The 1,051,477-nt window shown below is 36.4% G+C and overlaps 30 protein-coding genes, 2 long non-coding RNA genes and 1 pseudogene across 107 annotated transcripts; 20 read left to right on the top strand and 13 right to left on the bottom strand.

Annotated features, from left to right (window-relative positions):
* Positions 1-6,861: 6,861 nt before the first annotated feature.
* sorbs1 (sorbin and SH3 domain containing 1) lies at positions 6,862-191,711 on the top strand. Of its 38 annotated transcripts, XM_088635591.1 has the most exons (40): positions 6,925-7,001; positions 51,292-51,361; positions 100,190-100,277; positions 120,954-121,018; positions 122,393-122,467; positions 125,185-125,280; positions 127,663-127,788; positions 129,316-129,342; positions 129,439-129,557; positions 130,743-131,471; positions 132,005-132,364; positions 134,655-134,802; positions 136,595-136,624; positions 140,317-140,495; positions 141,009-141,069; positions 144,212-144,286; positions 145,120-145,182; positions 147,604-147,666; positions 148,610-148,657; positions 149,231-149,360; positions 152,627-152,741; positions 158,779-158,862; positions 161,518-161,583; positions 163,569-163,670; positions 165,522-165,568; positions 169,632-169,810; positions 171,616-173,076; positions 173,898-173,986; positions 175,215-175,451; positions 176,981-177,027; positions 177,765-177,879; positions 178,548-178,673; positions 179,348-179,542; positions 180,772-181,362; positions 182,118-182,243; positions 185,084-185,182; positions 186,307-186,366; positions 187,438-187,628; positions 188,146-188,252; positions 188,859-191,711. In XM_088635591.1, exons 4-40 carry the CDS (start codon positions 121,000-121,002, stop codon positions 188,924-188,926), a joined length of 6,453 nt encoding a protein of 2,150 aa, XP_088491717.1. In that variant the 5' UTR covers positions 6,925-7,001; positions 51,292-51,361; positions 100,190-100,277; positions 120,954-120,999; the 3' UTR covers positions 188,927-191,711. The 38 variants fall into 38 exon arrangements, with proteins under 38 accessions (XP_088491722.1, XP_088491715.1, XP_088491723.1 ...); XM_088635596.1 differs by lacking the exon at positions 51,292-51,361 and having other exon boundaries at positions 6,862-7,001; positions 120,954-121,009; XM_088635589.1 differs by lacking the exon at positions 51,292-51,361 and having other exon boundaries at positions 6,862-7,001.
* Positions 191,712-196,990: 5,279 nt separating this feature from the next.
* On the top strand, positions 196,991-226,168 carry pdlim1 (PDZ and LIM domain 1 (elfin)). 2 transcript variants are annotated; one of them, XM_088635578.1, is made up of 8 exons: positions 196,991-197,351; positions 208,488-208,639; positions 212,480-212,564; positions 220,421-220,491; positions 220,961-221,269; positions 222,764-222,918; positions 224,290-224,401; positions 225,700-226,168. In XM_088635578.1, exons 1-8 carry the CDS (start codon positions 197,259-197,261, stop codon positions 225,884-225,886), a joined length of 1,164 nt encoding a protein of 387 aa, XP_088491704.1. In that variant the 5' UTR covers positions 196,991-197,258; the 3' UTR covers positions 225,887-226,168. The 2 variants fall into 2 exon arrangements, with proteins under 2 accessions (XP_088491704.1, XP_088491705.1); XM_088635579.1 differs by lacking the exons at positions 220,421-220,491; positions 220,961-221,269 and adding an exon at positions 219,571-219,758 and having other exon boundaries at positions 196,997-197,351.
* A 7,015-nt stretch (positions 226,169-233,183) lies between these two features.
* On the top strand, positions 233,184-241,847 carry LOC148661619 (olfactomedin-like protein 2A). Of its 5 annotated transcripts, none has more exons than XM_088635575.1 (8): positions 233,184-233,590; positions 234,481-234,568; positions 235,147-235,401; positions 237,115-237,222; positions 237,393-237,719; positions 238,132-238,252; positions 239,561-239,746; positions 240,345-241,847. In XM_088635575.1, exons 2-8 carry the CDS (start codon positions 234,497-234,499, stop codon positions 240,944-240,946), a joined length of 1,671 nt encoding a protein of 556 aa, XP_088491701.1. In that variant the 5' UTR covers positions 233,184-233,590; positions 234,481-234,496; the 3' UTR covers positions 240,947-241,847. The 5 variants fall into 5 exon arrangements, with proteins under 5 accessions (XP_088491701.1, XP_088491700.1, XP_088491699.1 ...); XM_088635574.1 differs by having other exon boundaries at positions 234,348-234,568; XM_088635573.1 differs by having other exon boundaries at positions 234,345-234,568.
* Positions 241,848-242,194: 347 nt separating this feature from the next.
* On the top strand, positions 242,195-246,101 carry LOC148661618 (protein FAM241B-like). The gene is made up of 3 exons (XM_088635577.1): positions 242,195-242,286; positions 242,886-243,040; positions 244,120-246,101. Exons 2-3 carry the CDS (start codon positions 242,942-242,944, stop codon positions 244,372-244,374), a joined length of 354 nt encoding a protein of 117 aa, XP_088491703.1. The 5' UTR covers positions 242,195-242,286; positions 242,886-242,941; the 3' UTR covers positions 244,375-246,101.
* Positions 246,102-270,962: 24,861 nt separating this feature from the next.
* LOC148661617 (uncharacterized) lies at positions 270,963-275,212 on the bottom strand (annotated as a pseudogene).
* Positions 275,213-277,882: 2,670 nt separating this feature from the next.
* On the bottom strand, positions 277,883-279,675 carry neurog3 (neurogenin 3). The gene is made up of 2 exons (XM_088638153.1): positions 279,439-279,675; positions 277,883-279,202 (listed from the first exon to the last, which is right to left on the bottom strand). Exon 2 carries the CDS (start codon positions 279,199-279,201, stop codon positions 278,458-278,460), a length of 744 nt encoding a protein of 247 aa, XP_088494279.1. The 5' UTR covers position 279,202; positions 279,439-279,675; the 3' UTR covers positions 277,883-278,457.
* A 20,129-nt stretch (positions 279,676-299,804) lies between these two features.
* On the top strand, positions 299,805-335,681 carry sgpl1 (sphingosine-1-phosphate lyase 1). The gene is made up of 14 exons (XM_088635570.1): positions 299,805-299,986; positions 309,402-309,567; positions 311,931-311,998; positions 312,931-313,078; positions 313,600-313,679; positions 315,549-315,677; positions 324,152-324,240; positions 325,562-325,670; positions 326,234-326,332; positions 326,597-326,743; positions 328,014-328,252; positions 330,717-330,863; positions 330,985-331,105; positions 331,201-335,681. Exons 1-14 carry the CDS (start codon positions 299,975-299,977, stop codon positions 331,342-331,344), a joined length of 1,698 nt encoding a protein of 565 aa, XP_088491696.1. The 5' UTR covers positions 299,805-299,974; the 3' UTR covers positions 331,345-335,681.
* A 2,238-nt stretch (positions 335,682-337,919) lies between these two features.
* On the bottom strand, positions 337,920-343,303 carry pcbd1 (pterin-4 alpha-carbinolamine dehydratase/dimerization cofactor of hepatocyte nuclear factor 1 alpha). Its single transcript, XM_088635571.1, has 4 exons — positions 343,146-343,303; positions 340,918-341,049; positions 340,054-340,134; positions 337,920-339,482 (listed from the first exon to the last, which is right to left on the bottom strand). Exons 1-4 carry the CDS (start codon positions 343,146-343,148, stop codon positions 339,390-339,392), a joined length of 309 nt encoding a protein of 102 aa, XP_088491697.1. The 5' UTR covers positions 343,149-343,303; the 3' UTR covers positions 337,920-339,389.
* Positions 343,304-344,469: 1,166 nt separating this feature from the next.
* On the top strand, positions 344,470-451,638 carry LOC148661613 (heparan-alpha-glucosaminide N-acetyltransferase). 4 transcript variants are annotated; one of them, XM_088635566.1, is made up of 18 exons: positions 344,470-344,610; positions 346,130-346,224; positions 350,540-350,673; positions 356,238-356,359; positions 372,860-372,929; positions 374,513-374,564; positions 377,089-377,171; positions 408,534-408,610; positions 409,848-409,878; positions 411,982-412,142; positions 419,306-419,418; positions 420,202-420,323; positions 430,254-430,380; positions 431,077-431,163; positions 436,360-436,437; positions 444,895-444,965; positions 448,488-448,600; positions 449,983-451,638. In XM_088635566.1, exons 1-18 carry the CDS (start codon positions 344,526-344,528, stop codon positions 450,162-450,164), a joined length of 1,803 nt encoding a protein of 600 aa, XP_088491692.1. In that variant the 5' UTR covers positions 344,470-344,525; the 3' UTR covers positions 450,165-451,638. The 4 variants fall into 4 exon arrangements, with proteins under 4 accessions (XP_088491692.1, XP_088491691.1, XP_088491693.1 ...); XM_088635565.1 differs by having other exon boundaries at positions 374,513-374,573; XM_088635567.1 differs by lacking the exon at positions 374,513-374,564 and having other exon boundaries at positions 377,094-377,171.
* A 7,635-nt stretch (positions 451,639-459,273) lies between these two features.
* Positions 459,274-506,013, top strand: ret (ret proto-oncogene receptor tyrosine kinase). Of its 2 annotated transcripts, XR_015939577.1 has the most exons (21): positions 459,274-459,540; positions 478,917-479,153; positions 479,424-479,729; positions 480,096-480,334; positions 481,229-481,421; positions 483,227-483,426; positions 484,042-484,324; positions 484,834-484,968; positions 486,721-486,831; positions 487,420-487,533; positions 488,194-488,450; positions 490,100-490,247; positions 491,602-491,709; positions 492,233-492,447; positions 493,023-493,145; positions 493,737-493,807; positions 494,598-494,735; positions 496,023-496,122; positions 498,246-498,393; positions 500,971-501,335; positions 503,342-506,013. XR_015939577.1 is itself a non-coding variant. In XM_088635564.1 (20 exons), the coding sequence occupies exons 1-20, from the start codon at positions 459,483-459,485 to the stop codon at positions 501,126-501,128; spliced, it is 3,342 nt and encodes a 1,113-aa protein (XP_088491690.1). In that variant the 5' UTR covers positions 459,274-459,482; the 3' UTR covers positions 501,129-501,750. The 2 variants fall into 2 exon arrangements, 1 of the variants encoding a protein (XP_088491690.1); XM_088635564.1 differs by lacking the exon at positions 503,342-506,013 and having other exon boundaries at positions 500,971-501,750.
* A 2,306-nt stretch (positions 506,014-508,319) lies between these two features.
* Positions 508,320-528,583, top strand: csgalnact2 (chondroitin sulfate N-acetylgalactosaminyltransferase 2). 4 transcript variants are annotated; one of them, XM_088635554.1, is made up of 10 exons: positions 508,320-508,490; positions 510,146-510,274; positions 511,672-511,817; positions 513,161-514,644; positions 518,845-519,061; positions 519,354-519,455; positions 520,005-520,183; positions 521,059-521,153; positions 521,715-521,796; positions 524,136-528,583. In XM_088635554.1, the coding sequence occupies exons 4-10, from the start codon at positions 513,993-513,995 to the stop codon at positions 524,426-524,428; spliced, it is 1,620 nt and encodes a 539-aa protein (XP_088491680.1). In that variant the 5' UTR covers positions 508,320-508,490; positions 510,146-510,274; positions 511,672-511,817; positions 513,161-513,992; the 3' UTR covers positions 524,429-528,583. The 4 variants fall into 4 exon arrangements, with proteins under 4 accessions (XP_088491680.1, XP_088491682.1, XP_088491681.1 ...); XM_088635556.1 differs by having other exon boundaries at positions 511,672-511,822; XM_088635555.1 differs by lacking the exon at positions 510,146-510,274.
* Positions 528,584-531,677: 3,094 nt separating this feature from the next.
* LOC148661610 (ras-GEF domain-containing family member 1A-like) lies at positions 531,678-557,436 on the bottom strand. Of its 5 annotated transcripts, none has more exons than XM_088635561.1 (13): positions 557,285-557,436; positions 545,643-545,822; positions 543,916-544,044; positions 541,267-541,404; positions 539,664-539,885; positions 538,903-538,977; positions 538,203-538,292; positions 537,457-537,559; positions 536,857-536,936; positions 536,402-536,593; positions 535,686-535,809; positions 534,807-534,879; positions 531,678-533,432 (listed from the first exon to the last, which is right to left on the bottom strand). In XM_088635561.1, the coding sequence occupies exons 2-13, from the start codon at positions 545,814-545,816 to the stop codon at positions 533,411-533,413; spliced, it is 1,422 nt and encodes a 473-aa protein (XP_088491687.1). In that variant the 5' UTR covers positions 545,817-545,822; positions 557,285-557,436; the 3' UTR covers positions 531,678-533,410. The 5 variants fall into 5 exon arrangements, with proteins under 5 accessions (XP_088491687.1, XP_088491684.1, XP_088491688.1 ...); XM_088635558.1 differs by lacking the exon at positions 557,285-557,436 and adding an exon at positions 553,710-553,952; XM_088635562.1 differs by lacking the exon at positions 557,285-557,436 and adding an exon at positions 553,387-553,408.
* Positions 557,437-562,651: 5,215 nt separating this feature from the next.
* On the bottom strand, positions 562,652-582,618 carry sec23ip (SEC23 interacting protein). 2 transcript variants are annotated; one of them, XM_088635545.1, is made up of 19 exons: positions 582,449-582,618; positions 578,858-579,396; positions 576,443-576,650; positions 576,149-576,342; positions 575,713-575,802; positions 574,209-574,329; positions 573,669-573,758; positions 572,666-572,807; positions 571,739-571,947; positions 570,618-570,733; positions 569,778-569,969; positions 569,504-569,599; positions 568,770-568,982; positions 568,099-568,152; positions 566,679-566,834; positions 566,103-566,205; positions 565,093-565,278; positions 564,055-564,217; positions 562,652-563,182 (listed from the first exon to the last, which is right to left on the bottom strand). In XM_088635545.1, the coding sequence occupies exons 1-19, from the start codon at positions 582,573-582,575 to the stop codon at positions 563,101-563,103; spliced, it is 3,081 nt and encodes a 1,026-aa protein (XP_088491671.1). In that variant the 5' UTR covers positions 582,576-582,618; the 3' UTR covers positions 562,652-563,100. The 2 variants fall into 2 exon arrangements, with proteins under 2 accessions (XP_088491671.1, XP_088491673.1); XM_088635547.1 differs by lacking the exon at positions 568,099-568,152 and having other exon boundaries at positions 582,449-582,617.
* Positions 582,619-584,237: 1,619 nt separating this feature from the next.
* On the top strand, positions 584,238-596,064 carry mcmbp (minichromosome maintenance complex binding protein). Its single transcript, XM_088635563.1, has 16 exons — positions 584,238-584,430; positions 585,711-585,793; positions 586,158-586,298; positions 586,832-586,873; positions 587,813-587,915; positions 588,539-588,667; positions 588,864-589,045; positions 589,457-589,554; positions 589,879-590,042; positions 590,478-590,601; positions 591,615-591,732; positions 592,128-592,293; positions 592,827-592,960; positions 593,498-593,662; positions 595,069-595,157; positions 595,595-596,064. Exons 1-16 carry the CDS (start codon positions 584,373-584,375, stop codon positions 595,719-595,721), a joined length of 1,923 nt encoding a protein of 640 aa, XP_088491689.1. The 5' UTR covers positions 584,238-584,372; the 3' UTR covers positions 595,722-596,064.
* A 4,077-nt stretch (positions 596,065-600,141) lies between these two features.
* inpp5f (inositol polyphosphate-5-phosphatase F) lies at positions 600,142-684,717 on the bottom strand. Of its 5 annotated transcripts, none has more exons than XM_088635548.1 (22): positions 684,338-684,717; positions 657,117-657,197; positions 637,554-637,690; positions 637,277-637,306; positions 636,815-636,850; positions 630,968-631,096; positions 624,552-624,719; positions 624,021-624,077; positions 620,123-620,312; positions 618,578-618,757; positions 616,979-617,046; positions 616,486-616,610; positions 613,437-613,514; positions 612,230-612,350; positions 610,089-610,217; positions 608,804-608,921; positions 606,810-607,008; positions 605,566-605,637; positions 604,993-605,066; positions 604,290-604,418; positions 603,990-604,081; positions 600,142-601,980 (listed from the first exon to the last, which is right to left on the bottom strand). In XM_088635548.1, exons 1-22 carry the CDS (start codon positions 684,432-684,434, stop codon positions 600,817-600,819), a joined length of 3,474 nt encoding a protein of 1,157 aa, XP_088491674.1. In that variant the 5' UTR covers positions 684,435-684,717; the 3' UTR covers positions 600,142-600,816. The 5 variants fall into 5 exon arrangements, with proteins under 5 accessions (XP_088491674.1, XP_088491677.1, XP_088491675.1 ...); XM_088635551.1 differs by lacking the exon at positions 684,338-684,717 and adding an exon at positions 661,007-661,126; XM_088635549.1 differs by lacking the exon at positions 637,277-637,306.
* Positions 684,718-694,009: 9,292 nt separating this feature from the next.
* Positions 694,010-710,496, bottom strand: bag3 (BAG cochaperone 3). The gene is made up of 4 exons (XM_088635544.1): positions 709,851-710,496; positions 698,645-698,995; positions 697,678-698,058; positions 694,010-697,232 (listed from the first exon to the last, which is right to left on the bottom strand). Exons 1-4 carry the CDS (start codon positions 710,040-710,042, stop codon positions 696,600-696,602), a joined length of 1,557 nt encoding a protein of 518 aa, XP_088491670.1. The 5' UTR covers positions 710,043-710,496; the 3' UTR covers positions 694,010-696,599.
* A 2,578-nt stretch (positions 710,497-713,074) lies between these two features.
* tial1 (TIA1 cytotoxic granule-associated RNA binding protein-like 1) lies at positions 713,075-735,612 on the top strand. 7 transcript variants are annotated; one of them, XM_088635542.1, is made up of 14 exons: positions 713,075-713,167; positions 713,321-713,517; positions 715,058-715,154; positions 719,090-719,188; positions 721,442-721,496; positions 725,195-725,282; positions 727,179-727,254; positions 728,389-728,497; positions 729,513-729,608; positions 730,153-730,237; positions 731,352-731,475; positions 731,954-732,093; positions 733,834-733,872; positions 733,965-735,612. In XM_088635542.1, the coding sequence occupies exons 1-14, from the start codon at positions 713,090-713,092 to the stop codon at positions 734,080-734,082; spliced, it is 1,401 nt and encodes a 466-aa protein (XP_088491668.1). In that variant the 5' UTR covers positions 713,075-713,089; the 3' UTR covers positions 734,083-735,612. The 7 variants fall into 7 exon arrangements, with proteins under 7 accessions (XP_088491668.1, XP_088491666.1, XP_088491664.1 ...); XM_088635540.1 differs by having other exon boundaries at positions 729,495-729,608; XM_088635538.1 differs by having other exon boundaries at positions 719,039-719,188.
* A 9,558-nt stretch (positions 735,613-745,170) lies between these two features.
* Positions 745,171-755,963, top strand: LOC148661604 (regulator of G protein signaling 10-like). The gene is made up of 5 exons (XM_088635535.1): positions 745,171-745,478; positions 748,162-748,280; positions 749,156-749,242; positions 750,793-750,936; positions 753,800-755,963. The coding sequence occupies exons 1-5, from the start codon at positions 745,310-745,312 to the stop codon at positions 753,935-753,937; spliced, it is 657 nt and encodes a 218-aa protein (XP_088491661.1). The 5' UTR covers positions 745,171-745,309; the 3' UTR covers positions 753,938-755,963.
* Positions 755,964-761,456: 5,493 nt separating this feature from the next.
* On the top strand, positions 761,457-763,504 carry LOC148661603 (uncharacterized). Its single transcript, XR_015939576.1, has 2 exons — positions 761,457-762,552; positions 762,638-763,504. It is a non-coding gene; the product is annotated as an uncharacterized LOC148661603 (long non-coding RNA).
* A 157-nt stretch (positions 763,505-763,661) lies between these two features.
* On the top strand, positions 763,662-767,949 carry LOC148661602 (uncharacterized). The gene is made up of 2 exons (XM_088635534.1): positions 763,662-764,597; positions 766,515-767,949. The coding sequence occupies exons 1-2, from the start codon at positions 764,463-764,465 to the stop codon at positions 767,025-767,027; spliced, it is 648 nt and encodes a 215-aa protein (XP_088491660.1). The 5' UTR covers positions 763,662-764,462; the 3' UTR covers positions 767,028-767,949.
* Positions 767,950-769,336: 1,387 nt separating this feature from the next.
* LOC148661601 (G protein-coupled receptor kinase 5-like) lies at positions 769,337-798,538 on the bottom strand. 2 transcript variants are annotated; one of them, XM_088635533.1, is made up of 17 exons: positions 798,384-798,535; positions 798,138-798,196; positions 795,565-795,660; positions 792,796-792,908; positions 792,322-792,399; positions 791,004-791,104; positions 790,289-790,381; positions 785,887-785,950; positions 784,880-785,020; positions 781,630-781,820; positions 779,694-779,731; positions 778,116-778,205; positions 776,995-777,203; positions 776,181-776,318; positions 774,486-774,623; positions 772,141-772,272; positions 769,337-771,434 (listed from the first exon to the last, which is right to left on the bottom strand). In XM_088635533.1, the coding sequence occupies exons 2-17, from the start codon at positions 798,187-798,189 to the stop codon at positions 771,333-771,335; spliced, it is 1,776 nt and encodes a 591-aa protein (XP_088491659.1). In that variant the 5' UTR covers positions 798,190-798,196; positions 798,384-798,535; the 3' UTR covers positions 769,337-771,332. The 2 variants fall into 2 exon arrangements, with proteins under 2 accessions (XP_088491659.1, XP_088491658.1); XM_088635532.1 differs by having other exon boundaries at positions 798,138-798,538.
* A 1,701-nt stretch (positions 798,539-800,239) lies between these two features.
* On the top strand, positions 800,240-811,242 carry LOC148661600 (pancreatic triacylglycerol lipase-like). The gene is made up of 12 exons (XM_088633779.1): positions 800,240-800,288; positions 800,952-801,106; positions 802,260-802,385; positions 803,005-803,139; positions 803,696-803,804; positions 804,080-804,199; positions 805,410-805,562; positions 805,990-806,108; positions 807,627-807,756; positions 807,871-807,982; positions 809,857-810,024; positions 810,563-811,242. Exons 1-12 carry the CDS (start codon positions 800,240-800,242, stop codon positions 810,624-810,626), a joined length of 1,440 nt encoding a protein of 479 aa, XP_088489905.1. The 3' UTR covers positions 810,627-811,242.
* An 11,457-nt stretch (positions 811,243-822,699) lies between these two features.
* On the top strand, positions 822,700-827,416 carry LOC148661599 (protein phosphatase Mn(2+)-dependent 1K-like). Its single transcript, XM_088635531.1, has 7 exons — positions 822,700-822,847; positions 823,412-823,885; positions 824,048-824,148; positions 825,500-825,665; positions 826,349-826,493; positions 826,582-826,716; positions 826,809-827,416. The coding sequence occupies exons 2-7, from the start codon at positions 823,452-823,454 to the stop codon at positions 826,938-826,940; spliced, it is 1,113 nt and encodes a 370-aa protein (XP_088491657.1). The 5' UTR covers positions 822,700-822,847; positions 823,412-823,451; the 3' UTR covers positions 826,941-827,416.
* A 359-nt stretch (positions 827,417-827,775) lies between these two features.
* LOC148661598 (broad substrate specificity ATP-binding cassette transporter ABCG2-like) lies at positions 827,776-845,136 on the bottom strand. Of its 2 annotated transcripts, none has more exons than XM_088635529.1 (16): positions 844,978-845,136; positions 842,749-843,037; positions 839,406-839,465; positions 838,498-838,612; positions 837,170-837,322; positions 835,049-835,206; positions 834,311-834,462; positions 834,124-834,219; positions 833,579-833,859; positions 832,885-832,967; positions 832,237-832,326; positions 831,432-831,556; positions 830,621-830,775; positions 829,699-829,788; positions 829,250-829,362; positions 827,776-828,709 (listed from the first exon to the last, which is right to left on the bottom strand). In XM_088635529.1, exons 2-16 carry the CDS (start codon positions 843,030-843,032, stop codon positions 828,562-828,564), a joined length of 2,103 nt encoding a protein of 700 aa, XP_088491655.1. In that variant the 5' UTR covers positions 843,033-843,037; positions 844,978-845,136; the 3' UTR covers positions 827,776-828,561. The 2 variants fall into 2 exon arrangements, with proteins under 2 accessions (XP_088491655.1, XP_088491656.1); XM_088635530.1 differs by having other exon boundaries at positions 842,749-843,033; positions 844,978-845,132.
* A 6,932-nt stretch (positions 845,137-852,068) lies between these two features.
* Positions 852,069-868,328, bottom strand: pkd2l1 (polycystic kidney disease 2-like 1). The gene is made up of 15 exons (XM_088635527.1): positions 867,860-868,328; positions 866,248-866,361; positions 864,051-864,178; positions 861,262-861,515; positions 860,580-860,804; positions 860,161-860,389; positions 859,672-859,842; positions 859,192-859,373; positions 857,783-857,903; positions 857,591-857,689; positions 857,259-857,380; positions 856,963-857,080; positions 856,419-856,555; positions 855,598-855,745; positions 852,069-855,202 (listed from the first exon to the last, which is right to left on the bottom strand). Exons 1-15 carry the CDS (start codon positions 868,158-868,160, stop codon positions 855,014-855,016), a joined length of 2,538 nt encoding a protein of 845 aa, XP_088491653.1. The 5' UTR covers positions 868,161-868,328; the 3' UTR covers positions 852,069-855,013.
* On the top strand, positions 861,693-879,014 carry LOC148661596 (uncharacterized). 2 transcript variants are annotated; one of them, XR_015939575.1, is made up of 4 exons: positions 861,693-862,046; positions 862,479-862,540; positions 864,032-864,122; positions 877,265-879,014. It is a non-coding gene; the product is annotated as an uncharacterized LOC148661596 (long non-coding RNA). The 2 variants fall into 2 exon arrangements; XR_015939574.1 differs by lacking the exon at positions 877,265-879,014 and adding an exon at positions 872,704-872,894.
* Positions 879,015-889,165: 10,151 nt separating this feature from the next.
* Positions 889,166-891,278, top strand: atoh7 (atonal bHLH transcription factor 7). Its single transcript, XM_088638152.1, has one exon. It carries the CDS (start codon positions 889,760-889,762, stop codon positions 890,183-890,185), a length of 426 nt encoding a protein of 141 aa, XP_088494278.1. The 5' UTR covers positions 889,166-889,759; the 3' UTR covers positions 890,186-891,278.
* A 3,080-nt stretch (positions 891,279-894,358) lies between these two features.
* Positions 894,359-959,262, bottom strand: mypn (myopalladin). 3 transcript variants are annotated; one of them, XM_088635524.1, is made up of 22 exons: positions 958,897-959,255; positions 956,159-957,121; positions 941,058-941,233; positions 940,489-940,540; positions 939,903-940,035; positions 939,398-939,469; positions 938,605-938,746; positions 937,471-937,494; positions 933,700-933,816; positions 932,781-933,123; positions 909,392-910,033; positions 908,455-908,599; positions 907,313-907,414; positions 905,362-905,412; positions 902,783-903,004; positions 902,451-902,600; positions 901,885-901,967; positions 901,622-901,751; positions 901,123-901,330; positions 900,506-900,671; positions 899,673-899,806; positions 894,359-896,679 (listed from the first exon to the last, which is right to left on the bottom strand). In XM_088635524.1, exons 2-22 carry the CDS (start codon positions 957,118-957,120, stop codon positions 896,501-896,503), a joined length of 4,233 nt encoding a protein of 1,410 aa, XP_088491650.1. In that variant the 5' UTR covers position 957,121; positions 958,897-959,255; the 3' UTR covers positions 894,359-896,500. The 3 variants fall into 3 exon arrangements, with proteins under 3 accessions (XP_088491650.1, XP_088491652.1, XP_088491651.1); XM_088635526.1 differs by lacking the exon at positions 899,673-899,806 and having other exon boundaries at positions 958,897-959,262; XM_088635525.1 differs by lacking the exon at positions 905,362-905,412 and having other exon boundaries at positions 958,897-959,253.
* An 11,499-nt stretch (positions 959,263-970,761) lies between these two features.
* herc4 (HECT and RLD domain containing E3 ubiquitin protein ligase 4) lies at positions 970,762-1,002,195 on the top strand. 5 transcript variants are annotated; one of them, XM_088635514.1, is made up of 27 exons: positions 970,762-971,163; positions 972,615-972,747; positions 974,562-974,670; positions 975,042-975,338; positions 979,359-979,518; positions 981,420-981,496; positions 982,977-983,198; positions 983,544-983,635; positions 985,977-986,107; positions 986,820-987,010; positions 987,713-987,789; positions 988,126-988,250; positions 989,375-989,434; positions 990,110-990,221; positions 990,908-991,097; positions 992,553-992,725; positions 993,713-993,832; positions 995,105-995,125; positions 995,437-995,535; positions 996,133-996,300; positions 996,809-996,952; positions 997,128-997,294; positions 997,393-997,459; positions 998,186-998,268; positions 999,506-999,689; positions 1,000,115-1,000,217; positions 1,001,222-1,002,195. In XM_088635514.1, the coding sequence occupies exons 4-27, from the start codon at positions 975,113-975,115 to the stop codon at positions 1,001,428-1,001,430; spliced, it is 3,201 nt and encodes a 1,066-aa protein (XP_088491640.1). In that variant the 5' UTR covers positions 970,762-971,163; positions 972,615-972,747; positions 974,562-974,670; positions 975,042-975,112; the 3' UTR covers positions 1,001,431-1,002,195. The 5 variants fall into 5 exon arrangements, with proteins under 5 accessions (XP_088491640.1, XP_088491642.1, XP_088491639.1 ...); XM_088635516.1 differs by lacking the exon at positions 974,562-974,670 and having other exon boundaries at positions 986,820-986,980; XM_088635513.1 differs by lacking the exon at positions 974,562-974,670.
* A 490-nt stretch (positions 1,002,196-1,002,685) lies between these two features.
* Positions 1,002,686-1,005,319, bottom strand: cox5b2 (cytochrome c oxidase subunit 5B2). The gene is given in 4 exon segments (XM_088635523.1): positions 1,002,686-1,002,948; positions 1,003,312-1,003,411; positions 1,004,117-1,004,187; positions 1,005,172-1,005,319. Coding segments are annotated over 4 exon segments (387 nt in total). The 5' UTR covers positions 1,005,275-1,005,319; the 3' UTR covers positions 1,002,686-1,002,835.
* Positions 1,005,320-1,007,710: 2,391 nt separating this feature from the next.
* Positions 1,007,711-1,019,575, bottom strand: sirt1 (sirtuin 1). Its single transcript, XM_088635518.1, has 9 exons — positions 1,019,209-1,019,575; positions 1,018,275-1,018,394; positions 1,017,764-1,018,002; positions 1,017,041-1,017,193; positions 1,016,568-1,016,715; positions 1,015,169-1,015,248; positions 1,014,795-1,014,981; positions 1,011,735-1,012,301; positions 1,007,711-1,010,172 (listed from the first exon to the last, which is right to left on the bottom strand). The coding sequence occupies exons 1-9, from the start codon at positions 1,019,573-1,019,575 to the stop codon at positions 1,009,871-1,009,873; spliced, it is 2,163 nt and encodes a 720-aa protein (XP_088491644.1). The 3' UTR covers positions 1,007,711-1,009,870.
* dnajc12 (DnaJ (Hsp40) homolog, subfamily C, member 12) lies at positions 1,016,601-1,029,537 on the top strand. 3 transcript variants are annotated; one of them, XM_088635520.1, is made up of 6 exons: positions 1,016,601-1,016,735; positions 1,020,665-1,020,742; positions 1,023,664-1,023,742; positions 1,026,482-1,026,618; positions 1,028,013-1,028,175; positions 1,028,723-1,029,537. In XM_088635520.1, exons 1-6 carry the CDS (start codon positions 1,016,682-1,016,684, stop codon positions 1,028,806-1,028,808), a joined length of 597 nt encoding a protein of 198 aa, XP_088491646.1. In that variant the 5' UTR covers positions 1,016,601-1,016,681; the 3' UTR covers positions 1,028,809-1,029,537. The 3 variants fall into 3 exon arrangements, with proteins under 3 accessions (XP_088491646.1, XP_088491645.1, XP_088491648.1); XM_088635519.1 differs by having other exon boundaries at positions 1,026,479-1,026,618; XM_088635522.1 differs by lacking the exon at positions 1,016,601-1,016,735 and adding an exon at positions 1,019,909-1,020,575 and having other exon boundaries at positions 1,026,479-1,026,618.
* A 12,450-nt stretch (positions 1,029,538-1,041,987) lies between these two features.
* On the top strand, positions 1,041,988-1,047,207 carry LOC148661589 (fatty acid-binding protein, intestinal-like). Its single transcript, XM_088635512.1, has 5 exons — positions 1,041,988-1,042,142; positions 1,043,812-1,043,886; positions 1,045,757-1,045,929; positions 1,046,155-1,046,265; positions 1,046,976-1,047,207. The coding sequence occupies exons 2-5, from the start codon at positions 1,043,820-1,043,822 to the stop codon at positions 1,047,030-1,047,032; spliced, it is 408 nt and encodes a 135-aa protein (XP_088491638.1). The 5' UTR covers positions 1,041,988-1,042,142; positions 1,043,812-1,043,819; the 3' UTR covers positions 1,047,033-1,047,207.
* Positions 1,047,208-1,051,477: the final 4,270 nt, after the last annotated feature.

Below are 1,051,477 nucleotides of genomic sequence, written 5' to 3'. Positions count from 1 at the left end.
GCGTTATGGTAATTTATGTTTTAAATCTGCCATCTAGTGGATTGTTCTTGAAATTACATTATTAATGCACATTTATAGGATCCCTTTTCAAAAGCATATTCTCAAAAAGATCTTTCAATTTAAACTTAAAACCATAATGAAGTGGAACCGTATAGTGTAATTATTATGAAACAGGTTTGAAGTTAGTTCTATATTTGCCATCTATAAACCCAAGGCTTCTGCAGGTAAAACCGCACATCTGAAGCTTGCCCAGTTCAGCACAGCAGCCTACATAAATATTATAAATAAAGCTGCTCGAAAGGATACAATATTAAAAACATAACTAGAGTAATCAGGTCTAGTTTAAGCACAGAGTAGATCCACTGTGAGAATGTTGATTTTTTCAGGACTGGATATAACTAAAAATTTTCCATTTGATTCTAGAGACCACTGTGGAAAAAGCACCCTGGCTTAATGCATTAACTGAAAGAGGAGTCACACATGCAATTGGACAAAGAATTGATCATATACGGTATATGACCAAAAGGAAATAACCAATAAGAAATGATCTATCACTGCCCTCTTACCTAAGGGCATAATAAGCCTTGCACATCTTCTCTGCCTATTTTTTGACAAGTCAAATTGTGCATTTCCAGATATTAAATTTTATTTTCCATGTAATTTTTTTTTGGTATTTCACAACATGTCATTGCTTACCTAAAAAGGTGTGTGGCTCTGGGAAATGTTGCACTAGGGTACTTCGAAGTTTTTTATGCCATTAGATCTGTCTTGAAGATCAGTGAATTCATTTTCTGTGTTATTGCTTCTGACACATAACATCTAGTTCTTTTTTGGCATTATTCAATCTTTCCAGTAGCTCTGGGTTGTTATTATCTTGAGTCCTCTTCAGTTACCTACCTATATGAGACATTTGCTAGTCAGTGTATTACATAATCCCTGTATAATGGATTCCACAATTACTGTTATCTTTCTCAGAAAGTGTGCTCCTGGAAAAAAGGTTTCTGCTTGTTTTTCTATTAGACTAAGTAGGACTGTTCTCTGTTCACATTCAGTGTTCTTGCTGGTTGATGCCTAATCTGAGCCCCTCACAGTAGCAGGAGCGGGTCTCACTGACTGCACCTGAAATATGTTAATGTAAAATATATAATAATAAATAATAATTCCTTACACTTATATAGCAATTTTCTGGACACTCCACTCAGTGCACTTTACAGTAATGGGGACTCCCCTCCACTACCACCAATGTGTAGCATCCGCTTGGATGATACAATAGCAACCACAGGGCACACAGTACACTCACCACACACCAGCTATCAGTGGGGAGGAGAACAGAGTGATGAAGCCAATTCAAAGACAAGGATTACTAGAAGGCCATGATTGGTAAAGGCCAATGGGAAATTTGGCCAGGACACTGGGGTAACACCCCTACTCTTTTTGAGAAACACTTTTTTTAAAACCATAGAGAGTCAGTACCTTGGTTTTATGTCTCATCAGATGGACGATGCCTTTTTACACTATAGTGTCCCCATCACTATACTGGGGCATTAGGACCCACACAGACCACAGGAACTGTCTGCTGGACCCACTAAGACCTCTTCCAGCAGCAACCTTAGTTTTTCCCAGGAGGTACTGACCAGGCTCACACCTATTTACAGTAGCTTCAGTGGGTTATGGCAATATGAAACTGGTTGTTGTGAGTGCAGCTGCTGTTGGGGTCCTTAGGTAGAAACCTGGAGGGGAGTACCACAGATGGCTGGGGAGATGTTTAAATTGTGTTTTTGAAAAAAGAAATAAATAGTGTGCACTGTGCAATCCAGTACTGCAGCTTTCAGCTCATCCACTTCTCTGGACTTGTTTATTTTAGAGCCATTCACATCTAATTGAATTCACCCTTGGATAGGTGCTGGATTCAATTGTACACTTCAGTTCTTCCAGTTATTTAAAATTATTCATGTTGCACAGGCCAGCAAAGTGTTTTGAAAGCAAAGTACTTTAATTTAAAAATGTTCAGCATAATTTACAACCACCCTTGCCCAGAAAAAGTAATAATTTCATAAACCCTGCTCTTCAACTGTCTCACCTTCTGTATTACTTTTCTTCTTGTACTTGTCCTGCTTTGCAGGATTCAAGATAAATCAAGAATGAAAGAGAGTTGATCTGTCCTTGTTCTTCAGAAGAAGACTGTTGAAAAGAGAATGGATCAAAGTAACCGATTCCTAGCAAAGGAAAGAATATTGTGTCAGAGAGTGTAGAGCATGGGAAATTAATAAAATAATAGTTAAATGTTAGGAACAAGTAATAGGTTTATTCCATGCTGAAAAAAAGAAGAAAGAGAACACAACGTTTCGGCCGTGGAGCCTTCTTCAGGTGTGAGGACTGACTTTAACATCTTGAGTACATGTGAAATATAGATGTTAAGTAATAATTTACCCCTACTGACATCGAAAATTGAAAAAAGCTATTGACTAGCACACAATACACAAAACAAAAATACATTTATTTGAAGTTTATTATAGAGTAATACATCCATTCTATTCTAATCTCTTTATTTTGGGGAGCTCAATCCTATCCCAACAAGCAACAGGCACAAAGAAGGGGACACCTTGCAAAGGATACACACACTCATACCAGGGCTAAATTTTCCAGAAGACCGTTAACCTACATGGATGTTTTGGGGACTGTTGGAAGAAACTAGAGCACCTGAAAGAAACCATAAAAACAGACAGGCTCCACACAGCTTGGAATTCTGGGTCAGGAATTGAACCACTGTGCGACTGTGACCACTGTGCAACTATGTTACTCTGGCTTACACTCAAAAATCATAAATTGCTCCACTTGGTAAACATCAGTTTATTGCTGTAAAATGATTGAATACAGCATTTTGATGTCTTTTAAGTTATTGAGGTTAATTAAGGTTAATTACTGCAATGATTAAATGGTTTATAGAATCAAATACTTCAGAAAACAAAAGCCAAGAAAAAATTAAAATGATGGACATTTCTACAAAATAACCTCAAGGACATACACAGTATAAGTAATTAGAAAGACAAATTAGAAAGACAAATCAATCAGAAAGATTACAGGTGAAATGCATGATGAGAATATTAGAAGATTAGTAATTTATTATCTAATCCAGATTTTGATTTAAAAAACATTATATATCATCTAGAAAAAGCATTCAGGGAGAGGAAGATATTAAAAGTAGGAATGTTCCAAAAGTTACACACTGAAGACGAACCCATTTGAAATTACAACTTAATTTCCAACAGCTAGACTTTGAAAGGGCTGTATTCTAGTTACAAATGTTCTTTAAAGATAAAGTCTTTTTTCTTTCTAACAGCAAAATCTGAATTTAATCAAAGTAAAACTAAATATGATTACTTGAAAAAACACAGACTCCAGAAATTAAATGACAGTGGGAACAAAAGTTTGGGCTGAGGTGTTGGGTTGCTAGTGTAAAATAGTTGTATTTTGTGCATGCTATTTAAGGTTTGTAGGAAAATTGCATTATTTTGTAAGTATAGGAAAGCAAATGTTTTCCATTGTTTATGGATTAGCTGCTCAATCAAAAGACGTGGTGAAAAAAATCAAAAATGACAATACTACATCAATGGTGGTGCGGTGGCTCTGTGGCTAAGGATCTGCGCTTGTGGCTAGAAGGTTGCTGGGTCATATCCCGCGGCCGGCAGAGGATTCCTATTCTGATGGGCCCCTGAGCAAGGCCCTTAACCCCAATTGCTCCAGGGGTGCCATATAAATGGCTGACCCCAAGCTTCTCTCCCAGTCTGTGTGTCTCATGGCAAGTTGGGGTATGTGAAAAAAGACAAATTCCTAATACAAGAAATTGTATATGGCCACTAAAGTGATCTCATCTCATCTAAACCAAAAATCACTGTAAAAGGCATAGATCATGTTTATGAATGATAAAATTAGTTCAAGGAAGGTGTTCTGCAAATAATAACAATTTTAACACACATACTGTATGAGTTGTGTATACTGAATCCCTGTTTATCTAGGTGTAGCTCAACCAATAGGCAAATGAAGCACTTTATCTAAACACTAATGCTTGTCACTACTCCTTTTGTAAACAAACATACTTTTAGTCAGAATTTTTTTAAATCAAAATATCCAATGGAAGATTTTTCTTATAACATTTTTTTATTAAATACTACATACAGTATTTATTTTGTTTACTTTTCTGTAGGTTCTCATGACCTATTGTATTAGGGTAATTCAGACTTATTTGTAGAGCACAAGAGACATAGAATGGTATGTGAGGGAGGAGAAAGTTGTCCAGAATAGTGTGTCAGCTGGTTTGTGGTTTGTGTGGTCTGTTCAGTTAATTAAGATCTGGTCAGTTCAACAGTACTCACTCACACCTGCTTTCCTCCCTAACATTCAGAACTCTAACACACCCTAGGAAGAGAGCTGTGTTTACTGAATGAAATAATGATCTAGACAATAAGTGTCTTTGTTACGGTGCAGTTCCCCAAAAAAACACAATTTGTTGTTTAACAAAATAGTATGTTCTGTTTGCAGAAACTGTGAAAATAAACCCGAGGCATGAGAAGAAGTCCTGGTGGAAACAGGATCATCTAGAAACAGCTGCAGCTGAAGTACAGAAGATCGGGAAAACAGTCATTGCAGACTCTGCTCAGAATACATTTCCAAGTCAAGCACCCCTACCTTCTATCACATTAGAAAAGAGATATGATAGCAATTTGACTCTAATCTGAAATCGAAATAGTGCTTCAGTTTAGTGGCTTAAGTAAGCAAAACATTCCTCCGCCATCCTAACTTGTTTTTTTTTAAAACCTCAGGAAACTGGAACTTAATGGATCAACTTGGAAAAGCAAACATTTAATAGAATGATGGCAGTTCAAACTTGACTTTCCTGTATTGTTTGTTTAATGTGTTTCTTTAAATGGACCAAACATTTTTTTTATCATCATTCCTCAGTGCAACCATAAATAATGGCAAAGATTCCTGATTTTAATTTCACCAAAAGGTTGGCTATCTGAAATGATGAAATGCTGCCGATTAAGTGATAAGAAACATAACTGTGTTGTTTTATCTTTGTTATGTGCAGAGTTCAGTAGAACACTCGAGAAGCTGAAGCTGCGCTCTTTGCAGTCGTCCTGCACAACTTTTAAACTTTCTTCCACTGTCTGGCTATAGGTATGGATTGACTGTCTGTTTATTCACATCTTGGCTAGAGGGTTGGCCTTAGGCAAACTTGAAACAAGCAACTAGAAACACCATTATGAAGTCAGCACCCAGCTGGAAAGGACTGGTGCTGTGGGTATACTTGTAAAATAAATGGCATTTCTAGCTAGTTTCTGTCAGCTTTTTTTTCACAGTCTTGTCTCCCCCTTGAATTATTCTGCTGTGACTAAGAGAATGTTTTTGTCTTTGCAGTTCAAGTTAGCTTTTCTTCAACTATACAATGTAAACATTAGACAAGAGTGAGGTGGGTAATGTCAGAATGGATTAGTTTAGCAAATGTGCTATTTATTAATGCTAATGTACTGGTTTGACCACCCTGATTTAGAATTACCCTTGGTAGTCTTATTTTATATCATAAAAGGCAGTTTTTTACTGTTTATGCCTACATGCTCCAAAGTCACTGCAATCATTGTGAACACACTTTTTCAGTGGCAGAAATTAGTTCAAATGCATTGTATTGTACATTGTTTTTTATTGGTTACATTCTTGTGTGATTATAGTTTATTTAGTTAGGGGTTCACAGAAGTGTTTTCAAAACAATGAAAAAATTGTTTTAAAACATGGTCATTAAAGACAGTACATAACAACCAGTGATCCCAATAGATGCATTTGCATAACAAAGGACTGTTTGATAGAGCCTTTCAATTCTTTATACTTGCTCACAATAGAGACTTGGGAAAATACTGTTCTTCAATAGTTCTATTATATGGATCATTTTTAAGAGGCAGAAAAAATAGTGAGAAATATCACCAGGTGCATTGCTTATTGAACTGCAAGCCCTTCCAAAAACAATAGTCTGAAAATCTTCTTTGGTGGAATGTGTTGTGCTTAGCAAAAGCTCAGCACAGTTGCCTTATTTTTGATAGTGCTAGTACAATCAATTTTCTGAAGAAATACAGACCTCAGAGGCATTGCCTTGTTTGTAAATATTCCTTCATCTGATAAATTGCTTAAAATACTGTACATCTAGAGCTGATATAGCTTTCCTTAGCCTATGAAACATAGCCACAGACCTCCATAACAGCTGTACTAAAGTTGATAATAAGGTACTTAGAAGAAGAAAAAATCAGCAACAAAATATGCCATTTGAAAAATGGCAAAATCACAGCTTTTGCAAGCATTCAGAATCATTGCTTTAGTTGTATATTAGCAGAATCAATGTATCTCATAATGGAGTTGTTATGAGATAATATTGCATAAAGAAGAGGCTTTATACAGATACATATAATTTGTGGACTTATTTTTTAAAATAAGTTTCCCGTCTGGTACGTAGTGTATGAAAAAGCCATTTTAATAACCACTGCTGCTTCTACATAGAGGATGTGGTATTAGTCAATGAGATTATAGAACACATTTCTTATACATCCAACCTTTTCCCATTCACTCCAGATTTTGACTCTTGGATAGACCTTGGCGTCATTTATGTTGTTTTAACGTTGCGACAATGGAACTACAAGAACAAACACATCACACGATAGGAACAAGGTGGTTCGGAAAGTTCTGGTTTGTCGGCGTCCGCTGCAGCCCTTTAAATACATCGCTTTATTGTGTTATTGGTTAACCAGAATCATACGCCGAAGCCCGAGCCAGGCAAAGGCAGGCAGGATGATTCGAGATATATTCTAATGAGAAGGGAGGCAGAGCAATGCGATTGGTGGGATGCTGGTGTCTTAAAGTGGGTAGCACTTGCTGTCACAGCAGCACGAACAGAATCTGAAGTGTAGCATGGTGTTCTGTCATAGCAGAAGGAAGGGGATTGGTGTGTGCTTTTGAAGGTAAGAGCATATGTGAAGAGCAGCTGTTCTCCCCCAATTATGCACTTTTCTCCTGACGCAAAATGTTTCAAAGGTTCTTTCTGATACATTTGTCAATGTATAAAACTGCTTGGAATTATTCATTCAAGATAGTTGAATTGCACAGTTATGTGCCTTTTGGTCAAAAATGAAAGCAGAATGTGAATTCCATGACATCTGGCTTCGGGGACCAACTACATGTTAACCGGTGGTGCAGTTCTGTTTAATTTTGCGGTCAGTTTTTTTTTTGTGTGTGAATGTTTCTGGAACATCACATTTCTTGCCGGTTTAAGTGTTTGTAACGTCGTTTTAGTTATTGAATTCACCCGAGCATCCGAGTGCAGGTGAATTCAGTTTAAGAAAATGGGGTTTACGTGGGGCTGGAATAAGCTGGTTGGGAAAACGGCGAGAGAACTGCAACTGCAACACAGCAGAACGCTATCCACTTGCTGCGGATAATGCAATTACAAAGTCAGCAGCCTTGCGAGTGACTGCTGCACTGTACATGAAAAAGAGCGACTGGTCTAGTACTTTTCCGCACTATGTAAGGAAAATACTGTACTGTAGCTTTCGATGAAACATTCAATATAACATTATGTAATTTATTTACACAGTATGGTATTTTGCAAAACGTGCAATAAAAAATATGTATTCATGCGTATTCATGCTTCTTAGCACCACGTTAACGCTTTAGAGGCAAAATGATAACAAAACTGAAATGATTAAGCCATCTCACTTCTTGCTTTTTCGAAACACATACAGTATACATACTGTAGAAGAGCAGTTCAGGATCGATTTCCATCCCTTTTGATGTTTTAAAACAGGTTAACTCGGTATAGCTTTAAATGTGAAAAGTTTTTCATTATACAGTAATTGCAGCAGTACTTACTGTATGTTTTTCCTCTAGTTTTCTGTTTTCATTTAAATGTTTTTCATTTCAATGGGCTAATTCTGAAAGCAGCTATAACGTAAATGCCACCATTCACTTGTTTTTGCTTTTTTCCAAGAGGCATTTTTGGTTCAGAATTGGCTTGCTTTCTGTGAAGTTTCTGTTTTTCTTAAGAACTTTGACGTGTAGGAAAGTGACTAATTTAGATAAATTTTGAAAGCTTGTTTCAGAATAAGTCCGGTGCATTTAGACAGGTTGATAGAGATATTCAATTGAACCAGAAGTCTTAGTAATATTTTGCCTACTCAGTATAGACAGAAGAGACGTATAAACTGTGTGTGCTGCAAGCTACACGTCTTTACAAGATGCAATGTACCGCATCTGCGTTTGAATTACTGAATTATACCCCAAAAAAGTGAATGGACACAACCCCTCTATAAATCATTTTAGGTGCTTTTTTAAAAATAAGTTTTTATTTAAACACCAGAAATACAAAAAGGAGACAGAATAATGAAATATATACAGAAATAGACACTTCAAAGCGGAATTCATTTTATGTGAACCTTTATTACTGGTACATTTACATCTAATAAGCGCTTTCATAAGTTACTCATCTTTATGACTTTTGTACTTTAGTGACACAGCTAAAATTGAATTAGTTTAAAATGACTAATTCTTCCATGTTTAATTGCCCAGAGGTGAAATGGGAAAATTGATGTTTCCTAGTTTTGTTAAAGAACCCCAGAGAGTGGTTTACCTGTAATTGTTCTTAATTTGGACAATCTTACAAAAAGACTGTAAGAAAAAATTACTGCTGTGTTAATAATCGGTGTTTCTCCAAGAAAGGTTAGTTTTACTATATCTAATAAGGTAATTTGAGCAGTACCATTACATTTTTTTCAACAATGTACTTGAATTCTTAATATTTAGTTAACAAGATAGACCTTATTAAGTCATCCTGAGATTCGCAGAATACCAAGAGATACAGTATACTGTATACTGTACTGTGAAAATACCATGTATAAAAGAAGTGACATATTTTATCATTGGATTTTTAAAATATTCCATCAAATAGGGCTGATCCATATGTGACTGTCCTGTAGTACATTGTATGGCGAAGGGAGAGTGTTATGATAAATAGAGGAGATAGAAGCTGCAATGTATGTTCATGTATCAGGCAGGAGGTGTAATGAGGCTGTTCACTCATATACAGACCTGACATTTTTCAGTAGTTGTCTTTTGAGATCTGTTAAGAATCGCTTCTTGCTGCTTGAACCTCTTATGACTTGTTCTGTAAGACAGCACGCTTAAAAGGAGCTAATAGAAATAAATGAATAATTAAACAGCAAAACAGAACAGTAAAAACAAGTTTTGGATTTCTTAGTGAAACTCAAGTTATTAGTCCTTTGTTTTTTCCTAATTTTATAAATAATGCTGCCTTTAATTGGGGCTTTTGTTTTTTATATACAGTATGTGTTCCAACACAGCACTTGGAGTATCACACAGGGTAGAACGTTCTCCAGTGTTCAAAAGGTAAAGGTGGGAGATACTACTCCCAGTATGCACTTTTTTGACATCATAAGTAAAACCATAAGTCAGTGGAATATTTTAATTCCTTTTGAGAAATTTTACAAGTGTAGTGGGATTTAAGTGGACTTGGCAGTGTACGTTTCCTGAATGAATCAAAAATGTTCCACTCAGACAATGTTTTCACCTCCATGTTTGGAATTCATTTTGCTGCTACTGTTTTTGCTGCTAAGTGATTTTTCTTTCCTTACACTGCGTTTTGTTTTGTCTTTGTTTTGCGCTCTTCCTTGTTTTTCTAGTAAGCCTCATCACAATCACATAATGGTATTGCACCTGTTTTAAAGTGTTGAAAGTTGTGTGAGAACCTGATTGGCAGTTACACGTTACAGTATGCTGAAACATAAAGGCAGAATAGGGGTTTTATAAACATCTGTTAATCACACCCCTAGAGGAGTTATTTAGTTAAGATGATAGAATTCTGTGTTTTCCTTTTTAGGTATGTTGAACCATACCTACTCTTTTGAAACATACCTACTCTTATTTGGGTTTTGGATCTCTATTATCTTTTATGAGCTAGTTGATTTTAAAAAAAAATAAACCTTGAATAAAAACTGAATGCTTTGAAAATGTGTAGAAAGCACCATTGAAGGGGGTAGGGTCAGGATCAGTTCTTAAAGAATCTTAAGTGCGTTTGCGCAAGGTTCTTGAACAACACAAGGAGGCATTACTGTCTTATGGAGCAGGAGAACATGTGAAGTTTATGAAAACCCCCTGAACTAATGCAACTATAAGCAAGAGATTTGTTCTGGCTAATACAGGACATACTGTAAATGAGCATGGTGGAAGTCTTGAGACACAAGCTTCCAAAGCAGCTAATGAATTATTTGTGTAGGCTTTTAAATATTTTACACCTTTTGTTTGTGATCATGTTACTTATCCATTAAAGTTATGAGGACGCATTTGAGATAGCCAGCTTTGAGATTCAAAACAGTGAGTTTCAAATTGTGTAGTTTCCTTTGTTGCTGGGGTGTCTCTGGGATAGGTTTGAGCTTATTATTCAGCAGTGCTTTGCATCTATCCAGCCTCTTTATCATTTCCAGGTGGGCTCAAAAGGTGGAAATCACCTCCTGGATTATGCGCAGCAACTGGGTGGTATAAAACATTTGGCACTCATTAGTGTTGGGCAATTTATCTCACAGTTCATCCCAATAATGTACAGCATGTAAACCTTTACAATGGGAAAACTGTGGAAAACTATGCAAGTATAATGCATTGATATTATAATTTTAAACAGTAATGCATTTACTTAAAAACCTGGTTCAAATCGGGAACGTGTATAAACATCCATAATGACTTGAAAAATATTTTGCCATTTTGTTCTTTGAGTTATCAGCTAAGGTACAGACGGTGGAGCAACACGGTTATCAACTTGCAAAACAATCTCTCGTTGGGGTCTTCCATACTTGGTGAAGATGTGGAAGCTGTTCTTTTATTTTACTCTGTTCAGCTGAATAAACAGCAGTCAGTGCCGGGATATGGAGACTGATAGATTAGGATGGCTTTAGAAATATTTATAAGACAAAGCCAAGTCATATGTGGTAGGCAACCTGAATTTGGTCCCTTCGGTACAGGATCTTTTCATTATTTTCTGGTTGAAATAAATGCCACAAAAACAGCAACAAAGAAAGCACTGTTGTTTATAAGTCATTTTTACTGTTGTTACAAGAGATATAGTGTTTTGTACATTTTACTAAGGTAACAATGAATAAACATTAGGCTAGCTGCAGAAATGATAGCTAGTGCAAGAAACAGGTCAGTTTATTTAGCGACTTTGGAGAGGTACAAATATGTTTTCTGCTTGAGAACAATAATGCTGATTCCCTACATTATACATCTGCCTACTGTAAATGTTTAGTAGCAAAGGGTAGAAGATATGAACAGTACATGCATGGGATGTTTACACAGTTTACTTTTACTTTCAATAGAAGTATTGCTTTCATTAAAATAGTCGAAAAATGTAATCCCTATTTCCGCATAGAGGCACAGCTTTCATATATATTTTGGTCACCTAACTGCATCATTATGGTCTCTTCACCATTTTGTGTTCTACTATCTGTGGTTTTCCCTTGTTCTACACACTTTCCCTCAACTGGTATTTACGACACTAGAAATATTTAGTTATTTTTTTAAATGTATATAAGACTCTTCCAATGTATGCTGCTGCCAAGTTTAAAAGCTATAAGTATTTGCTTTCCTTAAGTTTTTATTTTCATATTTAGTTAATGTTGCAGTCTAAACAGCTGTGCAACAGTCCGTCATCATAAGGAGATGTGACCAGATGAATGGAGACACTTTCAATATGTACTTATGAGTCTTTACAGTTACCTAGTGCTGTATTTCAGACAGAACATTGCTTTCATCTCTTGTATTTCAAAGTAACAATTTAAATATATACTGTACAGTACTTGGTATTACTATATAAACTTAAACTTCTATACTGTAGATGTTTTTGTCAGCAATTTAACCCACTATGAATCACATTTACTACCACACTACTGTATCACAATAATACTAATTACAATACATTTAAATGTTTAGGCTAGTTTGTAGAAGCCCTGAAAAGATGTGGTCTGATAGGAGTAGGGTATAATGTACATTCATATTTCATCTTCTAATGCATATAGAGAATAACACAGGATTCTGGACTGTTGTTGTTGCTTTGGATGCTATTTGTTGCCCTGGTAAATGATTGTTCCAGCTAAAAATAGCTTTTGAGAATGAAAGCTGACTGTGGGGAAATGACATGGGGTAGTATATAGTAGTTAAACTTCTGAGTGCACATCACTATTGATTGAAACTGAGCTCTGTACACTTCAAAATTAGGATATTTCCTCTCCAGCCAAGTTTAAAGAGATGCTCAGTTTCCCCTCTTGCAAAGGCTCAAGATCTCAGTAGATGTACTTCAGGAAATCAGCAAACACATTGTATATGACCTGCAGTTATAAACAATGAATGAAATATGGAGCTTTAACAAGAGTCTATAGTTTGTTCCTTGAAGAAGAAAACAGCATACTAAGAAAGTGGTTGGCTATACTTGTTAAATACAGTACTGATTTGAGACCCTGCCCTGTTTATTGCTTGACTGAAACAACACTATTTCACTGTGTTTCCCTAATGGTGCATTTACTGTCAGTGACCTTTTCAAAGTATGTTCAGAAACACTTTTTTTTTCTTTACTTCAATGTAGCTGTTGTACAGAATGCCTTAATTGGCTGCTGGAATGAAACAGAAAACTATATTGTAGTTGCAGAAATCTCTAAGTGTAACATTTTAGTCAGTTTACTAATATTAAAGAAAACAGGTTTGAATATTGGATAAATTGGGTGTTTATGAAGTAGCATTTAAGTTTAAAAGTGTGCTTAAAGTAAGACTTTTGGACACAAGGCTATACAAATATTGCATTTCTTTAAATACCAATATACAAATGCATTGAAAGGATATTCTGATTGTTTAGGTGACTGTATGTTTCCGCTGTTTGCCTTAGAAGTAGGTACTAAAAACAGCTTTGTACACTGTAACACGAGGAGCTGTTCTTTATCACATGTACCGTGTAAAAATGAAAAGGACGGTATAGGTGTTGCAAAAACAACAAATATTAAAGCATGGCCTATTGAAATTGTAACCAGAATGAAGATACCATTATATATACTGCACAATAATAAATAACATCAAATGATCAAAATAAAGTTAAGTTGAGCCACATTTGACTGTCCATTTTGCAAGTGCTTTGTTGATTTTGAGAAAAATATTAAGACATTTCATGAAGGACACCATAGATTCAGAATCCAAAAATTTTAGTGGTCAAATTTGGATTTCCATAGCTATTTTTCTTCACTTTTAAACAGGAACACCTGCTCTTATATTCCATGTACTGTATGTCCTCTGGTCCAGGTTTCCAAGTTCAAAATAGTTGTTTGGCTTAGTCTGTGAGTCGCTCTCAGGATCTCAGATCAAATATCTCTATCAAATCCTCCAGAAGTATTTTGTTCCAAGGTAAAGATATTAAGATAATTTCACCTGTCCCTGTACATCCTGAGATTATTTTGAATTCATTTCTTTGAACTCTTTCCAGCTCAGTAATATCTGTTCCTAATGTGGTGACAGGATTGGACATAATAATGCCAGAAGAACATTATTCAGTTTCAAAAGGCGAAAACTATTTATTTCATACTGAACACCCTTCAGTAGATGATTCTGTTTAACATAGCCATCAGAACAGTAGTCTGGCACAGAAGTGAACATTCCCATATTGGTTCAATATGGCTTCAGTTATTAATGCCTTACAGTAGTTCTGTTGTACAATGTTATACTGCATTTATGTGAAAGATTAAGCTGTTAATGTATATTACAGTTCAGATAAACTCTAAATGCCCCAAATTAGTAAATTATGTCTTATCTATAAATATATCTTATATTTTACTTTTGGTATAGTTGGTATAGTACAGTTGGTATAGTTTCAATGGATTTTAATTTAAAAAATAATTAACAGAATTGCTAGAACCCCATCTTTATTGATTTCATAGTTTTGCAAACAAATTTTAATTCATATACTGGTTCTTAAGTGCAATTTATGGTCTATCAACAAATAAGATGAATAAGATATATATTTTATCTTGCATATCACATGAAGTAGTTGTTGAATGTATAGTGGTAATTGTATTTGGTTATCTCTGCAGTTCTAAAGAATTATTCTCTCTGTAGCCCTAATGAATTAATGAATGCACTATAGAAGAATATGGATTTTCAACCAAGCAACCGTGCTGACAAATATGAAGATGTCTGAATGCACATATTATGGTATTGTTAGTGACACAAATATGAGAGCAAAGGACATGCTGTGAAAGTCTTTAATGGGGGTATTCTAAGCACCACTTCTGACTTCCATTGTAGCATTATTATTTTTATTTAGTGGCATAGATAAAAGAAGATCACTCAGGGTGCAGCATGAAAACCATATGCTGCTCACATCGATATTTTCAGTGGAGCATGCATTTGGGACTATGACTATGGAGTTTAATGATGTGTGCAATTCATAGCATCATTCTTTATAGTATACATAAAAAATAAATAAAAATACTAGGTCAAACTAAGTACTGTATAAGGAAAAAACATAAACTATTTAACAAGCATACACAATGATCAGCAATGCTTACATCCAGCTGATCAAGTGGGCAAATGCACTACAAAATTGTCTTTCTGCCCCACATCTACTATATTTTGGAGTACTTGTAAGTCCAGGATGTTGTCTCTGCAGCACAGGCTTCACCATGAAGCATGACTCTTAATCAAAACCATGAAGGTCTTCCAGAATTTTCTTCTATAGGACACTGAGCAGGTGTGGGGTCTCCAGTGAGCATTATAATTGAACATGTCTTTAAAGAGCTCACACATACTCAGAGAGGTTTCTTTTGGGTACACCCTATTAGCCAGTGAACCAAAGTGAACCTTTTGTTATCACCCAGCCTGGCCTGATAAAGCTGATTTTCTTACTTGTTATTGTTATTTATTTTTAACTTGTCTTGGTGAAAAAATTGATTCACCAGATAAACTGGTGCAAGTGCACAAAACTAAATTCCTGTGTGTTTGCATTTGTAGTACTGCTTCTGTTGGAGACCTGGGGAGTACTATGGACATCCATGGCAGTTGTTTTCCATATTATTTCACCAGCACCACCTTAAAAGTATGAAGTCAAATGTTCAAAATGGCAATGACTAGGAGCTTACCATGCATGAACAATTAACAAATGAGAGTACTGTATCATGACTCAACAGTGAAGACAAAATATCTATTTAGCACATCAACAATTACCTTATTATTACTTATTATACTAGGCCTTACAATCCTAATCCAATTTTTATAGTTCTCTTTCTGCCTAACATTTTACCTCCATTTCGCCTGGTTTATGTTCACACCTGTAGCAGTGGTTTTCATGTTTTAGCTTAGCTTTCTAATTATTTTATAATGTAAATGTATTATTATCTTTATCCAAAGCAGTTTACATGAAATAATTGTCATTTCTACAATGATGTATCACAGTTTTAGAGTAAGCAGTCATTAACATGTCATCCTGCAAAATAGGAAGTCTAGTACAATGTAGTAATACTGTATGTACAGTACTAATGCTGCATATAACATACATTATTGCATGGTGGATTATACACAGGCAGTTAGAATCCTATAGTATGGCTTTGTATGTCTAGATGCAGGTCTTTGGTGATACTTATATTCATTTAGGATCCCTCACATTAATCTTGTAACAGTTATCTTTAAAAAGGCTTCACAGAACAGAGGTCTTAATCTTTATGATAAGGGTTTTATTGTGTACCAGACCATATATCCACTTTTATATGGACAGAACTAGTTGCTAGTTGCAGAACTAGTTTTTCGAGCATCGCCTGCAGTAGTTTTGACAAAACCTCTATAAGTTTACCATGGTAAATGTGCATGGCTTTATGTTTTTCTATTTCCCATTTTTCTCTAGGAGTTTCCTGGCTAATTCTTATGTTTTTGCTTTGCCACAGACTTCCATTTTAACTCATATGTTTCATTACAAGATTACTAGGTTTTATTCTGCTCTCACCTCTGTAAATCACAGCAAGCTTTTAGAAGATGTGTCATTATATACAGTTGCTTTATCTTGAGATTCATTGATGAATGAATGAGTGAAAAATTTTGCTCTTGCTTTTGGTTGCTATTTTCTCCTCATACTAGCAGTTTTTGATTTGAAACACTGCAGGGAAGTTCTGACTTTTTTCTACTTCAGGTACTTGGTGTTCCTGTTGTTGGCCTAGCCTAGCTCTGCATTTTTTTTTCATTGAGAGATGGAATGAGAATGTCTTGCCAAAACCGTGTGGAAATAATAAGAACTTGTTAAAAGGGCTTGACGTCAGGAAATATAAATCTGCTGCACACTCTGTTGCATCTAATACATTTCCTTTTATGTACGAACAACCTAAACAGCTGGAATAAGCCATGAATAAATCTCACTCCTCTCCTGATGATTGTTAGGAGGTTGGAGTGCTCTATCAAATTTTTCTACCAGGCTGTTTACACTGGGAGGACGCCTTCCCAAGGAAGAGTGTTCCTAGGACCTCTGGATCAAAGCTAATTCAGTCCATGTATGGACCTGTTCTCTGTGACTTAACGGTGCACAGCCAAATGTGTTTCTTACTTCTCTTCTGTGAAGCCTGTTTACCCACCAGAGCCAAAGATAATACAGTAGATATCTAGGTTTTTTTTGTAAACTGCCTTCTATCCTACCAAGACCTTATTTAGCTATTTAGAAGGCATTCTCAATAACACCTTTTGACATTAAAGGGAAAACAACAATGTGAAAATAGAGCAATCTGTTATACTGTTCGTGAGATCTAACAATTTAATGCAAAGATAGTTACACATTAAGAAAGGATTTTCTTTTTTTGTAAAAGAGTCCATCAGCCCTCTGTTTTTTAAAGAAGTTGGTAATTTAATCAGAGGAATTTATTTCTGACTAATTGACTTTTTACTTTTAATTTTTGTATGATGTCTTTTAATTGCATGTTTATTAATCAAAGCAGTAACCAGAAACTCTTTTTGTCTTTTCAGTATTTGAACTAAAACAGTTTTTTTTTATATCCAAGGCCAGACGTATAGTCTTTTTGTGATCTTTTGATAAGTTAATTTTAATATTAAATCTTATTAGCACAAAGCTTCAAAACATTTGAGATTGCATTTCTTTAAATAAATCTACACCACTTAGTGTTAGTCAGCAAAGACTTTATTTAGGAGCAGATGTGAAAGATTCTTATCATTATAGACTGTATGTGGGTTTTGGTTTATTTAATTTTTGTGACATTTTTCAGAGGAAACAAAATTGCCTAGTAGCATATGTGACTTTAGAGATGTTTTTTTTTCCCTAATGGAGTTTAACAGAAGTTCATGCAGAAGGTTAGATCCTAATCTCCCCTACTTCTACTCTCCTACATACAGTATATATATATAGTACATCTCACCTGGACTTCTGCACATTTCTCTCGCTCCCCTCCTGCCACTCCAGCTACACCCTCGCAGCAGCTCCCTGGCTCATTCCTCATAAAAGTCAGGGGGTTCAATTAGCTTCATCCATACAGTCAGGGTGCCATTCTCTCAGCTAGGAGAGTTACAACCTCTAATACATTCGTTCCTCTATGACATTCATTAGGATCTACCTGAACTGTTGAATTCTCAATTATATTATTTTTTTCTGATGTGGATCTGCTTTCAGACAACCTTTACATCCTTACAGCTGTCAAAGTGTGCTTCAGTTCCTGCAGTTCTGCAAATATGATATTGTGTCTTGTAGTACATTTTACCTTGAATTTTCATCACTAACATTACCAGGAGAATTTGTTTTGCAGTTGTTGGTTTTCCTTTTTATATAACAGTGCATAAGAATATCACAATATTTTTTATCATACTTATTTACTGTAATTTTGTATAAAATTAAGGACAGAACAGACTTTGCATTCTGTGGTCCAAAGTGTTATAGTTCATTTAATGTAAAGTACCTTTGGTAAAGTGACGTCTTAGCATATCAGGTTAGCTTTTAGACTCTTTTCTGACAGGTTGTGGGGTAAAATACCTGCTGCAGACACTGCTGTTGTATCCCTTAGTGAGATGCTTTATACCAGTTGTCCCAGTCCATCTAACTGTATAAGTGGGGACCAGCACTACTGGGAGGAATTCCTTGGAGTAATGATGGACTGGTGTTTCATCCAGTAGGTGCGTCTTGTGCCCTCTGGTCCTGTTAATGCTAAAGAAACCAAGATGAGCTCCAGCCTGATGAGCCAGAATTCAGAAATGTGTCTCTGGTATGAACTCTAACAACTGTACTTGACTATACCTAACTCTACAGTTTTTACCTTTGGTAAGTTACTGCTACCTGGGCAGCTGGTCAGTCTAGATGTTTGTGAAGCTCATTCACTTGAACATTCTTGTACTTTTTCCTCCTGTAGTTTGATGCTTGCCTGACTAGATTTTGATAGAGCTGACCATTTATTTTGCATTCTGAAAATCTGTTTTGTACTAGCTATCATAGGGAAACTGATTTCTTCTACATATAACCATGGGATGCTTTGGCTTTGTTGTATCACATACTAGCAATATAAAGAGGATTTCATTCATTGACTGGAGTTGTAGATGCAGTATATACTCACAGGTTTGCTGTACATCAAATTGCTCTTCTGACGAGCGCTTTGGCATTTTAAAATTATTTATGACCCGAAACTAAGATGAAGAATGTGAAAATGTAAAAATGTAGAAAACTTTAGGAATATTAGGAAACTATTTTTTAGACAAGTTGACCTTATAAGCTTTCAATTGGTTAGGGATTGTGAAAACTGAAGCCAATATTGCTTAATTTTACCTGGAGTAACTGGATGTATTTTGTTCTATACCACATTATGAAGCACTGCATTTTTATTATGTAATTTGGAAATGATTGCAGGTTTGACTTCCCTAATTGGCATATTTAATGAACGGAAGAAACAATAAAGCAATAGAAAAATTCAGGCTTCAGCTTATTTAAACTAAATTAATACTTCACAAAAACATTTACAGTATGTAGCCTCTAGGTTGCAAGCTTTTATAGTTTTTAACTTTGTTTATGTTTTATGTCAGAGAATGCTGTCAATTTTTAAAACGTGAATGTTCTGCTGCTGTACATAAATAAATATTAACAAAATGCAGGCTTTCACTGCTTCCTTCAAGATTCTCAGTTTGATCTGTTGTAACATGAATGAAGGACCTCACTGCTTTACTCAGGAATTGACAAGGTCTCTTGAAGGGTATAAACTCTCCTCACTTTTCCATGTCTTTAAATGGAGATCTCTCTCCAGACTTCACATGATGAAAGCATTACTATGCAACAATTTCGTTGGCCAAATGTACAGTGTACATATATGGTGGGCATTGAGGTTCTAGACTAACGTGAAACTGTTTATAGTAAAGGAAGCCTGTTGAGTATTGCATACTGTACAGTACATTGATTGTGTTGTTGGACACGAAAATGTATGCTAAATCACATCTTAGCCACCAGAGGCACTGTACTGCATGTTTCTCTGTGCAGTACAGTACAAAACAAAATTACATATGTACAGTAGCTGATTTGATAGTGGGTATTTCAGGTTATAACAAATTAGTTTTTGTCCGTATAGTGAAAATAGAGCCATATGCAGAATAGCCATTGTGTGCAGAACTAATATTCAGCTATCTATAGTTGTACATTTTAAATGCAAGTGACTTGGTCCGTGAAAGTATACACTTAATTTATAAAGCTATCACGGCATGGTGGTGAACAGTCTTAAATCCATCTAGAACTTCTATTTGTCTTTGGTGTCTTTGGTACTTTTGGTTTTGGTATGTTCAGGGATCTCTTTTGAGAAACTGACTTACATGTTATCAGCTACAGTTTCAGTATTCAATGATGGCACATGTAATCATGTAATCAGCTGCAATACCAAATTGACATTTAAGATAATCAGAAATATGTGCTTTAAATATGTCCTTGCAGTCCTACAAAGCCTTTCATATAACATACCTACCCATGAGTTTAATACAATAATAAGCAAGGGTCAGAAACTGTGAAATAACAGTGTAATAAATGCAGAAGACTGCTTCCACTTAGTACTTGTTACATATCCATCCATTAACGGAAAATTGCTTGGCCTTAAGCTCATCCTGGAAGGTAAGATAATACCCTGAACCTGACCTTGAAGTCAGCCCATCACAGCAAACACACAGAGACAATTTAGAGACACCAGTCAACCAAGCAATTTGCAAGGTGGTTGGAAAACGACACAAACACATGGAGAACATGATTTAAACTCCACACAGAAGGCACCCTGGACTCAAGAGCTGTGAGGCAGCTATGCAATGCTGTCCTGATTATTACATTTAATTCTGAATGTTCAATAAAAAATGGAAGTCATCGATGTACCATATTTACTGTATATATACAGTATGTATAAATGTCTCATGTAATATTGCAATATTGTAAGAAAAGGAAGGATGTACTGTATAAACAAATATTTTACTCTTTAGCACTGATAGTTATTTATTCAGTAACATTAGAATTAAAGAGACAAAGTGTCACAAGTACTACAAGCAGTTAAAACAAACACATCTCCGGGTCCTGATATATTCTGCAAATTGTAGAAAGGAAGCATGAGATGTTATTCATAGGCCAAAAGTCTTCCAGCATTCATTCAAGATGTGGGTAATATCCATAGACTGGAAAAATTGCCACATTAAAAATGTAAAACTGAAACAGATACTTTACACTTGTGGTTATTCAGACAATAATAAGTAGAAAGCAGAGGATTAGAAGATGACAACAGGATTCTAGAGAGATATGGATTTAGAAAATGTAGATCTTGCCTAATTAACTTGTTAAAGTTATTTGAACAAACATACAGACAACATATGACATGGTATAATGGTCAGAAGGCTTTTGATAAAGTTCCTCACAAAATATTAATTCTTAAACTGCAGGCAATAGGCATTCAAAGCAATGACTGTAATTGGTTTGATAACTGGATAAATGAAAACCGAGAATACAGATAAGACATGAATGCTCAAATTGGAGAAATATAATCAGCACCGTACCACAGGGATCTGTATTAGGGCAACTACTCTTTGTAATTAATATGGTCTAAATTTTGGAATAGTTAGCAAAATAGTCACATTCATAGTTAATATGAAATAGGGGGGTTGCAATCACTGTAGAGGAAGCAAAGGATGTTAAAAAACATTTAAATAATATTCAGTGCTGACCAAGCAGTTGGCATTTAAAGTAGGCAAATACAGAATTTTACATGTAGGTAGAAAAAGCACAAGCTATATTCAGCTACAATGATGAATAATCATTAATATATTCAACACTAACGTCATTAATATCTTCAATACTAAGTAGATATGTATTGAAAAAGCAAAGATAATATTAAGTTTTAATTTTCTTTAAAGTGTTTGGTACACTATTAACTTATTTACAATAAGGCAATTTTGTTCATCACTCTTCATGCAGAGGAAAATAAGCATATACATTCCTCAGCTCAAAGGAACGCCCTACTCTTAAAGAAATGAACCTTTTTAGTCTCGATCAGAGAAGACTACAAAGAGACCTGATTCAATTATTCAGCATCCTCATAGGATTGACAAAGTTAATCCTATGAACTTCTTCAAAATCAAGAGTTTAACTGGAGTTCATTTCACAATTTTGGGAGGAAGTTTAGATTCTAATCTCACACCCAGGATTCCCTTTGCAATTCTCTCTCTCATCCCTCCCATCAGCACATCTTCACCCTTGTGGCATCCGCCTAGCTCACTTCTCTCTAGGTCACACCAAATAGTATATACTGTAGGTATTTCATTCCTCTGTCACATTTATTAGTATCTAACCAAACTACTGAAATCGAAACAAAGGGTGAATCCTTTTACAATTGAGAAAAACAGGTACTTCTTTACACAAAGGGTGGTGGTGGGGGGGGGCTGAAACAAACTGGGTAGCCAAGTTGTTGAGCCTGATGCTATTGCATATTTAGGGAAATGGATGAGTTCTTTGCATTAATTAGCTACTATCAACCAAACTAGCTAGATGAACCATGTGACCTCCCCTTTTTTCGTTAAAGTTCTTGTATATATTCCATCAATCTCCAGAAAACAATAGGTGTACCATTGATTACCAATAGATGTTCAGAAATGTCTGTGGACATGTGGGATGATTCAGTTTACAGTAGATGATTAATCTCTGCATAAGATGTTGAACAGCAGTTTAGAAGCGTCTTGCAGCCTAAATTGTGCTTACTGTTGTTTTTTCTTTCAGCCACTGATTGTTAACTCTCAATGCTGTCTATTTTGATTTATTAACCAGGTTTGCTGTTGCCATTAGTGAAATACTAGAGGCATATTCACTAAAAGTTGGGGGTCACTTCCATCAGCTGTTTTTCCCACACTAAGATAAGACCTGTGGTTTGCTCTTACTTTACAGTCTTTGGGAATCTTTGGTGGTACAATTTACTGGGATATTCCCATTACATTAGACAGACTGGGATTCTCATGTAGAACACATGATTGCACATACTGTATGGTACACCAATTATATACTGTATGTACTGTATACTGTATATAGTATAAGACAATGTATTTGCTTGTTTCTAATAAGAAGCAGCATATTCAAAGTTCAGCAGCTCTGAGTTTAAGCAAAACTAACATGTACAGTATAGTATAAGCATATATCACCTATCATATTTATTATTGTGCATTACTTTAAGTATTACTAAGGATAACAATCATTCTGGTTTCTCACTTTTGTCTACCCTGCCCTCTGGTAAGTGTTATAGGAGCATTAAGGCGTGTACCTTCAGATTCAGTGACAGCTTCTTCCTGCAAGCTGTGACATTATTGAATTCTGCCTCTAGCACTGACGCATGCTGATGTTTTTTGCACATTGCTTGTGCTGACTTCTATCTTAGTTGTATGTTATTTAACTTTGTTGTTGTTGCTGCTGTTGTTCTGTTTAGGTTTGGAGCATACATGCAAATAAGCATTTCATTGCACTTTTGCATATGACACATAAACTGATAAATTTTAGTTTTCGTTCCTTGTCTTCCTGTGGGTTTTCAGAGACAATTCAAAATACTGTTGGTCACCTTTAAGGGGTTGAATGCTTGTGCTCCTGACTATGTCAGTGAACTGGTTAGTGTGTGCTTTTTGTGCTGTGTCCTTATTACAGTTCCTGACTATGAGACTCTCAACACTAGGAAACCATGTGGAATGATCTCCAAGCCCACCTTAGATCATGCAAGACAGTCAGCACTTTAAAATCGTGTCTTAAAACTCACTTTTAAAATGAATGTACTATATGAAAATATGTGTTCTTATCTCTTTTGTTTGCTAATTTGTATTATAAGGCACCTTAAGATGATGTACCAATAAGGGCACAATGCAAATTTAAGATTTTTATTGATTTAACTTCCTTCAGCAATGAAATGCAGTAGTAAACCTCACATAAAACTAAAACAGATTAAGAATTAGTAATAGGCAAATCTGTTTCTGAAACAAATGGTCAAAATTTCTATTAAAACCATCATGGATACCTTCGGGTGTTTGAGATTAAGAAGGATAGACTTTGACCTTTGTCACTTGACTTTCCTATGTGCTCCATGAAATTGTCTTTGTAGTCATAAATTATTTAAGATTTTATATAAACCAGTACTGCTGGTTATTTCAAGTTCATTCTCATTCACTGAAAGTGCAGATAATTGTGGAAAGGTTTGTAATTGTTGTAATTAATGGTAATTGTCGGAAACACAGAAAACCAAAGCTAAAGGATGAACACTTTCACAATAAAAAAATAAGAAATGGGAGATGCTCTAAGATTTCACATTTTCTTTTCCTAATGTTTAAATCTGTAAAAACAATTTTTTAATTTATTGATGACTGTTCAGATTCCATCTTTTTTTAATACCATGCTGAAAGCAGTCCTTTTGATGTATTCCACTATCTAGAATTTTTGACCTTCAATACTAAGGACTACATGACCTTTGATATAACATGAAAATAGTGAATCATCAAGACATTAAACATTTCTGGGCAGTTCAAACACCTAAACCACGGGTGTTGCATTTGTCAGATACAGAATGGTGTTCAGAAAGATTGCTACCATCTAAAGTACTTTGTTTACAGATTCCCAAAACAGTAATAACATTTTAATTTTAAATGGGTGAATCACAGACATTAAGCTTACTGAAATTTTCATTTCTGTGTTACTCGTTCTTACAGGAAGTAAAAACAATTACTATGGCTTTATCTTATTATCATACATTGACTCAAGCATGTACTCTACCAGTGCTCCCTATACTGTTGTGTTTATAGGTAAAGAAAACAACCTGTTTTTTTTTTCTAAGGCTAGTGAGAAAAGCTAGCCTGGTACAATGCTTTTGTTTTTTTAACAGAATGTATGTTTGAACCCTGGCATTTATTTGACAATGTCAGTGTAATCATAATATTTGCCTTGTATTATTCTGGTTAGTGTAAAATGACTTTTAATGTTGCAATTGTCTGCCAAGAGTTTAACCTCTGTTATATTGCTAGAAGTTGAGGTTTGTGGGTTCAGCTTTAGAAGATATTGTATATAACATAGCTGTTTTCCTGAGTGTGCCCTGCCTGCTGCTGTTCTGATACACTGTTGACCCCATGTTTATTTTATCTAGGTATTTAGTTATTCTACCATATCCTAGCTATTACAGTATGATGCCTTCTTCAGAAGTGTAGTCAAGATCGGCTGCACAAGTATACAGTATTTAATCCTAGTGGTAATATAAGACAACCTTTGTTTTGTCTTTGATTACTCCTCCTAGTTCCTTCTGCTGATCACGTTTTTTTTCTAATTATAATTAGTATTATTCTTTTTCTAAATTCTCCCAATACTTTGATACATTTGCTAAAACATAAAAACAGCTTGTAAACATAGATTATTAGAAGTTGATTTGTACTTCTCTATTGGTGTATCCATCCACCCTTCCATTTTCTAATGCAACACTGACAACATGAAGGCACTGACCCTTTTTAGTCTGGACAGAGAAGATTATGAGGGGACCCAATACAAGTATTCAAAATCCTTGAAGTCTTTGACAAATGTCTGAAGAGTGAAAGGCTTAACCATATGGCACAAGTGGAAAGTATGTGGAAGCGCATTTAAATCGAGAACAAGAGCCACTTATTCACCTAAATGTTGTTGAAGTTGAGACCCTAGCTTCTTTCAAGAAATGGCTGGAATAAAGCTACTGTGTGCTCCTGGAACTGTTTTTCCTGCAGAAGTTTCATTTGTGAATCTGTGATTATTAGCAGAAGATTAATAAACTATGCCAGAGTGAATTAGAGAACTAATCTGAAAGATAAATGACAAGGCCTCAAAATCTACCACTGTGACTTCATTAAGTTCAGGAAATGATGCTAGTTTTACAAATGCCAATTTTATTGCACCTTGACTAAAAACCCTAAAATCACATTTATTGCATACACCTATTTGTTAAAGATGAATATATTTAAATGGCTCTGTTTTAAAATTCAATGAACTCTCCATATTTGTTGTGTTGCCTTTGGAGGTAATTTGTTCATGACCAATACGAGGACACAGATGTGTCACGGGAAATGGAATTCAAAAATCAATATGAATGCATATAATATTAGTGCAGGTACAGCAATACTGTGGAAAATGTTTATTCATCTGCCATTTTCACTTCTCTTTTTCTCTAGCTAAAGTAAAAGATGACTATCATGAGAAGTCTTGTACTTTATTTTTGTTACAGTAGTTACTGGCCTATCACATTTCTTGTGGGAGAATAAAATATGTGTATTTTTTTTGGGAGGGGGTTAATTAACAGAATAACAATTATACTGAGTTTTATCATTAATGAGTTACCAGGTTGTAGTAGTTAAGGGCTGTGGGGTCTGTAATCAAAGTAAAAGGAATTTAAAATACTACAGTTCCAACATAATTATAAAAATCAGCTACAGCTGAGGATCTTGCTACACTGGAAAGAGTCCAATGTGGAGTTAGCAGAATATGCTCAGAACTGAAGAATTTGTCATATAAGGACAGATGAAATAAAGAAAAAAATGGAATGCCCTAAGCTCGTAACAGAAAAATGCCTTGGTGAGTTTTGTTTGAAGTATTGAAATTCCTAAAAGAGAATCAGCCAAATCTAGGCAAACATATACTGCACTCCAGCTCCAACGTAATAAATGGTAAGGAGAAAACCACACACAGTAAATGGAAATTTTAGATAAGTTCATTCAGGATTCATCAATTTGGGCTTTCCTATGTGATTGTGAGAGTTTGAAGTGCCCAATTGCGATGCCAGTGCTGATTCCCAGGAGTCAAGTAATGGTTTGATGAGGTTCTGGGGTCAATATGCTAGTTGAAACCACATAAACAAAAAGAGCCAAATGACCTTCATTCACTACAGTTTTTTTTTTGTTTTTTTACATGGCGCACCACTAAATGCCCCCAGGCATATCTTCTGACAGACACTAATTAGTTCTTATACCTTATTGAACATGAGGCATCTTATAACAAAGTAAAGGCTGTATCCTGTTTCTGCTAATAATTATAAATGATGTTCTTCCTAGTAAATTAAATTCTGTTTTTCCATTTCATCTGCCATTAGTACATAGAGGGTATGTTTGTTGCATTTATCATATCCATCAATGCAACCTAAGAAGAATATTAATGCAATTCGTTTAACCCCTAGTCTTGACAGGTTAAGACAAAACAAGTGTCAAGTGTCAATACAAGTGTCTTCTTTACTCATCTTTCTCATAATTTGCTTCACTATGACAAACTCTTCACAATAAGAATAATGTTTTTTTTTCAGTTAATCCACATGAACATACAGCATTTTGTTTCAATGCAAAATTTTATTAATTTTTTCTTTGACAATATACAGTAGCATGTTTTATATTCCCAAAATTATGTCTAAGTAAATAAAATTATACCTGTAATTTAGCAGTTACAGTATGTCAAATTCTAATAAAGACAGAATAATCCAACAAATATGAAGGGGCAGCATAATGTACTTAATATTTTAATGTTGACTTGCCTGGTTGAGGAAATTACACAAATCACAGAGAATATTTATACGCAGGCGAACAGAAGTGCGAGATTATAGTTTGACCTCCTCCCAACTCCTGTTAAATCACACCATTAAAGTCTTAAATCAAATTAGAAATTAGAATTAGAATTCTAATAAAAAAAAAAATCTGTTTTGAAAATCTTACTGTTGGTGTTATAAAAATGGGCACATAAGTATCATTTACATTTGAATAACTTTGTTTTGAAGCAAACCTCTAGTGATAGTTGAAAGTGAAACCTAAGTTTAACTTAATAGGTTTCTGTGAAAGGTGGGGGAATATTAAATACTGTTTTTTCTACATCAACTTTGTAATTCACTACAGAATTTGTTTTGGTTTGCAGTTTGCAGTTGCAAACTTGCAGAGAAGTAAAGATTAGGAATTTATTTTCAGCTCAACAAGATGTAGGGCTTTCTTGTCATTTAAATACTTGGTTTGAGCTCATTTTTTGAATCCTTTAGAAAGATCTAATTAACTTTATTATCATGTAATATTTGTAATAAATGTAATATATAATAAATAATATATAATACATGTAATATTTACATGTAATCATTGTAGGACAAATCGTCAGTGCATAAAACTACTTTAAAAAATCAACTTTTTTCCCATCCTTATCACTGGTTTGAATCAAAGGTTTAGAAGCCCAGATTTCAATGAATGACTTCTTTAGACCTACTGTAGGCTGTGTCCTCCTACCCAATGGAAGCCCAAGGTTTATAATTTAGGATTTGCCATGGGATCAAACATTTGATTTAATATTTTGCCAAGTTTTGCAAAATACCAACTATGATTTAATTTAGCTAATCAGTACCCTACAAAGGAGTTAATTTACCAGATGTTCTACTGAGGAAAGAAAATAATCAGCAAAGTTAAAGTGTAAAAGAAGCATAGTAATGGGAATCACATTTAATGTAGCTGTTTTCTTAAAATCCTTATAGGGATTATCAAATTTAGTATTTCCCATAAAATGTTGTAAACTGCTTTCACATCACATAATTACTGCCCATGAAGCATGTAAGTTATGCACTATTTAAATTAAATGTATTTAGAATCATTCATGGGACAGAATTTTTTCAAAGGCACCAACTAAGCTTTCATATAGAAAAATGTGATGCTTCTTTAAACAGATTGAGAATTAAGTGAAATACTGATAGAATATATGGAATTTCATAACAAGAATGTTTTCATCTGTAGTGTAAATGCATTCAGTGACTATTGAGGGTCTATCCATAATGTTTAATAGATACAATGCCACAGTTTCAGCAGCATTCTAGGCCAGTACATTCCAAAGTACATGCAATCACATTTAAATATATCTGAAATTGCCATTATGACATTGCAATTCTACTTTTATGTATTATATTTCCACACCCTGAATCCATACGCCAGACGTTTACTGTGTTCATTGACGTCGTATGAAAAAAATAACATACTATACTGCAAAATGTGAAATTTGTGGAAAACCAAGAAACATGTAAATTATATCAGAATGTTTATCACGGATGTCAGAAGGGATGAACCGTTGAATGGCAGGAGAGCAGAAAAAGCTTTGGGTTTTAACTTCAGAGATGTATGTGCCTCTGTGAAGAGTTGATCTCTTATATCCACCTATGCCAAGTATTAATACTTTAATTAAATATTGGAATGGCTGGCACAGTGGTACAGTGGTTATTGCTGGGGCCCTGGGTTCGATTCCTAGGGTGCTATATGCATGAAGTTTGCATGTTCTCCCTATGTGTACATGGGTTTCCTCTGAGTGCACTTTCCTCCCACAGCACAAAGACATGCTGGTGGGTTGATTGGCTTCTGTTAAATGTACCCTCGTGTGAGTGGGTACACTCTGTGTCTGTGTCTCTGTGTTCCCCATGAATGGACTGGTGTCCCATCCAGGGTGTATCCCGCCTGGTATCCAGTGCTTCCTGAGATAGGCTCTGGGCCACCATGACCCTGAATTGAATAAATACTGTAGTTATTGATATGATGAATCAATATGATGTGATGAATCTATATGAAAAAGTGCATCATATTCTGAGGTCTCAATGTTGTTTCCCTTCATATACATTTTGAACTGCTCTTGATCTTGGTCTCTTGACTTTAAAGTTTTGATTTTGGTTGTGATAGTAAATTCCTCTCCTGGAACGTTGTTACAAAACTCATTTTACTTCAGGTTCAGCTTTCTTTCTGAGAAATCGATTTGGTGGTTTTAAACACTCTTAAGTTTGTGTCCTGGAAGTATTCTGATCTCTTTTTTATCTCTTCCCAGAACAGGCATATTGTAGATGTTTGAAGAGACAAAGAGTTATTTTCACAATAATAACAAAATCTGGGAACATAAATATTATTTTCACAATATTTCGACTTCGTTTGCACTTGATTAACTCAGCATGAATTCATATACAAAACAAAACTCTGTGAATGTCACTATTACATTTTTATCTCACCCCTGAGAAAAACAAATTTGCCAGAATTCACTGCCTAAGCCAGAATTCTCTCTAAAAATGAGACATAAATAATCAACATGAAAACATCAGTATTGTCCATTAAGAAAAAAAAAGTGGTTTATATACTTTGGAAAATGTATTCATTCTTTGATTGATGTAAGGGACTAGTTTAAAAAAAAAGCACACGCATATTTTATTCTCTCTTGTTTATACATATGTTAGACGTTCCAACGTGAGAAACCACAGAAAGCATCTTTGATCTCTTTCACTTACAGGAAGTATGGATGGAATGTACAGTAGCCTTGGATAGTGCTCAGTACCTGCTGAGTGTTCCTACTTTAAATAGCAACCGTGGAGCCTCAAATGTGTTTGAGAATGATTAGCTTGTGCAATCAGTAGATAAATGTGCTGTCCTTTCACCAGCAGGTTTCTATGAGGCAGATCCCTAGAGGGACTGCAACACTGAAGGCAGCAAAAATAATGTCTATCAGACATGCTAATGGTTTATAAATGTTTTAATAGCAATCACATAAAAATGCAAGCAGACAAAAACAAGTCTTTAACACCTTTGCACCAGTAGGCCACTTTAGTTTAGGCAGGCATTTGCATTCTCCAAATTAAAATAAAGCTTATTATCTTAAATTAAAAGAGTGGACTTTGAGAATAAAGGAGAAAATACTTAATGAATAAAATACTGTTGGATATGTAAAAGGTATTGGCCATAGCTGTATTACTTTAAAATAAATCAGTCTATTAGAATTTCCAAGTCTTGATACTTTTGTGTCAATGAAGTGTTAAGGTAGAAACTGTTAAAAATTATTTCGTTTATTAAATGAAAGTGGTAATCCTGTTTCCAAATAAAAGGGTAAACCTTTTGGTGTGATTCACTGCAGTATAAATGCAGTTAAAAGGATGGAATGGAAAAGAACATTGAATTCAGTAATCTTTAAATCAAACCAAACATTGTGGTCTACAACTTTAATGGACATTAATCTAAATCTTCCAAGGGGACTAAAATACACTTTAACCAAGTACATTGGTGATGCTTTCAGAGAAAAAGCACTTACTATTGGAGGTATTAGCATATTATTCATATCATATTATATCCTTTAATATATTTTATAGTTTAAACATAATAATATATTCTCAGTATACGTTCTCAGAAAAGTTCAGTATGGAACTATTGTAGATTATAAATAATAGTATTTCAATATATAAACTATTGCTTGCAACTATCTCTAAAAATTATTTACATTTCATAAAGTGAAATTAAAATTAAAAAATGACCAAGTCCTTGGACACTACAAGTAATTTTTTATGGTAGTTATAAGTAGTGCATGGTTCAGCAGGGATCAAAGTTATGTAAAAGCAGGAAAACAGATTAATTTCTTATTCATCTTTTCTTTGTTCTATCTTTTAATCTCTCATTCTGCCACCCTCACAAAAAAACAGGTTTGATGAGAGGTTTTGAGAATACAGCAATATTCAATCTGTAGTTCATAAAAGTGTGCTATTTTTAATGTAATGTGCTCGTTGGTTTATGGAAGTGGAGCAAGGTCATTGCAAATCTTCTTGCTCCTCTTTTGCTATGAACTGTTTAGACTTCTGATGTGCCCTGAAAAGTGTTGAAAAAGGTTAAAACTAAATAAGCCAACAGATAACTAATGTTGTAACAGGTAGAAACTGTTAAAAATTGTTTAGTTTATTAAATGAAAGTGGTAATCCTGTTTCCAAATTAATGGGTTTATTCCATGCTGAAAAGAAAAGAAAGGAAACTCAACATTTCGGCCATGGAGCCTTCTTCAGGTGTGAAGAAACGTTGTGTTTCCATTCTTTTCTTTTCAGCATTGAGTAAACCCGTTACCTGTTCCTTTGCAGCCTATGCATGCTGACGCAGCTCCCTACTTAAACTACAATAACTAATAATGGCATTTACTAAAGAACATTGTTTTTAGAATCCTTCTTTTGTATGGTAAAATCTGACTCTGAAAAAAGGCCTCTACAATAAAAAGTGTTCTGTTTATCCATCAGAGGCGAAATCCACTATTTCACAAAATAACTGCAATTATATTTTATGCACAGTTCAGACTTTTAAGTACAGGACCCTTTTTTAGAAGTTGTAAAATAGTCATTTCATTTTTATATGCAGGGGAAAAGAAAATAGTTTCTTTTGCCATAAAGAGAGAACATATATTTGAGTTTCCAATCCATATGTGATTCTGACATTGGAATGCTGCCAGATTTCATGATATATTGATCCATTTTCTATCTAGGGTACAGCTCTTTATCACAAAAGGAGTACTGAGATTCATTTCAAAACTTGGGCCAACTTTTGTGCTTCTAATTATGCTGTGTGTAAATCATTTTGTTAGGTTCTTAATTGCATTTCTCTGAAGTCACATTTTTATGCCTTTTCAAACATTGCAGCTTCAGCATGGTTAAGACATTCCTAGACACTCAACTTTACAGCATACAATTTAGACAGGGAACCAACATTTTTTCAATACTTTGGTAATTATCAGTATATTTGAGCAACATCACCAAAGTTAAAACAATTAAATCCATGTCTCATTTGTCTGTTTTTTTTTTGTACAGTTAATTGAAAATATATTAGCAAGGTATTCATGACATCATATTTTGTTCTGCTGTTTATGTGGCCTCGATGATTTTTTTTTTTCATGCATTGTAGTGAAACAGAACATGTTTGAAACAGAACATGTGACAGTTCTATCGGATTTCATAGATCTGTAATGCATTCTTCAAAGCTCTCTAGTGTCCTTGCATGTGAGGCCAAACACACTCTAGATAAGCCAACGTGGCAACAACTGCAGCTTTTGTTTTAGAAAGTGCCTTTCATGACAAGTCGCTGTAAAAGAGCTAAATGAAAAACAAGTGTTTTACTTCTGTAAGCAGCCACAAATCTAACAGACCTGACGGGGACAGGATGTTCAACTCATAGGGCGCTAAATGGTACCCAGGCACCTGCAAGATTTTCTGATTAATGCTATTTCATTTTTAATGCTGAAAATTATTTTGCAAGATTTGATCTTTTTTTTATTTTAGTAGTATTTGATTTAACATGTGCAGATGGCTAAATGTGCTGCATTATGCATAATCAGAAAGCCTGCTTGAGGGCTATTTTCTCAATGTTATGTGTGATTTTTTTCAGAAGACACAGGGAAACGTGACGTATACTTTGAGGCAATGTGCATTAGCCTGAGTTGCTGCCTTTTAAGGGTGTAACTGATACTGTTTTAATATCGCAAAGGAAAGGAAGCAATAAACCAGAAATGCTAATTAGAGTGCCCGTTTCTTATCAAACAAAATGTATTTTGGGTTCACGCATACTTTTGAAGGACTGGCACAGTGGCACAGTGGTTATTACTGGCTTGCAGTGCTGAGGCCTAGGGTTTGATTTTGGGCATACAGTAGGGTGCTATCTGTGTGGAGTGTGTATGTTCTCCCTACGTTCGCATTGGGTTTCCTTCCGGGTACTTCAGTTTCCTCCCACATATGGGTAGGTTAACTGGCTTTGGGAAAGTTGGGCTTAGGTGTGTGACATATGTTTTTGTCTGTCTGCTCTGTGATGGTAAATGTCCAGGGTTTACCTGCTTTGTGTGCTTTGCTTGCCAGGACAGGCTCCTGCTCCCCTGTGACCTTGAATTGGATGAAGTGGTTTGAAAATGGATAGATTGATGGACTATCATGTTTTACAGTAGTATTTTTAAGAGGAAAGAAAAACTAATTTGCTTTTACATTTTTCATCATGTACCTGTAACAGTCATTTTTGATACATGTTGGATTGAATTGCATTTAATGACATTTAATGATCCTTTGTTACAGTAAATAAAACCTTAAATTTAGATTATTTTAATTAGAATTTTGATAATTTCTTGCTAGATACAATCCTAGTTATTGGGGTGTTACTACTTTTTTACCCACACCAAGAAATATTCACTCTGCTGTCTTTGACTTCTCAAAGGCCCAGCCTGAACAGGTGATCATTTAGAGTACGTGTGGAGGAGTGGAGACAAGATTGGACAATGTCAGGATTTAAGGGTGTAACCCCGGCGTCCTGGCGAAATATCCCGTTGGCCCTTACCAGTCATGGCCTCCTTATAATCCCCATCTATGAATTGGCTTCATTGCTCTGCTCTCCTCCCCACTGATAGCTGATGTGTGGTGAGCATTCTGGTGGACTATGGCTGCCGTTGCATCATCCAGGTGGATGCTGCACATTGGTGGTGGTGGAGGGGAGTCCCCATTACCTATAAAGCGCTTTGAGTGGAGTTTCCAGAAAAGTGCTATATAAGTGTAAGAAATTATTAATTATTATTAAGATGCATTAATTGGCTGAGCCCAGCTGGGTTTGAGTGGGTTTAAAACGATGTCATCGTTAATAAGACAACAGTTCCAGAATGTCTTAGTATACTTTGTGACAGAACATTGAATGAATTGTATTAATATAAAAGCTTGAAATTCCAAATCTCCCTGGAATATATTGATTTGTTACTAACTGAAAATGACATTAACATGCAGTTCATTGTGTGAGTGCTGTGATGACAGCTGGTGCACAGTGAATAGCAGGAATTTTCATAAGAGCTACTTGAAGTGTCCATTCTGGCAAATAAAATGACTAATTCAGAATTGCTTTGCAGAGAGGTTAAGGTGACAGTTTTCAGATTATTTTAAAAGCATGTAGGCTTCACTGCAGAAATAGAACTGTTTTTTGGATGTGAATTATGTACTGTATAAAGTTCTAATCTGAAACATTTTACACATATCTACTGTATCAAAGAATCATAGTCTATTTTTTGTCTTTTGACTTTTTAATGTTGCTTTTTATTTTTTATGATCTCATTGTTACTGTTATACATAGACATGAAATAGACTAAATATACTGTACAGTTGATATAATAATGTCATGGTGGAAATGAGTCTCAGCTGAGGAAGTGCATGACATACTGTATAGTCACCCAAATTAAGATTAGCCAAATGAACTAGAATCACACTCTCAATGGATTGGCCCATTATCTGAGCACACAATAGACTGTATATTTTCACAGCCTTGAAAATCCATCCCAGCTGCTATGTCCAGGCTCTGGATGTAATGATGCACTTGAGGAATTTCTCTTTTATTAACATTATGGGAAACATTTATTTACAACTAACATACCAGAATACAACAGGGAGGAGGCAGTTTGCCAAGGCAGCCATCAAGCCGTTTCTGTTTCCCATGGCTTCTCTCAGAAGAGATGAAAACAGTTATTAGGAAAATTGAAATCTTGCCCAAGCAGAAATGCATGTTGCATGTCAAGAGACATGCTTCTTCAAGAACCCTGAAGCAAATTCCAGAAAAGGCAAACCTAGAAAACCAAAAGGCAAGAACGTCATTTCACTAAGGCTGCGGTTATCGTTAATTTATTTTCTTTCCAGTGTTGAAAGCCAAGGTATAGAATGTTGACCACAAGCTAAATATACCGTAAAGTTCCTTTGCAGCCTACGCATGCTGACGCAGCTACCCACCTAAATATACCATAGATCATTAATTTGGTAAACACATGCTGTTTGCATTCAACTGAGATAATTCGATAATAAAATTTCTATGAAAGTGAGATTGTCTTAAAACAGTCTGAGGCAGCATGGTGTTAGCACTGCCTTATAGCTCCTGTTCCTGGGCTTCATTTCAAGATGGGGCATTTGTGTGTGTGGAGTTTACACGTAATTCTCATGTTCAAAGGGATTTTGGCTGGGCACTCTTGTTTCCTCCAACCTACCACAGGTATACAAATTGATATTGATTGGCTTCTGAAATACAGCCTCTTTCTGGTTTCTTAGGGAGCGTTAAGGGAATTATATAGAAGGAATTATTCCTGTACAGACAGTACTGCTTAAGGGACTGAAGCAGTACAGAACCATAAGAGCTCAATGAAACCTGATGAATTCCCCTCATCTTTGGATGTTCTGATGTTTCACAATATGATCAAATAATAGAGCTTCCAATTCACTTCATTGTAGGATTTGTGCACAAACATAGTGTAACAGCTACTGGAAGGGATTATTGAGTTGTTTAATGAATTTAGAGACAATGGTCAACATCTAGCTAGTGTCACCATTTGCAGATCTCTTCAAAGCAAGTAGAATTAATGTATGAAAAGCAAGGTGTTTGCAGAGCTGTAGTTGGTCTCCGAGTCACATTGATTAAAGGAATCCTCTGGTTTACCTTGGTTAATTACGTTCTTAGTGAATGATTAAGAGTCATTAACTGTTCAGGACAACAGCATAAAGAGACAGATGAGTCAGACAGGGAAAGAGAGAGAGGACATGGGAAGAGACAGACATAAGGAGAGAGAAGAGACAGTGCCAGGCAAGAGGTTCTTGTTCCAAACAGCCCTCAAGACCAGATGCGAGTTAAATATTTGGACCTTGTTAAGAGAGCTTGCCTTTTGGCAGGCAGGAAAATCACGAAAATCTGATTTGCTGTATTGAGAATCCTAGGTTAAAATGGCCTCTCCTGGTTGGTGGATGCGTTTTGTAAGAATAGGTTTCCCTATTCTTCCCTTCACTTTGTAGCATCCAGAGAGAGTTAACTGTAGGTTGGATTCTGTTTAGTTGAGAAGACAGGTTTATCTCTTTTGTTGGCCCGTGCAGGTGTTATATAGTATATTGTTTTTGTTATATTGGAAAATCTGGTAGCAGTCTGGGGTTTTTCTGGTTGGTCAGTATGCACTGTAGGTGTTGGGCATACCTTGCCTATTGAGATTAAATGCCTATTAATTGTTTGTAAATAAAGTAACTTGAATGCTGTGTGTGTATGTTTAGTGTGTTAGTATTATATAACAAACATAAATTGTTGTTATTAAATATTTGTTTAACCAAGTGTGCCTGACTTATTATGCTTTTCACCAAAGCTGTGCCAGAGAACACAAAAATGCTCGGGTATATTCTTGGCTTATCTATACAATTTGGGGTAATGATTGATTAATTTACTCATTGATTTACCCCCTTGGTCTATTTTCTGTAATTCTCTACTTTCATAACCCCGTATTGGTAATAATATTTCATTTAAAATTTTTTCAGTTATTTAATTAAATTGTGAGGTCCAGTATTTAACTACCTATGGCCTGGGATTACCAAACAATATATTTTTTGTGCTTAAAGCACTGGAGTTGTCCTATGCAAATGCTAAAATAGCAGACAAAAACAGATCATTTTCTAGATGTCTTCAATATAAATTCACCATGGCGCTAAAATTCACACAGCATTGCCAGACAGTAGATAAATGTCAGCTTTCAAATCCATCTGTTCATTTTTGTTCCGTTCACCCAGTGAACGTGATGAGCCTGTGCAGTTGAATGGCCTATACAATTCCTGCAATGAAGCATATTTACTTAATTTGGGCCCCTAAGAATTTGCTATGTCTTGCAAATAGACTAACAGACTAATTTGAAAATAGTGGCGCATCGTTAAGACACAAATCAAGTGTCTCCACCTTATATTTGGCAAAAAAACATAACCTCTGTCACACAGTACAAAAGTCAGTGGAAGGGTATTTGTCATGTAAAATTAATTAATGGTTCTTCTGTGATGTTGTTGAGGAAGCTGATAAAACCAAAGTTTGTATTGGCAGCAATTCGTTTCTTTGAAGATGGATAGAAGAGGAATGATAAGTTGGGGTTTTGAACTGATAAAGTAATGCAAGCAAAAATATTGGACACACAAAAGAATGTGGCAATATGTAATGTCAAATTTGTAAAGTGGATACAGTACATCTACTGAATAAAATATCGCCTTCTGACTTGTAAGAAAAATAAAGTTGGAATATTAGATATTAATAGTTTTGACGGTGGTAGAGTAGCTCTTAAATCAGCTGAGTTTAACCGTTGAATCCATTTAATTTAATATCCTTATCTCATATTTTATTTTTCTTTACTCTTGAGGCATAATGTTGCCACAAACCTTATAAAATTCTAATTATCTGGTGTTGGGATTTTGTGGCAGTGCTTCATTCTCCTTTTCTAAAACATACGTATGACAGTGAAATAATGAAATAGCTCCTATTCCTTTTTTTGTACTTTCTTCTACAGAATTCTGTAGTTAAAAACTGGCCATGCTTAAGAGTTTTGTTTTCATGCCAGCATGCTGTCTTGTTAACACTGTCAGTTTTTATGTATACACTGTATATATCTGTCTTTTCTCTACTATCTTTTCTGACTGTGAAACTATTTACATTGGTCAGTGTTATATATTTGTAAACATTCCTTCTATTTTTAGACAATCATGCTGAATGAAACAGCCAACTTCTTTCTTAGTAGGAATTTGGTGGTGACTTAAAGTAAGGCAGTCATACGTTTCTTTCCTTTTCATATGCTCTATTTGAAGTAAACAATATTTTGCAGAAATCAAAACCACACATCAGAACCTGTGAAGTGTAGGGAACCATATTACATCACTGACAGTAAAAAATTAGAGGGAATGCCAAAATCAGCAGTCATGTTACTCACTTCTATAGTAGTATAATAGCAACAGTCCAGATGGCTGTGCCGGTCTTGTAGCATATTGAGCAGGGTGTGAGCAGCAGCATGTGGCATATTAGAAGTACCTTTGGACAGTTAAACACACTTGAATGGTGAATCTGTAGCTGCAGAAGAGGAGGTGTGTCTGGGTAAAATTGTTCACAGCAAGTTGTATTGGATGATATATGAGATTCTTGCCTTTAGGTATGACTCATGTCAGGTTGTCAGTCTGAATCAGCAATCTAAAGTCTGTTATGTCTCTATAAATACTGTATGTGCTCTGTCAAATTCAGACCTCAATTTTCTTTCAATCTCCCCCTACTGACCAAAAGCCCAGTAAACACTTTTAAAGTGTTTCATTTTGTAGAAAAAAAAGACTACAGGCAGATCTGAACAGGTAAAGACCTCTATAGATCTCTTGGTTTGCTCTTTCAATTTGAATCCCTCATTTACATTTGTTATTCTAAGCTGAGAAGCAAAACACAGTTAAAAACTATAAAAAACACCTGTGACATACTCTATATAACTCACACATAGAACCTGAACCCTACATCAGGCTCATCAACAGTGCCAGCAAACAGGACACACAGATGAATGAAAAGGGCTCTGTTGACAAATATTCATTCCATTATCTGACCTAAACACAAAACAATGATATTCCTATAATAGTGCATTAACACATTGAGTGTAATTATTTGTTGGTTGTTTTACTGACCAGTAACTTGTGTTATTTATGTTAATGTTCTGTGCTTTTGAAATTCTTATTACAGAGTCTTTACCATTAAGATCCTGTGTATGGTCTTGTGATATAATTAGCCTTGATTTAAATGAATGGGTGAAGCTCTAGATGTAAAAGACCGTGCACAAGTTTGAATCAGGATTGGGAGTTGGAATGGGAAAGGGAGTAGTATGAGTGCGAATAAGAGCCGTGTCAATATGTCTCGGCATGATTGTTCAGTTCAGCCACTATTTATTCCCTTGCTATCACAGCCACACTACCAAAAGCAGTTCTTAGTGACATTATTATTATAAATGCTTGCAGATGAATTACAGGAACACTTACAATTATAGTAACTTTTAAAGTTATAATCTGAGGACAGTAAAAATAAAGCCAGGCTTCAGTGATTCAAGTGAACGAGTGAGTTGAGAAGAACAAATGTCTCTTTGGGAAGGTACAATTTGTTTGTGTTGTATACTGACCCAATGTGGTACTGCAAGTTCAATTAACTTAACTTGTACCTGCAGCACCTTTAATACATGGGGAGATTGGTGCCTGTGAACACACACACTGTTCACACCTGAGATTTCCAGTTTCATTTGTGTAGATTGCATTGCAGTATTGCATTGCAGTATTCATGAAGTAAGGGTATGAGTCCTTGACTCTGAGTAGTGAATGAAAATGTAAAAGTAAATGTCAGTCTTCTGAAACATTTAATATTGTTTTTGTAAGCCACCACTTCAGCAATGGTTTCTAGATTATAGAATTTATACCTCGATAACTGTGGGATGTTGACCAACCTAGTAAAAATCAGTCTGATAAAGAAAATAAAATCATTTTCTTTCCTGGAACTAACATAGACAGTACAATAGTCCAAGTCTGTGTTTCAAGGGATACAGGTCAAATTTCTAATTATGCTTTTTTGCCAGCACAAAAATGGATAAACTTTGATCATTGGCCTCATTCTCTTCTGAAGTCCATACACTTCACCACAAAGCTTGGCACATACTGTATATTCTTGCTGAATATAGAAGAAACAGCTGGGCCTCTTCGATCTCCTTTGTTGCCTGATGTTTTCCATATGGAAAGAGATCTAGCTTATAGAGGAATGGTATAAAGACAATTCATTAACAGTTCTGCCATGTATTTAATACTAATATTTTATTGAATTAGACATTTAGATTTGGCTGTCTTCTTAATTAAATTCATAATGAGTGCCATGTGCCTGTTGCTTTATAGTTGTCTCATTCTCTTGGAACATTAGTTGGAACAACAGGGGCTGGGTGAAAAAAATGTCAGAGTTATAAGAGTCATGAATTATTTAGGTTCTCCAGGATGTACGTTATGTCTGTAAAACCATAGGAAAGATAGAAAATGGGGTGAACATACAGAATGCCTTGCTCTCTAGGCTGTTAGGAGCTGTGACTTCCCAGAATTCATTAGTCATTAGTGGTTGATTGTAAATATTTTGAGGGCCACTTGTGACTCATGTCCCACCTTTCCCTCATTTTTAGGATGTGTAGAATTTTCTGTACCATTTTCTAAATGATCAGAATGTAAAATTACAAACAAAGCAAAAGCATATAAAACAGAGTACAAAAAGAACATATTCAGCAAGAACAAAAATGGAAGCATAAGAACTGATAAAGAATTTTACAGCCTGCCCTCCTAGTAATGCAGAGCCCCGAAACATAAACTTCATAGAAAGAAAATAAAATTAAGTGGAACAAGAGCTGTCCTGTAGCTGTCCTGGGTGCTGAAATCATTGTCATACTCTTCTGGCACTAAAAAGAAAGAATGGAAGAGTACAAAAACAAAACATTCATGAAAAATAAAAGCCTCCACCTTCTATTATGTTTCATCTCTCTCTGTAGAGAAATTACTTCATCTACTTTTACAGTTCCAGACATCTGCTGAAAACAACATTTTGCATGTTCCCATGGAGGCATTCCCACAATATTAATGGATTTTCTCTCTTTCTCTGTTTTAGGGGAGGCGTTTTAAGTTCAAAGAATTAACAATCTTATTGCAAATGTGAAAAATCTTTGACTTAAGATTAAAACTCCTTACAGTTTGAGTGTGTTTGCATGCTTGTGTGTCTGCACAGACTAGTGGTAGAAAGAAGTGAAAACCTTAATCTGTTGATGTTTCATGTAATTAAATTAGTAAAAATTAATGGCATACAGGCATACATGAAATTGATATGTTACAAACTGTGTTCTGGAAAACACATTAAAAGCTGTAAGTACTAGCTATATTTCCATTTGCAACATATCCTGTTTTTATTTCATTTTTTATGTAGGGTATCCATGGCTTTAAGACAATTACAGTGTTATAGTGAGGAGGAGAATACAATTTATTTTAAGGATATGTTATTTCCAGTATTTTAAGTGAGTTTCTTTCACCTAAACTTATTTTGTACTGGCATCTGATAATTTCTGTTATCAAATGTAAATTAGCAAAAAGATCACACATCCAAACTCCAAAACATAGACTTAAACCCAGCAGCCATATCAACCTGCAACTCAGCAGGTCTGTGCCTGGTCAGTACCCGGATGAGAGACCTCTTGGGAAAAGCTAAAGTTCCTCCTGGAAGTGGTGTTAGTGGGGCCAGTAGGGGGCAATCACCAAGCGGTCTGTGTGGGTCCTAATGCCCCAGTATTGTGACAGGGACACTATACTGTAAACAGGCGCTGTCCTTCGGATAAGACATAAAACCGAGGTCCTAATTCTCTGTGGTCATTAAATATCCCAGAGTGTTTCTCGGAAAGAGTAGGGGTGTTACCCCGGTGTCCTGGCCAAAATTCCCATTGACCAATCATTGCCTCCTGGTAATCCCCATCTATGAATTAACTTCATCACTCTGTTCTCCTCCCCACTGATAGCTGGTGGGTGGTGAGCATACTGGTGACCTAAGGCTGCTGTCACATCATCCAGGTGGGTGCTGCACATTGGTGGTCCCCATTGCCTGTAAAGCGCTTTGAGTGGAGTGTCCAGAAAAGTGCAACAGAAGTGTAAGGAAATATTATTATTATTTCCAGATTGTTACAGTATGCCACGCTCCCCAGGTAGAACCCAGAGCACGATCCAGGAGTAGTAAGAACCCAATTTCCGAGAAAGAAGCAGTCAAGACCCGGGGGAACTGTAAGCAGCGTGCTGACAGTTAACAGCTGGGCAATGCTGTGCGTACAAGAATCGGGCAAAACGGAGAGCGTGCTCAGAGAGCGTGGAGCAGCCTGGGGAAACAGAGTACCACACAGGGTTGAAATCTGAAGCAAAGGTCGTAACCGGGGGAGACATAGCAGACAAAGCCAGCGAGGATCTGGGAGATAGGTTGAGGGTTTAGTCCAAGTTCAAAGCCACATACACACAGCAAAGTCACAGGGGTGATGTGGCGGACACAGTTGGGCACAAAGCAGGGGCCAGAGAACAAGAAAAGTCAGACATGTGGAAAAACTCAGAGATGAAGATTGAGGATCTCAGTGTCCAAATTCAATGACAGAGCCCCGAGCTCTGCCAGGTCTGAGTATTTATTCTGAGAAGCACCTGAAATGGGTATGGTCGTAAACTGACTCCACCTGCTCCAAGTCTCCAGGCAATTAGTTTTCTGTGGCACCTGCAGGTGGGAGACAGGTTTATGATGATGTCTCTGGCTGTTGCGCCACAGCTAGCTCACTGCACAGTTTAGTTGAGCTCAGTTCACAGTTGAGTAAAATGTTGAGGTCACATACCTCTGTGCAGCAGTGGTCTTTGGAAAGAGAGAAAATACAGATTTCATACTTTGCTTGAGAAATAAACCTTACATCTGTGAAGAGCAAGATGAAATTGTTAATTAAGCCTGAGCTAATAACACAGTGTATTTACATTTTAGAATGCATTTCATAAAGAGCCTCAAAAGAGGTTAATCATGAATGGATTACTATTAAAATGTATATGAATTTCAAAGCATTTTACCAAAACCAGAAATTCAATCAAGAGAAACTCTTCTACAATATGTTAAGAACTATTGTGACAAAATAGAGGAATGCCGAAATTCCATTGGCCTTAAAGGCCAATTTCAAAAGTCTATAGATGTTACATTGTACAGTATATATTGTAACGCAACGGGGGCTCAGGCGGGCGCCCTTGCCGCATTAGGTCGGCCCCTGCACCGTCCGGGGCTCGAACCCGGGACTTCCGCGTCTCTCTGCAGCGACCTAGCCCCGTGAGCCAAAGAGAGATCTCCCCACAGCCCAGTAGCTGTGGTCCTGCTATCACAGGGAAGGGCGGTGACGTCACCCGCTCTGGTACGCCGGCTCTTACACAGTGCTTGTCGGCCGTAAGCGTTACACTCTCCCCCGCTTAAATCGCCGTCCCCGGCGAAGGGCTATCCCACCCCGCTTCTGACACCAATGTAACGCAACGGGGGCTCAGGCGGGCGCCCTTGCCGCATCTGGTCGGCCCCATCCCGACTGGAGGCTCGAACCCGGGACTTCCGCGTCTCTCTGCAGCGACCTAGCCCCGTGAGCTAAAGAGAGATCTCTCTACAGCCCAGTAGCTGTGGTCCTGCTATCACAGGGAAGGGCGGTGACGTCCCCCGCTCTGGTACGCCGGCTCTTACACAGTGCTTGTCGGCCGTAAGCGTTACACTCTCCCCCGCTTAAATCGCCGTCCCCGGCGAAGGGCTATCCCACCCCGCTTCTGACACCAATGTAACGCAACGGGGGCTCAGGCGGGCGCCCTTGCCGCATCTGGTCGGCCCCATCCCGACTGGAGGCTCGAACCCGGGACTTCCGCGTCTCTCTGCAGCGACCTAGCCCCGTGAGCCAAAGAGAGATCTCTCAAGCCCAGTAGCTGTGGTCCTGCTATCACAGGGAAGGGCGGTGACGTCACCCGCTCTGGTACGCCGGCTCTTACACAGTGCCTGTCGGCCGTAAGCGTTACACTCTCCCCCGCTTAAATCGCCGTCCCCGGCGAAGGGCTATCCCACCCCGCTTCTGACACCAATGTAACGCAACGGGGGCTCAGGCGGGCGCCCTTGCCGCATCTGGTCGGCCCCATCCCGACTGGAGGCTCGAACCCGGGACTTCCGCGTGTCTCTCTGCAGCGACCTAGCCCCGTGAGCCAAAGAGAGATCTCTCTACAGCCCAGTAGCTGTGGTCCTGCTATCACAGGGAAGGGCGGTGACGTCACCCGCTCTGGTACGCCGGCTCTTACACAGCGCCTGTCGGCCGTAAGCGTTACAATATTATACTAAAGTACATAATTTTTAAGCCATTATAATTAAGGTAAATGATTCCCAAATTATTGTAAGTGGAAACTGGTCATTTATCAGCTTTGGGATAGGTTCTGTCACCTTTATTAATGAGTAGTGTACTGTACATGAATATATAATGGGGTGATTCATTCACAGATTTTATGAGATGCAATAATTTGTCATTTCTCTAGACCTTGCACAAACACATTGTACTTGTACAGCAATGTAAGAGACAGGACAAAAAAGGAGATTAGTACAGTACCTTTACCTGCTTTAATGAGTTACTGCTTTTAGCTAGCCCTAAACTGAACATGCATGTTGAGAATAATTTCCTTGATGACTTGTTATTTTCAGACTAAAAATGGTACTAATCCATATAACATTTTCAGCAAGCAATTAGTTTACTTAAGACAATGTTTTGTTTTACTATTCCTTGTATTTACAGAATGGGTGAATTGCCTTTAAACCACAGAAGGAAATACCATGACATGTTTTTAATAGATTCAGAAATGAAAGAATAAGTATCTATTTCCCAAGTACTTATTTTTAGTTTAAATGTTACTCAAGTGTGACAAGACTATTTAGAATTGTAGAACTAAAATAGGGTTTAGTGATTAAAGATTATCATAATTAACCTTTAACAGTCCACAAGAGATTTTGATTTATGTTAACACGTGCTCACAAATTTTAAAAGTGATTTAATAATAATTCCTTACACTAATATAGGACTTTTCTGGACGCTCCACTCAAAGCACTTAACAGGTAATGGGGACTCCCCTCCACCACCACCAGTGTGCAGCACCCACCTGGATGATGCAACGGCAGCCATAGTGCACCAGTATGCTCACCACACACCAGCTATCAGTGGGGAGGAGAACAGAGCGATGAAGCCAATTCATAGATGAGCATTATTAAGAGGCCATGATTGGTGAAAACCAATGGGAAATCTGGCCAAGACGCCGGGGTAACACCCCTACTCTTTTTGACAAACACTCTGGGATTTTTAATGACCACAGAGAGTCGGTTTTAAGCCTTATCTGAAGGACAGCACCTTTTTACAGTACAGTATGTCCGTGTCACTATACTGGGGCATTAGGATCCACACAGCCAGCAGGGTGGGCGCCCCCTACTGGCCCACTACCACCTCTTCCAGCAGCAACTTTAGCTTTCCCGGGAGGTCTCCCATCCAGGTACTAACAAGGCTCATACTGTACCTGCTGAGCTTCAGTGGGCTGCCAGTTGTGAGTTGCATTTATCAGATGAAAACTTTATTTTAAGTCAATTAATATATGGTGTATATTATTATATATCAGTTATTTCATGTTGTGCACAAATTGTTATCTCATAATCCCTTAAGAAAAGTGTCTAAGGAATTCTGTGTAGTTTCCATATTGAATTGGTTTTATGATGTAGTTCCATAGAATATGTGCTTTTCCTCTGACCATTTCCGTGTAATTATAAATGTTACCTGTTAGTGTCAGTTTCTGTTGCCTTTTGTAATCATCCTAATTATCTCATCTATGCAGAATCTATTACTTAACCATCCTGTACCACTGTTATTTGCACTAAAAACAACGTTTTTTACATTTCAGGCTCTGCAGAGCATCCAGTACAATTCATGTAGATTTTTTCCAGTTCTGTTTCTGCTTGTATTTCTTATTTTTTACAAAAAATGGTAGACAGTTTCCGTTGACAAGAACAGTCTTAATAAATTAAGATTAGATGAATCAGTGTTAAACAATATGCTTTTTATTCATAATATTTGCATTTTGTTCACTTAATTTAATCACGTATGCAGTGTTTCTCATTCAGAAGCACATGTCTGTAATGTCTCAGTTCTTCAGGTTTCATTAGCATCTTCAGTCATGGCTAAAGATGATCATTCGTCTTGACTAATGAGACCAGAGCAGAAATGGTTCAGTTAAGTAACTGAGATGATAGACTGAGTAACAAGAATAAGACCTACATCACCTTTCCAGAACCCTGATGTATCAGTAGGACAATCAGCATGTGTTAGGACCTTGGTGAAGGTGCTGTTTTCATTTCCACAGATGTAGATGCACTGTATGAAAAGATGTGATTTCACACACCTATATTTTAATAAGGGGAGTGGTTTGGCCCCTGTTAGCTGTTAGCCATTAGCTTTCCCTGAGACACAGTTTGGATTTCTTGTAACTTTTCCAATCACAACCATGAATGTTCTAAGAAAATTTCGTTAGAGTGCAAGCAACCATGACCCTGATAAAATAGAAAGGAAAGTGGAGATATTAGCAAGAAAAGCTGCACTGGGTTTTCTTAATAATGCAATGCTGCAATCTACAGGGAGAAGATGTATTGTTTTCTGTTCCACAGTTAATGACTTTAGATGAGGGATGAATGTTAGATGTAGGTTGTAGTTTTCCATTCTGTCTGCTGAACCTGGATATCTGCAAGCATTGACTGGTATGTTCTATCCCCATTCTTTCAATGTTGGTGCTTAATTTCAAAGTCTGCTGATCTTAGTCTTTGAAATGTGACTGAATTAAAATTTTGAGGATTCCTTTGTCAAATATTAATTAAATAAGATTGAATTCTGTCACTCTTGTTTAATGTTCAATGGCTATGATTAGCACTTTCACTTTTTTAATTTTCACTCAGATGAGAAAAAAATAAATGATGAGATCCTTCATGTTGTAACCTGTAAAAGAACTAAATTAAACATGAGCTAATGCTTTTGACTTTTGGATATCTTCGAGAAAGGATACCCCAGCGTGTGTTCTAATTTCTCATTTCTCAACCTCCCAGACAAAGCCTTTGCCAGACTCTTGGATAGGAGACTGTGTGTTACCTTGAATTCCTAAAGAACAATATGAATTCCGTCCCTGTTCTATTGCATATTCAGTACTAGAGGTCTTGAAGGAGTTAGCCATTCTGAACTACCTCTGTTTAATGCCTGGAGAAGGCAAGGCAGCTGTATTCCTTGAAAGGTCTTGTGGTAGGTCCTGAAAGAGTATTAGTTACCTTTGCCACTTCTACATTCCATCTGGTTCCTTTATGATCTGTTCTCTTATTTTTGGCTTTCAGTGGAATCCATTCAAGATAAGTATTGAATTCAAGTATGTGTCTTGTCTATGTTCCTGTTTGTGATTGATTGAGGTATGGCTATGGTTATGGCTATGGCAAGGCAATGCCAGATTGCTGAGGAGAAGCCAAACCGGTCTGTGGTGGTAAAGTGTTCAGAGTTTTCAGATGAAGATCTTGGTTTATAGGTCAATAAGTATCCTCATCCTCACCCGTGGTTATGAGTTTTGGATAATGACTGAAAAGTCAAGATAATAGATAAAAGCAACAGAAGCAATGAAAATGAAGTTTCGTCTTATGACTCCTTCCATGAGCACAGCAAAGGACAGGTTCCCCAGGCGGAGTCTGGGTGGGTCAGGATACAGGCAAGTGACAAGAAAAGTCCAGGCAGGCTGGGAATCAGGAGCGGATGGGAAAAGTCCAGAAAAAGGGGAAGGCAGAGGAACACCACTGGGAAACTGCTGGCTGGTGGTTCATAAGTGCAGAGCGGAGCAGGGACTGAACAAGGCAGTGTCGGATTGCTGAGGAGAAGCCAAACAGGGCTTAAATAACCTACAGTACCTGCAGCAAGCTTATTTCTCATTGCTTTCATTACATTCAGGTGATTCAGGTGCTACGAATATATTGTCTCCTCAGCAACTGGTATAGGACAGGCAGGACGGAGGAGGTCTCACTGAAGTGCAGCATGACACAAAGTTAATTTGGTCCCCCAAACATTGGTTCATTTAATTTGAGAGGAATACATTAGTTTAGAAGTCCACTCAACCCATTTTTAACTTCATTGTTTGTATGATTTCCCATTTCTTAAGCGCATGGCATGTTTTATGTATGACATTACAGCAGTATATGTGTTTTTATATTAGTTTGGACTTCCAAACTAATTTATTCCTGTTAAATAAAATACATTAATAAACACAACACTGTTTGGGGGACCAAATTAACTTTTGCAAAGAACAAAGCTTTATGTCATGCCTGCCCCTGTGTGTGGAATAGCTTATTGCAGTGGGGAACTACTATTGTACCTTTAAGCAAGACACTTCCCTCTGATTACTTCAGTAAAATTACCCACCTGAAGAAATGTAAGTTGTCTAACCAACTGCTGGTCACTATTAATTATATACAAGACATATTGTAATTTATCCATCTTGTTATTTCATGGAATACAACAGATGTCAATCAGACTGCAATGAACTTCCCAGATGGACAAATTGCCTATCCTGTATAACAGATGCCACTCTTACACCAGCATCTACGAGTATTAAATTACTAGCAAGATCACGGGTCTCTGTTTCTTGGTATTGCTGTCTGAGAAGGATACAAGGCTACCTGTAGTCTAGATTTCGAATCTGAATTAGACATTTGAGTAAATTACTGGGGAATTACTGTAGATACATGAATAAGAAATATAGAGACCATTGTAATACTGTAGTATGATCCCTTATAGAGGTGCGTTAAACAAGATGACAGTAGGCATTCTCATTACAATGTGTAGCGAACAATTATCTACACACCTGTTAAAAAGTTTCCTGAAAGATACTGTACATCTTCATTTTTGCTGCCTTACCATCACTGACTTTTCATCTAAAATACTATAAGAAAGGGACGATCTAGTAGAAATGTTAAATCCACGTAACATTTGAAAGGTGATAAATTGGCAAGACAAAATGTTTCAGCTTTTACCCTATAACTCTTTTTTTTATTGGAATGTGTCTGCTTGTATTGGTGTCTGCTTCTCAGAAAAAGCCATTATAAATTTTTCTAGACACCATAGTTTATAATATTCATGCAGGTCTTAGTGGCTGTGTGGTAGGTGTTGAAGACACAGAGTAAATAAGCACAGGCACTGAATGATTTAAGAAGCAGTGGTTCTTCACTGTGGTTTAACATTAAAAAAACATGTTTTATCCCAAACTCGAGCATGAGCTTATATTTCTGGATTCCATCTAAGAGAACTCATATTAATAACTGCATCTGAAATATCACAACTACCCCCATTTAGTGTTGTTCCATTACCCTCCTTCATTAGTAAAACAGCGAGTTGCACTAGCTATTTATTCGTCCATGTGCTATGCGGAACAAACAGGGCTCTGGAGATACCAAAACACCATCATGAAGTGTTTTAAGGAACAATTCTGTTGTCATTATTAATACCTTTTAGAAAAAGAACTAGTTCTAGCATATTCTGAAAAACTCTTAGGTACTGTATGAGGAATGGAAATAAGTTGATTGATTAAAAGCCCTCTGGAATAAGGCACACCAGTAAATAGCCCATGGAATTATGCTTAATTAAAAAATAAATACTGCTCCAATGCTCTAAAGGTAATTCTGTTCATCAAATTTTGTTACCTGCTGGACAATTCTGAAAAATGCTAATATAGTAATCTGAATGAACTCAAGGGCATTTTGGAACCAAACCAGAAGGAAATTCAGTAATAGTCTGAGCGCTCCAGTAATCAGTAGCATACAAGTATGATTATTGCAGAAATATGCTAAACCCTAGTGAAAGGCCTATTAAATATTGATAGAGGTATGATAATTACATTATATTAATGAAAACAGGACTTTCAATGATTCCTTTAATGAGGATACTAAAGCTGATGTCTGTTGAATACTTTTTATTCTAATGTTATTAAAAGCAAATATTTCATGCAGGATTTAATCATAAATAGCTTTATGGTTTTCTGTATATACAAATACTATGAGAGTACTCTGATTACAAATGTTTCATTCATTCTCTTTCTTTCCATCAAAGTTTTATGTTCTTCAGTTTAGTTTTTGCCTGCATTAAACATAAAATGGTCACATTTATTGTCTGGAGTACAATACTTACAGTAGTTCATCAGATTTAGAGTCTAGCAGTGGAAAACCACATCAACATACTGTATATATACACTAAATTAATACACATATATAGTTTATACTAAATCACGTACCGCGGTACAACACAGTGACCTATGGGTAATTTTGTGCGGTACGGGTTTGTACCATGCATTTTGAATGGCTGCATCTGTATATGCACTAAATTAAGAGCAATTTATACATGCTTAATGTATTATACACTAAATAAAGAGCAACATTTTTTAAAAGTGGGTAGCATATGACAAGTTCACACAACTCCTTTTTTGAACAGTGATTTAAAGTGATTTAGCAATCTTGAATAGATCCAAAAAGTGTTTTCCTTTTTCTGATTAGTCATCACAATAAGTTGAACATAGCCTTTAACTTAAATGTATTTACAATGGTGATTCAGTTACACATTAATATGTAGCAGGAAAAGCAGTAGTTGAGTTGTTTTTAGATTGCAATTGTGCATTCAGTACTTCTAATATAATATCTTAAAAGTAGTAGTGTGGGCTCAGGATTTGGCTCTGATGCAGAAATAAAGCCTGTGCCTGCTGTCTCAAGTGTTGATGTTGCCTTATAAAATTTCTTCCTGTAATGAGTCTTGATTATAAATAGCTCTCTAGTGTGTTTGAAACCGAGATGAAAAAGGAACTCTTCTTTATTACGTCGCACAGATATAAGTAAAGTAGTGTAAAACTGGTAGCATTACTAAAATCCATCCATCTTACATAATATGTTCTTGATAATCTTAAAAAAGACAACACACATCATTTACTGTTCCTTTTAATTTTTGAAGTTTTGAAGGTTTCATCATTCCACACCCTCATCTTTCACTAAAGGATTCTTCTGCAGCTTCCTTCATTAGACTATATAGGAGTAACTGTACATTTAGGTATTTTTCAGTTGGTCATTTTTGCCCACCATGCCTTGAATGCTACAGGAGCCACCATATGAAATTTTAATATACTTTTCAATGGATTGTGAATGTTTACAAAATGTATAAGCCATTTAGAGCCTATGTTTCAGGAGGATATGGGAGAAATGGAGCCTTTGAGCTTTTAGAAATGGAGCTAGAGATGGTTATGTTCACACTGCCGGAGATTTCCAGTTTTTTTGGTTTAGAGTTTCAGGGGCTGAAGCCCTTCTTTTTTTATTCAGTAGGTGCTGCATATTTTACAGTTAACAATGAAGTACTGTAAAAGTAAAAAGAGGTAATAGTGTTCTTTTTAGGTATAAAGGGAAATCTGTACTGAATACACTTACTGATAAAACTAAATATTGAAAAAAAAATCGTAAGGGTTAATTTCATGATGTTTGTGTTTTCTACAGGTCATTTCTCACTGACTATCGTTTGACGCAACCTGGTTCGAGCATTCTGTTATCAAGCTTTCTATGAATGGTACGCATTTTTTATCATTTGTAAGCCAGGCTCTATACAGTATGCTTTAAATCTTTAGCACACAAAAGTAATGTTTTCTGCAACTGAGATGAAATTTCCATGGCCAATTCACACTAATAGGTTTCTTAGAACCAATCAGCTGGAAAGCTGAACAGTGTTATGTTCACAACTGTTTCTGTGCCTGCATTAATTCAGATGAGAATTTGGGATTTTCATTTATTGGGAGAATTAGGGGAATGAAATTTGTGATGCTTTGAACAATGAATTTCTGTAGCCACTGTCCTTAGCCCAGGGGTACCACTTTCCAATGGTGCTGAATAAGGCAGTTTGCTTCTTTGGATTTTGAAGCAGTAGAATAACATTTTTTTGTAATAATTATACATAATTTGCAAAGGTGGACCTGTACAGAGCTTCAACTGAATTCAAAAGACAGGGATAAGATCAAACCTATTGCCTAATATTTTCCAGTCTTGCATTAAGTAAGCATAATGAGTTCACACATTTACAGTACATCATAATTATTGTATAAATGAATAAAGATTTATAAGAAAATGGTCTAAATATATATTTGTTCTTGAAGTGTTTACACTTGGGAATTTGCATTGAAATCACCCTCAACAAATGATTATGACAGAATTATACTGACATAATTAAATTTACCATATTCAGCATTTGTTATTAAGCTAGATGTGCAGAACAATGTTTTGTTTATTCCTCATAAACACAAAAGAGCTGTAGCAGTTAAGCCTCATTCCAGTGAATTCAGTGACTTCTGAAAGATGAACAATTTGGAAATGCAGAATAAATAAGAACTTGTGCAAAAATTGTGCTTGTGGTAAAGAAATGACACTGCTATAGCTTTGATTTGTGTTTGCATGGAAATGTTTTTATACAGATTTTATATTTGAAATGTATTTTTCAAGCCAAACACACGAAAGAGCTACAGAACATATAGTATCTCAAAAATTACAATTTGAAAAAAAATCAAATTTAAAAAAAAACTGTGTCAATGATGAATATGTTACTCGTCTCTTTGCTAGCAAGTCGTGGGGCTCTAAAAATATTTTATTAGGCAACACAATACTGCAACTGTTACCTTGCCATGCCTGTAGAGATTCTATTCATCGGTACCGTTACTGCCACACAGCTTTTGGTCCCTGGGTTTGATTCCAGAGGAGAAATGCCATTGGTTTGATTTGTATGTCCCTTCCCATGTTTATGTGGGTTTTCTCTAAGTGCTTTGGTTTTGTCCCATTTGTCAAAGAAGTTCTGGCCAGGTAAGACTATTCAGCATTGCCCCTTTCACTGTGGCCTTATAGTGGACTGGTGTCCAGGGAGAGAGCAGTCATGTGCCCTGTACTTCTGTGATAGGCTCTATGTTGCTATTGTTCTCACCAGGACAGGTGACTTCCTGATAACTGATGAATGGATGTTAGCTCCCTTACAGTTTTTGCTACTTGACATATGTCTTTTCATGCATTGTGGTGAAAAGTTGTATCCTCTAATCTCTGGCTGGAAAGAGCTCTTTATCTGGTTAGCTGTATTATTTTTGTAGTTTTCCATGATCTATAATAAAGAAAAACAAATGATGATTCATAAATATCAAGTATTCACCTGATATTCATAAACAACATATCTTGTGACTTATTAAACACAGGTCTATTTATGTTCATTGAAATTGAAAATTGAAATAGGATTTTAAGCTTTTAGGTTAACAAAATACATATCTTTCTATGGACAATTTCAGCAGAAAAGCAGAAGACTACCCTGGAATGCTTATCACTGGAGAACACCTGAGGTGCAGAAACATATACAGTATATGCACATGTGGAGAGTTAACAATGCCACATGGAACAAATCCAGCCACCTGCCTGAACAAAAACAATATGTCCCCTTACTCCTGTACTTATTTAGTTGTACAGCAGTTAGCTCCCTTTAAGAATCTGCCTTATTTCTACATGGTCAGATATTGTTTCAGTCATTGCAAGGGATTTGAAGCCTTGCTGTCTCACTGTATCCCTCAGTGCTGGCATTCAGCAGGGTACAGTGTCAGCCCCTGCACCTCATCCATCTTCCATGTCATCAACTGTGGCCACTTTGGCCCCTGTCATTTTTAATGTCTGTATTCTGTCTACTCAGTCTCATTCTTTGTGCAGGATGTCTATTACCTTCCTGCTTAGCATTAAATTCATTTCTACAACTGTCTGTTTAGGTGTCCTCCACAGTATATGCACTAAGTTTTCCTCTGGAATGGCTGCCGTAGCTTCCAGTTTTTTTTTCAGAAGCCTTTTGGTTGTTCTTTTAGAATTTTAGCATGTTTTTGTGATTTGTTGAGTTTTGTTTTTAGTCGGTTGTTAATTATATATATAGTATCGATATTTTGTGATGATTAATTTTAAAACTGCATTTACATTGTGGGGTGTTATCTCAACATCCTAAATTCCATTCCATCTCTTTTTTTCAGTGAAGAGCCAGTCTTTGAAATGACTCACTTTGACTCAGATTCCATTTTGAGAACTGTTCATTTTTGTAATTTATCCTTACCACATTCAGTTTATTTGTGTGTTCAATGCTCTACACATGGATAGAAATGACTGTACCAACAGAAGCCTGAGAGGAATGACTGCTTAGTGAGGTATTTACAAAAGCATCTTTCAGAAACAAGTCTAAAAATATATCTAGATTTTTTAAAAATTTGCTCATCAAATTTTTTACAGATGATTTTAAAGCGGTACAGAGCAGTTGTTTTCTCCTGCAGACAGAGTTAAGGGATTTGATCTGTTTCATAACTTAAAGGTCACGTATCATTCCATGTTGGTCAACAGAATGGCTTTATTCAAGATTCTGGCAGTTTCAGCTTGTTCCTGGTAGGCATGGGTTTACTGCAAAAATATCCTTTCTCTCTTTGCGAAGCTGGCAGTTTCAATGGGACATGGAGTGCAGAGAGCAGGGTTATTAAATAACAAACTGTAACTGAACTGTCTGTCTACATACTCGGTACTTTTTTAAATTTAGATATGCACACTGTATGTCCTTTAATTTGATTGTATTTTATTTCTCTTTCTCCATAAATGTAGGTCTCATTTTATTTTTTTCAGATGTTTATGCTAAAAAGTATCATTTCCAAACCCACCTCACTGCCAAGACTAAGGGGCAGCTGTTTAATTGCTTCAATTTATGTTTGCTAAATTATGTAAAACTTTGTTTATGGTGCTAAGGAAAAATAAATTAAAGTCAAGCAATACATTTGAGCACAAGAGCTTAGTATTAATGATAAGCACATGTAACTACTGTGGCCTGTTTATGATTCAACTACTGGGCAGGGGCTGTGTAGGTCACACCCTGTTGATACAGTACTGTATATTAATTTTAGCTGAAATTAGGAAGTAAAAACAGATGTTGTTTTTTATTTATTTAGCTCACTATATACAGTACAGTATATTGGGATTTGTACTTGATCCATGGCCTCTTGGAAATACTTGCAGTTCTTGTTAGACATTGTTGGTATGTTATATGTGGCTGTAGAATACAGAATAGATAAAAATATTCAATGTTCTGTATATATTGTCGTTAAAAATGTCTTCTATTTTGAGCAAGTAAAACCTTTTTTAATTGAGGTCATAGGCTTTTATATTATGAGCATCCAGAAGGTGCAGTAAGGTTTTACTGTAGGTGCGTCTCAAAAGCTCTTAGAAATCTTACTTTTTACTTGGGTCTGTGCATTTTCTGTCACTGACACGAAACTTCAGGAAGCCACTCCAGGATAGGAATAATGTGATCACTTGCACTAGACCTGGTCAGAATTCTGGCTGCCGAATTTCGGACATACTGGAGTTTGTTCAATTTGGATTTAGAAACCCCAGTCAAGAAGAGCATTACCGTAGTTGATTCAGGATAAGACAAATGTGTTGATCAGCTTTTCAGACACAGTTAGTGATAACATAGGACATAGTCTAGCAATATTTCTGAGGTGAAAGAAAGATGTTTTGACGATATGGTGCACATGTTTTTCAATTGAAGCTCAAGGACTGTACTATCCACAGATAGTATGATATGATCTTAAAAGCTGACTAAGTGGAAACATGTAAATACTGAAAAGTAAGGGGCCCAGTATCGAGCCCTGAGGAACACCAGTACTGTTGAAGTACTGATGGTCAACACTCAACTAATGGTCAACATTATGACATTTGGAAATAATTAAAAAGTGCATTTATTTTTGAGAAAAGCTACACTTGGGATGTTGTAATATTATTAATTTCCTTTTTTAATAATTTGATGGTAAGACTAAATGAATTGCAAGCAGGTGGATCATATTAAAACAACTTTTCTGTTGCTAAAAACTGTCATTTTCTAATATTAACAAATTCAGTGTCTTTTTGTGAAGAGCTGCTTTAGTGTAAGTGGGATCTCTCTATTCAGCTGTTTAGTTTTTTTTCAGTTGTAGGCTATATTTATTTATTTATAAGATAACTTTTTTTGTTTTATGCACGAATTAAGTACAAATGAATATACAGTCTTAGACTGATGTTATTATGGTATTTATTATTAATGTACAGTATATTAGTGGTTAACCAATGCAAGGTAGTGTTAATGTTTACATTTTCAAACTAAAACATATGGATTACATTTTGAGATTTTTTGCTCTTCTGTTTACATTTTCCAGATCAACAATCTGTTTTTTGAAGTGCAGTGAACAAAACTATACTTCATTACAGAAGTTCATTATACAGTTTTTACTTCTCATCATTTTTACTCTGCACATTACTTTATATCATCTCATTTGCTTGACCTCAAAAATAGCTAGGTCTTACAAGTGAGTGAATATCAATTAGTTTTCTGTTTATAAAATATGCCATGTCGTGTTTTTGTATTACTTTGCATTTATTTACTTTCAGTTTAATTAGTTTTTTGTTTCTCAATTAAAATAATATGTTGCATACTCTGAAACAACAGTTACAATTGGATGTTCCTGTTTCACTCACAATATTGTTAAATAAATCTGGAATATTGTATTTTGTTATCATTGTCTATCCCATTTTAAGACACTGTTAATGATTCTTTGACGTACTGTATGTGTTTTTCATAGAAAATGTTTTTCTCTAGTTTGAAAACAAACTTTTGAACTGTTATAAAGCATTATCTGTGGTAAAGAATTTAGTACATTTTGTAAAGTTGAATTTAACTTGTGCTAATAAAAGATCAAATCTGTGTGTTTCATGGAGAGCAAGCTGGGGTATGCGAAAAGACAAATTCCTAATGCAAGAAATTGTATAGGGCTAATAAAGTGATCTTATCTTATCTTATCTTATAAAAGCAAGTAATTACAAAAGGGAACAAAATCTACAGTCATTTTTCAGTTCTTGCTGCTTTCAAAGATATAGATTTGACTTGCACTTTTTTTTTGTAGTTTGTAGCATCTGCTTGAAAAACGCTTCACACTGTGATTTTCATGGCTCCTTACACGGAGAGAGAAAACTTAACTAATATACTTATACGTTTCTGATCTCAGTGAATAACAGTGACTGAGAATTAAAATAAAGCAAAACAACTTCTAAAAAAAACTTTATTTTATTATTTAAAAATATTGAACAATAGGTAGGATTTGGTTCATTCTGGACTGTTATGTGTGTGACTTCTGGCTTATACTGTCATTTTCTCACCAATTTACTGTTTTCCATATTTCTTAAAATAAAACAATAAAATAAAGCAGGCAGGTTTTAAATACATGTATGCATTTCTACAGTATGTAAATGAATTAACAAAATACATTTATAAGGCAGATGAAGCATTCAGAGGAGTTAGAGACCTGTTTAATTTTGGAGACATTTTATTGAAGTTGTCTGGGACAGAAAAGGATTAAAAAGCTTTTATTTTTTCTTCTTTGAGCTTTGGTGAACATCTTACAATATTTCCAGATCTGTACAATATGGAACAAATACAGAACGCTTAGTTCTTACTGGATTAGCTGCATGTATTTGGAGTTTATTGGTCTCATTTTGTGAGCATTTCTTAAATCATGGTTGAATATGTGGCTCATATTTGTAGGACAGGATAGCTTTACATGAGTATCCTGTATTTTAGTAAAAATATTATCATATTATCATATTGTCATCTGTTTTTTTTAAGTAAATATACACATACTATCTCACAGACAATGTATAGTCAACTGCTGTTGAGAGATGTGAATAGCAGTGTCTTTTAAACTATGCTAAAATTTACAGAAAGTGTAGTCAGTATTGGTGTTTTATCAGTTGTGTTCATCAAGCAGTTGCAAATAATGTAATCAACCTTTAGGGTCTTTTATTATTTTTTTACTTAATGTCTTCCCCAAAGGATGCCATGAATATTAAATAGAGTCTTCAATATTATATCTGAACTTTATTTGCTTTTTTAAAAAAGAATACTGTAGTTAAATGATAAGTATAAATGAATTGTTTGCAAATACATTATGTAGGGGCCTTGAGATTTGCCACTTAGTGAGTGGTATTGTTTTGCATTTCTCCCACAATCAATGTATAAATGACTACAGCTCTGAGTCAGAAACTTCCCACAAATGTGAAGAATGAATTATTCCTTTGCGTCTGGCTGACAGAAATGTAACACAGTAGTTATAACTCAAAACTGTCATTTGAGCTTGATGGAATTTTGGAGGATAATCATTAATCAGTAATGTTCAAACTTTTCTGAAAAGCCTGAATTGAAGACATCCATCAACAGGCATGTAATAGACCCATGCTATATGTGCTAGGTGAGTGAGAAATTTTATTTGCATTGGATAATTTTTAAAAATTACACTTATTATTGAAGCTGACTTGTTTTGCATTTTATACTTATTAATGTTAAGTAAGTAACATTTCAGAATCTGAAGAATTATTAATTCACACTTTGACACTATTAATTCTGTCTTTGTCCAATAAGGAATTTATAAATTGTCAACAGGCTTTTGCATCCATTTAGTAGACCCAGGCTATTTCTGGTAACATGAGTTCAGGTTAATTAAGGAGCGTTTTCCAAAAAATGTTGATTATCTCATTATTATTATATATTATTGTCATTCATCTTTAGATCAGTGGTTTTAGATGTTTCTGCATTGTTTTAGTTTTTTTTGTTGTTTCAGAATCCTTAATAGATATTATATTAGACCTAAAACAGGATAATGACATTTTTGTCTTGCAGAATTTACTAGCAAGTAAATGTCCTAGATGGGATGAATGACCTCCTTTCATTTGTGATCTTTCTTCTGTTTTTATGTTCTTAATGGTTTATCTTTGAATGTAGAAAAAAGAGAATGTCTTAGGTTTCAGTTACTAGTTCTGTGTTGTTTAATGTTTTGCCAGCAGCTATATCACCCTGCAAGTCAACCAACCCACTGAAGCTAAGCAGGCATGAGCCTGGCCAGTACCTGGATGGTAGACTTCCTGGGAAGGTTGCTGCTGGAAGTGTTGTTAGTGGGTCCAGCAGGGGGCGCTCACCCTGTACACTGTGTGGGTCCTAATGCCACAGTTTAGTGATGTGGACACTACAGTATAATGTAAAAAGGGGACATCCTTCAGATGAGATGTAAAACTGAGGTCCTTACTCTCTGTGGTCATTAAAAATTCCAGGGCGCTTCTCGAAAAGGGTACGGTTGTTACCCCGGCGTCCTGGCTTAATTTCCCATTGGGCTTCACCTAACATGGCCTCCTAATAATCCCTATCCATAAATGAGCTTCATTACTCTGTTCTCCTCCCCACTGACAGCTGATGTGTGTTGAGCGTACTGGGGCGCTCTGGCTGCTGTCGCATCATCCAGGTGGTGCTGCACATTAGTGGTGGTGGGGAGCCCCCATTACCTGTGAAGCACTTTGAGTGGCATAAAAATATTCTTGTCACAGGAGGTTGCAGGGAGATATAATGAATATTAGAAAATCTAATTCATTTTATTTATGTAATACATATTTGTAAAACTGTAAGCATGTGAAAATTCTTATATGAAAATATCTGGAGAACTGAAATAGTCATTGAAATGTAACAATTTGTGTCTTATTTTAAATTTGTGAAATTTTCTTGCAGTTCACGTAGATGCTGCATGTTATCCCTTTAAGAGGAATGCAAGAACCACTTTAGCTATGTAGAAAAACACAAGGAAGAAGTTAATAGTGGTACAGTTAAAATAATATAGCCTAACCATGTTGACCATTGCATTCATAACCATGTACAGTATATCAAAGAAACCTTGTTGTACTATAGTATACCAACTACAGAAAATTTGTAAAAAGGGAAAATACTGCACATCTGACAGAAATATTTGTCATCGTAGTGCTTGGACTACAGTTGTGCTTAGGACTTTAAATTATGGATATGTGCATGAGTTCTGATGACTGCCATAGTCTCATGCTCTGAATTCAACATAATTTGTAATACCAATAGCATTCTCCAGTTTAAATTTATGCAATATTACTGAAATGCAGGTCAGCTGCCAACATCATACGGTTTTATTGTTAGAGGAGGCAACTGAAAAATAGCAGGCATCACACCCAGACTGCATTTTCATTCCTCCTACTTGACCTGCTAGAATGACAGTTACAAAAAAGAAAAAAAACAAGAAAAAAGAGGAAAATGTGTCTGCCAGGACACAAAAGTGATCATTTCCTGCCATACTAGTCTTGGCCAATGTACAATTCATTTTCCAGTGCCAAATAAAAGAGAAAGCTGCATACTCTATTCTCCTGATCATATCAAGGAATGACAAGTATTTTGGAAAGCAGGAGCTGATTGCTCTTCATGCTCAGATAACAAATGTAAGAAGGCACCGTTAGCAAGGGAACATTGTGTCACATTGCACCATTCTGTTTACACAACATTGCTGTTAGCTAAGTGGACCAGCTGATTAAAGAAATATCATTCTTCCCAGGCTCATTCTGGAAAAGCAAAGTATTTCTGATTGCAATTAACATAAGTAACGTAGTCTAAAAAAAGAAAATCTAAAAAACAACAGAAAAACAGAATTTGCATGTTGTGGTGCTAGACAGAATGTACCTGTGTTTAATTTATGCAAATTCCTGCTATACCAAACAAAACCCTAATGTGTAGATCAGAAATATATACATATATATTCTGCAGGTCTGAATTTTATAAACTTTAAAAAAAAAATTATATTAAAAAATCTGGTCAATTACTAATACTATCATATTCCATGGTGGAATCAACAGTTTTCTCTTGTGTTTGTTCCATGTACAAAGGTCTACGTTTCTACCTTGTGATGTGTCCCGTTGAATTACCTTTTGGATTTCTCACGTGACATGCTTTCAAAATGATTCCATCTAATTCTTCCTTATTTGCATGCTCTCCAGCCAGAAGGTGCTGTAAAACATCCAGACTTCAGATAAACTAATCTAGATGCACACATTAAGGTTTAAAGTTTCAGTCAATAGTACAGTGTGAGGCTGTCTTCACATTGAAGACTGATTGTCTTCAATGTTGGGCACACACCTGGATGTAATTAATCAATTTATGCATTCCTTGTTAGATGAATTTCAGTTACTTTTAGTACCCGATGATTAGATGTACTGTATAATGCAACATGTAAACTTACACCCTCAATTAGTCATGTACTCTTTTTACATTCTTAGAGAGTAGTGAGCAAATTGAATCACCAACCTTAAATCTCCTGGAAAGGTTTTCAAAAATGATTAATTTAGTTTGTTTTTGAGGGACGTTTTGTTGTCTCTGTTCTAAGGTATAATTGCCAAGCTTGTTGTTCATTATGGCAAAACAAATGCCTCTGTAAAGATTTGCTGATTGCCAGGAAGTTATAATAGAAACAAATTAGTGCTGGAAAGACCACTGAACAATAAAGAGGTAAATGTTTAGTTACTGCAGTGGATATACTGTATCATTGTCAGCATCTAGCCCTTGTGAAAATGCAATCTAACCAGCTGATATGCTGCTTGGATATACTGTATAGGTATGGGTAAAACTAAATCCAGGGAAGATATGAAATGATGTATTTCTTTTTAGTCACTTCCTTTGTGGTATAGTAGAAGCTGTTTTTAGGGTTTGAAGGGTTTGAAATAAATGGACATAGTGACAAGAACCTGCAAGTCTGTTTTAGCTTTAACTGAGGATGGTTGAGGGGAGACTTTGCAAAAATCTTCAGAATTATAAAGACAGTTTTGACTGCCTGCTAGTTGTACATCGAGTAAAACATAGTGACATACTAAAAATGAAAACTTTAAAAAGCAGGATAGGTTAAAGGAAATACAAATGAATAATTTTACTCAGGACTGTGTATTTTGCCCCACAGTTTCTCTCATTAAGTATTAGAAAACCCTTTGTGATGCCGTATACAGTATGTAGGCTTAGTTACAGTAGGTGCAATGGAAAATGGTTTAAAAACAGAGATATCCAAATACAACAGAATACAGGATATGAAAAAGTAAAATGTAAGCAAACAATGTAAAATAATATATTAAATGTTCTCACTGGCAATATAAAAATTGATAGATTAATCCAAGAAAGTGACTGATTTTGTTTTAGTTCTGACTTTTGTACAGTATACAGGATAATCAGTAATATTTCTCTGTTAAACAAAAAATCAAAAAGAATGTAGTAGGTGTTTCATTTGGTCTTGAACTGCTTCCAAAACAAAGCTTGATTTTAAATTATAACATACATCTTTATAATATGTAAAACAATCCCTAAAGCATCCTAGATGTCAAATATGAGGTTTGCTTTTCTTGTGAAAGTGGTTTGGCAAGAAGAATGTATTGCTTGGCAGGTGAAGGTACTGCTAGCCATATGTTGTGGAGTTTTATATGGCTGAAATGAAGGGCTCCATTGATAGCCTTTCCAAAGCTGGGGGTCAGATTTCTGTATTCTCATTGAGTTTGCTAACACCCTGCTGTTGGGCTGGCCCCTTACTTAGGACTATACAAGTTACCCTTGGATCTGGGTTTTAGGAAAACATTTGAAAGGTTTATGTGTAGTTGGCTGCTTGTGTGTTTTCACCGTAGGATGGAGGTATGGTAAGGATCACTTTGTTGCGAGCTGTCTGGGAAAAACAAGTTGTATTTTGTCAGCAATGCTTTAAGTTTTTAATAAAATAAATTAAAGAGTAATACAATACCAAACAACCTAGAATCATTTATTCTATGCAAAAGAGAGAGCCATTTATTTGCATGTACTGTACATTACATGTACATTGGGATTCATGTTTGCTCTTCTCTCGGGATGTGCAAAGTAAAAAAATAAATCATGACAGTAAAACATAGTACATGTTTGCATGTGTTACTTCTGGTGACATGGTGGTGTAGCGGTTAGCGCAGCTGCCTTGCAGCCCTGGGCCCCTGTCTTCCATCCCAGATGTGGGGTGCTATCTGTGTGGAGTTTTAATGTTCTTCCTGTGTTTGCGTGCGTTTCCTCTGGGTGCTCCGGTTTACTCCGGTGTACTTTCTAGGAAATGGGCCCTGGTGTGTGTGTATATATATATGTGTATCTGTGTTTGTCTCCGTCTTTCCTGTGATGGACTGGTGTCCCATCCGAAGTGTATCCTGCTTTGCATCCGAAGCTTGCTGGGATAGGGTCCTCTAAGGCCCTGGATTGAAAGAAGCAGTTAGAAAATGGATGAAAGGATGTGTTACTTCACTCATCGGTGCAGTACTGTATACCATCTACAGTATGCATGATTAACTCATCAAGAACAGTAGTCTAACAGGAATAACTTTAACACCCATTTTCCCCACTGTTACATTAGAAAAAAAGATCATAGCAAAAAGTCCTGTAAAAAACCTGTTTTCTTTTAGTGTTCTAATCAATTGTAAAAATAATCATGAGGTTCCTCTGTAAACGTTATAAATTCTATGAAAGGAAAAAGAATACCACAAGAATAAAAAATATAAAATGTAACATTTTCCATGCAGTACCTAAAATACATGTATGCAATACTAAAAATGTTTGCTTGTAAAATTAACAAAAAATATTTCATCATCTTTGTTTGAGCTAGGATTAAATTCTTTCAACTGCAAAAGAAAGCAATTGGATTTGTAGTCCAAATTGATATCCAAAGTTGAGTCAGAACATAGTTTTAAGAAAAAAAAATCCATACATTTTCTTAATATTTCTATACAGTATGTATGCAGTACTTTCTAAATGTATTGGGAAATTGAAGTGAAAACATTGATTTTTACTATCAACTCTTATAGTAATCCTTTCTCATTAATTAAAAGCTGGTTAAGTACAACTCCTATGCATTTTAGTTTCTACTCAATTCAGCTCTCAGTTCAATTCTACTTTCTTGCATCAATTAAACAAAACTGAACATTTTAATTTTAAGTTAGGCATGTATTATTGTAGTGCTTATCAGCAGGGTGTGACCAAAAGCTGGGAAGAAGAATCCAATTGCTGGATAGACTGTGGCATGGTAAAACAGGCAGAGGTCAAGCTGAGGAGGAAAGATTGCAGCACAAGGGAGAATCCTAAAGAAAGTCTAAAAACGTGGTTCAAAAACATGGAGGACTGTCCAAGACAAAATCCAAAAGTAGAGTCGAAAACCAGAAGAGCAATACTAAAAACCTGGAGTGAAACAGAGCCATAGTAAAAAAATAGAGAGTTCAGAGCTAGGCAATCAAAAACAAGCACTAGGAAACGCCAGGACTTGAGAAAGAGACTTAATGACTAAGAACTAAGTGAGGGAAATGTGAGGACTTAAATACCCAGTGATAACAGGGTACTGTAAGTAGAGTTAACTGTGGGCAGGTGGCACAGATAAACAACCAAATCTAGTTTGTACGGCACCAGTGGATGTTAGAGTCCATGTGGGGATGCAGCTGGTTGCCGTAATAATACAGGATACACATAAAAGATCTGTGCACATCCTCCTGTCACTCTTTGAATTCAGTGTTTGGAGTCTGTAGTAAAAAAGGCATAATGAAAACCAAACCACTTTCTGTTAAAATAATGTAGGCAATTTTGATGCGTAAAGAAAAAAAACTCCATCAGACTCCATCATCAAATAAACTAGGTATCTCAAAATCCACAATTTTGAATATACTTGTTGAGAAGGAAACCAACGACAAAACCAGGTCATCCAAGATAAATATGTGAAGTTGATGAAAAAAACATTGTGGAGCTGTCAGTGCAATCACCTACAGTACAACCTCCAGAGTGAAGGTAGTGAAGATATTAAAATCAACATTTCCCATAAGTCTGTAACAGACAAATTGCAAAGGTTATGCTGCAAGATGTAATAGATACTGTATATCTTATGCTTCAAGATACATCAAATAAAATTTGCTTTGTTCAAAGATGAGTCAGGAGAGTTTAGGAACAAAGTTATGGACAGATACACTTTACAAAAGTAATTGAAAGGCAGAAGTGTGGAGAGTAAAGGAGAAAGAAACAAACTTCAGAATATCCACAGAACACCATCTCATCTGTGAAGCACAGTGGAGGTAATGTCATGTAAGTTCACCTCTGGAACTAGCTCGTCTTTACTGATAAAGTGACTAGTGATGACATAGATGAAAATGATGAAAATGCTTCTATACGTATTGAGCAGTGCTTCCACAAAAAGTATGACAGTTACGTATAAAGTTATAAGTTAATAAGTAATAAGTTAATAAAAGTAATAAGTAATAAGTATAAGTTAAAGTATACAGTATGGTCAGTCCAAACAAGGAGTTCATCAGGAGAAAAAGTAGAAAATCTTTGACTGGCCAAGTCAGTCAATGTTAAGAGCCAATTACAGTCTGAATATCTCAAGAATAGACACGAGCTCAAAGTGGCTGAAAAGACTTGGTAAAGCATCTCAAATGATTATACAAAGACTCTGATGAGCTCAATGAGTCATACTGTATGCAGGTTTTGCTTCAGAGGGATATGCAGCTACTTACTGACTCCTGACTAACACCTGAAATTTACTTGAAGAAATTTTGTCCCAGTACCCACGTCACTTGTCTTTAACACAAAGTATGTTTTTGTTAGAATGTTAGTAAATGTAAGCATAGACTTAGCAAAACATAACACATTGTGCTGTACTTACCATTCTTATGAATAGCGTCATCATTGATACAAGTTGATTGACTGTAAGAGCATTCAAGTTAAAAACATATTCAGATATTTGTTGTTTTTTATCAAATAAAAAAGCTTCCTGAAGTGGGTATGAGAAATATTATATATTTTTAAAATATCTCCATGATATTTATAGATGATTTATGTAAATGTTAAGGCTTTAACACATAAATAGAACGTATTGAGATACAAATCAATTGTTTGCTTGTGCTGACTTAAACTTTCAATCCATTCAAGTCTAACTAAAAATATAGGGTTGCATAAAGTCTTTCTAAAATATCCTAAACAGCTATCCTATATTACTAGGTTGAAACCCACATACAGTATAGAGTTATGTACTCACTGAAACCCCACAATGGGTAATAAGGGTGGCTATTCTGAAGAGGAATAAACATTATCTTATGATTTGAGAGTCCAGCTGAACAAAAACCCTGGGTAAATAGGGTTTACTAGGTATTGGGTGATATTAGGTTCCGCTTTATGGCCAAGATCAGGGAGGAGGAAATACTATATTTCTAAATCTGAAAAATATTTGTTTTAAATTGAAGTAGAAAAGAAAAAAAACATACACTTGGTCTTTAACATATACAGGAAGAGATTGGGACAGGACCCATGAGTTCATGACATGCTCAGCTTTGGCTTTTCAACAATGGCGGGAAGTGATATCACAGCTTTTCCTTTTACGGAGGTTTCCCACAAGCAGAGTAAAGACTCTCTAGGTATCTATCAGGATGATCACTGTCTAAAATCAGATTATACATTTGTTTAAGTGTTCACCCCCCCTACTCCCTAAACTATCCATTTTTCTACTTTATATGTTTTATGACTTTGTCATTCATGCTTTAAGTACTTTCTCCAGTTGTACTGTATGTGCAGTTGATTAATGCTATACAGAGGTCCTATTCAATTTATACACACTTGAAACTGTTTTGTCGTAGGAGTGATTTAATGCATGAAAATCTGAGGACTTCATTTTACTGATTACTACAGAGAGGACCAGACTCAGCTTTCAATATGTAGAATGTAGTTTTTTGAAAAGCTATGCTATTAAGCATGGTGTCCAACTTTTGCCTTATGGTACAGGAAATGGCCACACTGCATTTGACCATCCTGCTATTGCTGAGAAAAAAAATCCATTCTCTCTGTGCGTTCTCATTGTTTTAGATGGAATTGAACACTGCAGTCACATTACTGGAATAATAAAATAATATTACAGTAAAAAAATTTACCTTTTTAGACAAAAGTACAAATTCAGAAAAACGTATAGTATGGCAGTGAAGTTTCTAGAATGAACTGGCTCTAATTAAGTGAAATATTTCAATTGAAGTAATGACCAACTACCAGACACAGGTTTAGGGACAAAATAAACATCTTGCTATAGTCAGGTGGGATGCATATGTACTTGTACCTTTAGGTTTAGAGAACTGTAATTGAAAGTTAACAGAAAAAAATGGGGGTTAGTTTAGAGATCCTGTTTCAACAAAATCTCTCCCTGGGCCATTTAAACCAGATGTATGTCAGAAATACCAAGCTATATAATAAAGAACTACAGTTGCTCATTTTTGTTTTCCGTGGAGTTAATGTGCATTTATCTTTTGTGTGAATGAAAAGTGTCATTTTCCCAACTGATACCTTTTTCTTAAGCAAATGGTTTTTTTACCATAGGACTATGCAACTAAGAGTGCTGCACAGTACCAGTAGACTAATGAAACTGCATATTTGAAAAAAAAATATTCAAAAACCCTCATTTAACACCATATGATATATCACAAAAGCAATGCCATAACACAGATATCTTCAGCCCTGGGCTGCTGGAGAACCATAGTGTTCAGGTTTGCATTGGATTCAAACTGCCATTGACTTTATTGAATCAAATATTGGCAGTCATTCATGACTGAAGGCACCTATAAGACCTCAAGGACTGGTGCTCTCCAGAATAAGAGAAAAAAAACACTTCCATAACAGCATAATGTAGAGGAATGGCCAGCCTGGCACAGTATGTACTAGTCTAGATTGCCCTGAGTTACAGTATGTCTTTATCTATTGTGTGCAGGGGTATGGATTTTGTTTTGCAATTGCAACACAAGTGGTTTAATTTAAAAACAAGTGATACTAAAATGTAAACAATTTAAGCATGCTTTTAGTCAAATGCATAACACTTGTAAAAGTCCAAACAATCTTATTTTCTTAGGTGTGATGATACCACAGTACTTGCATCTGAGTTAAAATAATATGCAGCACATAGAGTACAGCACATCTGCTAGACTGTCTTCAAAAGCACCTTTTGAATCTGGAGACTGCATTCCTGTGGTTAACTTCTGCCAGTAGCATAATTAACCTAATTAAAATTTTACAATTGCCCTCAACTATTGCCTTCCACCTCAAGACATCCCTGTGAATAAAACCATTATTTTTTACACAGTACAGTTAGGCAACAGCGAGTGAAAGCAGTCTGGATTAATTTCCAAGCTATTAGATCCAATAATTCCTCATACTTTGGCAGCTGTGTGTCATGACACAGCCCATGGGAAAAGTCATGTAACTTAAATGCCAGTGTAGCCTTTTGTTGTCTGGGTTGAATGTGAGTGAAAAAAAAAAACTGGCAGAAATATCCCCTTGTGACAGTTTTCCACAGAACAATGCAAACTTATAAATAACTTTCAGCTTTAACACTCTCAATTCATGGCTTTTACATACAGTATACACTTTCTCAGAGTTGAATACAAAAAGTGTTTTAAGATATGTAGCTCATAAATCAGATCCTTTATTTTGCAAAGAGAAATATTACTCAAAGGTTAAAATCTGAACTGAAAGTTGTATTATTCATACTCTTCAAGTAGTAGTAGTGAACACTTCACTGTCTCTGGATGAGTACTTCAGGAGGATTCAGCAAAATTCTGAATATCATCCCAGAATCATGTGATTTTTTCCCCAAGGAATGCAAAGTTGATGGGGGACTGCTGGCTAAGCTTCCCTGGAAAACAAGAAATTGTGAGGCATAGTCATTTCTGAAACTTAATTGAATTTCATTTCATGGCTTGTGTGTTAAATCTGGAAGCAGGATTAGTTTGTTTTTCGATGCAGGCTGTCTACCTCCTACAGTAATAACCCTCAGGATCTCGCCCTTTTCCTGTTTGTCACGAATGACCCGCTAAGCAAACGGGAAGACGAACCCTACGCGGTACCTTAGGGGGTCTAGAGATGAGGAGGTAGTTTCCTGAGGGAATGAGGGCTAGACGAGAGACAGGATCCAAGTCAAGTTCCGAGGTTCATAACTACAGGTCAGCGAGTTCCAATCCAGGAGAGGGTTAGGCAGAGGCGTAGTCAAAAGCCAAGATCCGTGTTTCAAAAGGTTTAGGTCGACGAGAAGACTTCCAATCCAGAGAAGGGCAAGACAGTAGACGTGGTCAAAGGGGAAGTTCCGAGGTTCATACCAAGAGTCGATTCCAAAAACAAAGGCAAGATAGGCGCTCCAAAGAACAACCAATACCAGGCGAAGAGCAGAGGGTTCTGGAGGGCTTATTTAGTGTGCGAGGGAGAAGGTGTGCTGATTGATGGAGTGTCGTGGTTGGCTGATTGGCAGGAGCGGTGTTGGTTGGCAGAAGTGCTCGAAGCTGGAGTGTAATTAGCGCGAGTGCGCTTCTGTGTGAGAATGTTGTAGGGAGAGGGCGTGACACTGTTAGTGCCTCCCAAGTTTTCATCCTCAACTGGACAGTCCAGTTTGTGACCTGTGTGTCTGGAAGAAATGTTTTAAATTTCACCACTGTCCAGGACTTCAGAAGAGGGACCCTTAAACTCAGCAATATGTCATGACCTGGTGAAGACCAAAGATATGTGAAATAACCACCGCAGGAAGCTATCCCCAAGAAGAAACCCCAAACCTTCACCTGCAACAACAAGCAGAGATGCATTATGTATTTCTCAGAAGGTGACAAGTCTTGTGGTGGATTTGCCCAAAATTCTATTTTAGACATCCCAGTTTGCTTGGAATGACACCTACATCTATATGTGAGAATGGTTGTAAAACTCAAGGGCCGGTTGGCAGTGAAATCCTATTCCAATTTCGAAATAATGGCAACATTTTTTTGCCTTCATTGTAATTTTTTTGAAGAAGCAAAATGAGCAGATCAGGCAACAGGTTCTAGTCTGATATTGTAGATAGTGTGCAACACTAATTACCTATTTGACTAGAGTACAAATCTAAACCACTGTCAGCTTAGAGGCTAGAGCCAAATGATAGCTAAATTTAAACTTGGTCTTCATTATAAATCCTTTTTAGTTTGTGGGAATGATGTTGACCTGACTGACATTATTACACCATGTTTGACTGTGCTGCAAAAATGTGTTAAAGTTTCCTGAAACCATTTTTCTGCAATTCTGCATTTCACTGGACTCACAATTGACTTATGGAGGCAAGCTGTTGTGCTGTTGTGTTCTATCAGTGAAGCCACAATCCTTTTGGGATTTTGAGAAACATTTTTGTACTGCTCATAAAAAATTCAAAAGCTATTATTTTTATAAAATGCTTCTGTGATTTTAATTCAGGTCAAGCGAGTCAAGCCTGATCTCTGTATTTTTGGTCTTGAAATATTAACTCATTTGGTTGAAAGAGAAAGGGCACATAACCAGACAAGCACTATGGTATTATAACAAGTCTAGCATGATCTCCAGTCTCCTCTGTAGATGCTATGTTACTGTATGCCACTGAATATTTATTTGTGCATATACAGCATTACATAACATTTGCAAAACATGTATGGAAGAACAGAGATTAAGAAACCCTGTAAACAATTTAGCAGACTATTCTATATCTGAAATGCCAATAATTATAGTAATTTAGCTAACACTGTAGAGGTCTTGTTTTCACTGGTTTAAAATTAGTCTCGCCACCCTTCAAAAGGGGGAAAACGTAGTTTGAAAACACTGGTGAGCATACTGCACTCTGAGACTGCATTCCTTTCTGAGTTGTCTTGGGTATAGCCTGCTCCATGTGCTGCGTCAGTTGGTTTTTATTTTTTTAAAAACTTTTAACCCCTTTTTGATGAGCAGGAAAATTACAGCTGTGCTGAGAATTTTAATACTAAGCTCTCCAGTGTAATCCTATTGGACAAAGAGAAACCCTTCAGGAGACAGACCAAAACAGTAATAAATTTATGCTATGATTTTGCATTGGGGACGTTTCTGTTAATAAACTACAGAAGTGAACATACTGAATTAAGACTGTTGTATTATCATAGACATAACACATGTGAGATGTGGGATATGGGCTAATTGTTATCAACGTCCTGTAAGGTATAAAGTGAAGAAAAAATACATTCTTTCGCCCCCTTTAGAACAGACATATTTGAGCAAAAGTGACTGATAATTAGAAATGTAATTTTTTGATAATTTCTCTATTTGTCATTCACATCCATATTAAATATCAGGAATACAAACAGGTTATTGAAAAATAGTTACATACTGATCCGTCGCGTTCATGTTGTTTAACAAGAATCATGGTGGTGAATGTTAACAAATTTAATGACACAGTTTAAGCAAATCTATTGTAGGCACTGTATTTACATACAGTACACAGTATATATCATTGCACACCTTACGTAAGGTTTGCAATTAAAAAATGACAGATTTTGTAACCTCTGCTTTGTGTGGTTGTTTTTTTTACAAGAATGGCAAAAAGCTAACTTTCGGTGTTTTGATAATCCTTCACGTGCCTTAGTCCTGTAAACTGAAAGTGCGCTAATGCAGCAGAAGGTACCCCCCTAAAGCACCCCTATCTTACTAGGAAAAAAAGGGCAAGCATGGGTTTGTCAGAGTTGATTGCTTGTGTTTTCAAGTACTGGATGAATGCATGACCTCTTGAATAACGTTTTCAAGACAGGATTTAATATTTTTGCGCATTTAAGAGAGGACTGCAGTGCAATCTAGATTTTAATTTGCTTTCGGAATAAAACGTTTCCCTTTCGCAATGCGTGGGTTAAGAAACTGAAGAAGTCCTTCCGAAGCGCAATTCCACAGAGTATCGTGACATTCATTCCTCTCAAACATATATTGTGTGATTTCCAGCACATCAGCCGAGTTAAACATTGTAAGTACCTTACATATTACTATATATCTGTTAGAAATGTTTTCGTTTCCACATCTTTGTGGTTTTGATTGGGCTTTGTGCGGCATCTTTTAAAAAATATATGAACAAAAGTAAAGCTAGGTTTCGGTATATATATATACGGTATATATTTTTGCTCCTACAGTGTGCTATGTATCTTATTGTAATATCTTTGTAGCATCGGTTACAGCCTTATTGTTATATTTTATTTTTAGTCATTGTTGATTTTGCTGCTTTGTCAATATTGAAGTCACAGTCACATCTGTTATATTAACAGACCGTTGCAACTTCCATTGCTTTTTCAAGTTTTTTTCCCCCGTCAGACTTGCTTTTATGAGAATGCAGCTTTTTGTATAAATCTGAATACAAAACTTGGATAGGTCAACTATAAAGACCAAAAACAATGTTTACTAAAGATTTGCTACAAATGTTGTAGCCAGTGTATTGTAAGTAACTGAATAAGATTATTCTCACACCGTCCGTGATATTGGAACTTTCCAAAGAGGGGAAAAAGAGGCAGCCCCTAACAGATGTAAGAAAAGCCTTATCATATTGCAAACTGTAGTTAATAATTTGCATTCTGAATACCACTGGGAGTATAACATGAAGGTTAGACAATCATTAACAAAATAATCGGATGAAGATTAACTTTAAATCTTACGTGGTAATTTTCTCTGTTTTCCCTTGTAGGCTTTTTGTTTCGTGGCACAAAAAAATCCTTTATGTTAGATACTGTACACTGGCATGGGATTGAGAAAACAAGATCTTTTATCCCTTTGTGGACATTTACTGCAGTACATTAAAATGACAGGTGATATATGGGTTACGAAGTAGCAAACGGAAAAAAGTAGCAATCTTGCCGTCTAAAGATTACATGTAAGAGAAAATTTCGTCACTTCAGGTTTCAAGGTTTTAATAAGGTGCAGTATTTATTACATGAATGTCTTTCTTGTATTAGTTTATAAATCGAACAATATCCTTTTCATTTGTACTGTATTGCAATACAGTAATAGTGACAACAACATTATTTATTATCAATGTGTGAATGATATTTTAAAATGATATGTATTATGTTTGTATAAACAATCTTATACTGTGAGATATGGAGTGTTGATACCTCTGGATTATGTGTTCTAATCTGACACAATCATAAAAGTTATTTATATACTGTAACAATACTTTTTAAATCAATTCACTTGGGAACTATTAGATATTTTTAAAAAGCCATTTGGATATTTTTATATGGAGAATGCAGAATCGATGGTCAGTGATACTGTGCCTTTTAAATTACTGTATGACAGAAGACTTTTGCTTTAGTGTTCTGTAAACCTTTATTGTATCTTTAACTCAAAATACAAACTCAAAATAAACAAGGAAGTTCTCACTGATCCTACTACACAAGAACTTAAATAATTGTGTTGTACAAATTTTTGTGTTTACATGTACTGTAATTGTTGTGTCTGAATTGTAGAGCTGAACTGTTCTAATTGTAGATATTAAGTGTCACTAACTAGCAGTGCTAATACTGTTTTTTTTACATTTGATAGCATTATCAGATCAAATAGATTTGTAATCTAGAACTTTGTGTTGTTTCCTGCTATAGTAATATAAAAATCCTTACTATGCAATTGCATATTTCCATAGACTTTGCTGAAGTTCAGTAGTTTGCAGTTCTTACCCTTGACCTGAAATTCCAGTGTCCCTTGGAGCCAGATTGTTGTTCACTTATTGTTTCAGCCACTAATGTTGTTGTAAACCAACATTAAATGTAAAATTCATTGTGATTCTTAAAGCAAAATTATAATTCTTAGGAGACCCTCTTTTATCATGATAAGTATTGTTACTCTGGTGTTCACAATAAGGTATTCACAAAATATATAAATATTTTGCTTAGATTTTAAAATCTTACAAGGAAGAAAGATATTTTAATACAGGGATTCATGATATAAAGCATCTGTCTGGGGTTTCTTTTAAAAAGAAGCTCTTTTAAATATTTTTACAACGTTTTTAGAAGAACATTCTGATGTAGACCTACCTGTAGCTCAGTAAACAAATGTCCTTCTGTGTTTCTGTGTTCTGTAAACTCTTATATAAATAATATATACTATTATTTTGAGTGAGGTATTTACTCCAGTTGCTCCATTCCAACCAGTAATGTAAGTGGGTCCAGCATTGTTGGGGGTTATTCTGTGATTAACCAGTGTCCCATTCAGGGGGGAGTCAAGTGCTGTTAGTCTAGTTCACTCAATGCTACAGATACCATGACGAGCTCTGTTCCAAGGAACTGCTGTGTCTTTGGTATGGACTATAGGTTTTAACTATTATTTTGAGAAAACTATACAAGATTCACTTTATACTTGTTATTTTAATATTATTGAAGGGCTCTTCTATGGGAAACGTCTGTACCTCCATCTTGAATATTTAAGCAATTAACTTTATTACACTGCATGTTGTTCTTTGGATATACAGTATGTAGTAAAACAGGGCACAAATAGAAATGCTTAGTCAGAGGCCCACAGACATGTTTTTTCTAAAAGCTTTAACATAAATAATGGAATCTCAAACACAATTAGTAGGAAGATCTTCACTTACACTGTACACATAACCTTGTTATGGACATGTGTTTCTATTCTGTGGGCTGTTTTTCTGTCCAAATGATCAAATTTGAATCCTTGAGAGATTTACATAGCTCATTTAAAAACGTGTAATTTTTGTATTATTTTTTGACTTATTTCTTAATATTGAATTGTTTTTCACAATTGTCCTTTATTGTTTTGGTGAAAACAGCTATTTGTACATATTACTGAAAGGTTGTCAGTCAGGTTACTTAAAGTATTACAGTAAACACCATACTATTTTTGTATATATTGTTATTATCTAAAAATTGTTAAATGGACTCAGATTTGTTGCATAATTAATCAGGATTCACCAAGCATACAGTTTTGCTAAACATCCAGCCAGCACACTCCAGTATATTTTAAATGTACTTAATACTGGTTCTTGCATGTGCTATGGACTGGATCTGGCTGCTTTTAGAGGAGGCCTTTAAACCATGGAGTGATGGGAGTTGTCCTTTTACAGTTCAATTAGAAACTATCAATCCGTTGTCAGCTAATTAAATTAAACTGATTAAAATAATTCTCCAAGCAGGACCTTTCAATGTGGCATTAAACAGAGAATGAACCACTTAAAATAATATGATAACCTCTGCCTTGGTATTTTTGTTTGACAGAAGATAGTACGAAGTCTTTTTGGATTGGAGGGTTACAGTATCTAATGCAATTGCAAGATAGAAAGTGTGTTACAGTATGTCCAAAGTGCATTGTGCCAAAACAGATATACGTACAGCACAATCAATGTGATTGTTTTTGCACTACATTGGTGACTGTAAGGGTCTTCCTGTACAAATAGAGTTAGTACTGTTATCCTTTTGATAAAACTGATACACCCATGCTTGTCATTATGTGGTGCTTTTTATGAGTGAATATTTTATTACAGTCACAAAAATAGGCAGTGAAACCAAATGTAAAACAAAGATCTGTGGTTACCTACAAAACGTAATATTTACATAATTGTCTCCAGCGGTTCACCGATTTTATTAACCACAACAGTTTTGTTAGTAGATAGGTTTATGAAAACCAAAGATTGAAATAGTTCATCTTAAAATGATTTCTTAATTGCCTTTATATTAACTATGTATTGATGTGAATCTCTTTCTAAGAGGACATATGTTAATACGTTTTATTGAATAGTATGTAAAAGGTGATTTTAAAGTAGTATTGAAGAAAGAACAGCAAACCAACCAAACACAAGACAATCTACTATACGTGAGCAGAACAAGTTTAGCAATAGTTGCCTACTGTATGCCCTGGATTTTGTTGACATTTTGAAATAGCACTGTTGCTTAGCATCAATTAGCACATCCCTTTAAGTACAACACTTGATTATAAAGTTACTAGTTGACCCAAAGGTTAGTCTTCCTAATTCTTCCTGTATGCTTAGCATCCCACATATCCGGACCACAGCTGTCTTGTCAACTGAGGGGTTATTCAGAATATTTATGTTTAGCAACTGTGACTAAATCTATTTGATCCCCTTAAAAGACAGGTAGTACACATTTTATAGCTAATCAAGGCATTTTAGATATGAACAGAAGTTTGTGTACTGTAAGATCGAGTACTCAAAGTTTTCTTTGTAATGTTTCAAAGTGTTTATATATCTACAAAAGGTAAAAAGGTCAAAGGTTCAAAATGTTAAAGCCACATCCATAAATTACTAGAACAGCAAAAATGGCAAATAGCAAACTTTTGAACAGCAGAAGTTTATTCATAAATCTTCACTTGTTTATAGGTATGTAAATATCGAAATATATACGAAAAATGAAAGGATATTCTAAAATCCTTACATTTGTCAATGTGATGCATATATAGAGACGAGGTAATAAAACAAGAATCAAGATATTTATCTGCATATAAATCAAAACAGAATTTGTATTATTCATTAAGACTTTATGGAAACCAATGGTGTACTTTCCCTTACGATAAAACATAGTGGGTTTTGATTACTTTATCATTTTTTTATTTTTCCATTTGCTACCCTTTTGAAAATAAACCTGTATTCTGTATTTTTAAACTGATTTCAAGTTTTGAGTTCTTACTGTGAATTGCCACACTCAGGAAATAACTGAGTGATAATAGGTAAAACAAACAAGACAAAAGAATACCAAGCTTACACCAAGTACTCTCTATACTGAATTTTAATGTAATCCTTTAAAATGGAATACGCTTTTCTGAAATGCACTGAAATGTTTTCTCATAGAGCAAAATAAATGTTAAAGAAGCACTTAGTTTAGGTCCAACAATATTGGAAATATTTTTTTGCCCTTTGAAAGGCTTCTGATTAGGTATGAAGCTTCCTCAATCCCCTAAAAAATGAGAAAGAAAGCATACTGTACCTACCTATTCAAACCCTAAATTCACAATGTGCTTTGAAGCTTGAAGGTAGAGAATGAGAATTCATTAACTTAAATAAGACCAATTTGTTCACTAGAATAAGTAATGGTTTTAATTCAGTTTTTATTCTAGTACTGTGCTATATTTTACTGAACAGTAAATCAGACAATATTAGTGTACTTTTGATGGCATCATTAAAACATTTTAATATTACACCATTACACATAGATACAATTGACCTAACTGCGCAGAACAGAAAAAAAATAATTTCATGTTCAAAGCAGAAAAACAGTTCTTTAATTGCTCAGACTGAAACATATTCAGTGTTCACAAATGCCTTTTTCTTGTGCTCTTCTACCTTAAAAGGTGCTATTAAAGAAGATTTGGGAAGTATAGGATCATTTCTACTAGGGGAATACATACCATAAATAAGTCTGTTAATCTAGTCTGTCATGATTTGTAATAGATCACTACTGCCACTGTGAATTAAGTGAGACAGTAAGCAGCTGTCCATATCATTAGTGTGTCAGTTGAGAACATGCCACAGATTGACGCACGTGTTATTCACCTACACAGATTAGAAAGTTTCACCAGTATTTCAAGAATGCTAAGCTTAGAGAGAGTAAATTGTCATTGTGCATCTTGAAACTGCTGCAATGCCCTTGTGAACATTAGAACACATTAATCTTAGAAATAATGCAAGAGTAAGCCATATCTAAGAGTATAACATTTTATGTAATTAACACATAAAATGGCAAGATGGCAAGCAATGATGACCTGACAGTGGGATGACATGAAAAATGAATTACTATATTTTTTTTAAATACAGTGTGTTTTACAGCAAATCAGATGGCAGCTGCAGTGTCAGATCTTCATAAATTTAAAGCTTGAGGAGCTAAAAGAATTTTGGAACTTTTTTAAATGAAATGGAAATTCATTAGCTGTTATAAATAAAATGTTATATATAAACTACATTATTATTATTAGTAGAATTATTGATTATTATCAAGATATTTGATGTACAGCACACAAAATAACAAATTATACTTTCTCTAGACAAAATTCTATGCTTTTGTTTCACAGCTTAGGATGGAAATTTCTTAAGGATTGTCACTTTTCTTTGTATTGTGTCTGTGGTTTAAGTATTTCTGCAAATTGCTTTGTCTGTAATTGTTGAAAATAAACCAAAATGATGTGTGTGTTTGTACAGTATGTATTGTATCTTCAGCCATGATCAATTTTGTGCACATTTTTAGCAAATAAAAAACTAATCTCACTGGTGTGCTGAAGGAGAGGTGATTGCTTTTTGATCCAGGTAAGACTTTGGACCTCTATTAGCAACAGATGTGCAAATATTCGTCACTAGAATTTCTTGTAAGGTCTGTTGTCTTTAATTTCTAATTTAAGATTTCAAATTATATTTGTTATTATTTGTGACACTGTGTGTATGGGGTAGTATTAAAACATTAATGAAAAGATTCTATAACAATGCTGACATCCTCTTCTCTGGAGTTTGGAATTGAAGCAGACTTAATCACATGTAAACAGTTAAAGCAAGCCATTCACTGAGGATTATGCATCATAAATGTTACTTTAGTTCAAGCAAGCAGGGCTGTAGACGTAAGAAGTACTAGAAAATACTGTGGAGAACTTGCTTTATAGAATTTAATTTTTCTAAAATTCTATTTAGAGGGCTCAGTATACTTTTAATACTGAAATGTACCAATTTAAACTATACTGAGATGTACTGTTTCACATACTGTATGTTTTAAGAGCAAACAAAATCTAAATACTAGGCAAAGGAAATGAACACATGACTGATTAGATTCAGTTCAATTATGCTGTCAAGTTAATGCTGTCATCCATGCATATTGAGCTATCGCTATGATAGCTCTCTTTTATTTTTGATGTGTTGTCTTATGTGGCTATACAGTCCCATGCAGAGAACAGGCTAACAGCTGCCTGTGTTACAGGTAATCATATATCCGAGTGTGAGAAGACAGTGCCTCTGTTTTTCCTTTGGTCTTTGAATATTCGTCTTTTAGCTAGGTACAGTACTGTATATGGCCAGGTCAGGAAAGCTGAGCCTAAGGAAAGAGATGTTTGTTTGCAAGATTGCTGCAGCTCTCAGTGATTTCATTTTTCGCTATAAGGCTGTAGTTATATTCTTTTGGAATATTGTGTTAATCAGGTTGATACACTACATCTTATGATGGTGATAAGTAATGTATGTTTCACATCCCTAGAGAACACTTGTCAGAAATCTAATCAGTACATTTGGATTTTGGATTGCAAATAAAATAGCTTACATAACATCCTTATATGTAACTATTCAGTTTACCTGATGCTGTGCTAGTTTTTTTCAGACTAACAAAATATTCGTCATCAGTATAAAGATGCATTTTTAATACATTGTATTGCCAAAGTCGCAAAACTTCTCTGCATCCTTCAAATGTGTTTTAATGATGGTGATAATATGTAAGACATTGTACCCATCAATACCCTTAAAAAAAAACAGTTTAATTACAACTATGGGCTTTCTGAGGTAGTTCATTAGAAGGTACTTTGTTGTTTGGATGCCTGTGAGGAGTCTATGATATGCTTAATTCATTGAGTGCATCTGCCACAAGGCCACTGTCTTCTGTAGTAATAAATATCTGGGTATATAAAACTTTGTCATATCTCTTTGTGGACCAGTAACTGGTCAGAGAGAGTCTTTATTATACCCAATGGCCAATTTGTCTCACAGCAGACAATATAAGGAAAACATACTAACAATACACATACTGTATATATGCACAAAAGTATCATTTGTTAACATGGTTATAGCCACAGGTATAAATGAGAACTTGATCCTCATTTCAGATTGGGAAATCTGTGTTTGCATTCTGGGGGGGAGTAATTGGAATTATTTAAACAAAGGGTGTGAAGGGTGCCATTGCTGTATTTTTGGACTTAAGGCATTCCGTTTCAAATAGTTTTGTTCACGTCGAGTGGAAGTGAAGAAGAGATTTTTGTAGAAAACCTTCATTTCCTTAAACCAAAGTAAATTGTAAGATATGATATTAGACTAGTCTGCATGCTCAATAGTTTGCTATTTGGTTTGGTACAGTATGACTTTATAAACCAGAACAGGTGCTGATGTAGATTATCAATAAATATTTGGAGAAGCTAAGATTACCTTGTTAAAAGCATTAAATGCCATTTAAGCTTTAATTGAATTTGACTTATTCGCAAGTTGAAGATTTTGAGAGAACAGGCATGAAAAAAATGGAAAATTATACAGTGTCTATAGAAAATTCTATAACCATTGTTGTATTGTTCATTGTTAAAATTGTTTGAAAAAAACTTTTGAAATGAGTAGCCTAATGTTTCCTAGGGAATAATTTGAAGATTTTATATAAGCTGCAGATTTCCAGCTGACTGGTTAATTAATTTTCTGTGCAGTAAAAATCTTAGTCCATCAAGTAGAGTTCTTTATCTGGGGCTTCTATAACTTCTAAGGCTTCTCTGAAGGTCATGAAGGGCATAACCAGGTTTCCTCAATTTCTGGTGGTTCTCACTGAGGCTAATTTGCTTGCCTTGCAGGTATTACATTTTCTTGCTCAGTCAGTCAACCACAGAACTGACAGATCAGCTTATTCATTCCATTAATCACAAAAGGCTTGATAGCTGCATCTGTATGTAATACATGCAGTTGGATGGTAAGCTTGTTTCAAACCACTATTTAGAAACCCTTTGTGAACTTGCTGCTAATGGATAAGATGATCACAGGGAACACTTGCAAATTAAAGAAGAGAGACTAAAGCGGATCATTTTGAATGCTATCGTGTACTGAAAGGATTTGGATGAGTGCTTTAATTTAATAAAACTAGAAAGCTGCCGTAAGATGATTGTATTGGCAACACTAGGTGTTTACCACATAATGAGAACCCAGAATTATTACTTTTTATTTTAAAATTATATACAGATTTATCTCTTCAATTACACCGTGGTTTACTCATGTGTTACAGTGTGTGCTTGGTATGGTGTTACATTTACTCAGGTCTTGCTGAAGCTGTTGGGTTTTAAAAGACTAGTGTTAGCGTTTGAAAAACTTTTTGTTCTTAAAGCCTGTAGCCTGTATATGAGACTCTTTCCCCTAGAAAATGTTTTTTTTTAATTTATGTAGAGTGATAGTTACCTACAGTACAATGGGACTTCATAGAGATGTATGCGCTATACTGTACCTACAAACCTTTCCTTACCCAGGAAAGACATTTCACCAAGTCTAGGTGCCTACAAAAACAACATTCTCACGCAGAGGATTTGCTCTGACAACAATTAAGATGAATTTTTGGATGTGTAGTTCTGCTTTTAACATTTCATCACTGATACAACAGTTGTTAAATTAACTTTGAGAATGTCAGTTCTCATGGTTTAGAAGGGGATCTTTTACTTTCATCCCTTTAGGCCTTTTAGGAATATTGTATACACAGTTGTCTTTCATTCAACACAGATGATTTATACTGTGTTTTGTCAAATGGATGCCAAGAGAGTGTTTGGTCAGATTATTAAATTGTGCTGGAAATATTCTGTGCTATTCAGCATGAGGTACTGTATTTATGGTATTAATTTTAAACAATCATAACTCAACCGATTTCAGGGTTATGAGGAAGTGCAGACTGATTTCTTTTATCTGGAGATGAAACTGCCTTCAGTAAAAATGTTATTGTATGTTTTACATGTTCAAAGTCTTAAATTCATCTAAATCTAAAGGATTAGGACATACTGTTGTTACACATTAGTTTTGTGTACACAACTTTGGCAAATAAGCTGAATTCACAGATAGTTAGCAGTAATACTGACATTGTTTAAGAAAACACTGAACTTCTGGAGGTTTAAGTCTTTGGAAGGAAGTTTGGGAGAGATCATGACAACCAAGCCTTTTGGCCCAGCTGTATTTAAATCATAAACATTATCCACATAATTTCTCAAAACTATACTGTATGTGTAAAATCCAAATCATTTTCTTTTCCCATTTTGCTTTGCACATCCCTCCCTCACTTTATCTCCACCTTTGCAGCTACCCCTTGGTTAACTCCTCACTCAGCAAAGGGGTTCCAGCTTCTCATCCTATATCCTCAGTCAAGTGGGTTAAGAAAAATTTCACCATACTTAAAGGTCCATTTTGTTGTTCCATTTTCTCAGACTGATTATTAAATCTCGGTAACATAATGCATTTATTGATGGCATTGCAAAATTTTACAAATTTTGATTTAAGCACCAAATCATGAACATTGTGAAAGTACTGTACGATCGCCATTTTATTACAGTCCACTGGTCCACTGGCGAGAGCGAAACTGCACGGATTGCGATGTGAAGCTGCCCTTCCTGCTCCCTAGTCACTGTAATGGCTAATGTAATGCAATGTGCGAGTGAATAAGTACAGGTTGTGCAGAAGTATTTTACTGCAGAAATGTTCCAATGTGATCCGCATGCAGAGTTAACAAGTAAGTAATATTTGTCGGCAAAACCATCTTGAAGTTGAGAACAGTATTGCTGTTGGATGAAAAGAGATGTACTGTAATCACCAGCTTGCTATAATAGGACCTCTTCCAGCCACTGTATGTTTTGTTGCCTTGTTCTGAATCACAGTCAATGACAGCAATATGGCACTGCTCATACCTGGAATTCTATTCTAGTTTGTGATTTAAATTTGAGGTTTTACACGTTACTGTGTACATTTTGCTTTAATTGTGGTTTAAAATGCACTCATCAATGCAGATTCTTTCTAACTCCAAAATATAAAAATAGCGTTGCACTTCCCCTTTAGTGAATAAAAATCCTGTAATACACCTAATTCTTGTGTGTTTTTATTCCTTGTGAATAGTGGTTGTGGATTTCACACTGCAGTCCTTTTCAAAATTAGGTCAATTTAAAATTAATATTACATAATGCACAACTCTATGTTTTGAGTGAATTGGCAATACAATATAATGCACTGTTTCTGGGCTAGAGAAGATAATCCAATTCTAATTACTGTAAGCATTTTAGTGTTTTATAAATATATATTTTTAAAATTAAGCATAGCCTGAAACAACACTAAACTGTATTTTATATGTGGTTGTGTTGATGCTTACACCATTCCTTTTTTTTATTCACAAAAAAAGAAACACAAACACAAAATACAAAAGGGGGGGAGCATATGAAAACACAAAATAAGTGTTTGTAATTAGTTTAGTATAATTATACAATATTTTTATGCAGTTTCTAATAGTCTACTTGCATTCCTGTGTGTCTCTGCATCTAAACTGGAATTTTAATAGTTGGTCAAGATCCACATTTTATTTTTTAAGTCTTAAAGGGCTAAACATAGCATATACTGTTCACAAGTTATACCATTCATTTAGCATTTTAGGAAATGGTGTCACAGCTATAGGTTTTACAAAAATAACTAACCACTAGTGTAATTCTGTAATTACGAGGCTCTGATGCTGAATAGAGTTTCTGTTTTTACATGAATTCCTCCAAAATGAGACTTAATCTCTCCTGATCATACAGGATATTTTATATATTATATTTTAGTTTTTAGTTGTTGGTAGCAATCAATTAGTAAAACAGATTTTTTTCTGCCAGTCAAGCATATTTTCTGTACATATCCTCTTATCAATAACTTTAAATACATATTCTAAAGGCAGTTTTCTGAAACAATAATTTAAGTTTATTTAATGTAAATATTAGTAAAAAAGTTTGCTGATTGCAAACAAGTAAATCTCATGATACTCGTGTCTGTTTCTTTCTGCCACTTTCAGTTTACTCTCCACAATTCAATGTTGTCCCAGTGACTATGAAGCTTCAGGCCATATGAAAGCACTTTCAGCACTTACATTAAGTCAGGAAAACCCTCCAGCCAGCAAACAACAAGATAGGAAATGGATGCCATGGAAACCACACATAATAAGGGTTTTCTTTATTCATGGCTATGGAAATTATAACACTCCAGTTCTGTGATAGTTAAGGCTCATGTTATTTCATGGAGATCATTTGCTTTTCAGAATGAAATCTGAGAAGAAACACAGGTATACAGTACGTTGTTGCACTTTTGTTGTTGCTGCATGGTATCTGTCAAACTTCCCAGCAGTATAGCTTGTAATGTACTTTTAGTGATGGATCCTTAACGTATGACATCATGCAGTGACGTGAGGGTTTGTTGCCACTACAACTGTGGGTGCTGTTTGTGGCTGTGTGCATTATTGTGCAAAATACATACATATCATTTATTGATGTTAATTTAAAATAATTCTTACTACAGAAATTATTTATAGACATTTTGTAATTGGGGCACTTGAAATTTGGCAAGTACTCACCTCCTTTTCCCTTTAAACATGTATATCAGTTTTGCAGTTTCCAATAATTCCTTTTTCAAATTATTTGATGTTAAGAGACATTACTTGAAACAGAAACACGACTAAAACCTGCTAATTGAAATAAAATGTCTGTTACTGTTTCAGCTGGTTTCAGTTCAAACACTTTCAGTGGTAAAGATAATGTGTCATGTCATTAATGGTATTAAAGTGTACTAATAAAGTATATAATTATACAGTATATAGAATATATGATGACTAACCTCATTGCAGTTTCTATCAATTTAGTGTTACATAACCTTCATCATAATATTTTCACAGTTGTAGTTAAAGCCTTGTGCATCATTGGTAACATCAGTGCAATCCAACAGTTCCACAGCAAGCTGACAGGAAAGGAATACCCTGAATGTAAGTTTCTATCCCTGTGCAGAGTGTAGAGTACTGGAACAATGAGAAAAACAAACTAGCAACCAAAAAACAGAGAAGTGACACATATTTGAGGAACATACAGTATGTGCTTGATATACATATAGTACGTGCTTTTGTGAGTTATCTTTCTACAGTATTCAGGGAACAGAGATGAGGACTAAGCATTAAACAGTGGTGCACATATGCATTTGTTGAGGTATTAGAAATCAACAATGTATAGCAAACTGGGTGTTATTATGAACACAAGAGGGTGCTGTGTTATAGCACTTATGAATTGATTCACAAAGTGGGCCACATAAATGAAGCATATGGCAACTGCCTAATGCAAAGCTGCAAATAACTTAGTCCATAATCTGGCAGCTGTACAGATCATTTGTGTATGCTGTTACTGTATTACTGTCAAATGTGTGCTCTGTAATTGGAAAAGATTTTCCAGATGTGCCTCATGACCTGAATGAAACTGATTTATCAATACAAGATGCTAGTACCTGTGTGGAGAATCGTTTGTGAGTTATTTTAAAAATGATGAGAGGTCTGTGAGACTAATTTGTTAAGTTCATTGGAAAAGCAGTCTTCCCCCATGGTGTTATGGATGTCAAAATATTTTGGTCACCTTTTTCTTCTGCTTCTACTTCAGAGATTATTGCCTTGATGTTCACTGTCCTTTCCAGTAAATGAGATTCAGCTGAAGCAAGTGAGCTTCATGATAAGGAGCTGTTGATGGAAGCAGTACTTGGAAAATATTTGGATTGAACATAGATTAAGCCAAATTTAACTCTTGGAGCTAAAGAAGCTACATCATGATGTGGAGAAGCTTTCAACAATATCAGCTGCCATAAACCACATTTTTTTTATGCTCAGGCACAAAGTAATAGTTACCGTATGTTTATGGTACAGAGATTAAGCTGTTCATTTATTTTTTCAGCGTGGTTTCTTATCCTTTTTCAGGAGACCATGGGTCTGGTTTTTAAGTACAAGGGTTGTACTGGTGTGCAGGCATGTTGACTAAAATCACATGGAACCTGGCATGTCTCAGTGTATTTCAAGGAATAATCATCATGTGAATGAGCTTCCATCTTCATTGTAAATTCTTCACATAGAGGCTTGTTCTTTTTCCAAGCAACCAGTGATTGCTATGCAGTTTTCTTGGCATTGGCATCTGTCAGTACAGACTGTGCACCAGCATGTGGTATACTATAAAAAGGAGCTGAGAAAGTAGATACATTCATCGCAAATAGTCTGTGAGGAAGAAAGAAGATAAATGTGCACTGAAACCTGCAGCAATTTTGCAAACCTCTAGAATGTGGCTATTTGAAATTCACACCTGTCATGGTTAAAAGGCATTTAACTTTGAGGGATGCTACATCAGGTTTCCAACAATGTCTGTTGCCATAAACCATTTGTTTTTTATGTTGAGGCACAAAGTAATAGTAATGTTTAGAGTAGAGAGATGTTTCATTGCGTTCATACATTCATAAGAACAGCTATAGATTAAGCACGGCATTTCCAAGGTTTTTAACTACACCTATTGCCTTACCTACATACTTTAAAGACTTATCAGCTAATTTATATTTTTTTCCCAGGTGTTTCAACCCTTAAAATGTATACATATATCAAGGTTACATTCTAGGTGTTGCGTGGTGCATCACAACACATTTGTACATTAAGATAATGGAACCATTCATATTTGTGCGTCACTGTGTGTATTGAAGTGAAAGGTAGATTCTTGAGGAGGCCGCCATCTTGACTCATATCAGGCCTGATGATTTTGACTGTGAACCAATATGGCCACAGTAGTGGGAACAGAGTTGCAAAAGTGGGCTGAATGAGTGTAGGGAACTCCAAATGAAAGAAACTCTTTCAAAAGATCTGTTAGGATGGGCTCTATGTGGATCTAACCACACCTGTAAATAATTGAGAGACTTATCTGTATAAGAATAATATCCTGACGGAGGAGGATCAGTATGCCTTTAGCAGCGGAAGAAAGAATGGCTTGCTCGACCAGGGCTGATGAAAGGTCATGCAACTGGAGGAGTGAAGCACTGCCTGGCAAGGTAGCAACATTACTTATCACCGTACATGAGAGAGAAAGAGTCTAGACATCAGAAAGTGAATCACAAGAACATAGTGTGACACAGCTGCTGATGGGTTGGTGGCCAGAGCGAGGTAGAAGAAGGCTGTGAGAGAGAGGTAAGAGACAATTTAGAAGATCTTAAGAGCTGGGCTTCACAGAATGACTTGTCTAGAATACTCTAAGCCTTGTGGAGCGAAAGAGCTGGCTGACTCAGAATGAATATTCCCTTGCCTAGTGTAAAAGAATCAAGACTTGTGTGAGAGAAGAGGGCAGAGAACATCTGAAGGAATAAAATGTCTGCTGCCCTGCAAGGAGACAAACAAGAGAGCTAGAATCCTGGAGGGGATTCAAACATGGTAGTTATGTAAGCCCGGGACACTTAAAATGCCAAAAGGTCATGTGACATGCATGATATCTAATGCAAGACAGGCTTGCAAGCAGTTAAGAGCTAGTGTTGCTGCAGCATGCTCTGGAATATTTCTGAATGCAGTGTACATAACTGATCTCTACAGATCTAGATATAGCATAGAACATCTGATAATTACTTCTGTTTCTGGTTCTGGTTAAGTGTGGTATAAGCTGTAACCTGACAAACAATAGGAGAGATGGTAGATTGAGTCCCATCAAATCACCTGTTACCATCTAAAATGACATGGAAGGACAAATGTTACCAACATGTATTGGGTACAAAGTGACTCCTTTTTGTTGGAGATTCAAGATTTTCATGCTGTTTCATTATCATTTGAATCGGTCTCCCGTATTCTCAAGATTACCAGATTGCTAGTTTTATACACAACATTAGGTGAAACAGAATTAAACTGCCATATGTTAATAGGAATAGTTTTTTGATAGCTGAATATTTTTTTATGAGATTACCTTCCTAGCTGTGATAGTGTTCACCGCATGTTTTTAAACTCTTATACTATAGTATAGTATAAGTATCTTATACTATCTATAAGATAGTAGGTACTTTATATATTCTATATATGTATATAAAGTATACTGGCTTGTTGAAGATGTTCAAGTTAGCTTTGTTTTCCTAAGATACTTTACTAGGAGATGTTCTGAAATGAATCTAAATGATTGCAAGTGTTTACAGCCATCAGAGACGTGTTACATTTTTACATTGATTTATATCTGTGCATGCATATTTGTGTAGTTAAAAGATGCATATCTATCCATCCATTTTTAACCAGTTTATCTAGTATGGGATCGCCTTTCAGCTGGTGCCTAACCCAGCAAGCAATGGACTCAAGGCAGGGTATACCCTGGACAGGATACTGTACATTAAATATATACTGTATGTACATACTGTATACGTTTATATTAAACATACAGTGCAAACTACCTAATGAGGAAATACTATTCAGTGTAAAATAAATTGGAAAGTTTGTATTTTTAAAATAATTAAAAGCCTCATTATATAATGAAATATATGTAACACTTTTCTTGAATGTTTTTGAAAAATATTCATAAATCCTGTGTACTTCAAAACTCAACAGAAGAACTGTTGTTTTGTTTAGAATAGGTAAGATGAGGTTTTGTTTAGACAGTGCTGAAGCTTAATGCTTAATTATGAGGGAGAGGTTGCTGGGATTTCCTCTTTTTATGTACTTTATATCTAAGAAAACAAATTTGAATAGAGGCGTCTTATAATTTATTAGAATTTGGAAGTCGTTTGGCTTAAGGAGATAGTATGAAGTACACTCAAGTCAGCTGGTGGTACAGTAGCTGCTTTCAGCTACTCAGTAGTTCAGGTAGGTAGCTGCATCAGCATACATAGGCTACAAAGCAAAGCATGGAATAAACCTATTTATTATAACCCCATTATAACCTATTTATATAGGTTTATTCCATGCTGAAAAGAGAAGAAAGAAAACAAAACAAAAGAAAGAAAACACAACTTCTTGTTCACAGCTCCCTAGGCCGCCCTCAGCAATCCTCCACACCAGGCACTTTCCTCTGCAACAGAGCTCGCTGTATCACGTGCAAGTACTGTACACATCTAATACCACACTCATTCAGGACCCCTTGGGACAACTCCAGATCACTCAGATGACATCTTGAACCTCAAGCAACCTTATTTACTGTATCTCTTGCAGTAAATGCTCAGCCATCTACATTGGGGAAACAGGGAGGAGACTCAGAGACCGCTTCAGAGAACATGTTAGGGCTGTGAAGATTAAAGATCTCTCCAAGCCCATAGTTTCTTATTTAATCTCTGACGGCCATGATCACACTGATCTCTCCGTCTGCGTTATCAGTGTAGGGTTTCTTAATTCTTATAGCAGAAAGACCTCAGAAACTAAAATTATCCTGAAACTTGGTTCACACCTTCCCCCTTCTCTCAACAACAGACTTGTTTTCTTCTAATTCTCTCAATTCATTTTGAGGTTTCGTTTCACACCTCTCCTCACCTCCCTCGACCTCGCACCACTTGATTGACCACTCTGCTTCTCCCCTGCTCCCACCTCCTCCACTCTCCTGGCTTTTGTTTTCCCATGCTATATTATCTTTGCTGAGTGCCCTATCTTTCTAACGCCCGAAGAAGGCTCCACAGCCGAAACGTTCAAATCAGCTGGGAGGAAGGAGGTCAGAATAGGCCTGAATCTGTCAAGTGTCTACTTTTGTCGAGATGCACAATGTCCTTCAGGATTCAGAGGCTTTGAATACTAATGAGAAAGGAAAAAGAGGCTAGCTAAGGAGTCTGGAATGTGTACTGTAATTCCCAGGTTTTCCAAGATGTCTGCATTAACAAAGCTTTTTACCCCCATAACCTTGATGTAGTCAGACTGATTTGTTGTTGTTTTTTGTTTTTTATAAGTGGGGCACTGATATTTCTTATTTACAGTTCTTGAAATACAGTATATTATATAATGGTAAGAAATATTAAAGTTTTTTTTTCTGCCACCATATAGTCTGCGGTATATAGCCACCGCTCCTGCTGGTTTTCATTCCATCCCACCTTCATTAGATAACTGAAGATGGATTTTTAGATAATTTTACTTGATCTAAGAAATTGCTGCATTTGAACTTTTGCATTTTGTTTCCGGTGACAAGTTTGGGATTTTATTTCTTTAAAAAAATACAACTGTTAAAGCTCCAACATGTTTAAGAACAGGGAGCAACCAGTTCAAATTAACATTATATTAAGGAACAAGTAATAGGTTTATTCCATGCTGAAAAAAAGAAGAAAGAGAACACAACGTTTTGGCCGTGGAGCCTTCTTCAGGTGTCTTCTTCAGGTGACACCTGAAGAAGGCTCCACGGCCGAAACGTTGTGTTCTCTTTCTTCTTTTTTTCAGCATGGAATAAACCTATTACTTGTTCCTTTGCAGCCTACCCATGCTGACGCAGCTACCCACCTGAACATTATATTAAGTCAAGGAAGGGTTAGATTGTGTAACCGAGGGCTCAACTGGAAGAAAACCCAACAGATGTGGGTCACCAGGTCTAAGGTTTGCATTGATGTACCTGGTTTTGGCACAAAAGATGAGGAATCACCTTAGTTGTAGTGAGCAGTAGGATGAATCTGCTTTATGCATATAAATGCATATACAGTATCTACTTTAAAATGCCTAAAACCCTGAACAGGACCCAAAGTAAGCTGAGTTACCTGAAAAAATGTCTTTTTCCTGTTTCCATGTGAATTGTTCGTTGAAAACACTTTCTTTGCTAGAAGATACAGGATATTTTTTGTACCACTTGCAAGCGGTGTTGTCAGCCGTGGTGATTTTGTAGTTTCAGCTGCTTTAATTCACAAATCTAATGACACATTACATTTTTTAACTTGACTGCTGAAGTCATTTGTTATTTTGTAATGGATTTTGTAATACAACAGGTTCCTTGTATAACACTCCATATTTTTAATGGGTTCTTATTTTTTGCTGTCTGCTGTATCATGTACTGCTTCAGTTTCGGAAGTGTGGGGTTTCATTGTAAAATCCTTTTGTATCGTAATGGTTTTTTGGGTGGTCACCTTTTTACTCAGCATTGTCTGTTACTCAGCAGAGAGCAGCTGGCCCTTTCACCGCCCCTAAAATAGAATTTAAATGTTTCTTATCATGTACGAGCTAAAACAGGCTGACATCAGAAGTGTTTAGTATTTCTTTGAGCCTCATTTCATTTAAGCTAATTTTAACCCATGCCATCGGTTTTGTTAGCTATCGTCAGACAAGGACTTATCAGACACCATTGTAGCTGCCTCTGAAAGTTTAAACGCTGAAGGGCAGTTTAGAAAAATAGGTATTTGCCTCATACATGTATACAGTATTTCAAAATATATATATTTCAAAGTACCATTGATGTACACACCTGGGGTACTTAAAGGTGCATTTGTGACTTACTGTATGTTCATCCATTCTTCACAATTCATGGTATACGTTTAAGTGTAGACTATTCCACAAAACCACCAGTGCCTTGGTGAGCCAATGATGGCCTTGTGGCTTATTGGGAGGCAGTGCAAAGTTGAAATTGGATATGGAAGTTGCTTAAACATCAAATTATGCTTAAACTCAACCAAAATGTGTGTGATTGGCCTTCCATTTTATTCTTTTATTCTTAAAATAAAATAGAGCATACACATAATTTTACTAATGCAAGTATTTTATTTTCATTCCGTCAGTATGGATGTTTGGATGGTTTTGTGAACTGCATTGAATTTGTGCATTAACCTTGAGTTGTTTGTGGGCACACAGTTTTTTTCTGTATAACAAATGTATCTATCATTAATTACAAATGTATCTAGCTCTGTAAATTTGCTTAATACAGCAGTGTGAAAGAAATGTTCAAGACCACAGCTGTGTAAACACTGATTAGACTAACACAGTCTCCTTACATCCTTACAGGGGCAGTTTGACTTCTCTTGGTTCACCTGTGCTATATTGTCGGCTGTATAGTTATCATTCCCTAATAGGGATTTGCTAAAAAGCTTATGTTATTAGCAAAAGCCAAGGTATGAAGTGCCATTGTCTCCAAATGTTAAATGTATTGGAAATCAGAAATGCAGCCTTACTACTCTTATTCACTACTCTTCTAAAAGTTATTCTCTGCAAAAAGGAGCAGTTGAAAAGATGAATCATTCCCATATCATCACCTTTCCTGTGTAAATTACTAAAATTATCCACTGTTTGTTAGGCATTTGTTTTAATTGAAGGGTAAGATGAAGTAGATCTGTAGACTTTCGGTGGTTTATTTAATGACTTAAATAGTTAATTATTAAATGATTATTAATTATTAAATTTTAAATGGACAATGACTGTACATCACGCATATAACTTACAGTACTCTATGTATATATGACTTACAGTCATATGTATTATGACTTATATATGAAATACAAAAGAATACTTCTAGTAGTGGTGGATGCTGCACATTGGTGGTGGTAGAGGGGAGTCCCCATTACCTGTAAAGCGCTTTGAGTGGAGTGTCCAGAAAAGTGCTATATAAGTGTAAGCAATTATTATTATAGTAGTAGTTTCCATTACATTCTTGAACAAGATTTTCAAGAAGTTGATTCTTGAAAGTTTTTTCCTGTTGAAATACAAACATTGTATTGTAAAGAATTTAAAACCTATTATTACATTTTGTTTGTGATGAAGAAATTCTTAGACAAATGCTTAGGTTTACAAGTCCAATATTGCCTACATATTTATTTTTCCTTTTGAGTTGAAGGAGTGCCATCATTAATTTTGTGTTTCGTATAATAAGCTCTGTTGAAGATTCCATAGGACCCTGCAAAAATAGTTATTTTTTAGTTTCATTTTAGGTTTTTAAATTACTTATATTAAAACACAGCATTAGAATGAAATGTTGATTTTCTGACAAGCTGATAATCATTCCTGATGAGAAAGGGCTAACAAAAACTGCAATGAAAGTTGATGGCTTGAGCTTGGTCAGAAGATGCCTTATTCATACGTTAGGCTCTTCAGTGAAAACATTTCCTTTTGAATTAATTCTAATCATTATTCTGCTGTTACACTGATCCACAATTACACATAAAATTTCATTTTTGGCACAAAATTGGAAATATTGTTTCATGATGATACCTCTCATGGCTTTCTATAACCTCTTAATCGGGTTATTTAATTTCTTAGGCATTTTTACAAACTAACTCTGGCACTTTTACATGTTCATGTTAGCCTTTTTTGTGACACTGTCTTAAAATGGCACTTGTGAAGTGAAGGGTAGTTGTTGAACGTGATAAGGAGCAGTGTATTCCTTCTGTTAATTGAGCATAATCAATACAGCAATATAAATTGTGTACCTTGTTGTACAGTATGTCAGCTGAGTGATGCAGCAGATGTACTTTTTATTTTTTAAATGAAAGCTCACCTTTGCACCAAAATCTTTATGAAATATGTGCTATAGGAAGAGACTGTCGTGAGCCTTCTAAAAGCAGATAGGGTTCTTGCACTAGTGGTGACAGTGATCACATGTGTGCAAATGTGTGTGGCAGCTGAGAAGAATTGCTTTCGCTGAGCCTTTATTATAAGCAGCTGTCAGGTCAGTGAGTCTTGTAAACAAAGACCACTGGCTGTCCTCTGTCATTGTCAGCCTCCTTTGTTGGTTTATCGAGGTAGTACAGACGTGGTTGACAGAACACGTCTTTTATTCCCTGTGTTCCCTTTTCTAAATTCATGCTGCAGTTGCCAGGTTTGATTTTTATGATGGGGAATATGGTAGCACTAGCCTAGTCACCATTTTCTTAGAATTTGTTTTTTTAACAAGGAATTTCAAGCTGTGCTAATCATTGAGCGTCGATTAATTTACAGTTTAACTTATAGAATCACCTGATCTGCTATGTATTGGGGCACATAAGGGTTGCCATGCAGCTCCTAGTTTGGTGCTGCACTTCAGTAGGGGCTGAAGTGAGTGCCTTCCTATATATGAAGCTCTTGGTGATTCTTAGAAGAACTCCTTTTATATAAATTCAAGCATTATTGTTATTAATTGCCCTAGAGTTCTAGTTCAGTTTCTTGCCATACATGTTATTTATTATTCTCCCATTATCAAGTTTAATGCCAACATTTTAATAGTCATTTACCTTGTATTTATCGTGCATATTTTAATTTACAAAGTCTTAGTTCCTTAAATTATGTTTTTTTCCATTGAATGCCTCATGATTCAACAAGCAAAGACCTTCACTCTCACAGAGTGGAAGTCAAGCCTTGTTCTTCAGGCTTGCTGTTCAAGCCTCAGCCTACTCATGGACTATGACCCAGGGTGGACCTTAGTCCAGAGATCAGATTGCAACAGTGATTCCTGGGGCCAGCTGCACACATTTGAACTTGGTGTAATCAGTGTTAATTCTCCTGTATGACACTGTGGAGCTGACAAAACAGTAGTGGCTCTGACAGTTGAGCATAGTGGAGGACCATGTCCTCAGCCCCTCAGTTTCCCCTGTGATAGATTATTTAACTGAAAATAAAAACAACTCATAAATGATGGGTCCTTTCAGATCGGGTGTGTATAAAATAAAAAAAACTGCATTAATTATATAAAGAAAATTCTATGCTGACTTCTATGGATTATTGCTTTCTGTATCGCTTCACTAATTCTCCAAGCTAGCCCGCAGTTAATTTGTTCCTTGTCTCTACTTTGTTCTAAAAAATGAAGTATTAGGCACCTGAGAATACTTTCAGAAGCATTTTATTAGCATGATTTATTTAAAAAAAACTAAATGTTTCATGATATCAAAGAGGGCAACCATTACGCTTTCAGACTGATTGTCTGAAAATATTAGGTTAAGCTTTGTGTTAAGAAGCCTCTCAGTATAACATCTCTGTGGAATTTGTTCAGTTTAACCACAGCTATTGTTTACAGCGCTGAGAATCGATCTGTGGGTATAGAATATTAAGAATAAATTCTGCTCTTAGAAACTATAGAAGAGCCAGTTGTATCCGAGGAAGAGCAGTCTGGCAGGCTCTTGGGCGAAAGGCAGCCCATTTGCTGTGTGGATATTGACATAGCTGGAAAATAGTTTGTTTGCAGCTGTTGCAGGTTAAAATAGGTCTTTGTTTATTAGGAACATGTTTTCCTTTTGACACTAGGTGCTGTCTCTGTTGATTTGTCCCTCACCTATTTAGAATGACTAGATAGCTGCTTAAGCCTAGCCTAGAGACATGCTAATGATAGCTAGCTGGGGCAGCGGGGTGTGGTTTGCTTTTCCATGCCGTAAAAGTCTCCTATGTGCACTGTTAAGGTTAACATGCAGGAGTTGGGTTTTTATGGGAAGATTTTTTTATAGTCTGGAGGTGATATATTCTCATCAGTTAACCAGTATCAGTCTTTCTACTAAAAAAACAACAGATGTTAATTCAATTTATTTCAAAGACAAGGCTTCTATTTACAGACTTTTTTTTTATTTTTGAGGCCTTTGGCCCTCAAATCTTTAATTGCTTTTTGTGCTATAAACAGTTTTACCACTGTAAACTGATACAGTTTTATAGACTGGATAATTCTTTGGAGACTCCATATTCCAGGAGTCCATTCATAATGGAGTTTACAGTGAAAGTTCGGGAGGAATGACAGCAGCCAAGTTCAGCTGGCCTCAGTCGTCCTTGCTTGTAGTCGTTCCTGACGTCATTTCCTAAATTAAAAAAAAATCCTGTACTAAAGTCTTTTCTCCACAAAACTAGCATTCTGCATTCACCTCTTCCACCTTTGCAGCTACCCCTTGTTTATCTCCTCTTTCTGCATAGGGGTCCCAGCCTCCTCGGCCCTCAGCCAAGTGAGTCAAGCTAAATGTAGTATGACTGAACACTCAGTAAACATTTATTCAATACATTTAATTCATGGGTGTTGTTAGATCCTCCTGAGCAGTACATTATAACTTTTAGAACAAATTAAAATTACATAGATGCTGCCAAGAATGTTTGTCAGGTCTGTATTCCATGTATTGTATTTACAGAACTATGTAGCCTTCCTCTGCAATGCACAGGCATTCTGTTCAGGGCATATTCTTCATTGTACCCATTGTCTGCCAGTTTAGACTCTGGCTCACCACTACACGTTATATTGGACTAAATATTTATTGATGGGGATGATAGAATTCCTTCTACAGTCTATTTGTTATATTGTTAAAATTAGCAATTTTAACAATTTATTAGCATTTCTTAAAATACCATACAGTTAGTCAGATAGAAAGGATTGTTCATTGCTCATTGCCACATTGTGTTATTTTGGATTCTGCAGTGTGCCACTGAGGCCTCTCCTCTTTAATTTGATGAATCTCACTTTCATGTATAATATACTGTATAGTCAGCAGGCATATCACCCTGCATCTTACAGCTGGCAGCCCACTGAAGATACGCAGGTGTGAGCCTGGCCTGAAACTGGATGGGAGACCTCCTGTGAAAGCTAAAGTTGCTGCTGGAAGAGGTGTTAGAGGGGCCAGTAGGTGGCGCTCACTATGCGGTGTGTGTGGGTTCTAATGCCCCAGTATAGTGACAGGGACACTGTAATGTAAAAAGGCGCTGTCCTTCGGATTAAATGTAAAACCGAGGTCTTGACTATTGGTGATGATTAAAAATCCCAGGGCATTTCTTGAAAAGAGTAGGAGGTGTTACCCCTGTGTCCTGGCCACATTTCCCGTTGGCCTTTACCAATCATGGCCTCCTAATAATCCCCCTCTATGAATTGGCTTCATTACTCTGCTCTCCTCCCCACTGATAGCTGATGTGTGTTGAGCGTTCTGGCGCACTATACAGTAGCTGCCGCCGCATCATCCAGGTGGATGCTGCACATTGGTGGTGGTGGAGGGGAGTCCCCATTACCTGTGAAGTGCTTTGAGTGGAGTGTCCAGAAAAGCGCTATACAAGTATAAGGAATTATTATTAATATATACTTTCGTCCAAACTTCTCACCTAAGAAGACAAAATGTCAATTATAAGTACCATTTTCAAAATTCAAACAGGCCACTTTATATATCAAATGCTGCACAGACACATAAAGTACAGTAACTGAATCAATCGTGAATAAAAGAAGTTGCAAGTCTTAATTAAGTTTGTTTCTTGACTGTGTTTGAGTTTGAAGTTTTTGGAAGGGAAGGCACTGATGCTGAAATTTAGTATAAAGAAATACTCCTGTAATTATGCTAGTAAACAGACCTCCTGTTTTGTTCTGATCATTCTAGTGGTGTTTTAAGTGTGGTTAAGCCAACTCTTTTCTGGCTCAAAGTAAAATACACAAACTTGAGTTTTCCAAGTAATAAATAAAATAGTATTTGATTCCTTTTGTGTTAAACCAGTTTGGTTATGATGTTGGTACTTATTTTTGTTCATATAACTTATTTATTTGCAAGTACTTTTGCTTTAAGTTAAAGAAAACAATGACTAAAACTTATTTTGATCTTTTAAATTGATTTTAATCCCTTTTGCAGGCATTGTTTGGTATTCCAATTGGTTTTTAATTCAGGAAGTTTTTAAATAAGGATTGTAAAATTTCATATGTATATATGTTGGAGGTGAGAATGGAAAATAGCATGATATTAATATTTTTAAAATAAACATTGTAACTAGGAAGAGGTGATTGCCAGATGTTTTATAATGTCTGGCAAACCCTACCCTCTGCTAGGGCAGTCCCAATGATGTGCATACATAAACACTCCACACTGACAGTCGAAGTCAGTGCAGGAGGCTTTATTGTAGGCTTTTGTCTTAGAACAGAATGAATTAAAAACCCAATCACAACTAACAACATTCATGACCTATGTGTACCAAACAAAAATGTGCATTTCTACATTCTATAATCAGTATGTTAATGCAAGGCACCTAGTGAAGCTATTCACAGTAATTACACAGTAATTCACAGTAATTGGGAGGTTAGCTGTTATTGCAATTCTTGCTTATGCCTTCCTGCCATATGCCACATTGTCATTAACAATGAGCAATTTAGAAAAGGGTACTTTAAACAGTAGTGATAATTATTATCCATTGACTTGTTGAAAGTCATGGTATGCAGAAATATGCAAGTATATAGTTGCAGAACACCTTAATACTGATGCAGGTTGAACTGCCAGTTATGAGAGGAAGAGATTATAAGTGATATGTATCAATTTAATTTAGTTATGTTATAGGATTTCTTGAAACTGTAGATAAATATGGATGAATTGTGAAGTACTTTCAACTTTCAAACCAAATACTACTAGGGTGTCCAAATTATAACCACTGCGAATGCTAATTCGTGCCCATGTGCTGTACATTTCTTGCCTTAAAGCAATGCCCTGTCCTGCACTGGCAAACTAAAAGAACTGAATCTTTTTAGGAACAAGTAATAGGTTTATTCCATGCTGAAAAAAAGAAGAAAGAGAACACAACGTTTCGGCCGTGGAGCCTTCTTCAGGTCACCTTCAGGTCTCTTTCTTCTTTTTTTCAGCATGGAATAAACCTATTACTTGTTCCTTTGCAGCCTATGCATGCTGACGCAGCTACCCACCTGAATCTTTTTAGTCTTATATCGAGTAATCTATAAGGGGACCTGATTCAAGTACTCAGAATCCTGAAAGGCACTAACAGAGTTAATTGACTTTTTTAGAATTAATTATGAAACAGAAAACGGAGGAAACACATGGAAACTATGGGGAAGTCCATTTAAAAATGAGAATTGTACACATCTTTGTTACACAAAGGGTTGTGGACATTTGTAACTAGCTATCCAACCAGCTTTGGAAGACGCTGATATCCTAGCTTCTTTCAAGAAATGGTTGAATTAAATTCTTGGTAAGTCATCTGCCAGGAAGCAAGCTAGATACTGTAGAAGAGTCAAATGGCTTCCTCTGCTTCGTAACCATTTTTATGCTCATATTTTCTTAAAATATCTGTCTGCTACATGAAGATTTGACATCTAAGGTGCATACCAATTTTGAGAACAAAGCTGTGGTTTCCTTCTACAGGTACTGTACCAGTATTGTTCAGGGTACCAAAGGAATATAATGTATTTAAATTGTTTAATAGTGCTTTAATGCTTTCAAGTTACTTTTCTGATGGCATGCAGCTCTCAGCTCCCTTTTCTTTGCTTTTTCTCATAAGAAGGACTACACAGCTGCTCATTTTAGAGAGGTCGCTTGCTGAGCAAGGTGAATCATCTAATTGGCCCTGTGAACACCTTAGTTAATGTAAATTTAAATTTGTAAGAGAAAGGTGTTTATGCGTAGTCACTATTATAGACTGGAATAAATAATGTTGCAGCAGCCTTCAATGTGATTTAAAGTTGAATCCTGAAACATGATTTAATTTGCTGTTGGCAGTGAAGTAAGAGAGACTGCTGAAATACTGAGCTAAATAAAGCGGGTGATTTTTTTTGGTGTCTTGAATGAAGTGTACCTACAAAACTGAAATATACTGTAAATTGGTTTTATATTTGTTATATGATTTTTACTCCTGTAGTTTCCAGTATTTTACTGCCTGAGCAAATCAGTGATGTCTAGGATTTAAGAGCCGCAACTACCAAAGACAGGGGGTTTGGTGCACAGATTGTCTTCTGTAATACCGAGTTTGCATTTGTGTCTTTCCTTTTGTGTTTTGGTTGTTAGGGAAAATATACAATTATCCCTTTTGCTTTATCCTTTCTTTTGTAAGCTTGTAAAGTCCATGTGTTTTAGAGACCTTTTAAAAATGACTCCAAAATCTTTCATCCATTTAAAAACTACTGGGAGTGTTGACAGATAGGTGATGTACTGTTTTAAAGTTCTCTTGCATGATGTGGAAACCTTCTGTAGCCTATATATTATTAAAATCCTCAGTCCACCCTATATGAAAAACTCATTAAACATGTTTCTTTCTATTGTTTAAAGTTGAAAAAATATTATGTTTACTTTCCCTAGTTTTTACTTGGGCACATTTTTTGGTTACTCCTACTGTAAGTCATTATAATGTATGTCCCTAAATCCTTTTTGGCACGTCTGATTTTGACTTGGACTACTATACTACTATTACATGCATGTCTTTCTCTTGTTTTTGATCTAAAAAATGTATATTCTCCTTTTCCAAACAATTTTCTTAAGTGGGTTGTTAGACCACAGTGGCTGTTGAGTTTGTGACTGAAACTTGCTTACAGTACTTTGGGATTCATTTGTCCTGCACAGCTAGGACTTAACCGTATTATCAAATAGATTAAACAGACCTGCAGGTACCTTAACCCCATCTCCCATTCCTATTTACTAACATAGATATTTGATGTTGATATAAAGTTCTTTTTAGTATCTGTTGCATTTTTCTTGGTTATCATAAAGGGAAATACATAGAGACAACAATATTATAATTTATATACAGTATTATACTTTTTGAAGTCAATTAAGAATGTTTCTGAATTGATACACTGGGTAAATCTGTTAATTTTATAACAGGGATTTCTAACATTTCCTGTTTAGGTACAGTACAATTAGCCAACATCTGACCAAAAAATCTATTTTCTTTATTATTTAACTGGTTTAGAAGCTCAGCAGTGTCACAGTACTGACAGGCTATACTTTTTCATGATCATTACTGTACATCTTTTTATTTCAACAATACTGCTGCTCTAACACTAATTTTTGTAAAATGCAAAACTATTCTAGTTTATAAAATGTGAAATAGTTACTTAGTTGAATAATATTATTAATTTATGAAAAAAGTAGCAGCAATGGTGCTACAGCAAAATAACATATATATGAGCTATAAGGGTAATTTATATCAAAACAGTGTCCACTCCACCATAGATGTGGCAATATTTACCAATGCACTGTGTACAACATGTATACAAATCAAATGTTTATATTGGTGTCTAATTCTTATAGTTTTTGGGGTATATAACGCCAATTTTTTGCTATGAAACTTTTTTGTAGTGGTTTGATGTTTTTGCATGGACACTCACAGAATTCCCTGTTTTTCATTTCAGCTTTTTCGAAGAAGGTGTCTCAGTGAGTCAATACTGCTAGAGCCAATTGCCCTTAGCTGCCTCAATCCTGGCATAGGTTCAACAAAAGGTAAACCACAGAGCCAAACCTTATGTATATTTATATCTGTGACACATTTTCTTCAGTTACTCAGAGTTACTGTATGTTATAGTTTTCACATAGCTGTCCATATTAGGTATACCATGTACTTCTTAATTTACTTTTAAAGACACGTTTGTTATTGTAAACGGACTGGATGATGGATTGTAGTGCATTTGGAAGACCTCATATTGGATTAAAGTTGTGATAAATTGAAACTGCAGTGTGCTTGACACTTCTGAAAAACTGCTTTACAAATGGTAAGGACAATACTGTAACCTGCTTACTGAGACTTGTGAATTTTAAGTAATTTTAAGCAAAAATGAAAGACAGTCTGTGTTGTGAAAAGCAGACTTCCAGAGTCAAAATTTCTTTAGAACTGTTAGCTGCAGAGGTATGCTTATAGTAAACAATTAAATGTACAATTAAATGAGCCTAAGAAAAGTTCTTACAAACAAGCCCATTTTGCTCATTTGGTTTCTAATAGCTGCATTGTCTGAGGATCTTTTATTATTTTCTGTTCATTATTTTCAATTGCATCCTTAACAGGTTAACAGTTTGCTCCAGTGGACATAGGCCCAGACTTTCAATTTGTTAACTTCATGATTGTAATGGATGCCTCTTTTCTGAGATGGTAAATCAGTTCAGTTTCCTGGAGATATTTTCTCACTGAATACTAAATAAAAGTGTGATCTGGGCTCTTTGGGTGGTAACAGAAGCTTGTCAGTGCTTTTGTTAGGATTTACAACTTACAAAGCATTAGCTTAAACTTTTGTTTTGTGCACATTAATAAATATGTCTTTGAAACCTGAAGAATGAAAGCAATGTCATTGTCTGCGTCACCTAATCCAGGCTGGAGTGGTAAACAGTTGCAGCTGTTCACAGAGTTTCTTTAATACACCCCATCAGAATAACAGCAGCCCCATGACTGCGTAGGCCAGGGTAAACACATTAACTCACTTATGAAATATTTGTTAAATGGGAGCTACTAATGAATCAGTAGTCCATATACTGTTCTCAGGTCTTAATCAGATGTCCCAAAATTTGCAAAGGCTGTAATAAGTAATGTTAGTGTTTTCTGTATGTAACTCAAGTAAACTTTAACAATAAGGCAAAGTTAATGGAATGACCACTTATTTTCGTAATTTTAACAAGGGATACTCCCTTCAGCATTATGAGAGCAATGATATAAAAAGGACAGAAATGTCTTAGTGAAGGGCAAAATCAGTTATAACAGGGCATTTTGGTTGTTGAGTCTTGAGTAAAGTCTCTGAAATTGTTGTGTAGTTAAACCAAGGGAAGGTGGAGTTGGGAATGTAAACATGGAAAAAATAGATTCAGAAATTATATAGGCAAGAAATGTATACAGCAGTTAATTAGTACTTGAAATTGTTTAATAGGCCATTATCTTGAATATAATGCACTTAGGTACTTCAAGAACAACTGTATATGGGTGCTGTACTTATATTATTCAGTTTCCAGACTAAGGATGCAGCTAAGATGTAATGAGCCAAGGGCTCTCGTGCTTTAACTCAAGGTTCTAAATATTTTCTTTAGGCAAATATGTATGACCACATGGTTTGCAGAATGAAAGGTCTTACTTTCAAATGAATATTGATTGTGAAAATACAATATATTTACAGTATTTCTAAAATGATACTGTTACAAATGTGTAGATTTATTAATTATGCTGTATTCAAATGTATATGAAAATTGAGATGGTCCTATAGATCTTGGTCTTATCTTAAGGCAACAGTCATGTAGTGTTTCCTCTGTTGCTACTCTTGGTACTTTAATTTTTCCGCCTGGAAAAGAAGATAAACCTGCCCTTTTATACAGTCTAAACAATTAAATATATACTGTAGGATTTAGTATGCAAATATTTTTAACTTTTGTTTCCAAAGCTAGTTACATTTCAGACTTAAAATGTGTGTGCTGTGCTCTCAATGTGCTAACTTTTCTAAGAAAGCAACTGAATTTCGTTGAAACTTAATCAATGTTTTTCCAATTCTTTGTTTTCAGAGAATTAGGAAATATTGCCTTGAAAGGGAACTTCATGTATGGTTGTTGAATAATATAATCAGAACCTTTCTTTCTCTAGGGAAGTATCTTATTCCTGGTCTTCAGTAACATTTGAACTTTAATGCAAATACACTACTTCTCTTTCATTCTCTTTCTCTTTCAAATCCCAGAATACATAACAAAATAGCCAGATATAGCTCTCATTTCTCTGTTCTAATATCTCATCTAGAGTAATTGAGAAAGAGTACATACTTTATGACATAAGAAGATCAATAAATTAAACTTATTTCTGACTCATTCTGGACTATGGGATCTTTGGTATATTAGCTCTCATATTGATCACTATCAGTGGTTGCAAATGATTTCAGATTAATCTTTCCACTTTAACTCATTAGTACTTGAATGAAGACCCTGAAATAAATTTTTTGTAGTGAATGCTATATACTGTATTCAGTACTAACTTAAAGAGGAAGAAAGGTAGAATAGTTTTCCTAAACTATTGTTCTCCAGTGGAGTTAGTTTTAACAAACACACCCACTAGAAAAATAGTCCTTTGAGACTTGATTACTTTGTAAGTGAATAGTATAATACAGTCCATAATGACACTTAACCCTAACATATTATGAGAGAAGATATGTTTATTTTTTAATGAATTTTCTAAATATGTACATATTTTGTATTAATTTATATAAATGTTTACACTTTGTAAACTATGTACACTTTGTACACTATGTACTGTCCATAGTGACAGATACAGCGCAGAATTTAACTTGTGCTGAATCATAGAGGTTGGGTTAAAAATTATTCAGTTTAATTACATGCTATATATTGATATAATTTAATGATTTTTTCACAGATAACATATATGGTCTTAAAATATATAATAAAACATATCATTTTGTTACTGTAAAAAATGATAAAGCGATGCAGTGTATTACCTAGTCAACTGAACTGTGAATGGAAGATTCTTGATATTATATAACAAGGGATGCCAGTGGTAGAGGTGAGAACCAGACAAGAAGGATTCATCTTTTACAGGTTGGTTTAGTGATGATGTACTTTTTGGGACCTTTAAAGATTAACATGGGAAACATGGGTGGATGCTGGACATTGGTGGTGGTGGAGGGGAGTCCCCATTACCTGTAAAGCGCTTTGAGTGGAGTGTCCAGAAAAGCACTATATAAGTGTAAGCAATTATTATTATTATTATTATTATTATTATTATTATTATTATTATTATTATTATTATTATTATTATTATTATTATTAAAAGTCTTTAAGTAGACAGACTGCTTTGGAGCTGACAAATAACTGAACCCCATTAAAAGCTGTTGCAACAACAATAAAAAAGTCATGCAATTGTACTTTGTAGAGGACCCTTTTCTTATTCTATTTCACTTTTTTTCTTGTCAAAGCATCTTATGCTTTGTTAAAATTAGGGATATGTATTAAGGCATTTTTATTTGTAAGTTTCAAGACTACGGGTATATGCCTATGCCCAATTACTTCATGATCTGTCTGTAAAAGTTTACATAAGGTCTGGCCTTTTATTGTAAGCTCCCGTGATACAGTTAGTCTGTTAAAGTTGCTTCGCTCTGTCCAATGGAAACAAATTGACATTGAGTCGTTTGTGATGGATAGATATAAAAGGAGTGTTTAGAGATTTTCAGAATTTAACAGCTTCCAGATGTGGTGCTTCCTGTCTAGCAGGCCTTGCATAGATCTGATGAATGTGTCCCACCACGGGAATCCGGTGCAGGACTGGTATCTCTAGTCTCAAAGATTCCTTTGTTACAGTGAAACTGCGCCAGATGTGTGGAAGATAAATCAAGGTTTACAAAAGTAATGACTCACAGCCAAGGCAAACAGCATTAGATAACAACTGATAATGAAAGCTGCAATAACCAACCTCAGATTCCCAGCACCATACCAACTCTTTTGTACAGAACTAATACAAAACATATCTTCTACTTCAACATTTCTGACTGGTCACAGTTTGTGCAGAAGTTTTGGAATATAAAAAATAATCCCTCTTATTTCTTTATTAATCATGCACAGCTTTTTCAATTGTAGTTTAGAGGGAAGATTTTAGTGAAAATGCCTTGGTTTGTTTTTTAGCATGTCCATCTTTTTTATTGGATTCTAAGAAATGCCTTATACTGTACCATAAATCTTTTAATTACTTCAGTTTTACTATTTGTATATTTATTACCAAAATGATTTTTTTCTTCTAACCACAGCATACACATGGATTACAAGGGCTTTTTACTTTTTAGCAAATGCATTGATAAACCCAGAGCTAAATACAGAAGCCTTACTATATCAGTCAACCACATTTTGTTTGTAACAGATAATGTTAAATAGCTGCTATATTATACCAGAAATTCTCAAAACTACAAACTTGTGTATTGCAGCTAGGGAACTAGTTATCAAATAACTTAATTAGAAATGCAAACAAGTGGGACATTTTAGTTTTTTTTTTTCTTATTGTGAGTTACTGTGATCTTAGGCATAGTGCCTTTTCCTTTACTTTGCTTTCAGCAGCAGAGCTATTGTTAGGAAATCCTGTCATTGAAGGAGCAATAAACAAACAGAGGGAAGTGAACTCTTTTGTTTGCTTCAAGACAGTGTGGTGTGAGGAGCTTAGGTCTGGGTAAAAGGGATGCTAAACAATGCTGAAAAGCTTGGATGAGGCTAAGTGGTTTTGGAGAAGGGTTGGAAGATTTGAACCGGAGAGCAAAGACTTCAGAGATGACTTCAGACTGATTTGTTCACATGACTGTCAGGATTTTGACCGTTTGAAGGTTAGATACAATTTGTAACACAATCCTTACTGAACCCTTGTCTCACAAGCTTCATATACAGTACATAGAAAACAAGTTCTGAGCTGTCTTTGAGGAGAGGTAAGAGACATCTTCCAGAATATTTCGTAAGGTAAAGGGGTAACAGTCATACGGTGGCTCACTATAAGTTTCATGTGTTTTCTGAAATATTGAAATATTTTTGTTTTATTAGCTTAGAAGTTCTTGTGCATCATTTTTCTTTGTCTTGTGAACTTTGTTACAATCCACATTACTTACTCTTTTCATTGTGGTTTGAAGTCTTTTTAAAAAAATATTGTATTTATCAGTTGATAAATATTAAATGCAAAGAATTAAATTGACTAACTTCCACCACTCCGTAGCAAGTAGAATATACTGTATACTTTCATTTTTACTGTACTTCTTTACATAACTATACAGTATGTAGTGTCATTTGCATATATTTCAAGTCATTCAGCGTGAGGAAAATGCATAACAGTATTACTTGTATGTTTATAGTACAACATATAGTAGTTGCATTTTGGAAAATCTTTTTTTTTACTTGAAAAATCTTTTAAGACCTAATATTCAACTGTGGTTAAAAGTAAAAAAATCATTCTGGAATAAAAAGTCATAACAATGAATGGCTAAACCTACTCTTTTGTGAATTATTTGTTATTCTTCATTTATAAATCATCCATGGATGTTTAGAATGCAGTATCAGGCCTGTGGTCTAGACATGCTGGTTTCAGATGGGGCTATCTTTAGACTTCTCCTCAGTAGTGGACTGTGCATGTCCAAGATATCCTACATTTGTTGAGAAGCTGTGACTGCTCAGGTACATTTGAGTTTATAATGTTACTAATGAAAGCTATCTCAGTGCTTCAGCTGATGTTAACTTTACATTTGCTAGTAGAGGGTTTTAGTAGTGAGCTGAAATTGGGTAGTAGTTATCTAAGAAGCATTAAAAATGACAAAACTGTAAAAATAGATTTTTTTAACATTATGAGTAGTTTCCCATTTGTTGTGCATTTGTAATGTGAGTGGCTGGTCATTGAATTCCAACTGTCTCAGACACACCTAAAGAAGCAAATCGCCTAAAATAATATCAAGCTAGCTACATTAAAAGAATTGTAACACTCCTTAAAACATCTGCAAAAGACTAAGTAGATGGACTTTTTTCATACTTTTTTTGCACATCAGGGATAATCGGATGTTTGTTTTTCCATTTTAATTTTAAGGTTCTGGAGAAGATTACACTTCCCAGAAGCTTTAAACAGAACCGCTCCACAGTAGTTAGTGACCTTTCCTCATGTGCTGATGTCACCACTGTGAGAGTGCCCTCCTCTGTGAGGGGCTCTATATTTACTTTTTACGCACTACTGTATATTAACAGGATTGGGTGTCGTGTGGTTCAAATGACTGAGGCAAAGTCTGCCGCCAGGAGACACATTTTAGGCTGCTCAGCTGCTGGCTCTTCCTGTGATTAGTGCCCAAGGAACGCTCTTCATTACAAGAAGAAGTCATAGTTGAAAGTCAGGGAGCTTTGTGCCCTGTTGGCATTAAGCTACCACTGTGTGCATCACTGGTTAGGGTTACACGGTGGATGTCCAGATAACTTTATAAGATTCTTCTTTCAGGGGCTGTTTTAGTCAGGACACATTACATACATCAATGAGCCTCAGTTTCTAGTGGAAGAAAAAAAAAACATTTTAAAATATTGCCAATATGGCAGCTTAGTTGGAAAGAATACTAAAGGACTGAATGATACAAGAACTTTCCTATGAGTCACTTACTTCAGCAATATTATGTACACTCGTAAAGGCAATATAAAGAAAGGGACAATCTAGTTGTCCACTGTGGCAGTCTGCAGACAGCTAGAGAGTTTCTGTTTCACATTACTTTTCCATTCAACACCTGTTATCAGCACTATAAAATGTTACCCATATTAATTCTACATTAAAAGCAGAAGTGCACTGCATTATCAGTTTCAGTTTTTAACTTAAGTACAATTTTTAAATTGCACAAAGATTTAATTACTGTAAAACTACACAAAACTGCAACTTGGTAGATCTGTTTAACTTTTCTGTACTAGAAAAGCTTTAATTTACATTATAATGTGTGGCCACAGTCTGGAATTTTGTTTAATTTGCCTTTCATTTCTCATCCTGCAGTGGTACAGTTTACAGAGGTGCAGTAAAATGTGCTGTATTTACTGTATTACCCTTTAGCAGTGAATCTCTGTGGATCATGTCCAGAACAATGCTAATTGGAATGGGCATTTTGATAGATCCTTCTCTGTGCTTTCAGCCCTGAGAAGTCATTAAACAAGCCATCTAATTTTATTGTTGTAGTCGTCAGGCTGGCAGGGAGCTAATGCACAACTGGGACAAGACAGGACAGAAATGTCACAGCAGTGAGGAGGTTATCATCACCCTCTCACATGACATTCCAGTATTTATGTCAAGATGATACACATCTCCATAGAAGAGAAGACTAGTTTGGCCATTGGCTTGGTACTTTCCCCTTGCTGACACTGGCGAATGATCTCAGTAATTTCTATGTAGAGAAAGCAATGATCCAAGTACAAAAACACTTATTATTCCAGACCAAAGCAGTCTGTTCTGATTTTCTTTTAACTATGTTTAAAAATGACATGAAAGTTTCTACATCATCATGAAATATGCTTATATTATGTCCTTAAATCAATTAACTGCTCTTAATTAAATTTTAAATTTACTGTCAGGAGTCATTTCCCCTGCATGCTGTTTAGTTTATCCTACAAATATGTGTTAATGTAACAATATTGACACTAGAAGAACAAGAATGCAAAGGCCTGAGTGGTTCACTCTCTGGGAATATGGGAAAGTTCTTAGGATTGTATGTCACACCCACCCTACAGCTGAGTCACTGTACAGTAAGTTGCACGTTGCAAGCCAAAATAATTATACATACTGTACCCGAATGAAAAAAACAGGTGGCCAGAAATATATCATGCTAAGAACTGAATTACTGGTGTATGTGCGACAAAATAGTTACTGACATATACAGTACTATACCACAAAAAAGAATTACTGCCATATGCCTTAATTAAAATCAACTGGCATAAATCTGTATATTTCAGATATTCTGTGACTGTACTGCATGTTAATGTGAGACTAAATAAATCACTTCTACCTGACAGAATATAAAATATATGCACTAACAATTCTTTAAATGCTGCCAACGAGTCCTCATTCAGCAAGAGTACCAAGTGTGAACAGGGAATTTAGACAATGGGCAAATAAGAGGAAAAAGAATCCTATGTCACGGTAGGCGGGTCAGACTCCTGTGAAATGCGTTGTTACAGACCCTATGCATGACGGCATAATCTGGAATTGTTTGGAGAAGGACATCAGGGAAGACACAGCAGGACCAGGTCGGGTAGACAGACAGGGGATGGTGAATGCAGTGATCTGGTGCCCGGGGGGCATGGGGTAGGCAAATGAGTCCAAGGAAGTCCAGTGGGGGTAATCAGGGAGCAGTTCAAAATCCAAAAAAGCCGGGAGGTCCATCCTTGATGGAGATGGTTAAAAGCAGGGAACGGGGAAGATTAAAAGCATAATGGGACTAGACGCTCCGAGCCCCAGACTCAAAGGTCATGATGTTTGGGGAAAAGACCTATGCTTGCGGGACCACTCCTGAGCCCGGTGGTAGGTGGGCGTTCAGACGTCCGTCTTCCAAACCTGAGAATTGGAACTATGGAGACGCTGGGCTTAAATAACAAAAAGGAGGAGAAGACACAGGTGAAGGTACTTAAATTAAACATAATACAAAAAGGTAGAAGCGCCATCTAGAGGAGGGATGACGACCGTGACACCCTATTTTGATAATTAAGCCACTTCTGCTCATTATGGTATGTTATTAAATATAGAATATAGTAATATATCTGATGCATTTGATATGATACAGTCAGAGGTAGGCCAGCATCTACTGTATTATAGGCTGCTATTCATAACTAGATGTTTGGAAGACAAACTCCAGTCCGTATCTACTGTATCTTGATTCTTCAGTCTAATTTCATTGCTCACTGAAAATCGAGTTCAGATTCCTCTCATAAACCCACAATCTGAATGTGATTTTACTTTTAACTGTCTTCTAGCCTGATTGCTTGGCATTCCACCCTTTCCACTTTGTTGTATGTGTATTTAGTATTTTCCTTTGTACTGATTGTTCACCTAGGACATACTGTAGTAAAATTTAGAGACCTGTTGCTGAATAGTTTTCAGCTGAGTATTTAAGTTCTCTGCTATCCTTGCAATCTGAGAAGTTAGCGCTGCCATCTCATTTTTCACAAGCTGTAGTTGTTATCCATAGATGTCTGTAGCAGAGTGGACATTTTAGTGAATTAGAGAGTGTTAAACTCTTTCAGTATCTTCTCACTTGGGTGGGGGGGGGAGGGATGGAATTCATAAGGGTCCCTGTCATCTCAGAGTCTCCAAAAATGAAACCAAACCAAAAATAACCATGCAGAGCAATGAAGTGAAAGACAGAAGGTGGAAGATTAACACATGTCAATATAAACACCTAAAACTTCAAAAGTAGCTTTTTCCAAACTTGGTGTTTCCCTTCTTATACGGTATTTATAATCTGAAATTTCTGCTACTTTCATATAACACTCTTCACTTGCCTATATTTAATGGCATCTGCCAGGTGTTTCCCTGGCATGGACAATAAAAAGCAGCAGGTTTAATATAAGATCCACAGGGAATATATAGCATGCATATTTTCTTTCCAAAGTAAGGTGATACTGCAGTTTTAAAGAATGTAACATTTGAGCACAAATAAAAGCACATTTCTTCGGGGACAATTGCTTCAGTCAGAGAAGTACAAAAGAAAACTTGTACAAAAGTACAAATAATTTCCTTGTCTGTCTGGAGACAACTGAGTGGCAGGTTAATGGCAGCAACGGTCCTGCTATCAGTTCTTTATCTCAAGTACATGAGAAGGATGATTCTGTTCACATTAAAACAACATAAAGATTTGTTACATGTAAGACCAATGTGAAAAAGATATCTTTAAATACTCCGCAATGCAGGAATAGAATAAACATGAAAATGTTGTGATGGAGTGGTGTCCTATCCAGGGTGTATCCCACCTTGAGTCCATTGCTTGTCCGTATAGACCCCCACGACCCTGAATTACTTGAAGAGGTAAGAAAATGAATGGAAGAAAAATGTTACCTGTTAGCTGTCCTTAAGCATTTTTTGTGTGTTACAGCATGCCTTGTAGTGTCGAAAGAAAAAGCAAATAGGTAAAGTGTATGTATTGCACATTCTAGTTAGACATTTGAGGCTTTGGCAATTTGAATGTTTATTCTATTATTCTATTAAATATTAATATTATTCAAAGGGCCAGCCCTCTTAATTATAGCTTTCAGTTCTGATGTCTATGATGCTCAAGCCTGGTAGAATTTCTAGCTGCCTAGAGCCCTGAGAGTCCTGAGTTGAGTTGATCTCCCCTGCTTACTGTGGAGTTTGACAATTCTTTGTTTCAGTTTTGAATCTGCTGTTATGCGGTGTGTTTCCACGGGGATCTCTCTTTTGAAAAAGACCCGCAGTTAGAATCGGCTGACAAGTTCTGGTACCATCCACTGAAACTAGACCTGCCCCTATTGGGGGCAGCTTGTCGGTTACAGTGTTGGAAATAAATGTAGCAGAATGAACAGCTAAAGCTCTCGGTCTCTTCTAAGAATCTTTTCTCGTCGGCTAAGAGAAGGCATTTTTTGTTTAGTCCACGGAACCCCTTCATCACATTGGCAGGAGGCTTTGCACTGGAGTTTACCCCTTTAGGTAATAAACTGAGTGGGGTGACCCCTCCCAACATTGTGTCTGTGTTTTGTCAGATTGAGTGGAATGCAAGGCAGTGGAAAGAGGGGGGGCCGGGCCTTAATGATCCTGTGACAGAATGACTTGCATGAATAACAAAACAAATTTAGGCACCTCGAGAAGGAGGAGCCCAGTATATAAAGCTGCAGGAGGCTGCAGGGTTCTTCCAGAGGCTGTTTGATTTTTTTTCTAAAGGGATTGTGAGGCTAGGGAAAACTGAGGAAGCAGAAATAGAGAGAAGCAGCCAAGAAATGGCTCCATTAACTGACAAAGTAGATAAAAGGTAAGACTGGATGCATTTGTTCTTCCTTGTTGGGGCTTTTACGGCAGTGACTGATTGTATGACTTTCTAACCTTGTTTTAAAGTTCTCTGGGGGGGGGGGGGGAGGGCGTGAGAAAGTTTTCTTTGTGCACAACACAGAATTGGCTTAAAAGCCGTGTAGACCTTTTTAAAATTCTAGTGGCATCCCCGCTTTGTTTTGTTTTATTACCAGAAAGACATTCATTTCAATTTTTTGTTGCCTTCTACACTGTTGTAAGCAGCTGACTTAAATTTAGGGAGGTTTTATGGTAGTAGCAAGAGCATCTTAAGAACTGGCATTCTGGAGTTGCCCGCAAATTACTCCTCTGGGTTTGTGTGGAGAAGCTCAGATTCCAGTTCAGAGTTTGTGCCAAGGTGAGACATTCCCTCCTCTTTTCTTGGGTATAGTACTTGCATTTATGTGCTTTTTGATCATTGTAATTGTCACATTCTCCAATGTTATGGAGAAACAATCTGTTTCAGTTCATAATGAGTTTTATTATTTCTTAATTTATGAGATGACAAGGATAGAAAGGAAAGCAGAGAGTACATGAGGATATTTAAATGTTCTTCTTTAGTTTTACTTGGTTTATTTTTTTCTTACTTTCAGTTGACATTCAGAACATAGATCAAAGAATGTCCTCCTTTTGTGTAATTTCAAGATAAGTACACTGTACCTTTCATGCATCTGAGGAACTGTTTACATTGAGATGGACTTTCATTGTTTTACACATCTGTGTGGAGGGATAGACTGTTTCTGTTCAAGGGAACATGTAGTTTTTAGTTCAAAGCAAGGTGTACTGTTTGGTATAGAAGAGATTGGGGGACGAAATTGTGTTTGAAGTATATATTTCTTTATATTACATAGACTGATCAAGAGGTATTTACAATAGCTGTAATATAAATAATCAGTCTTGGTCTGTTGCCTTCTTAAATTACAACAGCATTATATATTTATTGAATACTATATACTGTAGCACAACATACTTTCATTGAATTTATAAATGTGTATGTGCATGTGTTTTTATATCATTCCCTCTGGTAGTACTTGTTGTTTACCAACTTTAGTAATCTATATCAATTTTAATTATCTGGTCATTTACAGGTGTTTGAATCTCAGTTTGGCTGCTATGGTTTCTCAGATGAGTTTGCTACAAATACAGTCAATTCTTTGTTTTCAGACCTGTTTACTGTTAAATGTGGTTTGCTAACCATTATGCTAGTCTGTACAGTATGTACTGTATAACACAGGGTACCTGTTTTAGCTGGTCTCATACTTATTGAGAATAAGATATTGTACAGTATATGAGAATGAAAGAGGAAATTGTTGTATTTCAGAATACACAGATAGTGATTAAGTTATGAAAGGGAATAAGATGGGTATTAAAGACCTGAACTCAACAGATATTTTGTCCATTGTGACAAGTAGAGAATGTGTAAAGTTGTTCTGGGAAATAAAGTTAAGTGTGGCCATTTCTCAATGAGTGAACTCGGGGGTCTGATGTGTTATAATATGACATTGTGGTTTGGAATAAAGCAGTAGCTGGCTTAGCTACTCTGTAAATCATTCACATTAGCATATTTCTTTGTGGATGGTTACTGCTGCTATCCCCTTGCTACTCTATATAAAAGTTGTGCACATTCAGTACCAAAGGAGGCTGTCACATGGTCATCTTGTTTACACTGGAGCTCCATTCATTTACTCTAGGTGGTTACATAATTGCAGCACAGACAGCCACACATGTATCTGTAGAATTCATTTGTTTTGTCTATACCTATGAAGCACTGTGAGAAATGTATTAGATTTTAGTGATAGCCCTACATTATATTCTGTAATGCTGAAGAAGTTATATAGCATTTCTATATTTTGTGTACTGTATGTTGTGATTCTGTTTGCTTTAGAGCCCATGTTAATGAAATATTTTGTTCAGAGACCATTAGAATACATTGGAGGACTGGGTTGGTGGTGGTGTATGAGGGAGGTGGACAAAATTATTTCTAGAATAATGTTTACAACCTATGATAATATTTAAAAAAAACTCTTAGATAAAATACTTTTCCCAGATGGTGATCATGCTTTGTAAAATGAGAAGAAAAAACATTGGTTTCATTCTTAGTTAACCCAGTGTTTTGAAAATGCCTAGCAAAATATCCAGGTTTTCATTTCACAAACTTCTAAAATTAGTTTGGATTTGTGCCTGTTTTAAGCAATGGAAGGAACTCCAGTTAATTCCTGTGAAAAGCCTACTGTGGCAAGTCAATCCTCAGAGTCACGTTTAAAAATAGCCCAGCTACTGATCTTATGTTACCTCATCGCAAGACAATTGTTCATCTTATTTTGTAAAAGGACAACTGTCAAGGCTAACACAAAAACATGTATATGATTATGCAGTTCATATTCCCATCATTGTACTTCAAACACTTGAATATTTTCAGTATTGTTTTCTTTATGGAATACATTTTAGGCTTTACATTGTATTTTGTAATCATTAGAAAGAAATATACAGTAACTTTTGAAACAATTGAATGTTTCTTCATTCATGACTTATCTCAAGTAGTAGATATTTTACTTTTTCTTCACACAGTAGATGCCAACCTCACTGCAGCAAACAGATGTCCTTGCTACCAGTGTGCTCAGCACAATTAAAAAGTAAAAAAATAATTGAAGTACTTGTAACAGTGTGACTTTAGGAATGGGTATGAGAATGAGACATAATTTAAGCATATGAAACTTTAGAAGTGATTTCCTCCTCATTCTTAATCAAACAAGCTTACACTTACCTCCTGTAGGTAAAAGGAGAAAATATTTGCTTCATTATCTGGGGCAAAGCACTTTTTAAACTTTTGATCAAATTTCTGTGACTGTATTTTCTCTGTATTCTTTTACACTAAGAAGTGAAAACGTTGTCTGAAATCCAAACAAGACTTGAAGCACCATTTAACTTGGACCATTGTTAACAAATGTTACTGTGTGAGTTTTAGTACTCAGCTAGCTCATTAAGTCTTGTTTTCATTCTGTTACATTGTTATGCCAGCTATCTGGAACAAGACATACTGTACGCTGTGGATTTCATACAACCATCAAGGGGCAGTTATTTCTGGCACTTCAGATTGGAGACTTTGACTTTCCAATGTGATGACAACAGAGCTTTCAATTTGTCTCTTTCATGAGGTGTCAGAAAGAATAGAAATGTTTTTAAAAATAATGATAATGATAGTCTATTGGAGTCCATGCTGAACTCTGAGTCCTACGTTTTAGATTTATACAATGTAATCAATTATTTTAAGATTTTAAAACTTCCACAAATAATATTAATTAAACTCCCTAAGTTTATATCCCTCATTTTATAATAAGGTTACATCACATTCAGGGTGTCAGTGCACTCAAATCACTGCAGTCTGTATTGAGCTGAAGGGGTTTAAGTCAGACATGCATTTTTGGATGCAAGAAAAAGACGTTACACACTCGTGAGATCATTTTTTCCCACGGCGTAAGTTTAGAAAAAGAAACAAAATATGGGTTGGAGTTAAAGGCCACAGTTCTTGGAGAGTTCACAGATGTAGGAGATTAAAACCAAAGCTTTAAAATACAGCAAATATAACATTTCTGCTGCCTTCCTGAGTTACCAAGAGGTGCTTATCAGACTTCCCAAAGTGCAAAAGTCTTTGATAAAACATAAAGTCCACTTTGTGAAATATTGGAGTTTATTACAGTAAATGCTGTTAAAAAGGATTATTATTACATTTTATTACATGTGTATTATGTAACATTTAGTCCAGTTCCTGTGTGGAAGTCTGTAAATTTTGATTATAATCAAAACATTGCTTTTTGCTTGCTTTTGTTTCACTTAAATTCTTTTTTTTAATATAGGATTGAAATTGTAATTTTAATTATTAATGATCTGATAATGTCTTGTGGTCGGTATTTTTCTGAAAGTAAAATATATACTATACTTGTAAATAAGGAGTCAAAACTTTTAAAGGTCTAGCTAAAACTGTTAGAAATTAAAGTGGGGGAAAAAAGATGTATCACTATTTAGGACTGCATAGGTAATAAGGTGCTTAGTCATAAGATCAAATTCTGTTGTGTGGTTTCTCTTTGACTACTTCTAGTAAAAGTGTCCTAGTAAAATCAATTCCTAAGATTTCATTATACTCTGTCTGTAATGTAGCTGTGATTCTGCAACGCAGGACTACTATTCTTTCACATAATCCAGAGTGTTTACACTGCAAAATGAGTTATGTAAGAGTAGAGTTTTATTACCAATTGTTCATCCCACTCATTTTACAAAAAGTAAACAGGTTTCACTTTACATGCTTTGAAATACTGTATACTGTATATTGAGCATCAAAAGAGACTCAGAAAGTTATTTCTTTTTCATTCTTGCTATCAGTTTTGTAGTGTCTAGAAAAGCGCTATATAAGTGTAAGCAATTATTATTATTATTATTAGTAGTAGTAGTAGTATTATTAGTATTATTATTAGTAGTATTATTATTATTACTACAAGGATACAGATTGTTTAGGATAGGTCACTGAACAAGAGGAGGTGGTTTTCAAACCAGGGACTCTTGTTCTAACATTAGCATACTACACTAGTAGTACTAGTGAAACTGCTTTGTTAACCTTTATATCATATGTATCTGTTATTAATGTTAACAGCACATTTTAAAATACAGTATTAATAGAGCTGCGCTACATTAGTATTGACAGTGGCAGCCACCAATCTCAAATTAGTTTGATCACCTGCACAGAAACATAGAAAAATAATATGTACATTTAAATATTTCATTAAAATAAAATAGTCATTCTTACCAATTAAAAGTGTCAATACATTATGTTTATTACAGCATCAGGCTTGTTTTGAGTCACCTCACTCATAAACTATGTCTGATCAACTCTTTAATGGATGATTTAGTGATTATGCAACAGTAAAAGTCAAAGTATATCATGATCAGTTATGAATGAACAGTTGATCAAATTAAACCAGAAACATCTAATCAGTATCTAATCTCCTATGCTTTTTTTCTAAACACACATACATAGATAAACAGTGTGATAAGTATCTTTTGATGTTAAGTATTTTGTTGTTTGTGTATGTATCTTGAAATTATCAGAGATGATATAAGAGAAACATACGACATGCTTATGTGAACCCTAAAGTTTATTTGGAAATGTAGACTTTATGCCTCTTACAATCAGTGAACTGCGTGCTGATATTGAATTCAAGTCACAAATACAATGGCAATAAAATTGCTAATGTCTTTTTTTTTGTTTTAAAGTGTTACTGAAATGCATGTCACAACAAGCATGAGAGTACCTGAACATAAATTGAATGTCATAAGCTTAATATTATTTTTCCTATGTATCTGTCTGTTACGATATTGAAAAGCCAATGACATTTTCAATAGAAAAAAAGTATTAAAATTTGAGAACAATTGAATATTATTGCTAGCAAAAATGTGTAGAATGCAGAATTGTGAGACAGTGTTTTTAAATAAAACAGAATGTCATCTTTATTTATGCAAACACAGCTTTATTAGCTGCCTGACATATTATTGTGGTATTGGTACCACAACTTATTGTAGATCCATTGTCTAGAGAATGGTATGTACAGCATTTTTTCATAAAGTAAATACGGAGTGCAGATTAATACATTAAATATTGTTGTATCCTGAACCTTCTGGATCGAAGAATCTTAATCTAGGCTCAGAGCAAGTATCTTTACTGATTGAGCCACTTAAGAACCTTTGTAATATCTGCAGATCCAAAACAGTATACAATATGGTGGCTGATGCCTAAACCTTTTGTTAGTTTATGCCACATGCTTTTTACTGAAAAAAGTTAATTGTCTCTTTGCCTTTTCACTATATTCCTGCATTATTAAAATAATAATAATAAGAAGAAGTGATGACTTCTGGGTTTTAAAGCATTACTTGAAAACTCTGGATTTTTCCTTTGTATCGAGGAAGAAAACTAAGAGAAAAATGAGTCTATAATAAACGTTTGACCTTGCATTTCTGAGTACCGTATGTCATGGTACTGTTCTTAAGTACCAGGCACTTTTTTTTCCCCAGAGGTATAAGTGTGGTTCCCTGGAATGCAGTTACAAAACTCAGTTCATCAGCATTCTGCTCTCTGCTGTGTTTCTTCTCCATGTTCATTCCAGCGTTCCTTTGAAAATTTGAAGCATGTGAGGCAGGAGTTGGATACTGCAGGCCAAAGAGCCCACTTATCTGAATTCCTTTTGGAAGGAAAAAAAACAGCTCGAGCCAGGAATTTATTATTGAAGACAAATTTTCCACGCCATTTAGGGAAGGGTGTCACGGGCTTCAGTGGAACATTATGTGCCAGAGGAGAGACCACAGTAAGAGCCTGCATACAGTACGTAGGTCCTTGTGCTGCTGTCTGGCTGAACAGCAGCAGCAGTAACTGTATCGTCATTGGTGAGAGGTTCTGGTCAGAATACTGGTCCCCTCCTATGTATCTTGTTCACAATTCTATTTCCTTGCTGCCAGGCCGAGTTTTTTCTTCCACCCCAGGAGAGGCACAGCAACAATATTTCTGTCCTAAACAAAGTATCATTAGCGACAAATGAATTGAATGTAATTGTATGTTGCTAATGTAAAAGCTCCCTAGGTGCTACAGTATTTCTGTAAAATGTATTTCACAGAGTTTGGTTTCATTTTTATATTTCAGGTTTGTTAAAAAGAATCTAAAATCTAGAAAGGTCTAGAAACATCTTCCTTTGTATCCCTATCTTCACCTCATGACCAAAGCCAGAATAAATTTTACCAAAACAGTTTAGCTATCGAGACAGATTTCTGTTTTGGTTCCATTTTTCTGTTTAGTTTATCATTAGAATAAAAAGGGTATGTGGGATACCAATCACACTTTTGGAAACTGCTGTTTAAACCTTGGCTCAGTGTGCTGCTTTTTGTGGTATTGACATAACACTGATACTTAAAGGAAGTCAGTTTCTGAAGTAATAATGAAAAATTGAAATAAAAACAAAGTATTGAATTTTAGGAATAAATGTGTTCTTCTTAAATACGTGGCACAGGCTTGGGAGGCTCCCAGTATAAAACAAAATGATCTGGCCAGATGTAGTGAATTATTCACAGGTGCATTGTAGAGTTATTTTAATGAAAGCTAATAGTGTTGATGGGTATATAGCAAAGATGGGTACAGGAAGGTTTCCCACAAGTTATTTTTACATTATTGATTTTCATCTGAATTTATACAACAAACCTTACACAATCAACAGTATCTCACCATTATTTAATACCAGGCCAATAATCTATTATTGCTTATACCATGTGATCTGCTGCATAATGCTTTGCTTTTTGATACTACTGTACATTATGATGCTACTGTACTTTTTCATACTACTCTACTACTGTACCAGCAGCCAAATCACCCTGCAACTCACAACTGGCAACCCACTGAAGCTCAGTGGGTGTGAGCCTGGTCAGTACCTGGATGGGAGACCTCCTGGGAAAAACTAAGGTTGCTGCTGGAAGAGGTGTTAGTGGGGCCAGCAGGGGGCGCTCACCCTGTGGTCCATGCGTGTCCTAATGCCCCAGTATAGTGATGGGGACACTATACTGTAAACAGGCGCTGTCCTTTGGATGAGACGTAAAACCAAGGTCCTAACTCTCTGTGGTCATTAAAAATCCCAGGGCGTTTCTCGAAAAGAGTAGGGGTGTAACCCCTGCGTCCTGGCCAAATTTCCCATTGGCCCTTACCAATCATGGCCTCCTAATAATCCCCCTCTATGAATTGGCTTCATTACTCTGCTCTCCTCCCCACTGATAGCTGATGTGTGTTGAGCGTTCTGGCGCACTATACAGTAGCTGCCGCCGCATCATCCAGGTGGATGCTGCACATTGGTGGTGGTGGAGGGGAGCCCCATTACCTGTGAAGCGATTTGAGTGTAGTGTCTAGAAAAGCGCTATATAAGTGTAAGCAATTATTATTATTATTATTATTAGTAGTAGTAGTAGTATTATTAGTATTATTATTAGTAGTATTATTATTATTACTACAAGGATACAGATTGTTTAGGATAGGTCACTGAACAAGAGGAGGTGGTTTTCAAACCAGGGACTCTTGTTCTAACATTAGCATACTACACTAGTAGTACTAGTGAAACTGCTTTGTTAACCTTTATATCATATGTATCTGTTATTAATGTTAACAGCACATTTTAAAATACAGTATTAATAGAGCTGCGCTACATTAGTATTGACAGTGGCAGCCACCAATCTCAAATTAGTTTGATCACCTGCACAGAAACATAGAAAAATAATATGTACATTTAAATATTTCATTAAAATAAAATAGTCATTCTTACCAATTAAAAGTGTCAATACATTATGTTTATTACAGCATGTCAAAAATGTATGTACCCTTCGGAATAATAAGATTAAATTCATGGTAAATAGGACTAGAAAAACTGCTTCAATGTTCTACAGATTTAGTTATTTTTCAAACTGTTGACATTACTAAAACAACAGAAAAGAAAATTCAGTAAAGATGGAAATTTATCATTGTCTTTGAAAAAGTGCCAGTAAAAATGAGATTGTAGAAGTGTTTAATTTATTCACTAAGACAACTACAGTGTGGAATAAAACTCAATACATTTTTAAAACATTCTTGTCTTTATTCTTAATGTAGGAGAAGTTCATAAGTATTATTCAGATAAAGTATAAGGTTTTGGTGTACTTGCTAGAATGCAAAGCTTTTTTCTGTTTGGATTCACGTATTGTTTTTTATCTTAATGAGACACCCTGGTACAACATCAGCTTTAATGTTAATGCGTATCACTCTTGCTTCAGTATTTCCATACATTGTACTGAATGTACTGTAGTTCTTTGTGGTTCATTAGATACTCAAGCTCTGCCTAAGTAAAACAGTGACAGTCTGTAAAAGACAGCAAAAAAATCAGGCATAATATATAGTTTTTAGAGCAACTTGAACTGCAGTGCACAAAGAAATAAGTGAAAAATAAGAAGATCTTTTTATGTTGCAGACAAGGTTAAATAGTTCATAAATTGTTTAAGGATGTTTAGAGAAAAGCTGCTTAATAGAAATATAACTACAGTGGAGTCTGCAATGAGTGGAAAGCTTGTCCAAAACATCCCAATTTGTGCTATAAATTGTTATTGGAGCTTGTTTACAGAATGAGTAGGGAGCAAGCTTTAAAACATTTACCTGGCACCTGCTTCCTTTCTGAAGGCAAAAAAATATCTTAAATCATTTCCCACCATAGCCTGTAGCAATTTAGTACACTTGAAAAGTACAATGACTACACAAATTCATAGGCTGACTAGTATGACTAGAAAATGTATTAAAGTATTGAAAACCCTGAAACAAGCCGAGGTCAAGCCAGATTATTATTTCTGACTCAGCAAAAAACAGTTAAAAGGGACTCTGTAAAATCTGCAAATGTGTGTAAAATTGAAGCAAGTTCTCCTTTCCCAAGGTGATAAGCATGTACAGTATGGAGAAAATGTGAAACCTGTCTTTTGAAGTCTGTCATCTTTCATAAAACTATATGACTCATTCCTTGAGATATGTTAGACATGTTACCCATAACCAAAGGGGCAAAGTTTGTCAAATAGACTGAGAACGTGTACTTGTGAAATTAAAACATTCTTTTTTTGTCTTGCAGGGAGAACCAGACGGTAGATGTACACAGGCCCAGCTCCTCCATCACCATGAGCACAGGTACAGTAGGTCATTCCCTCAGCTGTGTGGCAGAATTCATGATTATGTTGAAATCTTTTGAGAGTGTGGATGAATCAACTTCTCTTCATTCCAAAATAAATTTCCCTTATTGGTTAGCCTCTTTGGTCACTAGGGGCAGTGTGTTCTTTTCACAGTACCAGAATGAATGAATAGGATGTGAACAGGATTTGCAATATTTCTGATAAAGACACTTTTACAACCCAAAACAATTGCAATCACTCAAACTTTTTTAAAGTATTCTCATTAAAAAATGCAAATTAAATAATTCAATCCCAGGAGATCTTGACTCCTGTTAACGCTGACTCTATCTTTGCAGTTATTTATGTATATAACCAAACAAAATTCAGCAGTAAATTATCTTATCTTCACAGATCATGTGAATATTTGGGAACTTGATAACTTCTGTGAAATTTCTATCATATAATCACTGAGTTGTCTGCCTTAATCTCTCATTACTGGAGCTCTCACCCTGTCATTGGAATTAATAGTCCATTCTACGTGATATTCAGTATTTTGTTATTAAGACGCCTTTACATTTATCGATGTAATTGAACCAATTTTAAACAGATATGTCAATAAACTTTATTTTTTCCTCTAGTATATATGTACAGGAACCTGCTTGTACCATTTAAGAAACAAAATGATTTGCTTTTTTTTGCAAATCTTAAAATAATAATAATATACACTGGTTGTCATCCCTTAGGGTCCTAAAGCAATTTACATCTACAGTAAGAGTTCCTGCACCACTGAAATGTGGCATCTCCCATGATAAAAAGAAAGAACGTGAGATAAAAAACAAATAGGCCTGACTTTTGTTTTGTTTCAAGAGAAAACATTAATTATTTTTTCAACTGTTAAAAGAGCTAAAACAGAGCAGTTTAGGAAATACTCAAGTAAGGCAAGTACAAGGAGTACAAGAAACCCTATGGTTCACTATGGCCAATGGATCCATGGGTTCAAAAAGAAAATTAAGGACAAGACATTTTTTTTCCCCCAGAAAATCCTTATACCTGTCATTGTTAACATAAATTACCCCATCTAGGAACAACCATGAGGTTCCTCGTGGTATACTGCTGGTGATTTTTTTTTGTCCTCAGTAGTATTTGTAGCTTTCATTTGTTGATTAGTATACTGTAGGCTGGCCCTTCTCATCAGCTAAAAGAGCATACTGGTTTGTTTCACTCCACAATAGCCCTATGATAACACATTATGTAATGCTTTTGGCTAAAGCCTCTGAATGAACGAATATCAGGAAATAAATGGTTGGCACCGATTCCCCATGATCTAATCCTGCATGACCACTGTCTGTGATCTTTATCCCGGGAATGAATGTTTTCCACAAACTGTGATTTCCTCTTCTAGAAGGCGAGATTACCATCTCAGAAGCAGTTGTAAATGGGCTATCGTCACCCCCCACTGTTCATGAGCAGGAGAGGGGTGAGTCAAATGTTTTTTTAATCAATAATACCACAAATATGCTTTATATTCCTAGAAGTACCACTTAATTACAGAGTCCTGGTATGTAAGATGAGAACTCCCTACAAAAGAGTGAAAGCATTCAGGTTTACTATAGTATAGTACTTTTTCAACTGTGGTATAAGTAAGAGCTTTCTGCATGACCCTCTGTGGCAAGTCTTGATGTAAAAAGGCATCCTGTTAGCTGTGGAGCAAGTAATAGGTTTATTCCATGGTGAATAGAGAAGAAAGAAAACACAACGTTTCGGCCCTGGAGCCTTCTTCATGCCTTCTTCTTCGACTATTATTTTTCAGCTTGCTTTTGGCTTGCAATTTATTTATTTCAATGTAAATGTATAGTCACTTTCATATAGCTGGATTTGTATTAAATTATCTCATTATGGGAAATTTGTTTGGTCAAGCTATTGTTAGATTCTTGTTCTTTTCTTATAGGTTACTGTGCAAACAATCATTTTGTTAAAAATAGATCTTGAATTCCACTAATTAAAAAAACACATGAAAATGTCACTGTAACATTTAAGAAAAATTGAGTGAATTCTAAATAATAAAATCGCTAAATAGTGTTTAAGTTAGTGTATAGAAATGGTACTATTACGGCTTTTGCTTTGTGCACTTTGGCTGTCTAACCTTTTTTGTTTTGTTGGTTTGTTCTTAACTTCTTGTTTTTCATTTTCAAATTCTCTGCTTAATCCTGAGATCAGAAGTGCTTTGTAACATGAGATTTTCTTTGATTTTGGAGTCATCATATTTCACCTGCACTTTCACAGCACAGCATCCTCATTTCTACGTGGTGTCTTATGCAGAATGTATTTGCCTTTGTTTTGGATAATATGCTTGTTGTGCAAAATTTAAAATTTCCTTTAAATGAAGTGCCATTTATGTCGACTGGAAGCCCTGTTATTTTTATCTGGGGAGATGTGGTCAAATAAAGGAATTTCATTTGATACATAGAACTACCCACACACATTTAGACAACTATGTTAACACAATAGTGAGATGGAATAAACACTAACATATAAAATTTCAATATTACTAGTAAAGGTATGTGTTTGGTTATTATCTAGAAGGCTAAATGTTTAATTGCTAACTAATATTAACTGCAGTCACTGGTGATCCAAAGATTGCTGGCTAGTGGAATTGTGTGAATGTAGATTGGAATTGTGTGAAAGTGAGTGTAGAATACAGTGATTTATAGAATTTGATTAAACAGCGCCACCAAATGGAAGACAAAGGAAATAAGTCTCCCCTTCATTTTCTTGAGTCAGGAGAATAATCATCATTAAAACTGCTGTACAGTGTAATTATACTATACGATGTGCTTAAATGTTGATTTGGAGAGAAATGGAAGTGTATTCTTTAATGTTACAGTGCAGTGTACATTTAAGGTGTTAAATGGTTTTGTCTTGAAATGAAGCTACATCATTTTATGAGAGTATAAATGTTCTTGTTTTCTTATTATAGAAAGTAAATTAATTTAAAGAAAAAAAAACACCTTAAATGTACAGTCTACAAGAGTCATACTGAGTAACATTAACAATAACTTCAGTTGATAAATTCTCCTTGAAAAGACATCTAATTGGCTTTGGTCCATACTGCATTCTGATAAACAGCGGAAAAAAATTCTGGTCGCTAGGAAAAATAACATCCATAGCAAGGGTAATGATATTAAGTTTCTGGGCTGCATTGTTTTCTATCCTTTCCTTTATTTTGAATTTGTAATTATCTGTTAGCAGATGTAGAATTTCCCAAGTCCGGCATTCCATATAAAATGTACATTAACACATTACACGTTCATCAACCAAACAGCTGTCCTTTCAAACGGAGGGTTTACAGAGCTTTGAAAAATAAAAGTACAGGTGTTTAAATTCAGGGTTTGCATTATCCTGAACACATTGAACTGTGAACTACATTACATGGTCTTTGATTTAGTTCATTCAACAGCTAAGGCAGAACTGATGGTAACACAGAGATGCTTTAGAGAGATCAGAAGATTTGAGAATAGAGAGATGAGAAGATTATAGGTGATTTTTTTGCAGAATTGGATTCATAGTCAAATTCTGTCCGTGACAGGTGTTTATGTAGAAGATAAATCCTGTTAATATTGTTTTTAATTAAGAACTAAAACCTGTTTGTCATGCAGACTTAGTTTGTATACGTTATTGGGAAAAAAAAAGAAATGGTGAGTTCAGGTCATACTTCAGAATATATTAACAGAGCACTTAGAAGCAGGACAATAAACTTAAGTGCTGAGGCTGGCCAGACCGCCTAGCATCTGTCACATTTTAATTTACAATGTCACTCACATTCTTGTTATGTGGGAGAAATAAAGATATGTGATGCACCTTCCTTGATGATGCTGATAAGTCCTGTAGAAAGCCCTGGAAATTCACTATAAAATTCTGGGTTTAATGAATGGTACAGTGAGTGAACTCTGATTTAGGTCAATGCATGAAATCTTACTGATAGTGTACTGAAAGCATGTCTTTCTGACAATCTTAATATTTTTTCTTAAATTTGTATTTGTTCTGTTGTCTTAAAACCTCCTGCTCTACACTCCTTCTTCCCTTAAGCACTTTTTCCTCTGCTCACGTCTGCTCTGAAATGCAGCCCCACAGCATGCTTTGGGTTTGTTGTCTTTCTGCACACTGTTTGCATAGTCTACACTTTTGTGTTTGCAGCCGTGGAAGGCCCTTTGCGTGCACGTGCTATCTCTGCCGTTAAAATAATCCCAGTGAAGAAGGTGAAAAGCTCTCCTGACCTAATGCGGGTGACAGGTACCCTTTTAAAACCCTCCATTGACCTTCCATAATGGGTCATGCTTCATTGCCATTATATGGACACCGCATGTTGTAACCATCTAATCTTTCCATCTTTAAACTCTCACCTCTGTGCTGCAACTAAATAATTAATCTCCGGTGTCATATTTTAATATTTCAGAGAAATGGAAGAAATGTAACTTGTGCAACTTGAGTGCAAAATTCAATGTTTTATAGATAACTACAGTATGATATCTTGATATTGGGTCAGTTTCAGAATTGGTACTGTATGTGTTTTGTACAAAAGAAATTAGTAATGTGCTTATTTGGTGGAGTTTTAAAGTTTATATTATATTGGCAATTTTTTGGGATAGTTTAGTCACTCGGTCATCCGAGCAGACAGCCTGAATTGAGTGCTAAGTACCTCTCTTTAAGTGAGTGACCCTGGCTAACTGTTCATGTCAATCAAGGCAGTAGAAAAGGGGATTAGTTTATGTCTGGCAGATCATTTGACTGTTTTGAAAGATATAGATGTGCAGTTTGACATCCCTTGCTACCAGAGCTGTAGCCTTACAGTATGTCATAAATATAAAGCTTAGTCTCTTTTTGCTTTTACATCTCCTTTGTGAGCCTGGCTGTACAAAAAGCAGCATTTGGTTCTAAACAGTACTAAAAGGGGAAATACTTTTTTTTATCTTGGACCTCTAGAATAGGACAAATCTGGAATAATTCTGAAAACAAACCTCCATGTAAAGGTGAAATAGTTTTTCCCTTTTCCTAGTATTGTGCACAAATATATGTACAGTACTTGTTTTGGATTCACTAAATCCATTCATGGGTACTATTTATGCAGTGGCTTGCAAAGTGTTTGCAAAGATTCAAGATGGTTTTAGAACAGTTGTGTTCTATAATCATTAAAAATATTTTTAAAAAACATAATAATAGTAAGATTTTAAGTAATTAGAATAGTCATGGGGAAGGTGGTGTGTGCTGGGGATAAGAACTGGATTGTTGCAAAGCAGCCAAAAGGAAAAGACTGCCTGGTAAGATTGCTTATCAGCTGTTTCGTACACCTTTACTAGAGGGCTTGCACATGGCACTGTCCTCCTCTTAGCACTCCACTACACCAACAGTCAACACAAGGCAAAGGTCTCTGTGCTGGGCATCACTGAATATGACTTCTTCCCCTTGGCAGAATTTTTTTAGTTTTACAAAATATTAAGCATCATACAAGCACTTAGTAGTGGTATGTGAAGATAGTATTTGTTGTGCATATAGCACTGTTTTGAACAATTGAAAGGGTAGGGTCGTATTTCTTATTGGAAGAAATATATATTTAAATTGTTTCCCAACATGCTGGAAAATGCTGTGGCTTTGTGTTTTTGAGCTTCATTCAGTTATTTAGTGAATAGTGACTTTTTATTCCATGTGTGACAAAAGGACTTGAATAATGTGGCAAAACAGAAAACAATGGTCATAACTAACTTCTTGTGTAAGTTTTTCCATTTACTAAAATAACCCAGGTCAGGAAATTATAGTAGAATAGTGTCTGTTATAGTATTATGATTACGTTATGTGACATAGTTGTAATTTCTTAATAATAGTGAAACAAATTGTGTGACTGTGAAGTAGACTTCATGTTTTTTTGGATACATTTAAGACCCAACTTTATTTAACTTTGTTATAACTTTATTTTTATGAAGTCAATAAGTGGGTCATACAAAATGTACAAGATCCAATTGTGCAAGATTAAATGTAGTTTGACAGTGTCTTGGACATTTACAACAAATGCAGATAGTAAAGAAAGAAAATAGGACAAATGCTGTTATCAAAGCAAGTGTTTTAAAGACAGAACCACTTGCTTTCATTTTAATAAATAAAATATTTTTATGTTTTGTAAAGAAGAGGGGCACTTTTTAAAGTTTGTATTTTGTACATTTTCTGGTAGGTCTTACATCATACATCATTTGTATGGGAATAGCTAGAGAGGTCTCTCGCACCTGTTGAAGAGGGCACTTAGTGTTACACAGAGATCTGAAACAGCTGGCAAACCATAAGACACTGGTTCTGCACTGATATTCATCCTCATGACATTTGTGTGCATGTGGCAAACCATTTCTGATGTGGTTGTTGCAGAAACGCTCCAATAACAGAAACATCTCAGACACTATAGTTTGGAACACAGAACAGATGAGTGAAATTTGAAAAATATTTTGAAAGACATAATTATATAGGGTAGCTTTTATTGCTTGATAAGGTGGCTGTTATTTCAAATCCAAAGATACTAAAACTAAGTGACCCACTGTGCTCACAGCTGTGATTTCTTACCGTGAAAAACACAATTTCGATGATACATTTTCACAGGAAAAAAGTACTTACAGATTATTTTCTGCCCCTCAGAAACAGATCCTTCCAAAGTGTGCTCAGGGAAAGGCGCTGTGACTCTCCGAGCTTCCAGTGCGCACGGTGACCTACAGACAAGCAGTAGCCCTCAGCCAGGCTCGGAGATCCATGATGCCCCACAGAGTAAGAGCCCTCTCCAGGCATACAGTATTTATCACACTGTAGAATCTCAGTTTTAATGAATTTATCTTTACTTACTTGTGAAATCTTTACAAACAGATTTACAGAGCTATTGGTGGCTATGGTCTATGTCTATATTTACATCAATGTCTTCAACTTGATGGATTGTTTAACATAATTTGTGATGAAAGATTGTATCAGAAAGTGGACAAAGGCAGATTTGTTCTTGCCAGTGTACATTATTTGTTGAGAAAATGATAGAAATGATTGAATATGTGAGACCAAAAAGAAAGATGTGCAATATCATAGTTAGACCTCGCTATATTAAACCTTTTTAAACCTGTGTTAAGCCTGTATTAAACCTGCTGCAACCAATGACCATGAGAGTCTGGCTTTTCTGTATTTTAAAAGAACTAAAGTTGACTGCAGCAGTTTTTATAAGGCTCACAAATGTAACACTATTAAATGCAGAGTTTAGTATGGATAGGCGGGAAAAGTCTAAACCATTTATCATGGAAACCATTTATCATTTAAGAAAAGGTAAGGTGCTGTGTTACAAAATGGGATTGAAGTGGGCTGTTATGAAACACAATGAACAAAAGGGTTCATTTTAGTCGAAACTTTTCTTAGGTACTTGAAATTGGCCAACATACAGTTTTGAAAGGCAAGAGAAGGGACAAAATACAACTAACTCTTTATCAAGCTTTTACTATTGCAGTGAATTTCAAGCATTTCACTCCATGTTTACTACTTGTTTTATTCAGACTGTAGTTTCTTTTGCATGAAGATTCTTTGAAATATTCTCCTTCTGCTGTTGGAGTAATACAAATTAATAACTAAGTAATAATTCAATAAATTGAAATAGAAAACACAATTTTATATGTGATTTAAATTTCTGGAAGGCATTATTGTAATGATTGATAACCTACAAAATACAGCTCTTGATATTTGCAGTACTGAGGTATTAACTCTGACAAAATGATCTGACAATTACACATTTCTCAGTGGTCCTCAAATAATAACATAGATTAATTATCTGTGTTAATTTTTATTCAACTTTCAGTCTTCCAGAAGTGCTTTGCTATGGTCACGTATATGTTAATAATGTCAAACACTTTTTGTTGTTCTGATTGACTCATAGTGCTATTTGGAACCTGGAATCTGAATGCACAGTTATTTGTGGCATTCAGTGGGAATGTGGCCATGGTTCTTTTAGCGATGCCTTAATTGTTGCTGTGCCTTCATGAATAAAGGGAGCAGTGGAACAATCGTTCTCCACATTGCACTGAATGCGGGCCTTGTTGTGTTTACAAAGTTCACAGATTGGGAGGGCATCTTGTTTGGTGCTGGTTTCTATGGTAATTAGTGGCGCTGTCAGTTCAAGCCCTTACAGAAAGCATTCTGTCTGTAATAGAGTGCCCTGACTCTTTGCTGTGTGTGGTACAGACTAGTGACTTGTTCTTTTTGAAAGTAACAGTTTATTTCTCCCCTCTTTATTCTGGTTCAACACTTGCTGTGGAAAACAAACAGGTCCTGAGCCAAAAGACCCAGGAACAGGTACTTTTTTTTCTACTCAACTTGCTTTTGAATTTTGGGTCATTCTGTTGGGATGCTCAGGTCCTCCTTTAATTTGCATGTTATGACCTCTGACAGATGGTTGGAAAACTCAGTCCTTTGCTGACCCTAATGGAGATACCAGCACTTCCTTGGCTGCTAAGGGCTATCGCAGTGTCAGACCTAATCTGCTTTCAGACAGCAAGACACAGTCACAGGTGAGTTCTTCCACTTAACTGCAGCAATGTTTTAAAGATGTGGCATTGAAACGTATACGTGTTAGTTTTGCCAAAAAAGGGAAGACGATACTTGAAATTGTCACTACTCGTTAAGGTTAGTTGAAAGTTAAATAGTGCCAGTTAGTGTATTCAGTTTACTTGCAATCAAATATTAATGTAGAAGGAGGAGTCCTGCAGGATCATTTTAACAAATGAGCTCTGTAAGCTCTTTTTATTTCTTACAAATTTCAGCACAAATGTGATGTGTGTTTAACCATTTTGTGTGATACTTGAAACTTTGTGGAATAATTTAAACAAATACTGTACTTAGCTGATGGACATGAAGACAGAAATGTGTTTGAGATTTGGATTTCTCAATAAAAATAATACCTAGTTCTAGTGTATAGAAATCCACAAGCAAATATTCAGTGTTTTAGAGTAATTCCTTTTTGAGAAAATTCAATGAGAAAATCTACAAATGTAAACACATACGTTGAGAAATCCTTTTAAATTCCTTTTTACACTGGTAATGTTTATAAGTTGTTCTATTTTATGCAATGTAAAATGTCTTGTATAAATTAATGCAACAATTCGGTGCTAATGTAAGTAGGAATTGTCAAGAATGTTTTTTAACAGTTGAATATTCAACTGTAACAAACAGGTTGAATATGCTTCATTTGGGAGAAGGTAACAAAATCCATTAAAATTGACCTGGGCTAATTTGCTCCTTCGAAAGGGAAAAAAGCTGAACGGTTACACAAATAATTCAAATTGTTCTATAATGTCCTTGATAAAATGCACTTAAGTGCATTTACCATTTACTTTTTAAGCAAATGTATCCTCATTAGTATTATTGAGCTGCTAGAAAGTACATAAGGGGGGGAAAAACTTACAGTAAAATATTGTGAAAAAATAGAGCTCCAGAATCACCTTATGCATAACGCTTTGCAAAAATGAATAAAGTTCCGTTAATTTTATTTTCTGATAGGAGAATATTATTATTAATCATTTTCTTTTTTATTCAATTGTTTGAAATACTGTACAAACATAACAAAAATAAAATGTAATTTTCTAGTAGTTTTAATGATATAGAAGTCATCTCTCTGAACAATGATGCAACTCGTTTGTGTTCTACTCTTTTTTTTTCTACGTGGTTTTGTATTCTGTGTGGTTTGTTCTCCTAAGAAAATACCCCCTGTTCCACCTCTCCCGAAAGAACAGAGCTTTGCATGGCGTTTCACACCTATTCAGGGAGTCTCTCACCTTAACCCTGCGTCAGCTACAGACCGCTTGTATATGAGTTACCCAAAACCTTTTGTGCCTACAGCGCCTTCTTCTGGCAGCAGTGGGCAGTGTTTTTCCCAGTCACAGGTCCCAACACCCAATGAGCGCTCTGTGTCTTTAGCTCCTCAAGCAATGTCACTGGCCACCACAAAGAGCAGTCCCTCTGTGTTACAAATGCATGCTGGCCAGACCGCAGGACAAGCTACACCTACCCAGTCAGCCACACAGGCAGAAAGTGTTTCAGGGAAGACAGCAGAGAAAAAAATCAGCAGTCTTTATGTGGCTTGTTTATCTAACAGCACATGCTCACCTGCACCTAAGTCTCCAGTAAGTGTGCCCATAGCGGTGCAAGTCTTCCCTGAGTCCTCCACATGCTCAGAGCCTTCTGCCACTGCTGTGTGCCACCGCACGGATGACAGCCAGTCACCCCCACCTCCTATCCCCCCAAGACCTTTCTACCCAAAAGGCCCAGGGAGCTTCAGCCCTCAAAGAGACTCCTTCAAGACCAACCATCCGCCGCTACCAGACCACGGTGGTGTTGCCAAAGTAGATAGTCACGGCATAAAATGGCCGGGGATGTACTGGTCAGATGGGCCCTCGCAGTCCACACGAGCAAAGGGATCCAGCATGGTACTCTACTCCTCTGACTTCTCTAGTGCTACTTGCTAATACTTTCCTAATATTTCTTCTAGCCTTTTAACTTTTGTTTTTTTTAATTGAAGTAACAAAAAAAAACAGTTTCTGAGGTTGCAGTATTTTCTTTTTTTTTCTTGGCTTGCAACACAAACAGCCAGTTGTCTGAGAAAGTGCTGAGCTGAGGGAGACAGCTCAGGAAATGATTTCTGTTGTGTGGAATGGGTTTCTCAAGGTGTTCAGTGATGAATATGTGAATGACTCTTTTCAGCACTACATACTTCGTGATGCATTCTGTCGTTACAAAGAGTGTTTGTGTATGGGAAACTGAGATCTCAAAGCAACAACTAAATTTCAAGATGCATAGCATTTATAAAAACACATACCTCGGTATGTGCAGTACATACAAAATACAAAGATGGGGGTGTAACTAATGTTACAGATCACATAGGTTTTTTTTAGCCTCAATCCATGGACAGCTATCCAGCTTACTCGCCCTAACAGCGTACTAAGGCCCTTATCTCCTGCAGGACGATTCTCCTTTCCTTGTTCTGCCTGAAGTCCAACTAGTACCCTTGGACCAGGCTGGGAGTGCTGCACGACGAAAGGGCAGCCCATGCCCTCCACTGCCACCTCTTGTCCCCGCTGGCCAGGACAGCACCTTTCTCGAACCTGCTGGAGCACTGACCTTGCCAACACTGGACGATTTTATACCTCCTCACCTGCAGAGGGGAGCAGCTCGCGTCGCACCTCCTGTTATCGACACCCCTTCCCCGACTAACCTGCCACCTTCACCTCCAGCCCTCCCATCGGCACCGTCCCCGGCTCCCCTCCCCGTACAGGCCGCTGAGCCTGCCGCCACTCCTGTCATCTGCTCCGGAGCACCTACAGTAAGACAAGTGTGCCACTTCCTTCCTGCCCGAGTGGCAGTGCACAGATGTATCCTATTTTTTTTTTCTGGTCTTGATCTTATAGAAGCCTGCCTCAAACCCTTCAAACTAAAAGCCTGCCTTCAAACAGAAAACAACTTCACCGCATGAAAACTATTTTTCGTTCCTTTTTTTAGTGTCAAACAGCTTTTACATGTTCAAAAAGAGCAAATACGTCACCTCTTTTCAGGGAGCATTGACTTCTCAGCACTTTCTAACTGTATAAAATCCACTCTTCACCCGTGCAGAGTATGCTCCATTTGGTATTTTAGAGTTGACACTGGTGTCCTATGGCTTATCTACTGTGCTGTCATTCTGTGGTATGGACACAGAAAAAAATATTCTAAAACCTGAAGCCTTTTCAGTTTTGATTTACCTAAAAGTATTGTAAATATAGTATGTATAGTTGTACATATAAATACTGAAACATTCTTGCTTGGTATTAAAACTGTTAGACTATTTTTATAACTTTTTCATGGGCAATATTGATTTGTTTTTTCAGGCTGGTAGTACCTTTTTTTTTTTTATTAGCAGGACTACCAAAAATAGAGGGTCCAGTGAGAGTGGATTTTTTGCATTTAGTACAGTATATCCCTTTCTTTAAAGTCTCCTGTTTTGCACTTCTTATTTGTGGCTATATGCAGTGGAAACCCTGGCGTCTCAAGCCAACTGAAAGACAATTTAACATGGCCGGACCCACTTAAACAAAAACTAACCTGTCTTGTTTGACTTTCAATGCTGATGAGGACTAATTGCAAGAGCTTGTGGAGCTGCAAGCTGATGGGAATGACAGCCAGGAAAGCCCCGCTTTCTCATATCTATTAACAGGTCCTCATGTGGCCTTTCTATCATCTGTTTAATTTCTTCTTTTCCTGCTCAGCCACAGCAAGCCCGTTTTGCATATATGTGGCTGTGTTGGCGTCGCCTTGTCCCATGTACTCTCTGGCTGCAATGTTAAACCTGTGCTCCTTCTCCCTTACGCTGTCAGCTGCAGTAATCAAGTTTCGATGTGGCCTGCATAAGAGCTGTACGTTTTGAGTACCTGCTGTGACAGGAATCCAGGCAGGCAGTCAGGCTGTCTGTGACATGCTCCCTCATACCATTCAGCTTGGCGCATACGGATGTTGTCTTCGTTTCCATTTTCCTATGAGCCAGAAAAGTATTTAAATAGTTCTAGTCTTTTGTTATTAGTGGCTGTGTGGGTACGGTTCTGAAAATAAAAAAAAGGGTGCATTGTTTATTTTGAATATGTTATTGGTAGAACGCTAGAGAAAGAAATGTCTGTTCTCAATCCATTTTCCCTCTAGGCTGTCCCACTTCTGTCATCTGGTGTATACTTACTGTAGGTACTTCTATCAGCTGTAGGTCAAACTCAAGAGTGATTTTACTTCACTTTTCAGGAGCACATGCAAAAGTGCATATAAACCAATAGAATCATTTTTTAAAGTTGTTACCGATACAGTTTTGAGGCATCTTTGCTTCTATGTCCCTATTGTTGGTGTTCCTGATGCAAGAAAGAAAGAAGCACACAAAAGTAATCTTGAAACTCTTGACTTCTAACTTATGTTTATAAAGTCTTTAAATCACACTCTTGTCCTGGCCAAATATATTTTTTGTACAGTGCAATGTCATTCACTGTCATCAGGAAATATTTACAATCAAGAGGGAGGGTGTTCAGCTGCCATAACAGACTTGGAAAGGAGACTTATTTATTAATGTTTTTTTTAAGTATGATGGCCATCTGTGTAGAATCTAGTACAGTATATTGAATGATAATGGGACACGAGAGTGCATGGATGGATACACTTACAGACATATAAAACAAAGTTTTCTTATGTAATTATTAAAAGCTAAGAATATAAAAGATAAATGCTTCACTGTTGGGATCCTTTCATGTTGGAAACCATGCTCCCCTTCTTGCATAAATAAGAAAATCAGGAAATAAATGATAAATTAGTCCGTGACTGGCAGCTTTTAGATTTTCCTGTCTGACCCCCCTGTTTGCTGATGTCATTGAGTCTGACAGTGTTGCAGTGGGGAAAGGATTTATCCTGTCTCAGTGCTCCTTGTGTTATCAGAATTTTGTTTCTGGTTATGTGTAATTTGCAGAAATAATGGAAAAGATTCCCGTGTGTAGAAAGGAATAGATTCAAAGGCCGAACTGTCAGGGAAGGTTACCCAAGTTCTGTGGAGGCAGACAGGCATCCTTCATGTGACTCCCTGATATCTGACTTTGTATTAATCTCTTAAGGTGTTGCAGCCTGTGAGCACCGACGTCTCTCCGCCCGCTCCCCAGTCCGATCCACACAGCTTTTTTCCATCAGCAGGCAGGCCCTCCTCTGGCTATCCTTCCACTACAATTGTCAACCCAACAATAGTGCTTTTACAGCATAACCGAGGTAAGAAGTGCAGCGGCTTAGTTACAGTGCAAAGTTGTGCCTGAACAATGTCATTTCCAGTAACACTTGAAATAAAAATTAAAGGATTAGGTTTTTTCACTTGAATCAAAAGAACCTTGTAAAAAATGTATGGAAAGAGGGCAGAAAATTAACTGGCACTGCTCAGATTCTGTGTTCTCTTGCAGTAAATGCATAATGTTATGTTTTGCATAATATATTAAATCAAATCATTTTGTTTTTTTTGTGTTTTATGCACCTTTATGCACATTTGCTCAACACCTTAAGATTACTAACCTAAAAACATGTTCTCACAATGATGGTGCTAAAGCCTGATGTTTTCTGTTCTTGAGCATATGCACTCTGGGTGAAATGCATTTTTCCTTAAATAGTAATATTTGGTGTTCATGTTTGCTTCCTGGTTTGGTATATGTGTTTCGTTTTTTATTTAAAAGCTGTATTAAAAGGAGCTGTCACAAAACAGTATACATGTACTCAGATAAGTATCAGAAAAAAATGCATTTTATTTATCAATAATTTATCAATCAGAGCAACAGATCTGAGCAATTTAATTTGGAATAGAGTGATGAGAATATACTGAATTTCCACCCTTTTCAATTGATTGATTAATGGCAGAATGTGAAAATGTGACAAATTAGTATTTCCTTTGAAATACAGTATGGCAATAAAATATAGTTCTGTTTCTTAAAAGGGAATGGCTTTCAACCTTTTGAGGAGTAATGAGTAGGCGCCTTTGTATATTTAGGGCAGATCTAACACAAATCAGGAGACTGTACTGGACGATCCAGTATACATACAGTAGTTGCACTGTAAATTACTATGTAAAGATTAATGTGTTTCCTTTGCAATTGAACCTCTAGACTGTTACAAAGCCAAATCTAGAAAATGTAGGTTATATGTTCCAAATTTCTTATGCAATGCAGAGAAGTACACTGGGACTGTTTTCTAGAAAAAGGAAAAATATCCTAACTCCAAAAGAACAGAACTGCAATCACTGCATGAAATTTAGCTTGGTCATCTTCCAGATCTTTCTAAATGTTTTCAAAGTTTGCTGCATGCTATTTTGAATAGTGACTTTTTGAAAAGAAAATTACTGAGGCAGTCAGAGGACAACTATTTCACATGTGACTTTTGCTGGACTGAAACCCACAGTAATGGTGTTGACAGAATATAACAGGTATCCAACACATCTTTTGTCTTTGCTGTTCTGAGCTAAACAGCTGAAAGCTAAAAATACATGGGTTCCATTGTCTATGTAAAGTGGAATGATGCAATACAAAAAGAATGTCAGTTTGTTTTTCTGTGTGTGGTTTCATGATTTCTGTTAGTATTTTCTCCTGTTTATTTTCACGCATGTAAACATAATGATTGATGGTCCTCCAGAATTACAATATTTTGAATTGGCCTATAATTTGTTTTATTATGGTTTTCTTTTCTGAGCCTGTTAGTGTCCATGATGATGAATAGGTCTTTTTTTTACCAGATTCCCAAATAACCCATGGAGAACCAATCAGCTTGTGCTGCATTATATCTTGATATGAAATAAGTGTATCTTCAGTGCTGAAGTGCTTTCTTTATCATGTGTTTCATGCAACCATGAAATTTCTATTGTTTCTAAACCTCTATTTTATCAACATTTTCTAAGATGCATGAAGGACAAAAATATTTCAGCTCTGAAAATAGCACAACAAAAGCACAGCAGAAAAATCAGTGTGCATCACCTGAATAAGTTTCATTTTGATGTTTCCATTTCACTTTTTCTCTCTCACCACAGAGCAACAAAAGCGCCTTAGTAGTTTGTCAGGTATGAAGTGAATGTCTGGTAAACAGGCATTGCTCTCTGTTGGAGATATGAGCTTTCTCTGTTAAACTGGCAGGGTCCGCAGCAAACACGTACTTTTTTAGGAATCTTCAAGAGAAACTATAGTCCAAGGCAGCCTTAGATCAAATCTAATTGGGTACACCTTGGATTAGCATGGAACAGGCTGTCCAATCAGCGTTCAGAATGGTAGCGTATGTTCAGAATAATGTTCAGTGCTTCATCTCAATGGCATGCTCTAAATCTTAGCATTTTCTGACAAATAGAGTAACGGTCCCTCCAAGTAGAGTATAATATTCTGCAAGGATTAGGGCATTTTAATTTCCAAGTCTTTTGTGGGCATTGTTGGATTGACAAAAATCTAAATCATTTGAGTAAAAGCTTGTTTCCCAAATAGTATTGACATTCCAGTCAAGTTTAATTTGAATCTTCCTGAGGTGATTCAGGATAACTCCTGATACATGATTTACTCAAACCTCTCACCACTAAAACAATTGAGAGCTTACATTTTTTTTTTGGTCAAAAATAATACTTTGTAAGATTTTTCTCTTTTATTGTTTTAAATGGACCACTTAACAGTCATTTGTATGTTAAATTACCTCTTTTTCCTAGTTTAAGTGTATATTAAAATCCAGAGTTCTCTTAGAAGTATTTGAAATGGATTTAAAATGATTTTATGCAAATGAAATGTGTTTCTTTTAATTATGTTTCTAGCAAACATTGTGTGCTCTTAATAAGCTTAATTATATTAAAGTCCACTTTTAAACACATATTTAAAACTGCTGAAAATATTTCTATTGGAGGGACCAATTTTAACTACAGTATATGCAATTAGAGTTATTGCAAAACAAAAAATCATCCTTCCTGACTTGACAAAAGATTAGTACATTGAACTATGTGAGCCATGAATGTGTTGAATCGTACAGTCTGCCGAATCTTTCTGGACCACTTTCAAATGTAAGCTGGAGTGCTGCACTTTACCTTCTGAACTTCTTTTCTTAATGTGTGTTTGTCTATCTGACAAAATAGTGTGCTTAGAATATACGGATTGGTGTCTCATGATATTGCCCTCCACACTGTGCAGTATACAGTATATTGGATCAAAGTGCAAATATACTTTGAGCACATAGTGCAGAAAAGTTCTAAAGCTTTTCTTTTAATGATTTGAAGCAAGCTGTTGTGCCAAGCGCAACATCATAATATTCCATTTAAGTGGAACACCTCCTGAATACTTTGAATATTCATTTTATTGCAGGCTAGAATGCTGAAAATACATATTTATGTATTTGAACAGTCAATAATTTTTAATGACCAACAAGAGACGATTTTCTGTTTAAAACGCAATTGACCACCCATGTGGTTTTGTTTAGTGTTCATTCGAAAAACGGAAAGTTTATGTTAACTCTTTTTGAAAGTAAAATGAAAGTACCTCTACGTTCTGCTGAATAATTCTGAACTGGAGCCTCGTAAACTCTTTTTTGGTTGTTGATTAAAAAAATTTAATTTGGTAGTTCTTTCTTTAAAATACAAATTGGAGCGAAGTATTCCAAGTGCTAATAGGATTTTTGGTTTGGAAGCTGGAGCAGTCTGGCATACAGTAGATGATTGAAAAACAAAAGCACCATTATAAGGGAGAAAAGCATATTATACTTTTTTAACTCCTTATTTGAGACTTAAGAAATTGCACGGTAGGAATGAAGAAGGGTTTTACAAAACAACTTTCATTTTTGAAAGAAAATGTATTTTTTGTAATTTTTAATTGAAGAATGTGTTTGCTATGGGCACTGCCAGTTCAGATATGGACACTTTTTTGCACGTCTCTTTGCATGAGCTCCCTTCAAATCATTTTTGGTTTCTTCAATGTTTCCCTTTGTTTGTCCTCTGCTGTACCTTCACCACAGGCACTATGCTTTCTTTTTTTGCATGCTTGTAAATGTTTAATGCCAAGGGATGCCTGCTTTTGGCTTTAGAATGTTACCTGGTTACAATAAAATACTGATGTGACAGAATGATCAGTTCAAACCTGCAAGAAATATAAGTAATATACGCAAGCCTCCACAAAAAATAATGTTTGTTTGCTTTTGTACCGAGATATTAAAGTTTTTTTTAAACATGCAAATGTTTCTTAAAATATATTTAATAGAGATGACCCTTTCTTATGGACAAAGCAGACAAACTTATCCACCAGCTTTACTTCAGATCACGTGCACATTCTATTTGAAGGTTTCACGGTATTATAGTTTTATTAAACCCTGCCTACCTGCTTTCTTTTCTCTTTAATAGATTTGTTCTGTGTCATCAGTGATTTAATTAGTTTGCAATGATTGAAACAAATAATTCAAAGAAGAACTCTAGTTTCTTCTGCACAACAAAATTGACAAAAAGTAATTTAACCTTTCATATTATCTAGCTCTTTTGTTCAGAGTGGATAAAAATGCCCATTACTCAAATACCTATGAGGAGTATGGGCTGCCTTATGTAACACATATACAAGGAATTAGGGTAGGCAGGGTAACAGGATTTTTTTTACCCTTAGACATGCATATTAACATGCACCTGCAATTAATCACAAGATTCAACCACATTAGGCCCTTCGACACTGCATTGCTTATAACCAGGAGATATCACTTCATTACTGTAAGAAACAGAACATGTATCTGACAATACATTATGGCTCTCAGTGTGAAGTGCTTATTAAATGGTGCTGTAGTTTTTTCTGATGATAAATTGTGGTTTTGGCAATTCTACAACTTGGACCAAATTGAACATCTCTGAAGCCCATATCCAGCAAATGTGTTTTTTCGTGTGTTTATGAAAGCTCAAGAAACAGGGGTAAAACCAATTTCTAATCAGTAATTGCAAATTTTAGCATATGTTGAATTAGACATAATGAACATGTTTGTCTTATGGAAGTGGTGTACTGTATGTTCATTAAGTCTTTTACACATTTTAAACTGCAACATAATAGTCTATTACCAGTACATTAAATTAATCTTGTGTTGCTTTTTTCACCTTTAAACCTCAATGGAAAATTATTTATTTTCTGGGGCTTTCTTTTTATATGTTATCTTTGAGTTTGTCCTAGGATTACCACAGCTAAAGCACTTCAGTTAAGTTTTGTTAAATGATGATTGGAGATGTGTATAAACAAGAAAGCCTTTCAAGAAAATGTTGTGTTTGTACACATCTCCAATTCATATGGAGTCACCTCTCCATATCAAGAAAATGTTTCACTAGATAAGTGTAATTTATTTGGATGACACCTTTATCCAAAGAAACATATATTTGTATCCATTCAAATACCTTGGTATTTTGCCGAACCAATTCTTTTCAATGTAAAAATAGCAGCAGTGTCACACTCAATATATAAACCGTACTGCCCTCCAATCTTGAGTTTTGAGCCCAAACCACTTGTACTTACTGCTGTTGGATCTGTATTCCATGACTGGGATCAGTGCCAATGGCCTTGATCATCCAGATCTCATTTCCCAGTGCTCTTTTGAGAACCAAAACCATTCTTCCTGGAGAACACAGCACCACACAGTCTCCGGTTCTGGAAAGGAAAGACAATACAGTATTGAGATTCTGTTGCATCAGGATTCAGTGTATTTAAAAAAATATTTCCCAGCATGCTTCCATGCTTGCTTTGGCTGACTAGGATCTGGTTGGTTCCTCAGATCCTGTGCCAGAGAAGGCAACTAGTCCCAAGGAGGGGAGTACAGTTTTGCAGGAGAGGGAACTTGCTGAATACCCCCAAAGTGGAAATACAGAGATGGATGGCAGAAGGATGAAGCTTGTCAGGTCTCCACAAAATGTTGGAATTGGTCCTGTTGATGAAATTGGCATTCCTCTGCGGGTAAGAATCCATGGAGGGTTAAGTTCCATACTCTCTTTTTTTCCTCATTATGTAATTCTTTAGAGTAGTATTTACTTACAACACATTCTTGTTTTCTTGGTAGTCCTTCTCTATTCTAAAGCAAAATGATGGTTTTATTCAGCATTACTAGGGGAGAATAGAGGTACAACACTGACTTTTTTATTTTATGTACTCCTACTGTGTGGGGAATATCACAGGAGGTTACATATCTTTCTCTTTATTTTGATTTCTTTTTGGTTTTTTCAAGGCTCAAGTAGCATATGTGAAATTAGATCCATTTAAATTAATAATCCTTGCAGTTCTTGAAAGTTTTGTGATTGTCTAGAACAAACCAGCCAATCTATATTATTAGTGATGATAATCTTGGATCTTAAGTCTTTGTTGTCATAAAATACAAGTGTTTTTCTCATTTCAAAACCTAGAAAGGAATTTTTGAATGTCTTAATTTTGAATTGTTTTTAAGAAACTTTTATCTTTTATTTGTTTACCCAGAATACTGAGAGGTCCAAGGATTGGTATAAAACAATGTTCAAACAGATCCACAAAGTCAAAGGTAATGTACTGTATACATGTAATAGTGGACATTGTATTAACAGTAAACTGTTTTGTATGATAAATTCTATTGCACCCTGTAATCAAATCAGATTCTTAAATTCCAATAAGACGTGACTGTAATTTAAGTATTTAAGTGTTTGAAAATAGTAGCCATTGATTTTAACCATGTCATGCTGATATTGAAGTGGTTTTTTTTCAAAGTACTCTCTAGTTTTAAAAATGCATATAAGGGATTTTACTGGAAAAAAAAAATGAAGTGTATCAGAACATGTAATAAGGGGTTTTCACTTAAGGTCATCTAAAACAGTGGTTCTCAAAGTGTGATCCGCGGACCACCAGGTGGTCCCCAGGCTGACCTAATCATCTTTCTTGAAACGAGTCTACGCTGCTTAAGTCAGAGGAAAGGATATTGTAGCGTCCGCTACGAAGGGGCTCCCCCTAGGAGCACTGTTAAGAGCTGCAAGCTGTAAATAGTGGGAGGAGGGACTTGTGTGTTGGTTCTAGGTATCGGGGTTTCACCAGCCGTTAAGGGGACTGTGCGTGTCAGTAATGGGGCGAGCACCAGCCTAGTTGTAGGCTTGGCTGGCTTGAGGGTCTGCCGAAAGAGCAAAGTTTCCATTCATTCTCCTTGGCTGTACCCCTCTGTTGCCTTTGTGTTTTAATGAAGCTTGAGTAACGCCTATCGCTTCAATGTTTTAGTTTTATGCGCCACGAATGAAATTATGTCACACATTGAAAACAAGTTAGTTTGGCGGCAACGTCAGTCTGTTGTTGTTAGTGATGCACGAAAAACCCGCACCCACCTGACCCGATTTAAAATGATAGTGAATAGTGAAGTACTGACCCGAAGCTGTTCTGAACCCACTCCATTAGAAATTACACCGAACGATATTCGAACATTCATTTGATCAACATTTATTGAAAAAGCATATCCAGATTCCTAGTTTTAAACAGACTAACTAGCTCGCCAAATGTCTCCCACCTGGCTCTTTTGTCCCTCCTTCTTCTTTATTTTTATCTCACCTTTCTGGAGTTGTGTCCTGAGCTGCTCTAATGAGGTTGCCATAATGTTTTTTTCTTTGTAATACACTGTTGTCTCTTAGGTTACGTTTTCTCCCACTTTGCCTTGTGATACAACCAATTGGGGGTTAAATATGGTAAAACGTCAGTTTAAACCTTTAAATCACTTTAATTTAAGATACAATTGATCTGTTTTCTGCAATATATTTGCTTTTGGTCATATTTCAACCCACATCCACCCAACCCGATCTAAAATATTTTTTTGAACCTGAGTCATGCTGCCCATGACTAGTTTGTTACGATTGCATGGGTACGCTGTTTACGTTTTGATATGTGAGTGTGGTTCGACCATTGCACTTATTATTGTTCGTACCATTTTGTTCTTACTTTTGAATATCTGACTTTGAGTTTGAAAGTTCACAGTGTAATTTAAAGAAGCAGTCGAAGCAGAAGGGTTAATATGGATCACTGGCTCAAATTGGACTCAATATCAAACAAAAATATAGTGACGAGTGCGAGTAAGACGCAAAATAGAAGTGAAAATGCGAGTGAGGTAATTTGTGAATCATACCAGCAGTGCTGTTATTCTAATTCCAACAGTTTGATAAATGTGATGTGCAAGGAAGCAGAAGGTGTGCTTGATGTGATGTCTTCATCTGCTTTCGGACATGAGACTAAAGTTGTCCAGCTTGGATCCAGATATCACTTCTCTGATTGCTCAACAAAAGCAGCTCCATTCTTTACATTTTTATTATTTAAGTAATAAAAAACATGTGCACAATATGCAGCTTTGTTTGTAAAAATATAAGTACTTTTCATAAAATTTAATTCAATATTATTTATTTTTTAGTACATTAGTAGGGGATGATTTTTACAGGGTAAGAAGTGGACGTAGGCATAGGTGGTCCATCGCATCTGTGACTTGGTGTAAGTGGTTCGCGGACCATAGCACTTTGAGAACCACTGATCAATAGAATAACAGGTTTTTACTAATGTAGTTCCACAAAATATTAAGGTAAAATCAATTGAAAATCCTGAACCAATGTAAGTGATTGAAATTTTTTCTCTTTTCCTACTGCTGTACATAGTTTCTGACAGGGTTGTACTTTTGATCATTTAAAATTATTTCCACAAAATCAGCAACAGATTGTGCTCTGGAGCAAAATGATTTGAAATTAGCCTGGAAATATTTGCTTTCGCTAGGTATTATATAAGAATTGTTCACTAATTGTTCATTGCTTAACCCACGATTTGCAACACTGGCCATAAAAAAGCTACAGTGTTGCAGTTCTGATTTTTAACCCACTAAGGATGACAATGTCCATTGGTTTAAGTTGTCAACAGTAATGTGATCTGTGGCTGCTGTTTGAAGAGAACTATAATTCCCAGAGGACTGGGGTTCTTGAGGGACAGGATTAAAGTTGTACTACCGGTAGCCCTGGTCAGACCCTGCTGAAATTTTAACTAATCTCTAGTTAGGATTATTTGAAATTACTCTATATAAGGTCTACAGTACAGCATGAGATGAAACTTTCGTCATGCTTGTTAGGTTTGTTACTAGGCTTCATGGACATTACAGAAAAATTAAAAGTAGTCATAACAGTAGAAATTGATTTTCAGTACAATTGTTGTTTTGTTTTCAGTACTTGTTTGGTTAGAAATGAAACTTTGGCCAACAGCAATAAAATTGGAAAGTTATTTGGCAAATAGAGTACTTCTAATTCCTGTTGTTAAAAAATAAAGTATTTGTCATCTTGATAAAGTGAAGGATGGACAAAATACATGTGGACATTTTTGCGTATGTATGTATGTATCATATTATTATGATGAACTAATAATGCCTTAGATGTGCAAAATAATATGTTTCAGGTGGGCTTTCACCAGTTTTTCCACTTCTTGTCCATGTGTCCTTCTCCTTTTTGTCTTTCCGTTCTGTTCCTGGCCTTTCGTCTAGATGTTAACATTTTAGGCTATTGGGTCTGAAGCTGGCACTGTGGAGGAGACAGAAAGTCTACATTTTGTCATCTCCTACGTTGGGCTTTGACAGTTCTCTGTAATCATCACACTCTTACCTGCTGTCTCTCTCTTTTCTCTTTCTTAAACCTGCCGTTTCTGCTCAGAATCTCCTGAAGAAAACCCTTACTATCCTACCTACAAATTCCCAGAGCCTACTGAAAAGCCGATCAAAGTAGAAGGTACCACTGACTGCTGTTATCTCAGCCAGCCAGTGTTGCGAGTGTTTACTTTTTCTTAACAGCTATCAACTCTAGTATTTAGTTACATTTATTTGAGAACTCTCTATGGTGCTCGTATCTTTAAATGACAATTTTGCAAACAGTTTCCTCATGATTAACGGAAGGAATGACATGTAACTGAAACTATGTCTTTCTCTTCTGGCAAATTTGGTGTTCTCCCATTCAAATGTATTGTTCATCTTATTTGCATTGAAGTAGTTTGGAAGTACCATACAGAGATTGTTTTGAAAACTATTAATATTTAAGAAACTACTAATATTTCTGTTACATTTTAAAAGGGAAAAGGCTTAATCTGTTTTCTTTTCTCTTGTTAGCACTGCAAACTTTGAAGTATGACTTGATCTAAACCTTTTATGTGCATATATTTAAGTTAAAATATGCAGAAGGCTTAGAAATGTCTTCTTAGGACCTATGTACTTTAGAAAATATGGCTGTAAATAAAGTCAGGTTGTTGTTAACACCTGTGGCACGAAAGGTGATACTTTACAAGCTAAAGCACATGGAAATCTCAACATTGTTTAATGTTGTTCTAAGAACAGATAGACTTCATCCACGGCGATGTGCTAACTGGAGAAAGAAATATAACTTAACATCTTAGTTGTTGAAGCGTTAGGTATGCCCAACTAACTTTATCATTCATTATCATTGTCTTTATATGCAAAAAGACAATACATAAGTGTGTTGTTTTTTGCTGTCAGTTTGTAATCCAATTACAAAGGAACAGTAAAGAACAATCTGGAACTATTCAAATCCACTGCTTTTCTCTGCTACAGAGGAAAACCCTTATGCCCCTACCTACCAGTTTCCAGAGTCAACTCCTAGTTCAAAGTCAGAAGGTAAAACAGGGGGATATGCCACATTAATTTTCCTGGTTGTGGTGGAGTGCTGATCACATTGCTTAATGCTGTCTCCTTCTGATGCTTTGCCCGTTGCCCTGATGATGTGACGTTTTACATTTTGGTGGGCTTTGCTGTGCTTTTTACCCTAACAACTGCAACTGATAACCCCCTGGATTGACGGTGTAGATTTGAACAGGTTCATTTGCTCTATTTTCATGTGCTTCGCCTTCAGCAACAAAATATATAAATGGTCTCTGAAGTTTTTCTCAGGCTTTTTGATTTCCTAAAACCGTACCTTTATAGCATTTAATATGACAAATAAAACTGACGTACATATAAAGGACAAGTGCAGGACAAATGAGCTAAAGGAGAATTGCTAGAGATACCTGATGGGCGTGTGGTACTTAATACATTTTAGATCAAGTCTTGATTTAGTAGATCTGTTAGTAGATTTAGTAGAATTGTTATGAATTGAGATTCAGAAAAATGTTATTAACATTGCAGGTTTGCTAGAGATGAGTGATCAAAAATGTGTAGTCTGACAATTAAAAACACACACTACTCCTTTGCCCTGTGTTACCTCACAAGTGGGAGCCCAGGCTGCTTAATTTTATATTTCATTGGCTTGTAAAAGAGCCTCTTAGGACTATATTTCTGGAACAATTTTTAAAACCTTTCTTAAATCAAGACAATTATTTCATTTCAATGGGCAAGCATGGGAGACTGTTCTCCATTAAATTTTACCACTTCCATTTCACTTTCCACTTAGACATGCAATGAAAGGTCAAATGAGAAAAAAATGGCAACTGTAAAGTAGCTGATCCTACAAAAAGGCTGAGGTGTGGTACGCATGTGCCTTTAATTTGTGAGACACAATCCTTCCTTCTTTACAGATTGCTTCCATTTGCTTGGTGCGTTATAATTCTTAAAAAAACATGTTCTCTCAATGTTATGGAACACTGCAAATTTAGATTGCACTGTCTTGTTTTGCCTTCACAAATGATCTCTTATGTGTTACATTTCTACATTAAGTCTTCTATTTCCCACAGAGAATAAACTTATATTGCAAAAGAAAGATGTCAAAACCTGCCTTTTGCCTTCATTTCAGTGTACACAATTGTGAAAAGGTCTTTTCCTAACATCTGCATTACTTCCATAAAGATGTCACCTGTTTTACTTATAGCACATCCTGTCATTCACATCTGCAAACCAGCCCTTTCCATCTGTTATCCCTTGTAAAACGTCACCATTACAGTAGTTAAGCCCCTCTGTAAATGATGTAAGATATTAGACCTGCAAGCATACAGTATAATGAGAGGCATTAAAATTGCAACTAATGAGCATTGGAACCAGTACCGTTTGTTGTGTTTGTACTGTCTCATAGATGAAAAACATAGCAAAATAAAGGTACATCAGACTAACAACCTAATTGTTTTTATTAAACTTTAATTATATCAAGTGTTGTTGTATTGGGCATTTGCTATTGTCTTTCTTATACTAATATACTGTACAGTATGATACTGTAATGATACCTTACTACTGCATGGCACAGTTACTGTACATTGCAAGTATACTTTTTTGTACTTCCTCCTTTATTGCATATCTTTATTGCATATCTTCATTGTATCCAGACTTTTTAGGTTTATCACTGCCATACCTTTTCTTTGGTATTATTTACATTTCACTTAAACCATATGAGAGGTCATACCTTCTTTGACTGAATTGTGAAAAGTGTGTTATTTACAGTACTGTATATACTGAACAGAGAGCCAAATAGTGCTACACACAAGACATATTTCAATTGAATGTAAAATTGTTTTGAATGGCACCAAGGTAATTTAAACTTGTTAACACATGTATTAAAATGTTACATTTTGGTAGATACAAGAAACAAATGAAAGGTGTGATTTACAGTATTCCCGTTGATTGAATTCTCAGTAATTTGCTTACTTGTGTGTGAGCTTTAGTTGATTGTTCAAACAGACTACTTGCATCCAATGTCCAAGCAATAATCAGAAAATACGGACTAGTTCTACATCATGTCTGAGCATCTGTTCACGGATTTTGGATTATAGATTGGCACAGTACTGTATATCCTACCCATAATATGCCCATAAAATCAGGGGGCATCCATATAATTATTTTTTAAGCTGGCAGAGTCATAATCATGATCACTATTATTTTTATGCCTACCAAGCACCAGCACCAGTTCAGCTGGATCCACAAAATAGTCTACTTTTCTGAAATCCTTTGACTAAAGTATAAAAACAGAACACTTGCTTGCATGATGTGGGATGCATACAGTACATTTTCTCTGCATTGAGATGTGCTTCTGTGTCTTTTGTGGATTTCTTTTTTCATCCATCTACTCATAACTTTTTCTTAAGTTTCTTCTGTCTCTTTTCTTATCATTCTTAGTGGAGACCCCTTACATCCCAACCTATGTTTTCTCAGAGATTGCTAAAAGGCACTGTTCTGAAGGTACCGGTTTTAATTGTCAGGCTTCTTGTGTTTCCTGTCGAGCTCCCAGTGCTTTATTGCCATCATGTCTCATATCACCTTAACTCATTAACAGCTTGGTGTTTGGATGTGCAATTTTAGCAGTGTGGAGGCCTGTAGACTGCTTGACAATGAGGATTCCAGAGGGGACAAATGCAGCATGTTCAACTTGGAATAAAATGGAACTTCAGATTGCCACTATGAATTATTCTGACTGCAGATCTAAACAACAAAGATAACTATTTTTATAGCCTGACCCCAGACCCCAGCAGACCCCAGTATACAGTAAATGGAATATACTATTTGTACAGTATAGCAGAGTGAATATGCAATGGACATGGTAAAATGAAGTACTATATGAGTAAGCACAAGCTAGAGTTTATCTCAGGTATTGCTAATATTTATTATTTTTTAATCAGAATGGGAATTTTTAAGATAAAAACATATTTGTAATGTACAGTACAACATACAAGTGCATTTAAATCAGCATAACAACTGTATGCTACAGTATGTGCATCTCTATATGGGGAACATTTTCAGAAGAACAGCTATATTCTCATCAACACTGTAAAAGTGGGGGCTGTTGAACTCCAGAGATCACTACCAGTGCCTTAAATCCCACAACTGTGCAAAACTATCCAATGTGCTGTGTTTATTAAGTACAGATTCCCAACTTTATTTTAAAAACCTTGTATTTCCTTTGTAAAACTGTAACACATGGGACTTAGTTACTTGGAAATAATTACAGCCTTATTTACGACACATTTGGTGTTTGACTTTAGGTCTGCTGTTACTGTATATGAAAAGGTCAGTAAGGAATTTCTTATCCTTTTCATACTAAGAAAGGCAGGTTATTTTTGATAGTAACAAATCTACATTTGTTAGGTTTGAAGCTTTAAAGGTTTCTTGTCTGTGTTTTTTGCAGATGATGATTCTGATTCATATTCTCCAAGTCAGTCATATTCAGAAGATAGTAAGTGTATTTTTTAATTGTTAAAGTATATGAGAATGTATTATTGTTTTATTTTCAAATTTCACATTATCCCGAATTAGTCTCTTTTAAAAAAGAACACATTTTTAGCTAAGGTATACAAATAATTTCAATTGCTATTCTGCTTATTTGTTTCCATTGGAGAAGACTGTACTTCATATTAAAGAAACATCCATGAATGAAAATCACTCGTCCCTTTATGTGTGCATTTACTGTATCTTCCTTATGTTTCTCAAAATGGGTCATTCTTTGTAGTCTTACCTAATTCCTGTAACACACAATAAATTTGCAGAAAATTGCTTTTGAAAGAGCAGGTCATGATGACACCGGTGCTGTCTTCCCCAAGTAGCTTGGGTTCTGGATAATTAAAACAGACCATGGAGGGAAGGAGGAAGCTATTAAAGGCCATGTCCTTCAGATCTGTGTATCACAATAACCAGGTCATTTTATTACCTATCTCTGTGCAACTGCTTGGCAAATTCTTAAAAGGCAGTTATTGATTACTGTTGTTTCTGTCTTGTCTTTGTGAATTAATTTGATGTGCTGGCTTTACAGTGAGAAGTCAGAGTTGTGTGCCACGATCAAAAAGTGCAGGAGACAGTATTGACACTGAACTGGGAGTGAAAAGGTCAGCAACAGTGCCCCTGCCACCACGCACCTCCTCTCTCAAGCCATCATCTGAAAGGTAAGTGTCCCCATAAAGTCAAACCATAAAGTGCTTTTCACAACATGATTGGACCCTTTCCTGAACCGGAACTACTAGGTTTCTTTACAGAAGTAAACCTATTTGTTCTTGAATAGGTGTTGCAGAAAGCATTTAATCCATTTAAACCTTTGCTCCTTAGGTTGGAACTATCCATTTCTCTTACAGTTTTGTGTGTTCAATTACCCTGGCATTATTGTGGCAATAAATAGGCAATTTTCCAACCTTATCTGTCATGGGATATCAAAATTATACTGTGTGACTAATGGAGAGAGGAGTGACATACCAATCTGATAAGCATATTTTCTTTTTCAGCAAAACATATTTTCTTGCTAAATCGCATCCTTTGCTTTACTAATTTAAAGAATAGTTTCCTCCTGTTGGGGTGTTTCATTCAGTAATTCGCTTAATAATTAGTCTGCATTTAGGTCTAATAAAACTGACTAAGCTTAATGTGGCACAGTACTTTTGAACTTTTAAGTCATTTTAACTTGGGAAATTGTGAACCAACTGTGTAAACTAATTGTTTTTTCCAAAAGTCAGAAATAGATTTAATATTTATCAAACAGTTACATTATTTTCAGTTTGAAATTGGTTTTGCATGTGTTTTTTCTGTGTCTGCTGTTTTTGTTGTCTTTGCCTTTTCTTGACTGGGATAAAAGTGTTTTCTAAAAACAAATTCACGATAAGTAGTAATTCATCTCCTGAATGCATTTAAATCTCACGATCATGATATCAAATACATCAATTCCTTAGGGTTAGTGACAGCTCTTGATTTTTTCAAAGATGGATTAGAAGTCATTATTCACAGTATTTATGAGATAGAAGAACATGAAAAGGATCAAAGTCAGATAATAACTTGGGTAAATTCTACCTCAATATGCAACTTATTGATGTATGCGCATATAACTCATATGGTTATACAACTAAATGGTTGTGTTCATGCAGTGCTCATTTTTAGCTGTCTAGCTGTTGAGACCATATCTGTGACACTAGAGTCAAAGGAGATTTAACTGCTCCCCAGTGTTTGTGGTCTGGGATCTCCACAAGTATTGTGTATTGATATTTTGGTAGCATGCCTGCTGCTTTGCCTATTGAAGGGGTCTCATCTCTAAGCTGTCAGCGGCTGTGGCCAGCCTTCGCTCCATATGTGCATGTAGCTTCTATGTAGCACCTCCCCATATGGCCAAGAAGAGCCCTAATAAATAATTCACCACCAATATGCTGAAATATATTAGGTTTTGACAACAAATGATTAATGAAGAAGCTTTGTGTTGACATGCCTATCCTTTGGCACAAAGTATTGTGCTGATTCCTAGCCATTTCAATTCATCCTGGCACTTGGTACCAAATTTCTCTACTTACTGTAGCTCTGCAGGTATCATTTAAATTTAGTATTTTTAGTCCTGCTTATTGAGAACGTTAATGTGACTTCTGTCGACATTGCCCATTGATTAGAAGTTCAGACTTGTTTTCACAACCTTTCCTTAAATTCTTCTGTTTTAAACAAAAAAATACATCGAAAGGCAGACCTAAGCATTCTAATCATTCAGACACTTACTATTGAAATTATTTAAATGAAATCCACACTTTTCCTGAGCTTTAGTTTTTGCATAATAGCTTTTATTTTGTACAGCGATAACGTCCACATCACCAAATGATGTTCACATCATCTGTTCTAATCTATATAAAGAGAATAAAATCCATCATACTATAGTAAGTAGAAGATTGTTACTGTCAGAGACCCTCCTACCTCCTCCCCTCCAAAATATGGCAACAATTGTCAATATGTCGTGTGATCATCCCGACCTGCAGCACAGACCGAGCTCAGTTCAGCAGGACTGAAACCCAGAGATCTGGCCATTCCTGCATAATGTTGTCCTTCAGTAACTTTTTGGCTTTTTATCATTGTTTGAAGCAAAATATTGAGCAAATTCTGAAATTAACCTAAATTCTACAGTAGTTATGATCTATATGTTGAACGTATAAACAGTATGGTTTTTAATGATGATCCTTCAGTGCAACATTATCTCAGACTTCACATGGTGCCTCAATGGCTATTTGCATGAACATTTTGTCTGCAGTTGTCTGCAGTGCATTCAATGTTCATTTACCATTTCCTGAATACTGGCAGTGAAAAGGAACTTCCAGCGTGCCTTATGAAGTGTTTCTGTCCAATAGAGCTACCCTGATGCTTTATCAGCAGCTGATCTCCACATCCTGACCAGCTGTTTAACTGTGATTAACCTTATGCTTGACATAATTGTAGATTTCCAGCCATTTGGAATTGCTTTGTGAATCTCTGAGCTGCTTTGACTGATACCAAATTCTCATGGCAATGATGTTTTAGAATACCCATGCTCCAACCTGACAAATGCTCTCCATAGTTCAGAAAATGACAGATAATTTATTACAAGATGTCTTCATAAAGAGTTTTTTAAATTAAACCTCATTTCCTTGAACTGACATCCTCTTATGCCCTGCACTTACAAACTGTCTCACTGAGCAATTCGAACATAGTATAAGGCTGAGGTGAAATTCTTTAAATTTGCCGTAGTGTAGCTATAGAGGTATCTCACTTCCCTTCAAGCATGGCGTCATTTTTAAAAAGTACATATTCTACTGACTGTTAAATGGTTTTGTTGCGTGTATAAAAAAATATGCTGTAAACTTTTAAACAATGGTCAAGTCTGGGTTAATGGTTTTATTTGTGTTATTTTATTAGTTTTATAATTTCCATTTTATTTACACATTCAGATAAATCTAATGAATGACCATAAAATTAAAAGTTTTTGTTTTTATTTATGTGACTATATAGGGTTTAGCTGTTAAAAATGAAGGAACTGATGGCGTAGAGAAACTGGCATTTACACACCTGAGGCTTTCCTTGTCATTTCGTTTCCACATGGTGAAACGCTCACAAGCTCAATTCACACCTAATTTTCAGTAATGGTCAAAACAGCAGGGAGTCTCTTTTGTTTTTTCCTGGCTGTTCACCCAGTGTAAAAATAATAAATGGAGGTTTTATGCTGAGAATTTCCAAGAGACCAGATTTCCTGCTGCACAGCCTCGGCACCCTGATTAAACGGGGATTAACTGTGGTGTTCAGGGGAGGAGGGGTTCATATGGGAAAGAGGGGGGGTGGGGGCTTGACTGGTTGGATGGGCTGGTTAAGACGATATCCAAAATTGCGCTGGTTTCCATGGAAACAGACAGGTTGAATGTTAATTTTGTCTTGCCCTCCTCAGGAATGATTGGGAACCCCCGGACAAGAAGGTTGACACCAGGAAATACCGTGCTGAACCCAAGAGCATCTTCGAGTATGAGCCAGGAAAATCCTCAGTGCTGAAGCAAGAGAAAACGGTAAGGTGTCTCCGCCTCTATTCCTTCAGCCCCATTATTATACATGCCATACATCCCAGTATGCATTATTTATGTTCTAAACCCTGCTTTCTGATGGATTGGAACAAAGCTGGTTTGATTGTGAAAGCAAGTAAGACCTTTGCAATTCTGTCATTGTTTTCACTGTATGTGAATCCAGGTATTAAATAAGGTGACAGTATTAGAGGCTGGGATCAAATTCCCCCTTTTCATTCACTGACCTAGAATGATGTTTTTGTTCAGTGATGGTAGATGTAAATGAGCTCTTTACATTTTCTGCTGGAGGGAGATGCATTACACTAGATGCATTAACTGGATTTTCACATCTCTGATTGGGCACAGCTTGTTTATGTTTTTTGTTGTGTATGGCAATTTTTTATAGGATTTGTATTATTCCTTTTGCATCTTTTCTGTGGTGAAATATTTTTTTAGGATGGGTTTGACAGCAGTTCAAAACTGTTCGTAACTACTTTTGTATTCCTTTGTAAAGTCATTCTAATAATTAAGGAGTCTTTTTTTCAATATTGCTAACAACTTCACAGGATCAGACAGGAGCTTGTGTTTGATACTGAGCTGCTATGGTTCACCTGTTTTGTTCTCATAGCTCTAGACTGTCTTCATGGGCAAGGGGGGCAGAGATTATATAATATTGTGTACTTATTATGCAGAAAAGGGTGCTTTAAGTCATAGTCGGCTTTCATCACTGCCTTTTATTTAATCTTGCATTAATATAATTTTCCATAGTTTTTTTTTATTTTTGTTCTCTTTTTTACTTTAAAATCAATCTGTTTCTTTTGTCATTTTGGAAAATTGGTTTCAGATGTTCCTTAAGGAATTCTTGTTATCAACGGCAAAATGGTAGTCTGCTTCTGCTGTAACTTATTGATGGTGTTTAAGAGGTCTCGTACACATACAGTGCTGTACACTAATAAATACAGGGGTCCCCTTACATACCGCATGATAATTGGTTCAAATTTGTAGGCAAAATCAAATTGGAAAAGAATGCCAAAAGGAACGGCATCAAAATATATGTACTCTGATTTGTGTTTTGCTGTGGAAGTACAGTTTTTTGTGTGCAACTGTCTTGAAAGGAAGATTTCCCTTGTTTTACTTTTATTTGCAGTTTATCTAAGATATCTAAGAGGAGACCCTTAACTTTTCTGTAAATGGCTTTTGTCCTGAAATGCAGACGTTCTTATTTGTTTGATGACATCATAAATATATTCAATAGTAATGTTCCCAAGCGAGGTATGTGGTGCTGTATGTATTTTAAGGAAAATTAAGTTGAAATGTGTTACTATGTTTGTATTGCAGGTGCAAATTTAACAATTTCTGTCTGAAAAGCAGATGGACAGATACATATCACTGCCATTACAATTCCACTAAAATAGTTTTTAAAGGACAGTTAGGTGACAAAAGGTTATTCGTACAATATTATATTAATATTATAATGAGTTTGTGTTGTGGTACATTTATGACTATGAATGTGTTCCTACAAGAATGAAAAGAGTGTAAGTGTTATAGGCAGTGGAATACCTGTAATTAAAAAAAATGTTTTTTTTCAATTGTGCAAAAAACATTAATTCATCTTTCAATTATTTGCATGTTCTGAAAGAACACCTTGCCGAAAGAACCCTTGGATATAAGCATGATTATTCCTCGACATTCTAAAGACCTCAAGTCTCTACTACTTACATAGTTGTTAGTAAGAGGAAGGAAATCCATGTGAATTCAAGGAATCATCCTTTTTCGTTTGGTGCCTGTTTCTGAGCAGATTAGCTCCACTATCATCTTTAGGAAATACAAACTGCTTCAGGAAGGAAGCAGTCTTGGGGCTGCAGACAAAAATGGATGGTGACTGGCATCCTGGTAAGGAGTAAAACATGACAAGCTAATTCAAAAATAGATCACCTGAGACCCTTTTTCAAAATCATTCGATGTGTTAAAACACAAAACATTCATGCTGTTAATTAAAAAGATTAGAATAATAAGTAATGATGTGTATCCAAACAGTCTGTTCTTTCTTTATTGTATTTCAGCTGTGTAATCTTTTAGAATGTATTGGTAACCTTATTAATGGAACACATGGTTCTTAATGGTACCTGGCGGGGGTCTGTAATGTATGAACCCCCTTTACAACTGTATTTTAGTTTCTTTGTGAGGGGTTTAAGAATTGATTATTTTGTTCAGGTATCAGGGGCACATCTTTGAACACCTATGTGGGGCCATGGAAAAGTGTTCTGGAGTGCAGCATGTTACACTCTTTCAGGAGTGAATTGCAGTACTCTCAAGTCACACTGCATATAGTAACTTACTGTATTTGTAAATATATTGGCTGAAGCGAACAGGTTAAACTTAGTATACCCAGCAAGGAGCCTTTTACAAAGTGAATCAAGCACCTGTGTGATCATACTGACTGTAATATTCACAGCATGTTTCCACAGTCAAAGTAATGTCCATCATTTTGGCAGCTCTGTTAAATTGTGAATTGGATCAGCCATTAGCACTGCAGTAGACTTGTGGAGATTATGTCTCATGATGTAATAATAATAAGAAACTTTATTTTTTATAGCGCCTTTAAAGGTGGCTTCTCAAAGCGCTTGACAACAACAATAAATAAAAATAAAACACAAGATAAAACGCAGTTACAATACACAGAGGAGACTGTGGTTGGTGGTACTAAGTATAGTAGGAGCAAAGGGGTAAAGAATGGAACCAGTTAAATAAAGGCTCTTTTAAAGAAGAAGGTTTTGAGTCTGGATTTGAAAGAGTTTAGAGAAGCTGACTTTCTGATATCCTTGGGGAGAGAGTTCCACGGCTTGGGGGCATAACAGGAAAAGGCCCTGTCACCCCTAGAATGTAGACGGGCTTGGGGGACAGTTAGGAGACCAGAATGAGATGAGCGAAGGTTGCGAGGTGGGGAGTAGGGCGATAATAGTTCAGACGGGTACTGAGGTGCCAAGCCATACAGTACAGAGCCTTATAGGTGAGCATGAGGATTTTAAAGACCACACGGAATTTGAAAGGAAGCCAGTGCAAGGACACCAGGACAGGAGTAATGTGATCAATTGCACTAGACCTGAACAGGATTCTGGCTGCCGAATTTTGGACATACTGCAGTCTGTACAATGTAGATTTAGATACCCCAGTGAGTAGAGCATTACAGTAGTCAGTTCGGGGGAACACAAATGTGTTGATCAGCTTTTCAGCCACAGTTAGAGATAACATAAGGCATAGTCTAGCGATATTTCTGAGGTGAACAAAATATGTTTTGACAATATGCTGCACATTTTGGGTCGAATGTTAAGCCAGAATCGAATATCAACCCAAGGTTTTTCAATTTAGACTGTAGCTCAAGTACAGAACCATCTACAAATAGGGTTACAGGATTGGCTTTAAAAAGTTGATGGGGTGTTCCAATTAGCATGACTTCAGTCTTGCCACAGTTAAAATGAAGGACATTTTGAGTCATCCAAGTTTTTATGTCAGAGATGCAATTAGATAGAACAGAGACAGCCACATCAGTGCCAGGTTTGGTATGGATGTAAATTTGAGTATCATCAGCATAGAAATGATAGCTGAGGCCATGATCATAAAAGCTGACCATAGTGGAAACATGTAAATGATAAAAAGCAAGGGCCCCAATATTGAGCCCTGAGGAACACCAGACATAACAAGACCAATTTCAGACCTATACCCATTAAGAGAGACAAAGTGACAGCGATCAGTGAGGTAAGACTTGAACCATTTGAGAGTAGTGTCAAAAACTCCAAACACAGTCTCAAGACGAGAAAGTAAGATGTCATGGTCAACAGTGTCAAAAGCAGCACTGAGATCAAGAAGGATGAGTATAGAAAGAGAACCAGAATCAGAAGCTATTAGAAGATCGTTAGCAGTCATTATGCATGAAATTCTATAGCATGGGGACTTTTTGATTTGGACCTGCTAAGATATGTGGTCAAAATGGGGCTAGCTTTCATTTTTAAAAGTGTTTTTTAATTGACATATTCTGAAGTAAAGAGGAATCTGGCCTATGTGAATTCTAGGGAGGATGCAACATGTTAAGTTCGTCTTGCATTGTATATTAATTATTAGCTGTTGTCAGCTACCAGATTTATTGGTGAGTTTTAAGAGTCAAGCTTTCTTTAAATTTAAATTCTCTCTGGAAAGAGTGGCGATTTAATGCCATTAAGACCCTTTGATTGCAAAAGAACACTTTACTTTTAAAATTATAAACACATCTGAATACATAGTGTCATAGGGTATAGCTACACCCAAGCTGTGTGCTCATTAATGGCTCCAATTCAGTTTCACTTATGCTGAGAGCATTTGATCAGTTTGATCTTGTCATTAAATTTTTGTGTACCTCAGAATCATGAAAGACATCCAGCTAAGTGTGACACCATCTTAGGTTCTAAGTGAATTCTGTATAGTGCTTATCCACTAGTACTTTTTATCCATGTAAAATAAATGTTACTGTTGTGCAATACATCTCCACAAGATGTGAATCTTAGTAGCGTTAAAAAGTTAAACTGTAACATAAATTAATAAATTATATTTCAGACATACTTCAAAGGTAAAGGGCCACATGCAACTGAAATTTACTCATTCTAATTCTCAGGTGTGTCTCAATAGACTCCTTGACAGTGTAATTAAAGCACTTACTGGATGAAATTACCCTGCAGTAGTCTTTTCAGTTGATATTTGAAAAATAAAGGAATAAAGTTGATCCTTCAGATCATGCTCAAACCAATGCTAGAGCATTACAATCTAAATTTCCTGAGCTCAGTATTCCTTGACTGTAAGTAAAATTCCAGATGTTTTTTTAAACTAATCAAGTGTTGCTGCTTAAGATTTTGCTGTATAACCCTTGATACAGAAACATAAAAAAATAGAACAATCACATTCTGAACCTTTTTTGGAGTTTGTTCTTGATGTTACAGTACATGCTTTTAGAAGTCTTAAATTCACGACAAGAACAAATCCATTCCTGAATGCATTTCTACTTAGCCACACATTTTGCAAAAATTCAGTAATATAGTTTGAAGTGATATACATAACAGAATATTCAGTGAAAATAAGAACGTTTACAAATGAGGCCCAACTAGCCCGTTTGGTTGCTAGTGTTTAATTGGTGTGTGGATCTTTTCCAGCCATTTCTCAAAAGAAGTCAGGGCATTGACTTCAAATTAGAATCAACTGGATAATAAGCAGTGTCAGTTTTATTAACAGATTACAGATCACTAGTTCTTAAATTCTGCATATGAACTTACAATGGTGACAAACTGAAGGATTAATCACCATTCAAGTGGCATTTTATCTCAGTAAAGTTCAGGATTAACTAGCAAACATAAACTTGCATATGTGACATTTAACAGCCTGCCACCCAGTGTTTGACCTATTTTCCTGTGTTGCATTAGAATGTAGTTCCATTGAGAGCCCACGTCTTCTTTCTAAACACTTGAAAAGAATGTTTCGTTTTCTGGTGTATATTGTTGTCTGAAGTTGTGAAAATCAAGCAGTACAGTTGCTCTTTCCCGTGAACCTTTCACCTTCCTGCCATCTTTGATTTATTACATCTCTACCTTTTGTTTCTCAAAATCATGTCACGATGTACTATTCATTCTCTTTGTTCTCTGTTTCCAAATGAATTATTTCTGGGTACCGCTAAAAAATGCATTCACTTGTTTGCACACTTGCAGATGTCCAGAATTAGATATACATGCATATTAATACAAATGCAAAGGGCCATAGTAAAATCTGCCTTGAAAGAAAAAAATAGCATTGCAAATCATTAGCAGTGCAAAAAATGGACTGAAAACGTTAATGGCATGTGCTGTACATTGTGGAGCTTGTTCACATATCATACTGGAATTTGTATTATTTATCCTCTTAACCTGCACCTTTAAAATGAGGCCTTTAAAATACTTCTCTGAAGTGTGTGCTGTCCTTTTACTCTGTACTCAACCATCTTCTTCTCTCTCCTTGTCCTCCTCCACCTTCCTTGCTACCCTTGTAGACTCGGGATATAAGCCCAGAAGAAGTAGATTTAGAGAATGAGCCTTGGTATAAATTCTTTTCAGAGATGGAGTTCGGAAAACCGGTAAGTCTTGTGGCTAAACTGTAACGTAACGTCTCAACACTGTTCAGGGTTTTTTTCCCCTTTGTGTAACCTGTGCTTTACAGAAGCATGCCATAAAAGTGCATATTCTCCATTCCCAGACCTTGTTTGTCAGTAACTGGCACTTCAGCTGTCTTTGGTGTTCCTGGTTTTGTCCAATACCCCTCTTCTTAACCAATACTTACATTTGAGGCCAACAGGTGCTTTCCAGTCTCAGTTTTTAAACCTTTTTTATAACATTAGTTATGGGGTTTCCAAAAAGGGTTTGTAGTATTAAGTCTCTTGCCTCCTGATTTTACTTTAGCTCACTGGACTTTAAGCATTTTCTCATTGTTCATTGCTGGAGCAGGTTGGCTGGTTACCTGATCCTGTTTTTTTATCATTTCATTTATTTTACATACAGTAGATACCCATTTCTTTTTCTTTTGAAAAATAAAATTTCAGTTCCTACCTGGAATATAAGGGACATTTATGCAGTTCTGCAATAAGCATGATCAAGAAGCACAGTTGTTACTTAAACTTTGAGAAATAAAATGTTTTATTTTTGTATTGTCACTTAAATATATGATAGCATATGGAGCTACAATAATTCTATCAGGCCAAATGCATCTTAATGACAATAGAAGCATTTTACTCACAAATATATCTGCTTCTAGGAGTTGGCAGGTATTTAGAAGCCTGATTAATGGATAGGTAATTCTTTCTAAATTTATTTCATTAATATGAATTGAGTTTAAAATATGTAGGTAGTTCATAACCTACATTGCATTTTTTTAAATTTTATTCAAAGTTTAATGACAAGTTATTTAAACCAGCAGACTGCATGATAATACATTTCTTGTCCAAGAAGAAACTCTTAAAGTAAGACCAAAAGAAGATGAGATTTCTTTCTCTTATAAATGAACCTAATTCATTTCTGCAGTCTTAAAGTACAGTACTGTACATCACATTTAAAACCAGAGATGAAAGTCCAAAGTATATATGTTAATGTATGTAAATATTTTAAGTTATAATCACTTTTCCTGGGGGTTAGTACACACACCCATCGGGGGTTCTTCTGTATTGGATTACTCTTAACCTTCAGCCACTGAAAACATTGACATCTCCACAATAGTGTGCTCAGTTTGACATCCATTCAACTCCTCAGATGTCAGACTGACACAAAGTGGTCCACCCATACATCAGCTGTGTGTGTGAAATTCACCTTGAAGGAACAGCGGCAGTGCAGTCCTGAGCTTTTTTTTCCAACAAACTAGAAGCTCTATTTTAGATCACGTAATGTGGTAATTGAGCAATATAGACTAAAATACGAAAGAGCATCACATTTATTTTCAAGAAGTAGAGAGAAAGGAATGAGAAAGTTTAATTCCTTTATTGATAAACAAAACTCGACATAAAAGAACAGATGCGCTGAATAATATGTACCCGATTTTCTAGTTTTGCTCTGTGTGAGTCTCTTGGTTGTTTATCGTTTCTGATTTTTTTTATTTTTAATAAGAAGCATAAAAATATTTTAAATGTTAAGAAACAAATCAGAGGTAAACTTTACATAAACTTTGCATATCCACTGGAAAATGTAGTTTGCAGTGGACACTAGGCTGCAGTATAAGGCTGTGTCCTGATCCTTTATTTTGGAACCTTAAGTCAGCCTGAATTCAATCAAAATGCAATAAATAAGATTTTGAGCTATTAGTCAAAATATCTTAAGAAAGCCATGGCATGGTGTGAATGTTCTGGCAGCAAACATTACTTAGAATAAGTAAAGGCACTGGTAATTTTTTAAGCAGAGTTGAGCTGCAAACATAAATGCCTCCTGTAATGGTAAGAGAAACTTGGGATGATGCATCTGAAATTAACATCAGAGCATGCAAACATGAGTGAGATCAAATATGTGAACAAAAAGCAAAACCTTATAACAGTTTGTTCCCATTACCTACACTGCTGTCATGGGAGTCCAGCCCTATATCAATGTGGTATGTATACAGTCCTATTTCAGACCCTCTATTCTTCCTTTTGTCGTTGTCAGCCTTTTCCCACTTTGAATTGACAAAAACTTCTTCTCCCTTGCACCAGCATCCAAAAATGGATTCAGCTGCATAACCACTTATTTAGTCTCATTTGTGTGTGTGTGTTGGGATTTTCATACAAACTTGCATTGCAACAAGTCAGGATGTTTCTCTCCCTGTATATCAGTGCCATCTATTGTTTGACCTTATGTGAAAATAGGCTAGGGGGTAAAGGTTGTCTTATTTACATCACCTGTAGTTTGGAAGGAACAGTGTTGGTCAGCTCTATCTGAAGGCAGTCTTTATTAAATGTGTTCCACTGCTAGTTACAGTTTATTTGTAGTTTACAGTGAAAATCCCAACATGCTGTACAGGATCAGGAAAATAGCATACTGAGAACTTTGAAGTCAAGAGGGGTAATGTTTCAATGCCAGCTCTCCTCTTGTACTGTACACTTGGATTGCCTCCTGCAGCCTCTCTATTTGACTCTTAATCAGTAACTTTGCCCACCCCTTTTTCCTCTTTTCCTGTTTGCATCCTGAGCAGCTCTCGCCCCCTCCCAGCCCCTCCCTCTGATGTCTTTTCTGTTTTCTGTTCATTTTTCCTCATTTCCTCCTCTGCTTCCCATCAGCCTCCAAAAAAGATCTGGGACTATACTCCAGGGGATTGCTCTATTCTTTCTCTGGAGGATAGGAAGGTAAAGCTGTCTTGTGCTCATGATCCAAAAGTGTTTCTTCTTCTTCTGGTGATTTTTTTTTGTAAGGCATGTGTGGGTGGCTGATACGGATTTCAAACCACAAGCATTGATCAAGGGGTTATGTGTGAAAAAGGGGTTTTGAGGGGTGACTTCCTCAAAAAGCTCTGGTTTGTAACAAAGAACTTGGGAGACGTTTGCTAAAATATTCAGTCTGCTGCAGGTACTCTGCCCTCATTCTTATCAGTCTTTTTGTGTGAAGTGTTTATAAAAGGAAACATTATTAAATTATTTCAAGTATTTTTCAGGAATGGCAGCACCTGTTTTTAAGATTCACAGTAACTGTGATTATGCTGGATAAATAAAAGAATAGTAAATCATTTTAATTTGGATGGAATATGCTAGTACAAATAATTGTCCTGATAATTTCTGTTTTAATTTATTTTGCTTTGAAATGCAAATTATGTTTATTTCTAAATGAAACTAGGCTTTTATGTTTTAGTAAAAAACAATGCTTTTAATTAACAAAGTCTGTGCAAAACTTATTGATTCCCTGGATCTCCTCACAATATACAATGCACATCCATTGCTTTTACTCTTTTGTGAAAATGTGTACTGATGCACATTGCCTGTGCTTGCTATGTGTTCCCTTGCCATTAACTTGCATTCCTGGGGCTGAGCAAAATTGCACAGCAGGTCTAAAGCAAAACACGGGAAAACATCTGTGAAACAACTTCAGTTCTGCAAAAGAGATCCATTCTTAAATGGATCCAAAAGAAATGGGTTTATTTCCACATGCCCCAACATGATCTATTAAATCTGTTGTATCATACAATTTTCATAACGTTTTTTAAAGATGTATATCCAGTTATATGCATAACTGATGTTTCATCAGGCATTGCAGTTAATGCTGCGGCTTTAAATCTCTTGAGCCCTTGATTTTTTTCCAGACTGGGGTCTTTTCAGAGTTCTCATGTGGATCCCGTGGGTTTTCTCCAAGTATTGCAGTTTGGTTCCATACTAGGAATAAAGTGGCTTTCTGAATATTGATGAATGAAGTTTTGTTAAATTTCAAATTATTATTTGAAAAGAATCCCCAGTTCACTCACATGGATTCCTTGTATAGTGTTCTATGAAATGCTTATTTCTTGTTGTGGTAGAGTGTGAGCCAAAGTAAACACTGTCCGCAAAGATTGAGTGGTTTTTGAAGAGACTGCAAAGAAAGTGATAGGAGTAACTCAGTGGCTTCCTGGTTTCCTTTATTTCTGACTGGATTCTTCCTGGTTTATTTCTGACTGGAATCTACAGTCAGCACGACTCCATATAAGTAAAAACTAAATTGCTAAAAACACTTTGTCACCAGCAGACATTATCACACTTCACAATTAACAGGTTTAATAATTAGTTGCCATGGTTACAGATCTCCCAAGTAGCATTTATCTTTTAGCGCCTTTCTTGCTTCAGCTGACTCATGGGGTGGATGTTTTTATTTAGTATATCTGCCAGGGTTGTTTTTGCTCTCTGTCTCGGTATACATCTGGTTTGGAATCACATTCACAATAGCAAAAGTTTTGCTTGTAAACTCTGCAGAAGTGAAAAGGAAAAAAACAGCTACTGGGAAAATGAGTCAGAAATACTAACAGAGCTTCTAGATATCAGGTAAACCTTAAAGAACATTTAAAACAAAAATTAATTCTGTTTGTCCCATTGCATGTTTAAGGAAACATGATAGAAAATATCAGGACATCCTACCAATAGGTTGTGAAAGATTTTTGCTGTGACACTGTACCAAACCCCACATGATGTAGCCAACTATAATTAGAAATGTACAGTATAACACCTGAATAAATTACATTTGCATTTACATGGTAAGACAGTCCAAAAGACTTGCTCAGCCCCCGGTGTTTGTGACCTCTGTTCCTGGAAACATCTAACTCATCCTCTTAACTTCCTAACCCTGAGCATTTTTCCCTTCCTTCTCAAATCAGGACCAGCTAGAGAAAGATCTCTACCGCTACCAAGCCGAGTTAGAGGCAGATATAGAAAACATGGAGAAGCTTTACAAAGCGCAGGATAAAAGACTGTGGAAGGTATTACCTCTTCCTATATCATGTCACGTTTTCTAGTCTTGTTGGACTTCAGTGTACATGCCATGAGGAGTTAGCTGGTGAAGAAAACTGTCAGCCTGCAAACGGTAAATTGAGGAAAGCTGTGGAGCAGATAATTTATTTTAGCCTCTACTTAATATTTCAAATAGTTAAGTGTCTCCTAATGCTTACAGTGCTGCAACAAGCATTGATTATGTATTGAATTTCTGAAACAGTAGTTGAATTCATAAAGATAATAGTAACCAGGTGTATCAAGATTGATAATTTTTTACTATCTGTCCAATATAATACAATAAGTTTGTGCCTAATATAATACAGTTTCTTTTAAAGAGTTACTTAATTTTGTTAGGAAAAGAGAAACATACTTAGACTATTAGAAAATACTTTCTGCTTGTGTAGTTCCTGAAGGTCATTTTAATCCTAAATCTGTCGATGGTCTAGATAAAGTCATAAAAAACATTTTATATTCATATTGGCTTACAGATAACGTCATCAGGAAATTTTCATCAAGTCCTTGTTTGACTGACCAGGCTAGTTCTCCTAGCTTTAATAAACACAAATATATATCTTCCAGGCTGTATTTTCTTTTTTGATCTGACTTTTTTTGTGTTGTTCTACTTGCTAGAGATCTAGGATAGTTTAACTACTGTTTGCCTGGTTGCTCTCATGGCTGTTTCACTCCACAGCTGAAAACTAGCTGACAGCTGTAATGGGGAAAAAAGAAAAGAGATGCAGGAGACATACAGGCAGGGGGGAACAGAGAATCAAATGTTTTATGGTAACTTTCTGTTCTCAGTTGTATTTGTGAGTAAGGGGCTATGATAGTACTGTATATTACCTCAGACCTCATGCCAGAAAAATTATTTGTTTTATGAAGAATGACATTGTAAATCATCAGCTTCTGCTCACTTCTTCTATATACTGTATAAAAACCACTGCACCACAGCTGTGGCTGACAGCACAAGCTCCTGTTGATTTGCACGTTGGTCTGGAAATAATCTAATCTGAAATATTTAAAATAATTTGATCTAGGAATAAGAAACTGTAGAAGAAGGGGGTTGTAACACATTTGTTTGTGTGTTTATTTTTCATTTGTGTTATAACTGGTCAATACTTTCTTTGAGAAGATAGAGAAGATTTTTCTAAGTTTCCCTTTTCAGCATGCTGAAAAACATTAACAGAAATGGTCTATCCATTATTTGCACCGCAAGCCTTCTGCACTAAACACAAAATGCTTAAATATGAATTGCATGAATTGGTAGTTTTTTATTCCATTATGTTGCAGAATCAAATATTGTGACATTATTTCTGTTTAAAAACTGTACTTTTGTGGCATCATATTTCAGTCGGTCCAGCATCTTCCACACAATTCATGAATCATATCATGAATTTAATCAGTTTTTGGGCTTGGGGTTGGCTGTAAGTGTCAGCATGTGTGTTTTGTCCTGCCTGTTCTTCACCCGGGTTGTGTATGTGTTTGTGTTGTAGTCTTTAATCTCAGTGACTCATTCATAGACAAAAGACTGGGGGCACTGCAAAAGACACTCAACCACATTGGCTACACCACAGTCAGTCCCTCCCTGCAACAGAACCTCACAGGCAGCAACCCCTTCAGTCCTTGGCTTGCTTGCTTGTTCTGCATGTGGGCAGCACACGCACTAAATTCCTGCTGGATTAAGCTGAAGCCTTTCTGACAGAGCAAGACAACAGGCTCTGGCTAGAGAGGACACAATAAGACAACACCAGCCTGGCCAAAGACGGATGCTTTTTTCCCCCTGTGTGAAGCATCCTCCTGTGGGTTTGTCAATGACTTCTTTGTCTGGTTTGTTGCAGAGTGCCCCTTTCAACCCCTTGGAAACTCCAGACGATCTCCAGCAATAGTAAGTCCGGTACTGGTTTGTTTTTTTTTCGCTTTCAACGTCTTTGTTCCTGCCTCTAATCTATGTTAGTCTGTGTAATTACTTGCAGCAAAGTTTAGATCTACTGTAACCGCCCTAAAGAGATTTCCCGTTTGGAACTCTTTGCTTCCTGACACTGGATACAAAATGTACTTCAGTTAGCCTTTTAGTGCCGCTTCTGCTATTTTTTCCTTATTCTGTTATTATTTATCTCTGACAGCCTGTCATACTACTTAAAATTAACAAAATGAAAAAAAACAACACACAGTAGTGTTTTGTTGTCAGATTAGTGAGGGTCACTGCCCTGCTGTACTGACAAAGCCCCTCAGATGGAAAACTGCCTGAAGAGTTAATCTCCATGAGACCCATACAGCTGCAGGGACTAGGGAGGCTGGTTTGGGGTGTTTTTTTCTTTTTTGTTGATCTGGAGCAGGTTGAAAAATGGGAACTGGCTTTAAGCATATCTCTTGGGAACAATATATTCCAATGTACCTTGTTTTTTTATTTGTTTTTTAAAGGTAGATTGCTTTTTTCTGTCTTGATGAATACTGGTTCTGTATTTATTTGGCAGCAGTAACAATGTTTTGTTATTGCAGCCTTGATTGTTGTAAATTCATAACAAGTAAAGATTTACAACAATCAGTTATTTCATTCAATTATTTTTATTACTTATATGGAATGTATTATCCCATTTGTTTTGAGTATTTTTACAGCTCATAATGTAGTTGGTTTACTCAAAGCAGTAAAGGGCTGCTATATATAATGTGCCTTTTTTTCAAATGTGTCCTTACTTGAGATGAGAAAACAGTTTTGTCGCAACCCTTGATAGTCCATGTAGATTCTGAGCTCTGTTAGTATATTTACTAGTATGAATCAGTATTTACACATTTATGAATTTATGCATCCCACCTGAGTTTATGCATCTCATAAGAGGAATTCACAAAAGACTAGAAGTGAACCTAAAAAATAAGTGAAATAAAAAAATAGAAGTGTTTTAAAAAGGCTCAACATATTAATTAAAAGTGTTAAGTGAATAAGATGATTATGTCTTCCTAACTAGTAATAATATGTTTTGCATTTAAATTGTATTACATTGTTTTAATAAAAACATATTAAATATTATTTTAAATTTTCCCACTGCAGGTTTCAAAACAGAATAGAGTTCTTTTGGCCCACCCAAACTTAATAAGAAAATATTAAGCTTGATTTTGCAAATATGTCTTAAAGTAAGTCTACATTATATTTAATTGTGCCTACACTTGGTGAAACACCAAATTTCCAGTCCGACAGAAAGTCACGTTCATGGCCAGAGGATTTTGAGCTTAGATTCTTACCATGCAACCTGGTATATATTATCTCATGTACATAACTACCACTGGAGAAGAGTTAAAAATATGGATCATCATGACACTTAGTTTTTACTATTTCTTTTGTTTCAAACGTAGGCAATGTTTAAATAACACAGAAGGTGATGCTTTTAAAAAAAACATCACCTGTTCAAAACAAAAAAAAGTTCATCACAGGCCTCTTAAGTGGCTCAACTTGTAAGGGTGCTTGCCAGAGTGGAGGCTGAGCTCTGAGAAAATGCGTTCGAACCTGGGTCGTATCACTAATCATCTGACTGACTTTACCCAGGCAGTGGTGCTCGACTAGTGTCTGAGTGCTGCAGACGGTAACATGGGATTAGCAAGCAAAGACCCTCTCAGGTCTGAGCAACACAGCAAGCCCTGCTGAAATTCTGATATCAGTTCTGACCCAGGCTGATGTCCTGTTCAAATACAGATGGTTTCAAAGTGGATGAGTTGGAGGGGTTAACCCACACTTCCTCATTCTCCCCTGTGCATGATCACAGGGTTCATAGTTGCATAAATATTTGCTGTAATTTTTGTTCTGTAGAATGTGTGAAAAACCAAACTCATTGTCCATTGAGAATTATTGACTGAAATTACAGATCCTTCACACAGAATTACAATTGTTGCTTATTCTGTATGAACCTTTCAGCTTGGTTATCTCACTCAGGATTATTACTTTTCTTTTCATGTATGGTTTGGAGTAAAGCTCTTCAAAAGTAGAAGACTGGACTAAATGATTTGCATTTCACTTTTTGTCAGTAGATTTAATCTTTCTCAGGCTTCATACACCGGTTGACATTATCTTAAAACTGAATTACAGTTTAAGGTTATTGAGAAATAGTGTTTTGTGGATCTTGCATTACCTAATGTGTTTCTAGTGATATCCAGTCCCCAAAAGGAGCTTGTCTCTGTTCATCTTAGTTTTGGGCTGTTTATAAGCTTTATGCATCACCTCACACCATGTTTATTCCTCTTGCCATTTTGACAGACAACAAAATCTGGTTTCTTACTGGATGCTTGCAAGTGTTGATATTTATTAGCACTGAGATTTAGTATGCAGCTTTACAATGGGAGGTACGAGCCAATAACTATATTTTCATCGATTATTTTATATATTTATATATTTTAATATCCATATTTTATATGGTTTTACATACCTACACATTATAAAATCTCATGTATACCATATACAGTACATGCAAAGAAGAATAGTGATAATATACAACAGCCCATCTTTCCAAGGGCTCATGTGTGTGAGGACACTGCTGAATAGAAAATTATGTGGAACAGATCTACCTTAAAAGTGTTCATGTGTATATCTCTCCCTATTTAAATGATGACATTTCTGATGAGAGGAAGTATTTGTACTTTCAGTCCCGTGATATTAGCAGTGGTACTGTTTATTAGTACAAAGAAAGTGGGAGGGCATCTCCGAGAGTTCAAAGCCTCCTTTGTATGAGATCGCAGTGCTTTCTTTTTAATCAGCAACTCTTAATGCCAGGTCTGTGCATCTGCCTAGCTATAAACTTATGATTGATATTCTAGTAAATACCCCTCAGTGCAGGGGTCAGTACCTTTCAAGATCAGGTTATAAGGTTTTGGTGAGTCACATAAAGTGGTGCCTCTACTCTGTTACTTTTGTCAGGACTGAGTTCAGAGTGGCAACATACAGTATGTACATGGTGAAGAACTCTTGACATAGTGACCAAAATGTGCACAATGGTCTCAATGAATTCTTGCTAGTAAATTATGCACCTGTGTGTTAATTCTGGGTGCTCCCTCCATTTTATATTTATAGCATATGTTTTTGCTACTTGCATGTAATACTCTGTCCTTCTCATCTGCCATTTATCTAAATGTTACTGAAATGTAATTGTGTTTTCTACGGAGTTTGATCATTTTTCTATTATGGTCTCATATGTATTATTTAAAAATTAATTTAATAAACAATATTAATTTAATAAACGAGCCATTATCTTTTAATCATTTTAGTGATTGATGTTTCCCCTTTTCATTACATTTTTATTGTTGTTTCATTCTGCTGTTATGTGGGGGCAGAAAAGCTTTGTTCATAAGCCTTTACAGTCATGGCTGACAGGTTGTGGGTTCAAGTCCCCACTACAGACACTGTGCTTGTGTGAGGGACTTGACGCTAGTTGTCCCAGTCCACCCAGCTGTATAAGGGGGGACGGGCATTGCTGGGCAGTGATCCCTATGATGGACCAGTGTACCATTCAGGGGTGGAATCATGTGCCCTCTAGCCTGCTTAACGCTACAGAAAATAGGATCAGCTCTGGCCTAATAAGCCTCTGTGGCTTGGAATGGAAATATACCTTTTTTCTTTCATAATACTCAAAAGACTGATATAAGTTGTAATAACCTTCACTGTCCACTTCATTGGCCTTTTTAATACCCTTTTTAAACCTTGTACATATACTATATACAGTAGCCTCCTTTGTGACACATCTGATGTAGACTAGATTTCATAACAATGTTTTATACTGCACTTGTTTAGGACAAGTTCTGTTACAGAATGTGTGGGAGCTGACCTGGGCTGAATGACTGTTTACCATTCCAGAATGTTCTTATTGGATTAAAATATTACATAGAAACCAAAGGGGCAAATGAAATTGTATTGTTTTTATTGTTTATAAAGAGAAAAACATTTGTTGTTTTCTTTTCTCTCCTCCCAGCTCAATGTATACACCCAACTACCATGTTGTGAGAAAAGACAGTGAGCTGGCAGCTAGTGAGTCTGGAGGCTCTGAAAGTGAACGTCTCATTTACAAGAGTGTCCTAGAAGGTGGTGATATCCCATTGCAAGGTCTGAGTGGTCTAAGCAAGCGTCCTTCCAGCTCCTCTTCCACAAAAGGTAGGCAATGACTGACAGGGACATACATCATTGAAATCGTTGGCCATAAGTGAACCACTATCAGAAACTACTATACAATATTGTGAAACTTTCAAAATCTCAAGATTCAAAACATAAACCCCTGCATTATGGTATTTTTCTTTTTTCCTTAGTCATTCATATGTGTTTTTTTTGTTGTATCTTCTTCAGTTATGACAGCTATAATAAATTATCTGTTTTTGTTCTTCAGTGATTAACTACTACATTCATTAACATGGATCCTTACTTTAAAACCACAGTGTGTGAAGGAGTTGTAAAGGTACTGAATAGTACCAAAAACACTGCTGTTTAGTTTGTTCAGAAATACTGTCTTACAAAACTGAAAATATTAAGGCTTGACCACATGTTGGTGGTTTTTCATTGAAGTGTATCAATGGCCTTCTGACAAAGTAAACCTTCGCACCAGGTTTTAGGTTTGTACATTACAATAAGCAGTTGTGTAGTTGTGTCAAGGCTTAGATTTATTCTGTGGCTTGATTGAAATTATTGGCCAGTAAGTTTTTTTTTCCACACAGCAATAGACCTAAATAATAAAATGCTTAATAATTCTCAGTGTCTTCTTAAAAACATGTTAATTATTAACATTTGTCCATAATTATAAGTTATTAGAGAAATAATTAATAAGATAATTGAATGTGATTTAAAAATCTGATTTTTCATTTCAGATTTGGAATTTTGTTATAAATTGCCTAAAGCTGCAATAGCAAGCCACTTTTTGTGCTTGCTGTTATATTAAAGGGTAAAAATTAAAATACCATTTGAATTAGGCTGGTGTGCGAAGACAATGAGATAATGTTATTATATAATCTCATGTGGTAGCTCTAAAGTCTTGCAAATATGTTTTGAATCTTTGTTACTGGACTTTAAGTCTGTAGGGCATATCTAAATAATAAAAAAACATGCAACAGACTGTTGTGCAGAAGACAGCATCATGTATTGAGATCATACCAACTGCTTTATAGAAGGGATGTCCAGTCCTGGTCCTGAGGAGCTGTTTTCTGCAGGTTTCTAGGTGTATGTAAATCACATTGCAGCTGAAGAGCTAAGGGATATTGATGAATTTGTCCATTTAAGCTAACAATGAAGTGTGTTCGGATTTAAGAATAGAGTTGGAATGAAAACCCGCAGACCCTAGGACAGGACTGGACACCCTTAATTTATGGAAAAATTTCAAATCCAAAGTACTACAGTTGTTTCTCATTGTTAGTGCTTATTTTAACATGGTGAAACATACAACCAGTGTCCAGTTTTCCTGTTTTTCATATGTTTTTCATAGCACATCACCATCTGTCAAGTGTGGGGAACATTTTCATTTCTTGTCCTTTGAGGTTACCTAAAAGCTGCCAGGCATAAATTAATATACCTGCATTTCTTCTTGCTCTTAAGGAGGAGGCTATTCCTACTGTTTGACAGAGGTTAATTGGTACCAAGTTAATAATTGATCCAGCTATGGAACAAGAAAAAATGCTTTAACAATTCACTTTAATGTGTGTTTTTTTTTTCATTTTGTATGTGTTTCTGTCTCGCCTGTAGATAATTAAATGTGAAAACTTTGTATTTTTCTTGTTTTTCTGTGAAACTCTGAAAATTGATCTCTGCAATCGCTGCATGTGTTTGGTTGGCCCCACTATCAGCCTCTCTGAGTTTTCAAAGTCAATCACACATTCAAGAATGTGGTCAGTCAGCATAAATCAAACTGTGATCAATGCTGAATTATATTTCACCTAATAGACTGTATTTATTCTATTGTTCTGCATGCTTACCAGTGGATCATAAAGGTGGGAATGCTTACATCATTTCACCTTCTTCTTCTGTAAATAGCAGATCAGTTATTGCTAGTAATGCGCTAGTTTATAAATGTAAGCATAAGAAGCCATTGTCAGCCGCCAAAGCCTGCATTTCTGAAATCCTCCCCTCCAAATTCAAGCCGAAACTGGTGCCTTCTGGCAGTGGGTATCAAGAGAGGGAAGTACCTGCTGTGACGCACCCCAAAGCTCACAGCTGCGAAGACCTTCATGATGGCAGCTCCTTCTTTGACAGCAAGAGGGCAGTACCGAGAGAGGTGAGGCAGAGTGCGGATTCCCTGCTGCTTCAGGAAGGAAGTACGATCGGGAGGCGGGAAGGCAGCACCACCAGCCTTCAAGAGTACAGCTGCCAGAAAAGTGCCATCCATCCACGGAAGAGCAGCCCTGAGTTTGCTGCCATGTACAAAAACATGCACTACGTCCACCGCCCGGGGTCGCAGGGTTCCAGTCCTGGGGGGAGCGTGCGCAGCCTGGCCTCACAGTTCGAGAGAGAACGCAATGGGTATGGAGAGCCAGGAGAAGGGGAAGGCCTTGAGCGTGTCCCCCGTCACACTGTGTCCTCCCGGGTTACAGAGTTTGAGCAGATAATCCAGCGCTCATGCTCCCTGCCCGCTTTAGACAGTACCTGCAATGCTCAGAGCCCTGGCCAGTCCCGTATGGCTTCAGCTTTCTCAGCTGAGTCTTTGCTTACAGAGCCCCCAAAGAGGGAAAAGGAGAAGACAGAGAGGCAGGGAGAGGTAAAGATAATGGTAAAAGGAGCTTGTCTGTCAGAGAGTGAGGTAGCAGAAGAGCTAGCTTCTTCAGAGTTCAGTGACATGGTACCAGTGGACTCCCTCTCCACTGGCACTGAAACAGAGATTGACCGACTTTCTAATGCCTCTGCGGAGAGCTCTGCTAGCAGTAGCATCTTTCCTACCCACCACCACAAACCCAGCAAATGCAAAGGGGCGTGCCCTGCCTCTTACACCAGGTTTACCACCATCCGCAGGCATGAGAAGCAACAGGCCAAAGTCCAGGCTAAGCTAAGCACCCAAGAAAACAAGAATGTCTTCCCCAGAAACCTCTTTCTCATGGGCCCCATGCCCTTCCGGTTGAAGAAGCCACTGCAACAGCAGGAAGTGAAAAGAACCACGGCTGTGACTGTCACACGGAACCCACCTAACAGCCTGAAAGTAGACCAAGTGGATCACGGTACCCTGCAGGGTGTGTTGACAGAAGGCAAACCCATCATCCCACAGCGACAGTCCTCCTTGGAGGCAGTAGAGAGACTAAGTGCTGGAGACACACACCAAGAAGGCTCGCTTTCTTCCCCCAATGGGTGCTATGATGGTGTCTCTAATGGCAACAGTTGTTCGTTTGCTCTGGATGGCTTGGATCCCAACAACAATCCGCAACAGCTGGTGATGGGAGCATACCTCAGAGGTGGCTATTCCCGTACTTTGCAAGTGTCACTCCCATCTGTGTGGCCACTCATTTTGTTTGACCTATTTGTCCTTCCACCTGTGCTTTCTCTCTGTCTTCACACAGTGGTATTGCAATCTTCATTCCAGTCTGTCTGTCATTTTGCTACCCGTTTTGATTGGCATCTTACCAGTGAATCCGTTTTTTCCTGTGTCATTTTTTGGATTTATAGGCAATGTCTAAATTAAACGTATTCAAATACATGGCAAAAAATTGGAGTGGGTGATGGTTGTTGTGTGGAGAGATTACTGCAAACTTTGGTCATGTATAAGTGTCTATACATACTGTGTATATGTGTGTATACATATATGTATATACACAAAGTTGTGTGCCATTGAAAACCTTTTCTTTATTTATTTCCTGTGGTATGCAACCTACAGTCTCCTCTCGCCTTACTGTATATGTAGGCTAAAATAAATAAAGCACCTGGGGTTATCTGCCTTTTGCCTGGCCATAGACTTGTTTTCTTTTACATTTTTGTTACACATTGAGGTTTACATTTAGTACTCTTGACATTCATCTCAGTGCTCATGACCATTTTTTGTTAAAACTGCCAAATTGCATTATTCTTATGCTTATTACATATCAGCTGGGCTGTTTTCTTTGAGGACTATCACTTGCAAAATGATTGTTAACAACACTAAGTGTAATGCCTGCTCTTAGTGTCTCACTGTATATTTATATAGGAGAATGCCGAAGCCGACTTTAAAAGAAAGTCAGGGATTGAGAAAGGGTGAATGTCTTTTAACTGTGAAAAGTACCAATTCTTCTCATCTTTTAAGTAGACTCTGATTCTCCGCGCCATTTTGCTCCTATGGAGCATTCAGAATATCCAGAAGACCTTGTCCGCAGACGCTATGATGACAAAGAGGTAATCTTTAATATAAACTTTTTTAGATAAAGGTTCAAGTTGCACCTTATTGAGTGTTCATGCCATTGCAATCCAGTGAACTAAAGTTACTTGTAACTAGATTAAAGTGTTTTAGTTGTCTATGTATTTCAGAGGTTTATGCTGATAGACTTTAAGATTAATAATTTGATTAGAATTTCTGCCTTTTCTGTTTCTTCAATATTTATTACAGTTCAAATCCTGGCACTTAAGAGCAAACGATAACAATTACAGTATAATCCTAAGATTATTACAATATTTAAGTTATTAGGTAATGTTTTTAGATAATGTGATAATTAGAAAATGCTTTGAGTTGAGAAAACTGTTGCTTTAGATACAGATTCTAAGATATTTGTACGTTTTTAAAAATTGAGTTCCTGAATGTAAGAACTTTAAAGGCAGCACAGTATCTAGAAATAAGGATAATAAGCGTGTTCGCTCTTTACTCCACTCTAAATTACCCTCCTTTACTCAGAAAGCAGGAGCATGGAATGGAAGGTGCTTGTGATTCAGAATTGTCTGGGCCTGCTCTTTTAATCAGAGTAGTCTGGAGTTGTTTTCCTGCTTCTTTTCCACTGTGACTGTGCTGTCTTGAGTGGGTTGGCTTTTTTTGCTAAAGTCGAGAGAGGAATGCCTCAGAACAGTCTTTGTTTCTGTTCAGTGGCCATGTGTCTGTCCTTTCTAACTTTCTGTTCCAAATAGCAAAGTATGGAATTTCCAGTGGTCAGAATGCAGCAGAGTTGATAAAAGGGGTTCAATTTAAAATGACAAGTACAGCCTAAATACTGTAGTGGCTTTCTTGGATTAATGAGACTAACAGTAATGTATTAAGTCTTTAACATCTTAAAACCCATCAGGTTTTAAGACACATTACACAACAAGACACATTACCTCTAAATGTGCAATACAAACAGTTAAGAAGCAGTGACAAATGTTACAGAACTGCTAAGGTGTTTTCATTGTGACTGAATGTTTTGTTCAAAACTAATAAACTGATTGACATTATTATAAGACATTTCATATAAATGTTTCTTTATTCCACCCAATCACTCTTTATGCTCATTACTATAGTTTAACCTTTTTATATTAGTATCATTTTACGCACACAAAAACACACACATATATGCATTCTACATATGTGTTTGTCACTGTAATCCCAGGACATTTAAAAAATAATAAAATCATTAACTTTATGCAATTTCCATGGCAGAAACTGTTAGAGGAGCAAAGAAGACTTAAGCGCGAACAAGAGGAGGCTGATATTGCATCTAGACGACACACTGGACTCATTCTAACTCACCATCAGTTTATCACTAATGACCGATTTGGAGACCTCCTTAACGTTGATGATGCAGATAAGAGGAAATCTGGGTCCGAGGTCTGTTCCACTCACCTCAATCCGCTGCTTGACCCAAAGCAAGATTTGCCTCCCACATTATGTAATGCTGTAGGTCAACATCCGCTTCCAAGACTCGGAGCTCCCTGTGTAGAATTCTGCTTCCAAAATTAACCTGGCTGCTGCTTCTGGTACATGATGGTTCACACTGCCTGCTGTCATGGCATGTCTGCATCCCAGATGGCCAGAACTCCATGCTGATGCATGCGCCCAGGCATAACCCACATTCCATTCACTGCTAAAAAAAGTCGGGAACATCAGTTTTGTTTTTGGGGGCCATTCAAGATTAAATATACAGTAAAGATATTAATGTGTGAAATGAATCTTGCTTGGCTCCCGTAAAGCATTATTTTTCATTAAAGTGTTTTTGGCAGACATAGCTAGGAAGTCGCTTGCTGATGTACTGTTTTCGTGTACTGTGCAGTCCTTGGAGCCTTCCACTTTTTTATCCATTCTCTTAGTTTTCAGCCATCTTTTCAAAAGGTACCATTCAAATTCTCAATAGCTGTTTTGAATGCTGAGTGCTGTAAGTGGTAGCTAGAAGAAGGACAAAGCTGTTCACTTTCTGATGGTTGGGTTGTAGTCTATTCTATGAGATAGTGTAGTTAAGCTTTAAGCTTGGCCCACTGTTGGTGTCATTAAATATGATTTAGGCTGACAATCTGTTTGGGATAAAAAGAGTTTAATCCTGATAAGAGTAGATGCATTCCTTGGACTTCAACTATTCTTATTAATTTATCTTTTATAAAAGAATAAATATACTTTGGATCACCAAAGCAACTTATCTGGATCCCTTCATGGGCACAGAAAACCTAAAAAAGTAAAATATTGATCTTGTCAGTTGCCACAACAGCTGGCAATTAAAAAATATTTTTTGTCAACTGTGTGACAAAGATCAGCATTTCCATGCTGATGTATTTTGGCATATATGCACTGGAGCTGTACTGTGAAGGTCCAAAACTACAGTATGTTAATAGGGCTTTTTTTGTGCAGCTCACTGTTGGAAAAGGACTTGTGTTTTTTTTTCCTTGATATATGGCAATGTTAACTTCACAGGCATCTTTAAAAGGAAAATTATCAATGGTCTTACACAGTCAACAGAACTCAAGATGGGCCAGGACTTCTGTGCAGAAGTTGACTCTTAGCTTGCACTTGCTTTCATCTACACCCGTGCAGAACATTTTACATTATTTTCAGTATATAAAAAAATAAACATGTTATGCTATGTTGGATAAATTCACAGTCAAGTTGAAATTGACCATAATCTCTTTGAACCACATCAAAGACATTTTCAGTCTCTTCACTGTATTTTGAATTTGGAAAATCAAAGTTGACACAGCCTCTGCAGTGCCAAGGTTAATGAAGAAATAGCATGAGATTTTAGGAAGCTACCACTAGATGTCATTAACCATCCACAGTCATCACTTCCTGATACTAATGCTTTATGTTTAGTTTTATATTTCATCTGCTGTACTGTTCTCTCTGTGTAGATCAGATTTCGCTTTTCAGTACTCACTTCAACACCTAATTATTTTTCTTGTAACATGTCTCATTATTGTTTTTGTCTCTACAACCTACAGATGACACCAGCTCGTGCCAGATTTGACTTTAAAGCTCAGACACTGAAGTGAGTACAGTTAAACAGAATCACTTATGACTGTGCGCACAAACCACTGTATGTTTGCACTAGTATTTTGTATATAAAAAGGAAAACATATTTGTTATTGTTTTTCTTTAGGTTCTAATAGAGATATTCTGTTCTACACTAATTTAAGTACCTCCTTGTTTTATTATTAACGTGGAATTGAGTATTTCAGTTTAAAAATGATAATGTAGATATAACATTTCTGAATGTCTCTTGAATCTACATTCAAATAATGTGATATAATTTAATATAAGTGGAGTCTCTTTGCATGTAAACTGCATTGGAAGTCATATTTTACTGTAGTTCCTGAAGAAGTCAATGTAAAGAAGAATTTATTACCAGGAGGATTTAATTTTACTCTTGTTTTAAGACATTGTAATATAGTAGCTAAATGGGAAATAATTGCTTTCAATTCTCTGTTTACACAATCTGGAGAAAATAGTAAAAATATTTTAACCTGGTTGTCTTGACTCCTCCTGTTTCATACTTTAAAAATCTTTCTACACATCCATCACAACTGGATTTTATGGTCATTTGTATAGAAAAGGGTGAGAATGGGCACTATTTGTGAAAACAAACCAACTGTTTTTTAGCTTAGTAGTTTTGTGTATATTTTGTGACCATCACCTATTTTTAGGTGTATTTTATGTACTGTAACAGCAATATCAGTGATCTAGTAGGTTTCTAATTCCCTTTGTATTGGGCTGATGTTTTGCTAGGGAACTGCCTTTCCAAAAAGGAGACATTGTCTACATCTATCGTCAGATTGATCAGAACTGGTATGAAGGAGAGCATCATGGAAGAGTGGGGATCTTTCCCCGCACTTATGTGGAGGTAACTGGACATCTATTATAGTGTATAAATTGACTTAACATGAAAAAATATTTAAAAGTCTATTAAATCTATTTATAACTGTTAAGATACTGTAAAGGTTTGTATTATTTACTATAGATTGAGTTTTAATGTGAAGCTTAATGCAACTTTAAATAAAGAATACATTTTAAAAAGTGTTTTAGGTGAAACTTATGCAAAGTCTCATCTTACTGTGTAATCAAATCACTGCTATTTCTTATTAGTGGGAATATATTAAGCACACAGTATTTTATTCATAACTGCATAATTGTGGTATACAAAGTTTCTGTTCCACCCAGATTGCACAAAGTGTACTATTGTCAGTTTTTTACCCCTCACTGAGAAAGAATGTCATTAGCATCCCTACAGGTGATATAATATCTTTGTAGGGCTTAAAACTTCAATTTGTGGCCAGTCTCACAGAATATAGAGCACATACTGTAACTCTAATGTAGTGAGATGCAAACTGACCGAAAATTAATTAGTTCAGGTGGGTAGCTGTGTCAACATGTGTAGGCTGCATAAAAACAAGTAATAGGTTTATTCCATGCTGAAAAGAGAACAAAGAAAACACAATGTTTCGTCCGTGGTGTGTCAAAACTTCATTAATTAATACAAAATTAATTAGCTGCCTTTGTTTATTGTTTTAGATCCTGCCACCAACAGAGAAGGCCCAGCCCAAAAAGTCAGCCCCAGTCCAGGTTCTGGAGTATGGAGAGGCCCTGGCTAGGTTTAACTTCACAGGGGACACAATTGTTGAAATGTCCTTCAGGAAGGTAAGTATTCCCTGTCCTGAAACAACTGGCGCTTAAATTCCTTTTGTACCCATTGGTATTAGATGAAGATATTGTTTGTTTTAGATTTGTCAGCCCCTTTCATGCTTCTAATAAAAAATAAAATCCACCTGAACTTATTGACTAATTCAGAAAAACATTTGTCCAAGGTTAATTTTGGTTGAAATCGTTTTGGGGGTTATTGAGAGCAGCCCTCTGCATCTTGTACTACTGCCTCTCATTTCTTGAGGATAGAAGTACAAGATCCTTCTTATAGGTTTTTTTTGCTTAGCATAAAAGGTAATTAAAACAATACTTTTCAAGTTTTGTATGTTTGATGTTTATGACATTTATAGTGTTAGCACTAAATAGTTTTAATTTTTAATTTTTAAAGAATTATAGATTCATTTGGATTTCCTCTATTGCTGTCAAAGGACTTGTTTCATCTTCCATATTACGGTATCATTTACTGATCAGTGTACATTTCCAATTTTGCCTCAGTGTGTGGTTTGCCCCGGTGACGTTTTCTGTTTATTGACCATGTCAATAAATCTAATACCTTTTATTCCAAATGATTTTTGAAATTGTAAATTAAATAAAACCGGATTACCTGATGAGTCTTTCACTCTCCTTGATGGAAGGGTTTTAAATCCCAGCTGCTTCCCATTCTGTTGCAGGGAGAGAGGATCACACTGATCCGCAGGGTGGATGAGAACTGGTATGAGGGCAAAGTCTCAGGCACCAGTCGGCAGGGAATCTTCCCAGTCACCTATGTGGAGGTTCTCAAACGGCCTCGTGTTAAGAACGGAGTGGATTACCCAGACCCCCCAGTGAGCCAGTCTCCCAATCGCAGCCACACTGCATCACCGCAGGTACAGTACACCGCTAACCTCAGGCCTGAGAGAGAGGGTTCACAGCTGTTGTGTTAAGGCTTAATGACTAACAAATGCAGCACAAAGTCTGTTTATTATTTAAACACCTATTTCTTGGGATCTTAAATTAATTTAACTTTAGTTACAATAAATAATGTGCTGAAGGTTGTCAATAGGGCTTTATTGCCATTTGCACACAATAAATTAATATAATAGCAAAACTGAAGAGAGAATGAAGTACAATATACAGTTGCAAGAAAACATTTGTGTTTTTACATTACTCATAATTACTCATAAAAATGTGGTGTGATCTTCAGCTAAGTCACAAGAGACAAGGAGACAAGCAGATTGTGTTTGTCTATTATTGTGATTTAGTTGAAGATCAGACCACATTTTTATGAGTAACTAATGCAAAATCGTGGTAATTCCAAAGGGTTCACAAACTTTGTCTTGCAACTGTACGTACAAGGATATACAGTAGTTTGTGACTGATGAAATTGGTCAGTTTGAATTACTAGTATATGTGTAGTGTACTGTACAGTATGTGTTTAGATTCTAGATCTGCACAGCCGTCTCTGGCAACTTGGTATACCTAAAGACTGGTTCTTAGCTATAGATGATCATTGAATTAACTATGAGAATCATGTAACTCCGATTAATTCAGTTACATTAGTTTTAATGTGTTCTGTAAATATGACTGGGTTAACTTCCTTGTCTCTGTAACTACACGTGATACTGTATGTGGTAAAGAATTTTCTTTGGAAAAATGAGCTAGATAAAGGGAAAAGTATTTTAAAAAAGACTCCTAAAAAGGAGAACCAACATGTTTCCAACTAATAAAGGTCCATCAAGTACTGTAGGTTTTAAAGGCCCATATTAACCTTAATATAAAATTAGTATTGTACTATATCTAAGGACATTGAGGATGAATTCATCATTAGCAGATTCCAGATTCCATATAGGTTTATGATATAGCTTAATATAGACTTTGATTTTTAATTTATTTAAATTGTAATGCCTTTAAATTAAAGATTTCTCATAAAATACAATCTAAATCAAATATCATGTTTGTGACTTTACCAACGGAGTATATATACAAGATCAAGTTACAATCATTAGACATTTTTTTAACATTGTTGCAGGTGCTTGTCTTCCTGTGGTGTGGCTTTACATTCTTCCCCTCTGCATTATTCATCTTTTTTCTTTTTTTTTCTCCTTCTTTCGTAAAGTGTGGCCACAACCGGCTGCTCTCTCCCACCCCTCCCCTGCGACGCGCCATCTCCCCTGAGGTGCAGGCCATCACCTCTGAGTGGATCTCCCTCACAGTGGGCCTGCCCCGCAGTGGCACCCCTGCTGCCACTCCCCCTCTCCCACCCCTGCCTGAGGGCTTCTACTCCTGTGGGGACTATATCTCTCCCTCCGCGGCCACCAGCCCAGTCCCTCCAGTCAGCAGCCCTCTGCGCAGCCCCCTGGGCCCCTCCCCTGCCAGCTCCCCGCTGCCCCCACCCTACCCCCCTCGCCCCCACTCCTCTTGCTTGGGCCCTGCTCCGTCTGTCACCTTCACGCCCCCCCAGGGAGAGGAGCTCCTCCGGCGCTCCGCGTCCCTCACGTGCTCCCCCAGCCTCGGCACCCCAAGAGGCTGGAGCCCCGAGGCGGGCTTTGTGGGAGGGAGCCCCCAGCAGAGGGGTCTGGCCATAGAGCTGGAGGAGAACCAGCTGTGCCAGGAGCTGCTCAATATTGTGCAGGGAGGAGAAGGCGCACAGGGAGGCAGGGAGAGCAGGCAGGAGGCCGTCAAAGAATGGCAGAGTAGCCCAGGAAAGGTATCCCCTGCATGGAGTGCAGTGTTGCAGTACTTAGATTCTTCTTTGTGTATTTCATACCTCAAAGGTCTCCTTTGAACTGGTTTTTGTAGCATGGTTGTTTTTGTACACACAGACTAGGATTATCGTTCTGGGTGATGAAGTAATATCAAAACAAATCTCTTGGCATAGCAATATAAAAGACATACTGTATGCATCAGAGTATTCAGTGTGCTTGGAAAGAAATTATCTAGCTGAATCTTTGTGAATATGCCAGAGAGATATTGTATGCATGGTTTGGAGAATCTTTTGTGTATTGCATGAAATTAAAATCATTAAAGTCATTAGCTGCTGTCATATTTGAAATTATCTGCTCAAATCACTAAGCCTTCCTAAAAGAAGGGTCTGTTTTCCGATAAACATTTGCACGTGGATACTGTATATGTTCATAACTTAAAAAATGATCCCAATGTCTCCTCATCAACTAAATCATAGGGTGCCTTTAGTAGTGGAGGAAACTAAAATTGGTGATGTCTTGTAAGAAGTAATTGGGTGTTGTATTGTTTAATCTGTTAAAACCTAGCTTTGTAAAACTGAAGCTTAAGAGTGGTATCACACCTGTACCTGTCTGTCAAGTGTAGTCGTGTCAGTTCGTTTTATGTATGTGACTAATATTATTTTTTATTCAGCGCATTCTGACTTAAGCAAACACAAACGAGAAGTAATAAAGCTTAAGATCCGACTTTCAAAATTAATAAATCCTTCTTTTCCTTAAGAGAGGAGACCTGAACAGGTCTATTCATAGCCCCCCTCCCCCAGCCTCCATCTGCACTGCCCTTCTCTCTCATCCTTCAGCCACACCTGTCAGAACCCCAGCTAGGCGCAGGCCTCCAGGGCCACAGGTAATACCATCAGTGACAGTCTCCTTCCCTTCCAACAGCATGGCAGTGCCAAGTGTGCCTCAGTATACAGTTGTAAAAACCTCCAGACTAACAAACATTCCTTTAACTCATTGGCTTAAATGTTGTACTGTTTGCAAAGTTAACAAGACTGAGAACCGATTCAGTCTTTGCTGTTCCATTTTCCTTTCATTCACATCGGTAAAATAACAGTTTTTATAACATTTTTATCTGTTAGATGGAATTGGACAGATGTTTTATTTCATGACTAGTGATATTAGACAGCAGCCTTACTACTTTCTACCCTGATCTCATCAGATTTCAGTAGAGTCTGTGTAAGCTGAGCAAGACTGGGCCTGTTCATTACTGAGATGGGAGACTTTTCCTTTTAGGAAAACAAGTTTGCTGCTGTAAAAGTTTAAGGTAGAACAGATTTTGATAGTTTTTCCCCTGGACGAGTACTCCAGTATGGTGCCTGTGTAGGAAGTACAGTAATGTCTTTCAGACATTAAACTGGGTCCTGATAAATTGGTCAATTGAGATTCCATGGTACCATTTAAAAGAGTAGGGGTGTTAACCTTTATCCTGGCTAAATTCTACTCTGGACTTATGCAAGCTGTGCTTCCTAAATGTTCTCATTAATTCAATTGGTAGAGTTTTTTTACATTTCCTCTCCTGATCTATTGTCTAGTTATTGCTGATTTGCTTTGTAGTTGTGTGTTGTGTAGTTACGGGTGTTCAAATGGCTGCCACATGTCACTCAGGAGTTAGTGCACTTTAGTGATGGATGACGTGAGTCCCTTTAAAAAAAACATTTTGAGATTTTTTGGGCAAAAAAAATCAAAGTGAAATCATTATTATTGTGTTATACTGAGAATCAAAAGAAACACTATGCATATATGCTGGAAAGAGAAGAAAAGAAATCTTGTGTTTCTGTCACTATGGAATAAACCTGTACTTGTTGCTTTGGAGCCTACACATGCTGACACAGCTACCTACGTGAACTATCACATATGTTTTTAGAAAATGTACGTAATTTTGGTTCTTTTTCCAATTGTTCTGCATCATTGAGATTCAGTTAACTGGGGGCAGGCGATGAAGTGAGGAAGAAAAACACTGAAAGTATGTAAAATGCCCTGTTTATTACATAAACAATGCCTTCATGCCACTGGTTGGAGCATTACCTGATCTGGATTTACCAGTAGTGGCACTGAGTCCTCTGAGTTTAATCTAATTTTTGTGTAGCCCACCCTGTACATCAGTGATTGTGCCACAAAAGTGGAGAACGATCTACAAATTGTTGTGTACAAAAGATAAATCCATTGGGAGGTCCAAGTGTGATGATCTGGACCACTTGTGATTTATGGCACCCTGACTGCCGGGCACTAAATTGTCCAAGTCATGGGACATCAATTACTATCTTTTGTGTGGGCTCATTCTGTGTGAGAAAAGTCCAGGAGGACAGTCTGTAGATGACTTACTCACCAGACTTAAGCCCTATTAAACAATTGCTTAGAGACCAGTGAACAGGCACATGCTTGTCCAGGCTCTGTGAACGGAATGGAACAGCATCATCTTTGCTGCAGTGAAAAGTGTGTGCCATAGATGCATTGCTTTCCTCGAGCCTGTGACTTTCAAAGCAGCCTTCCCTGTTCATTATCATTTTGATGACACGTGCTTATCAGCATAGCGTTTTTCCAAATGCCATGGTTATTCAGTAAAGTGCTAGTGTACCTAGAGTATTATAAAAATGTTTTGTCATTATCCTGATAAATGCTCTAAAAAAGGTAAATTGAAGGATCAGTTTAATTTACATATAACACTAATATAAACATTACTTACTGCCAGACATTGTTTTTAATGAAAGTAAAAACATTCAACTTCATCCATCCCAGGCAAGTACATACTGTAGGTGATACTGTAAGTGCCACAGGAAAGCAATGCTTTGTCGAAACATTCTAAGTGTTAGTTAACACTTTGATCAGTGTAGTTTTCACTGAAATCTAGTTTATAATAAAGATAAGTGGCATTTGTATAGCAAGTGATATTTCTAAAATTTCAGTAAAATTGGAAGTGTGTTTTTAAAATCTGTTCTTAAAAACGGGTGTGAGACAGAATTTATGGCAGACTTCTGTGATTGAGTTCTTGCAGTTGATACAGGGTGTGTGCCTGTTACTTTCATGTTGTAATTATACTATATCTCTGTTGCAATTGTTAAAATTAATTATACAGGATTATGGATAAGAAGGTATTTTGTTCAGATATTATCTTACACAACTACAGTAGGTGCACCTTTGTGTTGTCTGTTTTATTTGTTTTTCTATTGTTGATTTCAACTGTTAAGAAAACCTCATTTGGCTATTTTATGAATAAAAGCTCAGGATTTGTAGCAGCGGTGTAATGGAATTCATTTCTTATTTATTTTACAAGAACTTATTTAAAGGTTTGAATCTTTTCTATACATTATGGCTATTCAATATTTGTGATCCTACAACAAAATCATGACCTGAACAATCTTTGTATCATGAACCTTTATCAAGCTTTATTGTGGATTTTTTAGTCTTCTGTGGCGGTTTCTTTATGGGCCATTTCCAATAGTGACTGCATAATGAAGCTTGCAGTACAGTGGTGCGATTTTTGCTTGTTGAGTTATTAACTCCCTTTATCATCTCTGTGAACCACACAGAACATCTACTTAAATGTTTGATTCTTTACTAACTAAGCTTGTCTTCTGAACATTAATGTCAGGAGAAACAAGGTCTTGGTATGTGCTTGGTAATTCAGCATGCAGCAATGTGAAAATATATTAACTAATGTCACCTTTTTCTCCCCTGAATATTTAGCTTGTGCAGAATGAGACTGGGTACCATGGGCAGACCTCAAGAAGTCCAGTTATACTGTCTGATATTCCAGCTAATGTTATGAATGCCAACACTTTTGCGGTAAGATGCAATGGACTTCAGTGAACTATTGTACATTGCACAAAGCAGAATTGTGAAATAGTATGCCTACCCCAGTTTACCCTTAATTGTACATATTGTCTTTGAAATTAAACACTCTGAAAATAATTTTATGCTTCTAAAAAGCTGTGGAGTTCAACATTCACATTCAGATACAGAATACTATAAAGAGCGGAAAATAAAATATTTGGTAAAATCTCAGACACTCGGCAATAAACAAACAACAGCTATGCTGTATTGATGTAATAATGTATTAAAATACATTATAATTCCTTGTTTTAAATTGTTTAGATATAGGAATTTCTAATCTATAATATTTTATTGTGCCTTTCTTGTGCAGAAATACCTATTTATATTAAGATAAAGTATGTAAAGGATTCATTTTTTTTATTTTTGAACTACTCAATGTATTCTTTGTCTTTGAATCTGTTATTATTGTTACTATATGTAATATGTCTTGTTAATCACAGTCTCTGCCTTTAGATGCACCTTTCTGTTTTTCAACACCCCAGTTCTTTTACGTGCTCTGTCCCTTGGCATGTGTTCAGATGCTGTGTTGGACATAACCACTAGTTTGCTGCTTATCCTTCTTTCTTTGCAAGCACAGAGACATTGCTAGGTCAGGAGGTGTGTTGTACAGTTCAATGACTGAAATATTTAGACCCAGCGCCTTTTCATCAAAGACCATTCTGAAATTTTTGAAACCCCAAAAGCTATTGCAGACACTGAAACTTGCTTTCAGAGTGCATTACTAAGGCAGCACTTCTCAAAAGAAGCAAGGGAAGTAAGAGAAACACATTGCATCACACAATATATAATATGTAGTAAAATATTAATTAGAGATACTTAATTAAGCTAGAAGTATTTAAGATGTACACAATTATGTGAAATTAATTACATTTACAGAAACAAAAGTTAGTAAATATTACTGTTGTCCAACATTGGCATTCCATTTACTACTGTATATATTAGCATTTAGAACCTTTTTTCTAGCGACGTCTCTGCTCTTTTCATTAAGTCAAACTGATTGAAATATCCTTTTTGCTTCCTTGCGACCAATAACATTTGCCAAACTTTCTCCTTTCTAAATTGCCTCGTGATCACAGCCCTCCCACCATTCATTGAGATCAGGACCAGAGCTCACAGACTCTGAAAAGAGTTATGTGGTAAGAAATGGGTAATACAGTGGTCTTTAATCGTACCCTCAAAGAGACTAATTCCCTAAGCAGAGAAGTGATATACTTAATTGAATGATTTGAAAAATATAAAAAAGAATTTTAAAAAATGTTTTTTTGCTGTTCGAGGGTTAATTTAAGTTAAAGTTCTGCTTTGCCCAGTTTTTGGTGATGTGCAGGTCTGAAAATGAAATTGTGGCAAAGAATCTTGAAATTTCCTCATTCATTTATTATTTTTCTACTTTCAGAAGACACTGTGGCATTTGCTGCATAAATATTAACAAATTAACAGTTTAGTTTGAATTATAATTTTAAAAAGCTATGAATGTTCAATATTTTTTTTAATAAATCTAAAAGTGAACATGCAAAAATATGACTATGCAAACATTATGTCCATATGTATTTTCATATTTTCAGTTATATTAGTGTAAAGTAATCAAAATTCTAGTTTGAACTTTTTGAGGTAGTTTGACATTACCAGAAGTCAGCTTGTACCTTAAGTTGTACATTATTAAGAAGATCCCAGCTAGGTTATGCCTGTTCTTTATTGCTCTACACACTGCAGTATTCCTCTCCTGTTAACTGGCTGCAGACTGCAGTGCTTTGAAAAACATTCTTGCGTTTTTCTTCAGTAAGAGGATGGTGTTTGGAAACTTGCTGTACTATCAGTGTTCTGTCATCTTGCTCTGTTAATAACTCACACAATTGACTGCATGTCCTTAGGCAGGACCTTAACTGCAGCTGTTAACTCACAAATTGCTTAGTCTTTGCATTATTCTTTGGTATCTATGACAATTTCACATGCACTTATTCTGTATCTTGCCTGTTTTCCATGCTTACCTTTGGATTCCTCCTTCATCTGTCCTGGCTTTAACGGACCCCCTGATGTTGTTACTTACTGGACTCATTTGATGCGTCTGGAATGCTCCTCTTCTCCTCTCCTAACCTGCCCTCCCCAAACTCCATCTCTTTTCCGTGCTGACTGTCTGCGTTGATGGCTGGGGGGGGATCGGCCTGTCCTTCCTGTTTGCACTGTATCTGTGTGCTGTATCTGCTTCCCAGGAAGCGGTCTGCAATGAGATCATGAATATTGCAGAAAAGTCTGTCCATTACTGCAGCACCCTCTCCCATCCCCTTGACTCTAGCCGCAGACTGTCTTCTAATCACAGTAAACAATCTTTCATAATTTCTCAGCAACCCCAGGCTCAACAGCATAGGAGCAGTCCTGATCAGAACCGGACCAGCTGTGAAGTGTAAGTTCTGCCCCCACATCTCAGCACATTGCTGAAAGACTGAAGTCTCTCAGCAGACACTTTGAGTTTTGTCTGACTCAGTGGGAAACTGTAAAGTAGATTTATTTGTGTTGTCAGCTCTGAAAGGTTTAGTCTCGTCAAATCAAATCATTTTGGTGCTTGATTTTTGTATATTTTTGGAAATTAAGAAATAAAAAGGTGTTTCACTAGAAGTAAAAAATTGGACTAAATTACAGAAATACAGTACGTACTTTTAGGCAATCACCTATTTGTCAGTAAGACTGTCAAGCAGTTGACTAATAGAAAATGCTACAAGGAAGAACATTTTTTTTTCATGTTATTGCCACAAAAACCTCATTTTAAGTACATGAGTATGCTTTAGGAGAGGCCACAGAGGAACGTAAAGGTCCATTCTATACGTGGAAATGAAGTTGCTTTTTGATCTGGGTGATTGTGATTGCTCTGATCACAGACTTTGAAGTCACCAGTTTTAACCTTGTTATCTTTCAATCTTTAGCTTCCAAGCCCTGTACAGTTATGTGCCACAGAATGAAGATGAGCTGGAGCTCCGGGAAGGCGATGTTGTCAATGTCATGGAGAAGTGTGATGATGGCTGGTTTGTTGGTAAGTACTCACCAATTCTTTTTTTTTTCCTTTTGGTTCGGCTTCATCTGGTCATTTCTAAACTATGCAAGGCCAGATAATAATATTTGTTATAATAATAATAATAATAATAATAATAATAATAATAATAATTATTATTATTATTATAATTATTATAATAATAATTCTTCCTTTCCTGAAAAAAGTACTCTTTCAGAGTGAAACACAAAATATCAACTGCAGAGGAAAAACCTTTTTTTTCTCTGTTCTAATGAATACAGAAAGAGGGTAATTGAATAATTATGTGAAGCCTTTTCATATTGAGAAATTCCATTTTAAATTGCTTGCACATTATATCCATCCATTTTCTAACCACTTTTCTTACCACTCTCGCTGGGACGCCAGTTCATCGCAGGGCACACAGTGACACAAACATGCACACACTTACACTAGAGCCAGTTTTCCCAGAATCCAATTAATCTGCCACTATTTCTCTAGACTGAGAGAGGAGGACAGAGCACCCAGTAAAAACATAGTCATCACGATTTAAAATCCTTCAATCAAATCCAGATTCTGATTAATTACACATTGATAAAGCCAGTTTTCTTTTTTCATGTCAACCTCTAGGTACTTCCAGAAGAACAAAACAGTTTGGCACCTTCCCTGGGAACTATGTGAAGCCTCTCCATTTGTAAACATTGCTCTTCCAAATGGACACTAACAATAACACAGCATCCCCCAGCAGCCTCTTCAGTTACCATTTGGGAAACTTTGGGACTTTAAAAAAAATGTGAACACACCTTTCTTTGCTGTTGAGCTGGAGGTTTTGGTGAGCATTTCAAGGTCAAGTAGAAGTGGATGAGGCATGTGATTATATGGTAAGAGGTTCTTCTGAGAAGCATGGCCATTGTCTCAGTTTCAGATTATGTGCAGGACTAGAACGACAGGGAGTGCTGAGGATTCACTGCCTCAACTCTTCTGCCTGGTACTCACTGTCACTTTGCTTGCTGCACCAGCCCAATTTGTGCAAACTCTTGATATCTAAAAGCAACTGCCTGATAAACCCTCAGCAGAGAAGTTTTATAAGTCTTTGTGAAGCTGTGTGCTGTCCACTGATCTGTGGCTCTAAGCAGAACAATTATTTGAATTTCAACAATATGAAGATCTCATATGTAATAATGAGGAAGATTTGGTTTAGAGGAACTTCTTAGTGAAGGACCTTAAGAGAGTACTGGAAAAAAAATCAATAGAAAGTGCTTCTTGTGATTTATTTCACTTTGTTATACAGATACCTGTACACCATAAAATTTAAAGTCGCATATCAAAGTACTGAAAACTTTTCTGTTGAAATAGCTTTTTTCCAGATGCACATTTCTGTACATATCATTGAAAGCTGTAATTCAGAGTGTAGGATAACTTTCCAAGGGCTTGCAACCTTTTCTTGGAGACAGTGCAGGAATCAGCAGATGAGGGCATACCCACAGAATATAAGAAAGGCCATTGAAGATGGAATTTTACATGTTGCCCATTTAGGTTTAATCAGGAGGATTTATTTTTGTTTGAACGACCCATCTTCCCTGATTAAAGCTAAAGTTTAATGGTTTTATGAAAGGAAAAAGTTCAATAGGAAAGGCTATTTTCATTATACCACCACCAGCTTTTAACCAGTACTGCCAAGCAAATGCTTCTACATAACCCCGACTCTTTCTCTTACCGAGGAGAGTAATAAAGTATCTTTAAATATGAGACAACTTAATTGTATTTTTGATTGAACATGTCATTTACCAGGCAGATTTGCAGGAATAATTTAGTATGCTATCCTTTTCACAGAACATCATCTTTGCATAAAAGAGTGAAAAAAATACCTATTTTTATGCTGATAACTTTTTTAGAGAGAAATATAACAAAAGTAAATGGATTACTAACATACTAAAATGCAGAAGTTACAGCCGCCCACTTCCAAACTTAAGATGCTCAAGATGTGGAAAGCACAGTTCTCAGTATGTGTGGAGAGGGAAAACTGCATGGAGTAAGGTTTCCATCAAAAACCAAAAACTCCAAAAATGGTCATTCAAATAAAGAAATAAGTCTAAAGTCTGAGATTTGACTCCAGAAGTTCAAAGATAAAAATTATTTTTTTAAATACGTTTAAAGATTTTAGTTTGAAGGGTGACATTTAAATCAAACCATAATTCTTGTGTGACATGAAATATGCAAATTCTGGATTCACTCAGTTGTTCCTTACAACACAGTAACTTCCTAAAGATAATGAAGAACAATTATGATTTTTTGTCATACAGTAGGTATTCCAAAATGCCATGTATCCACTCTGCAGTCCTCAGTGATTACTGGCAAACATGACTAAAATGGCATAAATTGAAAAACAGATCTATGCACTAAAACATCTTAGTTATACTGTACAATTTACTAGTTTTGAATTTACAATCTACAGTTCAAGTACGTTACCTTGACAAATTTGAAATTTAGTTTATAGAACAGCTAAATTCAGATTGGGCACCATAAGAATGCTTGACAGCATTTTATAAAAGCTGTTTCATCAGCAGTGGCCTAATGTTAACTCATGTTAAAAATTAGAACAGGCTAGCTTTTAAATTTTGAGCGTCTACTACAGATTTCAGATTGGAGCAGGGTAGTTTGTCTTTGTGACATTTGACTTCCAGATATTTTTCATCTTTTATGTAGTATATTGTTCTATTTCAAGGTTGTAGCCTTTGACGTTTCAGATTTTAGTTGGGTTTTTTTCAAAGCCTGATCACCATTTCTAAAGGTTTGGGAATTTGGCAAGAATGTAACTTTAAAACAGATTGACGAAAGTACAGTATGATTGTAAATATGTATATTTGATTTTGTACAGAGCGTGTACTTATCCTGTATAGAAAATAATTTAATAGAGATGGATTTAAAAGCGAGAGGAAAAAACAAGACGGCAGTTATGGAGCTCTTTGATTTTACCAGTTTATTCACCTGAAGGATTTTAGTGAAGCACACAACACAAAAAATGTCTAGCACAGAAAAACACATGCACTAAAATAGACTAAAAAAGTGTCTTGCTACCACCTTGCGGGGATCTCCTAGCCCTCATATTATGTATGATTTAGGAAATTTTGTGTTTTCTTTTTTCCCTTTGTTGTTTTTATCTAATTTAAAAATATCCCCAGAAATGTATTACTCACCTGTAGCAGTGTATTACAAGTTTAAAAATACCTAATAAAACGTTTACAGTATGCTGACTGTATATAACAAGATGCTTCTAATACATTTTATTTACCATTTTCTGTATGCTGCGGTTCATTCTAAATGCTCTTTGCAGCATTTTGTGTTTAATTTACTTCTGATAGTACTGCTTTATGATTTCACAATATGAATTACAAGGATCTATTTACAGTGTACTGCTGTGATTGCTAAATTCAGTATTATGCAATATTTAATAAACTTTATTCAAACATGTCTGGAAAATAATGTTTTTGTCAACATTATTATTGTTGTTTGTATACAGGTATGCCCATTATAGGGTTTGCATGCATTGCAAATACAACATTTAGCTAAAAGGCCTGAGCTGGAAACTTTTTGTTGCTTTATTTCAAGATTTTATCTTCAAAAAACTCTTTATTGCAACATGTAAAACCTTTGAATATTTTCCTTTACCAAATCTTTTATCTCTTTTGGAGCATGAATATCATAACTTTTTATTTGGTTATTAAGTTATACTATTTTAAAAACGGACATTTTATTGAGCTGCTAGTTATTGATAGAGTTGGTACTGTAGTTGCCTTCAGTACCATAGAATCCAACATTTTTATGAAACCCCATTTATCACTGCCAAGTTGCTGTGATCAAGGAAAGTCAGAAGACCCATCATATCCCATTAGAAAAGTGCTTGTGTATGCAAGCTTCTGTTGTCTGCAGTCAAGCAGAACAGAATTCAAGTACAGTATTAACTAGAAGGTGTACACAGCTCCAATCATGTTCATTACTCATGGTGCTCAGTAAGTGATGGATTGCTGTTTGGGATCATGTTATACATAAATTAAACTCTATTCCAGTTTTTTTTGTGGCCACTGTTGTGTTTCGTTAGGTAATTAAGGCTGAATTTTATACTCTGGGACCTCATCCTACCACACAAGTACTCATTAGGTTTTCTGTGATTAGTATGTATCCCTACATACATTAATTTTAATGCTCTAGTTGTAGTTTTTGAAAGCAAATTGGTAGTGTTCATGGAAATTAAAATGCCTAGAAACCTGAGATACGAATGATGAGAGACAGGTTCAAACTGAGGAGTTAGCAAAGGTAAAGCAGCAATTTCTTCTCTCTGTTGGTTTTATAATGTATTTGCTATCTTGGCATGACTTCCTGTAAAATGTTGAGAGGATAGTGTTTATCCTGAGGTTTGTCTGTCTACATATAGAGACATTTCCTGATATATTCATACCAACCCCATCATATTATAGACTGTATCATTGCCCTGGCTTCCTCCATGCTCTGCAATCCTCTTCTAGAGAGTTGGCATGTCAAGAGTGTCCTGTTGCCTAGGGGGGTGTGCCAGTCAAATTCAGGGAACCTAGGTATAATCATTGCCTGACACTGAGGATCACAAATTTCTTACATTTTCTAAACAAAGGGGAAACACTTTATAGAGCAATCGGAGAGAAAAGGAAACTTGACAGATTCATAATTTGCTGTTGGATTACTCTATCGTGTATACTTTTGGTATGGTGCAAGCCAGCATTCAATCTGTTACATTTTTGGGCTTGTTTCTTAACTGTAATTTGTTATAATGGACAAACACACCATGCAAAGGGATGGCCAAGCTTTGATATACAGTAGATAAGCAAATAAGAATCCTTTTGAAAATATGGTACATTAACCAAAACAATTCAATAGATTTCAAGTTTATTTGACTACCATAACAAATGTGGCTTCTTGTGTAGTAGTCTGTGCTAATTTCCTGTGTTTTTTCAGGCATTACTGATTTCCAGAGACATCTACAGATCCGTATCTAAGTTATTGATTTGGCCATAAATTTCTGTCAGTTGCCCCATACAAACTTGACTTAATGACAATGATATATGGAAGTTAAAAGAGAAAAATGTGAGTTGCATGCAACTTAGTTTACATTTTCTGTGAAATGCTAACTTAAACGCTTTTATAGGATGTTGTTCACAAAGTTAAATGTAAAATATTACAGGTGTGGTTTTATATGGCATAGTAGATTTTTACATATTTTTGTAATATTTTCTTTTAAACAATAGAAAAGGGCCATGAAAACTAAACACACTCACCTAGACACTAGAAGTAAATATCAAACATATTTACCTAAGACCCATTTAAGCCCAAAACACAAAAGTACTAGTAGCCCTTAACACCACCAAACACTGAAAGTTCTAGGGTTTATTCTGTCACTTTTTAAAGATTTCTCAAACTGGCAAGTATTTTCTCAACTGTAGCCCAGTTATTCCAAGATACTGTTGATCCAGCTGTTTCCCATCAAAGGAATATCTACAGCTTAAAGCAAGACCTTAGAAGATTATGTTAAAAGAGTAAAAATATGCATTTTTTTCCCCTACAGGATTTTGAGTTTTTTACTTGTTTTTGTTATGTGTACTTTCTAATATTCCCAGAACGGAGCTTTTTAGTTTTGTATTAGATTTAGTTAATCCTTTTTGTGAATTTAATACAGTACCTGTCCATTGTTGGTGATATGAGTACTTTTACTTATTCAAAAATAGCAGGTGTCCACTGAGTTTTGGTATTAAATAGGGGAATGCATACATACAAAGCTTTGGAAAAATACTGAAAAATCTCATTTGTTTAAGCAATTTTGATGTTTTTATATATATATACTATACATGCCACCTTGTACTTTATGACTGATATGAGATATCTTGATCATGGACAGTCACATTTGAAGTGAACCAGGCCTCCATGAGTAGGCTCACAATACATGATAATGGCCAACCCTATCTGGTAAAATATTTTAATGAGTGGGAGGTTTAGATCCAGTCTATTTATATTGGCAAAAATAGGTAGTTATACTTGGACTTCAGCCTGAATTGGGAGCCTGATATAGGTCTGGAAAAAAGTATGGGTGTATCTTAAATTCATGGAAATTGGTAGAGGGTTTAAAAATATGCTATGTTACAGACTGATTTATAATGCCTCATACGGTAGTATGATTTACTCTAAGTGCATTTTTAATAGTATTACTTGAAGTTAAACATTGACATTATAATTATTTGGCTGAAAATGTAGCCAAATCAAGAGGTTCTAATTAACTTTTTCTAACATCAATATTTTGGTACCCATTTACAGTTGAGTTTGTCAGAGCAATGTTGTAAAAGGATACAGCTGCAGAGTCTTCACACAAAACTGCCAGTCTAGAGGTCAGAACCATTAGTCCACAACAGCATCCGAAGCAGTGTTCCTAGATTAGTATCACCAAGACAAAAGTATTTCCAGAAATACCAGAAAATATCCAGAAAATACAAACTTTTGATGAGTCCATGGACTGTATATATTTTCTCTGTAATGTTAACACCTGGTGTTTTTTTTCTTAACAAGAAAACAAAGCAGAAAGATGGAAAGTGGCAACCTGTCAAAATACTATGATAATAGGGAAATGTATGTGTTATTTATTTTTTTTATTGTGTAACATTTTGGATTTGCTATTTCACAAAAAGGGGTGGTGTTTTTTTTTCTCCTGCCCTTTGATAAAACATTTAAAGAAAATATAGAGAATGACAATGTAGAATCATTTGAATAAGATTAGTTTTAATTTGGGTTTTAGATACATACTTGTTGAAGAATAAGCAGAATATATTTGAAACAGCTACTGAACTGCTTCCCATGGATGTTTTGGGAAAAAGGGCTCCTTTATATTTAAAATCTAAAATCTTTTAATGTTACCTCATAATCTTCTCTTCCAAATTGTCTGGGAATCACATGTGATTAGATGTCTGCTTTTACATATAATGTAAAATACAAAGATCAATTCTCACTTCTTTAATGAGTGTAAGATAATTGTTATGAATCTAACATCTTTGGGGGGGGGGCAAACTCCTACGTGCTGTATATAACAATGAGGAAGGTTTGTTTCTCATGGGAATACCTTTAATTCTCTGTCAACTTTTATACTTTCACCGTAACCCTACACTTATTTAAACAAAGTGAATTAATTCCAGTAAGAAAATCACTGCTTATAAAAGGGAAATAAGACTGAAAGGCTAAAATAATGTATACACAAAACAGCTTGTACACAAAAAAACACTGAAATGTCTAAATGTACATGTATGTCCTCAGGTGTTGATGGAAAATTGGTGAAAATTGGAGGTACAGTATATTGACAGATAATTTCTAATGCGCCATGCTATCCCTAGTGGTGTATGATATATTGGATCAATACATAATGGAATATCCTAGATTGTACAATTCAATCTTCAGACTTAAACACAATTAAACATGTATTTTAAATACTGAAGAAAAAAATGAAGTCCAAAGAATCCAGGAATAGGCAAGAACTCAAAATGGTGAAAGAAACTCGAAGTATTAGCGCTGCAAAGAAACTCAAAATATTACAAGAAGAATTTGATGAGATCAATGGATTGCAGACTTCATGTTATTGCCAAACTTTGTTCCAACACTGTCCGTAACAACAAGATGAACTCTGGCTCTGTTCAGGAGCTTGTCCACTTGCTCAGGGAGGTCTACAATCTAGGCACTGCATATGAGATTCCCTATCACTTGTGCACATTACACTGTCTACACCTTTAATAATCAAGTTCCCCACAGCCACTACTTCCCTTTTACTAGGGGCAGAGCTCAGATCTGTCTACAATATGGCCTGGAAATTGTGGAAACAATCTCTAGTGATGCAAACTCTTCCTTGAGGCTGTAGCCTATTCTCACACAGTTCTTTTTCCTGCTCATAGATCTGAGTGCCGAGATAATCAGACGGGGTCTCAAGTCCTATGATTATAAACACAACAGACTCAATATCCCAATAGCCAATCATCCTGCAAACACTCTCTGCAATGGCCTCCTAATGACATTTCTTTCCTCTTGTTTATTAAATACCCCTTTTAACCCAGACCAAGGTTCCCAAAACAGAGATTAAGCATTTAGATAATTTACAATGCATACACAACTTTAATGTTTAACATGTTGCTTTTTTCACATTAAGAATGAATACAATATGTTATTTAAAAACATAAGAGTTAAGGCCTAGGTATTGTCAGATACCCACTCTTTTCTGCTGCACTGTACATATTACTATACAGTATATACAGGGTATGTGGATTGTTTTATTGTTAAAGTTGCAGCCTTTAAAAGTAATTAGAGTGTACTCCATCACCGTTTCTGTTTCAGATAAGCCACACAGCTCTTTATACTCTGTCCGGAATTGATCAGATGTGATAAATGTCATAAATTAGCTAAATGTTAAAGCCGAAAGGACATATTCCCTGCAGCTAATCTAAAGTCTTTCACCAAACTTAGGCAACAGCAATAGCAATTGAAGATCTAACTGAATTTAGATAAATGGTTAAGGTGCACAGCTCTAGAACAGGAAGGTGTTCCTGTGTGCTCGTAAATAATAGGCGTGCAGGATCATCATAGCAGAGTAAGAATGCGAGTCAAAGGGTCGGGACATTCCACATCCTTTTAATCAGCCATACCATACATGGAAATGCTCGCATGTCAGACGGTGACGTATTCGTACAATCCCAAAGACAAACATAGGATATCAATATAATCGGATGGAGCTGCCTGGAAATTTCGGCAGGCGCTCACTTGGCTAACTCACTGGAGCGGGGACCACCCTCTGATTACACAGGGTGATAAAGGCACCTCCCTTCGCATTTACTGTTGCATTGCACTTTTATTTCCAAAAGTACGATCTAGCCTGTCGTGCTTTTCGTAGCTTATTTTTCGCTTCCCTATTGCTCAATAAAAAGTGGTGTCTGTGATCTTACTGAGACTCGTAGCTTTCACTTTTCCTAGTCTGAAGGCATGCCTCTGCGAATTGTTCTGAATGGTCCCGGACCATGGGGATTCCGTCTGGTTGGAGGAAAAGATTTCGAGCAACCTTTGACCATTTCACGGGTAAGAAGCTTATTTCCTCCCCACTTACAAGTTTTTCATATGTTTTGTCATTTTATCCTTCATAAATACATTTCTCTCCCGGTAGTTTAGTCGCAAGTCTTCTTCACTAGGAATTACTTAGAAAGCAGGATAAAACGTTTTTTTTTATTGCATGGCTACATATCAAAAGAAACAATACACAAACAAGATAGAAAAGAGAACTACGCCAAAGACTGCAATATCATACAGTATTTTACACAGCATTGATTCTGTATCACTATGTGGATACTGTTGCAGTCTTTTAATTATTGATGCGCTGTATTTGAATTGTGCTTTTTAATTTTTTATCACGAATAGCTTTTTAGGAGAATCAGGCAAATGAGGCAGTGGGTAGTAACAGTAACAACTCGTTAACAAGACGTGCACGATTACCTGTTTGAGTTTGAGACGGGGGACACATCTCAAAGGAAAAATAGTGTATCTGTTACATCTACTACAACCTCTACTTCAGGAAGCTAGTTTATTTTGCTATAAAGCGCTAGAATGGATACTGGTTGTCACCCACTGTACCTCGGTAATAATTGTGAGTAGTACATACTGTAAATGGAGTGCCCTCCACACAGAATGCCTTGCACAGGACATTCAGGATGCTTATTGTTTCAGTCTTCTCATACTTTTGTCTTTCCTGAGACTATCATTGTTCACCAACATTTCTAAGCCATACTTTTCAGTGGTTGGGATGGAATTATAAAGTAGTACTTTTCGTTTTACTTCACATAACCCTGAGTATTTCCCAATGGCTGGTATTTAAGACCTATGAAATTGTGTGAAGTCTATAAGATGCAATGGATTTATGCTGATAATTTTTAGTAGAGGGTCTATGTTTTGGAGAGCTATCAAAGATACGTAGGTGAGAAAGCCATTCTGACTGCTCTGCTCATGCAGTGCCCTACACATGTAAGTCTTCAAAAAAAGGTTAAGCAGATAAAATAAAGATGGCATTTAATCTTTTTCTTACTACCTCCCAGGAATTCTTATTTTGTATTTCTTGAATTGTCTTAAGGACAAACAAATAAAACATTAATATTCATACTTTCTAGCTAATTTCTTATTCCAATTAAAAAGCATGGAAAATAAATAAACTAAAGAGTGGTGTACTGTATAAACTACCCGGTTGCTTACTTTTTGTTTACCTTTATTGGTATTGACACTGAAGGAGTGTACTGTGTAAGTCCAGTAAATCTCCAAATAAAAAAGACTAAATGGTGTACGTCAATTACTGTTACAAAAGTTCCATGATTAGGGTAAAACAAATGAAGTTTGAAACAAAACTGCCTGATAATAAAAAAATGCCGACACACAATAAATCTTAAACTGATTAAATGCCCGTTCAAAAACTGGAAATATTCTCATAGCTGAAAGCATAACAAAAAAAAATATATTTAACAAGCAGTTCAGCGTTTTTCATAAATGGCTAGTAAACATTGGTTGTGCATTGATGTATTCCTTCCACGGACTTGATAAAAGCTGTGTAAGAGTATGAAAACATTCATTTCAAGTAAATGTGCAAGAACCATTTGAAGTATCACTTCTTTTATTGTACTTAAAGCTCTTAGTTGCTTAACAGTCCTACATTTAATAGAAATGTTATACTGTGTATATATAAGCATTCTGATATCTTCTGCTTGTACAAAAGCCCCTTTGGATATTTAACAGTAGAGTGTATTAGAAGTTCCTATCTGCATGTTACACTTTGCTGCTGAATTGCATTTACATTGTCTCTGCCAGGGTACTAACAAAACTTTCTTTTTCCTTTTAAGCTTAAATGTATATACTGTAATAATGAAACATTTCTTTGTGGTTTACAGGTGTTAAGCCTGTACAGTTCACTGTGTTCTGTGAAATAAATACCAATAATTTTGAATGGAGAGCTATGTTAACTGAATTTGGATGCAAGGGAAGAGGTAAAGGTTAAATCTACGTTGAGTAGCGCAAAAAAAGAAAAACATTTCAGCTGCTATGTCATGTGACAATTGGGGAAGACTTAACAGCTTAAGTTTAACAGCTGAAATGTTACATCTTTTATTTCTGCTTTTGATGAGGGTGCAAATACATACTTCAGTGTTAGAGCCTTGTCAAAAATAATTTACTCGTGCTTTAGTGTGTGCCACACCTTTGGTTTCAGTCTTCCTCAGATTCATTTGTAGTCAGCACGCTTTCCTCGCCTTGTGGTTTTTCAGAAATTTGTGGACATGTCTGCTCTCGCAAAAGTGGTCTTAGCTTAACAGTTTTGTGTTAGTTTTTTCACAAATGCTGATAAGGTGCGTGGTTGAAATAGATTTAGAAAAAAAGTTGTGAACATATTTTCCAAGTTGACTGGTTTAAAGAGGGGGTGGAGTTGTGTTAGTAGTTTTGAAACATTTTCATAGGTTTTAAAATAAATTTCAATTGCATCAAATAGAAACTAGCAGTAAATCCAAAGACCATACATCCAAGGAAACTGTTATATTCTACTTATGAGTTGTAGTGTTGTAACTGAAATGAGGGAGAAAATAATTCAAACCAGTTGTTTTTAGTCTTAATATCTTGTTGATATGCAGCATTTTTCATAACAGCTTTTAAAAAAATTGTTGGTTTCCTTGTTGCCTATTATTGAGAATGTATATACTCAAACATAGGTTATTGCCTTTCACAGAAAAACTAATTAGAATTCAAAGTTGTATTTCATAGAAGGTTGTTCTTAGGATAAAAGTGACTTGCAGGAATACATGAGTGCCCTTCTTTACCAGCTATGCAATGCGTATCTCAATGGCTAGATCTGTGTAAAGGCATACTGTCGTCTTTTCGATGAATAAACAAGTACCTTTAAAATAAACCATCGTAGCCCAACTAGAAAGTGTGCAACAGTGTAGTGTTTTTACAGTGGGGCACTGTAAAAAGTGTTGAAATGTCCACAAACTGTTTTTAATGCTATGTCCAATCATAACTGTATCCATTCTGTTAGTGAGTCTTCAGTGCACAATGTGGTATCAGTCAATCTCCCATGGTGCCCTACTGTGTTTTGTTAGCTGAACTGACAGTGCAGTTATGTTAAACTTCTTTATCTTGGAACAACAGTCACAGTGACCATGTTTCCTGATTGCTAAATTTGTATTGCATGCAATCACTAGGGACTGTGCTGTTTATATTTTTCAAATATGCTTTTTTAATCTTAAGAAGTTGAAGTAAATTATTCTGATGAGCAAAAATGTAGGCATCCCTGGTCAAAGTGTCTGTTTCAGTGAATCTATAAGTGAATATAAGTTGACAAAAGATCTGCCTGGTACAAACTTAAACATGACTTTCTGTCTGCAAATTTAAATTCACAATTAATATTTATAGCATTGTAGACATTCAAAATAATAAAACATTGAATATGGCATGTCCAAACGTACTTATTGTAGTAACACCTCCATTGGTAGAAATCATACCTTCCAAATGTTTCCTGTAGCCAGCAAAGAGTCTTTCTATTCTTGCTTTTGGATTTTTTTTCTACCTTCAATCTCAGAAATATTCTTAGGTCTTCTTGCATGCACTGCATGCTTGAAATCCACAGATTCTCAATGATATTCAAGTCTCGGAACAATGAAAGCCATTGCAACACCTTAAACTTTCGCTCCTGTAAGTACTTCATAGTTGGTTTTGAGGTATGTTTCAGATCGTTTTCTTGCTGTCTTGCTTTTCAGCTTTACTTTCGGCACTGAGCTTCTAGGATCTGTTCATATTTAGTTGAATCAATGCTTCCATCACCCAATATTTCCTGTGGCATTGGCTGCCACACAATCCCAAAGCAAAATAGATCTAACCCCATGCTTAACAGATGGCAAGGTGTTCTATTCTTCAGGTGTTTCATTTCCTTATCTCCAAATGTGGCCAAAGAGTTCAATTTTCATTTCATCAGTCCACAGCACTTTGTTCCAAAAGGTTTCTGGCTTATCAACACTTTGTATTGCTTACTTTAAAACTAGTGGTTCCCAATCCTGGTCCTGGTAACCAACACATTTGCTGGTTTTTATTCAATACCACCTTACTTAGATAATTGAAGCCTAACTTAATCTAGAAGTTGCTTCAATTGTCTATTTGCATTTTGTATCTAGTCACAAAATCCCAAATTAATTACACTGGGAACACTATTATTATTATTATTATTATTATTATTATTATTATTATTATTATTATTATTATTATTGTAATATTATGGATCATTTTTGTGAAGCAACGCTGTTATGTGGACCTGTAGGCAACTACTCCATTGTCGGTTAAACTTTTCTGCAGGTCCATTGCAGTGAACTGTGGGTTCTGCTTTGCAGATCTGACCAGTTTTTGAGCAGTTCTATCTGAGAGTTTTCAGGGTGTTCCATATCTTGCCTTGTCTTCAGCATTTCCCTTTAACTTCCATTTCTTAATGATCCTTCTGACAGTTGTAATTGCAAGCTGGATGCCTCTAAGAGACATTTTATTGCTTTCTCATGCTTTGTAAGATTGAATGATCTTTATTTTCAAGTCCTCTGACACCTACTTATACAGTAACTGTGACTTTCACTTATGACAGCCCATGGTTGTTGAAAGAAGGCACAACAATCACAACCTGAGAGGTTAGAAGGGTGAGTATTTGTTCACTTGACTTATTTTAAGGCCTAATATGTCGGTGAAGTTGTGGGGCCTATGGAAAAAATTACATTAAAAAAGTAATAATGAGTTAGCTGGAATGGTGCCCAAACCTTTGCACATGCCACATTTACATTGTAATTTTTCAATATTTTAAAATGAGCAAATAAATTATGAATTAAAATTTGTAGAGAGATGTCATGTTTAAGTTTGCACCACACAGAGGATGTATCGACTTCTTTTCACTTAGTGATTCACTGAAACATACAATCTGACCAGGGGTGCCTAAACTCCTGCAACACTACTGTATGTGTATGATGCGTCTCGCTCTAGAGTAGAACAGCAGTGTCCCACCTGGGATTTGAATTCACAGACATCCTGTAGAATTGATAAATAAGTTCTAGTTCTGAAGAAGTCATTCAAAATTACTATGGTTCAGGCTATGGTCATGGTATTAGGGATTTATTACTTTCATCCAACTAATCTATGCTGGAGGACAGTTATTGCCTTAATTGTTCTATTCTTACTTCATAAACCTAATTTGTTTATAGAATACTAAAATTGTCACCACATTGGCAATGGTTTTCCATGTGTGGTTGTTGATTTTTAGTTTATTAATAACATTGTAAAAGATGGCATTCTAGGGAAGTCCCTCATGGGTCTGCAAATTATACTTTTTCCACTGATATAACCTACAAAATAAATTCTTTTCCAAATTCTCGTGTGCATTTCATAATATAATTAGTTACAGGCAGCAATTTTAGATTAAGAAAACACATTTTTAAGCATTTTTATAGCAGTTGAAGACATTGTGCTGTATTTTGTTTTAGGTTTTGTCCTAATATTAATCAGGCTGCGCACGCTTGTGAGAGAACTTAAAAATATGAGCCAAGGAAAAAATGTCCAATGCTAGTGACTTGCATTTCAATCCAAAATCAGCAGATATTGGTTTCTGGTATGAATCATACCCTGCTGACAATCCATCTAATTCAAAATTGAAAACAGTTGTATTGTTACAGATATTGAAGTCAATGGGGAATATTCTTAAGTTATAATAAACCACTTCAACAAAACTGAAAAGAGTCGGGAAGTTCCTTCTGTTACCACTTACTGAAATACCTTTCTGGTTATCTAAAATATGCTTCCCTCCTCCCCTCTAACACACATTCCTTTGTCTCTAAACAACAATTCCCCAGCTCGCTTGTGATTTATTTTATTATTTATAAATTCTCTCTGTGGGAAGGAAGCAAATGTGATTGAGATTCATTTTTCCTCTTACATTAAAATAAAAAAACCTTCTTATGGCTTACTGTACCTTCGGAAGCAATCAAAGAAAGCACCAAGCCCTTTGATTTATCTTTCAAAACGCTGCCTTTGTTCCATCAGACCATTTACAAATTCGACTGTAATCTAGATAATCAATTATCATCATTTGTGTTCTAGAACATTTTAAGTTCTAAAAAGTTCATTTAAATATTTTCCCTATCTTGCATATTGGATTGCTATTATTTTAATAATGGAATAGCTCCATTATGTTGTTTCTTAGGTTTCATGCTGCCTTTCACACTTGGTATTCTTGGGTACTATTTATACATAATTCCTAATTACTTTCATAAATGTTGTTTTATCCTGTTTGTTGAGTACTTTAGGTCATCCATACCTTTCACGATTTTGTAGTACCTCCGTCAGATCTCTCTAAAGTCTACTGGTGAAGAAAACCATTGTTTTATCTGGGGCAAGGGTTTACAAAAGGCTTGAGGGGTCCTCATACAGTATATTGTTCAGGGCATCCCAAGAAACAAAGGCAAGCTTTTTTTCACTTTGTTTCATTTTTTGAATCTGCACTCACTCCACTCATGTGCTTTGACAGAATTCACTGACCTGGTGACCTGCTTTTAGAAGTTTATACTAATAGCCCTACATACAATATTTTAAATTTAATTTGATTTTATTTAAATTTCAGACCTCTTTTGGAAAGGATGTTCAAAACTCCCAATAACTCTTACTTCATCTCTCATCTCTTCAGCAATGTCATTTTTGCATTTTTGTGGCACGATGACTAATATCAGCTCGTTTTACCTCCTGTTATTAAAATATGCAAGTCCTGTTTAAATATTGGCTGAAATTAAGTGACAGCTTACCATTGCAGTATCTTTTCTTCACAAGAAACTGGTTCATCATCATTACAAGAAACTGGTTCATCATGTTTAATACACATTAACAGATGAAATCCAGAAACATTCATGTAATAATTGAAATCCTGTGAATTGTTTTATTCTGTTAAATGTTCAACACATGGCCCTGAAGTCCTTTGTGTTTGTTTTAATACTCTAATTTTGAGTGTATAGACCATACTTACAACAAGTTGTAGCACATACTGTAGTTCCTCACGTGATTTTGCAGAGAGGATTATGGTGGAGCTCATATTGGGAGCTGCTTCGCTAATGTATCATACTGGTTTCTACTTATCTTAAAAAAACATAATGTTCTTTGTTTTTCAAGATAAAACAATGTGAAAGCCTTTTGTTTCCTTTGGGTTCTGCTTTGAACTTTGATACCTGCCACTTGTCTGTAGGAGCTTGTAGCAGACATTCGGAGCAGGGGAATTTTTCCTTCTTCAGAACTCTTAACTGATTTTATTAAAAGAGTATGGTCTGTCCATGGAGACTTCATTAATGCAAAGGCATTCATGATATGTGAAACAACTATTTTGAAACCACAGTTACACAGTGTTGAGTTTTTTTTTGCTTTATGCTATGAATTATTACTCTTTCACAGTGAATTGTAATTCATTGAGTGATGTAATGAAGCTGACGGCACATTGCCTATTAAAACAATTAGTTACCTAGTGTACTGTATCATACACACCTGTATGTGCTCAGAACACAGCCAGTCAGAATTTAACTAGAGCTAAAATGCATAAGCATATATTGTTTGTTTTAAATTCATACTCTGTGATTTTCAGAATAAATGTTCAATGTAATGTTGTTCACATTAAGGGATTGAACAGTTTGGGTCGTGACTGCCTCTGTGAACTATTCACACAGTGTTGGTTGCACTCCTTGGATTCTGGCCTTCTTTAAGTTCAGATCACTGGAAGACCACACTTTCTCTTCTCTTGCTCCAAGACTGTGAAATGGTCTTCCAGCCCACATCAGATCTTGCAAGGCAGTCAGCACTTTAAAATCCTGTCTTCAAACTCACCTTTATACTCTAGCTTTTAAGAGCTTCTGTTTTCTGTTTAGCTTAGTCTATTATTTTGTGTATAGCTCTCTGTTGATTAGTTTTATTGTACAGTGACTTGAGATGTACTATGAAAGGTGATATACTATATACAGTTGTTCTTATTATTCATTATTCATATAAGTGCTGTATATGTGGTTATGATTCCTAACCTTTGCAGTTTCAAAGATTGCTAAGAAACTGGAACTGGGGTGTTGCACTTTTTGTTTGTTGGAAGTCAGTAGAATGAAACATCCAGTATTGATCACTTCTGTAAGCCTTTCCATGACCAGGTGATAGAAGGGGATCCAGTTGTTACTGTCTAACATTGTTGTATTAAGCAAAACCTGCAAGAGTCCCCTTCTTTTAGTAATGATGGAGGACAAGAAATGTTCTGTAAGGCCTGTTGCACATGTTGGTAGGGAATATAAATATTTCCAGAATGCTTTGTTATTTTTGTTTATAGAACTGTTACTTTCAAATTCTTTATTGTTTTTGCGTGCGAGTGTCAGTTAGTAGTTTTTAAATATAAGCAAGGTAAGGGCATATATTGGATGAGTGCATTTTCTAATTGTATTGACATTTTAAGATTGCTACACATTTCACACCCAATTTTGTGGATTAATCATTAACTTGAATTACATTTTTACTCTTCCTGACAGCACCATTCTGACCATGATTGCAAACCACAGTTCTGACATAAAAAATACAATGTTAATACTTTTCACTGAAAAACAATCGCCAGAAATAGTCAGCACATTCAGTATCGCTGTATTGTTAGTACCTTTGACAAGTTGATTTGCGCAACTAAGTATACTTGGTTGGTCAAAACTTGAACTTCAAATGGATTGTAATAACATAATAAGGTGCAATTTCCTCTCTTCTGGAGTGGAATGATACCATTCCTCTGAGGCTTCAATTGACCTCAGGAAAAAGTACCCTGACTTAACAGGAAGTGCAACACCCCCTTCCTAGATGTGCAGTATCTCTACAAAGAGGCAGTGGGTACAAGCTGTTTTTGGCTGCTATTTCAATTTCATTAGCATGTGTGTAAACGGGAGCATATCTGTTCAGAGAGCAGAATTTTCAGTATACGTGTGTAACCTTTCCATCAATGAGTCCATCCTTTGAGAGCTTATTAATTTTTTACCTGTTGGTGTTCACTATGTGTATAGAAAAAGCGGGTAAATGAGCAGTGAATATCCTTGTTTCTTTGACAACTTTTGGTGTTTTGATTTGAAAGTACACACTACCTGAACTGATATTACAGTTAAGAAGTATTGAATATTATTTTTTTTACTTCCCATAGCAAGAGAAGTAGAAAAGGTTTCTGTCTCAGTACATTTTTTGCTGGTGGAGTGGGGATAAATGTCAGATAATTATGTAAACCTGGAAATAGAACTAATATTCAAAACTTACAGTAGAAAACTTTAGGTCTAGCTGTAACATCCACTGTCTGCAAAATTAGGAGCCTTTAGTTTAGGAGTTGAAAGTCTTTGTTCTTGTTACGGCTTGTGTTTTTAATGGGGCTTACTAGTGAAAAATAATGTTACTTTGCAAAAGTTCACTTTTCCTGTTCAAACCTATACTCCTCCACCTACTTCCTGTAGTCAGGGCTGGTCTTGTAATGCAGCTGTGCGTCAGCACTGCATGTATCAGCAGAGGGGATAGAAAAAAAGGAAGATAAAATTGAGATATATGTAACACCACACCTGTTTTTATAGTTTAGTTTGGACTCTAATAAAATATTTCAGAATGGAAATCCATCATAAATTATTTGCCTTTGCAGTAAAAAATAAACGGGAGGTCATGTTTTGGAATTTAATCTTTTGTCATGTGAACATATCACAATTATTACTTCCTAGCACAGCAAGGACAATTGTATAATGCAAGTTGTTGTATAACAGTAGGTAATGGCCTATAACCAGCATTTTAAATTCCTTTTAATAATCTGAAGTAGCACCGTGCAAAGCTCAAGTTTCTTGCTGAGCTGGAAAATTAAGTAATTTGCACATGTGCCTTTCTGAAACTTCAGTATCATTCATTTATTTTAATAGGTCAAAATAATACACCAACAAATGCAAAAAGTTCTGGAATTACCTCATGTCTAGAGTATTCTTTGTTTATTAATAAGGGCATTGCATAGAAATAAGATGGTAAATTTACCAAGCTTTTGTTTTTAGAATGCTCTTCTCCAAAAAGATAATGAGAAATTGCCAAATCATTTCTACTATAAGTCTCAAGTACTTCAGTTATTTTGACTTTTCAAAATGCTTTTGAATTTAATCTTTTATAAAACAACTGGATGAGGAGCAGAGTCACAGGTAAAATATTTTAAGGCCCTATTAAGAAACTGCTGTAGGTTTGAATAATAATTAAAGGAGCATGTCATCACTGTCAACCACTTAGGCATCTTGCTTTCATCTTGCATCTGCATCTTCAAAGTGCAGCTGCCTTACCGATGAGGCTGCTTGAAGTATAATAGGAGAGTTCCATGATTATCTGCACATTTTAAATGCTGAAGAAATGATATGTACGATTTCCTATTTTCAGTTCCTATTTGTTGTTTTTAAGAAGTTATTTTTTTTATTTCTTCTCATTAACACATTTTTCAGTTTTGGAATGATTTTCAAATGTACCATATGCTCATAACTTTCTGCCTGTTTGGTTCTGGGTTTATTTTATACTGTACTTGATAATGGTGGTACCTTCTTTAGGCTATTACTACTACTTTTAATATTTTAGAATTTAATTTCAACTGTAACCACTCTCATGGATCTTGAATTTTTGGGTGTGAACTCTAGTGATGGATTTTGGGCCAGTTAGCAGAGATTTGGAATACGCCTTGGTGTAGAATCAGAAAGCAACTATTTGTCTAAGGTGCATTCAAGTCAAGAGCGTAGATGTTCTTCTGTAGCCGTCACTTATTTTAGTAGTGTGACATGCTAAACTGCATGTTTTTATTATTTTTTAAGAACTATTGTGGATGTTTTGGATGAAAGATATGTCTCGACAGACTGTTTTGAACCATCAACAATCTTTAATTTATACTTATATTTTGTACTCTATGAAACATACTGCCCATTATGCAGACAATCTATATAGAAATGTGAGGCAGATTATTTTGATACTCCAGTGAAGATGCTCTTACAATAAAGAGGCTCTTACAATCTGCTGTATATATATTCTTGTGGGTCTTCTCACAGCTTTCCCTTGCAAGAGTCCTCATTTTCTCCCCAGCCTCTCAACTTTGGTTCACCTGGTGAAGTTTCCTGTGTTCTGTTAAAGGTCACCCCTGGTAGTAAAGCAGCTCAGGCCAACTTGTGTGTCGGGGACATGATTCTGGCCATTGATGGGGAGAATACTGAGAACATGACCCACCTGGAGGCACAGAACAAGATCAAGGGCTGCCTAGATGAAATGGTCCTCTCTGTAGACCGGTAAGTGAAGGGTTGTAGGTACAGCTTTGCTAGACATTATGATCTATATAAAGCACCACTTCAGTCCAGGAACTACACTGCTGTCTGATAAGGAATGTGTTATCCCAATCAATATTTTCCTTCTTGGACTCAAGTTTTCATTCTGCTGATGCACTGTGGTTCCCTCTTTTAAAGACGGCTATACATGTACGTATAAATGCTTTAAATTGATGCAGACAGGAAAAATGCAATAACTCGAAAGTGCAAAAAATAGGTATGTTGGATGCTGAAATGGCACGCAAAGTGATTGTGAAATTGTGATGGAATAAGAAAAGGTGGAGCCTTCTTCGGGGGTGGCAGCCTTCACACCCCCGAAGAAGGCTCCACAGCCGAAACGTTGTTTCCTTTCTTCTCTTTTCGGCATGGAATAAACCTTTACTTGTTCCTTTTGCAGCCTACCCATGCTGACGCAGCGACCTACGTGCAATTGTGATGATACTTGTATTAATTTTACATCACTTTAGCACCTTTTTATCTTTTTTGATATGTAAATGCATGTGAAAAAGTAGTGGATGAAGCTGTTGGCTTTATTTTATCCATTGTGTCACCAGGAGTGAGCCCTGAACTACTAATCCATCCTCCTGATGATGGTGCTCCATTCATTGTGCACTACTGTTTGGGAAATCCCAGTTGCAGTCGACTAGTGGCATTGCCCTCACTCAGACTTGAAGAGCTCAAGCTGTAATTGGCTGAGCTGCTTTACCAGTTGCGCCATTCAGCAGTCATAGCTTTGATGTTAAATAGTCTAACACTGCATTAAAAGTTACATAAAAGTTGTTAAGCAGGGAAAGTGTGGATTGTTGGTTTTAGATTCGGAAACCTCTTTATTGAATATCTTAAATGTATACCTCCTGGAAAGATGATTTGCAAAATCCTATCTAGAACCTTCTAAAATTGTCCTTGTTTTGTTGTGAAATGTACCTCTCACCGAGATTTAAACAATACGTTAATAGCGAACCGTGGAGTATAATAGTTGCTTTTATATTCAGAAACTGACACCTATTTGTAGCAGTATTTTGCTTTTGTTATTTTGTGCAGGGTGAAGTAAATGCCACGTTTTACTTGGAAGACATATCCGGTAATAGCAGTGGGAATCTATATCTCTAGTTTGTTTGGTTGTTGGCATATATGGACACATTCCTAACATAGCATCTTGCTGAGGCCAATTCTCAATGCAGTTTTATTTCCAAAAGGATTACCCTGACTATGCAGTTGGCTGCTGCAAAATGAAAGATCAAAGTATTGAAACTGGTTATATTTTCAGCATTTACAAATGCTGCACAATTCACACCACTAATCTAGAAAATGAGTTGTTTCAAAACACTTTTGTTACGAAAAAAACAGGCATTAATTGATTTATAAAGCAATTCAGCTGTAATCTAAGGAATGCTGGGCAGATGTTTATATTAATGCTGTAAAAAAGAAGTCAGCGCTGTTTTTGATGGATACCAACATTGTAAAGTCTGTTATGATAATACGATGAAGAATAATCTGAATCCTGACATGTATGTGTTTGTGGGAATACAATTCTCAAACAGAAATGTAAATATACAGTCAAAACTCAAAACTGGTTATGGGTCAAAACTGCCCTTTGTTCAATCGGATGTAGTAAAATACTGAAATGAAATAATGACTAGCAGTTTAGAACATAGTCAATTATAATTATCGGGTACTGTAGCTTCTGTTAACTTTAAGAAGTGCTTACACTGTTTGCTTTGGCCATTGTTAAGACTATTCATAACTGACACAATGTGATGAAAGCTGACATGACCGCTACACTATTCAGGGCTGATGAAGTTCGTCCTAAGCTTCATTTTAACCAGCTGCAGCTGACGGATCATGACTGAAGTCTCCCCACAGCATGAAAACCTCGCCCAGTATTCTTGTGTAGTAGATTAGACTGTAGATTGTCAATTTACTAGTTTAAAGCAAATATAAAATGTTTAAGTTCATAGATTAGTAATAATATGCTTCTTCATGTTTACTTTAAAAAAGTATAGTTTTAATAAGTGAAACCACACTTTGGTTTGAGTGCCACAGGACTGAAACCACTGCTGTCTATTTTACATCAGTTACCTAAGCTGAAATAGTAGTAAGTCTGCCAAATGCCAAAGGGCAAGATGCAGTACCAAAAACTGATAATAAAGGCATTCATTTATAAAGATGAAGCAGATGCCTGAACTAATTTAATTGTAAGGTAAGCAAGTGCAAAAGATTACGTTTAGGGAATGTAAATGTACGATTTATTATAATTTGAGTCCCTTTTAAGTAGAAAGAGTCAATTTATCAGGCGCAGAGGCCTTTCAGATTATTCATTCTTGTCCTTCTTTAACAAATGTAATTTGTTATATTTGGTTTAACACCTATCTGCAACTTGTCCCCTGATTTAAAGATGAAGTGTTAAATGTACAGTATGTGCATAAAGTGGTTTTCTGGGGCACTTTTACCTGCAATAATAAAACCTGAACTACATTTATTGAAAAACATTTTATTGGAAGATTTTGAATAACAGAAGTTGTACCTGTAGCTGTCTTGTACAATGTTGTTGTTCATGCATCTACCATAGAATCAAATTCTCTTCTACAGCTTGAAAAAAGCATCCAAGGTATGTAACCTTTCTATGAAGACCGACTGTAAGCAGAAGAGCATTACACAATGCTATTTTTACATTCCATTCTAGTCTAATGTAGGGCCAAAATGTTTCCATACTTGGGCATGTATTAACATTATTTATTTGGCCTGAAGACAGTTAAAGTCTTTCCCACTGGGCGATTTATGGTGCAGCTTCTGATTTAACCCTTGTGAATATTAAGTGTCAGTGACTGCTCTATTTTTTTTACTTTAGTTTTGCTGTATATGTGATGTTTTTTTGTTTATTCAAGTACTATAATATGGGTAGCAGCACACTCCCTCATGAGTTTGCCTTATTGTATTCCATAAGCTCTATTTTACCGGAAATATTGTACATAATTGTAAAGTGATAAGCCAACATGGAAGCCTAAAATTATTTTCTTCTGAAAAACATGAAGGGGGAATCCGAGGACAAGTCAGGATTTAGAAGATGTTGCTATAAGCATGATTTGACAAATTGGAGCACAGGGAAACAGGTTATTAGAAGCCCACAAGTATTTTGTAAATATTTTTATAAGGAGATTAAGGACATCATGTTTTCAGACATACAATTTCTTTGCTTCTGAGGGAGCTCAATTATACTGTGATTCAACACATGATGTCATGGGTTGCTAAAACCTCTCACAAAGGGGTAATAAAGGCATGAATAGAAATAACCACATTTGTACGTTTTTTTGCAAACCCACCAATCTTATTGTTTGCCAGTGATGTGGTCATTGAAAAGGAGACGGATTGCCTCGGTATGCGTCTTTGTCACACTAATGCAAAAGCATGAGGAATGACACTTCTCAACTCAGGTGGAGTTAATCATACCTTATGTATAAATGTCTCTTAAGTACAAGTAAAATACTTGTAGACAAGTTATAAACATATCCAAATGTTAATGTTTTTCCTTCTCTCGAGGTGTAATTATTTTGGAATTTATTAATAATAATAGTTGCAAAAATAAATTTTTAAATGTTTTAATGGAATTAGTGTTATAAATCTGCTGTAATGCTGTGTACATTGAACACAAGTCAGATACAGAACAAACAACATTTCACCATCCCCCCCCCCCCCCCCCACCCCATACTGTATGTATAAAATGTGGAGAGTGAACATGAAAGTAGTTCATTGTATTTCACACTTGCCAACAAAATAATACAAATTGTGACCAATTTTCTTTGTTAGGTCAGAATCCAAAATGTGGTCTCCACTAGTGTCTGAAGAAGGAAAGACCAACCCATACAAGATGAATCTAGCGTCTGAACCACAGGTAAGTTTAGACAACAGAAGAGCAAACCTTCTCAGTTATATTCCTAAAATGCTTTGTTAATTACTTAGTTTTTTTTCCCTGTTCCTGATGCCTGTTTCTTCCTTGTATAAGGTTTTTCTACATGTTTCAAGAGATCTGTTGGCTCTATTGCAAAGATAAAAGACAGTTTTTACTCTTATTTAATTAAAACAAATTTCCACTTTTAGACATTCATTTTTATCTGAAATTATTAATGCATGAAGTGCAGTTACAGTACCACATCATTTGAAGCGCCATGTCAGTAAAGTGGTCTGATGACTAAAGAACTCTTGTTGATTTCTGTGTTCTCTATCAGTGTTGCTCGGTCTGTGAACTTAATCCAAAGGGTATTCTAGTTTATTAAATCCAAATTTCTGTATCTTAGCTTTTGCTGCATCTTTCTCATAATTCTAAACTGTAACATTGACAATAGAATACATAAAATATAGGCTATAATGAAACAGAATATTTGCTTTTTCTTCCGAATTATCCACTGAAGTTGAAGATGTATTAATAAAAAGAGGGTGTTGATATAAAGTTCTGAAGCATTTTACTTTTCTTACAACCATATAAAGAATCAGACCAATAAGAGTGCTACAATGGAATTACCAACATTTACATGTTTTAAATGTATACAGAACTCTCCCACTGAGTGCAGAGAAACAATGTTCTTATTGTACCATTATGCAAACAAAGGACTGGCTGTCACACAGCCAAATATGATGTCATTGTTTATAGTTCAACAGTCTAGATCCTAGGAAACCAACATTTATCACACACACCTCAGGATATGCTCAAGTACCCACATGCCATGAAGCAAAAGACAAAATAGCATACAGATGCTAGCAGTCAGACTTGGCATTAATTGTAAATATTACATTTTAACTACTGTTTGTCACACAAACTAATTCTTAAAATATCGGACAGCTGTATTTCTTATTTTCTTTGTCATAATGAACATCGAAGAGGAAAATTTAAATGGACCCATTGTCTTCTTCAGGTCCATTACTAGTCTTCCGTTCCATTTCATTTTTGTATAATTTATTGTTGACAAGGTTTCCATTTTTCTAAAAGTAAAAAGGGTGGCCTTCCTTGTAATCAATCTCCTGTTCTACTTACAGGGAAGGAAAGAAAGGAAGGAACATTGTAAATTCCACAATCAACTTTCACAATCACCTTTCTGTTTGTATTGTAAACGATCCTTTTGAATACTAAATAAGTGTATTTATAGTACATATCAAGAGATAACACTTGCATTTAAGGTAGATTTCAAGTGTTTAAAGTTGTTTATAAACTTCTCCCTAGGGATTTTTTCTCCAGTTTTAAATCTTATGTGCACAATAAGATAAGCCATATTTATTTCTTCTACCTGATATCCATTGTTACTTTTCTGAAAATCCAGTTAACAGCTTTTACCTTCTCTTTGCCATAGGTCTGACAATACAATAATGAAATCATCAACCTTGGGTCAAGTGTTCTGGTATACAAAGTAAATTTATAGACAAACTTGTTAAAATATTGTTTTCATCAGCCTAACAATAAATAGGCAAAGTACAGCATGATGAAATATCAATAACCATTAAGTTGTATGGCTGACCACTATCACTAGCTCCGAAGCATTAAACAAAAAAATGTTTGTTGTAAAACTTCCTACTTGGGAACAAAAGATTTCCATGAGCCGCATTAAGGTGATTTTAATAGGTTAATTACACCACTGGAAGTTGTATTAGCATGTTTTAGTATGGTGAATATAGTTACACCTATTGAAATTGACTGTTGAAGTGTATTAAGAATCTAGAGACCGTTAACACAGCAAGTGTCACCATTTACAGCTTCAGAGCAAGAAAGGACCTGGGGTGTTTACAGATCACATAATGATCAAAGGAATTGTCTGGCTTACCTTGGTTAATTAAGTTCTGATTAAGTGTCATCAACAATTCTGGTACAAAGTATAAAAGGGCAGGTAGACAAAGAGGAGAGGGAGAGAAAAAAAGAGGTGAGAGAGGAGACTTGGAGAAAGGTGAGAGAGAGAAAACTGTGTGCGCACAAAAGCCTAAAGACCAGAGTATTCGAACCTTGTTAAGAGAGCTCGCCATTCTGTTTTTAGGAAACTCCTATTTCCTTTCTATAGAATTCCTCTTTAAAATCCTCTTCTGGATATCAGGTGCATTTTTATAACAAAGAATTCCCTGTTTCCCACTCGCTTTGTAGCAATCGGGTTTTTAGGGAGATGTAACCATAGGTGATATTCTGTTAACTTTCAAAGATGGGTATATCTTTTGTTGTATGAGTATTAAATACTTAGTAGTAGTAGTAGTATAGGATTTTTCTGGTTTGTCAGGGCATAGTACTCTAGGATGCTATGTTTGTATATACAGTGCCTTGCGAAAGTATTCGGCCCCCTTGAACTTTTCAACCTTTTGCCACATTTCAGGCTTCAAACATAAAGATATAAATTTTTTATTTTATGTGAAGAATCACCAACAAGTGGGACACAATTGTGAAGTGGAACGAAATCTATTGGATTTTTGAAACTTTTTTAACTAATAAAAAAATGAAAAGTGGGGCGTGCAAAATTATTCGGCCCCCTTGCGTTAATACTTTGTAGAGCCACCTTTTGCTGCGATTACAGCTGCAAGTCGCTTGGGGTATGTTTCTATCAGTTTTGCACATCGAGAGACTGAAATTCTTGCCCATTCTTCCTTGCAAAACAGCTCGAGCTCAGTGAGGTTGGATGGAGAGCGTTTGTGAACAGCAGTTTTCAGCTCTTTCCACAGATTCTCGATTGGATTCAGGTCTGGACTTTGACTTGGCCATTCAAACACCTGGATACGTTTATTTGTGAACCATTCCTTTGTAGATTTTGCTGTATGTTTGGGATCATTGTCTTGTTGGAAGATAAATCTCCGTCCCAGTTTCAGGTCTTTTGCAGACTCCAACAGGTTTTCATCCAGAATGGTCCTGTATTTGGCTGCATCCATCTTCCCCTCAATTTTAACCATCTTCCCTGTCCCTGCTGAAGAAAAGCAGGCCCAAACCATGATGCTGCCACCACCATGTTTGACAGTGGGGATGGTGTGTTGAGGGTGATGAGCTGTGTTGCTTTTACGCCAAACATATCGTTTTGCATTGTGGCCAAAAAGTTCGATTTTGGTTTCATCTGACCAGAGCACCTTCTTCCACATGTTTGGGGTGTCTCCCAGGTGGCTTGTGGCAAACTTTAGACGAGACTTTTTATGGATATCTTTGAGAAATGGCTTTCTTCTTGCCACTCTTCCATAAAGGCCAGATTTGTGCAGTGTAAGACTGATTGTTGTCCTATGGACAGACTCTCCCACCTCAGCTGTAGTTCTCTGCAGTTCATCCAGAGTGATCATGGGCCTCTTGGCTGCATCTCTGATCAGTCTTCTCCTTGTCTGAGCTGAAAGTTTAGAGGGACGGCCAGGTCTTGGTAGATTTGCAGTGGTCTGATACTCCTTCCATTTCAAGATGATCGCTTGCACAGTGCTCCTTGGGATGTTTGAAGCTTGGGAAATCTTTTTATATCCAAATCCGGCTTTAAACTTCTCCACAACAGTATTACGGACCTGCCTGGTGTGTTCCTTGGTCTTCATGATGCTCTCTGCGCTTTCAACAGAACCTTGAGACTATCACAGAGCAGGTGCATTTATACAGAGACTTGATTACACACAGGTGGATTCTATTTATCACCATCAGTCATTTAGGACAACATTGGATCATTCAGAGATCCTCGCTGAACTTCTGGAGTGAGTTTGCTGCACTGAAAGTAAAGGGGCCGAATAATTTTGCACGCCCCACTTTTCATTTTTTTATTAGTTAAAAAAGTTTCAAAAATCCAATAGATTTCGTTCCACTTCACAATTGTGTCCCACTTGTTGGTGATTCTTCACATAAAATAAAAAATTTATATCTTTATGTTTGAAGCCTGAAATGTGGCAAAAGGTTGAAAAGTTCAAGGGGGCTGAATACTTTCGCAAGGCACTCTAGGACCTGTATGTTGTGTGTCGTCATTATTAATAAATGTTCAGGTGGGTAGCTGCGTCAGCATGCGTAGGCTGCAAAAGAACAAGCAATAGGTTTATTCCATGCTGAAAAGAGAAGAAAGAAAATGCAACGTTTCGGCCGTGGAGCCTTGTGCCTGACCTATTACTCTTCTCACCAAAGCTGTGCCAGAGAACTTGAACTTGGGTGTCTCTAATTTTACCAACCACTCAGGTATATTCTTGGCAAAAATCTTTACAATATGAGGGTTATGATTATTCATTAACCAACTAATTTCTGATATTCTCTTTTTTTTTAGCCCCTATTTATAGCAGCATACTTTCTGGTGTTTTATCAAAGCTAATTAAAACTCCCTGTTTTCTTTTTTTATCATTACTGAATTGTGATGGAATGCTTAGAATGTGGATTAATTAAAACTTTTTTCAGTTTTTGTGCTTGTTTCATGTAGAAGTTGCATTTCAAACCTGGGAGAAATAAAAAAAGAAATCCAAACCATAATTACATCTGCAGAATGTTCTAGTTACTATAACCTCATGGAGGAAACTATTAATGTCCTGTCTAAAAAAAACTTTTATAATTCCCATGCTGTAAAGATTTTTAGCAATCACACTGTTTTTCTCACTGTTTTTTTATGAATACTGGAATTTTGTCTGCATAATATTTTATCACTTTAAATGAAGAAAAACAAAACGCCTAAAGATCCAACACTCATTCTCACATGGTATTAATTTATAATTTTTTTTACCTAATTAAGATATTAGGAATGTTCGTTTATTAGCTTATGAGTACAATGGGCACAAGCCCAACCCCTCAGACATGACTGAATTCATGACTCAGAAACCATAACCATGTCTCCCTCTGTATCCTGAGTGAGGGTACACCAGTTTGCAGTACTGTAGCTCTAACTCGGAAAGACCTCCATCCCAGATGCACCCTTCCAGGCAGAAACACAACAGCGTAACCGCTTTTTGTTGAAGTGTAGATAAATTAAAAATGAACTGTTCCAATGGGTAGAATGCTTGACTGTAATGAGAGCCTAGATTTGTCCAGTTCTTTTTTTCTTTTTTATATTCGTCCTCCTTCCTTGATCCACTGCCTTCCAGCTGCTCTCTTCTGCTAAAAGTTAATTTGTTTATTTATGGTTACAGTAAGCCATTTGTGTGACCAAGGGTCTTTTTTAAACTGCTAAATGAAAGGCTGTCAAATTCATACTTCACTGTAGTTCTTAAAAGAATGAGGACTCTGTGTTTCTGTGCAGTACTCCATAACGGACTTTAAAAATGGGGAGCACGGGAATTATGTGTTCTAAAATTAATCCTTAGATGTTCAGATGTTTCCTCCTTTTTTGCTCATGAAAAATTATCTGAGCATAGCTTAGCATTTATATTCATTTATTGAGGGCCAAATTATAGCTGTATATTTTTTTTTTCCCCACATCGCCATACCCATATACTGTAATTGGTTTCAATGAGTTACTAACATTAAATGACAGGTTAATAAATGATTTTTTTTATAATCCCTAAGATATGAGATCATTTAGCAACATATGTGGAGGAATAGGCACCATATTTAAAAAACTAGTTTATTCATAGCTAGTTTCTCCCTGAGAAGACGGTGACCCTGACTGTTGGGGTTATTCCATCTGGCGTGCATATAAAGAGATTGAGAGTTTTCTGATGTAATAGTTCCCCCCCATTTCTTTCTAATTTTCGGTTTTTGGTTATCATTAGTAATTTCATATTATTGCAACAGTCTCTGTCTGTCCTAATTTTATGATTTAATAACAACTAACTCTTTGTTAAAATAACATTTTGTTTCTGTTGAGCATTGATTTTAACATGGTAAATTTGATAACGAAATGACTGTTATATTTTCCTGATATGCTGTAAATGGGTTAAAAAGCAAACCACTACATTTAGTGTTTTGAGACCACAAAAAAAAAAAGTTACAAGATTTATTTACAAGTTATCTGAAGTGGACGAATTCAGAAAATTCTGATTCTTGAAGCACTGCTCAGGATTCAGCTCACTCAAAGCTCATCTCCAGCAACACTGCTTCCTGCTGGGCTGTTGGCTTTGTGCTGTGCCGCTCAACTCCATCAGCACCCTGATACCTCTTAGAAGGTCCACTGAAATAAACATGTTTATTACACACAAGAGAGAGAAAGTACCACATCCCCCCCCCAAAAAGAAGTTTTGACATCCTCTGAAATGCAGTTTACTTGAGTAAACTCTGATTACGTTGCAGAAGATCGCACAGGTTGTACTACATTTATTTGGTCAATGTGTGATATTGGTTTCTACAAGGTGCTACTACTGTATGTTAAAATAAACACCGTCTTGGCACTGAGGCAATGTCTAAACCACACGACACCAAGCATAAAAAAGAGCAGGCACAACCAAAAATATCTAATTGCTGGAACATTATCCAGTCCCTGATGAAGATGTAAGTGGAGATAGCTGAAACTGATACCACGGACATATCAGTGTTGCAGGTCAACGGGACAATTCCAGTGCACTAATTGTATTGTGGCTGGAGCCTATGCAGTCAAGACTATCACTATTTTTTCCTCACCTGTACACTTTTAGTTTAAACAAAACAGTGCTGCCAAATGCCTTGCAGTCTTACATTTAGAACTGTTAAGGTTGTCCTCCGTGTTTTCTCAATCTGTGCACGCTGTTTAAATTTCCGAATTTCCTTGCTGGCCCTTTGAAGGAGGCTTTTCATTTTGTAGGCCGGTTTATGTACCACATTACTAAAAAATAATGTCTTATGTTTATTAAAGGCCTTCCTTTAGTAGACTGCAGAGGATCAGTGGAGCACTGTTCTATTTAAACACCGGCAAGCGTGAAGTATTACATTATGTAATACTTTAGCAGCCTTTTTTTTTGCATGCTATCTGGCTGTCGCCGTCACGCGTGCATGTAATCACAACTCATTATTCCCCCCTCCCCTCTGCATGCAGGAGGTGAAGCACATAGGGAGCGCTCACAACCGGAGTGCTTTGCCATTTGCTGCTTCCAGCACTAGCCCAAAAGTGGTCACCAATCAGTACAACAACCCGGCAGGCCTGTATTCATCAGAAAATATTAAGAACTTCAACAGCACTGTGGAGGCTAAAAGCAGCTCCAATGCACCAGAGCCAAGCAAAACGTAAGTGGGACAAGTTCTGCTTTCAGAAATATGAAAAGCCATTTGGGTATTAATTGTTGGAATTCTCTTTCAGGAATTGCCTTCCCTTTCTAAAGCCACCTGTTTCACATGCACGGGTTGAGTCAAAAGTCTTGTATCCGAATTAAACTCAAATCAGTTTATGATTTAGCTAACTGGGTTAATGTAGAAATGGTCTCCGTTCAAAGAGAACCAGTTCTGTTATTTAGAGAAAGTTTTATTTCTTGTTGTTTTAAATTTGATGTCTTATTTAATCTTATAGAGATGATGGAGATTTGGGTAGGCTTTAACAAGGTTCAACTGATTTGCCTTAATTTTGAGAATCATAAAGTTGTAAAAGGTGTTCTCCAGGACTTTACAAGATTATAGTAAACATAATTTATCTTCTTTTTAGAGCAAATATATGTATCTTGTTTCCTTTGAATAAATGTCAAGAAATTGTGCACCAGAGAGAATTACTCTGAACACTCTCCAGTCATTCCAGTTTAATTTGTAAAATGCAGGACTTGGTCATCATTGAGTCTGTGATGAATGTTTTAAATGAAGCAAGACTTTTGAAAACTCTGTGTTCTGTAACCATGTATTGTGAACTATTTTCAACCAGCTGACCTCCGCGTTAACTGCGCTGTTTCTTTGTCCATCAGAGACCCACCCAGTTTCAACGGGCTTTCAGTATGACCACCCAGTCTGTAAAGCCATCCTCTGGTCACAGCAGGTGCTCTAACTTTCCATCTCATTGCTCTCCTTAAACACCTTTTCCATTAAAATCTGTTCAAGTGAAGAGTGACAGTGGCTGTACAAAAACCTTTACAGCAGTAGAGTCGTTTTTCCTTAATGTACCTTAAATTTAGTCTATATGAAACAACACTACCAGTGAAAGAATAAAAGGACATTCTTTACATATGCTAATTTGTATTTAAGTGATAGATCTAATTGAAAGTCTTTATTCATTCCAAATATTAATGAATCATGCATTGCATGGTTAAGCTTAGATATACATTTAACTTCCCAGTAATCTGCATGTGTGGATTTGTCACCGTAAACGCATGTCATTTGTATATCACTCACATTCATGGTGAAATAGACTGTGATGCTCTTGTGTTTCCAACATTAATTTTTCATTTCCTCCTACCACTTTTTCATCTTGCTGCCTGCTTTTCCTTTAACCCAACTGGGACCTTCAGCCCACTCTCTCCCTCAGGGGGCTTCCAAGCTCCCTTTGCTTCAGTGTATAACCCAAAAAAGCGTGGCAGCTCTCCTGCCCCCCCTCTGCGGCGCCACAGCACCTCGTCCATCCCCAGTCAGGTGCGTGTGGGCCCCCGGGAGCTGAAGACTGCTGCCCAGTGCTGCCCAAACAGCCCCGTGGAGGTGGATGTGCCGGGCATCAAAGTCCTGCACGTGCAGTTTAACTCCCCTTTACAGCTCTATTCACAGGCTAACATACTGGACTCATTACAGGGGCAGATCTCTACAATCAGCCCTGAGCTCGTCAGGTAACGCCATGCTCTCTGTGTGTGCGTTCGTACGTTTGCTAATTTTGTCCTTGTTGGCGCCCGAATACGAGAGCATTTGAAACGGTAAATGGTTTCTAATGAGCTGGCACACTTCATTTCCACAGAAATTCTCTCACCATCACATCTGGTGCACATGCGTGTGTCTGTTCTCCCAAATTATTAAATGAAATATGCATCGCATCACGAAAATCAGGATTGGAAAACACAAAGTGGAAATAAACTGATTTAATTACATAACTAATCCAAAAAACCTGGATTAAGTCTTTTTGTCTCGACTTTTTTTACAGGGTTTTCGTGCTCAGAGTATGACGAGCATGTTTTACTTATGCTCTAGTGTAGAATGTTTAACAAATTTATACTCACTTTGGTTGTTGTTTGTGATCTGATGTTCCCCTACTGTCTCAACTTGATTTTTAATTCTGCAAAAATTGACTGTTGTGAATTTAAGTTTGGTTAATTTAATTTTAAGAGTACCATTTCAGATTAAATTGTTATTTATGTTAAGATTTTCATTTAAGAACTTGTTTTTTTCCCTTTTGCTGTTTTTTATCTGGTGTATTATTTTCTAAACATTAGATGAATCATCTGCATTTCTGCATCAGTTTTTGACAAGGGAAAAATTAAACAGAAATTGCTTTATGTTGGACTTTATGAACTATTCCCTCATTTTTATGCCTTTAACATTGAAGCTTTCCCCTTTTATCTAGATAAATTAAAGGCTTCTGCAGATCTTCTCATCCTGAAAAAGAATTAGCATTCCTGCTCTCACCCTTAGAACTATACTAAATCTGTAAATTATCCCCTTTAAGCCTATAGTATCCAGATAAACATGATATATTAAAAATATTTTGAAGGTTTTGAGTTGGAGATTATATTTTTACCCCCTGGAGTAATGACATTTCCCTGAATAAATAACCTTATTCTTTTCACAGAAAATGTAGAAATTAGTGAGGAAGCCACATCACAAATATTAGAGCACTTTCTGTAGAAGGTCTGCAAAGAAATCCCAAGTCTTTTCTTTGTAAAATATATATACTGTTTCAACTAGTATGTCGTCTTGGAAAACATTATGTTTGCATCAGACACTTCTGTTTATGAATAAATTGCTACAGCACATTTACTTTACCATTTTACAATTTTATATTTCTTTCTAAGCAAATGAAGATGTGCTTTTGTGTGAGATGTCCTGAAACAGATTTTGTAATATTTTAAGCATTGATAATACAACTTCCTTTTCAGTTATTGAATGTGATTGATGTACTGTATGTGGTTGAAATCTCAGTTGTACCAAAACCATTTATAATTGGGTGATCTGTGTATCCTTGTGTCTAAAAATTGTACAGAATCCAATTATTCTGGTACATTTTGAGTTTTGAGGACTAGATTTATTACATGTGGCTTTCTGTCTGCTTTGTCACTTTTATTTAGGTTGCTTTGTCTATTTTTTAACTATAATGTTTTTTTACATTGTAGCCCAGACACCTTTAAGCCAACTGCTATTAAGCCAGCGATAAACACAGACTCGGAAGTTTACAAAATGCTGCAGGAAAATCAAGAATCAGATGAGCCCCCACGACAGTCCACTTCTTTCAGAGTTCTGCAGGAGATCCTCGAGTCTGATGAAAAAGGTACCAGCCTCAATGTGAATCACTATCTAACTCTTTTACCATTAACAATTAATAGAAACAGAATCAAGCATGCACAAACTAATGTAAAGATATCTTAAAAGTGTCTTGCTACAAATATCCAATATTATTTGCACAGATTTTACTTGCAGCTTTAAAAACATGGTTGAAAAACTTGGGTATACTGTATACTATTACATCATTGAAGGTTGACTCAATGAAGTTATGACAGGGATCACAGAGGAGTGGTAGCACCTCCCTGCAGAGCAGGATCCATTTAATATGAGAATGTGGCCTTAATTGAAGAATTCTCACAGGGAATTAGCCCCATTGTGTAACCACTTGGGAGATATGTAATGGAGTACTCAGAGAAGAGAGAACCAGTCTACTCTAAGCTTACTTAGAAAAGCTAATGAACTTCAAGTTAGGGTTGCAGTAGGCTAACAACCCATATCGCATCTTGGAGAGATGTCCACAGAGACTATAAGTACCATAATCAATGGTTTGCCCAGGCACGCTTTTCACTCCTCTGTCCAGATTCTGGGATGCTATCAATAGTGCTCTTTACCATGGGTTTTTCTCTCTGTGATGCTCCCAGGACTGGTAGCCAGCCATGACCCTTACTTGATCTGGGTAAATTCTCACTTCATTTCTAATTTCTCTGGAAATTCCACAGTGCTGCCTGAGTATCCTGCTCTTTGGCAGTATGCTTTCGCCCCCTTGTGGTCTCTAGCAAAACCTGATTGAGCTACTATAACTTTCTCCACTACATTAATGGCTGCATCAATGCTTAAGATACACATTACTTTGTCTTGTTTTAATATCCTTTGTTACGTTTGCAAATATTTGCATGTGTGCACTGTAGAACCACACTGCAGACATCACTGACCTTCATTTCCAGCGTTGCCAAACAAGTTCTTCTTGGTTCTTAGACAAGCCTTGTAGACATAGTCTCAATAAAGAAAGGAATGATTGAAGCTGTGATTAAAAATTAAAACATATCTAGAAATAGGCTGATATATAGTATACAGTAAATATCTGAGGAAATGAAAAATAAATCTTTTGACGACATTTCTGAAATTTGTTGCCCAGAATTAAACAGCTCTCAATACATAATCTTTCCTATTTAATACTTTGATATTTTGGTACATGAGTTAGTAGAAGAAAATAAAAAAAGTAAACAACATGCAGATTCTCACTTTTAGATTAAAAACACAACATACTGTACATTTTGTCTTATGGCATAAAAGACTGCACATCGTAAATGGAGGGCTTCATGAAAATTTTAGTATGAAAGACTTCAAACCGTTACGCTTAGGCATTCATGAAAAGCAGCACCTTACCTTCTTAGCTAACAGTTTTCTCTAATTTCAGGAGAAAAGCCATCTGGGTTTAGAAGTGTAAAACCTCCCACAGCTAAAATTGGATCCTCTGTTGGGAGCACAGAAAAGCTGCCAATCTGTGACCTGTGTGAATCGGGCATTGTGTAAGTATTTGAATGTAGTATAAAAAAAAATGTATTCTGGATGTTATGATATAAAATATTTCTACTTGATACCTTCTGCTCTATTTTAAGTTTATTTTTTTATGTACCAGTACTAATGTTGTCATTGTAGTAGCAGTCTGTGGGTCGAAGGATGAATACTAGAGCTGGAACAGGTAAATTGGTCAGCAGTAGGTGAGCATAGCAAACAGGCAAAGCACAGTCTAGAATCGCAGTGGGGTCACTACTACAATTCAGAGCTGGAGATACTCAAAGGTACAAGGGAATATCTGAAAGCCAAGGTCCAACTAAGCAATCCAGGTATTTAGATAGCCAGAGCTGAGACAAAGCATGGTTGAGTCCAGATCAAAACGTAGACAAGCTAAGGAACACAGCAGTGGCTCAGAGTGCAACTCTCCAACAATGCCCTGAGCACTGCTTGGTCAGACCTTAAATTGCTCACTTCACCAGGAGGCAGGGGATAATGTGATCACTCACAGGTGAAGTTAACTTCCTGTCTTATTCAGTTTCACTGGCAACAGGTCTGATTGACAGAGGAAAGGGGCTTCCCTGGAACTAACCTTCTTAGCAGTGCTCCTGCGGGGATAGGCATAACAAAATTCTGTTGGTTTCATCTTTTGATAAAATCATTTACTAGTTATTGGAAGACAGTACATTCCAATAGTACATATAATTGCATTTAATTGCAAAGAACAATCTTAACTTGTTTAACATATTGAAGATATAATATGTGGAACCCAGAGATTTTCTCTGCTTTGAAGTCTGCCAAAATCTGTTGTTCTGCTTTGGTGTGATACCCAAAGAAGCCTTTGTGATCATCTCCATAATTAAATCATCGGACACGTTTCAGTGCCTGGCCTGCACTAAGATAAATGTCAAACCTACTGTACCAGGAGACCAGCCCCTCTTAATGTATTTGAAAGCTCTTCCCTGTCTATGGCAATTTCATCAATGTAACAGTCTTGCCCTGCTCTATGAAACATTCAGTAACTGGTAGGCAAACATCTCACCAAGCCTAGTCCATGTCTTGATATTCCTAAAGCCTCTCTTGTTAGACTCAGATTCAAACTAATGCCTTGGGGACCAGAAACCCACATGACTCAGCTTGTCAAAAGGCTGTGGGGGCTGTTTTAGCTGTTAAAAGGCCTGGATAGGGATGTCGCAAATAATCTCCTCTTACACTGCGAGAACTGCTGTAGATTATAAAAACATCACTTTTTTAATAATCCTGACCTTTCAATGTATAAATCTCATTGCCTTACTCTTTTCTCTCCTACAAGGGGTGTGATTGTAAAGCTGAGAGACAAATTCCGACACCCTGAATGTTACACTTGCACTGACTGTGGAGTGAACCTGAAGCAGAAGGGCCACTTTTTCGTGGAAGACAAGATCTACTGTGAAAAGCACGCCAGGGAGAGGGTGACTCCACCTGAGGGCTATGATGTCGTCGCTGTCTTTCCAAAATAGACTGGGCCGGCAGTGATGTTTGAACCACATCCAAGTGCCATGCTTTGAAAGACCAGCATTTATGCTCTTTTATCAGTAACAGAATCAAAATGCAACTTGTTTCCTTTCCTGAAGTGAGAATTTGGCCAGCCCTTCTAAGCATATGGTGTGATTTGCAGGCACACTGCTCACGCTTGCAAGCTTCAACGCCGCTCTTGAAAAGCTGGATTCAGTGATTGTATCTGTTTTTGTGCCAGCAGGCCACTTCATTTATGTGCATTAGAATAAAAAATCTTTTCATGAGATGTTTCTTGGGTTTCTTTTGTTTTTGGTTCATGGATCTTTATTTGCAGTATTTTTTTCCCTCAGTAAACAGTTGGTTGATATTGTTTAATGAACAACAAATGACATAGAAATGAGAGAAAACATATTTTGAGAGAATGTAGTAATTTTGACTTTGAGATTATCTTGATGAGCAGCTAGGGGTTTGTTAATTGAAGAACCTCAACAACTGTCATCTTGTAGGAGTCCAGGTGAATAAATTTCCCTCAAAAGTCATCAGTATTCATCATGTAAACCCAAACATCTTTGGCTGGAGACAACTTTGTTTCAGGATTTTGAATATTGCAATCTGAAACTGCAGGCTTCAAGAGATAATAGATCACTTTTAATATGTTTGCATAACGGCTTTCTTTAGCTGATATTGACTTTTGTTAAGCAGAAGTCTGTTTTGTTCTCACTGTCTATTCTTTATAAAAGTATTGGAAATAGAACTCTTTCTAGCACCAAAAAACTAAACTGAGCTAAATTAAGCTCTTCAGTTTATGAGAACTAAAATATAGTAGTACGGGCATGTCTGTTTTTTTTCTTGATGGAGATGGGGATATACAGTAAATGTGTTCTTTTGCTGGATAATGTCTGTAAACATGCTTCTCTAAATTTTGTGTTTTTGCATTATATTGCATTATAATATTTAGGTGATGACTTTATAAGCTTTGTCGTGAATAGTATCAATTTGGCATTTTTTTTCTTTCATTCCCATAAAATATTTCAAGTGTGCATTATTTAAAAAAAACTACAGGGAGCAGTGTGAGTCATCTTATTTTTTATATTCAAATTTGGAAAAGATCTAGTCTAAATTACTTTGGGCAGTCATAACAGGAGGACGTTAGGTTGATATTGGTAGAAAAACATAATTCCTTCTATTTTATCGGAATGCGAGCAAGTAACCATGATACAATTTCCAGAGTAATTGTGCCTACATAAGACTTGGGTGTCAGTGATAGTTGGTTTTATGTGAAAGAGGTACTGTATGTGACAGGCATTTGACTATATTAATAAAACCCTTTAATTATATCAATATATGAGGATTTTTAGCCGTCCTCTGCTGTATTATAACCAATTTTATGCTTTCCACATACTCTTTCTAGGTAGCTTATTGAGCTCTTTGAACTTGGCTTTTATTAAGTCTTTTAATGTAATCTTTAAAGTTTTCTCAAATGATCTAGTGATGAAGGATGTGAATTATACCACTGCTGGCAAAAGCAAAGCACTTGTGCTGCACAACCTTTCTGTAAAGGTTAATTTAGTCAGCTAAGTTTCTTAGCTCTAGAATAGTGGAATGCTTGGACATTGCATTGCTACCTACAAGCTGTGCCCTGTTTAACATGCAAATATGTTAAATTGTATTATTTCTTTGGCATCTGTTTCATCACGGCGAGAATCCAAGACAGTTTTGGACTAAAACCCTAGCTGAAATAATGTTTGTACCCTGTAGCATCCCTGGTTGTGACATTTGTGTTTTGTATATTCATTTGACCTTTTCAATCTTTCTCCCTTATCTCCGCCAATGAAAATGTGGGATTTTGCAGTTAAGTGTACTAATACTGTCTAAAGCAAAATATAACACTGAAATTACATCAGAAAATACATACAAATGACAGAAAGACATGCCCAAATAAATATTTCTAATTTCACATGCTTATTTATGTAGAAACATTAATTAAATATTCCATATTCATTTCTGCTTTCTGCATTTTTTTCTTATTGAACACCAAAAGGGACCTGCCCTTTGTACTTAATGGTTTTCCAGATCTAGAACTCACTTTTCCAAGTGTTCATACTGTAAATTATCACTTTATTTTGTCTGAGATCATTTCTCAGTGCAAAAGCTTGGAAATACTACAGCTAAAATTATGGTTAATTGATATTTTAGATGTTTTAATGAATTTAGAAAGTGGTGGGGTTTAAAAACCTTCTGTTCTATAGCCTCAATTTGATATACAGAAAATGTTTAATTAGAAATCTATTCTTAACGAAGGTGCTATTGAAGTCCTTGTTTAGCTACGATTATAATGTGATACAAATGCTATCTGGGCCCTCTTTATTTACTGTGAGCTTCGTTAAATCCATTGCCGTCACTATTTGCAAGCTAGACAGACCCTTTTCATGATTTGCTGAACGTGGTGAGATCAATATATTCTTAACTTGAATGGAGGACAGATTGCTCCCAACTTTTTTTTTTAAATTTATGCTTAACAAAAAAACAAAAATTACCATACAAACAAAAGTACATATAACAATTCAAAACAAAAATATCGTCAGGGGTAGATTGCTCCTAACTTGACAGGACATGACAGCTTCCATTGCCATTACACTTTAAAAGAGTCTAAGTCATTCTGGGGATTAACTATGGTTATTTTTTCTGTGTGGCTAATGATATGGTAATTTGATGGATTATAGAATGAGACTCTTATTGGAAGACACCTAAATATTTTCAAGCTTTGCTGATTTTATTTTGTGATTGCGGTTTCAAGGATTTGAAAATTCTTTCCTTTTCACCACTCCTTGCACACTTACAGTACCTTACATCCTGTCTGAACTTGTTAAAAAAGTAGAATGGAATGCAAATGGACAACTTTAGCTTGAGGGTTTTTTTTTGTGTGATATTGCCTACCCCTATACTGTATATTATCACACACAAACAACATCTATTATTTGGCTGTAGCCAAGAAATGACATAGTCACTATTTCATTCCTTTATTGATTCATTTGTCTCAATGAAAATCTGTACTGTTAGATACTCTTAGGATTTAACACAGACATTTAAGAGCCATTCATTTTATTGCTGTTATTATAGCACATGGAAAGGCTAATGGAGTTACAGCGTCTCCTTGTGATTTACATTTCCTGTGTAGTAGGCAACATTCTTCCTGCCATTTACTGTACAGTCTGTCTATGAGAGGCAGTTAAAGCATTAAGTATGTGTAAAATTATAGATATATCTTTAGGCATAGAGTTGTTGTCTGCAAGTACATGGTCTATCGCTGCAGTATATTTTTAAAATAAATGCCAAAATATTTTTAATTTTATGTTATGTTTTCACTTCCACATGATTACAGACAAAGTCTCTTTTCATTAAAATGTTAAATTATATACAGGCATCTCTAAATAAGTTGCTGATCTTATCTTTAATAAAAAAAAAGAAAATTAGAAGGTTTATAATATGTCATGCAAACTGAGATTAAAAATGGTTTTGTAATTGCTGGATGACTATCAGCCTTCTGAATGAACCAAAAGGAAAAGAAAATGAATTGACTCACCCAATTACTGTCTTCTGCAGTTGTATTCTGTCTAGCAATACAGATGTCTACTTTTTATTTTTATTGCTGGTTATAAATAATGAATGGAATACAAACACAAGAGCATTCTCCATTAAATAAAATAGCTGGGTAAATTAATTGTGTCTGGGGTGCCATCTTTTTTTTTCTTTAAGAATTAACACATTGTAAAAGCAGTCACCATAAAACTATGAAAGATGTGTTCCTGTTTTGCTTGCCCACCTCTTCATTTTGTCAATATATTTAAGATATACACAACTGTAATTATTTGTTATTGTTGATCTCATTCAACATTCATCAATACACAGGAGATTTGCCCTTTTAATTAACAGCATTCACTAGTCAAATTCTTTATTCAAGAGAAAGCTGCTAAACCCATATAAACTAAAGCATGGACCAAATCAAAACTTTGATCCACTAGCTAGTCACAAACTGGAAACCCGATCTCTGGTGTCAACATACCAATACATTTTTTTAATAAGAGGTCACTTACCTTTGACCCTAAGGGAGTCTGCCACTAGACAGTCTTGATACAAAACCTACTTACTGTACATTTTGCAAGAGGGATTAAGTTTTAAATTGTTTTTTTTTTCTTTTGGCTTTGCTGAACCTTTTCTGTTTTGAAAAAGTCTGCAGTAATGTTCTCTTACTCACCTAAGTTACCCAAGGGACATCTTCAGCATTAGCAGTGAAATACGAACCAACTCAAACGAAATCTTAGGAGAGGTGCATTTGAGATAATAAGTATAACCGACTGTTCGTTTCACAAGACTATTCCTGTAGGTGTGTGGATCAGTCTTCCCCAGCCATGTTGTTAAAGCTGACACCCTGGCTTCCTTCAAGAAATGACTGCACAACACTACCGATCAATCACATACTAGCAAGCAAATGAGCTACACGAGTCAACTGATGTCCTCTTGTTTGTTTTATGTTTTATGTACTCATGTGTATCTGCATGGCCAAAAGAGCAGCATAGTTCTGTCCCAGTCTGTCGTCTTATAAAAAATGTAAATTCCTTCATTTTTCTGGAATTTTCCACTTAACCCCCAACCACACTCTAATTGAATTCTTCTAGCAAAGTGATGTGATATCTTCCAGTTAGATCAGTGTTTTATCTTTTATGTGCTGTTATTTTCTCTTGCTGTGTGAGTGCATGTTCAGGGTTTTTATGTTTTTGTATAGAGCCAATCTGTGGTTTTGGGAGCTATGTAAATATTTGGTTGCTCCCTTTCATGGTTGTTAAGGAGAAGCTTAAATTACAGGCTTCTGTTTTTGAGAACACAAAAATAACAAAAAATATTTCCATGTTGTGTGATGATTATAGTCACTGTAAAAACAATAAAATATGTGCAAAATTTGCCTAGGTTTATACAGATTGATTGTCCAAAAAGTACAATGGAGCAAACATGCTGTCCATAGACGAGCAAGTGAAGGGCTAACAGTCCTAGCCTAGGGCAGCGTTATACACCCTGACAGCCACCGGGAGGAAAGACCTGCGGAAACGTTCCCTTGAACACCGTAGCTGGAGCAGTCTGTTGCTAAAGTGCTCCGCTGCCCAGTAACAGTCCCATGAAGCGGATGAGAGGTGTTGTTCATGATAGCTGTGAGCTTGGTCAGCATTCTCCTCTCAGCCACCACCTCCATGGGGTCAAGGCTCATCCCCAACACAGAGCCAGCCTTCTTGATAAGTTTATTTGCATCTTTTGTCATGATGCTGCTGCCCCAGCACACAACAGCGTAGAAGATGGCCGCCCCCACCACTGATTCATAAACAAATGTGTAGCAGTGTTCCACACACACCAAAGGACCTGAGCCTCCTAAGAAAATAGAGTTGGCTCTGACCTTTCTTGTACAGGGCGTCAGTGTTACCAGATCACTCCAGCTTATCATCCAGGTGTACCCCTAAGTACTTGTAGGAATGTACACCCTCTATGTCCTCACCCTGGATGGAAACAGGGTTCAGCGGAGACTATAACCTATTAGTAAGCCTCTACAATGAGAATAATAGAGATATTAAGTGAATTAAATTGTAGAAGTCTGTTTTTCTGGTCGACAAAACGTTCAAAAAGACATACACCTGAGATCTGGTGTAGTCATTCACCACAACCTAAAGCAAAAACCCATCAGACATCTTTTTGAGACTTTTTAGGGTAATGAGACGGTGTGGTATAGCAGCATCCAGACATGCCTGGGATGCTTCATAAAACCTCCAAGGGTACAGGCTGATGTAGACCCACCCAGCTTGTCTAGAGAAACAGAGAAACATGATGAATGATTTTTCAGTCACACAAAGGTATTTTAAAAAATCTAATAATATTTCAGATAACAAAAGAAAGAATAAAGGGCATGACCATAATATAGGTTTATTGGATTACATTAATATGATAGGAGAGAGAATGTATTTTATGTGTATTTCTACCTTCACCTGCTCAATTACAACAGCCATTGTTATATTTTCTGTTGGTTTGCAATTTTATTTTTTACAGTATATTGTATTTGCTCCCACTTCTCAGGTGATACTCATTATCTCCAGTTACAGTATGTATCATATTTTAGCTATGTATAAGCAATAGTTTTGTTTCCTTTATATTTCAAAATACATATGCAGGATTAAATATTGGGGGGTGTTTGTACTGTACATGATGCAAAAGTCAAAACCTGAACAAAATTAATAAAATACTTATAAATATCCATGGTTATTATATTAGATAAGCAAAAAGCATAAATTAAAAGAAACTACTGGCGAAAAGATGAAGATGGGCTATTGTTGTTCTTCATATTATGCCTCTTGCCTTGATAATGTTCTTATCTGTTCCAATACTACTGAGAATTGCTGGAGCTGATAACTACAGTGTATAGTCATGTAGGGTGATGGTACAATAGTCTGGGTCTTCTTCGCAGGGATTTGATCAGAGACTCTCTGGAGCCTCATGGACCAGAATTAATTATCTGGAAGAAACAAAATGACTGTTTTTCATATATCATGTGTAACTCATTTGTTATTTAAATTAAACTTGTTTAGCTTTTTCTCAAGTGGTGCCCATGTCCCCATCCTTGCAACAGATCTTCCTCTTCCTCAAAGAAATTTGTCTGACATGTTGTATGATATCCTAGTCCAAATTTGGTTGTATTGCAAGGGAATACATAATGTACATCCTGACAATCCTAGTATCCATTCCATAAAGCCAGAACTGAATGAACGGTTTGATGCATTAATGCAGAACTTTACGTTTATGGGGTTCGATTTAGTAACTAGAAGACCTCAGAGATACTGAAAGTCAATTGAATATGTACTTAGGAATGAATTCAGGCGGCACTTTCACACACACATAGATGTGATTTGTTTTGAAGCAAACTGCCTAAACTTGTCAGTTCTTTGGGATCATTTATCGTAAAATCTGTAAGCTTCTAACAATCAACCAAGAAGCTGCATAATTTCTTTTTCTCACTTAAAGCTGTCTTTGTACTCTTAACTGTTAAAACTGTGTCATCCTCATACTTTAGTCTGTCGCGTCTTTACTGAGTGAGAGTGCCTGTCTGTGGATTTTACTCAGACCTGGATCTGCAGAGGTGTATGAGTGTGGCAGGGGGTGTGGTGAAGGCTGTTCTCAGATGTCTACTGAGAGAGGCTGTCTCATTTTCTCTGTGACTCATTCTAACATACAGTAGAATAGATTATATCAGGTAGCAGTTTGAATATTTTATCATTCACTTTCAGAACCTACTGTGAAGAGCCAGTTATTATCACAGGTGTACACAACTAAAGGATGCAAGTAATCCAGGCTTCTGGCTCTGCTGCTTGGTGTCATAAACCACAGGGTTAAGATTTGCTTTATCTGTGACAACTACTTTTAAAACGCTGATTTAAAGTCCTTCCTTTTTGCGTTATGATTTTGCTTTCCTTTCCTTGGAAGACAGAATGTGAAGATTTTTTTTCCATCATCTTTCGATGAAAATGTATTTGCTTTTTCAAATAAGTACTTGGAATATTTTCAAGAAGTATAGCCACGATTACAGATAAAGAATTTTGGAAATGTTTCCTGTATTTCTTCAACATACAGTATGACAAATTGTCTGACAATTTTGTGTACTCATATAAAGAAGGGTATGTAATCATCATTTTTCACTTCACTTGGAAATATTTTTTATTTTTGATAGCACTGAGGATTTAAGAAATTAAAATAAAAAAAAAGTTTTTGGAACAAAATTCAGTACTATTTTAGGGTAAAAGGGAAAGTTGATTTTAAATCTCTTCACCTCAAGACTTAACTTAAATGGCTGAATAATAATTATTTTTAGTCACTTCTGTATTTCTTAATACCATCTCACTGTACTTTTACGTTATTAAGAGGAAAACAGATGCATATACAAATAATACACCAGTTCTGATTTATTGCAAAGTGGAAGATGTAATGATATGGTAGAATGCTGCATTACTTTCATATCAGTCTTTTTTCTCCAATTAATATCTTATTGGATTAGAGCCAGGTTACAAAAATGTCAGTTTTTCACCTGAAAAGTGTGTTAAGATGATTTATGTGTTAAAGTATTTTCAGTGTTCTGCACATTCATATTAATTGCTGTAAGATATCATTCAGAATTATTACAGTGTTGACAGATTAGGTATTTGTTACAAAATTTGCATACAGGTCTTTGTTTTGGTATGGATTCTGTCCAGACTTGAAATTAAAAACTTTGAAGTAGAAGACTTTGCAGGTGAGAGCTGAGTGTTTAATGATTCCTTTTTTTGTCACATTTAAAGGAGTTATTCTGATGCATTTTTGCTCTTTTGATCTACAGTTTTGCTTTGCAGGTTGTTTTATTCCCTGTTTTTTTTTAAAAAAAAACATTGCTAACAGCAGCAAGACTTCACTTCGTAACTTGGAGAGAACTTTGAGCTAAAGGTCGTAATAGACAGACCTGATTTCATACAAATAAAGACACCAATTCTAAACTAAATAAGCAGCAAGTCCTGTAGGGTTGTGTTGCTTCCAGATCTGTGCAAGTGACAATGCGAGTATTCCTGTGTGTAACAACCCTGTCACTGCTGGCTCTGACAATCGACTGCTCCATTGCCCAGCAGGTAAGACGTTTTAAGCAAAATCACAACAATTTACTAATTAATTTTCTTTAAAAATATCTGATATTATAACTTTATTGGTAACATTATTACGAAAATAATTTGTTCACTGTCTTGGTACATTTGTTAAATGTTAATGTTTAATTTATTTGGATGTTCAAGATATGTAATGTATTTTTGTTCACATTATTATTATTATTATTATTATTATTATTATTATTATTATTATTATTATTATTATTGTTGTTGTTTATTAAATTGTTTAAGCAAATGCCAAAATACCAGAGAGACATACAATGTTTATAATGGTTTGCAATAGACTGTGGTTCAAAAGATATAAAATTGATGCACAAGTAAGAGCAACAGCAATAAGGTTACAATAAAAGCATGTATAGGAATGTAAAGCATGTACAGTATAAGAAAGCATGTGTAGAAAGTACAATGGAACTACCATGCATATACAAGCTGGTAATGTAGACACACAGCTGGTGTGTGATCCGTGGTTCCGGCCAAACAAGTGAATTATATTATCACACTTAGAATGAAATGCCAGTTTGCTTGTCCTTCACGGTGTGTTGCAGTCTTCAGAGCAGTCCAATTCCCTTGGTGGAAATGAGGGGCAGTGTGGCTGTCGTTGCTTACTGAGGCGACCATCGCTGGAGCAGTGCAGGCGGAGTAATGAGCAGGGTGACTGGAGACATCAGTCATCTTTGATACAACCGCTAACATCTTGGGGGTCAAAGTGCAAGTGTCACTGTGAGATTGTAGGTTACAGCCCCTGTGAGAATGAATTGAAGTTGGAAAGGCTGAAAAATAAGATTCCAGATATTGCAAAGGTATGCAGAATGAAATACATTGTATCCAGCTCTTCTTAATCTGCATGTTACAGTACATTAATGTTTAGCAGTCCTAATGCTTTTATACTTTCTGCTGACCTAACACTGATAAAATCCATGACACAGTATTTGCTGATATTGTTTGGTTAGAAATTTCAATTCAGCTGCAGTGCACCAGCAACTTCAAACTACCAAAAACAGTAATTTAAAATCCACACCTGCAGCAGCCTACACAGGGCCACCGTTGAGCGGGACTGATGAAAGAAAGCATTTAGCATCTGTGTTACATTGGAGGTGAATTGCATCTAATAACACTATCACCATTAACTCTCAGGACTGCTTTCACACTTTCTGCTGATAGGCCCATCAATCTTCAGTCATTATTTATCATCATAACTGGACTGTCAGTAGTCTGCCATAATTGATACTGGAAAACAGAAAATTTGTACATCATTGACTTAGCAATAATAGTGTTAGAAATGTAATTTCTGAATCTCTTTTAAAAACAAGAAGAGGAGGCCGCTTGTCCCTTCCAGGGTATTCAAATTGAGTTCCTTTAAAGTCTTATTAATATTGTTCACTTCCTTATATTGTACCAGATGGGACATTTGTTTTGCAGAGAGCTAAAAGATTTACTGCAATACAATACACTTAACATATTTAACACAATGTGAACCAATGTATGTTGAGAAAGAAGAAAATACATTTCTAAAGTAAAATATACAATCAACTGTCCAAAAAGGTTCAGTTCTTGTAGCCTATCAGAGCATGGCATTCCTTTAAGCTCTGGAATATATCTGGTTTCTGTTCTCCGGAGTGATCTTGAGGATCAACATTCTCTGTAATATGATTACCAGAATTGTTCAATTTATTAAAAATAAGTAAAATTCTCTATTGATCCCACATATTTCCAATCCTATTGTACATCTCTTACGCTCTGTCTAGATCCTTTGTGTTTAGCTTTCCTCAAATTGTAAAACTATGATTTGGACTGTTCCTACACAACAGTTACAGTTTAAAAACATACCTTAAAAATACAGGGATTTCTTCTTGTTCGTTCTCTGACAAAGTGAGCAAAGAAGCTATTTCTTAGTTATATATACAGTATCTGCCATTCCAGTTTCTGTTGCTGACATTCCTGTTGGCCTTTCCCAGTCTATGTGAGGAAAGTTGAAGTCTCCCATAAATGTATTCCTTTACACAAATATTATTAGAATTTCACTATGAAGTGTTGAGTTCTGTATAATATCTGAATTTGGTCATGTGAATATTACCTCCAAATGCTATGCCTTTTGAATGTTTTTAAAAATCTGAGTCATATGGATTCTGCTATTGTTTAAAAAATGTGTTCATTTGTTTTATTGTTAGGTAAAATGGATATCAATAAAAAAATAAAGAGCAGAGTAATTATTGATACACCTTCCGATACCACATACTGTATATAACTAGATATACAGGATATAACATAGCAAGATGACCATTCCTATTATCTAATTAACATGTACAGTACCTTAATAAGTGTAAACGTCTTAGTGATACATCCAAACCAGTAGAAAAAACATCAAAAATCTTCACACAAATAATTTATTATTTACATTCATAGAGCATAGCCATATTAGATATCATTTTTTAATATTTATTTATATTCATACTCTTCAAAACACTTTCTAATCACTGAAGGGTGTGACAGCTCAATTTCTTCCTCTACAACAGATCAAATCTACAGTGAAGGTCCTTCAACAAGTTATTGAAAATGCTGACATCAGACGTCTGAGCTCCAATACCAACAGGGTCATCACCCATATCAAATCCCTGGAGCAGGTATGTATTTGTTGAAACATGTCCAAGTACATGTCCTTATGTTTTACTGTCTTGTCTCTGTCTGTGTTTCAGTTGATGTTTGTGTGATTGACACCTCTTCTTTGTTTGACACTCAGTCTGTCTGATCAACCAAAGTCAACCAACCAGACTCCCTGCATTTTGTCTCTCAGGTTTTAAGGACTCATCAGATGTCAGAAAAGTCATTGCTAAAGAAGCTCCAGGGCTCTCTTTCTCAGAATGCACTTCTTTACCAGAACGTCAGTGAGGCAATGAGGTTCCTGTCTCGTGAGATCTACAAAGTCAATGGCCACCTCAGACACACTGTGGTCATGCAGCCAAGTATAACATTTAACAATCACACTGCAGATCAACAGCCTGTTATAATCGCACCCCACAACTCTGTGCCAGATACAGACAAATCCGCCAATCAATACACTGTGTCCTACAACAGTAAAAACCCCAATAATGTCACAGTGCACCTTAATCAACTAACCCCGGTAAGTACATTCTTTGAATCCTAATAATCAGTAATTAATATAAATACCCACAGCCACTGACAATGAAGTAGAAGGATTAGCCCTGTTTGTACATTTCAGTTGTTTCCTATGTTTAAACTGGAATATAGAACATCACTGTAGCATAGTGTATAAAGATTAAAGTGCTAATGTCTAGTCAAAAGGCATACTGTAGAATACTCAAACATAAAGTAAATTTTGAACTACACTGAAAATTGTCATTATCTGTGCACTACAAATACCCTTTTATATCAGATATAAAGATATTCTAATTTTTTTTTTAAGTGATGCACCAGAGATGTAATTTTATGTCCAGTAAGATTCCATCATAAGCAATGTTTTTACAACATTCTTCTGTGTAAAGGTTGCATTATTGTCTGTTTCTCTTGGGAAGAGGGAAAAGAACCAAGGTTCCTCCACCTATGAGGTAACAGATCAAAAGAAGTTCATTAGCCCTATTCCCCCTCAATATGGGAGTGAGGAGGATTACTCTCAGAAGGAACTCGTCAACACAGGTGAGATACTTTTTAAACAATAAAGATCATTTTCATTTATCTACCCAAAAAACAACATGGAGTTTCACCATGCTGTTGCTAAAAATGTTACATTTTGAGGGGAGGGTTGTTACAGTATGTTCACAATCATCATGTGTTTTAGTAAACGTTCCAAAGGAACAAATAATTAGCAAAACTGAGTTTAATCTAAAAACATTTGAAATAGTGGGTTAATTATTATATTGAATTGTTCAGGTGGGTAGCTGCGTCTGCATGCGTAGGCTGCAAAGGAACAAGTAATAGGTTTATTCCATGCTGAACAGAGAAGAAAGAAAACACAACAAATTTCAGCTGTGGAGCCTTCTTCAGGTGTGAGAAAGACAGGACAGACAGCAAAGATTAAATAGCACAGGAGAACAAAAGCTAGGAGAGTGGAGGATGCGGGAGCAGGGGAGAGGCAGAAAGAGGTGAAAAGAGGGGTGAAGTCGAAACCTGCATGTGAACAGAGAAGATTACACGAAAACAAGTCTGTCATTGAGAGAAGGGGGATGGTGTGAACCAAGTCTCAGGATAATTTTTGTTTCTGATGTCTTTCTGCTATGGGAGTTAAGAAACCCTTCCTTGAGAACGCAGACGGAGAGATCAGTGTGATCATGGCTGTCTGAGGTGAAATGAGAAACTATGGACTTGGAGAAATGTTTAATCTTCACAGCCCTAACATGTTCTCTGAAGCCAAAGGAACTGTGAAAAAGGGAGAGAGTTTTTAGTCTGTCATGTGGTCATGCTCTAATGACCAGCTTGAGCACTTCCTGCATCACTTCACCAACTTCCACCCCTCCCTCAATTATACGGTTAACATATCTCCCACTACTCTTGCATTTCTAGACATAAACCTATCCATTAACCATCCCCGACTCTCTACTTCAGTCTATTCAAACCCAAGATTCACACAGCTATCTCCTGTACAGCTCATTTCACCCCAAACACACTAAAAACTCCCTGCCTTTATCACAGTTCCTTCGGCTACGATGTAAAGTGATGTCCATGCAGTGATGACATGGATTTCCAGACCCAAGCACTCAAAATGTTCTGAATTAAACAGTTTTTATACATGCAATATTACATGCAATATTACAATTCTTTCAGAACTTCAAAAGCAGTGTTAAGACTGCATCCAACTGACCTGGCCAGATGGCTTGGTATCTTTCTCACAAGATAATTAGAATACAACAATATGTCAGAGGCCATCCCTTGAAGAAATGTGGTATTTGTTTTTTATACAATGTGATTATGAAATCTGCTCTCCATTTCTCTGCCCTTCTTCATCAGCGCTGGAGAGTAATTGCTCTGGGACTCTGATTTCAGTTGGGCTCTCTGAGACTGTGGCTCACTTTGGTAGTAAGGAGGGAGCCTGGTTTATGGACCCCTGGTTTCCTGTTGGACCAATCTATGTGGCTGATAAACTTTTTGGTAGCACCCTACTGGAGTTCAAGGACCTTAAAGCTCTGAAACAGGGTAACTGAAAATACTGTATAGAGCAGAAAGGCATGTCTTTAATGAGGATTAGGGGCTGTGTTATTAGGAGTTTAAGGGATTGAAAAAATGTTCATGGTAAACTTCACTTAATCTGGTTCCTTCTGATTTGGAATGGAATATTACACAGTACATTCATTTTATTCCTACAAAACATGCAAGAAATCATTCCAGAAAATTATTGGGAAAAATAATAACAAGCTTTTTAGACTATCAGTATACATAAAATCATAAAGATCACCATAACAATCTACATTATTAGACAAGTTGTTGTATGTAAGTATAGTTTATTGTACAGGACTAAACCTATCCACACTGTAACATTTACAGTTTAAGTGTAACATTTATTGTTACAGTTTAATTGTTTATGTTTATTTTAGTGATATCTGACCATGCACTATAATATACTTTGAACATTAAAAAAGTGCAAAAATGTATTCTATAGATTTTTATACAACTATTGTTCTGGCAGTTGTAACACTAAGCTAATATGAAAAAAAATCAACAAGTAGATATTTTAATAAATTAGTTTAAAACTACAAAATGCACTCGTTATAATTGCTTTTCCTTGGTCTCCCAGATAATCCCTCCTCTCCACCTCACTACCTGCCCTGCAGCTATTCAGGAACTGGACATGCTGTCTACAATGGCTCCTTCTATTACCTCAAGGCCTTCACTCAAACCCTCATCCGCTACAGCCTGGAAAAGCGAGCCCTGGCAGCCTGGGTTCAGCTGTATGATCTCGCAGTCCCTAGAAGTTCCGGGTCGGGTGTGGGCTGGCAGGGTCACAACGAGGTCTCTCTGGGGGTTGATGAGTCTGGACTCTGGGCAGCCTACCCCTCTACCAGCTTTGGAGCTCTTCTAGAGGATGAACTGGTTCTTGCGCGGCTAGACCCCATGGAGCTCGTCCCACTGAAGGATTCAGTCTGGAAAACAGGACTCCAGAGACCGCAGTATGGTCTGTACTTCCTCAGCTGTGGCGTTCTGTATTGTTTCCACCAGGGGGCACTGCACTATGCTTTTGACACATACACTCAAGGTTGGAGCCCCATTTCTCTGGCCTTCCCTAACAGAACTGCTTACTCACATCTCACTCAGCTCTCTTATTGCCCCTTGCGCAGAGCATTGCTTGGTTGGGACAATGCCACACAGGTATTCTATTCCCTCCTTTTCACTCAGTGAGGGAACAAAAACCTAAATGAAACTAAACTGAAATATAACACAAGATAATTGGATTCATTTATCTTTTCCTAATTAAAACAAAAAAGAATACAAACAAGAGTAGAATATTCAGCCAATCTGCCAAATTTGGTAGTTAATAACTCATCCGCCAATTTTTGAAGGAAGCCAAAATATTGGCTTCAACAACACTGCTCAGTAGCTTGTTACATACTCCCACAACCCTTTGGGTAAAGAAGAGTTGCCTTTCTAGGTTTAAATTGCACCTCCACATATCTTCCACTGATGTCCTCTGGTTCTAGTTTCACTGTTCACTGTGTTGGATGCTCTTTTCTAGACTGACACCAGAGCAGCAAAATAATAGTACAGGTCTTCGGGAATTTTATGTAAAATTAATACTTCAGTATTTAGAGATAAGTGGTAGACCTTTAATAAGACATTTTTTTAAAGATATGCATTTATTTTCTGACTATGTACAGTACAGTATTAATAATGTTTAACAAATTACAGCCAGCAGATTGAACTTGGCTGTTGCCATACATCCCGGACTTTTGTTATAAACTCAATCAATAGCCATGGAGTTATGGAAGATTTGAACTAAGCAATTAGAAGAAGAAGCACTTCAGGTATTAAAAACAGATTCATATCTACATTGCCTCTCCACTTTTAGGTCAATGTGTAATATGCACATATAATCTGTGTAGCCTGATTATGTGTTTACTTGATAGAAGGTCTGTCATAAATTACAGAATGCTTTATCTCTTCATTGTTTTTCATTCTTAAATCTGACAACATTTTGCTTCAATGTGCCATAGTCACATACAGTTTTTTTTATTATTCTTATTATGATAATTATATTTTTTAGAAAGAATAAACTTTTTGAATAAATACATATAACTGTTTCTGGGAGTTAACCTTAAATTATAGAAACATTTTAATTCTATCCTTTTTTGTATTTTGGTGTCACTATTATAGTCTCACTAATTAGCTGAAACATTTTTATCCTACTTGTACAGTATATAAGGTTATGCATTTGTATTTTATGTTTTGTGTCATAAAGCACGTTGACAGAAGGATCTTGTTACTTTCCTTTTACGTAATCCAGAAATTTAGGTTATTAATCTTAACTATTTGTGCGTAAAAAAAATACAGTTCAGTAAAAATATACAAACAAGTGGCTACATACACTTGTTTGTACATACGCACTATGGCGCCCCCAGCCTGCCTCTCATATAGCGGTGCACAAGAGCGTAGTGAGTAGACATGTGATATACAGGCGTGGCGTGGAAAGCGTAAGCGTGACGTGGAAGACTGTGAAGAGAAAAGGATTCTTTAAAGCAGTGGTACGTTTACAAATTATGTGCTGATTAATAATTACTGCTTGCTTAAGGCAGTTCATAGTTCAGAGAGAACGTCTAACATATTACATATAGTGATAAAATTATAATCTGGGCTGGGTTGTTACAATGATTCTTATTGTAGCAGTAGGCAAAATGTTCAGGCACGTATTTACTAGATTTCCAACAACATTTTCGTTATGATATGTAAACATACCATATAAAGATCTCTGTTAAGTTGCAGTGTTCTTGTTTTGGTTTTAAAAAGCACATCGCGTGTTTGTCAGTAATTCTAATTTTTTCCCCGTACTGGTATCTTTCTTGTGCTTTGACCGACTCTTTTAGTACACCATTCTCTAAATGCACGCAGATTCAGTGACTCGGCACAAATAGTTCCTAATGCATTTTAATTTAATACATATATTAAATATTGGTAGTAAATAATATCACATATTTTGTTGTAATGACTCGCAGTATTTAAGGCTCAAATGTATTTACTGATAAAAGCAGGTAGGCAAGGTGGTGGAAAAGCATGAGTAAAACTTTTCATATAACCTTATATTTAGAAAAAAGATCATGTATCGAATAGCACATTTCTTTTACAGAGGTGCAGGTTTGTGTGTCCCGCAGTTGGCTGTGTTGTGAACTCGGCAGCCTAAGAATGGTTCGTATTTTGGCTAATGGAGAGATCGTGCAGGACGACGACCCTCGGGTACGCAAGCCGTCCAGTCGCCGAGAGGAGCTGAACCTGCAACGTCGAGTAAGAACTTTATATGGTCAGGTGAACGAACATCCGGCAGAACAGTCTTTATATATAGAAGATATAAAGCAGTATCGAGCCCTAACGTCTTCCATGGTGCATTGTTTTTTTTTTCCATTAAAAATTGTGCACAAAGGGAGGGAGATTCACAATTTCAGGAAAAGAATGTGCTGTCTTGTACCGACTAGCATGCAGAGAAAGTAAAATACGAACGAATAAATAATAAGAATGAAAACGCGAATTATTCTGTATCAAGCTGCACAGACCTTAATAATCCGGTTTAACAAAGTACAATATTAATGGTGGGGATATTATGTTTGTGAAGACTGGCACCACTGAATCTTTACTATATACGTTTTGGAGGACGAGTAAATTACCATTTTAAACGTGGCACTCATTAAAAAATTAAATAATTTGCCACTAGATGGAGCAGTATCCTTTTGGACTACTTTTAAGAGATTATTTTTGCTGAAAGGAACTATTTTTTAAAATTGTATTATATTATTTATACAGTAAATATAATAATTCTAAAAACAAGAAATGCAGGAGTGGAAAGCAGACTGTGGGAGAAAAATTAAAATGTTTCAGGGTTCTAAAGGGTGCAGCATGGACCAGTGGATTCAGGCGTTGAACCCAAGACTGGAAGATTGTTGGGTTTTAGGAGCTGTTATACTCCTCAGCATGGGTTGTTACCCATTCTACTCCAGTCTGCCCAGTGGTATGAACTGGCAGCAGCAATGCTTGGCATAAACTTGCGATGAACCAACATCAGGTTGTCGCAGTCTGCGTAGCGCTGCAGAAATAGGGATAAAATATGTCTTGATGGTCTTAGGCTCATATATGGACATTTACTACTTAAGCTCACTCTGTGCAAAAAATGTGATGATATGCATTAAAGTTGATTTTTCTATGCCTGTACAAGCTGGATCTAATATTTTGAATGATTTATATCCTTTATTTGAATTACAGGTTTAAAAAAAAACCTGATAGGATAAGTGCATATAGATTATCGTGCTTGAAAGTCTCCTTTAAAAGCATGGCTGCTCTTGGTGGTAAGGTTTGCTTCCTTAATTCCTCAGGGTTTTATCCATCAAACAGCTGGAGGAGCTTCTGCAGAGAATGCTCGTATGACACCCAGGGGCTCTGGGAGGTCAGCCTTCGCAGAGATGAACCAGTTCCTGGTGAATCTGGGCTTCCCTCGCTGGAATATGGGCACCCAGGTCATCGAGCCCTTGATGTCTGTTCTGATATTGCTGATCATTGCTGTAGTGGGCCTCCGGGGAATTCTGCTCCTGGGACTGCTGTATGTAGTAATGACCCGTAGCCAGCGCTGAGCCCACATTATGTTGCCTCTGATGTGGCCTGTGGATCACCTCGTGCATTTGCACAGATATTTTTTTGGGGGGGAAACCATCAGCTGATTAGCAGTGAAGAGTACCTGGGTTTAAACATTTGATCACAAAAAAATAGATGACCTTTGTTTGAAATGACATTGCTGAAGGATTCTTATCTTGCAAGGGCAGGGCATTTTTAAAAGGTTAGGGTTGTTTGGTAGCAAAACGAGCTTATTAAAATAGAATTGGATATTGGGTTAAATGTGAATGTGACTGCCATTCATAGGAAGTGGCATGTTCTTTTTAAGAAGCCATATCCTATAGAGCTGCAAAATTAATTCTTTTTTTATTATTTTAATGAAGGTGTGTACCCATGCCTTAAGCTGTCCGCAGGCTGTTTTACTTTTGGGAACTGCCATAGCAACTAAACATGCAGTGAGGTCGCTGCTGGGAGTGTAGTGCCATTATTAATATTCAGTGTGACTAAAAGCTTCATGGAAAGCTCAGATTAAATATCTAAAATGGTCAAAATCAAATGGCACCCATTAATGGAAAAGAACTGCAGTGTTGTTACTTTTCAACATTTTTAGAGATTTTAACTTTGATATTTTAATTGAACTAGCTGTTAGTGGTATGGACTATGTAATGTTGGTGTTGTGAGAAAGTTTTATGTAGATGTACAGTATTCCTCTTATCTTTTTGTAAGTTTAAGGTTTAAAAAAAATATTTGTAATCACACATTTGCTTAGAAATATTATTTGAGGTCTTAGGATCATTACTGATTAATAATGTGTAGGAATCTCTGTCACTTTCTTTAATGTGGATTATAATGTGTACAAAACATCTCAGTGATTAGAATTTTCAGCTTTACAGAAATGGCTCAGGATTTTAACTCAGGTATGAGATTCAAAAGAAACATTGAATTACATCGATTCTTACTATAGATAAACAGTTCTACTTACAGTAAATTTAAAATATTTTACTTACCTTATTACAATTATATTGTATGAATTATTACAATTATATTGTATTGTATAAATTTAAATATATATATTTAAAATATTTTAAAAAACACTGACATTTTGTGCTTAATTTTTACGTACATTGTTTTGAAGTAGAATAGTGCTAATTCTATTTAATTGTAGGTCTTTAAATGCTGTGTAAGAGGCATCAAAAGCCACACTGCTCCTTTAAAAGTAAAATTGGTATCATGTTCCATTTAGGTTTTGTTAATGAGTATCCTGTATTCTTACAAACTATGCCCACAGCATTTCAGTTAAAAGTTAAACAAAACATTTGTATTACACACAATAATTCCTGAAGTTTTGTAATGACATTTTGACTTCTTTGAAAATCAGCAAGCAGCTGTGATAACAGTGAATACACAAATGAGCTGCTTTTGCATGCATTTCAATGATATTTTAAAATATTCAGGTATGTACTGTATTTATTGTGCATATAGAAAACATTTAAAATGAAAAAACATATATGCTTTTATAGTGTTTTATTTATGTGCGCTAGAACTGATGGGAATCAGTTTGTTAAAACTGCTTGAGAAAAGTCAGTTCCAGCCATTCAGCATCTGATGTTTTTTGAGGTTGTTAGCTAATTTAACATGATGCTTACGAGGAGGTTGTTCAGTTGGAGTTTAAGTAATGTAAAATGAAAACCAAATTGTGTTGAATACATTTTATATTATAATTAATAAACCTGATCTTTGAAACACACCTACAATTGCATTTTTTTCTTAAGTTACAGATAGTCATTAAGTTGAGGAATTGATATACTGTAGTATGATTTTCTAGAGTATAGGACACAGTAAACATAGAATATGCAAAGTAATCTTAATGGAATTCAAAGCAGTTGTCAAAATTGTGTTGAGTCATTTTATTTATGTTTGAGATCTTGCAACATTAAGTGCCATAATACGGAAAGGGGCATATTAAAGAAAATCTTTACTTGGGTTCAAAATGTACATGGCTATGTAAATGGCAGGCTTTTGAAATTTAATAAGAATTTGGTGGGATATTTACTGTTTTTTCACAGCTGTGAGAATGCGTAATGTATTTTAAGGCCATGTGTAGCATTACTCTCTGCTGTGAATTTATTTGGAATGTGTATAGATGCCTGATCTGTCCTTCCAGTTGAAAAATACTCCTCTCAATTTATGAAAACATCTGAAATTACCCCTTATTAAACATTGTGCCTTACATTCATATCTGCCTTCTGATCAAACCTCATGAACTTGAACTTTAATGCCATATGTACAGTAACCGGTACATGTACTGGTACAATGGGATTCTTACAGAAAGTCTCTCGATTGTTAAAACAAGCACAAAAACACAAAGTGCAGACAGTTAATCAAGACAATATACAAATAAAGAGTAGACAATGTACAGTAAGTAAACAGTAAACAGTTTGAATGTAAACAATGCAGACGTGTAAACAATGACTGGAGATGTGCAATAAATAAGAAATCATAATGAGGTACTGTAGATGGTGTAGGTGTGGTCCGAGGGGCATGGCTAAATGTGTTCGCCAATCGCACTGCTTGTGGATAGAAGCTATTGAGGAATCTGGTGGCAAGTGTCCGTATGCTCTTGTATCTCTTGCCTGAGGGCAGTGGGGTGAAGAGCACATGCCTGGGGTGGTGACTGTCCTCTGTGATGGCCGGAATTCTACCACAGTCCTTTTAGAGCTGTTTAATCTCGGTGAGACCACAGCCGACGATCTTTTGGGCCATATTGACCATTTTCTGGAGTGCCTTTCTTTCTCGAGAAGAGGTGTTGCCGTACCACACGGTGATCCCGTTGGTGAGTGTGCTCTCGATGGTGCAGCGGTAGAAGTTCACCAACACAGGTACTGGCATCCCCCATCGCTTGAGGCATCTCAAGAAATAAAGGCGCTGCTGAGCCTTCTTCAAGATACAGTCAGTGTTCACAGTCCAGGTTAGATCTTTAGAGATGTGAATTCCCAAAAACCTTAAGCTGGTGACTGTTTCCATTTCCATTCCATCAATACTGAGTGTGTGGCCTGTGTCTCCGAAAGTCCACTATAAGCTCTTTCATTTTATTTACCTTCAAGTCGAGGTTATTGCTATGACACCACCAAAGCAGCTGTATGACTTCATCTCTGTAAGTGGACTCGTCATCATCGCTGATCAGGCCTATTATAGTGGTGTCATCTGCAAACGTAATGATGCGGTTGTTGCTGTGTCTTGCTGTGCAGTCATGAGTGAACAGGGAGTACAACCTTGGACTCAGACAGCAGCCTTGTGGGGTTCCAGTGCTCAGGGTGAGTGGTGTCGATGTTTTATTACCTATCCGCACCACGTGTGGTCTCTCGATTAGAAAGTCCAGCACCCAGTTGCAGACAGAGTTGCACAGACCTAATCCCCTGAGCTTTGTCACCAGTTGACTGGATATGATGGAATTGAATGCTGAACTGTAGTCCACAAACAGCATTCTTACATACGAGTTCTTAGTGTCCAGGTGTTCCAAGGCTGTATGTAGAGCCAGAGAGACAGCATCTTCAACTGATCATGTACATGTACATCTCCATAAAGCCTTAAATCTATGCGATTTTGTGAACACCTCAATTATCTCACTTCTCAATCTCAATTATTCAGAATTCCAAGGGATGTGTGAGAGTGCAGAATTAAGCAAAAAAAACGATTTGTCTGCTTTTTTGTAATACAATTACAAGCTAGAATAGGGTGTAATTCATCCTCATTTATGCACATTTAGAATGATTTCTGTGCCTAAAATTATGTTTGTATTTTGACAGTTCAGAAAAGGCTTGTGTTCCAGTCATAAAAAAGCATTTTAACTTTCCCAATGCTTGGGGGCCCTGGACTTTGCAAATCGTTTTCACAGAAGTTTATTTTTTACCCAAATACCTACAGTATGCTATATATTAATATATTCATGGCAAACAGATGTAGTGGAAATAAAAGTTTATTCAAACCTTTCAAAACAACTGAGGCAAAATTATCAGAAGATCTCTTTTGTGCATGCTACACAATGTGATTGTGGCCTGCAGCTCTACAAAAAGCAATTATTTTATTAATGTCATAAAGTACTAAATTGCAGACCTGCCAATGGACACCATGGTTGTAGGTACCTTCCAATTTAATGGACTTAGAGACTGATTTAATCTTAAGTAATTCAATCTCTAAGTCCATTAAATTGGAAGGTACCTACAACCATGGTGTCCATTGGTTGTAGGTACCTTCCAATCTCTAAGTCCGGAAGAGAAATGTATAAGTCTCTATAATTTTTCTCATTTCCCTTGTTTGGATTGTGTTATCACATAGACTCAGAAACTGCTTGTTTGCTTCACCCAAATCCATCTCCAGCAATGAAGCCACAAGACTGCGGTCCATGAGAGGCTGAAAAACGTATCTGCAGTCTGCCACACTTGATAACAAATGAAAAGGAACAGAGATTTAAAAAAAAAATCTCTTCAGACAAGCAGAGTGTATGTGTGAGAGGCTGCTTAAAGATGTGTTGCCTCAATCCCCACAGTGTGCAGAACTGATTCTCTTATTGGATTAGGGACTCTTTGAATGAAACCTCCCACTCTGCACAATGTGCGCCATTGTCGTTAAAAGCAATCTAATGCTTGCAAACTCCTTTCAACAAACTGCACTGAGGCTTCGGGCTGGATGTACTTTTCACCACCCCCCAGAAAAGAAAAGGAATGGTCTTTAAGCGTGTTTTTTTTATTTTTCCTTTTATGAGAGGCTAAGATTTACAATTAATTACCATACACTCCGGACAAGCGCTGTTCTCACATGACACTACAGGGGATTATTCCAATTAAGTGAAGAGGTCCTTCGCTGGATCTCATCCCTCGCAACTTCTTAGCAGGCCAGGGAACAGGCCCAAGGCCCATCGTACACCACAGGCATCGGAGTGGGATTCAGACGGCCGTCATCTGCTTACAGTGGAGTAGCCACTTCCTATTTTACCCCAGCCCCATTTACGCTATGAAATTGCCAGCCATCTTTGCTTTTGATGGCAACAGGAAATGTCTTTAATTGTGTTAAAATTGAAATACTGCCTTAGAAAGTATGCAATTAAAGTCCCTCAATTTAATTTTTTTTTCCACCCCAACCCACCTTTTTGTCTGCTCACTGCTTCTCATTATCATTCCGTGAATTGTCCCTGGATAAGATAATTCAGTTTACCTAATCACTTCTGTATAGAGCAACAGACAACCCAAAGACTAAAACACCATAAAGGCTTCACAGTGCCTCCCATTTGTAGAGAGGCACTGACATTAAATCATGTTACAAATGTGCAAATTGATTTTCAGGGTTAGGCAATGGTGGTGTCCAAGGGCACAGAAAGTGTTAGGGGAATGTAAAATGGTATTTGATCATTCATCTATCCATTTTCAATAACGGCTTATTTGTCAAGAGCCAAAGTCTAACCCAGCAGGGCTCAAGGCAGGATCCAATCTAGAAGGGAAGCCAGTTTATTTCAAGGCCCAAACAGATGCACAGATGGGACAAAATTTCTAGATGCCTTTTAACCTACATAGCATGTTTTGGACTGCGGAAGGAAAGCGGATCTCCAAGGGAAAAAAAACCCATGTGATTGTTGTGGAGAACAGGCTAATTCCACACAGAATGTGCACCAGGCCAGAATCAGACCCAGAACCTAGGCATAGTGACTCGAGGCAGCAATGCTAACTGGCATGCCATGATGGCACCTGACTGAGATCAAGATCATTTAAGACTTTCGTCTTTGTGCTCAACAAAATAATGCAGTATGTAAAGCCAAACGTAAGCATTTTAACATGGAAAAAACTGACAAGAACATTTCTGATGCACAGTGAACTGATTGAATTCTAAGGAAATTAAAACATTTTTTGTAGAAAGGTATGGTTCACCAGCAAATGGGTGGCTGATGCAAAAAATAACTTTCTTTTCATAAACTTATCATAATCACTTGTCTTATAGCTTTCAGTCAAAATGTTTCCCATCAGTTTAGAAATCTAAGCTTATATTTTAAGTAAATATGTAAATAAAATATAGTGTAATGTGTTTTATGTAGTTTGTATTAGTTTTCTCTTGTTTTGACTTTCAAAGTCTCTGTTGATATCTTTTGGGAATCAAGCGGTTTATTTGCCACAGAAATGTTTTTCACTTCAATTGCAAAAGAGGGTGACCAAACGTTTGAGCACTGCTGAATATATCAACCACCAGAACATTAAATTGACTGCCTAGAAGAAACAGCAAAAGAAGTAATGAAAGCAGATCCAAGGAGAGCTATGCTTCACTGCCTTATTCCTTTTACTTTTCCGTCATTTGCAGCTGAACAGCAGAGCTTGGCTGATGCTAATTAAAATATTACACGGTGCAAAATAGAAAGTAGCAGCCCTCCTCTCCCCTCTTTTGGAGTTTTTAATTAAAAAAGTACTCAAATAATCAAGAACTATTTTAATATTACACGAGAGAGTTTTCTTTTCCCAGAAGAAGTGAATATGCATCCTTGTATTTTAATAATCAGTTTTCTTGTGTTGGGAACAGTTGTTGGGTCAACTTTTTTTTTTCGTGGCACCACTTCTATGGGCATTGTAGCATTGGCAGGAAAAGGAGGATAATCAGTGGCTTTAGTGGGATTCAACCTCAACTGCAATCTCTTTTTGTATGCTTACTCCCCATCTCGCCCCATTCAAGAACTGTTTGGATTTATATCCCATTATTTTCCCCTATCTTAAGCCCTTGGGTAATAAGTGCTCCATTCATCCCTCTTTTTTAATTTTATGAGAGGGAGAACAAATCTCCAAGCCCTTCTGAATAGACGGGACCACCGACGCACCCCCCTCTGTACAGATGTCACTTACAAATTACCACAGGAGCGTGCCGGGACCCCATCTGTTGGGGTGCGAGGCTTATCCAAGGCCTCCTCAATGGACCGGGATTAAATTCTCATTAAATCCCAATGGCTAAGGTCCAAAACAAGTCGACAAACAAAAAAACAGACACCATTTTGAAGTGTCTGGCCAACTTATTTTTGCTTGTCTTTCCAGAGATGTTTTGTGTTATATGAAATAAATCGCTCTGTGGCACTTGGTTGAAAAAGAACTGTACCTGTAGGCCCCACACAAGAACCTGTAAGAGAGAAATGGATTGGTCAGTGGGGCCATGGTGTACTAGCCAAGTGAATATGAATGCAGTTTGACCTCAGGGTCACTGCTCACATCAGTGACTAATCTGGGATTTGATTCCACAATTCTCTCACCGCTTACTAGCCCTTGGTAACTGAGCACACCTTGCATTATTCATTTATTCTTGGTGTTTGCGGCTTAGCAAACACTTGCACAAGTAGGCCTAGGAAATATTAAAAAGGCTATTTACTGGACATTTACCAGACTCTTTCGCTTTACAGTGAGGTTTTCTGAATTGAGGTCTTTGTTAATGACCTCATTCCTTTTGCAAAGACTGCATTTGTATTCCCATAAAAATAATGTTTGGTGTTTTTATAACAACCAATAATTCCAAGATAACCTGAGTTATGATATTTCTTCTATTTTCTCAAAAAACTGCATATTCCCATCTGAGAAGCATTAGACTTGTAGTATTCTTCCTCTTCTTTTTTTAATGCAGAAATCTACTCCAGCACAGCTTGTGATAGAGAGGCCCCTTTCAGGATGTGAGGGAGTGTACCTCCCAAACAAAACATCACTATTTTTCTCATTTGACAAGTGGAGTCTTGCCACAATCAAATGAATACATGTAGACACCTTGAACACAAAAAAAAGTTTTACACAGTCTATTTACACTAACTACACAGTCTCATCCTGATGGATTCCTAGTATTTGTATTATACTTCTAATGCTTTAATTTATTAAATTAAAAAAAAAAATCACTATAACGTTGTCCGGAAGGTAGTGATTCTGTTTAATACCAACAATAACAAAATGAGTCACTCTATAGAAAGCAGAATACATCTCTTGACATCAAATTATATAATTCAAACCAATATTCAAAAAGTTATATTCTATTTCATGTCAGTATGCTTATTCCATTTAAAAAATAGACACTATACTGTATGAGAAAGGTTTTTGGATACGATTTTTTATCTATTTTATGATATTTCCTGTTTCAAACCAGTTTCTGTGTCATATATAGTTTTCCTTTGACAGAGACATGCTGCAAAGCAGAAGTCCACTAAATAAAACACAGGTCTCTGGTGAATTAACAGAAATGGCTGTGAATTGGCTCTGACAGACATTGCTTCTCAGTGCTGGAGGTTTCTATTCAGGCCCTGAAAACAGAGAGATAATCCTGTTAGTAAATTGTTGCTGTGGCTTGTCCAGGGTGGTGAACTCAGAAGAGCATCTCAACCCCCTGGTGCTTGGACACACAGAGAGAAAGAATCATTGAAGGCTGAGCCAATGTTCAACACTGTATCTTATCTCTTGGGAAGCTGAAGTGTCACTTAAAATTTTCAGCTTGGCTTCTCAGGTGAGGTAGGAGGATGTCAACAGGCTGGTGAATAATGGTCAATAGTCCCTTCTGGTTCTGTGGTGACCAAGCCTGAGATGACAAACTACTGTTCTATGGCTTCTTCCTAGGTGCAGACTGAATGAATGAAGCCTGGTTTAGTGAGATTTTAATCATTGGAACAGACTTGTGCTGTCTTGCCTTAACAATTACATTTTAATAAAATGAAAATGATCCCATTCACATCTATACATTTCACATGGCTGCTGAAACTTAAATATAGATGACTGTAACACAAAGTGTAAATTATTATTTTCTGTAACCGAAAGGATTTACTGATATGTAGTAGTCTCTTTTGTCTTAGCTATTAATACTACATTAACAGGCAAAATCATATTTGTTTTCACTTTTTCTGCCTCATTTTCTTCTTATTGGATTGTAAGCCTGATTGGATTACCACTACTATTACATTTTTAAAATCACTTCAAAAAAAAACTATTGGAATATGAGGGGTCTTAAAATGTTTGTTTCTGGCAAGGTTGCATGTAGTTGGCATAAGATTTGAAGCATGGATCTTTTTTATTATGTTTCTCCGACTGATAAATTAAGGATGTTTTCAGGAAAAAAAAAATATTTTGTGATGAAGGGTTTGGAAGTAAGAACAGGGTCTGAAATGAACAATGGGATTTTCTGCAGCTTTGGAGGAGGGGGGTGGAATTCTGTGTAACAGGTCATCCAGTCTTTGAAGTGTGCCAGCAGTGGAGGTCTGATCTGGTTCAGACAATGAGATGAGTTTTATAGCCAAAGCTTAGCCCTCAAGTGAAGAGTAGTGCACATCACAGTCAGAAGCCACTGCAGGCAGACTGAGCATAGACTGATGGGTAGAGAATCTTTTGTCCAATAACACCATGAATGGATGGTCCATCTGAACTGTGAAGGCACATGAGTGAGGTAATAAGGGAATATTCACCCCGTGTCTTTATTTGATATACATGGTGCGTCATTACATTGATAGAGGAAACATAGTGTTTTCCAGCCTGCACTTTGGTCCTGAGACCTAGTCTATAGCAATATCAAATATTTTCTTTTTAAAAAAGAAAGGGTTTAAAATCCACCTCACCCTGAAGTGCTTTCCAAACTTTATTAATGGAATCATATCTGACTACTGTTTTTTTCACAAAAAAACAGATTAATAATTTATTATTCATTTTATTGAAAAGTTCAAGCATTGAGAAATTCATTTTTAACAGTTAATTGTGATAGCTAGCTATTGTAGTTTCTTCTAGTCCAACTTAAACAGCACTAAAAGCATTCCTTTAAGGATGAAGGCAGGGCAGAAGTTTTTATTTTTTGATTGTTAATTTCAGTTTGAAAGTCAGCTTACTTTTGTATTCATGCTTTGCAGTGGAGAGCTATGTCTCTTGACAATGCACACGCAAAATAAAACATATGTTTCTTTCGTCTTTGAAAGCTTAGATCTGCAAAATAAAATATATGTCCCTTTTATCTTTAAAAGCTCAGATCTTTATCTGTGTGCAACATATGTTTCAGCCAATTTACATAGCTTTGTCAGCAGCTGTTTTCTTGGTCTATAAAATAGTTATACAAAACCAGTTCTTTTAAAAAATGCTTTCAAAGCGCCCTTTTCAGTTTAAAATAGAGAGGACCAATCTGTATAAATAAGTAGTTCTGCTCCTTGGAAGTAATAATACTGTGGTTGCATAGCACAGGACAAGCCATGCTGATATGTGACCCAAAGTTTTACATCATTATGGTGTTTATAAAAGAAGAAGTCCTTTTTTATTCTTTTCTGAAAAAAAAGACGTGGTCTACAGAGGCTAACTTCAGGTCTCCTGGTTGATGGCCCAGTTTGAAAGCGCTGGGCCTGTCAGCGTGAAACCCTTCGCAGTTAATCTACAGTAATTCAGCGAACTCCATGGCCTGTGTGTGTGCACGTATCAGCGTCTCTCTTTGCAGCTGTCCCACAATCAATCTGAGAAGTGTGAATAGTTTCACGGCGCCCCAAAGAAACGATTTTGATTTAATTGGAGCTGAATAGACCCCGTCGATATATGATGACATTTTCATTGCAAACTAACAAGGGAAGAAATTCAATTACGTCCCCAGTTCCTTTTTATTTTTTGTGGTCTGGCAGAGGCCATTTTCTTCTATCTCCTGTCTGGCTTTGTGTATGAAAGCCAAGTTAAGAGAAGGAATACACTAAGAAGAATTTAAATCCACACTGTATACCCAATAGTCTGTCATTTCAAGTACAGTACAATGTTTGGTTTCTATCTAGACTGAGGGGAGAAAAACAACATTACATTGCCCTGTAGAGAACGTTTTTATGTAGAATGGTCTGATACAATGAACTTGTTGTATCTGGTGTATTTGGGAAATTAGTGTACCTCAGAAAAAAAGTGTAATAAAATTAATGTCATCTAATGAAACGAGTGAAGATTTGTAGATCTTTACTGTTTTGTAGTTTTCAAAATAAAGATGACAAAATTTAAGAATTAAAGAATATATACTGTGCTATTTACAGAATCAAATGACCATTTATGTTTAATTTCCTTTGCAGTGAGTTGTCTCTCATACCAGATGCACCCTTGTGTTATGAGTTCACGGTTGGTTCTGTTCTGTGTAATAACACTCTTTTATTATTCATAGGTGTTTCAGTCTTCTCTAGCAAAACTACTTAGATGTTGTTTAAATTGGTTCAATTTAACCAAATTGAATCAAAACCTTACTTATCTAACATTTGAATTAGTTATTTGTATGTGTTCTTTTATTCACTAAAATATGAAAACGTTGCCTTAAGTTTATTATATATGTCAGTAAAAAGGGGCACAACATTACTTAATGTCACCTACACTTACCATTTCTGATCCAATTTAAACTTTAAATTTACATTTAATACTTCAGTGAAGTGATGCAAATTCAGATGAAGCTTAATCTAGCCAAGTCATAAACTTGCAGTGTCCTAGTTTTTTTGTTATGTTTAATCAAATGTGTTACGGTAGTGATTTACAGACCCCTTTCAATTCGAATCTACAAAAGACATTAAACTTTATATAATCAATATAATTATATGATCAATTGTTCCTATAAAGAAATGTTCACTCAGGAGGACAAAAGGCAAAACATAATAGTCTTCTTAAATGGAGTTAGCCACTAAAATAAGAAATGTATGGCTCTGAAACTAATAAGACACACCTAGTCATTCTTTCATTACTATATTTTTTGTATCATAATTTTGATTGAAAGACATAATGGTTGTTTTTAGGTCCATCAAGTTAAAAACAGATACACTCTCAGGTTAAACATTTTTCTCTTTAACTGTTACTTTCCAAGACTTTTGTTACCTTTTCATCCAGCTTTAAACAATCCAGCGTAAAAAAAAAAGAAGTTAAGCTAATTTTGTGGTAATGGAACACTCAAATATTGAAGGTCAAATGCTTAAAATACACAATTAGGTTAACTCTGGCTGTGAGGTATGAAATCACTATGTGTTTAACTAATAAAGCCCATTGAATTGCAGAAAGGAGCTGTTTTTAAAGGTGCATTCATAGAAACAGCTGCACATGAAACCTGCTCTTCAAACAAGCATTGAAGAGATAATTTTATTTAAACAAAATAAATTCAATTATGATAATGAAAATTTAAATAAAAACCTAGTTTTAGAAGGGATGTGCTTTGAAACATCCAAACAGTAGTCAACCAGAGTTTTAAAAAGTCTGAGCTTCTGTCAAGACACAAGGATGATTGGGGGCAGGAAGGATACAGCTGAGATTTATTTTTTAATCTTTTGAGAGCATCTTTAGTTAACAGTTTCTAAAGTGGACATTATAACACTATAACATTATAACCAAAGAAGGTAAAATGTATATTCTTGAAGCCAGGATTAAAATTTCCTAATTGTAAAACATGTGCTAAACTTCAAACTACTTAACTTAAAATAATCAGGAACATCCATTATGGTATCTTGATGTTAACCAAGTAGTACAAAATTAAAATGAATAAATTAAAATAAATATTATACTTATATATTTTATCCCTAGAGGAGACCGTTTTTAAAATTTATTTTAAATGTTTTTTGCAGAACAAAAAACAAATGATTGCAATGCATTTCTGAATCCGTAAAAGTAAACATACTGTACGTTTATACCCCAGGATACCTGTGTTCAAACTATGAGTTACTCAAGGTGTCCCACATTAATTTAGAATTCAGAAATGAACATGGACATTTTTGTGGTTCTAAACCATTCATCTAGAAGTCCTCAAAACTCTGAACATCCTTCTGAGATGCTGTTTTCTATTTGGTATTGTATCATTCCTATTTCTCCACAGGTTCCACAGGTGTTTGATATGACTGGCAAGAACTACAACTAGACTCTGTAGTGACCAGTTACTTGCGGAGTCTTGTGAATTGAACTTGCCTTGAGTCAAGCTGAGATTAAAAAGACACATTGACAGGTACATTGGTACTGTGAAGAAGTGTTGAGAACAAACTACCAGTGAAGGAACCTAGAAGTACTTGATCCTTAAAGTAAACCATATTTGGCACATTGAATCACCAAACAGTGCAAATCTGTTTTTTTTTACAAAGCAGCTTTCAAACCTGTTATCATTCATTACAGTAGATGTGTGGAAACAACCAGTCATACAATACTGTGCTGTTTGTTTGTGGAAGGTACTATTTTGTGTTTGTCACATGCTACCACAAGAAACAGCCAAAAACAAGGAAAGACAATTTGCTAGAATTCAAATATCACTTCAGTTTTATCTGTATAATAATCATTGTTTGCTTTTATATTATGCGTTTTACCCCAAAGGATGCCAAAATGTGCAGGAGGAACTTTGCATTTTTGGAATCACTTCTTACCTATTTTTTTAAGTATTATAGAAAGGCATTTAGCTGCCCTGGGTATTAATGTAGCTAAAGGTTTACTGGCTGTTTTAGTGTTCTTTTCAAGGTACATAAATGAATTTTTGCACTGATGCTTTCACAGTTTCATTTGTTAAAGAAAACAACAAAAGTGCATCACTGCAAAGCTGTTAGCTGTTATTCTTATAACATGGCTCTGGTCTTTATCTGCCAATTCAGTGAGGCCAGACAGGAGGACCTCGAAGCCTCTCCAGGGAGTCATGGACAATTGTAGTCACCAGCCATTTCCCCTGCATCTCTTTTGCCCCATTGTAGCACAAGGGAACAGTTCATTCTTACCCAGCAACAGGACTCCTTGCTTGTGGCTAATCAACATGTTTCTTTTGTCTTTCGTGCAAGAATGAACCGTCACAGTCAGACACCAGAGACAAGGGCGATCAGACAGGGGGGCACTAGGCCTTGCTGGAGAAGTTTTACTTTTCATACCACACAAAGGGATTACCTTGACTCTTGGGTATTTAGTGTAATAGCATGATATCAGCTGAACTTTTACCACCACTATAGTCAGCACCCCAAAAAATTGCACTGGTCAAGCCCCACCACAGATATTCTTAGAACATCATGTTTAAAAAGTGACACGGGCCATTTTTAAAGGACAAGCATTACATTTTGTTCAATATGTCAGTCTCTGGCTACCACATCCTATAGGAAAGATTGAATTTCTGACCTCATTTCTGAAATGAACATCACAAAAAAAGATTTTACCATTCTGTTTTAGCTTTTTATTTCTTTTCAGTAAGTCCATAGGCTTGTGATTGTCTTGCATTTAAGGAAAACCCAGAATAATTCAGTTTTTTTCTCCTTTGCATTACTAGGGGTCCTTAAGGTACAGTAAAGTTTTTACAGGAAATTCTATCAATAAATAAGGAAAAAGACAATAATTGAACCTAAATGAAATATTTTGGTAAAGAACAATGAAATAACATAGAAAATCCAAAACATGAAGCAGGTAGATGTGGTTTGTTTTTTCCTTCAAATGAGCTTTAACTCTCTGCACTTGTACTGCAGAACCATGTATCTTGAGTATTTTCTGCATACAGCTCTTCTGTACTCAGAATGCCATTTGTGTGCATTAACTTTTACTTTCCCTAGCAAGGAAAGACTGCTTCAGTGGCACATGTGATACTTCTGTCTTTCTTGAATGGCCAATAGCTATGCATTTATTAGAATATTGCATTAGTTCTGTAGTCATCTGTGACTATGAAATCAATCTATTGTCGTACAATGCACATATCATTAATTAGAACATCAAGAGGTTGATTTCTTGCTGAAAGCATGAAGAAAATGGAATACACTGCTTTGTCTGTAGAGTCTTCTTCAGGTACCTGTGTACTGTATGTGCATTTCACTTTTTTTTAATTAACTTCTGCCTGACCCTTTACATGTTGACTCATTTCTCCACTGTCCGTTGTCACATTCTAATACATTTCACTAATGAGTTTAAACTGTCAAATATTCAGTTTTATTTAACTGGCAAGCATACATAGCCACAGGTGATAAACCTGGCCTGCAGATGTACTTTACTGTAGTATTTTAGTCCATTATATATTTTTAGACAAAATTGATTAGTTCTTGCATTTCAAGAACACTAGTCATACTATGTAAGAAATGCTTAACTATGTTTCAAATTAGGATACCAGAAAATTAACTGCAAAAAGAAATACTTACAGTATATGTGTGTGTGTGAAAAGCTCAATAAATGGCAAATCTGGAAGTGGTCTGGAATTGAACACTATCAAATATATTTATTAATTTATGTATTTTTCACTTTATTTAAAATTATATCAAAGAAAGAAGCAGAGATTCATTCCATGCTATAAAGAAAGAAGAGAAGAGAACATGTTTTGGTGTATGAAGCCCTGAGGAAGAATTTAGCTGAAATGATGTATTTTTATTTACTTCTCAGGGTGGTATGAACTTCTGCTTGTTTTCCTTTGCACCTCACATAGTGGCACGTATCCCAGCTCAAGTATAAGTCTCAGTGCTGCTTTGTTATTCACACAGTATAATTCGTTATCTATTTTAAATAAATTGCAGTAGCTGCCTGAAGAACAAAGAAGATTTCCTGATGTATGTATTTTTCTAAGGATCCTGGACAATATGTCAACTTCCTTTTTGCAAATAAATATTTCTTAAGAATGAAATCTCGTTCAGTTAAAAAGATCATAATTTCTTTAGTTTCTTTCTTGAAATTCCAAAATTAAATAAGTATTCTAGTCATAGTACATTATTGATATAGTTCAAGAAGGCTGCAAAGGAACAAGTAAAGGTTTATTCCATGCAGAAAAGAAGAAGAAGGCTCCATAGCCCAAACGTTGTGTTTCTTTTCTTCTCTTTTCAGCATGGAATAAACCTCTACTTGTACATGATGTAAAATATACTCTTGCCTTGTATACAGTACTCATTTGAGTCTCTTCCTAGATTGGAGGATTCTTTTGCATTTGAAAGATTTTAGCCTTACTTTTCACTCCTTACCCTCAAGTGAGAGAGGGATTTCTTTTTTCTAAATAAAAACTGAGCATTTCCTTTCCCAAAGCATACTGGCATTTTTCAGATTAGCAGATCAGTACTTTTATTTTAGATCCCCAACATCCCCTTATTTTACAGAGATGGATAAAAAGACTGAGCCTGATAAACAAAGGGGGGCTCCCCCTAAGGAAAGAAGAAGCCAAACCACCCTAGAAGAAGCAGCAAAAGCAAAAAAAAGCCAGAATACAAGACAGTGAAAACTGCAGCTGATTCTATTATTCTCTCTTAAACTAATTAGGTCCTTTTCCTCACTATTCAAGCTGCCCGTTCACCCATCCACTGCCCAATTCTATCGACTTTAGGATTTCTGCCTCAAAAAAAATTCTACAGGTACATTTGCATTTGTTTGCAGCCCCCTATGGTGAGCAAATCGCCACTTCAAAGCCGTCACACTAGGAGAGAAGCAAGCAAGACCCAGACATTATGAATTATTGTTTTGTCCCTTTAAGCCGATGTACGGGAGAACTAATTGAGCTGCCTTTTGGGAAGAATGGAGCAGGGGGGTCTCCCATTCATAGCGAGCTGTGATGGATGATCTGTGATCCAAAACGGGCCACTTCAGAGGTCAAAGGGCAGAAGGGGAAGCTCTGCCAATCAAGGCGACTATTCTCCTGCCTGGCTCTCTCCCCCTACTCTTCCACCCCATTCGGTGAAGGAATTTGTGCCGGAGTTGATAAGACAGAAACATTTCCAACAAAATACCGTTTCATAGCTGCTTCATTATTTGAAGGCATGCCCAGCCAAAGCCCTTTCCTGCCCGTTAAGTCTCCATTAACACCTCGGCCGCGAAGTTGGGAATTCGTTGCAGTGTGTTTAAAAAACAAGTATTTGCCTTGAAAAGACCCTAGAATTGCTGGATAATGTAACCCCGAGTCCAGCCAATTTCATCCCTGAATCTCTGGAAGCATAATTGATCATATCCAACTTTTCATTCCTGTGCAAATTGCAGAATTAATGTTTGTACTCCCATATGCAGAAACAACCAAATAAAGTTAGCAATTCTAGCATCTCTAGCAACACAATGTGTCTCAAAATAAAATGATGTATGTGCAGACTTCTGATTTCAAACAAATTTCCATGGCATACTGTACATACTGTTGCAAAATAAAAAATGGCAGATTATCCAAAGCTTTTAGTAATACATTAATTTACAAATTTCAGTTCAAATCAATTTTTATTTTTGATATTGGTTGATTATTTTATTTTTCATTGATAAAAGATTCATATTGTCTGACTTTTTTCTGCGTGCTGGTATAGAGTAATTGCCATTTAACCCCTGTAAAGGTAGCTGCAGTTTATTAAGGGATGGATACTTTGTACATACTGCATTGTAAAGTGCTTTAGAAGTACTTTAGAAATTAATATAAATATCTTACAGTACATATTTTCTGGCAGTTGCAAAATATGTTGTTTCTTTTTTACAGCAGAACTGTACCCTTCTCTGTTCACCTCTCTATTATTGAATACACACCTAAACAACCTTTAAAGAAGGTGCATGCAAGTTTTTATTCCAGTTTACAAAACTATGCTTAGTCTCACTTTATGACAGCTTTTGAAGGAATATTAAGAGCAGTTTAATAAATTATAAAATTACTTGAGTTCACTCTTTTTCTTGTTTCTGGAAGCAATTGTTCACTTTTTACAGCAACAATTTTTGGGTTAACATGGGATTAACCTTTGAAGCATACAGAACTACTGAGCAGTTTGATTGTTCAGTGTGATGTGATTCCTGCAACACTACTGTATGTATATGAAGCAGGCAAAAGCATTGCCAGCAAATTCTTCTACAAAATCGACAAGTACAGTTTAATTAATGGCATTTTAAATATGTGGTTATCTGATTACAAATGAAAACAATTCTATTATTCAAAGTTTTTTTTCTATAGCCTAAATAAATTGAAAAAATAGATGATTTCTCTTACCACACTTTTTCCCAACCCACACTAACAAACAGCAAGAAAGTTTTCCAAATCCGGACGCCTACAGCTTTCAGTGTTGTGTCTATCTGGAACTGTAATTTGTAACTGTAATGTCTAACAAATTGCAGAAGAACTAGAAATCTCCTACACAACCAAAATGTAAAAGATTACAAATATACAGGACCAATATAAATACTGATAACTCTTTGAAAAGTTTTTGTGGTAGTGAACATTTGGCTAAACTTTTATGCACATACTGCAACATTTTTAGTATAAATTGAAATATGAATTTGTTTTTGAAATGGTAAAACAATTCATACTGTACCACCTAAGGTTCTATGTTTTTCATTTTTTTCCTCTTTGTTATGTTGCTCTAAACATGTTATAGTTTCATAAATGTTATAGTTAATGTTTCAGTATAGAAGGTACTCAAAGCTTGGAGACTCAAAGTACTAATTTTTAAGATCCCTTAAAAAGATACCTGCTCATAATGTTGTCTGCTTTAGGACTAACTAATGAGTTGGTAGTTCTACATGTGAAATGTAAGAAGAAATCTTCCAGATTGAGTCAAGATCTGATTTGTTATTGAAGTGGCTCTCTAGAAGTACTGTAAATGTTGTATAAATGGCAGCAGCAAGACCTAAATGCAGATTTTGGGTCAGTACAGCATAAGGATTTGGCAAACCTTGAATAAGGTTGCATTGCTTCTCACTATTTCATTGAGAGCTGGGTAGCATTCAGGCACTGAGTACACAAGAGGACCTTGTTGAGCTTAAAGGCTGTTTTTGGCTCCAAAATGTGCGCTGAAGAGGCAAGTCCTAAAAATAGATCAAGCCTTTCTTTTCCCATCACCTGACGATGTTCACAAGCACACAAGGAGTAGCGGGAGGTGATTCCCATAATTATGCTAATTACCTATTCATTCAGCATCTAGGAATTCTGTGCAACAAAAGCATACTCAAAACAACCTCCAGTCCCATTACTCCTATTATTTCTTTAAAATGTGTATCACTTGCTAGTTTTACTTTTCTTGGGACTTTCTTTAACATGCTGAAGTCTGTTAACAAAGAAAAAACAAGCAGTTAATAATGCAGGACAGCCAGTTGTGTTTGTCCTGAGCTGTCAAAACCACTGAGCCAGACCTACAAATCTTTGTTTTTTCACCCTGTTAATGACTAAATACCCATCAAAATGTTATTGCAGTTGTGTTTAATACATATCAAATGAAAAACGTCCAACATTGGCAGAAATATGCTGAAAAGAAAATATGGGCAAGAGATACAATATTATTCCTCTTTAGTTTTGAACTAAATGTGTGTTAAAATGGTATGTATGCATTTTATTTGCTACATATTATTCATTGAAAGATGCATGTGTTGCATTGTATAAACTTTTCGTTTCTATTATAAGCATTTTAACCTTTTCTGTGTATGAAGTTGCAATCGCATGTCAATGTTTCAATTGTTACTATCCCAGAACCCAATGAAGCAAATATTATTCAAAGTCAAATGTGCTCATTTAAAAAAATAGAATATTGCTGGGGTATGAATCTTGTTGCACTTCTGCAAAGAATCTTTTGAAGAGTTTTAAGTCAATCATGCATTGACAGGCTTCTTCATGGAGTTTCTAACAATAAGGACTTTTTAAATACTGTGGAATCCCAGGTCTTCACAGCAGAGGACTGACTCAGCCATGTCAAGTACTGACATCAAGGGACATCAAGTACTGTATGTCAGTCTTACCCAGCCTCCATTGAGCATTTAGAATCAGAAACAAATTAGATTAATTCAGCTTCACTTGACATATTTCAGAATGTTTTGTAGAATATGACTGCTTGCAGAAAGTTATTGAGCAGAGAGGAGAACATATCGTACATATTTTATAATGCTCCAGAAGTGTGTTCTAATCTGCTTTATCCTTTTAAATTATTTAAATATTGTAATTATGTGTAATGGCTCGATCTGTGCATCTTACTATTACTGTACCTATTGTTATAAACCACAGGCGGAAAGAAGGAAATAATTTCAAGCTCTGTCTTTAAATACTCTGGGCCAATGTCCCAACAAAACAAATGAGTTTAAAAGGTTAAATTCAAATTAAGACAAATGAGGACCAAGCTTTTTTTATTGCACCTCTTGATCTGCATTGTTCCACTGTTTAGCAACAGGTGCATTCCAAAGACTCACAGGCTTCTTCCTACTGTCCTCATTGACAGAAGCTTTTCGGTTGTTGTAAGAACGACAATTGCACTGCACATCTGACCTTGAAATCACTAGGAAAGTAAGATGAAGCAAACCCCAGCTGTAATAAGGATGTTTTACAACAAAGTGCAGAATATTTGCAAATGTGACTTTGGCGTTATACTAGCTAATAATCTGTCTTAAAAATAGTCTAATACACCACTGATCATAGAGTGTTACAGATCAAACTATTACAATACTTTCATTTTTACACCAGATACTATGAGGATATATTTTTCATGAAGTGGATCATACAGTACATCTTCTGTCAAGAGCACCATAAACACTGAGGGGTACTTCCAATTCCTGAAGAGCTGATGATCTAAGACAATATTAACATGTCAAAGTGTTGCATGCTGCAGTGGTAGTACGAGAGACACCAGGTTAAAATTGTTTTCAGTTTAAAATCATTTGAATTCTCTCTTGATATTTATACTTATTTGGTGGATATCATATTGCTCCTGCTTTCTTAAAAGCAGATTTATCTTGGGGATGATGCTCAATGATTCTTCTAAAAATGCTTTTAGTTAGAGAAATGTACCTTGCTCTTTCAAATCCGGATATTTTAAATTTCATTTGCTGTACATAACTGTATCCCCACAGAATCTGATACAAAATATAACATCTGAAGTCAAACACAGATGTTGACCATTTATTTCATCCATCCACTATATTACACATTTTGAATATTTTTCTTTTTTGACTTTTTGCATGCAGTTGGTCATCAGCTTGTTGCCTTTTCCCTTTTCTTTTATGATATAAATGAAAAGAAAAGGTAACTTTTGCAGTTTTGCTTGCTTTGCATCACATTACGGCCCACAAACTCTGAAAGGCACCCTTTTAAATAGCATGACCCTGGCTGACTAAAGCTAAGCTGAATGAGTTAAAGCTAAGCTGACCTTGAAGGATTGGCATGTTCCTGTATAGAATTTTAAGGCCCAGGCTCTCCCTGTTTGCTTGTACAAATGTTTGGCACGGGTAATGCAAATTGTCTGTGTAGGCCTGACAGTGTGAAGTATGGCTCCAACCTACCAATGTGTGAGCTAATTATGTCCATAGTGTGGCTCAAAAGGGCCAGACACTGTTGTTTGGGTCAACCCTTGAGAAAGCCAAACAGGTCTAAATCAAGTCCCTCGTTATGCCAACCAGCTCTTTCCCTTGGTGTCTAATAAAGGTAAGTCACAATGGCCTTGAAGCAAGCAGGGCCAGCTAGGGTATTGTACAGCGGTTGATCAATAGCCTTGTTTGGCCACAACAGATGGCTGGACTGGGGCCAGGGGAAGGAAAGGGGGGCTGCCGTACGTCTTCACTTTGCATCTTTTTCCCCTTTTTTATTTAATAGAAATTTTAACACAGAGACAAATTAGCTACTGTGGAGTACCATCTGCTACAGTGTGTATATTGAAGGTGATGGAGGCAGCACCTCGGTGCTGGGGGGTGGGTGTCATGGTAGGGGTCTTCCTGACATGTTTACGAACTTCTAAATTTACAGAGTTAAATCATTTACAAGCCCACAAGGTCACTCGTTCAACCTGAATAGAAAAGCAGAGCTTTGACTGGGTAGAAAAAGGTAGAAGAAATACAATTCTAGCCCTGTAGTCATGGAACTGAAGCCTGAAAGCCAATATTATCATTCTGCGTTCTGCTTTGTTGTCCTAATGGGCATAAGTTAAGTTGTTAATTTGGGAACTGTATGACTTGTTTTCCTCTGCTTTGAAAATGATCAAACTGAACATACACTGTAGGTGTGAGAGAAAGTATGGTGTTATAGAAAAAAAACATAAAACAAAACATGCTCCACAATGTTTGTTTTGAATTGGCACCATTATCCTTTTCTATTGATCAGTTTATTGTTGAAGGTTCATGTGGTGCTTATGGTTCTTTGTTTAGCCTTGTAGTTGCATTTTATGGCTTAACTGTTTTTATGTTGTGACACTACAATATTGACCATTAAAGAGAAGAGAGATATTTTAAAAGTGCTCTTTACATTTCATTGTATTTTTACATGGTATTTAAATGGTGCTTACTTTACTACCAGCTTCTGTTGAACCCAGTTAACAGATTTGTATTGGTATGACAGACATGTAAGGAAAATCCTGTTGTTATTAGAAATGGTGAGAGTGGACCAGTAGGAGGCATACAGTACTTCCCAGTTAACCTTAAATTCCAAAACCGAAGCCCCAGTATGAGGGCTGAGCAACAAGAATAACTGTGTTTTGGAGGAGACATTAATCCCAGTAATGAACATTAAAGGTTTAATGAAATAAAATAAAAAAGCTCATCCTAAAGTTCTACTGCTTGAGGTTAAAGATTGTCTCCTCCCGTTAGTTTGAGATGGGAAATTGCTATAATTGGTTATGATGAAAAACAAAATATTTTTTTTCTTAAAAATAAATTGCTTATGGAAAAACATTACAAAACATTCACAAACATAAAAACATACATCCTCAATACTGTGTTAAAGGGAAGCAGGAACCTACTGCATCCAGGTAAACAATGAGCATAAGGTAGGATACGCCCTGGGCAGGACACCAGTCCATTACAGGGCAGATACAGACACAAACACCCTCACACCATGGCTATGGTTTCCCCAGGAGCCAATTAACCAACAAATATGTCTTTGGATTGTGGGAGGAAACTGAAGCATCCAAAGGAAAACCCACGTAAATACATGGCGAACATACAAACTCCACAAAGATAACACTCCAGGTCCAGAATTGAACCCAGGGCCCAAGCTCTGCAAGGCCGTAAATCTTGCCACTGTGCCACTCTGCACAGTTTAAATATATAATAATAAGTATTGAACAGTTACAAAATTACAATGTATTTTGAATACAGACAATAGTGTAAATGTCCTTTATGTCTCTTGGAAGATTGTTCTATAGTACAGGTCCAAAGTTTAGGTTTAAATCCAAAGTAGCGGAATGGGTAGTCATTTAAGGATAGTCTTAAAGTTTTTGTGGCTCAAACCCAGAGTCCAGAAACTCAAGACTGTGTGAAGGGATATATAATGAATGACAATTCCAAATGTTGCCTGGTGCAAAACTATTCAGAGCTTAATTCAATTTGTGCTGTAGCATAAACCTTGGGTTTTGTTGTTAAATTGGTGAGATATATAAAGAGTGTAATGAAGGGTGATTTTGTACTACAGTACCTGTAGAATGTTTACCTCTGGAAAAAAAAACAGTATTTTGAGTTTCTCAGAAACAGGTGCAGAGTTAAAAGGCTTCATGAAAAAGACACATAATGTATTACAAACAGCTATACAATGTACAGCATTAGATGGACGTTTTTCTTCTCAAAACAGAGGTCTCAAGTACTTAAGTGTTTACTACTCACAATAGAGGATGTATTGTGATATTAGGTGTACTTTTAGTGTTTGAAGCCAAGTAAATATATTGTATAGAGTTGAAGCTAGATTAAACTTGATTTTTTCATTAATGCTGTTTGTGCTTTGATTCTACAGGATTGGAATACAAGGGTAACTCGATTAATGTTTTTGGTTTAAATATGATTTCCTTGACTTTTAAATTCAATATTCAAATTTAATGCAATTTTTTTCCAACTAGCACTAAAGTTCTTTTAAACTACTAATTTACATGAAAATAATCACAAATACTTGTACCCAAGGAAACCCATCCTACCAACTCTGTAAATGGTTCAGATGCACAAATCCGGAATGAGACCAAAATGCATTAAAAGAGAGATAGACTTGATCTCAGCACCATAGTTAATTGATGTTTAGATACAAAAATTGAAAGGCACATTGCTTTAATCACCAATCATTGTAATTAAGATTGTTTTTTTTTCCTGAGTGTTAAACATTTTACAAAGATAAGTATTAAGGACTTAAAGTTAAAGTATAAAAGTAGTAATAAAAGCAAAAAGTATTTAAGGCTTTAAATATTAAAGTTTTCTTTAACTTTGTACTATGGAGTGTTGTAGCCAGTAACTGAAAATGTCTTATTTTCACTATGCATCTTGTGAATTTGAATCTGAGTAATTAGAAATTCTTAATTAAGTATTAAGGTACATTTCAGCACAATTCATTCTTCTGTAGTGCAGAAAGTGAATCCATCTCCATATGAGAGCATTCTGATGTGTTTTACTATTATTTCGTTTTACATTGAGCAGGCACATTATAAACACAAAAAGAATGATATACTGTAAATGTTTTCAAATGTGGTCACTTTTTGAAATATATATACTGTAAGACAAGATAATAAAAGCATTGTAAAAATAATGTGTAGTACTCCATATTTATGCCTTTAGTTTTTTGTCTAATTGTGTCTGCAAGTTGAAAATCAACCCGTTTTAAGGAATCTCATTGTAGAAACAGTGAGTAAAAAAGGTAGAAACATTTATAGCTTTGACATGGGTAGAAGTCTGTTGACCTTTCTATAGTAATGAGTGAGTCAGCCTTGCTACGTTGAGGAAGAATAATGTGTTTTCAGAATTTGTCCTGATAAAGCATCTAAATACAAGTTTAAGAAAGTAAGGTACCTACAGTACCTTACACATCTGCTCCACTAATCTTTCCTGATTATCTGGCACAATCAACAGGACACCCACCATCGGGATTATTTGTTTAACAGAGGCACGTAAGGTACCTGTATCTTAATGAAGCTGCTGGCAGCAAGCTCTCTTATTGATCCTAGTCCATAAATCAGTTAAGCATCACAATGCATAAGCCACTTAATTCTTCCCTCTCTAGCTAAATGGTTAAATATTATTCACCAGTCGACATGGCAGTGCAAGAGGCAGATGTGGTGTGTCCTCACACAGAGCATTATCTCCATAGTAATATCCTAGGCAAAGATTCATGGTGATAAAAGCATGTATGTCATCCTGCCTTTTAACCTAATCTTGAAGAGAGTGGCTGCAATTTTTTATTCTTACAAACGCAACTCAGCATAGATGAGCCCCTTATCCTTAAAATATAAGTTTAACTGTGCTGACATGAAAAGGCTCCTACATTATATATAATATAACATACATAATAATGAAATGTAATTCTAAACAGTTTTTGAGCTGTAGTTATTTTCTGAATATATAGTGCCTGGCAAAACTATTCAGACCCTTTTGAGGGTGTCCTGTTTTGTGAAATTACAAAATAAGACACACAATTTGTATGTGTATGTGAAGACTTCAAAAGGTAAGGGAAGTTTCAATAAATGCATGCAAATAATAATGAGAAAAAACTGACATATATTGATTGCACACCTGTATTTTGTGAATGGAAGCCCCTTTGGCAACAAGTAACAAGTGCAAGTCTTTTGGTGAAAGTCTCTACCACCTTTGCATAATGCCTTAATAATGGGGCAATTTTTACCCATTCTTTATGGGTTCAGGTTTCTCAAACTCTCTCAAGTTGCTTGGGGATTGCATTTGAACAGCAGCTTTCAAGTCTTTCCACAGATTCTCAATTGGATTCACATCAGGACTTCAACTAGGCCGCTCAAGTACATTTACTTCTCATTCTTAAGTCACTACAGTTTAGCTTTGGCTTTGTGCTTTGGGTCATTGTGCTGCTGAAAGGTGATGTTTTTCCCAGTTTCAGGTCTGAATCACATTTTTCTCTAAGAATTGCCAGTACTCTATGTTCCCATCAGTCTCGACAAACCTCCCAGTTCCTGCTGATGAGACACAGAGCTACAGTAGGAAAATAATGCAGTTGCACCCAAGTTTAACAGCTAGAAGAGTTTTGATAGAGTGACACACTATGTTGGTTTTGTGTCAGATGTAATGCTTTCCATGCGATCGACTGGCTTTCTGTCCAGGGCGTATCCTGCCTTGTGCGCATTGCCTGCCAGTATAGGTCCTGCTACACAGGTTAAAGTTGTTAGAAAATGGATCTATAAATAAGCCCCTTTTCTGAAGTGACAGGAATATTGTTGACTTCAGGGCATTTTCTACCAATTTCAACTTTCAAGGTTACCATTGGCCTCAACAATTTCCCCTTTGCCCAGCTGCTTAGTTAGGAGGTACAGCCCGATCTAGGCAGTGTCTTGGTGCCTTCTACTTCTTAATGATCAACTGCAGATAGATATTTTAACACCATTCTCCTGATCTCTGCCTTCATACAACTTTATCCCAGAAAGTTTGTAAGTCTTCATGGTTGGGTTTGTGCTTGAAATTCACTCCTGACTGAAGGAGTGTACAGAAATAGGTATATTTATGTAAATCACCATTATTGCACACATACAGAATCTACTCAACTAATTATGTGGGTCGCCAAGGAACAAGTAATAGGTTTATTCCATGCTGAAAAGAGAAGAGAGAAAACACAACATTTTGGCTGTGAAGCCTTCTTCAGGTGTGAGAAAGACAGGGCAGACAGCAAAAAAGCAAAGATTAAATAGCACAAAAGAACAAAAGCTGAGAGAGGGGAGGAGGCAGGAAGGGCAGAGAAGCAGAAAGGCCACTAAGGAAGTGCAAAGTGGAAAGGGGTGAAGAAAGGTGTGAAGTCAAAACCTGCATGAGAATAGAAAATATTACATGGAAATAAGTCGGTCACTGAGAGAAGGGGGATGGTGTGAACCTAGTTTCAGGATGAGTTTCGTTTCTGTTGTTTTTCTGCTATGGGAGTTGAGAAACCCTTTTTTGAGAACAGAGACAGAGAGATCAGTGTGGTCATGGCCATCTGAGGTGAAATGAGAAACTATGGGCTTGGAGAAATCTTTAATCTTCACAGCCTGAACGTTTTCTCTGAAGTGGTCTCCTAGTCTCCTTCCGGTTTCCCCAGCGTAGACAGCTGGGCATTTTTTGCTGGAGATACTGTAAATGAGGTTGCTGGAGGTACAGAATGTCGTCTGGGTGATCTGGAATTGACCTGAGGGGCCCTGAATGAGCGTGTTGTTAGATATGTATTTGCGGGTGATACAGCAAGTTCTGTTGCAGGGGAAGGTGCCTGGTGGGGATGATTGCCGAGTGCAGTCAAGGGAGCTGTGAACCAGAAGTTTACTTAGATTCTGTGGTCGGCGGTGTGAGATGATTGGGCGGTTAGAAAAAAGGGTACCGATGGAGGGATCACCTTGTTAAATGGAGTAGTTGTTAATAATGGTCCTGGGGATAGAAAGTGTGTTAGAGTGGTAGGGAAGTACCAAAGGAATGCAGTTGTGAGACCAGGAGTTCCTGGTCAAGTTGATGAGCCGAGGGCTGTTTTAGGCCTGGGTGAGGGCCCTATTGATAACATGGGTGGGGTATCCTCTGTTGATGAAAAAATAATACATTTTTAGTTCTTTGGTCTGGAAATCCATGTCATCACTGCAGAGTCGACGTAGCCTGAGGAACTGTGAAAAAGGAAGGGAGTTTTTGGTGTGAGTGGGATGAAAAGAGCTGTACAGGAAATAGCTGTGTGAATCTGTGGGTTTGTATTAGACCGAGGATGAGAGTCGTGCATGGTTAACAGATAAATTTATGTCTAGAAACGGAAGAGTGGTGGAGATTATGTTAACTGTATATTTGAGGGATGGGTGAGAGTTACTGAATTTATGCAGGAAGTGCTCTAGCTGGTCATTAGAGCATGTAGCAGCACCAACGCATCATCAATGTATCACTTGTAGAGGTCAGGGACAAAGCCAGTATAGGAAGCAAAAAAGCATTCTTCTACCCGGCTGACAAAAATATTGACATAGCTAGGTCCCATCCTGGTACCCATGACGACTCCACTAACCTGCTGATAAAAAAGGTTATTAAATTAGAAGGCATTGAGTGTGGGACCCAATTCTGCAAGACTTGTGTGGATTGTGTGTTGTAATTATGTGGGCTGTTAAGATAATTTCTTGCACCTACATTAATTTAGGTTTGTCAAAGCAAAGCAAATTCTGTTTTATTCTGTTTTATTATTTTATGGAATTTTATTTACAAATCATTTATTTACAAATCTCACAAATTACAAAGCTTCGGTGTGGCAATTGTATCTGAAACAGACATGGGTAAAACCTTTAGTTTTCATACAGAAAACATACTTCTGCATATTAGGAGAAAAATATAATAGGAATGCTGATAAATTACTGTAGATTGTAAGACAAATTCGGAAGGTTATTCTGATGAACAACATAGAATAAGATGTGCAAAATGCTTTTAAACTGAATATGTTAAAGAAATGGATCATCTACATTTTAGATCCAACCACCATAAATGATGCATGATAATAGAGTCACTAAGAGTGAACTAATATAAGTAACTTTGCAGTCTTATAAAGCATGAGAATGGTCATACACTATACTCAGCAACTGTGTGTCATGCCCAGTACACCTAGAGGGCGCTCTACTCCTGTCCTGTTCCTAGTTCCCTGTGATTATTCATGTCTTTCTGGTGTGTCTTGTTGTATAGCCTATTTACTTCCTGTTCCGGCTCTGCTCCTCGCTCAGCATTGAGGTTTGGATGTCCTGAGACCTGCCTAGCACCAGGTCACTCCTGTCCATGGCCTGAGGGCATAGGTTTCTATACGGCATTTCCTGAACAGCTGAGCTAACCCCCGTCTCACCGCTACGCATAGGGTCTTTTTCTGCTCTCCTGCCATTCCACGGTTCGTCCTTTCCGACATCCGTGACACCGTGGGTATATACATTACAGTCTTCATTCCCTTCCTTGAATGCTTCTTACTGGGGAGATGAGGTATTAATGCTGCTACTTTGTTGCGCAGATTACCTAGTCCAATCTCATTTTTGATTACACTGAAAGCCTATTCCATTTTGCTCAGAGAATGAAAACCTGCATAAATGCTATAGGTGTTGCTAATCCAGTAGGCAGTACTCTGACCCCATGCTACAGTTGTGTGAATGGGGACAATATGTTGTGGGAATTACTGTCCTTTGGATAGGACATTAGATAGAGGTCCTAACTACTTGATCATTAAAGATCCCATAATACCTTTTGAAAAAGTAGGTATGCTAACTCCAGTGTCACTCTAGGTTTCTACATTCTGACTTTCCTTAAGTTCCCCCTTGATTCAATGATGAGGCAATTACCCACTCCTTTACATGATCTGCTGTGTACTGAGTGCTAGCTTCAGTGTTGGAAAATCCCCTGCCAAACGTAAAGAGGTTTGGGGAACCTTTGGAATGAAATTTGCCACATAAATATGAAGAATTATTCAAATATATCAGTATCGAAACAAACTATTTTTTTTCATTCTTGTTTTATTTTTACCTAAAAGCAGTAAGGCTTAGGACAAGGGAATGTGTTGACTAAAACTTGCTTCCGTTAGAAAACACTTTTTTTGCATAACAAGTCACTCGTTATGATGAGGTGTAGAATTAGTAATATATAATTATTGTGGAGTGAATCTCACTGCACTTTTCTGGGTATTCATGCTGTCCCCAATTACTGTATGTATTTTGTTCTCAATTTCAATCTCATTTGGTGATTACAAAGTTAATATATATATAAAACAGTATTAGCCCTTTATGGTTCTTCTTCTTTCTGCTTTATTCTTTTTGGAGATGTTAGGATAATTAGTAATAAGTTTAGAATTTAGATCAAGGTATGCTATGGTAAGGATAAACAGTGCGCTTGCAAGACCACATGTAGAATATTGACTACATGTTTATATTGCCATTGAACAAGAAAGAAATCTATTTCTTTATAATCAATTATTTCATGGACCTGAGGGCTTTAATGAAAAGTAAGTTGTGCTTTTTGTGGCGAAGCCAGAAAGCACGTCTTTACAGAAGGTGTTGTGGAGTGCGTGAAATAAGCTTATGCCACCGTATTTTTGAATCGCTTCCCTGAATTTGCATCTTTCAGCAAAAAGGCTAAACGAGATCCACTGATCATTAAGCTAGAAGCAACCAAACAAGAAAAATAACCCCAAATAATTGTTTATAGCTTTTAATGTTCTAAAAGTTTTTTTTTATTAATATTGTATACAGTTTTGGAAATGTCTGAGATATGATTACCACATTAAGAATCTATGTCTCCAAACAATGGAATAAAATAACATGTATCGAATGCTTATTCAGAGCAACAGCTGAGGTTAAGCTGCTTCAAAGACACAGTGAAGTACTACTGTACTAAAATATTACGGTAAATGGAGGCTAACATCCTAAAAGTGAGTGTAATGCTCTTTACTTTGAAGTACAAAACCTTTTTCAGATTCTCAATAATGATAAAAGCTGAGGCTTTTAAATACTGTAATACTAAATACTATAATAAGCGTATTTATAAAACGTAACGTACTGTTACATTAACACGAAAGCGCTGGGAGGTGACTGATATTTTGGAAAGTATTTCAAGAGTTATAACAAGACATATTACCTTTTTAATGTTTTTTAACATAATGATTAAAAACATGAGTACGCCCCTAAATCATACAGAAAAGCGTGGTACAGTATAAAGACGCACTTTTTGCAGAACTCTGCCACTTGCAGTTACTGTACTTGCAGTGGTTCGTGTTTTAGTAATGTCCCGATACCATTATCATAAAAAAGCAAACTTATAAGTAAATGGGTAAATTGGGAGTTAACTCTAACTTTATGTTGTTTTACAATCACGTGTCAAATACACGGAGTCCTGGAACGTATTTATTCTATTATTTTGGAATCACAGTTATTTTTTCGGTTTACCCTCAAGTTAGAATTGTCGATTGTTGCAGGTAAGAATTGTCAATGGATACGGCACTTGAAAAATTAGGTATGTTATTGTGTCATGATTCAGACCAATTCGTTAAGTGGTAATCTGCGAACTCCATCGTGCCCTGTCGGCAGTAAGTATAGTTTGATGGAGCGATGCGTTTCATTTTGACAACACCGCCAGCTCGCAAATCAGAGGAATCGCTTTTGAGCTAAAATCCGAAGACTCTAGCGGTAGTAGTGTAAGCAGGTACAACGTCTGCTGTACAGGGGTCAGCTTTGCTATGAGCGACCCATTCTAGAGATTGAGCCAATCCTCAACCCGTTTTAAAGGTGTGCTTTTTTATTGAAAAAATAGGTCTAGGGGCAATGCATTACAACCCGGTTTACACTGTATATGTATGCGATTTTTTTTTCATTTGTGGTCTTAACCGGACAAACATTCAAGGCAGTTTTACCTTTGATAGGCGCAGGTCCTAGTGTTCGACTGTATAACAGAATAAAATCACACCCGCACTAGAATGTTAACTGAAAGTCAATGATTAACTACAGTCCTCGGGTGAGGAATTAGCGTATTTCAAAGTAAATGTAAATGCGAGTTAGGGAGAATGATTGCTAATGATCTTGGTGTCCTAGAGTCTCATTAATGTTATTCTACTTGGAATTCTGACTGGACCCTTTATTGTACTGTATTCTCCTACAACATAGAACATGGTTATTGTACAATAGTTTTATATTTTCCCTGACCTCATTGAAGTTACTACGATTTTTACCAGATTAGAATGGAATCTGACACCTCTATGTGCATTGCATTGAGATTGTATCCGCAAATAATACCGTCTGTAGAAACAAAAAATGAAATCGTAAAGGGCAGTTAAGAATCGCACGCCTGCTAAGCATTTCATTCTTTGGAAACGTTTTCACGCCCCTCAATGCCTATTCTCGTGTTGTTTTGGAGAGGTTATTTACCGTGTAAATGGTGATTTGTTTGGCTATAGTACGGATACAGGGTCGGTGACAGAGGTCTGGCAGACTCCCAGTATGAGATCTTTAGTTGTGAAAGAAAGTCTCACCGAGACATAAGTAGTAATTTTAGTACGCGCTTGAGGAGCTATCCATTCAGCACCACCGCCCGTAGACGCGTCTCCAAGTCTTAGCGCATAAATCTCAGAGGTGTCACAAAGAAGTGGGGGGCTCTTGTAAATTAAGAAACAATATGACCATAAAGACTTTTTACTTATCTCTGGGGGATTCTGGGTAACCTTGCAATCTGGCACTCTGTTACCCTTCAGATGAACTTTTCTAAACCGTTCCTAAAGCTATCCGTTGACTTGGCAACACTTTTGTAAACATACACACTAATAGTGCATTAGTGCTTTATTTGGAATTGAGTGAAATTAATAATTTATGAATAACCACATTATATTTCCCAGATGGACAGTTTATTTATTTTAAAAAAACATGCTTTAATAAGATGTGATTTGCCTTTAAAAAGAGCTGCTGATTCCTTACTGAAGATTACCCTTGCACAAATACGGGTGTAGTGTCTGGCTGTTTATAGTTATGAATGTTGGGTTAACCTGCAGAGACAACATTCCTTCAGCGAATACTACTGTTGTATAATATTAAAAGCGATCATATATTTACTAGGGGTTTACACGTTTCTAATATATACTCGATAGAAATTCGTTGTTAAGTATTTGAGTTTTGTAGAACCTGTGTTTTGAATGCTGTAATTACATTACTAATTGGGGTATTAAAAGGTTATTGGGACTAATAGTGCCGCATCCCAGATTGGAAGCAAATACTTCACAATTTAACTCGTGATTTGGTCTGAACATAGTTCGAACCAAAATATGTCAGTCAATGTAAATTAACTTGAAGCGAAAAAAACAGATGAACTGAAAATATACAAAAATCGTATTTTAAATGTTTAAACCTTTTCTAGACATTTTTTTAAAAAAAAAACCTTTATTACCGGAAAGCCAATAGCACCAGTGAACAATGTTGGAAAGATGTTTTCTTAGTGAGATTCAAATGAGATTGTATTTCTCTTTGCGAAACTTCGAGTATCTGCCTTCACTGTAATAGTGCACTATATCGTAAAAGTGCATTTCCCCATTAAAAGCAAAAATTAAATTGCAGTAACTCTACCTTAGATTACTTTTAAAACGAAATACAAATATAGTAAGCTAAAAAGAAACAAAATCCAATCACGTGGATTTCTAGTTTGGAAGAAATACTTCAGTTATTTCATTTTCATGAAAACTTCGTATGACTTTCATGCTCGTTCGCCCTGTCTCTCTTATTTTACTGATAATCATTGATACATGAAAAAAGGCTTTTCTTCCATGCCATCACTTCGCCTCCCAAGTTTCCTTACCCTCCAGTGATTTCATTCATCTGACAATAGTTAGCATCACAATGGACCCTTCTCTCAAGGGCCTCTTTGTGAACATGATGCTTAAAGAGGACTACGGATTTCTGCTTCTACAAAGGGACTCTGACTTATTTTCCCTCGTGCTTTTTAAATTGCAGACAAACTTACAATATATTTGCGATGGAATGTACTAGAGTATTACTGTTATTTACACTTCAAGTCTGCAAATAATCTCACTCCTCTCACATTTTAGTGGAAGAAAATAGGCTACTGGCGTAGTCTTGTCATTTTGCTCCACTTTGAAGGGTAAGTGTGATAGATTTAGTCAGGTCATATACAATATAAGCATTTGTAACTTTCAGTTGTAATAATAACATGAAGCGAGAAGAATAACAAGATGGAATTTTACTCACGTGGTATATTTAGGAAAACATAAGCAAAAGGATTTCTTTATCGCAATAGTTTATTGGCTATACCAGATATTTTAGCAAAAGAATCACAGAAACGAAAATAACGCTCTTATATACAAAATATATAGAAATATTATTTAATAAATATAACAATTGATTTACATATATTATCCCCTTGCAGTAAAAATCGCCGTTTGTTGAGAACAAATCTATATTAATCATTCATGGAAAAATTAAGACATTTCACATTTTTCTTCAAGTATAAAAAAATGAAAAAACAATATTTACACATTATTTCATGAGGATAGAGAAGAATTGCTTCCTTAATGTTGCCATAGCACTGCTATTAAAACAAACATTTAAAAGTGCATTTTGTTAGAAGACTACAGCTTCAAGGTTTAAGGCAAAGTGGACTGAAATAAGACTGATAAAAAACAATATACAAATATACAGTATATACTACTTTTAGAAAACACTCCTCATCACAAAATACAATAGTTTTCTGATTAGAACCTGCAGATACACCGGTCGTATTTTCTTTATACTTCGTATAGGTTTCCCACGACGAATTCTAAAGCAGAAGGATCGCGAGAGTATATTTTCTTTTACAGGAGATTCCATGTTAAATATAAACTGGGAAAGAGGAGCTATGCATTGTCTGACTGTTGTGCATGTTGGCATTACAATTGATCTTACTCGGGTAGCAAGAAAACCCCTCTTCGACCAATATGTCGGGGCTGTGGCCATCGGCGTCATGAGAGGATGGCGAGTATGTTGAGGAGTCCCATTCAGAAGAGCAAACACTGGTCGGGCTGGCCAGGTCCATCATGCAAGAGCTTGGAATATGAAAGAAGGATTCTCTGTCCTCGTGGTGGTTTGGAATCAGGCGACACTGGTCCGCCATCCTTAGTGTTTCGGTGAGAGCCCAAATGTAGTTATGAGCGAATCTCAGGGTTTCAATCTTAGTGAGTTTGGCATCGTCTGGGAAAGTTGGTAGAACGCTTCTCAGCGCATCCAAGGCAGAGTTCAAGTTATGCATACGATTCCTTTCCCTGTCGTTAGCTTTCACTCTGCGGTTTTTCTTCTGTTTTGTTACCAAGCCCTCACATTTCACTTTCGATCTAACTCTTTTGGTTTTTGGTCTTTTCTCCTGAGGTGCCTGAGTTTGGCTTGGCGAGGAATCCCCAGTTTCCTCCGGGTCGTCCCCTGACTGAAAGCTGTCTGTCAGTTCGTCTGGGAAGGACTTTGTCACAGAGGTGCAGGAAGGACTTGGGGATTCAAAACTTAAAATGCTCCCTTCGTCTTTGGAGATCCCAAAGTAGAAGTCTCGTGCTCCAGTTAGAGTACAGCCAGTCTTGGGCGACATCCTGTAACAAGCAACAAATTGCGTTAAATAAATCGAAACAGCACTTTAAACCGCGTCCCAAATATGCTATTGTAAAATGATTTAAAAGAGTACATTCTTATTCTATATCACAAATCACATAACAAAGAAAAGTACTAAAAGTGTTGATTTTAGTCTTTTGATTATTATAATGCAAAACAGCATTTTTGCCTTGAACATTCGATATCGGTCCTTTCAAAGTTGTCCAACATCAACTACCTGAAAGAGACTTGAGGTGGAGGACAAAAGCTTCGGAGTCGTGTGGACGAACAAGTCTTATCAATATTGTCCTTGGCTCTTCTTTTTTGCCCTTACTTCAAAATGCAGAACTGTCAGTTTATGTTGAGTGCGGTCTCGTGAAGGGCTGTGCGTCTGGCACACGACTCCCCGTGTCCCCGTTATATAGGACTCGGAGACAATAGGGATTTGATGAGCAAGCCAGAGTGTGCCCTTTTTGGCATTTTTTTTTATCTTATCAGCCTGCCTGGAGTGTGCCTGAATCATTAGCGCCTGGGAAGTGACCAATCAGCGCCTGAGGCTCGGCAACCTAGCCACGCGAGTCCCTTCAGTGGCTTCTTTTCAACCTAATTACTCCACTCTCAAGGCGCAACAAAGGCAAAGACCATAGTTGAGCAACTTCTAGGAACTACAAGACGCGAGAAAGAAAATGAAAAGCCCCTTAAAGAAAAAGTGCAGTTGTACCTAGTTTTGCCTCCTGAATATATAAATCAAGGACATTTGCGATATGTAACACATTGTTTCATGATCAAATTCACAAACTAAGGTGTCTAGGATGTAAGTAATAAATATGTATATTTATTTCATGTAGTGTTATTATTCTGATCCAAAAGGACACCAATCACTCTGCCCAGCTGCCCAGTATAGAGGTTTTATTAAATTATTATAGATGGCGATTTTTTTCATGAGATCGTGCCATTTTTTCAATGTGTTCACCATCTGAATTAAGTAACAGATTAAATACTTTGCCCTTGTTATTTGAAAAAAACGCCATCTCCCGTTCCATTGTACAGTACTTGGAGCGAAGCTCTAATTATTTTTTACAGATACTGTATTAGCTGGAATACTATACATGCAATTGTGCATGGGTCACCTACATTGCAATGAGGTGGATGGACCGTTATTTTTTTAATTGCATTGTAAGTTATCTTGGGGCATTACGGAGAAAATTACAATTTTTATACCGTAAACGGAGCGTATATTAGTGACCTGAGAATTATTTTTATTAAAAGTGTGCTTTATAAGAATGAATGTAATTGATCGACTTTGCTTCAGAGCCTTTTGTAGGTCCTCCCCACTTCCAAACACGGTTTCAAGTATTTGTTATAAGATTTTTACTATTTTTTCTTAAATATGTAGAAAGAAAGCAAAGTCTGAAAAATATCAGCATTTGAACATATACTGGACAGTAGGTGAGTCATGATGGAACATCATAATTTGAATTAGCATTCATTACACTCAAATATAAAGGATTTTATGTTGAATTCTTTTTTTAAAATAGAATTGACTTTTATTGAAGATTAATTTAATTTGAGAAAACTTTGGATGTATTTCCAAATAAGACTATAGCATATTTATTGGAAAATTTCAAGTGCGTATTAAAAGAAAAGAATTGGTGCATTTTCTTTGATCCATATGCATTGCTCTTACAAATCCTTGTACTCAAGAACTGTATTTTTTATATAACACTGGATCTATTTGAAGAAGGGGCATCCTTTTAGAGTCTTGCTGTTTAATGGGTGGTTCAATAAAATGCTTTGCCTAATGTATAGTACCTTACATTCTCTGTCCCAGTGAATTCAGTTTTTGTATGTTCAGAGAAATCTCTTTTCCTTAATTTGGCAGAAATACACTTTAAAGAAATGATTAACACAAATTAGAGGTCCCTCTGAGTACTTTGTGTTCTCAAGATAACATTAAATGTGTATTATGTGAATGTACAGTATAAACACACCCAACCCAAGCTGTGCAATGCTTTTATTAAGCTCTAGAGTTGTTTAGATTGGTAACCCAGAAATAATTCTGCTTTCTATACAATGAAAGACATAAACACCTGCTTTCCTCTTCTTAAAGTAAATAAGGGTAGAAAAAACCTGCATGGCCAGTGAAAAGTATGTATTGTCTATTTCCACAGTCCCAAAAAAACAATGCACAACCTTTCCATGTACTATGCTGCAAGGACTGCATCTTATTGTAATGTATGGCCTATTGTACACTGAAACACACTTGCTTTCAGTGACAGAGAAATATAAGCCTATTTTAGATTGGCATAATTTTGATAACTTCTCTGACATACCCAATGTACTGTACTAAATCACCTATACTCAAAACTTCTCTCAAATGGATGGAATGGTGCAGAATATTTCCATTTATTTTTTTCTCTTCCATCAGACAAACTACTGTATGCATCTTTTAATGTATTTTAAACCCCTTAAGCTTATAATTATTTTAAAAATATACAACCCATTTGAATCATCAGGGGACAAGGGCATAATTAAAAAAAATTAAAGAAGAAATTGAATTTTTGTCAAGTTCCTAAGCAAAGAACTGCCCCTATTTTAGATGCCAAAAGCATAAAGACCCAAGGAGGATGGTAGAAAACAGAAACCTCTCATTAAACAAACAGTTTAAATTTGTCCTTCTGTGGTTTTATTACTATACCAAACAAAGAAGGATCCCAGTACATGTTTTTATTTTTCCTATTCCTTCATTTTTTGTTTCTCATACATAATTCCTGGATAAACCCATTTTTAAAATATTATTATGAAAAAATGAATTTCAAATATTCAGATGGGTTAGTGGGATGATCTCATTGTGTTGATTTGTGAGTTGTGCAAATTCATTAGTAAGTTTGTGGTGACCCATAATGTTTTGTGCAAATTATTTACCTGTGTCTGCTCTGTATATTGCTGTTGCAAACATACTGTATCTTGCATTTCTTCATTTAGTACTGAGAACATTTTGCATTGGTACAATGTAAATAAATGTTTACCCTGTATCAACTACTTAATGCTATTATATCCAGACTAACACAATACAATCTTTTTGTACAGTAGTTTTTCTTAAAATGGTTTTGAAGCACAATTAAATGCTCTTGACGATGGACTGAGATAATTTTCTATGGCTGAAATATTATAACCCCATGGTCAAGAGAACAGAATCTCTGTAGGTAATTCAGTCACCTTCCCTTTGATTCTTCACCCTATTAACAAATGGTGGAAATGTTTATTAAATCCCATACATTGTTTTCCTTATCATAACCTCAACTGCAGGTAATTCTGCTAGCACAACATGACATGACTGGAATGTAAATTTTAAATTTGGACTGATTATGGAACAGATACCACATCCAATTCAATGTAATCCTGCAACCCAGTATTTAGTAGTCATTCCTCAAATGTTGGCTAGTGGAGGTAGGACTTTAACAACTATTTTATGGTGTGCCTTGCAGAAAAAAAGCAGGGATAGTTTGCACAAGCACAGCTATTAGTTATGCAGGGCAATGTGTTGTAAATACATGACTATTTGTAAAGTACAGATGGACTTTATACAGTATATAAATACAATGCCCACAAAGTTTCTTGTAAAGAATCGAAACAATATACTTCTGATTTCTGTGGAAGGATGCATAAAAACTTCCATTGTGATGTTAAGGGTTATAAAATATTCTTAACGAATTCATTTAAGGCCTCATATACAGTAAAGCCTAAAGGATTGTACTCTGCAGGATCGGAGTTGCAGACACCTGCGCAGGACTCCTGCTGCTCTCTGTGCATCTGCTACTTCTTCAGATGTCTGCAGGGTTGCAGCAACGTCAGTGAGAGACACGCTGCTCCAGCAAATCTGTGCCAACTCTCCTGTTTCATTTGAGCTTTGACATTCTCACAGTGCAGTATCGGAAACTTTTTAGTATTTATAAAAATATACTAATTTGGGCAGTTAACCCAAATGGATGCCAAGTTGCCATTCACAGACATTCCATAGTTAAGAGTTTAGTTTTATACATTGTGATATGGAGTACTGTACTTTCAAAACTAATTCTGTTTTACGCTTAGCTCCAAAGTGCAACAGCACATTAGAGTAATTGCTGCTTCTAACCGAGATGGAAACAAATGTCAATTCCAAATTCGGTGTGCGTAATGAAACATGCAAAACTGAATTGGTTAAAATTCATGCATAAACTCAAAGCAATGAGTGTTTTATAAAGTTAATGTTAAATGAATTGTTTTTTCTTCAAATGCATTCATTATTTTGCATACAGTATATGTCATGATTAAAAATATATTGTTCCGATTGCAAATCATTGCGGTTACCAGTTGAGTGCAGGAACTTCACTAGAATATTAAAACAATCTTTTCTAGTCAATTACAAAATAATGTGTTTATATTGTTTTCTATACCTTTCGTGTTTAAGTCAGGTTAGGGTCACAAAGAATGTTAGATTGGTGGTCCACCAGCTCGACATGTTTTAATGTAATCTAAGAGATTTGGTCAAGAATGGATGCACACAGAAAACTCAACTACTTTCTTACAGACTGCAGTGCATTTTGATTATTCAGTAGATCCTCTCTATAACGTAACCATAATGTATGTCTATTTTATTTAAATGTATTGTTTTCTAGTTTTCTGAAACAACACAGCAAAAATGAACCACTGAATAGCAGTTGAGATCTTAAAAATATAATGAGATATTATATTAAAAAATATGCATTACATACTGTAAACGATGATTTCACGATAACTGTTAATTGGGTAAATTATAACATAATGAACACTTATACTGAATGTATAATTTGAGAGATGTTGTATTCACCTACTGCATGTTACAGACACAAAACATTACGTAAAAATTAAAATACATTAATGGTTTATAGTATATTGATTCATCTTGTTAATGCCAAAATTGAATGGAAATTTATTTATTTTGCTAATTAAAACAAATCACAAAAAGGGTAAGAGGTTTTAAAACAAATTTATTTAAACATTAAATATTAATTCTAACGAATCAAATGTTAACTACCTCCGAGAGAAGTTCGAAAAAAAATCAACGCAGCAACTAAAATATCGGAGAGGTAAAACGTACTGAATCTGCAAATCTCAAACACTTTTGTTACGAAATTTTACATCGTCCTTTTAATAGTGCAAATATATGTATATACCGAAAAGCATACCTTTTAGTTCTATTTATTCAGATTTCTGCCTCGAAAATGCAGCAAAATATGTTTCCGTAGGCTTCTCGGTATGGCTACTGCTTGTAATTGATCCTAATTTGTTTCCCATTATCCAAGCAAGCAAAATCATACATCCCGGTACTGGAGTGTCCAAAGTGGATAAAGCATGTCAACACATTTTTATCACACTAGCATTTACGCGTTCTAATTACCAGCAACTCGGATGTTTTTGTATAAACCGATTAAAGACATAAGAAAATCTTTGGAAAGTATGTATTCTTTTCTATTGCATTTGTTCTTGTTTGAATGACTTATTGTTTTGAAATGCGCAAAATGTGCCAAACTTAACAGCAATTACGCATTTAATTATTCTTCTTTCTGCGACCTTAACACTATATTTACTTCAAAGTAAGACATGTAAAAAACAGTGGGGAATATTCTCTCAGACTTTAAGCAAGTAGGTAATTATTATTATTAACTTAGAACCTCAGGTGACCTAACGGTAGCCCTTTGAGAACAGACGTTTGGCACAGGTCTACTTTGTTATGTTTTTATCAAAGACTTCATGTGGTCAAAGAAGCATAAGTATGAGAACACGATATAAAAATAATAGACCGTAAAAAACTCGATAACACATTAAATTCCATTTATTCCTTTCTTGAGGTACCTCTAGGGTCCTTCTGACATTTTCCTGCCACCGTGCGCACGCGTCTCCAAAAGCGCTAGAAAAGAAATTGTTTGGGCTTTTATAAGTGGAGTGCATATGGTAACTGGCTTGCAATTAGATGTTTTTTTGAAAGCTTATTTTTTCACTTTCCATGTGAACTTTCTTTTTTCTCTCTTTTATATATGTGGCCTTTTACATGTCTGAACAAGAGAAAAACTGAATAGAATGCCTGGCAGTTTGGAACTTTAACAAATGGATGGCAAAAATCTGGTGAGCGAGTTTTCAGGCTTAGACTGCCCACTTCAAACGTCCTTCAAACAAAAGCTGAAGACGAAAATAAAGCCCCACCTGGTACTACTGTTTGCTAAAATAATAATAAATAGATTTCGTTTAATAAATAATTGCAACAGATTGTGGAGTGGAGTGGTTGAGGAAGTATTAATCACGGGGCTGGGGGCAGGTATCACCTGCTCTGGAGCAAGGCAAGTTTATTGTTAAATCACCTTCAGACTAACACTTTTCTGATAACTCTACCATTTCCACAGCAACTGGTCGCCTATGTTTACCCTTACTTAGCATAACAAGCACGATATTACACACAACACTGATAAAAATCAAGGGGAAAACTAACAGGTTTAGACTCACACCTGCCCAGGGTGCCAGAATATGGATTTGGCATCAAATAGTTATTTGTAAGGCGGCGATATTCAGTTTACATTGGATTATTTTGCGCTTTTTATAACAGGCTGACAGCATATCCTATCTCCCTGCCCTATTTGTCTATTTTATTGAAAGCATATGGTGATCAGATGATTCCCCGAAGACATATTTGGTTTGTGAATGTTGGAGAGGTTTTGCAATCTCATTAAAGACATAAATGTGTCGGGTTCTTCCGACCAAATGTTGCATTTAATTGCTACGTTCAGTTGAGATAAGACTAGCCTATTTTTATAAACGTAAAAGAGTCCGGTTCAGATCTGTCTGTTATTAAGACAGCATGCGCTCTTGACTTTTGGATAGGTTAGAGGACACCATATGTTCCTGGTTGCGTCTGGTAATGTTGGGCGCACTTAGAATCTGGGGAGAGGGGAGGTACACAAAGACTAGCCCTTGAACTTGAAAAAAGTTCACGAATCTTTTGTTTACATATTCCAAATTAAGCTTTCACAAAAATGTAAACACAGTATTCATATTACTTTAACGCGAGGTAAGACAAGGGGGGTTTGATGCGTCAAAAGGTGTATTGCGCACGCCACTTAACACCTGTTTCTTTCGTTGTCTTGTCGAAAACAGGCTTTCTTCCCTCCTTGTCGAATGTGTGTGCACCATGAAAAGGAAACCGTGATTTGTGGTGACATATGCTTAGCGAAATTGTGTATACTCTTCACAAAGAACAGCTGCTCGTCCCAATATACAGTACCTACCCAATCATAATACCTGCAGACGAAGAATCGGCGCTGTCTTCCATCCCTGTCCTTGCCTCTCCAGACTACCAATCCTTCTGACAACTGTTGGGTTTCATGACTTTATTGTCGCCTTAAAGCAGATGCACATTGTGGCAAAAAAAAAACACATAATCGCGCGCGCAGACATAAAAATGGTTCTCGGGAAACAAGTAACCACATATGCTCAGCTCAAGAGGCACATGTGCACTTTGTGGAAGGACCTTCCCACGTGGATCTGATAGCTACCCAACCTGAATAAAAGTTTTCCCAGTTTCATTAGACTAAGAAAAACATTTATTGTGTAACCCGAACACCGCCCTTACGCATATACCCAATCTGAAGGTGCGTGTTAACTTATTTAAAAGAAGGCAGAGTGCCCGACATGTCTCCATGAAGTCTGGTGCAGTGTTCCTATTTATGCCGCTTAGTTACTGTACTTCTCTATTTCGTGAGGTACTGTAGCTGTCATCATCAGGTAAAACAGGTGTATCGTATGCATGGCATAACGGTGGTAAAGGAACAAGTAATAGGTTTATTCCATGCTGATAAAAGAAGAAAGAAAACATAACGTTTCGGCCATGGGGCTGAAGAAGGCCCCACGGCCGAAACGTTGTATTTTCTTTCTTCTTTTTTTCAGCATGGAATTAACCTATTACTTGTTCCGATGCAGCCTACGCATGCTGACGCAGCTACCCACCTGAACTATAACGGTGGTATACCAATGTTTTAGCATTTAATTATTAGAGCTTGTTCGAAGTTACGTAAATTTAAACCGTGTTAAGCAGATCTAAAAGTTCAGGCGAGTAGCAGCGTCAGCATACTGTACGTAGCCTGCAAAGGAACAAGAAATAGGTTTATTCCATGCTGAAAAGAGAAGAAAGAAAACACAAAGTTTCGGCTGTGGAGAAGAACGTTGTGCTTTCTTTCTTCTCTTTTCAGCATGGAATAAACATATTGTTGCTTTGCAGATCTAAAAGTTGCTTGTTAAATAAGGCACGAGGATAGGTTAACTGGAAATAAGCGATGTGACATGTTAGGACAGAACTGGGATTGAAAATTTCTAGAACAGAGAATAGAGGCTGTTCAGGTTATTTTGGTATTGTGTGATTTCAACATGAGTTCGTAAACTTCTTTGCACATACACTACTGTAAAAGGTCAAATAACGCAGAGGTCTGTAAGTCGTGTAGACCGTAATAAATTTACAATGTGTTTTGGAAAATATATGCCTATCCACTGCGTAATAATCTGAGTTCTTGAACAGTATTTTTAAATTCATCCTCATTTTAAAACATACAGCATAAAACATAAGTTAAAAGGTTCTATTTATACAGTATATGTAACACAATATTAACATATGGACAAGCAAAGTGTGCTTTCTATAAAACCCATATAAAAATGATCGATTATTTAAATCAATAAAAATTGATGAAATATTTCATGCATGCTACAAGCCAAATAAATAAAACTACCCTGCATAATTATAATTATTTAGGGAATATTTTAAATTGTTTATAGAGCTAAGCTTGCAGACGTCTTGAAATCCTCTTTTATTGATCTTTCAATTATCTGTTAATCTGTTAGTCTCTTAAATGCCATGGATTCATATAATTCTACTGTGATTATAGTTTTATAGATTCGTTTCTATTTATTATTTTGTTGCTTTTGTTAAATATGATGTTGGTGTTTTATATATCAATTGTCCTTATTTAACATTATTGTACTGTGCCACTATCAGAAATCCAATATTTGGGTACATATTTATTAATTTGTTTGTTTTATATTTGTTTTTATTTATTTGTTCTTGGGTTTCTCTTTGTGACAACAAGGTCACTGAAATCTGTTACATGGGAAAATTACTGTCAATGTCTCTCATATTTGCTAATTAGTCATGAACTGGATGTAATGATAAATTTACTGCTAGATGAGAAGATTTGACTTTATTTCATAGATCTATTGTGCAATCAGACAGAAAAGTCAAAATCACATATGACTAATCCTGAGGTCATACTTGTGTGGACAAGCTTTTAACATGCCTTCAGAAAACGAACAGAAATTTGTCTATTTTTGAGGAATGTCAGACTGCAGGTACTGTATATGATATTTTATGAAATCCTTTATATTTGGACAACAAAAAATCAATAATTATATTAGAAAAAAAATATTTCACAAGGGTAGAGTTTATTTGCTGTTTTAATCTGTTATGCATCACTCAAAGAAACAGAAGTAGAACAGGATTATACATTGGAATGCTGATTAATATTTATATACATTTACAGGTACATATAAACTACAAAAATAAAACTGAAAAAGTCTTCACAGTGTCTTTCAGCAAACAAAGGATTACACAATAAATATTGTATACTGAGGTGAAAAGTGGTATAAAGTAAGCGAATTGATTACAGTTATAGACTCCCATAACATCTCAAAATAAACAGACTAAATCAAAAAAGTATGAGACAAAATGTCATCAAACATCAGAATCCAGTAGATACACATACTGGACATGATATATATTAATATAACTTAATATGCTTCTTTTTGTAAATTGTCTGTAATCTTTAGGATTTCACGAACTTGTAAATAAAACTCACATTCTTTAAAAATTTTTATACAAGAGGAAATTCAATTTTGTGGTAAAATGAAAAGAAACTATAGCAATTTTCCATAACAGTGTTCAGAATTCTGTTCACATGCTTTACTTAAGTACTTGCAATTTTCTTCTGTTTATGAGTTTATACAATACATACCTGTACTGTAAGACTCATAATTCATCCTCTATATATTTCTTCGCTCCACTTGGTGAATGCCGAGGAAGATTTAACCCTAATGTCTTAAATTAGAAGAAATTTGCTCAAGTAAAAAAAATCTATCTTTAATATACAGTATTATATTGTAAATACAGTAAAAAATATACAGTGAACTCTATTATGAATAGTGAAAAAAAATCTATGAACGAATAAACCTAATAAATACATGGGGCACAATAGCACTAAATATTACTAAATGCCGGTAAATGAGTCATACAGTAGCAGTCAAATAATATTATTATTGTAAAGAAAATAATAAAAATATTCCATGACTTGAAATAGAACATTTTACTTCAAAGACTTTGTTATTTATATTGTGATGAAATTTAACTATTATTATTGCTAATATTTTTACTTGGAATACATATACTATTTTCTGCCATGATCTACTGTATAGTAGATACGAGAAAACAAATGAAATAAAATGAATTACAACCTTAAATTTCTCAACACTCATGCAGTCACAGAATTAGTTAATGCAGACAGTATTTTTTATTTTTCAAGTAAATCTATGTTAAAATTATTTGACATCAGTCTGCACCCGAAATATATATATATATTTTCTATTGCTTATCAGGCCTTTCATATGGCTTTTTGCAAGGTGTCCTAACTTCTTACCGGCGAGAAAGGGTTATATTTCTCCCTTAATGGATGGTAGCTGTATTTGAAATGCACAGTAACAACTTTATCATTAAGAGGCATTTTAAGATTTTCCTTTTTCAAAATGATTCTTTTGTTGCCGTTGTCTGACAGACACCCCATCTCTGAAATCTGTAGGGCGTCTCTTTTAGGCTTTGCATCACACATAAAGGGTTCATTCTCAAAGGTTTCCTTTGGGCAGGTCTGGTGCAAGTGCTTAATTAGCTGCCTGCAATTACCCCTCATGGCCTATTGGAACGTTGAGTGAAGGCAGTTTTCACTCTCAGTCCTTAGAACAACTATACAGTAAGAACATGGATCAAATGTTATAATCATAATGAGGGTTTCATATACAGTACATAACCTTTATTCAGTGGTGTGAAAAGTCTATCTGTATGCTGTTTGTACAGATACTAATTGGAAACAAAGCAAAAATAAGAAGAGGATGGAATGACATCAGATTAAAAAACATATATACTGTAAATTGAAAGATTGTAAGTATGTAGAATACCAGATGAAATTAATGAATTGCTCAATCACTAAAAAAATAACAATAACAAAAAATATTTTAATGCCCATTGTTTCTAGGAAGGGAGAGAAATATTTATAGAATGCATAAAATATAAAAGGCTTTTAAAGGGGTCCTCTGTGTGCTTCAAATGAGAAAATATATTCACAGTACTGATTCATAATTTAAGAACAGTTCTACTGTGGATTATTAAGGCTTTTGAAAAACTATTTTTAATAACAGCTGTTCCATAAGTTTTGGCACAGTTGTGACAATGCTACTATGATGCTGGTCATCAGAATTATCAGGAAAGCTGAACATACCTGTTGAAAAAGGATGAGACAGCATACACTGTTTATGCATATGGAAATGTACTCATTTCTGTGAAAACAAAATGCAACAGAGCATATTTTACAGGAAAGTTATATATTTACATTACATTCTTAACAGTGCTATGCTATAGAATACACAACAGTATCCATGACATGAGCCTGACATACTGTAGTAGTACTACCACAACAACAATACTACTACGAATACTATTATTAGTAATGTTTATTTTATGTAGCTCCTACATAGTACCATACCTTAGCACAACCATCATGGTAGCTCAAAATATACTTAAGCTTATGAGTTCCTCGTGTGTTATGGACAGTGCAGTATATTATCAGGATCTGAGATTTGTGATTTTTGAGGCAACGTCTGAATTTCAAAATCTTGGCCGAGCCAAGATACAGGTAAATCAGTTATATTTGTATTGGTTTTGTAAATAGGCTCTTGAGCAACTGCGAGATGTGTAGTTGTGTTTGTGTATACTGTATAATAATTGTATTCTTCCGCTGTGGAGTTGTACAAGTGGCTGTCTAATTTTCATGCAAGTCTAAAAGAAGCAGCAGTCTGGTGACGGTCTTTGGACTGGGAAGTTGTACTGTAAGGCTAAATCAAGAATGCTACCCTTGAGAAATGTACTTCATTCATATTGTTCCAGGAAAACACTCAGCTGTACAAATTGATCTACATAATCTTATTTATATGAAAGTGTTAGTCACCATAGTGACAGTGAGATCACGTTAAGAAAACTGTTCCGCTGCATGATCTCGCAAACTTTGTCACTGAGAATACGCTATGCAAAATGTGTGCCATAGTTTGATTTTTTTGTCCCTTAGCACTTTGAGTAAACATTCCCATCTGGATACAACTTCCCCAAAATGTATTTTTCCATCCCACTTATTCACAAGCAGTGTATTTTACATTGAAATGTTAATTGTGGAACCAACTAAAAAACTGTTATAAATATAGTGGTCATTATTGGAAATCATTTGGCACAAATACAGGTCACATGAGAGTCTGTAGTAGGGCAGATGGTTCAGTATCAAGTAATTATGTAGCAAAGTTGAGCCCCTCCTGGTTGGCTATACTGCAATCATTTTGCTAAAATATCTTTAAGATCCCGTAAACATTGATTGGAGGTTGCAGGGCTGGTGCTGAGGATATTGATTCAATGCTTATTTGGGAAGAATGTTATTTAAATGTATTTTAATTAGTGCAATTACATTTTGAAGAGAAAAAAAAGCAGTTTGGCAGTAACATAATAATGCAGATTTCTTTGAGCTCCAGAATACAATGGTGAACAATAAAAAGTACCTCCTAAAAGAAGAGGAAAATACTTTTAGTTCCACTATTTCATGATCCAAATCTCTATGCCACCTGTTCTTATGTTCTGAGACTAAGCTACTTGTGTGTTAAAAGTCCTTTAAAGGCAGAGAAAAAAATCAAACATAATCTTGCCTAAATTGGAGCCCCAGGGCAGTGCACTGCATTGACTTTTAAAACAGTAAAATAATACCTCCACTGAGCCACCTGACTAAGGAACTTCTTAATCAACAATGCCCTGCTTTAAAAAAAATAAAAAAATGGATCCCAGTAATGTGCATCATTATTTGTATAGTGCAAGACTTCAAAGCTTATCTCAGGGCAAAACATAAAGGATTTGTTGTACAAAATGACCTTTCAAAGCAAGGTTACAAGCAAATATTTTGGATCCCAGAGAAACCTACAGTACATTGCATTCACATTAAAATATTGTTGGTGAATGTGGGATTCATATTAATATACCTTAATATTTTAAAATGCCAAGCACACGCGTGATGTGTCATTTGAGTTATAGAATTCTTTATGACGTTTCAGTATTATCATGTCCAAATCTGAGAATGCTCCGTTTTTGCCTCCAGGCAGTTGATGGGATAATAAATTTATGCTTGTGGCTTCTTTCATGCTTTAAAATTAAGTTGCAACTTAACCCCCAGTCAAAAATACATATCTATAAGTCAAGGTTTTTGTAATTACGGTAATGAAACAGATGACATTATTTATCATATGTTTTCTTTATTTTTCTTATCGACTGGATTGGAAAACATCATAGTCTCATAGCGCCACCGTGTGGCAAGATAATGTACCAAGTGTGAAGCTAGAAGATAAGAGTGCTTGTTTTTTACTCTACTGTGAGGAGAGATTGGTAAATCGTAGTAAAGGTTCTTCTTTCTAATTCTACCAGATAATCTTCTGCCATTAGAGAATATATGAAACCAATAACAATGGACTTTTTTACAAGCAAAATGTAATTTAAATATACTTTTTGTTAGACAAAAGTGTTTTTAAAAATCATCACAATCAAAAGCATTTTAAAACTGTATTTGCGATGCTCAGAATCTGCTGCATGACCACAAAATTAAATATTTTGTCTATAAATCTTTGCAAATAGTTTATAGATAACATCTCTGTGTTTCCTTAAATACCAGGTCTCCTGGTCTCTTAAAAACTCATATACACTTTTAATTTCTGATAATACTACGTTCACACAGAAAGATGCAAGGGTACATGAACAATATTTGATCCTAGCATACAGTATATTGTAACTGTTTATTTGCTTTGATTCTCTTTACTTTTTTTCATTTTAATTATCATCTACAGTAAGTGTTTAGAGAACCACATTACATGATCATCTTCAGCATCATGACAGGACAGATTGGACTATTTTCTCACAATTATTTTGAATAAAAAAGTATATTCTATTCTGTCTTCTGAATCTTCTTGCACTACTTTTTAATTTGTATCTTTTGGTCCTGATAAATTTTTTTTTTGGTTTGGATAATTGTTTTGTTTGTGTCAGTCTTTTTCTGGGTTCTAAATAATTATTTTTGGAAAATGAACAAAGGAAAAGCAGAGTTTTTTTCCACATTCATTTGTACATTGTTTGAATATTTTCAGTCGACAGCTTGCATACTAAATACACTGTGTCTTTAGGAGACACACAGAGAGGACCTTTTTTATAACTGACCTACAGTATGCAAGCAGATAAAGATGTTTAAAATATTAAGCAATTTGACAAGCCTAATTATGAAATTCAGAAACGTTTTTAGGAATATTTAATGCTGTGTCCAGTTAATGTCACTTTATAAAGTATTTTTTCATACAGGCTTGTAATGTTCTGTTTTTTTTACTCCCCTCCCGTGCAGGGGTCCATTTTTGGAGGAGGGTGTGTCTTTAAATTGGGTCTCTCTCTGGATTGGTTGAAGAGAGCGGTCCGGTTTTAAATGCCGGTACAGGACGTCTTGAGAGTGTCTCTGAAGAGAGGTGTAAGAAAAAAAAAACGGTGAAAATGCAAGACGTATTGGATTTGTTTTCTTAGCTGTGTTTTTTGTTTTGTTTTCCGTTATAGCTTAGTTTAGATAGAGCAGACAGATAGATCGCGGAAGACTTGGCTTTTGCTTTGCCACCCTTTTCTCGGGAGACAGGTTTAGCCGGTATTGGGTTGTAGAATAGTGTAATTAGTGTTTTTTGTTTGTTTGTGTATATCCATCCGTTAAACCCTGGCTCATGTGTTAGTCCCCATTCGCCCCTAGACTGAGCCATATTGGGGATGTAACAGGCTCATAAATGTGAATTCTGGATTTAATGAAAATCTGATAAAGAAGGTGGCGCCATAGTACTTAAAATTATGTGAAGTTACTGTTAATTAAATTAGATGACCTAGATGACACTGTTACATCAGTTTTGCTGGCAATACATACAATATTTCACCAGTAAGGATAATATTTAGGAACCTGAGAGGGGTAACCTTCCCTTTTCTAACAGCTTTATCCAATACAGGGTCATGGGGGAGCCATTGCCTGTCCTGGCAGGGATCACGTGCAAGACAGAATATATCAAAATAATCACATGAGCGTGGGGAGAATACACAAAACCTGAACATGGGGAGAACATACAAACCCTACACAGCTGTCCCCAGGAATTGGGCCCAGGGCCCAAATGCTGCAAGGCAGCAATTCTAACCATAACGCCTCCATGCTGCTCCTGAAAGGACTAACTACCTTCCCAGTTCCTTAAGGTCCTGGGGAGACTAGCATCTTTTTTTAATAGAGGCACTTAAGTTACCTACTGTATTTGCTCCATGCTGGCATGAGGCAGCCAGAGCTCTGCACCAACCACAGGGCCCTGTACAAGGAGGTGAGGAGGCACCTGGTTGCCGGAGAAAGGCTGCGGGTTCCTAGACAAGTCTGGGAAAGGATGCAGCCATAAGAAATGGACAATAAGTTAAAGGACCTCAACTGGATGACCATGCACCAGAGGCTGGTGACCAGAGAGGTCCTCTACAGACACTCACCCACCAGGAATCCACATTGCTCCTGGGACAAGTGTTTTGTCGAGGAAACACAGGAGCATGTGTTCTGGAGCTGACCCTGTTCCAAAGCGGTGTGGGGCAGAATAGACAACACTATGTAACTCCTGGGAGTGGCACAAATGCACAGCTACAAGTGCATCTTGCTGGGGCTGGTATAGCGGAGCGCGGAACCGCGATGGTCACATTGGATGGGAGTGTACTTCGCCCAGGCGCAGTCAGCAGGGGAGGGTGTAGTGGAGCTAGTTTGGACATGGTGACATGGTGCATAGCAGGGACCTCAGCCGCCTGGGCTGTGGGAGGTCTCCTTTAGCTCATGTGGTTGGTTCCCTGTTGCGTTATGCCGGAGACATGGGTTCATGCCCCAGGAGTTGCGGGACGAACCGGTGGGGTGGAGCGGCGGAGGGCACGAGACCGGAATGGTCAAAGGGACACAGTACTAGCTTTGGCTACTGGTGTCCCTAACAAAACAAGGACTATGGAACGCGAGGAGCACTCTCACCTAGCACAACACAGAGTTGGGTGTGAAGGAGAATGAAGCGTGATGTTGCCAAATGGGTCTTCTCAATGGCAAAGGAGAGCTGGAAGGGACTGTGGACCCTCGACAGGGACTCAAGAGGAAATCTCTATTCCTTGGAGCTCCGTAGTTTCAGAGCCGGAACAGGGAAAAGGCACGGACAACAGCAAGTGGTAGGGCTTGGAGGGACTCTTTCATTGTGCAAGTCCAGCCCCAGCATCCGCTTGATCTGATTGATTAAGGGCAATCACCTGATTGAGAAGGAGTTTAATGTTTTGTTAGAATGTGTACTTATTGAGAGATGATTTTTGATTAAATAAAGTTTATTTTGATAGAAAAAAAATTGATTGCTCCATTCTAAGAGTTTTGTAAAGTCTCTCAGTTATATTTCAGTGTGGGAGGGCTTCCACTCTTGCCCTGAAATCATGTGTGAAGTCTCACTGAGCACTCTCTGTACCCAACTGGGGGTGGAAGCCCGTACCCACAAATAAATGTTGAAAAAATGCAATGATACCCTCTTTCTTGTGAATGGGATAAATACATATTCTAGTAAAACAGTTCAATTGTACAAGCATAACTGCCCTTTCTTTCTACTTCAACTTCTTCTAATAATATTGTAACGTGACAGGTTTGGCGAGGATGGAGACAAGAACTCATGCTCTTTTAATACAGTCAGTGCTTTATTAGTCGGATGGGTGTCTGGCTCAGCAACAACCACACAAGAACTAAGACCAGACAAAGCAGGTTACACCACACTGGGGTCATTTTGAGTACAGGTACAGTACATGGGTATAGGGTGGAAAGTATGCACAAGTATAAAAGATAAGATAAGATCACTTTATTAGCTATACTGTATACAATTTCTTGTATTCAGAATTTGTCTTTTTCACATACCCCAGCTTGCTCTCTATGAGAGACATAGACACAGAGAAGCTTGGGGTCAGAGTGCAGGGTCAGCCCTTGTACAGTGCCCCTGGTGTGGTTGCTCAGGAGCCCAATTAAGTAGGATTCCTCTGCTGGCTGCGGGATTTGAACTGGCAACCTTTCAGCCAAAGGTGCAGATCCTTAGCCACAGAGCCACCGCTCCACCCCTAAAAAGGGTGCAAAACTGGGATATAAATATTTTACAGTTATCTGGGCAACCTCACACAGTGTACAGCCATTCCTGGATAGTCAGCGGCGCTGGCAAGAGGCTCCCTAGTCCCCGTCGTGGCTCTTATTCCCGTCCTGCCCTTCACCGCATACTAAAGCCGGGTGCTCTTCGGCCGCAATGCCAGGCGAGGGCGCCACACTGCCCCCACCTGAGACGTCTGGCATCCCGCCGACGTCCAGTTAACCAGCTACATTACACATGAAATCCTCCAGGCACAGCGTGGCGAGTCCAGCGGTCCGCCTTCTCGTCCCCCTGTGGGCTGGTGAAATCTGGACCTGGCTTCTCTTTGGGTTCCTCCGCGCCCTCCCGTTCAAGCGCCCCCTTGCGAGCCCTGAAGGGAGCCAGGCAGTCTTGGTGCAGGACCACCACGCTCACTTGCTTCCCAAACCAGACACGGTAGCAGACATCCCCCACGACCTCCAGGACCTCCCCTGGGTTCCTCTCACGCCTGGTTGTAGACCCAGAAGAGGTCCCACGGTCTGAAGATTGTAGTACCGATTCTGTCGTACCCCAGTCGCTCATCGGGCGAAGCTGTGTATCCGCAGCATCCACTGCTGCAGGTCCCACTCATAATCCGGCCCAGCATGAGCCAGGCCAGGGTGCACCTGGTGGACTCCTGCACAGTGGTCTGGTACGCCTAGAGGGTGAGAGGTAAGTGGCAGTCCCAGTCCCGCTGGTGCCGCGAGACCAGGGTGACCAGTTGAGTGGAGAGTGTCCGGTTAAAATGCTCCACCAACCCGTTGCTCCGGGGGTGCAGTGGGGTGGTCTGTGTTTTCTTAATCCCCAGGTGGTGGCACACCCCTGCGAACACCTGGGACTCGAAGTCCCACCCTTGGTCACTGTGGACCTCCTCCGGCACCCCCAGCCTGGTGAACATTCCCTCCAACAGGGTCTCGGCCATGGTAGTCGCGCTCTGATCCGGGAGGGCATAAGCCTTGGGCCGCTTCGTAAAATAATCCATGGCCACCAGGACGTAGCGGTTGCCCGCTTGCTTCCACCCCGCTGCGGGTGGCCTCTTCATGCTTCTCACACCAGGCGCAGTAGTGGCAGTCCACTGCCTCGCAGGGGCGCTGCGAGAGAGCGTCTGCGTTTTGGTGGCAAGACCCTGCACGGTTCACGACCATGCCACGGTATGGGGTGTCGGCCAGTTGCGCACCGTGGCGACTTTCCCTGGGTCCGTGGCCACACCCGTGGCCAACCACACGCCCCAGGAAAGTAACCTCCCGCCTCAAGAGCTTGCATTTCCTGGGGTTAAGCTTCTGCTTCCCACTCTGGTCAGCCCGCATACTCTGGACACCCCCCAACCCCATCTCCTGCGAGACAGATCCATTCCCCCTGCCCCACTATCTCCCACCAGCCAAAATCTAGGCAGCCACCCCACCTGCTGCAACCAGTCCAACCCCAGGATGCGGTCCTCACGTATTTGTGCGAGATAAAAGGGGTGTTGCTGAGGACCTCTGCACAATGTCCCGTCACTGTACTCCCATCCTGGAGACAGGGGGATGGTTGAGCCGGTGTCGACCAGGCCTTGGCCGTGCTGGCCCTCGAATAGGCAGGAGAGGAACAAACCCCGGCCGTGGCCAATCCTTCCCATGGTGGCATGCGGAATGTAGCACTCCTCCTCAAACACAGCATCGGCCTGCTCCGCCAGAGCCAAAGCCTGCTCCAAAGAGTTTAGCGCTGCCAGCATCACATGGTGCATCAGCTCTGTCGGTGCCAGGGCTCAGAGGAACGCCTGGAACGCTATCTCCTGATGGGCCTCTTCCATGAGGGTCAGGTAACCCTGGTGGGCTAAGTAGCCCACGTCTGTGGTGACCCGCCAGAGGGGCTCTCCCGGTAGGCGCCAATGTTGGGCCAGCTTTGCCCGCAGCAATCCGGGGGCCTCCCCTCCTGTGCCAAAACCCCTCCAGAGGGACGACGCCAATGCCACGTAGCTGTAGCACTGGTCACAGAGGACACCCAGCAAAGCCTGGCAGGCCTTCCCTTCCAGAGCTGCAGCGAGGTGGCCTGCCATCTCCATCTAGGCCAGCCATTTGCCTAGGCCGCCATCTGGAACTGGGCCTCATACTGCTGCTACAGTGGCTCACTGTTGTAGCAACACGGCCGCACCAGTGCCGGCTGGTGCATGAACGGCTGACTGGTCCCCGCTGGTCCAACGTCCCTTTCTCGCTACTTCAGAACTGCAGAACTGGGGTATAACTATTTTACAGTTATCTGGGCAACCTCACACAGTGTACAGCCATTCCGGATAGTCAGTGGCGCTGGCCAGAGGCCCCTTAGTCCCCGCCCTGGCTGTTATTCCTGTCCTGCCCTTCACCGTGCATTTTAGCCGGGCACTCTTCGGCCGCAACGCCAGGCAAGGGCACCACAATATAAAAAGTATTTTTTGTGTGTAAATCTAACCCAAATGCACAGCACATACAGTAGGTGTATACTACATACATATATACTGTAAAAGTCTGGTCACCTCAGCACTTGCTGACCACCACCTTGGTGGTGTAGAAAAAAAGCAATTCATAAAAAGTAATTGCTCACATGATTTGAAATTGCAGCAATGATCTAATTACATTTAGCAATCTATTACAAATTAGCCTGATGTTAATAGATATGTGGAACTGTAATGTGCCATATGGTACAAAGTATTTATTTGACCACATACTTTATAAGCCTTTGACACTTTTAGAGTTTGATAATGTCTTTTTTTTTAGATGGACCAAATTGTGGTTTGCGTGTAAATTCACTTTTCTGGTCCCTATTTATTAATTTGTCAATATGTCCCTGTGCACTATTCCCACTGATGTAAATATAAATTGAAAAAACAGAGTTAATGCTAAGACTGGTGCAGTTCGCTTTATATCCCTGGTCAGACAGACGCTCAAAAAAAGCACACTATATGCCCCCACTCAAGATGGCCGCCACACAAACATAGTCCCAAAGTTCGAGGTCACATGATAAACCTTCCGGCCTGCATATATTATAATTAGTCAGAAAAAAAGGTTGCTTTTACACGAGTGTGACTGACTTCCTGAGCTAAGATTGAGTTAGAGGCAGAAGAGAGACGCAAGCTCTCTAACACAACAAAACAAAACAATCTGATCAATATACCAACAGTTGTGTTTTTTTACATCTGTAAACGCCGGAGAAGCAAAAGCATGGATTATTCGGTAAGTGTATGAACTGACAAGTGACTTTTAATGCATTATTTCCTTTTTGAAATATTTAGCGAACAACCAAGAACATTGATTGAACAGACAAAGAAGCAGTGTGACGGAGGAAACAGTCAATTTTGTTCTCTGTTGTCGTAAATGTCGACATATTTAGGATGAATTTACAAGGTCGTCTTTGAGTCGGGTATTCAAATGTCTTGCAACACCCTTGTTGTTGCCATAGTGCACTTTATTTCGTTATACAATGCACGAACCAGCTGTACTTTAAAGGGAACTTAACATTTTACATTTTCTCTGTAACTATGATACTGTAATTTTTTGTAAGCGTGGAAGGTTGTTTTCTGTAATGTCTGTCTTAGGTAAAATAATGTATGGGAATAAACGACTTTTATTTTTAACACAAAACGACTAGAGGCTTCTTCAGTAACATTTTGAGGGGGGTAACCGATGACAAATGTTAGACTCTCATAGTGAGTCTTGTAAGAACTTGTATGGAAAACTTTGAGAACCAGACGTCAGCATTCACCTATCCGCCTGTGATTTATTTGTTAATTTATGCCTGAATTTACCATTCAAGCTTTCCCTCATAAAAGGGGAAAAACAGAATTCCTTAAATAAAAGCCACTTTAAAGGAACAGTGCCTGTGTACTGTTAACGACTACTCCGACAGGAAAGGTGGTAGGAAGTTTTTTTGTGTGTTATTGTTCATCAGATCACTTTGTGAGACGCCTTATTTTTCCACTCCTATCCTAATGCTTGTTCAAAGACTTCTTGGGTTAGTCTGGTAAGGTCTCTGAGGGCAGCAGGATGCAAGCGAGCATTGCACTGCAGAGACTGTACATATACAGTATATCTCTTCACCTCGTCATCTCATACCAAAAAGTTGAATTTACTCTTTAGTTATACGGAATGTAAAAGAATTGACCCTTTGCAAGGACGAAGCCAGTGCGTGGAACTGTTTCAGTATCTTACATCGCTTAAATCATGTGATGCATATTACGTGTAAACAGTTTAAGTACATAAAGGTACTGCATTAAGAGTGCTTCTGTAAAACATACTGTATGCGGTTTTTGTTTAGTGAACGTCCCAAAAAGTGGCATTCTTACAAAAACAGAGAAAAACGCTTATGAAAGATGAGCACAGTTTAGAAAAGCAAGTGTGTGCACTTAAGTGTTTGAATTGAAAGACAGTACTGAAGGTAAGGTAGTTAATAATTTACTGACGTCTACTGACTGAGCCCAGTTGAATTACGTCTCCTTCTGGACTTAAGTGCAAGCTTTCATCATGATGGATCGAATAAAACGTATGTAGGGACCACTAGATTAACTCTTCATTTGTTTTTCCTTGTTTGATAAAGCAACATTTTTCAATGTCATGGGCTTGGGATTGTCACTGATGCTAACTAGTGGCCCTTGGATGAGCTTATTATTTGATTACTTGTTTCTCTAAAAGTCCTTGCTCTCAAAAATACTCTACGTCAGGTGTTTTGTTCCAACCACTTCAGCATACAGCATTTTCTGCAATCTCTCCTTAACTTGTTTATTAAAAGTTGGCACATTTATTTATATGCCAACTTGTCTGTTATGTCCTAAAATAATATGTATGAAACAGTCCCACAATGAGCTTTTTTTCTTTCTTAAGTGAACAAATTGGTAACATTTCAGCTAACATGTCTGAATAAGGAAAGTTAGGAAACTCAAGAGATTGGAAGAGGGTTAATACCAATTACAGATCATATTCAAGCTTTCAAGAGCTGGAAACAATTCAAAAACATACCACAGTTAAGTTAAAACGGATAGCCTGTGTTAAGAAGTCATCTGAAAAAAAAAAACAATATATACGCAGGATTTCCCCTAGGCTTCAGTATATGGACAGTAGGTGTCTGAGGTTTGTGAAAGTGAAACTGCTCTGCATCAACATTTGGCTAATTCCTGTCCTCTCTAAATGGCTTTGGCTTTCTGTAAAAGTAGCATTAAAACATTAAAGTTATTATTAAATTATTATTATTAAAGGACTTACTGAATCAGTATTCTCAGGCTCTTAATGTGAGATGTGCTGTTTCCGGCTTTTTTTTGCCGAAGACCAGGCACTTTGCAATGGGTGAATAAGCCTTCTCATGTGTAGCACCAGGTCTGTGGAAATTGCTGAGCTTAGACGCTCTATGACTGTAGGTGTTTTTCAAGTTCAAGTTTATTGTCTTTCTACTCGTATACTGGTATATGGTATAAGGAAATGCTATTTAGCTAGCTCTCAGACGGTAAGAAGTACCAAAAAACAACAACAATACAATTGTATAAGAAAAGAAAGACAGAGACAACAGGCAATGTGCAAAACAACACCAGGTAACAGGTAATGTGCAAAACAACATCAGATGTGCAAAATCATACATCAACAGAATAAAATAAAGGCTAGAAAATTATGGAGAGTGAGCTTCTTGACATGTGAGGTAGAGGTAGATTTCAATGCGTGTTTGAGTTTTGGTAAGAGAGAAGGCACTGTGAGGTTCAGGTCGTAGGTGAGAGAGGCTGGGAGTTTAATAGTTTGATAGTGCGGAGGTAAAAACTGTCTCTGAGTCCGGTAGTCCGGGCCTGAATGCTCTAATGTTCTTGTCACCCACTTCAGTGCAGATAGTGAAATAGTAAAAAAAAATATTTCACTGTGGGGCATTCACCATCAGTGTCAAAGTGTACCCAGTAAAGAACTGGTTACAGTGCAGTGTTACAGTGCAGTGTTACAGTGCAGTGTTACAGTGCAGTGTTACAGCGCAGTGTGCTGCTTCCCTACCCACTGTTTACTGTCCTGATCATGAAATATTCATCCGTGTGTTCCAAAGCCAGACTGAACATCAGAGATGACCTGGTCTGAGTGGCCAACCAACAATATTTGTGGATGGCAGAATCCATAACATCTTGAAGCCATGGAAGAAAACTCAACCCCCCCCCCCACCCCTGAAATGTGTTTTGTGGTACTTCACATATTCATATTACTGTGCTGTATAAAGCAGGTCTGGAATTTTCCAGACACACAAAGCCCATGTTGTTTTCAAATATGTTTCAATTGGTATGATTTAGGGCTGTAAATTCTGGGACACCAAGATGTTACTGAAATTCAAAAGTAATACTTATTCATGCACACAGTATATTGGATCACAGGGGCAAAGGTGTCTAGGTGGGAACAGTTCTGCTTAACAAAGCTACATGCATAGTGTTGAATATCTATTTTTTGTGTAATACGAGACAATCAAGAAATATTAAGTTTCATGATCCGTTTACAAGCCTTTGGTTAAACAAGAGATAGCCTCTTTTTAGTTAAGCTTTTGGAAGTGACTCTTTTTTAACATTTGAATAATTTGCAACCTGTGTCATTAAGAATGGAAAAGTAATTGTTTTGAGAAAACAAACACGAACATGGAATCAATTGGAAAATGATTCAAGGTGTCCATCTTCTTTATTCTGTAACCAGTTAATTGTTTTTTTTTTTACTTCTTTTACCAAACAGATTTAATTTGAAGTTCAATCAACACGCTTTGATTGTTGGGGAAAAAAACAGTAGGCTAGGAAACCTTTGTGCAATTTATAGTTATCAGCCTTATAAGGCATTGTGTATTTGTATTTATTGTAACTGTATGGTAGAATATTAGCATTGTAATGGAAGTTACATTTTAGTTTTGTTGGCAGCATCCTTGAAAATTAAACTGCATGTTTTTTAGAGTCTAGATACTTAGTAGCATTTAAACTGTAATCTTTTACTATTTATGGTCAAGGATTGAAGTGAAAGGCCTTTGTTCTCAAGTCATTATAATGTGGTAAATACTGTGTTGGTGCCTTGCGGTGGTCATATTTTCACAGAAGACCAGGGTCAGAACTTTCAGGTGACGTGCCTAAGAGGTTCAAATGAAAGGAGGCCATTTGGCCCATCTGACCTATCCAGCAGCCATATCGCTCTGCAACTCACAACTTGCAGCCCACTGAAGCTAAGCACGTGTGAGCCTGGTCAGTACCTGGATGAGAGACCTCCTGGGAAAGCTAAGGCTGCTGCTGGAAGAGGTGTTAGTGGAGCCAGCAGGGGGCGCTCACCCTGCGGTCCATGTGGGTCCTAATGCCCCAGTATAGTGATAGGGTCACTTTATTGTTAATAGGCGCCGTCCTTCGGATGAGACATAAAACTGAGGTCCTGACTCTGTGGTCAGTAAAAATCCCAGGGTGTTTCTCAAAAAGAGTAGGGGTCACCCTGGTGTCTTGGCCAAGTTTCCCATCGGCCCTTACCAATCATGGCCTCCTAATAATCTACATCTATGAACTGGCTTCATTACTCTGCTCTCCTCCCCACTGATAGCTGATGTGTGGTGAGCGTTCTGGCGCAATATGGCTGCCATCCCATCATCCATGTGGGGCTGCACACTGGTGGTGGAGGAGGGGAGTCCCCATTACCTGTAAAGAGCTTTGAGTGGAGTTTCCAGAAAAGTGCTATATAAGTGTAAGCAATTATTATTATTATTATTTTTATTTTGTTAGTGTCTTATTAATCCACGGATCTCATCCAGCTGTTTCTTGAAGGAAACTAGGGTTTAGACTACAACCACATGGCTTAGTTCTACACTCCCACAACCGTTTGAATAAAGTAGGGCCCCCTGTTCTTGGTTTTAAATGCACTGTCTTTTTTTTTAAGATTAAGATGTATTAGTAATAAAGAAATACTGGTACACAAAATATGATGAGACAGTCTATGAAGAACTTTTGAATAAAGTTTTGTGAGCCATGTTGCAAAATCTGTACGTTTCATTAGAAACTTGCATGAAACAAAATTAGTCCCAAGCTGTGAAAGTTCAGAATGTTTTTGATGGATTGAAATCTGTTTATTCAGAAGAGTTTGAACTTTGTGGGATTTTGGCCTAGTGACTGCAGAAAAGACCTTGGCAAGCTTGCTTATGATAATAGATGGGATACTAAGAGTAATTTAGTATGTGGTATTTCTTTTTTATCAGAGTCGTACTGTCCTCAATATAAAAGGATTTTATGAATCTCTAATTAGTGAAGCCCTTACTTAGACCAGCATTTTTATGACTTGGTAGGGAAAAGCTATTGGGTTTAAATAAAAAAAACAAACTTTTTTTCTGTTGCACTGCAAATTTAAGAAGACACAGGGGCAAAAATATTTTGGGAGGTTTTTGCCTGAATACCAGATACCCAATTATATGCTTCCCTAAGATTTTGCCTGTATTCTGACAACGCCCTTTCAAGGCCTCAGTATTTATATTCTTTGTAGTTTTTGTTCATTCCCAGAGGCACCCTTCCCTTGTGCTGACTAGAAAGTTGATCATGCTAGCTGATTATTGTTATGTGAACAATGAGTATTGTTCACTGCTGGTCTAATCTGAGACTGTTGCTGTGGTGAAGGAAAAAAAGAACCCGCTCAAGCCAGAGTATTGTAATGCAGACCAGCTTGTGATCTTTTTCACCATAAGCAAACTTGTCGGTTAACAACTCCAATAGTCTAACTCAGAAACATTGTTGAAACGCATCAGGTTTTGTTCTGTTGACGCCCCTGTGTATTGAAAATCTCTGAAAAATATCTGCATGACATAATAGGGACGATGGGAAGTTCTGTTAGTAAACATTTAAAAGTGTGAAGCTTTTGTTGTTTTTAGTTTTTGTCTAGGAAACGATAGTTATGTGTTGCGACTTGTTGAGACGTGAAAGGCTACATTGTAAACGACATAGTTTACTATGGCTAGATAGGCTACATACTGTAGTAAACTTTGATCCCAGTTTTATGGTTTACAAAATTCTCAGTTTTTATCAGCTGCAAACTGAAAAGAGGGATCTTACATGGAATCACGGATTAGAAGACTGACGTAATTTTAAGTTTGACTTTTGTTCCCCCAAGCTCATGCAAAATGCTGGATTCATTTCCTAGCTGTCTATATGTTGTGTTCCCAAAATAATCAAAAGACAATTTAGGGGTAGAAATGGCAGTGAATGAAAGGACAGAAAATCTTGCAGTTTGACTTGCAAAATTGTTGGTTTTGAGGGAAGTAACTCTTTACTGGTTAGATGCCTTTTTGGCATCAATCGCTAATGATAAGCAAAATCTTATTTGAACAATTTATCTCCTGAAAGACAGGATAAAGTCCATTTCACAGGGACACATCTAAGCTTGACCTTTGAGCTACTTTGAGTCTTATTCAGTCAGCATTTTGTATACAAAAAATATGTCATCAATAGTTTGAGTTTGCGTATGCAGTTGATATGTAGTTATATTTGTGTGGTATCAGTGTGATTCCCAGAAGTGCATATGACTGTCAAACAGGGACTAATGCAGTCTGTTGTGTATGTTTAGAGTTTTACTTTGAAACCCATTACACAGACACATTAGTCACTCTAATGTCTGTGTCTGTACTCAGTCTAATTTTGCGTATCTGATGCAATATTTATTACACAGATAAAAGCTCTCTACTGTAGAGGCATTTCAACCGTTTTCAGAACCCATTATGAAACATCTCATAAAAGTATTGGATCAATAAACGTCTAGCCCACCACAATGAGAAAAATGTGCAAAATACTGTAGCCTTCTCTTGTTGGGAATGCAGAATTTACACATTTGTCATATACAGTACAGACAAAAGTGTGTATATATAATCTTCTAAACATTAATTTCAGGCATATTCCTAGTGCTATTGCTAACCGTGTTCTGAAGTGCTGCCCTTTTTGGCAATATAAGTTTAATTCAGTTTCCTGTCAGGAATATTTTACAGTAGGTACTATACATTTATTTGTTCAAAATGTGTTGGAAGTTTTTAAAAGTGTTCATCTTTGTAACCATATCACTTATATGGAACCTGTCAGAACAGAGCAACGAGCAACAAGGACTGCACACGGTGGTTCAGATCAAGTCTTTGATCTCACTTAAAATCAAGGTGTGTTTTATAAGTGTTGTATGTTCTCTGAGTTTAAAGGTACAATTAGATCTCCACTTGCAGCATCCAGTCTACTCAACTGGGCCAATATTTGAATACATCTTTAATATACTAGTTTTTAAAATCTGCCCTCCTGTCCCAGAGACTCTCTTATGTGTTTCCCCTTCATTAAATGCTTTTCTCCCTGTAACTCTATTTGCTTTGACCTCTGCCTGCTAGTCTGTCACTAGCAATTTTTTTCCATGGATTTGGTAGATGAAGTGGATTAGAAAATCAGCATTGTTGATACTGGGCCTTTTATCAGTTAAGTAACCATATTTAATTTCCCCTCACTGTGGGGGAAAACAGTATCTTGCTCCACTTTTAGCATTCTATGAGAGAACTCAGTGAACATAAGCTCTAAACTAGAAATCCTCGTAAAAAAATACATCCATAAGTATTTCTAAATTATGGATGAGTCTTCAGTTGAAACTCCTACTATAAGCATAGTGCTTTTGAAATGTTTAGAGTTGTAAATTTAATGTATTTGGAAATTATTTTTGAAACTTACATTTTGTGACAGATATGTAACATAAGCATATTGTACCTGTTCTTTCTCTGTTTAAATGCAAGTGTCTATATCTGCCATCTGCTTCCTCACATATAATCAACTTTGTTGTATAGACATTGATCAGGATGTCTTGAGCATGCAGATGAGTGTATCCTATTAAGAAAGCTACTGTATAGGTTCCACATCTGGTAAGGTTGGGTGTTTCCTGATAAATAGACCTAAAGTACTTCCATATGTTTATAGTAAAGGTTTAGAAACCACTCACAGAGAGAAAGGTGGCTATATAGATGGTTATTTTTCACTGTGATCCTTTGTTTAATTATGCCTTTAAACTCTTGAAGAGTTCTTCTTTAAAAATGCATTACAAACATTAAGGAACATGGCATTTGATCTTAGGGCTTCCACTGATGGACGGCTGTCCTATTATGTTGTTCCAAATGGGGACAAAACCAGTCTGTAGTTAATTGTTTTGACCTTGCCTGATTTCTGCTTTGTTATATAAGAGTTGCCTCTTTTACTCATAATTGATTAATATCGCCAACTTCCACTTAATTTTCTTGATGGGTGTCTTCAGCTGCTTACTTTGGTTTAAATATAGTCTTAGTTGATGTTTGTCGTTTGCTGTGACTTGTGCCGCAGCTGAAATGAAGGTCAGTTACAACAAGAGCAAGAGACTTAATTAACAAATGACTGCACTGCACCGATGGGCCCCATTCAAGGCAGTTGCTAAATGTTATATGCAAACATCCCATTTATAAAGTTTCTGAGATATATTAATGAATTAACTTGAGTGGTGTCTGTTTTTAATTACTTTGTAGATCCACAAAGTTTGCACTTGTAGATCACTATAAATGTAGCCTACACATGAATGTACAAACTGAGTGTTTGTGTTTATATACATGGATGTTGCATTCTAAATGTAATGTGATTTGAAAGCCATAAGGAATGCAACTTTTAACAATATAGGGTTAGCTTGGATTGTATTTGGCTGGCATGCATTTTAACTGTGAAATAAATTGGGTGTTAGTTTAATCTAGACTGTGAATCATGATTCTTAAATTATCTAAACAAGACAATTATCTAATGAGCCATTTTGAATGCTTGCTTGGTAAATTTGAAGCTATTGTTATCTGGGGTATGTTATCTTTCTTGTTACATATCACACTGTGCAAGGATAAAGGTTATTCCAAACATTGTATGGATCCAGTGTAGGCAAACCACCTTTTTGTTGATAGAATCAACATTTTACTGGTGAAAAGCAATATTATGAGTTTAAGTGAATGGATTTCTTGTTATTGTAAGACTGTTTTACACTATACAAATATTGTAAATGCCGACTACTTTTTCTGTTGTTTAACCCTGGTCTCATGTATGAACACATTACAATTGTCATATTGCAAGTAACACATACATTGTCATACAGTATGTGTGTGCAATAAATACAGTGGATGTACTTAAGATGTGAAACAACTTTAAAGTCAACCCTTTCCCTAACCCTTCCTTGAAAATAGTTTTCAGATGCACATCCAGATTGGTGTCATTTTTTTCCATCTTTTTGAGCTACTGAATTCCTCTTTGTGTTTCTTTCGATAGTGTTTTTCTAGATCGCACTGTAACATCTGAAGGAAAATACCACTCTTGATAAAATTTTAAATAACGTTTTTAAAAGCATTTATTCAATTTTTCAAATAAAAAAATGTATTCATTAACTGCTGACAGGAAACCTACTAAGATGGTGGAAATGAGTATTTAAAGAATCGTAATGTTATGTGATTTGATTGCCATGTTAAGCAATGAATTCCATTGAAAAGTTTCCACAAAAGCTAGCCTGTCAGGCGCAGGTCCCTGTCATGTTTGCGGCTGTGTCTGAAGAGCTATACACTATGGCCATAAGAAAGTTGGAGTGCATTAATTTAAATGTTTCAATACCCCTTACGTTTTTCCAGACTGCCTTGGAAGTGTATAAAGAAGTGATTCTGATGTATCTGGAAGAGGGCCGGAAGTTTGTGAATACGAAGTGCGAAGGGCTGGAAGCTTGGCAGATCATCGGGGTGACAGTTGGCTCTACTCTGCTGGCAGTGTGGCTCCACGGATTCCTCTTTCAGCAGGAGAGTGAGTACAGAGGTCACACATGGTTTGGAATAAGGAGTAGTTTTCTAAAGACATATTGTGGCTACTGGGGATTGCTTTAAAGTGAGCTGTTCAGTTGCCTAAAATATTTACTTTTGATCTATTGACAAAAATATTTTCAATAATTATTGTTGAATTCATGAATATTTTCCATTTTAGAATCCAGGATGTTGAATGAGAAAAAAATGCGTTATAACCAACTCTGCATGTTCTGTTGCATTCTTTAGCATGCATGGTGCCGAGTATGTTTTTTTTTCCCAGTGCTTAATCATAGACTCCAGTATAGCAAATGTATGTTTTCTGTTCTGTGGGAATTGTCGGTGCTTTATAATTGGAAATGCTTCTGTTTCCGTGCAAAAACCAACAACACAGAGGTTCTTGGTAACATTCATAGATCTCCCTTTATGATTCATAGATGCACACATCTTTAATGTGAAAATATGCAAAAGATTTCAGTAAGGCTTGCTCTCGGGGGTAGATTTGCTCATCACCACTTGCGTGCTGTAAGCCTGGTTAAAAACTCTAGACAATGTGCAGCTAAACATCTGATATAGTCGGGTTAATTGTGTTAATGAAAAAGTAATTTTGTCACCTTCTAGGCTTATGTCATCAGAACTCAGAAACCAGGCAGGGCTGGGATGGATAAAAGTGATGTTGGGCCAGTTGGAGGCATTCTTTTCCAAAGTTTCCAAACCAGTGTACACGGTGTATTGTTGTGTATCCAATTAGCATGGTGACAGAGGAGCACTGTGCTGTGGAGATGCTGTCCTTCAGCTGAAATGTGAAACCATGGTCCAGACTGCCTGAATGTTAGAGATTCCATAGTACAGTTCATAAGAGAAAGATGTCAAGGCTGGTGTCCTGGCTAAGTTTCACTCTGGTCTTGTACTGCCTGGCCCACTTAAAGTGCCCCTTAATTAAGGTGGTAAAGCACTTTCTTCCTTCACCTGATCTACATGTCACCCAGGTGGTACAGCACTACAGTGGTGAATGAAGTGGTTCCGCTACTATATACAGTATAAAACCTTCTGAGATCCTTCAGAATAAAACGTTCTATGTCAATGTGAGGAATTATATTTGATAATCAAAATATGTATAACTCTTACTTGATATTTTTGATGATAATTGATTATATTTTTTGGTTTTTACCACTTCTTAAGCCCACACTTCTTCATGAACAGAGTTTTCTCTAATAGATATAATGTATGTAATAACTTTTCAGTTTCATACATAAATTAGTGGATGTATTTAAAGGATGAAGTTCATTTTAATATGGGACCTGTATATGTTTTATACAGAAACAAAGTTAATCAATTAATTAAATTAAGCAGGTCTGGAAGGATACAAACAAGCTGTACACTTGGAAAGAGTTTAATGTTGCTATAAAATTTTTCCTGTCTAAGGACAGGTCTGGAAAGTAGTATTCAACATTGTGTTGGTCTCAGAAATCAAATTCCAAGGATTGTGTTTTAATGGAAGAATGCATATAATTTTGCACAATATCCCTAATTTTTTTTATATTAAATAAGTCATAAGCTGGTGACTAGAGCAATATTTGACGTCTTTTCAAAGTGTGAAGATTAAGTCACCAAGATCTTTGATCTGCAATAAATTGTTGATGTTCTTCAAGCTACAGTATATGGTAGCTGTTAGTCTTGGTGTTTACATAGATGAGTATATTGAAGATTGGGACCGCACTGAAATATTGTACCATAAAATAACGGTTATGTTATTACTGTTATTGAAGAAAACACTAGTTTGGAAATTTGGCTCATCTTTTGATATGATTGCCAAGTTTTGAAAGTACACACAGGTGAAGGCTAAATTTGTGACTCCAAGATGCTTTGGAAATCTGTGCTTTTGTTTCATGTATTTTTATCCTATATTTAACATCTGCATTTTTAAGTTACTCTTATCAGGTTATTTTGTTTAATATTTCCTACCATGTATCCTGCTGTATTTTTCTTTAAGAAGTGTTTGCTATGTCTGAATGAACCCAAATGTTAAGGGATTGTAATTCAGTATATCTATTTAGGTTTCCAATTCGTATATTGGAGACATTGATTATATTTCTTTTGTTCTGTCTGCCATGAGAACATGTTTATTAAGATTATTAACTGTAATGCTGATAGTTTTAGATAAAAAATTGCGTATAGCATATATCAAGTTCAACTAGATGTTAGATTTTTTTTTAAATCATTACATGAGCTTTTATCAGGTGCATGCAATTAAATATCTATTCTTTAAACTAGCTTCTAAAGGGATAAAGGTTGGTTTTATTGTGGTGTTAGTCACGTGAATATACATGTTTTCAAATTAATGATTCACTTTTCTTTGCTTTGCAGGCTTGACATCAAGAATAAAAAAGCAGTGTTTTAGGATTATAAGAAAAATTCCTTTTGTTGGGGCCACAGTATGTTTATTTAAAATCTTCCTATAAATTTTCTTTAAAATATTTCTCATTAATTCTGTATCTTGCCTATATATCATTCTTATGTTTTTCCATAAAATGTTTATTCCTTAATGTGCATGGAAAATAATTTTAACACATAAATAATTAACAGAGCATGATAAAAGAATAAATAAATACAGAATAGACTGCTAATAAATGAATAATACATTATAATGATATATTCATAGTTCACAAAAATCAGTTGCAACATTAAGTACAGCACAAAATATCCCCTTTATTCTCTACAGTTTATTTACCCTGGAGTGTTAATAGACTGTATTTATGATGTTTGCTGTAGCATTTACCTAAAGGTCTGCTTTTATACTGAAAATCAAGCCTTCAACATCTTCACGTGCAAAAAGATGAATTATTCAATTTGTAAAAGCCTGAGGAAGATGACTGTGACTCATCTGTTTCTTGTCTGAGATCTGAAACTCCTGCAGCAGACAGTTGAGCAAGCAGAGTACTGCAATAAGCATAAGTTTACTCCAGGTCATTATCTTGTAGTAACCTTCAATATACTGGAGGGCGTTTTATATATGTTATGTTTTTACCAGTAGACTTCAGCATCTCATTCTGTCTTGATGTAGTGAATTTGGTTTTTCTCTAATATGTATGTTTGCATGTCCAAATTTAGTCGACTGCTTTACCACTAGATTTGAAAGTACACGTCTAACTGTCACTTACCACTGCACTGCATAATGATGTGTGTCCAAAGTCCTCATGTCTCATTTCATCTAAAAAGGTGTGACTCTCCTTTTTAAAGTTGTTTTTTTACATTCTAATTATGCATGTTTTTTTAATTAAGGCTAATACTAATTATTGAAAGAGAAGCTGGTTCTTTGATGCATTGTCCTCTTTAATGGTGTTCAGCGTGCTCTGTTTGTTTCCAGATCCAGAGTCAGCTGAACAAGGCTCTGGATGACATGGCTTCCAGCTTGTTCACCCTGAAGGAAGGAATGAGTTACACCCACTCCCTACCCTCCCAGGGGCTCACTCAAACACAGGTGCTGGAGAAGCTCAAAGAGTACAGTGCACTGGGTGAGTGCTGCTCTCGCAGGTTGCTTTGGCCTCTTTGCAAAGTTTAGGCATGGGTCTGGTGTTCGGATTTAAGCCATTAATGTTAAAGTGCAAAGAAAGCCCCCATGAAAAATTTTGATATGGTGTGCCTTTAACATTGTTGTGTAGTTTATATGAGAGTTAAAAAGTTACCAAAAGGAGGGATAGTGGTAGAAAAGTCTATTTTCTAAAAAACAATCATTACTTTGGTTTTCTGGAAATTAGAAATACAGAATGTTTATTTTTTTAGTTTTAAGATGTCTTTGTATTGCAAAAAAAATGATGAGTCTGAACTTTAGAACTTGCTAAAACCATTAAGTTTAATTTACTGTATACAGAAAAAGAATGTAATGTAGATTCTTAGTACAGTATGTAGTTTGATTTACGTTGATTTGCTTGCACGTGTTCTATAAGCCTTAATTTTAAAAGAGGATTTTATTAGCTGTGGCATGGGACAATGGGGTTGATAAACGTAGTCTGACATGACTTCTGAATCTGTGCAGGAGATGTCCGGTGGGAGGAAGGCTGTGTTTCGGGAACTGTGTACAGTGGAGATGAGAAGCTTACAGATCTCCTTGTGAAGGTGAGCAGATCCAAGAGTTCCTGCCAGTGAGGGAGGAAAAGCACCTTTCACTAAGCCTCTGGGTGAAGGTGTTCTCTGAAGCAACCTTTTTAGGTTTTTATATACTGTAATACTGTATGTTTATGTTCCAAAATTAATATTGTTTATGGTCTTCACACACGTTATGCTCCTATTCTTTTTATGCTCAGCTACTAAGATTTCCCTTCAGTGGTAAAATTCCATATAAATATTCAATACTTAAACGGGCACAGTAAAGACATTAAATATACATGTACATACTGTATACAGTACAGTTTTGCATACAGTAATACGTTCATGTTCCTAAATCAATATATTTTATGAGCATGTGAAAGGCATGGTGAATCGGAGATTCTCAAAAATTACTGTACTTTGCATGATTGGAAACAAATGCATGATTGGATCAACGAAATGCTGTGGTGTTACTTTTACAAAGACGGTCAATGAAAAAAAGAATGTGGACCAGGGCAATGCTTTGAGTTTACAGCTTGTCCAAGGTCATTCATTATAAATACTATTAGTAATATCTTCGATTAAGACTTTGATGGCGACAGCTCAAACGAGAGGTTGAGCTTTATTAGCTCCACCTTGCGGAAATTCCGGATACTATTATTTTACCTGCGGTATCATGCGGTTCTATGCGAGAATATACAGTATTAATACTGTAATGTGCGGTATACCGCATCAAGCGCACCGCAGAATAATGCGGTATCGCCTGCTTGTTTGAATGGCTGCATCTGTATATGTTGTGAAAAACAGTCCTGTCACTGGAAAGAAGACAACCGCCACTGGCCATGACTAGACTTGCGCTATTGAAAGCTGTATTATAGCTTATTAATGTCGTTTCGTTATAGATGAGTTTAATGAGGCTGTAGGTGATTGTTTCTTTATGCTGACTATTACTGGGGGCAGGGAAAAGTGCTTAGAGTCTGAACCAATTATGTTCAAATCCTAAGTAGGACCCTGTTGTACCCTTGAAAAAGTACGTCCCTTTTATTGATCCAATAAAATATCTGTTTAAATGGGTACGAATCTAAAAATCATTGGATAAACATGTCAGCCAAATAACTAAATTTGGATCATTCATGCAAATGACAAGTAACTCACAGTCATACATATTTTTGTTGGCTGTTATATGCACTGATAAGTAGGTAAATGTTGGTAAAGTAATTTGACTAAATTCATTGTTTAACCTTTTAGCAAGGAGTGTTTTTGTAGTTATTCTGCCATTAGGCTTATTTTAAGTAGAAGTTTCCCCTCAGATTGTCATATTTCTGTTATTTAAATACAAACATAAATAGGTTCATAAATACCCATGATGTTTTTTGCTCTGTCTTAATATGGAGCCATATAAAAACCTGCTCTTATAAAATGCAAATAAAGTGGACATCTACTTTGGTGGATTGATGAAGCACTGTTGAAATACGTCACTCTTACTCCATCTCTGTGATTAAACCTATTGGATTAAGATTTTCAGTTTGTAGAACAAATAGTTTTAACACTAAGCTTTTTTAAAGGTCTATACTGTATGGATTACAATTTTTAAAATTGGTCCACTTCAATTCAAAATCAAGTCCATTGAAATGTAAAAGGCAAACTGAAAGAGTGTATGCCAGAAGCTTTATGCCTGATAAGCATTTAGATTATCCAATAAGTATTATGTTTTGTTTGAAAATTACAGAGTTGGGTATAAATGATTTGATTTGCCTTATTTGTCTCTGATTTAACCTGCAATCAGTTACACTGTCCTCTGTATACTGGCATCAAATCGGACATCCATCCGTTTTGTTTGGTTCTACTCATTTGCTTTGTGGCTCCATCAGTTTAATCCGCTGATGGTTGTGTTTTCAGGTCTATGGGGAGTTTGCCTGGTCTAATCCTCTGCATCCGGATATTTTCCCTGGAGTGCGCAAGATGGAAGCGGAGGTGGTGCGGATGGCCTGTACTCTCTTCCACGGCGGTCCTCAGTCCTGCGGCACGGTTTGTGTTCCTGATTTCAGTTGTCACGGAAAATTCTGAAACCTGCTTTAAACTCAAAACAGATTAAGTACAGTTTATTTTGATTGAGGTTAAAGAAATAATAATGTGGTCTTCTTACTTTTCTGCCTGCTTCAACCCACTATTGCTGAATTTGTCAAGAAGTTAGATGCTCAGTTATTTAAGATAATTGGGATAAAACTCAGAAATAGATTTAATCTTGTGCTACTAAAAGTACTACATATAAACCTAGAAATGAGTATTTCATTTTTCTTCATTTAAGCAAATAATCAGAAGAGTCACCAGGAACGTGAAAAATAATCTTATGAATCATGTCTCAGTTCTTTTTTATATTGTCTCATGTTTCTCCGTTTAAATTCCAAACTCCAGGTTTTGTTTTGTTTTTTTCCCCGATAGATTCTGTAAAGGCTATTTTGTTTTTTAAAATGTTATCCTTATAAAATGGATTTTATTTCGGTTTATTTCTTATCGTACATGTGACCTAAATGCCTGACTTTTTAGTAATGCTTGGATTTTCTGTCTTGCTTTGGGGTAGATGTAGAATTTTGCAACAAAGATAACTTGTATTTGTTCTTGGCATTTTTATTTAATTTCTTACTTCATCATTATTTAGCAATTAGTAGCACAACAGTATTGGGAATGTGACATGGTGCAAAGAATGCAGACTGCTCTTCATGATTCAGGGGAGAAAAATAATTAAATACAGCCTTGGACTTCTGAGCAACTGGTCACGCTGTCAGTAGATCAGCACATTTTATTCTTGTGTAATAGCCCAAACCAAATATTTCAAAATTGAACAGAACACGTAAAGTAGTGTGGCACAACATTTTCTGTCTGGTTGTAATTAGTTCCTCAAAATATTTCTTCTCAAGGCTGGTAAATATTTGCAACAGCACCATAATTGCATTTGTAGTGATAAGCCAGTTTCATGTTAATGTTTCATTTTGAAATTCATGTTTAAAATTAAAAATATAAGATCGTAAGTATTTTTTTTATTTATAGAATTTAGTATAATGGTTTAGCATTGGTCATGCGAATGAAGGGCTCTGCATATTCCTTGCTGCTAATGTAACACATTATAACTTTACAGTGCCTTGCGAAAGTATTCGGCCCCCTTGAACTTTTCAACCTTTTGCCACATTTCAGGCTTCAAACATAAAGATATAAATTTTTTATTTTATGTGAAGAATCACCAACAAGTGGGACACAATTGTGAAGTGGAACGAAATCTATTGGATTTTTGAAACTTTTTTAACTAATAAAAAAATGAAAAGTGGGGCGTGCAAAATTATTCGGCCCCTTTACTTTCAGTGCAGCAAACTCACTCCAGAAGTTCAGCGAGGATCTCTGAATGATCCAATGTTGTCCTAAATGACTGATGGTGATAAATAGAATCCACCTGTGTGTAATCAAGTCTCTGTATAAATGCACCTGCTCTGTGATAGTCTCAAGGTTCTGTTGAAAGCGCAGAGAGCATCATGAAGACCAAGGAACACACCAGGCAGGTCCGTAATACTGTTGTGGAGAAGTTTAAAGCCGGATTTGGATACAAAAAGATTTCCCAAGCTTCAACCATCCCAAGGAGCACTGTGCAAGCGATCATCTTGAAATGGAAGGAGTATCAGACCACTGCAAATCTACCAAGATCTGGCCGTCCCTCTAAACTTTCAGCTCAGACAAGGAGAAGACTGATCAGAGATGCAGCCAAGAGGCCCATGATCACTCTGGATGAACTGCAGAGAACTACAGCTGAGGTGGGAGAGTCTGTCCATAGGACAACAATCAGTCTTACACTGCACAAATCTGGCCTTTATGGAAGAGTGGCAAGAAGAAAGCCATTTCTCAAAGATATCCATAAAAAGTCTCGTCTAAAGTTTGCCACAGGCCACCTGGGAGACACCCCAAACATGTGGAAGAAGGTGCTCTGGTCAGATGAAACCAAAATCGAACTTTTTGGCCACAATGCAAAACGATATGTTTGGCGTAAAAGCAACACAGCTCATCACCCTCAACACACCATCCCCACTGTCAAACATGGTGGTGGCAGCATCATGGTTTGGGCCTGCTTTTCTTCAGCAGGGACAGGGAAGATGGTTAAAATTGAGGGGAAGATGGATGCAGCCAAATACAGGACCATTCTGGATGAAAACCTGTTGGAGTCTGCAAAAGACCTGAAACTGGGACGGAGATTTATCTTCCAACAAGACAATGATCCCAAACATACAGCAAAATCTACAAAGGAATGGTTCACAAATAAACGTATCCAGGTGTTTGAATGGCCAAGTCAAAGTCCAGACCTGAATCCAATCAAGAATCTGTGGAAAGAGCTGAAAACTGCTGTTCACAAACGCTCTCCATCCAACCTCACTGAGCTCGAGCTGTTTTGCAAGGAAGAATGGGCAAGAATTTCAGTCTCTCGATGTGCAAAACTGATAGAGACATACCCCAAGCGACTTGCAGCTGTAATCGCAGCAAAAGGTGGCTCTACAAAGTATTAACGCAAGGGGGCCGAATAATTTTGCACGCCCCACTTTTCATTTTTTTATTAGTTAAAAAAGTTTCAAAAATCCAATAGATTTCGTTCCACTTCACAATTGTGTCCCACTTGTTGGTGATTCTTCACATAAAATAAAAAATTTATATCTTTATGTTTGAAGCCTGAAATGTGGCAAAAGGTTGAAAAGTTCAAGGGGGCCGAATACTTTCGCAAGGCACTGTATATGTTGAACCAATTAGCTACAGTATAATTAACTTTAAGTCTTATAAAGATAAGTGTAAGCTCCAGGTGTTTCAGAAAATCTGTAATATTAAATTGCATTATAGTGCTGTTCACCCCAAAGGATCCTAAAGTCTTTTCACTTATAGAAGGGTTACGTTTGACTCATATCTGAAGTGTAGCTCCCACCTGGGTGACATGTGGCAGAAACCCAAGAACAAAGCAAAACGGTGAAGAGGAAAATTGCTTCTCCAGTTGAATTAAGGAGGAAATTTAGGCAGGTTAGATTGTGTAATCCCGATTTGGAATTTGGCCCAGACAATAAGGTCAACTCCCCAACTCTAATGAACAGCACAGCGTCCCCTGTCACCATACTTGAATATTGGCTTGCAAGGCTGGCCCTGGACCTTGGAAAGAGGCCCCTCCACATGCACTACTATTATCAGCTCCCAGCACAACCTTATTTCACTACTTAGAACAAAAAATAATAATAAAGGTTTTATGGTTACATCATTTAACCAGCTTTGAAGAACACATAATAACTTAGAACCAAGAATATAAGGCACACATTTTACAAAGATTAAGTATTTTAACATTGAAAGTAATAAAAAAAACATTAATAACAATACATAATGATAAACAGGATTTGTTACTTCCAAATTGCAGCCATTTTTAAATTATGATTGGCTAAATTTAAACCTTGGTAGAAAGGAAATGCAGAAATAAGCATGAAAATAAGTTTTTAAAAAGTGTACCCAGTAACAAGGGAGGTGAGATCAGTAAGGCTACATTTTTATAAAAAACTTTCTATAAATCATTTTGCCTAGATTTTCAACCTCAGGTATGTTTTAATGACCTTGAGCTCTGAAAATTTTCACTCTGCTCTAGCCGCTGTCACTGAGAGAGACCGCAGTCTGAAGTTCACAAAACTACAATAGTTACAAAACTAAAATACAAGTTCATGAAATACAGGAGAAACCACAAGGAAAATGATGCATTTTAATTCCGATTTGGTTTAAGCACTGGACAGTCTTTTGTACTGTACAATTGCTTTCATGATTTTATTTGACCAGGCAGTGCCGATTTTTATCCAGGCGACCCACACGGCAGGTGTACAATTTCCAGAAACATGAATTTTCTAGTAGAACGCAGTCTACATGTCTAGCTTGAAAATGTGTCATCTCTACCATTTGCTAGCGGATCTGACATTATTACACGTATTGTGCATTATTGCAAAGACTTGAATTGGCGTACTTCTGTTTTGAGGTCGCTTATCCTGCTCTTCTTTTCTGCACTTCAGAAACATTTTGCATTGATCATGGTGGGTCATTTTATTTTTTGACTATGCTTCCATTAGGATAATCCACAGCAGCAGCAGAAAGAGCCTCTATAGGGTCTTTTTTGCTCACAGTTGAATGTGCCGATTAAAAAGAGGTTGTGTTGCACATTGAGGGGGCACCAGGCAGTCTCTTAGTTAGGCTATGCCAGGGGCCGGCCTGTTGGTGTGGAAATTCTGGTAAAGTGGGGAGATTGCCTCCTACTGGTCCAACAATACAACTTGTAGCAACTTAGTTAAGACCACAATAATGCATACACCCAGCTCCTAATAAAATAAAGCTACCTTTTGTTTTTAAGACACAGTGCTATTAATTAAGATCTAATACTAGAAGCTGAGTAGAAATTAAGTTTAATATTCTCAGATTTAATTATTGTAGAAATCTGATTCCTAAATGGCTGATTTTCTGGGTTAATTTTATGTTTATGTAGTGATAATGAGGCTCAGCTCTGATTCCTTATGGCTATAATCAGGCAAGATTTTAAGGTAGAATGCAAACCAGAACACCATGAGAACATGAGTTAAAACATGGATAAAAGAGCAGTTCAATGCCTTCTGTACATAAGAAAAAATGGCAATTGTAAGAGGTAAAGATCCTGCAGGAGCTGTGAGAGATGGATTAGTGATGGACAGAGCACAACAGCACCAGGCACAGGCAATGAAGTATTTACAGGCTGTGATGTGTTTGTAAGTCATTATCCGTAGTTAAAACTAAGGTGTTAGGTGGATGAAGGACTCCTTAGCTTTGATATCTTGTAACTGCTATCTAAAAATGCTTAATTGAGACTTAAGCTGTGGAAAAATAATTCAGATTTTAAAGTTTGCAAAGAACAAATATTAATGTCATGTTTATAAAAGGTCCTTAAACAAGGCCATTCTGGGTTCTGGGAATAGACCACAGGGGTTTTCCTGTGATCTATTACGGTTTCATGAGCAAATTCCTCTTTCTGTCTGTATCAGATTGGGGAACTGAAGAATGCATATACTGTTGGTGTCCATAACTAGCTACTTTCACCATTTACATGCTTCCCAGTTCTCCAAGTTCTTATTTATAATTGTGGATGAAATTTAAAGTACACTCTTTTTAATTATTCAGTCATATTGTATTATCTCGCCCTTCACAACAATTTGTCTCGGAACACTTTACAGACTAGTAGTGAGTACTCTCATGAAGAGTTTCACCTCTGCATTAAAAATTCCTTGGCTTTGAGGGTTCACGATACAATCTTTAACAGTATGTCAGAAAACCTTTTAATATGAGCTATTTATAAATCACACAAGACTAACATGTTCAAAACATTCACGGAACTAACAATAATTTTTTGTTAGTAGTTTACTGACTCATACTGTAAGCTGTAGATTTTAAACGGGAGGACAATAGGAAGCTGGAATTTGCTTTAGCAAATATCTGTGATTAAATAGGAGACTATACATCTTATTATCCTAGAAAACATAAGTGGGAGGATAACTTGCAAAACTGAGTTTGACAGATTTCACATGAAATTCCCCTGTTCTCTAACTCATCACTAAAAGAAAGGAGATCATATCACTTAAATGCATATTATATTTAAATAAAACCTGTGAAACAGTTTCCTGTCACAACAGTGTAAATAATATTAATTGCATGCATTATTCATATAAGTGAGATGTTCCCCTCTTTTAATTTGATTTTGTATTCACAGCTAAATATTAATATAAAAGGTTTTGAAGCCCCAGTTGGCAATTTAAAACTTGACTAGAAGATTGAAAGTTGTTTACTCTGCTGAAGAGAGGATTGTAAAACTGAATTAATTTTGAATATGTTAACATTTGTTCTGAGGCAAGGGAAAAAGAGGTGATGCAAAAGTAAAGCAGTGGGTTGTTAATGGTGAACCCAAATACCATTTGCAATCAAATTGTTTAGGTAACAAACTGTTGCCACTTTCTTGTTTTGTCATGAGTAGCCCATTTCCCTCTTTTTTCTTAAAAAAAGAGTGAGTGAGCCCTACTGTAGATAGTGACGATTGGTTTTGTAGTGGTTTGATGGGTTTACTGAGACAATTATTAATTGTAGCAGTAATCACGAGGTTGTTTGTTGGGGCTTTTAGAAAATCAATCGTCAGAACAACTAACAACGCACACACACGGGTTCAATACACGAGATACATTTATTAATATAAACTGTGCACCAAACATATACTAGTCTGCCTGGATACGAGCGGCAGACCTTACTGTGAGGGTTATCAATATACAAGGTATATAATCTCGAAGAGATGCAAACACAAAGAGATACACAACAGAGAATATATGTCAATATATATCGTTCGGTTACCAAATCGCTAAGCAGTGTTATTACCCACTGTTACTCTAACTCGGAAGTAAATACATTACTCATGAATTAAATTGATAACAACTTGTGTTGAGGTACAATTGAATTCTCGAGACGCAATGTAGAACATGGGTTTTACTTATCCACGGTGTATGGATTTGGAATTCCCGGCACGAACACCAAACCAGCTGACAGGCTCTGTTGCAGCCTCTGTTCCAGCGGTTGTCCAATGGGTGTTGTGTCGGTGTCCTCTGGCTACCGGCCAACCAGTCAAGGTGCAGCTCGGAGTAGGACGGGCGGAGGAATCTAACTGCGGCGCGCAGGGCAGTTGTTGCTCCGAGGGGATCTACCAGCAGTCCGGCTGGCTAGTAGAAAGTCTCTATGCACAGAGTGTGACCGCGAGTCCTCACAAGTCACTCTTTTGCCTGGGAAGAAACTGGTTCGTTCCCGGTCCAGCGCTGCTTCTGAATAAGCTATTCAGGTTGTCGACGAGGGTCCAACTGTAGGCTGCCGTTGATCAAGCGGAGCATTCACGTTGGTAGAATTCTGAGTACGTACGGGATCCTCGGCCTCGCGCTTAGAACAAAGTCCAAGTCCTTTTGCAGACAACAGCAGTTGTCACGTGATTGTCTCTGAGGATGCGCGAAAATGGCCAAGGAGAGCTCAGAACTGAGCTTGCGCTCCCTTTTTGATCAAGAGCCAGATGTGTGCTGATTGGTTGAGAGTTTGGCGGGCATTGGAGACCCACGTGGTATTACCACGCCCTGCCAGTCCCTGATTGGTTGGTCAAGGTGAGATATAAGTCACTTACTCTTGACACTTAGGAATGCAGTCCAGATGTCCATTCGGCACTCCCTAGACTGATAGGCGCCAATGGATGACCATTGATCATGATAGCCAGGCTTAGCTAATTGCATCCCTGTCTGGGAGTTTGTTTCTTATCACAAGAAAACATCTTAAATCAGCTTGCATGAATTCTTTCTCTGTGGCTGCACCACAGAGATGGAGGGTGAGATGGGGCCTCTTTTAGGAGCATACCAACGCTTAATTCTGTCTTATTAACAAGCATTGCCGCTACAGTTTGTTCAGAAATAACTATAGTATTGAGGATTATGCAGAAGACGGAGAGCTTGTCCTTGAAAGTTTTATGGATTTTAAATGTTTGAGTGATGAGGGATTAGAAAATGTTGTTAAATTTGCTCAGTCTATCCAGTTATTTCATGCCTCAAAAGCCTTTTATTAATTCTTTTTGTAATTTAGTTTCAGACACATTCCTAGACTTTATCACCCTTTTCAGTTGTTAATAACTCTTCTTAAATCGGTAATGTATTGTAAAAATATTTCTTCTGTTTTCTGCACATCACACAAAAGGGGTTAACAAATGCCATTAAAAATATACAATGGTCTTCTTTGTGTTCTTGACATTTAGAGCTATCTTGGTTGCTGATAATTGTTGCTTTTCTCTATTGTTGCTTTATTCAAATTTTCATCTTGCAGATACAGATTATGGTGGTATTGAAGGTTTAAACATTTTCCTCCGTGTTCCAATACTTTTAACCACACACAGTTTAACACTTACTGTAACTGAAAAAAAAAATGTCCTTATTTTCAGTGAAGCTCAGAAAGTGAGCTGTGCAAAATGTGTAGGTTAACCAAATTTAATAAAATTTGAAATATTTATTTTACATTTATATTTGTATTCTTCACATTTATGTCATGTGCCATTTTTGTATTCATAAACATCTCCGAAATGAAACATTATACGGATCAGTCTCTGGGCCGTGTTCAGCTTTGTGCTTTCTTGATTGCTTTGTTTCATATACTGTTTTGTTTAGTACACAATTGTGTATTTCAGCCCAATTAAACCTTTTGCCAAGTAGCTTTGTCTAAAACGAGCCATTTTACAGCATGGGGAAAAAACATGCAGCTTTTATAATCTTCCAGTGTACAGTATATTCATATTTATTATATTCCTAGTATACATTTTTGCAGGTTTTGTTTCTACAGAGTGATGGAGGTTATATGTTTGAGAATGGCATATTTGCTAGAAGTGATTTACTTTGTCTGCCTAAATTGGTACCTATGCCTTCTTCCAGGTTACCTCAGGAGGTACAGAGAGTATCCTGATGGCTTGCAAAGCATACAGAGATCTGGCACGAGAACGGGGCATCAAACACCCTGAAATGTAAGTTGCACAGGAGTAAACATTTCTATATGTGTACGCACTGAAGTATCTGTAATTTTGGAAATACAGCATTCTCTTTAAATTGTGTTCTTGAAACTAACTTATTGCTGGATATTCATAAAAAGTTCTGTTATGCACAAGTAAATACAATGGAGGCAGTGGTTTATTTTATTTGTGGTAATCCTATTATTTCATAGAAGGAAATATCAGTTGTACCACAAAATACACATATTGCCATTAAAATGCCAGCATATCAGCTGTACCCCATGGGAAGAATGTTTCAAAAAGGGACTATTTTGCCTTGGGGAAAATGAGAAAAATAACACTTAAGCTTGTTACATCCTTTTTCCTCCTATGCAAATATGTAAATTCAAAATGTGCTCAGTACAGACTTGCTTTATAGAAGCGCTCGACTTGACAGAAACGTGCTTTGCTTTAGTGAGTTAAAGAGTGACATCTTGTGGACTAAAGTATGAACCACAATAACAAGCTGGAGAGTGATGGGGGAAGAAAAACACAACATGGTCATCGCAGTTGGTTCAATCCACTATATTAATAATTATTACAAACATTGAGAGAACGTTTATGTATAGATTTCACACTTCTGCACATTTCTTATGTTTTGTGAAAACATAATAGTCTGACAATTGATGGGGAACTCAGAAGCACAACAGCTCTTTCATTACAGAATGAGGCAGTACTGAAAAGACTTATGGTGTTTGTAACCTTGGGAACCATTAGATACAGTGCAAAGGAGAATGCTATACCTATTCCCCAGAGGAGTAGATAGCATTATTAGTCCTTTCCTGTTATTTCAATTCTCGTATTGTCTTATACGCTGTGTATAATCTCTTAATGACATACTATTCAGACAGTTCAATAGCTTGGTTTTCTTACAGTTAATTACAAGGATAAGTGCTGAGATATATCTGGGTTTCACAGCCTGTTATTCCAAATACTAATACAAAGACTAATTTAAACCTTTACCAGACTTCAGTTATTATCTAATTAACAGAACCTTGCTATGCTAAAGTGAAGGCCCTTTGAAAACAATGGATTTTTCAGTTTTTCTAAAGTGCCTTTGTGTCCTCTGTATGGCTATATCAGGCCCTGCCTGACCAGTTAGACCAAACAACCAGATGGATTTGTTTGTATCTGCTTCTTAATTGTTAGTGTTAGTAGAATGTTCATTGTAGGGATGCCTATTTCTACATGAAAAGTGTATACTGATTTATGCAACATAAGTTGCTGAAGAGCCACTGAGTGTTTGTCTTGTTGTTGTAGCAGACCACTTACAAGCTAAAGTTTGTCCCTGTTTCAGCCTTGCACCAATCAGTGTTCATGCAGCTTTTGACAAAGCAGCGCACTACTTTGGAATGAAAATAATTCACATTCCCCTGGATCAGAAAACTATGGAAGTTGATGTGAAGGTGAAACTTCTTGTATTCTGTTGACAAATGTTTTAGTTCTTTACTTCAGCTTGAAATGCTACAGTAGTTTACCTTCTTAACAAAATGATTTGAAAAGGGTAGACATACTCCCTATGAGTTTATGTTGAAGTTTGTTGTGTACAAATCTGTTTTTTTAATAAGATTATTTTTTAAACGGTGTTTTTACATTGAACATATTTTTTTCTTCAGCAATAGAGGAGATGCATTCAAATTGTGATGAAATCCTTGATTTGATTGTACCACCATCTATGGATATCTGCAGCATCACTGACACAAAACTAATATTGACGAATGCATTGTTACCTAAGTTATGTAAATAAGATGAGGGTAATATCTGTAGCTCTTGATATGCCATCTAAAAACTTTGAATTTCCAATTGACTTGTTTAAGATTACAATGAAGCCTGTTTTATATTTGAAGAATTAGTGAGAGCGTCTAAGATGTTAACACTTATGGGAAATCTGTGGAGAAAACAAATGGCTTCTGCAGTGATCAGTGATCCTAGGTATGTGTTGTAAATCAGGTTCTGTCTGTTGAAATAGGCCATGAGAAGAGCCATCTCGAGGAACACTGCCATGCTAGTCTGCTCTGCCCCTCAGTTCCCCCATGGAATCATGGACCCTGTGCAAGATGTAGCAAAGGTGATGGGTCTCTTTCTTTCTATACCATAGTATCACATTGCACTTCAGAAATGGGTTTAGTATGATTCATCTTGACCAGCAGAGATTGGGTGGGGTGTGACAAATTGTGATGAATGCCACGTGTGTTGACAGGAAATTTAAATCTATGAAAACAAGGAATCAAATATAATCCAGCAGTCATGAGAAAAAAATATTTACAACCTGAACCCTGAGTATTTTTTTACTGTCTGCTTGCACTCCTATTCATTTGTTTTTATTTTACAGCTGGCTGTGAAGTACAATATTCCTTTCCATGTAGACGCATGCTTGGGTGGTTTCCTGATTGCATTTATGGAAAAGGCCAAGTACCCCCTGCGTCCTTTTGACTTCCGTGTCAAAGGGGTGACCAGCATTTCAGCGGATACACACAAGGTGGGCAGGAGAATGAGTTCAGCCCAGACCGTTACACCCTTCCTAGCGTCACTTCAAAAATCACGGCCTGATTACGGCCTACCACACAATTGCTTAGGGGTGCATTACATTCTCTTGAATTAGGAGACACATGAGTGGTGTTTCCTCAAGTTAGGGTGCATGTTAAATGCATATTCCCAAGTTATGGGAGGCATTCGAGACATTTCTCTGAGTTGTGGGATCTGTTGGATGAATTTCCCCAGGTTAGATGAGGGGTGCATTAGATGTGAATCCCTAGGTTAAGGGGTGTAATAATAACAGATACCATGTGAAAAAAGGCAGCAGCAGGGCTCTGGACTGGAGGGACTCTAAAGCCCTGGTGTCAGATTTCCAGTGGGATGTGGCTGTTGTGCCCTGGAGCAAAGTACTTCGCTTAAATTTCTCTACAACCTGCTCCCCTGTACTACGGGGTCTGAGTTTCCCAATTGACTTACCGAATTAAAAAGAGGTATAAAACAAATCCTGGCAAATTTGCATGTCTAAATTGGAGCTTGATAGAAACATGAACAATTAAAGTTGCAAAGACCATGAAACCTACAGATGAACACAAAATAAGCATCTAAACAAATTAGTTACAAACAATTGAATTGATCTTTTATCATAGACTTTGTGACAATTCTTAGTTCAGAGAACTAGATTCTGATTATCATGCAGAATACATGTAACTGTTTTAAAGTAGATTATTAGTCTGAGTATAATTGTATGTTCAATTTGTTTTATTGGTTTTCAGGGCAAAGAAAGACTCTTACATGGTACCCTAAACAATAATGAACAAATGTGAACGATCATCCTGGTACCTAAACAAACTGTATAAATCCACCAATCATATAAAAGCAGGAATAAATGAGTAGAAAAAAGGAAACCAGAGATGAGCAAAGGAAAAAGAGAAAAGGTAGTGAAAGGTCAGAAGAGGGAAGCCGCAGTCTTCGAGGTCTTTCATATGTCTGAGTGGAGCTGCAAGTTCTTAAGGAAGGTTAAAAAAGGGCTGCCAGGCAGAATACAATTTTGCAGTTGAGCCACAGAGGGAAAACGTAATTTGTTCAAGGTGGAGAAAGTACATCACATCTCTTACCAGTGAGTGAAGGTGGGTGCAAGCAGTTGTTTCCAATGGCGCAAAATTAAACATCGCGCTAGTAGTGGAATATGATTTTAAGGTGTTAATGCATTTGACATCATGATTTCACGCTTATGTAACTTGTGCTGAGCTTATTTTTTTATTGTCTCCTTTTAGTATGGCTTTGCCCCAAAGGGCTCTTCTGTGGTCCTGTACAGTGAAAAGAAGTACCGACATTATCAGTATTTCGTGGCTCCAGACTGGCAAGGAGGTATCTATGCATCTCCCTCTATTGCTGGCTCCCGACCAGGAGGCATCATTGCAGCTTGCTGGGCCACCATGATGCACATGGGAGAAAGTGGCTATGTTGAAGCCACAAAGAAGATTATTAAAACTGCACGGTTCATTGATGCAGAGTACGTTCACTGGCTCTTTCTTATGAATGAATCCGTTAATAAATGTTAGAATAAAGATGTGGATAGTTTTAAATGAGCTCGGAAGTTACATTGGAAGTGTAGAATCATAATAAAATTCTACTTGTTGATATTTTGCTGAATAAACTATGCAGCTGAGGTGTCCCTGGGAGGCTTTCACAGGGAGCAGCCATTTTGGCTCATGTGGAGGATAGGAATTGTCACTGAGCCAGAATATAGACCGAGAGCCCAATAATTGTGTACAGCCGTAGGAAGGGATAATGAGGCCCAGCTGGTACGTAGATCTTGTAGTGCAGAGCAGGGTTATCTTTCTGAGAAAAAGTCCAGCAGAGAAAGCAAAGAACCTGTTACTGTAGAAAACCTAAACTAAACCAACGGAATGTAATTATCTTGCAGTGTTTTGGATTTAGTCCTCCCTCATTTTACCTGTCTAAGTGCAGACTGGACTCCGATAAGGAGTTAGATTTTGTTTTGGATTCCTTGGTCTGTAGAAAATACAGCAAGCTAACAAGTCCTTAATAAGGTGATTCAACAAACTTCTTGTTTGTGTTCCAAAATGTAACAGTTACTGTAGGTCACACTATTTTTCTACATGTGTTTAGATAGTATTTTACAGTGCCTTGCGAAAGTATTCGGCCCCCTTGAACTTTTCAACCTTTTGCCACATTTCAGGCTTCAAACATAAAGATATAATTTTTTTATTTTATGTGAAGAATCACCAACAAGTGGGACACAATTGTGAAGTGGAACGAAATCTATTGGATTTTTGAAACTTTTTTAACTAATAAAAAAATGAAAAGTGGGGCGTGCAAAATTATTCGGCCCCTTTACTTTCAGTGCAGCAAACTCACTCCAGAAGTTCAGCGAGGATCTCTGAATGATCCAATGTTGTCCTAAATGACTGATGGTGATAAATAGAATCCACCTGTGTGTAATCAAGTCTCTGTATAAATGCACCTGCTCTGTGATAGTCTCAAGGTTCTGTTGAAAGCGCAGAGAGCATCATGAAGACCAAGGAACACACCAGGCAGGTCCGTAATACTGTTGTGGAGAAGTTTAAAGCCGGATTTGGATACAAAAAGATTTCCCAAGCTTCAAACATCCCAAGGAGCACTGTGCAAGCGATCATCTTGAAATGGAAGGAGTATCAGACCACTGCAAATCTACCAAGACCTGGCCGTCCCTCTAAACTTTCAGCTCAGACAAGGAGAAGACTGATCAGAGATGCAGCCAAGAGGCCCATGATCACTCTGGATGAACTGCAGAGAACTACAGCTGAGGTGGGAGAGTCTGTCCATAGGACAACAATCAGTCTTACACTGCACAAATCTGGCCTTTATGGAAGAGTGGCAAGAAGAAAGCCATTTCTCAAAGATATCCATAAAAAGTCTAGTCTAAAGTTTGCCACAAGCCACCTGGGAGACCCCCAAACATGTGGAAGAAGGTGCTCTGGTCAGATGAAACCAAAATCGAACTTTTTGGCCACAATGCAAAACGATATGTTTGGCGTAAAAGCAACACAGCTCATCACCCTCAACACACCATCCCCACTGTCAAACATGGTGGTGGCAGCATCATGGTTTGGGCCTGCTTTTCTTCAGCAGGGACAGGGAAGATGGTTAAAATTGAGGGGAAGATGGATGCAGCCAAATACAGGACCATTCTGGATGAAAACCTGTTGGAGTCTGCAAAAGACCTGAAACTGGGACGGAGATTTATCTTCCAACAAGACAATGATCCCAAACATACAGCAAAATCTACAAAGGAATGGTTCACAAATAAACGTATCCAGGTGTTTGAATGGCCAAGTCAAAGTCCAGACCTGAATCCAATCGAGAATCTGTGGAAAGAGCTGAAAACTGCTGTTCACAAACGCTCTCCATCCAACCTCACCGAGCTCGAGCTGTTTTGCAAGGAAGAATGGGCAAGAATTTCAGTCTCTCGATGTGCAAAACTGATAGAGACATACCCCAAGCGACTTGCAGCTGTAATCGCAGCAAAAGGTGGCTCTACAAAGTATAAACGCAAGGGGGCCGAATAATTTTGCACGCCCCACTTTTCATTTTTTTATTAGTTAAAAAAGTTTCAAAAATCCAATAGATTTCGTTCCACTTCACAATTGTGTCCCACTTGTTGGTGATTCTTCACATAAAATAAAAAATTTATATCTTTATGTTTGAAGCCTGAAATGTGGCAAAAGGTTGAAAAGTTCAAGGGGGCCGAATACTTTCGCAAGGCACTGTAGATAATTTATTGATTTTGTTTTTGTTTTTCAGGGCTAATTTTGTGTGTACTTTAATTCAGATGATAGATCTGAATTAAGTACAAACTTAATTTGTATATGAACCTAGAAATATTGTTTATTCCAAACACCTTTGTTCTATAAATAAATATAATTAGAAATCATTGTTGTGCTATAATTTGCTGTCTTGTTCTTGCCGCACAGAATTCGCAAGATAGATGGAGTGTTTGTCTTTGGCAACCCTGAAGTTTCTGTTGTGGCCCTGGGATCTAAAGTCTTTGACATTTTTCGGTTGTCCAATGCACTGACCGCCAAGAGCTGGAATTTGAACACACTGCAGTTTCCTTCAAGGTGAATGTTGGAAATCTGCCCCATTTCCCCATTTCATGTTGTACAGTATGTTAACTGTAATTAACGCCATGTTTTGCTTGCCTTTTTTTTCTCTGAAACATCTATTTTGTCTTCCATGCAGTATCCACATCTGCGTGACGCTGCTGCACACAAAGCCCGGTGTGGCTGAGAGCTTTGTGAAAGACGTCAAAGAGTGTGTGGCAGTTATCATGGAAAATCCCAAGGAAAAAACCACTGGCATGGTGAGCTTCCTAGCACATGTAACAGAGTTTAAAGTACATTGTCAGTTCTTCCTCTCTGGTTAGGTGTACTCTAACACTTTTGTTTGTGCCTTCAGGGGGCGATCTATGGCATGGCACAGTCTATTCCAGATCGCTCAATGGTGACGGAGGTTTCTTACGGTTTCCTTGACTGCCTATACAGTACAGAGCTTCCCTCCACAGACAATGCGCACATGAACGGCACCTCCAAGGCCCACTGAGCCTCTGAATATTTCTTCAGGGTGCAGTGACCTCTGGGAGATGGGATTACCTGTGGAAAAACAACATGGGTACCTCCAATGTTTTTATTTTTCCTCCCACTGTGTTCTGTGAAACTTGAAATAGGTTTTTGCAATAGTTAGAAAACATATTTTCCCTCTCAGATCATAAGTCATCTAACCTGTGTATAGAAAAAGCAAGTCTTTTAAAAGGCACAAAAAATGGTAGATGTAGAAGAATAAAAGAACATCTCTTTTAGTTTAAGTGTCAGTTGATCATGAAAACCTCCTTTGAAAATGCCTATGCCAATTATATTTATATAATACACTCCACACTGCATCCTTTCATGTTTTGGGATACTTAAGCAACCTACTGTACTGTTAGAAAACCAATGGGTATAGTTATATTTATCAGACAAGGGGCTCACACGGTTCACCCCTGCTCAATAATAAGCCAAGAAGGAAAATAATAGGTGTAAAATGTAGGTTAACTTCCTGAATTTAAAGAATTTACCTTTGGAGTTATGTTGGCTTTTTGAAAATCTTTTTTGCAGTTCGTTTATTTGTGAAGCATATTGCATGAATGCTCGGAGTGTCTCTAAAGACACTCTGCGTAGGACACGGAGAATCATAACCTAAAACTTGTAATAAAAAATTTATAGTCACCCTTTGCCACAGTAAGCATTATAAAATTCAATTTTACAAGTTTTCTGAAACAAAGGTGTTTGTTTTTACTAAAATGCCTAATGTTTAAGACCTTAATTATGGTTTTGTGAATATAATTATTCATGTTAAAATATTTATAACACGCATACCATCAATTTAAATGTTTTGTAATTTCTAATCTTTCAAACTGTCCTGTCAGTTTGTTCTATTAATGTTCTTTAAATTATAATGACACCATATGGTCTGTTCGCCTGTCTTTAACCTTTGTGTAAAGATATTCAGAAAACCCTTAGTTCTTATTTTCACTCAAAATTGGAGGATTTAAAAACCAATTTGCTTTCTGTTTTATACTGTTGAGCATAAGTGTGGATTTGTTTTTAATTAGACCCCGAATCAGACCTTGGTGTTTTACTCCTTCATCATCTGCAAAGTGGTGAGATTTTAAAATTCACTCAGTACTGCCTGACAGTTCAAAGTGGAATTCCAACCAGTTCAGGTGAACCAAATGGTACTAGCTTGCCAAATGATGGTTCCAATAAGCTGATTGTCTCTGTAAGGGAAGGGAAGCTCTAGCAAGAGATTTAACTTCTCATTCATTCCTGATAGAGAATGTGTGTGTTCAGACAGTATCTAGTTAAAAAAAATAGTTTGGGAGGTTTATATTTTCTCAGCCAGGTGTCCTCAGTTTTAGGGAAGTGGAAAGACCACACGATTTGTTAACACTTTCCATCTACCTCACTGTCTAACTGCATTTCAAGGCAATCCTGATACATTTATGAAGGTTGGCCAGAGTACAGAGTGACCTGCATAACTGGGATTAATGATCTAACACTGCTCTGGGCTATGAACACCAAGGGCCTGATTCTCATAATGGCACTAAGTTGTAACACTTATTGTTCAGGACCAAACTATAGGTGCTGTCTGTTATATGGGTAGATCTGGCTTGACTTCGCTGTCCTTCACTGAGACCTTTTTAAGTATTAATATAGATGCAAAACAAAAGATGCATAAAGCAAAACAACAAGAAATGAAAACTGAAAATGGATCTTCCAATCTTTTAATTAACTGTAATCACTTTCATGGCTTTATTTTTAACAGCTACTGAACGTGCTTTTTTTGTATGCTTGGGCAGTATACAAATGTTTCTGTAGATACATTTCATACTTATTACCTCCATTGCTACTTCCTTTGAACAAACCGATGCTGGCAACCTAGAGGTACACGGTGAGCAGAGCATATAACCATCCCCTGGGCATGAGAGTAGGGACCCAAACATGAACTGCTGTGATGTACAGTAAATGCTCGGTGTTCATGAGGGTTAGGTGCCTTGAACTCTCTGTGAATGCAGGGCTTAATACCCTATGGAGAAAATGAGGTGTGGTTTCACGGCTTGTGAAACTTGCATTTTCCGTAGCAATATTTTTGTTACAACTGTTTACCATTTCAAAAGTTGTTTTAATTGCTAGTATTTTTTTATTGAAATGAATACTGGAAACCGGGGGGGAAAAAAGCCTTGTTTCCCCCCCTTTAATCCAACTTATTGCATGTACCAGCAAATTAGATTACTGTTATAGTTTACCCTGTATTAGAGTTTGTTTTTTCAATCACAGCAGAGCGCATTTTCATTGCTGTTTACGCCATGTTTTTAATGTTCTCATAAATGCAACAGTACTGTAAAAGCTTATTGCAGCACAGCAATAACAGACTAGAAAGTAAATTAATTGTATTTCACTCCCTTCCCACTCAACCAACTCACTCTCCTCCTCCTGTGCCTTGAATAATTCTGTTTATTCCAATTCTTTTTTAATTCTTTTCCTCGAGACATGCAAGAATGAAGACTGTGATAACCTAGGAAAACATTTCAGTAAACATTTTTCATTCATAGGTCAAATCACAGTTATTGAGGTTTTATTGTAGATGTGAAATACTGAAAGCTGTAGTTAGAGGTTCAGTCCTCCTATTGCTGACTTGGTGTGTATTTGTCATTTTGATTGTTGTCTCTTATAATATTTAAAAAGGGTATAACAAAGTATTTTAAAGGTTGCCTTTAGTATACTATATGAACAATCAAAATTACATATTTCTGCTGCCCTAACTGAAATGCAGGGCTAGTGGATACCTTATAAAGCAGGATAGATGTGCTCTAACATAATAGTTTAAACATTGTATTCATGTGCTTGTGTAGCTTTATTTTCTTTGTGCCACACCTCTCAGTAATGGTTATTAATCACACTGAACTCTCATTTTGTTTCATCCCCAGCTGGGCTACAGATAAATGTTTGAGATAAATGAGGAGTACTTTAAACATGCTGTATCTGTCCTTTGTAAGAATTGATCACTATTACTGTACCAGTACTTTTGATGGTGCTTAAAAACACCCCTAAAAGGATCTTTCAAAATTATATCAGATTTGTAAATAATATTTCTTTATAATTCTATACTGTAAACTTCACCTTCTAAAATATTTCCAGATAGTTTAATAATGATCTGTACATGCACTGAGAGAATGTAGGTAATTGCTTTAATTTTTAAAAAAATTAATTGAAAATTGAAAATGAGTATATAAAGAGTAGTATGTATTTTAATTTGTGCTATCCACACATTTAAGTTGGTGGAGGACAAGTCATATGAAATTGGTACCTGACAAAACCGTGACTGCTGTCATACCTTGGCTCAAATGGGTTTAAAGTATGTCTGAACATTATAAAATGTTTGCAGGGTGGTTTTGGTAGGTTCTTTTTGGTTTGTTTCGGGGCTTTCTGAAAGTTTTTTGTTTTGCATTTCATGTTTTTTTTAAAGAGGTCTCCGTGAAGAAACATTCTGCTCATATAAAAGTTACTGTATAACTGTTCTAGGTCCTAGACAGTGATGTGTATAATAACTAAATATTAACATTTTGTGCTTTTGTGAAAATCTGTCTTCTAATATTAATGATCACCGAATGATCGTGTTGGAACAGTTTTTTTTAGATTTATCTGTTTTAGTTACAGTGAAAATGCAATGATGGAAACCATAACAAACTTAGATTTTGGCTCAAATCAAGAGACAAAACAATTTCTGTTGATTTATTTTCTTCCTTGATACTAGTTTGCATTCCATTTGTTGATTTGATAGCACAGTTACTAAATTAATAATGAGTTATGAAGTTCAAATGTTTTAATATTTATAATATTTGTTTTAAAATGGTATGGAAAATTCAGACATTTTTATATTCACATTTTAATGTTAATTTCTGTGTGGGTTTCCACTGTCATTGTGAAATTATCTATAGCATATTCTTAACTGACGTGAGTAGGACGGATATTAATTTTAATTATGGTCAGCTGCTTTAATTTCGTAGCAGTTGTAATATGTTGCCACTTCAGATCATGCAATGAGCCACTTAAAAAGCTTTGCAAGAATACTAGGTTTTGACTGAGTTTCAAATAGTTTCTTTTTTCCAATGCAGAGAGCTATGGATTCCACTGTGTTGTCGTAACTTTAACGGTTCGAGTGACGTGGGAATAAATGCAGGGTACAACTCAGATGGTAATGAGATGTGGCTTATAAATACAGTTTGAGGAGTAGAAAAACCATGTGAAAATCATGAAAGGAATAGAAAAATTGTGTGTCATCTTCATCTGTTCTGGTATTCCTCGATTGTATTGATAATTAAAGAATATCTGTACCAAAAAGGACTATAGTTTATACAATGTTTCTGTATTACTAATATTACCAATGATTTCCTGTCCAGTCTCATAGCCATTTCTGTTTACCCTTACATTACAAGCATTCCCAAAGCACCTTGCCCAGAAATAAAATGTCTGGATATATGCACTGAATTAAAAATGGCACAATCTTTAAAAAAAGGTTAAGCAGCATTCACCTGTATGCCTTCTAAGCTGAACCCTATTATGCATAGTTTTTTGGGCAAAAAGCTTTAGTTCACTTCTCCTCAGGGAGATAAAGTTGTCAAACAAATCAAAGATTACAACACATAGGACATTGTGTATATAAATACACTCCATGATTTACCATTCCAATTTCTTTATCACTGTGTGTTTGTTTCTTTTTAACTGTAATCATTGATATATAGTACCACATACTCTAGGAGTCTAGTAAGGAAAAGGGATCATTTTGGTTGAGTTTGTTGTTTCATGTAGTTAGAGGATTCTGACAGATGTCAATTGTAGTCAACCTGGAGAGACTTATACAGTAAATGTGTATAAAAGAAAAGCATTCTGATTCTCCCCCTCCTGTGATAGTATATTCATAGTGGTAAATTCGGTTTGAGTTACAATTAGCAATTCAAAATGTGGGGAGCATCAGGAGAAAAATGGTCAACAATTCCTAATTAAGGAAACATCTGTGGACACGTGCATTATCCTCTCAGGTGTCTGTTCTACCAGGGAACAAGTCTAGCTTTTCAAAAAAAGTTCCTAGGAATGTTAAGCTATTCCATATGATCTTTCTTTCTAAACAAATACATGTTGTCAGATACTGTGCATCCAATAATAAAGAGTTTTCAGTCTAATTCATTTTTCTACTTATACAAACTGTAGATATTAAGAATAATTCTTAAAATGAGAATGAAACACTCTTCTGCAGTTTTTCAAAATAGTTTGTGCACTTAGTCATACTATCAAGAAGATTAAGATTGCTCTTAAAAACAGCTGGTTCCTAAAATCTTAGTCTGCTCTAAGGTGCAGCAGTGGCTCTGTCCAAAAACAGTAATTGAGCTTTGCTATGAGATGTTAGCAATGCACGCTATCTGCAAAGTTGCAGTGTATTTAGAGGAGCTGTTACACAAGTGTTCTCCTTAGTAACATGCAAGAAAATGGATTTGTCAGTCTTCAAGCTCGTAAAAACGGGAAATGGCTATTATGCAAGAGCTTCTTGAACATATAAACCCTCCTTCACTTTTATTTAATTCTGAGGTACAGATCTTGCCTTCCTTTTTCAGGCATTTGAGTTTTCCCATTCCAAGCATCACCTTGCTAAATAGACATCTCCTTTTTTACCTCAGATTTTTATATCTGTTGTAATTTACGCAACTTATTTGAACAGAGCTGGATTTTTCTTAGATTCTTCTGTACAACCTATGTATGTTCTGCAACCTCATGTAGTATTGTCATGAATAATGTGTGCTAATGTGCATTATTTAAAAACATGTTTACCAGAAAAATGCAATACGTTCATTTTAGATCACCAAAAAACTGTGACTGCAGTGTGTGGACTGTTTTTGCCCAAGAATCTACTGCATGTTTGGTTCTGGTGTTGAGTTCCTTGTTTTTTGTGGTGTTGGGGGGAACTTTTAAGACAATTTAAAGCTGTTTATAAAGCATTTATAAAGCTGTTAATCTCTGTAGATATTTATTAATAGTGGATAAATAAGTGCACATTTTAAAGGGATTTTGATTATTGAATCCTTGTCTATTTGTAGTCCCGTGTTTTACTGTAACATATTAAAAAACAAATTAAAGTCTGGTCCTGAACTAAAGTCTTGGTCTGAGATTATTAAACAACCTGTATAAATTAAATATGAAAATTTAAAATTCCATTTGGATTATACTCTTTAAGACTGTTGATACTGGATAGGTTTCAAAGATCCATTGTGTAATGTTTGTACAAAACTGTTTGTACTGTTTTGTAATGAGTATCATTGTTAAGTTCTCTTGAATGTTTAAGCGTTGACATAATATAAAGAAAACAATATATGTACTGCCTCTGGCAGAAAACATTGGAACAGGTACTCGCATCAATCCACATTTTACAAGAAAAAAAATTACCTTATAAATATAAGCAATTAAGTTGTATTTTTACTTTTGAACAACAAATCCTACTTAGTCAGTTGTAGGCCAATACATAATTACATAATATGTAAATAAAGTGATAATGCAGATTCAGTATTCACATAATCTTAATAAAGGTGCTTTTAGTCATTTCAAACATTTATTCAGAATAAGGCACACTGGCAAATTTCCAACATCTGAAATCACATCATTATGAAACACTTCTATTACAAAACATCAGGAAATATATATTGGAACATCAGACATTGAACATTCATGTGTCTATGCATGTTTTCCAAGTTCAATAATTTTGCAACTTGATGAAGGAATAAATCCAAAAGAAAAAAGATTACTGCTTGCCTCATTAAATGCTTCAAAGAATGCCACTTAACTGGTATTTTTTTCTTGCAGTACTGGATGTGGTATGCTGATACAGGCCTTTTAATGTGCACTTAAAAGTAGTCACGTTAAAAGAAGCTTATATGAACAACAGCTATTATTGATTTTTACTGTAAATAAAAAAGATCATGTTTCTTGACACAGTGTTCGCTCTTCAAAGATAAAAACTTACATTGTCTTCATCTTCTGATTAACATTTTCTTCAACATAAATTTTCTTCCCCTGTTGTCAGAAAAATTAAATACCTTACTTATTTTAGTGGAATGTATGTTAAGAAGCAGAAGCTCTTCCTAAATTAATGTGATAAGAAAACATAATTCTGAAATTAGATACATCAAATTATCTTGGAAACACTCAGAGTATCAGAGTGCGACAACTTTAGAATGGTATCTTCCATACAAAACTGTCCTCTCTCCAATGGATCATATGTGTATATCTTAAGTAATGGGCAGCTTATATTTTCACTATTCAGAATCCTCAATCCACGATCTAACACAGTCACAGATGTTTCAGTAAAGCACACATGATAAACAGGCTTGGAAACATTAATGTGGATGCATTTTTGTAAGTCTTCCATGATGTACTTTGGTACATATATACTGGTGATCAAAAGGTTTTGAGTTCAGTTAATGGCCAGAACAGTTTACTGGGACTAACCGTGTGTCTGTGCTAAGGTAGTTTATATCCTTCACTTTTCTTTATATCACAATGATTTTCTACATGTTTCACTGATGTTGTTTTTTTACGTTCCATGCACTAGGTGATGTCTTGTAGTGTTACAGAATTGGTTTTGAAATATGTTTTCAGAACGTATTTGAAACACTTTTTTAATTACAAACTATGCAGACAGGGCAAGAGAATCTCCCACAGAAAACTGCTGTACTTTCACAGGCAAATGTGAACAGTGCTGTTTGTACTGAAAAAGATATAATGAATAATATGATGCTGTTTACCACAGACTGAATCTATTACGTTTGAAAATTCTGATGTTAATCTAAATATATTTGCATTATAATACCTTGACAGTAATTGTCTTTGACGTGTTTGGCAGTTTGACATAATCTTGTAAGACTGTTCTCTGAACTGAACAACAAAAATTTTTGATCACTTGGGCTATCACGACTCTCAATCTGGAATTTACAGTCAATGCAACATCCATTACTGGCCTGCTGCCTGTCTTAAGTTCTTTTAGAAGTCTGATATCCAGGCAGGTTAAAGAGCAGCTGCTTGATCGATGAAACTGGCCAGCGTGACATCTCTCTGCGAAATCCCTCCACAGTCATGTGTGCTCAGAGTGACTTGGACCTGAGGGAATACAGACATGTCATGAGAAAGCCATATGTTTAGCAGCTGAGTTCTGGATTACTATGAGGAACAATGAAACCTTAAGGTCAAGAAAAAACTGCTCCGTATTTGCTGACTGTTATTGCACCAGGATTTTAAGTAAGCTCTTATTACATAGTTAAGCTTTCTGTCCATCCATCTTCTAACCACTTCATCCAATTCAGGGTCCTCTGGGAACTGGAGCTGATCTTGGCAAGCAATGGCCGGTGGCAAGGTTGGAAACCAGTTAGCCTACCTGCATGTCTTTGGACTGGGGGAGAAAACCAGAGGACCCAGGAGAAACCCACTCAAACAGGGCGAGAACATACAAACTCCATGCATATACAGTGGCATCCCAGGTCTTTAATTGAACCCAGGGCCCCCAGCGCTGCGAGGCAGCTATGCTAACAACTGTCCACCATGCCACCCCAGTTCTGCTTTCAACTTTGTTCAAAACGGTTAATCGGACGCAATTTTTAAAGAATGATTTTTAAACGGCTGAGCTTGAGGAACATTGCAAAATATCAACTAGTCCACGGGACACATCCTGTACCTTGTTATAAACATTAAACCATTCAGGATGGTGGTCCATCTTCTCAGCTTGCAGTGCCACCCTGGACATGAAGCCAAAAGCCTGTGTGAAACAACAAAGGTAATATCATACTGGAAACAACTTATTTGAGATTCCTTTTTCTTAGATAGCAATCTCTTTCCGTAAGCTTTTCAACTGATCTCTAACAGCATCAGTTACTAATGAGAATGTGAGTGTTACGTGAACCATCATTTCTGTACTGTACGTAAATCCAAAACCTGATGGCTTTAGCTAAAAGTGCATCTTAGGAATTTATTGTACATTTTTTGTTTATGTGTATCAGTCAAATTCTATGATCTAAGAAATCTAGATTATTCATTTCTGAAACAGTAGTAACTGTTGTGTAGTAAATGAGTGTGTCAGTACTCTGAAAACACTTTGAAACAGTGCTTTGAAAAACTGGCGTTTTTAGCCTATGCTTAGTGTTCTTATATTTTTTTATTTAATACAGTATTTGTAAATTAATTGGAATACATTTTAGTCACGTATTCATTGCTCTATGTGGCTGAGCTGTTACAGTTTCTTGATGATGACTCACAAATTATTACCAGTATTCAGACATGTTTTGATGGTAAAATAGGTGTAATTGATCACATATCGGTATTTATTTTGTTCTTAGAAATTCTTATAGAAAGACTCATAACTAGAGTACATTCCATTAGTGTAAAAGCTCTGTCTAATATTCTGTATTCATCTTAAAAGCTTATTAGACTAGCTCCCTTTTTTTCCTTTACTTTTTGTGTGGGAGCTTCTAAATGTCCTTGTTTATTTTTGTAGTATTTTTTGGAAACCAAGTTCATGAAATGTATTTCTGTCCTTGGCTACCTGATTGAAATCTTTAAAGAGGAATTCCTTGTAGATAGCATCCCGGCCCACCACCTCAATCCACTGGGCGCTCCTCAGGTGTGGAAGAACCTGCTCCCTCTCCTCCTGGGTCAGTCTCTGCGCTTTCCCTGCCTGATGGACGAACAAAGAGACCATGTAAGCACCTCATCTCACGCAAAACACTGGCAGTATATTTAAAAGCAATCAAGATTCCAAAATCACCATTAAGAAAGTTCTTAAAAGTGAAACGGGGGGATTCCTGGTAGTTAAACGAGGGTTTGGGATTTTATGCTAGTCTTCCTTTGAGAACCCTGGGTTTTCAACTTTCCATTTCAGTACCACGCATGATCTGTGTAGTCCTCCCCCTTGTTGCAAAGAAAGGATTTTGGCTTTGTGCTCATATAAACTGCAGAGTGAGTCCAGTCATATTGGGAAGAACAACTACATTTTAGTTTACCGTAACAAATCACAACCTTCTATACAGGCCTGGTTGGTATAAGAATAATAATTTGCACTTTACAAAATTGAAGAGAAGTCAATAGATGAATTCTCAAGGTCCCTAATGTAATTTCAGTGCCTATTATTCACTAGTAAAAAAGTAAATTTGTAATTGTAATGTAAAGTCAGTAAAAATAAATGTAGACATACAGTAATACCTAGATAAAATGTTTGCAACGGACACTGTCAAAACTAGAAACCTTGAAGAAAGTTTTGTTGGTTTATAAAACCATTAGCTAGCTTAACTAAATGGTTGGAAAAAAAATCCTAAGTAACTTGCAACGTCATGCTTTTTAACACAAAAAAAAACCTTAGAATTTGCCTGTGTTCTTCTCTTTAGAACAGTGTTAGACATACAGTATCTGAAAAGGGGGAGTGCTGTCACTGAGCTTTTCAATTGGCTGTTCAACACAATCTGGGAAACAACATGAAGCATTCCTGCTTTCAATAGAGCTGGCCTCTTCCCTTTAGGTTCTCATTAACATCCTGTGGACTACACAATGCCTATTAAAAAAACATGTGTGCAACATACAGTAGCTGAAACCTGAAAATCACACTAGGTTTGTAGAATATAACACAATAAGAGAAAATTACAAAATGCACCAAATGATTGACAGTATTATCACATAACTCGATATACAAAAATTAAGGTATAATTATCATACTTTTTAAGAGGCACTGGTTTGGTGAAGTAAATACAATGCTTCTTAACACAAGTGATTTTTTGGAGGAAACTTATTAAAAAGATGATAAGATGTGAGGAGCTTTTTATATTGCTTATAACATCGCTGACTCAAAATTAAATTGATTTAAAAGAAATAATCTTGATCTCATTATTACCTTTATGAATATTTGAACCAAAAACCATTTATTTTTATATAATTCCCTAAATTTAAAAACTGGAAACAAATGTATGTCCTTGCACATTTGACCCTGCACAAAAGAAGAAAACCTGTTCAGGAAATTAAGAGCGATACTATTTTTTCCAGTGAGCATTGCAGATGTAGAGATCTGACATCAAACAGGTGGCATAGCAACAACTAGTCAGTCACCTCCACTAGTGACAATTATGGGCTACAAATAAACAAGAGCCCTACATTCTAGAGAGCAACAATCCAGACTTGAGATGCCATGTCAGCTCAGTATCACAATAAATATTCTTATGAGTCACCATTATGTGATGCACGACGAGTAAATACTGCTAATTTGTCTAATGGATATATCGGTTTTGGTGGTTTGTGTATGATTCAAGGATGGAGAAAACAGGTTTCATTCTTTTGCGAATACTCCAGCTTTATGGTTACCGATTGCGAGTTTACATTGATTAGGAATTTATGATAGGCTACCTGAACACGAGGTTGGAAAAAACCTGTGCAAAAAATATTTGTCTTGAAAATGCTAAAGTTGTTTACTAATATTTACGTGGAACCTAAACCTAAAGATTTGCTCTTAGGAGTCACGCTGGTAGTAAGAGTTTTTAGCACCTAAGTAAACGGACACACTGACATATAAAAGAAGGTCGTTTCTGTCTGTATTTTTAACGATTTCCCAGTTATTTTAATTGATTTGGTCAGGAACACTTCCAGGTATTCCCGGATACTTTATCTCATCTATTGTCTAATTACTTCCCTCCCCCCAGATAGTGTTACTTAACATTAATCATTAGTCGCCTTCCTGCGGTAATCTGATCTTTAAAAACATTAATAGAAAATGAAGAGCCATGCTCCTACCATAGTTAGCGGTAAAGATATCTTCAGATAAATCTCTGGACCTTGTGCTGGCCTCAGCTGCAAGTCAGCTGAAGTGAATTAAACTCCCCCTGAAAAAGAACATCTGGCATTGATAACAAGGACCAATATAGATGTCTACGCTGAAGCCTGACTGAAAGTGAATGCTGAGAGAGGAGTGCCCTGCAGGCCATTTGGATATAACTGAAAAACAGTCCTGACTCTATTACATGAGGCCCTCTTCAAGTGGGAGAGATCAATCCATCTCTGCTCACACATTCGCTGCTAGTATTGCCATTTTTAATGACATCAGCTCGCCTTTTCACTAGAATAGAAAAGACTCCCTGCCACTCAATATAATTCACCTTGTAAAATCAGGGAGAGGTCATTTTATTTTCTCTGGCTCTATTGCTAAAATGTTGTAATGTTGTCGTTCTCATTTTCACCTATAAAATACACCCAAAAATTATACAGTGAGGGAAACAGCAAAAGTGTTTTGGATTTTCATTGTATAAACCCAATTGTTGAGGTGCTGCATTAAAAAGCTTAAAATATAGAAATCAAATATTTCATATTCAACAAAAATATCAAAAGAACTGACAGCTAAAAAAGGACACAGCACATATGAATAAGAGCTTTATCTACCCTGACATCTAATTACTAAACTTACTGGTACTAAAAAATGTAAACAGAATAGCCACTAGAGCTCCCTTTTTAACATGCTACTCCCTTTGTTTTAGCTGTAAAATGCTGCTTCTAGCAGTTAGCTCAAAATCATTCTGCCAATATACAAGATTCAGATGATTTTTTTTTTATTTTATGAGTCAGTCTAACTGGAGCTGGTGTTTTTATTACAGCATAATGTCTTTTATACAATAAGAACCATCTTTCACTTCTGTTCTCGTTAGCAACGAGCCCTAAACATGCTCTGCTATGCCACAGTTATCTCAGATAAAAAGCAAAGTGAAAAACAAGAGAAAAGGACATTATAATTGTAATTATCCTTTTATCTGTTTAGTAATGTATCCACTTGTTTCATACTTTGTTAAATATGTTGGTTTTTAAATAGAGAATAATCTTTTCAGGATCTAAAGGCCTCAGTCAGAAGACGATATTATTTTTGTGATAGATGTGAATAAATCTTTCAGAAGCTTTTTCTGAAGTAGTAGTTTAGAGATTTAGAGATAAGATTATGCCAGGTTACGTATTTAAGGGTGTATGCATCATTTGAGAAACAAACCAGTAAAAGAATGGATATTTTTAACTGTCACTTTAATTCTAGGAAATTGTAAAGTGACTTTAATAAACCTAATCGCTAAGGACTTTAGCTGGGCCTTTGAACTTTGGTCCAGGGGCTTGTAAGTGGAGAAAATCCTGACTACCATGGAGTCCAGAGTGACACAGACCTTTTTATTTGTTTTATTTCTCATTTCCACAGCTGTATTAGCTGAAGTAATATCATCTGAAGGTAAGAATATGCAGTTTTGAAGAACAGCTTTCTGTTTCAGAGCTGTTTTCCAGAAGTGCAATTCAAATTATATTATAAGACTGAATTGTTTACAGGCAGTCCTCCAAATGTATTCAGAACTTCCTTTTAAAATCTTCATTTTTAGTTAATCCATTGAGTTCAATTAAATTATTATGTAATAATTACATTGTACAATTACAATTCATAATTATATCATAGGTATTTTATGCATTTAACAAAATTTGTCACGTGAATCTGATTTTATTCATCTGATCCATTTTGTGACATATTGTGCAGCCTGTGAGATGAATTCTACATTAAATAACATACTGTAATTTGTACAGTAGCTGTCGTCCTTTCCTCTAAGAGTATTTGAAATTCATTTATTTTATTACATTTTTCAGTAAAGATAATTCACACTATATTGTATACCACAGAAACCCTGATGCAAACAATCAGAATGTTATTTTTAAATAAACTTCTGAATTTGGAAAGCTTATGGGTTCAGTGAGGAAATGAGACAAATTCCCTCGTATTCCTTCATATTGTGCACATTCCAGCTCAAATAGATGCTTCCTGTGAGGCTTTATCCAAAGGGTTTCTTTCATAAATAGTTCTACATTGTTTTAACTATGAAACCTCAAATAATTTTTGATTACTACAAACATTTTCATTGCTTTTCACTATGCTGAATATAAGCATGAATCACAGGTGTCTAATTATATAAGAACAAGTAATAGGTTTATTCCATGCTGAAAAGAGAAGAAAGAAAACACAACGTTTCACACCTGAAGAAGGCTCCATGACCGAAACGTTGTGTTTTCTTTCTTCTCTTTTCAGCATGGAATAAACCTATTACTTGTTCCTTTGCAGCCTACGCATGCTGATGCAGCTACCCACCTGTCTTATTATATAATACTTTTAAGTGGTAAACTCAGCATTGAACCTGTTGTTATTGAATCGTAAAGGCCTTAACCTTTAAAATGTTTTTTGTTGATTCAGGTGGGTAGCTGCGTCAGCATGCGTAGGCTGCAAAGGAACAAGTAATAGGTTTATTCCATGCTGAAAAAAAGAAGAAAGAGAACACAACATTTCGGCTGTGGAGCCTTCTTCAGGTGACACCTGAAGAAGGCTCCATGGCCGAAACGTTGTGTTCTCTTTCTTCTTTTTTTCAGCATGGAATAAACCTATTACTTGTTCCTTTTTTGTTGATTTGCTCCTTATTCAGGATTACAATTATTTTTGTTTAGGCCATTTCAGTGTCTAATTTGACCTTAACACGACCTTAGTCCTATGTAATTCAGAAGTAAATTTAGCTGGCTGTGTTTTCACTATGAAAAAAAAACTCTAGTTTAGTTAGTATACATATCTAGGAGTATCCTGCAAACTCACAATATTTTAACTGAGGGTGTGAGGTTTTATTAACACAAGCATGCATTTAGTTTTCTACTACTGAATTTGTTAATGTACCACTGTTTACTGTAATTTTACTCATAAATTACTTTTCTTTTATTTTCAGATTCCAATTTAAAAATGGATGAGGCTTTGCTGACTGTTCACAATAAATTGCCAAGAAGCATCATTGTTTTCTATGTCTCTGATTACTGCTACAAGGTAAGTGGCACAATTGGTATTGCAATACCAAATAAACACAACAGGGGGCTCTCTTTCCTGTGATGTGCTTCCAGTTTCATTACAAATACACTTCTCTCTATTACATGATGTTGAAACAGGGGCATACAGAGCCCTCCAATAGTAGTGGGACAGCAGTCAACAATCAGTATTTGTGCTTTACAGTAAATCAGTTTGTATTTGGGGTCATGAGATTAATAAGAATGATAAAGGCAGCAAAATATATATTTTATTTTTAGGTAATTCCATCCATATATTTGATCATACTAGATTTAAAGCATATGAATTTTGGGAGTACTTTCATTTTAAGCAAATTCCTGAGTAAAAAAGTCTGTTTTGGTGCTATCCCTTTGAGGCATAGAACTCTGTGCTTGTGTAGAAGAAGCATTTTGTCCTAGATAGGCAGACAATATCTGTAATGTCAGAATTTATTCTGCTGCTGCCATCATCAGTTCCATGATCAATTAAATGTTTAAGCCATGTCTTTAACCATGATTTAGAGATAAGATGGTATTTTTGGTAGCAAACACAATTCCTTTCTTTCTCCACACTTTAACCTTTCCACCACTTAAATAAGGGATTTTCTAGGTTAAATGATTCTATGAGACTTTGCTCCAAACCTCTCCTAGTTAATCTCTGTACTTTCTGGTAAATTATGAAGCATGTAATGAAATTAAACGTTCAAGCTTTGGTCAGCCAAGACAACGATGCATAGTCAGATCCCAACTAGCATCTACAGAGAAAATAATTGCATCCTATGTGGTCTTATTTTTTAAGAAGCGTTGTCAAGATAGGGCAAATAATGAGCTTGTGAATCTTAATGTAGTACTTTGTGTCTTGAGATAATGATTTTATACAAAATGAGAGGAATAGGAGGTTCTTTCTTCTTTTACAGGGGAATAGCAACACTACTCTATAATTTGGAGTTGCAAATAATCATCATTGATGAATCATTTTAAACCACATTAAAAGTAAAATGTACACAGTAACTTGTAAAATCTCCAATTTGCATCACAAAATAGACAAAATTTCCAGGTATGCGCAGTGCCATATTGCCACCATTGTCTGTGATTCAGAACAAGACAACAAAAATGTAGGTGATGTGAAAAGGCCCTATTACATTGTAAACAAGTAGTTTAGGCCTGTGAATAAATCTCCTTTAATGTAATAGAAATATTGCTCTCCACCTCAAGAAGGTTTTGCTGACAAATACTACTTACTTGTTAACTGTACATGCAAGTCACATCGGAACATTTCTGCAGTGAAATATCTGCTGCACAACCTGTACTTACAGTATTTACTCATACATCACATTACATTAGTCACTACAGCAACAACAAGTGAGCAGAAAGGGCTGCTTCACATAAAAATTTGCCCCAAATCTCGCTCTCTCCCATGGCAAGACATGGGGTTTTGAGACAACAATGGTGACCATACAGTACTTTCACATTGGAAATTGGAAATTTGTAAAATGTTTCTATACTGTCAATTAATTTATTTTGTTATCAAAATGTATTAACTGGTCTGAGAAATTTGGACTGCAATTCCCCTTTAAAACATCACCTATAACTATTGCATTTGCTTATAACTGTTGTTATGAAATAAGCATCTTCCTCTATTTTTGTGTTTTGGTACATGATAATGTAACAAAAACACAAGCTCCAGCTCTCCGTAGTGGACTGGTGAACTCAATCCACTTGTAAATCACTAGGAGGTAAAGAAGTCAGTGACTGAAGGCAGTATTTGTCCTGCAGAGATGTTCATCTTTATAAACCACCTGGAACACAACTTCAAAATGTTAAAAAAATCTAACTTTCTTCTGTACTGGGTTTTTAACATTAAACAGACAATTTATTAATGCATAAACATGCCAGAAATAAAACAGAAAAGCAATTCGCTCAAATCATTCTTACAACGCCTCATTCTCACACAGACATTACATTTATAATATCTAACAATGCTATTAAAGATATTTCTGCTTTTCTAGCAAGCGTGGCAGTAGCAGGATTCTTTCAAGCAAATCTGTTTACTGTTAACACTAATTGCTGATTAAACAACCCCATTAGGCCAGGCTGCAGTGATGTTCAAAGTTGATGGAAAGCACTAATGTCTCCTAATTGCTTTCTCTTTTCAAGAAGGATGTTTTATCTTCTTTATCCTTAAGAACTAAAGGCCAAGTACAGCTGAGCCTCCTTCCTCACAAACACTTTCTGATCCAAAAGCAACAATAACAACTGGTTCCTGGAGAATTTTGAAACATGTCAACCAATGATAGAAATTAGACCAATAATCTAGGATTATACTATCAACGTTGAAGAGAGAGAGATCTGTGTTCCTGATTGATAGATGACCATTATTCTTGATCCTGGGTTATTTAAGATTAACCACAATTGCAATTGCACTATAGACAAATATTTTAAATGTATGTGATAATCACATTCAGTGTCTTGCACAAGTGTTCCACTCTTCCAGAGATTTCATATTTTGTTAAATTACAAATGATGAATATGCAGTATAATCATTATTTACATTTTTTTATTTCTCACCAGACCTTAAATGTTCAAACTGAGCATGTTTATGGGAGAAAGAAGTTATACTGTATGTCAGCAAATGTAACACCTTTGCTATGACAAACTTAAATTAGTTCAAAATTGAAAGGTGTCTGTCTGTGTGCAATAATGATGTCTCACAAAATTCCAGAATAAATATGCCAGAGTGAGGTCCCTCTGTCAGGTAATGAATTTCACACAAATATTCAGTCAAGGAGCTTTCAGGGATGAAGCTGTAGAAAGGCACTGATCAGGAGAAAGATACTGCTTTACAACAAGTGACACTGAACACAGTGAAGTTAATCATTAAGAACCAAGTATTACCCAGGCATTGCATAGATCAGGCTGTTCCCCAAAACTAAGCAGCTAAGCAAATAGGAAACTAGTAAGAGATGCAACCACAAGGCAGACAGCATCTTTGAGAGAGCTGTAGAGTTCAATGGCTGGAATGCATTATTTTATGGAGCTGCTTCTCATCATTAGAGACTGGGAAGCTTGTTAAGACTGAGAGCAGAGTAGATGGAGAAAAGTACAGGCAAGTCTTAGAGGAATATTTGTTCCAGCCAGCTAAAGGCTTAAAACCGTGAGGGAAGATTCACCCTTCAGAAGAGCAGTGACACATACTATACTTTAGCTCCGCTAGAGAAGAAAGTGAGTCCCTGAGTGGCTCAAAGTCCTGAGTCCAATAGTGAATTCAATAGAAAATATGTGGAAAGATCAACTGTCCTCTACAAATTTGACAGGGCTTGAGCAAGTTTGCAAAGAAGAATGGGTGAAAATGTCATGACCGCCAGCCAGCAGAGATCTACTGTACCCACAAGAGAGCTAACCAGTGCCAGCAGCGGGTTAATAATAACCAGCTCTATTTAAACTATCATAACTCACTTCTCGCTGCTTGGTATTGATTCCACTCCTAGAGAGCTCCTACCTCACATTTTGTTAGAAACCCTCTTGTGATATTTCTTGTGATACTGACTACAAACTCGCCTAACGTTTTGGATTGGATACCTGTTTCAGTATCTACATTCTCCTTCATCTGTATAGGATCCTCATACCTCAACACTTGAATTCCTTACAGAAAACTGCACCATGCCAGGGTGCAAGGTTGGTGGAGATGTATCCAAAAAGACTTGTAGCTGTAATTGCTGCCAAAGGTGCTTCTACCATGTATTGATTCAGAGGGCCGAATACGTGTGCAATTAACATATTTTAGTTTTTGATTTTCCTTTGCAGTTTGCACTGATATTATACTTCTTTCACTCATAAAAGTGTTCAGTTTGAGCAAAAATATTCACTTCATTGTATTTGTGTGTAATTAACCAAAATGGGAAGTTGAAATGAGAAATGGAATCATTTGAAGGAGGTACTGTAAATGATTTTGCACTATCCCATACTTTTTAGAATTCAACTTTATCCACTGCAGAATTCATGAAAATTAAAAACTGTGGTAGTATTAACTCTATTTTTTTAAAGTTATGTCTGTATAACATTGTGTACTTTTACAATTGCCCTCTGAGATATACTGTATGAGTGGTGTCCTCACACCTTCATAGGGAGTTGACTATAATTCATTTTATGGGGTTGCATGCCATAATGCAAGTGATGCAGTATCATTATTGGCACAGAAAAATGGCTTGTAAGCAGCGGTAAAAAAAATAAGATGGCAACCGAAAACAGGGACTGGGATTAAAGTTGATTTAAAACTGAAGATAATCCCAGGTCCTCTAAGAATTCTAAATTATTTTTAGTGCCTGTACCAGCCTTTGGTCGTGGTTCGACCCTCCAGTGGACTTAAGCCTGGCAACGCCTCAGTAGCCATCCGTACGCGATTCATCTTGACTTTCAGGATCATGACTGAAGTTGGGAACATCACCCTTTGCAGGTAAAGTACAAACTGTCACATTCAAAACACGAATGTGTTTTGTTTTCATATATGAATACAAGCATGGGCAGCAAGGTGGCACAGTCGATAGCATTGCTGCATTTCAGTGCTTTGGCCCTGCAATTGGCCCTAGGTTCAATTCCAGGAGTGTTGTCTTTGTATGCTCTCCACATATTCGCATGGGCTTCCTCTGAAGAAATCTGGCTCCGGCCTGGGGTCATTACTCCTGACCTGACCTGAGTGCATTTTAAACAGACATGTGCTATTGTGTATGACATCTCAGAAATAATTGAAAGGCTGGGATAACATAATCAGGAATAGCCACTGAGCCATAAGTGGAAGTATTTTCTATGATTCCGTTACGTTGGTTATGGTCACTCATTAATGGTAATAAAATGGGGTGACCATGGCTGGACCTGTAAAACCTTCTCTAACACTCCTGGAATTCTGGGACATGGCGGGGAATGCACTTTGCGTATTCTCCAGAAATGGTCATTTTTGGCACATACAGTATTAAATCTCAATCTCAGCCCTTCACTGAACTGCACTGTGACTCCTTGCATCCATATACCTCCAGGGTGTTCTAGTTTCCTCCCACAGTCCAAAGCTATACTGGTTTAATTGTGTGTGCCCTGCTATGGACTGGTGTCCCTTCCTGAGTGTATCCTATTGCTTGGTGGGATAGATAAATGACCTACTGTATAATGGATAAAGCAGACAATGGGTAGATGTAATCCTTATGCTGATATTTGTCATTCTTATCCAGTACTTTAAGTAAAATGCTACTATTAAATATGTCTGAGAGAAATAATTAAATGTAAAATGGTTGCTACTTGCAGATACTAAGCTTGAAAACAGCCAATCCAATTGAAATCAAAGAGGGAAATCTACCTTGAAGGAAAGTGTGACAATACAACACTAAGATAAGAAGCCTACATGTTAATTAAAAGCTGCAGATATTTTTTAATATTGCTATTCTACACTGTGTAAAATTTGTGCTATGCAGAAAAACCTCAATCAAAAACATTTAAAGTTACAGTTTTTACCAAATAGATACAGTATACTGTAACTCAAACAATAAATAAAATTCACAGCTGACTAGCAACAGCCAGGCATAAGACAGTGGGTTGTTCTGAGATCATATGAAGAATGTTTCCGATCAGAACAATTAGAAGACAAACCATACTTCCAAGGAAGAACACAAGCAGGTACTGTTCTACAATACAAATCAATCCTATCAAGGTCTGGAAAATGATTTGTTCAATATGACAGTGATCCCAAATATCCTAAAAAAGCATCTTCAGAGACTTTGTAAGACTGATTCCTCTGCTAAATGACAAAAAGAACCGCACAATTTATTATTTAAATTTTATAACTACTTTTGTGATGTGAAACTGGGTATTTGATATCTTAAAGCTATAATGTGATTGCAGGCAGTTTCCTACACATCTAGGAAATATGTTGACTATAGCATGAGCTCCAGACCAACTGTCAACTGCTTTCCCAATATTTTAACTATAAATGTAATATATACAGTAAATAATAAATCATTTATTTATTATTTAATAGAAAAACACACTACAAATATTGTAATATAGCATGCTTAATATTTCATTTTCATTTTGGTTTGCACTTAAATGGAACAGGATCTTGAGAAGGGATTTAACTTCCTAAGAATTGTATGACAATTTTCACATCGGTCTTGCAAAATGAAGAACGTGTTGCTATGATAGGTTCATCCATTCTAGTTCACATGTTAATTTTTGCATACTCATACACTGAGAATGTAATAATTAACAGAAAACCAGTATGAACGTTGAAAAATGGTTGGGAAAAAAAGGTGTTGTGTGTAACTTACCATTTGATTTTTGCCAATTAGCAATTAGCATTTCTGAAATTAATAAGAATTATTTGTATAACTTTTGTTTTGTGATTCAAAGCCTTTTATAAATTTATTTAACAATTTAGCAAATATCAACATGCATTGTATATGGTGAGGTGAGGTTATTTTTAGAACTTCTTACATGGTGACAAACAGGATACCATTTCAATTCCTGTTGCTTCTGCCCCATATTGACCAAAGAAAGAATTTAATAATGACCTTCTTTCTTCTAAAATGATGCCCTTTTTAAAAGTATCCTGCTTTCTATTGATTTTATTGTCCAAAGGTTAATAAAAGCTGACATCTCAATAATGATAAAAAGGCCCAAATCCAAAGATCCCATTAAAAATTTAGAGCAGAGAACTGCAGGGCCACAGAAACCTCAGAAGGATGTTCAAGAGCATGAATTTGCAGCAGTATTTATAAACAATCTGAGTGTACAAGACATTAGGGCTTGAAGATTTCATTTGGGGTCATCTTTAAATGAACTCTAAAAGCATTGGATTTCACTCGACAAAGCTCTTTTTCTCTCAGGCTCTGGTCCAGAGATTCTTCATCAGATCAATACAGAGGTCCCTTCCCAACCCAAGAAGATATTGATTTTTTACTTTTCTTTTTTTCACAAAAAGAAAAAAATACACTCTAAGTGATGGCATTGTATGTCACTCCCTAGTCAATCAATAAGGCCAAGTAAAGCACCCTGTGAGCAGATGGAACCTGAACTCAAGGCTCAGCTGCTGAGGCAGTTATACTGTAGCTCTGTGTCAAAGAGCCACTGGGTGTCACTCACAAGCTGCTGAGAGTACACTGAAATGATACAGAAGACAATCGGAAGGAACTTCAGACCTTGAAAAGTTTTTCAGTACCTTCATAAAGGCTCCCCTGTCAAGGACTGTTCAAGGTTCATGTTCTTATTTCGATTTTTGTTTAGTGTTTTCATTGCTTGTTGTTTTGTTTATTGTGAGAATAAATGTCCTGCAAGAATTAGGGTTTCATCTCTTATCCAGTTAAGACACGTATTGTGATGAAGTTTTTAATAAGAAATTAATACACCGGACATTTTTAGAAATCATAGTTTTGGTCTCATTTTTTATGTGTCTGACATTTAAAAAACAAACAAACTTGAGTATAAACATAGGAATTCTGCAAGGTGCCCATAAGTGTCCTTTGCCCTTTAAAGGAAACTTCATGCAGCTCACAGCACTGCCAGTGTAGGACACAACGGAAAAGGAAAACAAATGTTGTCCCTGAACAGAATATCCCAGTCTATCCCTATAGTCTATGTATACCCAGGAAGCATGGGCAGGTGACAGGGCTCTAAACACAGCACATAAGCCTGCAGAGAATCAGTGTCTGGAACACACAGTGAAACAGTAATAGCAATTCACAAGAAAAGGGAGCATAAAGCTTACATCACAGTTCCTTCTCCTGTCATGCTTCATGTTGGTAATCAAGCCCACTGGAGCCCAGGCTCCAGTCCCCTTTCCTGTCCACAGGGGCCCACGACACAAATAGTTGGTGTTGCACAGCATAACACAATATTTTAGAATTCTGAAGTTTTCAGTTAATATAGTCAACTGCTCTAATACAATGTATTTAAATATTTAAAGCAGTTTTGACATTTTTATATTTCTCTGTAATTTTCACACACACATACTATATTCAAATGTTTTTTGCCAAAGACAGTGATGTACATAAAAACCATGTATATTTGTTTTATCTAGCTAAAGAGCTATCTTTTGTATCCCATTAATAACTATCTTTTATGAATTAACAGATGCATGGTAATAATTCAGTTTGAATTCACAACTTTAAGGTCCATTTACACCATGAAGAAATAGTGTAAATCACAAAATCAAATCCATAGTCTCCTCAAACTTTGCAATGATCCATCTCCTCAGTCATTCAGTAGACCAACCACAGGTCACTGGGTTGACAGAGTCAGAGAGTGTGGAGATGCCTGAGTGAAAGACCTCAAAATGGATTACAGTAGCCTATTCAGTAATGACTGATTAAAACTGTAGGAGACTGAATTCTCTGATGGGGATGCATCCCACATTGATAACATAATTATATTACATTAAGCATGTTGTTTATCATTGTGGAACTGCAGAATGGCCAAGGTAGGTCATTTTAATTATGTGACTTCAATTTATAGAGACCATTGCCTCAGTGTACACAGATTGTTTGATATAACATTCAGTTATTTTGTTTTATCTTAAGAATGCTAACAGCTTTTTTCCAGTATTTGCAGATTGCAGACTTAAAGTACATGAAGGTGGAATCTTGTCATGCCACATCCGTTCGTGCAATTCATTGTTTGCTCTATTGATTTAAATTTTTCAAAACAGATTCCTTAATAAAATAATTAATCAAAGAAACAAAGCATTCTTTATGCAAGAATCCATATAACATTGTTTTTACAAATATGTATTCTGAAATTGTAACACATTAGCAAAATTTGATTAAAAGCACACCAGTGTCATTCCTTCCAGAATATTTGTTGTTGTTCTCATGCTCTCCAAAAGGCCCTTACTTTAGCCCCATTAATAACACAAAAAGGAATCAGACCCACAGCCAAAAAATGAATACCAATTACCATCCCTATTAAGAACAGCATAAAAAAATAATTCACACCACATCACAGTACTGGACATATGAATAGTGTTACAAAAATTGAGAAAATCAGGAAATGACCCAGTTGATAAAACAATAAGTAAAATAAATGGTCATACCCCCCATCTTGTAAATGATATTTTCAAGAATATAACGAGAGCATACATGTACCTGTACGTGTATATTGGTATATTTGGTATAGTTAGAGGCACATGAGTTCTTTGTTCTCAGGTCCATCTTTGGTGAAAAGAACAATAATTCAGGCACACATTCTTAAACAGATTTTAAAAAAACAGTGACAATAAACACACTACAATACGTGCGGTACATAAAACTTAAACACACAACACACAAGTTTCCTTTTTTGCAGTACAAGCTTACAGACGAGGCACCCCAGATTCCTAACCACCCAGAACCCCCCCCCCCCCACCAACTCTTACCAAGTATTCAACTCTTGCTGCCCACAAAGACCACAAAATAAATGGGAACCCATCCTCCTATTCTAAAATGCACCCACTAAGGTGGGAGAGGGGATTTTTAACTAAGGGATTTTTCACTGAGGAAATCCAGGTTCCTTAAAAACTACAGAACAGCAAGCTTTCTTAGCAAGGTTCAAATGCTTAGCTCCAATTGAATCTTTTTGGATTATCTCGAACAAGGACCTCTCGTCTGGCTTGCACTTTAAGTCTCCACTGTCTTCACTTTCTCTCATGGTCTGTTCTTCCCTCTATCCTGTCTTGCTCTGATCTTATATGGCGTCTTTCTGGGCTGTCGATTGACACTGAATAATTTACCCAGAGCTTAACTAATTTAAACCAAGGTAAACCTTATGATTGCTTTGATCACTGACCCCCTACCTCCCAGCAAACATCGCTTTGCTCTGAAGCTGGAAATGTTGAAACTAGCTAGGCATTACCGATTGTTTCTAGATTCTTTTGAGACACTTCAATAGTAACCTACAGTTTTAACAATAGTTTAATAGATCTTTCTGTCACAAAATATTTTTGATGCATGCAATCTAGATACTTTTGTGAGTTGATTATGTCTTTACTTTTCCTTTTTCTAGCTGGAGTAAACTGTATGGAGAGGCAGGACGTTATTCTACATGGGTCCAAGAAGAAACTGGGATTGACAGCAAAATCACATGCTCCCAGACTGTTGAAAAGGCACCCATTAACAGTTACACTGGTGAGTTCTGTCACATCTTACAGTTGAAGTAAATACTTTTCTGTGATTTTTGTTTCATTCATATGATATTCATAAAATCTAAATGAACATTTTTAGGATTGGCTGTATGTGACAGTTAATCAGTTTGATTGTTTAATGCATGATAGTTTTGATTTTGTGCTGTTCTTGTGCATTCTCTCCAAAATGCAAAGGTTGACAGAAAGATAGATATCAATTACAAAAAATAAATATTTACTGTAATAGCTCTTGACTGTTTCACAATTGCCAGAGACAGATTAATCAAATGTTGTATATATTTTAATATTTCTTGCTGCTAACTTTGACTCTCTCTATTCAAGAAACCAAGCCACTTTAGATGTTTTTCTAGCCCTGAGTTTGAAGTTGTTGTCTTTCTTAGAAACAAAGGAATTTTGTTGCAAGATGAATTGATTAATTTGTTCAAACAAGTAGAACATATGCCACTAGTCGTGGAATTAACAAATATTTCAACTGAACAAATTAAGAAACACAGTAATGTTTAAAACAAATTAAATAAATGTATGATTATATTTTTACCACATACTAATTATGTCTAATAAAAATCAACTAATCATCAGTTTACAAAAAATCAATTGTTGAGGCCCCTATCTCCATTTTTCCTCCTAAACATGCACTTCCACATTGGGTCAATGACTGAAACTAAATGCAAACATCAATTGTGATCATAGCTAACATCTCATTATTAAAGGGCTGGTGTAGAAACCCTCATTCCCAGGAGGAAATCTAAACAAAGACACAAACGGGTTAAAGAGCTTGTTGTGTGAGATGCTCTTAAGGAATAGGTTATCTTCTCAAAGTTTATTGTTCTGTATTTCAGCCTGATTTAAGCTGTAGTGTAACAAACAATTCAGACTTAGATTACTGAGTAAAATACTCATGTAATAAATGTATTCACATTTTTTATTGGATTATAAAAATGTATAACTTCTGTCTTATTTTGAAGAAACATTTCAAATCAAGTGCATGCCTTACTATCCAATGCACAAAGATACAGTAAGTGATGTTGTGACAAAAAAATATTTGCTTATTAAGCTACAAAAGGAGAAGTCTATGGTTAGGTGACTTTCCAAATTAACTTATCATTAAAATATTTAACATATTCTGTTTTTCTGTACATACAGTAAATTCACATACCACCTACTGTACATAGTTCATTGAAAAGGAAATTGTTAATGAAGTATAAGCTTTTTAAGGCATATTGATTTGAGTAGTTCTAGCGTTTTGAAGTGCTGCAGATAAAAAAAACTTACTTTTACATTTAAGAGTTTCCAGGGTATCCACAAATTAAAAGCACACATTATATCTTGATATAAGGCTTGTTGTGTGTCTGTTTCACATGATCTTGTGTGGGAGACCATGTGGCCTTTTTTGTTGAACAGGAACTTAAAATCAATACAATTTAATCCATCTTCACAATATGTCCTCTGCAGCTGGAGACGTCTTGAATTGCCAGAACCTTTTTCCAAATGGTCCAGTTTTTGGCAGATATCCGTAATGTACACATTCCAAAAACACCATTATTTTTTTATTATTAAAATTAAAATGAGAAGATGAGATCTGATATGTCATGGTTTCTGCAATTTGCAATTTTAACCTAATTGTGTGTGTTTATCTAGTGTTATCTAGTTTTTTAGTGAATCTCTTGAAATTCTGAAATGTTCAGCATAATCTCTCTAGAACAGATGTTTACTCCAAAATCTTTGTTAAATTAAACTGTAGTACTGTTTGGGGTTGACATTAGTTTTGATGAAACAATAAAATATCAGATAATTCAATTTTTCAGTTAGGTTAAACAATGGAAAAATAAAGATTAATCATTTATGAAAAAGAAGTCACAGACCATTGCAATACCTCGTTCTTTATATGTGGCAACAACTATAATCATGTTATGTGCTGAAAACAGGATATTTGGAATTGTTCAATGTAAGTTGCAGTTCAGTTTAGACAGCTATTTCTTTTGCCTTGTAGTTTGCATGTGTTCTATTAATCAAAGAGTATTGGCTTGGAAGCAAAGTTCTACTGTAGCTTGGAAGAAAGAAGAAATCTCACCTATTACAGGCTATACAAAAAATCTCCCATCAAAGTTGAGCAATGGTATTGTGGATGTGAAACCATTGAAGGGCGTATCATTCAAGTACATCACTGCCTGACATCTTGTTCATTAGGCAACTTAACCCTGGGACCCTCATTTATATTTTATTAAACAGTTTTACTTGTGTAGCCTGGTAGGAATCCCCTTCCTCATATTCCGCAGTGACACTCCAATCAATGACACACAGCCTGCTCTAATCACCTCACTTCCTGAGCTTCCTAAATCCAATTTACAGTTGCAATTATGTAATTTCTGAAGAGAAAATGTTATTTAAAAGTGTTTCCTTCAGAAATCTTTCTTATAATAAATATGAATACAACAACAATAATTGTAATGATTATAGTTGTTATTCAGTTTACCAGTGTTCTCTTTAGATAACACCCCAGTTACCTTGAACATATTTTAATAATTAAATTAATTTTAATTGCAAAATTCCATTAAAAACACAATTTGATGACAACTATTGCTTTTAAATGACTGAATTACATTAGTAAAGGTATCCCCTTATACAATAAAAAAAAAATCTATGAAGTTTCTATAGAAATACCTCAGTTCTCAGTCTCTGAACACTTTCTTCAGAAAACTTTTTCCATACGGCTCAATAAGACAATAAATAAGGTTTTGATATTAATTTTGAGAATTTCAGTGTGTTTTCAGAGTTGTTTTTTTGTCCTGATTTACATCCTTAAATCAATCTGCCCGCTAGCATAGTAGACTTTCTGTCTGTTATGTGACTCCCTTAAATCAAACATATCTAGTTTTCAGTATCATTTTTTTTTGCCTAAAATGCGCTTCTTTGTTGTGGCAGAACCAACTCTAAATTGTGTAGCTATTTTGTTAATTATTCTTGGGCTTTTCAAAGATGCCCTTTTAAATTCTGCATGGATTAATTACAAAAAAACCCACCTTGACATTAATGACATTGAGCTGAATACTGAAAAAATGCTTTGTAAGGTGCTATTATCAAAATTGATCTAATGCATGTACTCCCAGGGTGCCTTTCTTTGGGATCTCTGTATTCTGAATATAGATTTTTGTGTTGTCAGCACTTTACAGGATTTGTGATAAATATTTGAAAACATAGGTAGTGCAAAAGACACACAGCTTTCAGCTTACCTACTCTCAAAAACAGAGCAAATGGGATGAGCCTCCATTCACTGAAAAGTGTCAGTTCAGCTTTTGTTTCAGTAAGTCTTAGTGTTTTTATTATCATTATTATTTTAGTAGTTAACCCTTAACATTCATTTATCAAACACAACTTTACTTTCTTACTTTCTGTCAATCAGACAGAATATTATAGCTGAATTTTCAGGGCCTTATTTCTGACCTTTAAGACCATAGTTACTACTCTTTGAGTACACAAGTATCTGTAAATGTATACTATTTATCGGAGCTACCGTATACAGCAAAAATTAGATTTTCATACCAAAACCTGATGTTGGTAACACAGTTTATCAAATATGCTTTTAGATGCTACATTTTGTTTTCATTTTTGACGTTTGTTTTTAGTATTGCATTTTTACATTAGTTTAATGTACTGCTGAATTGTAACTATAGTTACAGTACCATTTTAAGTTACAAGAATAAAATACAGATACAGTATTTTTTCCATCACATGAAATAAAAGTATAATCCAAGTATCCATGTAAATAGGAAAGGAGGAGTAATTACTAATTGGAAGTCTTCAGGAAAGCCTCTCTCTGATATGGTAATGAGCAAACACACATTAACACAAACTTGCAAATGAGGTTTAGCATACATCAGAAGCCCCAGAGTTGTAATAAGCCCATTTATTGAATTAAGAGCCCTCTAGTCTCTCTCAGAGTTTGTTTCCTGTTTACCTATTCTATCAGACCATCTCTTTTTTCAAAGAAGATGTAAAGCACACTTTTTTAAAATAAAGAAAATTTAAAAAATATTTCCCTAAATATTAAAAGCATCCCCAGGGCTCCCAGATTCAGTATCTGCTCTTAAACTTTTTAGAATTTCTAAGAACGCAATCTTGTTGTGCTTGGTAAGGTTTTCCTACTGTTTAATCATCTGCAGCGCCTGGTATAAATATTTTAACAGTTACAATGAAGACCACATAATATTGTTTAGAACCTGATTAAACTGGTGATCAGATTGTATTTCTTCTAATTCAAAATGCATATTTATCTGTGTATCTACGGTATGTATCAAAATGCAGAGACTGACAGCGTAAGCGCAGGATGTCCTAAAATGCTAGACAGGTGATTTTTCCAAGGTCAGCACCCTTCTCTGTATAGTGTGCCTCCTGTCAGTCTTTGACTGATAGCCTGTGCTCCACTTGATAATTGGTGATGTATTTCTAGTCATACAAATAATTTCTATTAAAGCAAAATGCACCATTAATATTCTGTATTGCTTTGTAAGTATAACAATATAATGCTTTCTCTCTGAAATTCTGGACTCTAATCCATTGTTTCTTAAATGCTGTATTCTATCCTTATGACCCCCAAAGCCCTGAGACCTGTTTTTCAAAGTTAAGAAAGGCTGCAGTCATGATGAGTAAGGACCGCATCATGCATACCTAAAAAACATAAGAAATTAAGTCATAAAAAGACATTCAGCAAGTTAAGTCAAATATTGTAATTCCTCAAAAACATGAACATAACAACATAAAAACTTTGAACGGCATTCTCAAAAAATATTAGTAAAAATTATGTGTACAGTATGTAAATACCTTAAAAGTACATTTATTCAGAACTGGTGTAGCTTGTTAATACTTTATCGTCTCTTGGAAACCTGGCTCTTGGTTTAGAATGCGCAATACAAAATGCAAAAGGAAGAGGTTCTGCTTACTAGTACTGTGTAAAGTAGCACTGTTAGTCTGATAGGACTCTCTGACTAGAAAGCAACGGAGGAGAGACAAGGGGAAAAAATAGAAGGAGGAAAGTTTGGCTTTTTACTTAGCCTTCAGAAGAGCATGATATATTAAAAGAGATGGGGGAAAAAGTTACAAATGTTATATATAAACCACTATAGAGTATAAACTACAGTATGAGATTTATCCATCTTACTGTACATTAAAAGTATAACTTGAGTTACAAGAAAATCTATGATGAATATGAGGTTTTAACTTTTATTGTACACTACAATCTTTTTGCAATGGTTTTCTTTGCAATTTGTTTAGCATTTTAGATGTACAGATAAAGCATATGTAAGGGTTAAAAATCTCAGTCTATAGGTTGTGAATTGAGGTAATAAAACAAAGGAAATAGTGTTAAGAAGTATTATTGCTTGATTAATTAGGAATTTTATGAATAGATTAACAGAATATAATTTCACTAATGACTGGGAGCAATTGTTTTTTCTTGAACAACCCCAAAAACATGCTTGTAATTTTGACCTGAATTTATGACCTAATGAAATTTAAGTCATAATGAATTGGAGGAGTCCAATTACTTTGGGAATTCTTCATAATTTAATAATTTAGTAATGTAATATTCCATTTGTTATGTATTTCTTTGTCTATGACAAATGCACATTAATAAATGAAAGATCAACTTTTGAAATGCTTAATTTCAACATTGCATTTTCATGACTGCCAAAAAAAGGTTTTGCAAAATGTTATATCATCAGCATAATATAGATAAATTAACTAGAAAGAGTACAGTTTCTGGATATCTTTGTATATCTGGCAGCTTCAACATTACATGCATCTCAGTATAGGCGTTGAGCACATTTAGTAAATGAGTACTGTATGTTGTAAATTTCAGTGCTGTCAATATATTATCTTCATTTGTATCCCATTATATATGTTTTATTTCAAGAATACTTTTTGTTTTCCATTATGTGCCAGGTTAATAAATTTCAGAACAGCAGCACATTGACCGATAGGTTCCATTGTCTGTGACCTAGACCCATGCTTGCTATTGAATGGGTGCTGATGTTGGAACATTTTTTATACAGTACTAATATACAGGCTTCCCCATTCCTTTATTTGTTTTCTAAAAAAACAGAGAGAAATTTTAAGAATGAGGAAGACGTCTGCAACAAAGAAGTAAAAAAGTTAACTGTATTTCAGGAAAAAAATACATCCTAATTTTATTTTATCTTCATTTATGACATTCTGTTTAGAATTATTTCTTAATAGCCCTTTAGCCTTCTTATAATTTTAATAACCCTTACATTTTATTTCCACTCCTGAATACCCCACAGCATAAATTTTTGTGTATAGTTTTCTCATATTTACAATGCTGCCTCATGGTATGAAGGTACTTGAATCATATTAAATGTACATTGATTGTTTCTTCACTACAAACAAGGACAAGGTGCTTCACAGTTATTTCCCAATAAAATACACTTTGTACCTATAATGACATTGATCAGTTTTCTATGTAATAGTTATTTTATGAGATTCAGCTGCAGTAAACATAAAACATAGGGCATGAAATTGCCATACATTGCTCAACTCCTTCAATAAAAAGTAAACATTTAGACATTTATTTTTCATTTAATTTTTAAGTACACCATTAGCAGACTTGAGTTCATCTTGCATTGTCTCCTTAGTTTTGTTTTTTTTACTGTAAACTTGTAAAGATGAATGTAAGTGCTATACTAGTGCTATACTTGGTTTAATCAAACTTCAAACCAAGTGAGGCATACTGTATGCAGCAGGCGGGGTTAGTCCAACTAATGGTGACCTCACTCAAATGGTGATACCTGTTTAAAAATACACTTACGCTGGCAGATCTCGGTAAAAATAATGCCTGCTCCTTTGATCTTCGGATAATGCTTCTGTTTAAATCAGCAAGAATCAACACTACTTATAGACTTGGACTCGATCAAGGGGTGACTGGAAAGGGTCCCAAGAGTAACAAAGTATTGACTGAATCTTTACTTGATTTTTGTATCGGAAACAACATAAAATAAAAGCTCTCTGTGTTGCATGCTGCATCCAAAGTCAGTAATGTGTAAGGTGCATTAAGAAACCACTGGGATTATGAAGTAATGGCCCTTTCAAAGGTTGCCTTTTCCCTTAATCTGGGTTTACTTAAGACACTCTAAATTATAGGCTTTCAGGAAAACATAGCCATTATTTGAATGGTGTACAATTGACTTTGCAAACCCTCACTTAGATCAATGCCTGATGATCTGCCATCAAGTCAAATTTTTAGAGATATATAGCCATTCAACTTGACCCTGGGCTATAGTTTGCCAAGGGCAAGATCTGGAAGTCCAAAGAAGCTCTGAAGTGATTAGGTCTCATTTGTCTCTCATGATTGAAATTCTGTAAAACAAATGTCTTAAGGTGATTAACCAGAATAAAATCCTAATTTTATTTTGTTTTCTGCATACGTATTGTAATGCACACTTGTGTAGGTTTGTCATACAGTATACAGTATATTTTCTAAAAAACAAAAAATTACAACCACACATTATCCCAAGAGGTTCTGCACATAATCTGTCAAGATAAAGGAAGTTAAGAATATATTTTTCTAGACCAATCACAGGAAGTGGGCAGAGTTAACATAGGGTGTAATTCTACTGTTTTTTATTTTAAGTTTTTGATACAGATCTTTTAAAAAAGTTATGTTTCAATCATATGTTAATGAAAAGTCTGCTGAATTATTTTAGAACTGTGGTTTACTGTGGCTGTACAAGATTGTATACTGTTTAAAATGTTACAAACAGGTATGTATGTGTGATTAGACAAATGCATTTTTGAACTTTTCTCAGTCTTTAAAACACATTTGAATGTATTCAATTGTGTATATTCAGAAATTCTTTATTGTTTTGTAATATAACAATGATCTAGTTTAATGATATTTATAAATATACTGCATATGTTTGTATTCTATTAACTATTAACAAAAGAGAATTGTAACTATTATTTATTAAACAAGTGTTCTCAAACCTACAAAACATGTGGGTAAAAGTAATGCAAACATAAAATGTACTTTTGTTGTAGAGCTTGTAGACTACAAAAATCCTTTTTTCGACAAGAGGTCACGCAAAGTATATGCATCAATGCATACAAATATTTTGATTATCGGTATCTATTTGCAGAGTTGTAAGTATTTTTTATAAGAAGCAAATTCTCTCTCAGGATGTTCTAATCATACATTATCTCTGTGTTTTAAGGTAAGTAGTGCTGTGTATAAAGTAAACAGTGCGAACGTTAGATTGTAGCATTCAGTGGGCAATGACTTTCTGTTTCCATGGGAAGGCTGGTTGCTGTATTTATCTTTGTAATGAATGAGTGACCTGCTGTTGCTTGTTTTTCCACTCTGGGACATAAAGATAGAGTTCATTATGTCTCAGCAGTTATGCTGTTAATGCTTTGCACACAATTCCCAATGTGCGTGTGTCTTAACAGCATAGATGACACAGCTAATCAAAAAGGAGCTTTCCCTGGAGAGAAAAATAAATAAAACATAACCTTCAACAAGCATACTTTAACCATTCTGAAATAAAACAATGTTTTCAGTGTTTCTGATATTTAAAATCTGGAAGTGTATCATTGAAGGCTATATCTAGAAATGGAGTTATTTATTGTGTTACAATCACCAGTTATCATCTCAGGTTATCACTTCAATACATATGCTGTACAGGGAGAGCAGCCTGCACATGCACAGAGTTAGCACTGATTGGAAGAGTGATGTATCAATTAATGATGACATTGCAAGCTTGCAGGCATCCACAAAGTATGGTCACCATAAATTGGCATGCAGAGGATTATCTGATATCACTTGACCCTGGCAGCACTGGATCAATTGTCTCTGCTTGCTCACAATTCTTTAAAAACATAACACTAGCACATTCACTTTTTGAGCCCCTTAGGAGCCTATTATTTGCTTAGTTCTAAACAGGTTTAAAAAGCACCATATGTTATAATGTTCTGCAGTGGGTACAGGAATGATTGGGGCTACTGTCTGACAGGATAAAGCAAAGTATAACGCAGACCTTAACAGCAAAACACAGGTAGGTAGTAGATGCAAACTACTGAGGAAGGGAACACAAATCCTTATGCTATAATATTTTTTTTCCTTCTACAGCTATGCATGTACTGTTTACTCAAATTGATGTTCTTTTGAATTCTCTCCAGAGTGATTATTTTATCTCTTTTTTTCTTTGTTAAAAGTTAGAATTAATATTCATTGATTGGATCAGAAAAGGGGGTTCTTTAAGGTATGCCCAATACAGTAGGTATTCCATTTGGAAAATGGAAAAAAACCTTCCATTTTCTAACCATATCATCCACTTCAGGGTCACATGGGAACCAGAACCTATCCCAGCAAGCATGAGGTACAGGGTGGGACACACCTTGGACGGGAGACCAGGCCATTGCAGGGTACACAAGGCAAACATGCAGACACACAGGCTAGGGCAAATATTCCCAGAAGGCAATTAACTTACCCATATGTCTTTGTACTGTGGGAGGAAACCAGAGTACCCAGCAAAATCCCATGGGAACATGGGAAAAACAAGCAAACTCCACCCAGATATATATAGCACACCGGGTTCAGAACTGAATGCAAACCACTATGTCACAAAAACCTTGTTTTTTCTATTTGTTCCTCAATCCAACCCGCATATCAAATAAATGTAATAATTAAGAGTTTTGATTACTTATTCTCTATAAGATAAGTAGATTTATTTTTAGGTGTAGATCTATTTATTTCTATCTGAAATGATCCATGGAAAAATAATTGTATGACAAATTTGACATACAATGAAAAATGATTTATCCTTCGTGCTAATATAATACCCAAAAGTTGACAAAAGTTCAAAAATTATATCAGTTACTTCTAAGAATTGTGCCCAATATTATATCTCAACTGAATTAAATCCTCAAAGGTCTACAAAATTAATGATGTTTTATGTTGATCCCTGATCAGCTCCTGTTGTCATGCCTGTTTTGACTTATTTGGTCACATTTTTTGTACATTTTATGTTTTTTTCTTCCATAAACCTAAAGGAATAAGAAGAACAAAATGTTTTCAGGACCTAATTTCATGACAGTCTTCTTTGTCTTGTAGCCATGAGATATAATTAACACTGAGATCCTGATACCTTTTCAGTTCTACCAGCCAGGCAGTCACACTGACTGTCATTTCGCTTTTTAAAATGGAGCCTCCATGTAAATGTGTATTGCACATAGTCTCAGTGCTTTCATCACTAATGATTGGCTGTCTGGGAAGTACTGTAGGTGCTGGAAAAATGCCCACTGTAGAAAATAAAATAAAAAATGGCGTGTGATTGGTGCTTCTGCAGACAAAAGCATAAAGGCTTTGTGGGAAAACGCATGACAGCAGGAAAAGTAGGCTTCTAATTTTTTCAAAGACTAGTTTCAAATTACTCTTCAGGGAAATGTATTAGGAAGTGTTTAGATTTGGTTAGATGTGTTAAAAGATGTGAGGCTTTCTCTGCTAACTGCAGAAAGCTTTGTTGCTCGCTCAAGGTCTGTTACTTGTATATTGCATGGAAGTAATTACCCCTCACATCACCGTTTCAAGGCTCACACAACATGTTTTTTTACTTGAGTGGATCTGCACGTGCTTAATATACTGTACACACTGATACAAGGTTGCATTATTCCCCAGTGAGGGAGTTCTGATATTACTTATCTGAAACTGTTACAAGATGTAAAGTTTTCCATTGTCATTGATAGTCTGTGCTTTTAAATATACAGTACCTGCAGTCTACTTATTGAGAAAATGTAGGAGACCTGACAAGAAATTAGAGGAATACTTTAGCTTGAAAGGTTGCGAGTGGGATTGAGATTCACTTTATAACTAAGTATATTTGTAGTTTTAATAACATGGTGTAAATGTGCTAAAAACCTGTTACATCTACCAATATTTTTTTTCTGGAGTATCTATGTCTTTTCACATATCTCTTTTTTAATATAAGTGAGGACATTTCTAGTTGAATTATACATTAAATGAAACAGAGAGGTTGGAAGAAAATCCTTATTTGGCAATGGGATTTTCTGTTTTCTGTTTTGCAATATTGAAGTGGTTAAGGGCATTCATCTTCAAAACATCTTTTTTTCACCTTAGAAATATCGCAAGACTACGCCCTATGTTATCATTAACTGTGGCTGAAAAGCTGATCAACATATTTGTATTCTCTCGAATTGACTACTGCAATGCTCTACTCCCTGGGGTATCTAAATCTACTCTGAACAAGCTGCAGTATGTCCAAAATTCAGCAGCCAGAATCCTGACCAGGTCTAGTGCAAGTGTTCACATTACTCCTATCCTGGTGTCCTTGCACTGACTTCCGGTCAAAGTCCACGTAAACTTTAAAATCCTCATGCTCACCTATAAGGCTTTACATGGCTTGGCACCTCAATACCTGTCTGAACTTTTATCACCCTACTCCCCACCTCGCAACCTCCGCTCTTCAAATTCTGCCCTCCTTACTGTCCCCCAAGCCCGTCTACATTGTATGGGCGACAGGGCCTTCTCCTGCTATGCCCCCAAGCTCTGGAACTTTTTGCCCAAGGATATTAGAGAGTCACCTTCTCTAAACTCCTTCAAATCCAGACTCAAAACCTTCTTCTTCAGAAAAGCCTTTACTTAACTGGTTCCATTCTTCACCCCTCTGCTCTTCTTAATACCACCTTCCACGGTCTCCTCTATTGTTATTGTTGTATTGTTGTAATTATAATTGTGTCCTATCTTGTGAAATCTTCTTATTTATTGTTGTAGTCTTCTTATTTATTGTTATTGTCATCCTGTAAAGCGCTTTGAGAAGCCCCCTTTAAAGGCGCTATATAAAATAAAGTTTATTATTATTATTATTATCTTCGATGCTCTGCACACAGGTGTGTTTGAGTCTTTAAATAATCTCACATTGCAATATAGTGATATACATATGCATGTGGATGGTTACATACAGTACTTCTCTCACTAAACAATTCAGAACTGAATGGCTTGTCAGGGTTGTAGGCAGATTTGGATGCTTAGCAAATGACTTGTATGACTTAAACAAGAATACAGAGAGATTGGATGTTTTAAAAGCAGCTTAGGAGGAGCCCATATGATCTTAAGATTCACCAAAAACTTTTACTTAAAGGTATGTACAGTAGCAAAGGGTGTATCTTTTATAATGCACCTTACATGCTTTATGAAGAACAGCAGCTGCCTTCTAAGGATTAATCTGGACTAATGGAAAGAACATCTACTGCTAGATCAAGCAGTAATCAAAATATCTTCTTGCAAAATCACAGGCTTTTTTTTTTCTTTCAAAGATCAATAAACAGTGTTGGACAGAAAAGAAGCTGTGAGCTACAATTCCCTGATCACATATTCTGACTTTCAGTGCACTTTCCTTGTACGTTGTCAATAGGCATACGGTATTCACCAATTAATAGTAACTGAAAACTTCATTGTGGGATTCTTCTCTTTGGTGAATCTTTATGATTTCCAAATGAATTACCAGTTTAAGCTTGATTTCTTTTTATTGATTTTTATTGTGTTGCACAATTGCATAAGCAATGATGTTAAATATGAATTGCTTTGCCTTTCAACAAAATCTAGTACTTTAGACATACAATTTCAGAAGGAGGGTAGTAGTAGGGAAAATACAGTATGTAAAGCATTAGCATTAAAACATTAATTGTGTTCTGCACATGGAAAGTGAATTCATTAAAGAGAAAAAAATAAAAACAATATTGATAAAATATTATAGAATACTGCACACTTAAATACACAAATTGCAGTTTTCAGCAAAATGAGCCAAACTCAGTTATGTTGTTGTGTTGTGATTAAGCAGATGCCATTCTGTAAACTTTTGAAAGCCATAGATTTTATTATCATTCTGAAATATGCTTCTTTACAGATATTTCAGACACATACAGTATGTGGATTCAATTCCATTATTGGTTTTCAGCTTTAAAATGTACCATAACTACCTGAAGTTCTTGACTATGTTTCAATATGAATGGCTGAATAACATCAGAGTAAGACCAGATCTTTTTGGTGTTCCATGGATAGGTAAAAATAGCATTGTCTGCCTTTACAAGGGAATAATCTTAAATAAGCAGAACCATATTACTGATCAGGCCAAGACTAAATAAGGTTAATTCTATTCTCCTTTGTGCAACATTCACTGATTCACCTGAAAGTGTTAAAAAGCCACATTATGTATTCAGTGAATGGTCATGGACAGTCCTGCTTACACATCTGAAATATTAATAACAACTGTAGCATTTCAATTTAGACACTTAGAAACATAAGAAAATTATGTTTTGTGAGAGGATGAGAACAATGAGAGGAGGACACAACCAATGTTGGTTTTATTGCTCAAAATTTAGTGATATGAGGATCTGAGGAATTTTCTGAAGATTGCTAGGGAATCTTGTTCAACATCATGGTTTGCCAATTTCTTCTAGACACCCACCACACTTTGTATTAAAAAGTGTCTTCTGTTATTAATCTCAAATATACCTCTTCATAACTTTTGGTTCTGTCCTTACACTGCTGAGCATAATGTAATTCATTGGGTTGAATCTGTCAGTACCTTTCAGGATTTGGATACTTACAGTAAATGTAATACCCTGTACAGTAGTTTCAGTCTGCTCAAGATTGAAGAGATTCAATTATTTTCATCCTTTTGCGTATGACATTCCTATCAGCATGGGGATTATTCTGATTGCTTTTCTTTGATCTCTTAAAGCAGCATTGTTCATTTTATAGTCTAGTTTCAACAAGAGAAATTTGAAAAACCTACATCAAGTTCCAGATATATGAGATGAGAGCTTTTAGCCACTTGATGCTTCACGTGATCATGTACTGTTTCAAAACATTATTAAGGTGAGCAATAAAACAGAGGCATACAGGAATCATACAACTGTCAATGAAAATACATAAAATTAGCCATTCATCTCCACCTAATTGAAATTAATGTTGAGTGTTCTTGCCTAATAATTGTCAAGGCTGACAAATTCAATCTGGCAGCCAACTAAAAAGACTTGACCTTGGGCTCAGAATCTTCAGTGATCAGGGGAATAAAAATCTATATTTGTTTACTTATTTTTGAATCATTGTCAGATTAGATCCAGATGTATCCCAAGTATATATATCAGACAGTTGTGTTTTGATTGCACTGAGTTTAAAGCTGTTTAAATCTCTAAAAAGGAAACATTCTACAGATCTCTTAAAAAAAACTGTCAATTGTAATTTCCAGTGTGTGAAATGGCTCTTGAATTTGGAAGTTTTGCATGGAAAACATGGAAGACAATCTGATATCGTAGAATATTTCTCAATGCATTATTTAGAGCGAGTGATAGAGGCAAATTGAGACAATCAAACCCTTGAAAATATATTTGTTGAAATTTTGAGTCTCTTTGAGGTCACTGTTTTTATTGTTGCAGTTTTGTTTTGATATACAGTAAGGTCCAGCATTTTCTTTTTTATTGCATTGTGGCAAAAGTTATTTTTCTTATAAACCCTTGGCCTTGTCAGTTCCCCTCTACCTAGCTAAAGAAGATATAAACATCATTGGGAGGTTAAGGAACATGGGTATTATTAAACATGAATCTGCTCAAAGCAGAAAACTAATCAACAAAAGTGCCTACGGGCAACACAGTCTAGAGATCTGTAATCTAAAAATACAAGCAAACATCTGACAGCTAGAACAGTGTGCTACCAGAAGGCACAGTGTGGCCGCTAAGGACATTTAGCCTCTAGGAAAGCAATCAAAGAGTTGTAGTAGTAAGCTATTTTTTTAAAGCTGCTTTTTAAGACAAAGGAAACAGTTCAATTGCCTCACAAACAGGAATATGAGAAAACAGAGGAGGAGTAGGAGTAGGCCACTCTTCCCACCATCATAATCATCAAGTTTCTAATAGCTTCTGGTTCCAATAACCTCACCAAGCTGTTTTTGAAAAACCTTATAAAAATTGCTTCCACAAAATGGCCTGTTTTTTTCCCTTTGTACATCCTAGCATTTAACATAAATAATATGTCACATGTCCTCAGCTCTTAATCTGCTTAAATTAAAAATAAAACTGTAACAGTATTATTTGTTCTAGCTATATTACAGTGAATTTATCCTTTTGTTAGTATTATTTGCATGATGGATTGGTTTCACAGTTAAGAGATATCAAACAATATCATGTACTATCAGTGAGTATGCAGGTGAGGCTAAAGTGTCTGTGTCTCAGAAAAAAGGGACCATAGACAACAGGATTGACATGTTATTGAAAGCTACATATGCATTTACTGTATGTTTCATGCCTAATTTTAATGATTGTATTACCATCTATGGATAATTAACTTTTTAAAACATGAGCAACACACACTCATATTTGTATATGGAGAGATTCATTTCCAAGTAAATCCATGGATGTAGGTTTCCTGTGTTAGAGGAAGATGTCTCTTCTTATTCTGCAGTGATGCAATGGGATAAGGAGTTTAAATATTGCAAAGAACTGATCAAAAGTTGACCTCAGATCTGGAAAACCCTCAGATGTGACTTGACCAGAAACAAGCTCTATTGCAAAAATAATGATTACATCAAATGCCAAATCAAGGTTGCAGAATTTCCAAAAAATGTTGGCATTTCAGCTAAAACCATTAACTAAGAACATCTTGTCTGGAACCTTGAGATTAAACTGAATCAGTACAGTGAGAACACCCAGTATCTGCCTCTGAACAATTTCTGTTGCAATGCCTCAGATGGCAAGATTTTGGCTAGCTTCATCTAGGATTCACAAGGGGTACTGTTGCTCAATTTTATCCAACTAGAATAAGGCTGAACTTACAGTTGACTTACTGGTCTAGCATCAAAAAGCCATCTGTTAAACCCACCAGGGGATGTTGACATTTTGTTTTCTAATACATAACATTAGTGTAATTCACAAGGCCAGGTCTGCACAAGCTGCAATGAATCCACTCTACAGTTCTGAGTAACTATTACTTGTTCCAACATTGGAAGAATACACTGCATGGTATCCAGTTTTAAGATGATAATTTCTTGAAGTCTGTCTTTTATCAGTGGTTAAAAAAAACAGTCAGAGAGTTCTATTGCCAGGGAATTGTTAGTTTGAAGGATATATGTTCCAAGAGGTTCAGGATGAAGAATCATTGAGAAATGAATTAGAGAAACGGATGATATTTTGTTTCTGTCTTCCTGAGTTGCAAAACATTTTGAAAACATTTCTTTATATGAACTAGAATGGTTATAATTGCTTTGTTTAGAACACCTTAAACAATCAGAACAGCAAATATTTTTTATGAACAGGACTTATTCTCTATTAAGTTAATTTTTATGGTAATTTTTCGTGATTATTAGAGACATTAAAACTTAATATTCTGCATAGCCAAATTGAATTATGTTGTTATGAATTGCATTTTCTGGACCTACTTCCTTTTATGTTTCCTTTCACTCAGCTCTTCTGGTAGCAGCAGTTATCCTGGGTCTTCTGGCACTTCTGCATCTCTTGGGATTGTACCTATATAGGTAAGCTTTTGAAGAGATTTAGTTTTCAACGGTCTTTTTAAAACTCTCTTTATGTATTAACTCTGAGGAGCCAGTTTTCCGATATTTCTGTATGATATACATTCCATGCAGCACGTTGCTGAAAAAACACATCTTTATTTTTTAGCTAATATAGTAGATGTATTTGTAGATGTACAGTATCAGTACCCTTTGCCTTATAAACTTAGTCAGTGTTAGTTTACTAGGTGTATTTAAAACTGTTTATATACAGTATATTCATATTATTTCTACCTCTTTGAACATTCATTCATCCTAACAAATTACAGTTACAGTACATAGTTAAGATGTTTTTTTTTTTTTATAAATGCTAATTTGATATACAAAATGCTTAAACATACTGTGCATGTGCAGTTTTATGTGCATTTATAGAGCACATTTATTAGAGCAAGCTCCTAACCATTTAAAAAGCATTTACAGTGTTTCCTGTCAATTTCAGGCTATTTACACAGTATTTATCAATATATTTCTAAGTTTTTTGATAACTTACTCAATACTATACATTTTCATCAGAAGTATCAGGAAGCATGCCAGTAAACATTTATCTGATAAAAATCAGGTTAATTCTCATAGTACTGTATGTGTTCAGTTACCAATAGCTTAATCATTTAATTGCTTTTCTATTTTGGCTGATCAGTGAAAAATAACTATTAACCTTTTACCATGTGATGTCAAAGGATTTATTTAAACCTAGTTCATGAACAAACTTCACAAATAGCCACTGATTTAATATAGTTCAAGTAGGTAGCTGCGTCAGCATGTGTAGGCTGCAAAAGAACAGGTAACGGGTTGCTGAAAAGAAAGGAAATACAACTTTTTGGGTTTGGAGCCTTCTTCAGGTATATGACTCACATGCCTTTTATACATTTGTTTCAATATAGGATTTCTTATTATACAGTGATGCCCCCTCAACACATGACACATCTACCCCATTCTTGTTCCCCTTCCGAAATAAGCTGTTTCTGTCACTTCAACCAGATGCGTTATTCTGGGATTTTGTATTCACATACTGTAACGGATGTACTGTATTATACAGTATAACTGATGGGTAACTGCTGCAAATCCCAGAGAGCATTTTCGATTTGTTATTTTCTTTTTGAGTGGTGCGTAATATTTAAATTTATTAGGGAATATATTTTTATTTACCAAGGTTTTTGTCATCAGAAATCACAGTGCACTCCCAAACAACAGCTGCATGTACAGTATTTCAAGCTGCAACCATTTCTCAGTTCATAATATTTTAATTTTGCTCACATCATTTGGCTGCAGTTTTGGAAGTTCAGTCTTCTGAAATTAATAGTTGCTCAGGATTTATTAGACAGTTCTTGTAAAATGAGTAGAGTTTCCGAAATATGAAACATTCTTTCTGTTTTTACCTTTCGTTTCTAGATGTGTGAGTACAAATGAAAATTGGTTTACACCGTTTCAGGGACTGAGCTAAAACAAACAAACCTTTACAATGACTCGTTTACAGTCCCATGATGGTTGTTGCTCTCATCATTAAGGTTTAAAATACATTTTTATTGCTTTATTTTTTTTATCTACAGACAGCAATGGATACGGCACTACATCAGCCAGTGTTTCTGCAAAAACAGAACAGTAAACAGTGTAAGTTCCACTCCTTTCCACATCTTTTTTTAACTGAGTCCAAGTTCTTCTACAGAGCTGTTTTTTAATGATAAAATACTGAAGTATCTATACATAGCTGAATATGGAACAGGTACAATATATGAATAATGTGAACAGTTAAAATGATAAACAGAGTTTTCTTATTAGTGGCATATTAGTGATCTCCGTATTAAGATAAATTGCAGTGAATGTTTGCTAACAATGGTAGAAACTAGAGTTTTCTGTTAGGGCAAAGGAAGTCCAGATATTCCATAATGGAAGAAGACACAAATTAGCTGACGTTATTATAGTCAAGCAGAAGAATGCATAGAAATGGTATTGTCAGAATACTACTAAAACTTTCTCTGACAGTCTCCACTCCTCTTGCAGAAAGGGAGGGGGTTGTTATACACTAAGTACATAGGTCGAAATGTTCATAAATCAAAACAGTTACCATTTGTTCCGTGGGCCTGGTTTTCTTCTCAGATTTGTAAAACGTACTTGAAACATCTCATAAACCCTGATAGTAGTGATGTATGGAATGTATTTGGTATAAAATCACTTCAGCCTTCTTATATGCGTTACATAAAATATACGTTGTGTTACATATTCTTTTGAATATTTTTGTAGTTTTTAGTCTTTTACATGGTGTCATCTTGAAAGTTCTTCAATAAATGTCTAAGTCAATTGGCAATCATTTCTTTGTAAAAATCTTGAGCACTTTTATTCTAAACAAATCTTAGGTAAATTTGAGTCTATATGATAGAGTTTAAAGATCAATACTTAACATTTTCACAAAGAACATCTCTGTCCATTTTCACTTAGGCATTTTTATTCTTAACCAAAGCTTCCTTTAAACAAATTTAAAAATATATCAACTCACTATTCAAAAGGTATGTTTAAAATACTGGAACCACAACATTAGTGTCAGGCTGGAACAGGCCATTCAATTCTATTATATCAGCTGAGTAAATGTCATGCTGTTACCTGCTACATTATTTTTACTTAATAAACTGTTTCCATTTGTATATGGCATTAACAGTGACACTCTTCAAAATGTCATTTATTCAGTCTGTCTACAGTATATGTAATACAAAATGACTTTGTGGTGACAAAAGCAGTAATATGAAGAAAATGCGCAGGTACTGATTGCTTCATAGATCATTGTTGTTACTACATGGAATATTTGATGCCATTATCATAGTGTAGACTTTTGAATTCTGATTTGTTTGGTAATTTTGTAATTTAGAAAGAACTGAACAAGTACAACATTAAAAGATGACATTTAATTTACTGAATGTCATGTTTTTGTACGTTTACTCATGTATACTGTAAGCCCATTGCCATGGTCAGACTTATTTTGTACTTAAGGTCTCATTTAAAATGTGTCTAAAAATAATATGAGTTATTATTATAATGTCCATTCTAAAGTTCAAGAAACTGATGCTAATTCTGTTCTACTTGCAAATAAGAGAATCCTGCTTGCGAAATGTCATTTTTAAAAGTCTCTCCAAATACTGTAAAGTATAGTATATACATGTTATTTTCATTGACATTTGGTGATCTGCTTACAAGCTTCTTTATAACACAGTTTATTTTCAGTTTTGATGAAGACAGTCACTATTTTCATCTTTTTTATTGTAATAATGTGATCAGAACTCTTATCCTGATATGTCTGTTACACCCATTTATCCTGTGGAGTTCTGATGTAGGGGCCTAATATCGCACAACTCCACATCAACAATAAGCATCTCTCATTTTTCTGAGGCTGAGGTATCCATCTCCCATCTGGCTGTCTGCAGTGACAGAGAGATCCATCAGAGAGAATTAGGAGCATGGCATCTTCCTGCTCTGTTTCAGCTCTGTAATTCAATCTGAGAAGGACCAGAGGCCTGGCTCTAAGAGAGGGTCTTCTTCAGAATCAAATGAAGTAGTGACTGTACTTCCCTCCACTACAATATTATTATGCAGAACTTCCTCTTAACAAATAAAAGCACATATTGTCTAAGAACAATTATCTCTGTTATACAATGCAAAAGAATATATGCTTTCTTGTTTGTTTTTTATTTTGCCTTTTCATTTAAAAAATGTAATGTGTTCAGGTGTTCATGTGTCTCCATTCATACTCTAGCTGATTTCGGCAGGAAGTAATATCTTCCTTGTCAAAATATTTTTTTTTAGAATTTATTCATTGTTATAAGAATAAACAATAATTGTACAGTACATTATTATTTTGCTTTGTATTTGTGAGGAATTTAGAGTCACTAGCCATAAATGTATTTCCCATGTGTATTTTTGTCCGCTTTTCAAAGAGTATTCAATTATATAATTCAGGGTAAAGGAATAATGACACGTACAGTACAATCACCTCATGCTCTCAAGATTTTGACTGGTCTCAGGAACAGTCTAAAAATGCTCTGGATTTACGAATGTGACTATTTAACCTTTTTTCAAACATTCTCTCATTTCTGTTGCTCACAACTGCAGAAGTAGTAAAAGAACTCAATTTTTTTAGAACAGATCAACAAATAACAATGGGGGAGCTGATGAGACAAAAGCTAAATCATCCCGTCTTTGTTCTTTGGACACATTTAGAGGGTGAGTAACTCCTCAGGCTTGCAGATATGATAATCCCTGTAGGGAATACCCCAGTTAATGATTGCATCGGGAAGAAATCTTTAATCTTTTTAAAATCTGTGGGGACGGAGCGGTAGCACTGTGGCTAAGGATTTGCGCCTGTGGCTGGAAGGTTGCCAGTTCAAATCCCGCGGCCAGCAGAGGAAGCCATCTCTGTTGGGCCCCTGAGCAAGGCCCTGAACCCCACCTGCTCCAGGGGTGCTGTACAATGGCTGACCCTGTGCTCTGACCCCAAGCTTCTCTCCCTGTCTGTGTGTCTTATGGAGAGCAAGCTGGGGTATGTGAAAAGACAAATTCCTAATGCAAGAAATTGTATATGGCTAATAAAGTGATCCAAATGTGTTTGGCGCAGAATAGGTGTGTATACATAAGGTCAGCTTAAAGAAAAGTTAAGGTCACAATAAGATCTCTTGTATCCTATTCCATTTTTTTTAATTACCTAGTAGGCTCTCATTACATCATTTCATATTATCATCCGTTAAAAACATCCTGAATAATCACATACTGTACAATAGCAAAATTATTAAACCCCTGCCAATAATAACACATTTTGATTAATTACAAGTAATGCATATATTTTTTAAATGAACTGTAAAGGGGGATGAATGATGTTTTGAAAAAGATAATGAAATGTACCAACTGTATAATTATTCAAATACACCAGCGCTTGGTGCAAGTATTTTATGTCAGCAATTACTGCTATCAGTTTTTTGGGGAGGATAGGTCTCTGCTGACTTTGAACAATCAGATTTTTGTCCTGGAAAATCAGATCCAGTTCTGACAAGTTCAATATGAGCTGTGACAGAGACTGCTAAACTTATTTTATGACCATTCAAACTATTCTTGTGCACCTGAAACCATTTAGCGGTTGAATTACCTACAGTATGCAATTGACAATCTGCTAATTTTCTTCAGCAATCTAATTTATTTTCACACCATCAGTATTTTAACTTTACCAGTTTGGAAGAGATTACATAGAAACAAAATATAAAGTCCTATTTTAATAGATCACGTTTGCAAGGTCAAGTGGCAATTAAATGTGGAAACTATGCAGGAGGGGAAAACTCTCGCATACTGTAGTACTATATACAGTATTTGTATCAGCATGGCTTTGTATTATGACTTTCAGATGCCATACTGTAGCTGTACAAGTGCTCATTTCCAATGACGCAAGCAGAGAAATGGTAAATAACTTCTAGCAGTATTTCTTATAAAAAGGTACAGAAGTCAATATTTTAAGGTCCGATGGGATATGTGACCTTTTCTTTTAGTAGTACAAGAAATGTCTCCTCAGTGGCAAACATGTGAACTCAGTCTATGATATAAAGCTTCAGGCACCTCAACTTTACACCTGCTCATAACCTGTGGCTGACACCATTCACATTTTCAGCTTAGTCTGTAAACAGTTAAGATAAATGCAGATGTAGAATTTTTGTTTGCAATATTGTCTGAGGCATGTGCAGAGAAATTGATTGAAGTGTGGATTTTTAAAACTGAAATGTTACGTATTACAGCACGTGTAATATGATGACATTTTTGTACTCTTAACTACAAAAACATGCCGTTAAATTAAATTTGCTGTTTAAAAACAAAGTACTAGTGATAAAATGTACAATTTTTTTTTCAAAGATATTGCGTCATTTTGAAGTGTTGCAATTTCTTAGACTCTGGGTATACTTTTCTGCAACTATTTGATATGAAAAGCATAATTCTTACACTTATCAAGGTAAAAGTACGAGGATGGGACATTACTTAGGGTAATGAATATGATATACTGTACAGGATTTTACCCTCTAACAGTTAAAGTTCAGCAGGATATATATCTGACTTTCATGTGCATTGTGTGATGAATGAGCACGGGGTTCACTGTCTGGCTACAGTCATTATGGCTTTGGTGGTCAAACACTAGCTTTGGGCATCTTTTCTAATATCCTTAGTTGCTGTGGTTTTAGAACAATGAATTCCTGTTCAAAAACAGTGATGAGATTGAATATCACATCCCAGCGTTGTTTAATTGGGTCTCAGAGACAGACGCAGAGCACACTTTTTAGTTACAGGAAGCTTGTGTCAGTTTGACCTCCCTGTTGCCGCCTGAGTAATTGATATAATAAAATAAACAATATATCAGTAAACATTCAGCAGGCAAGGAAGCTGGATTTTCAGCTAACTGAGGAGACCTGATGAGTGATAAGCTAGGGTTGGCAGTATGTCTGGTGGACAAATTGGTAATCTGTGAGTGCCAGGAGACAGAATTCTTTGTGACAGTGGAGGGTTTGTTTTGGGTTCTGATTCTTTTTGTATGGCAGAGAGTGTTGTGAAAATGTCTGCTACCAGTAGAAAAATTGACACAGTGAAACCTCTAGCAGGCTATACTGACAGCTCTTTATTACCTCGGTCATTATTTAATTCAGCTGTTTTTATCAGAGTGTGTTTCTGTAATGCATCACACTTCCTGGTGCGTACAAGGCTGAACATTGCCCGAGTCAGAGTTACAGTTACCCAGGCAGCACCCTCTTGGTTCCTGGCCAACCTTCGTGGTCGGCAACAGCTTGCAACCTGGCAGCGATGTCATTGAGAGATAGTCTACTTCTCCAGGCAGTGATAACTCATGTCAGGCAATGTGGAACCTACAGTATAAGGTATCAAAAGGTAAAATATTATCATGGGTGGACAAATCAGATGAGTGTGTCTGCCCATTCTCATTCTCTATGCATGGGTAGAGGACTTGTTGTGAACTTAGATGTCTTGTACTGTATGTCTTTTTAAGTAGAAGCAATGTTCATTTTTTAAGTTTCTCTGTGGTTTGTTAGAACCGTTGGTACCTAACACAAACCGATAAATTTTACTTTCAGCTCATAAAACATACTTCAGCTGCAGTTTGTTTTTGTGAATAACATATTTTCTCATTTAAAATGGATTTGATAAAAAAAAGATATCAAAGATCTACCTCAAAGTTTTTTTTTCTTTGCACTGTCACTGTACTTTAAATTAATTGATTGTGATCTTCAAAGCAATCATGATGGTGGATTTCTTGCCATTTGCATGTATATCATGTAAAAGAACACCCCAAGGTGACCAACAGTAAGACTGTAAAATGATGGGTGGTCAGCATTTTGACCTGAAATAATTATATCAGCTTTTATTGGTCAGAAAGACATTACCATTCATAATTGTGTAATTCATCTGAAGCTTTACTTAAAGGGTATACACTGATATTGTTATTATTAATACAATTTTCAGCCTTAGGCATTCTTCTGTTTTATGTTTGGCTGAATGCAAATTAAACATTCCTGGGACCTCACTTGCTGCCCTAACTACTATGAAAACATTCCAGAAGAAAAAAGCAATCTGCATGAGTCCACTACTCAGGCAGCTTGAGCAGCAATTGTTTTCTTGTGATGTTAGATTTATAGTGTGGTGGTAATGCAATACAAACCAGATCTTAGCCCCAAATCCCAAGACTTTAGAGCAAATTATGTTTCAGAAGCTTGTATTGCTTCCAACAATGGCTGAACTCAGATAAACTGTGACTGTGACTGGAATGCGTTTAGAAAAGCAGAATCCTCAGCTGTCCTTTAACACTAGATCTGCAGTGTTTTCGAATGAAACAGAAATGCATGCTACAACTCTAGTAGTTAGAAGAATGGCATTTTGGGTAAATCTCAGCTTTGCTATGAGTGCCTTATAATTTGTAGGCTTATATTTTGTGCTCTGGAAAGAGAAGCAACATTAACTTTACGAATTATTTTGAATTATGATTTTTTGGATGGAGAGAAGAAGCACAGGGCCTCCAAGGACATCAGTGTAAGGAAGTGAGGTTTTGACATCACTGTAGACCCCGTTATTAGCAGAGACAATGGCAGCTATGGGAGATAGATATAACAACTGCTTTTAATTACACCCAATTACCTCATTAACATCCTGCCAGAGTTAATTGGTTTAATTTTAAGTTATAGTGCACCAAAAGCACATTAACGATGTATAGCACTCTGTAATCTGAATGGACACCAAATAAATCAACTGAAGTCACTGCTCAGAACCTTGTAGACTGCATCACAGAGAGGAAATTATTAATTTATGAAATACAAAGGCGAGGATAATTATATGTAAATGTTGTCTTCTCATTTTACCAATACTCCTCAAAGATCATGCCAGTTAGTAATTAGTGTAGCTAAGAGAATAAATTATTTACCACGATGATTAGAATTTCCTTTTTGGGCGTTTGCAGGTTTGCATGTACTGTACATTTACTGAGATACACACTACTCTCCCAGTAAGAGCTAACTCTCCTATGGAACGCATTATGCAGTTTTTTTTTTCTGGTGGGTTTGACTGCATGTTCTCATTCTCCCCAAGAGTCTTTCCTGGAATGTTGATTCTTAAAAATTTGCCAATTCCGAAATAATTGGAAGGATTTAAAAAACAAGGTCCCAGCAGGTTATCAGATTTTAGAATGCACGATCAATATGAAAATGAACAAAATAGTAAAGAAGCACTCATTGAATAGAAAACATGGTAGATCTCATCCTGATCAAACAAGGCTTATTTCACTTTACTTCTGAATATTTTTCATACTAGTTATGAGGTGGGACATTGTACCATAACATGTGAAGATACTATACTATAGGGGGACAGTACAGTATATTACGATAGGCTGTGTTCCTATTTTACTTTTTATTGGGAATATTTTGTTGTTGAAACTTTAAGAATCCTCTACTCTTTCTGCTTTGTAGTACTAATTAGCTGATGCTAATAAATCAATAGATAGAGTAATGTAAGGTGATAAATTTATATTATGATACGACTCTGTTTTTGTTTTTGACTACTGTTTTAGCAGTTCCTGGAAATAAAGTATACTCTTTGACAGACATTCCTCTTTCTTTAATACCACATTAGACTGTCAGAACAAAAATCTGAGTACTGACATTTACTGCTATTTACTAAATGGAGTTCAGTTTGAGGCTGCTGTTCATCATAGACTCAATGTTTGGCTTTGCCGTTTTGTACTCTTCAATGACATCTCATTGAAGCAGGTTTTTTTCCACACCACTACAATATTCTAGCCTTTGTTAAGTGAAGCCTGTGGTATTCTCATTTCCCAATACTTGGGTCATTGTACTGTCCTTTGGAAAGACAGCAGTTGTTATATTAGCTGGAATGAGTATGGGTCGCGATAAAACCAGCTGTAAGCTGATGGGTCATGACCACTGTCATTCATTAATCGCTGCCTAAGCAGCTCATTTCCTCATTATGTCTAATATATTTAAATTAAATTTAGCAGCTCTATCATTTTTCTGTTTCCCATGTCCTTGTTTAATCAGTTCACAGATAAATCTCATAAGAGCAGCACAGATACTACTAGATATCTCAGCAGCAAAAAGGTGTTTTTAACAGTTTTATGTTTTGCGTTATTTTTAAGGCGCTTCTAGTGTTAGTCTTGTTATTTGTGCCAAGTTGATTAAGAATTATTTCTGAAGTATCTTATTTATCAGTATTATTATATTTTTGTCCTGCAGATAGAATGTGAATGAGCAGTGATGAGTTATGGTGTTTTTTGTTTAAGACTTGCTGATTTTCTACTTCATCATAATCAGGTAATGCTACAGTACTTGTGATGTCACATTATTAAAACAATAGCTGCTGAAGATTCATTGTCTAATCATTGTAAAGTATGAATGATTGTTTCCATATGGCATTTAATGATTTAGTATTCTAATTCTCTATAGGTATATCATGGTAAACTTGTATCTGGGCCAATATATGAATCAGTTCTGTTATAGATATCAATCATATGCATAATGCTTTTTTAGCAAAAGCTATTTTTCATTTTTCAAAAATAATTTGGTCTTAAATTTACACACATACAGTATATGAATCTGTGATCCAGAATTGTGATTTCACTTGTATAATTTCTCAGGCTGTTAATCTTAAACTGCTAGTTCAAATAAACATAATTAGGTATTATTGCTAGATAGAAAGAATACAATTTTGTGAAGTTCCTTGGAACATTTTTGTAAGCTTTAAAAACCTTTTTTCTTCTAAAATGATGTTTCAGTTTACATTTTAGTTGTACTTGATTGATGATTTTTTGTGTTATCTTACATTCTAGCCATTATTGTGTAATCCTTAAACTCAGTAGGGAAAACCATCAGGCACTAGCAAAGTAGATAGCTACTTTGATTTTCGGTAAGTGTCAATGTCAATTGAAATGCACAGTGATATATACAGTAGTATAATATAGTACCTGTTGATTAAAAGAGTCTCCTGAATAGAAGTTTACAATGTTTGACTGAAGCTTTCTTTGTTAACCTATTTACTATGAAGATCTATCCAACTTCACATTTTAATGTACTGCTGTATGGCATGGTAGTCAGGACTCTTGAAATAGGACAAATTGTTATTATTATTATTGTTGTTGTAATAATGTACTGTAGTGGTAGTAGTAAAGAGTAAGACATGAAGTCAAACATTTTCAGTCTGAAACATTATAATTGGCCAGAATGCTTGGTAAGCTCAGCATAGATTCTGAGGTGGATAATAGCTGTTCAAGAGGCACATGATGAGATAAATTGTGACACTACCTGACTGAAAGAAAGCAATGATCCATAGGACATAATTATTCTAAGTAACACCAGTACCACTCTTCATTAACTGAAGCAGGAGAAAAGATAAAGTGTGACACATCAAGGGCTGTGCAGTGAATGATATATGGGACAACCAGTCTAAGCAGAAGTTATATAATGAAATCCAATTTTCCCCATTACACAAATAAAAAAAAGTTGTTGTTTTTTTGCATGTCTAAGAAAAATGTCCTTTACTGTCCCATTAGCTAGGCAAACAAATATGTTTTCACATACAACTTACAGTGCACAGTATACTGTAAGTTGCATAGATTGTTACAGTTGCATTACATTGTAATACAGCAATCTTAAAGTCTGTTTTTTTCCAATAAAAATATTTGGAGTGTCATCTATTAATAATTTATCCTTTTTCACTGGTGACATTTTCTCCTGTTCACATAAGGTACATCCTCTACCCTTCTAGTGTTGCAAGCCAGTAGCTTGTATAAGATACCACAAAGGCTGAAAAATACATTTGAGGTTAACTTGAATTTCCTCACCAGATGGAAAAAATAATTACCAAATAATTCTGGGGGTCAATATAAGAGTACCATTTCCTTCCACTGGGTAGTAGAAGAGAACAGGTACAAAAGGACAAACTCCATAGCTTATAGATTTCTGAAATGTGTTATGTGTTCTAAAGTTTGAAGAATTTTTGTAAAGAAATACAATTATTTGTCAAAGAGGAAACTCCCACATGTGGTTGTCAAGTAAAATACATACTGTATACATTCTTAAAAAAGTACTTTACTATTTAAAACTTAGCCATAATCAAGCTTGTGGTAAGAAACCTCCAGTGTATATACAGTATAAATGCATTAATGGTCAGCTATAATTATTGATCTCATTATGATAAAAAAAAATGCATGCCGTTGTTTACAGTACTTCTTTATGAGGAATTTTATTGTTCTGTAATTGTGTTTTTTTGTGTACTTTGTTAGTACTTCTAGAATGAATTATTAACTTCAGCGAGTGTGGTGCAATTATGCAAGCTTCTGCATATTTTATAGACTTCAAATCAACCTAGGTCCCATTCATGGGCTAACAGACCTTCTGCCACATGTGATCTGTTTAGTTCAGTTTTCCTCAATATACTCTGCAAACCCAAATAAAGCAACTGCTTAATAATTGGTTTTCATGTCATGCATGTTAATATGCTTATTAAGCTTTGGAAATTAGCTGCCAGAAAGGTCTCAATGCCAGTATTTCTTTCCCACTGATAGTTTAGGCTTTGTTATTGAATTTCCCCTTCTGATAATGGACAGATTGTGTCATGCTTATGAAAATTCCTATAATGTAACCTTCTCTGAGTTGCAGCCCTGAAAACATGCATTAGCAATCAGCCATTTCCTGCAGCTTCATTTTCATGAGACCCATCAGGGAACACTTCGCAAGTGCATGCCACATCTGATTAAATACAACAGAGTATCTGAGACATGTGCTGCCAGGGGACCCTTCATCACGAACAGTGTTAAACAGGGACCCCAAACCTGAATAACTAATAAACTGCAAATTCTCAGTTATGAGTTTTGCCCCATAGTGAACTAGTCATTGTTTTCAAAAGAAAAAGTGACAGTACAATATCTTAAATCTATGAAATGTATTACTGAAAGCAAGTTCAAAAGCTTTATGGCATAATGCAAATATTTTAATAATGCAACTAATTTTCTCAAAAATAAAGCTGCATTTCTAGTTTGAAACCTGCTATAAACAGCAAAAGAACATTCATACAGTGTCATGAAAACCTTTTTTACCTTGTGAAAACAGAAACAAATATATCAGTAAAGCTGATATGTTGTTCTGGTTATTTTGCAATGGGCTCTGTGTAGGTAACATGTCACCACCATGAAAAAGCCTCTGCAAGGCTTAACACAAAATAGATATACTGTAATCCACGAAGGTCAGTATGCTACTTCTATCTATCCATCCATTACAGAAAACTGCTTAGTTTTAATAAAGATTGTGGCAACCTAAAGCCTATCCCAGAATCAGAGGGTGAAAGGCGACGTTAAGAATATTCATTAGAGGGTGCGAGCTGCGACTACATCCTGGACTGGACACCTGTCCATAGCAGGGTACTCACAAGCAATTTGAGACACTGTTTAGCTGAGGCAGAATGTCTTTTGAAGGTGAGAGGAAACCAGAGCACCTGAAGTGTCCACCTACAAGCAAACTCCACACAGAAGGTGCCTCAGTCCCAAACGGAACCCAGAACCAATAGTGTTGAGGCATCAGTTCTTAACTGCCATGCTACACAGACGTCTTTATACAATTACCACAAACTGCAAAAAGAAGTATGAGAAATTTGCATTGATGTTGATATATAAGGGAATCATGCTATAAAAACAATGGAAAGGTCTAATTTCATTAACAAAAATGGGTTTCATGTATTTATATTCATCGTACTGTTCCTTTGCCTTTTTATTAGGGCAGAGTGCTCAGTACTGTACAGTGGTTCCTCTTAAAAGTGCATGGAAATAAACATGAAATTGTGTTCAATAAAAAAAAATCTTTCCCAGCACTCTTGAGTATTGATTGACCTTTCAAATACCACAAAAAATGGCAGAAAGGAGGATATCAGCCTTTCCCCCTTTCGACATACATTGTTCATTCTGATTAACTAAAAAAGCTCTTGTGGAGTGCTGTAACTTTATACTCTGGGTTGTTGCATCACTGTGTTTGTAATGGTTTTAATAAACTCGATTAACTGAAGTAAATGGGAAAACAATGGGATGTGAAGGGAAATGCCGTGTTAACCCCTGTTTTGGTTTCTCTCAACAGAATTTATTCGCACTACAGAAAGCACGATCCCAAAACTACTCGTATTCCTTTGGTGTGACACTTCAGATGCATACTCTAGATATAAAGTTAACTTTCCTTTTTTATAAATTATATTAGCACTTTCTGGTGGATATTGAAGCAGCTCCAAGGCATTTTTTAGTTCTCTGGTTAAAATGAACTGCTTCAAATTCAGAGATAGGTAGATTATTTTTCCATAATATTAGGATAATGTCATTTTAATGAATCATTACAGGGATGTAACATATTAATTTCTGTGCTATTTATAATTTTCATGTAAAAATCAGTAATGACCTCTAACATTTGAAGACATGTTTAGACGAGACAAGGCATTCTTAGTAAACTCAGGTGTTTCTCATGTTATAAATCATCCATTTTTCTAAATACAGAAAGCTTGCTTATGATACTGCCATTGTGAATTAACTGAACCAACTTTTTTCACATTTTGCTTTATAAAACAGTGCTAAAATGAGGTCCATTACTTTTAAACACCTTAGCAGAATGAGTTACAGATTATAGTTATATTCTATACTGTTACCATAACAGCACTGCACACAGCAGTTGTATGTTTCATAAAAAAAAAAGATTGAATTCCAAAAAACAAGCAGGTCACTCTTGTGACTCTTGGAGAGGGTGTATAATTCAAATTCTTATTTTGTATAATCATGCAAAACAAAAGTATTTTTATATTTGTATTTTATATAATCAGGAGTTTTAATTGAGAAACTTTTCCTTTCACTTTCAACCTTTCCTCTCTGGACTTCTGTCATGGAAGTAGACAGGAAGTGAAAATTGTGGATACAAAAGTAGAAATGAATCATATTCTGTAGATTATCACAGTATTTTGCATGCAAATTTCATACAGTATGTTTGCCAGTTATCCAATAAATGAGTGTTTTAAACCTGAATGAAGGTGCTTATGATGTTATTGCACTGTTGAACACTCTTCTCTATCTGTGCTTTAAAGATGACTGTTAAACTCTACCAGGATTAGGGGGTGGGTGTTCTGAAGGTTGTTGTTCTGTCAGGACAGAGTTGTTTTTAGACAGGAATATCCAAAGCTATTGTACCATTGACACAGTCTTTTTTTTCCTTTTTTTTCTGAATTTGTGTAGTTACACTGATTTTAAACTGACATTTTAAGGTTTTGATTTTCATTTTTGCCCATGGTTGGTTAAACGTGTCTCATTCCTTGCTAACTATATAACATTGTGATTCTAACCACTTACTCAGAGACCTGTTAGGCATTAGATTTATTTTTATTTAAAATTATTAAAATTACTTGAGATCAAAATAAATTAATTAATTGAAACATTTAAATTAATGTTAATTTCCAAACTTATTTATCTAGTTTTGTCCATTACTTTTACTCATTCATACTGTAGGTGCTATTCAAAGGTATCAATTTGTCCAGCAATTTACAGCTTACTTAATGGGCATCTTACTATTAAGATCTTACTTACATTTAGATTAGCTATTGGGCAGTACATTCATTTATCCTTCTTATGTGCATTTAAAGTTTGTAAGGAAAAGGTATTGTACAGCAGAAGCACACCCAATAACTGAAATGAACTGTAAGTACATAAAAGGGAGTATTTAAGTTGCCAGTTCAAACTACAAAATTTAATTTAAAAACTGACAGGGAGTACTGTATCTATTCTGGTAAATTTGTTATACTTTCTGATTGAAAGTCAATATTTGATATTGGTCTTTTAACTTTCAAGAATTTTGACAACAGTAAAATGAGCCTCAGGCAATAGATACTGTATATCTCATTTCATAGCACTGTCCTTATTTAAACAAGCCGATAGTGTATATCTAACCATGAAACAAAACCATACTGCTCCATATTTTACACAACACCAGTTTCTAATATTACTCCTCCTCTCCTTACAATGTACTATCACCAATGCATGATATTTTATACAGTATATGGTAAGTTATGCTACTGTCCTGTCATCAATATCTTTAAAATATATGAATATTCCTTTTCACATATATGAAATAAAAAATTGTAGGGGGAAACCATAATTATACATTTAAAACATTAAATATGTGTAATAAAGTTCATCACATTATTTTATGATGTCCAGAATAGCATGCAGAAACTCAGATACAGTATAACAATATAATACTATACTGTATGTATTGTATCTTCATATAACTTAAGTGCAAAAAAATAAAATTTATATCATGCAAGATAAAGATATTCATACTGTATGGTTACATGGTTTACCCCTACAATCAAAAATGATATATTGGATAGGTAATTTATTGATCCAAGCAGCTAATTATGCTACTGTATTAGTTTGTCATTTAAAAAGTAATAATCTAGGAAGTAATCTCTTTCCAAGCCCAGATGACCCATCATTGGATAAGACAGAAAAACAAAATTTAAAATTCAACCTTCAAATCACTAAATAACCTAAAAAACCCCAAAGCCCAGATCTTTTATTGAGAAGACCAAATGAACAAGGGCCCTACCTAGATCTGGCATACCAAGGTTATTATAAAAGTAGTCTGACAAATGATTTGAGAGCTCTGCTACAAATTTATCATATTGGCCCAACATAATAATTTAGCATCTAATTTTCTTAAACTGAGTGTATATATAAATACAGTATATGTGTACTTTATATACAGTACATATAGAGTAATAAATATCTACTGACCATAAAACATTTGAAAGCAGGTGTATTTTTGAGATGAGCACACTGTTGTTTTGGGTACATTGTTTAATTAGAGATGATGACAATTCCTGTCATGCTCAGCCACCCTCATCCTGATTAATCTCTCGTCATTTAATCTATATTTCCCCAGAAGGTTCACAGTGGCCTCATTCACTAGACGTTCCCTTCTCTACTTGGAAGGGAATTATTCATTGTAATCTCCAACCTTGTTCTACTAGACAATAAGAGTCTTTTGCTCAACACTTAAAACAATTAGTGACTTACAATGTCTGGCTTTTTTATAAATGTCTTCCTTTCAAATGGATCTGTAGTGCAGATAATAGAGAAGGAAAAGGGTGTTGGTGTATAAATAGCTAAAATAATTGCTTCACAGGAAGACTTATGTCAGATTACATTTGAAGTTATTCCACTGCTCCTCACCTTTAACATGTCAACAATCTTTGGTATCTACACTTTATCCAACTGTGGAGGTATGCTTCACATTTGTCTTTTCATGTTTCAATTTCACTTAAGGAAAAATGCCTGAAAACAATATTGCTGATGAAAACAATAAATAATTGCCTTTATTTGTATACAATAGCACATTTCATCCCAAATGTTCTGAAAACACTTTACATACTGTATAAGAGATACCCACTTCAAGAGATAATCCCCTTCAAACAGGGGAACTCCAATTAATTATCATAAGCTGGTGTACTGTATGATGTGAATGACATGAAGGAATTCCTGTTCGTCTTACATTCTAAAGAAATTTTACAGAACAGATTAGTAGAATTAGGAACTAAAACAATGCTGCAGAACTACTTTCTGAACAAAAACAAACTCTTTACGATAGTATTGGCAGGTCATTTTTCCCAGGGTTATTTGTTGCAGTTGATTGTCAGCAACAGGATTATACATATCTGGATTTGTAAATAAGTAAATGTGCAGCTGAACTCATTAATTAATTAAATCCTTAACTGAACCAACAAGTTGGTGGTTAGTAAAATTGAAACAATTAAAGAGTTCAAGTTAAACCTATTATTAGATCTACTAATGTTTCAATTATTTATTTGAGTGTTTGGGAGGAACAAAAACCGACAGGTCCATGAATCCAATAACCACAGACAATACTCATAATCTGCATTCAAAGCAGACCTTTTTAGTGTTAATGAAACTCAAGAAGAGTTTTATCACTTAAGTTTAGTTGATGTCAAAGCCAACAAAAATATGTATTTTCTGTATATAGAAAACAATTAAACTTCTTGATCTTGGACAAGGTTTTTCTTGATATGGTGTGGAGAATACAGACAATACTTTACCCAAATATTAGTATTCAGAGGAGCAGTGTTGAGTATATAACTGTCTGGCCAGTGTGTTAATTGCCTTGTCCAAATTATTTCTCCAGTATTATTTATTGAAACTTACTGTTGAACCAGCTGCTGACTGTTACAAAGGGTCTGTTTCAATTAACAGGCACTAATTCCCAGTGGGGTTTTAGGTTAAAGTGAAAAATTGCTATAAAACTAGAAATGAAGGGGGAGTTTGAAAGAAATGCACCCCAAGCTTTTTAATATCCCTCAATTAAATCAGTTATATTAACCCATCCCCCCAAAGTTGGCAGGGCTCTTTATATCAGCTGGGGCAAGGGGTTTCAAAACTATTTATTATCAAGGGCATTAGCTGAGGTTCGTTGTTTGTTGTGAATCGTGTATTGGTTCAATAATCATTCCTCTCTGTCTTTAAAAATAGATTAACTTTCTGTGCAATTGAACAATACATAGAATGATACACCACAATAACCAGCAGACCTCTGCTTACATGGAGAAAATGGATTTTAATGCAGCTCCTCATAAACAGTTTCAAGTTTTGTTTCTAATCATGCAATCTCTAAAAACCTACTGGATCACTGGTTGGTGGTTATTGTAATGGTCACTAGCAGACAAACCAGTATATGTTCAAAATGTATTACCAAACCTTGTGCTTGTATTTAGAGAAGTACGTTTTTTTTTATTGTAAAACTTCATACAGTTGAGGAATAATCGATATTTAAAACAGACTACAAGGAAAAAACTAGCAATTTATGAAGCATAACTGATTTAATGTGCCTATGTTATTACAGTTTAGCCATAGAAAGTTGTTTGATTGCAATATTTAAAGAAATAGAAGCAGTAGGGAAGAAAAAAAAATATGATATGTGTTACGTCCCAGTGTGGGGTCTATGTGTGTTTGTTGTTATGTTCCACACTGCTGACCTTGATTGTTCTCCCTCCCTCATTGGTCCATCATTACACTATTGTTTCAGTATGATGTCATCATCAATCAGCTTCTTAGCCAATCAGAACTCATCTTATTCACTATATAACACAGAAGGCTTTCAGAAGGAAGAGGCCTTTCGTTTGACTTTGGTCCTGCTTGGTTTTGCTTTGCTTCATTTTGCTGATGGTTTTGTTGGTTTGTTGTTTTGCTTTTTGTGTGTGTGTGTGTGTGTGTGTGTGTGTGTGTGTGTTTACGTATAGCATCGGTTTTGTTGGTTTCTGTTTCTCTCTTTGTACTTTCGTTTGTTTGTGTTATCCTTATTTTGCTATTACCTTGCCCAAACTTGTTATTGTATCAACCTCTGTGTGTTTTTGTACCCTGTTACTTGTCTACTCTTGTTTGTATTCGTAGTTCACTTGTGTATTAGTGTGAACGTTTGTGTATAGAGTTTGTTCAGGTTGTTGGGTACATTTTGCACACGTGTAGTTGATTCTTGTATTAGTCACACTAGTTTAGTACGGGTGAGTGCCGTTTGTCTTGTATGGTTTTGGGTAGTCAGTAGAGGTTAGCTTGGGTGTTGAAGACGCCGAAGACCGTGTTTTGGGTTTTCTTTTGTAGTCAGGTTAGCTTTCGCTCACTTTCTTAGCCAGCTCCATTTTGTTTATTTTCTTTTCTTTGGCACCACTCTAGTTCCCTTACCCTGTGTGTTATTGTGTCCAATTATAAACCAGTCACTTATTCAACTTAAATCATCACTTTTGCACCGCCCCTTGTTATCATGCTTCTTAGTCCCTCACCCGAACCCACCTGCTTCCAAAAATTATCCTAAATGTTACACCCCTTTCCCCCTAGACACTTGGGGTCGTAACAATATGTTAAGAGCTTTCTTAACCTAAGCACTAAGTACTGAAACAATCCTGTGGAACAGAGTTATAGGCCCAAACTTGTGACTTCACTCAGCTTTATTCTCATCTCAGAAATCCTTCCATGCACCTGTTCAGATACACTGGAAAAGTGAAGGTAAATTCATATTCACAATATAAGTCTCATAATCATACATTTCCCAGCAACATCTATTTGCACATAAGATAAATACCATATTTTCTATTATTGGGGCAAGCAAGGAAAATCTGAGGTCAAAGTCTGCAACAGGTGCATTAAACAATGATCCCCATAGGCTCCATACAGCCCTGCAGTATGGTGCAAAATGCTAAATTTCCACTTCTAGCATTGGCACCTCTATTACAAAATGAAATACCTTAACAAAAACAGTACACCATCCATGCACAAATCAATTGCATTTCATTATTCTTAATTATACAAAGGGGAAATAAATAAACTTACTAAATAATAACATTGCATATCAATACAAGAAAATCCCTTTTATTAAAATTTTATTTTTTTATTAGTGTCTATATTTATGTGTATTTCATTGCACAGCACTCTTTCACCACACACATTCTTTATACATACACACACTCACTACATCATTACACATTCCAGAATTGTGTTGCCTCTGGTTCTTCAGTAAAGTGTAAAAATGGTTCTCTCTTACATTTCTTCCTCATTTGTGACTTTCTCTTCCTCATGTTATTTTTCCCAAGAAAATACGAGTTACATTAGATAATAAAAAATCAGGTAGTTGGTGAAATAAAAGGTGAATGAAAACAGTTTGAGCCAGTTGCCTATTTGCATTTCTCAATTTGGAAAAACACTTATCTGTACAGACAAATGTGGTCTGCTCAGTTGTACATGGCACAATATCAGCAGGCAGGAGATCACTTATGGCGCTATCTGCAAAAGGAACCAACTATCACCTATCATCCTTTGTCTGTGCTGTGTGATTATGCCTGTGTCCCTGCACTGATATTTTGGTTTTCATTTATGCTGTCTTGGTAATAAATGATAATATAACTGGTACAAAATCCATCCATTTTCTAACCGCTTTATCTAATACAGGGTCATGGGGGAGCCAGAGCCTATCCTAGCAGGCAACTGGGGCAAGGCAGATGTACCCTGGGTGGGAAGTCAGTCCACTGCAGGGCACAAACAGACACAAACACACATACTCACACCACAGCCAATTTTCCCAGAATCCAATTAACTTACCAGTTTGTTTGCATTTGGGGAGTAAACCAGAACACCCAAAGGAAACCCATGCATACACAGCGAGAACATACAAACTCTATGCAGACGGCCTCCCCAGGTAGGGAACTGAACCCAGCATCAATGCTAAGTACTCACAAACACCTCCGGTTTCTTTACATTTTCTGTGCTTTACATGTTTAAACGAACTTGCAATGTGTCCTGTAGTCTATTAATTTTGGGTTTTGAAACTGTATTCTATCATTGTTGTTCTAAAATAACTGTACTGTTCTATCAAACATTTTTTTGTTTATATAAACCAGTACTGTCCCGTAAAAGACATTTATATTTAAATATACCAATTAACGATTTCAGTTTGAAGTATGTTAACAGTTAAGTTATAGTAATCTTTTTTGAACAGATGCACTTTTAAAATTTTTATGAAGGCTGTTGTTTCAGAGCTAAATTAATGGGTCATTAGGCATATGCTAAATTTTTATATTGTTGAAACATCTTCTTGCATAAACAAAAAAAAAAGAACATGACGAGCTAATGAAAACAGTTCCCAACAGTTACTATGGTTAAAAACTTTCATCTCATTCCTCTACAATAAAAATGTATGATTATATATTTTCTTCGGTAATGAATGCCTCTACCTCAACAATAATAGCCATTGTTCAGTATACAGAATCTGGTGGAAAACAACACAGAAAATATTGTTAATCAATTTATTTTACATCTCTGTGTATCACCAGGTATGATGAGCTCTGTTTAACATTCTCACTTTACTTTCTCATTCTTACACCTGGTATTCAATAGTGTTGGTCATCTTCCTAGATAATCTGTTCCCTATTTGATCAAAGGTTAGAATCTACCAGTAGCTGATATCAATGTTGTGTTTCTTGTTTGCTGTAACCAGATATTTGATGTGTTTCTGCTGTTTTCCTATGGTGCAATTGTCTTGCACTGGGATTAGACTGCCTTTTGGAGCTTGGACTCTGACACCTTGATGACAAGACCAAAACATGCGACCTGATGGAGAGTTTATAGTGGATGATCACACTTTCATTTAATGTGGTGTCTGCTTGGGAGAGATCACTTATGTTGGTGCATCAGTATTCCTACTTGATTAGTAATATTTTCTGTAAACAGCTTTGGTGCTATGACCAGCCATTTCAGTGCTCATTTTTCAGACCCATTCAGTAAAGTAGGAAAGATGACTGGCAGTTTTATTAATTTGAATTGAGTTTTGATGTTATTATCCTCCAACACCTGCTTCCTCGAGCAACCAAAGGTAACACTTGCAGATTTCAGGCAATTATGAAGTTCATTGTCAACGTCAGCCTTCTGTGATTCCCAGCGTGTGGGAAGTGCTCTACATTCTTCATACACTGACTGTAAATCCAAATCAGTGGTGCTGGGGAGTAACTGAGTATTAACTGTAACTTCCATCTTCTCAAATGAATCAGTAAATATGTAGACAATTGTCTGGAGATCTACAGTATTTCCATCAAGACACATACTACAGCATCATCGATGTACTGGAGTTCAATGACTGAAGCTGAGGTTGCTGAGTTTTGGACCAGAGTCATTGAAAATAAAATAACTTTCATTGGTGGGTCACCTGTACTCCTGCAGGGAGCTTATCTATATCTAGAAGAGCAGACCCTACTGAAGCTGTAACCTACACTGCAATTATGGGCAAAGATCTTCAACAACAGGAGTGAGATAGTTCAGGAAATTCCTTGTCATAGTCTTGCGCTACAATAGACAGCAGAGAAATCTGTTATTTCCTGAGTTAGACTGGTACTTTGTTTACATGAAGTTTGTTACAACTATTAAATCCTTAATTCAGGATTTACTCTTCGAGGTTTCTGTATGATAATAGCACGGAGATGTGTTAGTTAATTGTCAGCTGGTATTTCATCACCTCCTGCTGCTTTGTAATTACATTATATATTTGATATATATATATCTCCCTTTTCCTTAGTTTTTAACTAGTCTTTAGGTACTTGCGCTGTAAATAGTCATGAAGAAGCAAGGACATCAGAGACAATGTTTATACCACCACTGACTGTCCAGCATATCTTTGTCATATCATGAGTTCTCCTTTGAACCTGCTCATTGACTCCAACAAAGAACTCCAATTTAATTATTTCATTTTTTGCTACTGTAGCAAATAAAACTCGCTGAAATCAATGTTCTTCCTCTGATTTCCCTTTGCAAAGTTTTGACTTTAGGTCAAAAACTTTGCCTCAGGTCAGCGATTGATCTCATTACTTCAGCTGCATATGCAGTACTGTAGTCAGGACAGTTATTGTCTGAACAGTCCATGAATGTCCTGATCTTCCCGATCCAAAAATACTCGCTTTTATGTGTTTTGATTACATGAACTTAATCCCTTTGGAATGACTATCCAGCCAAAGGTAATGAGTCAGATTATGTTTAGGTCAATTTTTGTAACCACCTACCCCCAAAGGGTGAGCAGATCAGATCATAACTGTCTTGTAATAGCCACCTCTGTGCCAGGTCACGACCATGAGCTTCCAGACATCATTACCCTGATACCGTCACTAGGTGTTAGGGATGGAATAGATCTGTTTTTGAGAGGAAACCATTGCACCCCTCTTCTACAGATATCTTAGCAGAATGCAATCTTAACGAAATGGTATTAAGATCAATGGAGGTGGTGCAATGCTGCAGCTTTTGACATATTGCAGGTGATACATTTTTTTCACCTGTTCTGCCATTGAATAATTGGTTGCTAGAGGCCCATTTGCTGTGTGCGGAGGATGCAGGAATCCTAAGAGTCTTCTGCTGTATACTAAGCATAGAGGCTCAGGAACTAAGGTAGTGGTTTTTTTTTAATCCCGTCAATGCTGACTCTGTGTTACTGATTGACTAGGTTTCTGGTTGGAACCAGGCTAATCTTCATGATGGGGAGGTATATGGAAAACCAAGCTGCTACTGGAAGTGGTGTTGGTGGAGCAATAGGTGGCCTTCCCTCAAGACCAGAAACTCAAGACCTGTACTAGAATGGTGGCAGAATCCTGTAGGAAGGCCTGTCTTTTAGAATGTGTTACAGTTCTGACTACATCTACTCTTTAAAGTTTCCACAGCACTATTCATAGCAGTAGAAGTTCTATTCTTGGTGTCCTCACTAAACTCCATCCCAGGATTTCTCAATTTAGCCTAAATCTGAATTTCCTCTCCTCGGTTGAAGCATTGAAATAACATTTTGCTTTATCTAATGAGTTGTGTGGTGAACTGCTGGCACAGAACAACTGGCAAAACATCATTCAGGTGACTCACTTCAATGACAGAATAAATGAATCCCCCCAAACCATGTAAATTTAATTGAGATTAGAAATGAAAAGCATAAAACTAGCAATGAATGGAATAATAATAACAACAACAACAACAACAATAATAATAGTTATTATTATTATAGCAACATTCCATTTGTTTCACAAACTTAATATTCTAATCATGTTATGTTTGTAGTACTCACTCTAACATCTTCTTCTTTCCTCCAGATGTTACGCATATGTGTACGTTTCTTACACTACAAAGGCATAAACATCAAAGAACTTCCGTAAACTGTTTGATAATCAAGATTTTAGCTCTCAAGCCTTTTATGTTATTTAATTGTTTCTGTTATTCTGACTTATGATCAAGTGCAATTAAAGTGCAAAGTGCAAGGGAAGTTTAAGCGGATTTACATGCTAAAATGTACTAAAAGTGTTCTAGTTGATAATACTGTGTATCATTCCCCCTGTCAGAAATCCCATTAAAAGCTCTGGCTCAGTTCAGAGGATTAAACTTCCATCCATCTCTGTTGTTCTGAATCTTTTTAGTTGTCAATAAGAAACATTTCCCCGTAGGAGCAAATCATCAGTCACTGCATGACACGGTTTGTAAATTTCACAATGAAGGGAATAGAAGCTTGTTTCTCCTTGCTGTGAAGAATGATTTCCTTCCAAATCTTGACGCCTTCTCCCTGTTTAAAATGCTTAATGTATATTATTTCATATTGTTTGCCATTGCAATCCCTCAAATTTACCGACATGATATATACTTCTTGACTTTTGTTTTTGCATTTTCATTTTTTAAAAAGGATTCTGATGTTAATTATGCGTCAGCTAAAAGCCTGCTGCCAGTCTGCTAATATCTACAACCCAAACACAGTTGTCAAGCCAGAATTGTTGACAGGCCTACTTAGGCATTTTGATCTGCATCCTGTGTTGCAGACTGCTTTGATAGATTTTTGAGCTGGTGAGGACAAATAAGAGAACTTATCTTTACCGGTTTTCATGCTGTGCTGGCATGAAAGACATATAGTCTGTTGTCAAAACTTGCTAGCTTGTATGAGGAATGATTAATCTGCTAAACATATTTTTTGTCTGTGGTAATCCTCTTAAAGGGGGTTACTCAAACCTGTAATTCAAGTTATACCTACAGTAAGATAAAAAACAAAATTCAAAAGCACATAGAACACAATTAAAACTTAATATGGGGGGGTTGCTCATTATATGTTTTTCTTGCAGCCCTAAATTAAATAATAATAATAATTATTATTATTATTATTTTTGTTATTTTGAGAATATTTTACCAGAGGATTTAATTGTTCAAAAATAATTTCATGCTATCCCGCAGATACTCTATGTGAGAAAAGGTATGACTTTAATATAAATACAACCCTAAACATTTTAAGAAAATGGAAAATCATAAAGCCCAGGGGGAACATCTATATTCTTATTGAGATATACACTGGGATTTATAAGTGGCCACGGAGAGTCGGGATCTCAGCTTTATGTATCATCCAAAAGACGGCAACATTTTTTAACAGCACTCCCTACTGGTCCCACTAATACCTCTATCAGCAGCAACCTTAGTGTTCTCAGGAGGTCTCCCAACCAGGTATTGACCTGGCTCACAGCTGCTGAGCTTCAGTGGGTTGGGTTGGGTGATATAGCTGCTGGCTATAGATTTTAATAATGAGGAAATTAATCAAAATCCATTTGGAAGTCTAATACTGTATGCCCTATAAGTATCTATTATTGCTGTTGTTTTCTCAAAGAAATCTAATAATTACACAAGACCTATCTTTTCTAAGATCATGTTGACTACGCTGTAAACAGATTAACAGCATTTACAGATTAATTTTAAGAACACAAACGGTAACTTAAGTCATGATAGAAAACGCAAAAAAAAACTAAATTTTAATTTTAAAATTTAAGATACGCATCCTACAGAAAGAAATGATTTACTGTACCATCAACGTACAATTCCATTCCAAATGTCTATTGTCATTAACAAAAGGCCTGGACATACACCGTGACTAAGTCCTCACAGGCTGTGGTCAGGAAAGACTTGTAATGACATTAGACATGATGTAATGAAATTGTAAAACCATAACAGTACCTGTCTCTATCAATTTACACCAGCCTTTGACTCGGCTCTCATTGCACACCTGGGATATAGTTAATTTCCTAAGCAAAACTCATCAGAACATGTGGGCACTCCATAAGTCTGTTAGCACAGTGAGAGGTCAATGCAAGGTTCCTCTCAAATGGTGGATATTGAAGATTCCATTGCCCTTTTGTCTGTGGTGCAGCTGTTAAAATGAGCAGTCATTCTATACTTCCTCTTGGAGCACACACCATTTCCTTCCTCTACTAGATCATTACAATATATTCTGTTTTCTGAGACAACCCTTCAAATCTGATGTAATTTGCAAATGTGGTATTTAATATAAATTTAAATGCAGAGATCTATATAATTTACCTTCTCAGATAATGCATTATGCACACGGTCTGTGTCCGCTCTTTATTCTGTAGTTTCCATTGTACAAAACTGTATAAACTAATAGCAAAACATTTTTCTTAGTAGTTTCTTAGTAGTAGTACATTGCAGTGCGCTATATACTATTGATACAAATTTTAATGTGGTCCTTCCAACTGTGAAGTAGAGTATGTAATATATTAAGGGGATCAAATTTTACAGACAATCTCAGAAATACACCGTGCCCTGCAAAAAGTATGTAAAAGGTTACATACTGCACTTGCAATTTTTAAAGTCAAAAAGCTTGAAAAGTCAATATGTAACATCCAGAATATCAGTTTATAAGGTGTCTTATTCAACCAATGCAAGAAAATGTTTTGGTTAAATTATTGGAAGCAACTGATAAAGAATAGAGTAACAGGTGGTGCTGAAATTATTAGTTATGTAGTGCAAGTTAATTAATAGTACCACGCAAGAGGAGAAGAATCGCCTGAGATATTAACCCATTTAGGGCATCATAGAAGTTAAATAAATCATAGTGAGAAGTTTTAATTTATTTCTAGTAGTTGAAGTTAATTATCATGGTCTACTGGGGAGCACTAGACACAGAGCTCTATTGACTTTTCTTTTGTTTTCTTGTGCACCACTGCCTGCAACATCTGTAGCTCATATTTCCACTCCACATTACGGTGCACTCTCTCTCTGATTCCACAGCTTCACTGTCCTCAGCCCCACCCTCTTCATCCTCCCCCATTCCTTCTCCCTCCCCAGCACTTGCCTCTTCCTCCACGACCAAAGATACTAGCTGACCCGGTCAGAGTGAACTCCCGTTTGCTCATGGAACTTATCCAGGGGCTTATGATCAGGCCCTTTTCCATTCATCCTGGCGCTCACTGCAGGATTAGCAAGTACACTGTTATGGGAAAAAGCACCTCATCATTGATCAACTAGCTCTTCATAATTCCTGCACTCCCAGTACCAACAGCCTAACCTGTATGTATGACTACTGTATATACCTGATCAAAGTGGTAGCTTATAGCGGTTAACGTTATGCCTATTTTCTGGCATCTCTTTAGGGTGTGGTGGAGAAATAAACCTTATTTTGCAGTTTGGCTGCCACAGCAGTTGAAAGCTATTCTACATAATGTAAGAAGCCCTCTGCTGGTTCCTCAACACCACTCACCACTGGTTCCTGTTTCATCTCTGTGATGTGCTAACTACTGTATATCCAGCTTGTATAGCTGTTTTGGTCATTCCATTCAGATCAGTGCAGCACCCTCCTACATTGAGGAATAGTTATCACGACCGTTACAGCCCAAAGTAACTAGTCTTCCAAAGCCTACTGATCCGATCCCTTCAAACTACACTGACCTAAAACTCTTCAACTGAAGAATTAAGCATCGATGAAGAATCTGTTATGGGTCTATGGAATAATTCTGTTATATCTGTAAAGATTTGCCACAGCGCAGTATAGTTTTGAAAATGTATTTTAAAAATGATGACGGCCTTGGAAAAGTGAGTACCAAAGTGCCTTTATTCATCCAATTCTGAATGCATATTTTAATTCTTCGTTTTTAAAACTACTTTTATCACCAAAAAAACTCTCATCAGGACACAGACATATTTAGAATGGTAACCTCATTGCAAATCTCACAAAATGGCAACTGTCATATATTTCTCAGAGCTCCAGTCAGTTAAAAACCAACCTTTCACTGCTGCAGAGTCACAACACAAGTGGCAGTATTTCTAAAAATGAAGGAAAAAAAAAATCTAAATAAATAAGTCTAAATAAATTCTGCGTTTGTTTTTTGGTGGGTTTTGTCAGCCTCATCCCTGAGGTCACATTGCCTTTGGCCAGTGAGTTAAGGCAATAAGGCAACTAATCCAGCAGCCATATCACCCTGCAACTCACAACTGGCAACCCACTGAAGCTAAGCAGGAGTGAGCCTGGTCAGTACCTGGATGGGAGACCTCCTGGGAAAAACTAAGGTTGTTTTTCCATAACTGCTGGTTGCTGCTGGAAGAGGTGTTAGTGGGGCCAGCAGGGGGCGCTCACCCTGCGGTCCGTGTGGGTCCTAATGCCCCAGTATAGTGACGGGGACACTATACTGTAAACAGATGCCGTCCTTCGGATGAGATGTAAAACCGAGGTCCCGACTCTCTGTGGTCATTAAAAATCCCAGGGCGTTTCTTGAAAAGAGTAGGGGTGTAACCCTGATGTCCTGGCCAAATTTCCCATTGTCCCTTAATAATCCCCATTTATGAATTGGCTACATTACTCTGCTCTCCTCCCCACTGATAGCTGATGTGTGGTGAGCGTTCTGGCGCACTATGGCTGCCGTCGCATCATCCAGGTGGTGGTGGAGGGGAGTCCCCATTACCTGTAAAGCACTTTATAAGTGTAAACAATTATTATTATTATTATTATTAATCCACATCCTTATTACATAATAATTTGCATTTATTCAGGTGCTGCTCCAAATTATTAAAAACCATTCTGGAAAGCAATTTGCAAATCCACTTCCATGTAGCACACATGGTATAGTCTGGGTTGCATGTTTTTATTGAGAAAACATCATGAAATTAACATCATGATGCTTAACATGAGGGAAATACAGTATTGCTTAATATACATCTGAATCAATATAAATGACTTTGATTAAAATAGTCAATTTCTTCTAATGGTCTCAGTAGTCAAGTGAATTTGAGTGCAAGTGTAGAGTGCTTCTGTTTCTTATTTTTCTTATTCTTTCTTATTTCTTAGAAATAATATTATGGAATGTTAGATTAAACCTTTCCAGAAAAGGACCACATAAAACTCTGATGCCAAAGAAACATGCAAGGTTTCAAGACTTTCACATTCCCATTGTCTGTTCTTCTCATTTGACAGTGCTGAGGTGTAGCATTTTCAAAGTACAATAAAAAAAGATACATTTTCTTTTGGTATTTTTTTTGGGGGGGAACAAAAGTTATATTTCTCATTATTTTGAGAAATATACACAAAGATTGTGTTGATCTATGTAACAATAAGTGTGCTTGAGTTGCAATAAATTAGAAACTATGAAGAAATGTCACAAAAATCATAGGAAAGTTTTTTGCATTCCACTTACACAACGGTGTAAATGGAAATTGATGTTGCCAGTTTTAAATGACTTTAGGACAGAAAAACTTGTTTATGTAAAAATCAAGTGTGCAACAAGCCAAACAGTCTTTTGTCATTCATAACATGTTCATCTGCTGTAAGACCCTATTGTCATTCTAGTTATAAATCAAAAAGTTTACATGCTCATATTTCTGCTCTTCTGAGATGAACACACAGCTCTTTGCACAGATTAATTTGATTTCCTGTTTTATTCAAATTTCTCTTGTAGCTGTTAGTCTTTACCTCGCACTTGAGACTTAATACTATTTCTTTGATGAGGGGAATGACATCAAAATAAAATGTTTACAAACTTACAGTGGTAAAATGGGAATAACCTATATTATTAAACCTGTTTTAACAATGAAATTTTGCTAACAAGCAAAACTCTCTCCATTCCAATATTAATAAAACACAGTTTGGACCATTTCAGCCTCAAGTGATAGCAAAGAGTTTTCATTTACAGAAGGGAAACAAAAGAAACAGAACTTCTAGCAGCACAGCAATATTTATTTTGATTTTAATACAATCCTAAGCACTCTGCAATATCCTCATTTCTGTCCGATTGGTAATTAAGCTTAATCCAGACCTTTCCTGAGGGCACAGGGGGTTTAAGAATCAGTAATTCAATCTGCCCAAGATAGTGCTCCCTTGGATGAACCAAGACGGACACAAAAAGGTTTTAATTAAAAAGATTGGCAATAAGTTGGTATATTGCCATAATTTGCACAGGGCCTCTTCTGGAAAATGACTTAACCTTTGCCTCTGTTACCGTGGAGACTAATGGATGCATTTGTACCAGCCTAGATGAGTGTGTGCATGTGCTCAGGGCCTAGTGCTGCTTTAATAGCTCTTTCGAGATGATACTGCAAGATTAAAATCTTGTATCAGCAGGTTAGGACTAAAAGGAGTCGTAATGGCTTCTGTTGTATTTCATAATTCAATTTTGTCAGGAAAACAAGAAATAGTACAGATAAATACAGTATATGTTTCACAGTAGAACAACTCTATTTTAGGGCTCTTAGAAATCATTCTATGATACACTAATTATTTCATTTTGGTTAATAATTACATTCCAGGAATTTGACTTTCATGAGAGTCGATAAAAAAGATCTCTTTACTTTTAATAATGTGAATACAGCTCAAAATATTACAGGGTGAAGATATCAAATTACAGCAAAGATACTTCTAGGAAATTCAAATAATTCATGGATTCATGGCTCTAGCTCTATTTTAATGACATCATCTTGCTATTCTAATGATACATATAAATGTGTATCCATTTATCACTCAGCTTTGCAACAGATTTGTTGTTTATTTTGTCATATCTTTTCAGCAACAATACAATCTATCTACAGAAACACCGACAGGCCTGTAATACATGAAACTAAAAGGCTTCAGTCAGCAATTCACAAAGAGGGGTTACAGAGGAAATCTGAGTTTTCTTCTGCAATTTATATAGCCCATTTCCATCCATTAAACTCAAGGTGTTAAATTATCATTCATTGTGACAGAAATTATGATTTTTAAAAGTGATCTAATAATAAAATGACTCATGTGCCTTGTCAGATTGATTTATAGAGCTTGAAATTTCGATAAATGTGAGTTGCATTAATAACTAAAAAATGAGACTGAGCTGTTGTTGTGAAACTGCCCATATGTGAATCATTTTATCAGAATACTAATTCACTTCTTAAAATCTGCTTTGATTTGTTACTGCTTTTCACATCTTGAAAATATATTTCACATTTTCTTTTTAGTGGGATCCATTAAGGCGAAGTAGGCTTTATCATTATTTTAGTTATTTATGTTTTACTTCACATCTATTTTTTAAATATTGTAATATAAGGTGAAAATACTCTGAATAATATCACATAAATCTGAGTACAGTACAAAACTGGCAGGTCACAGCAGGGTTTAGTTCTGGTAGTTGTAACATTGTTTGTGTTTAATTTAGTCTTTCGACTACCACCAGATGTCAGAGCAATAGAAATCCTACATGATACTGTAATTCTCAATATTTACATAACCTGGGATGTGACAGACCAAATGGGTTGCAAGTGCAAATCAGTTGTAACTCCTGTTGTTTTTATTTGTATTATGCTTTGAAAGGTAAATGTAATTTAACTAAAGTATTTTGTTAATTATTGGTTGGTCACAAAACGGGAGTTTCACCACATTTTAAAATACAAAAAATACTGTATATCTTCTTAAGAAGGTAGCATGGGAAAGAATTACAGTAGATCAAATAAAGCATTTTTCTGAAGCAAGAAATAATATCTCTGCTCCTATTCTTTTTTTACCATTTGCCAGTTTATGGTTTAATTAGAGGTACTGTAATACATTTCCATATGCTTCTTTCTGTAAGAAAGAAAACAAAAGAAAAATATCTAACATGATGGGGAAAAGTAACATTTCAGTTTAAAAGAATTACATGTTCTCTCATAAATAGATGTAAATAGATCGTGATGGATGTCACCCAAGTCATGTCATGTTCATGAAGACGAAAAACGTTTTCGAAACATTTTCTGTTTTCCCTCCTGGTACTAATAAACGTTTAGGAATAACACTAGCTTTTGCATTAAATAATTTAAATGATCAGTCTTACTTTTTTCTGCACGACACCATCCTATTTGTCTTTTGAAATGAGCATGCCACAATAAATGTTCCTGTAAAGAAAAATGAATTATTGCTCTGTGGAATGAAGCCTTTAGTTTATTACCATTTTCAATATGGATATGTACAACTTCACTAAAATTTATTCTAACTTGTAAATCAACCTGTGTCCTTTCTGTACACTTTTGACAGTGATGGAAATGTCTAATGTTTTCAGTCCTTCATATTGTTTGAACGCTTTCACAAAAATTTGACCCCTCCCTCACTTACCCCTGGCTTTTCTCGGATATGATGTCTTACTTTATAACGAACTTATGTAACAAGTCCCTAAGCACAGTTATGACTCAAATTTCTATTCTTTCTATGGTGAAATATTCAGTAATTGCTGTAAAAAGCTTCTTTCTAATTTGTAGTGTGCATGGCCTTTTATAATTAATCAAAAGCTTTGTGCCTCAGAATTATGTTGTTGCCAAATGATGTGTGGAAGGACAATAGGTTTGCATAATAGTTATTAATTAACCTAATGGTGATTGTAAATTGACTTTTTGAATTGAATTGGATCTTTACATGACATCTGTTACTCTTTCAGTACAAGGTTCATAATGTTCAGCCTGCTGCAAGGAGTAACCTTTAATTTTAAATTAACTTAAATAATCATGTACTGTATATACATATCATTTACTCATTAGGAAAAGAGAGCGTTGTTATCTAAAATGAAATAGTGACTTTACTGACTTCACAGCTCACAGAACCTCCCAAAAATTAAATCTCGCTTTCAAAAAGACCCTAAGAAACAAGACACTTAGAGTACCTGTATATTACAGTATGAGAAGATTTATGCCAGTTATTTTGTTTATTAAGTTAATATGACAGTATTTCTCCACTCCGTTTAGACATTCTGTATGTGTGGGATTATTTGCTTTGATAAAACCAGACTTTTAGTCTTAAATTCATAACTCTTTGGGGTTGATATGTGTAGGGTTAGTTAATATAGCCTTATTGAAGGTAAGTTATCTACTACCCGTTTCTTTCCTTAGCACATCTTAGAAATTGATAAAAAACAGGAGTGGAGAAAGCAGTAATCAAGATTGTGATAGGACAGTTATGTTTAAAGTTCCCTGCATGGTGATACTGTAAGTGTCTCTCAGTTCTTCTGTAGATGTAGATTTTAGGCATACATTAGCTTCCTGTGAAGTAAAACTTCAGTACATACTTTAGGTCATATTTTGATACTTTAGAGACCAGTAGGGTAACGTTTAAGGCATTATCCATTTTTTGCCCTTTGCTAAGATTTATGAGATATGAAGTATTAAAATATAAGTTTTCACAAAGGAAATACCATTACATCTGTTTATGTTGTTGTACTTAACTATTTTTGTAGTCTCTGACATGAAGGTAAATGTATAACTTCCTTACAGAAAAAGAATTAGTCAACATTCATATGAGTATTGTACACATATGAATGTTGTACTCATGATTTTTTTTTTATGAACGATAAACTTTCTTCAGATTGGTTGGAGTAGGAGGTAAAAATTTAAACAAATAAAAGTACTTGGGATAAAGGCTAAAAAATAGCATAGTTGTTCACAGTATATATTACAAAGAAATATATCAAAATAGGTTTTATGAAACCCTAAATGCAGAAAAAACATTGTGTTTTAAAATAGAGTAAGAGTAGAAGAGTAAAAAGAAACTTTTAATATCACTATAGTGCAACAATAAAAGTGTTAATGGACATTTAAAATGTATGCAGTACTTTACATCACTGAGCCAATATCTAACAATACACTGTATTTACAGTCTGTATATCTAAAGCCAAAGATCTGTCAAACTTTCTTCTACAACTGATGAAAGAGGCAATGGATTAAATGTAAAATATCAACATAAACACAGTAAGAATGTAGTAAATGTACAGCCACAACAACTATAGGTTTTTTGTCATACAGTACCTCATTGGAAATTAATTATGCAAAAGCAACTAATTTTGCTGTTCTTTTGTCAATAGAATTCTAGTTACTGTATATAATCCAGTTAACTAATAGGAAAAGCTGTATCCTCTTAAAGATATATACCTAGTTGTGTTTTGAAAACTAAATGGTCAATATAATTTGTTGCAATTTGTGTACACAGTAGGAGATGTGGAATGTTTGTAGCACAAAAAAAAAAACCAAACCACATGGATTTAGAACATCAGATTCAGAAAAAAACCTGTGAAGTCTGTACGGTTTTGTACAATCAAAAAGCGGTCTACATACTGATCATACTTACTGTACCTAAGCAAATAGAAGGTAGAGTTTAAAACATTTCAAGTGTTTAATTAAATTTAACCAAAAGTATCAGCCTTATCTATTAAAACAAATAGGAGCACACTACTTGTAATTAGATTTAATAGCCTAGTCACAAAAACACCAGCACAGCATGTAGTATCTATTTTACTTTACAATTATGTGGTGAAGCTTGGGTATTAAATTACATTTGAAGCACATTATCAAACAAATTCGAAACACTGGGCCAAGTGTGCATTTACTGTATATTATATTCTTTTTAAAAGTGTTTTTTTCATGGCGAGCTGGAAAGCTTTCATTGATTGCATATGGAGCCACAATTAGTTTAAAATGCTATCTTCTTTGTCTAAATAAATATTGTAAACACAAATTTCTCCTGTCTATTTTCTTTAATGCGATTCACATTGCCATTAATAGATCACAAACAAAGTTAATTTAATCCATACTGAGAAAAAAAAACATAAGAGTTAAAATAAGTAATGGAGAGAAACAGGGCAAGTGATATGTCTTCTGTAGTTTAATCTGAATGTGGCAAGAAGTTTCAGTTTTAGTGAAATGATAATCAATACAAAAATCTATGGCTGAATATACTTCTTAGGATATATAACTACAGCAGCACTTGTTTAGATCTCAACCAAAAAATTCTCACTAAAAATCTGCTTTACATTGAAACAAAATAGAGACTATACAGTATATACTAACAATACCAACTAATGGAACTAAAAAAATATTTTGAATAGCATTTATAAAATCAGTTAGGGCAATATTATCCTGGAATGTACTTTAAAAATAATTCCAAGGTGCAGTTATGCAGGCAAGTTTAAATTCAATTAGTATTTTTATTTTAAATGTATTAACCACATACAGTACATTGACCTTTGTTGTCCTAAGAATGAATAAAACAGAGAGCACTGTAAAGGAGATTCTAAATTAAACAACAATTAATGTATTATCGCACAAGTAAAGGTTGATAAAAAAGCTCTAAAATATCTTAGAATGAGAATATAATACACAATTGTGCCCTCGAACCTTTTGTAATTAAATTAATTATTTTAATTGTTTTGCAGATTGTCTCTGACTATCATGGTTTTTGTCAACTATGGTGGAGGGGGTTACTGGTTCTTTGAACATGCTCCATGGAATGGTAGAGTAACTCTTCAGAATAATATGAACACTTTCAAAATCAATTTTAATTTCTTCAAGGGCTGAAATAAATGCTGTTTGATGAAGAAGTAATGACCAGTTTCAAAAGTCATTACAATATACTGAATTGCACAGCCTGTTTTTGTTAGTTGTTGTTATGTTCTATCTTGGAGGAAATTAATGCAAAACTAAATATATCCTTTAGGTCATATGTTGTTCTTTTCCAGGTCAAAAACATTGCTTTAAAAATGAACCACTATTATATTTATAAGATTTTATAGTACATAAATCTTTGTTGTTTCTGAGAACCTTATTTTTTAAAGTTGGGTGAAGGGTGTAGTTAAAATGTAAATAATTTAAAGTATAATGAAGCTTAAAAAGTAACATCCATACAGTAAGAAATGTATGTGAACAACATGAAATTTGATGAAAATCAAAATCAGATAAAATAAGTCCATAACAATATATTGCAAATCATGCAATATCTGGCCTTGAGTTCCTTTGTATTTTTTCATCACAGTTTTCAAAAGTCAATTGAACTGATCAACAATATTATTATTGATCTGCAGAAAAGAAAAAGAGAAGGGAAGCAGTTTAAATTTTAATAGAGACTATTACATAGTGCGTCTCCAAGAGTATTTAAAGATGAACTCAATTTAAGCTTCATAATAGCCTCTTCATCACATCAGCAGAATTGTATTGATCATAAAACAAACCTGATGGGTTTTGATTTTACTGCATCGTAGATGTCTTGAACATCATGATTTATAATTCAGGAGGCGCTCAGGGTCTTAAAATGGAAAGCTAATGTCAAGTCCTAGATCCGAAGGGGAAAAGATCGGTTTGTTCCTAAAATTCAGCTTTAGCCTGCTCCATACTGATGCTAGTTCTTAACTATTGGTGACAACTGATGTTTAGAATGCTTGTTCTCCATGAAGCCAGGTCAAGAATAGAAGGAAAGAACAAGAACAACTTAATACATTGTCAGTTGAAAGTATTTTGCTATTAACATTTACACACGGCTATAGCAGCTATAAGAAAAAGTACCACAACTCTTAAATCAAATATTGAAAAACGAATTTTAAAACAGTGTTTCAAAATGGAGTAAAAGCATGGCATTCAATTCTGGCTCCATTTATAAATCTTTTATTGGTTTGTGAAAGTGTTATATTTTATTGTACTTTCTTTAAGTTTCTTTTCTAATTTTAAACTTATTGAACTAATTATTCTATTTTTAGGTCTGACCATTGCTGATCTTGTCATGCCTTGGTAAGTATACATCTAAAAATCTACTCATTGCTTTTTCTTGAATTCTTTAAAGTTGAACATTTTTCCATATAAAGGTAAGAATACTGAGTTGATATTGCTCTCAGTCTGTTTTCAGAATGAACAGGGTATGTGTTTTGTGGTGTTAACATACGAAACTGTAACATATAATGAACAATATTGTTGTCACTATACTGTACATTTTTTGTTTTCATCGGTAGAGTACAATACATGTTTATCTATTTCCGTCAGTACTTAGAGACAGAAATGAAAATAGTTGGATTAGAGACCTACAGTAGATCAAGTTATATAGAGTTAACCTGCATACAGAGAAGAAAAAATCTAAGTGAATTTAAAATAAGACAATGTTGAGAAGAAACATACTGTGGTCAATAACAGTTCTAAAGTGATTGAAGATGTTGGAAGTAAGACTATTAGCTCCTTTACAGTCCATTAACATCTAGAAAAGCACAGTGCCAAGCCATGATACATCATAGGCAATACAATTCCTCAAGATTGGTGTTAGGGATGCATTATGAATAATGCTTTGTATTATTATTGACAAAAGGCCTCATAAGTTTAAACTTCAGTTTCATTGTGATGTACCTACAATATCCTTTGTTATTTGAAAGTGAGAAACAATACATTAATATGTCCTATTTGAAAAAAGGGGTGTTTTATGGGCTGTGTTATTATATTGCTTTTCCCCAAATAGTTTGTGATCTGAAGAACCAGCTTCCCATAAAGTGTGTGCAGTTACTCTAAACTTCAAAGCCACTATTTTCAAAAGAGCTCAGACCAAGTTATGTTTTCCAGTTTCTCAAACTCAGGGGAAAAAATGTGTATATACTGTACCAAAAAATACACTGAGTATCAAAAAAGCATCATTTACAACTGTGACCATAAAGTTATTTTCAGGAAAATTACAATATTTTCATTAGCAGGTACACTGACATTGTATTGATATGACACAACATAGGTATTCTTGTTATACTGATGAACATTTGTCATCCACAGGGTTTAACAACTGGGGGTCTATGGACAGTAGTATGTGCAGTAGCAGGTTAACCTAGGGATAGTAGCATGTGCGGTCATGCTTGAAAGTAATACAAGCTGCATAGCTGCAATGTTTACTTTGCACCATGTTGCAGATGCTTCCATATGGGTTTCTATCCTATTCCTCTCATAGAGCCTAGGCAAACATGTGACTGTTCACTGGTATCTGAGCCCTAGATGTTACACATTGTCCCGCTCATCCCAGAGATTTTCAGTAGGTTAGCCTGGTGAGTAGGGCATTCACAGGATAACTGTCACATTCTCATCTAGAAAGAAAGCGGTTGTTGTACAGTACGAGCAGCATGAGAATACATTGATCAGTGTACTGTAGCACGCGCTGTCAGGTTCCATTAATCTCTATAAATGGAGCTCTGTAGTGAGTACACACTCCTACCCCGAACATCACACTTGGAACTTCCCATTGATTGGTTTGTTGTACACAGAAGTCTTACTCCAACATAGAGATGTCACGAAGGCATTATTCTATTGATAAGTAGGGTATATGTGTTCCTCCCTGTGTTTTTCTTTTCTTGATTTTCACAAGGTTCGATATTCATTAGCTTTAATCACCTCATTACCTTGCCCAATCAACTCTCTACATAATGAGGAGATTTAGTGCTTATGCAACAGTTAAGTCCCTGAAGTGCATAATGTTCGGTCATGAATGAGCAAAATAATTCCAGAACCATTTAATCAATACTTAAAATCAAATTATTTTATTGTTCTTAAAACATACATACCTTGATAAATATTTTTTTACTGCTCATTACAATGAAATGTGATATTTCATATATTACTTTTTATTTTTATTCAAAATTTGGAATAGATAAGTGTCAAATAAGGACATACTGTGGATACAGTTTTAAAATATTAAAAAATAATTATATTGAATGACATATTTGAGAGAAAGAATGGAACAGTTTCTGTAATCTGGTAGTTATTAATTGCTGTTTGTCTTATGACTCCTACACTTAAGACTTTGTTGTTAAAATAACAACATCTTTCGATATACTGTATACATCCAGGAAGTATTTCTTCTTGTTTTGATAGGTTTGTCTTTATAATGGGCACATCGGTTGCCCTGGCATTCAGCTCCATGCTGAAGCGAGGAGTGAGCAGGATACAGCTTCTGAGCAAACTGACCTGGAGGACTGTGGTCCTGTTGCTCATCGGAGTTTTCTTCATGAACTATGGACCCAGGGATGGACCACGTGAGTGCACAGTTCTTTGGCTGAATCACACAGAGAAAGGAGTAGCCACAAGAGTTCTGTTTCACTGTTCATGGTTTAAAACAAAGGGGCATTATGAAATGTTTCATCCCTTTTCACAGTGTGGGAGATAAATTACATAAAACTTAGAGCCTGCTTGAATCAAAAGTTCTTTGTTAAGGTAATTGCTGTTCTTTGTAGCTAATAGTCTTTTCTAACATAAATGTATACATTCGACAGCCAGAATCCTGACTAGGTCTAGTGCAAGTGATCACATTACTCCTATGCTGGAGTCTTTGCACTGGCTTCCTGTCAGTGGAGACCCTGTGCAGGTCAGTCTCGTTAGGAAAATGGAGGAGGTGAACGATTCCAAAAGGGCTAGGCAGAGTCGGTATCCAAAGTAGTCACTAAGAGATTTAGCTTCTAGGCGGATTGCTAGTAGCTACACAGAGGAGACTGTACAATACCAAGCGCAGAGGTGTGGACTGAGATGGGTTTAAATAGAAGGTCGGCATGGAATGTTAATTGTTAATTAACAATGTCCCGATGTGCCCATAACAGACTTCAGAATTCTCATGCTCACCTACAAGACTCTGCATGGCTTGGCACCTTGACACCAATGTTAATAGACCTGTCTGATCTATTATCGCCCTACTCCCATCTTGCAACCTTCGCTCCTCTTATTCTCGTCTCCTAACTGTCCCCCAAGCCTGTCTATACTCTATGGGTGACAGGGCCTTCTCCTGTCATGCCCCAAAGCTCTGGAACTCTATCCCTAAGGATATAAGAGAGTCGCCTTCCCTAAACTCTTTCAAAAATAAACTCAAAACCTTTTTCTTTAGAAGGGCCTTTACTTAACTGGTTCTGTTATTTGCCCCTTTGCTCCTACTGTATTCAGTACCCCCTGTCTCCTCTTATTGTGCATATCTTTTTGTTGTTGTCCTTCTATAAAGTGTTTTGAGAACCTTTAAAGGCGCTATATAAAATAGTTTTTTATTATTATTACTGCTCATTGATGTAACTGATGATGTAATTTATTCACTGAGTGCTGTCATACTGAGAATCATCTAAAGAAGATTTGTAATTTATACAGTAAGGCATAGTAAGAGCTGCAGACTTTGTTTACCATTGTGCACAAATTCCTATAGTATTGTATGTTACAGATTCATCCAATGGATAAGAATGTACATGTAAACAGTATATGATCTACTTTTACTGTGTGTAGTAATGATGTCCTCTCTAGGGAGAAAAATGTAAGTGAATGTACATCATCCTGGAAGTTACAATAATGTTGAAGTGAAATTACAGCACCCTGGAGAGAGAAATTAAATAACATATGTGGGAGAAGCCTAATTTTACCCACTGGACTACCTACATTTGTAGAAAAAATAATTACATTTTGAAAGTTCTGTTTCAATTTTTACCATTTTGAGAGAAAGGGAAAGAAAAACCCTTAATATAGAACACACTTTCAGCAGGGTTTCCAATATTTTCTGGAAGTCTTGCTCAAAACCTAAATCCTACACTAATTATGTCCCTGAGATCACCAAACCACTAGACAGTATTTACAGTGATGGGAATATGTAGGATACAAACATCAGGCAATGGTATTTTATGACAACACAGTCTAACTGATAATCAAGTTAATTAGGCTAGGACAACAGAAATAATACAAAACAGTTAAAAGTGACATGATGAATTCTTGAAAAGGAGAAAGCACATAAATTGTTCATGTGTGTAGTTTTCTGAAACCTGTTAGGGTTAAATATAAAAAGCCCTGTGAAGGCCTTCCAGGAATGCTGTGAGTTATCAGCATACAGTATGACACAGAGATAGTGGCCCACTGTGGTGCATTTTAGTCTGCCTTGATTGTATTGCTCTTTCCTGAAAGGATGGCTTAGTAATTAAGTTATCAAAAATATTATGATACTTTTAGGGGTAAAAATCATATCTAGGGACTTTTATAAAGGACAGATTTATCAAAAACAACCCCTAGTTAATGGATAATTATATAAGATATGGTTACAGAGGGCCAGCTGTAAGGCATAATGGATATGCACATAATTGAATGAGGACTTCAAAAAATGCTATCTTTTTTCACAGTATTCACCACTTAAACTGGCTTTTGAGTTCTGTCAGATACATTTAAAAAAAATCCTGATTTTGTATTGTGGAAAATGCTTTTAGATTTGTATCCTGAAATCATGCTTTTTTTAGAAAAGGATATTCTCAGCTTGCACATTTAAAAGTAGGATGAGTTCAATGTAAATACGCATTGCCATTTTGAATAGTTCATTCCCGGGATTTTAATAACGGTTATCCTTTGAGATACGTGATATCCACAGCTCTTCCCCAGCCAGGATTTTTTTGCTATACGCATGAATATTCTCATCCTCAAGCCTCAGAATGTACCCTTCAGCAGAAGTGAATTCTACCAAAATGCCAACCTCCAGTCACGGAACAGTTCAACCTACTGGATGTCCAAAGAGGTTATGTCACTATACTGTAACAGGCTTATGAAATGGTCCCTGTTACATATTGTATACAGTAGAATGAGTTAAATAAATAAGGTATTGTTTTTGATCTCCATATATTGCCATACCTTGACACAGTACCAACTAATGGTTATTGCTTTGACTGTGAACTGCTTATTCCAATAAAATATCCTATGAAGCTTTTAGCATTTTGCATTATGTATATGCAAAATGGTAAATGGTTTTAAAAGCATAAGCTTGTAATGCATCATTAACACAAAGAGTACTGGTATTTGTCCAGCACATTGTTCATTAGGAAAGTAACCACGATCTACAGTAAATACAAAAAAACTTTCTGACCTTTAAATTGTTAATTATCTGCTTAGTCAAGGTGGTCACGGTTATGGAATTATTCAACACATGATTTCAACAACAAAATATGTGACAGCAGCTTTATGAAACTACCAATCTGGAAATAAACAGTACCACTCTTGATGTACTGTATAATAAGCTTAATTCAATGCGTATATAATTTGCATTCTCACATACAAACATTTTTAAATAATATTTTGGTACAGTGAGAAGTAATAAAAAATGAGAGGTAATTGATAGAAAAAGCCAACATCTGCACAAATCCAGCTTCCTCTCTAATGTGCAATTGCCTGCTCATAGTATAATTCATTAGATATTCACATAGCTCCTTCCTGTACTTAAGCAAAAAAAATACCTTTACTTTTTTATTTGAATTGTCAGGATCAATGATGGAGTACGTGTTGTTTCATGGCGATCTGTTCTGCAAAGAGGTTTTCAATTAACTAATGTGCAGATTACCATCAATCTCCTTGGGAAGCCATGATAGTTCTCCACATTCGTTTTTTTCAAGAAAAGAATCGTACAAGACATGATTAATCTTCTGCTGACATACTTGTTCACACTCTCAAATGACAGACATTCACCACGATACACTCTTTATATCCTGGAATTCGTAGATTGCTCACATAATGTGTTCAGGTTCTTTGTTACAAAATCACATCTGATTAAAACAGGCTTTTCCCTTCCTGTTTTAATCATTGTGCTTTTTGTTGTGTTTTTAGACTGGTGCTGAAAGTGTACAGTAGGTCACCAGGTTAATTTGCTTAACCTTTGCAATTGAAAAAAATATATATTCTCAACCTTGAAATGGTATATTGAAATGATAAGCACATCAAAAGTGTTTTTTCCACACAGAGATAGAATTTCATTTCTTTAATAGATACACCATAAGTGCTTTTTACAGATTAACAGATGACATAACACCTAAACTTTTCATGACATTAGAAATTATGTTGTGTTATAAGCATTTCAATTTGTCTTTTTTTATTTACAATTGTATTTTTTTATGTTATTGTTTTGGTCATAAAACTGTCAACCAATCAATCTTCCAGGCATATAACAATACAATATATCCTTAGTAGAAAGAACATAACAGAAAGCGAAATCCACTTTAAAACATGTGACAAGAGACATCAACAGTATAAACTTTGTTCAAAGGCAGTACATTTGTTAGTCTTAGTCATCATAAATGGCTTGTCCAAATTAATGGGTGTAATGTAGTGAGCCCATTTTATGCAATATCAGTGTTTGCCAGCGAAGCTAGCAAAACAAGTAACATCTGGTCTTTCTTGAAAAGCCTTTTCTCAAAAAATGACAATAACACAAATGGAGGTTTGCTCTCCTGTCAGTGTGAGAAGTGTACGTTTGAAGGGGACATGGCTACAGTGAAGAATTCTGGCAGCTGATTAAAAAAGTGTCAGAGTGTCTGTGTTACTAATGAACTGAGGCGCATGACACTAGTGAAAGCAGCAATTATATGATATGTACAGTGGAGCTGGTGAAAGCTGCCCACAGGCAGTTACTTTATTTAATGGAATTTTAACAATTCAACAAAACTAAGAGCTCATTTTCTTATATACAGGAATAAAATCTAAAACCTTTGTTCAATGTCTCATCACATCCATATCAGATGTTCTGCATGATATACTGTATATTGATATATGGTATATGGATATCAATAAATAGCTTTTGCTGAATTTCCTCACCAGTTCCTCATTTGCTTAAGTTTCAGATTGCTATTGGTAGACACCAGCATAAAATGGAACAAGTAAAGATTTATTCCATGCTGAAAAGAGAAGAGAAAAAACACGTTTCCGCTGTGGAGCCTTCTTCGGGTGTTAGCAGTCAGCATGATTTCATTGCAATTGATGTTAAGTCTTGCATATCTACAGTACTTCTATATTATAGAAAATATTGACTGTAGGACTTTATTGCTTATTTCATGCTGGCCCAGGAATTTTTTCCATGATGATTGTTGGTAAAAGATGTCTAATTCTTAGATTCCATACATAATGTTGAACACATCTTTGCTTTTAAATCTTTGCTTTGCTTTTAATATTTGCTTTGATTCTTCACCATATCTTACAACTCTAGTCTATTGTTTGATATGTTCTTTTTTGGTTGCCTTGGTTTTCCTGAGATCATTCATTATGCATAATGTGTACAAATTATACACTTAAACTGACTGATGCACTTTCTACAGTATATATATATTGGCACAGTATCAGTTGAATCCTTGTTAAGACAAAGCACACCCTAATTTTAATGAGCTCTTTATTGTTTATTGGATTTTCACTAACAAACTAAAGTGTAAAGCAAAGGAGGTAAAGTCCATACTCAAGGCTCAAACTTCCTCAGGCCAGATCTTATTCTGATTTCCATAACAATAAGCGAACTGTGAGCACATAACTCTAACCTTGATAGGACACTAATCAACGAGAGGGTTATCTCTCAGCAAGACTTGTACTTGTATACAGTAGCAGGTTTGACTGAAGCAACTGAGTTAAGGTATGTTGTTCAATGGTACAACAGCAGTGTCCAAATCAGGGACATTAACCCATACCTAGCCAGTTAGGAGTCCAGAGCACTAACCACTAATCCCAGTTCTGTTTATTTGTCATACACTCTTATACAAAGACATTAAATGAATCCCCCCAAAATTGTGCCAATAATCTCAGGTAGTTTTATACATAAAGCTCAAATATGTTTTATATATGAAAAGGCTGAAAGCATATACTGTAGTTGTCTTGGGACTCCTGGGACCCCATGTCTGTAGCATTTGTATTGAATCTTTATGCAAAACATAAGACAATTCATTTCTTTCTGTGCCTGAAATACTATTTCACAGTGCCTTTGCCAGTAGTTTGGAAAGTCAGAATTAAACTTTTGAAATCCCTGAAATTGATTAATTATTGTGAGATGCATAGGTTAAGTAGGTTTTCATCAGGGTAGATATAAATACATGACAACAAAATTTAGTTATACAAGTACATGACATACTGACATATCCCTGACAGTACACGTACATGGCATATCCAGAATGTCTTTTCATTTACAACAAAATGTACTCCAGAACAAAATGTTTTTGAATGATTATTGTAGATTATGAAAGACTAATGAAAAATAATATCACAGCATTTTATATAGATTATGCTAGAGGTAATTAATTATTGATAAAGTGGATTTAGTATTAATGTTGGCATTAGACCACTCAAGGAATAGTCTAGTCTTCTACTTTCTGCTTTCCCAGAAACATTACAGTATATAAAGCAAGTTTTTCTTATGTTCAATTAAATGTTCTGCAGGAGACTTAAAGTCAAGATTTAAGTGTGATTTCTTAAATTTGAATAATAAATCAATAACACAGCAAAAGATAAAAGTATTAATGGTTCCTTCAGTAACAATGAATTTCAGAAAAAAATGATTCTGTATGACATTGAATTGTTCCTAGTTATACTACAGCCATCCTTTCAACTTTGTTTATCAAAACATATTGTCAAGAGGCAGGTCCAGGGCAAACAATTTAGTGCCTTTATTTACAGTGCAGAGAATTTAAAAAAACACCAACAAACACCAAAACAGAAATGCAAGCTCTTCATTAAGCTCCTGCACACGCTACAAGTCCCTAACTTAAGCAACTGAAACTCCTACCAGCCTCGAAACAAAACAATTCACAAAAACAATCTCTCCATAGTCTTTTTGTCCTCCAGATGACAATCATTTTACTCACTGACTGACCCTGGAAGCTGCCTCTTCCTGCTTCTTAAAGAGTCACCTGACCATTTGGCTTCCTGCTCCATCTTGTCACAGAGCAGCAGATCATTCATAGGAAGCTGGGGAATGTCTCATACATCATAAATAAAAATCATTATTCTCACACTAAAATAGAAGATTTAATCAATATTGCTCATATGCTGTACATTTCTGAATCATCCACATGAGATCTATGGGAATCAATTATCATGATCTTTGGTTATCAGTGAAATTAGTATTGAAGCAATATTTCTGATTAAACCATGGAACATTCTCTATAACTATACAAATAATTCTCTATACCACAGATTAAAGTTCTTTCTATGGTACTATATTGCATAACACTTCAGTCACTGCAAGAGCACTGCTGCAGTCATTCATAAACTACTTCAAAAATCATAGTAAACAAATAAACCTACAAAATGTCAAATTCACTTGGGAAATTCCAGTATATGGGGAGAGAAATCAAGATAATTTATCTAGATGAAGAAAGCAATAACCAGAAATAGTCCAAAAATGTAAATGTAATTCAGTATCTCTCAAAATAACCCAGCCTTTTCTTTCTAGTTTCTTGGTCTTGGGCCAGGATCCCTGGGGTCCTTCAACGTCTTGGCTTTACGTACTTCGTACTGGCCTTGATGGAGACATTCTGTGCTAAAAAACATGCCTCTGAAGGTGAGGTATGTATGCCTCTTTAGACTCCCTATCACTACTTAGGGAGAAACTAGGTAACCTTTTTTATTGTTGATGCTGCTGACATTGTGTTTCTGTGTTTTCCTGTGAACTATTTCATGTTTGTAAATCAATTAATGTTGTACTTAGAATTAAAATAGTAGAAATCATTATTTCTATTTTTTGTGAAATCTGAATCAAATGAATCTAAAGAGTGTCATCTTCTTATAAACAAGTAAAGTTTTTTTCCATGCTGAAAAGAGAAGAAAAGAAACACAACATTTCAGCTGTGGAGCCTTCTTTGAGTGACTCAAAGAAAGATCCACACCCAAAACGTGTTTCTTTTCTTCTCTTTTCAGCATGGAATAAACCTATTGCTTGTTTCTTTGCAGCCTACGCATGCTGACGCAGCTACCTGCTTGAACTGCGTCATCTTCATATAGTATGTCCATCTGTATTTGTGTATTATTTTGAAAATCAACAGCTGACAAAAGAGTATTGTAATCTAAAATCTTTTACACAAAACTATTTAAAAACTTAAATTCTTTGAGAAAAGAATTTCTTTTATCTAGGCCAAGACATAAATTGTTCTTTCACAGCAACAGTTGCACAGTCACTGATAGACATCCTAAATAATGTATGAGCTACTCCCAGTATCATACAGTATACAGTATAAAAGGTAGTTGCTCTCGTCAGCTGTCATAGTAGCAAAATGAATTACAAACTGTATTTTGGAAAAAAAGGCTGTAATCTAAAAGTTTTTAAGATGAGTGCATTTATTGTTTGAGCAGGGCTGCTGGTGGAGACCAATAAGAGATATTGTCCTGTACTGGCCAGAGTGGGTTTTTGTTTTTTTGCTAGAGATCATCTGGCTGTGCCTCACCTTTCTCCTGCCAGTCCCAAACTGCCCCACGTAAGCATTTCTCTCACAGGTGCTTTAATTAAGGTTGTTATTTTAGTTCTTCAACATACAGTAGCATCCTGAAAATCTAATTCTATCTATTGCTATGGATATTATTATTATTAATAATAATATTCTTGTAAGCATAAACAGGCAAATAGAATCTTGTGGTTATACTGTAAGAGTTTGGTATACAAGAGCAGTGGTATATGTTTACAGCCATTCATGTCTATAAATGATAAGGCTCATCACTCAGTCCAGAAAAGGTAATACCGGCTGTTCTTTTGTAGCAACCATACCTTGGTAACACAAAGCAAAAGAGTTACATTGAATCAATGAATAGCTGTCACAGAGGCTGCATGAGATAATGCAGTTTTAGGGAACTGAAGTTTTAGAATTAATTTAATAATGACAATATATTTAAAATATATAAATATGTGTTTTTTGTCTTCTTTTGAAATAGTCTTTCATTCTTAATAAATTACTAATGTCCCTTTTGATTGTTAAGTCAATTAAAAGAAACATTTGATTATCAATTTCTACAGTGTTCTGCAATGATAAACTGGTGACAACAACCACAGGAACACTTCGCCCAAATGTTAGCTAAATAAATATAATTAGATTCCTATGTTCCTATTAGGTACTGAAAACAAAACAAAGGTACATGGGCACAACAGACAGTTCTCGTTTTTCTAGCCTTAGGGAAAGAACAGGCTTTAGAGCAAAAAATACACCACATAATGTTTTCCTGGAACCTCTGTCAGCAGGGAACATCTTAAGATGGAGTGAACAATTAGGAAGAATGGGAAGTGTTACTCCAAGGAAGCACTTTGAAAAACTAGTGTGTTAAAAGTTCCTGCATAATTTCTCTGAAGGTCAAAGCAAGTGTGACAGGCTTAGCAAATTTAAGGTTCTTAAGAATCTTACTGTAAAATACTACTGATTACTATATGAACAACATTATTTATAGACATTGGTGATATACTGTACCTGGACAAATATGGAAGCTACATGAGTGAGTGAAGTGCATAGTGACCTAATTGTTGGAACAAATTGAATACATACATTATTATGTTAGCAATTGATACCTTAATTACTGAAATACTTTCATTGCTACTGACAGAAAACTGAACTTCCAAAAGCCTCAAGCTTAACATTATGCTATATGACATTGTGTGTATAGTATATTATATTGTGTACTGTATAACACTGCCCTAGGCTAGGACTGTTAGCCCTTCATCTGCTCGTCTATGGACAGCATGTTGCACTATTGTACTTTTTGGACACACAATCTATATATACCTATGCACGTTTTGCACATATTTTGTTGTCTTACATGAGCATATGAGCATATTTTGCACACACTTATTTATTGTATATTTATTTTGTATTACTGTACGTATTTAAATTTTTCGTCTATTCTGATGTCTGTTTTTGCTTGCCTTGGACTGGGCTGCTGTAACACCTCAATTTCCCTTCGGGATCAATAAAGTCTTATCTGTCTATCAATATTAATTCTGTAATTTGTGTTTAGCAGTGAGATTTAAATGTTACTATTGAAAGTAACCCTTGTGCTCTTATGTTATGATCACCTACAAGAGAAGACCATTGCATGAGTGTTGCTAGTTGTTTTTCTTTATGTGGGATTTGCTACTTATATTATTTCATCAAAGTGTTTTATTTTAAGCTGTATTTATCAATAAGCTGGAACAGACCAGTGCCTTTTCTGAAACTCTCGGCACCTGTCCAAGACGTTTTTCCTGCAGGTTTTCACTGCTGCTGATTCATCACAAATATTCAAGATACCTTATAAGATTATTACAGAAAATTGTGGTAAATCAATGCAATATTCTGGAAAGCCCTTAATATGTAATAAACAGCAAACATAAAACATAATAAGGGTACTTATTCCAAATTGAAATCTGAAGTTAAGTAAAATATTTCAAGATTTACAACAAAATGAAATACAAACAAAAAGAATAAAAATGTAACCCTATTCCCCATTATTCACATGGTTAATAATCCAGATCTCAGTATTTGACCTTTCACAGTTACAGTTCAGTCCAGCATATTTACATTATACAAAGTGCACAAACTGTAAACTGTATGATAAGCTGTAGAACACATTTATATTTTAAGTTATAACCCATAAAGTAAACGATTTTTCTTCCATAACCATGATGAATCAGAAATGTTTTTAAAGGAAAAGTAGTTTGAAACACCATGTAAGATATTGACTACCAGCAGTTTTAAAGCTAAAGAATCTTCCTGAATGTTATCCACAGGTCACAGTCTCTGAAGAAGGGGCTAAAAAATCTAATTAAAATACCATAGAAAGGAAAACAAAAATATTGCTAAACATGCAATAATGTTTAAAGACAGTAATGAATATAGCATCTGGGCAGCAGTACAATCCAATATGATGTTTTTAGATCACCTTTAACTATTGTTTTAATTTCCAATGCTCTACTTTCAGACTATGTTTTAGGGTTTATTACATCTGGATAATAGAGGGCTATAATAAATTTGTAGTTTAGTATAGTGATTCCCAATTTCCAGTCTTAAAAATAAGTACTTGTTCTCCAACAAACCTAAATAAATGTGTTCCTGACAGCATTTATCTCAATGAAATGACAGAAAAAAAGAAAATGTATCCTTTGCACTGAATAATAAACTTAGTTGAAGATCCATCCGTCCATTTTCTAACTTCATTATCCAACACAGGGTTGTGGGGGAGCCAGAGTCTATCCCATTAAGCAACAGGCGCAAGACAGGATACACCCTGAATGGGTCACCAGTCCATCACAGGGTATACACAGACACAGACACAAAAACACACAGTTACACTGGAGCCAATTTTCCCAGAAGCATATTAATCTATCAGTATGTCTTTGGACTGTGGGAGAAAGTGGAAGAACCCAGAGGAAACCCACATGAATCCAGGGAGAACATACAAACTCCAAACAGATAGCACCTTAAGTCTGAAATCGAACCAGGACCCAAGCACTGTGAGGCAGTAATGCTAACCAGTGCACCACTCTGCCTCCCTTCCCTGAAACATTCAAACAAAAAGAATAAGCTCCATACTGCATGTGCAAATAAAATACTTGAGTATTTACCATCTGACATGGTAACTGCTGGCCTGGAACCCACTGGCTAATAGTCTTTCTGTCATTCAGAGAATAGATGAGTGTTCAATGAATTATTACTATAGACAAAGGTAATAAAGCAGCCTTTCACATGCCTGTCAACTCTCTTGAAAAATGCCTGCTTATGTAGTTAGGATTGGGCTTGTTTTCCGATGCTCCTTCAAGCTGTGGTCTGATGCGGTTTCATTTTCAAAAACCTATTGTACTTTTTCTCTTAAAGTGAAATATAAATCAAAATATTGCATTATGCTTGGAACATGCTGAGTAAACAATACATAATATGCATCTGTACTTAATAATGTACTCAATGTGTTTTTTTCTGTCACAGTTTTATGAAAGTAAGCAATTGAAAACATAGTATGTTTTTTATAAATGTTTTAATCATCTTAATATTTCACATCATCATTGTTCAGTTTGATTAATTTTTTCATACTGCACCAGGTTGAAGGTAAATAAATTATTACTGCCTTGTAAAAAATGACTGGGTTATAATTATCTATTTTTTAATGATTAACAATTGTAAAGAGGTCTGTCAATTTAATCATTGTTCTTTTTTTAACTGTTTTTACAATTTTTATATTGGCTTTTTGCTTGACACTTTATGCATGTAGCAGATGAGTTACGTACTGTAGGAGGGTCTACAGTTGGTACCACTAAAATCAGACAGCAGCAAAGCTTTCTCTTTTAACCCTGCAAAACTTCCAGAATCCAAAACACACAGTAGCTTCTACTAGAATTAAGCCTAACGACTCTTTTTTGTTCTTATTTATTGTAGCTAAATGTTCTTTTTGGGTAAAAGGACTACTGCGACTTCTATCAAACATACTTCACATACAGTATATAAGGTGTGCTGTAACATCATACAGCAAAACAGCCTACATTGATAATGAAATGTAACAGTTACTGTTGATATTAAAATATTATGGATATACTGCTTGATCGCCATGAAATGGAAATACTACAGTTCTAATTTTCTGACTCTTATTCTGTCTTGCACAGATGGAACCAATGGAATGATTTTTTCCCACCAAGCATCTGTTGTCTGTGTCTCACTGGGTCTCTTGTCCATTGAAGAACCACATGGTTTCTGATATTCCATATCTCTTCTGTGTTACCTACACTCTGTTGATAACCTACAGTGTTTGCTGTCCATGCTTAAATTTGATTGGTTAGCTTTAGTCCCCAGCACAACCCCCACAGTGGCTGTAAAAGAGTCTCATAAAATTAACACATTAGTGAACCTTCCTGTGCCAGGAATTATTGCTGTTCAATTAAGACTGGTTACAGATTGTTTGAGCTGAATATTCAGTCCTGTGTTTTATAACATTACTCCATTCTCAAGAACCAAAAAACATTGTTTCTTTTATTTTTACTTAGTAAAATGTAGATAGATCTATACTTTATGTTCATATAATATTAGATGCCTTTTTAAATTTTGACAACAAAATGCCCATTCTTTTTGCATTTTGCCATGAATATATATATATATGATGGTAAATTAATCAGTCTACACTTACTGTATGCACACATTCAAATTACTGTAATTACCTGGTATTACTTAGACACAGTATATTTTGTAATGCCCAATATGCAAACATACATTTAACTTCAAGTAAGAACGTCATTCTTATGATAGTTTTCTAGCTTGAAGTATGCTTTTACATGCAGTACAAAACATGATTTTATTTTAATTCTTGTAGTTAATATTTATTCTCTAGAATTTCTTTTTAACAAAAAAACACGGAAGGAAATTTGTATCCACTTGCCTCTACTTTGATTTTGTTTCTGTAATATTGCATTTACAGTACATATTTCTCAACTGGAGAAAGTCACTTGGAATTTCAGAATCTGGAGAGCAGGAGTTGGGAATACTGAAGAGTTCATTCTTCCTCTTGTGGTTAACTATCAGTATTTATATTTGTGGTTGGAACAAATATAATTCAGATGTCTGGTGGTGTTCAGCTTGATTTTCAGCCTGACTTCATGAACTGTTAACCCTCTGATGAACCCTTGTAACCGCTTGCCTGATGATCTCTCTGGGAGGAGAATACTGTTGGTGATCTTCTAGGTAGAGCACTAAGTGATGAGGTCTGTCAACACATTGGTGCAAGAGCCTTCAGACACCTTTTTACTTAATTACAAAGAGAAAACTGTTAAAAGATTAAAGCTGCACTACAGCTGCTTTCAACTGTCTCTCAGATGGGTTGTAAATTTGACACAGAAATCCAGCTGAAACCTAGGCAAACACTATCTGTAATCACTATGTTGACATGTACCTCCTGTTCACATGCTAGATACTGTATGTGATTGCATGATCACAATTTTAATCAATTTTTATTTTATTAAATAGTAATTGAATTAATACTTTGCACAAATCTGACAATACGTGTTAAGCCTAGAATGCATGCCTTACATGTATTATAAACTTTGAGAGGTTCCAATTTATTTCAATTAATTTATTATTTTTCTAGCAGCAAATGCACAACCACTCTGCATGGTACTGAAGCCACATAGTGTTTAGTGCAGCACTTCCTTGTGTTCAAGCTGGTAGAATTATTTTATCAGCTCCTTGTGTTTGATTGTGTTGATTCCCAATTGCATAATAGTGTGGCAAATGTTGGAGCTCTTATTGTTCGTATGATGTCTTAAAAGTTTGCTTCGTTGAATTTGGGATGGATGATTGAGTTTTGCTGGCTTCCCTATAATAATGAGGACCTTGAATAAGATGATTTGCGACCATTCTTGTCAGGATAGGGTTTTGAATAGATTAAAGGGATGACTGCCTGTGACTTTGTTGCAAATGTTACTGAGACTGCCAGGGAGACTGCTTTGTGGCTGCACCTGTGTCAAGCTGTAATGCAGCTTTTTGTTAGTGTTTGGGAGGTCAAGCAATTTGTCTCCTACATGCATGCCTCATAGTAGTCTCAGAAAATCAGATGCTACAGTTATTTTATATTTAGGAAAAGCAACTGAATTAGAACAACTCATAACTGATCATGACACAATAAAATAATGGTAGACTTCATGTTTTAAAGCTACTTTAAACATACAGTACAGTATGTTGACAATGATAAAACATTTACTAACCAGTGAGAGAGTTAATGACAAAGTTCTTCTCTCTTAATTTGGTTGTTGAGCTGTTAATCTGATAGCAGAACCAACAAAACATATTAGTACATTTCACAGCATTTCTATTGACTTCACTGGATTTCACTGAAGTCAAACAATTTGAAAGTTGGAAACAATTTGAAAAGCTGAAGAATGCATTTCTTCTAAAGAAAACATATTGTTGTCTTCATCTTATAGTTTGATTAATGATATCCTTATTTTCCAGCGTAGTCTTAAACATCCTAACCTTTAAAAAAGACACAATAAAAAGTATACCATTAAACCAAAGAAATGACACCACAAGAGAAATCAATCATTTTATTGATGAGAGAACATACCCCACTAACATTATGGATAGTGTTGGAAAATGTCGCCTTAAGTTACGTCAGCCACTAGTAGTTTCATGACAGGAAAGTGTCTGGCTTTCAGTCCTTTGAGAACATACAGTTTATATCAGGGTCTAACTCCAGAGTTGTGATAGAAATGTTATTGGAAAGCAATTCTGCTCCACTGTGGTCACAATGTCACAGTTAAGTCATGATATGTGTTGTGTTACAAGGGTTACAATGCAAAACAAGGACAAATAAATATTGTTGTGTTTTCTTTTATGTTTTAGAAGTTTTATTAATATGGCCTATTGGATATACTGTACTATATACTCTACTTTACTTAGGTATAATTAATGTTGTCTAACTAGGTAAACTATTTTTAATTACTAAATACACAAACTACAGTATGAATTTTAATTATGATTATTTCTTTGTATTTTTTTGGTGAAAAGAAAAGTAGGGGTGACATTTTTGGGGTCTGGAACAGATTGTAATTTTCCCCATAAGAAATAACGGAAATAGTTGTTTTTTTTCTTTTAGAAAATTGTTGCTATAAGAAAGGGTTTCTGGAAATTAATTACATTTGTAAAAAGAGGTACAATTGTGTATGTACTGTACATAGTGCTCTAACAAAAATTTGTGAATATCCTTACTGGTAGGTCAGTCCACTTCCATCAGCCATGTTATTTTCACTGAATGTCTACAGAAGACTATGAAAAGATAGTACCACTCACTCAATAACAGTTGCCACAGTTGTACAGTACATGAAACGTGTGGTTGTTCAGTAATTTCCTGTGGCATGAATTACAATTCCTGTTCTAAAGAAATCACATCGATGTTTTATCCCTAAATGTTACTGATTAAGGTTTCTTTTTAACCTGAATCCAGTGTTACACATTAGCCATGTCTGCTGTTGTCTTCAGTTACACCCTGTTCCTGTTGCACAGACGTCATATGCACTGACAATTATGCCCCTGGTGTCACTTATTGTACAAAAAACTTATTTTCCTTAGCTCAATACACTGAGGGAAATGTCTGGTCTGCTACTATTTTCCCCAGAAATTGACAAAAGGGCCCTACCCTCTCATGGCTTTGGGCTGGATGGATTATTTGTGTGATAATCAAAAATTACTCTCTCTGAAAGTCTTTGAAATTTTGTTTGGAAAGTGTACTGTACATGTTTAAAGGAGCAATAACATCACATGTTCTAAATGAAAAACACACACATTTTTGTATAAACATAGAACCTTGTGAGGTATGACATATCTCATAATTTTCCTCATTTATACTATACGGTATATAAACCAACTTTTATTTAAGAATTCTGCATCTAAATACATTCTGGGGAGACATTTACTACCTTTTGGCTTTTGTTTCTTCTCAAAAAGCATTTTCTCTTTTGTTTGAGCTTGGGGTTTTAGGATGCTGCAGTGAGATTTGTGTAATGCACATCTTGGATAAAACAGCAAATGATAGTAGCACTTATGAACCTTTTTATTTATTTTTTTTTATTTTCTTAGTAGAAACCTTACATATCTTTCTACCGACTAATGAAAAATTATATGGATCATTTAACTTGCTTATTATAATTATTTGAGATGACAATAGTCCTACAGCTCTGTAACGTAGCTTACACAAGGACTGATTTGCACCTTTCTTGAGAAGAGTTTTCACTATCTGATAAACTAAAATTCTTTGTAGTTTTGAAATATTCTCCCCCAGCTAGCACCCTCGTGCAAATGAGCAGGCACTTGTTGTTCATTTTATGAGCTGCTGTCTATGATTTATGGGCTCATACTGTGTGCCTCAGAGGGGGATATTAGACAATCATGGTCTGTCATAGACAATAAGAGGAGAGGCAAGACAGAGAATCCATCTTCCTCTAGCTGCTCCACACTAACTCATTTTAGCCAGTGTCTTCCTTTGAGCTATAATTTCTTTTGCTATCTATTGTGTCTGTGACCCCAGAGCTGTACTGGATGTGAATTAAATCTGTTATTTTGCTAAACTTTTTGTGTTTGTTGTTATGCAGGAGACATTTCATTCCATCTTTTGTGACATTTAGTTTTATTTTCACTCTTGTTCTCCACCCTGATTTGTGAATTCCAAAGAGGATTACCTAAATTGCTGTGATCTATACACTATCAGAGTACACAAAACACCTCAGACGTGACTGCCCTGCCACTGAAACTAGAAGACAGAGATAAATGTTTATGCAGTGAACCAAATCAAGATAGTCTCTCTTCTCCATTCACTGAGATTTTTAAGGGCCTCTTGCTGTATGGGCTGTTAATGCCTTCTTTATTTGCTACTGATAAATAATTGCAGACTTTTTTAACTGAACTTCTGTGTTAGTTATTTTGCAGGATTTCAGGAAGTACATGGAAGTGTTTTGTCATCTATACAGAACAATAATCCTTCTTATTTCCACCTGTGTTTGTGCTGCTAATGTAAGAGTATTAGACTGCCATTTTGAAAACATTTAGATGTGGAACCTTATTTACTTAATTTATATTTACTTGTTAGAAAAAAAAGTTTGATTTTTTATTCACTAAATTTAGTTTTAAAATACAAATTGCTACTACCAAAAGATATGATTAAATGTTCTTTACATTTTTGTAGTGTCATTTTGGGATGGTGTTTTCCATTATTATTTTTATAAGAAAGTGTCAGGTGGCTTAAAGCTAACAGCACAAAAAAACATTTTTTAATTATCTATTAAGTTTATAAAAAGTGTTTCATATTTAGTATATCAGAAAATCAGATTTGTGTCTGAACTGTCAGGGAATTTCCAGAATCAATCACTACAACACAGTACGTCATCCAAAATTACAATATATTAAGTATTTTTAATACAACCAAAAATCATAATGTTGTATATACTTTTATTATATAAATTACTGTATAAAAACAAGTAATTGTGTGATATTTGGAAACAACCATTCATTCAGTAATAAGTTAGTCCACTGGCACTTGTCTGTTTCAAAACTCATATAATAATTCATTTGAAATTTGCCATAGATGAGGAGTAGTAAAGATTGTGAAGTTGTTGTTGCACAGTTTTGATTTTTTTAAATGCCTCAGCTAGAATTTTTATTTTGGACTAGATTTTTAGATGCCATTTGCTATTTTACTCTTTTTCATGCAGTACAATAACAATGCAGTGAGTATAAGCATTCTAGCAGAGGGGAAATCACAATCTATTACATAAATGCTTCTAATAGTTGACAAAGAACCACAAAATTCTGTTGACCTTTTACCTGAGGAAATGCTTTGTGGAAAACAAAACAACAACAAAAAAGCTCTACTGTAAATAAGGTCAATTTAGGTAAAATAACTGTCTGTATGTTCTACAGGGGCTATGTGGGACCAGGTGGAATCGGAGATGATGGCCTGTTCTATAATTGCACTGGTGGTGCTGCTGGATACATTGACAAGTTGCTTCTAGGCAAAAACCACATTTACAGCAATCCTACCTGTAAGGTAAGGCAATATCCCTGGATTGCTTATTATGTTTTTTTTTCTAGTAATCCACTTCTCCTTTTTAGAAAAAAAAAATTTAAAATGCGTAAAAAATGAGGGCTGCTTTTGATAGATGGAACTTTATTGCTCCAAACAATTTCCTCCAAGGTTATTGCAGATAAAACAACATTTATTTAACTCAGAACCTGACAAGCACCCACCAAGAGACTATCCATTACACTCCAATCTTCCAACTTGTACCTAGACATGTTTCAACTAGACCTACTATGTTGTTTTGTAACCTACAGTGCTAGGGAAACCTTGACTGGAAGTGAATGAGAGAGGGTTTTAAGTGTCTTGCTTTACGTTTCATGACATTATGGAGTTTACAATCTCCTTAAAGTTTTTTTAGGAATCATTAAAGAAGAAATTTTATCAAAATTATTTAAAGAGTTAGTTAACTCCCCCAGATCATTTTTTTTGGTAATTGTCTTTCAGCTAATGTATATTTACTATTTCCTTTTCATATCTAATGCATCATTTCTGCAAGCACAGAGTTCAATTCAACGAACTGATCAAATCAATTGAATAGTTCTGAAAATAACTCTGATATTTGCTGCACGAACACCAAGTAATTACTAATACTTTGCTTAAAAGTGTTTTTTTGTAATAAAAACTAGAGCCAGGAAAATTCTGTTTATTTTTGTATTTTTGTAGGAATTGTATAAGACTACAGTGCCCTTTGACCCAGAAGGCATCCTAGGGACACTCAATTCCATTGTAATGGGATTCATTGGAATGCAGGTAAGGAGTGAACATAGAAGCAAAACACTAAAACAGCCTGTTCTAATGATCACATTAATTGAGTAATTGGCATTTTCTTATTTAATCTCAGAGTAATTAGATTAATTTTCATTTTTGGATAGAGGAGATAAAATATAGACAGGGCATATGTTAAGATCAGTACCTTAAGTGCCTGTAAGTGATAATTAAGTGCTTCTTGCCAAAGTAACAATGTTAAAGACATAGTAAAAGACATAGTATAATTAAATAATATACTGTACTGTATGTGCACACTTTCTAGCCTGCAAATATCTGAGGACTTTTCTCTCAGATTGGTAACATGCAAAGCCACACAAATACTGCAGGGCACTTTGCAAAAGCAGTGCTGTTATCAGAATACATATAGTATGAAGGCGATTGTTGTCATAAATACTGGAATAAATAAGCAGTCAAAACATCAGCAACTACATGTCCATTTTAATTGCCAGTTCCAGTCAATGCACTTAAAGCAATACTACATGGTAGTTACATGTCCTACTCCACTTTAGCAACAGAACAAACACTTTGTCCCAGGGATCAATGTGAGCTTTAATTTAAATAATGCATACTATATGTGTTGAGGCAAAATGTTCCTTATAACAAAATTGAAATCACATTCCATTATGTTTTCATTATCCTCAGAAATTAACAGAGTAAATACATTGAGCAATTATCAAGCAATTATCTATGATCTATGTATAATGCATTGAAAGAGTATTTACTCCTTCCAGAGATGTCCCATTTTAGTTACAAATTTTGTACACACATTTTTGTAAAGTGGGATTTGAGACCATCTCCATGTGGGATCTCAGACAGCTTTGTCACTCTGCCATATGGCCAACTTTGTGGAGTGGCTCATGGACATTTTCTCCCAACTCAGGAACTGAACTGTTAGCACTTTCAAAGATGTTGTTGGTCTCATGGTAACATCCTTAACTTTGTTTACTTCTTGCCTGACTTGTCAGTATGGAAGGTCAGCCTGATTTAGGCAGCTTCAGAAAGTTTAATACACCCATTGATCGACTTCACTGTGCTCTGAGCATTCAAGTTTTAATTTCAAATCCTTGCTTCTAAAATGTACATAGATCATTAAAAAATTCAATAAAATGGGACATCAAGGGAAGAGCGTAATATTATTTGTAAAACATTGAGCAGGAATAAAGCTCATATTAATGTAGAAACAAAATTTAACTTATGGAAGGGATGAAAGAGATGCCATATCTTACACAGAAGAAAACTTTCCATAGAGTAATTTCTGTTGTGAATCTGAAAAGCACTATGAAAATAGGCTTACATACTTGCAAATATATACTGTACTATAGAGCTTGTTTCTTTTTAAAATGCTATGGGGTTTGAGGTTTGCATAAACACATTAGGATCAGGAAATCAACATGATTAATAGTCCAGATTTCACATTTGTTTACAAGGTATTGTAAGAACACTAAATAATACGGATACCCATGTATAATTATTAGCTGTGATCACCTAAATTGCACTTTCCAAATTATCTGTTTAGAAAATTAATTTATGTGTGTAAAACAATGTCAAGTCTATCTGTATCTGTACCTTTTGGTGGTGAAAGAGGATGGTAGTAATCTTTACTGCTGCTTATAGAGATTAAGAGTTGGTTTTTTTTTTAGTTTGGAAACTTTGTTAAAACAGAAATGAACATGATAAGGTTCAAAACAACAGAGTGGAGCAACTATATCCAAAATGTTTTCTTTAAAAGAGAAGCCTGTCTGCTTTTACCTTGAAGTCCATTCCCTTGGGAGGAATTGTTATCAAATGGTTCTCATTACTCTTTTTAAACATTCCAGAAGGTCCCTACAGAATGCATGGACATATGTCTAAAAGCCAAGCTTGTTAGGATTTAGGCAGGTTAGAATTAAAAACCAATAATGTTTTTCAAAACAAAGTCATACATATATTGTGTACAATCTTTGAGTTAAAGAACTGCAGTTCTCTTTGCATATCTTCAAATTTGTTGTTTTTTTTTATTTTAGAGTGGGCTTCAAATTGAAAAGTGCTGCTACCCACCACATTTTTAATTGTTCTCTAGGGGAAAATGGGATTAGGTGTGTAAAAACAGATCATTTTAACAATACTCTTTCACGATGCATATGATCTCTGATTACTATATTTTTAATTAGATAAGAGCATTTAAATTGGACTACAGGAGTTTGAGGATAAACCGATAAATAAAAATTATATGCACATCCAAATGTGAGCCTGGGAGAGGAAATTGTGTGGAAGTCTAAATTTATTTTTTTTATATTCTTTTTGAAACGCAAGTAAGCTTTTTGCTCAAAAAAGCACTTAGTAAAATGGATAACTTAATGGTAGCAAAGTACAACGCATCTGCTTAGTCATATTAGAGACATCTTTCTCAAGTGGGTCTACTAATGTCATTAGCCCAATGTTGGGATTCCAGTTGCTTTCCATCTACTCATTCATGATATAAATCATAGTTACATACAGTAGAAACAAAAGAGGAAAAGTAAAACATGATGACCATAGATTGAGACCACCATGAAATTCCTGAGGGTATAATAAATGGACCTACAGTATATCTATGTGAGTGGCTTCAGAAAAAATAGCATTTTTTAAACTAGGGAAGGGATCTGATGCATGCACTACACGTAATAGAGGAACAGCTGTTTGGTTTTAATAGCAGGAGAGCAAGTCTGAAGGTGAAGATAGATCTATGTGTTTTTAGGGGAAAGCTTAGAAGACTCATACTTTGATGGTGTCTGTGTTGCTACAATGCAAATGTTTTGTAACAGGGGATTTGCTGTGCATATACACTGCATTTTTTAATTCCCAGAAGGTGAGGAAAAAAACAGTCTATGAGTGCTGAGATCTCCTATCATTGAGTGTGATACAACACACCAGGTGTGCCCTCTTGGTAGTCTGTTTGTACCCCCTTATTTGGATATCTTCGGCTGAATCATATTAATCATCACCAAATTAATCAGAACATGTGATGACTAGTGTTTCGCATATGTGTGCATTATGCTCCAAGAAATTCTTCTCTTATAACGCAGGGACTTCACACACAATCCTCTTGTTTTTATGCCTGAATATTTTACATTATTTTGTCTCCTTTCTATTAAAGGATAAGACATTATTCTGATCAGCAACCATAATCAAATGTCTAAACAGCAGTCAAACTGAATATATATCTTAAATATTCCTACAAAATGTATATTATAGAAAACCATAGTAAATTCCAGTAAAGCACAGTCAAGGCAGAATATGTGGAAAGATCTGGTCAAGCATTACACAAGCTGTGAGGATCTATGACAAAGCAAAGCACTTTGTAAAATCCATGTCTTTTTTTTCTTTCCCATATAGTCTAGAGACGATGTATGGTAAATGATGTAAGAATACAAACATTTATCATTTTCTTTTTAGAATTTATGTTTCTACTGATAGTGTACAAACTGTACATACAAAACCCTGCACTTCATCTGATACAAGTTTGCATCATCTTGAATATTATCTAAAATATTAAATGAAGGGGATATTCATGTTGAATAAATTACTGACTTTAAAAATCCCCCCAAATAATTGCTAATTACTGCAGATAACAAAGAAAGCCTTCCTAACTGTGCAAAGGAACTTTTTTACATGAGTTAACAGTTAAATTTTTGCTGAACTAAGAAGTAACTATTCCTGAACAATATATTAACATCAGTGCTGATTGCCTTTACAGAAAGACATTTTGGGGGGCGAACGAAGGATAAAATGTGTTCCTGCTGACCAGCTATAGTGTGAACAGATGGATAATTTGCTTGATTCTGTGATGGTCAATATTCTACTCAGGAAGGTGCAACACAGTACGTCTGATGGACTTAACTGGGAGACAAATGAAGAATTATATGGTGCCGAGTAGAGTCTTTAAACAAATTCTGCTTTACAATACAGTGCCCTTTGGTTTTCTGTTCTTTTCTGTTTCTTTCTGGATCTCCATTGCTCTACTTTGATGTCTTTGGGATATCAAAACAGTTAATCACTGTAATAAGGACATAAATGTGTTCCTTCCTGAATAAAACTGCACTAAATGTAACCGTATTATTAAAGGAGTATCATATTATTTTATAATCTATATTCTACATGTACATTTGTGCGTCACGAAGAGTTCATTCAGAAGCAGCAAAATACGCTAATTGCAATGTTCTTTGCAATGACAGATAGCTTTTGACTTCCCTGTTTTTCTGGTACAGTATTATTCATCACAGCATTTAGTAGTGATCATAATGATTTTTTAATCTTATTGGTAATGCTGCAGACATTGTCATCTTAATGATTATCGTCTCATAATAGAATGCTCAGAGAGACAATGCAGAATTCTCCCAGTGTCTCAGACCAGCCCTTTCATTGTGAAATTTGTCCACCTTCTACAGAGACTTATTACTCAGAAAAATAATACGCAAATATAGTTTTTATAAACAATTGTATGGTTTTTAATAATAGTTTAGTTTTTTTGTGTTTGGTGGCTGTATAAACAGTTTATATCTTTTTGCTTGGCTCACATATTGTGCTACTGGAGTTTTTTTTCCTCCTTTCATAATTGCTAAACATCCAGAATGTCAATTAAAAGTTATGATAGTGGCTAATAATTGAACAGTAATTGTACGTAGTGATACGCTTTAATTTTTTTTAACGTTCTGAGAAAGAAATGGTTACTCATCTGCCATTTATCTAATATTATCTTTGATAAAATATTATTTTAAGGTGAATATTTATTTTTTAATTTAAACCATCTCATTAGATGCTTATGTATCTATTAGTAAGTAAAATCGCTATACAGTATATATGTTGATATACAGTATGGCAGACAACTCTAAACAAAACATTTAAGTTGTTCCTGTATAGTGTGAATGATTTTTGTGATGTGCTCATGTTTTCAGTTTTTCATTTAAATAATGTTTCATTTTATGGTCAATATGCACATATTAGAGAACAGTATTATTTATATTTTCTGAAAACCTAACTAAAAACTGTGTTTTTTACAGGTTGGCACTCAAAAAATAACTTTGGTACATAAAAATAGCAGAAAATATGATTATATTATTTTTCTTTTAGTTCATTTATGATGTCAGACTTTAAAAATGTTACATTATCCTTCTGCAGAGAAAACTTTTCTTTATGTGTATATTTTTTTTAATATTACAGTCTGGAAAGATCCTGCTTATATACCGTGGGAAGAACTTCAGCATTTTAAAAAGGTTCCTGCTCTGGGCTTTGATACTGGTAAGTTCAGTGTAAGATTTCAGCCTGATGAATTGTGGAATACATTTTTTGTTTGCATGATGTGATAGTCATGTGAAAATGTACGTATTATTTGCTGTGATTTAACGTAAGCTTCTCATTGCAAATGCAAACGAGCCATGAAGCATCTCAATGTGGGAAACACTTTCTGGAAGGAACTGGGGTTATCTTTGGAATTCATGTTTTTCCTATTAATATGCGATTCAGTAGTTGGGTTAGATCTTAATGAAAGCGAAGGAGAGACTAAGGAAGTATTGAGTATTTAGTGTGACTCGCATAGCTGTGGGAGTGGGAGCCTATCTGTGAGGAGGTTGCCCAAACTTCACCTCACTATTGCAAAGAATGAATGATGAAAGGAGTTTGCTGCAAGAGTGAAGATAGGGAGGTGGAGGAATGCAAGAGAATTATGTGTGAGGACGTCCTGGGTGTAAGATTTATATACTGTATGTAAGCCAACAGAAGTGAATAAGATTAGGATCAAACCTTCCTCCCAAACTTCTGTCATAAGCGCACCTTGTCTTTTATTAGACAAATACTGTACCAGGATACAGAGAATTGTGCTAAAGTCTTTCAATACCTCCACACCAGTTGATAGTGTTATCTCAGATCTATTCCCGATTTCTACCTTAATACTGTATGTATAGCATTAATTGTTCTTCATTTAATGATGTGTTTTGGGAGATGATAGATGTTGCACTGGGGAATGTGGAAGCAGGCAATGTTCCTTCAAAGAAAAATGGTAATGACACCAAGTGGCATTATTAGACTGAATGAGCTGCTCTTTTTGTCTAGTAATCTAATAAAATTAATACATTATTAATATTAAGAATTATTTTATCTTCAGTGAAGCCACTTTAAAAGACAGCTTCAAATCAATGTTAAAGGTCAGCTTTTCATTTAATTACTAAAGACATTTTATTTAACTCGTACAATGGCACATTTATTAAACAAAGATCACAGTGAAGTATTAATTAGTGTATGAAATTAAGCCTTTCTCTAAAAGGGTAATAATTTAAAATTTAGTGAATCAGTGCCCTAATAAAAAGCAATATGGATTATTAGATAGATTAGAAATTCATTACATTGGAATATTTTATATGTACTGTAGCACAAACCATACATTTCAGATAAAATACCAATGTATGCATTTATTTAGTCGAATTTTAGTTAAAATTTCATTATATGAAATTAAACTTTAATTCCACGCATAGAGTTGAAATGCTTGTTGTTTGAAATGTTTTCTTGTGTATATGTGTAAAAAGCAAGAAAAATAATATGTTCCAAAAGATAGGTAATGTCAGAAAGGGTATTATAATGGCGAGTAGAGTGAGCTAACAAATTACAGGATGCCAAATGCAATGACATATTTAAGCACAATTACAGTACCAGATAAAGAATTGGCAACCACAGCATATAAAACACATGATTCAAGTACAATTAAATACAAGAAGTATGTAAAAATCACTAAGCACACATGTCCTTCTTATTTCATATTTTTTTGGATATACTGTCACGTAGTACAGCTTGGTGACAGAAATATGAAGGTTTCAAGGCTAGAAAGTCAACTGTGGGATGTAGAGATGCAGTCTGAGTGGAAGACTTTCAATGAACTCCTGGAAGGTCTTCAGATGAGCAGAATACTTCATGTAAAGTCACTGTCTATAACTCCTGCAGATTTGACACTTATACAAATATGTTTAAATGATGCTTGCTTGTTTTACATACTACCACATTAGGAAAAGCATTGCTGTGCTAACTGAGATCAATTTATTTTACTTTACAGTTCATCAATAATAAACAAATAAAAAATATGAATTAGCATTTAAGAATTAGGTTTGTGAAATGTATTGATGAAAGTTAAATAATCAGTATTTCATTCATGAATGCAAGACAATATAAGAATACAAGAAAAAAGTTTTTATGTTTTTAAAACTAAAGAAAAAGAATATCCAAAAGGAAAGCAACAGGATTGACTTTTGTTGACAAAATATATAATTTCAGAGACATGCAAAGTCATGGGGGGAGACATTGTTTAGAAAAGTTTGCAAACATTGTGTCATCTTTAGCCTTTTCTATTAAAAGAAATGAGTGAATCTTCTAAGGATTTTAATTTTAAATCCAGGAACTGGGAGATAATTACATACATACTGAAGAAGCAAGACAATCCTAGACACTTACCACAAGCCTCAGCCTGCTTCTAATTCTCAGATATCATTATCAGATTCTTAATAAGGCTAACTAAAATGCCCCTCATTTTACAATGGCAGCCATTTTTAACCAGTTTTGTCAGGAGGGCTCTATCTTTTCTTCAATACCTGACTTCTCTTAAGGTTAATTAGAAGGTTTGACCCTTCTTTCTTATTTACTGCAAGATGGAAGATGATTGTTCACACAAAAGGCTAAGTACCTGTGGTCTGTTGTGATGGTGACATTTCAATTAGTAGGTGGAAACAGTAGGGCAGTTTTCATCAGTCTCTGCACCTATAAGCTTTCTCTCCATTAGATAGCTTTAATCCTAAAGTCAGCTAACTGTGGAAAGCACAGCTAACTCTGTGGCACAGCAAAATGCTATAGCTATTGCACAGGCTGTATCTCTAAGATTAGAGACATGAGCTTTGGTGGTAATTAAGCCACAGGATATGAGTTACAATAGCTTAGTTTTCATTTACAAGTTTGAATCCACTTAGCCAAAAGAACTTCAACAAACTAATGTTGAAAAAGAAACAAAATAGCAATAAAAAAGCTTGTTCTCTTAACTATTCCACTTTTTATTAAAATTAATTCAAAGGCAAATCCATTGTGTGGAATCCTCGAATTGTATGGAAGGTTGTCATAGAATTTTTCCTGTCAAAACCAAGCTCTGGTTTAATGAAATGAAACACTGGTTTCAATAGTCAACATTAGTATGATCTTTAACGCCTGAAGGGTTTATGCTGCCAGTACCAAGAGATGAGAACGCCATTATAAAGGCTAAAACTGCCTGTGACAATAAATGACAATGACAATAAATTGTCAGGTTTTATATTTTCTTTGATTTGATATAGAGCTCTGATCTGACTGAAATAAATGCTGTGAATACATGTAGCCTCATCTGTTTGACATAGGTGATAAGAGACTAATTATAATTTTCTATAATATAGGAAAACAGTCTTATACATGTTTCTACGTATCCTGTAAATCCAAATGCACAATTTCAAAACAAAAACAATTATTAGTACGTCAGCATAAGATTTTCAAGTAATTAGGTCCTTACACGTGTAAGACTATTATACAAATGACCTTGTCAAAGCTGTCTGCATTTTGTTGTCATTTAAGAAAGGCAAAAATGTTGACTAAAAATATTGCCAGCATTTCATATGAGCCATGTTATAATGAAATTGAAACTGTCTGCTGATATCTGTCAAAAGGATTGATATGATTGATTAATGTATTTCTGTCAGCCTTCATAATTTAAATGTTGAAAAGTAATTGATAAAGACAATCTTGTAAATAGTTTTCCAAAAAAACAAACCCAGACAGTGTCTGGGACATTTGGGTCAAGCTGTTATCATGTTAAGACCTGAATTGCAAGCTGGATCATGTTCCTGTCTTTTGTGGCTGCAGTACTTCTGTAACTTAATAAACAGGATGCCGAGTTAATTAAAACTCAACGATCAAAGCACTGGGTGAGAGATGGAAATTGAGCAGTTGCCCCACATAGTAGCCAAGTCATCAAGTGAGTAGCCTCAAGGCTCAATTGAAAGTTGCATGCCTGATATTTCCAGCCCATTGACTCTGTCCTATACTTAAATTATTTTCATCTCATTGTGTCACAGCTAGAAATTTAACCCTTATTCTACAGTACAATTGCAAGAACAGAAATGCAATAAATGAGCAGATGAATGCCACCTAGTATTCAGGGAATTAAGTTACTTTGCATAGTATAATATGCATGATGTTGGCTATGCATGTACTGTACATTTATCTAACATATTTTTTCTTCTTTTACTATTCTGGTTAGTGTAGGAAGGTAATTTGTCTTTCATGTCATAAATATAAACCTGAATGATTTTTTGATTGTTGATGTCACTGTAACTTCAGTATGTAACATACCCATTCAACAAAAGGGTCGGATATGGTCTTTACAGTGTTTTCCATGCACCAGTAAACATCATTGTAATTCTGTGGATCAACAACAAAATGAGAGAGTACTCCTAATGGGTCATTCTCATGCATTCCTCATATCATTTTTTAGGAAGATTGGAACAATATATCAATAATTAACGATGACCTTTTTGTAGTGTAGAAGAATGTTTTAAACATTAAGACACAATACTTTCTGGCATTTCTGACATCACCACAGTAACATTGTGAGCAAAACTGCCTTACTCACACTACTTACATTTACAGTTGGGCACTATTTGTTCTGGATGTTTTGCACGAGTGCCTTTTAGTTCTTTTTTTCACACTCTGTGCTTTCTGCAAGCTTTTGCTACTAGTGTGAGTTCTACAGTATCATAAAGCACTTGGACCTCTAGGATTTCAAGTATGGGTGTGTAAGTAATTAGGCCAGAAAGTAAAAACTTTATATTAGTGGAGCTGAAGCCATTATTTGATTGTATATTTAATTAAAACCTGGCCTTTCTTTTAACAACATCCAAGAAATTGTATCATTCTCTTTTGCTTCGAGACTTGAAGGTGCCATTGCCACCTGTTAGCGGTTCCAAGTAGTTGTTTGATGCCATTTATACCTTCAGCTCCATCAGATAAATAAAGGAGGTGGTGAGAGATGGAAGACAGAGACAAAAGTCACACAATGTCCACATATTACAAAAATAAAAGAAATGCACCTGAAGAACATACAAATGGCTTGAACTTTAAAAAAAAGAACAATTTTAAACCTTCGAAAAATAAAAGATTAAGTAAAAATGAATGTACAAGAAGTCAAAAGATGCTTAACAAGGATACCCAGTCAAACCAGTAATTTGAGCATTCAACCACTTCTGTCTCTAGAAAGGAAAATGTCAACCTTGTCAAAGGGGAAGTAGAGGCTGAAGGGGTTGTCTAAGAATTTAACAGCACTTAAGTGTTTTACATTTATGTTTTCAATCTGGGACCATTCACTCAGTAGCATGTGAAAATAAATTGGCTTTATTGGATCAGACTTCCTTGTTACAACATGATGACCACTAGCTGTTGTAACATAAAAAGTTACATCTGTTTAACCAGAAATTGGAAAGTGGCTGCTGCTTTTTTTTTTTCTCCAAATGTGTGAAGATTTTAGTTTTAGCCTCTAGCACACAGGAAGCCAGATCTCTACAGCAGGAGATTGAAGAGGTTTGTATTTTGAGAGCTGTGAAACACTTCCCTGTCCAATGAGGTGAAAACTGCCTGCAGGGAACCTTTCATAGGCCTGTCACTGAGAGTTTCCAGCACTGTGTCACCAGAAGGTTAAAGGTGGAACAGTTAGCAGGCGGAAAAGAAGCAAAGAACTAAACCGACAGTATTTTGTGTTTTCTTAATACTGTATCTTGCTTATCTAAAAAGGTGTCATTGCTTCTTTTCAGCAACACTGAGAAGGATCAAAAGTGGGAAGACGGATATAAGGAGAAATATGCCATGATATATTTTCACTTATCTCATCATACAGTATATGTATACTCATCACATCTAGTGCTGGGAGTTTACTGTTTTCTGAGCCAGAAATTGGAAATGGAATTCCAATTGCAATTGATTACATACTGATATGCCACATACTGTACAGAAAGCATTTTAATCCAGTGTTCTCTTAAGGCTTAAAGAGGCAAAGAGGTATTTCAGCCCACCTTACTTGTTTTCATGTACAGTATGTATTATATTAAACTAATTATCTAAAAACATTTTATATGGCTCTGCAAAATAGCTTGGTGATTCAACCCCTATCATTGGAGTTGTATTGTTTATGATGCATGGCCAAGTATTTCTTGGCTTCTTTTAAACCCCTTCTCCAAATTCCCACCACACCACTGCTCACAAAAAAAGATAGTAAGTGACCTGTTTTCATAAGCACATACAAAACTTTTATTTAAGGTACACTTAAATGCTTTGTCTCACTGTCTAATTATGGGTGCTTTGACAAATTCAAAATGCTCATTGTTGTCAACTCCTAGGTGTATTCATTTAATGGATCATTCAATGACTTTAATACTCTCTGAATAATTAACTCTTAAGCAATTGATTGTTTAAGCTTTTCTATCTAAGGCTAATAATTACTGGATCTGTAATAATATGTGAGAAACACACATTGCACAACACCAAAGGAGCACTACAACATGTGAAAAATGTTTTTTTGAGAAGAATAATCACATTTTTATTTTCCTATGAAAGTAAAACCAAACTGTTTCCTATTATTTTTGCATCCTAGAATTTATCTATACATATACCTTTATTTATACTATATATAATAATATAGTAATAGTATTTATACAATTTAATAATGATAGTATTATAATAGGAATTGTAACTGATATATGTTCATATTGATATTTCTTTGTAATCTTATGTTATGTAAGCCCTCATGTGCAGAAGCAGACTATAGTACGTAGGACATACAGTAGTATGTTCAGAGAAGAATGCAAAACAAAACATGAAAATTCTTCTTCTTGTAAACATGCAATTAAACTTTCCCAATAAGCAGCTGTCTTTTCTGCATAGGATCCATACATCCCCATGAATAATTCAGTCTCAATAAATTAGGAGAACCTGTAGGGAAAAATGGTTAATTTGATTTTAACGTAATTGTTTTAGTGTCGGCTGTGATGCCCTAGAGAGGTATGATTCCAGATTTTGTCGTTACTACTGTAGGTCTGACTCAGTGAATCCAAATGAGAAATTATTAGCTATACAACAGCTATACAACATTTTTCTTGAAAACCTCAGCCCCCTGAGCATCACAATAAACTTTACTGGTAAAACTGATTCATATTCCAATATTGGTTAATTGCACTGCAAGGGCCAGGCTGTAGCAAAGAAGTCTAACAACGCATGTGTGAGAGCACAATGGGAGGTAATAGCACATTGACTTATCGGTATCTGAAAGTGAATTTATATGATTTTTCCAATAAGACATATACTGTAGTTCAGCAAGGCAGTTATCTTAATTTTGTTTCTAACCTCAAGTCAGTTTTAATGGAGCAATTTATGGTATTTGCTGTGCTCATTTCACTTACTGCACACAGCAAACTAATTGTTGGCAGTCTTGTGTAGAATAGAATAGTATAAGAACAAAAAAGATTTTTCAATGTCTGCCAATTTATTTTTTGAATGCCTCATCCTTGTGTGTCCTAATGTAGGTACAGTAGACCAGTAGTTATAGACAGCATCCTTACCACCTTAAAGGCAAATCTCTTCAAAATACAGAAACTAAGCAAGGCTGGACCTTGGATTTGCCATCCTTTGGATAAAATGTTAAACTATTGTCCTGCCTATTTGGCCATTAGACTTTCTTGGCACTGCTCATAAGAGCAAACACTTGTAGTCATCAGAGCACAAGATCTTCTGTTATTTTAAAAATAATTGGTCAATCTTTCTTTAAGAAACAACCTTATGAAAAGACAGCCTTGGGACATGTACAGTATGTGTTACAGTTGTGTATACAGTATGTAAAGTACATGTACCAGGTTCCTAAATGTTGTTGAATTCTTCTGCAACAGGAGGTCAGCCTTTTGGTGCAGCAGTGTTCACCACTGTTGGAGAGTGCTGCGTGCCAGAGGGTTTGGGAGTAATCATGGCAATCAACAGTCAACAGCCATATACTGTCTGGGGACAAGCTGCCCATGGTCCATATATCATTGAACTTACAGTGATTTACCAAGAGGCATGAAATTTACCAAGAGGCAAGAGGCAAGAAATGCATGTTAGAATGCCACTTTACAGAAATGTCTTCCCCAAACCTTTCAGAAGCTCCTCTTTCCTCAGATATGTAATTATAATAGCTCATAATTGAAAAAAAACAATAAACTCAGTGTATTTTATTAAACCCAACAAGAAAAGAGTTATACCACATAACAGAAAAACAAGATTACATCAACTGCTTCCTGAAGTTAAGCATTTTTCTGATGATTTTGTCCTATGTCTTGTGAAAATTAACTAAAACTAACTCCAAAGAAGGCAGATGTGACTTCTGTCCCACCCACCTGAAGTATTTCCTCAATACTCTCATCACACCGAAGGCCAGTCTGAGTGACAATACGAAATGGCTGCTGTTTCATGGTGCATTATGTATTGAGGTGCTTTGCAAGATACCAGTGTATCTTTTGATTAACCAATCAATGGAGGCACTCAGTGATGATCAGAGATATCAATCTCATGCTCCTTCCATTTTTTATTTTGTTGTGTCTGTTTTTTAAGTCCCATATCCCATAAGTTCCAGCTTTATTGTGCTGTATTGACCCGGATTCTCTGTTTTATTTCAACCCTCAGGGAATCTTTTCAGCCATCCTCTCTAAATGCACACGGGACGAAGGATTTATACCTGTCAATAAAAACCTCTGGTAAGTGCTTTCTGTCTTCCTTAATCCTGTCTCTTTTCCAAAAGAAAGGAAAGGTTTCCAAGAGGCACAAATCACTGACTGCTAAAACATGCATTCACCTACTTGTAATGACAGAAACTATCATAAATAATCACCAAGGCTGTCTGAAAGACTGTTATGGTACAGTGCCCAGTAAAGGTAGTTTTATGTGTGTGCGCTTTTCACCATCTTTACATGGAGACAAAATTACTGTCAATATACACATTTCTCACTTAAGCACATTTAGGTTTGTCAATATGTTGTTTAGGAAGCAGACACACAAATAAATCTTTATTAGAATGAAACCTTAAAATTGGAACTTGGTGAAATCTGGGAATATACTGTATAGGTCTGATTTATTGCTGTCATTTCATTGTTGAGTTGGCAAAATAAACTTTATTTTGAATATATTTAACTGATACCAGACTAATTTGCAAGGCTTAAATCATTATAATGTATTTAAAAAAACATATCATCAGATCTTAGAGAGGAGTTTTCATATATGAATTTACATTTCTTTATGTAATAAAGATTTTATTTATTTCTATACTGTATACAGGGCTACACACATTAATGTGATCCCCTTTTCACTAAATTTCCTGTTTCATATGAGTAAAGTTAAAGCTTAATTTCTTAGGTTACATACACAAATTCACTAACTTTTATTACAATTTTTTAAAAGCATTGCACCGAGATACAGACCAAATTATAATACTGCCATACAATGCATGACTGAATAAAATTGTAGTGCTTTCAAATTGAATTCTTAAACTCTATGTTTGTCTAGTTTTCCACTGAAATTTTGAAATTCTATACCTGAAATAGCTATAGAAATATTACCTGTAAAATGGAAATGGAATGTTAGCATCCTAAACACATTGATTGGTAAAACAGTTTTGAAGCTGTGACTATATCATCAAGATTAATATACTGTATGAAGTGGTCTTTTGACTCAGGCTCTGAGGTTATGGGGTATCATACAGTTCGTGTCTAAATGTAGACCAATTACTGGAATAGAACCAATATTCTCAGGCACACATTTATGTAAATATTGTACACAGGCACTATGAAATAAAGTGTGCTTGAAAATGTCTTCTCTTGTCTTCTGTTAAACACTGAACATAATATTAGATTTTAACAGAGACACCAAAATAAGTATTATGATATCATTTTCTTAATGCTTGGGAGTTAATGCTCTCCCCATTTTCAGTGACCATTTTATTTTATGAGGGTTGGGCTAACCACAGCCTAACCTGTTAGGCTCCACGAGCAAGGCGAAACCACACCCTGAATAGGACAACATCCCATCACAGGCCCCACAATAGGGCCAACATTCACTCAAACACGAGGGACAATTTAGAGGCACCTACTAACCGGAACAACGTGGCTTTTTACAATGGAAGGAAATAAGGAAACCTAAAGATAACTAAATCTGACATGAGTAGAATACGCAAACAGCACACAGAAGGTGTCCCAGGTTAAATCGAACCCAGAACCCAAGAGCTGTGAGAGAGAGAGCTGAGCAATGATACCATATTTAAGCCATTTTTTTTGTTCTGTAGAAAATGAAAATGCAACTCATTTAAGATTGATCATATACTGTAAGCACTAGTACAATAATATCAGTCATAGTGAAAATCAGATGAAAAACAAACTTTCTCGATGTTAATAATGCAAATTGGTCATGTCTTTATGTCTAGCAACCCTTGTGCCATCAGCAGGATCATGATAGCTTCCTCATTAGTTCATGTGTGCATGACTAGATCCCTTCAATATCCAGGCATGCCTTTTTCCATGGGTCATTTACTGTTTTCTAATCATGCTTGTACAATGGGAATAACAAAACACAGTCAATGTCCACACACCCCCACCCCTGCCTGCTCCAGGTTGCTTTTTTATGAGCAGTTCATCATGCGCTGGTTATTAAGCTCCTGAGCATAAATCATTGTCCAGAATTTCAAAAGTAATTAACTCCCTGCAGAGTCTGCTGCTCTCTGCCAAGTAGCATACTTCTCCCAAGTCTCCCTATTGACCGACCTAATTATGAAAAATTATGAACGAATATCTCCTATTGTTAAACTTTATAGTTCTTTACAAACAGTATTGGAGCACACGACAGAGGTTTTATTCACATTTACATTTTTGACTTTTTATTCATTATCATAGCATTCATTTCTTTCCTTTTGCTTGTCTATCATTCATTGAATCATTTTTCAAACAGAATGGTACAGTACAATATTGGAAATTATTTTTTAAAAATTTAAATTTGGTACACATTATACATTTATAGATTTCTGCAGATGTGAAATTCTAACTCATATAGTGCCATCTTGACATGCTACAATGTCATTGGTTATCCCATAAGAAAGTACTACACATCCCACTAATGCCACCATGTTGACATTACCCCCACCATGCTTAACAGAAGAGGTGGTGCTCATTGGAATGGAACATGGGCAGTTCCTTTCTTTTACCACACTTTAATCTTTCCATCAGTTTGGCAAAGGGATATTTTGGTCTAAGCTGCCCAGAATTCTCCTGGAGTTAATTCTGAGGCATGGTGAAGCTAAGTAATGGCCTGGACACTCATGATGATGTAAATGATGGTGGCAGCACAATGAATTCTGATGTTAATAGAAAATGTCTGCTTAAGTAGAAATAAATGTCTCACAGTGCAGCAGGACAATTACCCAAACTTATGACCAATGCAAAACAAGGCAATCATGAGGAGAAAAAAGTTAGGACATTTTAGACTGGCTTAATCAATTTCCAGATCTAAATCCAATTGAGCCTGTATTTTACATGCTGAAGCAGAATACAAAAAAAATCTGAGCACTTCAGGAATGAATGAACTTAACGTGGCTGCAGTAATGACTTGACAAAGCACTTCAAATGGTTACAAAAAGAGTTTCGTGGGCTACAAGGGTCACACTGTTATTGCTTCATATGTATACTGTATGTAACAAAATTCTGACTTTTATACCCTGGAGTTTCCTTAATGTGAAGGTGTCCCAATGCTTACGGTCTCTTGAAAACACTGGGTTTAACATAAAACATGCTGTTTTAATGATGATGATTTGTCCATTTAATGTGCTGTCAAAAAGTATTTGAGAAACAAGCATTCATCTAACAAATATTCAAATACAGCACTCTAGATTCAAACATACTCAGTGCTCAAATATTTCATCTATCATGATCTGTTTCTGTATTCCTCTGCAAAAACTGAAAAAATATATTTTACTCATCATTAACATGAATATCAGTATTTTAAATGCACATTTCTTGACTGTAAAGCAAAATTAATATTAATATGGACCATGATGTATGTATCCTACTAAGATAATGTTATGGCATTGTTAAATCTTCTTTTCTGAGTCATAAGCATGATAATGTACAGTATAAAACAATAGGTAGTTGAAGTAAGCACTTAGAAGTAAGAAAGTAGGCAACACAAATCTTTAGAACAGAGGTAAGTCCTATAACCACTTTTTTTTCTTCTTACAGGTCTTTTTCGTACATCACTTCCATGGGCTGTTTCTCTTTCATCCTATATGGATTGATGTACTATGTAATTGATGTCAAAGGCTGGTGGGGTGGTCAGCCTTTCATTTTCCCAGGTATGGTCGGGAAAAGAGGGTGTCTTGTTCTTTACTTGTTATAATCTAATAAGATCTAGCTCTTAAGATTTAACAACAATGCATAATTCAATTTTGATCAAATGAAAAATATTGATACAGTGTGTAAAAATGTAATGGAATCAGGGCAGAATAGGACTAATCCATTTGTCCATTTAATGTGCTGTCAAAAAGTATTTGAGAAACAAGCATTCCGTTTCCAAATATTCAAATACAGCTCTAGATTCAAACAAACTCAGTGCTCAAATATTTCATATATCATTATGTTTCTTTATTCCTTCGAAAATATTCTACTTTGCCTTAAATATTCTCATGACAATATACTGTACTCTTGTATATTAAAAGATATAGAGTATATCTTTTTGGAGTAATATAAATAAAAATGTATTAGGGCAATATCTTGTAGTTTAATTTAATAACTTTTCCATTCTGGAATCTAATCATAAATGAACTTTGAATTGATCTCAATTTATTCATGTGGCTGCAGCCCAGCTCTGATTGGGCTTATTTCCACAAGCAGCTGCACCTTATGTCATGCCACATTGAGCAGCAGTTTTGATTCATGAGCCCATGTACAGTAGTACTAGACATAAAATTCTGAAGTTCTCCTTCACAAAAGGACAGAGTTAAAGAGCAGTAGTAGCTGGAAATGCTATCTTTCCTGAAAATACACAGCTGTAAATGAATAAAAGACTTTCTATTTTATTTCTATCTAAATAATAGTAAACTAAACATTCACAAACATGACTTTACAAAACCAAAATAACAGAGCAGAACCAAAATTATATAATATACTTACAGGTTTCTCAGAAGCTTCATTTAATCGTTTACATTTCTTTACAGTACTGTATTTGTAAATCTACATTATATCAGCTACTTTAAAATGACTATTTCAGAACTAGTCTATACAATATTGGTCAGTTATTTTTCCATCTGTCACAAAGTTCTGATGTTTTAAATATATATCGATATCTTGTGCAAAATAAATGTTTTGTGAGTCAAGACTATTTACAAACATTGTAATGCTCAAAATGTTAAGTAGTAGGTCTTCTTAATTGCCTTATGTTTATATAAGATTTTGAAATATGTTAATTATAGGAAATGGCGAACAAAACAGACCTTTAATGTTAGTTTTAAGAAGACAGAAAAGTTATCAAAAATTAAAGATAAACAAAATAGTCCCAGTGACAATGGTATTTTAGCACCCTACTGTATATACTAAGAAATAAAAGGCTTTAAAGCAGTACTGTAGGTTCAAGAAAACTATTAAACTTATTTTTTTCAAAATAGTATAGTAAAGGAATTATTGTGCTCTGTTTGTATGTTTTGATGAATGTATTGTTGTGATTCTACTGTCTCGGCAGGGATGAACTCCATCTTTGTGTATGTAGGCCATTCCCTTTTGGGCACCTACTTTCCCTTCAGCTGGGCTCTGAAGTTTGAAGAGAGTCATGGCGCCCAGCTTTTCCAAGATCTTGTGGGGACTGGTCTGTGGGTCTTCATTTCCTATTTTCTGTACAGACACAAGTTCTTTCTGAAAGTATGACTGACTTGGACACTGTGACATCATTGGAAACCAAATGACAATGGCTATGGCCTAGACAAGCAGAAAAACTAAGCAAGAACACAATCATTTGTATTTATAATAATTAAGTAAAATAATTTTGACTGAAAAGTTTAATTAATGTATTTAACTTTATTAAATTTAAGGTCAAGAAAATGAATCAGAGAAAGTTTAGTCAAAAATGTCCTGTTTTCTTCCATAAATCCACTGGTGAGTGATATGATCAGATGGCATTTGGCTTGTGTCTTATTCCTTCACTTTAATTCTACAGAAAAAATCAATACACGTTATGTAACTAACCCTAGAATAATGTATCTGAAGGGACCGCTTGCTTTATTAAAGCTGCCACTTCTCCTTAAAGATACAGTTGAGACTTCTCGCCATTAAACTAGTTATCTGGAAAAACTGTAACTAATCGTGGTGCACATATATAAGACCTGAAAATATTCGTATTCCACAACTTTCTAGTTGAACCTAGATACTGTATGTAAACACCAATAGTTTTATTAGATACGTGATACATTAGTATTTGTAGTTTTATGTTAAATATGCAAATATTGATAAATATAACATTTAAGTTAATTAATTTGACCAATCAATCTGACAAGAAAAGCTACTGTATACAGTATGTATTCAACATAAAGTAAGACATTTACAAAACATATTGGTGAATTAGTTTTCATGATTTACTCATATTTTTTATGTTTTTGGAATGGAAAAGTATTGTATCTTATCAAGATATTTACAGTACATAAGAATACTTTTAAGTGTACATGCAGTATATGACTGTTTTATAAACCAGTTTTAGAATGAGTTTGAAATTACAGAATTTTGCACAAATTATTGGTTTCAACTTTAGCTCTTCAGTGCTGTTGATTAAGAGTAATTTGAATGTTACATAATACATCCCAGCCTCATTATTATAAGTATTATATTATTATAAAGATAAAACTTAATATCAGGAGCTGTTCTGGATTTTATCTTTAAAATAATGTTTTATATAATACAAGCGAATGATGAGTACAATGTTTGGAACCTACAATGCTTGTCTGTATTTTTTCCTGTATTCTAATGCTGTATTACTAAATTGATAACACCTGCAGACTGAAAGGTGTAATTTATGGTTCTACATCTAAATCCAAGGGCTCTGAGCTTTTACTTGTGTGAACATTTAACACCCCCAATTCTTCACTTACAGTACATCAAATGAGTGATTGAGTCAATGTTCTGAAATAGTATTTAAGAAATTAAAATAAATGGTTCCACTACTTAGATTTTCCATTGTTAAAGTGTTGTCTTAGGGTCTTCCTTTGAAGTAATACATAAATTGGAGTACCATCTGCTTTTGAGACCTCTATCAATCCCAGACCACTCATTGAGTTTTATTGGGTTCTGCTTACAAATGAGCATTATCTCCATACCACACATGGGGCCTTTACAAACAAGCAAGGTTCAATATACCTGAATATAGGTTATCTTAAAGAAATATATAATTAAATACTGACCATAGTACTGTACTTTGGACAACTAGAAGAATCTATAAATTAATTTAAGGACCTGCAACCCCTGAAAATGCAATCATATCAATCGTTGGATGAAGTTTACATACAGTATAGCAGCTCCACTGGGTCTTTCGTCTGGAAAGAAGATCTTATTATGGGAACTGAGCAAACGAGGCAACCATAATTCACAAACAAAAAATCAGGTGATTAATAATGTCTTAAGAGGAATCACACCAATCTTTACATAAAATACTTTGATCTGTCAACAGCAAAAACAGAAAGAACGTTTGCCTTACAATTCCATAAGATGCAAAAATGCATTGTGCACCAATGAGGGCAAGACTGGAGAGGGAAATACAGCAGCTTCAAAACTACTAACATCAGTTCAAATACTCAGCTCCTCAGATCCAAAGCATCCCAGGTCCATTAAAGGATACCCACTGGTCTGCTATGAAAAAGACATGAAGTGAGAGTTCAAAAGGCTAGCAGCCCTCAATTCCTCTGATGTGCTGTGCGGAAGTGTGCCTGGATCACTCTCTTTTTTCTTTCTAAAATGTATGGTTCTTGTGCCCTGTAGAGAGGCACGCAGACAGTGAAAGAGAAAAGATGGCCATCCTGATAGCACAAACAACAGCTGTTATAAGGATGCACTTTTATCAATAATCCAATTCATTAACTGCTATCTGTGTTCCTCAATGACCCTTAGAGGAGAAGCAACTTTTAAAATAAGAAAATAACTTTGTTGAAATAAAAATTGGGCATACTAAAAATTATAATTGATAAATAAAACCAAATATAATTCCAAAAACTGTAAAACACCCCAACCCCATTACATATTTTGTATTAGGGCTCTTAACTTGCATCAATGCCGATCGAGCTGTGGTGCATGCACCGTTAAGAGAGGCACTGTGCTCTGTAATGTCAAATTTAATATTTTGTCAAATTCTCCTGAAAGACACGAAGAACGGCTTTTAAATAATAATAATAGGAGTGTATAAACTTACATTTTAATATGTCTTGGTACAAAAAGTGGATGAATAAAAGTTCATTTTTGTAATGTTAATAAGGTTATTATAATAAAGCTATGTAAGTATGTTCATTTTCTTATAATATGTCTCATCATCTAGTCCTTGCTTTTGTTATAAAACTAAAACAGATACTCTGTTCCTTTTATGGGTTTTTCAGTAACAAACATTAATTTATACAGGACCTACATACTGTACTGTATGTTGTAAAGCAGCTACTGTAATTTGTGTTAAATGTTAAATGGAGTTTATAAAGAAAGTGCAGGAGGGATGACAACAGCCAAATTCAAGCAGTCAATAATATGTGGTCAACCCTGATGTTATTTCATCACACAAAAATAGAAATACTGCATTTAATCCCCTTCTCTTACTCACAGACATCTTTCACATCCCTCCTCCATCCCATCTCCAACTCTGCAGCTGCCCCTCAGTCACTCCTCACTCAGCATGGGGGTCCCAGCCTCCTCGTCCTGTGGCCAGGAGCTTAGTCCTCAGCCAAGCAGGTTCAGCCGAATTAACTGTAACTAAAACATTTACAGTAAATATTTCAATATGCCATATCTTGGGTGTTGTAATTCCTAGTGAGCTAAATGTTGCAATTTCACAACACCTCATTCTGGTATTAAACAGAGAGCCTTTCATATTTTGGACACAAATATCCTCATGAGAGAGTTTGAGAAGTCAAAAGACACAATTTCAGTTTTCCTGAAAATAAAGACTTTAGAGAATTTCTTGACTCAAAAGCTACAAACCCTGTTAGATTTTATCTTAAGTAACATTAAGAAGAATAGTTCTACACTCATTCAGATATGTGTGTGCCTAAAGAAGCAAATTAAATTCATTTTGTTCTCTGTTTCTCAGTTTTAAAATATCGAATACTGCAGATGTTCTGTGATTTATTTAATTTTGTAAGTTATTTGTTGTGTGAATCATTTGAAATTCATGTCAGGTCCATCTAAGAGGCATTAGCCAAGCAAAAATCAATTTCTGGCAACTGTTCCAAACCAAATCTGCTATCATGTCTTGGAACTACAGGGGTGAAGCACTGAGGTTTTGCTATTTACATTTATGATTACAAGTCTTTACAGATCAACCTCTTTGTGTAACCACAATGAATTTCTCAACATTCAGGTAAGCAACATGGAAAAGGTTTCTAGGTTTCCACTGTGCCCATTAAAGTGTTGTTTCAGTCATGATACTTTGAATTGTTTTACTTTTTTAACTTTTGTGTGTCCATATAGTGCCTGTTAGTAATTTGGGCAACAAATGATTAAATTCCCCAAGCACCAGCTGTGATGCAGTGACAAAGGAAGAGAAAGCAGAAATGAAATGAAAACAGCTATGAGTTGGGTGAGTTAAGTACTTTTCCACTTGGCTCAGATTAATTGGAATTACTTTATGTTTGTCCCTGAAATATTACTTTAATTTTCGTTTGCAGCCAAGATTAGTTAACCAGACTGGACCATCAAAGAATTGAACTTTCAGTTCAATCAGTTCAGAAACAATCAGTGTGGTGTGTGTATTGTTCTATTAACTGTGTACCAGAATTCAATATAAAACAAATAGAAGAACCTTGGTTATTTATATTGCCTTGGTTATCTACTGCTTATGATTCTTTAGTTGTTCTAAATTTAAATGCCTTATTATAAGGCTCGGCCAATGAGGCAGGAATTCTTCTATGAATGTTCCTAGAGCATGAATTGTGGGATCTGCAACAGAGATTAAATTAAAAAATTAAAGTCCATTCAAAGGGTGCTAGGGGCAACAGACTTTAAAGGAAATACAGGTATAAGTCATCATAATGTCTAAGTAACTTGCTTATATTTGTCACTGTGGTCAATGTTGTTTTTCATCCAATGACTATAAATTTGACTCAGTAAGAATTTCTCTTACTGAATTAGTCATTTTAAGAGAATGGAAAGAACGGTTGTGATCTATTGAGATCACAGAAATCAATATTTCAGACAATATCAATGGTTTGCTAGAAATGGCCATGCAGCAAGCAAGTACTTGGTAACAGATACAAACTACAACACTTTTACTGTACTTCAGATAAGTGGTGTAGCATTTATCATTTCAAGTACTTTATTTTTTTTACTTCAGTGCAGACTTTGACTGTTTGCTCTCTTTTTTTTCTTATCAAAACTCATTATTCAAAACCATCCATTAGCTTCTGGTTTGCCCCAGTTTCTAATAAATCGGATTGTGTTTGATTTTAACTAAAGGCTCCAAATCTGATTTCCTACGTTTTCTACTTTGAGCCAAGATTAGACGGTAAACAGAATACAAGGGTGCAGAAGGACAAGGAGGAATTTCCAATTTCTTCTTTTAATTCTTTCTGAATTAACTTCAGATGTTAATACATTTATTTAAGGATTGGGCAGTTCTTGGAGTATAAACTGGACAGTGCTAAAAAACTACTTAAAGCGACTGTTCAACTTTGTTAAACTATTTAATTTAGTAATGTTTTCATATATGCTATGCAATGCAGTATGAAAACATCCATAGGTGTGAATGTAAGAGTTCGTACACTACATATAAAGGTATATACCAGTATATCCATTATATTAGATGCAGTGTTTTAAGTCAAATATATATATATACAGTTGCAAGAAAAAGTTTGTGAACCCTTTGGAATTACCTGGATTTCTGCATTAATTACTCATTAAAATGTGGTCTGATCTTCAACTAAGTCACAATAATAGACAAACACAATCTGCTTAAACTAATAACACACAAATTATAACCGTAATTAATGCAGAAATCCAAGCAATTCCAAAGGGTTCACAAACTATTTCTTGCAACTGTACAGTATATCTCTCTCTCTATATATATATCATGTATTTATCATTTTCAAACCAAATGAGATTCTTAATACTGTCCTACAGTATTCTACATTGTGAAACTGCTCATTGACCTTGCAATTGACAATCGCAAAAGAGTTGTGTGATTTCAAAAATAAACATTCAGATTACATCAAAAGATAAAATAATCTTTTAGGTATGATTATCAACATTGTGACGAAACGTGCCTATAAAACCAGTATGTTAAAAATGCAGGGGACTTTAAATGTTTATTGAGATCCACCTCTGGAGCTAGAATTCTAAAACAAGCTCATGGTGCCATAAGCAACACATGATCAGAGTCAAAGAGTTGTCCTAGGGGGAAAAACTCAGTTTTGGAAAAACAAAATTTTGGTCATCTGTACGTGGAGGATAATTTCTTTACATTACTTTCTGCAACCAGACACTTGTCTAATAATATACAGCATGCCTATTAAATGTGTTTTGTTTTGACAGCACCCTGAGAGTATCTGGGTGGATCCTGCGGCTGTCTCTCCATGGGATTAAACACTGGCATTCCATAGAGAAGTGAAGGGGGCAAGCCCAAAAATAGATCTCTTCAAAGACATTTAAGCATTGATGGTTGAACATCTGTCAAAACAGATTCATTGGGACTACAGAAAATGGACACTTAAACACCAGGGTTCCAATGATGTGCACAAAGCTATCAACAAAAATAAATTAACTCAGAAATCCTTTTGCAAATTCCTGGTCCTGTCCACCAGGAGAAGAATAAAACCCTATTTAATGCCAGGCTGCTATCAAATATCCTGGCCCATATTGATTCACATTGAACAGCACGTGGTCCTGGATTCAAATTAGATTTAAATATTGATCATTTTTTAAACAGAAGCCTCATTCACACATCTATACATTGTTTAACTCATTGCCTATATAGGGAATGATATATCGTCTATAGGATACTGCCAGTATGCTAGATTGAAACTGAAAAGAATTCTAAATGTTTGCAAAGCAAACCTGAATACAAACTTTTCTTCAAACTTTTGAAAAGAAAGAAATGTACCAATAGCTTGGTTGAATTAGAAATTTAAAGATTTTTTTTCTCATTCAGTTTTATTTGTAAATCAACACTGTTCCTCTGTCTAGGAAAATGCTTCAAATTATTTAAGATGATTCTCTTACTTTAGAGTACACTTCTGTGTGCTTGTGTCAGAACTCTTTTACTGGTGAGAAACCTTCAAGCAGATGTCATTTTTCATTCTTAAAGGATGGTAACATTCTGTTTACAAGAATTTGAAGCCCACTGCACATCATTCCTGTATTGTGTAGACTCTATGTGATAATGGGATAGAAAACTTGTTCTTTTATAAAAGATCTTCAGTCATAATCTGAAACCTTTGTAGCTTTCTGTAATCATTCAGTTGTAAAGCCTTGGTCATCAGTTAAGTTGTTGTCTATCACTGTTGAAATGTTTTATGTTGAGTTTAGACATTAAGTGTTTCTACTAAATATGCCTCTAAGGCAGATTAGGTGCATTCCTGTTCTATATGCTTAAACAAAATAGACATAAGACTTCACAGTTTCACAAAGCATATTCTTGATGACTCTGAGAAATGCCCTGCTATATTGATTTATATAAGATGGCATATGATGATTGATCACATACAGTACTTCCCATCATACTCTTTTTGGATGTCTTCCAGATATGCAATTTTGCATTAGGTTTGAAACTTTGATCCCTGAGCATAATTTCAGAATACTTCTGTTCCTACACAAACTTATTTATTTAATTTGTTTATCTATAACTGGCTTGTCCTTTTGTTTTGTCCCTTCAAAATGTATTATTACACTTAGATCAATCATTCCTTATCTGGAGGGCTTCCAAAACACTTTATAAGCTGAAAATCAGAACTGTTTTACTGACAACCACGTACAGTAACTGTTCTCTGAAATGGATTTTTATATTCAGAGCCTCAAACGAAATTCTTGGAAAGGAGTAGACTATGTTGTAACCAAAGCTTGAAGCTCTCAGTATCACTTTAAAACTGAACCTGTGGGATGAAGACACTTTCCAAGAATTCCTATAATTCTTTTGAAAGTAGTTTCAGGAAGGATTAAAAAAATCTATCTAAGCATTTTACAACATCCTGGAATATGTTTCAGTAAAAGCTTTATTTCAAAACAATTGGGATTTAACAATATCAAACATTTTCAGTACTCACATACAGAGACTAAATACCTTTTAAGGATATATTGATTCTGAAGTGAAAATAATACTTCAGGGTATGCAAAATTGACATTTGCAACTAGGAAGGTTAGGTTAATGTTGATCTGTGACTCTCTGGAGTTTGCCAGTTGAATTAACTAGTAGTTTATGTAGTGGGCACAGTCCTGAAGAAAAGCTACTTGTCAAAATATCATTAATAATGCAAAGAGTCCTACATTATGAAATTTGAATAGATTTTGAAATGTGAATAAATTTGAATACATCAAAGCATCATTTAACCATCCTGACATTGTAAGTGCTTAGTTATCCACCCATCACAAACTCTAGAGCTGACTCTGGGTCACAGTTTTCAAAGTGTAACTTGACTTGTTAAGTGAAGACAGCAAAACTGCTTCTGGTTGAAGGTAAAACATGACTGTTGACATGCTCTGCAGTTGCCACTTATCTATGTCCTCTGTAATGGCCACATAGTAGTCACCCACTGCTGTAATTGACCCAAGCTAAACGTCTCTCACAAATGTGTACTTGGACATGGTTTGGCTAAATTATTCATTTACATGTTGTAATTTCTATTCCTTTGCGTAACAAACCTGATGCCAGCAGCACTGAGCATGGGTTCCCTTTGGGAGCCTGTTCCTAACAGCATCCTCCTTCATTCAGTTACAGTAGCTGCTGCACTGAGAAAAGAATAAAGAGGAACTCATCAAGCTGTTCAGGAGAATGTATCAGGCATGTGCCATACCTCAGTGTATGGCATTTTCAGCTATACAGTACCATTTTCAGCTACCCATTGCTTCATTTCACGTGTGACGTCATTCAGAATATTTAATGCCAATTCCAGCAATGAGCTGTCTGTATGACAACATACTGTATGTTGCTCAGAATGATAGCAGCGCAGTCAAGTCATGTTTTCACTTTTCAATCTAAAAATGTTTCCGATCCATGTTTCTGATCCGGTCTCATTGAAGGCTTTCATATAACTACAGTACATAAGTATGTTTTAGATACTTTACTATATTGCAGCTGTTTGCAGAAATAGAAAGATACAGAGTTCGATTAAATTGATAGTTTCTTTTGGGATTTAATCACGAGATCTTATTGTAGGATCTTGTACTTAGGTTACGACTTTGTGTTTTTAATGTATACATCTGGGTGCAAGACCAAAAAAAGACGGCACTCTATTTAAAGCACGTGTTTTTATACCTGTATACAGTATGTTAAGATACGAAAAATCGCTTTAATTATCTTGAGTCACCTTAATTCGATCCTCCAAAAAATAAAATATTTTTCTGTATCAATAGTATACGTACTACCGTTTAAAAAATAACTTCTTGAACTTCGCTCTAACTTCATTAATGAGTTAAAAACACAGGGGTCCTGTCGCCTTTTTGTCCTCGCTCCACCATCTCAATCTCACAATCTCTCTCCCTCACGCTCATCCATTACTTGATCCAATCGCTCACTCAGGGCTCCACCAGCAGGACCGGAAAAATACCTCTCAACATCAGCTCCGTTTGAACCTCCCCCTGCATCTCTTTCAGTTCGCGAAGCAGTGAACATACAGTAGCAGTGCCCATCCTATCGACGGCAATGGGACAGCCAGGTTAAGGACTGTTTCTATTTTTCGCCTTGCTTCCTAACACAAAACCTGACGCCTTTTAACATATTTCAAATAATTTACTTTAAAAGGAACTGCTTATGAACTGCTAAGCTGTAGGATTTAAAATATCAATAACACAACTATGGGGGGAGCGTTCTGTTTCAGTGGCAGGACTTTGTTCTTTCTGCTTGTTTGCAAAGGTAAGATTTATTCCCTTTGTGTATTTGGTGTGCATTATCGTATGAGGTAATCGTGACAAGTCTTTTAAAGCTGGATATTTGATCAGTTGCTTATTTATTGCATTTTTGTAACTGTGAAGAAGTTGCACCCATGCTTGTTAATTCATACAGTAAGTGCACCTGTAAAATAATCTCAAAAACACGTCCATGCGTCCATTGCAGAGCAGTTAACTAGTTTAAATACTATTTATTATATCTCGATGCCTGTCTATAATAATAAACAATTTAGATAAGAGCTAAACGTAATTACATACAAAGCCAAAAGCTAAAGCTTTATAGACTAGTTTTGTCAAGAAAAACGACAAATCATAAATAATTTTTTTAAATGAATTTTGGCGATATCATACAAATCTTTCTTGTTATTGGTGTTTTGAGTGTAGTGTACTGTACACTGTGGTCATGTTGAAATAATTATATTACTGAATGTTTTTGTTCTGACTTAAAGTTGTAAGTGTAGCTTCCCAGCTAACCAAATCAATAGAAGGCAACACCAAAAAAGTTGCAACTTAGTACAGAAAAGTGCGGCACTGCAAATTTGTTCCTCAGCATCCAGGAGATGTTGTGGAAATATTTTTTGCAATCGTATCCCAGGAAAAACATAATAACGCTGCTGCTGTAGGGACCACTTGCCAGCTCGGTATTTTGTAAAATTCATAACAATGGATATAAAACCCTCCAGCTACCGGCTTCTAAAAAACATACAGCCAAAAGTTTTATAACACATCTATAATGCTCTTAAATGTCTGATAACCAAAAGCTTCCGGGTATTTTGTAAACGCATTGCTAATGAATTTTGACAAACGTAACCGAGTCACAGCCTTTTAGCAACATTTAGAAATGTGTAAAAGCTGGGTCTGTATTAGTCACAATTGTCTCAAGTGTAAAAAAAAAAGAAGAAAGCACTCAGATCACTGTTAAAATCATTTAAGCAGCAGTGCCCATAAGAATCAAGTTACAAATACATTTTCTTCACTATTAAGGAGAAAGCATTAAGAAAACACTATACATTTGTAACTCATAATTCCAGTAAAGAACCATTTGCAATGCCACTTTTTTATTGTTTGAGATGATTACATTTTAAGTGATAATACAGTAGTTATCATAAAAGTAATAACACTATCTTTAATTTCAGAAGTTCCATTAGGTATTAAAAACCATAGTGATCATGTATTCACTCTGTTTCCTATTTATTTAGTAATTGAGAATTGCAAAAGAATCCATACTGAACTTAGATTCCAATTCTGAATATTTAAATGAACAGTAATTTACAGGATATCAAGTTAAATTGCAGTGATCTAATGATATTCTAATGTAAAAAAAGTTACCAATTTTGAATCAACTACTGAAGCATTGACCAGACATTGATGCATAGGGGTGATAAATGAGACCTCAGCATCAAAATCAAATACATGCTACGTTCTACACCAATTCCTAAAAAAGGACATGCAAGCAGAGCTGATGTTGTTTCCTATTACTACTGTACATACTTTTCCATGTTTGTTGGAAGTTAAATTAAGGTCACAATCAGGAGAAAAGAACAAAGGAAATATTTAACATTGTCTTCAAAGTGATCACTGGACACAATGCATTACTGTTTAAGGTTCATGAGGTTATTTTCTTGTAGGACAAAATAATGTGTCTTTTCTCCTCAAAGACCCCTGTCTTGGTCTTACATTTAAACTTTTCATTTTAATTTGAACGTGCAGTTGAAAAACTGAGAAATCTGATCAATGGAGAACCATGGAGAAGCACAATGTACTGCAGGTTATAGGAAATACCAGTAACTATTAGATACAGTATATAACATTTTAACCATTCAGAAAGACTGATTATTTGTTTAATTGTTTTTAAAATCATTTTAAAAAGCACATTGCAATACACTTTTTGTAGTTACTCTAAGACAAACAGCACAATTATGGTACACAAGAAGAACAGTCATACCTGTACACACTTGTAAATCGGTATACCAGTAGGAGGACGCCATACACAGTCTCTGAACCTTTCAACTTAAAATGCATTTCAAATGCATTTTCTCCAGCTGTAGGATACCCAGTCATTTCATATTGAAAGACTTTGTCTTCACTCAGGATTGTATGAAATGCAGGATTGGCTATGCTGTACATCCAAACTTGATTGCAGGGACAAAAGACAGGAGTTCCACTTAGAAATGACATACACAGTTTGTATTTTTAGCATAAAACCAATATGCTGCTGCAACCATAAATTCTTTTACTTCTAAAATTATCATTAATGAGTAACAAGCTTTTAAAAAGTGAAAAGATTTTTCTTTGTTACCAACAGTTTGCTTACTAGGGTGCTTGGGCTCTGCAAGTATCCCGCCGTTTGTGACCGTTTTATTTTGTTTCTTACTTTAATTAACTTATGAAGACTGCCCTTGGTTAGAAGAATCACTGCCTGCATGTTATATCCCTTGTGCGGTAAATTTCACCTTTTGATACGAAACTGTCTTCCATGCTCGTGGCAGTTATAGAACATGGCATGACTGGCAAGCTCTCCACACAAGTAGAACAAAAAAAAAAACAACTAGGACTGGGAGTGTTTGCAAGGGAACCCCACATTTTCTGGAAATGCAATTCAATCATGACCTGCAAAATAGTTTTTTATTCATTTCTGTGAATGTTTTATTCTGTCTTATTTTTTATGTTTCGGTAATTGTTCGAGAAATATAATAGTATTTAAGAAGGACTTGGAACTATACAAAAAATAAAATCCAAATTTCCCACATAAGAATTAAATATCTCTTTATCTTTTTAGTAAAAAAATTCAAGTCACTAGTCTTTTTTATCCATTAGGTCAAGGTGCTATGGACTTCGCAGGATTTCCTTTACCTTCTAGCTAGATATACTGAAAAAGACATTTTCTTCATTAAGTGCAATGTGGGCGGAGAGTGTTCTAATTGACAAGAATCAATTCATGATACTATAATGATTACAAATAAATTGGAAGTGTTTGTGGTTAATTTTATATCTGTACTCGAAGAATATTTTCAAAGACTTCTAGTCAAGCTTTCTAGTCAAACAGTCAGAAATAAGCTTTTCTTTAGTATGTTCTATATAATCCATCCTATATTTTGTTTCTAATAACAAATACTCCAGAATTGTGTACTTGTCTTGTATGCTGTTCTTCAATGATGTGGACATACATAACTTAGCCTTTTAAGGAATCAGTTGTAATAATTGGAAATAATGGTATCATCTTAAATTGATCAAAACCTTGAACAGACATTTTGAAGAGTTGTTAAGAGAAATTCTACACTAAGATTTGACTAATAGAAGTCTCAACATTGGTGTATGACAATACTTTTAGGAAGGGTCTTGTATACGAATGCTTCTTTGCTGAACTTTGCTGGAAGATGCATCTTGGTTGGTATAGAATTTGCGTATTTCATTTACAAATTAATGTGAAAGTTTGTTGCAGTAGTAAATGGCTTATTTTCAGTTTGTTTCTCTCTAAAATGAAAAAGCAAGTAGATGTAATTCAAAATATAACGGCTTTTCCTTTTTTATAATAATGATATTCTAATGATCTTCCAAAATTCTTAATTTCTTCAACCTTTTTTTTTTTGTTTATGGTTTGTGATAAAACTGTTCAGTGGTCATGATACTGCTACAGTACAGATGGTCCCAGTAAAAAATGAAAACTATGCTTTCTCCCAGTTAAATTGTCAAAGAATTAAAGGCCAATGCTTGTGTGTATTGTGTGTGTATGTATTCTGTTTCAAATAGTGTAATATTTTGCTTTGTCCCATAGGAAATGACCAGGCTTGTGTGTTTTGCATCACATACTAATGTTAAGAAAACATTAGGTACCACTTTTGTGGCTGTACTGAGCAAATTACACGCTCATTAAATGTGTGCTTGAAAAAGCTAAGAAGGGTTCTTACGCAGAATCTGAATCAAACTCTTTTATTAATCCATCCTAAACAAAGCCTTCCAGATCAGAGCGACATGGTAAGCAGGTGTGCAGCAGGTGCAATGGACCCAGTGCAAACAGAAAGTGTTTGTCTGGCAAAGAAAAAAGAAGCTGGTAGTAAAATAATAGGGCATCCGGCCTTGATAGCAGATAAAAGGTAAACAGCCTCATTAAAGAGACAGGGTTCGTATCAGTAGTTCTCTAAAATAGATATCCAGTGATATTTCTTGACTGAAAATACTGAATAGAATATTGTGTACATTTTGACACTTTAAAAAATGAGGTAATCTACTTACAGTATACATTTGTGAACTGGCAACTAGTTTTGTATGCTCACTATACAGAGTTTTAGATACTGAAAGTGTAACTTTAATGTAATAATTCTATGGTTTAGCATCTGTAACAATCTATTTTATGATCTTAGATCTTATAAGCTATCGGTTTTCATCTTTAGATTAAAAATACAGTCTTTATAGGAGAAGTTGGCTGTTTTACCATGAAGTAATAACTTCACGGCTCCTCTGTGTTTTTGAAAACAGTATTAATAAAGATTTTCAATTTGGGAGTGGTGACAGTGTTTGGACTGCAATGTAATAGTAGAAGTTAATTTCTACACGGAAAAGTAAACAGATAAATGCGACATTTTGTCTGTTGAGGCCTCCTCAGGTGTAATGGAAACAAAGGAAAAGCTGAAAGTTTTCAGGTATTAGAAAATACAACTACAGTCACTGTTGGGGGCTCACCTGAGGTCATTTTATACTATTTCAAAGCAAATAAAGGAGGCTAATCCATTTTTATTATTATTGCATTTAGTATCAAAACACTTAATTTTCCAAGAACCTTATGGAAGCATTTGGGTTAACTTTATCCCCCTTCATTCACACACCGAAACCGGGAAGCTTGAAGTTCTTATCAAATGCAGGACCAAGTTAGCCTGAATTAGTTCTTGGTTAGCTAAGCCATGTCAGAAAGCATCTTCATAGGGTTGACCTATTTTATTACTCAAAAGTCTCTTTTAAGTGATTTTATTTATGTTTGGATAATCCCTTTTCTAGCTCGACTGCATTTGAATGGGAAATATTTTGATCATCTGTCATTCTTTTTTGGTTTGATTTCTTTTTGTTTAAAAGCATTAAAACAGCCCCTTCAAGACATGAACCTGTGCTGTCTCTAGATTTTTTAACATACATTGAGGTCTAAGCAACTGTGCACATTCAGTGCTGAAACCCTTTACAGTTCAGATGGTTTTTTTTGTAGAGGTCCAATATAGTGCTTATTTGTTTATTTTGTTTTCCCTGTTGAACGAGGTAACGGACGATAACTTAACCACTTTTTATCTTCTCATTACATTTAATCTGTTGGATACTGAGATGTTATTTTATAAAGACCTAAGAATATTTAACAAGATGGAACCATTTGGCTATTCTAGCTGATTTGGTTTTGTGAAGCTAATTCATCTGAGGACCTCATCCAGCTCGTTACTCCTACAATTCATTGGGTAAAGATGTGTTTCTTGTTCTTAGTTTTAAATGCACTTGTGGTTCATGTTTCACTGTTAATTCTAGATATCCACTGGATTGACTTTTCAATCAATGCCTTTTAGGATTTTGAATACTTGTATCCGTTTCTGTCATAGTGTTTTGAGACTAAAGAGTTTCTATTCTTTCACCAATCCAAAGTAAGACATTAGTTTGAAAGTGGGAATGATTCTGGATGGTCTTCTCTAAAGTACAGTACACCAAAAGTGTACAAAATATTCTTGAGGTGAGGTGCATTGCCCAGTTCTATACCAGTTGTATACTTTTAACTATGTATTTGAACTTTTGTTTGTCTTTTTAATTGCTTCACTTAATGTGTAAAGCTACAGTGTGCATATCCACCCAAAATAATGGTGTTTGAAAATTGAATAGAAGCAGTAATACTTTTTTTGGGGGGATGGATGTGTGGATCTCCATATAGTCACAACAATATTACTCCAGCTTTTCTTCGAACTGACTGAATACTTTATTCAATTGGCGTATTCAACCATACGTTTTGACTCAAACTTTGGCATATTGTCTTTAATCATTGCAAACACTGACTTTTGCACTCTATGCCTCATCTGATGTAGTGTTTTAACTCTTCTCAGACTTGTTTTCTCCAGTCTTCCTGTTGTCTGCCTTCTGATGATTAGTCATATACAGTAATCTGATGTGAAAATATGCAATAATGCAGGAAAACATGAAATTAGTATGCCTCTGGAACAACTGTGGAGTATGTAAAGAAAATGAGATCACAAGTCAAGCAAGGAAGGTTTCCAGTAAATGAATATTTCTGCATATTCACAAGCTGTAGAACAAAGAGAATATTGTATTTACAGTAGTAACATACTGTATCACATACAAAATATTGATTTATAAGCTACAGGGAGTGGATTCTCATTTATATCAGCAGTGCAAGTCTCCAAGGGACAAATGCACACTACAAAGCACCAAATTTAAAACATGGTTTGGTAAAAGATTTTTTTAGAAAAATCAGAAGTGTTCAATTTACAGATTTGACTTGAAAATCAAATCACTGATGAGTAAGCATGGCAACAGTGAAAAACACACTAAATAAGGTTGACTTTAATGGCACGCTACCACTTACAGTAGCTTTATCCTTCTGACCAGCTGCCATATCGTTACTTGAAGACCATTTGAAGTCAGCAATGATATGACTCAAAGATGGGAAACAAGGAGAGTAATTGGGAAAGGATAGGATGTGATATCAGTGTCAAGGACTAGAAAAACTGCATCATAAACGGAAGCAGTAGTATACTAATCCCACTGGCAGCAACAGAAAATGACTATCCCTGTGTTACAAATTCTCATAGCTTGCAGGGAAACTGTCTTTGTTTTTTTATTTATAACTACAATCAAACTTTCAAAACTTGCAATAGGTAATAACAAGATCTCCTAAATTAACAACTCCAATGTACTCTTTGGTTGTATAGCAGGTAGTGATTGTTACCAGTATATATCCAAAATATTTTTTTTTATCACATGGAGTACTATAAACCTGTATGTCAACTTAGAGTTGATTACTTTTCCTGCAATAATTGTTTAAAGAGTTAAAAACACCTTCAAAGTTCAGGGAAAATAAGAGCTTGAACCCATTTATTCATCCATTTTCTAAAGCACTTTATCCAGTATAGGGTTGTGGGTGATGCTGGAGCCTAATCCTTACCTGCAACGGGTACAAAGCGGAATACAGCTTGGATGGAAAACCATTCCATTGCAGGGCTCACACAGACAGAAACACACATACTCACACCAGGGCCCATTTTATAGAAGTCAGTTACCATGCCAGTACATCTTTGGACTGTAAGAGGGAAGTGGAATACCCAGAGGAAACCCACTCAAACATACAAACTCCATGCAGATGGCACCCAAGGAATTAAACCCAGCTACCCAGTGAGCATGAACCCAATGAAATAAAACATACATTGGCCTAGACCTGTGCAATAGATATTTTATATGTGTGGTGACTAAGTTAGTTTGATTAGAACTGTTTAAATCTAAAATTATTTCCGAATTCAGAATCTAATATAATACCATGACCTAAGCAAGCAGTGCAGAAATGAGGAAACCCTTAATATGTGACTGAAATTATCTCATGTCACTGGTGATCTCTGTGTGTTTGAGGGGATACATTTGCATCATATTTTTGGGCACAAGTCATTGGCTTTCAGTTTACAATGCAGTGCTATAAAGAGGTCCCATGGTGTTAAAGGGTTTTATCTTTTCTCGTGCTCTCTGTCAAGTTATTTTCAAGTGGTCAGTGATGCATGACATGTTTGACCAGTCGTTTACATTACTGGACAGTGTTGTAGTTGAGATATGAAATCTAAGCCTTGTAGCTTTTTTTCTTATATCCTGGAACCACATGTATACACTTTTCACAACAGACTGTTTTGAGTATTCCTGTTATTTGCTGTGTCCATACTTAAAAAGTATTTCCTAATTAAAAACAAAAAAATTACTTTTCAGGGTCTACCAGATAATACAATTAGTGGACCAATGCAATCTATTTTCATTGACATACAATTATGATTAAGACTCTGTTGTAATAACAAAACGCACACCAAGTTTTCATGGTTTTTTCAACACTACCAACAGTAACATGCGCAAAGTCAGTTTACAAAGCTTTCAGATGTTCAAAACTAAATTGAACAATATTCAAAGGATCTGTGAAAACTTGGTTAGAGAGCAATCCCTCATTTGTGTACTTCAGACCCTGCAATGATACATATATGTATCAATATAACAGCGTGTCTCCATGCTAAATGAGGCAATATGGCTTGCAATTAATTTCAGAGTGTGTTAAGGTCAACACTGAAGTAGGTTAAGTACTAGGAGATGAAGCTCACATCGTGTTTCCTGTGGCTGTGCCAAACTACAGTCACTACCTCTGTTTATCTTCGTCAATAATACTTTTTTTATCCACTATTATAAAAATATCAAGTTAAAAGGTTAATCCCTTCTGATAACTTAACTATCTGTGTTTTTTCAGCTCCACAAATACAGTAGTTACATTATTGTACAATAAACTGCTTTGCCGATAATAGAAAGTAACATTAGCATGACATAATCTGATATTAGAATGTGCTTCAGATTCACTGACTAATCCATTTTATCCCATCATCAACTCTCAGGAGAATGGCCTCATATTGTTTGTCTGGAGATATGACGGTATACATTGGCGTAATCAAAGGCAACATTTCCAAAAGTATGCAGTTAATGCATTTTTAATTTATTTTTATCCATTTGTGGAATTTATCATCCTCACTTTTTTAATCAATAATCATTACTGTTATAAAGTCATGTCGTGCATGTTGGTAGAAATCAGACATCTGAAAGTGACCCTTGCATCTTTTCCTGCTCTCAGTCACACATAATCAGTCCAGGGTTCCTCACATTTGTACCCCTGCTAGGGCCATAGTGAGACAGTGAGGTTTAGATTCCTACGGTGTGCCATATGGTACTGTTCATTTGCACACAACTGTGTGGAAGAACTGTCTGCAAGTGGGAAAGAGTGCAAAACAGATCCAGGGTCAGTCACAGTAGTGTTGTAAAAGAGAAAAGATTAAAGGTTAAGATTAAGGTTAAAGGTTAAGAGAATGTCCAACATTGTTGATAGTACAGTACAAGTACAGTACTTGTGATTAAAATAGTAAACTTTTTTCTAAATACAGTAAAAAACAAATACTTCTTGTCCAGGATTTCATTATGTTCCTGGGGGTTTTAATACTAGCATTGGCTATATGTAAATATTTGGATCTTTCAAACTGGGCTAGACCTCTGAATTTTACAAGCTAACACTGTACTTGTACATGAATCACAAATGGAGAAGAATGTAGTTACAGTTGTATATATTTTCTCTGGCTTGTATTCATAGATTCGTTTAATCCACTTTAATCGCTTCACTAGTCAATAGGAAATATTTAAATTTTTGTTCCAAATAGATGAAATAACAGTTGAGGGCCAGAATGCTGAATCAAGGCCTTCCTAATGGTCCTTCTACTGCCTAGCCTATCTACTGCAACACTGCTCATCACAACCTCATTAGCTTCCGCAAGTACTCAAAAAAAAAAAGCTTGGCTTCAAATTCTGTATATTAATTGGGGTCTAGACCTGGCTGGAATGAAGTATCTCATCATGCTAAGATCAAGACTCTCAGTGTCACGGTTCTCACTTATGCCTAACTTGTAGCCATGAGCTGACTCCATGAAAACTTGCCCTTCTAATTTAAAACAGAAATTAAAACATCTGGACAAAATATTTTTGTTTTGTCATATATATGTTATCTGAGTTTTTCAAATGCAACAAAATACAGATGTCTCCATTTGAATATGAGTGTTTGATTGAAAATTCAAGATCATGTATTTGTAGTTTTACATGGTGGGGTGAAAGAAAATGGAAAATCCAGCAGTTCAGGGGGGTGACTATAGAGTACTGTATATTAAAAGGTACTGTGTTTGGGAAAACTTTGATAAGAGAAATCACTAATTTACACGTTTCCTCTGTTGGTGTCCCTTAATAGAAGTATCTACATGGATGCCTTTGCTTTGAGCAGATAAGATGTAAAGATGGATTGCTTCTTGGAGAAAGGGGGAAGGGGGTCTTACTGCCTTTTTACACAGAAGTGATTTAATTCTTCTTCCACTTAGACCAAATGAATCTCTAAACAGTACAACACCGACACATTGTCGAAGAGCGAGTCAGTGTTTGTACCTACAGTATTTCCTGGCATATCTACCACGGTAACTTTTTTGAAAGTAAAGGATTCAGTTAGCTCTGAAAATAATTGCAAAGATGTTTCAGCCCCAAATTCTAGGCAAAATATAATCTAGTGTTGCCTGGATCCAGGGACATACACAACCTGTTTGTTAAAGGAGCAGAGCATAGGAAAACATTAGGTATTTGATCATCAGTGAAGAACACTATATCAGAGAAGTAGAATAATTATTATTCCAAATTAATCCAAATTTCTCATTTAAGAAATCTTAAGGTTTATATGCTGAATAACAGTACTGCATATATATTATTTTTATCTGTATTCAATCTGTCTGTTAAATCAATACAAACAATAGCACCTTGTAATAAAGAAAAATAAAATCTTTGGTCTCTCTTTGCTCCCTTTTTGCACATACTGTACTGTAAATGGTTGGTAATGATTATTGCACGTTTATAATGTAGAATCTTTTTAGTTTATGTATTTTAATTGCAGATATTAATTTAGCTTTTAAAAATAATATCAATGAGCTAGGTTTTAGCATAGTATGTCAAAACTTTCTTGAATTTCAAAGTTTATTAGCAGTCAGACCCGTGTAACCAAACACTTGACTAAATAACCTTGTGAGTAGAGTGTAGCATAGTTTTTCTGCTGTTGTTTGAAATCTATAAAAGCAGGTGTTCTCATTTAATTTTCTGTAACTCATCATATTCCTCTTCAATTCCATGTAAATTCTCTGAAATTATTAATCTTATTAAATAGCTGAAAAAATATATAATAAGATCTCTCATGATTTAAATGTTCCATTTTCTTTTAAAATAAACTAATATTACTTATTACTTAATTAATTACATGGGTTCCCATTTCAGTTCTATTTTTTATTGCAGGAACTTCTTTGAATTATGTCTGCATTTTAGTTTTGCAATCCTAAAGTATGCTTGTTGTGAAATAAGTCACATAACTGAAAAACATCAGAGCATTATTGAATCTAGCGATCAAACTTCAAACAAAACCATGTGTATTGTATCTGCCATCATTTATTTGGGATCTCTGTAAGCTCTATCTTTAATTTCATTAAGGAACTTTGGCATACATCTGAAAAAAACTCCCTAGCTTTCAGTGGTGGCTCTGTAATATGTGCAACTAGAACTGGTAATGATTAATGCTTTGTAGAAGTCACTGAGGCACTTAGACTTTACAGTTTTTCCTTAAATGTACAGTATGCCTTTGCCAGGTGATAAACTAATGAACATTTTTTCTGATTAATTTGTATTTTCCATATCAATTCATATTTTATTACGGAAATGTATATTTATTGAGGCCTAAGGAGAAAAATGGATTGGTTGCTTTTGACATTCACATACAGTATACTCAATTACCCATGAAGTTTTACTTCTTTAAAGAAATACAGGTGACATTTTGTCCCCAGGGTTGGTTAAACTTACAAGGACCAATTCATCAACTTCAGACAGCTTCTCTTTTTTTCATGAAATGTAGCCCTCATCCACTGAAACCAGAGCCAGAGGTGTGCCAGAGCAGGGCCATATACAGTAGCAGCAATCAATACATTAGCTTCCAGCAAACAAGAGTGAGAGAGGAATTTGCCAATGGTCAAAGCAACTTGCAGAATTATAGTAAAGGTAATGCCTTCCATTGTGGTACTGAGAGAAGGAGAAGCAGGGGTCATAGAAGGAGATTACCTGGAATCAATTTGATGTGATAGGTTTACACAAAATGGAAGTTATTTAATGAAGTTCGGGAGGGATAACAACAACAGGTCAATCTCACACAGGTGTTCCTAATCATTACAGAAATTAGCTATACAGTATATTGACCAAAACACATCCCTTTGCATTTGACTCAAGCATCCCTCCTCCACCCCATCTCCACCTTGCAGTTACCACTTGGTTCACTCAGTCTGAATGGGGATCAAAATTCCTCATCCTATGGCCAGGAGGCTACCCATTAACCAAGCAGGTTAAGTCAAACCCATCTCACCTGTACTACAACCAATCACAAAGCATTCAATTCTTGGATGTTCTTGTCCCTAGTGAATAATAGTTGGAAACAGGAAGGTGTGGATCAAGATTTAATAGATCGAATCTACATTTAATGTCTTGTGAACAGGAACAGGACAGTCATGACAGGCCGATTTTTCTTGCTGTTGAGTCAGACCTAATGTAATACTATATGCATTCTTTTCCAAACCAGTTCAGTATTGTAATCTGTTAGATGTTAAATATCTTACCGCTAATGATTTATGGAAATCACTAGCAGTTTTAAAAGAAAATACATTTTTTTAAAAACAAGAACATAATTCGTGGGGAAAAATATTAGTAGAAAATTTAACATTTAGAGACCAGTTTAATTTTTGGAGTCTCAGCAAACTTGCATGTAAGATCAGTAACAACAGATCCCAGCTCAGATCATAAGATGGGCTGCCTCCTATACAAAGAATAAACACATAAGACTTCTTTATTTATGTATTTTTTACAATACATATACCTGTATATACAGTATACAGTATATGTTATTTACTGTATATTAAAAGTACAATTGAATACTTCTGTGTTTCAGTGTTTATTAATGGTTATCAAATTTTCAAATTATAATATTTCTTCAAGGCATCTGGCACTGCAAAGGCTGATATAATTTGTATATAATGCTTCAAGAGCAAAACAAATGTGATGAAATTAGAATGGAGATCATTTTTGTGGTAGAATAGTGGAAGTAAAGGATTAGGTCGTTTTAGCTAATTTGAGCCAAGAGAAGGTTATATTAATACTATCCACACACACCTCACTCCAACAAACACACAACAGCTGAACAAAAGGGGATACAAATTTAGTGAAATGGTGCAAACTTGGTGACCCTTCCCATATAGAAATTACAGTATGTGGTGCAACAAGAGAAGGTGTATTAGACAATCGAAGAACAGCACAGACGTACGACAAATACAAATTAGATGAAGAAATAAAAGGGCAGAATATACATCATAAAGCTTTCTAAACTCTGTGCCACTTAGCATAGCAGAAAATCTAACCCAGTTTCCAAAGAGTTGGACAGAGCCTGCAGAGCATCCATCTCCCTGAGGGAAAATTCCCTAAGGCAGCCTGACAATGTTGGAATGTCTGTTCTGTTGGCACAATTTTCATGTGTCTCATTACTCACATGGGCTGTTTCAGGTTTAATTTTGGCACAGTCTGCTGTATTATATAACCGAATGGCACATCTTATTTTGTGATAATCTCATTCACTAAATTTCTCAAGTTCTCACACGTAGACTGCCTTCAGTGATTAAACAAAGTTTTTTTTTCTTCTGTAAATGAGTTGCATTTTGTTACAGGTAGTAAACCTTACTATTTCATGGTGTAATTTTTATGAATTCCCTGCAGAGATAAAACTGAAGATGTATGAGCTGGAATACTGTAACTGTTAAAATGCATTATGCCAGATTCTGTTTCATGTTGCTTGTAAAGTCCTCTACACATACTCCAACAGTTCAATCTTTGAAAAAATAATCTGGAATGTAACATTTTTTTGCTTATTTGCCAGAAAGCTCACAATGCTTATTTACAATGAGTCTAATGTACTGTGTTGCATACTGTTTGTAGATCCAGTTACTGCAATTATACATGAAGTAAATACTATAATCAGGGAATTATAGTCAGTTAATCACATTGGCAAAACACATTAAAAGATGCAGATTATGCTGGATCTAATTACTTTCAATTATTTCATTAATTCACATTCTTGTGAAGTGAAAATGTGTGTTTGACTATATTGTAATAGACCCTGAAAGTATATGTGGAGCAATACTGTCATCAGCCTACATGATCATCTTTTCTGTTCTTCAGCAACAGAGTTCAAGGCCACCTGACGTGACTTACTGTAAATATATATGAGATGGCATTGTGTCAGCCTTCAGTATATTTAAGCTTGTAAGAAAATGCTACATCATCACTACAGTTGTGTCATAAGCATTAAGGAGACAGGAAAGTATTTTGTCTTCTTGGTACTGCATATTTTTATGGTACATGCTTGATTTTGTGTGTCTTATACCTGTTCCAGAGTAAAGAGAAATATCTGCTTACAGTATGTCTGCTTGGGGGTGTTTATTTGCTTATTTTTATGTGCCAACTGGCGTGTTTAGTAATGGATTTTATATAGAGCAAAACAAACTAGCACTTTCTTAATTCTAAACACTTTTATGTTAACCCACAATCCCCCATACTTTCTTTTAAAAAATCCCATGAATCATTAAGTGCCTGTTCATTATTGCATTGTTTTTAAGATCAATCAATTTTAAACCAAATAGTGAGAAGTGCAGAAGTGCTGTAAAGGTTGCCATGAAAAAGGATGTGTTTGAATTGAGAAGTATTATCAATCAAGGCCTCTAATGAACAAAGCCATTTCCAAATGAATTAACTTAGTATTCAGGTTTTACTGTAGTTCCCTTAAATTATACAGCAACAATAAATGAGTTATTTTTAAAATGACTTGTTTTTTTACCTTTCTGTTTATACGCAGTTTATCAGGAGGTAGCCCTGCTATAGCTCTCGACTATATCGTGAACAGACTGTAAATGTTCATGGCTGGATGGATATAATGAAGACTGATGACTTGTGAGTGTGTGGAGTATGTAGGAAAGAAAGATAATTAAAGCCAAAGGCAGAAGAAAATTTATTAATCTTTGGGGTTTATACCTGTAGGTGGCTGTTAAAGCAATTTTATTATGTACAGTATATAATGTAAAATCCTGAACTCTGCCATGATTTAATTTTTTGCCAGGTTCTAAAATATGTCTTTTGATGAGTATAAAAGTTCAGAGTGATGCATCTCTCTTTGTTTCTTCATATTACTCTTGATAATTTTGTTTCTTATGGATTACTGGAGTTGCACTGTTATAATCAATTTAGAATTTAAAGGTAACTATAATAAAACAATATACAGTACCTGGAGTAAAACTGAAATTGAGGTCACAGTACTTAAACTAGATTTTTTAACATGTCAATGAAATTACTGCATAGTCTTTATACCATGTAACATCACCCACTTTATCTTTGAAATCTGTTATTTTCAAATATTCTAAACAGATATAATGAGTGTGAAGTACAAATTTATTGCCTTCTATGTACTTACAGTATGATCTATTTGTGGTTGAATTCCAATTCATCCTGTAGTCGAGTCATACCTTTAAAGTTCCCTGTGGTCTTGATCTTGGAAGGGTGAAGCTGTAACAGTGATGTAAATTGGATCATGCAATAAAACTGGGCCGAACGTAGAAGTGTCATTCAGAATGGAGAGAATGGGTTTAATTTTGGAAAAGCCTGTGTTATTGTAAACCCAACCCCTTCTATAAAAAAGTCTTCCACTCCCATGAGAGTGGAAATCAATATGTTCATATTGAATTGGTCTGACTTCAGTACGTAATCCTGGCAGGAGTTTCCAAAGGTCAAACCCGTGAGTTAAGATCATTGAGGCTGTTTTGGGGTGACAAAATGGTCACGTAGAGCAAGGAACTTACTCTAGAAAGGTATGGTAGTGTCATATTAGCTGACTTACTGACCCTAAAGTGTCAGATTTGAGGAAACAATGTTATTAAACATTACTTTGCTGTCCTTGTTCTTTTACAGCATCCCATCTTGTTTCGTATTCTTGGTTACTTTTATCATACAAGTGATAGAACGACACACATTAGCATCTATATAAACAATTGCTTTCTATTAGCTTGGTTCCAGGAAGTAAATTGAGTTTTGAATGATGTAAACCAATGAAAAACATATGTTTTAATATTTCCATCTCTGAGATGTGAGGCCTCACTAGTGAATCCAGGTTTTCTGAATCACTGTGTGACCCCTAATGTAGGTCACTTTACTTCCCTGCATTGATCCCCTCTGCAAGTCAAGACAATATCAGCAAGACCTAGCAGATGTTATGTCATTCATTTTTGCTTTTTTGGTTAAAAGAAAATCAATTTTAGCTCTGTGTTCTTGTGATGTTTTTCTCTAAACAGCTCTTTTAATATTTTTTGTAGAATGTGGTTGAATTTATTTTTAAGGCTTAGGTGCTTTGTTAGGTTATTTCAATATCCTGAAAGATGTTTTATATGTAGAAATGAATTTAGATCTAAAATATTCTAACAATATCACAGAACCGCTGATTTTTAAAATGCAGTAGTCTTAGAAGGTTTTTTGTAATTGTCTTCGTTATTCATATCAGAACTGAGTTTTTAGAAAATAACTTCTTATATGTTTCAAGTGACTGTGAGTACAGCCTTCACTAGCAACACAATCTAATACATTCCTATCATTCATTTTAAAAAGATAATTGTATATGAGCCTACCAAAGCTCAATAGTTTTATATGTTGAGGTTTATTATTCATTTTTAGATATTTTGGTGAATAAATCTCCCTGTTTAAAGTGAAGAGGAAGCGAAATGTATCAGTAAAATGTGCATTTGAACCATGAATAGCAATTTGAAAAGCTGGTGTTCATGCTTCTTTGTGAATACACGGGTCCATTATGATTTTTCCTGTTCTGGGAGTAGAATTTCAATCCAGGGTTTGGAGTTAATGGCACATAGCAAGAGACCAGAGATATGAAAAAAGTCCTGCCTGTGGTTTCTCTGTTCTACCAAGCCTTTGGTTTTCACTTTCCATGCTACAATATTTTTAGATAGTATGCTGGATAGCTTTAAGCCCTTCCTCCTTCCTTATCCCAGTTTAGGTGATTTCATGAAGGTTTGATGCTTGTCTGAAAAAAGAAAAGTTGCCTTCCACACTCTCAGTACCTTCACATTCTGCTAAGAAAAATAAGATGTCTTGCAATCTTACAAAGCTCACAAGATCTCTGATTTTAAGCACAGTTTTAATGAAATCTGCAAGTCTGCTCTCAACATTTGTAATTCAAGGGGATACACAACTAACCTCGAATAAATAATATTTAAACCAGTAACCGTTCAAATACAGTCTTTGTAGAAAATCCATATACTTTATGCTGATTTTAAGATGGTGGTACAGTATTTCACTGTAATAAATCAAGTATGCTCAAACATGACTGTACACTTAACCTTGTACATCACAGTGTCTTTTGAAATGTATGAGAGAATGTCTCCCTCTGCTGGATTTAGATAGTAGTCTACACTACATCACATACTGAATTTGATTAATTTACATAGGCTTAGACTAAATTAAAGAACACATGAAAAGAGGACACCAAATTGGCTTTTGTTTGCTTGTTATGGATCCAATGATGTAATTGTGTCATTTTGTAAAAGAATCCTGAGGAGCTGTCATCAGTAACATGGATGGACAGTTCGTTCCGGATACCTACAACCCTTTAAACTGCACAATGTGTTTTACTGTTTCAGAAATGCAACAGGATTACATAAGTGATCATAAGATGTCTCCAGAATCTTCTGTTGCTTCTGTCTACTACGTTTTAAGTCATGCTGGTATTGTTAATGTACATAATGTACATACGTAAAATATACAAAAAACACCTGTCAAACTTACTGTGACACTTAAAGTTATAAAATTCCTAAGTGAAATGAAGGATATGCTTGTCAACTTTGTTTTCACCTTTGTCACTTTTCTGTATGATATAAACCGAAGATGTTCTACCACTTAATTATTCCCATAACTACAAATTTTGGAGGCCAAGATATTTTGCCGATGGGGCCTTAGTCAAATTAATAAAATATTAATTAATAATAAAAAAGAGGAAAATACAAGAAATGCATTTGAATGCATGTTTTTTACACAAAGTTTTGTGAGTGTCAGTAAATGATACTCTGCCATGTTGTCAACCTTATACCCTTTTTGCTTTTATTTCTGTCGACTGCTTCACTGAATTTCACTGAGGATGAGAGCATGAACTTCTGAACTTTACAGAAACTTTCTTTTAGATTACATATTAACAATGCATAATTGTTGTGTTACCATAAACAAAATTTGCTTTTACTTAGAGAATAGTCTTTTTGGAACTCAACGACTTTTATAATTGGTAGATTTAGAAAAGCAGTTTCCCTAGTGGAATTACCATAGCTCATGATTTAAACCCAATGGACACTCATATGAAGCAGCCAAAACCAGACAGTTTCGGCCACATTTCAGAGGTTTTGCCATTGATCTTGTAGTACAAAGGGGGGATAACAGAATCAAAGTTGGAAATATATGACACAAGTGTCTGTTTTGTAATGACAGTGGTTTCACCTCCAAAATGGTTGTCCTCTATCTTTGGTAAGGAACTTAATCCAAACAAGATTTCTATTAGTGTACCCAGCTCTTTATTTTCCTGTAAAACATACTCACTTTTGTATTTGATGGATTCATTTTCTTGCTTTATAGGTAATGATTAAGCTCTTAAGAATGTAACTATCTTTTGTAATTAAGCTTGTCAAGGACAATTCAAGGGGACAATCTGCACATTTATTAAACAAGAATAGGGTGACAAGTCATATGTGAGTTTTGCTTTTTTTTTAGAACTCTATAAGTCTTTCTTGAAAATAAAAATTACATTTTTTATTCCTCAGTACTGTAAACCAGGGGCAGTATTGTGTTTAATCCGCAGAAACAGAACAATTATCAGTTAACATATTATTCCATAGGCCAGCATGAATCTATCCACAATGTGTTTCTGGGAACTATTTTCTTTTTATAATTACTGGTGTTCTTTCTGTGGTTATGGCTCTGAGAGGCTTTCTTGTTCTGTGATCTGAGTACCAATATCTGGATACACATGCATTTAAAGATTAAGCAGGAATAAATGTCTGTTGTTGGTAAATTACTAGAGTTTTTCTCTTAGATATGAACATTTCTTCAATAAAAATGAAAGGTAGGGGTAGGTTGACTAGGATATTATACAATATGTTAAATTGCAGTGATATGCTGAATATATACAGTACTTTAAATGCTTATACAGTCTGATATGATATTATGATTCTGTCACTTAAAAGTTCTTAACAGAAAAAATATTCTTTAATTACATTTTTTATTTTATCGATTTGTTTACAGTATGTCCAATATTGATGTTATTCAATACTGAGAACTGTATGTAAAATCAATCCACTGTCCATTAGTGTTACTGATCAATGGGAAACAAGTACTCATCAAGTAATGGCAGCTTTCAATCTCTTTATCCCACAGCCACATTTGCACTATACTTTCCCCAGAAAAAATACTCTGAGAATGTCTTTGTTGGACAGCCAGCTGGGACACCCATTCTTCAGCTCCATGTGATGCTCGACAATGAGTCAGAGACCGCCCACTTCTGCCTGCGTCAATTAACCGAGTACCCCAAAATCAAGCTGTTCCACCTGGATGAGAGAACAGGGCTCCTTTCATTAAACAGGACTTTGGACTGGAGTGATTTTGCCCCACCATGTGAGTTTAAGTTTAAGTCATGACAAGTTTAAGTCTGTTAAAGTACATCAGAGAAACTTCCATCAAAGGCTTTGATTCTAACTAAGTAAAGTGATAGAGATTAAACAAAGCATCACCATCATTTTGTGTAACACATTGCTAGAACAAAATAGGGAAAAGTCTCAAAATAACTAGAGCAAGAAGAAACACTCTAAACCTCCTACAAACCTAAACATAATTCCTTAACAAGTAAAGATCTGTTGTACTGAGATGAGTGAATTTTTTTCCTAGCCAATAGCTGGACTGGTCCTGTGAAGAAGCTGCCTCTACTGGCACGTGCTTCCCAGAAACCCTTCAGAGATAAGAGCTGTCATGGGCAGACCGTCCATGGCCAGGATGTGTCAATCTACATCAACTTCTACAACACCACAGCACCCTCCTGCAGCCAGCAGATGCCCAAGCAGCTGTGCTTTCCAGAGCATGACTCCAGTCCTCACATCAAAGAGAACCGACTGCCTGGAGTTTTCCGTCAGCTCAGACGCCTGCCTCCACATTACCTCTGCCCCAACCTCACCATAACCTACAGCATAGAGACAGGTAGCCCAACATCAACTCCATTTACTCAACTGGTTTAAACTAATTTACACCGCAAACACCATTATGCATACACCCATCTTTTTTTCTTTGCAATAGGAGTCTGCTATTGAAGAGAGTGTTTAATTTGGGGCCTTTTATATAACCATTTTTCTTTGGTCTTAGGTTGCTGATCATTTAGAAAGTGCTACTGTAGAAACCATGTTGTGTCCCTTTGAAAGCAAGAGCTGGGACTTGGTGCTTTGTGATATCATTGTTGGCCTTCAGTACAGTGCTTGGATTGTGCATGCATGCTTTAAAAAGCTGGAATTTAAGAAACAGTCCACATCAGTCTATATGAGGCAATTGTGTTTTTCTTTGTCGTAACAGAAGAGTCATCTCCGTTTGTGTTCAATGAAAGCAGCTCAGAGGTGGCGGTGTCCAGACCGCTGGACCGCGAGGAGAGGGAGGTGTACGAGCTGCTGGTGCTGTGCACTGTGAGGACTGAGCTCATGCTCACACGCCTCTCACAGCCACTGCTGGTGAATGTCTATGATGAGGACGACAGCGCCCCCTTCCTGAACGGCACAGACACAGTGGAGGTGGTGGTCGAGTTTAACCGAAAAGAGGTGGGCTTAAATCCTGAGATCACCCTCCTATCTCCCTGTTTGATTCCAGCCATTCAATAAACACATTCGAAAAATGTCTCAGTAAGGTCCCTTATGGAGAGGGCCATGTGGCATTCACCCCAAAAATTAGCTCAATGATTATTGTAATTGTTGAAAGGTTATTGTCGACTGAAATTCAACAAGAAATGACAATAAAATAATTAAGATAAAATGCCACCCACTATAAATAAACAGGAAGGTGTTAACATATTTGGTGTGTATATATTTGTGATCAATCCAAATGCATTTTTTATGAGCAATCTTGTAGAGCATCTGAAAAGTAACAGTAATTGAGAATACATATTCAAATTCTCATCTGGGGTGCTTTCTGGGTAGTGCTTATACTGTATGTTCTCCCTGTGGCTATATGGGATTTTGCCACCTAACTGGGTGTTCCAGTTTCCACCCACAATCCAAAGACATGCAGCCTACATTACCTGTCATCTCCAAACTGACCTTGTGTTTGCCCTGCCATGAACTGGCATCTCATCAAGGGTGGATCCTCTCTGACATTCTCTGCCTCTGTTCACCACAACCCTGTCGTGGACTAAACTGCTTTTGAAAATTGATGAATGGGCTATACAAATTACACTTTGGACATAATATTAGCATGTTCAAGGCTGCACATCAACAAGTAAAGGTTTCACCGGAAGAAGACTCCACAGCCGAAATGTTGTATCTCCTTTGCTTGTTCCTTTGCATGATGTTAGCATGCAAATATTATCTGAACATTAAATTGGTGGATTGTGATTTTTGAAAATATTTAATCCCCTTTTCTTAAATTGCATGCATGTGGAAAGTGTAGTCATATTTAATGTAATGTATAAATCATACTGTTTAATTTTACTTTTTCAGGGGGCTGTCTTGGGAAAAATGCTGGTTTATGATAAAGACACCACGCCAATATACCCTAAAGACCAGAGTCATAACAAGTATGTGGGAACTATGATGACCAACGACCCCTGGATTAAAGAAACGTTTAAAATAGAACATATTTTTAAAGAGGAGAAATTTGGCAACCAGGTGCGAGGAACAGTCCATGAATACAGTGAGTATTGAGTAAGAAAAGATGAGGCCAGAGTGCAGTATCTTCAGCCTTGATTTGCAGCCAAGCTCTCCCAGAATTAATGTATAGATTGCCTTTTTTAAACATTGGTGCCTTTTTTCAGTTCAACAAACCATTTTTATGATGAATGTCGTGTTTTAGACTCTAGTGTAGGGGTCTGCTATTACATAAAAATAATTTTCTTTAATACAGCATAAGCTTTGTGTTTAACTCAAGCCAAGATCTTTCTTAATGATTATCAAGATCTAATAAGGAGAATTGGATGGAAAACATGTAATTGAAAAGTTAGGGGAAAAGTGTAATTGGCCTCCTTTGCTTTTTAGAATGATTACAAGTCAGAGGAGAATCTTCAGACCATCATACTTACTTGGTGTTTTGCATATTTAATCCCAATAGCTACAAAAGCTTCTTTAAATATCCCATTTAATCAGCTACAACACCTTAGCTAGGCAACTTGTTTCAGTCACCCATCAACTGCTGAGTAAAGATGTGTTTCTAAATCCACTATCTTCTTTTCCTTTTGTGTCACTAGGTGTTTGTATCATTAATAATCAGGAAGTAGTTCATTTGACCTTGTCATTATCCTAGAGATGTAAATTCATACAGATCTTCTCTCTTTGCTGTAGTTGATCTCTGTGACTGGTATCTTAATCATAGCAGCACAGTCAACGTGCTATGTTAATGCCCTATAGAAAATAGCTTTTGGATAATGATGCTTATCACGGTATTTGAAGAGAGAGGCATTAATTTCTTGAGCAGCATTGCTGTTTCCCAGATTTTTGTCTTCTCACTCACACTTTATAAGTTTTTTTGAAGAAAACAATGCTGAAATAATAAATAAATTCCTCAAATATTAATTTAATTTTCAATCACTTCTTTGCTCCAGGAACTTAAGCCCTTAGGTGTGAAAAGATATGGTGCCAATGGTACATTTGTAAACAGTGGAAACAATTGAAAATGGAAAGAGTAGTACTGTAGGTCTTCAATGTTATTAGGCTTTTCAATGTTATCCTATATTATTGTGAAAAAACATCCACGCACCAATTAGCTAATTACATATTACCTTTTGTGCTAGACAGAATAAAGTAAATGCAGTAAAACAAATGGATTATGATTGCATCTCTAATTCAGTTCAATGCAATTCTAATTGAATGTTTTTTTTCTAATACTTTGTAATACTTTATAGTACTTTTCTGTAACAAGTTGGCCCCTATGTGAAGTAATGGGCTCAGGGCAACATCACTTTCAGTTAAAGATGTTTTTTTTTTACTTGGGGGACAAATGACTAATCAATCAGTCTTGTACAGATTCATTTCTCTTGGAAATAAACTCTCTCCACCCTTCTTCACTCTATACTGTCCTTTGATATTCTGCCATCCAGTCAGTTGTGCATTCTTTTTAGATGGTGTTGGGGTTATAAAGTCTGGCAAAATACTGTATCTCCCTATCTACTTTCACTAATTTAACCAGGTCAGATGTAGGAACTAAAGACAGAAGGAAGCTACTTTTTAAATAAATGTATTTTTTTTCCTTCTCAAAAACAAAGACATCCCTAATACACTGCAAATGTTCTCAGTTTGAGTATGTATGCAGAGCGGTTTCATATTGTATCTAAAATGAATGTCACCTGTGTGAAGGAATTCTTAAGTTAAATATTTTTTTCTAATTTTTTGTGTAGAGATTCCTGGTGAGTAATTGTAGAGATCGGTTTTGAAACAGACGTTAACACTTTTGTGGTTTAAGGTCTCTTTTTATGCCATGCTTCTAATGCTATTGTGTGTCTGCAGGTCTAATTCTAAATAAAACCTTATCAATGGAGGAGAAAAGGTCACTCCAGCTGGATTATCTTGTCAATGACACAGAGTTCCATGGTCCAGAAGGAACAGTAATGCTTCATTTCAACATCACCGTACTGCCCGTCTACATCAGCTTTACCAATGTTAGCTTCCTGTTTACTGTAGACCGGAAAGCTGCCCCATATACACAGGTATCCTTGCATTTACTCTTTTTATTTAAAATAGAATTTTGCTTTGCTCACTGCTGTATGTGTAGTATAAGCATTGAACATGTATCAAATGTGTTAAAAATGTTTATTAAGCTTACAAGCAAAGGTGTAATTGAAACAGGTAGTTTTTTGTGCCTGTAAAATACTACAAAGATGTTACAGTATCACTCAAATATATTCTCATCTCAATTAAATTATTTTTTTTTCCATTATCATACCACAAGGAATATCTAGTAATCATTCAATTCATACATTCATTTGATTTATTATCACAAACCTCCAAATGTAATTAAACTCCAATGTAAGCCAGGGAGTGGCAGCAGAGAGCCTATACTTTCTCTAGTCACGCAAGTGAGATATGAGTTTCCTTAGAGGGCATGGGTACATACTGTACAATGGAGGACACAAATGGGCAAGACTGTCTTTTAAATATTCATTGCTATAAGCCAATTCTCATTCTCTTAGAGTGTTTGATTTCATCTATATCTGTTCACTGAATAGCGCAGCCCCTGATGTTTGAGGGCATCAGACTTGACTGGCAGTGAAGACAAGATTAAGGAGAAATAATGTCTTTGTTTTCAATGCGATTTATTTCAGATTGGCACTGTCTGTGTGGACAACTGCAAGAAATTCCAGGGAATCGAAGTCACTTACAAACTTAATATAGACAGGAATGCCTCCTTGCCGGTCAAAACGTGCTATGCTGCAGTTGCTATTGAGCAGAGTCGAGAGGATTCTTCAGCAATTCTATATGTCAATCGTACTGATTCACTCCGAAACAAGGATTGCCAGGACCTACAGTACATTGTTGTAGCTCAAGAAAGACAGAACAAGCAGACACAGGCAAAAACACAGCTGACCATTACACTTGTAGGGACAGGTAGGTTCTTCTTTAAGTGATGGGAAAATTTTCTTCTTTAAATTGTTATATTACTTCAATTCATAAAAGACAAACAATGCACTTTTGATTATACTACTAAAACGTAAATGTGCTATGTTATCCATTTGCTTTCTAATTTCCTTTTCTCTGTTATGAGTTTAAGACAAGAACATTGAAAGTTTGATGAGTTAATGGTTTCTTGTACCGTATGTGATATGTTTATTTAAGAAACATATCCAGACATTTCTTTAAAAAAACTACGATATCAGCCTCGAAAACATGAGTGGGTAGCTTGTTCCACACTCCATTACTGATTTTTATAAAGATGTGTCTCCTATTCTAAATCTTAAATGCACTTGCTCTCAGTCTTTATCTTTTTTCAGAGGCTTAACAATAAGTTTACACCCAAAGGCTAATTTCTACATTTTGTTAGACCAGTCATGTAACAGGTGCCCACAGTTTTATTGGTGGTTTCTCACAATTTTTGCTGCTACTGTTGTTGTTTATAGCAGCTGAGAAGAGGAACCTGGAGAAGGACTGTCCCCTGTCATGTGCTGAGAGAAGACAGAGGGCAGAATGCGAGACGTGCAGTGGCTTGGGGTCTCCCACTGGGAGATGCCAGTGGAGACAGGGGAACAGCAAATGTAATCTTCCCTCTTGCACCTCTGTAACTGTCCACCAGTCTCTCCTCTTACAATCTCAGTGCTGTGGCGCAGGCTGATAAGTGTGGATCCTCTACCAGCTAACATGAGAGAGATTCAGAAACTGGTAGATTTTTTTTTTCTGGGATAGATTCCACAGGCAGAAAGTGTGCAGTTTTTGCCAGTTGAGGGGAGGGGGGGCAAGACCTCATTGACATCAGCAGGGTGGCAGCTTTCTGACTCCAGTCACTGCAGAGATTATTGTACTCTCCTGGACTTCTGCTATGGAGAGATCTTGCTTTTGCTTTCTTCCACAAACTAGGGGGGCTGCAGTTTGATGTACAGCTGTTTTTGATGAATGTCAGTAGGCTGCATTGTTTATCCAGTTTTTATCTGAATATGTTATTTACAATGCATACAGGAGCAGTAGGAAGAAAGCTGGAGTCTGGGAGTGCGAATTGTCTTCTAGAGGAGCCTTTCATCTACAAATTTGCTCTGAATTGTCTATTGTTAATCTCTCCTACAGTAGTTGTACTGCTATTTTAATGATAAAGAGTGTCACAAAAAAGACTCATCTGCTTGACACAGACAGAAAGAATGGAAGTGCTGCTGCTGTGGCCTCTGAGTTGGAGGTCAGATCAGGGCACTGTATCAGCTTGTTTTTTATTGAAACTTGCAGGCAGCATTGGGGAACACAGATCTGGAGGTGCTCAGTCACTTTTTCACAGAAATCCTGTACAAACAGAGCCTCCTCTTTCTGAATCTCAGGCACAACCACATAGTAGTGTTATTTGTCATCAGCTATTGAAATGTTTGAGTTTTAAATAGAGAATTTTCTTTGTCGTTCTTTAGAAAAGAATCATTTTGTTCACTCTGTCTTAAGGTTAGTCATTTTAAAACACTCAAGATCTGCTGAAATACATTTGAGGGAGAAGCTGAATGTGGGGGTAGATTAAAAGCTCTAATGGAGTAGTGCGTATAAACTACCACTGCAAAAGAATCTGGATTTACAGTGGGGAATTCTGCAGACTGTTGTAGCCACTAATTCAGTTTTAGAAATGGTTCAACCTGGAGCTGATGACAGATGCCCTTTCTGTTTGCAAAGGGAAACTGTTTTCCATTGTCTCCTGTACTGCACCAGATTGAAACGACTGTTTGGTCGTCTCAAAGTCTTTGTAGAAAATACCCCAAAAAAGGAGAAGATCAGTACCAACTAGCTAACCTTTTACTGGCTTCAGCTAAACTGGCTATTACTGAGAGCCAGTTTAACTAGGTGACGAATGCTTTGACTTTGGATGTGCTAGCTGTTTTCGGGCTGCAAGTAGTGTCCAGGCTGAAGTGAGGGCTTGCCCATTACAGGCTTACTGATCAGACTGACTTGTTCCAGGAGGTGTGGGCAGTAGGGGAGGTGCTGTGTGCTGTGAAAAAATGCGGAATTAATGCTATCTTGTTGAAGTTAGGTTTGGGGAGTAATTGCTTCATTTTAAACTGTGTTTTTGATCATAGTTGTTACAGTATTTTTTGTGTGGGGGAAGAGGTGGATGTGAGGTTGTTGTTGTGTTGTTTTTTTAATTGAAGGGAATAAAAATTGTTTTTAAAACCTAAACCTATCAATCTTTCTTTTTGTCTGTCTAGCCGTCATTTATTATTTTCAACAGAATTTACAGTATGATTATGGAGCTTATAGAGTAGCAACCTATCTAAAAGAAAAGTAGCCTCCAAATGTGTTTTCGACACTACTTGTTTTTTTTCCAGGGATTTCAACCAACTACTCCACCTGCTCTCCAAGCCTCAAGACTTGTCCTGACGGTCACTGTGATGTCATTGAGGTCAAGGACAAGGCAATTTGTCCTCAAGACTGCACAAGTAAGAAACACCGGTCTGTCCCTGTAAAGAACGGGGTCTCCAGAGATACCCTAGAAAAGTGCATTTGTTCAATTCCGAAATATTCTCTAAGTGGTTGTCTCTATTAATAGCCTCTGGCCAGCGTGCCTGGAAATGGATGAAACTTGACACTTAAACTTAATCCAAAAGTTTAGTTCCAATACAAGTTTTACAAACCATTGCTACATAACAAATATCTATTTTTAAAAATCCATTGGCTTTTGACAAATTTAACCCTCTTGATTTTCATTACTGTGTTGCTTTCCAATGCAGTTTAGACCTGCTATTGGGATAAAATCAATTTTTACTTTAGTGTAATTTAAGTCTGTGTGAAGTGGTTATTTATACTAATGAACATATAATTTACAGAAAGTGTTAAAAAGTGCAGAATTTTATTTTGTAACTTCCTAATGTTTTTAATATTTGTCATTTAAAAGAAATATTTCTAATAGTATGTTAAATTCATATTGCAAAACAGTTAGTTAACTGAATACTATCAGATTGACTAAAACATTAATAGTCCACTCTAGAATTTCAAGCCTATTATGCTTCTTTTTTCTCTTTTATTAGCTCAGAGGATCATTGGTGGTCATGAACAAGGCCTGATGTCTGGTATCAAAGCTGGATATGGAACATGTTACTGCTACTCAGAGAACTGCTTCTGTGAGAAAAGTGATATTGAAGGTTAGTGACTGCTTGCCAAATCAATACAGTTGGAATCTTCCCATTGACAGTCATTAATGTATCCTACTCGTGACAAGTCCTATCCTAACTGCCACTGTTGTGTGCAGAAAGCTGACCAAATGCAACTCACTCTATCGTCAGCTGCAACTTCTCCTGAGAGGTGGAGTGTAAGAGTAATAAGATGTGGAAATCCAGGTGTATTGCATCATTACATAATGCTTACAAAGCCCTAAAAATAATAGTAATAATGCAATGAAAAGGAAACTCTTAAAAAAAACCTTCCCCTGCTTGAAATCTTTATGTTCTTAAAAGTCAGTTTAATTGGAATGTTTTCTCAATTACTGGACGTAAATGACTTCTAATTCAATCCTTATCACATGCATTACTTTTTGTATCTTACATTGTTAGATGCTTTATATATTATAGGTGCAAACTTTCTTTTTGAACAAGAAACTGTTAAAAAGAAATGGCTCATAGAATCTCAAAGCCACACCCACTGCCTGCACTTAAAGTGTAGATTAACAAGAGAAAAAGATGTGTGCTGCTTGTTTCAAAACTGGGCAGCTCTTTCTATGTTGTGTCCACTTTACCTGAAACATATTTTCCTCTCTGAAGATGCTCAGATCTGCACATTTTCTGACGTACTTTTGTCTCTTTCAGAGGTCATGTGTGATGATGTCTGCAAGACCGTTATCGCCACTGCAGTCTTGCTCTCCTTTATTGTCTCTGTGCTGCTCTCCTCCTATTTCATTCACCGCTATCACAAGAACTCTCCCAAGCCACCAATAGCCTCTGCTGAGATGACATTCCGACGTCCTGCGCAATCCTACCCTATCAGTTACTCAGCCAACAATGTGCGCAGGCCCTCTGTCGATTCCATGGAGAACCAAGTGGCTGTGGACACATTTAAAATCCCTGTAAGTGTCTTGATCACATTTTTGCAAAAGCATTAGCAAAAGTTAACAAATTAAATAATTTTAGAATTGTCTTACTAATTATCAGACAAAGTGCACACAATGACCATTGAGTGATAAACCTCATACAGTATATTGTAGGCAAGGAATCATTGATCACAGTAAATAAGGAATGCCACTGAGCAGAGTGCAGCTTCAGCTGGTGGTAAAAGCTCTAATTACAGATTGGAAACGGATGAGTCTTAAGGAGAAGGTGAACAGTGGTGATGGCCTGAGCTCTTCTAATTTTATTGAGTTATTCATTACACTAGGGATGAGAATGGGCCCTTGAGATGCTAAGCAAAGAGGAGAACAGGTATGATGCCATGGTATGAGAGAAACAAAGGTAGAGAAAAGGCAAGCAGCAGAATCTGAATGAGCTGAATAGCTGAATAGGCAAATAGCTCTGACTAGAGGCCAGCCAGAAGGAAGTTGCGATAGTCCAGGCGTGATAACACCAGGGTCTGAACTAGAGTTGTGTAGTTGTTAAGACAAGTTTGTGAGGAAGGGGTGGATCCTGCACGTAATGGTAAAGAAGAGCAATTCCCAGAATACTGGCTGGAGCAATCCAGAGCAGAAATGGGATGGTAGTAAGTGAGAGAGCATTTAAGAAAGACTCTGATGTTCTTGGCAGAGAAGATGGGAGAGAGGGTGGAGGAGTCAAGAGGAATAGGGTAATAGAAGAGATGTAAACAGAAGGGAAGGAAGAGAATCAGAAGATAAGGAGTTCAGACAGAGTTGTTAATTTGAGATGATGAAAGTGCATCACAGAGGAGATGGCTACAAAAAAGAACTAAAGAGATAGTGCACTTTTATTTACAGTGTGAGGCAAAATAATAAAACCCCCAGACCTCAATAACATTAAACAAAAACCTAAGCTGCTCTTTGAGCATCTAACTAGACTTCTTCATGACCCCTTCTTAAAACTCAGTTGAGAAGCCTGCTTAACAGCTTCGAATGCTACATATCTCTTCAAGGCTGGCTGTAAAGAGAGTAGTGGTGGCACAGTTCAGAGAAAAAGTCAATACTTAGAAGATGAAATAGTGATTGGATTAGTTCCAGAGGGGCTCACAGAAAAGGAGGGTAGGAGTAGTCCTTGGAGAAGAAAAGATTGAACCAACAGTAGGCTTGTGAGTAGGTGGGATGGTAAAAGACAGAAATCGAAACAGGAGTGATTACAAATAGATAGGTGGATATTGAAGTCACCAAGCAAGATTGCTGGAATGGACAAAAAGTTAGTGAGAAGACCAAGAGAGCAGTAGAGAGCAATGAAGGTAGGAACATACAATATTTTGAGTCAATAAACAGTCAGCCTAGAGCTTCTGAGCTGAAAGTAAGTAAACCTCACAATTGTATTAGGTGCCTAGTAAGCCACCCTTGAGATTCAGAGCTGCCAATTATAATTGATTGGCCAAATTTAAGGTTATTCATGAATTTTGTAATCAATATATTTTAATTGCCATAAAGTACATTGTTTCAGTGTTGTACAGTATGTAAGCATGCAAGTATGCAAGACTGTCGCTTTGGAAAGGTTGATCTCCATTGTCTCTGTCTCACAAGGTTTGTGTAAAATATATTTAAACAATATGTGATAATCTAATATATATTCACAGGAGGATCCAAAATGGGAATTCCCACGGAAGAATCTGGTGTTGGGCAAAACCCTTGGAGAAGGGGAGTTTGGAAAGGTTGTCAAGGCAACAGCATTCCGGCTAAAAGGGAAGACAGGCTATACTACAGTCGCAGTGAAGATGCTGAAAGGTAGATTTTTGGGTAGTGATATACACAAACACATTCTGTATCACTTCTCTGAATAACACAAAGCTTATCATTAGCCAGTTACATTTTATGCATGCGGTGTTTACCTTTATTTTAAAGTGGCAAATTAATGCAGGTAATATTTTTTTTCAAGTTCATTGAAATGCCATTAATTGCTTAATGACATTACAAAAAATTAAACTTATTAGATATTGTGAAGCCATTTTTCAGATAGGTTCCTAATGTTTGGCATTCTGGTGTAGTGATTTAATTATGCCCAGAAACAAAGTAACTAAAAGTTTTAGTAGGAATTTAAAACAATTCATAACTTATCGTTTTAAGTACAGTGATGGCCAATGAGAATGGTTTACTCTTTCTTTAAATTAAGTAAATAGTATCTACTGTACATCATCTTAATTTGTCATTTTAAGCCCTCCCTCTGAAGGCAAAGGGGAATGATCTACTTTTATAAATACTGTACATAAATACTACTGTGCATTATATACTGTAGTTTATTTTCAATTATATGGAAAGCAACTGAAATGTAGTGTTTTTGTAGCTGACAAAAATAAACTTTCATTTTTAACTTCTCAACTTGTCCTCTAATGACCAATTTAATTTACATTACTTCCTGTTTCCAATGTTACTGATTGTGTCACATTTCAATGTCTTTTTCTTTTATGTTAATAATGTCTTGATCTTCTAATATATTTGGAAGGCATGAAAGCAAAGTAAAATAAATTAAATGTGTGACAGAAGTTTTATTTTAATTTATATTAATGTTTAATGAGATAATTTGGGATAACTATCATAAATCTCAATTTGCAGAGTATTAAAATATCTAAACTCTGGAATGAGCAATGGGTATTTATCTGCCTTAAATGCTAAACTTTCCAAATTGAGTGCAAAGCAAAAAACACACTGTTCATAACATTTCAGGAACAGATGATATAGCAGCTGGTTTACTGCCTTTGGCGGTCTTATATCAATGACATTTTCTTTAATTGGTTGTCTGCTAAGCTCAGGATGCCATATTTCCAAGCTGTTTCTCAAATATATGGGTCACCATAAATTAATAGCATTTTCGATCTTACCAGACACTGACCTCACCTAGGCACTGCAGTTGTGGATACAGTGGGTCCCCTCCTATGTATAAAACACTTTGGGAGCCTTTGGGATGAAAAAACACTAAATAAATGCAAATAATAATAATAATAATAATAATAATAATAATAATAATAATAATAATAATATATTATTATTATTATTATTATTATTATTATTATTATTATTATTATTATTAACTTGAATGTGTGTAGGTGTTTAAGACATTTTCTTTTTTTTAACTCCTAAACAGAAAATGCCTCCCACAGTGAACTGCGAGACCTCTTGTCTGAATTCACTTTGCTGAAGCAGGTTAACCACTCTCATGTCATCAAACTCTATGGAGCCTGTAGTCAAGACGGTAAGGTCCCAGCCTCTCTGTAGTAGAAGAGCTACAGTATACTGAAGTCCTTTCTCCTTCAAATGAAATTACATAATGTTGACCACTAGAGGAATCTTATGTTTTAGTCAATACCTCAGTGGGGCTTATTTCTGTATTATTCCACTCATATGACTTGTATACAACAGGCTCTGTAAATAAGATAGTATGTTCACATTAGAAAATTATTCTAAAGTTTAATTAGCAGAAATCAGCTAAAAAATGGAGTATGAATACATAATTATCAAAGACATTCTTGTGTCCTTATCAGCACCAGAATAAAATAGGCATTTATATCAGGTGTTTTGTTTTATTTTGTTAAATGGCTTCATCTCTGGGTAACTACTGCTCAACATACAGTATTTGGCATTGTTGGTATGTTAGAATATGGTGTGAGTGAATGAATATCAATCCAGTTTATAGTGTAGCAAAAATGCATTGTACAGTATACAGCATTCCTGTTACTTTTAACAGGTGGTTACAATTTGAATTCTTCTCCCCCCAGGTCCCCTGTACTTGATAGTAGAATATGCTAAATATGGATCGTTGAGAAATTTCCTGAGAGAAAGTCGCAAGGTCGGGCCCAGCTACATGGGCAGTGATGCCAACCGAAACTCAAGCTACCTTGAAAACCCTGATGAGAGGGCACTGACTATGGGCGACCTCATCTCCTTTGCCTGGCAGATCTCCAGGGGAATGCAGTACCTGGCTGAAATGAAAGTATGGCTTTGAGCTACTGAAGTTTCATAGAACAGGGCACTCATGTCTTGTAGTTGCAGACTGAAATACAGAATACATTCACCACAAACAGATTTAATGTTAAAAATTGCATTTGAAAAATGATTTTGCACTCGTAAGCATAAATGTCTGCTGTATGGCTAAAGATCATGTTGATTACACTGGCAACATTGAGTGATGTAAAACGTCTGTGTTAATATCAGTTTAATTGCAAGATATAAGAAAACTACAACAGAATAAAGGGCTAGTTCTTCTAGACCAGGGGTGTCCAGTCCTAGTCCAGGAGAGCCAGTGTGTCTGCAAGTTTTTAATCGAGCTCAACTCTTAACAGTCTACATTTAGCCAATTATTGGCTTAATCTGACCAATTTAATAGTTTCCAATTAGGACCTGGATAGGACATTCCTGTTCTAGACTCTCCAATGGTCCTAGGTTCCTAGGACATTAAAGTTTACAGTACCCATTTGTTTTATGACTTGAAGTTTTTAGAAAATAATTGGGGTGGCTGTGTTTCCTTTCTTGAATTTAACTTTTTACCATTTGTTTTGTCTTTAAAAGCTTGTTCATCGCGACTTAGCTGCACGAAATGTCTTGGTCGCAGAAGGGCGTAAAATGAAGATCTCAGATTTTGGATTGTCACGGGATGTTTATGAGGAGGACTCCTATGTAAAGAGAAGCAAGGTAACACTACCTTATTTCTCTCAAACACTTCTTTCAGCCACAGCTATAGCTATATTTTCCATATAACACATCAGGTGCTTCACTGAACACCCCCACACGCATACAGTATATGCAGATATAACAGCTGATTATTCTAAAGCACCATTCTCAGTTGATGTTGAGTAGGAGTAAATTCTGCAGATTTAGATATATAGAAAATTATTAAAGTATTAAAAGCTCTAAAAAATCAGTTCTCCTTGTTTTAAGATAAGTTAAGAACATTAATGGGACAGTGGAGAAGAAGTTTTAAAAATATAGGATAGCAGTTTTTAAAAATATAGGAATATTACATATTTGTGTGTTACACAAATATATAGGTAGTGACAATGTCTTACTGTATTTTGAATTAAATAAATATGTTTATTTTTAACAGGAAAATAGCATAAAAAAGAACTGACCGATATGCCCCAATGAAGACAAATTAACCACTTCAAAAAGCCCTGTTATAGTAGTATCAAGTATAGTATTAGGGTTAAAAACTTTATTACTAAACGGAATTACATTTTTATTCAATTTAGTTAAGTTTAATTTGTAATCTTATGCTCTCTTCAGGGTCGAATTCCAGTGAAATGGATGGCAATTGAGTCCTTGTTTGATCATATTTACACAACGCAAAGTGATGTGTAAGTACTCTACCCATGTACAAAGTTCTGAAATGACTTAAAGTCCCATTTGACCACTGTGTTGTGCTGTTTATTAACAAAGGATTGACTTACAGAGAATGTAGTATGCTACATGGAATCTGATTTACATGTTGAATATATTAGAAAATTATGAGATTTACAAAGACTTACAGTAGACTAAAATAATGCCTTAAAGTAACCTTTTTACATTGTAATAAACTGATGCATACTACTGCATTGCAGTATTGGAGAAAATAAAAAAATGTCATCTACAAAGTCACCCACGTACCCATTCTATTTTGTTTTGCATTTAATCCTGTTTCTTGATTAATAATAAGCAATGTGGGCAATAATAATAATACCAACAATGGGTAAATTCATTGGAATTGCAAACTCTTACCATAATACCATTCTTATTGAATAAAGTAATAAAAATAATAATTGCTTACACTTATATAGTGCTTTTCTGGACACTCCACTCAAAGCACTTTACAGGTAATGGGGACTCCCCTCCACCACCACCAATGTGCAGCCCCACCTGGATGATGCGACAGCAGCCATAGTGCACCAGAACGCTCACCACACATCAGCTATTAGTGGGGTGGAGAGCCGAGTAATGAAGCCAATTTATAGATGGGGATTATTAGGAGGCCATGATTGGTAAGGGCCAATGGGAAATTTTGGCCAGGTCTTACACTGGCGAAACTGGTTACATTCTGTAACCCCGATGTTACAGAATAAAGCTGAACAGACTAATGTCCTCTCAATGGCGTCATCTTTTATTTTGCAGATGGTCGTTCGGTGTTCTGCTGTGGGAGATTGTGACCTTGGGAGGAAATCCATACCCTGGAATTGCTCCAGAGCGTCTCTTCAACCTCCTTAAGACAGGCTACAGGATGGAGAAGCCCGAAAACTGCAGTGAAGAAATGTGTGTTTTCTCTCACAGAATGCTAAAGATGTGGTGCCTTTGGCTATTTCTCTTTCTGGAGATTTTGCTCACGAAGGCAGCTTTCATAGCAATTATAAAGACTAAGACATAAAGAATATGGGGAAATGTAATGGAAAAATTTGCAGGCGTCGGATACTTTTTATTACAAAGGGTATCTTAGCACCGTGTATCACTAATCTGCTCTCAGTGCACACTTCATATAGACTAATATTAAGAAGTCTTTCTTCAGAAGCCTTTTTCTTTTAGATCAAGAATATGCGTATGGTATAAGCTAATCCATTTGGCTGCCTCCGGGTCTTTTTATAACCTATTTTGTTATGTGTTAGGAAATTAGTTAAATCCATAGTCTTTGATAAAGTAGAGTTATTTTTGCAGGCTGTAGTCCTGGAAACATTATTAAGGCAATCAAGTTTTATTATGGCTTAGAATGGTGTTAAATTAATTCAATAAGGTCTTTGAGATTGGTATTGCACAAGAGGACCTTAACATGCTAAAGGAAATAACCTGTAGCTTCCTAAGCATTGCCTTGGGCCTGATTATAACATACACTGTAGGTATATCAAAAATCTTTTGTTTTGTTTACATATCATTCATTGCAGCCTTGGAGGAAGCATGGAGTATTTGCACTTTTTTCTGAGAATGGTTAAAAGAATAGCATTTTTTTATTTGCATCTTCTCATTTAAGTTGTTTAGCAGTCCAGCACTAGTCTTGTTTGTGGAAGTATGGTGTTCTGTGTGGGTGGCACAGTGGTGCAGTGGTTAGCATTGTTATCTCTCAGTGCTAGGGCCCTGGGTTCAATTCCTGGAACGTTATCTTCATGGTGTTTGTATGTTCAGTCTAAAGACATACTGGTAGATTAAATGGCTCCTGGAAAAATAAACCCTAGTGTGAGTTTGTGCATTTCTATGTTTGTCTCTGTGTGCCCTGCAATGGACTGGCTTCCCATCCAGGTTGTATCCTTCATTATGTCTGTTGCTTGCCCGGATAGACTCCAGCTCCCCATGACCCTACAGTATATTGGATAAAGTGGTTAGAAAATGGAGGGATAAATTGCTTTATGTCATATAATTTTACTTTCTTTGCCTGGTTAACTTTCTCTTCTAAATCATTAATTGTAATTTATTTTCCATCAAAATAAAAAGAAAAGTAAAGTGTAAAGGGCCCTGTTGAAGGCCCAAAGTACTAAAACAATAGTGTTTTAATAGTTTCAAAGTCACACATTCTGACCTGAAAACTCCTAACTAGTCATTTCTGTATTCCCACAGGTATAATCTGATGCTCCGCTGTTGGAAACAAGAGCCAGAGAAGAGGCCAACATTTTCAGAAATCAGTAAAGAGCTTGAAAAGATGATGGTGAAGAGCAGAGTAAGAGCCTAGCATACACTTTCAGGGGGCAGAATTGTTTCATAGCTGCCTTTATAGTACTAAACTGAGTTATTGTGATAATATACAAAGGTATTACTCTGAATTAAAAAATTGTAACAAAATTCAGATCAGAATACAATTTCTTAGACAAACGTTTGTTTAGACAAACTATACACATTCAGTATTCAGTAATAAAGCACAAGTAGTGGACAAAAAACTAAAACACCAATGTAAAGTAATTAATAGGGTGTTGGGCCACCAAGAGTGCCCTGTATTTACTGTGGCCATTAGTTTGCCCATGACTGGAGTTTTGCAAAAGGGATGTACCAACATTCTTCAGCAACAAAGTCAGTCAACTGTTTGTTGAAGCTGGTCATTCCAGAATATCTGGTAAATGCTCAAATGGATTTAGATCCATTTGACTGAGAAGGCCATGACATGTAGATATCATCAGTGTCATACTCATCAAACTACTGGGCAACCACACATGCTCTTTGGATGCTGACTTTGTTATCTCAAAAAGACACCCCTCCAGGCAAGAATGAAATGCTGAATATCAATTATCAGAACAATTCCAAAGATTTTACACTCAACATTCAGATAGCCAAAAATTAATAATAAGTAGATGTGGTGCAGAATAGGGGTAGAGATGATCACTCATTAACCATTAAACACTATTTAGCATTTACCTTAGGTTCTGAAGAAATTAGTAAACCCAAACGATGTCAGTAAGTGTGCTCTTATGGAACCACAAGAACCCTTCACTTTTGAAACCAAGCACTTAGGGCAGTAGAGATTGTTAGGTTGATGCTACACATACACGTTTCCATTTGACAAGACCATGGTGAAAGATGATTTTTGTAACCACATAATATTACTCCACTGCTTGATAGACCATTGCCTGCACTCTTTGCACCACTAGACTGAGAAACATGCCTTGCCAGATTGCAGTTTGTGCACTGCAACCCCACTAGAGTATCACGCTGTGTGTAGCACCTGGCAGTTTTTGATTAAACTGGCTGTTCACGCCTAGGTTGAAAACTGCAGTTTGTCTTTGAATTTTCATACTGACATCACCTTAGATATCAGTGCTTATGAAACATCGGCAAGTTGAGCTGTCATGGTCACTACAGTGACAAAAGTGCTGCTTTTGTGGTCATGTAAATCAATGTTACTCTTTTCGTGTGATTTTTTTAAATAACGAAGGAGTGCTCTTATTCTAGTTGAAAAGGATTTTTGTTGAGTTATAAATTCGTATAATTTCAGATTATTTGGAGCTTTTGTCATACACTGTTCTATCAGTTTTGGGGGAGTATGAAGGAGATAAGAGTGGGATAAACCAACAGAACCAGCAGAAGAGTGAATTGAGCACTATTGGTGTTTAAAGAATGGGAGATGAATCTGAATGGAGTCAGATGGTTCTATCTTTCTAGCATCAAAATAGATTCCTGGGAAAGACTGTCCTTTTTGCAATTCCTTGCTTGATCCTGTGAATTAGAGGCCATACATTAAGGCAACAAACAGTTTACTTGAAACCCTCTCAAACAATTTTACAGTTTTCTTTTCTACTGCAAATGTTCAGAGGTAGTGTTCTTAGAAGAGCATCTCTGTTCAGGTTACCAGAAACAATTCTATTTTAAGTATTAGTTAAAGTATTTCCTTAAAAAGGATATTCCTTTTATGAGAGCTTGAAAACCTAAAGCATTTTATTCAATCATGAGTGTTTCCTGTGTAGAAAAATCATATCTCTGCTCAAAACAAGGAGATGATTTTAGCTTGATAAGTAGAAAAATATTGATCATACTGGCATTTGAAGGTGAATAGCTAAATAGTACATCTGTTATTTATTGTGCACATATAAATTAATTATTATATCTTGTGGGGATTTAAGGGCTGAAATGTTATTGTGTGTTACTGTTATATCTTAAGTGCATTGTAGTTCAGCAAGAAGAAACAGGAAGAGTTCAGAATAACATTGTTCCATAATAGCCCTTTAGGACCTCTCAGCAATGTTGAGGGAATGAGAAGTATGAACTTCAGGTTTGATTCATTCCAATAACATACAGCCCTTGTTATCTCAGCCATGTTGCTTATGCTGTTCTTTTCCCTTCTGCCCGTGGCAGGATTACCTTGACTTGGCTGCCTCCACCCCCGCAGACTCCCTGCTGTATGACGACGGTCTTTCTGAAGAGGACACCCCTCTTGTGGACTGTAATAATGCTCCCCTCCCTCGCACACTCCCCTCCACATGGATTGAAAACAAGCTCTATGGTAGAATTTCACATGCATTTACTAGATTCTAAAACTCAGTTTAAAAGTTACTTTTTTTTCTGCCGTGATTGGCTTTTTTGTAGTCTGTCTGTGACTATGGTCAAGCTTTCTGGAAATCTATGAAAGAAAATGTCCAACAAACTGAGCGCAAGGCTTAGATTTCCTTTTGGCAGATCTGGACCTGCTTCAGAAGTAAACTAGGTGAGGAATTTCATATTGGATTTACTTTTTATGATGGCTATCCGAAGAGTCGCCACCCAAAGTGGGCTCTCTCTGGAATGTCATTTTAAATATACTTTAGATTTATTACTGGGTGGACAGCAGATATGTTTCCTGTTTTGCTTGAGTCCACAAATAGAGCTAAAATGTACTATTACTTGTTAATTGTGAATTTTTATTTGTTACTCTTGCAACAATTAGTCTGACAAAAAAAGCTTTATGTTGGCTTTTCAGGTAATACTGTAAATATGAAAGCATTGAAAATGTTTTTCATTCAATTTAATAGAAGTAAAAACAGCATGCAGTGTAAACTAACGTAATACTGTAATTCGAAAAGTGCTCTCTTAGCCATTTTGAGTCGCCTGTTGAGCGAGACTAGTTTACATTTGCATCAGGTCCTCTCAGTTGAGATCTGTGATATGATCACACTCTGTAAATAGGTGAGGGCTAATCAACTGTTCCAATTGTCTGTAATTTGTACTGTGCGCAAGACAGAAATGTAGAAATTCAAATTTAATATGCAGAGGGATTCTGTAGTGCTGATGGGGAAAACAATAAGGCTTTCAAATTGGGCTCCAGCTTTGGTGACATTTTAGACTGGTCCAATAGAAGACACATGTAGCAAGGTACAGTACAAGCATAGCTAAAAAGTTTTAAAACACTGTAAAAATGTTCCAACAGAAATTATATATCATTCTATAATTTGATTGATTATCTTCCTTGACAGGAAAATAACCCTGGAACATTTTATGCTTGAGAAATAATTGATAATTTCATGACTTGTTGTTTTCTATGTAGTAGAACAACACAGATTATGGCTATGAACAAATCAATGCCTGTTAAAAATCCACAGCAATGAATGGAAGTGGAGACATTAACTTATACTGTATGTACAGTTTTCACATCAGCAGTATTATGTGCATGGCATACTTTGTGCATTTGTCTTTATCATTGTGCTTTCTCATAGTGGCTGTGTGGTATTTGCTCTGGCACAAAGTAGTCTTTTCTTCATTTTCATTTAACTATATTCCTACAATTAAATATTGAATATTTAATTCACTTGCATTTGCCTTGCTTCGCAATCATCAATCTAATCATTTTTTAACCTATATTTGCTTCACTTATCCTTGACTAAGGTGTTTCTTGTTGAATTCATACAGTAAAACCCTTTGTGAGACATGCAGAGTCCTTTGGTTTAAAACTCGGAAAATGTTTCATAATCTCTTGTTATTTTTTGTTAATCATAAGATCATGATACAAAAATAATTCTTAATAAAGAAAAAAGAAACTTGTATTGATCTTATCCAGTACTTTATAAACAGTATATTTAATTAAAACTGCATTTTTATTGTATATTATATTATTTGGGTTGGCATGGTGAGCAATGGTTATCATTGCTGCCTCACAGCACTGGGGCCTTGGGTTCAATTCCAGACCCGGTGTTCTCTCTGCATGGTGTTGATGTTCTCTTTGTATTTGCATGGTTGCTCCAGTTTACTCACACAGTCCAAAGACATATTGGCAGGTTAATTGGCTTGTGGGAAAATTGGCCCGGGTGTCAGTCTGTGTGTGTGTCTGTGTCTGTGTGTGCCCTGTGATGGACTGGTGTCCCATCCAGGGTGTACCCTGCCTCGCGCCTGTTGATTGCCGGGATAGGCTCTGGCTCCCCCCAGTGATCCTGAATTGGATGAAGCGGTTAGAAAAGGATGGATGGATTATATTGTTTTTCTTGACTTCTAGAAAATGTTTTCTTTAGTTTAATTGTCCATGTCTATCTGACCTTAACAAATAACAACCGTTCCTGTATTTTGAAATATCCAACAGCTTTTGTTTCTCATCAGAATTCTACCTTTCTTTTTTCTCTAGGCTTGCTGTAATCTTTTGCTTGTTCATTGTTTACATACAGTACCTACCAAATATTTGCATTAAGTAAATATTTTCTTAAAAATGAAATCTAATGAAGTTCACCATTAAGCTGGTACACCAGCTTACACTACATTAAATTCAAATCTGTGTTTATTTGGTGGCCAAGGTTTTTCTGATACACAGGCACTGGAACATTCCTTTTACTTCACAGCTCATTTCTTGTTGATAGTTTGCCTATTGTAACTCATTTAGAAAGACTATAAACAAAAGCAAAACAAATGTATAAACCAGAATAGGTCATAAAAAAGTGAGTCTCGTTGTAGTTAGATAAGTTTTATAGTAATATTACAAAGCAAATAATATACTGCTGTTTCAGAGACACCTTTAATTTATGAGGTTCACCAAAGCCAAGGTTTCTTTGAGAGTCTTACTGTCTGCACTCTAACATTTTGATTCATCAGTGCAGAAAAAATTATCTGTTTTCGTTTTTAGGCATGTCTTACCCGAACTGGCCAGAGAAGAGCCCCGTACTGCTCACCAGACTTGATGGCACTAACCCTGTCTTTACAAGATATGCAAATGATAGTGTTTATGCAAACTGGATGGTTTCGCCTTCAACGGCAAAATTTATGGACAAGTTTGATAGCTAAAACAGAGTAAACCATCTCAAAAGTATGTATATGTGTATATTTATATATAGCTCTATATACTATGTGATGCTGAAGTCTGTCCCTTTTTATTTCTGTAGCTTTAAGCGTGGGTATACCAAGTTAATCCACTGAAATCGGAGGGTTCAAGGAGGCTATTCATTGCAAAATTGCTATCATTTCATGGGACATGCTTCATGCAGCTGTTTGGTATGTTATTCATTATCTTGAGGTCACATTATGTCATTGCATGACTATTTAAAAGTGGTATGTCAATGTTACAGTGTCTTTCGATTGCTGTGGTGATAGCCCCTGGTTATTACTGTTACTGATTAGCTACCATACGTAGCTCATTCATACGTATTTTATAGAAATAAAAAGGGACTACTTTATAATCACCTGGTGTATACATATGAGTGTGAATGGACAGAGGATGGATGGATTCTCAAAATAGCTCAGCCAACATGGATTCTGGATGGCAAAATCTACCAATGTAAATTAATTCAAACAAAAAGCTTATTTAAATGGTACTTTTATGTGAAAATTGATGCAAGGTTTCAGGATACAAATTGTGTTATTGTATTTATGAAGATAATCAGTCAAGCTATTAAAAAAATTGTTTCTATCTTGTAGTTTTGTTCATTCAGACATAAGAATAGTAACACTTGTTTCACGTACATACTGTACATAATGAATACTGTATATAGTATATACTGTATAACACTGGTGTTTTATTTATTTTCCCTCAGAAAAATACTTTTTCTTTAAGTACTTTCTGGTAGTAATTTACATTAGAGTATGTTACTATTAAAGGACATGAAGCCAAATGTGTATTCAGAATTACGTATTAGATGTGTTTATTTTAACTGGCAATTTTCTTTTGTACATAATGCACCACTTTTGTACCACTTTGTATTTTATCCATGATTTTACTTAGTATTAAAAGATAAATAGGAGATCTCTACCATTTCTAATTCTTATGATATTTTACCTGGGAATCTTACATTATATTGTAGATTTAAAGGATCTACACTTTTTGTTGCATGTACTTGTGTCCTAGTACTGACATTTAAGAGAACTCATTTCATAATTTGATTGTTTTTTGTTTTTATTAGTTATCATTATGTTAAATCTTAGACCTGAAAATGTGATGAATTGTAACTGAAAGACTTATTTTTCGTTGTAACACCAAATTTATTTTTGCACAAACTTTCACAGTGGAATTTGAAAACAATAGATAGTCAGAAGATTTTTTACACATGGTAGGCTACAGTACATAAATATCCACCTTTCCTGAGTGAAAATATTTAATCAATTCATGGAATCCTGGAGAAATAACCTCCGGGATCTCCAGGGTTATCTGCTGTTATGTCATGAAATTCAGAAACACATTTGTCTTTAAAACTGAATTTAATTCAACAGTGTGGTGCTACAGGTTTTAAATACATCATAGAGCTGTTTGTGGAAAGTCCAGTTTGTGGACATGAAGTCCAGTGATTTCAGCATGCTTTCAACATAGTTGTCCTAGAAACATTTATTGTGACATAAAGGACCAAATCAGTCATTTTCCTTGCACAGTGTTACACTTAAAATGATCACAACCTGATGTTAATGAAATTACGGTAATAATTTCCATAAATTTGGGACATTTCAATGAGTTAAAAGATTTGTTTAACAATTAGTAGTTACCAATTCCACCTTTACCTTTATGCAGTTACCAGCTCCACCTTTCCCTTAAAGCAAATAACAAATCTAGTTCTATGAAGATTAATTAAAAAAAAAATACAAATAATGTTATACCCAGGCCTTTGCTTTCCCATAACAGAGTATTATTGTTTAGTGCTGTTTGTAGTCTACCTAGCTTTCGGGTTAAAATTGAACCAATTTATTTATCCAGACATTTGAAAAATTCATAAAATAAGGGTATGATTAAAAAACCTTATCTTCATGAACTGGAGAGACCTTTGTCTATAAGGCTTAAGTAAGGCTCATTGCTCTAATGAATAAACAATAGCTGTTCGTTTGTTGTTATTTAAGTTCAGTGAGCCAGTGTTGTTAAGAATTAAAAGCTTGTTTACTAATATGCATTATTAGTTATGCATATTAGTTCTCTAAATTAATTGCTGTCTGTAGCAGTACTACAGCTGGCAGTTTTTAGTGGCTAATTAGAGTTAGTATTTGTCAGTGTTTTTAGAAGATGCTTATGTTTTATGCAGGTGTACTAAACTCTGAAGCCTACAGAGTATAAACAGAGAAGTCTACAATCAAAATGAAAGGAGGATTTCAACTTACAATCCATTTGATAACACAATGAGGAGCACTGGAAATGGTTCACTACTTGAAGGAGGGTGAAAAAAAAAACATTTTGACCTCTGGGACCAGTATGGTTTCAGAATAAGAGTGCCAGTTTTAATTTCAGCTGAATGATCATAATAGCAATCTACAGTAACTGCTTATGTTAATAGTGTGTGCTAAAATATTTTATTACCTAGGTTACTGAATGGATTTTAAAATAACTTCACATATGCTAGATTTACACTTAGTCGTGTAAATGTACAGTACCTGTGGCACTGTTGTGACTACCTGTGACCTGTAGTCAGCATTTATTAAAAGAGAACTGTACTATGCTGAGTTGTTTCTTTCACAGTACCTTTATTCAAGTAATGGAGTAGAGAAGATTTTGTTTGAAGTTTGTCTTTTCCATTCTGTAAAACATAAAAACCCTACCAATGTACTTAAATAAATATTGTTTAAGGGTACTGTGATGGGATAAAAGTATACATTCATTTTTTTAAGCTGTTTTTGTTTTTATTCCAGCATTAACTTTGCTGGCAACTTTAGACACATTTCACAAAAAAATTTTTTACACAGGCCTATTTTATTCACTCTGCTAATAATGGTTAGTACTTAACGGTGTTGTAGAAATTTGTCTTTTAAAAATGTTTATCAGGTATCACTGACCTGTCTTAATGAGAAAAAATTCACTCAACCTTCTGCAGATCTCTGTTTGCCACACAGCTACAGTATGCAGTTTTTTCCACTTGGTGGCAGAAGAATATAAAAATCAAGGGATTAATATGACACCGTTAAACATTGATATTAAAAATGTTTCTAAACCTGAAGAGTGCTCAAATGACAAGATTTAACATGTTGAATTTATGTAATTATAATTTATATTCATATCATGTCATATGCCCAAACCTTTTATATCAGTGATTAAAAAATAATTTATATCATTTTTTTGATTTACTGGAAATGTATATTATTGCCAGCTTTCCAGCTGCTTTTCCATCTTGCTTGCCATTATTTCAGAATGTATGATGACCAAAAACTCCCACAAAGATCATTTTGTCCTTTTTCAGAGTCCAGTCATTTCAACACACTTCATTGAGAGATGTTCTGAAAACTTCAAATCTCAGAAATTAGTACAGGTACAGAGCTGAATGCAAATTTATAGATATACCCCAGATACAAAACTAAAATCAATTAACCTGTGCTTAGAACTTTAGCTGGATCAGAACCACCTGGACCAAACCGGAAGACATACAGTACTGTATATTCCTCCAGGAATATCAGGGGTGAGAACACCTGAGCGTTCAGTATCAAGGGTGAGATCTGCAGTCTACTGTATATCATACCATACAAGATCCAGATGCAAAATTAAACACAAAGTGCTGCTATAGTCCACAGCTTTCTGACATTTTTAATAATGTTAAAACATGCATCTGAAACTAAATAGTGTTGTGCATTAGAGACAGCTATTTATTTCCTTTTTTTACCTACAGTAATAACTAGAAGGAACATTAGCAAAGAAAAACTCAGGAACAAAAAGGAAAAACACAAGTAACATATCATTTAAAGGCTTGTGTTCTAGTTTCATGTATTATTTCATATTTTTGTGTTTAGTATTGCAGTTGACAAAATACAGACCGAAAGTAGACACAGTGCACATTAAATTGTATATTTACAATAATTATGTCTAGGCTTTCAGATTTTTTTACTTCAAATTGATACCCTTATTTTTCTTTTTGACACAACCCTATATACACCTTCTTAAAAAAGTAGTCAGTCCACCTCAATTAATTGCAGCGTCTAGGAGCTTTGCAGATACAGCTGTAATTATATTCCATATTACTCTGCTGTTAGGTGTAAGTATTATTTTCAGAGAAAAAAACACTTTTGATTTTTTTGTATACTAGCAGTGTAATAAGCAGAGAAAATATAGGAGGAGAAATGTGACTTCTCCAATCTTGAAGCTTTTTCATGCAAGTCAAAAGTTCATTTCATATATATGGTAAGTGCAAACCATTCATCGCTGCTAGTTTATACAAGGCATCTTGGTGACAAACCCTGTGTTTATGTCTGTTTGTGGTTTATACTTTTGTTTTTGTAAATTGCTAAATGTACTTTGTGCAATTCTCAGACTATGAAATATTCAAAATAGCCAAGCAAAATATAAAATACCCACTTGACTGATTAAAAAACAGTAACATGTTGTGAAGTAAATTTCTTTTCCAAAGTCTTGTTAAAAAGAGAAGTTAACCTGGGGCAAAAAAAAAACATCTTAAAGAATCTTCAAAGAACTAGAAAACAAGATCTATATATTTATATATTTAACAACATTATTTTAAAAATGCAACTGTCACCTTCTAAATAAAATAAAAGGTATAAAATAAAGAAACAATCTGACTGTTTAACAGATCAGTGAATTAATTGCTATCTAAATATTGGTACAGCTTTGTCTTGTATACCTGTATAATACTTTACATAATTGCAGTATATAGTTTAACATGATATCAGTGATGTATTTTATCAGTAATTGTTCTTTCTGTGGGGAACAGGAATTTATAGTTTGAAAAAATGAAATGTCCTGGCTGTATATTTTGACCTGAATTTGTAATTAAATTTTAAAAAATTATATGAATCACACAAAATGTTTTTTACAGCTTTAATTCATAATTTGTTTTATCTATCAAGGGGTGAAGTGTTCTCTATAAATGTATCTACATCTTGTCTCTGTATACCACAAAAGTAGGAAAAACAGCAAAACAGAACTAAACTACAACCCTGACTGATAAGACAGATCTCAGACAAGATCAAGACTTGATTAACACTCACTTGTAAGTAAGAATTACATTATATGAAACAAAGGGCACCTTGGTGAAGATTGGAGGATTTGGATGACTTGAAGACAGGGTGGAGTTTTTATATTTAGCAAAGTATTATTTTAGCTTTAAAGCTTTAAAGAAACTCCAAGTATGATAGAAATTTCTTACAAAGAGGGAAGTTCTAAAAATACAAAGTTTATGAACCTGAAATCATAATTATTTTTAAATGTTTCTGAGGGTGTCTGAAAATACCAGTGCAATACTGCATAAAATACAGGAAGAAAAAAAGAAAACAATACACAGAGTGTATGTTTTTCATTCAAATACAGCAACGCTTAAATATACTGTATACTGTAGATATAACACTGATAAAATATTTTACAAAGTTCAAAGCAGAAAGAACATACAGTGTATAAGGAAATATAGTGTGAAAGGAAAAAAAGCCATTCTATGCAATAATACAGGGTATTTTATCAATCCATGCTGTCTAGGGTAGCATAATACATTTTCAATGCACTGATCAAGTATATCTTGATCTGGTATATCTGAAAATCTAAAAATATTTAATTTGTTGCAATACTATTATGTATTCAAATCATAGTTCTCTGTTTCACTCTAACCTACAGTAGGTTTCATGATTATGGTATTGCCTGATTACAGTATGTACTGTACAGTATATGCATGTGATTACATTTCAGGCAATCGCATTAACGGGCTCAACAATGAATTTGCAGGATGGTTAAAGAATGCCAGACCTGACACCAGTGGAACAAGAAAGGGATATATGGATACTGGATACAAACCATTCACACACAAGGTTTAAAGATGTTTACACTGCCTGCACATGATTACCAACTGACAGTCACCAATACAGACTATTCCTGTCCTTCTTCTCTTCGAATACCTTGAATAGACATAAGGACATATGAAAGGTTAATAGGAGGCTATCCAATGCATTTACCCTACGTGGTAGTTACTGAGTAAAATAATCCAAGGATCTCATTATGTAGTTTTTTGTAAGAAACCACGGTATCAGCTTCAACAACGTTACTGGGAGGCTTGTTCCATACTCCCACAACCCATTATTCCAACATAGATTATCATTCATTTTCCTCTTTCCAAGTATGTCATTCCTTTTCTATAAGACAAGATATGTGGCTGAAAACAGTTTCAGTATGTTCCCACAATGACAGAACATATAGTTTAGATATGATTAAATGTTTAAATAAAAAGAATAACATAAAGAAAATCCCAGATATACACATTACGTATAAGTAGGTGGCATACAAAGTGGCATCACTCACCATTCGCCAAAGTAGTGCCAATAAGAGCAGTTGTCTCTAAACTGTCCCTGTGCTTTTTCCTTTGTGTGCCCTGTGATGGACTGGTGTCCCTTCCAGGATGCAGGCCTGCTTTGCACTCTGTGCTACAGTATCAGGCCTCTGTGTATCTCAACCCTTGCCAGGAATAAGTAGCCCTCTGAACATACACTAGATGGACCTGGCAGGCCTCATCCTACTAGGATGTCACACAATCCTGACATGGAATCTGATTAAAACAAACCTGCAGTTTTTTTTTTTTCTGTACTGTCTGGGAACCACAAAAAAATGATGATTAAGACATTTAATTTTGTGTAATAATACCGTTTTGTATTTTTCACAGTTTTACTGCACTGCATCAATAAGAACACTACCAGTAGACACGAACTAATACAATTGTACTACAAGTTATTATATTTCAATATTGTGCATTTCATATAATGACGAGGTTTCATTCATGGTTTATATAACAAAAATGTGAAATTTGTGACACAATAACCAATTCGTTCTTGTGTGAGTATTCATCTGTGTGTCCTAGCTTATTTTTTGTCTTAAATGAAAGATGGGTCGTTCTCAATTGAAGCGTTATATTGCTTTTCCTTGTTTGCTAAAATAAAAATAAACCAATATGTGATTTCCATGCTGCGGAAATTTTCAGGTAAACGTTTATATATGTATTGCTATATTTGTGTAACAGTCAGCCAGAAAAGAAACTAAGCGACGTTGTATCGAATACGTTGTTCCTTTAAGAGCTTCTCTGACTCATTTCCAGATACAGACAGGAAGTACTTAGCCTGTATTTCTAGTGTATGCTGTTTGCAGAGGAGCTATTTTCACAGTATTCGGCTTCAGTATCAGATTTTATGAAGACTTTAATTTTACTGTCATCAGCACTGGCTGCAAAATATTTCTGCTTAGCGACCAGTTCTTGATTTTGGGTAAGTAGTGAGTGGTGTATCGCCATTTTCTGATGCGTTTTTTAGCTAATGCCTCTGTCGAGATTAAAGACAGAAAAACGTTTTTACTGGGAGGATCAGCAGTCAGCGGTGCTTGGGAGGATTAGTTCACATTCACTTCTATAAAGTCTTGAGTCACGATAAAAGGTTGTACGTTATAGAGTAACGGCAGATGCCTGTACTAAATCTGTTAGTACAGGCATAAGGGGAAGTAATGTTTCGTTGTTTTTTACTTTTAATTCCGCTGAAATATTTCATGTCCGAAACGACACTAATATTCCTATGGTCCTATTTAGTGAAATAGATACTTTATTACAGCAGTTAATTAAATGACTACGTATATAAATGAATAGCTATCTGACTTTCTTGTAGAAAACGTGTTTTTTAAAACATTAAGTGGAAGTAAAAAACAAACACCATTGCAAACTTTGGAATGGTATTGTTGACCACGTCAGAATAGTGTCAAGGTGCGTGGTTCAGGAAAGGGATTAGTTAGCCACTGGTACCGCATCCTCTGACCACTCAAACTAAACAGTTTTTGAATAAGTTAAAGTGAATCTCTGGAAAGCAAGTAGGATCAACTCTAATAATGCACACCACGAAATTGTTTATCTAAGTTTCTAGCACCGATAGCTTGGATCTCTTGTAGAGTGTCTAGAGATTGTTACGATTTTAACTTGCTATTTGTAATGTACAATTATGTAGTGCATAGAATTGAAATAATAAGAAAAACCAGAAGAGAAACCAGTAGAGGAACTAACAGTTGAATTCTATGGTTCTCCGGAGAAAGGGTAGAGTGGAGTCATTGAAATTTCAATCGCACATTTTAGTGATCAGCCCTGTTAAATCAAAATACATGTTTTACTTTTGTTTTTCTCTTCTTGTTCGATAAGTTCTTTTATCCCGAGAGCAGAGCCCGCATCCTCCCACTCTGTCCTTTTACTTTAAAATGAAAGTGTTAAATCTGGAGGTGGCGATTGAAAATTGCTGAGACCACCAGCAAGATACCTGTGGGTAGAAGAACCAACTAGTTAGGGAATAAAGTAATGTTTTTTATACTGTATAGTGACTTAGTCTAAAAAGAAAGTCACATACAGTATATTATTAATGATGGTTTTTAAACATACAGTTGATTCATTTATACGAATGCTATTTAGTAAGAATTTAAAAAAAGTTATTCTTTGTTTTGTCTGCATTGCTATGATGACACTGTCTAAATAACACCAAAACATATATCAAAAACTGGGTTTCTAGTAGATGAAGAAAATTGAAAGAACCATTTTATGAACTTTGGAGTATACTGTAGCAGTGCTATACTCTTATAATATACTAACAGGCTCTTATTCACCAAAGAGACTTGAGGGTGTTGCAGTTTGTCCCAGTTGTCAAAGTTAATGGGCATGAATCTGCTAAACTCAGATTGGTGTTCTTTCCAAAGTTCTGAAGGTAGACTATACAACTGCTCATTGCATTTATTTGTAGAATTTGGGGGGGGGGGGGGGGGGGAGATCCTGATCTAAGCTCTAGGAACATGATAGATTCATTACTAATTTGCTGTTCAACTAAAAAAAACAGCATCTTGCTGATATATACAGGTTCCAACACTGTAATCTGAACATTTGCATTGTGTATTTCAGTTTCCAGTGATGTTTCCAGCAAATGTGCACTCCATCTTGGATTTAACAAAGACTGGAAATTCCAAAACATGTCAATATTGTACTCCAAGGTTTAGTTTCCAGAGATACATTTTGTAAATTATGTATTGGGTAAGAAAAAAAGCTCTGTTAAAAAACTTTAAGTAGTCTATTGATAAAGATTGACTATCCATGTCTCTTTTCCCTTGGCTCCCATTGTCTCAGTAGTACAATATGCATGGCAGAGAATTCCCTCAGTTACCAAAGGATGTCTCAGAATAACAATGCCCTTCATTGAACTAGACGTATCTGCATATTGAGAAGTCCTTCCAAAGAACTACTTAACAACATTCTTCAGACACAGCACAGGATATACACTCACATGTAGAAAATTGCATTTAAATATAACAGCCTCAGACCATAGTGGTATCAGTCAAGTGAAGGTGGGGTCCATTACAGGGATGAAATGAGATTTTTATCAAGATAGCAAACGTATCTGGTTTATAATAGAGGAAGGATTCTCCACCATGAAGTCTTAATGAGTCTGCAAGCCTTTTTTTTTTACAAATCTTTTTACCAAGGTATGTCCATTAAGAATAAATATTAATTTACAATGTCAACCTGAAACATATCAGTGTATTTGTTTGAGCAATTAGTGAATGAGGAATCTTCCTCAGCAGCAATCCACCAGAGATCCTCCAATCTGGAGCCCTAACTACTACTCCTCACTGCTGCCCACTCAGTCCCAACAACAACGTCCTGGGATGAACTGGCTGATTGACCATGTACAGAGAGTTTGCATGTCTAAGTTCTCATGTCTGTGAATCTCTATCACAGGAAATATCTTCCTCCATCTCGGGTGTGTCTGTTTGTGGCATAGCCGCCCCCGTTCTGTCACTTTTTTTTCTGTAAGGTACATATCTGATTTTTGCTGTAAGAATGTCTTCAATTTGTTTTCTATACTGTCACAGCTGGAAGAGTTGTTGAGTGGGGCTGTGGGTTTTCACAGTAACGAGGTATAATAACAATAGTGACATTCTTTTCAAGTATGCATGTTTATATAGTATATTTAAATGCCTAGAGGTCTGTGGGTGAAATGAATATGTTTCAAGATCATTAAACAATTTACAAAAGAGAAATAATTGGACCTAAACCTGGCCTTTTCTAGTTAATTGTTACTGGCATGAAGAAACAAGTCATACAACATAGATGTACTACTACACAATGAATTATCTGCCCTTGTTAACACCTGGACAGCAGTGAAAAAGAATACTGCAGAAAGCACTGCACTTTTACTGGTTTCTTATGATTTATATTGCCTTATGTTGTTTTAAACATTTAGTTCATTTCATTAAACACTTTTCAATGACATGGCTAAAATGACTTTTTCCAGCCCTGTTCTTAGAGGGACAGTAATTATGGCTGTTGTAGAACAAAAGGAGAATTGAGCAGAAAACTACATTTTACAACACTGCCAAGACGTGCTACAACTGGATAATGGATTTTTCATGTGTTTTTAAACCCACTAGCACCTGCCACAGAATAGTTTCTGCAGTTTAGAAGAAAAGGAAAATCTTCTTTCACTGTCTCGAAATGCCAAGACTGGAAATAACAGAAGCTTCAAAAACCATGGACTGTGAAATTAAGCTGCTCAGAGGCATCATGCCAAAGCAAAGTGAGGTGGACTTTGACGTCTAATACTTTTTTGGGGGAAAAAAAACTAATTTCTAATGTTCATTTTCACATTATCTTTCAGTATGCCATTGCACACTTGTCCAGTGTTTGTGTGCCCATAACTGTTCTAGTTCTAGTTCTTCAGCAAAAGTTGCTGTCATCAGGTTTATTCACAAAAGACAGTGTTTGGCAAGACCAGGCTAATGAAGACAGCAATTCACAGCTTTTCCTATGTGGGACTTGCTAAGCCAGAAGCCTTTGGCAGCGAGGAACTTTGTATGTAAGAGTCTGAAGAAAATGTGCCAATCCAGCTGAGGTATCGTCTTCTAGGTCTTAGGACTGAGACATACCAGACAGGCGCTTTCCGCAGTGTTGAATTAATGACTGAGATGTGGACATCAGTTGCCCATCTCAACAGATAGGCAGATAGGCAAAGGAAGTTAATGATGCCACAGTTTTAGTTTTGTATAGAAAAATGGGTACAGTGTAAAGACTAATGTGTAATGTAAGCCAAAGGAATTGATCTAGGTGGTCAGACCTTAGCATCAGTTGGAAAGCATGGCCTTTATATGTTATACAGGAGTATTTTGATGTTTGTTTCTTTATGATACTGATGATACCTTTTGGTTTGTGAGCCTTTTTGCTTTCTGAATCATATGAAAAACACATTTCTCCTTAGTGTTATATCACTACCAAATAATAAAGTATTAAAGTCCTATTTTAAAGGCTTGGTAGCAGATCCAAAATAACCCTTATGTGCTAAAAATTATTCTGTTGCAATTTAGATGTAATTTGTTTTTTTAGATTCTTCCGAATTACTTTGCCTGATGCACTGTAGCATATTTCAAAATATTAAGGCTAGTGCAGTAGTAGAGTAGCGACCAAAAAACATGATCATGTAGTGATATAAGCAACTTTTGAGCTACAGCTTCCCCTAATACATGATGGCTCACATAATTTGACATTAATAGTAACAGGAATGTTGCCATTTTTCCTTCTACTGTTGAAATAACATGTCTTATTATAGTAAAGGAATGAAGTCCATATTCAACACCTTAGATTAAGGCCAGACTTTATGTATCCTCTCTATTTGTACATTAAATATATAATGTTAAAAGTACATTGTACAATGTATAATAAAACTATATTAAAACAGAGTCAAGACTTTAGGATAACCTTTTTTTAATATATTGTGCAACATTTTGCCAGGCATTATCTGCAGTACTTCAGTAAACGTAAGTGTCATGGAAGTTCAGGAGGTGGAACAGTGTGGTATTGTATATTGTTGGAAATGTTTGAAAACTTAAAAATCCCAAATGTTAATCTACACTTTTTTGTTCTTAGGTTGCATCTTTGATTTTCTGCCTGAGGACGTAGGACTGCATGGACTTCATAATGTTACTGTTGCTCAGTGACTGCTGCAATAAAACTGTCACAAATTCTAAGCACCCTAAACTGTTTTCGGGAACAGAATTCAAATGAGGTCATTTGGAATCTGATAGTTTCCTCTGCCACCTCTGAGGCTTTTACTCTTTCCATTATGCAACTGAAACAATATTGGGTTGTATTTGAAAGAACCTAATGCCTTTATAGGCAATATTTTTTAAATTGCACAATTTCTGTTACGTGTTATCAAAAAATATCTTTTTGGAGTGATAAAGTGTGCAGAATTGAACGTGAAATCACGGTCCTTCATTTTAAAATAAAGCTATTTTAATATAATTACCTTATAAATATGGACAAGCTGTCCACATGTGGCTCAGTTGCTTTTGCATTTTTATAGTATTTCATTGTATTGCAAAACCTGTCTGAAGGACTGCCACACTACCTTTATATGATTCCAAACAGCCTTCCTCTAATTTGTATCCTTACCTATGTTCTAATGAGCTCAGTTCTTCTTCACTATATAAGAAATGATTAATCTTGGAGTTTACCACAGTTGGATAAAATGAACAGAACATTCTTTAGCTGAGTGAAGTGCTATGATTGACCTCGGATTCCAATCCCTTTTTATTCACCATTTGATGGTGTGACTTCATAGTGATTCTCAGTCTCTGTGGCTGCAGAAGCACTTCAGAAGTCCACTAATCCAGTAGAATTTTGCCATTGTGCAGGTAGCTGGCATCCCATGGAGATGATGTTAGTTGCTAATCCATACAATTAAGACCTAATTACCATGCCTAGAAGAGGCTTGACCCTGCAGGGCCGAATGCGCTGGCTGCTCCTGGGGATTGTTCTCGTGTTCAGCCTGATGCTGCTCACCTATTTTCTGGAATGCGCCCCCCCTCCAGATGTCAGCTCAGCCCTGCCAGGTCTCGGGGCTGAGCCCTATGGCAAAGAGTACTACCAGGCCTTGCTTCAGGAACAAGAGGAGCGCCATCTCAATAGAGCAGCCAGTCTCAAGAGGCAGATCGCTCAGCTGAAGCAGGAGCTCCAGGAAATGAGCGAGAAGCTTAAGTCCCTGCAGGATAAGAAAGGCACAGGGGGCCAAGGCCACACAGGGAACAAAGACCAGGAGCCCAATGACCTCCTGGAATACCTCCACTCACAGATTGACAAGGCCGAGGTTAGCACGGGAGCCAGACTGCCCAGCGAGTATGCTGCTATCCCCTTCGAGAGCTTCACTGCCACCAAGGTCTACCAGCTGGAGATGGGCTTGACCAGGCACCCGGAGGAGAAACCAGTGCGCAAGGACCGTCGGGACGAACTCCAGGAGGTCATCGAGGCGGGCCTTGAGGTCATCAACAACCCGGATGAGGAAGATGGACAGGAAGAAGATGGCATGCCTGTGCAGAAGCAAGCCTACACGGAAAGTGACTTTGTAGAAGGTAAGTGTATTGCTCCTCTTATAACATTTCCATACCACACAGTATCCTGCAAACCACGCAGCAGAGATCCTCGTGCTATGTCTTTAATCGTTCCTGTTGTTTTTTTAGCCTCTTCATTCTGGCCTTATAGCAATTTGTATTGTGGCAAATTGAGAAGATCTAAAAGTTTCTCATTTAAAACCCTTTTCACGCATAATGTCTAAATGTTCTTTCTTCGGCCTGATAAAAAACCAAAGAGTCAATTAACACCAGAAATCTATTTGAATTTGGAAGATTATCCAAATTCTGTGTTGTGTAAACCTGTAATCTCTTAACTCCCTGGTACTTTTGGATATTACGTACAGTGGGAGTAATGGGAATTTGTGTGCTAAATATTTTAATAAAATGCCTAAACATTGTTCAGATCTTCATTTGCTGTATCATTAAATATACGAACATATACTCTGTGGACCATTCTTTTGTTGCCTCACCCAAGCTTTGCTCTTCTTAGCTTTGTGAATTTTCTAGATCACTTAGTTATTCTTTACTTAGGAAATACTTAGAGCTGTATTTTCTTTTAACTCCTAAGAAAGGCCATCGTTTTCAAGGACTGAGGAACCGCATAACTTGTCAGACAACTAGGTGAGACATTTACATTTCACAGGGAGGTTTCCACATAGTAGTGAAATTCTACACCTGGATAGTGCTCCACAGTACAGGCACATAGAAGTTGAAAATATTTATTCTACAGTATGGAGGTATTTCTGCAGATACAACCTACAGACGAAAGATCTGAAAGTGTTTCTTTGAGTATTGATCTAAAGTATATGTTAATGCAGATAGCTGTTTCTTAAAGTTTCAAATAGTCTTTCGTGTACATTTGCAATGCCTACCATCTTACATGCTGACAATTGGCACAGAAATAATATTTCATATCAGCATGTGTTTATTTTTTTTGAATTCAGAGGGACAGATTTGTTTCCAGGTTAGATATAAAAATTTGTGGGCATTTAAATTACTACTAGTCAGATGCATTGTGAGGTACTCTTGTATTCTACCGCAGGTCTTAATTATTTGATGAATCTTAATTCATACACTAGCATACTCTATGGGTGCACATTATTAGCCAAATATGTTTTCAGGTCATTTCTATTTCAGTATTGGTTACATTTATTTTTAAAAATGATATTTTTTCCTAACAAGAATTGTCAAATGTTTACATATTTCAAATTTAATTGTCATTATGTGCTGTATTTGGCATTCATGAATTGAAATATTTTGTTCATTTTGCTTATTTTACTTATGTGTTTTAGTATGAATAGTTTTACTATCACTGCACAATCCAACTTTATTGCAAGAAGATTAGTGGGAAACATGTTTGAAAGGGAAAACCTTTGTCTTCTTTTATTAGTGACTTGAATTTCCCTTATATAAAAATGAGAAAAAGACAACCCTGTCTTCTTGGGTTGAATGGGTTGATTAGCTTAGGGAACTTTATTGTTTATTATGTTTATTAAATGAAAAGAGAATCTGTAATGCTGAAAAAACAGATCAATTTTGGTCATATGCGATGAGCACATCAGCAGTAATTCAGTAGATACCTATTTGAAAAGCATGCAGTAGTGATTTTTTCTTCTGTTGACAATTTGACATTTTACAATGTGCTTCAGTTTGAAATGAAACACACTTTCAATACATTTTTTCTCTCTTCTAGTTTGCAAGAAAACATAATGTTAAACCTGTGTGGTGGTGAAATAGGACTGTGGTCACATTTTGGCAAATGACTTTGGAAAATGTATTTGGGGTTGCAATCACAAAGTTTTTAAAAGCTTCAGCTGTTACTAAATTGCATGAGAAGAAAAATAGTTTTGGCCTTGAATGTAAGTAGGGTATGACCAAATACCTTTTCATTTGTGTCAACTTTTCCTGTCGTGGTCATTATGATTATATACTTACCCCACAACCTGTGATGGCATGTCTGTTTCATTTCTGCAGACTGAAAACAGCAGTAAAAATATTTAACTCACCGCCTTCACAGCAGTTGAGGCAGGAGGTACTGTGATGGCCTGATAAGTGAAATTATTTTTAGGCTTCCAAGTAGTAGAAGCCTACAGTGTAACTTAATTTTCTTCCTACTTTTAAAATTGCTCATGTTTGAACATTGGGCATCATTGCAACTTCATATCAAGTAGGTCTACTGGGATAGATAAGCCATTAATTTTACAAAAAAAATTACCACAACCGTGATGAGCCTTTCAGAATTTTTTTACAATTGGTTGCACCAATTGAAGTAAAACAGATTTAATCAGCAGGTTTTTTTTTAATAATTGGCATGTAATTTCTTAAGCCTGCAAATATGGTCATCCAAAATACACAAAAAATGGTTTAATCCATTAACTAGGATCTCACAGCTTGCAGCAAAACTTCATACACCTACACTGTCATCATGTGCACGGAGAAACACATCACAAAAAAGAATTCCCAACCTTTTAGCTATCTGTTGTTTCCCAACTTGCAAAAATTCTAGAACGTGCTGTCACAATTCAGTTACATAACCACCTCATGACAAACAACCTTTTCGACCCCCTCCAATCTGGCTTCACAGCACAGAAACTGCCCTGGTCAAAGTCACTAACGATCTTCTAATAGCTTCTGATTCTGGTTCTCTTTCTATACTCATCCTTCTTGATCTCAGTGCTGCTTTTGACACTGTTGACCATAACATCTTACTTTCTCGTCTTGAGACTGTGTTTGGAGTTTCTGACACTGCTCTCGAATGGTTCAAATCTTACCTCACTGATCGCTGTCACTTTGTCTCTCTTAATGGGTACAGGTCTAAACTTGGCCTTGTTAAGTCTTGTGTTCCTCAGGGCTCAGTACCGGGCCCCTTGCTCTTCAGCATTTACATGTTTCCACTTGGTCAGCTTTTAAGATCACATGGCCTCAGCTTTCATTTCTGACGATACTCAAATATAAATCCATACCAAACCTGACACTGATGTGGCTGTCTCTATTCTATCTAATTGCATCTCTGACATAAAAATTTGGATGACTCAGAATTTCCTTCATCTTAACTGTGAGAAGACTGAAGTCATGCTTATTGGCACCCCCCCATCAACTTCGTAAAGCCAGTCCTGTAACCGTATCTGTAGATGGTTCTGTACTTGAGCCTCAATCTAAATTAAAAAACCTTGGGTTTATATTTGATTCTGGCTTAACATTCAACCCACATGTGCAGCATATTGTCAAAACATCTTTTTTTCACTAGACTAGATATTTCACAAATATCACTAGACTACACCCTATGCTATAACTAACTGTGGCTGTAAAGCTGATCAACACATTTTTGTTCTCTCGAATTGACTACTGTAATGCTCTACTCGCTGGGGTATCTAAATCTACTTTGAACAAACTGCAATATATCCAAAATTCAGCAACCAGAATCCTGACCAGGTCTAGTGCAAATGATCACATTACTCCTATCCTGGAGTCCTTGCACTGGCTTCCGGTCACATTCCGTGTAGACTTTAAAATCCTCATGCTCACCTATAAGGCTCTGCATGCCCTGGCACCTCAGTACCTGTCTGAACTATTATCGCCCTACTCCCCACCTTGCACCCTTCGCTCTTCTAATTCTGGTCTCCTAACTGTCTCCCAAGCCTGTCTACATTGTATGGGTGACAGAGCCTTCTCCTGTTATGCCCCCAAGCTCTGGAACTCTCTCTCCAAGGATATCAGAGAGTCACCTTCTCTAAACTCCTTCAAATCCAGACTCAAAACCCTCTTCTTTACTTAACTGGTTCCATTCTTCACCCTCTGCTTTTCTTAGTACCACCATCCACAGTCTCCTCTACATATTGTAATTGTGTTTTATCTTGTGTATTCTTTTTATTTATTGTTGTTGTCATTCTGTAAAGCACTTTGAGAAGCCACCTTTAAAGGCGCTATATAAAATAAAGGTTTTTATTATTATTATTATTATTATTATTATTATTATTATTATTATTATTCCCAATTAGTTTACTTGCACTTCTCTCACACTGTGAAAATGAAAGGGTAGGTACATGCTCGAATGTTTTCAAATTATAGTTTTTGTTTTAGTTCAAGTTCTCTTATTGACACTGTAAGCCAATACAAAACATGCACCATATTACCACTAAAGGTATTGATCTTCACTTTGCTTTGGCCGATTAGTCTTCTTGCATGTGTCCTTGTCGCTAGGGCTTTACCGCACAGAGCGAGATAAGGGCACGCTGTATGAGCTGTTCTATCGGAAGGAAGACGCTGATGATTTCCGACACATTACCTTGTTTCGTCCTTTCGGCCCTCTGATGAAAGTGAGAAGTACTTCCATAGAAGCTGCCAGCAGCATTATTAATATCATTGTACCACTGTCTGGGCGAGCAGAAGCCTTCTCTCAGTTTCTACACAACTTTAGGTAAGTGGTAGCTCTGCTTTATGTTTTTGGAGTCTCTACAAAGCCCTGATTGATGTTGGCAAATGTTTGGGTTAATGTTATCTGGCTCGTTAATGCATTTAGATTTTCTGAGTCAAGCTATTGACATTTGTGTATAGGTTTGCTCTCTACATGCTGAAAAACCTTTCTTACAATAATAAGCCTGTTACACATAGATAAGAATCAGAGGTTGCTTTTCATTTAACAGCACTACCGTGTCTTGCAGAGCGAGAAAAATGCAGGAAATGATCAGTGTTGTTGGTTATAATTACAGAGAGGTGTGTATGCAGCATGACAGACAGGTCCATCTCACCGTGGTGTATTTTGGGCAGGAAGGCCTGCTGGAAGTGAAAACTGTCTTGGAAAAAGTAGCCAGGTTGGTAACTAAAACTGGGGGAAAAGACAATTCTTGAAGTTCAAAATGACGTATGACATTTGTGACTTAAAATGTTAATCAGGCCCTATAATTTTGAAATTGGTATAGGATTCTGTTTCAGAAAAGGGTTTAGTACTGTATTAGAGGATGAGATAACTACAGTGTATCTGAATTGCCATAGGCTAAAGAAAATGTATTTGTACTGCTAAATCATTTGCTTTGGGTAAGAGACCAGGTTTAACATGTTTTATGATGTTTACAGATAACTAATCCTCTACAAAAAAAAAATTGATCATTTCAAGCATTACAGTACATATGATTTTAAAAATACTTATATTCCACCCATATACTATGTGTGTATCAGGAGAGGCAAGTTCAGCATTAATAACATTAAAGACAGTGTTAGAATCAGTTTATGGCATTGGGACTATTTTTTTTTGTAGTTAAATAGAAACCCTAAATTTTTATTATTTCAGTACACGACCTTAAGGCTTTGTGCTTTTGCAATTAAATATTTTAGACTTTTTTTAATTCTCCTTAAATCTCCAGGGAAGAAAATTTCTCCAACTATACTCTAATCCCTGTGAATGAGGAGTTCTCACGGGGAAGAGGGCTGGATATAGGAGCCCATGCTTGGAAGAAGGGCGACGTTCTCATGTTCTTCTGTGATGTTGATATTTATTTTACATTGGAGTTTCTTAACACCTGCCGCCTTAACACATATCCAAGTAGGTTGTGTACATGTATGAATCCTGCCTGCTCTGTTTTAGGAAGGCGATACAGTTTAGAAATGTCTAGCTTTATTCTTTCTGGGGTTAAATGTCAGTAAGACAGTCAGTAACTTGTAATTATTAAATGGGATGTAATGAGCATTTATCCTTCTGTCATTTTTTTGAAGATTGTTTTAATATAAGACATTTTTCTTGGAGCCTAGATTATAGCAAAAACTATTATAGTGTATTCTGAACTGTTTTGTTTTCTGGTATTCAATGTTTTTAGCCTAATGGATGCAAAGGTCAGGAAATCTAATTATGGGGAATGTGGTTTAGGGTTTTAAGAAAACGGAGCTCAGCCAGTATTATTGCCCCCTGCCTTGTCTCATTGCAGTGAGTCACAGGTTTGTCAGAGCATACAAGTTCCTGTTAGTTCTTCCTTCTAAATACATAGGGAAGCAATGAAAATACTTTCTGTCCTTGACATGAGATGTTAACCAACCGATTCGTACAGTCAATAAGAGTTCTCCTTTTCAAACTGCTGTTTTTGCAAATGAGCTAATTCCTGGTTTAGGCCTGGTGCTTTCACATATAAACTAGAGTGGTCTTTTATAAAATTTGTAAAAACTGTTTAACAAGCCTTGTTAGTAATTGTCCTGAAGACCATAATTATTCTTACTGTTGGTACATCCTAAACTACTTTAAATTCTGACAATGCTTTAAGCACAATTTAAAACTTGTGCCATCCAACATGTTATTTGTATAGAACCGTTAAAAAACAGAATTGTTTGATAAATTTAATTGATGTTCTTTATTTTAAGGCAACATTAATTATTTGCTTAAAATTGATTTGGAAGTCTTTGCATTGACTTATGTGTTGTCTATTTCAGACAAAAGAGTCTTTTATCCAGTTGTGTTCAGTTTGTACAATCCTGCCATTGTATATGGAAATCTTGAGCTGTCTCCTCCTGTTGAACAGCAACTTGTGAGTAGCTTCATGACTGATGATTTTTTTTATTTAAACATAACACAAAATCAAAATGAAATATAATTTGTATATTTTTAACTTCTGGCATTGTCAAAATGCTTTGCAATAACATTGGGGGAAAAAGGTAGAGTACTAATTTGCTTTCCCTGAAAATATCTGGGTAATAGACTGTGAGATGTGTTTTGAGAAAGTGTTTGTGCTTGAAAAGTAACACTACATACAAGTATTTTCAATTCTATATATGTCATTGCACCAAAACAAGGAAGCTGTAAAGAAAGCAAATTAAGCACATAGGATCCGTTACCGAAGATCCCTCTCGTAGAGACTATCGTACACCCCTGTTCTTGTGGCTGCGTAAGCTTTTCTAACACAGTAAATTAGACCAACCTCGAGGCAAAGAGTCAGAAAACCATATTTATTGTGGCAATATGACTCTCTAAATAATTTGAGGTTTTTGCAACTGGTTGCTGCTGTGTGCATTGATGTTGGTAAATGGCTGTTATTATGGGCAGCACAATGAGAATTACTGTTTACCAGATTTATTCTGTATTTTTTTAGGTTCATAAAAAAGATGCTGGCTTCTGGAGGGATTTTGGTTTTGGAATGACTTGTCAGTATCGTTCGGACTTTCTCAACATTGGTAAGTTAAGCCTTGACTAAATTTTGAGTCATAATTATCGATCGTTTAAGTGGGGAGTTACAGCGTTCATTCTGTAATGACGGGGAACTTGAATAGAAGTTTTATAAGGCTGAACTGGGAACTGTTTTTGGTGGTAACTAAATCACCTTATTATTTGTCCAACACAGTGTATCATTAGTGTACACGGGGCTTTTTGTGTAAATACATCTGCAGAGCCACAGGCATAAGCACAAGAGTGTATGTACAGTATTAAGTCCATTTGCAAAACCTACAAATGGAATTCATTTAAATAAAGCATACGTTTTCAAACTTTTATATGCAAAAGTAATTAAAAAATCTTGTCTACAACAAAAATGAAAATGTTGAAAATCATATTCATACCATTTACAAGATGGGGCATTCAGATTAAAATCACAAAGGGCTAAAGAAAGGGATTTTGAGCAGACCCTGTCCCTTTATCCAGATGCATGGGCATGTAGATTCACATTTAAATTAAAACAGTTAGTAAATGGCTCTGTGTTCAGGATTTGTGTTGATTGCATTGAATGGACCTCAGCGTCTTTCATAGAAATACCCAGATCAGTGACGGAAGATCTGGTAAGAGCTGGCAGGTGATTGTTAGGTCTCCACAGGACTCCTATGGCTGCCCGGCTCCAGCCACATGTAAGACAGAATAGTGTCAGTGCAATCCACAGCCGTCTTCCACTTGGATTGGATTCTGGTTAGGTTCACATTGTGAAAAGAAGCCAACAGTCTTTCATCTCAAAGTATCTCTCATTTGTTTTCAATTTGTTTTCTCATTTTGTTTTTTTCTATAGTTATTCCAAATTTGCATGAAATGGAGCATCACAGATTACTGCAATCATAAACATTTTTTTGCACATCTCTTAAAATACTGTGGATTTACAAATTCCTTATATAACTGCTAAGTCAGCTCTAACTGCAATATGCTTTTTTCATTATTATTTGAAGGCACATTAGAATGTGGTTCATAAAAATGATGTGGTTTTCTTAAGGAAATCCAAAACTGAAATTGAAAGGGAGTGAAATATTCATTGCCATCCTTTTTCTCAGAACTATTGAGAAGGATATTTGATAAAATATACAAGTCCCCCTTTGATATATGGAAAATTATTTTTTTTACCCTTTAAGAAAACTGTTTAGCCAATTAACCTAAGGCTATATGGGTTTAATTCTAGTTCCAAAGTATTGGATATGTATGAAAATATGGTTCCTTTGTCATCTGGGCTGGCTACCAGACTGCCATTTGTTTCTCTTTGTTGTGAACAAGCAGCCTATAACACCAAATCCTGCTGTTTATTAAAAAGTTTGTCTAGTTAACTGCAAACTATTAAGCATCATTATAGTGAGCATACTGATTTATGATTTACACTCTTTCCTGAATATACAAATATCAATGCATGACTGCCTTTTTGTCCTCAGTCCATATGTCTGATCGCATCCATCTGGGGAACCACTGTACCAATTAATTCAAAACTGGACAGATTATTTGAATAATCAAAGCTGCTTCTGCTTTACACCTCAGAAGTTACTATGATAATTTTCCTGCCCACATTGAGCAATCAACTGGGTGAAATGCAGCCTCTTACAAAAACTGCTTCTATTCAAGGACTATTAGGCCATTTAACACTAACCTTGCTAGGTATCATTATATTAACAATGCAGTTAACATATGGGGATCATGTATAAACCACAGGACTGAACAAAATTTCGTTCACAAAACCCGAATTACCATTGTCTGTCAGCAGACAGTGATGTCCATATTGAATTTTTTTTTTGGCTGGTTTAATCACACCCTAACGTGGCTCAGATTTGCCTCTCACAGATTGCAGGAGTGCTTTATACGCCTACAACAGGTAGTCACCTACACAGCAAGATAAGCAGCTTTGCTAACTGCTCTTCTTCAAAACCTGTTTAGCCAAGGAATTCCAGATTTGATAAGTATCATTTTAGTTTTGTCTTAGTTCAATCGTGGTTCACGTAAACTGTTAAAACTACTAGGTAGGGGCTTGCCGGGAGGCCTTCAAAACAGTTTAATTTGACTTTGATGTAAAAACAACAAAGCTAAACAAATTATTGTACAAAACTAAAACTGTTCTGGTAATTGACTGATTTTTGTTATTTAAAGCATTGCAACTTCATAAATTGTAACAAGATTAACTCCCACTGACTTTCTCACTGCAGTCTTTCTTACTTTTGTATGGGAACTGAATAAATTAGTGAAGAAAAAACTGATCAGTTAGTATGCAAGTTAATTAAAGACTAATATTTATAGATCCTATTTCATTTCATTTGTCGCATTGTTTTTTTTCTATTAGGAGGCTTTGACCTGGAAGTGAAAGGCTGGGGTGTCGAGGATGTTCATTTATATAGGAAGTACCTGCGCAGTGACCTCATCGTGGTGCGCACTCCAGTGTCTGGGCTGTTCCACTTGTGGCATGAGAAGCAGTGTGCTGATGAGCTGACACCAGAGCAGTACCGTATGTGCATTCAGTCCAAGGCCATGAATGAAGCCTCTCACTCTCACCTGGGAATGCTGGTGTTCCGGGAAGAGATTGAATCCCATCTCCGTAAGCAAGCCTTTCAAACCCACAGCAAACCAGCTGATTGAAGGACCACGATCACAGTCAAGAGTCCCAGCTGTCACACATGTACCATGAAGATGTGGAAGACGAATATGTTCTACAGTCCCTTCTTGACTCAGCTTTTCGCGAAGCCTTCCCATGAAATATAGAAAATTTATGAGGCCAGACCAAATCCTGGTCACATTTGACTGCTTGTTCTCTACTGAAAGAAATACTGGATCAGGCACCAAACTCAAAAACAGAAACTTATTTACATTTCCAGTCACTTTGGGATTTTAAGGGCATTGGCTACAGACAGTAGGGAAAAAAAGCATTAGTAAAAAACAGTTTTGTAAAACAGCAGTGCTAACATTTTAAGTCTCTTTCCAATGATCTAAAGTGATGTGGCCAGTTGATCCTCGAAATTAAGTAAGGCCTGCTTCGTATTTGAGACACTGCTGTGTAAAATCAGGTACTGTAAGAAAGGTTCCTGGAGGACCAGTAGGCAACAGTGTAGCATGGATGAAGGAAGTATTATACGTCATGCTTTTGTAAGAACAGTAATTATATTCTGAATTCCAGCAGTGTATTTGGTTTTAGGCTAACACATTGTGCTGTGACCACAGTTTAAAATAGCTGGTAGAACGTATAAATTAAGATTCACACAGCCCTCTACTGCACTTCTCAGTGATCTTAGATTATGCAGATTTGTGGCAATGAGGGACAGAATGGCTTCAGTGATCCACTCCTCTGAAAGATCCTTAAGTGCTTGATTAGTTGTGTGACGTAATCAGTTTCAGAGACCCGGTCGCAGGGTTACTTGTAAGTGTTGCAGTATAAAATGAACTACCGGTAACTGCTCCACAGCTGAAACAGTAGTTCACAATGAATCCACTATTGGGCACTCATCAATTTCTGGAGAATTCCAGTCAAGGGGCTTCAACAGATCTAGTTTTCTAACAGTTTGATTTTGATCAGTTAAACAGGAGTTTTGTTAAAGTAAATAACTTAGGGATAATTTTGAACAAATCTCTCAGTCCCATGACTGCAGCATTTCCATTGTGAAGCCTGATCTCGTCAGATGTCAAGCTAAGTGAGGCAGGGCCTGGTCTGTACTGTAAATACTGTAAAGGGAGGACCAGTAGGTGGCACTGTGGACCAGAATTTCAAAATTAATGCTCCAGTATGGTGACAGTGAACTCTATTGTCAACAATGCTGAGGCTGTGCACTTGCCTCGATTGATCTTGCCTATATTAAGCTCACATTTAATTCAACTGGTGAACATGTTCTTTACATCTCCACCTGGTGTGCTGTGTAGTGGGGCTACAAATGCATAATGTCTTCTGCGTTTCACCCAGTGAGTACTGCACTTCAATGTGGACATGGATTTTGGGATCCTTAGGGGTTAAAATCTAGGAAGTATTATTGCCTTTCAGCCACCAAGGACAAAATGTGACTGATCTTCTGAATTGTACAATACAAAGCAGGGCTCTCCAGGGCCAGGTTTGCAGAACCCTGGTTTAAACCAATACTGATCCTCAGATTTGAGTTTTCCACCCAGTTAAAATAGTGTAATTTGCATTTAAAATGTTTTTTTTTACATTTTATAAAACTATTTATAAAATATAAATAGTTTTTAACTATTCCAGATAAACAGGAATGTTTGGACCAAGTCAGCTATTAAAAATAATGAATTGTTGTCTTTCATTTTTTATTACAACTGTGTATGTTAATAGATGCCTGCTAATGATATTGAAATTAGCAGAATTACCATTGCTATTATTGTTTTTGTAACATACCTGAAGAAAAATTTGTTCCATTTCATCTGTGAGCTAGCTGAAATTGTGGCTTTGCTTTTAAAACATTTTTTTTGCTTATAAGTGCATTCCTTTTTTGAATACACTCACAAAAACAGCTAACAGCATTTGCTGTTAGTATCTTGTCAAGGTTATAATATGGAAAATGAACAGCATGAAAATACTTTAAAAATTGTGGGCTGAACTGAAGGTTATTTAGCACTGTGTTGAATAATCAACATGAATGTCAGTGATCTTGATTGAGTTGATAAAGATTAAATCATTTACTGCAACTACATTTGAGAGCAGTTCTTACAGACAATCAGGGGTATAGTGTAATTCATTGTATCTTCCCTTGTTTCTTAATCTTTTCTCCAGTATCTCAACAAATCTGAGGAAATCATGAAGTAAATGATTGTGAATGGTAACTCCGAACTGGGTTCTTTAGAATTGGGCAGTGTCTCATTCACATTGCTTGTTGCTTTTTAACTTTTAGCAGTTTCTTTTTACTATTTCTTAATTTTACAAGAAAATTGTTTATAACATCTTTTAATACTGTGGCCAAGAGATTTAGCCAAAATTACTAGAAAGTTGTTAAGGTATGTACAGTATTTCAGTGTTACTTGATGGCACACTTTCTACTGTACAGTATATAAAAATGAAAATAGGTTACCTTGGTTTGTAGGTGCTAAGTTTAAATATAGGGATGATGGAATATTATGCACACCATGTTTAAAAATACTTCTACCACACTTTATCATCAATAAAATATCTGGTATTTCCCTTTGCTTGGATTTATAGATAATGTATTTCAACTAATGCTGCAGTTTGTGTTATAAGCTGAGCTGAAAATACCAGCAAATTTCTTACCTTTTCTGTACCCCAGTTTGAAATTACCATTTTCTTTTCAATGCGAGATGCCACTGTACTGTACTTCCACTTCAGTAATTCATATAGAGGCATGTTTTTATAAAACGAAATACTTAAGAACAGAACTTTATTCTTTGTGGTGTAGCATTTTTTTTTTCATTTACAAACATTTTGTAATTTATCTTTCTTTTTTCTGAAAAAAGATTTTATGATATACATGGTCCAGTTTAACTGTCATACATCTTTAGATTTTGAAAAGCCTGAAAAGCTTGTTCAGTGGGTGTAGTTGGAAATTATTTTACCGTTTGCAGACTAAAATAATTTTGCATTTGTTTTTCAAACAAAAACCCACACAGTCAACTTTTTAAAAGAGGATGCAAATCTTACAGCCCTCGTAACCAATTTTTATTTTGTGGAACCGTTTAATTAAATTAGTTAATTAAACATGTTATATGCCGACTTTTGTTAGGTCAGTTTCCTAAAAATGGGGAACTTAGCCCAAAAGGGAAGGTTTTAAGATGAATGTGAAACACCACAAGAAAACAGAAAGTGTGCGTACATGCAGTACTGTATGTACTGTGTGGTTCAGTCTGTCCTCTTTAAGGACTGCATGTTGCAAAGAATGCTTTGCTTATTTTTGCCATTTCAGAATTCTTGAAAGCACTACCTTAGGATAAACAAAAGGGAATACAAATCAGTAGTTGCTTGTTTTTTAATTAGTATTGTGATTTGTTTTGCTTTGCTGCAAGGAAGTAAAGATAAAAATCAATGTGAATGTTTTCAGTAATTTGATTTTAGATTAGACAGCTGTCTGTATTCTCTCTGAAGTGGATTCGTTTTTTCCCCACTTACAGTAGGTGTTGCCACATCCAATATGATAATCTCAGGGTGGTCCTCTTATATTCTTGCCTTTTCAGGAAAAAAAAGGGATTTCCCAGTCTCCTCTTGTTGCCTAAAAGGGAATTGAAGCCAAACTGTGCCATTTGTTTCTTCTTAAAAAAGTGCCACTTTTTCAGAAAAGAAATGTCAATACAGGACACGCTAGAGAAAACATTAAGACTTCCTTCTGTTGTTTGAACTAAGTAGCTTTGGAAACTTGTTTAAAGAAAGGTATTCCCACAGAACACAAGGAGCTACTGTAGATTCTGTGGTGAATGTTTACCTTAAAGGAATCTTAAAATAAATATGCACCTACTATTTTTTCCTGTCACAAAGTGGAAGCTCTGCTAAAGATGCATTCTTTTTTTTATGATGCGATCATTCAGTAATCATGATCTTTAAAAGGTCTTTGTGCTATAATTACATTTTATAACATTATTATTGCAGCATGTCAATGGAATAGTCTTTCAGAGTTTACAATATACAAATAGTGTATATCAGCAGAAATGCAATAAAGGTTAGAGTAGTGCAAACACCGTTAACATCGTACTTACTGAACTCCTGAGATATCTTGAAAGCAAATGGCTGAATTTAATTTTTTATGTAGTTTTTTTAGTAGTTATGTTTTGAATAAAAGTGTTACATTGCTCCAAAAATGTTGTTTTGACTATTATTCCTTTCACTGAAGATATTGAAGAATTGTCCTTATTTTTTTTCTTGAGTGTATCACTGATTTCATTTTGAGGTGTTTTTCATTATTTTTGTGGCATCAAGGTTACTCCTTTTTTTTGCATTTTCAAAGTGGTAAATGTACGTTTGAAACTGCAGAGAAAATGAGTAACCTTGATGCCCTACTGGAAGATGCAAGTTTAAAACAATTAAATGAAGAAAAAATGTTAAGTCAATCCTCGAGGATTACAGTACTTTATGACTTTCATTCTCAGTTGTATAAAGTTTAAATTAATCTTACAGCAATGCCCAGAATCCTGTATAGATTTAGTAGCTTTAAATCACAATGAACTATTGGATATAATTGTATTTCACTGCCACTGTCCTGGGAAACCACTGTGTCACTGTTTTTAATTTCAGTTAAGCTCTGATGTGGTGTAAAAAAGAGTTGTAAAAAGAGTAAACTTGCTTCTGTGCTCATTCCCGAGTTTCAAAACTACCCAACTTCAGCTGTCCCTGCTCTTGAGTTATAATGAATGTTGTGTGATCAACAGGTAAAAGTGTGCAATGGCTGTCCAGTGTAAGTATGTTAATAAAATCACCAAGGTACAATGTTTATAATACCATAGAAATTTAAGGATCACCATGACTTCAGTGCATGCTTACAAAAAGGTTTACATATCTTTGGTTCTACTGTTTGACATTTGTTGTGTAGTTTTTAATTTTATAACCTGGAGGTAGATTTGGAATTTTATGAATGTATTCATGATCCAAAGTCTTTGAAAATGTTCTAACTGTGACCCCTACTGGTGGTTTCAAGCTATATGGCCTCTTCGTGTATTTTTGGTTTGTTATGGACTACTGAAACTGGAGATTACATGATGGAAAAATGTCCTACCATCTTAGCATATACCTGTTAAAAGTTTAACTTTATGCAGTACTGTAAAGGTGTCCAGTTCATGAAACTGTTAGTTAATTTAGTGATGAGGAGGGGTTTGCACTGATCTTAAAACACATCTGTAATCACATAGCTGAAGGGAGAGAGCATAGAAATGTCTTTTTTCGTTCTAATGAGCACCCAGAGAATTCTAAGTTATGTAAGGAGGTTTCAAGGCTAACACTAGAGGTCAGTGTTCACTACGCTTAAACTGACAAAGTTGTGGGATTGCTCTATGATGAGTTTTCATGAGGTGAGGTGGCAGGAAAATGCTCAAACCAGTGGACTGATCACCCAAAAGATACATGGGTCTAACTGGAGAGCTGAAAGATGACAAGACCATGGAAAATAAAATTGTTAAATAAAATTACAAATTACACAATGAACTAGACCAAAGCTCATGCCCGAAGAAGGCGCTCATGCCCGAAGAAGGCTCCGCAGCCGAAACGTTGCGTTTTCTTTCTTCTCTTTTCAGCATGGAATAAACCTATTGCTTGTTCCTAGACCAAAGAATGTTTTTTTTTCAGACAGAATGGTTAATGTGCTGCAATAAAGGCTGCAAGACCACTTAAAACTAATTTAGGAAAAATACATATAATGTAGGTCACTTAATGGCACTAATCTTTTCAGTTTGATGTAATTTTCAAGTGTCTTAATTCTCATCCTCACAAAGGAGAGTTAGGTTGTTAGACCCACCAGCTATATCAGTGTTAAATGATGAATATTAATAATTCCGTACAATTTGTTTGAATTTGAAAAAGAAACAGTCACCTTGTGGTGCAATTCTAAGATGGAAAACATGGGAAGGATATTAGACTTGAGACGACGACATATAAATTCAGATTAAAACAAGCCATGTCTGGGTGGCATTGTGGTCCAGTGGCTCTCATTCCAGTCCTGGATTTGAAACTGTCTAGGTCTTTGTGGATTTGCAAGTTCTTCAACTACTCTTTGCTGTGCAGATATTATTTTTTTTTAGTTTAGTGAGTTCTGTTTTGTGGCTACCGGGATAGGCTCTCCATAATACTGTGGTTCCTGAAAATGAATGGCAGAGAGGTGTACCTGAAAAGGACCCTACCCCTCTGTGCAGATTAGGTTATATTGACCTTGTAATTTCGACAGAGATTTGATTTGTGACCACTTTAAACTTTTTACTGTAACGTTGTCTGTTTTGTATTCAAATTCCCCTTAGCTGACAATGCAATAATGACAATATTGGCTCTTTCATAATGATGTATTACCTGAATGCATGAAATGCATGTTTGTGTCTGGAGGGATACTGAATCTGCGTTTTTGACTTCCTTGTGTATCCCTGAGCAGGGATACTTTGCACAAAAACACTTGAGATTCCAGTAAGAAGAAGAACATGAACAGCCAGCAAAATTTTGAGCATTACAAAACAGCCCAAAGCAAAGGGTTGGTGATCATCAAAGCACATCCAAAGAGTGAAGAAGAAAAATGAGTTTTCAAGTCATTTCACTTTGTTTTAGTTTATTTTTAGGGGATAAGTGCAATGCTGTAATACTGCAAAATAGTGAAAGTCTGTTGATGTAGACTAACTCTCCACTGACAGTATATTTACATTTATAGGACATTAATCTGTCCAGTGAGAAAAAATATTTTTAACCTTAATCTCATGTTTCCCTAGTTCTGGGAGTCATCATTCACTGCTTTAAAGGGTGTTAATAAAAATATTTGCCTTAAAATAACTAGCATAATCATTTAGGACAATTATGATGTTATCATTTTTGCTCATTTATAAAAATAGCTCATTAATCAGCACAGATCTAAAATTCTGCTATTTTAAATGTAATATCTTAGTTTTTATAGAATGTTCAAATTATTAAATACTGTATCTACTATCTATGTGGTCCTACATTATAATATTGAAGTATATTGAAGTAAAAAAAAAATTACAGATACAAAAGAAGATACAAGCAAGACAGGCAATGTCAATTTTTACATTAATTGGTGTCCCCATTTTACCTAAATCTTTGAATAGTGTAAGAAATGTGATTTTTCTGTAAGTATTGGTTTCTTTCTATTGTGGATTGTTGACACAGGTTTTCCATTGAACCATTAAATGTCACACAGCAAGATTTTCTTTAAATTAATGTGAAAAGAAAAAAAACAATTAGCAAACCTTAAAAAAAAGATAATGTTTCTGCAGTTTATTGGAGTCACTGCACTCGTGCACATGCAGAATCTCCTCAGTGTAAATGACTTCAGTGGACAAGCAATCACAGACGTACTCTTCAGAAATCAGTCACACCTGTATAGTTTCCCAGGATCCTTTAATTGACAAACTATATGTTATCAAAAGCTCCCCTGCTACTTGTACATATATCTTAGGTACAGAACTGAAAAATTCTAAGACAAACACATGGTATTATGGTGTTTGCCGCTCACTTCACTGAGAAAAAAATGGCATATTTAGAAACTTTCAGAAACCAGAGCAATAAAATCCAGTGGACACTCAATTATGAGAAATCACTTGTAATCTCAATCACTTGGTAATGTCAGCAAAGCTCTGAGTGGCTTAGAAACAAGAAACAACTGGGGTATTGTTGTCCAGTCATGTGCTTGTTTACAATTGTTCCATTTACAGACTTCTGCAGGGCTAGCTGCTTGCTTATATCTGGGAAAGGTATTAGCAGAATGGGAACAAATATATAAGCTGGTAGTAACTAGTAAATGAGAAATCAATCAACAGCACACTTCTTGCAATGAGGCAAAAATACTGTATTGCTCAGGTAACCAAACACTTCCTGGACTAGCTCAGCAATTTATGATACCACTTGGTGAAAGTACAATATAGATATTCAATGGTCAAGAACAAGTACTCATTTTTAAAGTAACATTTTCCTGTTTAATGTTGCATGTAATCATGTAAACACGTGTACTGTAGTAATAGCGAACATGAAATGTAAGCATCACAACCCTTTCAGTTGCTGGACAGCTTCCGTTCATTTGTGTTTTTTGCTGCTTTGAAACTAATAACATTGGTCCCAAAATAAAAACTTAAATGAGCCATAACTACAGAAGACTGTAACCATCATTTTATGTAAACCAATTAACTAATTGCATTACAACCAATTTTGTAAGATACCGTGAGATTTGATTGAAAATTGCTATGGTTATACTTCAGCTCAGGGAACCATTTGTTTCCAACATACAGTAGCTAAATGTCCCCTGGGATCTCTCACAGCTGAAGATATGGAATTTTCACTCTAAATCAGCCAATGATTTTCAGGGATATCAGCTCAACAGCATTGTATAAATGTGATGGGAAAATGTGCTTGTGTATACAAGGTACATTAATTCTAAATTTATTTTTGTTTTTATTTGTAATGGACAACTGAGTCTTTTAAATTCAGAGCATTACATAATACTTAATTCGATGACATTGTTATTGCATTGTGGTAAAGGTATTCAAATAAAAATATCTTTAGAGAAAAGCAGAAGTGTCTTGACTGAGGAGACTTGAAAGAAACCAAAGCAATGAAAGGCAGATCTGCTCACCTTTTAACAAAGGAACATAAAACCAGAAAGAAATCAATATCTGAGAACATTAAAACAGCTTAACCACATTAAAATTTTTAATTTTTTTCTCTAAACATAGGTGGAGATTTGGTACTACTGTAAGAATGAGTCATCTCCCTCGCAAGCCAAGTGCAAAACTGCCTCTGTCTTCATGAACAGGGCCCTGCCCCTTGCACGTTTAAACAGAGCAATCCTCTGTTATAAGAGCTTTTCTCTGGCCAAGCAAAAATATATACAAATTTCACAATATACAAAAAAATCCCAACCAGTGAGATCAAAATTCCATTTCTGCATACAAAATAATTTACTGCAAAACTGAATGTTTCTTCTGCGCTCAGGCCCTGTTCAACATTGCTCTGAAAAATAAAGAACAAAAAGAGAAAAGGGTTTAGTACTTCTACAAAATGTTCTATTCTCTCATGGTGAATCATTTGAATTTTCTACAAAACAAATAAAGTATTCTTGTTGAGAATAAACTGTGCATTACCATGGAAGAAAACACTGTACGTTAGTGACATGAGTTTGATTTTTTTTCACAAGTAAATTTAGAAACCCATAGAATTTAAACGAACTGTCAGCAACAGGCTCTGAAGATTAAATGAAGGGATGCTGGACCAAGAGGAACTTGGGAGCTTTTAAGTGGTTCTGTGAAACCACGTAAACACTAACAGCCTCTGGGTACTGAAACTGAAAGGTTTAGCAGTGCAAACAAATTTGTTTTCATCCTTTGCAGTTGAATTATAGTTCTGCCAGAAAAAAAAATTAAAAAACAAAACAGGGATGCATTAGCTTTTATGACATGTAATCAAATTAATCTGATGTTTTCTATTGGTGGTAAATATGTAATACACCCCAGATGCTAGGTTTCAAGTAAAGCAGATAAAAGGCGCTCACCCACACCAGGTTTTATAGCAAGGCTGTGTGATTGGTTTTTCTCTGTTTAGTTATACAGTATATCTGAAAAGTATGTAGGGGAGTTTGAATTGTTGCCTAGCAACTTTGCACAGGAAACCTATGAAATCTAAGAATAACGATTCAAAGATCTTCCATCCATATATCAGTTGCAAGACTGTAAAAATTTAACAGCTGAACATATTTTAATTTTATGATTAGAGATGGAGGTCCTCAGAGAAACATCAAAATAACTGCATGTTACAGTATCTACAGTACATACAGTATGTTTAGATAATTTTTACTAAACAGGGTAGCTAAAAGAAAACTGCACTACAGGACAAAGAAAAAATAGGGAACAATCAGTTTCTAAGACTGTTGCATAGTCTAAACGTTAATGTAAATGTTTTCTTCTGCAACTTTTTTTAAAGTTAAAGGTCATTTTAAACAGTCTTAAATGTCAATGTTAATTTTATCCCTAACTGGTAGCATAGTTACATCTTTGTTTCTCTAGTTAAAGGTTATGTTTTTCACTTAAAGTACTGCGAGACAATCATTTTCTTGACGGGGGGCATGAGAAACAAAAGGAACAAAAAATACTGTGGAGTATTTTATATTTGGAGATGCACCTAATATCAAAATTACACACCCGATCCTATTACCATTAATATATGAAATCATGTAAACAAACACGCATGAGATACTTGGTTGCTTCAAGCATATTCTATGCTAATCAAAGCTAACAGGAAGTACAAAATGAATAAATAGCCAATGGTAGGCATTTTCTGCATGGAAAATATAGCCAATTCTGATTTTATTAAAGATTTAAGGTCTCCTACCTGAGGGTTTTCAAGCTATCCTTTTCCCTGTGATTTTCTGGTCCTTCACTCTCAAATGAGGCAATATAGAGAGCTGAAATAAATAAGAAACCCATGGAGTTCAAATACAGCTGAAGTAATAAAAAATGGAAAGCAAGAATTTAAATACTCATTAAATCACAAAAAGAAAACTACGGCAAATTCTGCTCAAGACTGTATAAAAAGAATTGTTTTCATTTGAATTACACCAATATGTACTGTATACTAATTTCCAATCACTGACAACTACTAAAAAAAAACAGTACTTCAACAGTGTAGGACAACAAATTATGCAAGTGTACGAAGTTCAGAGTATATCTCAAATACTTGGTACTAATTCAAGACCTGCGACTGAGCAAGGAAAAACAATGTTTGATTATTACCTGGTAAAATATTGATTCATTTCACAACATTTGTCCTAACCAAAAGGTTTGACTGAAGGACAATTTTTGAGCAGTAATCCCTTACAGAACAACTAAAAAAATGCTAAGAAACTAAAAATCTGCTTATATATTATTTTTAGGATAACCTACGGAATAATTTTCTATCCTTCTAGAGTCATTTTATGTGCTTTTTAAATTATATTTAGCACAAATGAGTCTATGGCACAGAGAAAAAGTCACCGTTTCTGCATTATAATTGATAATAACTGTTTAAAAAACATTTAAGGCTCTACAGCATAAAGTGTTATGGGCAGTTTTAATGGTTTACATAAAACTCTAAGTTGTTTAAACCAATGTTGCTATTTTTCAACATGCACAGAAAGTATTCATGTCTGTAATGCTGTCTACTAAAACTACCTTAAGGACTCTATAGCAAGGTGACTAGGTCTTGATTTAACAACAAAAAGGTTTTCTCTACCTTCCTCTGTGTAAATGGGTGCAGTAAGAAGATAGTTCTGTATTCTCTTGCTGATCTCAAATGGGCACTCCACAGCCCTCCATATCATGAAGTCACTGATTTGTCGTGAGATCTCCCAATATTTCTGTGGAGCAAAAAGACCAGGGGGGACAATTAGGAAAAAAGCCTAAATTATAAAGCCTCCGATGAATGAGTTTTGAGGACTGTTGTGCCTTTAGTCCCCTGTCTGTAACTCTTACACACTGGTTTCAGCAGCAAGGCAAGTACAGAAAATTACAGACCATTCTGAAATGTTTTAAGAATGTAAAGGACAACATCCTCAGCACATGTGTATATGGAGACAGGGCAAGTATATCTGAGACAGAATGAGTGAGAGTTGTTTCGGCTCTATTGGAGTTTAAAAAAAGAATGAACTCTGAAGCTTGTCAGATTTTTGACACAAAAAAAAAGACATCACTGTTCATAAACTGTTATTTCCCAGAACGTACTTTAGGAACTGTATACATATTTTTCTTAATTATACACAAAACCATAGCATCAAAAATAGTGGCTGAAAATGCTCAAAGTAAAGTTTCTGGAAAAGGAATTGAAATATCTTGTCTTTTATTAATTTTACAGAAGTTGGCTAATTTCTTCATGCTTTTCAAATGGGTTCCAAATGATTTCTAGCAAACAATAATGTAATTTCTGTTGAATTCCCATCATTCAGCATTCACCTTGAAGTTAATATGTCCATTGGGCAATGTGTCAGAGTGCATCTTATTCAGGAAGTAGATGTCTTTGACAAACAGGCTGTAGACTGGAATTACAATCTTCTCACAGTTAGTGTGAGCTGTCCTGGAGCGCTGTGCTGCCCCCTGTAGGGCTGTACGGTAATTACAAAAATTGCTGGAAGGATCCATGTAGTGCTGCAAGAAAATAAGTAGAGTTAAAAGTTGTCAGCCTTAAAAATGTCCAGGCAACATTTCTGAAAAAAAAATGACATTTGCCAAGCTCCAAAGTTACAATCTATTTAAAAGCCATTTAATGACCCAACACTTTTTTTTCTGACAATCACTGATGAAATGGGTAGTTCCATTTAATATCTGGAAACCGTTGTACCCCTTTATATAACATTCATTGTATAGTCTTGTATAACACAGCAGCAAATATTATAGTGAACAAATTTTACCTCCAAAATGTCAAACTTGGCTGTTTTCACTTTGGACCATGTTTTCTTTAAGCGTGCAACTGGACTAAGGTTCATCCCAGCTGAAAAACAGAAAGACACATTTATGACTGATGTAAAAAAAACTGTTTGAAAAATAAAGTACATTTTTCGGCATACACAAAATAGACTTTCCTTTGATATACAAATTTTTTCATCCCTTTTTTTCCCCCAAATTAAAACCCCGTTCTCACATTCACTCTACAGCTAAATCCCACACACAAGTAAGAGGAGACAGAATATTAAAGCTATGAGTTCAAAGTCTCACTGTCACTTTTCTCACAGCGAGCTTGTGCAATGACTACTAAATTCAGTGTTCTGAGTTCCACTGAAATAATATCTAAAGTGCCCCTTTAGTTTGCCTCATTTCACAAACACGAATGTATAACACATTTTGCAGACATATGGCTGAGTCAAATTAAGTTTAACTTAGTAAGTAACACTCTCTTTTTCACTTGGCACCTCTTTTGTGCTCTTCATTGCTTCAGGGTTTGGTTAGGGTTAGTAGTCACATTTGACATGTCAGACTGGACAAAACTATTCGAAATTTAAAGGTTTACTTACAGATGATAGCCATAAGGGAGTTAAAGTTGCCAATGTTAAAGCACTCTCTTGCCACATCAATGAAAAATTCCACAATTCGAGTCCTCTGCTTCTTTTTAACAACCTGTGGGACAAGGATATTGTTATAAGGTCAAAGGTTAAAACAATCCAAAAGTAATGGCATGTGAAATGGCCACTCTCTTTTAAGATATGTAAAACCTTGCAAAAACAAACTACAGATAATCATGTAAAACATACTGTAGTAGAGAACAAATTTCATACTTTACATGCAAGACAAAGTAGAGTTTAAGTGGCCGCTGAAAAACTTTACCTAGATTCTGCATCTACAGTATAAGCAAACATCTTGAAAGCTAAGCTATATCTTGTTCCAGGCAGAGAAATTGAAAGCACAAGATGTTCCTGTAGCCCACTCTTCTGGGCTCCAGTGAGCTATTATATAAGAATCTCACTAAAACAGCCTCCCTCTTCACAGCCTTGCAAATATAACAGCTGTTTCCTGACGAATGGTTTGTAATGCATACAGCTCCTGTAGTCTGATAAATGGGTGTTAAATAAAAACTTCACACCAAATGATTTGCACAAGAGCGTGCACAAAAGGTATTTTAAAATCTAAAAATATTTAGATTTCATTTTCTAACAGGCTAAAGGAATAGTTATGAAGGGAAGAGTGGCTAAACTTGTATCCAAATCACAGATAGCTGTATGAATAAATTACTTCAAGTGTACTGGCATTCTCTTTTACTCACCCGACAAATTTCTGTAGCCACAAGTGTGCTCAGCTGATTAAACCAGTTTTCATAAGCTTCCACATTCTGGGTCTTCTTGCTATCACAGCACTGAAAACCAGAAGAAAAGGAGTTTTGAGTTTCTAGCAATCATTTGTAGTATTTACTTCTGCAGTGCAAATAAAAAATACTTTATTAAATAATTTGTTAAATCAAATGCATTGTATATTCTGAAGAGATTGTGGTAGGAGAAATATAGTTTTTAAATAAAGATTTTAGCATATTTAGCAAACAAACCATTTGAAAAGGGAACTTGAGGTAACCTTGAGGTTTAGCATTATTTTGTATTTCACCTACAGCTTGGAACCACAAAGAATACAAATGTATTATATAATGGTGATTAAGCTATGGTTTAGAATAAAAAAGATCTTTCTACAAAAAGAAGTTACTACCCTATCTCAATTATTTTAATTACATTTTTTATTTCAAATGTTTCTGCCACTGGCATGCATTAATTGATTAGATTAATAGATTTGGAAGATGGAAAAGGACTGGATTTTCAAAACTACACACTGCCTCACAGAGCAAGTTCGAATTTCACCTTTCCCTGCAGAATCCTGGTCACTTACTTAATGAAATCCATTTATCAAGGCAAGCAATTTCAAGAGAAAGTCATAAAGGTTCAATTTATCCATAAAACTGCAATGGAACTGTGGTTTACCTTGTGATTTGGTATGTTTCCTGTTTGAATGCACAGATGTATTACATCCTCAGGTTGAATATTCCGTATTTTTTCCTATGAGAAAATTATAGTTAGCATTTGCTAGTACATTCAACATATTTGAGTGCACTAGAGAAGAAAGAAATGTCCTGCTTCTTAGCTCATTAAAGACTGATTTGCTCTATTGATTTTCTTTTGTCTGGACAAAACGTTGTTCAAAGCATTAATCAATAAAGCCTTATTAAAACTATTATATTACAATAAAAACTATATTAAAAAGACCACTTTTCCTGTTATGCAAAGCATTTATCTTTATACACATATTAAACAGCAGTATACTGTAATTTGTTAAAGGAGACAAATTCTAGATTATGTTGTCTTTAAATTAAGATTAAGTTACAAATCAGCTGTCTGGAGATAGCTATAAGACTAATTAAGGATACAACCTCATCATACAAAGAATGTATATTGAATGGCAGTGAAAGTTCTTAAAAACAATGTTTAAAAAGACGGTCTTTTGTTGTTTTAAAAGTGCACACGGTAGCTAACGGTGGTCAGATAACAGCTGTACTTTTATTACGCAGTTCTAAGCAAGGGTGGGGTACTATTCCTTGTACTTTGGAAACATCAGGTCATCCAGATCTCATCAGTTAGGGTGGGAATTAAACTTTTGTGCTGGGAGTGAAACTGCAGGCATCTTCCTACAGCCCGAGAGCACTGCCACAGGAAAAGGATAAGGCGTTTCTCACGCCATCACTCACCAGCTCAATGTGAGTGAGCTGCTGGGCGAAGACCAGGGCGTCGCTGCACACACTGAGGATGTCCTTGTGGGTCGACTGGGACTTGACCTTTAGAAGCGTGCCCTTCTCAGAGAGGCCTGGAGTGATCTTGCCCCGCACTTCCTTGTGTTGGTCACGGGTGGACAGGGCCTCATCCAGACTCTCCATCATGTGATTCAAGCTCTTCTTAATGGTGGAATTCCCCTGGAAAAAAAAAACAGAACACACCACATGTGCAGGGTTATTCTATACAGTAGGTTAATAACTACAGAAGACCACATATCAGGTGTCACATTTTCAAGTCCAGACCTGTTAAGTGCTGAAATATAGCTAAACGGGACTCAAAGTGAAAATTTCAAACCTCAGCTTGAAGCTATGCAAAGAAGCTGATCATAGAATGCTGTTGTGCATTTTTAATTACATTTCTCCTTGATAAAAGTGCATTTTTGACAGTTTTGTAATTTCACAGCACACACAATGTCTTTAAAGTATGCCCATAGAGCTCCTGTTTGACATGTCCCTTCAGTGTTTCCCATCAGTCATTCTCCTTTAACAAGTTAAGAATCAAAATAAAAGGCAGACTTCTAGTACATCATATAGTGCTGCAGGTAAGCTTTCAAAAATACTACAATACTTGAATAAACAATTGCAAATTTATATTTTTTGATGAAAAAATACCTTGGTCATATGAAAAGGTTTGCACACCCTTCCATTTTCAGTGCCCTTCACATTAAAGGTATAAGTCATTAGGAAATATAGTAACTTAAAAATTCTTAGTTTTACCATTTGCACTTACAATAATAACTTTCAAACAAAATGTTTTATATATTTAGTATGTTATACATACTTAATATATAAATATTTGGCTATATATTTTTGCAACTGCAGACAATTTAAAGAATGAAAGAAGGCAGGTGACTAAAAGAAATCAGAAAACATTTCCCACATAATATACTCTTCTTGGCATACTCCAAACTGTTAAAGTGGAAAAGAAAATGTACAAATGTCCAGTTGGAAGTACAAGCAAAAACAGATGATAACATCTCACTTTGAAAGAAAAGGAGGTTCTGAATACACTGGCCTCAGGCCTTATTGGTACTTAGGGTATGAAGAACGAGTGTCAATAATTATTGTTTATTATCTTGACTACAAATAATTAGTGCAATTATTTGAACTGCTGTATGGAACCGTGAGCCCAAAATGTAAAAAAAAAAATGCTGATCTTGCGTTCTTACTATCGATTACATAACACTGGCTACATGCAGTATGCAATAGTCAGTGATTGCGTGTAGCTCACTTCCCTAAATGGTTAACTGTTGCCATAAACAAAAATCAGCTTGTTGTAGTGATAGCAGTACACGCTACCTTGAACTAAACACTGCAAACAAGTTTAATTCTGCATTTAATACTGTGAACTCTAACCACGTTAAAATATGAAGAGGTGGAAGCACCCTGATTGTCTTCCAGGACTTCAGAATTTTGCTACACAATATGCCCACTGTTACCAAGAATTATCACTTGAATGCCAGGCACGTAAAGGAGAGTATAGCTCACATTGTTCTACGACAGTACAATTCTTCCTTACCTCATCACAGTGGCAGATCTTCCACACAATATCTTTCAGTTCTTTCCTAGCCACTCTGTCCTCAAAGTCACACGGAAAGGTTTCAGTCCATTCTCGGAGGAGCTGGACAATTTTGGCTGAAAATAGTTTCAACTTCACCTGAAAAAAAAACAAGCCAGGTTTAGTGCTCTGTTTCAGCTTTCAGTTTCAGAGTTAAAAACTTAACTCTGCTTGGAGGCTTGCTTGGTGGTTCATTTAAAAACTCTTCATTACTAAATTTTGTACTTAATTGGCATAAAAAGAGCTGTGTGTTCAGAAAACAGCCATTCACCTATGGGCAGAAGGTGATTAATCGAGCAGCAGGCTGGATTAATGAAACCTTCCATGATATCAATATGGTATTACTTTTTAATTTACACACCTCACTCACATGGGTTACACACAGGTCCCAAAACATACAGTAAGTCTTCAAAAGCAGCAAATCAGTAAGCTTGCTATGTCTTTCAAGTTGAAATCGTCCACCAATTGAAAGCTAAGAACAATGTCTTACTGGGCTAAATAAGGCTTCTTTATTCCAATCCACCCCTTCTCTACAGATCTCAAATTGTTCATGACTTAAAGAAGTACAATACCTGCTGGACCACAACTTTTGAGCTATGATTATGGGGACCCTGATCTAACAATTAACAAACTGTTTTATAAATTGTGTTAAAAAAACAAAGGGATTATTTTGCTAGTGGGTGCAAGACGGTGCCAAGACACTATGCATTTCACTGGAGTAAAGAATGGATGTTTAGTATCCTAGCAACACAACGAGAGAGCAGTGCCACACTTGTGAGAAATTATGGTTACACGCAACAAAACAGATCACGAAAAGTACAGTCAGAGCTTTACAAAAATCAGCTTGTTGTAGTGATAGCTGATCTCTCACTACACTGTCACTGATAAATCACAGGTGTGATTACAGGTATCATGTTTTAGTATAATAGCTACATGAACTTCAGACCTCCTGAAACCCCTAGAACACTGAATACCTCAGGAATGATGTAATCTACATTCACAAAATAGTTTTAGTTCTGTTTAATTATACACCAAGGCTATTCTGACAGCCAAGACCATCTGTTGAACGAGAGCATTTTAAGAAACGTCTGCATTTGTACCTTCTACATATCCTGCGGAAGTCTAAACACTAAGTGTTAAAACATCGACACATACATCAAACACCTCCTGCCTGTACTTTCATCAAAATACCAAGAAATATCTCTGGTGGAATGCGCCTGGTTAATTTTTGTGCAGCAGACTATGTGGTTACTAAGCAGCAAAACGGTTCGAATACATGTTTGTGCTTTAGCACATTTTGCAAAGCAATGACATTAATGCAACACAGAATAACTTCAATAATATTGATTTTCCAGAATTAAAATAGACTTAGTTATGACACTTCTCAGGTGTTTTTAATCTGTGATTGCTCAAATGTTTCTTCCCTGACAGTTAATATTATTGTAAAACAGTGCTTCAAAGAAATGCTACATAACTTGGAAATACTGTACCACTTAAAAGCTACAGCTTTTTCTAACGTGTTGTATTATATCTATGACATTACAGGAAAACCTATTGTTATATTTAATGTTTTTAAAATTCTTAAACTAGATACATTGTTTTACACAACTAAAATAACTACTTTTCATAGGTTATTGAGAGCTCATGCATTCCACTGCTGATGTGCCTTGTTATTTATTATTTGCTGTGTATAAAATGTGGACTGTTTTGGCAAGGTTCCTAGAATAGCCAGGGAAAAAAGTGCATTTAAAATGTAAAGTATGCATGGTTATGCAATGGAGCCCTCAGACATGACAAACATGGCTACAATATTGTCAAAACAGCATATGTTTTTCATTTGGGTTTCAGAAATGGCTTCTGCTGAGGTGTCTGACGTCAGCAAGAAGTGCAGCTTAGCTCAAGGAGTGACCTCACCCCGTGCTACTCGGCCAGTTCATATTGGCTCCTCTGCTTATGAGCTCCGTTTGTCAGAATTATACAGTATGCGGCATAAAATCTCTCATCATATGTTTAACTGCTGGCAACTGGTCAGGAAAACAGTTGCAAATTTTCAAGGGAAAAGGCAGAGCTGTTGCAGGAGAAGATGCAAAGCAGGTTTCTCTATGTTTGGGAATTTGAATATCCACATACCAAAAAAAATGTCTGGCAGATTAACAAGGAAATAACAGATCATTACCAAAGCAGTATTGCTTCTGGGACTACATTTCAATTAAAAACAACAGGTTAGCTTTAGAAGCATAGCAGTGCTAACAAATGCTAACAAATGCTTTGTAAGCTAGACATATAGTTATATTCTCCACAAGCAATTTTTTTTAACCCAAGTACTTCTCTGACATGTCAAAATGACCGTTTTAGCACTAATATTAGTAACAAGCCATTGATAACCATGGTATTCACAAACATGAGAATAATGTAATTTAATGCAAACACAATAACTGTAAAATCTTTAATGACTAGAAAAAGAATGAGTCATGGAGATAAAAACAACATGCCCTGAAAACATGTTTCTTAATTATTGAAAAACAAGTTTCCTTCAGGCTGCTTTTTTATCTACTGAACAGATACGACCAACACTTGTTGCACAAACTGCAGAGACACGCTGGGCCTCACCTTGTCCATCTCAGGGCCCATTTCCAGCTGCTGCTTCTGTTTCAGGCAGATTTGACCCACTCTGGCCAGAAGCTCTGATGGATGAATGAAGATCCTGGTGGTCAGCAGGAATGTAAAGATATATGTCCGCTGGAGAGAGAAAAGACGTTTTTTAAGCCTTCCACCATGAAGCAAGGAGTCTACTGAACATAGAGCCCTGCAGCACTGAGAAGGCAGTCTTAATTGGGTCTGAGAAGGATCAATCCTGTGGAGTCTAAAATCCTTTATTATTTTACTGTGATGAGGCACAGTAAATGACTGGATAAAATGAAGAGATCTGGGTCATCATGTCATAAAAACATGTATAAAGAAGGCAGAGAGGGCTGTACAACACCATTATAATATAAGTGGACATTAGAAAGGCTGCAAATGACACGAGGCCTTGCAGCTCATTTACAGTAGCTGTGTTCTGTTAAAAGCTTACTGACCCAAAGATCTCATTCAGCCGTTTCTTGAAATACACCATGGTACCAGCTTCAACGGCATAGCTGGGTAGCGTCTTCCAGACTCCCACAACTCATTGCAAACAAGTCTTCTGTTCTCACTTTCAAATGCATTTCCTCACATCATGTACAGTACATTCATTGTAAATACAGTATATCATTACCAAGGGCTGACTCTAAAAATCAGAATGTCAAAATGTTAAGATGAACTAAACAAATCCTACACACTGCAACCTTCAAATGAATTTGTACTGCTTCAAAAGAATGACGGGGCCTAATTTGTTGGGTTTTTTTTTTTCAAATAATCTCTCCGAAGCATCTGCCAAAACCTGTTTAGGTGTGACGTTTGACGTTTTCAAAGTCATATTTAACATAACAGACAAAGATATAATTCAGCTAAAGAACATATCAAATTCTGATGATTCAGTAGAGGTCTCACATTGCACACATTAAAGCACAGTGGTGTTTGAGCTTTAACGGTAACTATACAGGAAAACTGTCTGTCTAGTAAGCAAAAATGCAATTACTGATGTTTTTGTTAGTTGGTTGAGTGGTTTGCTGTGACACTAAGACTAAGTGCTAACAATAAATAGAAGGTATATTAAGTATAAATACAACTGTCTGCAACAAAATCAATACATCAGTTTTCACCCCAGGTTCATTGACAAATAGGTGACTAAAGAAGGTGGAGAAGAGAACAAAATTCTTATTTTGCATAAACATTATACTTTAGTCACATTCTTTCACAAAAAAAGTCAGGAGTGGTATAAGGAAAAAAACTGGGTACAGTAATAGGTAGTAATTTACCATGGATAACACATTGCTGCCCCTCCACCCTAAAACAAAGACGAGTTACTGTACTTAACTCTTCCATCTGCAGTCCCATAAATTGAGCATGAATACAGCACACAGTAAGTCAACAAAAATGCTTAATGACACTAAACAGAAAAACAGATTAAACATTGTTTTCCCAGGAATATACCCAATGATCTAGATTGAAAACCATTAGGCTGCTGTAATCTAGCTGAAAGAGGAACAGCAAGCCATTCAAAATCTTTCCACCAAGAATTTAACACATTCAGATAAGGGAAGATGATTACTTGTACCCACACGAGCTACAGACCCGTAACACTGCTGAAAAACTGACAGCAGTTTCAATCTTTAAGTCAGGGGCAGACGGCTACAGACCTCTGATGTCACCTTCATTGACACCAACATGATAAAGACAGAGGGATAAACACTTACATCAGGGTAATAGTCCAAGGTTGGCACCAGTCGCTCAATTAGAGCCTCCAGGGACCCAGAAACCAGAGACCCATCTTGGAAAATAAGATCAACAGACCTCTCCCTCATATCAGCTGGCACTTGTCCACTGCACTCTGAACCAAGCATACTTGGAAAGAGTGCTGTCTGGGGCATCGTCTCCTGTGGAACATAAAGGAAAAATAAAAAGCCATTAAGGATACGAATAATAAACTTAAAACTTCCAAGAGCCAAAGACCGGCCATTACTAATAAACCAGAAAACAGTTTATTTTAGTCTTCTTATTTTAATCATTATTTTTAATTTGATTTTAAAATTGTTTTCATCTTCAGTTTTCATTCAAAGCTATTAGGCTTACCTAATACTATTTACTATTTAACACTGTTTTATGTCATTATGTAGATACAAAGGTAAAAACCCATCATGAAGAACTACTGGTGTGAGGATTAGTCTGCATTAAAAACATAAACCCACTACTTAACCATATACAATATGATGTGTTCTTCAGAGAATTCAGCATGTATTTTAAGTGTCTCCCCTTTATATCAAAATACAAAATCAACTATGAAATGTCCCCACAGGTTAGGAATTTCCAGGTATCATTGACAAAAACAGTGCACCAACAAGCTAACAATATTTACACTTATGATTTTGTTCTTTATATGAAATTCCAATGTCAGTTCAAAAGACACGTCTGCAGCATTTAATTAAATCACATGATCGGGAACGTTATTACGAAACTGATATCACCACAGCTTTGCAGAAGTAACTAACATTTATTTTTCCCATACACAGGTTGAAACCCATTTGAATCTCCAGTATATGCCAATGGAAATCCCCCCAAAATACAAAATGCCAACTTTTCTCCCAGCCACAAAGACATTTGAGTATTACATGATACTTCTGTAATTTTAATTCCTTTTTTTCCTGGTTGTTTCTGTTCAAATAGAGTTTGTACACCTACACACACTCCAGAGAACTCAGCTTGAAGCGAGAGCCATGAATGTGTTTCACAAAAAATGTATTTTTTTTTCACATTAGTGAAGTCCTACTGATAAAGAAACACATTTAGCACAGATAAGTGAATTAAAGGAAAGCCATTTTGTCATGCTGCAGATCATAGGAATTATTTTTCTGTGTCAGGTGACTGAACCCATTCCTGAAGCCATTTCAGAGTTTCCAGCTACACCAGTCAGAACACACTAAAACCAAAACACACGGCTCACATTTCAAGCACTAGTTTTCATTAATTCACGCCTCTGAACAGGAAGTATGTTCTGATGAGTGATAGTGAAAACACGTTGACATACTTAACCTATTAACTTGCCTCCATGTTTCTACTGTAGATACTGTATCAATATGGTGAAGAAAAACACACTTGTTGCAAACATTAGTTGTACAGTTAATTGTAGACCAAACATTACACTGACTTTATTTATTTCACATTGTTCATATTTTGAATATAATCATAGTCTGTTTAATTACAGTTCTAGACTACTACCTTCACCAAAGATGTGTTCGTTCTCTTACAGGCAAGTCAATAGTCAAAATTTTATATTTAAAAATAGTAATGGAACAGAGTTTTATGAATAAATTCCATTTTCTAATTTGTACAATGAGTGAGGCACAGTGGTTGGTGAACCAAAAGGTTTGTCAAATTCTATTGCGACACCTCTTGCTTGAGAACAAACAAGCTCGCCCCAGTCTAAAATCGCAAAGTACAGGCAAACTAAACTGAACTCTGAAATGACCAGTTAACATTCTGAAAACACTTGGAACAAAATGTTTCAGAACAGTTACGTGCATTTCAGACATTTTGCAAGTTTTTTGGCACTGACAAAATGTACAGTTTTTATCTCCCTACAGCTGTGAGCGCTTAGTACTTAATTTTGGCATTCGGTCAGTATTGCCTTTGCAGTTCACTAACCTTCTGTACCACTGGCAAAATGACATCCCACGCCCTTTCCCAAATTGCAGACATTCCACCACATTCATTTTAGCTACAGTGTGTTCCATATGAGAGAAAATATGAATGTCCTTGTTCAAAACAGGCTGCGAGTATTTACTCAGATTATGTACTCCACATTGAGTGGAAAGAAAAGGTTTGCATAATGTAAATGTAGTTCAGGGGAAACATTCGCACACCCTTTTCAAACAATGAAAATAGATGCATTGTTATGGAACACAAATATCAAATACTGTACCTTATATATCACCAATGACCTTGGTTTAGAAATATTAAATTCCAGTTGGAAGTTATGAAAGTGCCCCATGATCATTGATGTTGCTAGTGCAGGCATAAATAAAAAGAAATGAAAATAGCTAAGCCATCTGAGCCATCTTCATACAAACCTCAGAGTACAGTATGTCTTTTAATGCTCTTAAGTAATTGCAGATAATTAATACCATCTAGCTTTCCCACACATGCAGTCACTCTGACAAGAACCGAGAAAGTAAACACTCGCAGGGCCCCAAAAAGGCCAGCCTCCTTAACCATGGAATGATCTGATGCACTGGTAATGCTTTATGTCCAAGACTTTCCTGGTTTGAGTTTCAAGTAGTGGAATAACATCCTGGCAGTGGGGCCTCTGGGGATGTTCTAAGTTGGCTTTGTTAATGAATCAGGTTAGAGAGAGAGAAGCGGCTTGGAATGATTAGTGTCAACTCGTGTTACTCACTCTTACTGAGAAATCATGCCCAGTGAAGAAAACAGCTACACCCATTTGACCAAAGTCCTCCTAATCTCAACAGATTTGCCAAAGCCATTGGTCATATACTGTATGCACCACAGGAGTAAACATTTCCTGGCCTGCTTATGGCTTTTCAGACACTCCAATATGTTCAATCCTCAGCACTTACTTCTGGAGTGAATTTGTAATTGGGCATTCAGAATGAGAGAAAAACATACAAAGGAAGTGCCCACAAAAATCCTGTTTACTCCAGCATATTTGTTAAACAAATGAAAACCATGTTTGTTAAAACAATAGTTCCAGTCATAGAAAAGGAATGTCTGCAAGTAGTAATAGTCACAACATACATACATATGTATACAGTACTGTACATACAGTATATATCTAGTGACATATGACACTGCATCACATATGAAGCTGTATCATGAGAGAACGTCATTTTATAAAAGAAAACCACAGTTCCAGCTAAGGCCAAATTGGTTAAACAGGCTGCTTTTCATAACTTGCTAGCATCAATTTTTATACCTCCTCGTATTTTAAGAATTGTCACTTTTAAGATTTTCTAGCCTCTATTACCAGATTCCTCATACTAGCATAAGAGAAATAAAGTCAGTTTTCACATGCTCAAAAATGTCCAGTTCAGAGGGTAACCAAATTGCTTAAGTGCTATTTTTTTGGGGGAAAAATAGTACCTCTAAAGAACAAAAACTAAACTTAGAACTATTTTTGTTCTCAATACAATACTACTCCAACTATAACTGTAATCTCACTGGACTGTATTGATTGCCACATTAAGGTGATGCACTGAAATTACATTCCAAAATGGGGAAATGGAACCTTCTGAACATTATACATATAAATGTCCCATCAGTATAATGATTTCAAGCATCATCAAATTCATTTGCCTCCCAAGTCAAAAGCAAAATAGATCACAAAGCAAGCAGTGTAGCTACCGGTACAAAACATCTTTTAGTTTCAGTCTTGCTCTGTTCAAAATGAACCTGAAGCAAGTACAATATATACCATTTGTAAAAGCACTGTTGATAACTGGTGTGACCTGGTGGAACCAACAGAAGAACTAGTCCTATCATCAGTAATGGAACACTTTAATGTTACTGCACCAGCACTGCTTACTTCAGCAGATTCTGCTCTCTGGGTGGAAGGAAGTCCCCAGTTGGATATTTCAGACAGATGGACTTTCCAAACATGTCTACTACATAACTACTGTTACTACTGTACCTACTTAGTCATTTAAGAAACCATGGCACTGTTTTTAAGAGTATAGGGATGTTAGCCCCAGAATCCTAGCTAAATTCAACTTCATTTTTGCACACTCTGGCTTCCATAAATCTGCACTTTAACTGAGCTGGTGAAATAGCTTCTGACCTCTCCACCTTTGATGTAACTCCTGTGTAGTGCTGGCTATGCCACCCAGGTGGGTGCTGTAATTCAGAGGTGAATGAAGTGATTCCCGTATTATCTGCAAAGCACTTTAGGATCCTTTGGGATGAGAAGCTCTAAACAAACACCAGCAATTAAATGAAATGGATAGAGAAAAGATATGGGCTATGTTATCCTAAAAGAATTCTCTGAGATGTGAAGATAATTCCATTATGAATTTGTTTTTCATTTCATTCATGTTTGCCATTTTATCTTTCCACTTGTTTTTTCATGACAAAGTAACCCCCCCCCCCCCAACTTAAAAAAATCAGTAACTTCTACAGTATGTTGTCTTTGTCAGTAATGTCAGATCTAATTTTATATATTTTCACTCTGTTAAAATCATGTTAGGAATACTATTAAACTGTCCATGTGAACCGTGGATCAAATAACCTATTTAAGTGAAATGCATTTAGCCGTTGGACTACATTTGACAACGAAGACCTCAGAAAACATAGAAAAGTATCAGGTAAGCACAAGTGACGATGCGGAGCAATAATAAGAAATCAGACATTGTACTTGGTTTAGTGTTTTTGCACTGGATTTTGGTTAAGATTAATTATAAGTGCAGACAAACAACGCTAAAGTCACAACAATATTTCCAGACTTTCAGAGAACAATCACTGACTCATTCACTATCGCTACCGTCATTGTTATTGTTCTGCACATATGTATCCTGTTCGGAATGTTGTTTTCATAACCTATGCAAGCTTAATTACAGGATCAGGTAGGAGATACTTAGCTTTTAAAAATGTTTATAACCATCTATGAAGAAGTTAATTTTGAAGCTTATGATAACCACTGAATGAGACATTGTAATAAAAAAAAACTAAAGGTAATGCCAAAAGCTTCCGTAGTGCAGCGCATTTCGACCAGAGACTGAAAATAGGATTCACATTTCTAAACAAAGAAAAAAAGGTAAAATCTCAAGCAACAGAAATGAATCTGGCACTTAATATGAAATTATACTTCTGCGAAAACCCTATTTTAATTTAATAAAATCCTTCAATCTTCATTTGTAGGTTTACGGTCTTACGCTTTTAATTTATGTACTTGTAATTCCACAATGATGAGAACTGTAGCTCGCACTTAGCTAAAGAGAAAGCACACAACTGAAACTTACCCTCATTTTCTTTCCGTGCACAAAATAAAATCTTACTGCGAAGCTTTAATCCTAATAATCTGCTTAACTAAAAATAAAGACGCGATCCTCCACGCTTGTAGTTCAGGCTGCTTCCCGCTAACAAGTAAAAAGCAAGCAAAAGTTTTAAAGAAGCTAAGTCCAGCCCACCAGTATTGAATTTCTGTATGGCTACATTCCCCAAGCGTGCACTGAATGGAACCGCCCCTACGCCTTGGCTGTCATAAGACAATATTCCCCTTTCTGTAAAACAGGAGGATGAAAATAATTTGGTTCCTTTTCTTAAAATTATTCAATTTTTAAGAAACAGCGAAAAACTGCTGAAGTTAGCAGTAAGCAACTTTGGAAAATAAATGGAAATCAATCACTGTTAAAAAAAATGAACCGGTTTACTTTCATATCAGAAACTTCCGATTTCTAATGTTTAGTCTGGCTTCCTATTGGAGGGACAAACTTTTTAAAATGCAACGTTCATTTCACGAATTAATTCATCTATCTTATTCTAAACAAAAACAAAACTGTGTAAAATCTAAAACTAGAGTAAACGGGCTATAAAATGAGTTATTATCTTCTGGTAGCCAAATTCTCACGACCTTCTTGAAGAACATAAACACATACAGTATTTACTATAATAGATCCATTTAAAGTTTAAAATATCACGGTAAAGTAAATTTGTTTGTTAAATAGACTTGCAAAAAGGCCAGGAATTAAAAAAAAAACATTACAATGAATTTGAGTCGTTGCAAAACTAAAGTTCTGCTGTTCGTTGACTTTTAACTTTATATTTTTTATAAATGTATAAATTATACATTTTATTAAGTGAGAATAAAAGTCTGACACTTCGATGATTTGCAAATACTTTGCATACTGTGGAGATTAAACTGACCTCTCCTGGCTGCATGACTCAATTACAGATAAGGTAAAAAAAATGTCTATGCATAAACATAAATAGATATTCTAAGTACAGTACTATATATATCTTACTGATAAAGTTTATATCCTTTACTAGTAGGATATATGCATGTCGAAGACGTCACAGGCTCAGAATACTGGCATAACGTGAGGTGGTTAGTGTGGCATTGGTCCATGATAGCACCATGGATGAGAACGGCTAGTTCAGAACTAGCCTATTACAAACCTGTTGTGTAATCAGAGTTACGTTTTGTTATTAATACAATATATATATACGGTTTTATTAATATATATATATAGTATATAACTAGGTTTAGATATTTAATTTTATAAGCAGAAATAAATGTATCTAGTTTCCAAATATGGAGAGCTGCAGAGAATTTGTTATTATTGTTCTTACACAGTAGATGTTGTTTCTAACAATTTTACTGTTGTAGTAAACAGGAGTGCAGCTCTTGTCACCCTAAAAAAGTGAGCTTCTAACGTGCTAAATGTATTTCAAACCCAGAGACATACTAGATGATGGTGAGAAGCAGGAGAGGAGATAACTGTTGCCAGATTGCTTTCAAGTAAAGTTCAGAACAAGGTGCGTTTGTAAAGTGACAAGATACAAATTTCTATTCGGACCCAATGGCAAGTTGCTGCCACATTCACAGTGAAACAACTTCTCTGTTCTTTGTTTTTTTTCCTCACTGGTTTTCTTCCCAGCTTCCATGACCAAGTTCGTATCCCCGCTTGCTGGAGTAAAACCACACAAACCAACCGAAAGACACAACAAGAGGGCACTATCCTGACCAAACTGACAACATGTAAATTAATACTATCTCTGCATTTGACTGCCTCACTAAAATATTTATACTTAAAAGGGGCCTCAATTTCAAGGTACTTGCGTGATTAACATGCAACCGTTGACTACGGAAGGCGCGACACTTCAGCTTTCGATAGGTAAAAATGGAACAGGACTATTTCTGGATATATTATTTTTGCTGCGATTTAAGAGTATTACTTTCATGGAAAAACTTTCAGACCTGAAAGTGGTAACAAGTTTCCTTTTTTTTTCAAACATATATTACAAACGCACAAATGAAAATGATCAAAGCCATGCAATGTTCATGAAGTGATGGGGAACGGTTTCATTATTCCTGAATAATTTAAAGTTTCTAAATGTAATTCTTTTTTTGCACATATAGACGAGTGTGTTGAGATTCAAATGCTCGAATATTACTAACACTAATCCTCATGAAAATAATCACATTGTCAAATCAAAAGAAGAATCGCTACAGGTACAAAAAGTCTGAATAATAATTAAAAGATTTTCTTCTTAACACTCAACTGATAATTTAAACAAATATACGTTGCTATTTGTAATCTTCCCTGATTGATAGAACAGTTGCTTTTAATCTCCATGGAAATTGCGTTTCAAAAATCCTTAATCAGGTCACTCGCTTGCATTATTTTACCTTCATTTATCAAAACACCGGTACTGAAGTCCGAATATGGGCTTTCTTGTGAAGTGCCTGAAGTTGAGAGAGCTGGGTCTTACCTTATCTTCACTACGGTCCTAAGAAAACCATTAAGAACAGCTCTTTCGAGAAGTACACCCGAATTAGCAATCATTTTAATGGCCCCATGATGATCCGTGGGATTTTAGAGGAGTTGAGGTGCTGCTTGCTATCACTACAGCCGGACCCCACTCAGGGAGACTGTGCACGATTTTTTTCATTCATTCCCTTTCTCTTGTTCGCTGTTATCAAGGCCCCAGTAATCTTCTCTAATAGGATCCCTACCTTCTCTAATCCCTTTCTACCAGAAATCCCCGTTAAAGATATTTCTTGCCATCACCCCCCCAAAGCGTCGTTATCTCACCTTCGGGATTTGCGGAATAAAATCTAAATCCATCGGCGCACTCATTTACTTTCATTTCAATTTTTCGAGGCATCCGTCTGTACTGTTCCTAGTTTAATCTGTCGCTCAGAAGAAAATACGCGCTGCAAACCATTTGGCTATGCTAAAAAGGAGGTGCAAAACATACTGCTCGCTCGAGCTATGTAACATGCATTAATACTTCGCCGTCTTTATTTCAGGTGAAGTATCTACCTAAAAGGTACAGCATTGACACACAACATCAACAATGCTAGCTAACCTACGCCTCCGCACCTCTGCGACTTTAAACGAGCTGTGCGTGGGAAAATAATTCACTCGAAGCCAAGAGTGCCATTTAGCTTGGAAATACTCTGTGCTACTGACTGTATATATACACAATATGTTCCTCACCCTCATTTTAAAGACAGATTCTTATCACTACGCAGATTGGATTGTTTGAAGTTTACGAATGTCCAATTAGAAGAAAAAAACATCCCAGTTTAATACTAAAGTAAAAAAGCAATTTGCAAAACATACGGGAAAGGTATGAATATCGTAAAAAATCACGCGAAGAATGTATAAAATGTTAAAAAGAAAAACAATGAATCATTAAAAAGACAATAACATTGAAAGTGATCATTAAAGAGAATTTTTGGAAAGTGGACTTTTTCTCTGACAAGCGAGACGAAATTCACCCAAATACATTAGCAAACGTTTGAAAAAAGATAAAAAAAACATTCAGAGAATCAAGCATACTTTTACAGCAAGAGACTGATGGATATTTTAACCACGTGATGCCACCTGTACAACACTGAATTTACCACACCGGAAAAACAAGTTATACATGATTTGCTACTAGTAAGCCGAAAGAAAAAGGCCAGGCCATGAAGAACTGTCAACTCTTTTGGTAACAGGTACACAGCACCAGTTGTTATTGTGACGGGGTCACAACCTACCCACTAAAAATAACAGCCCAGCTTTAATGAATCACAAGTCTTTTATTTCAAAACCATGACAAAGTTGAAGAAGCAGACACGCCAGTGGAGAAAAAAGACAATAGTAAATTGTACTGGTTTAATCTTAAGTGAAGTGTAAAATGAAAACGACTTCCCTGTTCAGGAAACAATGAACAGAAATACCTGTTTATTACACTGATCTGTAGCATGGTCTAAATTATAATGTACTTCCTATTTAATACAATACAGGATCAGGATGAGCTGGTGCCTAACCCAGCAGATAGTGGGCACAAGGCAGGACACATTCTGATCAGGATGCCAGTCCATCACAGGGCACACACAAAACGTAAGGAGAACAGCTTACTGATGCCAATTAACCTACAGTATACAGTATGTCATGCACTACCAGGTTGAATGAAAGCCAGGACCTTAGTTAATTGCGCCGCCACCACATCTAATCATTTTTATTCATAACCATGTCCATTATTCTGCAACGCATGAGTTCAATAAAGCAACTATGGTAACTATTAGAACCAGAAACTCTGCTGAAGGCCTGTAATCAGCAGATACTGTTGCATCTGAGGATGTCATATTTGGTCTGACACTCAGACATTGATTGCAGATGAGGAAGTGTGACTTCCCAAATTCCACTGCTGTGGTGCATAGTTTTCTAAATACAGTTGTTTCAATGCACCGGTGTGTCATACATATGCAACACATGGATACATTGTGGTAGAAGTGTGAACTGTGCTCCGATACTGTACATACTGTTACTAATTTTGATCTTTGATTTTGCTGTGATTTCCTCAATGTTATTTTCTAAGGGTCCAAAATATACCCACTTCTTCAATGTGGCACAGGCCTGCTTTTGCATTAAAACCAGACTTCTAAGTTTGTAATGGATACAATCACCAATAATTTTTAAGAGGCTGTCTGTCTCTCATTACAATCAAACCTCTAACCTTCAGTTTCACTATGGCAGAACTCAAAAAGCATCACAGAAATCAGATTCTGTATTTAACCCTATGTTCTGCCTCCCCATCTTCAAAATACATTCTGCTTGTTAAATAAGATGCCAGATTAAAGAGTATTTCCAAATTGCTCCAAATTAACAGGAAATGGCAAGAAGGATGCATTCAGTACGTAAAATACATTAAGGATTTGATTACAGCCTAACAAAACCTAATGCAACTCTCTATTAAAAAAGAATAACATACTCCGTGACTCACTTGTAGTATATAAAACATTACTAGATCTAACAACAGATGTCTATACATAGCCAAGCTAAAATGTAAGGCCACTATACTAAGAAAAAACAGCATCGTTAACAGTACTAGACCTAAAAACCAAAGAAAACATACAGTATCTGAGAAAATAATTAAGCGTGGAAGGGTGGCACAGTCTGTTTGCTCTCACAAATGTGCCTTTTTTGGCAGGTGCAGTATACATTTAATTTTTAATTGCATGAAAACAATAATTTGGTATAGTATAGAACATAGTCTGAGCTGTTGATGTGATGGGGGCACAAACTGTTTCGAAGCAGGGTTGTTCCAGATTCAACAAATCATGGCAACAGTTTGGCATCTGGGGATGCCAGCAGCCATGTCACCCTGCAACTCACAATTGGCAACCCACTGAAGCTCAGTAGGTGTGAGCCTGGTCAGTACCTGGATGGTAGACCTCCTGGGAAAAACTAAGGTTGCTGCTGGAAGAGGTGTTAGTGAGGCCAGCAGGAGGCGCTCACCTTGCAGTCTGTGTGGGTCCTAATGCCCCAGTATAGTGACAGGGACACTACTGTATACTGTAAACAGGCACCATCCTTTGGATTATGAAATACCAATGGTTCAAAACCAGCATCACAGCTAGTGATGGAGCTACCAATTGCCATTACTACTGAACAATGTCCTCCTGCTTCAAAGTTTTTTAACTTCAGTTTTGGGAATACAGATAATTGCTAGGATGACCAGAAACGTTAATAGCTTTTCAGATTGAATTTAAGAATGTATCAATGTTGAATATATTTTTAATCCATATAAAAATGCAGTTTTAGCACCACAATGTAATTTTACTGTTACTTGTTATTACCAACCAAGACATCACAAATTTACCCAAATGGAATATAACAACATACTAAGAGAAAAAAAAAACAGAGGAGGAAACTTTTAATACCAACTTCCTTTTTTTCATTTAGTCAATGTACTGCAACTGAATGACCAAGAATTTGATAAAGTCTTTGTGCCTTTTACTCAAGGTCTACTTTCTATCAGGTATGGCTTTTTTTTTTCAAAAATACCAAGAAAATAAAGTAGAAAATGAAAGAGATAAATTTCTGTCATGTACTACAAACACTAATATCAAAGATTAAAATTACATTCTTAAGATACAATAATACTTTATTGATTTCCTATTATTAAGAACTGACAGCACCTGCCGCAAAGTACATATAAATGAATGAAATAATTTGCAGAGCACTTTCCAGATTTTTTTATTATTTTTTACAGAGGATGGCAGTTGTCAAGAGCCTTGCAAGTGGGAAACGTCAGACTGTCACCTTAATAGCTGAAATCCATTATTTTCCATAATCTATTTTAAAATGTCTTTTAAAATGCTTAAATTACTCACCCCACTCTCTATAGCTCTTTGCCACTGCAGTATGCAATAATCCAAGCCAAGCTGCTGCTAGTGTTTTACAAACTTTAGTTGTTTCTTGTTACATGACAGATGTTTTCAAGCACGTTTATTTATACCATCCTTAAAGAGTACAAACTGTGTCATTGCCTTGTGCAACAGTAACGGAAGGTCTGTCAACCACACATTTCCTGGTTGATATATATCACGTATCAAATTTAATGTTGAAAGTTTTGAAAGTTTCTGTGGGCTGTGGGGTCTGAAAAAATTACTTATAACATGGCTAAAGAAGCATTTTGAGGGCCGATTAAACATTATCCCTTACCCTTATTGTTTATGCAGAAATAAGTATAAAAGTTAGAGAATGTACAGTACCATCACATTAAAAGTACTGAATGGAGAAAGGAAAGAGTTCTCATTACAGCAATATGGAATACCCGACTCACATACAATGTGTGTAATGGAAAGTACACGATCAAAGCAGAGTGGTACAGTATTCTTACAGTTTCCTTTTGAGGGCTGATATTCATGTATTCTGAAACTGAAACTGAACTGAAAAACTGAAACTGATGTGCTTTACTGGAGTAAGGTGAGAGTGGACCTTTATGTATTAACATCCCCCCCCCCCCCCCCCTCAATCTCCCAGGGCAGTAAAAATAAGTATCTGGGTGCTGTAAACAAGTAGACCAGAATTGAAACTGTGACCTAGTCTAAAGAGGACATGTGCTAAACCTAAACCAGAAAATGTTTTTTTTGCCTCTTTCATCCACTGATGTCACTCTGTACCTTCTGGTACAAAGGTTCTACCTGCATATTAATTTTCCCTGGGCCACAGGGCTGTTTGGCAATACTTCATTTTTGGTCTGCATGTAGTGTATGTTTCAAGTAAATACTCACTGAAAGCTTCCTCTTTCATAACTTAAAATAGTATGCTATATTAAATTTATTTTCCCAGGAACTAGTCTAGCATGACATTTGAGATTCTAACCACCAAACAATCTAGGTGGGTCTCATCTTATTTCGTCACTGTTCATGTGTTCTTTGCAACAGCTAGTCATATATCAGAATCTGATCCAGATAGGCTCATATCATGGAATCAAGGAATTTAGTGTCAATGGAGTCCAGAGACCTGACAATCTGCTACCCACAAGAGGCGAACAATTACCCCAGCTCCAATCCATTACACCCAGCTATCTAACAAGGAGGCTTTCTTTCTTTTGTATCAAAACGATCAGGGATTGAACCTTAGCAACCCACAAACTGAGCGAACACTTTACAGGCTACCAAATTATTTAGTCTGATGAAAGACTAGGAATACAGTATTTATTAGTGTTGACTTACTCAATCACCTTAAACCTGAATTAAATGATCTATTAAAATGTATAAGCCCCTTTCATACTTTGCCTTATGTAAAACCCACCTACTTTACTTTTGAACCCTGCGATCTCCAGACATGTTGAGGTCTTTAATTTATTCCATTCCTGTGCATCATTGATTTTCCATCCCTTCTGGTTCTTTCTGCTCCACCAAATTTCAAGGTGTACTTGACCTGTAAATCTAATCTCAGTTACGGCTGATCAGATGAAGTTTGAAATGTGCTCATCGGGTGGTTTTTTTTTTAACCAAATAATGTTTTATAGTTTGACGAAGGTCATTGAATGAATTAACCAGAACCCACACCCAGAAATCCTTTCTAATATGGTTGTCTAGATGGTAATCATTCAACCCTGATTACATTTGACAAATTTAGTCATTTGCAGAGTACACTGATTTATGACGAGACCAGACTAAACCTAGATGTAATTTATTGAAAAAGAAAAGAGGGTGGTACAGTAGTTAGCACCACTGCCATGCAGTGTTGGGTCCTTGGGTCCATTTCCTGGGGTGCTACCTGAATGAAGGTTGTATGTTCTCTCCCTTTGTGTGTGGGTTTTCCCCCACAGTCAAAGACATACTGGTAAGTTAATTGGCTCTTGTGTGTGTGTGTGTGTGTGTGTGTGTGTGTGTGTGTGTGTGTGTGTGTGTGTGTGTGTGTGTGTGTGTGTGTGTGTGTTTTTTCCTGTGTGTACCCAAAGATGGGCTGGTGTCAAGTCCAGAGTGTAGACTGGAATCTGCACCCATTGCTTGCCAGTACAGGCTCTGGCTCTCCAGAAACCCTGGAATAAAGTCGTTTAAAAATGGATGGAATAAGACAACTTTGGATATTTTTTTCAATCAGAGGCTGAACATAGATATAACTGACTAGTAAAGAGTTCTGCATACCAATCTTACTAATGTTCCTTCTGTAAAGAGAAATATAATATTTTGAAAGGGCCTAGAAAAAGCTTAAAATCTTTCATCTTTTTCAGTCCAACTTACAGGCTAATCGATGTATTCTTGAATATGCACACACTGTATAAACAAATGGGATATACTGATATATTACACCAAAGTAAAATAAGGGTTTTTTGATTTTTTGCCTCGTGATGAACAATTTCCCTTCAGCAATTCTAGAAGAGAGTGAGTGGGTAGCTGAACTGCTTCTCAGAACAAGAGGAGTTGTGAAAATGAACTGTGTGGGAGGGGTGCTTGGTTACATAGGCAGCCTGTCGCCTAGCAATTGACACTGACAGTGACATAATAAGAGGCTTTAAATAGTCAAGGACTTCATTGAAAACACTCCCAAATGGTTAAAATTCTCCTTGGATACCGAAGAAAACAGAAATGAAAGTGCATGTTATTTTTTCCCCCAAAAAAAATGGAATTCACAAATATAACCAATAACCCGAGATTTAAAGCTTATTACATTTCAACTGGGTATTTTTGTCTTAATCCCCCCCCGATGAAATATTATTAATATATAATACCTAATCACTTCATGTAAACATAGTGAAAATTTTAAATGTCAACACTGAATTTTGGCTAATTAGGCCATTTGCTTGAGGACCCATTGCTAACCATCTCCAGGATGCACATCCAGTGGTGAGCCTTGCTATCACAGTCCTAATGAACAAAAAATCCTACCAGTTACTCCTTGAAAAGAAAAAAAAAAGAAAATTCCAATGTTGTTGAAACAGATAAATCTACTAGGGATGCAAGTATATTTCATTTATTTTGATTGTACATTGTTAGCAAGTGTAAAAAATGTAAAGGTCAGCGTTCAGAATGCCGACAAAATGTTCTAGGGAAATCTTTGGGAATCCCTGAACTTTAATTTGTGATTGGATAGAGCATTTTCTAAATGAAATATTCATTATAGTCGATTATATTTTAATCAATTAAACATAATAATAGAAACATGGATTATTTATGTCTTTGAACCTCATGAGTACAATAGAGAATTACATACAGTATAGCACACTTGTGCCAAACCTGAGGGTACAGTACATAGGGATAGGGATTATTAACCTATAAATGCTAGCTGTCTGGAGAATGCACTCTTTGGCCACTTAAGCTCATCAACAGTACATTGAATTAGAAAAATACCTTACATTTTAATAGAATTTCTTGGGAGACATCTATCCATTTTCTAACCTCTTCATCCAATTTAGGATCATGGTTGAAGCCTATCCCAGCAAGCAATGGCCAGAAGGCAGGGTACAACCTGGACAGGATGCTGGTCCATTGCAAGGCAGACAGACACAAACACAGATACACACATACCAGGCCAATTGTGCCAATTAACCAAACAGTATGTTTTTATACTGTGGGAGGAAACCACAGCACCCTTAGGAAACCTACGGAAACTTGGGGAGAACCTATAAACTCCACACAGATAGCACGCCAGGTCCAGAATTGAACCAAGGGGCACAGCACTGCGAGGCAGTGATGCTAACCACTGTGCCACCTCTTTTGGAAGACTTAATTATACAAAATAGGTAGGAAAAATAGGCACCAATTACATCTTCTTTTAGATACCCAAAATATAGTATTCTTAAAGACCTCTTATTTTGTCTCAGTCATCATTGATAAACTGACAGACATCAGTGCAAGGCTGCAATTAGTGCACACAAATCCTCCTAAGATATCTTCAAATCTTTGTCAGTCCTGGAGTAAACCAATCTTTTTATAGTCACTGTAATATAAACCTGCAGATACAGTGTTTAATATATATCAACATATCCTCTCGATAAAGGCAGTTATACATGTACATTCAAGAACGGTGGGCCTCAGATTAAATTTATGAATGCAGAATATTGTTACCTATTGTTTCATTAAGCCGTTTTTGCCCAGTCTTGTTTCCAGTCCAAAGCTGGTGTTGCTATGTGGATGTAGCCATGGTTTGGGTCTTAGAAAGTAGTATCGAGAGGACCTATTTCTGCGATCACACAATGTAATTTGTTCTAAATTAAGGTTGCTCATAATTTATATTTAATTTTTATTTCGTACTGGTTTTTCCCTTGGAGTTTTCAAGATTGTTTCTCACCAGACTGCAGACACCAATGTTTTTTTTTACTCAGAATTGAGAAAGTTCTGTTTTCTTCATTTTACCACATAGAATATAAAAAGAGGAAGTAACTCCTTAGTCGCTGCTATTGTGGCTTTCAAATCTTGCACAACCTACAACTGCATTTTCAAATTTGACTAAAACTATATTAATAGCAGTAATGTAAGAAAATACATTCTAAAGGTATTTCTGGAGAAATTATTTTTTCATAGTAACAGTGTAGTCATACTTTTGAGTCGCATGTGAATAATTGCAATTAAAACTTTTAACATTTTAATTCCATCATACGCCAGCAGCCATATCACCCTGCAGCTCTCAACTGGCTACCCACTGAAGCCAAGCAGGGTTTAGCCTGGTCAGTACATGGATGGGGGACCTCCTGGGAAGCTATGGCTGCTGCTGGAAGTGGTGTTGGTGGGACCAGCGGGGGGCACCCACCCTGCGGTCTGTGTGGGTCCTAATGCCCCACTATAGTGGCAGGGACACTATACTATAGTGGGCGCCGTCTTTCGGATGAGATGTTAAACCGAGGTCCTGACTCTCGGTGATCATTAAAGATACCTGGGCATTTCTTGATAAGAGTAGGGAGTTATGATAGGCTTGCACTGGCCCTGTGATGGACTGGCGTCCCGTCCAGGGTGTACCCTGCCTTGCGCTCGTTGCCTGCTGGGTAGGTTCCCGCTTCCAGCTACACCGTGTGGTATAAAGCGGTTTGGCAAATAAAATGACATGAAAATTCTATCATACTAATTAGACATGATTTGAGAATACATTGAGTAATGACCAGAAAAGACGGTTTTCTCAAACAGTTAGCAGGTAAACGACCAAGTGCACCTTTGCTTAACAAAAACTGTACTGAGAATTATTTAAGCAAACACTGCAAGAGACATGTATCACAATTAGTCCCGTAAAACAAAATAAAAAGCAAACCAGAGTCATGGTAAATTAATGTTTATTGTGGACTGTTGCTGTGCCTTCAGACTGAATATATGTGGCCTACAACCAGAGTAGGTTTGGCTACGTTTGTTTTTTAACAATACTGAATTGAAAAAGTCCATGATTTTTCTCTCATGCCATTTAATCTCTTTTAGCTTCAGAAGCAACTATCACCAACATCAGCTTCTCTGCATCACTCACATTATATAAAAGTTTAAGAATAAACCAAAGTATTCCTGTCTGGAATTCGTTACACAGTTTAGTTTTCTTAATTTAAGACATATGGCCAAATACTGTTGTATTTATCTTGTTACTTGATCACTAGCCTGTCATAAACGTCATTTCATACTTTTGAAAGCAGTCTACCAGCTTTGACTTTCGATAAAAAGGAATTCAAAATAAATGCAGAATATATTATGATTTGGCATACAATCTCTGGCTAAGGTCATCAGTGTATGGATTGTTCAGGGCTAATCCCCATTGTCTTGTAGATTTCCTTAAGAATCAGCAAGGCAGTATCTTCAGATTCCCTGATAAAAGAAAGAATACATTTGATGGTTAGGCTGAAAATGCATAAAACATCACAAAAACCTTATTACACAGATATAGCGGATTATTGTTTGGTTGAGTCAATAGCTAAACATGAACATTAAATCTGCTTGTAACACTTCTGACCTACTGTAGATTTAACAGATGAATCGTACACCTGACTTGATCGAATCCTGAAAGCACTGTTTCAATCTCCCAAAATATGTCTAAATACACCATTGTTGAAGTCAATGCAACTAGTAATTTTCAACAAAGAGGCCAGGAAATATGTGGAAATCAAGACCAGTAAGATGAAATTCAGGACAGCAAAGGGTGTGGGTATGCTGTACATGTTGAACTGGGTATGTTGTGGATGAGCAGTGTCTAGAAGCATTCAAGAAAAGACCGCTTTGGTTACAACTTTACATTAAAATGACCCACGCTGTCAGTAAAACAAAGTAAAACTTGTCTTCAACAAAAAAGACCACACAGGTACCCAACTCAATGGACGCAAGTTAAAACTATAAGAAAAAAAATGTCTTAAAGGGCTATTCTACCATGTTCTTAAGGTTGATAACTAGTTGATAACTTTAACTGATAACTAGTTTTCTTTTATAAAGAAAAGGCTTGAGCAGATCTTTGGATCACTTTAATACAAATAACCATCGGATGGGGCTCCTCGTGTTTCTGGTCTAAAACTTGTGACATTCAATGAACATCATTCAATGGCGTCAACATTCAATGAACAGGACGCAAGTCATTTTGGGTTTTCCTGACATGGACTCCAGGTCTTTAATTTAAAATTAATAATAATTAATTATGTTCATTTTACATAGAAGTAAAGAACCAAAACCCCTCCTGTATTTCTTCTTACCAGTAACACAAATGGCTCTGAAGGGCAAACAGATACTCATTGAAGCTCTCGATAGGTTTCTCTTGTAAGACATAGTCAATGCGGTTCCCTCCATTCAGCATTCCAATTTTCACAGCAAGGTCATCCTCCTTTATCTGGTCTGGGCTTTCTATCATTTTGATTTCTAGAACAAAATCAAGGTTAAAAGTTACAGACAAAAATGTCTCATGCAGAAGTGCCTAGAGAACCACATAAAAAATTTTGTATCATGAGACACTTGCACTTTAGAAAAAAAATGTTCAGCTGGATTATTTTTATATATTCCCATTACCAATATACTGTGCATATTTATAGATGACTCCTACAAACATTATAGATGAAGACTATACTCATACTGTACACACAGCACACTCCCTCTGAAGGCATCACACAATCAGTTGTGAATCTGGAATTTCCCTGCTGTATTGTCCATAGCACACTTAAATTCAAGGGGACTTCCTTCTACTCCAGAATCTTACAAAAATACTCTCCCGTACGTTATTCCAAGACAACTTCAAATGATGGCATCCAGATCAGATTTCGATGATCTCAATCAGATAATCAGATTAATTATGAATGCATGTATTCGTTTTCATATTTAAGGATGGCAGATGAAAGTCATAACGAGTCTGTTACCCATCATAAAATATATAAAAAAGAAATACCATTTATAATACAATACTTAAGCCTGTATATTTTGTGTTTTAAGGGGTCCTTGGAATGGATTCACAGAGCCCTCAGAGATTGTTATTCCCGGATGAATAACATATTAAAGCAAGTATAAGATCCCTCTTACTGTAAACGAACAACAGATTCTGTCTGAGACATTGCTGTGTTAACCCTTTGCAACCAAACAAGTCAAATGTGAACGTTTTTGCTCATAACGCATTCGGATTCCTGTGAATCAAATGTTGATGTCAAATTCACTGCTATTAAAATATCTGGTGGTCACCAGAGCCGCTTTTTGTCATCTTCATGAAACTGTTTTTGTACATGTGGGAATTCCTGTCAGGGGCTCACCTTCGTCAACCTGCTTCTCCTCCTCCTCTTTGATTTGGTTGGCCACTTTCTCCAGCTCGGCCTGCAGCTGTGGAGAGGAGGTGTGAGCCCGGGCAAACTCGTTCAGGGTCTGCCAGGCACTCTTCAGGGAGCTAATGAAACCTTGCTTCAAATCGGAGCCCATTCGTGTTAGACTTTCTTTAAGTTCTGCAAAGCAAAGCACACCGGGTCCAGCAAATACAATACACCTTGCAAAGGAAGTGTTAAAACCCTGCTAACAATGTGTCATTTATGCCAGAGCTTGCCAGGACTCAGTCTTGCCAGCTCTTGGCTTGGCAAGTAAGTTCATAAGTCCAGTGCTTCAATTCTAAAAGTTATTCTTTTCAGTACGACCTTTTCTTTAAAATTCTCAATGCAGCTTCATCAGGGTGCTTGTGTATTTCAAGCCGTACCAGTTCAAGCAGAAGGAGATGTGTATCGGTGTCTCTTAGGAGTGCAACAAGTTAGTTGTATTTTCCACCCTGTATTCTGATTGAACGTCATCGGGACTTTATTTAATCACCATAGCTGAGGTTATAAAATGAGAGGTCATAGCTGGAGTACTTTGTATAAGTAGATCATGTGGTTGTGATTGTCTAACATTAGGGCACACATTAGGCTTCACATTCACAGCCATTTATTACTTAGAATGTGTAGCAGGTCTACCGTCACAAAAACATCGCCACAAATTCAATCGCAGCACATTTAAAAAATACTTAAGTGATTTCTTGGGCTACAGATCACATATTTCATCACAATTTAATTACTTGATTACCTCATTTCCAAACTATGGAACTACAAGCTTAGGCAACAGGGAAGCTGATGAGAAATAGGGTCATGCAGTTTTGACTAGAACCACAGAAACGCCTATATAGTTTTGTACATGTCAAACTGCTGCTCATTCTGAAGAAACTGGACAATGTTGATATGGGCACGCCAGAAACAACAACTGTGCCAAAAGCAGGATTGTGTTACCTAACGAACATTCTTACCCAGATGAAGCCTCTTCCTTCCCTTGTGATGCGGAATTAGGACTGGCTTTAAATCCAGGTCAGGAACAATCATTGGTTCAATCCTGTACGCCACTGGGTCCAGCTGTAAAAGGAAAAATACAGAACAGCAATGAGTCCTGCTTCCAGCTGAAGGACCCCCACCCCCCTTAACGGGGAACCTTCATGTGTATAATGGATTTTGTGGGGAAAAAGCATTTTAGTAAGAATTTACTAAACCTTATTTACTCTTCATGGAAAAAGGCACGATAAAGAACTGGATTTCCTGCAACTACAGTGGCTAGAACTTCTAAAACGATCTGACATTACACTCAAATATTTGCTTGGATGTCAGATTATTTTAATAATGCATTCGCAGCTGATACTGGACACACACTGGACCTGGGGCCATACACCTTCATCACTTGATCAAACAAGGCCCCTGGAGTCATCCTTCCTGAAGACCTCCGTTAGATCTCTGCACATGGCCATCAGAGATGCAAGCATCTCATGTGTTGTTCCTCCTAAGGAGACACGCAAGAGCTTGAGGCTGACGAAGAAGGGGTTGCTGTGACTCACAGGGTGATAAATATTGAAGAAACCCCTACAGGTGGGCAGGTGGTAGCTTTCTTCAATCTTCTCCAGCCCCCGCACAGTCAGAAACATTCCGATGGGGGAACCCAAGGCAAAGAAATTCATCGGTTCAAAGATCAATGAATGGTAAACCACAGACACCTACGATAAAAGAGAGAAAACAAAAACCCAGAATAATATAGCCTTTTCCCATGCACAGATGTTAAATAGTGCCCAACAGTGAAATTATTTCAAAAATATTTTTAAAAGCTTTGGTGTCCATGGAAGTTATTACATAATAAATACACACTATTTTATGACCTAACAAATGAAGGGAATCTTGTTAAACAGCATGTTTTATATACATTTGCAATACAATAAAAAAGAGGGTTATTCTTTTTCTGTGTTCTGGTACTGAAATATGATTGATTCCCTTCTCCTTTAATTCACACAAAAACTTTGATGAGGTACAGTCCATAGCATTGGAGGAAATTCTGTAATCTTTAGCATGGTGACTATAAACAGGGATACACATTTCCAATCCTTAAGACCCACATCATCTTGTGATTTTTTTTTTTGCATTAAGCAATTGATTTAATTTGCTTTAATTTGGACCACCCCTTTTCTAAGGTTTTTAAAATGTTGGTAATTGGTCAAACTTGCAGACCTGTGGCCTTCCAGGTCTGGACTTGTGCACCTCAGCACTAATCTACCAGAGTTAAGATCTTAATGTTGAAATGGTTTCCGTATCCCAAACAAGCACTACCAATGAGACAAACGAGGATTAATAAGATAAGATAAAACCCCTCCAATATTAGCCTTACATTCAATACTGTAGAAAATGAAGAAAAGATGTCCTAAAGCCAGTGACACTGTTTAGTTGTCAAATGGCATAGCTTTCAGAATGAAACAGCTGCATATGATATGGGTCTTATGCAGGCATTTTAAAATGGGATTAGGTTTTCAGAAAAGTGAATGCACTTCTGAAGGGTCTACCATAACATTTAACATAATAATCCCCCTTTATCTTTATCTCTGCGGGAATGTTGCAGAATCAAAACGCTTGAACGCCCACAGGTTTCTCGGTATAGCAATAAATTAAAAAACCTTACATGTCAATTATCTTAATTTACAAAGAGGTTTTATCTAATCACAAAACAGCTTCAGACCTAAATAAAAACGTGAAATATATGTATCCTCTTCTGCCTAACCAAAATTCAAAATGCTTCAGATTTTACACAACCATACACTACAAAATCAAAATGCTGAAAGGATAATAACTAAAGTTACAGTAGCAATACTTTCAGTTCGATTTTGGGCACTACCCAAGTTCTGTTTATTAAACTAACTTCACTAACTCAAAGCAAACTTTAGAGCTCCAGAAAAGGCAAAGCAAAGCGTTTTGCAACTTCATGAGCACACTGACCTGACCAGTCCCATTCTCAAATGTTTTGTACCCCGAATCATAGCAATAGGATCGCTAATTAAAGGAAAAACAAAGGTTAGGAGAAGTGACTGTTAGTGTTCCATTACTCATGATAAGACAAAAAAAATCAATAGGGAGGGTTGAAAAGGGCATTTCCTGTTTCTGCTAAATCAACCTTTTTGATTTTTGTCACTTAAAGATGTGGTTAACGCACATACCACTGGTAGAATTTTCCCCCTTTCATATCAACACATACCGAACAGGACAAAGTATTCAGAATGTGGCTCTTGGTCTCAGAACCCACTTATCTGGGACTGCATCTCTCTCTGCACCCCCCCACCCGCCCGCCTCCCCCCTTTTCCCTCTTCATCACAGCTGACGTGGAGGCCTAGTGAGCAATCTTGCACATTCACCCACTTCCTAGCCCCTCCAAGTAACATTCTGTGTGACCTTTCAATGCCCCGGTTAGGGAGACAACACATTGGACGCAGGCAGATACAAAGTGTCGCCAGGAAAATTTTGACCGTGCCTGTTTATTCCAAAACACCTCAGATGGTTAAAACCGCAATGCCTCCCACCACAGAAAACCTTCTCTCTCCTGTACAGGGGACATTGTTTCAGAAGGAGAGAAAAATTATTCTTGTTAAATCTACAGATGGAATGATACCCACTTGGCCTGTGCCAACTTCGAAGTAGTCGTAGTCCACATGCATTGAAGAGACTGTGCCGCCGACGGAGAGCCTCCTTCTGGAGGGGTCTGGCTGCGAGTGGGAGAGCTGAGCCGCTGCCGCCGCCTCTTCTCTGGCCTGCAGAGCGGCCTCCTGCTTGGCTTTCCTCAGCACCTCCGCCGCTGCCTTCCTCTCTGCTGCAGCCTTTCGCCTTTCCTAACCAGGGCGCAGTCCGAAACAATTAAAAACAAATGAGGCCAATTAGTGCTACCAGCTAAGTTCAATGTAGCACTACATTCAAGTTTACTTCAGGTCTTTAAGACTGTTTACACCCTTAATCTGTTGAGGGCATGACTAGTTGGCAATTAAACCTCTCAACCACTGCATAACACAGCACTTACTGGAATCGTAAATTCACTGAATTGCCCCAGCCTAGCAAAGTCCTATTTCCATCCATGTACAAGACACCAGTGTGTGTACCCCACCGCCACTGTTTAGCCAGATTCTGTTTCCACATCTATACTTAATGATGCCCAAGCCATGCAATGGAAAGCACTGAAAAACCCTAACTGCTGTCTGCTAAGAAAGTGCCCAATGACATCACCAAGTGACACTAAAAAAAAAACAATGTAGCATCATCAAGGTCTGTGGATTAGTCCCAATCAGTACAGAAATCAACCCCAAACAGGATATGAACCAGTAATGACTATGGAACTGGAAAGGAAAGATGTGTCTACCTGCTTGCTAACTCTTTCTTTGACAAACTTGGCAAGTTTTTTCCTTGGCCCCAAGGGAATTCCCATCTCCTTCAGGTCATCCACAGTACACATGAGCTATTGAAATTGGGAAGAACAGAAAAGATGAATAATAATGGACATTTTCTAAGAAAGAAAATTCTAGTTTTAATCTAAGATTAATTTAAGATTTCCTAAATGAGCATTTCTAGCATTTAAAAGAAGCTACACTGCACTTTGTGAAGTATTTAAACTAAGTTTTTGTCTTTATTCTGACCAGGGACTCCATATCAATCTTCTCTTTCTCAAAGGTGCTGAGATATTCTGAGAGGCTGAGCTGTTCCAGAGCTGCAGACAGACTCGTAAGCTCCTCTCCTTCCTCCTCAACCTCCTCTTCCTCTACATCCTCTGCAAGTTCACCACTGGCCAGCAGATCACTTCCCTGCAGAGCGAGGTTTGAGCCCCCCATCTAAAATGCAAGAAAGAAAAACAGAATTGGCATCAGTTTATTTTAATATTAAAAAGGAGATTTTGCATCTCCTGTAATTGATAAAAGTGAACAAAATATGAGCATAAAAATCGCAAACGTTAGAAAATGGCAATGAGGTGTACAAGTGTAATCGTGTGTGGGAGGTGCATGGATATTTTATTATTAAAGACATTACAAAGATTAATTAAACAATGCAGGTTAGGAGTGTGTGCCACTTTTGGAAGTGATGTACACCTGGGACGCATGCTTTGCACCATTTAGCAGATACCATGTGATGGGCTTCTGTCCTGCTACTCTTTTAGTTCAATTGGTTGAATTAGAACTCTTGTTCATTGGTCTCTAAACTTTAGATGCCACAAATTATCTTAGATAACCCCACATAAAGGTTCGCTAGGGCTCAAATCTGGTACATACAGTAGGTCATCTGTGGCATAACTTTTTGTTTTGGACAAATTCTTATTTCACAAAAAAGCCACTGTTACAATGGCAGCACGTGCATTATCCTCCTAAAATGTTGTCACAGCAGGGTGAGCCTTAAGGAGGGACAGCAGGGGATGTCCCATGATCAATGGAGTTAGGTTACCATTACATCTTCTAGAGAAGACACATACGCCCTGGCACTTGTACCTGTTTGAGGTTGCTGGCTTCTGGAGGGTTTCCACCATTGGGAATGGAAAGTGCAGGGGCTGGCAGCTGGGAGGTATTGTTCTGATTAGACAACAGGTCGAAAAGAATAAGGGATCCTGCAAAGAATGGAAATGTTAGTGAAAATGGTAGAAGAGCTTCTTTGAAGAAAAATGCATGTCGTGTTGCTATTTACTATATTTTCAGGTATATAAGATCCTTTTTTCTCTTTGCAAATTCCCCAAAAATATTAGTCTTATATCCTGCAGATATAACTTCAAGATTAGTGATGATTGATATCGTGCATAAGCCAATGTACTAAAGCAACCTTTAGTCATGCCACAAGAAAAAAGTTACCTTTTGCAAAAGCACCAGTATCTGTATTATAAGTTGCAAGTAAACACAGGTGCTTGAGAAAATGCATAGTTTTGCCTTGTTCTGAGAAGTCAGAGAAGGTACTGCTGACTGTCTAAGGCCTATGCTTGAGCCAGCACACACACTGATTAGTGCAGCTTCATCCTCCCCTCAAAAATATTTTTTTTTACCAGGAGTAGCACTGATAATGAAAATAACAGCAGTGAGAAGAACTTTGCTGAATTTGAAGACCAGAAAATTGGTTATGTTGCACCATTTTCTATACTGGTAAGAGAACAGATTTACCATATGCTCACTAAAATATTTTCCTTTATACAACATTAACGTTTTGTTTCATAATGATTATAGTAATGGTATCTATAAAAACATATTTTTCTGTCCCATTAATTACCATAATGATAAAAGCAAATATTTAAAAAACCTGATATTCACCAAAAAATCCCATGCCCTTGGTATATCTTATATTTTAGTTAATCTTACTGGCAAAATGATAAAGTGACAAATACACTACTAGAAAAGAAAGGTTTATCAATGAAAAACACTGATGAGTAGCATGTTTCAAAATGAACATCACGAGGGATCCAGTTAATATTCTGTTAGTATATTTCATCTACTTTTTTTTAATCCCCTGTACTGAAATATCAGTTTTTGGTGAGCACCATATTCTGAAGCTCAGTAACCAGCAGCTTCTGTTCTTAACTCTTGATCGAGCAGCAGTGCTGAATTGAGAAATACAGTAGTGCCTTTACCTAAACTGTGTCCAGCTACTGAAACGCCTCCTTTAAAGTCTGGGTTTCGGCTCATGAACAGCACATGCAGTCGATTCAGTTCCAGTGCCACTTTATCCACAATAGTCTGGCAGTAGGTAGGGCTGTTGTAGAATAAGACGTCCAGCAGAGTCTCATTGGTGAAGTGGCGCAATCGGCCTGTACTTGGCAGCGTAATTTTCTTGATTCGCCTGGATGAGAGGCAGAAAAAAATACTCAAGTGCATCAATTGAGCAGTCTCTTGTACCATGTTATTCTAAAACATTATATAGTGATTTACTGTAGGTAATAGTGAGATGGAAGAAAAAAGAAAAAAACTGCTTTGTGTCTAATATTCCTGTGAGAGCTTAATGCATGAAGCTATAAAGCCATTAGCACATCAGAGCCACTGTATATATTACTTTTAGTAGATTGGAATCCTCAATGTAGAAATCAATGTCATTTTTAAGTACATTCCCAAATAAGAGAAATAGGGCGGGGCGGTGTGGTGGCTCTGTGGCTAAGGATCTGCGCCTGTGGCTGGAAGGTTGCGAGTTTGTATCCCATGGCCGGCAGAGGAATCCTACTCCGTTGGGCCCCTGAGCAAGGCCCTTAACCCCAACTGCTCCAAGGGCGCTGTATAAATGGCTGACCCCGCGCTCTGACCCCAAGCTTCTCTCCCTGTCTGTGTGTCTCATGGAGAGCAAATTGGGGTATGTGAAAAAAGACAAATAATTCCTAATACAAGAAATTGTATATGGCCAATAAAGTGATCTTATCTTATAGCATTGCTTGCTCCTCATTATTAAACCGTGTAACTAGCTGACAGACAGAGGCCAGTAGACTGGTAGTCCCCTCTTTAGAACAGGGAGCTATGGGGACTTGTGGTTGAGGGCAGTCTGCTCTCTGAGGGAAGTCGCAAGTCCTCACCTGTCCACACCAGTGGCGTCCCCATGCAGGGCTGTGTGCCACTGAACTGGGAGGAACTCCACGCGGCTGATGGCTCGGTCCTCCAGCGCCTTCTTGAAGTGGCTCTGCAGCAGCTTGAGAGAGACGCTCCGGAAGTCATCCACTGAAGATGCAATGCAGAAACGTTTCCATGAAACGTAACGGCAGTAACAAAGAAGGCGATAGCCGAGCCTGGCAATCTTTGACTAAACTCTATGAATTGGCTACATTACTCTGCTCTCCTCCCCACTGATAGCTGGTGTGTGGTGAGCGTTCTGGCGCACTATGGCTGCCGTCGCATCATCCAGGTGGATGCTCCACATTGGTGGTGGTGGAGGGGAGTCCCCATTACCTGTAAAGTGCTTCGAGTGGAGTGTCCAGAAAAAGCGCTATATAAGTGAAGGCAATTATTATTATTATTATTATTATTATTATTATTAAACCACCTCTGTGAAGTTGGTCTCTATTCTGATTAAACAGCGCCCTTCAGTGGAGGAAAACAAAATCTCACGGCAGAACAAATTAAATCCTTTTTTTTTAAAATGATTTAACTTCCTATGGTATATGCCCCAATCAGATACCAATGAGTTTTCCAAAAGCATGAAGGTAAAGACAGACATGGGCAGCAGACCCTTGTACAGCTCAGATGATTTTTTTAGGTCCTTCACCGCTGTAATCTTTACACCTTTTCTAGTCATTGACATTTAATTTAAAAAACACTATAAGACAAGTGACAAGAAATTAAGGAAAAGGATGTTCTTGTGCTTCTCGGTAAAAAGCACTACACTAATGCCGATCCATCCATCCTATTCTAACTGCTTCTTCCAGTTCAGAGTCACAGGAGAACCATCGGCACAAGGCCAGGTACACCCTGGACAGGATGCCAGTCCATTGCAGGTGTCAGACTAATGCTGTTGACTTGTATAAATAAAACATTTATTTATGGTTCTACTTTAACTGCATGTGAGGTGACATGAAGGCTTACCGCACTCAACCATCGACCTGAACCTGAGGTCACAGACAGGCCCTATTCCGTGCACCATGAAGACCAGGTGATCCACCTGACGAAGCTCTCCTGCGGGCATTAAAAACATCAACACAATCTTCTACTATGCCATTAATGTAAGTATATTATAAATGTAAAGGTTTTGTTAAGCATATCTGAGCAAAAATTCAGTTCAATGGCATCTCAGACTAGAATGAGGAAAGACAAAAATGAAAGACTAAAATAACTAAGGAGATAACAAGGAAGTTCAGAACATTTACTTCTTGAATTAATATTAAAAAATGTCCAAATCTTATGACACATTCTCGTTTATACAGCTGGAATACATTGCTCCTCACATCAAGCAGGCAACTCAGCAATTATTTTTGCTGATGTGGATTATTTCTTCTGTAGTGACTATTTTGGGGTTTTGAAATACATGTTTCACAAGCATACATATTAGAAAGGGCTCTTAAAAATGTTCGAATTGAAAAGAATTCGGTCATGAAAAAGAATCGAGACAAGAGGAGTCTTTTTTACCATCAGGGATGTCATCGTGGTCATCATCAATGCCTCTCTTCACAACCCTGGGCCTGGTCTGGCCATCCTGTGTTGTCCCCCACTCATCGGGCATTGCTGAGGGCTGGAACTGCACTATTACCTGACACCAACCAAAAATCATCATATCACAAAGAGAACTGGCATTAAAACTTGACTATTAAAAAGTAGTAAAAAGCACATGGTCAAGAAACACGGTTATGTTCATCAACTGCAGACCTTCTGAGGATCACAGTTTCTTCATAATGGGTTAAAACATTATAATGAAGTATAATTGTTGTTAGGTGACTAGGAATGGTCTCTAAGAGTTTTAGATAAAGTGTGTGACTCTTGGCATTGAAAACGCTTCCAGTTTGAAAGCAGAGGGGATGTTTGCCGAGATGTGGGGGATGCCCTGATCAAAAACATTTACCATGGTGTACCTAGGTAATTAAGTTGTGGGTTAATGATTGTCAATGAGCAGTCCAGAAATACACTATATAAAATCAGATTAAGACCACAAGAGGCAAGAAGGGAAGAAGAAGAAAAAAAAAGAAAACAGAAATGACAAGAAGAGAGGAGAGACAGAAGGTCAGACCTCGAGAGAGGAGTTGGAACTCAAAGCTTGCGTCAGGCGAGAGCTCCCACTTCATGATCATCCAGACAAAACCTGATTGAAGCTAAGTATTTGAACCTTGCTGGGGAGGGCTTGCTATTCTTTTTAGGGTTTCCTGGGTAAAAGGATACTTCTATTACAGACGTCTTTCCAGCTTGTGGGTGCATTTTTGATTAGGGAGAATAGGGAGCTCCCATTTATTTTGTGGCATCTGGGTTTGCAGAGAGAGATATTTAACTGCAGATTGTATTGCATTTATTTAGAATGCAGTGTCTCTCTTATTTTGGCCTCTGTAGGCATTATTTAATACTTAGATCAGTCTGCGGTTTTCTGGGTGTTTAGGATGTTAGACCTCTAAAACGTCTTGTCTGTACATAATGTATATATAGTAACTTGAGTGTTGTATATTTTGTTGTGTGTAGCAAAGTATTTGTCTTGTCATTGTTACTAAACCTTTGTTTAACCTTGTGTGCATGGAATATTACTCTTTTCACCAAAGCTGTGCGAGAGAACAAAGAATTAATGTGCCTTTAATTATACCAACCGCTCAGGTGTATTCTGGAGAAATCACTTACTAAGTTAGGGCTTATGAATGTTATTTTACTTATTGACTAAACCGCTTAGCCAATTCCTGATTTTCACCATTTTCGTGACCCCTATTTGTAACATTTTATTTTATTGATATAACCGTTGTGAAAGTAACACAATCCTTTCTTCCTATTCACAGAAATAGTTGAAACATTTCAAAAACAAAAATCAAGCAATGAAAATAAGAAGCTGACCAAAGGAGAGAGCAGAAACAAGAGGGATGTATGGACCATGCTTCCATTTTTAACTTCATGCAGGAATTGTCATTATGCTTCAAGACGTTGCCTTTGGCTACAAGAGTACCTTGGGATTGTGCATGACAATAGTTTCCCCAGTGGGAAATTCCAGTCTCCGGTGCCACTGATTGGTGGTGACAGCTTTCTTATATTCTCCCTAAAGAAACCAAAGACCAACGGAGTCAACATAACTATAATGGCAATGTGAAGCATTCAACGAGCCCAGATCACTTCCTTATATGTCAGCTGAAAAAACTCAAAGAAAAGGCAGTCCATCAATCATACCACAGCCTCTCCTTCTGAGCGGGAGAGATTGGTAATATGTGTTTTCGGCAGAGTATGAGATCAATAAATTCTCAGTCTCCTGTATACAGGTCCAGTCTGGGCAAGACAAATTGGGCCTAAAGCAGACAATATATTTATAAAAATGACCAAACACAAGAACAGATACAACATTCGACACAGCAACATTTTCCAGCACATGAAGCCATTCCGAGACGTACCTCCAGCTTTTCGCTGAACTCTTCTGAGTAAGGTATGAACCTGCTGTCTGTGTCTCCTTTGTAAAACCAGGAGCAGCGCCGGACTTCTGAAGGCTCTTCTTCCCAGTACACTGCAGTTCTTATCCTGTCGTAAAGCTGCACGTCGTAGCGCCCCCCATCTGTACACACCACTACATTCTCTGGATCTGGCTGAACTGGTGTTGAACAGAAACCAAATAAAGAGATTGAGAACAGAAAATTCTTGCAACGAGATGAGTAACGAAGTGATCAAAAAGGCAGAGCTTCTTCATTCACCTGAGTTAAAGGTTTCCTCCAGTTTGATGGAGTCGATGATGCTGAAGGGAAACCAGATCTCCTTGGACTCCACTTGCTTGCTGTAGAACCAGTGGGGCTGAACTGGCTCATACACATTGTAGGTATAGGGCATCGTGGGTGGGGCTGAAACCAGGGCACCGGCAGGGTGGGCTCCAGGGGGAGGGGCGTGACTCCGAACGGGAGGAGCCTGGGAATCAACAATAAAAAACAGTCAGAGTAATTCTTCCTTCAGTCAACCTACAGTACAGTACCTCTCACCCTCTTCCTCTAGAGCACCTGTCCTCTGTGCGTGTGGAAAGGGCTTCAGCATATCCTACTGGAAACTGAACAGCACAATTGTTCTACCAGTACAGGATTAAGAATTTAAATCATCAATGTGCCCTGCTTGTATAAACAGGCAATGGGAAATTTAACAGACTAAGGTTATTAATATAAAAGTTATATTTAGCAAAACTATGCAAAGAAGAATATTAGCATAAATCTGGCAACTACATTTTTTATTTAAAAAAAACAAGTAGACTCATTTCTCCAAAAAACAATTCTGATCAAAAGAATACACATACGGGTCAATGATAAACCCATGGTACCTGCTTCCTAATAAATTCAGCATGTTTTTTATAAAAAAAAAACTACAAGTGGTACGTTTTATAGCTGTGTAGATATCTCTTACATATAACAACTCACATAATTACTACTCTATATTCCAAACTAATTAATCACAGTAAAGGTGTACACACATGGAAAACTAAATTCATTCTTTTAAACAGCCAGAAGGTCCTAATATGTTTTCATAATCGCACAAATTGCAGTTTGGTGCCTGAGACTCAGAAAAACTCTGAAAATGTTTAGAATTTCTTGAACATTCCTGAATAGTTGCCCTCTTCTTCAGCACCCACTGCCTTACTCCATCTGTTGAAAACAACAGGCACGCAAGGCCTCAACTAATGTTCAGTAGTGCAGGGTTGTAATAATTAAAAAGCCCTCATCTGGACAGCCTTAATAACATTTCACAACCAAGTCACTAGAAAGCAGGACTACTAGCGTTAGCATTAATGTCAAGTATTATAAAAATCAACAATCCGTGTCTGACAAAATGTTTTATCAACCAATTGAGTTAAACTTGCATATCATTGCAGTGCATTTTTTTTACCCTAAAACTTAAATTTAAATTATTATTTAAATAACATCAATACCAAGCTATTTTCAATTCCCCCCTGATAAAAAACAGAAGATACCCAACTTTGAAAAATAATCCCTAACATACAGTATATAAAAAGAAAGCCTTCTGGTATTTTTATGGTATGAATTCTATATATTTTGTCCTTGACTATAAAAAAAATTGAGAATGTAAATCCTTAGAATTTCACAATACACATTTCTAAAACAGAATCAAAGTGGTTTCAAAGCAAAAGTCATGAGGGAAAAGCAAACACTGACACACAACAAAATAACCTAATGTTAGCAAACTGCATGTTCCCATTTTGTGTGCTGTTATCTGCCTATTGCCGCTAAAATAAAATCAATTCCTTGCATTTGTATTGCATTTCATCCCACAGGGTCTCTAAGCACTTTATCAACGGGGGGCATCCATTTCATCAGCCACTGACATGATCTGCGTGATACACAGGGGCCCCACTACACAGTGAATCAGGTGGAGAAGTAAAAAAAAATGTTACTTCACCAATTAAGGGGATAGTTTAGACAGACCCAATTGAGAGATAATATAATAATACTACAAGAACATTAAAAGAATAAGAAAAACAATTTCAGTCATCAAGCACACAGGACAGGATATGGTATTATGTCAGCAATAAGCCCTTCAAGTCACGTTCAGCACTACTATATAAGCCTAGTTAATCTGATTTAAACTAGTTTACCTCGTTCAGTTCCAATAAACTGGAGTTTAGTCATTTTGCAAAAAAACAAGGAATGAGCTAAAGCAGTACAAAGATGCAACGATATAAGAAGACTGAAGCTTTTTTGATATATTTGATTTTGATATATTATTTTAATTGTACATTTTGTTCCTGCAGGGACATGTATAGTTTAAAAATAAACCACGTAAAAATGCCTCATAGGCTGTTGGGATTCCCCAGGAAGTGAAACATTATCTTGCTACGTTTTAGGTTAAAAAACCTATGAATAAAGAAGTAGTATTTAGTTAATTAAAACTAGTATTTTATGGCATACTGCATAGAAACCCGTCAGCAGGCACTTTAATCTATGCACTGTAATACAGATGCATCACTTGTATGCAGGCAGATCTGTAAACTTGACAGTCCTTCAACATCTTTGTGGCTATCCAGGTCACAGGTAATGTCTTCTAATATCATAGTGATCTAATGACTGTCCCTTGCTCGTGCAACAGTATGAAAGACTGGACGAAGCGGTCACCTGTGATGGCGGCGGAGGCGGAGTCTGGAATGTCTGAGAGGGCGGGGCAGTAGGAGGAGCCTGCAGGAAAGCTGCCTGCTGAAGCTGCTGGGCCTGGCCTTGCTGCAGCTGGGGTGGAGCCAGATAGGGGTTGGCCCGGCTGCTCAAGGGAGTGTGGCGGTAGGGGTTATATCCCGCCGGCTGAGCCTGTCCACTAGGTGGGGCTACGCTGCTCGGCGGTAGGGTGTATCCTGCCTGAGGGCCCGGAAAAGCTGCATTTCCAAACTGAGAAATCGGGGGCTGAGCGAAGTTTGACGGAGAGGCCGAGGTGGTGGGGTACACATTTTGTCCTGGGCAGACGGAAGGCAGAGAAACAGCCGGCCTCACTGAGGTCACTGTCCCTGCCGAAGATGCTGGAGAAGCACACTGCTGTCCTATCGAGGCAAAAGGATCACTGCTGGTTGTGGATTTAGAAAAGTAGCTGAAGGTAGGTGGGTGGTCTGCATTTTCTGATGTCTGGCCAAGGAAACTGTCCTCTTCTCCGACATCCGCCGAATCCTCTGTTTAAAAGAAAAGGCACAGAAACATTAGGCCAAGAACACAGACTTGGCAAGCCCAATGAGCTACATAATCAAGGTTCTAATATACTCCAACCTGCACCAAACCTTTTCAGTAAATCCCAGAGTTTAAGTGTAACTTACTCTCCAGACGAGCAAGGACAACAAGGCAAAACAGAATTACAGGAGATGACCTACTTCATCCACGACGAAGTGTACCACCTACCTGGATGATGATCAGTGAACTTCATGCAGGCCCAATTAGACAGGCAAGCCTGGAGCAAAGTCTAGCTAGAACAAAAGGGTTTACACCCCAACTACTCTCATGAAAAGTGCCATGGGATCTTCACTAGCCCATTGAAATTCCAACCGGTCATACCCAAGCCCAGACAAAAAAAACCCCGCCATAACCTGAAATTATGGTTGTTTTCACATTTTGGAAGGGTCAACTTTTTCAAGAAAACAGAATGGCCAAGTTTAGACCTCTGATCTAGCTGTTCTGGAATGATCATTTCGGACACTCTCCTTAAGGTGCATTACATACAGTAGGAGACTGTTGCAAGGAGCTGATTAAGGAATCCTCTGTGAGTTGCAGTACACTGCAATTCTCTCACACATGCTACAGTAGATTACAGGGCACAAGCCAGGACATGACACATGAGCAGGAAATGGAGCTTCATACCCACCTCCATCCATTGCTGCAACTCACAAAAACAGCGTTTACACCTACTTTGGATCCTGACCCACAGCTGAAGAGCCCATGTGTTACAATGATTATAATTCTGTCCAATCAACTCTTTTTATGCCACACTAAACTACTTTCTATGTTTTTCACATTTAATCACAATAATACTATTATCTGTAAGCTTAAGCTTCCAAAGACTTCGATTAAGCATCAAATTTCATAATTCCTCCTCACCTTTTTATGAAAAGAATGGACACATCCTAGCTAGAGAGAGTAAAAGGTCTAAAAACTAGTCCAGTTTAATGCAAGACTGCTTGCTGTTGACTAGATAATGACTGAGACACTGCTGCTGAATCACTATTGTGACTTCAGTTAGATGGCACCAGCAGGCTTACTATGATGTCATTATGACAGAATCTGAAAATATTCTACTTCTTTATTCATAGGTTTTGCAACCTAAAAGTGGAATGGAAGTGGAACGTAGCAAGATAATGTTCCACTTCCTGGGGAATCCCAACAGCCTATCAGGCATTTTTACTTGGTATATTTTTAAACTATACATGTCCCTGCAGAAAAAAAAAACTAAAATAATATATCAAAATAATAAATAAAAGCTGTAGAAACACAAATACTCCTCTTATAATAACTAACAAAGATGCATGGCACTCCATGATAAGAGTTCATGTATGTTAACCAGTAGTAATCAGTTCAACAGCAACACTCACTCTGGTATTCTCTTCATACTTTTACAACCAGGGCTACAGATCCAAATATAACGGTTCATTGGAAATGTTCTTGGCTATGACTTCAATGTAATTCATGCAGCAAAAAATCTTATCAAGCGACAGATGGTGTTCAGCATGGAACTTCATCTTTGAAGACAACAAAACATAAGAAGGAAAAGAAACAACTACAAAACAGAACAAATACTAAAATTAGGCTCAACCTAAGTTGCTTCCCACACTAAATTAGGACCTAGTGGCCAAGATCTTGGGTAAATTTAAGCTGGCAGCTTTTGATATGGTGCAACCTCCCTGTTCTGTAGCACTGGGCATTTCTTCAAATAGTAGGTTGATTCCATGCTGAAAAGAGAAGAAAGAAAACACAATGTTTCGACCGTGGAGCCTTCTTCAGGTGTGAGGATGAGGAGGTTGCTCACACCTGAAGAAGGCTCAATGGCCAAAATGTTGTGTTTTCTTTCTTCACTTTTCAGCATGGAATAAACCTATTACTTGTTCCTTTGCAGCCTACGCATGCTGACGCAGCTACCCACCTGAACTATTTCTTCAAATATATGTATACAGTATGTATTTTCCTGAATGATCTCTGAAAGACTTAAATTAACAGACCACCTATTTGCAGTTCACAGTTATACTGTTACAGGTCTTTATAAATTGATTAAATGGTTACCTATAAGGGCATATCTAGTAAAAAGCATACTTAATACTCAGTTTCACTGCTTTAAAGATAACACATAATCATAAAATATATCTGTAACTATTGTGTAATGCACACGTTATTAAAGAAATACTCAAATGAGGGTGCAATTATAACATTTAAACGGCAGGAAGCTTAGCTTATCACAGCTTTACCGTATGCTTGCTGATAATGACAACTGAGACAACAACTAATCGCTCCCTCTTATACTACATAATGCCTGTTTACTCCCAACACGACGTCGGTGAGGAGGCCAGTTTATCTCTGTGCCGGGCACTCTTCTAAATGTCACACTGACAGATTTTTCGTTTTCTAACAAAAAAGTTCATTTAATTCTGACCTTGCCATGATCGTTAATAGCAATAAAATATATTTCTGCTTTGATCCAATTAAAACGTCGCGAATTTTAAAGCTGGCTAGCCTCACACACACAATTATCTTTAAATGTTGGGATTTTGAAAGTAAATAGAGCGCTATCAATACAATCGTATCGAGTATCGATCGATGATAGCTATTTACAGTAATTCATGACGGTTGGTGATGATCAACATTGTTAAGTTATTAATTAAAAAAAATACTTAGGCAAATCAAACTTTAGATCTAGTTTTATAACACACTTCAAAGTGAAACGGCGTTGTGGCCTTGGCGTGTTGGTCTTTTAAAATCAAATGTAATCAATGAACACTGTAAAACTGAAACGTAATTGATAAGCCTGCTTGTTCACGATATCAACAGGGACACTAATACGATTTTCGCACCGAACTGCATAAAAACTTCAAACAACCACAACAGCATTTTGTGCTCACTCGAAACAACTGAAAAGCACAGTTGGCAGTTTTTTAATCGTCAGGTTAAATAAAGATGCAGGAATAGACGGACTATTTAGATTAATACTACTGCACCCGATTACTTCTCCAGTCTGTGGTACATTACCTCCCGAAAGCACCGCAGGCGCGGTGGCTTGACTGACAGGAATAAACGGTACGCTGAAGTTAAACTCCGGAGCCGTGGAGAAAAGCAGATTTGTGCTGGAACTGCTGTTCTGCTTCTTCTCAGCCATTTTCAGACAGCAATTACACGTATCCTACCAGCTTCAGTTCTACGGACCGGATCTGGGGTAAAAGGTCGAGATACGTCACACACAGCTGATCCGCTCATTGAGTAGCTTGCCACTAGTATCTTTGCCAGTAACCAAGATGGAAATCAACAGCTCTGAAGATGGTTCAAAACCAGCTAACAAGCAAAGTTGCAAAAAAAAATCAAATATACTGTTAAACACGAAACGTTAAGGTTGTAATGGCATTTTACATTTCTTTTATTAATTAAATTGTATAATTAACAGACTATCACTTAATAATTATTATGAATGCAAGCATAACATAATTACAATTCAGAAAAATAGGAATTCCCTCATAAAACAGAATTTTAGACAGGAATTGGATGGAACAGGATTTAGCATTATTTATCAAATAAAGTATTGATTTGTAGTGGTTTTAGTGATATGAATATAGTCATACCAAATTTCAATACGACATAACTGCATGAAACTGATATTCCAAAATCCTGAAACTGCAGACAGTATTGTAGCAGGTCTATGCATAAGCTGTGGGGTTATCCATAAACTGTGGGCAGCCAGTTGATGTTTATGTATTGTAGAATTCTTTGTAGCAGGTCTAACACCTGTTCTTAAGACTAAAGCACATTTGTCTGGCCGGCCTTTAGTCTCACTATGTAACAAGCCAGTTTTTGTACCTCCTACAAAGTTGTGTGGAAATGGTATATGGACTCTTTTAGCTCACACAGAGCTGACCCTTATCGATTCGGGGAAAGAGCAACACTAAGCACTAAGTGTTGCTGTTCAGGGAAAGCTCAGCGTTCCTAAAAAAATGTCTCAAGCTTTTATTTGCTATGTAGCACTTTTCTGTTGGTTGTAAGAGGTGTTGTTTGAGATGCACAGTGCAGTCTCTGAACCCCTCTCTCCATTTTTTAAATCATTTTCTGGTGCTTTTGATTGGAAATCAAATGGTAATGGAAATCACAGTCATCTTCTCAAATGCACATCTGTCTTCCAACTGACAAAAAAAGAATTCAAGAAGGCATCTGTGGCAGAGTGCATAGGCAGCAAAGGAACAAATTAATGTTTATTCCATCATGAAAAGAGAAGAAAAGAAACACACTGTTTCGGCTGTAGAGTCTTCTTCAGGTTGTCTTTTCAAAAGACAACCTTTTCAAAACAAAAAGGATTCTATTTATATGCCTGATATCCCTAGAAATAAAGCTAACACAGGGCAAATTCTTTTCTTCAAAGCCTCAAAGCACCTAAGTATGGTGAGGCTGTGGAAGGTAATTTCCTTATCATTGTACTATTCTCTTACATATATAATGCTTTTTTATTATTCTAACAGATGAATGTTCGAAATAAAAGCAGAGGTCCCCACTTTAGGCATTTGTGGACAGTTATATCTTCTTTAGCAAATGGTTTAAATGTATGGATGTATGGCAGTTTAAACATTCTATATTTGGGAGTAAATTTCATCACGGGAAAATAGTTCAAGGAGCTCAAACAATGTTGAAAGTTCAACGTGGAAAACAAAGAAAGATGTGTTAAAGTTAAATTCTCCCAGCACGAAGACGCCCACAGTAAAAATGGCGTCAAAGCGGTTTCAGTAGGTCTCTGACGCCATACTTGCGGCAAAGTTCAGAGGTTCATCTCTGGTGACGTAAATTTCCCGCCATTGTGAATTGTCCCTTAGAGCTGCGTGAGTTTCTGAATCTGGTTCTTGTAGTGGAGAATTGTATTTTCAAATTTACTTTTCTCGCGCTCCAAGCAATCAACTACAGTTTAAAGCAAGCAAAGATGCCTTCTGCTCTAGACTGGATTAACAGCCCTTTAAGCGTTGTGCAGGGATTTTTTGGTAAGTGGATCTTTTTGCAACGATGCGTTTTATGCAGTTTCTCAGCAAATTGCGATCCAATTTGGAATGCATGTAGCCTATTCACATACCGAGTTTATGTCGTATAACAGTAGTTTAATATTTATCTTCAACAGCAAAAAGTAGTGCTACAATTTGTTTACTGTCAAAAAGTCACGGGAAAAGTTATGGTTCCTGTTTCTTAAACTTTCACAGTACGCGAAATGTGTCCAAAAATCGAATGTACATTCTTCAATATTATAGTATGTCAATATTATAAGAACCTAGAAAACAAGATCTACTGATATATGATCTGATGCTGGATGCTGGATGTTGGTAAAGGATAATTTTGGTTGCTTTACTTTCGTTTAACCCGTACTAGAGAGATTTAAACCGCGGATAGAGAATCTGATTTTGCCTATTTTATAGATGTTTAAAAAAGTAACTATATATGCTCAAGATGTTGTCTATAACTATTTCTTTCTGTTGTGTGGCTTCCTATGTTTGATCATGTTCGCCACTCACTGTTGTCACATGTTGCTGGACTCTTCTGAGCCTCAGGCGTGGTGTAAACAGTGCAAATCGAAACTAGGGGATTAGATGCATTTCATCCGGAGAAGCACGGTCATTGAGTGCGAGAAACAAAATCCCTTTCGGACATGGATGTTAGCCTCGTTGCAGGAGTTTGGCAAAGCTAAATGACTGAATTGATTTAATTGCACGAATTAAGTGCTCGCTTTGGATCGGGATAGTTTATCTACCCCGATCGCTGTACTACCGCGGAGCAACTACTGAGATTTTTTAATTAATAGCATAAGATAAAAAAAATACGTGTTTTAAAAAAACAAGAAACCTGTAACGCCCTCCTTTTTCCAACTTTTACGTTAATTATTCGATTTGTAGAATATCACTGTTAACGTTTCGTTTTAACGATAGAATAATGTACTGTAAATTAGATCATTACTTTTTCATTAACGTATTAAGTATAGATCAACTAAAAAAGTATGACTCTTTGAAGGTGGTCACAGCTCATTAACCCAGATGTTTGTGTTTAATGAGTAGGCTCAATTCCATGTAAAAGCAACCCCTAAATGAAAGCAATTTATATATTTGGGCGGTAGGAGTTTTCCACTACATCAGGTAGCAAAAATCTTAACTAAATATTTTTCCACACGTTTTGCATTTCGAGACGAATGGGTGCACCTCTTATAACAGAATGGGTAATCGGTGCACCTCTCCTCAATCTAGTTCAGTGCTCTAGTACACTCTCCGCGTTCTTGCAGCTCAGACCCCCAATCCTGAATGGGAGAAGAAAGTGGTGGAGTATTTTAAAGAGAAGCTAAAAGTGAATGATGCAGCAAACTGGGTAAGTCTGAGTTTGTCCTCTTACTGAAAGGATCAAAAACAATGATATTTAGATTTGAAACCTCCATATATCATTGTAACTATTACAGTACATACTGTACTTGCTCGCTTTTCTACTTATCCTGCATGTGTATTGGGGCTGCGTGGGTATAATAACCCAATATAATAGTGTCGCTTAGTTGGATACAGCACTGTGCTGATGCTGTGGAATTGTAAATAAATGCATACATGCTGACGTGTAGTTAATTCCTCTGTTGTTCCATGTGTGCTTGCCACAAGCAATGGACAGTCCAATGGATCACACACTAACTAACAAGGTTAAGTGTAACCTAACAGCTATGAATAGTGCTGTTTTGTTTTACCAGGTTCCTTCTTTAAATGATGTTCCTCTACACTACCTGAAGCCTGACAGTCTGGTCAAGTTCCGGTGTATGGTGCAGGACATGTTTGATCCGGAGTTCTACATGGGAGTGTACGAAACCGTTGACCCCGTTTCGAAAGAACGAGTGAGTACCCAGCTTGTCTCTTCTGTCTTCCCGTGGTTTGGTGTCATCACCCTTCGTGGCTGCTGTGGACATTACTGTCGTAAGGGTGGTTTTTGTTTGGTTCGCTGCATCCTGTTTCACAGGATGGCAAGTCTGAAATGCTACTGAGAGGAATTCTTTCCTTTCATGATTGCGGGACTCTTCATAGTTATCACTATAATAAATAAAATGCTGGATGAAAACAGAGTAATTTGCTTACGTATACAAATAAAGCAGTCTTTAACACTGGAAGTTGTGAGTATTTTTGGTTTGATGAATTCACAATCAGAATTGTTGCATTCCTTAGTGCCATCTTCTCTGTGCTTTTTTACCATCGTTCACTTGCATATATCCATTTGCTGTGATTCGTAAGGAAAATAGCTTTTCAGCCTCTTAAGACTTAAACATGATTCATGATACTTGCAAAACTGCTGTTTTGTTTCGGCATGGCTTTCTGCCATGTGACCATCACACAGCGACTCCTATTTTAACTGGTGCCTTGTTGTTTCTTGCAGGTGCTGCGATTTGGAAAATACAGAGACATTGCAGAATGTGGGGTATGTGATGATCCTTTTTTCTACATGTATATTAAGCTGTAGAGCCTTGCAGTAATAACAGGTTAGGCCAGCAGACACTCTGTAGGGGGGTTTCTGTATCAATGCAGTGCATGTGTTTGCACCATGGAATCAGGTGGTTAGGAGAATGCAGTGCTGCTACATGTGATGGAAGCCATTTTACTCCCTGGACTTTGGCAGCCTGTAAAAGACTGAGAAATCCCTGACAACCGTACTTTGGTAAAACACAACAAGGTTTAAACTGAGCAACTTGCTTGATAACGACAGACCTCAGGAAGGTCACAGAACAAGAGACCTTGGTACAAAGCTAACAGGCAGGTTCATGGTCTGTAAAATGGATGAGAGAGCCTAACTCTCTGACCCAACCAGCTGGAGGCCAATCTGACTATATTAAACGGTGAAAAGGTTTCACCAACCATCAGAAACCAATGCACATTAGCCACAACCACATGGTTTGGGTGTGGAGGTCTTATAAACTTCACGTAGTTTAGTTTGAGATGAAATATACAAAATGTCACAGTTAAGAATAGTAATTCAAAAATAAAAAAATATGAATAAAAGGCTTTCATTTGGCATATCTTTAAGAAACCTTTTGATTACTGTTTGCTTTATAAAGGTACCATGAATAAGTGTCTGAACCCTTCAAGGGTAAAAATGTAAGTTCATAAGATTATGATGTTTCTGATGGATGTGTTTTTATATGACCATTTATTCATTAAAAAGGCTAAGTCATAGACCAGGGTTTCTTCCTACATCAATTTTGTTTGAAGAGTGTCTATGTGGGAGTAAATAGAGTGTTATTCTGGATACAGTTTTCCATTAGGGGGCAGCAGAACTACATTGCTATCTCTGCATTTAATCCCAGAATGTACTCACTGTTAAAAAGCTGATAACTTCTCTTTCTAATTTGAATGCTTTTAGCCTCAGCAGGAAGTCGACCTGAACTCGAACAAGAGTGTAACTCTGGAGAGACAAACCTTCTATTGTGTGCCTATTCCTGGAGAGTCCCCTTGGGTGAAAGAGATATCCTTTCATTTGTTTTTTGAAAATATGATATAGGGTTAGATTTGCCGATTGATCACACTTGGCATTTTTGGATCTGAGAAAGCCAGAATATCAGAGCTGTCTGCCACTCATTTGCTGAACAGATTTTAAAGTCGGTTGGAGAGGATTTAAACATCAACTAATGAAATGTCCATTCGATAAAGAATGTAGGTGCTTCAACTACTTGCCAAGTGTCGTCTCAAAATTGTAAAGAATCGTGAAAGAAAGGGTAACAAGCATAAATCTTGTGATAGAGGTAATATGCCAACTCAGATGTTTTTATTTAAAACTCATTCAGTATTTTTTAAAGCTCTCTGAAAGAGAGCCCCACCTGTAAATGGTAAAAGTCTGTAGAAGAGAGAACTCAGCAGTGTGAACATTCACAAGTCTTGATAGTTTCGAGTCAGTCAACAGCAAAACTCAAGTTGTTAATGTGTGCTGGAGGTTAAGGAGTGGCAAAACAATTTAGAATGTTTCTATTAGCATGCAAAATCTTTGTTGATTCAGAGACTAGCCACGCACGTTCTGTGTAATTTAGATGGCTCTGGTCTGACTCTGCTAGGCTGGTTTGCACTGTAATTGATCTTAACTTTGTCGTGCACACCTATGCCTGTGAAAGTCAGGCCCGTGTCAGTCCTTCAACATCTTACACACCCTGCCGTCACAAGCGCAGCTATGAGGAGGACGAAGATATGGACATGCAGCCTTCCAAACAAAAAGACCAGCTTTCAGGTATCTCAAGCTCTTACATCTAAAGAGAAGGCAAAGAGCAAGACTTCTGTTTATAGCCGTGAATTGTAATTTTGACTCTGTTACCTTGGAGCTCAGAGCTTTTGCTTCGTTCCACCCAGAAATTGTTCGGTATTTAGAAACAAAGTCTACTCATTATAGTGTTAGAATGGAACTAGCAAATCACAGTTTGTCCTAGGTAGAAGGTTAAAGGAGTTGGCTTCCCCCTTTTCAGTTGCTGAATCCCAGACCAGTGGAGACTCCAAGCGTCTGGAGACAGAAGCTCCATCCGGCCAGAGCAACTCTCTGCCTGGTTGCTCCTCCCCCCTTGACCTCAACTTCCCTCTTCCAGGAGAGAAGGGACCAGCCTGTCTTGTCAAGGTAATACCCTGACATGATCAGCACTCTTTAACTTTAGCTCTGTAGTTTTTTTTTTGTCCATTCTGCTGTAGGTGGTGTGCCATAACAATTGCAGCAAAAAACAACTTTGCAGCGACAAAACTGTATCCATTGCCATGATTAACTTGAAATATTTTAAACAGAACTAATCCAAATCATGCTGTTACTGCATTGTAATCAAAGTGTTACTTTTCAACGAGCTTGAACATTTATGTGACTAACTGAGAAAGCTGTGTAGGAAAATATTTAGCATTAAAGCTCTTCTTCAGAAGAAAGACAAAATACCCCATCTTTATTTTTGTTTATTGTAAAGAAGCGTAGTAGGATACGAGTGTCCTTAAAAATGAAACGCTGCTTGCACAGCCTGTAGCTCATGTGGCCTCTTTCTGTCAGATGTACGAGGACTGGGAGAGTGTCAAGGTAAACGACATGCTGGAAGTGTATGGAATCCTGTCAGTAGACCCAGTGCTGAGTGTACTGAATGAGGAAAGGTGAGGAATTGTTACATTTTGTGAATAGTTGTTGATTTGGAATGGATCACCAATATAAAAAAAATACTAACCATTTCTTCAGTGTAATGGGGTGCTAACACGTGGGTGAGTGGATGACCCCTACAAAGTTGTGGGCAAGACAGTTTCCCCCCCCCCCCCACCTCAATTGGCAGCATTTGAGTTTTACAGAATATAACTTACCGTGGTCTGGATGCAGGAAGGCTCAGTTACTTTTCTACTAAACAGGTCACAAACCTGTAATTAAATTATTCCTGTGATGTGAAGTAAGGGAAAAAGAAGCATTGTCATTGTCACGTCCTGCAGGGACGGTAGCTCCTCGTTCTTGGACACTATGGATTGCACAGAGAGCGCCGAGGAGCAGAAGGTCCGCAGTCCACCCGCCTCCCTGGTGCCCCGGCTGCACGTGCTCCTGGTGCACAAACTGGAACACAACAACCCCCTGCTGCCCCAGCTAGCCGACCAGAGCTGTGAGTCTGCAGTAGGGTGTGAGGACCCGGGAACACATGTAGGGGGGAACGTAGTTTTCAAAAGCTTTGTGCTTGATCTCTGCATGTAGTGATCAGCTTATTAGATGCATAGTTTGAGATCTCAGGCTCACTAATTCATTGAGTGCAATTGTTTTTAAACTGTACTCATTTGTCACTCCTTTAACTAAGTGTGTTGGACTATCAAGAGGAAGTTAAGATGCTCGAAGTGAGCTAATTAATATGCATGTTAATTAGTAGCAATTTGTTTTAATCTAATTCTTACATCTGTCGTGAAATGGGTAGTTTTACGTTTTGCGGCTCATGTAATGTGTGCATCCTTGCATTTCAGCTAGGAATCGGATTGTCGCCGTCTGGCAAGGTGCTTTGGTGCAGGATGGGCATCGTAAAGAATCGTGTTTTCTCACTATCGTGCAGTTGTGTCCAGTTTCCTAAGTGAAGTGACGTCGGTGAGGGCTGAACTGCTGGGGTACTTCACCCATGTGCTCCTGGGAGACAGTCTGGCGGCGGAGTACCTCATCCTGCATCTCATTTCCACTGTGTGAGTCACTGGGGGAATAGTGTCCTTAATATACCTCATCTAAGGCATGAGCCCGCAATCCTTGTATTGTGTGTGAAATGCTGATATTGTGGTAAAGCTTTGGCAGTTTTGAAGAGGCTTATTACAAATCACAAAAACTATTCTGAAAGGAGGAAGAAAGTGCAAGCTGTATGCACAGTATTTTTTTTTAATAAAATGGGATTAATATTTTATTCCCTGTCCAAGAATAGCAGTTAATAACAAGTTTGTTAAAGGGGAATTGCACTCAATATTTCTCAAAATTACATTATAATGTTTTGGGAACAGACTAAATTCATTGATGTTGCAGAATAAAAATACAAATTTTGAATTAAGCACAACATTGTGAACTTTGTGAAAGTACTGTAAGTCGCCATGTTCCAAATTCGCGTTCAAGTTCCTAAGAATTGCTATGCATGACTAATGTCAACGTAATGACTAATGTACCACGTTGTGCGAGCAGATATCTACAAGTTGTGCAGCAGAGTTTTCACCGTAGAAATGTTGCAACATGATCTGCATGCAGAGTTAACAAGTAATTGGTATTTGTAGGCAAAACCATCGCAAGGTCAAGAGCAATATTTCTATTGGATGCAAAGAAATGTGTTCTCAAGTCTGTTTCTTTACAGTGTTATAAGGCTACATCACATTGCCTGAAGTTTTGTTGCCACATTCTGAACTGTAGTACATGCCGCTGCACATACCTAGAAATGTAGTCTATTTTGTGATGTATAAATTGGAGGTCTTACAAGTTACTGTGTACATTTTACTTTAAATGTTTGAAAAGCGCTCATCAATGCTGATGCTTTCTAACTCCGAAAAAAAAATAGCATTACGTTATCTATCAGTTACTATCTCCTGTGCAGGTTAATGTACCTTTGTGGACCTCAAGTGAGTGTGGTATTTTTGTTAAAACTATTGTTGCATTCTGTACAACTCGGGCAACCTGAAAGACGAGAAAAAATAATGTTTTGGCCATGTTCTCCTCGCTGCAGGTATGCAAGACGTGATGTCCTGCCCCTGGGGAAATTCACACTGAATCTGAGTGGCTGTCCCCGCAACACTGCCTACACAGAGAATCTGTATCGCGTTATACAGAATATCGTTCCATCTGTGAGTGCAGCTTTCCTGGGGGTTACAATTTGGTCAAATACACCACAGAGTGTTTTGTCTTTCGAACTTCTCTAGTTTGCTAGTTTGTCAGTTTTTCTGATGATGGAAGGGATGCGTGTTACTAAGGATGACTCAATGTAAGAGACCATAAGTGCAGCTCTTCTTACACAGGACTTGCAAGCAGGGCTTACAAAGCTGGTCCTTAGAAGGAGCTTAGGAACGTAAGGGACCAGTGTTATGGAGCACTTGGCTGATGGGGAGAAGATGCTTAATTTAACCGTGTTTAAAAACCTGATGAGTACTGGGGTAGAGAAGACTGGCCTGGGTAAGTATGTTCAAACCACACTGCTCCTAGTGGAATTCTGTCTTTATTTTGTCTTCTGTTTTGTTTCCAGTCTTATCTCCTCGGCATGAGTCTGCACAACATGAACAGCTTGCGGTTGGTTCCACAGAAGGACTACACAGCCAACCGGCTGGTGAGCAGTGTCCTGCAGCTGGCCCGGAACACCAGTCTCTTCTTGGATGAGACGGTGCTGGAACAGGGACAGCTGGACACCGCAGGTGACCCCGGCTGCTCTAGAGCTTCATTTCCTGTGAACTCTTGACAAAATGTCATTGAACTGACATAACAGTTACACAATGGGATAGGTCAGCCTTATTTGTGAAATGGTTTCATTTTCCAAGAAATGTTTCTTGGTAAACCTCCTAAACAAACTCTCACTCTAGGCCAAAACTGTCATTCTTGCAATCAATATTCAGGTGCTTTTAGGACTATGTATTTCCTTTTGTCAAGTTTGTGTGTGATTGCTGTATTATAGTACAATATATAATTACTCCATAATTTTAGCCGTTCTCTTTCAAGTTATATTTAGAGTGTGGGATCCAACCATATACTGCAAGGTGATAAGCAGTCTTTAGTACATTTGTCTGCAGTATAGAAATCAGAATTTGCAATACTATCTTGGATGGTTAGAAACTCTACAATTAATCCTGTTTTATGGAGATGGCTGCTAAAAGCAATCAGCAGCTATGCTTCTAGATGGTGGTGATGTTCCTCACCTTCCAATGCTGTAAATTGTGGTTTCTGTCTTTAGGTGTGCGGAATATCACTGCCCTCGGTAACCTGATCTCGTGGCAGAAGGTTGATTACGACTTCAACTACCACCGGATGGAATTCCCCTGCAATATTAATGTGTTGATCACATCAGAAGGCAGATCACTTCTACCGGTATGGACAAAAGCCTCTTTGACACAGATTGACATGAAGAAGAGAATATGCCATGTTGGATTTCAAGCTGATTGCATCCTTCAGCTGACTTGCGTAAGGCAGGCATGAGATACTTGCTGGAGGCAGAACCAAATGGGTTTTCTTTTAATGCCAAGTGATGGCATTAGAAATTGTTACTGGTTGCAAGATTGTTTTAATACTGCTTATTATCAATACAAAGCTGAGGTCTGAGCACTTGCATTCTAAACTGGACAAGTTAAATTGTCCAGCTACATGGGTTCGATGTGGCTTCCAAACTTTTAACTCTGGAATTTAGAAAAGGTTGCTTCTTTTTGTAACGGTCTTTAAATTGATTCTGGACACTCTAAATTTAAATTGTAATTTGTAATTGTAAATTTAAATTGTAAAACATGGTTTTCTGTGAGAAAGGGAAATTGTTTCTATTGCTCACAAAAGTGCGTTTTTCTGCTGCGAGTTCAGTATAGCTCAGCCCTCATGGACAATATTGCCACTGCTGAAACTGTTGTCACCCCACAGTCCGACTGCCTGGTCCATCTCCAGCCTCAGCTGAACCCCCCCAACATGCAGGAGTACCTGAGCGCTTTGCAGGTGTCTCTCCTTCCCTCCCTGCTCAACAAGTTCCGGGTCTACCTGAGCCTGCTCAGGACAATGGAGTACAGCATCTCCGAGGAGGTGACGAAGGTGAGTTGCTCTCCACTCATGGAGACGGAAGCTAAAGGAACAGGTGCTGCTACTTTTGATCAAAGGATAAACGTGGCTATTTGTAGTGTAAGGTGATTCGAAAAACAAACCTATGCAAATAAGTATTACCAATCCAGTTGTAACAAGAATTATTGGCTAACCCTAGCATGAAGAGAACCATGTCATAGTGTCCACATTGGGTTTCTAAGTCCCTGACGTGCCACATTAAGGAATGTTACCATTATTTTAGGTTTAAGCTCTGCCAGCACTAATGTGTGTATCGGAAGATAACAGCAAGGTCTTCCAAATAAGGACCTAAATAAAACAAACGTAAAAATGTAAGGAGAATGTGTTTCTGGTATGAAGAAAAAATCATTACAATTTACATTTGTTTAATGATAATTTAAATTATACTGTATATATCATACTTTATATTCAATAATTGAAGAATTCACATTATTCAGTTGAAAGTGAGCAAACTGTTCTAAGGGAGCTGCATTACAAAAGTTCTGGTTTTGACATGTGTCTTAATCACTGTAACAAAATCATTTAGCTACTATGAGCTATATTTAATTATAATTACATAGTTCACTGTACTTATAACATGACTAGAACCAATCAATTTACTCAGCTATCATAAATTACAATGATCTGTCTTAAAATCATGCTCCCTGTCTACATCAATACAAACATCAAAAGAGTAATAAAATATACATGTATGATCTAACTACACTAATTAGAAAACTTTTCATGACTGACAGTGATTTCCCCCACGTTCTGAAACACAGTTCATTTGGCTGAAAGTGAAAACATTTTGTTATGGTGCAAGAAAATTGCAACTAATTTTCCTGTCAGTTTCAATTCCTATTAGCCTATGCTAACAGCTTTGGATTAAGTCCAAGTCTGCTCATTGCTTGCCAAAATCTGGGAAGGTGACACACAGAAACAGAAGATAAAGCATTCAAACCTTTAGCATTTTAATAAACAGGCTTTCTGAAACTTAGTGAAAAAATCAAATCAGTGAGGAAGCTTACTTGGAGTCTGAGACTTTAAATGCATGATTACATTCATTGTGGATTTAAACAAATTTAAAAAGGTCAATATACTTGCCTGTATTTGAATATGATTGACTAAAAATAAAACATTAAGGGTTTAATTAGAATGTTCACCTATTGGGATCTAATTCCTGCTATTGGTAATTAATTGAAATGAAAGATTATTCTCAAGTATATATACTGGGACTGCATAACGTGTGACCATTGTTTCTATGGGAAAAAATCTTAAATTTACCTTTAAACTTACCAATTTAACTTTTCCGACACCCGAGTTGTCATCACACTTCAGTGGAGTCTGTAATAAATGCAGTGCTAGTGATCCCAAAGTCCTGAAGTTATTTTTCCTTGCAGGCAGTGGAGGATGACTTTGTTGAAATGCGCAAAAATGACCCCCAAAGCATCTCTGGCGAAGACCTTCACAGATTGCTCGTTGTTGCCAGGTATGTGTTGAGGTTCTGTAGCGTTTTTTTTGTCTTAATATCTAATAGTTTCTTTTACCTTAACTTTGTAATGCTCTGTGGTAGAGAGTGCCAGGTTTGAGTTAAGCATATCAGCCCTGAGTAACACTTGGCTGGCTGTGCAAGAGGTCTCAGATCAGTAGTTTTCAGCTGCCTTATAAGATGGTCTGCACTGTAGCTGAACATCTTTAAAACTTGCCTGCTTTTTGAGAATCATTCAAAGAAAGTGCTCTGGTAAAGCTCCGATGTGTTTAACAGGTGGCATAAAGCATGCAGTATTCTGTAACAGGTTGGGATATGCTTGGATGTCGATGCTGATGACGTCCATAAACTTGAGTCTTTAGTAAAGACTGAATTTACTGTTCACTTTTTTTTTTACGCTGCCGTTGATCAGGGTTTGTTTGATTCCCCCTCTACAGGCTGCTGTCTCTCAGCGTGGGGCAGACCACACTCTCCCGGGAGAGGTGGACGAGGGCAAAACACCTTGAATCTCTGAGAAAAAGCAGGACTGAGCAACAGAAGTGTGTGAACGGGAACGAGCCTTAAACGCCCAAGCTACTCTGTTCACCGCAGAAGCCTGAACTCTCCTGGCCCTGGGGCGAGTAGAGAATAGCCCTGGTTGGGCACAGGAATGCCAAGGAAAAGCACTGACCATGGAGCTTGGTGGAATTGTTTAAAATTTATACCAAAACCATTTTTTTCCCTGAGAGAATATTATGATGGTTCGTAATCTTGTTATATGTAATTAACTCAGTCTGTTAAGTAAAATAATTCTGGGTTCTTTTTGTAAGATGGGAAAACTGTACTGTTATCTGTCCAATAATCTCACCCCACCCCTTGTTACAAATAGGTTTTTATTTGGATGTATTAAAGAATTCAGTTTTGTATAGTTTAGTGTTCCCTGGATGGTATTTGTTGCTTTTCAGTCTTATTACACCCCTGAATTACAGATAAGGTGTTTTTTGAGGCTAGGACAGAATTTCCAGTGGTGTCGCTGCCAGGTCGACATCTTGCTGCTGAAAGGTGCCCGGTACACAGGAAATGAAGCCCAGTAAACATCAGGGCTCTTAAATGAAATATTCCTTCTTTTAGTATCTGTTTTATTTTTCGCTTTTTATAAAATAACATTTGAGGGCCAGAAAAAAGTATGCTACAACCTGAATATTTACTTTTTTAAAAAAAAATCATTTTAAAAACAAAAAAATATTCTAGCTGCTTAAGACATTTTATACAAATGCATAAGACCAGCCTGTCATTTCTGTCCAGGTTCAAATGTCTTGTTTGGTAGCTTTTACAAATTCACAGAGACTAATGCATCCGCACCATTCGTGTGACTTTGTAAAGTGATCTGTACACCCACCTCTGCAGTCCAGTGCCTTACATTTGGTCTTCACGTCAGACACTTTTAGCTGTGTTGCCTGCCGTACAGTTTCAGGAAGGCTATTTGTTAAAATCCCTTCAGCCTTCAGCTGTGCTTGAGACATTGTATTTCAGATGAGTTCTTCCTTCCCAAAATACAGATCTCATTCACCCACCTTTTATTGATGGGTTTCTTCATGCACATGCCCAGACTCTTCTTAGGAAGTGCCTTCTCAGGTTCTATCTTAAATGTTATTTTCCCTGGTTGTATACTGTATGAAGTCTTAACTGCTACTAGTTTCTCCCTAGCCTTTATTTCACTGCAGCCTTAAGTGCAAGCTTTATTATAGTTACTAGCCATAGGATACAAACTGAAAGATGCCAACTGCTCAGCTGTTAATTATAATTCTCACTATGTTAAGTTAGGCTTTTGCTTAAACTGTCTTATAATGTAATTTTATTGTGGATCCAATAGGGATTGAAGACAAAGGATTTTCTTTAGTGCTGGATGAGTTATAATTTAATGTGCACATGTTTTTGTTTGTACTACTGCATCTTTACTGTTTTGCAAGTATGATACAGTATGTACTGGTATCAGTCTTCTGCCTGCTTAAAATAAAAGTTTCAGTCTCATACTCCCATGTTTTTTAGTGTTCTGCTGTACTGAGCATCACCTTATCCAAGTTATAGATTCTATCCTGATGGATTCTGTTCCCTTCTTCTCACATAGCTTGGTCAAGCAAATGCCTGGTCCCTGGTCCATGAGCCCTACATCTTGTGCGTCATCCCTGCTCATTCAACAAACTTTTGATGAGACTCAATTCTAGCAATTAGGACAGCAGAGGCATAATTGGCACATTCTTGTAAAATGTCTGGTAAGAAAGCGGTCATTGCACAAGCAGTAGCATGAGCATGTGCTGTCCTGGTGGAATCCTCTCACTTCTGGATAAACCCACAGGAAGGGCAGCAAGTGAAGTACCAGGACCTGATCAGAGAAGTTCTGTTCAGTAAGATCACCATCAAACACAATAAGGGGCTAGGTGGTACAACCCAGATCATCACATACAGACCTCCCCCATCAATGCTGGTATATAATACAACATTAAGTTTATTAGTATATCATCCTGCATATCTAGCCCACACTTGCTGACATCCATCAGCACATCTACACAAACCCTTGCTCAAGAGGACAAAGCTCCACTGCTAGCATGTCCACCTGAGGTGACTTGTGACTTAGCCTCCAATATAGTAATGCTATTGTTCTCTTGATAAGCAGAGAAATACTAAGGAACCAATATTCCCTTTCTTGTTTCTCACCAAGCTTGAAATTCAATGGGTTAAATGTGTCCACTCCAGAAATGTGATCGTTAAATGAAATCGGTGAACTTGATTGTCCTAAAAATAATACATTGTTACACGTTTCTTTTGTTGCTTAGTATATAAGCTTGTACCAAAGGATACTTCAATGTTCCCAGAGAATTCGTTTCCATGTTTGTTTTCCAAAGGCCTACAGTTCTTAGCGGGATAAGTTGCCTTGCAGTTATTTCCAGACTCTACAGTTTACATTCTGAAATCCCACTGTATCTGTATCAGGTCTGTATGTACATCTGAAGTTATTGTTGGGTCTACCCAAAACGTGCACCCATTAAGAAAATTATCTTTAGTATCAGTTTGGCCACCATGCTCATATTGCTTTTTATGTTTTGTCTGACTGCACAAGATCTTTCCCCTCTCTCTCTGAATGTCCGTTTATGCCTAGATGCAGACGAGTCATTTTGCACAGAGAATTTTTCATAGGGTGTTTCACTTGATTTTACAAAAGAACTTTAACCAAGTTGCATTTTACAGCACAAATCACTTATGTTCTGTCTACTCTACGAGTGTACTGTTTCTTCCATAAGGAGGCAGTGTTTGTACAGTAAACTTTTTTTTATAATTTTACAATAACAATCAGTCTGGACTAAACTGGGAGTGAAGAGAGTAGTAGTATTTTATCTTATGAACTCTGTTCCTGCCATGTGTGGCTGGTTGAACAATTTTGGTAGGAAGCCTCACAGAAACAACAGGATACAGATATGGCAAAGATTACGCTATGTCATTCAACTTCACAGAACTCAAGCACTACAAAGTGTTCTAAGAACACAGAACTAAACAATAAACATCGCAAGAACTTTCACAATCCGTATTTTTTATTAAAATATTCCAATGTACATCCCTCACATCTTAAAATACAGCAGAGTTTATACCTTTAATGTAAAGATGTTTTTAAAACATTTAACACTCCAAGAGAAAACACAGTACTGTGATAAAACAGGAATAAATAAGCACATTTAAAACATGTACAATAAAACTTTGAATACCAGAGGTGACAATGTTTCTGCTGATGTTGTACCTCATTGCTCAGAGGTTTCTGTAAGAGACTGGACAACAAAGACACTTGAGAATTTGCTTATAACGTGCGACACATCTACTGTACGAGTACCACAGAAGGCTTTGCTCTAAAACACTGGCTCTAATGTAGCTATACATTAATTTAGAGCAATCTAATAACAGGTTCATATACTTAACTATGCCTACATAGAATTTTAGAATTCCTTTTACAGAAAAGGAGAGGTCTTGCACAGATGTGTCTCATTACCTTTATCCATGGAGTCCTTGTTGAACTGTATATTCCAAAAATAACACAAAAAAAAAACATTTTAATAGCACTTGGTGCCTGAATTTTTAAAAGGAAAGTTGGAACAACTCCACTGTCCCTGCAAACTGAATGCCTTAAGAGAGGAATAGTCATTTCAATATGGAACAAAAAAAGTTCTACATAAATGAAAAATATATTTTTCATTTTGCTTAGAAAAAGAATAGACTGCCAATTCAGCCTCCGGGAATGTGAGAATGTTAAGACTTTTAAATCTTTTTCTTTACATTAAGTTTAAATATAACTTATAACCAGTTCCTACCCTTCTTGATTTGAGAATGCTCAATACCAATGTTTCTATGGAAACCTTTTCTAAGGAATAAATTTTTATGTTGTGGGAAAACAGCTGCTGGCTCAATCCAGTGTGTGTACTTTAAATACAGCTTGTAAACTCCCTGATATTCTTCTGAGCTGACAAGCCCATGTATCTGTCAGCCTTGCTCTTTAGCCAGGAAGCACCAGCTACCTTGCCTCTTTGGCAGTGCCAGTATACAGAATATCGAGAGCCATTATGCTCAGTACCAGGGAAAGTCATTGTAGTACTTAATAATTAGGTTTACAGGTACTGTATATAACAGTGTACCAACAGAAGTGTACTTGTACAACTAGCCTGATCCTTCCCAGAGATAATACACAAAACCACTATTGCTCTGATTCCAGCCTGAATCAAGACTAGATTTAGTGACTATGCACTGTATCCCCAAATAATGATCTATTAAGGCTTAAAATATAATTTTCTCAGCATTTTGTATGCAAACTACCCTTACATTGGAGTAGCTGTTTTAGACCTCAAGTGTAGCAAAGAAGCAAATGCTATATTAAAGTTACTTATAAATTGCATTTTACAAGATCCAGAAAGTCAGCATTTAACATGAACATCCTTAATTTATACAAATATCTCTATCAGGAGCAATCTTTGTTTTTTTTGTCCTTTTATGAAAATCTTCCTTTTATGTTGTGTATTTAAATGCAGTTACAATATTATTAAATGTCAAATTATTCATCAAATTACCTTCAGAATAAAACAAAATCCTACAATTTGCACTGCTTTATTGCTTTCTTGTTTTTCACTTTGAAAATCAGTATTCACCACAAAGCCAGGGAGGCAAGTCTAAAGTCTGCACTGTCCAAAAAGACCTGGGTATCCCAAGAAATAAATAATTTGAAGTCTGTCACTATGGTGAAACAGCATTAATTCTTATCAGCTAAAAATATGAATGAGCATTGATTGTATAATTATGACTTCAAATTAGAAAGGCTCATTTTTTACTAATCTAGCCACACAAAACTTAATTTGCTTTGACTTTGTGCCATTCCTTCCAAGAGTTCCTTGTAGTTCATTGTAAATCTGATGAAATATCAGTCTATGAAGATAATTTATGGGGATAAAGAGCACAGCCACTCCTATCGATATTCTGCGCTACAAAATGCTGTAAACATTAGTTAAAAAACAGTATTTGGAAGCATGATTCTTAGCTACAGGTTGTGTCAGTCTTCCATGACAGCTTCTCATTGTGCAAAGCTTATTTCTACTGATGCCTAACAACAAGCCACAGAGAGAATCTACAGCAAGCCAAAACAAGAGGACTAAATCTGGATGATTCTTGTCTGGCACTGTGTAAACATTGCTTTAAGTTCTTTTTGCTGGGTTTCATCGATGGCCTCAGGCTCAGGGCTCTTTTGAACCTTTGCCACTGCAAAGTTGATCCCTTGGGTCAGTCCAGCTTGAGTCAAGCTGGCCACCTGGACCATGGAACTCTTGATCTTGGCAAAGGGAGACACCACTCGACTGCCACTGCCATCTGCTGGGGAAGGGCCTGTATTCACCTCCAGCTGAGACCCCAAGCTCTTCTGTGAAGAGGACGAAGCTGCAGAAACTGGCGCTTGGACAGCAAGGAGGCTTCCATCTGAAGTAGAAGACAGCACATCCAGCTTGGATGGTCTGGAGGGCTGCTGATCATTAGCGTCTAATTTCCCTTCCTTGTGTGAAGGAGAGATAGTGCTAGGGCCCCTGTCCTGATTCTGCTGTTGGAAACCAGGCTCTTCCTCAGGTGGCCCCTGGCTTTTGATTTGTGCATCCTGGACAAACTGGTGGCAGTAGGCATCAATGGGAGTGCCAAAGTCAATCAGTACAGGATCCTCAGAATCTGGAATTTCCTCGAGTTTTTCAGCCTCGTTCTCTGGCTTGCTGTCACAGTTGGTGACCCGGATGACAGAAGGGATGCTGGGAATGCTGATATCCACACTATTAATTGACTGAGAGCGACTTCCTAGGCGCGGGGCAGTGGCCACAATGCCACAGCTAGGCAGAACATAATCTACATCTTCCAAGGAATTAGCTCGCTGGTGGTCCGCTTCAGCCTTGGAGCCAGTGAAGAATTCATTGTCTGAGTGGCAGGAGTCTGTGTCAGAGGAGATCTCCTGATCTGATCGGTCAGTGTGATCCTTGATGTTACCAATCCCAGGATTGCTGTCTGACGTCTCCAAGCTGCTGTCAGATTTCCACAGGTTCACCTTCATGTTAGGCTTCAGGAAATTGACTTTCACATCAGGTTTAGAGAAAGTGCCCAGTTTTCCTAAGGGTCTGAAGTTCCCAATGTTCACATTGGATTTGGTTTGCTTTACTTTCTGGTTTAGGGAGGAGAACTTGTTCATGAGGAAGTTCTTGCCCTGAGCCAGACCAGTGCTGCCCAGGACTTGACTCTGGTTCTTTGTACGGATTCCAAGTATGTCCTCATGGGGCTTACTGTGCTTTCTGAAAAGAGCAACAATTATAAAATGGTGAGAATTGTTTTCCTGTTGTTTCTCATGGGAGATTAAGTCACTAGGTAATACACGTATGTAATATGAATTTGAATTAACATTTATTTCATCAGCAATTTTCATCTCAAATGTAGGCGAGCACATATGTTTTTAGGAACATTAGGGCTGTTATATGTAAAACAAAGGGCTGTATACCTAGAATTCATCCATCCTCAGAAAGCTATTTAACTCCTGGTAAGGTTCACAGCAAACTACAGTCTATTCTATAAGCATGGTGAGTAAGGAATAACTACACCCTGGACGGCACACCACTCCACTGCAGGGAAATCCCTCACAAGGGACACACCAGAGATACCATTTAATCCATGTCTCTGGAATGCAGGAGTGAAACAAAGCAGCCAGAGATAACCCTCATGAACACAGGGAGAATGTGGAAGCTCCAAACAGGAGATGCCTCAGTTTGGTGGGAATGAAACCCTCAACCCAAGAGCTGTGGAGCTGCACTCCCCATCATGTTACTGTTACGTACAATGCTAGCTCCAAATTTTCTAACCGAGGCAAGATGAATGTTTATTTAAAAATAATACAATGCTGCTGAAACAGCAGGACCTTCACAAAATTGATTACAAAAACTGGTTTCACATTTGATTTGCAAGTTATCTCCACAATATCAGTAATAAAAGATTATTTTCAATATTCTTATTAAACTACACGATAGACATTTTATAAAGATTCCATTGTAAGGGTTAAATTGTGCAAGCCAGTTACTTTTGCCTACCATCTCACCACCATTTTTCATACCTTTCAGGACATCTCAACTATAAATAACGTTTCTCTTTGATCTTTAAATATCATGAAATATTTCAGTCTGACTTTTGCCTACCATCTCACCACCATTTTTCAAACCTTTGTGAAATAACGTCTCTTTGATCTTTAAATATCATGAAATATTTCAGTCTGCCATTTATTAATATTTGTGTTGACTTAAAAATGTCAGAGGAAACAGAAACGATTTTGTGATGGTTTACTTACATTCGAACTGTTTACTTGTACATTGTCTACTGTGTTTGTATATTGTCTTGATGCACTGTCTGCACTTTGTGTTTTACAATTGTTTTTAACAATCAAGAGGCTTTCCGTAAGCAATAATTCCATTGTTCCAGTACATGTACCGGTTACATTTGGCAATAAAGTTCAAGTTCAAGTGATTTTGACATAGAACCGTTATATTTTTGTGCTTCAAGGGGTCTTTCTAGTTTTATAGGCAACTTCTCCTTTATTAAAAAAGGGCTTTTTTGAGACTTAGTTGTGCTGGCTTCAGAAATTCTCAAACTGCACTGCACTGTTATTGTCCTGTCAAGGGATGCAGTCTGGTCTTGCACCCTGTATTTCAGGGACAGGCTGCAGGTTGCAGTGATTGCACCACGAATGAGCAGCGTTCTGATAACAGACAGAAGAAAATAATACTTAAATTCTGTTTAGCAAAACACAAACACAAATATAATTTCACCAAGATTTCATATAAACCAGCAGGTTTTTATAAAAACCAGCAAACATAAAATCCAAGTATTTTAAAAGCCACTGACCTATCCTTTTCAAGTGATATTTCAGAGATAAGTACAGGACCACTAACAATTCTGTTAATTCAATTCAATCTGTTGAATTCTGTTTTTTCAGATTTCAAGGTAACTGTTCTATAGACAGTCATGTATTGCAACTCTGTGAGAACAACTACAACCCTGATTGTTCAAAAGCCGCCGACACTGGAACAAGACTGAGTGTGCAGATGGACAAGGCCGAGTGCATAAAACCAGGGGGGGGAACAATCAAGGTGTGAACAAAAGGAACCGATGAAATCAGTATTTTTACACTGCTCATCAAGATTACAAACTACTCCACAGCCACAGAGAAGTTAAATCCCTGTGTGCTTTAATAACTGTTCAAGCGAGAAGACAAAACAGCTTTCTTCAGTTCAGTATGAAACAAGACTAGTAAACCTGCCTCTCCAGCTTCTTCTCCACCACCTGTAAATCCAAGCCCATGGCCTGTTTTGTGATGCGTAGCATCTCAGCAATGCACTGCAAAGTATCTGAAAGACAACGGGGAACAGTTACTGCTGAGGGAAAATTAGCTGCAAAAATTACACTGGCAACTTCAATAACACACCGTAGCGTTTCTGATAGTGGTAAAGCTGTACTACTTAGTTTTAAGAAATTAGTGCTTTCCATGACAACCGGTATAAAATAAAGCAGACAACAACAGCATTTTTGTTAACTGTAAAGTTTATTGTCCTTTACCTTTGCCATCATCTTCTGGATTTCGTGTCACTGCTCTCAATGTGTGAAAATATCCACTTGTCTCCTGGTTCCTATAGTGAAGCCTCATGCAGCAGAACTTGGGCTTTCCGAAGAGCGTTGGTTCAGGACCTATTAAGGAAAAAGGAGCAGAGCTTCATTACTTTTTTTTTCCCAAAATGAAATGCCAGATTTTGTTTCCTCCTCCCTTTGTTATCATTGTTCTGTTGATCCCAAAATGTTCTCACTCCTGTTAAATGCTACATGAACAGCAAGCAAATGTCTCCCAGTATCACTTCAGAGCCACTTGCTTCCATATGGCTGATGGCTGATAATTTGGTTGCCAAGTTACTAAGCTCCTGCTCAACACAAGCATTCTCCAACTGGTCTAAATATGCACCTTTACCTACAGTACACTATCATTTTGGCTAAATTAATTAAATCCAGTATTCAGCTCCTTAACTTAAATCTCGTTCAGATCAAAGTCACACTACAATCAAATTAATTTACAAATTCATCCAAAACTAAGTCAATGCATCTCCAGTATATAGACTGTGATGTCACCAGATCTCTCAAAATAGATTATTTTATATGGTCTTCTATTCAACCAGCTATTCTAAATACTTTTAAGAACATCTATGAATGAGACAAACTGTAATAGTATCGAGAGTAAAAAAATCATTTTAGAAGGGAAAAATCTCCTTACCTATTTCTATTTTCTCCAAGCCTTCCAGGCTAAGTCGCTGATATTGGTTAACTTTGTCAGCTTCATCATCATAGCTGAAGAAATGAAGTAAGTTAACAGTTACGGTGGTTAATAATGATAAACTATGCCTGGCACTCCCCTAAATCAGTAACATGAGTTGTGGTGTTCTTATTTCTTTCTACATTTAACTTTCTTCCACTGCTGCATTAATACTGCTTAAATTTTTAGAAAACACTAATTGTTTAGGAAATCCAAATGTCAGAATAAAGAATGATCCTTGGGAATGGGAAGATTTGTAACATCTAAAGTCTTTCAGGACACATTCCCAGTTTTCAGTTGGCCAATCTCATAGCTTCCATTCATTGGAGGATGTACTGTATACAAGAACAGTTGTACCACATAAAAACATATGTTAGTAGTTAATAGTGAAAGTCCTGTTAATTGAATACAGTGCTTTGTAAGATTCATGATCCACTTATGTACATGGATTCACACAGGCAAACAAAACAAGAAGCAAACCATACTACAAAATTTAACTTTTTCTTTAGGAGAGCAAAGTATCCAAAAACGTACTAGGCTACATAGTAGGCACAGTTTGAAAGGAGGAGTAGAACATCAACATCCTTCTGGGTGGCATCAATTAGGCTGTAGGGGGAAAAAAAAGGATTTTAGTGAATAAGAAAATATGATCTGTCATTATGTTTGTATGTTTGATATGGGCAGAGAAAAGACAACTGTGCTCTCTTGGCTTTCTAGGGGTTAACCTTGTTAAACAAATTCAAATGTTATATACTGTAGAGATTTATGTCTTGGTGGTTTTCCAGCCTTAATGTCACATCTTAACTGGTTTATTCCCAGGGGAGAAAACGTAGTAGTAGTAGTAGTAGTAGTAGTAACAGTAACAACAGCAATTTGGTTTTGCATTTGCGTCAATAGCTAGATGGTTTTATCTTGTGTATTCTTTTTACTTATTGTTTTTCTCATTCTGTAAAGTGCTTTGAGAAGCCACCTTTAAAGGCGCTATATAAAATAAAGTTTATTATTATTTTTTTCTTACTTTTATAGATAATTTCCCCAAAATTATATCAAACCACTACACATATACAGTACTGTGTATAGTTGAATACCCACTTCATCCAGCACTAATTAATAAAGAGGGAATTTTAGGGAGGCCAGATTGTATAAACCCAGAATGGATTTAGCCAGGACACCTGGGTTAACACCCCAGCTCTTTTCAAAACGTTCCATGGTATCCTTAATGACCACACAGTAAGGATTTAGGTTTAACATCTCATCAGATGGATGACACTTCCTACAGCTGTGTCCCTCAATGCTATCTAATGAAAGCTAGCATATCCATTCTTCAAATTAAAAAAATCTCCAGATAATTTATGTATTATACAAAGCTCTAACAAAGAAATAACATCATTTACAAATACTGTATACATATAACAACTCTTCTGCAAAAAAAAAACAACTGAATTGCAATCTGTGCCATTACTACACTGGTGCTCCAAATTGTGTCCTCACCCTAGCACATATATGTCATCTAGTACAAATAGTGTATATTCTTTTTCTCTTATTTTTGCATACAGCACAACAACAGAACCTGAATTCATTTACATCTACAATAATAAGGATTTTTTTTTTAAAGTGAGGTAATTTTGAAAGTCATTACTAACGTGTGGATGCAAGAGGGACAGCTGAATAGATATTTATAAAGACTGGACAGATACTGTACACAGATGTACCGATTTAGGTGAATGGACACACAGAACAGGAGACAAGAGTGAAAAGATGCTGGATGCTGGCCTGACCTGGGGTCACAGTCGATCAACGCCCAGCCCCCATGAAACTTCTCCTCGTCCGGCAGGAGCAGCTGCATGTAGGTCTGCAGCAGCAGGCTGACCTGCTCCTGCTGGCTGCGCTGGCTCTCCTTCTGCAAAGCCTCGTGCTCCTTCTCCTTGGTGAAGATGGAATACAGGTCCTCCGTCACGGGTATGCCCATCATTAGATCTGTACAGAGTCAACACATACGAGAATGTTCGTCAGTATCGTCAATACCCTGACTGAAGGCTGCAGAATGAACAAATACAGGCCACAAATCATGCTTTCCTTGTACCTGTTATGATCAGTACTCCCACCTTTTAAGGGTTTAAGCAACAGATAAGAAATTCTCACCTCAGAAAAGCAAACATTAAATCAATTATAACAACTTCACGTTAACAACGCAGGGCCATTTTGATGTTCACAATAAAGAGCATTAACCAGGGGAAGTACTTCAATAAGAGGTAGATAAGTCTGAATTGTGTTAATGAAATGAATCTACTGTCATGAATCTATTTGTCAGAACAAATATCTGACCGCCCAAGCATAAAATAATGCTTTTTATGCATTAAAAAAGCACTATCAGACCTAAAGGCAGCTCAAGTTGGTGCACTGAAAAGGCACTAATGGACCATTAAAGGAGAACTAAGTATTTCAGTCTTAATGTAATAGAGTTGTAGTGATTTTCTTTTGTAGAGTTTCTTGGTTGAAAATTAATTTGCCAATGAATAACTGAATGTTTATTAATTATATTTTACAACACATTCTACATTACAACATTAGATAGACTGTAGTACATGAAAAAATATTAACCACAGGAGACTTTAAGGCAAGCTAGATGCAACTGTGGAGCAGATATGGTCTCTGAATGTGCAGTAGGTGTCACTGTGGTGCTGTGATACTGAAAAGAGGTCAGTAGAATGAATACTGTAAATTGCCCATCAATTTTCCTTCATGCTGCCTGTAAATTGCATTTACATAAATTCAGGCTGACTGTCATGAAAGATTTCCTGATTACATTGCAAAAGATGGGCTTTAACAAATATAACAGAGACTAATGAACTCATTACATTGTATAGCAGATTTAATTTTAGCACAGCTGTGACTTTTCAAGGAACTCCTCATAACAAAAGCAATAACTGCCCTGATTTAAAAAAAACAGAATCCTGCAACAGATGTTAATGTTTTTTTAAATAAAGCTGCTTTAATCACGATTGCACACTGAAACACAACCCCAGAATCAAGATAAACTGAGGGGACAGACATCTGGATAAACCTGTAAAACCTTCTGTTAATTCTGTAAATTTAAAATAAATTACTGTTTCATCCTTTTTAAGCATTTTCAGAGACATCTGAATATTATATACTGTATGAGTAGCAGAGTAAATTCAGATAAGTACTTCTTCAAAACTGATCCACACGTTAATAGATCAAGTTTGTAAATTATGTACTATAAACTAACAGAGACAGTTCTCTGATTCAATCTGTACAGAAACTACCAGATCAGACAATTTGGTAATGCTTAACACTAACATATCCAACACATGCTACAAGAACTTGATTGGATCTGCTAACATCTGCCTTACCCATAAAGATTTCCAGTGTAATTGCTGCCAAAGGTTCACTCCACCAAATATTGAGTTCACAGGTCTAAATATCTATGCAACATATCAACATATTCCAGTATTTTTCTACAGTTTTTACTGAAATTTACTGTAACTTATCTTATCGATTTAAGTTTTGAAAAAATATTAAATTAAACAATGTATATGCATCATTTTTTTGTTTTGTATTTTAATTTCACAAAACTAGATACCATAGAAAGGGTCTAAATACTTTTGTGAGGCACTGTATTTGTAATTAGATTTAGAGTAAGCATATATCATTATTATGAAAGGGGAGAAGTTGAACAGGGCATCGACAACTATATTGTGATGAATACATTACAGTGTGAGTATGGCTATATGAACAGAAATTTCCTTACCGATAACAGCTTGCCTGTAGGCATCTCGAAAGCGATTCAGATAGTACCGGTTGGCAGAGTTGACCCCATCTTTCATCACACCAGCCAGTTTTCTCTCCCCTGTTCTGGTAAAATCCCCCTTTCATGAGAAGGGTTCGAATGTCAATAAAGAAACAGCATAAAAATAGTTTCTAATGTTCATAAAATTGGTAAAACATGTAATCACAGGATGACAGTTTTCCATTTAAATATGTACAAACCTTGAAAATAATCTCAAAGCCCACAGTTAATTAACTGCTCACAGCAGTGACTCACACAAGAGAATGAGAAAGTGCAGACAGGCTCCTCTGGCTCACCTACCCATCAAGAAATTAATCTTTAGATACACTATTACACTTCGTTCTTGTCTCATGTACAGAAGGTTCAGTACCAATTGGAAAAGCATGAGCCTGCAGGCACCCATAAAGTTGCAGAGGTCACGATTTAACTTGAATTTAAAAACACCCTCTCCAAATAATCATGATACTTCATCTTAAACTTCAAAGGCTGGTGGCGTCTGCCTACACTTCCTCATTCTCAGCCCATATGGTGCAGGGTTTTCAGATATAAAGCAAGAAACAATTTACAATTCTTAATCAGATAGGTTTCTAGTGAGAAACTGGAGATTCTAAAATTTAGGAACTGAAAAAAAGAGAGCTGGAGTGGTTTGATAGAGAGAGTGATATCAGGGGTGTAGAAATGACAAATAGGTGCATTAAGCATGCCTACCTGCACTTCTGTGCCTGTATCAGACAGATACACAAATATGATGGCTAGCTACCCTTGCATAACCCTTGCATATTTCAAAATTTAACTTAAAAAAAAAACTTAAACCACAATCATTTTATTCGCCGAGTATAGTTCTCCTTGAACCAATATTCATTGTGTTCACATTCATTTTTGTGTAGTTAGCAAAAGCTTTACAGTTCCAAAAAGATCTCAGGCAGGAAACTGAGCTAAAAACGTGGCCTGCTTTTCCTCTCTAATTTTGGTTATGATTATATAGTCTATAGTGATACAAAATGTGAAGGCTGACACTCACAGATACATTTCTCCAATTTGCAAATGCAAAAAAAAAAGCTTCATTACAAGATACACGGCTTGGGCATAACTTCCTGAAAGGTTTCCGGAAAGGCTTGCATCTTCCTGAACTCCTCAGCTCTGCTTTAATTAATTTCAGCTCAGGAAAGATGTGCTTCAGTAAAGGTTACTAAATTTAGGACACTACGAAAGGAGGAGCCCCAAAAAAAAAAGGAGAAAAGCATACCTTCAAGGCCGCGGTGCCTGCATACTGTCGGCTGATGGTGTCTCCATTGTTGGCCCACATGATCTGGTAGATCCTGTAACACTTCAGAGGCAGCGGCTGCTCAGGAGGCATCACCCCCAGCTTCTTCAGCTGCATGGACCAAGAACAGCCAAGAACCAGCATGGATCAACTTCAAGTCTGGCTTAAAGTCACCAGAGGACACTGTGACCTCCAGCAATGTGAGACTCCTGTTTTACAGGTTTGCAGAATAAGCTTCCAGTGCCAAGGTTACATCACTTGTAGCTTAAATCACTGACGTGATATACACATTCAAAAGAAAAGCAAAGAATCCCCATTCTTTGCTCATTTATTACTACTAAACTAATTGTTCATTTCTTGGTATCGAATATCATCCTGGGATAAAAGGATTTTATTCTGCTTCCTTTTACTTTCATAGAATGCATTTGTCATAACAAATGCTGAATAGAGAACCTCAAAGCCAGAAAAGCCAACTCCAGGCCTTAGAGACTACTGTATACACCATATACAGTATGTTTCATATGCCTCTTTAAATCTCATCTGGGAAATGTGTTAAGCATTTGTACTGCAAAAACAAACTAATAATGACCAGCTTACTCAAAACAAAATAACCAGCTTACTCAAAACAAAATTAAGATCATATATCCCTCAAGAACCAGAGAAATGCACTATTGCCTTAGTTATAGTTTAAACCATTCATCACATACTGTAGGTCGCAATTCACTCTTAATTATTGTTTCCATTGAGAAATAAAAACACTATCACTTCATTCCATGCTGTTGGCTTCGGTCAAAATATTGCCAGGAACCTTAAATGAAAATATTATACATAACAGGCCACCAATGGGTTAAGAAACGTTGCTTTTAAAAAAAACGAGAAAACCTTGGTTTTACATTGGAATTTTCTTCTAAGAAATATTTGCTATTATACGAAATATTAAAAGCACAAAGAAATATATACTCCTGCACAACAGCAAAGAGAAAAAAGGCAGATCCAACAGTGTTAACAACTGAAAGGTGATAATGTTTTAAAGGATGTTAAATGTCATCTTACAATAAAGAACAGTGTGAGAAGAATTGAAATGTGAGACAATTCACTGCAGTGAATGGATGCAGTTTAACACTGAAAATTCAAAGAGCTGAATGCAAAATGACTAGCCAGTTTCTTACTGTAGGACTGTGGCTTCACACAAATAATATGATGGCTGTACAGGAGAAACAGGAATATAGGAAATATAAAGGGTGTGAAGTTCATAATCACTTCAATACAAATCAATAGCAGAAGAAAGGTTTGACCATGATTGTTTGAAATGTTTACAATGGGAAAGCCACCAACATAAAGGCAAAAAATGCTGCTCCCTACCATTTTAATCTGCCTGACCGAAAATCTTTTCCACATTGTTCTTTCATAATGAAGAAAATAAGAGTGAACATTACATGTTCCATAATAGTCTATCACTGGTGTGCAACATGATACCTGAGTCAGATATCAAAAAACAATGCTGAGCTTTGCCAAAATACAAACTGAGATGAGTGAAATGGAAATAAAAAATACATAACTTAAAGGTTCTACCTGTCAAAACACTGACTATCTGCACAGTTTCCACAATTATTCAGTGTAATGGCATGCAAATGTATACAGTGACACCAGATTATTTTTTTGTGCTCACAGACTCAATAATTGTCTTATATTAAGCGGTTTAATTAAAGTGGGCAAGTTTGTATTCCTTCAAAACAGATGTGTGTGCACAGTCAAGCCTTCCCTGCACTCTATTTAACAATTCTTTCATCTTCAGCACGCAGGTGTGTGGTTCTGTATGAGAGTGCTTAATGTAATTGTCTTTGCAGTAATCTACCACTGTTTCAAACCCTGAGAACTACATATGAAATATGAAAAAGTTAGTTTTTTTGTTGCTATCCAACAGACCTCCAAAAATTAAAGTTTTGTTTCCCCATTATCTTCCTCAAATGTAGATTTACAAAGGAAATATTTACACACTTTATGAAACTTGAGTTTTGTACCTAAAAAAAGTTGTTGTTTTTTAACCAGGAACAAACAAATCTTTATTGGTTTAGCCATCATTTTGTTGTGTTGATCAACTGAGAGAATCCGAAATAGCTCACCTGCTGCTCCATGACTATGCGGGCGATAGCTGCTTGTACCACATTGGTCCGGTCCAGGCAGTCCATGCAGTTCACTCTGAAAATGCCTTCCTGTTTACAGATCACTCCAGCCTGGTCCACCCTGTCGGCATGGCAACACAAGAACAAGCTTACGAACTGAAGGGTGGACTAGACCGCTTAGGAAATGTTTTGACTCCAGTCCCCCTTCCCTCAATTCAACCTAGAAAGTGCTGTAATTGATTTTTGAGAATGCCTTAACAGAGTGTGTCAAAGTACAGGAAGTCCAAGAATTTAAAGTAGATTAGAAACTCTACTTAGAACCACACTAGAGAAGCTGTTACAGTAGTAGCTCATTCAGAAGTGGGATGAGGTTGCCTCATTATCCATGCCTCATATAAGGCCTTCTGCAATACATTTTAATAAACACTACTGACTTGAAATAAATGTGGAGTGTATTTAAAAGTATATTCTTCTGTAGCTGTAAAAAGTTACATATACAGATTTTTCACTGAAATGGCACAAGTGTATTCAGCTGTGCTTTTGTTTTATAGAGCACAGAACAATGGTGTTAACAAAGAATATTATAGGGCAGCATAATCCAAGTTATGGAGACCGTGCATACACTTAGAGTCACCTGAGTTCCAGAAAAATTGTTTTGTCTTTCTATACATTGCATTGGGAAGTAACAGTTAAAACCATGCGTTTTGGCACTGGCTTTTGTCCTGTGAAAGACAATACATGTTCACTGCTGCAGGCTACAGTATGTCAATAACAAAGCCTAAGACGGGGAGCCCTGGAAAACAACCCAAGATGTCTGATCACTATTCTGATCAGTCAAAGCAAAGCCACCACACTATACACATTTTAATAGTGGAGAGCTATGCTTGCTGTTTAAAATCAGAATATTTTTGAAAAGATATTTTAATGAATTCAGAGAAAGATGATGGAAATACAAGATAGCAAAGCAGAAATTCACCCTAGAGAAGGTTCAGTCCAGCATTTACAGCATCAGATCTTACATATTTTATTAAGGACTGAAAATGGATGTGGGCTGAGCTGTAACTCCAAACAAAGTAAAGAAATCACAAATTTATCCCTGGCAGTTCAGTGCTGCCCACAACTGGAATCCTGCCTTTTGATTTGTACTAGCATTCAGTCTAATGGGAATGACAAACCATGTTTAACACAGTATGCAACACAAACTCACCAGCCCCATTTCATGTCGGTTATGATGTCACTGATGGCATCTGTAAGAGTCTGGACATTTTCAAACTTCATCCCCCGGCTGTGAAAACATTTGCAATTGTATTGAATAAGATGACACTGTACTTCATCAAATTCATCAAAACCAAATTTGACAAAACTATAAATATTTAGAGGCAAAACATTTAGTTTAGCTCCATGTATTTTAGATATAGTCATTTAAAAAAAACAGTAGTCTGTATCCTCCTTTCAGAAAGCAAGTTACAGTATATCAATGTGGAAGTCAATCCATGCATTAAACTGTGCTTTAGAATCTCAGGAAAAGACCACTATTTCACCTTTCAATATTGTGATTTTGGTCTCCATCTATACATGTTTAGATATTGATGGTTTCATCTGTTTATAGCTTAATATTTTCAGCCATTTGAATGACACATTTTTGCTCTCCAATGCTAAAGCCAAGTTCCTTATAAAAACAATAAATGAACAATAAATAATCAAATAACATAAGCAAGCTTTTTTGGTTTAAGATTTATGTGGTCTTGACTTTCAAAAATACATTGATACAACCACCTCATTTCCTACACTGAGCCTTCTAATTAACAATAAAATAACTGAGGAGCTGACATCTGCAAAATTGTGTAATGGAGTGGACTAAGTGGGCCACTGATTGAATAGCTCTGCTCTAATCTGTAACAACGTGCATAAAGTTTTATTTCACTTGAATTTGCAAAAAAACATTACTTTAATTAGTGAAGTCCTCTCAGATTGTGCAGTAAAGAGAGCAAAGCTTCCCCTTTTGAGGATATCATATACTGTTTTTCAAAACCAAAAATCTAAAAATCAAAGCAATATTTCTATTGGATTAAAAGAGATGTATTCACAAGCCTGCTTGTCTACAATGTTATAGGGCCGCATCATGTCACTAGAAGTTTTGTTGCCTCATTTTGAATCCTAGAACATGGTGCTGCACATATCTGCAAATTTAGTGTGTTTTGTGATGTAAATTGGTGGTTTTACAGGTTACTGTGCACATTTTACTTTTATCGTGGTTTGAAACACACTCATCAGTCCCGACTCTTTCTAACCCTGGGATATGAAAATAGTGTGCCAGTTCCCCTTTAACTGTGAGCAACAATAGCAACTGGTATAAAAACAGTTCTCGGTCCTTAGCATCTTTGACTCTTCCAAGCTGATGTGGAAATATTTTCAGAAGAAAATAGCTGTTCTACATGGAAATAAAAAGGCAGGTGGTGGTAGGGGAAAATATTGTTAAAGCACTGAAACACCATCTGTGTTGCGTTCTAGTGGACTTAACAAGGCTTTCACTAATAGCATTTTTTATGCATCCAGTCACCTCTAAATTAGAACAAAAAGAGTGAACAGAGAACAGGAGTAAAAAGAATTTCATAGACATATGGCTGGCAGATCAAATGTTGACCTCAAAACCAACAATTTAAAAACAGCTCACCTTTACAATCATGTTCTTGTAATGTACATACTTTCCTCTAAATCTTCCTGGAATCTAAACATGCTTTAGAGATCTTTTTAGCTAGAATGTTGATTAGATTGCAAAGCAAAAATGAAAACAATATATTCAGGTTCCATACTGTCTGCCAGACCACACTTAATTATTGTATGATATGATAATGTTATCCTTCCAAAAAAAAGAACCAGCAAATTTTAAATAAAATACTTCATATCATCCATGGTGTGAGTCCAAACTTAAATTTACAACTGTAGCATAAGCTACAGTACATTAAAATAATTACCGATCAGTCCACCATATCTCAGTACAGGGTTAAAAAAAAGAGCACTACATTATGTAAACACTTATTTCCCACAACAGAACTCAGCTTTCTTCTATTCTATATTTTGAGTTCTAAAAATATCTATTGAAAACTGAGATTTTCTTTGGAAATAGGTTACAAAACAAAAAAAGCTAAGCAAAACAGACCATGTAATTAATATTTTACTTTATCAGTTACAATATCTGACTACTGAAGAATGAACATCATGGAACTTTCTAGAAACATGCAGGCTCAATTGATGCACCTTTTGCAAGCCTGATTAGCTTATCAGGCCATACTGTGTCAGGCACTTACTCAGAACAGGATCCTGGGTCATATAAAAGCACACTAATCAAGTTTATCCAAGCCTAGCATAGATTTTCTTTCTGTGGGTGCCCAGGCAAACCTTTAAATCAGTGTGACCAATAATGCTTATTTATAATAGATACAAATAAAATTACCTTGTTTGTGGTAATCAGCCGGTGGGAATACAGTTTCTTACTCAGCTAACTCCAACCCTCTCCCTCGTATTATCTCAATATAATTCCATTCGTAAAGACATTAGCAATCCATCCACTCTCATTTTTAAGTCCATACTGAAGGCTCATTCATTTTCTCTTGACATAGTGAAGCAAATTAAATTGTTCTTAGGTTTCAGATGAGTTTTAAAATGTCATCTTGACTTGATCCTCAAGCAATCATTCTACAACTATGCTGCACTCCTATCAGACTGACTTCAGTCAGATAAAATAAATCATCCATGAAGGTGAAACAATATTAATAGAAGGTTTGTTCAAAGCAGACAAACTCTGCAGCCAAAGAGTTTCCTTGACACCAGGGGCATTACTTGGGGGAAGCTGGAAGCATCGAAGTCACCCAGCTTCTCAGAGGGATTTCCAAGCGATTTCTAAATGTAACATGCTCCAAATTTAGAAATTTGCCCCCCACTCACTCCCGCAAAGAATTGTGTAGATGGTGAAACTATTTAAATTTAAGGTCTCCCACTTAAAATTGATGCTTTTTATTCCTGGGAACCACTGTTTAGGGGAAAGAAATCTTCATTAAACAATCTGCTAGCTGTGCTTATCCTCCCACTCATCACTTCTCAATTCCCATCCTTGAGAGAAGCAGTAAAGGTTAGAACGCAACTGAATTTCCTTTTCCAGATCAATCTCCAACTCCACAGGCTTGGTCAAGTACATTTAAACTAAAGGACTAACTGAAAGAATAAGAGAATCTCAGTGAATTGCCAGGATGTCTTACCAGTGCTCATGGAAATCAAAAGACACATAGGTCAGGTTGGGATTGTTGTAAAGCAGAACTTGCTTGAGGTATGCATCTCCAATCAGCTTCTCCCTTCCTGTTTGATCCACTAAATTAATGATAACCTGCCCAAATCCAAACAAAAGGTTAATTTGTCATTTGCCTTACAATTGAAAAAAGGGTCAGTAAAAACTAAAATTGTATCTTCTAAATGGGATTTAGCTCCTATGTATTTTTACTAATACTGGGCATTCAGTTTATGTTTTATCTTACATTAGCCTCCTCAACAAGGTAAAGATGTATAGGATAAGTATTCAATCTAAAAAGTTGTTTTCCTCTTTGAATCACCAGGTGACTAGAGTATAGCTTTATTACAGACACCCTCATGTTATTTTTGGTATTCTAGGCAAACTTTAGATGAAGAAAACTGAAGAATATTTGCATTGCTCAATGCACAGTGCAATCTCATCCCATTTATTCAGGCCACACTCACCTGCTTCTTGTAAATCCTCAGTTGCTCCTCAAAATGAGCAGCAAAGAGAGGAGCTGTCTCTTTTTCACCTGAGAAAAAAACATGATTTGATTCCAGCATTTCCTGGTAAGCATTTGTGCTGTTTTTACACTGTTTCACTTGTTCTTAAAATGGGCCCTTTTTTTGAAGGGGATTTTCTAAAAGCATACTGTACAAAGGACAGAGCCCAGCAATTGCCTGACATCAGTTCAACAGTAACAGTTTAAACATTTCTGCACTTCATTTATCTTGACTCTGAAATAAAACCACTCTTGTTACCATGATAATTACACTACCTTGGTGCCCTTGGCTCCTACTTTTTGCAAGTGGAAATGTCAAAAAAGCTTTATGAGAAATTTAAAAAGAAGCAGTCTCTGAATCAAACCATGTCAAGTATACAAATTTAGGCTTTCGAATTGTCTATTTGCCCTTCACTGCAGTCTTGACAGTAATGCCATGTTATTTTCATAATTTGGAGACCGCAAAGAGTCAAAGAATTATTCAAGTTACATCAAGACTGTTTTCTCATATTGAACTAACGATGATCTGTCAAATCTATAGCTAAGCCTTCTGTTGTATATTGCTTATTTCTATTGTATTGCATCCAGTATATTGCTTATTGTATGTACATAAAAACTATGATTGCTAAAACATTTTCAAACTCTTCATCTTGGACAGGTTCTAGTTAGACATTGTGTGTTAGTCATGTCTGCTTCATACATGTAGAACTACAGTACATTCTCATCAAAATTTGACCTCTTTATACGAGTAACCAGTTGTATAAATGGATGGTAAAAATCAATCACTCAATTCATCAAAGGTTTTTTTGAACATCCCAAAAAATATTTTACATGCTGCACATGCATCCATTTTACACATACAGCAATAAAAAATATTAGGCAAATGAATAAAAAATGCTTGATTTGCACTCATGCCAAGAACCTAGGATATTACTTAGCTTCCAATTATTGTAGCTTAGCTACAGACCTAGCTTCCAATTATTTTATTCCTATTTCTGTGTTTCTGGAGCACATTTCACATCATCATTTCAATCATGTTTTTAATTCACAGCTTTAGGTACTGTCTCTGCACTGGCAATAGCTGACATTGCTCGAAGCTTTTTTTTCCCCTGGTGTGTTGCTATTCTGATGCACATGGGCACCTTTCATCATAAATACCCAACATGGCAAAAACTGCAAACCATCTGATCAGTGACCTAGTATGCTGATACAGAGCAGGAATAATACAGAGATGTCAAACAGGGCAAGAGCAGAAACGTTTTCAGCAGTAAAACAGTGAAGTGTAGGACACTCAGAATCTATGGCAAACTGTACTAAAACAAATAATATGATAAAAAGAGGAGAAACTATAGAATGACAAAAATACAAGGCATGCCATTGCAACATATTTAAAATGAGAACAATGTTGAACAATGAAAACAGAAGTTCAACAATGTGACTAGAGCGAATCAGCATGGTGTTGAATGGAAATGTCTATAAAGTGGCTTAACAGCGCAACAGTTTGTCTGCTGTTCAGAACATTTGCCCCTGACACTCCTGTACTTCCCAGTGGATCACTCACCCTTGTCCAGTCGAGGCCGAGGATTGTAGCGGTACCCCACCTGACTCCAGAAGACCGGGACAGAGCCCCTTGTCTGGACGAAGGACAGAGTGTGGTTGTGCACATGGATCAGCTGCTCCGTTTCGACGTAATTCGCTACATGTCCACTCCTGTCCACACCTCTCCGTTTATACCTCATCCCTGAGAAAAACAGAAACACGGGGAAATACAGATTCAGATGGGTAGAACAGTGTCTTTGCACAGCTCCACACATTCTTTCCAAAATACAGTAGAAAATAAATATATTTAAAACAATGCTGTCCTATAAAAGTGTGAAACGTTCACCAATGCAGCCACAGAGCGTGAGATTCCCAAGTCTCAGGTTCTGACTGCTTTCCTTCTAAAGGGGTTTCAAAGAGCTTCTCTGGTAAGAAAGCATCCTGATTACTAAAGGGTTGGAAATTAGAAACATATACCTGCAGCTAATTTTATAAAACAACAAGGGGAACAGATTTCTCTTTTTAAATCTTTCATAAATATTTGTAAGTGAGAAATGTAATCACTACTTTTGTGTACTGTAGTTAAAAGCCTGTGTGCTCTTAATATCACTGATCATGGGAAACCTTTAAAAGAAGTTAAAGAATAGCATCCTTTCTTTTAAAAGATACATGCAAAGGCACAACCTTTATACTCAACTACAGTGTAGGTGTAGAAAAACTAGCTATCAAATAACATTTGTAAGGAATTAAAATTAAAAATTTTAACTGAATGTGCCATGCTTTTATTAAATACCTTGAACAGTCACTTTGTTTTATATTTCTATGACAGAAGTCTAATAAAGAATTTTCAATGTCATGATGAAATATTTTATTATTTATTTTTCATTTTTGGGGAATTATTAGCAACAGTTCAATAGATCTAACAAAAAAGGAATAGCTACAGTTAAGGTTGCATTTGCCCCAACAGAAAATGTGTAGTTCCGTCGATCTACTTCCGTCGATCATAATGTGATATGGAATTTCCATATATTTTGGGTATTGGTCCTATTATTTCACTTGACAACATCTTCAAAAGAGCTAGTCATAAAAACAAACATCTTTGAAGTATGTAGTCTTTGCAGTTTCAGACTGCAGGGAGAACCAAGCTTCCTCAAAGGAATTAAGACATTAAAGGCAATACATTTGCAAGTATTAACTCCTGTAAGGAAACCACCCCCAGCCTATAGTACGTCAGTATTTCATTTTAAAGTACTTTTCTTTGACCATCATATACAAAAGGCCATGTTTTTTTTTAAAGATGTGCTTTCTGCTAAACCGGTTTCTTGTTCCATTAACTGAAGAAATAATTCTTCTCTGTCTTATCTTTTACAGATCTATACCCATAAAATCTCAAAACTGCAACTCAGAAGTGGAGGCTTTCGTTTACCACCAGATTCCATCATCAAGGCCCATGCAAAGCTGAACACATTTACTGCGCAACGCATGGAACACTGTGCCATACACCTGTTTCTTCAGAAATGGCAGATCGTGATGAAAGAAGTATTCACAGAGCAATGGCAATGCCTACCTGCCCGGTGCCGGCTTCTCCGTGAGATCAGGGCTACAGTGAAGTGAGGGTGAATGTCATCCACGCAGGTGACCTCCTGAGGGGGCGTCTCAGGGCTGCTCTTCTCTTCATCTGAGCCCTCACTGTAGTTAACCACCAGCTCCTCCACCTCCACGAAGCCCTGGATGATGGGCAGCACCCAGACGTGCGCCTGCAGGACCCCAGAAGGAACAGAAGCAGACTCCAAGTGAGTCCCAATTATTTGTTCCGCTTTTACAGGAGGGATTACAACTGTCAACTCGCTAAACCCGGTCAAGAGGTGCGAACATAGCTTTGTAGACAGAAAAACCCAAGAAATCTCCAGGCCTCAAAATGATCTCATTTTGCTATGGTGAAACGCATCAACAGCATAACAGCAAAACTCAGCTCAGCTGGAATCCAACCTTGTAATGACCTGGACAGCAGTGTATTCTGGCTGCTCACATTAAGAGCAGAATTAGCAATTCACCCTCTCCACTGATTCTTAATATATAATCAATTTTCTTTATTAGGACTCTGGTCATATTGCTTTCAATTTCATATACTTTCTTTCAAGTTAATTATATGTAAACAGAATATCTTGACCCTTATGTGAAATTTGTTTTTAATACATTTCCTCTTACACAGGGAAAAAAAATGGTACAGACACACTACATTTAACTTATGAGAAATAAAAGTATTACTTCTGTATAACAACTGAGCTTGGCTACTGTTACAGTAAGGTGAAAATAACCTAGAAAAAAGAAATACTTGTATCATTTTAAATTTCCAAATTATAAGCATGTTAAAGATACATTTGATGCCTGCTGATATGTATAGAAAATTACCTGTACAAGGTAAATAAGTGAGTCATTGTCATCAGAGAAAGAACTTATGCAATTTAAAACTTTCTCTTCTTTCCTAATTACAATAAACATTTGAAACATTTTTGTCATTTTCCCTGTAAATTATTTAGTAACTTACACCAAAATAACACTTTCCCCTGTGGAGTTAAACAGAGCTGAAGATTTGATGTTGTATACATGTACAAATTAAAACCACAATTCAAGGATTTCACACTAATCTCCAACAGACTGTGAAATTCCCAAGAAAATGGCAGATCTGAGAATTACTGTTAACAGAATCAGGAATTTAGCAGTTATCCTTCTTAAAGACTCAGTTCAGCTGTTAAGGGGAACTCCATAATTTGGTTCATTTTTAAACCATGAACAGTCTTCTCTTTGTTTTAAAATGTACCACAGGTACCACAGACAACAGCTCCCGAAATTGATCCAGCTGCCTGCTTGCATTTGTGCTTGCTTTACTTTCATGCAGTTTCAAAAATAAGTTTCAGTGCTGAATTTTTTTTTCCTTACAGCAGTAACACCTCCAAGACCCAAGGAAAGTTCTAGAATTGCACTCACCTAGTGCAATGAAATTTGAGCCTATCATGACAAATGTAGAAACAAAAATGGCTCAGAGTTTGAGTTGAGCATTTTATTGTAACCCAAGAGCTGTTTGGATTATCCATGGTATATAGTACATAATATCAGAAGATCGTCCATTTTTGAGGTCTAAAAATCCAAATGGGCTTGAAACAGGCCTTACTGATAATGAGACAGTAATTCACTGTTGTTTCAAGAGGGAAAATTGGCCGTCTGAGTTGATAATATTGATAGAAAAATGCTTTGCCTGTCTGAGAGACCTAAATTAAACTATTTCATGATCTATTTGGGGATGCCACAGCCTCAGACAAAAGTTACTCATGAAAAATATTTACTTATACTAGTGCTTATTTTACCAGTTACACATATAACTTAGAACAAATGTTATTTAATTTCTGATAACATCTTCTAAAAATAACTTGAAAATTGAGATCCACCATAGAATACATAAAGTATAGGAACAAGTAATAGGTTTATTCCATGCTGGAAAAAAAGAAGAAAGAGAACACAACGTTTTGGCCGTGGAGCCTTCTTCAGGTGTGAGCCTGAAGCCTGAAGAAGGTGCTCACACCTGAAGAAGGCTCCACGGCCGAAACGTTGTGTTCTCTTTCTTCCTTTTTTCCGCATGGAATAAACCTATTACTTGTTCCTTTGCAGCCTACGCATGCTGATGCAGCTACCCACCTGAACTACATAAAGTATACATATATATGTATAGTATCAAGGTAGGATGTGATCAGAAATGACAAGGCAGCATTTGAAATAGCACTAATCTAATTAATAAATGTGATTTCAATTTAATCAACGGTTTTAGTCCTTCACCTGCATCATCTGCTCCAACTCTGCTGTGCCTTTCATTCTGTATGGCCACTGCACTGCCTCTCCCCATATTAGAGTCATATGCTGGATCCATTTCCATGCCTAAAATTGCCTATTAGATCGCATATTAGCATACAGCTTTTCTGAATAATGTGCAATAATATTCGGTAAGCCTTCAGCAACATGATTATAAAGGCTTCTGTGACTGTACTCAGCAGAAAAACTGGCACAATATAATAGTTGCACATGCATTTCATTTCTGTCTGATCACAAAATATTGGGCATTGGTATTATTACACACAACGCTGAAATACGCAACATTTTGATTCTTTAAAATCACCTTCTGTGTGTGTTAAAGTGTTATGTGTGGTCTTGTTTCAAGGCCATGTAGAAACAAGGAAAAAAAAAATCACACAGTGCTTAGGGTCTACAAAGTTCAATTTTAACTTAAAAAACTCAATATAAGCTCTTTTTCCTGAAGCTCTTAATTAAATGATAAGGTTCTAAGAGAAAATGATGCCTACAAGCAATTGTGGGAAAGTACCTTTTTTAATTTTATGCTGAATTTACAGGATGATTTGCGAATCAACACTGATAACCTGAGGTAGATGGAAACTAACAAGCAAAGGAAATAGCCCAAGGGCTGTGAAAAAGCAAGAACCACCACTTAGATACAATATCTCACACTGGCAAATATTTCAAAAGTTAAAACTGAAAACAGTGCAAAAATACTGGTAAGATTATGTACAAGCTAAAACAAATGTATGTTTTATGCTGAGCCGTTATTAATTAGAGTTATTATGTCTCTGTAATACTACTGTACATCATTATGTGCAAGTTCACAGAAAAGCATCCACAGAGGCCCATTTTGTTTTCTAAAAGTTCCAGCAGATTTGCCAAGGATTTTCTAAATGCACACAGAGACAGAATGAAATGGGATCTTGGCCATTTACCTGCTGTTCTTGATCAGATATTTATTGAATAACAGGCAGGCACACCTTCACATCTGAAATATTTACCAGGACAGACTGAAATAATTCTTCCACTAACAGGTTACTAGTAGTAAAACAGGCTCACACCTGAAGAAGGCTCCACGGCCAAAATGTTGAGTTTTCTTGCTTATTTTTTTCAGCATGGAATAAACCTATTACTTGTTCCTTAGTAGTAACATGCCCAGAAATGTCTGTCAAGAAAGCATCCTAAATATAAAAGTGCTACATCCGTTTCTGTATAACGGCAAAGTTTGCACTCTGCAAGTGATATCTTGGAAAGACCTCACATCTAACCCTCAACTGTAAGAACTGAGAAATATAGGCATCTGGTATCTTCACACTTACTGTAATACCAACCCCTGTGAGCAAATATTTTTAATTTGCAAAAGCATTCTCCCAGTATACTCTTACATTAATACAATATTGTCCGATTTGTGGATAGCAATGTACAGCTTTTTGTCGAGAATAAAAAAAAAGCTTATGGACTCCTTGGTCCATAAAATGATCCACAGCAACATTTTCAAGCTTTCTAGTCTGAACTACAGATTAAGCTATAACAGAGTTTAGGTTGAGCGCTTAAATGAAAGAGATGCAAAAGAATCCTGGAGGAAACACAATATTACAGGACATCCTACCAGAACTTACCTTTAAATCTATGAGGTCCTGAATCATATGCTTGTTCCAGAAGAACCTGTCATCCACCTTTTAAAAGAGATAAAAATGTGAACGATACCTTACATACACTGTTAACATAACAAAACACATGTACATTACTGCATCACAGTGGTAGGGATAAAAAGCAGGCTCTTGACACAAGAGCAACTTGGCTTGAGTGGTGTCCTCCAATTTGTGCAAACTCTTCTGCCAGGAGAGAAGGAGAAATGCAGACATTCTCCTCCGACATGAGTAGGTGCAAGAGTCAATGGTCAATCAATGGTCCCAAATTTGGTGGGAATACAATAAAAATAAATGGCAAATCTACATTCAAAACAAAGGAGATGAAACAAAATAACCATGTATTGATGCAAATTACATCCTGAAGGCAAACCAAGGAATAATAAGAAAGGAAGTCAACACTGTGCTTTCTTTCAGGTAACTATACAAAAAGCAATGACAAGCATGACAAGCAAGTTCATTAGAAAGCTAATTGGTTTCTTGAAAATCCCTTCTACGTACCCGCTGCCAAAGTGGCAAGCTGGAGTTGTCACAATCGCCCTGCCTCTGGACAGTGTTAGTGAGGTCATAGGTCAGACTGTAGTAAAAGGAGTCAGAGTCCATGAATATTTTGAACAACTCATCCAGTAATCGTCGCTCCAGACGCTCTTTTTCTTTGTTTTCTTTTATCTGAAACACAGGAAATAATCATTTGTTTTCTGTACCCTGGGAAATCATCTCTCCACTTCTGTTTTAAACAACACATCCCTTTACAATTAAAACCAATAGAAAACACAGATGCATATTTTCACCTACTGACCTTTGGTCCATTAGAACAAGTGCCTAATATCAAGTGGCTAAACAGTATTTTACATGATGCATAATGAGGCAGCATTGTAATCATTTTTAAATGTATTTTAAAAATACTAATTTTCACAGATGTATTTTGACATTTTCAAGGGGAATGTAGAATTATGCCTTTGAATTTATGCCTCCTTTGTTGAAATAAAGGAATTTAATTGATATTTTTTGAGAAACATTATCATTAGCCTTTTAAATGATAATAGTAATAGCAACAACCGGGATTACAACACTGGTAGCTGGCTGTTTAAAATGGATAGATTTATTTTTTATAATAAGAAAGGACTTTATGATTAAGCAGGTAAAGAACAAAGACTAAAAACCTATTTTCAAATATATAAAAAAAAACTTCTTAAAGTAGCCTCCCTCGTCAAAAATGAAATTATTCCTATAAACTTTGAATTAAAGTGATTTAAACATTACTAAATATAGAGTAACATGTAAGCATAAAAAAACAGATATTTAATGTGTGTCCTTTGACACTGTAATTGAATAAGCCTGTTCCAGATTTTACAGCATCGTCCAATTTGAGATGTTTTTGGCTCCATTAACCTATGGCCAACTAAATTATGAAGACAGTTTCATTAAGACAAAAAAGAGCAATTTAAACTCCACTTAAATCCAGTTTAATCATTATGTTATCATAGTACTAATATTTGGATATATAATATAAAAACATTCAATATAAGGAAACGCCTGTAATTCAAAGTGTCGCTAAGTGTTAATTTGGTGCCCTATACATTTGAACCAAGAATGAAAGCATTTCCCCCAAAAAACTCAGCTGTTACTTTAGCTGCACTCAAAGTGCAAATTGAATGTTTCAAATGAATGCTCCTCAATAACCTTTTACTACTATTGCATCAACCGCTGGAGATTCATCCTACAATATAGCCAACTGAGTCCTGAATTTTTTGTCTTTTCTCAAAAGGCAGGCTATCACAGAGGAACATTTGTTCTTTTCAAACTTATCAGCAATGTCAGTATTTAAGAAACTATAGGGTAATAAGACAATTTTTTAAAATAAGGAGACAAATAGAAAAGACAATAGAAGCAATTCTGAGATTCAGTGATTCAGATCGATCTGGGATGATACATCTGTGCAATCAATGAAGATAAAGTTTATCTGGCAGCATGATCACAGTAAGGTCAAGAGGTAACTGGTTCACTTCCGATTTCCTCATCTCAGCAAAATTACAATATTTGTCATCTTCAAAGCAAAGCTGACATCAAAGGAGGATATATAAAGGAACCAATCACTTTTGTGGTTTCAGTTTAATCTAATTACACCAAGTCTGTGAGTAAAAGCTCTTCTAGCAGTTAATTATACACACTTTCTAAATAACCCAAATGTTGGCACAACAAACACAGCAGTATGTGGAAAGAACTTACGTTTTAAGAGGATTTAAAACTGACAAACTAATTTACAAAGAGGTTTGGCATTTTATATTTGAATATTTACATATTCAACAAGTAAATGTAAAGATCCACCACTTTTAATGTCTGAATCTTTTCTGCTGTTCTGGTAATAGAACGTTTTGAAATAAGCAAAGTAACACATTTCAAATCACATTTACAGAAACGTAACAATCACAAGACAGACATTCTTTCATATAATTTTTCTTCCCCATTAAAAAAAAATATCTTATATTTTCTAGGTATCAAAAAGCAGTTGTAAAGTTGGTTTCAAATCCCCTCTGAGGACAGAACAGGCACGAGGTGTGTAGCTCCAAAAAGAGAACTGAAAAAAGGTTTGAGATGGGTAGGCCTAACATATCAGATACTATACTGTAAGAGACCTGAATACCCATTAAACTGTTTTCTGTGGGATGTCAGTGCTTAAAATGAGGAAAAAGTGGTCCAGAATGGGGGAAGTTTATGCGAGTCTACTGGCCTGACCATAATCGAAGAGTGACATGGATGTGAAAATGCTGTAGGATGCCTCTGTGAGCAGCTCTTAACTATCGCATATAAAATCTATTATGATCCATGATAGTACTGTTGCTTTGGGTAGTTATTGGAGAACAGAAAATGATAAATGTAAACCGCAATAACACTTGTTTTCTTAATTAACCTGTAATGCACTGCACACCTTTAACACTACAGTGGCTGGGTATAAAGCCAAAAGTTATTTTAATAGAGAAACAATACTTTTCATTCCTGGTTGTCACTGACATATAGAAATCGTGCTGAAGGTAGAGAATTGCAGGACCCCAGCATGCAGCAGTGTTACCTCTCCAGGGCACTAATCTGTAAAGATTTTATAAAACATCACTGCGTAATAAAACCCAAAAGAGACAAAGACTTGGATAATATAATCATTATTTCATTAATTCATAAGAGTGGCTTGCATTTCTATTATTCAATCTGTCATGAGGGAGACTGCTGAAGTGGTCAGTTCAGCTGCCACACAAGTCTTGGGTTCTGGGTTTGATTCTGGCCTGGGGGCATCTTGTGTGTGGAGCTTGCACGTTCTCGCCAGGTTTGCATGAGTTATCTCCTACCTTGCAAAGACATGCTTGCTCGGTTTACAGGTGCCTGTACATTGTGCTCTGCAACTGTGCCCTATGCTTCCCAGTTTAAGGGCTGCAAATATTCTTATTAGGAAAGAGCCATTTTCTGACAATGAATGGATGGAATCTGTCACTGATGTAGTTAATGCTTTTTTTGCATTCGAATTTTATTGTTTAATAATAGAAACTTCAATGATAATAATAAAAGGAATAAAAATGTTACATATATTATGAAGTTGACATAAGCGCAATAATTAACTTTCACTGCAATGCTATTGAATCCATCTGCCCTCTTCCCCCCACCCCATATACAAATTCTCACCTTTATTAAAGTAACTGTACCCTGATAAATACAATAAACACAATTCAACTTGATTTGCTAGTAATGGCCACCACATGTGAATATAAGGGTTTATAGAGTGCAGCGCTTAAAAGATCACTAATGTGGTGCCATTATTGAAACATTAAGAAATAAGGAAAGAATATTGTGAAAGAAATGAAAGTAATATAATCGTTTCAATTTATAGGAAAGATGAAGATTAATTAAAAATAATGAAGCCTTGGTGCAGGTAACCCGGGATGAGATTTAGCTGTGTTAATAGATTTAATTGAGTGAACCACACTTGAAGTCTAATTGATCCAACTGATTTTGAGCCAAGTCTCTGCATACATGTCCCACGACCTTAAAAAACAGATATAAATCCTGTGTCATCTTCATGCCTGCTCTTCCTCTCTGTACCTAATCAGCACATATTGCTAATAAACCCAACAGGATGGAGTTCAGCCCACGCAATTTTCTGTGTGAGTAATTTTAATTGTGGTTCACAGTAAGCCCAGTTCAGTTTAATTTTCTTCATCTAGTAAAAACAAGTATGCTCATCTGACCATAACGTTTTAGTACCCTACACCTCAGTTTAATACTGCAGACCAGAAGAAAATGATTATGTCTTTATTTTGTGGCTTGCCTTGAAAATCTATGAATATAATGCACCTAAATTCAGATATGTCTTTCCCACTTTCCCAATGTGAAAAGATGCCATTACTGCCACCAGCAGAAAACAAGAGAAACGGCATTTGTTTTTATTTTTTTTAATTTATCAGGTTTTACCAGTTTAATCAGTTGTCCCAGTGTATCATTGTCTCCATTACACTTTTACAGACAAGACTAAACTATGACACAAGATTTGTACTCCTGAAAAAAACAATACAGTACCTTTCTAAGAAACAGCATGTTTAAAAAAAAAAAATCTGTCAACCCCTTGATTGAGAGATTTGAACATTTGGGGATCTTTTGTGATATTTGCCAAAAATAAGTAACAATACTTTACTTGACTCTACAAATATACAATGACGAACCTGAGGCAGATGTGCTCTAACAACAAGTGATACAAGTGATTTCCATTAAAAGTCTTTAAATGTAGGGGAAATTACAAAATTATGTGCTAAAACAAGCTGTAACCAACTGGACCTCTGTTGAGAGAAAAAAGCTCACTGCAGGAGTGTTTGATACTGTAATTCTTCCTAGTGTCTGCTCATCATAAACTGATCCTTTATTAAGAGCTGTTTAGACAAAAGAAGAACACACCCTTAATTAACAAGTTGAGGAGAAGTTACATTCTTTATTCTGGAACAATACACTTGAAGCAGAGTGCCTTTGAAACCAAAGAATTAATGGAGAGACAGGATCTTAAACAAAAATGCATAACAAGCTGGTAAATAATTAAAGAAATTTGCTAGCACCAGTGATCAACTGATCAACGGTTCAGTTTGAATAAAAATAGCACACACAGATCCACCAGTACCATGGTTGGGAATTACAGTTCTACAGTGAAGCAATGTTACCATCTTTTAACAATATCTGCTGTTACTATATTATGTGCAAGAGACTGCTAAACTCAGTGCTATAATAAAGCACTTTGTATCACAGATGCAGAGCTATGTAGAACAGACACTACGAAAATGGACAGTACTTTTTACAAATATTGCAGTCTCTTCCCTTGTTAACATAGAATAACCACTGTTAAATGGGTACACCTTACAGACAGAGCAGTTTGTTGGGATAAAGTTATTCAGAATCATTTTTAAAAAATTATTTTGCACTCATGTGGATGTATCTTATGCTTACTTATCCATGTACTATACTTCCCAAATCCTAATCCAACCCATAAGGAGTCTAGTTATAACTATAAGACTGATAAATATGTGAATTTGTAATGCATGTGATTGCCAGGCATGAACAAAAAACAGTAAAGAATCAAAATTATTATTTCCATCATAGTACTACATACTGGAAATAAGATGGTCTTTTAGTACCTAGGCAAAAATAAGCCTATTCATCAACAGGTTCTTGTTCAGACTGAACAACTAAAAACTATATTTCTGCTGAACATGTACTGACAAATAGAGCATTTGTTTGTGAGGTTATTTCAGGCAACCAGCACACCCCGAGATACTAGGACACAGATTGTGTAGCCAGCTTCACCTGCCATAGGCTCTAAGGAGAATGAAGGAAGATATTTTATCACCTACTTTACTATATATACAGCCTGGGTTTACAAGGTCTTTGCAGTTTTTCTATAGCTATTGCAATTCGAAACCACTCAGTTTAAAAATCATACTTAATCTTTTTCAAACAGAACAATATTCTGTTCCATAATCTTTATTCCTTGCAATCACAAGTGTGTAGACCTACACTTGGAACCTTTTCCTTTCATGATGTTCAAATTAAACACACATGGGTAAATATCCCAAGACAAATAACCTGTACAAAATCAGTGTGATTGATTGAGTGAGCTTGTTGCAAGGGACCAAACGGATGTACTGCTTCCTGGATCAATGATTTTGTAAAACAGAGCTCCTGCTAAGTTTCTGTTAAGTAATAGGACATGAGTACTGAAAATACATTTGGAAAAACAGCATCAGCTTAGTAATGTATGAGACATGTCCCGACTGTTTCCTCTCTGATCTCAAATCCCTTGTCCCTATATGCACTGTTACTCTCTCAGCTCTTCCAGTGCCGACCCACTTGTACCTTCGGCTTGGTCTTCCACCTCCCCTCCCTGTTCTCTTCCCCCCTGTGCAGAAACCAGTCACCAATCCCAAACTTTCCCTGCATGCAAAGCCTGTTAAGATGTGCAGCAGTAATAAAATACAACAAGATTACATTAAGTGCAGGTTTACAAAGACAGCACATGCAGTAATTACCCAGAATCAATATACAGTAGGAGTGATGAAATCATAAAAGGATCAGCCACATTCAAGTGTGCTTTATGAATCTGGCTCAGACAATCATACATGATACATGAAGAAAACTGAACTAAGTAACACTGCACATACCCCTGGCATAGTCACCAATGCTTCTTATCTGATCATCTGGGCATCCGTATTTCACTGAATGAAGGAGCCTTTTATTTTAATACCATGACAATCCAATAGATTATTAAACAACTACAGTACTACTTAATTAGAATTTGACAAAATAATTTATGCCGTTCATACACGAAAGCTCTAAAGCCCATTTTTATTCATTAAACAAGTACTACAGTTGTAAAGAACACTGTTACTTACCTTTTTCTTCATGGGCACACCAACATTGGACTTTATCTGACTGAAGGTCTTCAACAGGAATTTCGACTCATCTGGTGACTGAGTTATCTTCTCCGGTTTGTTGATCCCAAAATGATGCTTCTTACATAGCTGAACATGAAAGAAATACAAGAATTATTAGTCATAACACTGCAGGTATCTCACTTGCAAGATCAGTGTTACAATCAATGTATTTAGATTTATTTGGGTAATTCAAAAACAATATTAAAAACAGTGATAAAAAAACACACCGGTATAGTATTCAGCAAAGGTATAGCATTTACCAAAGCCAATGAGAAGGTTCATGGAACTGAACATTATTTCTGTTCAAGTAATCACACATTTTGAATAATTAATATGAACATGCAAAGGTAAGAATTTAACTTTTTTACATGGGCATGTGAGTGCAAGGTTTTGCTATTACTCAGAAGTGTGTTGTTGTTCCACAGGCTTACAAAATCTACAATTGTACTTGCAATAAAATGTACAGTAAAGCAAAAGTTTAAAACTTTATCAAATGACATGAGGAAACAGGCACTCAAGCAAAGGCCATAATGTACTATAAAATATTTAAATGTTTGTTTGGTTGAAAGTTGCAGTGTGTCACCTCTATGTGTAAAACAGAGCTGATCAGAGTTCTCCTGACGATTGCAGTTGCTTGAGGTAAAGCAGGACTGCTTTATTAGAAACTCTCTAAGCCTAACTCGTGATTTCAGTCTGCCAATTAGCTACATACAACAGTTCTGTAAGTAAATTGTTGATATAATTTTTTTGCTAAACTAAAAAGATACCTACTTGTATTCTGTGATCGCTGGTCATTAACTTCAGCTCATTCATCTTTTTTTCTAACAGTGGACACATTTGGACACCTTGTTCATCTTGAATTACCTTACAATTCAGTAAAATGTTGTTCCTTAAAACATCATATTGCAACTGAAAAGTTTCTTTTGTGCTTGATTTTGTAAGAAAAAAAACACGTTTTAAAACGTTACAGTCTTTTGATTGTTTCAAATTAACTGTATAAAAAGTAATCCACCTGATGACACATGAGAACAGACACTCAGTAATATTTATGCATTGGTGTCTTTCTGTGTAAGCTCAGTCTTGCAAAATCTAATTTGTTTCCTTTGATTATCATTGATTGGTTAATTGTCTTTTAATATTAGTTTTTGTAGCAATTCATGAAAAGATATCTGAACAACACTGGTGAAACTGATGTGCTTTACCACTCCAGAGAGAACTGAAAAAAGATAAGAGAACATGTTTTTACATGCATGCTGTGCATGGGGACTGACATTTCTTTATTATATGACATTGTCACAGCAAGAACAAAATAATGGAGCAGAAAGGATTACTTATAAATAAACATATAAATATCATAGGAGGTAAATTTCAGAAAGGTAACAGCCCAAAATTATACTATTTGGCAACAAAATTATAATTTCCTACATTACCAGAATTATTTGAAAATTCTGTTCTGCTGAGTTTAACTTTGTGGATCCCAAAAGCTAATGGCCATGTACTGTACCATATCCCCAACTTCAACAGCTTGCTTAAGTACCAACCCATCGCCACTAATTGTGCACTGCATTACAATACAATTGACACGCACACTAACCATGTTTCAGGATGTCTTGTATTTGCATAGCTCGTAATACTGTAGAAATGTAAACACTTTTTTTATACAGATGCAGAGGCTGGTCTGCAATACTGACAGCCCTCACAAAAACTTTGCCCTGGTTTCCTATGGTTACAAATGCCCTAAGGAAATTTTAAGTAAACAAAATCGCCCTGGTGACTGTATACAGGATAACATGTATGAGCAGAATTATAATTCTAATACACAGAGTGAGACATTTGTTGCTTTATGTTCCATGTTTTCAGTCTCGAATTTTTCTTCTTTCCAGTTATGACATTTTCCTGATCCAAATGCAACTAGATTTACTTCATAATGTGAAAGTTCATTCCCATTTTTTGACAATTTTACATTGACTACACACAGCCTGCAAGCCACAGTACAACTCCTGTTCTAATCAAGTTCCTTGTATTTTATACAAGTAAACTGAACTGAGTTGTATCCACAGAAATCAGCAAATAGCAATATGATGGTACGATTGTAATTAAAACTGAAGTGTAATCTTTAAAAAGTTTTCTTTTCACAGTTATCGATTTCAATCAATAGATGCATTTAATTAATGGGCAAGAAAGAAAAAGATTTTTATAGAAATGTTTTATTTTAAAACATTAGAGGATGTGAATAGTCAACGAGGACTATATTTCTACCTATAACCTCTAGGCCAGTCAAATTGACTGCTACATAATGATACTCAAATTAATGATTCATAAGTGTCACATCTAAAAAGATGTAACATTTTAATAAACGATGTACTATGAACATTTAGCAAGTAAACTTTTTGATGGAATTAAAACATAAACATTTTTATTTATACAGATATAAACAGAACAGGACAATTTAGAAATACCATCTCATTTGAACAGACACACAAACTCACTTGAAGAGTTTGACTTTGGACAGTAATAAGCTTCAAGCATTCATTTTGTGTACAATGTTTTCTCACAATCACAACAGATAAGGCATTTTTCCTTCTTCCTGTGCACGTACTGAATCCAAGAGTTTGACACTGGCTTTTACTCTCAATTACTTATGAGGGCCTGGCACTGTCTCTCCAGTGTGCCAGTTTCTCTTGGTAAAGGTGTGTCAGTGGATGCCTCAGGAGATAGGCTGGGTAAAGTAGCAGGTACTGGAAAAGAAACCTCAGGACGTCACTACTTCAGCTCCACCCAGTGGGCTGTGGGAATGTTGGACTTCCTGTGGCACGTTGCTCACTTTCATTTTCAGGAGTGCCTGCATCTCAAAGCCAAGAGTTTGTCTTGGTGAAGGTGAGTCAGCAGATTCTGCGGGTTGCTCCCCTCCTGGGGAAGCTAAGGAAGGGGCGCCCACCCCACAATCTATGTGGGTCCTAATTCTTACACTATAGTGACGGGGACACTACACTGTAAAAAGGCACCGTCCTTTGGATGAGACGGAAAAACTGAGGTCCTGACTCTCTTTATTAAAAATCCCAGGGCATTTCTCAAAAAGAGTAGGGGTGTTACCCCGGAGTCCTGGCCAGATTTTCCATTGGCCTTTACCAATCATGGCCTCCTAATAACCCCCGTCTATGAATTGGTTTCATCACCCTGTTCTCCTCCCCACTGATAACTGATGTGTGGTGAGTGTACTGTGTAGCTGCCTTCATATCATCCAGGTGGGTGCTGCACATTGGTGGTGGCGAAGGGCAGTCCTCATTACCTGTAAAGAGCTTTGAGTGGAGTGTCCAAAAAGTGCTACATACTGTAGGTGTAAGGAATTAGTATTAGTACTACTTGCGACAGACTCAGTAAATCCGCAAACATTCAAAGCACTACTTCAGTGGCCATAAGTCTTCTTTGGGTCAGAAATCACCCTTACCACATTGGTCAAAATCGGTGAGAATGAGTTGCTATGGGAACAGAAGTGTTTTATTTGAGCCTGTAGATTCCAACAAAAGTCCTTGGGGACCACTGTTTGCTGGTGTTTATTACAGCCCAGCTCTGCTGACTGAGGCCTTTAATTGATGTGCTTGCTTGTTTAGTTGTTTCTGCACTCAATCCTTGGTTTAAAAAATATGCAACTTCAAGCATGTCATTCCCCATAATGTCAGCATACAGAACTAAAAGTTTGCTTCCATGGTTCTGGGTAAACAGCTCTTAATAGGAAATAATTTCATTGTGAGCAGACATGTGGGAAAGACAATGTTTCAGACACTCTCACACTGCTTGATTTTTATTATATTTCATGTTCAATTGGTCACACTTCAGTTAACACCTGAATACAGAATTACCAGGTAGAGGGAAACTGGTCCCTATAGATTTTATTAGGAGCTGGAAGTTAAAAAGGCAACTAAAATCATCTGAATTTTGAATGAACACTCATCACTTGGTTCGAAAACTAGTCTACCAGGACAAGATTTCAGAACCACTGACTTTAGCAATGCTGCTTGGAAAAGTTACCTTCAGCCATAAGGGACACCAGAGAATTGTTAACTTCATACACTAGAAATATAATACACATATTCATGGAACATTCCAAAAGGAATATCACACATCTTTAACAAAGACTCAAAAAACTATTTACCCAGGTTAATATCCTGATATCCCTCAGTGGCGTCACAAGTCTTAATTATGGTTAATCTTGGACTACCTAATAATAACAACTTATTGTTATTATCAATGTACACTTCACTTAACCAACACATGACATCAATCTGGTACCACTGTATGTACAGTAAAATAATTAGAAATTCGGTTGATATTCAATGAACTGTGCATTTTCAGCCACTGTACTGTTAGTTTTTTATCTCTTCTCTCAAATAATGGGCTTATGTTTCGAAAAGTTTTGTGTATTGAAGTTTTCAAACTATCTTCTCAAGTGTTTTATTGATTTTGTAGCCCGCAATGTGGAAAGTCACCTTTGTGAAGGACAGCTGGACAGGCTGCTCACAAAACTCAAGGGAAGCAGTGTCTCATTAGTGGATATAATATCTGAACAGAAGGAGTACAGTGGTCTGTATATGACAGACGGCAAAAGAGAGGGTGAAGCTGGCATATCATTTAATTGCACTTGCACGGACTAATGAGTGGAGTGGAATGCTAGTTACTGAAATCACCAGGCAGAGCTGCTGGAGGGAGTCAGGATGTCAGTGTTTTAATGAACAGTTGAAATTGTTTTCATTTTTTGTTAGGTGGTGTTATTTTTTATTACTTTTAATGTTGCAAGCCCTGTTCAAAAATACAGTAGCACTTTTCACAGGGATAAGAAATGCAGCACTCAATTATATAAACTTTATACACCTCATTCAGAAGTCATGGAATAGTTTAACTATGATCCTCAACACAGGTATGATACACTCTTTATATACTGTAGGTTCAAAAAGGTGTTTGCATACATACATTTTATTAAGTTACTGTACGTAAGGTGTTGCTTTTAATTTTGAGATAATGTCAAGCAGCAGACAGCAGTATTAATATGGTACTTAAATACAAATTACACAACTCAAATTTATCATTTTTATAACTTTGTTATATGAATAGACGGTCCTGTTTTTGCAAATGTTATCTTCAGTAAACTTTAAACCATGCTATATTATTCATCCATATATAATACAAGCAAAACCTTGTAATTCCAAGATCAGAGACAGTGCTGAAGTATATCATGTAATTTGTAAATCAGGAATAATCTGACATTTATCAACATATTAATATCCTAGTCCACTGCCAGACAGCTTAATGGTTAATAATAAGGTGAGCAGATAAAAGTTTAATTCCCTCACATCTGTCCTTTAATTGCTTTATATTTATGGATACCTTTGTATCACATGATAGTACTAGATTTATCTGTATAAAAAGATGGAAATGGCATGGAAATTTCACAGAAAAAATGCAATTAATCTAAACAAAAAGCCAAAAAATCATGTATAGAACCTCAGCATGCCCCCATTTTATTAAATGGCTGAAAATATACTTAGTTTCCAATCAATATCAATGGGAATCATTTTTCACCAAGGTGTTCAGAAATATTTCCATCATGTTCAACAAAAATAAATCAGATTTCCCACACATGATTCATTCAGTATTCAACACCAATTCAAAACATTTTAAAAAACATGAAAAACAATGAAAATATTTGATATTCTGGTTTTTATGTAGTCATCCAAACTGAAGAGCAGTAATTTAGATAACAGTTGTCTTGATATGAATCATTAAGGCATCCATGCAAGTTATATTTACCAACGTTGTGTCCTGTGGTTCCTCCACAGCCACACGCTGAAATTTACAAGAAGATTGCAGCGTGTTATAGACTTGATTTCCAAGCCATTCAAACCCTTTATTGTAAATACATTAAGGCAAATATCTTTTAGTACCTCATGTAATTCTGCTTATTTCCATTTCTCTTCTCCTGCCATGTGGTGCTAATTTGTCTTGTTGTCTTGTTTACATTTTTTTAAGGTTTATTTGATCATCACATATTGCACTATTTTCATTCATGGTTTAATCACAGCCAGAAATCACTGTCTGAAGAATGACAGCTCAGTTGTGAAATTAGTACATTAGTATAAGCGACTTGTTCCCCCATTTTACTGATATGCATTAATTGAAAAATGAATTGCCACTCAGCCTTCAGCTGCCAAAAGCAACCAGATGAGTAACAGTATGATTAGAGCACACCAACACAGTTATTCAGTACTGTACCTGGCTGTACAAGGATATTCCAGGTAAAACCTGAATAGAGTGAAAGAAAAATGAGCACAGTGAAGTGTAGGAGGGAAGCAGGTTAGAGATGTGATTGATTAAAGGCTTAGTAACACTGAAATGTAACAAAACTTGGCATAAGGTTTTGCAATGAGTCACTCTAAAGATCCTGCTGCAAAATTAAGCAAACATACAATCCTCAGTGAAGATAATGACCACAGAGGTTGGACAAAGGTTGCACACTCCTTCTCTCTGCAAATAAAAGGCTTTACAGTACCTCCAATTCCAAGTCCTGAGGCTCATCATCAGAGAGAGGGATCACGGCAATCTTGGTTATTTTGTACACTTCATGGTCACCGGGGAGCTTGCCAACCAAAGCTCTCTGACGGATTAGGATAAGGCCTAGGGGGAGGTCTACAGGGAAGAAGAAAAAGAATGAAATTCAATCATGGCGACCACAATGCATATAGCAAGTTTCATCAAGATGTTAATTTCTCCTGTTTGAGGAATACAGGATAAAAAACACACGGTCAAAACGTCACCAGGAGATAGAATGCATACACCAAAGGCCCAAAAGGAACACTTTTGAGACAGCTGCCTAAAAACCATTAAAACCACTTATATTTACCATCACCTGCCCACCCATTTGAAGTACTGAAAATTGTGCATTTTTTTTGACTGAAAACATGCCACAAGACTGCCAACTTCAATTTTGTAAAGACATTTAGAAATAAAAACACTTAATTCTAGGTACATTTACTGTAATCGGCTGAATAGCCTGTACAGGCTAAATCCAGCTTTACAATTCATTTCAATCTTTTTGAATAAACACACCACACATGGATATATATTTACATTTTTCTGGCATAGCATTAGAAGCATTTCTTTGTGTTTTGAAAAGTTTCTACTCTGATCTGACTGCAATCTCCTTGCACCTGAAAAAGATCAAAGAAATGCAAAACAACCAACTTGACTGTGACTTTGTACTGTACACAACTCAGAAAGGGGAAAGCTGTCATCTTGTACAATGTCATCTGGTGTGTAGAACATGTAAATAAACTGCCATACAAACTACACTCACTCTAATCTCCCTTGCAGGATAAAGCACTCAGTGTTAAAAATGATTCAGATTTGTACCTCGATGCTGCTGGTGCCTTTTTTCAATCTTAAAGAGAGCATTTTCCAAATCCAGTATTTTTACGGTTCAGTTTTCACAAAAATGAGGACTAAAAAACAATGGGTCAGGCTAAAGGAAGCATAACAACTAATTTTCAAATGCACTTTTAGATTGTGTCCTGCTCCTGCCCTAAGCTAAACAACTCCACTAGTGACACTGCTCCACTGTCCTGTGCACACTTTAAAGGAAACCAACAATCTCTTGCTCAAAAGCACAGGGTATGATGTTCTAAAGAGTAAAATCCTAATGGTTTTGAAATAATTCAAACCCTTAAGAATTTAAAAATTATGGTTTATAATATTATGGTTATAACATAAAAGGATTATATTGTAACCTAAAAGAATAGTGTATCAAGCATGATTAACATGTTATTTTTGAAAGAATAACAGTAATATTAAAGGAATAATAGAATATTGAATTATAACAAAGTGGCATTATTCTTCTGTTCTTTGGGCCACTAATGTCCTGCTGTCTTGCAGGACTGCCTCAGTCATTACTGGAGTAGACTTCTTTTGTGAAGGCATATAATTACAAAAAAATCTCAAGAGAAAAAATTGTGCTTAAAACAATGTCAACAACAGGTCATCTTGCTCTGCAGAGAGCTATTAAATGTTAAGTAGGTAAACTTTTTAAATCTGCATTCTTTAGTTAGAAAGATTAAATTTTAACTAAATTTGTTCCTTGTTAAATGTGCTATGCTTTAAATGTGTACCTAAATATGTTTTATTTAGAAAGAGAGAGAAACCAGCCTCTGAATGAATGTAAGCAAAATCCATTTTGGCTACAGATTAAGATAACAATTGGCATACAGTGTCTGGAGATTAGATCTGTATCTAATCGTTATCACATTCAGTGCCTCAGTCATACTATAAAAACTGTCTTTAAAGGAAATATAAATAAGACAAAATCACTGGCCAAAATGTAGAATAGCATTTAATGCTATACTATACTTAAAGCAAGCAAGTTAATTCATATGTGCAAGCCAGGTTAAAAACAGGTTATGATCGAGGAAGAAATGGAGAGTTAAAATTAAAGTAGCAGCCTACTGTATTTTCCAAACTCTGAACACCAAGTTCCTGAATGAATCACTGCACATTCAGGATTAGTCACACCTAAATAAAACTGAGTTACTGTAGAATACCCCAGCAGAATTAAACAAAATTAAAAAAACAAAAAGGGCCTCTGTAGTTTCCTCTGATTCAGTAAACACTCCAGTAACTACACCTTGTACTGAAGGATTCCCACCATGGACAAACATTTTAACAACTAGCAGATATAAAAATGCATCCGTCACTGGAAAGAAATGATTTATCATAATTAAAGTTTCATAAAGACATTTTTGAGTTAGCAAAAAAGATAAAAGAGTATCTTTTTTTAATAGTAAAATCATAAAATCTTTGAAAAATATGAATGCAATTAAAATGCATAAACATTTTTCAGGTAGCACGGTGGTGCAGTGGTTAGCATTATTGCCTCACAGTGCTGAAGCCCTGGGTTCAATTCCTGCTTGTGTTTTTTCCAGGTATTCGGGTGTCCTCCCACAGTCCAAAGACATACTGTTAGGTTAACTGGATTTTGGGGAAATTTGCCCATGTGTGAGTGTGCGCATGTCCTTGTCTGTGTGTGCCTTACAATGGACTGATGTCCCATCCAGGGTGTATCCTGCCTTGCTCCTAATGCTTGCTGGGATAGGCTCTGGCTCCTTCACGTGGATGGATAAACATAATTCATGCTTGGACAACTTGGACAGCTGGCAATGACAATGTTTGTGAACACTAAAGAACAAATTTTTTTTACAGTAAAGAACGAATTATACACAGTATTGAAGAGATGAAAACTTATTTTTCATAAAATGTGTTTACTTAAAGTAATGAGATGAAAAGTTTTACACAGGAAACTGCTAAGATTTAGACTACAATAAGGTAGAGTGGCTAACTCACACATTGTTCCAGATGAAAAGCCAATCATAAAAATGGCTAACTACTAAATCAGTTTATTTTCCTTAATAGTACATTTTTTGTAAACAAGGACTGATATATTGAGAGACTATGTAGAACTATCATTATAGCACTGCCCCGCTTGTTCTGTAAGCATTATGATTCAAAGGTCAACAACTTCAATCCAGACTTAACAGAGGTGAAGACTGTGGATAGGATGTTCTTTTTAGATTTTTGAACTCTAGCCAGAGGGCACAAAATCACCCAGCAGTGATGTAGTTCTCAGACGTTTAAAGCAAGATTTTCTGGGTTACCCCATATGGAGAGCAACTAGTCTAAAAACCATCTCCATGGTTCCAGCATTGTTCCAGCAACAACATATTGGCCCTGTAGATCATAAGAAATAACAGAGTAGGAAGAGTCAACATCAGTTATACGCCCTCCAGATGACAGATGGATCACAGTTCGTGAGGTATAATTTAGATGCATATTAAGGATATTTCAATTAATTAACACACATTATACCTATAATTTCAAATAACAGGATGTGTGGCTGTACCGAATATGATTGTTCCTTCAGACAATTACCATGATTTGACAGTCTCTGCCTCTCTGTAACATCAATAAGAGCTGCAGACAGTGTGACATTGATCTGTTGTTACAAATGTGCCTCCTCCAGCGATTCACCTAACAGAGAACAAAACAACATTGTATTTATGGCCACTAATGTGGCTACATTAAGGGGAGCATGATACTGTTGCATGATCCTACAGTGGTCTTCTGCATTATTTTAAAATTACAGTATGTACAGGTTTATAATGCCGTTCAGATGGTGTCAGTTTGTTTCAGAAACACTGATACTGTACTCAGATTTCAGGAGACATTTTTGTAAGCCTTTTATCCTTGCTTAAAAATAAATTTGACACCACAAAAACACTTGGATGGGTGGTATATCAATCTATAGAAAAAAGGGATTTATTTCTATTGATCTTACACTATATACACTCTGAACCCATTAATAGTTACATAAAGCAAGTGAGACTCACTTATTATCAAAATTATATTTACTGTAGGTAATGTAAATGTAATTACTGTAGGTAATGTAAATGTAAAAAAAGGACATAGGTAAATGTCCTGTACAGAACATAAAAACTTGTTTAGTTTTGACAGTAATCAAATAATTTATACAGGTTAAAAAACTTAGAATACCTAGTATAATCTATAACCAACAAAAATCCATGCATTCAATAACAATTTGCAAAACCAGGGGCACTCATATTTCATCCCATCCTTTATAAAGGATGCTAAGTAAAATAATGAATCTAAAAGGAATTTAGGAAAGTGTTCAGACCCAATATCAAAACAAGATGATAAAAATATCCAGCTTTGTCATACACTATTCTAATCAATACTCCAATTTCTTGGTGAAGGATGATGAACAATGTTGCACAGAAATTTGAAGATTTTTACAAGTAATAAATATACATGCTGTATATTTATTCAGTGAAGGAAAAGGTCAAACATTTTTCTTGTTTCTTACATTGTGTGAACCTAGAGGTAAACCAGAAGAGTATACAAGGTATTGGTTTGTAGGATTAAGTATTGAAAGGGAAAATTGAAGTCTGTATTATGAGTAAAGCTTCAGTCTAGTTAAAAGCCCTATAATTCCTATAACTGAAGTGAAAACACCGAGGTGAAAAGACGGAGGTGAAAAGAAAGCAATCAATATCTCTAAACGCGGAAATTGTTTACTAATAAAAAAAGTGGTTTGGTATCAGTTCTCTTGATTTTACACCTTATATTTTGAAGAAAATGTACTATAATTAGTCATATCTAGTGGAATGAAAACTGTTGTGCTGCCAACGGAATATCCATCAAGAATAAATGTACTTTGGTTTTCCTGCACTGGCAGCTTTTGAAAAATCATACACTATGACAAATGACTACAGCCAACAGCTGTTAAAGCATAACTATTTTTAAAAGAGACTAAAGTAACCATATGTCAATAATATGACAGCTTCCCTCCCTTTGCTGAATGAAAAGCAATGCCTTATGGGACCTGTCTCTTCCAAGCATATAAGCCATAAATGTTACAATTTCATCATTCTGAAATGGGACACATTACAAACATTTTCATTATCACTATCAGTTCTTATAAGACACTTTCTTTTTCCTTCTTCACCACAAAATGGCTTTACAATCTTTAGAGCCCCTCCTTGTTTTATGACAGTTGCCATGACAATGACACAATCACTTGTTGTGGGGAACTAGTGCTACCTTCCCAAAATAGGCTGGTGGTGATCTGTGTATAACCTGGGTCATGAACAAAAGAAAGGTGTTTGTTGAACCATGATAAAATGTTATATATTCCTTTGCAAAATTTCTTCAAAAACAACAAATGTTTACATCAATATTCTGTGAACAGAATAATTAAGTTGTATAGTATGCTGCAACAGTAAACAGACAAGAATTTCCAAGCTGAAGCTTTAGAACGGGTACTGTAAGAGATGCCATCCTTCAGATAACCTGAAATACTTGGTCATTAAAGATCCTATGGCAAATATGAACCCCTGTGTGCTAGGTTTTCTTAAGATATGGCCTGCCTAGAGGTATAATAGCCTAGAATAGCCTAGAAACTCAACGTCTTCACAAACATACTATCACACATATGACAGGAAAAAAACCATAAAGCACTGCCAAGGACATCTTTCTCTTTTGAAACATCCACTCTTAGAAAACAAAAACTGCATTCCCACTATTGCAAAACAACTAAGTGACAAAAGGATCATGTCCTCCATACAATACAAAATAAAGCATGAACTATGTGGCTATTTTAGCATACATGCAAGTCATTGTACAAAAGCAACAGTGTTCTCTGTACGAGAAAACACATCCACCACAGCCCAAATATCTCATTATTGGCATGGTGCAAAAAAATGATTTATTTCCTGCTGCTCTTCCCAGCTCCACACTGAACAAACAACCTTCTGGAAACCTCGATGTAAAAGGTGTTTGTCTTTTAAAGGGGTTCTTCCTGTGTCTCAAGAACATAGCTCCACCTAAAGAAATGTGTTTGACCATTTCCCCTTTTTTACAGATGGTTTCTTCTAAATAGAGTACGTGGGGCTGGGTGCATTCCACTTCTCACAGGCTGCAGGTCTGTCAGTGTCTTCAGCTTGAATATATTAAAATGAAGTTAAATATTTCCTCGCTCTCAGGTAGTTGTTTTAACAAACTGACTTTGCAATGTTCAAGAGCACAGTCCTGCTCCTTGTCAACATTTTATGTGCTCACAGAAACAAAATAAAAGGAATGTCTTCTCTCTGCAAGGTCTTAAAAAAACCTATTACATATAAAATACAAAAACAATTAATAGGTCCTTGAGAAATCAACAAGATGCATTCAAGCCGCAGCAGTTTTATTATTTCTTTATTCTTTATTATTTATTGCTTGTTTTCTGTGTGGCTACATCTGTAGGCCACTAATATCTAGAGCACATAAAAAAAAACATTTTATTGAGTAATCTGATCCCTAGCGTGCTGCATGGTATTTAGAAAAGGCATATCAGCATTTGTAGGCCAGGCTGGAGGTGGGATTTATCCCACAATTTCAAAAGGATATTTTACTATGTGCTTATTCTAAATAGAGAGAAACAGATGGACAGGCATCTGAGGTCTATAGACAACTCACAGTATTTTAAATTTTATTTAATTAAAGCTTCAAGGATCTGTTAAGCCTATATGGTAAAGGGTAACGGGATACAGTAACGGGATGGATTAAAATACAAAAGAAAATTCTAAAAAAAACAAAACCCAAAAAAGTTTGTGAGAAAATCGTGTTAAAGATCAGAAAAAACTGCTTACAAATAAGACCAAATTCATTGTCAATATAAGGCATGGAACATAACATCTAAACTGATTTCCCAGAGGCAAAAAGGGAAGCATTCAAGGTCACTTCATTTTAGTACATCTTTATTTTTATCATTCCCCAGGGCCATGCAATATATTGTATTACGCATTTAATTTCTGTCTTCCAGTAAGCTCAGATTTTTCAGCTGTAAGACCAGAAATGTTCACATACATTTATGGTACCTCCAAGTTTCATTTCAATGCAGGTTTTGTAATAACAGTAAAAAAAAACTCTTCATTGTTTTCACAACTCTAATAGGAAAGAAAACAGACTTGCAGTATATACAGAAAGTTTTCTGAAAACAGAAAGAACTATGAATGCAGAAGAGAGAAATGGGAGTTTAGACATTTACTCTTCAAAATTATTCTCACATTACTGCTCCATCATCATCATTATTATCAGTTCTATATAGATATCCTGTGCCTGCTGTATTGTAAAGTACCTTACAAACACCGCTTTCAGCAAATGCATACTGTAGGTTTTGTAATGTGCAATACATATCGTAGTTTTCCAATTTTATTTTGAAACTGATCACTTGTTTTGTTATACTTGCACAATAAGGTAATTTGTAACGCTCCTATTGCATGTTACTATAGTCCATGAAAAAAGATTCCCTGTAAAGCCCTAGGACTAGGTAAAAAAAGCACTCCATTAAAGAAAAAACAATAACATAATTAAGTAAAAATAAAAAAACAACCTATTGATCAGAGTGCTGTTAAAAATAACCTTCCACTGTTTAGATTCAGGGATTTATATCCTAAGGCATATCAAATGATTGAGAATTTAGCTCTCCTGACAAGAACTATGTTAAAAGCAATTAAATACTAAACAAAAAAGTAAACATTCACACATTCTTTACTTTACCTATTATGCTAATGCTGTCATTAGTCAAAGGCAGTCTTGCAGAGGAACGCAGGCCTGTGTAATAGAATTTTTCAAGTAAGTGCAGCGGACTAGTCAGTGAAGTCAGTCTAAGTGGACCCACAGGAGCTAATTACTGCAGAAATATTTCAGAGGAAGTCCAGGCCCCGGCTCGGCACATCTCTGAAATCTCTAGATGTTAAGACGAGAAAAGACACCTAGACGAAAACAAATTAAAAAGACTTGTAGAGTGTACATCACAATTGATCCCAGAGGTTCAGCCCTCCTGTCCTCACCACTGGATGTAGAAACAGGCAAGCTAGGGGATTGCTGTGCAGGTGAAATATGGTGGAGGGTTCATTCTCCAGTCTGTTATGGGAGCCATAAAGCTCTGGATTTACTCTGAGCCATGCCAGCTAACAAGGCTCTGGTGAAGCTGGCTGGTCCAATCACCCAGAAAGCAGGCAGTCGAAGACTACAGAAACCTTAGCAACCTGACTTGCTTTCAAAGCTGTGCAGTAATGCATGCATGATAGTCTGTTTACTTTTCAGCAGCATTGGATCAAGAGCTGGTTTATTTCTAGTCACCAAAAAAAATAGATTTCTTTGTGTCTGTGTGGCAACAAACGTTATACACTTGAATAAAAAATAAATTATTTTAAACCACCCAATTTAACTAAAGTTCATGACTTTATGCAAAATGCGGACTGTCATAGAGGAATTCATACATGAAAAGAAAAACCTGCCTCAAAATCCAGTTCCTCCTTGTAAAACTTTATGCAACATGCGGACTGTCATAGAGGAATTCCTACATGAAAAGAAAAACCTGCCTCAAAATCCAAAATCCAGCCCTCCAGTTCCTCCCTGGGGCGGAGCGGTGGCTCTGTGGCTAAGGATCTGCGCCTGTGACTGGAAGGTTGCTGGTTCGAATCCCGCGGCTGGCAGAGAAATCCTACTCTGTTGGGTCCCTGAGCAAGGCTCTTAACCCTAACTGCTCCAGGGGCGCTGTACAATGGCAGACCCTGCGCTCTGACCCCAAGCTTCTCTCCCTGTCTGTGTGTCTGTGTCTCCATGGAGAAAAGCTGGGGTATGCGAAAAGACAAATTCCTAATGCAAGAAATTGTATAGGGCTAAGAAACATTATTATTATAAGTGAACGAACTGGAAGTTAAACTACAGGAACTGAGAGAATACCAAGAAATAGAGGAACTATCAAAATCACAAGTTCATAGAAGTGTGCGAATAATCAGAGCTACAGCAATGGGAAGCTGAAAGAAGCTGCTCCCAGGTAGTTTGATTGAAAATTACAGCTGCCTAGCCTTAATACCACTTTACTTTCACATCAATCAGTTGTGCTTCAATCCAGGACATGGAAACATGAAGACTTGGAAGCTCCGGGGAGCAGCTGCCAGAACACAATTAAAACAGATTCTGAAGTTTGGACATGAGTCCAAACAACTTCAAGCAGTGCCAGTGCCACCATAAAAGGCAAAAAAGAGAAATAGTTGCTGCTGAAGATTATATTCTTAAAAAAAAACTTTTTAGGAAGTAAAAGCCAAGGACCCCAAGTAATAAAAGACAGTACTCTGTCTCGAAGGCATTTTGCAGGCCAGCCTTGTCTTCAGGGTAGGTTGGCTTCTACAAAATGCAGGCAAAGACCCAGTTGTTCACATTGAGACAAACAACACTGGCATGAACAGCACTCTTCCATTACGTAAAATATTTAAAGAGCCTGAAAAGAAGTTCTCAAAAAAGACTATCAGCTTGGGGCAAGAACCTACAAAGAAATATAGGTTTCTCTTTCTGCATTTCGCATTTAAACTAAGACAGAAAAGAAGAGAATCCAAACAAAATAGATCCAAAATGCAAACTCCAGGAGGAAAAACAAAATGTCCAAGGACCACATAATGCCTAAATGCCAGAAGTGTTGTGAACAAATTACAAGCAAGAGAAATTCTTGCATTAACAAGCAATTACAATGTAAATTGAAATCACTGAAACATGGCTAACAGAGAGTGATGGTGATAAATACAACAGTGGTGGATATGCTGTATCCTTAAGATGGAGAACAGATGGATGTGTGGCATTATAGTTCAAAAAGAACATTCAGTGATGAGAACCAAGTGATTTACCGAGTTGAATTTGTGTCAGTTGTAACACTTTCCATCTAGACTAGCCATCCACTTTCTAACCACTTTATGAATACAGTCGCAGGAGAGCCAGAGCCTATGCTGACAAGGCATGATATACCCGAGATGGGAAACCAGTCCATAACAGGGAATATTCAGACACAAACAAGCTCGCACTCACACTCGGGTCAATTTTCTCAGAAGCCATTTAACCTACCAGTATGTCTTTTGGCTGTAGGAGGAAACCAGAGTTCCAAAAGAAAGGCATGTGAACAAGGGGAGAACACACAAAATCCATGCACATAGCACCCCAGGAATTCAACCCAGGGCCCCAGAACTGCGAGGCAACAATGCTACCCTCTCAACTACCATGCCGGCCCCATTTAGACCAAAAAGTTCCAATGTTGTCTTGTCTGACCACAACATCTTTTGCCTTGTTTCCAGTATCACTAAAGTGCTTTGTTGCCAACTCCATACGGGATGTTTTTTTATAGTTCCATACAAGCCCTCTTTTTCGAGTGACTGGGATATTGCTGACCCATGGATATTTTCTCCAGTCTCACCACTCCCACAGACAAAGGCTACCAAGCTAATGGAGTAGTTCATTAAGGTAATTTATTGCACCTAAATGAATTTAAATTCACTACCACAGACATGTTTGATATAGTTATGCAATCAGAACTTTTACATTTTTCTATAATCAATCTTCATTTTTTTTGCACTGAATATGTGTATCAGGTTGTGGAAAAAACATTGAGAAATATTAATTGCTACTTCAAAAGCCATACAAGCTTTAAAGAAACAAAATGTGCATCTGAATACTTTTGCAAGTATATGTAAAGGAAGAAGTCCTTACTGTGGGGGATTTTAAGTTTCCACAAAAGTATTATCAAGATACACCAAAGATGTCAGTACCTGAAATTGAAGCCATGAGAGACATGGCTAATGATTACTTCCTAACTCAGTTTGTCAGAACGGAATGCATGTATTGATCTGCATTCTGTAAAAAACATGACAGATTGAGGAAAACAGAAGTGAGAGAAGCATTAGGGAACTGTGTTCATTATTTATTTTGAAATTGAACATGTACAGTTGTATCCAAAATAAAAGTTCCCAAATTCAGGAACGCAAGCTAATATGGAACAAGAAAAAGTTCAACAGTCACTATATAGGGTAGGATACATATCGAATAAGTAGACAATGCATGGCAACAGCTTAAAGATGTAACTTAAAACACATAAAAAATCCATCTTAAGAGTAATCAAATCCAAGACAAGAAACGGTGGCCCAGACAGTTAAAAGAAAGAAGAAGAAAACATTACAACATTTAAAAAATAAATGAAACTTAGTATAACAAATGAGAAGTTAAGATAAAAAGGGACGATAGGAAGGCCAGGCAAGAGACAGAAAAGAACACTGCAACTGAGGCTTAAATATTTTGTTCAGATTCCTGAAGCAAAAGACCAGCAAAGGATAAAATAAAGCATTTTAGAGATAAAAACTGGAAATGAAAAGGAAAATAAGGGATTATTAAATTAACAGTTAACTAAAAGTGCTTACAAAGGAAGAAACGGACAACATGCCTCAGGCTGAGTAAACAAAGCTCTGTATTAAATATCATTCAGACAGAAGAGCAGAAGTGTTAGTGGTACTAGAAGAACTTAAGATACACAGATACACAGATCTCCAGGGTCTGTAGGTATTCTGCCAATTGTACTTAAAAAATAGAGATGGAAATCATAGGCCATTAGCAAAACTCTCCTAGCTGTCCAGCAAGATTGGCAAAACCCTTGACTAGGAAACTGCTGATGTAGCTTCCATCCATATCAACTATAAAATCATAAACTACTGTATAAGCTAAGGGGTGAATGCCCAGATCTAGATTAGGGCCATTGTTCTTCCAGGTTTGTACCAACCATCTATAATCTGGTACAGTGAATAAACGGATATATTTTGCATCAAAGGTTGATACAGAGGCAGGAGGAATTGTAAATATTAGGATATGCAACGGAAACTTAAAAAGATTTAGATGAAATTCAAGGTAAACAGATGGGATTCAAATATACACTATAAAAGTGCAGAGTGTTACATGCTTGTAGCAAAAAAACTAGTCATAAAATGGGAAACACCAAATGTGAAGATACTAGCTATGAAAAAGATTTAGATGTTTATGGACATCTTTTTCATCAAGACAATACAGAGAAACAAAACATGCAAACATCTTCAAAAGACATAATTAAAAGCATAGAAGTTATCATCAAAGAATGTTACATTGTGATTGTTCAACAAATTAATAACTTACTGTATACAATTTTGGTCAATACAATACAAAAATGATTGCTGCTGAAGAAGGATATAAGATGTGAAAAAGGGGTTAACTGATTTCTTTCTGCACAAAGACTTCTTGTAACACAAGACATTCCATGCTTAGGCACCTTGGAGTTATGGTGGGATGGGAGTTAATTGATATGAAATTCCAAGTGCAAGATAAAGACCCCCCCTAACTAAGGAAAGATAAAACCGACCATCAAAAGTGTTCAAGGTCTTGGGAATGTCCAAACATAGAGGGCCCCCCATTACTATGGTTACAATGTGCGTCCGTAGCAGGTGAAATTTGCTATATAAGCTGGAAGTTTTGCATCTATATTTCAAACAATACTTTGGTCTTATTGTTCCTTGCATGCAATAAACTCAGTTACTCAAACGTCATCTCGGGTTCTAGAACTTACTTGTCTGTTACTACACTGCTCTAGAATTAGACCAGGTACGCTGCCATGCACAAAGGAATGTCAAATTTTGACAGGCTTACTTTTTGTAGTCTTTCACAGAAATAAAAGAACTACGAGACCTGATTCAAGCATTTAAAAGGCAATGACAAAGTTGACCTGATGGATTTCTTCACACAAATGGAAACCAAGGTGAAGCGCATTTCAGCTTCATTGAATAAAGGGTTGTGGGAGTCTGGAACAAACTACTTACTGTAGTCATGTTTTTATAAGCCAATAGCATCACTTCCTTCAAGAAATGGCTAGATGAGCTCTTTGGATCAATTACTGTAGCTACTGACAACCAAACAAGATGGATGTGCCAAATGGCCCCCTGTCAATTGGAATCTTTTCCGTTCTTATGGCAGTTACTGTACCTTCCTGCAGAGAGCAGCAGTTTGTAGATGAACATCGATGCCATCTATGCAGAATAAGCACTCCCACATTTCAAACTTTTATTAGGCCGGGATGGACCCTAGATTCAGCACCTCACCCCACCCCCCCCATCCCAGTACACCTCCCTTTCCATAACCATACTGATGACAGACAAATTCAATATGAAGATAAGAATATGGACAGAAGGTGTCTTCCAAACAACTTGGAACAAGTTGCTGAACTTCTCCAAACGACATCAACATAGTCAATACAGTACTTGATCTAGCTGGCCTCCAATATAAATGCCATGTCGTCCATTATAAACCATTCAAGCAATATAATAAGGGTAAGTGACTATCCAATACCCTTTGGGAAAGGATTCCACAGCTTTGTGCCATAACGAGAGAAGGCCCTGTCACCCACAGAGTGTGAGCGAGCCTGGGGGACAAAGAGGAAGCCAGAATCAGACAAATGAAGGTTGCAGGCTGGAGAGTAGGAAGTCAGAAAGGTACCGTACCAAGCCATGTAGAGCTTTATAACCATAGGTAAGCATGAGGATTCTGACGTTGACACAAAACCGGATATGAAGCCAGCGCAGTGCAAGGGCTCCAGGACCTGGTCAGGATTCTGGCTCCTGAATTCAGAACATACTGAAATGTGTTCAGTGTGGATTTAGATACCCCAGCAAGTTGCAGGGTGTAAGGCATTGCAGTAATCAAATCTAGAAAAGACTAATGTACTGACCAGCATATCAACTTAGACTGAAATTCAAGTACAGTACCATCCTATATTTTTGCCTCAAAAAATAATAAAAACACATTAAATTGAGAAATTGCAGCAGTGTATGCACACATTTTAAATTCTGCAAAATTACAAGCATAGCCATTTTCATTAACCCAGAATAAGAAAGTTATTACTTTGCAGTCTGCAAGGCATAATAGAACACGTCAAATATGAGCTGTACTAACACTTAGTCAGCAGAGTGACTTACTCTGATGTGCTCTCCCACCTCCTACACTAGCAGCTGCACAATGTAACCACATTTTCTAATTTTGCCTCACTCTGGGAAAACCAGCAGATTATTCTTCACAGCCATTTGAAAACTGACTGATAATGTAATAAAAGAAGTGTCATATACTGCTTTCTCAAGTGACTCTGCATATGGATCATTGCTTGATAGAACACAAATAGTTTTCTTTAATACATTTCTGATGTATACAATTCTGAAATCTAAGATATCATAAAAATATAGGAAACTATTTCTACAAAACTACTGTAAATTGTTTTTGTTTATTTAAAATGAAGTCACAAAAAGCAAGACAAATCAAACAAATAACCAGTTATATACAGTACATACTAAAACTTATACTGTATACGTCAAGATTTATTTTATAGGTTTCTTAGAAGAGGCTTACTGACTATCACATGCTTTTATTTTAAGGTAGCACAATAACTCTCTAAGAATGTTGATGTAGCCAAGACTTCCCATCCCTACAACATGCAGGAGACCTCTCAGAAGGCAAAACAGGAAAGTAAGGCAGGACAGAATTCTGGATCAGTGTATCATGTATGTTTCACATGCCCTGACACTTAGGAAATCTCTGTGTAAATAACATCAAGACACAGGATCAGTTTCAGGTATGGGCATGCAAAGTTGCCACCATTTTGGCAAACTTATTTTTAAGCTACCATAGGAACAGTCAACCAGATGCATCTCTGCTGAACTGATAGGAGACGAGAGGAGTCATCGTTCAACAAAAGAACACTTCAATCACTTCCATCCTAACAGGAATTAACTTTAAATTCTGTGCACGTGTATCATGAAAACCTTTTCAAAAGCACACCATTAATGAACCTGGGATGTGAATCAGTATCATCTCTGCTAATTTGTCTCGAACTTTTCTAGAATCAGTTTAACCACAATTTCATTGATCAATTTAGGACACCTAACATTTCTATCAGACAGGTAAAAATCACAATAACATCTCTCTCTCTAACAGAATGAAATCACTTTTACTTGCTAAATCAATTTGATCCCCGTGTTCCCAAAAGGTAGATTTTGATATTTAATATTTTGAAAGTCACACAATAAAACGAATAAGATTCTTTTCAATTCTGTTTTGTGCAGAAAAAACAAAATTGTGTCTAGAGAATGGGAAATATACTGTATAGCATCTCTGATCTTCCCATAAATAAGATAAACCACTCATGAGTGTAAGCCGACAAAGAGTCCAATAAAAGAACATTAAATTACATTTCTTCATAGACTGCAATATGTTTTATTACATAGCAATTATCTCCAATAACATATGTATGAGTATGTACTATAATAAAGCTATCTTATATTTGCTCTGTATGGAAAAACATAGGACAGCAAGGTTGTGCAGTGGTTAGCATTGCTGCTTCTCAGCACTGAGGCCCTGGGTTAAATTCCAGGCCTGGGCTGCTATCTGTGTGGAGTTTGTATGTTCTCCCCACATTTGCACAGATTTCCTCTAGATGCTCCAGTTTCCTCCCAGTCCAAAGACATACTAATAGGTTAGGTGGCTTCTGGAAAAACTGACCCTGGTGCGAGTATGACTGTCTGTGTGCCTTGCAATGGATTGGCATCCAGTCCAGTGGGTACAGTATCCCGCTTTGCACCTACTGCTTGGTGGGATAGGTTCCGGGTGCCCTGCTACCCTGTACTGGATGAGGCAGCTAGAAAATTGATGGGCTGATAGAAAAACACGTCTATGTTCACTGTGTATCTATTTCATCAAAGAGAACCCCAAAACGTTTCAGAAAGTTTCTCAAGACTAATGGAAATGCATCCAGATAACAATTTAAAGTCTGATTATGTGGCTAAAGAGGGCAAAAGAGTGACGTGGTTCTGAAAGACAATGCCAAAGAATGCTCTTGGATGACTGTCTTTCTCTTTCTATATCAGTTTTACAAAGGGGAAAGGTTTAATATTTTAAAATAATTATAGTCTAAAAGCAGAATACCAATAGCACATTATTCAAGACTCACAACATACCCTGTATAAATCACCTTGGCAGCTTTTATGTGGAAAGTCCTTATATTGAACCTCAATGATGCATCCACTGTGATTTATAATTTGTAGTATATTTTCAAATGTAAAATACCTTGCATAGCCAATTTATCTTTTCTGAAGTCTTCCATCAAGTCACCTTTCATACAGTACCTTTCTGTCAACTACCTGTATTTTACTGCATGACAGAAGAATGAAACACATATTTAATTAAACCATTTAATTCAGTGAAAATTCCCACCACACCACTTTGAGCACAAACCTGCAATCTGTCATATTTATAAGAAGTTATAAAATCTCAAAATTAGCATTTAATACTTAATCTCTGTCCACCTTTTAAATGCCTTTAGTTAAGAAGCTCAAATAATATATTTTAAATCTGAATGAATTAGAGTAATTTTAATTTTTGTACTGGTATGGTTGTAGTGCATTAAGAACGCTCATAGAAGTAGTTTTTGTTTTAGATCCAGCATGCAAGCAAGAAGACAATATAAAATGAAAACATATTATCGTTTTGATAATATCTTTGTCATGTTTTTTCATTTCCAATAAATAATGCTGTCTCAGAAATGTCTTTATTTCCTAATTAATACTAGGTAATTGCATTTATATGGCACTTTCCATCTTCCCAATGAGTTTTGTACATGGATATAGAGGGAGTCATTTCACCCACCACTGATGTACAGCACCTATCTGGGTTTGCCACTACATAGGAGATCAGGTGAAGCAAGAAATTGCTTCACCAACTTAATTAATGGGAACCTCTAGACAGACCAGAGTGGAATTTAACCAGGCACCAGAGTTAACACCTTTGCTCTTGCACACAGCATGGGATGACGAAAAGGCCAAGGGTTTGGTTCCACACATTATTCAAAGAATGACACCTTCAACTATTTAATGTCCCCATTACCACATATAGTATAAGCACTGGTTTTGGAAATTCTAGTTCAGAAACCAGACCAAGCTCCATAGTCCAGCAACACCACTTGCTGAAGCTACTGTATTTGTTCTGTAAGTCTCCTTTTCCAGTACTGACCAGGCTCACTTTTTTCTTTTTTTATAAGGTACTTTAAGACTCTAAGAGAAAGAAAGTGGTAAATAATTGCAAGAAATAATATTAATACATCTTATAACTAGTTTTGCCTTATTACCTTTTGAATAATATTACAATATTAGCAGAAAAGATGTTCAAAAAACAATATGTACTGTAATTTACAGAGGTCTCTGCACATACAGTCATTAGCAAACCTAAGCAGATGAATACTAAATGTATATGAATGCAGGTAAAATGGATACCTACAGATCATTACTGTAGAGAACTCAACCACAAGTAAATTGAAACCATCAAGGTCTTCACAGCATCACTCACTGTCCGCTCTTGGCAATTTGCTTGAATCCAAAAAGAAAGTGGTAACTCATTGGGACGCCTTCACCTATTATTCCAGCAAAATTTGTTCTAATGTCAGCTCTAATACTCTGAAAGATCCTGCATGCAATGTAGTTCTGCGTGCCAGAAATTACATTCTGGCAAAGAATCAGCTTCAGAATTGTTTAATTAAGCATGGCAAAAGACGAGCATTACTCTTTTCTTACAGGAGCTTGGCAGCTAACCTCATTTCCTAAATGAACAGCACTAATCTAGAACTGAAACAAAAACAAACATAATTATACATAATTATAAACTACTGCGTTAAATTCCGTTAACCATCCCCACTTATGGAAATGTCGTTATCCAAATACTGTGCCCTTTATCTCCAGTTCACTGTACTTGCAAAGTCAGCAATGTGTTAATGAAATTTACTTCAACAGTGTAAGACTGATATACCCAGCTAAAAAGATCACAGGCAGCACTGGATGTTATATTTCTGCATTCAAGACAGATCTGGGTTTTTGCTAAGAAAAGCATGTCTGGTATGTAACTTATTTATCCACACTAAGCAGGTAGGGATATATACAATGAATACTTCAGATACAGATTAGGACAGATTGGTAGTGAGCTGGTAAAAATACACTGCCTCACAGCCTTATGCATCCGTTTTGAACATTCAGAACAAGTAAATATGTATCATAAATCGCTCAGTACAAATAAGGTCAAGGTGAGATTCTAGGTTCGACTGACTCATGTCTATGTGAACAACACTGGTCTGTACTCATCAGTAAATTCTGTTTGATAAAAAATTGTTCTGTAGCTACCAAAATCAGGAACTCTTCTGGAGCTAAAAGCTGAACATAAAGCCTAGAATGTCTAGCTCATCAATAGCTCAAAGTACTTAAACTGAAATCTCAGAGTGACTGGATGTCAAAATCTCAGTGCTCTCTGTCTGCTTCCTGCAGTTGTATCTATCTGTCAAGAAAAGTCTTCTCTTTAGAGAATCTTAATCTAAATCTAAAGACACAAAATAGCTACACACAACTAAATGAACAAACTATAATACTTTAAAACAGCCTAGGCTGCAAAAATGAAAAGTCTTTATTGTGGCAGCCAATACATTCTGAAAAAATGTCAAGGATATTATCAGTCACTGTGCATAATAGTTTCTGGCACTATACTGAAACTTCCCCCCACTAAGCGAAAGATGATTTTTAATGATTCATGTTATTTACCTTGACAAAAAATATAAGACAGGAATATTCAATATTAAGATCATTCTTCTAAACTCTGTCTAGAGTTGACATATTAAGAAAGTGGGCCATTGAATCTTCTGACCAAAAGAGCTTAGCTCCATTTGCTGTAATGTGCCAGTGGCGTTTCATATTTTCATTCAGCTGCAGAAAAGCCTTTGATAGTCTTTCTTGTAAATAGGTATACATTCATGGCACATCATCCTTTGGGAATTATAAAGGCCACTTTCACATTACTCTTTGGTTCATGCCTCTGTTGGCTGAAGCAAAATCAGTCAAATTACACTAATGTGATCATAATTTCTTTCCAAACGAGTAGCTTTACAGACCGTTCCTAAACTTAATCTGTGTTTCAAGTTTTAAACTTGATTAAAAAAACAAAAACATAAGAACAGTAGAGAAAATAATCTATTTTAATTATGATAAGAAAATTAATTCCCCATAAGTGGTTCATACTGTAGCATACTACTATATCTGTTAGTCTGACACATTTATTGAGTTGTACTTGAGATCTGTTTTTCAGTTAGGTGAAACCATCCAAACCTCCCTTCAACCTAAACCTCTAAAGCCCTAAAATACGGCACCCTATAAGAAAAGTAAATCGTAAAGGACTCCCCTGTGCAAACAGGTAACCTTTATCTATGGTAACAGAGCAGAAGCAAAACTTTTCACCTCGCTTTCTGAATGTAAATCTGAGAGCAAAATCTAAACATTATTAATACAGCAACATTGCTACTGTACTCTAAAGATCAGTTAAGACTGCTACTTGTCTTACTGTATATTCCTGTCCAATATTTAATCAAGCTGCTTTTAAGTTAAAAAGAATGTTGTACTTTTTACTTTTATACTACTAGCCAATGAAAAAAACACGCCGAATAGCTGTGTTTTAAAGGATTTCAAAAACTATTTTTAGTTAACACGGGCTTTGCCCCGTATTAATTGTCTTCTCATGACAGTATGTCATTGGAAGTGTTACAGGCAAGCGAGAGACTAGCCCATGCACCATGCATGTCCTGTTCTGTGGGCCTAACCTGTGTGAAGCTGAATCTTTCCAATGACTCCCTCCACCAGGCCCAGGCAGATGGGGTTCCAAGCCAGCAGCAGGTCTGTTGCTGAAAGACAGAGGCAGAAACCCATTATTACAATGATTATCACCAGGTATCTGCTTGAAAACAAAGCCAAGAGAGACATCCACATTTTCAGTAACATTCAAAAATCTGATTTGTTTTCATCCTCAAAGGAACTGGAAGAGTGTGAAGGACACTGTGAATGTTCCCTTGTCCTCTGGGCTTCTCCACTACTGCAGTGTGCTGCAAGATGAAATATCACACCAGTCATATAACCAGGTTGTATAAGGCCTCTTTGCAAGAAAAGAACACTTGAAAAGGTTCTGGTACCATTAATCTACAAGCACCCAACATTCTTTCACTGTCTTTCATCTATTATGCAAGTTGCACTGAACAAAGCTATATTTAAAATAAACTGCACGGCACAGAAGACAATTCAGTCAACAGAGTCATAATACTAGAAGTCGGTATCATCTTCTGGGTTCTGCGCTCCCTGAGAATCATTTGTTTTGAAGACAATAAAAATAACACCCTAATAAACTTCATTAGTGTAAAAACTCTACTTATAAAAGCTCTACTTTTAAGCATGTAGGACAAATTATTATTGCTCATGAGAATAACAGTGCTTTATTACTAGTTATTCCTTCTCCTGTTTGTTATTTCCAAATCACTGCTGCATCACTGCAGGATCTAATTGGTAAAGAAGCCGAGAGGGCTGAAAGTTCATTACAGCCTTCTGTCCGCATAAGAAATGCGACACATCAAGGAATACCAGTAACAGAACAAGACTAAGCCAGCAAAAAAAAAACAGCACTAGAAGTTCAAAACATTCTATAAAAAAGTGGAAGCATTAAATTCAAATATGAATGATAATGTTTCACAAGAACAAACATCATTTCCTCCACAGGCCTGGTAGGTAGTGCAACAAAAATGGTGCTTTCTAATTGGCCAGCACTGCCGTAGTCTGAGACCCAAACCGCAAGTAACATTGTCACAGAACCTAGAGCCCTTGAGACTGCACTGACTGTGGACAGACAGAAGCAGACAGCATCTCCATTCGAAGAAGAGGCCATAAAAAATTCATTACTGAATTACTGCTGAGCAAAACATATGCGTGAAGGAGAAAAGAAATAAATGTGCTGCTATAACAACCTCCATGTGCCAAGAAGGCTTGAAAAAGAAAACAGAGTGGGAGAAATCTTCGGGGTGTCTGGAAGCAGAGCAGCTCCCACATCACTATCGATATTGATTGGCTGCCCTTCCGCAGGGCTCCAAGGACAACATCTCATTACAGGAAGATGAACTGTCCTCTCCTGTACAATGGTAATAAGAGCTGCTTCCTTTGTATAGCTCTTCAGGTCAGAGGCACCTCACCAGGGAACGGGCAAGAGGAGAAGGATTAGTCAGTAATGAGAAACTAAGGAAGAAATCTGCTTAGGACACCACCAAGGCACATACAGTAGAGAACAGGCAGTGTAAATATTATTTGTGCCACAGTATTCATATTAATTAATATTTGTTTTAAAAAAAAACTTTGGCATCATTCACTAAAATTCATCTGCCAAAACAAAAGATTTGAATTTTAAAGTGGAAGAAGCTCTTTGATGCACTACAAGACAAGTTCAGAAGCATCTGCTGGAAAGAAAAATGCATGGCAATGCCTTCAAGTGGGATGAAAAGACCACACAGATGTGGATGATGATATGCAGGTGTCAGCTGCTAATCGTGAGGCTCGCCTTAAATCCTGTGCTACATAGCAGTGACGGAAAACAGGTTCTATGAGCTGAGATCCTTCTTACAAAAGGATGCCTTTCGGCACAAGTGAAGTTTTTAGAGGCGCTCCTTGCTAACAGAGAAAGGAAAATCGCCAAAGGAAAGAGAAAGACAAACGATTCAGAGCACACATGACACTGATACCAGAAACGGCAGGACAAGACAAAGCTTACGAGGTTTGTCAACTTAAGAAATGTTCACTAGACTCAGTAATGTCTCGGTCTTCTGAACCTGTCATTTTCATATTTTCTTGTTGCCTGTAAAGTCTTAACAGGTTCTGACAATTCAAAGCAACACAAAGCAGGATGTTTTTGAGGCAATTTTCCTTATGTCCTTCAAGAAAAGATGCATTTCTTATACTCCATCTCATAGTACTGTATGGATAGTAAAATCACATTTTACACTATTTCTTCTCCAAATAACAGTTCTCTCTCTCCAATTGTTCCTCAATCCATGTTCCCTCTTTTCTGGTTTGGAAAGTGTTATTTTCTAAATCCACACCTTACCTTAAAGAGCTGCATTAATTATTGGACCTGAAGCATGTTGCTACTGTATGCTAATGATATGGCAATGATTCCTGTAACACGCTCAAATGAGAATTTTTTAAGTCAGTGAAACTTAGTGTGGACTTTAAGGTTCTGCTGGTCATATACTGTATGAGGCACTCAGTGTTCTTATTTCATGAATCTATTGAAAGAGTGAAGTCCAACCCTTCACATAAGAGCTGAGTCAGGCCTTCGTATTCTGTGAAGGTTAGATTTACTAGTTATGTATTTGTCCGACACTTTTATCCAGAGCAAATTACATTTGAGAATGAATTGTTTTTCTGGTATTCTGAATTTTTATTTATCAAGCACAATTATTCCCATTTATTCTGACTTATGCACACTAGTCACAGAAAACATAATAGATTAGATTATAAAATATTCAAGTAACAATTTCTAATAGAGAATGCAATAGATTCGACAGGTGATCTACTGTAGATTAGAGAATGACTGTAATGGACAAAACAGATAAACTTTCAATATTGTAGAAATAACATTTATAATAGGTATATAGTTCTGAATCCTCATCATTCTTAGCAATTCAAAGGTTGTTAGGGTATTTGTAGGCAATCCGGTGTAATCTATCTAGTTTCATTATAAAAAGTAAGTTACAGTTAGTCAGAGATCTAGTCATACAAGGTATTTTACTCTAGAACAAAAATCTGAATGTAAACCTAAAACTCCAACTAAGCTGGGCAACATAAATCAAATCCAAGTAAAGATAAACAACAAAAAAAAGAAATCTTGTAGGTTTTCAGAAAAAAAATGTAAGTACAAACATCTCTGCTGAGTTATAATGCCATGTGAGATAGCAGAACAGTCACTGTCAAGTGCTTGAGTAAGCTACCTAAGCTGCTTTATAAGCAAACTCCTATTTCAATAATTTTCTGACATTGTGAACAACTGAAATATTAAAAGGCAAATTTATTAAATTACTTATTGCATTTCCTGGACTTATGCACACAAATCTTTTTCTTTTAACCTTACAATTTAATTATCAAGAAACAGGCAAATAATTATTGTGAAGCTCTTTTTCATAAGAATCTGCAAGGGTGGGATTCTCAGATAACACAACAAGGGCTATTTGATAAACTAAACATTTGGCAAAACAGTATGTTAAATTATAAGATTTTTATAGTAAGATGTTTATTAAGCTGTATTATTAGTTAAGTATGCTGAAATTCATTTTTATATTTTCATTTTGAAATACAAGAATGGCAAGATAAGTGAACATTTAACATACAGTAAAAAAAGCGTGTTTTTTTTTACAGTGTAGTTATACACAGGCTAGACAAAAGTTTTTACTCTCATCCAGCATCACATATGCTCCCCATAAGTCTTCTTGATAATCAGGTTTTCAGAAAGATTTCCAATGTTATTTTTACAGGAACATTCTGAAACAGTTGAATATTCTAAGCAGTAACAACAGTTGCAGAATCCTACAGAACACAATCGGATATATACAAAATTTAGAAGTGAAAGATAACCCCCCCCTAATTTAAGAGTTTTCACAAGAAGAAAGGCAGGAACATTCACCTTTAATTGACATTGCTCAAAGTCAGTCTTTCAACATTGAAATAGCTTCATATGTGATGAATATATTCTTGTTTCCCCATCTCCCAGGCAACAAATACTGTGCAGTCATTACCATACTCATTTAGGAATTAAACTGTGAAGACTCTAATCACTGCCTGGTCACTTGTCAAAGGCAGGAGGAGAGTATAAACAATACAAAAAGTGATGCAACAACAGGTTGGGTATATTTCATCAACAAAGCCATTTGACAACAAACATGTTGATAGGTCATAACCCCAATCATAAAAGCCATCTGCTTTCGCATGTGACCTGACTTTGAAAAACCTTAACCTTGAAATTTTATTATGTATGTTTTTTTTCCCTGATTTGCAGTAGATGCTCACATTGCTTTAATGTAAAAAAAAAACATTCCCGAGTCATGGATTTCCAATGGTATAAGCTGCAAGTCCCCCTCAATTGTCTTTACTGGGTTGGCTCAATACTTTCGGAGGGCAATGCATTTCAGTTTAGCCAGTCAGCTCTCTCGGGCTTGCACACACAATGGCTAAGAAAGCTGCTTGTCCTTACTTCCTGTCAGAGCCTCACATTAAATCTTGATGCGAGTCTTTAAACAATGAAGCAAGCGAGAAAGGCGAATGAAAACCATTCCAACCGGATTCCACTGAAAACTGGCAGGTAAAGCTACAGTTTGTGTAAGTAAATACAGTCAGGAAGCAAAAGATTTCATAGAAAATAGACTAACACACACCACATTGTGACTAAAGGAGCATTTATTATTTCACTCAGTTTGAAATGGAACCAGAAAGCTTAAGCATAGCAAGTAAAAAACATGTGAACCATCCAACAAAAATGTACAGGAAGTGTAGAACAGTGCCCAGAACAATAAAACTAATCCCGTACTACTAGACAACAATGACAGGCGTTTACAAATCACAATGCAAGTATAACATACAGGAAAATAGTTTTATACAAGCCCAGACATTGAATGTCATGTACAGTATCACTCTAGAAACATATCTGGAATGATACAGTGCATGACATCTAATTCAAGTCAAAATAAGCATATATTCCATTGCAGAATTATCTGTCATCTTTTTTTGGAAATTTTAGATAATACATCTTTAATAATTAAAAAAATGTTTCCTTGGAGGCTACTATTTTTTTGCAGTGGTGTTGATCTACAGCACCACACCCTGAACAACCCAAGTCAAATTTGGTACTTTGGGTTTCAAGCTAATAGGACTGGTATCAATAACTTTTAGTTTTTATGTGGAGTGGCAAAACCTGCAACACCATAATATAACTTTACCTGTTACAGAAGAATTGAAAGCACGTTTAACATTTGTGCAAGTATCCTATGTTAACAAGTTATCTTTCAAACATTCCAACAATGGGCTCCCTTACGATCAGTTCCTTCATTCTAAAATGGAACCACTTTCATTCTGCAATAGAAAGGGCTGGTCAAAAAGGATTCAGAACGTCACATTCAGAAGATTCGCAAATATGCAGATCTACAGGAAAGTTTAATAACAATTTTGCCTCCATAATGGCACTGAAAACCAACATACATTTGTATTTAAAATAAAATGAATTAGTAAAAAGTAATTAGTTTGCTTTTAAACAATTATCAAGATACATGTAATATGGTAGAGATACAGCAATATTTTAAATGTACCCATAAGCACTAATAAAAGAGGATATATACTACAATTACCAAGTCAAAACACATTCAAAATTAACTGATACCAAGGTCTCTGGAGGTAGGCTGGATATAGCCCAGCTTCAAGCCTTAATAATTATTGATAAGCTGGTAGAGTGTATTCATTGTACAGTAATTCCAGTAAAGCCACTGTAACTTCATTACATGTAGACACGCTGCACATCGTTTCAATGATAACCACACTAATATTTCTTGCCCATTTCTAGATTGCATAGAAGTCTACTTTGCACCTTTTGGAAGATAACATTAATTTGCAAGTTTAGACAAAGGGTTTCACACAAGTACATTTTCGTGCCTTCGCCTATTGGCATAGAAAAGGGTGTCCCCAAGTACAGTTCTGATACTTTTACAAATCTTTTATTCCTCTGCTGCTAAAGTTCAGGGAAACTTAGCAATTTTGACAAAGGAGCAAACAAATAGTTGAACTCGATAATTCAGGCCAGAATAAAAGCCAGAAGCATTTTGGCCTTTGATGACTGGACTTTGGGAACCTCTGGTTAAGCTATCCAAGATCTATGACCACTGTACTGTACTCTATCTAACATTACATGACACCTTAGATATGTCATGCTTCCTTCATATATCAGAAATGGAATACTACTATAGCCACTATAAACATATACAGTATATAAACTGAGAGGAATTAAAATGTGTCAAGTGGAATCAATAAGATTTGTTGCATTTTTAATTACTCTCAGTATGTAGCGAACTCCAACTGAAAAAGGTGACCCCTGCAAGCAGAAGATAATATCTTGAACAGCTTGTCTCTAAGAAAAGCCCTGCTATTTAGAATCACCTTCAGACAAGAATCCGAAGTGTAATGATGCGTTATTCAACTGCATGTGTTCCAGAAGGACCAATGGCTCTTGTTGGATTGAGAACATTAGGGTACTTATGTAACCTTGGTTCTCAGAAAGAGAAGAGTAGCTAACAAATAATGGTATTTCTCTGCGCCCAGTGCCAGAGACACAAACTTTTATACCAACAATACCAAGAGGCCAGTCAGCACCACAATGCCCTCTCTCTGCTCCATCTTCTAGGGAATAGAAGACTGACCTGCCTCCTGCCCTTTGTTGGGGTTGCAAAACTAGAATTTGAAAAAAGAAATCTGGTGGCTTGTCTTCTCTTTCAGGGAATGAGGGTTATAGGAGTAACCTAACATTCGTTTCAGTCTGAAGTGTAGCCACCTATCAGTGGGATAGTACACAAATTCTGTTGTGTGGCAGCCTAATGGAAAAAGGCATAAGGGAGACAAGAACAAAATGCCTTAGTATCTGGGGTAGTATGCCAAGCTATCTCAAATACAGAGACGGGCACTGAATGATTCAAAGTGGTAGAGTTCAAACAAACACCAACCGCAAAGCCCAGTTAGCAGCATCAGTGGAATGGGGCCCAGGACGTGGCCAAGCCTCTAACAGTTTACCACCACACCATTGGAGGACCAAGATCTACAGCTGCAGGCAATGGTTATTGCATTTATAATACAGTGGGAGAGGTTTTGGTTCTACAAGACCTGGCAGTTCCCAAGGGTGTAACAGACGATCAGTGTACTGCCTCTCTTAAGTCTGGTCAATGTACATAACATTGCAAGACCATTAGTGCCACACTGAACAGACATCTATGCTGTAATATTGAGCCCAAATGCAGACTGCCAGCTGAGGGTGGATACACCACTCCCAAACTAGCAGCACATTTGCTGTCAAAAGGAGGCCTATCTGAAGTAATATAAGGTAGGGTTGCACCCACAGGAGGATTTACACCACCACCCTGTTGATGGTTTGAGACCACAAGCCCAGGACACCATTGACATACTGTACAGTCTGAAGTTCTCAGCCCCTGAGGGCAGCAATAACCCATTGCTTGGTGAACATTCAAAAAGGGACCGCTTTCAGAGGAAGGTGACTGGGGGGCTCCTAATATTTAATTTAAAGCTGTGCCAGCCAGGCCTTATATGCAAGCCCAATCGACTGGCTATGAGCTAGAAATTACAGAACCATTAACAATACTAGTACAAAAATGGAAAATTATCTTCATGTCATCAGGATATGCAAGTATAACAAAAATAATACCTGAAGAGTTTAAATTTTAAATCACAGTTACTCTATCTTCTATAACAAACCTTACGTACCACATGTTCAAAATAACGAATTAAATGAGAAAGCTGAGCCTACATCTCATATAACAAATTAATAAATTTGCAATATATAACATGTAAGAAGCTGTTCAAAGACAAAATATTCTGCATATTTGGAATAACAACTCACTGAACATTCTAAAAAAATTAACACAACAATGGTTTTTGACCACTTAGCTATATGTCATCAGAAAAACATATCTGTATTAGTAAATTTCATATAATTCCTGACTCTCCTGGAGAATTTACCAGAGAATAATTTTTCCCCCATCTGAGACTATAATTAATATAGTTACCTTCTAAATTAGAATATAATGGAAAGGCAAAAGAACATAAATTAAGATTCTCTACCAGAGGCTACAGTACAAATGAAAAAATTGCAAAAGTCTATTTTGATTGGAGTTAAACACTTGAGCAGGTCTCAATCCCACTTAGAAGAAAAATAAGATGACTTCCTTCAAATGATTTGTATTCAAAGTTCATTGGAGAACATTTACTTAAACTTTTACAAATACCGAAAACAAATCTAGTTAGTAAAAGTACTTCTTACATAGTCAATAGAGTCCTTACAGAGCAGATACAAAACTGCCAAAGGCATTACGTATTGTTTTGCAATAATGCTCCAAAAGACAGAAACGTCAAATCTATTTTTCTTCAGAGTGTCACAGATCACTTCCCAAAGCTTAAAGGTGCCTGCAGTATCTTTTCACACAATTAATGTTCTCAATACAACCGTAAACATCTGGAGGTTACAGGTGATACCTGGTGCTTGTGTTCACTTTCTGAAGTGCAGAACTTGATGTGAGCAGTTACTAGCAAAAACAGAACAGCCTGCATAATTGTTAATTGAGAAATATAATTTTAAAGCCTGATTTCAAGCAGTAAAATGAGAAAAAGTACCCTTCATTGCAAATTATAGTTCAGGTGGATAGCTGCATCAGCATGCGTGGGCTGCAAAGGCTTCCTCACAGCCCGATGGCGGCTCCACAGCTGAAATGTTGTTTTCCTTCTTCTCTTTTCAGCATGGAATAAACCTATTATGTGTTCCATTGTTCCAATGCAAATAATATATTAGAATATGGGATTTGAATGCATCTTTTATTATGGAGAAACCAGGTAAGACCTGATATTCACCATATACACAATATACAAATATCTGCTCTATTTACATTTACATTTATACTTGTTCCATTATGTAACCTACCTATAAATACAGATGTGCCTATTGTTATGGTTAACAGGATTCTTTCTGTAATGTGCATAATGCTGTTCTAAGTTGAATCATGAAGAAATGTTAACTACTGTATATAGAAAAAAACATTTAAAATGTATAATAGTATCTGATACCTTCCCATTCAATTACAATAGTTTAAAAAAGGAGAAATAACCATTACAAGAAACAGCAGCACAAACTACCACATACAGTAAAATCATGATTCATTACAATAAGAATCTTTATCCACCATAAATTTGGTAATGGACTTCAAGACAACATATGCCCCTTTGTTAACTGTTACCACACTATAGATGTACAGACGTTTAGTAGTTAAGTACTAAAATAATACTTCATTAAGACCTTATTACAGCATTGTTTAAGTCAACACTTTTCATATAATAATGGCCCAATGACTAGAAGAGCCATGGTCTTATATAATTTCTTATTTAGTACATAGACTGGAGGACTCTCACTATAGCATTGGTTAAGGGAAAATAAATCTTTGAAACTATCATTAAAGACTTCAAAAATCAAACAGAAAGCTGTGAACACAGTATCTTCTATTAAACGGTGTTAGACATCGGTGATTAAATAATGAATCAGCTGCGCAACCCAATCCCGTTCAGCCTGGCTGCACCCTCATCTGATTAAACTGAGTGCAAAGAATGTTAATTTGCATCTAAACTGACAGCTCCTTAGTCTTAGTGGTGCTCTTGAATTACAATTGCAGATTGGAGAACTGCACTGCTATCGGCATGACTGAGACATGTCGAACACAGAAGAATCACACAAGCTCTGAGCCCTGCAACATGGGTACCCGGTTCATGAGCTGTGGTTCCTCAAAATGGCAGCAGTTAGATCAACAGCAAGCTGTCCTTATGGAGGGAAAACTAAGGCTGAGAAAATGCATAGTTGCATTTACAACAGAAGCCTGTATTGATTTCTCTCACCCAGATGTGTTTTATGCCTGCAGTATTACTATGTGAGAGGTGAAAATGTTCCACGTGCACAACTGCAGTAAAACGCAGAGTAAAACTCTAAAGACTTTAATTTGAGCATTGTCCTTGGTCAAATTAATAACAAGCTAATTACTAAGTAACACATATTTCAAAAATTGATTTTTAAATGCATTTTAAGTGATTTTGCTACAGTTTTTGCTAATAAATGGTAAATGTCTCAAAACTCAAAGATAGCTTTAACAGTGCAACGTGCCAGAGAGAGGTGGAGATTTGTGCATCAGAAGTTTTACAGATACAGTTAAACCAAATACACTGATGGAACACCAAGCTAACTACTGCGGCAATGGATTGCAGTCATTCCATTAACACTGGTAAAAAACACCATAGTTTTGACTGAGCTCTTTTGACAGCCTTGCAGAACTGAATGGATTAGCAGCATTAAGCAGAGATAAATGGAAAAGAAATGAAAGGATACAATGTAACAATGGAGGACTTGTGCTGTGACACCTCTGAAATCTCATAACCACTGGCACCTCATCAAGAGTCAGCCTTTTACTTTACATGACAAACTTGATTATGCACTGCTGAATGAGGACATTTTTTTAGTAAAAGGAAAGGAATCAGTTATACCATGTATGGCCAATCTTGAACACCCATGCAGAACTTGACTTCAAATTACCGAGCTAACTTACACAAACTGGATATCTGAGCTTGAAGCAAAAGCAGCCAACACACAGCAAGAGGGTGAATCTAGTGCTAAATTGTTTATTGTGGAAAAACTGATAATTCAACAGAAACAATCGAAATCCTAGTGTGAATACTAAGGTGTTATTACAATGATTTATAGTATAAAACTCATTGAGATACAAACAATCAAGATAAAAACATCTGTATGTATGCATAGCAAACTGGTGCCAAACATCTGTAACTAGTGCTGGGGATAATTCGATAACGATAATTATCGCAATATAATTTTTCTCTATATAATTTTAACAAAAGTTCGATAAATGTTCGATATACTGTACATGTTTACGCTTTGCGCATGCGTACAAAATACTGTGCGAGTGTGCGTGTGTGTTGCAGACAGGGCAGCTAACTTGGTGTTGTTTACCCACACGGTAGTGGCTGACAGGACTGTAGTTAGAGTGGAGAAATGAGCGACACTGAAGCAAATGTAGTGCTGCCAACGACCAGCTCGAAGGACGATGACATCGTCGACAGAAAAGGTCATTTAACTTCGGTAATTTTGAGATATTTTGGCTTTTTACGATCAGACATAAAACAGAGCACTTTAAACTTTGCAGTCTGTCTGAGCCATCAGTGTGTTTTGTGTGTTTTATGTGTTTTATCACACTGCAGTATTTAATTTTTCTATTAAGATATTTATTTTGTAAGTTTTACTCATGCATATTTTGACATAAAAAAAGACTTGAATACTCTCTACCTCAGCTTTGTTTAATGTTTCTGGTGTTTGGCAAGTGTTTGTTGTGTTCTTAAAATAAAGAGTTGTTTAATTTACCAATTAACTGTGTGGTTTCTTCAACTTTCACTCAGGAGAAATAAATCTGCCTTTAAACTTGAAAGAAATAATGATTTGACATTTATCGTGATAATTATTGATATCGACTGATATGACAATTTTTATCGTGATAATGTTTTTGGCCATATCGCCCAGCCCTATCTGTAACAGCATACAAACTGGTTCCAAAAAGAAAAGAAGAATTCTACATGGTGTAAGAGTGGATGAACTTGGAATATATGAACAAAAAAGTAAAACACAAGGCAAATGAATACTGTGAGTCACTACACAGAGGGAGCATGGTTTTGTTAAAATTAACATCCAACTTGTGCTCTGTGGTTTCATGGTTACTGTAAATGTGAATGACAACGACAGATCAAAACAAAAGGTCAATGCCGTCTGAAAATGAAAGTGGACATCTTAAACGAAGAAGATGAAACTGACTCACAATGGCAATGCTCTTGGCCTTTATTTAAGTATTGGAACGATTATTAAGGACAGATTTTTTTTTAGAGTTTCCACTCTAATACCAGCAGCAATATCACTCTGCAGCTCCCAACTGGCAACCCACCAAAGCTCAGCAGGTGTGAGCCTGGTCAGTACCTGGATGGGAGACCTCCTGGGAAAAACTAAGGTTGCTGCTGGAAGAGGTGTTAGTGGGGCCAGCAGGGGGCACTCACCCTGCGGTCCTTGTGGGTCCTAATGCCCCAGTATAGTGACAGGGACACTATACTGTAAACAGGCTGTAAAACCGAGGTCCTGACTCTCTGGGGTCATTAAAAATCCCAGGGTGTTTCTCGAAAAGAGGAGGGGTGTAACCCTGGGCCAAATTTTCCATTGGCCCTTACCAATCATGGCCTCCTAATAATCCTCCTTTATGAATTGGCTTCATTACTCTGCTCTTCTCCCCACTAATAGCTGATGTGTGGTGAGCGTTCTGGCGCACTATGGCTGCCGTCGAATCATTCAGGTGGATGCTGCACATTGGTGGTGGTGGAGGGGAGTCCCCATTACCCGTAAAGCACTTTGAGTGGAATGTCCAGAAAAGCGCTATATAAGTGTAAGCAATTATTATTATTATTATTATTATTATTATTATTATTAATGCAGTCAATAAATGATAAAAAGGAAATGGTGATTAAAAATAGTTATGAACAGGACAATGGGGCATAACCCATTCTTAAACTGAGGATAAAGTATGGTCTTAAATATAAACAAAGGTTAATTTTATCGCCCAGTAGTGTTCACCCACTTTACACTATTAGTTAAATAATTGCTATATAATACATCAAAATTTCCAGATGGAGAGTTTTAAACCCCTGACAAAACTTCCAAAGTTAACATCCACAAAAGCAAAACAGAAAATTACACCACTGAAAGATCCGCCTGGAGCTAAAAGAGATGTTCCAACAGGAATTTAACCCCCCTCCATATTTCCACATCCCTAATCACAGCTACATGGTTTGAAAAAAATCTCCTGTTCTGAAGGCTGAGATACAGAAACTTTTCCGAGGTGTGCTGCTTTATAACCTCCTTCCTTAGATCATAATTACCAATGTGCTTGCGGCACCAGAGACCTTTATTCTGATTCCATTAACTGACGCTGACACTTCATTACAAGCCAGAGTGAACACCGTCAAAGTGGCTCAAACAAGTAAAGTTTATTAGACAACCCATTACTTTCTAAAGCATTCCACTATGGCAGCAGAACATAAAAAGTCATTTTAAACCCAGAAAGGCACAGAAATTATATCCATTTCTCTTTTTGAATAACAAAAAAGAAAAACAACACAGAAGTGTCAAGAAGCTGGTCCTATACACTTTTTGCCTAAACACTTTGCCAGCCAGAATGTGAGGAATGACTTCAAAGACGTCACAGATCTTTAAGTCTTTACATCAACTAAAAGGACTTTCTTCATAGATAAAGGAACTTAAAACCAATGCCCCAGTTATGGTTACCAAGAATATTGTTGGACTTGCCAAAAGAGTTGTGGCACGAACCTTAGTGTGCTGATTAAATTCCACTCTAGGGTTGAACAACCTGGCCTACCTCAAGTTTCTCCTTAATTCAACTTATAAAGCAATTTGTCACAACCGATCTGTAGTGTAGTGGAGCTGCTGGTGCATAATGGATTTTGCATACCATCCAGGTACAGTATGTGCTGTATTTCAGTGGTGGATGATACAAGCCCCCTCCTACATGTAAGGAATCGCTTCTTCTTAATTTCCAATTTATGGTCTATGCACATGTACATACTAAAAAAGCCAGACATCCCCCAAATTAAATAAAGCTCCAGCACCAGATGTAAATCCATTGTGCACTGTTATTGAATCATAATCTACTCTAGCAGTTGCCCAGAGACTTTGGAAACTAATCAAAGCAATGACTCACAAAGCAAGAAATCCCAACAGCCCTACTGCCTCTTATACAGTATGAATATAAAAATACTGTCAGAAATTTCAAGCTATAAATCGTGTTAATAATAATGTCCATCAGAATTTAAGAAAAGCAATATAGGAAATCTATAGAATCTATTCAATAAATTATCATCTTTGCCATGAGGCTACGTAGATTACAATCTACTGTACATTCTAGTCATCTCATGAAAGCTCATAATCCAAAGATAAGCATCAACCACCTTTAATAAATATGTTTTATAACCCCATGAATATGAAATAGTTAAATAAAATAGTTCCAAAGATACAAAGTATTGCACTGTCTATGGTGGTTAGTTAATGGATTACAGAAGAGATTTAGTTTTACTAACAGGTGAATACACCTCATGAGCCAAACTCCTTCCATGGCAGTTTCACAGATCTCTCATAGGACAGACTTTGCACTGCAAAGGTCAAAGTTAAGATGCCCAATGTCAGTTTCACGTATCATTTCTTAAAACCTCATAAAACCACTGCATGTCCAATAAAAAAACTGCTAAACTTTAGAGTCTGGATATAAAATGAGTCATGTAGGCAACAGAATATGAAGTCTTATTATACTAATGCCCGATTCATTTTAAAACATTAAATCAACAGATAAACTAACAATATCTGAGATTTTGTTTTTACTTTTCCCCCCACACCAAATGTTAATAACAATAGTTAAAAATCATTACTGTGAATACAGTACTCATAATTAGACCACAATTAGATCAATATTCTCACTCGTGTGAACAAATGCACTGTAATGGGAATAGAGCAGAGATGGGTTAAAGTCTTCACCCACTTTTGCAACACTATTACTGTTGTACAGAAATGATTTCGAGCTTCCACCAACATGTGAATCTCAAGAGCAAATGTGGCAGACGGCTGACCTATTTTCTTCCTCCAGTCTTGTGACAATTTCCCAAAACTACTGTAAGCCGAGAACACGAAAACAAAAGCTCCTCATTCACACTTACAATTTAAAAAACTTGTTTAAAAACAGTTTTCAGCTGCCTATTATTACGGTCTCTGTAACTATATAAACAAGGTATACTTTGATTCCTTCTGCTTATTTATTTAGATAACCACATTTTATACGTGGGTTACATACTGTATATTTGTCTCTTATGATCAAACACACTCACAGTTACTGTATGTTCCATCTCCTCAAACAACACTTAACCAAGGAAAGTTTAGTGCACTGATTAAAACGTCTTGCCTGTGTTAACTAAGAGATTACACTCTACTAATTGATTACTGTAGTGCTCAAAATATTTTTGATCCCTACTGATACCACAAGCACTTTAATATATACCTTAGGTTAAATGCATGAGTGGCACACACTCTTATTTAATAAAATCATTGGAAACCACTTTGATTTAGAAAGTAGCTACTTTACCTGTATATATTATGATTTCATTATGCATTTGACAGTTTAAACACTTGATAATGTTACAGCATTAATGGCGATCTCAATAACTCTCAAAGAGTCCATTAGGAGCTTCCTCATTTTAATGGACATAATTAACCCATATTTTATCACCCGCAGTGAATTCCTCCATTAGATACCTAATAAAGATGGGGTTAAGCCACCAAAACATAAACACTAAATTATTTTTAACAAAACTCATGTGGGGTGCTTGGGCAAATGCAGGTGATCCAGGCATTGAGGGGTTTGAATCTGGGCCTTGTCAATAGCTACGTAGATGTGACTGACTGGGATTCCCCAGACTGTGTCACACAATTGGACAGGCACCATCTAGAAAAGGGCTGGAGTTAGTCAGCTGGGGCTCCCACAGTTCTCTGTGAAACACCAACTCCCAGGACCTCCTGGGCACTTTCAGGCTTAAAGTGCTGGTGGTAAGGAATACATTTCTCCAGTCAGCACTGAACCTCCTGAGCAGGGCTGCATCACCTGGGAGATCTCACAAGGTGAGCAATTGGTGCAAAGGTGGGTGAGACGGAGAAATCGTCTTTCACTTTCTCCCCTTGTGATCATAGATGTGATCAGGGACACATGATAAACAATTAGAGGCTAATTTGTCAAGTCTACCACAAAATAATGAGCAATACGAAAGATATAGAAACATGGCAACTTTCACTTTAAATGTATTTAGTTGATTAAATTTTAAATGAGTATTTCAGTGCAAAACCCCTTTGGCTACCAAGCTTTTGATGTGAACAAAACACATAATAGTATTACAATAATGCATACTATACATATGAAACCTAAGTATTCTACAAAATGACCTGTCAAAACACTAAAAAAACACTGAACACAAAAGATTACTTTATGACTTGTTGCAGATCCAAATGTCAAAACTCATCTTTATTGACAACATTATTAGACATAAAAACAAGCATTGTATAACAATGTACAAGCATTCTGATTTAATCATGTTCCAACTGAACTAAGCTGCCAAAAATGAATAGTATTGCTATGACAGCTTCATTCCTGGATTAAATCTTGGCTATTCATTAGACACGCAGCGCTACTGGAACTCCAAAGTATATACACTACAGGCGAGATGTGGAAACTTGGCAAGCAGTTGTAAAGGTAGGGGAATAATGTGCAGCTTTTGGATGATGGGGAAAAAAAACACCCATGGATGGCGTGACCTCACTTGCAGGGAGTGTGCTGCAGAATTTGATTACATGATTTGCTATTGGGATTCCTGGCACTGAACCAACAATGTTAATCAAGAAGCCTTCACCGCTCCATGCAAAGCAAAAAAGAGTTGCATGGCTGTATGGTCGTTCTCAGGTCAAACTATTCATGTGACGCAGTGAAAATGGTTTCTACCAGAACACCTGTTTCATCGCTGTCAGAGCACCAGAAGCACTAGGTGTGTGACAAACACCTTTCCACATGACATTTGTTAATAAGCCTGCAATCAAATTTAAAGAGTTTTACATTAAAAACCTGACAGTGTGTTTGTATATATACTGTACATGAAATGAGGCGAGAGGCCAGTTTTTTCCTGAACTCTTTAACCATCTCCCTCAGAATAGAGCTGACTAAAAAAAAAGATGATTAAAAATGGAGAAATTACTTTCCGAGAGGTTGTGAGTCACATATTTTTACATTTCACTCAGATCCACCGGCAAGAAAAAAACATAAAAGGAGGTTGTACAAATGGAACAGATGACATACTCAGTGAATTGGAGATGTTTACTCGTCTCATGGAATTTGGAAAATATTTTAAGGCTTTCTCTTACAGCTACATTACTCAGAGGAAAAGTGATTTTTTGTTTAAGTTATGACTAATCACACCGAGCTAGTGTGCTAGAAGCCTTAAACAGACAATTGTTCTTTTTAGTCAAATCTGCTAAACAAGAAAAGTTAAAGATTTAGGCAACTCCTGCATTCCATTTATCTTTACTGCAATCAATCAATTGGTTAGACAGTCGGTAGGAGTCAATTGTTTAGGCAATTCTGCATTGATAATTAAAGTTGCTACAGTAGTTTCTAATAATACATATTGCAACAAAGCATAAGATGTGATTAAATAAAAGTAATACTACTTATCAAAAACTTAGTTCTTTATGACTGAGCAGTTTAAAACAGTGTCAGCTCATAGCCGAATTTGAATAAAAAAAGTTTATTTGCTAGTTAAGTTCCAGACCATGTATCAGACGGATGCGCTGCCTTTTTATTTGAAATAAAATGTTACGTGACACCTACTGTATATGTCAACAACAGTGGTGTAGTAGACCACATGATCAAGACAAGAGTTTCAAAACACAACAGCCAGCTTAGAAGTGACAGGCTACATTACGTAATTTAAACATAAGTCAGTCAGTAGTCCCTGGAAGTTTAAAATAAAGCTTCATCATTTACAAATTTCAGATCTACAAAATGGAACAAATCAAACACAGGAACGCCTATAATGTCATCATAATGTTTATAGAAATTTTTTTTTAAAATCTATTACAGGAAGGAATGTTTCTGCTGAATATGTAACCAGTTGTGCAAACAAAAAAAACAACTCAGTGGTGCAGTGGTTAATGGGGTTAAACCAGCAGGTCCCTTGCACATAAGAATAAACCACTTAGTCATGTCTTGAAAACAGGCAGAGCACCAAGACATTTTAGATCACTGAAGCAAACAATTAAGCAGAGAGGTAGTGGTTCTGTTTAATTTAAAAATATTCCACTCCTGTTTAATTCCTACAAATTCTCATTACAAAACTTGCATTTCTTCATGAACTGAAATTTAAACAAAGAATCAGAAAGGGAATTTACTTACAAGATAGTAATGCTGCCCACTCCCTACACATTTTTTTGGGACTTCTCACAGGACAAAAAATGCAATTTAAATGTATTTCAACTGGAGCTAAATCTAGAAAATCCGAGGTAATTGATATGAAACTTAAATCGTGTGATTTGAAACCATAACCTTGCGTAAAGTCACATTGGAATGAACCTTTTGTGAACATAAAGGATTATAATGAGTACTGCATGAAAGGCTGAAAATAAGAAGAGCAAGCTCTATAAACTAGGATAGAGATTTATTTTAAAATGTCTTAATGATACCCTTTTCCCAACCCTTTTATTTCTTAAATATTTTCTTATGTAGCTCAGAAAACATTCTATCATGCATTTGAATTCTGAATTCTCGACAAAGTGTAATAGGAAAACATGACAGAGACTCTTAAGCATCCTATATTTACCCTATATTAACAATAAAGCCTAGCTTATTTTATTTATTTAAATGTTTAAATGCTGTAAACCCATTGATTTCTACCAGTCCAACAGATGGATCAATTTAATCTCATTGATCTTGAAGGTGTAGAATAGTTCTCTAATGCATCAGAAAAAAATATGCTGCACATTTAACCACTGTCACCTGCAACTGGAATAGAGTATGTTTCTTAAAAAAGACATCATGTGTAATAGTAAGAAAATATCACACATTCCAGAAATAGGACAGCGATGCTTTCATCTCTCATGCAGTGATAAAGATCTTTTGACTTTGAAAGAAACCCTGTGATATTTCCTGTTGTCTGATGACTTAGTCCCTTTCTTAGCACCGGAAGAAAGGAGGTAATGAAGTGAACAATTCCTGCTGAAATTGACTTAATTACTACTTTTGGGGAAACGTCTATGAACAGAGCTGAATGGAAGGGGGTTCCGTTTCACAAATACTGGGCCTAATACAAGAAAGTTAATATATTAAATGTCACTATGAAGACAGAAACAAAGAACATTTGATCACACAAGTGCTTTTTCAAAAGGTTAATACACACAACTCATCTGATTACTTATTACAAGGTTTCATTCTGTACTTTATACTGCTAGGTGCCCCCCCTTTCATGTAAAATGGAAGCCCCCACAGTGATCTCACTTAATTTTTCAACTATATCTTCATCGTTTTCACTTACATTGTTATTGACAGGCTCACAAAATTAACTGCCATCATCTACAGTACATACTTTTTTTTTCCTAGGTAGCTTGAGCTCATTAGTTTAAAGCAATGCTCTTCCATAAGCCAAGCCTAGCCTGTTTGTATCCCTTATTGAAAAAAAAAAAGTACAGATGGACATAAAGCATGTCCACACTGTAAAAGCCAAAAAAAAAGCAGAAATCACAATAACACTGTATTCACTAAATATACATTGATCTGCCTAGACATTCAAAAAAAAGCCCCTTCGATACAACATGATTGGTAACACTTTGATTGGTGCTCTTTGTGAGCCAAAAGCACACTGGTAGAAGTAACCCAAATCTGAAACTCATGATATTAAGATATGAAAGATATTGCAGAAAATACTGATTAGAGGTGGAAATAATTCCTCTAAGCCTAAAAGATTCTAAAACCATTCTGGCCAGGACATGGAATAGTGAACCTTTTTTACATGCATCCATGGCAAAGCACACCACATAGTTATCAGAATGCTTTAATATGTGTAGTCAAATATGAATGATAAACACATTTTTATGCACTAGAATATTGAAGTCATGTACAGAAACTAGAGTGTATACTGACAAGTGTTTGCAGGCTTTGATTCCACCATATAAAGCTTTAAGTGTAGTAGAATACTTTATATGATGGTCTCTGAGGGATCCCAGTAATGTCAACAGGAGCTGGACTGCATTAGATTTCAGTCACACTATCCAACTCACTGGTCATGCTTTATTGTTCTTTCTGCAGGGCCTGGGTTACTACCCCAAATGCATATCAATTATTAAAAGTAGGCAGTATTTCAGCAATGCTTGCAGCGTTGGAGAACAGCAGTCATAATGGAGACTCTGAAATGCAAACCTACTGTACCTTAAAAAGAAGAGCCAAAAAGCACTGACTTCAGATTGTTGTTGTGAACACTGTCATGGAACTCAATTACAGACATGGCCTAATATCTTGAATTGTGTCAAGGGAAAGTTATATCTCACTGCTGTTTAAGGTGCACTTTTAACCTTTTTACCTGTGCAATGTATCATAATTAGACCTCCTCCCTGCCTTGTCAGATACCAAGTACTGATACTGAAACGGAGGTGTGCATTTGTTTAGACTAGAATGTACGGTGTTTCCCGGCTGTCTAATGTCTCTTAAAAATAAACTTCCGACTTGTTCAGAAACATCCTGTACCACCTTTAATAACAAAGTCTACTGACCATGTAACTTCTATTTGGATATGCTGCACTGGTTTCCCCATAGATTATGGCATTACTTCAATTTTACCCTGAGTTTATAGGACACTAAATAGGTTAATCCCTCAAGGATTTACTGAAACCTGCCATTCCTGCACAAAATCTGTGCTGAACTGTTGCTGCTGTCTATTCCCAAACACAAATATTGTTGGTTACTGCAAATACTTCGCTCTTAATGTCTTTAAGACATTAATTTATTTTATATAAACACATAAGAAATTAGATTAGCAAAATCAAAATGTATGTTTATGTTTCCCCTTCAAATTATGTGCAAGGTGAACGTCTTGGTTTCGTGTTTAATAGAAAACAATAATTAAAGAAGACAAGATTCTAAAAAAAAAAATTAAATGTAGATTTATTAACGCAAATTAAAGACATACACAATCATTATTTTGGACTTTTCAGGTAAATGGTTCACATCAATGTAATTAGAGAAACCCTTCACTATTGTGACTATAAAGTATAACTGCTCCACTGGCAGTATATGTAATTTCATCCTGAAGTCTGTCAAGAAGGTTATATCCCATCACTGAAGCCCTGAACACTTTTTCCACTGGACTGCCTGGCTGGTTTGGATACAACAGAAGACAATAGTGATCTAAGCTATGGCTGATGGGTGCTTTTAAAGGATTAGCTTCAATATACAGGCCAGTTTAAGAAATGACTACATTGTCTCTGTTAATGAAGCCGAATAAAAGTGAACCAATTTCAGCTAGAAGGGCAAGCTGTAAAAAACACATTACAATTTGCAGAAAAAGCTCATTATGTGCAATGAAACAGGCTTGAATAAAGAAGGAAAATGATAATAGCAGTAAAATAACCTGCCAGTGTGTTTAGAATATTTCAAAAAGAAAGCAAAAAATAAGCTGCTGGTGGTCCAATACTTTTTGCCTCTCTGACTTCACTGTTTACTGTAAGACTGTAAGTTTAAAGATTAAGGAGAGTAAGCCTCCAGGTTGTGATGGAACCTGCAAACAGTTTGAAGCACCAGTGGAGTTGCTGTATTTTTGTCCTTAACTATTTGCCAGACCCTTTGACACCCTCATTGCCTATTACTTTAACCATCTCATATGGACTAATCTGAAATCCTTAAGGCAGCAGTGCTTACACACGTTAGTAAGACATTCCCAGACAGAAAATAAAGAATCTTCAGTTCCTCAGCAGTTAGTCTCCGTTTTCAGTGTTAGTAGTCTGGCAGAAGAAGGAAATACAGGGAGAAGATTAAGTAACATGGTGGCATTCTTCACCTGCAAGTACATGACCTGTATAAAGTTATGTGCTCTGTAAAAAGCCGAAATGCAACAATACATTCACTTCTTTAAAAAAAAACTGGCCCCATTTCAATTGAAATCCGTTTGCTGTAGATTTGGTAGATTCATAATTAACAAGTTGTTTCCAAATAATGATCTTTCATTGTGTACACAATCCTCCATAGGTTACACAATAGCCTTTACATCAGAAAGAGCAAAATAAGCATTGAAAGCTTTAAATCTGTACATCCTGGAAACCCAATTTATAAACATCAGCCTCATTAAAACAGGTTTTATTAAAACAGGTTTTACAGCACAGTGAAAAGGTTTAGTGACTAGGCGAATTCTTAACTCTTCTCCAAAAAATTAGTTTGAGAACACTCACTGCTAACAAAAAAAAAAGTAAAAGTTGACCAGTTTTCTTTCCTGCATCTAAAATAGCACAGCCTGAAAAACAGTCATTCAGCACCATGTACTGTATATAAGTGGCACAAAAAAGGAAAAATTACAAGGACTGTGTCATCAAAATCAATTGTAACCTTGCTGTAATGGACTGTACAACACTGCAGACAATCTGTACCAGAACAGCAAGCCTGCTGCCCTGGCACACTCTGAAAAAAACTTGTTTTAAAGTTATCACTTGATTTAATTCACGCTCCTCTGGAACATACAGTAACTCTTTACTAAATACGGCACTCTGTGTTATTAAAATTAAGTGACTTGAAATAACTTTGATTTACTAATATCATTTTGCTGGAAATAATCTTTATACTGTGCAAAACATAACACTTAAGAGGATCTTAATATACCATATTGCCCATATATACACACACACATATAAAGCATAACATTTATTTATCAGCCAGTAGGAGCAGGTGTTTAGTACTGCAGCCAAAGAAATAAATGTACTATGTCCTAGGTGTTTACTGAGCCAATTTCCTTCCAGGCAAAGAAACCATGACATGTACAGTAAGTATAGATTAAACTAATAGGAAAAAGCTTTTCTAAAGCCTAAGTTTTCAAATGCACTTTCTAGATCTTTGGACTGATCTAGACAAAGTCTACCCCTTCAATCAATCACTTAGTGTTATTTTTGAATTAATATGCCATAAACAACTGCTGCCATTACAATCTACGCCTAAAATCTGGAACTACTAAACTCTAAAGCTTTTTAAGCTTTAACAGAGATGACTGCAAGGAGAGACCATTTAAGTATTCAGAATCTTCTAAGGCTTTTATCAATTTGATCAATTAACTGCTGGCAAGCAAATGACCTGGATGGATTGACCGGCCTCCTCTTGCTCGTAACATGTTCTTGCTTTAGGCAGAACTCTTAGCCATTGCTCTCAGGCAATGACCTAGCAGCACTGAAGTCATACACACACATCCTCAAATGCGAGTTGAAGGACTGACACAACTCCCTTTGATACCATCTAATTGCACCGATGCCCTGGCATGCCACAGGGCTCACTGTTTTACAGCATGCTGAGGGTCCCCCACTGTCTCCGTCCATCACAGTTTCACCAGTGTTCACCTGCAATACTGAGCGTGAGGAAAGGCACAGACTCCTGACCACAATATTCAGGCTTTGTGGTTCATCCTACTCATCAGGACGATTTTAGAAGATCTGCTACACTGAAGCACACCTCTTTATTATCCATTTAGGACCCAGCAGCATAGTTCCTTATTTTCTTATATTTCCGTTTAAACACATTTGAAGAAAGCACAGTTCTACAAAAGTTCACATTTTTACATTTACATTCATTGGAAAATCAGAATCCAAGGGTTTTAAGGGTAGTTATTAACAATTAAAACAAACATACAGACTTGTACTTTAAGGTGCTATGTTAAACCATCTTTTTGGAGAATTTTGCATAGAAAAAGAGCTTCACAATTTCACTCTGCTGGAATTTACCTCACCACTGAAATACAACACCTACTGTATACAAATTAGTAGCAACACAGTATGACAAACATACTGTAGGAATACAACACAACAACTGGGGCACGCTAACAGTATATTTATCAAATGAGACCTACAGTACAGTTTATATTTGTTTTACTGTATATGTTCTAAATAATATATCAAACCAGTGTCATAAATGACTCAATCAGTTAGCCTTCAAATTCCACAAGAGGCTAAAGACTTCAGAATTATGTACTTCAAACATATTTCTATTCAATATAAATTACTAAACAATTACTTTGGCACCACTCACTTGAAATTACTTGAACAAATATTCCCTTTGAAATAATGCTAATATTTCAGAACAATGGGTTTTACTATAGGCTGGAAAACACTGAAGCATGGGAAAAAAATATTTTGATGAAGTAAGAAAAATATTTGAAAGGGTTACTCAGTTTTCACAACAAAGCTGTGTTTGTTTAAACTTCAAACAGGGGGAAATGGAACTATTTTAGAAACAGAGCCTCAAACCTGAGACAAACATTGAAAATGATAACATTAATTCAATATATTTTAACAGTAACCTGTATTCTTAATTTGTAAAGCACACTTTTAACAAAATATAAAGCCCTCAGTCACGCGAGTCACGGACAACATAACTGTTTTTCATTAACGCAGCTCAACGTAAGTGATCCATATCACATGTGTCCATCACGTGTGTCCATCTTTAGCTCGAACGCAGCAAGCAAACTGCATGGCACAGATTACCAGAAACATTGCACATTAACAACAGGGATGTTCCTCCCTTTAATGTGTAAAGCATGAGCCAGGTTAGTGAAGTCTTTTTGGCAATGGTTGATGTAACTGTACACATATATGCCCAATTTTGAACATTTTTACCCAATTTTTATGCAAGTAAAACTTTCAAAACTGCATCACTATCTTAGTACAGCACCAGAATAGACACCAAAGGTCACATGCCTTGACTTGTTTCAGAATGCATTCAGACTGGAACACATGGGAATCCCAAAGCAAGGCCAAATACCTACAGTCAACAACCAAAAACCACAAACCACACTGTGGAATGTGGATTTAGCTCTTACAACACTCTTGCATTGATATGAATATAGACCCTTGCTTAATCTTGGGCTTGAAGCACTTCTTAAATGTCTTAATGCATATACAGTAGGTACATTGTCTATAGCATGTGCTATACTGTTGCAGTAGAAAACCTGGTAAGTTTTGACCGCCTATGGGTCTGTGACACAGGGGCTGGAGGTCATTTTACAAAAAATTGTGGTTTTTGTTTTACAAAAAAGGGATGAAGGAAAAACAAAGAGGCGAAAGCAAACAAAACCCTCATCAAATATCCAGCAATATTAGTATGAAATACTCTGACACACAAACAACAATGCAATACCACTATGGTTTCTCCAAGTGAATATATTAGCCTTTTAAAATCTGAAGTCTGTCCCTGAGAAGCTATGCAACTGACTCCTCAAATAATGAGAATGAGACATATGCCTACATTCATGTGTTGGTTAATTTGCCTACTAAGTAGTGCAAGGAAGCCAGCCCATCATTCACAATAATCAATATTTCTGTCACATGCAGTTATGAAACAACATACTATGATCACCCAATTCTTCACCAGGGATACAAGATAGGCCTGATTGTACTAGATGTCCTAGATGTCCAGAGGCGTTGAACTTCAAGCACAGTCTTTATTTAGAAGCTGCTAGGTAAAGAGCTGCTAATCAGAGGGTCTATGTTTTAAACTACACTAATCACACTGAGGCCCCTGAGCATAAGATTTGATGGCACGGTAATCCAGCAGTAAACCTGCTTATTACTTTAATAATTCCTATCCAACATAAAAAATCTGTTTATTCCTAGTAAGGAAGCACCAACCTGGAGTCCACCTCACAACCCCAGGGTGCAAGGACTACATCCTGGAGTTGATGCCGGTGCATCACAAGTCTCGCACGCAATCAAGGCTTTTCAAGGAGAGTGCGAGGAACCTGGAGAAATCTCATACGAACGAGGGACAAAATGCAAACTCCACATAGAAAGAGCACCAGTCTAGAATCAAACCCAGGACCCCAGAGCTGACCGCACAGTACATCCAATAGCCTTGCACTGAAATAAACATTCAGCACAGAACTTTAAAAAGAAACATTTAGAAAACGTTTCCGTATTAAAATAAAGACTTCAATTGTATTCACAGAAGCAAGTAAGAGGAAACACTGATTAAAGGCAAAAGAAAAAAAATAAAATTGAAAGTATTTTTTCTCGATATGTATTTGTAATATATAAAATGATTTAAAGCACAGACCAGCAGCCAAACTGGTGTAGTGGTGGGTAAGGCCTTGAATTATGCTGGTACAAGCTTCAACCTGCTCCACCTTTTACAAGTCTATTAATAGGGTGTGGCTGTTACAGTATACTCACAAGTAATTTTTAAAGCTTCGGCTTTTGCTTATTTTACGCCTCGCAGTATTTTGCCGAGAGTTTTTTAAATATAAACTTAAATATTTTTACATCTCCTCACCCTGCTGTACCCTCTATTTACATTCCCTGTAGGACCTGCTCCGAGAAGCAGTCTGTTTTGCACTTCATCATTTTTTCTTGAACGTCAAATACTGAGCTTTGTCAGGCTAAAAGGAGACGTTCTGCGTTATAATTGTCGTTCTGCGTCTTGATCATTATAAAACAGGCGGAGAGCTTGTAGTTCTGTTTACACGGGGAAAGGGAATTAAGTTAAACAACGGTTCGTAACCGAGTAATGGCACCCCTCTCTGGACAGTTTAAATTATCCAAACCGCAGGATATTGTTATTAAAAATAATAATAATCACAACTTCGGCACTTGTGCGTAAGCAACACATTCACAATGATTCATTAACGTAGCAAAAATAAAGCTTTTAAAAAGATTTAGCAAATTTCCTGGAGAAATAGAGTTGGAGCCCAGTATTTAATGCAACGTAACACTGCAATACTTCAGAAAGTAGGATGCTAGTAAAGCAAACGCACTTTTAATAGCTGTGATGACAGCAAAAAAATACAGTTTATTAGTAGGTTTACTATCGACAAGAACAAAATGACACAAATAACTACGACTAACAAATGGACAGCTAATGAATTTCCTGCTGTACAATACACAGGAGTTAAACCAGGTCTATTTCAACACCTAGCTACAAAATGCAAATAACCAGGTAGTCTTTCCCAAATGGCTCAAAAGAAAACCCTCAGCATAAGGATGAACTGGAAAATGTGTTCTTCCTTGTTTGTGGTTCAACTGCGAATCTGTGAGAAGAGCGATATAAACCGATTTGACCTCCCTAATAATAAAATTATTTTTATTCTTTAAAATATGCTCTCCATAGGAGGTTTATTTTTATCAGACGTCTGTTTGTTTGCGTACTGAATAAACTTAACTGGCAGTTTTAGTGCAAGGTGGAGCAGAGATACAGTACATAACTCCCAGACAGGAGAAATGTTCCAAGGGTGAGGAACGAACCAGAAACGAGGTAAAATATTGACCATCATTACTCACCAGGTCTGACTTCCATAGTTCCATCTTTTCTGCTACACCACAAAGCCTTATCCCCGCTTTGTAGGATATAATGATCTTTGGCTTGAAACAGCTCCATTCTGACAATACAGTACACAGCATGTGCATATACTAGATCTGCCGGGTTGCTCAACAGTCCATCGTGCTGTGGAGAGTGTGTGATATTTTATCTAGGCTGTCATTCATTAGAACTGATGGAAGGGGAATAACACTACAAATCCCGTTTTAAAAACATCCCTGTTAAGGGAAGATACTGTACGAGTCTAATTACTCTGTGCTCTGCTGTGAGAGTACTGTTTCTGTCTCAGCCTGGCTCTACCTTGCTTTCCTCTTGCTACCCAGAGAATCGATTTCCTGCAGAAGCCGTTCACATGTGACTTAAGTCGTCAGCCGAGGGCTGTCCTTTTAAAGGGAACACCGCCCTCTTTGAAGGCAACATAGTGTCTTTAGAAAATCATCTACTTTGACTCTATTCATTTTTAAACATGACGCCTCTTCTCATTGTAGGTTAGTTAGAACAGTGAGGGAATGTTTTGCAATTTCGTGTGAAATAGGCAGTACTGTACTCAGTTTCACCAGCAAAATCCATAAAACTGCAAATCTGTCAAAACAGATACATTTTGAACGAGTTTGAAGTACTGTAGTTTATTCATGCCTAAAGATTCACGCAGCTCTTGTTTTAGACTGAGTTATAATAATTGTACGTCAAGTATTATTAATTTGCATATGAATGAAAAATCTTTACATCTCTACTAAGAGGGGAGAGAGAAATATCATCCTTAAAAATAATTTAAAATAATAAATCTGTCGTTGAAACTTAAATAGTTTCATCATGTACAACTGAAAATAATATGAAAAATTTGTGAGGAGGGGTCAGTTCCAAGCACACGCAGAATAATAACATTTTTGGCGAGGTTCGAGTGCCCTCTTGTGTAAGTGGAGGTGAGGTACAGAGGCAATGCATGTTAGGATGCAGTGTATGAGGTTTAAAAGTCAATAATTATTAAGTAAATATTTTAATTTTACAACTGTTTAAAGGGACAACAATTTGAGACGGTGGATATAAATGTGAAATGATTGTCTTTGTAATCCTCAGAAGTTACTGTCTATAGATGATGTTGATTTAAGGTGGCACCAAGATTGAAGTTCATCCGTGTTTTTTCATACATTTCTGTGTATGCTACACACATAATAGTGACCAACTAATGTAAGAAATCATGATTTATAAACAGGACATTCCACCTTTGTTTCACTCTATATCACTCGATTTCACATCCCATCTTTCCAAGGTGGAGAACCCTGGAAAACGTCTTTGACAACATGCCTTCAAAAATAGTAGCACAGTGTGACCCCTTAGTAGCATAAAGACACTATCTCACCAAGCACCATTCATTGTCTTGATCTACAAAAGCACAAGTCTGTCTAGAGAAGCTGTAAAATGTTTTACATAAGTCAATTAAAAGTATTGCTTTTTCTGAGCAGTTGTAACACATACACACAATATGGCATCATACAGTGACACATAATTCTTAAAGTGTCAAGGCACAGAAGACCTCAAAAAGTTGAATATCTGGAGGAGTCCAAGCTGTTGCTGATTTACGACGTAGCATCTGCTAATCAGAATAAAGAACTCAGAATTCAGTCTCACAATATACAGAACGTCCAGGGTGATATTCCTGGAATCGTATAGACACAGTAGATGCAAGAATCTACTACAATATGTTTGAGTTAATAATGCACATCATCAACAGAAAGCCAACCTTTCATTGGACAACAAAACTAAAAATAATACTTTTCCAAAAATCAAAGTACTTTATCTAATTCATATGACAAATAAGAATAAGGAGAATCTTTCTTTTTGTAATATTTAAAATAAAACCAGAGTAAGCTCAACATTGTTAAAATCATAACAGAATTTTAGAAATGTGAAGAAAAGGGTAAGAACAGTTATAAATTCCAAAAATCTCATCCAGTGTTTTCTTCAGTAATGTGACTTATTACAGGTATTCACAACCCATCCATTAACAAATGCTATGTGTTTTCATCCCTAAAAACAAATCCCCTTAATTTCCACTTCTACCCTTAGATCATTATTAGTCATAAAGTAATCCTCTGGGTTGTTTTTGTCATCACTCTGCAGGATTTAAATACTTGTAAAAAGTCTCCTTGTAACCTCTTCTATTCAAAACTAAAGAAACTCTGGTTTTTACCTGTCTGTGTATGATGTTACATTAAGATCAGGAATTAACCTTATTGTTTTTTAACTGATTCCAGAAATGCAATATCCCTTTTTTTAATGTGGTGAACAGAACAGAACAGTACATGATGTCTAAATTAGATCATGATTTTAAGACCACGGGGGTTTGAAATATATACAGCTGGGAATGTCAATGTACAACACAGCCCAGACATGGTTTACTTCAAGGGAAGAGAGCTGGATATCATTGAGAGCTCAAATGAAACTGAAATGTTCAGGAACTCTGGGAGTATGATGGTATTTAATAAAGGCAAAATTATGCTAAAATGAATGAATCACCAAGCCATGGCATGTAGATATGTCATTTGCTACAGTCTCTTTACCTGACTCTGCACTGTTTTGGTATTTCAGCAATGCTGAGTTGGTTGCTTCCCGCATTCTGAATCAGACCTGCCAGTTAGGCAGCATAACTGTCAAGTTAGTTTGCTATAACTTTTCTATTCCTCATACTGCTCCACTAAAAGCTTGTAAATAGCATCATAGGCTACTGTAATTCCAATTACTGTAAATACTCAATACATTTCATCTATGTTCAAGGATTATATGGCATTAAGACCACATTATTTTAGATAGGTCACCCATGAAATCATATACTCAGTGGCAAATGAGTGAAGAATGGCAGTATGGTTGTCTGCAGTGCTCTCACCTCTGTTGGATGCAGATTTTACAGACCAGAAATGGAAATCCTAAAAGAGATACTAGTTTAAGGAAAATATGTTTGTAATTAATATTAGTTTTCTTATTTTACTTATGGTGCCACTAGACATAAAAATGAGGTGTTCCCTCCAATTCAATTTAACTTTCATTTGTATTTAAACTGACTGGAAACCAATGCAAGGACTCTGAGACAGAAGTGATGAGATCACTCGAATGCGACCGGGTCAGGCTGTTAGCAGCCAAATATTGGCTGAACATATTGGAACTTGTTAAGTGTAGATTTACAGACTCCGGCAAGTAGGGCATTACAATAATCAGTTCTGGTAAAAACACATTAATCCGCAGACAACTTAAGAAGCAGCCTGGCATTCTTTTTCAAAAATGTAAGTCTTTACAGTATTCTGCACACGAGGTACAGAACAGTACAGTAGAAAGTCATACTTTAAAGCATCAAATGTGGCACTGAGATCTAAGAGTATTAAGAGTGAAAATGAATCAGCTGCCCCTAACATCAGCAACTTTAACACAAGCAGTTCTATGTAATTCCAGTGTTATGTATTTGCCTAAAGACAGATTGAAATGTGACAGAACACTCAGACTTTAACCAACTGATGGTGGAATGCTGGTATGTAGGATTCAAGATCTGTAAATGACAAGTTTAGTTTCTTCCTACCTAAACTGATCAAAGTCCTATAAGGGCAGAAAACACCATTGAGTTCTGAGTTAATGTTATAACCTCCACAGACTGGGACTCCTGATTGTTGTTTTAAATGTCTAAACGTTTTGAATGGCAGTGTGCGGTACAGTATATAACATACATGGAACATATATATCCTGTGATGGACTGGAGGCCTGTCCAGGATGTATCCTGCCTTGCCATAGGCTCTGGCTCCACTGTGACCCTGTATTGGGTAAAGGTAACATTATTACAGGGCAGAGAATTTAATATTTTTTCCAGTCTTACTAGATATAGAGGTGTTGATTCCAAAATGTGTCAATAAAGTGCTTTGATTTTCTTGAAAAGAGATCTTAAATAAAACGTGTATTCATTATCACCAACTGTTACATTTAGAAATCATACAGCTGACAGCCAACTACCCTAGGGCAGGAAGGAATCACATTCCACAGAGATCTGACCCCTACTGTTGCAATGCGCTCTGTCACCTTAATACGCCTGCAGTGAGCCTGCTCATCAGTTCGCTGAGAAGAATTGGGCAGCAATGTCCTCCCAGGCTGTGGGAGGGGAACAGGAGATCTGTGTGCAGCAGTTTGCAGTATGACTCGCTCTTTAGATGTTCCAGTATTTTCTGTAAGGCCCAAAATAGATGCTGCCCTGGATTCCATTCAAGAGATCTTGATTACACTTGCACTTTCAGTACCATAGCACTTTAATCATCAGATGCATCTAAGCAGGCTGTATATGACAAGAAAAAAGTAACCAGGAAAAAAATTGTAATAGATTATGTTAAGAAATATCATTATCAGTGTTTTAAGTTAAAAAGCCTCTTCGGGTTGCGTTTCTGACAATAAAACAAATGATAATTATGAGTAAAGTGACTCATACCACTTATGCATTTCTGTGGGAAAGTGCTATAAAATTCCTAAAACAAAACTCCAAAGCAAAAACATCATATTTCTTCTATCAGGGTGAAATTAACCCGTACTCATTCCTTTGCAGCTCGCGCATTGACACTTTTTCCTTCTCTATGCGGTACAAATCAAGTTTATTCTGATATTAAATATCACGCTGGTTGAAACCCAGATGAAGAAGGGATTTCAAAAGGATTTAGAGTTTACATTTGGCTATGGCTTTTTCACAATATGATTTTAAAGGCTCTTATTCTAGCAAGACTTTGCTGTCAGCTTGTTGGAATTCAGTAATGTCACATATTTAGATGGCACACAGAGGGCCAGACTTCTGAGGGCTGATGCATTAACGCGAGTGATAAAAATGCCAGCAGTCCGGAGCACAAATGTTTGTGTCACCTTTCCTTGTAAAGCTACAGTTATTGCCATGTGAACTATTTTTGCATTCCAGTGAAATGCTAGCTGCTTTTTAACACATTAGCGCAGGTTAAGCAGAGGTTTACCTGTTGGAAATAGGTGACCTAACACCCATAAATGTGATCAAAGATGCTTGGGAGCATCCAACCTGAAATATTGTTGATAAAGACATACATGATGTAGCATAATGTACTGTACATATAGAGAATGCATACAGTACATATAAAACATACAGTATTCTATTGACCTAACCTGGCAAGATCATCATAACATATAACTAACATGCATCATGGGAAGATGTCATCATCTCAAAAACTAACAACAATTTAAGAAAGAAACTGTTTATTTAGCTGAAGATCATTGGCTTCATTGGCTTCAGAAAGAATCTGCCTGTGGAAACTGTGAGCAAAGTTTAAATTCTCACCTGCACTGTTATTACAGCGTTGCATATCTTAAGTAACAGAATCAGCATCTTTCCAACAGAGTTTACTAGTATTCATAAGTCCTTCTGATGAATTATTGAAAGAATATAAAAAGCACCTGTGTGCATGTGCTAAGGCATTAAAGAGACAAATTATGCTTTTAGAGATCAATTTTTATCCCAAGAAAATCAGTTAGCATAATTTGCCAATGTTTATAACAACACCAATAATAATAATAATAATAATAATAATAATAATAATAATAATAATAATAATACAAAAACATGTCTTTAAATGCGTGATAAGAGTAAACTGATTTGAAATAGTTGGGGAAGCATTTTCAATTAGACAGTGCACGACAAAGGCATTTTTCACAACCATGTGAAATGTTGTGTTCAGATTTGGCCTACCATAAAAGTGAGGTATTTAGAGCTACCTTAGATCTGACTCATGACTTCATCTCTTCTGTATGGAACATAATTACAGTTCCTACCACTTATAGTCAAACAGAGAAGTCTTAAACATTACATTTGTAAATGTACAACAAAAATACAATTGTTTGCAGAAAATATCGACAATCCCATTACCTTCATGACAACATTGTGTTCTTACCTGATACATTTGTTTTGAATTGTGAATTAATTTAGGCTGTATGTGTAATGGTTTGAAATTTAGATTTTTACATTAATTTTTTCTAAACCCAAATACATTCTGAATATAATGTCACATCATCTCCTGTACTAGTTATTTACAATATGTAACCTGTTCACTATTATCTCCAGATGAGAGTGCCTTCTGTGTAGACTCTGCATGTTCCAGAGCCTGTCCTAATAGCACAGGGGGTCATGCAGGAACTACACCCTGGACAGGATGCCAGTTCACACACAAAAGCACACATTGACACACAAGGGATTTAGTAACACCTCTTGACTACAGTAAATCCAGGTGACTCTTTGGATTGACATCATATTGTTCTATAATTTATGGTAGTTTTATATTTACAGAGACATAAATATATTAAATTATTTCAACTCTAACCACATTTTATTCCTGTTGATTGTTAATTATCCGTATTTTTGCCGTACAAGAAAGCATCTGTGAATTACACAGCTCTGTCCGCAGAATTGTCTTTTTGACATCTTCAAATAAGACACTCCAAACAGCCATCTAAGCAGACCCATCTGTATGGGACCTGCTTGAGAATATCCTTGGATTATTTCTAATCAGTGAATTGGCTTAGGGCTTGACAAGGAACAGAGAAACAGGAAATCACATAAATCCTGTCTTTTTGGGTGTTTAATGTTCACTTGTTACTGAAGTACTGCCAGCAAATTGTGAGGAGAGTTCTCTCTTTGTTATAGCAAACCCAAGGAATCTGTACATTTAAAATAATGAGCACTACACTATGTGCAAATATTAAAAAATATTTTTCTTTGTGAGAAACCAATAAAACTGTTAATTTTTTTTAAAGTAACCATTACAATAAACAATAACCAAGAACAACTTTGTATTAAACGGACTATATTTTAGAAATAACACTAATACATGACACTCAAGAACAAAATAATGAAAGAAAAAAAATATATATTCAAAGCTATGAGTATTTTTTTTTTATTAAACTAAGGAAACTTTTGACTTTTTTTCTGAGTAGGCTGTCTCAGTTTCCTCATGAATACATTAGGTAGCTTGCAATATTAAATACAGCCCATGGGTATTTGTAGTTGAAAGCTAGTCTAACGTTTACCCATCAAATTGCAAAATCGTGGAACAGACACCCAAAATAGACAAGGCAGTGGTGAACACTAAAGAAACATCCACAGTTCAGTTTCCTTTTCTTCCTAAAAAAGATTACCTTGATATCTGTATGTTCTTCCCATGTTTATGTGGGCTTCTTCAGGGTACCCCAATGTCTTCCCACAGTTCAAAAACATGTTGGTAGGTTAATTGGCTTCTGGGAAGATTGGCCCTAGTGCAAGTATGTGTGTGTGTGTGTGTGTGTGTGTGTGTGTGTGTGTGTGTGTGTGTGTGTGTGTGTGTGTGTGTGTGTGTGTGTCATCCCGTCCAGTTTGCATCCTGCCCTACACTTTTGCTTGCCGGGATAGGCTCCAGCTCTCCCACGAACCTGTACTGGACAAAGCAGTTAGAAAAATGATGGGAATAACACTGAAAAATGGTTATTCAGCATAACGGCCTTTTTTGGTCATACATAGTCTCTACAATTCTGTGAGGTGTTTAATATAATGCTGATATGAAAGATTGAACACAGTTCTATTCAAAGTATAAAAAGTTCTATAGGTGTGTTTTATAAAAAAAACAGCACACTATGCTTACGCACACTACTTTAAAAATCTGTGATAAAAATAGTGTGATAAATGTAGGTGTGTTAAAATGATTACATGAATCACATTACATTGCTTTTGGTACGCGCTTATCCAGTTCAGGGTCATGGTGACCCAGATGGTGGCACAACGCAGGGTACATGGATGAGACGCCAGTCCATCACAGGGTACTAACAGACACAAACACATACAGTACATTCACACCAGTAATGTACCAGTATGTTTTTAGACTGTGGGAGGAATACAGATGACCCAGCAAAAGCTCACACTTTCAGGGGGTGAACATGTAAACTCCACACAGCAGGTGCTCCAGACCATACTTAAATGAAGAACCTAAGAGCTGTGCTGCAGCAACTCTAATTGCCATCCACAACCAAACCATTATGGTTCAAACTACTTCAAGCGGTAGAACAGAATAGACCTCATCATCTGAACTTCCTCAGTAGAGCCAGAATTGCCTGTGCAACTCCAACAGACTGTGGTGAAAGAGTCTGACGCTCCTTGGATTTGTATTTCTTTCAGTTTTTATGTTACAAAAGCATAGTTCTTGCATAATTTCCGGTACTTCTTCCAAAAATTAAAACACCCCAGGAAAGAAGATACAGTACCTTCATCCCAATCCTATAATTCAGATATTCAGATATTGAGATATTGAGCAATTAACCAGATAATGTGGTATTGTAAACACTTATTAGATTAAAGAACTGTTTACTGCTTCTGCCTCATGATGCAATGGAGCATGGATAATAACAAAACAGAATGCAAACTCTTTAAGAGTTTTCTTAGGTTAATAAGAGGGTGTCAATAGTAAGATGAATCTAATTGATCTGACTGAGAATTACAAGAAGCTAGCTCCTATTTAGAGATCTCTTCCTACCCAGAACAGAATGTCAGATCTACACTGCGCTTAAAATAGAACGTGTGTAATTGCTGTGAGGACTCTCTGCAGCTGCGACTTGAGTGCCTGCCATATTACAATTGCTTAAAGGAGCAGATTATAAATTAGAATCACACCCCAAATGTGCTTCGATTGATATTGACATTCATCATTGCAACAATTGTAATTGTAAAACCGCTCCTAAAAAGTTCTCTGTTGTGAATGACCAGAATGACCACTTTTACTAAGTTTATGTTCAAAACTTTAGCCGCATGCTGCAATAAAATCTTGATTTTCCTGAAGCTCCCTCACAATAGTAATTGAAAATCCAACATTTGGTCTTTTTCACTAAGTAGCATTTAGAGGAATAGGAACAAATAATAGGTTTACTCCATGCTGAAAAAAAGAAGAAAGAAAACACAACGTTTCGGCCGTGGAACCTTCTTCAGGTGTAAGCCTACGCATGCTGATGCAGCTACCCACCTGAATATTTAGAGGAATAGTTAGCATGACAACTACAGAAAACCACACAGAAGCAAACATGTGTTGCACCTTTTGTAAATTTAAAATTTACCTTTAGTGGTAAAATTCCATATATTCAATACTAAGCGGATTAAAACGTGCACAGTAAAGAGATTAAATGATTAAATCTTTTCACTACCGACCAATGCACCACGAGTGCCCCTGTAGGTCATTTTGGCCAGCCAATCACTTACCGCGGTAGACTGCGGTGGCTTGTGGGTAGTTGCGTGCGGTAAGGGTTTGTACTGTGCATTTTGAATGGCTGCATTTAAGGGTCACCTATAGAATCCTCCTCATTACTGTTTGAAATTATTATTCATTATTTTTCTAGTGTTGTCAGCACAGTATTCCTTTTTTTTATATTATGTTTCCTGAGTCCTCTTGATGGGTCCTTCATTTTTGACTGAGAGATCAAATCAAGGATCTGATTGTAAAACCCTTCAGCAGTTAGTGCTATGACTGAGAGGGAAGCAAATAAAAACACAAATCCATGTCCTTCTATCATTCGAACACGAACACAAAAGCAATGAATAAATAAAACAGGCTTTTATAAAATTAACCCACAAAGGACAGGAGTATTGAAGTAGTTTTTATTTTTATTTTACTGAATAGGTAAACAAAAACAACAACAGAAAACTCCTTCACACTTAAATAATCCAACACACAATACTCAGAACATTCCTTAAAGTGCCCAACAGTCAAACTGACTGATCTCCATGCCTGCTTTCTTTTAATACAGGAGAGCAGTCACAAGGCACCATATGGATGGTTTATGATTGCCCATTCTAATAATAAACTAAATACGAAAGCCCCTACAGCAGAGACAAGAGAGAATGGGATTTTATTTAGAGGCTATTTCCAGAAGCTCAGCAAGGACTGCTGGCAAATGCCAGGATTTATATTAGAAGGTTTTTATTGGCGGTACCACATCCATACCACTTGTACCTCACATTTCCAATTAGCTCTTGTCATAAGCAAAGCAATAATTCCAGTGGAATTAGGTGTCAAATCAAGATAAGTTTTGATGAATAAGCTATTGCCCAGAACAACAGAATTTTCAAAAGTTTGTATGAACATTATACAAATTTAATGGAACTTAAAAGTTTTATCATTGGAAAAGTAAGGCCATGAATCACATAGGCTTATATATTCACTTATTTGTGTTATGCAAGATTTGTGCTGTTTACAGGTTAGGATTACAATTCCCACAAGTTTGGCTAAAGATCAAATACCTTTATCATATGATACCAATTTATGAGAATAATAAGGGTTTCAATTACTTGAGTGCATTACATTCCAATTATTTATGAAGTCAGCCAATTAATCAAAAGAGCATAAGACGGTGATAGAGCACTGTGGTGCCATAAATGGGATTCTCTTACAGAAGCTGTTAAATCAGATTTTACAGCACAAAGACAGTTTGAACCACTGTCATTGCTCGGCTTGTGTGAAAAGACCCTCTCACATACACACAGAGCTGCTCTGTTTGTTCCTAATTTAGAAATGTGTTAGCACAACACTACTTTTTAACTGCCCTTGACACAACTGTTTGTACTGGCAATATTCGTACATTAATTTATGCTACTGAACAAAAACCCTACTAGAGCATTGCTGTGAGCGATCCATGATTTCATGTTGATTTACAACAGGGATTTTAAATGTTGTTATTTTAAAACTATTCTAAATCTCTTAGTGCAAAATCATATTTGTACTGTAGCATTAAAGGTGATGAGAATAAGCCTCTCTATCTCTGGTACAGCTGGGAAATAATATGAATACTTCTTTTGGATTATTGTCTTAAATCATAAAGCATTTTCCTTCACCTCTCTGATATGTTTCTTTATTCCACATCAGATGTTGCCTGTCTTACACGAAAGTGTACATAAAGTACATTTCACTGGTTTTCTTTTATTTTCATAGCACTCCATCAGTGTTATTTAACTCTGTCATGTTTTTGTGTATTATAAGTAACCACACACAATACAGTGAATTTGTTTTTGATTAACAAAAAGCTGCTCTGTACAATTTGGTACATTATGCTATGTGAAAACATTTATTTGGCCTGGTGTAGATGTCAAGGACTTTTCACTTTCTGTGTCTAAAGATGGCTTCCCAAAGGCCTATTAGCATTTAAAACTCCAATGCCTGTAAACATTTACTCATTTGAACACATGTGGTAAAAATCATTGATTGCAGCAGTTGAGCACTGCCTTCTCAGTCTGTCTGTAGTAAAGAATGACTTCATGCAAAGCATTACTGTGAGTGTGGGACATTACAGGCACACTAATCCCTCCGACAAAAGTGCTCCTGACTGGGTAACCTCAGAACACTGACAAAGTCTGTTTATAACAAGTTGTGGAGAAAGTTAAAGACATTTTACAGACTGCTTAACATAGTTTAGATGTTCTTGACCTTTTCCACAAATATTTTAAACATTAAATTTAAAACAAATTTAAATCTGTTACTACAAAGATAACTTGAAGACTGCAATGCCGAGATGAGACTGCGCCCTGAAGTTAGCAAAGCAAGTGGAGCAAACTGACTGAGAATAACACAAATCTCTACCCAGAGCTAACTGCACTCACATAAGGTTTAAAAACATAACAAACAGAATGCTAGAATGTATTGCTGTAAAGAATTCATCTGAAATCAAATATTTGTATCTTCAGGAAGCAACATCTGCCAAAGGAAAGAAAAAAACAAAACTCCAAGTGTTTATATGCTTAGTAACAGCTACATTCTGTACAGTTTGCAGTGAGAAATGTACTGAATATGAACTGAATGTAACCTGCATTAACAGACACTAAAAAAAGATAAACCTACATCCAAAATATGTCTCAAGGTAGTGGCTTTTTAATAAAGGCCATTTCTTGACTCTTCAGTTTCGGAAATAATGACGTTCCTTTTACAGATATCTCTTTCATTGATCTAACCGCGATAGTCCCAACAGTAAAAAGTTTTCATTACTTTGCGAAGTGCTCTTGTTGATACAAATATGAACTTCCTTCCCAGTCATCTACAAGATGGCGTAACACAACTGCCGTTTAAGTCCTTAAGGCATGCATTTTATAAGTTCATTCAAAACTACAGGAATATAAGTGATTTAGAGCAGCAAATTGTCTTTTTATCTGTGCTTTTCTTTTTATTTCCAGCTTCGGCAGTGCTGTTAGGAGATCTCCTTCTCCATTGTGGCATCCACGTGACCAATTCTGTTTGATTCCCCTTTGATTGGGGGGCTACTGCCTTCCACAGAGCCCTCACTAACGGACTGTGGGCCTTCACAATACTTCTGCTCCTCACCAATCAGCTCGAGTCCTTCCAAAATGTTCTGCACCTTGCGGACCCCATCTCTCCTTGCCTGCCTCACATCATCCCGGCCTTCAGGGTCAACAGAGTCCAGGGCTAGCAGTTCTTTTGTTAAAAGCTCTTCCAGTATCAGGTACTTTTTGTCGTTCTTCTTCCCATCAAAATATTTTACCTCCTCTTCTAACTTCTGCACCCTCTCCACAATCTGCTGAACTTTTTCCAGGCCTGGGTGTCTTGGAGGTAATTCCACTGATTCCTCAATCTTCTGTGGATGAACCTCTTCTGGCACTGGCCAAAATTCTTGGGGTTCAGATTTTACTGGCACTTGGACTTTGACCTCTGTCTTCTCTTGTTTCTCAGGAGGCTGTCTTGCCTCAGCATCTCTATGGACTGCCTGGGCAAACCCTTGAGGCATTTCAAATCCTGGTGGGCTGCCATGCTCCTCGTGGTACAATTTAGGAGGAGACTCCTGCTGTACAATATGATGTTGAACCTGAGGAAAACAGAATTTATTTATTTTACTTTACAACCTGTTGACCTCCGATTGTTTGGTGAAATCTAATTACAAGGATACCAGTTTATTACAAATGTTACAAATATATGTCAAGGCAAAAGGATAATCTAATGAGTAAAAGCACATTCAGGAAAACCAAATCATAAGAGCAAAAATGTGGCACAGGGATAGTATGGTAACAGTACGAAATGTTTTTTTAAAGTTTAAGGAGAAGGGACAGACTCCTAAAATCAATTTTATTTTACAAAGCTCCTATGTAAAGTGTTATAATTTGGTCAATGAAAATGTTTTCCAAGCACTCGATTTGACCCTGGGACAACAAATTCACCTGTATCAAGGCAACCGTACAAGAAATGTCACTTTTCAACATTCTGAGACTGGTTTTCATAATTGGTTTAACCAATTAGTCATTCTAATTCTGTACCTGTGGACGCTCTCCCATGACCTGAGCCTTGACAGGTGACTGGGCTCTGGCGTGGGGGGGAATCTGCACGGGAGAGGCCTCGTGGCTTGGCCTGTCGCGATTGGAATGGGCAGGGGCTGTGTGGACAGTCCATTCTTCTGGCTGGATTCGGGAGAAGGCTGGCTGGTAGTCCATGTGAGAGGGACGCTGGGGGTTGACAACAGGCGTGGGCGGGGCCTGGGAACGGCCCGTTGCCCCCTCGTGGATCACGGGTATGGGGATGTAACCAGGCTGAAGCTGGGGTCCACTGCTTCCTGGCCGGGCAGGCTGGTGGCCAGGAGCCGTGTGGGAGCACGAGGTCTGGGGAAGGTGCTGATGGTGGACATGGTGAAGGGTCTGAAACTAAGACAAGAAGAGCAGCACATTAAGAGAGCCATTTTGTGGTGAGAGAGAGCATATACAGCTAATGAATCTGGATCTGCGTAAGCTCTACCAAATTATTTTCAATTGTTCTGACACTTTTACGAGTGTGTCCTGAAACAGACAAAGTAGCTTTGAGTAGGTCTTATTAAACAAGTACTCTCTGTGGTGGGTTAGCTTTTAACTGTTGCATATTTTCTGTAAAACCTATTTGAAGAGAGCTGGTATTTTGTTAAAGAGGAAACTCAGACTAAATCTGGATCACTTAACACTAAGATAATAAAATATTGCCATATACTGCTTACAGCTACATTATATGCCATAACTCTCAAATAAACTGCTCTAGAGAAACACACTGCATGTCTTACCATTATTATTTGGAGACCAAAGGCAAATCAGACTCATGATCTAAAAAGGATATTTCATTTTAAAAAAAAAGTAAAATAAACCCCTCATAAAATAACCGTTTTTAAAACGCTTCTAAGAGGCTTCTGTGGTGTGCATACCTAGAATGTAGCAGTGAGCCCCTAATGAAAACAGACAAGTGTGACGATGAAGAACAAATTACCTCAGGTGCCTGTGAGACAGGTGAAGACGACAAGCCTTGCCCACAGTGTGGATCACTCGGACAGTCCTCTGCTGGGAGCCTGATGGGGGACTTGGGTCGCCCTGTGTGACCTGGTGTGGGAGAAGGCACCCGTCCCTCGGTCCTGACCCTCTGCATGGGGGCAGGCTGGGGATAGGAGTAGTACGGGTGTTGCTGCTGCTGCCTGGGATCCACGCTGTCATGAACAATGGGGATGGGGATGTATCCTGGCCGAAGGTTTGGGTATTTCACCTCCCTCTGATACTGCTTCTGAGGCTCCTGGGGAGACAGCTGTGAAGCCAGACAAGGGCCGTTCGAAGAAGCCTGGGCATCCTTGAAGAAAGACCATCACAAAGAAATCATTTTAGAAAACCTTTTGTCTTAAAAGCACAGGGAGCCACATCTTAATATGTGAGAATATGAGCCATGAGCCCACTTTGAATATCTTCCAAGACTTTGAGAGTTTAACATCTACACACCTCAAAACACATTAGGCCACATTCGTAAAACCTCAGTGTTGGGCTAATTTATCATCCATTTTGTGATATACAAAACAAACTCGACGTTACAAAATTAGTAATATAAAATAATAATAGTAACTAAAAAATTAAACTATCAAATCTCCTGAAAGACCTGTCACTTTCTGTGTCGTTTTCTCGTAAAGAAAATACAAGTGTAAATTTGGAAACAAAGGTAAATGTTTTATGATGTTTTAAAATGTTTTTGCCCATTGCTTTTGATTTTTTTCAATTGATCTTTTTCATTGTTACATGTAACATCCATCCATCTTCTAAGCTCTTTATTTAATATAGGAACATGGAGAGAGCCTTAGTCTATCCTGGCAAGCAACAGGTGCAAAGTGGGATACACCCAGGATAGGACTCCAGTCCATCACAGGACACACACAGACACTACACTGACTGGTAATATGTTCAGACAGCACAAAAAGATTGTCATGGGTTTCTTCTTATTTTGTAACATTTTTTCTATATTTAAATTTAGCAGAATATCCTATAATGTTAACGGAATTTTCAGACTTACCTAAAAACAACGTTACATGATCTGTCTGCAGCAATGTATGAAATTATTAAAGACAACATTTGGGCTTTATCTGGTTTGGGCTTTATCATGCTAGGAGCAATAATTTCAGACAGAATAATCCATGAGAAAAATATTCAGTGCTCTCATGTATCAAAAATGTACTGAGATGTTAGGGAGCTTTACTGAAAAGTTTAAGACAGCTTGCATATCTGACAAGTGCCACAGATATTACTTTGTCAACTTATAGTTCTCTATCATGACCTCCATTTTTCACACCTCTTGTAATTTGATAGTATTTTTCAAGGACCTGCAGAAAACCATTAGTGTCTATGGTAACAGCAATGGAAAAAGATTATTGAAACTGCAGAAAACAAAGATGGACTGTATGAATGAATTACAGAAAGCTCCCTTTATTGAATAGAAATGACTTATTTTCAGGAAATTGCTTAATGGAAAAACTACAGCTTGTCAAAAGACTTGCTCCTGAAAAAAAATGTGGTGTTGAAGGAAGGAGCCAAGTTTATGCAATCAACATTTTAATGTGAATACATCTGTGATATTCATTAAAACAACTGTCCAGGAAATCCACAACAGATATAAAAGTTTAGATTGCCCACATACAGTAACAAACTTCTTAAATGATAGCTTTACTGTTCCTGTGACACAAAACCTAAAACATTTCAACATGAGACTATTATATTGGTACTGTAGAAAACGCAATTAGAAAATTTAATAACCTAACAAGAAACATATAAGAGAACTTGAATCAATATCAATACATGTCTGTGGAATGCTTAAACTAAACTCCTTTGTTAGAGATGGAGGTTGATTTTTGTCCTTTTTGCAAAATTCCTTAACCTTCCATTTTCATATACATCCCAAAATAACAACAAAGTGTGCTTCCAGACAGTAGCATGAACTGATGGCCTTTAAGTTAGGTTTAAGTTGTTTACGTTCTGTATGTGCGTATTGAGGTAGTAGACATACTTTTCTTACATTCATTTAAAAATATCATTCTTTACAGTAAAAGGTTAATAGGCTGAAGTTCCTTTTTTTATTTAAAAATTAAGAACGCCCACACAAATAACTGAACACATTCCAGAATCACAGGAAGAGTCAGCCTTTAATCACTTTTTTGTCTTTTTTTTTTAGACTACAGGGAATCATGCCTCATATCAAAGTGCGCCTTGAAATTCAATCAGATCTGGAGAGCTTAACAAAGTCATTGATTCAAAGCTTCTTTTTTCCCAGAAAGATAAAACCCATTCTGTTATTCAAGATACACACAGAAATTCAGTTTATCATTTTAGATGGCAAATTTCTTATTTTATAGCATGTACTGTTATAATGCAGATATTATTTTCAGGTAAAGGCATAAATGATTTCTGTTACTGCCTATTTCTCAGTTCTTTCATGATAACTTATAATGATAGTACAAAATATCTTGTAATTACTTAAAATATTAAAATATTAAAATGATGTACCGAGATATATCAACTGAGAACAAATAGTTGTGGACAACAAAGATTGAAATAGAAATGCATTTATAGTGAAGGAAATTTACTAGACCTTGCTCTACAGCTGCATTTGGGCCCATAGACATCTTCTTGGCTCAACGTCCAGAGCCTTAATCACTACTACCCCCGTATGTTTTTAAATAAAACATCAAGGAGCATTTTATTATTTGAAGTCCTGGTTTCACATCAGTCTTCATGCAGAAGTGAGACATTAAGTGAGATGATAACTATTTGAGATTATTGCTTTTTCAGCACTGTTGTATATAAAATAATTTGTTTTACTTGTACCTAGAAGCCTGTCATTGTTTTGCACTTTTTCACTTTCGGAGAAACTTTGCTTTCTATTTCGGACATTGTTGCCTTTTTGGATGTATCTCTAAGTACTTTGATGGTCCGGCAATGATCTGCTGCTCTGCTCTTCTTCCTTTGAGTCTGGCCAATTGTCCTTTCACTATCTTCACTATCTTATGAAGCCACATGCTTTTGGTCACCCTGTAACCTGTTCATTTCTTTTTCCATCTTGCCTTTCACATACAGTACTTGTTTGGGTCTCTCATTTTTGTATTCAGGGTGCAGGTTTAACAACTGTATGCTACTATGCTACTAAAGACAGGACACGCTGGTCAAAGATTTTAAGGCACAATGACAAATTCCCCTTTCTAAATCATACTCCATACTCCAATCTCCAGGTCATTTTTGTGCTCTCTTTTATCCTGGACATCTGGTTTACAGCTCTTGATTTCAATTGACTTAAAAACATACAATTAAAGAGCTCTTCAAGTTTGATCCAACTAAATTAATTCTATATAAAATATAAACATGAAAACTGTTCCAGTACTTAATTTTAGTAAGTTGAAAGGAAGGCTTCTGAGGAAGTGCAAAACTAATTTTAGAGCCAATGATCATAAAATAGATTAAAGTATAATTGCGAAAATAGTGAATCACTACTGAATGCTACTAAAAAAATCCCTTTATGTTTTTGAAGAACATCCTAAACACCTACAGTAAAATAAAATATTCATAATCCAATTTAAATTACTGTCAATAGTTTGCTTGAAACACCTACAGTAAATCTATTGTACACTGTTACTTACTGCTTTTTCTATTCTGTTGCTCAGGGAAACACTTCCAATTAAAAATTGTCTTAGCGTGATCTGGCACACAGCAATGCTTGATGTAGTGTATTTAATTTAGTCTGAATATATTTCAGTACATCTGTTCAACCTTTCCCTGTTCCGAATGACATCAGAACATCCAAAGATGCTGCATAGAGACACTGGCTTTTCCGCCTCTCACAAGAAAAATGAGATCACAACCAGATCTTAAAGGAATAGTTTATCTTGTCGGGATTCCCCTGTTACTTCATTTCAGACTTGGTGCACATCTAGACGATTCTGCCAACAGTGGCTCTGTAAGAATTGGATTTCAATTTCAATTCAAAATGCTTTATTCATCACGTAGCCTAACATGTAAACTTGTTGATCTTATCCCCTTACACCTTAGTCCCTAATCTGCTGTCCAGATGCTTTTTGAAAACTTGTTTGCACCGCAATTGTTTGTGAATAATATATGTAGGGACAACATATGACAGCTATACATAAGACAGAGACAATTGAACAAAAGAAATAAAAAGAAAAACAAGAACAACTTGCATTAACAGCTACTCTCCATTAGATGCTGAAATCCCATCTGTATCCATGTACTTATCAAGGTGTTGGTCCCCACAATAACAGGTAAGAGTTCACTGGTTACACAGACTATATAGTGCAATGCAATGGAAGACAGTATGTAGTCAGTTCCAAACCCAAAATGGTGAAACTAAAATAACTAGAATCAAATTAATTCAAAGCTCTAAAAATATTTAGCATAAGAAACACAGGTCTCTGGAATTTTATCGAAACAATTTTATCAAGCTTTAAAAAGCATGCTCATCACGCTTATGATGACAGAAGTGTAGTTATAACTATACTTTTAGTCTACAAATATCCTTATCAATGTATTAGCATTACATTGCAACGTTTCAATTTTTTCTGTTATTATGAACTTGAAGCATGCACTGCCATTTTGGACAACATCATGTTCACTGGCTTACACTACAAGAAACATCTATTCTTGAAACAAATCTCACAACAGCCATGTTATATTACTCTATTAAGAAAGACTGCTGTAAAAGATTACTGAGTCAATTATAACTTTCATTATTCGACATTCTTATTTACATGGGTTCAGGTGTGGAACTGTGTCAGCATGCGTTAAATGCAAAGACCAAAATAAGTGTTAATTCCAAGCTGAAAAGGAGAAAGTAGTAGCTTTTACTTTTCACAATGCAATTAACTTTGACTTATTCTTATTTACTTTTTAAATTTTACTGTCTTTTCTGATTTCAGGTTATTTCCTGATATTTACATTGCTTATAATGACTCATTACTAAATTACATTATACAGAACACACACTAGATGCATGTACTGTAAGTTAAATAAATAAAGTGTAATACATTCCTTGACTTGAGTTTCAATCATGTTGGGGCCTACAGAATAAAATGAAATTCAAACGTGTTTCAGCCTGCAAGATTAGAAACCGAGGCAAGTCTTCGCTTATCCACAGAGGTCTGCATTTCATAAAAAGGCTTTAAGATGCTGAAAAAATTATAAGCAATGACTGTTCCCACACAACTGTGAGTCCTGTGCAGTCAATGGAAACTCTCAGGGTCAGCCTACATATCCAAGCCATCATATCACTGGCTTGTTGGAAATAGGTGCTACATTTGCCTAGCAACAGCATCAGTCACAACAAAACAACAACAGAGAGCTCCCCATTTCAAGCAATAATAAACTCTATCATATGACAATAAAGAAAATACAGATATTGCAAATCCTTCTTCAAAAATTTTAGCACTTCATTTCAGCTGTACTGAAATAATATAAGGACAAGAGAAATCAATTTCCCTCTTACACTGATTTCTTTTATAAGTCTTATGACTGTTAGGCCTAATTTGGGACAATGGTATCTATGGTAAGGCACTTTCCCAGAGTAATGAGAAACAGCACAGAACAGAATTCATAGAATAAACTAGTCAATTACAAGGTGATTCATTGCTTATTGTCAGACAAGTTCATTTGCAGTTTTCTTTGGAAATGAAGAGGTGGACTTTTAAACAGCTCATTTGGTAGCAGAAAGTGCATTGAGACATTTAAATTCAGAAAACCCAAACAAAAACATATGAATACAGAATTTCATGTTTATATGTATAATGCCAACACTATTCCTTAGAAAAAAGCAAATCAAATTAAGGTTTTAGACAGAAAGCTAAAGAAACTCCAAGTATCTTCTATAGTCTGTCTTTCCATTCCTGTACAAAAATACCTTTCAGAAACTAAAACAGCCCTGTGATCTGCTTACAAGCTCTTGACGAAAAGTTTAACTCACTTGAATTATTCAATAGTAAATGAATTTTTTTATACTAATAAGTAAAATAAACTCTGAATTCCACAGTATGTTCATAATATGTTCCATCTATCACAGAATAGAAACACCACAGCTAAAACAGTCATGCCCCTGGGTGGGAGAGAATACATATTATAGCGACTGGGCCTACACAACCGTCAGTTGTCATGGGAACCCAAGTTTATGGCTTCTCAGACGAAAAGGCCTGATACAGAAGGAGGCAGCAATATGATGTTGCACACAATCACAACATTGAAAGAAAACAACGTACTCCCACAAACTGAAGTTTCAATGAGAAAACTGGGTCAATTAATTTTTTATTGTTTTTTTGTAAAGATTTCATGATGCATGTGCTAGCATGACAAAAATATACTCATAATATGGCATTGTATAGACTAAAGGATGGCAATCATATTAAGGTTAAGAGGCTCCCTTTGCATTAATATGTCAATAACCTGTGGAGTGTAGAAACCAAGACATTCTGCTTTTTAAATAATAAGAAGGACCTAACTAAGCTAAAATAGAAGCTTTAAACATTTAAAAAATAATCTAGTAGTGGCAGGAGAATGTGCTGAGCTGACTGCAATCCTGTGATCTTTACACATTCCCACAAAGACATAGAGGGCGTATTTAAATGCAGCATGAAACTGTTCTACACCATTTTTCTGCTTTTAGCTTTCCAGTACCTCAGGCGGTGATTTTCCATTGCTTTTTGTGCACTTTGTGCTAATATAGCATTTGTTATTAAAGATACAATTCTATGTAAAGCTCTGTGTTTATATCACCAGAGAACAGTAGGTCTTCAATACTGGTGCTGTCACATTTTTCTCAAGACTGGGAAACACCTATGTGTTGTTGATCAACATATCTTCATCTGCTCAATTAAGACAACTGTGGGCTGGAAGGTCAGAAGGTCATTTGGTCAAAATTATTTCAAAGTTATTTACTTTAACCATTTACTTGCTTAACTGATCACCAAGAAACTGATCCATATCTTTAAAAAACTGGTGATTTACAGTGTCCTATAAATGCCACTGGACTGGGGGCATTCCAGGTCTAGGATAGGAGACTGCTTAGCAGTTAAAGCTTTTTCTGTTGGGATCCTCTTTTGTCATTTCTTTGAACAGCACTATTAACACACCAAAGTGACAACTGCTTAGGGCTTAGGGGAAAACCGCAATGGACCTTTACTAGGCGTGTTTTTTACATTTTTAGCCTCGATTTTCTGACTATTCTAAGATAATTACTTTTTGTATAAATAATTTGAAATTTAACAAAGAGTTTAAAATACATACTAAAAAGTACGTCAGAATCTAAGAAAAACATAAGAACAAGAAAGAAGCAGATCTCCAGTTTTTGGACAGTTCAAAACATTGTTTTCTAGTGAAAAGGCATGTATATGCCTAATGCTCTCATTTTCAAGACTCAAGGTTTAGATCATGTTTTGCACATCCTTCTTCACAGCAAAGTGCACTGCAAGACAACTTGCTTTGTTTTTGTGAGTGATAGACTATGTTATGCTTGTAATTGGACCTCTCCCTCTGCCCCTCCTGCGCAGCACAAAGAGTAAACTGTCACAGAGGAATAGAACAATGCAGTAATAAAATAATCAAAAACACTGGGGCTAGAGCCCCTGACATTAACCCATGCACTGGACCTTCGGTTGTTTTAAAGTTTTAGATGTATTTCGGTAATGACTGGCTTGTATTTACTGTAGACTGTACTGAAGCATAAGAGCTGTATTTTACTCATAATCTTTTAACTGTAAGTCTTTAGTCTTGTGCCTGTCCTGGACTTTAGCTAGTGTTTAATCACTAGCTGGAAGGCTTTTTCAAAAACTTAAATTCCAGCAAAAGGAATTGTGCTTTCCTCTTACTAGGTCTTTATGACATGTCTGGAGAAGACATCAGTTTGAAAATACAAATGTTCTATCCTAATGCTGTTTAAGTGCAGAATGCATATTTGAATTACATTTTCAAGTTTTAATTATATGAAACAATTATGGCAGTACTTTCTTCAAAGGTTGCATACACAAGGATAAGCAGGGTGTTGCCACATTCATTTCATTTTCAAATTTAGCCTAGCAGTCACTCTGCTCCAAACAATATCATTACATAGATTTATGTTTACCATTTCTGGGTGCAATTAAATCATTGTATTTAATTAGTTCAGAGACATTACGGGCATCACCTGCCAATTTTTATATGGCATCCAGCACCACCAAATTACACAGTACTGTGCCCACAGATGAGACAAGATCACGGGCCTTAAGCTAATGTCAGAGCACCACTCAAAAACATATTTTACTTTTCCACTCTTGAAAAACGTGGAGCTTATAATATTACACAAGTAAAAGAAGAATTATAGAGATGTCACGCACAACAGATCAATTTCTAGCTCTTTACATTAATTCTCCAAAAACACTGAAAACCATACCTTTTATATGTTGTGTATACAAATATGTGTAATATAGATTTTTCATCAACACCTTATGCATGGGATTGACGCAGTGTGTACATGGTGCCTAAAAGTTTTCAGTATAGTGCGGACCTGGAGACATTATTATAAAGGTCTACATATGTTAATACACAGGTTAAATATACGGTGTGGTGAAAATAAGTGTATTCCCTTATCATTTTATGATACCTTATCGGTTATCATTTTATAATTTAACATAGACATATTTGACCTTCACCTAGTTCTAATAGTAGTAAACATAACCTCATTTGTCAAACAACACAGTAATTCTACTTTGTTATTATTTATTTTTACAAAATCAGCCATCATTTAGCAGCAGTAACTTGAATTAAATGCTTCCTGTAAGAGTCGATCAGTCTCCCACATTGCCCTGGAGGAATTCTGGCCCACTCTTCCTTATAAGACTTGGCCATTCCAAAATCCTGAATTTCTTGTTTCTGAGCCATTCTCTTATAAATTTGGTTGTGGGTCCTGGATCATTGTCCTGTTCTATGAGCCACTTTTGGTTTAGCTTTAGACTTCAAACAGATGGTCTCACAGTTTCCTCTGCAATACTCTGGTATACTGTAGAATTCATATCAGACGAGGTGATAGCAAAATGTCCAGGTCCCAAACCATTACCATTACCATGCTTAATGGCTGTTATGAGGAACGTCTGGCCAAAACCAAACACTGCCTTTTGGCAAACACGTTTTGCTTTATGCACAAACAACGCCACTTTTGACTCATCTGTCCGGAGCACACTCTTTCAGAAGTCTTGCTTTTTCATTCAGGTGCTGTGCAGCAGTCTTCTTACATTGCAGAGGCTTCCTTCTTGCTATCCCTCCATGAAAGATATTCTTATTCACTCTGTTTCCAATGGTGGACTCATGAGCTCTGACATTTACCACAGCACGAAATCCCTGGATGTAACCATGGGCATCAAACTATCAGATCTTGGAGAGAATTTGGTAGAATAAACTCCTGGGTAGATTGGAAGTCTTAAATTTTCAGTATTTGTAGATGATCTTTCTTATTGTGGAATGATGGACTTCATATTGTTTGGAAATGACTTTGTAACCCTTCTCAGACTGATAAGTAACAACAGTTCTTTCACAGATTTCTTTTGATCTGGGCATAATGTTACCATGAACTGTAGTGCTAAAAACTGATGAAGTTTCTGATTTAATACACAGGTAAAAATCACTTTCAGTTGGTCAATTAATCATTTGCACATGTTTCGGCGCACCTGATTTTACAGTAGATACCCTCTTAATTCTTAATTGTGATGGTAGAGAAATGGTAACTTACTTTTTCACACAAAGATATTGAATGTTGGCTGATTATTTTTTTTAATAAACAACGACAAAGTTACATTTTTGTTAAATGCATTTGATTTGATCTACTATTAAGACTTGGTGAAAACTAGGTAAAGTTAAAAAATGTCTAAATGTGTTAAACCTTAAAATCTTAATGGCGTGTACTTTTTCTCCACACTACATAAGGTAGTCGAAGTATTTACAGATGGACTCTCATGAATTTTTTTAATTTAGCCTTGTGCACTTTTAGCTTTGCTTAGTTTTTTTTTTACTTTGAAAACTTTTGCTGTACTCCCATAAATACTTGAAAACTTTTTTTTTCTAGTAGGAGTGAAAAGCAGACAAAGACAACCTCTGAACTCTTGCTGACTGAACATATACCACCACCATTGCACCAATTTTATCTCCTGACAGCTGTTTCTTTCGAGCAGATTCTCAGTGTCACTAACTTTGGACAACTGCAAGTGTCGACCTTATAAATGCAAGATGCCAACTGGCTGGCTCTGTGTCCACCATCTAAAATCTTTCAGCATGCCTAGACACAGGGAGAAAGCTCTAATTTTCTATAGCTGTTTACAGAGGTTCAGATTTGCACTTAACGAGAATGGGCATACTGCTCATATGAATTGTTTTGTGTATCTTTCTTAAACCTTCCTATACAGTATTTCCTCATTTATTGGTGGGAGACCAACAGAGATTTAATATATCTGGCAATGAAACTTCACAATACATTAAGCTGCGCAGAAGTGATTTATTTTTCTAGAACGCCCCATCCCTTTTAAGGGAAACTTTTAGGCAAGGAGGAAAATGTTTATACTAAAGCTTACACGGAGATCAAAGTCTGTGAATCTCACGTTGCTGATGTAATAAGAAGCTTTAAATAAACATTGTGAAAAGGTCCAAATACTGAATGGAATGGCTTCACATAGAACTGCAGTGCGTCATACACACAAAACAGCCTCTGGATCTTGACACGGGAATATTAAAGGGCATCAGCAGGATCGCTTTCCACCCGTACAATGCTTTCAAGATGCATGTTCATCCACACTATTCATTTTCATGGAAAACTATCAGACTGCATATTTGGTAGATGTATTCTGTCGTCCATGTATTCTGGATTTGTTCCAGTATAAGAAATCCCTGCGCAGGAGCAAATTAATAAATAATTCTCGCTTCCATAACAGTATCCTAACTCGTTTGTTAAAACTGGAAGGTGCTCTTGATCAAATCCGTTGTGATTTGTAGATGAAATGGTACCGGAATCCGTAGTTATAAAAAGTAAATGAATTAAACGGGTTTCGGGGAGCTCACAAATTATGTCGGCATCACGACCACACAAATTACAAACTTCCAACGTAATCACGCACATTGCTGCATCTGGTATATTATTCACACTGTTGTTCGCCTACCTTATTCACGTCGTGTCTAGGGTCGTTCCAGGTGGTTGTGCGGTTGTTATGATCCACGAAAAAGGGCCATCCTGTCTGCGGGTCAATTTTAATTTCCCAGCCAGGGGGCAATGGGTCGTTAGTAGACATCTGTACCATTGGTGACTGTGTCTTCATGCTATAAAAGCTTCTTGGTTGCGTGAATTGTGCCATTATGCCCTGCCGAGTACCTCCTTTATAGAATCTGTTGGGTGACGTGTTGAAAGGGGTTGGAAATGTCTGGAATTAGCCCGGTCAACTCTGAGACCAAAGTTCTGAGGATAGCTCCGGGAGCCTTGGAAAGTTCTGGCTATATCGAGAGAGAATGTGCGCCACACAAACAGCTCCTCCTTGAGTCATCATCAGCCAGTTGCTGTCAGCACAGGGTTGCAGCGCTCATGCTGTGCAAATGTGCACATGTGCACTTCATGTTCCAGTGAAGCTCTGTGGTGCCCTGAAGCCCTGGACATTCTTGTCTACAATCCCAGGCGCCGTAACTTGCATTCCAGATAACAGTATATCCTGGACTAACAGACATGCTCCTTTGACACCTGCATCTCTCCGTGCTGATCTCGCGGGTATAAAAGCGAGATGCAGCTTTTTTAGTAAGAATTCAAGACAGTCTGTTTCCAAGCAACACCAAACTTGCCTCTTCTGTGACAGAGCCTTGCAGTTGACTTCTAAGTGTCGTGAATAGGAGGAGGAGAAAAATACGTACTGTTAACGTCCTTCAAAGATTATATGTGAGGCATTCCTTAGATGTTAAATTACAAATTGAGCGTGTAAATGTACACCCACCTTAGCTACCTCATTAACCCTTTCCACATGAACGCACCCTCTTCAAATATAATCGTAAACGCAATTAAGGTAGTGTTAAACGCAAAATGTTAAATTATATTCGAATATCTCATCAATTCTAAATCAATAAGATTGATGTGTGTAAACCTATAGTTTATAAAGAGCATAATTCTGTCAAACGCACGGAAATGTTAAAATACTTCACTTGTTTTAAATAGCTGAAAATACTAGATTATTATGTGTTTTTGAGTTTAGCTTCTAGTTTTACGATAAGCGCCTGTGACACACCCAGTTACACTGGGTGTGTATTGTTTTAAAAAGACAAAGCCGAATAAAAAAAACACCATGCAGAGTGGAGAAGTAACCACTTAACATTTTGAGTGACAAACTTCATACTGACGAAACGAGTATTTGTGTTTTTTTGCTCTGAGTTTTGTACATGGTTGCTATCGACTTGAATAAATATTTTCTAAACACCGAACCCTTATATTTAAATACAAATTTATTAATACTAGTATTCAAATACTAATGTAGATGTCATCATATCACTTTTCAGTCGAAGATTAAATCTAATCAACGACCAGTACAGATAAAACAAGGAAAACTCATATACGCCTGAAAGAGGCTTGAAAAGGAAATAGTTTCTTATAGAGGACATTAAATGCCCTTATATATATATAAAGATTATCTGTGAAGCTTGTACGTTAAATGTGAATTTGCCTTTTTTTAATATTTCAGCGGTTAAATGTCCCAAATGTTTCCAGACAGAAAGGTGATGTCCCATGTGTGGAATGAAGATCAGCCATTTGAATTCATTGCATAAAATACAATAAAAACACGAAATTCCAAAACATTCTGGCTTTAAAGTCAGGTCCTATCAATTTACCCAAAAAATAGGCTATGACACACTGTACAATTAAAAGAGGAAACGAAGTTTCAAAGGAACCCCAGCAGAGGATCAGCAACATCACCTAACAACACTGACGCAAAGGCAGAAAAATAGAACCCAGTCATGTGTCCTGACCTCGACTGTCTAGAATATTCACCATTGAAGATGTCTCATCTTAACAAGACCATGAGTATGGGAAGAACAATATAATGCTTGCTATAAAGATGGGTGAGGGATCTGAGGACGAGAAATCGAAGCATTAAACTCATTTATAGTTATTTCGTTACACTTAATGCAATTTATTTCATATTACTTCCTTTTACATTTCAATCTATAATCATTAGATAATTCTACTGACTCTTTATTGAATTTATGTGCCGATTTGTTGTGCCAACTCTGTTTCCCTCGTTGTTTATATCCAGTTTATTTTGACATGTTCACGTGTTGTTCAAAACATCCTCTTCGGTCCTAAATACATTTAATTGTGTGTGTTGTCAACATAAGAGATACGATGCAAATAATTGCTCTTAAACGCTCAAGCTGAGCAAAGGTTTTCCTGAACCACTGTGCTTGACTTAAAACATATACGTTGAGGTTGGTTATTCTCATTATTGTGTGTTTCAATTTCAAACATGTAGTTTTCCATCCTTAGATTGAGTATTTCTGGAATTATGTATTGTTGGTAGTCGTCACTAATCAGACAATTATGAGTGCTTCGGCTCAACAAGACCAGGTGTAACAAATACATAAAAGTGCCAGTCCTCTCTACACATTCGGATACCCAGTAATTTATATACAATCAATTATCTTAATTTAGTCTATTAGATATTTCAAATAATATTTTTGTTCTGTAGTTGTGGCTGAGTAAGGCTAGTGCCTTTTCATTTTTCGATAATCATTATAATTCCTATTTTATTTACAACATTATTATTATTATTATTATTATTATTATTATTATTATTATTGTTGTTGTTGTTGTGTGTTATGCTGCTGTTGCACTGCAATTTCCCTCACGGGATCAATAAAGTATCTATCTATTCCTATTTAACATTTACAGTACCAGAAGCATGCGAGCTCAGAGTTTGCTACGTTCACGTCACAAATAATTAACTAGGCTGTAAATAGGGCGACGTTACGTTACTTGGAAGTTCAAAGTAGAACATTCCGAAATGATTAAAAAATGAGTGAGATCACCACAACTGCATCAAGTAAGACCGCTTTGTGTCTTTGAGGAGAGACTGTAACGGGAAACGAAGAAAAGATATGTTCACAATATAATTATAAAAATCAATGGTGCATTTAATTACTCAATTTCCCAACATTCTGCTTATTGGAATAGTCACGACTCCTCAGAGGTAAACACAATCATTAGATGCTGACTTGCAATGTTCTGATATTCAGCCAGTCTTTAGACTTATTTACTTAACAGTCTGCCACATCTTATAATTACCCCCATAAACTTTCACCTTGGACAAGAGGTATGCAAACAAAGCTTTTGGGGTAGTGTAGTTTAAATATCCGCCTATCCGTGATCATGGCCAATAAATGTGTAATCATTCAAACTACAACTCCCGACATGCCACGTGGTTTGGTCACGCATAAAAATAACAAGGTGAGTTAGACTTGTTCCCATTTTTATTCGTTGTATTGCAAGAAACTGTTGATTATTGTGAGAATAAAACCACAGGTATCGGTCCAGATTGATTCAGAAGGAAAGAGGACACAAAACATAATTTTGTTATTTGTCATACATTTCCGTTTCTAGTTTGTGGCCTGGAGAATGGCAGTGCGCATGTGCAGCTCTGGGTTTCCTGACTCGCCGGTTTCCGCCATTTTCTGCCTTTTTCCAGAGAAAGAAATTCATCAGACTCAGGTTATTCAGCACCAAAATACAAAGGGGTTGCACAGTGATAACACGTCGATATACCCGAACATGGAGGACGACAGCCATCCCAAAACGCTGTGAGTAAGAGACACGGAGTCTCGCTCCATCTAGCAACTTTTTTTTACTTCTCGATTAGCTTGGCCACCCCCGCACTTAAAGAGACAACTGTGTGAAGATGGGAAAGCTATGATACATCTGGAATATTCACACACACAGGGCCGTGTCATGATAAGACATTGCTAACAGAATGTGCCGATTATGAAAACAGGCCGTTACGGCTCACAAGTTTGCCGTTTCGTTAGATGAGCAGTCCCCGCAGTTGATACAGTCCACGCAATTCGTCACAGTAAAGCAAAAAGAAAAAAGCGAGCCTTTCACGGTAGTTACCTAAGACCCAGCACAGGGACATTATTGTGACTTAGATCGGTGATTGTTAAAGGTCTTGTTTCTCTGAGCCGCGTTTCGTATTTCTTTCCCTACATAAACAAGTTGATAATCTTGCCGTTGCCCTGTTTCGGTGTTTGCTGGGAAAGTGACATCGTGATCTTCAGGTAGCTCGAGTCTTTGTTCCACAAACAGAAATAACGTGCGAACAATGTGCTGTTCCCGATTATCGTTCGGTTTGAAGACGTGTATTCCAGCACTGAAACGGCAACGACGGCCTTGTGCTGTGACGAAGGTTTTTTTTTGTGGAAGAGCAAAATCGTATTTTACGTGTTCGCCATTATTGAAGGTGGAAAATGGAAGGATAAAATAAGAGGGTATAAACATCTTTGTTCTGAATTTCCACAATGCTGTTGCTCAAAAATGTGTTGTAAGGAAAACTCAGATAAATTTAACTCATAGGTTCGTCAGGGTACAGTTTATTGCTCAACTTTTAATCAGTCGCCCTTCCCGTTTACGTTGTTGGTGCATAACTTTTATTACCGATAACCTACTTAAAATTAGGGCTTCTTCTTTCTTAAGCAACATGAATACCGACCCCGGTTCGACCGGATGATTCGGATGTTGCGGAAGTATGCCGGTCCGTTTGCCCAACAATACGTTATCGCCATTGGGAGTTGCGTTTTAAGATGTAACCTGCCAAATTAAGACGGTACAGGCACATCAATCAACAAATTAATTTAGTTTTTAGCAAAGTCTGAAGGGGCCATAAAACGAGTGTGCTGTCAGTCCAGTTAAATGACCGAGAAGTCTGTTTGGGTTTGACCCTATGACTAAATAAAAATAGTCTCCAGCGACATATAGGCCTACATAAGCTGCTTTGCTGAAACAATTAGTTTGCTCGTCCAGCGCCGTTATCTCTCGATTTGATTACAACTTTCATAAACAGTTTCCTTTCGCATCGGACTTCCAAGAAATGGAATGACGTAATAATAGTTAACCAAGTGAAATGTTTTTTAAAACCTTTCCAACACACTTCAAACATTGAGTTTAAGTGTCCAATACATTTAACTACAATAGTGTTCCCCTACTGAAATTTTCTCTTTTTATCGTTTGTTTTGGTGTTAAATATTAAAGATGGTGCCTTTGTTTTAAAATGATCACAGTATTCTGCATTATTCTTTCAAACAAGAATTCCAAGCCGTCTTATCTCCCTTTTTTTCTATTTTTCAGCTATGTGGGAAACTTGTCCAGAGATGTCACAGAAGTTTTAATTCTTCAGTTATTCAGTCAAATCGGGCCATGCAAGAGCTGTAAAATGATTACAGAGGTAAGAAGTCGTTGTTAAAGCGTTAATTTTAGTCACTGTGCAAGATGTTGCTTTCCCCTGCTACTGTACTCCCATATTTATTAATTATGATTTTTCATGATGAGACACAGATGAAGAGGGTAGGAGGAATTGTATTGCAAATCTATGTAAATGGAAATTGTGTGTACTCAGTTTTGTCAAAGAATGTTTGTCTTGAAATTGTATGATCTTGAGTTTTGCCTGTCTTAGTAAATGCTACCCTGTATTGTCCTTCACAGACATAAGGATGTTTGTAGTTTACTGTGCTTTAATTGAGCTTCCCACAACCTGACATTCCCCCACCCAGGTTTAAATAGATTTCTGCCTGAAGTTTGTCTGTTCTACATCAATGAAAAGGTACTGTCCTTATAAGCATAAAAAATAGTAACTTGGTTACATGTTGCAGAATCTGAAGTTAAGATTTTGAGTTCCATAAGGTTGCTATTGTTGTTCATGGTTTTAAAGTTGGTAAAAGCTTGTAACACATGAGCACAACAGTGCGGTCATCTGCAATTGAAGTAGAACACAGTACTCAAAAGAAGAAACTGGTCTTGGCTGAAATTGTGGTTAATTAAGGGCTCTTTGCACAAATTGGAAACTGTGGCTAAGTTAACTTTTTAAATACTCTTCAGACCTCTTATTTTGACTGTACATTAGTTAACATCAGTGTTATTGTTCTCCTTTTCCCTTTGCAGTAATCGGTCCATTTAAAATAAAACTGTCAGTGTACTTAACCTACTGTGATCAGAAGTGTTGCATTATATTACAGCAGAGAGTAAGAGCTCACTCCCAACTTGGAAGAGTGTAGAGTTGTAATGGCAAACTCGGATGAGCAAGGATCCCAACATTGAAGTGTTATATATATGGAGCAAGTGAGAATGTAGCTTGGCTATAAATTTATAAATAACTTGGAAAATTCTGAATCAATAGTCGAGTTATTAATTGCTTAAGAATGTTGTGCACATTTAAAAGTGAAACAAATGATCCTGAATATATTTTACTGGGGGATGAGGATATTCAAACTTCAGTGTTTGCACATTTGGAAATGTAAGGCTTTAGTCTTTGCAAAAGAAAATCTGAAATATAGTTGCAAAAACATAAGAGGGAGTTAAACGAAAATCACGGTGAATTCCTGTTTGCAAGGCCTGCTTTGCTTGGTGTTCAAGTAAGTTTAGAAGTATGGTGAAGGGTGAGTTATATAAAGCATTTGTATATGAAATGAAAATACTTCTGTTAAACGGATTATTCTCAAGTTGGCTACAGCATGTCAAAATTTGATCAATGCAGTTGCCAGTAAATTGTACAGTATTTTACAGCTTTAATGGCAGTGGTGCTTCAGTTCTTGATGGACAGGCTTTCAAAATGAAATCATCCTTCTGAAATTCTAGGGAGAGGGTTTGAACTTTTGAGTTACAATGTTGTATTTTCATTGTGGTATCAAATAACCCACATTTTGTATAACTTTATGTAAAAGGCTTTCTGTGATCTCTGTGTTCTGAAGGATATGTACTTTGATTAAAAAAATAATTCTTAGGCATCTTTCAGTATCTTAGGATTTTCATGCTAATAAGTTTACTGACTTGTACATAAGTGTGCATCTTATGAAGAATGCTCTCAATAGAAAGCAAAACTGGTTTAGACTGATATTATATCATATTAAGCAATAAGGGCTATTAATAAAAATTGTGAAATGACAGTGTATATATGACATGAATGGCACTGTTTAACGTGCACTAGGTATGACCATTGGTAGCACTGGCAAACTACTTTGTTGGCATGAAACTGAGATTTATCTGAGCTGTGTACAAATGTATAAATAGTGAACGTAACAGCACAGTAGGGGAGTAAGATTGCAACCAATTGAGATTCAACTTTCACTCAGAGAATGTGTTGGTCTGTAGTTGTAAATGGAGGGAATATAAAAAACTTTAAGAAATGAGAAGTAACAAGGGTCACAACGGAGATGGGATAGTTCGCAAACTTCTGTAGTTGTTGGCATTACATGCAAGTAGTGTATTTACAGAATGGTCCTTTTATGATTTATGTAGAGGTGACTGTTCTGTGATGCTCCGTATAGCTGCCCATGTATATAAAAGATGGCTCCCACAACACTAAGCAGCCCTTAACTCTCCAGAAAAATCTGCTTTTACTGGAGCTTCTGCTTCATGCACGGCACAGGATAGTAAACTTTCAGTGAAACAATCCAGCAGCATGAAGTTTTAGACTTTAGAGACCCTTAGTACTACATCAAATCATTTGCTCTCTCCATGTCTCCTTCCAGATCAATGTGAAGCTGTTGATCGCTAATTATTGAGACAAAATAGTTGCATACATTGTGTTAGGCTACGAAAAGATAAACCAATGTGAAGTATTTGAGGATGTCTCCTTATCCTTGTCTGGCTAGCTACAAAATCTGTTAGTATTCCTTTTTTTAGTTTATATATATTGTTTGAGAAAATATGTATCTCCTTTTTTGGTGGCTTCAGCTGTTATATTTGACAACTCACTTTGACCTGGTTTTCCCATGTCAGTTGAAGTGCAGATGCTGTGTCTTGCTAATTTGCTGTAGCTGTACATTCCCCTAAAGCTCAGCTTATACCCAGAATTAACGCTAGTTTGCCAGGTGAGTGCCAAAACATTTAATGAATGTTACCTGGCAAAGTCTGTTTGCCCACATGTGCACCTGAAGGTAGTGTGTTAACTGTGGTTTGTGACTGCGTCAGGTTTTGTGAGGACACGGGACAAGTGTTTAAAGATTGGCATTTTGATGTGACTCTGAATTATTATTTAAATATCAGAGTGTGTTCAGTGTATTTCCATAGTACAAACTGATACTGCTCTGAATTCCCAAAGTTCCTTGTGAACATTTCTCACTGAATCTTTTGTGTTCTCTAGAGGAGTCATAGCTTCCATCCATATTGGTTTTTGTCTTGTTATAGAGCTCCCTATAACTGTTTTGAAGTATAGAATACATTGCAATAACCCCTTTAGTTTTAAGTCTGAGTTTTAGGCCATTACATTAAAATATGCTTTAGCATACAGTTTACAGTGTAATTCCATGTGATTTGTATTTATCTACTGTGAGTTGGTATGCTAACAATTTGGACTATGGAGGAATTTACTTCCCTCCAGTTCTGGTATAGATTATTTAAAAAGCTTACAGTGGTTGTTTGGACAGATGGAAATTGATCACTATTTAGACCTTTCTGTTATGCATAGGAACTATGATCAAAATCTTGGCAGGAAATTAAAATGTTTTTGTTTTTAGCTAAAATTATTGAAAATGTTTTTTTGAGGAGATGCTTTTTCTAGTTGTTCGATGCTTCCTCCAGACTGCAGGATTCTTACTATGTTGAATTGTGCTTTTCTGTTTTGATGATTATTTTAATGAGTGGTTTAATTGCATTTCTTAACATTCAGATTATTTAAAACTTTGCCCTCTCCACAATGTAATGTAAAATGGCTTAGGTACATCAAAGGCCAAGAAAAAATACAACTCTTTAAATATGAAGCATTTGTATCCTGTTTCAAAAATGTTTTTTTCAAATAACGTGTATAAGATGTGTATAAATGTTAAATAGCTTCAGAAAATTAACTTTTTCCTACAGAATTATTGCTCATTCAAATAGCAATAACTTTTAATTCTGATAAGTTATTGTAAGGTTATGTCATAGTTCAAAAATTGAAATCCCTTCATTTTCAGCTGATTGGACTCCTTCAAAACCCGTATTTTTCTTTAATAGAATTAAACTGAGCTCGACGGTGTAACTTCCTGTGAGGTGTTTGCAAGAGTACTGCAGTTTATAAATGTTCCATGTTGAGCTCAATGTTGTGCAATAATATCCTCTCCTGGCTTTTTTTCTCAGCAACCCGATAGCAGAAGGGTCAACTCTTCTGTTGGATTTTCTGTTTTGCAGCATACAAGCAATGATCCCTATTGCTTTGTGGAGTTCTATGAACATAGGGATGCTGCTGCTGCATTGGCAGCAATGAATGGAAGGAAGATAATGGGAAAGGTAAGTATTTTCTGGCTTTTCATAAATTTGTCACTTATTGTTATCAAAAGTAGACTAAGGTAATAAACCCCGGGCTTTGAACAGGATCAAAAGCACTTTGCTATCAGTTTTATCTGTTATCTGGGGTAATACAGACAATATACTATATGCACCATAGCTACCAAATTATGAATTTAAGCATAGAGTTTACAGTGTGTGCCTGCCAAAAAGAACACACAGATCCAAAGTTTTCTAGTTTCACTTCTTGAAATTTTCTTTACAATAAGATGTTCTTACAATTTATACTCAATCTTTTGAGTGTTTACTTCCGTCTCTATATGTCTCATTTTTGTTGTAGAGTACCTTGAAATTATATCATAAAAGGTGCTAAATGTTAAGAAACATCTAATTATTATTATTAACAAAATGCAACCTGGCAAAATGTTTAATTGTGCTTCATTTTCACTAGCTTTCATTTTTAAAATCATAAATATACATGCAAAATTTGTCTGATAGTTAATCTCTGGACAGAAAAATCTCTGCAGTTTATTTTAGCTTGTGGACAAATGCAGACATTACAGAATGCTTTCTAGCAGAGGTTTGTGTGTAACCAGTATGTGGTTTACATCAATTGAGAGAGATTTCAATATTGAAATGCAAAGAGGTGAGTAAAAATGGTTAAAAAAAAACTTTCATGAACAGAGGTGCCTCAGTAAATGTAAGCCCCTTCTCAGGAATTTTATCATTTAGATTTGCTAATTTTACATTTAATTTCTAATTGAATGTGACATTAAATAGTCTCGAATGTACGTGGTAGACCAGCTTTATCTGATCTAGAATTTTCACTTCTGACTTTTTTTTCTTTCTAGTTTAAAAGGATGCTTCCCTTAGTTATCGTAATTTCTATCATTGTGATTCCATAAGCCCATTACAGAGATCAGTACAGGAAATGTATTTTTAAACTGTCAGTTAAGTAATTGATTAACCTTATCTGAATTCGTTTCAAGTTGAAAGTAACGAATCCAGAGAATTCATGGATTGTTTCCAATTTGCATGTTAGGAACATTCATATTGTTGGTCAGACACTGTGAATACCTTGGTGTTGTAGCTGTAGGCTGTTAAATTGGGCAAGCGGAATCATTTTCCGTCAGTGCAGAGAAATTTTATGGGAGAATGAAAATGCAGATGTGGTTTCAGCTCCCTCTTTTTCCCAGCATGCTATGCTAAAAATTGCACTTGTTAAGTCTGTAAAATTCAGACACTCCAGCATCATTTAACTGGATATTGTTTTACATGTATTGGATATACTCTACATTCCTACATACCATTGAATCATTTATTGATTTAAAAATGAATTGTAAAAGGAATTTACTGCTATTTAAACCTAGAATGAATAGAACACTTTGGCTCCTGTCAACATGTTTTTGCTGGTAGATTCAGTTTAAAGAAGATTTACAGAGGTCATGAACATGGAGTGACTTGTTTTTAGATAGTAAGGTACATAATGTACTTCTGGTGTACTGATGAAAAGCTGAATGAAATTCCTTATTTTGCTTAAATAGTAGAACCTTCCATTTACTTAAACACTGCTATAAAATACTAGTTGTACTTCGGTTTTTGTGAAATTTTTGTTCTGACTGCATTTAATGTTTTAAATGCTATTTAAAAACATTGGTTCTTAATGTTCATATACATATATAGAAAAATGCTGAAATAAGCCAATTGGTTTTCTACGTATAAATTCATACAGTACATTTTTATATGTAATTTCTGAAATCTTTTTCAAATTTTCATGTTAAATCCTTGGAAATACTGAGACCTCCTAAAACATTAAAATAACACCTTTCATGTAGTTGAGCTTCTCAAATCCTTGAATTTTATTTATTTCTTTAAAAGGTCCATTTCCAGTTGTATTCCTGTTCTTTACGTGAAATGTCTTCAGAATCATAAAAGTGCAGTGAACAAACGAGTACCTTTCATAACTAAGCAGTTGATTTCAGACAGTTTTTGTCCCTAACATTTACGATGACCATCACCGTTTTCAAAAGTTTGCTTGGTTTCCTATGGACCCAGAAATCCTGTAGAGTGTTTAATTACAATTAATGTAACACGGCAATGAGCCGATTGGCTCATCTGCATCTCATTCAGTACATCGTTAGTTTAGTAGAAATAAATGTAAATTTAGCTTAATTAACTTTTTTCTTTGTCAATGGAAATTTCCATGATGACTATAAAATGCTTTAAGATGTGGCATTCATTTTGTTTCATTTCTAGGAGGTTAAGGTAAATTGGGCCACAACTCCAAGCAGCCAGAAGAAAGACACATCCAGTAAGTTTCTTGCTTTGCCTGTGTACACAGAAACAACAAATTAAAGGGAGTGACTGAAATTTCTTATTCCATGCTTTAGACATACCTTGAAGAAATAACATTTAGTAAGTTTGCTGGTTCAGGAAGTTCTGTAAATTCAATTCCTGTAGCACACTGGCTGAATGTTGCTGTCGGACTCCTAAGGAGTGACTTCCCAAAACATGGAGTCTGTGTTATGAAACCTGGGTGAAAAACTGCTTAGCAAGATAACTGTTGTGGTAATACTCTTGCCTTTATAGCTGACGTTTTGGTTTTGAAAGTAGTGATTAAATACTTGAACACTCTAACCATGTTACAAGCTGGAATTATGAATATGAACATATGATAGCCCTGCCCTCAATCAGTTTTGCTGCTATTTGCCATATATGGTTTTAAAGAATTAGAAATTGATAATTTACACAGCTGCTGTCACATCTACATGTAATACAAAATAGCTCCTAGCTTCTGAAAATGTACCTCATTGGTTGTCAACGTATGGGGAAACTGTCTCCATGTGATCACTTTAGCCTGCTTCCTGTTTTGTGTTGACAGCCTCAAATGTGGGCATGGTCTTTCTAGGCTAATAAACAGAAGTTCGGTTTTATTCCTTTTTCTTCACCCAAATAGTTTAATGAAAATCTACAGTGCTGCTTAAAAGTTGTGAATTCCTGTTTTTTAAATGTCATATTTACTACAAAATCCTTGTTTAATCAAAACTAGTCCTTTACTAAAAATGTATATCCAGAAGTTGTGTATTGTTCAGAGGAGTTGATGCATGCAGTAGAAAAAGAAATGGGTAAATAAGAATTAGTGCATCTGCAAAAGTAAGACTCCTTACCTCAGTTAACCAGGTAAGTATAATTGGGTACCCAGTTAACCAATCAAAGAGCCAATCAACAGGATAAAGTTTGGGAGGTCCTCCACTATATAAGGAAACCCAGTTAGTTTGATCTTACACATACAGTTTGGTGTAATACACCCTGCCACAATCTAAAGAGACCACAGATGACATCGGGAAGAGTGTTGTAAATGCTTATCAATGGTAGAGGGTTATGAAACCATAGCACAATTTGGAATTCATTGGTCTGCTTTAAGACAGTCTACAAGTTGAGAAAATTTAAAACCAGTGTGATTCTGCCTAGATGTGGATAAAATTATCCCAAAAGGCAATAAGAAAACATGTAATAATAATAATAATTGCTTACACTTATATAGCGCTTTTCTGGACACTCCACTCAAAGCGCTTTACAGGTAATGGGGACTCCCCTCCACCACCACCAATGTGTAGCATCCACCTGGATGATGCGACGGCAGCCATAGTGCGCCAGAACGCTCACCACACATCAGCTATCAGTGGGGAGGAGAGCAGAGTAATGTAGCCAATTCATAGAGGGGAAGTATTAGGAGGCCATGATTGGTAAGGGCCAATTGGAAATTTGGCCAGGACACCGGGGTTACACCCCTACTCTTTTCGAGAAGCGCCCTGGGATTTTTAATGACCACAGAGTCAGGACCTCGGTTTTACGTCTCATCCGAAGGACGGCGCCTGTTTACAGTATAGTGTCCCCATCACTATACTGGGGCATTAGGACCCACATGGACCACAGGGTGAGTGCCCCCTGCTGGCCCCACTAACACCTCTTCCAGCAGCAACCTTAGTTTTTCCCAGGAGGTCTCCCATCCAGGTACTGACCAGGCTCACACCTGCTTAGCTTCAGTGGGTTGCCAGTTGTGAGTTGCAGGGTATACAGGATGTTCAAAAGAACCCCAGGTCAGCATCCAGGGATCAAAAAGGAACACTGCTGTGCAAGTTTGCCAAAGACCATATGGAATATCCTGTAGATTTTTTTTTTAATGTTCACTGGACAGATGTATCTAACATTGATCTTCTAAGTCCCAACACAAAATGCCACATTTGGCAAAAACCTAACACTGCCTACCACCAAAATAACATTGCCACGGTCAAGCATGGTTTGGGGCTGCTTTTCTGTCCATGAAGGTTCATTGGCCACTTGCCATCATTGAGGGAACTATGAGTTCAGAATCATACCAAAATTTTCTGGAGGAGAACATTGGGCCCTCTGTCCATAGGTTGATGTTGGTGGGGGGAGCACCCTACAACATGATATGACCCTTAACATTCCAGCAAATCTATCAAAGAAAGGAAGATGAAGAAACGTGTTTTGGAATAGCTAGGTTCAGATCTCAACCCGATAGAAATGTTGTGGCAAGACCTGAAGCAAGCTGTTCCAGTAAGTCAGCCAGCAAACCTGGAGCAGTTGAAGCAGTTTTGTAAGGAAGAATGGGCTAAAATTCTCAAAGCACTAGTGAGAGACTGATCAGTAACTATGGGGAAACATCTGGTTGGTGTCATAGCTGCTAAAGAATGTGACACTGCTTATTGAATTATAAAGTTCACTTACTTTTGCACTGGGGTTATTGAGTTTGTTAAACATGTTTTATTAAATAAGTAATGACTATTGTATGTGTCCCATTATTCAGGTTATCTCCATTAAATATGAAATATTTTTTTAAGATTTAAAACATGAAAAATGAAATTCATGTACTTTCAAGCAGCACTGTACATCTTCCTTTTATGACTGAAGTGTAAGAATTCCTCCTCATCTGAAAATGCATGTCATGGAAGTACATGCAAGGCTCATTCTTTAAAAAAATAATATTCAGTAGTTTCACAATTCCTTATCTAAATGATTGACCTGATTGACATTAGCTGGTCTCTACTTAAGGTGTCCCTTCTGGGGGGGTTTCTGACTGTTACGTCAATGTCTATGGTGGAAATGCCTGTGCTATTACAGATGCAACTCTGATCAACATTTCTATATTCAATATAGTGAGAGAGAGACTAGTTAATCATTGAGTGAATTAGTCTAAACCTGCATTAGTCTTTATAATCTTTTTCCCAGGAATGTGGAATCTAACTGCTTACTTTGTAAGATTATAATTTTAGAACTAAAGAATTATATTTTGTTTAGGGATTCTTCTAGTTTTAATTCAGTAACTTGATAATGTTGCTGAATGATACCTGCAATAGTGCATATACCTTTACTGGAACCATATTCATAATACTTTACCACCTTGTTAAATGTTTGGTCTTGAACTAATAAAGTAGAAAAGGCTGACTTATCACTTTACTGTTGGCTTAGGATCCTTCTCTAGGCTCTTTGTGAAATTGTTCATATTCAGTATAAATGAACATTTCAATTATGCACGTTTTTAGTTACATTCTCTTCTAGTGCTTTCCTGTAGTGTTTTAGAACTCAAATTGGCAACAGCATAGTATGGCTATGATGTCAAATTAGATGGTTTTACATTTAAACGTTTAACACATAAGCATTTTTCAAAAAAGAGAATCTATAAAGACTGATGCAGTGGTATTTTGGGGAAAAATAAATCTATCAGTTGGATACTTCATAGTTCCAAGATACATTTCGTGGGTTTTTTCCTGAAGTGGCGCAAATTTTGATCAAATGACATGCAGATGGGAACAGGAGTTGGTGTTGGGGAACAGGCTGTTAGATGTGGACTCATTGGAATTGTTTCTCTTTTAAAGAGATTGGATCATAAAAGCTGAGGCCATTTTACATCATGGATGGTCTTTTATGCCTCCTGTTCTCAGTGATATATTCGTTTTTTATATACTAAGTGTTTATTTGTTTCAGATCACTTCCATGTGTTTGTTGGAGACTTGAGTCCTGAGATAACAACAGAAGACATCAAAGCTGCTTTTGCTCCTTTTGGTAAAATCTCGTAAGTGTGAAGTTTAAAACGTCAATTCCATCACAGACTGTTGCAGTATTTAATGGCAATTTTAAATGTTATGATTTGCTGTATATCTTGAAATGTATTTGATCGTGTGCTTTATGGAAAAGACTTGATTTGTCTTTTTACATTATCATATTTGCACATTCTTAATCATTTTCTTTATAACGAATCAAATCCTATAAACATTTGTCATGTTAACCTGTAGTAAACTACTTCTAGCTAATCAGGATTTAACATTTGATTTGGTGCAGCTGTTTGGATGGAGTCATTGGTTGGATTTATTGGTTAAATAAGGACTAGTAAATGTATTTTAAATAACTTGTTCTCTGAAAGTTTTAATGAAAGACCTACCGTAAAGAAGATCATCAACTTACAAAAAGTTTGTTTCACTCATTGTGATTGTGTACGGGTAAAATAATAAGTTCAGAGAGAATCAGAATTTCATTTACAGCAGTTTGCGCATAAGTATTTTAAAACGAAGAATAATTGAAGACCTCACTAACCCCACATTTACTTTTTTTGAACTTTTCATATTTTTACACACAGACATTTTATTAACGGGGGAAAATATACAATCATGTTATAGAAGAAATGTAATAGCAGAAATGACTGAAGACTGAATATGAAGGCATGCTTGAAGAAAATGACAGTGTTTTGGCAATTATCCCTTCTCTGAAAATATAAAGATTTACACTATAGCTTATAAATCATTAGTAAATGCAAAGACCAAGCACTAAATCAGGTTTGCTAAATGGTGCAGAGGAAAAGATAGTGACAATATTTGTCAATATGTGGAAGAGTATCTTTTAAATTCATATTTCACCTCCCATTCCCTGTTTCATTCTTCCTCTTTTCATCTTTCAATGGACCACAGTTGCTTTCTTTCTTCCCTACTTCCCTAATATTTGTTTAATTTGCATATGGTAAGTAGTTTTGAATGTGAAATAAGTAAATGTAAAGGCAACGTAAGGTTTCTCTCTTTGTAAACCTTAGAAAACTTCAGCTTTTTCGTAGTTGTGAGTCTCAATTAAAAGTAATAGCATTCTGGTTATTTTACAGAATTGCTCATAAGAATGGACAGGATCTTGAAGGCTAACTGCAAGGAACTGTGCACACTGGAAACTCAGTTGTAGATTTTTTTTTCTCATTTCTATTTATTCTTATACATTTTATATTGATCTATTTTAGTATTTTTACATTAACATTTTTTATTTAGTGCAGTTTTTTATAGTATTTCAAATTTTTTATCATTTTATTAAAATCTGTGTAAATTGTTGTTTCGTAATGGTGTGCTTAGTATTGTTGATAGTTTTATTCTCCTTTCCTAAATTTCTGAAAATGTCAATTTTTCGAAATTTACAGCTGCCCAAACTCCATATTGATGGTAAAGAATTGACCAGGAAAAATAAAGAAATCTGTTAACAGGCGATGTATGCCTTTTAATTCCTATTTTTTTTCTCTTTGATATTTCTATATATTTGTATCGGTAGGCAGAACACCATTAGCTGAATTATGTGAATGCATGGCAAACGAAGTAAAGTATTGCTTACGTATTTGCAACACTTAACTTTAGTCAGTAGGATTATAGTCGGAAGGCTATTAAATGATAAAGAAACACCTTATCTGTTTTAAGCAACAAAAAGTGTTAAAATTACATCTGTTAATGGAATAAAGCTTTCACAATAGTGTAGGTTGCATGTTTATATTTTTCAAATTCAATTTTGCTTATCAGTTGAACAAGCTGTAGGCAAATATTTTATTCTTAATAGGGTTAACTTAAAATTCTTTATTCTTTCAATACAGTGTGTGTGGTTCCTTTTTTATTTTTTACTTTTTGGTATGTGTCAAGTGGTCTGATAAGCCTGTAATCTCTTTTTACAGAGATGCTCGTGTTGTGAAGGACATGACTACGGGAAAATCAAAGGGTTATGGATTTGTCTCTTTCTATAACAAACTGGTAAGACCTTACTCCAGTGTCCTTTTTAAATGACTCATTCACTTTAAAGGTAAATGTTTGTTGTTAATAACCAGTACAGAGGGGTAACCTTGCCAGTTCTTATTGCAAAAGTGAAATGTTTGGATTTAAGTAGTCTTTCAGTGGGAATGCCTGAAGTGTGAATAGTAAAAACCTGTAATTAAATGTTAAACTTGTATGAAGCATGTTAAAAAAATGCTGTGTTTTTAATTTAGATTATACAGTTACTACAATAAGAAATATGCCCGTGAAACAATCTGAAAGTATTCAGTGAAACCAGTTTCTGAGACAAATGGTAAGGTGTGTGGCTGGCATAAAGCAAGTTCTCACTCTCCTTTGTAGGGAAAAAATACCCATTAGAATTGTTTTGCATAACTCAAGATTCTTTGTGAAATGGTTTAAACCGTGAATTTCATTCAGAATTTATTGCAGCATTTGATGGTTTACGTAGACCTTGGTGTGTTTGATTTGTTCCCAAAATCAGATTCCAAAGTATTATTAATGTTTAAGTATGCTTTATCTGTAAATATTGTATGGACATGTATGTATCTATTAAGGGAACAATATAGACATTTTACAACATAAAGTACTGTGCAGTTTTCTTTTATCAAAAAACATCTGTTACACAATTGCCACAATTTAAAATTCAAACCTATAGATTAGCTGATTTCTATTGCTGCACGGTAAATCAGCACCTTATCTGTGACATTTGTTTTCAAAATATAACGTGTAAGGTAGACAGCTGAAATCTTGTGTTCCAGTTCTGTGAAGGGCTCTTCTAGAATAAGCAGGAGAAGATGATTATTCTTAAGAGAGCTATCCTTTTTCTACTGTTCCAGAAACCTTAAAATGAAGAAACCAAAAATGTTAAAAGAAGATTAAAAGATCTAAACAGTTTCTTTTTCATTAAGTTTTGCAAATCACTGGATAGCATTATAACATAATTTGCAAAAGAAAATATCTAACATTTTAGTTTAAGATATTCCCATAGGCACTAACCATTCTGAGTGCAGTGTTTGTAGGTCAGCCTTGTTTGGTAACATTAGTTGTTTAAACCAATTTTGGTTATTTTAAAAGCAAGAATGCTTAATTTTGATAGAGTTGTCCTATTTGCAGGATGCAGAAAATGCAATTGTTCACATGGGTGGGCAGTGGTTAGGAGGTCGACAGATTAGGACTAACTGGGCCACTCGCAAGCCACCTGCACCTAAAAACGTACAAGAAAGTAAGTATAGATGCCTTTTCTTTGAGCACAACTTGTTCTTATGTGTTTTTAACCACCTGAGAAGCTTTATGAGGTCGGTGCAGTGGCTCTGTGGCTAAGGATCTGCTCCTGTGGCTGGAAAGTTGCTGGTTCGTATCCCGCGGCCAGCAGAGGAATCCTACTCCGTTGGGCCCTTTGAACAAGGCCCTTAACCCCAACTACCCCAGGGGCACCGTATAAATGGCTGACCCTGCGCTCTGACCCCAAGCTTCTCTTCCTGTCTGTGTACAGTCTCATGGAGAGAAAGTTGGGGTATGCGAAAAGACAAATTCCTAATACAAGAAATTGTATAGGGCCAATAAAATTATCTTTTATACTTGACTGACTCGGGAAGTCTCTTCACTAGACAGTCAGTAGACCTTTTGCATTCTTTTGGTCCCTACTAGTTACTGTCCCCACACTCATTTTTGGCCATACTCTGTATTCAGTTATTTAATGTTGCTGCAGTTATGTTAGTTCACAAGTTTCCCATCTCTGACCATGGTCTGTAAATGTATTCACATTCGGGTACTGTCTTATCAAAGTTGCTTGTCTTGCAAACTCCCTCTTGCTAAGGACATTGAAGTTCATTAGTTCCATTTTTTTAATCACTTGATTACACATTGTCTACAGTCCAAATTCTATAATTCTCTTCCTTAGATGTATAACAATTTCATCTTTTACGATTATTAAATCTAAGCTAAAGCATCTTTTTGAAGAATGTTTTGTAATGCATTTATCTTTAGCCAAAAATTGAATTTTTACTCTATCTGAACTTTAATTTGTTTTACTGTCAGTCGTATTCCGATAAAATTTTAAAATTGGATTCTCAATTATTTGTACAAGTACACAACCCTCAAAGTTGGGGATTTTGTTTATGCAATTAAAATTGTGCAGTGCTGATTTTTCCACTTAGCTTTACATTATATACATCTTCGGACAAAATTGTCATTTCTTTCACAGACCTAAACCTTTTCAGATTTGTTTTCAATTACAGGTAGCTCTAAGCAACTGAGATTTGAAGATGTTGTGAATCAGTCCAGCCCACAGAATTGCACTGTCTACTGTGGAGGCATCCAGTCAGGATTAACAGGTAAGTAGAGAAATACGTTACATGCATGCACATGTTAGAATTCAGTTTTATTTTCCTTGTATCAATGTATATGATACTGTACACTGCTAGAATCATGCTTCTGAGTGTTTTTCAGAGTGTTGTCATGTTAAAAACTGGTAGTGCCAAGACAAAACTGATTCATGACGACAAGCCTGATACACTTATTTAGAAACTTAACACCTGTGTACGGGGATACTGGGAATACTGATCCTTCTGCATTAATCGGTTATCCTCCAATATTCTATATTAAATCAGTTTTAGAAATGCATATTTACTGTGGCATAGAGATGTGGCAGAGTAACTGAGTAACCAGAGTAATCTAAGAGGGTAGAAGAATACACAAGTAATGGATTTGTACAATTTTCTTAAATCAAATGAGAAAATGAATGCACCATGTTTTGTTTCTGTCAGGTTAGTAGGAATTAAGTCATTCACCTTCATCTCTCTGCTAGAAAAATTAATTGTTTTCAGAAATTAAAAATTTAATGTAAAGTGAATGGTTTGTAACTTTTCTCTTTTCAAGAGCAACTTATGCGCCAGACCTTTTCACCATTTGGTCAAATAATGGAAATAAGAGTTTTTCCAGAGAAAGGTTATTCATTTATCAGGTATGATGTGTTTTTCAAATTTAAAGTTTTTATTCCAGTATATTACTTGGATGCATGTGGTGTTTTTTTTATTTGTTACAATTATAAGGAGGTTTTCAAAACTTTAATCATCAAAGAAAACATCAGTGCCAAGAATTCACAAATGTATTATCAAGAAATGCCAATCTGTTTTGAAGCAGGTACATTGACATTTTATTGAACAGACATGACATGGGCAGGTGCATCATGCTGATTAGCATGTCATCAACCAGGTTGTTCAGCATGGGGTCTGTGAAAGTCTCTGGGCAGTAGTGTACATGACCATCATGTTGTATATGTTGCGGCGTTCTGTGCCAGTACTTTCATAAAGCCTGGACAAGCATGTTCTGTTCACTGGTCTCAGTTCTAGATATCACAGGACTTCCCAACTCATCCTACAAACATTCAGTGGAACTCAAGTCAGGGCATTCACACCATCACATTTGCAGAAAGCTGCTGTTACAGGAACTGCATGAGGATGTGTTTCCTGCTAGAATGTCACATCAGAATGAGTGTGCAGGAGGGGAGGCAAGTGAGGTCTCAGAAGGGGGTCAGTGTAGTGATGTGCAGTCCGATGCCATGAACTACTGAATGTGGACTTCTGTAGAAATTGTGCCTGCTTAGACTTTCACATGGATTTTGATGAGATGTCTTGTGGCCTTCCAAATCATTGCTTACTATTGACAGACTGACATTGTGTCAGGTAAGATCAGCTGAGCCCAATCAAGTCTCCAATGAGGTGACTTAGTGCTCATCAACAGTTGCTTGAGTGGTGTATAGCCAGTCATGAGCAATCAATTAATCGAAGACACTTAAATTAGTATCCAAAATCAATTTATTTCTGAAAATTATGTATAGTGCTTTCTTTTGATGTTCGGTACACTTTACCTGCATTCATGTTGCCTCTGTTGAGAAGGTTACTTTTAGTGTCAAGGAGCCTGTCATGTTAATACATTCAGAAGGCTCACATTTGTATTTTTTTGGCAAATTTATGGCAGTTACCCAAATTCTTCAAAAAAAAGCCATAAAATGGCCTATGTGGCTGCTTTAAAGTTTCTGAAATTTAATTTCCTTCAACTCTGGGTTCTATCTGCAGGTTTTCATCCCATGAAAGTGCAGCTCATGCCATAGTTTCAGTGAATGGGACAACTATTGAAGGCCATATTGTTAAATGCTATTGGGGCAAAGAATCACCTGACATGGCCAAAGGTTTTCAGCAGGTATGGAACTGTACATTATATTCAAAATATGCTCTGAAAATATTTTGTTAGATTAGTGTTAGTTTCTACCAAGGTAAGGTAATTTTACTTGCATGGATAGAAAAATCAATGTGGTGTGACCTTTTGACTGCATTACCATTGTGTTGATTCTAGATAGTCATCTTTATCTATGTTTTTGGACGTTTTTCTCAAAACATTGCGTGAAGAATTAAATTTGATACTTTCTGGCGGACTATATAAAATCACTTACATTTCAGTAATCCCCGGTGCCTGGGACAAAATGTTTTGCAATAAAATGCTTGTATTGAAACAAATTAATAGTTGTCTTTTTACCCTGTTGTTTTTGCAAAATATATTCTGGGATACAGTTTGAAATTATTCACAATTTTAAAAATCTCTTCAGAATAATGTATTTTATCTACAGCTGTATGTAAAGGTGTCATTGTACTGAGCCCTTAGTGAACGTGTTCTCCTTTAGATGGAGTATGGTCAGTGGGGACAGTGGAGCCAGATGTATGGAAACCCCCAGCAGTATGGACAGTATATGGCTAATGGCTGGCAGGTTCCATCCTACGGAATGTATGGACAGGCGTGGAATCAGCAAGGATTTGGTGTGGAGTAAGTACTTCACTCATTTATCACATGATGAAAATTAAATAATAAGTTTCACCTGTGTGGGTAGTCAGTTTATTCTCCTGCATTACGATCTAATACAAAGAAAGGCAAAGCTACATTCATAGAGAGAAAATTCTATGAGTATATTGAAAAATAAAAGTACAACATTAGTACAACAAAGCTGTGTAAAAGTATTCAGGCATTTGTGATTGTACATATAACGAATTACTTACCTGAAGGTTTTAACGTAGTCCTAATAGTAAGTTAAGAACAAGGACAAATGCAGAAGTTTAAAAGAATCAAGTTGAATTAAATGGGGCGGATTTGCTGTGAAAACCTTTAGAGAAGTAGCAGTTCCAAATGTAATCCCATGGGTTGTGAATCTTTGCCCTAAAAATAAGGAGCTGGAATGCCGAGTTAGTCCTTGAGTAGTGTCCAGAGCCTATTTTAAAACATACAGTAAAATGCCTAAACCATATTATATTGGTGTGTCAGGTTTTGATCAGAGAGGATTGTGGGTTCATTTTCCATCTATGCTACATCTTTGTACTTTATCCAGAAAGATAAGTAAACTGAAATATGCAAACTTTGGGATCAAGTTACATGTAAAATACAGTTGAAAGTAAATGAATGTCCTATCTCTTCAGAAGTGTCAGCTAGCTTTATAATTATGAATAACTTTGCTCTGAGGAGCAAGATCAGATTAAGATCAAAGTTTAGACTAGAAGGTAACGTTTATGACAGAACATCTATTAATTTGTATGTTCTTGCTGACAATCCTAAAGAGACAATTATATATTCATGTCCGTCAGTGAACTGCTGTATATAGTAATTGTAATCTATTCAAGATTTCTTGTTACTATAGTTCAACAGTGAAAAGTCTTTACAAGCTCGCTTTGACTCCTGTTTCATCTTCCTACTACATGCATTAAATGTCTGCATACTGCAGTCATTCTCAGTGATTACTTTTTAGATAAGTGAAATAAACCATAACACTTCTACTCAATACTGTTTAAATAAGTAGCCATTAATAAGGAGCAATGCATTTAATAGTGCAATGAGTCTGAAAAGGTAAAAATGATTTTCCAGTTTTATTTTAACATTAATGCTCTTATTGCTAATAGTGTTTTTTTTTTAGTGAAATGTCTGAAGCAGTTGCTTAATAGTAGTTACATTTAATGACATGCCCTTGTGGTGTAGAAAATACCAGTTGGGAGCTTCAGAGACAATTTTGCTGAGAAATGGCACAGATGGGTTTTTCAGAAAATAGTATGAGGGTATGAGGTATTAAGTAATATTTAAAAATCACAGTAACAGGATGTATGCTCAGTTTTTTTTCCTGTTACAAGTCCACACATTGAACCTGTGGGATTGTGATCCACATTATAGAAAGTGGTGCGGTTCATGAAGTTATCCTGCATGAATGTTCAGAAAGATTGGTTTTGGAGTTGTCCTTCACTGCTTGAATACAACAGGAAAGTTTACCTATGACAGTCTGCTGCTGTGTGATTCTGTAAAGTGTTCTGAGGCAACCTGTCACAAAGGACACCTGCAAGTAGATTAATATTTCAAAAGCAGCAAGAAAATCCTCCAGCACAGTACAGCGGTGCTGAGTATGTGTGTTTACTTGCTTTTATTTCAAACTGGTGTTGAAGCCTTAGATATTTTCTTTTGGCATTTGGAAGTGTCTCGGATTGCTTTATGAATGGAACATCCCACTAAGTTCTGACGTCTTGTTCACAGGGACTCCCTTCTGGCGGCAGCAGCACAGAACATATCAAGGTTAAAAACTTATTCAAATACCTTCCAAACAAAAGACAAACTTTTATCCAAAAGCCTGCTTGCAAACTTTGACAAATGTTTTTCTCTTGTAGGCAGTCTCAGTCTCCAGCTTGGATGGGAGGTTTTGGAGCCCAGCCTACCCAGGGGCAGGGAGCACCAGTAATACCAAATCAGGCAGGATTTGGAATGGCCGGTTATCAGACACAGTGAGCTGGAACTCACTCGAAATGCACTCATTCAAAACAAGAAGAAAAACCTTGCAAACTTTAATTTGAGAATGTAATGAGACAAGCATGTCTACACCTGGAAAGAAGTAGAGTATTTATTTTAAATCTAAAAAGATTTGAGACTATAGCCAAGCTTCGCTTATGGTGGAGGAAGCAAATGTCATCTAGGTTTTTTTTTAAGGGGGGTGGGAAGGGTGGGTGGGATTTTTTTTCTGTGGGGAAGTTTTCATGTGTAAGAAAGAAATAAAGTCAACAAAGAACTTTTTGAAATTCTTGTCTGAATTTTCACGCCTTGATACAGTACAACAAAAAAAAAAGAGCAGTAAATTGGACAATCTTTAGTTTATCATTCCACGTGCACCAAAATACAAATGTAAAGGGAGATTTTCATCACTGTAAATGGTGCTTTGCAAAAAAATTTTTTTTCCTCACCTGTGGACCAATTCCCTTCCTTTTGTTTCAAAATCAATTCATAGGTGTCCCATGTTATGATGACATTTTAGTACACAGTTGTTTACAGATTCACGAGTGTACAGAGCTGGAGTTTCTTCTGATTTTCTGTGAGCAGATTAAAAACAAGTTACTGTAAATCCCCTTTGAGCCGCTGGGTAAAGGATTCTAATAAAAGCTTGTACATCTTACTTTCTATTTCAAAAAATAAGAAAATGACTTTCAGTTTGCTGGACCTCTGTTGTATACTTGCAGCAATATATATAAATAAATATATTTTTAAGTAGGTTTTTACCCTAGCTACATTGACATGTATTTGTTCTTGACTATTTCTTTACCATTTTGCATTTTTTGTGTAGACCTTTAATTGCAAAATCAACTTTGATACTGTCCTCTAAATCTATTCATGCAGTTCCTTGCATATACATGTAATGTAATTAATGAAGGGAAAGGGTTTTGAAGGCGACACATGTAAATAAACTTTGATAACTTAGTACCAACAAGGGTTTTTAAAGCATGCTTTCCCATATCGTAGCAAATTTGTTATGAGTACTACAATCCGAATGATGTACAAAGCAGTAGATAAAGTGTGCAATGTGTGACTGACATTTATTTGATTCTGTGAGATATAACTTAAAGAAGCCTTAATTTTTACAATTTTAATGCATCACTTTTGTTTTTGTTCAAGTATAATTCAAGCCCTCAAAGTTTTTGAGGTATGTGCATTGAGAGCCTGAGTTTTGGAGTTCTTTGGGTTTTTTTTCTGTCAAGTTTTATTTCCCACTTTAAAAACGTTTGTTTACTATGGCAATCTTCTGTGTAATCTTACATTTCTTTGTGCCATTTGCTAAGTTAAAAGCAGATTAGAACTGCAAAGGATTGTGTGGAATTTTATTTAGACCAGTTTGAGGGTGGTTTGCATGTTTAAAAAATGTATAAATGCAGGGTTGCTTGAGTAATGAGTGTATATGGCAAAAATCATGAAAATGTTTGAATGATGAATAAACTAGCTATTGTCTAAATTTCATTACTTCAGTTAAATAAATTGACATTTGGAACCAAATGTGTTCTTCCCCCATTTTGCTGTATACAGTTGCAATATCATCTATTATTGTGGATTATGTATGATAGCCTGCTTTCTTACATATTTTAGAATGTGCATTTTAGCTTCTTTGATTTTGTAATTAAATAACTACAAGTGGGATCATAAATGTTTCCTGATTTAACAGGAAATAAGTGCTTTTTGTAGTAGAAATACACTGCTTAAAATGGTAGGGTGTGGCTTTTATATAATGTAATGGGTCAAAATTTCATTATTTATGAGATAAGCAAATGGATAATGCAGAACTATCTGGTTTTTCTTTTAAAAAAAATAAGAACAATATAAATTGTTGGTAGGCTTTTACATTACAAAGTCGTCTGTTGAAAATTACTGATCAGCTTTTATGTTCTCATATGCAAAAATCTTACTTGGCTTTCTTCCCACATAAACTAAGCAGTATGTAATAGTCAAACTCCTTTGTGTAGTAGAAGACACTTTAGCTTTGAGAACTTTTGATGCTCAACATGTTACTCCTATCCTGGTCCTGGCTCTCTTTGTGCAATAATGAATACTGGAATACAGACATTCAAAGAGTAGAATCTGTTCCTAACAAAGGCAGGTGTAAACGAATTCATACCGCCACAATCAATGCAATTTTATTTCAAATCAAATTCAAAGACTTTGGAGACAAATTGAAGAGTAAGACCACATCCGTGTTCTACTCAGTGGTGGATGTCTACAGCACCTCAAGGAAGATGGCTACAAATGATAATTCATGAACACATTTCTGAGAAAATGATGTCCTGAAGAAGGCTTTAGCTTTTTTTGTCCACTGCAATCTTTTCAGTAGCAAAGGTTGTTTGTCCAGAAATGACAGATTACATCTGAGTAATAGCTAGAGGTAATGATCAATGGAGCAAATAACATTTAAAAAGGAAAGAGGGAGAATCCAAAGGAAATTGACGAGAGATACACAGGGAGTGAATGAAAGAGCAGGCCCTAGGGAGAAATGGGACCTCTCGCAGAACCAGGTAATACAATTTTTCTTTACCTTAGAAGCAATTGAAACAAAATGCAAGAGACAGAAAAGTAGGCTTGACTGAGTACATTTGACAAGACGCATGACAAGAGTATTATGAGCATGGGACAATACCGAGTTCAGATACTGTATACACACTACATTATAATGCAGTCTTACAAAATGAAATCAGACATGTATGTGTAAAAAGTGATTTTTGGGGGAGCTTTCTTTTAGTGCCCGTATGCTGTACGGAGATTAAAAATGCAACAAATTAATATTGAGACTAAGGGTATTTGTTGCATTTTTAATACCTCTTTCTATCCATTGGGAGAAACTAATAGGAATGGTAAACATGGCTAATACCTTCTTCTTCACCTAGTCCATTTGTCAGCTCTCCTACTAGAAGAAGCCCTTGTATTATCTAGCCTTTTCAAGCAATCCAGATCAGAGTGAGGAGAACTGAGATGAGAGAACCATTAAGGCACTGAATGAATCATCTTCAAAATATGGTATGCTTTTAATCTGTACAGTCAGAGTTTAAACCAAATGATTACAATTTCAGGAAATAAGACTGAAGAAGTGAGATTGTAAGAAAATTAGATTGGAACAGAGAATAAGAGAGGATACAGGATAAATCTGGAAATGTTAGAAAATGAATGGCAAAAGGTGAGATACAGTATTTTCTGCTTGTAGCACAAAACAGATTCATCCCCCAAGTAAGCAAATAAAAGTTAGGAGAGGAAGGTACAATAAATCAAATATTAGCAGTTAATAATCGTACTAATGAAAAGACTTTATAAATCATTCAGAAAAGAACAGGATATAGCTGAAGAAAGGGAACATAAGCTAGAAGCACAAGAAAAGCCTAAACAAAGAGGAAGCAATATTGTAATGGAGTTTAAAATTAACATTATGGATGTTTTCAGTATTACAACGGAAAAAGACAAGTAAATGATTAGCTGTCTCAGATATAAAATGGGAAATGTTTCCGTAATTAAAGGGAAAGGGGATGTAATAAGTTAAAATTTTGCTAAAGTATTTTCCAAGGAAGAAGTAGACAATATGCCTCATGCTAAGCAATTACAAAACTATATTTTTGTAATACTCAATTTTGTAATGTTAGTAGTACTAAAAAATACGGTAATCTGGTTTCTGCCTATAATACTTGAAGCAAGAGATTTTATTCATGGGCCATCAACTCAATTCTTCCAGCAGTCCTTCAAGACAGAGGTGGCACTCATTGACTGGAAAAGTTCTATGACATCTTCCCACAGTGTCGTAGTCAGTCAGTGTTAATCACATGCCAGTGCATAATTAAAAATAATTAATAGAAAATATTATTTACAGTATTTCAGCATGCTTCATACGAAAGGCATGTTAAGAATTTTTTAAAAACATCTTTCTTAACATCAAAGGCATTCAGGGACATAAAGAGCAAAAAAAGAGCAAACTATTCACCCCCCAAAAAACTTTTAATTCACATTGTAAAAACATGGACTCTGGACCTTCACTTTGTTTATGCCTCACTAATGTTTTACGAGGGACCAACGGATGTTTGAATTTAATCCAGTATCCATGATCTGACTTTCCTTTGCTGCTTTGCTAACTTGCCAGCTTTGATGTATTCAGCTTGCAACTTTGTTAGTAGAGTTCACATCCTGTATTCTTGGGAACAAGTAATAGGTTTATTCCATGCTGAAAAAAAACTAAAGAAAACCCAACGTTTCGGCAGTGGAGCCTTCTTCAGGTGTGAGAAAGACAGCGCAGTAAGCAAAGGCAATGTAGCAGGAGAACAAAAGCTGGGAGAGAGGAGGAGCGAGAGGCGGGAGCAGAGGACAGAAAAAGAGGCCAATCAGGAGGTGTGAAGTCAGGATAGGTGTAGAGAGGTGTGAAATGAAACCTACAATGAATAGAGAGAATTTAGAAGAAAAGTAGTCTGTCGTTAAGAGAAGGGGGAAGGTGTTATCCTAGCTGCAGGATAATTTTGGTTTCTGTAGTCTTTCTGATGTATGAGTTTGGAAAACCGTCTTTGAGAATCCTGTATGCTTGTCAATTAAAACAACAGGAAGAAAAGGTAGTTATTTTTACAAAAGCAAAGCTCAACACTATGGCAAAGTAAACTCACTAAACTGAAGGTGCATGATTCCACACTGGTACCACACATTCATTGAATGGTTGACCTAGGGACACATTTATACAGATGGCAGGTATCTTTGCCCCCAATAAAGGCCACATTCAGTTAAAAAAATCTCATAGGGAGTGCCTCTATGTGGTTCAGATGTTAAAGACACCTGTTTGGAGTGAAGGTGGAGCTCCATAATGCAAACATTGCCATGTTCACTATGTGGTTGAGATTCTGCGAGCAATAAGTTATAATTAGCCACTGGTGTGGTTGGGGTCAAGTTATTCATGGTATGCTACGTTGTGGTGAACCCTGATGCACTGTAGGTGTTTTTTGTCACATATAAACATATGGTGTTTTTTTTGATTGATAATAATGTTCCTGTAGGTACAGTGGATCTACAATATAGTGAATGTAAATTAGTGCAAGATTGACAGTACTCTAGGTACACTTGTCACATACAAGCTGCATTGAGGTACTGGTGAACCCACATGAAGAGGGATATGTAGAAATACAGAAGGAGAAAAAAACTCCAATGTGTTTGACCATGAAAATGCATCGATCCTACTTTGGCATTAATAATATAATAATACAATGTTCCAGTACTTCTCAGCATGAGAATAATTTTGACTGTTTTGACCAGAGTTTTGTCCATCCAGAACCCCTGCTCTTTCTGATCATCTGGCTTGCTCCTGGGAATTGCTTTCTTTAGATCTTACCACATATGTTCTATTGAATTGAGGTGCTCAATCAAGAACTTTCATTTTATGCTGCCTCAACTACATTATTTGGTCTCCTTGGACCTGGGAGTCAATTAGTTGGTATTTGACAAACTCACTTGTTTTCTTGTGTTGTCATGGGGTTCTGTAACAGAACAGTAGTCTTGGAGAATACTGGACATTTTATAGTATTCTAATGAACATTCCAGATTTCCGTTCTTGGATGTGAGTGTGTCACCCAAACCACATTTTTATCACATTTTTGGGTTAAACTTTCTTGGTGGGTTAACAATGATCCCATCAGCCTCAAACTTCTGAATGATAGGAATTACAGTCAAAACATGGATATCTAATGAATTGTTTTACTAGCTGTCACTAGAAATGCTGACATTGACGTTTAAATAATTCAGATTTTCCCCATAATCACATGATTCTGATACATACGTGTATGTAAGTATGTGTAGGAATTACAATTATCCTGCTGGTGGCACTGTTTCTACATACAATGAGTATTTTGTATAAGTAAGAATACCCTTAAAGGTTAAGGTGGGACTTAATAACAGTTTCAATTAATTATGTATACAAATATTAACTAGCTCTTTGTCACATTCAGAGTTGTGAGCAGTCTTATGGCTTCATCTAATTCTGCCTTAAGAATATTTATGGATCCAAGAGGGACATCCTGGATATAGCTATCATTTAGGAGGATTTTGCTGGCCTACAGAGATCTGCATGGAGTACTGACATACAGAAGACATGATGGATGGATTAATACCCTTATTCATTTATTCCTTTTTTTAATAATATAATGTTAGCATGCCCAAAGTGGTAGGGGTTGGGCAGCCAGTTGACCTTGGACCCCTAGAGGTTTTTTTCTCCTTACTAAGGAGTTTTTGGTCCCTCTCCTCCGTTGTCTACTGGTCTTTTCTGTTCTGTATTCACAACATGTATGGTCACTTGCTTTGTTAAGCGCCTTGGGGCAACCTTGTTGTGAAAGGCACTATATAAGAATAAATTGAATTGAATTGAATATTCAGAGTTATTTTTGGCAGTTTTGTGTTGATAGAATTTGATGAAATTCAATTGAACAAACAAACACTGCTTATACATTTTTTTGGGGTGGAAGGCTGTCACAAGAGTTCCTAAAGGGGCATCGTGTTTGTTGTACAGCTTATAGTTCATGTTAGATTAAAAAAATGGGTACATTCTTACACTAGAATCAATGCTCTAGTTAGTAACACTTAATCTGCTAAGTATCTTACAAACCTACATGCAGACGTGCAAATGGCTGATCTTTTATTAATCAGGATTAAAGTAAAATAGGATATGTAAAATAGGCTACACCAAATGTTAGCAAATACTAAGCAGAAAACAAATATGTTCATTGGATAAATATGCAGAGTGGTGAAATTGGTATTTGCTGGAAGTGTATTTAGATGTCATTTAGATGACATTTTGTTTATCTACCAAATTTGTATACCGGCTTGGTGCAATTATTGTTCATTTTTCCTGTCAGGTTTCTTGGGGATTGCATGTGGATAACATTATTCAAGGCTTTTAACATTTAAAAGTTAAGACTTTGAATGGTACTTTGCTCAAGGATTTTCACTTTGTTATTTTTAAGCTACTCCATTGCAGCTTTGTCTTGTCCTTTGGATCAAAGTGCTGCTGAAAGGTTTTTTTTTTTTGTCACTGGTTTTGGTCTGAAGCAGTTTTCTTCTAAATAATTCTCACCTTCTATGTTCCAATCAGTTCAGTCAGTTGTATTACATCAAATCTGTCTTGATAACCGTCCCTGTCCCTGCTGATGAGGCGCTGATGAGATCTATAACATAAAGCTGCAAAGCCCGTACTTGGCAGTAGGGATTGTGTTGACTGAGAGATGCTCTGTGCTGGGTTTGCATCAGATGCGATACTGTATATGGAGTTTTTAATGAAAGTTAGGGAGGAATGAAGGCAGCCGCGCTCATTCGACACAGCTGCTGCAATTCTCACTAATCCTGACATAAGCAACTGGTCTCCATATATATCAACGTCACCCTCTCCTCTTTCTCGTTCGTTTTCTGCATCCCTCCTCCACCCCCTCCCCACCTTTGCAGCTACCCAATTGGTCGCATGGGGGTCCTATCCTCCCCGTCCAACGGCCGGGAGGTTGGCCCTCAGCCAAGCGGGTTACGGCAAATCTCCACATCCCAATAAACAATTCTAATTTCTCCCAAGCTTTCTGCTGCTGTCATTCCTCGTGAACTTGCATTTAGACAAAAAAGTTTCAATTTTGTCCTGTCTGACCACAAAATCTTCTATGATGTTTGCACCAAGACTTAGGTTCTAGGTTACAAACCCCATGCTGGATTTGAAATATTTTTTTTTCAGTTCCATACATTGTCCTTTGTGAAGTGACTAGGATATTGTTGATGCACGGACACATTCTCTTATCTCAGCTACTGAACTCTGTACCTCTTTCAAAGTCACTGTTGGCCTCACGGTGGTATCCCTAACCAGTTTCCTCCTTTCCTGGTTTCTTGTTTTGCAGGGACAGCCTGATCTAGGCAGCATCTTTTTACCTTTCACTTCTTAATGGTCGACTTCACCATTTCAAATCAAAGATCATTACTTGAAATGTATTAACTGACTGAGGGACTGTACGGACATAAGCATATTTATTCTGAAATAATGTTGAAGTTACTCTGTGGTTTGGTTTTGGTGAATTTATTTAGGTTTGCCGCAGAAAAGGGTTTGAATACTATCATTTCTTTTCTGTTTTAGTTTCATTTTAATGATCTATTTTCTTCTTTCTCTTTGGTTTTTACTCTGAATGTGTGGAGTGAATTGCTGCTTCAAAGTGTCATGACTGCAAGCTTTAAAGTAAAAAAAGTGACAACTGCAAAAAGTATGAATTATTATACACTGTGCTTTACGTATGCATACATCATATTGTAAAAAGTTAGATGTGTTGGAAAATGTTACAGTTAAAAAACCATGGTATCAAAAAGAAGTTCCTGTAAAAACTGCAGATATCATTTGCACTGTTGTTTGAAATAAAAAACAAAATGTGAGACTCTTGCTCAATCACTACCAGTCACCCTCTAATTCTTTCACTATGACACAGATGGATCCCTGTTTTGTCTACTGGCAGATTTTTAAAGTCGTTTGTCATTGTTTGTTCCTCTTTTTTGTTTCCTTTGAAAACAATGTTTACTTAGAACTTCTCAGAACATACAGTAACACAAGTTTCTCTATAAAGTATTAAGACTTTCTCTAACAGGTGGATAGTTTGTACCATTCTTTCTTTAAAACTAGTTTTCAAGATTTTGTAAACAGACTGAAAACTTCATTATGTGTTAAAATGGAAATATACTGATTCACAATATTGCACAAATTGTAATAGCTGTATATTATGTCATAGACTGCTTGTATTATCTGTAAGCATTTTATCATGTCCACCAGGAAGACACACAAAAGTAGTTTTCAGTTCTATCTTGGCATGTTAGTGACCAAAATATCTTTCCCATTCTTTAATTTCTATTATTTGTAAGTTAACTGATATATATTTAATTTTGTATATGTACATTGTAATATACTTAATGTTTTAATAAACCTAATTTTGTTAGGACACCTGTTTTAAGACTCACACTAAAACCAGTATTAATGCTGTTTATATACTGCCTGAGATTTATTTTAAATTATTAGTCATGATTTTTACCAGGTACAATTAAATGCACATGGTATAATACATTTTTCAGAAGCATGGATTTATGGATCGGGTGATGCTTCAATCTAAGTTGGCTTATGCACCAAATTTGGTTTATATGTACAGTAAGTGATTTATTAAAAACTCAGATCTCTATTTGTAGAAGCTCATTGTCAAATTAAGTAAAGTATGTTCAGTTAAGTAAATTTTTGCATTTGGATGATAAGGAATGGGAGAAGTTAACATCTTGTAACTCTATTATGATAACAAAATTGAAATTTGTCTGCAGTCCATGCCAAAACACTGGCAACGTCAGGAAATAAGGTGATAAAATTAATATATTACAATGACTACTATCTTTATTGTAATCTTATGGGACAAATGTTTAATCCTCTAACATTGTATAGATTTTTTCTATACAATCTATAATCTAAATCTATAATTTCTAAAGAGCTGGGTAGTATATTATTTGTATTACTTGTGTTATGATCTAGATATTTAATGCAGTATGCACAAGATATTTAAGTAACTGGCTAGGACACCAGCTGGAAATCTCAAGTCCTGGCCTCCCCTACATTTTCATGTCATTCATTAATGTCCTCCATGAGTCCAGTACAGAACATATCCCAGTTTAGATACCCCAGTTTCACTGCTAAACTGTTCATATTTCATATCTGCTCTTTACAGAAAACATCTGATTTGCTACAATGAAGGTCCCCTGTACAATCAGACAACAAAGATGGGAGTCTATGTCCTAAGGCAGAGAATTATAATCTCTAAAAGGTCTGTTTCAGAACTCTAGCTTTTTTTTCTTTGTGCACATAAACAGGTTTCTGTATGGACAGCTGTCAGTTTTCTGTCTTCATCCTGGAATTTGACTCAGTGGAATTACAGTACACAAACCGTAGTAGTGTTGATGTGGGAGGCTGGCATTTACAGCACAGCAGTTACATTAAATGTAACCTGATGTGACCCTGTCAGATAAGGCCTATTGCACATGACTATCCTTTCCTGTTCCTCACATGCTGTCACCCATGAGCAAGGAGGTATGATTTCTCTTGCCTGTGAGGAACACATATCTCTACTGCTATACAGTAGTATCCAAGCACCATTTGGCTGTAGGGGCTTGGAACTTTCCAAGCTAGCCCCTGTCTCTTTAAGGAACTGCAAAATACGGTCTTTCCACTATTCCTCTCTCAACACTAAATGAAAGCTCACTTTTAAAGTTCCATGAGAACCCATTTTTGTTTTCTTGAGCCTTTAGTACACCTTACACATTCTCATCCATTCTAATGGCACATAGTCAACCTGGCTGACTCCAATCACTCTGTCACAAGAGGCACAACTTTTACAGTGTAGAGAATGACATGCAACCAAAGCAAAGGAGTATGTGCAAAGCTGCAGAATGCCCAGTGCTGTAATTTACAGTATGTCTTCTGAGTGGTAATCGTCTTCTGCTGAGCATTATTATACCAGAAAACGTATATTTAAGGTTTACCTACACATAGCCTTATGATAACAAAACCCTGAAGAAACCCCCATCACTTCAGGAACTGGTTTGATCAAGGCTCCCCTTGACAGGGTGTTTGAGGCATACAGCACTCCAAAATATTATGAGTGAATTTTCTAATATTCTGTAAATAATGCCAAGAAGCGTGTCAGAGATATCCCAAAGACAAGCTTTTGTGATAAGCACATTTTCCATTTACAGCTGCTCCTGTATGTTTAAGATTTAAAATCTTAAGACTAAACCCTCTACAACATTTCCCTTTTCCCCTTCTTACAAGTGTTTTGGTTTTCTTAAAGCACACACTTGCTAGCGCCTAGGAAACAAATAAACGTGTTTGTTTTGCAAGTTAACAGAACAGAAATGAAGAACTAGTATCTATGACGTACAGTTGAACATTTTTACGTCAGAAAGCAGTGAGTAGATGACGATCGAGTAATACATTTCATGGGTTTTTTTTTTCTTCAAGCTTTTGCTTGTGTTTGGTGTAGTTTTATTCAAGACAGGAGGGGTTCCTGTTAGCTGGGAGTCTTGGTTTGTCAACGAAAAACAAATGCGGGTGGGTTCAAACTTTCTGTATTTGTCCTGACCTCAGAACAGGAAAACCAGCGGTTGAAATTCGTCTGCTGAGCTCTCGAGAAGAGGATGTGCACCCAACATGCGTCAGAGAAAACTGCTGCTGCCGGGGAGAGAAAAAGGAAGAGGCTTTCAAAAAGCAACATCAGAATTTGAGAAGGTGGCTGGAGAGACGCAGCGTTGTCCCTGTTGCCAGAGGAGGATGTTTAATAGGGCTGTTAGCCGTTTGAGCAGGAAGAGACCGCCTTCAGGTAAATCTTCAAAAACTAAATTGAGAAAATCTCACTGTACATTTAAACCAAAAACATACCCCGTTGATGTTATCGCGTTAAACTTCCATCTAGTGTTTTTTTTTACCGTTAACAAACTGCATGTGCCGTACACTTGAAAGTCAATTCCTGCAACCAAAAACTACACAAAGGCTAGTTTTGTGTCTGGTTTAACACTAGCACTGATTTGGGACTGGTGTAAATTTAGGCAAACTGATACAAAACTAGTGCTTATCAGGATCTGGGTAGCTCTTTTGCGTTTGGGGGGAGGAATAAATTTAAATATCAACAGCCAAACCAATAAATCCAAAAAAATCGATCTGAAAAGTAGATACTGCATAATGTAGTTTTTTTTATCCTCATGCTCTTCACAAATTCTGTTTTAAATGAATGGTGCATAACGCCGACTTATATCTTCGTTTGTACTTAAGAAGTCTCTACATCTGGAACGTTTATTACAATATGTAATAAAATACTTTCACATGCTTCATACCGTTTAAATGTATAGCTACATAAGCTCCACAGCCGAAACGTTGTGTTTCTTTTCTTCTCTTTTCAACATGGAATAACCCTTTACTTGTTCCTTTGTACTGTTGCTTCATATATGTACAGTATGTCACCCTCAATGCAGATACAGTACGTACTGTACACCAGTACATGCGTTTTCCTAGTGTTGATTTATAATTTAATTATTTGCATATTAAGTGGCTTTTCCAACATTTTCCCTCCAGTAACAGCGCAGTATATATGTAATTTTTATATGTGGTCAGATACGTAAACAGATCTCTTTTAGGAGTATGAAAATGCATTCAGTGATGATTAATTTGGGTGTAATTCTCAAACGCTATGGTCAGATTTAGAGAAATGATTACAAGACACGTACCGTATTGGTGAGGAAGCAAAATTAGAGCTTCACCAATAAATATATGTAAGTCACCTTTTAATTTAAATAACTGTGTTGTCAGATGTTATTGTTTTTAACTTCATTAAGGTCTTCCATTTTGAAGTGAAAGGTGTTAAACCTAAATACTTTAGATTTAACAGTAATTCACTGTTGATTATTTTTTTTAATTAGTCATGTTTGATTTTTCTTTTTTTATACTTGTGCTCTTGTTATATTTTATCATCATACACCATACTGTAGTTGCTTGTGAGACTTTTTTCATTTAGGCATAAATATTTGCACTTTTTTCAGTACTGTGGTCTATTATATGACTAACGTTCAGCTTTCATACACAATGTAGTCACATGCTGCAGTACTTTGTGATGGGTTGCACCAAAAGCTGTTAAAGTGGTTTTAAAAAAGTTGTGTTTGAGGGTCAGATTCAGCATGCTTAAATGTGATAAATTACGAATAGAAGATAGAAATAATAAAAATAAAAGTTTGAATTCTTCTAATACAGAACTCTAGAAGGGTCTGAGAGGGCTTTTTGGAGCCTTCCCCAAGCTGGGTTTCACTTTTGACTGTACTGGCATGATGTCTGAGAGCACTCCACGACTCAATAGGAGAATATGACGGTTACAATGACAGTCTGTGACTTCCTGGTTCCACTTGGAGGAACTGACTTTAAACCCACTGGAGAGTTTGTCACCCGGGTGTTGACAAGCTGTAAATTCTTTCTGCGACTAGCTTATCCAGAGAACCAGAACATAGTGCTTCTGGATACATAAACCTCACACTAATAACTAAGTGGAGATCTTCAGTATCTCCACCATTGTTGTAGCCATTGCTTGTGGTCGTCGTCACTTGTAGCTGTTGACTTGCGTCCATGTTTGACTTGAGAACTTGCAGTGTAATGGCTGCACTGTGATTACCCTGTTTTACAGCAGTGTGGTTCTCCTCTTTTACCTCATTTGTGTATGGGATAATATGTGAATTAGAGGTTGGAATAAACTGGAAGCCGGTAGAAGTATTGGCAAAAGCCAAATGACAGCTTTTGAGCTTTCTAAAAATGTTATGAAGGAAAAGACTAAACAGATAATGAAAGATGTAAGTCACCCCTTTTATAGCCGGCTGTGTAGATATAACAGAAGGGGGAGTAGCTGTCGTTTGCAACACAAAATAAACACCAACAGACATGAAAGCTCTTTTATTCCTGCAACCATAATAATGTACAATAACACTGTCAAATGAGCATTTCAGTCACATTTACAATCCTATAATTGTTAAAATGCACTGAAGCACCATAGTATTGTATGATGCATCTCATAGCATTTCATGTTGTATTTATTTTATTTTTCTGTACTTGCGTGTGTGTGTGTGTGTGTGTGTGTGTGTTTTTATTGGCGAAGGTCGTGAAGCAATATTGCCAAATGAATTTCCCAAATTTGGGAAAATAAAGGTCTCCTAATCTAATGTGAAGAGGTATTTGTGCATTTTTTCTGTAATCCTTCAAATAATAAAAGCTGTTGCGGGCTTTAATGCCCATCTGAACATGTAATAAAATCTGACAGAGTTGCAGAAGGTCTGTCTTTACATGGAAGTAAAACTGATATCACGTATCCAGAAAGTGACCACTTTACAGCTTAGGGCATACTGAGGTTTCAGCAAGGCTGACTGGGCAGATGTCCTATTAATGTTTGCTGTTTCACATAGCCGCATCTCATTTCCCGTGGTACCCCCCTGTGCGCTCTGCAGTGTCTTATCTCCTATTCATTCTTTCAGAGATCCAAGATATCAATGTTTTTGCCAGCACAAGTCAGCAGTGTGTGACAGGAGCAGTGAAGTGGTCTATTTCATTAGAAAACCTGCTAGAGGACCCAGAGGGGGTCAGGAAATTTCGAGTGAGTAAACGAGATTTCCTTTCTTGTGTGTTGTGTGTATAGCTTTTATCTAATTTGTCACCAGGTAATTTTGGAAAGATTCTCTATGTCATTTTCAAATATCTGCTCAGTTTTCAACAGAAAACGTTTGAAGAACTTGGCTGAAACATTTAGACTATGGGAACATACTTTACGATGTGTCCGATTTTTCCTGCACTTTGTCTACACATTAGTTCTTATACCCTTCTTGATGCAACACTAAATGGTGATTGACAAGTACCTCTTACCTTGGCATCATATCTAAAATAGCTACAATAGAGATATCATCTGAACTCGTCTCTTCTTTTTGACAAAGAATAGGAATCTTCCAGTGGATTGAGATAAAGTAAAAAACAACTACAGTATAAATAAGTATGTTCTGTGCTTGTGCTTTTACTTTAACTTACTGCTTTCTCAGCCTGTTTCAGTATTTCATCCAAGAATGAATGAAATATACTAATTTAGGTTTTGGTATGTTTTTGAGCACTGTATTATAGATTCTTTGTTTTTCTAATGCGCATGCAATCTGATTTTATTTTCAGAAATTTGCTTTTCTTTTAGGAATTAATCAGTTAAAGTGCAGAAAGAACAAAACCTAACTTTTGTTACTGTAGTCTAGGAATATTTTTTTTCATTGCATGGTTGTCCAGGAGATAGGGAAACAAGTTTTTTTTTACATCGTGCAATTCTTTTTGCAGTAATGGGTATTTCAAGACAAGGGACCGATTTCAGGAAAAGAAATCACTACTTTTTTCCAAAACTTTCTTTGTATCAGTACAAAGAATCACTACTTCAGAGATGTTTTTCCATTTTTAGTTCATTTCCTAACTTTAACAGCATTGCTGTTTGCTTTGCAGGAATTTCTGAAGAAAGAATTTAGTGAAGAAAATGTTTTGTTTTGGTTAGCTTGTGAAGAGTTTAAGAAGATCCAGGACATGCAGAAGGTACAGCTTAAGTTTTGCACTTGAATCCAAAATATGGGGTCTAGGGAAGAATTGATAGGGCTATTGTAAGTTCTAGTAGATGTAAAAGAAAAACATATCTGGCAATGGTTGTACATTATGTACCTTAGAGCCTCATTAAGTCTAACAATCCTAAAATACAAAGTGGCGAAGAACAAAATATCTGTATTCCCTTCTTTATTGCTGTACAACAAAGAATATACACTGTTATAACTTTCCGTTCCATAGAAAATCAAGGCTTGCTCAGTGAAAGTGCATAAAATCATCCACATTTAACCATAACCAAGTGACATTTACTCAAAGGAAGGGTCTAATCATGATATTAATCTCTTGTCTCTATAACTACAGTTATTTACTGTATTTCTCTGTGGTTTGGTAGAAGAAATCTGCTATTGCTGCAAGGTAACATGTGGTTAAGTGCAAGAGGACTGAAGAGGCTGATACTCTGGTGCTTATTTTTAAATATTTTGTATTAAATGAAATATACTTCATATATATACTGTATTTCTGTACTGGCTTCTGTTTTCCACCCGGCTGTTTGAAATTTGGGTTAGCATTTCGTGGAACAATCATTGATTCCACGTGCAGAGATCTAGACAGCAGAGTAGCTCTGGTCTACACATGTGAATGTTGCTTGCATACTGACTTTCCATTTTAAGATGTGTCTGGTTTTCATATGTTTTCATTTAAAAAAAACTTAGGATCTCAAGCCCACTTTTCAGACACTTCTTTCAGTTCTGCCTTCTCTATAATTGTGCTCACATCTATAATAACAACAGAAAACAGTAAAGTTTATAAAAATAGCCATATCAGCCATATCATCCCGCAGCTCACGACTGGCAACCCACTTAAGATAAACAGGTGTGAGCCTGGTCAGTACCTGGATGGGAGACCTACTGGGAAAAGCTAAGGTTGCTGCTGGAAGAGGTATTAGAGGGGCCAGTAGGGGGCGCTCACCCTGCGGTCTGTGTGGGTCCTTATGCCCCAATATAGTGACAGGGACACTATATTGTAAAATGGTGCCGTCCTTCAGATGAGACTTTTACTCTTTGCGGTCATTAAAATTCCCAGGGCGTTTCTCGAAAAGTGTAGGGGTGATACTCTGGTGTCCTGGCCAAATTTCCCATTGGCCTTTACCAGTCAGCCTCCTAATAATATCCATCTATGAATTGGCTTCATCAATCTGTTCTCCTCCCCACTGATAGCTGCAGTGTGGTGAGCGTTCTGGTGCACCATGCCTGCCATTGCATCATCTAGGTGGATGCTGCACATTGGTGTTGGTGGAGGGGAGACACCATTACCTGTAACATGCTTTGAGTGGAGTGTACAAGCACTATATAAGTGTAAGGAATTATTATTAATTATTAGTAGAATTATAAAAATAGGATGACAAAACATCTACATAGGAGAGTACTTTTGATAAATTGTTCCATGCTTACTGAACTTAGTTTCTCTAATCTCCTGTATGGCTGATCCAAGTCAGGCCTGTTTTGTGAAACCATTTCTTATTTTTCTTTGTATCATAAATTCAGCTCAGGGATAAAGCCAAATATATCTACGCCACCTATCTGTCCAGCACATCCACTACCCAGGTGAACGTGGAAGGACAGTCCAAGCTAAACGAGAGCATGCTGGATCAGGCACACCCACTGATGTTCGAAAAGTTGCAGGAACAGGTAAGGGAGCCCAGGTGCTACTTAAATCAAATAAATGAACAAAGGTGTTAGAATATTTAGCGCCACATCAGTTTCTTTCGCATATAAATATTCAGAATTGATTTAAATGACTGTTTCTCATTTTGTGAAGTTACAGATATATCTCAATATTTCTCTTGCATGGGTATATACTATACTAGAAATATAGACAAAATATTTTAACAAATTATTTTAAGTACCAGCCTTGGTTTGAGTTTGTGCACGTCTGTGTCTGTGTGTGCCCTGAGATGGACTGGTGTCCCGTCAAGGACGGGTCCTGCCTTTCGCTCAGTGCTTGCTGGGATAGGCTCCAGCTCCTCTGTGTCCCTCAGTTGGGACATGAAGCAGTTAGAAAACGGGTTGATGGATTTTAAAGAACTGGGTGGAATTGCAAAATCCCATGTATCTGAACAGTGTTTTAACAGCAACCCTCTATGTGCTTTTCCTATATGAAATATTTTTTGCAAACACATTTGTACTTTTCCCCCAAAGGTACTGAGTTTTGAACTTTATAAAAATAGAAACATTTTTACACCCTGACCCAAGAAGAAGTCAAGAATCCCCAAAATAAAACCAGAGTATTGTAACAGGAGGAGCAAGACCTTTCCAAATCCCCACCATTGCCCCACTGACACATGAGCCTGCGCAGTGTTTTGAAATGCTTGTTACAAAATCTAGAAATTACTCTACATTTTATTTGATGATCTTTGGTATGAAAGCACCGAGACTCACTTTGCCGTTTTTGAATATGTTTGAGTGTGTTTTTTTTCCGAGTCTGGGGATCTCTTGGGCACATGTATGGGAAGTGGAGAGTTTGAAGTTCTTGCTGCTGTAACTTAACAAAGGTTGTGCTTGAAAAAGAATTTCACAATACCTCTGAATCTGGCTGAAAACAAGAACTTCAGTTTCCTCCTTTTGCTTTGTTTTAAAAATAAAAGAACGAACTTGAAACTTAGGGGAAAAAGAGTGAATCTATTTGGAAACAATGAACTATACTAAAAATCTGAGGGTGTTCATTGTCTCAGGAAGGCTGCATACCTAAAATCTAGCTTTAAATGTGGTAGTCAACAGCTTTTACATGCAGGACTAACTTTCTGTTTGCATCAATTGCTGATTTGAACTGTGCTTTAATGGTTGATGATTTCCTTTGAAACAAAGAGATCTCCTGGAATGAATGGCCTGTAAGGGGGCTTGATTTCAGCACCACTGAATATATTTATGATATTCTTAGTAAATCAATTGCATCAAGGTAGCTCCCTCCCAGAATCTTCCTCCACCAGGTCTGTGCCTTTAAGAGGAAAGCAGACAAGAGCTCCCTAAGATGTGATCACTCTCTCTTGATTGGTAGTATGTTGTGTGTTTGTTAGACCTGTGCTGCAGCTTGGAGTGACCATATTTTGAGTGAGTTCCCATATTGCTATTTCAAGTGTCACTAATAGGGTTCTCTTTTTGTTTTTTTTTTAAGGTACACTATGCTGCTGGTATACTTAATAAGCATGATTTGGAAATATTCTTAACCACTGTTGAACATTTATAATCAAAGATACTGCACAGAGGCTTATTACTTTTCATTGTAGCCCTTTTAAAGGATTAAACAAATAGATCAAATACATTATTTCATTAAAGGCATGCATTTTACAAGATTCAGTTTAGTGATTAATTCAATTAAGTGAAATGTCTCTAAATATCCAAGGTTATGGTGTTTTCATGAAGCATCACATTTTAAAATTCTTATGTACTGTATATACAGGGCATTGTTTTTTTAGTGTAAAAACGTTTTAAGTTTACACTTTACATTTGACTACTACAGTTAAAAAACCTTTGTGAACCTCTTATCTGAAGATATACAGACTATACTGCCTAAGCAAACACAAGAAATGCAGTCAGTTAATCTGCATTTTGACATGTAACATAGAATATTAATTTGGAATACTTGAAGCAGGACTAAGTTGCAAGCAGGACTTGGTATTGACTGTGTCTGTGACAGATAGTTTCCTTTTTACGTACAGGTGCAAGACATTTTATTGTCTTACGATTTGTCTTAACTTTATATTAAAAGTAGCTGGTGGGAATCATTTAGTCCTATTTGTATTTGATACTATCAGTGTGCATCAACAACCCAAAACTTTAGGCCTATTTCAGATGCACCTTTGTATTATTGTTATTTGTCAGGAATACTATTTGTCAAATCACTGCAGTTATACTGGAATAAAAACTAGTGCTCACTATGATTTAAAGGTTCACTTTTACAATAATAATTACAAGTATTGGTTGAATTTGTTGGAGCTTCAGAACCAATGTTTTCAGTATTTCTAAATATGGTAAGCCTTCAGATATTTTTTTCTCTATTAATACTCTTTTGTAGCTCTTCCTGGAATAGCACAAACAAAGTTGATCATTTTGATTTAGGCAAATTATATTAATAACACCACTAGTGTGATCTTGAAGGATTGTATAATTGTAATTTTTTTGAAAGCACTGATAGTTTTCCAGCAGAAGAAAACAATAAGTCTTTCAATGCCCTGTGGTTTAAAGCGATGAATTCCAGTGTGTTGATGCACAGAATAAAGGTCTTGTTTTGACAGGCCTGATGTAGCCTTAGATCACATGTGCATAGGATAGAGCCTTGTAGGCAACTAGTGAAGCTTTAAAGTCAACCTTATATCTTAAAGACTATTGATACAAGAACCATGGCGCTGCATTCATTTCAGAAGTGTAACAAACAAAATTGGACATAGTATTGCAGCGATTTTCACTTAAAACAATTTGTTTCAACTCAGACAAAAACTGAATGGGGAATGTACCATGATAAACCTTTAAAATATTTTTTTGTTGTCTGTTCCAGATTTTTAACCTCATGAAATTTGACAGCTACAAACGTTTCCTTCGGTCTGACATCTTCCTGAAGGAAAATGGCCAGAAAGTGTCCGGTGGTAGTGAAGAGACTGTTGCCAAAAGAGCTTCAATAGTTTATAATACATGACCCACACTCTGGATATGGATGAAGAAACTCTTTGCTTCATTTATGAACTTGAAGTCTGCTTCTTTGGAAATGGATAAAATTACTCTGTGTGGTCTATGGTTGGGGAAAAAAAACTATGGAGGCTGTTCCAACTATGCTTGTAGCTGCCTAATTCGCACCTCATGTCATCTATCACTCTGGAGGACTAATGCTGTACTAGATCATGTCCCTTTTCTGTTTGACTGTTGAAACCATATTAAAAATGGCCAGATTTAACAAGCAAGACGTGTATAACAGGATAAATATTTTACTCCCATTTCATTTGGTGCTTTAGCTTCCTGGAAATACTTTTTCTCTTGATCATTGTATGGGTTGAACTACAGTATATACCCATAGCATCTTAAGTAATAAGCATGAGGTGGACCCAGCTTGCATTTTCAGTCAGAAACCTTCTGAGAACACCAGCAGAATGTGAATGATTCTCAAGAGTACAATCTTTGGATAGCATTATAATTTGATATGCAGAATGGGGTTCACTTAGCATGATGCTGTGTATCCTCAAGTGGATATTTTCTTGTTTTAAAAAGCAGAGGAACTGTTTCAGATGAGTTATTGTATCCTGTCTAGTGTGGAGAAGTGCAATATAGAGATTGGACAAGATAAGTGTTTTTTCCTCCTACCACACAGCAAAGTGATTCTTCAAGAGTCTGATTTTTTAAAAGTTTTCTACAGATTACGAGAGATAAAAAACTGTTTCACAGCATACAAAATTAAAAGACAAGGATGCCTTTGTGAGATCTGAGAAGGATTCTAATCTTTCCTGTAGCAAACCTTGTCTGAATCCTTGCACCAATGGTGTGTACAGTAACTGGAAAATGACATGAAGTGCATGAAGTGGATTTAAGACTATATTGCTGTCTCTTCTGTCCTCTTTTATTCATGTTTAGTATAGAATGCTGGGAAGACAGTGAATGAGCAAGTGTAACCTGGATTCTGAACATCACTATAAAGACTGTGCCAGACAGGTTTAGTTCATTTATGGCGGAATTATTTCTACCTTCATTAGTTTTGATGATTTGAACACAAAAGCGTTACTGCATTGTATGGAATACTGTCTGTCAGTTTAATCTTATTTACTCTTTATCTTTAGACACTGTTCTAATCTTTTGAAATAATTTCAGCTGCTTTGTATCTTAAATTGTGACTCCAATCTGAAAAAAACGATTCGGAGACTATGGATCAGCGAAGAGATGAGATATAATTTTCAGATGAATGAGGAAGATTTTAGGTAGACCAGTGTGTGACTTCTGTGCATATATATGTTGCCTAAAAATGTTTTTGTATCTAATGCTGTTTACTAGTGGGTGTGGTAAAATACCAATTGAATTTAATTGATAGGACTCCATTTCATCTTGGAAATGTGATAGTGAACTACACTTTTTTTGCTTTGGTCTGTGTTTCATATTCCAACAGTTAAATATTTAAAATATGCAATAACTTGCGAGAATTAGTACTGTATTGAATTAATTTACATTGTAACTGATGCATCCAGGGTTCTTACTTGTTTTACATTATTTTATGCAAGGAATCACATTAAGCATTTTACAATGAAGTGGAAAATACTTGTGCTGTATATTAAACCAGTTGATTAATAGAGTGCAGGGTTTTTTTCCAATGTATTTGGAGCAGAATATTTTCTAGGTAACATTCACTTGTCCATTACACACTGCTTTTCATGCCGGTTTTTATCTTGATTTTATATAAAATAAACTTCAAAGCCATTATGAGAAAGAAAGCAACAAAGGGGAATAGAAGTGAATAGTTGTCTGTTTGAATGCATGAATGAATCTTTTGTCATGAATTAACATTTGTTAATGTTTACATTTTATTTAGTTGGCAATGAAATGGCATATTACTGTGTGCCATGGTACGTGCATGTATGTATTGTTTTTTTATCTTTCTGATATTGTATCAGTCTTGTAATTGGCTTACTTTGTTAAACATTCAGCTGTGCCTTCTGCCTTTAACATAAAATGGGTCATCTTGATGCTGTGTATCTGCATTTTTAATGGCCTGTGAGATGGGACGTTTACATTTTCCTTGTTTGCTTATTACAGTTTTTATTATTTAGGCAAACTAAGTGCAAACCTGGTAGGATTTGAAGAATGAGAAGCAGTAAATAGCTTTCAGCCTAATGGATGACAGGAAAGATATGTCAGCTCCAGGAAGTGTCTTTTTGTGGTATATATATAGTACAGAAGGGCAATCAAATATATTCAGCTGATCGTACATTGTCAAAACAGATATACCAGGGCTAAGTGTAAATGTATGTCTACTGCCAACAAAAAGGTTTCTTATTTGGTGGTTCTGTCACTTACATACAGTATTAAGATCTATCACACTCTCAGAGAAAATGTATACAGTCCACAAAAATAATTTATATATATAGCATATATATTCTGCAGTGAGCATGATTCAGTCCTACACAGGAAAATGTATACCAGAGGTTTTCAGAAAATGTTTACACAAACCAAAACAAAGCTTTTCTTTTGCTACTATTTCAAGAGTAAGAAAATTACACTGTTGATTTAGTGGGTATTTATTTATTGAGAGATCTGTTGATTTATGCATGTTTTCCTTAAACAGCTGTGTGATCCTGTGAATCTTGTGGTTTCAGGACACCTATAATGGAACAAGAATTTCTGACAATTTTCCTGTATTTTAGTTTTATTCTTGCTATAATTTATCAGTGAAGAATCTGGACAGAAGTCTGTTGCTCTTTCATATTATTTGTATTTATTGGTTCTGATCTATCAGTTTCAAGATGACTAATAAAGATTTGTGTTTTTTGTTTATTTGAGTAGTGTACAGTTTTACTAATGTGAAACTACACATTTATAAATTACAATAATAATGTAATTGCTGAATGGGCACCTGGTTATATTTTGCTGTTTCCTTCATTGGTGTGCCTACTTCTGCTTTTACTTGGTGAGACTGAAGGGAAATGAGTTTGTGGGCTGTGTTACATGTGGGCAGACTTTCATCATTACTTTCAGCTCAGTCAGACACTGTTTGACACTGACATCATACAGCACTCTAGCACCATAATAGGAAGAAAAATAAATCACAGGAAAAGAAGACTTTTTTTCTGTTGATATCTGCATATCTTTGAGATCTCTTTATGCTTTTGAAAAATTAGTATATCAGTTGCAGAGCACTGGCGAATATATAAACCTCTTTGCACTGCTAAATCAGTGCAACTGATCTGGTACATAAATTCCCTTTGTGGGCTGGCACTGTGGTGCTTTTAGTTAGTACTGCAGTCTCAGAGGAGTTGGGGACCTTTGATTCTGGACTGAGGCATGTTCTGTGTGGAGCCTGTATGTTCTCTTCTTCCTGAGGTGTAATTCCATCTCACACTCTGTGCTTCCTGATTAGACTATGGGTGACACAATCCTTTCCAGGACTAAGTGACTTTTTAACATCAAATCTATAGATATACTCTTCATATTCAAAGAATTTATTAATTATGCTGTTCTTACAGTCATAGACTGTTTAGCAGCATAAAACACTTCATGGTCAAATTTGTGCTTCAGCTTCTCTTGTGTGGGATTTATTTTTTGTTTTATTTTCAGAGTTATTATTGAGTTAATATGATACTTTTTGGGCAGATAATCAGTGATGAGGGCAGGATGAAGCCTGTCAGCTGCAACAATCCAGTGCCCTTAAGCATGTTTCACATACAAGAGACTCAGTGCAGCATGACATCGGCATTGTTGGTCCAATCACTGAACACAAACCCTGCTAAAGCCTGTCCGAAAGGAATTCAGGATAGTTTGTAAACAAAGTAATCAGTGTGGTTTAAATGTCTGAATGTATTAATGTTTTTTTTAATATAAATAAAAGATTTTAAATGCAAATCTTTGTGGTATCTGCTCATCTGCCACACAGAAAATGTCAACAGCGTAGGACAGCAGTGATCAGATGCATGAAGGGACAAGTACCCACTGTAACTCCCCACTTTCTGCGTGTGTCATAATGAAACTTCTCTGGAGAACACTTAAGCAACATAATCTGATTTGTTAAGGGGACATCTACATTTTATACATTTAGCTCTAGTCATTACTACTAATCTTAAACTATTAAATTATTGTTAGTCAATTCATTGATCGTACAAGAAGGGACAGCTTGACAAGCTAGGAATGACTGTACAGGCAGGGTCCCAACACAGACTTTGGATTTTTTATTTCAATTGTTTGGTTGCATTTGCAAAAACAAGAAATACAGATTAACAGTAAATGGTACAGGAATTCACACCATTTTAACCATGTGTTTTCAAATGAATGATCTGTGGTTGTTGTTCACAAGCTCAAGAGTGTTTATACTGTGTACTGTACTTCCCTTCACCTTTGAACCACAGGCTTCTATAGACACAACACTGCAATGCAGGTGCTCAAGATTTTCAATAGTGACAATCCAGTGGCCTAAACCATATGCCACATCAAAGAGAACTATTACAGACAGTTCACTAGGGACAATACTTATAGCTAAGTTTGTAACGATGATGATCAGGTACAGTACAGCTGTGTATGACTTGTCGTTATCCCTACCAAACCTTAGTTAATAACTTCCAGGTAGTACTGCCTTTGTCTCCCATTTTGCATCCTTTTCTTTTTTTGTTGAAAATGGGAAATAAGTGTGCATTTTTAAAAAAAGAATAGGTATGTGTGCAAACCTACATACCAGTAACATGGCCCTGTATGTGACGCAAACATGCTGTGGTTCCATCATGTTTACCATGAAATATGTTTCATACACAAGTACGTCAAAGTTAACCACCTCTCGTAACCTTAATAAAATATAGCTCAGAAAGTATTCACATGCAGACATCTGCTCATCTGGAAGTCTCTGAAAGCTTGTGAACGGGTGGAGTTGCCTTCCTGAGAATGTGCGGTTGACTGAGTAACTGAGTTGGGAATGCAGTTAGGTGCCTGCTGAGTCACTCACCTGGGGCAAACACCTCTAATAACTAACAATATAAAGCTGGCAAAGGCAAAAGTGTTTCACAAACCAGATGTATGCACTTGTAGAACTGTTACAGATACTCAAGAAATATTGGTGCTATCTGGATACAACATCTCTGATCCAGGATTTCAACATCGTCTTCATGAATCTGGTTTTCTTTGCAGAGTTCTGATTAAGTAACAGTAGTAATTGAACCTAACTGTTCCCTTAAAGAAAATGTGATCATGTGTTTTTAGTGTAATTTCAGTGTGATCAATGTAATTGTTCAGAGAATCAAGTGCTAAGAGGTATTTTGTGATGCTGACGACAATCTTAAATACCACAGTTACTAGTTCCTCTGTGTCTTGGTGTAGTGTGATGTGTGTTTCTACTGTATATACAAGGCTTTGCATTAGAATTCAGACCTTTCCAGTGTTGTCCTATTTTGTGAAATTACAAAATGATGCATATATTTTTAACTGGACTATTCAAACTAAAGACTTCTAATGGAAGCCTAAAGAGAAAAAAAGCTGAAATATGCATTGATATTCAGACCAATGGAATCAATAATTAGTAGAGGCACTTTGGGCAGCAATTGCAGCCACAAATCTTTTTGGGTTAGTCTCTTATCAATGTGTACATACTGTACATAAATTGTACCTCCTGATTGCAGTTAAGATATCTAAGGCTTTAGGGTAGCAATGTGTGATTTGTTTGAACAAATCTGGTTTAAGCACACTATTTTGGAGCAATGAAATACTAAAGTACTAATTTCTCACTGTGGCAGTGTGATTTTGCTTCATTTTTAACTGTCTTTGAAGATTGATATATATGTTAATTATCCAGAGAAGCAGAGAAGAACATTTCTGATAACCTTTTTTTCTAGTCTACAGGTGCTGTAGTCTAGAATTATAATCCAGAATTTTATGTGTTACATAAAATGAAAGTTCTAGATTATAATTTAACAAATTCATATTCAAGGACTCTGTAAATCTATTTTCATCCACCAGATGTCATTAATATCCACCTTGTACCCAATAAATAACCCAAGTGCAGATTAGGTTCCCTACATGAGCAGTAATGCCTGACAGTCCAAGAGACATCACTACCACTCTTCATGACCATAATTCTGCATCTTAAATAACTGTTCTGCCACTGTTCACAACCTAAAAAGGAAAATATCTTGTTATTCAAAGCAGTGAAATCTCAATGCTTAGAAAACAGAAACATAATTACATAACCTACAGGAAAACGACAGATTTGAACAGTATCTGTTAGTTTTCTTTTTTTTTCAGTGATAAACATATTAGTGTATCATTTTAAAAGTAATATATAACAGATGTTTTATATATATGACTGAAGGACATGCTATTCTACAAAAAGGGTACATTTAAACTACAATACATATTATGTGCAATAGGATGTGTAATCTTATTAGTTTAGATTAGTTTAATATTAAATGTCTTTCAATTTACCTATTCTTCTTTCACAACAGAGTTCATTTTCTCAGAATGCTTAAACAATTATGACTTCTCAATAAGGAATATGTTAATAAATATAGGATTTTGGCTGATGACCTCATTCCTTTTCTTGTCAGCTTTGAACATGTTGGTATTGGAGTACTCAAGTTGAAGAGACCTTGGGCATATCCAAATAATCATCTTAATGTGATCATTACATCATTATTACCTTAACCAAGCATTGTAAATGCTATTAATGTTTCCCAGATGTTCCAAAGTTTAGTCAAATCAATTTTTGCTGGAGATTAAGGGAGAAGTTTTGCTGCTGCACAGGTTCTCCACACAAGAAGGGGAACAGGAAATATTATTTCCCGAATAAAATTGTGAATGTTTGAAGGAACGAACTTTTGAATAAGCTGTGACAAATTCAGAATATTAAAAAAATTCAGTATAGTAGTTGAACGTATTTATCTACCCTTGGAGGTTTATATGTAAACAAGTTTATATCTAAATAAGATTAAAAAAAGCCAATTTGCTGCCATCATGCTTACAACTTTTAGAACAAGAGACAGTATAAAGCAATACAAATCTTACTCAGGAGCTTCAACACAAGAAAGTTTTGTTTTACTAGCTTAAAGAGTCTGTTAAGCAGGATGTCAGACGCTGCATTAAAACACATTCTTGGGTTCTTCCAGAAACTTACATTTTCTGGACAGCACTATGCTGGAAAAGGAAAAAGCAGCCCCTTGTTTATGTTATCCCATGCCGTTGCCAGTCTCATATGCCAGACAGGTCTTTAACGAACAGGATTCTTTTTACAGCTCCTGTCCACATTTTCTCATGTTGATCGCCTCAATAATGCTCTTACCAGAGCCCACCAGCTGTCTCTGTGTAACACAACATCATGCCTTTTTCCCTCACATGGAGAAGAACACCTTCTGCTACAAACACGCTTCACACCTCACACAGTTAATCGCTTCAGCTTGTCCTTCACTGCTCGGTAATCAGGAGTAGTTGTTTGAGTTCAGCTTGAAATTCATGTAATAAAAGTCTTGGTATGTAAAGCAGCTAATCTCTTTGTTTAAAGAATAGTACAGAATCACATTTACATTCGATTTTTACATTTACACATTACATATTTATTTAAGTTTTTTTAAAGTGTTTTTAGAGTACCACAGAGTGATACTTGCACTACTGTCACACAATGAAACATGTAAAACAGAAGATGACTGCAACAAAGCATAAAAGGCAAAATAATGTCTATTGAAACTAAATATAAAATGATACTTTTAAACATGAAACATGCTTTTGAAATATTACTCAATAACAATTTATTGCGAATAAAATCTCAAGGAACAGAATGGTCTGCTGACTGCAGTAAGAAACCCTGGAGCTCAGAGAAAGAGTAATGGTATAAGGGTACAAAAAAAAACAAGAGCTAAAAGACATGTTGCTTACCTTATATAGAGGGGCTTAATTGCTAATGACGTTAAAGAGCCACTGGTTTGAGTCCCTAACTACGCTAAGGCTTTAGGAATAACAAGTCATAGAATGTGTAGAGCTGTTGTTGACAGATGTCACTATTATCTCAGTCTTAGCTTTTCTTTGAGGTAAAGAAAGTATTGACCTTTGCCACAATGTGTTCTAAACTATACTGAACTAGTTTTAGTATCCGAGCCTGCTTCACTGGGAACACCAGAAAAATTCTAATTTTATTATAATGGCATGATATGATTGTGTTAATGAAAAAAAAAATTGAAATGTTTAAAACTATTGCTTCTAAAAACATTTAAAAAACAAACAAATTTTAAAAGAGAAATCAGGCCAGGATACATTTTTCATCACTTATCTATCTCATATGAAGTAATTTAGTTTCATAATGTCTTCTAATTTGACTTATTATTCATCATTGTAGCTTTTATGTATACAGACTCAAAAACAGGGCGATAAATTAGAATGTAAAAAATATTATCGCCTATGTTCAATTTATGGCCTTCTGTATTACTTTTAATTGACAATTAATCCAACTGTATTTCAATTCTGATTTTCATTATACTATGTATGCAATAACACAGAGATAAGAGTGAATAATATATCAATTATATTAATAATATGGCAGTCCGATGCAGGTGACCTTTAAAACTACTGGACAGCTCTGCTGGAGCTCTTCAGGTTCTAGGGCCTGAGTCACTCTATTTGTATGTTGTAGGTTGATTTCTAGCTCATGTAAGAATGGATTTAATGAGGCAAAATAAAGCAATATTGTGGCTTCAAACCATGCAAGCTTCAAACAGATTATTTTAAGGCATGCAGTGAAAATGTGTTATGTACTGCATTATTTTTACTTTTGCTTTTGTGGCAGGTTTATAAAATGTGTTGGGATTTTGTTTACCCCTCTAAACTTGTTTTCTTCTCTAATCCTTCCTCTTTGCCTTATGACTTTTATATTCCTGTATACCATTTCCAGCACCTTTTAATTAGTTTTTATTTTTTAATCTTGACCCCTTTTACTTGTCTAAAATGTACATCTTCTGGGCATTACTTGTTTTTATTTGTGGGCTTTCACTGAGTCACTTCTATAATGTTTTAGAATTTAGGTTAAAAGGTGATAAAGCTTATATTTGAAGTATTTTTCTTTGTTTATGTAGCAGTTCTAAGTCCTGAATGTCTGTTGACTGTTTCTTGAATGTACTGAAATGTTTTTATAGCCTGTTATTTAGAGATGTAACTGAGTTGAGAATATTGGAAACTCCAGCCTATCTGGGTTTCAAATCAACAATAAGATAGTTTTGCAACATTTTGATTTTGATTCATTTGCAACATTCTGGGTAGACTTTTGCTTGATTTATGCTCCTACTTTGTGAACATGTTTTTTGCTTTTTATATTCTCTTTCTTAAGAGCTTCTACATACTGTAGGTAGTTAGCTCAATGTAACGAGCAGTGCTTTGAAAGTGGGTTTTGAAACTCAGTGTAAAATAAATTTTAATCCCCTCAGTTTAATAGTTTTTAGGATAGTTTTTCTTGCTACATTGCCATATTATATAGCATATTAAATAGAAGGAGCGCTGAAGAATAAATAAGAAAAAAGAGGGAGCAAAAATAAATAAATGAGATCGAAAACCACAGGTGTACACTCCTTTAAAAGACCAGTGCAGTTCAACAGAACAGAAGACCACAGTTATTGCTGGTAAATCATATTCAACAAAAATGTACTAAAAGGCATTTAAAATGCAACGAATGAATATTACAATCAATACTTCTGTATTTATTGCATTTTAAGACCTCCTTAGTATACTGTATATTTATGAATCAACTTAAATTTTCTTCCATAATGATAAACACTGCCATTGTAGCACTGTTTATTAAACCCAAGAAATGCTTATGCTCAGAAATGAAGGTATTTATAAACACCAGGTGTTCCTGCAAAGGAAATTAATCCTTCTCACAGTCACTAACACTTTGTGCCTTGTAGGTTATGCGGTCATTGTGCCACATCTACCAAGATGATCTGTCTTCTTGGTTTTTTCAGTCTAACACTAAAGTACTGTAAGAAGCATACACGTTTTTGCCGATAGAGCTGGCAAATGCTGAGGCAAAACCAACAGGTGTTTTTGGAGCAATTACGTGTTATTCTATCCATAATTGAGTGTAGATGTCATGACCAGGATCTGATAAGGACTGGCTCATGTGAGCAAAAGACTTTGACATTAGCAAATCCAAGCAGCAGGCAGAGCTCTGATAATCCCTCTAAACACTTTGATCTGAAGCCCATGGATTTTCAAGATCTAAAGCTGTGAGGAACTTGTGGGATCCATTAAGAGGAAAAAGGCAATCAGCCCCTAAGCAAGGCAATTGCAAGGCTCTGTCCTGGAAAACAGATCTTGCGAGAAGCTGCAGCTGCGATAAATAATTTTTAATTTCGCCTCAAATTATTTTGACAGCATATTTTTCAAAAAGCAGCAATTTAACCATGAGATCCCTGAATACAGCTAAATGAGTGTTAAGTTTTTAAAGATAAATTCTGAACAATAAATTGTAAAGATTTATTGATAACTTTTATAAGGAATTTTTTGGAAACACAATGCCTTACTATGGAAACTCGGTCCATCTAAAACGGACTCATTCACGAAGGTATGGGGCACGGCGGAGGTCAAACAGTACTGGAGTCTGTATCCTGCCCAGCATTCCGGAGTATCCCGGGTTCCAGGACATCAAGGTATGGAATTCTTTTATTTTACCTGCTGAGTCAATTAAGAATGAATTCTCATTCAAAACAATGGGCTGGAGACCTGCTAGTGCAGCTGGCATTTACTAGAGTAATGTGAGTGAGGAACCCATCTGTCTGCCTGTTGTGTCTTCTGTCCCTCCTGGGCTTTGAGCTGTGACCCTCTGCTCTGAAATCCAAAGTCCTCAATCACACACTATGCTGCAGCCCTTTTAAGCAGCCGTGGTCAGCCTCTTCCATCTGGACTAGCATTTAAAATCTGTATATTATGATTGAATCTCCAAAACATTATGTATTTATTTTGGAAGCTATCCCTCTTTCACCATTTTTTTCTTCCCAGCTGAAATTCTCTTATGTAATAAACTAATAGGAAATTCAGATGTGTAATGTGATACAAACAATTGCACAGATGTGGAGCTAACATAACAGCACATCTCTCTCTAAGTCTGACCAACAGTGTAAAAAACGAATTAAATATATCATGAATTATGCCACAAACATTGCCAGGACAAGAAGGTGAAAATGAATGGCTAGATGAATGCATGAATCATTATGTCATTAAAAATTGAAATTTACTTTGAACAAATCACAATTTCTCTGCAATGCAAAATTAGCCTGTCTCGGATGATTTGGAAAGATGTGAAGGCATAAAGCCTGTTTCCTCTGTGTGTTCCATATTTAAATGCACATGACTGTGACTAATAGCTGTGGCCAGCCAAGACTTTGAATATTTTTTTAACAAAGTACAATATTTCTAAAGAAACATAAGGTGTCTTGGAATCCAACTAGCCTGGGTGTACAGCTTTAAGAATGTTGCCACAGAACATAGCAGGAAAAGCCCTGTAAGGAATGAAGGTTATGCTGTAAACTACATCTGTGCAAAGCTGAACAAAATCCACGTAGTAAAAATCAACATTTATGTTGCAAAATAATAGCTGTGGTCTGAACCCCACATGAAAGGGTGGTTCGTTACTAAAGTCTTGATAAAAAGTGCATCAAAGCCTTTGAAATTCAAACTGAAAGTCGTGGAAAAAAATAAAGAGAAAACATAAATACAGTGATTTATTGTTCAGGAACAGAACAAGGTAAGGCTAAAAATGTACACTGATGTTCAAAAGCTTTGGAGATTCAATTTCTTGAAAGCTTTTATTACATGATAAATGTAAATAGATTCTTTCACACAAATACATCACACGTAATCTGGAGCCAAATATTTATGCTGTGCCTCATTAGAACAGCCTTCATAACTTACTTTCCATCTGGTACCAATCTAGCCTAGGAAGTTGGAACTGATCATAAAGCAAAAACTGAAGGAAATGCATGAGTGCCAATGAGGGATGTTTTCTTGTGATTTATCCCTCCTGAGACACAGAGCTATTTTTCCCAGTCTCCTCTATTTTAGAATGTAACTCATAAACCATTCCTCTGTTTTCTTCCATTCAGAAAATAACACACTGCACATTTTCTCAAATGAAGCTTTCAAAATAAGACATTTCATAATCCCACACTGCCTCTCAGTATGATGTACTTTAACACATTTCAGCAGAAGGTTTTCCTCTCTACGACCTGTACTAGCTGTATGTTGTTTTACAAAGTCTTTACAAAAGTGGTAGAAAAACAGTACAATACATTTTGGAATTAAAATTCTCTAAGTATGAGAACATTACCCAGGTATATGTCACATTTATTTGACGCATTCCAATAAAATCATAGTTTTACTACTGCTCATGGTGTGCGTTATTTGGGATCTGTGCCACACTATCCATTTCATTAAGTTTTGTTTGTATTGATTGCAGCACTGCACATTATTTTCAAAATAATGCCAGATGAAGTATGTTGTAAGTGGACGTTCTAAAAGAACATAAAATAAAAAGAAACCCGTGCTTCAATTTTTTTTCATTTTCCCAGGTTTCAAGGAGTCTACCTGCAAGTGCAAACTCCAGCCCAGTCTTTCAGGACTTGCCACACAAGAGAAGCCTGGCCTCCCCACCACGGTTTGAGGGTAACTCTGCTGTAAGACCCGTCACCTGTGAAAGCTTGAAATCCCAGGAGATTGCCAATGGCACCGAGAGCAATCACCTCTCCCAGGATTTAGGTGACTGGAATGGGGGATTCCATGAACAAAACATGCAGGACTACTTCAGCCAGAGGCTGATGGAGCTGAAAAACATTGAGTCTCATCATAGCCCAAATGCAAGGTCAGGCCTGACTCAGCAATGCCACAGCAGAAGAATGTGTCGCCGCAACAGCTGCGCAGCCATCATTACGGGTCCTGTCCCCAAATACTATGAGCAGCTGGAGAGTCGGTCCCAGATGGAGCGTGGCAGCAAAGTCAAGTCATTGAGCGTCCTCGATTTCTACAAGCGCTGCAAGACAGACTGCTGGAACAAAATCAATAGCTGGCGGGTGTTCAAATCATAAGCTGACCCAGCATTTAAGTTATTCTCTTAAGAATGTGAATACATTTGGTGCATGTGTGGAGGTGAAGGACAATGGGTTCTAAACTATCATCAAACACATTTCTTTCCTGTCCTTTTTTCCTTGAAATTGTTTCGTAGAGTTCCTAATGACAGCATTGTTTAAAACCACCTCATTTAGTGATCTGATGGTAACTAAAAACAAACACACTTATAACAATTTAGTTGTGTTCTTTTAACATTTGTTCCTAAATGCAGTGTAATTATTCTCAGTACATCCCAGAGGCTCGTACACCAGTTTTGGAGGCAAAGCATCCAGCAGGTTTTATAGGTTTCTTTATATTTCCACAATAAAAGCTGACTTTCTAGCATGTAAGAAAAGAGGAGCCTTCATGGAAATATTAATGAGAAACCAGTGCTGGTAATGTAAAGTATAGAAGAAATGTCCAAGTATACTAATCTTAGCTGTGTTTGTTCAGAATCTATGAAGATAATAACTTTTAGTCATGGATAAATAATTCTTCATTTCTTGAATTTTTAAAATATAAAGAATGCAAATCTGTTGTAGTGTTTTCTTTTAACAGAAGGCATTTTTTTAAATGATTCACAAGCAAGTGACATTAACGTTTTTGAATCATTCATACCCTCTTTTCTGACTGATGTTCCCAGGTATAAAAGCTTCAAAATTTATATCCTGTTTTATTTTCTTCAAGATATGCCCAAATACTTTTGATTAAAATAAAATGTTATGCTGCTTTATTGATTTATGTGCATTAATTAAATCAATATTAGCTTATATTATTGATATACAAATTGGACAAGGTTTCATAGAATGGGCCCTTTTATTGCAGCTTTTATTAGATGTTCCAGCATGTTTGCATGACAGTTTGGTAAAATAATTAAATTAAAATTAAAGGCTTTCAGCCACCTCCCATCTGTGTCTGTGTTTCTGTCACAAGCCTGAAAAAAGCTAAAAGCGGCAGATTGGAAACAAAGCAAGGCAGAGAGATGCAAATGAAATTCTGTGAGAAGTAACTAAGCTGGAGAAAACACAAATAGAAAAGTGTGCTACCAAAGTGAAAATCTGTTATGTTCTACTGTGATGCCAAGTTGAATAGTCTCGCTTCAGTTTCCATGTAATTAAAAGTCTAATGCAGGTCTCATCAGATACCAGTGTGTCCATACTATAGGTTCTTAGTGAACCATTACCGAAAGAATCACTCCACTTCAGCTTGCATGAAGAATGGCAGTTTGGAGCCACGTTTGACTCACTGCACATCTACATGTATTCTGCTTCACTTCACAATATATGAATATTGAAAGCGAAGTCACAGACTGAATGTACCTGGAAAGAGACATTTAAAATGTGAGCCCACAAGATGTAACTACACGACTACATTTACAACTTCAATGTAACTACGAAAACAGAAATCTACAAGAAAACTACGTATGAGAGAAAATAAAAGGTCAATCACATTTTGAGAACTGGTACTGGAAAAAATCTTTTGGCAGGTAGCTGAACTCTGATGCCATGACCCAGTGAACACTCTGGTGTGGTGAATGTAGCTGTCTGTTCGCAGGAAACTCTAGCTTCAGAGCCACTGTGCCCCTCCCTAGACAGCACAGAATTCCATTATGCCCAAAGGCCAAGCCTCTTGCAGCAGGAGAATTCAATGTTATCCACGTTTCAAGACAGTGAAGTCACCTTTTGTAAACTGAGCGCAAATGAGCTCTTTTACATTCTCCCCTTCTAAACCCCATCTTCTCGTCTGCAGAAACTTCAGTAACTAACATGCATCAGTCTCTGTGATCCAAATTACAGCACTAGCATGACGAACGTGGCTCGCAGGCAATGCCTCATACTGTAGTAGCAGTCCTCAGACAGTGGAGAATTCTATTACGCTGAAAGGTCAGGCCTCCTGCCAAGGCATGATCCAGGTTCCAAGGGGGTGATGTCATCTTCTGTTACAGTTTAATTGCCAAATGAGCTCTGTTACATTTGAACACATTTAATTGCAGTGTAAATGTCTAGTTTTAATTGTGATATATTTTGTAGAGCTAGAACAGAGGAAATGGCCAAAGCATTCAGCCTACATAATCCCTTTATTAGCGGTTACTCAGATTATACGGGAGCTCTAAAGCAAAGGGTAAATTAAAACTACAGCCTTCATGGCATTGGGCCGAGTATCACAGTACTGTTCACAAATTAAGAGACGTAGTTTATGAAGATTGAGGTGTAATCTGAAAAACAATGGAAACTGTCAAATATAAATTTGACACAAAAGAAGACACGTCAGAATGTGGGACCAAATATTTTTTGCTTGGCAAAGGCATATGATTTAATGTTTGAAGGCACAGAACATAGCAAAAAGTTCCTGGAGTTCCTGCACACTCCGGGAACAGAATAGAGGAGTGTAATTAAGTAAAACATTAGACCTTACAATGTAGCAGTGTATAAATTTTATATGTTTTCTTTTGTACTTGAAACACTGTTCAAAGATGGGTCCTTATATAGTTGTGAATGCACTCCTCTCAAATAATTGTGGGGTTCTGAAATTTCACCCAATTTCTTTGTTCCCTTAGATTTTCACCACTCATGTATTTAACCATATCATTACAGGATTAACTTCTTCTTTAAACAAAAAAATTAAGTACAAGCAATACAATTTTCGATACCCAATTTAAACAAAAATTGCACACAGTAAGGAAAGTAACATGTTTAAGATTTATAATTAAATACTACTGTGTCTTGAACATATTAGAATGATATTTTCTTGAATGTTCTAAAAGTAACATACTGTACACATTTTTCACATTCTATCCTTATTGACAAGGAGCTAATTTAAATTACTACCTTAAGTTTTAGCAAGTAAGGGTCAGATAAAGCTAAATACATTTTTTAACATGGGTAACTGTGATTGAACCACCGACTCCTTTGCAAACTGCTGCTCAACCCGGAGCGTATGAAAAATAAGATTAAAAACAAATTCCTATAGCTGTAAAATGAGAGATAAAGTAGGCATCCTCTATGTTAAAAATGAACACTATGTCTTGAACAATAGCAACATCCATATAACATATTCAGACATTCTACACACAGCAACACGTGCCCATAGGACAAAAGAGAAGAGAACTCCTGTGAGTTTCTGTACTAGTTGGCTATTAGAATGTTCTCTAACTTCTGCTTTATTGTTTCAGTGGGACACATACAATTCTTACATTTGTTTTCTGCCCTTGAATAGGACCAGCGCCACAGACTAACACAGGTAACTATTATACACGCATTCCAAATAGCCAATGCTTATTACTTTTGAAATTTTCTAGAAAAAGAGTTATTCATAGAGGAATGTTCTGAAAATGAAAAGGGAAGAGGAAAGTTTTTTTTTTTAAAGTGATTAGCATTGCTTGTGGTACAGCACTTCTAGGATACATGACAACATCCGTAAAGACTAAATCACCCCTGGTAGCTATCCAAATCTGCAATATACTTGAGTATTTACTTTGACAGGGTACACTTTAATAAATAACACAAAAAACAGCTTTCCACATTAAAATCTGCAATGGTATTAAATAATGAAAAGGCAAACTGATCTGGCAAATCAGGTTGTGAAGGTCCCAGAAAACATAAAAAGTATTGGAAATTAAACAAAATCATATACATATATATACAGCCTATGTATACATAAATATAAAAAATAAAATCAATCGATTAAGTTCTACATTGCATTTCATACAAATAATTTCAGTGGATGCCATTCAGAGAACGCTTGACTTTGCCTGGGCTGTTGGACTGACAAAAATCATCCGAAATTCAAACGTTCATTCAAATACAAACGTACAAAAAATGTAAACTGAGACAATAAGAGTTAAATGTACAAAATGTATTATTTCCCTTATAATAGTAATTAAGAATAATAATTATAATAAAGACAAAATTTAGTTTTAGTCCAATGTCATGTTTCTTTAATACGTGCAAGTAGTCTTGTACATAGCTTGGTTTTATTAATTTTGCTATTGCAATGTTCTAAGGAGACTTGTTTTGCTGTTGATCTTGCGCGCATCAACTGTGGTATAAACCTGAGTGGAACTGGAACATCTCCATCCAGAAAGAGGCTCTGACTGTCACTGTGGAATGAATGAACAGCTCCATTGTGTGGACTGGGTGGATATCAGCATTTACTGTCTCTGCCCCTCCTAAACCATTACAGCTTTTCCAGGAGTTCCCATTTCGCTTTCGGCTCTCACCAACGCTGGAGGACGCAGCCAGAGGGTGGGCTAGGGGCAGTGGCGACCGTTCAAAGGCTCTTCACTAGCTGCTGCCCGTGGAGTTCGAGGTCACGTGATTGGAATTCACATGGTGGTTGGAATGGGTCTTGGAGTTTGAAGGGCTGTTAGAGTTGTTTTGGTGATGCTGTGAAAACATTGTAATACACCAATGAGACAATGGCAAACACTGCCTCCAAAGACTGTTCATCTTCCTCTGGTCAGCTCTGTAATGGCATGAATCTGGATGAAGAAGTGTGCTGGGCTGTTCAAGTAATGTCCCGATGATAGAACTGATTTCTGTGTTGAGCTAAACAAGCTGAATTATTCTATTGGATACATACAAACAAAAACAATACAGATACTTAGGGAAAAAAAGAAATTGAAAAAAAAATGATAATCTCTTCAAAGGGCAGCTCCATGCACAGTCTCAGCCATCAAGCTATCCAATATTACGGTTATGTCAAGCATATTAAGGGTAAACAGGGGAAAACATATAAGTGTTAGGTAGAATAGCAGTGTTACCCCAGTGTCCTGGCCAAGTTTCCCTCCAACCTTTACCAATCTTGTCCTCCTAATAATCCCCATCTATAAATTAGCTTCATCACTCTGTTCTCTTCCCCACTGATAGCCGATGTGTGGTGAGCGTACTAGAGCACTAAGGCTGCTGTCACATCATCCAGGTGGGGCTGCACACTGGCAGTGGTGGAGGGGAGTCCCCATTACCTGTAATGTCCTGCAGTGTCCAGACAAGCACTATAGAAGTGATAGGATTATTTTTTATTATATTGTTCAGTCTTATTGTGAGAGGCCACATAGAGCAATCCCAACTGGATAAGGTGTGCAAGATTTACCTGACGTCGAAAGAAGCGGTGAAGTATTCCTTTCTTGGGTGGCTCTGGGAGGTAGCTCCTGTCCAGGTCTTGGGGAAGCTCTCCAATTGTCCCAAATGTGTTCAGCTCACTGAAACACTCGGTTTCAATCATCTGGGGAAAAGGGAAGGGTTACTGAAAGGCCAAAGCCAGACTTAAAGAAAAAACATAACACAGGGCGAGACAATACAGTGGTTTCAAGCACTCAGCATCTGAAAGCCTGGACATTGAACAACATATGTGAGGCAATGCATAGAGGTGTTAGCAGGGTCTGGGACCTCTGTATTATGAAGGTTCAGCCTTTTTAGTACTTAGGACAGAAATATCTAGAAAAAAACAAAACAGAAACAGATTTTATTTGTAAAATTTATTACTTATGCCCTTACATTAAAACTTATTAAATGTATTTTTTCTTGTGACTGCCTTACTTCTTCCTGCTTAAAAGGAAAATATATTCATGATACAGAAATCCACAGTCTGAATGAAGTGAAATTAGCCTACTGTAAACCTCCTTCTAGCAAGTTTACAAAAACAATTGCTATTAGTATAGAATCATATAGTAACACTAAATGAAGCTGAAAGAAACACTATTGTGTACCAGTCATTCATCGAGTCTTGCCAACCTGGTATCAGATGACTATAACTGGGTAGAATGAGCTTATGTGAGAAACGGCACTATTATATTTTTGTTGTGTGGAAGACATGCTGTGTGGAATTCATGTGTGCCCTCAGAATTCCAGCTTTTTACTGGACATTCAAACAAAGCCATTCCAAGCATGTGGTGCAGATAGTTTATGCCATGACACTCTTATGATCCTGCTCTCAGTGTGTGTAACATGGCGCCCATTGTAAACTTGACCAAACTCTCTACATAAGGCTCTGTTTACAGTGACATCTAGTGGATGCACAAAAGATGTATTGCGACGTACTGTAGTAAAACTAAGAATGTATTGTTACTGCTAACTCTTCTTCCTTCTAGTGTTGTTACATTAACCTGGTCTATAATCTATCAAGCATTTTATATATTTTAGTTAACATTTTATTTATTTTATGTTAACATAGCTAAGGTTAAGTCTTTTTGCTTTAGTGTTGTGTTATTATCAGCAAAGGTTAAGAAGAGAGGTATCATAAAGCAGGCAGTTTCTGTTACCATACACCACATTAAATTAACAGTTTTTCACTAAACATACATACTGTAAAATGTATGTAGGTAGGAAACACTATGTGAAAACATTTATCAGATTCCCAAGATTAGCAGTTGCAGAACACTTGGTGTAGTTGGCTGAAAGCTTCTGATAGTAATCAGTTGGAAGTAATATTTTGTGGATTTCATGTGTTAATAATCAGTTTCCATAAAAGTTCATACTGAATTTTAATTAGATGGGGTCTCAAGAAACATAACTATTGGAGGCTATAATATCTTTGAATCACACAGAACATGTCAGTGTACAGTAGAGAAAGAAATCTGTACGAAAGGGAAAAGTATTATTATCTTTAACAACGTTATTTTGTTTCGATATCAAATATATCCATATCTGGGTACCAGAAGTTTACTGGATCAGAGAGAGTTTACTGGATCATGCCCTTGTGTTTCTTGATGGATCATAGGTAGTCAGATTTAACAACATGACTGAGCACTTTGCTCCAGACACACATCACCCTTTGCATAAAAATGAGACTTCAGTCCTAAGCGCACTGCCTGTCAAAACACTGCACAATCCAAATCCACTGAAATTTCAACTGCACCTTCATCCCCACCCACACACCCACTGGCTAAGAAATATCACACTGTACTTTTAAAATCACAATGTGGGAGACAAATGTATGCTTGTGAAACCATTTATCTCTTATTTGCATAACTATGAACACCACCTTTGACCCAACAATCAGCTTCTCTATTTGGCCTTCTATGGTCTGCTTTCCCTCCCTTCCTAATCTAGTCTATCGGCCAAATAGTTGTGACACTGTGGCTAACGACTGTTAAGATTGCTTAAGAATATCAAATCTGATAACAGACAGAAATAAATGATCAAAGGTTCCTGAAGTTATCAAACAGTAATATGCAGAGATCTGATACTATACACACACTGCTGTAAAATTTAGGCCAGTGGCATGTTTCTGCTTTCTGGTACTTATCAAAGCATTTTAAGTGAAGTGTTTCTTCTAAAGTACAGCAATTGCACTCTTTAAGTTAATTTAAAATGTCATGGAACTCACAGTATTGTAAAAAGCAATGCTCTGTGAATTTTAAAATGTGAATATTACTAGGTGAGACTAGAAACAACAGAAATATTTTTAAAGGCGATATGCAAGCCCTTTTTTCTCACCTCATTCTGCCATGGTATGGAAACAGACCCTGTTGCAAACTTGGAATAGAAGTCATCATCTGTTTGGTCCAAGTTAACCCCCTTCACAGTGGAAAATTGTTCAATATCTAGGACATCTTTACAGTACACGGCACGAGGCTGAAGAACAAATTATGCTTTAGAAATTTGATTCTTGAAGAGCTGCCTTTTAATAATATTTACATTTACTTTAGATTTTAAACACTGATACAAAAACACAGAAAAAAAAGTTAGGTGTATTTAATCTTTTAAATCTACATTCTGCTAAAACACAAACAATGAAACACACCAATAATTAAAGTTCCATTCTTCACCAGCAGTACAGTATATACATTACTGTATATTTTCAGATAGGAAAAATAAGGAATAGCATAAGCTATCTTAAATCACATTCACAACTTTACTACTTTTTACTTCTGCAGTACAGATACAGATACAGAGTAAGAGATTTTTTAAAGGAAGTGGTTATGTGCACAGAGATCACAAACGTATGCTTAAAAGCCTGTGGTCTAAGTAAATAAAAGTCTAATCCTTAGTGTAAGTCCTGTTTAAAAGTTCGTGCTAGTGAGTCATTCAAACTCCTTTTGCCAAACAAGACAAGACCTAAGCTTTACATATGAGATTCTATAGTTGAAATACTAAGTTACTAAGTTGTATAAAATAAATAAAAATTAACAGCAAATTATATTTCTTAATACACTAAAAAATTATCGGGAGACAATGACCTCCTGACTGGACCTCAGGGTAGAAACTTCCTGACAAAGAATGTCTGATCAGAAAAACATTATTTTTTATTCCCTTTCAATAGTGCCAGATTGTGGTCCTGATGAGGCAAACTAGGGACTATTTTCCAGAATACTTCTGTTTCTTCTCAAAAACATGAGGCTAGAATAGTGTAGTGTGTTGAGATATTATATAGCCTATCACCTTGCTAAAGCATAACACCTGTGTAAATTGGTATACTGTTGCTCTCCTCATTAACACTTTCTCATAGTACAAAGGATGTAATGTGCAATGTTTACTTGTCACAATTAAACCACAATTTTTTGTACGTTTGTGCACAACTGGACTTTCTTAGTCTATCTGACCCATACTATTTTATTTAGTTTTCTAACAAACATATGCATTTTAAAACATTTAAAGGTTTCACTCTAAGTACCTTAAATTGGATCCTGTATATGGTACATATAACACATACAGTATAGTACATGATAGATGATAATCACCAGATAATTTTAATGAACCCCCTGTCTATTACAAACAATTTCAAATAATTTGCTTTTTTGTATGAAAAGTCATTGGACGTTTCTCTAGGAAAGGTGACAATGACTGAATTACCTTGAGTGCACTGACCATTATCACATTTCATAAAGAGTTCTCTTAAGCTACTAAAACAGGCAACACCTCCACACCTAGAGAAAAGCACCTGACATAAAAGTTAATTCTTTATTCTTCACATCATTCTGCCATCCATTTGAATCATTTGCATATGTTGTACTACAATGTCCCTGTTTGTGACTGAGTTTAACACTATGGAAGCAAAACTGATTATGGATACTATTGGTTAGTCCAGTTTGCGATTTAAAAATGCTCAAATTAAGAGGGGGATCTTTGAGGAGCCATAATTCTCTATCTCTTGTCAAGAGAACCTGTCTCCAGTTTGTGTGAAATACTCACATCAGGCACAAAAGGTGGCTCCAATATTCCAGCTTCTAAGCGTTTAAAGTTAATAGACTTAAAGAATGGGTGTCGCTTTACTTCTGATGCTCCTTCTCCTCTGCATCCAAGCCTCTCCTTTGGGTCTTTGGTTAATAACTACAAAATAAAGGAGACACATATGATGTTCAGAATTAAGTCTAAAATATGTAATTTCATTATTATTTAACATTTATCGCAGTGAAAACTGTGGCAGGCACTGTGAAGCCCTTAAAATGCTAATAACGGGAGATGAAAACTATAAATAAATGAATCACCACCACCAAGTGCTGATGCTACTAAGTCAAGCTCCTCAACTGTTTTATTTTTTTATACATTTTTTTATTTTATTTTATTCAGTAAAGGCTAAGCTGGGAAGGAATGAAGACAACATATCTACATCAAATGAGACACCCCAATTCAAAGCCACCAGCTTTTTTGTTTCCACTTTAATCTTGGAACAGTTTAATCAGGGGTGATGGGTTCAAGGTAAGGTTAAGGTTAACCAAGTTAAACCCACTGCACAACAGCCTCACAGCATTTACTCAGTTATTGGATGCCACTGGGAAATTCTGGCCACAGAGGAAGAACAGCACAGCCTACATTACAACTGCTCGCACACAGACCAACAGACCATCAGATAATCTGACTGGGGGCTGTTACCCAGTGGGCACTCAGTAACCATGTTAATACTTCATCTATACTTAAGGTAACAATTACCTGCAATAGTGACAATATGACAATGGGGAATCAAAACGTGATGGTAATTTGCCTTTGGGAAGACAGCTTCACTCACCAATTTACAAACACACTTGGCCTCTTCGGAGAATTTATCAGAGTAACTCTCTTCAATTTCCAGAACCCTCTTGTCCACCTCCTCTCGCTTCACCTTCTCTTTGCGGCCGCGGAATGGCGACTGCCCAGCGATCATCTCGTAGATCAGACAGCCGAGGCCCCAGTAGTCAGGACTCAGGGCATAACGCTGATTATTCAGTACCTCTGGGGCTGCAATCAACAAAACAACAAAAGGTAATTAATGACTGTGCACGCAATCCTATGTGGAAAAAGTGTCTCCCCAGAGTTTCCTTTTATTAACCTGGAATAACCCTGTTAAACTAAGCAGTACAGATCTTGTACATTGAAATGTGATCTCTGTTCTCCTCTGTTCACCTTCTTACTGAGAGCTGGTGTGTGGTGAGCGTACTGGAGCACTATGGCTGCCGTCGCATCATCCAGGTGGGGCTGCACATTGGTGGTGGTGGAGGGGAGTCCCCATTACCTATAAAGCGCTTTGAGTGGAGTGTCCAGAAAAGCGCTATGTAAGTGTAAGCAATTATTTATTGTTATTATTATTAAATGTGTTGCTCTGTTTGTATTCCCTTTGTACAATTCCCCAATATAATGCACAAGTCCGGGATGAATACAGTATGCTGTGTTTAGCATTAACCAGACCCATGCATTCACCCACTAACTTGCAGCGTATTACCATCCATCCATTTTCTAACCTCTTCATCTAATACTGGATCGTGGGGAAGCCAGACCCTATCCCAGCATGCAACAAGTGCAAGGTCGGATACTCCCTGTACAGGACGCCAGTCCACTGCAGGCACAGACACAATCACACACATCCACCCACCACCATCAACCAGTATGTCTCTGGACTGTGGGAGGAAACCGGAGCACCTTGAGGAAACAGGAGGAGAACATGCAAACTGCACGTGGACAGCACCCAAGGTCCAAAATTGAACCCAGGGCCCCAGCGCTGTAAGGCAGCAATGTTAACCACTGTGCCACCATGCCGCCCTCAGAGGCCAAAAACTAATTATGATGGAAGTCTCTATAACTGTGACTGACATTTAGACAAGGATTCTGTTTAAGCCTTCTCTTACTATCAAAGAGGAAATAGAAAGAACTCACCCATATAACCAACAGTTCCTACCCGGCCTCGTATAGTCTCACCCTCAGGAATCTTCACAGCGAGACCCAGGTCTGATATCCTAATGTGGCCTGCCAACACAGACAACCGATTTCAAGAAAAAAAAATATTTTCACTACAACACAACATAAAGAAAAAAAAGAACACATTTTCTAATAAGTGTTTTAGGCTGTGCTGGCATATGCTCAATGGTGTGCAAACACAGGTCAATAAATAACAGCAATAAAAACATGTGAAACCAATAATTTGAGGTTAAGTTACTTGTGGAACAGATTCCTTAATGCCTTGGCTGGTAAATTTATAGCAGAGTTGCTCATGTATTATCTGTTAAATTCCATCTCATATAAATTTTTTTGGAAAACTATTATTCAAAGTTGCTTAAAGGTTACACTCACTTTTGTTTCTTGTCAGTACAAATTTTCTACATAACTAAAACTAAACACATCAGAAATAACCTATAATACATGCAATTATTAAGTCATAATTATTAAATAAGCATAACTAACCAAATAATCTGTGACTATAGCATTAGCAGGATAGGTTAAACTCAATATATATTTTTTGTATTTAGGTTTGTTTTTAACCTTGGCTATGGATACTTAAAGAAAGAGTTTACAGCTTTAAATGAAAAATACAAGACTGATACAAGAACAGAGCTGATCTAAGCAACAGAAAGAAACAATGTGGCACCTATTCACATTTCTTATATACTGTTATTCCACATGCAGCAGAATTTCTAAGAAAACTGTAAATGTAATTGTAGCAATTTAAAGATCTTAAAAAACAGTAAAGAAAGTAATGTACTTCTAAACTCTTAGGCACTGAATAATTTATCCCTCAGAGTTCATCCCCCTACTTTCTGAATTCTCTCAGCTTTTCAGGCAATCATTTATTTTATCTAAAACTGGGGTAGCTATTCAGACCATTAAACCTATAAACCTGTCAATGGTGTGCCAGTTTCATCTAGAGCTTTGAAAAAGGTGAACCCATGATGGCACTCTTGGGGACATTATGCAACAGATTATTCTGCATTTGTTTTCTAGTAGTATATATTATTTGTAATTATATGATCTTTGGAAAGGTCTACCATACCCACCGCTGTTGAGTGGTAAAATGATGTATTATTAATGTGAACCCATGGCACCTGTGACTAATTCTCAAGATTACTGTTGCAAATTGTTTTGAACAAAGCAGCAAGCAGCATTAAAGCTCTTGTATGAGGTTCGGAATCTGAACGACTTCTCATTTTATTTAACATGTCAATAACCCTCTTTGTATGCTGGCACCCATAAGCAATTACGTTTTGTCCTGTATTTGTCAAAGCTGGTAAACTAAGGCCTCTCCACATTTTTAGAGAAGAGAGAGTAAAAAGTCTTATAGTGTTATAAACTGAAGCTTAGTACAGATAAACAGACTCCTGGAAATGCAGTTCAGGGTAAAATGTTAGGGGTAGATTATAACACAATTTCATCAATACCCTTTCTGGAAAACCAGCAACAAGATATTTTATTTAAGACTTGTTGATACATAATTAGAACTTTCTACATAAAAATGCTTACCATAGTCATCTAACAAGATGTTTTCTGGTTTCAAATCCCTAAAGAGCAAAATAAAACTGTTACAGCAGCATATATTTACACTGTAAAAAATGACAGAAATTTAGAAACTAGTACAAAAAAAGCATTTTGTAAACTACTCAGATTTTAACCTGTCTATGCAATTGTATTTTCATACAATGTCTTAAACATTTCCTTCATTTTATTTCTGTGGAAAGTATATGGTCCAATAAAATGATCTAGAAAGGAAATAATTATGTAAACATACATATGACTTTTCTTTAGACATCCTTTTCAGGTTTTGAACAATTGTATCATAGATGACACTGTAACATTACTCAATTTGGCCTTTTTAACATCTTAGGGGACAATTACAATTTGCCGAACACAACTGACAAGAAACAAGATATTGAAATACTTAATACTGATGTTCAATTTCACACCTTGTCAACAACTGAAAAGTTTTTAATTATGTAAATTATATGTTTTAAAGAAAGCACGGTAAGCACATTAGATAGTAGTTCGAATGAGGATAGCACAAGCAGATGTATTTCCTGATTTCTTCTGTGGAAATCAGATAATAGGCAAAAGCAAGCACACACATGCAAAGGGCACACTGATTAACTTGGGTGTATGATAATGTTTGTGGAACATTGCTGCATATTCAGAAAAGCATAAAGAAACAGCTATTTTTTCGTTTCTGAAGCAAACCTATTAGATGCCCATAAATTAAAAACGGATGTGCAGTTTGTATTCCAAAAAAGCACAGATAAGAAAGACAGAACTGTAATAAAAAAATGCAGGGAAGTTGATAAGGAAGTGGGCTGTAAAGCACCGTACAGTTAAAGTTTAAGAGCCCAATCGTGAAACAAATTACATTTTACTCAGTTGCCAGGCATTCATCATAGGTAATAAGAAAATACATACAGGCATGCAAACACAAAAAACAAGCATGTTAATCCAACACAAACAGAAGAATAAAAGTAAAATGTGGAAAGCACTTGTCCCTCTGACTCATTTTACAGCACAGGGAATCCAATTTCGAGAAAACATGTTGAACAATGTTACATAGCCACAGGCACAAGGGGAATATTTACTCCATTTCTAAAATTGTTTAAAATGAATTAGATTTAAAAAAACATACCTCATAAAAAGCAATTATCTTTTTTTAATTTAATTTCCTCTTTTAATCCATTTTAGAAATGGTGTTCAAATGGATTTATGTATGGACCATCTCCATTACTGAATATTGTATTTTTACTTTTTTGTTTTAATTCTTCACACTACCAATACCTTTGCCACAATCACATTACTACTGTAGCTACCACTACTGCTAACTACTACCAACGAGGAGAAATAAATACATTTATTCATCCTAAGTATCCTAAAGTATCCTAAGGCTTCATACATATACTGTAGGAGGGGACACGTTTCATCCAGCAATTCAGTGTGGCACCCACCTGGGCTTCTTACATTAGTCATTCTGCACCAGCAGCCCCACTACACAATGGATTGGGTGGAGAATTGAGAACTGAATTAAGAGGGAACTACTGTATAGGAATGGCAGGCTGGGCAAACCCAGAGTGGCAATTAGCCAGGACACTGAGGTTAATACCCACACACGTATAAACAGTGCTAAGAAGGACCAAGCAGTCAGGGCCTCCATTTATGACTCATTTGAAGAATGGCACTTTCTACAACAGTGTCTTCATTACCATACTGTTCTTTGGTTAGGGTATTCAGATCCATTAAGAGTGCCACCTTAATGTCCACCAACACCACTTGGTAGGCTTGGAAATCCTGCCTACTATCCTGCCAGTTTGATTTTCCTGAGCAGATCCAGCCTTGCTTAGCTTTTGATGATCTGAGGAGATCACTAAAAGCCATTCAATGGCCATATCTAACATTTGTCCCGTTTTGCTGTAGTTACCTTGCTCACCTGTAAACGATAAATTCTCTGTGAAGGTCCTCCAAGCCACAGAGGATCTCTGCTGCATAAAACAAGGCTCGATCTTCTTCAAAGCCTGGGTTCCCCATATTATAGACGTGAAACTTCAAATCACCTCCATTCATTATTGTCAGGACTAAACACAGTGCATCCTTTGTTTCATAAGCATAAGCCAAATTAACCTGAAGAAGCAATAATGCAAAAAGAAATCCATGAAAAGAAATGACAAATTTTTAAAATATGCTAATACATAAAATCTATTACAACTGAAAATCTAATACAACAATATGTTTTGGCACCTTCATGCTCACACTTGCTTGGTTACTTTAATTACAGATACTCAAAGCACAATGTCTGAACAACAGATCAGACTATGTGACATCCTATCCATACTAAGCCGATAACCTCTATGATACCCAGATGTAAAATGCTAGAAATCTTAAACTGCAGAAAGTAGCATACTGTATAATGCTACATTACTAACTAGAGAAATGTTATGTTGCAGCAATAAATTCTTTTCCAAGTCCATTATGATGTTTTTTTTTTCTCAACTTGGTTGATAAGCCTTTGAAGAATGTGACAGCTCCTGAGAAAAACAGCAATTTTAAACAAAACAGTACATTTAGTGTAATGCTGGAATGTGTGTGTTATGTGTGTGTTAATTATGACATTGCACTGTGTTGCCCATCAGAATTCAGGTGATACTACATTGAAGACTTTGTCATACTGTATATGTTCATATATCTGGCCTTTCAGACATAAATAAAATGAATCTTACATAGTGCTTTTCTGGACAATCTACACAAAATGCTTTACAGGCACCATCACCAAGTGTGCACATGGATGATGCAACAGCAGCCAAAGTGTGGCAGTACGCACAGCATACATCAGCTATCAACAGGGAGGAGAACAGAGTGATGAAGCCAGTTCAGAGATGGGAATTATTGGGAGGCCATAATTGGTAAAGGCCAGTGGGAAATGTGTCCAGGACACTCAGGTAACACCCCTACACTTTTCAAGAAATGCCCTGGGATTTTTAATGACCACAGAGAGTCAGGACCTGAGTTTTGTGCCTCATCCAAAGGACGTCACCTTTTTACAGTATAGTGTCCCTATCACTGGGTCATTGGGTCCCACACAGACAACAGGGTGAGCGCCCCCTTCTGGCCCCACTAATACCTCTTCCAGCATTCACATGGACTCTCCACAGCTACAGTATTTACGACGGCATGAGTAATTGTTCAATAAACGTTGAAAAGGAGCCAATGTAAAAATAGGCAACACCTATTTAATCATTTAAAATTATTTTTTGACCATGTATCATACATGTATAATGATAAACAAATGTGTGTTATTAGGAACAGGACATCAGACAGCTTAGAAGGATGAAGTACATGATAAAAACAGTTGTTCTTAATGTCAGACACTAATATTTAAAAATCTCCTATATTGAGCAACAAAAGAATCTTTATTTATACATCAGGTTTCAGGAAACTAAAGTATATGTATTTTAGATACTTAATAAATGCTTTTTGCATAATTTTGATGAATTGATCGATCATGCCTGACCATGATGCTACTGCTGCATACAAGCTAAATCATCTCAGTAAAAAGAGTTGACTGGGTATCAGTAATTTAAAGTGTTGAATATCAAGCCTGGTGACAATTAAGGAAGAACACAAAAGGAACCAATTTGCACTGCTTATGAAGAAAGCAATGCGTTTATGCCATTGGAGGGCTGGAGGTAGAACGACATCTGCTTGCTGTCAACATCCCAGTGATGTAGTGACGAGATGTTACAGTCGAGCGTTGTCTGTCAGTAAGAAGTTACAATGTGGGAATCCTTGAAATACAAGAACCAATATAAATGTGTAGTGGACGTTCAAAAAAGGATAGTCTAGCCATGAATGTTAGTCACTACAAAAATCCATGTGCAGTGACTGCAACATGATTGTAGGGTGCTACATTGGTCTTATCCATGGGAACCCACTTACTGTCCTTCCTGTGACCTCATCCTGAAGTGACAACATTCTTGCAGGACAAGCAATGTCCTCACGCTGCACATACAACAATAGCTTTCTTTTAAGACGAGAAGGTGACAGTTATGCTGCAGCTGCCCTACTCGCCTAATCTGAGTCCCATTGAATATTTGCTGGGATGACTTGAGCATCCAGGGCTCAGAGACCAGTGAACAGTCACATGCTGATCCAGGTTGTAAGAAAGGAATGGGAGAGAATCCAACAAGCAACTGCAATTTGGTGTAAAGAATACAACACAAATATACCGACTGTATTGCTTCCAATACTGAGAACATTATTAGCCTGAGACTTTCACTGGAAGCTCACTGCCCAACCGTGATGATGATTAATGTTAGCATAATGAATTTACCCATGTTTGTTCAATGCAATGCCAATAAAACAGCTACAAAAAGGTCTCATAACTTTGTGCATTTGTTGCAATTTGTAAGTTAGTTTGGATGCACAGTATATTAATCAGTAAATTATTAGCATATACTTTTTAGCACAATCTAAAACATATCTGCATTGCAACTAATTTCCTGAAGCAGATGAGCACAACAGAGAGAATAGCAAAAGCAGAAAAAAGGTAAATAAATTACTTTTCTACAGAACTTTCCATCCCAATTACAGAATAATGCTGTTTTCAAATGAAGAGTGGCTATTACAATTATCTATTAAAATACTACAGTTCTGCTAAATGTCTTAATCACACTTATTTATAATATATCTTATTAATCTTCATTTAACATTTAATTTAGAATTGTTCTACAAAAGAGCACAAGCCTCACATTCCTTAATTTTGGTTTGTACAATATAAGACCCTGAGCTCTTGTGCATCTTGGCGTACTGTGCCTAATTGACTTTCGTCACAAATTATTTAAATCATCTAAATTCATTCTGTGTTTTAATGTGATGGCAGCTGAATGGTTAAAAACAATTCCTTGAAGGCACTGTCACTGGGCAAACACCATAATCTGTTCAAGCTCATCTGAATATGTCTTTTAATGATAAACTCCTTCCCTTCAAAAGTATAAATGAAGGACTGCATTCTAATGGTTCCTTTATTATTAAAAGAAGCCTTTTACCAAGAACACCGCACAATTAAGGAAAAAAATAATGTTGAGGACTTAACTCAGTTTTAGCTTTATCATTTCAGTACTGCCAACACATTGTTCCAATCACAGCTTTCTTGTTCTCTGGTGAAGTGTGAAGTTGATACTTACTACAAACCTGCTGTTGACTTTTTCTAAGATCTGTTTCTCGTTTAAAGCCATAGCCTCCCCTTTCCTCTTTTTTATCCTCTTCTTCTCCAGCCTTTTGCAAGCATACATCTTTCCTGTAGCTCGGACCTGGCAGGCACATACCTGCGTGACGACGGAACACAGGAAAAAGAGGCCCATAGGATCAGTGCTTGGCCAAGACATCAGGGTAACTTTTCTTGTTTTTCCAGAAGGCATTTCTGGGGAGGTCTCCAAGTTGAACTGATTACAAAAACACCTGAAATAAGGACTGCCAAAGTCCTCCTGATTTGTTTAAAAGAAGCTGTGTGTTCATTGGTTACCTAGAATGCGATCATGCAACCCAGAAAGAACAGTCTTGGGAAGAAAACTACTTAAGGTGTACATATATTAAAAATAAGGAAAGCTGTCTGTCTGTTATAAGATAAAACAATACACTAACTTCAATTATTAATTTTAACCTAACACAGAGATGAGAAATTGACACTGTGGAAGAAAGAAAAAACTGACAGAACACAATTTGTTGCTTGTTTGGGTGAGGCTACATTTTTTTCAGATCATTTCTGCATTCCAAATTGGGGAAATAAATCTAAGTTGTGCAGAACATAGAAGCGCATTCACAATTTAAATTTAAATGTCTATATTCTGTAAAAAGATTAAAAGCGGCAGTATTGTTTGCTATTCAACCAGAAGATCCATAAATACATAGTGTAAGACAAATGAAAGAAAACAAACAGATTTTCTTATTTTTCTGTTTGTTGCCAAATTCTATACACTAGAGGGTTTATTTGGGTTTTGTGCATCAACATTCTCTCAAAAGCTCTGCTGAAATGTGTGTGGAAGAACCTGCAGTTACATTTCCGTAACATGTAGGACTGTGGGAAACATATCAGGGTCATTCTTTATGAAATGCTAGATGCTGTGATTGACAAAAAGATATTTCAAGACTGTTACTATCTAAAACATTGGTAAGGAAAAAGGAATTCTCTTACCTCCCCAAATCCACCTTTTCCTAGAACTCTGTACTGTCTAAATGTATTCTTTGTTACAGGTAACCTGGAAAACAAGTGAAAAATTAATATTATTTTATAAAAAAAAACAGAGGTATAAAAGTTTTTTCATATCTCTGGAAAATTAAGTATAGGTTCTAAAAAGATTTTAAAATGCCCTCAATGCAATGTTTACAGGAAAATTGGTATTTTGGCTTGTGATCAGCATTCAGAACCTGATTAAAAAAAAGCTTAGAAAAGGCAGTAGCTTCTCCAGCAAGAAAAGATGAAGAAAAAGCCTTATTGCGTTACACTAATATAGCAATACAGTATACTGGAATTCATTTCCCATGGTAATGTGAATTCAAATAACAAAACTCCCATTTTTATGAGCAACATACAGTATTTTCACCAAAATGACCTGATCTTTTGAAATCTGCTACCAATTGCGTAGAATCCCAGCTCTATGTGTTCTTTGTGGCTTGTTGTTTGTAAAACCGCAAATACTATACAACTGCATTGCAAATAATGAAAAAATATAATACGCAATGAAGAGAAAATACTGGCAGCTGTAATGAATAGGCAGTGAAAATATTAAAGCATCTAAAGACATTTTTTCATAAATGGTGAAACAGATTTACTAAAATTTACATGGACAGTATTAAGATTTAATATTCTTTAAATTTGTGTCGATCCATTTTCTAACTCCTTCATCCAATTCAGGGCGGGGGTGAGTCGGCACGTCAGAGAGGTGTTATGACTTGTGGAACTTCAGATCATCACGTATAATTTATAGGTTATGTTTGGCTGTATTGTCTTGAAGGTTAGACATTGCTGGCTTTGAACATCCCAGATGGTGAGCAGCAGTGCATCGACTTTGTCCAGCTCCAAAACATACTGATGGCATGAAAATGTTGCTCTCTTAATATACGCATTATATAATATACGAAGGTGCATTGGTTGTTGTCTGTGCTTTTTATTTTGACTTTGGCTTCAAAATCGGGCTTGATATTCAACAGGTTAAATCACCTCAGCACATATGGCCAATTAACCCTCTCACTAACGAGGTGCTTATGCAACAATTCGTCCCTGGAGTGAATTACAGTCACTCATGAATGATCCATTCATCAAAACTACAGTAAAAACATTTAATCAATATCTAAAATCTGTGCACTTTATTTTTTTCTAAAAACATATACACAGAGTAGCTCCTTTATATGCTTTGTATATTGTATGTATATTCTTGTCATTTTGGTATATTTTTGTCACAGATTATACACAATGCTGAGAAAAAGCTTGAATTTAATTGCAGGAATGACAATTTCTTACCATGATACTGTTTTTAATCAAATTCAGTCTTTAAAAAAAACTAAATCTTTTATATTTAACAGTTCAATGTTTTTTGAGACACAGTGGTGTATGGAATAGAAAAAAAATGTTTACATGAAAATAATGAGTCTTTATAATAATCCTTAAACTTATATAACACTTTTCTGGACACTCCACTTCTATTATGTGAAACAACAAGTAAGGCCTACTTCACTCAGCAAATTAATGGGTTAAATAATTAAGTAAGATGTAAACAACTGCTGCGTTTTGGCAGTCCTCCCCGATGTGAGTCAAAAGCTTTGTGAGTGTTTTAGCACAAACATGTCATGCCACTATCAAGAAAGATTTTTGAGAAACTCAGGAAAAGAATACCTGATGCTCCTTAGTCTTGAGAGGGTTACAAAACCATTTTAAACAACTGGGGCTTCATCCATCCACTGTTAGGCAAGTGGAAAATATTCAAGACCACGGTGACTCTATCCAGAACCTGCCATCCTGCCAGGATCTTCCGAAGGGCAACCCCTAAAATTCATCCGGGACATCATAACGAACCTCAAAAGGAGTGGTTTTCATGGGAGGAAAGCAAGGAAGCAACCATGGTTCCCTAAAAAGAACACTGCTGCCCATCTTAATTTTGCCAAAAAGCACCTGGGCCATTCACAAGACTACTCAAAGAACATCTCCTGGGCAGACGAGTCACAAGTTGAACATGTTGGACACCATGAGATATGTGTTGTGTAGTAAAAACCTGCCCTCCAGCAGAAGAACCTCATCCCAGCCTTCAAGGACGGTTTTTAGAGAATCATGGTTTGGGGCTGCTTTGCCACCTCAGGACCCAGATGACTTGCCATCAGAGGAACCATGAATCTGACACTGTATAAGCAAATCCTGGAGCATAATGCAAGACTATCCATGCAGCAAGACCCCCTGCAAAGATCCCAAACATGCTAGCAGACCTACAAGAAAATGTCGGAAGAAGAAATTTTGCATTTTGGATTGGCCCAATCAGCGCCCAGAGAAAAAAAACCCTGAAATGTTATGGAAGGATCTGAAGTAAGCTATCCATACAAGGAAACCCTCAAATACACAGACTTGAAAAGTTCTGTAAGAAAGATTGGCTTTGATGAATTTGAGCCCAATGTGAGACACATTAACATTAACAGGTAACGGAAACATCTAGATGATTCCATTGCTACTCAAGGGGGTGCCAGCAAATCTAAGGGCTTATGTATTTACTCAATGAAAATATTTACTGATGGATTATTTTATTTGTTTTTATTTGGACTATTAGTCTTAATGTATCTGGCATCTTTTTGTTATACTGTATGTTTACTCATGTTATCATAATCTTTAATTAATACTTTCATGAAGATCTAAATCCTTTTGAGGTCTAAAACATAAAATATCTCAAACCAACAGAGCTCTCAGTCTTTTTCTTGGCACTGGAAGGCTTGTCTGAGGTACATTTGTCCTGAAGAATACCACAATGCTCGCTGTCTCATACAAGAGGAAATAATACACTTGTAAATATGAATACTCTTTGCAATTTGAAAACATCTTGGAAACAGGTGGTGGTATTTCCTTGTTCAGAAATGTACGTGTTAAAATTAATCACGTTACACTAAAACGGGACAATAACCACTGTTTTTTGCAAACACTGATACAAAATTGATATAGCCACCCTTCAGGAGGTCGACAGAAAGGAGAAATAGCATAAACCATATAGCAAACATGGGTAAACAAGGTAAACACTCTGCCATTAACCCTGCTGGCAGAGGTCTAGTTCTTGAACTGTAGTATCAGAAAATGAATGACCCCAAAAAATAAAATATTTGAAACAAAGGATTTGTAAAGAGGCCAGACAGCTTCAGTTTTGTGCATCTCCATACGTGTGTGGGATACAAACAGCTCTGTACAGCTGCATCTGTCGCTGAAGTGTCTTCATCTGCATCTGCTTTTTAATCGTGTTAATGACAAGCTCCTGGACTACAGTGATGAACCCAGCACCTAAACCTAACACTCAGAAAGAAACTTGAGGGTTTTTTTTCCACATACGTGACCAGCATAAAAACAGTTGGTCCTAATGTGTATGACTCATCATTTTATTTATGAAGTCCGTGCTTTCCTTCACATGCTGCCAACCTCCAGCAAACCCTTCCTTTTATGTACAACACATACCAATGTTTTTGTACTGTTAATGAAAAATCCATGATACTTCGAGGTATGTGCATTTTTTTCTCAAAAAATTACAACAGCTGCCTAATACACAAGGCATCTAACATTGGGTAGCACACATTTTCACAGAGTGAGTGCTGAAATGCTTTGTTTCTTGCTAAAGTTTTATTTCTCTACCTGCTCCTGAAAACCAGGGCCTTAAGAAAGGTCAGCCTATTTAGGATATTCACTGAGCACACAATTTATGAAAACAAATTAACACTTCTTGCAAGAATACAATAGAATTATGACACGAGAAATATTCCTTAGAAGAAAGCTTCACAAATTAGTCTGTATAAACATTTAGCTGTGTTAATATTAGAAGAATTATCTCAAACTCTTGGAAAGATTCCTGCTTCAGAATTTATGCTTATTAGGGGTGGGGGCACATATGGTTCCACAGTTTCGTAAAAGTAATACTGATAACCAAGCTTCTAATCCCACCGCAAGGAACTCAGAAAAATGTGCAAAGTGTGACCTGGAATAAACAGCAGTTCTTTTTGTTCATTTTCAAGTTGAAAAGCCATCATTTTGTATGTTTGGAAAGGCACCTAAATTGAGAGTTTCTTTGTTGTGGTCAAGCCTTGCAGTTTCTAACAATAGTGAATAATAATACACTGAGAATAAAAATCCGTGGTAAATCACCAATCTCAAGCCCACTCCACATATCTTTGGAAAGATAAAAATAGTACTTCAAGTTATTTGAAAGCAAATCACAAGCCATTTGGCAGTAAAAAGGTGTGAAAGAAGGAAATGACAGTGGTATGTGGCCACACAGCTTTATGGTCTTCCGTTTACCTCTTCATGAACACCACTGTTTTCCTCACAATGAGGATGAACAGTCCTTGGACACATGACCTACCTTTCTAACCACTTCCACTGTAGAAACCTATCGAAATACATGCTCTCCTGGTACTCCTGGAATGGAGCCCCACTCAGGTAGTCTTGGACAGATCTGTCTCAAGAAAAACACCAGCAATTAATCACAGGGTTTTTTGTATATTTTAAGAAGATTTAAGAGAACACGTTTTACAGTTGTTCTGGTTGAGAAATAAATTCCACTTACACATTACAATGGCATACACATAGACATTATGTGAAGAATATGTACAAGTTAATAAAAGGAGATGGGAGATGTTGGGCTGCATTTCCAGCACTAGTGTAAGTATCCTGTATCATGGCGGACCTCAAAACCAATAACTATTCTTACGCATATGTTTTATTCTGTTCTAGTATATGCACATAAACCTGGTCTATGGTAAAAAAACAGAAACTTATCATCTAATGTTAGTACAATATTTTCACTTGCTTGTGTTCAAGTTCCCTTTGCAGACATACAGCAATAAGATGATTATACTAGTCTGCTAATCTGAAAAACTTTCCAAGTGCAACACTCGGTTCTTCACTGGGAGTAACAGACTCCCCATAAGACAAAGATGAAAGCAAAAAGCATAAGATTATCAGTCATGCCTTGACTGGCTGACGTTTTGTCTTTCTTTCAACCACTCAGAGATCATTTTAAACTTATTTTGTTTTCATATATCACTGGCTATAGGGTGATGAAATAAAAAACTTACTTCACACAGTGAGAGAACAGCTCCTTGCAGGGGCTGAGCTCATGTTTTTCTTTTGTTTCATTAATGAGGTCTAAACTTATTTCTGGTATGTAATCTGAAGACTGGAGGAGAAAAGAGAGGAGAGAAGAGATAGAAAATGTTATGTACCAAGTATCTCAACTTGACAGACCTATCACGATAAAGGCAAAAATACATCTACAGCAAAAGCATAAACACAGGAAAAGAAACGTGCACAGGAGAAAAATAAAACCGTAAAAAAGAAAAGTTCTCACACGCAGCACAGGGGAAAATACTGCCTCGCCTTTTTGTGAGTTGCACGCATTGCCAACATAATCACACAGGACATCTTTCTAATTAAAAACGCTCTGCACATTAATAAACACTCAGGGGAGCAGGGCAGCTCCGTTGCGCCACAACTGGGTAATTTATGCGACAATGGAGGGTGACAGAAAAACACCTGCACTGCCTTTTGTAGCTGCAATTAGAGGCACACAAGGGAGAGCTGGGAAGACTGATGGTTTCCCAAAGCACCGTACAGGTGAGTAATCCAAAGGGCTAAATACTGTAAAGTACATCATGTGGAAGGGGGTAGACTTTACCCGGTGGCTCAAATGGGCTCTTTGCATTTTGAAAATTTTTGCAAGTGTACTAATTTAAAGCGGTGGCCCCCATCCTACAGTATGTCACTGAACTGTTTTCTTCATGGGTCGCTGACAGTGCAAAACCCACCACTTATTTTGAAAAGCAAGTCTTTAAAAATAGATAACTGACACCGCTCAGACTACTACAACAGACTGGACCACTTGGACAAAAGCCATCTCTGATATCAGATGATAAGAACTTAAATTGTATTCCAAGTGTGAAAAAGAACAAAACATGAGTTACTGAAAGCTGTCTAGAAGCCACTGGGATATTACTCAGGGGCTAAAAATAGTCTATGGGCAATAAGGCTAAGAATCACGTTCTCAAAAAAGACCTTTCCTAATGCATCGACTTTTTCAGCACTACCCCATTCCAAATAAAATAAAGGCCATTCAATTCTGGAAATCATTCAGGATTCAGAATTAAGGAGATAACATGTAGCTTACCTCAAAACAAAACACTGTTTTTAAAGAGTATTCCTCAGAATGTACAGTGTGGATATTTAATGAACAAACACTGTTTTCTTGATTTAAATGATAAGCATGATTAAAAAAATAAGTGTTTTGTGTTTTATGCTGATACAGCTGTTTAGCACAAAACAGCATCTGGCTTGCTCATTCCACTTTATGAAAAGTGTCTAGCCGAGCTAAAAAACTTGCTTCTTGAGACATCCTACCTCTGGACTGAGGTATGTACTGATAATTTCCTTTCCATTTGCACCCAACTTCTCATCTGGGGTAACTTCATACTCTACCTGAGGAAAAATAAATAAATAATGAAAAGAGAATTACCTGAAGGTAAAAAGAAAACTATAAATTTGCCTAGCATGCATCACTTAGATGTTTACATATTCGTGTGAAAATATCAGGTAATACTTTGAGTTTATAGATTACATTCAAAGTTCATTTATAAGCCCATAATGCTAAAGTTGTTTTCACCGCGAAGAAAGGGTTAACACATTTAAAAATATTAAACTTTCAAACTAAGCAGGTTTAAGGCTTCATTTAGACACAGCTGGAGCTACAGTAGCTTGACTCCTGTTGCAAAACATGGAGAGCCCACTGGTTTCCTAGCATCAACAGTCACATTCACCAACGTTAATGGCAAGAAAACTCTTTGTAAAATCTGGTCCAGGGCACGCTGTACTTACCACAGAGTTTAGAAACTTTATACAGCGCTGAAATTCTGGTCGGGTTTCACAGAACTGGCGGAAGAGTAGCTTGCCAATTGGCTGTCTGTAGCACAAGCTGTAGTACTCTCTGTCTGAGAGAAAGAAAATGAAAACAAAGATTGAGACAATTAAAGGAGTAATTATATTTCAGGTTATTTTACTTATTAAACTTGCAATTTAAATGTCACAGACATATAAATGTTTACAATATATAAACAGAAAAAAAACACTCACCTGTATTGTAAACTATGATCCAGTTGCTCCAATTTTAAGTTTAATACCTCTGCATTTTGTATAACTCAGAATATGCATTGAAACTCTAAATGTTCACCGTAATTAGATTTTGCTTTATGGTGTTTTATCCAAAGTTGAGATGTTGCAAGGTATGATGTACTACAGCCATAAACACAAGACCATTGCACAGAAAGGGGTCCAAAGTATCCAAGATAGAGACACAGAGACTCAGGAGCATTATAATGTTAAAATGATCATTGTCTCATGTCATTTGGAAGTGAGAAACATTTATAATGTGGTACAATGTTCTGCACAGTACTGGCAAGCTGATGTGGATGATCAAATAGAGAATTAAGCCTGTTCAGATGCCACTCCCAGAACTTGGACCGGTGGTGCTCAGATTAATGTGAGACATTGAAATGTCTGGAACACTACAAAAGAACATCTGCAATTTCATCACTGCAAGGGATGGCCATAGGATCAACTAAATGCAGGCCAGAGCTCATATACCTGTAGATCTGTATAAGCCCTAGTCTACAAAGCAATACAATATGTATAATGACTCTCACAACACACCTTCTGTTTCTACCCTCAATTTTTTAGATGTAATGTTCAGTATTTTATAACTTCTTCTACATTTCAGGTTCTATTTTATATTCAGGCATGTTCCTAAGTGGTCTCAAAATGTACATCCAGTGGACAGCTGATTGTTTATTCATAGTGTAAAGGGAACATGTGGTTTGGGTAATCTTTTAAAACCATGTAAAGACAATACAAATATTCTAACTACAGCAACAATATATCATGAAAGATTATTTATGCAGCTACTTATCTATGCAAATTTCTAACTTTGTAAATAATGTAAAAGAGTAAAATTGTTTAGTTGAAGCTAAAGATCTTGAGGTGTCTTTCCAAAAAAGGAACATTTAAACTTTGTCACTCCAAACACAGCAAGTCTAATACAGTTACATGAGTATTAATGAAAGCTAAATCCTTCACTAAAAGGAAAATACACCAGTAGTAAACACCTCTGCTTAAAGCAAAAGTACATTCAACAATAAGATGACGTAAAACTATTATTTGTAGACATGAGAAAACGCCCTCATTACCAATGTACAAAGACCAATTACACCAATTACAGACCATGTTAAACAGACCATACCAGTAGCTGTACAGAAACGTGCAGAGTCACATATGTAACCTTTGATTCAAAACACAACAAGCATTGGCTATAAAACATCAAACAGGAACTTCTTCAATTGAAGTATATTGTTCTGGATCTTTCTCTCATATATACATTTAGTTCTTCTCACTTAAACTAAAATTTTCTTTCTGTCTCTCCTCAGTATAAACATGCATAATTCCTCTGAACGTATCTTCTAAATGACTTGTGCCTGGCAGAAACAGGCTGAATAAAATGCAATGTTGTACACAGTGTGCTTTATAATCTGGAAATAGAGCAGACCTGACACCTCCTGAAGTGACATGCTGAAACACAAATCAGGGACAGATATAAATGAGTGGGAAACAAAACAAGATATTGTGGAATCTTTGCTCCTGTAAAGAATGCCGAGGATCAAGGATAAACTGCTAGAATTCCATTAAGGTATTACACTAAGTGATTCTGAGGCAGCTAAAAGCCAATGAGAAGACCTACAGTTAGAGCAACACCAAGAATATATAAAAACAGCTAAAATGCTCAAACAGACACTCAGAGGCAGACAGAAATACAGGATTCCAGTGCCAAGTAGGCACAAGTGTCCTGAAAATTCAAAAAAGAAAATTGTTTGCAGCTGAAGGGAATATTTTAGTTTGGGTTACAGTAAATGAAGAGTTAACTCTGAAATGTGGGAAAATACAATTAATACTACAGAGGCTTTATCTAACATAAAAAAACAAAAGTAACATGAAGGTGTTAAATTTGCCTTCAAACGTCCTAAATATTATCCCAAATACATTTTAAAGTCAGATGAAATGGACTAGGATTAAATTGGCTGTAAATGATCGCTACATTCCATATGAACTGAATAGCAGTACTGTGAGTGTAGTTTTCAGTTCCGGCTGCCTCTTGTTTACTTTCCCTAATGAGAGATGCAAGGCAAGTGTAAAAAATGCCTTATGAAAAAAGGTTGAGATTAAAAGGCTATTTAGTCAGCTGTTGCAATGAACCTTATCTTAGAAAAAGCAAGGGTTAAGTCAGAACATCTTTCGACAGACAACTGTTGTCCTTACATACTGATGAAATATTTGGTGCATACGTGGTGTTTGTTTTTTCATTAAAATGCAATTTTCCATTTTTTGTATGCAGCATGGCTATTGTGTCTCTCCTTTTTGCAGACTCTAGCTATTTCTTTCACAAATGACAATATTTTGGAAAGCCAGTGTTGCTTGCAATTATGTCCAGCACAGGCTGTTTTCCAAACCTCCCAGAGAAAGCTCTGAAACTGCCATTACAATTGGACATTTTGTGAACCTGCTGAGAGATGGAACATGCTCCAAATTTAACAAGCTTACCTATACTTTTGCGCAGCTCTTCACACTCACTTATATGCGGAAACTTTAGGATTTCCTTCCACTTCTTGCTTTTTCCCTTCCGTTTTCCTCCTCCACCTAAAGCAAAGAAAAGGGTCCAGCTATTTTATAGCATAATCTTCTTTTTTCAAACCAAATGCACGATTGTTCAAATCATCATTTTACAGTGAGCGCCCCCATCCATACTCCTCACCTCTGAACACAAAGTGTCGTGGAACAACCCACCAGAACTTAGTGTGGTTGAAGTTAATTCTGTGTACTGCTTCAAGAAACAACTTGAGGTTCCTGCATCATCTTGCTACAAATACGGAAAATAAGAAACGGCCTTCTGCAAGAAACTTACTAGATGGGACGAATGGCGTCCTCTCTTTTTTAACCTTTCTTCTCTCATGTTTAATCGCCCTTTTCATCTCAGATGAGTCTGGTATTAAATACTCTGCTGGCGTAGATTTTATTTTGTTCGTAAAGAAAATGTCAATTCTGGATCATTGTAAACACAGGGGGCCCAAAATGCACCATTATGTACCCAAGAATGACATGAACAAACCTGTGAAACTGGAATAATTCACTGAAGCCTAAACTAATGGTGATATGACATCAATGGCTCTTTACAAAATAAGCAGCCTTGACATACAGATAATGCAACTGTGAAAAACAGTATAAGGACAAAACACATAAGCCACAAACACAACTGCATCTGCAAGAGGGTCTGTGTGGTGGTTAGGGCTCTTAACAGTAAGGTTATGGGTTTGGGTCCCTAATGCAAGACACTGCTTTTGTACTCTTGAGCAAGGTACCCAAAATGCTCCACTTACCCCAAACTGCAGCTAGGGCCTGTGGGACAGCTAGGCTTGAGTACAGACTTTATTAACAACTTTTGCAGCTAGTCATGCAAAAATAACATACATCAAGTGCAAGCATATATATTTGGGGGGAAAAAAGAACAATTCCACTATTTCATCTGTTGCTCATTTTAATAAAGCCAAGTTCTGCACAACACAGGCCTGCCTATTTATAGTATATCCACCTGCATGAAACATCAGCAATGATAAATGTTTCCAGAACAAATCATATCAACAATATGATTCCCTTGATAAATTCAAATCAAAGGCTTTATGATCTGAGAGAGGCTGCAACACATGGCAAAATGAACAGAAAAACTCCATATGCATGGTACAATAATGGATAATCCCGATATAGTACCAAAGCATCTTTGGTTTCATGCTTTCAAAGATTTAGGATCATCTAAATTATTTAACTGGATTGTTACAGTCTTGCTTTTACACAATATCTGTATTAAAATAAGAACTCTGCACATAGTAGAGTACAGTACATGAATTTTAAGGTTGTTGTAGAATTTTAGTAGCATGCTTGTAGAAGTAGACTACACAATTAAGTGACTCTTGCCTTCTATAACATAATATAGTGGTTTAAAGACATTCATATACGAAATATTCCCACAGAGGAAATTAAATAATATTCCCTCTAAGGCAGCTTTTTTAGATAATTTATGAATGACGTAGATATGCAGAACAAACCAGCCTAGTTATGAAAATACAGCAAATTGTTTACTGCTTCAAAAGTTGACTATCTAGCACTGCAGTCATTTACATATTTCAGTGTGTCAATGTATGAAATACTCTACTTGGTATGGTTACCTTCGGGATATTAAACATTAATGGTGATGGACCAGGATGCTGAGGTTTTTCCAGGTTGGCAAGTTTAGTTTGACAGTCATTTTACAGAGTATAGATATGAATATGGCAATAGATAAGAATCTCTCTCTCAAGGAATACAAACACGCATATATAATGGATGGCTTGACAAATAATTCAAATTCACATATATTGCTTGACAACTCATTCCCGTTATAAACTTGCAGCGTTTATGTCACCTGGGGCTTATAGGATCTCTCCAATGCACACATCACACCCAATCACATCGAGGGAAACCGCTGTATATACAGTAAAAACCACAATAATTAGGTATATTGTTCAAGAGCCGAGTCTTTTGCCTTTTGAAGCTATTCTGTACTGAAATCGAGATTACATAACAAAAAAAGCATTTAGAAACGATAAGTTTAATACATGAAGGTAACAAAATATATTTTAGGGATATTTAACCATTAAATGCTTCATAGGTTCCAAAATACAAGACGTGAAACAAAAAATGTGAATATTAAATCAAACGTCAGACTAATAATACGTCTATTCCTACTCCCAGGATACGTGCTAAAGAGCACAAAAATCTCCTTTGAAAACTGACGATTATTACATTGTTATTAGGAGAAACCTCACACACAAATGTAATCCCCCCCCACTCCCCTCTTGTTTTTTTTTTTGGAAAATCATTGTTATTTTGCCATCAATGCTGAGCAATTTGGCATATCGCTGGCAGAGAATAATATGGAAATAAATGCGTTCCCAGAAAAACCGTTCAGCTATGGGAATGGCTAAGCATTGTGCTATTGCTACATTCTTAGCATGAGCGGCATCACCTCGCTTAACAGGACATTAGAATTCTAACAAGCCACGTATAATTTCAAACCTCCCTACCTTCTCTGGCTTTCAACAGGACTGTATTAGCAACAATATTCTCCAGCTCCATTGACAGCCTCAAAAAATAAAAAAAAGGTTTAAAAAGGGGAGGGGGACGCCAGGCAGGTTTTGCAGAGGGATACGGTATGTATTTCCAAAGCTTTTCCTTAGGAAAGAAAAAAAAATGCAAGGAAAAACTATAAGCGTTTTCCTATCATCCGACGTTTAATCTGATTTCGCCTTTTCTCGTGCTTTTTTTTCTACCTTTCATTAGGAGGCTCTTCTTTTTTCCTCTCTCTCTCATACAGTAATTTATTTATTGTATTTCTCACTACATCCTCCTCCCCTTGGGCTCGTTGCTGGTTTAGTATTTCAGATGCTCCAAGCCACCTCCCTTCTGGAGGTGTGGTTCAGCGGTGTCTCTTACAAACCAGGGCTATGTTTTACGCAGGCGCGCTGTTGCGCGGTGCTGCGGAATTTGTAGTTTTCGCTGGTGTATCTCGCTGCGAAAGTTATTGCAACGGATGCTTAGTCGCCAGTAAAAAATAAATATGGTTGCCGCCACCCGCCCGCTACTTTATTAGATGACGTGTAAAACGTCTAGGCAGAGTGGGATTAGATTTACGCAGTTTTTTCACTGGGATTTAAGGGTAATAAAACATGAGCTGAGCTAAAAGGAAAACTGTACAGACATACCAGAACTGGGGCAGTACGCTTCTGCCTTAAATAACATGAATGACAGAAACATAAAAGTTAACATAGCGATACAAATACCCAGTGGGGCTGCATTTCACAACCACTCTAAACACGCTATGTTTTAAGGTAAAGAAGTTGTAAGGTAAGAAATACTACCATGTCACACTGTGTTATAGGCAATTTTACTTTCCAGTTCATCAGAGGGTCCAGTAACATAATATTGTGTAATTGTAAAAACCAGTACACTCCTGATTTGCAGTTTCCTTAGCTAATGACTTTGGAGAATGGGTAAACACAATTTAGTTAAAGGTTTTTAAAAGGTCACTAAAAGCCAATGCAAAACAATAAGTGTTAATCCTAAATTGATACATTTACTTTACATAAAACAAAGAGTTGGAAAATGTATTTTATTCTTTGATTTTAATAGAATGTTGAATAATTTACTTTTTTATCGAAACCTTCATGGTAATTAAAAGATACTGTTGGCTGAATCTATTTTTCCCCCCCTGTGAGCCATGTAGAGGACTATTGTAATAAAGATTAAAATTATATTCTATAGCAGTTCAGTGAGGTACACATAATACATTTCCTCAACTCATGCCATTTCCTTTTCCATAAGCTTCTCCTGACAAGCTCTTGGTAGATTGCAAGGGAATACCCCCTAACAGCATATCTTGTTCATTGAGATTTGGGAGTTATATAGAAAAAAGAGGTGAAAACATAAGCAGGAGGGTCAGAGATTTCAGAAGGGACATAAACGCGAGAATCCGTACAACTTTTCTGTCTTTATCTTTGCTGTCTCTCAAGGAAACTGCTGATCTGATGAAAACGTTCATGAAGATAAGGGTCAGTGGGTGTGAAAGAGAATTGAGAATGTGCAAATCTCACAAAGCACAGAAAACTGGACAGTCACCAATGTTTCTGATAGAACTATCAGTGAGAAGTGATCCAGCTGACTGTGAGAAGAGCTCTGATCTCTTATGTGCTGGTGGGAGTACACCAAATCCCTGTGGAAGTGTTTCAGCTGTTGAACGTTCCAGCAGGTTTGCCATAAAATATGATAAATGTCCAAAGATCTTAAAAGCATTTTGCCTGCATTGCAAATTCACATTATGACACCTGAGAAAAATGATCTCCCAGGTCCTTTTAACTGATCAAAAACGTTGCCTATTTCTTGATCTTGATTATTGTGCAAAGATAGGATTATCATTCTATCTGGTATCTGTAGTTGCTTAGCAATGGAAAACCTGCCTTTGCAAATGATTATCTTTGTAGATAAAAAAGTATAAAAGTTAACAATTCTGACAGTATACCCTTCTATCCTTCAAAGGTAAGAATCTACATGATGACGTCTTTTAGTATTTTTTATTTTGCAGAATCCTTTGTTTTCCAAATGAAGTTATTTCTCTATTATTAATTTCCAGATGATTGTACGATGGACCATTCTGGCAATTTATATTGCCACAGCAACAGGTAAATAAATCTTCTAAAGAAGGTCACTATAGCATAGGAAACTCTCCTTTGTTTACCATTGCTGTAAACCACTGTAGGCAAATAATGATTGTTCTTTTAAAAATATTTTTTTCTGATCCCTTATTACACCACACAGGCCTCAAGCACAAAAAATGTATTTTGTATTTTGAAATACAACAGTGTGTTTACAGTATGTAACAGGTTCCAATCTCTCTTAGCTGACTTACATACTCTTTTGTGTGCAAACAAGTGTGTGAAAGCAGTGCAGTAACCAGTCAGGTTGAAGGTATGTATTTTAACTCCTTTAACATTTGTTTAACATTTGGTTCAAAACATTGTACAAAACTTTGTAAACCCATTCAAAGAAAATCTGAGATATGTTTGTTATTTAACTATGCCTGAAGAGGAGATTGAAGTCTGAGGAAAAAGAGGCCGATACAAATAATCTTTGCTGCCTTAAATAAAGACTTTCGTCTTGAGGTTTTTAATTGGTAGTGGTGCTTTACTTCAACCCTGAGATGTGTGACAAATAGCAGTTTTATTTCTGCTGCTAAAACACATGATGATCTCCAAAAAACCATCTGGAAAGGTATGGTTAAGAGTGTATCCATTTTTATATCTTTCTCACCAATTACAAATAATTATTGTTTTGATCAAACCTAGGGGCCGAAGTCTGTTACGACAGACTCGGCTGTTTTGGAAATGACAAGCCCTGGGCAGGAACTGTTGAGAGGCCCATTTCTCAGCTGCCCTGGAGCCCCGAGAGAATCAACACCCGTTTCCTCCTCTTCACCAGGCAGAATTCAAATTCATTCCAGGTGAAATCGGTCTCTTTCACACCAGTTTCTCTTATACTTTGTAGCTAAGCTACTAGTTTACAACTAAACAACTGCTATGTCAAAATAATTTCTGAGTATTTATCTCTGACATCCAGCCTGGTTAGATCTCGAACGAATATATTTGGTAAAACGAAAAATAATAACTGTACATATTGATAACGATGACAAATTATTTTCTATGGTATCTAAATTTTACATTTATGTTGCTGCTCCTATCTTAATGATCTTGAACTAGTCCATATGTAATATGTCTTCTACACAGAATCATCAACATACACTTCTTCACATACAGCTAGGCACAGGAACTGTAGTAAATTTGTAAGAATAAGAGCTCCCTCTCCTGGATCTAAGGCACAATACTTAAACATCTCTAAAAAGCAATTCTTAAAGAGATTTTTATTGTTCTCTCAGTTGTTCCTACTGTAATTCACTCCCACATTTTCTCTGAGTTTTCCATTCATGTGCATCTACAATATGAAAAGATTTTAAATAATGTCTTCCCCACTGAAAATTCATATGAATTCTTTATCGTTCATGTGTTTTAGATGCTGTACTGTATATAGTATGTACATTCTGCACTAAAAGTGATAGATTTCAACACTAATGCTGCATAGTATATCAGTCAGATGACAAAAGGTTTTCATAAGATTTTAAGGTTAGCTGGTCATTTCTGATGATTAACAGTTTAAATTCTTTACCAAGAAAGAACAAGATTTCCACTCATTCCAACTTATGCGGAGAAAACTGCTGAATAACACACAGAATTAAAGTGAAATATTTTAGAAAATAATATTAACTATCTATGATTGGCTTCTGGGAAAACTGGCGATGGTGCGAGTGCGTGCATGTTTGTTTTTCTGTCTGCCCCGCTATGGACTAGTATCTTGTCCAGGCAGTATCCTGCCTTGAGCCTGTTGCATATTGAGATTTGAAAATGGATGGATGTTTTATCAGAAAGATATTTATTCCTGGTGAGGGCTGTCCCGGAAGAATAGGGCAACGAAGGCAAGACTACACCTTGGACAGGACATCTGTCCATTGCAGGGCTTTTTTCTGTTTAAATGAAAATATTCTTCATATTTACACAATGTGGCTCAAAGTCTAACATGTTTATGTGTTGCTCAATGAACAGGACATTACAGCCATCAATCCATCTACTATCTCTGCCTCTAACTTCAGGAGCAACCGAAAAACTCGATTCATCATACATGGCTTCATTGACAAGGGAGAGGAAGGCTGGGTAACTGACATGTGCTTGGTAAAATTAAAATAGCTTCCTCATAAATTCATAAATGCCAATTATTTTTGTTATACTGACCCAATTTGGTATGTCCAATTGTACCGATTGTGTGCTTTTCGCATCTCAGCACATACTGTAGCTACGAACCTCGTAACCGCACACAGGGGGGAATGAGTGTGTGTGGTCAGATTCCTCCAACATGCCAACCTCGGAGCCGCTTGACATTTAATACATCACAGGCTCTTGCACCCTTGCAGGAGGTTCAGCATTGGCTGGAGCAAAGCTGTCAAGCAGCTCTCCCCCACAGCAGAATTGAGGGAAACCTGGTCACCGTCGTGACAGGCTAGTGACGCGGCCCAGGATCAAACCAATGATCATAGAGGTCATGCGCCAAAAACCACCCTGGTTCAGACTGAGCTTTGCTCTCAGGCATGGTCCTGCATATAGATGAAACTGTTCTGCATGACACTTGTACTTGTTATTTGTATTTGATTTATATATGTTTATTGTTCTTTTCTTTCTTTCACTGCTTTGTCTTCTGTAGATCAATAGTGTAAGTCTCGATAATAATAGTAGTCATAATAATAATGACATGGTTTTGTTTTCTTTGTAAGATATCTGTTTTGGAACTTATTAGGAGATGCTCCAGGTGGAAGATGTGAACTGTATTTGTGTGGATTGGAAAGGTGGCTCAAGATGCCCATACACACAGGCTGCCAACAATATCCGTGTAGTCGGGGCAGAAGTTGCATATTTTGCAGAAGTCCTACAGGTTGTGTCATCTTTTCTTCTCTTCATGTATGCATATCTTTATACTGTGTGCATACAAGGGTGTATGAGCCAATCACTGCAGGAGAAACCACTACTGTTTTAGCTACTAACCTTTTATATCAATTGAAGAAAGTAAAAAATTCTTGATAGCTGTTTTTTCCTTTTCCATTTATCAGCTACGGTATTGTGTGTTTTCAGTTCGGATTCTGTTTTTCATGTTTCCTTTGATTCAGTGTTTTCTAGTTCAGTGTTTGATATACTTTATCTTCAACATCCATTATTCCTATTTCCACTTAGAAACTTACCGACTCTTGTTTGTGAAAAGTGGCAAGTACTATTATATAAAATATTTACTTATTGTATATTACAAATATACATTATTCTATGTATTTTAGCATGAAATTATTAACTGTTTTCTGAAATAACAGCCTAATTATTTTAATAGGCTTAATACACTAATGATTGATGGATAGGGTGCTGAATGACTTGCTGTAGCTCATTTTAAAAAAGATTAATATTGCATCCATAGTTTATTTTTTCATGTTTTGCCATGATAGACCCAGATTAACTATCATCCAGCCAATATCCATATCATTGGCCACAGCCTGGGGGCACATGCTGCTGGAGAGGCTGGGAAGAGGAAGCCGGGAATCTCCAGGATAACAGGTCAGAAAGGAAAATGGACAGGTCTTGACTTCACCTTGAATTGACTTTCCAGATTTCGCCTTACATTGCATTGCAGTATCAATGCTTCAAACAATAAATGGGCTTTGAAGATCTTTTTTTCCTAAAGCTACAGAAAAAACAAGCATGTGTATTTACTCCTTTTCAGTGCAAACATAAATATACACAACTGTATTTCTCATAGCTTAAGAATCCCAGTAATGCCTAGGAGAGGCACAGTCACAGAAAGAAACTCCCTTTATTTCTCTTTATTCCAGGCCTTGATCCTGCTGAGCCCTACTTCCAGAATACTCCCATCGAGGTCAGGCTGGATCCCAGTGACGCTGCCTTTGTGGATGTCATCCACACAGACGCAGCCCCAATGGTTCCCAACCTTGGTAAGGCGAGAACAGGAGAGCCAATGAACTTTGCTTTTTGTTAAAACCATCATCCTTTGCAAAATGCAAATTGGAAACATCAGACGGCCTGCCTGGGAGCAAGAACTCTTTAAAATTTGGGACACGTTGCAAAGACTCGTGGGGTCTCCTTGCATCCACCACTTAATTAATTAATGCTGAAATCACAATTAAAACACACAATTGGGCATTAGGTTTGGCAAAGCAAGGGAGCTGAGTCAATGAAAGATGTGGAGGTGGGCCTACCTCACACATTCTTTGTGGAATTTTCATTTATTTAATGACATTTGTGCACTCTCTACATCAGAGCTCCAGCTAAGGAATGTCCCAGTCCACACGGTTAGATTTCTATACAGAAATATATTTTACTTTAAGTTTGTCTTTAGTGTCACAACACATTGCAACATTTGTTTTAGGTCACAATGTTAGAAGAACAGCCCAAAACATTTTTTTTAAAGTAAGCACAGACTGCAAAACCTAATGCTCACTTATAAAAATAAGAATAGTCTCTTGCTATCTAGTAATCAGACATGTTTATTGGACTGGAAAGGAAATAAGTTTTTTGAACCACACCCTAGAGATTTCCACACAGATAACAGTGTATTAAAATGTAAGTAATGTGTAGTTGATGGCGTCTGGCTGAAGGTTCAGTGAAGACATTCGTGTTAATATAATTGTGGGCTTTAATTAATTTGACATTTTGCAGCTGTTTTAGGAGATAACTTTTTGTGGAACTATGTCCATTTTTTATTTTATATTTTGTGGCACAGAAATTATATATTTTTAAACAAAATAGCAATGAACTGGCATACGTGTGAGATCTATTTTTACCAATGATCAATAATTTCAATTACATTTAGCTTGAAAGTGTTGTTTTTCAGCTGTAGGTTTCGTGAACCATGGGCAATTTTGCCTTCTTTTATTTTAGCTTTCAGTGTCAAGTATATAAAGACTGGAGGGCATTCAAACAGTTTAGTCTGCACAACTCACTTTGAATTCTACTTCCTTTATGTGTTTACCTGTAAGACCGCACATCTAACGACACTTCATAAAGGATGATTAATAGTTTGGGTTTATATGCTGTACAGAATTACTGTAAACATACTTTAAAGTATAATGTTCATGTTTGGAATCTAAATGCTTTGCAGTGTTGTAACCTAAAAAAAAAATCAGAACCTTGTGCAAATTTCAGGTTTTGGAATGATTCAGCCTGTCGGTCATGTTGACTTTTATCCAAATGGTGGTGAAGAAATGCCAGGATGCAACAAAAATGCTGTTTCCCAAATTTTGGATTTTGGATTTGGATTGGTTTCTCAAATTGTGGATATTGATGGAATCTGGGAGGGTATGTTCCCTTGGTTACTTTACAGGTTATATTGCTTGAAACGCTCAGAAATTGCTTTAGCCCTGTGTATGTAGTTTGAAATCTAATTTATTTTACAGTAAGTATTTCCAGTTGTGTTTATTGGCACAGGCAAGCAAACCCAGTTTTAGTAATAGAAACCCTTTAGTGCCATTCTTCCTTAGTGGAACAGCTACATAGAATGCTCCTTGATGACAAATAAGATTTCACCTTCATCTGCAACACAATTCTATTTTTATTTCCACAGAATTATCTCATAATAACCAAAGACATCAATTTTTAATAGTTGGTCATTATTTCATGATATCATGTACAAAGCAGTATTTTGTTAAATCACTGTGCATTTATAGTGAGAAATTAAAAAAAACACCTTTAACCCGTGCTGAGGAAAAAATGTATTTCTTTTCAGGAACTCGTAATTTTGTGGCTTGCAACCATTTGAGAGCTTACAAATACTATACTGAGAGTATCAAACAGAGAGATGGGTTCATAGGCTATCCATGCTCTGGTTACAGGCAATTTCAGGAGGTAAGAGCACTGAGAAAGGTACCAAGTTATCTACTCTCCAATTAATTCCTTAAGTTGCCAAGAGAGTTAAAAGTTACAGATGAAAACAATATTATATGGCCATCACAGAATTAAAACTGTGTATGTATGAGTAACATGGTTATATATTCACGTTTTGTGCAGGGTTTCCTAGTGCAGTCCTCGTGACCCCAGAGTCTACAGGTTTTCATTGCAGCGGAGCTCTAACTGAAGCATTTACTGGTCTAATTCTTTGATTAATATGGACAATTTTGTTTTCAGATCTTACATCGCTAAGACATTTAAGGTTATTACATGTAAGGAATACGACACTCAGATTTCCAAGCCCAAACAAATCACCAATGTCACTGTTTATCTTCTTTAGTCATCTCATTTCTCTTTACAAATGCAGAAGTAAGAGAAAAAATGTCAGTTCATAACAACAAAAAAATCGTATTGTGGTATTTTAATCATCTGAGACCTGTATGGAAGACTGTCCCCTGTGATTTGGACTGAGGGGTACAGTGCTTATGGGATGGTTAAGGGAGGCCACCAAGACTCTTGTAGGAAAGACCGGTACAGTATTGTGTATCGAGGTGTTAGTGGGGCCAGCAGGGGGCGCTAACCCTGCGGCTCATGTGGGTCCTAATGCCCCAGCGTAGTGACGGGGACACTATACTGTAAACAGGCACCGTCCTTCGGATGAGACGTTAAACCGAGGTCCTGACTCTCTGTGGTCATTAAAAATCCCAGGGTGTTTCTCGAAAAGAGTAGGGGTGTACCCCGGCATCCTGGCCAAATTTCCCCATCGGCCTTTATCAATCATGGCCTCCTAACAATCCCCCTCTATAAATTGGCTTAATAACTCTGCTCTCCTCCCCACTGATATCTGATGTGTGGTGAGCGTTCTGGCGCACTATGGCCGCCGTCGCATCATCCAGGTGGATGCTGCACATTGGTGGTGGTGGTGGAAGGGAGTCCCCATTACCTGTAAAGCGCTTTGAGTGGAGTGTCCAGAAAAGCGCTATATAGGTGTAAGCAATTATTATTATTATTATTATTATTATTATTATTATTATTATTATTATTATTATTGTGAATACCCTGGAAATCAAATGAGTGTTAATCAGTAACTGTAATAGAATGGAGTAGTTCAGGTGGGTAGCTGCATCGGCATGCTGCAAAGGAACAAGTAACAGGTTTATTCCATGCTGAAAAGAGAAGAGATAAAACACAGCCGAAATGTTGTGTTTTCTCTCTTCTCTTTTCAGCATGGAATAAAGTAACCTATTGCTTGTTCCGCTGTAATAGAATGCCTGAATTTGCACGTTGTGTATAAAGAGTGTTTGTCTCTGTCTATGTACTGGTAGACGGTTGATGGATGCCATTTCGGGTGTGTAGGACCTGACCAGCCACCCTGAATTGGGGATTTTCTATAACTAAAACAAGTAAAGACGTGAACAGCTAGCATTAACATTTTGTGTTAACATAAAAGAAATGCTCACTATTTTGTTTGCACAGGGCAACTGCATACTGTGTCCAAGTGGTGGCTGCCCAGTTCTGGGTCACTATGCTGATTCCTATAACCCTCCGGCTGGTGCAATAAACCAAATGCTGTATCTCAATACCGGCGACGCAGCACCTTATGCACGTAAGCACCTCTCTATAAAGCTAAAAGGGACGATAATTATTAAAGGCCTTTGTTTTGGAATTGTGTTTGCCATTTATGTATTACTTCTGCTTTTTGTGTATTTCTTTCTCTCAGGGTGGAGGTACAAAGTGTCTGTAAAGCTATCGGGAAGCCGTGCTGTTAGCGGGTTCATTAACATTGCTCTATACACAAATGAGCAGTACACAAGACGGCTTCAGATCTTCAGGTCAGATTTCTTATGTCATTTTCACTGTCATATCGACACAGCACTATTTGTACCTCTAAGTGAGAACATCTAACATCTAGGAAAGACCAGCACAGTTGGTTAAAAACATTCTTTTCTACTGTTATAAAAACCAAAATAGTTCAGTTTGCCTAGATTCATTCTAAATTATTACAGTACTGATATTGGTAATTTAAGTATTATTAAGAAGCCCATAACTAATAATACTGTATTTTAATATTAAATGGAAATTAATATGCTATTACCAGAAGTCAGGTTTGAAAGGGAAAATTCTGTCAAATATTATTATATTGTATTTATATAGCATTTTTCATCCCAAAGGATCCCTAAGTGCTTTACGTATTTGTAAGTGGGGCTTGATATTTACTAACTGCCCATTCAGGAGAACAATTTCCATCTGTGTGAAGGGAGGAACGCATGGCAAGAGTGACACCTACTGGCCGTTAATGAAAAGAAGACGGCTTGAGCAACGATGATCCGAGATGTCTAAACACACGGCTGCCCCATTTTATCTCTCACTGTTATGGTTATTCTGACGTTTGTGTGTGGGTCTTTCTTAAGGATTAGAAAAACAAGACCTCTAACACAGAAAAACATCCGAAGCCAAATTTATCCAGTTCATACCTGAAAGCCAGGTCTCAACGATCTACTAATTTCTTTCACAAATACATTTATATCCTCTCTTCCCCAGAATCCATCTCCTAAATTTCCATTTCTTCTGACACCCTTTTTTGTCCTCTTTGTCCACGTTTTGGTATCTCGTTCCCACTCTCTCACTCTCCCTCTTACTCAAAGACATTTGTACTGCCAATATGTTGTAAGTGTATTTTCAAATACAACTGCTTTTTTCATAATAATAACTATTTTTCAAGAATCACATAGTGCTGTACATTAGCACAGGGGTCCTCAATCCTGGTCTTGGAGGCCCACACACCTGCTGTTTTTCATTCCAGCTGAGCTGAATTACATAATTGAAGCCTAAATTGAGCTAAGAACTTGCTTGACTGAAATATTATCAGATCTTTTTTCTACTCAGAGGCTTGAGATTTTATTTTACTTATGAAATGCAACGATTAACAGTCCACCCCCAGCATGACTATGAGCTGAAAGCAGTCCAACTGTTTGAATGAATGCTATTAACAGGTCAGTTAAAGGTCAAAGGAAAAGTGTGAGTAACTGAGAGCTGGACTAGAGCACAAACACACACAAAGGTGTGTTGGGCCTACAGGACCAGGACTGGGAGCCCCTGCATTAACACACTCAATACACAACTGAAGCAGAAGGATAGCGAAGTAAGGGCGGTGTGTCTGGGTGAAGTAAGAAAATGAAAAGCATACATATGCAGTAGAAGAGGATCTGATCCATTTATTTAACAGAAGTGTGATTGTTGTGGTGTTGAAAACCTGTGTTTCAGCCTAACCTGCCTCTTTCACTTCACTGCCATAAAATTTCCTGAACTATCACAAAGATCACTTTATTAGCCCTGTATAATTTCTTGCATTAGGAATTTGTCTTTTCACATACCCCAGCTTGCTCTCCATGATACACACTGACAGGGAGAGAGAAGCCTGGGATCAGACCGCAGGATCAGCCCTGGAGCAGTTGGGGTTAAGGGCCTTGCTCAGGGGCCCAGCAGAGTAGGATTCCTCTGCCAGCTGCAGGAGCTGGCAACCTTTCAGCCACAGACACAGATCCTTGGCCACAGAGCCACCGCTCTGCCCCAAGGGCCCAGCAGTAACATTTAACCATTTATATAGAACTGTAATTGAGCTTTTATCATCCACATCTAGTATTCATGTACGTATAAAAAGGCACCCTATTCTCAATTAATTAAAACTCTGTGCTTTTAATTATAGAGGGAAGCTTGAACCAGCAGGAACATACACAGCTGGAATTGACGTGGAGGTTAATTTGGGTGACCTTACTAATGTGAAATTTCTGTGGGTCAGCAGTCTGTTTAACCCTCTCCAGTCCACTCTTGGAGCTGAGACAGTGACTGCTCAGAGGGGAAAGGACGGAAAAGTGTGAGTATGATATTAAATATCAGTGCTTAGGCACTGGATCAGGCTCATTCGGTAAAAGCCCTCTCCCAGAGGACCTTGAAGTCTGGACCTTGAAGTCTGGTGATATGTAGTTGATAAGTATCCAAGGCTATGTCACATGCAGGCTGTGAGACAAGAATTGAAGGACAAGACTAGCACTATCAATATCACCAGCTGAAAACTATTCCTGGACCTGGGTCAGTGGAAACTGGTGCTCATTCCCTATGGTTACGTTATCTTTTATGTTTCTGTACCCACAAAATCACATGATTGTTTTAACCCCATAGCATAAAATCCCAGGGTTCACCCTCAGACCTCTTTCAATCCTTTCTCCTGGAGTTAGGCAAGGGAGATGACACACACACACAAATCATCAGATTTACATTAATAATAGGTTTATTGGTCAGATCCACAAACCGAGCCACACTGGTCTTGGTGTGCTGATTGCAGGTCCCAGTGGAATAATTGAGGTTTTTGTTGTTAGTTTCTCACGGCTTTATACTTTTTTTCTCATTTAAAGGTTCCGTTTCTGTGGTGCAGGAACCGTGCGAGAGGAAGTCTTGCAGACACTAACTCCGTGCTAAAGTTCATAAGATGTACACAGAATATCACCATACTGTACATATTTCTGCTAATGCAAGCACAATGCTGAAGCAAACAGCTTCAACTATGATAAACCATAATGTTGAAATTAATAGATTCAACTTTTAAACTTTGATGTTTCAATTATGTCTTTGTTATGTGCAGAATGAATTCGAATACAATAGTGCTATTTTTCAGTGATGGATACTTAGCTTCTTTATTGTGTAACGTGCAACATTAATTGTTTCATTTTCATTTGCATGCATGGAATTCCCAGGAATATCCTGGTGCCCGTTGCTTGGGATAATATCTGGATTCCCCATGACCCTGTGTTGGATAAAGCAATTAGAAAATGTATGTTTAGTTTTGAGAATTTAATACAAGCCAATATATAAGATACGTGCTGTGATCCTTATGTTTTAATAGAATTTCATACAAAGTATTGAGATGGGATGGCTTTAAACTGGATTTTTTTTTAAATGCTCTGTTGCCTTCCCCCATCACAAATTACAGCATTGTAGTGCCATGTCTTTCCAACAGCATTTTAATGTTTGCATGCTCTGATGCCCAGCTGGGCAAGCATCAGTCTTTATCAATAATGTCAATATTACATATTGGCAGTGTTTATGGAAAAAGTCTAAACAACAAAGAAGGCCAACACATGTCTTAATTTCAATGTAGTTGTTTCTTTATGTGACCTTCTTTGTAGATGTTGTGCATAGTAGACGACATCAGAATGAGTCATTAAATGTCTCTGTTAATAACTGCCTAAAAACTTCCTTCAGCGGGTGTAATAAAGAAATGTGGGTTGTTGTGAATATTGCCCCTGACACCGCATAGCTTTAGTTAAAGGAATTGAATTGTACACTGTGTAATGGATAAGCAGTGTATTAATCTGATCAATAGACAGCAAAAGAAACTGATGTTGCTGCTTCTGAGACCGATGATGTCGCAAGTGAATTCTCAAATGTAGTTTTAAACTTGCTTCTCATTCTAGAAAATGTCCATTCTATTCTGACTGTTCAAAATCTGCCTAATGGCTATTCTTTGTCATCAAACTGGCACTAAAACACAGTACAAATAATTGATTACATTTTCTTAAACCTTTTGAATTTGCATTCTTTCTCTTTTGAAGAGGTGCTGACTTAAATCATCCACGCTTTCTCTTGTACGCCTTCAATGATAGACCACTAATACCTTTTCTACTGAGCCATTTCACCAACACTACACACTTTTCACTCAGAAATGATATCGTATTGGCTTAAAACTCTAATCAAATTCCATAAACAGTATTGATCAATTTTACTTTGCACAGAACAAAACTGCACCCAGACCAACTGTGAAATACAGGAAGTCAGCATCAATCTGTACATTAGGAAATTGCTTGCACTGGGACCTTCAAATACGGGAACAGGAAGGTTTAGCTTCCTGTTCAAAACCAAAGATCGTTTGGGACCGTCTGATAAAGCAACACAGTGTTACAGTAGATGTTCATATCCATTTATGGTAAAACAATTAAATTCTCATTTTTGAAGTGTCATTGCTGTTATTCTGGGTTTGACCACAAATGAGAGTAAATCTGTGAGTTGTTACGTTATCAAAATCACTGAGATAGCCTCAGTGTCTACACCTCAGTTTTTTTTTATATGGTGAACCTGGCATTTCTGAATTATTGTTTGGAACTTGATTTTGTAATATCCATGGTTCCTTTTTTTTATTTTAAAATGCCTGAATGTATCTTAGTGATGAACACAAAATCTGGTCTGAAAAATCAAAATATATTGATATTATCAATGATTTGTCACATTGGACTGCTGACAGGCTCTCAGTATAATGCTTTATTATACCCTCAATTGTTCTGTACCATCTAGCAAGGCACATCTACAGTTCATGTCAAAGTACGGTTTGCTGCTAAGCACTGTAGTGTCAATGCTTTCTATGTGGCTATTTAAAAAACACAAATACCGTCAGACCACTTTTTCTTACTAGATTGAAGTCAAAATGTATTTTCCCCCTCTCAAATCTGGCATTTGGCAATCATACAGTACCAATAACGTTTTTGGCCCCTGTTCTCTGAGCTACTCACTATTTGACACACTGCAAGGCCACTGCATCCTCCTGTAGGAAAGTCAGGACTGAAGCCCCCATGTTGCCTGTTGCACAGTCAACCGAGGATACCCAGGTTCTACCAACCTGACAGATTTTGCTGCCATTCTACAGTAGGTGGCATCTAATTTACTGCCCAGAAATGACAGAGCCCAGATTGGAACTAGTGACATCTGGAGCAGAAGGCTCAGGTGCACTCTATGTGAGGTAGACTACTTGCAGCGTTTGTTTAAAAATGCAACGATGCAACATTCTAATATAACTAACACTATAAACACAATAATACATTACTGATAGAAGAAGGATCTTCTGTGAGAAGCATTCAGTATGGGAAACGCCTATCAATTCCTCAAGTAAAATGCCTTCTCTGGCTGTATTTATGAATGACATCAGTTTTTCCACTTTCTGCAATATGAGCCCCTGAGGTACCTTAAACTGAATGGCTGGCAGAGTAAGTGGGTCACGTGTTATTCTGAGCAGAATGTTGCTGCCATGAGATTTAGCAAACTCTAGGCAGCACAAAAAGGAATTGCCATCAATGAAATCCACATCCTTTAGATAATATTTATGACTGTCCAACAGTGTACTGTCCAATAGCGTATGAGTTCACATTTCTTTTCTGAGAAAACGTTATACTCAGAGATGAAAGAATCACAATTCTGAGAGAGACGGCAGTGTGCTTCAGCTTCATAGATCAAGCCCTTGGTTTGGGTCTAGTCTCCGGCGGCTGATTGGGTGGAATCTGCATATTCTCCCCATGTTCATGTGCTTTGGCTAGGTGCTCCAGTCTCCTCCTGCCTCCCGAGACGTGATGGACTAGTGCTCAGGAAGAGAGGAATAGTCTCAGTCCTGGATTGTGCATGGTGCACCTGGGACAGGCTCTTGTCCCTCACCTGGATAAGGATCTTTCTAATACTGTACAAATGAAAACCCAAGAGAATAACTCAAATTCACTCCAAATTTCTATTTCCCTTTCATGGAAAGTAGGACCAGGTGTATGGATTTGGATTCCCTAGCACGTTTAATGGGCAGACATGAAGGAGTCCTTGGATCAATCAATAATATAGCATGCTGAGATCAGGATAGGCCATCCATATTAAGAAAATGAAAATTGTGATTAAAAAATAGAGCATATACTAATGCATGCCACCCCACAAACATTTGTATGTCATGCATACTTTTATGTCTGTGGGGTATGTGAATTCCACTTGGAGAAACAGTACTGAAACATGTTAATACAGAAATGAGAATCTCCTCAGTGGAAATTTACTTGACTGCCCTAAATACCACAAGGCCTTGAAACCAGAGCTAACATATTACATGCTAGGATCACTGAAGGTCTAAGCACACTCCTTAAGTTACTTTCTATCACCTGACACAGCCATGAATGTTCAACGTAAAACGTCAGGTTGTCTTTAAGTGCCTGGGATAACACATGATAGAAGAAAGTGAGTGAAGAAATTATTTGTAGAATTGCGTTTCAATGGTTTAATTGCTAAGGCTTTATGAATTCAAAGTGCAAAGTGTGAAGTGTTAAACCAAAGCATTCGGCTGCTGTCTCTTAAGAATGTTTGCTATAACATTACAGGCCATACAGTGTATGTTGTACATATGTTAAAGAGTACTTTTCATACTGATTTTTCTTTGTGGAAATATTACTTCCTTAAAATCCAATCATTATTTATTGTTTTTAGCAAAGTAAATATCCTTATTTACTACAGTTATTACTTGCTGAAAATTGTTATTGGTGTAAAACTCTCCAGGATCGAATAGCCTATATGTCTAAAAGAATATACACAGTGGAATACAGATCATAACACTTGCCTAGTTTCACAGTGTGAGTTAGAATGTGACCTCCTTAATGAGAGCCTGCTCAGATTCATGAGTGCATTGACCTTGGCTCAATTCCACTGCTCTGCACTTGTGAGACTCAGTTTTTCAAATGCTGAACTATTTATAAATTAAGCCTTTCAGCCATGGAAAAGTACCAGGTCTTTTCTTAATCCAGGCCTGAAAGCACATTGTGGATAGGCCAATGTATCAAGTTCTATGTGCGTAAGATAGGGGTTTCAGTCAGCAGTTTAACCGTTAGCGTCCTGCTAAATGAAGTAGTAGAGATCTGTGATATGTAGAAACAATTTTTTCTTATGTTTGTATGTGGCTGACTTTCATTAAGAGGTCTATTGGCTAAAGGATTTCCTCTCTGTCTGCTGTTTTTTTTTTAAACTTTTTTTTTAACTTGAACTTTATTGCCATATGTAACCAGTACTGGTACAATGGAATTCTTACTTACAGAAAGTAAAAAAACGTTACTTTCAATGTTTTTCAACGTTTCCAAGTTTCCTTGAAACTACTGTAATTAGTGACAAAACAAAAACTTTTGCTAGTGGCCTGGAAATGTCAGCTGGAAAAGCTGGAGAGCTTAACAGTAATGGTGGATGGCTTCCCCACTCATGCATTAGCCCTTGTCCAGAATTTGGGAGTTATATACAGTATGATCCTCTCTTGACTGAGTGTCATGTGAAAAAGTTTATGAAGACCTCTTTTTTACTCTTAGAAATATTGCCACATTGGACAATTTCTGTCAATGTCTGATGCCAAGTGCTTGATCCATTTATATGCATTTATAACATCAAGCATTGGCGTCTGCAACTCTTTGCTCTGTTGACTCCCTAAGACTCCCCTCAGTAAGTTGCAATAGGCTTCTCACTCTCACCAGATCCTCGTCTCATGTTACTCCTATTCCGTTTTTCCGAAAGTTTTTCATTGGTTGCCTATAAAGTCACATATTCAATATAAGATCTTGGAATAGACTTAGGTGGCTCTGAACAATCTGGCTCCATCATACGTTTCTGAACTCCTTCATCTTCACACTCCTTCCCTTAGGCTCTGTGCTGGTTCTTTCCTCATTATAGAGCCAATATTGGAATTTGCCTTTTCTTTCTGCTTCCTTTTGTTTAAGTCTGATTGGACACAGAACATGTTTTCACTTACTTTTACAGGATCTTTCTTTATTTCAGCAATAGCGACCAAGAAAAATAATAATGAAGGACTTTCAGTTCCCTCATGACCCAACAAATGGGTTGACATGGTAGTGCAACAATCCTTGATCTTAATATTTTTGTTATAAGATAAGATCACTTTATTGGCCTTATACAAGAAATTGTATATGGCCAATAAAGTGATCTTATCTTATAAGATCAGCCATTTATACAGCGCCCCTGGAGCAGTTAGGGTTAAGGGTCTTGCTCAGGGGCCCAACGGAGCAGGATTCCTCTGCCAGCCGTGGTATACGAAGGGGCAACCTTCCAGGCACAGGCGCAGATCCTTAGCCACCCACTGCATTATAATAATGAATAGAACAATATGCCAAATAAAATCAGAGTTTGGAGCTATTTACAATGTAGATCGTGCCTGAAAAATATGAAAAACCCCAGGATCATTTGCACCATATGCCACTGCATGTCTAAATGATTTGAGATAAGAAGGATATACTACAGATAGGATTTCAAAAGAATACTAGTAATAGTTATCATATTTAAACATTTATTTAAATATATATTTATAATATTTATTATTTAATATTTACATTTATTCTAAGAGAGAGTTGTCTTGCAATAGAAGAAGCAAATGGCACATAAACAAATAAAGACATTTTTTTCAATATTTAATGTCAGAATCCAAAATGAAAACCCTAAAATGAAAAGGTGAGTGAAGCCCTCAGTGCAGCCACGTTGCACCAAATATAGATTCACAATTGTTGGACTACCAATACGTAAATGTTATCTAATACATCACGTGTCTGGAACTACAGTATGTCCTGTTAAACATTGTCAGCATTTTAGAAACATTGTTCTACTTAAATGTGGACAATGAGATCCTGTTTCATGATCTCTGTGATATCTTTATCCTCCCACTGATCTCTCTTCTTACAGATATTCTGTGTATCACAATATTACCAAATTCAATATTATTATTAAGATTATTAATAATAATAATAAGAAGAATAAGCCAGCGGCTATATCACCCTGCAGCTCTCAACTGGCTACCTACTGAAGCTAAGCAGGGTTGAGCCTGATCAGTACCTACTGTAGCTAGGAGACTTCCTGGGAAGCTATGATTGCTGCTGGAAGTGGTGTTGGTGGGACCAGCGGGGGGCACCCACCCTGCGGTCTGTGTGGGTCCTAATGCCCCACTATAGTGGCAGAGACACTATACTTTAGTGGGCGCCGTCTTTCGGATGAGACTCTAAAACGAGGTCCTGACTCTCAGTGGTCATTAAAGATCCCCGGGCATTTCTCGATGTTAAGAGTAGGGAGTTATCCCGGTGCCCAGGCCACATTTTCCCCCTCGACCATGACCGTGGCCTCTAAATTGTCCCCATGTATGATTGGCTTGCACTGGCCCTGCGATGGACTAGCGCCCCGTCCAGCATGTACCCTGCCTTGTGTAGGGTTACCTCGTTGCCTGCCGTGTAGGCTCCAGCTTCTCACAACACAGTATGGTATAAAGCAGTTTGGCAAATGACATGACATCATAATAATAATAATTCCTTACACTTTTTTGGACACTCTACTCAAAGCACTTTACAGGTAATGGTGAGTCCCCTCCACCACCACCAATGTGCAATATTCAGTCATAGTGCGCCAGAACACTCACCACACAATAGCTATCAGCATGGAGGAGAAAAGAGTGATGAAGCCAATTCATAGATGGGGATTATTAGGAGGCCACAATTGGTAAAGACCAGGAGAGAAATTTGGCCAGGACACTGGGGTTACATCCCTACACTTTTTGAGAAACACTTTGGGATTTTCAATGACTACAGAGAGTCAGGACCTCTGTTTTACCTCTCATCTGAAGGACAGCACCTTTTTACAGTATAGTGTCCCCATCCCCATCATTATACTGGGGCATTAGGGCCCACACAGTGAGCACCCCCTGCTGGCCCTACTTATACTTTTTCCCCAGGAGGTCTCCCATCCAGGTACTGACCAGGCTCACACCTGCTTAACTTCAGTGGGCTGCCAATTTTGAGCTGCAGGGTGATATGACTGCTGACAAACAGTTAAGATTGTTAGCATGAACCAAGGGGAAGCACATTGACTGGGATGTTTGTGCTCCCGCTCCACAGGTCCTGTGTTTGATTCCAGACTGGAGCTCTTTGTTTGTTTTTTGTATATTCATTATAATGAAGCTTTACTCCATTTATCTGATACACAAAATTCTTGTGACCAAAATAGTTCTACATATATATATGAACCCAAATGCTTTATTTTTTGTCCCACAAAACACAAAAGAACCTTGCCCCTTGTGTATTGATGATACCTAACCAAACAGACAAATCACACAATACTTGCCTTCTACAAGAAATATTTGATTCCTTCTTGAACTAAGAAATTATGTATTTCTCTCTTATTGTAGAAAACAAAAACTTATGACACCTGATTGCTTTTCTTCAGGCTAAATGAATTTATAATGAGAGAAACCACAGTTAATTCTTCATGGAAAAGTAGAAAGGGTCAAATATGATGCTTCACCTGTGAAGCATCTTCAGGTGTGTACAGCAGAGAGGGACATGGGGTCTGTGAAGCAAAATAGGTAAAAGATCATCAAGATAAGAGAATCATTAGGGTGAAACTCTTTTCAATTGTCAAGATCTTTGATTTATAGTCTGATGTTTGGAAGCAATGGAAAAGCTACAAAAATGGATTTCTTCACTTTATCTCTTAAAATGTAAATGATTAAAATAGGTCAAATAAAATACTGAAGTTTGAGTAGATAGCTGCGTCAGCATGCGCAGGCTGCAAAGGAACAGGTAAAGGTTTTTTCCATGCGGAAAGCAAAAGAATAGAGACGCAAAGTTTCGGCAGTGAAGTCTTCGTCAGGTGTGAAGGAAAGTTGTGTCTTTTCAGGTGTAGAGAAGGCTCCACAATCGAAACTGCGTGGCTCTGTTCTTTTCCTTTCACATGGAATAGACCTTTACTTGTTCCTCTGCAATAAAATATCGAATATTTTATTCTGTGGTACAGCCAATTGGGCCTGATGTTTTTAAAGAAGGATGTGCTTTAATTTTTTTTTTTCTGTTTAAAGTTTGTCCCTAAATTGTGTCCCTTTTACAGAACTATTTTAATATTTTGACACAATCATTTAAAATTCATTCATTGCAGGGACATTAACCTTTAGTTGCTTATGTTGTTTACAAAAAAAATGTTTTTTAATAAGAAATGTTTTTTTTTTTACTAAAGCAGTGAAATTGCATGTTGTCTTTGGATTGAATTTCAGAAAAATCTATCTTATTTTTATTGAATGTTTAGCTTAAAATAATTACTTTCCTTTACTGCATTCTGTACAGCCATTCCCAGATAATGCTGGAGCTGTGGGTGCAAGCAAGACGTGCGTGTTGGTGATGTCCTTGAGTTCAATCTGTTCCCAAGCTTCAGAGAGTGTGTGCACACAGGGAATGGCTCCCTGCACTACTAAGTCAAGAAGGGAACCAGAAAAAAAGGCCCAAGACTCTCCATTCCATTACCTTTAACCCTTTCCTTCCCCTCTACACAAGGACCTATGTTTAAAATGTGAGAACAATTGTTAGAAATGTGAAGACAAAATAAAAACATGAACAAAACACTAGGCCATTTTTTAAAACACTTTTTCAATGGATGTGTATTCTGCTTCATTTATTGCGCCAGATGAAAAAAAGGCAGACAGGGACTACTTTTCTAGTAATACAACACTGGGCCATGTCATTCCTTTAGCTCTCCTACCGTCTTCTGAAATACCCACCAAAGGAAAACGTGAGTTCACTGAGTTCATGTACAAAAAAAGTAGCAAGGACTAGGAAGGTCTACAATATAGAAGATTACTAAAGCAAACAGCCTACCTTTTGTTTGACACATTTATTATAATGATAAATTCTTTCTTCTATCCAAACTCCCCAAGGAATGCTTATTTCATATCTATAATTGGTCTGTGCATGTTCCATCATGTTAAAATGGATGCAAGAAATGATGAAATCATGTTAAAAAATGAATGCAAAGGAAACTTAATTCTCTGATCTGAAGATCCACAAACAATCATTTTAATGGGATTCAGGTTCTCTCTATGATTGTAGGTAGACATATAGCATGAGTTAAATATTATACTTTAGGTATTCCATACGTATCCCACGGTGATGCTAATAAAATAATTCTAGAATAAAAGGGCACCACAAATGCAGGCTGGTGCAAATATAATTTTCAAAGGCTCCTGTAAATTTCAAGACAATTGCAAATAAATAACCAGAATATGTAGGGTGAAGGAGAAATAAACCAGTATATTTTGGGTGAAGGAGAAATAAGATAGAATATGTAGGGTGAAGGATTGATTCCATCCTATGTCTACAAACCAGGAAGTTATCATCTTTAGCAGTATGTCAGATGATTTTCAAGCTGATTAACAGACAGGCTAAAGCAATGCACAGATGATGCAACTCTTCAACCAGAATCTGTGAGTGTGGGAGCTCATGGGAGCACTTGATGTGCTGAGCAGTGTACAGCTGTCAGCCAGCTGATTCATTCCAAATAGAAAGCCAGCAGTTATTTCACATTTCATTATAGATTTTTTAAATTTCTTACAGAAGTTGGGATTGTATGGTAATATGCATATAATTGATTTGTTTGAAATATGAATTTTATTCAGTTTCAAAGAAGAAAACAGTACACACGATTAAAATGATTAAGATGGGTTAGATGAGACGTGATTAACTATTCACTTCAGCTGGCCATTTCTACAGCATTTAAGGGGTAAATGCTTGAGATAACAAATAAGATAAAACTTTCAAAATTAAACATTTGGAGACTTAAATGGGTCACAGTATACTGTGCTTTTGTGTATTCAGCCAGCATAAAAGTGGATGACACTGAACACAGATAAATAGAACAATAAATGCTCTTCCACCATGAAATAATTCTAACTTATCTAGCTTAATTACAGTTTTCTTTACAGTTTACAGCTTTTGAGTGAATAAGATGCAATGTCATAAGAATGCTTGAGAAGGCAGAGTAAGTTAACAAACAGGCTATGCAGGTTTCTGCAATGCTTAACATCACAATTTACATTTGAATGCTGACTTATTCATAAGGAAATAAATACAAACTACTGTATGAAGGGCTACAAACAAGGGCAGGTTGTTTGGCTCTCTGGTCCTTTTGATTGCTAATTACTCTGAAACCTGCTGAAACATGCTAGAAATATGTATTGGAGCAGTACCTCATTCCTTCATCTTTATATTTATGAGCAACAAAGACCAGATGATATTTGGACCCAATGTGAATGTAAGGCAGAACACTGTACACATTTATCCTGACTTCTGTTAGAGTCCTTATCAAATAATTTGTAATACCAGTAACAGATTTGTCAAGCATAAGGCTTATCTTATAGGACACAGCCTTTGAAAACGCATTAAGCTTTTCAAAAACCAGTTGAATTAAATCTGTACATCATTGTTTTTTCTTGTTTCAAGTCTCTCTGATACTATAAATGAACATGAAATATTGCTGCCTACTAAGTCTAACTGGGAAATACAGCTGCTCAGTATGAGGTCTTTCCTTAACTTATGGAATTATGGGACTTCAACCAAAATGGAAGAAATGGAAGGCTACATTTTCCTGTGTGGAGAAATTAGAAAAGCTGCCAGATCATTTCGTGCTTGTAAAACAGTGTGTAGAATTATAGATTTTTGGAAGCTCTCCAGGTGTAACTGGATAATTTAAGAGATGGAGCCAACCTGGCAAACAGTTCTTTTTTCTAACATTTCCACACACTGGGAGCGGGGTTAAAAAGGGAGTTAGTTTCCACCAATCATCGCATGTGTAGAGACAACACCCACACAACAACTAAGAAAGAGCTGTACAGAAAGGTGAAATGTTGATGTTTGCCTTTAGGGATTTGCAGAGGCCTCCATTACTACAAACTTGTTCAGTCACTTATTGGTAGAAATTTGCTCTCCACCCGCAAAGTGAATTTTTTTGTAAAAAAAATACGATAAACAAATGTGTTGTACATTTCAGGGTTCTGATATGATTTGCAAACAGTTCAGAAACGAGGTATAACTATATTTTAGATATAATTGAAATTAGGTGTTTGGCCCAGATTGTTGAAAATGTCAAAGTACAAGATGTATAATAAACTTTAAAATAGGTTGCTCCTATACACATGCAATGGAGGCAATGTACTGCACATACTGTACATATACATATATACAATATACATAAATTACGATGGTAACATGTCTGTAAAACGGATGCACAGTAGAAGTACAAGAGAGAAATAGTACTGACAAGAATCGTATTTGCTTGTAGTTCTGCTAATTAAATACAGATGCAGAAAAACCCCGGGGAGCGCTCTCGTATTTCAGTTTTATAAAGGCGGACAAAAGAAACTCAGAACTAATTGCATTCATTTCACACTTGTTTCGATCTCAGAGATCTGTTTTAGAATAATTATTTTCAACATCCATCAGTTTGCTGAGACTTATTTTCAAAACAGAGGTTTAAAACATAATCGACTCTTTTGCCATTTCCAAATTTTCTTTGTATTTTTGGGACAACTAGTTTTAATTTATGTATTAATGATAGCCAGCTCTTTTAAAAACTGAAATAGATTTCTGTATATTTTTATTATGCTCCACCGTGTTATTTCGGCATAGTTAGCAGTTTAAACTACAATACAGGTTTTAGTGAGATACCATCAAATTCCTTTGAAAATGACTGACGCCACTGTGTAAATTAGCAAGAGAAAGATAAATGGGTGTAATGGGTTCATTTGCATGTAGGATGCCTGCATAGTTTTCATTTGTTTTGTGCCAATATAGACCTTCTCTAACATTTTACAAAGGCGTTACACCGCTATTCTGCTCCTCAAACAACGCCCACATCAACGCGCATGCCCAACACTCAAAGAGACGAACCGGATGACTCGCATAAAAGTCTTCCGCGCTGTCGGTGCCTTAGCACTACGGCGTAGATCAAGCCGCAGAGACGTAAGATATAAAAGCTTGCGTGCTGGACAGAGAGGTGCCGGTAGGGTTTCAGCGCTCTAGAATATACTAGCTGCTCGGCAACACTAAGGAGACCAAGTAAGTTACCGGCGGCTACATTAGGCATTTTTTATTGCTATAACATGAACGACAGTATGTTTCATTTTGTTATTACTGTGCATAAAGGGAAATAAGATTTTAATGTTAGTTTCGGTGATCATAATGTAAAGCAGGCTAATAGAGCGGTGGCGGTAGGAGTAGGGACTTTCCAGAAAGGTTTTAGTTAATTTTTGCAGATTACGACCGCGGGTTCTGTACCGTCCGTTGCAAAGTTCTTCGGAAGGAGACGGATGTAGGCGGTTACAGTTTTATACATCGCGCCGATTTGCAGAAATACTTAGCATTTTGCAGTGGCTTGTCTAGGGGTCGATGTGGCGTGAAGCGGCTGTTGCCAAGTAAACTTAACCAGGGTTTCGGGTTAACCAAGTTTCGCGGTAGTCAACTGCTTTACATCACAGTACGAATACATTTTATTGTAAATGTATGTGTCGTCCACATTTGCGTTAAATCTAAACTTGCATCAACTTGCGGTTGCATTTCTTTTCTAACCACCGCCGATGTAACCTATACTATATTCTAGTTGCACCTCTTCTTGTTTTGTAGTTTGATCCCCGTTTGTGGAGAAAAAAAGCTTGAAACGGTTATGTCTGCCATCGCCATCGCATTCTTCCGGCACGGCAGGGTTGTGGCCAGCCGAGCAGCGAAGAGCAGCGCCTCCCGGCCGATGTCTCCTTGCCCCTCCCTCGCCCGCTGCATCTCCTCCACCGGCGGGAGGAAGAACTTGGCCGCCGCGGCAGAAAGGCGGCTCCAGCAGCCGGCCGCCTGGGACAGTTTTGGGATTTGGCTGGACGAGCCCGTAGTTCTGCCGCCTCGTTCAGGCGAGGGCGGACAGGCTCTGAAGAAAGCCAGTGTCCCCAGCTTTGGTTGCGCCAGTCAGACGGGCAAGAGGAAAGAGAACGAGGACCGCTACAGGGTGGCCCAGCTGGGCGACGATCTGTTCTTATTCGCCGTTTTCGACGGGCACGGTGGGGCTGCCGCCGCCGAGTTCTGCTCCCGGCACTTCAGCCATTTCATCCAGTGAGTACTGTCCACCCTTTGACCCTGATCGGCGTGGTAAATGCCACGAGCCTTTGGGTGCAGTTTGTGCAATTAATGAACCTTCAGTAATTAAGCTTGAAGCTCAAATCCCAAAAATTCGTTTTTTTTCTCTGTTTTGAGATAACTGTCTTTCCACCACAGGAGAAACCTCCAGTTTGAGTCTGATCTGGAGTCGGTCCTAGAGAAGTCCTTTCTGCAAATCGACGGTGCCTTTCTGCAGCACATATGCAGTTTAGGAGAAGGTGAGATTTTTTTTTCCTTTTCTTGAGGGTGTTTTGCATCTTGATGTGGTAGTTGGGGACATGTCTGGACAGTAATAAGAGGGACTGCATCTCATTTTATTTCCTTGACATGTCTCCTTGGCAGCTTGCCATTGAGTCTTCCAGTATCTGTGCATGCATGTTCTAGCTTTGTTTTGGGGCCCAAAGTAATTTGACATGCACCCAGCCTTGGTTTTTAATGCTCCATCTTAATCTAATGGAGGAAAAATGATCTCCTTCAGGTAAACATGCATTTGAAATGGTTACCTTATGGTCAGTGCTGGGTTCCTCATGTTTACTGAAGACATTTCTTTTCTTGTGATAGTATGTGCAGGGGACTGGTTACATACTTAATGTGCATTAGTGGTCCCTTGTTGACTTCTTTGATCATCCTGGGCTGCATGTGAAAAATCCCATGACGGGAATTTATTGCAGCTTTTTTTCCTGCTAACATTGTTGGTGCTTAAACATAAAGAATCTGGATATGAACGAGTTGTCTTTTCCCACATGGGAGTGTTGGATTTAGATAGTTTATACTCTAATGGTTAAGATGCTGAGAATGTCCTGGCTATATACAGGACATTTATTTCAGTAAATACTGCAGGTATAGCCTACCTTTTTGTAGTGATAAATTCAAGGCCTTTGGGTCTTGCTTTTAAGATTTGGACATTCCTGTCAAAGCAGAACTAATGTGATGCATCTTGGTCTGGAATGTGTGATGTTCATTTTGCATTTTTTCTTTGGCTGATTGCAAAATAATTAAACAGCTCTAGTCCCTGTGCTACATCTTCTGCTTTGCTTGACTTAAAAACAAAGGGATCTGTAGAATGGAATAGGGATGTTTTATGAAATTAACAAGCATTTGAATAGCCAGAGCTGGCTGCTTTGTGTCTTGTTACTACTTTTATATTTCAACCTAGGTGATGGAGTCCAGCGGTTCCATGTCTGGACTACAGAAGACTGCGAATGTTTTTTAAAAACCATGTAAACTCCTTGTGAGTTCTCTCTTCTTTTGAGCAGTTGTACACATACAATAAAAAAACCAATGTTTGCCCATAAAGTGTGCAGATATAGAATTCTCCAAATTCTAATGTATAGCAAAGTGGTAATTCTTAGAAAACACATTTAAAAATACCACAGTACATGTATTTCAGAATACATTTTATAGTCCCAGACTCAACTTACTCTTCTGAAAGTTAACTTTGCTAGGAGGACTTTTTTTCTATTTTATACTGTAGATTTATTGTAAAGACTAATTTCAGTCATTAGAGTAGTCCTTATAGTGGCTTGTTCTTCTGTACAAGAGTTATAACATCTTGTCTGCTTTCTTTAGATGCCCCGCTCTCTGTTGGAACAACAGCAACAGTTGCTTTGCTACGGAATGAGACGGAGCTTGTGGTTGCCAGCGTGGGAGACAGCCCAGCTGTCCTGTGCCGAGAAGGGAAAGCGGAGAGCTTAACCGAAGACCACAGTGCCAGGCGAAAGGACGAAAGGCAAAGGTAAGGCGTGTTATGTGCTTTTGCCTTGTGTAGTAACTTTTGTTTTCTAATCTGACTTAATTGTTGTCATGTCATTTACCGAACTGCTATATGCCATACGGTGCAGCGGGAAGCCAGAGCCTACCCAGCAGGCTACACCCTGCACAAGGCAGGGTACACCCTGGATTGGATGCAAGTGCATGGGGACAATTTAGAGGCCACGATAATTTGGCCTAGACACTGGGATAACTCCTACTCTTATCGAGAAATGCCCAGGGATCTTTAATGACCACTGAGAGTCAGGACCTCAGTTTAACGTCTCATCCAAAAGATGGCACCCACTACAGTATAGTGTCCCTGCCACTATACTAGGGCATTAGGACCCACACAGACCGCAGGGTGGGTGCCCCCCACTGGTCCCACCAACACCACTTCCAGCAGCAACCATAACTTCCTAGAGGTCTCCCATTCAGGTACTGACCAGGCTCAATCTTGCTTAGTTTCAGTGGGTAGCCAGTTGAGAGCTGCAGGGTGATATGGCTGCTGGCCCCGCTTCATTGTTGGATGATTAATTCCTTCCCTCCAATAATTAAGACTGTAAAAATCTTGCCAAGTCTATTTGAATTCTTATTTATTAGGGAGAGAATCCCAATTTTTACATTAGAAAAGCCTGCTATTCTAATGGGCTTGAACTGTCCTTTTAGGATTCTGCAGTGTGGCGGCATCATTGAGTGGAACAGCGCTGGTGAACCTTATGTAAATGGGAGGCTGGCAATGACGCGAAGCATTGGCGACTTCCAGGTGAAGCCCTATGGAGTGATTGCACAGCCCGAGATTACAACAGTGAAGGTATGAGTCTTCTAAAGTGTCATTTCAGGTCTGATCTTCTGTTTCTGATTTTTGATACGAGGTCTGAAGTATGTTTGATGTATTCCAGCTGCAGCATTCGAAGGACTGTTTCCTGGTTTTAACGACTGATGGCGTCAGTGGGATCATGGAAGGACAGGAAATGTGTGATATTGTGAAAAGGTGCCAGGACCCTTCAGAAGCTTCTCTTATTGTAACTGATCAGGTAAGTGGAAATAGGAGTTTTAAAAGTGTTTGACTTCCATAGGATTTTTTTCCTCCTCAATATTTTAATGGTGATTTTGTTTGTTTCTTCAGGCTCTGCTATATGGAACACAAGATAATGCAACTACTTTAGTGGTACCATTTGGAGCTTGGGGAAAGTACAAGAATGCCCTGACCTCATCAAGCTTTGGAAGAATCATGGTAGCCAGCTGCCGTTGGAGCTAACTGGACAGATGACTGTTGTAGAGCTGTACTTGATTTTGTAGTCTGATTTATGTATAAATACTGTGACTGGGTGGGGTTTTGATATTTTTCTATAGCTGAAAGCAAAACTGGTTACTATGCTGTTCCACTTTTGTGCTTAAATGTGGATCCGTAGCAAGCATTTTCCTCTGGACCTAACAGGTTCTTATGCATTTTTCTTTCATTTCATAAGAAAGTTAAAGATTTTTAGTGCCTTTATGCACTTCAGCATTAAAATCTGTCCAAAGTGGTTTTTAAATTACTCATTTAATATGGCTTTTAGTAGACTTTTCCAGTCCTGTAAAATTCTTGCATTTCTACTGTGAAACTGGATGCCAGTTCTGGCAAAGGGAATGTTTATTTATTGGAGCTGGATGGGAGACTTGACGTGCACAGAGTAGCACATCAGTCTCTTCAAAAAATGCACAAGTGAACAGAAATAAATCCCTTGCAAATCAGTTCCTGTCTGTTAACTTTTTTTTTTGTCAGGATGACTTAAGTATTTTGGCTGAAAGGTTAAAGTAAATGTATCATTTTGATAAGAATTGGTTTATCTGCAGTTGACAATGGACTTTTCACTTCTGAGAAAGTATAGTATTCCATGTTGGATAAAAAGGTCTACAAAGCAAAACTTATTTTTCAGGGTGCACTGCACAGTTAACTATAAACCTACCTGTAGAAATTAAATTATTAATGGAATAAAAATTTAACTTGGAAACTAAATTGTAATGCATACTAAAAGTCTTTAGCCAAGTGTTCAGTTAAAGGTATGGAAACCTTTTATATGGTATGGTCGTTTTATGATAAAACAATCCAGTAGATGGCAGTGTGGTTGCATTTGGCACAACCAGTTATTTCCCCAATTTAATTTACTATTACAGAAAAAAACAGTCTTAATACATTCACATAGCATAGGTTACATTAGTTTTGTCTCATCCATTGATACATGAAAGTTAGAACAGTATATTTACAGACAAGAAACTAAAATGCAGCTTATGACAGACCTTAGGTTCTTCTACTGGCTCCTTACATGGGGAAAAATGCCTTTTATAATGAAGTTTTCTGAAATCTTTTGTAAGTTCATTTATTCAGGACCTTACACAATGATTTTGCCATTTGATCTGCCTTTACAAGAAAATAAAAATTTTGTAAACAAGTGGCATCTTGTACTTTCATTGAATAATGATGAATGCATTGTCCTACACTGTGTTTAAATGCTGAATATCTGGTATAAGATGCTTAAAAAATCAAGATGTTTGAGTTCTGATATTTTTCTTCAGTGCTTGAGATATGTATTCCAATTAGTTGCATAAAAATGGTCTTGAATGGACCTTTTAAACAGGATCTTACACTGATAGTCTTGAGGAAAAATTCCTAATGTTCCAGCATGTATATGTCATTACATTAGATTATGTGATGAGAATACAGTAGTTATGCAGAGCAGCAGCTTCAAAACAACATTCTGCAAACAAAGCTTAATCAAATGTATTTTATACCCTTTCATAGAGGCTGAGGTGTTCTAAGGTGCTTAATGGATTCCAGTGCTGGTAATACTCCTAACCGCACATACAAAATCAGATAACATTACAAGAAAAGGTAAAGGTTATGTGAACTTTTTCATAACTTTCAGCTTTATATAAGCGATGGTCAAGAAGATTATGGTCATGCAGGCCAAAGCAACAATGTTTTCCCACATTGCCCAGTCATTATAGTTGATCCCCTGTCCACAGAGATAAGCCTCGCCATAACACCTGTTAAGGGAACAGCAGAATTAAGCTTTCAGACATGTCAAAAATGGTTAACTTAAAACTTTTATCCTACTACAGATGAATAAAATGAATGTAATAGAAAAGTTTACATCTAGGATGTCAAAATTAATCATGGGTAAACTATTTTTTGGTATCTTGGACAACAGATTGGATACTAACACTATGTATCATGTTCTATCATCTGCAGCAACAAAAGTGCCCAGCAAGTTATAAAAGCACACTTAACCCCTTTAGAATAAGGTGAATTAAGACATTGTTTTAGCTAAAAAAACAAACAACCAAATAAGAACCAAATTGTGTTCTACAAAACAATTTTCTATGATATTGGAAGTAGTGTTACTGTTAAGGGAAGTGGCTGAGGTCTACCTTGCCCTTAGTGAATCTCCTTCTAGAGAATGCTAAGGTTAAGATGTATATTACTATTTTAAGTATTCCCTTAAGTATTTATGTAGGAAAAAAACTTAAGTAAAATAGTTTTTGCCAATCTTAAAACACTGAATCAAATAAATATGAAAAACATACACTGCTCCATATTGTTGCGCATTGTGTGAACAGTTTGACATTGCTGTTGCAAAGCTCATGGTATTGTTCTCTCCACAGAAGTACAAGCCTCTGAACTCATTCACTTCTAGGGCCTATAAAAGAAACATACTATAATTAAAAGTTTACACTCTGCATCAATCAAACCTTATAGTGCCTTTCAAGGAAAGCATCCTTTGCTTTGTGGAACAGAAGTAAAAAAAAGTAAAATATTATATTAGATATTTAAAAGAAAATGGAAGTTTTTTTTTAAAGTATAGAAGCATACTATGGAACCAAAGTATAGAAATCTAACATTCATACGTCTAAAAACAGACATTGTTCAAAAAACAAGCAAGCATGTAGCTATAAAATGACATTTGCAATAAAGTTTTAAACTGATTAACTTCCTTCAAGAACACTATTGACACAAAAGTGTCTAACTTTCTTACCGTTAGTCCATATCTCGGAATGCTGAAGTACTTTAGCCAGTTGAGCCAGTCCATTATAGAGGGGATGTTCACCAGCAGACCAGAAAAGATCTGCAAAATTTGAGAAAAAGTGTTCTTGAGTTTCAGCTTCTTATACAGACCTTTTTTTCCAAGAAATTACAGTTTTCAAACATGGTCTATATCTATATGATTTTGTAATAATATTTCAACTGAGGTGCTTCTCTTCATCCACAGTATGACTTGAGATGCAAGGTGTTTCTGTGACCTGAATTCATCATTCATCAGCAAAAGGCAGGGATTTTTCAGTCCAGTCTCCATACTGAGTTCTGTCCTTTCCACATCATCATCACAGAACTAAGATGGCGTTGTCTCCCAAGGCAAAAAATTAAAGAGGTCCATTTAGCTAGCCAGTTCACCTATACTTAACCACCTTTTAAGTGACAAAGATTGGACTGTTTCACACAAACTTTTCCCTGAACTCAAGAGCCCTGAACTCGAAGGAATATAAAAAGCCATGTAATTTGTTTATTACCAGATTAATTTACATTTAAGTAAAACAGTTCAGTGCTGAACAAGGACATAAAAGATTAGATATCTATCTTAGACAGTTTGTTAAAAAACAGCAGTTTGGGTTTCAAAAGCAATAAAATATAAATGAATTGTGCACAAGAGGAACGTTTTTGTAGTGTTAAGCTTTTTGGTGCTTTAAAGGACTTTTTCAAACATTTATCTCATATCTTTGTTTAGTTATAGTCATATGTTTAATACCTAGTAGCACTCTGTCTGTGTGCCTGTGTGTCTCGTGGAGAGCAAGCTGGGGTATCCGAAAAGAAATTCCTAATGTAAGAAATTGTATAAGGCTAATAAAGTGATCTTATCTTATCGCATAGCCACTGCTAATGGAGGATCTCAGTGTACTCACAAGCATGAGGACAAAGCATATGGTCATAATGAGGTTTGCTATTCCAACAACATCCATTCCTGCACTAATGGCAAGACCCATTGAAGTGGCTGTGTAGGACACCATTATCAGTGTGAACATGAAGAAGAAGAAGTTACCAGGCTCTCTCTTGTAGCCTGTAATTAGACAACAATGAAACGTTGACATTATTAAATCATAATTGACACCAGAAGGCTCCACAGCCAAAACATTGTGTTTTCTTTCTTCTCTTTTCAGCAGGGAATAAACCTTTACTTGTTCCTTTGTAGCCTACACATGCTGACACAGCTACCCACCTGAACTACATTATTATATCATTGTAACTATGTCACAATTCATCCGTACATTTACTGTTTAGTTGCTGCACTTTGTATTGTTTTGTTAGTTAGATAAGCTTATCATCTTATTGTTTGTTGATACGTCCCTCCCCATGTTCTAACTAGCTATTTTATACACTTAACCTTTTAGGTTTTAGTGTTAAGTATTTGAGTCTCCATGGATAAGGTTCTTTTGTTTTGTCATATCAATTGTTTTGCATTCCGTCTTAGGTGTCTTACAAGTTTTGTCATTGTCCATTTATTTAAACATTACCTTGTGAATATTCAAGAGTCATGATCAAAAAGCATTGTCAATTTAATTCAGTAATGTACTGTAAATAGAAGTAAGTTAATTTAAAAAACAAAGGTAAAACTATAGAAAATATTAAATTAAATAGTTATTAATAACAGCACAATAGAGGAAAAACAATAAAGTCCCTCAAATAAAAGAGGTGATACTGTAGTTAAAGGCTTACCTATCATCCAGTAAGTGATTAATGAGAAAATTACTGCAGGCAAAGTTCGCATTGGAATGAGGTCTCCCAGCAGTAATGAAATGAAATAGACAGACAGTCTGTAGTATCCACTGGTGTACTGGTGGCTAGGGTTTAAAATGAATACGTGAACAAAACAAATAGCAAACATGCAGGATAACGACAAGAAATAGATGAGTTTGTTTTTTAATTTATCTACTATAAGATAGATTACAAGTGAAAGGAACCAATCTTTTGAATAATGTCATATGCTGTATGTCTCATATGTCTATTATATTTCTTTTGAATTTAAGTAGTGTGGTTTGCTTAGCACTAGACTGATTATTCTTTGTTGCAATCGTATATGTCCCTACATGTCAATATATCTCATCTACTGTACCTCTTCCCCATACTCGATTCTCAGACCTAGTGAGTTAGGGCACTCTTCTGCTTCACATAATGTTCCTAATATAGCTGTATTATTTTCACAAATCAGAATGCAGTAAATTTTGGACGCAGAACTAGATATAGCTATAAAGATATAAAACCACACCAAAAACAGAGAGTGGAGTTCTGACATGCTGCAGAAAGAGATCGAATAGCATGTGGGTCAAAGCATGCATTTTAAAATGTTAAGGCTGTTAGACACAAAGTAATGCCATGTATAGTTTCTGCAAATCTTGCCTTTGACATGATCTATTTTTTACATCCATATAGCATTTTAAATCAAATTTAATTCTATAATACAGAACATTCTGTTTAAAATAAATGAATTGTATGAATTAATTTTAAGATTTTTTATACTTACATGAACAGTTTCTTATCGGTGATGAAAAGCTCAATTGCAGACACACTGGAGAAGCATTGGTTGGTGGTTAAAAAGAATAAGGAGCCCACTCTGGAAAAGATGATGAAGACCATTGAAAACAAGATGATCTTTTTAACAGTTCTGTTAATAAATTACACACTGGAACACATAAACAAAGCAGTCATTACATAAAATATTGCTATAAGGAGTTTTTAATAAAAATATATATAGACTATTTTAGATAAAGATAATAATATTACATCATTGACATTATCACTCCCCTTGTTTACTGAATAATATTTTGATATTTTCAGCTATGTTTTAGAATGTTTTGCACTGAAACCTAGAAGATTCTACCTTTGACTCCACCACCTGTTCAATATGTGAAAATATACCAGAAAAAGATTTGTAAGTAATACTAATATCATTTATGCTATTCTCCATTAGCCTCTTACTTCTCAGACCTGACAGACTTTAGAAAACTTAAAATTACTTCAGATTATTTTCCAAATGAATTTATCACCTTCGCTCCTAGTCTTTGTGATTTACGTATTACACTAAATAAAAGCTGTGAAACGCTAATTTGGTGAAACTGTAATCTGTAGTTTCAATTAGGCTATTCTGCTAATGGTCAAGAATGAGTTTCACCTGTTCTGGATTCCACTGGCATCGAGTTTGACTCCAAAGAAAATTGCACCAACAATTAGGCCCAGGACAATAACTACTAAAACCTAAAACACAAAAAACAAGTCTACTAAGACCAAAAAAACAAAAATAGATTTTTTTTATTAACAAAAAAACAATGTTCTGTGCAAAACAATTCTGAGATATTAAAAAAAGTTAATTCCGTTACTGCCAGGTTATACACTTTAGGAAGACAGAGTTAGTGCTTTTTTATTGCTTTTTTGCTTGTATATTATGCCAGTTAAAAAATAGACCTCATCAATACTTCTATGGATCACAAAATCACATGGGTCATATATCTTTAATATAAAAGGTATTATCACTCTGATCAGCAGTGATCTTTTAAAGATTAAGTTTGTTACACAGCCTTTGTACCAGGCTCCATTCATTGCAAAGTACTGGGCAGTTCAGTGTTACCAGCACATGATCTTTGAAGTGTTAAAAGTAAGAAAAGAAATGCCTTAGGTCTATTTGTCAAATTTAACCTCTCTTTCATGTGCTAGATTCTTACTTCCTGCAACATTGACCACAGATGTTTTCACAAGATTTTATTTGTCATATTGTTACTTATTACCTTATTGGAAAATACCTACATTTTAAAGAAAGGAGTTTCAGAAAGAGGCTTAAAGAAGAGACCGGGCCAGTGTGAAGCTTCTACCTGTGCAACCGAAGCCTGAGGGTTCCGAATCAAGTTCTTAGCGGCACGCATGGTCACCCAGCGAAGCTGAGTGAAGAAGGAGGTGGCATATGTGATCGACACAAGCTTCTTCCTCTTCTTCCTCTGCCCCAAGCCGGCTTCAGTCTTCTTCAAGGCATCTTGCACATTTCTATATTCTGAGGACTTCAAATATGCCTCACTGAGTTTTTCCACCACACTCTGGTCAACGGCTTCATGATCATGAATTTTGACTGCTTCCAAGTCATCTTCCTTTGAGCTTTCTGTGTGTGAAAAATGGAGAATACATGTAATATTTTCTAACAAAACCAAATAACTGATTTATTTTTGTTTAAGGCACTTGGTCTGAATTTATCTTTCTACCAAATAATTCAATAGATGTTTTTATGATTGAAATATACACTTAAACATTCATTACATAAACTATTAGAACCTTAAAACTACAGTTGCATGCTGTCTGAATTTCAGGCTGGAAAACAACTGCTTTCACTAGAGAAGCCATCAAAATCTAATCCTGATAAGAGTACCATTGAAGTCCTTGCTTGCTGCTACTGCTGTAGAGTCCCCGTTAATCACATCCAGAAAGAAATCAGCTGGATTGTTGAAAGATTCACATTCATAACCTGAAAGAAAAAGTGTCATAAACCATGTGATTATGCATTCCTCTCCAACCACTACTGTGGTTAAATGAAAACCATCTCCCAGTGATCTTACCAAGGGATTTAAAATATCCCAATGCAGATTTGGCTGGCCCATGGTACATCATTTTTCCAGAAGCCAATAAAGTCAAACTGTCAAACAGCTTAAATATTGAGTAGCGTGGCTGGTGAATGGACAAAATAATTGTTCGCCCTCTTCTTGACAGCCTGAAGGAGTCCAAAGAAATCAATATTAAGCCATATTAGCATTACGATTGTAATATTCATGCAAACATATAAGTCAAGCAGCATCAATAAAAGTATTATCACTTCCTGCAGCCATTTTATCTAGTGCATTTCATATATTGCTCTTTGAAACTAGGATTCCACAATTTGACATTAAACAAATCTGCCCAATCTTAAATTCCTTGGAATGCCTCCACAACATTCAGGGAGACAAACCTATTGTGTTGTTAATCATTACATAGTATTTTTATACTTCAGTGTAAAGTTCAAAGAGAATAATGAAGGAAGCAGCCTTCTGTTAATGAGTCAATAATTCTCAGATCACGATACAGACAGTGAATTATGTGCTGAGATGTGTCTAAAATACAAAACGATGCTGATGAAAGGTATTCTTCTGTGATAAAAAATATATATAAAAAGAATGACAATAAAAAATTTAAACTAAAGCCTGCGTTTTTGTTTATTTCTTTACTTGTGCTTCTCAACAGAAGTTTGTCTGCAAAGTGAGTCAAAAGACCAAAAGCATTTGCTTACTGCTTTTACAAAGAAAACCTACAGCCACTCGTACCTTTTCAAGAGAATAAGGACAGCATTGGCAGTGCTGGCATCTAGGCCCGTAGTGGGTTCATCCAGGAATAAAACAGGAGGCTCAGTGATGAGCTCCATCCCAATATTTGTTCTTTTCCTCTCTCCTCCAGAGACACCTCGGATCAGTTGTGTGCCAACCTGAAACAAGCACTGTATTATCCTGGCTGTCCGTGACAGCGTGTTAAGGACAAGACAACAGCTATTTCTTGTTACTGCAAAGTTGAGCCACATGGTCATTTCCTTGTACACAACAAATGAATGTGCACACAGCGGCATTCTTTACTATGTAAAGAGTCACTAATGACCTGAGATAATATATCAGCTCTGTTAAATACCAGTTTATATGCTTTAGCGTTTTCTTTTTTTCTGAGAAAACTGGGCTTTTTTTTCAGTTAACAATTGGTACTTGAAGAAAATCAAAGAAAAGAAAGCTTAATAACACGTGTGTCATTGCAAACGTATGACAATATCCACAAGCACTTAAGGAAAATGACACTTTTTTCAGAAATGTAGAAATTCAGCAACAACAAGGCTCATATTTCCTTTTAATAAATCTGTCATAACATAACAGTATTACAGTCTAGCACTCTTTTTTGAGCAGTTACAAAATCTTTTGAGTTTAATCTTTTGGATGGTGCCAGTGTGTGGCTGAAAGAGGACAAGTAGAACTAAAAAGTAAAAAAAAACACAACATTTTAGTTAAGTCTTCTTTTGGTTCTCTTCTGCCCAGTTTCAGGTTAAATTAAAATCTGTTTTTTCTGTCACAAAAACATGGTTTTATATCACAACTTATAGTAAGAGTGTTCCAAGTTACAAAAAACACTTGCTGAACTCTTTTCAACTCATTAAAAGATAATAAAACATGTCTGTGAATATCACCGCCTACCGCACTTAACAAAAGAAGGCTTACGGCTTAAGATGTATATCTATCAACAGATTATCAATTATATTAGAGTTCCAGTTTTTAGATCATCAACAAGGGTTTTCCATTCCATTTTAGGTCTTTGTTCTGACTAATCATTAATTTAAGGAATTTTCAGTGAAAAAGTCAATGAACTAATTTAGTAATAATAATAATAATAATAATAATAATAATAATAATAATAATAATAAAAAATAATTGCTTACACTTATATAGCACTTTTCTGGACACTCCACTCAAAGTGCTTTACAGGTAACGGGGACTCCCCTCCACCACCACCAAAGTGCAGCATCCACCTGGATTATGCGACGGCAGCCATAGTGCGCCAGAACGCTCACCACACATAAGCTATCAGTGGGGAGGAGAGCAGAGTAATGACGCCAATTCATAGAGGGGGATTATTAGGAGGCCATGATTGGTAAGGGCCAATGGGAAATTTGGCCAGGACGCCAGGGTTACACCCCTACTCTTTTTGAGAAATGTCCTGGGATTTTTAATGACCACAGAGAGTCAAGACCTCGGTTTTACGTCTCAGGACGCGCCTGTTTACAGTATAGCGTCCCAGTCACTATACTGGGGCATTAGGACCCACATGGACCGCAGGGTGAGCGCCCCCTGCTGGCCCCACTAACACCTCTTCCAGCAGCAACCTTAGTTTTTCCCAGGAGGTCTCCCATCCAGGTACTGACCAGGCTCACACCTGCTTAGCTTCGTTTAAAACATCTGTACTTTATTTGTGATAGTGTTTTACTAGGAAAATGACTAATGACTAGATGGGAGGGAATTTGATAACGTAAGGCTCACTTCTTGCAAAGCTATATTAAAATTAGATTCACATTCAGAATGAAGTGACACACACATCAGATGACACAAGAGACAAATTGGGAACAGGAGGCACTACTTTACACAAAGTGTTGTGGGAGTTTGGAACAAGCTATCAACAAGGCTTGATGAGATCCTTGGATCAATTAGTTACTAACTACCAAATGAGCTAAATGGGTCGAATGGCCTCTTCTGGTTTGTAACGATTCTTATGCAATTATGTTAAACTTCTTAAATTTTAAAATTTAAATGTGTAAGAAAAGCCAAATGTCTTAATGACAGCAAAGAAATATTTTTAGAGAGAGTGCTTCAGACCTAAAAAAAAATATACTTGAGAACAACTGGATTCACACTCACTTTGGAGTTGGCCACTTTGGTCAGCCCAAGTTCAGACAGGACACTGTCCACTCGTTCTTCCTTCTCCTTGAAGGAGATGGATGTGGGGAGGCGGAGAGCCGCTGAGAAGAGGAGGTTTTCTCGGACAGTCAAGGTGCCCATGATAACGTCATCCTGTTGAAGAAACCAGGCAGGTGCAGATACTGTACTGGAAGATCAGGTGAGTCGTCCAACCTGCTTAGCTCTTCTGGTCTGAAGAAGCTTATTGATGCAGCAATTTCTTTCTGGAAAGATCCTTCATAATCAGTGTATCCTATTTACAGCCTTGTCCTTTTAATGTGTGTGTGGAGGTTAGGGTGTGGATGGGGAGACTAGATATACTCTCCCCTTTTCAAAGTCATTACCATAACTGAATCTTTCATCTTTGATTTCCTGATTTTTGCTTAGTTTTCATTTAATAATTCCATGTCTTTTGACAATAGATGGCTGACTGGCAGTACGCATTATTATTTTTTTGAAAAAGCGATGTAAAAAACCCTGCAATTTCATTAAATGTAACATTTTATTTGGGTGATTTCTTGCATCTTAGTTTTTGTGATTGCAGACAATAGATGCAGGTTATTCTATAAAATAAGCCTATTGGCAAGCTGTGTTTTTTATGTGCCCTTTGAATTGGGTCTCTGTGTGGAAGCCCCCTTTAGACAACCATTTAAAACAGGATTGGTAGGCTTAGCAACTTCAAAGTCAAAACATCCTGAAAATGATATGTTGTCCTGTTGTGGAAGGTTCCTAAGATATTGATTACTCTATGAAGAAGATGATTTTCTTTAAAGGGGTGAAATAATATATTTGAATAACAATAGGAAAGTTTTGTTTTCCTACTGTATATCAGATGCCACATGTATTTCACCTCAGCACTAAATGCTCATGTAACATATCAATTTCAAGACTTGTACTTGGGGAAAATGCTTTTCTGTTTTCTACATCCATTATCTCTAATCAATCACTTTCTTTACCCACTTAAGTTCTTCAAATAAAAGCTCTTTTTTATTCAGTGTGAAAACCTTTACATTTACAATTGCAATACACAGCTCCTGGAAAATACCTGCCTTTGTTATACAGTTGTAACATTTTTTGTCTATGTTAATTGGTTTAGCAAGTAATAATGATATAAAATACAACATAATAATAAAATGTCATCCTCGGTCATAAAGTTTTATTAAGCTGGTCACACAAACCCTTTATCTCACAAGATCTCACTAAAAATGGCCTTAAAACAGATACAATGCTCAACCTTAAGAATGTAAGGGGTGAAGAAAGAAAATGATGATTGAAACAAATCTACTCACCTGGACAACATAGCCAGAGATACATTTGAAATTTGAAGGTTGTGGGGCTCCATCAATGAGAACGTCGCCTGACAACCCTGCTGGGTCCTTCCTTGCAGCCAGAACATCCAGCAGCCTGACACAGTTATACAACACAGAGGGAAAAATCATTATAGAAGCAAATAATCCAGTCAGTCAAAATGGTCTATACAGATCCTGTGAAACATTTAGAAAAAGCAGAGGTGTTAACCCTGCTGTCCTGAGCAAACTGAACTCTGGAGTTTTACAACGTGGCCTGCTCAAAGATTCCACTTAATGCAGCTTTGATTTCTAAATCAAAATCAAATCTGATTTTCTGTGTTAAAGGCTAAATGAACTAGTTTTCATTATGAGATAGTGAGAACCAAACGGCATTCCTACAAACTATTCTACTGAAGTGGGAAGCATTAAGTAAACACCATTAGTTAAACACAACCTGTTGCTTTTCATGCATGAGTGTGAAGTTTGGGGAAAAAAGTATGAACTGACGGACCCAAAACATTTTAATTGTCTCTTAATTTTCATGATGTTCTTTTCAAGGTAGATTTAATTAAAATGATCAGTTTGAACATATTTTAGATAACAACATATTTTACCGGTTTTTAAAAATTTAAATTATTTACAGTATGTAAAGTCTTGCTTGTGGGTTGGTGCATTTGTTCGTCACTGCTTAAGATACAATGATCCTAGGAACCTTACTTTCACATCAAGTAAGAAACACAAAAGCACATGATAGCTTATTCCATTATGCATAATCGGCATATTTTCATATCTTCATCTCAAGTGAATCAACTCATGCCATTTTATGTCTAAATCAGGGGTTTTGTACTGTTTTTAGCCATTACAATAGGCAAAAAACAGTCAACCAGTGAAAATAAAGGGCTACTTACGAAGATTTCCCACCTCCTGTAGGGCCAAGAATAGCATTCAGTCCTGACTTCATTATACCACTGGAAAAAAATAATTTGGTAAGTTTATCTTTTCCCTTAAATATGTTAATATACTCATGGATTTTGGATTTTTGTCTTACTATAGTGTAAACTAAAAAGTTCAAGCTAAACAACAGAGTCAAAGTAAAAATTATAGAAACTCAAACAAAGCAGTAACAGAAGTGATCAATGATCAACAGAAAAAGAAATATGTGCCCTGTTGCAAATATAGAGTAGATAACAATCTAATGTTATAGTGATCGATTTATTTTGAAATGTATTATAAAATTTCCCAAATTTGTAAATTAATATGATTACACAACAACTACCCATACTATATAAAACCAGCTTCAATAAAGGCTTGCTTGTCATGCTTTCAGCAAAGGAATATTTAACTTTCTGTGACACTAGGGCAGTTACATTAGATACCATTTAGAAAGCATTTTAAAAGATTTTTTTGGACTAATTAACTATAACAGTTTTGCAAATCAATCTATCCAGACATCTGCTTCTTCCTAGTGATGTTTGTGTCAACCAGAGCTTATACCATTAACACAGGGCACCCTGGTCACGATGACTGAAGCGCAAATAGACAGGAGCAATATAAAAGCCATTAAAATAGTCTTGTGTGGCTGTGCAAGGTGGGAAGATCTGGGACATGGTGAGAACAGGCACAGCACACAAAGATCACAATTCATGCTTCTAATATGAATACAAATTTAATCTTTTTAGTGTCGCCTAATGTCACTAACATCTGTCATAAGCCTGACATATTTCTGCACGCAAGCAGGCTTGCATTTCTGGAAACCCCATGCTTCTGATTACAGAGCTACTGTACAGCAGGGAGTATTCAAAAAGTAAAAATAGATTTTCAAATACAACAACAAAAATCCAAGAAATGGTACACTTCCAGAGTGCAGCTTCGCATCAGGAATCTATTCAATTTTTTAAAAAAATAAATGTTGTTTTTTTTGTCATAACAGGAACTTCTTAAGAATGACATCAGAGAACGTAAAAGTAAGACGCTGCCTTTACTGCACAAGAAATTTAGAACTAAATTGGTGGAAATGCTTTCCTACTGTGCTGGTGTTTATTTAATCTATGACTTCAATGACATTTTCCTTGGCATGAAAAGCATTTGAACAATAACCCTCAGAATAACTTCTCAGATCTGCAGAATATTTCACGTGGGTGAAGTGACCTTTGTGTTACTGAGCAGTTGTCTGGAACAGGAAATGCTCAGCATAGAGACCATCAGGCCTGCAGGGCAAGTTACAGATTTCAAATTAGGACCAACAACATGCTTCTTTTACATTTTCGTGTTTCATTGAAAAGGAGGAAGGGCACATAAAAGGGAATCTGCAATCAAAGCCTTGGTGATACACATCTGCTCCACTGACTGCTGTGCCTGTTATTATTTCAATAGAGCATGGTTTATTATTCTGTGATAAATGAAACACTTCATTTTTTATTGAATTCACCTCATTATTTTTCTCCTTTGCAGATGCCTTTATTCTATTAGTGAAACCCTAGTTTTGGGAGGTGGTAGTAAGGAGAAAACATGAACTGCATTCATTCACCTTCCCAAACCACCAGTAAACCATTTAACTGTAACATGACACATGTTGATTATACTGTACATAGACTCAAGCTTGACAACCGTTTTTGGAACAACAGCCATTGCTCATATTTAGCTGTATCTAATGCAATCGAAAGACTACATACGCTTGACTTTTTAAGTAACATACCCGGACTGGTACATCAAATAAGCTGTCAGTTTTAATGCAAAATAAGTATTTTATGCTGTTGTAAGTATTGTAACCCCATTTCAAGACAAGCGAGGGCGCCAGCGGTTCTTGACTCTAGGGGCAATGATTTCCACGTGAGAATTCGGTGAAGAAACCGCTTTCAATCCTATTTTACAGGTGTTCCTCATTCTTGTTGGATTCAAAGAATAGTTTAGAAATCTGCGTTTTGACCTACATTTGAATTAAGCCGAATGGGAAGTTTGCCAATTAAAGAAGGAAGCGAGTAAACCACATGGGATAAGAAAGTGTCTCGGAATTAAGAACTCCACAGGTCTGGAGATGGAGTCAGTCAGATAAGTGTGAAGTGTTCTGCAGGAAAGACGTGAAGGGGTAACCAATGTGCACTGGGTTAAGAGACGGGAGATAAGAGAGGCGTGAAGACCCGCGCCTGTTCCCAGCGGGTACCAACAGCGAAGAAGCAGTCACCTTAAGTAAAAAAAAAGAGGGTAAATCTAAACCATGCTGAACAATTGCAAGGCGGATACTAGAAGGTTAGACATCGGTCGTTTCCTATTCAGTATTACAGATTTCCAACGAGGTTCTGACTTGGATACGATAATGGCACCATAAAGAAAGAGCCGCTTGCTTCCACAAGCGGGCGTTAATGCACCGATCAGGAGTGGGTCAAGAAAACAGCGGACAGGTGATAAGCGCGACTGCAGTCACCCAGTTCTTGAAGCGCAGTTACAGTCATTGAGACGTTTAAGCGCTGGTAGCAAAGAGTTGCAATCCCACAGATCTAATCCCTGTATATTTAAAGAGCCAAGCCTCAGGCCCCCTACAACGCCAGTTTGGGTTGTCACTGCCGGTTACCCAAGCAGGTCGCGTTTTCGTAATGAGAATTTGTAGATGATACTACATGGTCACATACCGCTGAAGGCTACTGTCCTCTGTTCCAAACCTCGCCTTTGTCTAATTTTTAAACAGGTTAGTCAACTATACATCAACATTCCCTTTATTTCATTTGTATATGAGATGGCTTAGGAAAGGGTGCCTTTATGATCATAAACCGTTAAAGTTATAATGAAGCTGCTGGGCTAGTTTCACTGATAATTTGTTCTTTCAATACTTTGGTTTGCGTGTATTTTACACAGCACGCGCATAGAAAAGCACTGGAAATCTGCGATACCTTGTCTTCAACAGCCCCTTTCCCTTTCTGGCAATGCTGCCCTTACACTTTACTACACATGATCTACAGATGAGGTTATATACATTAGACTACTTCGCAGAATAATGATAACACTAGGAAGAGTCTCTGTGAAAAAAGTAACGATTTATAGTCGCGCAGAAGTACTGATGCTAATAGTATAGAACAGGATGGAAAGCCGAATAGCATGTAACAAAACGGAAAAGGGAAAGAACAGTGTATTGATAATACCGTATTAATATAGGAGGAACAATCATTTGCCGGAGAACCAAGTTATGAGATTTTATTTCCGAGAGGGAGCATTTGTATTTTTAAGCTTTTGTAAGACTCCTAAAAGGTGGAAACTCACTTGACCCCGTGAAGGATTTTCTTATTCACCACCTTGCGTTTGCAACAGGGGCCACTTGAGATCTTCACCGTGTACTGGATGTCGTGGAAGGAGACCACGGAGCCCCGCGGGCACCTCAGGGACTCCCTGGTGGGCACCGCGCGCTGGAAAGTCGGCTCCTCCTCCCCCTCCGTGACGGCAACCACAGCGCTGCTGTTCGAAGACTGCTGCATGTCGTGGGACTCAAGTTCAACACCGGGTAGGTTCGTACTGGCAGGCTCCGTTCTGCTGCTTTTGTTGGCCATTCTGCCTAGCAAAAGAGGGGGAAAAGCCAACAAAAAAAATATCACCCACTTTATATGCTTGTGACACCGCAGAATGCCTCCAATTCAATATCAATATCAATTTCCTCTACCTCACATGGAAAATGTAGAGTTCATGGGGCTTTTCAAGTAGCAAGGTCACGTCATATGTCGGGCTATCTACTTAAAAGGCAAAATGTCACAACCATTGGCAAGTTATTCCATTTATCAATTTTTATAAATGCCCAACGATTATGGAGCACGGATGCGTGGACACCTCAATTAATACAAAATACAAAGTTTTAGAATATGAAGTAGTTCACGTAGGTAGCTGTGTCAGCATGCGTAGGCTGCAAAGGACCAAGTAATAGGTTTATTCCGTGCTGAAAAGAGAAGAGAGAAAACACAGCCGAAACTGTGGAGCCTTCTTCAGGTATTTTGTGTTTTCTTCTCTTTTCAGCATGGAATAAACCTTTACAATATGAAGGTGTACTTCCTAAAAGAAAGATTGAATTATATACTGTATATTAACGGATTGCAAGTAAGAATTATTGACATTTCCCATTTATTCATGCGGTACCCTTATGCATTATTCACTTTTGGCTACTTGAGACATGTACTGTAAACCACAAAACACGAACGAATCATACGTGCACTGTATATATACATAATAGGATTATATAATTGGAACATATTTAAACGTCGATCATTCTGAAACGTCTGACTACGCGAAGTTACCATTCTCTGCTCAAAAGCCTATAACTTCAGTTTATTCAACACTGTAAACTGCATTTGTAATACAGGTAATCATTTACGACTGCAACATCATCTTAATACTATTGCATAGGAGAAGCTGGATCGCACAACTAACGTTAAAATGAAGATGTGATTACATAAAGTTAATGATTTACAAGAATTGATCAAAATTCACATACTGGATTGTCTGGCAGCGAAGGTTTGTATTGGAAAGGCCACCTTAAAAGGAAAGATTTTCACGAACACTAAATATTTTGGAATTAACGCAAAGCAGAATTTAGCCTATTGTCTGTGAAAACGCCGATGCAATTTCCGGCATTCTAGATTAGGTGCACATTTTAATAATAATAATAATAATAATAATAATGTTTCTTTATTAGCCCTATACAATTTCTTGCATTTTACTTGATAGTGTTAGTATCTCTTCATGCGTGTAAAACGCATTTTTTAAACCACCCACTAAAACAGTGATTAGTAATTGATCAAATTTCCTATCACTTTAGCATCAATGATAGAAAGTAGCATTCTACTAGCAATACACTGGCATTCAAACAAAAAGGTTACATGTTCTTATTTAGAGCATAACATTAAAATCATTTGGGTAAAGTATATGATTTAGCCAGCGAGTAGCTTCCTCGTGCTTTTGTCGGAAGCATATAAAAGAATATAAAGCTATTTTTATGATTTACTAACATATACCTCAAAGGTTAAAATAAACTTATCAAATACCGAAACCTTTAATGTCCGTACAAAAAAAGGTATGTTCAAAAATCAAGTTATTCGGTTACAAGTTCAAGTCTCTGCCAACCAGACATTGCGGATAACCGATCATATTCACTTTTTTGTTGTTGTAAGCTGCTTTGAAAGTGAAACATGCAACAAAAACCCAACATTACTGCTCCATGGTTACAATTGTCACTATAATTAAGATGTAGTTAATGGTGCTTAATCCTGTTATTTACTATCAAAGACCAGCATTGCACTTTTTCTGTGCAGTTAAAATAAAAACCGCTTGTTCGCCGTCCTTACCATCTCTTTAAAATTGGGTTATAGGTGAGAAACAAAATATCAACGTAAACGGTAAAATGAAGGGAAACATTTAAACTCCTACATAAAGACAAAAGCTACCTGTACAACCTATCGTTTGGTCTAACTTTATAATTTTTTCCTGTAGATTTGCTTTGTAACTTACAAACTGTATCCCGCAGTTTCTTGTCTCAGCGCCAAGCAAGCAGCCACATCTGGATATCCTTCTCCCCTTTCCTCTTATTTATATGCTTGTGACACCACAGAATGCCTCGAAAGAAGTGACGTCTCGGTAGGGAGTCATATTGCAATTGGACGTAACGTTGTATAACTGTTGTAAAAGCTGAGTTGCATAATCCATATTTTATTGAAACGAAGTTTGCTGTGTACATTTGACATTGATCACAAGAGACGTTTGCTCTGAAGCGTAATAAAATCATGTAATACGAGGATAAAACGGTATTTTCTTTTGTGAATTCTTGCAATTGCGGTATTGCAAGAAAACAGGCACGCATTTCCTCGTTATTGAGAACTTTATCATGTTTTTAATTTAGTCAGGAAAAACTTGTATTTTATGCATGAAATCCAATAAAGTCTCAAATGCAAGTTCACCGCAAGGTAGCTCCTGTGTTCACATTGTTTACATAAGATAAGAAACACGGGTTTCTGGTTTGCATGCTGCGAGTTCTCTTCTCACGCTTTGTTTCGTAAGAAACTACTATCATAGGCCACCGAAAGCAATTGGCTTTGTAGGCAAAGCCAAGAGACTCCGGTGATAGTTTTCTTTTCTGTTTTTGCGTGTCAGACCTTGACAACAGCTTAGTCCCCCCCACAGACACACACTTTTTTAGATACGTTTGACTCCTATAGTATATTAAGTTAGAAATACGCTTCAGTTCAGAGCTTTCATTATTTTAAAACAAAGAGAGTGGGGTGAAGAGGAAATTTGTAGTTTTTAAGATGTGTATGAAATCAAATGCAGCACAGCATCGCAGCAGTATTTCAAGCACGATGCAATGATACCTACAGTAAATAACGTGTTCAAACGTAGAGGATAAAGGTAAATATTTTACTTTTTTGAGTAACTTTTATTACAAAGTCACATTTTCCGAGGAAAAGATTATCGATAAGAGATTGAAAAACACCTGAATTCAAGTTTTTTAAACTACATTAAATTTTCTTTTAAAATATTTTTAAAGTTAATCGTTCTAGACATTGGCAACTGAACCTGTAAATAGCCCAGTATATCTACAGTATAAAACCCGTTTATCACTGCTTCTTTGAAGCAATAATTTGCTGAGGATTATTTTTAAAACCGTTTTTCATCGATACAATCCGTGGTATGCAAACAAGATTGTAAAATAGGGCTAATTGATGTAAGGTTGTAATTCCATGTTTAAGTGAAGAAGATTCAGATTGCTTTGTGTAATGCAGAAATATACATTTTTATTTCAGATCACTTACTTTACCCTGAAGGTGCACAACATTGCACTGGGCATTTAGTTTAGAGATGTGTGCCGCAGATATACTTCCCTCTTTCATTTCCTGTCATTTGCTTTGTGCTAAGACCCACTTGCATTTTTGTCTTGCCGTATTGCTTAATTTGCTGGGTAAGAGTCATTTTCCTGCTCACTAAGGGTAAGAAATGCAAACACAGGGAATACACCGATTACAATTTTAGTACAATTAAAGTACAATTTTAATGCTGAAATGGCACATTTGAGCTTTGTGGTTCTTCTTAATATACATCTGATTTGCAGTATGTTTTGTTTTTTTTTTGCCTACACCTTGGGAATTGTTCAAGAAAGGTCCAGAGTGATTAATGAATTGACACTTCAGCCATTTGTGGTTCCTCTCATTTTTAAAGATGTTGAAGTAGAACATTTTAAGATGTTGAAAGAGACGTTTCTCACCCTGACAGGGATATGGCCGTAGACATGACCTTAGATCCCAATGGCTTATGTGTTAACCCTGAAAAGGCATTGGGCAAACTGAAATTACTGAGCATGATTACACTCATCTATCTGCATCTGTTCTTTTACTGGGATCTCTCATTACAAAACAATTCTTCCAGAAATACCCTCAAAGCCCAAACTCTTAAACTAGAGTCACACCTTCCCCCAGCTCCTGGTGATCGGCATTTTTTAAAACTTCTTCATTAATTTGCAGATTCTCTCACATTTTCATTTCTTTGAACTTGAACTTCCTTTTTCACCTCCCATACTTGTTCTTAAATTGATTTTATTCTTTCTATTAGTGTGGAGTTCAGTTTTTATTGGTTGCATTTGTTATCACTGGCATCGAACGTAGTATATGGAGCACCATGGTTTGGAAGGGATCATTTAGAGTATATTCTTACATATAATTTGCACTTGAGCACATGTGCACTACTTGAGCAGGGATGTTGAGCTCCATTCAAAATGGGTTACGGTGTCCTCTGGTTCTTCCAGCCAAGCTTTCACATACACTACCTAACCAGTCTCATCACCCATTTAACTAGATCATCATTTTACTGTCAGTTTTGACCACTGAAAAAAAGAATTTGTTCAATTTAGTGATTCAGTGAAGTGCACTATTCTCTGTATTTGAGTGGTCCCAATTTGTCATTCGTTACCTACTGACCTAACTAACTAGCAAAAGTGATCAAAAGTAATTCTTTTGATATCTTTTGCTCAGTCTTTACAGATGCATAATTTTGGGGGGACCTAAAAGACTTGCTAGGCTATAGATATTTAGGACCTGGATTGGTCACCCCTGTCCTATAACTGTATTCTTTTATCTTTAAAATCAATTTTAGAGTTCCACAGCTACACCTGTTTTCCAACATAGCACTTTTCTCTGTAAAATCTGTAAAATTATATTTTATTTCACTTTTACAAGACATTCCATTCGGTGCCAATTGAATCGGCTTCTCACGCACTGAAATTGCAAAACCATAATTGACTTCAAACAGCAGGCGTAGCTGACACGTGATTATCTCCTGTGGGCTGTCAGTCCCATTTGTTCTACAGAGTCAACCAATCCTCTTTAAAAACAAAACTAAACCAAAGTTTAACTATGTAAATTCTAAAATACTAGAGAATTTTTTTAAAAAACAGGAAATATATGTACAAGAATACAGCAATATTCATTAGAGGTTTTGAATGTACTGTAGCAGTGACAGAACATAAACTACATGACACATTCTTCTTTTGTTATGGAAACATTTGGTCCTGCCTTAAAATCTCTTGTCATGCAATACCTGTTATTGTTTTTTTTTTTTAAACTTTTGAGCTACACGGCAGTTGCATTGTTATCTATGCTGTTGCTTAGGTTGTTTGCAAGACATAATATCCACTCTTTTTATTTGGAATTTATGTTTCATTCAAATATATCATGTATACTGAATGTTATATGTTTTTAAAAAGCTGTGCTGCTAAATACTCCTCAGAACTTATTTGCCTTCATTGTAGATTTATTCATTCATTAGTAGCTTAATACATGTTTTCATTTTGATAATTAGTTTTTAATGAAAGAGATTTTGTATTATTAGGAAGTGTGGGAATTTCTTAATTTTGTGAAACTCCTTGCCCAAATGCATTAGAGCCTCTATAATAGTAGACATTTTTAAAACATGTACTAGGTTTATTCCATGCTGAAAAAAAGAAGACAGAAAACACAACGTTTTGGCCGATTCAAATCGACTTGTACCCAGGCCAGGAACTCTCTTTCAGCCCAGGCAGGCCTCTTCCTCTCCCTGCCAGTTCCAGAACTCCCTTGGCAGCTTCTCTCTGCAGACTTTATCACGAGGCCACCCTGTAATCCTGACTGTGGTGGACAGGTTCTCAAGGGCCACACACTTCATACCTCTCCCACGGCTGCCATCTGCCCCTCAGATGGTGGAGATATTCATTAAAGAAGTGTTTTGGCTTCCCAATCTCCATGGTCTCGAATAGAGGACTCCACTTTGTTTCCAGATTCTGGTGAGCTTTCTGTCGGATGCTCAGCATCCAGATTGATCTCTCTTGGCTAGACAGAGTGGGTCAATCAGGACCTGGAGACGTACCTGAGATGCCACGTTTCCTCCTTTCAGGATGATAGAGTCACTCATTTTCCTTGGGCCTGTCACGGAACATCTTGGTCAATTCATCAACAGGAATATCGCCCTTTGAATGCCAGTAGGGGTTCCAACCCTCTCTTCTCAGAATGTCCGCTGACCCAACGGATGTCCCTGCCACTGATAGTACCACACGAGGCTGTCTGGCAGGTGGTGCAGGCCAACCTTCCCAAGGCCATACAATGCCAGAAGAGGACAGCCAACCGCCACTGCAGGATTGCTCCACCCCTGAGGCCAGGGCAACGGGTGTGGATATCCACTAAACACCTCCACCTTTGGACACACCTGTCACACCACGTCCAATGAGGACCCGACGCTCTCTGCATTCCAGTGCAGTTTCAATTAAGTAATCAGACACACCCCCTCCTCCTGGCTACTTTAACCTGGCTCACGCTCACCTCCCTGCTCAGTATTGGGTTGAACTTCTTGTGAGACACTTCAGAACCCAGATAGGGTTCAGCTTTTGTCTTTTGCTTAAACAAAGCATAAAACCTACATAGTATTGGAATAAATGCAGTCACCTATCGCCTAGCCCTCCCTCAATCTCAGTCCCAGTTTCTCAGACTGGTTGAAATGTGAATTTATTGTATTACTCTTGTAAATACCCTTTTAATCTCTGCAATCAGTATAACGCTGTTTGAACTGTTCACATTTATAAAAGGTTGTGTAAAATAATGAGACCTTTTGTAGTCTAATGATTTTTTAAATGTATGCTCCAGTCATAAATTAAATTATGAATACATTAAAAGCATAGTGCAAAAGCAGAGTAAAAGGTCTTAAAGTGACTGTTACATTTTATGCAGAAAAGTTTCCCTTATTCATTGACATAATAATAATGTCTTTTGATTTGGAGACTCAACAATTTTATGAACCCTCATATTTGAACAATTATTTTTTTGATTCTTTGGACCTGACTTTAGACTTATTTCTACACTCATCAGCCACTGTGTTAGATTGGTAATTATGCCACAGGAAGAGGGGCAGTTTGTCATGGCACAATGCCCAAACACATGTGACAGGGAGTCAGCCAATTTAGATACATGACAGGAATTTGTTTTAAAGATCTGCAGAGACCTCCCTGTTTTTGTCCAGGAATGTTGTTTCTCAGTGATTGTTAGATAGTTACTAGATGGTCAAACTGGTTTTATCTGTTCAACAAGATGTTCTTGAGTGTGGTTTTTATGCATACATTAATTGGTATATGCTTTACAAAACCAAAACTTTTAATCACTCAAGGGGACTTTTAGTAATCATGCAAATAAGCAAAAGGTTAGATCAAGCCTTTATGATTGAGAAGCATATTGCAGTCAAGCAATATTACTAGGGGGCTGAGCAATGAAGTAACTGGAACTCTATTGTTATTGTTAAATGATTTTTATATTTCCAAGCAGCTGATGCTAGTAGCAATTGTAAGGCTTAGATGAGGTAAGATCTCTTTATTGGCTATATACAATTTCTTGTATTAGGAATTTGTCTTTTTTCACAGAGACACACAGACAGGGAGAGAAGCTTGGGTTCAGAGCCCAGGGTCAGCCATTTATACAGCACCCCTGGAGCAGTTGGGGTTAAGGGCCTTGCTCAGGGGCCCAACAGAGTAGGATTCCTCTGCTAACTGCGGGATATGAATCGGCAAATTTCCAGGCACAGGTGTAGATCCTTAGCCACAGAGCCACTGCACCACCCAGGGTGGAAGAATGTGGGAGAATGGGAAGGAGAGGAAAGAGGGAGAATGTGGAGCAAAAACAAGTTAGTTCTTGATCTTGTTAGTTATGAAGTCTAAGACCACTTTCTATCTAGGGTAAGAATTTGTTTGCCAGATAGCAGTTATAGTTGTAGACAGTCCCTATTTCCAAAAAGCAAAAACTGAGAGTGCATTGTAAGCTATTTAATGCAGTAGGACAGTTGTTAGCTAGCCACATTGATTGAGATCAAGAAAGGTAGTTGCTTCCTTATATGTTTGCACTATAATAATGAACTCCATGATTCATCACAAACCATCTCCATGCTCTGAGGATTAGACTTAAGCTGCCCGGACAAACCAGAGGCCCAGTCTTGTCCATGCAGGGTTGGCTGGAAGGTGAGTGCTAGTGAGAACGCTGTAGTTACCCATGGCCACCGCACGTTCGAGCCACTCCCAGCCTGGGCATGACACCTGCTATGTCATGCATGAGGAGCTGTTACGAATGATTCTTCTGAAAATGTACTGTACATGCTTACAATTTGAAATAGCTGTGTAATATGTATATTACTGTGCTGTGCAGAGAACACATTCACCCAATCTGTTTGTTTTTGTCTGTCAAGTTCTTGCGCTCGCTTACATAACACTGTTTATTCAAGTGAGATAGAAAGGCAAAAAAAAAACTAAAACCCTAAAATTTGTGTATTCTGATAGAATGAAAAGTCTTAGTTAATCATTGGTATGAAGTAATGCTGAAAAAAGCTTAATCTGTAATATTAACTTTTTTGCATTCTTTAAAACCTTTTAAACTCTGCATACGGTATAACTGAGGCCTGAAAAATTGCAGAATATTATTTTAAAAAGTTAATTCCTTTCCTACTGTATGTCTTACTGTGGAAGATAGATGGTATGTCAGTCAAAAATTGATCAAGGTAATCTTATGCAGAAAAGTCACTTATTGTGTCATTCATAGAGTAAAGCTATTTATTTAGACTAAGGGTAAAAAAACTTAATTACATTGTGCTCATATTTTAACATTCCTGTCCATGACCATTGTAATTTTCTTGGCCATGTAGTATTGTCCAAACCCACGTGAAGGCTGTGAGTCAAATGAGGATACACAAGAGGAAACTGATTGCCGTAGAAAGATATCCATGCACTTCATGGAATGTTTTTGCTCAAATGCTTGTTGGACACTGATTAAGTGTTCAAACTGGTTTTAATTCTTCTGCATACTTCAATGTTGGGTGTCCTGTATGCATGATTTAGTATACTATATTTGTCTAGCTTTGAAAATGAATCGCATACGTTTTTAGTCAGCTTACAAGTAAAGCAAGAAGCAAGCTGTTATCGCCCTTAATTGGTGATCATTAATTCAGTCTAGCAATATCTTGTGTTATTTTTTTCTTCATGATACACCTTAACATAGTAGGCAATAAGAGAGTGGACATACATTTGTCTATTAAGTACAAATCCTAAAACGTAAATTTTACGACATTTATTTAAATAAAATAAATTGACCATTTTCATAGAAGACACACATTACAGAAGACTTCTGAAAAAGTTTACAATACATTTTAGCACAATAAAACTACAGGATTTAATTGATTATATGATGGTAGGCATTAACAGACGCATTCAACAACGTGTTCCCGAATAGACACATAATTCACAACAGAATGTTGCATAAAAGAATATGAAGATACTGTATACATCTTCCCCACTTTCCCTTTTTAAACACTGCTGTTGCTTGCCATTTTGTGTGGACTAGTCTGCAGTCTAGTTGTAACCTCTTTATGCATTCAAAATGCAAGCATTGAAAATGTTTGTTTATTTAAAGACCTCAATCTGTACATTTTTTACGGCTACTGTGATCTTGATTATTTAATGATCACTTCTCAAAATGGTCTGGTTTGCAGCCTTTTAGCACCAAACCACTACACTGTGAGAGACCTGTCCTGGAAGGGTAGAGCACAGTGGTGCTACATCCAGGGTGAAATTCCAGTCCATTACAGGGCACACACAGCATAACCAGCATTCACTTGGAAGGAAGGGGGAAACCTGGTCACTGCCACAGTGGAGTAACTATTTAAATCATTCAGAACAGTTTGCAAATGTGTTGAAGAAGAGACTTATCAAAGGTGAAGCTTGGCCACTTTCCACCTGGCACTTCTACAACAAGGAGGCACACAAGTTTTTCCATGGCTTCTTCCCCTCCCTGTGTTGATGTCTCCCTGTTTGCCTTAGCAAAGTACTCTGAACAAGAGAAATAATCAGCAAGCTCATTCTAATTTCCTAAAAAAAACATTCAGTTATTCTTCTCTTCTAGGAACATTGCAATGTTTTGGTGACCTGGTTTTTGCTGGTCAGTGATTTGTGTGCAACAGCATTGTCATTTCACAATCTGATCATCTCAGATCTTCCAAGCAAAGCCATGCTGGGCCTGGTCAATGGTGGGTGACCTCTAAAGAGAACAAAGTTGCTGCTACAGGGGTGTTGGTGGACCAGCAAATGATTATGTTTTTCCTCTGGATCAAATTGACCAGACCAGTGTCCCCCCAATGGTGACCAGGGACATTCGGGGTGGGAGTTCTACTACTTGGTCATAACGTGCACTTCTCAGTCGAGAAGGGGTGTTTTTGTCCTGGCTTAATCCCAGTGCCTCAGGGGTTGCACAATCTGGCCTCTGTAAAATGCTCCCTTAACTCAATCGATGAAGTGGTATCTGACTTTTCCTGCTGATCTAGTGTAGTGGGGCTGTTGACACACTGTGACTGCCGTGTTTCACCCAGTTAGGTGCCACACTTCAGATGAAAGGTGAAGCACTTTGAGATCCTTTTGGAGGCTTATTTAAGTAAAAAAGAGCAAAGAAAGTTAGCTAGGGCTGATAAAGATTAATAACTTTTCTGAAATGTTAAAAGGGATAGTGTGATATTAAAAAAAAAATACATGCAACATTTTTTTTATCCAGTGTTTGTAACTAACCACACATGAACATTAATGGACGGTGTTGTATATCTAAGAAGACCTCAGAAGTGTATTTTTGCTCTGGCATCTTCGAAGGGAAGTTTGTCATTTCACAAAACAACGGTATCTACATTTGTTTCTACATCAGTATTCCACTGGTGACAAAACAGCTCATAATAAATCCATTAGATAAATTACACAGATGTTGCATGATATACATATATTACTCTTAGAAAATATTTAGTTAAAAATATAACACAATGTATATGTGTATTGTATGATGTATTTGTATTTTTTGCCATCATTGGGTATAAATCATAATCTTTAGTAGTATAATTGCTGCTTATCTTCAGTCCTCTGCATCATATACTGTATGTCATGTACATCCAAACTAGAGCACTAAATAAAAAGTCTAAAAGCTTTCAATGGAAATGGAAATGTCTCTGGAAGGGAGCAATCGCTGTGAGTATAGGCAATATAAAAAATAGTTACTTTAACACAATACCTAAGCACATATGACACTTTTGTCTGCTAAAGATATATAGTTTAACATGGTAAAATCGGAGTAAAGAGGAGAAAGAAGAATAAAGTGCAGTAAAGCTCAATGAAAACTGAGCAACAGGCTACTTGTTTCCTCTAGCAAATACCTGCTTAAGTAGCTGAAGAGTTTTTGACACTGAAACTACTGTATTTGCTTCCTTTGAGAGCAATTATTACTCCACTAACCACAAGCTTGATAAAAAGCACGTGATCTGTCAGCTAGACTCTACCACATTTGTATTAGATAGAAGTCAACATTGAAAAGAGTGTAGATAAGTTTAAATGCATCTCTCCCACTAGTGCTTCATAACATGGTGAAACACAGAAGAGCTTGGTATTTTCAGACTCTACTTCAAGGTACAAGGCTGAGCAGAAAAGTGGGAATAAATCAAATGGGGATTTTTTGTTTGTGAATATTTGTGTAATTTATAGTGATCACAAACTTGATGAACTTTACAAGTAACAGAGAATGTAGGACAATACGTTTCCAATTACTAAACCAGGTGGCATCACAATTAAGAAAGTATTTAAATAAGAATCATTAAACGAATCACAAACAACCTAAATGATTTATTTAATTTAGAGTAATTTAATAATTTGATTATTTCTCTTTCATAAAAGCCTCAAAGTATGTAAGCTTTGGGGAATTCATGTCTGCTCTTTCTTGAAGCAAATAAAAATAGTTTTAGATTTAAGAACAAAGCAAACCATAACGCAGATAATTTAGGCATTTGTCTCAATGTATTTCATATTACTAAAATAATTGTTTTTTTCATTTATTTCTACTTTTACCTCCCATTTTCACTTAGCAAGGTCCTTCCTAAATGTCTGTTCTTAGATTAAGAATTTGTCTCTTAGATTTTATACATGTGATACTGAAAGTTAAACTTGGCCTTTGAAATGATTTTAGCTGCTTCAAAGTTATGAATGGTTGCTGGTTTTCATTGGTGGTAGTGCAGAGTCTAAAGTTCCAGGCCACCCTATTCTGGGATAAAGGTTACTCTTTGTTTCATGTGTTGTCCCGCCCAAAGCCTTCCCCTGTGATGCTGCCGTGGCCCAGGTGTTTATCTGATCGTTTACCAAGCCATCCAGATTTCTGGCCATCTCAACCTGGAGAAACACACCAAAGTCAAGAGAAATGCCCTCTTACAGCAAAAGTCAATGAAGGCTATCTGAGTGAAACGACACCATGGATTTTTTCCTGCAATTGTGTTTGGCATCCTAGTAAAAGATTGGATAAATTAGTTTTTAGTCTGTCTGTGCCTTTTTTTTTATTTAACAATCTGAATGTTCAACAGATTTGCTTAAAAACAGCTTTCTAATGAACTCGACAGTGGTAAACGAATTATTAATGAATATGAATTGATTGTTTCATGCACAGATTTTAAAACACAACTAAACATGCTCTTAACCCTTTCTGGGTTTAAATCAGTGAAAGTTTGTTTTAGAGAAATTTTGCAGCGAAAAAATGCTAAAGCATCTGGAGGTATGGAAAAACAACTCACTTCACTTATATTCTCGAGTGGTGTTCCCGTGACATCTTTCCGTTTCATTCTCGTTCTGTCCAGATTTTCGAGTTTCACCGTGATAGCATCGATCTTGGACACGATGCTCCCAACAGAATGTTCCAGCTGCAGAACCCGGCGTAACATCCTTTGAAAAAACAAATTTGAAGATCAGTTTCTAAGTGGACACCGTGCCTTCGTCTGCGTAAAAGTGACAGAATGTACTCTGCGCTGGATTTCTCAAATTGTTCTTATTTATGTTCTGAGGAATGGCTGGCCAATTGTGTTCCATGTGATCCAGTGATGAACATCAATTGCACAATTTGTTTATCTTCTAGTTTCCCTCGCTCCCTCACACCTGAAGAAGGCTCCAAAGCTGAAACATTGTGCTTCTTTTCTTTTCCTTTCAGTTTGGAATAAACTTTTACCCATTCCTTTGCAGCCTACGCATGCTGACGAAGCTCCCTACTCAAGCTTCATCAATTACACAAGATTGCTAGGTGGAAAGTTATAGAACAAAGCTTAAAAAATGATTTAAAAAATCATCCCTATTGTATATTCATAAAGTAAAACTTTTAAAATAGTTGTTCAAACAGTTCAGTTACCATTAGCCTTAATTTGCCTTTTTCATCTTTTTCTGTGTACTATATCCCAAAACCTGTAATTTTGTCAATGCTAAGCAGATCTGAAATATTTCATGATATATTTGACATCAGCTGCCCTTGCTTATTCTTCTGAGGACTTTCACTGAGCTACGACAGACACTTCTTAATACATCACATATCAGTGCAGCTCTAGAAAGCTGTTTTTTTAATACCTACATCTGAAACTCATCATGGGACACTCCAGCAGCTTTATTAATATTGCTGTTCTTCACATCAACAATGTCTGCAGACTGGTGCAGTGTATTATTGCCATAATTTCTTCCCAGGTGTTCTATTTCTGCACTGAGAGCAACCTGCAAAAAAAACAGCTTAAAAATCAACATTTTAACACAAACTGTCTAGCAGTACATTATTTCATTTATAATGTAACCAACAGTGTAAGAGTTGCAGCAGACCCTTAATGCGTGGCTTAGTCACCCTTTACATAACAAAAGCTATATTGTCAATTTTTATTAATGATATAGTCCATTTTTCTCTGATTTAGGAAAGTTAAATATGATGTATATAGAAACAGACAGAGTTGAGCTAAAATAATAACTACAAAAAATCCATCATCAAATAGCGGCTGTTCTATATGGGATGTCAAGACAGCTTGACTAGTTCTTGTAAACGTTGTTTTTTGTGGTTGTACCATCGCCATCTGGTGCTGAAATAAAAAAGCTACAGGAGTCAGATGACTCTCCCTTCCTCTCTACAGTACCCGCTTTTCCTCCAGCTCTCGTTTCATCCTGTTCTGCTCTTCCTCATCCAGTATTTGGTTTCCGTCATGATCAAATTTTGTAAAGGCGGCAGTGATCTCTTGATCGGCATGCCCCATCCTAAAGGGAAAAGGTTTGTACGCAGGGGGGTTAGACACTGATTGGCTCTTCCTGTAGCTAATTGCTGTACAAGGTCATTTTTGCACTTTTAAAGTGTCAGTGGTTGCAGAGTACAATAGGTGTATACAGTAGGTTGTATGTATTTTCATTTAAAGAAAGTTTCATAGCAGTGTCTTACTCTTTCAGGCTGTTTCTAAAGTCCTCAAATTCCAGTTCCTTGGATCCAGATTGTAAAGCCTTCTGCACATCAGAGATTTTTTCTTTTTTTAGTTTCAGCTTCATCAAAGTTCTCGCATAACCCTGCAAACAAAGGATATTTTAAGCAATGAGTCTTCAAAACAGTGGTACATTCACACGGCATCCTGGCCAAAGGACAAATGTTTCAGAAAGACTTAGAAACTTTCTAAGTGATTACAAACTTTGATGTATTTCTTATTTATATACAACTGTGATTACAACAAATATATTACACCAAAATATTATATATAAGTACTACAGACTTTTTTTTACCTGTTTTAAAAAGTCAGTTAACTGAAGCTCATCTTTCTGCTTTGACAGTTCTTCTTTGACTTCCGAGTATGTGTCATTGATTATAGCCAGAAACATATTCTAGAAAACAGATTTGTCAGCATTACAACACAGAAGAAAAATTTGGCCTTGTCCAAATGTTACAATGAAGGTATAAAATAGAAAATGACTTACAAGCAGGACAAAGAAGACGAAGAATACGTAAGTGACAAAATAAATTGGACCCAGGATCCGGTTGGCTTGATCAATTGCATCGTAATCAAAGTCTCCAAGAATTATTCTGAACTGGGTAAAACTAGGGAGGGGTACAGAACAATGCTAATAAATGACTTTACCACTCAACATGTAACTAGTCAAATCATGAGAGGAATCCATTCATCACAATATTAATGGAGTTTCTTACAGACATTTGAGAGGACAGTTAGAACCTAACCTTGTCACATTCTGCTTTCCTATGTGCATATATACATCTCGCCTTATGGGCTTCTCTTTGTGCATTTCTCTCCCTGCCACCTTATCTACACCCTTGCAGCAGCTCCCTGGCCCATTCCTTGCAAAAGTGAGGGGGCGTTTTCTAAACAAACTACAGCTGTACCTCTGTTTGCAAATGTTCTTTTTTATAACAAATTGGTACTATGAAGCATGTGAATTGTTACTGGATTGGGTTTGCCCAAATGTTACCCACATTCTGAATAACGAAAGCCAAATTCAAAGAAGCGATATGAAGAAATATTTCCAATCCTCCGTCAAATGTAAAGAGTGAAGAGGAAAGCATTATCGACTCGTTTCATATTTAGTGTACGAATCACATTCCACTAACTCAGTATGAGTAAGAGCTAGCACAGAGCCTAAGTGGCAGGAGAGGGGTGATACAGTTCACTGTGTCTTGCTTCTTGTGTTGTTCACTTTTGTGTGCGCTCTTACTTTTCGTAAGAATATTTGTGGTTTAGACATTATCATGAACTCTAAAAGTGTTAAGAAAATGAAAATTGTGAGCATGTGTGTAATTACACAAAAAGCAAATGAAGTGGTTACTGTACAGTACTGTACTGAGGTATGATTAAAGATGTCTTACTAGGTAAGCAGTGTTTTTTATTACTAAAAACACAAATCACCGTATGAATGTTAGTCATTATTGCTTCTTTTGTCATTTTTCGGTGAAAAAAGTAAAGTTGGGGTGACATTTTTGGGGTTCAGAACGGATTTTAATTTTCCCCCCTTAAGAAATAATGGAAATTAAGTGGTGGTAATTAAGATGGAACCATGCTAGTGGCAGTCTGTTACAGCAGTTCAGGTAGTGTTCTGCAATTTCCCTCATGGGATCAATAAAGTATCTAACTAAATAGTTTTTTCTTTTTATGAATTTAGGCTATAAGAAATTGTTTCTAAAAAACAAATTTTGTTTGTAAAAAGAGGTACGGGTGCACTGAAATGGTATTTACAAAGGTACACTAAGAATCAAAGTTGATTAAATAAAATATATACAGTGCCATATACTGTGGCAAGAAATAAGTAGAAGGGCATAACTGATCACTGGTGCTAACTAAAAATAAGTTTTTGTAAATCACACTGTCAATTCTTACATGCACTTGACAAAGGTGCTGAAAGTTTGGACCTCGGTTCCGAAAAGCAGGTAGCCCAGCTGCGCGTAGGCAAAGAAGACAATGAAGAACATGATGGCAAAACCCAGGATGTCCTTGGCACAGCGAGCCAGTGTGGAGGAGAGCTGGGTCATTGTTTTATTGAAACTGATGTATTTGAATATCTGAAGGAGAGGAAATCTGTGTTCAGAGTTTCAGTTACACAATCTCTGGAGTATACACTGCAAGAGTAAAAACTAGATAAAAATTGAAAAAACGTGATCATAAAATCATTTGAAAATTCCCTTTCCCATTAGATTAAACTGATTCAGTCTTTTAAGCCGCTTTTGTTAACTCTTACAAATTTGAAAATGGCTTTTTCCCAATTTTAGCCAAAGCTTCTGTACCTTATATTGATTCTTTCAACCTTTATGATTCTAGCTCCACATAGAAATGTAAAAGTACTGGAACTATTAAACGTACCTTAATCCAGGCAAAGAACAGATTAACAGCATTCATGTTATTGTATTGGGTTTGCCAAAATGCTAAAAATTCAAAGTCTGCATAAATATCAGGCTGTTCCAGAAGTTTCCCCAGTAAAGAGTTCACTTTAATGGTCCGAAAAGCATTGAATATTATTGCTATGATAGCAAGCTGTGAAAGAAATATTACTGTCAGTACACAGTTAAATGAATGAAACAAGAGATCAAAAACTACTTAAAAACTTGATAAACCACATGAACAACTTTTAAATTGCAGAACAATACACTTGGTACATACAGTAAACAAAGCTAGGAGCTGTATACAGTAGATGTTTAATCTGGTTCAGTGCTGTAGAAGTAGTATTGCTCACAGGCTCTATTGTTGTTACACACACTGCACCACACATACTGTATCTCAAACCAGAATTGCACTGCTGTTTCCCTGATATCTTTCATATTTAGTAAATGTTCAAGGTAGGTAAGTTCTTACCAGTATAACCACCACATCAAGAATGTTCCAGATACTGGTAAAATAGGACAGCTTATGGATCCGCAATTCCAGTATCTCCTCCACCACATAGTAGAAGATGAACACACAGAAGACAATTTCACAACCAGCGATGAAGTAGTCCCAGTTATTGATGTATCGAATGAGCTTAACTGTCCGAATCTGGTACGATGGTATTGCTCCCCCAGTGGCAGGGAATTCAACCAACAGGCTTGAGACAAAAAAAAGACATTGTTTCTAAAGGAGAAGGGAGATTAATGACTGAAACAATGAACTTTAACTTTTGTCAAAAGCTGTTATTTTTCAATCCTACAGTAATTTTAGAATTTATCATTAGTGATACCACAAAAAATATAAGAGGAATTGAAGAGGTCTTTGGCTCCTTTTGGGTTTCCCCTTACCTGATGACACTGAACAGGTTGATGTTGGCATTGTAAGCTGAGAAGTCAACAAAGACTGCCCTTGTGCCCCGGTCTAACCACAAGTTATTCTTGAGCGTCATCAAGATGTCTGCACTCTCATCCCTGGTCATCTTGAGATCCTGATAGTACCCTCCTCCAGTGTAGGTGGCCAGTAGTCCCCATTGCGAAGATCCATTCATTTGATCTTCTGTATGGTACTGCCAGCTAATGTAGGGACAAAAGGACCAATTTGCCACTTTGAGCAAATTACTGGACTATGATGGGTATGTTGACTATTGCACAGCACTTAGCGACAGAATTGTGGATGTAGCAAATCTTTGTGAAATTTTCTAACTGTCACACCAGAAACATTATTATTGATAGGCCAGGGTTAATGATTTTACAAACTATTTCAACAGCTGACATGTGCAAAAGGTTTAGAATTGGGACAGACACCTTTTGAATTAACTACCAGCAGAATGACCAACAAAAGATGCAGTTAACTGGGAAAGACAAAGAAAAGAGAACTTTGTTTTTACTATTTAAAAGTCTGGCTTTTTTCCAGACATGTGAATGTAACAGAAACAGCGACGTATCTGGTGTTCTAATGGGCGGCCGACCACCTCTGTTTACATTCGGTGGTGAAGATTATTTCTTCTACCCCGATGGAGCTGGTACTCACGCTGTTCCATTAATAAGACCAAACGCAACAGTATCTTCTTTTTGTGGATCGTAGACATCGTAACAGCCCAAGATGTCCGCCCGGAAGTCCCGGTGCACCTTGCAGGAATTGTTCTGCACCTTGATCTGCCTCACTCGAGGGACCCCGAGCAGCATGTTCTCATAGTAGATGAAGGAGTGAGGACCATTGCTTAACGACTGATTGTTGTACCACTTGCTCCAGTAAAGGCCGTCCAGCAAAGGGCCCTGGGCAAACTGTACGGAAAGAGCAGAATGCAGGAAAGAGGCATTTAGCAAAAAAGCATTCATGTAAAGGAAATCATTAAAGCTGAAAGTTACTTTTGTAAGGGATCATTTTAAAATTAAAAAGAACCGGGGAAATTGCTCTTAAGCAGTAACGTATGTTTTATTTTCCATAGTGCTTACACACTCACTACTGACTGTAACGGACATTGATTTTCAAATAGTTTTTCTAAATTATTCCCACTGTCTTCTTCTATTTTTTTTAAAGAGGTAGTCCCTTAAACACGTTACTGTAAATCATTGCTTTTTAGAAGCAGCTTTCCTCAGCCGGGTTGATTACCCCTTAATCAGATGTTAACTTTCACAAACAAAAATGTGGCCACTAGGTGGTGCTGTTATTCTAATAAAAAGGCAATATGACTGCTTATGTTTTTTCAGTCTTGCTAGTATCAATAGAAAAAGTGAATTTGAAAAAAAAATGGCTGCTCTATTTCTGCATTCAGGCTACATGTGTGGAATAAAATCATTTATTGTTCACTGTAGGTGAGGACACATTTTTATATATTTTTGGTGTTTTGGGGTAAAAACATACAAAGTGTTTGTTCTGTTCCTTATGATTTAAGTGTTTATCATGTATTTTCTTGGACATGATAAGGTAACATATTTGACACCTACCAGGTGTTATTTGTGTACAAAGATAGATAAAAAATGATAAAACTATCGTGCTAGTATTGGGACCTCTTTTTTTCCAAGAAACTTTCCTTCTTTTTAGCATCTGTGTGACTGTGTCAATTGGTAATTGACCATTCTTTAAAAATGTTCCATGGTGACTGAATTATCAGCTGCTGTAGAGTACTCCCAGACCATTCTGGAGTTTAGCATTTCAAATAAAAGGTACGCCGAAAGATTATTTTAGACAAACACCTTGTCTTTGTCTGATTGTGACACCTGATCTCATGTTGTTTCTTTTTGTAGAAATAAACTGAATCCCTTAATGAAAGAAGCTTGTGCTTTTGTATTCAGATGGTTAAACAGAGGTAGGTTTCACTTTTCTATTAAACATTCAAATTCATTATGTGTTCTGAGTAAAACATAAAACATATGTATATACTATATTTAGTTTCTTCACCTATGTGTTACTGTATTGTAAATAAATAAGTAGATGCACTCAATGCATCTCTTAAAATGAGTAGTAAAAACAATTACTGTCTTTAAAAGATGCAAGAGCTTTATTTGCTTAGAAACATCTAATTGCAGAAAAATAATACCAATTTTAAAAAGTATCTTTTCTTCTTCAGTTCCAACAACAGCAATAAACTAAAACCAGTTTAGTAAAAGTAATTAGAGTCCCTACCATTTTCAGTAGAGCATGGAAAATTTCACTTTTAAATACTACAGAGCAAAATATGTCTGACAGAGATATACTCATAACTTTTCTGAAAAACTAAATGGGAACTCTTTATCTTATCAATGAAACCTAATGACACTTGCAGTGATTCTGAAAGAATTATGTGAAACCCTGAAACGTATTGTTGCTTTATTGCTAGAAAATAAACTAAAATATGTAAAAATAAACAGCATGGTGGTAAATGTTACGAATATATCCCTTAGTGGAATCCATAATTTTACCATTATTACTTAATACATTATTTTCACTTTAGATCTAAAGATCACTTTATTAGCCATATACAATTTCTTTTTTTAAGAATTTGTCTTTTCACATACCCCAGCTTTCTCTCCATGAGACACACAGACAGAGAGAGAATCTTGGGGTCAGAGCACAGGGTCAGCCATTGTACAGTGCCCCTGAAGCAGTTGGGGTTAAGGGCCTTGCTCAGGGGCCCAACAGAGTAGGATTCCTCTGCCAGCCATAGGATTTGAACCGGCAACCTTCCAGCCACAGGCGCAGATCCTTAGCCACAGAGCCACCGCTCCTCCCTTTTATATTTAGAAGAATATATATAATATTTATATAGTTCATAACCATAGCCTGGAAGCAGGAAAATACCCAATTCCACTCTGCCAGTTAATGGCTCTAAGCTATAATATACTATAGTTCTCTAGATCACTGGTTCTCAGCCCTGCTGCTAGAGGAACACAGTCTGTTCAGTTTTTTGATTCAGACGAGTTGTTTATATATAAGCCTAAACAAGGAAATCAATCAATTAAGTTATTAATCATCAGAGTTTAAGAGCTCAGCTGGAGTGAAAACTAACAGATATGGTGTTCCTCCAGGACCACAGTTGGGAACCACTGCTCTAGACCACATTTTCCCAGCATTCCTCACATTAATGCCCTCCTCCATCCCCAATCTACTACCAGTGCAGCAGCTACTTGATTTCTTAGTCTGGTTTTGGTTTCCACATCATATGGCCAGGCAGCTGTCCAACAAACACAGTGGTTTAAGGGCAAAATATAAGAACTTCTACAGTCAAGTTATTGGAGTATATCTGTATCTTCTAAATAATTTTAAAACTTGTACAGTACTATACACCATATGTTCACCACTATTGTTTCATTGTTTCCAGGTCATACCAAGATACTTACTGACCAGAAGTCTGCCATATCACCAATGGATTGAAAAGTAACTCCATTATCACTGGGTGTGTTCACAAACAGGTCTGTCATCACTGTAGTGTAATAGTAGGCACTTGAACTGGTCATCCCATATGTCACTAGAATGAAAACATGCAGTTAAGTTAGGAATGACGTACCTTCAAACCAGTTCATATGTTCATAGCTTAGCTTTTTTCTGATGAAAACTTATCACTAACCCCTTTAAGAGTGGCACAAATTGTTTTTTTCCCTTTTTTGTACTGAAATATTAACATCACAAAATTCTGTTCTTCGCCATTCTTTTACCACAGCAAATATAATTACAAGATACAAAATGAGGTGATATGTTGACGACACTCCAGTCCCACACTGTAATAAAATTTATATTTTGTAATACTTAGACCTCTGTCGATATGTTAGGTTGCATTCAAGTAAATAGTTACTTAAAATGATCAAGAAAAGAGATACAGCTTTTCATATCTACAGTATATGACACACAGTTCTGCAGCTGTGTAAGTACACATCAGGGTGGCACAGTGGTCAGAATTTTTGCATCACAGCGCTGGGGCCCTTAGTTCAATTCCAGACCTGGGGTGTTACTGTATCTGTGTGGAGTTTGTATGTTCTCCCCATGTTTGCGTGGATTGTGGAAAATTGTCCCTAGGTGTGAATAGGTGCATTTCTGTGTGTCTCTCCTGCAATGGACTGGCAGTCTGTCCAAAGAATTTGTTTCAAAGATGACAGTAATAGTTTTTAATATTTCTCTCAACTTGGACACCTAAAACAAGGCGTATCAGCTTTGACTCAGCTGCACAAAGATATTGTTCCCTCCTCCAAATGTAACAAATGCCAGTGTTTTTCAAGGAATGACATCATTCTGTGAATGTCTTTCAGAGATAGCAGCCTGTCATAAAACAAGTCTTCCGATTATTCCTGCTGATTGGTTCAGCAGCAGGTACAAAGCTCTTTGCAAATGGTGTTGTCAAATAAATCCATAAATCTATTCTGAAAAAAGAAAGAAAAGGCAATATGAGCCAACTGTGGTCTTATCAGCACGAAGCACCAGCGGCTCCATTCCCTTTGACAGGACCTGGTATTCAGTCTGCCAGGGCTCTGCCAAACAATGATCTCCTAAATTCAGGGCTGTCAGGGTGGAGGAGGTGCAACGTGACACTAGCGCTGCTTGTAAAAAAGAAGCGAATCAACAGATGACAATGACTAGGACAAAATGGTCACAAAACAACAGTGGTGTGCAAAGAGACTTTCCATTCATCTGTGGGACAGGCAGAACAAATATGTCATCTGAGACTCTATAATATAGGCTCTGTAACAGCAGCCTCAAGTGGCCCGCTATACAGTTTCAAAATTTAATGTGGCCCTTGGGCCAAAAAAGTTTGCCCACCCCTGGTCATTCTGCAACCAGTGGACTGAATTTAGAAGTTTGCTCTGACTTGATTGATCTTTGCTGCTACAGAAAGACATGAATACCCTTTAAGTGCTTGGAGACAGTTTCACACTTTCACAAAGTTCTACTGAATAATATTGAGATACATCACCTTAATTTGCAATGCACACTTAATTAGAAAAACAAATGCCTTAGTCACCAGTGTTGATGAAGACTACAGTGTTTAGGCAGTCAAAGATAAAGTAACTTTTTCCATTTCATCAGTGTGTTAATCATAAGCCCACCAGCTATCTAGCTTTTTAATGTTTTACAAGGCAGGGGCTTATTCACTAAAGTTGTTATAGAGCCCATGATGGGAAAGTGAAGCTCTTGGTGATCCACCAGAGCAGATACCATGCAGATCTAGAGATGTAGATTCTAGATCTACGTCTAGAGATGTACTACTGCAGAGCAGCACTAAAACATTCTACAGAGAATCCAATCCTACACATATTTCATCTCTTATCTTGGCAATAAGATATCTGAATTGTGTGTTTGTTGGTTTTCTAATGTGAAGTCATGTCCAATTGGGTTTCCCCCAACTGCCTGAAACATTTGAATATTAGAATTGCACTCTCCTGCACAACAAAATAAACTTTTTGTAGTATTTTTGGAATTATGTGAAATGTACGGTTTACAGCTCACTCATTTGTATACATTGCAAGCTTTTCACAAGTCAACAGGCTGCACTCCTCATTTCCAGGGTTCACATGGACTGTTCTGTCCATGGACTGTGTTACCTACACAGACAGATATCGATGAGAAACAGAATGTACACCAGCAGCTCCCTCAGGGTGGTCCTGAGATACAGCTCCTGGTTCTCTGAGGTGTTCTCTGTCAGGGTTGTGCCCCATAGGCCTGAGCAAAGATAAAACAATGAAGGAGGTTAAGAAATAACAAACAAATACTTGTGAAATGATATTGTTTGGTATAACAATTATCGTACACCTATAATTTTTCATTAAAATTATGTTATCATTGATCCTCATCAACCAATCTTTAAATTTGAGACTATAACCAAATATATTGTAATGCGTTACAATATGAACATCTAAGTGCGACCATCCAGGTGGATGCTGCACATTGGTGGTGGTGGAGGGGAGTCCCCATTACCTGTAAAGCGCTTTGAGTGGAGTGTCCAGAAAAGCGCTATATAAGTGTAAGCAATTATTATTATTATTATTATTATTATTATCCAGGAAAATGTTATTTGTTATTACTGAGAAAAACTGCTTTATCGAGACATTCTACTTCTGGAATAATGGTTTATTGACACCTTCATCTAGATAGCTAGGACTTTATTTTCAAGAGCTTTTATTTTGTAATTTGAACCTTTATCTGCATGTAAAACTAATTATTTTACTAATAATAAAAGTTTTTTCACTTATGTAAGTAAGCAAATAAATAAATAATTTTTTCTTCATACACCTTAGGAAATCTGAAGAATCCCTATTACAGATTTGTTATTACATAATGTTGGGAAAGTATTATTGGTTAGACCTTTGACCATGACACTCAAACTTATGCATGTCAAACATTTTTGGTATACAGTAGATAAATGTAATAAAAAGTGCTTAGTGAAAGCTATACTGTTTTATAAGACAATTTTAGTTACCCTTTTAAGGTTGTTGCTTTAGGCATTGATTAGTTATAATATTTAACAGTGACGTAATTAGAGAATATGGTTAAAAATTAGTACTCTAAAATCTGACATTTCTTGTTGTTGTACCTAGAAAAGGTTACTACTGCTCAAAAAATACTTAGAACCATGATTAAATTATGTGAAATAACACCTTCTGAAGCACAGATAATTAGCATTTTACAGCACAGATAATTAGCATTTTACAGAAAAAGTTAAACAGTTAATAATAAGATAGGAACCTGCTACTCTAACAATTTGTATTCTAGACACAGTGTTATGAATTTTTGGAAACAAGGGATTATGATATTGTTTTATAATTGTATCAGACTCAAGCAGTGGCATTCTTATTGAATTATTGTGTACTTTGTGATGGATTATTTGAAAGTGCAGGCTGTAAAGGAGAATAACAAATCACAAGGATCCTCCTGAGATTTCTAGCATAATCATGTATCATAATGGATTTCATAATTGGGAAAGGTTTGCCTTCAATATTTACTGAATCCTAGTCTTCACATACTGTACATACTTGAAGTTGCATGGAAGTCAGTTTTAAAGTTCGATGATTAATGGGTGCAGCATGTCAGTGGTGGAAGAAATGGGTCATCTCCTACAATAGTAAAGCACTTTGAGATCCTTTGGCATGGAAAGTAATATATAAATGTAATTGATAGATTGCTTTTCCTACTATTATGAGCATTGACTGCTTTTTCTTACCTCGTATTCCTTTGGCAAGAAAGAAACAGCAACCGGGAGACTTCTTCTTTTCTCCAGAAGGTTCGAGAGCCCTGATGTCCGCACAGTAAGGAGAAGGAACATCCAGCTTGCTAATGTTTCCATAGGGATTCTCCAAAGTGGGCTTGGGGTTGTAGACAGTGCTGATGTTCAGTGGGGACATTGGAGGAGAGGCATTGTAAGCAGGGTTCACCCAGGCTCCTTTCTCCATGCCTTCCAGCTCGTGTTCCTCTTGAAGACTGAAATGGCTCTTCGCCCTGTTGTTCAAGCCTGAAGCAGACATATCTGCAATGGAAAGAATTATACCTCCGGAGCAGAGGACGGGAAAAATAATCTTTTCAGCCTCCACGTGTCAGAACACAGTTTAGCTTTAATTGGGAAAAAATATCGGCTAAGAAAAGCAGTATTAAAACTTCTTGTCATTCAAATCCAGTGTCTGGTGTGACCTGTCTACAACAGGTTAGTCAGAGAATGGTTTTCCTCCTGGGCTTTTAGCAGATTGTCTTTATATAGGCTGAGTGACATCAGAAGGATGAAAGGGAGGCGCTGCTCTTTTTGAAGAGCACCATAAACCACACAACCATTTTTCTGTTTGCATTTCCCTTACAGACCCTTTGTAAGGCTTTGGAGTAGTGTCTGCAGTTGAAGTCCCCACAGTTTGAGCACCATTCATGATCTTCCTGTTTTTGAGAAATCTGAAATTGCCATAATTTCATTTGAATTTGAGTGCATGTTATTTTGGAATTGTTTTAATCTCTACAAAGGTTTCAGAAAATAACTATACTTTATATTTCGTTTACTAGTAACAGTTATTCCAAAAGTTATGAAAGGCCATTTTTTCTGCATTAACAGCTGAAATTGTTTACCAAAGTCGGCTTTCCCAGGAAATAGAAATATCCATTTAAATATTTACTCTATATGTAAATAGAAATGACATAGACTTTCCACATACATGATACATGGTTTCAAAAACAGAAATGAGACAAAACAGTGTGCAAAGTCGAAAAGTAAAAATTCTTTTACATTTTTTCAGAACCTAAGTGCACCACCAGAATATTTATTTGTTTTGATTTCTTTAAGTTTTCACCTCTCTGTAATATAATGCAGTTGTTAGAGGACTTTATTGAACAATGTAAAAAAAGCATAGAAGATAATTTTCATGGTAAGCAAATATAAGATGTTATTCATTATGAAACTGAGAAATAAAAGAAATCTGGTTGTGATAATTTCCCTCAGTTAAATTGAAATCTTTTTCCTTTTTGTTTTTTTTTCCATTTAAAATTTTCCAACAATATTTGTCTTGTGGGAACATTGAAGTACTAAATATTTAAGGATATACCCATTTAATTTCATTTTAATGTAATTGCTTTTTAGTTTTTGCAATAAAAAGGTTTGATAAATACATAGATACTGAATGACACTTTCTAAAATTAAAACTTTCTAAAAAATTAATTCGTAGTTCTGGTGCTCACACCTGAAGAAGGCTCCACGGTGGAAACGTTGTGTTTTCTTTCATCTCTTTTCAGCATGGAATAAACCTATCACTTGTTCCATAATTAATTAGTTATTAATTACTGCATTAATTTAAAAATGGAATTTGCAGGACAATATTTTAAGAAAAATTTTATGAATTATTTTGTATTTTTTGAGATTGTGCATTAAGTTAATATACATGTTTAAACAATATCAGAAAAAATACCCAGATATTTTAAAAGCAATTCAAGATCAATCCCATATACTATATATTAATAAAGATCCTCGAGTTGATTAATTCAGACAAAACAAACGTGATTAAAAGCCTTCATTCTTTAAAAAAACAGAGCTAGTGTAGGAATATTCATGGGTCTCAAAGAGTGGGAGCAACTAAAACAATCATGTGAAGTGAAGATACAGGGCACTAAGCAAACTGATTTCATTTTACAAATCAAATGCTTTGGAGCCAGCCCACGGAGAACCATGAGAGGTAGCAATGTATATATTTTTTTGTTTTTTGAGATGCAGGAAGCCACTGACGACTAGATAAATGAGAAAACTGAATTTTGTACCGATGAAAGTTTTGGCGGTAGATTTTAAATCAGATATACAGTATGACTATATGCTGTCTATAGATACAGTACCTGTGAGAATTTTTTTGATGTCTTCAAGAATATTTTTATAGATAATTTAACTGCCACTTCAAAATGAAATTAACTTCATACTTCTGTATCTGCATTTACAGTATGTGTTTGAATTTCTGTATTTTCATTTTCTGATTTTAAATCTATATAAAATTCTCAGGTCTCAAGTTCTAAAGAGTTACTGTTTGTTGCATACTTATATACAGGATGGTATTTACCTAATCCGTTAAGCATGCTTGCGTTCTTTTGCAAAAATTGTGAATCCATACCCCCCCCCCAAAAGAAACATTTTGAGAAATTAACATTTGGTTGCTATGCTAACAGAAAAAGCTGAAGACCTTAATAACTCCTTAATTAGGAGTGTGCCTCATTGTTCTAGTGCTTGGGATGTAAATCAGGATTCCCACATTCAGTACTGAGGCTTGCTACAGCACGTTTTCTGAAGTAATGAATTTAGTTGCATCTAATTGGAATGAACGTTTTGAGTACTGTTGATCATTTATTCATCCAATTATGTTCATGGTACAGTAGTGTTGGTTCTTATTATAACAAGATTACTGTATTTTTGGCAACTGAAAATATGTGAGCTCAGAGCAAGAACTCTTGGTGTTCTTGACTCTCTATCTCTCCTTATGTATGTATATATAAAATTACATCCCTTCTTTGTTGTTCAGAATATCTGTGCAAAACATCTGCCCCTGTACCTGTGAAGAAATAGCAGGCAATGGTTCTGAAACACGTTTGGCTATCTATTGCTGCTTTATCTACACAAAGCACTGGCTTCAGCACAATGGCCCAATGACGTACAGTTTGGACAAGGCCAACAATCAATGAAAACAACCTTGCCTTTATTTTGAGATGAATGCTCATGTTTGGTATGCCATTAAATTGTCTCTTCTAGGAGTTAGGAACCTGCAGCAACATGTTCACAAATAGCTCTTGCATATTTTGCAGCTCTTCCAAAACAGACAAAATAATATAAAATGTTCTAGTTATCGATCGAAACATGATCTACTTTTAAGTCCAGGTATTTTAAAAATGGTTTTGGAAAAGTATTTAGTGGAGATTGATTTTCGTTGAACATCAGTCATTGTCAATAACCTTCTGCCCTATTTAAAAAATAATGATTACAGCAATGGAAAAATATGAAACATATAGCTTTTAAAGTGTGTTTTGGAAAAACAGATCTGATGTAGATCATCTAATTCTCATCAAATTTTCACTTTTCTACACAGCCAACAGTAACAGTTCATGCTTCATTGATTCTGAATGCAGATATTACATCCAGACACTGCACAAGAAAGAAAATTAAGTTGTACTCCTCAATTTTGAGAAGTAGCCAGTCTGACATGCATGCTTCCATTATTTAGTCTGAAGCTTGTGGTGCAAGAAAGGTTTTTGAGTTAGTAACATCTGTGTATTATACTAATCCCTACACAGTTCCATGAAAACAGCTATCCTATATGTATGTGTCATGTTGCAAAGGTACTGCCACGTTAAATTGATTTTTTTCTTAAATCGTTTTGGCTAACAGAACATTTTATGTTTCTAGCCAAAATAAATATATTTTGCATACATAACAGTGTACAACTAAGTTATATGTAAGCTATAGGTATCTTAGTTGGGGGAAAAAAGGTTATTAACTTTAGGAATTGTGCTTAGAATTGAACTAACCTCAGTTGACAAGTAGGAAAAAGTACTTCAACATAGACTTAGATAAATTTTGCCAGCATGTAGTTTTTATTGTCAAGCAACTGACTTAATAAAAACATAACAGCTTTTGTGTTTTTGTTTTAAAATGATGTCTTATCCAAGACGTTAGCAATGGGTCATAAGTTTGCACTTTGTGTTTAGTTGACGATGTGTGTTCTCAAATCTGAAACAACATTTAAAATTTTTAGAGGAAATAGTTTTATGGGAGAAGAAATAAGACAATTGTCTGATATCACAAGGAAGCATGAAGGTTTTTAGTGTGCCAGACTGGTATTGATAGTGGTATGATAGAATCTTCAAAATCAGTCTTTAGATATCTAATACTTTCTACAACGTGCATACTGTATGTATCTGGGTTGCACTTTACGGCAAACAGGTTAGTATTTCAACATCTATGTAAAAAATGTGCATAACTAAAAAGTAAGTCACGAAAAGTGGTACAGCCCTCTGTAGAGCTGCTCAGTTTTGCTGGTGTTGACTTGCTCTGGCTTTCTTGCAGTTATCAGCAGCTCTGCTTGTCTTGCATATGGTTGCATGTTTAATTAGCAGGCCTTCTGTAAGTGTCTGTAATTAGCACTACGATGATTAATAAAAAAACCTTTAAAGTCCCATTTAGCTGGCAAAACTGCACAATAAGGTATAATTAATTCATCATTAATAAATCATAGCCTATTAACTAAGCTTTGGGGTTCTAAATTCATTAATTCCCAGCCACCTGAGCACAGGCAATTTTTCTGTTTCAAACTGACAACACATTGAAAGTGCACAAATAAATGTCAATACATAATTATGCTTATGTATAATTCTTATATTTTATGCATTTTAAATTGGTTGTCTAAATGGTTTAGTAATGGTGTGTGGGTTCTGCATGCAAGCAAGCAAGCAAAAGGGTTTTGCAGTGAGACAGATTTTGTTTCTGTTATCGCTAAAAATATTGGGTTTCAAAATTAGGTTACAAATGATTAGCAACAACGTCTCCCTTCCCCTCTATGACAGGCTTGTAGAAATGAAGAGCACGTTCAGCAATAGACTGATTCATCCACGGTGCGACAGGGAGCGCTACAGGAGGTCATTCTTGCCTTCTGCCATAAGACTTCAACGTATCCACCTTGCGTCTGGGCAGAGGCAACATTGACGGTGACCTGTTTCTGGACTGAACAGTAAACTGATGCATCTGTTCTTTTTCTTTTTTTTTGTGGAATATATGCCAGGGACCTGTGCAATACATTTATATTTATTTATAGTCATATTGTGCAATACGACTTTTTTGTGTACTGTTCTGTACTGTTCTTTGTGTGTTCTGGACTGCGAGTAACTCTTCTAATGATTGTATTGTATGTATTGTATTATTATTATTGTATCATTCGTTACACTGTGTCTGTGTTGTCTGTGTAAAGCTGCTGTTGCACTGCAATTTCCCTCACGGGATCAATAAAGTATCTATTATAGTTACTTTTATGTAGAAGATTAGGCATTTTGGGAGAGATTTAGTCATACAACAGTTTCTCCTGAATTTACACACTTCAGTTTCCATTTCAGAGCTGTAAATTACTTTCACTCTTGCTGTGTGATCACAAAAGGCACCAAAGCTAAAATTGTGAGTTTGACAAATCATGTTGAGGTGCCTGTTTCCCTTCTAATGTTTTGATTAATTCTCTTACACACCTGTAGAAAAAGTTCTAGATTCAGATATACACGAACAATCTTCTTGATGAAATGTACATCTCTAAAACTGCTTTGTTTTAAGTATTTAACAGACAGCATCACCTAGTGGTAAAAACCATGCTGATCAATGTTTTCCCCATATTATATTACACCCAATTTACAGAAATGTAAATCGTTTATGGCTAAAAAAAAACAAGGAGAAAGGAAGACTTTCCCTGCAATTTCAGACAATTCATATAAAATTTGTAGCTTTCAGTTTAGTGGACAGAAATTTGAGTACACACGTAAACAAAAATATGTCCCTAAGTTTCCAACATTGATGTTACAGTGGCTGGTATTGAAAATATCCATGTGTGTATGCCTCTGGGGTTTCTGGACATCTGCTGACGGGGACACTATACTGTAAACAGGAGCTGTCCGTTGGATTAGACGTAAAACCGAGGTCCTGACTCTCTGTGGTCATTAAAAATCCCAGGGCGTTTCTCGAAAAGAGTAGGGGTGCAACCCCGGCGTCCTGGCTAAATTTCCCATTGGCCCTTAGCAATCATGGCATCCTAATAATCCCCATCTATAAATTGGCTTCATTACTCTGCTCTCCTCCCCACTAATAGCTGATGTGTGGTGAGCGTTCTGGCGCACTATGGCTGCCATCGCATCATCCAGGTGGATGCTGCACATTGGTGGTGGTAGAGTGGAGTCCCCATTACCTGTAAAGCGCTTTGAGTGGAGTGTCCAGAAAAGCGCTATATAAGTGTAAGCAATTATTATTATCTGCTCAGGGAGACATTATATCTCTCTTTGCCTGAAAATGTTTAATGTACAAGTCCAGCCACTGCCTCTGGGAGGCGCCGCAGTGCTGGCCATCTCTTCCTCGCGCCGATGGGGGACCACTTTGCGTAGGCAGTCGAAGGTAGTGTTCAGGCTCTGCATCCTCCTAACCTGGGCAGTTGCTTACTTCTTTTCTCAGTCTTCTGTTGTTTTTCCGTGTTAAGCATCTACTAACCACAACTTGCAATCAGCACTTAAATCCATACAACCCAAGTGGTACATTTTACTATATGATCACTGGTCAAGTAAGAAAAATTAAATCTAATAGTTTTAATATTCATTTGAATTTCAGAAATGCATTGGAAACTGGTAGATTGCAGTCTAGTACTGTATTTCAGTGATAATGACAAAAGATCAAAGTGGAAATATAAAATGCGCTTGCATGCCCCGCACTTTTGGAAACAGCAGTTCTGGGATGAGTAGAAGGAAGCCATGCTTTCCCAGCATTTAAAAAAATACCATCTGGACTAATGCTCTTTGCCTACAGGGGACACAAAAACCAGACAGGGGGTTCAGCATCCCAACAACAGCATAATCCTCTGAACCAGAAAACTGAGGTTTGCCCACTCCCCATATAACATATATTAAAGCAGAAATGGCTTGGCTTCCTGCTTCACCTCTCAGCTGAGTGCCCTATATATTTTTTTAAGTGATGAGTGGAACTCTCCAGTTTTTCTTCAGAAATACCAACTTTTATGATTTATAACCAAACATTAAAAAAAAAACAAGCTCCTACAGTACCTCACAGGTATTAAGACGAAGAAATAATTCATTTTTAATAATGATCCATTTTAGGCCACCTTGAAAAAAATTAAAACGTAGTGGTTCTAATGTTCTAATTTAATGATTTATTTATGTGACTGCAAAGTCAGTATTAATATTTAATTTATTCCCACCTCCACTGTAATTGTTTTCAGCTTATCGTTTGCTTAGAAAAGGCTAGCGGTTTCGATCACTAAAGAGTTGAATTTCTTAAATATATTTTTACACACTTTCATGTGGTAAATACCACACTTTCCCATTGTTCAACAAATGAATAATGAGGCTGTGTAAAAAGGAGACAATGGGGTGTCACCCAACGTTAAAATATTCCATATGACATGTACAATATTTAGACTCTGACTCCTGTGTCTAAGTTGTTGCTTTTCTCTGACATCCATGTTTAGACAGAATATTCTCATATCTTGAAAAATACAATTTTATATTTTGCTCATTTCACCACTATTCAGCTTATACATTTGCAGATGCAGTTTTGTGAACATTTTAATACACCATTTGAGAGTGTTTAGAAGCTTTAGTAACGTTATTTTTCTTTTGTGGACTGTATGTAGGTTCTTAAGTACTGTAAGTTCCAAGAAAAAAAATATTTCTCCAGTCCCAGCTGTCTCATTGGTCAGTGACAGAAATGGCAAAACATGTTTTACAAAGCAATCCACTAACACAGCTGATACCCATCTTGCTAATTGTTTGCTGTAAGGGAATTGCGCAGACAAGTGTACATTTCCCCTTCGCTTCTCAGAGACCTGACACACAGAATAACGAGGAAGGTGGCAGTCTAAAAAAATGTTAAAATATTTGCAAATCATTTGATTTCTTCATCAACATGCTAAAAAATAGATTGTGTATGTTATTTGGAAAAATATTTTTGTCTCAGCCAAAAACTGAATTTGTCTTGATACTTCATGTTATTCTTTTTTTTTACAATTAAGTTTTATGCTCTGTGATCGCAATATTATCCCACAATATTTTGTGTTTTCTGTTTACCTCCTCGTCCCCTAAGACCTACTTTCCCATCAGGGTTACAGAGTGCAAGCCCATAGAAAAGTGTGGGATGCGAATAAAGAATCCTCATAAAAATACAGAATTTGCAAAGATATCATGTGTATGACGTCAACCAGAAAAACAAAACAAAAATAAGAAACAAAATCACAAAACATTCCAAAAAGCGTAACGGTGTTATACAATCTAAATGTGAGAAAATACTTTTTTGTTGTTGTGCTTCGCTGTTATTTATTTCTTTTATATTAGGGAGCAATGTAAGATTGGATGTAATTAATGTAGCTATATCTTCATTTTATTTTTTTAAATTCTTTGGGTCCCTTGAGTTTGAAATCCTACCCTTTTACGTCTTGTCTCCATGATGGCTAGACCACAGAATGTTACTCGTACACATACTGTACGTACACAGGGTGGCCATTATCCAATGAGAAGTCATCAGCCATGCAATCTAGGGTGTGCTTAGCGTGCATTTGGGACCCACTATAAATAATATATTTGTCTTGTCATTACTCTAGAGGAAAACAGACAGACTGTTAAGAGTTCACAGCTGTCACAGCAATGAATGAAATGTGTATTTTATTGCCATACAAGATAAACTTGAAAACATCATACTACGCAATATCTCCAGAGATGCTTTTATTGATAGTTTCACAGATGATTACTTACCAACACAGTCAGTTTATACTGTATTTAACTAATGGACATGTGTTATATTACTGTATGTGTAAAAACTGACAAGGAATCACTGTATCCTATTAACTCCATACTATCTGAACATAACATACAAGAGTATGCAAATGTGCATTGCTAGCTGTGTTAGCTCGTTGAGAAAAGTTGCTGTAGTTACTGATTTAGGACAGTCATAGGAAATTCATAATCCAGCAGGTTGTAGACATACCTTTAATTACCTGATGATTAACACTTGAAAATGGATTATTTTAATTCTTATCCGAATAATTAGTTCAATTAAGATACTTAGTCCACAAGCTGGAATCAAAACCTACAGACCTGCAGGACTGGAATTGGCTGCCTGTGGTTTATGTCATAGTCTCCAGCCAATGAGCATGTTCTCCCTGGTAAAATGTCTTCACAATTTCCAAAGCAATTCAAGTCTCTGTAACCTTAATACTGGTAATTCTAGTTTATTCTCCTCTTGCATACAAAAAGGGATTAAAAAGCATACGTTCTGGAAGATGGCGATGCTACAAGATTAGTTATTTGCTATGTTGATGCTGTCCAGATGGTAAGGCATATCCTTAAATGGTTGTGATAATTATTTTTGCAGATGGCACTAACTCCTGTAAAGGATGTTCCTGCATTGGGGTTCTCCAGCAGTCAGGACAGTCTGAGACTGAGATACCGTGAGGGAATGTTGTAACAAGTGGGATGGTGATCTGAGGACGCCACATGCAAGTATCATTGAGAAACATGTCATCTGCAATACTGCCAGCAAGACAGTAATCCCATTTCCATTAAAAGCGCGGATTGAAAAATGCCTCCATACAGAATTTGGAATAAATACCTGTAGGTAATGAGCCTGCTATTTCGTATTTATATTTGTTCTCAAATTTTGGTTCCTTCTGGGGCTTCAAACCATATTATGAGGTTCTTACACTCCTAGGTGCATTATGGTTCACAACACTACCACCCTGTTTTAGATTCCAAAAACTACAGAACCAATCTAGTTGTGAACTGCGTTTGATCTGTTGGCAAGTTATCAGTTGTAGCTACGGTATTTTTAAACAATATGTTCAGCCATCCATTTTCTGAAAATCACTTATCCTAGTAAGGTTCACATCAGCCAGAAGCATTGCTAGAACACAAGGCAGGACTAAACAATGTACAAAAATTTCAGTCCATTACAGGGTACACACACACACTCACACGGGGACAGTTTAGAGACGCTAATAAACCAAGCCATAGCTTTAGAAAATCCTAGGATCAATGCGTAGGATGGGCCAAAGAGCTTCCTTTCTTTTGTAACCTTTACCCATGTCCTATGTTCCTTTACATGGTGAAAATAAATGTGTCTGTCATGTTTCAAATAAGATCATTACATTGCTGTTGTAGTACCTTCTAGTACACCTCTATCTAATTAATCTAATGACCCTCGAGCTAAATGCTAACTCTTTCTTTAGCTTCAACTTTAACCTTCATGATATCTCCAACCCTAACCTTAAATCTAGGAGTAATCCTAACCTTACTTCCTAACTACTCTTATCCCTGACTTTGATTTATGACTGGGTAGTGGCTCTGTCATGATTCAGCTTCTTGCCTCAGCTCTTCTGTTAAGATATAGATTATTTCAGCATGATTTCTTATTGCTTTACCATGTTTTCACAGCGCTCCACTGCAACAAAATATTACAGAACTTTGCTATCCTAGTATTAATTATAAGGATTGTGAAAAAGGTCTGTTATTATACTCCTTATCATACTCCTATGCAGAAAAGCTGTGATAAAAATCTGAGAATAAAATATGACAGTTATTGTTTCAATTAAATATTTGGAATTGTAAATGTAGAAAAAATATGAAAGAAGATACTTAACAACATTCTAATATATAAGTTCAAGTCGGTAGCGTCGTCAGCATGCGTAGGCTGCAAAGGAACAGGTAAAGGTTTATTCCATACTGAAAGGAAAAGAAAAGAGACACAATGTTTTGGCTGTAGAGTCTTCTTCAGGTGACACCTTTTTCCTTCAGCATGGAACAGACCTTTACCTGTACCTTTATATTCTAATATATATGAAAGGATATATATTAAAATATGTTTGTCTAGGTGCTATTTCTTATTGTTCATCTTTATCATATGTTTCAGTTATTCCTCTTTTATTATTTGCCCTAGGGGGTATACAGTAGGAAAACATTGTCTCTGTGGGAGAACCTCTATTTCACGGATAAAAGTTCCTCTGATACATTCTCCAGGTCTTAATGTCACTTTGCCATGTATCAATTATTTTGGACAACAGAAAGAAATCCTGATACTATTTTTGTGTATTTGATATACAGTATTCTCTTTCCACTTGTTTTCAGAAAATAAAAATTGCACAGCTTCACTTGTCCCAACCTTTTCCTTTTTCTTGAGTTTCTCTGCTGCAAATGTAAAATAAGTTGTTGATATTTTGATAAAAGATCGACAAACATTAGCCTTGCACATATTAATGCTTTTTACTCTCTTGTTTTCAATGAAAAAACTCAAAGATTATACAATAAGTATTATTTCACTCCATTAACTCATCACTGAGCTCCGCACCATAATGTCATTAGTACACAATTTTCTTGTTCAAAGAGGCATAAAATCCTTTTCACCTCAGATGACCTATTGACAACAAATTGCCTCAGTTTGCCAGCTGCTGTATGTGGGGTGCATACAAGACTGACATACTGCAGACGGGTCAATCTGCCTATAAACTATGTCAAATACCTCCTAGCTCTTGCTGGTGCCTATCTTCAAGCCTGGTACTTCTATTTGCTCTGGAGGTTTTTAAACCGCCCATATGTCATGTCACAGTATAATGCATGTCTTGAATATTGCGAAGCTGATGCCAGGCATAGCATAGGGAAAACAAAAAGTATAATTAAATTAAATTAAAAGATAAAATTATACTATCTATATTGTTTTTATTCTTTCTTTATTTCAAAGATTAAATAGAAAGAACATGCCATTCAAAGCCAGAACAATAACTATTGCAATATTTTCTCTTAGCAAGCAAAAACTCTCTTAGCAAGAGTAAGGTCTTTTAAGCCCCTTAGGATTAAATGGGGAACAAACCACACAACACCAGCAGCTTGACTGTCCAGATCTTGGAAAGAGCAATTTCTGCAGTTGCTGTTCTATCAGATCTGTGCTGGGCACTTAGATTTAAAGTAATAAAATATAAGAACACGGGAGATGTTACAATTGAGAGGAGGCCATCCAGCCCCTCTAGCATTATGGTAATTAGTAACTAATAAGGATCTCACCCTACTGCTTCTTGAAGGACAAGGGTATCTTCTTCAACAGCCTGGCTGGGGAGCTTGTTCCACATGCATAAAAACTCCCATTAAGTATAATTCAAAATTCAGAGTAGTTGTGTAGTACTTATTTTTTGTGGGGCTGGGCAACAGGTTAACTAGGAGGATTTACAACTCAGGAATGAAGACTAAATCATAGGAAGGCCATGTAAGCAATGCTTTAATTACCCATTTTGAACCCTAGTTATGAGAATTTCATCCTGCCGTTTCCGTAAAAGAAGTCAATGTATCGGCTTTTAAAACATGGCTGGGGAGCTGGTCCCATACTCCCACAACTCTGTATTCAACTTCTGTTTTCAAAAATGGGTTTGGAAAAGAACAACTAGACAGTGTCAAAGGATAGCAGCATTTGCTTAAGGCCTTATATTATTAATGGTCCCTGCTTCCACATAAAACTTTTTTTTCTTAACAAGTTTCCTAACATCCTATTTTCTCAAAGTGGTTTATAAAATAATCAAAGCAAAAAAAAAAAATGCTGTTGCTCAGGTGGCTGAACAATAAAGCAAATCCAGAGCTTAGTAAATTCACTCTGACTTATTAATGATAAATTACTTCTACCTGATGGTGCAGTTTTGCTGGCTAAAGTGAGCTCTAAATGGGTTATATTTATTAATCATCGGTGTGCTAATTGCAGACAGGAGGTTGTTGCTAATTAGACACGAAGGCATATGCAACAACAGACAGGTCTTCTGCAAGCAAGGGAGTGAAAGTGTACTCTGATATACAGTACAAAACAGTGAGAAGTTGCTTTTGGAGGTAAGTCATTACAAAAAATTCTTTACAGCTCACCTCATCATCCATCTCTTAAAACAGAAAAAGTGAGAAAAGTATTATATTAGCTTTGAGCTGAATGCTTGGTTGTCTCTTCATCTTCAATACTAGTACTTTTTTGTGAGGCTTCAAAAATGTATCAAATTAAAATAAAAGGACAAATTTTAAAATACCCTATAGAAAAGTTCCTTAGTAGTACTGTAGTTATCAATTACTTGTGTTTCTCTTGCCCTTCCCAAGGAATTCATATTGCCCCCTTACAAAAACAGTCTTTCAATAGCCATTCTCCATTAAATGTCCACCATGTAATAATCTTTGTCAATGTTGTAACAGAATCACAAATACTGTATGTAAACAACAGTGAAAAATAGTTTAAATAAGGACAATGTGTGCACATGAGTCTATTGTGTAATGTTATGAGTAAAAATTAATTTCCATTCATGTGAAATGTCTGAATCTAATGCAAGCTTTAAGGAGGCATTCAAGCATGAAGTTCTTCATTTTGGTTTCCCCTATCATATTGGATGCACACCTACTGAATGCACAAGGCAACCACATCTACAGTATCACTATGAACAGTTAAAGATGGCACTGAAAAGGGATCTCTGTTGTTTGTACAGTTATACTGGCATTATGCAGAAGCAGATGTCTAGCTTATCATGTTTTGCTTGTTATGCATACATAATCTGTGTCTCTCATATTGAATGTATGGCAGGGAAACTGGAATTCCTGGATTAAACTAACAATTATAGCCTTGCAAATTCTTCAGGACACACAGCCAGTTTTCAAAGTGTTTTTTAAGAACGCAGCTTTAAATTTTTGGTATATTATGTTTTATTATGCGGACTACTGTATACATAGGAATATTTTATATTCTACACTGTGAATTCAGAAAACATAGAGTTTAAACTTTATCAAAATGTGCAGACATTTTCAGGTTCACACTGAAATAATCTGTATTTGTGAAGAAAACCTGTTTTTTATTGTTAATTATAGGTGCCTTATTATTTTACTTATTAACATTATTAATAGTTTCATTTTGATCTCTGTCAAGTGAGTATGTAATTAAAAGGCTTGAAGGGTGGGTGTGAAGGGATGGGGCTGTCTTTGCTGGAGGAATGACAATGAAGATCATAATTTACGATGAAAGCTCTCACATTGAAATCAAAGCATTTTTCCCAGTGGGGAGTAAGTAAATCAGAAGCAACTACAGTATTTTAAAGAAGAATATTATCTATCAATCATCCAGACCGTCAGGAAAATCAGTTTCAGCTTGACTGTCTCAAAATGTTTTTATTATTTCTGTGCCAACATTGTCGGTGTTTCATCTGCATTATAATTATCCCATCAAAACTGTAAGTAATTGTATAATAACAGAGTGTATAAAGTTAACATTATTGTAAAATGTGTTATAAAAAAACATCCCAAACAGCAACATGGTAGTTAGGTTTCATATTATGTTAGGCAGTAAAGGTGTTTGTTTTTCACAGTAAAATTAATTATAAATAGAGACTCTTAATAAATAAATAAAGATTCTTAGGAAGAAGACAACCAAAGTTGTGTTTATTGGACATACAGCATCTTCTTTTTTCACATATTTTTGCCAGTTAAGAAAAAGTTCTGTTGTGTTTGAAATTATCTATAGTGTATGTGATACCTGCCACATCACATAGATAATTTAACTAAAAACACAATAGGGGTACAGGTTCTAGGTGAGGCCCAAAGCACAGAGACACCCCCGCACACAAGATTTAAAGTTTTTATTAAATGTAATTTACAGTAGCCAAATGGATCCTTCCAGCGAAACACTGAGAAAAATAAAGAAAATAAATTCTCTTCCATGTCAAGGAAAAGAATAGGTACCCATGCTGGGCAAAATAAGTTACCAGCACAGCTACTCTTCAGCTGGAGTTGGGGAGAAATAAGTAGCAGCAGAGCTGCTCTTTAGCCAGAGCTGGGGGAAATATACCTTTCACTATGGCAGTATAAGGTTCTTCCAGATGCCAGGCATGTTCAGGCATTCTGCACAAGCAACCCACAGTAAAGACAGTGAGTGTACAAGTTACTTCACTAATTAAATGAGTGGGAAAATTTAAATAGACCAAATTGAGGCAGTCTATGCTGTCTCTGGTAAAGATTCACAGATTCTGGTAAAGATACTGGGGCACTGGTTTGGAAAATTCTGTAGATACAGTAGATTACTAGGTGGGCCTAGGCTAAACTCTGCTTAACATCCAAATTGTGGCAAAGTCAAGCAGCAGGGTGGTAATGCTACTGTGGATGAATGAATCTGGAATATCTGTGGCTTTAATTCAAAGTAAGACCCCCAGCTCTACAGAGGCTATTGTGCTATTTCCACCTGGAAGCATGCGCCCTGAACCATCTTGCCATTGTCCTTGAAAGTATAATAATAATAATTAATAATTGCTTACACTTATATAGCGCTTTTCTGGACACTCCACTCAAAGCACTTTACAGGTAATGGGGACTCCCCTCCACCACCAATGTGCAGAATCCATCTGGATGATGCGACGGCAGCCATAGTGCGCCAGAACGCTCACCACACATCAGCTATCAGTGGGGAGGAGAGCAGAGTAATGTAGCCAATTCATAGGTAGGGATTATTAGGAGGCCATGATTGGTAAGGGCCAATGGGAAATTTGGCCAGGATGCCGGGGTTACACCCCTACTCTTTAAGAGAAAAGCCCTGGGATTTTTAATGACCACAGAGAGTCAGGACCTCGGTTTTACATCTCATCCAATGGCGCCTGTTTACAGTATAGTGTCCCCTTCACTATACTGGAGCATTAGGACCCACACAGACCACAGGGTGAGCACCCCCTGCTGGCCCCACTAACACCTCTTCCAGCAGCAACCTTAGTTTTTCCCAGGAGGTCTCCCATCCAGGTACTGACCAGGCTCACACCTGCTTAGCTTCAGTGGGTTGCCAGTTGTGAGTTGCAGGGAATGGCATCTCAGAAGAAGGTCATTAAATGCTATTCAGAGCACTATATTAAAACAAAAACAAACACTGCAGTTAACCCATAAAGTACAAAATTTAGATTGATCATTATTACAGTAAATCAGGCGATTTGTGTCTTAGTAAGCAGCTACAACATAAAGAACTAATTTTTATAGAACCAGTACTGTAAGTGAACACCTTTTCTCTTTTCGTTCTTTCTCCAGTTCTCAATGTTTTGTTGATTTGTTCTCATTTGGTTGCTGTAACTCTGAAGCCCGATCAACCCCTCTTTCACTGTGACATATGGGTAAAGAAGGGATTTCAAGCAGGGGGGTAGCTGAAAGTCCCATAACAGCTAATAACATGAGATGTGGGAGAGTTACAGGGCAAGGGAAAGTCTGAAAGCACCCTCAGCCTGGGGAAGCAGCAGCAGCTGGCAGCCTGCACCAATTTGTAATCAATGATTCAAACTAGTGGGTTGGATCGTCAGCCTCTTTGCACAGAAATACGCTCCCTAGACAAAATGACTTGACAGCAGTGTGTGTACTAGCAAATAATGACCTAATCAGGAACATTTTGTTAACCTTCTTTTATTGATGCAACAGCAGGGTTCGGTATCTTGACCTTTGAGGTCTCAATGTTTTGTAGTGTGTTTGCACTGTGCTTGTGGACCCATGAAAGTTAATGGGCTGCAATTGACCAGTCTTTCAGACAAACTGAAAATGTCCATAAAGTTCTGAAATCTTTTCAAAGTAAAACAAAGGATTTTTTAAATCCCTTATTTAAACAAATGGGTCAGTTGAAAAAAAAATCTTATTTAAACGATGGTCCAGAGCCACATTTATATATATATATGTACTTTGTATATACAGTAAATAAATCTGATATAATAAAAAAATTAAAATTACAGTAATAGGTTATGTAAAAAGCAATAAATATATATGACATTTTAATAAGATACAAAAATCAGGTAACTGACTAAAGTACTGTACAGTAATAGTTTAGCCAGGATAACTCTAGTGTTCAGGATATAAAAAGCAGACTACACAGGTAATTCACAAGAAAAAAATACTTTTCCACATAGACTTATACTTTTTATCAAACTCCATGTGCTCCATCTTCTCACACAATCTGCAATGTTTTCTTATTCAACATCTATCACATCCTAATCATTTATTGTCTTGGGCACCAGGAACAGATGTGAATGAGAGACAGTTACACAAATGATTTCATGTCTGTCTCTGCTGAATTCCCTTGGGTATCAGGCAGACAGATAAATTATTTATTTTGGTGTCCTAAATGCATGCAGAGCCCAGCATGTACAGATCACTAATTAATACCCCATAGTGGGATACAGTAATGAGGGGTTTCAGTTAACTCGAATGCTGTCCTTAGCTGGACAACAAGAGTTTTCACTTCTATGGTGCACTGAATGCCTTTTGCAGTATTTAAATTTAAATTAATATGAAAAAATTGACAAAAAAAAACTTTCAAAACACACATTTTCTATTTTTATTTTTAGCTATTCAGTTACTTTAAGTAAATGTGTACACATGTCTAAATTACCTCTTGCTAAGGAATAAAGTCCTTTTTTTTCCTGAAGATAATGGTAGTAAAGCATTCTCCTTACCCTAGATATCACCTTTTCTGATCCAGACTGGTGTGGTCTTAATAATGACTGAATCTTAATACTGACTTTGTTTCCATTGACAAGATTAAGAGAAGAGAAACATTGGGTCATCTAAAAAAAAGACTAATCACATACAGTAGGCTTCCTTGTGTTTACAGGACTGTGTGATGATAAACTGGGAGTATTCACTAAAGTAGTGCTGTCTAAATTCTGATTTTCAGGGTGTAAAGATGCTATCATCATGTAGTAATACTTTAAACTTTCCATTCAAGAGACATTCAGTTAGTCAGGTTAAATATCAACTTTTAAAGCTCTAACTGTAAAGGTCATTTCATACTCCATCTGTAATGTTTCAATTCCTGTTAAAAAAAGGACTGAAAATTTTGTTATGACATTCAGGAAAACTAACATAAAACTGTGCAATTAAATTCAGTTATAAATTAAGAACTGCAAAAAAGTTTAATAAAAAATGTATAGGTCTAGGTTTAAGGTGGTTTAATGCTTTCAAAGGTCTTCATTTTTCACATTGTTGTGCTTGAGTCAGCTGTTTATTTCTGATATAGTTGTAATGCATTCATGTAAAAATACTATTATTCTATTACTATATAAATACTATATTATAAATACTATATTATAAATACTATATATAAGTACTCTAAATACTATATTAATACCATGGTTATTAATTCACATGCATGTGTATCCTTTCAAACAGATAATACATACATGAAGGTGCACTGCTGCCATCAAATAAAAAATATTTAATATATTTTCAATATAGTAAATGATCTCATAATTACAAGACAGTACATTATCTCATATTTTATGTGATAGCACAATTGTCGTACAATACCTACTGTACCTTAACATTAATTAACTTTCAGGTTTAAGAAGTGGTATTGATTACATGGTTCACTCTTTCTTGTTTAAGGATAGGTATCAGAGTCCTCTTGGTTCATAATAATTGGGTTCACATCAGGTACAAATTGTAACATTTCATTATGAAATCCCATTCAAAAGTACAGTAAGTCCATACACATTCTGCAGCATCGGATATTGTCGCGAGCACTAAACCCAAAGTTCCAGATGAGCTCTCGGTAGCTTCTACGTTGTTTAGGTTGTTCACACACTCACATGATCATTAGTATCTCATAATTATAAGACAATTTACTATCTTGTAATAACGAGATCATTTTCTCAATATTACGAGATACCACATTAATTATTTTTTTTTGGGATGGTGCATCTGTAGTAATGCACTGGAAGGTGAGTAATGGCCTTCATACAAAATATTTTGAGGAATTATCATGTGCTTCTTTTTTGGTAATTTAAATATTGTTTTTTTAAATATCTTTTATCTGAGCTTTTCAAAAGCAATATTAACGTGCAGAATAATCTCTTCTAACATGGCATTCCTAATGCAGTGATCCTTTTCCTTATTAGCAATTCCTAACAATAGTTTGAAAGGTGCATGTGGGACTGTTCGGTTTTGTGTGAACCTTCCCATATGCTGGAGAGCAGGCCTGTTTACCACATGCTAGCCTGTACAAAGGTATCTCGGTCTAGAGAAGAACTCAGTAGGGTATGAAGGCTTGCAGATATAAACTGTGAAACCTGTTGCTGATGACATGGTAGGCTTTAAATAATAAGACTAAAAATAACAGATGCTCTTTCAGCTGTCCTCCTTATGTTTCAAAATGCCAGTATACAGCCAAAGATAAATACATTCATCTTTGTACATAAAGTAAGCAAAATAAATATAGTAAATCAAATCAAATAAAGTAATCAAATTGATGAATACATCAGTAAAACGTTATGCTTTATCTTTATTAAGTTATATAAAGTATTGTGGAGTGCACACATAAGGTATTTGAAGTGTGGATAAGAAACCACTATCACTGTCTTTCTGCTGCTATCTTTCACGGATACTGTTTTTTATATGCTTGAATCCAAACTTTTTTTTTGAATTGGGGGTGATTGGGGTCACATTGGGGTTTCTCAGCAGCCACAATATCATTCAAATTCACCTAAAACAGTTCAGTTGGATTCAGGTCAGGAGACCACAATGTCCGCTTCAGCATTTTGACCTTTTTCTTCTTTAGGATTCCTTTACTCATGCAGCTGTGTGCTTCAGAGCATGGGGCTCAAATCATCTCAACCAGTTATGCAGTCTGGTGCATTGATAAAATCAATTGTATTTCAACAGCAACAACATTAGTGTTTTGCTAGAGAGCTAAGATTGTTCCACACTATAATGTCAAAGGGTATTATCAGTTTGTCATTGTCACATTTTTGCATTTGGCTCCTCCTTAATATCCACCATCATTTGTGCACAAACACAAGAACATACAGTATTGTTTATTGACGATTCTTCAAACATGAAAATACATTTGATCATTTGTCAGTATCTATATTACAATTAATTGTATTAATATAAATACCTTATTTATAAATACCTTCCTGATATCTGCCGGTCTTGAAGTGCATGTGAGTGAATTGTTTTGTGCATGGTGTCTTGAACAGATTACATGAAAAAATATTAAGCATGCTGTTAATTGCTATTTTATCAAGTTCTAATTTTGTGTACAGGTCCTCTTTGCAGTTGTCAAGTTATTCTACCCTGTTTCACTTGAGAATACTGTAGTAATCCGGAAATTAACCAAATAAAATCTTTATCCCTTGTGCAACTTTACTAGTCATCATTCTAAAATTATCAACTACACATCAACTAACTCCAAAAAGAGTATCACAGAATAAAGTGCTAAGTAAATTAATATTCAAGAATAAGCAAATTCTCTACATTGTGTACCTGTTCTACTTTGAGTGTTTTACATTTAAAAGCCTAGAATGTCATTTAAATCCTCGATTCAAAAGCTATGAAAGGGGAATACAAGCTAATGGGTGGCAGCTACAGTAGGTGACATTAGAAAACCATCATAGGAATTGACAGCACATTAATTACAGGAAGCTTTTCTTGGCACTTGACATCTGTCACAAGTGTACAGTGGAGTTCAATTATGAGCCATTGTTATCACAGACATAATCTCAGTCTATTGTTCTGTACTAAGGGAAGGATAATCCTCTCTTTGGGTTTGATAAATCAATTAATAAGACAATTTCAGATAGAGGAAAAAAAGTAAAGAAAATCTAAAAACAGTACTTATTCTTCAGGAAACCCATGTGTTTGAACATATTAATAAACTAGATTCACCTATGTTTATATTAACTTGACTCTGGCATACTTTTCTTGAGCAACATTTTTCTGCATCCAAACACAGATACAAACAAAACAAATTATAATATTTTGTTAGCTTATTATTATTCAAACCTGCTTGTTAATGTTTTAATAGAACCTTCTTTTGATGTTTTGTAGCAAGACTCTGATTTTATCTCACTAAAAAGAGATTATTGTCTTTAAAGTTGTTTTGCATTGTGATAATTGACATTTACTGTGCAAAATGAGCAGGATGATTTATCAAAATGTAAGCTCATTTCACTAGCCTGAGATGAGCTGTTTCATTAAAATTCTTTAAAATGAATAGCTGATGCGTTCAGGCAAGTCATATTCCAACAGCACCACAATCTCTTTTAATCCACCTAATTCTCTGCATATATTAAAATTATTTCCAGGGGAATAAATTATGTGGACCAATTATCGGAACATGCATGGAAATGTGACATTGCGGGATAAAAAGAGATGGATTTTGTTGTTTAGAGTGTTAAGGATTAGCTTAGAAAAATATTTCCACATTCTGCTGCCTGTTTATGATGATTTTTAAAGGGTTCTAACCCTGGTCCAGATGGTATGGTGTCAGTGTCAGAAATGCATGGCTGTGAATGCAGTTTTTAGGCAGATGAAGGCTGTGTTCATTGGGACTTCATTAGGATTTTTTTTTTGTTTCCCAGGGAGCGATGCTGTTTTCTGGGATAGGGAGCAGAGGGAAGCTTCTCCACCTGCTGCCACCTGTTCGCCTCCCTATCCTTTGCTATAAAAGCCTCTGCTTCCCCAGCACCAAAGAACAGAGTCTCACTGAGTCTGAGAGAGGCAGATGAGTCCAGATATTGTGGAGTTAACACAAGTCTCCATCCAAAGCAGCCAGACCTGTGTGAATCGAGTTCTCTCTCCTCGTGCTGAACAACTACGCAGAGCTGCAAATTTTAAGAGCGCAATCTGCCAGAAATATCTTCACAATGCAGGAGCTTAGCCTTGAGAACTACCTGCAACAGATCTAGAGGCACTTTCTTTGTGACCCATCACAGAAAATTAAAAGGGATTGTGCTGCATCCTTAGATCGGCGGAACTGACACTGAATTCCAAGCTCGTGCCGTCTCGAGAAGCCTCCCAGCGTCTAAAGAATACACTTTCATAGGGGATCTGGAACTGGGGCGTGATCAAGCAGATCATGAAGTCCTGCAGGCCGTCAAGCTGTGCTGATTCTGGCTCTGACTCGGACTCCAAGTGCTCTGAGAAACAGGAGAATGCTGCGCGGAGGAGAATGGCGGCCAATGCCCGGGAGAGGAAGAGGATGCAGGGCCTGAACACTGCCTTCGACCGCCTGCGCAAAGTGGTCCCCCAGTGGGGCCAGGACAAGAAGCTGTCCAAGTACGAGACACTGCAGATGGCCCTGAGCTACATCATGGCCCTCAACCGCATCCTCACTGATGCCCAGCGACACAGCACCTCCCAGAGGCAGTGGCTGGACCTGCACATTGAGCATTTTCAAGCAGAGAGCTACAGCACCTACCTGGAGCAGAGCTCCGCAGGTAATGAAGAATACGTGCACTCTGCCTTTCCATACCAGTGTGACACCTACCAGGTCACAAATTAAAAGCCACCTGATGAGTAAATAATAGATTTGTTCATGACCAATATGTCATACAGTATCTATCTTAGGTGTTCGGTTATGTGGGAGCTTTTTTTATTTTTATGCCGGGACTGCATTTTTTTATTTTGAAAAGTTGGTAAATACATTTGTATTATATTTTGTTAAAATCTTTTTGGATTAATCCACTTGAATGCTGCCAAGTTATGGATTGTTCCAAGTGTTAATTATTTGTATAAATACAGGCACAGTAAATTTGCAATATTATGTAATATACATATGCTATAATATGAAATATACAATATGTACTTCAGTTCATACATGTATTTCTATAGCCTTAATTAGTAAAATTCTGTAATGAAGGTATTATTAAGACTTTTCAAAGCGTTTAATATTACCTTAAGGCTAGAGTAGATTTCATAAACCTCTAGAGCTACCTTCACTGCTCAGTAATTATTATGTATTTGAGTTTCACACAGCAGTGATTCTATTTTGTTGTTTGGACAATGCCAAGTGATAAAATGTGGTTACTTTTAAAAATATATGTATATACTACATGGGTAACACATTTTGTTAACTTGAACTGTGTCGTGGTTGTCAATATTACTTTTGTTTTAAGGAATTTAGCATCAGAACAACTACTCTACCACCCAGAAAAGCAACTTGGCACGGGGAATTAACTTGCCTGTACTATGCCGAGTACTAAAATATATTCTTAGAGGAATCTCTCTAAGTTCATAATAATATATGTATTTACTGGGTACACATACTGTATGTAATGTCTTATCAGGGAAAGAATATATAATTGTGGAGTGTAGATTTGTATCCATTATTAAGGACTGAATAATGAATAATAATCCAGTAAATGTTAAATTCAAAATGTTCCCTGTTCTTTATCACTCCTTTATCAGACCTTGTACACTGAACTTTGTAAGTTTTAAAACAGGTACAAATGCATTACGTAGCTTTACTTTTTGTAAATGTGTAATTTCATGCTGTATTATGGCAATGCTGCATAAAGTGTTTAGGTTTTGAAAGGTTAACTGGGAATTTTTTATTTTTGTAATTTATTTTTTGAGATAAATTTGCTTAACATCTATCAGAATAAAAATGCTTTGTAACATGTTCATTTCATGGTGTGTCCATTTGTTCCCTTATGACTGTTTGTTCCCTTATGACAGGGATAATATATATAGATAATAATATATCTGAATACACAGTGATGCAAACATTGCTACAGAGACACTGTTGATCTATTTAGAAAAGTAATATTAAATACTACTTTTTATCATAAGATATCTGGTGTTTACTTGTAATAAAATATGGTGGTGTTATGTACATGAAATATATATTTCCATTTTACTAAATGAAAAAAATTGAACCAAATGATCTTTAACATAAAAAAGATATGTATATGTTCTTGTTTTCTCAGATTTGGTTTAAAAAACTTTGATTTCCCATGAAGTCATCTGACATACAGAGGACTTGATGGCAGCAGGTGCACTTGTGCTGCAAAGCCAAAGTTTAAAGGTCAAGGTCAAAGGTTAACGTGTTTAAAATGAAACACATAAATGGCTTTTTTGTGTTTTATACTCAGGTTTACATAATAGATTGGAACTTTGTTTCTGTATAAGTTACATAAGGTTTATTAAGAAAGTATTTGGTTAATACCAGTAGACCATTAATAGTTCAATGTAGTTTAGATGTGATCTGAGTTAAATTAAATTTTGTTCTGATGGCCAGTGAATTAGTACTCAACTGCTGCTTTCCGTTTCCTAGAGGCTTCTTACTGTATGTCTAGCCTACACTAGAACTACCAATGAGTGGTGGTGTCATATGTAAGTTGAAGATTTTATTTGGATTCTGCCCTGTAAGTCACAATGAATTAACATTGTGTTCCTTAAGGACTTCAACAGCAGAAAATAAGATTGTCTTCTGCAATTAATGTGCAATTGTGCTGTGTCAAGTTTTGTCATTCTTAATTACTCTAATGAGCCCTGTGACCTTTTTAACCTTTCTTATCTGGTTGAATGAAAAGGGTTCTCTTCTGAACTAGTTATTTTGGGCTTGTTTTCCAAAAATCTGGTGAAAACAATGCATTCTGGGACACTTCTTTGTTTAAAAATTTGAAAAGAAATATTTTTATCTGAAGACAACAGACCCTGCTTGTGAATAATAGGAAGGTTTATAGTCTACATGTAGCTGCAACTCCACAAAGACAAGCAAACTAAATCATGAATGGAACACATGTTCAACTTATACGTTGTATAATACATTTTAATAATATTTTTTAATTAAAAAAATAAAACATTTTTTTCAAACGTTAACAACACTGGAGGCTGTATTGTAGCAGTAATCATCTTACTCCAAATATCTTTGGAACTAGGCTGAAGTGGAACTTAAATTTGATTTGGGATGTCAACAGGGACTGAACCTGGCAAAGGAAACCCTCTGTAAAAAAAAAATCAATCACAAATCACCTACAAAACCAAAACTTTTATTCTATTACAATGTGATACACAACCATATACAAGCATATCCACCGGTCTCTGAGCCCTAGAGATAATATAGTACATCATCAAAGATCCTCTCACATACTATATGTTAAACGGGGGCCAAGTCAGGCAGAACACTCTTTAAAAACATTTTTACACAAGCAACCTGAGGACCTGTATTGTCCTTCTGTAAAGTTGTAATGTCAGTATGAGCCCATAGCAAGAGTAGCAAGCAGAGTCCCAGGCTTGATCAATGTAGTGCTGTGCAGTCGTGTGGCTCTCAATCACTACAGATGGAGTTCTTAGTCACTGGACACTCCTGGCCAGACTGTCACACTTGAACCTCCACATTCATCTTGGTGGTCTTCCAGATCATGGTCTATCATTGACAGACGACACTAGGCTGTAAAATCTTATCAGGTTAGAAATCAAAATGTCAACTAATTTAATCACTATCCAAAATCTGTAGAATTCATTTTTTCTAAAACATTGAAGAACACGGTCAAAGGTTTCTTCTGATTCTCAGTATATTTACTGTAGATAAACCTATAACACAAACGCATACACAGAATATTTAAAAATATCAGCTGACCCCCAGGTCAGCCAGAAACATTGAGCCAATATGTGTTTTAAAATTTCCCTTTAAATTTTAAACAATAATAATTCCTCAGAAAGTACTGTATAGTGTTCTTCATCCCAAAGGGTCCTGAGGCACTTACATACTGAAGAGGACCCACATAATATTCCACAGAAATACAGCACTCCCCTGTGCAGTATATAACAGGTTTAGCGGAGAAGTGAAAAAAATACTTTACCGGTTAAATTAAGGGGAAACACGAGTGGAATTTAGTCAGCACATCAGGGTTAACATCCCTACTCTTACATACTGTACAGTGCACTGGATTTTTATCAATCAAGTAGTTAGGGCTTCAGTTTGATGTGGTATGTAAATTATCTCGTCCTTCGGATGAGACGTAAAACCGAGGTCCTGACTCTCTGTGGTCATTAAAAATCCCAGGGTGTTTCTCGAAAAGAGTAGGGGTGTAACCCCGGCATCCTGGCCAAATTTCCCCATCGGCTGTTATCAATCATGGCCTCCTAACAATCCCCCTCTGTGAATTGGCTTCATTACTCTGCTCTCCTCCCCACTGATAGCTGATGTGTGGTGAGTGTTCTGGCGCACTATGGCTGCCGTCGCATCATCCAGGTGGATGCTGCACATTGGTGGTGGTGGAGGGGAGTCCCCATTACCTGTAAAGCGCTTTGAGTGGAGTGTCCAGAAAAAGCGCTATATAAGTGTAAGCAATTATTATTATTATTATTATTATTATTATTATGGTCGATATAATAGAGTGCCACATACTGGCCTACCAGCACTGCTTACAGCAGCAACCGGCTTTTCCCTGGAGGTCTCCCTATGTAGTGTCAGAAATCTGGGAAGATCAGACTTGGAGATTGTAATAAACACACCAGCAGATTATCGATCTTGACCTCCAGCATTTATTTTTAGGTTAGTTGTTGGCTGCCACGTATTTTGTTTTCAGATCAAAAGATGAAAAGAGACTCTTTTCATGTTTCTCTTGGATGTCTTTTCTTTTTTTGCTCCCGATAAATAACTGTAATTCAAATAAAAAGGTCATTCAGTTGACCATCTCATACAAGTACATTAAATGATACTAGCATCTTTTGGAATAAATATAACTTTATTCACAGAAAAAATAGAAATAAAACAGTCCATTTTCTTTCTTACAACAGGTGCAATTTTACATTAACAAAACCTTTGCTTGAAAGCCAAACATTCATTCTGTTGTACCATATAATAAATGCTTAAGTGTACATATTGAAAGACACTGTAAACTCAAAAAATTAAGCAAAATCTAGCAACTCTGTCTATTATAGTCCTGTACTGTATTTATGTGTTTGTTCTTCCTAAACTGTCGTAAAGATAACATTGTACTGTATATGTTCCCTTGCTTTAAAACCATATTTAACTGAAGTAAGGAAAATGTTGATTTTTTGCTGAAAGTAACTGTTCTTTCTAGGAACCATTGTGAATGGTTTAATGTGTGAAATTCTGTTACCATTTAGCATAGTGAATATTTGAACAGAACAATTTAATTTGTGTAAAAAACAACTCAGATTTTAATTTTATAGTGGATTTTCATGACCACTATAAAGGCATTACTGAATTTCACACAGCACAGAATAAAATAATCAATTTGTTCTTTTAAAGCATCATCACAAATAGATGGAGTGTTTGCTGAAAATACTGTACAACACCTAACTTTTCAGAAATGTGGTGTTATTTCCTTGATGAACAAGACTGTCTGCTCCTAAAACAGTAAAAATAATAATTAATATTCCATATATATTAGAGCTTAGTTTTGCTCTAATACAGTATATAATATTACTGAAGTGCACCTTTGGTAGAATATTTGTAGAAAATCCTTATTTTTAACAATATTTTGGTAATAAAGAAAAAAGCAGGGTATAAAGTCCTAGAGTTCCTAAACTGTGAACACAAATTTAGTGTTTTACCTACAATAATCAGCACTGCATTTAAAATAGCTTAGCTAGCTTAACAATACTTTAAATTTTCTATGCCGTCCAAGAGTACTTATTTTGACTTTTCATTACGTAAATTCAAAGATGAAAAAAAAAAACAATAGAACTTGTAACAGGTTCTTTGGAACAGCACAGGGTTTTTTTTTTTCAAAAACACAGAAAGATTAACATTTTCAGCTATGGATATAAGGCATAACTTTTTTTTAAAATTAAACTACAGTATATTACAAGTTCTGACAGTATCTGAATTTGTTTTCATAAAACACCATGGAGAACTTACACAATGGCTCTCCAAAAGCTATCATGGATTTCCTCAGTGAAATCTTTCCTTTATTTAAGTGACATTAAACCACACATAAAATTAAACTGAAAAAATAATTTAAATTGTTTGCTGAAGATGAGGACTTGGAAAATGAACAAGAGATAATCATGTATTGGAGGTCTTCAGCATTGCAAATCAAAATAAAGTGACAAGAGTATCATTTTTTAGTCTACATTTTTAATATTTTCCCTGCCCATGTTAATAAAACTGCCGAAAATTATATTACCCACAAATGAAATAGTATAAATACTATAGTATTTGTTATTATGGTAGTGTTGTAATAGGATTAAAACTGCCAAGACCAAGCAGTTGGCTTCAAACTAAGAAAACAGGGTACCAAAAAGCATGCTAAATTCTTTTTTTGTGTATATATTATTTTGTTTGTGTTAATAATGTTTTACTTCACATTGTTTATGTAGATGTGTGTTACTTTACATTTCCTAGACAAACACAGTGTAAACTACTGTATATTTTATCACTGGTGAACATTTTCAAATGTTGGTGGCATTTTGTACTCAGATCATCAAGTGGTAAGAAAACTGGAAAACAGAAAACATGAAACAAGAAGAAGGTTGCAAGATTTGATAAGGAAGGCATACGACTGTATCTGGGATCAGAATGAATTTGAAGATCACAGCTACATGTATCAAACTTAAAAAAAACTTTTAATGCCAAGACTCTTTATCATCTAAAGAAAACATTCCTACCACCTTATATTTGGATTCGGTTGATGATGTGTACATGCCCTAAGCTTTATTTAAAAAAGATATTATAAACGATACAATTCTAGGAAACTGCGCTTACTTTTCCTATTTGCAACACGTCACAGCAAAAGTCAATGTACTACTAACAGGTTGCTTGTAAACCATAGAGTCTTGCTTGGCCATTCACCCTCTCTGCTCATGTTTCTCATGTCTCCTATTAAAATCAATGTTCTCTTCAAAGCTCCTCACTCTCCAGGGCCGCCTCAGCGGGGGTGGACGTAAACAAAATAGGGCTGTTGTCCACCGTGGGGAAAGCCGACATGATGTCCAGTCCCTGACCTGTGAGCGCGGCGTACCGGCTACCCGACGGTCGCACTTTCCTCATCGGCTGTGGGATCTGCTGGTGCCACTGGGCTGCGGTTGACAACGGGAAAGAAAGGGGTTGACGTGAAAGAAGTTAGCATTTCTCCAGACGTAATATTAGAGCAATTTCGGAGTGTGTGGCAGGGAAGAAAAGAAAGACAAAGAAGGGTCAGTGATGGGACAGAACATAGCCTAGGCGGGACGACAGAGGTGGCAAAGCAGTCCTGCCCAAATCCGTTAAAGTAAAGGTCACTCAGACAAAAAGGCAGCTGTTCAAGAGTTAGTTTAAAGGCAGAACAGAAAACATCAAGAGGTCGTAAGAAAAAGAAAGAGAGACCCGTGACGCAAAACCTAAAGCATGGCAATTAAAAATGTTAAGGGAAGTCCACATGTACAGTAGGTGAACGGCTCTGTGAAGAAACAGCCTGGGGGAGTTAAGGACACCTGTATCTCTAAAGAGTCCACTGACGCAGCAGCTCTCAGAAACAGAGGCTGAGCAGAACATACCACCATTTAGAAAAAAAAACATGCTGACAACAGGGTTCCACAAAATATGCAAACTGTGCTCAGGCAGTCTGTCAATAGGGCATTAAATATCACAAGATTGACAGTTTGGTGTTGTAAAGGTACATAGTTTTAGAAAGTTAGTAAGCCTCTGCGGTGAAATTGCGATCAATACGGTTTATTGCAGTAGATGTAAATCTAGTTACTCTTTCTTAAAATCTACATTAATAGGAAACAAATGCAAATATCCATATGTCTCACTCTCACTCTAATGTTTGTTTCAGAAGTCGACATCACATCAATAACAGTAGTTGACCTTTGTTTTTCTTCTGAGTAGTTAGCAGTTGTGTGATAAATGTCCGAGGAGATGAGTTGTGATAGAGGTCCATGTTTTTGTATTTTTACACTTTATGTTTATGTTTTTTGTAAAGTATATTGTAAAATATTAACTTTGTATGTACAGTATCTTTACAGACAGCACTGCATCGTTATTTTTCGTTTTCTCAAGTTATCAAGTAATTTTGTACATGTTAAATGATTTTCCTGTGTTTTCTTCGTGTTAATGTATTTGATCATCTATGGTCTGTCTATGAATCTCAAATTTATTAAAAAAAATTAGAACATTAAGTTGGAAACCGGCAATATTGTAGTATAGCAAACCACATACTTTTTCCAGCCATCCACTAGAGGTCTCTGTACTGCTCCAGCCAAAAAAGTGGAAAATGCTTCACTGTCGAGTTTGTAACTAGTCTTTCACAGTAACAGCTTATTTTATTTTATGATGGTTTGTGCAGCTTCTAGAAATCCCAGCCTTCAGTTTCAGTCTGCATGGTTGCAAACAAGCTTCTTTTCCCACGTCCAATGGTACATTTATTAGACAGCAAATCACAACAATAAAGAGCATGCAATGCCAACGCAGGAAGTATTAGACCAGCGCTTCTCAAATGTGGCTATCAGTGGGATTTGTGGCGCTCACGACAAACTGATTTGTAAAGAAATAAAAATGTTTACAATGCAATTATTTCCATGTAGTTATTATTTCCACACCTCTGAACTGTCTGCATGTGATAATATACGTAGTATTAAGGCTGTTAATTATTAATTACTATTGGTCAGCATCAACGTCAATTTTAATTAGTTTTATGCAGTCAGAGCCGGCTTGTGTTTTCAAGGAGCGTACCACGCACACAAGGTAAGCGAGAGAAGGTTTTGATAATTGTGCAGTAGTTGTGCAAGTACTGTATAAGTTAAAATGAGTTAAAGAAATGTGCCCGCTAAAATTTTGGAATCCCCGATTGTTGATTGTGAAATCTTTTAGCTAAAATTAGTGAAATGCAGAATAATAAGACTATTTTTATTCTTAAAACGTCGAAAGCGTACACTTTTAAATAACACAAATCTTAATATGCACGATTCGGTTTAATCAGTACTGACAGTAGTACAATACAATGGAGTAGAGTTGGCAACCCTAAATAACCGACGACACAGATTTTTTTCTGTGCTGTTTCTCTACTGTTCTACTGTTTTGGATGTACTAAGGCAGCTCAGAAATGTAAAACTTATGGTGAATATTATTTTAAAAATAAATTAAATGTTATCTTAATGTTTTACAGTACTTATGTTAGCTATTTTTATCTTGCCTTCATGACACAATCAGCAATACTGAATAGATGTTCACTGCCCATTTACGGGAACAAATCGTGAAGACTAAGAACTATGTATAATTAATCAGAAAGGAATTCTTATTTCATTAGTGCTATTTGAAAAAAAAACTATAAATCATCTTTAGAAGTGCAAGGTCCTTTGTGACAACTGTTGACTGTTCAATCTAAATATTTTTTTTCAGTTTTTTTATGATCTGGAAACTTGTACCAATTCGATTTCTATTGCTTAGTTATTACTTTGGCTCTAATTGTGGGATCACATTATTGAATTAAATTTAGATTTAAGATTGTCAAAAAACAGCAGTGTTTACTGTTATGTTTCTGTTTTTTTTTCAGTAAAGTTTAGAATAAAGGATAACTGCATTTATTTTTAGTTTTAAGAGCACCCTGACATTATTATAAAGAAGTCGTGAAATCTATAAGCGCTTTAAGTGCGGTATATTTCCTTACTTTTAATTAATTTATACCAGTCCTGTAATCAAATATTGTTAGCCACACTCTGAGACCACCCAAAATTGGTCAGAGAACAATTATATTAGTTTTTTTTCATGTTAAGACTTGTAATACACTTTTACTATGAATACTTTTACTTTTTTTCAGTTCAAACTAAAAATAAAATTAAATCATTTTCGTTTGTATAATGATGATTTATAATGTTCCTGAGATTACAGAGATTGGCAAAAAATCTGAAAATAAAATAGAAGACTCAAAATCTACATTAAATATACATTAATAAAAATCTTTTAAATTCTTTTGTTTGCTTTTACCGAAGTAGAATCATAAATATGCAATTGGTACACACTTGAAAACATGAGTATTGTTGTTAGATGATAGATACAGAGACTTCTGAGTAATACTAAGCTGTCATTTTCTTACCATATATGTCTAGCCTGGCAGTGCATGATACTATCCCTGCTTCATTTTTAGCTGATACTGTGTACCAACCAGCGTCCTCTTTCCTGGTTGGCTGAATCTGCAGACAAACATATCCTGTGGCATCTTGATGCATGCTGGGATTAAAACATAAATTTCCAGTATTAGAATCTGTAGCAACAAATGAAAGTCATTTTCATATATACAGTATGTTCTGTAATCTTCACCTTAAAATTAGAAGAAAAAAAATAAACTTTTGAATCCAAGTATAAGTAGAACTATGCACCTTAAATTTTGCCATGTACTGTACTTATATTTATACTCATACCATAAACTCAGCCTACATGGTCTTTAAGAAACACGGCCCAAGATGTACAGTAGACTCTTCCAGGACAAATCATTCTATAATTATTTTTCTTGTGTTAAATAGCTTTTAACTAAAATAGGCAGCACCACTGATGCGAGGTTAGTGGTAGCTTGTGAAATGTCCCATTTGATTGTTTTGCTAACACAAGTGATGGTAGCGTGCCAGATAATTTTGATATTGTCTTTGCATTTCCAGTATGACATGTTGATTTTGGTTGAATTTTCAGACAACCGTGACGGAATATACCATTTCAAAGATAGTACCCATTTCTTTTTCGCGACAGGAAATGGAAGAGAGGGGAATTAAAAAAATATATATATAACCAGCTATTGTACAACAATTGTTATTGTTGTGGTGGAAAAATAAAATATGTACATATGGTTTATATATACAAAACATTCCCATTGCAAATGCCAGTTTTACAAGAATGGCAAACATGGAGAGCCACAAAGTAGTCTGTACTGCTCACCTCATTCGTTCCTTGCTGGCAGGGATTGTATCATTGTCTTTCTTCCAGTATATAGCTGGGGGTGGCATCCCCACCACTCTGCATTCCAGCCTCACTGGGCTTCCCTCTGGGATTCCTGTGTTCTGCAGCTTCTCCAGGAACACTGGAGCTTTTTTCACCTCCTTTGCTGTAGGGACAGTTTAAATGTCTAATCCCAGAGAAGCTTGTGAGACACCCCAACAACACTTGGGAATATTAAATTCAATGATCTCGAGTTAATGTTGAGCACAGTGTACAGTTATACTTGTAATTGATCACTGTTGCTACACCACTCAACACAGAGGAAAAGAACTAAGCTTGACCCTGTAGACTGTGCATTCCATCTTTTTCATGCAGGGAAAAAGGCCCTAATATTTACCACTTTTGGTTACTATGTGCCTCTGAAGCATAATGCTGCCTGGTTACTACTGATGGGACTGATCGAAACATTTTTTTCTGTTCTATTTAAAAGACTCTTTTATATTGTTTGCTTGAGAATACAAAGTATAATTTGTATCAGCAAGATGAAAGATTGGGAAATAGGAATTTCCCTGCTACAGTACTGTCTGAAAGTTACAGATTTCAACAGGATGTCTTACCTACAACACTTAATTCCAGGCTAAAGGAGTTTTGTCCTGCTTTGTTGGTTGCAATACATGTGTAAGTTCCAGCATCACTCTGCATCAGAGGGTCGATAAGGAGTGAGTGAACTCCATTTTCTCTCACCAGCATTTTGTGGTTTAAGTCTGGAAGGATTGGTTTTCCATTGAGTAGCCACATCAGGTCAGGGTTTGGTAATCCGCTTACCTAGAAAAGTTTAGGAAATATATAACTAAAATATAGGAAATTAGTATCTTTTCTAATTTCTTTATTTTAAATACACAAAAAAAATGCTGCATCTATTTGCACATATAATTTTGTGAGTAGTAAACATAATGGTACAGTACATGAGTCGTAAAGTTGATCAAAGACATATACTGTATATTGGTGAGAGAGTTACACAAAGCAGTACAAGGTTTTGTTCTGGCCTGTACATATCAATCTTGAGGAGCTCACAAGTAAATGGGAGAACGTCTGTGTAAAGTTGTGAGGTAGTACCTTGCAGTCAAGCCTACAGAGTCTTCCTTCGTGAGCCACCATGTCCCCTGGGGCCTGTAGGAAATGAGGCCGGAAGAAGCGCTCTTCGACAGGCTCTCCCCTCTCCCCTTCCTGCGGACGGGAGCGCACCCTGAGAAGAACACCAGTTCCGGCTGGTTCAGTTTGCAAAAGCCCAGACTTGGAGTAGGCCTGCAATATGGGCATACTCACCTGGAAAGCCTCTGCCCGGTACCATGCAGTGACACATTCAGATCATTGCTCACCTTTGGGAATGAATAGCTGGTACTAGTCGACTGCGCACTGGACCAGTCTGTACAATCAAATGACCAGAACAGCTGATCCTTCCCTGCAGAATGTGAACATTCACAATATTAAGGTAGCAGCGGAGGACCCAGAGTTGCAATAAAAGGAGTACAATGGAAAAACCAGAAAAACTGTGACTTCAACAATTTTGTTTTGTCGTGCTAGTAAGTAGTAAGTAGATTTAAAGAAAAATGTATTATTTTAATACTGTAAATCTTGTGGTTTATTTTGATTACCGTAAAATGTTTTTCAGAACTTGGTAGGCCAATAGTTTCATGAAGAAATATATCTTTATGCTTGCCAACTGTAAAAAATGCAATGTGTCTTCAGTACTTAGATCATGACAGACAGGTATGGTATATTGTCTATTCTTTCCACATGATCATGAGAATAAAGGGGAACATGCTGCAATTATCAAAATCCACAAGGCCTTGACGTTAATATAGCATTTTAGAGATGCTTAACATAGTAAACTGTTCATTTTAAATGTTTCAGTAAATAAACTGTGTGAAGAAATTAGAGATACCTGTGGATTTGCAGCCATAATGGTATAATTGCCATCGTCATCATTAGTGGTAGTTGCAATGTGCAGAACACAGGTGCCGTCACCTTCTCGCTTCATCTTATAGTGCTCATTTTTCTTCGATATTTGCTTGCCATCCTTAAACCAGTAAACCTAATGGGAATAATGGAGAGGTTTTAAAAATGGTTGAACAGGCTGCCTCACAAACAATCAAGAAACCATAGTGCTGTATGCAGCTCAGATATTGTTGATTATTAACTTCTGAAAAGCTTTACTACAACAGAAGCATTGTCGTCTGCATAAACGGGTTCAACACAGTGGAAAGAGATACTCGCCTTTGGTACAGGTATCCCCACCACTTTACAGGTGAAGGACAAAGAAGCTCCCTCCATGACCCGGAAGTGCTTCAGCTTCTTGTCAAAAATAGGTGCTATGCATTTGCCTGTTGGAATTTCATCATGCTGTATCTCGTCATCAGATTCTTCCACTGGGGTACGTTCCAGTCGGAACTCAATCTCACTCATCAATCTCTGCTCAAAGCTAGAGACCTTATACTCCTGTAGGAAGAAGAGGAAATTGACATCTGCCCTAAAGTGCCCAGCATAATTGCCGTTCAGTCACACATCCTACGGTCTTTTGACAATGAATCCGGAGAACAAAAATTCACTGCGGAAGGAGGCATGATGGAAGATGCATGCTAAAGCAATGACAGAAACATTAAGTAGCAAGCTTTGGCTAAATGTTCACTACACTTGCAGACACACTGGCTCTTATAAGGCTGTTCTATCCAAATGAAAGTGGTTATTATTATGTAGAATTATTATGAAGTCATTTTTTCTCTCATGGGAAAGGTGAAAACGGTCGTGCGTGTGAAAGGTTGTTTGGCGACTGGTGATTTAGAATCTAGCGCTTTTCCAATGTTCGCTTTTGAAATCAAGGAATGCATTTAGAAGGTATTCCAGATGAAATGATGGCTTTGTGTTTTGAAATGGGGGTTCTGTTTAGGACTCAATTGAGTTTTATTTATGCAAAATCCTAGCAAATGGAAAATGCTGTCATGCTTGAGTCTTACCTCATGTGATTGCTCAATGCTTCACCATTAATGTATTTGATGATGGTTTAGTGCTCAGCAATTCATGAGGATTACAAGGATTTATTTTGTGTACACCAAACAGTGTTTATGCCCATGTACAGCAAACAGTGTTTGGGCCACTTTACAGGGTATAAACAAAAACACACAAAAAAAAGAGAAATACAATCAAAATAATACTAACCAGAAAAAAGACAGAGATATAAAAATATGGAAAATGGAAAAATGGCATAAACTATTTTCATAAAATGCATAAAAATGGCATAACTAAACATAAAAAATTGCATTAATTAATTCAAAGTCAAACTAAAAAGATATGTCTTGACTGTAGATTTTAAAAGAGTTTACTTTTCTCAGAGTGGCAGAGAGTGAGATCCAGGGTTATGGAGTGAGGCGGCTGAAAGTGCTCACCCTGAGAAGCTTGTACTGTACGTACCTACACGAAGGTACAGCTCAAAGATGTGCCTCAGCAGAGTACAGGCATTGCTTGATACATGGGAGTGTTTGTGAGGTGTAGTATTATGTTGTGAGGAGTTGGTGTGTAAGGCTTTAAAAGTTAAAAGTAAAATTTAGAAAGTACGTGAAAGTACTGAACATAAACATTTTATATATAAACATTTTATTGTAAACTACTCAACTGTTTTTTTTTTCTTTTTGAAAAGAGACTGGTAATGAATCCTTGAAGTTCTATGTGACACTGTAAAACGGCTATTGTTTTTGGAAGTTCTTTCTAAATACTGTACATCCCCATCTTTCAAATATCATAAATGTCTTAAACATAGTTTGCTTTCTTTCAATATCTTCAAGCTCAGTCCTCTAAGGATAAGAATACATTTGTGTTTTAATATTTTCTCTCCCCAAAAACTGCTTCTATAATTTAACTGTTTTTTTTTAAATATAAAGATGCACATACTGTATGAAACTGTGCTGTTATCAACATCCTATTTTGTCCTGAGCTTGTTAATTGAGTAATTTGTAAGACTGGTAAAATATGGTATTGAACTGTAGATGAAACATTGAAAGGCTGTACGCTTTAAAATATGTCTGAATAGGTACTGTAGGGAATTGGTACTTTAAAATACAGATTCAGTTTCTTTTCTAATTTGTACATTTTAGAACACTGGAAATTATGTAACATACACCATTAAGTACGTTTTATGAGAAGAAATTCAGGAAATGGTGGCTGTTGTGAAACAGGAGGTGACTGAAACCATAATCATATTTGGTGGTAGGATGGGAAGGAAGAACAAATACCTGTTTTAAAATATGTTCCCTTTTTAGTTAGCCATCATGATCATTTATTGTATTAAAACTGGGCTCATCTGAGAAAAAAAAACTTACTTCTTTACGGACACTAAGAAATGTAAAAGGCAAAAGAACTTTTGACAAAATCTAGCAATGACTACTGTAGCAATTTCTTTATGATCGTTTGTTGTTGCCAGCAACCTAAAACATTACAGTGCCACAAAATCTGTCCCCTTGTGAAAACTACAGTATGTGAGGCTCATACATGACAGCAATAACACATACTGTAATAATAGCTCAGCTCGAAGGAATCAGCACAAGCTGCCAGAACAGTTGCCATGCAAACAAGGTACAGAGCTAATATGCAGGCACGTAAGAGGAAGCCATAGGAAAAGAACAAATTCCAGATCGCAGTTTGCTGTAAGATAAATAGAAACAGACTGTATCCAGAATATAGTTTGTTGTCCATGCAGTCCGCTACAATGCTGTACTCCCGTGCTACATTCAGAGATAAAGAGACGTAGTTTCTCAAAAGCTGAAGAAAGATTTAAAAAATAATAATCAGGGTTAGGACTTAACCTGCTGTTTACCAAGTGTGTTGCGGGTTGATTCTATCATATATTTAAGATCCTGCAAGAGTACAAAACAAGTTTAAAATGATGAAAATGCAAAAGTGTGATGAAATGTTAAGAGAAGACTAGCTTTTAAAGTGACTGTTTAAAAAAGTACAGCCCAACTACATTTGGTCCATGTACAGCTAGACTGCCAAAAACAAAACACATACCAGGTGGCGGAATATTTTGTTTTCATCGTGCTTTTGAGGTTTACGGACCACTTTTTTTTAGCAAATGCCTGTTGCAATCATTTTAAAACTTAAAATGTTTTTATAAAACTTGAGAAACCGTAATACTTCACTTATAGGCCTACTTTCACAGCATTTTTGTTTCAGGGTTTGAATTAATCATACCAAGTATGGTGGATTGACTTGGACACAGACAGAATATTTACCTATTATTATTTACCTATTAGCATATACATTTTGATTATATCTCACAGGACATTTTCAACATGATTAACAATCCTGTGTTAAAGCACAGAACAAGTCTTTGCTATTGGTTTCCATATAATATATTAATAAAACACCATGTGTAAACCCTAAAATAAGACTCTGATAAACAGATAAAAGTACACTTTATATCACCTTTCCTCACAATCAAGTAGGGAACTTTCAAGAAGCTTTCAGGTTTTGTCAAACAATAATTGAATTTTAATTAAATATAACTGCATTACACAACTAGGTTAGTCTTAAGATTTTCCTTCAAGGTATAAACATATGGCTTGACAAAATACCCCTGGCTGTGCCCCAATACTGTTGTAGAGAAAATACGAAACTGGAACTTTCCACTTTCCAGCTCAGTGATAAATGGGATTATTTCTACCTACTTTCAGCTTTTCAAAAGAGCATTGTAACTGCTGTTGAAACTGGCTTGAAGCCAGTTTAAAAAAGTGGCTTTATATCTTTTTCTTTTTTTACAGTAAGACAGCTGACGTGACAAAGTTATATTATTTTAAATAATTAAGAAATGATACTGTAAATACATAGGAACCAATGTAAAGAGCAATGGGTGCACTTGTATGGTTTTCACTGTCATTTTTATACTCAAAAGATTTCTGGAGATAATTTGCATTTTGATTAAAATTTTGTTTAATGTAGATTTTTAAATGTATTAGTGTCAAAAAAGTAATTTGTTCCCGATTTCCCATTTTTGTGGGTGTTACTCAAGCTCTGATGGCATTTGTAAACAAGTAAGATGTTTTTGTATTTGAGTACATGTATCACTAATAAGATGTTAAGACTACCAAACAGTCCAAAACACTTGGTCTCTTCCCTGCTTTAGGGTGTCTCAATGATCCACATCTTGCAGGACACCTTTCTGTGTATTCTTAATGTCACACAGCCTTCTTCTCAAATGGGTAGAAATCATCTGACTGACAATTTAAACCATATAAATGGGACTTAGCTATTTATCCAAGTCCATCTATATCCATGTGTTTTATGGTACAAGTACATATTTCAGCATATCAAAGACCACAGACCACAATCATTTTGCCTTTAGTGCTTTTTAGAAAAAATATTTTCTGTCTCCTGTTCTCTAGCATCTTATAATATCAAAATACAGACTTTTTTATTGGGACACACCATTAACATATAGCACTTGGAAATTATGATCTGTTTCTGAACATTCTAACCACTGGCTAACCTGTCATATAAGTAAAATAATTATATTTAGCATTTGAATAAAAGCAAATGCTGTGTATTAGATTATTATACATTATTACAATACAAATTATTGTGATCAAGCGCTTTAAGTCAGTGAAAGCATCCGTGTAGCAAGAATTAGAGTTTTCTGTGGTGAAAATGAATGCACGGTGCCAAGATCAAGTAAATCAGTTCTCAGATTAGTGCAGGGTCAAAGAAGATTTCTACAGACAAAGAGAATAATAGTTGGGAAAACATTTTGGAAAATACCTGAGATGGAGAACATTCTTGTACCTCATCAAAGTTAAAGACTGTTGCAGCATTGTTTGGTCCAAGCAGTCTGCGGGCCATTTTTGCCTCATAAGTCAGCTTCTATCAGAGAGTAGGCATAAATATTGGAGTTTACCCTGTTTGTTTACAGTGTTATTGTTAGAGTCAGTCCGAAAACAAAGTACAAATTAGCCTGTACATTAATGTTCCTACAGTACTAGTTTCTTGGTCAAGGTCTGAACCGAGAAGTAGGTTATACAGTATACCCAAGATGAGAGAAAACTAAACTCTTATACTCACTGCCTTCTTTTGCAGACAGTCTGAAAGATAACAAACTTTTGTGCTTAAGAATTTGAAAATGTTTGGAATTTGAAAAGGCTTGCCTTCATATTGGCTTTTTATAGATGTGTAAAATGTTCATTATAAAACTAACAGTTCTTCTATATTTACATGTCAATTTATATATAAAGAAAGCAATGCCAAAAATACACCAAGCTCGCACCCTCTTTCAAGTGAACACGGAATGCACACCTGGAAAGGAAACAATATTTTAACCTTTGTTTTTTGCCAGAATATGTCTGCATGCATTTCTAACTTCACAGTCAATTAAAGCATTTTTGTGGTTCTTTTGAAGTCTATCAGAGAACTTGATAAGGACCTGGGATACACCAGGATATCCATAATACTTCGTGCCTACAAGCATGAATTTCCCAGACACCTGGACTCAGTTCAGGAATCCAACAGACCTCAGAGTCTGCAGAGTTTTTTTTCCCTTCGCTAATTCAACCTGAAGCCAACGTTTTTGCATTTTTTCATCCCACATATTAAATGCAATAAGCAGGTATCATGGCTTTTCATGTTAATTACTGTACGTTAAGAATTTAGAAATTTTGAGTATTTGAGATTTAGAGTATACAGTACAGTATATATATGAATTTTCTTCTTCTTTATTTCATATTTGTGAACTGCTTTGGGTGTACTTCCTGCTTTCTAGTTGAACAATGATACAGAAAATAGTTATTTGGTTTGAGAAAGGGGTGATTCAGCAGGTTCGATTGAAATGAAGAACAAAGTGCCGAAGGAAATGAATGTTGTGTGAGTCCAGGATAAAGTAGTGGACAGGAATCAGAAACAGTAAATACCTGTTGCCCATTTTGTGCTGCATCATCTTTAAACCGTAGTTTTTTCTCCAGGTCATGTAGGACTGCATCTTTGGTGTCCCGTATTTCGTCATCTGATACCGAGCGAGGGGACTTTGGATTCTTCTTTAGTATACCTTGTGGAGACCTAGGATATCAACAGAAAAAGTTGTTGATGGACAAACTGCAGCCATTAATGTTTTGTACACCCAATCTGACTAAAACGAACACTGTCATACAATTTAATGTGTGGTACTGTACGTTTCAGCGCTATTTAAATATTTGCATGTGCTTTGCAGATAAAAAAAACCCTTTGATAACATTAAAATATAAAAATAAACATTAAATAGTGTTCTAATTCAAGTGAAATCATGCAGAAGGTTTCAAGATGCTGTCAAATATTTATCCGCAACAATGCGTGAAAAGGAGAAACAGTCCCCAAATGATATATTTGTTGAATTTACTCTACCACTTCTCATTAAAGGATAGGTAGATAATTTTAATCCCTTTTGTGTTACATTTAAAAATTAGTTTTCTAACATATTCTTTTCTCTCTTAATTTGAAAGCAGTGGTTTACATACAGTGAAAATCCACTTTAAACTACACGGATATTGTCTGCTCAATATTTAAATATAAATGGACAAATTTAAAATGAGTTAAATCTGCTCCAGAGATGACAGAAATAGCTTGTCATCTCAAAATTGACATCAAAATCAAAATCAAAATTTCCATCGTGTGGAAAAACATTTCTTTATATATAATTTCTGTAAATAAGATGGTTTATTTTTTTGGTTTTAATTGTTTTAACTTTAACTGAGATTAAGTAAGAGGGTGAGAGATGGGTCTGTACAGGACAATACATGGTGCCATGCAGACATCTCAGACTGGAAGGAGCCCTGTCAATCTCGGCCCTTCAATCTGTGACACTGTGGCACTCACGCTGCAGGGGCACTCCTTGGCAGGCCCATGGCATTAGTTGGTGGAGAGGTGGGCAGCGATGGCAGGACGGAGCTGAGGAAGGCCACTGGATTCTGAATGGGGCTGGGAGTGGAGCTGCTGGGAGTCGGGGAGGGGGCATGGGGGGGGGACTGAGCACGAATGGCGAAAGCAGAGTAAAGGGGGGGAGGTGATGCCATAGGTCCAGTGGGACTGGTGGGCGATTGCAAGACCCTGGTTTGGAACAGCCATGGAGACGGCTGGAAATGGGGAGGGGTTGCAGGGGCTGGAGCAAAGACATCTTCGGCTGGGGGTTTTGGAGCCGCTTGGGTAGCCTGGGCCATGGCGTTCAGCATGGGGACGGGGGACTCCGTCGGGGAAAAGCCCCTGCCAGGAGGGAGGGTCTGAGCGGCAATGAACTGCTTGGGCCGGGCGTAGTTGAAGGTCTGAGGCAGGTTTGTGTTGGCGGAGGGGGCTGACTGTTGGAGGGGCAGGTGTGTGGAATTGATGACGTTCATGTTGGCCGGGGGCTCGGGGAAGGCTGGGGCGGGGTGGGACGCAGGCTCCAGATGGCGCGGGGTGACGCTCTCTTGCTGTTGCTCAAGCAGGACTTGGTTGTGGAGTAGCTGGAGCTGCACGGGGTCGCTGCACATGGAACAAAGGAGGAAATGCAAGAATGAGCATGAAAAACCAGAGCTAACATGCAATGCACAACAAGGGCACTGCCTGACCTGACAGAGATCATCTAGTATTTCATACATTCATGTTTAAAAGTCTCATGCCACAGAAGGAAACAAACAAAACCACAAATTAAACAAAAGTCATAATACTTTTCTGTCAAAGCAGATGGATCAAAATGACCACATTTAATCCACTACAGAATTAATATACAACATGATTACATTACAAAATTGCATCCAGTTTTAGAGGAGAGCTAAAGGAAAACACAAGAAGCATGGAAACACTTCAGGTAAATACCTCCATTCACTCTTGTATTTAGATTATGTCAGTTTATGCCGCTATATACATTTTGACTTTTTCCAGCATGCACATTCAGTTATCATAAGAGGAGCATAAACTTTGTGTAAAATACAGCTAATGTCTGAATGTGTGGTGATTTCCTTTTAGGCATTCATTTCTCCAACAAGAAGAACTGAAAACTGTGTTTGAAAAGACTTAAAACCCACTAACATTATTGCAAGTGCCACACGGAGTTAACCTTTTCATTTTCTTGTGGCTTTTTGTGTGAATTGGTGAAACTACTCAAAAGGTTTGGGCAACACTTTGAGGGAAAACTTTATACCTAATAATGAAGCTCATCTCTCAGTAAGACCTGCTGGACTGTAGCTATCCAGGACCGTGGTTGCCTATCCCTGAATTATCCAATACCCTACATGTTTGAATACAGTATATCCTAATAAAACTGGTACCATCAGCTTGAACTGATTGAAAGACACAAACCTCATTTTGATCCTTAAATGATGACTGTAGTGACTCCAAGGAACTTTGACCCTATTTCATATTTGATTAAAAACGTGGTTTGGGATATTTTGATAGTGGTAGAAATACAGTTTAATGAAACGAAACTGAGACTATGGAAATGTGAGTTTAAAACAGCACAAATAAGTAAGGCCTGAAATATATTTGGGAATGTATTTTATAGATGATGTTATACACCTGCACAAACTAGGTATTCCTAAACATCTTTGTTCAAACCCTTGCTTCAAGCCTATATACAATTCCCATTATTTCATATAGTGTCATTTTTATCTTTAAGGTGTGGATAACACTGTAGTCCAAATAGCAGCTTTTTATGTAATTGTATTTGTATACTAAATTAACTGTTTTTTATCATGTGGCATGAAATGTATTTCATCTTGAATAGCTACCAGCTAATCCTTAAAAGGCACAAACACCTGTGTAACCTGAAAGCCAGCTGTTAGGAAGCAATCCCTGTGGTTTTTTTGATTGATAATCCGTGACAAATCCACATGTTGTTCACTGAAGCTACTCTCTGGAGAATGGGGTGATGAAAACCTAACCATTGCTTACAGGGCCTACCTACGATTTAGTTTTAATTCCCGAGTCATAAATCCTCCCAGTAAACCTAATGCCCAGTGATACTGTCACAGCCTCGCAAAAGAATAATGACTATACAACTGCTCTCAACGCTACTAAACTCAGGATGAGGGAGTATGGAACAAGCAGCCCAGTCATGCTGATGAAGCTGACATCCTGGCGTCCTTCAAGAAACAGCTGGATGAGATCCATGAATCAATTAGTTACTAATGGACTAAACGGTTTCCTCTTGTATGTAACCATTCGTATGTTTTTATGTTACTGTTCATAAAATAACATTACTTATACAGTCAAATCTTTATGTACAGTTATGCTTAACTGATCTCAATAGAAAAGAGAAGCTGCAAACTAAATCTAAGCAGGAGCATTTTGATCACAGAAGGTGATCAGCAGAGTCCTGATGTTCATGTATAACTACAAAGGGGATGAGGATAGAAGCATTTAAGCACAGTAGGATGGACTAGCAGAGAGAAGCAATCAGCAGTAGGCTAGTAAGAAAGGAGGAGAGAGGGTGGCTGAAGATGCGGGTGAAGACTGAACATATGGTAGAAGGGAGCAGGGTGATAAAGAGAGCAATTGGACCAATCAGAAAGAGCAAAAATAAAATTAGGGAGTGCTTGTAGAATAATTAGTAATTAACTTAAAAGACTAAATTCAATAATTTAATGGTGGCTTCAGATTGTAATTACAATAATACAAGCAATTGAGGGGAGCCTTCAAGCTATACTCTCTATGATATCTTTCTACAATCAAAAACCACTTGATCTTAATCCTGAACTGAAATTAGTCTTTCCAATTGCTGTACACACAAGTCAGTGACTCCTGCAAACACAATGGTAAAAATGCAGTTTCTCCACACAGGCAAGGGGGTTAATCAAAACAATTAAAAACATAGTCAAAAAACATGGGCCACATTTCTTTGGTGAAGAATTCATTGAATTGGCCACCTGGCCACCAACCAACACCTTTTGAAATTTTGAACGAGCTCCTGTCCAGTGGAGTAAATCCAACTATGGACTACAACATTTCACTGCTGAGGGCAAATACTAATTCCAGCAGTTCCTGTAAGCAGTACTGTCGGACATTTTCTAATTTTCTGGCAGATTTCCAAGTAATTTCTAAACCTCTCATTTCATGGTGCATTGGAGTGACCATCAGTTCCCTTATCACTTTGCTGTTCTCTCTTTGCTCTTGGTAATATGCACCAAAATACATCTTTTTCAAGGGTGTGGTTATTGTAGTATATACTGTAGGATTAAAAATAATACAGCATGTACTGTATTTATAAGAACAAACTGTAATGCACATTCAGACAAGCTCTCACAACTGTAAAGCACTTCAACAAGCCATGGGGCACCTTTGCTTTCTTGGTGCCTTAAATGTTTCCCAATGTCAATGAGTCTTTCAGCATCAGTGCAGTGCATGTGCATTTTTCCATGTGAAATTAATGACTGCAGTGTTACTGTTTTTTTTGCTCAGTAATTATAGCTCTAGACTGAACAGATTGAAAAAATTATTATGACCAAAATTCTGAAAGACGTCTTGTAATGAAAGCTGTAATTAGGGGCTCTCTTTGCATATAACCTAAAATTTGCCTTAAACCATATCTGTCACCGTTAAAAGTTAGGCCTGAGCAATATTTTCAAAACTGGAGTAAATGTACTGTGGGTTGTGAAACCCTGATTGACAGTTTTTACAAGTAATATATTTATCTTGTTGTACTAAATCTATAAGCATATTTATGACATAGCCAGGGAATGGCATTGTTCAGGTTTTGTTTCTTACCTTTATACCCCTTTTCAAGGGGTATAATTACATAAATGTAATTCATAATTTCTTTTTTTAATCTCATAAATGACTGTCTTATACGTTTTACACCGACATTAATATGTTTTTTTTCCTTGTGCAGACCTCCAACAGTTCCACCACTTGTCCTAGTGACCCTGATATCTGATGGTTCCGAATCCAGATGAGCTGTCAACTACTTATGAAACCTGTCAATGAACTAATAATAGTTTATTTTCAACTGCAAATTTTCAGGTTGCTTGTAAAAGAATGCTGCAACCCTCAATAGCAATAAATCATTTTCTGATTATTGCTAGATAAAATCTATTTGTTGCCTTGCAATTCCTAGCAAATTAATAGCTGTAAGCAATAAAATAGTTGCAATTAATCAAATCATTAGTTCAATAAAGGGCTCAATTAAGTAGGAATGAAAAACGTCAGACACTGGGGTTACTAGGACCAGCATGGGGAAGACCTGCCATAGACATTAGAATAATAGCAGAATAATGCCGTAAGTTATAAAGCTATGCAAACAAACAAAACACTTTAGCTGACGTATAATTATTCTGTCAGGAGGGGTATAATCATCAGTAATGCTTCCCTCTAATTTTACCTGCAAAGCAAACACGAGGGGATCAAGGTGCAAGCTTGAGTGACCTTTCGCCTTAAGTGAAATCTGGATCACTCCACTGTCTTTTGTGCTTCATTAATAAGTCTAATACTTTGGTTCCAAAAGCACGGTCATCTGATTGGTAAAAAGCCAAAATAGGGCTAAGTCTTGTGTTGTATTATCCAAGAAACACAATATTTATGAGAAGGTCTTGGCTTTATAAAGACATAAAGAGAACTTTTCAACCATAGCAGATTTAATTACACAATGTGTTCAATATTCTGTCAGCTAAGGAAGGTTTTAAAGGGTTATAATAATGGAGTCTCAGTTGCACTCTTAGATAAACAAAATAGAATTTTCTTGAAAGTATGAACCTGAGCTCTGCTGATGAGATTGATTGATGTTTGAATTGGATTGTATTAATGCAATTAACACAATATTGCAATAATGCAATTAATGTATATTAGTGAATGTTCATAAAAATATGAATGACATGCTTAAAACTAAATATTGAAAATGTCTAATTATCTTGAATAGATTTCCCATGTGCGTCTGTAAAAGTCCAACCTGTGTTATAAATTGCTTTCTTTAGTGGAATAAATTACAATGATAATTAGTGTAATAGATGTCAGGTGAATTTCTTGGCTTTGTGAAAAAAGTCCTCTGAAAACACGAGTGAAAAAAATGGGAGGAAAATGAATCGGAGATCTCACATAGAAGCACTTAAATCAAAAGCTTTTCTATTTACTGTATTGTGCTATTTAGTGTTTATTATAGATGTTGATAAAATACACAAAATCCCAGAATATTCAAGGATAACTTTATGTTAACAAATTTCTAAAACAATTAATGATCGAGATAATGTGTGGCTTATTACCGCTGTCAGGTAGATATCGCACAATATATGTAGCTCTTTTCTGTACAGTTAGAAGTCTATACTTGACATTCCAAGTCTATAATTAAGATATTCAATGTATACATTTATAGTATGGTGCAATGTAAACAAATGTACCAACTATAAACCAGAGCAAGGACATTCAAGAATGATATTATGAAAGTAGCTGCTTTTCAAATATCCATATTAAGTTAAGACCTGTTGCAAACAAGAGGAGAACATTCAGCCAATGTAGCTTGTTCAGTTGCTAGTACTGTAGCTATACGATTAATATCTCATTTAGCTTGGAAGGAAAGAAACTGGAGTATGGGGTTCAACACCATGGCTAGGTGGAGTGTTCCATATTCCCACAACCCTTTGTGTAAAATGATTCCTGTTTCAGTTTTAAATGCTCTTCTCTGTTCTCATAAGTGGACTCTTCCATTTCTGTTTCCCATTTTACAAAAATGTCTTTTCCACATGTATGTAACACCCTTGCACTTGTCTACATTAAATGATATGTGCAAGGTGTTTGCCCAGTCCTGAAATTGTTCTAGATCTTTTTGATTTCTTGCTATTGCTCTTAGTTTGGTATCATCTGCACAGTTACTGTAGCTTGTTTGCTAACTGAATTAGAATCTGGATCATTACTATAAATTACAAGAGCAGTAGTTCATATACAAGAGATACTCTAGGAATTCCCTTACAGACTAATTTGAGCCTAATCCCTGTTTCTGTCCCCTGTTTCTAGCTTGTGAACCATTTCTTCATCAATTATGTGCAATACCTACAATGAAAACAGTCTGCACTTCGAGAATTAATCTTTTATGAGGTACTTTATCGAATTCTTTCTGAAAATCTAAATATACCTTCTTATACTGTATACCCTGACCATTGTCTTACAGTATATATAAATTATTGCAGATACATAGCTTGCTTTTGTGGATTCAAAAAATAACAGAGTACTGTATATTGTAGTTGTATATACAGTATGACCAAAATTTAGTAGTTGTATCATGTCATGATCCTTGAAAGGAACTGCAGCTGTCCTAAATGACTATTTTACATGCAGGGAAAAAGACTGAGTTATGTGAAACATTTTTTATTTTCAAAAATAAAGAATGTTTGTGAAACAGATAAAGGAGGTATACAGTACTTGTGTAGCCATGTGTCATCACTAAAAGGGCAATCTACTATCTGGTTTTCTTGTAATGTATTTCATATTCCGTGGTGGGTTTTGTCCCCTTTTTTCAAATATCCTTTGTCATTTAAAAAAACACTACAGGAAAAATAGTGGCAAAATTTAAAATGTCCAAAATCCATTTTCCAGTGGTGCTTCACACTAAGGACCATTTCATCGTACGGTCTTTTTGTGAAGCATTTTTATTTTTCTAAATGGTTATTTAGATTAACACTACAGGAATAACAACAGACAGTGGCTCAGCCCACACAGGTAGGCATAAATAGCTTTTTTAAGTCCATTAAAAGATTTGCTCTATACGCATGATTTGTGTGCAATTCAAATTCCTCTTCTGATACACCAAGGGCTTGGAAATCCAGAGCTGAATTTCCAACAATTCTGAACTTTTGTCCCTTGTGTGGGTCGTCATCAGTGCAGAAGTTGCAATATGACCCCTTTTTCTTTGGCCAGGTGCTCTAACAAGTAGCTTACAACTGAAGAATGCACTGATAATGACTAGCAAGTCAGAGACTCTAAATTCTCCCTGACACTGCTTGCTTAAATAGTTTAAGGCCATCATTAGTGTGAAATAAATCACAGGCTTGATTTTAAACGCTTTGAATAGATGTAAACTTATCAAAAGGCGGAGAGGCTTTATGTTTTATCTTTGTGTCTGTTTGAAATTCCTGCTTTGTGTGTCATGTCTCAGCCGAAAACCTTGTCTTATGTTTGAGCTGTATTGGGTCCAAAGAAAGTCAGCTTTATCTGTGAGTAAATAATGTCCAACAAATAAAAAAGTGCTTTTTTACAGTTGTTTATTGTGTTGAGAATATCCAGAACTTCGGCTCATTTTATACTCTTCATCTGCGTGGAGCAGGCTTTCTTCAGAAAACATACTGTATACTTCCCTCCAAAAGTAAATACCTTTATTCTTAGGTTTATGTGCTGGATGGAATAAACATTTTGCTTTCACAAATCATCATAAAACAATTCACTGCATTACTGTAATTGCAGATATTGCAATGACACAAAAAGCCTTCATCCAGTGGAAAACATTCAGCCTGTGGGAGAGCCCAGGATTTCAACATAAACTTCAATGAATTATTCATTTGTAATAGGCTGTAACAGTGCATGCATTAGCAAATTAAATAGTCATTTTCATTTTTTTTTCCTGATTGCACAGCATTTCAATGGTGACTCTGTGAAACATGGGACTGGGATTGTTATAAAAAATGATGGCATAACCTCCCACAAACTCACAAGCTTACTGTAAGTTTAAATACTGTAAGTCCTCCAGTATACGGACCTCAGCCAAGGCGACAGATGTTAAATTGCAAAAAGATATTTTCAAACAAAAATGTCGCACAGAGAACCACAGATGCAAACAGAAGACAAAGGACCTCCTGCACAGCAGGAGGAATGTAATTTGTTAATGCTTTTTAAAGATAAAAAGTACTTCTGATAAGAATTCAGCATCTCTTTTGGAAGGGCTTTGGGAGGCATATGCTCTTGCTATCTTTTACCAACTGCTTCTCTTAGAAGCTATTAGCTTGATAATGGGATCTGTCTTAACTAGCAGCTGTGTGATATAAAAAGACATGATCCACACTTTACAAATGGCAATGATAACAATACAGTGTCTAAATAATTCAATGTTGACAGACTAAAAAAACTGACACATTTGAATGAAGCTGATAGGAATATTCCTACAACAGAGATAGCCTGTAGCATATTCCCTGTTTTTGTCCTCACAGAGAAGTGAAGTAAAGTTCAGACCTAAAGGCCTGCCGTGCCACCCAGAATGTTATCTCTTACATCTCCTGTTTTTATTCTGTTATTTCTTTGTTTATGTAAAACTGAATTTGTGTTCTCAAATGCACATTAAAGCTATTTTGAGTGCACTAGAAACCACAGCCAGAAGGTTAATTTATGTGTTTAATGTAAGGATATTGTATTCTGCCTTAAAATATATTCTGAATATTCTTTTACATCATGCAGATTTTGTATTGAAATACCTTTTTCTAAAGGCACCTTGTTCTTCACAGTTAAACTGCATTAAAGTACACACCCAACACTCAGCTCATACTGTTATTTTAAATGCTTTAGCAGTGTGATTACTCTAAGCATCCATCCATTCTCCAACAGCTTCATCCAATTCAGAGTCAGGGGGGAACCAGAGACTTTCCTGACAACAAGCGCAAGGTGGGGTACACCCTGGATGGGACACCAGTCCATCGCAGGGCAGACACACAGACACAGGCATGCTCACACTCAACCCTAGGGCCAATGTTCCCAGAAGCCAGTTAATTTACAGTACCAGTATGTTTTTGGAATGTGAGAGGAAACTGATGCACCTGGAGGAAACCCCCGTGAACACGAGGAGAACATACAAAGCCCATGCCCCAAGATAGTGTCCCAAGAATTTATCCCAGGGCCCTAGTGCTATGAGGCAGTAATATTAACACTATGCCTCAGTGCTGCCCTCACGCTAAACAAATGGCATAAAGTCTTTTAGCATCCATAAGGTAATGTTATTAAAACAGTAACAAATATTATTCTGTTGTACATTGGAAAAAAAAGAACACTTTGATTCAAATTACACTTGTCCCCCAGCTGAGATCAGTTCATGTACTGTACATTTAGTGTTTTTACTTTCTTTTTTCTCCTCATGAAGTTCTCCCAATGTAAACTTATTGGAACAAGTGGGGGGGGTTGGGCAACTGTGAATTAGTCCCTTGAATTACAAATTTGTTAAATCCTAGATTCAACAGCTTTCAGACCAACCATAGTATTGAGTGGTTTATTAGGTTGGCAATTTGAAAAGAAATTTGATTTTAGCTGCCACGAGGATGAGATTATAAGAACCTTCTGACTAAAAGCTGAAGAGCTGGAGCTAGGACGATGATAGGTTGAAGGAAGAATGTAAAACAATGAATGATAGTAAGGGGTTTTCGGTACCCCTGTTTTTACATTTTTAGCCATGTTCTAGTATTAGTCATAGCTCTCAGAGCTTAGTTTTAAACTCTTTTACACATCTTTTCCATATGGGTAAACTGTTGGTGTGCTAGCGCTAGCTAAAGTCGATACAAAATAATGTTATTTTCAGTTGAAGAACAATTACATAAGCCAATAAATTAGATTTTCATCCATAGTGTTTTCCAAAGAGGAATAAACCATGGCAAGATCATTTGAAGGTAGATTTACTGGGATAGCAATCAAGACATCGAAACTGAAATGCCTTCAAAGCACAAAACAAGCCACAATTAAAAATGAAAAAATATGTAACTAAGTAAAAAGCTAATAATGAAGATGCCTTTCATATCTGTTTTCATAACCAAAAAACTTTCCCTAAGGATTTTATAGCATGGGAAATAAAAAGCTGACAACGCAAGAAATTACATGCAATCCTCTGTATGAATCAGGTTCTGGTTTTATCACTTATGTTATATGCAATAAAAATGATTAAATTCCATTCTGATGTTTTTTGATTATAACACTTATTTAAAATATCAAATCAATTAACTTTATTTTGCTATGTGAACTACTGTAGTACTACTGTAAGGCAATGCTGAGATCCTGGTGTCCTCTCTCATTTCTTTGACTGCCAAATAAAGATTCAGGCAGGCTCTGTTTTCATATTTAGCAAAATGTGCTCATACTGTACAAGAAAGAAGCCTTTCTACAGTATATAATTTATTACAGATACAGCACTGCTGTGAAAAGTGTACTGCAGAGCACAGATACTACAACAAAAGCCTCAACTCCACCAGCATGCCATTAATTCAAGACAGAGCGAGACATACAACATTTTTTGGTCTTATTTGGCAAATGCTGACAAAGAAAACTTGGCTTAAAGGCTGACATTTGACTGGACCTCTTAAACAAACAAATCACTACACACAGTGGGCTTTCTTGGAGTCTGTATGATTTGGCCTTATAGACCGGAACACTTTTTGTTGTACAGCTGTTAGAAAAATGTTGTTGTGTCTAAACTAAAATAATACTCCCTGTTTGTATGCCTGAAAAGGAGAGAAACAAACTGCTAAACTGGGCTCTTGATTCAGACAAAATATTGTCTTGCTAGAACAGTTTCAGTTGTGAGGTCAAAGTTTCATTAGTTTGGAACTTGAAGGAGAGTTTCTAGGAAGCAAGGCTGTCAGGACCTCAATTTCTATTTCTGGCTGTAGGAACATCTTTCCAAAAACAAGACTTTTCTTTTTGTTGTTTGTTTTTTAAAGTTTAGATGGTTACCATGCTAACACATTGAAATGTTATACATTGGGAGACCAGCATGGAAAACCTCTGAGAAATACATAAGATTGATATATAAATTGTGCCAAATAGAAGTATGATATTGTAGCCTTGAACTTTGCTCAGTTGTCAGATTTATTCAGGATTTGCATATCTGTAACTATGCACTATAAGGTGGATAAGGCCCAAGAAATTGGTTCATTTAATTACTGGGTACCCATCTGCTTATGCTAGCTTGCTTAAGGCGGACACAGAATTAAAGATAGAAATTCTGTGTGGATTACATTATCCTGTAATGGCATGTCATACTGGACACACCCTGCTACACTCTCTCCTTTTTACCTCAGCCATCAAGTAAGCAGTTGATCTCTATGTCCCAGTCTCTGGCGCCAGCCTCACAGTGGCTGTGTCTAGGCATTTGCAGGTGTTTTTGAATCTTTTCAGGCTCCACGCTTATAAGCTCCTTCTTCTGTAAAATTATTTGAAAATTTAATATACATTATTTCTTGGAGTGTTCCAGACAGATGTCTTGTCCTGGCCAACATAGACGGCACAGATTCACAAAAACCTCTAAGATTTTCCATAAAAGGGAAAAATGCAACAGAGACATATTGTCTGTGGTCTTACAGAAAGGGCATATATTGAAGAATACCATTCACCCGAATCTAAGAATGGAATGGTGCAAAAGTCAGCCATACTAATGAACCTCTCACTCAGACATATTTGGTATTGTCAAAACCCAGACAAAATAAAAATATTTTAAAAACGACATGTATATTAAAAATTATAGCAACAGCTGATTAGCATTTGTAAGTGGAACACATGCTCCAGTAGCTATAATTGAAATGGAGCATTAGAGATAATTTGTCCTTGACTTCAAGCCATTATTTCCTATTCCTACTGTTTTGACAGAGGTCCTTCCTGATTGTGACTGTCCAGTTAATGCCTTTAAGAAGCAGAAGAAATTAAATTCTATACTAAAGAAAGATGGATGTCTGGATATTGGAACACAGACCTTGACCTTTAAGTGTGAGAAACGTTGAAATAAACAGTGTGGTTAGGATATATCCTAACTGTACCATACTCATTACAGGGAAAAGGCAATCTGCCGTTAAGCAGAAAGAACCTTCACAGGCGGGAGATATCATGGGGATAAACGACAATGTGGCACTGATGTTATCCCAAAAGTGTAGCAAGGCTAGTCAAGAAAGTAAAAGAACAGGTAAAGGTTTATTCCAGGCTGCAAGAAAAAGAAGAGACACAACGTTTCGGCTGTTTAGCAGGTGTGTCACACACCTGAAGAAGGCTCCATAGCCAAAACGTTGTGTTTCTTTTCTTCTCTTTTCAGCATGGAATAAACCTTCAGCTGTTCCTTTGCATGCTGACGTAACTACCTACTTGAACTTAAGGAAATTAAGGAAGTGCTTAGGTTTTCTACTATGACCAGTATGAGGAGAGCACAGTTTGATTCATTGAGTTAAAACTCCTTGGAACAGCTTATTTCTCTTGGTCATGTAGCCTTGAAATAGACATGTGATGGCCATTTATACTTCTTCCAACCTTATGGATCCTGACAATAATGCACTATTACTAAAGCCCCTTCTTGCCAAGCATAGAATAAAAGTTTTAAGATCCCAAATACTCTTCTAAAGAGCTAAAACTTAAATGTTAAAACTGACTACTGGCTGGCAACTCACATGCATGCAAATATATTGAACACTGTCATGTAATAGCCTGCAGATGCGCAAGGGGCACTCCTTTTATATTTACCCTAAAATTTGTAATGCAATTGAGAACAGGTCCACATTTCAACAAGTGGATATCTGAGATTTCAATACATAGAACTTACACGTGCTGGGAAATGGGCTATGTACTCAGGTTGAACATTAACCACATAAAACAAATAAATGTGCTGTTTTAACCTTTTTGGTTAAGAATAGATCAAAGAAAAACAGTAATAAACCACCAGATCACAGGGAGCCAAAGCAAAATCTCAACAAGACAGCAATGAACCTTTACTCCATTGACCACCAAGAACTTCATCACTTGGAGTCAAAACTGAAGTCTCTGTGTCGACAATCTAGTTAACCTTCCTTGAGCATCTCTGCCTTATTTGCAAAGCTTCCTTATTACAGTATAAAGACTATGATGAGGACACAATATCCAGCAAGGCAGCAAATAGGGAAAAAGTCCTCTTCAGCCATTAGAGATCAGCAATATCATAAGAAAAGTGGTCTGAGAAATCTGTGGTAACATACTGTACTGTATTTCAGCTCCATTAATTGGAGGTACAGTACATGCTGAGTATCAAGTTGGGAAATTGCTTTTCAGCTCCATGAACGTTGCAGTGAAAAATGGAAGAGTTGGCACTACTGCTGTGCACACCCAAAGGGAAAACAAAAGACAGTTTCACTTAAACCAATTGGAATTTTTTTACTTGCTAGCCTTTATCCTCCTTCAAACGGTAAAATCCTGTCATAGTTTGTGACACTGAGTGCTCAATGGTGATGTGATTTTGGATGAATTTTGTAGGGCTCTTGTCATCATGATTGACTTCTTGCATGCAGACAACAGTGGGGAATTTTTAAAGAGAGGTTTTTCTAAATCCCTTGTCACCGATACAGTCATTATGAATAATGTGTCCTAATTGCCCCTAATGACTTCCTGAATCCGTTGCACTGAAGGAAAATAATATGCTTTCCATATGGTTCTCTTCAGGGGAAATGTGAAATTCTTATACTATCATAGGTCAATCACTGCTTGAAATGAAATATTAATTTCAGTTTATGTAAAATCTTGTACATTATTTTTCACATATGTTGTATAGATTGCTGTTTTGATTTTTAAAGACATAGCATGTTCAGGGTTTCTTGGCAAAACATGTCCTGCAGTTGGTTTTTTCCCCCCTGTGACTAATATATTGAGATATTTCAACATTGTTTCAGTTGCTGAATAAAAGCCAGACAAATCTGGACAAATGATTGTTCCACAATCATATCTGTGGAACAAAATATCTACATTGATTTTGATGAAGATTATAAGCCAACTAAACACATTTTAAACTATTTTTTAATTAAGTTTTAAAACTAAAGATGCAGTCATTATAAATGTACATAAACTGCACTTAATTTGTAAAGTTTTAAATAAAAAGTTTCCAACTATCCATTGTTTTTGTAAATTGATATCTGATTTTAACAAGTAGTTACGCCACATGATGGTCAAACGCAAACATGACAACAGTGGCATATGTATTTTATAAAAAAGGTTTAGTTAATTCTGAAAAAAATATCAACACCAACTACTTGAATTAACAAATGATGTGCCATCTGTCACAAACAATAGTTAAATAATTCTAGATTTATAAAAAAATTAGTAACTACGTATTACAAACTGGTGAGACAAAAGCAGTGCATATGAAGATGTGATCATACTGCCACATTATCAAGAAGTAACACTTGCGCTCAGTTGTTTTCATATTAAACCACATTCTCTGCTGTTCATTACTCAGGTACTAAAGTGGAAAATAGGACATTTATGTTTTCGTCGTAAGAAATTGAAAACATGGATATCCTTCTTGTTCCATTTTGAATTTCTGTTTCAAGTCAAGTGTAATACTTTTAGTGTGAAATTTCAACTGTATTTGTAAGTGGCAGTACATCAAAATGTGATGTAAGTTATTTTAAGATATTTCAACCTTTATACAGTATATTGTCTTGCTATTCCTTGTAATGATGGAAGCAGACATGAAGACTAGACCCCTGCCAATGAAATCATTTGCAAATGAGAAACAGATCCTGATTATTTGCAGTTACCAAGCCTCATCTAACAACAGGAGAGCAGGAAAGGAATATTTCAGACATGCAATAAGAAGGGCAGAACCTTCTAAATACCTACTATTCAGTCAGGACTAAAAACAAAACTTTTTTTGCTATACGTACTGTATTTACAATACTAGCTTTCTGCAAGATCCCTCATTTTTCTTTTCTTTTTAGTTGTTTTTTTCTTTAATTCTTTCTGATTTTGCACATATTCTTTAACTGTGCATTGTTATCAATCAATTAATTTCACAAATTGAAATATATTCCTGCTCTATATTTCTAAATCTCTGTCAAGCACAGTCTACAGATACTGTATATAGTTTTTTACCTGCTGTTTCAAAATTCAAATTTCTTTTACACCTCAGTGAAAGGGGATGGAGTTTGTGCATAGCACAGTATTTTTTAAACAGTCCTGAGATGCAGAAACAAAATTATATGTTGTTTCAAAAACAAACCAAGTCAAGTTCTTCAGAGTTCGATATTTATGTTAAGATGCTCAGTTGCTTTGGTTATAGTTTAAGAAACACTCCTTTTCTCAGTGGAAGTTACCATGAAAATATTGAAAAAAGTTGATGGAATAGCCAACGCACTGCAAGTGCATCTTAGCCGGCTTCACAAAGTACAACATCCTGAAACATCTGATCTACACATCTAGCACAATATATAATACAGTATATAGGACAACAGGGCACAGTTGTGCTGTGTAAACAGTCAATAAAAAAATAAATGCTTCTACAATTTATTCCATAAATCTGACAGACCAACATTTAGTATGCATCACCCAACAAGGATTGTGGAGTGGTATGATATATTTCACCTCAAATGTTTACTTAATAAATTGTAACACAATGTTTGTACTACTGTACATTGAAACTAGACAGCTCTTACATGACAAAACTGCAAAATAAGACCTTATTTGCTAAGGTTCTAACATTTTGAGTAAAATCTAAACCTACAAATATTTTAAAAAGGTTAAAAACTAGTCAGGCTTTTGACACACACCAACTTATTTGAATTTAGATTTGTACTTACTCAGGCCGCCAACATTAAATGCATATCATTCCTTTACAAGTGGTACTGTGGGGAATTTAAACAGCTGTGCTACCTTGCAGGGCTCAGTCCAGTACAGAAAAGAACACAGCTCTAGCTGAGTGGGTTTGTGTTGAAGGAGTACTATCGTTGTCCCTCCTACCTTAAATATTATTGCTTTTCTGCAGTCTCTATTGCTACTGTTAGGATAGCAGGAGAACTTCAAAATAAAAGCCTGAAGGCAGGACAGTAAGAGTCCTCTAACAGTCAGTCTTATGCACTTCAGCAGAAGTATTCTAGGAAGCCCTTGTGTAATGACTGGAGCCATTAAACAAGGCTTTCATAGAATGTGTTTTAATATATTAAAGACAAATGCAGAGTGGTACTTTGGCCTTTGGGAACAGACCAATTTGTAAGGCCCAGTGCTTGCTCCCCTGCTATTCTCGTAAACAGCTCTTTTTCCTGTATTTAACCATAGTTTACTGCCGTTCTCTACAGCTGTGTGGTTCTGTGAGAGAGCTCCCAAACATGTGTTTAACTGTCCCAAAAGGAGCTGACATTTAAAGGCCTGTTGTCTACAATGGGATCTATTGGTTTGGAATTTTTTTTTCAATAAATACGTTGTTTTCTACCACCCGATTAAAAAAAGCATATAAAGTACTGTCATGGTTCTGTTAAGTATGTCCTACATAAAAGCTGAAAGTAACATTTCATTGAATGGTAGTGTTTTCTGTTCTATTACTGTGTCCTAAGAAAAAGTCAAAGTGATCAATTCATTCTTTAATTCTGATTTTGTTAGCTTACCATGTAAACAAGTTAGAACACAACAATTCATTTTGGAAGACTAATAGAACTTTACACAATAAACTAATGTGTGAACAATGTCTTAAGTAAAGAAAGTTGATAACAAACACTCTCTCTGGATGAACTGGAAAAAACATCTCATCCTGTGACAGCTCAGAGTATACAATATCATTTTAAAGACTTTCAGGTTTTCTAGGAAGAAAACACCCAAGTTCATGGCTAATTTTCCTACTAAGTTGAGGTAACAGGGAAAGGATATGTTTACAAAGTATTTAGCCATTAATTTTAGTCAAGTGCATATGATAAGCGCTGCATCTTGCTTCTACATTCTACATTCTTCTACATTTGATTCCATTCAGGCACTTTTGAACAGTACCAGTGGTTGCCAGTAAAGGGAGGAAAGACATTTACTATTTACTGTGCATTAAACTAAAAAAACAACATTAATTTATCTGAAAGTTTATAAACTGTTTCATCCTTTCTTTCCATAAAACGAGGGCCTGTATTAGAACTGTTTTGTCCATGATGGTACATGCAAAAAGAGTTTAGATGATGTAGCACTCCAGTTTATGTAGAGAAGTAGTTTAGTAAATAAGCAGTTTCATTTAGCAATAAAATTGGAGGTAACCTATTCATTACATTGTCTATAAATTATATCAAGCCTGTGTGATGGTAATAGTCCAGTTTTTCTCACCTCTTTCTAATCAGAAATCATCTTTACCTGCACCTAAATACAGTCAGTGTCACTGGTGTATAATTGTTAAGACTTTTACTTAACCATTTTGAGATAAACATTGTATAACCCAACTCTAAAATATAAAAAAATGACTAGAGGCCAAATGTGGAAAATTAGATTTCTTATGTAATTTGGTTGTGCTAATAGAGGTTGTGGATACTAAGCCCATGATTGGAAATGTATTTCTGTGTCTCCAGAAGACTGTCTGCATTCCTTTAAGCTATATTTCCTATTACAAAAAAAAGAAAAAATATGCTAATATTTATTGCAATCTAAACTGTTGTCTTAAATGATGTAAACATAATCAGATGAATCAAACTTAAAATTAACATTCAGGGAGGGGTCAAACCCTAATTACACCCATTTCCACACTCCTGAACCCCTCTTTTCTCATACCCCTCCCTGCCCCATCATCGCCCTTGCCACAGGTGCCTGCTTCAATCCTCTTCCATCAGCCTCATCTTTAAGGTCAGGTTACTGCTCCCTCAGCCAGGTGAGTTACTGTACTGCAACTGAACAGACAATCCTTATTTCTCTTCCACTTTACACTAATTCGGGTTTTGCTGAAGTGCTGAATTTAAAATTGCTGCCCATATCCATCTGTAGTTTATACAGTATAATATCCATCCAGAACCATAACAAACAACAGACATAATATTATTGTACTGTATCTAGGATTTCTGATGAAATCACTTTACCATTCCAACAGATGTTTGTTGCATCCAAATAGTTTCATGTATGATTTTATACCTCTGTCCTAGTGCTACGACCAGTGTTATATGGATGCTTCAGAGCTCTTAACTTGTGCAACTTTTTCAACATTCCAGGTGGTCATAGTCATAAGAAACAAAAGTGCTTAACACACTGTACTTATATTGCCAACACAATGACCTCTCTTATGACTGCTGAGCCCATCACAGTGCTCTACAAATCAAAAATGGCCAAGCATTTTATGGCTTGTTTTATAGAAGTTTGCAGTTTCATTCCTAACAGTGGCCTTATTATAAGAGTGAGAGTTGCTGTGAAAAAAGGCTGTGAGCAAGAGAGATCCGAAGACTTTGATGTATCCAAACCAAAGTTGTGGTCTTCTATTCTTGCAAAATGTGAAGGGAATGCTCAAAGGGACCATTAGGTATGCATGGAAAAGTCATACAGTATTTATCACTGAAACGTCTTATTGGGAATAAAAAGGGGAGTTTCCTTGGCATCATTTGCAGGCATGTAATGTTTTTGAACTTTTATTTCACTAAATCACAGATAAATGTTTGTATCTGTAAAATACATAAAAATAAGTACATCATGTACAGATGGATATGACAGGGTTTGAGAAATTATGAGGGTTATTCAGAAAATCCAACTGTCAGTAAACACTGTTATGTGTTTCTATATTTTGTTCCAAATCACAAATGGGGTTTATGGTAGTTGCATTTCATTGACAGAAGACAAATCCATCAAAATACCACTCTTCTCTCATCTTCATACTTGAAAAGACATTGCTAAAGAATGATGATGATAAACAGCTTTTACCAGCATGGCAAAACACCACAAACTCAACTGCCAGTAATTTTCTCATGATTGATGTTTTGGTATTTGACATGATTCATTTATCAATATTAATCAAGAGTTAAAAGACAAAAGCTGTGCATCAACAGAGAAAAAAAAAACATTAAATCTTTGTGAGGAGCTGGGCAGAGAAACAAAGAAAACCCTTGCAAAATTGTGCAGTTCTTCTTTTTGACTATTGCCTTGTGTATCTTTGATGCTGGATTATTCCAGAAATCTATGGAGTTACAGTATATTCTTGAATAAATCTTTGGTAAAATGTCAACAGTATATGCAGAGCTTTAGAGGAACTATAGCACTCTATTCATCTATACATATTTCTCAAAAAATGAAATTTGGGATATTGATTGAATGTCTTTGCTTGATTTGATTAATCGATCATTTACGACTGACCAAGTAACTGAATGATACATAAGCATTAAATTAGTGACATACTAGTTTGGGCTCGGATGATGAAGTGATTTAACCTATTGAATGCCACAGAAACATGCCAAAAGAATAAACATGCCTCAATTAACAAGAACATTGCCTTCCTGCCATTGGTGTATTAGAGTAACACCTCAAGTCTATTTGCCAGAAATAGAACCAAGTCCTCTTTAGCCTTGAATTGGGTTTTTGTGCAACCACCTTGTGATGCAGATGTGTAACTAATAAGCTAATTTTTGTTTACAACTAACCAGTTGATCAGTTGAGTGAATTTTGACTTTTCTGTTAGATTCATTTGAATTCCACAAACCTTTGCAGCACAACTTACTGTACCATTAGCCCCATCCCTAGCTTTGCACAGTTTTATCTGCAAAATAATTTTGAAGGTTGCTTGGCCTTTTTGGCTAATTTTGGCTAAATTAGTGGTACCAGTTTGAGATGACCATCGCACCTCTGTGTGCTAACCATAAGTATATACTGTACATGTTTTTCAGAAGAGGTGCAGTTGAATGTGGTTTTATTATAATTTCAATCTGGAACAATTTAAGCTTAGGCTCTCAAAACGGTCTTGAATACAGATCCGATCAACATTATTTTAAACAGACCAGAACTAAATACACATCAATTCCCCTACGTCAAGAGAAATGTTGAGAACTCTGGAAAAGCTAGCTACAGTCAGACAATGAATACAGACAGAAATGTGGCAACTGTGAGCACCATCTGAAAACTTAGAATGCAGTTGCTATAAACTGAAGTGCATGTGTTGCCTAGCAGCTGAGATTTGTTTGCAAATAAAGTGAAGCTAGTATGAAGTGCCTTAGAAAATCATGCTCAGAAACCAGAAAAACTGAGGTTTTAACACAAAAAATGACTTGCTACTTATATTTATATTTTCTTTGAGTTAGGATTTAGTTTTTGCGCAGAAACCTACAGAAACCTCACCAAGCAAAGTTTTACAGCTATAATATATGGTGGCAGCAGCTACAGTATGTTGTAGCTATCTATTCTTACATAATCTATCTTAAAAGTAAATTGTACGTTTAGTCTAACTTCAAATGTGCATTCGATTTTTGAAAATGCCATAATTATATTATAGTTTTTCAGACCATTTGCACACTGAGTAAACTTGATATTTTACAGTAATCATACCAATTTTGTGTGTACCAAATTATTTCTTATTTAAAGTCTTTATCAAATAATATAATATTTCATATTATAATTCTGTATTATACTAAACCCCTCTCCTGAGTAGCATTTATTCAAGCAGAATCTTAATTACCTTTTTTCATAATAAAATACCAAAAGAAGCATTTCAACAGGATGACATCCACTTGTGTTTGCCATGTTTGACTCTTTAACACTGGCAAAGCTAGAGGAAAGCCTGGCACACTTTCAGAGTTAGTATTAATTTAAAATTTACATTGTGAGAACAACAAGCCAAAATATGATTGATTCAATGGGCTTTAATCCAATCTTTAATCCACTTGGTCATTAAAGATCCCATGACACTGTAAGATTAGGGACATTGTCTTCGCTAAATTCCTTTCTGATGGAATGTGCTTCAACTTCACCCTTAATACAACCAGTGAAGCAATTTCTCACTCCTCCACCTGATCTGCTGCATAGTGCCTCATTATAACATGGCTCCTGCGCTTCAGTGGTGAATAAGGTGGGCCTCTTAAAATGCTATATAGCACCGTAAAATTCTATTTGATCCCTTTGGGATACTTTGGAATGAAAAGTGCTTCACAAATGCAAACAGTTAAGGATTTATGTAATTTTTAATTAGTATTATTGCAATGATTATAATTAGACTTGCACCAAAAAGTATCTTTCACATTATATTTAAATAATAAAATAAGACACGTTTTGCAAAAGCAAAATAATTATTCTTACAAACCTTTGATCAACAACAAAGATATAATGTTGCATTAAAGTCATCCACAAGGGCAGCACTTTTTTCCCTTATAAGGTGCACAAATAATAAGTCTATTAGGTTTCCAGAATAAAGTGTTTTATTCAAATTTCAAAGACTACATCTATTATTGTAATCATATGTTTTAAATCATCATATACATTAGCAATGAACTGATCTGTCCCTAATATGGACGAGGTATATTTTTACATCTCATGCTAGCTTCAGAGTTTTGGATTTTTTTTTTAAAAAGAGAATGTTACAAACACATGATAAGATAATCAGATTGTAGGAAACCAGTGCTTTCATATAAAGGTCATTTATCACCCAATAACTAAATAGTGCCATCTGTAATTCCATTATCTGTCAGTGGGTTTATTCAATTAACATGTTTTTGCCTTTGAAACATTGTGCCAAGCATTTACTTTCCGTTACTGAAATGCCTCTGAATGAAATTCACACTGAAGTCATTGTTCTGACTCTGAATCCAGTAGAACAACAGCTGAATGCCTCCTTAGCTGGAAGGGGGGGAATTAATTTACTGTTTCATCTGATGTATGTGAAACTTGCTCACACCTGTTTCTTTGCAAAGAGGCATATTTCAAGGTTAGATCAAAAAGTAGAGAACTGTCAGGCATTTTTCCCATGCTTTTCAGCACAGGGGATTACCATTCCAGGCATGTTAATATCTACAGGTATATTCGAAATATGTAATACAATAGGTGATAGATAGAACACCAAAATATTTAGAAGTGTGTAGCACATAGTTTTTAAAAAGTAAGATAAAATACATTTATCATACAGTATGTCTTGAAGATTTGTAATTCCCAACTTATTGAAGTTTATTTATAAAATGTTTCTTATAAAAGGTTCTTTCTGAGGTTTGAGTTCTAGAAAATACAAAATCAGGTCCAGTAGTAGAAGTTTCATAGACACTGGCCTATGTAGCACTGAGATTTTTCCCCATTTCCTGGTATATTACAGTATTAAGGCCTGCGTGGATGCGTTTTATTTTGAAGAAAACAGGAAAATACTATGGAAAACAACCCATCTAAACAAAGTATTAGGAAGAAGTGAAAAGAAAAATAATATGTGTCATGAAAAAGGATATTTGTTTTTTCTGCATCTTAAATAGTTACATGTTGAAGCACGTGCATGATCTTGAATCACGCACAGTAAACTGTGTATTATACTCCTACCATGTATGAAAAGATAAAATGGTACATCATTGTGAAAGAAACTTTCATATAATCTGTTAAGGATGAATTTACACAACATAAACAAGAATTGTGCAATCTCAAAGGTGGTGTTATTTTATAATTGGTTTGATTTTGAAAATGCAAGTACACTAAGTAGTAAAAATAAACATGTGGATATGTGCCCACACACTTCACGTGGGATAAAGTTTGTTGAAAAACACAATACTAATAAAGTAACTAAAACAACAAAGAAAGGTTTTGACTTGTCTGTAACCAAGGTCTGAACAATTGCTCTTAACTTTGTTCAAATTGTTTCTTATATTTTGGAAAAAAATGAGTAATACTAACATTAACAATAGGATTAAATGCTATAAGCTACTTTTGGAGAAAGAGAAATGTTTTGTCCATATAGTGCTTGTTTGGAATCATGAACATTTTATTTACAACCACGGTTATTTAATTCTCTAATTCACATTTAACCCATATACACTACAAGCCAAATTTGCATTTAAAAAAAAATCAACATTCCTTTTCTGTATGCCCCTTTTCCCCATTAATAACTCATTATTCCCTTTATTAAAATCTCTTTGTATAGTGGCAGTTTATTTTACACCAAATTAATGGTCAAAACAGCTATAATTATAGCTTCTGCACTTTCTTCAGGGATGTAAGTTCACAGTATATGAAAGTCAAAGAAAGCATTGACTGAAGATATATGTTGCTTGACTGTGTTATGTCTCTGTTAAATATTCCCAGGTACTGTAGTAGTGCTGGATTTATTTTCTATTTAACAGAATAAATATATTATGAAATAATATCTCCAAATTGATATTTACATTTTCTGTATTCAATACTAATTGGGAATTGGTGTCAGGAATATAATAGTGGTATAACAACATGCCTCTCAATACCCCAAACCACAGATTTTCAATTTTGTCAACACAAAAGTCATGATCCTTCCCGGATCACAAGAAGTGAAACCCTGAGCAGCGCAGGATCACCTAGACTCCTGACCCCGTTTCATTTGAGCAAAGAGGTCTGTTTATCAACCTAGAGTGTGGATGTGGTAGATCTGAGGAGGTTTTAAAAAAACTCAAAACACCTGAAAAACAGGCATACTCACAGCTTGGGCTTGGCAGAGACCGGTGGGGGCTCCTTGATGGGTGAAGTGGGCACGGTGGCTGCCGGCTGTCCATTCAGCATTTCGAGCGGAGAGCCGGCCTTTGGCGGCTTGGTGAGGAAATCTCCCTGTTCGAAGGAAGCCTCGCTGTCCTTCTCGTCCTCAGGCAGCTTGAAGTGCACACGCAGCCCTGCCTTGGAGCTGGATCGAGGCTCATTGTGATTAACAAGGACCCCCTCCAGCTTGGGCTTCAGGCAGCCTGGGGGGTCAGCCGAGATGACCTCAGGAGCTCTGTGCTGGGACGTGATTCTGGACACTGCAGTATAGTTATTGCTGTTCTCATTGCCTAGCAGAAAAGAGAGTGAATGGGTCAACCCTTTCTGAGCGTGTCTTACAGCACATAGGGCTCAAAAGACATGATTTTATTTTACGGATTTTGAATTACAATATTTTACATTCAAAACCTCCAACAACAAAAGGGGAAAGAACAACTAAATAAAAAAATATGCATGCATGGTGAGACTCTTATAACCATACTTTTCAGAGTACATTCTAGCAGTGCTTAGCTGCTTCCCAATTTTTGTTTTGTTTAAATTGCCATAAAGAATTGGAATTATTTAGTGAGACATCCTTATTTCATAGTTCATCAAGCAAATGGAATGTCTACATTCTATATCTGTCCAAGTTGAAAGATTTCCATTTTCATGTTGTATTTCAGTTAAAAAAAACACTTTTAGACATTTCATGCATCAAACGATAAGCTATCTGCAGGCTGTTCTAAGAAGGAAACAATTTATCAGATAATTTAAGGTAAAACAAAGTCAACAATCTTACAGTATATTATTTTTGCCTTAATGGCAACCGAAAATACAGAAATATCTGTCTGTATACCATAAAAGCAGGGAATTTAATTTCATAATACCTTTCACTTTCAGATAGGCAATGCTGGACACCGTCCCATATTTGTTTTTAGCTGTGCAAGTGAATGTTCCAGAATCTTCAGGAAAGACTTCAGCAATTACCAATGTACATATTTCCTCTGAAAGGAGAGCAGGATTTACATAACTAAATTACAAAGCATTAAACATGAAGTAGAGTTTTATCATTCAAAATGGGCAGGTGACTTTTTTGCCTAGGACACTGAATCATCCCTGTTAAGCAAAATATTACATATAGTGAATCATAACAAAATTGAAATAACATGTATGTATATTCTGCTGTTGCTGCTGTTTGTTTAAATATTAAAGGAATAAAATGCAAGTTGCATTGGCAGCAGTATTAGAAGGGCTTGACTGATTTTCAGTTTGTGATCAGCAATTGTGAAATGTGTGATTCAAGTTCTTTTTGGACACCCTGGTGCTTCTGTGGCATATGCGCAACTGTATTTTCTAATTCTGGCCCCTTGCTACAGTATTGACATAAACCAAGTGCTGACTGTCAAAAATTTCTAGTAAAAAAAAAAGAATAGGCTCAGTACCTTTCAGACTCATAGCAACACATTCAACACTTCTCTTTTTCCACCAACTCCACTATTTCTTTCATTTATGTCAGGCAATAAATTAAAAGTTAACCTTATATGCCAGTCATCATATTGAACACAGATGTCAGAAGCCTATTGGTTTTATTGCTCTTTATTTGTATAGCATTTCTTTTCTGGTGACAAAACATGAGCTTGGAGGCAAAAACATTATTTTAGTCTCAGTCATGTTTGTGAACTTTTCTATAGATAACTCAGACAATGACTTGTCTGAATTGGCAGTAATTAATAATTTGGTTGAAAAAACACTTATTTTATCTATAAAGTTGCACACTTAACTTCTTCAGATCACACCACCACTATTTCAGTATAGAATTATGCCCACAATATACTGTAACGTGTTTTGCTGACTGCTGAAGCTTAATACTTTTTTCGCCATATACTCTTTAGACTATATATACTTCATTCCTTAAGCTGTACATTTGTCTTGCTTCATAACAGACATTATATCAAAGACAGCCCTCGTCTCCCTTTTATTACAAATAAAGCAGGACCTCTCGGGTATCTATGTACTGTATGTGTTTGTATACATCTGGATAGGTGCATAGAGATTGTCATTAATTAATCTTTTCCATGTCCCCCTAGATTTCGGGGAAGATTGAATCTGTTTCTGTGTTGACATTTAAGCAACTGCAGATGTTTTACATCATGTATACAGCCGAGTAGTTAGAAAAGACTGGCCTTCTTGAAAGGTTTAAGGTTACTTTCTGAGCAAGGAAGCTTCATGGCCTTATATGGACCGAAGTTCTGAAAAGCCAACGCTGGCTGCAGCTTTAACACTACTAGGGTGAGCCCAGAGTCAAGTGTTGCAAAGCAGTATTTCTGGCAGTCAGACAAAGGCCAGCTATTTGCCACGAAATAGGGGGTTATCTCCTCCTGAGGGTGACACCACAGTTTTTCATAAGGCTTGAAGTGGAGGATGGGATTGTTTTCAATCTGTAAGAGTACATGATCATTAAACAACACAAAATATTGTGTGGCAGATGCAAGATTCAGGGAGAAATTTTGCATTCTGTAAAACTAATATGCAACACATTTCCATGACCTCATATTTTGGATTCTATGCCCCTTTCTACTTTTTCACATGATTTATAAATATGAAAAACAGGGGCACTCCAAAATATTGCTTGCTGCAACCTCATCAGTCTGAACTGCAGCCCTATGACTCGTGGGGAACGTGGTGTTTCTGAGACAAAGCTCTTCCTCATTGAGTCTCTCGCCAGAGCCAAAGTCATCAGGCTCTAGGCTGGTGTCAGTGACATAAACTGCACATTTTTCTTTAAAATGCTTCCTAAAGACCTTCACTTTTAAAAGAATAGATGCAGACTATTATAGAATGATGTGCCCTATTTTCCATTGCAGTTTGTACCAAACACCAGCAAAAATTCCAGTGTGGTTGAATGGAATATTGCACAGAACTCTGGGCTTGAGGAAAGGTATCCAGTAAAGGTAAAAAAATACTGACACATTATATACCGTATATTTGAACGTCTCTGGGCAACAAATTTTGAAATGTTCCCCAAATCAAAAAGTATGAGTAAGAAACAATCAAGATCATTGATCAAAGCTCTTGCAAGTGAATGGGATTCAATAATGTTTGGTTACAACTTTTGATCTGACTGACTCAGTTTTGGGATACAATTACTGCGCGGGGCACAGCGCCATCCAGGCCCCAGAGAGTTTCCGAAAAAATAAAATTCAGATATGAGAAAAAAAACACTTGTCCTAAACCTGACTCGGGCCCCAAAATCCAGGGATGAACTAAAAAATTGCCTAAGTAGTGTGTGAATGCTAACCCTAACCCCACCTGTGGTGTCAACTGTGCATTACCGCGATCTATATCTGAACGTCTCTGGGCATCGGATTCTGACATGTTCCCCAAACCAAAAAGCACGAGTGAGAAATAATCAAGAGCATTGATCCAAGCTCATGCAATTGAATGAGATCCAATAATGCTTGGTTATAACTTATGATCCGACCAACTCAGTTTTGGGATACAATTTCTCCGTGGTGCACCACGCCATCCAGGCCCAAGAGTGTTATCAAAAAAACAAATATCAGATAGGAGCAAAATACCACTCGTCCAAAACCTGACTTGGGCCCCAATATTCAGTGCTGAGCTTAAAAATTGTGTAAGTAGTATGTGAATGCTAACCCTAACCCTACCAGGGGTGTCAATTGAGCATTTCAGCGATCTATATCTGAACGTCTCTGGGCATCGGATTTTGACATGTTCCCCCAAACCAAAAAGCACGAGTGAGAAATAATCAAGAGCATTGATCCAAGCTCATGCAATTGAATTAGATCCAATATTGCTTGGTTACAACTTTTGATCTGACCGACTCAGTTTTGGGATACAATTACCACCCGGGGGAGCTGCGCCATCCAGGCCCCAGAGAGTTTCCGAAAAAATAAAATTCAGATAGCAGCAAAAAACCACTCATCCTGACCCTGACTAGGGCCCCAAAATCCAGTGTTGAGCTAAAAAGTTGTCTAAGTAGTGTGTGAATGCTAACCCTAACCCTACCGGGGGTGTCAACTGAGCATTTCCACAATCTACTGTACAATAATTGTTCTTCTCTTCATGGCATTTATTGTGATTTTTCTTTTACATCAACTTAATTTTCTTATCAACCTTTTAATTTTCCATCCTCAGTCTGCTCAGTTAAAATAAAATAACTGTATGCATGGAATAGAAATTCAGAGGGAGGAAAGGAAGGTGTTGTTGTGTTGGATTCTGCCATAAAAAAATCCTACAGGGTATAATAAAGCTTTATTTAAAAAAAGGATTCACAGTATAAGGTCAATGAAAGAATATGGTTTAAACTGCACAAAACTGAAGAATCCCATCCCATTAAGAATCCCTAGAAAGTTGTGTATTGCATCAGAAATCTTTCATCAGTGAAATGATCGTTGTGCTGGTAAAAGAAAATGTTCAGATCATTGTTCTTGTAGGCTTTGATCTTTTGCAGATCATGGGCTGAGCACTAAGCAAAGTTAAGAGTTACAGTCCAAGTGATTTCAGAGCTACCTTATCTGGCTGAATTTAAAAAATAAATGGTATTCTCATACATATTCTTCGGGTGGCGCTTGTAAAAGGAGGTGCTTTGTTTTAGGTGAAACAAGCTGAATCTGTTGTGCTTTAATGATGCTTACCTGGTTCTGCCATGGACCTTGGCTCTAGAGCAGAAACAGAATCATAAGGAACAAGTTGTTAATTTGGCAGAATAAACTTTTTTTTTGCACAAAATCCACCTGAACAGAAATGTCTTTATCAAGCAAATACTACTGTTTGTATCCATACTTGCTAAATTTCCAACTATATTTATGCTTTGCAACACACACAGTATATAAAATTTGATAAGATGTAGGGACAGGAATAGGAAAAAAATCAATCCTACAGTATATTACCCTTAATTTGTTTAGCTTTATGACATTTGGCTGATGCCATTATCTTACTACGGGTTGCTTACAGTGTAAAGCGCTGTCATTCGCAAACAAGAGTCAAGGCCGCTTTCATTTTCAGTGGACTAGAACCATTTTCTGAATTAGTTTAATTAAGGTTTTTTTTTAGCTCTGTCTTCCATAATATGTCATTTTTTACTTGAGAAATGTGGATTACGTCTGGTTTGTTCAGTGAGTCACCCCATACTTCCTTTTCAGGGTCCTTTACCAGAACATCTTACAAAAATATTGTAAACAAAAAAAAAAGATCTCCACACATAGTAAAGTAATTGAACTAAACAATCATTCATTTCAGCACGAAGATACAGCTTTATAAAGTATAGCTATACAATAACTATAGTTATACATATACATACATATAGTTATACAGTATAGTTATACAAATAACTGTATATGTGAAAACAGCATGCATGTTTGCAGAACATATATGTATGTACTGTGTTGAGAGGTTGCACTTTTCTGGAAGTGCCCAGAAAAAAGAAGAAGATATTTTTACTCCTTTAAACCTTGTGTACATAAAACTTACTTTTGTTTTATGCATGTACTGTATACTGTATGTATGTCCAATTATGCATAAACATTATATTTGCATATTATGAAGACATTCCTACCTATTAAAAAACACATTTTAATAGTTCAAACAGCAACGTGTGTATTGTTTTTGAGAGGAAGCTACTCAGCCCATCCAGTTCATCTGCTTGCTAGTAGCTGCCCATGATCAGAGGGTTCGCTTTGACTGACTTAAGACCCGGTATAGTTTGGTGATGGTAATTGATACTTTTTTAATTGTTCATTTTAGAGTTTCTTCTGGTTGAAAGAACTTACTCTTTTGCAAAATCCTGAAATCAGGAGAATCATCTATCAAGGTGCCCTCCCTGTACCACTCCACCTTCGGGGACGGAGCCCCTTTGATTCGGCACTCAAGCACAACCAGTTGTCCCTCATAGGCTGTTAAATCTTGAAGAGTCTGTGGAACACGAGATATGGTTTTCAGTAGGATCTGCAAATTGGACGTTACATAAACAGTTATTCGTGGAGATAGAATATAATCTAAATTGAGCTCATTATAAATTAATTTGATCAATTAAAAAGTAAAAATGACTTTAGATTGGCAGAGAATAAAGAATATCATTTTTTCAATCAGTTCTGATCGACCCCGGATGTTTCTTCCTTGAGAACCTGAAGGATCGCATTTTTAGGCTTTTCATGTTCTAGGCTGCCAGCGCCCTCTGCTGGTAGAATTTGAAAATTGTGCAGTACATTATGACTCAAAATTGAGTATTGGCAAAAGTTATAAAGCCTTCTTCACACCTGAAGAAGGCTCCACGGCCAAAACGTTGAGTTTTCTCTCTTCTTTTTTTCAGCATGGAATAAACCTATTACTTGTTATAAAAAAATGTTTTGTTTCTTTTCATTTTCCTGATTAACCTAATTTGAATCATTGAGATGTAAGGGGCTGTGCGAATGAAAATAAATGTTGTAATTTGAAGAAACTATTTATTTTTCCAACAGTAATTGCATTCTCAGTTAAGACTCCTATTCAAGAGTTACATTTTACAATCACCCCTGAAAACGTAGGGGCATGTTAAGCTTAGAGCAGAAAAGAGCAAATTTTTACCTTTGTAAAAACTGGAGCAGCCATTATCGGTCTTCCATCTAAACCCTGGAGGTAGATGTTGGAGCTCTGACTCTGTAGATCATTTACAGAACAAGCAAAAGATGTAGTCAGATATACAAGATATCTTAATTCTGCATTGAATTGCAAAATAAAAATGGTGGTTTTGTGATTCTGTTTCAAGACAAAAAAGAGCGATAATGAAAATGTGTTTTCTGAAAGGTCAAACTTTTGAATAGAAATGACTCTAGATGGACAAAAATAATTTTATGCTTTATGATTAGCAATGAATGTCTTATGATGTAGAGCTCAAGAAACTAGAAGATGAAGTGCAAAAAGCCTGTAATGACCTCATTTGGGTTAACTGCTCAGGTGCTGTGGTTATTATGTTCAGTATAAACTCATTGTCATGCAACATCACACTGATTCTTGCCACATCTGTGTAAATTGTATGAGAAGAACAGGTCGCTAAAAGGCCTGTCTCCTCTAGTGGTGTGAGTCAACTGACCTCCTGTATAGGTAACTGAGCAGAAGGCTGAACGACAGGATTCTGGACTGGCTGAGTCTCTTCTTCACAAATGGGCTCTGTCCTTTGTGGTGGAGATGAAACTGAAAACGACAGCGATGTTTTCTTCTGGGCCCTTGGTTTTGAGAGACAAAAAATAAGGCATGAAATCATAAGAGTTCACCTTCATAGTTCTGTTTGCTTTGTTATTTTTTACCAGGTTTCAGCAATTTGTGAAAAATGAAAAATGTGGAAAATCTGTACACTGTTAGTCCGTGGGTATGCATGCAAGGGGATTCTACCAGCAGGAGGAACATGCATGCTCATGAAACTAATGTCAGCTCATTTTGTGGAAAAGATCAGAATGCCTCTGCAAAATATACGTTATTCTGCATATTAAAATGACACCGCACAGAAATAGTTTTTGCACAATATATAATTTAAGTTGGTCAATATATTTCAGACAAGAGTTATTAGGCATGCTCCAACAAATGAATAATAATACAGAGTTAAAAATTTAAGTTGTGTTGAGCCAGAACCATCACTGACTGTTCACTAGTCCTCTCTCTGAAATCACACTCATACTCACTGTGCTTTGCTGTCAAAATTCTGTTCACCTTCAGATTCGGAAGAGGAGGCACCTGTGTAAAACGTACAAACAAAATGTTAGTTGACTGGCTATGGAACCCTTTATTATTACTATAACAATAGTGTCAGAATTACTGACTACATTAAATGGTATCTGACCCCAAAGGTAGAATTCCAAATATAATTGAATATTACTATTGTATATAATAATGGTTGGGCATAAAACAAGCGTGACAAGTCAAAGAGGTTTTTTTGTAAATTGCACTATAATGAATTGTCACAGTTCTTCCAAAAAAAAAATTTCTTAGCATTACAACATTTAAAATTTTTTTGATTGAAATGAATGAAATACCAGCTATTTTTACCAGCACTGTACAACTGCACTTCTACAAAAACTGCTTGAAATGACTACACCTCATCTCTAGGAAAGCAATGCCTTTTGTCTGATTGCTGTAATGGATAATAGGGAGACACATGCAAAGAAGAAATCATGGTTGTAACCAGATTACATGTAAAGAATCAAATAACTGCAGTGCATTTAGTAGACAATGGGAAGTAAAAAAGCTTCACCCTCTATGTAGATCTCTGCAGAAGTGGAATCTGTGCCATAGAAGTTGGAGGCAAAGCAAGAGTAGCGTCCAGTGTCCTCCTCAAATGCCTCGGTAATGATCAGGGAGTGCAGCTCCCCATCATTGAGAATCTGAATGTCAGGACTGTTCTCTAACTCCTTACCCTCACAGAACCACCTACAAGACAAACACAGGGACTCTGTGACCCTCGGTGACTCTGAGTAATAGTAATCATAATCAGCAATGAATAGGTTCCATTCTGAACTGTGGGGCCTCCTGTGTGGACTTTTCATGTTGTACGTGGGTGAGTTTTCTCCCTTCTTCCAAAGATGTACTGGTTAAGTCAATTGGCATACATCTCAAGAAACAATATATGAAACACAAATCTACATTATGCAAAAGACACCTTTCTTCTGGGCCTTCTCTAGTTTTCCCCAGTCAGTCAAACGAAACACAGGATACACATGAGCCTCCTAGGAGGATGAGAAATTAATAATCTTCACAGAAAGCTTCTAACTTCACAATTGAGAGAGTTTTGTGTTGCAGACTCAGGAGCTGGATCACCAAACCTATTTAATAATAGCAAAGCTTTTCCATATGTAAACCATTTTACAGCATAGCATTTCATATGGTTATTGTAATAATAATAATTTTATTATTACACCTGTATGTAAAAACCTCCTTTTGAAAGTCACCCAAACATGAAAAAAACAATAATAAATTAAACCTCTATTTGTTGTCAGCTGACAACTCTGATGAAAATAGAAATGAGATAGAAGCTGGAACTGGAGCCTGACAAATCCCTACTACTAGGAACAGTCCTGTTTCTAGAAGCAATTTGAAATGCAGCTAATGAATGGAAAAACAGTCAAATTAAATAATTTGATAAATTAAACGTTCAATCAAGTAATTGAAAGTTCAGTTGGAATGAAACCCAGCAGACACCACAATACTTTGGGACTACAGTTGAAAATCCCTGCCTTATACAAATACATGGAATTATTCAGATGACTGATTGACTGAAAACATGTGACTAATCAATTAAACACTCCTTGAAAGACACGCTGCACCTTAACAGGTGTGTGCAGTATGTAATTGCCTCAGCTTCAAGGCTGTAGCCACTTGTACGGGCCCTTTATTCTTCCTTGATGTTTTACCAGCATTTGTTTAGGCAGATCTCTCTTAATGAGAGGAACATACTGCACAGAAAGGCTGAAACATTGTCATTGCTCTGATGTAAAACAAACAATTGTCATGTGCCAAGGTTGTCCCAGTATTTGGACAAAAGATGAGTTCATTTTGAGTATGAGATTTCACTGAGTTGTGTTTGGATTTATTTATTGTAATTTTTCAACAAATTCTTTAAATATTTATGTTTGGACCGAACCCAACAAAAAAGTCTGGGAATAGAACCAACTGGTGCAAGATTAATATTTAGTTTAAACCCACACTGACAAGAATGGCTCACTAACTACATGATGAGTACTCATTAAATGTCCATAAATCAGTTTGTCAAATTACTGATTTTTTAAATGGTATTGGCATCGCAAGATTCAACATGACATAGCAATAGCAGAGAAACCAAAGTCTGAAAATCCCAGCTTTCAAACATCATTTATTAGGTGCTAGAAATGAAACCTGAGACCCTTTCACAAAAAAACATAAACCAAAACAAGGTTTCTCCACAAGGAGAAACATTTCTTCACAAGGATGTCCGGTGTATCTTAAAATTACTAGCAGATATTTTTTAAGAACTTTTTACTGTATTACTCAACAGTTTCAATGTATGTTTTAATAAGGCAAATGAAAACACCGGCTGTATACCTATACCTGATGTTTACAGCTTTAGTATATTGATGTCTCATACCTTCAGCATTTTTACAGTTGTACATACTGTTGCACATTAAGCAAAGCATCAGATAATTTCAGTTCACTGCTAAGAATTTCATAGTCTACCTATCTTTCACATTTAGTGTTCATTTCTTTGTAAGATTCCAAATCCAGCTTCCAATTGTGACAAGTGAATAGTTCTACAATGGCAACATCTCCCCAGAACTACAGAAACTCTGTATAATCTACATGGTTTAACTCTTTCCCACAAGTCTTATGCTCTTCTAAGCTGATTTAGGAGACCCAGGAAACTTGCTGAATTGCAAACACTGATGGCCACTGCTGGGAGCACACAGTCTAGGATATTACTTTACAACCTCCTAGAATTCCATTCTTAAACAATTCACAAAGGAGAGTTCCCAAAATTTAATTCTAATTTTCCATTGTAATTATTGTATAGTTTTTGGAGTCTCATGTTGTTTATCTCCATTCTTAACTTGCACAAAGCATTTTTGTGTCTGCAGCATAAATACAATTTTGGTGACTTAGTGTATAACTGTCTATTAGGGGGAAAGAGACATGTTAATAGAAGTGATGTATCTGTTTTCCCAACACTGGCATACAGCTGATGAAAGCACCATTCAATCTGCTTATTAAAATGTCACTTTGATTCATGATCTGCCTGTTAGAAAGAAAAATTAAAAGTTTATTCCAGGGTATTATTTTGGTAATAAATTTGATAATCTTCCATTGTGTGTGTTGTTTTGGGAAAACAATTCTTTGCACAGTACTCAGGCGCTTTGTATGCATACATTTTTCAGATTTTAAAAAGGGCCATACAGTCCTCCTTGAGATTTCAAAATGGTTTTCCATTTTCTTCTAACTGACATACTGCAGACTACTCTGTGATGCTTCCATGAGTAAATAGCCATGTATACCCTATTTTGAGTACCTAGTTTTAGTCTCAGATGAAATGTGAAGCCTTCCTTTTAAGAGTAAAAATACTCAGACTTCAATAAATCCAATGTATACTATTCTAATCATATTATAATAAGTATTACCTTTATCTATTAAATAATAATTCTATATATTTTCCACATAGAGTAAGACTACCTAAATAAAATTTTAATATTGTTACAAATGTATAGATTTTGATTACACCTCATTGGGACACTCTCATGTATTGCTAAGGTCAGGTTAGAAACAGTAATGAAGGGACTCCAAGCTCTTCATTAGTTTAAATGACTCCTTTCCTTCTAGTATTTGTAAAAAGAAAACTTCCATATTTTTGAAGGGTGCTTCATGCTTTTTTTAATCACATGTTTGTTTAGGGGTTCCAAATTTATACTTATATTATATTATTATCTTGTTAATATATTTAGAAAATGTTAAAAATGAAACAATCCACTTTCTGCAAATATCCCTGTGGTCATTGTTAACGATGTGGTTCGGGCTATGCTCAGAATTATAGTTTTGTTGCTACCTTGCAATCTTTATGTACTACATGTTAATACATGTTATAACTTTGAGCCCTGGTAAAACCTGGATATTCTCATTAACATAGTTCATGTGGCATTGGTGGACCGGCACATAAACTATATTTATGAGAATTAAAAGATATACATACATCCAACACAATATTGAGAACATTAAACTAGAGCTTTATATAAAGCAACATAAAGATCACTGTGAGTGAGAGTAGCTCTCCAAAGTGTAACTGCCCACTTTAATAGTGTCCAACCTGAAATATTTTAAATAACCATTTGATTAAATAACCTTCCCATTTTAGAGCAGATTAGTTGTACAGCAGAAAAGTAGCTGTGCAGCACTTGATCAAATGACAGAGAAATATTTTAAGTGTTATGGACCCTTCGAAACATGGACCACTTACAGTGTTACAAAAGTGTATAAAGAAGACCATAGTTTTTTTCTCCACTTTGTTCTAAGGTATTTCTAAGTTAAATAAGGCTTAGCTATCATGCAGAAAACTTTGTAATCCCGTTCTTCAAACTCTCTGGTAGTCTGAAGGACATTTTTCTCAGTTCCAGTAGAAGGAGCATGCATTAAATTCTGTTTGACACATTCTCTGCATCTTTGACTGTTTTCCAAACAATACTCACTTTTCAGTTCTCAGGTTCTTGTTTTGCTTCAGCCAAAGCTTTAATATGTCCTTCACTTAATTAAAGGAATTACAGTACATCCTTACTATAGGGATTCACTCTCACTAGTTTCAGAAAACACTGGAGAGCTCTTCTGTATTGTTGAAGCAGCTTGGTTCTGTTGGCTGTGTTTCAAGCAAGAGTTTGACAGTTCATACTTCTACCCCTGCTATTTTTTTTATTATACATGCTTGCCAAGCTATTCCTGACACCCCGCAGGACAACTGTTTCAGAATTAAGAATAGTAACTTCCTCATAAAACCTTCATGTGGCAACGTATGTAAAAACCTCTGTTACTCCTGGAAATACCACATAAAAGGTCAATTTTTTAAGTCGACGTTTGCTTGGTCAACCTGAATGGTTTCCTCACTTTGTTCTTTTTAACTCAAAATAAAAATCTGATAACACTCTGAGAGCAAAACTAATGTTAATATTTGCACTTATCAGAGTATCAGAGTTGTTCCTGCTTTTGCAATTACTCTCAGGACCCTAAGAGGAAAGATTTTGGGGAATCACCTGTACAGTCCATGTTGTGTGTAGCCCCGTTCTGGTACATATTGTACGACATATGACTTAAGAAATATAGAAAAAGAAGTTCCGCATTTCATTTTATAATATTTTAACAAGATAATATTTACCACTGCTTAGCACTGTCTTGAAAACCATGTTATACCATCATCAAATTAGTTATTGAAATCCACCTTGTAATCACATTGTTAAGATTAATCCACAATTACTCATAACTGCGAGAGACTTTCCTATTTAATCAACACAGTAGTGATTTCAGAAATTAGTAAACTCAAGAAAATGTTGTTTTTTTATGCTAGTAGAAATCAGTTAAATTTTTTAATCCCATTTTTCTAGTTTTCAAAACAGAAATATAGCATCACTTTATTTTTCCTCACACAAAGCTTTAGGTATGATGTATTTTTTAGATTTCCACACATTGTGCATGTCTTTTCCTAAATTATCTGTGGCCACGTTATGCCACAACTTGAACAAATAAAAAAATGTAGCATCATCATAATAATTTATTAAGTATATTAATATATTAAAACGTTTTATTATATTTTAGAATTTTCTTTTTAGAAAGCAATTCACACTTTTGCCTTTTCTCTTTTTTGTCCCTCCGATAACTGTAATTTTAGTATTGTAGGTGTATTTTCTTGGTAGAATAAATAACTCAAGGTGAGGGGTTGACTAAATAAAGCACCAGGAAGGCACTAAAACAGATAGGTCAGATGTGATCCAAAGCCTTCACTCTTCAGCTTCAAGGTTCATTCTACAGTACACTTGAGCTCTTGCTTCAGTAACAGCTACAGAAGCCACCCTGAATCTCTGTAATCCTCCAGCCCTACAGATGCCAGCTGACTGCACCATTCACAGTGACAGCCCTAGGCCTGTCAAGCTCCTCAGAGCGCATACATTCGCCACTGCGATTTCTCTGCAGTGATGATAGATATGTTTGGTCTGCTGTGCCTGCGGGTTGCTGCCATGGTCTTAGAGGACTGCTCATGTCATATTTTTAAAAAGTTTAACATGGGAAGGAATGCTATATTCTTCAGCTCTCGTCATAAGTTTCATATATCACACACAGACAGAGCTGCTGAAGGAAAGGGGCCAGATTTGGACACTGCTGCAACTACTTGATTTATTCATTTTAAAGCATCGATGTTAATACACAAATGTTAATCTCTGTACATTTTACTATATTAGATATCTCTTTTCATTCACAGTTTCCACAAATCCAACGCTTACGATTTTAAATGATAGAATTGATGACAATTCTAAAATCTTTACGGTATCCAATTTGTATCACATATCTTAAGATAACAATTGTCGATTGCTCAGAAATTTCAGAGGAGCATTGTGGCAATATTAGCTGAAAAGGCTACATGGCTAACAGTAACAATTTAAATTAAAGTATGGTTGGATGAAAAGTATTGCCCATTCTGCTCCTGTTTGTGTTTATGTCTCAAGAAAAAATCCTGCCCCCAAAAGTGAAGTGTGAAACATCAAGATAACAATGTATAGGCCTTGAGGATCCTACTAGCACTAATTGCTGCACTATAAAAGTGTTTACTGTTCTCTAACTCTGACAGCAGTTTTTCACTGGCATGACAGAGCAATCCTGCAGGAGTCAGACTGGAAAGGGTTATACACTAATGGAATTAACTATTGTATAATCGTAGTATATCTGCATGTTTTCAAATTATGGTGCTGGGGGGGTGTACAGTATTTCCTGAAATGCTAAAGAGTGATATTGTCTTGAGAATTTTGTATTATAATTTTTTTTGTTCAAATTATGTTCTTGTTTTGGTGCTACTTTTTTTAACTGCCTCCTAGTGCAACACAAAGAATAATATTATAATAGTATTGAAATAGTTATTCATTAATAGACTACATCAAAGCTCAAATGATTTTGCTCTAAAATTGTTTTCTTTTGATTTTTGAGATCTCTGTGGGATGAGTATCAGAGAGTAAGTCCTGTTCGCAATATAACTTACTACATTTCTATTTATTATTCTAGGTTATTATTAACAGGTTTCCTATAAGTAAAGCTACATTACAAGTAGGCTTTATCACACAACTTCTATGCTCATTTGTTTTAGTAGAGGCTGATGTAAACAAAAGTTCTGTTGTGAGGACTTTCAAGTCAATATAAACAAGAAAAGTGACAGTTTAGATAGAGTTTTCTCCAGCTTACTCTCAAAATACTTGGATGACACCTAAACTGGCAGTAATGTGTTTGTCATTAATTCTGTTCAAGCTAACTACACTCAACTTGTCTTGAACGAAACGCCTGATAGACAGTGAAATCTGCACAGTCCCTTGTTTCACTAGATTTATAAACTTGAACAAAATATCTCCAGATAACTGACTTACCCCCGTTCACTCTGTGATCTCTGTCAAGTGTTTTCAGTGAATTGAAAAATAGTGGTCCAGCAGTAGTCCACTTATAAGTGAAAGGTCCAGAGCTTTCAATAAGACTTCCTTTCTCAAGGTGCCTCTGGATGACTTTGGCAGTCTGGCATTTTTGCGAGATGTCTTTAAGAGTTTCTCAGTTCTTTCGGTGTGACCTTTGAAGGGAACTACTGTGCTTGTCTATCAATTCCTGCCACCAGGTTCCAGCCCTTTGTCAGGGCATATGAATACCTCTGAATTCAAAGTTTTTTTTGTCCATTGATTTTGAATGCAAAAATATCTTGAGACTACAAATTTTATGTTTTCTTTCCCAAACAATCCATTTAAAAGCACTAATGTGTGATAAATCCATGTATTGCAGTTGTGATGCTAAACAATAAGTTCACAAGCAAAGTGAACTTGATCAAAGTTAGTTTTGATTCAGTATTCATACTCATCGAGATCCAGTGGTCCTGGTACATTACTCATACTGCCAGCTTGCCAAACGCAACCCAAACGCTGCAGCTGTCCTATCATTCACATCCCTTGTCAGCTATTTTGTTCTCTCCCATGATCTTTTCAGAAAGTCAAACAGAAAGACAACACAGTTCCTGTTTTCAAGAGCCCCAGTCTCAAATCAGTCCCAGCATTCCCTTGCTTTGGCGAGCACCAGATATTGCCAAAACCAATTCCACACAGACTGTGCTTTGCTGTCAGTTTAGCCAGAGATGCTCCACTTTAGGTCTCCTCTTCTCAGCTTTTTTTTCTCTCACTCCCTCTAAGTTCCTGGGCACAGTCAGGAAATGAGCTCATGACATGGCTCGAGTTACTTGAAATCTCTTTCGGTATTTCACAGCTCCAGGCTTGTCATTGAAACTTCTTTTCCCTCCAAGAGCAATATCCAGCACAATTTCACGTCAGATTTGAACCTAAGTGACTGGCAGGCTTGCTTTCCCCTCCAAAGATCAGCTGGCAGTGGGGGGTACCCTCTGTCTACCAAAATGTCAGGGATGGCATTCTTTGGAAAGCTCCGGATATTAACTGGCACAGAAATGAGACAGTGTTCTAAGCAGACTTACTTATCATTTTTCTTTTTCTGAAAGCTAAAGCTGGTGTCTCATTTTGTCTTCAACAACAGTCACTTATTACTGATTGACATTAGCACCTTAAAGCCACTTCAGGAATTTTCTCTGTGCTCTATTTTAACTCTGTGGATGACTTAGGACTGAGTAAGACTTGGTATCCAGTTTCCAAAAAGGCCACATACACATCAGACCTCTTACAATGGGACTCTAAATTAGGCTAAGACTACACACTTAGATGTTTAAATGAAGAACTGTGCTGGTATCACTGAAAGTGTTATAAGACCATTGTAGCGGGGACTATCTGAAATTCATACTGGAATAGAAATCTCTCTGTCCTGCCATTTTCCTGTCTAATCATCAATCTCTATTATTTTATAAGAAATAAACTTAATTTATCTGCAAGAAGACATTAAATAAGGATTTTATTTATTTCAACATATATTATGTTATGATCGTTTTCTATTCAGCTTTTAAAAGGAGAAATGTGGACTCTCATAGAGTCCTTCTTTTGCACAGAGTTGATGGAAACCTTTTCTATATTGTTCAAGTTCTAAGAAGCAAACATTTTATAGGAGATTCCCTGCATTTTGAGAATGCAGGTTCAACACTACAGTATACTCTGGTACTTGCCAGATCTGGCCAGTGGTAATGGAAAGATGCCACTGTAACCTGTTTTGCCAGTCCTCTGCTAACATTTCAGCTGGGTCTTTTACATTTTACGACAAGAGAAGATGGCACACCACATAATCGTGACTCCTACCCCTGCTGTGGAGATATCAGAGGGAGACGGCATTAGAGAAATGATTTGAATAAGAACTGGGTATTCAAAATCGGAGTGTACATGGCAATAAATTATGCTTCTGTGGAGAAACATCAGTATTTTGGTAAATAAAGAATATTAAAATAAAGCAATTGGCACCCCGTCCAGGGAGTACCCTTCTTTGTACACTTTCTATACTGGGATAGGTTCTGGCTGCCCCAGGACCCTGAATTGGAAGATGCAGTTAAAAACTGGAGGAATGGATAAAATAAAGCAATTAGGGTTTTTTAATATATTTTAGGAGCTATGATAGGAATTTGATTTTGTGTATCTTATTGATTCTGGACCTATTCATCTTGGCAAATTATTACCCATATTCTACTTTTGTTCATGTTAAGTTGTTTCTCTGTTACATTTTTATGCCTTGCATAAGTTACTTGCTGGTTTCCCTGCAGCTCTTAATCAGCTGAAGTAGTCAGAAGATGGATTGATTTCTGTTATATTTTAAATTTTCCTATCATTTTTATTAATCTGTTCTTCTAATGACCTCATGTCCTATTATTAATAAGTAATAACAGACTGACCTTTTACTGCTTAAAGAGGACATCAATTAGATAACCGATACCTAACAGCAGCTCAGAACATATTAAGTCTCAGAAATACATACTATAAAATACATATAAAACATTTCCTTAATGACACACTGCCAATTTTATTAAAAAGTCCTCTCAGTATAGGCTCTTACTCTAGGAAATACGCATTCTTCTAGTAACACAGGGAGGAGCAAGGAGATATGTGGATGTATATTTGGCCACAGCAGTGTAAGTACCTCTGCTCGTGGTACTGTACTTTTGAAAATAAGAACTTTACTGTCTCAGGAGACTGTACTGAGAATTATGTTTAGAGCAAGTAATTACAAAATAAAAATCTTTTATCACAGTTAGAAATCGATTTAAAATGATTTACTGGGCATGAGTTTATAACAGAGTACTGCAAAAATGTGTTGAACTCACATATTAAGAAGGAGTTAAGCTATGTTGCAAAGCTGATTCTGTGCATTGATCAGTTATTTCAGGTGATACCCACAGCTTAACCTGTATTCAACATTCTGTAAAAGCAAAATCAAGTCTTATAAGTAATCATAATAGTTTAAAGGTGCATATTATGGAATCCTGTTTGTGCCACAGAGAAAAAAAATGAATTTAAAGGAGCTGACATTGCATTTAAACACAGCAATTATTGTGTCTAAACTAAATAACATTGCATTCTTTAAATGCAATAATTACTAAGATTTCCTAATATATTAATGTATTGCAATATATAATATAATATTGTCCCACGCAAAGTACCAATGTCGTTAACAACAAAAGAATATCATCACACTCCTGTTTAGTGTGTATATTTTAATTAATTAGTATAAAGAAGCATGTGCACATGTACTCTTGTATACATGAAGTATTTAGTAACACTCTGTGATTTTATGAAAATTAACGTGAAAACATCCCTTTTGTTAATTTAGTTTAGTTTAGTTAAAGGGGTAAATGTCCTTTTCAACATTTTCATGAAAAGCAGAAATTACACGGCTTTACAGACACTATTGTTTGTCATTTGTTTTTCTTCTACTGCTGGAGAGACTTCAAAAATCCAATTGCCAGATTGCAAAACGGGGGAGCAGGTTTTCTCAGATTTTGTAAAAGTGCTTTGTACATGTGTTGTCACATATTCTTTCTAGCACAGTGCTTGAAGAAGTATAACAGTTCCAATGGCTAATACAGCCATTGTGATACACTCTGAAAAGTTATACATAATAAAAATTTAACAACAAAACTATTCTTAAAGCAGTGAGGGTCTGACCTTTTATGGTAACACCGCTAGCGAGAGATTGGGGGTTCTGTATTGTGTCAGGTTTCAGTGTTGCATAAATTTAATTAGCAAGACCTGGTGTCTGAAGGCTAATGGGGATTACATGTAAAATAGTGTCCAGGCTGAGTAAAGCATAAAACATTTGAAAAGGTCTCTGGCACACCAGAGTAATTTGACACTGTAGACCATAACACTGTCATTGGGTTCAGTCACCTTTAAGCCAAAACATTTACGCTTTTTCTTCAAGCACTCTAATATGTATTTTGCTAATTAAATGGATCATACTGATTTCTGTTTGAATTTAACATTCAACTGACTTTCATGTCTTTGTGAATTCAGAACTTTGCACTATGTTGAATATATACAGTATATTGAGGAACCTATTGCTCATTTTCTCTGGTCTACAGATATTATATTTCCCTAAACAAATAAGCATTTCCTCTTTAAAATTACACTGTATTTCAAATGGATAAGAAAGTCACTCAACAGACATAATAGCATCTCAATGTGCCTGTTTCTTTACAGCTTTGTACAGATTGGTAAATGATTTTGTGATTATTTGAACTTGGTGTTTGTTGTTATTTTAGTTCTCCACTCCAAATCCCTCTACACTGTTCATTTCTTCCAAAATGTATTTCGAATCATTGACCCATACACTGTGAATATATACTGTTAATTAGATTTCAGTTCACCTGATCAGAACTTCTCTGGGGAGTTGGACAGAATTGCTTTGGGATATATATTGACATCAAATTCATGACTCAGACTTGGGCATACTGCCAGGGATTGCAGAAGACTCTTCAGGGAGAAAAATATGATATTTCAGTTGCTGAGCCAGAGATTTGAAAATTGTCAAATGTCTCTGTCTCTCAGACTCCAAAGGTAAAAACCCTTTTTTAATAAATTCTATTTCATGAAATGCAATTGAGGCTTGCATACATTCCCTGACTGCATGAATGATGGACAACTTTCTTCTTTGAAGGCTGCAGAGTGTTTAGATTTAACAAAGCTCCTAATTTACATAACAAAATTGATGATTTGATCATTTAAACAATTTGATATTTAAGGCCTTATGTAATGATTTTAAAACAGTTACACATTGCAAAGAAAAAGTTTGTTAAACCCTTACGCAGGTCCTGATATACATATTATACCTGAAACATAATTATGATTTTCATGAAAGTCTTAATAAAATATGAATACAGCCTGATTGAATGTACTGTATATCATATAGACAAAAGATATATTGGGATTTTTTAATCAACAAACTCATCCAACAGTAAATATCCTTTTGTGAATACGTACAGTGTGTGAATTCTTAGATTCAGAAACTGGTGGCACCTCCTTGACTATAGCTAAACATTTCCTGTAACTTTTCATCAATTGTTTGCTTCAGCTTTCAGGAATGTTGTGCTTATAGAATGACTTAAAATCAGGGATGACTGAGGGTCTCCTGGCGTGACTAGCTTGCTTCAGGTCCTGCTGCAATATTTTAATGTTTAGGTCTGGACTTTGACTTGGCCAATCCAAAATGCAAAATTTCTTCTTCTTTCTTTAGCTATTTTGTGGTGGTTCTGCTTCCATGTTTAGTCGTTGTCTTACTCATTAGGCTCAGCTTCAACTTTGAGATGAGGTTCTCCTATTGATAGTGTTTGGTTTTGTTTCTCTGGCAAAAAATTCAACTTTTGATATGGATGTCTAGAAAAAACTAGTCTTCTTGTAGTCTTGTGGATTGCTCAGGTTGTTTAGGTTCTTTGGCAAACATGAGAGGTGGAGCAGTGTTCCTTTTAGAGAGCAATGGTTTCTTCTTGGCTATCCTCCCATGAAAACCATTCCCATTGAGTCATTTCGTAATGGTTAACGCACAAGCACTGACATTAGCTACAGCAAGGGAGATCTGCAGATTCTTAAACATTACTCTGAGGTTCTTTGTAACTGCTTGGATGATTTTCCAGATTGCTCCTGGGAAGGTCTTGGAAGGATAACTGGTCCTAGGTAGAATCACTTTGGCCTTAATGTTTTCCATTTATAGACTGTCTGTCTGACAGTGGATAGATGGAGCCTCGGTTGTTTAAAAATGTTTTTGTAACCCTCTCCAGATTGATGAGCACCATCTATCTTTTATTTTGGCATGATGTCTTTCCACTAAACTGTATATTGAACTTACAAAATTTCTGACCATTATGTAGGATAGAACTGCCCAGATCCAGTTCTTGTTTACTTGTTACCCAATTATTCAACCATGTGATTATAATTACCCCCCTTGAATGTGCTAAGTGAACTAGGGATCCACTTATTATTTCACATATACAGATTCATACACCACTACAATAAAAAAAAACAGTAAATTCGGCAAATATAATGCCTTTTGGTTATTTTAAAAAAGATAGTTTTTTTTTCAACAAAGGGCATCATTGTAAGAAATTGCCCTTCCCATAATTATATTGGGAGTTCACAAATGTTTTCTTGGCTCTGTTTTTTCCACATAAGAGTGCACTGATGTTATTTCAGAAGCAGATGATTAATTTGTAAAGACTGTGTTTCAACTCAACTGCCAAATATTTTCTTAAGGAACAGCCCTAAATTTATTTTTTACTGTTCAAAGTAAAAAAACGTGCCTCTAATAAAAAAAAACACAAGAAAGCACAGATTTGCAGTGTAAAAGAAAGATTTACCAGGAGTCCTGCTGTTAAATTTACTCTCACTCTCATAAAAGAAGAATGGTCTTGTCCCGAAACACCTCTGTTTAATAAAAGGATCTTTAATTTAATTTCTTTGTGTTTTATGACCAACATTTTCAAGCTGTGTATCTCACAGATGCAGCTGGTTTCAAAGATAGATATGTGGGTGACAAGCACATACCTATTCAGACGGACATTTACACAAAAAGAGTATTCATCTTGAAAAAAAAAACAGTAGCATGGCAACATTAGTGGCGCCGTATCTTAATAAGTTATGTTTTTATGCTGTGAGCTTAAACAGTATTTTGTCGTGGTGTCTGCCATTTTATTTATTACTCCTTCACCACCGAGAACACTCAGCACAGTTATTTGTTCTAAAGGTTAAAGAATAAAAAATTGATCTTAAATTTTTAACAAAGCCAGAACACAAACAGTGAAGGACAAGAAACTCTCACTGTATGGCATGACCTGCCCTTACAAGCCTTCGAAATTCTGCTAGCATTTTTTCTATTATGCTTATAAATATTTAGATTCATTAATGAGAATAAGAAAGATACACACTAGTGGCCTAGAAGACACATGATTAAAAATGTTGTGATGAAAGGAGAAAAACCCATTCAAACCATTCTGGTGTGACAGTGAACATGAGCTGAAAAATTGGCTACTTTATCCTTTTGTTGCAGCAACAAAATTAACAAAAGGGATGTTTTCATGTTAATTTCCAGAAAAGTGCAGTCTTGTTGGTTAATTATTCATTTAGGTTCTGGTCTCCTAAAAATTCTTATAATTCATTCTTTTTTTTCATCTGAAGCATGACTATATACTGCAATATCCAAAAAGGACAATTTGACCGAAACCCTGACTGTATATTTCATTGTAAACAGTAACACCTGATATAGTGGAAAGTGTTGTTTTTGAGAAAAACAAAATGACTGTCATGTTTCTCATCCAGTATAGTCATTACCCTAGACATCTCCAGTCTCTGACCAGTTTCTCAAGTGGTATTCCCTAAGTGGCAGTGCACAACCAGCTGAGCAGTGCCAGGAGTGGATGAGTTTGTGTCAGCCAGGTTTTTAGCTTCCCGCTCATTTCTTCTGACTTCCTCCACCTTATGAACTCAGCACTATGCTTTATGGCCCCATGTGCTCTTATTGTGTGTAATAGTGGGTATGGCAGGTATATTTGAATTGACTGTTACTCACACCTCCATGTTACCAAAAACAGACACAATGGTTTGTCGAAAAAGAATATTTGGACTACACTTATATGACCAAACTTTCTCCAACTTTATATAAAAGCCTATCTATTTAAGAGAGAAGCCTGGAGATTTTATTATTGGCTTCAGAGTAATCCTGGTTATTTTATTTTTATAGAATCTAAATTCACCTTCTCTCTAAAGCTTAATTATAAATCACTTTCTGCAAATGCCTGGGAGTCACATAAAATTAATGAGCAAAGGGTGGTATGGAAAAAGCAAAAACAGAACCAACATTTATCTTGTATTTCAGGCCCTGCTGGGAACAAGACCCGTAGAGCTATGAAAAGTCAATTGGCCAGAGAGCATAAAGATTTACTAATTTTTCTGCGTATCCCAATAAGATATGCAAACAGCAGTTTATTCTTATTAAGTGGTATCTTAAACACCAGTAGATACAAAATAAAGGCAAGCAAAATGACACCAAAACATACTAAATACCTAACAACTAAAAACACTCCAGAAGGTAATTTTATTCTACAGGTTAACCGCTTTTAATACCTTTTTTCAAAGTGCGATCTGTAACAGCTTGTCTCACAGTTAGTGGCTGCCCAAGCTTTCTTACCTGACTTCAGGTAGAGGGAATCCTTGAACAATGCAATCCAGCTGCACCTTGCTGCCCTCTGGCACCTCTCTGCTCTTGAGTTTTTGAATGAACCGTGGAGGTTCCCCGATTGGCTCCTCCATTTCGTAGGACCTGGAGGAAGACTCGAGCTCACAGCTCTCTGACACTCCGGTGTCCGACGATTTTTCTTCTGCATTTGTCTCCTGTCCATACACATCGGTTTCCTCGTGGTAGAGGTTGGCTTTTGTGTCCAGTTGACTGGCCAAAGGAGCTATGGGTCTTTCTCTTTCTTCTGCGTTGTATGGAAACACTGACTCGTCCAGCTGAGTCTTTGCCTGGTACCTGCTTCTGTGGGCTTTACATGATCTGGGTCTAATTCTCTTAGAACTGTTGGCCTTAAAGAGGGAACTCAATTCCTCAATGAAGTCAGCTGCCTTATTAAGGAATTCCTTCTTGGTTGGGGTTTCAACTCCATATGGAGAATTTCTCACTGTTTTTTTAAGATCCTGTGGTGTTTCCCTGGGACCTCGGTTGCTCTTGATCACATTCTCCTGGTGGAAACTTTTAAATACTGGCTTGTCTTGCGACAGTGCAGTGGATGCTGAAAACTGCTTATTAGGGTTAGGTGTCACGGGACTATTTTGCTCATGGGCTGCATAATTTCCAACATTGGGCTTTTCCTGAGATTTCTCTTCTTGTGCTCCTTGGCCAATGGCTTGACGAGCAAGGTTGACACTTTTGTCCAGTTCTTCTTGGTTTAGAAAGGCTGACAGGTCTAGGAATTCATCCTGTGCTATTAACTCATCTGACTTGCCTGTAATGTTTCCATAGAATGGAAGGTGTGAAGTGGCTTCTGATCGGCTGACTTCACTGTGCTTCTGGTGGATTCTGGATTCGGCCAGGTAGCTTTCTCTTAAAAGCTGGGATATAGATGTAGAAGCTTCCAAGTTATTCTCTTGCATCCTGCAACAAAGGTTAAAACAAAAAAAACTATTTTGCTTAGGGTTTATTTTAAAAGAATTTTTAAAAGAATTTTAAATTTAAAAGAATCTCAAAACTATGTATAAGCTGCTTGCCATATCCCTGCAAATATCATTCTTACTTTAGAGATAAAGCTATCTTAAATTAAACAAACACTGGACTGAAGTACTCTTGATGACAAAAAACTAATTCAAGCTGATTTTACCAGTCAGTGAAGTTTTCAGTCTTTAGAATGTGCAATAGCTTTGACATTTAGGGAAATGAGTTCTGCACAGTCCAGCTATCATCTGTATCTAAGAAGTTTTGGTCATAGACCAGTTGGTGAGCGCCCTTTATCAACAGAGTCCCTAAACATTTTTGCCTGGAACAAATCTTCTTAAACTCATTTTTGAATTGTATTTAATTTTATATGACTTGTATTATTATTTTGATTTTAGAATTATTATTTAGATATTTAATTATTTAGTAGATGTACTATTTGAGAACTCATCTTCCATTTAGGACATTTTCATATTGCAAGATGTTACAAAAAGATTATCTTTGGACAATGGATCTGGCTGTAAATTTGGGACCTGATGGCAACATGATCAGTGGAGAATCCTGGTTATTATATTTTCCAGCAATAGATTCAGCTGGAAGGCGATCCACTCACACAACCAGAATGATCTTCTCTATATTTTGCATCACGATTGTACAGAAAATGCAGACAGATGAAGATGCAGTGGTAGCTGAAAGAGTTCTGCTGCTAATGTCATTGTGGTATTGATTTGAAAAACAATAACTCAACACATCAACCAAGCACTGAAGGTAGTAAGAATTTTTTAGGACGTGGCTACAAAATGTTTCATTATGTTCTTAATCCATCACTCTAGTTATTCACTCCGACAATGTGTGTGACAATGAACCCTAAAAGATCTAGGTGGTATGAAAGACCTCTGGATAAAGGAAGTGACAAAGTTCTTAACCTACAGGGCATAATACTCTTGTATAACATAAATTGTTGTAAAATTGTAAAATGCTTCTCGAAAAAAGATAGAATTTGTTTTCATCGTTGTTGGCAAAATCATTTCAATGCTTGTAAAGTGCTTGGCTTCTGGGTGATGCTGAATGCAGCAATGGGATAGGGCCCACAGATGCTACTGACACTCAAACCAGAGCAATTAAGAAAGCTAGCATTGCCCTTCCAACAGACCTGTTACTGCAGCTGTTGTGTACATTAATCCCGAGTGCACAGCCTCCTTCAGCCTCGAGCTGAAAGCTAATTATAGCAAGGCGTGTCACTTTACTTAAAAAAAAGAGATAATAAACCTTTTTTTTTGTTTAACATGTCATGTATAGGTTCTTACATTTGCTGGCCTAGTATGATAAAAATGGATCAACTTAATCTAGATGTGCTTAATAATACCTCAAAAGGCTTGCAGCCAGTCTAGAATGTTTTGGAGAGGAAAAAATAATATCTCCTGCAGGGCACTTGTTACATTTCATCTCTGTTACTTGGCAGAAATAGAAGCACTTCTACTTAGGAGTCCTGCTTATACTCTGAATAAACTGAGCACAACTGTTTTACTGTCACTGCCAGCCCCAGTCAAATAGGATAATCTAGGATTGAACGCAAGCACATAATTTACACAAGCTTTTGGACAGCAGCATCTTTGTGACTTGGTGAGTAAAGGACAAAAAATATTTCTCTGTGTCACCACCTGAACCCAATCACCCCACACAAGCAGAAGCCGTGAACAGTTTAACAGGATGTTTACCTTCTGATTAACCCAGAAGCTGCCGTCTAGATCTGAGAATCCTCAAGCTGGAACTGAGGTAAGAGACAGTGGTCAAGTCCTCCAGGCCCTCCAGGGGTGAGCAGGAAATTAGCTGCAGCCCAGGTCTCCTTTTTTTGTGCTGGAAGTTAACCTTGAAGTTTGGGTTAAATGGCGGCAAGAAGCTTGGGCAAACTGTCACCAGCAAAAAGCAGCAACATTTGTCAGCTTGCTGGGTCCCAGGTTATTTTTGGGCAGCACGGACCATGTGCCTGGGAAGCATTCCACCTCATTGGGCAGGAGAGGCTTCTGCAAAGGATTCCTGCAGCGGAGAAGCACCTATGGTGATGTGTCAATCTCCTCTTTAACAACGCCTGTAGAGCTCCCTCAAGGAGATTCTCCGGGGACCTCTGCTGATTCATCCAACAGGGTGAGCTGCATATGCAGCTGGCAGCAGATAACCCAGTGTAAAACTCATATACCTCATATTCATATACAGTACACAGACAGGAACGCCAATGGCCAGATAAGACTTTACTGCTGCATTCTTAGTTTGTTGGGTTGAAGTTCCAAGAATGCTTGTCTCTTGTCAGGTGGGAAACACCTCTCAATCTGAGTTGGCATGCACAATGTTGCAAGGAAGAATTCCCAGATCTGTTGTGCAACAAAACTCAACACATTGAAGTTCTAGTTCTATTAACGCCTAAGTGTTTCCTTTGCTTGCAATAATGAGCTGGATGTCAGCTTTTAACATTGATAGCTATTCTTGGCTATCAAAAACAGCAGCTTTCTGTAGGAGAATGAACAATACAGAACAGAAAATCAAAATACAAAAAAATCATGACAGGGAAAGATCAAAATGCATAACAAGAAGTAGACAAAATCAGTTTGTTTTAAATGTAGCGAAAAAATAAATGTTGAAAGTCTAAACTGCAATTCAGCTTCAGCTTCCTTACATTTGCCTTTGTAAGGAAGCTCCAAACTATTACTTTGTTTTATGTCCAGATGATTATTTTATAGTGCATATATTTTTTATCATAGATATAATTAAGTTATACATTATACTGTATATCACCTATAATAATCTGTTTATACAGCATTTAAACAATTTCACCATGAATTAGATATTGGAGCTATTTCCTTAAAAGCTATACAATCCCTATCTTGCTTAGTATGCAGAGATTCATAAAGACAAATAAGTAACTGCTAATATGGAGTAGTATGGTGATAAACATACTGTCTCTTGAAAAATTATGAGGACTAAAACTGGTCACTGATTGAGGAAGGTGAAAGGGGAAAAGGGCAATCATAATTTTGACATCTGAATTATGATTTCAAACAAGACAAAATCCAATCTGAAATGTATCCATCCATCATAAAGCAGGTGGAGGATAAAAATAGAATTGAGGGTTTTCAGCCAAGTGTCAGCTGCTATCACTATGAAAATAAAAATATTCATCGCTCAGCTCAAAGTAAATTGTTTGTTCTGACTCAAATGCTGTTTTAACAGATGGTATATTGAAGGGTCTCTGCTGGTCTGCCCCGGACACAATCTATATTTGTGTATGCTGGCTTCATGAGAGGGATGACACCAAGAACAAAACCTAAATAGACGTGAAGTCAAGACCTCTGCATGTAGTGACGTCCAAAAGCCTATACGTCAAGTCAGCTGCCAGCCTATCAGCTACTCTTATCCTTTCTGATTTCAACCATGGACACCATCTCCTGCCAAAATATCTGGGAAATGTAAACTGGGTGTCTGTCACTTTCCTGGAGGAAAAAAGAAAACCACACCAGCCCCACTAGCTGTCCCCTTTTTTGGGGCTTAGTTCATCTCAGCTTGAAGGGCAAATATTTGTTAATATATGTCAGCTCCCCACTGCAGTGTGAATTGAGAAACGTGTTGAAGAGCCCGAATCCCGCCTTGATGTGTTCTTACAGAAATTTAAAGTGAATGGGACAATAGAGATACGGAGAAAATTCAAAGATATTTTACACCTGTTTATTGTTAAAGATCCCTTTCTTTACAACAATATGCAATACACAACATACGCTCTATAAGGCCACATAACAAGCTAGAAAGTATATCAGAAACATGCTTATTTTGGTTCTGCACTTTGTCTCATTCTTATAAAGCCTCCTAATCATAACTGTTTTCTGAAAGAACTATTTTCATGTTCATAAGCAAAGGATATCATCTTATAAATAGGTGTGCTGTATTTTTCCCCAACACTAACTGAACTAACCTTAGAGGTTTCAGTATAAAATAAGGAAAAGGAATATTTAAAAATATATATATATGCCTAGGCAATTGAATACATCTTTGTCCCTGAATTTATATTTCTAATTTATTATAGGCCACATCTTGGAGTTCTTGGAAAAATCTAATTATTGGAAGATTATGTATTTGGTGGCCCTTGAAAGGCCTTTGTTGTGCCAGTGTCTTCATTATTGTCCTAAAACAGCATTATTTAATACTTGCTGAACAAGCCTTTTCTCTGATGTAAGAAAAATATTACAGACCTGGGTTACTGATTTTGATCCTGTCTATCTTATAACCTCAAACTTAATGACAAGCAATTTTAGTCAGAAGTTATTTTTAGAAAATGTTGACACTTTAAAAGAATTAGAAGGGGTTGAAGGTTACATGACTTGCATGTCAGCATTGACCTGTCAACAATATTGTGAATAATACAAGAATGATCATAAGAGTTCTTGTGAAATTGGGCAGGGATCAGATCTCTCTTTTTATAGTTACTTATAGTCGGCAATTGGAAGGGTATGCTGTACATAGGATGCTTCTGTTTGTCTGTGTTCCACAACTCATCTCTGGCTGTCTTCCAATTAAAAGAGTGATGTTGTCTCACTAGAGTAAGTTATCAAAGAGCTGACTGACCAGTGACAAGATAGGCAATTGATTTAAGCTATGAAGCGCAGGGAATATTTCACAAATAGACTAGTGTTTTCTTACTTTCCAACATTTCCTGTATTCAATACACTGTATTACACATATCAATATCAATACATGTTTTGACCAGGTAAGTTAAGCCAATTAAAATAAGATTGTCTAACACTGGTGTACATTAAATATATTGGGGATAAGACATGAATGAATCCAATGAATGATCTGTGAGCTATGGCCTTATCAGATCATTCTCTTTCTTTATCACAGTAGCACCATCTACTTCTAAGTCATAGATCAGATGTTATATTGTTTTTCATTAGAAAGTACATTAAGAACTATGCACATACCAAAATGCTCTCAACAGCCTAGCTGAATAGGCAGATAACACCTGACTGTTATGTGGAGAATATAATCTTACAAGCACTAGGCTTGAAAAAAAAATCATATGTTGTCTTTTGTCTTTTTCACATATCAACTTGCTGGTCAAATTCCTCCTTTGAATGAAGCCCTTTGGTAAGACCACTTTGTCAGTGACATTTAGTAGGTTTCCCCTCTATGTAAAGTGAGCGTGTTGGGGATAATTTGTTGGCTGTCAGTTCTGAATTTAGGAATGTGCCCTTGCACTTTAGAAGGGTAAAGAGGAAATATGTGAAAAGCACCTGTCAGATTACATATCACCTGAACCAACAAGCCCATGGATTGGATAAGCTGGTTATAGGCAAAATTCTGGGTCCAAATCCAACCCCAGACAAAACAGTTAAAGAGATATCAATAGTACATCCTGATGAAAAGCCATTTTAACATGTGGTATGATTTCTCTTTAATGGCTGGCTTTACAATACTCATGAATGACACAAGTAGAAGTGCATTTAAAACAAAGAATCGAAAAGGCTATCAAGCTATCTTGGTAAGGCCGATTCCCTGGCTTTTTAAAGAAATGCCTGTATCCCTGGATCAATTAGCTATTATTCTCAATTTAAAAATGAATCATTTTTGAGGAACTTTATCAAAAGGCTACTGAACATTTAACTATACCACATTGGATTTATTATAGTTGTTGCATGTTCAAAGAACTGTGTTGCCATCCATTTTCCATTGATTTCATATCAGTTCTATTCCATTTTACTTAGCTAAAACCGTGTTTCTTTCCCTTTAAAAGTGATTTCCAGAAATTGTAAACTATGACTTTGGACTGAAAAGTTTCAAAATACAGTATACTTCAAAGCTCACTATATTGTGATGAAACTTCCCTAATGGTTCTCTCATCTCTGTTTGCCTCAGAACACGATTGTTTGAAAAGACAATATACTACAAGCATTTCCTCTCACAGGTGCTTTCACAAACCGAGTAAGAAAGCTATCATGAATTACATCTACCATTTCAGTTTCTGCTACTGATCTTCCAATAGGTCTTTCCCAGTTAATGTTGAGAAAGCTTGTCTTCCACAAAAACTGCTTCTTTCTTTGCACATATCGTAAATGTATAATTTTATTATACATTTGGGATCTACTGTATGTCATGTTCCTAACCATATATGTTTATAAGGGTTTTTAATTGGTCTGATACACATATATTTATATTCTTGAATCTTCTAGTTTAATTAATTAATTGCTTACACTTACTGTATATAGCGCTTTTCTGGACACTCCACTCATATCGCTTTACAGTTAATGGGGACTCCCCTCCACCACCACCAATGTGCAGCCCCACCTGGATGATGAATCATGAATCATTTTTGATTTCATGAATCATGAAGGTACTGTAAGTTTAAGTTCCTGAACCTGAATACTCTTTTTGATACACACCTCCCCCTCTTCTATCTTTCCCATCTCTCTGGAACAGAGTGTAACAAAAAGTGTGACATTCCTCTCCATCATTTTCAGTTAGCCAGATTTAGGTGATTCCAGTAAAATCATAACTGTCTGATAATGTGGTACAGTAGCTTCTACCGAGTCTAATTTGTTTCCGATACTCCTGGTATTTAGGTGTAAGTGCTTGATTACCTGATCATGTGTTTTGTTTTTCCCTTTGGTTCTCCTCTGGTCTTTGTTCCCCACATACCTTTCTTTTAATTGTCTTTGGTTTCTCCCCCCTCACATTCCTGTTAAATGTTTTTGGATTATTTTACAGATTCTTATGCCAGGAAGACTGATGACCACCTCATTCAGATGTAATTTGTCACATCTGTACATCTGTACCAATCTGCTATGGAAAGATTTCCAGTTGACCAGAGTGCAGAGGCCTTGCTCTGCACACCCGAATCTACAGTGAACCAGAGGAAGAGGAAGCTACAGTACATGCAAGTGCATTTAAAACCAATATTAGGAGGCAATTACTCAGACAAAGGGCTGTAGAAATACAAATGAAACTACTCAACCCTGTTGATAAAGCCAATACCCTGGCCTACTGTAACTACTGTAAGAGCACAGCCCAATCAGGAAAAAATCCCACAGAAACCTCTGGGGAAATAAGCTTGGTCATGGACTGTTTAAAAAGTAGAAAGCAGAGGCTTCCTGTATCAGTCTGGGGGAGCGAATGCCTGCAGTCTGGGAGGCAGAGGGCAGAACTCTTGTGTGCGCCACGCACCAGAGGGAGATGGACTGACTGTGGACTGAAGAATCTGTGAGTTCCTGGGAAAACCGATGTGTGAGTTTTGAACTTTTGGAAACTTTGAAGAAGAGTCTGAGCGGCTGTTCTGTAACTCGTTTGTTTTAAGGCTGTTAGGCAGTGTACGTGCTCAGCTGCAGGAGGTAGGGACTTCAAGAAGAAGTGTATGCAGGAGCTCAAAGAGGAGCATAGGCTTTTGTTTGGGAGTTTGGTAGTAGTGGTATTTTTATTTTCCCTGCATTGAGAAATCAATTGCATTTTCAAACTTTGGTTTGGCCTGGACCTGCCTATTTTTATAGATCCCATTCCAACATGCCCAAGGGCTTGTCTCACTACCAAAGCCTTTTGTATTTTTATAACGTTTGCTGTATATCTTATTTTATCATACCTTCCTACTAGAGATGTATTGGGTAGCTTTTTATCGTCCGTCTGTAGATCTCTTCATCTAAGCTTATGTACAAATCAATAAAAATAATTCAAAACCAGATTACATTGATAAAGTTAAAGTGACATGACTCGATAATGAAGCAATAATATACTGTATGATTTGTGATGTAGAAGAGAAGCTTCTAATCTGGGATCAGTCTAGAGAAGACCAACCAGATACATACAGTACAGTACAGTAGGGTTTAAGGGAATGTTTTACGTTAACAGCCTGCAGGAACGAAATCATTTTAGTCTTGAACAGACAAGATTACGTGACAACAAGTATTAAAAATCTCACAGGTATTGTCAGTCAACCCAGTGGACTTCAGCATGATTACTGCAACCTGAACCAGGGGACACAAGTGGAAACTATGTGAAAATGCATTTAAAACAAAGAACAGGAGGCAGTTCTTCACAGAAAGGTTGTGGAAGTAGAACAAGCTTCCCAGCCATATTGTTGAAACCAATATCTTGGTCACTTTCAAGAAAAGGGGCTAGAAGAGATCTTTGTACCCATTACAGTAGCTACTACTACAGTAAATGGGCTGACTGCTTCCTCCTGTTTGCAGCCTTTCTTATCCTATTATGCAAAACTTCCCTGTTTTCCAGAACTGAAAATCCTGTATGCCAAACCTACTAAGCATAACCCTCTTCTGATACTGACAGTGTGAACTATTTAATGTTTTAGAGATCTTCCTTTGGTGTGCGTTTTCCTTTGTTTATCTATAAACCTCATATCTGGAATGATACTAGCTAATGAATTTGCACACAAGGCAGAGTCTCTCAAATATCATTTCATGTTTACAACAGCAGATCCATCTGAACTGGTTCCAAAACCCATTTATTTCTAGCTGCTCACCAGCTTAAGGGCAGTCGCTGTTCACACAGGGCTCACACTTGTCAGAAATCCCATTTTTAGCATTGCTATGCAGATGATGTCTGTATGTAATTGACTAATTTTCCTAGTTAGAGCTACCGCATACATATGTTAGATTTGTAGATGTAATTTCCATGAAATATCATCTCATCAACTATTACAGAAATTAAAAACATTGAAAGCCTCCTGGAAGAGTGTTAAAAAGAATATACCCAGATGAAAAGCAAATGTATTTGTAATGTGTTGAATTACAGTATATGTGATACTGTACATCATATGTTCTTATACTTTCTTAAATATGATATAGTACAGTATGTTGCTTATATAGATCTATAGCATAGTAAAATGTATATTTTGTTAATCAATATACTTTCACATTTTTTATTTTTTGCTGTGTTTTCAGACAATATAATTCATATAAATATAAAAACAAAACAATGCAATTAAAAAATAAAATAAGACATTTTTTCTTTGATTGTGGCATGTTGAAATATTCCACAAAAATAATGGTCCTGTGGTACAGATTGCTTAAGCAGCATAACAACAATAAAGATTTGAGAAATAAATTCTTGTGTTTAGTGTGATTTTTAGTATATGACACCAATATAGTAATGACAAAATGGATTCATTTAAAATGTTTGAAACAAAGTAATTTATGAAGTAAATATTTTGCACTATCAAAAATGTATTAAATATTTATTATGCATCTATTACTCAGTATAGTCATATACCAAAAATAGCTTGAAGCAAAAAAATGCAAATATGTAATCCATTTAGCAGATACTGAATTATTTATGAAAGACACAATAGACAGACATAAATATAAGGGATATCCTTCAGTTAAAAAAGAATGTATTATTCTTCACTAGGAAAAAGAAAGACAAAACATAAAGCATTAAACACATTAAACTTTTTTATTTTTAATTGCCTTACAGAGAGACATTAGCAAAACAAAAATGCAAAATTCCATTTATGAATTTTTATTTAAAATACATTTTAACCTAATTGGATTGAAAACATTTTATTTTTATACAAGAGCTGTATGGTGGCACATTTTCAGCATTACTGCCTTGTAGCGCTGAGTTCAATTCTGGACCTGAGGTGGTATCTGCATGGACTTTGTACAGTATGTTCTCCCCATGTTAACATCGGTTGCTTTGGGTGCTCTGGTTTCCTACTACAGTCCAAAATACACTGGTAGGTTAATCGCTTCAGGGAAAATCGGCCTTGTTGTGAATGTGTGTGTGTTTATGTCTGTGTGCTTGCGATGGCATGGTGTCCCATCCAGGGTGTATCCTGCCGTGTGCCCATTGAGTCCAGTTCCCCTGCCACCCTGAATTGGAAGAAGCTGTTAGAAAATGGATTTTTTTTTCGGCAGGTGTGACAAACTCTGGTTATGGAGCACAATCGTCAGATTTTATAGGTCACCCTTAAATCATCGATTTTTGGTAGCTATGATCATTTTTATTTTGCACGTATACTGTAAGCAAGAGATCTGTTGAATTAAGGAACTTAATGTACATATAATTTGAGATGAATATAGAAACATCCTACACTTCACAAGTTACACCCTACAGATCCAGTTATGCTTTCCTGCATTAGTGGAACCAATTAACTTAACAAAACTGATCCAAACTCATATGTGTTCCAAGTGTTTGCAAACTGGTGATTTAAAGGTTACATACTGTATAAGACCTCCTGGGTTTTTAAATTTGGTTTCTTGATGTAAAACTTTCTCCTGAATGACCCCAAAACCCCGGAGATTTAATAAACAGCTTCAGAAAGAATCTAATTTTAGAAGAAAATAAATATTTTCATAATTCTCATGTAGAGTAGTAATTTCTAATTAGAAGAATATAATTATGTAGTTTTAGATATTCCATTTATGCACTGTGTGTATCAATAAGCAGATCCCATCTAATTCATCTTACAAGTTACAGGTGATACTTTCCTATAAGTCTTTCTCCAATGCGAGGTTTGAAAACATCATCATTACTCACCTGTGTCTGAACTCTAAATGCCCACCAATTGCCTTTTACCTTATTTATGTTCAGGGTAAATATTAGGTATAAACATACACAGCTTCCGGGTACCTAACCACCATCAGTTTGCAGAACAGGTGTTATGCAATAATTGATTCTTTACACAAATGCAGAGCTTAAAGGTGGTTTTATGTAAGCCCTGAAATCTTTTCGAAGCTGTTGCTAAAGATTATAATTTTGGTTAGAATTTTCTTGTAACCCAGTGTATAAATGTTTTTGGCTTGCTTGTTTTCTGTCTATCCAGCTATTGTAACCTAATATTAATCTTGAAACCACATACTGATCTTGGAAAATCACAGACCAAGACAGTTTCTCAAAACGATTTGTAGACAGACTGACCATTTCTTTCAGGACTGTAATGAAATAAAAAAACAGTTTTTAAGGTTCAGATGCTAATCCCACAGATTAGGTGTTTATTGATGTTGAAATTTAATAATCGTTAATAAAATTATTAATAAAATTCACATACAGTAGTATTTAGTGGTACATCTAAAAAGTGACATGACTTTCCTTGGGAATTAGATTTCATTTATTATATTTGATAACAGGTTTACTCTCTAGAAACTAGAAAAGTATAAGAAATTTAATGTGCTCATAGCAACATCTGGTGGTCATACAAAGCAAAATTAAGAAAATCAGTCATCATTAAGTTGAGTTTCAGCAAGAGACCAGGGAATCAGAGAGGAGTCAGAGAAGGCCTTGTATATAAGCTTTTTCCAATCAAGACTAACTTTGTCGTTAAAGGATAAACCAAATTATTTCAGACCAAACTCAGTCTTTACATAGTGGGTTTGTTAGCCTGGTCAGCAAGTACAGCTGGATTTGGGGTGGAGACAATTCTTGGATATAAGATTAGTACACTAATAATCATTATTCACTAATTTATTATTGTTATCATTATTATGTATCTATGATAATTTATTCTGCTGTTCTTTTTAATACTGCATTCTGCATTGCTGAATTTCTGTTGTGATAATAATAGTTACTGCTCACAAGAATATACATTGTACAGTATATCTGTTTAAATAAAGTTTCAAAATGTAAAAAAGGTATCTGAGAGTAACTAGGATTTCATAAAACAATGTGCAAAAGTGGGCCCCCAGAAAAAAAGCCAATATTTACACTACAAATCTCTTAAAATCAAATATTGGTTATAATCACTTTGAATCTATAGGAATGGAAATCTGCATCTAACATTCATAATTAATAGTAGATCTTTTAATTGTTATAGAGTTCAGTTTTATGTTATGTTTTATTGTGGGTTCTTATGGAGACCAATGACTTGAAAGTGGAAACCAGAAAAACTTGAAAATAACTGTAATCTTGCATTGCATAACTACCCTCTTTCAGCTGAGATTTTTGCCTTGCTTGTTTTGGTTCTTATTTTTGTTTGTCACTTTTGAAATCAGTACACATTTTGTTTTAAATTACCAACATTATTAATAATAAATAATGATATAATGAATTTGGTGCCCTTCAACTCAAAAGATCACACAGTACTTCAAATGCTGTAAATAGGTGGATATTTCTCTTACTCTTCCACTGAAGTGCAATGCCCACTAGGTTGATGAGAAGCAGCCATTTTGTGCCAACATTCCCACCTCACAGCAGATTAGATGGGATGAATTACTTTGATATTTTTGGATGAATTTCCTACTTGCAGCCAAACTAGATGGGCAATATGGCTTCCTCCTGTTTTTAACATTGGTAATAATAGGGGGAAATTTAGGTAGGCCAGACTGAGCAAGTGGACTAATCTACTTTAGTACAGAATTAAGTGAGTGCAAAGAGGATGAATGCTGAACCGACACAATGAAACTAGTTTAGGAAAAAACATACAAAAAATTAATTGCAAAACACTTCTAATAAGAAGTGCAGTTTTCCAAATGATTTTGTCTGTCCATTTTATGAGTCAAAGCTTGTGTAGAAACATACAGTCCCAAATTGCTTAAACTCAATTCCTAAAATGTTATAGGTATTTATAAGAGCATATTAAAGCTTCGTCTTCTGGTATGCGTAATAGATTCCATAATGCACTACAGGTTGTTGTGATTTTAAACAATGCAGAATCATGCACAACAACAAAACAATAGCCATACGTTTTAAGACAAAGAAACTCTCGGGGGACCTTCATCCCCTAAAATACAAACCTTCTAAGCAAGTTGAAAAATTCAAGCTTAGTAACAACCTTCCAAAACACAGGAATGTATTATAATTTTTCATAACTTAGACAAAACGTATGGTCATTTTCTTTGGTTAATGTAATATGAATAATCATATAATTAAATGTCTGATAGGTAGTCTTCACGCTTGACTCTAAATAATTGTATTGTTGACTAAAACTATATTTTCAAATAACATGATTCCAGAAAAAAAAACTCATAGGTTGTGTGCAGCTTTGTGTTTGATACATTATCTATATATACAGTACAAGCTTAGCACACAGAAATGCTACAACTTTAGCATTTTCTTCCAAAAACTGAAGCAGAATCCAAGTTGCTATTGTTACTATGGAAACTGGACTACTGTGACAGTGCTTAGCCATTTGAATAATAATACGAAGAAAATCGATAACGCCTGTTGGTACAGTACCTCATGATTATTTCATTGAAATCAGTGTAAATCCATGCGCGTACGATAAAAGCTTCAGTTCAAATATGTTGACTAGCAATGCTTTTGGCCTAATAACTACTGGTCATGGTGCTGTACTGCTGTACATTCTAAGGGCAAAAATTACATTATGTACATATAAACACCACATAATTCTGATTTGTATTTAATCTGCGTTTTATTTGAAATAACAAAGGTAAACAAACTGCAATTAGAGCTACACAACACATTAGGGTACACCGTACCGGTTATAATCCCCTTTGAGGCCCGATCACGACATGCTGTTTAATCATTTTCAATCTGTTCTGGGTGAACATTTAAATCGTCCACGTCTCCAACTGTTCCGAACACAAAGGCGTGCCATCCCTGCAGGCCCCGTACTGAAACAGCCTCACGTCTTTAACACAAGCCCCAAGCAGCTTCTGGGTGCTAAAACGCATGAGTACTTTGTAGGACAGCTCTGCAACAGCGCCGACAGAAGTCTAGAATTTGCGAGAGAGCCTCGGAGGGGAGGAAAGAGCGCGTTGTGGGTGTTGCTGTCATATCGTCACGTCCGGGGCAATGATATGAGCTGTAGAGTATATGCAGCTTCTAGAAGCAAATTCATAACATTCAGAAAATAGAAGAAGCTCCTATATTTTCTCCTGTTTCGTCAACTCCCTTACAGCAATTTTTGACCTCGGCCTCAACTCGCTGTTGTGCCAGGAGGTGTTTGCAGTGAGAATAGTGTGGGACTAACGTAGAAGACAAGACAGACAAAATATTCCCCATGGTGGTGTAACACTGAACAGACACATTTTCAGGTAAGATTAAATGCATCAAGATGATGGTGTTTAGTCGTAATAAAAACGATAAGGTACAAGCTAAATTGATTTTAGTGCCTGTATAGAAGTAATTTGGATATTGTTTTTTTTCTTTAAAATAAAATAGGAATAAAGCTGTTTCGTGTTATGCTGGCTGGCAGATGACCCCGCTTTCTGTATGTAACACTAAAGTTATGAACCTGTCAGTGTATAGTCAATGTGTGTGCATGTATTTGCGGAATGAATTCCTACCTAAGAGTAAGAAGTCTGAATAAACTTCGTTTTTGCATCTAATACAGAAACAAAATGTAGCTGTGCAATTCTCCTATGTTAGGTGCTTATCTTTTCCTGCCTTAATAAAACGCCGATCAATCAAAAGCATTCAAAGTAATGCCTAACACATGCATAGGAAGAAACATTTTTATGTTAATGTGGAAAATGAATTCTATCGTAGTAGGCTAACGCTGTGAGGCCTGTAGTTCGTCCTCTCAGAAATATCTTGAACTCCTGGGACTAGAGGCGGTGGTAACTAAGCAGTAGTGGTAATGTCTTCCCTTGCAGTCATAGGTAAAACTGTAAAATGCCTTACGTGAAATTTAGAAGTAACAGGGGCTAAATAAGAAACGTGAAAAATGTCATACTGTATAGGACTGTCAGACAAGCAAGTGCCAAGGATATTGTGAAGTCTGTTAATTCAGGGAGTCGCTATCTGTCGCAGCCGCATCATTTCGCCACAGTTCTGGAACCTTCAAGTTGCTGCTGTGCTGCGGGGTTAAAGTTATCCTGTGACTCAGGGTTGGCACTGGGCTTTAATAACTACCAGCGAGGCGACACGCCTGTAGTGAACGCTAAACACTCGCTTAACTGCGCCGATAGTGTTCTGAAACGTTCGTCGTGGTACCTCTCCACACACACTCCGATTCCTATACCAAGAGCGACGATGTACTGTATCATTACGTTGTTTAAATTACATCTTTCGTTTCTTCAGAGCCTGCTGAGAAGAATAACCTGCGAAATACGTTCGAAAAACTTTGTACCTATACAACTATAAACGAGCTGAAATCATCAAGTGTACAATACGTACAGCGTGTTTATGACCCCACACATGGCACTCGCCTATCTACTTGTCCCCCTGCTCGTGTGAAATCACATGACTTTATGCAAAGCGAGTTATACAAAATATAACGAGGTCTCGAATCATTTAGTGATCAGGGAGTTATTCTTATGTATCACTATGCTTAATTTAGTAATTAGGTATAGGCTGCTACTATTTTCATGTAGCTAGATGAAGTCTTCTCATTGGGCTGTAACAACAACTTTTGTTTTCTGGGAGTTTTTCTTGTTTTTCTGCCTTTTGTTGTCTGCCTGCATGTACAAGTCTTTCACTTACAGTGAATTTTTTTTGCTTGCAGTTCAGTAATGCTAACACATGGTATGTTTTGTTGTTCCAGGAAACAGATGTACAGTTTTCAGGTGCCTCGTTGACTGGTGGCTGAATGAAAGAGGCAACTGACTTCATTCTCATACTGTCCAGTCAGTCAGTCTGACAACATCAGAAAGACAACTGACCAGCCAGTTGTCTTTGTAAGTAATTGAAAACAAGTTTCCTGAGTCATAGGCATTGCTGTACACCGGGGCTTACACAGATAGCGGAAACTGTCAAGAATATTGAATAAAGGTTTTAGGGGCAGTTAACATTGTCGTTGGTAATGTTCATGAAATGAATCTTTTTGTCTAAGGGCAGCTGTACTAGCATGTTGATATAGCAGATGTGTGCAGGCCTGGATTTTGTGTGTTCATTTTTTGGGGGGTGTCTTTAGAACACCAGTACATGAAGAGCTAGGACAGAAACGCTGTTAAATTGAGCCAGTTATGCCCACAATGAGTTGATATGGCTTACTGCGAATTAGTTGGAATGAATCCTGCAGACACAGTGGCTCTCCAGAATCAGCACCTCCAGGATGAAGAAAATAACGAGGCGTGGCCAACCTTAAGGCCTTAAGAGCCCTACTGCAGGAGGTTGTAGGTCTCCCTTAAACATTGGAAAAATTGGAACAAGCAAGGTTTGATCAGCTGAGCAAGTTCTTTGATTGAGAAAGGTAAGAAATGGCCAGCCATTAATCCTTAAGAATGGCAGGCTGTTCGTCATTTACAGTTCTAATGATTACTGAACAAACCAGCTGGGTGAAATGAAATTGATCCAAGTGCCTAGACATTGAAGATGCTTGAAGGGAGATCCATAAAACCTGCTAGATGTACCTCTCCAGAATCAGAGATTCAATAATTTCTACCCAGACAAAAATACTTTGAAGCCTTAATTTGTCTAATGTTGAAATGGAGGTGGATGTCACAAACCTTGCCTACTTTGTTGTTCACTTCAGTTTTCTTCAGGGCCAAAAACACGCTGCAGCTGCATTTGATGCATTTCCTGTTGCAGTATTACACAGAACTAAGACCTGGTATGAGTGTTGCAATTTTCATGCAATACGTCAGTCACTCTGAATTTCTTCTCAAGTACAAATCTGTGATGTCATGAAATTGTTGGAGATTGAAAAGCCCTGTATCATTTTATAAAGTTTAAAAGCAAATTATGATTATAATATTAACTGTACACACTAACCTTTTTATGAGTTTTTTAAAACTCATAAAAACAGCTAAAATTACTATTTGTTTTACATTGATTTATCATTGCTGTACTATACAGTATGTACAATCTAGGATCTGCATTTGGGTCATTTTGTCATCCTCTAGGTCAGCAAAACTATTGAAACCCACCTATCTGTTAATCTCTTCTTCCTAATTCTTTGCCATTGCTGACTTTGCTTACATGACAGGTCCATTTTATTTAACGTCTCATTTTCAGTCTCCATAAGTAATAGATTTGTGGAAAAAATGTTTATAATAATCATACATAGTAATATATTGATAAAAAAGTACTGTTCTAATTTATTCATCTTTATCTGAATTGCAGTGACTGGTTTAATTTGGGAGATGTTATCCTGTGGTAATGTTTTTATCATCCATCTATCCATTTTCTGAACGCTTTATTCAATACAGTGTCACAAGAGAGCCAGAGCCGATTCCAGAAAGTAATGGGCGCAAGGCAGGACACACTCCAGACATACACAAACACACACATGCACACACTCACATCAATTTTCCTAAAAGCCAGTTAACCTAACAGTATGTCTTGGGACTGTGGAAGGAAAACAGTGCACCCGCAGAAAAGCCACGCAAGTACGGGGTGTCATACAAACTCCACGCAGATTACACCCTGGGTCAGGAATTAAACCCAGGGCCCCCTCTCTGCGAGGTAGCAATGCTAACCACTGCACCACTGTGCAGTATCACTATATTTTGACATTACCATTCTGAGTTTATTATTTGCTTTGTTTCAGTGACATGGCATTTACATCTTGTAAGTGATGGCTTAAATACTGGTCTGCTTAGTTCCCGAATGTCTCAGCCAGTAAATGTGACAGTGTGGGGTGCAGCTGGACACGAGAGGCAAGAGATAACTTTTTTTTAAATCTGGCTATGTTGTTATTATTATATCTGTGACTGTTTCTCCTATGGGGGAGCATAAAGCCATAGCAGAATAACAGAAACAAAAGCAAATTGGCAATCTATTTTTTTTACAAAGCGGTTCCTAGCAAGAAGGACTTGAGAAGCACTGATCTCTTTCTTTTAAAAGACCTTGATTACTTTCTTGTTCCCGAGTGCAACAACTTCCAAAAGACAGTACAAAAGTCCAACTCAGAATGCCAAAGGAGAAGGTTACTCCTGACCAAACGGCTCACAACTGGATGAGTTTGGCTGAACATCTTGACTGCAAGAGACACTCGTTTCTTCTCTGTTCTTGTTCCCTGTGCTTCCAGTGTTAGAGCAGCACAGTCCCGCTGGTTGTTGAACGTAAACGCGGGAACTGGCCTGGAGGAGGCAGGGCGCCATGCTGTGCTGGGGAAATGCTTCTTTTGGCCAGCTGGGTTTGGGCGGGATTGACGAAGAGATTGTGGTGGAGCCGCGGAACTGTGAGTTCTTCAATGGTAAGAAGGTCTGTGATGTGGGGTGCGGACGCAGGCACACCGTGTTTGTGCTGGACGATGGGGCCGTGTATACCTGTGGCTGCAATGACCTTGGACAGCTAGGACACGAAAAGTCCAGGAAGAAACCAGGTAAGCAGTGAGAATTCTTTTTTTATTTCTGTAACACTGGTGCACACGATGAAGCCCAGGTCTACAGAAGATTTTGCAAGCAGAGTCCCGTTCAAGGATAAATCATTCTGTTCAGTTAAAAACATAAGAAAGGCCAAGTGGCCTGCTCTCAGTTGTAGCATGTCTGGCTCGTTTGGTAGTATGTAGCTAATTGATTCAAGGATCTTATCCTCCTGTTTCTTGAAAGAAACCAGGGTGTCAGCCTTAACAAAATGGTTGTATAGCTTGTTCCATTTCCCACAAATCTCTGACTAAAAAGTACCTCCTATACTTTTAAATGCACTTCTTTGTACTTTCCCTTTGTATCATTTATAAGAATGGGATGGTCAGTGATATGGTTGAATGATAGTGTGAGAAATTATGCCATCTACAGTATCATGTTCCATCAAATTCAGGTAAACATCAGGCCAGCCTTATGCCAGGTTGTAATAGTTAAAGCGGTATCCCAAGGCATTAAATAATGTTTATGTAATTTTAAAGCAAAACACGTGAATTGAAGGGAGTTCTCAAAATATGGTGTCTGCCTTCAAAACAAGTAGAATACAACCTATGATAAAATCTCTTTCTCTGCAAACCCAGGAGCCACACAAAAAATATCTCCCTATTCTAAAATGCACCCACTAAGCAGGACAGGCTATTTTAAACTGAGGGACTCTTCACTCAGGAACACCAAGTTCCCTAGAAGCTGCAGAATAGAAAGCTCTCTTGGCAAGATTCAGAAATAGTACTTACTGTAGCTCCAGTCGGGTCTTCTGTGATGATCTTGAAAAAAGACCTCTCACCTGGCACACGCTTCAAGTTCTCTCCTTGTCTCTCTTGGGGTGGTTTCCCCCCCCCCCCCCCCTTTTTTCCTTTTGTTCTGTTGTCTTGAGCTGATTTTATGATGGTCCAGAACTTAATTATGGTAAACTAAGGTAATCTTCACAGTAACTGGACCCCCTACATCTGAGCTAACATCCCCTCTGCTTTGAAGCTGGAAATGTTTACACTGCCAGGTGTTGTGTCTCTATCTGAACTCTTAGACACTTCCTAGTCACTTACTGTATAGCAGTAACAAAAGGTACAAAACAAAAGCTGTACCTTTGAGATGTTTTAAAACAGTAGCAGTGAAGGTTAAGTGGCAGATTTTAAATATGTCTCTTGACTTCAAATGCAGACATTTTCACTATATTCCATATTTTTATATTTTTCACTGTTTTCACTGATGGATTAGGCAATGTTGCCCTACTGTGCAGGATAACCACTAATGGAAAACACAAAATATTATATAAATGTGTTTATTTTCTAAATGCTTTTGAAATTTTGCGATTTTCTGATTTTCTCTCATGTTTAGCAAATCCTCTTAGTTGTTTAAACAAACCTATTGATGTTTGTCTAATTAAAAAAGTCACATTAAAACACAGAATGTACTTACATTTTATTTAAAGCTTCATTGTTTATCAATGCACAATATGTATTGAAGCTACTGAATTTGTAAGAATGCCTATATTATCAGTCAGTTTTACACTGATGAACATAGCTTAATAGAGGAGTGAAGTTTCAGGGAGAAATGTACTGTATGTCACCCAAAGACAGAAATTCATGGAAGGATCTTGGAGGCCTTTATTCAGCAGATACATTTCTGTTATTATGTACAGTATACTGTATTTCCTTAGTACTATTCCACATTTTATTCCAGATTCCAGCTGGCTTCATAAAACAAACCCACATGGTTCTTCAAAGTGTAACCAGAGGGGCCTATAAAGGGTAGCTCCTGTCTATTCTTACTGCACAGCTCTGAAAAGATTCTGCTTTTTTTAAAGTAATAGTTCTGGCAACAGTTATTAATGGCAACTTTTTCACATCCCATCATAAACACATTTTGGAGTTGCTTTTTACTTATAGTCTCTTTTCTGAATTGTTTTTCAAGTATACGCAATCTCCACAATTCTTTTTCTGAAGCTCACACTGTATACCTCGTTGTGTTTGCTTTTCTAGTGATAGTTTCTATAAGCAAATTAGCTCAATATAAAGGCAAATAATTGAATACGATTAGAAGCTTATGTTTCATTCTGTATATTCATTAGGGAATTGGGGATTTTATTTTCCATTTCTCCTTCAGATTTCTGTTTTGGTTCTGTGTTTTACCATCTCTGTTGCTTAACTGTGCAGCACACCAATGAGGTGCTTTAGTGTGCTGAGGGGGAGGGGATTGCTGTCACACTGTAAATGCCTGTGATGACTAAGCTGATTCCATGCATTCCCCATCCAGGTCTTTGCACATACAGCAGAATTTAGGGGGGGTTATACTGGTGTCTATCAGAAACAAGCAGGGAGAGCCCTGTTTCATTTTAAAATGTTCTTGTGTTAGAGAAAGATAACTTGTAGGATTATGCATGCTTACTTCCTTTATTGTCACATATGGCAAATTTCCTTTGCAGGCACGTAAAAAACATTTACATTTAACATAACGCGTCAATTAATAGGAAACACACCTGCATAGCATGAGAAAAACAAATAAGCAGCTTAAGTAATCATTACAGTTCATTATGTGTGAGATAGACATACAGTAAGTAACGTACTGTATAGAACAAAATGAAGCAGGTTAGTAGCTGTGGGAATAAAGGATAACTTACTGTATATATATGGAATGAGTTCCATTTTATTGTGCAAGGGGTGGTCATGACAGTCAATGATTATATTGGCCTTCCTCACTGTTTGATGTAGATAATAATACTTGCTGTGTGAGCTGATGCATCTATATTGAAGCTGTCCAGTTCACTGTCAAATTCTCAGCATACTGTTGCTCTAACTATAGTACAAGATTTGAGACTGATTTTTTTTTTATAATACCATTTAAACTAATATGTATTACACTTTATGTATTGTGCTAGTAGTGCAAAACTCATGTTTTTATGAACTTGTTAAAGTATCTAACAAAGTTAAAGTAATTATAATTTTTGGTAATGATTTATATACGTGAAATGAGAAAATAATACTAAAAGCAGAAGGACAGGCTTTGATTTTTTTAATGTGTTATAGTGTTATCCTCATGCTGCCTGCACAGTTACTTTTCCTTGTCTGTACAATACAATGTGTGTACGCTTGCTAAAGAAAACATTGTGAATTTGTTGCAGTGACAAGGAAGATGCTCCGTAAAGAAATCAATAAGAAAGCTAAAGTGAATAAATTGCAGGGTTAATCTAGCACCAACCTTTCAGAGCTGTGCTGGGATTTGGAAAACTTGACAGAGCAGTTCTCAAATCAATGCTTCAGGAAAGTTGTATAGGTAATATAAACCCAATCAAAAGTAGCATTAAGTGTATGCAATTATTAAAGAGCCCAAAAGTTAAACAGGGGACTTTATTAACAGTTCGACATCATAAGTTTGTTTACAGTCCTGCTTTAAAAAAGAGGATTTTTTTTTTCAAATTGTTTTCCCTTGCAGTTTTCTTGTAGTTCACTTGCACTTAAAATAAAGGGGAATGTTATCCCCCTGGAGCAGTGTCCTTTCAGCTCTGCCACCTTCTTGAATTTATTCTAGATTTGTTGATAAAGGATATACTTTTTAATCAGTCGAAACATGGGAATGATGAGTGGTGAAGTGGAATAACTGTGATAAAAGGTGTTTCTACAATGGATCTTGACCTTTTTGTTCCATAAAATCAAACACTATTCATGGGATGTTTTAGAAATATATTTTTATATAATGGAAAATGTCTCATTCAAGCCGGCTTTATTTAGGACAAAATTGTGGGTATACTGAGAGTTATTTCAGTGACCAACATAAATTAGGCGTTTTACATATTTTTAAAACAAACCATATGGGGCTTCCTTGCTTAGTGCTCTGTGCGCTCCTTTGGAGCAGCAGAAACATATGATTGTACACCTGTGTGCCCTGCAGTGGCCATCACAGATTACATAAACCACTGAGCGAGGTGTGAAGTAAAGTTGCCAGGCAAGGCTGGTCAGCTGGTGTCTCCTTGTGTCTTGTGTCTGTAGAGCAGGTTGGGGCCCTGGATGCTCAGAACATTGTGGCAGTTTCCTGCGGAGAGGCCCACACGCTTGCCTTGAACGACAAGGGCCAGGTGTTTGCTTGGGGCCTGGCTTCAGATGGACAGCTAGGCCTGCCAGGAGCAGAAGAGTGCATTCGGGTCCCCAGGTGACTCCTCTGCCTTCTCCTTGACAAGAGAACCTGACTTATAGTCATATTAAGTGACCTTTCTTTTTTGTAAAATTTAAAATCAACAAAGGTTATTTTTGTTAGCATGCACCCACCCAGTTCAGCTATTCTGTCTTCATGTCTTAAGTTACAGCTATGACCTCTGTACCTACACAAGGCATTGGAGAGGTACAAACATGCTCCTTCAACACACCCATTTACTGTAGCTATTCAGTGTTTGACCTCCTGCTGGCTCTGCAGCAATTTTCAGGAGGTGCATCTTTCACTGAAGTCACTGCAAACCTACAGAGAGAGCCCTGAGTCCTTTCCAAGCAAAACCGGCCCTTAAAATAATAGGGCCAACTAATTTTCTCTTTTCTGGGCTATATGAGTTTTCTGAACTTGGTGTCAAGTTTTCAGATCACGGGTCTCTCTGGTGTCTTATGAGAACAGTTAATCTCTGTATTAATCTCTGAATACATATAATGTACTGTTCATTATATGAGCACTATTCTTTTGAACCCCAACATTCTCTCTCATTGGGTCTTTCTGTCCGTCCTCTCTCCTTTCTTTCTATCCTTGCTGTACTGTTGATGACTCTTAATAATTGACCTTGAATTTAATTAACAAAGGTAAACTAGACAATTCCTTTGATCAATGTGTCAAACACCCCACCCCAGTTCCTTTCTTGAAGGTCCCAGGAACTGCAAATGTTGACGCTCTCTAGATATTGACCATTGTCTCTAAATTCTTAGCCAACCCAATAGTCCCCTCCAATGGGTGTAACAATATTGTTTTGCTCAGCTTTTACAAATTCATGTAGAGGTCACACAACCATTTATCCATATTTCTTTTAAGTCAGCTTAGAAGTTTCCTGGTTATCTTTTCTGTTTCAGATCTTCCTAATAGAGGCTCTAATAAGTATGTAATGTAACAGGAAGTGTGGAGTGTAACAATGATGTATCATTGAAACTGGAAAACGGCTTTACATACTGCTTGGCCAAGTAATCAGTATAGTTTTTCATGGTAGTGTTATGCATTATCCTCAAAATTTTACTTGTTAGCCCTGAATGATATTTCACTTCTTTCCAATGCTTACATGCTGTTACAGTTTGTAATTTATATGACAAAATGTATAATGATGTCTTGTCTCATAATGAGAAGATACAGTATATGTTCTTCTCATTCTTGGTTGTAGCAAAAATATTGCATGAAAGCTTGACATGGATTCCAACTCTTTCAATTCACAGCAGGATTCAGATCTTTTTATTTTCATTTGGATGACCCCAAACCACAGCGATAAATTGCTTCCTCTTTAATGTGATAACCACATGGTGTATAGTAGTATTTTATTAATATCATGCAGTAAGCCTGCATTGACGTCTGGTGATGGCTACAACCTTCCTTTGTGTGGTGATTTTCTGCTTTTGCTTGAAGTAATTTAGCTAGTAATGCCCCACCACTTGTTCCTTCATTTTATTTTTGGAGAGTCAGTAATCAAAAAAACTTCCGCAGTCCAGACTCTTTTGTGCACAATCTTAATCTTTTATTTACAATGTTCAGTGGTAATGCTGAGATCACAGCAGTATAAGAAACATCTCTTTTGAAAGGGAAATCAAGCCAGAATGTTTACAATATAAATCAAACCTCAGTGTTCACAAATAAAGGGCTGGGAAAACATCGTATGATATTTATGAAAGTATGAGAGGCCAGGGCCCATACAGGAACCCCAGACTTCACAGTTTGTATGTGGTCTAGGTAAAATTAGCCATGTGTAGGAGGATCCACATTTACTGTAGGGTAAAGAACTGGACTCGAGCTGTCTCATTCTCCCCAACAGTTCTGAGCATGATTAATGAGCATTTTTTATAAACTCACAGTTATCTGCTGTTTATTCACAGAAATATCAAGTGTTTATCAGAAGTACAGATAGTCCAGGTGACCTGTGGATTCTGGCACTCCCTTGCACTGTCAAAAGGTACGTTACTAGAACATAATATCTGCTGAACTACAGCAATATCAGTGATAGGAGCCCAACCGGCATGCACCCAGCCTTATCTTCTATGTAGAAGCATTTTAATCATTGTAGTTGGTTGCATATTGTTAATATTATGTACTTATTAAAACATTTTAAATATTTTTTTATTTATAATCCTAAAAAGCACAGTGCAGTTTCACTCTTCCACTCTTAAGGCTACCATGAAGGAGTGTGTATGAAAACGTCTACATGTCCTCTGAAAACACTGGATTGACTTAAATTTCACAAGAATATAATTGAGGCTACAATCAGGAGGACGCCATTCAGTCCGTCAGTCTATTTGAACGTTCTCAAGACTAATCATTTTAAACATTTGTCACCTTGATGCTCAACTGTTATTCAGCACCGAACATGTACTTACAGTAGGCTCTTGGGATCCTTGTTCTTGCCTCCCTTTCACCTATAGATCATAACAGGCTTTGTCATTTTACCCAGGCCCTGAAATGGACTTTTCTCCTTTGGTGACTTGGGCTAAAGCAAATAAAAATAACTCAGAAACACTCCGAAAATAATAAAAAAAAACTCATGCAGTCATGCAGATCCTATAGTATGTCAATCTAAGCATAAGGCAGGAGAAAGGGGGAGGCAATGATATAACTAAATTAGTTGCACAGGCAAAGTGCAGAGAGGCAAAGGAATGCTATGCAAGACACAGGAGGAATAGAGACGGCTGTTCTATTTCTTCTGCATGATACCTGTAATATTGGTTTTTCAAGGTTTCCAATATTACAATTGTAGTCATGATTTTGAGTAATAATTTCAGATGGTATCTCTTTTAAAAGCAACTGTTTTGTCAAGACAGCATGCAAACTACTGTTAACCAGTAGTTAACACAACTGTGAAATAAGGTAGCTGATTTCAAATTCAAAAAACTTTATTGTCATGAATATTAAATTACAGTGCAGGTAAATCAACAGCAATTAGTAAACATTTACAACCACTCTGGACCATGACATTGAGGGGCTCACCTGCTCATTTTGTAAATCTGCAATAAGATGAAATCTGTTGAAGAAGTTAAGTTCCCAATTGCCCAGTTATGGGGATTATACATTTTAAAAGACAAAGCAGGAAACCATGCTATATACAGTAGCACAAACTGAAAATCGTTTTACAATGGATGCGACAGGGGTACTATTTGAGTGAGAACATAATTAATACAGAGCCTTGAAATATTAAAAACATGGAAATGTGGTGAAAAAGTTTCCAGTTCTCTGTACCTGTAGTATGTTGCAGTTGTTTTTGTTTGGTCTTTCTTGTTCCAGCTCTTTTGTAGTCATTTTATCTGTCAGAAACTGAAAAATAATGCACTATGAATTCACTGAATTCTAGATAGATGACTGGGTATGTGTCCCAGAGCATTTGTAAGTTAAATAAAAGTTGTGTTTTATTAAATGATAAATCCATTAATGTATTTGTGTAGGTAGCCAGATCTTCTCCTGGGGACAGAATAAATATGGCCAGCTGGGTCTGGGCAACGATGCCAAAAGCCACTCATCTCCTCAGCTTATATGCTCATTACTGGGGCTCCCCTTTGCTCAGATATCTGCAGGGGGAGCCCACAGTTTTGCACTCACTCTCTCAGGAGCAGTGTTTGGATGGGGACGCAACAAGTTTGGCCAATTAGGACTAAATGATGAAAATGGTAAGACAAAAAATAAATCATAGTTTTTTTATTGGTTTAAATAATATTTTGTATTAAATATTCTGGGACTGTTTAGATGATTAACAGTCAATTGTTACAGTATTTCCTTCAAAGTAAAATACTAGTGAGAGGTTAAAGGAATCAAATTTAAGAGAAGTTCTCTGGAGTTTTTGTGGAAAAGGCTCTTAATTGAAGTTAAGTAAATGTACATGAATCCCAACAAGTTAAATATCTTGTTAAGTCATGACCATGGACATGTCTTTTATCTTGGAAAAGCAAGTCTGCCTGGCCATCATCCAAGATCCTTAAACTAAGCGAGATAAAACTGAACTGTTTCTTTTCCAGACAAATATGTTCCTGTACTTCTTAAATCTCTCCGAACACAAAAGATTGTGTACATCTGCTGTGGAGAGGACCACACAGCTGCCCTCACAAAGGTAGACGTGCCATTTTCAGAACTGTTTTTCCTGTCCCAGGTTTGACTAGTAGTCACTTGTTACCCCGCAAGGACTGGCATGACTACAGTGTTGCACTTTCAGTGTTTAAGAATATTTGCAATTTACAGGTTTTTATACAGTGCCTTGCGAAAGTATTCGGCCCCCTTGAACTTTTCAACCTTTTGCCACATTTCAGGCTTCAAACATAAAAGATATAAATTTTTTATTTTATGTGAAGAATCACCAACAAGTGGGACACAATTGTGAAGTGGAACGAAATCTATTGGATTTTTGAAACTTTTTTAACTAATAAAAAAATGAAAAGTGGGGCGTGCAAAATTATTCGGCCCCCTTGCGTTAATACTTTGTAGAGCCACCTTTTGCTGCGATTACAGCTGCAAGTCGCTTGGGGTATGTCTCTATCAGTTTTGCACATCGAGAGACTGAAATTCTTGCCCATTCTTCCTTGCAAAACAGCTAGAGCTCAGTGAGGTTAGATGGAGAGCGTTTGTGAACAGCAGTTTTCAGCTCTTTCCACAGATTCTCGATTGGATTCAGGTCTGGACTTTGACTTGGCCATTCAAACACCTGGATACGTTTATTTGTGAACCATTCCTTTGTAGATTTTGCTGTATGTTTGGGATCATTGTCTTGTTGGAAGATAAATCTCCGTCCCAGTTTCAGGTCTTTTGCAGACTCCAACAGGTTTTCATCCAGAATGGTCCTGTATTTGGCTGCATCCATCTTCCCCTCAATTTTAACCATCTTCCCTTTCCCTGCTGAAGAAAAGCAGGCCCAAACCATGATGCTGCCACCACCATGTTTGACAGTGGGGATGGTGTGTTGAGGGTGATGAGCTGTGTTGCTTTTACGCCAAACATATCGTTTTGCATTATGGCCAAAAAGTTCGATTTTGGTTTCATCTGACCAGAGCACCTTCTTCCACATGTTTGGGGTGTCTCCCAGGTGGCTTGTGGCAAACTTTAGACGAGACTTTTTATGGATATCTTTGAGAAATGGCTTTCTTCTTGCCACTCTTCCATAAAGGCCAGATTTGTGCAGTGTAAGACTGATTGTTGTCCTATGGACAGACTCTCCCACCTCTGCAGTTCATCCAGAGTGATCATGGGCCTCTTGGCTGCATCTCTGATCAGTCTTCTCCTTGTCTGAGCTGAAAGTTTAGAGGGACGGCCAGGTCTTGGTAGATTTGCAGTGGTCTGATACTCCTTCCATTTCAAGATGATCGCTTGCACAGTGCTCCTTGGGATGTTTGAAGCTTGGGAAATCTTTTTGTATCCAAATCCGGCTTTAAACTTCTCCACAACAGTATTACGGACCTGCCTGGTGTGTTCCTTGGTCTTCATGATGCTCTCTGCGCTTTCAACAGAACCTTGAGACTATCACAGAGCAGGTGCATTTATACAGAGACTTGATTACACACAGGTGGATTCTATTTATCACCATCAGTCATTTAGGACAACATTGGATCATTCAGAGATCCTCGCTGAACTTCTGGAGTGAGTTTGCTGCACTGAAAGTAAAGGGGCCGAATAATTTTGCACGCCCCACTTTTCATTTTTTTATTAGCTAAAAAAGTTTCAAAAATCCAATAGATTTCGTTCCACTTCACAATTGTGTCCCACTTGTTGGTGATTCTTCACATAAAATAAAAAATTTATATCTTTATGTTTGAAGCCTGAAATGTGGCAAAAGGTTGAAAAGTTCAAGGGGGCCGAATACTTTCGCAAGGCACTGTACAGTGTTTTAGATTAGTTGTATTATGTATATATGGATTGTGTTATGTATGTTATTATAATTATATTGCTGTTTTTTCACTTTGATTTAGTCTTCTGTTTTAAACAAATCTAAGAGTATATATTACTTATTTTTCTATTGTTTTAATATTTTTGACTTTTTCCACCAAAGAATAGGTCCTGAAAATGGAAGCAGTCTATCTAATAGTATTAATTTGTCTTAATACATTTTCTTAAGAAAGAAGTTTCTTAATATTTTTTTTCTTTAAATTAATTGAAATAACAAATATTTCAAGCAGAAGTGACAAACATAAAGAGGGTACACCAAAAATAGTAAGAAAAAAAATATATTAGAAAATAGTGTAGGACTTCTAAGTCCATTTGATAAAATCTTAATCTTTTTGCATTATTTAAGAAACTGACCCCTGTTCTTCAGTTTGCTTAGTGTCTTAGCCTCTCGAGGAGCACTTAGTGAGAAACAACAATCCCTGTTCTTAAGACTTAACATCTGCAAATACAGTATGCCCAATGAATACTTAATTTTAATTAGACCAGCCCTTTGTTGTTCTGTTTTTTCTGCGCTCTAGGAGGGGGGTGTCTTTACATTTGGAGCAGGAGGGTATGGTCAGCTGGGTCACAATACCACCAACCATGAAATAAATCCCAGAAAGGTCTTTGAGTTAATGGGGAATGTAGTGACACAGATTGCATGTGGCAGGTAAGTAACACACCTCTGGTACTTGTGGAGTAAAACAAAATTAGATTATCTGGCGAGAGGGTTAGCTTCTTAGATTTCAGAAACTTATTTCATCATGGCTAACAGGAAACACTGCATTTTGCATTGTAGCTTTTACTAATAGTGCAACCGGTGCTTATACTTTATTAGCTGTCATTCATAATATGTGAAGAAGGGATATGCAGTATAAATGGTGACTTTTCATTAAATTTTATATTATTCATTAACATTAAATTCTAAAAAATAGAACAGTAATTCTCACAATAGAAGAGGATTCAGAGTAAGAAGCAAAGGTTAATTCTGTACTGAAAAGTAGAAAGAAGATTCTACGACCATGCTAATTGATATCAATCGATGATGGTAAAGAGTTTTAAAAGCTGCATCCTTAAGATTTTTTTTGTGATGATAGAATCAGTTTTTTGTTTGCTCCTGTGATATTCAACTCTTTATGAAAATCAGCATGTATGTAAAGATAGATATATATGTATCATTTGCATTTTTCTTTACAACATAACTGGTGTGTTTTAATTATCAAGTATTATATTACTCTTAGTTTTCTCTGTTTCTTAACAAGAATATTTAAAGCAAAACATGTCATGTTTCACTAAAAGTTTGTACTATGAAATGTATCGTCAAATGAGTCTCTTTTCTTGCCCAGTTGTGGTGGTAAGTGCCTCTTTTTTCTTTCTTTCAGGCAACACACTTTAGCTTTCGTCCCTTCTTCAGGAAAGATTGACTCTTTTGGTCTTGGAGGAAATGGCCAACTGGGAACCCGCTCAACATCTAACAGGAAAAGCCCCGCACCTGTGAAGGGCAGCTGGATCCCTTATAATGGACCATGTCCTCCAGATACAAGTGAGATAATCATGACAAAAATGGGGAAAGGTATTTTGACAAAGAATTTCACTAAACTTTCAGTAGAGAATTTCCTTTATTAGGTCCAGGTCGGATATTACAGTATATTGAGTGATGTTTCTTGGCTTCAGAGGGGCGCAATTCACAGGTTAGAATTAGCACATGACTGTCAACCAGGCTGTCCATACTAATGGGTAATTGGAGCAATCATTCTTCAGTTTTATCTCTATGAGGTCATGTCTGAAATCATTTCAGTTCAATACATTGGATCAATATTTTTCACCTTCTGCAGTGGCCATTTATCAATGGTAGCTGTTACTATGCATGTAGTCAGACATTTACTTATCCAGAGAGCTTGTCCAAGAAGGTTAAATTTTGCCAAAAGCCAGGTTTCTTTTGGCATTTGGTTTTCTGCACTTTGACTGCCTTCATTAGAAACAGACATTTTCAATCACTGGTCTGGAAAGACTGAAGTAGTGGCTGACCTTGATGGTAGCACATCCAGCGGAAATAAAAGAGCCAATATGAAATAGAAAAAATATCAATATTTTTAAGATGCCTCACTCAGGCTTGAAAAGGGTAAAACACTGCTTCTAGAGATGATTCACCTAGTACCTCACTGAAAATAGAACTATGTGGTCACAGATGATAATTTTTGTCCACCATAATAATCTGCTTTTAGAGAACTGCATGTTGTGGTTCAGAGAAATAGTGAATTAATCTGTTTTACAGATGTTGAAGAATGCTGTTGCATGAAGAGAGTGTATGCTGGTGGAGACCAGAGTTTTGCACATTATTATACTCCTCAGGTAGGTCCAAATTAATAACCATTGAGAACTGAGTTAAAAGTACAGTTTCCAATGCACATTGAGATTTTTCAAACAGTTAAGACATAGAATACTTTAATTTTGAGTTTACAATACAAGCAGTTAAAATTTGTCTTCTGTCTGAGTCAAGAAGTTATTTGTATTTTTGTTTCATTTCTTTGTTTTTTACTAAAAGAAAGAATGATCACTTGGGAATTAATACTTTATTTGCTTATTATTAATACTGTTCTTCCTTAGTTGAGTGTATCCAGGAAGCATGTGCTGTACTATGATCCCATGTCAAAATGTTATCTTTGTTATGTTATGTTATCTTTTAAGAATGCCATGCCTGCAGATGATGTTCGAGTCCCAGACCCTCGCAGGCAAATCTTTACCTTAAATGCTGACCTCATTCAGAGGTGGCTTAACCACGCACAAGGAAGACTTCCTCCTGAGATAGTCAAGTAAGAGTTCCTGGGTTAAGGTTGCAGTGTTACCAATGCACTCATACCTCGGTATCCAAACCTAATTTGTTCCTGAAAATCTGTTTGAAAGACAGGAGTTTGTAAATCAAAAATAAAGATTCCATTATTTCTTATGGGGAATACTCCACCCTGTTCCAAACCGAAGACAAGTTCACTCAAAAGCCACCCTAAACATATAATATCGTATACCGTCAAATAAGCCAACTATAGCTGTAAAATAATTAATGATATCATGTTTACATTTTTCATTCTTTCGTTATAGATCACTATCCAAGTGATCGGCTAGAACGATGTGTATACTGATTTTGACTAGTACACGAAATAATCTTTTTCTCTTCCTTAAGACCCAATAATGAACAGCAACTACAAAACAAACACAAAAGAACACTTTAAAGATTAGAGCACTAACTTTCACGGTGATCATAAGCAAAGCACTGCTGCCTCACGGTGTCCTTAAACATAATGCCTTGCACCCCTGCAGAAACAAACAGCTGTTAGGTGCCGCTGAATTGAAATGTTCGCAGAAAGTTCTCTGCCAAAATTGAAATTAGCTAGCGAAATTTCGTTCTAATAACGAATTACAAGGTAAAAATTCTTCATGTTTGGATAAGCGAAAATTTTGTATACCGAACATTCTTATACCGGGTATGAGTGTATTTGTACATTTCCTCAAACTGCAGAATTTTGTGCAGTATGTGTGATATGGTGTTTTCCATTCTTAACTCACAGTTATTGATTATTTGTTAATGCCTAAAATCTATGTAACACATTAGGTTTGATAAAATGCTCCATTACATGTTAATGGAACTATGTTCAGTGTGTAATGCATGCTTTGTGCATCATACCCAAGAATGATAGGCTAGTGAGTTGAGAATTTCCACCATTTTGACCAAGCATTGCTAGAATTCTTAGTATGCATTATTAAATTTGTGAAGTTTATGAAACATCTGAACTTTTACCTTTGTGGAGAAACATCATGAAGGTATTTTGAACATGGAGTACAAAACTTTCAATAATCGCTCTTATGTTTTGGACTTGAAAGTTTGCGCTTGTAAAACTGAATAAAAAATAACTGATATCCTTTTTTTCTTATATCTCTGCAGTGAGATTGATTTAGTGTTTTCCTCTGCAGGCTGTCTTAATGGAAGCTTCTTATCTGTAAGGTAATGCTGAACACTAAAATATTATTATTAAAAACATTAGTGTTCATAAATGATATTATAATAGCTTTGACACACCAGTGACTTCCACATATTCCGGTTTTTTTTTTCTTTGCCAGTAATACTAATCCCACCTTTCAAAGATAAAGAGGAGCATGTTGGCATGCATAGTATTTTTTTTCCCATGTATAGAAAATAAAACTTGTATTTAAAGCAGTCATTTTCTATCTTACTTTTGTATTTTAATATTTTTCTCTAACACTCCTTTTCTCCACTTCAACTTCACTTTTTGTTTTGCTTTTACACTTTCATTTATCCACTTTAAAATTGGTACATTGTGCATTTTACATAGTGAATATGTCCTAATACTTATAGTCACTCAAAATCACTGGATTGAACAGGAGTGTAAACATGTTTTTGTTTTAAAAATCACATTTTTACTTGGAATTGCCCAAAAATAAAATGTATATAGTACTGTAGTTGGTCATATTAATCTTATGATCAAAATAACAAATAACAGACTTTTCACTGTTCCCGTGGAAAGCACTGCGTGATGGATATGCAATTCAAATAATAAATAACTATTAAGACCCTTGTTTGATTTTAGTTTTTTTTACTGTAGAATCAGAGGATGAGCAGTACATTAGGGGAAAAATTGTTGTGGTTTCTTTTTCCCAGCAATCCAGATCACTACAAAACCAGCAGTAAATTCTCAGGGGTGGATATGAACACAGCACGTCTTTTATTTCACCGACTGATCCAGACTGATAACCCACAAATCAAGCAGCAGGTTAGTGGAGGAAAAACCCTTCAGGTCATGTAGACCCAATAAAGTGGTTACCTCAATTACGTTATTTCTAACTTTTCAACATGATGATAGATAGTCAGAAGGTCACCTTTATCTAGTTTGTCTGAACCATTAAATAATGCATGTTTTATCATGAACTGAACAACGTCTACGGGGTCATTACTGACATATATTGATTCATTGAATTTATTTAAAGCCCTGAATTTTTTTGAATGTTTAATTGATACAAAATGCATCACCTTGCCTACTTTTCGTTTCAGAGAAAAATACAAAATACAATCTAACCCTTAACCTAAAGTTCAATTGAGAAATAAATGAATACATTTAGAAGCTTTCTTAATTCCAGTTGTCATGGAATACACTGTGCCTGGCAATTTCACTATTTCTGAGTGTACTGGTATGTTGCATGTTGCATTTTTTTAAAATCCTTCGAGTCATACTGTCTCTTACTGAGCTGTGGTATGTGTGATTTGAATTGTAAGCCTTTTCTTCACTGTCCTTCATGGTAGTCTAATAATATAAATATTTGCTTTTCCCTCTAAACATTTTTTTTTTTACCCATGACACAAATGTTGTATTGATGTGAGCCACTGCAGGGTAAGCTCCCAAAAGGATCTGCTTTTGCATTTTTTGGTATAAGGCTTGCAATTTCCCTTTTTTCTTGCAAGGTTGCTGCCAGCTTGGAAAAGAACCTGATTCCTAAACTTACCAACTCTCCTCCAGATGTTGAAGCTCTGCGACTTTACCTCACGTTGCCCGAGTGCCCAATTTTTAGTGACCCCAACAACTTCATCACTCTCTCTATTCCGTTTGGCAGAGCTGTTGTCACTCTGAAGGAAGCGCCACTGAAAGTACTTGGTAAATTTCTCTTAGTTTCAGGGTCATTGTAAAACTTCTATTCAAAACATAAATTACAGCTAACTGCAATTCAGAAGATCATAGTATTATATTAACCATATAATCAAAACCATCTCCACACTGCCAGTCTCACAGAATGGGCCTCCTGTCCTGAACCTGAAAAGATGCCTTTGTAAAGATGGAGAGGTATTTGACCAAATTTCCTCTTTAAGGTTGTTGGATTTATAACATGATTAAACTATAGATATAGGAATATTAGATGCCAGATATTTTCCCTGGTAACACTTATTAAATAGCTGAACGTGTTCTAGTAGCAGTTTTTTTTTAATCAAGCCTTTTTTTTATTTGGAACTACAGTTTTTTTAATTATATACCCACTCAATGTGGGCTTGCCAGTTTTTTAAGCCTATGACACCTGCCATATGAGCCACTGATCTTTTACAAAGCTGAAAGCTTCACAGTACGTCATAGGAGGTACTGATAGGAAAAATGTCACATGTCTCTCTGATGTTGGCACATCTAACATCACTGGAGCCACCACTTTACCAGATACAAAGATGCAATAGATTAGGTGTGACCATACCTGGTCCTGAAAACGACAAGCCAACACGTCTTACACATCACTCTAAAAACATTGCTTACCAAAGCTTTTGAAGACAAGTGAAATTGGATTAGTTTAATACAGTTTAATGAATTCCAGAGTGACCATCTGTGGTCCTTGAGAGCTCCACAATGTTGGTAGTTTCATTTCATTTGACCTCTAGACTACTTAATTGCAATAATCTCGTTCTTAAGAAGTAAAAACAAAATTCTTCTATGTGTTTTGCAACAAATTAAGGGTGACTTATAGAAACATTCTTGACTACACCTACCCGTCTGCCCCAAATCTTGGCCAGTCATGTGGCAAAGCCTGAGGTTTTTAAAAAAAGTAATTTTCTTCGTATTTGTAGAAATAGGATAGTGAAATGGATATTTGCTTCTCTTCAGCTGGAGAGATCTTTACAATGAGTCAGTAACATTGCCTTTTTTATTCACTATTGCACATCATGGCTAGGTATTTACAACCCTGGAATTCTTACCTTTTTATATTTATAGTTTTTCTTATACTAAATAAATGTTCTTATACTAAATGTGTCTTGAGCATTGTAGTTTTATTTATTTATTTTTAAATTGAAGTGAACATATTAAATTTGCTGCCAGGATTTTTAGAGGTAGTACTGCTATTTATTGGCAGCTAAGTGGACTTGTATTAGGCAAGTTGAAAAGGAGGTTTATATTTAAAAGAAATGATTGTAAGTTTTTAATTTTAACATTGACCATCAAACACTAGTGGGGTAGATATTGGAGTAGGCTAACTTTTTTTTTTCTACCACATGGAACTGGATCTGGAGATTTTGTTTACCTTATATTTTGCAGACTTTGACATTTAATTGTCATCTTATTGGTGTCTTCCAGAAAACTGGTGGTCAAAGTTTGAGCCTCCAGTCTTCCAAAGGTTAGTTGAGCTCTACAAAGATGTAGTGGTGAGCCTACTGAAGATGCAGAAGATTGGAATCCCACTCCCTGAACGGGGAATATTTAATTCCTTCCTGCATATTGCTCTGAAATTTCTGGAGACTCTCCACAGAGTGAGTAGAAACAAAAGACAAAGTTACCACTTTCTTTTCTTTCCACCAAAAACATAGCATGTTTATGACTGAGTGGCTATCAAGACTTAGCAGTAAACTAAGAGGCTGCTGTGAACATGCTAGGTTTACTTTGCAGATACTCGTCTTCTACATGGCCTTTTTAGCTCTCATTTGCATTTTTTATTTGAGAAATAGACACATTCAGAATTGAGTTCTATGTTCACATTACTTTGCTTCCACAAGATTTAGTGTTGGTAGGTATGGTATTTCAAATTATGGTATTTTTTATTACTGAACGTATATATTTTATCTCATTGTAATTGATTCCTAGCAAGTATCCATTTGTTTTCCCTAAACTCAAAGTTCTCGGCCAAAATCGGTCACCTTCAAACTTCAAAGTTCGCATTAGCGAAATTACGTTCTTAAGATGAATTCCAAGGTACAAAGTCTTCATGTTCGGATTAGCGAAAATTCGTATACCGAACGTTCTTATACCTAGATATGAGCGTATTTCCATTTTGTTCTGAATTCTGAGACTAACAGTCTCACCAAACATTGAGGAAATGTCACACAGCTCACAGTGTGACCTGCTGTGCTAGGGTTGTGTCTGATTTGTTTTACGATAGGACGTTTTGGGTTGACATAAGACTTGGTGCACATGCATTATTGTAGGTGGAGGGTCTGTCTTACAGTAAGCCTGGTTCTGACTTAATTAAGTAAAAACAGATATAATGTTTTTGATGGTGATTTTCTGGTAATAGCTTCTGTCAGCCATCAGGGTCCTTTAATTACAAGTTGGTTTTTACAGTCACTGGTGTGTTAAGGGCTGTATTTAACTCAGGTCTTCATCAAGGTTAATCTTTAAAAGTGTTTGCTTCTTCCAAAAAAACACAGCCAGAGTTCACAATGATGCAAATTTAGAATGGTTTCTTAATTGTTGTTTACCAAAGATTTATGAAGAGTTATGGTGGGATTCTTATTTTTTAGGTTAATGAGAAAGCTGCTCAAATTATACAGTATGACAAGTTCTATATCCATGAGTTAGAGTCCCTCATCGATATTAAGAATGACTACATCACCTGGATCCAACAACAGATGTATGGGATGGTAAGAAAAAAATAATGACTTTGTTTTGACAGTAAATTTCAATTTATATAGGCTACGTTTTGGTATAAGTAATGACATTGTTGTTACATTTGACTCAAGTGAATTAAAAGAACTGGGCTTAAAAGGAATGTTTTACTTTTAAAGTTTTTTATGTAATAAAGTAATGGTAAGAAAGTCTCATTTGTCTAAAATTTGCATTTTTGGTTCCTTCTTTTCCTCATCATGTTTGTGATTAAAAAATAGATTAAAAATATACTGTGGTTTGAAATTGAACTAGCTGGGGTTTACACCTTAGCAGATGTAAAGTTTTCAAACTTAAATGATTAAAAAATCAAATTTACAGAATTGCAAAGAATTTTGAGAATTAACAGGAAATATGTTTTCATATAATAATCAGTTTTTTGCAACAATATCCACACAGTTGTTGTCACTTTTCTCGTCATGTATTCTTTTAAATATATTCTTTAAATTCGTTTTTTTGAACATGTACATCTGCCTTTTATAAGAAACAGAATTAAACATTTTATTTCAGTGTATCCAATCTCTTCTTGTATAGTGAGGTTATAAATGATTATCATTAATCTGTAGTCTGCATGTTAAGAGGGTTTCTGTTGATTTGATGATTGTGACCCACTCTCTCTTTTCAAAGTTGTCAAAAGTGTTAACATCATTGGTCAATTCTAGTTTATTCATCTTACTGACAAGCTGTTAAACAGAGCTCGCTTAGACAATTGTTTTAAGTGAGGCAGCATTTTTCTTCTTTCACAGAAGTTTTCAGGTGTGGGTTCAGATGTTCAGATTAAAAAAGCACTAATACTAGGGCAAAATATTAGCACCTATTTGACAAACTCAAATTCAAAGAAAACATTTTTTGAGTATAATTTGATAGAATCAGAAATACACTAGTTTATAGTTGGCCTCAAATGCCAGGTGGCATACATTAATTTACAGGATTCTAAAGATTTATTTCATGTCATTCCATGAATGTACAGTGTGGTATTTTGGAAAAGAAATACTCCAAAAAACCATACTAGGTATACTCATACTTTTAAATTTAAAATAGTCTTTTTGTGCCATGTTACTGTGAAATAGAGTGAACAGTCACTAGTCTTAGGAACAGTACTATTTGTGTGCTAATATGTATGACGAAGTAAAGGCACACTTACAGCATCATTTAGGCAGTGTTTATTATTCTGGGACCCACCCTATACAGTGCAGATGAGGTGCTAATTCTTTTTTATCTTAAATTTCTTTCTGCTGCCATTTTTGTAGGACCTCAACCGTGGATTAGAGGTAAGATGGGTGTCTGTATCAGGAATCTAGGCAGACATGCATCATGTGCGGCTTTTGTCAGTCCATCTCATGTCATAGTTTTGCCGTTCAACAACTCTAGACACAGTGAGAGATTATGTGGAAGACTGGTTAAAATCCATGAACATTTCCGTTTCTCCTAGTGTAACCGGAGTTGCAGGAATGGGAAAAAAAAGCTAAATTGTTCAACCAATGTTATTGAAGAATTTGAATAATTCTTTTACCGAATGCTTTTTCAACCCTTTTACACAATTTCATAGTGAAAAATCTACTGTGAAAAACTGTCTTTTCAGATGCCAGACATTCCAGTCACCATTTGTACATACCCTTTTGTATTTGATGCCCCAGCGAAGACAACATTGCTGCAGACAGATGCAGTGTTACAGATGCAGGTGAGGATGTTCTGTGGGTGGATCTTGTGCACTTATTCTTGAGTATACTACTCTCACACTTCTTTAAACTCCAGGTAAACACTTGTTAAGGGTGATATATAGTCCATAAAGGCAAACGTATGATTATGGGGTAATATCTTATTACACGCTAAGAGAAGCATGATGGAATGGGCAAGCAACAGAATTTGAAACATACTGGAACACTGGGTTAAAATGAATCCATACAGTGTAAAAAATAACACAACACTTAACTAAAACTACAGAAATATTCAGTTTTCATTTAGACATGTCTGTATACCATTATGGTTTAAATACTGCTTGTAATGAGTTTAAGGCCTCAAAATATGCCATCTGTTGCACCACTGCCCTGTATGCCAAGGACCTCTGGTCCTTATATATAAAATGTATCCTTCTATGTTACATATATTTTTATACATCCATTGTATCATGAGCTGAAGCCTGTCCCAGCAGCAATATACCGATTGTCTGATGAACTGTTATTCCAGTGATAATAAAGAGCTTTGTTGCACACATAAAAACAAACCTATTCTTGTTCAAAAATGATGGAAGTTCTGATGATTTTCTTCTTGGCTCCAGATGGCAGTAGATCAAGCCCAGAGACAGAACTTCTCTTCATTGTTCCTGCCGGTGGTAGAATCTGTGAACCCCTGTCTGATACTCATCGTTAGAAGGGAGAACATTGTTGGAGATACCATGGAAGTGCTGAGGAAATCTAAGAATGTGGACTACAAAAAGCCTTTAAAGGTATGTGAGACAGGTTATGTTTCCACCTTATTTTACAAAATTATACAAGGCTGCCAAGGAGTTATTTTTATAGTATAATATATATTGTTGTCCTGCAGGGTTGCTTTTGAAATCTTTCATTTTCTGCAAAGTACTTTAGTATATTTTAAGTGTGAAACATTCCTTTATAGTTAAATTTTATGCTATTGTGGTTACCCTTTTTTTAAATATTTTTAAAAAGTTTGAAATTGTGTATTTATGTATCTTATTTATGTATAATTTTATTATTGTTTTTTTCTTTAAATATATTTTAGCAAGATTTCAACTTTTGTTGCGATCTTAGTATAGATTGTGCATTGTGTTGTGTAGGGGTGCTATTTTTTTTAAGGTTCTTTAAAGTTAGGATCTCAAAAACATGAATTGCAAAGCCACACCAATACTAATTGGGACACTGGTACTAATTGGAAAGCATGAGCATTTATGTCACATTACCATTCTAGCAGCTGTACTGCTTGCGGTTTTATTCCAGGTGATTTTTGTTGGAGAAGAGGCAGTAGATGCAGGAGGTGTTCGTAAGGAGTTCTTCTTGCTGATAATGAGAGAGTTGCTGGACCCCAAGTATGGAATGTTTAGATATTACGAAGAGTCCAGGCTTATCTGGTTTTCAGACAAGGTGAGACTATTGCATTTTAAACACCTTCCATGCCCAATATCTTCATTATGTTGCTCTTTAGTTGCTTAAGACATGTTTTTATATAAGACTCCCTGCCAGCTTGCATTTTATTGTACAGTCATAACTATGTTCTTTTCTGAAAAGTTTTATAAATCTTTTTTTTTTCCTGTTCAAGACCTTTGAAGAAATCGATTTGTTCTATCTAATTGGAGCAATCTGTGGTCTGGCAATCTATAACCTAACGATCATTGAGCTGCAGTTCCCCCTGGCCCTTTATAAAAAGCTGCTTAAAAAGACCGCAACACTAGATGACCTGAAGGAGCTGATGCCTGATGTTGGGAGGTTAGTAATGACCAAAAGCAGTTACAGTTTGTCTTTCATCTTGTCAAGATTTCTCCCAAATCAACAAATCCTATATAGAGTATCATTTGTCTCCACAGGAATTTGCAGGAATTACTGGATTACACAGAAGATGATCTGGATGAAGTCTTTTGTTTAAATTTTACGGTATGATTGCACATGTTAATCAGAAGGTCTTTTGTTTTGGCAGTCTATTTTGTGAGTGTTTTTTAGTGTTTTTCTTCAGGAGATTGTTGTTTTAATAGTCGCTGTCAGTGTCAATTAATTTATCCACTGTATAGTGTGTATAGGTCCCTTACTGCATCATAATTGAAAAAGTCTCAAGTTCACTTGTGGAGATTTAAGATTGTGTTTGTAAAGTGTGTTTTAAGTATTGCAAGATATCTCTGAGCTAGAAATAACTTTCCTGACAACAGTAGTTAACATAAAGAGAGCATGAGTTCTCTTTTCAGCTTGTGGTTAAATCAGTATGTACGGAATAGTGTTTCACACTGCATTTTATTGTTTTGGCTCTGGGGTTAAAGCTTACCAGGTTTAACAACTAACACATATTGGCTTCATTCTTTATCATATAGGATATTTGCTAATGCAGTGGTTCTGAATCCTGGTCTTGAAGTAAACCTGGTCTGCTGGATTGTGTTTTGGCTGGCCCCTCAGTCACCAGTACTAATTGTTACCTATCACAGATCTGCTTGCTAGTTTAGACTTTTTTCGAAAATTACAAACGCCATTTTGTAACGCCAGTAATTTAGCCTGTGATTAAGAACTGGAACAGAAACCGGGAGACACAGGGATCTCTGAGGATCTGGACGGCGAACCACTATGCTGATATATTAATGTTATTAAATAATTCTTTCTTTCCTTGTGTAACAGATCACAATGGACAACTATGGTGTAACAGAAGTCAAGGAACTTGTTCCAAATGGTGCAGAAATCTGTGTTAATAAATCAAACAGGTATGTAGATCATTTTTATGCCCCCACATTCAAGTAATAGAATATTTACAATTATAGCATAGATGTGTTGTTCTCTACAAGGGTGTTACAGTTCAGCTTTTATGATTTTTCTCATATGAAAAAATGCAGAATAAAACTTTTCTTACTTTTTACACTTAAGGACCACATCAGTGGACATGTAACTTATATTTAGTATATTAATATTGTCACAAAATAGAGGAGTATGAATAATTAAATAGGGGGGGGATAAAATGATCAAATATCAAATCAAGAACCAGTCCTGATACAGGATTGTCTTGCAAGCAGATAATACATTTTGTACTTCCTATTGTCAGGGAAAATTTTATCTTTAACATGATATGTGTTTTTTATGTTCTACAGTGCACAGCAATAATATAATACACAGGTCACAAAATATAAAAATGCAGATCTTTATTTACAAAAATTCTTACAGCACATATATTTACAAATTTGTGAATTCCAGAGTCCTGCTTCTTATAGATACACCCTGTTATTGAGGCACAAATGCCATAAAGGAAAAAACATTAACCGCTGTTTTGTTCAATCAAAGAAAAATATCTTACTCAGGATGAAGTTACTCCTTAAATTGGATGTTGCATGAGTGGGAAACTATTTTCCCATTTCAAACAGTACATCACTAAACAAGTGGAAATAGTAAATCAGCAGTCCCTTTCCTAAAGCACAAAGTCAGTCTCTTCTGTGCTCAACTTTCCTGAACATTTTTTTTTACTTTAAAGGAGGAACTCTCTCATGGTGCTCCTCTCTCCTCTCACTCCTCTCTTCTCACTTCTTACTTCAAATTCCCTATTCTCTCCCTGTTCTTTCTTCTCTATTTCTGTGTAGGTATAGTCTTTTTTATGCTGCCTTGGAAGCCTACTTTCCCATATGAAGGCTTTCTTAATGATTTATCTTCAGCTCGTTTAAGTTCAAAATTATTCCTATTGCCTAGCTATGTTTGGCTCTTCCAAGGACCAATGACAGTGCAAGCACTCAAAAAAGGTCTATTGTTTCTTACAGAACGGGGGTACTGTGATATAAAATGGAAGCATTTTCATACGTGCCCGGCACATAACAATATGTTATTTTATAAAATTATTAGGACAGTGTCACACAGTTGATTATCCTCATAAACGGTTACAGGAGATAATACCTACAGTTATCATAAAATATTTGCATTGGAAAAGAACCATGTGCTTTGCTCTGTTTTATTTCTTAGGCAGGAGTTTGTGAATGCCTATGTTGACTACATCTTTAATAAGTCTGTGGCTCCATTATTCGATGCCTTCTATGTGGGATTCCATAAAGTGTGCGGCGGTAAAGTTCTGCAGCTATTCCAGCCAAATGAGCTTCAGGCAATGGTCATTGGAAACACTAATTATGACTGGAAGGAACTGGAGAAGGTAGGTAGCACTCCATGTATGTCATGACATTGATAGTATAGTATCATTATCATGGCAAGCAATATTACAGAAGACTATTACAGTATATACTACAAATGTGGTGTTGGTCTGTGCATGTTTTTGGGCAAGAATGAAACCTAACTGATTTCAATACAGTAGTAAACATGGGATTAAAAACTTTACATGTTCACTGAGATGGGAACTACTTGATTTAAAGTTTTTGAATAAAGGAATTTTAACAAATCTAAACATTCTAGTGGGTGCAATCCACAGTAATTTGACTGTAACTAATTAGATTGGATAATAAATACAGTACATGACAAAAAATGAAAAAATATATATTCTACATAAGTTCATGTTCCTAAATTATCTACCCTTCAAAAAATGTTTATGCTTAACGTCATGCTTTACTCTACTTTCACCAGGCCACAGAATATAAAGGAGAGTATTGGGCTGAGCACCCCACAATAAAGCTCTTCTGGGAAGTATTCCATGAGCTGCCACTAGAGAAGAAGAAGCAGTTTCTATGTAAGTGTTACTGCTGTCACATCAGTGTCAAACTCCCCTCCCACTAACACCAAGTTCTATACAAAATGTCTACAGCCATATCCTATTGCAATAGCTATAGTCAAATAATAATGCAGCATGTCTGACCCGTTATTTCAACCTTATTACAAAAGCAGAGTCTTCAAATACCCTAATTTTTTTGTGAATTTACCAAGATTACACCTCATACTCAGTGTTTGAGCCTTAAACATTTGTCTTACTTTAACTTAGTGCCTTAAATATCTATTTGTTTCAGCAGCCACTCTGGCCAGGGCCATTAGAGAATTTATCACTATAAATGAATCCTCACAAAATTAGTTATTTACAATATGTTTTAGTATATTTGTATAGTATACTGTGAATATTTATTTTTAAATAGCATTATCATGTAAAATTTTAATAATACAAAATGAAGAGCATCAGATGCATTAGTAAATCAAGAATAGTGTCAGAATACAATTCATAGTATTGGCTCATTTACTCATTGTGTGTAAGATGGCAGGTAAAATTATTAATCGTACAAAATTACAGTAAACCATTTACTGTAATCACTTTACTACAAAATTATTTTCAGTGGCTTCAAAACATGTTTTTATATGAGTTTATAGCTGTTTATTAAATGTACTGTAGCACTGGTTACGATTTGTTCTTTCAAATGTGTGTGATTTTTCATGATAGTTAGGGAGAGATGTGAAGGAAATGTGTAAACTCTTGGAAGCTGCTCTTTTATGTTGGCATTGACCAGTATAGAACAGAAAAAAATGACAATTCTTTTTCTCAAGTGAACATTAAATGAGTGATCCTAGTGTGATTATATTTAATTGTAAATGTCCAAAAATTTAAACTAATTTTTGTATCAACCATACAAGACTTAATCATAAAACACTTTTTTTTAATCATAATGCACTAAACGAACATTTGTATCCCATTGTCTGTGAATCTTTTATTGTGGAGCCTCATGTGACAGTTCTGTGTCTGATGTGCAGTGTTTCTGACTGGAAGTGACCGCATTCCCATAATGGGGATGAAGAGCCTCAAACTTGTGATCCAGCCCACAGGAGGAGGAGACCATTACCTGCCAGTGGCTCACACTTGCTTCAACCTGCTTGACCTGCCCAAGTACACTGATCGAGAGACGCTACAGAGCAAGCTCATTCAAGCCATCGACCACTATGAGGGCTTCAACTTAGTGTAAGATTGGAGAACATCTCATACAGAAACAAAACAATATTTCAGTTTGGGACACACATTTTTCCCTGGAGTTTTTAGACGAAAAAACGAAAAGGCCTAGATGGCACTTAAAAAAAAACTGTTTCAATAGATTGTGAGAAGAAAAACTGTTAAAAAGATCAGATGCCTTAAGGTCAAGTGGACTATCTGAAGCAAAATCCATGGAGGCTTTCTGTCTACACCTCAGAGACCAGTTGTTCAAGTCGATTCTACAAGCATTATTATTGTGGATTTCTCCTCTTAAAGACACAGGAAGGTCCTTTTCTTTCTAGCTGGAATAAACACTGCTTTAGTATAGTGTCAATGTGTCGTTTTCTCCCTTTAGCCTTTTTTTCTTCTGCATTTAAACAAATTCAGCATTTATTTAAACAGTGCCTAGTTACATTTCTGCACTGATCTTCCTGGACGTATTGCTGTAATGAATGTAATAGCTTATTTTTGTGTGTAACTTTTTACAGACTTGTACAGGACCATGTACACTGTTCTGGAAAAAACTTTGAGCCAACGTTGAGTACAATTCAAATGGAAGTTTCCTTTTTGGGGTCGCTATTAAAATGTTAGACGTGTTGGAGTGTGTGAATAATATTGCAGATTTATATTACATGAAGTGGCAAGAGATTGAAAAGTAACTGGTGTGATGAGCTAAAATACGTGGACAAACCTGATTTCCGTCAATTGTTGTAAATGCCAACAGCGTTTTCACTTTTAATAAAATTGTATAGTTTCTGTACATTTCATCCTAACTATAAATTATCCTCGAATTGTATCCCAGTACAGTTTGCACAAAGAATTTGTGTGGATTCTGGAAAAAAGTACACATAAATTTAAAACAGAATAATGGTCAATTTATATGTGGGGAAAAGTGATATCTAAATGTTATATACTCCACTTAAGCCTACTTTTAGTTGTGCTAATGGACTGCTTGAGTTGGTACAAAATATATACCTATGGATAAAAATTTGCATACCCACCCATGTTTAAAATTCTATCCATGCCAGTAAGCACATGTAGTAGGAAAGCGTATTTACAGTCACTCAGGAAATGTTAACATGGGAATGTTTTTAATCCTGTTTAAAAAGAAAACTACTACTGAATGTAAACTATGAATTCATTAGGGTAAAGCCACTCATACCTGCTACTCTATCCTTGAAGCAAGGAGGGACTGCCCCCTTCAAATGACGCTATTCCAGCCCAGGGCACACATGCGCACAAGGAGACAATTCAGACTGTGTAAAATATTTTTAGTTTAAATTAAGCAAAATATAGATGCCAGAAAATTGACAAATTTTCAAACATTTTTATCAATCTTTATCAATGGTGGAGACGCAGAGAAGCACTTGTATTCCAAATAAAGAAGGGTCTCTCCTGCTTCAGTGTGGCAGCTCGTGGTGAACCAGTTGTTAGTGTGAGCCACAGGAGGGGCAGCGCTGGGGATTCCCTTCATGGAGCCAGAACCACACGATGGCAGTGTTATCTTCCTCACCTGAAAAAAGAAGTGGGTTAAAATTTTTGAGATTTAATCGTTTTTCCTCATTTTAAAATGGCCTTTTGGGGGGGGGGGGGCATTTTAAAAACATCTACTGTATTATTTGGATTCGTATGTGATGTCATATTTCCAGGAAATTTCCGGGAAGTGTTTAATTTGGTTTGGAGGTTTGGTTTCCCTTTGTGTGCATATAATTAAATGTGAGTTTGAAATTCTTTTGTAGCCTATAAATAAGACTATCCTGAACCTGAAAACTCATCCCTAGGGGTCAAATGGACTTTTTTTTTCTTCTGCACATTTCCTAGCAATAAAGAAACATATTTTCTTCTGTTAAGAGTCATGAAATCTGACAGTGCTTACAGAGGCAGCCAACCAGTCTCTTGCTGCCAATGCAGGGAACGATGTGAGGATCCTCTTTGGTTCCTGCATACTCCTTGGGCTTGAAAATGCTGTAGGGGTCCTATGTGAGAAGAGGAGGAAAGTGGTAACAAAAGGCCACTCTAAATAACAGTAAAAACAATAGCGAACATCCTGTAAACTCATTTGCTAATATGACATTTTAAAATATTGGTGTGCTGAAAACGTTTCTGCAGTACTGCTTTTCTGAATCTGTAGTGATATATTTTAAGGTTCAACATACTTTATCTGTTATAGGTGTTTGATATTTTTTGTATGTTTTAACAAAGTCGAAAGACTAAATGGTAGCACATTTTTCTTCTATTCTTTTGAACTATCTAACCTAAGTAGATGTGAGCTTAGTTATATAACAATTATATTAATGATATAGGGCTTTATACATTCATCTCTGGGAAATTTCACTTGTACATATACTGTATTCTGTATACTTGTACATATTATTTAAATCAACCACTTTGAAAATTTAGTGTGCATTATTTCCAAAATATCAGGAGGGAATAATAATACTTTCTATGACTTTCTCTGTTTTCTATATTTAGAAATTGCATGTCAGTATCCTAGTCATGTAAAGTAAGTGGTGTAAACAGCTTTGAAAATGTAAACTCTGAATCCTTGTGATGGTAATCTACATTATCCAGGATGGGGAACTTCTACACAATAGAAGAAATGTGCATCTCCACAAGCACCAAGTGTATTGTAATTTGATATTTGGCGTTTTTAGGAACTCTGTAAAGTGATTATTCTGTACCTGTCCTTTCTTCATGGCCTGAAGTACTTGCCGTTCCAGTCCTGTAGCCTGCTATTCATCAGTTGGGATTCCTTTAAAATAAAAGACCAAAGTTACTTTTAATGATACACACCAGTTTATGGAGTAGTAGAAGATGGTAAAAAGATTAGGGAAATTTTATTTTTGTTATTGACACTGAACGTAAAGTGTAAGCACAAAGAAACTTCAGGTTTACGATTTCCAGTTGATGTTACCTGTACTATAGGTGTAAATTAGATCTGTAGGGCTAATAATTGGGTAATATACTGTAGGTCTACTGTAACTATTGCCCAGAAAAAAAGCTTTAAAAATTCCTCCCAAACATCTTAAAGATACCTTGTGTGACGCTTGAAAGACCTCCAATTTTATTTGACATTGTTTGCATGTGTGTGATATAAAAAGTGGTCAGCTATGTCCATCTTGCTGATAAAAGGGAGAAAAACACATGAATGCTTGGTTTTGAAATTGATACTTTGTCATATATATTGCAAAATAACGTGATGTGTTGATGTTTACTCCAAGCTGTATGGGACAACAAAACCCACAGCTACTGTATAACATGATGTTTCGATACACAAGGTTTTGCGTTGCTATTAAGTGGACACAACCTGCTATCATACAGTACTTTCTGGCTCTTTTTGGTGCTGTAATAAAAGCTCAATGACGTTCATTTCACTATTCACTAAAATTACTTTACGAAAAAGTTATTTAAATATACGACATTTATCGATCTTAAATTTAATCGCAGTTTCTTTAAGACGTAAAGTAAATTACGTGCTAACAGTACAAGGCTTTCGAAATGTCCTTGTCTACAGTAGAAGTGTAAAGGTTTAAGATCAGAATTTTCGCTTGGCTATTCTTTACTATTTTAACCACAGTCACTTTATGGTATTACTTTATGGTAATTTCCCAATGTAAACGGTGCCACATACTGTATTTACCCAAGAAGGTGTATGCATACTAAGACGTGTAGCACGCAACACTGCTCACTGCACAAGTAATATAAATTATGCCGATCTACACTGAAAGACACCCACCCTTTAAGGTGCCCATGGCTTGCAGGGCATTGCCAGGGATGGTATTTAATCTCGCCAAACGCACGGCATGGCTCGAGGTTCTCAGTAATAGCCTGACTGCCATTCCTCCCTGGCGTTTAGTCTTCAAAACCCAGCTGTTATGTTACAGCGTGACTGGGGACATAACACGAGTGACACTTACCAGGGTGGCTAAAATGTATCCGAGACTAAAAATGATTGACAGCCACAAACAGCCACTCAAGACTCAAAGTCCGTCGAAGTTTAACCAATGAACTGAGGAAGGTGTGGTGTTCTGAATACAGCAGGTGTCTATTTTAAGTAAGTATACATAGGAACAGCTCTTACTCATTCTAATGTGCAAAGGTTTCCAGTTACTAAAACCTTTTACTTGCGGGAAAAGTTTCAACAACAACGCAGCTTTAAATGTGACAAGACGTCCCTGGGATTGAAGTGTTATATTGAAGGCCAGGTAAATGTTGTGCTATTGGCGACAACCCTGCGATAGTAGGTGCGTGTATGTTGATGCTGGCTCCCGCAAACTCGCGTTATCAGAAAAACGCATCACCTGCGAGTGATTTAATTCGATTTCCTCTCGAGAATCTAGAAACTGAATCCTGAAACTAGGGATGGTTAATTCCGTAAGGGTTGCAGTGCTTGCGGTCTGAAGGGTTTGTTTGGAGATTAGTGAAAGTCTGACGTTTCCTGTGCCAAAAGGCATTCACCAGGTAAGATATTTTTTTTTGTTTCAATGCGACGTGTTCCAGATTTCTCTACTTCAGATGAAAAAGCCTTTATGAGATTAATCTTCATATTGTTTTCTAATTCCTCGTGGTTTCATTATGCTGTTTGTACGGTTCTGATAATAAACTGACAGATAAATCGGGACATGAGTAAACTTCGTGTCCTTTGTAAATATTTTAAAATACGTTTTGGCCGTTGTGCAACGTGTTTTGGAATAATTACCTTGATGTTCCTTATTGTTTAAAATGAACTGCGCTAAGTAGTTTACTGTTCAGAAATACTTCTATCCTTATGTAGCACAATTAAGGAATTAAGCATTTGTCTTCCCCGGAATTCTAGTAATCTTTCTTTTAATCAATTAGGATTAAATTAATGATATGGGCAAGATAAATTTAATCTTGATACATTCTAAAAAAATAGTTTAATAAATTACATTTGGAACTTGTTTTAAATTATATTACAAAAATAATTAATCGTGATCTAGATGTTTAGATAATGAACTGGTCAAGCAGTCAAAATACCGATTATTTCTAGGCTATAGCCTACTATATGTCAATGACTCAAAATGTGCTGTGAATAGATAAATAGAAGGTTAATTACTGGTTGGCTGCCATTAAATAAGACGGTGCTTTTTATACTGTACCTGAATACTGTGCAAAACATTTTTTTTTAAATGGGGCAGTATTTGGTTTAGACAGGGTGATATTTACTCTGGCAAATAGACAACAAATCTGATTAAAGAATTTATCCTTTTCAGGGAACCATTTTGCACCTAAGGTATAGTGAATACAAAGCAAGAGTGCTTTTGTAATTGATTTCTCCATAATGTGTATATTGTTAAGGAGGGGGTTTTCTCCTTCTTAAATAAACCTGGGATAATGTGCTTTGCCCTGTGTTGATGGTAATTAAAAGAGAATAAACAAATTCTGGCCATCCAAAAATGTCCTGCTTTTGAAAGTCAGACCATCAGCTGGTTTGTATTCTACCTTGAAAATAGGTCAGTTTGGCTTTTGGGAAAATTGGCCCTGCTGTGATTGTGTACCCTGTGATGAACTGGCATCTTGTCCAGACTGTGCCTATTGCTTGCAGGTATTGGTGCTGGCTCCCCAGTGACCCTGTATTGGATAAAGTGGTTAGAAAATGGATGGATGGATTTGTAGAGTCTGACACAACCTGCAGGATTTTGACCTGGGAGGAATATACTTGGGCACCATGTGTGTAAGAAAAACCAAGCTGCCCAAACCTGACCCTATAAGACCCTATAATCCTCATTGTTCCATTTCCCACTTAACTGAGGAGTTTTGTTTATTCAGATCTTCCACTGTCTATGATGTTCCAGTTTCAGCTGACTTATACAATTTGAACTGAGTTCTCTAGTTTAAATTGAAAGTTGTCTTCCATTATTCTGTTCACAGAAAAGTGAAATATTTCATTATCAGGAGGACACTCTAAATTGACCATTTCTCTGAGGTTAACAATCAAGCTCAACCTACCAATTCACCAATTGGTCATTTGGAATATACTGTAACATAGAAGACTTTGGGATCCTAAAGAGCAGGTTTAGGAGGGCTTGTGTGATAGGATAATAATTAAAGAGAAATATTCTAAAGACAAAGGGATGGTCATCTCCACGAATCCTACACTTCTGACAGAACCGACAACCCAAGCTTAGTTTACTTCTGTGAATTTACAGTATCATAAAGATGATAGTCTAAAAACAGGAGAATATCTAGGTTGGTAAGGAAAGACTTAACATCTGCAATGCCATCCTGCAAAAGAATACTGAAGACATCAAAGCTTATATGTCAAGACACTTTATTGCATTATATTTCAAATTCAAATATGTCTTCTGCTTTATACTGGTTTACATAAAATAAGAAATGTATAACTCAAGATGGGCTTTAGAACAAGTTGCTCTTAACCTGTATAAAACTCATTGACAAATCATAAACGATAAGCATGACAGAACAGAGCGAGAGAAAGGCAGAATAGAATTTATGCATTTTATAAACTTGCTGGAAAAGGGGCTTTTCTTGCCATGCCATTTCTGAAACCGTACATAAAAAATAACAGAACAATAGAAAATGTTACTCCTGTATTTTAAACATTTTGCAGAGAAGTTGAAGTCACACTAACTAGTTGGTATCTATAAAATCTACACCAGTAGATTATGTAAAACATATATACAGTACAAAGTAGCAATAAAGAAAGTCTCTTTGTAAAAAATAACTTAAAACCAGACTGTGATTTCAATAGGTTCTTGAACCTAAGTGACTTGTAGCCTCATGCATGTCAGAAATGGAAAGATGGCTTTTTCAATGCAGCAAAAGGAAACAAATGGGAACTCCTGGACTAAAAAAAACTTGTATAACCCCAAAACTGTAACTGGCAACTGAGCATGGATGTTAGTGTTGCCTAAAGGAATAAAATAAAATAAATTACACAATGTAAAACAGAAAAAGGGGTTGATTCTAGTGTGTCCATACATGCATTTCTTAATACAAATGTTGAAAGTACCATGATTTCTTAAAGAAGGCTAATATAAGTGATGTTTATGCTCTTATATGAGAGGCTATTTTTTGTATTTGGCAAATGTGCTGATCGTTGAATATGGGTCAATGCACATGCTGGATCATAAACAAATGGTTATGAGGTCTGATTCTTATGATGCATGTCTCCCCCTGGATGCCCAATTGCAAATCTGCATTTCCAGTCTATGCCACACTACCACAATCACATCTGTTCTGTGCTCGTCTGCTGTTCCAAAGACAAAATTGGAGAATTTGTGAATCTGCGTAGCACTGCAGCTACAGGATCCTTGTAAAACGTTTCACAATGTTAATCCTTAAAGAACCTCACTAATATGTGGGAGAAAAAAAAGCTTGCATAATTTACATTTTGGCAGTGTAAATGCTTTATGGAAAGGTGTATTTTAACATTAAGGTGAGCTTATGCCACAGTGACGGCCATCCTTAAGCACAACTTTACAGCCACCAATGTTATATTAAAAGATAAGAAAGCAGGCACATGTTTCCAAAACACGTTACAAGTCACGTTATTAGCTATGCTAATTAAGTCCACATCCAAAAGGTGTTATTGACACTTTGGAGAAACATTCCATTACTGCATTTCCACAGGAATTTGTTTGTTTTTAAAGGAAAACCCGGACACAGTAATCAGTGACACAGTGTCAGCTTATTCTGTAAATCCATATAAGGCGTAAAATGTCTACATACTGCAAGTGCTATATTTTCAAAGACAGTTTTTTAAACCAGTCACCTACTCTTGCTGAGTATGCCTTAGAGTATCACAAAATACAAAAATAACAATACTAGTATATTTACCATAAAAAGTAGCTGCCAAAGTCTTTAGAAAAAAATGCCAGTGTTTCTGTTGACATATTTAGAAATTCAAAAGACCAGAAGCGACATTAAGATTTAATGAAAATGTATAGTTCATCTTTTTTTCTGGTATGGAAAAACCCTGTTCTTTGGTCTACTGTTGCCATTCCCTTTTTCATCCTGCTGCCAATGACATGGCTTTGTTTTGTTTTTGATTTAGCTGCTATGTGTTCGTTAGCGGAAGAGATCTGAAAGCAAATGCTTGCCATTCCCTATCTAGCGGCATGTTTACAATCTTACAGGGGAGATGAAACGAAACTATGAAAGTGCAAAAAAACTAAAACAATTTAATGTGTTGTACCATGCTGACAAAAAAAAAACATGAATGGTGACCTAATGTGAGACCTAGACTGGCTACAGTCTATGAATCTAAATGCTTGAGGAAAAAAAAAATGCCCCCTGATGAAGTTGCCATCCCCCAAACAAAAGGTTCACGACAGCTCTGTTTTAGGTTATTTTTCTCCTAAGGCTGTCTGAAAGCAATGAAGTACACTTTCATAGTAAAGACTACCAACGCTGGTGGACAGGTAGCAGTTAAAAGCAGGCGCTGGATTTTATCACATCGGTGTCATATTTGTAACATCCTCAGCTATACTGTCTTTCAGGATTTCCCGGTCATTGGTTTGCTTTTCTAGCTGTTCTCCATTGCTCCTCAAACAGTCTTCTCCATCCTCGGCCTCTTCTAATCGGCCATAGAGCTCTTCACCATCGCTGTCGTCCTCCCCCATCTCTCCTGGGCTGCAGTATGACTCCTCGCTGTGACTTCCACAGGAACTCGAAGACTCATCTTCGGAATTGGAGTAGACTTCTGCTCCTTGGAAAATGTAGTGATTTGGTGCCTGGAACAGGTATTGTGAATCTAACGCAGGACAGAAGAATGAAAGTTAATGACATTGTTGCACCGGCATAGATTTGATGCAGTTTGGTGGGTTTAAAAAAACGCTTCGGGCCGAAAATGCTTTGAATAGTCTTCCAGATAACCATGCTGAACCGTGCTCACCAGTGGGACTTTCCTGGATCAGCGGTCAGGAACTTTGATCCTACAGAGCCTGTATGAACCGATTTTCACTGTAGCTCAACTATGACTTTATTGGATTAACTGACCGATTAATCTGGATAAGTTAACATTCTTTTATGACCTGTGCTCATCGACTGTTCAAGACTGCTCATGCAACCTTGTATGACTGTGACGTGGTGCCTATTCCTGACTCCAAAAACTACAGTGAGCAAGCGCAAGTGCTAAACTCAAATAATTATTCCTTTAACGCCTTTTTTCTGACACCGTTTCCTTTGTGCAACCTCCACAAACATCAAGATCCCTTTAATTGTTTTACATGTCAGAATTTTAGTCCATTTACTCTAAAATACATGAGAAATTGGATTTGTATTTCTCATGATAATTCCATATCCTTTTTCCCCAATGTACAAAATGCTACAATTTTGAACTGCGCAAAATACAGCAGTCATTAGAAAATGAATTTTATCATCAAGATGTGTATATATTACTGGATTCTGGAAGTTATGCATCGAGTTCATATACGGTATGTGAAATATATAAGAATCAGTATTGCATTTGGCTCCAGATTCTTTACAATTGATTACAAATGTTTCACAACTCAATAAGATTAACACTTGCAGGTAAAGTAACAAGTGTTATATTCTAACAGTTCTAAATTAGAGGAAGCCATTCAACCCATCTAGCTCTTGGTTCTCAATAGTTAATCAACCCAAGGATTTGAACCTGGCATCATTCAGGATGTGGCTAGACATCAGCTTTGACAACATTGCTGGATAGCTGAAAGTTCTCAAGTTGTTTGAAGGATACAAGACAAAATCGTTTTAGGGTGTTCATAAATGCTTTTGAATTGTATTGTGATGGAGTGTGACTGATTAACAAAAAGATTGCTTTTAAAACCCTATTATGAAGCCAATACTAATCAACTACTTTCCTGGTGATTCTAATCATACCGTTTTTTATTTTGTTGTTGAATTCCAAACTCAGTTTTTGATGGTGACTTTCCATTGATTAAATCATAGCAGCCACAGTCAAAGTGAAAGCAGTCACACATCAATTGCAGTCGCTCAACATACTTGTTAGCCCTGGTTTTAGGCTTAGAGACATAAGCTCTAAAATTCTTCTTTTTCAGCAGCTCAATTAATGTGAAACTGGAGGGAAGCAGAGAATCTGGATTCCCTTCAAAGAACAAAAAGATATTTGAGTTTTTCCTCAACTTATTAAATATCATTAAGGGTCTCAGTAAAGTTAATTTAACAAAACTATCCAAAAGATAAATCAACCACTGAAGCCATTACTTCTCGAGTTACTATAAATAAATGCATTTTTAATTATATAGCAGACAATACACTAAAAGACAGTCGGTTTAATGTTCGCTATATTATGCTGATTGAGGTTGGACTTACTGTCGAGGCGTTTGCTGACTGGCTCTCTGCCAAATCTGCTCATCCAGTATCTTTTGCGAATTTCTACATCTGCATTTTTCTCTCCCAATCCAGGGGCATCTTCAGTCTTTGACGTCTGCAACTCATTCGGTTCAGTTTTTCCACTGTCCCCAGAAGACCCAGTCCTGCTTTTTGAGGAGTTTTCCATCCCGTTGTCCACTGCAAGCTCAGAGGTAGGCTCTCCTTTGTTCGATAACCGATCTCCAGTCAATTCTTCCAAAGTTCCCACAGAGTTGTGGGTGGGCTCGCTTGTCTGTTCCCAGGAACCAGAGTCTTCAGTGAGCTCGAGGGGGGTGGGTGGCAGGTCGCAGAACTGTAGCTCAGACTCCCTCTGTGGCCTTGGGGGTTTCTCTGTAATCTCTGAAAGTCTTAAAGGGTTGTAGCACAGTTGTTCATAGTCTCCACCTAGCCTATGGCATAGTTCATTAACGATAACATCACAGTCTCCAAGCAATTCCACATCAAAGTTCAGATGGGGCAGCTGTTCTCTGTTGATCAGAATCTGAGGCACTTCATGAGGAATTGAGCCTGTATAACACAAGCAAAAATTGGTAATGAAATAACCATAAAGCCAACACTATAAATATGGAGTAGAATGAGGGTCTCTGTTAAAGATTCTTTCAATGAATACCGTGTTCACTTTACCTTTAAAAGAGTTTAATTCACAGACTTACTGGGAACTGATGTGTAAAAACTTCAAAAGCAAAATGAGCCATTACTTAGCAATGACAGCAGGGTAAAAATATAATTCTTTAATTACTTTTTCCACTTTCCTGTAGAAATGGTCATTATAAATAGGTTGTAAAGAACGAGCATACATGAGCATGAAATGTGTCAACTTCACAAGACCTCAGGGACCTTAGCAGGGAAAAAGGTTAGAAAATCTGTGTTTTTTGAAAATCCCAATAGCATAACTCAACAAATGGTATGGGCCCCATCAAAACACTGAAATTAAAATTTAACCTTTGGGTAAAAGTTTGAAAAGTGGAACAGGGAAAAGAAAATAGGTGTTTTCCAAGGCATGGAATCCTCTAGTAACTATAAAGTTTTTTTCACACTTCCACAAATGCTTGTGTTTGAAGACTGGGCAGATGACCAGCTTCGTACTAGACAGATACACTGACAACAGAGAAGTCATTAAATGGGTGATGAAAATCAGGGTCTTGCATCCAGCAAGATGGCAGCCTGACCTGCTTGTGCCTTTGTCACACCAATGGAATTGAAATTTCAAAGTTTTTTTTTTCATGTTTGTACATGAACACTTTCTAAATAACTTTAAAATTCAAAATTCTAATGCAGACTTCTAGGATTAATGTATGTGAAAGTGGTGTGCCTGTGTAAATCAAACTGTCTGGCTGCCATTTCTTCTTGGTTGTCAATGTGAGGCCTGTAGAACACGTTACAGCCATTTGATATCTGTTTGGCTAATTAAGTGTTCTCATTAAAATACTACAATTCAAATCTGAGATGCTAACATTTCTGCATTTACCACGACAACTGTCTGATTGTCATTTTATTCTTTCAATTCAGACTGATATACAGTGGATATAAAAAGTCTACACACCCTTATTGAAATTGCAGGTTTTTGTGATGAAGAGCCAGAAATCAAGATAAATCATGTCAGACATTTTTCCATCTCTAATGTGACCTTGTAACCAACAAATAGATAATTATCAGGAAAAATAATTGAAATGTAAACATCTACAACACCCTGGTTGCATAAGTGTGCACACCCTTTTATAAGGGGCTGTAGCTGGGTTCAGAGTTAACCAATCGCATTCAAATCATGTCCAAAGGTACGTAGCACACACCTGCCATCAATGAAAGTGATTCTGATCAACCCCAAATCAAAATCAGCTGTTCCTGTAGGATTTCCTTGAAACTTTCGTGGTTGCATCCTACTGGGATAGCCATAGTCCACAAAGGCATTGGATGTACCATGGAGCACTGTGAAGACTATCATCAATAAGTGGAGAAAATGTGGCACCACAGGGACATTGCCAAGAGTCACCCTCCAAAGTTGATAACAGGACAAGGAGAAAACGTATCAGGGAGGCTACCAAGAGGCCTACAGCAACATTAAAGGAGCTGTAGGAATTTCTGGCAGGTACTGGTCACTTCTTGCATGTGACAACAATCTCCCACAATATGGGAGTATTCTGCACGTCTGGGCTATGGGGTAGGATGGCAAGACGGAAGCCATTTCTTACAAAAAAGAACATCCAAGCCCATCCAAATTTTGCAAAAAAATACATTCAATCACCCCAAACCATATGGGAAAATGTTTTAAGGTTGACAAAGACAAAGGTTGAACTTTGTGGGCTTAATTCTAAAAGATATGTTTGGCACAAAGACATCATCATCCAAAGAACACCATACCTACTGTGGAGCATGGTGGTGGCAGCATCATGCTTTGGGGCTGCTTCTCTTCAGTTGGGACAGGGGCTCTAGTCAAGATAGATGGGATAATGACTAGCTCCAAATATCAAGATATTTTGGCACAACACCTGCTGACCTCTGTCAGAAAGCTGAAGATGAAGAGGAATTATTTTCAATTATTTTTCGTAATAATTGTTTTTCTCTTGTGGTTGCAAAACACAATTAAAGATGGAAAAATGTCTGACATGATTTTTCTTCATTTCTGGCTTTACATCACAAAAACCTGTAATTTGAATAAGGGTGTGTAAACTTTTTATATCCACTGTACAGCCTATAGCAGAAATGGGTACAATGTAAATTGTTTAGCCAATTAACTCCAGGTCTCTCATTGTAGTGAAAATACAATTCAGTATGGCAAAATGGGGATTTTGAACAATTCATGCTGGCCTCCCTCTATTTTTTTACCGTCTTTATTTCTTTTGATTTGCTACTTTGTGTCCTTTACTCCAAACTGCTACTGTTCTTCTTACTGCCACACTGCTTTACTTAAGTATTGCGTGAGACTGGGATTGCCTTAGAAGCCTTCAAAAGTATTATTTTCCAGCAAAGCAATGTAGTATTAGAACTGCTTTAGTAACGTACTTGGAATAAGAGCCACTGGTCGCACTTTCAGTGAAGATCCAATGACAATCAGCAAGTCCACTTCATCTTTGTCATGTTTCATGCCTCTGTGAAACTGTTCTGGTAAGTTCTCTCCAAAGAAAACTATGTCTGGTTTCATGATGGCAAGAGGAAAATCAGGTGGACACTTGGGGCAATGAGGTACAACCTAGGAGCATAAGGAAAAAAAGTTGGGATTCCAGAGATTTTGTAACATTTACATTAAAACCACCATGGCCAAAGAAATATGACTATTAATCCATTAGCAACAACTGAAAATTATAATTACACTAATAACTTTGTTGTAATTTTAAAATGCATCCTTACTGCACCACAAATGTATATTCAAACCATACCTGATTAAAAATGTCTTCTCTAATAGCTTCACAGTCAACTTTGTATTTACAGATTAAACAAGACGCTGTTGCAAAAGACCCTGTAACAAAATTAAAAGCCATGTTAATGCACTGTTAATTATTAAGCGGATATAAAACAGTTTAATGGCAATCAGAAAACATCTGGTATATATCTGGATTATTTTCTTTCAAAGAATCAACATTCTATAGCACTATTTATTGCCTCTGGTACAATTCATTGAATGCAGTTGTTTTCTGAATTGACAGCATATGAAGTAGTTTTCTCCTTAACATTATGCATGGACCTACAGTTCCTTATAATACTATTAACTTGAAACTCTTGGCCAAGTTTAAAGTCAGAGCTCTAGAATGTCATCCAGACAGACATTCTGGAAATAAGCTAATTATTACTACATTGCCTTTCAAAAGTATTAGGACAGCAAAGTTAAAACATTTTTTATATGTCTTATTGGGTCATTTCAAACAATATTCAAGTTAAAACAAAAACAATTCAGTGGTTTTAAGTGGCCAACAGTATTTGGATGCATATCCCTTAAAGGCAATAACTACATGAAGTCTGAGACCCATTATACTCGCCAAACTTTGTATAATCCTTTGAGATTCCTTGCCAAGTCTTTGCTGCAACCACTGCCTGTTCTTGATAGCAAGACTTCAATTGGTTTTTCAGCATGTGAAATACATGATCAATTGATTGGCCATATGGCCTGAGTCATTGTCTTGCTGTATACTGAATTGCTTCTCAATATGTATGGAAGAATGTCCACATAATCAGACAAAATGTTCCTATAATCATCAGAATTTTTTGCTACTTCTGCCACTATTAATCGTTAATAATGTTCATGTTAATAAAGATGAACGAGCTAGTTCCAAAGCAATAATATCCTGTAGCTTGTCAATACCTCTGCCCTGCTTCCCAAATGAGATGGTGTTCTTTGAAACATCTGCAGTTCCTTTCTTTATCCACAATTTTACCTTTCCGTCACTTTTGGTAAAGGTTGATCTTTGTCTCACCTGTTCATAAGGCAGTTACTAAACTCTTGTGATTCACCTTTACACTTGAGACCAATTTATACTCTGTCTTTCCTTTTCCTGGTGCTGATGAAAGGTTTACTTTCACACACGTCATGTAGTGCAGTCTCCATTATTCTGCTCCCTATCTTTTGGTAACTTCAGCAACTAATTGTTTGTTTGGTTTTCATTTGGACCTTTGCATAATAAATTATTATGCGAGTTCATGGTAAAAATCCTAGTTTAGACCTCGCGGCCCCAAAACCTTCAGGGGACACTGCAACTCTGTCTTATAGGTTTCTTTACTATCTGAAAACTTTCATGACTTGTATTTTAAATGTATTAAACGCATCACGGATGGTAAACTAACCATGACATTGTATGATCCTTTGTACTCCAGCCACTTGCTCCAGTGTGTCGATATTCTGAGTATAGTTTCGAAGAAGCTTCCCCTGCTTATCCAACATTGCAATGAACTTATGACATGGCGACGGCTGGAACTGTCCTGGATAGATCTCCTGAGAGAGCAGAACACACTGTAAGTAACACAAAAACTCCGCCCTTGATAGAGAATGTAAGATGTTTCAAATAATTTTAGAACATTTTACACACCCCAAAAATGGAGACCATTTCTTCTTATACTTTTAATCATCTCCTGTTCAAAATGTAGTGATTTTGGTGCATGAACATGTTAATATGCAATTTCCCAAAAAAGTAAGCAAAAAATGCTTTGGATGTAAAATATTTATTCATAACACAAGTCACAGTCACTCTGGCATGTTTAATAATGACGGCAGCGATCTGTGACATAGGCAAGGCGCTCTTACATTTAAATGAACAAACCTTGGCAAATTTAAAGAAGGGTCGCGGATCTCTCCTGAAGTACTCTATGTCAAACATCGCCTGAGGATCAGGAAGATCGGGGAAGTCAATCGCAAGCCGCGCGTAAATGCCATCACGGGATCTAAAGTCAGGTATTCCACAGGACACCGAGACCTGCAGTCAGAAAGAAATGTTTACAGCTCTTTTCGCATTTCATAAAATCCAACACTAAATTACTTATTTCAAAAGACCTATGTAATGATGTTAAAGAAAGATATATCTAGGTTTACTGAAAACACCCTCAAGATTCCATTAGAAGGAAAAATCCTGTTGGCGTCCGCTCCTTCTGCACATACAATAATTTTCTCATTTTTTCCCCAATTACAGCATTTCCTCTTATTATTCCATTAAATTCAATGAAGGAGGAGATTCAGCTCCCAGCTACAAAGAATTTCTGCTTAGCTTTTAGTTATTTAACATCCAACAATCCTAATACAGTGCACCATTTTAAGCTCATGATGTAGGTTTTGGAGTAAGTCCGTGTGATATTAAGAGTTACTGAGAGGCATATAGGATTATAAAAAGCTTTACACAATATGCTTTTCCAGTAACATTTGCCTGAATTTGCTATGTGCTATACAGGTATGTCTACATTATTTTTGAAACTATGTACTCCGCTGTAGCTCTTAAGACAAACACAGCCTTTCTAGTATTTCTTCAGTGACATTTCTAAGAATTACATACCCCAGCTCCGGTCAAAACTATAATCTTTTTACATTCTTGCAGTAACCTGACCACATCTTCCATGGTGTTGATGTCTTTGCGTTTCTTTCTTTTTGGAGGCTCTGATATGTTGATTATTATTTGCCACAGTGTCATATCATCCAGATCAGGAGGAAGAACAGTTTCTGGGAGAAGGTCTTTTAAAATCGTTCGAGGGTCTGTTTCTCTCATAATGTGCTGCTGAATAAAACTGTAGGAGCCTGAAACAAAACATATTTGACTTAAATCAATTTTTCAGTTGACACAATCTTAATATCTCTTAAACCTATTAAATTAATTTCCAAAAGCAGTCTTCCACTTCAGCAATACTTCAACTGGAATCTCATATTCAAAAAAAAAATTAAATGCAACTGTCATTTTTGTGTCTGCAAGAATGAAATTTAAAACCCATACACAAACTCTTGTCTTCTGAATAAAACTACAATGTCTGCGTTACTGACACAACTGTTTATTACTATTTTAAAAGCCATACCTATCTGGGGCTGAGGCGTCCAGTCACTAGAACTTGCGTGCGAAGATCTGTCATCATCGTCATCGCAATCGTAGGAATGGAATCCATTGGGCAGAATCTCATCATTGAGATCAGTGCACTCTGTCAGCAAAAACAAAAGTAAGAAAACTGAATCACGGCTCTGTCTTGACCTGAGTTTTTACAAATCAGTTAATCACAAAATAATGGAAACATCTTCAACGCCATGTCTGAAAAATTGAAAGACTGACAAGGAAATCTGCAGATTTGTTTTTACAAATTATATATGCACAGGAAAGAGGTGTGACTGATTCTGGTGTTTTTTTTAATTGATTGTACAGTTTATAATAAAGCGCCAAGTAGACGGGTATAATTCGATGTGAAATTGTATGAGGAAATCACGATTATTCGGTAAAGAATCCAGCATCTATATAAACCGTTCTTGAATTACTTTAATAACCTTATACTATGCAACCCAGACGCACTGGTACTTTCCTGCAAGTAAATCGTAAGAAAACCTTTTTGCCATACTCTTGATATGTGCACGTTCTGATCATTGCATTAGTTCATTTTCTGTACAAAACTGCAATGCCCACTTCAGAAATACATGGCCCTATATTAATCCTTGAAGTTATACACGAGAAATGCTACGTCAAATTTTACTCTCAATTTTAAATCACGAATATTATATTAAAAGTATTTTCAATATAGACTATGCAGAATTTTAAGTTTTCGGAGGTTTTTGTTCATGGCGGGTAAATAGGTACGCTTGGTGCAGAATGGTTACCCTTGCACTGCATTTATGTTGCACTTTTTTTATTATGTAATTTTTATCCACCGGTAGAGTTGTGAAAAGTTCTACAGACTGTATTAGACTGTCCACGTTAATTCAAGCGGACCAGACAGGAGTGAGCAGCGATCGCGGAGAACTCCGTACCTGGTCGCTCTGCAGCAGAACCGCCGACCGGATCATTCTCTCCCTCCTCCCCCAGCCCCTCCTGCAGCTCCAAGCCCAGAAGCCCATTGTCTCCTCCTGGTGCAGCCGAGGCCTGTCCCACCGTCACCACCTCCTCCAACCCCGGCCGCTGTGTCGTCGCCGCCGCCGCCGACACCGCTGCAGCTGCTGGTGCTACCGCAGCCGCCGCCCCAGTCTCGCCGGCCCCGATCCCACTCTCCTGATCGATCTGAGCGGCCTTATCCCCGTAACTAACCGCCAATCCCACCTTCGGCTTTTTAGGCAGAGGTTCATCTGTTTCGAAGCCACTGGCGCTGGAGTTTAGGAGGATATTCTCTCCGTCCGCCATCTTTAGCTTACTCGGGCTCCTCGCCGCTCAGACTCGACCATAGAAATCTTCCGTGCACGACAGCTGATGGGAGATTTAAACGGACCACGTGACTCGATCTCTTCCAGCGGTGGCCCACGCGACACCGCTATCAGCCGATGACGTCAACCACAACAAACGATGTCATGTGACTAGAGTGGAGCCAGGGGCGGAACGACGCGACTGCGCAGGCGCCTTCGGGGCTGACAAAGAATGTAGTACCGTGGCTGTATCTAACGGATAATGCCTTGCTTCATCACAAGACTTTTCTCTGTCTATACGTCTCTCTATAATCCATCATACTAAAAACCATTGCGACTTTATTCTATGATTCATCTCGGCCATCAAACCAAATTTAAGTTTAAGCGTCATGTATCTGCCTGAAAGGCACAGGCGTTGTTGGCAAATGGCTTCCGTTATTTTATAGGCTCGGAGGCGAGCAAGTATGGAAAGCAGGGATGACTGTGTCTCTGATGATATTTCTTGAATTAAAGATGCATATCACATTTAATTATGATAAAGGACGTTGCTTATTGCTTAATCTTTTTCGGTTAGATGATGACAGGTGCTATAAAGGGTTTTGTGCACTGATATCGGCTCTAAAACATACCTTTGGGTGTTAAACAGTGATTGCTAGATGCGATATTTTGAATCACACTCTACGGTACTTTTGCCTGATATGCGGAATGTAAACTAAAAGACCTAACTTATAACATTTACGAAGCGGGATAATAGAAATACTAACAGGTTCTAGATACAACGCAGGAGATGTACTGGACATCTCGACTACATATCCCAAATTGCATTGTGTAATGTAAGTCAAAGCCCCTTCAGTGTGTATTTTCTCCTCCCACCGTCGCTGGTCCAATAAACTCTGGATCAAAATGCTCAAAAGCATCAGCTGACCGTTGCGTGAAAGAACTGGAATGATTTTTTTTTTATTTTCTGAGTCATAAGATAGGCTACATTTAGCAGGTTTAAGGTAAAGTTGTTTCATTGCTCATATTTGAAGCAATTGGTACTGAACTACGCATATCTTGATTAGTGTTGGTAAACTATACCTGTCTTCAGATGGACGCGATTTTGAACTGCAAACCTGAAGATCTGGAAGACTACTACGGTTTGCTTGGATGCGATGAACTGTCTTCGGTAAGCTTTAAATCAGCTGAATTTAGTGTTGAATTGGATTACTGCTTTCCCTGTTTTAAGTCAGTAACTTCTACTAACGTTGCCATTTTGCAGACCCATCTTCAGTTTAAAAGTTTATTGAATGGCGATAGAGAAACTAATTTAAACACTAAACATCTGTGTAGATGTTTAATTTTTTTTTTGTTTTCTTCACTTCTTTTTTCTGGTGGTACTGTAGCAATTGGATAAAGGAGAGAGACACTTCTTTTTTTAATAGATAACCTTCATTGTGTTATTGAAGATATCCATCGCTGTGAAGGATATACGATGTGCATCGAAATAGCACCCGTTGTTTTTCTTTAAATCCCTTCAATGGAAAACCAATGTTTGTGTCATTGTATTGTAAACTAACAGGAAGTGGAGAAGATGTTTAGTTATTTTGATAGATGGCAGTAAGTGGAAGTGTAGACTTTTGCAAGCGATTGTACCTGTTTTAATTGGTACTTGTTGAAAATATTCTAAAATACGCCTTCTTTGTCTAAGTATCATTTACATGGAACAGAAAAGAATGAACAACCCTGCCATTGTTATAGGTTTCTTGGGTAATGCTGCCGTTTTATTGTAATATTATTTATGATGATGTATTGGTGATCTGCTCAAGCTTTGGGATTCCTGAAATTGATGTTTTAAAACGACAAAAGTTACATTGGAGTACACAGTTTCACTGTTTGCTTATTTCTGGAGAGAAAAAAAAACTAAGAAAGTCTTACTGGGGATGTTTTGCCCATGATTAATTTTAATCCATGTTGTTAATTAAAAATAGAAGTGAAAGTAATTATTTATATTTAACTACACTCTGTTAGTATTGATTACTGGCTGTTAGGGTGAGATGATATAAATGTCCTTGCTAATGTCTTCACGCACTACATGCTGTCACACACTACATATTTCAGTGTAAAATAACTCTGTAAATTAAACGATAAAATACATTGAGATCCACAAATTTTTGATGATCAGCTAACCTGTGAAGACCCAAACAACAGCTGTCCAGACTACAAGAGTTCATTTGCCAAGATATTTACTGTATCTAACCTCCCTCCCTCCACAGCAAAACAGACAAATGGGAAGTCACAATGTCAGCAGTGGTGAATTAAATGCCCAGTCATCCTTGTCAATCGATTAAGGTCCCATTCTGAGACCTGGAGTGGTGTTCTGCACACCAGCTTGAATGTTCAGAGTGCAGCTGGTGTGCAGCTTCTGCATGATTGAAGATGTCCCACACAGCTGTCTATCAGCACTTTCACCAAGCCTTTCAGCTATCGGCTTGTGATTACAGATGTAGCACCCACAGTTTCTTTGTCTCTGTGAATAGTCTTACAGTGTAAGAATAGACCAATGCATAGATGCTGCACAAAAACCAATGTGATAAGTACTGCAGTCACAAGTGATCAGGAAATGGAATGTATTATCAGTAGTAGTAGTGAGCTAGGACTACCCTAGGCAACCTTCTGGAAATGCCAAAGATCTTAAGTAAATCTAGAGATGTTATTAGTACGGAAAATAATATATTCAGTACATTATTCCGCATCCATATGTGTTTTCACTGAAAAGGTCATGCAAATCATTTAGTTTTAATTTTGTCTTTTGGGTATTTATTGAGTTTGAACAGCACTCCTCAGCATCTACTGTACTCTGCTCACGCCACACAAACAGCAGCCTTAAGGTGCCCTAAACCATAGTCTGTCTCATCACAATATGTGTGGATTTTTCAGTCTACCAAACCCATCTATGTTCTGGGCACTTGCAGATCAGCTTCCCTGACACCTATGCAGAACTCCAATCTGAGAAAACTGGGGGCTGTTCAGCTCTTAACGTCATTTCATGTCTGTTGACGTTCAACAAAACACATTCTGCTCATGGTTCCCTGGATTTCTTTCATTAACTCAAGGTCACTGCCGCTTCTTCAAACCTTATGTAACATAGGCAGGAAAAAGTGTGATAATGTCATTAGAGTTCTCTAATTTGCATATCACCAGCGAAATAAACACCATTTTCCACCCTTTATGGGTATGCATACAAATTATATAATTCAAGACCATTCAAGCATTTTGCAGATATGACGTGAACAACGTTGGCTTTGCACACAATGAAGATTGTTCTCCGTTTAGATTCACCAGAGTGCTTGTTTCCACTCTTCTTCAAAGCAAGCAGTTTTCTCATAGATAATCCTTTCAGGTGCAAATCAATGGAAAACATTTCTGATAAGACTCCGAGACAAGAAAGGAAGTAGATTGCATGTATGAGAGGAGCTAGAAGGACGCAAACTGACGTGTTTACTTGTGTCTCTGGTTTGATGTCATACCTTTTATGCATAGATGTTGCACGTGAACTCCAATTTGTAAAGAAGCACAAATATGGTATTTTTTTAGCTGCGTTGCCAAAACAGGACCAATTGATTCTTCCCAAGGTATTGTAATCGGAATTGCAAAACTGACTTAAGATTATACATTTTGTTAGGAAATGTCTCAGTTAAACCAGTTGCATAAAATGAAATAAAAATATTTATAGCTATTTATTAGTTTCATAGGACAAGAAGAAAGCAAGCTTAGTCAAGACATGGAGCAAAGAGTGACAATAGTGAAATCTTCACGTTACATTCGTTACATGTTACATTTTACCAGAAATCTGTTTTTTTTACTGGAACAATGTTAAATATCCCTACGTTTGTCAGAATACTGGAAGATATCCAGTTGTACTGTTAAACTGCAGTGTGAATTAGTCCTCCAACTGTGTAAACAGCAGTGCACAAAACTGACAATCGCTGCATGAATCAGTAAAGCCATCCAGATAAGTTTAAAATAAAAAAAAAAAACATTTTTGTTGTTTTTATATGATTTACATTTCTGTCAAAGGAACATTAATGATTTTTTTTTCTTTTCTAGGTGGAACAGATCTTGGCTGAGTTCAAAGTCAGAGCTCTAGCATGTCACCCAGACAAGCATCCGGAAAATCCCAAAGCAGGTATTTACTCTTCTACTGTGTTTTCTGCAATGTTAACATGCACTAAGCAGTGTAACTGAATTACATTTAAAACTGTGACAAGTAAATGTGTTCACATTTAGTATGAATATTTATATTTTCACTTTTACATCTCCTTCTTTGCAGTTGAAATTAACTTTTGATCCTGCCTCAGAACTGCAGTCCCAGACTGCCCTAGCTGGGATTGAAATGCAAGCCTTAACCCTTGAAACAGATGCTGTAAAACTGACCTCTTCCTTTCCTATTGTCAATGAAGCTGCAATGTCCACTACTGATGTAGACTAATTCTGTAGATCTGAAGTTCTTTACTGTGATTTATTATTTTTGCAGTTATTTGGTTAGCTGATTTCTCTTACAGCATCTATTGTTCCCTTCACTGGGCTCAGCTCTCTTGTTGTGCATCTCCACAGTATGTTCCAGGGTACAGGAAGTGTGTGTTATTCAAGATCTGGCCTAGGGTACAGGGTACAGTCATCTAGATGTGAAATTCATTACCTTCAGGATTTGGTACTCATTCCTTACTTGATGGGAGATGAGCCCTGACAAATGTGATGTGAGTGACAGCCATGACTAAGGGAGCCATTGATGCCAAACATACAGTGAAGGGAAAATGGCTGTAATTGCAGCCAATTGTCTGGGAAAATGCTTGAATAATAATTTTGTTTAAAACGAATAGTCCACCTGTCATTGGAGCTCTTTGAGGACTGTTTTTCTTATGACCATACTGAACAATATCATTTTAATTTTACCTTTGCAAACCTCTTCCTTTAAAACAAAGAACAAGCTTCTACATTTATCCATAACAGAATAATACCTTTTATCCTGTTGATGTTTTTAATACATTGATAAATCTTAAATCTTGTTTCGGTTCTGCATTATTTAAAGATATGTGGTGTGTTTTTTCCAAGTAGCATGCATGGCACAGGATCCCTGAAGGTTGCAGTTTAATTTTTATTTTGTTAGTTAAACCAATATAACATTGTTGAAGGTGTTATGTCTGCAAGCCCTTGGTAAATTCCTGTACATAAGACAACTAATGGAGCTTCTAGATGCCACAGTATTGTAATTTATGATGCAGGGAAGGAACATCTTAAGGAATCATACCGTACATGTTGAGGCTCCAAGGAATAGGAAATGCAGAAGCAAGTGTTAAATCCTGATTTGTATTTATGGTATTTTTGTGTTTTTTACATTTACAATCCTAGGTGTTTTAAGAGAAACATTATACTATATAACATTTAAAACACATGAGTCCTGATACCACAGTGTTACCACGCAATCTCATGATAGATTTTCATAACAGTTTAAGGTAATAAATTGGCTGTCAAAAAATTTATTGGAAGCTATTATGTGAAGGGAAGAGCAGTTAATCTAACTGAAACAAAACTATCATTACAACTAGAGTAAAACCAATTATTGTAATTGTGATTATCAGCAAAGCCCAATGTCTCATGTTCCTTATTAACTGTCTTATTGTGTTTCTTACAGCTCATCACATGAAAATTGGAATATGTGAAGGGACATTTTAGTATAATATTTTTAATAAAGTGGCTGTTTCTGTTTCAAAGGCACTCCATTTTTTCTCATTAAACATAGCAACCTTGTCAGTGAAATATTTGAGTCTTATATTTGAAAATTGTCATAATTGCACTAGAACAAAAGCACCCTTTTCTGATGGTGCCATCTAATGACCCTTAAGTAATTAATTCACATCTCTTTCTCAGACAGCACCTCGACAGAGCATCACTGTGGGCAATATTATCAAGATTGTACCTTGCTGCTGAATTCAATAAGAAATTGTTTTTGCATATTGTTTAGCAAAACTGCATATTATAAAGTTTCACAAATATGCAATAAATGCATTAAGTATGTACTGTACATGATATAATACATTCTTAATAGGTGAACTTCAGTTTGGTAAAGCTACCAGACTGACTGTCAGGTAATTTACAATAATATGAAGTTAAGTGTATGGGCCTTTCTAAACTCCTACTTATTGTAAAATTACTTTCCTCTATTTCTTTTAATCATCTCCTTGTTTAAAACACATTTAAAACACTATTCCTCTGGAATAAGCAATAGTCCTGTTAGAATTTGTAACTTGCAGTCAAAACAAAAGTGGGGGCAAAAAAAAGTCTGTCAAAAAAGTGCCAGTTCACATTTAAATTTGACAGGGTTTTATGTTTTAGAAATGTCAGGAAATAGATGCTTGGATATAAAGGGCCCTGAAGAAAAAGTTTTTTTAGAGGTTACAATGGACAGTTGAACATTTCAACATTCTTATCTGTTTTGTATGATGCCTATGATGCCTTGTGCTTAAAATGTTTGGGTAATGGGTAATGGGTTGTTTGCAACCCAGAGTCTGTCTGTATAGTGGTCTGTGAATATATTTTACTCAGCATCGATACAAATATTGCTTTTACTAAAAAGAAAAGACAACATTTTTGCATATTCTCATGTTCGCAGTGTTGCACACATATTGACCTGTAAAATAAATTTGAGAACGTGTACTTTGATGCAACTTAACACCAAGTTTGAAACAACTTGCTAAGAATTACTTTTCAAAATGGCTGCCAATACCAAGGGACTAAAAAGGTAGGGCAATAAAAACTTCTTTCCTGGGGTTTGAGTGTAAATATATTGTCAATATGGTCAATGTCTTGGTGCAGTTGTGGACCAACATTATGTTTGTATGTTATTGTCTTTGTCTCTTTTTAGTAGAAAACTTTCAAAAGCTGCAGGAAGCCAAAGAAGTCCTGACTAATGAAGACAGTAGGGCCCGTTATGACTTTTGGCGACGCAGCAGAATCACAGTCCCCTTCCATGACTGGGAAGCCCTCAGCGACTCTGTCAAAACTGTGAGTACTAACATACCAGTTTTTCAAAATGCGGGTCAGAACATACAGGCTAAACACTCCAAATCTGATGGAAGGGATTCTTTTAATTTATCCTTAATAAATATAATTTATTTACACTTGTTTAGCAGACACTTCTCTTAACATGTATTGAGTGCTCATTCATCCTATTCCAAGCCCCTTTTCGTTTGCATTTATTTTAAAAACATCATAGTCTTTTCAAAACTTAGAACAACACAATTCTGTCTTTTGATTGTCATTAACCACCAAACGTCTCCACTCAGTGTCCTGACCAATTCACAATAACAGGGTTATTGGTTATTGTAGATTAAGTGCAAATAGTTCACAAACAAATGTAATTAATTGCAGAATCTTTCATCACTGATCACCAGATTTCATAATCCTACTAGTTTACACTGTAGTCCAGGCAAAGGCAAATTATGTAAGCACTGACCCTATCTGTGTTGTTGTTATTAATTTTGAGAAAGAACCCACATCTTAATTACCGTTACCATCGTACTCTAATATGAGTCATTCAGTATCATAATGATTAATATTGCTTGTCTGCATAGTGTAAGAGGAGGTGTACATCTCTCTTTTGATGAGAGAAGAATTATACAGTCTACAAAGCATCCCCTTTTTAAATAATTTCCAGATCTTTTGTGTAGTTAAACGTAAGCTATTCTATGTGTGTTGCAGTTAATGGATTTCATACATATGTTGATCCAGTCAAGCAATGACTGATGGTTCTTCAGAAAGAATGAATAATTGTAAACCAGGTACTTGGATTTTAATAATGTGAAGAGAATTTTCACATGAGCAGAAATGCAAATTTTCATTATAATGTTTTGATGAATCCTTCGTACTCTCGTTGCCTGTTGAAGCCATCAGCATCAGCTTTAAAAACGAATTTTCTCATATTTAAAAATATCAGATAAAAGGTGCTTCAAAATACTGAGAAGCAAGTAACATGTTGCTTCCAGTTCGAATTCTATTATGGATGTTCTTATTGTTTTATTCTATTATATCCATGTCACTATCCGTTCTGGTTGAGGAATGATGATTGCCAGAAGGAAGATGTACACGTCCAGCTGTAAATATTTCTCCAATTAAATAAGTAGAAATGGTGAGCAAGCTCCCTTTGTTTGAACATTTACAAACAATTGAAAAGGAGGGAGATGCTTAATGTTGTTACAGCTCACAAAGTCTAAAATTTTAAAATGCATCTTATGTAAATGAGAACTTTGTATCTTGTTTTCTCTGATAGAAGTGCCCATACAGTAGTACAGTCCTCGAAAATCAGTACCAAAGCACCATGCTGAGCACACACGAGAGCATGAAGTGAAAATAAGCGGTTCATGCATGTGATTGGTTTGTATGATGCACTTGGGTTCTAGTCAATGCACTGGGCAGTGAAGACCAAGAAGGAGCCCATGCTGGAGGGCCCGGAAGAGAAAGCTGCTCTCGGGTGTGGTGAGCAGGCCTGGCACGTGGGGAAGGCAGAAGACAAGACCCCGGGTAATGAGGGAGTACAGTCTCCTAACACACCAACATCCCCAAGTGAGTAGTGTGTGTCGAACCCTCAGGCACATTCTTTATGAATGCAGAAACTCCCCATTCGTTTCAGCATATCCTTTCTCTATTATAATGTTTACATTGGCCTTGAATAGCTTTTTAGTAATGAATGCGATATAAATCCTAATGACAAATGAGCATTTTTTTAATGGAAATACAGCACAATAGCTTGCAGCACAGCTGGATTGGATATGCCAGATTTTCATTTCTATTCTTATGTTATTGGCCTATATATGATGTTTTTAATTATTCAACCTCGAAGAAATTGAGCGATTGGCTCAACAGCCTTGAGAAATCTTTAAAACAAGATTTAAGAAATTCTTTAAATGTTCTTTTTTTATGAACCAATATAGAAGTACTGTCCATAAAAGTTTAATAAACAAGCTAAGATAGAATTAGAAGCTGAGAGGAATTTTTATGATTTACGATTTGGATGAGAACATTTTCTGTCTTTTGAAGCCAAAGTAGTTTTGCAGGTTTATTTTGGACTCTGTAATATTAGGAATATAACCTATTTGATGTTCGGTTTCAGATGAGAACTACTGGCACTTGCGTTTTCGCTGGTCAGCTGATACTCCATCTGATCTTCTGAGGAAATTCCGAAATTATGAGATCTAAATCCACATCATGCTTCATGGAGATGTCTTGTTAGAGTTGAGTTGTCAACATCCGTCTTTGCCTTGGTTTTAATGTTTCACAGTTCTGTTGTCTCTGTAAATAGTCTTACAGTGTAAGAATAGACGAATGCATAGATGCTGCACAAAAACCAATGTGATAAGTCCATTTCCTGATCACTTGTGACTGCAGTAATGTATTATCAGTAGTAGTAGTGAGCTAGGACTACCCTAGCCAACCTTCTGGAAATGCCAAAGATTTTAAGGTAAATCTAGAGATGTTATTATTACGGAAAATAATATATCCAGTACATTATTCCGCATCTGTATGTGTTTTCACTGAAAAGGTCGTGCAAATCATTTAGTTTTAATTTTGTCTTTTGGGTATTTATTGAGTTTGATCCTTTTGATAAAAACATTATGGCCCATAAATGCATATGAATTATATCTTTACTTATTGGTAATCAGTTATTTTTGATTGTATGAGGCTGATTAATCCCCTGTTATGCATTGATGACTGTGTTTTGTGTATTATTAATGTTGTTTGTTGTTATATGAATATCTATGAGTAGAGATGCCTACAGTATGTACTAGTTTTTTAATCTTAAAGTATTATCATATCTTCATATTATTATATATTTGATTAAGATTTTGTATTGGTCTTTGTTGCAAAATGTGACATTTTAGTAACATTGGGTGGACATTTCAATACAATAAATGTATTTACTGAAAACACTAGTGGTTCATTTATCTGTTCAAAATATAAAAACACATGAGTGATTTCAGACTTGGCTCTCTGGTGATGGCTGCAGTTCGTGCTCGAACTACACAGGCCTGACCAGAGGAGGAGTATGTGTCCAGTACTGACAGGTCCAGGCCCACTAGTGGCATGAGCCATCCAGTCGGAGTGCCCATCTGAGTTGAATTGTTCTGATACATAAATTCATGTGTGTCTCAATCTGTTACACCAAACAGCCATACTTTAGCCGATTTATCATATTTTTATGCTCAGCTAGGGCGGCTCAATGCTTTGCATTGCTGCCTCCCAGCGTCTATGTGGAGTTTGTATATTCTCTGTGTGTTCCTGTGGGTTTCTTCCTGGTACTCCAGTTTCTTCCCACAGTCCAAAGACATACTGGTAGGTTAATTGGCTTCTGGGAAAATTGGTCCTGGTGTGAGTGTGTGTCTGTGGACTATTGTCTTGTCCAGGGCGTATCCTCCCTTGCACCTGTTGCTGGCTGGGATAGACTCCGGCTCCGCTGCGACCCTGTACTGGATAGTGCAGTTAAAGCATGAATGGATGGATATGGTCAGGGATGGCTTTACGCATACAGTTGTTCTTAACAAATAAATGATGTGAAGTCGGTTAATGTCACAGTTTACTCTTCAGAGCATATCGAAATACAACGTAGAACATGCTTTTAGGTGGGGAACCGGTTATTGAAAAGAAAACCGTGAACTTCATAGAGATAAGATAACTGTTTTATTCTGGAGTGAGGTGCATTATGGAGTTCTGTAAGGATATGTATTGGAACCATTAGTCTTTCTTATGTGCATAAAGAACTCTGATAATATCGGCGAGCTTGTCAAGATTGCATGTGTTGGGCTGGACAGGGTTACAAAACCCAGAATAATACACAAAATGAAACATTACTACTGTACATGTAGGCAAATAATGTAAATATTAAAAGCAAGAAGGCAGAACAGAACAGTCCACATAAAGAAAGAACCTAGATGTGTATGTTTACTCACAAGTGAAAAATTCTTATCACAACACTTGGATATGCAGTGAAAACCGAATGCAAAATTCCAAAACTACAGTAAGTGTCATTGCTCTGAAATCTAGAATATTTGCTTGCATTTAGCTGCACAAGAAGAAGAGTACAGAGAAGGACAGTGAATTTGTCATTTAGAATACAACCAATTTTTAAGCCTCTGTGCTTTGGACGATACTTTCCCTGGAAACTGGTTGACATTCAGTCAAACTAGAGCAAATTGGGTTTTCTCACACTGCAAGTTAGTGTTCACAACTACACTGTGAAAATCTTTCATTTAAGAACTTTTATCACACTGAAAAAACATTCTGAGTAAATTCACCTCATGAGAAGCTTGATGTGTAGTCTCATGCAAGCATTCAAAAAACCTTTGTTTATGCTTTTGATATTTAAATGTCTTGCACACTGCTAACCTCCTGTTTCATGCCCTAGTGCTGGCTCAACAGATAAGAACCTTACAGACGCATATCCTTTAAGCAGCACTAGAAATGTTATCTTCTGCTTTTAGTCACAGGAGTGTAGGATTATAAATGACATTTCCATATTACTGGGTAAAGGCCCCATATTCGCTCTTTCAACATTTTGGGAAGCAAGGTATTGTGATATGCAAATGCAGATAGTTTTTAAAAGAAAATATATTGCCATTTTTAAAAGCCTTAATAATTAAAAAAGCACTTTGATCTGCTGAAGAGGAAGAAAACCCACTGAAATTAGACCTAATGATGCAAGCAGGTGCAGATTACTCATAGTCACACAGACCCTTTAATTTCCTGAAGTCCGAGAGACTGGCAGATGAATGTGATTTCATATCTGATAATGTGACATCAGAATGATGCAGAGCCCATATTAAAAAGTGCCTTTTATGTGATTGCAGAGATGTGCAAAGCCTAAATGTTATTGCTTTTTGTATCTCTGGAACATCCAAGTGGATGTCAGACCGTTGCATTTTTTTTATTCAACTAAGACTCGTTAAAGTAATCTTTCATATACATCTGTTTTTTATTCGACTTCACAGCTGTTATAAAGTTTAACAGTGAAAAATGAACCAGAGTTTAGAAGTAGAGTTTATGTAGAAGTGCATACTTTATCTACTGTATGTGGAAAAAACCATGAACAGGAAGCACTTCTTTACCCAAAGGGTTGTGGGAGTATGGGACAAGCTATGTAGACATTGTGCTAGAGCTGATAACCTGACTTCTTTCAAGAAAAAGGGCTGGGTGAGATCCATCGATCAATTCGCTACTGATTTACCAAACAATATAGATTGGCCGAATGTCCTCTTCTCATTTGTATTCATTCTTATGTTCTTATATTCTTTTGCCTTTTGAGAAAACTGGGTCTATCTGAATCATTCCTTTTGTTCTGTTTGAACAGCTTCAACAGCTTTAACTAGCTTTTGTCTTTTAACCCCTTCACCATTCTGTGATATTTAATACAGAATAATCTCTGTTCCTTTTCTTACTTTATTTTTCCCATAAAGCTTTTAACTCTGTATTGTCTAACACACAATCCTAAGATTTTATGTTTAAAAGTATATAATTTTTATGTGCAGTTCTGTAAAGCCGATTTGTTTTTCATTAGATCATAAAAAGAAAGCCAATGCAGTATAAACTGTACTGTTTTTTCCTTAGAGGGCTTTTTTGGAATCGCTGTTCTTATTTTTGTACATTGATATGTAGCTCTGTTCATCCAACCAAAAAGAAGTGATTCATCTTTTGAAAATGTCATTGAAAGTGAAGGTCTTTTTAAAAACTGTCTTACATAAGAAAAGTATTGGAGGACTTTAAAGATATCTATAAAAACTGTCAGTGTTCTGGGGAAAACGTTTCAAAGGAGATGGGACAGAGGAGTTCAGCTGATCTCTTGATGTGATGAATACTGAGGCACACGAGATTTAAAAATATGTTCATAGCTTCCTTTTGATATTCCATGATTGAAAACATGAAAGTAATCTTGAAATTGCTGTTATTTCTTAGTATTAGTGTCATTCAGATTAATTCCCAGCACCAAGTAATGCTTTATAACGATTCCATTCATTTTCTAACCACTTTATTTAATACGGGGTCACAGGGGAGCCAGAGTCTGTCCGGGTAAAGCAGCGGGCGCTAGGTGGGGGTACACCAGCCAATCACAGGCATTATAATAATTTCATTTAAGAAATTATATACTACTGAACACAAGACTGTTCAGTATCTTGCTAACACTGATGAAGTTTGAATTACTTAGTCAAGTCTCAAGTTATGCTTCTTGGCATGCCCCATCAACTATCTAAAGCCAATGCAGTAACACTATCTCTAGATGATGTACAGTACTTGAGCTTCAGTCTAAATTGAACTTGGGGGTGATATTTAATCCAGGGTTGACGTTTGACCACATTTGCAACACATTGTCAAAATATCATTCTTCCTCCTTAGAAATATTGCCAAACTATGTCTTATGTTGTTGCTAACTGTTGCTGAAAAGCTGGTCAACACTTTTCATTTTTTCTCTTTTTGCCTACCGTAAAGCCCTACTACTAAATCCACATTGAACAAACTACAGTATGTCCAGAATCCTGACCAGGTCTAGTGCAAGGGATTACATTACTCCTATCCTGGAGTCCTTGCACTGGCTTCCTGTGGGTTTCTTGTTGATTTCAAAATCCTGGTGCTCACCTGTAAGACTGCATGGCTTGGCACCTCAGCACCTACCTGTTGCTATCGTCCTACTCCCCACATCTCAACCTTTGCTCTTCTAGTCTCCTGTCTGTCCCCCAAGCTGTCTACACTATGGGTGACAGGGCCTTCTGCTATGTCCTAAAGCTCTGGATCTCTATCCCTAAGGATATCAGAGAGTCATCTTCTCTAGACTAGACTCAAACATTCTTTTTTAGAAGCACTTTTATTGAACTGGTTCAAGGCAAGAAGGCAGAACAGAACACAACAGTGTTCTTTAAAGATATCATAGGAATGGATAAAAAAATGTGTGTGGTTAGACACAGTTAGACATTGTCAAATAGCCCTTAAAGGCTACAAACAGTGAAATATTCACACCATGGTTAAATAACATAATTTTGTTAACATAATCATTAGCAATCACAGTAGTATAGTTCCATTCTGGGAAGGATAATACAAAGAAAAAGTTCCAATTTTATAAATCTGAATTTGCAAACGTCTGTTTAGAATTGAATTCAACTAATTTATTCATTTAGAGAAGTAAAAAATGAATGCAGACAGTTTGTATAATAAACACTAATAGCCATTCAACACTGGCTGGCAGTGTTAATACTAGAAGATTGTAATAATTGAAAATGTCAGAGGAAGAGTTGATAACCTTTCCACAGCAGGTTTCACTGTTATTTTGCATTTTAAGATTATCCAAGATCTGATCATTGCACTTGTTTTCTATATATTTTACAAGTGTTTATGACAATATTATTAAATGATAGAAATAAATTTCTCAGATTTAAAGTACTTACAAATGATTTCTAAATGGATGTCTTAGCATAACAGGTATAAAAAGAACTATTGTAAAGCCATTTCATTTCTGATGAGATTATGAGTGCACTACTTTAGTAGCGACGGACTGAAAACTTCACACTGACGTAATTCCTGTTATAACTGTTTCGTGAAGTACTGAAATAAACTGAAGACGGAAGATATTTTTCATTTCAAAAGCCAGTAGGAATTAAACAAAAAAGTGAAAACACTGTGATATTGCTTCAGATATCCAAGAGGAGTGAAATTGTCCATTACATACAGTTTATCCATGTACAGTCCATCAACAGCATGTGCACAATTGTGAATGTTAGTGAGTTATAGTCAGTGCACTGTTGTGGAGGGTTCTGGCTCTTGTTGGTCACATACAGAAATCTGTTTTTTTAATTTGTTCCCCACCAGCCAGGCAGACCGATGACACTTCCGAGGTGACTCATATTTTCCCTATTACAGGAGAAATGCCCTGTCTTTCAGTGGCTGTGTTGTTCATGCTTAATCTCATCCTTTGTTGTGTTTCCGTGACAATAAATTGAGGTTTAAAATGCCCTGAGATAACTGGAGAAGCCTTTTCAATTCAGCTTCTCATTTTATCTTCAAAGGCTCTGTTGTTAGAACATTTGCATTGTGGCTCAGATTAAAGTTGTTCTGCGCATCTCTCTTTGCAAAATACCTGTGCAAAAATGTCATATCCCACTATTTAAAATAATAATTGTTGGTATTGTTATTTTCAAAATACTGTAGAACTGCAAAGTTATATCTGGAGAAAAGGAACATGTGTGTTATATGTAGTTCAGGTGGGTAGCTGCGTCAGCATGCGTAGGCTGCAAAGGAACAAGTAATAGGTTTATTCCATGATGAAAAAAAGAAGAAAGAGAACACAAAGTTTCGGCCGTGGAGCTTTCTTCAGGTGTGTCATATGCATATACCTTTGAGCAACAGAGTAGCAGTAACAAAGAATGTGCCAAAATTGTTATGTCAGGTAGTGTAGTACTACCCATGTAGGACTCATAGTAATACCATTTTCTTGAAGATTTAATTTGTACTGGTTTTGTGAACAACACACTGACAATGTAAAGTCAGTTTATGAAAACTGTGTTTTTAGATTCTGATCTGATGGTGTATACCATCTGTGTACAGAACATAGAGCAGTGTAATAGAATGGGCATACTGTGGTATACTGTGGATCTGGGGCATGAAACAATTTTGGGGAGGGTTGTAAATGGGCTGGTTTACTACACCTCTCAGAGAGCTAGAGGACTACTGGACATCAGAACGAAACACAGCACAGCAAAAATAAAAAAATACTGTTAAATAGTAACAGTTGTTTATACTTGGTTTGGGTAGTCGGAGAATGAATTAGCTTACTGGCTGTACAGGACTTGCAGAACTAGTGTAGTCAGAACTCCAGTGGGAGGTTGGTGTTTATTTTTCCTCTATGGGAAAGATTATGTAAAACCATTGTTGTAAATAAACACTAAGTCAAAGACACCTGCTTCTAAAAACTCAAATATCCATGTGTCGTTTCTAGAGTACAAGTGAAAGGCCCATCATTTGTGACCAGTTACCCCAAATCTTCACAGACCCTTTAAATAACCGCTTTGTAGTTCCCACTTCTGGAAAATCATCGTCATTGGAAAAAGCATGGAAAAAATTATGAATGAACAACACTGCCATCTGTTGGACTTTTGAAGGTGATGTTTAAAGTTAAAAACTGAAATTTTCTTTCAGTTCTCTAATTGCATAACTGTTATCTGGCCATAGTCATGCTCAGTAACTGTGCCTGGTAACATTAAAACACTCGCTATTCCAGCAAATAAATTATTTGTAAGATTTCCTCAGACTGATTGCTTGGACACACATGGGTGGAATCACACTGGCAAACGACGTAAAATTATATTCTGGATCCAGTCCACTCCTTTATATCTGTCCACGTCATTTCTTCTGACCTGGATCTGAGAAGCGTATTCAAGTGCCAGTTTAACAGGGCTTCAGGAGATATGGAAGTATGCAACAAGCTAGCCAGGCATGATCCAGAAGCCGATGTTCCGGCTCCTTTCAGGAAACGGCTGGATGTTTGTCAGATCAGTTAACTACTAACTACAAAAAGGTGTAACAGGCCAAATGGTTTCTGCTCATTTGAAACCTTTCTTATGGTCTTCAAAATAGTAGCACAAGGAACAGCAGTCACACAGACCTTAATCCATGAGATAATTGCAGACAGATTTTAAGCGGAATGTCTTCTGCTGATTTCTAAGTGATGATGGTACTGTAATTCTCTTTCACAGGACCTGTGTCTGCAGGTGGGTCCTACAGGCTCAGTGGTCCACACGCAGAGAAAAAGCCAATCAAATTTAAATTTAAATTTAATATTTCTGTTAATTATAGCAATTGTTTTTTAAAAGATCATCGTTCAAAGAAGCTGGAATTTCCTAGTAACTATGGGAACAGTTTTGTTTTCTGGAAAATTAGCCTGGATGACCAAACTAACAATCAAACAAGTCCATTTGTAGCTTTTATTGTTTTCTTGGGTGTTCCTTAAGAAACTAGCTTAGTCAGAGTAACTGCAGTAGCCATCTAATAATAGTGCTTGTTTTTGCATTGTCATATTCAATGTGGATTCCTTTGAAAATGTGTTCATCTAGCTCATTTTATTTTGGTTCCTTGTACTGTAGCTCCTTGTAGAACACAAGTAAGGATATGCACTTCTACAACGTGATTAGATAGCTTATCTCTAGACTCTTTTGTATAAAATGCATTTCTTCGTAGTTTTCATCTGGTTGTTGTCTCGCGGTTGATACTGAAGATGTCCAGAGGGTTAACTTTGTCAAGGCTTTTGAGGATTTAGGATACTTGAATCGGGTCAGATTCAGTTGCCTCAGTAAATCCGAGTAGGACATTCTTGTAAGCTTAGAAATCTAGCAAGCTTATTCCTTTGCTCTGGATTGAATTTAGAGCATTGACATATTTTATTATATCGTGGTAACCAAACCTGTACACATATTCTAAAGGACAATCTTGTTGTGTAGTGTGTAATTTTAACATCTCTTGAATTCTATACTTTCTTTCTTATATTTTATAGCAAAGTAGCAAAGCACTTCTAGTCATTGCAAAAACTGACGGCATGTACAGTATGTCAAGATGTCTGGAAACATACATAAATAACTAGAATTTGTGACATTCCTGAAATTAGAGCAGATGCAACTTTTGACCTCCAGGAGTGGTGAAAACCTCTAATAACTCTGAGAGTTGTGATTTGTTGCACCAGAGGATACCATGTTTTAAAAGTAAAATTTAACTGAAGTGCATCACAACTATGTTCGTAAGTTAGTCGTTTCAATTTATACAGTAGCTAGTGACTGTCATGACCGCCAACCTGCCCAGACCAGCCCCCAAGAGAGCTAACCAGTGCCAGCAGCGGGGCGATAATTACAAGCGCCTCCACACATGTTAACTCAACACCAGACGCCCTACCGTGTGGCCGGCTGCAGTATTTAAGCCATTCAAACCCGCTTCTTGCTGCTCGGTATTGAGTCTACTCTTTGAGAGCGCTGTCTGGCGTTTATTCTGTACCTCGCACTCTTCTGGATTCTGCACATCCCTTTTGCTTCCTGGATTTCGAGCCACCTTTCTCCTTTTGACCACGAACTCACCTGACTTACCGGATTATTCGCCTGCCTCGACACCTACCTACTCCTGCGTCTGCACAGGATCCACTATAATAATTAATTATTAATTGCTTACACTTACAGTATATAGTGCTTTTCTGGACACTCCACTCAAAGGGCTTTACAGGTAATGGGGACTCCATTCCACCACCAATGTGCTGCATCCACCTGGATGATGCGATGGCAGCCATAGTGCGCCAGAACGCTCACCACACATCAGCTATCAGTGGGGAGGAGAGCAAAGTAATGATGCCAATTCATAGATGGGGATTATTAGGAGACCATGATTGGTAAGGGCCAATGGGAAATTCGGCCAGGACGCCGGGGTTATACCCCTACTCTTTTCAAGAAATGCCCTGGGATTTTTAATGACCACAGAGAGTCAGGACTTCGGTTTTATGTCTCATCCAAAGGATTGCGCCTGTTTACAGTATAGTGTCCCTGTCAATATACTGGGGCATTAGGACCCATGTGGACTGCAGGTTGAGCACCCCCTGCTGACCCCACTAACACCTTTTCCAGCAGCAACCTTAGTTTGTCCCAGGAGGTCTCCCATCCAGCTTCAATGGGTTGCCAGTTGTGAGTTGCAGGGTGATATGGCAACATATCTCTTCATTGGGAATTCCTTACAGTGACAGTTGCAATATAAAGACAAGACATTTTTAAAATGTGAATGTTTTATTTTCTTTAATCTCATGCTTTTTGAAACTGAGTTCAAGTAAAAGCAAAATCCAGATGAAAATGGTTTTAATAATTCTCAAAAAGGAAATTTTTGTCAGGTCTCTTGAAATAGGATAAGTTTTATTGCAGTTTTATTTTCTTACCTATATACTGTAATTGGGTACGAAAATGAAACAACTCGGTTACTATACATACAAAATGTGAGAATTCACATAATTGGGAAACAATGCTATTATGAAAACAATTAAAACTATTATTTTACAGAAAGCAAGTTTTTGTATGTTTTAGGCTGCTTGTTGGAGGATTTGATCTCTTTGAATACTGTTAGATATGTACTCTATGTAAAGATATTGGCAAACTAGTTTTATCAGAAAACTTGCATAAATGCCTGAGGTAGTTGAATATTTTTTTATTATTTGCTTTTTTTTCTTATTCATAAAACACAAAAAGCATGAAATGTGCAAAACTGGTACTAATGTGGCAATTGGTACAGAGGTACAAAAAGTAAATTATTTCTATATAAAAATACTCCAGTTATTGGTGTCTGCAAAATATGGATATTTTTTAAAATCTATTATCAAAGTTTAATTCCTTCCTGCATATAAAAGAAAATTTAATTTTCAAGCAAAATCCCATTTGAAAAGCTTACAGTCATGCTGTTGGTTTGTATGTCTGGGCAGGCAGTGACGAATTGGTTTTGAATTTGTAGGTCAAAAGAAAGCTTTGCATTCTGCGCATCTAAAGAAAACTGGCTTTGAAAAATGGACTTGTGCAGTGCACAGGCAGGCAAACAGTGCAGACATGTTTGGCATCATGTCAGCAGTTTGACTGGAGTATTTTCAATATTGCTGCTGTGGGAGTTGAAGAAAGAAGTATTATTTCTTAAAGGACTGGAGCTATGTAATATTTAAGATTGCATAGGGTAGACTTGTTTTTTTCACTTTCTCAGACCACAGCTGAGTTAACTCTGACACTTATGCTGGTTAAGACCCCATAGTGCAGCAGGAAAGAGTGTGGAACCTGTACATTGAGAATGCATTCCTCGATATACCTGCCTCTGAATGACCAGGCCAAATACATATACTGAGCATCTAAAGATATTTAGCATTTTATATTACTGAAAACAGAAATGAATAAATAAAGTATATGAATTTTGAATTGTGAATAATGTTGTGGCATAATTTCGAAGTGTTGTGAAACACTTTAGAGATTTTGTTGTGCAAGCTTAAATCACCTCATTATAGACCAAGTTGATTGGGCACAAGTAATGAAGTAATTTAACCCTATTGAATGTGAAAATCAAGAAGAAAAAAAGGATCAATATACTGCTTAGCCAGCCTCCGACATGCCAATACCAAGAAGAAGGCCTTCTTGCTTTTGGCATGTTGGAGGATAGAGTAAGTCCATTGCTCTCCATCTTAGGTGTTTACAGCCAGTAATTTCTAGCCTGGCAAGGTGTTACTCCTGAACAGTTTTCCAGTGCTAATATTTGACACAGGAGACTGGGAGTTACAGCTCTTTGGCGTGATTGATGGAGAGGACCATGAATCACAACAGAGCTCCACTTGTTGTGATCGATGGCTATCCGACGGCATGGCGCCACATCGTTCGTTCAAGTCCCGGGACGTTGCTGTCCTCCTTGCGGACCTGACATGATGAAAGTCCAGCTGGGCAATGCACATCCTTATGCTGCTCATGTAATAACACCCTTCGTGTGAGATACTAATCTGTCAGCCATGCTGTGGGTGGCCTCTATGTTTGACTGTACCCTCGTTGAGTCAGTGGTGACTCAAGGGGTGAGCAGGCACCACATGTGCTCTCAGAGACTAGTCTTCGGGCACATGTTTCCCCAGGTTCTAGGTGAGGAATCCTACATGTTAACATCTCTAACCTGGTGCAAAGCATGTGTCGCAGATGTACAGCTTGCATTTCTTCCCACAATGTTCACACACCCTACCTATGTCACTCTCCGCCCTGCTGAGAAGGATTCTGCCGTGTGCAGCTGCAGTGACCAGGGGCCACGCCTCTGCCGATTGCTGAGGAAACAGGATATGCAGAGCACCTGGCTTTAGTGAGAAGTCACACAGCAGCAGGTGCTCCAGGATATTTAAACTCTGTTGAGTTTCTCCTTCGAGATCCGGCATTACTCCACTCCTTATCCGCCACCAGTTGTTTCCTGGCAGAGTCCTTCCTGTTCCTGCTTCCCCAGTATGCCTGGACACTTGCGTCTGTAGCTGTACTTCCCAGGATCAGTCCAGCCTGCTAGTGTGGCAGTGCAGCTGGGGACTCTGTGCTTCTCCGCTCTTTAGGTGGCACACTACCCATTCAACCCAGTCCAGGGTGCCTTCTGTAGTCCACCCTGTCAGAGCGTGCTTGGCCTGGTCTCAGACCCCCCCCGAGGAGTGCATGTTTCAGTTGATCACCCCAGCGATGACACCCTGTCCTGTTATGGTTCTTGACGCAGACAGATCAGCTCTGCCCTGCACCCTGGTTAAAGCACAGCTCCAAACCATGGTGCTTCCACTTCTCCTTACTAGGGCCTGCCAGCCTCCAGTGGGCGTATTGCTTGGCCCAGTCCATGTTGCACCCTCTGTAACTCACAGCCTTGTGCCTGGCACGCCTCTGGATGACCACCCTGATGACCTCTATCCCTGCTTGCACTCCTACCCTGTGTCCAGGCTGCACTCTGCACCTGCCTGCCTGCCCTTTGTCTTGACCTGTCCCTGGGACTCTGCACCGGACCCGAACCTCAGTCGGCACACTGCATGGCCTGGTCCCTGGTGCGTCTCTCCGGTCTGTCTGACAGCGCGTGCTTGCCCAGGACTCTAAAAGAGACTCCCCTCGAGAGCACTCACCCCATGGACTGTCCCGATGACATGCGCCCAATACAGCTTAACCAGCCCTGCCCTGTCTGTGACTCTTCATCCTATTTCCTTTCCCGTGAAGCAGAGGTGGAGCCAATTCCTCCTGGACTGTGATGCCCTTTCTCTTGGGTCATTAACACCCCCTCGCCTGCCCTGTCATCCTGGTGAGCAGTGCATTGTAGCTGCATCGTAAGTTTCACAGTAGGCACCCTATTGGTGACAAATGTTAATCATGACAATGAATTTACCTATATCATGTCTGCTCAGTGAAACGTCAGTGCACCAGCTACAAAACAATTTCATCTTCCTAACCTTGTGAATTGGTGCACTTTTAAAGCTCCATAAAATTAAGAATATCTCACCTCAGAAAACCTTCCTCTCTGCAATAAGCTTGGTACAGTTCTCAGCATTTTGACTGTGCTTAAGTGGGTACAAAACAGGGTTTTAGCTATATTTGAGCTAGTTTAACTCTTTTGCAAGGGAAATAAGGATATTCTTCATTCTATGCAATTTTGTGCTAGTTTGTTTATAAATTTGCTTCAGCTTGACTTGCATATCACCATTTCCCTCCTCTTCTCTTAGACTGGCGGGTGCTTTGACAGGTGCTTTAAAGGGTGGGGATTTGCTGTTTTATGGGTGGGTAGCATTTCATCAGCATTAATTCCTCGTTTTGGATGTGTGACGCAAAGAGAGTCCTTAAATGCCACTTTATCCCCCAAAAATGGGATTGTGTAATTGACTTCAAGTCTGAACAAGTCACTTCCGCACAGTGCCAACACCCACATCCTTTAAAGTACTGGCTGAGGGAGATCGCCCAGCATACTGGATGAAGTCATTTTCCAGGTCTGCAGCACACCACACAGAACAGGCAAGACAGGTACAGTAAGCTCTATAGAGTATATCAGTATTCCACAAATTCTGTGTTTTCATATTGTCATTAACAAAATATCACTAATTTTAATGTGTGTTGTAAGTAAAAGGAAACTATTATTATTATCTGCTAGCGTTTTTCGTCTTAGAGAAGATGATTAGTCATTAGATGTTGAGCAATATGAAATTATTTTTAAACATTTTAATCCTGTTGAGTGATACACTAAGAATCACTTGAGATTTTAAGAACATAAAACCTCACAATGGATATCTTTTTGTTAAGTAGGATCTATGATGTGAATTACTGGTGTAAGATAAAGTAATTATACTGACATTGTGTATGCAAACAGAAGATTATCAAGTACTATCATGTACAGGAATTTTGTATATTTTCTGTAGTTTTTATATCTTGGGATTGTATTTATATGATATAGGAACAAGTAAAGGTTTAATCCAGGCTGAAAAGAGAAGAATAGAACCAACATTTTGGCTGTGGAGCTTTCTTTGGTTGTGACAGACAACAATGACTTACAATGACTAATTTAATGAATGTTGTAATGAACTTGTGTTTACAGGTGTAAACTATTTTTTTTTTTCAGAATAGGGTTTGGCTACAGAAAAAATGAAAACCAAAGTCCTTTTACATCAGTTTTTCAGAATGCAAAGACAGCAGTGTGAAGCTTTGCCATGCTGGTGAAATACTAAGAAGGCAGCAATTATGTTCTTCTTTGAAGAAGTGTGACTAAGTACTCCCTTAAAGCTAATGAAAATGCAATACCAACAGTTTTTGTATTATGTAACATACAGTAGGCATTCTTGGAAGAAAAGATACTGTATAAAAAGACAAGCCTGCCTGAACTTGATATGTTTAAAGCATTCTTCAGAAATTATAGATGGATGATTTAGTAGGTTGATTTTCATCTTGTTTCATCAGTGACTGCATAAGAAGGCCATGATTTGCTTAGGGTGTCTAACTTAAAGATTTCTCTGAGACTGTCCAATATCCTTTTCATTCCATCTAAGACAATAATAGGAGCAAAGTGAATTTTGGATGCAAAAAGCCATATTGAGGTTAAAGGTTTTGCAACAAAATCTGTGTGAAATCTGATTTGTTATCATGTTCTTACTAGTAACCAAAATAATCCTTTCTCCAGACAACCAAGTGCCCAATCTGGACACAAGCTTTATCTTAATGAATCACTTAAGAACCTTCTATCTCATTACTTGACTGCTTTTAAAGCATCTATATCATGTGATCTCCGTGAACCAGGCAGTTTAAAATGCCTGCATACAGCAATACAGTAAAGTCCTGCAGGATTTATGTCCTCTAAGATTTGCATCTCATATCACTTTCTAAAGATATTTCATATTCTTTCATAAATAATGACAATTAATGGGACATTTAGTTGTACTTCAAGCATGTCCACTTTGCTATGTTTAAAATAGCTTTAAGTGTGTACTGTAATTATGCATTAATACTTCCTCTGCTAAAATATTTTTGATCCTATAGCATGGTTTAAATAATATAAATTACTTTTATCAACTTTCAATTTCAATTTTTGTGCTTATCAATTTTATTTGAAGGCAGGTGAGGTTTTTCACTCTGTATCAGTACAATCTTTAAAGCCACAAAATAAGAACTGTCTGAACAGCTGAATATGTTTTGTCATTGACAGGATTGAAGATGGCTTTTAATGGCTGTTGGGTGGAATACAAAAATGAGAACTTGAAAGAATTTTTGGTGGCCTTAGGTGAGAAGTTAACTTTTATCATCAAAGAACATTGGATTAAAATTACATTTATAACCTGGGAGTAGGAGTATTCCTCTTTTTCTTTAAGTTTTACTATAAAGCCAAGATGCAAAGTTAATACAGTATACTGTATCATAGAATTATTCCTCAAACCTATCTACAAAGCAGAACAACTATCCTTATAGGATACAACATTTTACAGCAACTTCAGAGCACATAAAACAACAGGTACACAGAACAATGTCATAACTAGAATAAGGAACAAAATAAAAATGTATTTGTACAATATATCATAAATACAATATACAACAGTACAAATTCGATTATCTACCCCTTATCAGAATAATGTCATCATGGGGAGTATTGTGGGAAGTTAGATCCTATCCCAGAAGCACTTTGTTGAACTGAGCACATTATTGCTCTTCCCGGGTGAGAACACCAGTTCACAGGACCATAGACAAAGAGACAATTCAGAATACTCAGTAAAATCTCCGGGAAGTGGGAGGAAACTCCACACACAGCACTGAAGTGGAATAGCACCCAGAATCCTGAAGCCTGATGCCATGACACAGCAAAGCTGGAGATAAGCCAATGCAGAATTGGACCTCCTTAACTGTTTTGACCTAGCTATAATTAGTGTTATCCCATTTTTAATTTTTCTCAAAACATTACAGTTTACCATTCTGTAATTGCTTACTGTATTTACTAACTAAATTCAGTTTGGGGTCTGTGATGTGGGCAGCGGTGTTTGGATTAGGAGTTGAGGTACTGGACTCCATTTCTGGGGCCTGTGGGTTTACATTACAGGTGGGACTCCGGTGCTGTGCTCTAAGCAAGATTTTTTATATAGATTGCTCCACTATACCTTCTCAAAAGCATGTTTACATTGTATTTCGATATGCTCTTAAAAGTAAACTGTATCCTTCACTGATTTCACACCATTTGTTATTTGTTAAAAGTACCTATTAAAATCTGTTATCTGTTAAAAACAACGGTATGTGTGAAGCCATCGCTGAGATATCCATCCATTCATGCTCTAACTGCACTATCCAGGGTCGCAGGGGAGCCGGAGTCTATCCCAGCAAGCAACAGGTGCAAGGCAGGATACGTCCTGGACAAGACAATAGTCCATTGCAGGGAAGACACACAGACATACAGTAAATACTCACACCAGAGCCAATTTTCCCAGAAACCAATTCACCTTCCAGTATGTCTTTGGACTCTGGAAGGCAAATGAAACAGCTGGAGAAAACCCACATGAACATGTGGAGAACATACAACCTCCACACAGATAGCACCCCAGATATGGAATTGAGCCCAGGGCCACAGCACTGTGAGGCAGCAATATTAACCATAGAGCTACTGTGCCACCCCCCACCATAGACCTTTCTATATAAATGGACCTCCAGATAATCACTGTAAATGAGAATTTGTTCTCAATTGATTTACCTGGTTAACTACATAATGTGAACTATTCTACACTTAGATAAAACTCAATTCATACTTTTTTAGTTTGTCTTTAATGAGGAAAATAAATGATAGAAGTGTCTGGTCATAATTTATTCAGTCTTTCTCCAATTCATTAAAAAGGTGCATAAAGGTCACCAAAGGTTTTGAAAAGTCAATGTAATATACTTTGAATTTTGAAAAGCTCAATCTTTTCTTCTTGTAGTGGGATTTTCTCTCTGAAATCTCAGAATTACCCAAATAAAACAAACTGGGAGGAGGAGTTACAGTACAAGGAAAAATTAAGTATTTGAACCTTATTTATTTAAAGAAAACAAAGTTAAAGAAAAAAGAAAACAAACTCTTTAAAAGAAGACAAATCACAGCTAGCTAACGTATCAGATATCTCTTTTTTCCTAAAAAGGAATCGATGTCTCAAAACTTGGTGATTTGGACAATCTGAAACAGCAACTAACTGTGAAACAAGAAGGAGACAAATTCACCATAACAGAAAAGAGTGTTTTTCGGACAAAAGAGATCAGCTGGACAATGGGAGAAGAGTTTATGGGGGATCCTGCTGATGGCTCTGTAATGAAGGTACAGTCCTTGGTTAACTGTGGAGAAAGTACAGTATTTGTATAGGCAATAATACCTGTTATCTTAGTATCTTTAAATGTTGTCTACACAAGCATTCTAGGATAGAACTTCATCAGAAAACTAAGATAAATCAATGTTCTTAGAATCATAAGGTCAGTTACCTTTTGCAGCAAAGTGGTTCCCAATGGGTTCACTTTGACTAACCCTTCATGTGCTTTTTAACAGGGAACCTACACATTTGAATCCCCCACACACTATGTTGGCAAATTCAAACGTGTGTCTGATGGCAAGGAGCTTGTGAATAGCAGACAAGTAGATGGAGATGAGATGCTACAGGTCAGTATTCTGTAGTGTTAGTGGTATTGAGGTACAGAGTGGATCCTCCAAAGTTAAACAGAATGAAAAGTCAAAATATCTCTCCAACCCCAATATTTCAAACTAAATGATATAATTTGTGTCTTTCAAGAGTATAGTATGGAGACATTTCTTCATTAATACTGTGTGAAATGAACAGAGCTGATGGCTTCCTGTTTAAGAAAGACCTTGATAGGAATAAGACGGCAATTCCATCAAATAAATAACTCTTGTTTTAAGGTTTTGTTAATTCTATTAAAAAAAAATTGCTATCTCAACAGATTGTTAGTCACATTAATTCATTATTTCCTTGAAAACACAGTATCTTGTTTCTATAATTCTTAAATAAGACACTAAAACAGCTCATTTTAATCTGAGCTAAATCAGCAGTTTAGAATGTAGCCTACAGTATAATCTTTAATACTACAAAGGCAAATATTCAAAACATAATAATGTAAATCCATAAATGGGTGTTTTTTTCCCACAATGTTCAGCCAAAGTACAAATTAAGTACCATGGATACAAATTGTAATTTCTTGGATTCTGGGAGGATCTCTACAGATTTTTTGCAAGTGAAAATCCTTTATGACACTTGTTCATTATCTCATATCCTTGAAAAATGTTCTTTATTTTGAACTCATAAAGCACAAACTAACGCTGAATAAAATGAAATGTTTTCTTTCTCATTTTAGACTACAAAGATCGATGATGTAGAATTGAAAAAATATTTTAAAAGAAAAGAGGTGTGATGTGTCCTGACTAATATTCCCTACATCATGCTGGAATGTTAAATACCAACTGTGCTACATTTCTAGGACTGGAATCATTCATTACTTCATCATAACACTCCAGTCTGAAACTTCTTCATGAGGCTATTGTAATAATGATTGCTGAAACAATAAAACTTCTTGTATAAGCATTCAACTAATTTCTTGTTTTGTTTTTAATCCTTTCACTTCTTCACTAATCTGAAAAAGTACTTATTTTGATATTGTCTCATCCTTCATCTTCTATTGTAAGGAAATCATGGTTTTAAAATGATCAACAATTAAGTCTACATACAGTATATCAGTCCTTAAAACCTCAACTTGATTATCTCCAGCTCTTCAAGAAGCATCTCCCACTGATCCCTACGACAAGCTTTATACTGTCTTGTAACTGGTTGAAACACTTAACCCCCATCTCTTTTTTAAAGCTGACCGGAGCAAGGACCTGGAACAAGGTCAAGCAGCCATATCACTCTTCAGCACACAACTGGCAGCCCACTGAAACTCAGCAGGTGTGAGCCTGAGAAAGCTAAGATTGCTGCTGGAAGAGGTATTAGTGGGGCCAGTAGGAGGTACTCATCCTGTGGTCTGTGTGGATCCTAATGCCCCAGTCTAGTGATGGGACATGAAACCAAGGTCCTAAAAGGGCTTTTTTTTTTAAAGAACACAGGTGTTTTATCCTGGTGTCCTGGCTAAAATGTCCCATTGGCCTTTACCAATTGTAGGCTCCTAATACTCCCCAACTATGAATTGGCTTCATCTCCCTACCCCCCCTCCACCAGTGCACTCTGGCTGCTGTCGCATCATCCAGGTGGTGCTACACATTAGTGGTAGTGGAGGGGAGTCCCCATTACCTGTAAAGAGCTTTTTAGTGGAGTGTCCAGAAAAGTGCCATAGAAGCGTATTATTATTATTATTATTATTATTATTATTATTATTATTATTATTATTATTATTATCAATAATAATAATATTACAGTCAATTATAAAACTGCATTACTTGAGTTCTTGTAGATATCGTATCATGCTAGTCCACTGTGGACTGTGGGCACGTTTCTAAATTATTTGATGATATACAGATATGTTTTAGTTTATCTGCTTGGTTTAGAGTTCCCGATGGATATATTCTCTTCTCTTATCTCCTACTTTTACTAAAAGATGACTCTAATCTTTGTCTCTCACAGCATTAGAAATATTAGTAAGAGTAACTGTGATGAGAGCCTACAAATTCCCTCCCTCACCATCATAGGATCCTTTCTTCTCTTTATGTTATTTACATGGATCTTTTTTCAAATTATCTGGTGACACATTTGGATGCATTGGCTGGGTACTACTGATAGCAAGGGCATTGGGAAGTGGAGATTCTTGGCAATGTGGTACTTTTTAAAAAAAAAACTGATAAAAACTGATGAAACTGATAAAGGTTGGTTTAAAAAAACTCAAAATGGGCTGGACACAAATAACTCCTCCTTTTATCAGCCTATTAGTGTCTTTTCGTGTCCTTAGGTCTTTGTTTGAGTCTTAGAGGTAAAACAGCTCTCTAAGCTGACTTTGTCAGTGTCTTTAAGATAAGATAAGATCACTTTATTAGCCATATAAAATGTATTGTATTAGGAATTTGTCTTTTCACATACTGCAGCTTACTCTCCATGAGACATAGACACACAGACAGGGAGAGAAGCTTGGGGTCAGAGCGCAGGGTCAGCCATTGTACAACACCCCTGGAGCAGTTGGGGTTAAGGGCCTTGCTTAGGGGCCCAACAGAGTAGGATTCCTGTGCCGACCACAGGATTTGAACCAGCAACCTTCCAGCCACAGGTGCAGATCCTTAGCCACAGTGCCAACACTTTAAGAAGTCTTTTTCACCACCCACTTTAAATACACTGTTTTTACACTGTAACATCACAAGGGCAAAGATCAATCTAACACTTAACCCGTGCAATACACGAAGAAGGACGTGGACTGCTGTAGGACTACCTACAGTAAATACAACCGATTGACTTTGGAAACGTGGGAAAAAGCGTAGAACCAAGACTTAAACTTTATTTTTGGCATTTAATATATTTATATATGTATTGTCTACCAACTATTCAAAATGGGATTTCGTCAGGAACAATGCAAGAAACCTATTTAAATGCAGACATTGTGACAAACCATGAAACGACTGTCAGATTTAACATTAATCCACAATCTTTTTTTCATCCTAAATGTTCATGCTCTTAATTCCCATTCATGTCCTTGTTTCACTAGCGCTGAAGCAGTCTTCTAAATTGACTTTACCAGTGACTGTCACGATTATAAATAAAGGTATGAAGTTACCATCTTACATTTTAGTCTTAGAATATGAGACAAAGGAAAAGTACAGATAAGAGACTCTGTGTGTTGGATTCATCACCAGTAAAACCTCATTTAGAACATTATGTGCAATGTTAGTTACCAGATTATATAAAAATGTGGTACTTTGGAATGAGTCCAGAGAAGAGGAACTAGATACATTCTGGGATTTATATGAATGTCCCATTCTGACAGGCTGAAGAAACAGAACCTTTTGTCTTGAGGACAGAAGGATATGAGGGGACCTGACACAAGTATTCAAAATCTTCAAAGGCACTGGCAAAGTGAACCCAGCAGATTTCTTTAGAATGAATAGTGAAACACAAACCAGAAACCTTGTTGAAGTGTATTTTAAACTGAGAACAGGGGGCATTTCTTTACTCAAAGGGTTCTGGGAGTATACTGTAGAACAAGTTACGCCTTGTTGTTGAAGCTGATACCTTGGTTCAAGAAGCAACTGAAAGAGATCATTGCATCAATTTGCTCCTAACAAACAGGCTAAAATAGGTTGAATTTACTGCATTTCACTTGTTTGGAGCCATTATTTTTTTAAATGATTTCCAAAATAAGAAATAAATAAAACAGATGAATGGTCATTGATGGTTTGAGGATTGGGTTAGTTTAACTGATGAGAACCTTAATGTTCTGCTCAATGCCAGTTCAGCACTTAAAACTCATATCAGATACTGTCCATTACAATGGTGTGTCTTTTTTCACCAGTTTAATAGTGGCCATTTAAAACCCCTCTTCTCCCTGTTATTTGCTGAGACCCTGGTTCATGCCTTTTTCTCTAGATTGGGTTACTGTAATACACTGCTTGCTGGTACCTCTAAGTCTACTATCAATAGGCTTGAGTATATTCAAATTTTACATGGTACAATTTTAATCAGATTTAAGTCCTGCAAGCATAACACTTATTTTTTTAACATATTGTGTCATCCCTGTAAAGTTTGTAATATTTTTCAAATATTTTTCAAACACTGAAAATCTCTCAACAATATTCCATCTTGCTACCTGAACTCTGAGTTGTTACACTCTAACTTATGATGGAGTATTGGGCAATAGAGCCTTCTACATGTACAGTATTCACCTAAACTGTGGACTGCTCTGCTCGAGGCTATATGAGACTCCAATTTTCTTTTTGTTTTAAAAGTCAGTATAAAACACCTTTTAAACTTGTCTTTCCTGATTATTTCTATAACTGTACATTACTTTTATATATTAAGTCATTTTGTGTTACCTTATCTATCCTTTGCTGCTTCTCTATTCTTTTAATTGAAAAGAACTTTGAAAAGTCCTGACGTTAAAGGTCCTATATTCATGATTAAATTAAGAGGTATTTTTTCCTTTAACTTCTTGTTTCAGTGAAACTACACTTTTTAATTTTAGAATACATTGTATTCTAAATTATTTTATTTTAAAATACATTTTATTTTATTATTGTATTTTAAACAGCTCTATGAGGACCGCTGCCGTGGTAGAATTCTGGCCATCACAGAGGACAGTCACCACGCCGGGCATGAGCTCTTCACCCCACTGCCCTCAGGCAAGACATATAAGAGCATACGGACACTTACCACTAGATTCTTCAATAGCTTCTATCCACAAGCAGTGAGACTGGCGAATACCTTTAGCCATCCCCCTCGGACCACACCTACACCATCACCATCTACCTCTTTATGATTTCTTATCTATTGCACATCTCCAGTCATTGTTTACACGTCTGTATTGTTTACATTCAAACTGTCTACATGTTTACTTGCACATTGTCTATTGTTTGTTTGTACATTGTCTGGATGCACTGTTTGCACTTTGTCTTGTTTTTTACACTTGTTTTACAATCGAGAGACTTTCTGTAAGTAAGAATTCCATTGTACCAGTACCGGTTACATATGGCAATAAAGTTCAAGTTCAAGTACATTGTAGTCTCTAGACTAACCTCAAATTTTGATTAATTTAGTATAGGGAATAGTCAGTCTAAAAGTCCCTTGGCACTGTCTGGAAAGCAAACCAAATAAAAGCGCACCACCACTTTTGCACAACATTTTTGCTCCTCAGTTACAGTATATCTTATAAACAAATAACATTCAAAT

Source organism: Lepisosteus platostomus, chromosome 6 (assembly GCF_059453375.1).
Source record: "Lepisosteus platostomus isolate fLepPlt1 chromosome 6, fLepPlt1.hap1, whole genome shotgun sequence".
Taxonomy (NCBI): Eukaryota; Metazoa; Chordata; class Actinopteri; order Semionotiformes; family Lepisosteidae; genus Lepisosteus; species Lepisosteus platostomus.
Note: the sequence above shows the minus strand (reverse complement) of the source record. Positions and strands in the feature narration are given on the sequence as shown.

Bases quoted from the DNA above. Each gene is read 5' to 3' on its own strand.
- pdlim1 (XM_088635578.1), top strand. From the start codon at position 197,259: ATGCCTCTGCGAATTGTTCTGAATGGTCCCGGACCATGGGGATTCCGT. The intron at 197,352-208,487 runs GTAAGAAGCTTA...GTTCTGTTAAAG, and splicing joins AACCTTTGACCATTTCACGG to GTCACCCCTGGTAGTAAAGC. The intron at 221,270-222,763 runs GTAACGCCATGC...TTTACATTGTAG, and splicing joins ATCAGCCCTGAGCTCGTCAG to CCCAGACACCTTTAAGCCAA.
- sorbs1 (XM_088635580.1), top strand. From the start codon at position 111,228: ATGGCTCCATTAACTGACAAAGTAGATAAAAG. The intron at 121,019-122,392 runs GTCATTCCCTCA...TTCCTCTTCTAG, and splicing joins CATGAGCACAGGTACAGTAG to AAGGCGAGATTACCATCTCA. The intron at 145,183-147,603 runs GTAAAACAGGGG...TATCATTCTTAG, and splicing joins TCCTAGTTCAAAGTCAGAAG to TGGAGACCCCTTACATCCCA.
- pcbd1 (XM_088635571.1), bottom strand. The intron at 340,135-340,917 runs GTAGCCAAGGAC...TGTTTCACACAG, and splicing joins TCTTTAAAGATTTCAATCAG to GCTTTTGGCTTCATGTCCAG. The intron at 339,483-340,053 runs GTACAGGATGTG...GTATTCCCTCAG, and splicing joins GGTTTAATGTTTATAACAAG to GTCCAAGTCACTCTGAGCAC.
- LOC148661599 (XM_088635531.1), top strand. From the start codon at position 823,452: ATGTCTGCCATCGCCATCGCATTCTTCCGGCACGGCAGGGTTGTGGCC. The intron at 823,886-824,047 runs GTGAGTACTGTC...TTTCCACCACAG, and splicing joins CACTTCAGCCATTTCATCCA to GAGAAACCTCCAGTTTGAGT. The intron at 825,666-826,348 runs GTAAGGCGTGTT...CTGTCCTTTTAG, and splicing joins CGAAAGGACGAAAGGCAAAG to GATTCTGCAGTGTGGCGGCA.
- LOC148661610 (XM_088635557.1), bottom strand. From the start codon at position 547,939: ATGATCATGGGGCACTTTCATAACTTCCAACTGGAATTTAATATTTCT. The intron at 536,937-537,456 runs GTAAGTAAACCT...TCTGTTTTTCAG, and splicing joins CTCCCTTATGGCTATCATCT to CTGGGATGAACCTTAGTCCA. The intron at 533,433-534,806 runs GTAGGAGACCTT...TTTATTTTTCAG, and splicing joins GATAGCTTGAAAACCCTCAG to AGCAATGTTGAACAGGGCCT.
- mcmbp (XM_088635563.1), top strand. From the start codon at position 584,373: ATGCCTTCTGCTCTAGACTGGATTAACAGCCCTTTAAGCGTTGTGCAG. The intron at 586,874-587,812 runs GTATGTGATGAT...GAATGCTTTTAG, and splicing joins GAGACATTGCAGAATGTGGG to CCTCAGCAGGAAGTCGACCT. The intron at 591,733-592,127 runs GTGAGTGCAGCT...TTTTGTTTCCAG, and splicing joins TACAGAATATCGTTCCATCT to TCTTATCTCCTCGGCATGAG.
- dnajc12 (XM_088635519.1), top strand. From the start codon at position 1,016,682: ATGGCGACGGCTGGAACTGTCCTGGATAGATCTCCTGAGAGAGCAGAA. The intron at 1,016,736-1,020,664 runs GTAAGTAACACA...ACCTGTCTTCAG, and splicing joins CTGAGAGAGCAGAACACACT to ATGGACGCGATTTTGAACTG. The intron at 1,020,743-1,023,663 runs GTAAGCTTTAAA...TTTCTTTTCTAG, and splicing joins GATGCGATGAACTGTCTTCG to GTGGAACAGATCTTGGCTGA.
- tial1 (XM_088635537.1), top strand. From the start codon at position 713,090: ATGGCCAATAAATGTGTAATCATTCAAACTACAACTCCCGACATGCCA. The intron at 719,189-721,441 runs GTAAGTATTTTC...TTTCATTTCTAG, and splicing joins GAAGGAAGATAATGGGAAAG to GAGGTTAAGGTAAATTGGGC. The intron at 725,283-727,178 runs GTAAGTGTGAAG...CTCTTTTTACAG, and splicing joins GCTCCTTTTGGTAAAATCTC to AGATGCTCGTGTTGTGAAGG.
- LOC148661601 (XM_088635532.1), bottom strand. From the start codon at position 798,189: ATGGAGCTGGAGAATATTGTTGCTAATACAGTCCTGTTGAAAGCCAGA. The intron at 791,105-792,321 runs GTAGGATGTCTC...TTTCTCCTCCAG, and splicing joins GTACATACCTCAGTCCAGAG to TCTTCAGATTACATACCAGA. The intron at 785,021-785,886 runs GTAAGAGAATTC...GTCGTCACGCAG, and splicing joins GAAAAGGTGGATTTGGGGAG to GTATGTGCCTGCCAGGTCCG.
- csgalnact2 (XM_088635553.1), top strand. From the start codon at position 513,993: ATGCCTAGAAGAGGCTTGACCCTGCAGGGCCGAATGCGCTGGCTGCTC. The intron at 520,184-521,058 runs GTAGGTTGTGTA...TGTCTATTTCAG, and splicing joins CCGCCTTAACACATATCCAA to ACAAAAGAGTCTTTTATCCA. The intron at 521,797-524,135 runs GTAAGTTAAGCC...TTTTTCTATTAG, and splicing joins TTCGGACTTTCTCAACATTG to GAGGCTTTGACCTGGAAGTG.
- LOC148661618 (XM_088635577.1), top strand. From the start codon at position 242,942: ATGGTTCGTATTTTGGCTAATGGAGAGATCGTGCAGGACGACGACCCT. The intron at 243,041-244,119 runs GTAAGAACTTTA...TTAATTCCTCAG, and splicing joins AGCTGAACCTGCAACGTCGA to GGTTTTATCCATCAAACAGC.
- LOC148661602 (XM_088635534.1), top strand. From the start codon at position 764,463: ATGCCTTACTATGGAAACTCGGTCCATCTAAAACGGACTCATTCACGA. The intron at 764,598-766,514 runs GTATGGAATTCT...TCATTTTCCCAG, and splicing joins CCGGGTTCCAGGACATCAAG to GTTTCAAGGAGTCTACCTGC.
- LOC148661600 (XM_088633779.1), top strand. From the start codon at position 800,240: ATGATTGTACGATGGACCATTCTGGCAATTTATATTGCCACAGCAACA. The intron at 803,140-803,695 runs GTTGTGTCATCT...TTGCCATGATAG, and splicing joins ATTTTGCAGAAGTCCTACAG to ACCCAGATTAACTATCATCC. The intron at 804,200-805,409 runs GTAAGGCGAGAA...TGCAAATTTCAG, and splicing joins CCCAATGGTTCCCAACCTTG to GTTTTGGAATGATTCAGCCT.
- LOC148661619 (XM_088635575.1), top strand. From the start codon at position 234,497: ATGCGAGTATTCCTGTGTGTAACAACCCTGTCACTGCTGGCTCTGACA. The intron at 234,569-235,146 runs GTAAGACGTTTT...GGTGTGTTGCAG, and splicing joins ACTGCTCCATTGCCCAGCAG to TCTTCAGAGCAGTCCAATTC. The intron at 239,747-240,344 runs GTAACTGAAAAT...TTGGTCTCCCAG, and splicing joins CCTTAAAGCTCTGAAACAGG to ATAATCCCTCCTCTCCACCT.
- sirt1 (XM_088635518.1), bottom strand. From the start codon at position 1,019,575: ATGGCGGACGGAGAGAATATCCTCCTAAACTCCAGCGCCAGTGGCTTC. The intron at 1,012,302-1,014,794 runs GTACGTTACTAA...TGTGTTATACAG, and splicing joins ACCAGTGGCTCTTATTCCAA to GCTCAATTCCTCATGAAGTG. The intron at 1,010,173-1,011,734 runs GTAAGTCCAACC...GTCCTGCGTTAG, and splicing joins AGTCAGCAAACGCCTCGACA to ATTCACAATACCTGTTCCAG.
- LOC148661589 (XM_088635512.1), top strand. From the start codon at position 1,043,820: ATGGCTTTTAATGGCTGTTGGGTGGAATACAAAAATGAGAACTTGAAA. The intron at 1,043,887-1,045,756 runs GTGAGAAGTTAA...TTTCCTAAAAAG, and splicing joins AGAATTTTTGGTGGCCTTAG to GAATCGATGTCTCAAAACTT. The intron at 1,046,266-1,046,975 runs GTCAGTATTCTG...TTCTCATTTTAG, and splicing joins ATGGAGATGAGATGCTACAG to ACTACAAAGATCGATGATGT.
- pkd2l1 (XM_088635527.1), bottom strand. From the start codon at position 868,160: ATGTCTGCTTCAGGCTTGAACAACAGGGCGAAGAGCCATTTCAGTCTT. The intron at 859,843-860,160 runs GTAAGAACTTAC...TTTCTTTCACAG, and splicing joins TTGATGTGGTGGTTATACTG to CTTGCTATCATAGCAATAAT. The intron at 857,690-857,782 runs GTAAGTCATTTT...TCTGTTTTCTAG, and splicing joins TCGTCTTCTTTGTCCTGCTT to AATATGTTTCTGGCTATAAT.
- LOC148661604 (XM_088635535.1), top strand. From the start codon at position 745,310: ATGCGTCAGAGAAAACTGCTGCTGCCGGGGAGAGAAAAAGGAAGAGGC. The intron at 748,281-749,155 runs GTGAGTAAACGA...TTTGCTTTGCAG, and splicing joins AGGGGGTCAGGAAATTTCGA to GAATTTCTGAAGAAAGAATT. The intron at 750,937-753,799 runs GTAAGGGAGCCC...TGTCTGTTCCAG, and splicing joins TCGAAAAGTTGCAGGAACAG to ATTTTTAACCTCATGAAATT.
- LOC148661613 (XM_088635565.1), top strand. From the start codon at position 344,526: ATGGAGTCCAGAGTGACACAGACCTTTTTATTTGTTTTATTTCTCATT. The intron at 436,438-444,894 runs GTAAGTTCAGTG...TTCAACCCTCAG, and splicing joins TGCTCTGGGCTTTGATACTG to GGAATCTTTTCAGCCATCCT. The intron at 448,601-449,982 runs GTATGGTCGGGA...CTGTCTCGGCAG, and splicing joins TCAGCCTTTCATTTTCCCAG to GGATGAACTCCATCTTTGTG.
- neurog3 (XM_088638153.1), bottom strand. From the start codon at position 279,201: ATGTCGCCCAAGACTGGCTGTACTCTAACTGGAGCACGAGACTTCTAC.
- ret (XM_088635564.1), top strand. From the start codon at position 459,483: ATGGGGGGAGCGTTCTGTTTCAGTGGCAGGACTTTGTTCTTTCTGCTT. The intron at 479,154-479,423 runs GTGAGTTTAAGT...TTTTTTTCCTAG, and splicing joins GAGTGATTTTGCCCCACCAT to CCAATAGCTGGACTGGTCCT. The intron at 494,736-496,022 runs GTGTGTTTTCTC...GTATTCCCACAG, and splicing joins GAAAACTGCAGTGAAGAAAT to GTATAATCTGATGCTCCGCT.
- bag3 (XM_088635544.1), bottom strand. From the start codon at position 710,042: ATGGCACAATTCACGCAACCAAGAAGCTTTTATAGCATGAAGACACAG. The intron at 698,996-709,850 runs GTAGGCGAACAA...TCTTTCTTCAAG, and splicing joins CTAGACACGACGTGAATAAG to GATGCCCAGGCTTCTTCGAA. The intron at 698,059-698,644 runs GTAATTTGTTCT...TTCTTGTCTTAG, and splicing joins CTGTCTCACAGGCACCTGAG to TTTCAGACCCTTCACCATGT.
- sgpl1 (XM_088635570.1), top strand. The intron at 311,999-312,930 runs GTATGTTTATTT...GTTTGTTTCCAG, and splicing joins TTCCTTTTGTTGGGGCCACA to ATCCAGAGTCAGCTGAACAA. The intron at 331,106-331,200 runs GTGAGCTTCCTA...TTGTGCCTTCAG, and splicing joins AGGAAAAAACCACTGGCATG to GGGGCGATCTATGGCATGGC.
- LOC148661598 (XM_088635529.1), bottom strand. From the start codon at position 843,032: ATGGCCAACAAAAGCAGCAGAACGGAGCCTGCCAGTACGAACCTACCC. The intron at 834,220-834,310 runs GTAAGATCACTG...TTTTTCTTTCAG, and splicing joins GGGATATTTTAAATCCCTTG to GTTATGAATGTGAATCTTTC. The intron at 829,363-829,698 runs GTAAGAAAGTTA...TTTCTTTTATAG, and splicing joins TTCCGAGATATGGACTAACG to GCCCTAGAAGTGAATGAGTT.
- atoh7 (XM_088638152.1), top strand. From the start codon at position 889,760: ATGAAGTCCTGCAGGCCGTCAAGCTGTGCTGATTCTGGCTCTGACTCG.
- inpp5f (XM_088635548.1), bottom strand. From the start codon at position 684,434: ATGGAGCTGTTTCAAGCCAAAGATCATTATATCCTACAAAGCGGGGAT. The intron at 637,307-637,553 runs GTACTGTAAAGC...CACTCTATTCAG, and splicing joins CTCAGGACTTGGAATTGGAG to GTTTTACCTGGAATATCCTT. The intron at 605,638-606,809 runs GTCAGGCCAGCA...TTCCCCCTACAG, and splicing joins TTGATCGACTGTGACCCCAG to CCTAATTGATGCCACCCAGA.
- sec23ip (XM_088635545.1), bottom strand. From the start codon at position 582,575: ATGGCTGAGAAGAAGCAGAACAGCAGTTCCAGCACAAATCTGCTTTTC. The intron at 573,759-574,208 runs GTAAAAAAGACT...TAATGCCCGCAG, and splicing joins CCACGATGACATCCCTGATG to GAGAGCTTCGTCAGGTGGAT. The intron at 572,808-573,668 runs GTAAGCCTTCAT...TTGCATCTTCAG, and splicing joins CAGGTCGATGGTTGAGTGCG to TGGATGACTTCCGGAGCGTC.
- herc4 (XM_088635513.1), top strand. From the start codon at position 975,113: ATGCTGTGCTGGGGAAATGCTTCTTTTGGCCAGCTGGGTTTGGGCGGG. The intron at 986,108-986,819 runs GTAAGTAACACA...TCTTTCTTTCAG, and splicing joins ACACAGATTGCATGTGGCAG to GCAACACACTTTAGCTTTCG. The intron at 996,953-997,127 runs GTGAGACTATTG...TTCCTGTTCAAG, and splicing joins TTATCTGGTTTTCAGACAAG to ACCTTTGAAGAAATCGATTT.
- mypn (XM_088635524.1), bottom strand. From the start codon at position 957,120: ATGCAAGAGAATAACTTGGAAGCTTCTACATCTATATCCCAGCTTTTA. The intron at 940,036-940,488 runs GTGAGTATGAGT...CTCAAAACCAAG, and splicing joins AATTTTGACAGCAAAGCACA to GGCCCAGAAGAAAACATCGC. The intron at 907,415-908,454 runs GTATTTACTGTT...ACTCTCTGATAG, and splicing joins CAGCACAAAATGGGCAACAG to AAGCTGACTTATGAGGCAAA.